This window comes from Euleptes europaea, chromosome 6, assembly GCF_029931775.1.
Source record: "Euleptes europaea isolate rEulEur1 chromosome 6, rEulEur1.hap1, whole genome shotgun sequence".
Lineage (NCBI taxonomy): Eukaryota > Metazoa > Chordata > Lepidosauria > Squamata > Sphaerodactylidae > Euleptes > Euleptes europaea.
Window position 1 is genome coordinate 92658432 of NC_079317.1, and position 1153433 is coordinate 93811864.

General features: G+C 43.7%; 5 protein-coding genes, 1 long non-coding RNA gene and 1 pseudogene across 20 annotated transcripts; 2 read left to right on the top strand and 5 right to left on the bottom strand.

Moving 5' to 3' along the window:
* The first annotated feature begins 20307 nt into the window (after positions 1 to 20307).
* On the top strand, positions 20308 to 175128 carry MOB2 (MOB kinase activator 2). 3 transcript variants are annotated; one of them, XM_056850724.1, is made up of 5 exons: positions 20308 to 20334; positions 156393 to 156553; positions 159254 to 159347; positions 172684 to 172808; positions 174440 to 175128. In XM_056850724.1, the coding sequence occupies exons 1-5, from the start codon at positions 20318 to 20320 to the stop codon at positions 174769 to 174771; spliced, it is 729 nt and encodes a 242-aa protein (XP_056706702.1). In that variant the 5' UTR covers positions 20308 to 20317; the 3' UTR covers positions 174772 to 175128. The 3 variants fall into 3 exon arrangements, with proteins under 3 accessions (XP_056706702.1, XP_056706701.1, XP_056706700.1); XM_056850723.1 differs by lacking the exon at positions 20308 to 20334 and adding an exon at positions 94860 to 94990; XM_056850722.1 differs by lacking the exon at positions 20308 to 20334 and adding an exon at positions 124750 to 124890.
* Positions 175129 to 197535: 22407 nt separating this feature from the next.
* Positions 197536 to 726295, bottom strand: BRSK2 (BR serine/threonine kinase 2). Of its 13 annotated transcripts, none has more exons than XM_056850713.1 (23): positions 726109 to 726295; positions 454218 to 454312; positions 364418 to 364503; positions 335585 to 335725; positions 322747 to 322863; positions 298714 to 298747; positions 296425 to 296493; positions 295051 to 295197; positions 292518 to 292549; positions 290466 to 290630; positions 288212 to 288309; positions 285656 to 285806; positions 282084 to 282149; positions 274554 to 274577; positions 261394 to 261454; positions 255868 to 256480; positions 251642 to 251690; positions 249358 to 249393; positions 238302 to 238425; positions 235245 to 235425; positions 230316 to 230405; positions 219229 to 219276; positions 197536 to 197672 (listed from the first exon to the last, which is right to left on the bottom strand). In XM_056850713.1, exons 1-23 carry the CDS (start codon positions 726200 to 726202, stop codon positions 197653 to 197655), a joined length of 2541 nt encoding a protein of 846 aa, XP_056706691.1. In that variant the 5' UTR covers positions 726203 to 726295; the 3' UTR covers positions 197536 to 197652. The 13 variants fall into 13 exon arrangements, with proteins under 13 accessions (XP_056706691.1, XP_056706692.1, XP_056706693.1 ...); XM_056850715.1 differs by lacking the exon at positions 197536 to 197672 and adding an exon at positions 198137 to 198375 and having other exon boundaries at positions 255868 to 256075; XM_056850711.1 differs by lacking the exon at positions 197536 to 197672 and adding an exon at positions 198137 to 198327.
* Positions 337657 to 337814, bottom strand: LOC130479830 (U2 spliceosomal RNA; annotated as a pseudogene).
* Positions 726296 to 814056: 87761 nt separating the features above from the next.
* TOLLIP (toll interacting protein) lies at positions 814057 to 843204 on the top strand. Its single transcript, XM_056851741.1, has 6 exons — positions 814057 to 814102; positions 823691 to 823840; positions 826176 to 826358; positions 829143 to 829295; positions 831053 to 831143; positions 842845 to 843204. The coding sequence occupies exons 1-6, from the start codon at positions 814070 to 814072 to the stop codon at positions 843057 to 843059; spliced, it is 825 nt and encodes a 274-aa protein (XP_056707719.1). The 5' UTR covers positions 814057 to 814069; the 3' UTR covers positions 843060 to 843204.
* An 8011-nt stretch (positions 843205 to 851215) lies between these two features.
* Positions 851216 to 925473, bottom strand: LOC130479563 (mucin-5B-like). Its single transcript, XM_056851961.1, has 49 exons — positions 925407 to 925473; positions 923010 to 923078; positions 920724 to 920988; positions 918793 to 918907; positions 917846 to 917936; positions 915418 to 915527; positions 914633 to 914846; positions 913127 to 913252; positions 912677 to 912794; positions 912258 to 912396; positions 910695 to 910805; positions 908601 to 908670; positions 908049 to 908186; positions 907777 to 907941; positions 906784 to 906878; positions 904983 to 905109; positions 904343 to 904598; positions 903574 to 903608; positions 902746 to 902867; positions 901809 to 901960; positions 900171 to 900309; positions 899961 to 900074; positions 899483 to 899665; positions 898278 to 898517; positions 895519 to 895675; positions 894662 to 894790; positions 893947 to 894091; positions 892032 to 892075; positions 891743 to 891940; positions 876750 to 887975; positions 875151 to 875267; positions 873182 to 873471; positions 871643 to 871811; positions 870596 to 870846; positions 869303 to 869486; positions 868324 to 868528; positions 865778 to 865956; positions 864173 to 864242; positions 862774 to 862874; positions 861424 to 861455; positions 860292 to 860469; positions 859121 to 859225; positions 858288 to 858331; positions 856104 to 856226; positions 855902 to 855997; positions 855571 to 855699; positions 854711 to 854762; positions 853931 to 854039; positions 851216 to 851396 (listed from the first exon to the last, which is right to left on the bottom strand). The coding sequence occupies exons 1-49, from the start codon at positions 925471 to 925473 to the stop codon at positions 851216 to 851218; spliced, it is 17775 nt and encodes a 5924-aa protein (XP_056707939.1).
* Positions 855580 to 856217, bottom strand: LOC130479356 (uncharacterized). The gene is made up of 3 exons (XR_008933368.1): positions 856104 to 856217; positions 855902 to 855997; positions 855580 to 855699 (listed from the first exon to the last, which is right to left on the bottom strand). It is a non-coding gene; the product is annotated as an uncharacterized LOC130479356 (long non-coding RNA).
* A 41440-nt stretch (positions 925474 to 966913) lies between the features above and the next one.
* On the bottom strand, positions 966914 to 1034412 carry LOC130479355 (mucin-5AC-like). Its single transcript, XM_056851744.1, has 50 exons — positions 1034315 to 1034412; positions 1029588 to 1029701; positions 1026036 to 1026110; positions 1024607 to 1024868; positions 1022554 to 1022668; positions 1021634 to 1021724; positions 1020199 to 1020308; positions 1019081 to 1019297; positions 1018789 to 1018914; positions 1016356 to 1016473; positions 1014791 to 1014929; positions 1013008 to 1013118; positions 1012704 to 1012773; positions 1011889 to 1012026; positions 1011639 to 1011803; positions 1009901 to 1009995; positions 1008318 to 1008444; positions 1006935 to 1007187; positions 1006279 to 1006331; positions 1005903 to 1006003; positions 1005206 to 1005357; positions 1004924 to 1005062; positions 1004713 to 1004826; positions 1003869 to 1004048; positions 1002686 to 1002925; positions 1001682 to 1001838; positions 1000266 to 1000394; positions 998794 to 998938; positions 998190 to 998236; positions 997889 to 998089; positions 990744 to 995573; positions 990531 to 990656; positions 989387 to 989616; positions 988218 to 988389; positions 987808 to 988058; positions 985499 to 985682; positions 984172 to 984370; positions 983805 to 983983; positions 981517 to 981586; positions 980605 to 980705; positions 978844 to 978875; positions 977513 to 977690; positions 976730 to 976834; positions 974560 to 974600; positions 973424 to 973546; positions 973196 to 973291; positions 971648 to 971773; positions 970673 to 970724; positions 969707 to 969821; positions 966914 to 967160 (listed from the first exon to the last, which is right to left on the bottom strand). The coding sequence occupies exons 1-50, from the start codon at positions 1034385 to 1034387 to the stop codon at positions 966914 to 966916; spliced, it is 11514 nt and encodes a 3837-aa protein (XP_056707722.1). The 5' UTR covers positions 1034388 to 1034412.
* Between the last annotated feature and the right edge of the window lie 119021 nt (positions 1034413 to 1153433).

Consider the following 1153433-nt stretch of genomic DNA (forward strand, 5'->3'; position numbering starts at 1 on the left):
TGTATTCGGAGGGCAGCTGGGTTTACCTTAAAAGTGCAGAGAGGAGAGGCTAGGAATTATGAACGTGGAAGGGAGAGAGCTGCTGCAGTTGTTCCTGTCAGGACCTGCTCCTCCCCCTGCCTCCATGAAAATTATATTTCCCTGAGGTAGCATTCAGGGATGAGATCTGCTTTATTGTCTGATCTAATTGCTCATCTGAGATGTATTTACAGGGGAACCATTTGTGTGAGAGTGCTGCAGACAAACAGGCTCCAGTTCCACTGGGCAGGCTCCCTCCATTAACAAATGGAGGGTGGGACTTTTCAGAAGCCGGCTGACTCACTGCTATGTAAGCCCAACCGACTCTCCATTTCCGGAGCACCCAGAGCTTCAGGGCTGTGTCCTCAATGATGAGCAATTTTCTAGGGAAAATACTCCGGAGCCCATCCGCTTCCCATCAGTATGCATGACCAGACACATTAGCCATTTCCCCCAACTACACACATCTAGCAACAGAAATGGCATGCCTTAGGTGGCAGTCCTCAGAACAATTTCCTGAGAGTAAGCCCCATAGAATAAAAGCAGGACTTTTATTCAATGGGGAGGGGCTGTGGCTTAGGGGTAGAGCATCTGCTTGGAATGCAGAAGGTCCCAGGTTCAATCCCCAGCATCTCCAGTTAAAGGGACTAGGCAGGTAGGTGATGTGAAAGACCCTTGCCTGAGACCCTGGAGAGCTGCTGCCGGCCTGAGTAGACAATACTGACTTTGATGGACCAAGGGTCTGATTCCGTAGAAGGCCACTTCATGCGTGTTCAAAAGAAATGTCCTTTTGGGGAGGGGCCATGGCTCAGTGGCAGAGCATCTGCTTGGCATGCAGAAGGTCCCAGGTTCAATCCCTGTCATCTCCAGTTAAAGGGACTAGGCAGGTAGGTGATGTGAAAGACCTCTGCCAGAGACCCTGGAGAGCCGCTGCTGGTCTGAGTAGACAATACTGACTTTGATGGACCAAGGGTCTGATTCAGTATAAGGCAGTTTCATGTGTACATGTGTTCATGTGACTTACTTCTGGGTAGACCTGTTTAGGATTGCTCCTTTAAGGGCTTTAGTTGAGTCCCTGAACAAAATGATATAAATACCACAAAACTATGCTGGAGTTTCTGTCAATATTTCACATATAAAACAATGGGACTCTTGTATGCTGACATCACTCCCTGGATGAATGCTCTGATGCCTATGTGGAAAAGGTTTACCAATACCAGGTAAGGTTGTTTCCAGAAAAAAAATAGTCAGATCCTGGGATTTTCAAGAGTGGAGGGACCCTCTGGAATTTAAGATAGCATTAACATTTATGAGGCTTTAGGACATCTTACTTTTGGTTCTTTCATAAATTCCAGTGATCCTCCAGTCATATGGTTAGATGTTTTTGTTTAAACATGATGAGAGCCAATGTGGTATAGTGGTTAAGAGCGGTGGTTTGGGGCGGTGGACTCCGATCTGGAGAACCAGGTTTGATTCTTCACTCCTCCACATGAGCGGTGGTGTTATGAATCAGAGCAGATGAATCATGATTGTGGTTACAGAAGAGTCAGATCACAGCACAGAACAAATCAGAGACAAAGACTTTTATCTTAATCAAACAAAATCCTTTACTTATCTAACAGGATGGGGTGAGTGTGTGTTAAGTGCCGTCAAGTCGCTTCCGACTCATGGCGACCCTATGAATGAACGTCCTCCAAAATGTCCTATCTTTGACAGCCTTGCTCAGGTCTTGCAAACTGAAGGCTGTGGCTTCCTTTATTGAGTCAATCCATCTGTCCTCTTTTCCTGCTGCCCTCAACTTTTCCTAGCATGACTGTCTTTTCCAAACAGGATGGGGTACACATGGAGTAAAACAAATAATTCTTTCTTTCTACATGACTAGTTCCCTATAAAACTTGTTAGTTTGCACTAACAGGTAACTACAGGCTTAGAATCCATCTTTGCTCTTAAGAGCAGAGAGGCCTTCCATCTGGTCGGTGTAAGATCCAGAAACGTGAGTAACTGCTGCCTCTTCTAAACAAAGACAGCAATCAAACTCAATTGCAGTAGGTACCTATGTAACCCATGGCGAATTAATACTGACATCTGTCATTGCATCATCTCCTTGAGACTAACTAAGCTGTTGATGGGAACAAATTAACCCTTTAACTATCTTGACAGAAATGGAACTCGCATTGAATCCCCGACAGGTGGAAGCTAATCTGGTGAACTGGATTTGTTTCCCCACTCCTACACACGAAGCCAGCTGGGTGACCTTGGGCTAGTTGCTCTCTCTCAGCCCCACCTACCTCACAGGGTGTCTGTTGTGGGGAAGGGAAGGGGATTGTAAGCCGGTTTGATTCTTCCTTAAATGGCAGAGAAAGACGGCATGTAAAAACCAACTACTACTACTCTTCTTTTATTACATAGGCTACTATTGTTAGGGTTGCCAGCAGGCCTGGAGAAAGAATGGCCTGCCCCTTTCATAGAGGCTTAAATGGATGTTATTTACCTGGTGATAGGGCTGCCAGGTCCCTTTTCACCACCGGCGGGAGGTTTTTGGGGCGGAGCCTGAGGAGGGTGGGGTTTGGGGAGGGACTACATTGCCATAGAGTCCAATTGCCAAAGTGGCCATTTTCTCCAGGGGAACTGATCTCTGTCGGCTGGAGATCAGTTGTAATAGCAGGAGATCTCCAGCTACTACCTGGAGGTTGGCAACCCTACCTGGTGATGTTATTTACCCATTTCCACACGTTAAGCCTCTGTTAAAGCGGTAAGCTGCAGTACTGCAGTCCAAGGTTGACTCAGCCTTCCTTCCTTCTGAGGTCGGTAAAATGAGGACCCAGCTTGCTAGGGGTAAAGGGGAGAAGACTGGGGAAGGCACTGGCAAACCACCCCATAAACAAAGTCTGCCTAGGAAACGTCGGGATGTGACGTCACCCCATGGGTCAGGAATGACCCGGTACTTGCACATGGGACCTTTATCTTTTTAAAGTGACCGGATATTTTCTTTCTCCAGGCCTGTTAGCAACCCACGATACAGCCAAATTCTCAGTGCACTATCTGGCAGCCCTGCTGAAAAAAAGCCTGCTCATGTGCTGCTCCAAGCCTGAAGCTTAACAGACTGCTGCCGTTCAGCGGCATTTCTTGCTGGCCACATCCCAGAGCCGTTTTGATTGCCAATCGGATGACCTTAATTTTTGCATGAAACGCGCAAAGGGACCGAAGTTATTTATGGAGGCTTGAAGTGGCCGGCTAGCAGTAGGTGGGAGGGAGAAAATGCAAGGAAGTCGTTAAAGCTTTGCAAAAGTTCCCAGTTTCCTAGCTGGTCTGAAGCAATCAAAGAATTTGGGATGTGGGAATAAAACTGCCTTTCTTTAGCTAATCCGTTTTTGTTTTTTTTACAGTAACAAAAGAAGCGATGGCTGTTGTTGCAAGGGTCGTGCAAACAATTGTCATCTTCTAGCAAAAGCAAAGTGTGAAAAGGGGGAGTTGTGACATCTTCTGTAAACAGATTTCACTATTCAAGTTGAATAAAGCTCCCATATGGGGTTGCCAACCTCCTGGTGGCCTGGAGAGAATGAAGGCTCAGTGCTGTATAGATGATGGAAAAGATCCAAACAGCACTACAAGGTAATATCAACACAAGATAAATTTATAAAGGTGCAGGTAAGTGCAAGGAGTGAACATATGTACAAAAATTAAGGGAAACACAATCAGGTTTTTTTTAAAACAATTAGCATAAATAGTCCAGCAAGATATGCAATATGACAAAAGAAATTGTCCAATGGATCACATAAAAACAATATAGCTGTCCATGAAAGACTTTCCTGTACTTCTCGGTAGCTGGACACAAAATGTCAAAAATGAGGACCACAGCGAGGAGGTGCCAGAAGAGGTGCCCGGACGTGTCGTCTAGATCATGCACACGTTTCGCACATGGCTTCATCAGCTACACATATCAGAAAAGTTTATAACAATCATATCAATTTCAAAGAGGGACCGAGAGGATTTCTATATAGGTCTCCAAACCTCCCGCCGGTGGCAAACAAGGACCTGGCAACCCTGGAGTAACTCTGCATAGGGTTGCACTGTTAGTCATGTTATCATATCTTACGCCATTCTCATTTGTGAACCAAAACCAATATATTTATTACATTTTAATCCCACGCTTCCTCCAAAGTGTCCAGAAGGCCATGTATGGTTCCCCCTCTTCCATTTTAATGTCACAACAACCCTGTGAGGTAGGTTAGACTGAGAAGAGTGACTGGCCCAAGGTCAGCCAGGAAGCTTCATGGAAGAATGAGAATTTTAACCTGGGTGTGTCCCCCTTTCTTGTTCAGTGACAACCTCTGTCACACAAGTTCAGGGTTACAGGTGGGTCAGTTTGAGTGGTAAGAGGCCACAGATCAGGCTCCTCGCAAGGTGGCACGTGCGTGCACGATTGCCCGCCGGCCCTCAGCTGGTCAGCGGACAGAGGAGCACATTACCGGGGGTTTGCCCGCCACCATTGGGCACCTGGCAACCCTAACAAGGATACTACCTTATGTCATGCCCTGACAAATTTTCTTTGGGTCAGGGAGCCAGCCTGAAATTTTAGCAGCCAGTGTCATTTTTCAGCCTTCATCAGTATTTAGCAGTGCTATCCCGAGCAAAATCACACCCTTCTAATTCCATTGAGTTTCATATAAATAAACACGGGGGTGACTTAGGTTGTCATCACAACAGAAACCTAACCTTTAGCCCTAACCTAACTTCTTTCCAATCTCTCATGATTTCATTATTGCTTTAAAAAGCTTCATTTAACTAAGGATTTGAACCAGTACAGAAAGCAACTGATTAAGAATTTAACTCTACTAGCACCAATGAATGGTGTAAGGTCGACGTTTAAATAAGTAATGTCAAATAACAAAACATTCGGATGTGAAATGATAAATAAGCTTCCTCTCTTATTCGATAATTGGCAAGAGACGCTTCAGTAAAAGCTGCTGAAAGTACTACATGCTACAATTAAATGTCATTAAATGTAAGAGCCCCATGGCGCAAAGTGGTAAGATGCAGTACTGTAGTCCAAGCTCTGCTCATGACCTGAGTTCGATCCCGACAGAAGTTGATTTCAGGTAGCCGGCTCCAGGTTGATTCAGCCTTCCATCCTTCCGAGGTTGGTAAAACGAGTGCCCAGCTTTCTGGGGGTAAAGGGAAGATGACTGGGAAAAGGCACTAGCAAACAACCCTGCAAAAAAAAGTCTACCTAGTAAATGTCAGGATGTGACTTCACCCCATGGGTCAGGAATGACCCGGTGTTTGCACAGGGCTGGTGATCATCACTTCTGGCAGGTGATGTCCTGCGCCTGCCTCTGCTGCCCATTGCTGCTCAGCTGGGTGGCAGGAGGAAAATGGCTAGAGAAGTGGAGACACGATCATTGTTCCTGCATGACAATGCAATCAGGAAATGATGTCATTGCACCGGAGCTTGTAGACCTGATTCATATTGGAACCACGCTATGTAAGGAGGCACATAAACCCTTCCTCCCCTGCTTTTTCCCCAATCTGAAATGGTCCTGGGGGGCACTGTTTGCCTAACTGGAGAAATGTACTTGTAGACATCAGTACATGTAAGTTTCCATGATGATAAATAGTGATTCCCTGGGTCCACTTCAGGTTAGGCAAACTGCACCGGGAGGGGATTAAGCCATTTTCCCTCGTGCCCTGCAGTCCCGATCTGAATGTTCCTGCATAACCCTGGGAATTGTTCCTGGTGTTCTTGTTTGTGGGCTTCCTAGAGGCACCTGGTTGGCCACCGTGTGAACAGACTGCTGGACTTGATTGACCTTGGTCTGATCCAGCAGGGCCTTTCTTATGTTCTTACGTTCTTGTGAGAACTCCCAGAACATTTTTGTTGAAAGTCCATGTGGGTATATGTGGACTTTCTTTAACCTGACAGTCAAGATATTCAAACATAGCAGTTAATATGTCATTAAAGTGTCCAGTGCTCTCCTTAATAGAAGCAGAAGTTATGGATGTTCTACTGTGTTACTAATAGCTGCAACGATAGCTACTTGTAACTGTAATTCATATATAAAACATGTCAGAGACAAGAGTGAAGTTTTGCGTTCCCACATGAGCAACAGGCATGTTGGAAATTCCAGGCAACCCCATTCTCCAAACGAGACATGTTTTCTTTCTGCTCTAGTTATGCAGGAATTTGAATTGTAATATGTGCATTGCTCATAGACAAAGACATTTTGTCCTAGGGAAAGCATATTTAATTTTTATTTAAAGGCCTATTGTCACATTTAAGGAAACTTAGAAAATCGATGTATGCATTATTAAATCCTAAATGGATATTTGTATTTTTCCCCCCTGTGGGGAGAAAAAAAGCAGCCCAGGAATTATTTTAAATGGAAACATTGATAGAGCAAAATAAGGTCAATCATCTCTTCCTCATACCCACATCATTCCTCTGCTTAAACTGTCAAGCTCCTGAAGTTGTTTTTGAATAGACGATACATGAAAACTAGCTGATATCCAGTTTTGCTGACTGTAAGGGGCTGTTTAACTACATCCAGAATAACAAGAGGCACCTATATACCCATTTCTTGGGAAGTCAGCTGCCTTCAATTGTGCATAAGAGTTAGTTGCTGAAGTATGGAAGTGGAGAACTTAAGGCTAGGGGTGACATAGATTACATGTCTCCATCACTCTGTCAAAGAAAAGTTAGTGTCTGGTAAGAAGGGGAAGGGGGATGTCAGCCTCAACCCCATTTAGTTTTGCTGGGTTCCCTGTGTATCATTGGTCATTTATGCATAGGAGTTTTACCTGAGGTTTGTGCTCGATGGATCCACACTTTCCTGTTGGGAGTCTATGCACCAGCAGTCTCCAAGCTCAAACCAGGAAGTGTTTGAATCCTCACCCCTTGAAATGCTGCTTTATAACCGGCTGTAGTGAGAGAAAAGTTCCTCTCCCCCGAAACTCAATTGCCGCAAAAAAAAAAGCATTTTAAGAACAGAAACAAAAAACTGAGCTATTTGAAAGGAATGGGGGGAGAAACCCAAGCCTTGTTTTTAAAACTCTTCTGCTCAGAAAGAACTCTGAGGAAATAGAAAGTATTTGAATCCCCGCCCCTTGACATGCTACTTTGTAATTGGCTGTCTGCTACTTTGTAATTGGCTGTCTACTTGTTGTGAGAGAAACCAAGCTTCTGTGTCCCGTGCTTTGCCTCATGCATGAGGATTTCAAGCGGGCTGAGCTCAGGGGAGAAGGAAGAATTGGGATAACAAAGGGTCGGAAAGCCCCGGGATTTGTGAGGGCTGGCAGTGAAGTAATCTCTAATGGAGGGGAAACTCATGCATAACTCCAAGGAACAACCAAGACAGACAGGGGCGAACTAGAGTGAAAGTACCCATGCAAAAAAAAAAATTATCCGTTTGAAGAGAGTAAAAAGACAAATAACCCTGCCTTTCCTCCTTTAAAACTGCTAATAGTAACATGGGAATCCCTGTTTTAAAGTGAATCCAAGCAACCTCAGGGTGAAGGATATGCTCTTCCCTTCCCACAGCCCAAACCTTAACTGTGGATGAGCAAGTGATTTAAGTGTAACAGAATGATGAAAATCTGTTATGTCCGATAACTTATGTTTTGGAGTCACAGAATTCATTTGTAAGGGAATGGGTTTAAAGATCCCCTTGCTTGTGTCTCAGCTTGGGAAAAAGTAGTTGAGCTGCATAGTCATGTACACACGTATCCCTGAAATCAAGAGTTATCCTGGCAGTACGATGGGATGCCTTTGGTGGCCAGATTTGTGTGTGTTTTAGTTGCCTCTCTCTAATCTATTCCTAAAGTGTACCAAGAACAATTGCTCACAGATCCCAAATTTGATTACCATAATCCATATAATACATGATGAGTTTTGGACTAGGGAGCTCTTCTGAAAATAATTTTTGTTTGTGTCTATTAAAGGAAAGGTACCAGTGTCACGACCTGACCTTGATATCCCAGGCTAGCCTGATCTCGTCAGACATCGGAAGCTAAGCAGAGGTGGCTCTGGTCAGTATTTCAATGAGAGACTGCCAAGGAATACCAGGGTTGCTACGCAGAGGCAAGCAATGGCAAACCACAATGGCAAATATCTCTTGCCTTGAAAACCCTACAGGGTCGCCATAAGTCACCTGTATCATGAATGGCACAAGATTTTTCTAAGCATAGAAGTGACCTTAAAAAAACAACTGCATTTGTCACTTTCCCCATTCTTCATATTTATTTTATTTATTTATTGAAACATTTACAAGGTTTATAAAACATTGTAAGGTGGCTTACAATATGCCAGATTTGAGATGGTTTCAGGTAAATTCAGATGCAATATGTTTTCAGAAACATATATAAGATGTCTTCAATTATACATGACTAATGGTGAGAATCTCCTTTTTGATATTCGCCATATTTTGCATTACCACCAAAGAAAATAGTTAATCTGGCATGACATTCTCATTGTTTTACTAGTGAACCATAGATTAAAATGTGTGTCATATAACTAAATACCTTGCTCTTTGTACAATGCTACCCTCTGTAGGAGTGGATAGAGGTCTTCCTTCACCCCGTGCCAAAAGTACTGGGTAACAAGAAAACAATTCAAATCAGGGACATCTGTTCCCTGGTGTTTGCAGATAATGACTGGATCAAGTGTCTGCATAAAGGATAATTATTCTCAGCAGATGGTTTGATCAGTATTTTTAAAAATTCTGTTAAGAGAGAAGGAAGAAACTTATCCTTGCAATAAATTGCGCGGTTTCAGCAGAATGGATTCCCCCCTATAGATCAGTGAGCTGTTTGCAAATGAAAGACCGCTAACTTTAAAATAGAGAAATCATGATCTCTTGGCTAGCCACATAGGGCAAAATCTGATAGTAATTCTTATTCAGTGGTATTTCACTCTCTCGTAAAAGATGCATGTATTTTATTATGCAGAGCTAAAATGTAATTGCTTAAAGAATTCAGTACACCTGTTGGTTGCAGTGTATGTTGCATAACCTACCATTCAAGCAGCCTCTTAGAGGCAAAGTTATTGCATTTGCAACTGGGGCAGAGGAAGAAGATTACCCAAGATTTCAAAGCATAAGGCTCAAATGCACATTTGTGACAGCTGTTCTATACCACTACAAGGCGGGACAGACATTACTGTACATGGAGAGATGCTGCCCTTGGATAAAAGGAGGGAATCCTTTTCTTTAAAAGAAAGGATTTATGACAATCCTTGGAACTATGTAAAGGAGCCATATTAGAAATAGCATTTCCCATTCATTTGGAATGTTTTCAGTAGCAATTATAGGAGACGGGCAGCTCATTCCTGAGCTTTGTGGCGGCTGGGGACGGAGTAGCCGAGGCGCCACTGTGGCACCTCCAAAGAGGTTCCCCAGCCACTAAAAAGGGGGAAAAAAAGTGTTTTTAAATTTAAAAAATTAAAAATGGGGAATTTCCCCCCATAGGGAACAGTGAGGCTGCACCAGGAAAAACCTGGAGGGGGGGTGTTCCCAGACTGGAAGGGGTTAGGAGGCAGCCTAGCCACAGCACTGCCCACCAGAACTCCCCAGGAACACCTCCTTGGATGCCGGCAGTAGGCTGAGCCGGCGTCCATGGGCCGCACTGCCACGCCAGTCCTGGGGCTTGGCTGCAAGTGGCACTATGCTGCCGTCTGTGGCACTTTGCGCGGTGCCAGTGGCATGGATGCTGGCTTAGGGGGCTGGTCCCCTCCTAAGCCCATTCGGCCCCCAACCTCAAGAATGAGCTGTCAGGTTCAAATCCCTTGTCTTCCATGGAAGCTGGCTGGGTCACCTTGACAAGCCATTCTTTCTCAGCCTCACCTACCTCACAGGGTTAGTGTGAAAATAACATGTACGGGAGGAGAATGATGTAGCCTGTTGCTTTGGCTCCCCCTTAGAGAGAAAAGTCTTATATAAATATATAAAATACATTTTCAGCAAGGTGGTCTAAAAAGCTCAAATAGGGAGCAGGGATATTTCCAGCGTACTTGATTCATACATCTATTTTTACATGGTGATTCCATTGAAAGGTCACAAAAAGGAGGAGGGTTAAGTGCCACAGAAAAGGAGGGAATGACCTAGGTGCATGCAATAAAAAATACTGTACATATTTAAATGTATTGTCTCAGAAAGGAACAAAACCGAACCAGAAAACCGATTAGGTAACCCAAAAGTTGAAAAAATAACAAAAATTATAAAAAAAATCTCGAAAACATATTACCATCCTCAGTGCAGACTTCAATCAAGTATTTATACAAAATAATTCCCAGAAACACGGCCTCTCCTCTCAAGCCATATTGCCATTGGGACACCAAAAAGCCAAGGAAACAATCAAACAGAGACTCTTGGACCATGCCCTTCAATCAGATAGGGTTCAGATTCATAAATATTCAACCATCTTGCAATACATCAAACCTTTCCACCCTGCAGACTACCTTGGATTCCTGGAAGCATCCAAATATCGAAGGGCCTTTACTCTTGCGCTTTTTGATGCCTTACCTTCAGCTCTCCTGGAAGGCAGGTATCTCTGTACTCCCTTTCATCAACGACTATGCCCATGCAAAACAGAGAAAGTGGAAACAATAGAACATGTTCTGCTGCAATGTCCCTTCTACAATGACATAAGATCGCAGCACATTCTCCCCGTATTGTCATCCTTTCCTGGGAGAATGGAAAAAGCTAAAGTTTGCCTTCTCTTAGCAGACTCCTCTCGGGAGAGAACCATTCAAGTTGCCAAATTTTGCCTCCGGTCTAGTGGGATTCGTAAACGGCTAACTGAAAACGTTTCCCAGTAGAAGATCTTTCCTCCTCTTCTTCAAATCATCCTTCCAGAACCATTAACTTTTACTATTTTATTTTATTATTTTAACCTAACTTTTGGTTTTTTTTACCTAGAGCTAATATTGTATTGAAATAAAACTTGACTTGACAAAAGACTTCACCTATGTATTGTGGTGGGTTTGTGTCACTAAGACAACTTGCTGAAATGTGTTTCTCTCTCTCTCTCTCTCTCTCTCTCTCTCTCTCTCTCTCTCTCTCTCTCTCTCTCTCTATATATATATATATATATATACAGGGAGAGAGAGAGGGAGAGAGTACAATTTTATTACATAATACAATTTTGGCTCTTTTATGAAATACATTTTTCATTATTTTTTTTACAATTTGTAGATGTTGCATATATGCTATATGGAATGAGACCACTGTAGTAGTTAATATGGGTTTTTTTGGTGCTTGACACCTATATACTGTGCTCGTAGGGCACACATCACATTTTTTTGGGCTGGGGTGGTGGTTTTTTGATTTATTAAAGACACCAGTCTGTTTTTATACAGATATTTTACAGCCCCCCCCCTTTTCTTAACCTTTTGGGTTTCATCAGAGAGTGTGAAATTGATATTAATATGCAAATACACAAATAAGCCATGAAAACACTGCAGGAAAGAGCAAGTCAAGTCAGGTTAGGTCAGACCCGTCCCTTGCCTTACCATGTGAATGAGGCCAGGTCGGGCAGTCCCTCGCTACCTGCACAAGACTGCGCCAGGTCAGTCCCTCACTATGCAAGTGAGTCTGGGCCAGACTCCTCCTTTCCTGTGCCTTGCAGTGGCCCCTTGCTTGGGGTTGAGGTGGCTCTGGGGTGGGGGGGGCATGCTCCCAGGTCATCAGCACACTGGGCTTTTTCTAGGTGGCCATAATGGCCAACCTGCCCATGAAGCAAAGCTTTTCATGGCATGGAGGTAAATAACATGCCATTAAGCCTAAGGGGGTAGGGCATTTTCTCTCTCTAGGTTGTTGGCAACCCTAGAGAAAACTCAGTTGAGTTGAATACTTTTGGCTTTTCAGACGTTAACGCAGTAAGGAGTCAATGACATGTCTCTCCCTCCCTGCAGCGTTTCTTTTGGTTCCACAGTGAAGCTATTACAAGCTGTATTTAGGGAAGTATTTTAGCACAGAGAGCATTTTAGAGAATGATTTGACAGACGCTGAAATTGCAGTTCATCCGAGCCAGTCAATAGTGATTCAAAATCTGGAACATTAGAAAGACTAGTCACAACACTTGACAGTCTGCTCTTGGATTTTTCACTGTGCTGTTTCCATGTGGAAAAGATTTGCGTGAATCGTCTGTACTTTTCCTTGGCTTAGGAATGAAGGCTCAGCTACAAAGTGTGTTTATTTATATATATATAATTTTCATTCACCCGAATACAATCACAGTTTTCGTATATTTTCATAATACTGTCGTGCCCTCATTGTGAGTGCTATAAAAATCTCAAGATGTATTTATATTGCAAGCATCAGTATGGTAGTCAATCAATCAAGTTTTATTTCAATACAATATCAGCTCAGAATAAAAATCAAAGTTAGGTTTAAAATAATATAATAAAATAATAAAAGTTGATGATTCTGGGAAGGATGATTTGAAGAGGAGGAGGAAAGATCTTCTATGGGGAAGTGTTTTCAATTTGCCGTTTACGAATCCCACTAGACCGGAGGCAAAATTTGGCTACTTGAATGGTTCTCTCCCGAGAGGAGTCTGCTAAGAGAAGGTAGTCTATGAATATATTCTGTATTACCACACCAAATTATTTGCAATACAAAATGTTTGGCATTATGCTCTTCCTGAAACAGACATGATCTTTACTACAGAAGGGGTGGGGGAGAGTTGCTTCTTATTAGCAGGGGAAAAGACATGTGTAAAAGATATGGAGAAAACTATTAATTCAAAACCGATTGAGGCTAACTTATTTCTGGGTATTTAATGCACTACACATGCAATGTATTATCTCCTCTTCAGTCATTCTCCTCCGCAGGATGCCATTCTTTGAACAAAATTCTGATTCTCGTGAACTGTACATCTGAGGCTTGGAAGCTCTTGGTCTTTTCCCCACAAGACTTGGGATCCTGTGAGGATGACTGGCAACCTAGAACCACTTAAGAGTTGCCCGCACTAGACTCTGAGAGTTAAAATGTGCCTTAGCCTCTTGACAATAAGCGTAGTATGCTGTCAGGTTTTCGGATCCAATTAATGGAAAGGACAGGTCAAGTATACATGTCGGGGACAGTATGGGCAAGGTGTTCTGCCTCCATTTTTTTGAGAAGGACACAAGCCTCTACATTGCCCACTCCTGCATTTATCTCACTGGCAACTTGACCCTATGGTAATTAGCAAAGAGCTACTGCTGAAACCATACAGTACAAACTACTCTGAATCCTTCTGCCAGCCTCACGGTGCCCTGGGGACCGACTAATCTTCAGTATTGGCACTCGCGTTTCTGAGGTGATGCTTGCATTTTCTCTGCTTGAAGGTACAAGTTGAGAGGGGAAAATATAAATGAGTAACCTAATTATTAGGAAACCAAAGCCAGCCAAGAAAGATAGCTGAATGATCAGGAAGCACAGATCTTCTTCCTTTTCAAATGATCAGGGCGTTTGTGTAAAATCTTTCCCACGTAATTTTTAAAAACGGATTGAAAGATTCACAAACCATTGCTTTTCCTTAAGGACCCTTGCCAGATATGTGGGAAATATTGGATCAGTGTGTGTTCTTTAAATGTTGTACTCTTACCTATTGAGGTTTCTGTTAAACCATGGGAAAACTGCTTCCACTACCTGTCTGCCATTAAAGTAGGGTTCCAGCTCCGGGTTGGGAAATACCTGGAGATTTTGGGGGCAGAGCCCGAGGAGGGTGGGGTTTGGAGAAGAGAGGGGCTACAATGCCATAGAGTCCAGTTGTCAAAGCAGCCATTTTCTCCAGGTGAACTGTTTCCAACGGCTGGAGATCAGTTGTAATGGCAAATCTCCAGCTAGTACCTGGAGGTTGGCAACACTATTTTTCATTTTTCACCACCTGGAGGTTGGCAACCTACACTAAAGTGGAACAGACATAAAAATGGAAAGCATGTTACTCCAGGATAGGGTTTGTTGAAAGTTTGTTGGAAAGAAAATGAGAAGAGACCATAACTGGCAGGAAAAATGTGAAAGGAGAACAAAGATGGCTAAAATTAACAACCATTTCATAGAGCAATAGGGAATCTATACTTGTGATACACTAACCATGACACCAGTTGATTGTGTAAAGAGAATCATAGATACAAACAAATGCATAGAACTATAAGCTCTATTAGCTGCATTTCAAAAATACTTCAAGATACTTCAAAGGAGGACTGGAATAAATGTAAAGGAAAAGTGAGGATCATGGAGTTTAGGAAGCAAAGGGGGAATGAGGGAAACCTTCCCTGCAATCCAAATATTGATAATTAAGAGATTAGAAATAAGAAATTTGTGTAACATGGATTGACACAGAAAAATGCTCTCAACAACATTAACGGCAATGTTATGTTCACTGAATGCAGGTAATAGGAATAGACTATGAGGGCAGAAAAATATAAGTTATACTAAAAATAAAGTTAATCATAGGTAATTAGAGGGGCAGAACAACCCTGAGGTGCTTCTGTGCCATGCTGGCTAGCCACAGTGCAACTATGGAACTGCTGTTCCAGTCCCTACAGGGTTTAGTTACCCAGTGACTAGCAGGAAAATAGTGGGTTTTCAAGGCTTTCGTTGGGTGCAACTGCATTAGCATCCCCGGCAACCACACCGATGCAGTCCGTGGAAGAATTGTAGCAAAGCAGCAGGGCTCTGATGGACAGGGCAGCCAGGGGTCACTAGGCACAGGGGCTGAGTGAGCGCCTGTCACATTCCATGCTCGCCGTCAGCAGCACCCCCCCCCCACTCCCCCTTAAAGGGACCAAGCTCAGTCTCAAGGCCCTGGGCCCCTGACAGTTGTGCAGGGTCCTGAGAATTCCCCCCCCCCCAGCACCCCAAGCTGAGCCCCTGCCTACACCGAACAAAGGGCCCCCAAACCCCAGAAGGGGAAGGGGGGATGTCGCGGGCAGAGGCACACATCAGCACTCTCCATCTGTCAGACAGCACCTGCTTGGATTGCTTCCGCCCCGACTGGGTGGCCATCCGAGTCCTGTTCCTGTTCCGAGTCCTGTTCCAGTTCAGGCCAGCTCTCCAAGGCCAAGCTCCCATTGCCTGGGCTATCCCTGTCCTACAAAAGATCCTATTCTTCATCAGGTTCCTGGCCACCAGTTCCTTCCAAGGGGTTGTGGCTGAGGCCCTGGAGGTGTCCCAGTCCTTGGTGAACTCCTGCCTGCCCAGCTTCTTGGCTACCATGATGTCCAACCTACAGGAGCCATCCCTTCTACAGCCTGAATGTTCAGGCATCCAGCAATCACCAGGGCATCTTCATGGACCTTGTGGCCAAGTTCCTGGTCAGCGTCCATGATATTCAGATATTTGCAAACAAAGTACAAGTACAAAGTACGTGGCTGTGGGGCAAAAACTAAATACATTGTCTTAATAATTTCTATGAAAAAGTTAATACCAATCCTTCCCAATAAAATAATACCAATACCAACCTCCTTCCCTGGAGGTTTTTAAGAAGAGGTTAAATGGTCATCTGTCAGCAATGTTGATTCTGTGACCTTAGGCAGATGATGAGAGGGAGGGCATCTTGGCTATCTTCTGGTCACTAGGGGTGTGTGGGGGAGGTAGTTTTGAATTTCCTGCATAGTGCAGGGGGTTGGACTTGATGACCCTGGTGGTCCCTTCCAACTCTATGGTTCTATTCTATGAATCTGCAAGTTGGTAAATAACCAAAGATGTATATATTACTGATCTCAAAAGTCCTCCTCCATTCTGTAAACCTTCTTTGAGATGAACAGGAAGCTGTGCAGGCAGAGAATTGCTGAGGATTGGGATACCTCCAGGACCACTACCATGACCCCTTGGAAGGATCTGGTGGCCAGGAATCTGAAGGAAACCATGACCTTCTGTAGGACAGGGATGGCGCATGGGGTGGGAACTTCGTCCTGGAGAGCTAGGCAGAGCTCCTCACACAGGACTTGGATGGCCACCGAGTCCAGGCAGAAGCAATCCAAGCAGGTGCAGTTTGACAGGTGCAGCATCCTGATTAGGGTTGCCAGGTCCCTCTTTGCCACTGGCAGGAGGTTTTTGGGGAGCCTGAGGAGGGTGGGGTTTGGGGAGGGGAGGGACTTCAACGTCATAGAGACCAATTGCCAAAGCAGCCATTTTCTCCAGGTGAATTGATCTCTATCGGCTGGAGATCAGTTGTAATAGCAGATCTCCAGCTAGTACCTGGAGGTTCAGCAAAGTCACAGCACTTATGGCTATAACACAATAACCAAGCAGTATCAGTGTTTATATACATATATTTAACAGAATGTGTGCAATCCTATATCTAACTGAGCTAGCACACATTCTGTTAAAGATATGTATATAAACACTGATACTGCTTGGTTATTGTGTTATAGCCATAAGTGCTGTGACTTTGGTAAACTTTGATATACAGCACTGATTATTTTGGTTTTGAGTACCTGGAGGTTGGCAGCCCTACTCCTGATGCATGCCTGGTATTTCCGAATCCCTCCCCTACAATTTCCAGACATGTTCAGCCTTTATTTTGTGTGCCAGGTCATATTCATATCCACGCAAACAACTAGGGTTGCCAGGTCCCTCTTCACCACCGGCGGGAGGTTTTGGGGGCGGAGCCTGAGGAGGGCAGGGTTTGGGGAGGGACTTCCATGTCATACAGTCCAATTGCCAAAGCAGCCATTTTCTCCAGGTGAACTGATCTCTGTTGGCTGGAGATCAGTTGTAATAGCAGGATACCTCCAGCTAGTACCTGGAGGTTGGCAACCCCAATCATTATGCATGCCTGGTATTGCTGAATCCCACCCCCTTACGAATTCCAGACATTTTCAGCCTTTATTTTGTGCATGGGGGGCATTTGTATTCACGCAAACAACTCATTTTAAACTTCCCCTTCTTTTAGGTCCCTCTTCACCACCGGCGGGAGATTTGGGGGGGGGCGGAGCCTGAGGAGGGCGGGGCTTGGGGAGGGACTTCAATGCCATAGAGTCCAATTCCAAAAGCAGTCATTTTCTCCAGGTGGACTGATCTTTGAGATCCTTGTGAGGAACCAGTCTGGTCCGTTATGAAATGATACCTATTAGGTGCATTCTATTTCCTTTTTTTGATTGCATAGCTGATGAAGCCCATAGCGAAACGTGGTCACATGATCTAGACAACACGTCCTATCAATGAAGCTATGGATTAATTCTTGATGTTTGTTCCCAAGCCTTCTGTCTACTTCTTCCTGCAAAAGAAAAATACAAGATTATATAGAACAAGCATTTTCAAGATCTGTGCTCTGAATACTTCCCTTTGAACTTGTTAAATTATATCAGTTTCTGACGATTGTTTGAATTGTCTAGGCTGGGAATTTTTTGTTGTATATATTTGTGCATTTTGTTCTGTTTGTATTTTTGCTTATTTCACCTTTTCACTTGTCACTTTAATATATTTGTATTTATACCACATTGTCCTTGCGTGCTGCTTCTGGTTTGCTTTACCTACTATGCAGCACGGAGCCTTCCCTTTTTTTCCAAGTACCTGGAGGTTGGCAACTCTAAGTCAATGGCCAAAGTGGCCATTTCTTCCAGGGGAACTGATCTCTATTGTGGTTTCTGATGTCAGACTTATGTCCATTTAATCTTTGTCCAAGAGACTGACCTGTTTGTCCAATGTAGATTGTGGAAGGGCATTGCTGGCATGTGATGGCGTAAATCCCATTAGAAGATGAGCAGGAGTCTGAACCTGAGAGAGTATGGCTGACATTGGTGGGTCCAGAGATGATGCCCCACTGGTTCCCAACCAGGGGTCCGTGGACCCCCAGGGGTCCGCGAGAACTAAATTAAGGTCCGCGAAACAAAGTCATAAACCCATAATAAATTAATATTTCCAATTAAAAGTTCTCTATTATAAAATATATATTCAAATATTATTCTAAGTTTAATGTTGAACTAACAGTTATGATTAAAGTTTATTTTCAAATGCTTGGAATTTTTATTTTGAACCTTGGGGTCCCTGCACCGAACAAAAAAGTCCTAGTCAAAAAAAAAGGTTGGGAACCCCTGCCCCAGAATCTACATGAGGCCACTGTGAATCACCTTCCTTCCTTGGTAGACTTCCCCACCCCACCCCATCCCTCATAGGAAGACTACATCCCCCATCATGCTTCAGTAGGCCGGTCACTGTGAATCACCTTCCTTCCTTGACAGACTTCCCCACCCCATCCCTCATAGGAAGACTACATCCCCCATCATGCTTCAGTAGGCCGGTCACTCTGAATGACCTTCCTTCCTTGATAGACCTCCCCCACCCATCCCTCATAGGAAGACTACATCCCCCATCATGCTTCAGTAGGCCGGTCACTCTGAATGACCTTCCTTCCTTGACAGACTTACCCACCCCATCCCTCATAGGAAGACTACATCCCCCATCATGCTTCAGTAGGCCGGTCACTGTGAATGACCTTCCTTCCTTGACAGACTTCCCCACCCCATCCCTCATAGGAAGACTACATCCCCCATCATGCTTCAATAGGCCGGTCACTGTGAACGACCTTCCTTCCTTGATAGACCTCCCCCCCCATCCCTCATAGGAAGACTACATCCCCCATCATGCTTCAGTAGGCCGGTCACTGTGAATAACTTTCCTTCCTTGATAGGCTTCCCCCCCCCCATCCCTCATAGGAAGACTACATCCCCCATCATGCTTCAATAGGCCGGTCACTGTGAACGACCTTCCTTCCTTGATAGACCTCCCCCCCCATCCCTCATAGGAAGACTACATCCCCCATCATGCTTCAGTAGGCCGGTCACTGTGAATCACTTTCCTTCCTTGATAGGCTTCCCCCCCCATCCCTCATGGAAGACTACATCCCCCATCATGCTTCAGTAGGCCGGTCACTGTGAATGACCTTCTTTCCTGGATAGACTTCCCCACCCCATCCCTCATAGGAAGACTACATCCCCCATCATGCTTCAATAGGCCGGTCACTGTGAACGACCTTCCTTCCTTGATAGACCTCCCCCCCCACCCCTCATAGGAAGACTACATCCCCCATCATGCTTCAGTAGGCCGGTCACTGTGAATAACTTTCCTTCCTTGATAGGCTTCCCCCCCCCCATCCCTCATAGGAAGACTACATCCCCCATCATGCTTCAATAGGCCGGTCACTGTGAACGACCTTCCTTCCTTGATAGACCTCCCCCCCCATCCCTCATAGGAAGACTACATCCCCCATCATGCTTCAGTAGGCCGGTCACTGTGAATCACTTTCCTTCCTTGATAGGCTTCCCCCCCCATCCCTCATGGAAGACTACATCCCCCATCATGCTTCAGTAGGCCGGTCACTGTGAATGACCTTCTTTCCTGGATAGACTTCCCCACCCCATCCCTCATAGGAAGACTACATCCCCCATCATACTTCAGTAGGCCGGTCACTGTGAATCACTTTCCTTCCTTGATAGGCTCCCCCCCCATCCCTCATGGAAGACTACATCCCCCATCATGCTTCAGTAGGCCAGTCACTGTGAATGACCTTCCTTCCTTGATAGACTCCCCCCCAACCCTCATAGGAAGACTACATCCCCCATCATGCTTCAGTAGGCCAGTCACTGTGAATGACCTTCCTTCCTTGATAGACTCCCCCCCAACCCTCATAGGAAGACTACATCCCCCATCATGCTTCAGTAGGCCAGTCACTGTGAATGACCTTCCTTCCTTGATAGACTTCCCCCCCATCCCTCATAGGAAGACTACATCCCCCATCATGCTTCAGTAGGCCGGTCACTGTGAATGACCTTGCTTCCTTGACAGACTTCCCCACCCCATCCCTCATAGGAAGACTACATCCCCCATCATGCTTCAGTAGGCCGGTCACTGTGAACGACCTTCCTTCCTTGATAGGCTTCCCCCCCCCCATCCCTCACAGGAAGACTACATCCCCCATCATGCTTCAGTAGGCCGGTCCCTTCCGGGTTGCGGCGGCCGGGCGCGTGAGAGGCAGGGGGCGGAAACGCCGGAGGGGAGGCAGTGTGTTTACTTCCGGCCGCCCCGCGAGCGAGCCGCGAGCGCGCGAGGGGAGCGTGCGTCAGTCAGTCAGTCAGTCAGTCAGCCCGGAGGAGAAGCCCGAGGCGGGGAGAGCGAGCGTGGGGGAGGCGCTCCGGCCTGGGACGGGGCCCCCATGAGCCGCCTCCGAGGCCGGTGAGGAGACGAGCCCGGGCGGGCAGGCAGGGGACGCAGCCCGAGCCGCCCGCCCGCCCGCCTGCCTGCCTGCCTGCCTGCTCGCTCGTCCGGCCGGCCCAGCACCGCGGCGGCGCGTCGCAGCAGCAGCAGCAGCAGGCGGCGTCATGGACTGGCTCATGGGGTGAGTCGTGCCGGCTGGGCTGGGCAGCGAGGAGCGCGTCCGGCTTCCCCGTGGGGGGGTGGGGGGGAGGAAGGAGTTCGCCTCCCCTGGCTTAACTTGTCCAGGCTGAGCATTGGAGATGCGCGTGCAGCAATACTGGGCAGGCACATGTTGTTGGTAGGGATTTGCAAGCCTTGGGTTGTTAAACGTTCTGTAAGGATGCCTCCCTGGCCACCAAGATCAAGTTAATTCGTGCCGTCGTATTCCCTGTTACTATGAAACTGAAATTGTGGAAGACAAATTGCCAATTGTGGAAGACAAATTGCAAGACTTGCAAATCCCTACAAATAACATGGCCCTGCCCAGTTGGCATTAGAGGTGCACGTGCAGTAATACTGGGCAGGCACATGTTGTTTGTAGGGATTTGCAAGCCATGGGTTGTTAAACGTTCAATAAGGATGCGTCCCTGGCCACCAAGATCAAGTTAATTCGTGCCGTCGTATACTATGAAATTGAAATTGTGGAAGACAAATTGCCAGGGACGCATCCTTATTTAATGTTTAACAACCCAAGACTGGCAAATACCTACAAATAACATGGCCCTGCCCAGTTGGCATTACAGATGCACGTGCAGTAATACTGGGCAGGGCCATGTTATTTGTAGGTATTTGCAAGCCTTGTGTTGTTAAACATTAAATAAGGATTCGTCCCTGGCCACCAAGATCAAGTTAATTCGTGCCGTCGTATTCCCTGTTACTATGAAATTGAAATTGTGGAAGACTTTCTAAACCTTGGCATTGGAGATGCATGTGCAGTAATACTGGGCAGGGCAATGTTATTTGTAGGTATTTGTAAGTCTTGTGTTGTTAAACATTAAATAAGGATGCGTCCCTGGCCCCCAAGATCAAGTTAATTCATGCCATCGTATTCCCTGTGTGTGTGTAAAGTGCCGTCAAGTCGCAGCCGACTTATGGCGACCCCTTTTGGGGGTTTTCATGGCAAGAGACTAACAAAGGTGGTTTGCCTATGCTTTCCTCTGCACAGCAACCCTGCTGTTCCTTGGTGGTCTCCCATCCAAATACTAACCAGGGCCGACCCTGCTTACCTTCTGAGATCTGACGAGATCAGGCTAGCCTGGGCCATCCAGGTCAGGGCATCGTATTCCCTATAACTATGAAATTGAAATTGTTGAAGACTTTCTATACCTTGGCATTGGAGATGCACGTGCAGTAATACTGGGAAGGGACATATTATTTATAGGTATTTGTAAGTCTTATATTGTTAAATGCAAGGAAGCTTATATGAACAAAGTAGATTCCGTTGCATTTTGGTGTTATGGGAGAGTGTTACGGATACCGTGGGTTCTAGATCAAATCGAGGCTGAACTGACCCTAGAAGCTAAAATGACTAAACTGAGGCTGTCGTATTTTGGTCACATTATGAGAAGACAAGAATTACTCAACGTTAAGGTTGACAATGAGGAAATTGAAATCGTTCAAGACTTTCTATTCCTTGGCTCGATCATCAACCAAGGGAGACTGCAGCCAAGAAATCAGAAGGCGATTGAGGCTGGGAAGGGCAGCCATGAAGGAGCTAGAAAAGATCCTGAAGTGTAAGGATGTGTCACTGGCCACCAAGATCAGGTTAAGTCATGCCATCATATTCCCTATTACTATGTATGGGTGTGACAGCTGGACAATGAAGAAAGCTGACAGGAAGAAAGTAGATTCCTTTAAAATGTGGTGTTGGAGGAGAGTGTTGCAGATACCGTTACAGATAAAACAAATCTAATCAAGCCTGAACTGACCCTAGAAGCGAAAATGACTAAACTGAGGCGTATTTTGGTCACATTATGATAAGACAAGAGTCACTAGAAAAGACTGTGATGCTAGGAAAGGTTGAGGGCAGCAGGAAAAGAGGAAGACCCAACAAGGGATGGATTGACTCTATAAAGGAAGCCACAGCCCTCGGTTTGCAAGATCTGAGCAAGGCTGGTAAGGATAGCACATTTTGGAGGACATTGATTCATAGGGTCGCCATTAGTTGGAAGCGACTTGACGGCACTTAGCACATACACATTGTTAAATATATTATTAGCTGCCTTTCATATTGCAATGTCAATTGTTAAGCAGCGAGGGACTCCTGGCCAATGTGTAGAGCCGCTTCTCTTTCTCCCCCCACTGAAAAGCCCGGTGGGTTTGCTGTGGCATGGCCCCAGGCGCAGTTATTCATGCAGGGAGTTGGGCAATGCTCCTGAGACCTGAGTAGTTTTTAGGATTAGCTTACACTTGTGCAGTACGCGCCTAAGTATGGAGCGTTGATTATAATCTGCAAGGGGGAGTGTGGAATCAAGGACAATATTTGTCCCAGAGAAGCAAATACTGGGTTAAAAAGATATGTGAGGATGCCTACTAGTAACTTCCAAGGTTTTTTTTTTTTTGAAATGCATACACTCTCTGAACTATCACAAACTCTGGGATTATAAAACAATGCAGACGTGAGATGTTCTCAGCTGCTAGAGGGTGTTGGTGGACAGCAAATTAAGTTTGTTCATGAAGGTGTAGATTGGCATTGTTGCCAGGGGAACTTTGAATGCTTACATAGCACCAGTTTGCAATTGCTGGTGGTGGGAATCTCAGTACGGGGTACAAAAAGAATGTCAGTGGTGTCCTAGCCTCTAGTGGGAAAATTAAGGTTCTCTTGATTGGCACTGATAATAGCTCATGTGTCAGTAGATGGCACTTTCTAGGCAGATAGTATGGAGCACATCACTGCAGCTGGTCTGGGATCTTTCTGGAGACCAAGGCATGCAAAATGGTTGGTAATGCTACTTGACACAGGCTGAAGTGTGGTTTAATAGCAGGAGACTTCAGGGACAAGGGAGTCTCCCGAATAGCTTGAGGGGTTTCAAACGTAAGGCCCGTGGGCCGGATCTGGCCCCTTGAGAGCTCTTATCCGGCCCGCGAGCCAGTTGAGATAGCCACCACCCCCCACTCTCGATCCGGGCTGGCGAGGCATGGGCCGGCGCAACCAAGTGGCATTTGTGTCATATCCGGCCCTCGTAACAATTGAGTTCACCACCCCTGGCTTAACTTGTTTAGGCAGAGCATTGGAGATACTGGGAAGGGAGATGTTATTTATAGGTATTTGTAGTCTTGTATTGTTAAATATATTATTAGCTGCCTTTTGTGTTGTAATGTCAGTTGTTAAACAATATTCCTATTCTAGAATAGATTGCAGGAGAGCAGAAATGCAGTGTATAAATTCTGCTGTATTTATTAACACATTGATCATTTAAATCCTGAAAAGGCAAGTCTCAGCACATTTCCATCAACTTAGGCTTCTGTTTTTTGCAGTACTTTTTCAGGTCACACCTTGAAACTTTTCAGCGCTTGGCTTGGGAGTATGAGGAAGCTGAGACCTTTGCAGAGGTTAAAACTAAATCATTGTCATGCCAGGAGGCTTTGGAAAGTCTGGGATTAATAGTGCTAATTAAACAGACAGAAAGTTAGAAAAGAATTTGCTGCTGTTTTAGGGTTAAAAATCTCAGTTGAAGGACACTAGCAATGCTCAAGTTCAGACTGCATGAATATACTTGATGTGAGTGAATTTTGGTGAGCTGCACAATTCATTATTTAATACTTTATGTTTCAACAAAGGCTTCTATTAACAATGGTTTATTAGGATAGTCTAGGGTACTAGAAGACGGCCCTGTGTAATGTTAGGTGCACTCCTAGAATTATGCCTGGCACTCATTTACTCCAGTGAGGAAAAACAAAAAACCTCTAATTAGTTAACTATCTTACTTTTCTGTTCTTTTGGTAAAATAAGTCCTAAATCCCATGGGAGGAAACCTATGCTGTGGTTTCTCCTGCCAGAATCAGCCTGGTGTTTTGTTTTGGTGAATGCTTAAACTAGCCTTAGACTCCTCTGGCATAACCCGGGACTTCTCAGGAAGAAACAGGGCTGCTGCACTGTTTATGCTGCTGAAGTAACACCAATACTGGACTCTTTATTAGCATCCATAATTACAATGCAGGTACGGTTCTAACTTTTTATTTTTGCGGACTGCCAAGCACCTAGATTCCAGTACAGAAACTTGTTTGTCTCTCCAAACTGGGTTAAATAAGTGCGTATAATTCTTATCGCATATCACTTATATGCTTATGTTATTGAATCATAAGGTAGACGAGAGTAGAATGATGTGCTTTAGTGAAAACTTCCTGTCAGACTTAGAGTCAATGTCAGTGTTTATTTTTAATCTAAATGTAATTTCTGGAATATTTTTTGTGGCACCATTGTTTTGTAAAAGGTAACTCTTTCATATACATCTTTTTTGAAGCCCTGTTTCAGGTTAAAAATATATTGTCTCCAGTTATAACTTGAACGTCAGCAGTTACATGAATTGGGTCTTCACTGCAGTTACCTGGACTTTTAGCACATCATCAGTATTAGTGGTGCCTGTTTTGTTAAGTCTGATCTCAAATGTTATAGACAAATTGTATAGTTGAAGGAAGAAGACGGGGGAGGTGGAATAAATAATGCTTAAAACTCTACTGCTATCTGCACAGTTTCCTACATTTCCAGAATGAAACATATAGTACCAGTTTACTGTAGGAAGACTTTAGTAGCGTCACCTACCCCCAAAATTCAATGAAAGCTAACCCCTTTGAGGAAGAAACGAGATGGAAATAAATGCTTCATGAAATAGACTGTACATTTCCTTGTGAGGGCAGAAAGGTGGGATAGAAACTTGTAAAATAAAAACAACATGCTGAATTGTGTTGGCGATTTTCATAACTTACATGTAGAAGAGTTATGTATATCTGATTTTGAGTACTTTTTCTCATCACGATTCTAATATTATTGTCTACCTGTAATACAATGTAGTTCATGTTCTGTATTCTGACTTCATAACTATAGTAACCAACGTTCAACAGGAGGAATAAATTGTGTTGATACTCTATAACAAGAGTTATCTTTATTTTAGGTTGCTACTGTTCCAAGATTAGCCCTCACTTATCTTTTGTAGCACTTAAAGGAAATTTATGGACCTGGATAACTGATTGTCCAATTCTTTGCACATTTATTTGGAAGTACCACTTATTTCAATGGACTCCAGATAACTGTGCACAAGTCTGCAGCCTAAACAACTTATATAGGCTCAATGCAGACACAATGTTTCCCAGTTTCATAACGGGTAATAAGAGGCTGGAATTGCCCATGGGGTTGCATGTTCCCTCCTGTACTTGAATCCCCAAACTTCTTTTGAGCTTTCAGCGTTAATCATTGTATAGCATCTGTACTGAGGCTAATGCTGTCATAGTTAGCTGTAGCTGGGATTTGAGGCCAATTCAGGTCTTCTGCGGAGGGCTACAGCCAAGGTGCTTCATGCTGCCCAGGAATATTGAACTTCTATTCATATCTTAGTATGAATAGTTTTGAGTTTATGAAAGATTAAAGGAGTCCTGCATTGGGCAGACAACAGAGCTGCAGTATACAACTTGTTATTTCCTGAATTATTGAAGTTGCTAAACTGCCACCAAATCTTCATGACCTTACACTTAAAGAGGTGGGATATGCAATACATTGCACATTTTAAAAGTTCAGGAAAGCTAAATGCTCCCACTGTATGTTGAAAGTGGGTTATAATAGGCAAATTTGGTTGCTGTGTAGATTAGTTTATGTCGTTGGACTATTTGCTGTGACAGTAGCAACATACCAGCAATCTTTACATATTATAAAGACAGCCGCTGTCCTTTTATATGTATCATTTTCTTAATATAGATCTTATATCCTTCATTATGAAGGAGAGATATCTTTACTGAATGTGACCAAGGCTGTAACTTTCATCTTGTGAACCACTGTGATGCAAAAGTTGATGTGTCTAAGTCTGGGTAAACTCAGGTTTTATTCCCCCAGTTAACTGTTAGGGATTTTGGAGCTCCCTCTCCCCCTCCCTCTCTCCCTCCCCCCCAGCCTGTTTTGCAATTTTACCACCTGCGGTGCTCCCCTCCCCACCTGTGGGTTAATTTGTTTTATGGCAAGTCATTTTTTTTTTTTTTTTGCAAAGTAACCTGGGTTTAAATATTTGTTGTATTTGTTGGTTTTCTCTTGTTATTGACTGTAAGCCACTTAGTCTGCACTAAGTGAAGAAAGGTGGTTAGAAGTATCCCGGTAATAGTAATGTGCCAATTGAAAATGATATTCCTCTTCCCATGCTTCCTGTTGTGAAGACTTGGGTGTATCTAAAGATTTATCGTTCATTTTGCGCATGTTGGACATGTTCTTTGGCTTATTCCTATAGTGTTGTACTTTTATTTGTGTAGTGGTGAACATGTAAAATGGTTTGGCGTAATTAGTAATAGTGCACCATTCATGGAATCTGGACTGAGACGACAGGAATGGCTTGTTGCGATGGGAATGTCCTTTTTGATAACAGCATCTTATTTTCTCAGTCTTCATTCTCACAGAAAATAGTTGGGGTTAATACTATAGAAACATGCTTGTATTATATTGGTGAAATTGTAGCTATTCTGAATGCAACTTTCTTGGTAACTCAGATGCCGGGATGCAAGTGCTTATTGTGCTTAGGTCATATGCAGTTCGCTCATTAAAAGCATAATTGCCTTGCTAGATTGGACCAAGGGTTTTATCAGGCCTATTAGTTGCTAAGAATGCATAGCCATATGCTTCCAAGAAGCTAGCAAGCAGAGCATAAAAGCAATAATCCTCATCTATAACAGCCTCCCCAGCTGATATTCAGAGAAATCCTGCCACTCTAATACAGAGCTACAATTTAGCACTCATGTCTGTGAAAGGCACATCTCCCCCGAGGATGTCCGCTTTAAAAGCGATCTAAGCCAATGGCCATCACCACACCTTGTGGCAGCCAATTCCATAAGTTATGTGAAAAAGAACTTTTCATTGGCCTTGATCTAACATTAATGTTCATTAATAGCTAGAACTACATTTTCTTTAGTTAACACTGATAAAAGATTTTTATTCAGCTTCTCTGCAGTCTCATTCTCCGTCAGTACTCCTTTTACACCTTTGGTATAATGATCCAACTCTCTCTCTCTGGCTGGTTCTTTCTTTGGATGTTTGTATAGAAGCTTTTAGCAATGTGTAACTCAGATACATTTTTCACTTGTCTTACCAGTTTGTGTGCATGTTATGTCAAAGGTTATGCATGTTTTTATTCTTATTTTGTCAAGGTTTCCAGTTTTTAAATGAAATCATGTTGTCTTTGACAGTTTGCTTGAATGTATTTAACTGTGCTGGTATCCTTTTGGACTTGATTCTGTATTTTCTAACAAACAGCATACAATTTTATCTGATTTTCTGTTACCATAACTTTTTAGTATCCTGAAGAGATTTGACCCTCTCGATTCCTTCTTTCAATTAATTTCCTATTTTTTAATTTCCTTTTTTAAAAAAAATATGTGACCATGTTTACCTTTTTGAAATTTAACAATTGATTGCATGTAGAAGTTGGTAGCATTTTGGCCACTGCTCCGGAGTGGTTAAATAGTACTTAAATTGGGTACTGGATCAAAATTAAGCCAAGATTCTCCTTCTAGACTGTGACTAAGTTTGAAGTAAATGGCTATTCATCATGTTGTGAAATTACTCCCCATTGCGTACTTTACTTACATGTAGAAAAGATTTTCAGTGGCAGACACAGGAGGTAATTTACAAATCTGTTCTCAGCTTGTCATATTAATGTCCTTGATACTGACAGGCCACTAGTATTATTACAAAAAAAATATATCTGTTGATTCAATTTCACAGAGAAGTTTTGTTTTATTTCATGACACTTATTAAGAGAGGTCAGAAATGTTTCTACAAGCATTATACATTGCTGCTTTATGGACTATGAAGTTAGGGGTTCCTAATTCAGTATAATTGCATCTTGTTTACTGGCTTGTGTTCTGCAAAGAGGCATGTCAGAACTTGGGACTTTTTCAATGGAAATGTGGTCCAGTTAGGGAGCCAACTAATTTTGGAGGTAAAAGGTTGATATTGTAAAATCAGTGGGTTGGATCTCTTGGGAAATTTCTTTGAATGGAAGGGATTTTTGTCAGTGGATCAGCCATTCCTGACCACATATCTCCTGCTGCAGCTCAAATTGCCCTCAAAATGCTGCTCCTGGATAACTTCAACAAAAGCTTGTTGTTAAAGGTCTGTAGTAGGGGTGAGAATTTGCAAAAATCACCCACCCTCTTCCTTAAGCAAAAATTAGCACTGGATTGTAAATCAGTTTCACCATATCACCTTATCCATAGAATCATAGAGTTGGAAGGAAGCACCAGGGTCATCTAGTCCAACCCCCTGCACAGTACAGGAAACTCACTACCTCCCCCACACACACCCAGTGACCTGAGGATGGCCAAGATGCCTTCCCTCTCATCATCTCCCTAAGATCACAGAATCAGCATTGCTGACAGATGGCCATCTAACCTTCTCTTAAAAACCTCCACGGAAGGAGAGCTCACCACCTCCTGAGGAAGCCTGTTCCACTGAGGAACTGCTCTAAGTGTTAGAAAATTCTTCCTAATGTCTAGATGGAAACTCTTTTGATTTAATTTCAACCCGTTGGTTCTGGTCCAACCCTCTGGGGCAACAAAAAACAACTCGGCACCATCCTCTATATGACAGCCCCTCAAGTACTTGAAGATGGTTATCTTCAGGCTAAACATACCCAGCTCCTTCAACCTTTCCTCATAGGACTTGGTCTCCAAACCCCTCACCATCTTTGTTGCCCTCCTCTGGACATGTTCCAGCTTGTCTACATCTTTCCTAAATTGTGGTGCCCAAAACTGAACACAGTACTCTAGGTGAGGTCTAACCAGAGCTGAGTAAAGCGATACCATCACTTCACGTGATCTGGACACTATACCTCTGTTGATGCGGCCCAAGACCGCATTTGCCTTTTTAGCTGCCGCATCACACTGCTGACTCATGTTCAGTGTTTGGTCTACTAAGACCCCAATATTTTTTTCACACACGCTACTGCTCAGACAAGTCTCCCCCATCCTATAATGATGCATTTGATTTTTCCTACCTAAATGCAGAACTTTACATTTGTCTTCGTTAAAGTGCATTTTATTAGTTTTAGCCCAATTCTCCAGCCTGTCAAGATCATCCTGTATCTTGGCTCTGTCTTCTACCGTATTTGCTACCCCTCCCAATTTAGTATCATCATTTGTCTTATCCCTTCAGCACTACATACAGTCCACTTTTCACACTCTTGTAGTTCATTTATTCATGGGCTTTCTTAGAAGCTTTGTCACATCTGCTCGCTCCTTAATTTCTGCATTTTCCAATGTCAACTCATCCATGTCCTTTGCTCTTAATTTATTTCCCTATATCTCCCAATGAATGATTCATCCTTGGCTTGCTCAATCCACTTTTCATTTCTGTTAATGCTCTTTTGCAGAACGTCTCTAGGGGACATCAAAAGAACAAGCTAATTGTAGTAACTACAAATCCGCCCTCTTCTCTTGTTCATCTGCCATCTACCTGGCTAATTATATTACTAAACTACCATGATTCACACTAAGTCTAGGGATCTCCTGTGCCTCTTTGATGCCCTTTGATGCCATCTTTCCTCCTTGCACTCTGTTCAAGACTCCTGCACTTGTCAAATTGCTCTGTTCCTTCTCCCAGCATTTCCTGCTCTTCCCACTTTCCATTAACCCCCTTCAGTCCTTTTTTTCTGTCTTACTCGATGACCTAATGCAACCCCACTACATTCTTCTTTGATCTTATCCCGTTAACTTCGGGTCTCAATTTTCTTTGCCATTCTGTTAACCATGTAATCTAATCCCTTTTCTCTGGCTCCTTCCCTTTTGCACTTGAATGTGCTACTGTTCCCCTTCTCACCAACCCCTTGACCCATCTTCCTTTTCGAGTATCACCCAATTTCCCTTCTGTTTGCTTCCGATCTCCTACAGCATACTGTTTATTCCCACCATTTCAATATTCTCTCTGTCTCCTTTCTGAGCTCCCATACTGTCTGACTTCTGAAAGTGCTGTCATCACAAGAGCTTATTTAATGTTTCCTCCTGTACATTTCCTCTGTCCTTTGGGGTCCTACAGGGACTTGCCCTTGGCTCGTTCTCGCTATATGATGACCCTGAATAACCTCATCAGGTACCATGTGTTTCAATACAACCTATACACTAGTAATATTTGTCTCTGGGAATTTCCTCCATCCAATCTCCATTTGCATGTCAGATACTTTATTTATTGCATTTTTATCCCACTCATGTGCTTCACCCCTTTTCCATTTTACCCACACAATAACCTCTATGAGGTACGCTAGTCCAGGGCTTAACAAATCGCAGGTAGCCATGTCTCAGCAATTCTCAGTGGAAGTACACAGCTTATTTATCTGTTATGAGCTTACTCTGTGTTATCTGCTTTGAGTCTCACTGAGAAAAGCAGACTATATATACAGTAAATAAGTAATAACCATTTTACATCAGAATGTTTTGTTGTAAGAAATTCAAATTTGTGTGAACTTCATTGCTTGCTCGAAGGTAAACATAGCTTTACCCTATTCTGTAGGTGGTTGAATTCATTTCTTAACCAGTCGCTTCCTATATTGTCTCCAATATTTAATTAGATGGAGCTTTTAAAAGCTATAATGGAGTTATGACATATTGGACATAAATTATGCTAGGGCTAGAGTTTAGCATTTTGTTGTGGTGGATTATCCCTATATCATATAACTAATTCTGAACTTGGATCAAAATCACAATTGGCATTAGAAAGGAATTTAAAAACACACAACAACTCGAGGTGATAAAGTGGCAGGAGGATGAGGACAGGACAACATCTCAAAGGTTAGAATAATAGAATCATAGAGTTGGAAGGGGCCATGTAGGCAATCTAGTCCAACCCACTGCTCAATGCACGATCAGCCTAAAGTTTTCATCCAGCTGCTGCTTGAAGACTGACAGTGAGGGGGAGCTCGCCAGCTCCTTAGGCAGCCAGTACCCTTCTGCCTGTAATTTAAACCCATTATTGTGAGTCCTATGCTCTGCTGCCGACAGGAGCAGCTCCCTGCCCTCCTCTTAAGTGACAGCCTTTCAAATACTTAGAGAGCAATCATGTCCCCCTTGATTGCCTATTTTCCAGACTGAACATTCCCAAGTCCCTCAACCTTTCACCATACGGCTTGGTCTCCAGGCCCCTGATTATCCTTGTCACTCTCTTCTGTACCTGCTCCATTCTATCCATGTCATATTTGAGAGTTATAGAGGGTGAGGGTGGGGTGAAGCCATCATCCCCCACATCAGCTGGGTGTCAGAGTGGAGGGAAGGTTGAAGCAGAAAGTCTGTTCTCTGTGCCTCCTGCTTAAAGCTTCTTGCCACCCCCATCCGCCTGGTGATTCGGAGGAGGGATGGAGAGGCACGCCTGTCCCGAGCACACACACCCCATCAGTGGGTGGGTGGCTACAGCAATAAACTTTAAGCAGCAAGTGTGAAGGAACCATGTTTTGCTTCAAACTTCCCTATCCTCTGATGCTCAGCTGATTGGGGCCTGGGAGGAGAGTTGGATAAGAAGGAGCCAATTCAGGAGTGGATGATAGGGAATATTGAGAAATTCAAGGATGGGGCCAGATGGGATTTCTTTCCATCACAAATTGTGCCTCATGCTTGTTACTTATATGCTACTACACTTTTGTCATAGCCTTAATAAAATTACCATACGCAGTGAAAATTGGGTTTTGTGGAAGGAATAATTGGAAAGCATGGTAATTAAAATACAAAACCATGAAGGCTGAAAAATGAATCTGGCTCCAGAAGTTTTGGGCTGGCTCCTAAGAATAAAAGATAATGTGTTAAGGCCTAGATTAGGCTGAAAGAATCACTGGTCCAAAGTTTCTCATTGAACTTCATGGTAGAGGGTGGCTGCCTCAATGCCATCTCTAACTCAATATGTCCAAGGTTCAGAGATGCTCATCTTTCCTCTCAAGTTGTCCTTTCCTTTTTCCCTTTACCTGTCCACTGATAGTGGTGCCATCAACTCCGTAGAATAGTCAGGAAGCTTTGGCTTTCTCTGTTTTGCTTGTTGACAAGGTGTGTGACTTGTCCCTGTACTGCAACATTACAGAAACATGCCCCTTCTTTCTCCTTCCCTTTTGAAACTAAGCCTAAACACATGTAAATTGAATTAACACCTTTGTCTATCCATGGGTGTACCGCCTTCTTCTGTATCTCGAATCAAAATGTACCTCACTGTACCTTTATGTACATAATATCTGGGCAGGTACTCTGGAAAGCACCATGCACATTGAAGGCACTGTCTTAATAATAGGAAATAAAATAAATGTGTACGTTGTCTAAACATAATACCAGTCTGGTAAAGGAAATGATAAATTACATCAAGTTTAATTAAAACCCTGTGGATGCTGAGAAAATGTAGCATATTAAGTGCTTATGGAGAATATGCTGTAAGTGATCATAACAATGCTTTAATACAACTGGATCACTCTTGCTTGCCTGTACCTTTCCTGTTGCATATACATAAATTGAATAGTAGTTAATCTGGACAAAGTTTGAATGAAAGGATATGGTTATAGCTGAGGTATTGTTTTTGTCCTTTAGGGAGAAGAAACAATCCAGTCTTCATAATCAACATCCCCTTTCTCCATGCAAAATCTTGGAGGATCACTTCTGTTTCCCAGCTGCCTTGTGTATGCTTGGTTTTCATTCAAATGTTTCCCTCTTCTATTTTGACTGCCTCATTTGGCTTTGTGGTTTTCTTTCCATCACAACCACCAAAATTAGCAAACCTGTTTTATCCCATCTATGAAACAGTTCATGTGTAAAAGTGCATACCACTTCACATACCAGTAATTATGTTGTAAATAATGCTTTCTTTAAATAAAATAATACAACACGAGCACTTGATTCTACTTCATGCCTACCTGTAGCTTATTGTAGTGGTTAAACTTATACCTTCCATCTTATTCTTATACAAATGTATGTATTAGAGTTCATGCAATGGATCAAACAAATATATTTTACTGAACAGATATTTTGCTTACTCAATAGTTTGCTGCTATTAAAAATGGTTATGTCTACTCTTCATTATTTTTAGTAAGTGCCAAATCTGCTGGGCTTTCTATAGAGTATAAGTTAAAACAGTTCCTGCCCGAGCTAGAGCCTTATGGTTTTAATGAGATGAATAGGGCAAAAGTGAAGTGGGAGGACAGATAGTATTATATTAACATAAACGGTTGAGCTAGGGTGGCACTGACATTGGGCACTAAAATACTTATGGGGTAGGTCAATAGAGAACCTCTCCTAAAACATGCTCTTAGCCATTCTTTAAGAGATTCTTGATACGAAATCCTCTTTCAGTGGTATCTGACATCAGCAAGATTTAATAAAAACTCTCAGAGAAAACACTTTCAGATGTTGGAAATGTTCTACAGTGCTGGATATCAGTAATCATAGTAATTGATGCTATTATTGTTAAGCTGCCATCAAATCTCTTAATGTTAATTGAATTTCAAATTGATTTTTGTAATACTATAAAGTACTTGATGATAAACTTCTTAGTGGCTACTAGAATAGTTTGGGCCACACGCTGGAAGGATTCTTGTTCTTGATTGGGTCAGGAATGGCTGCACAGACCCCCTGAATATGCCAGATGAGAAGAAATGCTATGATCTTGTTTGCAGACAAATGGACTCCAATTGTTAATTATTGGAAAACACATCCTGACTTTATTAAATTAGCCAAGACTGGTGTTTATTGTAATGTGAAATTGAAACTGTATTTCTTCAATAATCTACTGTTGAGGTCTCAGTTTATATGCATAAAACTTTTAAAAATACTACCACCTCCAGTGTGTTACCGTGTAATAATGATAATAGTGCATTAAAATATACTGTCATCTGGAAAATGAAATTAGTAATAAAAACATTGGGTGTTAATTTACTCTTTTCATTGCTTGAATTCTTTTCTTGAATGGAGTGAATTCTTGCCTTGGATTTTCATTTAATTTTTGATCAGTATATTCTGATCCTTACCAGCCTTAGCTTTGGAGATCATTTAAAAGTAATTTTGCTTAGGAGCAAACATTATAAATTTGTACTAAACCATAGATATGGCTGCTTACTATCACTAACTTCCTTAACAAGCATTCATTGTATGGACCACTAGCAGTTGTGTTCAGCTTTGAGCTGTGATGATTGATAATTGATAATCACTCATTGTTTCTGGGACCTTTCCATGGGCCCCAGTTCCATGTACCTTACAGTTGTTGAGGATGGTGGCTGATGGCCAACCCGGCAACAGGGGAGAGGGCAGAGTAGAACTCCCTGTTGCCTCCTTCTTTATGCTGACATTATTTATTATAAAACTTATATCTTGTCTTTCTGTCCTCACAAAGGGCCACCAAGGCTGCTAACAATTTAAAACGTTGATAAAATCACATTTTAAAATAATTAAACTCTACCGGACGTGACTTGTACTGTGGGTGTCAAATTATGGACTTTTCGGCATTGCAGTAACATCAGAATTTTCAGATTTCAAACTCACCATTTAGAGGTGAATAAAGGCAGTAATCAATATAATCGAAAAATCAAAATATTAGCTTTATGTTAGCTATAGAGGGCAGAGAACATCTAGAAGCTTGGGCATGGATGGAAATTAAATTTTATCTCAATGTTCTGCACATTTTGTGTTAATTTGTACTTACAAGTTTGTTATCTTTTAGTAGGATTGCACACAGGAGAGTTGCCTGAAAAGTGTAAGAACAAACTGCTGAGACTGTCAGAATAATTGAACATCATGCATGAGCTGTGGGCAATAATACTCTAGGTTGGAGGATATTTTCAAGGGTTTCCACAGTATGAAGCACTTGCCTTTCCTTCCAAGGCTGAGTAGGGTTCATAGGAGGGCACTCTTTCAGGTTTGGCTACAGGCCAGGAGGCTTTCAGATCTGTGGGGATGTAAGAAACAAAGAAAACAACTGAACAGAAGTTGACTTAATTTTTTAAAAAATCTGTGTAACTCTACCAGTGCTGAAGTGAGTTCAGCTGATAGTGGTTGTAAAGTGTTGTGGCGGTGTTTGGTATGTTTGTTGTGGTGTTTCATGACCTCTGGCAAATATATGCAACATGCCCTGGCACTGAGGACAGTTGAAATAGATGGAATTTTTTTTCTTGTTAAAAAATTAATAAAATATCTTAGGGGAAAAAAGAAATAGATGGAATTTGGTATGGTGACTAAATCGGGGTCTGTGATGTGTGCACACAACCCACTGTAACAACATAGTGCTCTTAAAAAGTGTATGTATAATCTTCACACTGTTCAGGATTGTAAGATGACATTTGATGTCTCTGCTTGATTAACTGATATATGGACTCTATACCATCCCTCCCTTCTACTGCTGATAATGATAATCTGTCACAGTAGAAATTGCCTATTCTTCATGGCAAAAAACTTTGTGTTTAAATGACATAATGTTTTTTGCATTAACTCCCAGGTCCAGTTGTAATGAGGAGAGTTTCCTTCTGTATTGCCTTTCCTTGGTAACAAAGTTATGGGTTGGTAAACATCTGTAATAAAGTCAGACCTGTTGGATTTGTATTCTGAAACTGGGCTGTCTTTGTCTTGTAAATACTTTGGTATGCTGGTTCCCTGGTATGATTGCTTGATCCTGCTGTTTCTGTACAGCAAACCTCTTAGTTGAGGTGCATAGAATTGTATAAATGATGATGGTTTGACGGTGTAGTAAATTAATATGGATTTTGGCTAGTAAAAGAATGGCCCGACTATTTTTGTTATTCCAAAACTAAAACATACCTATTCATAGATTACGTGGTCCAATTTGGAAAATATTTTGAAGCTCTATTTCTACACTGTATTTTTAAAGATCACTTTGAATTATTTATAACAGTTCTTCCAAAGCACTTTATGACCATGTGTTTGATCTGTGACCTTCAGCTCTGCAGTGTCATTTGATCTAAAAGTGATAATTTTGTCTTATGCGCATTTGTCATGGAGAAGGACCTCTAATACTTTTAGGGGGGTGGTTTGTGTAATCTCAACTTGCTAGAAAGGAGATTGTGCTGATAACTAGTTTTGTTGCTGCCTGAGGATTCAGAATGAGAATATATTGTAGGACTCATATTAAAGACAAATGGGGGACCTGTGAGACTTGTGGTGGTGGTGGGGAGTCCTATTCTTCCCCCTTCAGCCACCAGCACTCATGGCTCCCCCTCCCCTGCATTAGCTGCCTATGGACCTGGCTCACCCACCCACCCACTGATTCCCAGTGGTGGTGAGGCATTAGCAGCTCCTTCCTTATCCACTTGCATTGCCACCCCTCTGCAGCTTACATGGAAGTGGGGCGATGGCAGCTCCCCTCCTTGTCTGCCTATCCACCCACCTGTATGTCCCCCTCCTCGATGCTTGGTGGAGGCCACTCCGGATCTCCTTCCCCCACCCACTCCCCTGCCTGGCTGATGGTTGGGAGGGGGTGCACAGCAGCTCCTGCTCTTCATCTTCCATCTGCAATGCTGCCACCTTGTCAGTGGTGGCTCCCGCTCTGTCTGTCTGAGTTGTGTTGGGCCCACAGTCCGTTGCATTGTGGGGGACCTGCAAGGGCTTGTGAGGGGCTATCCCCTCCCCACACCATTTCTTCTTTCTCCCTCCCTTCTGGCAACCTACATATCCTCTCACCTTTCCCACTTCTTTCTCACCCACCAATAGGGTTGCCCACCTCCAGGTAATAGCAGAAGATCTCCTGCTATTACAACTGATCTCCAGCCGATAGAAATCAGTTCACCTGGAGAAAATGGCCGCTTTGGCAATTGAACTCTATGGCTTTGAAGTCCCTCCCAAACCCCACCCTCCTCAGGCTCTGCCCCCAGAATCTCCCGCCGATAGCAAAGAGGGACCTGGCAACCCTACCCACCAACCTATCTTTTATTTGCTCCCACCTTCAGATATATTTGTTGACTTCATTGATACCCCACCTTTCTCCACAATGGTGACATCATTCTCTTCTGCTCCAGTTTATGCTCGCCCCAACCCCGTTAGGTAGGTTAGGCTGAGTATGCCTGGCCCAGGGTCACCCAGTGCACACGATGGCAGAGTGGATATTCAAATCTAGATCCCCCCCGTCTGAAACTCTAACCGCTGCAACCCACTGGTATTTGTGGGGCGGCTGCTGTTGAACAGTAGCAAGCAGCTAGGACTGGGTGATTGATGCAAGTCAGGTGGTAGCAAGAAGTCACTTAGTGGTTGCCGGTGGCCTGGCTCCAATGAATCTTGCCTTAAAAGCCAAAACAGTCCTGGAAAGGGCCTTACCCTCCTCCCCCTGCATTTTAGAGACAGAAAGCAAGACTTCAGTTGGCAGTACTGTTGTAGTTGCTTACCCAGGGCCACTGAGGGCATCCGTTTTTTAAAGCTACAGGCACTGCTTCTGTTATTTTGGGGGAGAGGAATTTAACAGATAAAAGGAAGTATTTTTTCACACAACGCATAGTTAAATTGTGGAACTCCCTGCCCCAGGATGTGGTGATGGCTTCCAACTTGGAAGGCTTTAAGAGGGGAGTGGACATATTCATGGAGGAAAGGGGTATTCATGGCTATTAGTTAAAATGGATACTAGTCATGCTGCATACCTATTCTCTCTAGTATCAGAGGAGCATGCCTATTATATTAAGTGCTGTAGAACACAGGCAGGATGGTGATGCTGCAGTCGTCTTGTTTGTGGCTTCCTGGTTGGCCACTGTGTGAACAGCCTGCTGGACTTGATGGGCCTTGGTATGATCTAGCAGGGCCTTTCTTATGCTCTTATGTTAACCCTCTTCTAGTTTTTTTTTAAAAATTGTTAAGTTTTCAGATTTTTTCCCTGCAAACCTGGGCCCTTTTCAAGTTTTATAGAAAGATCTGTCTTGTCTGTTCTTGGCTCTAGTCCCCAGATTTAAATATCCACAGATCTGGCCCTGTTGAGAATTAGGTACATGTATGAGAAGGTATTGTGTCTGTTGATTTCCTTCTCCCTCCCTTGATATGCAGCAAGAAAGCCATGAATACTAGAATAATGCCTTCAAGCTTATTATGAAGCTTGAGTAGTGTTACTTTTTCTGTTTGGGCTCTTTAGGTATGCATACAGGAAATATTTATCTTAAAATGGAAGCAGTAGGAAATAATTTGTTCTAAGTTGGTCCTACGCTTCCTGCATTGTTTGCAGAAAAATTTAGACAATCGCCTCACTCTGAGGTTACACTTGCTCTTCCTAGTCGCTGCATTTTTTTTTTTGCAAGGAAGACATGTGCGTGCAAGGCGCCTTTCGTTCACATCCTGTTTTCAGACTATGCGCTTCTGCTAAGAATGTGGCTTGCGGAGAGCTGTCATACTATGCTTAAAAGGAATTAAGAAAATATTTTATCTCCTACCCCTCTTCAGACTTTGCTTTCAGAATATTTTCAAGCATGACACTTGTTCCATCAGTTATATATTATATGCCCTACATATATTATGTCTGTAGTGAAGTTTGGTAGTAAAATAAATATTAAGACTTTCATTGTGAAACTATATAGTCACAAGAAAATGTACCCTATCTCACAGTGAAGGAAGTGGTCGGGGACAGGAAACTCAGCTTGTGTCTGTTTACTGTTTTGCTTATCAGTCTGACATATCTGGAGATATATTGGAGGTATACTGGCTTACAGCATTTCTGAGCTGCCTCCTTTTGATATCCATCAACTTTATATTTCAAAGAAAGTTGTAGATACACCAGCACATACTAGACTAAAGGGTTTCGAACTGAAGGTCGGGTGCTCAGACTTCAACAGCTAAGCTGAGAAACGAATCTGATTTTTATTTATTCTTATCAAGTCTGTCACCCAGCATCAGTATTCTCAAACTTGCCCTAGTATTAGGTATGCTCAGGATGTCATGCTTCATTTACTAATATGTTTTCAGCTGAGTGTGTTCCTTCTTGGATCTCCTCTTGTTTAAAGCCCCCCCCCCCAAATGGGCATTGTCCTGGGATATCCAATGAAGCCTCATGTTCTACGAAGTGCTATGGATTATTCAGTTAACTCACTATTCATTTCTCCAGATGCTCAAATTGTTGTTCCAGTCTTTGAAATATGCAAGTCATGTTTATTCAAAGTCTTCCTGAACCTAAGCAATTTGAAGTAATTCCTGTAACTTGAATAATTAATGTTCCTTAAATAACATATTTGTAAACTACACTGATCTTCAGGGTAAATGAATTTCCTCAGTTCCTTCCTGCACATGATTCTGTTACATGGTTCTCAGAGTACCCAAAAGTTACCTCATTGGTGCTTTTCTTATTATTTGGCTAGGAAATTAAATTTTATTCAAATCACTGAGGTAATTGTTGACAAAAGCTTTGAAAGACTTGGTGTTTATGTAGTTTAAAGAATGTCTTGCTGTGCAATCCTGAAGGAGGGGGGTGAAGCTGCATAGGAGCCGCTGTGACCCCTACGCCAGTGCCCGCGTGATGTGTGCTGTGCAAATTGGCAGAGATGCCAGAGTAGGGCAACTTACGCTGGCCCCGGGGGAGTGGAGCAGCCGTGCGGGGCTTGGCTGCCGGCACAGCCTCCCGGCAGAGTTCCAATGGTGCAACTTCTCCTGCCAGCATTCCATATGAAGGCTAATTATTTTTGTGCCATACAATAAAAACACCTAATTTCAAACCTGAGAAAATATAAGGGGGTGCAGGATACATCTAACACTGCTGAGAGCCACTGTGGAAGGTGATCTGAAATGGGCAGAAATTCCACTTGCACATTTGGAATGCATCTTCTGTCATACATCTCATTCCTGATTTACCTTCTGGCAGACATAGGTGGTTTTAATGCACTTTTTTGAATTAATAAACCATCTTTGTCTACTAGTGATAGGCCTTTAGCGAGTAGATACAAGGCAGATGTGCTTAAACATTCAAGACAGGGGAGCACTTTTTAACTTTTTCTCACCAGCTTTGCAAATGTAGTTTATTACAGAGATAATTATAGGGATTATAGGGAGATTTTTCGGATATTCTGTGCTATATGTTCTGTTCCAATAACTGGTCTTCTCATGTCCCAAGTGGGCCCAGATTTCACATTTCAGAACAGAGTGAAATAAATCACTTCAACAGCTTATTAAAAATGATAAGCTGGAGCCCCCATCTATGTTCTTCATGCTGCCCCATAAACTCTTTAAATAGTTACCTTTCAGTCATGCTGGGAGGTCCCAAGGGTAGGCGCATGCCTCACATTTCCAGGAGGCTTCTGCTCTAGATATGTTTTTTTTTTCATATTTCTTCTCTTGTTGAAATGAGCAAAGACCTACATATTGATTATACTGAATTTAAAGTCTAATGCTGTAGTCTTAAACACTAGAGAGTAATACCCATTGAGCTAAATGACGCCTATTTCTCAGTAAGCATGCTTAAATTTGTACTGTAAAATGTGGGAGAAATGGGATTTCTGTGTGTGTGTGAAGGGGGGGTAATAGTTCACTAGGAGGGGGGCCACACTCACCCAGGGATTGCCAGGGCAAAAGATTGGTAGGACTGCTGGTATGCATGGTATGGAGAGAATGGACAGGGAGAAGCTTTTCTCCCTCTCTCATAATACTAGAACGCGGGGTCGTCTGCTGAGGGCGAGAGATTCAAAACAGATAAAAGGAAGTATTTCTTCACACAACGCATAGTTAAATTGTGGAACTCCCTGCCCCAGGATGTGGTGATGTCTGCCAACTTGGAAGGCTTTAAGAGGGGAGTGGACATGTTCATGGAGGAGAGGGGTATTCATGGCTACTAGTTAAAATGGATACTGGTCATGATGCATACCTATTCTCTCTAGTATCAGAGGAGTATGCCTATTATATTAGGTGCTTTGGAACACAGGCATGACAATGGTGCTGCAGTTGTCTTGTTTGTGGCTTCCTTGAAGCACCTGGTTGGCCACTGTGTGAACAGCCTGCTGGACTTGATGGGCCTTGGTCTGATCCAGCATGGCTTTTCTTATGTTCTTATGTCTGGATTCATCCATGTCAGCAAGCCCAACAATCATCTGGCTGGCAGGAGTGAGTTTCAGGTTGCCAGAAAACAGTGTCATACCCATGATTGGGGGTGGGGGGATTGTTGCCAGCGTGAAGCATTGGAGAGACCCAGCTTAGCAGCGTCTGGCTGTAGGAGGGAGAAGGAAGAGAGAAGGCATTGTCGGAGGAGGGGTGGGAGGGGCTGAAGAGACGGATTTGGAAAGGAGGAAAGGAAGGAGGAAAAGTTACAAAAAAAAGGAATTGGAACTGAGAAACTGGAAGAAGCGGAGAGAAGCATGGGGGAGAACACCAGAACTCCGGGCACCACAAGCAGATTTCAAGACACGATGGCGACCTGTCACCCAGGCATGTGAGAGCCTGGCCAAGCAGTTAGAATAAGGCTGAATAGCTCTTTGAATATTAGCTCTGATCTATGTATAAAGTGCCGTCTAGTCGCAGCCGACTTATGGTGACCCCTTTTGGGGTTTTCATGGCAAGAGACTAACAGAGGTGGTTTGCCAGTGCCTTCCTCTGCACAGCAACCCTGGTATTCCTCGGTGGTCTCCCATCCAAACACTAACCAGGGCTGACCCTGCTTAGCTTCCGAGATCTGACGAGATCAGGCTAGCCTGGGCCATCCAGGTCAGGGCAGCTCTGATCTAAAAAGACAAAATTTATTTATATACCTACCTTTCCCCTGAGCAACTAAGGAATCCAAACCATTTTGCATTCCTTTTTTAGAACGCCATCACATGATGATCAGAGCCTAGTATGATGCTGGGTTGTTTTTAAAAAAAGAAGAAACAGTGGTATATTTATGCATCATCACATCAGAGTTATTTAGTTAACACAATCGGCAGATGCCCTCGCATGGTCTCACACAGAAGCTGTTGAAAGGGAGAGGGACTCTACAATCCTATACTGGATCGCTCCATTTTTTTTTTTTTAGGTTTCTTGTGATCTTGTTTAGTGAATGAGTTTTAAACCCTAAAACTACCATACTGTGCTTATTATAGTGCTTTTGAAATCTAGCAACACCTTGTCCTCCCTCCCGAGTCTTCCTTTTGGAGGCTTTTAACCCAGCACCATCTAGTAGGAGGGTGTGCACACACAAAGATTGCGTTGAGGAATGCAGGAATTTGTGGACTGATGGTACAAAGAGGCGCTCGAGATCTGAAGGGGACTTTGCAGAGCCCTGCAATAAGAGAGTGAGCAGTTCACAGGGCTTGTACAGATGCTGCTGGCCTTGGCCGGAAGGTAGGAAATGCTTTCACCTGCTGCTTGCCGTTCCCTTGGAATTTCCTGCTTCAGTCTGTCCTTACAGCAGTGCCGTCGTCCTGATAGATCTGAGCAGAGGGGGTGATTCCCAGGCACCAATAGTTTTCTAGTAGGAGCAGCTGCAAATAACAGTGCTTCCATCTTATGAGGGTTTTGTATAGACAGGGAATGTTTTTGACACTTCAGAATGAAGGGAACAGGAAAGTTGGGATCACCGACCAAATCTGTTAAGCAAAAACAGATACATACATAGGACTACCTTTGTTTGTTCACCTTGAATTTGTTCTCTAGTCTTCTTTTGGAGCGTTCCCCCCCTCCCCTTCCTCTTCAACCATTTTCTGCTGCTTTTCCTTTGTGCCCAGGATGGCAGGCAATGCATCAGAACCCTTGTTACATCTTTTAAGTGTACTGTGACAACTTCACAGCTGTCTAGTGTAATGTCAAATGCAGTAGCAGAGGTTTATCAGGAGCATTTGTTTTTTTTCTGTAGGGGGTGGAGGGAGGGGCTAGTAACTTTTTCATCCCATCTAACTGTAATTTGACAACATGTCTACCTTGCACGTTGGATTTGATTTAAATCATTAGACTAGATTTAAATCATGATTTTCTACACTCTTTTTATGGCCTGCTTCCATTATAGGTTTTCTCCAAAGAGAATGATATGATAAGCCTCAGGCTGTACATCCAAAGATCCCAGGGCTTGTGGAGTATTCCGTTCAAAATGTTTCACTTCCATTTTTACTGCTTGCCCTCCTCCTCACACTTAGTTCCTGGTGCAGATCTGTTCCACTCCAAACAATCTTCTATTCGTTGAACTTCTGGAAACTTAGCACTTAAGGGGTAAGAGGTTGATTCTGTGTACGTAGATTTGCAAAGAAGAGGAGGCATGTTATCTCTGCAGTCACAAATTCACAGTTTTGAGAACTGCAAAACCAAGCAACAGCTTCTAGATAGAAAAGTTGACCAAAATAAACTTATAGAAATATTGTAAACGGATTAATGGAATTCATTTTCCCTAAAATTTTAAGCATTGTATGAATATATAGCCTCATGCTACATAATTAAAATTAATTCTTATTTCATCCTTATTTGGACTATAATGTGTCTTAAATAGCAAACTATCTTTAGATAGCTTTTTCCTCCAAAAGTGTTTTATTTTTAAAAATCCAATTTAAATTTAAAAAATCAGATTTTTAAATTAATTTTTAATTTTAAAAAATCATTGATTTGTATCTCTCCTGCTACCTTGATTAAAGAAGTAAGCCTTTAGGTCAAAGAAAGTAGATCATCATGCAACTTGTGAAAGCTTTTGATGATGGAAACTATGTTGCCCATTAAGCTGTCAATGTAAGTTTCTTACATTCCCACTTCTGCCTTAATTAATCCTTTGGCTCTGATTGGATATTGAGTATGGATGTGTCTAGGCTGTTTCTGAAATGAGTTGGATGTGAGAGTTCAGAGCAGCTGTGTCCTTGTCCGGGCGTAAGGGATGTAGGCTTGATTGGATTGCTTCTGCTCAGATCATAGCAAAGCACGCTTCCTAAATCCCTATGAGTGCGCAGGGTATGGTGTTTAATATGTGATGGCTTATTTTAGGAAGATGATTTGGGACCATGGCTGAGTGAGGAGAGGGGCCTATACTTAGTGACAGAGCATCTGCTTGGCATGCAGAAGGTCCCAGGTCCAATCCCCAGCATCTCCAGTTAAAGGGACCAGGCAAGGAGGTGATGTGAAAGACCTCTGCCTGAGACCCTGGAGAGCCGCTGCCGGTCTGAGTAGACAATACTGACTTTGATGGACCGAGGGTCTGATTCAGTATAAGGCAGCTTCATGTGTTCATGTGGGACAAGCTCCTTCACGTTTTCCCCCCCAGCACAGCTTCCGTTGTTTTTTAAAAAGTTGCTTATATTAGATTGTTCATGCCTTTAGAGAAGGCTCTTGGGTAGGGTTGCCAACCTCCGGGTACTAGCTGGAGATCTCCTGCTATTTCAACTGATCTCCAGCCGATAGAAATCAGTTCACCTGGAGAAAATGGCTGCTTTGGCAATTGGACTCTATATGACATTGAAGTCCCTCCTCTCCCCAAACCCTGCCCTCTTATGGCTCCGCCCCAAAAACCTCCCGCCGGTGGCGAAGAGGGACCTGGCAACCCTACTGTTGGGATATTTGTGTTGTCTAAAGGTAAAGGCCCCCTGTGCAAGCACCGGGTCATTCTTGACCCATGGGGTGACGTCACATCCTGATATTTCCAAGGCAGACTTTGTTTGTGGGGTGGTTTGCCAGTGCCTTCCCCAGTCATCTTCCCTTTACCCCCAGCAAGGTGGGTACTCATTTCACCAACCTTGGAAGGATGGAAGGCTGAGTCAACCTTGAGCCAGCTACCTGAAATCAACTTCCGTCGGGATCGAACTCAGGTCGTGAGCAGAGCTTTTGACTGCAGTTGTCTAGGCTTACAATATTAATAAAAGTCATTAAAAGGTTGTGTGTAAAAAATTTCTTACATTTAGCCTCCCCTACTAAAGGAGTACCCAGCTTGCTGGGGGCAAAGGGAAGATGACTGAGGAAGGCACTGGCAAACCACCCTGTAAACAAAGTCTGCCTAATAAACGTCAGGATGTGACGTCACCCCATGGGTCAGGGGTGACCCGGTGCGTGCACAGGGGACCTTTACCTTTACTAAACGTTTGCCCAAGTAACCATTTTTGTACTTTCTGCAAAGGTTGCTCGAATTTTCAGGCAAAATGTTCTGGAGCCAGGAAGCTGTCACTGTGTGCCCCCACCAATACTGATATATTATGAATGGAGAGTGCTATCCAAAGCTGCTTGCAGTTCATTAGTGATGTGAAGTTGTTTTTATGATACACAGTGCAGAAAGATTTTAGACCTTTCTAGAAAGACTAAGAATGATAATGCAGCCTTTGATGGCCAGATATGTCAAGGGAATGGTAAATGCTTCCTTGAAGGAGGGAGTAGTGCCTGATTGCCTTAAAGGAAGCGATTGTAATTCCTATTGGGAAGACGTTCTTCCTGGGCCTGAATAATTTGAATAACCATCACCTGGTTCCAGTTAATGCCTTTTCCAAGTAAGGTGCTTGAGTGTTGTGTCTGCAACTTGTGCTTTCTTATTTGGTGGAGACTCATACGAATCAGATTTGCATTCTGCTTTTGGAAATGAAACTGTGTGATTTCCTTGGCTGTCACCAGGACATGGAGAAGGTGGGCATGTGAACCTTTTGATCCTCACGGACTCCTCAGCAGTGTTTTATACCATCAGCCATGGTATACTTCTGGGTTGGCTGGCAGAGATGGGCAGTGGGGACACTGAAATCCAGTGGTTTTATTCTGTCGTGCTTGCTGACCTCTACCAGAAGGTGGTACTGGGAGATAGCTGATCATCTCCTCATCGCTTGCGCTGTACAGTCAGGCAAGATTCCATCTTGCTTCTTGTGCTGTTTAACATCCGAGTTTGGAAAGCAGCATCACTGATCATGGGAGGGGGTATATTTGCAGGCACTTCCTCTGCCTGTTTGCACTGTACAGAAAATTTGGCAATTGGGGTCGGGCCAGTGTGCTTCTGCCTGTTCTCCCCCCCTCCCCATAGTGGATCTATGCACGGATGGTCAACTGTACAGGAGCTGCTGCGAGACATCATCAGGAGACTTGGAGTGCTGTCAGAACACTATGACACTCCACTCTTATTTTCAGCTGAGAGAGACAAAGGGTATTCTGAACAAGTATCTGGAGGCAATGGACAAATAGAGTGGAGCTCATTCCATTCAAGACTGAGGTGATGCTGGTCAATAATTCAGCTACCAGGGATTGAGGGTGTGTCTGTTTTGGGTGGGGCTGCACTATCTAGCACAGACGCCAGGAGACGCGCAATCCGTCCGCTTGGCACTGACATCGCCGACGCCCGGATCCGGCTCGGATCCGAGACACTCGGATCCGTCCCCTCAATCGGATCCGATGCACGTCCCTAAAAAGCATAAGCACAAGACAAAGCATAGGGATAAGCATAGCGGATCCGGTCGACCGAAGCCTAAGCCGGCCACCCCTGCACCAACGACCTCGGATCCGACGATCTTCCAACTGGCAACGATCTTGGTACCGAGAATCCGTCTTTCCATTCAGGCTCCCCACTCCAGTGTTTTTCTGATATGGAGCTGGATCCGTTAGAAGACCCTCTTCTGCTCTTGGATCCGACCCCCTCAGATCCGATGAGAACACCACAGCCTCCTGCACCTCTCGCAGGTCAACCTACCATCTCACCTGAGCTGGTCCATGATTGGATTGAATTTTGCAAGTACCGCCAAATCACTCTGCAGGGCAAGCCTCTAGTTCTGGACACCCCACAACTACCTTCACCCTTTACTCCACTGACTCAATGGAGCCCCAGGGTTGAATCAGAGCCAGATAATTCAGAAACCAGAGCCTCTGTCGACAGCTCTGAGGACATCTCCGAACCCTCCCCTGACGAGTTAGTGGGTGATACGGATTCAGTCTCCCCATCAGAGGATTTAAGGCTTAGGACGGAACAGATGATAAGGATGGCGGAAGCCTTAGATATAAATATCTCTACATCTGACAACAAACCTAAAGACAAAATCCTCAGTCGCCTCTACCCAGACTCTCCAGGGATAGCTGCCTTCCCCATTTTAGAAGGTCTGTCTGATATTACAAAATCCGTCTGGAAAAAGCCAGCATCCACTCCTCCTTCCACCAAGAAGATAGAGAACCTCTATCGAGTCAAGCCAGACTCTGCAGAATTTTTGATGGTGCATCCTCCCCCCTCTTCTATAGTAACAGGGGAGATGCAAACCAAACAGAGACAAGGACAGCACTCCACTCCATCAGACAGGGAGAGCAGACGCCTAGACTACCTAGGCAGAAAAGCGTACACCTCCTCGGCTTTAAACTTCCGCATTGCCAACTATCAGACCATTATGGACGGGTACCAACTTTTCCTATGGGAAAAAGCCACCCCGCACCTGGAGTTGTTGCCTGAAGAATCCAGAAATGCCATGAGAATCATCCAAGCAGAGGCTACTCGCTTATCCAAACAGGAGATCAGCGCTGGCAAGCATGCAGCTGAGGTTGCGGCCAGATCCATGGCATCAGCCATTACACTACGATGGCACTCCTGGCTGCGCACTACAGCTCTCCCAGTGGAAACGAGATCCCAAGTTGAAGACCTCCCTTTCGAGGGAGACACCTTGTTTACCGCTAACACCACAGAATTTCTTACAAATATCAAGAAGGACCGACAAACAGCAAGGTCCTTAGGCATAACTCCCTCATTTCAACCTCAACGGGATAGATTCCAACCCCGCCACCAGGGTTTCGGGTCATCTTTCCAGAGGAGCCAGCGATACCACAGATTTCAGCCGTATCCTCCTCAAAACAGATTTCAACACCAGTCCAGCCAGCAGGGGCAGCGTAAGCACAATTTTAAGCAGAGGTCCACGACCGGCCACCAGCAGAAGGACCAGAGACAACCCAACCAAAGTTTCTGACTACCTGCCCCAGCCAACCATGAGGACTTCCAGTTCCTGAATAGGTTGGCCAAATTTGCTGGAGCTTGGCACAATATTTGTTTGGACTCTTGGGTCCTTAGAGTTGTGTTAGAGGGCTGTCGCCTAGAGTTGAAGGCCCAGCCCACCTTTTCACCTGCTAGTTCAGCGCGGGATAACCCCTTTCCAGATTTTTCCCCTCAGTTGCAGGAGCTCCTGACAAAAGGAGCTGTACAGAAAGTTTCTCCGACCTGTTCTGGTTCTTCTCCAGGATATTTATGGTGGAGAAAAAAGATGGAGGTTCCAGACCCATTATTGATCTTAGAGCCCTCAATAAATGTTTACGCATTTCGAAGTTCAGGATGGTCTCACTGACTTCTGTTATGGAACTTATCACCCATGATACGTGGTTTGCAGTGTTAGACCTCAAAGACGTGTACTTTCACGTCTCTATACACCCTGACCACAGAAAATTCTTTATGTTTCGTTATGGTTCAGAGTTCTTTCATTATACAGTGCTCCCTTTCAGACTCGCTACAGCCCCTAGAGTCTTCACAAAATGTATGACAGTTGTTATGTCATACCTCAGGAGAAAAGGGTGCAGTGTTTTCCCATACCTGGACAACTGGCTGCTCACTGCAGACAGCCCTAGTACCTTGTCGTCTCACCTTGAGCTGGTCCTGTCCACATGCGACAGTTTGGGTCTCATGGTCAATCTAAAGAAATCAAAACTTGACACCCTCTTTGCGAGCCCAGTTTATAGGGGCAGTTTGGGACTCTAGCAGGGGCAAGGCTTTCCTTCCCCAGGAAAGAGTGGTGACAATTAGACACATGGTCCAACACTTTTCAAGGTGCAGACACCAACCAGTTGTTTCAATACAAAAACTGCTAGGGCTCATGGCCTCCACCACGGCAGTCACCCCATTTGCCAGGCTGCAGATGAGGGGGCTCCAAAACTGGTTCATTAGAGCTTTTGATGTATCTCGACACTCCTGTTTTCACAGACTCTCTATCCCTAGAAGGGTTCTGAGGTCTTTACAGTGGTGGCTCTTGGAGCCCAACCTTCTCAGGGGTGTTCCTTTTGGTTACTGGAGCCAGGAGTTCACTCTCACCACAGACGCCTCTTTGGAGGGTTGGGGTGGTCATTGTAACGGCATTTCCATACAGGGTAGATGGGAGACAAGGGAGTCATCCCTACACATTAATATGCTAGAGTTATGTGCTGTACGTTATGCACTTACCTCATTCACAGATATGATGCGGGGCTCCAGAACTCTCCTCCAGTCCGACAACTCGTGCACAGTTTATTACATCAACAAACAGGGAGGCACAGGATCTCTTCCCCTATGCCCGGAAGCTCAGAAAGTAGGTCAGGTGGCTTTCACAAGCCACATCCAGTTGAAGACAATACTTATATCAGGGATACACAACACCTGGGTAGACTCCCTCAGCAGGATGTTCCTTACCAATCATGAATGGGAGATACAGCAGCAATTCTTACAGCCCATTTTTCAGGACAGGGGGACCCCCCAGGTCGATCTGTTCACCACCAGGGAGAACAGAAAAGCAGAGGAGTTTTGCTCACTAGCAGGGAACGACCCGACATCCTTGGGGGATGCTTTTCAAATATCCTGGTCGGGCACCCTGTTTTACACTTTTCCTCCCTTCCCACTTTCCAAGGGTCCTGGGGAAAATCAAGGCAGACGACACCTCATGCATACTAATAGCACCCCAGTGGCCCCGCTAGATTTGGTTTACGGAGCTGGTGAGCTTAGCGAGGGGAGTTTGCAGAAGCCTCCCCAATCATCCAGAACTACTCAGGTGGGGCAGCTTTTTCCACCACGATGTGAACAGGTTACACCTCGCAGCGTGGAGAATTGCCCCGGTCAGGATGACACACACTCTTCCCCAGTGAAGGAGGTCATACTGCAGGCCAGGAAACCTTCTACCAGATATTCGTATGATAGAAAGTGGGAGAGGTTTGACAGGTGGTCCAAGACGAAAAGTGTTTCCCCCTTCATCTGTCCACTACCCAGGGTACTGGATTACTTACTGGAATTGACCAAGACTGGACTCACTGTATCTTCAGTGAGGGTGCATTTAGCTGCCATCTCGGCGTTTCATGATAAGATTGAAGGGCATACTGTCTTTTCACACCCCCTTTCCAAACGCTTCCTAAAGGGACTTAATAATTTGTTCCCTCCTACTCCTAGATTGGTCCCTCAGTGGTCCCTCTCCCTGGTGCTGGCCAAACTTATGCTACCTCCATTCTAACCATTAGCCCACACACATCTATCGTTATTGTCGGCTAAGGTGGCATTCTTAGTCGCAGTTACCTTGACAAGGAGGGTTGGGGAACTTGCTGCCCTCAGAGTCGATAGTCCTTTTCTGAAGGTGTACAATGAAAGGGTAGTGTTACATCCCAGCCTCCAGTTTAGACCCAAGGTGGTCTCTAGTTTTCATTTAACACAGGAGCTGGTTCTTCCAGTATTTTTTCCTAGACCAGCCTCCGCAGCTGAGAAGACCCTCCACACATTGGACCTCAGGAGGGCGGTCCTCTACTATATTGATAGAATGAAACACTTTAGAACGTCGAAATCTCTTTTTATTTGTTATCAAGGACCAAAGAAAGGGAAAACAGCATCTTCCCAGTCCATAGCTAGGTGGGTGGTTTCTGCAGTGAAGCTCGCTTACAAGAGTGTGGGCAAAACATGTCCACTAGAGGTTCGGGCCCATTCCACCAGGGCCCAAGGTTCTTCCGCTGCTCTGCACAGAAAGGTTCCCATCAGTGACATCTGTAAGGCAGCGACATGGTCGAGCGAGAACACATTCGTCAGACACTGCGCGTTGGACCTGCAGGCTAGAAAAGACGTGGCAGTGGGAAAGGCGGTCCTCCAGACATTGTTTTTCTAGATTGACACCCACCTCCTAAGGGTAAGCTTGCTAAAATCCCACACGTGGGGCTGCACCAAAGACTGAAAATGAAAACAGAGTTGCACTTACCTGTAACTGCTGTTCATTGAAGTCTTCGGTGCAGACACACATCCCTCCCTCCGACCCTGCTGTTGACCAAAAAAAAAAAAAAAAAAGAAGAAGAGAGAAAGAAGGGGAGAAAGAGTGAACAGTAGAGTTAGTATCAGGCAGTTGCCTGATAACCTGGGCGTCAAGCACTGGGTAGCAGCTGATCTGGCAATTTACTTGCCGTGGTGATGCAGGGGTCTGCATAGCTATTGATTCTCTTGGTTGGCGGCGGGCGAGGAACTGAGGAGGGAGGGGATGCCCCACCCAGGAGCACGCGGTGGTTTCGGCGCGAAGCCGGTCCGCCTGCCAAGGGAAGGGGCATCCCCAATTAGAGGTCTGAGGCTAATAAAAAGTTCCGGCGGCAGGCCTGCGCATAGGCGCAGTCCCACATGTGTGTCTGCACCAAAGACTTCAATGAACAGCAGTTACAGCTAAGTGCAACACTGTTTTCTCAACTAAGTTCTAGTCTGAAAACAAACATTGTTCTTTAAGCATATTTCCTAATTCTAGGCATGATATTCTAATAAAACTGCACATTGTGGGAACAAGGCCTTCAAATTTCTTCACTAACTGTAGAGCTTCACAGTGGGTAGCCGTGTTAGTCTGTCTGCAGTAGTAGAAAAGAGCAAGAGTCCAGTAGCACCTTAAAGACTAACAAAAATATTTTCTGGCAGGGTATGAGCTTTCGTGAGCCACAGCTCACTTCTTCAGATCTGAAGAAGTGAGCTGTAGCTCACGAAAGCTCATACCCTGCCAGAAAATATTTTTGTTAGTCTATAAGGTGCTACTGGACTCTAGCTCTTTTCTACAACTGTAGAGCTGTTTTTGAAGTTTATCCCTGTCTGTTTTTCTGCTTGGAGAACACACTGAACAGACTTGACCCTGACACGGAAACTGAAAGGAGTTTAGAAAATGTCTTCAATATTACAGTTCTGCTTGCTGTGATGTCCTTGTGAAATGCCTAACTTATAAAGTATCACCACTTTCTGTGGTGATAAGATCCCATGTATGTTTTCCTTGTAGCAAAACGATTACCTTATCCATCTTTTTAGCCTTCATTTCTGGAAGGTGAGAGCAGCAGCTGGATTGTACATTAGTTCTAAAACTTGGTCTAGTAGGCAGTCAAATGGTAAGACATCCTGAGCAGCGCTAGTGATTTAAAGTGGAGGTAAAGAAGAAGAAGAGTTATATGCTTACTTTCTCTACCACTTAAGGTAGACTCAAACCGGCTTACAATCACCTTCCCTTCCCCTCCCCACAACAGACACGCTGTGGGGTAGGTGGAGCTGAGAGAGTGTGACTAGCCCAAGGCCACCCAGCTGGCTTCATGTGTAGGTGCGGGGAAACCAACCCAGTTCACCAGATCAGCCTCCACCGCTCATGTGGAGGAGTGAGGGAGCAAACCCGGTTCTCCAGATCAGAGTCCACCGCTCTTAACCACTACACTACGCTGGCTCCCAGGGTATATAACTCTACAGCAGGGTGGCTTCATAGTTGAGACCTATTAGTTTGTACAAAGGTTACTTGAGAGTGCCCTTTTCTTCAGCAGAGAAACTGCTATGTTGTGAGTGGCTATAACTGATGATTAGCTGTTGAGACAGTATAGTTGCCTTACAGAATCATATAGCAAGATTGGTGGTTTCATTTGTGGGCTGAAACGGAGGCTCTTCACAACGCTTTTTGGAAACTTTATTTCTTTTGCCATGCTGTTCCTCCCCCCCAAACCCCCCCCCCCAACAACAACACTTTTTCTATCCCACCATAACTGGGAACATTTCACAATAGTAATGAGCTTGGCAAAAACAAGGCGTCTGCCTGCTGCCAGCGTACAGCTCATAAATAAGGAAAACAACAGCAGCTCCCTCCCATCTCTTCCCACCCTTTGCAGTGAGGTGGCTGGCACCGCTGTGCCCATGCCGTAGGAAGCATGGAGTGTCCCGCCTGCCGTTTTGTACAGATGGCTTGGAGTCAGTCCACTGTGAGCAAAGGAGGGGGCATATCACTCACTGACCCCCCCCCCCCCCCGCCCGGCTGCTTGTGATTAAGTAATAGGACAGCGTGTCTTATTTTCCTCTCGTTCATTTGCAAACATGTGCATGCTTTGCATCTTAGGTGGGGGGAAGAGAAAGAAACCAGTACATTTGAGACTCATTCATGTAGTACAGAATTATGGTTTGGCATTATGTCTGAACCACACCAGAGTAAACAATTGTAAAGTGATTTCACATTGTGGCAGAAATGGTAACTTCACATAAACGTTGATACAGTGATATAAAACTTTTTCAAATGTTGAAGTTGTGGGGGGCGTGGCGTGCTATTCATACTCCCAAAGAGAATGGAAATTTGGGGGGAAATCAAAACATATGCAATGCTTTCTTATCAATCCTAAACTTATAACATATAATTTAGCATATAAAATTGTACTATTTGGGATATTTATAGAATGCCAAAGTATAAATGCATTCGTTTTATACAAGCAAAATTGCAAATACTCTCAATAATAGAAGTTGCAAGCTGCTGTATCCTTTGCTACCTTTGCATATATGTCTTTGTTTTTGCTATCTACAGAGGAAGCAAAAATAAAATGTTATGGTAAATAAAGTATGAATGAACAGAAACAGTCACAGTAGGACTACCAGCTTGCAGCATTTGGATACGGAGTTACCTTTTGAAAACACTGAACTATTTAATAGTGCATTATACATGTTACAGCATAATAAGCAAAATTAGTTGCAGTTAAACAATAAATATATCCAGTCTGATTAAGAGTTATGTAGAACTTGAAAGCTTGCACAGTATTTTTTGTTATTTGGTTGGTTAATAATAAAATATGTTATGTGGCTTTTTGTTCTTGACTTTTTGTATGACTGTAGTATATGTATGTCTGTGGCTTTTTTGTATGTCTGTAGTATACACTGGAATCCGCCAGCCTAATAAAGGATTGTCTGGGGGGTGAGCTGACCCTGGACTCTCCCCAGTACCTTTCCTTCAGGGGCAGTCCTGTGGTGAGTGAAGGCAATCTGGACCCAATGGCCTACCTGGCTGAGCCCTCCTTCTCCCTGCCTACACAGGGCCCAGCTGCTGCTGGCCTCTTCCTCAGGACTGTTTCCTGCCTGAGCCCCATCTCCCTCCTGAGGCATGCTCCAGGCCAGGCAGGCTCTGAGGCTGCAGCTAGTGCATTCCTGGGGGTGGTTGTGCCGTTGCTGCCTTCCCCACAGCCTCTCATTGGGCTTCCTGCCTCAGCAGTGCCAGGGGAAGCTTATCCCCCACTGGACTATCCTCTAGAGCAGGTGAGTGCAATGCTGGAACTGCCACCCAGGACAGATCTCATAATTCAGCATCCTGAGACTGTGCTTTTCAATAATTCAAGTGATTTTTAAAGTCCCCTCACAATTTGATTTTACTTCTTGCAGTTTTCTGTAAACCTGGGGTTCTCCCTCGTTTGTAGAAAAACTCCCCTTCTTTGTAAGTATTTCCACTGTAGATTTTTTGATCAGTACTCTAGGGATCAGAATTGTATCTAAACATACTGCCTTGGTTTTTAGGGATAGTAACCCATAGGAAGCTGTGCAGGTTATCAGTCCTTCATTCCTCTTGATCCCTGGTATTCCTGTCTAGCCTCATGGATTCCTGAGATTTCCCCAGACACTAGCTGGTGTGGTTAGAAGCTTAATATAAAAAACCCAGTGGTGTCAAACTTTATACTTGTGTCATGTATGCATTCCTTTTGGTGCTGAGATAATGCTCTATTTTGAAAGTTTGGACCCTGATTAATATTGACAAATTGGCCTGTATTGATAGATCTAGCTTTCCAAGTCAATAAACCTTTATTGGCATATACTCAGAAATATGATGTAAGCAGTACACAAAATTCACTGTCCATACATTTTCGATTTAAATATGCTTTAGACTTTAGTCCTTATATTGACAACATCCATCAAAAATTCCGCCACCTTTAAAGTGACTTCAGGAATAGTATCATTCAACAAAAACCGGCATACAGAGAATTCTTGGCTAGATTTCATTTTATCACTCAAGGGTAGAATTGTTTTTTTACGAGGACTGTTGTGCAGGTGACAATTTATGATTATATGCTGTAGCGTATCGTGTTGACTGAAGCCACATACGCATAATCTTTTCTCAAAAGGAATATTTTTAAACCTGCCATTTAGTACTGCCGCAGGGAGGGTATTCAGCCTGGCGAGCATAAATGCCCTCCGTTGAAGGGGTTCCTCAAGTATATTAAAGTACTGCTGTAATTTGCCATATTTAACGTAAACCTAAATTAAGAGGGGAGCAGGTTGGTGGAGTAAATGGACTTTTTTTTTTTGGGGTTATAGATAGATTTAGCTTTTTCATGTTGGTAAGCAGGAAGGCTGCAGGGACCATGTGGGGACTTGTATTTTTTTTTAAAGCTGAAGACTATAAATATTATAACGCTGGTCTTGCCCAGACAATCAAAAAGCAAACAAGGAAGCTGAGTCACTGGTGTCTGACCATCTCTTTATAAATAAACTTGAGTGACAGTTACATATTGATGTAAGCTGAAGAGCTAGGTTCTTGGGCATTTGGTGTACTGTGTGCACAGTGTAACAATATTCTGGGCATTCATCATGAGAGAGTATTGGAGAGTGCTGTTTGGAGATGTGCACAACTGCTACTCAGAAGTTATTGAGAGTTTCCTTGGAACTGTGAGAATTGCTAGGGAAAAAACTACAAACTTTCCTTTCAGTAGGGCTCAGCCCAAGCTTCTATATTGTTGCTTTTAAACAGAAGGAATTTTAAAGTTTCTATGAAGTACAGCTGATAGTATGCAGCTTCTCAGAGTAACTCTGGCTAGTTGTGCTCTCCACTGTGTAAAACTGCACTTTAAAAACATACTTTTGTTAGCAGTTTATGAAAATAAATGTGATGTTGGAGGGACTTTGAATATTATTTCTACTGTTAGAAGAGATCTGTGAACCATGATAGTCACTACTTTGTTGTTTGTTGATTAGAATGTAGACAAGTAGGAACCCACAAGGACTTAAGGGGGACATCTCATTTCCCCTTCCCCCCATTTCCTCTTTCCTTTCCCCGAAAGCCCCCATAGCCTCTCCTCTTGCCTTGTTTCCTTCTCCTTCCCACCCAACAGCAAACCTACCTTTATCTGCCTTTCTATCTTCAGCTTTCCCTCTCCTCCTTTTTATCCTTGCAAGCCAGTGAGGTAGGTTAGGCTGAAAGTATGTGATTGACCCAAAATCACCCAGTGAGCTTTCATAGCAAGATGGGGTTCGAACCTGGATCTCCCAGACCCTTCTCTGAAGCTCTAACCACTACAACACAGTGGCCTTCATAGGGTGGCTGCTGTTGAACAGCAGGAAGTGCCAGGCCTAGTTGAGTCATGCATGTTGGGTGGTATCAAGGCACCTAGTGGTTGCTGCCAGTCCAGTCCTCGATGAATCCTCCCTGAAAGGCTGAAACAGCCCTGGAAAGGATCCCCCTATCTTTTACTCACAGAAACCAAATCTGGAATGTTCCTCTTGAAGGTAAAGAATCACTGGTTCCTCTTAAGAAAACAAGTGGAGGGTGCCGAGTTGTTTTCTGTTGCTCAAGAAGGTCAGACCAGAACCAACGGGTTGAAATTAAATCAAAAGAGTTTCCGTCTAGACATTAGGAAGAATTTTCTAACAGAGCATTCCTCAGTGGAACAGGCTTCCTCGGGAGGTGGTAGGCGCTCCTTCCCTGGAGGTTTTTAAGAAGAGGTTAGATGGCCATCTGTCAGCAATGCTAATTCTGTGACCTTAGGCAGATGATGAGAGGGAGGGCATCTTGGGCATCTTCTGGTCACTAGGGGTGTGGAGGGGGGAGGTAGTTGTGAATTTCCTGCATTGTGCAGGAGGTTGGACTTGATGGCCCTGGTGGTCCCTTCCAACTCTATGTTTCTATGATTATAAGTGCCATTAGGACTTCAGAACGTGGCTGGATCAGGCGAATGCCATATTTCACAGGCATGTTGTGAAAATGGTTTGTAAATTACTGAGTACCTAAAGATGCTCTTTCTTTGGGAACTATAAGGTTGCAGAGGATCAGTAGTGAATGATAATCCAAGGAGCATTTGCTGTGAGGTTTTTGAAGTACAACAAAAAATAAGCCTTATAGAATTCAAATGTTATTTGTAGATACCCAGTGCATTGTTTTCATAGACTGATGTAACACATCAGGTGAAGAGATGATTTCAGCTTTTCCCCTGCATATGTCAGTTTTGAGATGCAGTACAATGGCCTATTTAAACGTTAATCGAACTAGTTGTTTTTGTTAAGCAAGACAAATATTCTCTTGTTTATAGAGATGTGCAGGGTTTAATGGCGCGGCTGCTTTTAAAGCCATTTGTGTATGTGTGCGCATTAAATCTTTTAAACTCTAACCACTGTCGCTCACAGGCCTATTTGAGATAATACCAAACTGGGATTTGGATTGGCAGCGTTCTTTTAGGCTTGTTTCTCATGTATGGATTCACTTCTCCACTACTTTTCCACCACCGTTGTGTCTGCACAGTGTAGGCTAGTGGAATTGTTCCAGGTGGTTAGAGGCTTGTTGGGGTCTCACCTGAAGGAGGTGGCCTGCTGTGGTGGTGCATCCACTTGACTCAGGAGATCCCAATAATTATTGACCAGTCTCAAATATTCCATTCTCCACTGAGGCAGGGGCATCCTGAGCTGTGGGTTGTTTTCCTCTCCATCCGGGTAGGCAGGACTAAAATTTCTGACTTCCTGTATCCCATGGCGGGAAGCCTGTATCCCATGAAGGAAGCCAGTTTCCGTCTTGCCTATCCGGGTAGAGCAGGCAACTTCGCACAGCTCTGTGCCAAAGGCTCTATTAGGATTAGATAGACTTCTTCAACTACCTTTGTCTTCCCGTGTATGCTGAGTTTTTTCTTCCCCTTCGTATACCCCTTCATTTCCAAGCTTCAGCCTCCCTCCTCCCTTTCCTTACCCACCTTGTCTTCCCGTGTTTGTGAGAGGAAAGTAGGGTAGGTTCTCTTCAAAACGGCCGACGCCATTTTAGTCAGAGAGGATGACCTTTTCTCCGAGAAGGACTACCAAAGGGGGCTGGTACAAACCACCCCCAAGGGCTCCGGCTCTCCCAACGGCCGTTCATGCAGACCATTAGGGAGTTTAGTAGAGCCGAGAGAGACCCTAATTGATGAACCGCCCCCGGTACAAGCTAAGACCAAGAAGGCGCGAAAAGCCGCGCTGCTGCTACCGGGCGGTAGGAAAAGGAGGTGCGCCAACAAGGTCGGCGCAGGGCTGAAAGCCGGGCGTAAAACTCCCGACTCTTCCCCGAGAACCTTAACTCTAGCCCCCAGCACCCAGGCGGCTTCGGAGATGGTGGCGGCAGCAGCATTCTTCCTGACGGGAACCAGTAACTTGGCTGCAACGAGAGTAGTCCCGACTGGAGGTGGCAAACCCCCCCCCCCCATTCAGGCGGCAGCGGGCGGCCATTTTCTATCCTGGGAAAACACTGACGAGCTGGTTAACTACGCACTGCAGCGTCAATGGCAGGCTTTCCAATCCTTTCAGGCACGCCTCCCCCCCCCTTGGGATCGAGCCCCTAAGGGACACCCCCCACTCCTTCTAATCAAGCCAGTACTTCAGCTGTGGAGGACTATGGACCTAGTACCTTGGCTAATGTGAGAAATAGTGCATAGCCCACAAAAGCCGTCATGAAGTCTAAATTACCTGATCCAAGGGAAACCCAAATAGAAAATTCAAAATCTCCAAACTCCTCTGTTGAATACGAGGAGGAGGAAAAAGAGGAGGGCGAATTTAATTCGGATGACGAGCCTACACAGGATACAGACCAACATAATAGGTTGTTCTCTGGGGAGGATTATCAGGCCCTCCTGGCCAAGGCTATACTTGCCCTTGACCTTAATGAGGAAACAGATCAGTCTGATGAGCCTAAGTCTAAATGGAAAAAGGGAGTCAAGGAATGTTTCCCTAGGCCAATTTCCCACACCAATTCAGTTCCCTTCCCAGAGTTCTTCATCAGTGCGGTTAGAGAGGAATGGGAGCACCCAGTTCCCAATAGACAACTTCCCCGTAACATCAGGAAACTACAATCTGGCACTGCATGCCATGACAATGCTCCTGGTTCCCCTGGTAGACACCCCAGTTTTGGACCTGCAGTCACTGGGCTTGGTCCCAGAGGATGGAGTGGGATCCTTGAGGGACCACCTCGACAGAAAATCGCTACCTAGCAAGAAAAGCGCACGAGGCCTCGGCCATAGCTATCCAGTCCAGTGCCACCACTTCTATTTTTGTGAGGGCCTCTTACCTCTGGATTAAAAAGATTATTCAGTTGGTACCTGAGGACAACCTCAGGGTCATAGGTGGTCTTGAAAGAGTTCAAAATGAGTTCAACCTCAGGGTCATAGGTGGTCTTGAAAGAGTCGGCCTAATGGTCAACGCATCTCTGGATACCATGTCATCAGTGACAAGGTCAATGGCCTCGGTCACTTCAATAAGAAGGGGCCTCTGGCTCAGGGTTTGGCCAGCTGATTTCAAGGCCCAAACCACCCTCATGGCCTACCCAGTTAAGGAGGGACGCCTTTTCGGCGAGAAACTTGACAGCATACTGATAGAAACAAAAGACAAAAAACATGTCCTCCCGATTCAAATTAAAAAGGACCATAGGACCTCCTCACATCCTTCCTTTCGTCCCCCCAAGTTCTCACCCAGATTTAGATCTGAATACAGGAGAGGATCTTGGGGATCAAATAGAGGATCCTGGGGAAATACCAGGTCCTTTCGCAGAGAGGGGAGGTTCTCCAGACCACAAGGGCCCCAGGCCAGATCGTAAAAAGGAGACAGATTCACAAAGAATAACCCGCAGTGACGCCAGTCACATTCAGGTGGGGGGAAGACTGCAAGAGTTCACGGCAAGGTGGGCGCTGTCAAACCCGGACAAATGGGTCTCCCAAATTCTAAGAAACGGTTACCTTCTAGAGTTTACGTCCCAACCTCGGGACCGTTTCCTATGCTCCCCAATATCTTACAAGAAGGGCAAACATTCAAGAACCCTAACAGCCATACATCATCTGACACACAGCAAGGCCATCGAACCAGTCCCCAACCATCAGAAGGGCCAGGGAGTGTACTTCATTTTCTTCACCGTTCCAAAGAAAAATGGGGACTGGAGGGCCATCCTCGATTTAAAGTACATCAACAAGAGGATGGCTCACAGACATTTCCGCATGGAAACAGTCAAGTCAATCGTGGAGTCGCTACTCCCTGGCACCTTCATGACGGCGGTGGACCTCACGGAGGCATACCTCCATATTCCCATCCACCCCTTACACAGACCTTTCCTACGCTTCGCTTATGGACACAGTCACCATCAATTCAAGGCCCTACCCTTCGGGTTGACCTCTGCCCCGAGGGTCTTTACAAAAATATTGGTAACCATCATAGCGGCCCTCAGACAGGAGGGAGTTCAGGTACATCCATATCTGGACGACATCCTGATCTGTGCACCAACACCAGACCTATCACACAAGCACACGAAAGAGTTATCCAGATTCTGCAGTAACATGGGTATCTCATAAACTTCCGCAAAAGCTCCTTGCTACCATCACAGGTCATGACCCACTTAGGAGCCAAAATCAATTCAAAAACCAATTCGTTGTCCCTACCCCAGGAACCGATAGACAGATTGGTGTCATTCACCTCCACCACAGCCAAATTAAGGGCGGCCATGCTCATGTCTCTAGCAAGACTATTGGGGTTGATGGTGGCTTGTATAGCAATAGTACCATGGGCACGCTTCCACTCGTGCCCACTACAGTGGCTTCTACGCCCACATCAGCTAGACATCACCAAGAAAAAGATCAAAAGAATCTCTATCCCCCTCAAGGTCAGAAAGAGCCTTCGTTGGTGGTCCACCCCTTCGAACCTTCGCAAGGCAACACAATACATACATGAAGACCCCTACAAGTTTTTACAGATGCCAGCCTCTCAGGCTAGGGAGCCACCCTGGGCGAGCATATAGCCCAAGGGCGCTGGTCACATCAGGAATCACTACTCCACATCAATTTACTGGAGTTGAGAGCGGTAAAATTGGCTCTTTGGGAGTTTGCAGACAAAACCAGGAATCACCATGTCCTCATAAGGACGGACAATATTGCGACAAAAGCCTATATCAACAAACAGGGTGGCTCCAAGTCTTCTTCCCTACACAGGGAAGCAGTAGCTATATTCAAATGGGCTCAGGTCAATATCCTGTCAATCCGAGTGGAACGTGTAAAGGGAGCCCTCAATCTTCAGGCCGACTGGCTAAGCTGCCAGTTCGTCGACGAGGGAGAATGGGAATTAGATCAGGAAACATTTCATCAAATTACAGAAATATTTGGTATCCCTTCCGTCGACTTATTCGCCTCCGAGTCAAACCGCAAGGTTCCCAGATATTACTCCAGGTACTTCCATCCAAAGATGGAAGGCACAGACACACTTCTCACTCCATGGCCCAGGGGACTGCTTTATGCGTTTCCCCCAATCCCCATCCTCCCCAAAGTTCTCCGAAAAATTCACCAACACAGAGCTGATGTAATTCTAATAGCCCAATTTCGGCCTCGGAGACCATGGTTCGTGACCCTAAAACGCATGTCTTGCCAGGATCCATGGCAGATTCCAGCGAGGTTGGCCACTCTCCGCCAGGGACCCCTGCTACACCCGGACCCAAAATGGTTCTATATGACTGCCTTGCGCTTGAGAGGAGGGCCCTCTTAAACCTTGGGTACTCCAACAAAGTGGTCAGTACCATCATAGAAGCCTGTAGACCATCCAGGCTTCTATATATATACAATGCGTCCTGGAAGGCCTTCTTCCGATGGGCTAGAAGAAAAAAGTTTGACCCAGTACAGCCAGGCATCCCTAGAATCCTAGAATTCCTACAAGAGGGAGTCCGACTCAAACTCAAAGCTTCTACCTTGAGAAGACAGGTGGCTGCCCTGTCTACAGTGATTCCTTTCTCAGAAGGTTGCCCCACAGTGCAACACAGACATATCTCTGCATTCTTAAGGGTGTCTCTCAAACTCAGCCCCCTGTGTCGCACAGGTTCCCTACCTGGAACCTCAATCTGGTCCTAAAGGCTCTCATGGCTCCACCATTTGAGCCCCTTAGAACAGTATCCATGAAGTACCTTCGCATGAAGGTGCTTTTCCTTACGGCAATCACCTCGGCTAGAAGAGTGTCCGAGATTAGAGCCCTCTCCATTAGAAAAGGCCTATGCGTCTTCCATAAAGACAAGATCGTGCTAACACTTGAACCCACCTTCCAACCTAAAGTAAACTCACGTTTCCACAGAAATCAGGAAATCAACCTCTCATCATTCTGTCCCAAACCCTCAGGTCCTAAGGAGACCTCATGGCATTCATTAGACCTAAGGAGAGCTATCCGTATCTTCATTAACCGCACAGCAGACATTCGAAAGTCCAACTTCATTTCATCGGGATTTCCAACCCCAATAAGGGACAAAGAATGTCAGCTGCAGCCATTAGCTACACAATAAAAGCATGTATAGCAAAGGCGTACAGGGCAACCGGTAAGCCAGTGCCGAAAGGCATAACGGCACACTCCCTCAGAAGCACCGCCACTACGGCTGCTTTCGACAAACAAGCTCCGGTGGAGGAGATTTGCCGGGCAGCCACCTGGTCCTCGGTCTCAACATTTGTAAGACACTACAGGATCCACACCTGGTCGTCAGCACAGGCGGCATTTGGATGCAGGGTCCTACAAAATGTGGTTGAGTGATCTATTTACCCACCCTATTGGGAGCTCTTCTAAGTCCTACAGCTCAGGATGCCCTTGCCTCAGTGGAGAATAAAGCCTTGGCTACCACCGTGAGGGCTTATTCTCTCCTGAGGCGAAGGGCATCCTGCCCTGCCCGTTTCTCTTTATTAACGAATCTCATACGCACCTCAAATCAGGTGACAGTTTCTAACATAAGTAACATGAATCAGGTAGATTGGGCTACAGGCAGTTCTCTACGCCCACTCCACGTTAAGGGATCATAGTTTGCATAGTCATGTACTGTTAGACACTTGGTTCTCTCTCTGTTGTGTTCTATTAAAGTTATAATCAAGTTTTCTTGCAAGTTTGTTCTTATTACTGTCAACGTACTAATATAGACGGTAACTGGCTTCCTTCAGGCTGTTTTCCCGCCATGGGATACAGGAAGTCAGAAATTTTAGTCCTGCTGCTGTTCCAAAGTCTGTTTCCAGTAATGATAAATGTGCTAACCATCATTTCCTTATCACTACACTTAATAGTATAATGGGCGCCTTGTTCTAAGCTGAAAAGTCAGGATTCTTACAGGTAAAGGTAGGGGGTTTTACACAGTGGCTCCCCAGCGTGCAGAGAAATATAGCTTTGTAAATTAACAGGTAGAAGGACCCCCATCCTCGCAACAGCCTAGTAGGGACTTTGAATTCTGTAGGAGGAATAGGGTTGCCAACTCCAGGTTGGTGATTTGAAGTAGGAGCCTGAGGTGGGTGGGGTTGGGGAGGGGAGGGTCCTCAGTGGAGCTTAATGCAATAGAGCAGCCATTTTTCCCCAGCACAACGAATTTCTGTAGTTTGGAGATTAATTGTTATTCTGGAAGATCTCCAGGGTTGGGTAGTTTTGTATGAGAGCAGGAGGTCCTTAAGGTATGGCTTCTCCCCCCCCCCCCCGAACAACTCTCAAAATGGTAAGAATGTACTTGCTTTTCAGCCTAGAAGCTGATTGTGTGAGGGTGGTAGTGGGGAGAACATTCCCCTTCATCATGGAGGGTGAGAGTGAGAGGTTCAGGAGCAAGCTCCTTAACTTTGGGGAAATTTACTCCAGGACTCTTGGTGGGATGAGGAGCAAGCTGCCCCACTCCTCCATCTCCCATCAAGAGCATTGGAGCAAATTTGTCATAGCCTTGCATAGCCCAGGATTGGGCTTCTGGAGTCTTCAAGCCCTGGTCCTGACCTTTGCAGAGTGATAGGGAAATTTGACCCTAACATTTGAGGGGGGGGGGAATGAAGATCCTCTGCTTCCTTCCTCTGCTTCCCTCAAGAATACTGGGTGCAAGACTCCCTGTAGTCTTGTAGAGGCAGGTTGATATTGGTCATCTTTGTGGCATTTTTTGTGTGTGTGTTTAATCTTCCGGGGGAGGGCAGGGTATAAAACGAAACAAATAAATAAATTTAGAAAAGGCATATGCATCCTTTCTGGAGATCTACTTGAGTTGGCTCATGAAAAAAAACATATATCTTGAAACAGCTTAAAAACCAGAGCGAGAAAACAAGTCATAAAAACATAATGATGCCAAAAGGTGTCATCAATATAATGACACTCCGCTCTGTTCATGCTTTGCAGAAGAGTCAGGTGGGTCTGCGAAGGTCCTGAACAAATGCCTGGAGAAGGCAATGAGATGGGCGAGGGCCGGTATACCAGCTCTGAATCCAGACGAGACTGAGGTGCTGTTATGCAGTGGCAAAGCTGCTCAAGGATTGAGCTGTCGGCTTGTGCTCTCAGGTTGCATTAACAAGCAGCTTTGTGATGTGGGGCTGTTGCTGTGCGCTGACTTATGGTTGGAGGCAGTGAAATCCTCAGGAGTACAGAAAACATATTTGGCTTAAAAGAGAGAGATCCTCTCCTGATGTAGGCTGCACATGCAGAACAGAAAATGCAAATCTGTTAAAAGCCCTCAAAAGTGATGGCATCATAGCTACCATCCTTATCCCTCCTTCCGCTGCCTCCCTTTACTCAGCAGTTGCTTCTGGGGAGAAGGGAGGCTGAATACCCTCCCAAATCCTACTGATGAGTCCTTGGGGTTCTGTGGCTTGGTTAGTAAAATGCCAGGAAAACTTGCACACAATGAGAGGAAGACGGGGTGCTCAAACCTGCAGAGGTGTTCTCAATTGCCAGTTGGCCTGGTGACTTAAACCCTTGGTCTGAATTAAGGTACTGTGTCCAAAACAAAGCCAGGTAAGTAACTTTTACTAGGTATTTCATGAATGACTGCAGCAGTAAAAAAAAGCTGTTTAAAAGCTTTTAAAATGTCACTTGTATAAAAATGTAAAGGTATAAGGTAATAAATGTATAAGGTAACTGCTTATACTTGTTAACCTCTGGCTATGTTAACAGTGCTTTTCAGAAGCCATTTTAAACGGCATTTGGGGTTGTCTGGGAGATTTCTACATTTTGAGGGATTATTTATTTTGATGGAAATATGGAAATGCTGGTCAAATATCGAAGCATTATTTTATTACAAAATGACTTTCATAGGCAAGTTGGTTAATGTTTAAATTGGTGCTTGCATTAAGCATAGTTTTCCCTTGAGGGTAGAAATATCATTTGTTGTCCTTTTCAGTTGTCCATGCACTGTTCTGAAAACTCACATTTGGAATAATTGTTGCTAGCCTGGGCATTTCTCTCTTCTCTGTCCCTCTCCAGTCAATTAGTCACTAGAACAGGTCTGTGTGGCTTTTTATACCCACACTTCCCATTATTTTTTGATTGCCTAGACACGCTGGAAAGGTAAATGAGCCATAGCAGTATTTGTTTTCATTGGTGAATTATTGTCCTTGCTAAATGGCCTTGCCACCATTTTGAAACCCACTGTTTTTTTGTCAGCACTTACCTCTGGCCACTTATTAAACTTTTGGGAGCTATTTGATAATGGTTTGTAAGTGTATGTACACTGCATTCCTCAAACTCAGTTGTAACTAGTTGTTCCTGTCAACTGGGCCTGCACAACATAAAGGCCAGCAGATGGTTGCAACTTTTTTGAGTATTTGTAGTCTCCCAGCATGACCTCGCAAGGTCGCCTGGTTTTATAGCCTCACAGAAGTTCAAACACCTGATGACGGCAGCCCCATATCTGATGACACTGGAGGTGAACAAATTTAGAAGGGCTTTTACGTTAGCCAGATGTGGAGCTTTGTCATCGGCCTTCCTAGAAGGCAGATATTAAAAAAAACTCCTCTTTCCGAGAAAGTCTGCCCGTGCAGTGGTGAAGAAATTGAGACCCACGAACACGTCTTTTTATACTGCCCTCTCTATCATGAGTTAAGATCTAAGACTATCCAAGAAATTTTAAGAAATAATATAGGGCTACCTGATAAAATTTGTATCCAACCACTACTGGAAGATAGTAACCCACAAACTTCGAGATGTGTGGCCAAATTTTGTGTTGCTATAATATAAGGCCCGAAAGGATGCAATTTACAAATAGGTAAAATTTGATAAATATTTTAGAAGCTAGCTTATTTGCCTCTTTAGATATGGGATTTTATTGATATATTTTCTTTTGTGGACTCTTTGTCTGACTGATAATGGTTTTATTACAAATTGACGTTACTTTTGATTAGATGTGTTCTATTTTGTTTTTGTTTTTTGTCAAATGACTGTAAAATAAAAACTAACTAACTATTTGTAGTCTCCAGGATAATTCAAAAATACTCTTTGCTTCTGGTCTGTTCCTGCCTTTTTGTGGAAACCCCTGCAGTCCACAAAGGTCCAATGGCAACGGACAGAGCTAGGGGGTCTATGGTGTTCCTCTTCTGTCTTGAGTTCAGAGGCTTGTGGTGGAGTCAGTTCCAGTGGCTTCAGCTTGTTGTAACCACCCGTGCCACTTGTGTCTGAGATAACTTAAGTGAATGAATTGCTGGGAGAATGAAAGTTGAATAAAGAAATGGGAGAGAACAGCAAAGCGAACAGCATTAAAGGGGGAGTTGTAAATTGGGCATACAGGGAGTAAACATCATGGAGTTGCATAGAGGGGATAAGGAGGGGGGTAATGTTCCTGAAGTATCTGGAGTTGGGGATAAGCAGCAAAGTTAGCTGGGTTTGTGGAAGATATCAAATTATGCCCTGTTGGGTTACATGGACAGTTTGGGAGCCACTGTAGCATAGTTGTTTTCTTTGCTCTCTGGGTGATATGAGAAGTTTGCAGCTATGTGGGGTGTGGATCTCATGCTCCAGCTCTTCTCCCCCATGTCTGCTTCTGCCGTACTGTGTCAGCGTCTTCCCTCTTGGTAGATGGCAGAACACTAGCATGGGGAGCAGTTGCTGAATGGGTTTTTGCATGCCCCATGGCTGCTTGTTTTATCCCAGCAACTCAGGAAGGAACATTTAATGTCCAATATGCCAGCATAATGAAAGAAGAGAACCCTTATTTAGGATGCCTAACTCCAGCGCAGATCCTGAATAGCTCCAGACTCTGTGTTTGGATAAGTGAAATTCAGCTCAAGTAAGTATAAGATGATGCACATTGGGGCAAACAATGCTAACCTGACATGCAACACTAATGGGGTCTTAAAGAACTGTGACTAACTAGGAAAAAGATCTCAGGGTTGTGGTGAGTAACTCAAATAAAAATATCAACTCAAGAGTGCAGTTACAGTAAGAGGGTAAATTCTATGTCAGGGTTTATAAGGAAAGGGATTGAAAATAGTGTCCAATAATGCCGTTCAATATATGTTGCATCCACATTTATATAGTCTGGTATTCCCATTTTGGGAAAGATGTTGTGTAATTGGAAGGTATGCAAAAAGGGCAACCAAAAATATCAACAGGTTGAAGTAGGTTCTCTAGGACAGAAGCTGAAGCAGTTGACGCTTTTTGGGTAGAAAAAAAGATGACTAATAGTGTATGGGGAATGATGGGAATTTATAAAAAGGTGAATAGTATGAATGCAATGGAATTTTACTATAATTTGGGGGTCACTCAATGAAAATCTTTACCAGAAGGTTCAGAGGAGACAGAAGGCAGTACTCTTTGGCACTGTGTAATCAACTTGCATAATTTAGTTCACAACCATAAGAAGGTATGACAACCGCTTGCGTAAATGACTTTTAAACAGAATTAGACAAATTCATGTAGGGCAGATCAGTCTGTTGCTATCACCTGTGATAATTAAATAGAACCTCTATGTTCAGAGGCAGTATACACCAGAGTACCAGATGCTGGGAACAAACCAGGAAAAGGGTTTATGCCTGATTTATAAGCTTCTTGGGAACTTCAGCGAACCACTGCTGGTAACAGAATGCTGAACTAAATTAACTGTTGATCTTATTCTGCAAAGCTGTTCTTAAGTCCACAAATTCAGATGGAGGACAGAAAGACCTTTTGGCGTGACAAGTAAAAGAAAATAAGGAGCAACAGCTGAGGGTGGGGTGGGTGCGGAGAGCTCCACCGAAGAGAGAAAAGAGGGAAAGTTAACAGACATTGGGGTGCAGAAAGCAAATGCAGCTCGCTATGGTGTTCCACAAACAATAGGGATTAATGGAAAATGTTTTTATTTTATTTACTTTAAAAAATTATAATAGTTTTATTGAAGTATACAAAATATTACAGAATATGCCAAAATATACAAAAGAACGTACAAAAAAGAAAGGAAGTGAAGAAGAAAAGAAAAGAAAAAGTGAAATATAAAACAGTACAGAAACCGACTTCCAACTCTCCTCATGCAGAACAGAATATTATATATATATATAATTTCTTTTGTGAATAACTTTGATCTTAATCTGTTTTTTACTTTAATTATTATTTAGTTATTTTTGTCTTAGTCAACAGTTTAGTAAGTTTAGGTTTTAAAACCTACGGTCATTTTTCTATCCCTAAAATGCTGGCTTATATATATTGACCATACCTTCCAATCTATATCAAAGTCAGAAATCCAGCTATCTTCTATATATTTATTTAACTTGGCTGTCATAGCCAAGAATTTTTTTTAACCTACTGTTGAAGATGTAATAAAAAAAACCCCAGCAGTGTATATGTCCAGGTTTAATAAAAATGTTAATGTGCCTTTCAGAATAACTTTAGTTGTGCATTCCTAATGTAGACAGCCCAGCATTTATTCAGAATTGATATAGGTGGGATTCCTACCAAATTGCAGTGCATTTTTCTCCCAAAAGACAGTTTGATGGGATTAAAAGAATTATTTTTTCCCTGTTGCAGGTAGGCTTCTACGCTTGTCTCTGAAAAGAGGAGCCAGCGTGGTATAGTGATTAGTGTCAGACTAGGATCTGGGAAGACCCAGGTTTGAAACCACACTCTACCATGGAAGCTCACTGGGTGACCTTGGGCCAGTCACTCAATCTCAGCATAACCTAACTTGCAGGGCTGCTGTGAGGATAAAATGGAGGAAAGGAGAATGATATCAGCTGCTTTGGGTCCCCATTGGGGAGAAAGGTGGGATATAAATACAGAAAATAAATAAAAAGTATGGTTTCTTTACTGTGAAAAGAAAAATACCCCAAGTTGTTGGTAATTAAGAGGTAATCCTTCTGGTTTGCCTTCTACATTCCTCATTGGTACAACATACCTTGCATAACTGAGCATGAAACTTTAGATGCGAAGAGACATTGATTTGACTTTGCAAGTGGTGACTTGTGGAAAACCAAATTGTGTAATAATATGAAGGCTTAAATATCAGGTGGCTGGAAGCTGTAGACATGCTCTTTCAACTTAATGCTGTCTGTATTAAAAAGGTAAAGGTCCCCTGTGCAAGCACGGGGTCGTTCCTGACCCATGGGGTGGCGTCACATCCCGACGTTTCCAAGGCAGACTTTGTTTGTGGGGTGGTTTGCCAATGCCTTCCCCAGTCATCTTCCCGTTACCCCCAAGCAAACTGGGTGCTCATTTTACCGACCTCAGAAGGATGGAAGGCTGAGTCAACCTTGAGCCAGCTACCTGAAACCAACTTCCGTCAGAATCAAACTCAGGTCGTGAGCAGAGCTTTGGACTGCAGTACTGCAGTTTAACACTCTGCGCCACGGGGCTCCTATTATTGTCTGTATTAGAAGGATGTAAATATCAAAGATTAACTCAGTAGCCTCCTGTAATTTGCTAAGAGGACAGACTATTTGTTTCAACTCTCCATTTGCAATATGAAGGTGAGAATTCACAAGGTGGTTGTAAGGATTGTTCTGAATATATGAACGTATTGGCGAAAAGCGTAATAAATTGTTTACTGTCCACATCAACTCCTGACTAGAAGGGTATGGAGACTGGTGTCCTTGGTGTTGTGGGATTTCTATGTTTGGAGTTTCCTACAGCCTTATGATTTGGGCGCATATTGTGCAGCTACTCTGTTTTGTTCCACTGGTGTTATAACATGGGTACCTTGAGCCAAGAGTGTGTGTATTATGAAGTGATCTTGGAGACTGTGATTGAAAATAATGAAGTTGCTCACATTTTGCAAAAACCAAATTGTAATTTTAAAAATTTCTTTCTACCTCCATTCGGCTGGAGAACAATTTTCTTCAGAGCTGACTATGAATCAAGAAATCGAGAGTGATTCTGAACACAAGATTAAACAAAGTCTTGGCATGTTCAAGAAAATGCTCCCCTTCCATGTTCCTGCCTGATGTTGTCAAAGGTGTCCTTGACTTTATTTTGACCTGGGCCAACTCAAGTTGCAGGCTGCAGATCTCCTTGCAGCTCGGCTCGCAAAGTACTAGACTTTCTTGCGTTTGTAACTAGAGAAGCAAAGTCCTCATTTATATTCCAAGTGTTCTACTGTAGAATTTATGGAACGTCGGCTTCTGAGCAGCTCCAGTTGCTCCGATGCAGAAATGAGAGCTGATAAGAGATGTGGTCAGACATAACAAGAATGTATTTAATGGGACCTTTCCCAGTCAACATCTAGAGCTTTCAGGTTTCTGTTGATTTTACCGAGTTTGGAATAAGGCTCAGACGTGAAAGCTCAGTTGTGCAACATGAAGCCCCATTCTTGTATTTATTTTATAGCATTTTCACTCCGCCCTCCCCAGCCCAAAGGTATTCTCACTGTTCGCATTCTTGGTGTTGCTAGTAATGCAAGCTTTGGGAATTAACAAACACACACTTCAGTTTATTATGCTGCTGAAGAGGTAGATTCCTTACTGTCACAGTACCTCCGTGTTTTGGTCTTTAAACAGTGAACAGGCCTTAATTACAGTTGTTCCGTCTTTTTATTTCTCTTCCTTATTCCTTTCATGTTTGTATGGTGTCTGGCAGATGGTCTTTACTTGAGGTTAGGGGGATGAGCTGTGGTTTGTTTCCTGGAAAAATAACCAGGGCAATATATTTGGCATGTACCCTCAGGATCAGGAGTTGAGGATTATAGCCTCATCTGTAGGGGTTTTGATGCTGAGGTGTGTTTTGGCACTTTCTTGGTTTGATTCAGTAATGCACAAGACAAAGGATCTTGGTCAGTGCAGGCCACTCACCTTCTCTTCAGGTCCATCCTTTTAAGGTTTGATCTAAATAGGAGGTGGTAACTGTTCTCTACAAAGATTCAGGGTTTGAATATTGTGAGTGCATCTCTTCCAAGAGCAAAATTCCCCTACCATCAATGACAGATAACTTTTCAATTGTCTCTCTTTCAGGTAATGTTACCAAAGAGTCCCTGTAATGATTATGCTACCATGTCTAAAAAAAACCAGTGCACTCACTGCCCCGTGGCGCAGAGTGGTAAGCTGCGGTACTTCAGTCCAAGCTCTGCTCACGACCTGAGTTCAATCCCGACAGAAGTTGATTTCAGGTAGCCGGCTCAAGGTTGACTCAGCCTTCCATCCTTCCGAGGTCGGTCAAATGAGTACCCGGCTTGCTGGGGGTAAAGGGAAGATGATTGGGGAAGGCACTGGCACACCATTCCGTAAACCAAGTCTGCCTAGTAAACGTCGGGATGTGATGTCCCCCCATGGGTCAGGAATGACCCCGTGCTTGCACAGGGGACCTTTACCTTTAGAACTTGAAAGCTTGCACAGTATTTTGTGTACAACCCGAGAAAGTTGTACGCTTTCTCAGTCATTCTGGAATGAGCCGAGATGAACGGTTTAATTTGGGCAAGAAGAGGAATGGGAAAAGCCAACCCGTTTTGAGTTGAAGCAGTGTTGAGCTTCCAAGGAATGAGGTATCATGCATACCCAAAAATTTGATCCTGGCTGAAATGGAATAAAGGAGGGTTAAGCGACCATGCAGTTCTTTGAGAGCAGTTCTCTAACCAGTTCCCTATCTACCCAACTATCCTAGAATCCAGTCCGCAGTCCTCCAATTTACCTATCAGAACATCATGGGGAATCCTGTCAAAAACTCCTTCCAAATAAAAAATAATTTCATTGGAGAGAGAGGTTCTAGCATAGTCCTTCACATTCTGTATCAGTTTTCTGCTTACGGGGAATGAAGGCAGATCATTTTGAAAACTGGCCGTCCTTCACCTGCAGTCTGCAGTGCTAAAGTCCATTCTGTCACCCCAGCACTCTTCCATCTCTTTATCAGCTCATTCTGCTGCATGTGTAGACCAAGCCAGAGTTAGCTTTCTTCAGGCTTGGAACAGCTGTTTACTTTGTTGAATCATCTGGAAAGGTTTGTTTGCTTTGTATTATCTAGATCAGTTATATGCTGCTTTCCATTAAAACGCTCAAGACATTTTTGCATCTGTTACAGGAGAATCTCTCTCATTTTGTTCTGTATAATTATAAGGGATAGCATCTTATTTTCCCCTACTTTTTTCTGGGTATATTCACACCACAGACTTCAGTTTGGTTTAATAGTGATTCTCTTTCTCCCAGGGAGCCATGAGAATTATAGTCTAACTAGGGTAACTGGTCACATCATGAGAAGGTAAGAGTCACTGGAAAAGACAATAATGCTAGTAAAAGTGGAAGGCAGCAGGAAAAGAGGAGGACCCAACGTGAGATGGATTGACCCAATCAAGGAAGCCACAGCCCTCAGTCTGCAAGACCTGATGAGCAAGGCTGTTGACAAAAGGACATTTTGAAGGCCATTAATTGATAGGGTTGCCATGAATCAGAAGCAACTTGACGGCATGTAACGCACACACAAGGGCAACTGGAGATCTAAAGAGAATTCTCAGCACCTTCAGCCAAATATAGATTCTTCAAGGAAAGTCATGACAGTTAAATCAACATTTTTGACATTGTAGACAGGGCCTCCCCCCCTTGCCACAGAGGTCAATTCAACTTTGGTGATGTTAGAACCCAGTAGTGGGCTACAGCCCAACAGTTGAAGGACAGGAGCATGGGATTTGAAGGCTAAGCCGTAGCCTTCAAAGAAAGATACTGAGATTGTACACGTTTCTCACCCACAGGGAACTCTTCTTAATGACTAGGATGGATACCTAGTCTAGTTGATAACTGTTTTTCAACCACTAGTTACTATTCTGGCTCATTTTTCAGGCATTTTGTTCTATATGATTCTCTTTTCTCCTTTGAGACATTCAGTTGCTAAGTGCTGTGGATCTAAAACCACCCCATCTCTTCCTTTATTAGGCAGAGTGGCTGAGAATTGCAATTATATTTTAAACCTCAGTTCATTGTCAGAGTACAAGAATTGTAGTCGGAAAAGATGATGCATCTCTTCAAGGGCACAACAAATCAGTAAGAGAACTGTGGCTTATACCAAACAGGAAACTATTAAGTGTCTCAGCTACTTTTTAATTGCCCGTTACTTTAATCACTTGTTATAGATAACTGCTGATCCAAAGCCTTGTGGCTTGGTAGTAAAAATGCAAGCTCTGCCTTCATCATGTGGACTAAAGCTAAAAGCCCGTATGCAAAATTGGGCTACAAAAAACCTCAAAGAGGGGTGTTTTAGAGATTTTCTCTCTCTAAATCATTACATCTGACTCTTCACCATTTATAAATATTTCACATTTGTATTCACATTCATTTCTTTCCTAATAAGATTGTTCCATATTTTGTTGTGGCTTCACCATACTTGTATGTTATACATAGAAAACAATGTTTAAAAGCTGTAGCAAAGGCATTCCCAATTTGGCACCCATGACCGCTGTGGCACCTGTTGACACCTTTCCTAGCACCTTCTAAGTGTTTTTTTTTTTTTAGAAAATTGGGGTGCGGGGAGTGTAGTTCCTTCTTAGCAGAGCTTCTCATTGGCCACTGGAGATGTGATTGGCTGCACATTTTAAAATAAACCCCCTCACTCCTGTTTCCCAGGGTATTAAAAAAAAAATCACTCCTTTTCTCCTGCACTTGGGTCTCTTCTGTATGTGTATGGTTGGCTTCACCAACCATGGCTGCCATTTTGTGCTTGTGCCCACCATCATGTTGTAAGCATTGCAGAGATGCCCACAGGCTCAAAAAGGTTGTTCTCTGTTGTTAAACTTTAATGCTTTGCTTCTCCACAACCCATCTGAACATCAGTACCAGACAAAATTTCTTTTGTTTCTTTTCTCAGTCCAAATGTCATATGTCATAAAATGCATTGTAGCTTCTTGTACACAGGCGTGCTCTGTGGATGCTGGAAACTGGTTTTCCTCATTTTGTTCCATTTAGAACTGTCAGGGGGGTTGTGTGAAACAAGGCGTGGTGTAGTGGTTAAGAGCGGTGGTTTGGAGCGGTGGACTCTGATCTGGAGAACTGGGTTTGATTCCCCATTCCTCCACATGAGTGGCGGAGGCTAATCTGGTGAACTGGATTTGTTTCCCCACTCCTACACATGAAGCCAGCTGGGTGACCTTGGGCAACTTACAGCTCTCTTAGAGCTCTCTCAGCCCCGGCCTACCTCACAGGGTGTCTGTTGTGGGGAGGGGAAGGGAAGGTGATTGTAAGCCGGTTTGAGTCTCCCTTAAGTAGTAGAGAAAGTCGGCATATAAAAGCCACAGGGGACCTTTACTTTTTACTACCTTTTACCAGTACAATCAAGCTACTGGCTAATACAATCTCCTCTTTTGCCGTTTGAATGCCGTTTCTTGTCAGTTTTCCAGTTTTACTCATCTGTGTTATATGTTGACTTGATTATTGTTTCTGGTGTGAAGTAGCTTCACCCATACGATTTTACCCTAGGAATGTCCCCATTGGTAGCCAATCTCTTTGGGTATAACCCGGAAATAAAGAGCCCTTTTTATAAAAATAAATAAATCTGCAAAGCGAGTGAGGACTAGCACAGTTAGAGAGACAGTAGGCAATTTTGTATCATTTGCAAATGTATAATGTTGTAGCGTATTACATTGTATTTGCTTAAATTATATACCTATTCTCTGTTCTATTTGGCAGCAGGTTTTGGGAACTGACCAGGTTTTGTGAATTGACCTCTGTCTTGTATTTGGGCAGCAATAGCTATTGGTGTAATATAGTAAGCTTGGTTTTCTCACTTGGATGTAGCGCTAAAGTTACAATGAGTATCCATACACACCGTGGGAAATAGACCATGAAGTAATTTGGGGAACAGTCTACCAAATCCTGCTTCCGTGCAACCATCGTTTTAGTGGGTCTTGCACTGACTTCCAGACAGACCCCACAGAAGTGAGTGTGAATTGTACAGCTGGAGTGTCTAATCTAGTTTGCCTTTGATAAGCATAAAACTTCGAGGAAAGTAGGTAGGTAAGTAGTGACCGGCCATTTGACCTTCTGGAGATTTGAACCAGTGGCCCGGGTTCAGATCAGGTCTTCCTGATCTGCAGTTCAGTAACCTATCTTCATGACCAGCTTCTTTGCCTCTTGCCCTGACTTAGTTGTAAAGGAGCAGTGGAATCCTGTCGGCCTGCTTTTCTTTGAACACCTGACTGCTAGCTAGTAAAGACAAGAAAGCAAACAGTGACCTCTGCAGCTAACCAGTTGCCCAGAACATAATGCCTCACATTCCTTAACTTTCAAGACAGGTTTTATAACAGCACTGCAGGTTAATTTCACAAAAATGAAATAAAAATCACTAGCCTACAACCATTTGTAAGAAGGCCATCTAATCATATATCTGGCTATCATGTATCACCTAAAGGGGAAATACCTACAGGATCCTTTTCACTTTATTGCCTGGGAGTGATTGTTGCCACAGAAATCTCGGTGAGTGCATTTGTACAATCCTGTCTGTGCCGTTTTGTGCTAAAAAAGAATTCTTAAGAGTTTTAGTGGCTTATTAATCTATACTGTACTAAAACCCTGAGAACACAAAGCATCTAATTAGAAATTTGGACCTGTTACAGTTACTTGTGTTAGAGTGTCATGTGAACATCTTCAGCTCATCTTTTTAACTCTAAGGCGTAATGAGGTTTCCCTTTAGCTTGTGAACTATGAATGAAAGTCATTATTTATGCCAATAAAGGTGTGCCCAAACTGAATAAAAGTCATTAAATAGTTGGGAAGTCACACTTCAGTAATCACTTTCTCCAAAGCACTACGCTGAGTGCACATGCGCTAGTCGTTACGCTAGTTTTGCGAAAATGCCTTTTGTTAAGCATCAAACTGAAAAGCATGCACAAAGGTCGAACAGTGGCCACAAAAGCAGTTCAACTTCAAAAATATCAGCTATTACACAGGTGTAAATGACATTGCTTGTCTGATATACTAAAATATGAAAATATTTTAATTTCATATGTAGTGTTTTAACATTGGTATACAGAATCTTTCTGATGGGAAAGAGTACAGCAGTCCTGTTTTTAGGCAGGAAACCACATTTTATGGTCCAAACGGGATGCATTGTTTTGTTGTGGATCAGGAAGTCTTACAGTGCAGTCCTGTGCAGAGTAACTCCAATCTAACACATTGATTTAAGTGGCCTCAGGCTTTGGACTACCACCGCATAGGACCGCACTGCTGATTTCTCACGTTGCAGGGGTGGGAGCCCAGTGAGTTCCAAGTAGAATTGTTAAAAGAGTAAAGGTCCCCTGTGCAGGTATCATTCCTGACCCATGGGGTGACATCCTGATGTTTACTAGGCAGACTTTGTTTACGGGGTGGTTTGCCAGTGCCTTCCCCAGTCATCTTCCCTTTACCCCCAGCAAGCTGGGTACTCATTTGACCAACCTCAGAAGGATGGGAGGCTGAGTCATCCTTAAGCCGGCTACCTGAAACCAAGCTCCATAAGATTCACAGACATTTCCCCTCACTTTTGAGGAGGAAAAAAGTGCATCTTATAGAGCGAAAAATACGGTAATTTGTATTCATTTGTAGCATTTAGGAACTAATTCCTGTTAAAGGATCTGGGAGGCTCGGGTATGAATTCCCATTCTGCCACAGAATTTCACTGGTGACCAGTGGCGCCCGCCACTCTCCCACCCTAATCTCCTTCACAGGGTGGTGGTTGTGAGAATAAAATGCAATAGTGGAGAATAATGGTTGTGTGCTACTTTTGGTCTCCATGGGGGGATGGGGTATAAGTATCTAAATTAAGCAATTTTCCTGACATTTTAATGATTCCGGATTCTTTTAATGCTTATTGTAAAGATTTATTATAGGCTGTTATACCTTATTGATAAGACTGATAGTTTAAGGTAGTGTTTTATTGATGATTTTAAATTAATATTGTAACTTCTCTCAAACCTTTCAGGATGAGCGGTAAGAAATAAATTCCAAGGGCTTTAATAGCTGCATAAATTGGGTATCATGAATGTCCTTAGAAGTCCAACAAGTTTTCTGAATAAAATGTTCATGGCACATTTCCCCCCCCAAAATGTAAGGTTGTCTGCTGCATTGGTATCTGGCTCGACTCATTGTTTTGCACTAGAGGGCAGCACTAATCCATTCAATAAACAGAATTATGGTGCCACTAAAGTCAAATCCGGGTTTGTAGAATTTGATGAGTTCTGTAAACTTGATAAGTGAGACTTACTTATTTGTTTATTTACCGTGTGGCTCACTTTTCTCACTGAGGTTTAAGGTGGATTACACAATACAGATAGAGGGGGGAAATATAATCATAAAATATAGGACATCAAATGAACAATGCGGTTGGACTAGGAGTACATAATTGAATGACAATGCAAGCAATCAAGTGGACATGCAGTAGAACTAGGAGTGCAAAATTGAATGCCGGTACCAGTGCAATAGTTCTGCTGAGAACTTCAGGAGCCTATATTAAAATTCTTAAAAAGTTTACCTTCAAAAGTGTAGAGAGTGTTGCAGATCTGGCAAATCTCTTGAGATGCCAGTTCTGTTACAAAACACAACTTTTTAAAAAAGCCTGCAAAACCTAACCTTCCTAGTCTTCAAGATGTGACAATATTCTTTTAGAAAACTTTTTGTGATATGAGATTTTGTTCTGTAAACTAAAGCATGGAATGGCCTGGAAAGCAAGTAGGTTTGAATATAGTGCATGAGTGCAAGAGGTATAAGACTTGATTGTAATGTTAGAATTAGGGGTATCTTCATACTCAGACTGGGAAATAAATGATGAATTCTAGCACAGGGGGATTATTTTCTTCAGCTGGAAATCTGTATTATTGTACTTGCTTTTTCTCTACCTGGGCTAATAGGGTCAGGGGCAGAAAGATTTTTATTTGAGGGAAAGAATTACTCTTTTCCCCTTGCATTGTGGCCCCAGTCCAACATCCCCCCCCCCCGGCAGCTGGTTTTTAAAGTTACGCAATGTGTTGTCAGACCTGATCATGAGTCTCTGATATGATGTATAGTTTGGCTTGCTGATAAATGCTGATGGGCATTGGGCACACTCAGCTGGTAGTGTTACAGCCCATTGCTGAGCCTTGCCGGCGGCCCGACCAAAAGGCCTTTGGAGGCCAACAAAGGCCTCTGCCGGCGCAAGGGCCCACAAAACTGGCGCCCGGAAGGTTAGTGGCTCCAGAGCTGGCGTGCAGACCTGGATGCCACCGGAGCCTCCCGCCGGCACCCAGTCACCGGCACAGGCTGCAGTGGCGCCCCGGGAGGCGTTCCGGTGCCCCAGGAGGTGTTCCTGTGGTGTTTTAGCGCCGGCTGGGGGCGGTGCCAACGTTAGTTGGCCTCCTGAGCCATTTTGGCTTGGGAACGCCCCCCTTTTTTGCAACTTATGAGGGTTGCACAGGGTTTTTTGTGCCTGGTGGAGGTTTCCGCGGTGCAAAATGATATTGCATCCTGTTACCTCAGTGATGTTGGAAATTCCCTGTTGATGCTTTAACTGGAATGGAATCTTTAGACCTGTTCATCCAAAACCATTGACAGGTACGAGAATCCTTTGTGTACACTCATAAGGCAGGTATGATCATGTGCTGGTAATTTCACCTTGGGCATTGAGAAGACGGTGTTAAAAACGACATTTGTGGGATTGCTGGGTCAAAATTTTGTGGTCGTGGGTACTCTGGAGCCCTAAAAGCGCTTCTACACATGTGACTGAAATTGAAACTCTGATGTTTTACAACACTTCTTTAAAGTAATACTTGAACAGAAAGGAGTATATTGGTGTCCTGAAAGTCATTTTGTCATTGTGTCTGTGTAAAGTGTCTTCAAGTCACAGCCGGCCCTTTTGGGGTTTTCATGGCAAGAGACGAACAGAGGTGGATTGCCAGTGCCTTCCTCTGCACAGCAACCTTGGTATTCTTTGGTGGTCTCCCATCCAAATACTAACCAGGGCTGACCCTGCTTAGCTTCTGAGATCTGACAAGATCAGGCTAGCCTGGGCCATCCAGGTCAGGGCCATTTTGTCATTAGGGCTATCAAAACTAACTTCATGTGGATTACTGACCTTTGGTGCTGAATGGTACTGTTTCTAAAGTCCTCCACAGCTATTTTGTTTCTGATGCCTTTGTGAAACCCAACAATGAAATCCCATGCTGGGAACCTTTTGATGGTGGATCACTGCTTTCTTTGAGGCCTGCCTTGACAGTTCTACATCCTAATTAGCAGGAGGCCTCTCCCGTGAATTAGGAGGAGCACTTGCTCCTCCACACGCATTATAAATGTGAGTGGGGAGATGAGTGTGCCCCACATGGCCACTGTAATAATGAAAAGAAAGCAAGGTTAATATTGCTTCCTAAAGCAAGCTGTAAACAAGCTCTGCCTTCACACAGAGGAAATGCTCGATCATTGGAAACTGTCTCCATAAAACAAACAACGCAAGTAATTAAATTGTTTTAGGTATAATGGCCTTGGACACTTTTAAATGGGGACAGGTGCTCTCACATCTTGTGGAATGTATTTGTAAGCAGTGCGTTTAAACTGTATGTGCCTTTTTGATGGCCTTTCTTGGCCTCAGCTCCTATTTTTAAAATGTTAAAACAACCAGAAAGTCCATGAACATGGGTGACTATGTCAGACATGAAAGAAGTGCATAAGAGAGAGCTGTAAACCTGAACTTCCTACTTTATAGGAGAGTGACTTGCATTGTGTTGCAAAAGATATCAATAACATGCACCATATAATGGTATTAAAGCCCTTGAATTAAACTTCAAGTGAATACAATGAAAGGCATTGTTTTAAAAGCTGAATACACTGCTTCCAGTTACTTGTTCAGATGCTGTCTCAAGGAGAACATTATTGTCTGAAGATACATAAAAAGTAATGTGAAAATTTGATGATACCTTCAAGCATCTGTTTTGATTCAGGACAGAAGCTTAGAGGTGCTTCTTATTTTAAACTCCATCGTTTGACAGTATAATTATTATTACTTGAGAAGGGTATGTCATAGGTTTCATGACCGACTAATCTCAATGCTTTCTTCATATAAGCTTCCCTTATGTCAGTTGCTTGATGACACCATTGTTTAGATCATTTAGATTTTTCCCCAGTCTGGTTTTAGGCCTAGTTATGGGACTCAGATGGGCACTCTAAAGAATGACTTGCAGTGGGAGATGGACTGAGGGAGCGTGACTTGGTTGATTCTTCTGGACTGCTCAGAAGCTTTCAACACCATCAATCATGGTGTCCTTCCGGGGATGGATTGGGAGGCACTATTTTGTGGTGGTTTTAGTCCTACCTGTACTGTAGGGTTCAGATGGTAGTGCTGGGGAACTGCTTCTCAGCCCCTTGGCCTATGGGGTCCTGCAAGGTTCCATCTTGTCCTCTATGCCATTTAACATCTGCATGAAACTACTGGGAAATCAGCTTATGTTTCATAGATTACATCAAAGCTTTTGACTGCATGGATCTTGAAAATTGATGGCTGCTTTTGAAAGAAATGGGTGTGCCACAACATCTGTTTTTTTAAAATATGCAACCTGTGCTCCGGACAAGAGGCTACTGTTAGGACAGACTGTGGAGAAACAGAATGGTTTCCATTTGGCAAAGGTGTCAGTTAAGGTTGTATTCCCTGCAGTCTATATGGAGAATATATCATAAGGAAACTAGATTAGATTTAGATGAAGGTAAAGCGAAAATTTGTGGAAGGGACATTAAAATTTGATACATAGAGATGATACCACATTACTGGTGGAAATTAGTGAATACTGGCGGAAAATAGTGAAAAATTGAAACGACTACTGCTGAAGGTTAAAGCAGAAAAGGCCAAAGCAGAATTAAAGCTGAACTTCAAGAAGACAAAAGTAATGACTGCTGAAGAACTCATCTGCCCCCTTCTGTTGATCTGACCCCTTCTGTTGCCATTTTTTTGCTGGGGGTAAAGATTTTTGTTTCATTTGGTGTTCCCTCAGTGATTCCTCCTTCCTGCCCAATGTTTTAATTGATGTTTTTGTGTTGTTGTTTGTGTATTTGTGTTCTGGTTTTTAATTAAGTGTTTATGATGGTTTTAATGGTTTTCAAGATGTGATCTTATTATGTCTGTTTTTAATTTGTTAGTCACCTTGGTGGTCATAATGAGCCCAGAAAGGCAGGATATACATTTTGTAAAATAAAGCAAACAAATCAATCTGTTAATGAAGATCCCTGGTTATAGATGTGTTTAAATGGTGTGGTTTCATATTTCTTGATGAGATTATATCCCAAAGTGTTTTTTTTAGTCCAACCTATTAGGGCAGGACTTGAAAGACAAAAATATTTCATAAGGGGGCAAGGCAGTGTTTTGCTTCTGGCAGCTAAGCCTGGCCTTTTAAACACAAAGGAATTCCAACACTGAATTTGTGATTGTCAAAGTCAAATGTGCTGTCTTTTCAATTATTCAGGGTATCAACTCAATGGTTGCATATTTCTGTGCAATTTTTGACATATGTCTTTGTCAGATCCTAAAGGCCTAATTAAGTGGCTCAAAGCCTCTAAATTTAGTGGGAGTTCAGCCACATGTATTTCATACATCGATATATTTAATCGAAGAAGCAAGAGGGAATCATAGAGGAGGATAGGTTTGTGGACAGCTCTTTGTTGGTTACATTGTTCAGTTCTGTGTCTGGTAGACAGAGCAAGAATGTCGGGACAATCTAAATCATAGAGGGCATGGTGATAGTTACTGAGCGCAGTTGCCTGGGAGAGTCTGTTTTCTTAGTTGGCAAAGAATAGTTACTGTATTTGACCAGCCTTTGGTATGAAGTATTAAAATAGCTGCACTGAAACAGAAGTCCACTTGGTTCCTAAGGGTAACCAGCCGTAAACCGCTAACTGCAGCCTAGCCCTCTGATGGGAAGATATTTTACTTCAAGATGGAAAAATAATAACGAAGGGTTAGCTTTAGTCTCTCATTTGCTCCTTTAAGCCCCATTTCCTAAAAAACTCAAGAAACAGAGACAACCTTTTGTAGAAAACTTGCCATTGTTCAGTCTTTCTAAAAGCTGAATACACTGGTTCTCTGATCATATATTTCAAATTGAAATTCATATTTCAATTTCCAGACTTAATCTTCTGTTGCTGGTATAGGGTGTGAGAAACTATTTTAGTGCCTTAAACAAAAATCTCATGATCCTTTGAGTCCTTGTGAACTATGACCAGGAGCCTGCCGCTTGGCCTACAAGCTAGAAGCTGATGCTGTTGCTGACAGTGCAATCCTAAGCAGAGTTCTCAAGGGGATGAATGTGTGTTGTACATGCATCCTTCTGACATTTGCATGCATGGTAACACATTCCTGTTCATGTCACCCTCTGAGAACTGGGGTGAGGGGCTGTACTTTTTTGGTCTTCAGTTGTAAACTGAAATTCCTGGGTGAGAGATCTTTGATTCTAGTTTTACATGAGGACACTCTCCTCACTATATCAGATAAAATCCGGGGGGGGGGGGAGTGGGTCTAACAAGTTTTCAGAACCCTTTAATAATAAGTCTTCAGTGAAAAATGAGGGAAATGGTGATAAATTGAAAAATAAAATAGAAATACCAACCTTGGGGAATTCCTTTATCCCTTAGAAGCTCCTTTTGATCTTGAGCAGTGTAAATCTAATGTTTGAGGGATATAAGGACTGAGATAAATCTTGCCACTGACAATGTAGCCTTGGTATTCCTGTCACTTAATAAAAAAGGCATTATGTCAGAGACAGAGGCATTAGATTTATATGTTAAAAGGGGAGAGATATAACATGATCGAAGTTCCTCATAAAAGCGGCATTCCAAGAGGGCATGAGCTAATGAACCAATAGAGCCAGAAGAGCAAGGACAGGTCCTGTCTGAGTATGGTATATTCAAAATTCTGCCCTGCATAACCATAGAGGGGTTAGCATTCAGTCTAGCTAAACAGAAGGCTCTAGAAAGACGAGGAGTTGTCAAATAATAAGTATAAGCGGGCAAACCGTGTGGTGGTATTCAAAAAAACTGAGATGATCAAACGCGGCGAGCACGAAAAGTAGTGCTGTTATAATCAAGCTCTTTAATGCAAGCCTGGGGAATTAGTAAACTACTAGTGACTTGGTGACATGTATAGGAATAATTAGGCAAAGGCCTGTTTCTTGAAGAAAGGCTCCTGTGTAATTTCAGCAGTGGAAGAAGGCCCGGGAGCTGAATGAGTTACAGAATAGTGAGGCTTTGGGAGCCCTCTTATACCCTTTTCTGTCCACTTTCTAGAAGGTGGATGAGTCAAGGTGGTCTCCGTTTCCTAGTGGGGTACTTGTGGGACAATGCTGCTGGCTAAGAACCTCAGTGCTTTGTAGTCCTGAGAAGTGTGAATAAGTCCGGAGATAAGCCTTTCTGCCTGGCTAAATGGTTAGTTTATGGTTTAAATGGTTTGGGTTATTAACCTGCCCAGTGTCAGGTCATATATCACTCTAAATGTCAGGAGCTGTGGAGAATCACAGGGATGATTACAGGGGTCTCGAGTTCATGAAAGCAGGCCTCTTCCTCTTGAACTTGCCTTTTTGCTGCACTCAGCCTGATTATGATTGTCTGGTTTGATATTATGGATCTCTGAACCACTGCTGTCATAAGGCCATAAGCTTCCAGAAGAGGGTTCCAAAAATGGGAGTGCCAGCTTGTAGCCCATTTAACTGTTTGCTTACTTTGCCATTCTCCTGCAGTTTGTCCACAAATGCTTGGCTGAAATGTGAGCAATTACTAATCTGGACAGTAATCTCGGAGGGGAAAAAGTGTAAGATACTCAATCCTCTCTTAAAAAGCACTCTACCTGTTGTATTTAGCGCAGTGTGGTTATGAGAAGTTCCTGCCTTTGGCGTGCTGCACCTTTTTCTATAATGTGCCTTTGCACTGTTGTGGTTGATAGCATGCTTTAAGAATTCAGTGTTCTCCAACTTGATCAGTACTACTGAGAGAGAACAGAACTCAGAACCATCAGACAATGATGGGGTATGCTAAAAAATACTGTCCCAGCCTTCAGAGACAACTTGAAGTAACATGTTTGGTAACTAAGTTGAGTGAGGAAGTGTTTGAGCAGTGTTTTTCCAAGGCTCTTAACTTCCTTTTATATTGGTTGCCTTTCAGCTGTGTACTTAGGTCTGCGGCCCCAGAGATGGGGAAAATCTTGCCTTGAAGACAAGTTGTTGGTAAAGTATGAGATGCAGGTTTGACATGCAGCGAACAGATGGGCTACAGTTTGGAAAAACTGCACTAAAAGTACGCAACACATACAGGAATAGAAATTTGTACTGTTCTGTGTGATGTTGTCCACTGGCAACTGAGTAGCATGGTTTTGATCATATTAGACCTGTTATATTTTAGGGTTTGATTTTAAACTGCAAATAAAACAAGGTGCAGAGTGGTAAACTGCAGTCCAAGCTCTGCTCACGACCTGAGTTCGATCCCAACGGAAGTCGGTTTCAGGTAGCCGGCTCAAGGTTGACTCAGCCTTCCATCCTTCCGAGGTCGGTCAAATGAGTACCCAGCTTGCTGGGGGTAAAGGGAAGATGACTGGGGAAGGCACTGGCAAACCACCCCGTAAACAAAGTCTGCCTAGTAAACGTTGGGATGTGACGTCACCCGATGGGTCAGGAATGACCCGGTGCGTGCACAGGGGACCTTTACCTTTTTTTTTTTTTAAATGGTTGATTGCAAGGTCTGCCCATGAAAGTTCAGAAACTTGATTGATCTCTAATACAGGTTTGTATACAGTTCTTTCTTCCATCTTGGCAAGTACAAGAGAATGAACTTGCATTCTTACTTGCCCAGAAGTGTAATGTAATTTAATGTACTTTTAATACTGTGTATGCTTTAAAGTATTATTGGATTGTTTTGTGTGTGTGTGTGTGTATGTGGGTGTGTATCTGGATGTTCTAATAATGGTCTTTGGAGAAAGATGGCCTATAAATTCCATAAATAAAAGTCTTGGTTACATCAAAATAGGGACCTTAAGGTAATATTACCTACCACTCTGTTCAACAGGGAGACAGATTTCAACTCTTACATCAGCCTAAACATGCCTTAGGGCTGAATGCAATTGCTCAGACTGGTGGGACCGTGAAGCAGAAATTATGTCTTTTAAACAAAAGTGTTACTCATGAGAAAAATTGGGCAAGAACACACAACAGAGGCCTTATTAGAGGCAAAGAAAATAATAATCTAAAAGCAAATTTAAAGTGTAGCCAAGAACTGTAAGAATTCCATAACAAAAGTGCTTTAAAAATATATATCATCTATCCATGAAGCAGAACTTTATGAGGTGCCTGTGTCAGAGGTTAGTAGAAGCAGATATTTTCCATCTGAGCTTTGAAAAGGCAATGGCAGAAGTTGGAGGGGCTTGTGTTGGTGAAAAGCCATGGCGGCTGCATCAGGGAGGGCAAAGTGAGAAAAAGTAATTGTCTGTGTGCCTCTTCCAGCAGTGGAGCCCACTGACAGAATAAGCAGCAGGGGCAGTTTTATCTCCTTTCCCAGATACATTTTTCCCCTAACACCTGTTTGAGCTGTTTTGTGACCTTCAGATTGGAAGTATAATATTGTAGTAAATAAATGTACCGGCATGCTCACAAGGGGTCTAGAGCTGCTTATGCTCCTCCTTACCTAGAACAAAAACATTTTTTCACATTGGAACAAATGTTTTTAGCATCTTAAAGGTGCCACTGGATCTCGGTTTTGTTTTTATGACCCCCTACAGCCATTGTTAGCTTTGCTCTTCGCTGGGTAAATTAGCAGTTAGCTTTTGTTCAAAGTCGATTGGCCACCTAAGTAACCTGATTTTCTTGTACACTGTTTCTTCTCTTTGATGTTGATACACCAGAGTACCAGCAGGCAGCACCTGACTTTATGAATATTCTGGATGGAGATTGCCATGGTTGATGTGATTAAGCTTACTTGACTTCACCATCGCCTCATCGTTCATTGGTAGAGGTGTAAACTAATCGTTTCCCCCCAGTTCAGACAAAATGCACCGCTTTGAGCTTTGGTTTGTGCTGCAGGGAAAAGATTTCAAGCTGAGAGTTGAAGAAACTCTGTGTCCCTAACTTTAGCTATAAGGGAAAACTCAGAAGTCCACAACATTTCATAGACTTCAACATCCAGGTCTTTGAATTAAAAAATGTTGGGGTTCAGCTTAACCTGAGTCTACTAGATGAGTAAATAATAGAAAGGACTCTTGTTGATGCATGTCTGATGAGAGTTTGTAATAGTGTAAAAAATATCTCCTATTTAATAATGCTGGATACAAGTTGTATAAACTAATTTTATGGTGGTTTGGATAATGATTAAGGCACATTGGGCATGGTCCTTGCTATTAGCAGTGCAAGGAGCGTGGATCTTTGCCAGGTTCCCTTCTAATTCACAGAAAATGGATTCCTGCAAACCTGAGAATCTACTGTACAGGGATCAGGAGGGACTGATGGGATGGAAGGGAATGTGACAAATACCCAAGCTTCTGCTCAGTGTTTGCTCAGTGGCAATCTTTTCCACACCTTTTGTGGAAAATGCAAATGAATCTTTTTTTGTCCATGGCGGAATATAAGCATATTTTCTGTGTTTGCCCAGGGTTCTTCAGGGGGCCTACAATAACAGTGGCCCTAGGAAAAGGAAGGAAATAAAAAAATTAATGTAGGTAAGCTGAAAGTTTCTGGAGAAATGAGAAACACATCAACAATGCAGGGAAGCTTTCTCTGTACAGTGTTTGGCCTTTCTCTGGTTGCCTTTTGAGCAGCTGTGGAAGAAAAAGCGAATTCAAAGTAGCTCTCCATTCAGGGCCTCAGCTCCTTTCTCTGAAGTCTGCCGTTTAGATGGAGGATGGATAGATTGTTCTTTGAACATATAGAAAGGGCTGGAAATAAAATACACTGTATTCAGTGGAAACAGGAAGCATATGAGCCCTAGAAAGGATAAGTAGAGCTGCATAGCATCACATCTGTTGTTGCAGCAAGAAAGAGAGCAGCTGCAATCTTGCTATAAAAGGTACTTTTTCTTTCCTGTTCTGTATCTGTTTCCTAACTTCTTCAAATCTTAACATATTCTTTCTAAGGAGTGCGTTATATTGCTGTTGTAAATGTTAAGGCCATCAAAAAACATTTCCACATGTTGCCACCTGCCCAGGGGGGAATGTATGTAGGTTTGCAACATAGATGGACAGTGTCTCACGGAAGGTCACCATGCTAGTGGACAATTGCTTTTGAGTATTGGGCTTCTTCATGGAGCCGCCACAATGCAAAGCCTCCCCCCTCCCGATATCCCTGCAGCTGTATGAAACTCCCAAAGTCTTGATCGTGTCATCGTCTAACCTGCTAATGTAATAGTCAGATTTCTGTACAAAACATCATCCTTTATTTCTCTATCTTTGTAAATACCTTGTAAAGTAGAGCCCTTGCATTATTATTTTTTCATTTAGGAAAAAGTTTATGAACCTCCATTAAACAACTTGTAACACAAGTCAAGGGAGGGCAGATAGGTCAATAGGAGTATTGTGTCTAGATCAAGGGAAGTAATACTACCACTGTATTCTGCATTAGTCAGACCTCACTTGGAATACTGTGTCCAGTTTTGGGCTCCACAATTTAAGAAGGATGTTGACAAGTTGGAGCGTGTCCAGAGGAGAGCGACCAGAATGGTCAAAGGTCTGGAATCCATGCCCTATAAGGAGAGACTTAAGGAGCTGGGTTTGTTTAGTCTGGAGAAGAGAAAGTTAAGGGGTGACATGATAGCCATCTTTAAATATTTGAAGGGATGCCATGTTAATGAGGGAACTAACTTGTTCTCTGTTGCTTCAGAGACTAGGACACGGAGTAATGGATTTAAACTAAGAGAAAAACGATTCCACCTAAACATTAGGAAGAACTTTCTGACGGTGAGGGCAGTTCGACGGTGGAATGCGCTGCCTCGGGTGGGTGGTGGGTGGGTGGGGGGTGGAGTCCCCGTCTTCGGAGGTTTTTAAGCAGAGTTTGGATGGCCATCTGTCGGGAGTGCTTTGATTGTGGGATCCTGCATGGCAGGGGGTTGGACTGGATGGCCTTTGTGGTCTCTTCCAACCTTGTGTGATTTTGTGATTTTAGGTAAAGTAACTGAACAGTTTAAAAAAGTTCATTTCATGTTTGGATTCGAAATTCCAGGAATGCAAGTAAATCTGGTTTGGGTTTTGTTTTTTTGTAAACTACATTTAGAAAGTACATATTCACCCCTAGTTCACTGGACAGAACCTAGAGTGGTGAATGGATGAAAGGTGAAAGGAGAGAAAATCAGACTGGCAGAAGAGTGGAGGGAGAAAGAAAAATGGTGGGCAGGCAGAAAGAGTGTGAGGGGAAGGAAAGACGAGAAACACAGGTGAAATGAGCAGGTGGGCTGGTCTGCAGGGAAGGAAGGAAGATTGAGCAGGATTGGGTGGGCATGCAGGGAAATACAAAAACCTGATTGAGGAAACTAAGATGTAACAGACTAAGGAAGTGAAATAATGGATACGTTGAGACCACTGGAGTGTTAACTACGATTAAATAATTTGATGTAGTAAAGTTCTTGGTAATTAACTGTTTGTTTAATTCTGGGGAGATCTTGCATTCAGTGGTGTTGATCCACCAGTGGCATTTATCAAGTTTGATCATGGTCGGAATTTACTGGCTTGATCTATAGTTCATAGGAGGTTGAGTGAGGATGCACAATTGAACCTGGAACACCCAGATTGATGCAAACACGCTTGGCTTTGGGAAGCAGGCAGGCAGAATGAACCAGCTTGGAATACTAGTTAGAAACCAGGCTAGAGAGCTCCCACCATCCTAGCATGCTTGAGGCATGCAAAAAAGCATATCTTTTATAGTTTTTTTCTTTGTCAAGTGGTTTGAGCAGGCAGCATAATGGGGGAGGAGGGAGATGGGGGTAGCCACAGAAAAGCAGTGTCAGATAGCACACGTACCGCACACATTTCTCTCTGTGTTAAGTGCCGTCAAGTGGCTTTCGATTTATGCTGATCATATGAATTAATGACCTCTAAAATGTCCTATTATCCACAGCCTTGCTCAGGTCTTGCAAATTGATGGCTCTGGCTTCCTTGGTTGAGTCAAGTAAGGATGAGGGGGACTTCAATAGTTGTACAGACCAGGGAGACACAGGTATGACAGTATAACCAAATCAGTGCTATTTTTATATAACTGTAAAGCTAATCTGAAAAGTTATTATCCTAAAAACGAAACCTTCCTCTGGTTGTAAATATTAAGATTATACCAGCAAGAATGAATGTATATGTAGAAAACCATGATTTAAATCTAACTGACTAGAGTCTGAAATCATGACTTAAATTGATTTGATTGGAATAAATCCACCCTGCCAAGTGCAGACCCATGGTGTGGCCTTATTTGGAATACTGTGTGCAGTTCTGGTCACCATATCGTAAAAATGATATTTCAGAGCTGGAAAAAATACAGAAGAGGGCAACCAAGATGATCAAAGACTGGGAGCACCTTTTCTCTGTGGGAGAGTCTAGCACAGGGGTGTCGAACTCATTTGTTAGTAGGGCCGGATATGACATAAATGTCACTTGGTTGGGCCGGGCCATGTGCACACACACACACACACACACATATAAATAAATAAATACAAAAGAAAGAAAGGTCATTTATGCACTGGAGGTTTTGCCTTGGATTTGCCGCTCTATAGTCTAGATGCACATTTTCCCCATCTGAATGCTCAAAACTCCATGGGGTGGGGGTGGGGGGTGGGCTTATTTTTGAGTTTTGAGAATTCGGGTGGGGAAAATGTGCATCTGGAGAGCGGCAAATCCAAGGCAAATCCTCCCGTGCGGAAGGAAGGAAAGAAGGAAGGAAAGAGGCAGAGGGGGACAGAAAAAGAGGAAGAAAGAGAGGGAAAGAAAGAAAAGGAGAAAGCGTGACAGAAAGAGAAAAGAGAAAAAAGAGAAAAGCCTCCCACGCACACACTTGGTCTTGCCAGCTGACACCCGGCCCATTGGGGCCGCAGCAAAACACCCCCCGCCCCCCAGCTGACCTGCGACCCATCAGGGCTGTGGCAAAACGCGCCCTGGCCAACCTGGGCCTCCCAGCTGATCCGTGGGCTGGATAAAATCCCTCTGGGGCCCAGATCCGGCCCGCGGGCCGCATGTTTGACACCCCTGGTCTAGTACTTTCTGGTCTTCAAAAAAGAAGGCTGGGGGGTGGGTGGATGATGGAGTTTTATAAAATAATGCATGGGGTGGAGGAAGTGGCTAGAGGGAGCAATAGTTACAGGACAGACAAAAGGAAAATACTTAATATGGCATGAAATTGTGGAATTCACTGCCAGTAGAGGTGGGAAGGGCCACGGTCATATATGGCTTTACAAGGATGTTAGACAGATTCATGGAGGATAGGTCCATCAGTGGCTATTAGCGGTGGTTAATAAAGTGAGCCTCCACATTCACAGGCCGTAAACTTTTGAAACCCAGTGCTAGGAGGCAATATCAGGGCAGACTTTGACCTTTGGTGACCTGTTGGTTGATCCTGCAGGGCAACTGGTTGGCCACTGTGTGAAGCAGAATACTGGACCCGACGGACCACTGATCTGATCCAGCAGGACTTTTTAATGTTCTTATTCTATGTCCTGGTATGAACAATAGTTGGAAAACTGGAACAGCCTGAGTATTATTCCTTCATCAGATTATTACAGACAAAAGAAAGAGTGCCTTGCATCTCAAGATATAGGTACTCTCCTTCGTGCAGGAAGAAGCGACTTTGTCTGTCCCTACCTTCAAACTATTGGCCTACTGCCTAACAACAGCGAGAAAATTCAGCTGTAATTTTTGTGTGTGGTCCCTTCAGCCTAGCAAAGAGCCGTCCCTAATATTTTTCTGGAGAGTTTGCTACTCTTTAGGGCAATGTGAATATTTGCTTAAGTTAATCAAATGCTGGTTTATCTCCTTCAGCAGACTTTTACTGTGTCTCTCCACAGTCTTTCCATACTTTCTTCCTTCCCCTTCTAGGCTCTGTCACCGGCTATATTTTGCAGCAAATCCTTTTATACCAACTGGGAGAAGCTGGGTGGAGTAAATTGGCTGGCTGCACGGCTGTTTCCTGTATCTGGGCGAATGCCATGCCTGTGCATAATTACCTGATTGTTACTTTTCTGTGACGGGAGGGGAAATACCTCCAATAAACTTTCAAGCTTTGCTTTCACTCCTCCTCCTTACACAATTAGAAAAACTTTATAAACTTTTTAAAAAGGTAGAGTGGCTTCATGGATGTGATATTTGAGAGCTTTGGACACAATCCAGCAAGCAGTTAACTCTGTTTATCCGTACTCCAGATTGTGGCTTTTGCTGGTTAGCTGCAGTTCGCAAATCTCTTAACAGAATTCTGTAGTATTTTATACCGTTGCTACATGAGTTTGGTTGTATACTGATCTTATTCCTTTTGTTTATTCCCTGTACTTGTTTTTGGGCTGGCCGTGGACCGTAATAAAGTTTTAATGTAATGTACTAACTAGTGTGCATTGTATTTTTTAAAAGCTCTGTGGTTTTTAGGGGATTTTCCTGTAGCTCTCTTTATATTTTAGTTCTATATTACATTAAACTTCAGACTTAGTATCTTTTAACTCCGCATGCATTTGAAAAACGAACTTGCAACCAAACCTGGGATGTATTGGATTTAATATTTAGACATACTGCAAAGGCAAATTCTGAAATTGTTTTCTTAGATCAAGTGCTGTGAATTTTATGTCCATAGGGAATTATGACATTTAGCATGGTAGAGTTGGAATCCTTTTAACGTTAACCAAACCCCAAAGAGGGTACAACTTTCAATCAACAGGCTCCTAATGCACAAATCACGTACAGTGTGTAAGGCTGTTTCTTTCATGTGAACACTGCCATTGGCATTATATCAGGTGTGTGCAGAGCTCCTGCTTATGCTGAACCCGATATTGCTTTGCCGCTGAGATGAGAGAGAGAGTAAAAACCAAACAGAACAATTGCCTTATTATTTACACAGCCTGGGGCGGCCTGCCCACTAGATGGACCCAGGCTATTTTATAGGGTGCCAGAAAGTAGGGGCACATGCAGGCCCATAGAGATTTCAGGGGTTGTTTCTATAGAGGTTTGGGGGATCCCTAGCTCACCACACGGAAGTGACATCACTTCTGGGTTTGGACACAATTCCCTCCCTCCTACCATATCAGAGGCTGGGCTGATCGGTGACTAGAGGCATGCGGGAGCCAGCTGTTGTGTGTGTGTCTGTGTGTGTGTGTGTGGGGGGGAGAGCTCTCAAGCCAGCCGGTCCAGGTCACGGAATTACGGTGTCAGCTACTCAAGTAATTTTTTCTTAAGTGCTGCTGCCCACTGACAATTAAAATAACTTAATGAATAAAGTGAGCTGTTAATTTTATTCAACTTTGGAAACTTCAAATGATCAGATTACTGCAACAGTTATAAAGATTAAAGTCTTAGATGCACTAAACATAGCTGCTTTTAAAAAAAAAGTTTCAGCACTAAAATTTAGATCTATTAAAGAGTATAAAAGAAGCTACTGGAAAAATGCATATGTTGCTTTCCCTGGTTGTTTCATACCTACCGTAATTAATTTTCCCACCTACTCTGTGCTTAAATTGCTTTATTTGTTGAGCTATATTTCCCCCATCTTAAATTTCATAGTGACTCGAACATTTTATGTGTACTCACAATTAAATTGTTCTACATATCCTTTCGCCAAAGCATAATGGACACTCTTATATCACATACTACTTTCCAACATGCCCTGCAAACATCAGACAATATTTTCCTCAGTGGATGTTGGAAAAACATCAAATGTGAGTAGTCCTGTGCCCATTTGTTAAACAATTAAAAGGATACCCATCCTCTTCCCCTTTTCCCTGTTCAGAGGAGCGTCTCTGGCTTATGCCCTCCAGCCAACCTCCCTGACTTCCAGGCTTACCAAGTTGTAGCGGCTGGCTTCCTGTGAGGGCGTGCTTCTTAAGGGACATGGGGTAGGGGATGTCATCCCTCCCCCAACACGCTTCTGAGAGAATGAAATTTGTCCAGTTCAAGTAAGTTCACAAAAGGTTTTTTAGTATATTTTGAAGTCACACATTCTTCAGGGTTAGGTTTCCAAAGCAAAAACTAAAACAAGCCCAGATGATCTGGCATTTGATTTATCCAAGGGGTTTAACCATCTGAGCATGTAAAATTTCACTCCTCAATTTTTGTTTTGACTCTTACTGGAAGTGTGTGTGTGTGTGTGTGTGTGTGTGTGTGTGTGTGTGTGTGTGTGTGAAAGCTTACTGTATTTTAAAGAGAAGCTTGTCCAATTAAAGTGATTAATCTGACTTGCAGCCCTATGGCCGCTTCTAATGGAAAAGAATTCCTGGACCAAAAGAAGTTTTTATGACGTCATTTCTGTGAAATCTACATGTGGAGTGCGTGATTATCTTGCATCTGGGTCTTTTGCGTACATACACTGTACATTCACTGGGGACCTAGTGTGAGTGGCCAGTGGGCATGCGCAGACCCACAAATCCACATGGTTGATCATCACACATTGCCACCTGCATTCATCCCTTTGTGAAAATGCCTGCTTTGTAGAGTGAAGCCGTGCTTAGATGTATTGTGAAAATACTTGCATAATAGTTACAGTTATACGTCCCCAAAACGGAATGGATGAGCGACATGAATGCTCAGGGATCGGGAGCAGGGGGCAGTCTAGGAAGAGAAGCAAAGTAGCCTTATCAGAGACATTGCTATCCAGTGATTTATTGGGCTGTTGGAAGCCTTCCCCCTCCCCTCCCTCCCCCCCTCTCTCGAGCCAGACATCCTTGATGCTTTGTGATTACTCTCCCATCCCACCCTATTTCTTGCTTGACCATCTTCAGCTTCGACATGAAAGAATCTGGATGCCAGCTACTCCGCTTTGTGTTGCCTGGCTTTCCTGAGGCGGTCATGAATACTTGAGTAATAAGTCACAGCAGGCTACAGAGGAAGAGGGAGCTCTGAAGCAGCTTGCAAACTAATTAGAAGAGGAGGGCGAAACACACAAGCTTGGTTCTTCGACACTGTTAGCCTTTGAAACTTTTGGACAGGACGTTAAGGTTTTTATCTCTTCCTTGCCCCCCCCCCCCCACTTCAGCTGCCGATCTCTGCTGCATTTTGGGAAAAGGTTTATAGGTTTTGCTGGACAAGAGGTGGAGTATTTCACATCCTCAGGCTCTTGTTTTTGCCTGTGGCGATTTCCTTTTGTACTTCCTGCTAACTGGTGATTTCAGATTGTTCCCACTGATGACTGTGTGAAACAGGAAAGAGATTCCTTGACTGACTTAACGCCTTTCTGACAAACAGGTGCTTCTGTTTTCATTGAAGCAGGACAATTTTATTTCACTCTGGATTTTTTCTTAAAATTTTTATCTCCAAGCATGAGACTCAAGAGGAATGGGTCTTATACACTGAACAGGTAAGGAAGGACCACTGTGTTGTTTTCTCTTTTTTTAACCAATGAAAAGTGTGGAAAGTATTTCTACAATTAGAGGGAAAAGCTGTCTGTCTGTCTCTGCTGCTATAATACTTACAGTATGTATGTATTTTTCTGTAAAAAATACTCCTCTGGTAGCTTCATATTGCATGCTTTGTTTTTTGTAAAGTGCTTTATAGTCTTTGTGTACCCCAAGAATACTATCTGAGATAGATGATTAATGTTTCTATTTTACAGAGGGAAACTGAGATTGATAGCAAGTGACTTGTCCAAGGTCACACTATCAGTTCATGCCTCCTTTGCCAATCTTCTGGACCACGTTAGCTCTTGCGTGTAGAAGAATGTCAACATCTTGGTAGATAGACTGTAATAAAAGGCTTAAAGTTTCTGCTCAGTACAAAAGATATCTAATTTTTTCTTACCTCCAGGAACATGTTGTAGTGGAAAGTGTTTTCTGCTGCATTAAGGTAGACGAACTTAACCCTTGAGACATGGAATTTCAATTTTGCTATAACTGGAGGCTAACTTGAAAATTCCTGGCTCCAGTTTATACACTGTGAGCCATTGTATGGCTGATTATAGTATATTCAGTAATGTCAAGACTATCAGGGATGTTAGAATATGGCCAGCTTTAATTGCTTTAGATAGAATTATGGCAGGAAGGAGGAGGTGAGAAAGCTGCATTTTGCTGATAGAAAATGCAGAAACTTTATTTCTACATCACTGGCTTGGATCCACAAAAAATTTCCACCTGACAGAAGGGTTTTCTAAGTGGGCAGTGGTTTGATTCTGGACCACCATCCCTGATGTCATGCCTGTAATTCAGGTGACGTAGCCTCTGGCTGAGATATTTATGCCTCAATAAACATGTTAACCTTTAAGGTGCTACAGGAATCTTTCTTTTCTCATGAAAAAGTATTACCAACTGTTGAACTCTATTAGTGCCAAGGTATGTGGTGAGTACTATGAGATTTCCCAGTGCTTGGGCATTTTTTAGTCCTATCCAAAAAGTTTGTTTTTTAAAGTAAACAGCTCACATGGGAGAGAATCTCTGTCTACATTCCTAATTTGTTTATCCCATCACAGGTTCATAATATACTGTAATGAAAAATATATCAAAATACTGTGTTTTGACCTTAAACTTTTAACTTGTCAACCAAACCAGTTATTGTAGCAAACTTTGGTTGTTTATGCACATGTACTTTAACAAAAGCTCGCCCATGGCCTGACTTGGTTGTTCCTTGGAGTTATGCATGAGTTTTCCATCCATTAGAGATGACCTCATGCCCAGCCCTTGCAAATCCCGGGTCTTCCCGTTGCTGGGATAATCCAATTTCAATCTCTCCTGAGATCAGCTGGGGTGAAATCTCTGTGCATAAGCCAAAGTGCGGGACACGGAAGCTGGGGGGGGGGGGAAGGTTTCCCCCCAGTAAGCAGCACAGTCAATTACAAAGCACAATTTCAAGGAGCAGGGACTCAAATGCTTCCTGCTTTCGCAGAGTTCTTGCTGAGCAGACTGACACAAGAAAGGATTGTAAAACAATACCCGGGTTTCTCTATCCACCTGTTCCTTTTTAGAGAGCTCCATTCCTCCCAAAAGCTTTTAAACACTGCACTTGGGTGTTTAGTAAACGCTACAGCCAATTACAAAGCAGCATTTTCAAGGGGAGGGGAGATGCTTCTGGATTAGAGCTTGGTGACTTTACTGGTGCATAGCATTTTCAGCGTTCGCAACATAAAAGTGTGGGATGAGCCAGCATTGAGCCCCAGGGAAAACTCCCATGCATAATCGACCCTTGTCTTTATTCTAGATTTCTAATGGTCTGTATACCTGCTCCTCACTATTTTCTGGGGACATGGAGTAGAAATGTGATGTTAGAAAGTTGCAAAGTGAAGATAACCCTGTGATTTGTATAATTTGCAATTTTACATCTGGGTGTCTGCTGTCCTCCTGGTTTGTTTCATGGACTGAGAAAAACTGCACCCGGAGGCGGGGAGGGGGGGGACAGGAATACTTAAGAGTGTGCAGATTTGGGTATCTTTGCAGTATCAGCAGCAAATCCTTCTCCTTGTGCACCTCTTTGCAGATACATGTTTAAAGGAAATTGTGCTCAGCATAGGTTACATGTGACACTGTTCATCAAACAAGAATGGGTCCTGCACATTAACCCTTTGGTGTTAGCAGGCCCAGTTGATGGCACCCATGATAGTACCCCTGTAACTCCTAGCTGCATCTTGTCTTTTCCCTTCCCTAGCTGGCTGTCATTCTTCCTCCAATTACAAAGGGACTGGAATCTCTTTGGAAAAACCTGCCCAGTCCCTAGCAATTTCAGTGCTTGCCGAAGAGATTCAAGCAGACTGGATGCAAGCTTTTGTATTTGAAAAACCGACATACATTACCTGCTTGAGCCGTTCTGGTCTCTTCTTATTTCTGTGTAATGCCACCCCTGTGGGATTCAAGGTAGACTGTGGATAAAGTGCCTCTGATTGGGCCGATGGCTTGCATCACTGCTGCCTGGAGTTCCTAATTCTTTGGCAGCTTGCTTTGGACTCTGGTCCTTGCTTGGCCAGGAGGTGTGGTCCTTCTTCAGTGCAGCCCCAGCAGGATGCGGCGGGGGGCAAATGCCTTGACGCAGCCCCTGGAACTGCTTCTTGGATTCCAAGGTGACTCCTCTGAATTGCGCCTTGGACTCTGATGGGGCAGCAACGGAGTAGGGCAGTCAAGGGGGCTCAGTGGCCTTAGGCCAACGCTATGGGTTAGGGACAAATTAGGTGACACGGCAGGAGATCCGCATTCTGATCTTATGAGTCTCCTGTAAAAGTTGAAATCAGTTGTTGAATGGTAGTTGTGAGTCATATTACAGTTTCTGCACTGGGAAGGGGGGGGTTTAACCTTTTTCATCTCCGGCTGTTCTCCCTTGGAAGTAGTATTAGGCCCACCAAACAATTTCCCCCCTGCCCATAGAGACTCATTGGCTTTTGCTAATTCTTTCATTAGGAAGGAAAGCATGCACCTGGGTTTTGTGTTATCACTCACTTTGAGAAGATGACTGGGGGAAAAAACCCCACACATACTGCTGTCTGTCCTTGTGGAATTATAGGTCAGAATTACTTTTAACAGTAAGAAATTTAGAGTTACACATTCTGATAGACGTGAAACAGGTTTAATACTGTGCAGAGACTTTAAATCCTGTTCTTGTTCTATAGAAAACTCTTTTTGATGCAGTGCCTTGTTAATGTCATATTAGGCTTTCAGGGTGAGTAAGATTTGGCAGGCAAAAATGTGGTTTACTCTGCCCCTCCTCACCAAAAAAAAAAAATCCATTCCCTAATGTTCTTATTTACTGATTATTGCCCTTGAATAAACAGGGCAGGTTAAAAAAGGGAAGGTTTTATCTTTGGTATTATTGAATTTGACATTTCGTATGCATTTCTTACATCATCGTTTGGGAGACAATTGCAAACACAAATCCCCTGAAAATAAAGTGTCTGCCTAGAATCGCTAATTCACTTCAAGCGGAAAAGCAAAAATATGTTCATTTTGTTCTCCGAATTTATTCAAGAATAAATTCTTAAGAAAAGATCTAAGGCAGATCTTTTGAAATTGTTTTAAAGCAAACATTGAGATGTATCACAGTTATATTTTTGGAATAGGCAGGCACTTAATTTAAAGTATTCAGTGCAAGCAAATGTATTCACTTTGGCATCGTGCTCTTGCTGGGTATGTTCCACTGCTACTGGATAACTAGTTGAATTTAGAACCATAGGTATAATTGTTCAAATTCCCAAGTGAGTGGACATTTCTTGCAGTTAGAAAGGTCTCTGGTTTTAATTTCGCTGGTATATGGGGGAGCAAGAATATGGGATCCAGGAGAATAGACTAAGGTTCAGTAAGTGATAGTTCAGAGATTGAAAGAAAGAGCCATTTGTAGCCGCAAGTGTTATTAGCCTTCCTGCTCAGATGTAACCCCTGTGAAATATTTGTTGCCTGAAAGACCCTTAAAAAAACTTTCCCTACCGCTTTCTTGGAAGAGATTCTTACTTTCCACCACAAATAGATAAGTGCCTCTATATGAGCTTTCCTTTTTCATGTTGTTGTCTTTCCAGAATAAGGCAAGAATTGTAGCTCCTGCTTGACTCTTTGACTTTGGCATTGCTTTGGATTTCGAACTTCGTGTGTTAAATCTGCAGCTGCATTCCTGTATTCCTTTGTGCTGCAGTTTTCTTCTACAGACTGAAGGTCATTAATAATTGCAATTTGCTTAGTCTTTTGTTTATTGTCAGTGAATAATGTCTGTGCATAAACCTGGGTGTAATTTTCTTAGCTTTTAGTTCTCCTTCATCATGAGTGGCTGCTGGTCAGCATCATTCTGTATATACTACATGCCTGGCAAATAGCCTGGCTGTGGTTTTTCCATGTATCTCTTTCCTGAGTATATATATTATCCTGCTTGTTGAGAAGTAATAACTGGTGAGAATGCGTTCTGGGAAGAATAATTAACTATTGTATCAGAGCCAGTGTGGTGTTTGGCACTGTATGATGGTGATGGTATGAGTTGAGTTGTTTGATTGGTTTAGTGCATTCCTCATAGTAACAAACTTCTGAAGAATAGCATACTATGTAGATTGGGAACTACTGGTCATTGGGACTCTGGTCGATTGGAAAATAGATGTTGGTTATTTCATACGCTTGATACGCCACTAGGGTTTAAATAATATCACTGTGAGCAGGTAGGCTGGTAGGTTTCCTGGTCTTATTGATGAGACTGGGGTACTTTGTGTTAAAGGGCAGGGGAGAGAGCTTTACACAAATGCCACAAATTCAAATGTGAAGCAAACACAGAGTGGCAAGAAAGAGGCAAAGGACTGTAGCCTATGAAAGTGTATGCCAAAATATATACATTGACTTTTAAGGTGCCACAAGGCTCACACGTTTTGGGTTATCCCTGGATCATATTGGTTACAAAGACTTTTTCCTTGTAGGAACCAAGTTAGTAATTAGTGCATTTATTCAGATAAATAAGAACTGACATATAATGATGAACTACTGAGCTGTATTTAACACCCTACTATCATGAGGAACTGATTGCTTTCAAGTTGGTTCTTGACTTTGTGCAACAAAGCTCTATCCAAATGTTTAGGAAGCAGTCAGTTTGGGCGCAGGGCCTTGTACCTGATGCCTGATGGAGCTTTAATGCTGGATTTTAATGCCAGATTTTAAGAAAGAACTTTTAATGCTTTGTTTTTACTGGGTTTTTTTTGTAAGCCACCTCGAGCAGGTTCTCTGCAGAGGCAACATAAAAATTTGCTAAATAAACACATAATGCAAATGGTGTGAACTTCTGAACTTCTTGTGTTCTGTTCCCTTTGCCTGTGCAGACTTGGCTTTGACATGGATTATAAGTGACTCCTGATTGTGGATGCTAGGATAAATCAAGCCTACAAGGAAACATTTGCATTCTCAATTCACTGTCCCCAACCTTTAAAAATTCTCTTCATACGGCATCTGCATTTGAAAGCTTTTATTGGATTTTTTAAAAATGTGGGCAAAGGCTAAGTGGGTGAATGGCACTCTTTCACCATGACTTCAATAATTGCCAAGTTAAAAGGAAAATCTGTTTATTGCCCTCCTGAGATTTAAAACTAGCCAGACTGGCTTTTAAAATGCAAATTTTAAATTTTTCTAGTGAGAGAGAATGCACCAAATTTGAAATCCATAGCAGCAAACTGATTTCAGCATTGCATCACACAGTGCCAGTGTGCATCAAAACAATGCTGTTCTTGTCTCTATGGCAGTGCCAGAGGATATGTGTTGGTGACCAAATAACCACTGATAATGAATCTTTTGAAGTCTATTTTTCACTTCTTCAAATGGAATTATTGCCATAGACAAAACTAGATTTATTGAAATTTTTACATACACCCCTCCACACACAGACCCACTGGATTTCCAGTTCACTTGCCTCTGTATCTACTGTAAGAGCCATCATGGCAAATAAGTACTATGCTGTGCCAGTAGTTCGCACTGGATTTGTAGGCTTCAAAAGCCCGAAAGATCACTTTGGTTATGCGTTGCATTGGTAATAACCTGTTATCCAATCAGTTTCATATGTGCTTTGGGTTTCTTTGGACTTTCAACTGCTTGTGTTACACTGGAGGGAATGTTACCCTATGTAGGCAGTCTCCCCTTTAGTTGGGATTAGCTGAGGAGACAGCTAGCGAGGGGGGGGGTAACTGGGATCTATAATCTACTTTTACCAAGATAAATCCTTGGAAAACCTCTCAAATGAACAGGCAGTTGTACAAATCAAAAGGGTAATTCATTAAAGTATAAAATAATAAAGAATATACTTTCAAGCAATTGACATTCACACACAAATCATATAACAGTTAAGAGAAAAAGGGTGGAAGTTGGATAGGGTTTCAAGGATGGGCGATATTTACTGGTCTTGAAGAGATCTCCAAGGAAAGCAGAGCTGAAGAGCGAAAACGGCCAGCGTTTCTGGGAGCAAAGTAAAAAAGGCCCCCACGCAAGTGGGGGTGTATGCACAGATCCAGAATATACATACATTGTGAATGGCCAAAGGTCCAATATTTATACCGCAAAATGGGTCCTGAGACAGTATGAGGTAAGCTGGCAGGAAAGCCAGATACAAAGAATTGATTGCTTTTCTGGGGTCCAAACAAAAAGATAGGAGAGATTTGATGAGTCATCAGAATGCAAGAGAATGCCTCCTGAATACTAATTGATTGCCAGGATGAGTGCAGATAGGGTAATTAATGGTCTGCTTGGAGTGCTGATTAAATCACTTTAGGGTGACACAATGGAGATTAGCTAGCCCCATTATCCTGCCAGGCACACCTTTGGGCTGTGGGAAAAGTACAGCTGCCAGCCACCTTCCTGCTCAAGTTAGATATACAAGATGGATCCCAGCACTCTCTGAGATGCATCCATTTTGTGGGGAGCAGTGCCATCGTGGCATCCCTTTGTGGGAGGAGGGGTTCGACTGCTGGCAGGAACTGCCATGGGAAAGACTCAGAAAACTGTAGTGTAGGCAAATTCTCCATTCTTTTGGGGGTGGAAAAGGAGATCCCACTTGACAAATGTTACTGAGATTCTGGTATTCAGTTCAACCATTTTGAGCCAAGCTACAAGTCATGGGGTCCATGGGTCCATCCTGTGGCCACCAATGCCATTTCAGAAGCATTTGTCATTCTTTAAAAATTGCCGCGAGACCCTGATCCAGAGTGGGCACATAGCATGGTGGCCCCAGCACTTCTTGCCCTCTCCCCACCTTTTCTGGCACTAAAACAGCCTGTGGGGGACAAGAGCTCCTGGGGCCACCATGCTGCATGTGCAGTCTGGACTGGGGTCTCACAGCAGTTTTTAAAGAACGATGAATGCTTCTAAAATGGCACTGGTGGTCACGGGATGAACTTGTGACTGCTGTCACTAGTAGTGTGGTCCTCTGAATGAGCTTGATGCAATTATCAAACATCAGGAAATGCCTTCTTCCTTGCCAAGCTTTGTTTCATTTGTTGTTTAGATACTTGACGCTTGTTATGATTGCACAAATGTATGGGTTGTGCTTGAGAGAATGTATAATTTATGGAGTGTATTGTAGGGATTATGTTTGAGAAAATCCTGAGTCCTGGCTTCTAAATTCTTCATCTGGTTCTTAGAACTGCAGAAAATTTGTCGAGGCCTGTCATAGGCAATAACCAGTGATTTGAACAGAACCTGGAAACTAATTGGTAGCTAATGGGGTGACTTGTAGAATAGGTATGGTATGCTTACTCATCCTAGCTCCTGGTAGTAATTGAGCTGCAGCATTCAGTACCAACTGAAGTTTTCATAGGGTTCCACAGGAGTTTTCATAGGGTTGCATGGGAGTTACGCCACCCAAAAAGGTGGCGTATCTTGCAAAAATAAAAAAGGGGCGTTCCCTGCCTGAAAGAACATTGGAGGCTGCCTAAAGGTGGCTTCTCCCCCAGTCCGGCGCCGGAACGCCTTCTGGGATGCCAGCGCAGGCTTTTACCCCAGTGAGATGCCGGCAGAAGGCCCTGTCGGCGTCCCGGGGCAGCACTGTCACAGTGGCTCCAATCATCTGGGCTTTCCCCCCGGTGTTTGGGCCACTAACACCGGCATAAGTTGCCCGGATGCCGGCGTGGGGGGCCTGAACATTGGCGCAGCGCCATCCTAGCCTCCTAAGGGCTTTTGCCCTTCAGGCTCAGGAATGCGCTGTTAATTCTTCAGCATAATGGGTAAAAATAATATTTGGAATTGCTGGGAGGCTTAAAATGTTAACTTTTTAATATTGCATTTCTGATTATTTGGATTGGATGGATAGGCTTCCCTGTAAGAATAAGATGAACAGAGGGAGTGACCATCAGTAACTCAGCTATCCTTTTGCTTATCACAGGAGTGATTAATCATGGGAGTGATTTTTAGTCCTATCTATTGGTTGTTTCCTTTTTTCCCAGATAAGGGAGGAGTTTGTATAATTCCTTGTTCTGAAAGCAGGAAAATGCTGAAGGCAACAGCCACAAATCTTAAATGAAAATGCTATTTAATGCCATTTCAGCATATTGCTGGGGATTAGTTTGGACTTATGGTCATAGTTAACATTATTCTGATTTTACTTCAAGAATTTAAATGGAAAAGGTGTAGTCTAGCCCCTGCAGATAACAGCCGTATAAGATGCATGGTTGATTATCGCACACGCAAATATAAAAGGTGAAGGGATTGATATTGTTTGAGAAGTTGCGTTAACTCATGTTTTGTCACCGTTTGATCACACTCATCTGTATCATTGTGGGGGGAGACATTTTGCTGTTAGGGATGTTCAGGGCCTGAGTCATCCAGGGGTGTAAGGATTTATTCTTGGTGGCAGGGAATGGAACATCTGGTTTGCCGGTATTCCAGGCATGAATGCTCCACTCATTCTCCAAGTGTAAGCAGGGATAGAGTTAAGATCCTGAGCTTTGCTTGAATTCTCTTTGTGCTGAGAACCTGCCGGTTAGGTACTGCTGGCTCCTTGTATGAGGGTTAGGGAATGCTTGGGCTCTCTCTCTTTTTGACTGGGCTTCTGGCTGTGGTGCATCCAACCCTAATGATAACTTTTGTGCATGGTGATGATGCAAATAGACATGTTGCCAGGTTTCCAGCACCCCAAAGTGTCCAAGATTTGTACATAATGATGCCATGTCATATGATGGTGATGGGAAAGTATAGAGCAGGCCTGATGATGCCATATACTTTCATAATGCAGTTCACGTAGCTTCAGTCGAGTCCAATTTTGGCTCATGCAGTTGTTTAAATTGTGCACCGATTTATACTGTCAGTGGTTTGGGCTAGGCTGGCATTTTCGTCTTATGTTGATGCCACTGCTATTATGCATTTTGATTTAGCCAAGCCCCGCATAGTTGTCTTTCTAAAAAAAATTGAAGTTGCTTCTTAGCAATAGCCAACTAAAGCGTGTGCTGGTGAATTTTGCTACTTAGCTTTATCATTTTTGAACAGCTGCATTCTACACAGCACTTTAACAAGTAAGGTCCCCTGACTTGCTTTCCCTGCATGCACGCCGATCAAGACCATGGCACCAGGGGAGGAAGGGCCTCTGCTTTCCCCCGTGCATGCGGCCCCACAATGGAAAAATGTTTCTGCCCAGGAAAACAGTGTGTGGGGAAGGCAGAGATCCCTCTTGCCATAGTGCCTTGGTCCCAGCCCAGGTTGGGTCCTGTTTCCTGTAGCTGCATATGGTGTCATATGGTTTTGGCCCTAGTATTGTGGCACATGAAGCCAGGACTGGGTTCATACAGTGCCTGTTTCTTGTTTTTGCTTGTTAGCTAGCCACCCTGCATCCAAGGTGGGGAAGAAAAGAGAGGAAACTGTTACCAAAAGCAACTTGTGGTTTGCAGACTAATCTGTACTTGATTTTTAGTTTAGATGATGGTTGGAAACTTACCAGTGTCAGAAAACCATAAAATTGAGCTGGAGAGATGTAGGCACGAAAATGCTGTCTATACAGGTTGAGTATCCCTTATTCAGAATGCTCAGAACCAGAAGTGTTCCATATTTCAGATCTTTCCATATTTTGGAATATTTTGGAATATTTGTATATACATAATAAGATATCTTGGATGGGACCCAAGTCTAAACATGAAATTCATTTATGTTGGACTAGATGACCCTGGTGGGCCCTTCCAACTCTATAATTCTATGATTCTATGATTCTATGTTTTATAAATGTTATAAATGCTATACACATAGTCTGAATGTAATATAAAAATATTTTTCATAATTTTGTATTCATTGAACCATCAGAAAGCAAAGGTGAGAGAGGCTTGGTGTGTTGCTATGGGCTTGTGAGTAATGCCTGCACGTCAGCTAAAAACTTCCTCAATATGCGACTACCGCTGCTAGAATTCTATATGCCTCACACTGGAAAACTCCAAAAATCCCGGAATTATCTGAATGGATTTACAAGTTATTAGACTTTGCTTTGCTGTCAAAACTAACGCACCTGATGAAAAGAATTTGCTGGATGATTTTAAGACGAAATGGCAACCAATATATGATAAATATCTATCTGTGCCAAATATTATTGCTAGATGTAGGATATAGATACCAGTTATTAGCTGGTATTCAATATAAGGAAATGATAATTTCAGCCAAAGGTTAGATTCAAGGCTACAAATTCATATTGTGGTATCAGAGTGTGGTTGATTAATTATTATCTACCGTATATACTCGTGTATAAGCCGAGTTTTTCAGCCCCAAAAAAGGGCTGAAAAAGCCGAACTCGGCTTATACACGGGTCAATACGGTAGGGTAGGGGAGGAGGGAGGAGGGAGGAGGGAACTTACTGCCGCCGCCGCCGGTCCCACGCCGCTTCCTGCTGCCAAGAGCGGCCTGGGGCGGCCTCCTGCAGCTGCAGGGCGGCTGCCCCGGCCCTCGCCCGGCCTCGCCGCCGCTGCTGCCGGCCGAGGGCGGCCTGGGGCGGCTGCCCCGGCCCTCGCCCGGCCTCGCCGCCGCTGCTGCCGGCCGAGGGCGGCCTGGGGCGGCTGCCCCGGCCCTCGCCCGGCCTCGCCGCCGCTGCTGCCGGCCGAGGGCGGCCTGGGGCGGCTGCCCCGGCCCTCGCCCGGCCTCGCCGCCGCTGCTGCCGGCCGAGGGCGGCCTGGGGCGGCTGCCCCGGCCCTCGCCCGGCCTCGCCGCCGCTGCTGCCGGCCGAGGGCGGCCTGGGGCGGCTGCCCCGGCCCTCGCCCGGCCTCGCCGCCGCTGCTGCAAGGCCGAGGGCGGCCTGGGGCGGCTGCCCCGGCCCTCGCCCGGCCTCGCCGCCGCTGCTGCCGGCCTGGGGCGGCTGCAGGGAGGCTGCCCCGGCCCTTGCCTGGTTGTGTCGCCGCCGCCGCCAGGCCCGCGCCGCTTGCTGCCGGGAGCCCAGGTAAGCCTGCCGGGGGGGGGGAGGGGTTATAAGCCGACCCTCGGCTTATACACGGGTGCCTAATTTTTCCCCATTTTTGGGGAGAAATTAGGCACCTCGGCTTATACGCGGGTCGGCTTATACACGGGTATATACGGTACTAAGTAGTTTTAAATATCATGTTATGCATAGCACTCCATAAGGGAATGGCAATATATTATAGGGCACTATTAAGACATAGTTCTAGAATTTTAAGGATGGGATTGAAGCGGATGTATGAACATATTACTTTGTTAACTCTTGGACACAGATATGTGTTTGTCTTCTTCCTTTTTAACCCTTTTTTGTTTCTGTATCCCATTATATAAAATTTATAATAAATTTTAAAAAAACTTCCAGTTTTGGGGTCAATCTGGTTTTGGGGTGTCCGGCAAAGGGATTCTCAACCTTTACCTCCAACCAAAATCTCACTTTGTAGATGTTTATTTCATAGGAGTTCCCCCTATAACTAAGATCTACTTCCATGCAGTACTCTCCTTCCTCCTCATTTTCTCAGAATGCTTTGTCCCCCCTTCCCCATTTGAGTGGTTGCAGATTTGCTGTTCCTCAGAGAGCTTCAGGATGTGTGATGTTTATTTTTTTACAGTGTTTATTTTTGAGCATAATTGGAAAATTAATTCACTGTAGTTTGTTGTGACTTTGCCTGGTTTGACAAATTTAAGTGCAGGTAAATTCAGTTCAAATATATACTTCCCTTGATTCATCCAGGATAAATTCTGTAGCTGATGTTTACAGGAGGTCAGACAGTTATTCTCTCTGTCCTACAAGATGGCAGGTAACTGGTTGATAGCATTGCAGTGGTGTTTCCATGCAATCATGACTGGTCAATCATGAATGGTCTTATATAGAAAAGCCTTAATTACATGTGTGTTAAAAATTAGCACTCTTGGTCTTCATGTATTTTTTTAAAAGACATTGTTAAGCTGCTAAATGGGATTTTACATCCCCAGAAAGGGGTCCAACAGCCCATCAGGCATATGGATTGAGGCTTGACATTGCAAGCCTGATCATTTTCATACCAACTGGATTTTACAACAAACCTTTCTGTCATGTATTAGTAGAAAGTGGGTCATTGGACGAGGTTTCCAAACCCTTTCTGTAGTCTTCTGCTTTCCTTGCAGACATGTTGGCACATGAAGGCTGTCCAAACAGGTTTTAACTTGGGAATATGAAGCCATCCTCTTTCCCAGATGTGTTAAGATGGAATGAAAACAAGGAAAAGAGCTTTATTTTAGATATCCACACCCTGCTTTTCTCCCCAGTGGGGACCCAAACTGCCTTATAGCTTTGCTCTTTCCTTCATTTTATCCTTACAGCAACAATCCTATGTGGTAGGTTAGGATGAGAGAGAGTATGATTGAACCAAGGTCAGCCAATGAACTTCAAGGCTGAGTAGGAATTTAAACTTGGGTCTCCCAAACCCTAGTCTGAGTTTTCTACGAACATGTAATTATTATATATGTACTGTGCCTGACCACCAAGGAATACTAGGGTTGCTGTGCAGAGGAAGGCACTGACAAACCACCTCTGTTAGTCTCTTGCCATGAAAACCCCAAAAGGGGTCGCCATAAGTCAGCTGCGACTTGACTGCACTTTACACACACACACTGTGCCTGAAGAGCCCCGTGCCGCAGAGTGATAAGCTTCAGTACTGCAGTCCAAGCTCTGCTCACGACCTGAATTCGATCCTGACTGAAGTTGGTTTCAGGTAGCCAGCTCAAGGTTGACTCAGCCTTCCATCCTTCCGAGGTCGGTAAAATGAGTACCCATCTTGTTGGGGGTAAAGGGAAGATGACTGGGGAAGGCACTGGCAAACCACCCCATAAACAAAGTCTGCCTAGGAAACGTTGGGATGTGACGTCACCCCATGGGTCAGGAATGACCTGGTGTTGCACAGGGGACCTTTACCTTTTTTCTGTGCCTGAGGTATCTACTGCAAGAAAGATGTTCCCTGTGGTTCAAAAGAATACTAATAAGTAGAGTCTAGACAGATAGAAAGTAAAACATTTGAGCATTTAGTTACCTTTGATTTACAGTTAAGGATGGATTTCTTAGTTCTTCTGTTCGAGTAGCTATGTATATGGCTATGCGATGTTTGCATATGAAGTCTTCAGAGGCAGAGTTAATCATTGTGTCAGTGGTGTTCAAGGCTGCTTTTCTTAGTGTTCCCTATATTTGGGTAAGAACTGGTCAAGGTTTCCATGTCGCACCCCTGTTCCATTGCCTCCCTAACCAGATTAAACTAAGTTTCAAAGTTTTATCCAATGTAAAATGTTGGGCATGACCTTTTCTCTTTATCTTTAAGAGACTGTTGGTGTCCAGACATATGACAAACATGGAAAGAGGCACAATAAATAATACTGGCCACATTTTTTTAAATTTATTTTATTTGTACCCTGCCTTTCTCCCCAAAGGGAACCAAAGTAGTTTAAATTATTCTCATCTTCTCCATTTTATCCAGTCCAGAGAGGTATGTTTACAATTTGAGAGTTTTTAATATTTTTTCTCAGAACTCCAAACTGCTGTGTGTATTTTCTTGTGTAAAAAAAAAGGTTCACAGATTGGATGTAAGAGTTTGTTGAAAGAGAACCTCTCATGACAAGATTCCAAACTTGCTTGCTTGCTAAAATTCAGGGAGTTCTTGAGTTGGTTGGAAGTAGGGTGTGGGTTTATTATCTTATGTGAAGGAAATAGTTATGTTGTGTGATCATGCTTTCCTAGTTTGTGGCACTGGTGTGTATTGTGTTATACTTGTTTCCTTCTTCCTGTGATGATGCTGCATGAAGGGGGTACATTTGCACACTGTAGATCTTTGCCACAAGCAGCATGATTAGGGTTGCCAACCTCCAGGTGGTAGCTGGAGATCTCCTGCTATTACAACTGATCTCCAACCGATAGAGATCACTTCACCTGGAGAAAATGGCTGCTTTGGCAGTTGGACTCTATGGCATTGAAGTCCCTCTTCTCTCCAAGCCGTGCCCTCCTCAGGCTCCACCCCCAAAACCTACAGGTATTTCCCAACTCAGAGTTGGCAGCCCTAAGCATGATGCATGTCTGTCTAGAATATTAGAAGTCAGACTTAGATGTTCAGGAATTTTTTCTTTAGTAGTACAACTTTGAGTACTCAAATGTTGTCATACTTTTCAGAACACAATATACAGTTGTGCAAGCCACCACTACCATTCCAAAAAGAGAGTGCAATAAATGTCCCCCTTGGTGCTAATTAGAGGTATAACCCATAGACATTTTAATGGCATTTTCTATATTGGTTTTGCTTGTAATATTGACATATGACTGTAAAAACAGTAGTTGCGTTGTAAAAGATACAGTGAAAGAGCTTTGTGAAAACGAGTAGTTGAAACTGCATTAATTGACCCCTGGGGAGCCATCTGAGCCAAGTTTTCAGTAACTCAAGACTCTGTATGTGAAACTTGGGGTCTAAGATTTGTTTTGTGTGTGTGTGTTTGGGGGGTGTTATTCAGTGCCTTCCTATTAGGTGCATTGCATTACTTGGCACAGCAGAGCATTTTGAAGCAAAAGCAGACCAGGAAAAAAACTGTCTAGCATTAAAACTGCTTATGTCATCACCAATAATAATGTGCTAAGCTGTACAGTAGCTTGGAAATGAGCATCCCATGACTTAAACAAGTAACAGGCTACTCTAGTGGGTGGATTGCATCCTATTACAGTTACTTTAGAGGAGCCCCGTGGCACAGAATGGCAAGCTGCAGTACTGCAGTCAAAGCTCTGCTCACAACCTGAGTTCGATCCTGATGAAAGTCAGTCTCGGGTAGCCAGCTCAAGGTTGACTCAGAATAACCATCCTTCCAAGGTCGGTAAAGTGAGTACCCAGCTTGCTGGGGGTAAAATGTAGACGACTGGGGAAGGCAGTGGCAAACCACCCAGTAAACATAGTCTGCCTAATAAACGTTATGATGTGACATCACCCCATGGGTTAGTAATGACCCAATGCTTGCACAAGGGACTAACGTTACCTTTTTACAGTTACTTTATACAATAACAGAGCAAGAGCTGTGTTCTAATAATGATCAAAATTAATTAGTTATCCCCCCCCCCCCCAATGAGAAAAGGAAGATTCACAAAGAAATGGTATCTGAGTAGGAAGGGCCTTGAGGGATATCTGTATAAAGCCACCCAGGTACTGTTTTACTTTTTGCATTAGCTCAAACTTTTGGAAAGCCTATACTTGAATTGTGGCAGGAATCTGTTATAGTGGAATGCACTGCCTCGGAGGGTGGTGGAGTCCCTGTCTTTGGAGGTCTTTAAGCAGAGGCTGAATGGCCATCTGTCGGGAGTGCTTTGATTGTGGGATCCTTCATTGTGGGGGGAGGGTTGGGGTCACTGGGGATGTGGGGGGGGGGAGGTAGTTGTTAATTTCCTGCATTGTGCAGGGGGTTGGACTAGATGACCCTGGTGGTCCCTTCCAACTCTATGATTCTATGAAATGAAGTAGATTAACTTGTCAGCTGTTCTATCTTATTCTATCAGTTCTTGACTCTGAGATGTTCTTAGTTTGGAATTGTGATACTTTGTACTGCGGCTATACCCTGTATACTTTCACTACTCAGCACATAACAGCCTTTCTTTAGGACAGAAGCAGGTGATATAAGCTCTTGGATCCTCCCTGCCATTGTTGTGGTCAAAGGAAAGAGTATTGTGTTTACAAACAAAATTGTGTTAGAGCAAAAAAACCTTCAAAGTGATGTCATTAAGCTGGGAACTGATTTAAATAAAATTGGGTGATTAAAATCAGTGATTAGAGAAATGCCTCTTTGTGTGGCGTAGATCAGAGAAAGAACTGCTTGTACTTGTAGTAAGTCCAGAGACAACCCCCCCCCCCACACACACACACAACACTTGGGCTAACCAGTTTCAGTACGATTGAAAGGAGCTATGCTCATGGTTTCTTTCTTAGATGACTCTGCACATAGGGAGAATATATTGATATCACCCTGTGTGTCTCTTAAGTGTATTTTCTGCCATGAGTAATCTAATCTGGCAACTGATTTATACAGTAGTCTGATTTTTCCTGTACCTACACAAAAAAAATTGTGCGTGTACCCCCCTTCGTATACAAAACAGCTCAAGAGAGCAGGGCCACTGGATCCAGAACCAGCCTAGCAGTTGGAGTTGTGCTTTCTCCCCCTTTGTATAAATTATATTTTTTGGTTTCTGTAATTCTCAAAATTACCCAAATGATATATAAATATATATATTTTACATTTATGGATCTTTTAAATCTAGGTTAAGCATATTGAAGGTAACTTTTAACCAGCATTTGTGTTTTATACAACAGTTGTGTGTTGAGTGTCACCTGTGCCAATTACTGGGGCTGGATTTGATTAAAGTGTATTCAGTAGTTCCTATTCCCACCTTCTCCTCCCTAGTGATCCTACTGGTCCCCTATCCAAAATTTTCGTTCCCTTCCTCTCCCTTTGTTCCCTGAGTCCCCAGTCCTTGCCAAAAATATCCAGATGCTTTGCAAACTCAAGTCTACTGAGTATAAAGTTATGGAGAAACAGATGTAAGGCTTCGTCACATAATTCTGAATCCATACTGTAATGTTTTTCAGCTCTGTGCCAGATTTCTAGATGCCACAGACATATGTCCTGCAAAGTGTGCCTTGAGGTATTAGAAGATCTTTTAACTGTCCTTCACATAAAACAGATTTGTATTGGAATGCTACATCACAGGCTGCCTAGAGTTGACAGGCTAGGAAACATGGCAGGAGTCTCCAGGATCTTGAATTTATTGCAATCCAGGCAAGGAAGCAATCACTCGAGAAAGGTCAGGTATAGCAGCTTACCAGGACAAGTCTGCCCTGTGATGGCTTGGTTCCTTTTTAACCACCCTTTTCCAATGTCATTCTCAACAGCTGTAACCAGTTTTTCTTTCCTAATCATCAGAGCTGGTTAGGAGCTGTTGACCTGGAGACAAGACAGATTAAGGGGCTAGTCTACAGAAGATCCCACATACCCCTTCGTAAACTTTCCCCTTCGTCCAGCAACAGAATCCTAAATCCCCACTGTTTGGCTAGCAAAGGATATGGTTAACGGAGAGTTCTCAGCAAGCCTAAATGTAATTGAAATACCTGGGTAGATTCCTTGAATTGACTAGTGGGTCTGGAGAGGGCAGCACCGATTTCTGAGGTGATTTGTACTTCCTCCCCTTTTGGACTTTCACAGTAATAAAATCCAGCCCCATAAATATCATCCATCAATAAAATCAGCAATAAATATAAATGCGTAAGTGCATAAGATGGTGCTCCTCAGTGGTATATCTGTCTTGCAGGCCTTCGAGCAGTTAAGTCCCCCACCTAGTAATCAGACTAAGTAAAGATGGTAAAAAAAGGGGGGGGAGAATAGGGAGGCCAGCATGTGATGGAAAACCGTAACTGTCCTCAACCATAAGCCTGGCAGAACAGCTCCATCTTGCAGGCCTTGAGGAACTCCTTAAAGCCCTGCAGGGCCCTGGTCTCATTATAGACTACAATGCATTCATTTTTTAGATGCAGTGAAGGAGATTAGACCAATTATTGTAGGAGAGACCAGTGTGTTACTCATGATTACTAAAAGGAAACACTGCACTGAGAAACGTTAAACTTCTGAATGCCAGCCCATAAGGGCAACAACAAAAACCTTGGCTTTAGGCCTTCTGGGGGCTTTTGGTTGGTGATATCTGAAACAGTGGCCCAATCTAACCCAGTTGCTTTTAAATTCAGGCACGCTTAAAACTTTATTGAATAGATAGGACCAGAATATGTACTTAATCCTGTTGAAAACAATAGGATTTAGGCATACTATATGTTCTTAGGATTGTTTCTGCTTTTTAGAATGCATCTCAGCCAATAATTGAGAGCCAGCGTGGTGTAGTGGTTAAGAACGGTGGTTTGGAGCGGTGGAGTCTGATCTGGAGAACCGGGTTTGATTCCCCACTCCTCCACATGAGCGGAGGAGGCTAAAGTGGTGAACTGGATTTGTTTGCCCACTCCTACACACGAAGCCAGCTGGGTGACCTTGGGTTAGTCACACTCTCTCAGCCCCACCTACCTCACAGGATGTCTGTTGTGAGGAGGGGAAGGGAAGGTGATTGTAAGCCGGTTTGATTCTGCCTTAAGTGGCAGAGAAAGTCGGCATATAAAAACCAACTCTTCTTCTTCTTCTTAAGTTGGGTAGTGATTTAAAACAGGCTACCTGAAATAAATATTTGCGGTGGTGCCTACTGAACACTATATTGTTATGGCCGCAGAAATAATTAAATAAGTAATTGAGCTGCAGTTGCTAATAAAGTGGCATGTAAATTCTCAGTGTTGTTCCTTAACATTTCCCAGCATGTACATATGTTGTTGAATGGGCCCTTGTCGACGAGAAGGGATTGAAACAAGTTCTGACTGTATGGGTCAACATGCCTGTGACATTGACAGATAGCCTTCCATCATGTTAAATGAATATTTTTCTTTTTATAAATTACCGAATAGAGGGATTTCCATGTGTGAATGCTACTGGAGGCCAGCCTTGGAGATGGCTTTTCATGCTGCTGAAGCAAATTAGCCATGTTCATGCTTACAGCTCCACCACTCTTGTTAATGTTTAATACTCTCAGAAACCCTCTCATAGTGAATTCACAGTCTATATACTATAAACCTGTATAAAGTGTTTTCAAGCATATATTGTTTAAAAGAGACTGACTTGTCTACAGTTCACTTCGCCAAGCCACCCTTTCTCTCCCAAAGGACACAGCCGCTGCGTAACGGTAGAAGGATCAAAAAGTCAAACTCAAGGGGGACATTGTATAACAGAATGCGAGCAGGAGGGTTGGGAAACCAATACTGCCATATTAATATTTCAGAAATAACCTTGTGTAATTCAGACAGATTTCAGCATCAGTTTACATAGAAACTTGGTTATGTTATCAAGTACGTCCTTTTAATGTGAATGGAATTAGACATTCCTCCCATCCCCCCGGTTTCATTTTTGAGATCTCCATTTTTATAATCCTTTAGGGTACCACAACATGTATATCCCACCTATGTAGTTGCTGTTTTTCCAGGGCGCTATTTTTCCATGCTCAGATTCTGCATTAGTATTTGAAAGCTTCCATCATACGAAGTTCTTTCATAGGCTAGCTGAATTTCTTTTTCTAGAGGAGAGAATGAATTGCACGTCCTGTTCCTTCCTTCCTTCCGTCTTTGGTGGAGCCTGGGTGTGGTGGAATTTTGTTGTTCCTATTGATTGGTGGTTACCATAAAGATCTTTCTAAAATAGTAAATAGCATACTTTCCAAAATGTAAAACAACACCATATTTCTCCCAGAATGGCAGCGTAAGAGGGCAGAGGTGGTCAGTGGTAGACTTGAAAACAAATTGAGGAAGATGGGATACAGAGAGATAGTATATGGTAAGCTGTTGATGGTTTTGTAGTCATCCAGTCTTAGACTTTAAGAACTATTGTGGTTGCTGGTAGCATGGCAATGGCATCAACTTGTAGATGAACTGAAGTTGTGCAACTGAAGATTGCAACTGAACCATGCAATCTGTTTATGAAAGAGTATACCTTGTTTATCTCAGGAGTAGATTAATGCAAGATTTTATTTAATTACTAGTGAAATGTTGTTGTTTTTAATTTAAAAGAAAATTTCTGAATTTTTCAAAGGGTTCTGGAACTCTCTATTGCACACTGCTGTTTACCATTATTAGGTATACCGTATATTCAGTTTATTTCCTTTGCTTCATCTGAAAGAGTGAGAAAGCATTCCTATAACATAACAGTGGCAAAGAGCAAAATATTACGGGAATGTGTTCTGTCTTGGTGAGTTCTTTCAGTACCCTTGGATGCAGTTCATCTGGCCCTGAGGACTTAGCTTTATTTAAAGAAGCTAGGTGTTTCTTTAAATACTACCCCTATGCCGATCCCAGGCTGCAATTCCCTTCACTCGTCATCTGTTCTGTTTTTGCCACGTTAAGCACCATTTCCCTCGCAAGAAAAGTCTGAGCAAAAGTAGGCAATGAGCAGTTCTGCCCTCTCTTCATCACCTGTTACAATCCCGTCCCTGCAATGGGCCTACCATGTCCTTGTTCTTTTTCTTACTCTGAACATAACACAAGAACCCTTTTTTGTTGAGTTTAGCATCTCTCGCTAGCCTAAGCTCATACTGAGCTTTAGCTTTTCTAACACACTCCCTACAAGTACTAATTATTTGTTTATATTCGTCCTTGGTGTAAGGCTCTCCTTCCATTTCCTGAATTAGTCTTTTTTATTAAATCTTTAGAAAGCTGTTTATGGAGCCACCCTGTCTTCTTAAGGCTCCTCTCATTTTTCCTTCTCATAGGAATCGTTTGTGATTGTGCCTCCAATATTTCGCTTTTAAGAAACTCCCACCCTTCTTGAACTTCCGTCTCCTTAAGTATTTCTTAAGTATTTCCATGGGATACTACCCAGCATAAGTTTAAGTTTGTTAAAATTTGCTTTCCTAAAGTCCAACCTGTATGCCTGACTATGTACAGCTTTTTCCTTTCCTAAGATTGTAAATTCCAAAATTACATGGTCACTACTATCCAGGGTGCCCACTATTTCCACCTCATCAATTAGTTCTTCCCTGTTGGTGAGAATCAAGTCCAAGATTGCAGACCCCCTTGTTTCCCTCTCCACTTTCTGGACAATTAAGTTGTCATCAAGACATATCAGAAATTTCTTTGACCTTTCACTTTTAGCAGAGTTGAACTTCCAACAGATATGCAAGTAACTGAAATCTTTCATGTTCACTGTGTCCCATCTCTTTGAGGACCTTGTAATCTGTTCTAGGAATGGCTCATCCAAGTCTTCTGCCTGGTTGGGTGGACTATAGCAGACCCCCACCATAATATCACTATTATTTCTTACTCTCTTTATTTTTACCAAGAGATATAAAGTATTTCCAAGCATATGTTATTTAAATGTGACTGATTCGTCTGCAGTTAATATGGCATAATGTGTATAATAAGACATTATTGAATAGTTCAGTATCTTCAGTTTGGGGGGGGTTGTCGTCAAGTCACAGCTGACTTATGGTGACCCTGTGCTGTTTTCAAGGCAAGAGACATTCAGAGGTGTTTCCCATTGCCTGCCTCTGCATAGCAACTCTGGAATTCCTTGGTGGTCTCCCATCCAAATACCAACCAGGGCCAACCCTGCTTAGTTTCTGAGATCTGATGTGATTGGGTCACCCTTGGTTATCTAGGTCAGGGATTTTCAGTGTTATATAGTTTAATTATGTATTCAGATACACCAGTAGCCCTAATGTGTGTGTATGACATTTTCTTAATCATGAAATTTGTGTGGCCTACTTTCGACTTTTATTTTTTCCTACTTTTGGGATGGCAGCAATTAATATACATGCATTATGAAGTATCATAAAGGACAGCAGTTTTCAGCTGTCTTTCTCTCTAGTATTGGTTATACACATAATTTAAAACCTTTACACTTGTCATAAATGTGGCACAATACAGTTTTATGTGCTAACTTGGTTCTAGAGGAAGCATTTTATATCAGTAAAATAAGCTTAAATTTTGATAACACTGTGTATTACATATTTCAGTTTTCCTCCAATATTTCTGTTTCCCCCAAGGGAAAATCTTCTAGAAAACTGTCAACCCTCACCCCCTTTAAATTTCTGGAAACTTTATATCTCTACTACCGAATGTGCTTTATTTGGTAAAGCTATTATACCTAACTACTTAAACTTTGTAAGAATAGGTGTGATTTCTGTCATTTCTAGGACCGTCCACACCCTCTGGTTTCTCTGGCGTTCTTGAAACTGGGCGATCATGGTAACTGTATTCTACCTTCTCCTGAACCTGTTGGTGGTGTAATGCAAACTGCTGTATGAAGGGACCCTACTAGCATTAGTTCCAGCAGTAAACTAATGAGTAAATGATAGTACAAATATGGTCATTTTGTTTGAGGACATATGTTGTTTAGTTTGTGCTGATACATGCAAACTACTGTTTTGCTTCCTTGCTTTCCTGATCTCTTAAATAAAGCGTTTACGTGGTGTCACTGGTGCTGGGTATTACTGGTTTCAGGAAGGGTGAGTGTTGTGCTTACTTGAACATATCTAATGGCAGCCTTGTAGTGCTGGAGAACTTGGTATGTAATATCTGGAATGTTACTACAGCTTTTGGGATGAATACAGTCTGTGTTTCGGATAGACTTTATTTTGAAGGTCGAGTATGCTCCAAGATAAACCTTGAATATATTTCATCATGGCTACTGACTGAAACATCAGATTGGGCTTCTTGCTCATGGAAAGTAATTCCATAAAGGCTTTGTGAGTGTGTGCAAAAGAATGCATCCACACATTTTGTTTAGTTGCCTATGGATGTTTAATCATACATAATCTTGGAGGGAATATTCAAAATTGATACCTATTGAAGTTCTCATTACAAATATCATGACACAGCCATTGCCTGCTTTCTTTGAACATTATGGTTATCCCCCATATCATTTGACTTACTGGACCAAAAAAGTTCTGTAATTTAAGCGTATAGACTGACAACAGCTCTGACTGTCGAAGCTGCGAAGAATATCTGCAGGAGAGAGGTTGAGTGAATCCACCTGCCCCTTCACTTTAGAAAAATCTGTCCACTTTGGCTGTTTGGCTGATGATAAGGTGACATGAGGTGGGAGTGTGTCTATGATGGTAGTGGAGAAGTGGCCTTGTTAGACTGTGTTGAGAACTTTGTGGCTGCCCGTGGATCTGTCTCAGGTTGTGATGGTCCTTCTACATGAGACAGGTTATGCACAAGATTTACTGTACCAGCAGGAAATTAGTGGTCTGGAAAGTTTTACTTTTGTTATTATCAGACCCATTCTCTGCTAAACACTCAGTTGGCTATTTTGCCTCCCTCCTAGGAGGACAGATTAGGATTGTCTATCCCCCCCCGCCCCCCCCCCCCACCACCAAAAGAAAAACTTAATGGGTTTCCTGGAGTCATCTTTTCTTTAACCATTTCAGTCTGGCTTCAGACCTGGCTTTAAGATGGAGATCACTTTTGTTACTTTGGTGGATGATCCTCAGATGCCAGCGGGCAAGGTAGAGATCTCTCTCTCTCTCTCTTTTTTTTTTTACATCTGCCACTTTCAACACTGGACCACTCTTACTCGAGCATCCTGAGAAGAGGCTGGAATTGAGAGGCATTGTGGTGACATGGTTTCAGTTTTTCCTCCAAGTTGTAGTCAGAAAGTCATGGTGAAAGATGAATCAGAAGGGTGAGATCTATCCTATGGGATTCCACAGGGTTCACTTCTTGCAACCATGCTGTTTAACTTGTGCATGAAACCTTTGAATGAGAGTGTCTAAAGCTTTCAAGTCAGGTATCATCAGTATGCTATGACAGTACATTATGTATTTGTTTGAACAAGTCACCAGACAAAAGGGGAACAATCTGAATCTGGTCAAGGCCCAAGGTGATATTGATCAGTAAGGTAGAGAATTTGGTAAAGTTTTCTATCTACTTTTTAGCATTCGTAGTTTTGGAATCGGATGCCATCCATATGCTGATAACATCCAACTCATTATACAAATCTCCTGTCAACACACTGGAGGTTTTGAGCCACTGCCAGGCTGCTGTGGTTTAATGGCTAACAATGAACAAATCGAAACTGAATCCTGACAAGATGGAGGTAATGCTGATTGGGAAACTTTGTGTCTTTATGGACATTGTGCTTCCCAATTTTGATGACCTTTGCTGACTCGGTTAAGAGCCTAGAGGTTATACAGGATCCAATGTTAACTGGCCTGCCCAAAGGGGACAGGAAGGTTCCCATGCTTTTGTAATTCCACAACCTATGTGGAATAGAATTGTTCAGGAGGACATTTTTATAAAGTTAATAGGGCTATTTTGTAACAGGTTGGCTCAAGAAGGTACTTTAATAAAGGGAACAGGACAGTGGAATATACTACCGCATATAGTATTATCGTCTGTTTGTATGTATTATCTTACACACTGCATTGTTTTCTACTTATGATACCATTTTCTATAGTCGTTAACATATCATGTCTAACATTTATGCTTTGTTTCATATTTCTGTAATCCCAGTCCTATTATATTGCTTATCCTATTGATTGCATTGGCTTACTCTGTGTATTCTGCCTTGAGTCTCAGTGAGAATTCATTTTTTCCACTGCATTGACTTGATCTTCTATCAGCTGCATTTGGTGTGGAAATTTATCTCCTTTCCTGAGCTCAGCTGGCATGGCCATACTGAGCCAGACTTCAAGGCTAGATTCAAAGGAAATATTTCTTCACACAACACATAGTTAAATTGTGGAACTCCCTGCCCCAGGATGTGGTGATGGCTGCCAACTTGGAAGGCTTTAAGAGGGGATTGAGCAAGTTCATGGAGGAGTTCATGGCTACTAGTAAAAAAAAAAGGATACTAGTCATGATGCATACCTGTTCTCTCCAGGATCAGAGGAGCATGCCTATTATATTAGGTGCTGTGGAACACAGGCAGGATAATGCTGCAGCAGTCGTCTTGTTTGTGGGCTTCCTAGAGACACCTGGTTGGCCACTGTGTGAACAGACTGCTGGACTTGATGGACCTTGGTCTGGTCCAGAATGGCCTTTCTAGACTGTTGCAACACACAACGTTTGTGACTGCCCTTGAAGACTAACTAGAAGCCATAACTGGCATAGAATAGAGTAACATAACTATTGGTTAGAGCTCACAGATTGAAGCATATTACTCCCATTTTGGAATGGCTATACCGGCTACCAGTATGTTTCTGCATCCAAATCAAAGTGCTGACTTTTACCTTTAAACCATCACACAATCTGGAGACATCTTACTTGAAAGATGTTTTCAAGTCTTTAATGAGGCTGCTCATTGCCTCAGATCTTTTCAGTGCTGGCTCCTGATTGTCAAGTCAGTCACAGCACAGGCCCACATTTTTCAGCACCATCTCCAGAACTGGGGAAAGTCTTCCTGGGACGTTACAGAGGATCATCTCACTGTCTCCCTTGCAAGAGAAATCCAAGGATTTCCCAAGCAGAGTTCAAAAAATGTGTAACTTGGACAAGAATTCTAGTAAATGTTGGTATTGTGATACAGCTGGTGCAGATTTTCTACACATAGAATCATAGAGTTGGAAGGGACCACCAGGGCCATCAAGTCCAACCCCCTGCACAATGCAGGAAATTCACAACTACCTCCCCCCTCCACACCCCTAGTGCCCAGAAGATGGCCAAGATACCCTCCCTCTCATCATCTGCCTAAGGTCACAGAATCAGCATTGCTGACAGACGGCCATCTAACCTCTTCTTAAAAACCTCCAGGGAAGGAGAGCTCACCACCTCCCGAGGAAGCCTGTTCCACTGAGGAACCGCTTTAACTGTTAGAAAATTCTTCCTAATGTCTAGACAGAAACTCTTTTGATTTAATTTCAACCCGTTGGTTCTGGTCCGACCTCCTTGATCAACAGAAAACAACTCGGCACCCTCCTCTACATGACAGCCCTTCAAGTACTTGAACATGGTTATCATATCCCCTCTCAGTCTTCTCCTCTTCAGGCTAAACATATCCAGCTCCTTCAACCTTTCCTCATAGGACTTGGTCTCCAGACCCCTCACCATCTTTGTTGCCCTTCTCTGGACACGTTCCAACTTGTCTACCTCTTTCTTAAATTGTGGTGCCCAAAACTGAACACAGTACTCTAGTTGAGGTCTAACCAGAGCAGAGTAAAGCGATACCATCACTTCGCGTGATCTGGCCACTATACTTCTGTTGATGCAGCCCAAGACTGCGTTTGCCTTTTTAGTTACCGCATCACACTGCTGACTCATGTTCACTGTTTGATCTACTAAGACCCCAAGATCCTTTTCACACACACTACTGCTCAAACAAGTCTACCCCATCTATAATTATGCATTTGATTTTTCCTACCTAAATGCAGAACTTTGTTGAAGTGCATTTTATTAGTTCTAGCCCATTTCTCCAGCCTGTCAAGATCATCCTGCATCTTGGCTCTGTCTTCTACCGTATTTGCTACCTCTCCCAATTTAGTATCATCTGCAAATTTAATAAGCATCCCCTCTATTCCTTCATCCAAATCATTTATAAAGATGTTGAACAACACAGGGCCCAGCACAGGTCCTGAGAAACTCCACTAGTCACTTCTCTCCAAGTGGATGAGGAACCATTAACTAGCACTCTTTGGGTACGATCTGTCAACCAGTTGCAGATCCATCTAACAATAATAGGATCTAACCCACATTTTCCCAATTTGTCAACTAGAATACTGTGTGGAACCTTATCAGAAGCCTTACTGAAATCTAGATAAACTATGTCTACAGCATTCCCCTGATCCAGCAAGGTAGTAACTTTCTCAAAAAAGGAGATAAGATGAGTCTGACATGACTTATTCTTGAGAAACCCATGCTGGCTCTTAGTGATCAGATCCATCCTTTCTAAATGCTCAAGGACAGACTGTTTGATGATTTGTTCGAACACTTTTCCTTGTATAGAAGTTACCCGGATCCTCCTTTTTCCCCTTCTTGAAGATGGGGACAACATTTGCCCGCCTCCAGTCTTCTGGCACCTCACCTGTTTGCCAAGACTTTTCAAAAGTAATGGACAGAGGTTCCGAAATTACATCTGCAAGTTCTTTGAGTACCCTTGGGTGCAGTTCATCTGGCCCAGAGGATTTTGTTTCATTTAAAGAAAACAGGTGTTTGTGCACTACCCCAATGCCAATTCTAGGCTGCAAATCCCTTTCCTCATCACGTGTTCTGTTTATGCCATGTTGAGCATCACTTCCCTCACGAGAAAAAACTGAGGAAAAGTAGGAATTGAGGAGTTCTGCCCTCTCTTCATCTCCTGTTACAATTTCACTTTCCGGTCCACGCAGTGGGCTTATCTTGTCCTTTTTCTTACTCTTACTCTGTACATAGGAAAAGAACCCTTTTTTGTTGCGTTTAGCATCTCTCGCTAGCCTAAGTTCATACTGAGCTTTAGCTTTCCTAACACTCTCCCTACAAGCACTAGTTATTTGCTTATACTCCTCTTTGGTTATAAGGCCCTCCTTCCACTTCCTAAATGAGTCTTTTTTATTTCTCAACTCTTTAAAAAGCTGTTTATGGAGCCACCCTGGCCTCTTTAGGCTCCTCCCATTTTTCCTTCTCATAGGAATGGTTTGGGATTGCTCCTTCAGTATTTTATTTTTAAGAAACTTCCACCCTTCTTGAACTCCCTTCTCCTTAAGTATTTCTGACCATGGGATTCTACCTAGCATAAGTTTAAGTTTGTTAAAATTTGCTCTTTTGAAGTCCAACCTACATGTACAGGTTTTCCTCTCCCCAAGATTGTAAATTCCAAGAGTATGTGGTCACTACTACCCAGGGTGCCTACTACTTTAATCTCATCGACCAGTTCTTCCCTGTTGGTGAGAATCAAGTCTAAGATAGCAGACCCCCTTGTTTCCCTGTCCACCTTCTGGAATAGGAAATTGTCAGCAAGACAAGTCAGGAATTTATTGGATCTTGCATTTTTAGCAGCGTTGGACTTCCAACAGATATCCAGGTAATTAAAATCTCCCATGAGCACCATGTCCCGTCTCTTTGAGAACTTTGTGATATAAAACTAGCTGCAGTAGAGCCCAAACATCTTGGATGAAAGTGATTGAAATCATATCCAGCAGCCTTGAAATTGTTATTCCAATGAGACCGGAAACAATTGTATTAAATTATTTTCCAGATAAACCAAAGGATATTCAAATTCTTTTTTCCCATATAATAACAGTTGCTAGAACAAATCTTGCGAGATATTGGAAAAATATGAAATTCCCTGTTTTAAATAATTGGCTTGATAAGGTTAAAAAAACCCTATGCTTTAATTAAGTTGACATATAATAATGACAAAAATACGGAAGAACTGGACACTTGCTGGAATGTAACAATCTCAAGGATGGAAAAAAACTCCAATGTTTAAATCGCAGAGAGGGAGTGATGTAATAACCATCGGATTTTAGATAGATAGCGTATTGCTTAGTTCACTGGTATGGATATTTAGTTATATTAGCAGCACGGTTTTAGTTTATTTTCAAGAATTTGTAGTATGTGTATTTTAGTAATGTTATATTTCCGTTTTCTTTTATTGTTATATTCTTATTTTCTCTTAATATATATTTTTTTAATTAAAAAATATAAGGCTGTGGTTTTTAGGCAGACATTTGGTAGTTAATTCTATAAGGAGGGTAATAATAAATTGTTTATTACGGTCCTTTGACCAAACATAAAATATTTACAGAAACATTTCCCTACCCAGAGCGGCAGTATAAAACAATACATTTTAATTAAAACACTATACAGAATGTTACCCTCATTAAAACAACTGGTCAACAATACAACTTAAGCAATCACTCCACTCAACAACTTTTCATTCCTGTTTACATTTGGGTTTCCTATGATTGACTACTATTCTACAAAACTTGGCCACTAACTTTGCTACCTGAGAAAATATCATCCTTAAGAAGGATGTCGACTCTAACAGCTTCAGGATAACCAGTACTTTTTCTTAAAAGAAGACCAAGAATCTTCTCCCTGTCCTCCTTATAGTAGCTACATCTAAGGAGGATATAAGGAGGGTATAATATTGAGGGAAGACAAGGCTCTGTAACTGTTTCTGTGATTTTAGCTGTTTGTTGCCGGCGGGCCAGGCGTTTTGTAAGCCGCCTGGACCCGCCGCCGCGGTTTGCAGGAAAGGTGCGTAATATTTCAACGAAGAAGCGTGAAGACACGGTCTGTGCTGTGTTCTTCAGTGCTCTACAGCTGATGCGATTCAAGTGTAAAAAGAGCTCCCTTCTTTCATACGGTATCTCAGTAACACTGCCCTGCAAAGAGTGTGCTTGAAAGAAGTTGGCTTGTTCCCCCACACTACTTCTCTTGTCCGCGTTGCACAGCCGGCGCCAGTCTGAAAAGGCCAATTCAAACGCTTCCTTATTGGCACTGGCTCCTCGGGCTTGGCTTTTGCTTGGGGTTTGTAAAAAAGGAGCAGCTGTTTGTCTTTGCCAGCCCTGTTTTTTTTTCCTTCCCCCTGTTGCCTCTGCCGCTCTCTCATTGGCCCAGGGCTGGAGGGAGGGTAGAGTGAAGTAAGCTGTGTAAACTCCGTGAATGTGGTTGGACTAGTTTTCTGAGGAGGGAGCAGGAGAGAGAGCTGGCAAAGCAACGCGAGCCTGTGCTGGCAGTTCCCAAAAAAATTTCCTTTCTCTTTCCCTCCTGCTTTTCCTCTCGGCCATGGTTGGGGACCACTGCAACCTCAGTGGCGAAAGGCCAGTCCTTTCCCAACCCCCCAAAACTGGATTAAGCTGCAAAATGGTCCTACAGGCGGTGGGCAAAGTATTAAGGTAACTATTTTTTTTTTAATCTCTCAGTAGGAGAAAGAGGAGAAGGCGAGCATATGCTGTGTTTTGGGGTGCAGTCTGGTTGCAGTAGTGATTGGTTTTAGGGAGAACGGGGTTGCGGCATTGGATCCGTGCGAAAGTAGGATCAAGAGAGAAACCTTTTAAAAAACTCTAGTTTGTAAACTTGAGAGCAGGCAAAGTCAAGTCGTTTAATCATCGAGCTCTTTATTGAAGAGCTCGATGATTAAATGACTTGATTTTGCCCGCTATCTTCCAGTGGGACGGACACAGGCTTCTCTGTTCATTATCTGAAATTCAGAGGCAAAAGAGCAACTGGTGCGCAGAGTGTTTTGGACTTCATGCACACCTGCCTCTTTGTTCTAAACGTTACAGAACTCAGATCTGAGACTAATTACCTGTCACCAAGAGGAAAGGCGGGGTATGAATGTTTTAATAAATAATGTGCTTTGTAGCCATTGTAATTAATGGCTACTTGTGAAGGTGGGCTTATTTTAACTAACCCTGCAGCCCTGGGAACGTTTACTTTGCGGTACGGCTCACCAAAATCCGTGGGACCTACTTCTGAATAAAGGTACATAGGATCAGGCTGCCAGATTGAGGATCTAACTCGCCGATGTCTTATCAGACAGATGCGTCTTATTCAGCAATGGTCTTTTGGTCACAGAGTTGAGCTGTGTGAATCTGTGGGAACATTGTGAAGCCAGGAAGATGAGATTTTGTAAAGCATGCTAAAAGCATTGTAATTAGTGCTGAGCTGTCAAGCAGGAACAGCTTTGTGATTGGAAAGTGTGCTCGTTCATTGTGACTTGAGGGGAAATTTACCACACACATTAAATGAACAATAGTTTTCAGTAGGAATTGTTTGTACTTAATTAATATGCAAGCACTTATTTAAGACTGAAATGGATCATTCAGTAGTGCAGTTGTAGCTGTGCATTGAAGGAGATTATTATTCTAGCACTGCCTGATTTAGTACTTCCTAATATTTAAGACTAATTATTAGAGCAGTTCATCAACTGGAATACTGTCTTCTTTTATTTTGGCCAACAAGAATTGGATGCCCAAAATGAATGAATAAATAACATAAACTCTGATATCAGTCCAGTCTGTGAATGTCTTCTTAAACTGAAGTTTTGTGATTGACTAAAGAAAGGAAAAGCAAGTACACATCTAGACTTCACATACGATATAAAGCTAGTAAAGAATTTTAATATTACCTTTGGTCCAGTGCATAAAATTAAATTTTTGCTGCTTTAAAAAAGTACTGCCCCTTATTTATTTAGATGTGGATGGATTCAAAATGGGCTTTGAAGGGCTACCAATTCTCCTTCCCTCCCTCCATTTCAACCAAGTCCCTTTTTTGTTGGTTGTCTTTAAGGGTCAGGTTATAAGATGTAAAGAAACTGCTGCCAGCTGCGAAAGTGTTGTTAGAATTTGTGTGTAAACAGTTACAAATGAATACTGGGGATTTTCAGTGGCTTGTAACGCAAAATTCCAGGTGGCAAATCATTGCCTTCCACCCCTCCCCATCAAAATGTGATGTTGATGTGAAGTACATGGAAATTGACTCCGCAGATGGTGATGAGGTCTATGTACTTTTCAGACAGTTTCTTACACGTAACTTAAAAATTTTTTTTTGTCATGGCAGGGTTGCTTTCGCTGAGAAAGACCTTCACATTATAGAAGGAGAAGAAGAAGAGTTGGTTTTTATATGCTGACTTTCTCTACTACCTAAGGGAGACTCAAACCAGCTTACAATCACCTTCCCTTCCCCTCCCCACAACAGACAGACCCCCTGTGAGGTGGGTGAGGCTGAGAGAGCATGACTTGCCCAAGGTCACCCAGCTGGCTTCGTGTGTGTGTGTGTGTGTGTTAAGTGCCGTCAAGTTGTTTTCTACTCATGGCCACCCTATGAATCAATGTCCTCCAAAGCGTCCCATCCTTAACAGCCTTGCTCAAATCTTGCAGATTGAGGGCCGTGGCTTCCTTTATAGAATCAATCCATCTCTAGTTGGGTCTTCCTCTTTTCCTGCTGTCTTCAACTTTTCCTACCATGATTGTCTTTTCCAGTGACTCTTCTCTTCTTATAATATGTCCAAAGTATGACAACCTCCGTTTAGTCATTTTAGCTTCTAGGGTCAGTTCAGGCTTGATTTGATCTAAAACCCACTGATTTGTTTTTTTGGCGGTCCAGGGTATCCGTAACACTCTCCTCCAACACCACATTTCAAAGTAATCTACTTTCTTCCTATGTGTAGGAGTGGGGAAACAAATCCAGTTCACCAGATCAGACTCCACTGCTCCAAACCACTGTTCCTAACCACTCCACCACGCTGGCTCTCTTATACTTGGTGGCTTTCCCCTGGCTGATGAAGAAAACTGTAAACTAGCTGATTAGCAATGGCAACATAGGTTGTGTGTAAAATACTAATGATATGTTATGTGAGTCTGATCACCTCACTGAGAGGTAAATATAATGAGTGCTGCTTTAGGGTGGAGCTGTGGTTTGTCTGACAGCGTGGGCTGCCGTCTTTTGCTGAATCAAACTGCAATTAACATGGAAGGAAAACATGATGTCACCATGGTGGTATTTTATCATTTTTCTGGACTCTGTTCTAAATTGTGCATCTGGGCATCACTTGTATAACTGAGTAACCCACTTCATCACTTTCAGTATATTTTAGAATGAGGGGATGTGCCTACCGCCCCCCCCGCCCCCATGCACCCACCCATGAAAATGCCAAGCTTGGATTTGAGCATTCTGTTCTCTCTGGTATCAGAACGATAGGATAATGAAGGAACTGGCCTCAGAGATATATACTATGGAGGATGGCAAGAAAAAGGCTGTACTGTGAATCTGAGAATCCTGCTTTAATTTTCATCATGAATATTTCCTTTAACTTAAACAAAAACATTTTCTGTATCTTAGAATTGGAGAGAGATGGATGAAAACGTGGATTTTGCCCGATGAATGCTCAAAGGGGATTGCTGAATAAGAGGTCCAGAAGTCATAGCCTGGCCTTCAGTGTCCCATGTACTTCCCAGACCCCTCCCCATGCCAATAAAGGCCAAGATTAAATTAGGCAATATAAGAGCATACTGATGTGCTTGATTTGTATAATGTATATGAACATGCAATTCAGTATATTGTCGAAGGCTTTCACGGTCAGAGTTCATTGGTTCTTGTAGGTTATCTGGGCTGTGTGACCGTGGTCTTGGTTTTTTCTTTCCTGACGTTTCGCCAGCAGCTGTGGCAGGCATCTTCAGAGGAGTAACACTGAAGGAACCAATGCAATTCAGTGTTATCACTGTTTTGGGTTACCTTAATGAGTACTTTTGATTTCTAAATGTATCCCCAGTAGCAACAGATTATTTGCCTTGGGCAAGAAGAGTGATGAATTTGAAGAGAAAATCTGCAGTTAATTTCTTCGATTTTTCAAACATATATTGGAGCTGATTAAAAACTAAAATCTGAAATGGGTTTTTATGAATTCAGATGCGCAGAAAAGGTTCCAGTAAGAAAGGAAATGGCCAATTAAATCTTTCCACATCTCTTTGCAAGTAATTCTTCTCAATCAATAGGACTGGAAATACAAAAAATACAGGAATTTAATATCTCTTACCTTGAGCAAGTGAAGTATGTCTGAAAAGGCTGAAGGGAAATGAGACAAGAAACAACAAGCAGCATAGATTTTCAGAAAGAATAAATACATTATATTTGGGGGGGATTGAAGACTGCAGAGAGAATATAGAACCAGGTTGGTAATAAAATAACAAGCGTTGAGTCACTTAAAGTTGGGTGGATTGTGTTTGGTGTCGGGCGGCCCACTCCTGAAGGAGGGGCAGTTAAGTGGCAGCCGGGAGCAGCACAGCCACGCCGCCTCCACAGAGCTTTCCAGCTGCCACAAAGAAAATAAGAGGCAATTTGAAAATAAAAGCATGAAAATGCTTCCATTGAGTAAAGCAAGGCTACGCCACCAAAATACCCGGCGTAGCAACGCTGGAGCTCAAGGGGGTGTCCCGGGGCGAAAGGGGTTTGGAGGCTGCCTAAAGGTAGCCCCGCCCCCAGGAATGCCCCGGGAACACTTCCCAGGATACCGGCGCAGGGTTTTGCGCCACTGGAACACTGCCAGGAGGAAGTGCCTGCGCTCGAGCCCCACGGCATGATACCTGGGAGTTGGCGTGGATGCCATCCCTGATGGCGTAAGTGCCATTTAACCCGGGTTAAATAGACACGCCGGCGCGGGGTCACACTGGTTCCTAAGGAGCATTGCCCCCCCCCTTCAGGATTGCGTGCAAAGAGTTTACTGTATGTGTGTGTGTGTGTGTGTGTGTGTGTGTGTATATACACACACACACACATTAAAAATAATATTTTACTTAATTGATGGCTAAATCGTGCTTCTGAATATGAGAGATTAGTAACATTTGTCTTTGATAAAGCTCTTCCTTACCAGGCAGCTTAAGGCAAGACGTCCACACACTTATGTGTGCAGTAAGTAAAAAGGTAAAGGTCCCCTGTGCAAGCACTGGGTCATTCCTGACCCATGGGGTGACGTCACATCCCAACATTTTCTAGGCAGACTATGTTTACGGGGTGGTTTGCCAGTGCCTTCCCCAGTCATCTTCCCTTTACCCCCAACAAGCTGGGTACTCATTTGACCGACCTCGGAAGGATGGAGGGCTGAGTCAACCTTGAACTGGCTACCTGAAACCAACTTCTGTTGGGATCGAATTCAGGTCTTGAGCAGAGCTTTTGACTGCAATACTGCAGCTTACCACTCTGCGCCACATACCTAATAAGAAATGCAGTGTGGAAGGTGAATGTGTGGAGGTTTCCACATAAACTTACCCTTTCCAATACCCAGACTCTCTGCATTGTACTGGTGAAGTATGGTAATGATATAAGATTTGTTCAGGATAGGGACTTTGACACCATGGTACTTGTAGCAAAACCTTTTTTTGGGTCAGTATTTATAAGGGTTAAGTCCTATTGATCTATCCTATTAATGGCAGCACTTTCTCCCTGTACTAGAGAGCTCCTTGTGCTGTAGGAAGCACCGAGGAAATGGATGCAGCCGTAAATCTCATATTTTAAGATATCTGTTGTTAAAAACGACACAGTGCTAGATTTATTTTGTCCATGAACTCCCCCTGACATTTTGGTCCAACTGCCTGGCAATGTGGAGCAAAAGAAGAAAAATGTAGCTGCATAGGCTGGTTTGTGTTCATAAAATAATAGTTTGGCTGTTTCTTCATTAAGTTGTTTATATTCCATGCCTGAATTGTCCCAATTCTGTATTTGGATTATATTATTCCAGGTAAATTAGCTTTTCATATATTAATTTTGCATCCTGTTCTAGAACTAGGATGTGTGCAAAGTCTTAAAAGTCCACTGACAAAAGTCCCTGTGAGTGACTGCCTGTATGTATCATTGCACACTCTCACTGTTTAGTAGTTGCAGATGCTACTTGTATCTTCGGAGAGTATTTCCATGACCATGAAAACAAGAAATGGACAAGCAGAGACCTGCAAGGAACTTGCGGGAGCAACCATCCTGTTCCCTCCACCTTTGCTTCCTTCCTTCTCCTCCTACTCCTTTTCTCTCTCTCTCCCTCCCTCTCCAATGCCTACTGTCACACGCAGTCTCCCACTTTCTCTTTCTGTGCCCCCCAACCCATCACTCTTTTTCTCATTCACCCTCCTCAGCACCTGCTGTTACTCTTCCTTCCTCTCCTTGCTTGTCAGTCTTTCTCTTGTTCTCCCTCTGCAGCATCTGGTGCCACTGATTTTCTCTTTTGCTGTCTTTCTTCCTCCCCCAGTTCCTACGGGGTCTCTCTCTATCTCCCTTACTTTGTCTCTTTCGCCATCCTCCCTCCCCAGCATCATTCATTCGCTCTCTGCCCCCCCCCCATCTGCTGCTGGCTCCACCCCTCATCTGCAGCATCACCACTGGAGAGGCAATGATGGGGGGTGGGGTGCAGCAACAATAATTCTTCCTCTCCCCCCCCCCCACCACTCAGAGGACTGCTGGAGATGCAGAGATGGCCGGTCTGGCAGCAGTGACAAAATCAACGCTTCCTTCTCCTTCTGACCATAGGTTCCTCTGCTGGAGAGGCAGCCGTGATGGACCTGGCAGCAGCAACGGGCGTTCTTCCCCCACCTCTTCCTCTCACCTGTAGCACTGCTGCTAGAGAGGCAATGATGATCAAGGATGCTGTTGTTAGTTCCTCCTTCTTCCCCACTTGCAGCCCTACTGACCGTTCCCCCGCACACAACATCAGTGTTCAGGAGAAGAGGTGATGGCGGGGCAGGTGTATTTTGGTGTGTTTAAACCTCCCCTCCCCCCCATGTTGGGCACGTTTTTAGATTCCTCTGCATACCTGGAGGGTTCCCCAAGTTTGTGGGGAAACCTCTCTTCTCTCCACCTGATCCAGATCTGTGGATGTAACAGATGGGACTGGGTTGACTATTAGAATATATGAAGTTTAAAAAAGTAGAAATACAGCTTTTCAGCATGCAATTGCAAGCATTTGCAAAACGTTTGCTAACATGTAGGGTATACTCAGTACTACCTGTAAGACTTGAATACTATACTTACAATACTTTTATCCCATCCTTAAGTTGCTCAAAGTGGCATACACTCTAGTTTCTTCCTTCCCATTTTAATCTTCACTTCTGTACTATGTTGTAGAGGTGATGTAGTGAAGTACTATAATGTAGTGGTGACTAAGCATATGAGAGTCTAACAATATGTAGAGGCTTCTTCCTTGGAGTGTTCCATTCGTAATGGAAAAATATGAAAAACTGGCAATCCTAATTAATATTTATGTAATAAGTGCAATAAATGTAGTAATTTGATGCCGTTAACTTTAATTGAATGCCGGGGATAAATTAACTATTTTTATAACATGTTCTGCTCTTTTCCTTATAAACATGCCAGTTATACAATAGGATACATACTTTAAAACTAGTTCTCAACTGGTTTTGTTTGACAAGGACTGGACAAGATCTTATCTCTAATGACCTAAATTACATTTTTGTAAGCCTATGCAAAAACATTCCTTAATCTTTTGACCTGCTCTATAAACAGTGCTTGAAAACAGATGATCTATAAACTTAAAAAAAAAACTATTTAAAATGGTCTGGAGACTTGTGGGCAAAAGGCAATTGGGAGCTGTCTGAACTATATTTGTCTTGTTCTTTTCTTTTTTCCAACTTTCCATTGGACAAAAATAGTTTAGCCGGGAAAGCATTTGACAGAGCAAATTATTGTCTGCAGACGGAGTTTAGGGTCTGAAATCTCTCTAAGTTGAAACCTGGTTACCTTTTATTAAAAATGCATCAAATAGAGCTTGCTTGATTGGATATTGGGAAGAGGTGGCAGAAAGGCAAATTGAATGAACCCTTTCTGACATAGGAACCGAGGCAAGGTTTATGTAATATATACTGGCAGTTGGTTAAGGGCACACATGCATTCTGTGTTTACAATCGAAATTCTGCTTCAGATTAATTCTTTATTCTGGACTAAGGAAAGCCAAATCATGGAATCTGTTATAATATTGAATAATAACACCTTACAACATTCTTGTTAACTGTGGTGGCCATGTTGTACGTGATAGACTGCCAGTATCACTATATCAAATAATAAACTGGTCCTGTGTGAATAATAGCAATCACAAAAGTAGCTCATCCCACCGATGAGGTATAGACAACTGCCTGCTTGGAGGACTTCTCACATGAAGCTGCCTCACAGTGAATTGGATGATTGGTTCATCAAGAGCTGGATTGTCTACTCAGACTGGCAGCAGCTCTCCAAGATTTCAGGCAGAGATTTTTTTATATAAACTATTACCTGAATCCCTTTAACTGGAGATGGTGGGGATTGAACCTGGGACCTTGTGTATGCTGAGCAGATGCTCTACCACTGAGCCACAGCCACTCCCCAATGTCCGTAGTATGCCAAAACACACAACTTTGTAAATTAACGAAAAGTGTGGGGAACACTTTAAGATCCTCCAGGAAGAGCTGAATGTTGAGAGCAGCTGAGTGTCAGTTAAAGGAAAAGGCAGGAAGAAGAGAGGAAATCAACCTGAGAGAATACTGGAGAGGGAGATTTAGCAAGAGAGGGTTGGGTTTCTACATTGCTTTTACTTCCTGCAATTTTTAATTTTTTTAAATTTTATCCCATTTATATCCCACCTTCCCCCAGTCGAAGACGGGCTCTTGTGGGCCCCCTGAATCTTATTAAGGATTGGGGACCATACTGTCCCGATAACTGATTGTGAAATGAATGAGCCGAATTAAAAGAAGTATGCATGGATATGGATCTTTTGAGGCCAGCAAAATGGTTGTTTGCAGGGATGTACCGCAGGAGAAAAGTCTAAAAGTTCTTGTTACTTGAAAATGGACATTGTAAAAAATGTCTTTAATGTAATGATTTTTAAACAGCGTCAGGAGCAAAGAGTGGGTTTCAAAGGTATCCCAGGTGGGTGGTAAAGGCAGGCACAAATATGTTTAACGACAGATTGAGATTAGCCTCTGCACAAGGTGCGAAATGTTCATGAAATAAAGCTGCTGCTCTGTAATGCTATGTTGATAACTGCTAAGCATGAAAAAATAGAATATAAAATGGATTAGTTTCAGCAGATGTGAGATGCCTGAATTTTATATTGGGAATGGGAAAATAGCATGGAGTTGGATTCTGAAAGGTTGAGTATGTTTGGAATTGGGTTTTGGAAAATACAGTATATTTAGAAGTTGGTCCCATTTCAACAAGTTGGAGAAGTTCCTCTCATACAGTTTAGGGTTGAAAAGTTAACTACTTGAACTGATCCCTTTTGTATAAAGGCAATTGTTCTCAATTTGGGAAATGCAGCTTTGAGCCTGATAGCTGTGCCAATTTCTCCTAAGCTTGGCAGCTCTGACCGTTTCAGCTTGCCCCAGACGTCTGCTTAAAACATTCAGGTCTCGTATGAGAACTGACATTCGTTAAGGTTTTAATTTTAATGGTGATAAAATCTTTTCCTATACATTATTTTAGTGGTAATTCTCAGACGTTTATTATGAAAACAGCCAGTTAAGGATGAATATGGGGTTGGATCCAGCCTAATTTTTCCATCAGTGCAATGGGACTCCCCCCCCCTGCAGTTTTATGGATTTCCATAAAATGCCTCTCCTGGGGAATGGGGGACCCTGAGGGACAACATGAGGGGGGTCTGCAGCAGGAAAGGGGTATCATTGAAAATGTCTGTTCATCGAAAATTTGGTCTGACCCATTTGGTCTTAACTTATCACTTCAGAATTTAAATTTGATGCACAGACATCAGCCACATGTTGGCAAGCAATACTGAAAGGGAGCCATATGATGTGGATTCTCCCCAAGGGAAAAAAAAATTCCAGATGCTTTTTGATGCATTATTTAAATGGAAGGTCTAATATCACAAGGTCACATTTTAAGAGGGGGAAATTAAGTATAGTGAATGTCAGGCTTTTAATCGTGTTAACTAACGATGCAATCTAATTTCTAGCTTTAAATATATGTAATGAAGTTCTCCTTGTGACATGTTTCTTATAAGCATTTTGCACCAATTTTTTATGTATGTGATTATGAAGGGGAACACTCTTTGAAATTGACAGAGCAATTTTTCTCTTACAATTCTTCAAACAACACAAGCATAACTGATTTATGAGAACTGTCCAGCCTTGGCATGTTTAGCTTTCAGCATCATAAATATTTGAACACAAGCAGGATCATAAGTGGTCAAAATGTTTTGTTTTTATACCACCCTTCCAAATGATGTCAATCAGGTTGTATTTAGTGATGCATGGTATCCACTTTGTATGTGTTCTGAATGCCAGTGGCAGGAAGAGATGGCATGTCCATATACATGTTTCTAGTTTGGCTGACACCTGAAAGTACAGAGGAATGCATGCTTTCTTGTACATATTTGGAAACAAGTCTGTGCTTGCTGTTATAATTGACATCACATTACCGTGAACCAGAGTTGGAATGGGAAGGTTGCAGTTGCCCTAAAAAAAAATTACAGTATAAACAAAAAAACAAAACAGAGTAAAAGGTTGAATGATATAGTTGTGCTAGTGATTGTTTTTGATTATGTGGCCCATCTTCGGTCTACATGCATGCCCTTGTGCATATTCCAACACTGTTTTTTAAAATCTTGAGTGGATTTCCTACAAATTACATTTTTTCTGTTTACCGAGCAGAGAATCAGTTTTCACCAACAGGGGGTTGTATTTTAATGGGACATTGCCCTGCAAGCAGGCAACCAGTTCAGAGAACTAGGTAGAAAGCTAGTCCAGGCAAGCTGATCTGTGGGTTAAAGTATGGGCCCCGTGGCAGTAGTGCTCTGGTTTTATCCAGTAGTGGACCTAACTTTAACAGGCTGTGAAAAAGGTATCACATGCTGAATGCAATGCAGTGTACGCAGTATAAATTACCCACCTGCCAATTATTGTACGATCCCTTCTAAGATACTGCAAAAGTTGGAATCGTATCTCTTGAATGAGTAGTTGTGGGGTAAAAGACAAGATGTGGTGAGCAGCTGTGAAAAATGTCTGGTTTCTCCTCCACTCCCACCCACAAAACGAAACCAGATCTCTTCAGCTCAGAGCACTTTTCATGCCTGTATGACGCTTCTGGCAGGACCAGGCAAGTATGAACTTAGACAGTGCTGTTACTGTTCCTTCCCTCTGGGGAGCTGGAGACAGAAACAAGGAGACTGATTGAGCTTAGTTGAGAGCTGACATGTTGCACCATGTTGAAAAATATTTATTCTTCAGAGAAGGCTGATCTAGCAATGTTGCTGATGGAAGCAGGCAATCACCATTGACTTTCCTAATGTACATCAATATGGCTGCTTTTTTAGCAGATTTCTGTATTGCAATCGTGTTACCACAGTATGAACATAACTGCACCTCTGAAACATAATTTCACTACCCTGCACCTTTTCCTTGCTAAGAAATATGGATTGTAGGTTGCTTGTCCTAGCCGGTGTTACATCCATTACAGTACATCTTCCCTAGGTTAGAGAAACAGACCCAAAACTTGCATTTTAAACAATATCTTTTGTCCATGGTGCCAAAGCTTCTTTTCTAGGCCAAAAAAATCACATACATGGGAAAAAGCAGCTTTAATAATTCTCCCTTGGCTCGATTCTTCCTTGGCTAAAACAATGTGTAGATTTTCTTATTATGTTGTATTAACAGCATGGGCCAATCCACCTTGCTGAAGATCAGCCACGCAAACTTGGCTTTATTCATCTCTTCTCTCTCTTGTTCTCATGTTCAGAATGTTGCCTGGTCATGTCACTTCTCCCTTCATTAATTGCAGAGATACGGTTGTTCCTCTCTATCTGCTAGGCCAAAAGCTCTAGTTTACACTCGGGTCATCGTTCACCTTGACTTGTGCAACTTTCTCTCTTGCTTTCTATTACTGCAACTAAAACGTTCCCAATTCCTTTAAGCATTCTACTGCCAATTCTGACAATGTGACACCCTCACTTAAATTGGCGTATTGTCATTTCTGCATTCATATCCTAATATACCCATGCCATCTGAAGGTCTCCTGTTTCCTCAACACTCGTTTTCTCTCTTTTCACCTTTTCCCGCAACATTTGTGTCATGCCACTTCTCGTTTCCTTTAAATCCTCCACGAAATGCAGCTTTTTTGTGAAGCATTTGGCACAACCCCTTCCTTTGGTGCAACTAAGCCTAAGCACATATATCTGGAATGATGGCATATCCTTCTTCCCTGTTGATTCCTTTCTCTACCTCCCTCCCTCCCTCCGCTTTTCAGTACCTCCCTTACGTCAAATTTTAGATTGCAAGCTCCTTAGGGCAAGGACCTGTCCTCTTGCGCTTTGCATCCATGCACATTGGTGGCACTATATAAATAATAAAAAATGCAAACACCTGCATAATAGCTATGACTTGACTTCGGCATCCAGTGTTGTTTTATTATGTCTGTGCAAGGAAAAACCCAAGCTTCCATAGTGTCCTGCTGGTTGTGGCATCTGGAGATGAGTGAGGGCGGAGGGGTCCCTCTATCTCAGCTTTGCCCCTGGGTTTTCATGGGCAGCATCAGCCTAGGCTTGGTGAATGGGAGGGGGAGTGGCCACGGTCTGTCAGGCCTCTGTGGTGCCATCATGTACTTTGTTACCCAGAGTCCCTGTTTTGAGTGTACATTATAAGAACATAAGAAAAGCCCTGCTGGATCAGACCCAGACCCATCAAGTCCAGCAGTCTGTTCACACAGTGTCCAACCAGGTGCCTCTAGGAAGCCCCCATACCTGATGTTGGGGATGTGGGGCAGAGATTCTGTTGGCGTACCGCTCACCCCACTGCCCACATTCTCCCTGCCTGAGCTGACAGAAGTGGTCCTGGATTTGGCAATGAGGGCCTTGAAGCTTATTGTCCTTTGGGAACTGCAGTGTTCATGCCGAGGCCCCCTGATTGATGCAGATCAGGACTTCATGGCTGCTGTGAGGAACATGGTGCTGCCACAGAACAGCTTGGTGCCTAAATATATAGCAGGACATATACTACTTCATTTAGTTTTTGCTGGGGACAGTGTACATGTTCTGTGATGGGGGAATTTTCACTCTGCCCTTGTCAGGGACCAAATATTACCCAGCGAGGGTTAGACTTGTTGATCCTTGGAAACCACACAAGGGTGTTTCCCCAATTAGGACGGTCCCACCCCGGTGACTGATGGATGCAGAGGATTTCCTGTCATCTCTTGGGAACTTTCCTGTCTGCAAGGTTAGTGCTTCTGTCACAGTCATGGCTGATCTGTCGAATACAGAGACAACAAGAGCAGTAGACCTGATTGCTCCCAATTGCACTCTTCCCACCTGCAGAGCCCAGAATGCCTTTTGGTTTATTGAGAAGCTTGGAGCAATTAAGGGGTTGGGCAGGTAGTGTAGGAAAGCTCAATGTGAATGTGCATGATCATGATTACTCTATGGCGGTGAAGTAGGGTTGCCAGCTCGGGGTTGGGATTTTGGGGGCGGAACCTGAGGAGGGTGGGGTTTGGGGAGGGGAGGGACTTCATTGCCATAGAGTCCAATTGCCAAAGCAGCCATTTTTTTCCAGGTGAACTGATCTCTGTTGGCTTGAGATCAGTTGTAATAGCAGAAGATCTCCAGCTAGTACCTGGAGGATAGCAACCCTACGGTGGAGCCACCTTACTTCACCACCATCTTTGCGTTTACGTAGTGTCATTTACTGCAGCTTTTCCAGCCTTTAAATGAGCTCTTATTGTAGACCCCTGAAGAGGTTGGCCCAGAAAACATGCAGGCCCTCTGTGATTCTTCTGCAATGCATTTTACAGATAAAGTTGTATCACATCCACTGTGATTTGAATGCCACAATTTATTCAGTTAAGTCTAGAGATGTGAACACCCGGGGAAAAAACCTAGAAAAAAATTGGGAAAAAATGTCCCCGCTGAGGTCCCCCTCCAAATTGTTCTGATGGAAAAATTGGAATTTTGGGGGGATATAAAAAAAACCCACCCCAGGTAATATTTTCTCCTCTAGAATGGATGAACAAACTTTTAATGACAAGATGGGCATGCTGTAGGCCAGGGGTGGGGAACGTCAGGCCCAGGGGCCATATAAGGCCCGTGAAATCATTTGGTCTGACCCTTTGTGGGTCCTGGCAGATCTCTAGCTCAGAAGGATCTAAGATTGGCGATCTACCCCCTCTGGCGGCCAGGAATAGCCTCTATTCAAGGCAGATGTGAGTTTGTTTTCCCGAGAAAAGGAATCTTCTTTCCCCCTTGCAGAAGAGTCATTAGCTATGGAGCTGCTAGGACCACCCAGGAAACTATGTTAACCCTTTCCCACCTGGGCTGTGGAGAAACGTATTTCCTCCGTACTACAAGAGGGCTGGGGGCAGAAGGGGCGACAATGGAGGGGTTAAGGGGGGCAGGGCCAGAATGCGTGGCCCGCGAATTATGTTATAAATATCCAAATGGCCCTTGGCAGAAAAAAGGTTCCCCACCCCTGCTGTAGGCATATACAGCTCTTAAATCCAAGATGCTATTCTTTACCTAGAAGGGCAACTAACCTTCATGAAGAGAACAGGCAAGGCTTTCACTACTTCTCAGCATGGCTTCTGTTGCCCTTTTGACTTGACTCTTTCTTGCGGTTGACCTTTTCATCTCCCACAAACCTCTGTGACACATATACCAACAGATTGGACAACAAGTAGCTTATTGCCTTAAGGTAGGATTTGGGTGCATCAGCTTGTGGTTTTCTCTCAGGTATTGGGTATATTTTCAGTTTTGCTTGAAAAAAACTAAGGCATTTATAACTGTTAAAATTCTATAAATATGTCAGAGATTGCAGTTGTATATTATAAATGATGCATTTGAGGGGTGTATTAAGTGCTGTCAAGTCACTTCCAACTCATGAAAAACCTATGAATCAGTGTCTTCCAAAATGTCCTATTGTTAACAGCCTTGCTCAGATCTTGCAAACTGAGGCCCGTGGCTTCCTTTATAGTCAATCCATCTCATATTGGGTCGACCTCTTTTCCTGCTGCTTTCATCGTTTCCGAGCATTGTTGTCTTTTCCAGTGATTCTTGTCTTCTCATAATGTGACCAAAATACGATAGCCACAGTTTAGTCCTTTTAGCTTCTAGATGGGGTTCAGGCTTGATTTGATCTAGAACCCACTGATTTGTCTTTTTGGCGGTCCACAGTGTCCGTAAAACTCTCCTCCAACATCACATTTCAAAAGAATTTACTTTCTTCCTGTCAGCTTTCTTCATTGTCCAACTTTCACACCCGTACATAATAATAGGGAATACTATGGCATGAATTAACTTGATCTTAGTTGCCAGTGACACATCCTTACAAGTAAGAATCTTTTCTAGTTTCTAGCTCTTTCACCGTTGTTCTTCCCAGTCTCAATCTCCTTCTGATTTCTTGGTTGCAGTCTCCCCTTTAGTTGATGATGGAGCAAGGAATAGGAAATCTTGAACAAGTGGTTAAGAGAGGTGGTGTGGAGTGATGGAGTCTGATCTGGAGAACCGGGTTTGATTCCCTACATCTCCAAATGAGCGGCGGAGGCTAATCTGGTGAACTGGATTTGTTTCCCCACATCTACACACGAAGCCAGCTGGGTGACCTTGGGCTAGTCACATTCTCTCAGCTTTACCTACCTCACAGGGTGTCTGTTGTGGGGAGGGGAAGGGAAGGTGATTGTAAGCCAGTTTGAGTCTCCCTTAAATGGTAAAGAAAGTTGGCATATGAAAACCAACTCTTGTTGTTGTTAAATTCTTCAGCAGTCACTACTTTCTGCTGCAGTCTTCATCAATAGTCATTTCAAGTCTTCAATATTTTCTGCCAGTAATGTAGTGCCATCTGCATATTTCAAATTGTTAATGTTCCTTCCACCAGTTTTCACTCCACCTTCATCTAAATCTAATCCAGTTTCCCTTATAATATATTCTGCATATAGATTGAAAAGACAGGGAGATAAAACTCATCCTTGTCTGACACCTTTGCTAATTGGAAACCATTCTGTTTCTCCATATTCTGTCAGACAAGCCTCTTGTCCAGAGTACAGGTTGCACATCAAAACAATCAGATGATGTGGCACAAAACCAGACATAGCTTTTCATGATCCACAGTCAAAAGCTTTGCTGTAATCTATTCAACACAAGCTCATTTTCTTCTGAAATACTCTCGTATGCTCCAGTAACCAATAGAAATGTGCAATATGATCTCTAGTTCCTCTTCCTTTTCTGAATCCAGCTTGAACACCTGGCATTTCTCATTCCATATATGGTAGTGGTCTGTGTTTTAAGATTAAATGTGTGAGAAATTAATGTGATAGTCTGATAGTTGCTGCAGTCTTTGACATCTCCTCTTTTTTGGGAATTTGAGTGTACACTGACCGTTTCCAATCTGTGGGCGATAGTTTGTTGACATATTTTTGTTAAGATTTCAATGGACTCGTTTCTGTGGCTTGGAATAGCTTTACTGATACTGATATCCCATCTGCACTTTCTAAAACTGTAGGCTTGTCTTCAAAAGATTCTTCTTGGAAGGAATCTGTCACCCTTTCTTCTCTTCTGTGTAGTTCTTCAGTGTATTATTCCCATTTATGTTAAAGCAGTAAAACTCATAGAGGTTTGATTGGACAGTAAGTATTGCATATATTTCAATTTCACCAAAAATTTCAATTTTTCCCTGGAAAACAGTTGGGCAGGGGGAGGGAAATGTGTCTTTTCCATGGCTTCAAAATTTCCAAAAAAAATTACATCTCTAGTTAGGTCTCAGGATACTGTCAGAACACAGTATGGTCCCAGTTGCATAGATGAATTTCACTTGGTAAGACTGGATGAAGTGGAGAAACTGCTTCGAACTCTGCAGCGTTGGTGTCAGATCAAGCTGATCTGGTCAAGTAGGATGAGGGATAGATATCTCTCTGCATGAAAATGTAGTTCTGGGAGCCTTGAAAGAAGTGGTTGTGAGGTTCCTTTTAATAAAGGAGTCAACCTGAACCCCAGTGATATAAACTTCTTCTGCCCAGTGACCAACATTCCTGTTTTGGACAAGGTGCTTGAGTGGATGCTGGCTTTGCAGCTTTTGTCAGTCTTGGAGGAAACAGATTTAGACCAGTTTCAGTCCAGACTCAGTTTTTGGTTTGGAACAAGCAGCCTTGGTTGCCCTATCCTTTCCTTTCCTTTTATCCCTTAGAAGCTCTTTGATCAATTGATCTTGAGCAGCATATATCTAGTGTTGGAGGGATATAAGGACTGAAACAAATCTTGCCACTGACAATGTAGCCTTGGGGTCCCTATCACTTAGTAGAAAAGGCATTATGTCAGTCACAGAGGCATTGGATTTGTATATTAAAAGGGGGGAAATATAGTGTGATCCAAGTTCCTCTTAAAAGCAGCATTCCAAAAGGGCATGGGCTAATGAGTCAATAGAGCCAGAAGAGCAAGGGCAGATCCTGTCTGAGTATGGTATATTCAGAATTCTGCCCTGCATTACCATAGAAGGGTTAGCATTCAATCTAGCCAAGCAAAAAGCTCTACAGAGACGAGGAGTTGTTAGATAATATGTATAGGCAGGCAGACCACGTGGAGGGGGTATTCCAAAGAACTGGGATGAACAGACACGACGAGCATGAAAAGTAGTGCTGTTATAATCGAGCTCTTTAATGCGCTTTTTAATTTTGGCAAAAGCTTCAGTTTTCCCAAGACCTGATAACATATCCTGCGAGAAGCCCAACAACGCCAATTTCTCATCTAAGATTTTTTGCCATGAGGATTTAAAAGGGTCATGCTTCAGAGAAGCTAGGAACCCCTCAGTGCTAAAGCACAGTTTAAGGTGTAGTTTAAAGGCAGCCAACCACGCCCTAGCTTCAAGTGACATTTGGCCAAACTCGGAACAAAGAGTAACGCCAGCAACACATCGAGGGGCATTTAGAAGTTTTCGTAAGAACTGAAGCAGTGGACGATCTATAGATTCATTGATGACTGTAATCCAGATGGCAACACCAAAGAGGATAATTGGGGTAATTTTCAGGTTAAAAACCTGAATAGCCCCTGGAATATATTTGCCACCTTTGGTGTGAAAAAAATTGACAATAGCACCAACCCCAGGGTTGCCCTATCAGATGAGCATTGCTTTTGCGGGGGGTGGGGGTGGGGGAGTGCATCACTTCTGTTTTTCCTGAATCTGTCAATGGCTTTCAATACCATTAATCGTGATATTCTTCTGGAAATGTTGGCTGGGCTGGGAGTGGGGGGCACTGTGCTTTGGTGGTTCCACTCTTACTTGGCCAACTGATTCCAGGTGCTGGTGCTGGGAGACCACTGCATGACCCCGTTTATGTTATGGGGTTCCACAATGCTGGTTCTTATAAGGCCTGAAATGGTGTCTGGCCAGGGTACTTGAAGGACCACCCCTGTTCTTCATCCTGCCAGTTGAGATCATCTTCACAAGTCCTGCTCTCTGTGCCCTCACCTGCCGAGACAGGGCTTTTTTGTTGATGACACCTTGCCTTTGGTATGTCCTCCCGCCTTGAGGCTTGCCAGGCACCTACTTTACACTTATGTACACATCAGGACAAAAGATTACTCTTCCCAAGCTTTTAAGTAAGGGGCTCTGTCTTTAGATGATCTCTTCCTGTCCAGAGGACCATTTTATCAATATTTTATACTCCTCCATTTTGTGTGCTGTTATGCTCCAGATTACTTCTGTTGGCTGTTTTTTATTATCATGGTTTTTACTGGAATGGCTTGGCTTACTTTTACAGGGAGGATAGGGAGACAGTGGAAAAGTTGTAAAGTTGGTGGTGATGGTTTGAGGGATGAAATTCTCGGGCTCATTTAAAAAAATACAGATTATCAAGTCACCATGTCTGGACTGCATATATCAGAGTTCTGAAAAATCAAATGTGAAATTGAAATTTGAAATCTCTCCTGAGTGAATAGGCAACAAAATAGAAAATGAGTTTTCATAAATGAAGTACAGAATTGGGGTAAACAATTCTGCATTGATTCTGAAATGACTAAATCATGGTCACAATGTAATCTTGGCTGAATAGTTCAATGAAAACATTTACTCAGTGTGTAGCAGCCAGAGACACACACTCAGAGATTCTTGATGAATGCTATTTCTCATTGGATTCCCCCTTTGAAGTTCTTTTGTTGAAGAGTCATGACTTTTAGATCAGGAACAGATTGGCCTGGAAGAATAAAACCTGATTTCTAAATACTGTAATTTTAATGTCTGTTTATTCTTGTGTGTAAGGACTGGCTTGTTTGTACAGTGCAGAGGGTAAAGCAACAACCCCTCAACCAGATCTTTCAACAAACCTAAATGCCAACTTTGCCCTCATACATTCAAGCAATATAATAACATCAGCTGTACAATCCTAAACTCATTCACTTGCTTTTCCTCCAGTGTAATTTTTTTGGGGGGGCAGTCAAATCAACATCGGATTTATGGCGACTCCGGTGGGGTTTTCAAGGCAAGAGATGTTCAGAGTATAGATGCCATCATATTCAAAACAATGCCCATCTACCCTAGTTAACCTCCTTTTCTAATTGGGTCTGCATATTATGTTTGACACTGCATGAGACCTATTTGTTTTTGTGAATTCTACTTTGATAAGCAACAGTTGGGAGTGGCTTTCATTGGATATTGGTTTATACTGGCCTCTCTTTGTAACGTCTCCCTGCCACCACTTTCCCATTGTCTGCAGCTTTTATTCTAAATACATCTGGCTAATGGGTGAACACTTCATGCATCTGGATGACATTTGCTCGGACTCACAAAAGCTTATGCTGAAATAAATATTGTTAAGTCTTTAAGGTTTCTTCTGCTCGTCACTTTCTTTTCTTGCACACCCTCTTGCGTTGTGTTATTTTCTCACCATGTCCCTGACCAATGGAATTAAGTAGATTTCTAAGCCTTCTTGAAGTTATTATGATAAGTGAACCTGGGGTTGAGGCGAAAGGAGTACAGAGAGAGTATCTAATCCAGCACACTTTGCCACAGGGAATATACTTGGTATGTTAACTAGAGTTCTACACGCCTAATATTACCATCGTATCTGAAGTCTAAAAGCTTGTTTCGCACAATAGATTCCCAATTGTGAAGGGCAGTGTTATGAAATAACATTATGGCACTTGTCCTTAAGATGCTCGCCATGCTTGGGCTTATAACCTAGCAGCATCTTGAGACGAGGCAAAGATTGCCTTTTAAGGCAAAGAACTGCTGTGAGAATATGAAAGAAAGTTTTTTCCCCTGGCATCCAAGGAACTTCCTTCCTTCCTCCTCTTCTTAAATAAACTATTAGTAACTTTTAAAAACAGACCAAAAAAATAAGAGAACCCGGCTGCTGCTGTGGCCAAATAGGTTTTATTTTGCACAGTCTTCTTTTGAGCTGCCAGTTCGCTCTACAGCTAGCTCATGACAGGAAAAGATAAGCTGGAAAATGAGCTTCTGAGGTCAGGGGGCCTGGCAAAGGAAGGGTTCTTCATAACTGTTTTGCGAAACAGTTGCTGCTTTCCTTTCACTGAGCAGGGGAGCAAGTTGGCTGCAACAGCTGAGGAATAACTTTTCAGGCTCTTGCTTTGCAAGATCTTATACAATAAAAAGCTTGCAGTACTTTTCAGGTAAAAGCTGGTCCAGTAAACGAGCCATTTATCTTATCTCTTGATCCGCTTGTGAGATAATATCCATTCTTTCCACACTCCAAAAACGTGTTCCTATTGAGCTGTGTTCTGGAGCAGAGAATAAAGGGCTCTGTATCGTTCTAACTCCTGAGTGGCCCAGATGTTCAGTTAAAAAACAAGTTTGGCTTGTTCCTGTTCATTTTTTTTATCACCAAAGAGGAAAATCCAATTCCTATTTAAGCCAGATTTCTTCATGTACTATAGTTCTACACAGCACAAAATTTGCATAGAATAGAATGCCTAGTATGGAATTTGTATTTTTGAAGAAACCAGCGTGGTGTAGTGGTTAAGAGCAGTGATTTGGAGTGGTGGAGTCTGATCTGGAGAACCAGGTTTGATTCCCCACTCCACATGAGCAGCGGAGGCTAATCTGGTGAACTGGATTTGTTTCCCCGCTCCTACACACAAAGCCAGCTGGGTGACCTTGGGCAAGTCACACTCTCTCAGCTCCGCCTACCTTACAGGGTGTCTATTGTGGGGGAAGGTGATTGTAAGCCAATTTGAATCTTCCTTAAGTGGTAGAGAAAGTTGGCATATAAAAACCAACTCTTTTTCTGCTTCTTCTTTTTGAAAGGCTCAGGAACAGGTTTCTAGTCAGTCATTTGCGGACTCAGGAACAGGTTTTTAACCAGTCGTTTGTGGAAATGGATCAAGGAGCTTCTAAGGGTTAAAGGAAAGGAAAGAACCCAGGTGGAGGCTTGGCTGCCCTGTTTGCAAACATCCGAGAAAATGTTATATCTTGAGTGACATATTCTTTTCGCTGTCCCGTTTACCCAGGGACCCTAATAGGTAAAAATAACATTAAATTGCTGTTGGTTTTCAGGCTTCTTGTAGAAGTGTGCCTTTCCTGAAGTTAGACATAGATTGATGATTAAAGGCTGTCTGAAGGCCACAACTGATGGGTGCTGAAAATAAAGCTGCCATCTTCTGGCTTCATATTAGGCAAAATAAGCTGCCATAATAAGGGTTGTCTTGATTTTGAGTGCTATTTATTTCAGTAGTAATAGTGGGATTTTAGAGCAGGGTCTACAAATCAGAAGCAGGAATGTGATATGATAGAGTGATGCTATCGTCACAAAAGAGAGAGGTTGCAGAGCTAGAAATATTTGTCATGTTTCTTTGAGCTCCTATTTACCACTGATTTGATTTATTATACTGAGCGGAAATGGTACGAAATTGAATTTAAAATGTTCAACTTAAGTTTCCCTTTAGAACAAGATCTCTTTTCTTTAAGTTCCCTTCCCAGCAATGCATTCCAGGAATTCAAATGACATTTGGGCTTATAAGATGTGTTTAATTGTTGGCTCAGTGCCTGCTTAATTCTCTATTGGCAGACACCAAGGTCAATCTGTTTCATCAGAGGCCATTGGAGCATAATGTCTGGGGAGAATACTTCATACCAAGAGCTCAGTCACCTGATACGTTAATCTTTTTCTGCTGTGTCAGTATTCTTGATGCTGACTATATACAATATTATGGCAGGGATTGCACGGCAAAATATTTTTAAAATTATGCCCAGGTTTGCAGACTTCCATAACTACTATATTTGATCCATGCAAAAGTCAACTGATAGCTGTAAGTGAACTCCTTGTGAACTGTAAATGAAATTCAATGCATTTTCCTTATTAATTACAAGCAAGGGTAGGGTATGGTGTTTGAGTATATGGAACTGAAGAAGCATTGAACTTGGTGAGCTACATGCTGCCTGTCTTGAAGTGGGTGTCTTTATTCCATGTGTATACATGTTTGCAATCAGCTGTGTCCTGTTGGGCTCTTACCCCTGGTTCACAGTATAGGATGGGTTTTTTGTGTCTTAATTGTAAGGCCATTTTTAGCACCAGAGCATCCCTCCATCACCAGCAACATGATGATGTCACTTCTGGTGTGCACTGGAAGTGATGTTGCTGCAATGCCGGCCTAGGCCTCCCCCTGCTGCCGGCAAATGTTCTGCCGTCCAGCTGATCGGCGGCGGGGCTAGCATTCCTGTTCGTCCCACATGCATAGCTCCAACAATGTGATGTGCTGGTGGAGGGCGGGGGGGGGGATAGTGTGCCATAGCTGAAGTTTTAAAAATTCTTCTGCAGTTAGTTATTCCCATTGAGAATAGCAGAGAAAAGAGAAAAGCAGCTTTTTACCTGACCAACGTCTTGAGATGTCCCTGTGCACTTAATTCTCCCATGACCACAACTCACATCTTTTGATCATGGACTAGGTATTTTAACCTAGTTCTTCAAGATAAAAGAGAATGGTTTTTATAAGCCTCTTTAATAGAGGTTATTGGGGAAACATGCAGACAGCAGAACCCACTCGACTACTGTGATCATTCTTTGAGGCCCTGCAACAGGCAATAGATGCTCCTCCCCCAAATCTTCAGAGGTTAGGCAGGTGGTAACGCAGGAGGCCTTCATAGTCATGGCATCAAAAGTCTGGAATTCTTTCCCCGGAAAGACTCACCTGTGCCCTTCTGCTGCTGTCTTCTGTCATTGACTGAAGACTTTTTTGTTTTCTCCGTTGTTCCTTCAGTGATCCCTCCTTCCTGCCCTGTTTTTATGTATGTGCATTTTATTGCATTTTATGTGTATTTAAACTTGGTTTTAATTGTTTGAATGTGGTTTTGTTTTGGTTTAATGGTTTTTGAGATGAGCTTTTATGATATATGTTTTTAACTGGTTAGCTGCCTTTGTGGGCCTGATGAGAGCAGATAGGTGGGTTATACATTTTGTAAGTAAGTAAAATTGTTGAAATTAGTTGGAAACAGTGATCACAGTACTACTAAGTTCACATATATGTAGGTGAAAGATTGCCTCAGAAGTCCAGCATTCTTAAAAATGAAGGGATTAGTTAAAAAGTTAAATGGAAAAGTAAAGATCAGTCTCTTTGTAATGCTTGGAAGTTATTTAAATCCATAATAACTGAAGTTCAAAATGTATCTCTCAGGTAAAGAAAGGTACTGCTAAATCTAAGAGGATGACTGCATGGATAATAAGCAGTTCTTTGGGAGGGTTAATAAGCACATAAATTAGGGTGAGCAGTGGACATTATATACTTGGGCTTCAAAATATTTTTATGAAGTCCCTCACAAAAGCCTACGAAGTACATTTTTGCAGTCATGAAATAAGAAGATGGATCATCTTATAGATCAGAAATTCTTTCAACAGGCAGCTGATGGTGGAACTTACAGCGGTTTGCCTACTTATATTTTGAATAGATGTGCAATTAATTGTTACTGTTTTGAAATTTTATTGTTATTATCTTTGGTGAATCATGCAAACCCCTACTTTGAATAATGCTTTTTATAGGATAGGGTAGGGGGCGCTGGGGTTGAGTTTGTGGAACCAAGGGGGCGGTGGCCCCAAAAGTTTGGGAACCACTGTTCTAAGGGATAAAGGAAGGAAAAGAAAGGAACTTAACAGTGGAGGGAGGTGAGCAGCTGAGTCCCCCAGCTATCTGTATTGGGACTTGTGCTATTTAATTTGTTCAAAAATTGTTGGGGAAGCAGTGAAGTGGCAACATCAAATTATTCAGGATGATGAAAACCGAAGTGAATAGTGTAGAGTTTTAAGTGCATCTTGTTTGACTTGGAGAGTGGTAAATCACTTTCTATGTGAGTAAATATAAAGTGATAAACCTTGAGACAAAATCTTCTAACTTTATGTATATGATAGTTGGGACCAAACTTGCAGTGACGGGCCAGAAAAGAGATGTTGGGGTTTTGTTGAAAATCTCAGAGTTGAAGAGTCCAGTGACAATGTTAAGTCATATGTGACAAAAGTGAAAAAGGCAAATTTTGTGCTAGTGATTATTCTAAAAGAGTTTGAAACTGCCAGAATTACAATGCCATTCTAGAGATCTATAGTGCAGATGTGTTTGGAATCCAGGTTCAGATCTGATAAGCTGTCTCAAAAAGGTTATTATAGAGCCAGCAAAGATGTGGGAAAGGGTAGTCATAGTAAAGAGTTCGTAGCACTTTGTGTGTATGTTAAGTGCCATTAGCATTCTTTCAGGTATCCCTCTGGGAACCTGTCTGACTTTCCTAATAATGGAACTAATGAAAATTGGATTATACTAGAGGTGGTTCCAGTTATAAATTGAGAGGAGACTTTGTACAGTCATGTATTGAATTGAAGAGGGACTGAGGAAGAATCGGAAACGTCCGTCTCCCCTTCTTTTCTTGACATTTGGAACCTGCTTTTTCTCTTGTACCTGGCTGAAGGATATCTGAAAATAAGAAGATTCACTACTACAAATACTCTTACAGGCTTTTGTACCAACACTGGACTTTTATAACTCATGCAAGCCCATTTGGGGATAGTAATCCTGTGTTATTTACTTGGCTATTTATAGCTATTAGGACAGATATATAGTTGCACTGTCATTGGTCCTGTTTTTCATGTTATGTAGCTTGTATCATATTATATTTTGAACTTTGTGATACACTTTTGCTCCTGTGTTTGCTTCCTTAACTTTCTGTACTTCCACAGTGGTGTCCCTTTCGAGTAGTTGCTTCTGGTAATGGCATTTCAGATCTGGCACATCGACAGAACGCTTTGTAGAAGTGGATTAGATCTACAACATGATTTTAAAAGTCTTATTCTGGGATACTGGATTTCTGTTGGCCATTCATCGCGAGACACAAGTTTTTCTGTGATCTTCAGATCAGTTCATTAGCAAAGGATTTCAAGTGGAACTGATTTTACCCACTAAATTCAAAATCTTACCTACTGTCCCATTTCAGCCAAGACAGCCTCGTTTTTCATAGTCCTGGCCAGAGAGAAAAGCTTATCCTCCAGATATCCTTGTTATGCAACAATAGTATCGTTCAGTTTTGTTGTTGTTTTGTACTGTATATTTCTGTGATAGTTTCTATGGGCTTCGGCCATCTTCAAATGATGTTTACCTATGTAACTTCAAATGGCATAGGTTATGGCGGTGTCATGAACAGAAAAGCACATGGCCGCGACTTACCAGGGCCGGCCCGTTGCAGCCAGCTGGGAGGTGGCTCCGCTCCAAAATGGAGCTCTTCTGGGGGAGTGGTTTTGCCGCTCCCACCCTCACCGCGTGGGCAGGCGATCCCTGCCTGCTCCCTCATGTCTTGCAGCCTCTGGCTTCTCTGGTGGTCGGCTGGTCAACATGCGGGCATCGGAGGGTGATGACACAGACATTCCCTGCATCGCCCCACCTCCTCCGCCTATATAAGGAGGCTTCACCCAGCCGCTTGGCCAGTTCTTGTCCTGGCGGCAGTCCTGCCGTAGAATCCACTCTACCATGGAAGCTTATTGGGGGGCCTTAGGCCAGTCGCCCTCTGTCAGCCTAACCCACCTCACAGAGTTGTGAGCATACAACGGAGAAGACACACAGGCAGGGTACGAATGAAGAAAAATAAAATCCTAATTAATTTGATTATTTCTACCCCCACTAAGCGAAATGCAAATTAGAGCCTACTTTTCTTCTCCAAGTTTGCTAGGAGAAACCAGAAGCGTTGCCGACCTCCAGGTGGGGCATGGAGATCTCTGAAAACTACCGTGAATCTCCAGAGTTCAGTTCCCCTGGAGGAAATGGCTGCTTTGAAGGGTGGGCTTTATGGCATTATGCCCCGCCAGGGCCCTCCCCAGGCTCCATCCCCCAAATCTTCAGGAATTTCCCATCCTGGAGTTGGCAACCCTAGAAGCCAGCCAGAGTTGCAGGATTGGAGAATGTTGGGTAAGAAAGGGGCTTTCTTCAAATTCTCACTCATCGATACATTGATAATACATCAAGACCATTTTTTTTTTAAAGCAAGTGCCTTCCGCTGTGCATTTAGTGTCTTCGTTTTTGTGAGTATGTTGCTGCAAAGAGAGAAAGGGGAAGCAAACCAGAAATGGGATTTGGGCTGGGGAGAGATGGGGTTTTTTTACTTTCTAACTCTGCCTAAGCCTGTGAGGGAAGCTGCTCCTGAATAATCTGTGTGGCGTCTAGACATGGGAGTTATTTGGCGGTACAAGACATTATGTCCCTGCACAGAGGTCCTTTTCTCCCCCTGTTCCAGGATTTGGTCTGTGCACTGAGAACAGACCCTTTAAGTCGTGTCGGACGTCTTGGCAATAGATAAAGTTTGGGACAGGAGGAGAACAGACAAGGAGAGCTGTCCTGTATCAAAGTGGTGATGGTGAACTGTGGGGAAAAACATGTTTTGAGGACTGTTGCCGGGAGATGAAAGGGACTGGATTGTTGTATGGAGCAGATCGAGAGCGTGTGCTCCTTTTTTGTAGTTTGCTGGCCGTGGATGTTTGGTGCTGGGACCGGAATCTGTGAGGGAGATACGTTATCAGTCTAAATCTTTTTTTGTTCTATGTGTGTGGGGAGAGGGGAGATTGCAGTTGCTTAATATTGAGGAAAAAAGCATTCTCTGTGTGTGGTCAGAGGTGCTTTTTATTAATTCTTCTGTTAAAGATTGCACTGACAGATATTGGGTCAACCAGTGCCTTCCAAATGATTCATCTAGGCATTAGGAAGAATTTTCTAACAGTGAGAGCGGTTCCTCAGTGGAACAGGCTTCCTCGGGAGGTGGTAAGTGCTCCTTCCCTGGAGGTTTTTAAGCAGAGGCTAGATGGCCATCTGTCAGCCATGCTGATTCTATGAACTTAGGCAGTTCATGAGAGGGAGGGCGTCTTGGCCATCTTCTGGGCACGGAGTAGGGGTCACTGGGGTGTGTGGGGGAGGTAGTTGTGAAATTCCTGCATTGTGCAGGGGGTTGGACTAGATGACCCAGGTGGTCCCTTCCAACTCTATGATTCTATTCTATGATTCTATGATATAAATGATATACTTTGTGTGTAGAGGTGGGGGACAGACAGATTGCACTGCATTAGTCATCCAGAGGCATCTGCATACATGCAGTGTTCATTTCTGCTTGTAGCTCATATGAGTCTGGACTGGGTTGGCTTTGGCATTGTCTGTCTGACCACTCTGTTTGGCTGCTAGATTCTGCCACACTCATCCCCAGGCATTCACAGGAGTGCCCATATTTTTGTCTGTGAAATGTTGGAGAAGGGTCTGGAAAATGTGGCCACAATGCTGATCCATAAACACACTTTCTGCTTTTCATGAAGCATTTCCACTGAAGTCCGGATTTCGGTTTCCTGAAGAGTTTTGATTTTAACACCTTCTATATTTAGAGGAAGGAGCCCCGTGGCGCAGAGTGGTAAGTTGTTTTCAGGTAGCCGGCTCAAGGTTGACTCAGCCTTCCATCCTTCCGAGTTTGGTAAAATGAGTACCCAGCTTACTGGGGGTAAAGGGAAGATGACTGGGGAAGGCACTGGCAAACCATCCCGTAAACAAAGTCTGTCTAGTAAACGTCAGGATGTGACGTCACCCCATGGGTCAGGAATGACCCGGTGCTTGCACAGGGGACTACCCTTGTGATGCCAAGTGGTAAGTTGCAATACAGCAGTCCAAGCTCTGCTTACAACCAGAGTTCGATCCTGATGGAAGTCAGTTTCCCATAGCTGGCTCAAGGTTGACTTAGCCTTCTATCCTTCCGAGGTCAGTAAAACGAGTCCCAGCTTGCTGAGGGGAAAGTGTAGATGACTGGGGAAGGCAATGGCAAACCACCCCATAAACACAGTCTGCCTAGTAAATGTTGTGATGTGACGTCACCCCATGGGTCAGTAATGACCCAGTGCTTCCACAGGGGACTTGACTACCTTTACCTTTTTAACCTATATTTACTTTTAGGGTTCTTATTTGGTAGTCCAGTAGGAAAGTCAGCATTGAGAAAGGTGGATGAAAAATAAAACGATGGCCTGCATCCAGTCACATTCACAGTGGAGAACCCACTGAGGCTCCCCGCTGGTCCACTGACCCACAGGAATAATATTTCAGGGGGTTCAAGGGGCTGCGCCAGGAGGAGAAGTGTGAAACCACCTTTGCTGCCTTCCATGTCTGCCTGGTTCCCTTGCTTGTATCCCTCTTGACTGCCTTTTGTCTTGCCGGAAGCTATATTTGACCCATTAATCTCTTTCTCACCATGGTTGGTTGATCTTGCCTGATGGGGCATGTAGTAATTTCTGGGTACCCAAGGTTGGGTGAAAGGAAAATGTATAAAGTCTATGTATAAATACAAAGTATAATTTATTAGAAGCGCTATATAAAAGTTAAAATGATTTAAAAGCATTAAAATAGCACAATAGCATTTCCTGAGGTTGATAACTATAACCACATACCAAACGCGTTTCGGCCTATGGGGCCTTCATCAGTGGTTAATTAAAACCCATTGTAAACCTGCACACATTTACAGAAATACATTAATGAATACAAATACAAATATAAACAGTTCAAACCCAACCAGGCATGTGTATATGTTGTAAATTCTATTCTCAATTACTCAAACATCTGGTATAATAGGTTCTTGTTGTAATACTGGTTAGTATAAGTCTCTCAAATACTGTGTGTGCAGGTATCAACCTAGTAAAGCTTTATTTTATATAGCACTTCTAATAAATTATACTTTCAGTATTTATACATAGACTTATATATATTTTCCTTTCACCCAACCTTGGGTACCCAGCTTTTGTTTTTGGGTTGGGTTTTATTCCCCTCCTTTTTTCTTCCATGCATGTAGTAATTTCTTCATCACATCTTTGATGTGGCAGCAGCTTCCTAGCCTAATTTCTTTTTAAAAAATGCATGAATAATACAAGGAAGCATTAGGCTTTCTCCCCCATTCTTTGCATTGTGTCTCCCCCCCCCCACGTGCCCATCAGCAGGTACCGCTTTAATATGACCTCTTTTCACACAGTCACCCTCAGGCTGAGGACACTAGGTTCTCGTGCTTCTCCTTGTTCTCTTTTTCAGATAATTTCAGTTTTGATAATCAATGTTTATAGACCAATCTACTCCCCAAATGCTGTGTGTGCCTGTTCCTCACCCCCCTGCTCTTACCCCTGGGTTATCTTCCACAAATAAAGCTTTGCCAAGAGAAGGGCAGAAAAATTTAAGGTACCATCTATATAGAACTTAGCCAAAGTAGCTTCATCATTTGGGAGACGAATATATGTAAAACTGCTGTTTGGGAGGACCTTGTCCTTTCTTGTCTAACTTGAGGCAAAGTGCATAGTTTCGACTAGATTTGTGCTGTTTACTGTTAGGATAAACTGGTTTCAGTATTGGAGCCTGGCATTCCTGGGATGGGACGAGGTCAAGCAGGCGGCTTTAAATGTTTTCAGCCAGGCCACTTGGACAAATAAAGATTTAAACAGTATACTCTGACTACACGACTTCTGTATTCATGCTATCTTTGACTGAGCAATATCTGGTGTGTGAGTCAAGACAGTTTGAGTGGGGGTCAAAGGGAATGCCCACGGCGTGGTCTTGAGGTCAGTAGTGTTTGTACAGGAGATCGCCCGGGATCCCTGTGGATGCTGCCTTGAGTTCCCTAGAAGAATTGCTTGAATCTGCTTTATACTCTGAGATATGAAACTTTGTTATGTATCAACAAATATTATAATTCCTTACTCTAACGGTATCCTTATTAATTGTGTTTCTATAGACAGGCTTTCCAAATGTACAGTATAGAACAAGCAGGGGACTTTCAAGGACTTGCAGGAGGGGATCTCCCCACAGTTTCCTATTTTCCCTCCCTGGAAACCCCCATAGCCCTTTTCCTGCTTCCTTCTGTCTTTCCCACCCTTCAGGCAACCTACCTTATCTGGTCCCTCCATCTTCAAGTGTCCCTACTTCCCTCCCCCTGGCAGCTTCTGCTTGGGTAAAGTAGTTTTGCAGTTCTGACCACTAGGCCCAAATGCACAGTGGGGCACCTGTAAGAAATTGTGGGGGTACCTCACTTTCCCCTGTGTCTCCTTCCTCACACCATTTCCGCTTTCCCATTTCCGCTTTCCCATCTCCTGGCAACTCCCATATGCTCGCCTTTACCTTCTTCCTTCTCTCCTTCCCACCCACCAATCAACCTGCTTTTTAATCTGTCTCTATTTTCACCTATATTTCATTTATGCCTACCTTTCTCCATAGTGGGAACTCAATGCATCTTACATCCTTCTTCTCTCCTGCATTGTATGCATCAAAGGCTAAAACAAAGGCTGTATGTCATTGACAGAAACCAAGGCTTGTAGGTTGGCAACAGTGTTGAGGTGGCCTATCAGTGGCCACTGAGGGAATCCGTTTCTCGAAGCTATAGGCACTGCTTCTATTATTTCAAGGGTGTAACTCTGCCCATGTATTTTTCTTTCATGATTTCAAATACTTCTGTAAACCCAGACCTTTTCTCAGGTTTGTCAAAAGATCTGTCTTGCCTGTTCATGGCTCCAGTTTCTAGATTGAAATATCCACAGGTTTAGCCATGTTGAAAATTAGATGAGCATGTAGATCAGTGGTTCTCAGAATATGGGCCGGGACCCAGATTGGGTCACACCTCCGCCACAGGTGGACAATAAGGCCGGGAGGGAGAAAGAAGCATATGGTTAACTGAGAGGGGACAATCTGGGAAAATCAGTGGCAAAGTTGGATTCACTGCTGCATAATGTGCAAAATAGCAGTGAATTACAACCCGCTGTGCAATAATGCTATATATTTCTTGTGCATTTTGTGTTGGGGTGGGAGGAAGAAGCATGGAGTTACTTTGCAGGTGGGTGCCAAAAACTACATTAACTTTAGAAATGAGTTCAACTACAAATATTGTTTTTGGAATCACTGTCAAAGACAAAAGATCATTGTGATGGGTCTTTTTATTGTTCTGAGGGCCACCTTTAGTTTATTTTTGTTATGTTATAACAATTTGTTGTTCTTAGCATTGATGTGTCCTTGGTGTTTCCCATTCTACTTTCCCATTGAACGTTCCGGAATACTGCTTTTGTGATTTACCGGCCTGTATCATGTATGGTTATAAATATTTTAAGCAGCAATCTTCTAAAATGGACACTTCTGATATAGGCGGCTGCATTAACCTATCATCTGACAAAAAGGAGGCTTTAAAAAAACATGATGGGCTTAGTTTCTATGGTAAGGTTTGCCAGGAAAAGAGTGGACACACGTACAAAACCACTTTAAAGACCACAGGATACTAGTCAGGATGCCATATTCCTTTTCTTTGATTGCTGTTAGAAGGCCAGCAAGGCCCGAGCTAACTGCAGGGCCCCTTTATTGATAAAGGAAGTTTGATCATGTAGTTAAAACAAATTCAGTGTGTGCGCGCGGGACGAATCTTGATAATGTGCATGTCTAATTGGGATCCATGCCAATGTTTCCTCTCTTTTTTTGCAGGAAATCTAAGGGAAAACCAAATGGTAAAAAGCCGGCACCAGAAGAAAAGAAACTCTACCTAGAGCCAGAATACACGAAGTCCAGGATTACTGACTTCGAATTCAAAGAGTTAGTTATGTTACCACGTGAAATAGACCTTAATGAGTGGCTAGCCAGCAACAGTAAGTATTGTGGCATTTTAACAACTAAATGCAACTGCTACATAGTTTTTCATGCTAGTAGTTTTTTCTTAATTAAAAGGAATTTTAAAAGGAGACTGTTAAATTTGGATATCTGCTGTTCGATGTTACATATTAGCTATGTGCAGCAAAGGAAAAATACTTTGGTTATTTACAAAATATGATATGTGGGGAGACCTTCAGTTTCCTTCAGAAAAGATTGCTAAAATCTGCTGATTTGCCTTGCCCCAACTGTAATTTGGAAACACAATCTCTTGCCAATCTCCTTGGTGAGGACATTATTTATAGGAGCTAGGTACCAAGTTTGGGTGCCATCTATATGTTTAAATTGGGTTTAATGTTCAACGTTTTACTTGTTCGTTTTAATGTCAATGTATTTATATGGCCTGTTGTATTTACTCTGTTGCAAACCGCCCTGAGCCCGGCAGTACCAGGAAGGGAGGGGGGTAATAAATAAATAAATTAATAAATACATGCTGAAATAATTGTCCTTCTTAGAATCATAGAGTTGGAAGGGACCACCAGGGTCATCTAGTCCAACCCCCTGCACAATGCAGGAAATTCACAACTTCCTCCCCCCCACACACCCCCAGTGACCCCCTACTCCATGCCCAGAAGATGGCCAAGATGCCCTCCCTCTCATGATCTGCCTAAGGTCATAGAATCAGCATTGCTGACAGATGGCCATCTACTTTCTGCTTTAAAACCTCCAGGGAAGGAGAGCTCACCACCTCCCGAGGAAGCCTGTTCCACCAAAGAACCACTCTAACTGTTAGAAAATTCTTCCTAATGTTTAGACGGAAACTCTTTTGATCTAATTTCAACCCGTTGGTTCTAGTCCGACCTTCTGGGGCAACAGAAAACAACTCCGCACTTAAAGATGTCTCTGTAGATGTGAGAAGGGGCAAAGTGCTGGCTTATTTTGTATGCTAAATTTAGGAAGTAGCATCCTTTAGTAGCATTTGTAGCATTTAGTAGCATCCTTAGCAGTATCTGTAGCAGTCTGCTAATTATTCAGGTAGGTCTCAGGCCAGAACGTAACACTACATTTTCCAAAGCTTCTTATCTTGAAAACATTTTAAAACAAATACCTGTGAACTTTTCTCCAGTGTGTGGGGTAAAAGCCACTTGGGAATGACAATTTTAAGAAAGAAAATGGTGCAAGGAGAGAGAAATAAACAGCCTCCGTTCTTTTATAGTGAAGTCATTACAGTGCTTTAAGGCAGTGGTTCCCAACCTTTTTTCACTTGCGTACCTCTTGGCAGCCCATTTCCATAAATTGTACCCTTCATATTACCAAAATGTTTTTAATTAATACAGTTGCTGTTATTTCAAATGTATTTTAAATAAACAGCCCAATAATGGGATTAAAAAGCATTGGAGTATTAAGGTGAACAGGACAGCTCATATATATTTCCATTGAAAACTCAAAAGATACAATGAATTCAAGTAAATGCATCACAGATTACATTAAAAACCCTACATTACATGAATTAATACATTGCATTTGTTATTTTTATTTGCCAAAATAACAGAGTAAGGGAGCGGAGCTTTTCTTGAGGTTAAATAAAGAAGAAAACCCGTTCCGCCACTCAGTTAATTTCACAACTTTTTACTTGTGTCTTGTCTTACACTGTTGATGTATGTACCTTTCCCCGCCATTACTCAGTTTTTTTCATGCACCCCTAAATGTCCTGGTTTGTACCCCTGGGGGTGCTCATATCCCGGGCTGGGAATCACTGCCTTAAGGCATGAGAAATTTCTCTATTAATATTTTGGAAATGGTCATAAAACAGCTTTGAAAATGTCTTCATTAGGTAGGAACAGAGACATGTATCAGTCAATTCCCTGGGCTGTCTCTGCAATTCATGTATCTCAAGGTTGTTTCTGACCATTCCTGCATTACAAGGTTGAAAATCTGAAGATGCTTCTGGATACTTTTCTACACATGTTTAAAATAGGAAGTAAAGGGATATTGCGCCAGACTTTGTTACCTGAATGGAAATTGGAATTGGATTTGTGTCCACCATAGTTTGAACTCTTTCCTGAAATAACATGGTAAAGTATGTTCACAGTTGCATACCTGTGCTGCCCCCAGACAGAGTTGTTAGTAGATTTTCTAGTATATGTAAGTCACAGCTCAGGTTTGTATTAGTAATATGCTAGGAAATAGTACTTGCCCTTTAAGAAAGGTGCATACTAGTTATTGTAGATAGGGAAACTCAGTAGTCACATGTTTCTGTATTAGTTCACTGATTGGTTAGAGGTTTGGCTCTAATTTGCCCGGGAAAAATAGGCGCTACAACTGGGCTCTCATCAGAAAAGGACTGCAGATCTCTTCTGTTCAGGCGCGAGTAACGCTGAACTGTTTAGATGCATGTAAACTGCACATTAAAGAATGATTTGAGACCAAGTAGCTTCCTGTTGAACACTTATCTCACAAAGGGTCTTAACCAACAGCTCCCTGGCTGGGAATAATAACAATGTTGCTAGCTGTTGTAAATCTCTTATGCACATACCATCCTTTGCAACGATTCATGAGATAGAAAAGTTCTGTTAAGGAACTAAGAAATATTGAAGTTGGTATGGTTCTGAAACGCTCACATATATTTGTAACTTAACATCATAATTTTCTGTGAAGTAGAGGTAACACCTTGGACTTTTTTTTGTATTCTCTTTCAGCGACAACCTTTTTCCACCACATCAATTTACAGTATAGTACAATCTCTGAATTTTGTACAGGAGAGTCATGTCAGACCATGGCGGTGTGCAATACGTAAGTAATGGCTCTGCGTTTAATTATTGTGATTACTCTGGACTGTTTACCCAGCAATAGAAGAATGAGCAGTGAAGGAGAAGGCTTTAAAGGTTGGGCAGGGAAAGTATGATGCCCCCCCCCCCATTTTTGAAGACTAGGCATAAGGAGGCGAGTAAAAAGCGTGCCAGGCTAATTTGAATCTCAGCTCCCTTTATTTCTGTATTGTCAAGATTCACAGTAACAAAATCCAGAGAACATGACCTTTTGTGGAGTTTGTGGAGGCAGGAACATACACACAGGTTCCAATTTTCCTTCTTTACCACTAGATAGGCGTCAACCCCTTTTCTTTGGAGCTATTTCCCTTAGGGAAGGACTACCAGGTTTCACTTCCCTATCTCAGGATCCTCCTGGATCCTACACTCCTCTCCTTCTCTCTAGCTGCCAACTTCCCTAACTGCTGCTCTCCCAGGTCAACAGTAGAATTATTTTTTTGAACCCCTTGTCCATCAGGGGTCTCACACCAGTATAAGGCATCTGCAGTTAGCTCTCTTTCACAGGAACCATGTGAACAAGAAAGATCTTCCTACAACCCTGAAAAAGCCCCAGGTTTGTAGAAAAACCTTGGGGCAAGGTGCAGCAGCAACCATTGGGTGACTTAGTACCACCCAACTTGCGTGACTCACCCAGGCCCGGCTGCTTGCTGCTGTTCAACAGCAGCCACTCACAAAAGCCAATGTTCTGTAGTGGTTAGAGTTTCAGGCTAGGATCTGAGAGGACCCCTCTTTGAATCCCCACTCTGCCATGGAAGCTCACTGAGTGACCTTGGGCCAGTTGCGTATTCTCAGCCTACCCTACCTCACAGGGTTGTTGTGAGGATAAAATGGAGGAGAGGAGAATGATGCATGAATGCAGGAAATAAATAATAAACATCCTTTACCCTGGCCAGGTGTGCAGCCTTACCCTCTGCTATGCTAGAGGGGAAATGTAAGAGGATACCAAGGGAGGAAAGATTCTGCCCCTGTAAGGGGACTTAGGGGACTTAGAAACTATTGAGCATGCCCTCCTGAACTGTAATTTTTACACATTACCCCTTTCTAAGTTTATTGAGCCCCTCTTATTGAGAATGGGACCTGACAGGGCAAGAGAAAACATTGAGTTGCTCCTACAAGGGGATAATCCTTCAATCACTTTACAGGTTGTGAAATTTTGCTCGGCAGCAAGGAAAATTCGACACCATAGAACAGTCTCTTAGCCCAATTGGCAGAAGTGTCTCGGTTCTTATTTCTTTTTTTTTAAGTCTCGACTGTCATTCTTTGTTTGTAAGAATATTTTAGTCCATGTTTCTGGTTTTATCTGGCTAAGGGCCGTAAATAAACAATCTAATAGTAAACATAGCTGAAGATGGGGCAGATAAAAAGTGGGTGGGTGGGCAGGAGAGAAGGAAACAGGAAAGGGGGAAGAACTATTGGGGTTTTCTGGGAATGGGAAGAGAAAATAGTTGGGAGAAATGTTATCCCCCCTCTCCCCGCAAATCCTTGCAGGTCCCTGCTTGTACCTTTCTATGGCATAAATAAATATTTTCTAAAGGTAAATGTTCACAGAAAGGTTGACTAGTAAAAAGAGGCTGAGACAGAGTAGGGTCTGTTAAGCCCTAGAAATAACATTTTTGTTCATGCTTCCTAAGTAAAACACATATGAGAATAACAATTTCTGATCAGTTAGGGAATGTAGTGCCCTGACCTGGATGGCCCAGGCTAGCCTGATCTCGTCAGATCTCAGAAGCTAAGCAGGGTCAGCCCTGTTTAGTATTTGGATGGGAAACCACCAAGGAATACCAGGGTTGCTGTGCAGAGGAAGGCACTGGCAAACCACCTCTGTTAGTCTCTTGCCATGAAAACCCCCAAAAGGGGTCGCCATAAGTCAGCTGCGATTTGACGGCACTTTATATACACACAGGGAATGTAGTATGATTAGACACTACAGGAAAGTTCATTCAATGTCTGTTGTTAGTATCTGGCATCAGAGACTGAATAATGCACTTCTTCCTCCCTTGTGCCAGTCCAAGGGGCTGTGGGGTACATAAATGTTCCTCTTCACCCTGCTTTGGATAGATCCTGGGAGGACAGCAGTGACACGAGAGAAAGTATGCCCCCCCCCACTTCTGCCATCTGTATAGAGCTCAAGGAGGCATGTAGAGCAAGCTGCTGTGCGGCCCATTTCAAAGCCAGCGGCAGAGGTACTGGTACAAGAAGTGACAGTAGGCTTGCCACATCTCCCACCTCCCACCTGTTGGTGCCCCAGAGTGATCAGACACCCCAAGTGGTAGTGAACCAGCACTGGGCTGAGTTGGCCTTGAGACACAGAAAGACGTTGTGTGTACCAAAGTTCATTTGAGATCAGTGCTCAGTCAAGTCACTGCATTACAAATGCTGAATTCACAAACCATAGGCCTCGCTTTGCTTAACCAGATGTGCATCATGCCAAGTAGCGCTCTGTCATGTGTCTTGAGTTGATGCCTATCAGGCCTAGTTTTCAAACAGATGAAGTAGTAAACCTGTGGCTGCATTATATCACTTTCACCTCCAGGCAGGGGCTCAAACAATGGAATTAACGCTCTTCCATTTAAGAAAAAAATCTTGCCTCTACTCCAAAGGGGGTAGGCCGGAGTCTTCATTGTGAAGTCATGTTGAGATCACAAAAGCCCCGCATGATTGGGGGGCGGGGACGGGTGGACAAGTACCTGCCTACTCACTTCCAAGCTGGAGAGATGAGAGTAGAGGGTTCTTGCCAGTGATGCTGATCTTGAAAACCTCAGGAAGCAGCAAGACATCTGTTTTTTCAGCTTCTCTGAGGTTCAGTGCCAGTTCAGGGAGAGCTCTGGGTTTTCCCCCCGTCTCCAGACATGGGTGTTTCTTTTCTGAACCCCATTTAAAAATGGGATCATCAGTGGAGAGCTGTCAAAGGCATTTGTGGACATTTAATGATGTTATAGTACTAAAGAGCCCTCGTTCTTCCATTCTGCCTGCCTCATTAAATCTTGCGATTCTTTCTATGAATCATATAAACGTCATGTATTAACCACAGAATTTGCTTGCCCCGTGCTGGCCCTTTGTGAGCGATTAGGTACTAAACCAGGAGGAAAAATAATTTGAATGGGAAAAGCTTTTTTACATTGGGAATAAAAATGCTGAAAAGCATTACAATTGACCTCAGCCAAGCTGCTTTGGCTGGTGTCTGATCAAGAGCCACTGGAGACCGTGTTTCAGAAACTCCATAGTGGGTGAATGCTGCACTGGTGAGGGGTTTCTCTCTCTTTCTGCCTCTCATTGTTGCCTTTAAACTATCCTCACCATTTGCTTTTGTGCAGCAGACGACTGGCATGTGGGACCCCTGGAGAATGTATTTATTCTGTGGCAATAACAATGGGCCATTGTTCTTTGGGAGGCCAATTTGCCTGCCTCCAAGGTTAAAGGAAAGGCTGTCAGATAGCAGCTGTAGTCAGGAGGCTGAATAACTGTTGCTAAGGGGCACGTCAAATATTGCCTGTTCCATGTTTGAATCACACTTTTACGTATGCAGTTCTGCACTGAAACAGAGCCGTTCTTATTTTAGTCCACGTAAATGCATCAGTTTCATTGCACGCATGTCCTATGTTACATATAGCAAAATATAAAAGTGTGCAATTACACACTTCTTGTTTGTCCCCATGCTATGCAGAGGAAAGCAATGGCAAATCAACTCTGTTAGTCTCTTGCTGTGAAAACCCCATAAGGGGTCACCGTAAGTTGGGGGTGACACACACAAACATGCTGCCTTGATATTGTCGAAGGCTTTCACGGTCAGAGTTCATTGGTTCTTGTAGGTTATCCGGGCTGTGTAACCGTGGTCTTGGAATTTTCTTTCCTGACGTTTCGCCAGCAACTGTGGCAGGCATCTTCAGAGTAGTAACACTGAAGGACAGTGTCTCTCAGTGTCAAGGGTGTAGGAAGAGTAATATATAGTCAGAAAGGGGTTGGGTTTGAGCTGAGTATTGTCCTGCAAAAGTATTGTCCTGTAAGTATCAAGATAATGTGCTAATGAGGGTATGGTATGTTAATATGGAACCATTGTATCCTGAAGTGATCTGTTAATGTGTGTAATCCAAAACTAATCTGTATGGCTATTGTTGAATGTTGTCTTTGTCTGGAGGTTTTTCAGGGCAGGAAGCCAAGCCTTATTCATTCTTAAACTCTCCTCTTTTCTGTTAAAGTTGTGCTGATGTTTATGAATTTCAATGGCTTCTCTGTGCAATCTGACAAAATAGTTGGTAGAATTGTCCAGTCTTTCAGTGTCTTGGAATAAGACCCTGTGTCCTGTTTGTGTCAGTCCATGTTCAGCCACTGCTGATTTCTCAGGTTGGCCAAGTCTGCAGTATCTTTCATGTTCTTTTATCCTTGTTTGTATGCTGCGTTTTGTGGTCCCGATGTAAACTTCTCCACAGCTGCAAGGTATACGATATACTCCTGCAGAGGTGAGGGGGTCTCTTTTGTCTTTTGCTGATCGTAGCATTTGTTGTATTTTCTTGGTGGGTTTAAACACTGTTTGTAGGTTATGTTTTTTCAAAAGTTTCTCCATCCTATCAGTGACTCCTTTGATAAATGGCAAGAATACCTTTCCTATGGGAGACTGTTTTTCTTGAGTTTTCTGATTTTTGTTTGGTTCAATGGCCCTTCTGATTTCATTCTTGGAGTAGCCGTTTGCTAGCAGTGCGTGATTTAGATGGTTAGTTTCTTCCTTGAGAAACTGTGGTTCACAGATCCGTCTTGCACGGTCCATTAATGTTTTGATTATTCCTCTTTTCTGTCGGGGGTGATGGTTGGAGTTTTTGTGTAAGTAGCGATCTGTGTGAGTTGGTTTCCGGTAGACCTTGTGACCTAACTGAAGGTTTGATTTACGGATGACAAGGGTATCAAGAAATGGGAGTTTACCCTCAATTTCCTTTTCCATGGTAAACTGAATGTTTGGATGGATATTATTAAGATGGTTTAGAAAGTCCATTAATTTTTCTTCACCATGGCTCCAAATGGTAAATGTATCATCTACCTGGTTCAGGTTCGTAGATGATACATTTACCATTTGGAGCCATGGTGAAGAAAAATTAATGGACTTTCTAAACCATCTTAATAATATCCATCCAAACATTCAGTTTACCATGGAAAAGGAAATTGAGGGTAAACTCCCATTTCTTGATACCCTTGTCATCCGTAAATCAAACCTTCAGTTAGGTCACAAGGTCTACCGGAAACCAACTCACACAGATCGCTACTTACACAAAAACTCCAACCACCACCCCCGACAGAAAAGAGGAATAATCAAAACATTAATGGACCGTGCAAGACGGATCTGTGAACCACAGTTTCTCAAGGAAGAAACTAACCATCTAAATCACGCACTGCTAGCAAACGGCTACTCCAAGAATGAAATCAGAAGGGCCATTGAACCAAACAAAAATCAGAAAACTCAAGAAAAACAGTCTCCCATAGGAAAGGTATTCTTGCCATTTATCAAAGGAGTCACTGATAGGATGGAGAAACTTTTGAAAAAACATAACCTACAAACAGTGTTTAAACCCACCAAGAAAATACAACAAATGCTACGATCAGCAAAAGACAAAAGAGACCCCCTCACCTCTGCAGGAGTATATCGTATACCTTGCAGCTGTGGAGAAGTTTACATCGGGACCACAAAACGCAGCATACAAACAAGGATAAAAGAACATGAAAGATACTGCAGACTTGGCCAACCTGAGAAATCAGCAGTGGCTGAACATGGACTGACACAAACAGGACACAGGGTCTTATTCCAAGACACTGAAAGACTGGACAATTCTACCAACTATTTTGTCAGATTGCACAGAGAAGCCATTGAAATTCATAAACATCAGCACAACTTTAACAGAAAAGAGGAGAGTTTAAGAATGAATAAGGCTTGGCTTCCTGCCCTGAAAAACCTCCAGACAAAGACAACATTCAACAATAGCCATACAGATTAGTTTTGGATTACACACATTAACAGATCACTTCAGGATACAGTGGTTCCATATTAACATACCATACCCTCATTAGCACATTATCTTGATACTTACAGGACAATACTTTTGCAGGACAATACTCAGCTCAAACCCAACCCCTTTCTGACTATATATTACTCTTCCTACACCCTTGACACTGAGAGACACTGTCCTTCAGTGTTACTACTCTGAAGATGCCTGCCAGAGTTGCTGGCGAAACGTCAGGAAAGAAAATTCCAAGACCACGGTTACACAGCCCGGATAACCTACAAGAACCAATGCTGCCTTGAGCTCGTTGGAGGAGGGCGAGACACAAATAACCCTGTTAGGTAGCAAGATGGCGATAGGGGGGAAGGGCTGTCGCTCAGTGAGCTTCATGGCTGTGAAAGGATCTGAACCGATTTCCCTGATCCAAGTCCAGTGTCCTTTGTACTGTTGCACACTGGTTTACATGACTATGTGTACGCAGTTTGGATGCAATTTTTACTCTGTTTACAGCCGTTTAGGGATAACAGGAAATAGCATCTGGGTGCAATACGGTTAAAACGTTACAGTCAAACTAAGCAGAGTATCTGTGTTTCCTGTTCCCCGAAGCAGGCTTGAACAGTCATGTATTCCACAGCTGTACCTTTTGCAACAAATCACTGCTGTTGTGGTAGTAAGTTGTGCTTTTTCTCCTGTTTCTGGTTCTACCAGCATGGTGGAGTGGTTAAGAGCGGTGGTTTGGAGCGGTGGAGTCTGACCTGGAGAACCGGGTTTGATTCCCCACTCCTCCACATGAGCGGCGGGGGCTAATCTGGTGACCAGGATTTGTTTCCCCCACTCCTACACACAAAGCCAGCTGGGTGACCTTGGGCAAGTTGCAGCTCTGTTAGAGCTCTCTCAGCCCCACCTACCTCACAGGGTGTCTGTTGTGGGGAAGGGAAGGGAAGGTGATTGTAAGCTGGTTTAAGTCTCCCTTAAGTGGTAGAGAAAGTCGGCATATAAAAACAAACTCTTCTTCTTCTTCGTCCTCTTCTTCCTCTTCTTCTTTTTCCTCTTCCACCTCCACCTGCCACCCACCTGGTTATCTTTTTTCCAAGCCTCCATGATGAGTGACAGGAGAACTGATGTAGATGCTGCCCTGATGAGAGGACTTGGTGGCTATTAGCCATTTGAAATCTGCACAGAGGATGCTGATGCTGTCTCTGGGTGCCTCGCATAAGGTTTACCTGGCTTTGTGACTTTCTTGTCTCACTGCCTGGCCGGAAGGCATCTCTGGCCCTCTTTGCCTTCTTAAACTCTTACAGTGTGATCTTCTGGAACTTGGCCTCTTTTCTGTGTGGCTGTTACAAGGTGGGCTGTGTATAAGCACGAATGGTTTAAAGCTTCAAATAACTGGATGAGCAATGCAATATCATAGAATCATAGCGTTGGAAGAAGCCATACAGGTCATCTAGTCCAACCCTCTGCTCAATGCAGGATCAACCTAAAGCATCCCTGACGAGTGTTCATCTAGCCGCTGCTTGAAGACTGCCAGAGAGGGAGAGCTTACCACCTCCCTAGGCAGTTGATTCCTGTGCTAAACTACACTTACTGTAAAAAATAAATAAATCCTTGTGTCCAGCTGGTACCTTTTTACCTGTCTTTTATGTCCATTATTGCGAGTCCTATCCTCTGCTGCCAACAGGAACAGCACCCTGCCCTCCTCTAAGTGACAGATACTTAAAGAGAGTAATCATGTCCTTTCTCAATCTCCTCTTTTCCAGACTGAACATTCCCAAGTCCCTCAGCCTTCTCCCCTAGTGCTTGGTCTCCAGGCCCATGATCATCCTGGTAGCTCTCGTCTGCACCTGCTCCATTCTGTCCACATCCTTTTTGAAGTGAGGCCTCCAGAACTGCATACAGTGCTCCAGGTGTGGCCTGACCAATGTGGTGTACAGCGGGACTATGACATCTTCTGATTTGGGTATTATGCCCCTGTTGATACACCCCAAAACCACATTAACCTTTTTTGCTGCCGCATCACTCTGATTGCTCATATTCAGTTTACAGTCCACCTGTACCCCAAGATCTTGTTCACATGCACTTCTATCCAGTATGCGTGCGTCTCATTTTTGTTACTCACATGTAGAACTCTGCACTTATCCTGGTTGAATCGCATCCTATTCACATCCACCCACTTTTCCAGTGTGTTCAGATCTCGTTGAATTCTATCTGTATCTTCCGGGATGTTTGCTACTCCTCCCAATTTGGTGTCATCTGTAAATTTAATGAGTAGTCCCTCCACCCCAGGTAATTTATAAAAATATTGAAAAGTACCGGGCCCAGAACCAAGCCCTGTGGCACCTCACTGGACACTTCCCTCCAATCAGATGAAAAGCCATTGACAATTATTCTATGGGTATGGTTCTCCAATCAGTTCCCTATCCACATAACTATCCTAGAGTCTAGTCTTCAGTGCACCAGCTTACCCATCACAACATCATGTGAGACCCTGTCAAAAGCTTTGCTGAAATCCAGGTAAGCAATGTCGATGGCATTCCTACAGTCAAGTAAATTCATCACTCGATCAAAGAAGGAAACGAGGTAGATCTGGCTAGACCTGTTGGGGACAAATCCATACTTGCTTGTCTGGATCACCAAGTTGTCCTTCAGATGCTCACAGATTGACCCCTTTAAAATCTGTTCCAGTATCTTCCCTGGGACAAAGGTCAGACTGCTTAGCCTGCAGTTTCCTAGATCATCCCTCCTCCCTTTTTTTGAAGATTGGGACAACATTCACCCTCCTCTGGTCTTGTGGTGCATCTCCCATCCTCTGGGAGGTCTGGAAGATGATGGGCAAGGGCTCTGCAATCTCTCTAGAAAGTTCTTTGAGCACTCTCGGATGCGCACCGTCTGGCCCGGGAGATTTGTACTAATCGAATGCAGCCAGGTGCCTCCCAACAACCTCTCTGTCCATGTCAGCCACCAGCCCGGATGTCGTGTCTTGTCTACTGCCATCTCTAGATGAGTCTGTTCTCTTTTTCAGGGGGGAAAACGGAGGCAAAATGGACATCGAGCCTTTCTGCTTTCGCTCTGTCCGACTTTCTCCATTTTTACCCAACAGTGGGCCTACGGCCTCTTTTACCTTGTGTTTGCTCCTCACATATACATATCTGAAAAAGTTTTTTCTTGTTGTATCAAGCCTCCCTGGCCAGCCTCAGCTCACTCTAAGCTTTGGCCTCTCTGATGGCTGACCTACAGTGCCTACCAGCCCTCAGATACTCTTCTTTAGAGGTATGTCCTTCCCTCCACTTCTTGAACGTTTCCTTTTTCTTCTTTAACTCATCATGGAGTTCTCTGTTAATCCACATTGGCCTTTTGGATCTCCTACCATGTGTCAACTTGTTGAAATGGTGATGGCTTGAGCTTATAAGAGCTCTTCTTTTAGGAGAGCCCACACTTCAGTTGCTCCTTTCCCTTCCAGCATTCTTGGAATGACTCTTATCATGCCTCTTAGATTTTAGAAGGGCAGATTTTAATGAACTAACATACATGTCTGGCTACAAAATTCCTTGGTCCCCCACTGCAAAAGAAATTCTAGTAGGGTATGGTCACTTCCCCTATGTCCCCACCACCTTCACTCCATCTAGAAATTATTTCCTATTGGTTAATATTAAGTTGAGTATGTTGTATCAGGTAGAAAAGGAGGTGAACATAGTAAATTGAACTCAGATAGCAAGGCAGAAGTAATGAGGAAGAAGAAGTCCAAAGCCCAGAATCCTTCCACAGAGCAGATTATCCAGAAGAATGTAGCCCCTGTGTTCTGATGGGGTTGGGATCTGCAAGCCCAAGAAGAAGAAGAGTTAGTTTTTTATAACCTGCTTTTTCTCTACCTTTAAGGAGTCTCAAAGCGGCTTACAATCGCCTTGCCTTCCCCTCCCCACAACAGACACCGTGTGAGGTAGGTGGGGCTGAGAGAGTTCGGAGAGAACTGTGACTGGCCCAAGGTCACCCAGCTGGCTTCATGTGGAGCAGTAGGGAAATCAACCCGGTTCACCAGATTAGAGTCCGCTTCTCATGTGGAGGAATGGGGAATCAAACCCCGTTCTCTAGATTAGAGTCTGCCACTCTTAACCACTATACCGCGCTGGCTCAAGAATAAGTTTTCTAACACATAAGTCATGGACACCTCCCAAGGTCCAAGTAAGCAGAACAGTCCAGCCTTAAATCCACAGACTGAGATAGTAGCCCACCAAGACCCGACAGCTGGAATGTTTGAATAAACAAAGAGAGACAGATGAAACACAGAGATGCCATCTGGAGACCTCTATTTTGTTCTTAATATTCTTCTTAATACTCCTCTGTTGCTCCTTAATCTTTTTATTTGTTAATTCATTTTTAGGCATGCTCTGATGATGAAAGAACAGCATGTGAATGACCTTCATCTTATTTCAAAACCTCAGCCCCCTTTAATGTTCTTAGGCTGGGTAGCTCCTTACTCAAAACATGAATGGGGGTGGTCATGCTAGAGTGGTTATGCTTACTAGGATTACTCAGAAAATAAGCTTTGCGATGTCATCTCAGATTATCTGTAGATAGAATGACCCCCCTTTAAACCTCTTCAAAAATTTCTTGTCGGAGGAATGTCAAATAGCAAACAGGTCCGTTTCCCTGCTTGGCTCCAAACAGTTGCGCAAGAAAAGCAATAGGCTTGAAGTTAGGAAGGAAACCTTGCCCTTTTGAAAAGCATGGCCCAGTCTTGTTTTATGGCTTCCTTGGTGACTCACAAATGCTGGCGGCTCCTGCCCTCCCAGCAACCTAAATTTGGAGGCGTGCCACCATAGTTCAATTGGGTGGATGGTGGTAGTTTTTAAATAGCGGTGCCTGGCGAAGACCAAAGCCTTCACTAATTCATTCTCATTTTATATTGGCTGGCATCATAATCAGATCATATGTGTACTTCAGTTTGGTCACCTGTAGTACCGGGATATTGGTACTACCTTTTTATTTAGGCAGTAGCGCCTTGGAGCATGGACACTCTACCAGCTGTATACATCCTCACATGGAGAGGTAATGCTGCTTCAGCACAAAAACTTTTAGAATTGTTCTAAATGGCAAATGTAGTATTTCATTTGGAGATTAGAGTCAGCATTTGGGTGCTGTGTACCTAGTGTTGAGATTGGGTCTCAAAATCGGAGCAGCTTTATAATCTGTAACTTCTTGCATTAAGCTTCTCTGGAAACGTATGCCCTGTTTTCTAGTATGGAAAGAACGCTAAAAATATCCTTTTGTAGGACAGACTTACTGTTCCAGCGGTGAGGTGCCAAGGGACCTAAAGGGTGGTTTCTAGTGTAGTCAAAGAGTGTATGTCCATTGCTCTGTCAGCAATGCTGGTTCTGTGACCTTAAGGCAGTTCATGAGAGGGAGGGTATCTTGGCCATCTTCTGGGCATGGAGTAGGGGTCACTGGGTGTGTGGGGGAGGCAGTTGTGAATTTCCTGCATAGTGCAGGGGGTTGGACTAGATGACCTTGGTGGTCCCTTCCAACTCTATGATTCTGTGTGAACAAATGATGAGCACTATTACACAATAGTGAGATTGCTGTGATATAAATGGGGGACATAGTTGCTTAGAATAGCATGATGTCTTTGGCGGTTGTTCTTGTATAGAGTATTATTCCTTCGGCCACTGATAACAGCACTTTTCCACTGTGCAAGTAGCATTCCTTCCAATCATTGTTGACTGTGTGTATGCTCCATTGCTTCTGTCTGATAGTAATTATTTGAGGCCATGAGCTGAGGGGTTGCCATAAATTGGCTGGGACTTGACAGCAAAAAGAAAAAAGGGAGCAGGAAGGCCGTGGGGGAGATTCCACAAGTTCTTGAGTGAGCTGCTAAAATGTCTGGTATTAGGGTGCCATCTCTCGATCGCTGATGTTATTACACTAAACTTTTGCATCTTGTCTACCTTGATTGGCCCCATTAACATCTTGTTGCCAATCAAAGTTTGACAGCTTGAACATCTGTCTTATAATTGTGTGGTCGTACTTTATCAGACATTTTACACTTCCACCGTATGTTAGAAGCAAGGGAGAGAGCTCCCCCCGCTGCGTATGATTGAAGGTAGCATGAGGTGAATTGCAGTGATTAAACCTACATTGAGTTGCTGTTGAAATAAAAGATGGTTAATCTAAAGATGTTGCGTCTTATATAGATTATTCAGGAATAATAGTACTGTTCAGGGTGGGATTCATATAGATTCATTTGCAGTGGTACCTGGAATGAAAGATTAGGAATATATCAATTTGTTAATATTCAAGAAAGCAAAACAGTTACACATGAACACATGAAGCTGCCTTATACTGAATCAGACCCTTGACCCATCATAGTCAGTATTGTCTACTCAGACCGGCAGCGGCTCTCCAGGATCTCAGGCAGAGAGGTCTTTCCCATCACCTCCTTGCCTAGTCCCTTTAACTGGAGATGCCGAGGATTGAACCTGGGACCTTCTGCATGCCAAGCAGATGCTGTACCCCTGCAGAAGCCACTAGTTTGTATTTCAATCATGCAGTGGTTCCCATAGGTTTACGTAGCCTCAGAATTGGTGTCTGTTTTGCCATACATGAACTATTCAAACCTACAATAAAATCTTTTACGACCAGTGATCTGCAAAAAGCTGGGCTTTCAGTCGTGATAATACCAACTGTGGCTACCAGCAGCGTTTCGTGATGCGGAAGGTGGGCTGCCCTCTTCAGAGGAGATGCCTCGTGAAAGAGGCAGACAACAGCCAAGGTTGACAATGGGGTATCTCGGCTGCTGCCAGGCCACTCAGATAGCTGCTGCCTGGAGCTGCTGTTGGCAGGATTCCTTGGACAGCGCCATTCAAATACCTTTTGCGGTTTTCACGATATGTGGCCTCTGCCGCTGCAGCATCCCTAACAGAGGCTGTGTGTGTGTAAAGTGCCGTCAAGTCGCAGCCGACTTATGGCGACCCCTTTTGGGGTTTTCATGGCAAGAGACTAACAGAGGTGGCTTGCCAGTGCCTTCCTCTTCACAGCAACCCTGGACTTCCTTGGTGGTCTCCCATCCAAATACTAACCAGGGCTGACCCTGCTTAGCTTCTGAGATCTGACGAGATCAGGCTAGCCTGGGCCATCCAGGTCAGGGCCTGATAGAGGCTGCCGCTCACCAATTGCAATTTGACAATGAAACAATTGCAGCATCCTACCTTAGAATCTGGGGGATCGGAGCGGTGAGCTGAAGACCGCCTGTGATTCCTTGAACAGGCCTGAGCTGTGCGGAAACAAAGATCAAAATTTCACGGCGGTCCATTTTCTCCACAGACAATACTACTGGTATGATGAGCGGGGAAAGAAGATAAAGTGCACCGCCCCTCAGTATGTGGATTTTGTCATGAGTTCGGTGCAGAAGCTAGTGACAGATGAAGATGTCTTTCCTACAAAATATGGTACGTTTTTTTTTCCTTCGGGGGGTGGGGGGGAATTGTCTCATCTAACAAGTAAGGCTTTTTTTTTTTTTTTTTGGCCTTTGATAAAGCCAGCACGGACTGCTGGACTTGATGGCCTTAGTCTGGCCCAGCATAGCTTTTCTTATGTTCTTATGTTCGTGCCTATTCACTCCTAGATCAGAGGAGCATGCCTGTTCTATTAGGTGCTGTGGAACACAGGCAGGATGGTGCTGCTGCAGTCATCTTGTTTGGGGGCTTCCTAGAGGCAGCTAGTCGGCCACTGTGTGAACAGGCTGCTGGACTTGATGGACTTTGGTCTGATCCAGCAGGGCCTTTCTTATGTTCTTATGGTGTAGTAGTTAAGAGCGGTTGACTCTAATCTGGATTACCGGGTTGGTTTCCCCACTCCTACACATAAAGCCAGCTGGGTGACCTTGGGCCAGTAACAGTTCTCTTTGAGCTCTCTTAGCCCCACCTACCTCACAAGTTGTCTGTTGTGGGGAGAGGAAGGGAAGGATATTGTAAGCTGGTTTGATTCTCCTTCAAAGGTAGAGAAAGTCAGCATATAAAAGCCAACTCTTCTTCTCTTTCTCCTCCTCTTCCTCCTCCTCTTTCTACATTTTATATGTATATATTCTGCACTATTCAGAGGGGATATAATACAGAGTAGAACAAGTAAACTTCCATTTGTTTTGGATCTAAAGCCAGCCAATCATTATTTATTGCAAGCCTGTCATTCTGTGATGCGCCAGGATGATTATCTTTGGTCTAATCAGGCATTACTTTGTGGCTTGAAAGGGGAACTAGACAAATGTGTGGGGAAAAGTTCTGTCAACAGCTGTTAGAATGTCTGTGTTTAGAGACAGAGAGTACCTCTGAAAGCCAATTTGGAGGTGGGGTACAGTAAGGGGGGTGTTGCCTTCATGCCCAGCTTTACTGGCTTCCTAGAAGCATTTGCTTGGTCATGTGGGAAACCGATTAAGAGGGCTACATGGACCATTTTGCTCTTATCCACCAAGGCTCTTAAATGAAAGAGGAACAAGAGCTTCAATGAACTTGAAATTGTTATTCCATTAAGACCAGAAACAATTTTATTAAATTATCTTCCAGATAAACCAAAGATTATTCAAGTTATGTTTTTCCATATACGAACAGTTGCAAGAAAAAATCTTGTGAGATATTGGAAAAGCAAAATATTCCCTGATTTAAAGAATTGGCTTGATAAGGTTAAAGAAACCTATGCTTTAATTAAGCTGACATATTATAATAATGACAAAAATACAGAAGAATTGGACACTCGCTGGAATGTAACAATTTCAAAGATGGAAAAAACACTTCAATGTGTAAATCGCAGAGAGGGAGAGAAGTGACAATCATACAGATTTTAGATAAACAGATAGAGTAGTGCTTGGTTCACTATTGTGGATATTTTAGTTGTATTAGCAGCATGGTCTTAATTTCTTCTCAAGAATGTGTATTATGAGTATTTAGTAATGATATATTACCATTTTCTTTTGTTGTATTTCCGTTTTCTTCGTTGTTGTATTCTCATTTTCTCTTAATAGAATTAATTTTTTTAAAAAAAGGTTCCAATGAACATGACCACTCCCCCCCCCTCTCTCTCCTGGCAGGCAAAGAATTTCCCAACTCCTTTGAGTCCCTAGTGAAGAAGATCTGCAAATACCTGTTCCATGTGCTGGCCCACATCTATTCCTCACACTTCAAGGAAACGTTGGCACTGGAGCTACATGGACACTTGAACACACTCTACACACACTTCATCCTATTCATCAGGGAGTTCAACCTGGTGGACCCTAAAGAAACCACCATCATGGATGATCTCACAGAGGTCCTCTGCACCAGCAGTGGAAGCAGCAGCAACGGGAGCGGCAACGGCAGCAGCGGCAACGGCAGCAGTAGTGGCAGCAGCGCAGGAGCACAGAACCACGTGAAGGAGAGATGAGTCTTCCCATCAGGAGCAAAACTAATGCTAACATTTTTTAAAAAAAACAAAGAATACTCTATATTCTCTGTGTGTATGTGTATGTATATGTGCATATGTATATATATACAGACATACACAGCCATGACAGTTTAAGCAATTATGCTGCCACCACAGGACATGTAGACTTATGGGACTGTATGGAGCTTTTGTTAAATGCATCATCCTTGGCGAGAAGTTGCACCAGTTCTATTTTATTGTCTCCTGCTCCCCATTTTCTTTCTCTTCCCTGAGAGATGGATGATGAGTGCTGTTTTTAGAGAAGAACCACATTTTTGAGTTGGGCCACTGCTTTGGGTTTTTTTGTCTGCCCACTCTCTCCCCTCTCCCTTTTTTTTTGTTTGGTCTTGCGTGAAAGCCCCGTTTCTGTCTGTCTGTCTCTCTAGGATGGTGATACTGCCATTTTTAAGATGTTATAAGAGGTAACTTTTACTTATAAAGTGGCTCAAGATGCAGATGTTTTGATGGGTTGGGGAAGGCTTGGGATTTGTCTTTTGTTTTTACTCAAACTACCCTCTTTCCCTCCTCTCCCCCCCCTCTTCAGACCTTTTGCATCTAGCCCTTTAGTGGCTTATAATGGGAAGAAGTGTGTGTTTGGCTTAACTAGAGTAGCAATAAGGCTTCCAGCGTACTTAAAGGATGTGGTTCTCAGTCTACCTGGTCCCAACACGCGAACCTTGAAAAAGCATCCATAAACCTATTTTGCTTATTGCTCCTAGTTCCTCTGTCTGACCTCCTGGCTCCTCCTTTCCCAGACACAAGTTCAGGACAAAAACAGTGGGAAGCTTGGAGTCCAAAATCAGTGATAGAAGCGGCAGCCGTTTATTGTGTGTTGAGTAGGAGGAGCTGGAGATGGATGGAAGGGGCATGGCAGTCCATCACCAACCATGCTAGAGAGATGGCTGTTGGCATATAATCATACTGTTGGCTTCTTTTAGTTCATCTGTCCAATAATAATAAAAAAAATTCTATCAGGCATAAGCTTTGTTGTTCTGTCTGCAGTACTGCCATCATTAACTTAATGTTCTTACTCTGTGAGTGCATGAATGTCGAAATAATGCGATTTGGGAAACCCTTGACCCTGGTATGTAATTGGTTTTTTTTACAGATGATATTGTTAGCTAACTTTGAAAGCATGGCTAGAGTTCTCGGTACTATGCAGTCTAGCTAAAATAGTTTTGCATAGCTTCTTGGCATTTGGGGGGTAACTTTTAATATGGCACAAATGCCATATTAAAAGTTACCTCCACACTATTCGACCCACACTAATGGGTTAAGTAGTTTAAGAAATGCTTCTGGAGATCAGTTGCAGTTTTCATGCCCCAGTTATTTTAGGCAAATGCTGCAAGAATCAGTATCTCTGGTGTGTACTTAACTGCATTCAAAAGATGTCGAAATGGTTCCTTTTTATCCAAAAACATACTATAAAAATAGTGAGGACAAAACTGACCATTTAGATGAGGAACATTGGTAAAGGGACAAGATGTTTATGTTCTGGCCTGAGAATGTACAGGAACTTAGGTATTTTTCTGTGGAAGTATTTGTTCTTTTTAATTGTACTTTGTTTTGTTATGAACTGGAGAAGGGTACAGAACTCCCAAGGAAATGCCACCTTAAGGAAATGGGGACTCCTACATTAAAATAGAAAACACCACTGCTTGAGGAGTAGGTATACAGCTGTGTTTTCCTCATGTTACATTGCAAACAGTTTATATTTCAATGTCACACACACATTTTAAAGTAATGGAACATAGTTTATACATTAAACTAGGGGAAAGTATTACACTTTCATAGTTTTTTTTTTTAAATCCCATTATAATGTGTGTTCCTCACTTATTGAAATTTGAAAGCTCTTTCCTAAGTTTTATCCTAAAATGCTGCTTGCTTATAAAAGCCCTTCTTCGGAAGCACTGCCCACTTAATATGCATAAGGCATGTGTTTAGCTATACAAAGACGGCCACAGAAGCCACCTTAGGTTATCTTTAAATCAAATTATCCAGGAATGGCCCTGATCAGTCAAACCAGCATGGGTTGTCTTTCCTAATCAGTGTCTTTCTCAGAAGGGCTCGTGTTTTGGTAGCCAAAACCCCAGCATGTTAGCCTGCGTAATGGAATGAGAGCTTACTTCGGTGTGTTCCTCGGTCGAGCCCAGATTCAGAAGTAGCTGAAGGAGCAGTCGCACCTGTTCTGGCGAGTTCATAAGCTCTACACTACGAGTGTGCGCATTTTAAAGCATGTTCCAAGCAGGTGGTAGTCCGGGTGCTTGTACAGCAATCATTTTGATTACATTTTTTTCAGTGTTCTGTTCTATTCATGGTATTTTCCACAACACACACACACCTGGACATTCAATAAATCCTTGGAAACGGAGGAATTCTTATTGGAGGGAGGGGAGAGATGGTTTTGTATATCTCTCACACTTCACTTGACTTTGGGCGAAAACACATGGTCACTTTATCCTCCTTTAATCCCTGTTTTAGCCAGGATCGAACGCACATTAGGCAAAACGCATGTGTTAGATCCTGGCTGAAACAGGGATTAAAGGAGGATAAAGCGACCATGCATTTTCGCCCTTTGACTACAGCTTTGAAAGTGAATAACTCTGGGAATTGTGGGTATGCTGGAAGCTGAACTTTTGGGGCCCATTGTGTTGATGTGCAAAGATTTCAGCAGTTGGGCTTGCTTGCTCTCCATTGATATCTCTTTCCTTCCTTAGTTCATAAGATCGAAAATGATACAGCTTATTGCCTGATTAATTTCATGAAAACTGTGGTATTGAAACAATTTAATTCTTTGGTAAAGGATTGTGGGAATGCACTGCCCTCTATGGGTGAACAATTCTGCACATCTTTACACAAAAAATGGCAACCTTATGAAATTTGTGGAAGTCACTGAAGACAGTTGGATGGGCAGAGAGGTCAAAGCAGAATAATGTGAAGAACAGTGCCAAGGAAGCTGGTGGTTAATTATTTTTCAAAAAGGGGGGGGACTGCAGGTTCCAAAAAGAGGGATCTACTGGAACATGGAGCACAGATTTCTGCCGTTTCCTCCACGCTGCATAACCGTGTGCCATACTACACTTCACCATTTTCCATACGATGTGTGGAAAGAAGAATTCTGCTGTGGGTAACTTTGTTGGGCAGTTAATCGTTTTCAAATCATAATAATTTTATCAACATTCACAACTGTATAAAGTGTTTCTTAGACATATGACAGCAGTTCTAACTTACGAGAGAGCAGTTTTATGTGACTGATGATCGGGGTGGTAGAAGAAAGCACAGTGGGTCAGTGCTTGCTGTTCCCCGTGATCTTCAGCTGTGGCCGGAGAGGGGGGGGGTGACTCTTGCTTTCCCTTAAATAGGAATAGCTTCCACAGAGAGAGGGATAACTGAATGTTTTTCCCCTTCAGGGAACAGAAAAGTCAATTGCAAGCATTCTCCCTGTCTTTCTGAACACACTTGAGACCCCTCTGATCTAGATTCTATTTCTCCAAGACCACTCGGTGTGTATTCCTTCAGGTTGGCAAAAACAGGTGCAGTCCTTTCTGTGGGGCTGGTGGACATTGAAATTCAGATTTGCAAGACTTGAGACAAGGAAATGACACCTCTTGGCGGTATTCATGCAGATGGAGCCCGCATCACAAAGTCTCATTGCAAAAATAACGGTAGTAAACGGGGGCAGGGTACAAGTGGATGAACTGTTAGCCAGAAATAGAGGAAAAAATAGTAAAATAAAAAGGTATCATGATTGGTGTTTTTTTTTTTTAACCTTTAGAAGTATATAGTTGACTTACAGAGCAGCCCTACATTTCTGCTTGCACCACTCTGTTACTTTCCCTGGCAAATGTCTCAACTCCAGTTTCTAACAAATACTGTGGCCTTACAACAAATTCTAAGCTGTTTTGCCCTCAACAAAGTTCTTTTTCGTGTGAACTACCCATTCAATGAATTAAGCAACGCGGCACATACATTTTCATTCCATTTGTTCAACTAGAATCCTAATCCACACAACTTGCTTTCATGTACAATTTGCTTTCATGTTTTATCATACAACAGATGGATTCAGACGAGCAGCATGCTGAGACATCTGTCTAGCTAGGTATGCAAAATTTTGCAATGCTTAAAGTTGATAATCCACCTGCATAAGTAGTGGTTGTTTGAGTTACTAAAAGTGTACTAAAGGCACAGCCACTCCAAACTAGATGTTTCTATTTGCTGCTGTATGCAACACTAAGTTATACCTTGGGCTACTGCAGAGTGTGGTGTGAACCTTGGCATAAACACAAAGAACTTCTTACATATATCTTTACTTCCTCCAAGGAGCTCGGGGTAGATCTTGTTGTTCTCACCCCCCCTCCACCCAGTTCTGAAAGGCGATTTAAGGCTGTTTGGGTGTGATTGGTCCACATGAGAAATTGATGATTGAGAGCCAGCGTAGTGTAGTAGTTAAGAGCAATGGTTTGGAGCGGTGGACTCTGATCTGGAGAACTGGGTTTGATTCCCCACTCCTCCACATGAGCGGCCAAGGCTAATCTGGTGAACTGGATTTGTTTCCCCACTCCTATACACGAAGCCAGCTGGGTGACCTTGGGCAAGTTACAGCTCTGTTAGAGCTCTCTCAGCCCCACCTACCTCACAGAGTGTCCGTTGTGGGAAGGGAAAGGGAAGGTAATTGTAAGCCGGTTTAATTCTCCCTTAAGTGGTAGAGAAAATTGGCATATAAAAACCAACTCTTCTTCTAATAATAATTAGGGAGGGGCGGTGGCTCAGTGATAAAGCATCTAAGCATTCTGCATCATACAGAATGTCCTAAATTCAATCCCTGGCATCTCCAGTTAAAAGGATCAGAAATCAGGTGATGTGAAAGACCTCTACCTTGGAGAGCCATTACCAGTCTGAGTAGACAACACTGATCACAATGAACCAGTAGTCTTTCTGTAGAAGGCAGCTGCCTATGTCCAGAGTTGCTCAAGATGCTTCATGGCTTGAATGAGAATTAGAACTGTTCTTCCCAGCAAAAGTCCAGCTCCTGTAACCATTATGGAATAAATGGTTCTTATTGCACAACTCTCTACAGGGACTTCTCATTCCACCACTAGTTCACTTCCAGGGCAAGCAGAACTCCTTACTACATATAGCCAATGGAATATTTTCCTGTATGTGATGGTGTTTTTGAAGGCTTTATCTGTATTTATCAATCATTGTTTTCACTCTTTCATATGACATCTTCCTGCGCACTTTTTCCACTCTTCCATGTCTGAAATACGCACTGGAATACAAGCCATGTTTTCTCCAGGGCTGCTTTAGATACTGCTCACTGAAGATTGTTCAGTTACGCCATCCTCTACTCAGAATGAGAGAGGAAAGCATATTCTAAACTGCCATGGGACTTTTGATTGGACTAGCCATTCTTGATGCTATATTTTAATCCCCTTTGAATTATATTTACAGAAGGGATATTAGAAAGTCCAACATAATAGTTCAATTAACAATTCTTGGATCTACTGTCATACGGGTTCCAGGAGTTCTATCAATGTCTCATATGGTTAAAAAAAGTAGCATGTTTAGACGTGCCTGTGGAAAAAATATTCTATCTTGGTGGTGATTGTTTTGCTGTGATTCTAATCACACTTACTTGGAAGTAAATTCTACTGAAATGAGTGGGTTTCATTTCCTGGCTAAAATGTACTTACTATTAAGGGTTTAATGGTTTATGTCAAGGAAAATGTTGGATAAGTGTTCAATATGCACCTAGCCTTCCTCTGTGCACGTTCCCCATAACGTATGGGGTGCCCTTCTCTGGAGTGAGCTTTCTATAATACCAAAAGATTTTTGTTGCTTAGCAGGTATATTGTCTCCTATAAGGACTACTGTGTGACTGATCCAAGAACCCAAGGCTCAACTAAGTTCAGCCTCTACAGCATTGGGAGTGCCGCTGGAGCCAGTGGTGTGACATGTCCATCTGGCCCCATGCAGTTGCCAGCCAACAGAGCCGTAATCTCTCTTGCTCACCTATTTGTTTGCTAGTGTACCAACATTATCACAGGTTTGGTACACTACACTACAGCATTGGTACACGGGTTTGCTAGTGTACCAACACTGTCATTGGCATTTGGAACAAAAAAGTTGCCAACACCAGGTAAATATACTGTACCTCATTTACAGTCTTTACATACATGATCTCAGTAGTCAGTAAGGTTAGGCTATAACTATTCTTGTTGCAGGCTAGAATGGGGCAAAATAGTGGCTGGTCTGTCAAGTATTTTTCTTGCACAGTTGGTATATATTATCTAATTCAGCAATCCAATAAAATGGATTTTATTGAAAAAGCCTAATATTGAGATAGGCCGTTGGAAGAAACGCACCTGCTATTATTCTACCTGAACCCACCACCTCTAGAGAAGGGAACTTTGAATGTAGTTATTTTAGATTCCCATTTGGCTAAATGTACTAACTCGGTTTTAGGATAGAGCAGACAAAACCTGCCAGATCCTTACAGTATCTAAGTCTCCTAGGTCAGATTTTCGAAGGCTGCTTAGAACGTACCGCAGCCACATTTTCACCGCTTGTGTGCGGGTGTGGAAGATGGTGATTTTATCAGGATTCTGTACTAATTTTGAGCCATGCAGGAAGGCTGACATAACAATTGCATCCCACCTTTCTTGCAAACAATTGCATCCCACCTTTCTTGCAAAGTGATTTTGACCCCAAGTGTTCTTGTATTTCACACCATCATGCCTTCAGACATGGGCTTCTCTGCCTTTTTTCTATAGGCCTCCTTTTAGCTGTAAGGCAAATACACTTTTGAGCAGTTCTCCTTTCAGTGGAGTAACTTTTACCTTGTCAAAATCCATTTGCAGAGGGTTCTCCCCCCCCCCACAAACACCATGCTAAAGGCAATTCCTTGGCAACCCCTGCCATAAAACATCTCTGGGCTACTATTGTGGAGGGCTATTCCTTTTCCCAATCCTCCTGTTTGGGCCAATGAGCCTGCCACAAAGCAAATGTTCTTGGTGAACAAATGTCAACAGAGACCGCAAAGGAATGCTAGAGGCACAGATGCAAAAGCAGCCCCTGGAACCATGGACACTAGACTCTGGACTGAGCTGCTGCCCGTAGCCAGGCTACTTGGGTGATAGCAGCAGCTGTTTAGGGCAGAGGGTAGGGCAGAGGCCGCTGCCAAAGGCTGTTGTTAATTGCTGGTGCTGGAGTGGCGCTGGGAATGGCTCCAATTACCCTCCTCCTCATGGCTACATTTGCAGAAGAGACCAAACAAAGCCACTTTGGTCAAGCTGGTCAAAATGAGTTTCATTTGTCGGATGGGGGGGAAAGTAAATTGCTTCAAATAATTCATCTCGAGCCTTCCCTGTCCATGCTGGAACTGGGTGCTTGAACAGAGACAGCTGAGTATTTTAAGCTCTGTCTTAAACACATTCTGTGCTGCTGTGAGAACGTATTTTGGAAACAGCCCCTTGGGAAAAACAGACCTGAGCCCATCCTTGAGCTTCATAATTAAGCTATAAGGGCAGCTTCTTGTCCTCATTCGCTTTCTCCTTCTAGATACAGTGACCAACACTTTCTCCTTCTAGGTACAGTGACCAACATTGTCCTGGATTTACAACTGATGTCGGTCTACGGAGATTAGTTCCTTCTGGAGGAAAGAGCAGCTTTGGCTGGTGTGATCTTGGGAACCCATCTCTGCTGAGCTCCCTTCCCAGGAAATTGCCACCAGCAATTTCCCAAGCTGGAGCCTGCAGCCCTACTTCTAGAGGGAAAGCGTTAATTTCACATAGATTCTGAATTGTAGTGCACGGGGTTTCAATAACTGCTACATTTCAAAGTATTTGTTTGGCATTTCAGCAACTGCCCACCACATGTATCGATGTGTTATTGGCTGTCATAATCAATCACCTCCTTGATTTTTCTGCTGTAAAATCCAATAAGGGATTTATTACAATAGCGTAATAACAAACAAGATCTGTCCCCCCCCATTAATGATGCTGTTGATATTCTCCCTTTATTTGAAACATGGTTATTTGTTTTTACCCTGTCGACCACCGAACGTGCCGGCAGGCTTTGCAACCTGAGTGCTTGGTGAAGGACTTGTTGAGTACAGTCACCAGTGAGCAAGATACTGGCTTGTTAGGGAGGCAGCATCGCCAAAATTGCTTTCCAGAACATGCATGCTTGCAATACTGTGCAACTTAGGTATGACTTCCAGGCAATGGCTTTTGATTATAGTAACACTTTTTTTGGAGGGAAGGCAGCATGGAATACCCCGATCCCATCAGATCTCAGAAGCTAAGCAGGGTCAGCCCTGTTTAGTATTTGGATGGGAGACCACCAAGGAATACCAGGGTTGCTATGCAGAGGAAGGCACTGGCAAACCACTTCTGTTAGTCTCTTGCCTTGAAAACCTAAGCTGGTGAACTGAATTGGTTTCCCCACTCCTACACATGAAGCCAGCTGGGTGACCTTGGGCAAGTCACATTCTCTCAGCCTCACCTACCTCACAGGGTGTCTGTTGTGGGGAAGGGAAGGTGATTGTAAGCCGGTTTGACTCTGCCTTAAGTAGTAGAGAAAGTCGGCATATAAAAACCAACTCTTCTTCTTTGTCCACAATGGAGACCCACAGCAGATTGCATCATGCTTCTCTGTTTTATTTTCACAACAACCCTATGAGGTTGGTCAGGCTGAAAGTGCGTGACTGGCCCAAGGTCACTCTGTGAGCTTCCACGGATTAGAACCTGGGTCCTCCGGATCCTAGTCTGAAACTCTAAACTCTACACCACACTAGCTTTCATGGGGGGCAGCTGCCGTTGAACAGTAGCAAGCTGGCAGGCTTGAGTACATCATGCAAAGAGTGTGGTAGCAAGCTCAGATTTCAGATTTTGTGCAACCCAGGGCTTTTCTGAGATTTGTAGAAAGATCCCCATGCTCTGTTCATGGCTCCATTCTCTGGATTTAAGTATCCACAGATGGGACCATGTCGAGAATTCATGAAAATGCACATCTTTGCATCCAGATGGCTTGGATCATGTGGATGCTCTTAAAAAATATATGCAAAAGCAAAAACTTTGATGTGGCTGCAGCTAGAATATGTTCTAGCATAAGCTTTCCTGAGTCAGCGTTCATGCTAGCAGGTGCATGAAATGTTTGACTTCATGTATCTGATAAAGTGAGCTCTGACTCAGGAAAGCTTGTGCTGGAATAAATTCTGCTACTGTCTAAGAAACCACTGGACTTCTGTTTTATTAGAAGGAGAAGAAGAGTTGGTTTTTATATGCCAACTTTCTCTATCACTTAAGGGAGACTCAACCTGGCTTACAATCACTTTCCCCTCCCCACAACAGGCACCCTGTGAGGTGGGTGGGGCTGAGAGAGAGTGACCAGCCCAACCCTCCGCCGCTCAGGTGGAGGAGTGGGGAATCAAACCCGGTTCTCCAGATCAGAATCCACCACTCCAAACAACCGCTCTTAACCACTACGCCACGCTGGCTCTGTTGATTCATTCCGGCAACCCCCTCCCACACACACACACACAAACACACATTTTGGAAGGATTGATTCATTCTGGCTGCTTCTCCTAAGGCCCACTGCAGTGAATTTGTAGAATAAAGGGGCTCGGAAGGCAGGAATGTTGAAAAGTTTGAGGAAGTTTGAGAGACTAGGCCTGTGTAATTACTCCCTTGAGAAAAGCGTGCTACCATCTGCTTGGACAAATTGTTTCTTCTTATTGCCAATGAGAATTTGTACACCCTCCTTGCCCTTGAAACAGCTATCTGGCTTGGCCAGGTAAGCACGAAGTGGTAGCATGTAACAATGGCCTGAGTTGCTCTGAGCCACTGGATCAGGATGTCTCATTTCTCAAGTCCTTCCAAGCCTGCCAGCCTTTCCTGGCAGCGGCCCACACAGTTGAAAGTGACTGAGATTATGGCTCTAAAAATAAACTCCCACAATAAGCTGTGTGTTGAAAGAGTAACAGATGGAATTTAGTGGTGGGGGCATAGATCTGTGGTAGAGCGCTCACTTTCCATGCTTGAAGTTTCCAGGTCAATCCCCAACAGTTACAAGGATCTCCAGTACTGGGGCAGACCTGCCTGCTCACGACATGGAGAACCACTACTGACCAGAGAGGACAACACCAGCCGAACAGTATTACGCCTAACAGTATTAGCCAAAGACTGATTAGGCTTTTCTTTAGGGTTGCCAGGTCCCTCTTTGCCACCAGTGGGAGGTTTTTAGGGCCAAGCCTGAGTAGGGTGGGGTTTGGGGGAGGGGAGGGACTTCAATGCCGTCGAGTCCAATTGCCAAAGTGGCCGTTTTTCTCCAGATGAATTGATCTCTATCGGTTGGAGATCAGTTGTAATAGCAGGAGATCTCCAGCTAGTACTTGGAGGTTGGCAACCCTACTTTCCTTGGAGTTTTCACATTCACTGGGCCTGTCCTGGTTTAAGTTCAGCTGCTAGAATTTTATTTTCATCATTATAACTATCAATACCACAAGGACATAACTTTAAAAAAAAAGAAGGGGTGTAACCAGAAGCAGAAATACTGTTCAACATTTTCGATTTTGTTTCCTCCCCCCCTCCCCCCAAATGTTGTTTGGACATGCCTACAAGGGAAGGTATTGTTGTGGATGTTGACTTTGGGACCAATACTTGCCAGGAATTCCAGCAATAAATGCACAAACAAACAGTGGAGTTCATCGTAACGTGGTCTTATGACGGCAGCTAGCACTCATGGCCTTCAATAGCTGAGCTGTAATCAGTAGGGTTGCCAGGTCCCTCTTCATCATCGGCTGGAGGTTTTTAGGGTGGAGCCTGAGGAGGGCAGGGTTTGGGGAGGGGAGGGACTTCAATGCCATTGAGTCCAATTGCCAAAGCGGCCATTTTCTCCAGGTGAACTGATCTCTAGCGGCTGGAGATCGGTTGTAATAGCAGGAGATTACCAGCTAGTACCTGGAAGTTGGCAACCCTAGTAATCAGCAGAAGTGCAACTTCAGAGAAATTGTTCTTCAGATTGCTAGAGGTCATCAGAGTGCCGTGTTTGTGTACCTTGCTAATACACCTGCCTTTGCCCCTGCCAACTGAAAGAATGGCAAGCAGCTTGGTATGCTATGGCAAACCTTGGGACGAGATGGCAATTTCACTCAGAGTGCTTTTCTTAGAGTGCTAAATAGGATTATTTCCAGTACCCAAGAGGAGTGCAGGGCTAAAGGTAAAGGTCCCCTGTGCAAGCACCGGGTCATTCCTGACCCATGGGGTGACGTCGCATCCCAACGTTTATGAGGCAGACTTTGTTTACGGGGTGGTTTGCCAGTGCCTTCCCCAGTCGTCTTCCCTTTACCCCCAGCAAGCTGGGTGCTCATATTACCCACCTCGGAAGGATGGAAGGCTGAGTTAACCTTGAGCCGGCTACCTGAAACCAACTTCCGTTGGGATCGAACTCAGGTCGTGAGCAGAGCTTGGACTGCAGTACTGCAGCTTACCACTCTGCGCCACGGGCTATTACATTGAAATAGTAACCAATCAAAACCTTACCTGACAATGCCACAGTTTCAGAACTGAAAAATAACCATCACTATGATTCAGATATTTTCCAGATGTGGTCATTATTTTGAAGCTTGGCTATCCAGATTAGAACTCAAAATCAAAGGGGAGGGGGAAGAGAATAACTCAGCAGATACATAACAGACAAGAATGATTTCCATTGAAAACAGAAAGCTGCCTTAATCTGAATCAGACCCTTTGTCCGTCAAAGTCAGTATTGTCTATTCAGACTGGCAGTGACTCCAAGGTCCTTTTTTTAAACTGGAGATGCCAGGGATTGAACCAAGGACCTTCTGCATGCCAAGCAGATGCTCTACCACTGAGCCACAGCCCCTCCCCAGGCACTGAGCAGAATTGCACTTGGCACCAAGGAAGATTGTACTGATAGGTCTGGGGCAGTTTGTGCAATAAACCAGCTCTACTCAGTAGAAGGGAGCAGGAGTACACCTGTAGCTGGGGTCAGTACTAGAAGTCTTCGTGCATTTGAGCAGGTTCCTGGAGAGGTGGCATAAAAATGTTCTAAATAAATAAAAATACGGTCCTGCCCACCTGGTATGCCAGTCATGTCTCCATTGCCAGGGGTCATGTATCTAACCCTGCCTCCCTTGTGCTCTATTTCTTTCAGTATTTAGGCAGACTCATTTCAGTCTATTGATTGAAATAGACCTGACCTGGAAACCCCAGGCTAGCCCAATCTCATCAGACCTTGAAAGCTAAGCAGGGTTGACCCCGGTTAGTACTTGGGTCATTTATGCATGGTTGCTGTAACCTCCTTTATTCACTGTTTCTAATTTTTCAGTAGGCACAATATCCCATTCCTTGGTAGCTCGACGCTGTTTTGATACAAAGCCAGCCCGGGTCTTCCCGTTCCTCTGTTAATCCGACTTTTCCCTCTCCCCTGAGCTCAGCCCAGCTCAAAGCATGCAGATGACTAACACAGAAGATTGGCTTCTCTCACAGCCAATCACGAAGCAGTGTGTAAAGAGCCGGGGATTCAAGTGCTTCCTGCTACCTGGGAGCACTTTCTGAGCAAAAGAAAGGCTTTTTTAAAAACGAGGCTTGGATTTGTTCCCCCCCCCCTTCTCAGATTGCTCTGTTTTTTTGTCCTTAAAATGCTTTTTTATGTGGCAGTTGGGTTTGGGGGAAAGGAAATCTTCTCTCACGATGAGCACTGCTAAGTAAGCCAATTACAGTGCAGCATTTAAAGGGGTGGGACTTGATTTAAGCTTGGGAAACTGCTTTTCTGTATTCATGGCTCGATTAGCACACAGTTTCATCCCTGATCATTCAAGCCAATGCATACAGTTTTCCCCAACCCGGGTTACTTTAATGTGCGATGAACCAAGATCAAAGCAGGGAGATCCAACCCATGCAAAAAGGGCCAGTTTCCCCCAAGGTCACTACACAGACAGACAATGGCCATGCCTTGAAAACCCATAAGTTGGTTGCAACTTGACAGCACTTTCCACCACCGCCACTGCCGGAGGTCAGCCTGAAAAACTGCAAGAAGGGGTTTACCTTCCCTTACCTGTACATCCATTTTTTGTTTTAAGAGCAGTCACTTTTAACTGGGCAATGAGTCTACAAGGATCCTACTATTCATACATGCTTTCTTGGGACTGCCAAATCCAGGAAATCAATTTTGCTATAAAATTTCTTCTATATGTCTGAAATTTGACAGGGTAGATCCTTTATATTTGAGGTTCAGCACTAAGAATTTCATCCCAATTGGTAGGGTGGGAGGCAGAGTTACAGCCGAAAATGCATTTTTATTGGTTTGAACAGGAACAAGTAACAAATCTAAAAAAGCATTTGAAAGAGCATGATAGAGAAAAACGAACAGTGAAGTTCCAAAAGTTAATGAAAACTATTAGGAAAAAAAGTTTTGTGGACATCTTATTTTGTCACTGTTCCTGCTTTTCTACGTTATCAGTTGATGGCAAAGAGTAGAACTAGACCTTTTGCAATCTGCCATATTTAGGGAACTACTACAAATTGTGATTGCTTTGGGAAATGCTGGTTGTATACCAGTTGGGGAAGCAACACATGTGTGCATGCATCTCTAAATGTGTGTGTGTAAAGTGCCTGCAAGTTGCAGCCGACTTATGGCGACCCCTTTTGGGGTTTTCATGGCAAGAGACTAACAGTGGTGGTTTGCCAGTGCCTTCCTCTGCACAGCAATCCTGGAGTTCCTTGGTGGTCTTCCATCCAAAGACTAACCAGGGCTGACCCTGCTTAGCTTCTGAGATCTGACAAGATCAGGCTAGCCTGGGCCATCCAGGTCAGGGCTGCATCTCTAAATACTAGTGTTTAAATATCAAGTTCTGTCCTTTTATCGAGCCTTATCAACAAATACAGTTATGCTGTGCCCCGCCTAAGCCTCAGAAAGAAGGATTTTGACAATTTGGCCTGCTGAAGACAACCTGCACTTTTCACCAGATCAATTTTCATTTGCAAGAAAATAATAATAATAAGAGTTGGTTTTTATATGCCGACTTTCTCTATCTACCACTTAAGGAAGAATCAAACCAGCTTACAATCACCTTCCCTTCCCCTCCCCACAACAGACATCTTGTGAGGTAGGTGGGGCTGAGAGAGTTCAGAGAGAACTGTGACTAGCCCAAGGTCGCCCAGCTGGCTTCATGTGTTGCAGTGGGGAAACAAACCTGGTTCCCCAGATTAGAGTCCACTGCTCCAAACCACCGCTCTTAACCACTACACCACCCTGGTCGTGGAAGCCATTATCATGCATCACTGGAAAGGCCCATTTTAAACTTCAAAGGAAGCAAGCAACAGCCAACAGCTGTCTCCAAACCAGAGCTCATATACACATACACCAGGAGGCTCACTAATAGTTAGGTCTGTCAACACTTCCCGCCTCAACATACGTCCCCTTTACAAAGACTCCTGTTTGCACATATGAAGAGTCTCAGTGAATGAACATGTTAGTGCAGATGCAACTTTTGTGTGTGCCAATATCTGAAAGGTTTGCAAGCATACAGGAAAGAAGCAGAAGACTTAAAACTAAATGGAGTCAGGGGAGATGGGGGCCATTTATGCATGGCTGCGTGCATTACTATTACCTTAGTGTTGCACAATTTCCCACAAAAACCAAACGCATGGAGGGAAAGGAGTGCCTCGCCGGAGCTGCCACCGGCTGCTCTCCGCTCCTCCACCCCACCACCCCCGGGCAGAGGCGAGGGGAAGCTGGCAGGGAGGGGAGGCTGCTGCTTCGGGTGGAGTGGGGGAGAGGGAGAGAGAGAGGCGGCCTAGGGGTTGGGGGGTGTTGCTGCCGCCGCCGTCAGACCATCCAGGCTTCTTCCGGCGAGGGAGTTGATCCGGATGCTCAAACGCTCCGGGAAACTGTCAGGATTGCAGTGGACTTTGCATTTAAGTCGGGCCAAACCAGCATTTTGAAGACCTGGGGAAGTGTCGGTATTGGGTGGGTCGATCACGCTGGCCATGCATGTAGGCTGATTATATTCGCCACAAGCCAGGGAGTTTAGCAGGATAAATGGCCATGCATTAACGGCCAGAGTATGTGTGAGAGACCAAAAACTGAGATGGAGAAAAATTGCACAAACTGGTTTCTAAACATAAGCACAACAGCATTTCTTCTCCATTCTCATTACCAGAGCAGTCTGACAAGGGTACCAGAGGGAGCGCCAAGACTTTACTGAGATCAGACTCTTGTTCTAAAGCAATCCTGCAAGATGCCCGCCTTCCCCTTCTTCCCACTCTCTCAAAGAAAGCCCACAGCAAGAACAGATTGGAAGATTGAGGAAATGTCAACACATTTTTACATGCTTTCACTCTGTTGCACCTGCTTATCTTTCCTCTAAATTTCTCTGTTTGCTACTTCCATAGCCCTCCAATACCGGTTCTGTAGTTAGATCAAATATTACTGCTGACCAATGCCTCCCTCCATTCTTTTTGGTGGCACCTTATTCATGGAACTCCTTGCTCCCAGATATTCCTTTTACAATCCATTTCCTCATTTTTTAAAAGAAAAGCCACAAGAAGTATCTATGTGCACATGCATTCTCCAATTAATAGATAGTTCAGGGTGTCTCTGGGGGAGGTAGTTGTGAATTTCCTGCATTTTGCAGGGGGTTGGACTAGATGACCCTGGTGGTCCCTTACAACTCCATGATTCTATGATTCTTTTCCTCAGTGTCCTTTACACACACACACACACACACACACACACACCACAGGCCCTTATTTAAAATGCCAATGTGGGGGTATATTTTTTTTAATTCTGTGGGTTGGAGCCAGTCCTTCTGAAACAGAGTAAATTCGCAGGAAGGCTCTTTGTAACTTTCCCAATCTTAGTCCACCCCAAAGCCACTCCTAAGGGTTGAGGAAGCCAATCGGTGTGAGTTGAAACTGAAGCCAGAAGAAGGGAAATTGCCCTCTTCGTTCAAGGAGATTTTGCTCCCTTTGCAGAGCTTTCTCCATTTCTAAAAATTCTGATAGGAAGCTTTCTGCCAGTTCCCCTTTCTAGCCAGAGTAACTCCCCCCACACATTGCTGTACCCCACAGGGTTCCTTAGTGTCTCAGGATCCTCAGATTGGAGGCACAAGGAACTGGATTGAGAAGAGGAAAGCAGCAACAACCCCTTTCACTAATCTGCTACTTTAACAGGAGGACTGGGGCCAGCCTATTGTGTTTATGTTATGTAGAATCTCTACATAACATACAATCTCTATCTGTCTCAGTGCTCAGGTGAGCAAAATTGTCTGCCCTCTCTCTGAATTAAGGCTACAAGGATGCACCCTGTAGATTCTCCCTTCTCTCTTTATCCCACTGCCAAGTCAGAAGGAGGCAGCAGTCATGGTTTCCATCCATCCATCCATCCATCCATCCATCCATCCATCCATCCATCCATCTTCCCACTTGCCATAAAAAGCAGGACCACGTTTGCCACCCAGCAGGTCTGACGGGAGAGAATAGGTAGGAGACACCACTCCTAATTCTAGTACCCATTTGGAAGCGTAGGGAGAGCGATTTCCATGATTCCTCACAATCCTTCTGCATTTACCTCAGAACACCAGAGTTGCATGTCGGCAAGGTGATGAAAAAAAATCAGCAGGATTCTTGGATAGGTGCCCACTTTAAAGACAGACAACCAATTCTTCCTGCAGACCATTTAATAGGTCTTAGCAAGACAGGTGAACGGCCAGATTTGAATAAGGTGATTTTTTATCGCCCTTGTTATGCATGCTAACTATCTTTACGATCTCCAAGAGCAGGATTATCTTTTGGATGCAAGTTGTACACCAGAAGGTATGGCTAGGAATTTCTCAACCCAGAGGTGGCAATACTAAAGGTAAAGGTCCCCTGTGCAAGCACCGGGTCATTCCTGACCCATGGGGTGATGTCACATCCCAACGTTTCCTAGGCAGACTTTGTTTACGGGGTGGTTTGCCAGTGTCTTCCCCAGTCATCTTCCCTTTACCCCCAGCAAGCTGGGTGCTCATTTTACCGACCTCGGAAGGATGGAAGGCTGAGTCGACCTTGAGCCAGCTACCTGAAACCGACTACCGTCGGGATCGATCTCAGGTCGTGAGCAGAGCTTGGACTGCAGTACTGCGGCTTACCACTCTGCGCCACGGGGCTCTTGGTGGCAATACTAGGGGGTAGGCAAAGGAACATTCAAAATTAGAATCCACGCCTGCACTCTGAAATGGTGCAACCCATCGTACCACTTCAGGTGTCTGCCACCTCATTCTCTTGCAAGTTTGAAATTCCCAGTGATTTAGGGGCCTGGGGAGGGCAGAGTTTGGAGAGTGGACTCTCTGGCAGTGCATGCCTACCGAGCTCTCTCTCTCTCTCTCCCCACCCCATTCCCAAAGTTGCTGTTTCCTCCTGAGGCAGTGATCACTGCCGCTGTAATTCCAGGGGAACTCCAGGCTTTACCTTGAAGGTGGTAACCCAACAAGCCATTCCACCTGCATGTTCTGTGAAGTGGATCTGCATCTGTTCTGGTTATAGTAGAAGGGTAAACCAGTTCTCTGGGGAATAATTACAGCTTCATCCAAAGCAGTGTTACACCTGTCTCCGTCCATTGGTCAATGGGCTTAGAAGGGTGTAACACTGCTTAGGATGGCACTGCGTGTTCCTACTAGGGTGGCTGGAGATCTCCTGCTATTACAACTGATCTCCAGGCAACAGAGAGCAGTTCCTTTGGAGAAAATGGCCACTTTGGAAGGTGGTCTCTATGGCTTTGGATGGTGGACCCCATAGAATCATAGAGTTGGAAGGGACCACCAGGGCCATCAAGTCCAACCCCCTGCACAATGCAGGAAATTCACAACTACCTTCCCCCTCCACACCCCTAGTGACCAGAAGATGGCCAAGATGCCCTCCCTCTCATCATCTGCCTAAGGTCACAGAATCAGCATTGCTGACAGATGGCCATCTAACCTCTTTTTAAAAACCTCCAGGGAAGGAGAGCCCATTGAAGTCCCTCTTCCCCCAAACCCTGCCCTCCTCAGGCTCCACCCCACAAAATCTCCAGGTGTTTCCCAACCCAGAGCTGGCAACCCTAGTTCAAACTTTTGTCTTTGTTGCTTAGGTACCATTTCTTCAGAGAAGGCCGAGCACTTATAACACAATTTAAATTAAGCTGATAAACTCTACAGTGGCCTCTAATGGCCACAGCATAGACTTGGCAAGAGAACCAAAAGAAAACCAACTTTGCAAGAGATACTTTTTTGTTCTGATAAATCAGTTCTTCTACTTAACTCCAATAACCGTACCTTTGGACAGTTGGATACAAAAACAAATCTCCCCATGTAAGTGACCTCCCCATTTCCGCTGTCCCTACTTTTGGGTAAAGGGTTGCTAAACTGGCCAGGAAAAGGGCATGTCCCACTCCTGTGCTTTTAAAACAGGCTTGATACAGTAAAGTCCGCAAGTGAAGCTTTTCCTAGCATTGAGATAAACATCTGATAAACACCTGCAGAAGAGACACTCCAAAGACCAGTTCAAAAGTTGGCAACACGTGTGTGTGTGTGCCGTCAAGTCACAGCTGACTTATGGCAAAGGCAAGACATAATAGTCTATAATATTGTACATTGTCCTCACTGTCTCCATGCCTGGCATGCACACAACAATACAAAAAAAAAAGTTTGAGATGGGGGAAGGCAAACCTTCTGATGTTTGTCTCCTTTTTTTCCTTCTTCAAATCTATGTACAAGAAAAAATGGGTCCAAGAAGGAAATTTAAAAAACAAACACCCAAGCAGCAAAGAAAGACCAAAAAACAAACAAACAGAAGAGGGAGCGATCGAACAGAATAATTGTTCTTGAACAACAGGAAGAATGGACTAGGAAAATAGCCTACCCCGGCAAACCGTGCCCGCCTCAGGCTCCGCCCCAAAAACCTCCCACCGGTGGTGAAGAGGGACATGGCAACCCTATTTTTATAGAAGACAAAGCTGCTCAGTGAGTCAGGGCTTTCTGCTGAATCTTCTTCCTCTCATCGGTGCCATTGCTTTTCCTCTGCCTAAGGCAGAGACCTCCCTGATAAAACTTGACCACCCAAGATCCAGCTAGAGTCACTTACCTTCCATCCCTGGCACCTGCCAAGCTCCCTGTATTCTACATCACATGTGCACATCTGACTCATAGCATACACCAGCCCTAGAAAACCTTGAAGCAGCTCTTCCCATCGTCCTTTCTAGGCTCTGCGCACTCCCTTCCCCTTGATGCAGCTTATGTATAAACTCTCAGTGCGTTCTTCAACTGAAGTGGAAGCCCAATTCACAATTTGCGTTACATATGTACATGCCAGAAAACTCACTGAATGCTAATTCAGCCATCCATCTTCCAAACTCTCCGTTTTAAGCAGTAAAACACCATATGAATACTTCATGTTTATATATCTCAGTCACCTTATTTATTTTTTTAAACCCGGAAACATTCTTTAACACATTGAAATCTGCATTCATGAATAGGGTTGCCAGTTCTGGGTTGAGAATTACCTGGAGATTTTTGGGGCAGAGCCTGAGGAGGGTGGGGTTTGGGGAGGGGAAGGACTTCAATGCCATAGAGTCCAATGGCCAAAGCGGCCATTTTCCCCAGGTGAACTGATTTCTATCGGCTGGAGATCAGTTGTAATAGTGGGAGATCTCCAGCTAGTACCTGGAGGTTGGCAACCCTATTCATGAACTTGATGGCACATAATTAAGTAGATTAAGCACCGTCAAGAAAGTACTCGCTCACACATTGCACAATTAACCTGTGGAATTCACCGCCACTTGATGTAGTGAAGCCTTCATGGTTTAAAAAGGGGATGTAAAATAGCTCTATCAATGACTATTAGTCATGATGGCTAAATAGAACCTTCCTGTTCAGAGGCTTTTGAACTGTGCCCTGCTTGTGGGCCTCCTGGGGGCATTTGGTGGCCACCGTGGGGTTGCCAGGTCCCCCCTGGCTACCGGCGGGAGATGGGGGTTGCCAGATCCAGGTTGGGAAACTCCTGGAGATTTGGGGATGGAGCCTGGGGAGGACAGGAACCTTAGTGGGGTACAATTCCATCGAGCCCGCCCTCCAAAGCATCCATGTTCTCCACGGGAACTGATAGCTGTAGTCTGCAAATGAGCTGTGATCCCATAGGATCCCCAGGTCCCACCCGGAGGCTGACATCCCTAGCCTAGATGGACCTTTGAGCTGGTTCAGCACAGCTGCTCTTATGCTAGCAGCAGGAACTTCACTAGAAGAGGTGGCTACAGTGAAATGCTTCTCGTACTCCCTGGAGGGATCTCGAATGCAGGCACAGGGAGCTCGACTGCGTCTTATGTTTCCTTTTCTGCTTTATGGTAGGCCATAACATATATTCTCGTAATGGCACTTACCTGATCGATACCTGGATGGAAGAGACTTCGCCAGCCGCTGACATAAACAAGACACAGTTGCAGCCAGTATCTTTACTGAATGAATTTATTGTTTTTGAACTAAAGTTGCTCACAGTTATTTAACAAGGGATACATCAGAAGGTTCTCTTTTTTTTGTCCATTTTAACTGTTTAATAGTGTCTGTATGTGTGAGTGCGTGTGCGTGTGTATCTGTGTCTTCAAAGTACAAAATAGGAAGGATAACAAGAGGTATTGCTTTCGTTTATTCTTATGTCTTGTGTGAGTAGTCCCCTTCCTGATTGTACCGTATGGGTTTTGCTGTATTATTATTTTACTAGTATTATTATTATTATTTTTTTTTTTTGTATTGAAATCCCAGCCTTTTGTAGAGGTACAATGTAACAGAAGCATCAAAATCTATACACAAGGGAAGAGAAAAAGAGGGGGAAGGTGGAAGGGAGGGAGAGGGAAGGAGAAGGCGGAGGCAGAAACGACAACGAAAGCAAAAGAGACTCATTTACAGCAACGTCATGCAATTAAAACTGCCCCCAAACCTCTTGCTTCCTGCCCTCCCCCCCTCTCCAGCCATCACCCTCCCAGTGTCTGACATGCACACAGCAATACAAGAGAAAAGTTTCAGATCAGGAGAAAACAAACAAACAAAAGCACCCTCCCATTTTTGTCTCTTTTTTTAAAAAAGATTTTTTTCCTTCAAACCTATGTACAAGAAAAACAGGTCCAAGAAGGGCAAAAAAATAAAATAAAAAATAAAAGGGGGGGGGGAAGAATCCATAAAGAACAAAGACAAAAAGAAAACAACAACAACAGAAATATAGAAAGGAAAGAGTGAGGAAGAAATTTAATGTTATCATTAAAAAATCTTGCAGTACAACATACATTCATAGGAACCCAACAAACAGCAATTGAAGGTAATAAGAGAATAACACTAATACTAAATCTACATCTTAAAATATTGGTAAAGGAGAATTTCTCCTGTGGTTTCTTCTTCATTTTTTTGCCTTTAACGTAGATGATCATAGTACGTGAAAACATCTGATTGTGGGCCAGATTAAGTTACACTTGGTGTAACGGTTGGAGAGAGAGATAAAATGAAAGAAAAAAAAAGACAAGACACCAAAAGAAACCCAATAAATCGGAATGTCGGCGAGAGGAACAGGTTACGCATTCTTGTAGTCATTCCTTTCCCCCTCCCCAAACTAAACAGGAATCAATGTCACCTCTACACAGTAATGAAAGCAGAAGAGATATCTAACAGCTCGTTTTTTAAATATATATATGCATTATAAATAATAACTTACCTAATAATAACTTAAACACACACAAGAAAATTCCCGCCCACCCTCCCCTTTTTGAAAAAAAAGTTTATAAAAATATCTTGCAATACTTTTTTTAAAGTTTACAGTAGCTTTGTGTTTCAGTCACCTATAGTGCTATCTCCTCCACATCTTGCTCAGATGATCTAAGTGCCAGTGGTTGTACACGCGCGTGCAAACACACAGGAGAAAAAAAAATTACTCTCGTTTCATGTTCTTCTTTTGCATTAAAAAAAACCCAACCACAACCCAAATAAATAAATAAATACATAAATAAATACATAAAGTATAACCAGCAAATAAATAATACTGATATATTAATGCAGCACTAACAGCACAATAGTTGCATCCCAATGGATGATGTAGTGGAGCATTCAGCTGGCAGAAGGAGCGCCCAGCGCAGAAGGGAGGAAAGAAGAAATGGGTTGAGGGGCGAGAGGAAGAACGGCAGCGGCGGCAATGGTAGCAGCAACATTGCTTTCGGTTGCAACAAAGACGGTTCTCAAACAACGGGATTCTCGTCTCCCTCTTCTTCACTGCCGACCGTTGCTTTTACCCTATGTTTCAGCAGTCATACGTGTTTGCCTTGTATGTTGCAGTTTCCCCTAAGGGTGCATTCTGCCCCTCCAGCAGGTTGAAAAGAAGTGTCGAGATTATAAAAATAAATAAATAAAAACGATTTGAAAAAGGGGAGAAAGGAGAAAAAAGATAAGAGGGGAAAAAAGCAAAATGGAGGAAAATCCTCTTGTGAAACTCCTTAATGAGAATGCAGCTTGGATATGTTATAACGTCCCCCCCCACCACAGTCCAGATGTGCCAGTGGGGAAGAGGGTTTTCAAGGGCAATGAGGCCACTCCAGTAATTCCAGCTGTGCAATTTTGTAACCGAGCAGTTCTTCAGCGTGGAGCACCAAAAATAAAAGTGTGTGTTGAGGGCAAGTGGAAGGGAGGAGACCCATTTCCTGCAGTTGGGAGAGGGGAGACTGGGGTGTGTGTGTCCCCAAACAGAACCAGTCCATGGTCAGTCTTACGTCAGTGGCCTTCCGTGAACAAGTGTTCGCAGAGCACAGAAGGTGAAGGTGTTGGCTGACATGTTAACTTTTCGGGATAATTCCTGGTAGCAGAGTGGAAACAAGTGGTGGTGTCAGAAACACACAGAGAGAACAGAACAAGAAAATAACGGTGTTGGGGGGGAATCAAACGAGGGAGAAATAAAAGAAAAAGAAATCTGGCTGAAAAAAGCAACCCAAGATCTGCAGAACTGGGTTGGTCATCTGTGCTACCTTTTCTTTTCTCATTGCTTTTGCGATTCTTTCAGAGAGATATAACATATAAATATATATGTGTGTGTGTGCATGTGTGTGTATACACACATATATACACATACACACAGTCATTCCTTCATACAAAAGTTGTCTATAGACAGTCTTGAACTGTTGTAGCAATATATATATATATATATGTATATATATACATCCTTTTATTTTAAAGACTAGCTTTCTAAGGAATACTCATTCATTTTGGAATTTTGGTGTGTGTTTTCCTTTTAGTTATTTATTCTGTCCTTTCTTTTTTAAAAAACAACAACATTTATTTAAGTTGGTCTTGTAGGCCGAGTGATGAGACCATCTTTGCCTTCTCTTTGCCAGCGGGGTACTTAGTGTCTCCTCTAGACCCATAGTCATTAGCATCGGAATCGCTCCGCTTGCTGTTTGCGCTATGCTTGGTTGGCGTGCCGGGGGGATGGCTCACCTGCCCGTTCTTCTCGTCTGAAAAAAGTTGTTTAATTACGTCAAAGAAGTTACTCAATGGGCTGCCTGGGTATACAAAACAGAGGAGACAAAAAAAGAAAAACAAAACAAAGAAAGCGAAAGAGAGAGAGAGAGAGAGAGAAGAGAGAACAAACAAACAAATGAACAATGGGGCTTTAAACGAGAAGAACGTGATGAGCGGTCCAGAGCCACGTGCATGGGGGTATGTGGAGGATGAAGACAATGAGCAGAAGAGGAAGAGCATCAGATGGGAGCACTGCACTGCCTATGGATATGAAAAGCCTGGGGTCAAGAACGCCACATTTTGTGGTCTGAATTTTTCGCTGGACAGACAAGAGCAGAACTTTTGCCTAGAAAGGCCCCTGCATGGCTTTAAATAGCCTGACACGCTGAAGGATGTTGTAATACACTTAGACAAAGTTACTGGACTAGAGCTATATTTCAGTCTTCTGAAACTGCCCTGGTTGAAGGAAGCCAAAAGTAATGCAAAGTCAACATCACTCTGCTCCTAAGCACATTTACTTAGAAGTCAGTCTCATGGAGCAAAACAGGCCTTATTTCTAAGCATGTGTGCTCAAGATCGTAGCCTCAATTATGCTCTGCATTAATACCCAACTAATATCTTTTCAGCCTATCCCAGGGCCAAACATACTCCCATGCAAACACAGAACTCCTGCATACTCAAGCTGATCTTTAAATACAATGAGAGGGGGAAAATTGTGTGTACAAAGGAATGAACATGCAAATTGGCATCCTCTTTTCAAAAGAATGGGGAAAGTCTTGTAAGCAGTAAAAGCTTTGGGTGTGCACATGAGATCTTACCCTAATTCAAACAAAACGCTGGGTCTACGGCTGTGATTATACTCCTACCCATACTTTATTCAAATCTAAGGTTTAATAACTGGACTTTTCCTGAAGAACTCTATAACCTGCTGTAACTCATGAGGTCATCTAGATATAGACCTCATGAGGTCATCTAGATATAGACCTCAAGCCTGTACAGGGGCAACTGAAATAATGAACAGGCATACACAAAATGCAAACCAGCATCAACTTGGGTTAAATCCATACAGGGACTCCCTTGGTCATCACATTTGGTCTACAAATGCCTATTAATGTATGTAATCCCTACAACATGACAGGAGGACATGTTTCAGTGGTAATGTCTAAATCCAATGCTCATGGAATAGCTGGAGCCCACAGACTCTTCCCACAGAAACGTTACACCTCTCTGGGGGCTCAATATCCTGGTTTCATGATAAGTGGTCCCTCATAATTACTAGATTTAGGTTTTACTACTGAGTTGAGGGACCCAGCCAGTGGCGGACCTACATTTTTGGGGCCCTGAAGCTTGAACTGTTATAGGGGCCCCTTCGCAACCAGCAACAATAGGGCAACATCCAACAAGGCCCTGGCCCCAGCCTGATGGAATGTTCTTCCAAGTAACATCAGGGCCCTATGGGACCTTCAGAAGTTCTGCAGGGCCTGTAAAACAGAGCTTTCCCACCAGGCCTACAATTGAGGGCAACTACAGGTTGTCATCATTACTGGCCTCCCTCTCTTCTCCCTCCGGGCTTCTGATATGAGGATTCGGCTGCTTGGCCGGGCTTCCAATGGCCCTGTAATTATATGAGTACCATCTTGTTAACTGTATTGAATGGTTTTATGAATTTTATTAATTACTTATGAATTTAGATATATATGATTTTATTATGATTGTTGTTACCTGCTGTCAGATAAGAGAGAAGAATGGGGATCTTCAGTAGCTGCCACCACTCTGGTGTGAGCCTAACTCAAGAAGGCCCAGAGCACCCTGCCTGCCCCTGGCTGCTGCTTCTTCCAACAGGGTATACTTTCTAGGTGACCAAATGAGGCATGAGGACCCAGGACAGAGTAACAAACAGTTTATTAAAAAGGTCTAATAATAATGATAAGCCACAGTAGGATGACAAAACCAGTAAAGGCAGGCAATCAAACAAATAAAAACCCTAACACATCTATCTTTAAGGTCCCTAGCCATCTCCTGGCACTAGGCCTCAGGCTAACTCACCCTTTCCTGGATGAGGGATCCTTGCAGCCGCCTCTCCCCAGCCCTGCTCCCTAGGAGTGAACCCCCTCCCTTTTCAGGCAAGGCATTTTAATCCTTCTCCTCAGGCACCACTCCCTTACCCCTGATTGGCCCTAGCCTTCCTCCAAATCCTCTTCCACCAATCACAAGGCCCAGAGGGTACCAGGGAGATGTAGGCCTCGTAACTATTTTAATATAGGCCTCCCTAGGGCCTGTAGGCTGCACTTGAGGTCTAGTATCATGACACCCACCCTGAGCCCGGCTTTGACCGGGAATGAGGGTGGGCTACAAATTTAACTAATAAATAATAATAGGGAGGAGGTCATCAGAGGGGGCACGTTAGGATAAAAAGGTGAAAATCTGATCTTTTGGTGTCAAAGTGCACAAGCGAGACGAGTGCAGCCTGAATTGAGAATTCAGATGTCTTTTTATGGTTCTGACTGGCTCTAGCCTAAGGGCTAACCTATACAACTATTAAGCCGTGCACTAACGAAGGATTTGAGGATCCAGCTGCCAAAATGTAGGTTATGAATAGATTCTGATGAGCTCAGTGAGCCCTTACAGCTGGGGGTTCGAGCACTGCAAGCCCCCAAGAAAATTTTGAAATGGGTATTAGATAGGCTGACCATATTTCCTTGAGACAAAAACGGGACATTGGGATGGCAAAAACGGGAGAGGGGTTATGTAATATTCTGTAATCATGAAAAAGCAAGATGATAAAAAAAGTTTTATTACCCAAACATATTTAGCTTCTTCAGTGACAGAACCCATACAAAAATTTAGGTACACGTAGAGGAGGACTGGCTAAAATCAAATTGAGAAATTTAAAATACTGTTATTTTATACTACATACAACACTTCACTATATTTTAGTTGTTTTAGCTAATCACTATATTTCTCAAACCAAGAGCTTAAATGAAAATACTTTTTATGCTCCTGGGGCCATGTTTTCTCAATATGTCCCAACTATACATCAATAGGAACAAGAGTACATGGATGCCATATTCAGAAAAATAATGTGCAATAGGAAAATATAGGAAATATCCACTCTAGTAAATAAAAGTATTTAATTATAATAATTTTATATAATTTTAAAGCAACATGATAAATATTAATGCACTGCTGATATCATACTGCCCTTGTACAAATCTATGGTGAGACCACACTTGGAATCCTGTGTATAGTTCTGGTCACCACACCTAAGAAAGGATATTGCAGAGCTTGAGAAAGTGCAGAAAAGAGCAACCAAAATGATCAGGGGACTAGAGCAACTGCCCTATGAGAAGCAGTTAAAACGCTTAGGGCTGTTTGGCATGGAAAGAGGGCAGTTAAGGGGGAGACAGGATAGAGGTCTATAAAATTGTGCATGGTACAGGGAGAGTGGACAGGGAGAAGCTTTTCTCCCTCTCTCATAACACTAGGACGTGGGGTCATCTGCTGAAGCTGGAGGGTGAGAGATTCAAAACTGATAAAAGGAAGTATTTCTTCACACAATGCACAGTTAAATTGTAGAACTCCCTGCCCCAGGATGTGGTGATGGCTGCCAACTTGGAAGACTTTAATAGGGGAGTGGACATGTTCATGGAGGAGAGGGGTATTCATGGCTACTAGTTAAAATGGATACTGGTCATGATGCATACCTATTCTCTCCAGGATCAGATGAGCATGCCTATTAGGTACATTGGAGCACAGGCAGGAGAATGCTGCTGCATCATCTTGTTTGTGGGTTTCCTGGAGACACCAAGTTGGCCACTGTGTGAACAGACTGCTGGACTTGATGGGCCTTGGTCTGATCCAGCATGGCTTTTCTAATGCTCTTCTTATGTCCAATAAGGAATTTGAAGCAGAACATGGAACATGATTAACTGTATTCTGAATGTTCAAGTAACAACAGAATTAGGCACCTTAACGTGGAAAACCACAACTAAAACTGCTGGTGTAGCCGAGGCATTTTGTGTCCCACATATTCCACCCCTGGGGCTGTCAATCCAGTCCCAGAATACTTCTGCTAGTCCCAGGGGCTGTCATTCCAGTCCCAGAACACTTGTGCTAGTCCAAGGGGCTATCATTCCATCTTGGGGAATGTCATTCCAGTCCCAGAACACTTGTGCTAGTCCCAGGGGCTGTCATTCCAGTCCCAGAGTAGTGTATTTTGGTTTAAAGCCCTTAGTGGAAAATCCATTCCACATTCTTTGCAACTCTTTTTGTGCTGTAATGTATTTCAGTGGAGCTCATGCAAGCCAAATGGCAATCCAGGCTCCCATTATCTTCAATGGGCTGTGCAGCCTCTCCCATTGTTCCTAATCGGCTAGCCTGTCATTTGATTTAGTGCTTCCTGGCTTCACCTCCTTGCTTTCACCCACTCTCAGAAACTAGCCGCGATGATCCTGAGGTGGCCAGAGGGGAGGCGAAGGCAAGCCTTGTGCATTTTTTGGCATGCGACTTCAGAGGCTCGCAGCAGCACAGAGGGTAGGAACGTGTTGATTGACAGGCCACGTTTTGCTTCCACCCATAACTGGAAACTTGTGCTTTTTCCTTCTGAGTGTAAAATAAAACTGCATGGTGAGGGCGAGGCAACAAAACTGGCTTGGTTTATTCAAAATGGGACAAAATAGACATTTTAATTTAAAAGACGGCACTGCCAGGAAATATGTTCAAAACGGTACATATGGTCAGCCTAGTATTAGAGCATATTCTAAAGTCAATATTAAGTACTTCAACCCATTGGCTTATGATTCTATCAATAAAAAACTCCATCGATTTTGTAGAGAAATCACTCATTAAAAAAAGTTGCTTCGGGGGCCCCTCCAGGATTGGGGGCCCTGAAGCTTAAGCTTCATTAGTTTCACAGTAGATCCGCCTCTGGACCCAGCCAAAGGAAATGGCTACCATCTAGGGTTGCCAGGTCCCTTTTCACCACCAGCGGGAGTTTTTTGGGGCGGAGCCTGAGGAGGGTGGGGTTTGGGCAGGGGAAGGACTTCAACGTCATAGAGTCCAATTGCCAAAGTGGCCATTTTTTCCAGGTGAACTGGTTTCTATAGGCTGGAGATCAATTGTAATAGCAGATCTCAGAAGCTTCAGAAGGGCTAATTAAAATTGTGGACGATGCATGGGAATAAATTGCAAAATATTCCATCTCTCTCCCTACCAGTGAACAGTTCCTAACCTTCAAAACCACTGCTGCATAGGGTTGCTAATAATATTTTAATTTTTTAAAAAATAAAACCTGTGAGAGATCTTAATCATGGATTGCTCATTTGGCCCTAAAATCTATCTTAGCCATAACATTTTTGAAGCTGATTGAAGAGCAGGCCTTCAGAAAATTCAGTGCTTTAAAAAAACAACGGCCCATAACTCTGTGTGTTAGATCACGACCTCAGTACATAAGCTCATTTGCTCATTTTTAGAATTCACAGTTAAGTCCGTGTGGATTTCAAATAGAGCAAGCCTGGCTATTCTATTGTCTGTTTGGAATGGAGTGAAGCATTCAGCTAAGGGACAAACTAGAGGCACTTTCACACAGCCCAAATAATGCACTTTCAATCCACTTTCAGTGCACCTTAATGATCGTTTGCAAGTGGATTTTGCCAGTTCACTTATACCATTTATGCATGGGAGGTTTAGCCTTGGATTTGGCACTCTTTAGAGGCACTTCCCCCCCATCCATATTCTCAAAACTCAACAATAAGCCCCCAGGCAGAGTTTTGAGAATTCAGATGGGGGAAACGTGCATCTATAGAGTGGCAAATCCAATGCAAAGCTTTCCATGAATAAATGGCCACAGTAAAATCCACCTTCAAAGTGCATTGAAAGTGGGTTGAAAGTGCATTATTTGGGCTGTGCGAAAGTGCCATGAGTTCGACCTGGGGGTGCCATTTCAGAGAAGCATCTGGCCATTTAAATCTGGCTGTTTTGGAACCTGAAAAGGCATGGGGCAAGATCACCTGGTCCCAAGGATTAGGGTTGCTTTGAACAAGGGACCGCATGAGCTCAGGCACAGTTAACTCTCTCCCCATTCTCCAAAACCTTTACAACCCTAGCACCTCTTGGGAACTGTACCACTTGAAGATCCAGTGTGGGGTAGTGGAATGAATATAGTGCGGAATGAGGGCAAGGAGGCCTGTGTTTGAAAATCCTCATCCTGCCAAGCAGCTCTCTGAGCCAGTCACTCTTTCACAGTTTAACCTCACGCCACATCAACTTAAGCTCCTAGGAGGAACACTGGATAAAAAAATCAAAATAAATAACATTCACTGTTCATCAAATAGTTTCTCACATTACTTTTTGGTAACTTTTCTGTCCTTCTATCAGATGGAAATGCATTCCCACATGCGTATGTGCCTGCTAAGCATTAAAATCAGTGTCTCCTAGCATGCACTTAGAAACACCTGTGCTTATGAGGTTTACATTCTCTGGCTTGTGAAACATCTGTACGTGCATAATTCCAGCTGCATAATTTTAGATTAACGTGCATAATTTTAGATTAACAGGTTTACAGTGATGATGACACCAAGATTAGCCCCACAAAGTTAAGGAAGGTAAAGGTCCCCTGTGCAAGCACAGGGTCATTCCTGACCCATGGGGTGATGTCACATCCCGACGTTTACTAGGCAGACTTTGTTTTACGGGGTGGTTTGCCTGTGCCTTCCCCAGTCATCTTCCCTTTACCCCCAGAGCAAGCTGGGTACTCATTTTACTGACCTTGGAAGGATGGAAGGCTGAGTCAACCTCGAGCTGGCTACCTGAAACCAACGCACATAAACCCAAGATTTCAATGCACTTAAGTCCACTTAACTCTGAGTTGGGGACACGGTAATTAAGAGACAGTTTGTAATTATGTAGAAACAAAAAGGGAAATAAAGAAATCACTGGAAAAAAATTGGAAACGGTTTTAGACTTGAATAAATTGTTTGGCTGTTATGCATGCACAGAAACAGGCTTCAGGGGTAATTGTACCCCTGCAAGTGTGGCAGAAAACCCCCTGGGTCTGGTATACATATGAAGGGGGTCCCAGCCTGAGAACCTGTGCATGCTATAGCTGAGGACTGTGTGTTCACTGCTGCTCTCACAGACCTCCACCCTACCACCTGCCACCCCCTTTAAAAAAAAGGACACAGTGCAGACAGGGGCTATGTGCCACCCGCTGCTTCTCCCAGAAGGTTACCCTGTGCCGTTGCTGCTACTGTGCACTGCCCCCCGCCTTTCCCCGCCCCCCGCCCCTGAATCAACTACTGCTCCATACCTCCTTGTCCTAGGGTTGCCAGGTTCCTCTTCACCACTGGCGGGAGGTTACTGGGGTGGAGCCTGAGGAGGGTGGGTTTTGGGCAGGGGAGGGACTTCATTGCCATAGAGTCCAATTGCCAGAGCGGCCATTTCCTCCAGGTGATCTCTATCGGCTGGAGATCAGTTGTAATAGCGGGAGATCTCCAGGTAGTACCTGGAGGTTGGCAACCCTACCAGTAAGGCAGTTGTGGCAGTGGAGCAGGCTGCCATCCCCCCCCCAAGCCTGCCGCCTGACAGCACAATCCTAAGCAGTTTTACATCCATCTAAGCCCATGGATTTCAAAGGATTCAGAAGTGTGTGACTGTTTAGGAGTGTACCTTGCTTGGCTGAAGAGTTAGCTATGACTGCAGACAAGCCATTTCTTCCCCAACTCTGAGCTAAGGGGAAAGAAATCGGTGTGTGTGTGTGTAGAAAGAGACCCTTGCAGATCTTTTACTTGGGACGATTAGGTTTAAGATCTATAAACAGAACCTCCTTGACGTTAGAGCACCATCTAAAAACAAAAACCAGTGCTTATGGCTGCTAAAAGATAATGTGTCCCATAAAAATGAATTCCAGACACAGTCCTATTAATCTGTTGTAGTGAGTATAACCTAATCTCATAACAATTTAAACACTAGCAAACTTACTGTGGCATTTTATGGAAGTTACCTCTGCATATTTCCCAACATTTTCAGGGCTTATTTCCCCCCTGAATATCTAGTGGGAGGGGAGTTAATTACTAATGTAACAGGAATCTTGAGAAGCAGCATCCCCCCCCCCCCACAAAAAACCCTTCCAAATACATTGATTGAATGATCAAGTTAGAAAACTCTCCTCCTTCTGCTAACTATTTATCTATAATGTACCTGTAAAGGAACTGCTACTGTGCAGAATCCTGTTCTGCAGGCAGACACATAGAGGCTGTCTCATGTTTTGTTTCTGGATCATCTTTGCTCTCTGGAGTTGGCAGAATATTCTATTTAGATGGTTTCTCTTCTTCTTCTGTTTTTTATTTTATTTTATTTGCTTTTGTAGATATATATAACTACTGGCCTAATGGCATATCTAAAATTGATACGGAAATGCAAGTAACAGCCCTGGTGAAGTGGTTATACTTCTTTTATGAGCAAAATGGCCGTTCTGAAGTATTTTGTGGAAAAGATGACACCTCAAAAGGTTCATATAAAATAAGCGCAGATGCTTCTCTTTACAGGAATGGGTTTTAATTACTCCTATCTGGCATATTGAACAATTATTGCCGTTACGCAGGATGTGAGATGCCCCGAGCCCGACCTCGGTTGGGGAGCAGTAGTATACAAATCTAATAAATAAATAAAATAAGTAAGCATCACTCAGGTTCTTCTAGAGATATTCTAAAAATAATTATGAATTGCTCAATTCCTATACCTCCCTTAAGTTGTCCTTTGTGGAGGTCATGCCCTATTGGTTGACTGCCTTTCCCCAGTGCTATACACTTTCTGCTCATGTGAGACCTGTGAGCAGAAAGCATCTAGCAACGGAGGCACTTCCTTCACCATGGAGCACTGCCTCAGCAAAGCAGGACAGCACTGAACAAGTAGAAGAAAAGTATAGGCTCCAAGCCAATGCTCTTGCTGTTGTACAAGTCCAGAAAAATCTATCCAAGGCAATTGCGGCATCCTTTATCAGCTTTACTAGCCAACATACAAATTCTGATTTCACTGCCACTGGGCCACTGGTGTGATGAAGGTTCTGCCTCTCAGACACTGTAGAACAACAGCAAAGCAGAAAAACTTTCCTGTTTCTTAAGGCACCATTTTCATACAATGGAACTTCCTCCTGCCCTAATTGGCTTTCAGACAGGATATTCTGGTGGTAATATGGTTGCGGTTGGCACAAGAGTTTAGCCTATTCCAGCTGAGAAGCTCTCCCTCACACTGCTTTCTTTTCTCTTGGCCCTGCCCTGTCCATATTCACTCATTTTCCTATCTTGTTCAACAGACTTCACTGACTAACATCTGCTCTGCCTCCTTATCAAGGCATATGGTTTAAATCCTCAGAACTAAACTAATAAGTGAATTGGCCATGATGACTCTGCTGTCTACCTAGGGCCTACATCCTTCCAGCAGTTAACAAGTCCACTAATACCTATAGGTATCTAGAAAGAAGACCAAGCAAATAAAGCCCTAGTGGTTCTACCTCTGGAGCACTTACCATCTACAGTAGTAAAGAACTGTGTAGTGAAGCCCAGACCAAATTATCTTGCTTTCCAAATTATCTGAATAAAAAGATACTAAATACCAGCTTTACGATGGAGAAGGGACAAGCTGATGCATGTCTAAACCTTGGATTATATGACAGAAGCTCAGGAAGCCGAAAACAAATGTAGATCCTCGGTCTGGCCTCCTTTATGCTACCTGGATTAGGATTTGCCCCAACCCAACATCTAAGGTATCTTTACACATGTGACTTAAAGTATTCCTTATGAAGGATTAGACATTAATACAGGCACCATGAGAATGCTTCATGTATGAAAATCCTACAGAAGGAAGAGAAATGTGAGATTTATTCTGAAATGTCCCACTTAGCACAGTTTGGGTTCTCATGTGGCTTTGGACCCCATGCCTTCCTACACCACATGGAATCAGTAAAAAAGGAGGTGTGAAAAATAAATGAAGAAAAAGCTGCAGATGCTGCTGGGAAGGGCAAAGGAATATTTGTGTATTTCATAATGATGCAGCTGAGCAATTTATTCAGCAAGATCAGAGGACAAGGGAAGAGCAGAAGAAGCAGAGAGAGGAAGCAAGAAGCAGGGCCGTGGAGCACTTCTAATATAGAAATGTGAGAGAGAATAAACCAAAATTAAAATGGTATCTTTCTAAAGGAAATGCACAGCATTTGGGAAGTTCTGGTAGTAAATTATATATGCTTTTACTGTAAAATCCGAAAGCACCTTAAAGACCAAGAAAACATTCCAGGGCATGAGCTTTCATCAGTCAAAGCTCCCTTCACCAGGTACAAATAAAAATGAGGATCCATCAGCCCTTGTACTCTTCACTAGGGCTGTTGATTCGGTAAAAACTGGAAAAATACCAAATAAATGCAAATTCAGTAAATTTCTGGCTCGGTTTTACCGAATCAACAAAATCTGGGAGGTTGGCAAAGCTGAATTTTGCCATTCCCGAACATCCAGCTTTTTTAGCAATGGCACCATGGCTCCTGCAGGGGCATTTTTGCAGGTAGAGGTCCCAAATATTCAGGGTAGCTAGACGGTATTCTCCTTGCAAGAACCCCCAAGTTTGGTAAAGATTGGGTCAGGGGGTCCAGGGTTATGGGGTCTGGAAGGGGTTGCCCCCATCCTCCTCCATAGAAATGCAAAGTGGCTGTGTTCAGACTCTTTAATCTGATCTCTTCAGTGTATTCAATGGAGAAGCTGGGCTTTAAAAGGTAGGAAAGTTCCCCCCACACCTCCATCGAGACAAAGTGTATCAAATTGTATCTCCATGAAGGCACCCGGTGAACTTTCCCACCCACGATTTAAAGCCCGGCTTTTCCACTGAGAAAGAGTCTGGCCACAGCAATAATGCATTTATATAAAGGAGGATGGGGCGACCCCTTCCAGACCCCATAACTCCGGACCCCCTGACCCAATCTTTACTTGGGGGTTCTTGCAAGGAGAATCTCTTCTAGCTACCCTGAAAATCTGGGACCTCTACCTGCAAAAATGCCCCCAGGAGCTGCGAAAAGCCGTGAACGGGTTTAAATGCCCAAATTATTAGGGAAACCCGAATTTAAAGCCGAATTCCTACTTTACCGGTATAGGAGAATTCGGCATTCGGGTTTTCCCAAATTAAAAAATGGCCAATAAACCCGAACCCGAATTTTAACAATTTTTTTTTATTTCAACAGCCCTACTCCTCACCTCTGTGCATATCTACTTGTTCTAATCAAGCTGATTATCTTTGGCATTGTACCCTGGCATCCTGGCACCAACTGCCTTTCTTGGTAACACCCCTTGCATTTGACCTGGATATAAAGCTAATGTATCTTTGGTCTCTTCAGATCTCAGAAGCTAAGCAGGGTTGGCCCTGCCAAGTATTTTTGATTGGAGACCTCCAAGGAATACCAGGGTCATGATGCGGAGGCAGGCAATGGCAAATCACCCCTGACCTACTCCTGCCTTGAAAACCCTACCAGAGGTCGCTGTAAGTCAGATGTGACTTGTTCTTACTTGTATCTGATGAAGTGAGTGTGGACTCACTAAACCTTATACCCTGGAAAATTGTGTCTCTAAAAGGCTACTGGATTTGAATTTTGTTCTGCTGCTACAGACTAACACAGCTACCCACCTGAATATTATTAATATAAGATCTATTTCCTCTTTGGATTCTTGACTGCTATCCATGGTCTGGGATGACCTTCTTCTTTTTGTTTGTTAATGGAAATTGCCTTATCTATTGCCACTGTATTCCTTTTAATCAGAAATTATTGTTGAAATGTTGATGGCACTGGGAAATCTTAATAGGAAAATTCCACAGATGTTGGTAAATTAGGAAGTCAAAGATAGTATATATAGCTCTTCCCCCCTCCCATCCATCTGTACAGTATCTGAGCTGGGAATAGGATAATTTGTCTTACTGGAATCAAGCAACAAGTATAGTTGTCCAAGGGATGGCAAGTTTGAGAAACCAAAACGTTTGAGGCTGCTGCACATTCTTTCTCATTAAGCCACTGATAGGTAGGCTTAAATAAATGATAAAGTCTGCAAATGTTTGAATAAATGATAAAGTCTGCAAATGTTATCACAGAGATCCTTTAAATTATGTGAAGACAACTCATGCAAGTGAAACTTTTATACACTGAATTATTAGTTTTCTAAACACATTTTTTGGAGAAACCTGATGCTGAAAGATGTCCTTTTTTTCACTGGAAGAATTGTGTCAATTCTTTTCTTTTCTTTTCTTTTTTTGTTAAACCAACAAACAGCAACACATCCCTTCTAAATTCATGGATAGCTTTATTTTTTCATCAAGCACTCTCAGATATCTGTAGGCCTATGCTGCCACTTTGTTGTGCCTCTATTCTGTCTGTTTCTCAGGTCTTCTTGTCTCAGTCTTTATGCATGAGTTATTACACGTATTCATCAACCAGAACCAAACATGATGGCCAGTTCTGATCTATAATGCAGCTCTGACTAGGCTTATTCATGGGAACTTTTGTGGGGGACCACCGCTTCTAGTTTTGATTACCCCATCTCAAAAAGGATATCACAGAGTTAGAAAGGAGACACTAAAATGACTGAAAGAGAGAAAAAATCTTATCTGAGAAGAAAAACATTTGGACCTTTTTTAAGATTGAACAAAGGACAAGATGACTGAGAAAGCAGGGATATGACACATCCATATAAAATTATGAACAGTCTTAATATTAGAACTCTGGGCTGACTGGCAGAAGGTTCAGAGCCAAGATAAAGAAAGACTTCTTCGCCCAAAGGCATTCCTCTACCATAACATGCAGGGATGGGCATGATCTCTCACAGCTTTAAAATGGATTAGGTAAAAGAATGGAGAATATGCCTGTCAATGGTTGTTAGCAAAGATAGGTAAATGGACTCCATATAGACAGCTGGTATGTCTTTGGATACTACCAGTAGATGCTTGGGATAAACAACAGGAAAAGGCAGTCAACTGCACACCCAAAACCTTTTCTATGATCCAGGATTCAATCCATGTTTCCTGCCTTTGGAACTTGAAGATAGTTCTAGATGATGGAAATATAGGATGGCTGGCTTCGAACTAAGTAACGAACAACTATGAGTGGAGCTGATTTATCAGCTTGGGAGCCAAATAGTCCTTTACATTGGAAAGAGGGTGAGACGAGGGAAGCTCTTTTCTATCTTTCCCGCAACAAAGTCATTCCCTAAATTGAAGTCTGCAATCAACAAGTCCAAATGGAAGTGAATCCCAAAAATGCTTCTTTGAAAAATGCATAAGAGGGAGCCCCGCGAAAGGTGTGTGTTTGCGGCTGCTTCCACATGGCAACGACCATTTATGCATGGCTCTTTCCTCGCAGTCACCCCGCTGACTACTTTGGGGCTTTGCTTTGATTATGCTTGCATTTCCCCACCATCTGCGGTAAGTTGCCCTGGACTTGAAGCAGCCCTCTACTCAGTCCTGGAAGCACCAATCTTGCTCAGATGAGAAAGGGCAGGTTTCCCTGCGTTCAGCTCGATGGGGGGTGGTGGTGGTGGTACCCAGCTCAAGCCAAGGGGCTACAGTACTCCCTAGACATCTCTATCAAACTTCAGGAGCAGCAGCCACAATAGCAACTGGAAGGCACTTGAATGGATGGGCTGCCTCCAAGGCCAATACACTCCTCCTGAGGTTCTTCTTCCACCACTAAGGAGGAACACTAAGGATAATTACTGTCCTGCAGTCTTTTCAGCTGTGAGGTAACTGTTCTCATAGGTCATTTATGCATGGTGGCTTTAACCGCCTTTATTCCCCATTTCAGCCAGGATCAAAGTAACCCGGGTTGGGGGAAACTGTATGCATTGGCTGGAATGATCAGGGATGAAACTGTGTGCTAACGGAGGCATGAATACAGAAAAGGAGTCTCCCAAGGTCAAATCAAGTCCCACCCCTTTAAATTCTGCTCTGTAATTGGCTTACCTCGCGAGAGAAGATTTCCTTCCCCCCAAACCCAACTGCCGCATAAAAATAGCATTTTAAGAACAAAAAACGAAAAGCGGAGCAATCTGAAAGAAGCGGGGGGTGGGGTGGGGAAGAAATCCAAGCCTCGTTTTAAAAAGGCTTTGTTTTGCTCAGAAAGAGCTCCGAGGTAGCAGGAAGCCCTTGAATCCCTGCCTCTTTACACACTACTTTGTGACTGGCTGTGAGAGAAGCCAGTCTTCTGTGCTTCCCCTGTTTGGCTATCGGAATGCTGCCTTGAAGAGGGTTTTGGAAAAGGGGGGGGCGAAGCTCAACCCAAGAAAGTTGTACGCTCGCTCAGTGACTCCAGAATGAGCCAGGATCCATGGTTTTATTCGGGCCAGAAGAGGAATGGGAAAAGCCGGGTTCGTTTTGTGTTGAAGCAGCGTTGAGCTTCCAAGGAATGAGGTGACGTGCACACCCAAAAATTTGATCTTGGCTGAAACAGGGAATAAAGGAGGGTTAAGTGACCATGCATAAAACACCACAGGCTTAAAGTATCCTTGGAGGGAGGAGGAAAATTGGGCTTCAAGAGCATAATACTTTAAGACTGAAGGGAATCAAGGGAGGGCTTTTGGCTTTCCTTTAACATAACTTCCAGGTCTGGTCTGGCAGCTAATGTTCACTGGCAGCATAAACATTAGCTGCCAGTGTTACACTGGCAGCCCTTGAGCCCCGGGGATTTGGGGAAATAGCCAGAGTCCTCTCCCCCAACACCTCCAGTATTACCTACATATCTTGTAGATCATCACTGTAGGCATCCACGGTTCTTCCTTCTACCCATTTTGGTATCCAACATGTCCACATACTATCTACCTACTTTATACTTTATGAATGGATGATGTGACCATATACAAAATTAACAAACAACAACTGATAGACGATAATGGCTCTCTCCTCTCCCCCCTCCCGCCCCGATTTTCCATGATGTGACACTGAAGGTCTTTCTCATTGAATTTTTTTATAGCCCTAGAAATCACCTGGTAAGGAAAATTTACTGGTTCATTTTTAAGTGCTGATAAAAAGACTCATCCGGCTTTCTTCTCTAGGAACAGTGGCAGTACCGAGTTTTCTAGAGATAAGGCTACATTTAATTTCCACCTGATATTTCATTACTGGCTATTTTGGGATCAAATCTAAAGGAAGCGAGTTTTATGGAGTGGTCAGTTCTCTGCCGGAGGATATGGGATGACAGTGTGTGGGTTACCTAAACAGCATTAAGCAATAGCAAAGGTCATTACTGCCAAGTTCTACAATGGAATCAAGTTAATGCCACCATGTTTCAGACATTCCCCCATCAATATAGTACAGCCCCACTGTATAGGAGTTGTTCAACTACACAATGAACACATTCCAGGGAGCCTTGACTAAATGTCGCTTCCTAGCATACCCTTCCATGCTAGGGTTGCCAGGTCCCTCTTCGCCACTGGCGGGAGGTTTTGGGGGCAGAGCCTGGGGAGGGTGGGGTTTGGAGAGGGGACGGACTTCAATTCCATAGAGTCCAATTGCCAATGCGGCCATTTTTCTCCAGGTGAACTGATCTCTATCAGCTGGAGATCAGTTGTAATGGCACGAGATCTCCAGCTACTACCTGGAGGTTGGCGACCCTATTCCATGCCCAGAAACACAAGCTCCTCTTCACACTAGTGAAACTCCAGGGTACCCAGGCTGTTGCTTAGTCCACTTATGAATCATCACTGAGGAAACTGTTTGAGGGGATCTATGGATCTCCTCATATATACATTCCTTTGATGGATCTGAGGGGATACATTACTTGCTTCAGTTGTAACAGCTAAGGATCTGCCACTTGGATCCTTAGCAAAATGTCATCCTATAAACTCAAGCACAGATTTGCCCACTCCATAAAATCAACTTCCTTTAACTTGGGCTGAAACTTTAACAATAAGTAGTGAGATAAGAAAAATGCAAGGTATAATGCCAGTAATAATAATAACGCCCTCTCAGTAGTATGCTACACCTCACTACCAAGCTGATAAGAACACTAATTCCTTCCCAATACAAGGATGCTTAAAAACATTTTAAGAACCTTGTTAGTAGCAGACTTCTGGCACATCTAGGCCAGCATCATGTCATGTCTCTAGTAGTGACCAGTATGTAATGTACTGCAGGAAACTCTGTAAGAGCATTCATAAATCACTCTGTCCCCTGTTGCTCTCTCCAGCAGTTTAAGGTCAAGTGATGTACTGAGAATGAGGCTGCCCCGTCTTAGCTAATAATGACCAAGGGTCCTCTCAGCTATTTCTTTATTTAGCTTTTTTTAAACCTCTGCAGTAACTGAAACTTTCACCAAAATTAAAAAGCGCATTAAAGAGCTTGATTATAACAGCACTACTTTTCATGCTCGCCGCGTTTGTTCATCTCAGTTTTTCGTAATACCACCACCATGCAGTTTGCCCGCTTATACTTATTATTTGACAACTCCTCGTCTTTCTAGAGCCTTCTGTTTAGCTAGACTGAATGCTAACCCCTCTATGGTTATGCAGGGCAGGATTTTGAATATACCACACCCAGACAGGACCTGTCCTTGCTCTTCTATTGATCTATTAGCTATGAATCTATTGATTCATTAGCTCCTGCCCTCTTGGAATGCCGCTTTTATGAGGAACTTTGATCACGTTATATCTCTCCCCTTTTAACATATAAATCTAATGCCTCTGTTTCTGACATAATGCCTTCTTTATTAAGTGACAGTGATCCCAAGGCTACATTGTCAGCGGCAAGATTTATTTCAGTCCTTATATCCCTCAAACATTAGATTTACGCTGCTCAAGATCAATGGATCAAGGAGCTTCTAAGGGATAAAGGGAAGGAAAGGAAAACTTCTGAAGTCTTATTTACATGGTTATATCGAGCAGACTTCAGCATCAGGTTAGCTTATAAAACTAAGGTGTTATTCAAAACCTAAGCAAATTAAAAATGATGTAGCCCCTCCTTATACCTTGCTGTTGTAGGATTCATGACAATGTAAAGAACGTCGCATGTACTACTTTAAGCAACAGAGCTGGAGAATCGCAGGAAGCATTGGATCCGACTGGGGGGATCCGGGTTTGCGGTCCCGCTGGGGGTGGGAGGGGGGGCAGGGGGATGGGGGCCCAGCTTACTGGCTGCCTCGATTCTTCTGGGTGGCTGGGCAATGGCCCAGGGGGGGCCGGGAGGCCGGACCGCCCCCCCCTCATTGGGGGGGTGGGCATGAGTCCTACGTGGGGCTGCCGGGGGAGTGATGGCGGCTGCCTGCTCCCATCCGCCCCCGTGGCTGTCCCCTCGCCCCCCAGGTGACCAGGCAGGCTCTGCCGGGCTGTCACGAGGCTGGCCCGGTGCCAATGGGATTGGCGCCGGCCGGGAGGCCAGGGGGGGAATAAAACGCGGCCCCGCCACGGGCTGCGGCCATTCTTCCTCCCACACCATTTGTCCCGCCCACCCTCCCCTTAGTTTTTGGGGTATGGTTGGGTTATCTGTCACAACTGACGGTTGGCGGTTTGGGCATGGGGCCGGATCCAGTTCGGGGAAAAGACAGCCTGCGTGCCCTGCTTCCCACTCTGGGGACCCTAATAAGGGGTTTTGGGGGTAGGCCAGGAATGGTTAAGCCTGGCTCGGGGGCTGTGGTTGGCTTCCTCCCAAGTGGCAGTGGACCACACAGTTGACTGCTGTCCATGTGGGGCCCGGCATACTGCCATCTCAGGCTGCGCCCAGCAGGCGGGTTGGGCGCAGGGTGTTATCAGCTGACGGACGGGTCAGCTGATCCCTGGCTTCTGCCCTTCATGCTTGCCAATGCTTAACGCTGTAATCAATAAAGTTGTGGCCTTTTTACTCCAGCTACTAGTCATTCTTGGGTCAGGTCTATGCAAATCAGTCACCAGGGTTTGGGGTCTCCCCTCGGGTGGCAGGTGCCCCCCTATTCTCCTCCCCCCCACACCGTAGGGCTGGGGCCGCAAACACAAGCTGAGCTAAGAGAACTTAGAGGTAGTAAGCAGCACACTGCAGTTCCAACATTTTGGTCTGCGTCAACCAATTGGGGGGGGGGGGCTGATATTGATCTGGGGTGACACATACACATTAATAATCTCTGAAACTGCTTTGGAAACTTGGTTACATGGGCTTTCCTTCCATTGCATTTATTAGAAGTACACCGCATAGCCCATAGGTGGCAATAAAAAGCAATAGGCCAGCAGCACTCACAAACCCTTTGGGCATGCAGGGCGCCCTGCTTCCTTCCAACTTTGCAACTGAGGCCTGTTATGCACACGCAGAAGAGTGAGGTGGGGATATGGTAACAGGATGCTGAGGTGGTAGAATGGACCGTACCAATTCAGGCGGCAGGTGGTGGATGATGGAGGCTTACAGTTCGGAATGGGTTTGCCATGCTAAAAACTCCCTGAAGATGAAAAACCAACACATCAGGCCAAGAGAGGCGCTTTCTCCCTGCTGGGCCAGTTTTCGATTGTCATGGAGTTTTGTGTGTGAAAGGGACGCTTACTCTGCAATTTATCACCTGCTTCTGCAGTAGTGCATTCCATTCTGCCATCTCATTCTTTGGCATGTGTTATCAGGCCTGAAAGATGCGCATACCAACAGACTGGACCCTGGCTCAGTTGTCACTTGCCCCATCAAGCAAGCTGTCTGTTTGCTGTTTTATGCACCACATGTTCATTATGTTATCCATTTACGTGGAGCTTTATTATTTAGAAAAGAAGGCTGTTTTTTTTTTTAAAGGGAAAAACACTGATCTGTTCTTGGTGACATCATGGGAGGCGGGAATCAATCCACACTATCCACAGCTGGCTTCTGCTGCAAATTTACAGAAGAGTCCCCCCCACATTCACCTAGAGAGAAATAGATGCATTTGAGCTGAATGTAGTGAGGCTGCTTTCAATCCACCCACAACTCCATGGCGTTTTATGCAGGGTCCCCACCATCTGCTTCAGGCTTCCTTTTGATTATGCATGGCTTTTCCACACGTCAAAAGTCGCCTCTCTCCCCGTGCATTTTGCCCGCGTTTTCCAGATTTTGGCTAAAACAGCATCTGGAAAACATGGGCAAAACGCGCGGGGAGAGCGAGGCGACCTCTGACGGGCGGAAAAGGCATGCATAAATAAAAGGAAGCCCTGAAGTGGCCGGCGAGGGTGACCACGGGGAAATGTCCCTGCATAAAAGGCCTACAGGTGTTATTCTCTCAAAGTTTCCTAACCTCCCTTTCCCTCTCTTGTTCTTCCATTTAAAAGTATTCACGGTTGTACTTTCCCATGATACCTGGGGATTTATTTTGGTGTCCTGCACATTTTATTATCTGCTATTATCTGTCTGTGTCTGTGTTAATTTAAATAAAAACATTTTTAAGAATGTGAAGCAGACCCCCATTAGCATGTCTGCTACTGTGCAAATGTAGTACATTCCTTGGGGAAACTGATATGCCGTCATCCACACCACACAAGGGCTAGCAAAACCACATCAGCACAAAATCCACATGGTTGGGCCATTTTGCAATTTGTCATAAGCACTCCTCTCTCTTCAGGGAAAATAAAAAAAAAACATGTCTTATGTTAGTAAACAACCTGAGAAATCCCATAAGATAATAGAAAATATTCTTTAAAGTGGATCTTATTATATTAGGTATAGCTACATCAAGAGATCTCTGTTGCTTAAACCAATAAATAACCATTCTGGGTGAATCTTGCTTCCAGTAGCAGGGCTGAATGGAAAGGAGAGATTTGCTATTTGATATTTAATGATGAGGATAGAGATTTAACTAGGAGTTAGGTGACTCTCCAGGAGGAGACTGGGGCCAACACATCCCGGTAGGCAAGATAACAAAGCAAAGCTATCTCCCTCAGAGAAGTGAAAGATCTCCTAGTTCAGCTATGTTGCTGTAATGAAAAGACTTGTGAAAGTCAAGTTCTACTCTTGTTTATACCTGTGTAAAACTGACAAAAGTGCCAAAGTAGCTTTAGTGACATCACAGATATGACTCCACTGTTCAGCCCCAATAGTCAGCCATGGAAGAGCATCAGCCTGCTTGGAGCTCCTGCCAAGCGCAAACATTTCAGCCATTCAAAAGACAACTGGTTGTCTGAAGTGATGCTGGGTGTGTCTTGTCATGGAGTAAAAATGAATAATTTGTTTCCTGAGTTGTTATATTTTGTTTTTAGAAAGAGACGAGAAAGACCGAAGAAGTCCTCAGCAGTGGATGAGCAGGGTGTCTAGGTATTATCGATGCAGTGTCAAACCAAGTAGGTTGTTAATTTCAATTCAAACTAGTTTGCCCCTGTTCATTTCTGGTTTCTCAATATGTTCCCGTCTGAGTTGAGCTGGAACTAATCTTATTGGCTACAGCTAAGGTTGCAACCTACTGTGCAGGTTAATCATACCCAATGAGAGAAAAGAGAGGCGTTTCCCTAGAGATACCAGGGCAAGAGTGGGGGAATTAAGGCAGAACCTTGTTGTCCTCTTCTCGGCATGAGGTATGGGGAGCCAGGCAGTAGCGCAGCAGCAAGGAAAGTGGCACAGGGCTGCAGAGCAGAGAAAGGGTGGTTTGATCAAGAAATAAAGAGTAAAGGTTTAAAAGCACAGAAACATTACCAGACATTGGTAGGCGGGGGGAGGAAGGTTGTGTGAGAACAGGAACTTGCAAGTGAAACCGCGCCAGCATGTGCTGTTCAGCTTGAACCATGGTGGGGGTTGTGCTTGTGGTGGAGGAGAAGCTGGGTGAGGTGGGCGCTCAAGAGGCAAGCGAGAGAGAAGGCGGGTAATCATAGAGAATGTCAAGAGGGGGAGAGGTGTCCAGAGGGGGAGGCGTGGCTGGGTCATCATGTTGCTTGGTGAGGGCAGAGCAGAAGAGAAGGTGGAAGGGAAGTTCTTACCACATTTGGAAAGTCTCCCAGTCATCAACTCCAAACAGTTAGTGGTGTCTAGATCACAGAGTGGAAAGAGGAGGGAAGGAGGGAAAAAATATAACGTAAAATGTTTTTCCAGACCTCTGTGTATAAGGCAGAAATGCAGCAAATTATCTGCTGGAGCAGAAAAGCATACAAGGGCTTGGCTTTTCCATGCCTAGACAAGATTGTGTTGTTGTTTTTCCTCCCCCAATTTGTGCTGGAAAAGGTTTTTTTTTTAATGATCGATGTCACACAGAGCAAACTCTCTGCCTTCTCCCCTTTATTGTTCTTATATAGGAAGTATATATGTTATACTGAACGCCCAGAACAGGGGTGACGAACTCAATTGTTATGAGGGCAGGATCTGACATAAATGTCGCTTGGTCGGGCCGGGCCATGCCTTGCCAGCCCAGATCGAGAGTGGGGGAGGGGTGGCTGCCTCCGCTGGCTTGCGGGCCGGATAAGAGCTCTCAAGGGGCCGGATCCGGCCCGCGGGCCTTATGTTTGACACCTCTGATCCACAACATTCATAGACTTGAGACCTTCTCATGTTACTGCTGACAATCTCAGGTAATATTTGTAAATTCCCAAATATTCAGAGGTACACAGGTGAATGCTGACCATCACCCCATTGTAATTGTATTCACATGTGTATATCTGAACCATGGAGCAATTGTATCTATTTTGAAACATTCTCAAAGTTCATACTGTCACAATTTTATGTGAATGCTGGCCTTCAGACCTTCACTATAAAATCTACATATATAAATTATTATATTCTGTCAACATAAAGACGCCTTTAAAAAGCAGTATTAGCTAGGATAGCTAGGTAAAATGCATGACTACAATATAAAGATTAAACACTATTCCACTGAAAAGTAAGCAAGGTATTATTCTGCATGCACTATCTTCTACTGATATCCAGCCCAAATTCTTATACGCTTCCAAGTGCTGTGTTGGCCTTTTCCAACAACCATTCCCAGAAAGTGATATTAGTACCAACATGGTATAAGTAGTGCTATTTCCCAACTTAGTGTTGTGAAGGTGGTTGGGGCTAGTCTTGGTTTGGAGCCAAGATACTCCCTGCCTATGTTGAAGGAGATGTGAACTAAACATGATCTATGAAACAAAATAATTGGGGGACCCGGGCACTCAAAATGGTGGTGGTAAGGAAGGGTGTTATAGCACACTTGCAGCCATGTCATAGGCAATGTCCAGAAGGTTCTAACACAAGAACAATCCTTATAATAAAATGGCTCCTATGGTTATGGTTGCTAGACAAGATCCACAGTTTACCACCATTTTGTGACTTGAATACTACTGAAGTGATTCCACCCACAATGGAAGCAAATGCTGGCAGAGCCAGACCAAGATTTTTTTGTTAAGCAGAACAGCAAAACAATAATAAAACAGCACATTAAAATTAAGATTAAATTAGGGATACTTCCCCCCATGTGTACTTTTAATCCCTGTGACTACTTTCTCCCCTTTGCAACAGCATCTGTGTCCTGGACAGCCAATGAAGATATGACCGCTTGATAGTGTCCTGTGGAATGCAGGAGACATCATTAATTTCACTGACTGCTAAGGGCAGGCTTGCCAGGTCCCTCTTTGCCACCGTTGGGAGGTTTTTAGGGTGGATCCTGGGGAGGGCGGGGTTTGGGGAGGGGAGGGACTTCAATGCCATAGAGTCCAATTGCCAAAGCGGCCATTTTCTCCAGGCGAACTGATCTCTGTCAGCTGGAGATCAGTTGTAATAGCAAGAGATCTCCAGCTACTACTGGAGGTTGACAACCCTAGCTAAGGGGCCTCCATACACCTCTTTCAAAAGTGCAGGCAGTGGCTCTCCAAGATATTTACATAGCTACACCTTGAGAATTTTGACATTCTAGGCAGTTTCCTAGTGTGCCTCTCTGGATGGACTGGCCCTGCTTGGCAGAGGGATGTCATCTAGGTAGTTTAGTGATGGCATGCCCTCACAGTGTAAATGACAAGTTCTGGAAAGATCCTTAAATAGGTTTTGTTTAATCCTCAATTAGCTACAGCATTTCCCCCTTCTTACAGCTACAGATTAACACAACCATTCTTCTCGTTTAATCCAAATAACCCTCTGCCACAAAACAAGACCAAAGAGCTAAATTCTCCTTCCTTTAGCCACAAAGAAAGACAATGCGTTTGTAAAGGAAAGCAATGCAGTTCATTCTAAGGACCAATTTCAGCTAGGGTTGCCAACCTCCAGGTACTAGCTGGAGATCTCCTGCTATTACAACTGATCTCCAGCCGATAGACATCAGTTCACCTGGAGAAAATGGCCGCTTTGGCATTTGGACTCTGTGGCATTGAAGTCCGTCCCCTCTCCAAACCCCGCCCTCCTTAGGCTCCACCTCCCCAAATCTCCCGCTGGTGGCAAAGAGGGACGTGGCAACCCTAAATTCAGCCCTTTTAGCAGTCTTGAGACTTTTTGAGCAGGTGCTGAGCCCATTGCAGGGTTCCCCAACAATGAGGGGCCCACCAGAACCTCCCCTGGCACCCAATGAGCTTTCCAGGAAGTGGGTGGGGCCATTATAATACAGGTCTTGTTATTAGCCTCTCTCACTCCACCGCTGGGACCTCCACCGCTGCAATAGCAGTCACAGGGAGCCACTGGAGGATCACGAGATCTGAGAAGAACCTGGGCTTTCTTTTGTCGGGGTGTAGTTCTATCCCCCTCTCAGGCTTTTCTTTTTTAATTCCTCTCTGTCTTTCTCCCTCCCTCCACCCAGGCTTTCCTTCTTCTTTTTTATTCCCCAATCTGTTTCTCCTTCCCTCCCCTCATTTCTTTTTACAACTCTTCTGTGATTCTTTTGCAAAGCAAGAAGGGAGGTATTGCATTTGGCTAAGCCTCCTGTGGCGACCGTTTTGGGGGTGGCGAGAACGTCTCAAATTTCCACATGTGCCCACAGGCTCAAAAATGTTGGGGACCCCTCATCTATAGATTCTTGGGGTCAAAGCACACATCACTGACAAATACGCCCAATAAAATCCCAATAGCCTTAAAAAGAAAAGCTATTTCAAGATTTAGAGAAATGGTGTGTGTTGCTTTTTTTTGTTATAACTCTCCCTCCTTAAGCAGCTTCATTCCTCCCACAGGCTCCCAAATGCATGTTTTCAAGGGTATAAGAGAAATAGTAGTTGTGATCTTCCATGATCCCCATGTCACACATTACGCTGTTCACTCACTTATTTATACATTTAAACAGTTTTCTCTAATGCCTGTATCGGCTCTGAGCGCTTATCCACTAAATAGTCATTAAGTTGCAGGTCAAAGCTGCATCCCAGACTTTAATACACAGATCACCCTCCCTTTGAAAATGCTCTCACTGAAAATTTCATCAGGTAAAACCCCATAAAGTCAGTCCTCATTCTAACATCAGCAGCACTGGGATTTCAGCGCTATAAAAGCTGCCAGATTATTTCTAATGTTTTCAAATTATTTCTAATGTTCATGATTCACTGCTGGATTTAGCCATCCACCAATACTGCTCCTTCCCTAGAATTACATAAAGACCAGATCAGCAAGCATCCTAAGAGGATTCTCAGTCCAGTTTCTCTAAAGCCAACAAGACCCTTTTTGCGCAATTAGCTACGAATCCCCTCCTTGGAGGGAAAAAAGCATTCCTTGGAAATGCAGAAATGTTTGAACTCCAGGCAGGGGCAAGTATGCATCCAACAATAAGGCTCAGGAGAGCCAACCGTAACTCCTCTGCCCTTTGATATCAAAGCAGAAATGCAAAAATTAAACAAAAAGCCATAAGCCTCTTTAAGCCTCTCACAGCCATTGACCTTGATAGCAAGCTCTCAAGCACAGCAACTGTTCTGAGTTGGTGATCTGCTTAAGCACCAGAGACGTGAGATGCCGGCACACCCCAATTTGTGAATTAAATGCATGTTAGAAAAGAGGACTCGATACAAGTTTTCTGAAAAGACTTCTCTTTTAAAATATCAGGGTAAAAGAGCAAAGCGAATGGAAAGGTGTGCGTTGAACCACATAGGAGGAAGGAATCTGGCAAATCTGAAAAAAGAATACTGCAGAGCCGGAAGAAGTACAGAAGAGGGCAAGCAAGATGATTAAGAGGATGGAACGCCTTTCCCATGAGGGCATGCTGAATAGTCTGGGCCTTTTAAGTTTCAAAAAAAGATGACTAAGGGAGGACATGAAAAGAGACATATAAAATTATACATCAGGTAGAGAAAGTGGACAGAGTCCCCCCCACCCCGAATAATACTGAGACTCAAGAGCACCCAATAAAGTTGATGGGTAATAAATTCACGACAGAGAAAAAGAAATACTTCTTTACTTAATAAGTAGACCAGGCTGGCCCAATGCATTAAAATTGATTAGGTTTGAACTGCAAATCCCACTTACATGTGGTTGGCATGGTAAAAAGTGAGTTTCCCTGTTCATAAAAGTGAGCTCTAACCAGGCAAGTGTTAAAAGCTATGACTCTTACGTTATGAGCGGCTGCGGTTTTGGGTGGTTAAATGTTAGATAATTTTGATTGTAAACAATGTTTTATGCTCAATACTTCAATACATTTCAGCGGTTTAGATCATTTTTCTTTCTTTCTTTGTGTTTTAATTTGGTACCAAAATGTAAATTTCATCAAAGATTGTTACATGATTTTATAGTGATTTTAGTCCAATTTTTGTAATGGCCTTTGGCTACGCGCAATGAACCTGAACCTTGAACCTACTCGATGAGTAATTAAGTTGTGGAATTCACTGCTGGAGGATGTAGTGATGGCCACAAGCATAGAGGGCTTTAAAAAGGGATTAGAAAGATTCATGGAGAATAGGTCCATCAATGACTACAAGCCATGGTGACAAAAAAGAACCTCCACATTCAGAGGAAATAAGCCTCTGAATGCTAGTGTTAGGTGGCAATATCAGGGGAGGGCTTCTATGCCCTGTTTGCTGGCATTACAGGGCAACTGATTGGCCACTCTGTGAAATAGGGTGAAGGACTAGTCTGATCCAAACGGACTCTTCTTATTTTTTCATGTAAAAGGAGGACAGATGTGATTGTAGGTAGGGCAGCAAGCACAGAGACAAAGAAGAAGAAAGAAGGAAGAAGAAGAAGAAAAAGAAGAAGAAAAAGAAGAAGAATTGGATTTTATATGCCGACTTTCTCTACCACTTAAGGAAGAATCAAACCAGCCTACAATCACCTCCCCCTCCCCACAACAGACACCCTGTGAGGTAGGTGGGGCTTAGAGAGCTCTCAGAGAGCTGTGACTAGCCCAAGGTCACCCAGCTGGCTTCATGTGGAGGAGCGGGGAAACCAACCCAGTTCACCAGATTAGTGTCCGCTGCTCATGTGGAGGAGGGGGGAATCAAACCCGGTTCTCCAGATTAGAGCCCACCGCTCCAAACCACCGCTCCTAACCACCGCACCATGCTGGTTCTCGTGAATGATAAACCGATAGGATGTTTACTGTCTAGAATTTGACTGGGAAAAACAGACTTTCTTACCTATATAAATCCTATATAAGACTGCTGTGCAAATGAACAAGCAATTGCTGCTTGCTGCTTGCAATTTTGTCTCGATTGGAATAATAAATTTAGTAATCCAAAAGACAGATCCTAGAACTGTTGGCCAGTGGTTAGTTATTGGGCTTTGCATATGGATTACACACCCTGACCACTAGGTAATTGCCTTCAATTTACTACCTACTGTGTCATCTAAAGTTAATCTCTAGTTTTGCTACTGTAAGGACCACAACATTCTCTTAACCACTCTCTGCCTTCCAAAAGACTCATGTGCTAGAGACAAATCTGAATTTCTGCTGCTATTTTCAAAGGGAGAACAGCCATTGCTTGCTTTTCTATCCCAGTGGTCCTTGGGGACAAACTGAAAACTGTTCTATACTTACCACATTCTAACCTAATGAAGTCTGCATAACACTTCCTGTACTCCATCTTAAAACTGTTATCAAATACAGACTATGGGGCTTTTCCATCGTGACCTGCAGCATTTCTCTCTCTCTCCTTCCCTTTTTGATTTTTTAAATCAGCAGCTAGTCAGGTGAAAAGTTCTGAGAAATGCAAAAGCTTGTTCACTGATTTGTGACATTTTAGCTGGCCCTAATAAAAGACTATTTTTAGTTATGGTTAATGAAAATCCAATAATTTAAGGGTTAAAGGAGAATCCGCAAAGAGTTCTTATGTGATATTTTGCATCCATAGATCGGCCTTTGAAATAATTCCCAGGTGTGGATGCATATATGTAAAAACAGTTCGTCTATGTAATTTACTGGTGGAGAACTGGAGCCATCCAGTAATCTAGCCTAGCTCACAGAATCACCTGTGAGCATGGTGTGTGGAAAATGCACTCTCCTAAGACATGTTAACATGTATACAGCCATGGAATGTGCTTCAAGTACTAGTCTATGGCCGTAAAACCTGGACAGAAACAAGCTCTTGATTTAAAAGTCTCTTTTAGCCATGTTATTAGGTGAAACATGCTCTGCTTTAACCAACAAAGCTCATTGGCATTTGGATGCCCTGACTGTTTTCAAGGCTAAACACCCATTTCTCCTAACTGGAAGATATCACTCAAGCATATACCTCACTATTTACAGCTGAAGCGACTGCAGACAAGACCACTTGTGGACTGAAGTGAGGAATTTTTTTGGCTTTTGTCCCCCTTAGTGTTCCAGTAGTACCTCATGTGGAAAAGAGGCAGTTGGACCGCTTTGAGAAAGTGATCCTGGAAGATATGCCCACCCACAGGTCACTGTTGAGCTGCCATTCAAGAATTATTGAAGTGTTGGAGAGTTAATCAAGACTTCTCTTTCTAAAATTCAATGGCAGTTGCTAACATCTGAGCACTTTCCGATTTTACATCAAAAAGAAAAAAGCGTATGTAATGTTTTTTCAATTGCTTGTTTTCTGAATTGAAAATCTAATTTTCTTTTGTGAGATTTTGTATACAAATTAACATGAAATGCCTTTGGGGGATTCCCAGTAAGTCTTCACTACATCACCACTATCAGCTTTAAGGGGAGATTATACTCAGCACTCCCCCAAAACCTTTAGGCCACAAGGCCTTCCAAAATAATTTCCTAGTTTCTAATCTGGACATCTCAAGGGACATCTTCCATTGTTTCAGAAGCGAAGATTTAATTCTTTTGTTTTGGTCTTCAACAGAAAACTGAACAGGAAAATTACATCCTCAGCCTTTTCTCAGACATTATTTGATGTATTCTTTCTTGACTAGTGTTAGTTTTAGTTCACAAATACAGATTCTGAAAATGACACTCCTCTTGAGCAACAATTAAGTTCTGTTATTAACCAGTCATAGTGCAAAGGTTTTGTATAAAGGTTAGTAGATTTTGAAAACCCATGGAACCTGTTACGCAAGCTTCGCTCTCACCTTACAGAACTTAAACAATACAAAGTAGTAAGCATCTAAGTATGCACAAACAGGGATCAGCAAGGAAATTGTGGGAAAGGGGAAATTCCACCCCACTTGACCCTGTTTCCTTCTGTGGCTTTTTTTCTGTCCCCCCTTATTGCCTTTTTTCTTCTTCTTCCCTATGCCTTCCCCCTCCTTTCTTCTCTCTTTTCTTCCAGGCTGCTTCTCCATTTGTTGCCTTAGCTACTCACTCGCTCACATCACTACTGATGCTAGCAATGGCACTTGTCACCATCTCTACCACCTCCTTGCTTTCCCACAGTCACTGCCTCACTCAGAGGCAGAAGCAACACCTCCACTACCTGCCTCCTTACCTTGGCAGTGCTGCATCCCTGCCATTCCCGCTGCCTTTGCCTATTTATTGGTTTACTAAGCAACCCTCAAAATGGTGGTCAAGATTTCGTGACACAGTGTCACAAGATCTCTCCCTCCCTATGCAGTAGGGTTTAAAACTTTTAAAACTTCCCTCCCCCACACTTTGGATCCTTGTGGAAAACTGGGGGCTGCCCCATATTTGTAGAAACCCCCCAGCTGTCTGAACATGTCCTTATTTCGTGGATTTTTTGATCCACGTTCTAGTGCCATTGTTCAGAATTCAATATAATGATAAAGATACAAAGATGGCATGAAAGTGCTATCATACATACGTAATTTCTGACATGAGTGCCTAACTGATCTTGAAAGTAGTATTATTTGAGCAACCCAAATAATCTGCCTTTACCTTAACAATGCAGCAGGAGATCCTGTTGTTATATCTCCTACCTAATTCTTTCCTAGTCCTTTCACTTGCCTTCCCCACCATTTGCAATAGCAAGTAGGCTTTTAATATTGTGCCCATACCGGATAGAAAAGGAAAGCAATTAGAAAATCCAGGAAGATGAGGTGAAAGGCATAGCAGCTGCATTTTTAATATTAATGGTAAACTCAGATCATCTTGAGTGCAGTATACCAGCTCAATTGTTAGAAAGTAAAAAAAATAATTGCGACTTAATTTAGGAAACCACCAGAGTTTCTAAACTTTTCCATTCATAAAACCAGGGGAGGGAGCAAAAAATCCAGTGCCAAGATGGAATGACAGATTATTTTCATATCTTCATTTAGTTAAAAAAAAACATGCAGACAGCTAGCTCCTTCTCAGAAGAGTCAAACAAGAGGAAAGGAATTATTCCTAAGAGAAGTGACATCTGTGGCAATATCCACTGTTTGTCCTTGCAAACATCATTTTTTTCTAATTGGTACGGGTTCCATACAGGGAAGAATGCCTCAGAAGAGTGTACTAGATTGAAACATGGGCAAAATGTGTTCATTTGTTTGACTTAGTGAGGCGGGCTTGCCTTTCATCCATTCATGTGTTGTCCCATGGATTCAGGGACTTTCCACTCCAGAGACAAGGGTGCTTCCAGAATTTGGCTGAGTTAAAAGGAATGTATACGTCTCTATCACCAGTCATCATCTAATGGAATTAAGCAGCACAGAGAGTCCAGAGTTGAAGCGTCTTTAATATTGGGTGGCTTTTTAATGTTGCAGTACATTTCTAGGACCTTGTTTATTCATGTGTATGGGTTTTAGTTTGCCTTAGATCACTAGTAATAAGCAGAGTGTGTCCCGAGAAGCAGAAATGAAGATGAAAATGGAAGATACTAACTGGGATGTACCGGTAGATATAGGAATGCACCACTGAAATGAGATACACGCACACACAAGGGAACGGTGCAATGTCCACCAACAGTGGTGTGAGCTTGCAAAGAATGAGAGACAACAGAAAACAGTCTTGTTCTGAAACCCAGGCAAGCCGGTTTAATGGGCTGGTCCATAGTCAGCAGGGTCAGGGAGGTAACAATCATCACCTCCATGAAGCCATAAGTCCTTGCTGGCAGTGATGGAACTGGAGCCAAGTTCTCAGATGGGTCACCCAGCTGCAGGGCACATGCATTGCAACATATTTGCATCATATGCACACCCCTTCTCACAGGTTTGTTCCCAGAGGCCTCCAATCACTCACCTGTAGGGGCACCTGAACTGAAAGATAGGGACACTCTTTGGTTAGCAGTTAGGCTATCTGAACCTCTCCAGGGACTAGAATCAGAACAAACGCTCTGCACTTTAATCTGTACGTTACAGATTAAATGAACATTGATTTTGATTGAGGCTGCTTGTGAAGTTAAGCAACTGTTTGTCATAGACTTCAGCTTGGTTCTGAGTTTTCCAGGCTGAAAAAAGACGTTATGCTAAGCATCACCTCTGTGCCAGGAGACGAAAAGGTGGCCACTGTGACAGAATAATAACAGCATATATTTCCATGCCCAGTCAAAGCTCATCTGGCACTGTTCCTGGTCTTCCCTCCCCATTACTCCTGCCCCTCCTCAAAATATTCAGTGAGCTGTGCCCTTTGGAACCACCCTATTTGGGCACGATCGTTCCTTCTGTGTTTTTACCTATTCCACACTTCCATACAATTTTTAAGTCACAGCCACATGCAAAATAAATGTTTCATGTTAAGACTTCCGTCCAATCACAGGTCTGTTCAAATTTGAAATCGCACTGGATGGTGGTTACTTATAAATATCACCATGCACAAACTGCTTACCCGTGGAAACCTTGTTTTCTATAGTGGCTGGACCAGATGGAGATCTGGAGCCAGCAAAAGAATAGCTGGGACTACTTCTACGGATGGACAATCACTACAGAAGACTGGCTTTCCATCTGCATGCAGCCACTGCACAGTAACTGTAAAATCAATCTTCATGCTGTGTGGGTCATCAGAATCCCCTCTGATTCTCTCTTTTCTGTTTCATTCTTTAGACACTCCTTCCTTTATAGACTAGCCAGATGCCTGCAGTTACAACATCTGAGAGCACTAGGGCTGATCAGACACCCTCATTCTAAGGGTATTTTGGATCTACTGCTTTCTATGGGCTGCTTAGAAGCACCAAATCTAACTCCTTCTAGCGACTCAGAGAAGTTGGACCACTGAAGCACAGGTCACGTGGGGGAATTTGCTATTAACATGGTTTGATCAGTAGAGTCTAGAGAAAGGTCCCACTTATTACGAGAAAAGGTCCGAAGGGTTATACCAAAGTACTTTGCTCACAGAATCTGGCATAAGTCTGGTTCATTCTTTCATTCAGTAACCATTTTCATTTTATCCCAGAGAACTGATAAAAAAGGCTTCTTCAGAACTAGTTATCAGCCTTGTTCTAGACTTCCAGCTGTTCCCAGCTGCCAAAAGAAATCCCCTTCCCCCCCCCCCCAGGAGCCAAATTAGACTTTGGGGGGGCTTTTAAAACCATAGAGGACTCTTTCAGCGGTTACATTTCAAAGCATCTCCCAAGTATCGGTGTTTTGGAGTGACTGCTGATGACACTTCCTGTGAACGGGGACAAATGGCTCTTGGGGCAGGGCAGGGCTATTCAGATTGGGCGATGCGTTTGGGAAATGGGAATTGGTGCAAGGCAGGCGGGAGTGGAGCAAATGGCAGGGGAGGGATGTGAGGAAGAGTCTTCCCGTTTGGTCCGATGAAACCAGTTTTGGGGGGCGAGGTGAGGGCTATGCTGTGTGGTGCTTCCAATTCACGCCCTTGCCTGAAGCAAAGCGCTGAGCTGTGGAAGCGACTTACCTGATAACTGCTGCACGGAAGGCTGGTCGTGTGTGCTTAACAACTGTGCCTGAATGGTTTCTACTACCCTCTTAAAGCGACGGCTTGGACCTGTGAAAAGACACATTGGACCGTGAGATGAAGCAGAATTGCAGACTGCCATAATGTAGAGTGTGCGGAGGAAGAAGGGTAGGAAGGAAGGAACCTCTTCCCTCCAGTTTTTTTCCATTGACCTGGATGGCCCAGGCTAGCGTGATCTCGTCAGATCTCAGAAGCTAAGCAGGGTCAGCCCTGGTTAGTATTTGGATGGGAGACCACCAAGGAAGACCAGGGTTGCTGTGCAGAGTAAGGCACTGGCAAGCCACCTCTGTTAGTCGCTTGCCATGAAAACCCCAAAAAGGGGTCGCCATAAGTCAGCTGTGACTTGACGGCACTTTACACACACACACATCCAAATCATGGGAAGTAATAGTTACGCTGTATTCCATAATCATTGGACTTTATCTGGTTCCAGTTCTGGACACCACATTTTTAAAAAGGATGTAGACAAAACTGATTCAGAGGAGGGCAGTGAAGATGGTCGGGGGGGGGGGCTGGAATAGAAGAAGGGCCTGGAAAGAAGGCGGCTAAGGGGAGACATGATAGAGGTCTATAAAATTATGCATGGTTTGGAGGGAGTGAACAGGGAGAAAAACCATTCGCCTACTGTTGCTTCCAAATGCAGCCCAGATGGTGTGCATTTGTCCTCGTGGTGGAGTGACATTTGGCTGCTGCTTTGGGTCCGGATCCAGCACGTTACCGCCCCACCCCCTTCCTTAGTTCTGGGTGAGTAGAAGATGTTGCAGCCCCATAGAGGAGAGGGCCGTCTCTGCCGGGGGCTGGGGAGAAAAGCGGCTGGCAAGAAAAACAGGGAAGAAGGGCCACTTTCTCCCTCTTCTAGCCACACGTGCGGGGTGGGGAGGGGGAGTCCGCTATGTTTTGCATAGGGGATGCGTCTGAAGCTGCAGCACGGTCCTTGGTGGGGCTTGGGGGGGGGGGGATTTGCGCAAGGGAGCTCCCTGTCTTTGGAGGTCTTTAAGCAGAGGTTGTCGGGAGTGCTTTGATTGTGGGATCCTGAATGGTGGGGGAAGGGTTGGGGTCATTGGGGATGTGGGGGGGAGGTAGTTGTTAATTTCCTGCATTGGGCAGGGGGTTGGACTAGATGACCCTGGTGGTCTCTTCCAACTCTATGATTCTATGATTCAGGGATGTGCGGCATGGTCTGTGGGAATGGTTGCAGCATTAGGAGTTGGCGGGAGTCGGGCGGGCCCCGGGGCAGGGCTTGTCCGTCTCTTGTGGCGGTTTGGCATGGGGGGGGGGGCCGAATCCAGTTTGGGGGAAAGCGGCCGGTGTGCCCCATTTCCCCCCTCACCGAAGACCCCAATAAGGGATTTTGTGGGAGGCCTGAATGTGTACTGCAGCAAGCCCAAAGATGGGGGCTGCTAAGGACAAGCCCAGCTCGGCGGCTGGCAAGGGACTTGCCCAGTGGGGGCAAGTGGGTTGGCCTCCTTCCAAGTGGCAGAGAACCACACAGCTGGCTTTCGTCCACATGGGTTCGGATACTGCCATCTCATAGGCTCCCAGCAAGTGGGCTGGGAGGGTTCCCATTGTCTTGCAATGGGCTGGCCGATGTCAAGGATCACGCCCCAATGCCATGCCAATGCCTACTGCTGTAACAATAAAGGTGTGGCCATTTCATCCAGCTACTGTCTCTGTGCCTTATGCCAAATCAGGGTCCAGGGGAACATTGGGGGAGGCCCAGCCACTGGGGGGGGGGTCTGGTCTGGGAGTCAGAGGGGGCTCGGCCCTGCTCCCCATAAGCACTGGGCCAGCAAGCAGGTACACACAGCTGTAGCATATATACCATGCAAGTCCATGTGCCATTTGAACTTATTTGTGGCATAGAAGAGCTATCCGTTTAGTGAATTATTATATTTACAGTATATTAAAGGCAAGCCCTGACCTGGATGGCCCAGGCTAGCCTGATCTCATCCGATCTCAGAAGCTAAGCAGGGTCAGCCCTGATTAGGATTTGGATGGGAGACCACCAAGGAATACCAGGGTTGCTGTGCAGAGGAAGGCACTGGCAAGCCACCTCTGTTAGTCTCTTGCCATGAAAACCCCAAAAAGGGTTGCCATAAGTCGGCTGCAACTTGACGGCACTTCACACACACATATTAAAGGCATTAATTTAAAAATATAGCTCCTGTTGTGTGTTTTTAAACTTTTGTTTTTAACCGCCCTGAACATGTTAGAGTGCCCTGCTCAGTGCAGGAAATTTAAAACTATAAAATCCCTGATGAATGGCTGTCCAGCCTCTGCTTTAAGACCTCTAGCAAGAGACTGGCTCCCCACACAGGTGATTGCTTCCACTGTCAATCTGCTTTGTTAGGACATTTCTTTTAATGTTCAGCTTAATCCCATTAGAGCCTGTCTTGCCTTCTACAACAGTTCTTTGTGACAGCCCTTCAGGTGTTTGAAGAACACAATCATGCCCCTCTCCCACTGTCTAGAATCATAGAGTTGGAAGGGACCACCAGGGTCATCTAGTCCAACCCCCTGCACAATGTAGGAAATTCACCTGTACCTCTAACAGAAGGCTGATGTTTTAGAAGGACTGGATCCCCTTGTCTTGGATGAAATGGAGTTCGCATTTGCAGAGCAAGCTAAGAGCTGGGATGGGGGTGGGTCATCCTGGCCCCACCTTTGGGGTTGAAAAGCAGTTTTGCATAGTGGCTAGAGGTGTCTTCTAGCAGCTAGTTTGCCAGATCTCTCCTTTCTTAGACTCAGCCTATCTGGCCACAATAATCTATGCTTTTGTAACCCCATGGTTGAATTACCGTACTGCACTCTATGGTGGTTTCTCCAAGAATACAACCCGGAAACTGCATCTGGTTGGGAATGCAGCAGCCCAACAATTGTCAGGCACTAGCTGATGGGAACAGAGAATATCTACATTGGCTGCTAGTTAGTTTCCAAGTCCAATTCAAGGTGCACCTTTATGACCTTTAAAGGCCTTTATGACTTAGGATCCACATATTTGAAGGACTATCTCCTCTCATATGTCCCCACATACTAACTATGGTCCTCAGACTGCCACCTACCAGGTGTTTTCCCCCACTTAAGATTGCCTGCCTGGCATCAAACAGAGCCTGTCTTTTTTCCATCTTAGCCCCCACTTTGTGGAATGAACTCCCTGGGGAGGTGAGGGGAACACCATCTTTAGAAGGCTCAGGGGGTGCTGCAAAGCCATGTCATTTGCCAGGGCTTTTAACTGCAAGTGCCTTTTGGAGAGGGAGGGCATCAGGGCCTTTTGGAAGGGGGAGGGTATCAGGGGTTTTTATGCTATTGGTTTTAAATTGCAATGTTTTAATTGTGACTTGAACACATGAACACAGGAAGCTGCCTTATACTGAATCAGACCCTTGGTCCATCAAAGTCAGTATTGTCTACTCAGACTGGCAGTGGCTCTCCAGGGTCTCAGGCAGAGGTTTTTCACATCACCTACTTGCCTAGTCCCTTTACCTGGAGATGCCGGGGATTGAACCTGGGACCTTATGCATGCTAAGCAGATGCTCTACCACTGAGCCACAGCCCCTCCTTGGCACTTGTAGGCCACTCTGAGCCAGAAGGGAAGGTGGGAGATAAATATTATAATAAAGAAATTTAAAAAAAACCTCTCTTCTTCAAGCTAAACAGGCCATGTTCTTTCAATTTTTCCTCCTAGAACTTAAGAACATAAGAAAAGCCCTGCTGGATCAGACCAAGGCCCATCAAGTCCAGCAGTCTGCTCACACAGTGGCCAACCAGGTGCCTCTAGGAAGCCCCCAAACAAGACGACTGCAGCAGCACCATCCTGCCCTTGTTCCACTGCACCCAAAATAATAGGCATTCTCCTCTGATACTAGAGAGAACAGGTATGCAGCATGACCAGCATCCATTCCACTTAATAGCTATGATTACCCCTTTCCTCCATGAACATGTCCACTCCCCTCTTAAAGCCCTCCAAGCTGGCAGCCATCACCACATCCTGGGGCAGGGAGTTCCACAATTTAACTATGCGTTGTGTGAAAAAATACTTCCTTTTATCTGTTTTGAATCTCTCACCCTCCAGCTTTAGCAGATGACCCCATGTTCTAGCATTATGGGAGAGGAAGTTTTTCTCCCTGTTCACTCTCTCCAAACCATGCATAATTTTATAGACCTCTATCATGTCTCCCCTTAGCCGCCTTCTTTCCAGGCCCTTCTTCTATTCCAGCCCCCCCGACCATCTTCACTGCCCTCCTCTGAATCAGTTTTGCCTACATCCTTTTTAAAAATGTGGTGTCCAGAACTGGAACCAGATAAAGTCGAATGATTATGGAATACAGCGTAACTATTACTTCCCATGATTTGGATGTGTGTGTGTGTAAAGTGCCGTCAAGTCGCAGCCGACTTATGGCGACCCCTTTTTGGGGTTTTCATGGCAAGAGACCAACAGAGGTGGTTTGCCAGTGCCTTCCTCTGCACAGCAACCCTGGTCTTCCTTGGTGGTTTCCCATCCAAATACTAACCAGGGCTGACCCTGCTTAGCTTCTGAGATCTGACGAGATCAGGCTAGCCTGGACCATCCAGGTCAGGGCATGATTTGGATACCATGCTTCTATTACTGCAGCCTAATTCTGTTGTGATCCTGAGAACCTTTTCACATGTACTATTGCCAAGCCAGGTTATTTCCCACCCTATACCTGTGCATGTGATGCTTTTTGCCCAAATGCAGAAAACTGCATTAGTCTCTGTGCCTAAATGCAAAACAAATGTTTCAAGGAAACACACAAATGAACGAACAACTCTTCAGAGTTCGGAGGCAACTCTTGCTACTGAGTACGTGTTTGTCATCCTGAATGCAGACAGCAAGTTCGCAGCAGTTACCTGATAATAGTGTGAAAGTGACTGAGTAGATCCCATTCTCTTTCTGGGCCTCCCCACCTTCTGTGTACGTTATATCCACTTGGAACTTCACTGGCTTCTGAAAGACAGCAGGACCCCCTGTAGACTTGTACTCCGCACGGAAGCTTGTCTGTGAGATGACGCTGTGACTGAGGCTGGGAATCTGGATCATAGAGAAATAAACAAAAGGCTTGCAGGTCTAGCGGCAACACACCTTTTAAAAGGCCATTCTATTGTCTTTAGCAGCTGGAAAGGGAAAGATACGTTGCACCCGAACAGGATATTCTTTAAAACAAAATGCTTTTCCAGCCAAACCGGCAATAATTTAGAATGAGGAGTTATTGCAGGAAGCATCCTTAATAAGGGAGAAGGGGGGACATGGAACTTCAGAATGTAAGTAGAGGCAGAATTTTAAACTCTAAGCTCATTGGAGCTAGGTGAAATAAGTGTTCTACATCTATAGATCATAGGGCCTTTCTGAACAATAAACTGCTTTACATGATATAAATGTATATTTCTTTCTCATTTGTTGTACCATCTTCCTTTAAGAACATTAGAACGTAATAAAAGCCATGCTGGATCAGACCAAGGCCCATCACGTCCAGCAGTCTGTTCACACAGCGGCCAACCAGGTGCCTCTAGGAAGCCCACAAACAAGACGACTGCAGCAGCACCATCCTGCCTGTGTTTCACAGCACCTAATATATTCAGCATGCTCCTCTGATCCTGGAGAGAATAGGTATGCATCATAACTAGTATCCCTTTTTACTAGTAGCCATGAATATTCCTCTCTTCCATGAACATGTCCCCTCTTAAAGCCTTCCAAGTTGGCAGCCATCACCACATCCTGGGGCAGGGAGTTCCACAATTTAACTATGTGTTGTGTAAAGAAATATTTCCTTTTATGTTGGCCTTCTGTTGTGGGGATAACTCAATTATTTTCCCAAATGCTTTAACTTCAGCATTTTGTAGTTAGCAAAATGCTATACTTCCCCTAGAGATTGCAGCCCCTGCTATTACAGCTATGATGTGGAATATGGTCGACCATTTCTTGAGCATGTGTTGGACTCTATGTGTAAAGTCGTTATGAGTGTTGTGATTACCCTTTACAATAACAGAGCAATTTCTATCTATCTAGCAGTTCCTTCTTCCAAGGAGCTCAGGCTGGTGTACATGGTTTTCTATTCCACATTTTGCCCTCACAGCAACACTGTTAGGTTAGGCTGAGAGAGAGACTGGTCACCCAGCAAGCTTCCATGGCAGAGTGCAAGTCCCATATCCTAGCCCAGCTCTCTAACTACTACATCATGCTACATTTCATTTATGAATCTTTTTACAAAATAAAGTGGTTGGAGGTTAAATGTAAAAACAAATATCATCATCATCATCATTATTAATAATATTAATGAGAATAATTTATTTGGTTTCTATCCCACCCTTTCCAGACCAGAGTCAGGCTCAGGGTGGCTCACAACCAGAAATAACAATTTCAGTAAACAATATATCATAATATACAAAATACTGTTATAGTTTAGATTATTCTTAAAACCTATTATAAGGTAAAGGTCCCCTGTGAAAGCACCGGGTCATTCCTGACCCATGGGGTGACGTCACATCCCAACGTTTACTAGGCAGACTTTGTTTACAGGGTGGTTTGCCAGTGTCTTCACCAGTATGAAGAGAAACCAGAGTATTGCCTTCCCCAGTCATCTTCCCTTTACCCCCAGCAAGCTGGATACTCATTTTACCGACCTCGGAAGGATGGGAGGCTGAGTCAACCTTGAGCCGGCTACCTGAAACCAGCTTCCGTCGGGATCGAACTCAGGTCATGAGCAGAGCTTTTGACTGCAGTACTGCAGCTTACCACTCTGCACCTCGGGGCTCTTAATTATTATAGGTAGACTTCGTGATATTTTGTCTACAGGGATCTCAAATTTGTTCCAGGCAGGGTGAAAAAAGTGAAGGGTGCAGTGCCCTCAGGACTTGGACTGCAAGCGGGGAAATGGCATGTTTGAATACTACTTCCCCATGGCTGCAAACCTGCCCATAGTTATGGAAGTAACTCCCACTGAAATGGATGGGACTTACTTCTGAGCAGACCTGTATAGTATGTAAGAATGCAAAGGTCAAATGAATCTGATTTTTAAAAGAAATTCTATATTAGGGCTGTGCATCTTTCCCCCCCGGTATTTTTCAGGTTTGAATTTAATAAACGTGGACATTTTTGAAAAACCTGAAAAGCTGATTATAATGGATTTGGCTTTTTGAATAATTTGAAAATTTTCAGGTTTATTAAACCCAAACCCGAAAAATACATGGCTCAGGGAGGGGTGGGAATGGTGGTGGGATCAAAGCAGCTCCAAATATTGCCCCAAAAATTTCAGCATTATTCGGGGTCTGATTTTTTACCTTCCCTTTATTACAATGACTTTTTTACTGGTAAAACCCACCCCCAATACCAAAAAAATATTTTTTGGGTTTTTTTTTTAACGGTTTGGGTTTACTGAATGCACACCCTTATTCTATCATTTTTCTCTTTCTGATAAAAATTGGTCACCAATTTTAACTGTTGTATAGTGCTTTGAGAGCAGCACAGTGTGCTTTGAGATGGGGTCCTCCCAAAGGATGAGATTCTTGTTCCCAGAAAAAAGAGAAGAAAGATGCTATTAGCTGGGAAGGGAAAAAAAATTACCATTACTGTGTACAGCAAGAGGGTTTCTGTATGCACTTTGTCTTGGATATGAATGGATTTATACGCTACACTCTAGAGAATCTGGAAAATATGCCTTAAGAAGGCATTCTCTTTTTAATCTTTTCATTAAGTTCCACTAAGAAAGCCATCTCTGAATCTGACAAATTCAGGTAACGAGTGAATACATAAGAATTGAATAAAAATATTTCAAAATAAACAAAGATAAGACAGAGATGGCACAGCCTGAGAACAAGAAAGCAAGATGTCTCCAGAAATGGAAGGCAAGAGAATACAACAGTCTTGAGTTTTGCTTATTCAAGTATATATGAATTTGCTTATGTACTTACTGAAAGGAATGCATGAACTATGTCAGCCTTGATGGAACTCAGTGGTTTGTCCTTAATAACCACGAAGATCTGTTCTTCTTTCTCCAGGTTGATAAAGTTACCAAACCAGGACTTTTTGGCAAGCCTGACCATAGAAGGGTGAAGGGGAAGAGAGAGAAGGAAAAAACAAGAAGAAGAAGCAAAGAGAAGATTTAGCGAAGGAAAGCATTGTGCAACCACAAGAAATAATCTAAATAGGCATAGAAATCTTCTAAATACACAGAAATCTTCTAAACACATAGAAATCTTCTAAATAAATAAATAATGTCACCAAATTGACTAGGAGCTATGCCGTGTTATTATATAATTCATTGTGCCAAAAGTGTCATATTCACCAAAAGAGAGAAAGCAACCTAAGAGTCCATGTGCCTTTGTTATACAGAGTATGCATTAGAAACAGAAGGCCATGTACTGATCAAGTTAATCTAGAGCAGTGGTTCCCAAACTTTTCGGGCCACCCCACCTTGGTTTCACAAACTCAACCCCAGCGCCCCCTACCCTACCCTATAAAAAGCATTATTCAAAATAGGGGTTTGCATGATGCACTAAAGAAGATAAGAACAATAAAATTTCAAAACAGTAACAATTAATTGCAGATCTATTCAAAAACAAATTAAAACTTTTAAGTTGAAATTTATTCAACAAAACTGATGAACTTGATCCAGTGGTACCAGCTCTCCAAAGTCTGGAAGAAAATTCTGATAGTTTCCACCAAATTTGCCAGCATGGTGCCATAGCTTGATCTATTGCAAATTAGTGAACAACACAGTTGAAGGGGCCCACCTCTTGCACCCCGTTGCTGCCCCCTTGCCTCTTAGTGCCCCCCTAGGTAATCCCCCCCCTCGGGGGTGGTACTGCCCACTTTGGGAACCACTGATCTAGAGGAAGGACATACCCGTGAAACCGTTTTACAAGGTAAAAGCAGGGAGCTGAATGAGAAGGCTATTGACAAGTCACTGTGCATGTGTGGCACTTACATGCACACACAGTTCATGTGGTTTTTGCTTGACTTCAGGTTCCCTGCCCAGGAATGGAATACCCTTTCTGGCATCCTCAGAACCCTTACGTGCACATTGCTCACAGGCAGTCCCGCAGACAGCTCATTACAATTTTATGTCCAGTTGATGGAAGAGAGGGGTCACATCCAATTCCTCTCCTCATTGCAGCCCCCTGTCCCCCCCGCCCGCCTTTTTGTCTGTAAGGGACCCATGGCGACGACCTTCCAGGGAAACCTTGCTGGGGTGGGGGAGAAGGAAAGGCTAGGAAGATCAGCTTTCATGGGCAGAATGTCAGTACTAGGCGCCAACGTCTGGTTTTAAGGTTATTAAATAACAGTCTCATTATCCATTTATCAGACAAAGGGATAATTCCGACTTAAAAAGGCAAGTCGGCGTTACAAAAAATAAAGCTTCTACCTCTTTCCAGCCTGCCGAATTAGTGAAAGAAAAGCGAAGCAGCCATGGTTTGCGAAACACCTCCCTGTTCCTCCGTTAAATTGGTTTGGGAAAGCACAACTCTCTAAAACATTCATGAGCAGCTGTAACTGTCCACAAGCCAAAGATTAGCGTGGGGAACAGTAAAGAGAAAGGACCAGTCGTTTCAGTGGGCTGTTAAGAAACCTGGGGTACAGCAGGAAAAAAGGATATTACATACTAATCTGTTCATGTGTTTCTCAAGCACACCACAGCGACTCCATTGGCCTCAGAACAATGAAAGCATCCACTCCATGCACGTTAAAGGCCTGGATTAGATATTCATATCTGATTATCTGTCTAGCCCACCCAGTCCCTTTAGGCTTAGATACATTTTAGGACTACAATATATTATATTTTCCACATGCAAATGGACGGAAGAGAGTTAGTGGTTTTTACACTGAAGACAAATGGATTATAAGGCTAGTGTAAGTACAGTTACCAGCTCTGGGGTGGGGAATTCTTGGAGATTTGGGCATGGAGCCTGTGGAGGGCAGGATGTGGGGAGTGGAGGGACCTCAGCAGGGCATAATGCCATAGCGTTTCTCCCTCCAAAGCAGCCCTTTTCTCCAGGGGAACGGACCTCTGTTATTTCTGAGTTCTCTTCTCTATTTTGTCCTCACCGCAACTCTGTGAGGTACGTTAGGCTGAGAGCAGGTGACTGGCCTAAGGGCACCCGGCAAATTGGATGGCAGAATGGGCATTCGACCACTGTCCCCCAGATCATAGTACAACACGCTAACCACACCGCACTGGCTCTTCAACTAAATTCCTGAAGAGGCAAGGAACAATTCTTCTTGTGAGTTTCTGCAGTGGTTGTACAACCTTTCTAATTTTTATTTATAAATATGGATATATGTGTAAAAAAAAAAACGATGTATTTTTTATATATAATCTGGATGGCGTGGTGGTTTCTGGGGGTATTTTAAGTTGAGTTGTCTCTTTCATTGTAGGGTTTGTGATAAAGTTACGAATACTGTTTTTCAATCATTTGAATTCCTTTTGTATTGTCAATTATCCTTTTTTATTAGATTTTATAGTTATTGGTTTTTTCCAGTTAGCTGCCTTGAGCAGAGAGAAGACAGGGTACAAATCCCACAAACAAATAAATAAAATATACATTTTTGAACACGGAAATTTTCTCTCCTATAGTTTTTATATAAAGTGGGGACAGGGTTTCCCACCCAGTTGGGTGGGCTTCCCGCCTTCACTATTTTATTTTATTTGTGTTTATTTAAAATATTTTTATCCCACCCATCCACCCAACTAAGGCCCCTAAGTCAGCTAACTGTTAAAAAGATATTAAAATCAACTTAAAATTCATATATATAAAACAGCAATTAAAACATAAATAGGAAGAAGAGTTGGCAAGGGAATGCCACATGAAACAAAAAAAAGTCTTCCCCTACTGGTGGAAGACAGTGACAGAAGGTGATAGATGAATCTCCCTGGGGAGGGAATTCAACAATTTTAATGCAAGAGCCAATCTTTGAATACTTTAAAGGGGGGTCACAGGGCTCTGCAAATGCTACCTCTGCTCCAAGGTGTGTGCCTGTTTACTGTCTCAGTTATTCCAGATAAGAGTTGTTTTAAATGAAATGGTACATGGTGGTTTTTTTTGTAAAGTGCTGCCAACCAAGCAAAACGTAACCAGATTTGAAAGCTGACCTACCATCCTTGCTTCTCCAACCAGATTTTTAAAACCACGAGATTGGTTTAAAAAGCTTAAAGTCCAGTTTGTTAAATTAAAGGTTGGATCCCCCCATCCCCATTATGTCTTAACTTCTGATCTAGCTCTCAGTCAAACGTTTCTTATAATTACCAGGGCTAGAGTTCTGCTGTTCTTAAATGGAAGATTTTGCTGAGCACACTAACAGCAGGAGACTTTTTTTAAATCTAGTTTTTGTCAAAAGGATGAAAAGGTGGAGATGCAGCTGGTAAAATTGCTTCTGGTGAACGATCACCCGGACTAAAGGATGTAAAGCCTGCTCAGGTATCGAGTGATACCCCGAAGCTTCTAACCGTTTGCAATAAAGAGTTATTCTGATGATACACAAGACATAACAGGCTCTCTAGTTCGGATGTAACCATATTGTACCTGCAGGGCACGCAGGTATAGAAAGTAGTACTGACATTCAATAATGAAAAAAGTCAGCAGATCTGATTGAATAGACTTACAGAACAGACATATTAGTTTAACCATAGGGGCTAGGGAGAGGGAGGAGATGGATATTTCCCACTGAGTGCACAGCTGCTGTGTCAAGGATCTTGTCAATCTGCTCCATAGAGCACATTGTCAGAGATCACCTGACCCCATATCTTTCAGTTTCAGCGCATATTTGTAGTGTCTGGCTCTGGTGAAAATGAATACAGGGGAGTTTACTGAAAGCTGAATTTATGTTATCTGGCCCCTTTGCCTCCTGAAGCATATTAGGGAGGACAGAGATGTTTCTATCTGCCCTGAGGTTTGAGGGCTCTTGCCTGGATTTATAATTGCATTTCAGATTTTACAGAGCCAGCGTGGTGTAGTGGATAAGAGCGGTGGTTTGGTGCGGTGGATTCTGACCGGGAGAACCGGGTTTGATTCCCCACTCCTCCACATGAGCAGCGCGAACGCTAATCTGGTGAACTAGTTTCCCCACTCCTACACACGAAGCCGTCTAGGTGACCTTGGGTAAGTCACAGCTCTGTTAGAGCTCTCTCAGCCTCATCTACCTCACAGGGTGTCTGTTGTGGGGAGGGGAAGGTGATTGTAAGCCAGTCTCCCTTAAGTGGTAGAGAAAGTCGGCATATAAAAACCAACTCTTCTTCTTCTACACCAGAAGTATAGCTCCATCCTTCTTCTTCTTCTTCTTCTTCTTCTTCTTTTTCTTCTTCTTCTTCTTCTTCTTCTTCTACTTCTTCTTCTTCTTCTTCTTCTTCTTCTTCTTCTTCTGTCACCTGTCACCTGTCACCACTCCCACAAGAAGTCACTGGCTTTTCCAGTTAACATGTCTTTTAGGCAGAAGGTATTGGGAAACACCTTTCTCTTCTTAAGAACCTGAAGAGCCGAGGTCAGGCAAAGTAGGCAATACGGAGCTGCTAGATGGGCCTGTGAACTACTGTTAGGCTTTGAAGCCAAGTTACAAACTCTAGTTGTAACCCTTTAAGCACTGTATCTCAAGCCCAGTATTTCTTATAAACAATTGCCTCACTGGGGTTAAATTTCCAGTGCTGATTGAGGGCATCCACCTAACAATGCTGCAGTGGTTGGCCCCTTGATGGGTGAACCACAGTTTTGGAACTCTTTCTCCTTGGAAATGCTCCAAAGTGTCCTGGACATAGAATAAAACAGAACAGAATAGAATAGAATCATAGAGTTGGAAGGGACCACCAGGGTCAGAAGGGACCACCAGGGTCATGAAGTCCAACCCCCTGCACAATGCAGGAAATTCACAACTACATCATTGGGAAGCTCTGTTAATTGTTACATAGGGTTGCCATATGCTCGGTTATGGCGGGCAATTGCTTGACAATTAACCAGGCTGCCTGCCATCCCTCAGATGGCCGGTGGGCGAAAGCAGGCCAGCTGAGGTAGGGGTGGCGATTTGCGTGCAGCACAATAATGTCAGTTCCGGGTTTACCCCAGAAGCGCCGGTATCACTCTAGCACTCTCCCCCAAAAACTCTATGGTTTTATGATACCTGCATGATACTGGAGATTCTGGGGTAAACCTGGAAGTGATGTCATTGCTCTGCACCTGTGTGGATCTTCACCAGTGTGGTATAGTGGTTAAGAGCGGTGGTTTGGAGCAGTGGAGTCTAATCTGGAGAACCGGGTTTGATTCCCCACTCCTCCACATGAGCGGAGGAGGCTGATCTGGTGAACTGGATTGGTTTCCCTGCTCCTACAAATGAAGCCAGCTGGGTGACCTTGGGCTAGTCACAGTCTCTCAGCCCCACCTACCTCACAGGGTGTCTGTTGTGGGGAGGGGAAGGGAAGGTGATTGTAAGCCAGTTTGAGTCTCCCTTAAGTGGTAGAGAAAGTCAGCATATAAAAACAACAACTCTTCTTCTTCACGCCCCCATGAAGCTCCTGCCGGTGGTGTGGGTAGACTTGGCAACCCTATCATTGTATCTGTTTAGGCTTTCGGAGGCGCAGGGTGTGTGGGCGGGGAGGGGAAGATGGCTTCATTCACTGCCTTCCACATGGAGCTTTCGCTCCACCTTGCCTTTCCAACTCGTGTGGTGAGTTTTTTCCCCTTCTACACAATGCTCATTGTGCAAGCACCACGTGTGCGCCACCCTTTGAAGTGGAGCAAAGAAAATCATGCCTTTGCTTCAGTTCAAGTGGGGCATTGCAGGGTGGCTGTGGGCGAGCATCCACGTGAACACTTGGCCCACAGCCAATCTGTGGTGAGGGATGAGCTAAGCTTCCTTTCCCTCACCCCCTTCCAGCCCTTTAATGGGCTCTCCCTGCCCACTGCTGAGCAGTGCTGTTGCTGCTCAGCTGTGGGGAGGCAAAGAGGAGCTGCTCTTAAGGACTTAAAGTAGCAATTGCCCCTTTCCTTCATTAGCACCACCATCCAGGAAAGCCCTTTAATAGGCTTCCCCCCACCCCACAACCCAGCAGTGGCACAGTTTTTTAGCTGTGAAGGGGAAAAGGGGGTTTTGCCCTTGAGGGTTGTGATTCTGGTTGCCTTGAAGCTTTTGCACTGATGTGCCGGATTACAAGATAGAAGGGCAAAGGGAGAGCTGGGGAGAGCTGGGAGAGGCGCAGGGATGGGGCTGTGTAGAGGACATTGCCGCCCGCCTCCACCCATTCACTGCTGCTTCCATTGTGGGCATGTTTATTCCTGGGCTTTTAATGTGTGTGTGTGTGTGTGTGTTAAGTGCCGTCAAGTCGCTTCCGACTCATGGCGACCCTATGAATGAAAGTCCTCCAAAATATCCTATCTTTGACAGCCTTGCTCAGATCTTGCAAATTGAAGGCTGTGAGTTAATCCTTTATTGAGTTAATCCATCTCTTGTTGGGTCTTCCTCTTTTCCTGCTGCCCTCAACTTTTCCTAGCATGACTGTCTTTTCCAGTGACTCTTGTTGTCTCATGACATGACCAAAATACTATAGCCTCAGTTTAGTCATTTTAACTTCTAGGGTCAGTTCAGGCTTGATTTGATGTATAACCCACTGATTTGTTTTTTTGTCAGTCCACGGAATCCATAACCCTCTCCTCCAACACCACATTTCAAAGGAATCTATTTTCTTCCTATCAGCTTTCTTCACTGTCCAGCTTTCACACCCATACATAGTAATAGGGAATACGATGGCATGAATTACGTTTTAATACGTTCTTTTTATTCATGCCAGCTAGGGTTGCCAGCCTCCAGGTAGTAGTTGGAGATCTCCCAGGATTACAGCTGATCTCCAAAAGATAGAGATCAGTTCACCTAGAGAAAATGGCCAATTTGGGAGGTGGATTCTATGGCATTATACCCCACTGAATTATACCCTCCCCCAAACCCTGCTCTGCCCTGAAAATCTCTCGGTATTTCCCCACTCAGAGCTGGCAACCCTAATGGAAGCCTAAACATACATGTGAAAAAATGATAATGGCAATTGCCCTACATGGAGGGAAAATAAAACAAGAAATGAAAGGAGAATTGGAACTAGACACAGCACAGAACAGCCTTACAAGATGTCTCTGAAGGGTAAGAGGCGACTGTACATGGCTTTGAAAAACACAGCAAAAATAGCTGGCCTCCTCTTGTGAAAGGTGCTTCAAGAGATAGGCATGAAACAACAGAAATACTGGGCAGAGTCCGTAACCCTATGTAATTCTGTATGCAAAGATAAACATTCCCTTTAATTTCAAGCCATATCATGGATGTACAGAATGGTGTCACTGTTGGTTAAGCACACCTTCCAAAAAGATTACATAAATTCAATTTCTATTAGCGATTCTAGCTTCTACATGGGGTTTCTATAGGCTCCTATGGGCTAGGTTCTAAATTAAGAAGCCTAGTGCACAGTTACACACAGCCCAATTTTATCAATTCAATATGAATCACATGACTTAGGACTTGGTTGAATTGAGGCCTCGTCTCGCTGCAAATCAGCATAGCTCCATCTTCTGAAACACAACGTGCAATTTTTTTTTAATGTCAGATTTTTGGAAGAGGATAGCAAATACAAAGCTCCGGATAATAAAAATTAGATAACCCCCTGAATCTGTGATGCTTTTACTAGTTTATGGACAGTTATCTCAGTGATTTTCCCCCCCTTGCGGCTGCACACTTGCATACATTTAGGCTGTTTAAGCAACACTCAAGGCATTGGGAACTAAGCTGCCTAAACTGTGCACAGGATTGCAGCTGAGGTTTTTCCTTGCAGTAGTGTTTTAAAGAAAATATCCATCCCAATATTATTGGAACGGAGAATACAAAGTGTCAGAGTCACTGTAAAACAGGACATACTGGTATCACTAAAATGCATCAGCAGTTTTTGAGATGTGAGGGAAATTGTGTTCAGTCTTCTGGTCCTTGGGTCTGACAGTATGGCAACATGAGAAGGTGGTACCATCCCTGACAAACTAAACGCTCTCTCTCTCTCTCGATATAGATATAGATAGAGACAGAGACAGACAGAGATAGATAGAGAGACAGAGACAGAGAGATAGAGAGATATCTGATATGCTGAAGTTGACTAAAGGATTTTTGCAGGCTTTTAAGTTAAAGATTTCTGTTATAGCATTACCTGTAGTCTTTCTTACTAGCACGCAAGTACTTTGAATAAAGTTTGTACTAGCAAAGTGATGCCCTAATCCAGGGGTCGGCAAACTGCGGCTCCCGAGCCGCATGCAGCTCTTTGGCCCCTTGAGTGCGGCTCCCCGTCCCCCCGTCCCCCCATCCATCGGCTGAGCTCTGCCCCACCCCTCCACCTCGGATGGGGGAGGCTGTGGCGGTTTTTCTCTCTGGCTTCTTATCCTCTCAGCCCGAGAGGTCCCTCCCCCACCCCCGCCCTCAATCTCCCTCCCAGAAATTCCCCAAATGGCTGGGAGGCGGAAGCCTCCGTCTCCTCCTCACCCCGTGTCGGCGTGCGTGCTGTGCTATAATTCCAGCCCCAGGCCCGCCCGCCCGTCAGCTGTTGGGCGGGGCGGATGTCTTCCGCCCGCGCCTTCACAGCGGTGGCTGGGGCCTGCGTTGCCCTGGTTGCCGCTTCTTCAGCCTGGTTTCCCTGGCTGGGGGCATGGGGGGGGGTTAGAGGGGTGGCCGCTGAGGCAGCCCTCCAGCCAGCCACCGCGGGGTGGGACTGGATGGGGCTTACGGGCGCTTCTCCCCAGCTGGCGGCCTCGAAGGGCTCCCCTGGGGCGGGTCCCCCTCAGCCAGGGGCATTCCAGCCCCCCCGGCCCCATCAAGCGCCCTTTCCGAGCGGTGGCAGTGACCGTCTCCCGCGGCCTCCATCCCGGGACGACCTGCTGCCCTCCCGCCCGGGCTGAGCGCGCCCTTCCTCACCCCGGCAGGCTGACCTGTCGGGCACGTGGCAGAACAACCTGGGCTCCCGGAGGGTCATCCAGCCGTCCGACGCCACCTGCGCCTTCCGCGGCACCCACACCACCGCCATGGCCGCCTCCCAGGTGCCCATCCGCCAGTCGCCCCTCTATGGCGCCCAGCACCTGGACAGTGCCCACCAGCAGCCCACTTTCGGCTTCACCGTCAACGGGAGCTTCTCAGGTGGGCACCAGGCCACCGCCACCGCTGCTCCCCCCAAAAAAGGCAAAGACGCCGCCTCCCCCCCCCACCCCGAGGTTGTGATCTAAGTTGCTAACCAGGGATGAGAAGCAGCCGTGGCCAAGACTGACAAATAAGTGGGGGGTTAGAAGCAGGGAGAGATAAATGAAGGCATCTCACAGAAGCAGGAGAACAGAATGAAGGAAGAAGAGTGTAGTAGACAATGATACTCTTGCATTAATCAACTTCATTCATACCCCCCTTTCTCCCCAGTGGGGACCCCCGGCAGAACTGGCCATGTTTGATTCATGCACATTTTCCCCATCCAGATTCTCAAAACTCTGCATGGGGGTTATTGGCCATTTATGAATGGGAGGTTTTGCCTTGGATTTGCCACTCAGATGCACATTTTCCCCATCCAGATTCTCAAAACTCTGCATGGGGGGTTATTGGCCATTTATGAATTGGAGGTTTTGCCTTGGATTTGCCACTCAGATGCACAACCCCTGCAGAGTTTTGAGAATGCAGATGGGGAAAATGTACAGTGTTTGTCAGTCATTGTCATGATTTAATTTTATGGATACCTTACTTACTTTTTTCCCTCCTCAGATGCCATGTCTACCCACTGGCTTTCTTGGCGGTAGAGCTGGACTCAGAGAGGGGAAAAAGTCCCCCTTCAGAGTTCAGGTCTACCAATTGGCTTCTATGGGCCTCTGGAGGCCAGGTCTACTGCCAAGAAAGCCAATGAGTAGACCTGGCCTCCCAATGGGACTCAGCCGGAGGCCAGGTCTACCAATTGGCTTCTATGGCAGTAGACCAGGCCTCCACACGAGGACTCCGGACGGGGAGGGGGAAATGGCAGGGACTTACAATTTAATTTTTATCAATAAATAAGATCACTATTAAGTATGATATCAAGTTTTATTCAGTGTACCTATAGTTTAATTAAGACTTAAAACATTAATTAAAGTTTATTAAGTTAATAAACAGTGTACCTACCTATATAGTTTAAGTTTAAGAAATTTGGCTCTCAAAAGAAATCTCAATCGTTGTACTGTTGATATTTGGCTCTTTTGACTAATGAGTTTGCCGACCCCTGCCCTAATCCAATTCAAGCCATGTTTTGAGAAGATGTATACATGCCACTAGTTGTGCCAGAGTCAAATGCTCATCCCACCAAAAGCAGAAGGTGCGCTGACACTCGCAGTATTATCCTAAGCAAAGGCCTCCTTCCAAGCCTGATGACTTCAATGGACTTAGGAGGGTTTACTCTGCTTAGGATGGCACTGCCATTTGGGCACAACATCCACACCTGGTGGTGTGTGCAGAATCCTGTTTAACTGGACTGAAGCATAAATGCTTAGGATATAACAGCAGTGTGATTTCCCAGAACATGTTGAGATGATGATATGATACAGGGGAAGGGATGGTAAAGCGAGACAGCAGGAAGATTCATTATGAGAAAGTTTAGCATGGAAGAGCCTTGATGTCTGTTCAGGATACATATCTCTGTAGGTTGAATGTGTGTGTGTGTGTGTGTGTGTGTGTGTATACACACACACACACATTCAACCTACAGAGATATGTATATGTATATATATATATATATATATAGAGAGAGAGAGAGAGAGAGAGAGAGAGAGAGAGAGAGAGAGAGAGAGAGAGAGAGAGAGAGAGAGAGAGAGAGAGATGTATGTATGTATGTAGTAAATATATATGTAGTAAATTTAAAAAGCAGATGGAGTCATGCTGTTTACACCAGAAGGGGATGAGGGCCTATCAATTCAATTTCTATTAAATTATCTAGGCTTTTCCCACAAGTAAAATGATACACATTACCTAGCCATGTCAAGGTATATTATCCAGTCATCAGAACTGTCAAACGAATTAGAGTCATTAAAAGATGCAGCAGAAGAGAAAGGCGACATATTCATGCAACATTGGAATCACAGTACCAGCAAATGTTCTTCTGCAATAGAGACATCTTATTTCTAAAGCAAAAAAAAAATTTTTTTTTTTACGAAACTCCAAAGCGGTCACAGAGCATAAAGGCCTTGATGGTTGAAATAAAAATGCAGTTCATTATTTTTTACAACTTTTATTATGTGTACTGCAGGGTGCCATCCAATTGAGCTCATTAATTCAGCAATTATATTGGAAAGGGGAAAAGGGCCTTAGGCCTTGACTTGCATCCAAATGGCCTACTAAGGCTGCCTTTACCTCCACAAAGTGCTTCTTAAAGGGAGAGTAAGGAGCAGGAAAAGGCAGCAAATTCACAGAGGAACTCACATATAAACTGAAAAGTAAGAAACGAAAGAAAGGGAGAGATGGGGTATTTTTTTAAAAAGAAGCTTAAAAAGCTGCTTGACAATCTTTGAAGGAACTGGTCTCCTTTGTTTCCCATGCTACCCTACACCATGAAAGTAAAGGGTGGCATACTTTAATTATTTTTATGCTTTCTTATGATGCTCTCTAAGTAGGGTTGCCAACTGCCAGGTAGCAGCAGGAGATCTCCTGCTAATTCAACTGATCTCCAGCTGATGGAGATCAGATCACCTGGAGAAAAATGGCCGCTTTGGCAATTGAACTCTATGGCATTGAAGTCCCTCCCCTGCCCAAACCCCGCCCTCCTCAGACTCTGCCCCAAAAATCTCCCGCCAGTGGCAAAGAGGGATCTGGCAACCCTATCTCTAAGCAGCACAACCCTAAACAGAATTGCATCCTTCTAAGCCTGTTGCCTTTAAGGGATTTAGAACGGTATACGGTAAGTCTGCTTAAGATGGTATTGTAAACCTCCATCCGCTTTCATTCTTCAGTAATTTCCATTCTCCTATGTTGCTGTTGCATCAGTGACAGAACACCCAGGATTTTTAAAAAACAAAACAATGCAAAGCACTAGGATTTGGAAAGTTTTCTAGGGTGGTATCAACTCCCCTTAGATCCCCTTCTCGCTCCAAAATCATAATCCAAGCTCCTAATTATTTCACTTTCTGCCTTTATCAAGTGCCAAATGATCTTAGTGGCCAAGGAAGATTATTGGGGTGGGTGGGGCGGCACTGGATCTATCAAAACAAACTGTATCCCAATAGGCATATGCACTTTTTCAGGTACATTTTCATTTAATGGATCACGGGGTGTTATGTTATGACGAAAATAACTTCATTAAATAGCTTCTGTACTTTCTTATGCTATTGGCTTTGCTATAGGAAGCAGAGACTCTTTCTGAATTTCTGTAGTAACTTTTGACTCAACATCAACTTAGTTTTAACAGCATGGACTATGCCATGGCAAGAGTTACATCCCAATAGGCAATTTCTTGGCAAAGATTCCCAAGAAGCTAGGCTTGCTGTCCACTTACTCAGCTCCCAGGAAAGGAGCTCCGCTAATTATAAACTGGGCTTCAGTACCATATCTTGAGCATTTTCCCTTCATCACACATAGAGGTACCTTCAAGATTCAGAATGCAACATGTTATTTTCAATAAAGTATAAGGGATGAAATGCACTGAATTTACTGATATATTTTTTGCATTGGGTTGGGTCAATAGATAAGTTTTATTTTGTGGCTAAGGTCTAACTCATAGCTCATTTGTCATCAGAAAGATGACCTTTTCCAGATGGTGGTGTACGTTGGCTGTTTCTGCTACCTGTTTGTGGCATACAATAATACAGGGGTATCTGAAGAAGTGAGCTGGGGCTCATGAAAGCTCATACCCTGCCAGAAACGTTGTTAGTCTTTAAGGTGCTACTGGACTCCTACTCTTTTCTACTAATAATACAGGGAATATGGCCTAATAGGAATATTGGGCATGCAACATTTTGGCCCCTACTAATTGTATTGCCATGGAAGGGAAGGTGGCATGGTTTGGTGTAGCTCAGCCTTGTCAGATCTCTGAAGCTAAGTAGGGTCAGTACATGGAAGGCAGAACCACCAAGGAAGACTCTGCAGAGGAAGGCAATGACAAATCACCTCTACTTCTTACTTGCCTTGAAAGCCCCTTGCTGGGGTTGCCATAAGTCAGCCGTGACTTGACGGTACTTTACACACACAATTGCATTGCCAGAGACACAAGAATCCAATCAGTGATGATATAATATGACTAACATTAGAATAAATTACTTACTCTGGGGAAGATTCTGGAGTTAAGTTCGACATCTCTTCTGGTGTAGGTACTGTATATATGCAGATACAAAGGGAAAGAAGAAAGTAAAGGAAATGTGGATTAAATAAAGCTTCCTTTTGCTGCTCCCAAGTCAGTAAAGTTATGATGAGCTCTAGGCACACTAAAATACTTCTCAAACTCCGCAGCCTTCTCTTAATTATTTCAGAACTGATCCCAAGGTGTTCAAATGCATCTAACCGGTCAGTATCAATATAGATGATTGGGCTAATTGGCTGTCTTAGATAGTAGATTTATCATTCTTCTGTTTACTTACTTTCAACAATCTTCAGCTCTGTCTATATAATAACATAAAAATAGAATATCTCCTATCAGATAAAAACCATCAAACGACATGAAGGGTTGCCAGGTTTTGTGCCCAGGTCCAGAACCTCAAAAAAGAGTGATGCATATTTTAAATCCTTGGGGTGATTTTATTTTTAGTATTCGTTAAGGAGTGTTAATATGTTAAATACACTATGTTCATCTGTATTTGTGGTTGATGAATACCATGATTATTTTTAATTGTTCCCACCTTTTTGTATTTTTGCTGTATTTGCTGGTCACGGACTGTAATAAATACCTTTGAGTACCTTTGAGACTCTGTCTATACCTGGACCTTACTTATTCACTGTTGGTATCAAAATAGTTAAGGACATTCTTCACAGAAAGAAAGCTAAAGTTTGATACTACCTAGTCCAGGAGTCCCCAGCCTTTTTGAGCCTGTCGGTACCTTTGGAAGTCTGACACAGTGTGGTGCGCGCAACCACAAAAAGAAGCTAACACAGGAGGCAGAGCCAACCGCAAAATGTCAGGGAGTGACGTCCGGTATAACTCTAATCTGTATAACAAAGCTCTGTATAACAGGATGCCTTTTAAAAGTAACCTATTGTTTAAAAATATTTTCTTGTATGCACAAAGCTTACCTTCAGCCACACAGTGAAGATTCTTGTGCTGTGGTGGTAGTTGCTACCGAAGCAACTGTTTAAAAATCTGCACCGTCAATCAGATCTCCAGTGGCCAATCAGAAGTCCTGCTAGGCAAAAGCCCTACCTGGCCCTGCCCACTTTCTTAAAACGCTTGGCAGGCACCAAGAAAGGTAACAACAGGTGCCATGGTGCCCATGGGCATCATGTTAGAGTCCCCTGACCTACTATATGATACCTTGGTTACTTGAAATATGTGAAAAGGAGATTTTTTTTTACCTCTCTTCCTTAAAATTACGGGCATGAAGCCTACCTTATAATAGTAACCAAGGTACAAATGTGGTGTAATGCTGAGCTGGGAGTATTCTTCCTTGGCACGCTTAACTTAAATCTGCCTTGAATCAGAGATAGTGGAAATTTCCAGTGACAGGCAGGAATGTATCTATCCTTACACAATGCAAGTTGCATTGACACATAGACACATAAAACCATAATTGGTTCTCCAACCTTGAATGGCCATTTTCAAGCACACTCACCATACTCATCTTCTCCCCCAGCAAAAGCACATTGATGGCCTACATCTTGTTTACATCTGGAAATACCATGCATGTAATTTTTTAAGTCCTATGCCTATTAAGAAAAAAACTTATCCCAAGAAATGACTAGATTCAGCCCAATTTTCTTAAGCTCTCTCCTATCTTTCTAAACCCCATGTCTCAAGTAAATGTGAAACCATCAATTATTTATTTAATAGACATGTGTTCAGGGCTGATTCCATACAGAGATTTCCCCCCCATTTCAGCAACTCCAGTTATGCGCCTTTTGTTTTGTTTCCACATAGGGTTACCAACCTCCAGGTAGTAGCTGGAGATCTCCTGCTATTACAAGTGGTCTCCAGCCAATACAGATCAGTTCACCTGGATACAATGGCCCCTTTGGCAATTGGACTCTATGGCATTGAAGTTCCTCTACTCCCCAGCCCCACCATCCTCCGGCTCCGCCCCAAAAACCTCCAGCATAGGGTTGGCAGGTCCCTCTTCACCACCGGCAGGAGGTTTTTAGAGCGGAGCCTGAGGAGGGCAGGGTTTGGGGAGGGGAGGGACTTCAACGCCATGGAATCCAATGGCCAAAACATCCATTTCCTCCAGGGGATCAGATCTCTATCAGCTGGAGATCAGTTGTAATAGCAGGAGATCTCCAGCTGGTCCTTGAAGGTTGGCAACCCTACTCCCGCCGGTTGCAAAGAGGGGGCTGGCTACCCTATTTCCAATGACATCATCTTGCATTCCTGCACAAATTGTGAACAGTCCATGTTTTCTGCTAAAAATGCTACTTTTTAAAACCCCGGGGTGGGGGGGGAGATCTTTCCCAGCATGATGTAGTTTCACAGTGAACTGCCTTGGTGTTGTTGCTGACACCAACAAAACTGAGATCTAAAAAATGATGATTTTTTAGCGGTCAGGGCAAGTCATAGTGCTGCTACTGCATTAGGCCAATACAAGTGGCAAGTGTTTTTCTCTGTTCTTTCAATTAGCACTGGAAAAGCTCCCAAAAGTGCTCTCTCTCCCCTTTCCCCAAGCAATAGGGGGCCAATTAGTCTATTCAATGTAGATGACTGCAGTGGGACACCCAGTATCTTCCAGCAATTAGCATTACAAAATGATTCAAGTATTGCGTCGATCTGAAACAGTGATATGGAAATGTGTTGTTGTTGTTTTTTTAAGTGCGGTATTGCACCATTCTTGAGCAGTGCTATGCATGCACCCAAAAATAAAAGCAGGTGGACAAAGAATCGTGACGGTGGTATGACAACGTCTGGGGAGCGGGGGGGGGGAGGCATTGCATTCTGAATCTGGAGTGAAAGGGAGATCATGGCTAACAAGAGTTAAAAAATGAATTCCCCTGTGCCATATGGAATCTCTACTGCAAGTGCAAATCGATCAATAATCACAGCAGCAACATGACCACCATGGAGAAAAAAACCTTTGTGTGGAATCAGCCCAGGACAGCAAATATACTGAAAACTGATGTTCTCACCCTAAAGATACATAGCACACATCTAGGGTTGCCAGGTCCCTCTTCGACACCAGAGGGAGATTTTTGAGGAGGGCGGGGTTTGGGGAGGGAAGGGACTTCAATGCCAGAGAGTCCAATTGCAAAAGCGGCCCTTTTCTCCAGGTGAACCGATCTCTATCGGCTGGAGATCAGTTGTAATAGCAAGAGATCTCCAGCTAGTACCTGGAGGTTGGCAACCCCAGCACCGTCTCATATTCACAGAAGACTGGGTGTGAGTGAGAGAATAGCTTATGCAAGTATTATACGCAGAGAGTGGTTCAGGACAAAAAACAAGCAGGGTAATCTGCGGCAACTACTCTACACAACATTTTCAAAATGAAAACAGATACCTCCGACTTGTCACATTATTCTTCAAATAGCATACTGAGAGCTAAAAATGTACAATTGAAGACATATTTCTTTATGAAGGCCTAACCAGGCTTCGGAGGCAATGCAGCGGCACTGCCTCCAAAGTAGGTTTACTACCCCGCCAAAACCTCCTCCCAGCGCAAAAAATCCGTGCAACTTTCATAGGGTTGCACGGGAGATACACCACCTAAAAGGTGGCGTATCTTTGCAAAAAGAAAAAGGGGCGTTCACAAGCCGAAATGGCTTAGGAGGCCGCCTAACGGCAGCCCCGACCCCAGCCCGTCCCCGTAATGCCCCGGGAACGCCACTTGGGATGCCGTCACGCCCTGGGAACGCCTCCCAGGATGCCGCTGTGGCCTTTGCCGACGTTCGGAAGCGGGTGGAAGGCCCCGTCGGTGGCCCAGCCCAGCGCAGCTGTGGCAGCGGCTGGCGACCGGCGTCGGGTCTTCCCGCCGGCGTACAGGCTTCTAACGCCGGTGTAACTTGCCTGGGTTTCCTAAAGGGCTTTCGCCCTGGGAGCCGGCGCATCTCAGGAATGCGCTGTAACTACACCATTTGGGATTACGAAAGCCTAATACGTTTTATTTGCTGTGCAAAATTAAGTTTGATATAGACTGGGAAAATATTTGGACACTGGATCTGTATGGAGATTGTTAAGTAAGCAGTAAGACTGCTTGAGCAACAAGGTCTAAAAAACTAAGTACAGCAACACAATCTAGTTGTGGCCTGTGGATTTTCACACACCCCTCCCATATTATCGATGTATGCCATTTATTCTATACGCTAGCGTATATAGCTACTTGGCCAAACGAAATCTCCTCGTTCTGAGAACAGACATACCTTGCAATTTCCTGCGATGAAAGCGAGGAGATCCCAAGAAGCTGTTTTTGATCGAGTTGAGCCGTGTTCTCCAGGGCATTCCTCCAATGCTGGGGCTGGATGGTGGCGTAGGGTTGGGTGTGCCTGCTGGGCTCTCCTTTGGCGTATGGACAGGTGTCCCCTTGGGGGTAGGGAGGGGACTGCCCCTTGGAGAGGGGTGAGGGGTGACCTGTATGATGGGGATAGATTTGGTGCTCGGGTCAGTACTAGAAGGGAGCAATCTAACAGGAGACATAGGGTTAGTCTGCGCCGGAGGAACGGCCGGCTGGGGGCTCAACCCAGGAGCAGGTGGGTGGCTCTGAGTGTTCTGTGCTGGGGCATTCTGGGAAGGAGGGACAATAGCATTGCTAGAGGGGAGGGGATTGGATTTCGTAGATTGCAGTGGTTTTTCACCCAATTTGCTCTTGGATGGTAAAGTTTGTGTTTTTGGATTGGGCTGAAGTGCTGGCTTTGGTTGGAGAACATGTCCAGGCCTGGAAGCATTCCTACAAGCGTCAGAGTCAAAGGACACTTGGGGTCGAGGGGAGAAAGGGAGGTCAGGGGTCTGAGGGGGGATGAAAAACTTTCGGATAGGCTACAAGGTACACGTACAGAGAGTATTCATGCACATCAAGAGCAGCAAAACGCACGCACGCACACGCACACAAAGTGGATACATGGAGAAATAAAGCCCATTTGAGGTGCAATTGTGCGCCACGTCACATAGGAGGTACGGGTTATGGAGGTGAAGTGAAGGAGGTGGGGTTAGGGGGTTGCAAAGAAACAAAAAAAAAGAACAAACACGAACAAGGACAAGAACAAAAAAAACATGCAGTTAGCTGGGAACGCAGCATAATCGACAACAGCAGCAGTGGTGGCAGCGAAAACAACAGTTTTGTCACAAGCTTCATTGTATTAACCAACCATGTGTCAGCAAAAAAACCAACAAAAAAAAACCACACAGCAAAAAGTCACACGAAGGAAAACACAAATTAAAATAACAGGGTAGGCGAGGGCAGGAGGGAAGCTGTGCGTGAGAGCGAAAAAAACGCCATACCCCTGAGCTGTTCTGATTGTCTCACAGAGAGAGAAGAACAAGGCCAACGGGAAGTGAGGAAGTGGAAGGAAGCACCGTTCAAGCCACAGTGAAAAGCAGCATGGAAGCATGTCGGCTGCGCTTGCCCTCTCCCCACCACAATCGAGCACAGCGGGGAAAGGCTGCTCAAAATAATAGGGGTGCAGCAAGAGATGGTAGAGGCGCACAACTCAGACCTTGCTCTGCTCTGTCAAAGCGCCACAGGCTTCAGCAGTGTGTTGTGCAAATGTATGCGTGAGACAGAAGATGGGGGGGGGGCTCTAACACTTCACCCCCTTCCTTTCTTGGCCTTCCATCCACAGAGATGCTAGGCGAAAACGCACGGTCACTTTGGGCGAAAATGCATGGTCGCTTTAGCCTCCTTTCTTCCCTGTTCCAGCCAGGATTCAGCCAGGATCGAACGCACGTTTGGCGGAAACGCATGCGTTCGATGCTGGTTGAACCAGGGAATAAAGGAGGCTAAAGCGATCCGTGCGTTTTCGCCCTCTGTTTTCTGTGGCTGGCACAGAATGTCACATCTTAGGAGATGATGGAACAATGGGGCTTGGGGTTTCGTAGTGAATCCCAAAGGATCACCAAAACAAATCTGGTATCTACTGAGACAGAAAGTAATTTCCCCCACCTTCTTCTGATAACCAGACTTTTGTCCCCCAAAATCTCAGCTGGTGGTCTCCAAAAGATAAAGCAATAAATCCCAACCCCATTTTATGACTGAATCCTATAATTATGCTGTGAAGTGTCAATTTTGAAAAGGTAAGAAATCAAACCATTCATAATTCGCCATACTGGAAGGGGAAAAAAGGATTATACTTTTAAAAACAACAACAACAACATAAACTCTGAAGTATCACACATTAGTTACAAGGGCATTCAAAGAAATAGACTGTAGCAGGAATCAGACCCACTCAGGGAAGAAAATACTTGTGCGTATGTTTGTGTGTGTGTGTGTAACACAACATCATAGATTAGAAAAACATTTGAATAAAATTGCAGCACAAGTCCATTGGAAGAATCACAAATGTGTTTGCAGTATATATATATATATATATATATATATATATATATATATATATATATATATATATATATATATATATATATATATATATATACTGCCCTGCAATTTATTTTTGCACTCAATTTATACAAAAGTGGGAATTACATAAAACGACACAAAATTTTGATTTTATTATTTTATATAATTTATTATTGATATTATATATACTGGTAAAATAAATATTAAGGGAAAAGCCAAATTCACATCCTGATATAGGAACTTTGAAGCACTGCTGAAGAGAATCACAAACAGAAAGAAAAAGACTACTTTTGGCATCCTGAATAAGTTACTTTACCTAATTAAATATTGACAGAGTGCCATCTGTTTCTATTTAAATCAACGGACTTTTTGCTAGGTCCTTCAAGGGAATGAGGATGCAACCCTAGGGTTTGTTTGTTTTTAGAATAATCACAGTTCTCTTTCTATCACACATTTGTAGCCACAATCATTGGTAGGGTTGCCAGGTCCCTTTTCACCACTGGCAGGAGGTTTTGGGGGCGGAGCCTGAGGAGAGCAGGGTTCGGGGAGGGACTTCAATGCCATAGAATCCAATTGCCAAACCGGCCATTTTCTCCAGGTGAACTGATCTCTATCGGATGGAGATCAGTTGTAATAGCGGGAGATCTCCAGCTAGTACCTGGTGGAGGGCAACCCTAATCATTGGAGAGGTTTTTTGCTCAACAGTGTTTCTAGTTACCTTACTTGATCAAATACGAAAGAATGACTGCAAATGAGTATTTCTATGCAGCTGAAGACCCTGCAAATGCTGCCCGTGGGGCTTAGGGTTGCCAGATCCCTCTTCACCACCAGCGGGAAGTTTTTGGGGCGGAGCCTGAGGAGAGCGGAATTTGGGGAGGGGAGGGACTTCAATACCATAGAGTCCAATTTTCTCCAGGTGAACTGATCTCTATTGGCTGGAGATCAGTTGTAATAACAGGAAAGTTCCAGCTGGTACCTGGACGTTGAGCCCCTAGCGGGGCTCGATCTTGCACACCTCAACTAAGACCAAAGACATTGCTCTAGGAACCAAATGCACAAAGCTGAGGGAGGTTTTCACAATCACAACAGCATGGAAAATTAATTATGCAACTGCCTAGAATTCGGAGGCTTATACTGTTACTTGGCTCATTGCTATGTTTGTTATTATTTTATTGAGCAATATTTTGGTTTGGTTTGTGATCTGTTTTACAGCTGCTGTTTGATTAATTATCAATTGCTGATTTTTATCTAGGGTTGCCAACCTCCAGATTCGCCATCCGTTAGTACTGTCAGGCTATATGCCTTCTTGTCCGGAACATATGTTCAGTGGAACCTTGATGGAACGTCACAGGATTGCCTGAATTGATAAAGCACCAGAGAAATAGGACTCATTACCAGAAGCCTATTTTCTCTCTACTCATGGCATTCCAGGACTTTGATATTTAGTCACTTCACTTACCTGTCTACACTGCAGGAATGTGGTGACTTTTCTACACATGTAACAGGAATTTCCTTCTGTTCTTGGTTGTATTGTTTGTTTAATTTGTCATTACAAACATGTTGTTCAGCATTCTTTTGTAGTGCTTTTTGTGCCATAAGTGCCTACTCTTGCTTTGCTTAACCTCCAGGGACTAGCTGGAGATCTCCTGCTATTACAACTGATTTCCAGCTGATAGAGATCAGTTCACTTGGAGAAAATGGCCGCTTTGGCAATTGGACTCTATGTAGGGTTGCCAACATCTAGGTACTAGCTGGAGATCTCTTGATATTACAACTGATCTCCAGCCAATAGAGGCCAGTTCACCTGGAGAAAATGCCCGCTTTGGCAATTGGACTCTATGTAGGGTTGCCAACCTCTAGGTACTAGCTGGAGATCTCTTGATATTACAACTGATCTCCAGCCAATAGAGGTCAGTTCACCTGGAGAAAATGGCCGCCTTGGCCATTGGACTCTATGGCATCTAAGTCCCTCCCTTCCCCAAACCCCATCCTCCTCAGGCTCCACGCCAAAAACCTCCCGTTGGTGGCGAAGAGGGACCTTGCAACCCAGACTCTATGGCATTGAAGTCCCTCCCCTCCCCAAACCCTGCCCTCCTCAGGCCCCAGCCCAAAAACCTCCCACCAGTGGCAAAGAGGGACCTGGCAATAAGCTATTTATAGCCACCTGTCCTTAAAACTGCTCAAGGCAGTCAATATAAAAGTAATATATTTAAGGACAGGTGGCTAAGATATAACTTATACTATAAGGTAAAAGGAACAATTGTACAAAACCCCTTTAGACAGGAGCTGTTCCATAGCACTGTTCAACACTAACTGGTGTACAAGTATAATGTCGGGCAGGGGGTTAGTTGCAATATCATGTTGATGCTCCACAGCTCTTGCATTTCTGCAGAATGGTGGTATCAGAAAGGTGATTAACCCACAACTTCTAATTATACAGGAAAGGACTAAATGCAAGGGTCCAGGGAAGCTTGAAAAGCAGGGTCATGGCTCTGCTGCCTCTGGTGTGTTTTTAGGACTTCAATTAGTAGGGTTGTGAGCTCTGGGTTGGGAAATACCTAGAGATTTTTGGGGTGGAACCTGAGGAGGGCAGGGTTTGGGGAGAGGTGGGACTTCAATGCCATAGAGACCAATGGCCAAAACAGCCATTTTCTCCAGGTGAACTGATATCTATCGGCTGGAGATCAGTTGTAATAGCGGGAGATCTCCAGTTAGTACTTGGAAGTTGGCAACCCTATCATTTAGACAAATGACTACATTTTAAAGGGGGGGGGGGAACAAGCTTTGTCTTGTTCAATGACTGAAGTAAAGCCCTATTAATTTGCTTGTCAATAAAAGACTGAGTGGAAATCCTGTCCTCCCTATCTCAAGATACCATTCTCACACAGACTATTAAATAGCTTCCTCTTCCTGCACAATTCTTTTTGTAACCCTCAAATCCAAATGATGACTGTTTCCACGATGGAGCATCATAGTCCAACTCTGTACAATTTCTGTGCTGACTAGAAGTCATTGTTTTCCCAGCATGGTTAAGCTGTGCTTTTCAGCCCAAAACTAGCTCGAGCTTGTATTGCTCAATGCCCCACCATGGAGTTTTCAGTAGGCAGCAGATGTTCTTCTCACCACATGATACTCTCCAACAGGATTTTATGTGTTATTGCCACGTTAAGCCACAATGAATCTTTAGGTGGTAACAATCCTACCAACACACACAGGCCTAGAGGAAGACCCTATACCAACCGTCACAAGATTTAATCTCTGCACTACATCTCTGGTTGACAAAACAAACAGCTCTCTGTTCATGGAAAGAAATACTGGGACGTCACTGAGCTGACCAGAAGGTTACAATGAAGACCCCCCAAATGATCCCACTTACCCTTGGACTGCTGAGGGGGCTGGTAGACAGGCCAGATGAAGCTCCGCTGATCGAACGAGACCTGAGAGAACACAACAGGAAGACAATGGCCTGAGAAACTCTTGTCAATTAAATATCATACAGCACCAGCCAGCACAACATTAACTCTCTATGTGAATTTGCGGCTCACATTTTAACGGGGAAACCTCCTATGGGGCTAGCATATGTTTTGCAGAAAGCATATATGGGAAAAGACACTATGGAACACCCCATCTTTCTGTTTATTAGTCTCTCTCTCTCAAAGGTTTTTCTGTACATATCTGAAAATGTCTTGTTTATATCATTTGCCCCACCAAGCAAACTCATTGTATGGAATTTTTGATCTCTTACTAGTTAAGGTAGCAAAATGTACATTTTGCAAGACTGATGACTGCAGCTGTTTGTAGTTTGGCCAGCTGGATTCCTCTATGAATGACCTATCTTGTTGCTTATTGAAAATATCCTGAGTTGGACATCAAGTATGTCCTTTACGGCTTTCCTTTGGGGAATATCACATCTTTTCTCGGCACGTCACCACCCCAATCCATCAAAATCACTGAGGAAAGATCAGTGCCTCAGAAACAGCATGAAGGTTCCATGATGTTTATATGCCATAATGGCGTACATATGTAGGAAAAGAAACTTCTTATCAGTCTTGGGCCCAAACGATACAGAGTATTTTCACATGCTGTTTTTGTAATGAACAAGCAAAATGTATGCTGATTATATAAAGTGTACATTTAATTTTTTCTTTTGCCTAATTTCATCGAAAAATATAGAGTAAGAGAAGCTCAGAAGAGCATTATTTTTTTTTTTTGCAATGTGCCTTGAATCTCACTGAGAAAGATGGGCTATAAATAAAGTAAATACATAAATAAACATGTAGAAAATTCCAAAGACATTCCAGAGCACGGCTAGCAATCCTTTGAGTCTTGGCTTGAGCATCTATATCTCTACACTGAGAGGTAGAACTGGGTTATTCTTTTGGAACATGAGGAATGCTGTCTGGGAAAAGCTGCCGTCTTTAAAAGACAGAGACAACAATGGAGGCAGAGCCATTGGATAAATGTTAGACAATATATCCCCTTGACTTCATCTGAAAAGTCTTGCAGCACTTTAGAGATGTACCAGGTTTATTGTGACATAAGCTTTTATAAACTAGACCTCGTTCGAATCCGTAGAAGTTACTGCCACAATCAACTTGATGACGTGCACTCTTACATATGTACACTCAGAAGTAAATCCCACTTAGTTCAATGGGACTTACTCCCTAGGAAATGTGCTTAGCATTGCAGCCTCAGTCTTTAAGGTTCCACAAGACTCCTTTGTGCTGTTGCTAGGGTTGCCAAGTGCCCACTGGTGGTGGGCAAACCCCCGGCAATTGCCCCCTCTGCCCGCCGACCACCTGAGGGTTGGTGGGCAAACGTGCACGAACGCGTGCATACCGCATGCGGGTCTTCCGGTTTAGAACCGGACGTTCTGCCTCGTGAGGGGCCTTTACCTCTTAGTTTGAGTGGTAAAGGGCTGCTTTACCACTCAAACTAACAGGTAAAGGCCCTTTGCGAGGCGGGCACTTCCGGTTCTAAACCAGAAGTGCCGTGCGTGCGTTGGTGTGAGCGCGCACATGCTTAAACACAAAATCCTTCCGCCGGAGGAGAAGAGGGACCTGGCAACCATAGCTGTTGCTGAATACATAATATCAAAGAAAACTTTCTGGAATTTGTCCTAATCTGTATAGTACACAGCTTCTGAAAAGGAGATAAAGCAGTGAAAAATAATGATTAAATGTATAAATGTCTGCCAAAAAAATATCAAATTTTATTTGTGTGCATGTGACTGTATTGATGTACATGTTAATTCATGCATATCTATTGTAAAGTATAACAATAATGGAGCTGCTGTGTCAAAGGTAGGTTACCCACTAGGTCCTCCTGCCTAGTGGCACCATGGAGAAATCTCTGCCAGACTGCCACCACATTTAAGTTTCCAGTAAAAACAACAACAACAACCTGATGCTGCCTATATGCTCCAGTCTACCAATTCTATGGAGCTGTCAGTCAACAGAAGGGTCCACCTGGTGACAGCCAATCTGCTGAGAAACTCCCATGCAGTTTGAATGGGGCGGGGAATTGGCCTTGGAGGGTGAGCACCCTTAGACATGTGTTCTCTAGCTTCCATCTTCCATAATACTGCATAAATAGGATGTAGTCTAGCAACATCGTGTTGCTTTCAGTGGAATGTATACTTAAATTTCATTAAAAAAACAATGCAATGAATATAGACTACACTGCAGGGTGTAGATGCCATCTATATGCAGTGGCTACTTCCAGTGGGACGAGCATTTCTAACACATTTCAATACTATCCTTCCTCCAACGAGCTTTAAGCAGTATCTAGTTCTCCCCTCACTTTGATCCTCACAACATTCTTGTGAGAAAGGTTGGTCTAAGAGACTGGCCCAAGGTCACTCAGTATGAACCTAGATCGTCCAGATGCCACCAACACTCTACTATACTGCACTGGCTCAATTGGATGCTCAGTGTGTTCGCCACTGAAAGCAAAGCAGTGAGGATAGACCATACACAAATACGGCACAGTGATTAAACTGTCAGACTAGGATCTAAGAGACCCAGGTTCAAATCCCTGCGTTGGCATGGAAGCTTGCTGGGTGACCTTGGGCCAGTCACACACACTCAGTCTAACCTACCTTTGTCCATCTGGGGAGAAACATGGGGTAAAAAATGAAGTAAGTAAATAAATAATCTCATAGAGATTATACCATACAGGAGAGAAAGAGAGAGAGGCTTCCACTGAGAATTTAAATCAGTATAAAACGTCACAGAGATTCTCTCCGGTCAGAGTTCATAATGTGAGATCTTCCAAGGATGTCTTTCCCTCTATCAGAGGAAAACGTATCCGACTTCTTTTTTGCTGTATAGACTTAGTATTCTATTCCAGTTGCATTCTAACACAATCAGCTTTGCCATAATGGGCACAGAGAAATGCATTCCCAATGAAAGCGAACACAATACATTTAGGTAACATAATCCTCAGGTGTGTGCATTCCGATGCACATTTGGAAGCGTATCAGATTAATGCCGGCCATATTCTGGTTCACCAGTGATATCTGTGCATAAGTCTTCTCAAGCACGCAACTCTCCTTAGCTGGATCAGGGTGTTTGCTCCCACCACTCTAGATTTGTTTACAGGCAGCAGTCACTTTGCGTTTACACTAGACTTCATGTAAAATATGGTAGAAGATGGTCCATGAATATAATCACTACTTACAAAAGGATCTTACTGAAATTCTCCCATAAACTATTAAGAAGTAGAAGGAGAAGACGAGTTGTTTTTTTATATGCCAACTTTCTCTAACACTTAAGGGAGACTCAAACCGGCTTACAATCACCTTCCCTTCCCCTCCCCACAACAGACACCCTGTGAGGTAGGTGGGGCTGAGAGATCTCTAACAGAGCTGTAACTTGCCCAAGGTCACCCAGCTGGAGTGAGTAGGAGTGGGGAAACAAATCCGGTTCACCAGATTAGCCTCCGCCGCTCATGTGGAGGAGCTGGGAATCAAACCCGGTTCTCCAGATCTGAGTCCACCGCTCCAAACCACCACTCTTAACCACTATACCATGAAGGAGCACCACTGACGTCAGTGGACTGACACGAGGAAAAGTGATTTTGCAGACTTAAAACAAATCCTTGTCCAATCTTTGACAGTGAAGATTCATATCATCTGGTTCTCCAGCCACATGTGTCATTTATGGAAAAGGGGGGGAAAGACCTATAGTGACCCAGGCCACTAATTTCTAACCAAACTGGATATCTGAAGCAGAAGATTTTCTCAGCCATGCTACTGAATACTGAACATTAAACTTCACACGTGAAAAGGATATGCTTTCCTATTGACCTATGGCACCTCTCCAGGAATCTGTAGAAGGGAAGCATTCACTTACAGCGTATTATTTGTAAGGCTTAAATCAATTAGTGTTTATATTGGCCTAAAAATGTACAGTAACTAAAATTTATGTTTTCTATTCCATATTATTTCCCTCTCATCCTTTCCCAGCTTCTAGTACATGAAGAGATTTTTAATTTAAAAAACCCCTACAAATTCTTTGCAGAGTTCCCTTGAATATCTCTTCATTTTAAGAAGCAGATATGAAATGTTATTTTATAAAGAAGATGGCCATATTTGATATTTTATTTCCTTTTACAATAGTGCATCCAAAACAAAACAGCCGAAACGAAAATTAAACAAGTGTATCCTTGACTCACAGTAGTACAGATTAAAATGTGCCTCTGTGATTAAAATTCACCCCCAATCTTACACCTATGATACATATATAAATTAATGCTGCATGTTGGTGTTGGTGTGTACCAACTGCTGACTGCTCATATTTTTTTTGGAAATGGTTGGTAATAATACCCTTTTGGGCAAAGAGTGTGGATTTAATTAGAGACTAGAAACAGACTCCTTTTGATTCTCAGATCCTATTATTGGTTCATTGAAGAAATACTGTTCCCCCAGATTATGCTGAACAGGGTACTTGACTAATAATAATTGCAAAAATGCATGTCACGCAGCCCTGTAAATCTCTACTTGCACCTCTGATGGACTGGTTCAAGAAGGTTTGGACTGCGGCATTTTGATAAAAACGTCCTATTATCCTATTGTATAAAAGCAATAGATGGATGAAGTCGTGATAATTTTTGTGTGTGGAAAAAATGGACACTATCTATTATTGGAATGATGAATTCCATCACTCTGTCTACCCATATAACCTGTTTTCACTGATCTGACATGTTCTGTATATGTTGTGCTTATAAAGAAGTTATATTTTTTTAAAAATAGCCCCAAATCTTATATTGTATGTTGCTTTTGGAATTGATGCCTCTCCAGTAATAGAGCCAGTGCCAGACTTGGAAGGGCACAGCCAGCCAGAAAAGGGGGGGGGGCATGAGAAAGACTACAGGTTCAGCAGTAGAACAGGAAGGAGCTGCTAGTCTGGCCTGGCTGCCCAAAGCACAGGAAGGAGAGGAGTAAGCCGCACCAACATAGTGGATAGGGTTGCCAGGTCCCTCTTTGCCACTGGCGGGAGGTTTTTTGGGGTGGGGCCTGAGGAGGGTGGGGTTTGGGGAGGGGAGGGACTTCAATGCCATAGAGTCCAATTGTCAAAGCAGCCATTTTCTCCAGGTGAACTGATCTCTATCAGTTGGACATCAGTTGAAATGGCAGGACATCTCCAGCTAGTACCTGGAGATTGGCAACCCTAATAGTGGAATGGGAGGTGGTTGGGGAGCAATTGGCGTGTGCTCTCTTGCACTCATTGGAATGCAGAAGGCAGGTATGCACTCCATCACCACCATGGCTTCCACGGCAATAAAAATGTTTCATTAGGGTGGCCAACCTTCAGGTGGTTGTCCAAAAATGCAAGTACGCGCTCACATGCAAACAAATTTTATCAAATGTGGAAGACAGACAATGCGTGGTGAATCAGAAAACACAAAATCTAAGCTTACTAACTACTGTGACCTACAACAAATAACATGCGTGAAAAATATATACAGTATATACAACAGCAAACGATTATCTTCTACAGGAAAGATCAACTTGACTCGTCACATCATGAACAATGCATGAATTTTTTTTAGGTTTTAACAGCGCGTAAAGAGCAAATAGCAAAAAGTTCTGTATCGCGTAGTGAAATGCTTCAGCCCAACGAGCACCAAAACGAGAGAGGTGCGGTGGGCACAGAGCTCGAGGAGGCGCTAACTTTTGGACAACTAACTTTTAAGTATGTTTGATACAATTGTTTGCCTAACCTCCAGGTGGTGGCAGGAGATCTCCTGCTATTACAACTGATCTCCAGCTGACAGAGATCAGCTCCCCTGGAAAAAATGGCCACTTCGGCAATTGGACTTTTTGGCATTGAAGTCCCCTGATGATTTTCCTGAGACTGTAGTGGGAGTGAAGGAGAAGACAAGAGTGGCTTTCCAGCTGAGATCAACCCATTGTTGGGAGTACAGTGTGGCCTGCCTGACAGATGGGGCATGAGCATGTGGGGGAAGGGAGACATGACAAAGACTGAGATGAAAATACGCTTCATGTACATGGGACAGAGGTAGGATCATGTGACAGAGATAGGGTTGCCAGGTCCCCACTCACCTTCGGAGGGAGGTTTCCTTGCTGATCTTGTGTCTGTGTGTGTGCACGCATGTGTGCTGACGCAGCACTTCCGGTTATAAACCAGAAGTGTCGCCTCACAAGGAGCCTTAGTCCACTCAAACTCTTAGTTTGAGTGGTAAAGGGCCACAGCGACCCTTTACCGCTCCTCGCGGGGCGGCACTTCTGGTTATAAACCGGACGTGCTGCGTCGGCGTGCGCATGCACGATTGCCCACCGGCCCTCAGCTGGTTGGTGGGCAGAGGGGCACATTACCGGGGGTTTGCCCACCACCAGCTGGCACCTGGCAACCCTAGACAGAGAGGTGATTTGCAAGAGACAGGGAAGGGAGGAAAGGTCATGGGGCGGACAGACGCATGACAGAGAAAGCATGCGCTGGTGTGGGGAGGGGGGACAGATGGAGCAGAGGGATTATTCTCCAGCTGGCTGATAGGAACTGGGGGAAAGCATTGTGCTGGATATACTAGCCAAAATGCTGGCTAGAGGCCTTGAACAAATGTTGTAAAGCTTTCATTGATTACTATCTTTTAAAAACTTGCAACAGTTGTGAAAATGGCAGCATGCTTAAATCTTTTCAAAGTGTTTCAGAAACCTTAACAGAGAAACAGAAGTATCCAGAGATCCTGGGAACCTGCTTGCAGTTCAATGTCTTAAAACCTATCACAGTAATATAACAGATCTTTCAAGATCAACTTGGCAGGTAAAAGCCTCACATTGTTATTTAAAGGTTCCGACTCGAAGGCACTTTACACACACAAAAAAAGCATCTTCTCCACTGAGGTACATCTATCACACAGACCCTAAGACTATATTAGGGAAATCAAGGCCCATATCCTCCTTATCAAAAATGACCCAAAGCAGGGCTGGCATGCAACTCAAAGAGAAAGCAAGAGAGAGATTGTGTATGGGATAAAGGGATCCTGCTTGTTGGGTACTCCACAATACAGAGGTTGTGCATCAGCATGCGGAACCAGCACAGTCACAAAAATCAGAAAGGTGTGAAAAATTAGAGTGGAAAAGAGGTCTTTTATCTCTAGATGCAAGCTTCACTTATTGAACTGGAAATAGCTGTTTGCGTGTAACCTGCTTGGAGTCTGTGGAGGTATTTATCACCTTTACAAGGTTAGCATTTCTCTTATTATTCAGGTGATGTAAATTTCTCGCAGATAATCGTACTTGATATCCCTGCAGAGCTCTTCATCAGGATTTCAACGAAAGCATATGTCAGACCGATCACAGTGTGGTAGAGTGTGATGCAAACACTTCATTGCCATGAGTATGAGACAACTTCAATGCTGAGACATGTCAGAATTAAGAGGACTCTAAAAGAGGTTTTGTGAGAAAGCACACCAGAACACATGCAAAGCATCCGATTCATATTCCTCATCCATTTTGCAAAGCTCACCTGCTTCACAATAAAGCTACTTCCAAAGCCATCAGAAACAGAGTTGGAAAGGACCACCAGGGTCATCTAGTCCAACCCCCTGCACAATGCAGGAAATTCACAACTACCTCCCCCCACACACCCCCAGTGACCCCTAATCCATGCCCAGAAGATGGCAAAAAAAAAAAAAAATTCCTCCAGGATCCCTGGCCAATCTCATCTGGAGGAAAATTTCTTCCTGGCCCCACAAGTTGGACCTTTGCTTTTCTTACACCTTTCCCTATAAGCTTTCTTAGTGTGGTGGGCAAACTTTATGCTAGACACCTGTCCTGGAAGTTCTGGGACTGGCTTGATAAAGAGGAGATTCTAGCAAAATAAGCTGGATTTAGAAGAGGCCGCTCCATAATGGACCAATGTCTGATTCTACACCTAAAGACAAAAGCAACATGGCAGGAAGCCATCAAATTCAGCTGTCTATCATGGACTTCTGCCTCACAGGGCATCTTTGCTAACTGTTGGGAGGCACCGTGGCTTAGTTACAGAGCATCGGCTTTGCATGAAGAAAGTTCCAAGTTCAATGCCTGGCATCTCCAGGCAAAAGGCTCAGGTAATGGGTGATGTGAAAGACCTCTGCCTGAGACCCTTCAGAGCTGCTGCTGCTCTGCATAGACAATACTGACCATGATAGGCTAATGGTCGGATTCAGTAGAAGGCAGTGCTGTGTGTGTACCAACTGAGCAAACAAATGTACTCTGATATAATCCAAAAATACTCTTCCAAAGCTTTAACAAGTAACAAAAGAACATCAGAGTGTCTGTGAAATAAATTGAAACCAAAGAACAATTAAAGAATTGTCACGTTTTATTATAAGCCAAAACCATACTGGGCAGAGTAACTCGTGGGTTTCTATGCTAGAGATGATGAGCTTCCGGTTATCACTTTTGCCCCTCCCGGTTTCTGCCTTGCAAAAGAAAGCGGCAACTTTTTGAAACACGACCCATCACTAAAGATTAATTGCAAAATCACAGAAAATAGAGTAAAATGTTCTAAGTACATGAGATGGGTGTTACCTGTCACCTTTTTTCCCTGGCACAACTCCTATGCCTTGAATAATTTCATGAGCCATAACGCGGGTAAGGCTGGAGAAATAGGAAATTGTGCTGTATTAATCAGCAAGTCAAATCCAAAAAGGACAGCACAAGGCTCGCAACTTACAAAGATGCAATGCTATATTACCAATTATATTACCCGGGTGTTCAGCTTCAGCTTTCCACTGCACATGATCCAACCACGGAGAAGCTGACTAGGCTGTTTCGTCTCTGCTTTCTATGCCGTCTCACTGAGATGAACTTTATGAAGGAGATTACCTTTTTACTACTGACAGATAGTACTGACGGATTTTTGTTGAATTGTTGTTCTCCATATGTGTATAGCTGTTAGGTAAAGGTAAAGGTCCCCTGTGCAAGCACCGGGTCATTCCTGACCCATGGGGTGACGTCACATCCCGACGTTTCCTAGGCAGACTATGTTTACGGGGTGGTTTGCCAGTGCCTTCCCCAGTCATCTTCCCTTTACCCCCAGCCATCTTCCCTTTACCCCCAGCAAGCTGGGTACTCATTTGACCGACCTCGGAAGGATGGAAGGCTGAGTCAACCTTGAGCCGGCTACCTGAAACCAACTTCCGTTGGGATCGAACTCAGGTCGTGATCAGAGCTTGGACTGCAGTACTGCAGCTTACCACTCTGAGCCAGTATAGCTGTTAGGTGTATGTAATCTTTGGATTTTTCTTTGGAGTAATGAGTTGCCATTTAATAGGTGGCACAGTTTGTTATTGCCCTGACCTGGGCAATAGCCTGACCTCGTGAGATCTCAGAAGCTAAGCAGGGTCAGCCCTGGTTAGTATCTGGATGGAAGACCACCAAGGAATACCAGGGTTGCTGTGTAGAGGAAGGCACTGGCAAACCACCTATGTTAGTCTCTTGCAATGAAAACCCCAAAAGGGGTCACCATAAGTCGGCTGCAACTTGGGGGCACTTTACACACACACAGTTTGTTATTAGTGCTGGACCAGTGCTTATTCACTGTGTGGACTGTTGGCGGATGACCAGTAGAAGGTAAGGAACTCTGCCAGCCAAGAATACGGGAAGCACAAACCTCAGCACTCCCATGGTCTAAAAATGGTATCGTTATAAATAATTCACAGCATTTTGAAACAATTGGTAATATTGCATCTTTGTAAGTTGTGAGCCTTGTGCTGTCCTTTTTGGATTTGATTTAATAATTTCATGACAAACACAGTTCAGCAGGAAACTCATTGCCCACTTTGTAACTCCATTCCTAATAAAGCACTCTCCGTTGAATTTCTGATTCTCATGCAATTGTCAGAAGGAGAGAAATCATGTCAGAAGAAGAAGAATTTAAATTCTAAAATCAATGAAGTCGGAATAGGTTTATACGTATTGGTGTGAATAACTTGGTAATTGTCAGGATTGGGTTTGAGAATTTTACAGAGTCAGGTCCCTGTTATATTGGGGGCCTTGACATACCCATTATAGCAGCAGAAAAGAACAAGAGTCCAGTAGCACCTTTAAGACTAAAAAAATTCTGGCAGGGTATGAGCTTTCATGAATCACAGCTCACTTCTTCAGGTATCTGAAGAAGTGAGCTGTAACTCACGGAAGCTCATACCCTGCCAGATTTTTTTTAGTCTTTAAGGTGCTACTTAAATCAAGCCTGAACTGACCCTAGAAGCTAAAATGACTAAACTGAGACTATCGTATTTTGGTCACGTCAGGAAACAACAAGAGTCACTGGAAAAGACAATCATGCTAGGAAAAGTTGAGGGCAGCAGGAAAAGAGGAAGACCCAACAAGAGATGGATTGACTCAAGAAAGGAAGCCACAGCCTTCAATTTGCAAGATCTGAGCAAGGCTGTCAAAGACAGGACATTTTGGAGGACTTTCATTCATAGGGTTGCCATTAGTCGGAAGCGACTTGACGGCACTTATCACACACACACAAGGTGCTACTGGACTCTTGCTCTTTTCTACTGCGACAGACTAATACAGCTACCCAGCGTGATCTATCTCCATTATAACAGCATCTCTGGACTCCTTTGAAATTCCCCAGAGCCTCAATCACAACCATGTCCCCAGTTGTGGGAAAATATACACTGGCTGCAGATATCTCCCACTTTCTCCTCCCCAGGCCGCCACTGACTCTGGGAAAGGGGATTCCCAGAACTGTGGGACCTGCATGGACTAACAGCCACATTGGTTGGTGGGCTGCATTGAGGAGGGGGAAAGGGGGGAAAGTGCCCTGTCTGTGAAGCTGGCTCTTCTGACAGTGGAGAAGAGGAAGGATGGAGCAATTTTTGTAGCACGCTACTTAAGCTATACTTCTGGTGTAGTACTCCCTCTTGTACTTCAAGGAGACCATAAACAATGTGATCGGAGTACAGTGGAGTCAACTCATTCACGGAAATGCATGGTTCCATTGCCCTTTGACTACAGTGCAAGCAGAAGACCTTTTCTTCCTGGCTTCAGAAACATTAGTACGAACCAGGGACCTACTCTGAGACCACAGCAGCAAGGGATAGAGGTAATTGACTCCACTCCCTAGTTGGTCCCTGTCAGGCTTCATTTAAGCTCAACTGGAACCAAGTGAATGGTCAGCGGTCAGGATGACTCAGCACCGACGGCATTCCAGATTGTGGGGTGGGTTCTGTGGCTTGGCAGAAGCCCAGCAATCACTCAAATCATGCGCTCATTTCATAAATCATTAGAATACCAGCTTAATGGAAAATAAGCCTGTACATTTGCACCTGTGTGGCCACATGCACACACCATTCAGAAAGCAAACATATGTTGGAATATGTAAGGGACTTTTCAATCCCTTGGTGTCATACAGCCCCTTCCTGAGGCTGGGGGCCAAATCGCCTTAAGAGGCGGCGTGACCCTTATGAGGGTGTTCGACAACTTGCACCATGCAAACTGGCACGGATGCCAGCATGGGACCTCTTACACTGGCCCTCTTGGACCGCGGTGGCAGCGCAGCCCTTGGACGCTGGCATGCCCCCCCCCTAGGGTTGCCAGGTCCCTCTTCGCCACCGGTGGGAGGTTTTTGGGGTGGGGATGAGGAGGGCAGGGTTTGGGGAGGGAAGGGACTTCAGTGCCATAGAGTCCAATTCCTGGAGTGTTCAGAGGGGCAGAGCCACCTTTAGGCAGCTTCCAAACCCCTCCCACCCCGGCAGTGCTGGATTTACGTATAAGCTAAACAAGCTATAGCTTAGGGCCCCACTCTCTTGGGCCCCCCAAAAAAAATTAAAGGAAAAAAAAACTGGATGTACATTTCCAAAATATAAGATAAAAAACAAATAAAATAAAACCTACATACAGCAACAGTGTTTTGTGTTGTGTAGGCTCCTATGATGTAAGTAATGGGCCCCGCCTGCTAGCCTGCTCCCTAAAATATCACTGGTTTGCTCATTTCTATATATAGGGTGCCTACATTCTGCATAACATATTTTGTTATGTGCAAATGGCTTCAGATACCTATTAGGTCCATAAATTACCATATAGCATATATTCAACACAAAAAACAGCGACAATTTGTTGTTGATGAAGGACAGCTGGACATATAAAGGGCCCCATTACCTTCAATAGCTTAGGGCCTCATCAAACCTAAATCCGGCCCTGCACCCCAGGAATGCCTCCTGGGACTCCGGCAGTTCTGCACCACCTTTTTTGGTACTTGATATCCCTGCAGAGCTCTATTTGGGTGTGTGTGTGTCTTTTTTCCCGATTTTTATATCCCTCCCTCCGCAGCAGCCAGGAAGTCTCTCAGGAGACTTCTCCGCTGTGCCGTCCCGGCTGCCGCGGTTCGATCCCCACCCCAACCAGGAATGGGCTGATGGACAGGGTCCAGTGTTTGCAAATTCAGAACTCTACCTCACTGTGAAGCACTAGAGGAGCCCACAGAAAAGGCACCTGCACTGCTAGAATAACCCACATCCACTAGAGGAAGCCAGATTTGTCAGACGCTTTAGGCCTCAGTGGTCCTGGACTGGTGCTTATTCACTGGGGGGACTGATGGCGAATGATCAGTAGAGGGGGTAAAGAACTCTTGGCCAACCAAGATTATGGGAATCACAAACCTCAGCACTCCCATGGTCTAAAAATGGTTTTAGGACTGCTTCAGACATTAGGGAGACATCTTTGCCAGAGCATGGACAGACGGCAGGGAGTTACAGCCCGTATTATGTACCTGCATAATGTACATGTTTGGCCTGTGCATACATTTCATTTTACTCACAAAAATGTGGCACGTGAAGCAGACCGCAGAGCAATGGGGTAGGTTTATATTATTCTGCAAGATTCAGGGGAAAGCAAGCGATCACACGCAGAGACGCATGTGGAGAGTTGTACTTCCCCAAATGCTCTTTTCCACAACCAAGTGTCATGTCATACTAAGGAATCTTTAATGGGTGGTCATTTTAAAAAAAATGTCTCTTCCCCCCAAATGAGAAAAGGTCCCACAACAGGTATAATCCAAAACTGGAGCTTACCCCAATGCGTCAGCACTCGTCATCCTTGGCAGAGGGAAAGAAAGAGAAACAGAGAGGAAGAAAGGGACATGGAGGCAGGTGGAGAGAAGAGTACGAAAAGCAGAGTGAAAAACTGTTTAGAGCTCTACATGGACATTATTATTGCCTCAGGCATCAGCTGCTGATGGAAGCACCAGAGGGGAATACTCGTGGGAGGGGAGGGTTTCATTCGCTAGACAAATATTTCCATACAGCTCATGAACATGGAAGGTGTTGGCATCTGGGAATGGGTGGGGGGCAGACACAGCAGGTGTAAAGGAGAAGAGCAAAATGCCCACCCTGCCTAGCTGGCAGCTCGTATCGGAATTGCTGCTTTTTCATGGCAAATCATTAGCCTACGCACAGTTAGATGCAATGACTGAAAAGGTTGTGGGCCCTCTCACACTTTGCTCATGTACCATTCTCTTGCCCTTCCACAATAGTCATCTGGAAATTCCCATTCCTTATATGCGTCTCTGTCGTTTCTAAGACAATGATCATTAAGATCAATGTTTCCAAGCGGGCGGGTATGTCCAGCGAACAAAGTTGCAGGCAAAAGATGTAACTCACTGAGAATTTCTCCTATGAGAAACTCTGATGAAATGCATGAAAAGAGATGTATGATCTTCTAAGGTAGTTTATGCATGGGAGTTTTACCTGAGGTTCATTGCTTGCTGGACCCACATTTTCTTGTTGGGAATCTATGCACCAGCAGTCTCCAAACTCAAATCAAGAAGCATTTGAGATCCCACCCCTTGAAATGCTGCTTTGTAATTGTCTGTAGTGCTTACTGTGAGAGAAAAGCCCCTCCCCTCGGAAATCCAATTGCCACATAAAAAAGCATTTTAAAAAAACGGAGGTCTCCAAAAGGAATGGGAGGGGGGAACCCAAGCCTCATTTCTAAAATACTTTCTTCTGCTCAGAAAGAACTCCCAGGAAGCAGGAAGCATTTTAATGCCCGCCCCTTGATACTCTGCTTTGTAATTGGCTGAAGTGCTGTCTGTGAAAGAAACATCACTCCCCCAAGCTTCCATGTCCCGCACTTTGCCTTATGCTTTGGAATTTCACCCAGGCTGACCTCAGGGGCGATGGAAAAATCGGGTTAATAGAGGAATGGGAAAAATCGGGTTAATAAAGGAATGGGATTTGTGAGGACTGGCCGCGAGGTAATCTCTAATGGACGGAAAACTCATGCACAACTCCAAGGAACAACCGAGACAGACTGGGGGCAAATGTGAGTGAAAGTACCCATGCATAAATGATTAAAGAAAGTAGAACCCCCCCTCATGTAGAAACCCCCCCCAAAGGAATGTGCCACAGCCTGCAAGCTACCCTCCACTAATCCAAGCTTATTTAAATGGCTACACCCACTGAGAGATCGTCAAACTTTCCCAATACGAGATCCAGAATCTAGTATCAAATTAAATTAAATTAAATTAAATTCAGTGATCATATTATATAAAATAAAGAGGCTGCAATACGATGCAAGGAGATGTAAACTGCCTGTCTTCAATAAACACACAACTCTACCTACCTCACTCCTCCTGGGGATCATTTTGAAAAGCTTTCAGTTAAATACTAATCACTTTTCAATGACGTCACATGCGTCATTTGTTCCTTTCCTATACCACTCATCCACCAGTCTGTCTGTTTCCATAGGAGGCCCTCAACATACCAGTCACTCAAAAGGCAGGCTTTCTTCTCGGATACAAAAGTATTAAGTTTAACATTTCTGAACTACCTTTGGCTTCATTATGAAAGTTTGGTCAGCACATGGGAGATGTAAAAAAACAACAACCCTAAGACTATATTTATATTTATTCATTAAAATATTTATATCCTGCTTTCCCCTCCTAAGCACAACTGTATAATATGAATTAGAACTTCCACAGACAATTCATGACGGCAATCCTAAGAGCATTTTCCTGGGAGTAAGCCCCATTGAATAAAATGTGACTTACTTACAAGCAGATCTGCTTAGGATGGCTCTGTACACCTTCACGTTCTAAGCGACTCTGTGCTCTTCTATCTGGTGGGTACTTACATCCCTTGCCCCAGCATGCACTAACCGTCAGCATGCTTTGATCTATTCATCTCTTCCATAAACGATATCATTGCCAGTTCTATATGCACTATTTCAAACAGATCTGAGGTATTTCCAGAAGGTCATGGTAGATGCATTTTTTTTGAACATGTACATGGGTACCCTTTGCATTCTTCTCTGTCCACTAGATTCCTTGCAATCCCTACCCTCTTTGTAAAATTCTGTTCTATACAACTGGTGTATAGAAAGAATTAACTCACACACATACCCTCTCTCTCTATATATATACATATGTGCGTGTGTATGTATATGTATATACAAACACATACACACTGCAAATCTATTTATCCAAGTAGATTATCTACGGTGCTGGGTGTGAATGTGCCTGCATATAACACAAGGAACAAGTGCAGAAAAAGAAAACAGAAATAACTGTAGTTTGGATCAAGTGGAAGAGTTCATGGGAGGAGTTGGTGCTTTTCCCGTTTTCCCCAAGCAGCTTGAAACTCCTGAGGATCAGGAGATGAGCAAAATGAGCCACACGATGGGGTAATACAGCAACAGTGGAGAATCTGGTAAAATTGCCTCTTTCTCTTCTGTTTGAGGTTTGCATCAGTGGAGAAGTGAGAAAGAATGCTTTTACCTTATTGGCTGTGAGGTTCTCCCAATTTGCTCTGCCAATACCTTCTGCAAACTCCTCCTCTGGATCCAACCCTGTATCTACCCATGTCAACATTAAAACAATGTCTTTTTCTGATATTGGATTTTTTCTCTCTGAAAGGGACTGAGATTTTAACAATGAGAGTGGACATAAAACTTATGAAGGGGAAAAGAAAGACGGGAAACGGGGTTATTTAAATAAAAATAATCCCAGGACACAATACACCCAGCAGCGCAGACATGTGCATTTCCTAAAGTACTAAGGCAGGTGAACTACAGAGCTGCACCAACCCAGCAGAAAAGCACTGAAAAGACCAAGCAACAGATGACAAAAGAAAGAAGAAAAAGAGAGAAAAGGAGAAATGGCAGAAGAGAAAGGGACAGTGGCCTCGGCTACCAAGACAACCGTGTGCATCTAGAGGGGCAGGGTCCTTAAAGATGCAGTATTCCTCTTAAAATAAACCAAAATATGGATAACATTAAGATATTGGTAAGGCCCTGTCTCAAGAGTGTGATTTGTTAACCCAACAAGGGAATGTTGTATGTGTGCGTGTTCGTGGGGGTGTCTTTGTTAGGGTTGCCAGGTCCCTCTTTGCCATTGGCGGGAGGTTTTTGGGGTTGAGTCTGAGGAGGGCGGGGTTTGAGGAGGGAAGGGATTTCAGTGCCATAGAGTAATTGCCAAAGCAGCCATTTTCTCCAGGTGAACTGATCTCTATTGGCTGGCGATCAGTTGTAATAGAAGATCTTCTACCATTACCTGGAGGTTGGCAACCCTAGTCTTTGTGGCACTTTGTTTCTGGCTCTAGTACTTCTTTGACCTGTATTTTCTATTCCTCCGATAACAAGAGAGGAAAAATAAAATCTAAGAAACCTCTTTGCCTCTTCCGGGTTCTCCCCAACATCAGCAGATCACTCTCCGTGTTTTCTTGTAGCTCAGAAAACTGTCTCTGTGGTACACAGCTAAGAATGTGGTGGTGAATTTAAGGGATTTCTGCCGTGGCTTCAGCAGCCACAGATGGAGTGGAACACCCATCTTCTTCCTCCAGACAAGGTCATGGAGCATGGCTGATGGATTCATTGGATTTATATGTGCTGAACAAGGTTTGCAAATGGCCTAACATATCAGTGGCCTAGTATATCTACAAATTGTGATGCAGCTCGCCTTAGTTTAATTAACTCGCCAAATGAATTTTCAAGATGGGGACCCTTCTGGACTGTGTTTTGGTTGATCCACTGAAAAAAACTGTTCAAATCAAGCACGTCTACCTGGGGGAAAAACTCACATTGATTTCAAAGAGTAAAAAGACCTCTCCTCAGGTCAGTTTTCGGTGCTGAATAACAACTCAACCAGGCAGGAGTAGTAGTAGAAATAATATTATAACTATAACCTGGTTGGCCAATGTGCAAACAAACTGCTGGGCTTGATGGACCTTGGTCTGATCCAGCTTGGCCTTTCTTATCTTCTTACGTTAACTATGACGATGACAGCATATTTATATAGTTCTTGCATATTTAATTTGCTTTATAGACATAAAGCCACACAGTCCTTCAAACTGTTACCTTGTAAAGTAGGTCAGCATTGTGTCTTGATTCAAACTAAAAAGGACTAGCAAGTCAAAGGTACGTCTTTTTCTGTGTGTGTGTGTGCCATTATTATGTCTTGTTTCAAACTAAAAAGGACTAGCAGGACAAAGGTACGTCTTTTTCTCTCTCTCTCTCTCTGTGTGTGTGTGTGTGTGTGTGCCATTTGGTAGAAACCACTGGCCATTTGGTAGAAACCACTGGCCATTTGGTAGAAACGCTAAATTGGCTAATATTAGAAGAAATGTGCAAAAAACAATGTACAGGCAAACTACGTGATGCCAGAGAGACCTAGACAAAATGTATTTTCTGGGAAGGATGTCTTAAAAATCTCGATCCTGAAGATGAAGGGAGAAAAGGATAAGGAGAGGTTACAATCTTGATTTGTCTCGCTTGAATTTGGACAAGCCTAACAAGATGCAGTCAGGTTTTCAGAACCCCATCCCACTGCAGTCACTCCAGGCTGAGATTTGTATCAGCTGTTTGGCCTGCACAACTGTGCTTGGGGACTCCCTGTTGTGCACCAAAGAAGACAGCAGCAGCTCATTATTTCTTCCCAGCTTGTGAACTTTTTATGAGGTCCTGGCAGTTTGTCTGCATTGCTCTTTTCCTGCAGGCACTCATAAAACGGAGTGCTTCATAGGCAGTGCCAGAATCTGACCATCCATCTGCTGATACGCAGAGTACCTTCCACGTACTGCCCAAAATGTTTTTTTAAAAGTTTATTTGGTGACTATTTTTCAGGCTACAACCAGCCAGTGTGGATGCCTTAATTTAAGCCAGGATTTGTCAAGCTCCATTCTGAAAACAATAGTAGAGCCAAATATAGCATTATGGTTAAGAAATGCATCAGGAAGTCCCCACTTCAAATTTTACCCTTTCTATGAACTCAGTAAGAGATCTTCAGCAAGCCACGGTCTCTCAACCTCAGCCCCGATGGGGATTATAAGGCTAACCTACTTTACAGGGTTGTCGTAAGGAATACGACATGATTCATGAAAATTGTGAGAAGCACTATCAATACTAGTGTAAAGAGTGCAAAGTGTAATGGTTCACCATATCACATCACATGCATTAGCTGGGATTCTTGCTACTTGCAGAACTAGTGTCTTTGGCCTTTTATACATGGCTGTTTCCCTCACAGTTACCCCTCCAACGACTCCGGGTCTTTGTTTTCATTATGCTTGCTTTCCCCAACCATCAGAGGTCACCTTGCTCTCCCCCTGCGTTTCCTCGAGTTTTCAAATTTGAGATAAAATAGGTCCCTGAAAACACGGGCAAAATGCGGGGAAACACAGGGGGAGAGCGAGGCAACCTCTGATGGTCCGAAACAGCGTGCAAAATCAAAACAAAGATCTGAAGTTGTCGGAGGGGTAATGGCGAGTGAAATAGCCATGCATAAAAGACCTTTAAGTGTGCATGGAGTATTTTCCCTTCACTATAGTGAAATCGCCCTGACCTGGATGGCCCAGGCTAGCCTGACCTCGTCAGATCTCAGAAGCTAAGCAGGGTCGGCCCTGGTTAGTATTTGGATGGGAGACCTCCAAGGAATACCAGGGTTACTGTGCACAGGAAGGCACTGGAAAACCACCTCTGTTAGTCTCTTGCATTGAAACCCCCCCCAAAAAGGGTCGCCATAAGTCAGCTGTGGCCGTTTATTCATGGAAGGTTTTGCATTGGATTTGCCACTCTTTAGATGCACTTTTCCCCCATCCATATTCTCAAAACTCAACAATAAGCCACCATGCAGAGTTTTGAGAATTCAGATGGGGAAAATGTGTATCTAGAGAGTGACAAATCCAATGCAAAACCTTCCATGAATAAATGGCCACAGTGTGACTTGACAGCACTTTACACTCACATAGTGAAACCACAGTGAGTACAGGGGCTTTCAGATTTCAGGATATAGTTGATGAAGAGGGCTGAGCGTCACTGCTTCCCCTGAAGAGTGATGTTCCAAAGGGCTCTTAGTTAATGAGCACTGGGTACAACCCACAGTGGTTCAGATCAATGAGATGTTGGCCATGGACTGTAGAAAGTGTTGGATGCCATCCCATTCTCTATACTTAAAAGAAACCGACTTTAAGGGCCTAAATACCTTTCTGTTATGGGGCCGTGGAAAATTCTCCAGCTGAATGGATCAAAGTAACCTCCACCTTCCAGGCAGATGATCTTTGGGACCAGTTATCCTGATTCCCTGAAGTAGGTGGATTTGCTGTTATTTCTTATGATTATAACAACTGGGCAAGAAGGAAATTTTGGCAGGTGTAGTTTATGACATGCGGAGGTAGAAAAGCCACTCCTGCTGATACTTCTTGTGCTACACCACTATTAATTCTGCTTGCCAATCAGCAGCGCCCCCCAGCCCAATCAGATATGACAGAACAAGGAATATCTCAAAAGCATAGGTGCTATGGCTCAGCTGACAAGGAGAATCCCCAGCATCTCCAGTGAAAAAGACTAGGCAAGTAGGTGTTGTGAAAGACCTCTGCCTGAGACCCTGGAGAGCCGCTGCTGGTCTGAGCAGACAATGCTGACTTTGATGGACCAAGGGTCTGATTCAGTAGAAGGCCTCATGTGTTCATGAGAGAATTAACCATTCTTATCTGACAGGCACCTGATTGCCAGAGTTAAGGGGAATTAGCAAGCAGATGTGTTAACATGAAGTGTAGCACATGTTAGGATCAGGACATTTTTGTCAGAAGGGCCTAAGAGCCTATCCTCGGGAGTATCAGTTGGCTCCATAGTTGCCAACACTATAGGAAGAGGGTGGGGTGCACAAAGGGAACTTGCTGGGATTCCACTTTGGAGGATGGCATAGAGCCCGCCTCACTATTGCCTATCTGTAAACTAGTTGCAAACCAGGAAAAAGGTGATGGATCAAGGGAAAGGTCACAGCACAGATGAACGGGACCAGACGCAAAGGAGGACAGGACTCCTGAATCTTAGCAGTTGTGTAGAAAAAACAAATTTCGGTAGGTGCACAGCAATTAAAAGATACAAGAGCCCTATCCTTCACTGCTGTCGGTCACAAGCTGTGCATAAAGTACCGTACAGTGCACCAAAATGAATAGTGTAACACGGCGAAAGAGAATGAGTTCTTGTTCACACTTGGTTGGGCCAGTCTCTCATGCAAGCAAATTTGCCCCCAGTGGAGAAGGTAAGTACTGCATCTTTAAGGAATAGCAGTGAAGTAAAGGAGAGGAACAGATTGTTGGTGTTTATACCTTTCTTCTTTGTTGAATTTGGGATTGGCTTCACAGATATCCAGGCTTTTACTGAACATTGTTTTACTATGGCAGGAACAAAGTAAGAAAACAGAGTTACTAATGTGGACATTCATAAGAGATTTGCCTGTTGCAGTCCCTGAGACCCAACCGCCCCAAATTGCCCAACCCTTCTCCAAGAAATGCTCCTAAACAATGACCTTGTTCCTTTAATGACTGATGTCCTGAGATTCTGAAAAGTACCAAGACCTCCTTAAATGGATGCTATTTTCCATTCATATTTGACCTTATTTTGCACCAAGGAAGCCAGCAGGAGATTTGATAGTAAACTTAATTGTGAAGGATTAAGCTAGTAATAGTTGGTGGCATGAAGTAAGATAAATTTCATACAAACCATGGAGTCTACAGTACTTCTTGCACATAGCCTCCCCAAACACCAGTTGCTCCACAGTGCAATGCAAACACCAGTTGCTCCACAGTGCAACGCTAGCATCATTTTTGCCAGCAGAGACACATGTTGAAATTCAGACAGGAACATAGAAAGCCGCCATTATTACACATGGTCAAAAGAATTCAGATTCCATCTGGCAATGCAAAATGGAACACACCTTGTTCCTACAAGTCCTCTCTCATAATCAGAACAATTGAGGAGCAACATTTCTAGATCTAATTAAAATACAAGACTGTAGCCTACACAAATTGGTTTGGAGGATACCAGTTCCTAATATCTTTTGCTATTCTAAATAAAAATGCAAAACAAAATGTTTCCAGTTTATATTCTACTGACTGCAACCCACCCTGTTTAACATAGGTTTTAGGCCCTAACATATACATCTTTTTTGGGGGGGGGGGGATATGTTGCAAGAAAATGCATAGTGAATATGTCAGCTGCTATCTATGACATCGATGTATCTTGGGGGAGATGGATGGCTACGTTTAAATATGATGAACAAGAACAGTTTGATGTACTAAAGTCATCACAAGGAGCCCTCACAAGAACACAAGGAAATGAAGTTTACAGCAATCAAAACAGCAAATGGAGAAGCAAGAGTCTTAACAGAGAAATGTTGACAAACCAAGTTGATTTCAAGGTTTTCATTGCACTCATCTGTTTCCACAGATACCTCATACTTTTTCCTCACAGTACATCTAGCCTGGCAACTAGCAGGCTTAAGTAAGGACAACCAAAGCAGAATTATGCACAACAAATATTTGTGCACTTTTCACTGAAATTGCTCATACTGCCAGGAAGACAATGATGGGTAACAACACATTTCAGACTTCAGTTAGAGATCCTTGCAAAGTTAGCCATCCTGTATCATTACAATTTCTCAATTCATACTACCCAAACCTACAGACTGCAAAACTGGTAATGTTAGAATTCTAGTATATCCTTTCCTCGAGTGGGTGCCAGATATGCGGGATATCAGGCATTTAGAATGAGGTCATCATTACATATACACATTCTGAAAAGAAGCAAGCATTCAAAGAAGCAGGACAACGGCACTGAGGTTAAAGGCATAAGTCACAAGGAAGTGCCTTCCTTATTGAAGCACCCTTACTAATCTTGTGCTATTAAGTGTGGTTCTTCTTCCTTTACATCTAACTAAGAGGTTGGGTAGGCGTTCTCCTGAAGACCCCATTCAGTGCCCAACAAACATCTTGGAAAACCAAGAAAAGAGCACGGTCATTATGTCAAGTGTATGTCTGCACAGCAAGCCTATATTTCCTGCAAATAATAATGTTTCCTGCAAATAGTTCGAAGAATTGTAGTTTGGTGATGGTGCTGAATATTAGAGAGCCCTAGAGTCCCACACAGAATGACAATTTCCAGATCCCTGGGGAGAGGGCATTGTTGTGAAACCCATTCAAATATGTAGCATAGATACACCCCTTGACCATCTTTATTTGGTATTTTGTTACTGATGCTTCTGACAGTGTCCCTGTCTACACTATCTTCAGACACCTGTGTGTTAATTAACAGTTCATGTTTCAAATAATCACACCACAGGCAGTCCACACTGTATATTTCTCATCTGAGGATGGCACACGGTTTACAAAAGCTGAAACCAATAATGATATATCCCCTTCAATGTGTACACTCATGGATCTGTGAGTAATTCTATGGCTGTTCCCTTTCCCTTTCCACAATCACATGTTCTACCTCCCTTCAGCAGCTATTGTCTAATGCATACATACCATTGATACTCCAGGTGTTATTTCTGGCATTTGTTCTGACTCTATAACTTGGACATCATTCATTGGGCATGGATCTTTGAATAGTGCTTCTGAGAACCTCATTTTGGAAAAGTCCTTATCAGGCAACCAGATCCCACTACAACAATGTTTTTTAACACCCAAAGGGGGGAAAATATCAAATACAACAAGGCTGGTGAGAGACACCAATCGGAAATATTTGCCCTTTCCTGATAACTGGCTAGGTGCTCATAGTCCCAAGGTGAGAAATGGCAGGAACTGCATAAGTGGCCTCAACATACTAGGATCTAGTCAAGAACTGCTTTAGAAATCAGGGAATGATTTTCACCTTAATTCAGGGTTTCTTTCACAATCGGTTACTCCTACTTTGCCTTACCTAGGCAAGTGCTTGAATCAAACAACTGGAACATCACACAACATGCTAATTTAGGAAACCAACTTCAGATCAGTCGCAGAAACTCCCTAAAGCTCTGCTCACAGCATTCCAAACCTGGAACATTTCCTTGATAAGCAAAAGCTATAGCATGCTAGATACACTTTTGGAACTGATCAAGGAGCTGAAGAAGCGCCTGGCTATAATGCAGTAGTAATTCAGCCCCAGCATGCTCACCCTTAAAAAGAAATTTTGGGTATCCAATTGCTAGACGTTTCAGAACCTAAAATGATACAAATATTTCCCTGTATACCCCAGCAATAACAGACTATTAATAAGAGAACTTCAAGCAGTTCTGAGACCTTCTTGTGTTTTTCATATGAGCTGGTCACCAACCAAAATGTTAGGAGAGGGATCTCTTCCTGGTGAATAAATTGGCACGTACAGAGTTAATTAGTACATTTCTAAATTATTTAACATAAGTGGGCTTTCTGTCTTTTAGTATTAAGACTTTAATCCCCATTCAAAACAACCAGAAGGCTACATAGAGATTTACTAATCTTATCTCTTTTAGGAACATCATTGTTACCGCATGTTATTAACCATAACACCATGGCCACCATGTTTCCTCAGTCAATGAGAAAGCTGAAATTACACATTTCATATTATTGCAAATTCACTTATAATGTTGAGTGCGACCAAGAGCAATGATATTTTCAACTTAATAACGGAGTCAACCTGGCCAGTAGTGGCCTCCTTTAGCTTATGAAGGTCTTGATTCGTGATTTTTCCGCAGCGCTTCTTTGAACTTCTGCCTGAGAAGCAAGGGCTTCACCAAAGAGGTAATATCAAAGAGCAGAGATGACTTCCTGTAATGAGCATCTTATTCTTTAAAACGTTCCATGAAATCATGCCCGGGGAACTTAGACCAATGCTGTAAATGGCACTGGTTTCCTGGCTTTGGGCTTTGGGGACCACCTACCTCTGTCCATGCTGTGCCATTTCAATTGCCCTGCGAGCTGGAACTGGGGAACCTCCGTCTGTCACACTCAGGACTTCCATTGATTTCCTCTCCGGCCTCCGCTTCCCATGCCTGTTCAGCATCGGAGAGTCCACGCGCTTTCTGGGAGGGTCTTTATGCAGAGATAACACAGTCAACTGAGCATGGCTACAAATACTTCGGAGGCTGCTGGCTGACAATATCTTACTTCCCAGAAGCCCTCTCACCAAATTTACTAAACCGGCAGTGACCGGAGAATCCTGACGGAGATAAGAAATGTCTCCATCCTCCCCTCAGCCACATCTCACGCTTAATACTACCTCATTTTGGCCATACCCTGGGTATCTCTTAGCATAGAAACAGAGCTGTGGTTGATGGTTGGGATGTAAAAGGAACTTTTCCTGCTTGGGGGGATATAAGTGCCAAGAAATTTGTGTCGAAAGTAATTTCTCTTTGTCATACTCATTTCTTTTTTTGACTGTTTACTAATTATTAAAATGAAACTACCACAATTCTCCAGACAAATTTGGCAAGCAGAAGGGCTAATGGGCTTATTTAGAGAAGGAGATTTTAAATTATTTCCTTATAACCAATTTCATAGTTATACTCAATAGGTAAGAATAAGTTCTGATGTGTTTTCAGGTCTCATCGCAGTCAAAGTTACCAGAGCAAAGTTTTTTTTTTTAAATAAGAGATATTTTTGTATTACACTTTTGCAGCGGTATGAAAAGGGGCTATGTATATGTTTTGAGGAACTGCTTAATAGAGAATGAGGAAACTGAGGATCTTAGCCAGCCCTCCACCTCCACCCCATATAGAGGAGGCCAGAAACTTTGGTCCACAGAGAGAAGAAAATATCTTTCCGAGAGAAGGGAATTACAAACATAGAAACAAAAAGCAAAGGAGATAAAAAGAGATGAGAACAAAAGAATAAAGAATAACACCTCTCCTTTAGCACATGCTGGAATTCAAAAGCCAGCACCTATTGCTTGGGTCTAATTTTTCCCAGGAGCTCTGACATAGAAAGAAAGGGGAACACTTTTTCCGCATGACATGCATCTTTGAAGGAAATGATTTCTCTAGCAACTATTATTAAACTATTGCCGCTTCCCTGATCCGTTCCTCTCATCTCATTGTTCAGGGCCACGGTTAATGGCTAATGATGAGATATTCATCAGAAGCATGATTGCTCTCAATTAAACCTTGCTCTGCGTTCCCAGAGATACCGCCAGGAGCAAAGTAGTTGAACTTACCCACCCTACTCCCCCTGGGAAAGGAAACCCAACTAATATTTGAATAATAATTCACATGACTTCTAAAATATGATGACACATCATACAAATATATTCAGCTCAGCGATAAAGCTATCAGGGAGGAGGTTTTCTTAGAATATGAAATAATGGCATGCCTGTGATGCCTGTGAGAAGCAGGAAGAATGGCTACCTCATATACTTGAGGCATGACATTGCACCTTCATGCATGGAACGTGAAAGTTGAACTGCTCCCGAAGTTGAAGTTTTGGTAGAAAAATGACCCCCTGTTCCTTTTCTGCCAAAACACATAGCCTTTAGGATGTCAGGAGCAGCAGCTCAGGAAAAAGACCCTTCCATAACTTCCTTTTAATTTAAGCTTTTAATTTAGATTTAATGAGAAAGAGAGAAATGTTGTATGCAGTTCATTTGAAAGCACGGGGTTTGCTGGAAACACGCCATTTCTTCGGTTTGTGTCTATCTTTCTTCTTCCTCAGCTTCGAACATGTTGGGACTTGCTGGGAGATATAGGGGTCCCTGACTACAGCTCCGGTCCAAAGTTCCAAGCACCCTGCGACAGAGCTTCGACTGTCACGTGCTTTCATTTCAGTGACCGGGGCAGCTCCACGCACACAGAGAGATGTGCAAGCAGAGGTGGAGCCTGCTCCACTGAAGGGAATTTGAAAGCCTTTGGAGCTGCAGGCGTTCTCGATGTATGCTGGAATTTTTACAAACACAAGGAGCTTTCGTGTCAGGCTGAATATTATCATGTGCTATTTCAATTCGTCACGATAGGAAAGAATGATACCAAAGTAAATGGATCACGAAGTTCGTACTATCTGTTGCTTTAAGTAGGTTCCTGGGATGTGGACTGGTATAGTATAGCCCAATCACGTCAGATCTTGGAAGCTAAACAGGGGTCAGTACTTGGATGGGAGACCACCAAAGAAGACTCGGTAGGGGAAGGCAATGGGAAACCACCTCTGCTTAATCACTTGCCTTGAAAGCCCCTTGCTGGGGTTGCCATGAGTCGGCTGTGACTTGACAGCACTTTACACACACACACAAGTGTGTGTAATTCCTACTATGTAATTTTTGTATCATTTAATGTATCGTGTTAATGGATCTCTGGTTGACTCCAGATTTGTACAAGTCAAATCCGATCGCATTGTCTATTGAATGTCACATCTTGTTGACAGTATTGACTTATTCATTGTAATCCACCTTGGTCCCAGTGTGAAATGTGGACTATAAATAATGTACATAAATAAATCTTTTCTGGATATACCTATTTCATTTCTAGGAGGCAGGTCCTCATCCTCGTGACTGGGATACCTCTCTTTCCGATCAAGGAGGAGAAAATAAATCATTTTCTCTTGGTTTTCTCTGGGAAAACAACAACAACAATAGTTCATGAAAACTTTCTAGCATTCTGAAGAAAAATAAAACTCAGCCCCAAATTCATTTGAGAACTTAGAGCTGGATCAAATGTTATTTGCACAGTTTTACTTGCATGAATAACTACTCCTTGAAGAATGGATACTCCTTGAAGAATGCATTGCTCACAAAAGTAAATAACTGGCTTGGCCAGTTATTACCATGGGTATGCTGGCAGTAGTAATGGCTGCACAGGTTCTAATCTATGTATTCCACACAACTCAAGTGTACTTGAGTGTGTGTGTGTTCAATTCGTGCTTACCCTTTGAATGCCAATTTTTTTAAAAAAGAAGTAACTTAACGTATGGAAACACTGCATAGGATGTAAATATGTTTTCCCAAGGACCCAGCCACAAACACCATGGCTGTACAATCTGCATTCATTTCAATGGGCCCTGTACCATAAGCAACATTACTACTGTATTTACTTGAAAGGAAAACAACCTTAAAGGTAAAACAGTCCCCTTAAAAAAACATATTATTGGGCATAACTTTAACTTGTATGCAAAGGTAAGACAACCTGCCCCCCTTTTTGACAGCACACCTGTGAAAAAAGCTACACTTGCATTTCAGTAAATTCTAAACTCCATTGAATAGATGGATCAGGGCAGCAGGCAGTACCTGGTCATTCTTGTCTCACTGCTGGCTCTGATGAAGGACTTCTTTCTTAGGAGGGACTACAGCTCATTGAGAAAGTGAATGCTTCCCATGTACAGGACCTATGTTCCATCATCAATTCATTTCAATTAGGGTTCTCAGGGAAAACCATGGAAAATCCCTGCTTAAGGGCTTATTCAACTGTGCAGCTATAGCATGTAGTACCTGCCAGGACCATACTACTTCAGATTGCAGTTGGGTGAGATCATATATTTGAATATCTCCTCCATACCCCAAAATTCCCTGCACACAGGAAACGAGCAAGAAAAATGACTTCTTTTTCACATTGATGAATATTTGAATACACAACCCATTCACCTGTAGTCTGAAGTGGTACAGCTCAAAAAGGATTACATAATATAACTTATCATGATGTAACAGTATTTCTGTCAAGATGGCATCAGCAGTCAGTAACCTTTAGGAGCCAAGTACAAAATCTACTGCCACTGCGGACTGACAGTACTAAGCTATATGGATCACTGATTTGACTAAGATACCCTGCTGTAATGCACAATGCTATGAATTTTTTGCCAGCCGACTATCTCACTGACTTAGAGATTCCTAAGTACCAGAAAATCTGCACATTGGTATGTTTAAATGCCTTGCCCTCAGCTTTCCTGGAAGGCAGATATCTTCACATTCTTTATTCCCAACAGGGTTGCCCTTGTCAAGTGGGAAAGGTTGAGACAGTTGACCACATATTATTACACTGTCCCTACTCTAATGATATACATTCCCAATATATTACACCAATTTTAATAAATTCCCCAAGAATTTCAGAGCAATTCTACACTTCCCTCCTCCTTTCAGACTTATCTAAAGAAATTACTCGTAATGTAACAACATTTTGTATAATGGCACGCACAACACAAAAGCAGATGGTTGAGTCTTCAAATAATGGAATCCCTCTATTGTGAAGTTAGTGCAAGAATTTTGAAATGTTGGATTATAATGGCATAAATAAGTCTTTTGGGGGGTCATGGTATTGTACGTGGCAGTTTTTATTGTTTTTATTAATACTTTTCGAGCTGATCTTGTATTGAAATAAACTGAACAGGAACAGGTAAACTCTAGGAGAGTTTTTCATGTCCAGAAGAGTTGGGAATATAGGCGATCCAGAAAGAAAGAAATCCATACTGTAAAGTGAGTTTATGCAATACAGGATAGGGTTCCTGAATGTGTAATAGTTGTTTAAAAGAGGGAATTTCAACTGCTGCAGTTTGCCATATAATGGTGCTGCAAGGATGCAGAAAGTCTTTCCTCTGGATTGTAACAGTGCAATCCTAAGAATATTTTCCTGGCAGTAAACCCCACTGAACAGGATTCTGAGAAAAGCTGCTTTGGATTGTTCCCAACATTATAGAGGCCCTGTGTCTTCTATTTCCTCTGGTAATAGTGAACATACACCCATGGAACCTATATTACAAAAAGACTTCAGAAGTGCTTACTCTTCCGATAACAAGTCCTGTAAGAGTTTATTTCTGTCACGGAAGCAACCTAACGAATGCATGCTGTCTAAAACATCAGGATCAATGTCCTCCAGGGAAGGGAGAGAGCGAATTTGCACCTTTCGAGGAATTGGTTGTTCTGGTTCTGGCTCATTCTTACCCCCTCTGCAAAATAGAAAAAAAGTAAAACATGGCAACATTAACGGCGGTAACAAGACTGTAAAAAAAAAAAAAAAAAAAGCCAACTGTCTTCCCAAGGAGGATGCCTTCGCCAACATTCCTGTCTTTAGAATTCAACAGGAGACAAACGACTGCAATACCTTGCAGATCCGGCCCTGTATAAAGTGTTTTCTGTGTGTACCCTATCCAAGAGGCAGCGCAAACCTCACAGCAACGTAACTAACAACCTAACAGCTGGGCAACGTTTCAGTGCCATATGCTCGTTGATCACTGGGCACAGACTCCCTGCTGCAATTACAGGTGTTGCCCCGTGAACGGATCAAACCTTGGGCTACAGGCTGACAAAGTACCACTTTGTTCACGGATTCATTATCTCTTGAAGTGTGAACAGGTAGCAGTTCCTGCTTCTAAAGCTTCCACTCCAACAGGTGCGGCATATGTAGGCAACCTGCATTTTTATGACTGATTCTGTATTTTAAGCACTGCATGCTCATCTTAAGTGAAGGCACCTTGAACGAGGTCATAGATGAGCTATTTCAAAATGGCTGTCACATCAACAGTCATTTTTAAAATATGGGCTGACATCCTTTTCTCAAACATTTTGACAGATACTTATTTTTGGATTTCATAGTCCATCTTCTTGAATTAAGCACTTTCCTAGATGAAGGGCCTTTCCCATGGCTGCAATGCTACCTTCTCTTAGTGGCTTATTCCTGGTTGTCATAACCAGTGATTTCTCCAGCCCCACATAATTGGAGAGTTGTGTTACCCTCTTGGTAGAAAATAACTTTTGTTACGGGATGGAACCGCTGTTACGGGATGGAACCGCAAAGGATGGGATAGGTGCATAGCTTCCAACAACAACAAAAAAGAAGCAAAGAGAAAAGTTCAGCATTGGTAAGACATTCAAAATGGCATGAGGAGGTGGGACAGACTCTTCTGATGGGCCTGACAGCCCCAACACAGGAACCACCCATGACACTGGAACAACTGTATTCCTTTCCCCCCTTTTTATAAGTGTTATTCTTGTTTTATACATGTCTTGTTTGTGAACCTCCTTGAGTAAAACTTTTGGAAAGGTGGCAATAAATTTCAGTATAAATAAACAACCTCAGAATGCACCAAGAAGGTTAGCTGAAAGACATGGCTTTTCAATAACGCAGACTGAAAATTTTTACCGGAGCAACAAAGATCTCTCTGACATGTGCACCCAAGCGTCACTTTGTTATCATCCCATTTTATTTTTAGTAGGGTGGCACTTTAATGCGATTCAGAAACCAAAATCTTATTCTTAAGTACTCGATGAAGGGCAATTCAAGATGTATATTATATTAAAAAAATCTAAAACACAGTGCCCCTTTAAAGTAATTAGCTGTCTTTTCAGCATTTGACCTGTCAGAACAATGCATGTTTGGAGACCTCTTCCATCTCCCTTATGATGTTATCTCCCACATGGCATAACAGCAGATCAACAATCACACTGGCGAATCTTTGTAAGTCCTGTTCGTGCTTAAAAAGGCAGACAGGCTACTGAAGGGACACCCCGCCTGCAGATGCTTTTTCGCTTCAGCTGCATGAAGGTAGAAGCCCTGGAATGCTGGGAAGATACCCAGATACTTTGCCTGTGATGTTTCGTGTTGGATTCTGTTCAGCAATATCCAAAAGGGAAAGTGAGCATCAGACTCTGACAGAAGTGTTCAAATCAGGGACAGAAGAACGTGGGGGAAGGGGGGGCTCTGCAAATTATCCTGCGCTTATTGTTCCCGGGATTTTAGGCTTCATGCAGAAGCTCTACGAAAACCTCTAGCTTCCTGAAAAGCATTACACTTAACAGAGTTTACCATACTTTGGTAACAAAAAAAAGTTACTTACATATACCATATGTGCTTCTGAATGTGTTCTAGCTAAAAGAAAAGAGAAAACAAAAGGAATCAATACTGCAGAAAACAAGTTGCTATATTACACTACTGTGCATTGCCTTCTATAGTTTGGCAAGTGTCAGAGTAGAGTGATATGCTGCATGAGGACTCCAGTCTTTCAGTATTCCCATGAAGGGAGCTGAGGCAGCATTCCTTTGGTACATTTTCCCATCCCATTCGTATATGTGCCTATTGTAGGGTTGCCAGGTCTGGGTTGGGAAATATTTGGAGATTTGGGGGATGGAGTCTGAGGAGGGTGGGGTTTGGGGAGGGGAGGGACCTCAGCAGGGTATAATGCCATAGAGTCCACCTTACAAAGTAGCCATTGGGGAACTGATCTTGTTTGCCTGGAGATCAACTGTAATAGCGGGAGATCTCCAGGTGCCACCTGGAAGTTGGCAACTCTACCCTGTTGCTCCTCATGTTTTGCTAGAACTTCACTACATGTCACACATTTGAGATGAAGGAAGATGGTGGACAAATACAAATGGATACCACAACCTGTCCTTGAACTCATGACATCAGATTCCACAATTCATCCATGCAGAGGAAAATGTAGGTACCATGAGATTTCCCAGTCAAATAACCTCATATATCAGTTATATGGGCCAATTATAATTTCTCTATCTGCTGATGAACAACTGCTGCTTCATTTGTAGAAATCACACTACAATGTCACACAGAGAGGACTGGTCATTTTACTGGTTCTCTTGCTTGCATGAGATTCCCGTTTCCTTAAAAGCTCTGTGGCAAGGAGAGAGTCTACCCTCCATTCTTCATATACACTCCCACACAGAAAGAATTTTTGAGCTTGACAACTGTATGCAGGATCATTTCCGGTGCCTACAACACAGGTTTTCTGACAGTAAAAATGGCCACAAATTTTTCAAAGTGTCACCAATTTAACAGGCATTCCACTCTTCAAAATGATCTATACTGCTGAATTCACACCCAACAACAATAACATGGAATACAAAAAAGGTGCCTCAAAATGGCAAGTAACCTTTGGCTTACATTTTCAGTAAAAAAATCACAAAATGTAGTAAAAAGTAGTAAAAATATATCCCTCCTATAGAGCATAGAAAAGTAATTCTAGGTCTGCACCTAATACAAAATAACTTGCTGCAACAACAGACAAAGTTTGTTTCCAAATATCTGATACACCGAGCATGCAAAGATGACCCAGGAATCCTAGAGTCAGAATATGACCTATCCAGAGAACCAAGAGTTTGTATAATATAATCTAACAGAGGCAGAAGTGTGGAATGGAGGGGCACTGGGAGGTGTAGGGACCGACCAGAAGCGGACCAGGCATTTATATATAATTTCTATTAATGGTAACAGTCTCATGGTAGCATGGCTGTGTGAAGTATTCATTGCCATTTGGTAGCTTGAACAGAAGAAGAGGAGTTGGTTTTCATATGCCGACTTTCTCTACCACTTAAGGGAGACTCAAACCAGCTTACAATCACCTTCCCTTCCCTTCCCTTCCCCACAACAGACACCCTGTGAGGTAGGTGGGGCTGAGAGAGCTCTTAATAGAGCTGTAACTTGGCCAAGGTCATCCAGCTGGCTTTGTGAGTAGGAGCAGGGAAACAAAACCAGTTCCCCAGATTAGCCTCCGCCGCTCATGTGGAGGAGTGGGGAATCCAACCCGGTTCTCCAGATCAGACTCCACCGCTCCAAACCACCGCTCTTAACCACTACACCATGCTGGCTACTATCTTATAATGGTCTGGATACAGACTACATTTCCCAATGGCAGAATATAACTTTCCTGCCTCCCCGTTCTCACTGCAGTTCACTCATCTCCAAAAAACACTTTTCCTCTGGGATAGACCCTGAGGAGTGACATGAATGGGTCTACAGCAGGAAGGGGGGGGAATCGGTCGAAGTGGCTAATTTAGTCTGGACCCAGCCCAACATCAGTGAATGTATTATCAGCTAAAGCAAGAAAGCCTATTATGTGACAGGTTTAAGCCTGAGTGATTAGCTAATCATACAAATGGACAGTCGGTCAAGCTGGTGAGAATATTAAAGTGATTTTAATACAGCTCTTGGGACACTTTGTTGGAATGGGCATGAAAGGACAACAACAGAAAACAATAAAGTGTATTATAAGTTGCAATTAAAAATAGGCAAGCTTCTGTACCAAAGTAACCCAAATGCTACAAACAAAGGTATCTTGCACGTTTTGCCCATTTATTATCATTCCGTTCTTGCTAAAATGAAACCCTTCCAGTACTGGAAATTCTTCTCAAACCAACTCTGGCTTCCTACATTTCATTTGGAATTTCCCACATGGTTTGAAGCCTCTCTTCCCAGCCATAAGAACTTGAAGCTTGCATTCGTTGACCAAAAAAAAAAAACATTACATTTTTAAAAGCAGATTGAGGATGGTGAATTCTGGTGTAGTTTAGGTGCCAAAAACACTGGGCGTCTTTAGAATTGTGAAGTCATGAAATCTACAGTGAATGCCTTCATACCGTCAGTCGTTTCGAGGAGTCCACTTCAATCATCCCCCGCAAGAGATTTTGACAATCTGGGGGGATGAAGTGTGGCATATGGAATACACCACGTTTCACTTTCTCCAGCAGCTGCCGCAAGTTATCATCGTCGAATGGTAGAGCACCCTGCAGGAGCACGACGGAGGACGAGGGGACAGAGGGAAAAGAACAGGGGAAGAAGGTGAATGAATGGTGAGCAGTTATAAGCTAAGAGGAAAAGAAGATGAAACATTAAGAAGATTGGTCCATATTGTGCCATCATGCCCTCGTGGGCAAATTCCTAGTAGAAGACAAATTCCTAGTAGAAGACATGATTATCTGCTCCTCGGTTCAAAAAACCAAAAAGTTGCTGTTTTGGAGTTTTTAATCCTAGAAGTTTTCAGGTGGCCAGAAGGAACTGCAACTGACCAAAATATAAATCATCATCATCTTCATCATCATGAAGCATTTTGGTGTCTTTATTCAGCACACCCAGCTCAGAAAGCAAGATTGCCACTAGCTTCTCGTTCCAACCAAATTGCTGGGATCAGTGTCTTGTGAGTTAAAGGTTGGAGGTTCTTCCACTAAAAAAAAAAAAATCTAGAGGCTGCAGCTGAACTTGGCATTTTTAAAATCACAATTCAGTTTCTTTTTTTTGAATTTTTTTATTGCTTTTTATAACACATATAGAAAAGAAAAAATATAATAATAAAAATAAAATCATAATTCGTACAGCAACAAAAAAAAAACATAAAATACATATAAAACATATACAGTTTCAACCATATCTTCTAAGACCGACTCGAGTGTCATCTGGGACCCCAAGATGGGAAGCCACCCTCCCCAGTCCCATTTTTTAATGTGACTCGACTGAAATTAAGATTTGGTAGAATGTATGAGTGGATGCAACTCAGCACAAGAATGACAGAGTAACTGTATTCATTCTATCTCTCCAAAAGAATATTTTGGACACAATCAAACCTCTTGTTACTTTAAAAAAAATTGGCTGACTGACACTGGTGAAAAGACTGAACAGCGGGACTTCATTGATAAATTGCAAATTACCCACAAAATCAATTACTTCTGTGATTTTTTAAAACCTCATCTCCTTTGGTGGTCTCTCAATTAGAGTAAAAAGCTTTCAAACAATTGGATCCCCTCCCCTGTATACTAGAAGCAGCATTTCAGAGTTGTGGGGACATATTTGCCATGCTCTTTCCCTATGGGAAGGATGTAGAGAAGTTGCATCTGCGAGTTATTGAAAGTCAGAGAGAGAGAAAAGGCAAGGAAGATGTAAAAGATGTCAAAATCTAGGGGGGGAAACACAGGAGCATTTTTAAAAAAATAAATAAGTTAGTGAAGAAGATGACTCACCACTAATAATGCAAATAAAATAACTCCACAGCTCCAGACATCCGCTTTCCTCCCATCATATTTTTCTCCCTGTGTAGTATGGAAATAAGATATTTCAATTAAGGTTAGTCAGAGAAACAATGTAGGTGCCCTTGCATTTAGAGAGAGGGTACAATGCATAACTATTTCCCCCAAATAATAAAAAAACCGGTTCGCTCTCACCGATAATTTCTGAGCAAGCAGGGGAAAGGGATTGTTAGTGGTTCCCCCCTTCTACTACAGATTTCCAACTTCTCTGCCCCCCACAGAAGCAACATCTGGTGGATACTCTGGGCTGTAGCAGGAGGGGGGAGGCACAGATGTGCTCTGCTGGTGGAAATACTTCTGTCAGTGGAGATTTGGGCAGTGTCCAAGATGATAGATCAAACAAATCTCAAGTCCTGCACAAAAAAATTGCATCTACCCTCACACAGAGGGATTGGCGTAGGCCTTTTACTTGCCTTCATTCTCTAAGCAGAATAGGGTTGCCTTCTCCACTATCAGCGGGATATTTTTGGGGTGGGGCTTGAGGAAGGCGGGGTTTGGGAGGGGAGGGATTTCAATGCCATAGAGTCCAATTATATGAAGAAGTGAGCTGTGGCTCACGAAAGCTCATACCCTGCCAGAAAATATTTTTGTTAGTCTTTAAGGTGCTACTGGACTCCTGCTCTTTTCTAATACTGCCGACAGACTAACACGGCTACCCACTGTGAATAGAGTCCAATTGCCAAAGCAGCCATTTTCTCCAGATGAACTGATCTCTATCGGCTGGAGATCAGTTGTAATAGCAGGAGATCTTCTGCTACTACCTGGAGGTTAGCAACCCTAAAGCAGAATCATAGTCACTGCTGCTTGGGGTTGTGGTGGCGGATGAGAACAGGCAGGCATGCACTATGGTTGCCAGGTCCCTCTTCGCAACTGGTGGGAGACTTTGGGGGCAAAGCCTGAAGAGGGCAGGGTTTGGGGAGGGGAGGGACTTCAATGCCATAGAGTTCAATTGCCATAGCGGCCATTTTTCTCCAGGTGATCTGATCTCTATCGGCTGGAGATCAGTTGAATTAGCAGATCTCCTGCTACTACCTGGCAGTTGGCAACACTAGCATGCACTGACCTTCTACTCCTATGGCCTTGGTGCTACAGTGTACAAACACCACACAGGCAAAAGAGGTCCAATGAGCCATATGCCGATCCCTTGGAGTGGGCTTTGGTCCTGTGCCAGGATAGACCATGCCCATTCATTTCAATTAAAGCCATTGTAGGATTTTTAAAAAAAATGGGGTAAAAGAGGGAAACATCCATATCAGTCACCTGCATGGGTGTTTATAAAGTGCCCACATGATAGACAGTAGAAGAGGAATAATGTCTAAAAAAACCTTTCATCATGAATCTGTGTATGTCCTTACCTGTGATCTGGAAGCTGCAAGGGAAAATGGACTGGAATGCCATGGGAAAGGGAAAAAACCAGCACATTGTCTGCTATGACAGAGATGTCTTGAGGATATTAAGGAGCTGTTTCTCTCCCAGTTGCTTCTCTATGGGGCTTGGAATTATGTTTGCCAGATCATAACGTAAGCTGTCTTTTCCTTGGTACTGGTTTTATGAAGCAGAGTGTCACAATTATTTGCCTCCACATCTGTAGATTGGAAACTGTGCATGTTGGTGTACTATGCCATCAGGGACTGCAAGGTATGCTCCTGAGAAAGGAGGATGCTTCCACCTTTATTAATAGGGTTGCCAACTGCCAGGTAGTAGCAGGAGATCTCCTGCTAATTCAACTGATCTCCAGCCGATAGAGATCACCTGGAGAAAAATGGCCGCTTTGGCAATTGAACTCTATGGCACCGAAGCCCCTCCCCTCCCAAACCCCTCCCTCCTCAGGCTCCGCCCAAAAAATATCCCACCGGTGGCAAAGAGGGACCTGGCAACCCTATTTATTAATGAGCAGCATTGAAAATCCTATTCCATCTTCTCTGCATGAAAAGGATCTTGGTGATAGGATGAACTCAGATGACAAAGTCAAGGAAAAGCAGAGGGCTATTCCTTTAGCTGATAGTTTCCCAAGTGAGGGTCCTGTTGATTGTCCTTGAACTCTGCACATTTTACTTATTTGCACTCTGAAGACATTTTGTAAACCCTTTACATTAAGCAAGGAATGCGAAAAGAATGAACCCTCTTGCAGTGGTATCCAAGAAGTATTCCAAGGCAACTTAACATATACATAAGGGTTTGTTTGTTTTGTGATAAGGATATTGGAATTTCAAGCTCACTTACCCTGATTACTTCTGGGCAGGCATAATGCGGTGACCTGGGGAGGAAAAGCATGGGACGGTGAGTACAGAATCCTGTCCTATTTTTATTTATTATATATATGGCCTTTCAGAGCCAACTCCATCACTACAGTCTCTCAGTACCCCTTGCCATCTTAGACATTAGATATATAAAAAATAAAATATTGTTTACCAACTATGAATAAGAAACTTCTTGATGTATTCCTCCATATGGTAACATTGGCAAGGAGAAATTTTGCCAGATACTGGAAAGGAGCGAACTCTCCAAGCTTAAATAGTTGGTTCGACAAAGCAAGAGAGATCTATGTGATGATTAAATTAACTTACTATCAAAATAACAAAAACATAGAGGAATTGGATAGAATATGGAATCCCACTATATCCAGGATGGAGAAAACGCTTAAAAGTTTAGATTCTGTTGGTGGTGGTTCATAAAGAGAGTGATTATTTAGAAAGTTATATGTTTTATAGGTTTTATAAGTACTGGTCGATGTTTGTTTGTTAAAAAGGTTGTTTTTTTAATGTTGTATTATTGTAATTTTTAATAAATATATATATATTAAAAAAGATATATAAAATATAAAGATATATATAAAATTTAAGGAAACTGCCTCACCATTCTGACAGCAAAATGTACCCCTGCTAATAAATGCAACAACTAAAACCACTCCTACTCAGCAAGTCTAAAAACTGTAGCTGACAATTCCTTCAGTTTCTTCCATTCAAAATATTGTGACTTGAAGAAAGAGTCTGAGAGACTCTTACAGCTCATTCTTGAGCCTGGGGGCCGAACAGGCTTAGGAGGCAACCAGCCCCCTATGCCAGCATCCGTGCCGCTTGTGTTAGCATGGCAGTGTGGCCCATGGAAGCCGGTTCGGCCTCCCGCCAGCATCTTGCCAACGCAAGTGCTCGCGCTGGCATCCATGGAGGCATTCCCAGAGTGTTTTTTTGGGGGGGGCTGCTGCTAAGCTGCCTCATAACCCCTTCCAGCCCAGGAATGCCCCCCTTCAAAACAGCATTGGTGCGCTAGGTTTTTCCTGGCGCAGCCTCGCTGTTTTCTATGGGGGGAAATTCCCCATTATTTATTTTTAAAAAATTTATCAAAGCTTCTTTTAGCCTTTTAGTGGCCGGGGAACCTCTTTGGAGATGCTGCAGTGGCGCCTCGGCTACACCATCCCCAGCCACCGCAAAGCTCAGGAATGTGAGCCTTGAACTGTGAGCCTGCAGCCTCCACACTGTTTCCACGATCTAGTGGAGTTGTTGGATGTGTGCTTGTATCTAGCTAGTGTGCTTGTATCTTCCTGTCTCATGGGTGGGATCACATGACCTCAGAAGACCAATTCAGTGCCAAACTCCCACATTTGTTGCCTTCCCTCACTCTGGACAACTTGTCACTATAGGAAGTCACCTGTTTTCCTTCTCTGCCACCAGGCTAGAGGTCTTAGACCTGAATGTAGTAGGGTTGCCAGCTGTGCCCCCTTCTTCAGAGGGCTGCGCTGTTGCACCAGGTCTCTGGGCCCCCTAGCTCGCATCTTCCCAAGCCTGTGTGAGAGGCTGTGGTGATGGGATCGGCAGGTTGGGTTGGCCTCACAGTTGGGCAAAACGGTTTATACATGTGGCTTATTACAGCAGTGATGAAAAAAAAAACTGGACAACAGTAACCCCCACCAATGTAACATGTGCTCAGACCACGGTTTGATGCTGAGCTCCCAGCTTGGTGACTAATTGTCCCTGAAACCAATGATTCGTCCCAACCTGCCACATCACAATTTCACATTCTAGAAATCAGAGAGCAGCAGCAATTTGCTTTATAGCCTCCATTAGTCGCAGCCTGACAGAGGAAGAGGGACCCAAATGGCTCTAATAATATCTCCATACCTCAAACAACATTCCTTTCAAACATCCCAGGGCAGATTATTGGGCTGCGTTTGTTGTATGTAAATTCTCATGGGACAAAATAATCACACAATTGGTGGTCCCAGCTTTAGATCATTTTTTGTGTCTCTATGCCATATTTTTGCATTAACCCACTAGGATAGTGCCGCTATATGGTGTATATGCTTCTTGGGATGCACAAAAACCCACTAGTTGGGCTCATACCCTGTTTGCCAGTTGTGAACAGAAACATGAATTTTTTATAGTCCGATAGTTCATTGATCTGTTTGTGAGTGTCTGACTGGTTGTTTCAATGCATACCTTACTAACCATGCAGTATAGTGCAATAGGCTTTTTGTGCATCAGGGTCTCACTCAGCCCGATTAAGGTTTGCTGCTTCCCAATCCTTGCTGCATAACTCCTCTTGTTTAAATAGACAATTAGAGCATTCAAAATCATATAAATCAGTTATCAATAAATGCAGCATTTCAGTGAAGTTCTACCCTTCAGTATTTTGCTAAGTCGTCTTTAGTTATGCTAATAGCTGATGATCAGTTTGAATCAGCAGTGGTCTTGCACATGCACAGTTTTGGGAAAACCCGATGCAAACTGCTTCAGCAGTATTTGTGGCTACTCGGTATGAACCAAACAGACTGAGTGGTCGGCGCACATCTGATTGCTGTCTCCGAACAAGGTAAGTTCAACCACTAAATGCGTTCAACCACTGAAGCATCCTACATGCTTCCTAACACTTAGTATGGATGAAATGTTCTAAAAGAAGACGGGCAGCCCCTTCTTTTTTTATTTTTTTTATTTTTTATTGATTTTTTTATAATTGAACACAACAAAAAATAAACAATAAAAAATAAAACAACAACAACAAAAATAATAAAAACTAAAATCATAATACAAAAACAACATAAAAATACACAATCTCAAAAAGAGCACTTCTACATCCAATAGCATTACATTTATACAATAAAATTTATAAAATATATAGTGCCCCGATAACCACCACCCACCTTAACTGTGCACCCATCACCCTTAGACTTCCGGAGAGATGTTTTGACAGTATTTCAAAATCTATTAATATCTTCTATTATTAAAAAAGAAACAATCTACAATTCATTAACAATACCTGTAAAGTTCATTTTCGCCAATTTATCCCAATATGCGGCGGCCTTTGACCATGTTTTTTTAAATTCATTCATATCTTTAGGGCTGTCAATTCGGTTCGGCCCGAACTGAAAATCAGCCGAATTTCCCCTGATTCGGTGGTTTTTAGTTCGGGAGGAACCGAACTCAAAACTGGCGGGCAACCGGGGGCCCCGAATTCAGCGAGTTCGGGAGTTCGCGAATAAATTCGGCAAATTCGGCCGTCAGTAAGCAGCATAACCGTCAGCATTCTCCTCCCCCGGCCAATCGGTGGGCAAGCTGGGTCTTCTTCTGGCCAATCAGTCAGGATTGAGTACTGGAGGAATCAGCTGATGTGCGGCCCGGCCAGGGAGAGAGAGAGAGAGAGCGAAATCCTCGTGTGTGTGTGGGGGGGTGCTTGTGCACATTCGCTCCTTTCTGTGGCTGCAGGGGGCATATTTTTTGGGGTACAGACACAAAACTTTCACTGGAGCTTCAGATGAAGCTTCTTAAGGTACCCCCAAGTTTTGTAAACATTGGGTCAGGGGGTCCCGAGATATGGGCTCCCCCCTTTTTCTTTCCATGGCTGCAGGGGGCGCATTTTTGGGGGTACAGATCCCAAACTTTGAGCGGAGTTTCAGACCAGTGTTCTTAAGATACCCCCCAAGCTTTGTAAACATTGGGTCAGGGGGTCTCGAGATATGGGCTCTCCCCCTTTTCCTTCCCCCCTTTTTCCATTTATGTGGCTGCAGGGGGCGCTTTTTTGGGGATATAGCCCCCAAACTTTTAGCATAGCTTCAGTCAATTATTCTTAAGATACTACCCAAGTTTTGTAAAGATGGGTTCAGTGGGGGCAGAAATATCGCCTCCCCCCTTTTCTCTTTCCATGGCTGCAGGGGGCGCATTTTTTGGGGTGCAGATCCCAAACTTTGAGCAGAGTTTCAGACCAGTGTTCTTAAGATACCCCCCAGGTTTTGTGAACATTGGGTCAGGGGGTCCCGAGATATGGGCTCCCCCCTTTTTCTTTCCATGGCTGCAGGGGCGCATTTTTGGGGGTACAGATCCCAAACTTTGAGCGGAGTTTCAGACCAGTGTTCTTAAGATACCCCCCAAGTTTTGTAAACATTGGGTCAGGGGATCTCGAGATATGGGCTCTCCCCCTTTTCCCTCCCCCTTTTTCCATTTATGTGGCTGCTGGGGGCGCTTTTTTGGGGATATAGCCCCCAAACGTTTAGCATAGCTTCAGTGAATTATTCTTAAGATACTACCCAAGTTTTGTAAAGATGGGTTCAGTGGGGGCAGAAATATCGCCTCCCCCTTTTCTCTTTCCATGGCTGCAGGGGGCGCATTTTTGGGGGTGCAGATCCCAAACTTTGAGCGGAGTTTCAGACCAGTGTTCTTAAGATACCCCCCAAGTTTTGTGAACATTGGGTCAGGGGGTCCCGAGATATGGGCTTTTCCCTTTCCCCTTTCCCCTTTTCCCTATTGGGATGAATGGATCAGATCCTGTGCATCTTCTCCAGAGCAAAACGTTCCGTGCCTAATTGGAATCATCTTGGATTACAAGTCCTCTCTTCAGCCCCTCTTGATGGAACAGAAGACAGCCACAGTAAGACCCCTTTGGGGGCTTTAATCTATAATTTTTCTCCTGTGTATGTGTGTGTGTGTGTGTGGGAAAGCAGAGTCTGTGTGTGTGGGGAGGGAGCAGTTTCTGTGGGTGGGGGGGGGAAGCCAAAGGGGGCTTTCGTCGGTTCTGCCTGGGGTGTGTGTTCCCCCTCGAGTCTCTCGCTCCCTGGTTTGAGGGGGGAGGTTTCAGTTGTGTGTTGCAAAGGTGTTGTTTAACAAGGTTGTGTTTGCAGTTGTTTTGCTAATTTCTCAGCTGTTGTTGGGGCTGGGAGCTTTGTGCGTGGGCGGCAAGCTCTGCTGAGAGATGCACATTAAGGATGGGGGGACCCCTTTCAGGGCCCATATCTCAGCCCCCCCTGACTCAATCTTTACAAAACTTGGGGAGTCTTTCAATAAACGTCCTTTGAAGCTCTGCCAAAAGTTTGGGACCTCTAACCCCAAAAATGCCCCCCCAGAGCCGCGGAAAGGCGCGATTGTGTTTTTAATGGCTTTATTCGGCCGAATTTTTTTTCCGAACTTTGAATTCCCGCCAAATTGAACGGATCCGAAGTGGGGGAGTTCGGACTTCGGCACGTACCGAACCCACAAGGGCCAAATTCGGCCGAATCCGAACTGTACCGAATTTTTTTTTTTTGACAGCCCTACATATCTTTATCATGTAAGGAATCTGTACGTTTGGCCATCTGCATATACATCCATAGTTTTTCTCTCCATTCTTTGATTGAAGGTTTATTTATTTGCTTCCAGTTTTTAGCAATTATAATTCTAGCTGCCACGAAACTGTACTGGCATATGACACTATCACCTTTATCTAAATTCATTTTTGGGATACCCAGTAAACAAAAAGCAGGATCTTTTTTTATTTTTGTATTAATCAACTGATTAGTTTCCTTTAAAATTAATCTCCAAAATCTCTTGATTTTCTTACAAAACCACCAAGCATGCATAAATGTACCTTTTTCATTTCCGTACTTCCAACATAAATCCTTACCATCTTTCTTCATTTTACTTACCGGTAACAATACTGGGGTTATGTACCATCTGTAGAACATTTTATATTGATTTTCTCTTATTTCATTAGTGATGGTAAATTTATATTCCTTCTTCCATAAATTTTCCTATGCTTCCAAATCTATATTATGCCCTAACTCTCTCATCCATTTCACCATCACTGGTTTAATCCTTTCATGTTCTAAATTCATTTCTATCAATACTTTATAAACCCTTCCTATCATCCCTTTATTCCCCTTATTTAATATAATTTCAAATTTAGATTTAGTTTGATTAAACCCCAACATTTTATCCTTATTAAATATATCCCTTAATTTATATTCCATAAACCAATATTTAATTCTGAGCTCTTCTCTACTTTTCAACATCCAAATCCCGTCTTTACGTTCTATAATTTCTCTATATATATTAGGGCAGCCCCTCAGAGGCTTCCTGGCTGCCGAAAATACATTTACAACATTCAACAATCAAATAAAATGCCCCCATTGAAATCAACGGGGCCGCATCACCAAAGAAGGTGGTGCAGCAACGCTGCAGCACGTGAGGGCATTCCCGGGGTGAAAGGGGTTAAAAAGCAGCCTCAAGGCAATTCTGCCCCCAGGAATGCCCCCTGCCACCAGTTTTCCCTTCTGGGAATTCCCTGGCAGAAGGGGCCGACTCAACTGCTGGCTCTTAAGGGTCATGCTGCCAACCCCTTTCAGGATTGTAGCCTTCCTGTTTTAGTAATCACACACACACACACAAATATCCAGATTTTCTTTTTTCCAGCTGGCTAAAACAATGAAACGGACATAATAATGTGTGGATAGAAATCCTGTGCGACAGGTACTAATAGATCAGGTATTGGTTTATCGTTACATATTGAGGGCCAATGCTGACCAAACACAGCATTGGGGGTTTTGAGCACCACAAGGCCAGAATTCAATTAATTGGGCTTGCTACTTTGTGTTAACACTAATCTATCCAAATGAAGTGAGCCTCATGCTGAAAAGAATCTAGGTTAGCACTTATTAGCCTATCCACGTATTGTTCTCATTTGTGCTGAGCTCTACCACATGTGAGTGTTGTGAGAATTCTCCCCCAAAGGCAAGAGGAAATACTGTGCCCTTACAAGCAATGCTTTCCAACCAGAGGTTGAAGAGACAGTGTGGTACAATGGATAGAGTGTCCAGGCTTAACTTCTCACTCAGCCATGAAAATCATGGGGTAAACTTGGGCCGCCCTGACCTGGATGGCCCAGGCTAGCCTGATCTCGTCAGATCTCAGAAGCTAAGGAGGGTCAGCCCTGGTTAGTATTTGGATGGGAGACCACCAAGAAATACCAGGGCTGCTGTGCAGAGGAAGGCTGCTGTGCAGAGGAAGGCACTGGCAAACCACCTCTGTTAAGTCTCTTGCCATGAAAACCCCCAAAAGGGGTCGCATAAGTTGGCTGTGACTTAACGGCACTTTACACACACACAGACTTGGGCCAGTTAACTCTTCCCACCAAACTTACCCTTCAGGGTTATTGTGAGGATAAAACAGAGGAGAGAAGAGCCATGTATGGTGCACTGAAGTCCTTGAAAGAAGGGTAGGATAAAATGTGCAGGTTGGTTGGTTGCGATGGCAGCTTTGATCACAGGTAGTATTTAAAAATTCACCTAAACCACCCAAAATGAAGAACTTTGTGAACTAGGTACAACACACAAAAATAGTGCAAAACATGGCTTGTATGTGATATGGATAAAACTGGGAGTCAGACAGCAAGGCAGGTTAACCTGGCCACTCAACAGCTGCTTCTCAACTGCTGTGACAGCAGCATGAGCTCTTGGCATATCCACTCTAAATTTCCTGCCAATTCAGAGCAACTGTATATCTGCAGCTTTATCTTGGCTAACAGCTCCAAAAAGGATCTTCAGGCCAGCCAGGATGCACGGAAAACTAATTTCCATGCTGCCAATCACCAAATAACTTTGACTGCTTTAAAAAAACAACCCTAAATTTAATCAAAAATCTATTTATCTTTCCACAAAGTCATGAATATTTTGTTGGCTCTTATCACTAATTATTCAATATGTGTGTGCCTAAGCAACTTGCTCCCTGCCTCTCCCCCCTAGGCCATCTCCTCATCTTTTCTGCTACATCTCCAGGCAAGCAAAGCTGTAATCTGTATGGGGTCTTCAATAGCAATATCACTCAGCGAGATCAAGAAGCGGTTTTTGCCCGCGGCCTCTGCTATAGCACACCGCAAGAGGCGTGAGCATGAAGGGCGACTTCTTTGAGGGCAGAGGTTGACTTTCCAGAGCTGCAAAATCTGTAGGTAGCACTGGGGTTCTGAAATCCTCTTCTGTAGGCGGAGACTTAGCATGCAGCTGAATTACTGGACAACATGGTCTCATTCTGGCACTCTTGGAGTAGAGATATATGCAAAACACAGGTCTGGAACTTGGGTAGGGGGAACTGCAGGGGAAGGAGTAAGTATTTTTCAGTGACCCAGTCTTTCTGCTGCAAACCACATACTTCTAACCCTTATTTATGCAGATAAAGTTGAGGTTGGGATTTAAAGAGACTGAATGATGTATGTTCCACTTCAATTTCATGTTCAGACTATGTGCACATTTTAGAGCTGCTCTCTGCAAGGTGTCCTGGATACAATGACCATAGGAGTGCAGGGGGGCTGCTAAGCTTGCATGGTGAAGCCATATGTTTGAGCCAGCATTCCTACCTAGGTAGTTAAAATATGGCTATCCTGGTTATCGTAGTGGCTATGGTTTGCAAAACTGAGTTCTCTATCACGATAATTCAGAACACTGTTTGTTCTAATAAACAGCATCTCCGTGTTAATCATGCCTCATTGCAAGCCTAATGGGCTCATAAGGCTCCAGGTGATGGATGAATCAGTTCTTATTGCTCAGGAAAACAGGGGTAGGATATACTCCCATGTAGGTTAACTGTTATCCCAAAATTTCTTGTGCATACCTCAAAGCAGAGGTAAAACTAATTTCCAAAAATTCAGATCTTCCCCAATAATGCAACTCCCCAATTACTCAGCATGGTGTAGTGATCAAGAGACGTGGACTCTAATCTGGTGAACCAGGTTTGATTCCCCACTCCTCCATGTGAAGCCTGCTGGGTGACCTTGGGCTTGTCACAGTTCTCTCCAAACTCTCAGCCCCACTTACTTCACAAGGTGCCTGTTGCGGGGAGAGGAAGGGAAGATGGTTGTAAGCCACTCTGAGACTCCTTAAAGGTAGAAAAAAGCGGGGTATAAAACCCAACTCTTCTTAGAATCATAGAATCATAGAGTTGGAAGGGACCACCAGGGCCATCAAGTCCAACCCCGTGCATAATGCAGGAAATTCACAACTACCTCCCCCCTCCACACCCCTAGTGACCAGAAGATGGCCAAGATGCCCTCCCTCTCATCATCTGCCTAAGGTCACAGAATCAGCATTGCTGGCAGATGGCCATCTAACCTCTTCTTAAAAACCTCCAGGGAAGGAGAGCTCACCACCTCCCGAGAAAGCCTGTTCCACTGAGAAACCGCTCTGTTAGAAAATTCTTCCTAATCTCTAAACAGAAACTCTTTTGATTTAATTTCAACCCGTTGGTTCTGGTTCGACCTTCTTGAGCAACAGAAAACAACTCGGCACCCTCCTCTATATGACAGCCCTTCAAGTACTTGAAGATGGTTATCATATCCCCTCTCAGTCTTCTCCTCTTCAGGCTAAACATACCCAGCTCCCTCAACCTTTCCTCATAGGACTTGGTCTCCAGACCCCTCACCATCTTTGTTGCCCTTTTCTGGACACGTTCCAGCTTGTCTACATCTTTCTTAAATTGTGGTGCCCAAAACTGAACACAGTACTCTAGTTGAGGTCTAACCAGAGCTTCTTCTACTACTACTTCTTCTACTACTACTACTCAGAAATAGTGGAAGCCCAGTCCCATACTGCATAGATGGTCTTCCCTCCAGAAGGGAGTCCCTTGCTTTTGACCTCTGCATTGTCAGCTACAGTTTCCACCATAGACTTCCAGAGAAACTCAAAGTGTTGATTAAAAACTGAAACTATATGACCTCTGATCCTATCCCCTGCCATGCCTTCCCACAACACCCTGCATTGTAATGTCATGGCTCTCAACCTCTGAGCAATGACTGACGAATAGCTTTAAAATATGCATGGCCTCCTCCTGGTTGATCCATTCCTTTAAGTTGTTCAGTTGGCCATAGCAAAGGCCATTTCTTTCTTGATGAGGGGGAATGTAATGCACCCACTCTAGCCGTCTTCTGTAAAAAAAAAAATAAGGCCATTCTTTTCAAGCGAGCATATGTCAGCTAATTGTCCTGACAGGCTTGTTTTGATGGAAATTTGTACCTTTTCTGTCTAAATGCTGGTTTAATTTTGATTATCTGTTACTAGGCCAGCCAGCGTGGTGTAGTGGTTAAGAGCGGTGGTTTGGAGCGGTGGAGTTTGATCTGGAGAACCGGGTTTGATTCCCAACTCCCCCACATGAGTGGCGGAGGCTAATCTGGTGAACTGGATTTGTTTCCCCACTCCTACACACGAAGCCAGCTGGGTGACCTTGGGCTAGTCACACTCTCTCAGCCCCACCTACCTCACAGGGTGTCTGTTGTGGGGAGAGGAAGGTGATTGTAAGCCAGTTTGAGTCTCCCTGAAATGTTAGAGAAAGTCGGCATGTAAAAACCAACTCTTCTTCTTCTTCTTGTAAACCACCTTGGCCCTCCATATTTGGTGGAAAATACAGCATGTAGATGTTTTAATAGCATAAAATAAATAAAATAATTAGAAGACAATTATCCGCTTAACTGACACACTGGAGAACTGGCTCTTTTTATTTGGAGCAAGTGATATTCAATGGGACTACACTTGCAAGGACAAGTTGTTCAGTGCTTTGGCTTAGCATTTGACAACTCTCCTTAGAAGGTTAAAGGAATAAGGTACCACTTACATCTCTCCAGATTTCCAGAAATTAGCCATTCTTACTGTGTGTGTAAAGTGCCTTCAAGTCGCAGCCGACTTATGGCGACCCCTTATGGCGACTTATGGCAAGAGACTAACAGAGGTGGCTTGCCAGTGCCTTCCTCTGCACAGCAACCCTGGTCTTCCTTGGTGGTCTCCCATCCAAATACTAACCAGGGCCGACCCTGCTTAGCTTCTGAGATCTGACGAGATCAGGCTAGCTTGGGCCATCCAGGTCAGTAGCTACACTTATTTTACAGCTGCAGCTCTTGTTTGTCACCAGGTGGTGACTTGTATAGAAACTGTATCTTGTCCTGATGCTCAACCTTTTAGTGGTAGCCATAACCCCAACCTGTACCTGGTTATTAGTATTTAAACCTAAATTGTATAGAATAAGAGGGCTTGTGGGCATGCAAAGGGTTTTTAGGAAACATCTAAAGCAGGGGTGTCAAACTCATTCGTTACGAGGGCTGATTATGACATAAATGTCACCTGGTTGGGCCAGGCCATGCCTCGCCAGCCCAGATCCGGAGCAGGGTGGGTGGCTGCCTTGGCTGGCGACCTCGCAGCTATCTTGAATCACCACATCAGGACTGGAGGGGGTTGCCTCAGCTGGCTCGGGGGCCGGATAAGAGCTCCCAAGGGGCTGGATGTTTGACACCCCTGATCTAAAGGGACAGTTGCAATCTTGAGATCTGGGGAACCGTGTGCTACAGTATGAAAGCACTGATTTCCTTATTATGTAACTCAGACAACAAAGAAATGTACTCTTCAGTAACCTCCCCTCCCCTGGCAATCTGCTGTTTTAAGTGGCACGCTTGCAAGAGACAATGCTTTCTGGAAAGTTTGCCTAAACACTGCAAGGAACATTAGGCACGTTCACACATGCCAAATAATGCAATCTCAAGCCTCTTTCAGTACACTTTAATGATCATTTGCAAGTGGATTTTGCCAGTTCACACTGTAAAATCCAGCTTCAAAGTGCATTGAAAGTGGATTGAAAGTGCATTATTCGGCATGTGGGAAAGTGAGGAGGTCAGTACCTCTTCAATGAGGCGCAGGCTTCTTTCAGCAAAACCCAGAAGTGGATCCCTAATTGGGGGAACTGAACACATTGTTTGCAGTGGGACTTTGTGGAAACAAAGCTGATGAAGGCATAACATTTATTTTAGAATACCACATTTCTATCCCAGCCTTCCACCCTATATGGGATCTCCAGGGCAGCTACTTATGGTGCAATTCCCTCCCCCCACCCCCACAAAACACTAGCATCAGAATAAAGTTAGAAACGAGTCATTGACATTTCTCCTGCATGCATACAGCTCTCTGGATCCCAGCAAAGATTCCCTACAGAGGCACTGATGTAAAATGATGCTGAGTAGAAATGGTTAGTTAAGGTCCTCTCATCAGCCCCGTCAGTCTCTGTTCAGAATGCCTCTTTAGGGATTTGGGTCGGAGGCAGAGGCAACCCTTGTAGATGTGTCAACTTTACCATAGTCACTGCTCACTCGGAGCATGGGGATTTTGAGCAAAGCAGCACGGAGGCTCTGTGCTGCAGCTTGTTTCTCGATCAGCCAGGCTGCCTGCAGCAATTCCTTTATATCAGGGACTCAATTATTCTAAGCCATGATAAGAGAAAGAGAGAGCTGATAACAGGGCAAAATAAAAAAAGGAGAGGAAGCAAATTTCCAAAAGAGTACAAACAACAAGGAAGAACAAAACTGTCAACCCTCCAGCAAGGGTTATATATAAAGGCTCAGTTTTTTGCCTTTTGCAGGTTGCCTAGTTTGGCCCAAGTCATTGCTGGGCCTCAAGTGAAAATGGCACCTGCCCCACCAAACATAGAACATGATCTCCACTAGCCCCATTGGGTTGTACACAACAGCACCTTATCTTTGGTCATGTTATGACCCACATGATAAATTCCCTGCCTCAGACTTTGATGCTCGCTGGTGTTTCAAGAAAATTTTGCAACAACCTGCTATATTTTATAGACAAATGATTATCCTTAACATCACAAGAGTGGTCAAAGATATTTAGGGTATGATTGCACAAGGCGTTGGTGGAAATACAACCCTTCCGGTGCCATTTCTGGATCACACAATCCCAGGAAGATCACATGAAGCTGCCTTCTACTGAATCAGACCCTTGGTCCATCTAAGTCAGTATTGTCTACTCAGATCAGCAGCAGCTCTCCGGGGTCTCAGGCTGAAGTTTTGCACATCACCTACTTGCCTAGTCCCTTTAACTGGATTGAACCTGGGACCTTCTGCATACCAAGCAGATGCTCTATCACTAAGCCACAGGCCCTCCCCTCTGAGCCACTTACCCTCCCCTCAAAGATCCTTTTTCTTTCTACAAAGGCAACTACAATGAATCCATGGTATAGTTGAACACATTGAACACATGTAGCTGCCTTATACTGAATCAGACCCTCGGTCCATCAAAGTCAGCATTGTCTACTCAGACCGGGAGTGGCTCTCCAGGGTCTCAGGTAGAGGTCTTCCACATCACCTACTTGCTTGGTCCCAGGGATTTAACTTGGGACCTTCTGCATGCCAAGCAGATGCTCTACCACTAAGCCACAGCCTCTCCCCTTGGAAGAGTTCTTGGAAGAGTTCTGAAAGGGAACACTCACTCTCCATGTGTGGATGTCTGAGATTGAGAGAGTGATTCCTTACATAAGCACAGCCACAAAGTCAACTATACAATAAGCAAATGCCAAACGATGCAACTGAGCAGCCTGAATCAAGAAACCAGGATTTTCGAAAACGGGTGTCTACAGTACAAATTTAAGCCAGTTTCAAGTCAGTTTAAGTGGCATGGCTCCCACACAAAGAACCTTGGGAAATGTAGTTATGTGAAAGTGCTGAGGGATCTCCAAAACAGCATTCTTCGTAAAACAATAATCCCAGTGATTCTGTGTCCACACTTGGACCATTTAATCAGCTCCAACTCTGTTCCAGTTAAGGGGGGGAAATCGATGATGACCTATGGTATCCTACAGCCTGATACATAAAAACCCCTGCCCCAAAGAGGCTCAGGATTTATGCAGATGAGGAAATCAAAGAGCGAGAGGAAAGAAATCCCATTGTAATAAGAAGGGTACAAGTGTAGCTAATCAGAGATCACAAATGGAGGCTGTGATGGAACTCAAACTTCCCATGCCCCATCCTGATACCTTTGTAACAAAGCTATCTCAACTTTCTCCCCGGTGACACAAAGCATTTTGGGGCTGTAACTAGCAATCTCTGACCTGGATGGCCCAGGCTAGCCTGATCTCGTCAGATCTCAGAAGCTAAGCAGGATCAGCCCTGGTTAGTATTTGGATGGAGACCACCAAGGAAGACCAGGGCTGCTGTGCAGAGGAAGGCACTGGCAAACCACCTCTGTTAGTCTCTTGCCATGAAAACCCCAAAAGGGGTCGCCATAAGTCGGCTGCGACTTGATGGCACGTTACACACACAACTAGCAATCTGCAATATAGCAAAAGTATCAAAGGGCGGAGAAGTGGTTCTGGAACAGATGGGAGAGCCTTCTCGTCAGTTAATTGCCTCGAATTTTCTTTGCCTGGAAGGTAAAGGCAAGCAGGAGAATGAAGAAATCTGAACTAATAAACGCTGCAATGTGCCAACTCCCCAGCTCCATCCGCTCTCTGCTGTTTGCTCATGGGCCTCCCTGGCTCTTGAAGAAATGCAAAGACTTGCTGAATTACCCCTGTGCTTCAGGGACCAGCTCTCTAGCACACAACATGCCTGGCAGTGATCTTTTTTTGCAGAACGCAGTGCTTTTGGGGGTTCATCCTCCCAGCAATGCACAAATGCGACCCATTCTCCCACTCAAGGGTCTGGTAGCATACTTGCATGCCCACACATGTTTAAAGAGGCGCATCTTTTCCAATGAAGATGTGAGTAACGGCGGATTCTAGTAATGGGGAATTTATTACAATCAAGTCCTGATGTGCAGCCAGCCAGTGACAAATTATGACAATGAAACAGCCAGCCTGCTTCCTTTCCACACCCCCACCCCGTCACTGTTCGCCAAGATATATAAAAACAAATCAAGGCTGCACTTTTTTATCATTTCCTCCAGGGATGTTTTCATCCATAGCCATCAGCATTAGAGCAAACAATCTGTGTCGATGTCATGAGTAATTCCCAGCAAATGCTAAATCTGAGAGATGGAATGGGAAAAAACAAAACAAAACAAAACCCAGCAGCTGTATAAAGGCCACACAGGGTAGCTTTCTGAAGTCGACCAAAGGGGCATGACCCACAGGACCTTTCTCCAAGTGGATGCAAGGGAGCCCTGGCATGTTGTATAGACAGAAGACTTTAACGGAACACTTGAACTTTCACACGACACCAATACAGAATATTGGCTTTCCTGCCACATCAAACAGTTCACCCAAGAAAAGTTAACCCGAGTCTCCTTTTATGGCCATCAACGGCTCATCTAAGGGCCCATTCAAACTGCCTTTATAATCCGTTTGAGCAGCGGGTTGCTAATGGATTTTTTGTGTCAGTTCAGACACATCCGGTTTGGCTCCTGGCTGCTAACGGATTTTTTTTTAACCTGTTCAGACAAAGCCGCTTGTGTCCCATTCGCGAAGCGAGGCTCAGCCGGTTTTTATGAAAACCGCTTTCAACTGTTTTCAGTTCTTCCTGGTGCCTTTGAATCGCTCCAGTATGCTGTTTGAACTGCCTGGAGCACTTTGGGAAGGACCGCGATTGTTTTCCCATCTTTTTTGCCAGTTAGAGTGCTACAGTGCTATAAAGATTTGCGTTAGAGTGCTATAGTGCTATAACGCAAATCTCAGAATGTTAAAAAAAAGCAAGAAAAGAACGCACCGGCAAAAAAGACGGGAAAACAATTGCGGGGCTGTTTAGCCAGAACACTTTAGAGATGGCTCATAGACAGATTGAAACCAGCTGTAGGCCCCGTAGCTCCACCGGCGGGAGCTTTGCTGGGCCGCGGTGCGCTGTGCGCACCTACATCACTTCCAGGTTTACCCGGAAGTGACACGGACACTCTAGCAATCTTGGCTGAAACTCTATGGTTTCCGTCGAGTTTTAGCTGAGGTTGCCAGAGCGCCCGCGTCACTTCCGGGTAAACCCAAAAGTGATGCGCGCGCAGCATGTGCGCGTGCGTGCATGCACTGCCCGCTGGCCCTCAGCTGGTTGGCGGGCAGCCCGGTGGATTGGGATTTTACCCGCCACCACCGGGCACTTCAGAATCAAAAAATCACCTGGTGCTGTAATGAGAGAATCCAAACAAAAAACAGCACACTCGAATTATTTATCACAAATGCAAAATTTATAGAGACAAAAACTATATAGAAACACCTAACTAACTAACTTATCTAAGAACATGCAATCACAATAAACAAAGTGGTACTGAACAACAAATATATACAAAATATACACACGACAGGCTAATAAAGCCGAAAGTAGTCCCACGTAATATACAAAATCATCAAGGTCTTAAGTCAGCTTGGAAATGGGTTTAAACAACCTTCTGAGTACGTTGTAAATCTTCTGTTTCCTTAGTGGTATATGTATCAGTCAGAGTCCCTTAAAGGGTAACTTTCCTTATTCAGTGGGAGCCACAGCAGGGTTTGTTCAGGACCACAAAAACGGAATGCAATTCCCAGGTATTATTTTGCGTTTCACCAATTACGGCTTCATCAGCCTTGCACGTCTCAAAATGATTCACGAAAGCCTCACATAGAGGTTCTGCGCATTCAAAAGTAATAGGCCTTCTGTAAGAATAGTACATTCTACTTCTCTCTCTATAAACCTGTAGTTGGAAACACAGCTGCTGATGAAGCCGTAATTGGTGAAACGCAAAATAATACCTGGGAATTGCGTTCCGTTTTTGCGGTTCTGAACAAATCCTGCTGTCACCACGGGGCACTTGGCAACCCTAAGCTGTATGAACACCCATCTTTGTATTGCTTTATTCCAAAACGGGCCAACAACAGATTACATCCAGTTTAGAACAGTAATCTGAATAGGGCCTAAATTTCATTCTGACTCAGATTTTTAGAATGCTACATATCTAGCAATTTTAGAATGCTAAAAATCTATAGCAATTCTAGCAATTTTAGAAAGCTAAAAATCAACCCTGGAGCACCCAGGAGGAAGCACTTTAAGCCTTAATGGCTCATTCATGATTTGCTTTTTTTAAAAAGAATGTTTGAATGCGCTGGGTCCACATTTAGGACCAAGCACAGGTGAAGCTATTGCCTTGATGTGGTTTTACTAAGTGCTGCAGGAGATCAGCCAAAATTCTGATGATAACAGTCATTTCCCCCCCCCTTTCCCCTTCTAGCAATTGTGAGGTATGACATTGTGTTTTCCTTCCTCTCTCTTTCCTATTTTCTCCCTCCAAACCAGATTTATCACAAGGCACCAGTATTAACCATGCTGGGCCCCATGCCAGGAGAATTAATGAAGTGGTGTAATAGCTCACATGGAGGCCCAGTGATTGGCGCTGAGCTTAAAATGTATCTGCAAGGCAGGGGATCCCAGAGTAGTTGTGTTCTGTTTATTACATGCACATCTCTTCCGTTTCAATGATTTCTTTATTAGTGCACTTTAAGGCAGCAACATGGGGTTTATTCTGCTCCAGGCACCAAGGTTTGAATTCCAGCACTGCCCACAGACAGCGTATTTCCCCTCTAAGGTTCTAGGCAGGGTTGACCACACCATCTGCTACATTGCCTGCTGAGTGTTTCCCTAGGAACTTGAATGAAACTGTAGGGCAATCTAAAACTGGAAGGTGTTTTTTCAAAAGATGGAAAAAGAGGAGGTTTTGACAGAACTGCACAGAGCATTTGGATTAACTACAACATGAATTTGGTTTTTGATTGGCAAGAAAGCATATGGGAAGGAAAGAAGGAAAGGAAGAAAGGAAGGTCATCGGTGCTAGCTTTCAGATGATCTGAAGAAGAGGAGTAGGTTTTTATATGCCAGCTTTCGCTACCTTGTAAGGAGAATCAAACTGGCTTACAATTGCCTTCCCTTCCTCTCCCCACAACAGACACCTTGTGTGGTAGGTGGGGCTGAAAGAGTTTGGAGAGAACTGTGACTAGCCCAAGGTCACCCAGCCGGCTTCATGTGTAGGAGTGGGGAAACAAACCTGGTTCTCCAGATTAGAGTCTGCCACTCTTAACCACTACACCATGCTGGCTATAAATGGGGATTAAATGACAGTGATTATCAATCACATAATCTAAACTTCTTCTAGTAGCTTTTTGCTCTGATTAAAGATTCTTAAGTAGTGGGCCAGAACCTCCTACCTGTGCGATTGCCATGACATTAACTTTTATGTAGGCCAAGTAAACTTTTATACAGGTCAAGTACACTTACAGGCCCTGTACTAAATAGGGTGGGACCAGTAACCCAAATGAACCTTCAGATAAAAAAAGTCTATATATTAAAATATTAGGACTTTGACATGATGGTAGTGCATTGAGGTGGGTTTTTAGACTGCAAATTGCTGAAAACCACTGGTTAACCTCCCTGCACTTTTTCTGACTCGCATGCCTCTTAAGGGTCACTCTGAGCCTGAGGAAACATTCCCTTCACACAGTTCCTTCCTAACTACTCTTCCTCACTCCTGGCCAAAACTGGATTGTTGATCCATAGTATGTGAAGGCGTAGCTCACCCCAAACACCACTGTCATATCTTAGGATGAGCTAGGGAAAGCTCTGCTTAGAGTGCTCTTGTTATCTGAAGTGAAGCAAATGGTTATTAGCACGAGGTCCTTTTCAGTGATGGTGACTTACTAAAAAGAAAACACTCCCTGCCTGTGGGGCTTACACTGTAAAGAACCAACTAAAATGTGGTGTTGTTCCAAGTGCCACTTTCAAAGGATACAGAGATGGCTACCAAGCACAGCAGCTTCTCTGTGGCTGAACATAAGAACATAAGAAAAGCCCTGCTGGATCAGACCAAGGCCCATCAAGTCCAGCAGTCTGTTCACACAGTGGCCAACCAGGTGCCTCTAGGAAGCCCCCAAACAAGACGACTGCAGCACCACCATCCTGCCTGTGTTCCACAGCACCTAAGATAATAGGCATGCTCCTCTGATCCTGGAGAGCATAGGCATGCATCATGACTAGTATCCAATTTAACTAGTAGCCATGAATACCCCTTTCCTCCATGAACATGTCCACTCCCCTCTTAAAGCCTTCCAAGTTGGCAGCCATCACCACATTTTGAGGCAGGGAGTTCCACAATTGAACTATGCATTGTGTGAAAAAGTACTTCCTTTTATCTGTTTTTAATCTCTCACCCTCCAGCTTCAGCAGATGACCCCACGTTCAAGTATTATGGGAGTGGGAGAAATACTTCTACCAATCTCTCCAAACCATGCATAATTTTATAGACCTCTATCTGGAAATACATCCCCATGCGTATTGGCCAGACACCTATATTACTATTTTTTAGGCAGTACACTGGGTTTTGTGAACCCAAGGTTTTGGTGGCAGCTGATTTTAAGGAGGTTTATTTATGACTAAACTTCTGCTTGATCTTATTGTAGTAGTTTTTAACTTTTTAAAAATACTGGTATGCTTCTAAAATTAGTAGTTGGCCTTGGGAACCAATCTGGTGGAAAGATGGGACACATATTGTATGAAAGAAATATATTATTTTCTGTATTAGGTCACTCTGAGAATCCATAGGGCTATTTTGCAGTTTCTTGAATTTTGTGAATAAGCAGAGAGAGGAGATGTGGGGAAAGGCTATCGAGAGTCATTTGTTGCATTCATAATAACACTTTTCTTTGGTACATGCCATTTATACCAAGTAGGTGACAGTCATGGTCAATAAAGCTTTTCCTTTCTGCTACCAGCAGGTGGTAGCAGCGTACAGGAGGTTCCATAAATAGCAAGCCTAATCTCCTTGGGGAAACCTGCAATTGAATCTCAATAGTAGTCTAAACACAAGAGAAAATCTCTCTGTTATGGTCTTTGGGGGTGTTGAGTGCATATTTGAGAGCTTTGCTTCCCATTTTTAGGCCTTTTTCATGGGACTTTTCCCTGAATAAATTTGTAGAAGGATATGTCTGCAGATCTTTGTTTTAAAGGTTATATTTGAATTGTGATTTGCTGTACAAATCCAGCATGAAACCAGAGGTTTTACAGAAAATGGTACAAATCTTTGTCTGCTGTGATGGTTACTTTTTGTAAAAACAAAACAAAACAAAACACCCCAAACCCTTATGTAAGCTTGCATAGGCAGTTTCATTTAATTGCTGCATGCCATTCTCTCCCACGGTGAGTGGAACTGAGCAGAGTACGGAAGCTATCTTATCAAAAGCTACACAATTTCCCATGAGAACCTCTCCTTCCCTGGAGGTTTTTAAGCAGAGGCTAGATGGCCATCTGTCAGTAATGCTGATTCTATGACCTTAGGCAGTTCATAAGAGGGGGGCCATCTTGGCCATCTTCTGGGCACTGGGGGTGCATGGGGGAGGTAGTTGTGAATTTCCTGCATTGTGCAGGGGGTTGGACTAGATGACCCTGGTGGTTCCTTCCAGCTCTATGATTCTACGATTCTTCATTTAAAACATTCAGATATCCAAGCTTGAAAGCATTATGTTTACTGTTTAAATTATGAAAGAAGACACAGGTTTCTTTGTAGAAAATGCAAGATTTTTAACTCTTAGTTAAATGCAAAGCAAGCAACTAAGCCCTTCCTTCCTTCCTTCCTTCCTTCCTTCCTTCCTTCCTTCCTTCCTTCCTTCCTTCCTTCCTTCCTTCCTTCCTTCCTTGTAATTTTGATATCTTATAAATGTCTTTTCCTGTCTTCCTGAAATGTGGCAGAGTACAGTCCTATCTTCCAATTACCTGGGGCAGAGGTTACAGCTCGAAATGAGTCTCCTACTGAAACCAAAACCCAAATGCAGTACTGAATGAATACCTGTCATACTGACCATAAAGAATCCAAATCAATGGTTTTTTTTAAAAAATCAATGGTTTTAGAGTAAACAAACGAAAAATAAAGGGGAGGGGAATCTGTGAGCATCCCTACTCTTTTAGCCATTTGGAATTGCAAATGTTATATGGGAAATCTCTGATAGAACTGCCAAACACTACCAAACATTTTGTGTGTGTGTGTGTGTGTGTGTGTGTGTGAGAAAGAGAGAGAGAGAGAGAGAGAGCGATCTGGATCAGCCATGGAGACAGGGCTTTGAGGGACTCCCCATTTCTTTCACCATTTTCCCAACAGAAATCAGTTTCCAGAACTACAATTAGCCAAGGCAGGGGAAAAAAAATACAGGAGCAATATATACAGTAGACTTCTGCAAATAATTTATTCTGGCTCTACATCACCACCAAAGAAGTCTCCAGCCTTGCCCTCTCATGTACAGAAGCACATACAGCTTGCCAAACTAAACTATGAAGTAAGGAGAAAAGCTCTCTTGCTGAATGATCCCTGTGCGCAAAAGCACAGGGACATGATGGCATCCAGACATGATGGCATCCAGACACCCAACCCACTGATGCTGCCACCCTTTTGAAGGGATTTAAAAACACCACAAAGGGCCCAAATTATGTGCTCACAGCGTGGCAGTCTGAGGCACTCTTGTTTCTCCCCACCTGCATTTTCGAGTGCCAAATGGCCGAGAGAGTGGCCATTTAGGTACCTGAACTGCTGAGCCCCCACACATTTAGGCACCTGCTAAGCCGCGGTCCTTTTAACACAGGCATGGTGTCCACACGTCAGACCCATGGACGCTGTCATGTCCAGTTGGGCACTAAAACAGCATAATTTCTACATCACAAAGCTAGCTGCGGGCAATATAAACGCTTCCTTAAGAGAAAAAGAACTGACGGATTGTCACTGCTTCATGACCTTCTAAGAACATAAAAAAGCCCTGCTGGATCAGACCAAGGCCCATCAAGTCCAGCAGTCTGTTCACACAGTGGCCAACCAGGTGCCTCTAGGAAGCCCCCAAACAAGATGACTGCAGCAGCATTGTCCTGCCTGTGTTCCACAGCACCTAAGATAATAAGCATGCTCCTCTGAAACTGGAGAGAATAGGTATGCAGCATGACTAGTATTCATTTTGACTAGTAGCCATGGATAGCCCTATCTTCCATGAACATGTCCACTCCCCTCTTAAAGCCTTCCAAGTTGGCAGCCACCACCACATCCTGGGACGGGAAGTTCCACAATGTAACAATGTGTTGTGTGAAGAAATATTTCCTTTTATCTGTTTTAAATCTCTCACATCATTGGTTCCCAACCATACTGGTATGGTGACCCTCAAGTTCAAATTTACTTGGTATGGCTACCCGTTGATTTATTGTCACGTGAATTTTGGATGGTAGGTTTTTGACAGCCATTGTTTTCATGTATTTTAAACAGCAAATTCACCTATTTTATAACCATTACTTAACCATTACATAACTTAAATTTAAGTTATCCAAGCAAAATTTTACTTAATGCACCTATTAACTGAATTTGTTGAAATATGTATTGCACTTTCATAAGTTATTCAGTTTTTAAAAAAATGGTAAATGTAAGAATGCAACTATCTGATTGCAGGTTATAGCTTCATGAGCTATAAAAATGATAGACACAGCAAATGGATCTTGTTGAACTTTGAAGCCTACCTGAACTTTTTTTTGTTATTTAAATTTTTAAAAATAGCACCAAGAATTAATGCATCTCTTCCACATCCCTGTCAGAATGCACAATTCTTTGCATGTCTACTCAGAAGTATCTACATGGAACAGGGCTTACTCCCAGGTAAGTAGTCATAGGATTGCTTTGTAAGAAAGCCCCTCTGAATTAAATGGGATTAACCTCAGAGAAAACATCTCGAAGTAGGGGAGGGTTTTTGGCCTCACCTGGATATACAGAACCAGGGTCCCACCCCATTTACTTCTTCTCGAAGGTAGAGCTTGCGAAAGCAAAACATGAAAATGAGGTTGCGGTTTACTTGGGTTGCTCCCTATTTAGCTGAAAACCAGATTTCAAACCTGAACCTCTTCTCTGTTATGCTAATGTTTTAGAACCGAAGGATCCCCCACCCCTCATTTGGCACGTTTCTCCTTTTGGGCAACATACCCCTTCCTAAACATTAAACACCTCCAGTTTTCATCTGATCATCAGCTCAGACCAGAACATCCTAAACATTAAACCCTTCCTAAACATTAAACACCTCCAGTTTTCATCTGATCATCAGCTCAGACCAGAACATCCTATCCCCACATGTTAAAATTCTCTGCCAATGGCTGGTGTGAGGAAGGGAATGAAGCTGGCATTTTAAGCTTGCGTGATACAGACTTGGGAAGCACATCTTGGATTGAAAAATGGTATAAACTTATATGAGAGGAAGGTACAAGACCATTCTATTCTTCCACGGCAGAAAAGAAATGGCCCATCTGAAGCAGGGAGGAGCGGCGCGTCAGCAACTTTCCCTTTTTAAAAATAAATATTTTTTTATATAGGATACCGAAAGAGAAAAGTAGGGAAAGGGGGAGGCAAGGCATTGACACATAGTTGGGCCCGTGTCTGGACCGTGTCCCATCAACATCATCAAAGAGTAATATTCCGTTGACAACTTGCAATTAAGTAATCTTTGCTATTCAGAATATATGCCCTGACCTGGATGGGCCAGGCTAGCCTGATCTGGTCAGATCTCAGAAGCTAAGCAGGGTCAGCCCTGGTTAGTATTTGGATGGGAGACCACCAAGGAAGTCCAGGGTTGCTGTGCAGAGGAAGGCACTGGCAAACCACCTCTGTTAGTCTCTTGCCATGAAAACCCCAAAAAGGGGTCGCCATAAGTCGGCTGCAACTTGAAGGCACTTTACACACACACACACACATACACACACACATTCAGAATATATAGTCTTTCTCTCTCAATCATACTTGTTATACAATAAAGCTAACCATTACCTAAAATATTACAATCTTGATCTACAGTTATTTCTTTACATACGGACACTGATACTAAGGTAAAACATGTCTATCATAGAAGGATTCTAGCTGCGGTCATCGAATATTGGTATAATATGCGCCAGCAACTTTCCTGTTCAGTCCTTCAGCCATTTGTGGCAACTGCCAGAACAGGCGGGCAATTCACGAACGGCTTTCAAAACCCAACTCAGTGGCTGACCGCTGAGAAACAGCTAGGTGGTATTAACGTCAAAGGAAACGGGGAGGGGGCGGCTAAAGAAAAGGAAAAAATGCAGCGCAGCAAGGAGCTCCTGTTAAAAAAACAACACCTCAGCGATTCAGCATGAGTTCAGATGGTCACCAGCCAAGGAGGGGAAGGGAACAGCCGCCATAAGCCAATGGGTGGCAACCCGCTTCAGAAGGCTTTGTGATCCACTTGTGGGACGCGACTCACAGGTTGGGAAACGCTCTTCTACATAACTTACCCACAGCTTGTTTCAAGCAAACTATCCCCGACTTGTAGCGATGCCATCCCAAAGTCTGCTATCCGGATATTATTCTTTTCATCCAGCAATAGGTTTTCAGGTTTTAAATCCCTGTGGCTGTAAAGAAATGAGCAGATCATGGGTTAAGACAGCGAGAGACGTTTCTCCTTTTTATGTCCCCTGCAACACATGACAAACATGGGGCTAAGTCCTCTGCATTTGGGGGTCTAAGACTGCATTTGGGGGTCCCATTTTCAAAGGAGAAAATAACCTTCTATTTGAAAAACTGAGGTGAAGGTCCCTTATTTTGAACAGAAAATAGGGAGTTCAGGATGATTATGCTATCTGACTTATTCCTATGAAGCAATCTACATTTGTTTCTCTCAATGTCTGAGAAATAGTATTTGATAGAAATGAGAGAGTGCCCAGATAATGAGTCAGATCTGTACCCATCGTGGCTTATGAAAGCCAGCTAATGGCCTCTTTATATGTTACAAACGTTTGTATATGTTTGTTGAATGATGAGAGGACCTTGAAGCATATGTTCAATGGAAGCTTTACATGAGTCTTTGGTCATTTATGCATGGGAGTTTTACCTGAGGTTCGTTGCTGGCTGGACTCACACTTTTCTGTTGGGAATCTATGCACCGGCCGTCTCCCAAGCTCAAATCAAGTCTTTAAATGCTGCTCTGTAATTGGCTTACTTCGCAGTGCTCACTGTGAGAGAAGATTCCCCCCCCAAACCCAACTGCAGCATAAGAAAGCATTTTAAGAACAAGAAAACCAAAAATGGAGCAATCTGAACGAAGGGGGGGGGGAGAAAATCCAAGCCTTGTATTTAAAAAGCCTTTCTTTTGCTCAGAAAGAGCTCCAAGGTAGCAGGAAGCACTTTACACACTGCTTTGTGATTGGCTGTGAGAGAAGCCAATCGTTTGTGTTTCCCCTGCTTCCCATCTGCATGGGATATCATGCATACTGAAAAGATAGATCCTGGCTGAAACAGGGAATAAAGGAGGATAGAGCGACCATGCATAAATGACCTTTTTCTCCTTGTCACCAGGGTGTGCAGACAGGGTGTGCTACCTTCCCTTCCTCACTGTTTTCTCCTCCTTAAAGGGCCCCACGGAGTAGCTATTGACTCCATTGCAAAACGTATGGACATCCATGTAAGTTACACGATTTCTCAAATGGAACCAATAGTTGCTCCACAGGGTGCTTGAAAAAGGAGCAAAAACAGCATTGAAGAGAAGGCAGCCACTATTTCTTCCTGAGCAACCCAGTTGTGAGGAGAAAAGTGTTTGTGTGAGTCTGGGAAACACAAAACTCCCACTGAACTTCTGATCCAAAGTCCATGTGTCATGACTTAACAAATACAAACACCTTCTAATGCACAAAGAGGCTACAAAACAAGATTTATGCAATTGTCCCTTTATCCCCTCTTCTCTAGGATTCCAAGAGCCAGGAAGCCTAAAATCTGCAGATCTGCAGCCCCTCTCCAAACCAAAACAACCTTGACATTGACTATCTACCATGACAATCCTTTCTCAACTTTATTTTTGTGGGTGAAAGATTTTCAAGGAACTAGTCATACTTCAGACTTACCTATTCAGTTTTAGGTTCATTATTACACACCTCCTTCACCTTAGTTATCCAATGTGTTTTCTACAGCTTTGTCAACATTTTCTCTTATTTTCCATCTAAGCCTTATCAATCAAAAACTGTGCTAACACTACAGTGTTTTTTAAAAGCCCCCGGGGAGGTGTACAAGCTCTGAGCTAGCCCACAGCTGCTTAACAAAACTGCAAAGTTTGAAATGAAAATAGAAACATGAAATTTTGGCTCAACTAGTTATTCCTTGAGAACATCAAGTCCTGTAGGACAATGCTCGTCTGAAAAACAATCCTGCCTACTTATAAATATTGTTAATGTTTTCAACTTTATTTCCCCTTTTGAAGATGATTGCTATGACAGGAAATCTAGTGAATTTGTGCAAGCGCGAAAATACTAATCAAGGAAAGCCGATACGCTTTTAAACCTTACTTGTGGAAATAGAGGAATTAACTGGGGTAAGCATAAGAGAACAATGTTCCACAAAGTGACAATACACTTTTAAACCTTACTTTTGGGAATAGATGAGTTAACTGGGGTAAGCATAAGAGGGCAATATTCCACAAAGTGACAGTCATTATTTCAAATTTATGGTATTTCTGCCACCTATGTTATTCCTCTAGTGCGGTAAGGTAAGGCAGAGAACTTTGGTACAATTTTCAGGACTGGAATACTGCAATATATTGATTCCCAGTTATTGTGATTGCAAGATGATTGTATGAGTACTGCTGATGCTTTGAAATCCTTATTTCCCTGTGACAAACAAGTGATGGGGGCATGCCCTATGAGAGATTCACCTTGATGCAGGTCATCAATTCTGCATCTCTGTGGCTCCCCAAACCCCGTTTGCTGGAAGACTAAGCAGAAGGCAGACAGACATGGGAAGAAGTAGATGCTGGTTGCAATTTCTTTAAGAGCCCAACTGCCTGGATGATCTCATTAATATTCAGAAAGAACCCCCTTGTGCAAAAGTGAAAACAAAACAAAAGAAAAACCCATAACATGTGCTAATTACTCAGCATTTAATGGAACATCCCAGAGCAAATAAACTTCATTTGGTTCCTTTCCAGCTGATCTCTCTGGTTCCATGTCTAACACGATCGGCATCACCTCCTCACTCTGTAGGTGAACAGAGGACACAATACCCTCTCATTGTTCCAGAAGCTGAAATGCCCCAGGGGCTTCCTCCACATCACAGGAAAAGGAGGATTAAATAAGCCGGCATCTTTGCGAACAAGCAAGGGAGAATGCCTCCTACAGAGCCGATACACAGACGGGGAAGATGAAAGAGGAAGACGCAGCTCATCAGAAAGACTATTCTAGTCCCTTGTAGGATGGCAGTTAACAAAGGCCACAGAACTTCTACTGATGAAGAAGCAGGAAGATAACTTATAATGCTGCATGAAGCATTACTCTTTTGAAAAGCTATTTGTACAAGTGTGTTGTCAGTATTCTTGCAGATTTAAGTGTCTGTGTATATGTAGGTGAACAAGGGACATCCTGTTCAAGAGATCATAAGGAAGGTGCACCAATTAGGAAGTGCAGGCTTTCCCTGCAGAGCACAAACACCACAATGTATACAGAAACTGCATACGTGATATAAGCAGTTGGTTTGATTTTGAATAGTCTTCTTCTTCTTTGTTGCCATGAGGTCACAGCTGACTTAAGGTTACCCTGTAGGGTTTTCAAGGCAAGATACATTCAGAGGTGATTTGCCATTGCCTGGATCTGTGTAGTGACCCTGGTATTTCTTGGTGGTCTCCCATCCAAATATGAACCCAGGGCCGACCCTGCTTAGAGATCTGACAAGATCAGGCTAGCTGGAGCTGTCCAGGTCAGAGCACAGGCTATCTACCCTAGCCCTTTCAACCTAGCTCACTCTGCAGGAAGTTAGAATGAAGTCCTAAAAGGAATAGAGGTTCTGATGCCCATACTGTACACTTACCTTGTCAAATGTTACTCAGGCAATCAGCTCTTAAGCAAAGCCAGTTTCCAAGGCCTTCTTTCCCTCAGTCATTCAGAGAAACTTAATTCAGACCGTTGCTCCTCCCTATTCCCTCTACCCACTCTGGCTTCTTCATCGTACATCCTCTGGCTCTTCAATCACCTCTTCCATCTAACTTTCCAGTCTTGCCACAAGCACAGAAGTGAAGTCTAGAAACTTTTGTGATATGTTTGTGATGTGTTACTGCCCATCAAAGACACCTATCTGGAATGTGGTATTCTGGGCAGAAAGAATGCAGGAGACTATGGAGAGAAACCAGCTTAATGGACAAACATCTGTAGAACATTGCAGGGAGAAGAAGAAGAACAATTGGTTTTTATACCCCAATTTTCTCTACCTTTAAGGAGTCTCAAACTGGTTTACAAGCACCTTCCCTTCCTCTCCCACAACAGACACCTTGTGAAGTAGGTGGGACCGCGAGAGTTCGGAGAGAACTGTGACTGGTCCATGGTCACCCAGCAGGCTTTATGTGTAGGAGAGGGGAAACAAACCTGGTCACCACCAGATTAGAGTCTGCCGCTCATGTGGAGGAGTCCTCTGCTCTCAGCCACGACACCACACTTGTTCTGGAGTACACAGAGGTTCATTTTCTATCTGGTAAAACTACTCTGAGCCTTTGGTTCTTGTAGGTTATCTGGGCTGTGTAACCGTGGTCTTGGAATTTTCTTTCCTGACGTTTCGCCAGCAACTGTGGCAGGCATCTTCAGAGTAGTAACACTGAAGGACAGTGTCTCTACTACTCTGAAGATGCCTGCCACAGTTGCTGGCGAAACGTCAGGAAAGAAAATTCCAAGACCACGGTTACATAGCCGGATAACCTACAAGAACCAATGAACTCTGACCGTGAAAGCCTTCGACAATACTCTGAGCCTGTTTCTAAATGATGCCTGGCATTCTGAGAATTTAGACTCTCAAAGCCTGAATTCTCTTTACATAAAAAATATGTGTACAGTGGCATTTTACAAGTTTCAGCTCGCAGTCTCCTGAGTAGCCCTATTTGTTCCTTTACTCTGGTATCCTGATATACGGTTTTGAAATCAGTTCTCTCTCTTTACTAAAAAGGATGCAAACAAAGCTCTTACTCTTTCCGTTTGCCCGCACATAAACGCATACACAGAGCCTTGTCTGCATACTCCAGCAGACATGGCCTCAGGCAACTGGAAGGGAAGAGGCGCTAGTAATTGTCATTTATCAATATTCATGCATAATCCTGTCTCACCTCCTCCAAGTGCCCTCTGACAACCTCACGTAACCCAGATGAAAACCAGATGAAAACAAAAAAATCTTGCTACTCATTACTACAGGGAATTGCATCTCGGTGTTTTCCCTCCCCTGGGAAATAACTGGCATTATTTATTACCAGTGAAGCCTAATCAGGTTTGCCATTGGGCCTTTCCTGCAATCATACTCTTATTTGTCAGCACGGGGAAAAATACAGGCCCCATGTGAGAGTATGACCAGGAGGGAAAAGCCAACGCACACAACACCGAAATCAGACCAATCGTTGTGTCGCTTGGTGATGTCACGAGCAGCCAATCGGGATTCTTTTAGCTGCTCTCCCTGCTGCTTCTCGCAGATTCCTCCTGCTATGTGGATCAGGGCTTATAAGTTTGAATGCCCTTTCAGCTCCCCCAGCCGAGTGCTTCCCCACTGCATCTGGGGCTAGATTAACTTTGCTGGACGGTATTTTCAAAAATATGTTCTAATTTTGGGTGCATGGTTTGATGTGCTTTAAAGAAGATATATATATATATATATATATATATATATATATATATATATATATATATATATATATATATATATATGCAAAGAACGAACAACCAGTTTTTAACATGGGCGTTGCTCGTTTAAATGTTCTCATTTAAAAAAAATAAGTTTAGGCTACTTGTACGTGGCCAAAGCTGGCCCTTATTGATTTCATTTGTTTATTACATTATTTATAGTCTACATTATTTATAGTCTACCTGTCTCAGAAAGTTTCAAGACGGATGGTCCTCCATAGGCAGCCAAGCATAAAGTCACTTAGGCTATTTATGCTTGGTAGTTAGCAGCGCATTCCAGGCTGATTTGCCACTAGGGTTGCCAGATACCTTACCTCCTCCGGCAGGAGGTTCTTCTTGTTAAGTGCGTGTGCACACGTGCGCCGACACACGCGCATCACTTTCGGTTTAGAACCAGAAGTGCCGCATCACAAAGGGCCTTTACCTCTTAGTTTGAGTGGTAAAGCGGCCCTTTACCACTCAAACTAAGAGGTGAAAGGCCTCTCGCGAGAAAGTGGTATGCACGTGGTATGCACACGAGCGTGCACGTCTGCCCACCGACCCTCAGGTGGTCGGCGGGCAGAGGGGGAAATTACCGGGAGTTTGCCCGCCACCAGTGGGCACCTGGCAACTCTAATTGCCGCGCATATTTTTTTTGGAGTTTTTTACAGTGAACCATGGTTCAGGAAGTGACTGTGAAGCCGGCACATACCTGGTTTGCATTACTTAAAGAGCACCTTTTGTGTTTGCTCTGCCCCCACACCAAAGAATCCTCTCAAGGAACCATGCAAAATGACAGCCGCACATTAGCCTTGCAAACGGCGGTTGGCTAATGGAAGGAACAAAGGAGCAGGCGAGTGGGGTGTGTGTGGAATTTCTCCTTTTGCGTCTGGACCATGAATAGTCATTTTAAAGGTCGCATTTAAAAAAAAGAGCTTTGAGCGAGCTTCAAAATTGACCCTGATAAATGGCCTAATAGTACCTGACCCTACCTGCCTCTGTTCTCTACCCAAGTCACCACTGAAACAGCCAGGTTTGCAAGTTAGCTAATGAAACAAAATTGGGCCTGTGATGGCAGAATGCAAGACCAATTTTAATCTTTGGCTGCTCTGAAGTCCTGGGCAAGTGTTTTGTAGCATTGCCATAAATCATAAGTCTAAATACACCATGGCTTTCACTTGTTACTGGTGCTAGTGCGTATTCTGTAGTGAGTGATGCCCTGTCTGAGATATATAGGTAGATAAGTTTCTTAGTTCTCTCATGGCTACTTTAACCGTATACAGAAAATTCACCAGAGCATTAGGACCAAACCTAGCTTCCATGATTTATGACTGCCATTAGTACAATGAATTTGGAAAGGTCTAAGCTAGGGAATGGACAAAAATTGCTTGGGGATTTTACTAGTGATGTTTAATAGTGGATTCACAGTAGGGTTGCCACTATTACAATTGATCTCCAGGCGACCAAGATCAGTTCCCCTTGATAAAAGGATTGCTTTGGAGGGTGGGCTCTAGGGCATTATACCCTTCTGAAGTCCCTCCCCTCCCTTCCCCAAACCCAACCCTCTCCAGGCTCCACCCCCAGAATCTCCAGGTATTTCCCAACCCAAATCTGGCAACCCTAATTCACAGATACAGACAATTTCCATCTTTGGCTCCTGAACATCTTGATTAGGACATTTCCTCAAGGTATCTCCAACTTTAACTACACTGCACATGCATGAATTAGTAGATGGTAGGTACTCTGCTCAAAGAATATGTTGTGAGGCTAACCCCATACTTTAAAATACCAGCCTACTTGGAGAACAGTTCAGTTGGGAGTTGAAGGCCATAAGCTAAATCAAGAATGGTAATATCAGAACCAAGGTGGACAGCAGGGTATCGGTTCAATGAGATTGAATATAATCCTGCCATTTGTCTTGACTTATATATTTCCCCGCATTCATATTTCTTTTTGTAAAAACTATAAAGTAAAAATCTTATTTCTTTGAGATCTAAATGAGGCTTTGCTCTCTGTTATATTGAACTGAAAAGACCTTTCTGAGGGCAGGTGATATGAAAGGTGTCTTCCCTGATGGTTTTCAAGTTTTAGAACTCCCTTGTGAGAGAGATCTGCCTAAACTTTGCCAACTATGATTTGAAGAGAAAGGCAAAGATCTTCTTGTTTCAGCAAACCTTTGGATGGAACCATTATGTTGTGCTGGTCCTATTGATTTTTTAAATTAAAATTTGAATATTTTTGACCCTTAAAAATTCAGTTGTCCTGCTTTCCCAAATGACAACCCCAGGGAAAAAAGGTGCATGCTGGAAATGTCAAGAATCAGACGGTTCTTACTTTCATGTCTGGTGGACGTGTCCAAAACTACAACTATACTGGAAAAGAGTTCATTCAGAACTACAACTGATGCTAGATATGAAGTTTACATTCGATCCAAAATTTTATTTACTCAGTATAGTACCGTCAAACCTACCTCTAAAAAGGTATGACGTTTTTAAGTATGCCACAACAGCTGCAAGAACAATTCTAGCAAGAACATGGAAACAAACCCACACGCCTGAAATTGATGATTGGAAAGAAAAACTTTTGGAATATGCAGCAATGGCTAAAATGACTGATGAACTAAATCCCAAATTCAGTGACTCCACTGAGCAATTTCAGGAAAAATGGGCATTCTTTTATACATATATGAAACGTAAATAACATAAATAATCCATGCTAAGATATTATAATTTTTGTTTACTTTTTATGTCAAATAATTGTCAGACAAGAATAAGAATTTTTAGAATATAAAAGATATAACGATGTAAAAACAACAAACCAAAGACATTTTGTAATTTTATTTTACCCGGAAATCATATTACAATACTGTATTGTTTTTATAATGTTAACATTTACCCCTCTCCTTTTTTCCTTTCCTGTACCCCTTAAAGATAAAAAGAAAATTAAAAAAAAAAAATTCAGTTGTCTTTATGGAGAATTTCTTTCGATACTGTGATTTTGATCTTGATCATCGCATCCATAGTATTAACATTAATTTTAAAAACACTTGGATTCAGGTAAAGGCAGGGCCAACAATTATGAGGAAACCGGTACAGCAGGGCAGCTTTTAAAATTCAGAGATCATATTGCCAGTTTTAAATTGGACAGTATGTGACAAAGGAACACAATTTCATTCAGGTGTGTGTGTGCTAAGTGCCGTCAGGTCACTTTCGACCTGTGGCGACCATATGAATTAATGTCCTCCAAAACATTCGATTGTTAACAGCCTTGCTCAGGTTCTGCAAACCGAGGGCCATGGCTTCCTTGACTGAGTCAATCCATCTACATTGGGTCCTCCTCTTTTCCTGTTGCCTTCAACTTTTCCTAGCATTATTGTCTTGTCCATTGACTCTTGTCTTCTCATAATATAACCAAAGTACGATAGCCTCAGTTTAGTCATTTTAGCTTCTAGGGAGAGTTCAGGCTTGATTTGATCTAAAACCCACTGATTTGTCTACGGAGACAAAAATAATTTTAAAGAGAAACAACAGTGGTTGAGAAAAGTATCTGTTTTGTTCCATGGTTACCCCTGGTCAAACATGATTTTTGAAACAATATACAAATCAGCAAACTCTGTTTACTAAAGAGGAAAATGGGATGATTATATACACCACAGACAATGCTGCTTTTACTTTAAGTAGAAAATTCAGTTGTGTATATGGTTGCCAACCTCCAGGTAATTCAACTGATCTCCAGCCAATAGAGATCAGTTCCCCTGGAGGAAATGGCCACTTTGGCAATAGGACTCTATGGCATTGAAGTCCCTCCCCTCCCATACCCCGCCCTCCTTAGGCTCCGCCCCCAAAACGGTTGTAAAGAGGGACCTGGCAACCCTAGTTGTATATGATGATTGTGCCTATCTGCCATGTCCTATTCGAACAAGGTTGAAACCAGATCAAAAATGGTGCAGGGCCAAAGAACTAAGGAATTATGCTACATGGAGGAGTGCTATGGGCCTGATATTTATTCGCCTAATTTTAAACCAAATCAAAGATCAGTTTGTTCCTAAACTGTACTGCTCCGTTGCAAATATCTTGGTAATCTGAAGTAACTTTTGAGTATAGGCAATAACTTTCTGATCCATAGACACTGAGGAGAAAGGTTTTCAGCTTCTTACAACCAGGCTTTTTCACCTCAGAACTGAGCAGTGGTGAATCTAAGCCTTTCTATAATAATGCACTCAATTTAAAAAGCGATTTGCTTATGGTTTCCATTTTACAGAAAGGAATTTGCCTTTTAGAAGTGAAACATAGTGGGACAGAGTGATCTTCCAAGGACATTTGGTGAATATGGGTTGCAGAAGGACTTGATTCAGGTCTCCAAGGTCAGACGCTGCCAACAGACTATACCATCTCCCATAAACATGCTGAGCATCATCCAAAAGGTGCAACTCTAAATAAACATATTCTACAAAGAAAAAACCCTGCAGCTGATTAAAATGGGAACTCTGATCACGTAAGCAATAACCTGCAGGCCTTTCCTTAACTGTGAAACTGTAAATGTCTGCTGGACTGATGAACCACCAGTCCAAAGGACTTACGAGTTTGGTCATATAGTTTAATAAGGGAGGGAAATATCTTGGCCAGATCCAGTGGCTACCAAAGTAAGTGGGACTCTCTCCATTAATTTTAATGAGTTTCAGATTGGGCCCTAAAGCTGTTATTGATTTCTGTCAGTTCTCCCTTGTGCTCTGCTGACTGTTATAAACCCATCTGTGCTACTTGCCTATTTTCTCTGGACTTGGCATGCAAACGAATCTATATCCTGTTCCCATTCTTTTCTGTGAGTTTGTCTGCAGTTCTAGTTTAGTGGAACTGAAAGCATATATGGTGTTGGTTTATAATTAATGCAATACTTTTAGATTGTCATTCCAGCACATGTTTAATTGCTATCATATCAGAAACAAAAAAAAAAGTTAAAACATCAAGGTAACAGCCCATGTCAGAAAATATCGGGCTTCCCATGCTTTCTCTGTTCATGATTTGCCTAAGATTTTAATTCCCTCCCCACTAAATCTCACATCTCAGCTGCAGATTCATGTTGCAGATGTATGCAAGTGTAGTACATAATGCTACACTGCACCAAAATGCAAACCTGGTAGAAACCAGCCTAACGTGGCTAGATCGAACTGCAGGAAAGAGTGGAGGGATCTGTTCATCCCAGAAAGGGAAACCATGATGGCCACATATGAAGTTGGTATTTTATCATCACTAGGGCTGCCAGGTCCTTCTTCACCACTGGCGGGAGGTTTTTGGGGCAGAGCCTGAGGAGGACGGGGTTTGGGGAGGGGAGGAACTTTAATGCCATAGAGTCCAATTGCCAAAGTGGCCTTTTTCTCCAGGTGAACTGATCTCTATCAGCTGGAGATCAGTTGTAACAGCAGGAGATCTCCAGCTAGTACCTGGAGGTTGGCAACCTTATGCTCCAGCTCACCCAGTACCACTATGTGGCATGCAGAATAAGGCCTTTGCCAGAATGCTGACCCAAAAATAACATGAATGAAACCCCCATGATCCCTGTTTTCCTCTCTAGAGGGGGAGTTGATAATAACTTGTATCACTAACAAATACTATGAGTGAGGTGTACTGTCCTGGAACGATGGAGATCAGTTGTAATAGCAGGAGATCTCCAGCCGATACCTGGAGGTTGGCAACCCTAATCATCACTCATTTTGTACCACCAAGTTTGGGTGCAAATGTCCAGCTTTGCCTTCTCCAACGTTATATAATGTGATCTGGGCACACATGATTCCCGTAATCGTTTCCAGAAATGTTCAGATTTTCCCCCTCCAGTGTCTACAGCTCAGCTGTATGCTAATGCTGCAATCTTATGCACTTTTCTTGGGGGCAATCCTCACTGAATGTGCATAGGTTTGCATAGCACATCAAACTCAAATCTAACAGTGATCTGTAGAAAAAAGCTTTACATCTGTCCTGCATTTTCTCTTCCTTTCCAAACAGAAAGGATCATACATCCATATAGGAATCTGTATGAAATAATTAGGCTCCCCCCCCCTTTTAGGGGTACAGCAGGGCTTTAGTCAGTCAGGCAAAAAGGGTCTCTAATCACTGCATATTTATTAAGAAGTAGCAACACACAGGTGATGCATCGCACACTCTAATGGAGCCTTTAGCCTATCAGATTGAAAGTAACTTAATGTGGTGGTCTGTATTGAGAAACATCAGTATAGCCATTATGCAAATCACAGCTCTCAGCCAATCAAAGTTTAGGAAATAGCATTACTGAGAAATAAGTGTGTGGTTACGGGTCAGTAGCTGTACACAAACCTTGCATTCCAATTGGTGGCAAAAACTCAATTTCGGTGTAATTTGAGAATTACTCAAACTTGTTAAAGCAGTAAGTGGAAACTGGCTCGATTTAAAACCTGGCCTGCAAGTTACAGGTTAAACCACACTCAACAGTTAAATCATCCAAGTGAGTTAATAAGTATCAATAACAGACTGATATAAAAAAAATTACTCCCTACTGGAAAGGAAATTAAAGGCAACGGCGATTCAAGAGCCCAGAAGGGGTCTAGGCAAGACTGCCAACACCAGAAGGTTTTCTATAACCCAAGGATGCCATAAAATGAGTTTGTTGAATTGGTAATTGTCCCAGGTTTCTTCAGGGACTATGCGCAATATGACACATATTATTCTTATTTATTGGCAAGTGCCCTCAAGAACCTTATAAATTAAGCTGCTAGCCCCACTGGGCTTTGATTTTCCTAGTTTAACGTGTTTGTTGCAAATGAATGTGACAGTAGGCGCCTCCCTGTCTTGAGCTAACAAAGGGAGAAAAAGCTCACTTCTTCAGGTAACTGAAGTGGCTCACGAAAGCTCATATCCTGCCAGAAAATTTGTTAGTGCTACTGGATACTTGCTCTTTTGTACTGCTACAGACAGACTAAGGGCAAAAACTCATGGTCGCTTTAGCCTCCTTTATTCCCTGTTTCAGCCAGGATTTAGCCAGGATCGAACGCACGTTTGGCGAAACGCGTGCGTTCGATCCTGGTTGAATCCTGGCTGAAACAGGGAATAAAGGAGGCTAAAGCGACCATGCGTCTTCGCATGAGCTTGGTCTGCAGTGGAGGACCCCTTCCACAATAAACAAAGAGGGGTGCAAGTGGAAAGAGGCTCATGATCCAAGCCTGTATCTCTCTTATATTTTTATCTTGCTGTTCCTCCAGGAAGTTCAAGGAAGTCAGCATGTTTCTCTCCTCTTCTACTTTATCTTCACAACAACTGTGTGCTTGGTTAGGTTATACTGAGAGGATGACTGGTCCATGACCCCCCAGTGAGCTTCATGACTGATCAGAGGTCTCGAACTAGGTCTCCCTATTCCCAGCCTACTCCTCACTGGCTCTCAGATATCCCCCACTTTGTTACCAATATCACAGATGCTATTAAATTTCTATACTCACCATATTGAATGACTATGACAGAAATCTAAAGCGGAGATGATTTGTCGGAAAAACTTCCTGGCTTCTTTTGGTGTTAATCTTCCCTTCTTTACAAGATAGTCAAAAAGTTCTCCACCGGACACATGTTCTAGCACCAAATACCTACAAAAGAGTAGAAACAGGTCTTGGTTTCTATACGATCAGATATCTGACATACCTATATGGACAATCTTCCTGTATCATCAATTAACTCTGTGTAGAAACTGCAAAGGATGGCAGTTTGAAAATTATTACCCTTGCACATTTTTAACTGTTCTGTAAACAAGATAAATTCTTGGAGTTCTTAAATCTTCTTGAAATGTGGATACATTTGCAATTGGATGACTTCATTGCTTTCAATGTCTTTATTGATTGATCTCCAGTGCTTTGCAAGAAATTCATCCTAGGCATCGTCTAAAATACCACTGGTAGAACAAATATTGATGCACATTTAAACTTCATATGCATGGATATCACATTACTACCTGAAATTTCCTGTTGAAACCACATTTGGTGAGAAAAAACAATGCTCTGGCTTAAAAATGTTTATCTCATAGGGAAAATGATTTTCAATTTTTTCAAATTTAACAATAAAGGTGTAAAGCCAGCTTGGTTTGATTTTGGCTTCTCCAAGAAAAGTGCTAAATATTCTGTGAATTTTAGACTTGTCAGTCTATTGACATACTTTAGAGACATGGGGTTGAATCCAGAATAGTCTCCTGTACAAAAAGAGCACTTCCTCAGATCAGGGAGTTGGGGCATATTCACTGGTTATCTTGTTCAACTACAGAGCTCCCCAAAACACATCCCATGCTATTTTTTGGGGGGCGGGTGTTCCCCAACCTCCAGGAGCAGCATTTTGGGAAGGCAGTAGGCTACAGCTGGAAAAGGAAAGATCTGTCCCACAAGTGAAACTCTGCTCACAGACCTTTGGATTCAGTCTACTGTATAAAAAATAAATGCATAAATAAAAGATCATAGGTTGCTCTTAATATGATACTGACTGCAAGATTATTACGTGCAAGGTACTGGACACAAAAGATGCAAACTGAAGAACTGCTCTAAATAAATTTCAGAAGATGACTCTGATGTAAAAATTAACACAATTATATATGAAAATAAAAGGTAAAAATGAATTAATGGAAATCATTATGCACCTAAATCCTATGCGTATTTACCTAGGAGTAGCACTGGACCTTTGAATAAATTTACGTTGGACTGTATTGTTGGTTTGTTATAAGAAAGTTTGTAATAATTTAATATGTGTGTTGGATCTTTGGACATTTTACAATTATATCAGTGCATTAAAATATAATAATAATATTGTAAATACAAGGAACGGTAATACTGACTGCACAGAGCTGATTTATTTATTTATTGACTTCATTTATGCCCTGCCATTTTCCCCAGTGAGAACCAAAGGGGTTTACATCATTCTCCTTTCCTCCATTTTATCCTTATGAAGTAGGTTAGGCTGAGAGTCTATGATTAGCCCAAGGTCACCCAGAAAGCTTCCATGATGGAGTGGGGATCCAAACCTCCCAGATCCCAGCTTTACACTCTAATTATTACACTAACTTTCAAATGAGATGTTTCTGATTTCATAAATAGGCTCCAAAGCATTTTCCCCCTCTTAAATAACTAGTATGCAGATTCAGACTGCGACCATGGCTTGGAAAGAAGGGTATGTAAGCCTTCACTTCCAAAATGTTTTTACAACCTGAAAAGGACTATGGAGAAACTACTTGCCCTGTCGGGTGAAGGATCTGTATGTTTACCAGAATAGTCAAATATCAGCCCCTCCAGCCTATTTCAGGTTGGGAAACATGATCCCATGATCGGGAAACATGATCCCATGATCTCCATACCATGATCCCTGTTTAAATCAGACTCTAGTCCAGTGGCTATCTAGTACTAAAATAAAATAAAATAAACATTCATCCAGAGAACTCTTAGTGTCATGCCTGTTTCACACTGAACCCAGGATTATCACCTATAGGCCTGCTTTTCTTGAAAGGAGATGACAGGGATAAAACCTGGGGCCTTAGGCATGTAAAAGATGTGCTCTTACCTCTACATTATTTGCTTGGCTTTGGAACAATTTTTTAAGGAAAACATCAAACAAAAAACATTTTAACAGTGTTGTTGTATTTGCTTAAACTGATGAGAACAGATGCTACACTTGATCTTAGCCAAAAGGCCGAGAAGCGATAAGAAGCATATGAAACTCTGAAACCAGCTTTTTCTGTTGCATGCTTTTTAAAATGTCAAAATTTTTCAAAAACGGATTAACACAATTTACCATTAAAAAAAAACTTCAGCCATATCTAGCTATGAGAAAATTAAATTGATGAGCAAAAAGGAAGTTCATCTGGAAAAAAATGGCTGCTTTGGCCATTGGACTCTATGGCATTGAAGTCCCTCCCCAAACCCTGCCCTCCTCAGGCTCCGCCCCAAAAACCTCCCGCCGATGGTAAAAAGGGACCTGGCAACCCTATTGCCAACTCCAGGTTGAAAAAATCCTAACAATTTCAGGGGTGTAGCCTGGGAAAGAGAGGGGCCTCAGCAGGATATTTCACAACGTTCACCTTCCAAAGCAGCCTTTTTCGCCAGGGGAGCTTAATCTCTGTAGTCTGGAGATCAGTTGTAATTCTGGGAGATCTTTTGAAGGTTGGAAACCCTACTTTGAACTAGATGAAAATTCATTCAGGTTTGATGGTGTGCAGCTTTCTAGGTGTTTGTGTCCAGTGGATTCTGCCACTGGATTACTGAAGAGTAAATTGAGCTAACCTAGTCAAAAGGCATTCTGCTAAAGAACCTTCATTATAGGCTCTGCAAATGGTGCTGAACAGTTTGCGGATGCCTCTGCTGACATTCTGATGAGTAAGGGATTCCTGCCCAGGGTGGCCCAATAGTTTTCAGATATACCTTCCCCCTGATAATCTTGATAGTATAAGGTAGAGTTTATCATAGTCTAGTTTTGACAGTATTCCTTGCATTTCCTGCCAGGATATGTCTGTAAAAAGAGATTATTGTCAGACGGCTTTTCCACACCAGGTTTTTGTTTCAGCTTGGCTTCTTCTTTTTTTAAAAATATATATTTTATTAAGTTTTATAGGGGTACAGAAAGAAAAAGAAGGGGAAGAGGAAAAAATAAAACCATTGAACAATATTGGGTCCGTGTCCAGACCAAGCCCTCATCAACGTCCATTTGTCGTATAGTTCATTAGCAACTGACATTGCTTTTACTGACATCTCTATATCAGACTAAGATTTTAAACCTATCGAGATTAACAATCATTCTTCAAAATATGAAAACTTTCTTTTACTATCTATAATAGTTTTACTATAAAGCTTATAGTAAATTGAGCTAATACACTTTCTTCAGTCTAAGTCTAAAATCACTTCTTTGGTCACATGCATATATATACGTTTCTACTGATTTAAAACATATCTGTCATAAAAGGGTTGCCATCTTTGCCCATGTTCCTCTATCATCTTTCTTTGAAGCATATTGGTTAGTTTTGCCATAGATGCGTGGTTTCTTGACTGCATTGCCCCCCCTTACACACAGGACCATTAGTCATTGTTCTACTTAAAACAACAAAAAAGCTTTTCCTGTGTTTTTGAGTTTTTCTCATGAAGAAAAACTGGGAGAGCAGCCAACCAGCAAATGATACTGTATATAAGGGAGGGGAAAACCCAATGAAAAACCAATATTAGTACAAAGCCAAGCAGGAGCAAAAACCCAGTGTGGAAAAGTCCAAAGTTTGGTTCTAATGACATCGGTCAAATTTAACTTTATGTTCAAAATTAGCTTTCTAACCAGGGAAGTTGGAGAACTAATTTCTTCTGATGCAGACAACTGCCAGTTTGGACAGGATAGAGCCAAAGGTCAAAGCTGTGCATTGCTTTAAGATATAATAGCAATTTAGGTACACCACTGCTCATTTTACAAAGATGTAAAAACATACACACAACACCCTCCTTTATACAGATTTCAAATGTACCCGTTCAGAAAATTATTGTCACCCACACCAGGAGTAGCACAGCAATTTATTTATGTTTTGTTAACTTTCTTTTATTAAAACCCTCTCAACATGTAGCACCTACCTCTCAGATGAAAAATAAAACAAACTGAGAGGCAGAGACAATCGGCAGGGTTATTTATTTTTGTTTACCACCCTGAAATATCCGAGACGATAATGGAAACAAGCAGAGAAAGACATTTGAGAAGATGGGCACTCCCATCTTGTCTAGGCTGCACAGACAATATATTTTGCAGTAACAGCTCTGCTGGCAGGTGAAGAGTGGCAGACTTGTTTGTTAAGCAACACTCAAGGTGTAAGAGCCTGTACACAAAGGAGGTCATCTGCATAGCACAACCTCTCAGACAACTTGGCCCCAAGTGACACTAACTGAAGCTCTTCCTTCACATTCAATCAATTATTTTTAAGAGCGACTCCAGCAGATGGCTTTGACTGAACGGCCCAGTTTTAGTACTCTCCCTGCTCTGTTCCAGAAAGAGCACATGTGTCAAACTCAATCCAGTTTTGGGAATGGAAGCATAATGATTTCCTAGGTAAAGGTAAAGGTCCCCTGACCCATGAGGTGACGTCACATCCCGACATTCACTAGGCAGACTTTGTTTTACGGGGTGGTTTGCCAGTGCCTTCCCCAATCATCTTCTCTTTACCCCCAGCAGGTTGGGTACTTGTTAGGGCTGTTGATTCGGTTCGGCCCGAACTTAAAATCAGCCGAATTTCCCTTGATTCGGTGGTTTTTAGTTCGGGACGAACCGAACTCAAAACTGGCGGGCAACCGGGGAGCAGAATTCAGCGAGTTCGGGAGTTCACGAATAAATCCGGCCAATTTGTGGGCGTCAGTAAGCAGCATAACCTTCAGTAAGCAGCATTCTCCTCCCCCGGCCAATCAGTGGCCAAACTGGGTCTTCTTCTAGCCAATCAGTCATGATTGAGTACTGGAGGAATCAGCTGATGTGCGGCCCCGCCAGGGAAAGAGAGAGAGAGGGAAATCCTCGTGTGTGTGTGCGGGGGTGCTTGTGCACATTCGCTCCTTTCTGTGGCTGCAGGGGGCGCATTTTTTGGGGTACAGACACAAAACTTTCAGGGGATATTCAGACAAGCCTTCTTAAGAGATCACCCAAGTTTTGTAAACATTGGGTCAGGGGGTCCCGAGATATGGGCTCCCCCCTTTTTTCTTTCCATGGCTGCAGGGGGCACATTTTTGGGTGTGCCGACCCCAAACTTTCAGCGGAGCATCAGACAAGGCTTCTTAAGAGACCCCCCAAGTTTTGTAAACATTGGGTCAGGGGGGCCAGAGATATGGGCTACACCCCTTTTTCCTCTCCCCCTTTTCCATTTCCGTGGCTGCAGGGGGCGCTTTTTTGGGGGTGCAGCCCCCAAACTTTTATCATAGCTTTAGACAATCCTTCTTAAGACATCCAACCAAATTTTGTAAAGATGGGTTCAGTGGGGGCAGAAATATTGGCTCCCCCCTTTTCTCTTTCCGTGGCTGCAGGGGGCGTATTTTTGGGTGTGCCGACCCCAAACTTTCAGCAGAGCTTCAGACAAGGCTTCTTAAGAGACCACCCAAGTTTTGTAAACATTGGGTCAGGGGCCCCCGAGATATGGGCTTTCCCCTTTTCCCTATTGGGATGAATGGATCACTCTCGAGAGATGCATACATATGGATCTCATATTGGATACAAATGGAATCATATTGGATTACCCAGCCTCCCAGCCTTTCGTGATGGAACAGAAGACAGCCACAGTAAGACCCCTTTGGGGGCTTTAATCTGTAATTTTTCTTTTCCGTGTGTGTGTGTGTGTGGGAAAGCAGAGTCTGTGTGTGTGTGGGGAGGGAGCAGTTTCTGTGGGTGGGGGGGGGGGAAGCCAAAGGGGGCTTTTGCCGGTTCTGCCTGGGGTGTGTGTTCCCCCTCCAGTCTCTCTCTCCCTGGTTTGAGGGGGGGCTTCATTTTTATGTCTTCAGGTTTTCCCTCATTCATAAGATCAGTTAGGTTATTTTGATGCTTGCTCAAAACTGGTTTTCAAATGGTGACTTAAAGAATGCATCTGCCTGGTCCCAAGTCCAATGCAAAAGGAGAAATTCCACCCCCTCCTGCTCATTATGCATAGCTAGCTGCCTGAGTCCCTTTCCATGGTTTGCAAACTCCCAGGTGTCAGGTGTTGCTTTGCACTGTTGCAAAGGTATTGCATTGCGTGCTTGTGTTGCTTTGCAGTTGTATTGTTTTGCAAAATTCTTCACACCTGCCCCGCCCTTTGCATGTTTGCAAAGGTGTTGCTTTACAGCTGTGTTGCTTTGCAAAGTTCTTAGCACCTGCCCCGCCCTTGCTCTCATCAGCTGTTTGTCGGGGCTGGGAGCTTTGTGCTGGGCTGGCAAGCTCTGCTCAGAGATGCACATTAAGGGTGGGGGGACCCCTTTCGGGGCCCATATCTCAGCCCCCCCTGACCCAATCTTTACAAAACTTGGGGGGTCTGGCAAGAAGGGTCCTTTGAAGCTCCTCTGAAAGTTTGGGACCTGTAACCCCAAAAATGCCCCCCCAGAGCCGCAGAAAGGCGCGGTTGTGTTTTTAATGGCTTTATTCGACCGATTTTTTTTCCCGAACTTTGAATTCCCGCCCAGTTACACAGACCCGAAGTGGGGGAGTTCGGACTTCGGCATATCCTGAATCTAAACGGGCCGAATTCAGCCGAATCCGAACTATACCGAATTTTTTTAAATTCAACAGCCCTAGTACTTGTTTTACCGACCTCAGAAGGATGAAAGGGCTGAGTCAACCTTGAGCCTGCTACCTGAAACCAACTTCCGTTGGGATCGAACTCAGGTTGTGAGCAGAGCTTGGACTGCAGTACTGCAGCTGATTTCCTACATATCTTTATAATCTTTTTACTCTAAAATGAGATGCACTTGTTGAGATAACATACAAATATGTATTGTAACTGACATTTTGGAATTCCACCAAACTTCAGCCTAAATTATTTGGAATATCTTGACAATCCCAAACTCAGGAAAGCTTTTATGCAAGCCAGGACTAACACACTACCCTCACCGACCCTACGGGGCAGATTCCTGAAAATACCTTACGCTGAAAGGGTCTGCAGATGTGGCGCAGGATGCCCTGACGCCTTGTCCCACATTCTCCTGGACTGTCACCTACATGACACCGCAAGAGAAAAACCCATAAAACCCTCAGTCTCGAACCTTGCCCCAAACTTTGCCTCAAACAAAAAGAAAATGCCTCATAATCTACTAGCACATCGGGATCCTGAGATCATAGGAAATGTGGCTAGATTCCTGCTGATGGCTGCTACCCAAAGGGAACTCAGTCAGAAGACAAACTATAACACCAAGGAATGAACTACATCCCAATTTTAAAGCTGATTTCACTCCTTGTATTTTAAAATTGTATGATGCCATTAAAGGTATTTTTATTGCATTGCATTGCATTGCATTGCATTGCATTTGAATTGGCTGCATATCAGCTCCTAATGATGACAGGCTTACCCCTTTCCCTCTGTTTCCTTGGAACGCAGCTTCAGCTGACTGTGCTACTGAGGAGGCATGCTGCAAATTTCAACACACAAACGTAGCCTGTCTGAACTCCCTTGATTAGATGTGAGGTGAATTCTTCATTGGATTGCCTCAATGGTCCCTGGTGAAGTCCCATGAACACATGAACCTGCCTTATACTGAATCCGACCCTTGGTCCATCAAAGTCACTATTGTCTACTCAGACCGGTACCGGCTCTTCAGGGTCTCAGGCAGAGGTCTTTCCCATCACATACTTGCCTTGTCCCTTTCACTGGAGATGCCAGGGATTGAGCCTGGGACCTTCTGCTTGCTAAGAAGATGCTCTACCACTGAGCCATGGCCCCTCCAAATAAACATTAATTATGGGTGTAAGAGTGTGTCATACTAACTCCTGTAAACAGAACCAGCCTTTCTTTCGACAGCTATCATACTATATGATATTACAAATCAGATCAGCACAGTTCAAAGATCCATGTTGTATTCTCAGGTTATAAAGGATGGATACACAATTTCTAATGATACCCTCCACAGAACAATAGTCACAGAAGTTTTCAAAGCAGTCAGAATTTATATGGAAATTAACTTCAACTCCCACCCCCACCCCCAGTTTTCCATCTCCAAGGCAAGTATGAAGAAGTGCTATAATTACTATAGATAATATGGATATTTTACAAAGAAATTCTCACAAATTTGAGAGTCAAGTGTGATACAATATGGAATCTACTGGTGCTGGAGACCCTTAACTTTTGCCCCAAAATTCAGGGATGTCAAAAGGACTCTCCAGTTCTTGGCAAAACTTTGGCAAACCAGAGATTAAAATGTACCCTACCCTCACATCCACAGCGAAACTATGCACAGATGCTAACTTTGACTGCTAGGGAAGGGAGTGGCAGATGCAGGAAACCCATCAGCATTCATCAGCATACTTTCTTCTCTGAGCCCAATGAAATCACAAATGAGAGGAAACAGGAGGAAGAAAGAAGGGTTAGGAGAGAAGGGGGAAGAGTGGAGGAAACTTGCTGGTGGTTTGTTGGGAAATGAGAATGAATGGGGCTGGTGGGAGAAAGGGTGGCAGGGAAGGGCAATTCCTAGTGGGCTTCACCCTTATTGTTTCTATAATCTTCTTTTAGGTGGTTTGTTAAATATAGGCAAGGCACACCAGCAGGGTTGCCAACCTCCAGGTAGTAGCTGGAGATCTCCTGCTGTTACATCTGATCTCCAGCCGATAGAGTTCAGTTCAGAAAACGGCCGCTTTGGCCATTGAACTCTGTGGCATTGAAGTCCCTCCCCTCCCCAAACCCTGCCCTCCTCATAAGAGACCTGGCAACCCTACACACCAGTGATCAGATTCCAATATATTGCAAGAAACCCTAGGCTTGTTTTTGGTTTTTTTGGCCCTCGTGTGAACCAAGCCATGGAGGTGAAGCATCATCAGAATATGCCTCAGAACTTTCTGACAATGGGCGAAAACGCATGGTCGCTTTAGCCTCCTTTATTTCCTGTTTCAGCCAGGATTCAGCCAGGATCGACTGCATGCGTTTCCCCGGACGTGCGCTCGATCCTGGCTAAATCCTGGCTGAAACAGGGAATAAAGGAGGCTAAAACGACCATGCGTTTTCACCCAATGACAGCCTGCTGCTTATTGAGCACGAAGCAGAGTGCTCAATAAGAGGAACAATTTCAACCTCTGGAGAGAAGTAGAGAGAGAATATGAAGCAAGCAAGTGATTTCCCCCTCCCCCAAAAAATGTTTTATTTATTTCGGTCTATTTGTGTTGTCACATCTGCATCCCAGGCTTACCTCCTCTTCTAACCAGAGCTAACAAGCTCCTAACCTCAAACGGCTTTTAGGTGTCACATCAGAATGACTAGCAGCTGAAACAAACAGCAAAGCTGTTTCTCCTCTGAACTCTGTGCTAATCTTAAAGGCAGAAAGGCATACAAATGTACTAGCGCTGTTATGGCTGAAGCCTACTCTGCTGAAGTCTCCAGCCAATGCGTCCAAACAATATGATCTCATGGCTATGGGTGATTTTAATTTCCCTGATGGAAGACTTATTCTGCCAAGAGCCCAGGGTCACATAATTTCTTGATTTGATTGCAGGTTAACTTTCTCTTGCAAAAGGTAGAAGAGGCAACTAGGTGGTCAGCTATTTTAGATTTGATTATAACTAATATGGCTCGACGGCACTTAATACACACACAATAGGGATGAGCCGGTCGATGAGGTGAAAGTGGTAGGAACATTAGGGGAAAGCAATCATACGTTGTTAGAATTCTCTCTTTTATTTGATATTAAGAAGAGTGTTTTTAGTCAAACACATATGTTGGATTTTAGTATGGCTGATTTAAGTAAATTTCAGCCTTTTATGCATGGGTTGTTTCCGTGGCGATCACACCCCCCCCCCCAAACTACCTTAGGATTTCGTTTTCATTTTGCATGCCAGAAACAGCATCCAGAAAACACGGGGGGAATGCGGGGAGAGAGCGAAGTGACTTCTAAAGGTCAGAAAAGATGTGCATAATGAAAACGAAGCCCTGAAATAGTTTTTTTTTGGGGGGGGGGTGATCACGATGGAAACAACCCATGCATAAAAGTCCTTAGAGAGATGATGGGGGGGATTCTATGGGGGAAAATGTTGGAAGGGAAAAGGGCAAGTGAAAGGTAGGTTCTTTTTAACCGTGAGTTGTTTTGGACTCAACTATCGCTGTTCCAATAAGAAGGAAATATGATAGGAGATCCAAAAACCCAATGGGGATGAATAGAGAGCTCTATGGTGAGATGGGGGAAAATGTTATGTTTAGGAAATGGAAGGAAGGGCAAAATACCAAGGAACAGTACTTTCAGGTTACTAAACATTGTAGGGTGGTTGTTAGGGAGGCCAATAGTGCATTCCTGAGTCTGGGGGCCGAATGGGCTTAGGAGGCACCCAGACCCCAACACCGGCGTCCATACCACTTGCGCTGTGCAAACTGGCATGGACGCTGGCATTGTGCCACTTGCACCAGGCCACTTGCATTGTGCCACTTGCACCGTTCCCCCACTACTACACATGAAGCCAGCTGGGTGACCTTGGGCTAGTCACAGCTCTCTGAACTCAGCCCCACCTACCTCACAAGGTGTCTGTTGTGGGGAGGGAAAGGTGATTGTAAATTGGTTTGATTCTTCCTTAAGTGGTAGAGAAAGTCGGCATATAAAAACCAGCTCTTCTACTTCTTCTTTAGAAGAGAAACTGCACAATGATGTGGGTTTTCTAGAAAAATCTGATTTGGAAAAAATCTGAACGTTTCCAATGCCCTAGATAGAGCATGAACAAAGTTGACATGTTTATTTTGACATATATTTAGTAAACACGATTTTAAAAGTACCCCATGTAAATTTTATGTTCCATCAGCAGAAAATACTTGAACTGGAATATTTGATTAGGGAAAAATAAATCAAGTTCAGCTTAAATGCTATATTCAAACAAATTATCATGTTCTGCCAGCAGGTAAAGGCTTGTCTAGCGATCCCTTATTGATTCTCACTGACCCATGTTCCTGTTCATGTGTGTATGTTTGGTTCTTATTATTTTATATATATCTATATGTATTTTTAAGCTTGTTTAAATTTTGTTGTTGTTGGCTACCTTGGGGACCTTACATTGGGTGGAAAGGCAGCTTAAAAATGAACAAAGCTGACATGTTTATTTTGACATATATTTAGTAAACAAGGTTTTTAAAATATTTACTTATTTTAAAAACCTTGTTTACTAAATATATGTCAAAATAAACGTGTCAGCTTTGTTCATTTTTATGGGAAATATGTTTATTGAAATAATACTTATAAAAAATTAAAAAGAGTAAAGCATATCCTTCCCATAGTTTACATTTAAGAAAAATACTGAAGAAACTGAAAACTAGGTTTTTAATGTGATATCTTCCAGAAGCCAGCAACGAATGTATCAGTCCCCCAAAGCCCAGTCTATGGAATTCTTGAAAAGTTGGTTCTGTTTTGCTTTACTTTGTAACTTGTAATGCAATAAAGCGACTTTAACTGACTTAATCCCATTATTTCCATGTTTTATGTCGAAGCAGGCTATTCAGTACCTTATCAAACCATTAGTTTTTCAGATGTATTTCCTATTACAGTTCAAAGCTATCAGAACATGCGAATCATGTACAGTAAGTAGTAAAGTGCCGTCAAGTCGCAGCTGACTTATGCGACCCCTTATGGGATTTTCAAGGCAAGACACTAACAGAGGTGGTTTGCCAGTGCCTTCCTCTGCACAGCAACCCTGGTCTTCCTCGGTGGTCTCCCATCCAAATACTAACCAGGGCTGACCCTTCTTAGCTTCTGCGATCTGACGAGATCAGGCTAGCCTGGGCCATCCAGGTCAGGGCATGTACAAATCATGTACAAACACCTGGTAAAATAAGCAATATGCATACCCTGCCTCTGAAGCTGTTTTTAGATACTGCGTAATCATTATAGTATGACTTTTAGACAATGAAAGCCTCCAAGTTTTTATGTGGCTGTTTTCACTTGCCTTTTCAAGGCATTTCTTTTATTTATTGGACCCAGTACCATGATAAATCATGGATTCTCAGAAAAACAACAACACTGAAAACCGTTGACACACTGATGTTATCACCCAAAATATTCTGCATGCTTTGCCGTGGATGCGGTTGTCTACCCAACTACTGCAACATACTTTAATTCTTCCGCAGAGGTCACTGGGGCACCACAGTTTCACTGTCACCCTCCATAGTATTACTTGTATCATTTGTCGGTCCCATATCTGATTGGTGACTACAATATCCTTTCTGCCATGTGAGAGGAGACACGTAAGTAATAATTTTGCTTTGGTTTGATTTTACCTGCACAGCCAACCAGCTAAATTCATAAAAAAATATTTTAGATTGCTATATTATATCCCCTGCCCCCCCTTTACAAATCAACAAGCCACAAATGTATTATCTCACACATTTTCAAGGGATAATCACCTGAAAAACATTAATTACAATTTTAGATCTGCCAAGCTGGCTTCATACAAGGTTGGCAGTGGCAACCATTCATTGCTATTAATTTTATGAATTTAAAATTAGAACATTTTCCACAGACAAATAAAGTACTGGAAAATTTCCCATCCAACATCTTTGATCCTATGCAGCAAGTACTCAATCAAATAGGATTGAACTGGTTTACTACTATCCAGAAGAATACCCATCATGCACTTTGTATAGAGATAATTCACAGTGGGTAGCCGTGTTAGTCTGTCTGCAGTAGTAGAAAAGGGCAAGAGTCCAGTAGCACCTTAAAGACTAACAAAAATATTTTCTGGTAGGGTATGAGCTTTCGTGAGCCACAGCTCACTTCTTCAGATACCCCTTATGGGATTTTCAAGGCAAGAGACTAACAGAGGTGGTTTGCCAGTGCCTCCCTCTGTATAGCAACCCTGGAGTTCCTTGGTGGTCTCCCATCCAAATACTAGTATCTGAAGAAGTGAGCTGTGGCTCACGAAAGCTCATACCCTACCAGAAAATATTTTTGTTAGTCTTTAAGGTGCTACTGGACTCTTGCCCTTTTCTACTTTTGTATAAAGACTGCATCATACATGCTTTATGTATATATGTATATATTTAGTAGGATAGTTCATTTAATGTATTGTTGTTTGCACAACTGTAATTTGTTATTGTCTATCTTGTTCTAGTCACCAATAAAAAAATTGCTATTTTGTACCCTGTTTCCTGTGCTAACCTCCAGGTGGTGGCTGGAGATCTCCCACTATTACAACTGTTCTCCAGGTAACAGAGATCAGTTCCCCTGGAGAAAATGGCCACTTTGGCAACTGGACTCTATAGCAATGAGGTCTGAGGTCTTTACCTTTATTGGCATAATAACGTCATAAATTACATACAAGTCGGTGGGCAAAAACATATCTCCTCCTAGTATATAGCAATGAAGTCCTGTACTCCACCCCCAAAATCTCCAGGTTTTTCCAAACCCGGAGCTGGCAACCCTTACCTGGACAGTAGCGGGAAGGCCAATCTAACATCTTCTGGATCAATCAAGCTGGCCTTTCTTAGCAACAGTCCTATGACTGCTTTAAGAAGGTCTACTGAATGCTTGAAGAGCTGCAGCTACACAAACAGAGCCCATGAATATATATCACAAAAAGTCAGCAAGGAATTTCATAACTAAAAAGGAAACACATCAATAGCCACACATTGCATCCATATTCTCTCATAATATCCATCGCCATCAAACAAAAATAGCAAATACACAGCGCATTCCTGAGATGCGCTGGCGGCCTGCACCAAAAGCTTTTGGAGGCCAGCAAAAGCCTACAGTGGCGCAAGGGCCCACAGCGCTGGTGTTTGGGCGGCGCACGCCAGCGTTGTGGCCCCAGCGCCGGCGTGCAGGGCTGGACGTCGGTCGCCGGTCACTGCCGCAGCAGCACCAAGCCCGAATGTCGACAGAGCCTGCCGCCGGCATCTGGCCGCCGGCAAAGGCCGCATCAGTGACCCGGGAGGCATTCCCGGGGCATCCTGGGAGCCGTTGCGGCTCGGGAACACCCTTTTTTTGCCCGAGATACGCCACCTCCTAATCCCAGCACAGACATTCCAGTCAAGAATACACCGATAGAAATAAAGTCAGCAATAAAGAGCATCCTAAGTGTCATTTCCTGAGTACAACCAGTGATTCAAGTCACAGATTAATGTTTGCGTAAGAGCAGCTTTTCTTTCTTTAAAATCCTTGGTCTATTAAGAAATGAAGTTGTCCCTTTCCCCACCCCCAGCCAATAATTAGGAAACATAATATAATTTTGGCCAGCCAGTAATCTCGAGTGAAAAACGTCAGAGAACACAGTTCTAGAAACCTGCCTACACCTTAACTTGCTTTACAAAACATCTCAGTGCTTTCCTACTCAGGAGAGAAACTGTTAAAAAGTCCCTAATCTAGACTGAAGTGCTATAATTCTTTGACTTTTTTTTTGTCCCACCATTTTCTATTGATTAAATAATCTCTATCAGATATTAAGCGTCTTGTTATTGGGCTCGGCATATAAATTATTCAAGAGCGATATAAATTCTTATGGCGGGCATGAATTTTTAAACCCTAATTTGGAACGGAGCCCAAACCTCTTCATTTTAAAATTGGTCCACCCCCCTCTTTCCTTGGTCAGAAAATGAATACACATGTGCTTGTGATTTAAACAACAAGCAGATCTCTAACCACCTACTCCTTATTTGAAAGGAAATGTAAAAAAACTTAAAAGGTTGCTAGGCATATTTAGGACTGAGCTACAGAGGTGTGTTTTCCTGCTGTCGAACCATTTCAGTCTTTGATTTATTGGGGATGAAAGGCTTTTCAAATGCCTGTTATTTATGGTGTGTAGTCGTGCATGCCTAAACACTACCAAAGACACATACAAGGACACGTGATGTTTAGCGGACTCCATGCAGAGGGATGATTCCTGTAGGCTGGGGAAAATGAACGAGACAGTTTTCAGCAGCCAGTGCCTTTTCCAGAGGAGTGAATTGCCTTTGCTCCAATGGCAATTATTTCTGCATTTAGTGCTTTTCATAGAATCATAGAGTAGGAAGGGACCACCAGGGTCATCTAGTCCAACGCCCTGCACAATGCAGGAAATTCACAACTGCCTCCCCCATACACCCCCAGTGCCCAGAAGATGGCCAAGGTGCCTATACCCTGCTTTGGCATGGATTTGCATTCCTGCTTGCTTGCGATACCCATTTTTTCCCCTCTGATGATGGTGGCTTCCCGCTCATGGAAAATACGGACGCGTAAACCATAAACAGAAGCTGCCGTTTCTCAGTGCCTTGCCAACTGCCTCTGCATGAACACAGATGCTTTGAACTTCACAAAACCTTAAATTAACATTTGTGCTCAGATTGTTCTTAATGCCTGTTTTGCATTGAGTCAAACACCTGACATGATGGTAGGGTTGTCAACCTCCATGAGAGATAAGTTCACCTGAAGAAAATAGCGGCTTTGGAAGGTGGACTCTATAGTGTAATATCCCATCGAAGTCCTTCCCCTCCCCAAACCCCCCTCCTCAGGCTCCATCCCCCAAATCTCCAGGCATTTACCAAACCCAGAGGTGGCATCCCTGTATGATGGCCTCAATTCATTTGTTGCCATTCAAAATGAACAGTCTTGTAAGAAGTTTTGCATTGGTGAAGTGGCTAAGCAACGCTCCATTTAAAATCAGCTATGTTAATGTGCATGTGCTGCGTCAATAGTATTAATTGTTATGGCAAATGCACAGAACCAAAAGGACTGAATTAGAGTTCCCAGGCAGCAGTGCAAGAGTACATAAATCCCATTAATGCAAATCAGTATGCTTGGCTTTGGGAGCGAGGCAGGGAAGCAAACAGGCAAGACTAGAGAGACAAAGCCTGCAGCTTCTGTCCCCTTCAGCTATATCCAGCAGGATCAAGACCACCAAGGAAATAAAATATATTTTTGAAATAAACAGAGATATATTCCTATCAGGTGTATTCAGTGAACAGATTGATAAGGGGGAAGATGATAGGCTTGGCAAAGTATTTGCAATCCAGATCCAATGAACACTTAGTCAAACAAGCAGAATGGACAACTCTAGGCCAGAGAGACAAGCCCTGCAGTTTTCCCCTTACCCTGTCAAGTAAAACACTTACTTTAATTGATTTTTAACATATCAAAAAGATGAGGGGTAGGGGTGGGGTGGGGAAAGCAGAGTGGAAATGCTTACGCACAAAACTGTTTTGAGTTGCAAGGGTTCTACTTAGGGTTGCCAATCTCCAGGTTCTAGCTGGCGATCTCCTGCTATTACAACTGATCGCCAGCTGATAGAGATCAGTTCACCTGGAGAAAAATGGCCGCTTTGGCAATTGGACTTTATGGCATTGACATCACTCCCCTCCTCAAACCCTGCCCTCCTCAAGCTCCGCCCCCAAAACCTCCTGCCGGTGGTGAAGAGGGACCTGGCAACCCTACTTCTACTTGCCACATGAACAAACGGCAATCCAGACAGATGAGCAATGAAGTAGTGGCCGGCCTGCAAACACAGGACCTCTGTTTGTCACAAGGCACAAGCAGCAGCCCTTTCTGGAGAGAAGAGAGCTTGTATGGTAAGGTTGTTGGCACCCCTCCATTCTAAATACATCTTAGCACCAGCAGCCTATCTCCACTATTTAGAGATAAATAATTATAGAAGGGGCTTTACCCTGGCCAGATGTGCAGCCTTACCTTCTGCTATGCTAGAGGGGAAAATTTAAGAAGACACCCTGGGAGGAGAGATTCTGCCCTTGCAAATCAGGGGACTTAGAAACTGTTGAGCATGTCCTCCTGAACTGCAATTTTTACACTTTACCCCGTTCGAAGTTTATTGAGCCCCTCTTATCGAGTTTGGGACCTGACAGGGCAGGAGAAAGGATTGAGGCGCTCCTACAAGGGGATAATCCTTCAATCACTCTTCAGGTTGCGAAATTTTGCACAGCTGCAATGAAAATTCGACGCCATAGAACAGCTTCTTAGCACAATTGACAGATGTATCCCAGCTGTAATTTTCTTTTTAAGTGTTATAAGACTCGGACTGTAATTCTTAGTTCGTAAGAATTTATTAGAACATGTTTTCTGTTTTATCTTGTTTTATCTGGTTAAGGGCCGTAAATAAATTATCTATCTATCTATCTATCTATGGTAAGGTTGCCAACTCCAAGTTCGGAAATTTGGGGGGAAGCCTGGGGAGGTGGGATTTGGGGAGGGATCTCAGCAGCGTATAATGCCATACAGTGCCCCTTCCAAAGCAGCCATTTTGTCCAGGGCAACTGATCTCTGAGGTCTGGAGATTAGTTGCAATCCCAGGAGAGCACCAGGACCCACCTGAAGTTGGCAACCCTATTGTATGGTGAAGTGGTTCACAAGTAGGGTTGCCAACTGCCAGGTAGTAGCATCGCCATCCGCTTGCAATATGGGGCTACACGCCAGCGTTCTTTGGTATGTATGTGCTTTCTTTGCTGATAATTTTTGTGATTTATTGCTTGTTTATTCTCTGGGTGATCTGGGTGAACCTGGAACTGTATAGTATAGAACAGATGTTCTGAACGGCTCAAATTGAAATTCGCGGGACTGCCGAAATTGAAAAAGCCTATGCAAAATAGGACTATCTTTTGGAAACCTATTTTTTTGGCATCCGTGGAAAAATATTTCTCCTGCCATTGCAGAGCTTTGAGGAAAATTGTTGCACAGCAGTGAGGAAAATTGTTCTACTTTTGGAACTTTGTACTGCTTCATAATGACTCAGAAGTTGTGTTGCTGTTAATGTAAGATTTGCAAATTGTGTTGTTGTGAATATAAGAATTGGAAATTGTTAATTGTTTGAGATATTTCTTCATTTCATGCCATAAGTGCTAGTTATTCCCATAACCATTACCATTGTGGCACTAGTCTTTCACTTTGAGTTCTAACTGCCAGGTAGTAGCAGGAGATCTGCTAATTCAACTGATCTCCAGCCGATAGAGATCAGATCACCTGGAGAAAAATGGCAATTGAACTCTATGGCATTGAAGTCCCTCCCCTCCCCAAACCCTGCCCTCCTCAGGCTCCGCCCAAAAAATCTCCCACCAGTTGCGAAGAGGGACCTGGCAACCCTAGTCACGTCAGATGAAGGCTGCATTCAGACATCGGCTTGGATCCTGCGCAGAGTTGCTTTAGAGGAAGACAGCTTCCCTGCCTCCTCTCTCTCATTCTGTGCCGTCTGAAACCAATGGAACCGGGTGAGAGGAAAGTTTGGGAGTCTACAGTGGGGGAGGGGGGGATTGGCAAAAACTGTCATCCCCTTCTCAGCAAATGGAAAACCAGCAAATGGAAAGGAGAGGCTACTGCTGGCCCAACACAACTGTGCCATAGATCTAAGCCATCCACCGAAACAGATGTTGTTCCATGACAGGTGGAAACACACCTGCTTGTCATGCTTGTGCACCCCCCCCCCCAAAGTGCAGAGCATAACTGACAGCTTTCTGTGTTTGGGAACTCTTGAAATAAATTCTGCTTTGGTAGGGCATCTAATTGCAGGTGATTTGTCCCCCTCCCCTTGTGATTCACAGCAATCTAAAAATAATAAATTATGGAACATTTGGAGAGACAGGAGCAATCAAAACCACAGAGCCAACCGAAAGCTTGCTAAAATCAGTATGTTTTAACAGCCTTTCAGAAATTCACAAAGGAGGAAGCAAACTGTGCCTCACAAGGGGAAGGCATTTCATAATCCCGGAACCACCACCAAGCAGGCCTTGTATTATGGTTAGGGTTGCCAACCTCCAGGTAGTTCAATAAAGCACAAATACAACAATATGCATTCAATTGTATTCAGAGGAATAGTCTCACAAGAACATTATCCCGAGGATATAGTAACAGAGCAAGAAAATTAGTACAAAGAGAATACAAGGTGAGTATATACAAGGATACTTCAAGTGCACAACAATTAATAGTCCAGAATGGTAATTCAAATCAAGCGCAGATAATATTCAGTCGCAATGAAGCACGGAACAATATTCAATCGCAATGGGCTTCCGGTAAAATCCCCATTTCAGAGCTTTCTTCAAGCTTCAAAAGGTTTCTACGTGCCAATAATACCTGCAACAAAATGCAAGCCTTCATAACATCTAGACTCTTCAAAATTACAATAAATTAATTAAATATTCTAAAAATTGTCTTATACATACAAAAATATATATTCCATCTATATTATAATTGTTACATACCACAATTGGGAAGAGACGTCTATTATGCCATTCTGTCTGAGCTTAATTAGCGTCTGAAGTGTGTTTTTCTAAATCTCTTCTTAAGGTATTTCGTGATTCCACAGGTGTATCTATAATGTTCATGTGAGACTATTCCTCTGAATACAATTGAATGCATATTGTTGTATTTGTGCTTTATTGAGCTTTGTATTAGTGCATACCTTTGAATTCCACTCTCCTATTTTTGCACTTATAGCCCGTTTTTGAATACTAACCTCCAGGTAGTAGCTGGAGATCTCCTGCTATTACAACTGATCTCCAGCCAATAGAGAACAGTTCACCTGGAGAAAATGGCCACTTTGGCAATTGGACTCTATGGCATTGAAGTCCCTCCCCTCCCCAAACCCTGCCCTTTTCAGGCTCCGCCCCAAAAACCTCTCGCCGGTGGCAAAGAGAGAGCTGGGAACCCTAATTATGGTATTGCCTCCAAAAATGGTGGCACACAAGCAAGGCCTCACCACGTCTTATTGTCTGAAGCCCAGTTAGGGTTGCCAGGTCCCTCTTCGCCACCAGCGGGAGGTTTTTGGGGCGGAGCCTGAGGAGGGCGGGGTTTTGGGAGGGGAGGGACTTCAATGCCCTAGAGTCCAATTGCCAAAGCAGGCCCGTGAACGCACCAGCAACTTACCTTGCAAATCACACACATCCAATACACAAGAATCCAGGCCGCCTTTAAATTCCTGTTCCCACCACGCCTCCTTTCCCCGCTGCACTTGAAAATCCCCAGACCGGCAAGCTTGCAGGCATGCCCAGTCGGCGCTCCAAGCAAGGACGGCGATTGGTTCAGCTTTAGTAAGGGAGGAGGGGGGAGTGCAGAGGTTGGCTGGCAGCAGGATTGAGGACACATTGCATGTTCCCACTTTAAGGCATCGAGTGTGGAGGACGTTTTATTTTTTTAACTCGCCTTATCAGCGGATCCTCTTACTGCGGAGAAACTGCGCTCTGGAGACGTCCTGGGAATCCTTCGGGTGAGATGAAGTGGGAACATGCAAGGAAACCCCGCAGAAATCGGAGCTGCAAATGGTAAGTGTGGACACGGCCCAGCTTATGCTGATTTGTTAGTCTTTAAAGTACCATTCACAGATTCTATGGCTCTGTGACTCCTGCTTTATTTTGCTGCTGCTCACTAACATGACAACTCATCTGGAATAATCTTCAGCAGGAAAACGTGTAGTGTTCATTACACATAAGTTTTCCACCAGAGCAAATAGCTGCTCACTAGGATGCGCAAATGGCAGGGGCACAAAAGGCCGAAATCAAAAGAAAGAAAGAAAGAAAGAAAGAAAGAAAGAAAGAAAGAAAGAAAGAAAGAAAGAAAGAAAGAAAGAAAGAAAGAAAGAAAGAAAGAAACTTTTGAATATCTTATGAACAGATATAATGCCAGATTTTACTCTTTTAATCAATGTTAATTTCTTTAATGTTTGCTTTGCTGGTCAATGACCATAATAAATTGAAATTGAAATTGAAATTGAAATTGAAATTGAAATTGAAATTGAAATTGAAATTGGAAGGAAGGAAGGAAGGAAGGAAGGAAGGAAGGAAGGAAGGAAGAAAGAAAGAAAGAAAGAAAGAAAGAAAGAAAGAAAGAAAGAAAGAAAGAAAGAAAGAAAGAAAGAAAGAAAGAAAGAAAGAAAGAAAGAAAGAAAGAAAAAGAAAGAAGAGCTGCAGTAAAATTACTGACACACTAGCTTAACTAGGCTGCTCAATGTTTAATTTTTTTTTCCAAGGGCGTATTCAGCCTTAAACAAACTGTGGAAAAAGAATTTGATTCATGACCGCATTAGGAATCTACTCAACCAAAGTCCCTTGTCACAAATTAAATCATAAACCAAAAGTCAAACATGATTTGTGAAATTAACATTTATCGAGGAAATATTCCCCGGTGCTGCGCTGCGATTAGTCTTTGGCATCCGAAATATCAACCATAATTCACAAGATGCCTTAGAAACCGTGCCACCAGCATTGCCATCAAGACAGGAGGTTTGATAGAAAGGTGATGCAGTAACCAGAGACCCATTTGTTCCTAGAGGGAGGACAATGATGGGGGAGGGAAACCACTGCTTTGTTGGTAACACTGACATTCTGAACCCCCCAATCCTGAATCGTACATGCTATAAACAACACTTACATAAAACCTTTTCATCCTTCTACAGGCATGGTCCTTCACCGTTAGTATTATGCAAACCCCATTCATCTATTGATTGATTAGTTTTCTATATGCCAATCTTACAAGCTTATTGTAATAATGAACAATGACATTTAGCACAAAATCTGTATAATTTTCTTTAAATTATCATCATTAATCATAACAACTAACTGTTTACACTTTGACAATGGCCATTCTTCATTGGAGGTTCCTAGCATCGCTCTTAAGTATATTTTATTAACCCCATCTCGCAGATGAATTAACTGAGGTTCGAAGAGTCGTGAGTGAATTGCTCAAATACAGTGGTGGTGAATCAAAATCCACAGTTCAGGACTAACGTTTTTTTTTTTTAAAGTAATTTGCAGCCTGATCAAAGCCCATTTTTTAAAAAATTAAGTTTTAATAAATGGATTCCCCTTCCCTCCGATCTCTGGTTATAATACTTCTTCCAGGACTACGAGAAAACCTACTTGCTAATAATAAGCAGAAAGGACATAAGCAGAAAACTAATACAACTGGTGAGAAAAGAACTGCATATCTAGCAGTATATCCCTAAAGACTACTCATGCTACAGCAGTTCCTGTGCAGGGTTAGAGATGCGAAACCAAGGTTTACAGCGTATTCCTGAGCCGCGCTGGCAGCCAGGACAAAAGGCCTCTAGAGGCTATCGAAGACCTACGCCGGTGCAAGGGCATCCGGGTGGCGTGTGCTGGCGTTTGGGGCCCCAGCGCCGGTGTGCAGGCCCGTAAGCCGGTCGCTGGTCACTGCCACAGCAGTTCCAGGCCCAGATGCCGATGGAGCCTTCCTGGGGCTCCTGAGCTGTTATGGCTTAGGAACGCCCCCCTTTTTCAGGCCGAGATATGACACCTTGTAGGTGGCGTGGTGTATCTCCTTTGCAACCCTATGAGGGTTGCACAGATTTTTTTGCGTCAGGCGGAGGTTTCGGCAGGGCCAATACCTCCTTAGGAGGCAGTGCTGCTGCTTTGCCTCCTAAGCCCAGCGCAGACATTCCTCTCATGAATGCACGGCTTGTGTTTCAGCTCTGCAGCCCTTGGCTATTAGTCTGCTGTAGCAACAAAGCAACAGAGGCATAGAATCATAGAGTTGGAAGGGACCACCAGGGTCATCTACTCCAACCGCCTGCACAATGCAGGAAATTCACAACCACCTCTCCCCCCACACACATACACCCCAGTGACCCCTACTCTATGCCCAGAAGACGGCCAAGATGCCCTCCCTCTCATGAGCTGCCTGTTGCTTAAAAGATTGATTGTTGTATGAACTTACATGGGTAAGAATGTACTTTGTCAGATGTATTGAACATCAGATCTAGCATGAGAGAGTGCTTCCCACGGGTGATTACAGAGGACCCATTTACCACTCAGAGTATGTGAGGAAGTTTGTTCATTTCTTAAATGTGTGAGCTAAGGTGCTACAATACAGGCGAGTATGCCTGTTTTTGTAATATTACATGAATGTTATTATTCCACACATAGGCACTATTGCTACAGTATAAAGAAGACAGTAGTTTAGATCCTGTGATCCATCAGCATAAAGTACCATAGGTCTCCCTGCTCTTCCCTTCCCAGCAACCATTTCTGAATAATACACAGGGGTAGATGGGGAGGCCAAAACATCTGTAAACATTTGACAAGTGAGAAACCTTGAAGCAAGACATGGAGAGTTAGGTGGACTTAATGCGTTGGATCCAGCACAAAGGTGATCTTCCTGCTCTCCGCAGGAATGTTTTCATCCCCGGTAAAGGGTATTCCTGGGGCCACAGGACCTGCATGGAGGATTAGCAGGAGAGGATGGGCCATTATGGTTATTGGGACTTGCTCAGACTGAGCTGGGAGGTGGCAGGACCCGCCCAGGTCAGGCAGCAACGAGACTCGCCTGAGCAGGGTGGTGGCAGCCTGGCGACCCCCTCCATCTGGCAGCAGCTCATGGTCAGCTGGATCAGTCTCTTCACACCCCCCCGTGGGCTGGGCTTGGAGGGGGGCTCTAGAAAGGCAGACCCCTCTGGCCATTGGCCCACCTGGACTGTTAGTACTGTGAAATTTAAAAACAGTGGAAACTGTCAAGAAAAAGCAGGGAAGGAATAATGTTCCTTTAAAAACAACAACACCCGTAGGCATGAAAGTGTACAGCTGTGGAGAAATGACTTCCTCCAACACCACCACCTTGTATTACTAATAGGATAACCATCCAACGACATGAGAAATCTGGAAAATACCACTTGATGGAGACTTAGGACACTTTCACATATGCCGAATAATGCACTTTCAATTCATTTCCAATGCACTTTACCAATTGTTTGCAAGTGGATGTTGCCATTTCACACTGTAAAACCGAGCAGCGAAAAGGATTGAAAGTGCATTATTCAGCATGTGTTAAAGCACCCCTAGCCTTTACCACATGTAAGTATGTGTGGCCGAAAAATAAATGCCAAATTTGTAGTAATACACATGGCCAAGAAACTACATGGTAGAAAATTAATCTCGTCTTCTGTGGCTGCTTCCACATAGAGATTTTGCCCCGCATGGACAGCTCAAAGTCCCCGCTTTTTGGGGGAGCTTCCATAAAATCATCCTCCAAGCATGGCTTGTGGGGCTCCCAGGGCCTTTAAACGAGAGCTCTGGTTAGACCTCAACTAGAGTACTGTGTTCAGTTTTGGGCACCACAATTTAAGAAAGATGTAGACAAGCTGGAACGTGTCCAGAGGAGGGCAACAAAGATGATGAGGGGTCTGGAGACCAAGTCCTATGAGGAAAGGTTGAGGGAGCTGGGTATGTTTAGCCTGAAGAGGAGAAGACTGAGAGGGGATATGATAACCATCTTCAAGTACTTGAAGGGCTGTCATATAGAGGAGGGTGCCGAGTTGTTTTCTGTTGCCCCAGAAGGTCGGACCAGAACCAACGGGTTTAAATTAAATCAAAAGAGTTTCCGTTTAGAGATTAGGAAGAATTTTCTAACAGTTAGAGCAGTTCCTCAGTGGAACAGGCTTTCTCGGGAGGTGGTAAGTGCTCCTTCCCTGGAGGTTTTTAAGAAGAGGTTGGATGGCCATCTGTCAGCAATGCTGATTCTGTGACCTTAGGCAGATGATGAGAGGGAGGGCATCTTGGCCATCTTCTGGTCACTAGGGGTGTGGAGGGGGGAGGTAGTTGTGAATTTCCTGCATTATGCAGGGGGTTGGACTTGATGGCCCTGGTGGTCCCTTCCAACTCTATGATTCTATGATTCTAAGAAGAGTTGGGTTTTATACCCCGCTTTTCTCTATGATTCTATGATTCTGTGAAAGAATAAAAACTCATTTGTTTCAGCTCAAAGGGGAAATGCAGAACCAATCTGGGGAGAGGGCAGAATTGAACTCTCCTGAGGGATCGCAGCTGTGCATCCCCCAAACACTTTTAGCCCTTCTACAGGTGTTTATCATTTCACGGCTGAGCCACAGCACTTTGAGCATCATGATTCAGCTGTGAAGGAATGATGTGGTGAATGATGTGCACTGATGTGAATGATGTGCACTGATGTGGTGAAGAGGTGGGCGGGCGCTGGGAGAAGGGGCAGCAGAAAGCCGTGCATGTGTATGCCATCCCTACCTGCCTCTCCCTGATTACTGTTGCTTCCACAGCAAGGGCGCCATTTCACACCCTCATGTGGAAGCAGACTGTATTAAATACATTTTGAGAATGGGAGTGGTAAACCTTGATTCTAATATGTCTTCGTTGATATGGTTCCCTGAGTGACTTTCAGCAACCTGCAATTTCTAAGCTATTTTCTTGCAAGGTTGCTGTGAGAAAAAACACTGCTGTGACTTAACAGAAAAGGTATGTTCACATATGTTCACATGCAAGTGCCTATGTTTTCAGCTCATGTAAACAATAGGATTTGCCACATTTTCTGTAGTTGATAAACCCCACCAGTGATCATTTTCATATTTTAATATATGAAGATGTATGTAATGGAGCATTATTTAGCATAACAAAACGGTCACATCATTTAAGACTAACCAAGCAGTAATCAGGAGCCAGCATGGTGTAATGTTAAGGTGTCGGACTAGGATCTGGGAAACCCAGGCTCTAATTCCCACTCTGCCATGGAAACTTTCTGGGTGACCTTGGGCCAGTCACACACTCTCAGCCCTGACCCAGGCTAGTTTTGGATGGGAGACCTCCAAGGAATACCAGGGTCATGACACGGAGGCAGGCAATGGCAAACCACCTTTGAATGTCTCTTGCCTTGAAAACCCGACAGTGGGGATGGGGAACCTTTTTTCCGCCAAGGGCCATTTGGATATTTTTAACATCATTCGCGGGCCATACAAAATTATCAACTTAAAAATTAGCCGACCAAGCCCCAAGCAGGCAGCGGCCCCAGATGACCTCCCCCGGCACGGGCAAGCAGGCAAGCAGGCATCTAGCCGGTGGTGCACTTATCCACCTGGTGGCACAGGATGGTCTGTTGCACCAGCCGGGCGTAGCTGTACAGCCACACGCTGGAGCTGCTCCTGCTCTGCATGGTCAGGGCCAGATTCTACAGTCAGCTCCTGCTACCTCCACCTCCAGGGATGAAATGAGGACACACTGGCTAAGAACCGCCCCCCCCTGGCGCATTCTGACCCTGCCTCCTTTAACCCCTCCATTGTTGCCACTTCCGCCCCCAGCCCTCTTGTAGTACAGAGGGAATACGTTTCTCCATGGCCCTGGTGGGAAAGAGTTAACACAGTTTCTTGGGTGGTCCTAGCAGCTCCATAGCTAACGACTTTTCTGCAAGGGGGAAAAGGGTTCCTTTTCCCGGCAAAACAAACTCACATCCGCCTTGAATAGAGGCTATTCCTGTCCATGGGAGGGGGTGGATCACCAGTCTTAGATCCTTCTGAGCTAGAGATCTGCCAGGACCCACAAAGGGCCAGACCAAATGATTTCGTGGGCCTTAAACGGCCCCCGGGTCTGACGTTCCCCACCCCTGCCTTCAGGGTTGCCATAAGTCAATGTGACTTGACAGCCACAAAAAAATGGGGAGTAACCAAATACAAACGTTGCAACATCATTGTCCTTCAAGTCAGTGGGTTGGGGCGTTTAATTCCTGGCTCTGACAGGACCTTTTTGAAAAGTTAGTTATTACTCATTTAATGAATTGCTTCCCACCTGAGAAGATATGCGACAGTAATTTTAGAATAGTCTGTTGTCATACATAACTACCAGCCCTTCTTCCTGAATGTGTACCAGTAGACATTTATATAGCTGGACTAAAGGTTGCTCTTAGCCATAGTCCCCCCCCCAAAAAAAAAGAGGAGGGAGAAACCTCTGATAGAAGAAAACACAATCCACCACAGTTGCTGAAGAATATTATTTACACACATACACACAAAGAAATTACAACCACTGTTCCTCAACTGTCCTTCCTTGAATTCTTGTAACTGTGTGCTTGAATAAAAATTCATTGTTACAGCTGTTATTGCCAATGTGGGATTATTACACCCATTCAACACTCTGTCCTTTGTTCGGCAATTAAATATACCCTTACAGAGGTGGGATGTTAAAAGGGTAACTCCAGCAAGTTGTATTTCACATGCTCATGTGTGCGCATACACACACACACACACACTTTGCTTGCAGTACTATTAGAAACTTGAAAATAACGTTTTGTTTCCTTCTGTTTGCCCTTTCCACTTCTGAAATAATCTCCCTTCCCCACAATACCCAGTTGAGTTAAGATTAATATGATTGTCTGCCTGGCTACAAATTCGACCTTTCTGGCTTCCAACTAAAACTTGAGAGCTGTGGAAATGCTGTCCATGGTCCGGACTCAGTGACTGATGGTGACAAAGCTGTGGGAATAAGTTATATTAATTAATTATTCCTGCAAAACCAGCCAAGGGAGAACAAAACATTGATTTTTGTTTTGTAAGCCTAATGAAAAATTTGACTATTTTGACAGAGTTTGGTTTTTCAATTACTTCTTTAATAAAAGAAACAGGCTCGAATTGCAGATTGTGGAGGAGGTTCATGACTTAACAGTGCAACCTTATACACATCTACTTGGAAGTAAGTCCAACTATGTTCAATGATTAGGGTTGCCAACCTCCAGGTTGCTTGAAGTTGCATTCAACCTCCAGGTTGTGCCTGATCTCCAGAATGCAGAAATCAGTTCCTCTGAGGAAAATGGCTGCTTTGGAGGGTGGAGTCTATGGCATTATACCCTGCTGAGGTCCTTCCCCTCCCCAAACCTTGCCCTCCCCAGTTTTTACTCCCAAATCCAGGATTTTTTCAGCCCAGAGTTGGCAACCTTACTAATAAGGTGTATTCCCAAGTGAGTCTGATAGGATTGCAGCATAACAGTTTTATAAGTTGTGGGGTCTGCTTAACTTCAATTTGGATGGTCCTGAATAAACTCTTTAGTCATACTTTCCAGCATAAGACAAGGACAGTTTAGAGTTGTGCTGAATGTTTTGATTTATGAGCTAAAATTTGATGGGGAGAGTTTCCCTGTAAAATCTTCTCATAAGAAAACATAAGAATATAAGAAAAGCCCTGCTGGATCAGACCCAGGCCCATCAAGTCCAGCAGTCTGTTCACACAGTGGCCAACCAGGTGCCTCTAGGAAGCCCCCAAACAAGACGACTGCAGCACCACCATCCTGCCTGTGTTCCACAGCACCCAAGATAATAGGCATGCTCCTCTGATCCTGTTTATTTCAACTGTATCTGAAGGGTTGTTTCCTTAATTAGTCACACAGTTGATCCCAACCGATCAGATTCACATTTTGAATAAGATGGCATGCAATAATGCCACCTCTTCACAAAACAGCCAGCCACATATGTTTATGTAATAATGTCACTGATAGCAAACACAGCACGAGAAGGTTATGTAAACGAACAAAAAAATATTTTGCAAGCATTGCCAAAAATGTTCCCAGTACGCAGCGAGTCATTTTAGTTCTGCTTTCGCGAAGATAATAATTTCATGACTAGTTGAATGCTTTAAGGTGAAAGTGATGTTGACTTTTTATGATAAAATGCCACAAAAATGATCAATTAGTCAACACCACCAGAAAGCAAATTCCAGCTGTGTGTATTTCTACTTAATTCAACACTTTAAAAGAAAGCCATACTTAATAACCTTAACAAAAAACAAAAAAGAATGAAGAAATGGAAAACTAAACCATTACCTATTTGAATACCTGATGTGTAGAGCCACTCATTAGTCTACACTTACACTTTAAGGGACATTCAGTGCATTTTCCCAACAACATTCCATGTTCCTTTCCCCCCATCTCCCTGTGCAAATGAATAATACCTACAAATATTTTTTATTTTCATAAACATCGTGCAGCTTTAAAACGTGGGGATGTTCTATCAACTTCAGGATGGCTATTTCCCGTTCCACCTGGAAGAGAAAAGAAAAATGGAAGGAATGATTAGAACAATGTTTCCTCTTTCATTAGGATACTTCATATATAATTCTTTAACAGTTCACCATTCTCACCTCCTATCCACCAAGTTTCCATTGACCTTCTCCCAGCCTTACTGATCACGGAGAAAACAAAGTAGGCCCCAAAATTTGCAAAATAGCTACACTTCGCAATAACAGTAACAAAATATTTATTGAACCATTTATATAACTTGCACTATCTGCTAGAAAGCTCTCAAGGTGGCTAATAAATCAATACATAAAAACATAGATTTGAGACCAGTAGCACTTTGAGACCAACATAAGGCTACTGAGAAATTTTTTTGGGGGAAAATTTAGGTTCAGGTTTATTGGCCTTCCCCCCTCCCCCGGGGAAACCAGAATGCCAAATTTCCTATAACGGTAAAGGTAGGAATTCGGCTTTAAATTCGGGATTCCCAAAAAATCCCGCCATTTAAACCCATTAAACCCATTTTGCGGATGTTCGTGGCTCCTGGGGTGGGGGCATTTTTGCAGGTAGAGGTCCCAAATTTTCAGGGTAGCTAGAAGGGAATCTCCTTGCAAGAACCCCCAAGTTTGGCAAAGACTGGGTCAGGGGGTCCGGAGTTATGCGGTTTGGAAGGGGTCACCCCCATCCTCCTCCATGTACATTGTATCTCTATGGAGGCATGGGGCGAACTTTCCCACTGTTTAAAGCCCAGCTTCTCCATCGCAAAAATCACACTAAAGCATCTGAACACAGCCACTTTGCCAATGCATTTCAATGGAGGAGGATGGGGCAACCCATTTCAGACCCCATAATTCTGGACCCCTGACCCAATCTTTACCGGACTTGAGGGTTCTTGCAAGGAGAGTCCCTTCTAGCTACCCTGAAAAGTTGGGACCTGTCCCTGCAAAAATGCCCCCCCCCCCCAGGAGCCGTGGAAAGATGTTCCCGAAAAAGCCAGATTTTTATCCGGCTTTTTGAGGAATGGCAAATTCGGCTTTGCCAACCTCCTGGATTTTGTGAATTCAGTAAACCTGAACCCGAATTTTACTGAATTTGCATTTATTTGGTATTTTTTTGGTTCAGTTTCTACCGAATCAACAGCCCTAGACCAACAAGATTTTCAGGGTTTAAGCTTCTGAGAGTCAACCCCCCTTTCATCTGATACAGTATCTACTGGACTTGAATCTAACTCTTCTTCTGCAGACCAACGTGGCTACTCTACTGAAACATAAAAGCATAAGATGCAATGCACATGAACTTCTCCAACTATTTTCTCCTAACTATCAAAGACTCAAACGTTGTTTTTGTAATTGATATGTTTAGAAATCGGTGACTGTTTGTATTTTTTGTTTGTTTGATACTTTATGTCCCCTTTGGAAGGGGACAGGGGGCTCTTGGCAGCCCTGAAATTATATTGATATACTGAGATGGGGTTGTACCTTTTTAAGAAAAATTTAAAAACAGAACCACTTGTCTTCAGGGCAGGTGGGAGGAGAGGAAGTGGTTTGACAATGACAACAATCCTATAATTGAAAAGTAGGCTGGAGGTGGGTGGAAGCGAGAGGGGACAAGCCGACAGAAACATTACGTACAAGCAAAATGATGACTCAAAATTGTCTTCCTGAAAAAGATTGAGGTAAAAGTGGTCTCACCAGGGGGGAAAAACTAGTGGAAAACAAACAAACAAACAAACAAACCAAAAATGAAAAGCACAAAAATGCATGCAGAAATCAGGAGATAAACCAAAGCAGTACGGGGCCGAACCATAGGGAAAAAAACCCATGTGGAAAAGCCCAAGATTGGATTTGCTTTAAGAATAATTTCTAAAAACCTACTTCATATTCAGGATTTCCCCCCTAGAACCAATTTCCCCATCTGCCTCTAAGTCAGCTCCTCACAAAAAGGAGCTGCTCAACTGCAGTATAGTTTGCCAAAATAAAAGTGACGGGTTGCTGTCAAGATGCAGTGCCTTTCTAATGTCCCATGACAGCTCAGGCTTTTTTGCATTCATTCTACCTATTCTCCAAGGTCAGATCAGTACAGGGAAGATGTGGCTGTGTGCTGTTTGTCCTACTGCTTAACTGCCTCCCCAGATCCAGCTAGCCCAAATGCATGGAACTGAGTGCAGACTTTAACAAATTTGATATACACCACACTGAATTTATGTGGATGCCTGGCCCCAGACAGTATGGAAGAGATTTGAACCTATGAGTTTCTTGCAGTCACAGTGTTATTTCACCAGACCAATGGATTGGATCAAAAGGGTTTTAGGAGAAGTAATAATCTGTAAAAGCACTCTTTATGTGTCATATTTCCATCCTGTCCAGGGCAGCATACATCGGATTATCTCCTTTTATCCTTTCGAATGAGGTTCTGCTGAGAAATGGTGACTTGCTCAAAGTCACCTAAGGCTGAGAAGGGATTTGAACTAGAATTGCAAGTTGCAACATCATAGCTAACACACATGCTAGGCCTAATGGAAGAGTCAGGAATAGGGTTGCCAGGTCCCTCTTCACCATTGGCAGAACGTTTTTGGGGAGGAGCCTGAGGAAGGCAGGGTTTGGGGAGGGGAGGGACTTCAATGTCATAGAGTCCAATTGCCAAAGCGGCCATTTTCTCCAGGTGAACTGATCTCTATTGGCTGGAGATCAGTTGTAATAGCAGGAGATCTCCAGCTGATACGTGGAGGTTGGCAACCCTAGTCAGGAAGATCAAATATCACCGCTAGTTAACACATGGCCCCAGTCTATACTCAAAGCAGGAGAGGGCAAATGAGCTGTGGTCATGGGCACTTTCCCATGCTATGAGCAGAACTTTTAATACGAACCAAAATGTATGCGTACAAATGCTTATGCAAAATGGTTCTGCTCATAGAATCTAGCTACTCCTTTTTATAGCAGATGGTTTACAAGAACAGAGACTACCCACGTGTACATTTATGCTCATAAACTCTGGTTCAGGTTTTATACACAGTGGGGACAGCACACATATCAGAAGCTCACTCTTACAAACCATTTTATGTGTAGCCAAAACATTTGCATGGGAACATTAAACCATAATTATAGAACCATAGGGTTGCCTGCCCCTCGCAAGAGGGTAAGGGTTGACAGATCCAGGCTGGGACACTCTTGCAAATTTGGGGATGGAGCCCGAGGAGGACAGGGACCTCCATGGATTACAATGCCACAGAGTCCACCCTCCAAAGCATCCATTTTTTTCCAGGGAAATGGATGTCTGTAGTCTGGAGGTGAAATTCAGGGGGATCTCTAGGTCCCACCTGAAGGCTGGCATTCCTACAGAACTAACTGGAACAGGCTACCTAGGGAGGTGGTTGGATCTCCTTCTTTGGAGGATTTCAAACAGAGGCTAGATGGCCATCTGTCAGCAATGCTGATTCTGTGAACTGAGACAGATCATGAGAGGGAAGGCAGGAAGGCATGAGTCAGTGCTCACCTCTTGTGACCCTTTCTTACATGTCCAAGCTAATGCCGATTGCTACTTTGGGGTCAGGAAGGAATTTTCTTCCAGGCCAGACTGGTCAGAGAGGTATTTGTGAATTTCCTGTGTTGTGCAGGGGGTTGGACTAGATGACCCTTTAGGTACCTTCCAGCTCTATGTTTCTATGTTTCTAACTGTTTGATCAGATTCCCTCTTGCTTAGCATCCATACACTGAAAGCAATAACTGAGACAAAGTGAGTTTTTCCTTCAGCAAAATCATAAATAATGATTAGCAGGTGCTTTAGGCAAGGGGATTATATGAATGATTGAAGTCCCCCTATCACCACACACTACTGGATGGTCTTTTGTTCTTTTAAAAATAAACTGTTCAGAAGTTGAGTGCTACTTTGCTGAGTAAGCAACACTCATCCAATTCTTTCAAATGAAAAAATGCTGATCATCAGCAAGGCTACCTAATTTCTTCTTTCTAATTCCCCATCATGTTTAGGGTTGCTAGGTCACTCTTCGCCACAGGCGGGAGGTTTTTGGGGTGGAGCCTGAGGAGGGTGGGGTTTTGGGGAGGGGAGGGACTTCATCGCCATAGAGTTCAATTGCCAAAGCAGCCATTTTCTCCAGGTGAACTGACCTCTATTGGCTGGAGATCAGTTGTAATAGCAGGAGATCTCCAGCCACCAGCTGGAGGTTGGCACCCCTAATCATGTTCTGAACCTTTTTCCTTTTCTGACTTGCAGGTGAACATGTGAGTATGTGCATAGTTCTTTAGAGGTTGAGCATTTTGCTCCTCCAGCAGCAGAACAGAACAGCATTCTTGATTTTATAAAAGCAAGCAGGTCATCTCTCGGGCAGCAGGGCTAGTCCCCACCCCATAGATTAAGTGTAGAAGGATAACCACATCACTCACAGTGGATCCTGACTACATTCGCTCTAAGAATAAAACTAGGGCTTTTCCTTTCTAGTCTAGCAAGGCCCTCTGCAAACCGAAGATTCATTGCTTTCGAAAAAAAACCTGTTGCTGATGGTTGTGGCAACATGTCCAGTCTAGTGAGTGATGTGTTGCTCGCACTCTGTCAGGGTACTTCTTAGTTTATGTCCAAAAGCCTAAGATGAACAGGCGTGGAAAAGCAGAGATTTATGGCTGAAGGTAGACAAAGGATTCACTTACAGTATTTTCAGATTTACTTTCAATTGCAGGAAGAAACAGATAACAAAACAAACATAGACTTGCTTCTAAGAGGTTTTTTAAAATAATATGGATTTTGCACATTAAAACCGAAGGGATATTAATACAAATTTAACTTTGGAAGAAACAAAAAGGTGGGAAGAGGAGACTGGAAACATTTTATCTTTGAAAAAAAAATCTACCATTAACACATGTATAAAACCAGAAGTAACTGGTACAGGTAGCAATGGGGGAGAAGAAGAAAAAAGGAGGGGAATAAAACCCAACCGAAAAAAGCAGTCTTTACTAGGCATCCCTGCTTTACTAGGTTGATACCTGCACACATAGTATTTGAGAGACTTATACTAACCAGTATTACAACAAGAACCTATCATACCAGATGTTTGAGTAACTGAGAATAGAATTTACAACATATGCACATGCCTGGTTGGGTTTGAACTGTTTGTATTTGTATTTATTAACGTATTTCTGTAAATGTGTGCAGGTTTACAAAGGGTTTTAATTAACCACTGAAGAAGGCCCCATAGGCCGAAACACGTTTGGTATGTGGCTATAGTTATCGACCTCAGGAAAAGCCATTGTGCTACTTTAATGCTTTTAAATCATTTTAACTTTTATCTAGCGCTTCTAATAAATTATACTTTCAGTATTTATGCATAGACTTATATATATTTCCCTTCCACCCAACCTTGGGCACCCAACAGGTAGCAATGGGCTCATGAAAAGAAGGTAGCATGCAAATGACCAGCAGGACCCAGGGCTGTCTAGAGGGACCGGCTGGGGGGTGGAATTTGGGGGGCACCAGTCAGCTGCACATACGCACATCATGTGGTGTTAAAAGAATGCATTGAAAAATATATACTCCTTAGTACAGTTCTGACTGAGGCCACTAGAGGTGCAGGGAAGACAGATCACAGCAAAGGGCAGTATGTGACTCGGCCGTCACAGCCACTGGGGGCAGGGGATCCTCCCCTTTGGGTCCCCTCCCCCTGGCCCCTTCCAGCTGGCGAAGAGGGACCCACCAACCCTAGTGAGATAGTATCCAGGGATTCTACCTGGAGGCAGGAAAGGAGAGAGGGAACAGACTAAATGAGATTTACAAACAAACTGCGATCTGTTATGTCAGTCTAGTAGCCTAACCATGGTTTCTGCAATATCTGAATGAAGGCTCCATAGAGGAGGGGCCAGGACATACCCTGACCCTTCTTCCCCTTCTCCCTTGAGATTAATTAAACATTAATTAAAACAACTTAACAGCAATTAAAACAATAACACGAAACCAACCCCCTGTCTCACTGAAAACTCCTTCACTGTTAGCAACTTGTTATCAGCTGGTACTTGTCTATCATGTACATTTTTATCGTGTGCATCCTCCAAGGAGCTCAGGGAGGTGCAGATGATTCTCCCTAGCCCATTTTATCTTCGCAACAACCATGTTAGGTAACTCAGGCTGAAAAAGAATCTCTGGAATGTGGTCAAACAGATGCCAAAGGTACATTCTTTGAGCATGCATCCATGCTGGCACTTAAATCAGAGTGGATCAGGGCAATTTTGTCTGCAAAGTAAATGGCAAATAGATCACAGTGGCTGCCATGCGGTCAGAGTCCAAGCCTCTGAGGATGTGATGTAAAAAGCCCCTGAACCACATGAAACCAATTCCCTAGGGATGTGACATAAAAGCCCCTGAACCAAATGAAACAACTCAGCAGGATGATTACGTGCCGGCATAATGGTTGATGGTGAGCTACTGCCTTTTCACTTCCACTACTGCCCCGGAATAGGCTCTGATGTAGGCTCTATGATGTATTCAGTCAGCCTCACTTTGAGTTTTCTATCAGAGAGGTGTTGTAGCTGTCATCTCTCCCCGTGCGTTTTCCAGATCCTAGACTCACATGCTACACACTGTCTCACATTTGTCTCTCTCCCTGCTTCTTCCTCTACCCTGTCACATTTTGAAAATGCCATCCTTCTTCACCACCCTAAGGTGGTGTACACGGTTCTCTGTTCCTCCTGCGGGTCCTCACAACTGGGGGTATGTGTGGGAGGTAGTTGTGAGTTTCCTGCATTGTGCAGGGGGCTGGACTAGATGACCCCGGTGGTCCCTTCCAACTGTCAGCAAAGGCTTCCTGTTGTCCCCGGATAAAACAAAATGGTTCCTCGCAGAAACTAAATGGAGTTTTAGTTCGCTCCGTTCCCCCCCCCCATTTGCACTCTGTCTCCCGCCCGGCATCTGCACCACAATGGAGACCTGCCCAAGTAATCGCTAGTATGATACCAGGTCCCGCGGAACAATACCGGGGAGCTCTGGAAGATCATCTAGCTATTGCACGCGTTAATTTCTTGTATGCGTTTTCCTAAGTCATTACCGGCAGTTAACTTCTGCATTGTTCCTTTGTATCTAAACTTAATCAACCTCATTGTATGTACCCTATATATGTACCAGTATTTCCCCATGCCTGTATTCTAGCCTTAAGTTTCTATGACTTGCTGAACTCGCTGGCTTTCTTAATAAAACTTTAAAGCTAGGGCGTGGTTGGCCGCCTTTAAACTTCACCTTAAACTGTGCTTCAGCACTGAGGGGTTCCTAGCTTCTCTGAAGCATGACCCTTTCAAATCCTCATGGCAAAAAATCTTAGATGAGAAACTGGCGTTGCTGGGCTTCTCGCAGGATATGTTATCAGATCTTGGGAAAACTGAAGCTTTTGCCAAAATTAAAAAGCGCATTAAAGAGCTCGATTATAACAGCACTACTTTTCGTGCTCGTCGCGTCTGTTCATCCCAGTAGGAATACCCCCTCCACGTGGTCTGCCTGCCTATACATATTATCTAACAACTCCTCGTCTCTGTAGAGCTTTTTGCTTGGCTAGATTGAATGCTAACCCTTCTATGGTAATGCAGGGCAGAATTCTGAATATACCATACTCAGACAGGATCTGCCCTTGCTCTTCTGGCTCTATTGACTCATTAGCCCATGCCCTTTGGGAATGCCGCTTTTACGAGGAACTTCGATCGCACTATATTTTCCCCCTTTTAATATACAAATCCAATGCCTCTATGACTGACATAATGCCTTTTTTACTAAGCGACAGGGACCCCAAGGCTACATTGTCAGTGGCAAGATTTGTCTCAGTCCTTATATCCCTCCAACACTAGATATATGCTGCTCGAGATCAATTGATCAAGGAGCTTCTAAGGGATAAAAGGAAAGGAATAAAACTTTAAACTCGCGACTACGTCTGGAGTGAAGTCCCTTATGCAAGGAACGCAACGAGGTACTGAGGTCTGACACCAACTCTGTGATTCTATGATACTATGATTCTATGAACAACCTTGTAAGGAAGGTTAGGCAGAGATAGCGTGTACCAGGTCCAAGGTCACTCAATTAGTTCCATGGCTGAGTAAATATTTGAACCCAAGTCTGCCAGGGCCTAGTCCAACAGCCATACTCGCTTCCAATACTTTCCCCCAAGAAATGGCTACCTGAAAAACCTGACAGCAGATGACAGTTACTGGTTGCTAGATTTGTGGGCCACAGATAAAAGCAAAGTCTCTTCCTCTTACAGTAGTTTCAGACAACAGAAATGGCCGGGCTGGGTGGGGGGATAGGGTTACCTGGTCCCTCTTCACCACTGGCGGGAGTTTTTTGGGGCGGAGTCTGAGGAGGGCAGGGTTTGGGGAGTGGAGGGACTTCAATGCCATAGAGTCCAATTGCCAAAGGGGCCGTTTTCTCCAGGTGAACTGATCTCTATCGGCTGGAGCTCAGTTGTAATAGCAGGAGATCTCTAGCCACTACCTGGCAGTGCCGGATTTACGTATAAGCTAAACAAGCTATAGCTTAGAGCCCCATTCTCTTGGGGCCCCCCAAAAATTTTTAAGGAAATAATAATTAATTCACTATTAATATACTTCTTCTTAATTGTATTTCAGTTCAACAACTACTTTGATAAAATACATATTTTGTTATGTGCAAATGGCTTTAGATACCTATTAAGTCCATAAATTACCATACAGCATATATTCAACACAAAAAAACAGCGACAATTTGTTGTTGACAAAGGACAGCTGGACATATAAAGGGCCCCATGACCTTCAATAGCTTAGGGCCTCATCAAACCTAAATCCGGCCCTGCTATCTGGAGGTTGGCAACCCTAGGAGAGGGGAGATAGCAACAGTTCGTAGGTTGCCCAAGGATTCTGGATGCTGTTTGTTCTTAATGACAGCCCAATTTAACTCCCCATATGACAGCCCAATTCAACTCCCCGTATGGCTGTTAGGTGGACTGCAGCGCTTGTCAGATACAGGGAGAGGCTTCTTCTGCTCCAGGCTGCAGTTCTAAACATGGCCCTCAGCTATGACCTCAGTTTTTGCAGCAGCTCCAAGCAGTCTGTACTTTGATCACCCAACGTTAAGTATAGGGTGGCCAACCTCCAGGTGGTGACTGGCGATCCCCTGGAATTATAACTGATCTCCAGGTGACAGAGATCAGTTCCCCTGGAGAAAATGGCCGCTTTGGCAATTGGACTCTATGGCATGGAAGTCCCTCCCCTCCCCAAACCCCTCCCTCCTCAGGCTCTGCCCCCAAAATCTCCAGGTATTTCCCAACCCGGAGCTGGCAACCTTACTTAAGTAGGAACCATTTAAAACAAAACATGATCAAAGTGAGTTTAAATACCGGGAACTGGCTTTTATACACATAGTCATGTATATTTTTAGCTACATACATTGATAATGTATAGATTGATTTAAGCAAAAAGTATATTTAAGTTTCAAGTGTGGAACATAAGAACATAAGAAAAGCCCTGCTGGATCAGACCAAGGTCCATCAAGTCCAGCAGTCTGTTCACACAGTGGCCAACTAGGTGCCTCTAGGAAGCCCACAAGCAAGACGACTGCAGCACCACCATCCTGCCTGTGTTCCACAGCACCTAAGATAATAGGCATGCTCCTCTGATCCTGGAGAAAATAGGTATGCATCATGACTAGTACCCATTTTAACTAGTAGCCATGAATACCCCTTCAGAATACCATCTTCAGTGTTGTATAACTTGGGTCTAAAAATTCATTTTCCTAACCAGCATGTCTGGAAATTATAGCAGAGCCAGCAGAGACAGCATTTCCATCCAGGAATTGGCCTCTGCTTTCTTTGTGACCTTCGACAAGGCAGTGATTGCTCTATGACTTACATTCCCCAATGATGACATGAGATATTTGATAAAATTGCAGCATTTATCAGCTCTGGATTGCACCTACCTGGGAACAGGGGGAAATCAGACTCAGCTAAAATTGCAAGAACAACACAAGGATAATAAATTTCACCTGCCTTTGTCTTCACTACTCTCAAATGAAATGCCTGTCTGTATTTATTATTGCCACTCTGTGTAACTGAATTAAACACTGAAAGCCCGGGATAATGACAAGATCTCTATCCAGATTGCTGCGGAAATTGATACAATGCTGCTATAGCTCTTTCCCCGTTCTATGGAAACATTACAGAGGTACCGTGTAGTAGTTCTATCTAAAGCTTAAAGTACGGACATGATTCCTAAATTATCTCTGCAGCAGCAAGTGTCTGACTAAGAACATGATTTCTCATTTCCAGGGAAACACCAGGTGCTGATATAGGTGGGATACAGCCTCTAGTAATTCACAGTGGCAATCCATATCATCAGCAAATCAGGAGTACTAGGCTGTTGAAATAAAACCCAATAGACCTTAAATATAGGGTGCAACATTGTATTCTCCCCTGACCTTTGCCAGCAGTTTGGTATCACTTTTACGCCTCCTTACTGTAGAAAACCGACACATTGCTGTCTGGCTCCAAACCAAGAAGGGCAAGAGCCCTGTAGGGCTGGCTACTTTAATGCAAATACAATTATTAAAGAGTCGGCCAAGCCTCAAACTGCTAGGCTAGAGAGATTGACTCTTAGGGCTGCCAACCTCCAGGTAATAGCAGACGATCTCCTGCTATTACAACTGATCTCCAGCAGATAGAGATCAGTTCACCTGGAGAAATTGGCCGCTTTGGCAATTGGACTCTATGGCCGCTTTGGCAATTGGGCTCTAAGTCCCTCCCCTCCCAAACCCCACCCTCCTTAGGCTCCGCCCCCAAAGTCTCCCGCCAATAGTCATGGAATGGCATTTGCATCATGTTAAAGAGATACAGTCATCTGCCACACAAACCCTGGACACCGGATTCATCTCAAGTCCCCTTTTCCTGCAGGAGACTTTTGCCCAGGTGGTGGCAGAAACAACGGACAGAGTGGTGAGAAACAACTGCAACATATCCGCAAAGACATATCACTTAGTTTGTGACCTTGCAGGGGCCGATTAGGGGTTTTTGGGATCTAAGCAGGGAGCTGATTAGCTAGCATGATGCTTCACTGACTCTGTTAATGACAGAGACCAATGCAAGGACAATATTGTCCTTGTCAGGAGTAATGTAAAATCTTCACTTAGGTCCCAACCTCTATCCCTGTCCTTACTCTGCCAGAGGGGGAACCGTTCTCTTTGGCTTTAAGCTCTTTTCACAGAGATCAGCACACAGCTCCAAATAAATACAAAGTCAATGACTCTAGAAGATCTATATATCTTTTTTTTAAATTTTTAAGATCTATATATCATGACAACAATCACTGTATTAGTTTATACACTCTTTGTACAAAAACTTTTTGTGCAGTGTAACAAGACCAATGGTAAGATGCATAAATACATTAATATAGAATGGGACAGTGAGACTCTTTGTGTCCCAACTCAAAGTGAATTCACAGAAGCACGAATGGAACCTGCAATATATTGCAGCGATAATACGGTAATCCTATAAAGTGAGCGGCTGTGAGGACAAGACAATGTTCCAGGAATTCACAAAAAGCCGCACGTCAGCTGCTGCAGAAACCAAGCAGAGAGAACCGGTGAGAGCCGACAGAGTGGTAAACTTGCAGAGAAGGGTGCGTGCGGCTGCTGGCAACCTGATAATAAATTCCAAGGGATTCATGTAAGCCGCTCTTGCATAGCTGCTCGGTGATGCAGTGGGGCGTAAATGGGAGAATTCCCGATAGCCCCGCCGGGAGTCCAGGAGGACCCGGAGCCCGGGTGGAGGAGGATGAAAACACCCTTTCCGGAATAAACTTTGCGTTTTCACTAAAATTAGCTTCTTCAGCCAACAATCAATGGCTAGTATTTGAATTCAAACGTCCTTTACCAAGGTTCATACCAATTCTGGAAAAACCCTCTCCCCTTAAATGATGCCTGCTATTCAGCCCTCCTGAAATGCCCTGGAAAAACAGGCAGGCCTTGTAGCACCTCCTGAAAATCTCAGAGGAGGCAACCCCTCTCACCTGTTCAGGGAGCCATAATGAAAAAGGCTCTGTTTGATGCCAGATGGACCACCATAAGTGGTGGGATGGCCAACAGATGGCTGCCTGATGACCACAGGGACATATGGAAGGAGATGGTCCTAGGTTGGGGCTTGGTTGTGAAGGGAATTGAAGATCATAACTCAGAAACAGACTAGCAACCAATGAAGCTCTTTCAAAATGGGCAACGTATGTTCCTGGTGGCTAGCCCTGACAGCAGTTGGGCTGCCACATTCTGGACCAGTGGTAGTTTCTGGGTCATCTTCAAGGGCAGCCCCACATAGAGTGCATCACAATAATCCAACTGTGAAGTTACAGATGCATGGATCAGCATGGCCAGGTCAGCTGAGTCTAGGTAATGAGAAAGTGGGTGTATCGGAGGCAACTGACAGAAGGCACTCCTGGCCACTATGCCAACCTGCTTTTTGAATACCTAGGCAGGATCCACAGGCACCCTAAGCTCTTAACCTGCTCTGAAAAAGCCAACATTCCTCCATGTAGGACAAGTGGATTCAGTCCCTCTAGAATATCAGCCTTCCCGACCAGCATTGTCTTGATTCAGCTTCAGTTTGTTCTGCCTTAGTCATCTGACCCCAGCCTCAAAGCACTGGTTCAGAACCACGACGGATGCATCTGGTGGCTTGGATAATGAAATATAGAGCTGGGTGACATTTGCATACTGGTGACACCCAGCCCAAAAGCTAGAGTTGCCAACCTCCAGATAGTAGCAGGAGATCTCCTGCTATTACAACTGATCTCCAGCCAATAGAGATCAGTTCACCTGGAGAAAATAGCCACTTTGGCAATTGAACTCTATGGCATTGAAGTCCCTCCCCTCCCCAAACCCCACCCTCCTCAGGCTCCACCCCAAAACCTCCCGCCGGTGGCAAAGAGGGACCTGGCAACCATACCAAAAGCTCCGGACAATCTCATTCAGTTGCTTCAAGTGGCCTCTCATGCATGGGCTCAGATTCTCATGTAAACGGTGCTGCAACTTTCCCAAACTACTTACACATGCCTTGTTTGCATGCCAGAAATCCCTAGCCCGTGAAGATATTTGGGCTGGAGTACTACCTATGATTTGTAGCATAGGTTAAATGAGGTGTGGAGCCCATGAAGAGCTGCACAGGCAAACTCTTTGCCTACCCAGTGTCACATTTAAATTTGGCCTCAGAGAGTACCTGCATTCTGCAAATTTAGTTTGGCATTCAAGAAACTGGTTTTCTTCTAACCTTCATGAATCAAGGAGCTGAGGTTGTGTGTGGGCCTCTTGCCCCTTTATAAAATGAACCATGTGAAACTTTGGTGATCAGAAGGCAGAATTATTTTCTTAGCTTTGCAGCTCTCCAGGAAAGCATGGTCATTTATGCATTGTCGCTTTAATCTCCTTTATTCCGTTTCAGCCAGGATCAAATTTTTCAGTACCTCATTCCTTGTTGGCTCAACCCTGTTTCAACACAAAATGAACCTGGCTTCCTGCTACCTTGGAGCTTTTTCTGAGCAAAAGAAAGGCTTTTTTAAAACGAGGCTTGGATTTCTCTCCCCCCTCGCTTCTTTCAGATTGCTCCGTTTTTTGTTTTTTGTTCTTAAAATGCTTTTTTATGCGGCAGTTGGGTTTGGGAGGAAGGAAATCTTTTCTCACGAGGCCAGCCAATTACAGAGCAGCATTTAAAGTGGTGGGACTTGATTTGAATTTGGGAGACTGCTTTCCTGCATTCATGCCTCCATTAGCACACAGTTTCGTCCCTGATCATTCCAGCCAATGCAAACAGATTCCCTAGGGTTGCCAATTGCCAGGTAGTAGCAGGAGATCTCCTGCTAATTCAACTGATCTCCAGCCAATAGAGATCAGATCAGCTGGAGAAAAATGGCCGCTTTGGCAATTGAACTCTACGGCATTGAAGTCCCTCTCCTCCCCAAACCCCACCCTCCTTAGGCTCCGCCCCCAAAATCTCTGGCCAGTGGCAAAGAGAGACCTGGCAACCCTATGTTTTCCCCAACCTGGGTTACTTTGATCCTGGCTGAAACGCGGAATAAAGGAGGTTAAAGCGACCATGCATAAATGACCTATGTTTAAAACATCTCAGTATAATACTGACAGAAAGAAGCACCCACACCCATAGTCGGGCCCCTTTTAATTCATCATCCATTAAAGGAAGTGTGTGCTAGCTATTGGGAAAAAACCCTGCAATACTCAGGAGGATCAGTGACATTGTTCAAGGCAAACAGCACCATCACAGACCATTATCCAGGGCCTCTGAGAAGTGCCAAGGAACAGCACGTACATAGTCAAAAAGTCAACTCGGCACTTTTCTTCTACCAAGGTGGTAGTGGGGGAAAGTCTTAGCTGAAGTTTTGCCAAGAGCACTTCTGTGATTGATGAAGCCAGCCTGACCTAGCCTTACTCCTCTTCCCTAGTGGGGCTTCAACAGACTTGCCTGTAACTGGCAGAGTGACCCACACCTGCAACGCTGCCTGTATCCTTGTGTGTCTTTTCCAGCAGCTGCACAGCCTGGGTTCAAGCTCAATGAGCTATTTATGCAGATGTAGAAGAAACCAGCTGGCAAAGTAGTAAGTTAAGCATTCCAGGAGGGGGGGGGGACTTTCCAGTCAAATGTACAAGAATACATTGTGCATCTACACTCCTGCAGATTCCTTAGCAATTACTTTCTAATTTCTGTCATAAGAACATAAGAAAAGCCCTGCTGGATCAGACCAAGGCCCATCAAGTCCAGCAGTCTGTTCCTACAGTGGCCAACCAGGAGCCTCTTCGAAGCCCACAAACAAGACGACGGCAGCAGCATCCTGCCTTTGTTCCACAGCGCCCAATATAATAGGCATGCTCCTTTGATACTGGAGAGAATAGGTATGCATCTTGACTAGTATCCATTTTGACTAGAAGCCTTGGATAGCCCTATTCTTCATGAACATGTCCACTCCCCTCTTAAAGCCTTCCAAATCAGCAGCCGTCACCACATCCTGGGACGGGGAGATCCGCAATTTAACTACGTGTTGTGTGAAGAAATACTTCCTTTTGTCTGTTCTGAATCTCTCATCCTTCAGCTTCAGCAGATGATGCCACGTTCTAGTGTTATGAGAGGAGAAAAGCTTCTCCCTGCCCACTTTCTCCACACCATGTATAATTTCATAGACCTCTATCATGTCTCCCCTTATCTGCCACAATTTAACTATGTGTTGTGTGAAGAAATACTTCCTTTGATCTGTTTTGAATCTCTGGTGTTAAACTCAATATTGAGATACATGAATGAGATACTTAAGAACATAAGAACATAAGAAAGGCCCTGCTGGATAAGACCAAGGCCCATCAAGTCCAGCAGGCTGTTCACACAGTGGCCAACCAGGGGCCTCTAGGAAGCCACAAACAAGATGACTGCACCAGCACCATCCTGCCTGTGTTCCGCCACACCCAAAATAATAGGCATGCTCCTCTGATCCTGGAGAGAATAGGTATGCAGCATGACTAGTATCCATTCTAACTAATAGCCATGAATACCCCTCTCCTCCATGAATATGTCCACTCCCCTCTTAAAGCCCTCCAAGCTGGCAGCCATCACCGCATCCTGGGGCAGGGAGTTCCACAATTTAACTATGCGTTGTGTGAAAAAAATACTTCCTTTTATCTGTTTTGAATCTCTCGTTGATTCTGTGACCTTAGGGAGATGCTGAGAGGGAGGGCATCTTGGCCATCTTCTGGTCACTAGGTGTGGGGGGGAGGTAGTTGTGAATTTCCTGCATTGTGCAGGGGGTTGGACTTGATGACCCTGGTGGTCCCTTCCAACTCGGTGATTCTATGATTCTATGCCCCAAAAATCTCCCGCCGATGGCAAAGAGGGACCTGGCAACCCTGCAGGTGCTGCCTGGAGACTCAGGGCCATGATTCACAGCCAGTCAGGCTGGAGACCAACAGTAGGTAGCTGGCAGGATGTAAATGATATAAACAAAGAAACACTAAACTGGAAATGTAGGAAATGGGAGAACTGAGTAGAAGGACTCCAGCCTGGAGAACTGTTCTGTTCATGCTGATCTCACGATCACTGTTGCCTGCAATGCGGACAAACTCATTCAGGCAGCGGACCAAAAGAAATTTTGCAAGTTAGTTTTATGTCTTGGATACATTTCCCTCAAGATCAGGTTATTCCTTAGAGTTGTAAGGTGCCTTGTATAAGGAAATTTCGAGGTGCAAAGATGACGGCCTCATTGGTATTTTGATGCCAGCAAATACATATGCAGTGGTGTTTATTTCTAGGGCATATCACTTGCCAGTTTTCACCGACACTGTAAGTGGTTTCAACAGTGCGGTGTTTTGGGTCCACCGCTGCCTCACCTTGCTGTACTTCAGTGCACCCAGAACCTCTGAGCAGTCTGTACAACATGATGCGCCCTTATCTGCACACAGCTTCCCTCCAAGCATTCAGACCATCAACCACAGATGCTGTTAGGGTTGCCAACCTCACAATGTGAGTCTTGAATATAATTGTACACCAGACGTTGGGTACCAGTTGATATGTTGTTTAACCTCCAGGTAGTATAGGGTTTCCAACCTCCAGGTAGTGGCTGGAGATCTCCTGCTATTACAACTGATCTCCAGCCAATAGAGATCAGTTCACCTGGAGAAAATGGCCGCTTTGGCCATTGGACTCTACGGTATTGAAGTCTAGGGTTGCCAGGTCCCTCTTCGCCACCGGTGGGAGGTTTTTGGGGTAGAGCCTGAGGAGGGCAGGGTTTTGAGAGGGGATGGACTTCAATGCCATAGAGTCCAATTGCCAAAGCAGCCATTTTCTCCAGGGGAACTGATCTCTAATGGCTGGAGATTAGTTGTAATAGCAGGCGATTGCCAGCCACTGCCTGGAGGTTGGCAACCCTACTGAAGTCCCGCCCCTCCCCAAACCCTGCCCTCCTCAGGCTCCACCCCCCAAACCTCCTGCTGATGGCAAAGAGGGACCTGGCAACCCTAAGGTAGTAGGTATCTCCTGCTATTAGAACTGATCTCCAGCCGATAGAGATTAGTTCACCCAAAGAAAATTGCCACTTTGGCAATTGGACTCTATGGCATTGAAGTCCCTCCCGCCCCCAAACCTTGCCCTCCCTCAGTCTCCATCCCAAAAATCTCCAGGTATTTCCCAACTTGATGCTGGCAACCCTAGCTGGTTCAAGTTCACTGAATAAGCTCACACGTGTACAGACAAACACAGACACATTCTGTGTATATGAGAAACATTTGTATAATTATAATTACACAGACCCATGAAGCAATGGTGTGTGTGTGTGTGTGTGTGTGTGTGTGTGTGTGTGTGTGTGTGTGTGGGATAGCTATATTTCAATCCAAACCTCTCATTGGCTCTTGTTATCTGTGATTCAGGGTGCACAGTAGGAAAGGAAGCACACATACCTGGCTGGAAAGGAAAGCAAAATACTGTATCAAAAAAGCCAGCCCCTGGGTTGACAGAAAAGCTATCTGCGCTCAGGCAGACCAGCATCCCCTCAGGCTCACTGTATGACAAAGAAGTTCGACGACAAACTTCTCAAACCCCCTCAGCGAAGACAACCACGTCCTCCGCCTTGCCCGGGCAGCCCGAGCAGCAGCAGTAGCATCGGGTCTTCCTCGCAGTGCCGCTGCCATCCAGGGTCTCCCTTGGCAGGGAGCGGAATGACCAAAGCCGCAAGAAAAAGATCACTTTGGGCGAAAACGCATGGTCGCTTTATCCTGCTTTAATCCCTATTTTAGCCAGGATCGAATGCGCATTAGGCGAAACGCATGCGTTTGATCCAGGCTGAATCCTGGCTGAAACAGGGATTAAGGAAGGATAAAGCGACCATGCGTTTTCGCCCTTTGTTGTCAGGTTGTTCGGGCTTCCTGCTGGCCTCGCATAGAGCCACCCACATTTCCCTCTCCTTAGCGAGGACACTGGTGACTTTCTGCCAGCCGATCGATACTAAGCAGAGATAAAGTCTAGGAGGGATGTGAAGGGGAGGCCAAAGAGACCACCATTATCTGGTCACCGGTGTTTCGGCACTGCCCCCCAAACCTTTCACTTTCCTGCACCGAATGCCTTTTTGTACTTCCGTATTTCCGTCAAAGGTTGCAAAGCCATCCTGGAATAACGCCCCCCCCCCCCAGCTGCCTGCAAATTTGGTCAGCTTTGATAGAGGTCGGCTGCCCTAGCAGCCCTCTTCCCGTTTTGTTGGGCCTGGAAGGACTTAATGAGATGTACCCATTTCCTCGTTCCCCGCAGTTCTGTAAAATCTAGCAGCTTGCTGTCCAGAAAGGTGCAGCAGGTGCAGCAGATTGACAGGTGACCATGAACCTTGGCATTCCAAGTGCTGAGACCTCATAGGTCACACCTTCTCTCTGGCTATACAGTTCAGCACAACAGCTTTTCATTCCTAATTCAACGCTAATTCCGTTTTTCAAAGCTCCCCATAACAATTTTGATCATGAGTAACATACTAGCAGTCATAATTCATTCCTGGCTCCATTTGTTTACCTGTTTACCTACCCCCACTTCACCCCAGTGCTATATAATAGCTAATTGTAAAGGCTTTTATTGGGTTTAAAGTGCAGGTATTTTACTGAGGAGTGGTATTTTATTGTATTTTTGTATTTTTTTTTAAAAAAAACTGGAATTATAAACTGCCCTGAACCATAATGAAAAGAAGAAGAAGAGTTGGTTGTTATATGCCAACTTTCTCTAGCACTTAAGAGAGACTCAAACCAGCTTACAATCACCTTCCCTTCCCCTCCCCACAACAGAAACAGAGGTAAGTGGGGCTGAGAGAGCTCTAAGAGAGCTGTGACTTGTCCAAGGTCACCCAGCTGGCTTCGTGTGTAGGAGTGGGGAAACCAACCCAGTTCACCAGCTTAGCCTCTGCCGCTCCTGTGGAGGAGTGGGGAATCAAACCCGGTTCTCCAGATCAGAGTCCACCGCTCCAAACCGCCGCTCTTAACCACTACACCACACTGGATCTCAGGTGGGGTATGAAATATTTTTATAAAAGAAATAAAAGCCAAAGCATACTTGCCTCCTTTTGTTGGTTGTCTTAAATTTGTAACAACAGGAAAATTACCAAGGTAATTCCAGAAGTCGGTTTACTTATAGGAAATGCTAAAGTTATGTGCATATATATTTGGACATGACTTATACAGGAGTCATCCTGACTTTTCTTCCATTCATGAGCAATCAGTGTTTACCTTGGATAAGCCAGTCCAGTACATCTAGAAATCACATCTGCAGTAAACAAAAAGGTACAGAAGAAGTTTCTGCTAAAGCTAGGGAGTATAGGTCTCCTGCTTCCTCCCATCCTTGGCTTCCCGCTGCCACCTAGTGCAGCAGCAGGAGAAAAATGGTAGGGAACTGCACAAGTCGGGGAGAAAAATCCCCTAGTTTTATCTTTCATTCAGTCATTGTCAGTTTCAGCTAGTATGCCTGATGCTTTTATTTATATTTTAAGATTATATCAGAATTAAGGCTGCCAGCCTCCAGGTGGTGGCTGGAGATCTCCTTGGATTACAACTGATCTCCAGGTGACAGAGATCAGTTCACCTGGAGAAAATGACCGCTTTGGAAGGTGGACTCTATGGTATTATACCCCACTGAAGTCCCTTTCCTTCCCAAACCCTGCCTTCCTCAGGCTCCACCTCCAAAATCTCCAAGTATTGCCTAGCCCAGAGCCGGCAACCCTAATCATAATGTATATTTTTTAATTCTCCAAGCTGCTTTGAATGTGATTCTACGCTACAGTTCCCAACTGCCCGGTGATGGTGGGCAATTTCCTGCCAACTCTCCGGGTTGCCTGTCGCCCCTCAGCTGGTCGGTGGGCAGAAGTAGGCCAGCTGGGGGGGGGGGCAGAAATCCACTTCCAGGTTTACCCTGGAAGTGCCAGTGATGCTCTAGCATGCCCCCTCAACTTTATGGTTTCCCAGGAATGCCTCCTTGAGTGACAGTGTGGCTGCACCGCCTTTTTTGGTGGCATGGCCTTGCTGTTTTCAATGGGGCATTTCCCCCGTTTTTCATTATTTTTTAATTCCTTTTTAAAGCTCTGTGGCAGCTTGGAAACTTCTGAGGAGGAGATGCGGCTCCACTGCTCCCAGCTGCTGCGGATCTACCCCCCCTTCAGGATTGCACTCATAAAATCCTAAGTAAAAGGTAAACGTCCCCTGTACAAGCACGGGGTCATTCCTGACCCATGGGGTGACATCACATCAGGTGGTATACTAAGCAGACTTTGTTTATGGGGTGCTTTGCCAGTGCCTTCCCCAGTCATCTTCCCTTTACCCCCAGCAAGCCAGGTACTCATTTCACCGACCTCGGAATGATGGAAGGCTGAGTCAAGCTACCTGAAACAGGCTTTAGTCGGGATCGAACTCAGATCGTGAGCAGAGCTTGGACTGCAGTACTGCAGCTTACCACTCTGCGCCACGGGGTTCTGTAGAATCCTAAGCACCTTCCTTTTAAACGGAATACAAGTCCTTATTATAATGAGGTTTGCTGTTGCAAAGCTGTGACAGCACAGTTTGGCTGTCAGTGGGTTAAAAGGAAACTTTCGTTTTCTGTTCCCAAGACGAAAGAATGTTCCCATTTTCCTCATTTTGGTGCACTGCATTTTATTTTAACACAGTTGTCTTTTTTTTGGGGGGTGGAGGAGCCGTTCCCACCCAGCAAGTGCCCAAGGGTCAAGATGAGCATCTTAGCTCCTTTGTTCAACGCACCAACATGGGGCCTGGCCACAGGAACCCCCAGAGCACCTGTGATGATTAAGACATCAGCATCATTAAAAGCTGCCACCTTCTGTGCGGTTAGTTTTCCCTAAGCCACCCACTGCCCCTGCCATACTGCAGCAGCCCACCTCTCCCGGAAGGGTCCCCAGTGCCGGCTGCGTATCATGCTTGCCCATCTTCACTCACACACAGAGCATACGCTCATTAATCATCTGGGGTCCAGCTGCTGCTGTTACCCCCTTGAAACTCAGGCTGTCTCTTTGAGGCTGTACAAAGATACCGCCTCCCTTTACAGGTGAAAGTCTGGATTTTGTGTCACTGTATTAAGGGAGGAAATGGCAGGAATGACAGGGCCACTGGAAAGAAAAAAGGCTGCATGGAAGAGTATCAGTGGGAATGCCGATCAGGATCCCTGCAGAGTCCTTTATGCTTGACAGCAACACGCATGGACCTTAGGAGAAGGAAAGGTCATTCTGTTCCGAGAGTGTTCTGTGCTAGTAAAGAGCTAGGATTTTACAACCAAATTCCAAGAGATAAATCACAGCACGTGGCTCAGGAAAACCTAGCTCCGCACGAAATAGGCTGCCATAGGCACCAACCATGACATGCTAGCCCACAATAAAGGAACAGAAATAAGAAGGTATGTTGAAGACAAGGGTTAAGGAATGAGCTGCATGGGAAGCTGTGGAATACATTATGGGAATACAGGCAACCCCCCGCCGCACTATGTCTGAATGTAGCTTCCCAGGCCTCTCGGGGTTATGTTAGAACTCCCTTGCAACTGCATAACTTACTTCTTCCGAAACATGTTCCCTTTCATCAATGCACCTGTAAACATGCACTGAAGTTCACAAGCAGGGAGCACTGTTCTCCCCAAAGCATTAAAAAATCATGAGAAGAATGCCCCCTGACTGCTGTTCCAGGCCAAACGCCCTGAGATTTGAAACACACACACACACACACACACACACAGAATTCATTTGGCTTTTCCCCGCCCCAGCCTGGATTTTTTAAAAGTACCAGACAAACCTTCAAGACAGTCTCCATCTAGAAGAAATACAATTACAAGCTGTATTTTTTTAAAAAAGTGGGAATGAAAAGTTTTCATTCTTTATGATTCCAGGAGAAGGGCTTCAGGCCAACTATCAAGTATTATGAAACCGTGATAAAATGGCTCCCATTGGCAATATTGGACCAGTTTTATGGTATACTGGAGATGTAGTTACTCCAGCTATCGATCAGAGGGCTTTGTGGCTCACATTATCAACTGAGAAAGATTGCACTAGTCTGTAGGTGGCATGTAAAATATTGGAATGATGGGTTACATCCAGGAATCAGACAGCAAAGCAGTCACAGATGTTCACTCTCCTAAGTAGTGGCAACTCATGAGTACAACAAGGGTATCTTATGACAAAGAGTCAGGTTTACACTCCAGCCTGTCTCTCTAATATTCAGCAATGCTGATCTATGACCTTCGGCAGTTCACGAGAGGGAAGGCATCTTGGCCATCTTCTGGGCATGGAGTAGGGGTCGCTGGGGGAGGTAGTTGTGAAATTCCTGCATTGTGCAGGGGGTCGGACTAGATGACCCTGGTGGTCCCTTCCAACTCTTTGATTCTATGGTTCTAGAGGCAAAGCCACAACTACACCACAGCAGGGATTGCATAGGGTTGCCATATGTCAGTTGGGGATCTGGTGGTGTTCTCCTGGAATTATAACTGATCTCCAGACTCCGTGAACAGTTCCCCTAGAGAAAATGGCAGCTTCAGAGGCAGACTCTATAAAATCACAACTCTGCTGAGCTCTCTCCCCTTCCCAAACTCCTCCCTCCTCAGGCTGCGCCCCCAAATCATGAGAAATTTCCTAAACCAGAGCTGGCATCCCTTTCTGTAATGTACACTACAGTAGCACTCTACTATCTTGACCTCCTCAAAGTACACTTACATGAAATGGTCAACCAGTGATTGTGTAGGTCCTGGTTAGTCAATTTCCATCTCGTAGCACCAAGACACACCATACTAATCACCTAATCACACCAGACTCCATGGCCGTTAACACATGGCCATTTATCCTGCTAAACTTCCTGGCTTGTGGCGAATCTGATCAGCCTACACGCATGGCCTGCGTGATCGACCCACCCAATACCAGCACTTCCCCGGGTCTTCAAAATGCTGGTTTGGCCCGACTTAAATGCAAAGTCCGCTGCAATCCTGACAGTTTCTCAGAGTGTTTGAGCATCCGGATCCACTCCCTTGCCGGAAGAAGCCTGGCTGGTCTGACCACGGCAGCAGCAACACTCCCCAACCCCTTGGCCCCCTTTCTCTCTCCCTCTCCCCCCTCCACCCGACACAGCAGCCTCCCCTCCCCGCCAGCTTCCCCTCGCCTCTGCCCGGGGGCCGCAGGGTGGAGGAGCACAGAGCGGCCGGCAGCTGCTCCAGTGAGGCGCTCCTTTCCCTCCATGCATTTGGTTTTTGTGGGAAATTGTGCAACATTAAGGTAATAAATAAATCCGCACGCAGCCATGCATAAATGGCCCATGATGCAAATAAGAAAAACACCATTACTTGGAAATCTTATCCTAGAGGAGAGCAATTCTATAAAGTGACTGCAAAGTAACCCTGACTGACTGGAATAGGTTTGCCCTGCTCTGTTTTGACACGTTGCACTATCATTTCTACCCCGATCTTATCTGAACAGGAATATTGGTTACTTTCTCCTGTTAAAATCCTGAACTTTGAAAGAAAGTAAGAGAACCCAGTAAAGCAATAGAACTTGTACCAGTGATACCACTTGGACTGAATGCCAGATCCTTTTCTGTGGGGAGGGGCAATGTGGTAAAATGCCCCCCAACAGGCATCTCTGTTTTACAAGAGAATGGGAATTTAGCCAAGTGACCACCATCTGAAGTTACTAGACTTTGATGAGGAGAATCCCTCCAGCCCTATTACATCACCCCAAGCAGCAATAAGAAATGTTATCACTTGCAATTATCATATGCTTATATAATTATACCAGCTCAGTCCTTCTCAAAGTTACATCATCTTTTGTTGACTCTTTTAAGCACCTGTTTTCAAATAATGGACAATACGTAGTCATTTCCTGGCCACCCACCTCCATTTATGCAGACAGTGGAGCCAAATCTTAAAAGCCAAGCCTATCTTAGAAATTAAAATACCAGTATGTGTTTTGCCACTTTCTTTGGCCCTTGGTTGACGTTAGGGTAGCCAACCTCCAGGTACTAGCTGGAGATCTCTTGCTATTACAACTGATCTCCAGTTCCCCTGGGGAAAATGGCCGCTTTGGCAATTGGACTCTATGGCATTGAAGTCCCTCCCTTCCCCAAACCCCACCCTCCTCAGGTTCCACCCCAAAAACCTCCCGCCAGTGGCAAAGAGGGGCCTGGCAACCCAAGTTGATGTGCACTGTTTAGCTTTTTATATATAGCAAAATGACCATTCTATGGCACAAATTTCACAGAAAAGAACAGTTAATTTTTTCCTGTCTTTACAAGTGACTCTGAAGGTAATTACAAGAAACAGCAAAGGTGAGACTGCAGTGCAAACGGTGGGGTGGTAAATGGTATGTTTTGAAAGACAGATCTCTTTCCTGTCACTAGAAAGTAACCTTACCTATAATATGGGGCATGTAAGAAGGGTCACACTGGAAATCTCACAAGCCTAAGAAGCAGAGGTGATGTGCACATTTAATTAAAACCTAGTAATTTTATTTCTCCCCCATTGGCCCCACATGGGCATGATTAGTTCCACAAGCCCAGCAGAGCTGTGGGAATAGATTGCTTGAGCAGCAGGGGAACTTCAAAAGCGGTTTGTGATACGGCACATGGGTCTGATGTCCAAAAGGAAAACAAGCACTTGAGCATACCAAAAAATAGCACACAAGCACTTGAGCATACCAACAAATAGCTCTATGGTTTCTGCCCTCTGTCATAATGGATACTGAGTCATGGTTGATGGACAGATGTTTATTCCATAATGTTCAATTCAATTCACAGCATAATAATATATCAATGTGCAATATTTTTGCTTTACTTTTTTACTTTATTTTTGAAGTCTTAAGAACCCGGTGGCGCAGAGTGGTAAGCTGCAGTACTGCAGTTAAAAGTTCTGCTCACAACCTGAGTTCGATCCCGACAGAAGTTGGTTTCAAGTAGCCGGCTTGTGGTTAACTCAGCCTTCCATCCTTACGAGGTTGGTAAAACAAGTACCCAGTTTGTTGGGGGTAAAGTGTAGATGACTGGGGAAGGCAATAGCCAACTACCCCATCAACATAGTCTGTGTGACGTCACCCCATGGGTCAGTAATAACCTGGTGCCTGCACAGGGGCTGCACAGAACGTACTGGGAGAAGAAGAAGAAGAGTTGGTTTTTATATGCCGACTTGCTCTACCAATTAAGGGAGAATCAAACCGGCTTACAATCACCTTCCCTCCCCCTCCCCCCAACTGACACCCTGTGAGGTAGGTGGGGCTGAGAGAGTTTGACTAGCCCAAGTTCACCCAGCTGGCTTCATGTGTAGGAGTGGGGAAACAAATCCAGTTCACCAGATTAGCCTCTACCGCTCATGTGGAGGAGTGGGGAATCAAACCCGGTTCTCCAGATCAGACTCCACCGCTCCAAACCACTGCTCTTAACCACTACACCACTCTGGAGTTAAAATGGCATGGTTTAGTCTCATCTGCCCTGACCTGAATGGCCCAGGCTAGCCTGATCTCGTCAGATCTCAGAAGCTAAGCAGGGTCAGCCCTGGTTAGTATTTGGATGGGAGACCACCAAGGAAGTCCAGGGTTGCTGTGCACAGGAAGGCACTGGCAAACCACCTCTGTTAGTCTCTTGCCATGGAAACCCCAAAAAGGGGTTGCCATAAGTTGGCTGCGACTTGGTGGCACTTTACACACAAGGAGCGGGAGATGCTCCGGACAGTGAATATTCAAACACTTCTAAATCAGTGACTGCATTCTAATTCTATTGACTAAATAATATAAATACAAAATAAAATCTGTTAATTTATATCCCACCTTCCCCTGGCAATCGTGGCACAGGGCAGCTAACATCGTAATATATATCAGTTTTAAAAACATGTTTTTAAACATAATCATAAAACTGTCCTAATACATGTATCATGATCCCCCTTTCTCCGTCCCTTGCTGAGGGAGAGAGAGTTTCTATTCAGACTCTGCCGCCTAGATATCAGGGAAGTTGGATACCATGCAGATGGTACCTTCCCCAGAGAAACACAGAAGTATGGAGATTTCTCTCTTCCAGTTCTCACTATAGATCTACCCCACTTCTGTGGCAGTGATCCCTCAACAAAACCATGAATCTGGAATATCTCCTTCCCAAAGCCTATTCCCCCTTTTTTTTTGACCTGAGAAGGGGTGGTCCCTTTCCTCCCAATCTCTGCCTGTCACACCACAGGATTTGTTTCACACCAGCTTAGGCAAAACTGAACCCTCAGGTTCCCAGAGTAAAGCACAGCTACTAAACTCGCAGATTGCCAAAATCAGAAAGCAATTCCTTCCTTCCTTCGGAGCAGAGAGTGAGCTCCTTAGCTCTGCCTACTCCCTTTCTCTGAGCTTCTCTCAAAGATTAACTCTTTGTTCATCACAACATGGTAACTGCAGATGGTACCTTACTCAACAATTTCATCTTTGGGAGAACTGTTCCCCCAAATGTCAGCAAATGTCCAAGTTTTTCATTATCTATAAATTCTGCATCCTGTCCCTCCTCACCAAAATTCAGGGCTGTATACATGGTTTGCTTTTCCTCCATTTTATCTACACATCAACCTTGTTGGGTAGGTTGGGCTGAGGGAGACATACTATCACCAGGGGCTCTCCGTGATCTTTTTGGCTAATCCTGGGTCGCTCCCGAGGGTTGCCAGCTCTGGCTTGTGAAATACCTGGAGATTTTTGGGGCGGAGCCTGAAGAGGGCAGGTTTGTTGCGATGCGGCACTTCCGGGTGTAAAACGCATCACAAGGGGCTGTTTACCACTCAAGCTCCCAATTTGAGTGGTAAAAGGCCCCTTGCAATGCGTTTACACCCAGAAGTGCTGCATCGCAACGGACCTTTTACCACTCAAACTGGGAGTTTGAGTGGTAAATGGCCCCTTGCGATGCGGCGCTTCTGGGTGTAAACCAGAAGGGACGTGTCATCGTGGGCAGGTGCGCGTGCACGCATTGCCTGCCGATCCTCAGCTGGTCGACGGGCAGCCAGGTGGATTGGTGGGGGTTTGCCCACCACCACCTGGCACTTGGCAACCTTAATTTACCCCATGCCATGAAAACCACCAACTGCCCATTTCCACAGAAGCCTCTGTTAAAAGGAACATGACTTTTTTTCTCCAGGTTGTTCGCAACCTTAAGCACATGAGCAAGATCAGACTGTTTCCAGAATGTACTAATATTGTAAATGCAGTGAAATGCTTATACAAGGACCAGTTACTCTGGACTCGTGGTGCATCCTTTTTGACCACTTCAAGAACTCTTTCCCACCTAACGCTGCTGCAGGTGTAGATAAAGTCTCCGACCACTGGACTGAGTTTTCAGAAACAAAGACACCCCAAAGAACTTGTCAGAACGCAGATGCGAACTCGGAATCACAAACTGCTTGCCTGCACTCCGCTTCTGCAGATAGTGCTTCACAATTTCGAGCTGTGCAATAGTACAAGCCAATGTTGCCCAGTAGGAAGAACCCCACAAGAAATACGAAGCTTAAGGCTGAAATCCTGCACTCGGCGAAGCCGTTTAAAACCATTCGGCACGAGATTACAGCCGCCAACAAAAACAGGCCATTTTGACTGCTTTGCTTTGTTGTTCCCCCTAAAGGGCTTGGAATTGTGCTGGCCTCCTTTTGATTGATACAGGCATTGCTTGCTTCTTTAAAGCGGAGAACTGGGAGCCTCTTGATAAGTGGATTGAATGGGTTTGCCTTGCTTCAGCCGCAGTTTCCTTAAGTGCCGCTGTGTCCTCCATTGAACTGCTGTTTTGTAACATCTCGGAGGTGGAGCCCCTTCCTGAAGGAACTACAACAGCTATCTTTTCAACTGCGAGAGCAGTTTACAGAGGCTCCCCCCCACACACACTCAAGCAGCAGAAAGATTGGAAACCATGATTAATCATATTCTTGGTCCCAGTCTTGCATTATGACAAAAAAAGGGCTTAAGAAAAGAGAAACTGTTACCTGCGATGTAAGCTACGTGCCCTTCATTGTGCAGGATTGCAGATCAGTGAGCGCCGTGCTGCACTTTCTCCCCAAAGGGCAGTAATGTAAATGCTGCAGAAGCTTTCGAGCTGTGGCTCATAACCCATAATAAGGCCAAGCGGCAACCCCACTTTCTATGCTGCTGTTTTGCAGTTACTGTAAAAGGCCAGCTACAACTAATGGCAAAGGGGATGTTTTCTAACCGCTAATATAGATGAGCACAATGAAGTCTCTCCAGCAGCAAGCAGAAGAGAGGGTGTATTTTGCGTATTCAAGGTTATCTCAAAGGGCCAGATGTACCTGTGCAGCTAGGGTGTACATGTGCAGCTAGGGTTGCCAACCTCCAGGTACTTAAGTTAGGGCTGCCAGGTCCCCCCTCTCCTCCAGCGGGAGGCTATCGGGCTGAGGTTGGGATCGTGAGCGCCCCACTTCCGGTTAACAACCGAAAGTGCTGTGCGCGCAGTGTGTATGCGCACATGCACGTTTGCCCGCTGACCCTCAGGTGGTCGGCGGGCAGAGGGGTAAATTACCAGGGGTTTGCCTGCCACCACCGGGCACCTGGCAACCCTAACTTAAGGTTATCTCAAAGGGCCAGGTGTACATGTGCAACTACGGTGTACATGTGCAGCTAGGGTTGCCAACCTCCAAGTACTAGCTGTATAAAGAAGGTGTACTGATTTATAATTGTGTAACCCTAAGGAAATAATCTCAGTACACTGCCACAAATTGTTCTCTTTTAAATATATTTTTTCAAGTGTTTCCTTCTCCAAGTATCCTCTTTAAATTTTTAACTTGTCATAACAACATGTACAACAACAAAATTATAAGTTCTGAATACAGTTAATTTTACCATGAAACTTCACTATACATATCACTTATCAGAATCTTTTAACATTGATGAGAACCCCTCGGGAAAATCCAAACGCCGGCAGCAATGTCCTTTACTCAAAAGTAGGCAGTATTGTGGGGATTGCTGTAACCCGCTCTGTTCTGGTAACAGCACTACTTCCGCGGTCAGGTGATGCAGAGTGATCCAATCACAATGGTAGAATCTTGTTCCTGCCGATATCACTTATTTGGCTGTAAGCGGCTTGTATATTGAATGTAATCCATCCAGAATTCATATAAAGCACACACAGAGATGTTACAAGATCGCAGTTGTCTCTTGTTTCGCGTTGTGTACAACTTGCTTCTTCAGACTGTGCAACAATATTCTGGCTGCAACCTTGCAGCTCAAAAGAATGACTCCTAGTCCTGTGTTCTATCTAAAGGGCCGCTTTACCACTCAAACTAAGGGGTATAAGGCCCCTCGCGAGGCGGCACTTCCGGTTCTAAACCGGAAGTGATGAGCCCGCGTGTCAGCACGTGCGCGCACATTCCCGACCTCAGCCCCATAGCCTCCCGCCGGAGGCGAGAGGGGACCTGACAGCCCTAGGCCCAATGCTTTTAGGTGCTTGAGGCAGAAAACCAAGTGGCAACCTACTCCCCATGGGCTCAAATGTGATAAAAGACAAACTAAATCAGTGAAAACTGAATGGCATTCCAAAATCTGCTGTCTGAAAGAAGCTGCCTAATCCCACAAAATGGTAACTCCAGCATCAATAATTCCTCAGGGCAGGACTGTAAACTTGCATTAAACTATATGTAACACAGAGGTGAGGCGAGAGGATGCGGGCGGGAATGACTCATCTATGCAGAATGTTAAAGGTATTTGGCTGCTTGGAACCAACAACATCGGCACGATTCTTTTTACCCAGAAGACGATTGTCATGAAGATTGTGCAGTTGCGGCAACAAAGAGTTAATCTTTGAGAGAAGCTCAGAGAAAGGGAGCTAAGGAGCTCACTCTCTCTGTTCGGAAGAAAGGAATTCATTCTGATCTTGGTAACCTGTGTGTTCAGTTGCTGTGTTTGGGAACCTGAGGGTTCAGATTTGCCTAAACTGGTGTGAAACAAATCCGGTGGAGCTACAAACAGAGATTGGGAGGAAAGGGACCCATTCTCAGTTGACTGGAAGGCAATAGGCTCTGGGAAGGAGATATTGTTCAGGGATTACTGCCACAAAGGTTGGGTATATCTATAGTGAGAACTGGAAGAGTGATTTGAGCTGAAATCTCCATACTTCTGTGTTTCTCTGGGGAAGAGAGATTGTATGGTCTCCAACTTCCCTGATAGCGAGGCAGCAGAGCCTGAATGGAAACATCTATAAGAAGTTCTGCTGCAATTTAGCTGGGCAAGCTGCTGCAATTTAGGCTTGGACTGACCTAGGCAGGCAAGACACTGCCACTGCCCTGTGAGCCCAGCAGTGGTAGAGTTGGCATCTGCCTGCTGTTCCTCTCCCCCCTTCAGAGGAGAGGGGGAAGGAAGGCTGGGTGAGCAGACCCCGGCAGCCAGCAACATAACTGGTCAGGCCATTCACCAGGGTGGCGGCAGTGGGGGCTGAGGTGCCCCTTGAGGTTTCCACTCGCTACCAGGAAGTCTTTTTTGGTGCTTCAGGCCCCCTAGTCCTCTGGCACTCTTGAGAAATCACCCAGGTCTGCCTAATGGGCTCTGCAGCTATGCATTCATACTGCAGGTGCCAGTCATTTATGAAACACGGTTCCTTAATCCCAAATCCATGCGATCTTCAATCTGCATGCATACTGGGCCATGGCTCAGTGGTAGGGCATCTGCTTGGCATGCAGAAGGTCCCAGGTTCAATCCCCGGCATTTCCAGTTAAAAAGACTAGGCAAGTAGGTGATGTGAAAGACCTCTGCCTGAGACCCTGGGGAGCCGCTGCCGGTCTGAGTAGACAATACTGACTTTGATGGACCAAGGGTCTGATTCAGTATAAGGGTTGTGTATAGGGTTGCCTACTCACAACTGAGACATTCCTGGAGATTTGGGGGTACAGCCTGGGGAAGGTGGGATTTGTGGAGGGGAGCGACCTCGCAGCAAGGTATAATGCAAAAGAGTCTGCCTTGCAAAGCAGCCCTTTTCTCCAGGGGGACTAATCTCTGTCATGTGGAGATCAGCTCTAATCCAAGAGATCTCCAGGCCCCACCTGGAGGTTGGCAACTTGATACTTTAGCTAGCAAAGCTGGTTGTAACAGCCAGAAGAAGCTACGAATCCTATTCAATTCATTTGTACATTTGAATTCCCAGATGTCTTTTCAAACTTTTGTTCAGTATTTCTTCATTAGGGCAAGGATTAAGTGGTTAAAGTTTGGGTGGTTATTTTGGAATACACTCATAGGCTTCTTGGTTCTAAAAAGACGGAGGAGGGGAGAACTGTTTGCAAGTGAGTGATTTAATTGATTTAAAGGTTTTGGGGTTTTTAAATTTACATTTCCCAAGTTGTTCCCAAAAAAGGGCCAGCAGCAGCTTTGCCCCTTTTATGTCACTCATTGTCAACATGATATCTACTCTCTTTACCAAAGTAATCTCAGGTAGGGAGGAGGTAACATTGCCTATTCCATGAAAACAGAGAGGGTGTTTTTGTGGGCTACGGCGCTGTTAAAATGCTGCTGCTTCTCTATCTTCCCTCGCTCAAAAAAGAAATAATGTAAAACATTGCTTTGGGGCTGGAGGTAGCGAAACTAGGACACTACAGTTTGGAAAATGCTCAGTGCTGCATAAAATATTCACTATCAAGTTAAACAGGTTTACCCCAAGGAAGGGAAGCCAGAAGGGGGGGGGGAATCGATTTCCCTCTCCTGCCCTATGGACACTTATCTTTTCCTCAATAAAAAAACCAAGCCTCCGATGGATGCTTCTGTCTGATCCAGTTCTCTCGCAAACCTGGTATTTCCCCAATCCCCAGCCTAATGTTATCTATATACCATGTATTAAAAAAGCCTAGGAAATGGCAGCCATGCCGTAGAGTTAGAGGAGGGGCAGGGGGTTGTCAGCTTGGGCAATCCATCATGCATGTTAAAAAAAAAAAAGGAGGGGGGGACATGGCAAATTATTCCACAGCCCCTTAAAAGGCTCCTTGTCAGAAAGCAGAAAAGCAAAACAGACATCAAATGATGGAGGAATCCCAGCCCTTCTGCTACACTCCCCAATGCTACTCTGTCCTCGTTTCACTTCCACTGCATCTCAGAATTTCAAGGGAAGCTTCAAAGACATGGCACAGGATCAGATTAAACAAGTCTAGTAAAAAGTGTGAAAATGAGGTATTATACGGGGGGCGGGGGAGAGTACAGATTTTACCTCCCTCCCATTTCTTCCTGCTTCACTTACAGGACAGCCCTGTAAGCGAGCATGGAGACTGAGAAGTGAGAAAAAGGGTGAAAAAGCACGGTTGCTTTAGCCTCCTTTATTCCCTGTTTCAGCCAGGATTCGGCCAGGATTGAACCCATGCGTTTCGCCGGACGCGCGTTCGATCCTGGCTGAATCCTGGCAGAAACAGGGAATAAAGGAGGCTAAAGCGACTGTGCGTTTTCGCCCAAAGACCTCTACGGGAGAATGTTTCACTATAACCACAAGTGGAACATAACAGGATCCCATTCAGATTCTTATAAACTGGATCATACACTTTAGAATTAGCAAAAGCTCCATGAACACCAGGTAGGGTTGCAAGGTCCCTCTTTGCTACCAGCGGGAGGTTTTTGGGGCGGAGCCTGAGGAGGGCAGGGTTTGGGGAGAGGAGGGACTTCAATGCCATAGAGTCCAATTGCAAAAGCAGCCATTTTCTCCAGGGGAGCTGATCTCTACCGGCTAAAGATCACTTGTAATAGCAGATCTCCAGCTAGCACCTGGAGGTTGGCAATCCTAACACCAGGGCACCCACAAACCACTGCGCAGAACTGTACATGTGATGCGATACAGCCATCAAATTTATGCACATGGATGAGAGAGGACTGCAAATACAAGAAGGCTACCTCAGCTTCTCAAAAGTGTGAGCTAGCCCTTAGCTGATCAGGGACAGGAGAAACTGGCATGGAGCATCTAAACCTGCTGCAGTGAACTTTGAGCCAAAAGCATCTGCTTAATAGATAGGCTTACCAACCTCCACATGGTGGCAGGAAATCTCCTGCTACTACAACTGATCTCCAGTTGTAGAGATCAGTTCACCTGGAGAAAATGGCCGCTTTGGCAGTTGGACTCTATGGCACTGAAGTCCCTCTTCTCTGCAAACCCTGCCCTCCTCAGGATCCACCCCCAAAACCTCCCACCGATGGCTAAGAGGGACCTGGCAACCTTATTAATAAAGCACTTTATAAGCTTGCATTGCATGACATCAAAGACCTTAGAGAAAAGTTTCTATTAGAGCTGCAATGTTTGGTTAATTAATCAGTTAGATTAATCCATTAACAATTAATCATCAGCAGGGTTTTTTGAAAGGTTTTATAATGATTTAAATTGTTGTTTTAGAAAAACAAGGTAAGGAACTGTGGTCAGAAATTCTCCCAAAGGGATACCTCTGCTGAGCCGGTGGCTGCTTTGACAAGTATATGTCATGCAAAGCAAACAAATGCTTTTCCCCTCCCAACCCACAGAATGATGGTTTCAGCCATACGCAAGAATTAAATGATCAACTGACTGACGTTCACACAATAATAAAGGATGGTTTCTTTAAAACAGGTGGAAGCCTTGCTTTCACTGGACACGGTGCACTGAAAGCAAACACTGCAACTAAAAAGGCAACTGAACTTCTACCTGCGAAGTACCACGCTCTCACTCAGCCACACCACAAGCATACCAGATCATAGAGAACTCTCCAAAATATCCCCTGCCCTATCAACTCTTGTGAACTGTTGACATGTGTATATGCTGAAGGCAGCTTTGACTCTCTGAAGATTTTGCCCCCCAAATCTTGCTGGTCTGTAAAATGTTACTAGACTTAGAGTGGTTCCTCGGTGGAACAGGCTTCCTTGGGAGATGGTGGGTTCTCCTTCCATGGAGGTTTTTAAGCAGAGGCTAGATAGCCATCTGTCAGCAATGCTGATTCTATGACCTGAAGCAGATCATGAGAGGGAGGGCAGGAAGGTTTGCATCAGTGTTTGGCTCTCGTGGCCCTTTCTTGCATGCCCAGGGTAATGCCGATCACCACTTTGGGGTCAGGAAGCCATTTTCCTCCAGGCCAGATTGGCCAGGGATCCTGGAGGGGTGTTTTTGTTGGGTTTTTTTTTTTTTTTGCCATTTTCTGGGCATGGAGTAGGGGTCACTGGGGTGTGTGTGGGGGAGGTAGTTCTGAATCTGCTGTATTGTGCATGTGGTTGGACTCGATGACCCTGGTGGTCCCTTCCAACTCTATGATTCTATTACTTGAATCCAGCAGTATGCTGAATGTGGATCTCATTGTATTGCAAGGAAAGTAGCCATTCCCTCCTCCTTCTCACAAAACCCAACAATTATGCTGTGGCCACCAGTCCTAGTCTACCACCAAGTTTCTGCAACCCAGAGAGCACTTTAACCAAATGTTAATGGAATGCTTTAAAGTCCAGAATGTGCACACCAAAATATGGGTATCAAAGTTTCTCATAACTAGGTCTAGTACAGGCTCAGAGGTTACAAAGTACCTTCTGCAGGCAACAGGAAGGAGGAGTAAGAGGGATGGGTATTGTTTCAGAGGAGAGCCGTGTTGGTCTGCAGTAGAACAGCTAGATTCATATGATACCAAGAGATAACCTGCTACAAGATAGGCCCAAATGAAACAACAACAGAACACTGCTGGTGCTCACATACAGCTCTCAGCTCAAACTGGTTCAATGCATCATTGTGTGTATGTGTTAAGTGCAGTCAAGTCACTTCCGACTCATGGCGACCCTATGAATCAATGACCTCCAAAATGTCCTATCTTTGACAGCGTTGCTCAGATCTTGCAAATTGAGGGCTGTGGCTTCCTTTATTGAGTCAATCCATCTCTTGTTGGGTCTGCCTCTTTTCCTACTGCCCTCAATTTTTCCTAGCATGACTGTCTTTTCTAGTGACTCTTGCCTTCTCATAATGTGACCAAAATATGATAGCCTCAGTTTCGTCATTTTAGCTTCTAGGGTCAGTTCAGGCTTGATTTGATCTAGAACCCACTGATTTTTTTTTTGGGCAGTCCCTGGTATCCATAACACTCTCCTCCAACACCACATTTCAAAGGAGTCTACTTTCTTTCTGCCAGCTTTCTTCATTGTCCAGCTTTCACACCCACACATAGTAATAGGGAACATGATGGCATGAATTAACTTGATCTTGGTGGCCAGGGACACTTTCATCTTTCTTCAATGTATCATTAACAACCTACAACCTTTGCTGGACAACAATACTCCTCTCTCACAGTCATTGTGAGGCAAACCTTTTCTTGCCCACAGGTAGACTTCTAACTTCAAACAACTTCTCACTCACAACAGTGCACTTCCTAAAATGGACACAGACTGGGAGCAGAGCCTGCAACAAATCAAAATGCCATCTTTGTCCCCATATTCACTCTAACAACACAAACACAATCAATGAAGCTAACGACACCAGCCATAACAGCTCAGGTTCAACTTGTTCATCTTCCAATATTATATATGCCATCAAATGTCAGTAATGCCCTTCTACTCCGTACATCGGACAAACAGGTCAGTCCCTAAACAAAATAAATCTGACAATAAAAATCACAACACTCAAAAACCAGTGGGATAACATTTTAATCTTCCAGGACATTCCATTGTTGACCTAACAGTGGCATTCCTCAAAAAGAGATGCTACAAGGAGAGATTACAACACAAATTTGCTAAACTTGAGTTCAGCCACAAATTCAAACAATGGATCCTCAGGGGTGAATAGGGACATAGGATTGTTATCTCACTACAGATGCTATTTTTCTGCCCCTAAGCATTTCTCCTCTCACTGATAAAGCTGATTTTGATTCTGGAAAGCTTATACCCCCAACATTTGTTGGTCTGTAAGGTGCTACTAGACTGAAATCTAGTGGTGGGTGTGACCCACACCCCATGCATGGAGCTACCCAAGGCCATCAAAATGCAAATGGTTGTAGCTAGAAGAAGAACAATAGGCAATAGTTTCCTGGGAAAGATGTCAAATCAGAACCACAGGGGGTTAGCCTACTCCAGTCATTGTGTGGTAAAAGTTTGCCTCTGGTGAGTGAAGTGAAGGACCTAACTAGTCCTTGAGTCTGTGGCACAGTCATTATGTTGTGTGAAAATTTATACCTGTACATCTGAATCATCTCTTGCCAGGCTCCAGGTTGATATTTATTTGGTCCAAATTCCTAGCAGGGATAGATTCATCAGTACTGGTCAATAAAAACCCTTGAAGCGTTCACAGAATTCTGGATTGGCAATGTGTGGGGTCAGGCTTAGGGCAGACTCCTCAAAGGTGTCATTGCAAAGCTTATGGAAACATCATATGCCACCCAGAATAAAGAGGTACTTGAAGGCATCGCAGAGCTACACTGTTACTGGTCTTGGGATCCAGTCGTAGGCCACTGTCAGCTTTAATGCCAATACCTGCCATAATGTTTGTATTGATTTGTTTGTTTTGGTAACCTGATCAAGATGTTGTTTTGCATGACTTTTGGTCTGACTCCCGGGCGGGAGTTGGGGAGTCTGTCAGTGTGTGTGTAGAGGAGGTTTCTTTAATTTCTCACAGCACTGCAGAAAGGTACCTTGAGAGGCGCAGATAGCAATGGAGGCCTCTGGGAAAGTGAACCCCCCTGGAGCTGGATGGGAAAGTAGGGGGAGGGGAGTCTGTGCCGTCTATAACAGGAGCTTGTGAGAATGTATACATCATTAGAGTTTTAGTGCTTGTACCAGAGCTACGAGGAGCCCCGTGGCGCAGAGTGGTAAGCTGCAGTACTGCAGTCCAAGCTCTGCTCATGACCTGAGTTCAATCCTGACAGGAGACAGATTCAGGTAGCTGGCTCAAGGTTGACTCAGCCTTCCATCCTTCTGAGGTCGGTAAAATGAGGGCCAAGCTTCCTGGGGGTAAAGGGAAGATGACTGGGGAAGACACTAGCAAACCACCCCGTAAACAAAGTCTACCTAGTAAACGTCGGGGTGTGATGTCACTCCATGGGTCAGGAATGACCCGGTGCATGCACAGGGGACAGTTATCTTTTTACCAGAGATATGAGATTTTATGAATGCTCCATGGAATTACAATAAACCACTGGTTATTGCTGATCAACTACTGAGTGCCTTTGGTTATTGAATAATTGCCTGGACAACGAAAAGACTCACAGTCACAACCCGGCAGCAGAGATGGATTCTGGGCATCCCTATCCTCTTCTTAATTTGTAACTTGTTGTCATCAAACTGGCACCAGCAAGGTCCCCAGTGAACAAGTAAGCTCAGAACATCAGTTGACAGCTATCTGGAATGCAGCTCTCTGCAAACATCAGGTACTTGCATAATTCTCATCCTGTACACTTTCCCTGAAAAGGCAGTTTATTTTTAATGTCTCAGCAATAGTTCATATCTTACAACAGCAGCTTTGAGGGGAAGGCATGGAGCTCTGTGTTCACATTGATTCTTCAGCTGCAATTTTCCATGTTCAAACTGATTATTTCAGAAGGGGATGCAAAAACGGTTGAACAGGTATTGTGGGTATTGAGGACCGAAGATCTCACAGCAGGCTGGCAAAACTGACATGCACAGTAATGTGTGAAGACCTGGAGTCATGGCTGTGCGAATGGATGGAGGAAGTGCTGTCATGTTGGGAAGTGATGATGGAGAACGTGGAATTGGTGGAGAGAAAATACACTGGATGCTGCAGAACAATCATAGAGACACTAAAGATGCTTATGGAATAAGATAGCACCGTATGAAGATAATCAGCAAGTGGATGCTGGAAAGAGGAAACATATGAACTAGGGCTGTGCATGTCGATAAACCTGAACCGAAAATAAACCAAAAATTAGCCGTTTCGGCAATATTTGGGTCTTGTTTTGACGAAATACCAAAACCTGGGAATCTACCTGAAGCCGAATAAGCAATTCCTGAAAAGCCGAATACATATTCGGCTTTTTCGGGTTCTGGCTATTTGCTTTTGCTCAGATGCACGGCTCTGTGCTTTCTCCCATTTTTCTCTTTGACTGGTTTTGAGGTAGGGGTCATGTAATTGGAACCAACTTGGTCAGACCAAACTATCCATCACCCTTCAGTGGATTAGTCTGGAAGGGGCTCGATCAGTCCCGTCCAGAGGGATATACCCTCCAACTAAAAAGTGGCAGCTTCAACGGCTGCTGAACAGGCTTCATTTGGAAGAAGACTCCTCACCCGTGCGCATGAGCAATCTCCTTCACAAGAGCTACCTTGGTCATGACTTCGGCTGGCTCTGATATCACCCCCCCCCCCGCATTAAAACCTGCTCTCAAACTGAAGGTTGCCCTGAATAGCGGCTTCATGTCCCCCCACCATGACCATCTCTTGAAATCAGATTTTTTATTACTGTAATAAAGGAAAGTTCACAGGAAGTCATTTGCCACCAAAAGAAATGTTTTTCGTGCCTTATTTCTCTTGCATTTAAGCTGTTTTCCTCAGTTTTGGAGCCAATTTGCATGGACATCATGCAATGCACCCCAGATATGAACAGGGCCCCCATACTTTGAGGCACCAGCCTGCCAATCAGCTCTTTCTGCCAGTCCTTGGCAACGCTGACCTTCTGAACCTGAAAACCAATTGACAGCTCAGCTCAGGAAACATGTACTTGCTAGCAGAACACGGTGACTGGCCTTTAGCTGTGTGAAGCTAGAACTGTTTTATTGTACAAGCTTAGCAGGCCCGTTCATTTCAACAGTGCTTCACAGATTTTTGTTGCTACATCTGTCGGTGCACCTATTTGATGCATCTAACAAAGGACCCCTTGAGCAGATACATTTGGCTGCTGCAGCCGTACAAACAGACCAACAAAGTGGTTCTTGAACGAATAGTTTACTGATGAAAATCTATGTATTTCTCTGTACCAAACATGCTGTGTAAATAAAAGCCTGTAAGCAAGCTGGAAGAGGCTACACCTCCTCCTCCCCCACTCCCTCAACAGGAGCCCCTGAGATAAATAACCCTCCTATATCTAATTGGCAGCAGCTGTCCTATTGGATTAATAACGCCTGCTGCAACCCCGCCTGGCTTCTGGAGGGTGACTTCTCTAGGGTCACCGCCAGTGCGCAGAAGCTTTTCCTCCGCAGGAGGTGTTAACCATGGCAGTTACAAGCAACACCTCTCATGCCTGTATTCTCCTCTGGGGATTTCTGCCATAGGCTTGTCAGCTTGCAATTCGCTGCTGCTTATTCCCTTCTCCCATCCCTAAATGCCCTTCTCCAGGTTAGGCCCTCACCAAGAAGCAAGCAAGCAAACAGAAAAATGCCAATCCCAATCAAATGGACCCAGTACCTTGGAGATGAGCTGCTTGCTGGCCAATGACGGCACACAGGCTAGTAATTAATTAGATAATTTGCACTTAATCATCATACAGAGAACATTAACCGAGGCAATAACGCACCTGCCTCCACAATCTCAGAAATTCAGTAGGTTCCAAAGCAAGGAAGCAAGTTGGTGGAATCTGGAAACATGCAAAGAAGCGGAGCTTGACAGACCATTAAAAGGGAAGGGCAGATATAGTACTTGATCAGTATGTGCATACTTTATCACTCTGCATTCCTGTCTTGCTGACCTTGGCAGATGATTAATGTTTTTTTCTGTAGTGTGCATAGGACTATCCTTTATACAAACCCCTCTGGCATGACACTGGAAAGAATACCATCAAGATGTAGGGAGTATTTGGAGGGGTCTAGAACAAACCAGGATCATCTCATTAATTACTTTGTTGCTTTGCTAAAGTTCTTAAAGGCCAGCCACCAGAATATGTGTCTGAAAGTTTTTTAAGCCTTCAGGATTAGTTCAAAAACATAAACCTGTAGAAGGGGGACAACTCTAGAATCATTAGATGTTGTACCAAGTAATGAACAAACTACACCCATTAGATTTGTAGCAGCTACTGGCCAACAGGAAAAATCTCTGCTTTCTCTAGTTCTTCCCACCTCTCAATTAAACATTCTGAACATTTGGGAAATTCCCTATCTGGCCCTTAAAAAACCGCGCTGAGAAAACCTTATTTCAAAATTCTACAAAATGTTTTTCTTCTGAGAAGTGGTTCTATTCATCTTCATTTTGTATGATCGCAAATAGGGCTTACTTATTATTCACTATATTTCCAGTGTCATGGTTTATCCTCATATTATTTACATGATTCACATGATTCATGTTAAGGAAAATGCCATTCTTAATTTTAATCCAAGGACACAGATTAGGTCTGTGATACATGAGCCTGTCTCACAACTGAGGCTAGGAAACAGCCTACTTTAGAGACAGCAAGATGACAGCTGACAGATTTTGCTTGCTTTCATGCTTCAGCATCCATTTAAAGACTGCCAACATTGGGAAGATTCATCTACCATCTTACATCCAACCACAGAATGCCATTGCAGAGTCCAGAAAGAATCCAACATTCATATCCTATGTTAAAAGGTGAAGGTCCCCTGTGCAAGAATCGGGTCATTCCTGACCCATGGGGTGACATCACATTCCAACGTTTACTAGGCAGACTTTGTTTATGGGGTGGTTTGCCAGTGCCTTCCCCAGTCGTCTTCCCTTTACCCCCAGCAAGCTGGGCACTCATTTTACCGACCTTGGAAGGATGGAAGGCTGAGTCAACCTTGAGCCGGCTACCTGAAACCAACTTCCGTCTGGATCAAACTCAGGTCATGAGCAGAGCTTGGACTGCAGTACTGCAGCTTACTGCTCTGCGCCATGGGGCTCCTTATCCTATGTTAGTCACAAAAAACCTTGCTTTTTATGAATTGTGTGAGATGCTGTTGCTAGGGCACAAGTCATTATTGTACTACTACAGTGGAAGCATATCCATAACATTGGGGTACAGTTTCCCAAGGTTCTGTCATCTAAGAGACAAGTATGGTGACAGAGCTGAATCTGCATGGTTAAACATCATAAGTACATAATGGATGTCAATGCTGAGGCACCTTGGCCATTTGTGTGGGGAGTTCAGAACTAAGAGCCCATTCCTGAAGGGGGGTATATGGAGCGCTTTAGGAGCCTGCAGGATCCCGTACTGGCATAGGTGCCACCTTATCACAGAATAAAGTGGCACATACGCCGGCATGGAGCTGTGCCAGTCCCCGCCTTCAGCGCAGCCATGCCAACAGGGAATTCCCAGAACGGAAAGCCTGCACCGGTGTGCCGGGGGGGGGGGGGGACATTCCCGGGGCCTTCCTGGAGGCAGAGGTGCCTTTAGGCAGCTTCCTAACCCCCTTTGCCCCAGGAACGCCCCCTCATGCTGAGGCGTTCCTGCACCACCTTTTTTGGTGGTGCAGCCCAGTTGATGGCAATGATTATGGGGGCATTTTCTATAATTTCCTTTTAAACTGTCTGGTTTTTCTTTTTGGTGGACGGGAAGCCTCCGAGGAGGCGGTGTGGCTGTGCCACTCCTGGCCCCTGTGGATCTACCCCCCCTTCAGGAATGGGTTGCCCGTGTCACTGGCAAATCATTCCCCCAGGACATGTAGCTGTTACACAAAAGCTACATATATATAAAAAAGCACCAGGTAGAATACAGTCACTGGGACAGACTGGTTAAGCTATACATAGAAAGACGGCACATCCTCTTAACGCTCTACGTCCTTCTCATAATCTCATGTATTTCACAGATTAATTCAGACACACCATTTTGGCATCCAGTTTGTTACATGAGTTTCCGTGTTCCGCGGTGTCTTTTGGCAGACGCGGGACCAAGTGCATTTGGCATAAAGGTCTGACTGAGTGAATCTCAGCATGACGCTCCGAATCACCACAAAGACCTTAAAGAACATGACAAGAACAACGCCTCTCACGGCTTTGACACACCAGAATTTCCTAGCGGTTGTGACAAGAATGAAAACTCCCCGCCTCCGGGAGATGTAGCTGTTGCACGATGGTATAAAAGCTCCTGGCAATGGATCGCTGAAATAGCTCATGTTCCCGGGCACTGGGCTCAAGGAGGACCTAATCCAAATCTCTTGAATGATGTATAAGCCCTAAATGTCACAGACCCATCTTTTTGCAGCGTGCGTATTTCCTGAGGAGAATTCAGCTGACATATGGCCTCAGTTTTCAGCAAGGTTTCTGCTTTTTACCCAATTTTCCAGCTCGATTGACTGAGGCACACAGGGGGTCAAGTGAATTGCCTAAGGCACAAAGTCAGCCAGCTGGTAGCTTGGACAGCGTTGGATCCCAGACACACTCAATTATTCAGTCCTTACTCCCCCAAATGACTGGACTGAGGACCCTCTGACACATGCAAACATGCTATACAGCTCCCAAGGGATGAGAACATCTTTCGCACCATCACGTATCATACACAAAGCAAGAAGGTTTTCAAGAAGTATGCTGTGAGTGTGTGCGCATAATAAAAAGGGGGAGAGAGGCGCTGGAGAGAGAGGTAGCCGTAATGAAGACTGAACAAGTGTGGGAATTATGATGTAGGAGACAAACAGCCGTGCTAAGTGACACACAATGCCTGTAAGTGATCACTTTAATGAGAATGATTTATAAGCATTCGCCAGAGGTTTGGACAGGCAGCACTTTGCACCTTGCTAAAAGATTTACTTTACTCAATCCAAATGAGAGAGACGAAATTGATCCAAACTTTTTTTTAAAAAAAAATTTAGAATCATCCTGTGCCAAACCTACCTTAGCTCACACGAGACTCCACTACATTGAACAAGTATGCACTGTGTTCATGATAGTAGATCTAGGTAGATAGGGAAATCATTATAAAAAGAACCCTATATTTAATGAGCAGTCCACCTAAATGTCGTCTTTGTGGATTATTCAATCCGAGCAATAAAAATTACCAAAGGAAAACTAAAAAGGCCTTTGGGTGAGGTTTGTCGTCTGAACAGCAGTTGAAACCTAAATGATAGTAACATCATTCTATTTTCCTTGCTCCAAAAACTGTAGAAAGCAACACTGGGGAGGAGCCGTAGCCTCAGTGGTAGAGCATCTGTTTGGCATGCAGAAGGTCCCAGGTTCAATCCCCGGCATCTCCAGTTAAAGGGGCTAGGCGAGTAGGTGATGTTGAAAGAGCTCTACCTGAGACCCTGGAGAACTGCTGCCGGTCTGAGTAGACAATACTGACTTTGATGGACCAAGGGTCTGATTCAGTATAAGGCAGCTTCACATGTTCATGTGTTCGTCTCCTGTATAGAACTGCCTCAGCACAATGGCCGGAAGAAGAAACACAGAAACAGAACAGACTTTTACAAATTAGGATGTCTGTATAATAGAATCTTGTTTCCTCCCCCCCACCCCCGACTTTTTCTGAAGTGAAGGAATATAGTTGCCCAGCAAAGAAAAGGGGTTTTCCATTGATTTTTGCTGAAAGAAGAATGTTCATTCCCTTTGCTATCCTCAGCCAGGCCTCTTGCAACAGTTCAAGAAATTATGGAGCAATTATTTCTCCCCACAGAAACACATGAAGAAAGTGAACACCCTGTCAGGAATGCTGAGATTTTATATTCTTTTAATTCGTCAACAGCCTCACCTTTGGGTTCAGCTATTCAGCTTTGCTAGATACAACTTGCTTCTTGAATTGGGAATTACTAGTACTTGTGACCTCCACTCAGTTCCACATACTGGAATGCTCCTCCTCCAACATTTCCTTTAGTGCTAAGTTCCAACTTAACCTGCATAGACGACTGTGACCTTATTATCCAAGGTGAACAAGAGGCAAAGGAAAGCTTCCAGATGATGCAGGGGCTCTTTTCTTGCGTCACCCATGGGATTTAACTCTTAATTGGGCAAACAAATCCAAGTGTCAAGGTATCTCAGGATAGCAATTGCTTTTTAAAAAAAAAAGTCTCAGTAGAATTGATATGTGTGTTAAGTGCCGGCAAGTCGTTTCCGACTCATGGCAACCCAATGAATCAATGTCCTCCCAAATGTCCTTTCCCTTAACAGCCTTGCTAGATCTTGCAAACTGAGGGCCGTGGCTTCTGTTATAAAGTTAATCCATCTCTTGTTGGGTCTTCCTCTTTTCCTGCTGCCTTCAACTTTTCCTGGCATGATTGTCTTTTCCGGTGATGTTTTTTCTTCTCATAATGTGGCCTAAGTGCACTAGCCTCAGCTTAGGGTCCTAGGGTCAGTTCAGGATTGATTTGATCTATAACCCACTGATTTGTTTTTTTTGGCAGTCCACGGTATCCATAACACTCTCCTCCAACACCACATTTCAAAGGAATCTACTTTCTTCCTATCAGCTTTCTTTATTGTCCAGCTTTCACACCCATACATAGTAATAGGGAATACGATGGCATGAATTAACTTGAATATTGTATATTGAATTGATATATTTAGGGTTAAAGGTTAATGCACAGACTTTGTCTTACTCTTCTTTAGTGTGGACAGAAAAAAACAAGAAACTCTGTTCACTTTGCAATCGGACAAGTTTTAAGGAGGGCAGAAATGGAAAACCAGTATTCTCTTCTCCCACTCTTTTTCCTCTAGGAATATACCGCTTAAAAAAAGAAAAGAACTAGTCAGCTAAGCAGATTATGAGCCCTACAGTGAAACAGAGTATCTGAGAGATGCCGAAGCCTAGAGGATCATTATGCTGAACCCAAGTGCCATCAGGAGAGATTGTGCAAACTAGTTTGGAGAATTGTTTGCTGCTGCTTCCAGCTGCAATGGTGAGACTTGTGACCTAGATGGGAAACGAGATCTACCACCACTTTTCTCTTCCTGACATATTGGTACTCGACATAATTTTTTTAAAACACCAATCGTTAACTATTAAAATCACAGCTGGGATTCTTAGGAGACAGGGCTAAGTCTCACACTTGATTTTGGAAGTTATTAACTTTTTGTTACGGATATCTAGCTAATGTTTATAAGCCCTGTCCATTCTGACTGATCGGTATAAAGTAGGGGTGGGGAACCTTTTTTTCGCCAAGGGCCATTTGGATATTTATAACATCATTCGCAGGCCATACAAAATTATCAACTTAAAAATTTGCCCATCAAGCCCCAAGCAGGCAGCTGCCCTAGATGACCCCCCCCATGTGGGCAAGCAGGCAGGCATCCAACCAGTGGCACACTACGCCCACCTGGTGGCACAGGATGGTCTGTTGCACCAGCCGGGCATAGCCGTCCAGCCACATGCCAGAGTTGCTCCTGCTCCGCATGGTTGGGGCCAGATTCTACAGCCAGCTCCTGCTACCTCGCCTGCAGGGATGAAATGAGGACACACTGGCTAAGAACTTGCCCCCCCCCCACACACATTCTGGCCCTGTCCCCTTTAACCCTTCCATTGTCACCACTTCCGCCCCCAGCCCTCTTGTGGTACAGAGGGAATACGTTTCTCACGGCCTGGGTGGGAAAGGGTTAACACAGTTTCTTGGGTGGTCCTAGCAGCTCCATAGCTAACGACTCTTCTGCAAGGGGGAAAAGGTTCCTTTTCTCGGCAAAACAACTCACATCTGCCTTGAATAGAGGCTATCCTGTCTGTGGGAGGGGGCAGATCGACCAGTCTTAGATCCTTCTGAGCTAGAGGATCTGCCAGGACCCACGAAGGGCCAGACAAATGATTATGCAGGCCTTAAACTGCCCCCGGGCCTGACGTTCCCCACCCCGGTATAAAGTAAGGCTTTTATGGTGGCTAGATCAAGGAAGGGGGACATTAATGCACCAGAAATATCCTAAGAATGAAAATGTTTCCAGGAGGAAGACTTCCTTAAACCTCACAGCAAATGAAATGCAGGTGTGCCGTTTCTAAAATGGAATCAAGTCTTTACAATCACATCACACTATTATTTTATCTATCACAACATTTCTCAGCAACCAAGCCAGCTAGCTTGTTGAAAGAGTCACGTTGTGCCAATGCAGAAGTGCAGAAAAATTATGCTTAAGGCTCTGTCTCTATTTCAGGAGTGCCAGAGCTCCCGGGTCAGTTGTGCTCTGACAGCAGCAAGAAGCAGACGGGACTGGTTCAGTTCCCTGTCAACGGCCTATTTCCCTCATAGTTTTAAATGACTCCATATAAATCCTTTTCCTTAACCTGAGCACCTCTCTCCCCTGACTGGATAGCCCAGGCTAGTCGATCTCATCAGATCTCAGAAACTAAGCAGGGTTGGCCCTGGTCAGTATTTGGAAGGGATACCACCAGGGTCATGACACGGAGGCAGGCAATGGCAAACCACCTCTGAATGTCTCTTGCCTTGAAAACCCCATGGGGTCACCATAAGTCAGCTGTGATTTGAGGGCAAAAATTTTTTTTACACTAATCTTTGTGTTTCCAAATGTCCATCTTGTGTCTCTCAGCATGTCTGTCCTACTCAGTCCCAACATTTTATTTTGTTCTGTACTCCTTACAAAGCCAACTCAGAGTTTCCCTCCTCTAGGCAGATGGGGTGGGGCATCCCTGTATGAACAATATGCCTCAGGGACAATGGCGAAGGGATTCTCTCTTCATACTTCCTGCATCCCTAGGAAATCCGAAGGCCCATCTAGTCAGGCTAAGGGACGGACATGGACAGTAGAGTTGCCAGGTCCCTCTTGGCAACTGGCGGGAGGTTTTAGGGGTGGAGCCTGAGGAGGGTGGGGTTTGGGGAGGGGAGGGACTTCAAGGCCATAGAGTCCAATTGCCAAAGCAGCCATTTTCTCCAGGGGAACTGATCTCTATCGGCTGGAGATCAGTTGTAATAGCGGGAGATCTCCAGCTAGTACCTGGAGGTTGGCAACCCTAATGGACAGCCACCCATGCCAGAAGCAGCACAGGTTTGCACTCTGCTTCCAACATGGTAAACAGACTTTTAAAAGGGTTTCCTAGGCTGGTCTGCATGTTTCTGACTCGGCATGTTGCTTTTTTCATTCCTCTATTTTGGTGCCTGGTCCCTTTCATCTTCCTTTCCTTCCCCTTTTTGCTTTATTTTTGTCTCTCAATCTGCTGCTCATTCACCACCTGTCACACTTCTCACCCTCTCTGTTCTGCTCCCTTTTCAAATGACAACAAACATCAGTGGCAATTCTTCCACTGCGACTAGCTCATATCAATTTTTAATGGTCCATTGCATTTTAAGAAGTAGCAGAGCTGAATAGGATTCTATGCTGGGCGATATATATGCCAAAAGCCACATCCGAGGAGACCAGTTTCTGTTTGTAGAATTAACCGTACGAACGTAATTTTGTTTCTACTCTTTCTACTCTTTCCAGTCTTTGTATCTTCTTCATATTTCAGTAGCAAGCTGTTATTAAATTAACATGTAAGTTGGAAGGTCAGCATTCTCACTGTGTGTTTGCCTCATAATAATGATAATTTCCTGGAGCCTCCTTGTTAAGTGACAGTGTACCTCTAGAATCATAGAATCATAGAGTTGGAAGAGACCACCTGGGTCATCTAGTCCAAGCCCCTGCACAATGCAGGAAATTCCAAACTACCTCCCCCCCTACATCCCCAGTGACCCATACTTCACTGGAGCCAGCGTGGTATAGTGGTTAAGAGTGGTGGTTTGGAGCAGTGGAGTCTGACCTGAAGAACTGGGTTTGATTCCCCACTCCTCCACATGAGTGGCGGAGGCTGATCAGGTGAACTGGATTTGTTTCCCCATTCCTACACACGAAGCCAGCTGGGTGACCTTGGGCTAGTCACAGCTCTTTCAGCCTCACTCACCTCACAGGGTGTCTGTTGTGGGGAGGGGAAGGTGATTGTAAGCCGGTTTGAGTCTCCCTTAAGTGGTAGAGAAAGTTGGCATAAAAAAACCAACTCCTCCTCCTCCTCCTCCTCCTCCTCCTCCTCCTCCTCCTCCTCCTCCTCCTCCTCTTCTTCTTCTTCTTCTTCTTCTTCTTCTTCTTCTTCTTCTTCTTCTTCTTCTTCTTCTTCTTCTTCTTCTTCCCCAGAAGATGGTCAAGGTGCCCTCCCTCTCATGATCTGCCTAAGGTCATAGACTCAGCATTGCTGACAGATGGCCATCTAGCTTCTGCTTAAAAACCTCCAGGGAAGGAGAACTCACCACCTCCCCAGGAAGCCTGTTCCACTGAGGAACCGCTCTAATGGTCAGAAAATTCTTCCTAATGTCTAGACTCTAAGTATCAGATGTTGGGACAAGCAACAGAGGAGAGCTCTTCCCTGCCCATGAGCTTCCCAAGGGCACCTGTCTGGCCACTGCTGAATGCTGGACTAGACAGACTTCTGGTCTGCTCCGCTAAGGCAATTTTTATGTTCGCAGGCACAATGGGAAGTAATGCTGCCTGAAACCAGCGGAATGAGCGGAAGGACCTACTCCAGCTGTCGTTTCTGCATCAGTGAACAGAGAGCACATTAGGATGTGCCATAAAGCCCAAGACGAAAACCTCGCCACATCATTATTGAGCAAGACAAATTATTCTAATAGACAAAACATCATATTAGGGGACTGTGCATGACATCACTGCCAGCCAATCAGGCGGAAGAGTCCCCTGCACAGAGTGCGTTTAAGCCTGTTAGCAAATCACTGAGACGGGGATGCAAATCAGCCAGGAAAACCTTGTGGATGGGCAGGGAGAGGTACATTCATTATGCTGCCTGACGGGCAAGCTGGGTGACTACAGGAAGAGCCCGGGGTAGCGCACTGAGAATGCAGCACAGTAACTTTGAGCAAGTAACCATCGGCAGTGATTTATGGCCGAGCACAGCAGCGGGTGCAAATTAACAGCTGTGCTGATACAAGCAAAAAGAAGCCCTGGAAATGAGATACCAGCCAGGGTACAGCAAAAAGCAGATGAAGGCCCCTAGAGCGTCTCAAATTGGGAATTAAAGCCTCTGCCGCCATGGAAATGATTGTCTCGCTCCCATTAGGAACTTTATCAGCTTCCTTGATACGCAAACGGCACTTCATTCATAGCAATCTCCCTCCCCGATCCAGCCAGTCATTAAAAGAATTAAAACGTTTCCTTTCTCCCTCTCGTCAGAAAGCTGAAGCATTTGGCTGTATGGGGACAGAGACAAGGGAAAGAAGCTCAAGCGCATTAGAAAGGAAAGTTTTCTAATTCAGTTACTCAGCCTGTCCGAAGTAATAACATGCTGCCTGTACACAAACACAATATTGAAATACCGCTCTGTGTTTCTATGGATTTATCTCTGTGAATAGGATTCCATGGGTGCCAGATTGAAGCAGGAGGTGGAAGAGGTTTATCCCACCAGCAGCCATTGTCAAAGCAGAAAGCTCTATGGCATTATACCCCACTGAAGTCCCTCCCCTCCCCAAACCCCACCCTCCTCAGACTCCACCCCCACATATCCAGGTATTTCCCAATCCAGAGCTGGCAACCCTATTGCGGGTGGTACCTGTAAGTGTTGTGTCTGTCTGTGCAGGCAAGATGTTGTCCCTCCTCTTTGCCTCTCTGTTCTCCCATTTCTCCTGATAGTATGATTGAGTATCCAAGAGTTTGCCACTTCTATACCTCCACACATGAACATATGAAGCTGCCTTATACTGAATCACCCCTTGGTCCATCAAAGCCAGTATTGTCTACTGAGACCAGCAGCAGCTCTCCAGGGTCTCAGGCAGGGGTCTTTCACATCACCTACTTGCCTGGTGCCTTTAACTGGAGATCCTAGGGATTGAACCTGGGACCTTCTGCATATCAAGCAGATGCTTTACCACTGAGCCACAGTCCCTCCAGCTCACCAAGATAGCACTGATCATAGGTTAGGCTTACAATTATTGAGCTGTTTGTTTCTTTGTCCCCCATCCTTGCATCCTACCCCAGTCTGGGCTGCTGATTTGCTCATGCTTTGCATACATTTCTGCTTTGCTTTCACTTTTCCTCTGGCATCGAGGACTCCCCTGAAGGATGTCACGAACTGACTTTGCTGACACCTCTTAAGGATTCCCACTGTGTCAATTTAATTTGTAATGGACTGCCATGACAGCCCAGGCTGGTGTTTCTCTGCCAAGGCAATGACGTTGCCTTGTGCTCTGATTCCTAAGGAAAACACATCGAATAGACAAGGGCGTAGACTAAACTCTCTAATTGCATTTTCCATCTCAAACTGTTATGCCTCTGCAACTTTTGCTACTGTTTTATGAACCATGGCTGATAGCCATATGCCCACAGACATTTACAGAGTCACACACTCTTAGCCTTGACCCTGGCAAGTATTTGGATGGGAGACCTCCAAGGAATACCAGGGTCGTGATGCGAAGGCAAACAATGGCGAACCACCTCCCAACATCTCTTGAAAACCCTACAAGGTCGCCCTAAATCAGCTGTGACTTGACTGGCAAAAAGAAAAGAGGTATCACAGAGGGTCATTTGCTGGAGCCAACATTTGTTCTTTATTGTTTATTGAAATACTTCTAGACCACCCTTCCCCAGGAAAATTAGGCTCGAGGTAGGTTCAAAGCATTTTAAAGGCACAGTCAGCACAAAAGCACAAACTATAATGTAGCTCAATGGAACCATATATCCAACAATAATTAATACAATTTTATAATATACTCAACCAAGGGATTCACTTTTCCTGTATCTGCAGCAACGAAAGCACCCTCAGGTGCTCTGTATGCTGACTCTAAATGCACGGGAACTTTAAGACTTCAGCAGTCTGTCACTTGTACTTGAATTGGGTGGTCATGCTTGCAGTAATTATAACTCTCAACTCTTCAAAGAGCAGAACCTCCCAAAAACAGCTTCTCGACTGCCAAGCGACACGCGATGCAAAAACCAAAAAAGGAAAGAACTTGCTTAGCTCTTGAGCTCCAAAAAGAGAATTTCTGAGGCTACAAACTCTAATTACTTGAAAGGCCTGTTACTAATCTCACAAATGTTGAGACTTAAGGAAAGTTCACATTCTTTTTATGTTCTTCCATATATCTTACAGTGGAATTCTAGCATTAATAACCGGTTAAACTTTGTTTCAAATTAAGCAAGTTAGTAAAATCGCCTGTTACCCTCTTAAAAGTATAGCAATTCAGTAAAAATCCCTTGGGTTACAATTCTGTCCATTCTCTATATAGAGAACAATATGCAGAGTTCCAGAATATAGTACAGACTCTTGCATCGTGTATTGTTGAGCACTCTACATTCACTTCTAGGATTAACAACCCCCAGGTAGTAGCTGGAGATCTCCTGCTATTACAACTGATCTCCAGCTGATCAGTTCACCTGGAGAAAATGGCCGCTTTGGCAATTGGACTCTACGGCAATGAAGTCCCTCCCCTCCCCAAATCCCACCCTCCTCAGGCTCTGCCCCATAAACCTCCCGCCAGTACTGAAGAGGGACCTGGCAACCCTATTCACTTCCCATATCCCTCCTATATTCAGGGATTCTCTCCATCCCATCAGGCAAATCTGGAAAACAGCAGAGCAGTTGCTAGAATGGGTGGAAAGGGAGTTATCTTGCTTCCAATAAGTTCTGTTTATTTAGTTGTAAATGAATGCATACTACAAACACACAGTTTACAAATAAATAAATATTACAGTCCTCTCTCATCAAAGGAAATCAGGCCTTGTAGCATTGCCTATGGATTTCTCGCTGCTCTGAGAAGGAAAAGTTTGAAGGAGCTGGGTATGTTTAGCCTTGTGAGGAGACGACTGAGAGGTGATATGAGAGCCATCTTCAAGTATTTGAAGGGCTGGCATATAGATAGGGTTGCCAAGTACCCGGTGGGGGTGGGTAAAATCCCACCAATCCACCAGGCTGCCTGCCGACCAGCTGAGGGTTGGCGGGCAACTCGTGCACGCGTGACGCACCCACGTCACTGTCGGGTTTACCCGGAAGCGATGCGGACACTCTAGAAACCTCTGCAGAAGCTCTATGGAAACCATAGAGTTTCGGCAGAGGTTGATAAAGCGTCCGCATCGCTTCTGAGTAAACCCGGAAGTGACGTAGGCGCGTTGCACGGGACGCGCGGGCACATCTTGCCTGGCGCGGGTACACACCATACGCTGCAGAAAAGCTCCCGCCGATGGAGCCACAAGACCTGGTAAGCCTACAAATAGAGGATGGTGTGGAGTTGTTCTCAGTCACCTCAGAAGGTTGGACCAGAACCAACAGGTTGAAATTAAATCAAAAGAGTTTCCGGCTAAACATCAGGAAGAACTTTGTAGCAGTTAGAGCAGTACCTCAGTGGAACAGGCTTCCATGGGAGGTGGTGGGCTCTCCTTCCCTGGAGTTTTTTAAGCAGAGGCTAGATGGCCATCTGTCAGCCATGCTGATTCCGTGATCTTAGGCATATAATGAGAGGGAGGGCAGGAAGGTTAGCATCAGTGTTTGGCTCTCATGGCCCTTTCTTGCATGCCCAGGATATTGCCGATCGCCACTTTGGGGTCCAGAAGCCATTTTCCTCCAGGCCAGATTGGCCAGGGATTATGGAGGTTTTTTTTTTTTTTTTTGCCATCTTCTGGGTGTGGAGTTGGGGTCACTGAGGGTGTGGGGGAGAGATATCTGTGAATTTCCTGCATTGTGCAGGGGTTTGGACTAGATGATCCTGGTGGTCCCTCCCAACTCTATGATTCTAAATATATAAAGACATGTAAAACATACGTAAAATTGTGTTATATATGCAAAATTATATAAAAACAACCTAAATTTAAAAACAAATTCCATACAACAGCGCAGCCAACAAGAATGTACCTGCTCCCAAAAATATGATTAAGGTGTGTGTTTGTGTAGGGGAGTGATTTTAAGTAGCAGATACAAATGGATAACATAAATGATGTGTAAGTAGTAAGCTAGAAGGTTTTAGTTTTTGTTTATTAAAGAAAAAAATTAAGTTTGATTGGGAAGAGTCATTATGGAAGGAATGTAAAACATAAAAAAAAAAAAACAGCTACTGCCATCATTAAGAATTCATTTTTAACAGGAAGTCTTGGGGCAGGGATTAAAATTAATGAGGAGGATAAGGGAAAAGAAGGGGGGACTTTGAAGATGACTGCTTTTTGCTATTGAAGGCTATTTTTGCTATTCATTTTACTTAGAGGCAAGGCACATACAAGTGCTAGCCCTTGTCCTGCTGTTACCGTCTGCAGGCTCAAAACTTGTCTTTTCATCCCTTTGTGCCGTGTGTGGTGACCCATACAAAAGGCAGGCAGGGGGCAAGGACAAGTTCAAAGAGAGAGTAGTTGAACACAAAAAGATTAACAGCCTGATTAAGATCATTTAAAACGGAAACCGCTGCTCCAGTTCAACATCGTATACCCTGATATAGCGACAAGGTGGTAAACATACGTGTGCATACACACGTAATGAAGAGTTCATTTCTAAAAAAAGTCACAGAAAAGGTCTACCTAAGCTAGGGTGGTCAGCTCCAAGTTGGGAAATTCTTGAGATTTGGGGACGGGGGCAGAGCCTGAGGAGGGGGCACTTTGGGGAGTGGAGGGAGCTAAGCAGGTTATAATGCCATGAAACCCACTCTACAAAGCAGCCATTTTCTCCAGGGGACAGGATCTTTGTTGTCAGAAGATCGGCTGTAATTCCAGGAGATCTCCAGGCCCCACCTGGAGGATTCAAACCAGTAATTTCAACTGCAGGTATAGTTGTAATCAAAAACACAGTTGTAGGCTATATAAATAAACCAAATGTGTTATATTTAAAGCATATAATATGTGGCATGAAAAAAGCAAATAGTTTTTGGTATATGTACATTATTATTTCCATAATGTAACATAAGTACACATCATCAGCAACAAAAATGCTGCAGAGCAGGCGTTAACAGAAATACATATAGATATAGCAAAGTCTTCTTCTTGAATTAAGTATTATAGGCTGTTGTCCGTTTGGTAGTGGTACAGGATGCCGGTAAATGCCTGTTTCAAATCTTCTTCAGCCACCCCAATAATTCACGGAAGCCTTATTCCATTCAATTCAGCGTCTGGGTTTGTGTATATACCTCAGAAACGCTTTAGATGTCCTTACATATGATTCATTCTTTATCACAGTAACTTGTGAGGTCAGACCCGACAAAGATTCTATCTTGTTCACAGTCATCCCATAGTTTTAAAAAGACTGCTAACTCCCCCCCCCCCCCCGACTCTCTACTTAGGCGACCGGCTAGTAAGCAGGGCCTCCTTGGTTACGGTAATACAGTTATGAATACCCTGCAATGGACTCTGATCTGGAGAATCCGATTTGATTCCCCACTCCTCCACATGAGCGGTGGAGGCTAATCTGGTGAACTGGGTTGGTTCCCCTACTCAGACACATGAAGCCAGCTGGGTGACCTTGGGCTAGTCACACTCCGCTCCACTAGAGTTGCCAAGTGCCAGGTGGTGGCGGGCAAACCCCCGCCAATCCACCTGGCTGCCCGCCGACCAGCTGAGGGTCGGCGGGCAAGGCATGCACGCACGCCTGCCCGCAGCTGTACGTCACTTCTGGTTTACAACTGGAAGTGCTGCATCGCAAGAGGCCTTTTCCACTCAAACTCCTAGTTTGTGTGGTAAACGTGCTCTTGATGCAGCTCTTCCAGTTGTAAACTGGAAGTGACGTAATCGTGTTGGCGCAGCCGCACGTGCGTGATCCCACCTCCTCAGTGCCATGTTGAAATCTGTTGTCGTTTTTTCAATTCACAACAGCCATTTTGCTGCTCACTCTTGTCAATAGTACTGCAGTTGATTTCTGCTGTTTATCATCACTGTTCTTTTTATTGCTTTTGTTGCTGTGATTTATTGCTGTTATTTTATTTTAAATAAAGGTTGATTATTTTATTATTCTGTTGTTTCTGGACTTGGTTTGCTGATGTTTATTGGATTTTTAATTGCATTTTAGCTGCATTGTATTATTGCTGGAAACCATCTTTGCTTGGTATTTTCATTGTGGAGTGTGGTATACACATGATAAAAAGCATAATTAAAATATAAATTAAATCGGTTGTGCAATCGGAGAGACACTGTCCTTCAGTGTTACTCCTCTGAAGATGCCTGCCACAGCTGCTGGCGAAACGTCAGGAAAGAAAATACCAAGACCACGGTCACACATCCCGGATAGCCTAAAAGAACTGATAAATTAAATCATTTATCTCCCCTTCCTCAGCGCCATGGTCCCAGTTGAATCAGGGCCCCAAATAGGGTTGCCAGCTCTGGGTTGGGAAATTCCTGGAGATATGAGGGGTAAAGGCTGGGGAGGGCAAGGTTTGGGGAGGGCAGGGACCTCAGCAGGATATACCATAGAGTCCACCTTCCAAAGCAGCCATTTTCTCCGGGTAAACTAATCTCTGTAACCTTGCAATACCAGGCGATCTTCAGCCATCACCTGGAGACTGGCAACCCTAGCCCTAAACCACTATTAGCCTTTAAAAATCCTGGAAAGATCCAGTCCCACACCTCTCATGCCACTTCTGTTTTGACCCTCATAATCTCCACCAAATCCAAGTTCATGTGACACATTCCATCCATCCCTCATTTATTTCCGTCTCCAGCCTCTGACTTCAGAGGTTATGCAATGGTGCTCTTTGTGCTGAGAACAGACCCTCACTCCATATATGTCATCCCAATTTCCTATGTCATCCCAATTTCCACTTCTCTTCTAATTTCTCTTCTCCACGCACATATCTTACACAGTTCTTATGGGGATGCTATACTCTTACCCCTGCGAGTCTATTATCGTGTCTCCACCTTCAAGCCTGTCTTGTCTGCAAGGCCCTGGACAGGAGACATGTCGCTTCTGCTGTATTACATCACCTAGCACTCTGATGATGCTTATTGAATGTGAAATGGTAATATTCAGTGAGTGAACCTTGAACCAACAAGCACATCAGTGTCTCAGAAGGCCATGACACACATCATAGCAGAAGACAGGTCCTTATTATTCCATCCACAAAGTCTTATTTTGTTTTTCTCTGAATTGTGAGAAACACACACCCACGGCCATCATTTGCAAGAGCTTTGAGGCTTATGTTTATCATACCTTATTTTCAGAAATGTTCATTTAAAAAGATAAATGTTTCAAATATTACAAGAGGGTCATGGTCTTTGTTCCGCCTTTGGAATCAGAGGGCTGGCAAACTTCTTCCACTGATATGTCAAGACAGCTGCTACAGGTACTTCTAGAAAAAAAAACTCTGTGTCTTCATTATAACCACTCATTAGCTGTGTATATAGGGTTTGTGTGTGTAAAGCACTGTCAAGTCGCAGCCGACTTATGGCGACCCCTTTTGGGGTTTTCATGGCAAGAGACTATCAGAGATGGTTTGCCAGTAACCCTGCACAGCAACCCTGGTATTCCTTGGTGGTTGCCCATCCAAATACTAACCAGGGCTGACCCTGCTTAGCTTTACCAAACTGAAAATAAACCCATTTAATTTCGGCAGTAACAAAACTGGGGATCTCACAAAGCCGGATAGCCAATTCCTGAAAAGCTGAATAGGTATTCGGCTTTTTTTTTTTTTTTTTTTTGGGCTTTCAGCTATTCTGCTTTGCTCAGATTTCCGGCTCTGTGCCTTCTCCCATTTTTCTATCTTTTACTGGTTTTGTTTGGAAGGGGAAATTGTCCCCTCCCAGGATCCCATATTTGGGGCCATTTTGAGGTAGTGGTTGTGCAATCGGAGCCAACTTGGTCAGACCAACCTATTCATCACCCTTCAGTGGAGTAATCTGGATAGCAGAAGGGGCATTTAAAAGATGGGGCTCACCCAGTCCCATCTCCAAATAAACACCAGCTTCAACAGCTGCTGATCGGGCTTCTGAAGAAGACTCCCTCACCCGTGTGGATCAGCAATCTCCTTCAGAAGAGCTGCCTTGGTTGAGACTTTGGCTGGCTCCAAAATCACCAACACCCCCCCCCCCCTTATGAAAACCTGCTCTCAAAATTGAAGGTCGCCCTGAGTAGTGGATTTGTTTCCCCTTACCATAACCATCTCTTGAAATCAGATTTTTGATGACTATATTAAAGAACTGTTTACAGGATGTCATTTGCCACCAAAAGAAATGCTTTCTGTGCACATGAAGCCGCCTCATACTGAATCAGACCCTTGGTTCATCAAAGTCAGTATTGTCTACTCAGACCAGCAGCAGCTCTCCATGGTCTCAGGTAAAGGTCTTTCACATCACCTACTTGCCTAGTGCCTTTAACGGGAGATGCCGGGGATTGAACCTGGGACCTTCTGCACACCAAGCAGATGCTCTATCACTGAGCCACGGCCCCTCTCAAGTAGGTGATGTGAAATGTTTTCTGTGCCTTATTTTTCTTGCATTTAAACCCTTTCCCTCAGTTTGGAAGCTAATTTGCATGGCCATCATACAAATGGAGCCCCCAGACTCAGAGGCGCCAGCCTGCCTCCGCTCTTTCCACCAGTCCTTAGCAACGCTGACCTTCTGAACCACAAAACCGATTGACAGCTCAGCTCTCACAAATGCCTCTGGGGGATGGGGCTATCCCTCTGTGGGCCCATAAAGTTGGCACCCCCAAACCAAACTTAACCAAACTTCAATGCCCATCTAAAGAGTGTCCCTTGTAGCTATGCTGCAAATTTGGTTACTTTATCTCAAAAAACACCCCCCTGGAGCCTAAAAAAAAATCCAATAACTATAATGGACCTGAATCTTTTCAGGAAACATGGGGGAAAGCCGGAATGCCCATTTACCAATACGGGTATTCAGCTTATTTTGGGATTCTCCAAAAACCCGGGACCAATAAACCCAAACCTGACATTTACCGGCAAAAATCTTTTTTTCACATCCCTACAACTCATATTATATAATGTAAATATAATTTTATATGAAGACCATTATAAAGTTCTTGTGTTGCCCTCTTAGCAAAGATTCTTTCAAGGGCACTGATCATATCAGAGATTTGGTACACTAAAACCATCTTCTCTGACCTGAATCTCTGCAGAGAAGCTGATGCACATGCTTAGAATCAGAGTGTTCTGTGCTTTAAATGTGAAAGCGTATCCTGACAAAGAAACTTTTGGGCCTCTTTAACATATCCTGATGCTATTTTCCACTATTAGGTCTAGTTGACACAAACGAAGTGCTATAATTGCTTGAGTCTAAAATAACTCAAATTGAACATAATTCCGCCATACTTGAAAGTTTCAAAAACAAAAATTGATAGAAATGAGTAGCTGTGATAGAAATGGCTATTCTACTACCATTATAGCTGTTGTACTGGACTATTTGACATACAGTTGCTGAAATATCTGGTTCCATAGTATCTAAAAACTACTGTAAATGAGGGAACCTTATTAAGTTGATACAGAATGCTGCAGCCAGAGTGGACTGTAGGGATCATATAACTCCAGTCTTTTTCCTTCTATACTGGCTCCCAGTTTGCTTCTGGGCTCAATTCAAGGTGCTGGTATTGACCTTTAAAGCGCTATAAACTTGGGGCCAGCATACTTTAAGAAACGCCTTTTCCCATATGAACCTACCCATTCATTCTGGTAACCTCTGAAGGCCCTGTTTCAGGTGCCCCAGCTGTTTGAGGCTAGATGGGTAGCAACCTAAGAAAGGGCCTCAGTCATGGCACCAAAACTTTGGAACTCCCTCCCCAAGGAGATTTGTCTGTCTCTCCTCTTCCAGAAGCAGGTGAAGCCTTTTTTGTTTTGTCTTACATATCCCCAGTAACTGATATTGGCCCTTCTCCCTGGTTTGGGGCTTTTGTGTTAATGTGTTTATAGGTTTTGTATGTTTTATTAAATTATTTTATATATTATTTCAGATGCTGTTTTAATATTAAAATGTTGTAACGTTTTTAAGTTAGCTGCTTTGGGGACTTTATTTGGGTGTAAAGATGGCATTAAAATGTACATAATTTTAAATAAATAAATAACTAATTGAAATTATGGACTTCTCTGCGAGTGGACATAGTGAGGGCCACTTGACATAGAAGGCTTTAAAGGGGATTAGATTCATGGGGGATAAGTCTATCAGTGGCTACTAGCCATGGCAATTAAAGGAAACTTCTACATTCACAGGCAGTAAACCTCTGAACATCAGTGCTGAGGGACGCCCTTGAAACATACCACCCTCCAGGGCAAGTAGTCAGCCACTCTGTGGAACAGAATGCTGGACTAGATGGACTTATATTACAAAGTGGCGTGTCCAAGGATGTGAACATGTTTAATATTTAAATGTTAATAATTTTGTCAACAATTAATATGCTATAATATACTTAATGATAATAAATTATCAAATAGACCAGTGTTTTCAATCTTGTAAAGTTTAGCTTGATATCCAGATATGCTGGTAGTCATACATATTGTGAATGTATGAGAGTATTTCCCTATAATACACTTCCTTTTGTTTACTATGCTATTTTAATTTTTTTCTATCTCTCAGATGGCAAAAAATAAGATATACATGCTAAGGTAGCATATAGTGCTCCAAGTCACACTGTATATTTGAGATTTTTTTCTGTTGGGTATATTTGCAATGTTTATTATAGAAATCTAAGACATTTATGCCCTGACCTGGATGGTCCAGGCTAGCTTGATCTCATCAGATCTCAGAAGCTAAGCAGGGTCAGCCCTGGTGAGTATTTGGATGGGAGACCACCAAGGAATACCAGGGTTGCTGTGCAGAGGAAGGCACTGGCAAACCACCTCTGTTAGTCTCTTGCCATGAAAATCCCATAAGGGGTCGCCATAAGTCGGCTGCGACTTGAAGGCACTTTACACACACACAATCAAAAATTACATAGGTACATCTTGTAGTGAAAGTCCCGAAACAATAATGAAACTGCATTCAATCCTTGCTGTAGCATAGGAATTCAAGACGGAGAGCCGAAGACAGGGCCGGATTTAGGTTTGATGGGGCCCTAAGCTATTGAAGGTAATGAGGCCCTTTATATGTCCAGCTGTCCTTTGTCACCAACAAATTGTCGCTGTTTTTTTTGTGTTGCATATATGCTATATGGTAATTTATGAACCTAATCAAATCAAGCGTGAACTTTCCCTAGAAGCTAAAATGACTCAACTGAGGCTACTGTACTTTGGTCACATCAAAAGACAAGAGTCACTGATGATGGCATCAACAGTGGCATTACAACACCAACCCCCCTATTAAAGTTTTTGCACACGCAGTCTAGTGCTACTGTGCAGAAACCCTAGAGAAATTTCCTCCTACCAGAACTGTTGTCACTGGTGGTTCTCTGTTTGCTGATTGGACAATCGGTGCACATGTGGAAGGGCCAGAGAAGAAAACAGTACACAAAATGGCTCCCGACCCTGCATTAACCGGAACCATTTTAAATAAGTGAAGAAAAACTCTTTCAGAAAGTCGCAGCAATTAACAGAAGCAGTCTCCCTACGGAGCAACTTGTGCAAGTGGCTCCCCCCACACTTTTGTTGTTGTGGTTGTTTTTAAAGGACAAGTTTAGCAACAGAGCACTGAGAGGAAGGCAAATGCACATCTGGAAGAGTCAGTGAACGGAACACTAAAGAAAATGGTCCCTGAGCCAGCGTTAACTGGTGCCATTTTAAAGAGTATGTGAAGGATTGGCATCTTCTCCCCGCACCCTGAAGACGAGGGATTCCTTTTCCATCTAAAAAGGGCAATAAAATATTGCTAGATCGCTGGAGCATTGAAGTGACAGTCTTAGTGGATACTAAGAATTGCCAGCTTTCATTAAAAAAAGAAGAAGAAGTCTCTAGCCACTTCCCTCATGGAGATATGCCTTTTCCCTCATATTTCCGTGAGGGGAAAGGATAAAGACTTACTTTAAATAAAATGAAAGCTGGGAATTCAGAGACCTTGCCAAGACTATAGCTTCAATGCTCCAGTGATCTAGCGATATTTCATTGCTTTTTTTAAGTGACCAGAAAGGGATGGGACCCTGAAACTGACCAGATTGCAGGAAAATAGTCAAAAAATGCCTGTGCAATCTACTTCTGGTCAGTTTCATGGTTGCATGGCTTTCTGGTCAGTTTCATAGCAGCCAGGCTGACCAGAAGAGCCTTGCTGCATGTGGGCAGATTCTTCAGTGTTCGATTGCTAATCTTGCACATTGAATTTTTTTTAAAGGAGCGAGGAAGCCCAGGTGGAGGGGATAAGGAAGGTGTGAGGGGGTTGCAGAATCAATTGGGGAGATTGGATGTGGGTGTGGGTGGACGTCAATGGGCAGTGAGAAAATCTCAAAGAGAGCATTTCTGCACATTAAGTGAAGCCGACTCAGTATTGGCATGAGAAAAAACCTTGTGTTAAACAGCTCATAAACAAGCTGGAGAAAAGCTGAGGAAAAATCAAAGCTACTTCTTCAGGGGGCAAAACACGTGCAGAAAAAAAACTTGAAGTAGTTCAGGGCCAAAACCGACAAAAACCACACGTGCCGAATAGCCCAATGTATTCTTGGCTTCTGTATTCACAAATATCTTTGAGAAGAGCACTGTCCTCTGTTGTACACAACCTGTCTGGTGCTTTCTGTTAAGGTTTTCCCTTTCATAATCATGATAAAAGGTAAAGGTCCCCTGTGCAAGCACCGGGTCATTCCTGACCCATGGGGAGACGTCACATCCCGACGTTTTCTAGGCAGACTTTGTTTGCGGGGTGGTTTGCCAGTGCCTTCCCCAGTCATCTTCCCTTTATACTGCAAATAATTACAACCACATCAAGCTGGGAATTACACTGAAGAAACAGTTGCAAGACATAACTTCTAATAGCCTTATTTAGACTGCAACAAATGCAACAGCAATATCCACCTAAGCAACTTTTGAAACAACGGCAACAAATATTGTGACACAGGCACATTATCATTTAAAGAACTTCTTGCTTATTAATATTTGCCTTGGTTCCTTTAAGGCTTGGCATCTTTCTCAATAATATATGAAAGTGGGTTGAAGAGACTGCACAGAAATTCTGCTTTAGGACTCAGTTGACCCAAATACACAGTTCCCCTACACGGTGCAGGGAAAAGGGTTGTCTTTCTTTCCTCCCCCCACCCTCCGCCCACCTCCTGTTTCCCATACGACTGCATTGCAGGACTGTAATTTCAGATTATTATGCAGTATCATCCTCAGATGGCTCCTAAACCCAAATTAAAACGGCTTCAGTACTCCCAGGACCATTCTTACGCTTGCTGTTTGGGTGTGGCTGTCTATCCCTCTTCGGACATAGGCCTGCATAAAAAAGACTCATGTCTAGTAGGTATAATTTTGACACTGTGCATTTATTTACCAAATTGACCTTCCTGTCTTATAAAAGTTCTATTTTATTTGATTAAAAAATCACATCATTCTTCATCTTTCACTGCCGTGCCAGTGTTATAAAAATGAGTAAACTGATTTTTTTTTTTTAAAAAAAAAACCCTAATATTTTCTCTTTAGGGCTATTTCCAATGGATGATTTGCCCGAGGTTTGCTGCTGCTGGGAAGTTGTGTTTTCCCCACTTTCCCACAGCAATGTGATGCTTCTGTGCACCACCCAGGTTATCCTTGACTTTGGTTCAATCTTTTCCAAACCTACTTCGCTGCAAAATTTTGGAGAAGATATTAGCAAAGCCAGGCTGGCTGCTGTGTTGGTGGAAATTTTTTTGGATTTTCCTGGTTGTGCCCATACATCAACCATCTTTCCTGCCCCAGCGCCTGCAGCAGCCCCGGTTTAAGAGTTTTTAAAAACATCCACAATTGGCATATTGATATAATTAGCATATTGATACAATTGGCACATTATATTGATATAATGTTGCCAATTTTTAAAAAATAAAATAAAAATATAATCATAGAACTGGAAGGGACCACAAGGGTCATCTAGTCCAACCCCCTGCACAATGCAGGTAATCCACATACCCCCAGTGACCTCTACTCCATGCCCAGAAGATGCCCAAGATGCCCACCCTCTCATGATCTGCCTAAGGACATAGAATCAGCATTGCTGACAGATGTTCATCTAGCCTCTGCTTAAAAACCTCCAGGGAAGGAGAGCTTACCACCTCCCGAGGAAGCCTGTTCCACTGAGGAACCGCTCTAACTGTTAGAAAATTCTTCCTAATGTCTTCCTAATGTAATGGGGGAAAAACCCTCCCCAAAGCACAGCGGAGTAGTCACCATGGGGACTGGGGCAGGGAAATGTGGGGAAAATGGCCATCTGAAAGCCCTGAGGCCACTGCGCTACATCGGCAGTTGCAGTGATGCTAGAGAAGCCCTTCCATGTGGGAAAAGGTCACATATCCTCAGCAATATGGTTCTAGAGAGTCAGCTGTAGAATCTTGCATCAGCCGAGATGTAATTCATACCAGCGGCTTCAAGATGAATGATGACAATGAACAAAATAATGCCCCGAACCTCTATTCAACTTCACGCTCAGGTTCCAACATACCTGTGGAATTTCAGGTCAGTTCCACAGCCAGAGCGACGTCGTCAGAGATCAATGAATGAGTGGATCCATGCAGATCACAGTGAACTGGCTATATGACTATTCGGATCTGGGCCTTGATCTAAGTTCAACCCACGCTGACCACACCACAGCCATATCCAGTGTCAGTTCTGGATATAGCTGTTGTGCCTCGAAATAAACATTAGTCTAAATACTTAGGAGTTGAAAGAATGGTAAACTGCTCTGACAGCCTTCTGCCTTAAAAAGTACTTTCTACTTGCAGTGCAACGGAGGATCCTGATATTGTTGGCCTTGGTTGTAATCATCTATTCTGTATGGTCAGTTACCTGTTTTAGCTGGCATACTAGACGCAAATCAAATTTATTTATTTATTATTTATTTACGCCACTGAGGAATCTGCCTGCATGCAGCAAGGCTCTTCTGGCCAGCCTTGTTGCCATGAAACTGACCAGAAAGATCTGCCAAGATCTATTAGAATCACAGAATCATAGAGTTGGAAGGGACCACCGGGGTCATCTTGTCCAACCCCCTGCCCAATGCTGCTGCTGTTATTTCTACGGTAATTTGGAAAATCTCCTTATGCCAAACAGGAGCTACCTTTCTCTCTCCTAGTGACAGGGTTGCCAGCTCAGCAACGTTTTTTGTTGCCCGTGGTGTCTGAGGTGCTGGCCGGAGGAAATTGGGAGGCGGGGAATTTAGGATTTGCAAAAACTCAGTGGTTGCCGTAAGTCAGTTGTGACTCGATAGCACTTACGTATGTCCTCAGGGCTTCCCATGACGGCACTTCTGGGGACTTCTGCCATCATGTTGGCACACCATTCCTTGTGCCCTAAATGTTCCTGGGGGTTGCGAGCTGCAGCCTGGCAACCCAACCAAGCAACCAAAATTTGGCCTATACCAAGTGAATGAGTAGAGAAAAAGCTGAAAAATCTAGCTTCTTTCTGGCACACCTCGTTCACTCCCCCTGTTCTGGCCCCAGCACACATAGGACCAGTGTAACAGAAAGGAAGTCTATGCTGCAAATAGTACCCTCTTTACCTGTTTTTCATGAAGTACTTAAAAGGAGCATCCCCTAGATACTGCGCTGAGCGCCTTGCATTTAATGAACTGGAGCAAAAGAGTCTCCTTCAGAAGAAAGCAATCCTGTGCAGCAAAATCAAAGAGCAACGTGGAGGAACCCTAGATTTCTAATGATAACGATGCAAGAAAGCTATTGATGGAGCATGTTTATGAAGAACAGAGGAGTGCCCATTTCCTCAGCTGCTGCCATTCATACAAACAGCTTTGCTGGTTTTAATAAACACAATTTCTAGATGTGTTTATCATTTTATGATGCTCTTACCCAAAGCAACCACCTCCTTCTTAGCATGGCACATGAAAGTGCAAAACTTTCAGAGCTCAGAAGAACAGCCCGTGATAGAACGAAAAAGAGGGCTTAAACCTTTGTAAGAAGAAAATTCAGAGCTGGATGTTTGGTACCCTCAAGGAAAACATGGGCGAGCAGTTCTGATAACGCGTGATGTTGAAAGTCCTGCCTATTGAATCTGGAGTGAGAGCAGGGAAGAGAAAATGCATTTCTGACATTACCGTTTTCTTTGATGAGAAGGTTCACGAAATCAATGTTTTCAAAGGAGAATGGGTTTGAAATGTTACATGTTCCAAAAGAAAAAAAAAGATTGGCACCTCAATTACTGGAGCACTGACATCTCACAACAATGAACAAGTGGGGGAGAGCCAGTAAGTGCCAGACAGCGTAGCAATGGATTTGTCACAAACGGGTGGGGAGGAAGGGAAAAGGTATAGAACCGGCCAGTTTTCTTCCAACTACTTCCAACTTGACTTTGTCATGTTTCCTTCTTTTGGAAGCAAAAGCTATTCAACAGCACTTGTAAAGTCAGCTCTAGGAGTCTGTGTATGTCTGAAAACATTCTTGTTGACCACAACACTGAATCAAGTTGCAAGTAGGGAAAATTCATGTTGAGGGTGGTTTCTTAGAATAGAACAGGGGTGGGGAACCTTTTTTACGCCAAGGGCCATTGGAATATTTATGACATCATTCGCGGGCCGTACAAATTTATTAACTTAAAAATTAGCCCATCAAGCCCCAAGCAGGCAGCTGCCCCAGATGACCCCCACCACCGTGCGAGCAAGCAGGCAGGCAGGCATCCAACCAGTGGCACACTCGCCCACCTGGTGGCACAGGATGGTCTGTTGCACCAGCCGGGCGTAGCAGTCCAGCCACACTCCAGAGTTGCTGCTGCTGCTCCGCATGGTCAGGGCCAGATTATACAGCCGGCTCCTGCTACCTCCGCCTGCAGGGATGAAATGAGGACACAATGGCTAAGAACTTGCCTCCACCCACGCATTCTGGCCCTGCCCCCTTTAACCTCTCCATTGTCGCCACTTCCACCCCCAGCCCTCTTGTAGTACAGAGGGAATATGTTTCTCCATGGGTGGGAAAAGATTAATACAGTTTCTTGGGCGGTCCTAGCAGCTCCATAGCTAACGACTCTTCTGCAAGGGGGATAAAAAGTTCCATTTCTCAGCAAAACAAAGTCACATCCGCCTTGAATACAGGCTATTCCTGTCCGCGGGAGGGGGCAGATCACCAGTCTTAGATCCTTCTGAGCTAGAGATCTGCCAGGACCCACGAAGGGCCAGACCAAATGATTTTGCAGGCCTTAAATGGCCCCCGGGCCTGACGTTTCCCACCCCTGGTATAGAAGATTATGAAGCACGTCTCTGGCTCCGAGCAGCTATTGAGGACTTGAGTATTATTTTTAAAAAAGGTTTGCTGCTTAAATCAGTGTGTCAAGCCTCAACAGCTGTTGGTGAACATAACTTTTGGTACAGAAAATTTCTATGCCAAATTTCTATGCCACCTTTCCACCCAGCTTAGGATCTCCAAGGCTGTGAACAATCAAAAACATTAAAACGAACTTTTGAAATACAGAGTATTAAAACAATTAAAAACAACAATTAAACAAAGACAAATACACAGTTAAAACAAATACACAGAAAGGAGGGGCAGTGATGGAATATCAGATAGACCAGCCTTCATCAGCCGGTGGAAGAAAATGATGTTATTTTATTTATTTATTTGTATTTAATTCATGTTTACCCCTCCTGTCTCCCCAATGGGGATGCAGAGCAGCTCCCATCATTCTCCTCTCCTCCATTTTGTCCTCACAACAACACTGTGATGGAAGGGGAAGGGTCTCATTGGGGAGGGAATTCCATAAATTTTGAGAAGGCCCATTCTCAGGTTTCCACCCATCTAGCCTCAGATGACAAGGGCACCCAAAGAAGGGCCCTGAAAAGGACCCCAGTAGTTGGGTAGATTAATATGGATTTCCTTATGGTATCTTATACAGTATGTAAGATATGTTAGGTGGCCCTTAAGATATATTACATCCAAAGTTAATCAGCCCCTACCCACTAGTCTGACAAAAATGAACATTAATATAAACTCCAGTAGTTCTGCCATTGGGAGGGAAGGCAGCTCTGGTCAGGGGGTCTGGAGTTATGGGGTCTGGAAGGCCCCCCCTTCTCCATTCAAACCAATACAAACGGTTTTGAATGCATTCCAATGGGGGAATGGGGGAACCCCCTTCCAGACCCCATAACTCCGGACTCCCTGACCCAATCTTCACCTAACTTAGGGGTCTTGCAAGGAGAGTCCCTTCCTGCTACCCTGAAGAATTGGGAGCTCTATCTGCAAAAATGCACCCCCCAGAGCCGCGGAAAGCTGCTAATGGGGTTAAATGGGTTTAAATGGCTGAATTATTCAGGAATCCTGAATTTAAAGCCGAATTCCCACCTATACTGGTATAGGGGAATTCGACATTCAGGTTTTCCTGAATAAAAAAAGGCCATTTAAACCCGAACCCGAATTTTCTCAAAATTTTTTTTCCCCAACAGCTCTATGGTATAGCCCAATCTCATCGGCTCTCGCAAGCTAAGCAGGGTCAGTACTTGGAAGGGAGACCTCCAAGGAAGTCTCTGCAGAGAAAGGCAATGGCAAACCACTTCTGCTCAACCATTTGCCTTGAAAGCCCCTTTCTGGGGTCACCATAAGTTGGCTGTGACTTAACAGCACTTTACACACACGGTTCTGCCATTAATTATCTGATCGTCTTGCCATCGCTTTTAAGTTCTGCTGCAGCCTCTTGTATTACTTTGGTTTCAACTGAAGTCAGAAGCAGGTAGAACACTTGTTCATTGCTGGCTTCCAGATCCCTTCAGCTCAGTGCTAGGATTGCAACATGTCCCTATATCAGGTTGTGTTCCAAGTTGTTGGCAACTTGTCTGAACTTACAGACAGATCCCAACAACCAAATGTACTCTGGGAATTAAACTGCTCTACATGGATTCAATACAACCTCCATGTTGCAATCAGTTTCTCTCTTCATTGGAGGGGGAAGGCTATTTAGGGAATATGTGTGGGTGCCCATTTTTTATCTACAAATCTGTAAACATCAAGCTTCCAAACACCACAAAACTCAAACATATCAGCATCTGGTAAGAGACTCAAAATTATTTCTATATACAAAGAGGGAAGTGCATATTAAATTAAGGATATAGCTAAATAAAACTGTACTTTGGAAACAGTGAAGGACTGGGTGAGAGTTAATCCAGAAAAACTGGAAGTACTATGGTTGGGGACTATGCCTGATCCAGGAATGGGAGTTCTGCTGGCACTGGAGATGACAGTGGTCTCCAGCAGGTACCTTGTGAGCTATCAGTAGCATTGCTAAGTGCTGCACAATAGCTTGTCCATCCCCTAGAAGACCAAGAAACAGATTGCAAAAACATCAGCTCTAGCTTTGAGAAAAATTATCTGTGCTGCTTAGCTGACAGCTTATTTCCCAGTGCTCTTCCTAGTCCACGTTCTGTTTCTAGGACAGAAGAAGAAGAGCTGGTTTTTATATGCGGACTTTCTCTACCTTTTAAGGGGAATCAAACCGGTTTACAATCACCTTCCTTTCCTCTCCCCACAACAGACACTTTGTGAGGTAGGTGGGACAAGAGAGTTCAGAAAGAACTGTGACTAGCCCACGGTCACCCAACAGGTTTCATGTGTAGGAGTGGGGAAACAAATCTAGTTCACCAGATTAGAGTCATTCATGTGGAGGAGTGGAGAATCAAACCTGGTTCTCCAGATTAGAGTCCACTGCCCTTAACCACTACACCATGCTGGCTTTGTAATATGTTTGAGGGGAAAGAGGGGTAGCGTTGAATGTTTTTCATTACTCAAAAGTGAGCTCTCATTAAACAAAAGGTTGGGAGCCCATAGGATAGGGTTATACTCACCCTGGAAGACCAAGTATGCAGCTTGGAGGAACTTCTAAACGCAATATTGTTTTTAGACAGTCAAGTGTCAGAAGTTGCCTGGAATGCCTTTTACCAGCTGAGGGTGGTTCACCAGTCACCGGCCATTCCAGGAGAAAGCTGACCTGGACACAATCATGTCATAGGTGCCTTGATAATATAGATCTGGCCACTATAGCAAGGCTACTATTCAAGGCTGCCCTTGAAGATGGTTTGGAAACTCAATTGGTTAAGAATTAGCCAAGGTCTTAAGCAGCTGACAGAGTTATCATATTAAGCCAGTAACATACCATTTATGCAGGCTTTCAATCTATTTCTGAGATGAGTACAGTATGCTGGCTTTGACCTTTAAAGCTTTAAATGGCCAGAGCACCTGAAGGACCACCTCCACCTGTATCAACAACCTTGAGATACGAGGGCAGACCAGGGGCTTATTCTGAGATATGAGGGCAGAACAGGTGCTTGTTCCTCTGCCTTAGCAGAGGAACAGCTGGTCAGACCTGTGGGGGGGGGGCTTTTCAGTTTTTGCCCTCTGACTTTGGAATTCCTTCTCTCTGGCTGCTTCTCTGAAGGCCTTCAGGATTAGCACCACCAATTCTGGGTTGGGAAATTCTTGGATATTTGAGGTCAGAGTCTGGAAAGCATGGAGTTTGGGGAAAGGGAGTAAACTTAATGGGGACATGATACCATAGAATCCACTCTCCAAAACTTCCATTTTCTCCAGGGGAAGCCATCTCTGTCAACTCTGTAATTCTGGGAGATCACCAGGCCCCATCTGGAGTTTGAAAACCCAATTCAGGATGGCTGTGAAAATGCACCTTTTCGGAAACTTTCCAAGCTAGTTCAATGAAAAATTATATTGTAGGGAAAGTGGCACTATTTGGAATACTGTATTTTATTGATTTTATGTGATGTTAATTATTATATTTTCTGCCTTTTTATTGGTATAGTTGCCACCTGGAGATCTCTCTCTGGAGATTGTACCTGGAGATCTCTCACTATTACAACAGATCTCCAGGTAACCAAGATTAGTTCCCCTGGAAAAAATGGCTGCTTTGGGGATGGATTCTATGGATGGATTCTATCCTGCTGAGGTCCCTCCCCTCCCCAAACCCTATCCTCCCCAGGCTCCAGCCTCAAAATCTCCAGATATTTCCCAACCCAGAGCTCTAAACCCTATTGTTTGGTTTTATTGTATTTTCTTGTGCTGTAAACCACCTTGGGGATTTTTAGTTGCAAGGTGCTCTATAAATAAACTGAACTAAACTCTTTGGGTATCAACTTGTTATGCACAGCCCAAGTAGATGTTTCATAGGCTAAATTGTTTTGTAAAGAAGAGTTTAGCCTTTTGACTATAATTATGCATGGATGATTCCACAAAGCTATCCATATGTCAAGATCTGGTTAATTGGGGGCAAAGGAAAGCAGAGTGCAAACTTGAAAACATACACTATGTGATAACAGAAAAAGCAGCTGCTGAAAATCTGCTTTCCCTAGGGTCTCTATTTAGCATGAGGGGTATGAATATTTATCCTCAATACTGTATGTTGGAACTAATGCTGTGGACCACCACTAGTGATATTTCTGCTTCTTTGAACGAGGAACACCAGGATGAATCTACCCTTGTAAACATCTACCGTCCGTTGCATATGGATTGCAGGTTGACATTTTAAAAGCTGACGTAATTCAACCAGGACCTAGGAGGTAAGAATAATTTGCTACCATTTCCAAAGTCTTCTTCCCCCCCGGCTGATATGTTGCTGACATTTTGGGCCACAACATTCCCCTTTCTGATTAGAACCATTGCTGTCTCCATATTGTATTCTTATCATATCACTTTTCTCAATCTGGTCAAGCAGGTGGGGCCTGGAACTTTCCCAGGATTACAACTGATCTCCAGACTACAGAGATCAGTTCCCCTGAAGAAAATGGCAGCTTCGGAGGGTGGACTGTATGACATTATACCCCACTGAGGTTCCTTCCCTCCCCAAAACCCACCCTCCCCAAGTAGGGTTGCCAACCTCCAGGTGGTGGCTGGAGATCTCCTGCTATTACAACTGATCTCCAGCCGATAGAGATCAGTTCACCTGGAGAAAATGGCCACTTGGGCAATTGGACTCTATGGCACTGAAGTCCTTCCCCTCCCCAAACCCCACCCTCCTCAGGCTCTGCCCTCAAAACCTCTTGGTATTTCCCAACCCGGAGCGGCAACCCTATCCCTAAGCTCCACCCCCAAATCACCATCCTGGAGCTGTCAACCCTAGGCAATTTGAATTCATCTTTCACATAAGTAAGCACAACAAGGAAGGCCCTCAGTCCAGCTGCTGAACATTTTCCAACTGTTATGTAATTTTTAGCAGTCTTGCCAATGCAAGGAACTCCAATTCTTCATGATTTCTCCAAGGGCATTTACAGCTCATTTTCCCGAAGCTTGGTTTATCAATTCATAGAACATGTGATGTTAGAAAGCCCTCTCCACACAAATTGCAAACATTTCCACATGGGAGGTTAGACTTCATGGGGGAAACAAAGGGAAGCTTTAAGAATAATTAAATGCTCCCCCATTACTATCCGTGCCCTACGGTGCTGTGGCTGATATGTCAAAAAGCCACAGAACACTCTGCTTCCTTCTTGCATCACGGTGGCACAGCCTGAGAGGGAGGTGCCCAGAAGCAAAGCAGTGTTTACCATAATGAATCAAACTGGCTCTGAGCAGTTGAAATCAGCCACTTGACGTTACAGTAACGAAGTTTCATTTTCTAAGGTTAACAGTCTCCAGATGCAAAAATATCCCCTCTGGAAATTGCTTAAAAACTGAATGGAACAAAGCCAGGAAGAAATCCAAGATCAAATCATCTGCTTAAGGAGTGGGATATTGTGCGGGAAAATGCAGACAGCGGGTGGAGCAAAACCACCAGCCAGCGAAGAAAAATTCTCTTGAAGCTTCTGCGCCAGTCCCTCTGAAGGCTTTACATCTCACACTGGGGACAAATGGGAACTGGTTCAGGGTTAGGGTTGCCAGGTCCGGGTTGGGAAATACCTTGAGATTTTGGGGGCGTAGCCTGAGGAGGGCGGGGTTTGGAGAGGGGAGGGACTTCAATGCCATAGAGTCCAATTGCCAAAGTGGCCATTTTCTCCAGGTGAACTGATCTCTATCGGCTGGAGATCAGTTGTAATAGCGGGAGATCTCCAGCCACCACTCGGAGGTTAAGCAACCAAAAAATAACACCTCTGTACTGATACCTAAGGTTAGAAAGCTAGTACAGAAAACAGGCAATGTATAGAATATACAATATATGTCCTATATATTGTATATTCTATACATTGTATAACTATTAGATTTATTATATAATATGTAAAATGGGATTTTTTATACAGAAACGGGACTGAGGAAGACTTGAAACGATCGTATCCCTTTCCACACACTCTTCTTTGAAGACATCAACCTTGGATTGAATGTTACTGTATATTTATTCATACACTTATGTGTCATATTTATGTTTATCATACTCAATACACTTTTGTTACATTGTTATAGCATTGCCTGTTTTCTGTACCACTTGGAGGTTGGCAGCCCTATTCAGGGTGTGGTATAAGCTTCTGAAGAAACATACTGTCAATACCAGTGCTCCTTGTTTCCCCTTGAAATAATGAGTGGCTTTGGCCCAGTTTCTTAAGCAGGCACTTTTTTATCCATGACAGCATACAATAAAAAATAAAGAGAAGCAAGCAGAGTAATGAGCTGCAGCAACACCTTACAAGTCATACATTCATCACCAGTCAAGAGTAGGTTATCTGCTTCAGCTTCATTCAAACAGCCAAAGATATGCAACTCTAAAAGTGCATTCTGGATGTGCCAAGCTCCTCGAATTCAGATTTCCAAATTTGGGGATCTAATTGGTTGTTCCAAACATAGCCCCTTGCATATATACCCCTATTTCAACAAAAGTTTCAGTTTTCCAAAATTCAAATGCTCTGCATATTCTGGCTTGCTTTTGGTCCTGCAGGATGAAAAACGGAGCTAACTGACCCTTCTAGAATCAGTTATAGATCACTGAAGACAAAGCTACTTAACAAAGAGCTAAACCAATGACTGGTCTCATGTTGCTTTATTTTCTGTCCCATACATACGATGGTTAGGGAATCTCTCAAAGAAACTCTTTCTGTACAGAAGTCACTATTTCTGGAGGATGTCTTTTTGTTTGTATTTCTATATAGTCAGAAATATTTGGCACGCAAGAGGCTGTTTGAAGTAAAACTTGAAAAGGTTTGCTTTTTCTACGCTTAGGAGGACGGTATAGGTCAGGTTAACACAGTATCATTAAATGAACTTGTAACAGAAAACCAAGGATGAGGATCTTCTTATAGAGCTATACACGAGATATTTTGTATTTTGAAGATGTAATGAAGGTGGTTCTCATACAAGTGTTGAAACATTTATTATTTATGGAGGTTGATTTTTCTTGGCAGTCACTGCTTTGTGTCCTACACATAAGCTTCTTCAAATAATAGTTCTCCATTAGGAGGAGTTAGGAACGTATACACACTTGAACACATGAACACATGAAGCTGCCTTATACTGAATCAGACCCTTGGTCCATCAAAGTCAGTATTGTCTACTCAGACCGGCAGCGGCTCTCCAGGTCTCAGTCAGAGGTCTTTCACATCACCTACTTGCCTAGTCCCTTTAACTGGAGATGACGGGGGATTGAACCTGGGACCTTCTGAATGCCAAGCAGATGCTCTACCACTGAACCACAGCCCACGTCTCCAGTTTACTTCTTTAAACTGGTCTGGGATCACACTTTTCCTTAGAGCTATTTCCCATAAAATACTTTGGGATCATCCTCTCTATAGTGGAGCTAGTTCCCTTTATAACTGGTTAAGGATCCTGCTTGATCCTAAAACCAGTGTGTGTTACTCTCACTCCTAAGGAGAATCCTCTACAGACAGCTTACAGCTCACTCAGCTGACTCCCTCTGTTAATTGTCTCCTTCAACAGTCATCATGCCTCAACTGTCAGTTTTCAACTTTCATCCTTGGGATTGCATTCGAACTCTCTGTCAATCATGAGGTTCTATGACCGGGACAACTCCTTAGAATGCAGCTGTCCGTCACACAAACAAGAAACTAAAAGATCTGTGAATGGCTCTTCCAATCTTTTTTTTTTAAATTGGTAAATATCAGTCTCTAAGGTGCCCCAAGATGCTGTTTTTCACATAACAGTAGATTCAGAGATTAAACTTTTTAAAGTGGTAAATATGAAAACCTGGGCACAGATACTAATGAAAGTAATTGAAATTAAGCACTGCCTATGTATTTGGTGTGATTTATGTTTGAGAAGCTATAAAATATTAAAAGTAGAACATTTAGAACATTTAATTAAAAATCAAAGAATGGAAAATGGAGGCAAGGAGAATGATGCAAGCTGGTTTGGGTTCCCATTGGATCAAATAAATCCATATAAATGGATCAAATAAATAAATACATGTTTGCATTCTTAAGAACCTGGTACTCATATATGTTTAGCCAGAATACTCCTATGATTTTAAAATATTTTTTTCATTATTGATTCAACTTTAATGTACTAAGTGGCAACACAAAGCAGAATTTATTTATTTTTTTGCTTTATTTATTGTCTGCTTTCTTGCTGAGTCTCAAGATGGATCATAGGCTAAACAGTGCAGTTAGACAGCATAAGACACCCAATGAGCAATATAATAGGACCAGGATTACAGAAATAGAGAACAATGAAAACACAAGCTATCTAACTCAAGGTCTACTATAAACAATATGGATAGTGGAATACAAGGTATAAGGCAGCATCAGACATACTAGTCTGTAACATCAGAATATAGTTCACAACCATAAGCACCTTAAAGATCAATGAAGTATAAGCTTTTGTGAGTCAAAGCTGACTTCATCATATAACACAATGCCATAAAAGCATCCCTACAATATTAATTGCCCTGACCTGGATGGCCCAGGCTAGCCTGATCTCGTCAGATTTCAGAAGCTAATCAGGGTCAGCCCTGGTGAGTATTTGGATGGGAGACCACCAAGGAAGACCAGGGTTGCTGTGCAGAGGAAGGCACTGGCAAACCACCTCTGTTAGTCTCTTGCCATGAAAACCCAAAAAGAGGTCACCATAAGTTGGCTGTGACTTGACGGCACTTCACACACACACACACACAATAATAATTGCTTTAGACTATAATTCTATTCCATTATAAAGGACCCTTACTGGACTGTTCCATTCCACTACAGTTCTAATTTCTTTTCTAAAAAAACATCTTGAACATAACCGTTTTGCATATTCTGCAGAATGATAGAAGTGCAGGAGTTTTTTTTGACCATTTCAGGCAGGCCATTTTACAAGGTAGGAGCCACTACAGAATCCATGTGAATGGGCAGCTACCAATCTTACCCATTTGCTACCATTAGGAGGCTTTGTGCAGATGAAAAAACTGTTGCAGCGGAGCGTAGCAGAAGAGGCAGTTCTGTAGGTATGTGGATCCAAGGTCATTAGGGGCTTTGTAGGTGATAACGGCCCTGACCTAGATTGCCCAGGCTAGCCTGATCTTGTCAGATCTCAGAAGCTAAGCAGGGCTGGCCCTGGTTAGTACTTGGATGGGAGAACACCAAGGAGGTCCAGGGTTGGTACACAGACGCAGGCAGCGTGGAGCCCTTCAAAGCCAGGAAAGGTAGACGTGAAACTTACCCGCGCATGCCCACAGAGAGGGCTCGGCGTGCCAAGTCCAGCACACGTGTCATAGGTTCGCCAACACGGCTATAGAATGTCAGAAGAATGGGTGTGACTTGTATGTTCTTGCTGATGTTTGATAGTATCTAGAATGCAGTATTCTGCACCAACTGAAATTTCCAAGGTGTCTTTAAGAGAAGACACATAGAATATCTAGCCTCAAGATAGCCATATCATGGATCCACATGGCCAAGTCAAGCCAAGTCAAGGTAGGGAGCCATCTTCTGGGCTAAATAAAGCTAGCATAATAACTTTTCCCCCCAAGTGCTTTAACTTGCTTCTCCAGTAATACTGCTAGATCCAGTATAACTTCTAGGCTCTTAACTGAATCAGTGAGCATCAGCTAGATCCCATCAAAAGTGGGTGGCAAAATGTGCCTCAAGACCTTATCTTTCCCAACCAGCATTACCTCCATCTTGCCAGGATTCAGTTTCAATTTATTCATTCTTAGCCATTTAACCATAGCAGTAAGGCACTGGTTCAAGCATCCTCAGACAATTTGGTTAACAAAACACGGAGCTGGGTTTCAACAGCATATTGATGACTGCTACAGCCTTTCCCATCACTGCCCCTCCACAGGAAGTTTCACCCATTGATTTCTGTCTGTGATGCAAGAGGAGAACCTTTGTCCTTAAAAAGGTAGGAACCTTAAAAGGTTTACAGGAAAGGCTGCTTTAAATGTGACTAAGGAAGGACCTGCACTGACCTGGATGGCCCAATGTAGCCTGATCTCATCAGATCTCAGAAGCTAAGCAGGGTCAGCCCTGGTGAGTATTTGGACGGGAGACCACCAAGGAATACCAGGGTTGATGTGCAGAGGAAGGCACCGGCAAACCACCTCTGTTAGTCTCTTGCCATGAAAATCCGAAAAAGGGTCGCCATAAGTTGGTTGCGACTTGACGGCACTTTACATACACACACACAAGGAAGGACCTTAAATAAGGGATCTGATTTTAAACAGAATAAAATGGACAAAACTGATATATAATTGTCAGCTGAGCCAGCTTCGGCTGGGGAGGGCGGGTTATAAATCACAAAATAAAAATAAATAAATAAATAAATAAATACTTCTCTCCATTTTACATACTGTTATGGGTAGGCAGTGAAGGATCTGGGAGGTTAATGAAGTACATAAGAGATTCAGGAAGAAAATGCAAGAACAGCTGACTGAGTAGGAGGGCGGGGAAAAATTCATTAAAAAGAAAAAAAAGAATAAGAACATTACAAAACAGGGTTTATTTTCAGAGTGTTCAGGAAGGAAATTGCAGACTGAATAAAAGGGCATTTAGAAATAGCTTTTGCTCTTAATATTAGAAAGTTTATCAAATTGACCCTGCCTCCCTTGGCACCAGTTTGTCTAGCAAAACTCTACCACCTGCCCCATGTGATGTACACTCTTGTTTTTCCCGACAGAGCAAAAATTATAACCCAGTCATTTCTTGGGGCTTCAATATTCTCTGTACAATCCTGGCTCATTTCTCCCTCTGTGAAACCCTTTCTCTGAGAACAGTACACTACAGCTTTCATTAATCAGTTCCTCAGTATTAGAAGAGAAAAGATATACATGAACCTCTTAGTAATTTTCTGCTTAGTTTTCTTTTGAAATCTGCTCTGAGGTCATATGTCGCACTGCAAAGATGAGTCCTAGACAGTTTCCCAAATTTGTTTACAAGCTTGCAGTACTTAACAGATGTCCACTCTCAACAAATGTCAGCACTCAGATTCCAGGCATGGCAGCCACTTGAAAGCAGAACAATATTGCCTTTGATAACTAAATCTCATCCACTCCAACGCACATTTTCAAGTTCTGATCTCCAATTCACAGATGAATAATGAAGGCCAGGATAAAACAACTTGGACTACTCTGATCATTAAATGGATGCAGTGGAGCAGTATGTCAGGTCTGCTAAGCTGAACCTGAGAGTATATGTACCATAGTTAGGGCATGATCTAAGGGCTAATCTTTGGAAGCTAAAAAGAAAACACCTGAATTACAAACCCTTCCCCATCTCAGACTGAGAATGTCTAGCTAATGACTTGTGAAGCCACATAATATAGACACTTATGAATCCTGACAGTGGCTCTCTCCTGAACTGTGTTACCTGGCCACCACAACAACACGTGTCGCCACTGTTCCAGACATGCAGCAAGCCCTAAACGCAAAGGGAAAGACTCATGCATCACCCCGCGAGACAGGCACCGAGGATCCACGGGCAGGACAACCCCTCCGAGTGAGCCAGAGGGAATCCATTATCCCGCCCCAGTATCCAGCAGATGCCATTTCGTAAGGAACAACTAGACACGTAGCCAGCCCCCGCCTCCATCTGCATGACTAACGATCCATCAGAAGCCCCCGAGGTATCAGCACCTCAGGCAACCAGGAAGTGATTCATCCCGGATGCAGCTGTTCATGTCTTTGTGTCAACTCAATAAACCCATCAGCTATTGTCCGCCGTGTCTCCCGGAACTGTGCAAAGCCCACAGGTTCTAGTTGGCCCGTCTAAATCACCCATCACCCCACCCCAGTAGCCGATTGTTAACGCCATTGTCTGCCTTTGTTTTGCCATGGGAACCACAAGGGGGTAAGCCCATCATCCCCCAGCCCCAAAAGAGTATAACTGGGGTAGGTTTTGAGTCATAAGCTATCCTTCTTTTACCCCTCCTATACTTGCTGTCACTCTGTTGGCGTGGGTTTTGCGCAATATACTTTCCCGACTTGCTGGTCAAGCCCCGGGAATCCCTTCCCCCGCTGCCCTTTTTCTTGCTAGCCGCACGGAACTCAGGACATCTCCGCTACTAGACCAGGTGTAGTATTGCCCCTCTTCTGAGGAAAACTGCCACATTGGCGAACGTCTCTGTACTCCTACCTTTATTTCCCAGACTCTGAGTGTGTGTTGTATACGTGTTATTGGATTGCTTGTGCACATATTTTAAAGTAAACTTCTTAAAAGAAACCGTTGCTCCCGCCTTTTGTTTGAATCTTGGAATGGACTCCCGTAAACATAGGTTAGATCCCGAGGTTATGCCCCTTGCCAGTTATTGATTTGCTAATTTCCCCATATAAATATTCATAACCGAGCATTTTGGCTAACACTTAATCTCAAACAAGATATCAGCTGGAAGAGGTCCCGAAAGGGGCAACCAAACTGATTAAAGGTTCCCCACAAAGAAAGGATAAGGACTTAAGCCTTTTCAGTTCAGAGAAGTGAAATGATAGAAGTTTGTAGAATTATACATGTAGTAGATAGAGCAAACCTTTTCTCCTTCTCTCACAATATGAGAATTTGCAGGCACCCAGTGAAGTCGATGGGCGCTAGATTCAGACATAAGGAAACACTTCTTCATTCAATTACTTGTGAAATTCAATCCCACAGAATGTATTGATGGTTACTAGTTCAGTTGGCTTTAAAACGGGATTAGGCACATTCACTGAGGAACGATGTCTAAACAGAATCTCCATGTTCAGAGGCAACTTCTGAATATTTATTTTATTTACTTCAGTTCTACCCCACCTTTCTCCTCAACGAGGGCCCAAAGTGGCTTACGTCTCCTCTTCTCCATTTTATCTTCACAAGAACCTTCTGAGGTAGGTTAGGCTGAGAGTGTGTGACTGGCCCAAGGTCACCCAGCAAGCTTTCATGGTGGAACAGGTCTCTGAACCTGGGTCTCCTTGTCTGATGCTCTAACCACACTGGCTCTCTATACCAGTTCTGGGGGAAACAACAAGGGGAGGCCTTGGCTTTCAAGCCCTACTTGTAAGCCTTCCGGGACCAACTGGTTTGCCCCTGTGTAAAACAAGATGCTGGACTAGATGGACCATCGCTCTGAGCCATCATTGCTGCTTTATGTTCACTGATAAACATCTGTCAAACTAAGGTCTCTACTCTTCTACCGGACGTTAATTGGACCTAACACAATAGAATCCTGCCCAAGTGGGAATGCATTTATGGGGCTTCGAGTCTAAGTTGTTGATGAGTGACAGGCAGACTATGCCAATGACCCCTACGCTGATCACTGCTGGGACAACAAAACAACTAAATGCACTTGCAAACCATCACTAAACTGCACTGAAAGTGGATTGGAAGTGCATTTTTAGTGTGTGTGAAAGTGCCCTTAATGACAAAATCAAATACCCTCGCGCTGACCTCCCACATTGTGATGGATCTCTTTGTTGAGGTACTTTCTGTTCTACTTTCTTCATTGGAATGATGGTAGACAAAGATCCTATTGCCTGGAAAAGTCTTTCAAATTAGGGCTTGAGAGCAGGAGGTGCTTTCACACATGCCAAATAATGCACTTTCAATCCACTTTCAATGCACTTTGAAGCTGGATTTTACTGTGTGAAACGGCACGATCCACTTGCAAACAATCGTTAAAGTACATTGGAAGTGGATTGAAAGTGCATTATTCATCATGTGTGAAAGGGTCAAAAGTATACCAGACTGAGTGGAAGCAGGAATGCAAACCCCTAAATCAGAGACAACGCTTGCTGCTTTATCACCTTTAAGGCAGCGAGAAAGTATGGGTTAGTAGTATCTCCCACAGTAGGCAAGAGACAAGAAAAAGTGAACTGTTAGAGCATTTTGTGCTGCCTCAGCTTAGGAACTGGCACCGTTAAATGGAAAGACCCACGTTGACTTAAATGCCATTTTTAGACCCACTAATCACTGACATTTCCCAATAGGGTATGAACACTACCTGTAATGTGTATTCCAAAAATCCATTGTCTTTCTGCATGCGAATATACAAAGAGCAATGCTTGATTGTCACCATTTAGATCTGCACAAGTAAAAACGAGAGGTCTGGGGTTTAGGTCAACACTGAAAAATTTCGTCAACCGAATCCCTTGATCCATTCCGTTAAATTTAGAGTGAGATGTGCCAGGCCTGTTGACAGGTTTGCTGTTTCAACAGGTACAGCATGTGTTCACGATTCTTGTTTAATGTTCCCCCTAAAGAATAATTCAAAGTGCAAGAAGTTGTGGGTGGGAAGGAAGAAAAGGAGCGTGTCGGTCTTCTCGGCAGGAAAACATAATTATCCAACTTTTTAAAAGGCTCAAACAGATGACAAGGAAGCAAGCTTTCGGCGCCACTTGTGAGCTCAAGATGAAAAACAAAACACTCTCTCTTTTCAAGGCAGTAATAGAGCCCCAGTCCCCTAGCTACATCTAGCAGGAGGGAGCTAGAAAAAACAACCCCCTTTTATTTTCCCAGGTTATTCACACACATGCACTGGGCTTTTTTTGTCTCTTTGAACTCAGATTCTCACTCAGGAAGTTCTGCTGAGCTAAATGGGTTGTCACTGGAATACAAACTAGGGCTGCAGCTGGGGACGGGGGGGGGGAGCATGCGTGTTCTTTGCCCTCGAGTTCTTTGATGAGTGCCAATCATTTCTACAGTTTGTTCGCCACCTACATGCTTTCAAAACACACCGCAGACATGCGGGTGCTTCTAAGCGGCTCTCCTCTAGAGAGGCAAAGGAAAACCAAAAAGAGCGCGTTCCACGTGGGTATGCAGTGCCTACACAAAAGACTGGGGTGTGATCGTTTGGGTGTGGTTGATTTGTTCTATGGTGGTTTTCCAAGTGCCATTTAAGACTCCCAGGGGAGCAGCAAGATGACAGATTTATTAACCATCAGTCAAGAGAATCATCATGCAACAGATTGCTGTCTTTTACTCCTAGACTGACAGCTGTCTGGTTTTGTTTTGCTGCTTTCGAGATTTTGTTTAAAGAGTATTTTTACATTCCAATGGCTCTTCTTGTGTAGTTTTCAATGGATGAATGATTCACCACCACAAGATTTGTGATGGCCACTAGCTTAGATGGCTTTTTAAATGGATTAGAGATCTGGGGATAGGTATATTAATTCCTATTATTAGCCTGAACAAAGAGATGAAACAACCATGTTCAAATGCAGTACACCTCTACATCTTAAGCACTGAGGGAAGAGCTTTTGCCTTTATGCTCTCTTACTGAGATTCTTCAAAGAATCTAGTTTACCACAGTTGCAAATAATAGTGAACTAGATCCATGATACTCAGTCACTCAGGAGCCACATGTGGCTCTCTCCCATGCTACCTGTGACTCTCCCCCTATGTGCCCCCTGCCTCTTGTACCAAGAAAGTGAACAAGGTCATTGCCTGGTAAGGGGTTGCGGTCTTTAGATGGTTCCCACCTTAAATCAGTCATTGCTGAAAGAACTAGAAGAAAGGTAACCTGTGGGCTTCCCTGACCTGTGGGGTCATTCCTTTCTCTGCAGCCTCTAAGTTCTGATCTCAGCCCCAGGGTAACCACCTGGAGAACAAGCTGACTGCAGAGGAGAGAGAAAAACCACCTCAGCAGCCAGCCAGCCACCCAAGAAAAGAACAAGCCAGCTCAGTCAGGTGGTGGTTTTACTCTCTTTTCTTCAACACCAGATGGACCTCCTCCAGACACCTTGGCAAGCTCGCTCTCACCCTACCTGCTGTGCCTTATTCTGAGGGGAGAGCAGGAAGGCTCCACCCCCAAATCTCCACCCCCAAACCCTAACCCAGACCTTGCAACCCTAAGGGGGAACTGATATTTGTCATTGAGAGATCTGTCGTGATTCAAGGAGATCTCCAGGCCCCACCTGGAGGTTGAAAAATCTAGAAGAAGAGAAGAAAAAAGGGGAAAGGGAGAGGCTATGGGGGCTTTCAGGAAAGAGAAAGAGGAAATAGTGGGGGAGGGGGAAATGAGATGCCTTCTGCAAGTCGTTGCGGGTTCCCACTTGTATTTTTATAATTCAGGTGGAAGCTGATAACAACATCATTATATCAGAGTTTGGTAAGTTTTCAAGAATCGTTTCTGTTCCCATCAAAACCTGGCCAGAAATTATCTCTTACTATACACACCACGTGTGCCATGAGCTCTCACCAGCCCTGATGTAAAGGAATTATCTACTAAATATTGTTAAAAAATATACCCAGTCAACAAAACTGGTCCACAAACTGGGGAGGGCCTGTGGCTCAGTGGTAGAGGATCTGCTTGGCATGCAGAAGGTCCCAGGTTCAATCCCCCGACATCTCCAGTTAAAGGGACTAGGCAAGTAGGTGATGTGAAAGACCCCTGCCTGAGACCCTGGAGAGCCACTGCCGGTCTGAGTAGACAATACTGGCTTTGATGGACCGAGGGTCTGATTCAGTAGAAGGCAAGTTCATGTGTTTGTATGTTCACTTTGAGCCTCAACCTGAGATGGCTCCAGCATTCGTGGTCATTGAGTATTTTTTCATCTATTGAATAGGTTCATTTGGAATGTATGCCATTCTTTCCTTTCCGCTTGGCAATTCTGTGTAATACTGGAGTGACGTAGGCTGGGCTGGGCTCACACAGCATTTTACAGATCCCAAGCGCCAATTCTAACCAAGCGGAGAGTCTAGCAGAACAAGAGTTTTCTAAGAAGCATCTCTGTAGGTAGAACGGTGCAGAGAGTGCCTCGGTTTAGGAGTGTAGGAAGCCCAAGTGGACACTCTGAGAGGAGGATAATCCGTATGCCTCCACTTAGCAGTCCACCCACAATCCAGTCCCTTAGACAGGGGGCAACACAGACGCAAATGGCACATTTTATTGCCGTTTCATTCTCTGCCACGCCTGCCCGCGTATCATCTCCACAGCAGCAGTTCTGTTAATTGAGACCAGCTGCTTCAATTCTGAATTATTCTCTCCAGAAATATTGATAGTATTACGGTATGATTAGAAAGTACTTTACCAAATGCCTCTCAATTCTGCGAGGCTCAGACGAAGAGCAGCTGCAGAGAAAAAGGCCATCTCCCTCAATATACAAAATAAAAAAGCGTTCGCTAGGGTGGGGGGGGGCCTCCCCCAAAAGCAACACTCATGAAGGCTGGGAAAATGAGACCAAAAAAAACTGGGGGTAGGAGCTGTCAAAGGCAGCCAACAGCAGTAGACAGCAACTCGCTCGAGGACTTGCCTCTGCCGTTTTGCATGCTGATAACACTGCTCTCTTGTACTCTAGGTAAATGAGTCCAGAGACTGCCAGTGAACATATGATTCTGCCTTGTGTGTGTGTGTGTCAAGTGACGTCACATCGCTTCCGACTCATGGCGACCCTATGAATGAAAGTCCTCCAAAATGTCCTGTCTTTGACAGCCTTGCTCAGATCTTGCAAATTGAAGCCTGTGGCTTCCTTTACTGAGTCAATCCATCTCTTGCTGGGTCTTCCTCTTTTCCTGCTGCCCTCAACTTTTCCTAGCATGACTGTCTTTTCCAGTGACTCTTGTCGTCTCATGACGTGACCAAAATACGACAGCCTCAGTTTAGTCATTTTAGCTTCTAGGGTCAGTTCAGGCTTGATTTGATCTATAACCCACTGGTTTGTTTTCTTTGGCCGTCCACGGGATCCGTAACCCTCTCCTCCAACACCACATTTCAAAGGAATCTATTTTCTTCCTATCAGCTTTCTTCACTGTCCAGCTTTCACACCCATACATAGTAATAGGGAATACGATGCCATGAATTAATCTAGTCTTGGTGGCCAGTGACACATCCTTACACTTCAAAATATTTTCTAGCTCCTTCATGGCTGCCCTTCATGGCTGCCCTTTTACACTGCCTTACACTGAATCAAACCATTGGTCCATTGAGCTCAGTGTTCTGTCCTGACTGCTGGTGGCTCTCCAGGGTCTCAGCCAGAAAAAGGTGTTCATTTCTTGAGGAAATGTATGTGCCACCTCTCCACAGACTTGCTCAAGACTGCTTTCCTGACACCTGACTAGGATTGCCAACTTCCAGGTACCAGCTGGAGATCTCCTGCTATTACAACTGACCTCCAGCCCATAGAGATCTGTTCACCTGGAGAAAATGGCTGCTTTGGCAATTGGACTCTATGGCATTGAAGTCCCTCCCCAAACCCCACCCTCCTCAGGCTCCTCCCCGAAACCGCCCAATGGTGGCAAAGAGGGACTTGGCAACCCTACGCCTGACACATAATAACTGGAGTTGCTCTACCTCTGATCCATGGCCCCTTTCCAGAGGTTAAGTATTTCTAGATAAATATCTTTAAAAATTAATGCCAAATCGAACCAAACCATTTTTTAAAACATGCATGTCATACAAGCAAACTCAGGGCCAAACTACATTGATGCTCAGAGTTCTGTCAACCAGTTCCCAAATACTGTTTCTGTTTGGGAAAGCGTGCGCTTGGCTCCACAATTCAGATTGGGACCACAGCATGGAAAAGGGATCTATGCCCAGATTTCCCAATCAAAAATGGTCCCAGGGAGCTGCTCTTTGTTGGACCTGTAGGCTTACCCTAAGCGTCCCAAAACAGGCTTTAACATGTCAGGGGGAAGCTTAACCCCACCCTTCCATCCCATGATGCAGTACCAGTTTGCACTGGGACACTAAATATCTGCTGCTGCTTCTTTTTAAAAAAATGAGAGCTCATTCTTTGAACTTCCAACATTTCATCTGATTTGATCCCTGAGTCAGAAAGCCAAAAATGGCTTCATCAGAAGTATTCACCGAGGCCTGGCCTATATGTGCAATGGAAGTGGGACTGAGATGACAGAGTCCTCAAAATAAAAAGAACCTACCCTATAAACAGGAAACTAGAGAGCAGGGAGTTGGGTGGCCTAGATCTTTGCTCCCTCATAGTCTAGTTTTGTTTTATTTGGTTTTTTTTAAAACAAGGAAGCATTAAAAAGAAACCTCACCCCCAACCTGAAGTGACAGTCTAATACCTCAAGATTTTACCAGAACATTCTCAGGCCAGGCCTCAGTTCCAAGCACAGCTTTGCTGCCATATAAGCAATACCCTCACTCTCACCTATGGACTCTATGGTATTATATATAGGGTTGCCAGTTCCAGGGTGGGAAATACTTGGAAACTTGGGGGTGGAGTCTGAGGAGGGCGGGGTTTAGGGAGGGGAGGGACTTCAATGGTATATAATTAGAGTTGCTAACCTCCAGGTACTAAGTAATTGATACGTGTGCTGAATAACGTTAGTTAGAGATAATAGGCAGCACCACGGCTCACTTAATAATATGAACAAGAATAATATTAGTACAATTTTGAAGATTGATTTAAAATAAATTATATTCAAATGCAGAAAAACAATATCATACACTTATGTAATACACAGAAAAAAACAACTCAATCAAGAACCATTGAGCAGAGTCCAAACAAGGACCATTGAGCAGAGTCCAAACATAAACAGGTTATGTTCACCAAAAAGATGAGCGCAAAAGTTTTTCCAACATAAAATAAGTCCCAAAACTTAGAAGTCAGTCATGGAAAATCCAGGAAATATTGAAGAACAAAACGCCACATCCGGAGTTTGTGTACGTTTCGCAGGTATGCTTCATCAGTTGTATATTTTGAAAGCACTTTTCCTTAAATATAGGAATCTCAACGTTGTAACCGGGTACAAAGACCTCTGCAAAAAATATTATCATCAGAGGTCTTTGTACCCGGTTACAACGTTGAGATTCCTATATTTAAGGAAAAGTGCTTTCAAAATATACAACTGATGAAGCATACCTGCGAAACGTACACAAACTCCGGATGTGGCGTTTTGTTCTTCAATATTTCCTGGATTTTCCATGACTGACTTCTAAGTTTTGGGACTTATTTTATGTTGGAAAAACTTTTGCGCTCATCTTTTTGGTGAACATAACCTGTTTATGTTTGGACTCTGCTCAATGGTCCTTGTTTGGACTCTGCTCAATGGTTCTTGATTGAGTTGTTTTTTTCTGTGATTACATAAGTGTATGATATTGTTTTTCTGCATTTGAATATAATTTATTTTAAATCAATCTTCAAAATTGTACTAATATTATTCTTGTTCATATTATTAAGTGAGCCGTGGTGCTGCCTATTATCTCTAACCTCCAGGTACTAGCTGGAGATCTCCTACTATTACAACTGATCTCCAGCAGATAGAGATCAGTTCCCCAGGAGAAAATGGCCACTTTGGTAACTGTACTCTATGGAATTGAAGTCCCTCCCCTCCCCAAACCCCCGCCCTCCTCAGGCTCCACCCCAAAAATCTCCCGCCGGTGATGGAGAGGAACCTGGTAACTCTATATATAATACCATAGAGTCCACCTTCCAAAGCGGCCATTTTCTCCAGGTGAACTGCTCTCTGTCACCAGGAGATCAATTGTAATAATAGATCTTCACCCACCACCTGGAGGTTGGCAATCCTACTCTCCCCCAAGTATTGCAAAGTCCTCCATCTTGGACTCTCCTGCCACCCCGCCACCCCCTTCTCCTCAAGACACAAGTTAAAATCATCACCCTAACTCATAATAACTACATCCCAGTTTTGCTTAACAACTCTGCTCTGATTCCATGTCATTTTCCATGTGTCCATTAAGCTTTTATTTACCATTAACTGTGCCAACCAAAATGATTAGGGGACTAGAGCAACTGTCCCATGGGGAGCGGTTAAGACGCTTAGGGCTCTTTAGCGTGGAAAGAAGACGGCTGAGGGGAGACATGATAGAGGTCTATAAAATTATGCATGGTTTGGAGAGAGTGGAAAGGGAGACGTTTTTCTCCCTCTCTCATAATACTAGTACGCAAGGTCATCTGTTGAAGCTGGAGGGTGACAGATTCAAAACAGATAAAAGGAAGAGTATTTTTTCACACAACGCATAGTTAAATTGTGGAACTCCTTGCCCAGGATGTGGTGATGGCTGCCAACTTGGAAGGCTTTAAGAGGGGAGTGGATGAATTCATGGAGGAAAGGGGTATTCATGGCTATTAGTTAAAATGGATACTAGTCATGCTGCATACCTATTCTCTTTAGTATCAGAGGAGCATGCCTATTATCTTAGGTGCTGTGGAACACAGGCAGGATAGTGGTGCTGCACGCGTCTTGTTTGTGGCTTCCTAGAGGCCCCTGGTTGGCCACTGTGTGAACAGACTGCTTGACTTGATGGTCCTTGGTCTGATCCAGCAGGGCCTTTTTTATGTTCTTATGTAACCCTACCCTTCAGGAATGGGTTACCCGGCTCTCTACCTTGACAGCATCAACCTCTCTGATCCCTCTTGTCCCCCTTTATGATCCTGTGAGTGCCCATCGGCTAATAGCCCCCCACATTTTTGCCTTCGCCAATACTGGCTTTCTTGCTTCAGTTAGCCTCTCGCTCTACCCACTCTCCCTTCTTAAAATTAAATCATCTTCCAACACACGGCTTAGAATCATTCCTGTCTAGAGCAGCCGAAAGATCGAAAAGGTTCATGCCCTCTTACAGATCAAATGGTTGGTTATTGTGCTGTGATCCTTCTAGTTTATGAAATGCAATGGGGTTTTCTGAAAAGCTAAAAGGCACATATGAGCTGAGATGTAGTGGAAGAGAAATCAATCTAATGAGGTGAGATTTGGGGCAGAACTACATTTGGCACAGAATTACTATTACAAAAAATTATGTGTCTGCCATGAAAGTGATGCTCAAGAGTATAGATCCTTATAATCCAATGGGGGAGAATTTGCATATTTCCAAATGGTTTCCACTGCCAGGATTCTGTGCAGATCTCTAGTTAGTATAATGTATAATCAAAGTTAAATATCACATGTAAACCCATCACCCCTGCAGTGCGTACTTCTGTTTACCTGAAAGCTAGTACTGCCAGCTTTTCATTTCTATTTAAAAATGTTACATAAGTTTCATATCAAATCAATTTCTGAATAGATGAGATGGAATCACAAATCTCCAAATAAATTAAGCAGAACAATAAATTCCTTTCGGTCCCTCCTAGGGTTGCCAACTGCCAGGTAGTAGCAGATCATCTCCTGCTAATTCAACTAATCTCCAGCTGATAAAGATCAGATCACCTGGAGAAAAATGGCCGCTTTGGCAATTGAACTCTATGGCATTGAAGTCCCTCCCCTCCCCAAACCCTGCCCTCCTCAGGCTCCGCCCCAAAAATCTCCCGCTGGTGATGAAGACGGACCTAGCAACCCTACTGATCTATAAATGAAAGGATTTGTTTCTACTGTGGCAAGTAAATCTCTATAGGAACATCAGCCCAGCCCCTCGACTATATATAAGGGGAATAAATAAGGTTGCCAACCTCCAGGTGGTAGCTGGAGATCTCCCGCTATTACAACTGATCTCCAGGCAACAGAGAACAGTTGCTCTGGAGAAAATAGCTGCTCTGGCCATTGGACTATATGGCATTGAAGTCCCTCCTTTCTCTGAACCCCACTCTCCTCAGGCTTCAGCCCCAAAGTCTCCAGGTAATTACCAACCTGGAGCTGGCAACCCTAGGAAGACACTTTCCACTGTTTCTATGACCTGGACTGAACACCAGCGACTAAAAAAGGGTTCTTACATTAAGTGAGGGAAGAAAACATGTTGCTTTATTTTTTGAAGGCAGCAAAGTCTGGTATGACCAAAGTTCATTGGGAACACACCATCCCCACCCCCCAAATGCATACAGACAATAAGAACAGACTATGGTAAATTTTAATTAACATTCATTTAATTAAATTCTGTTCCACCCACTGATACTGCACACTATCAGAATACCTAAAAGAGAAGTAAAGCACCCCCAGTTTCTGAATCTAGATCTTGCCTAATACAAAAGTCCTGAGGCCATTTTTGCATGGTAATTAGTAGCGCGTTCCAGGCCGAATTGCCCCACATATTTTTTGAATTTTGCACGCAGAACCATCATTCCGGAAGTGACTGTGAATCCGGCGCTTACCTGCTTCGCATGACTAAAGAGCCCATTTAAAGCGATCTTTGGTGTTTGCCGCGAAGAATCCCTCTCAAGGAATAATGCAAAACAACAGAGGTGTGTTAGCTACGCAAATGCTAATGGCTATGCAAACAGGAACAAAGGAGAAGGCGAGTGGGGAGAGAGGAACTTCTCCTTTTGCGTTGGAACCATGAAAAGGCATTTTTAAAGTCTCATTTTAAAAAAGAGCTTTGAGCGAGCATCAAAATTGACCATGCAAAAATGGCCTCAGAGACCAAAAAGCCTGTTTCAGAGCATTCCTAATGCAAGGATGAAGCCAGACGATTCCGCTACTGAGGTCAACTGCAACTTTAAAAAAACATTTGCTCCACATAAAAATAAAATAAAAATCCCAGCTCATTAATCAAATCCTCAGTCTGCAGAGTAACGTAACCAGAAAATAACTCAATTCCAGTCGTGTACTTCAGATTAGGCCAACCTCGGCATTAACTGTTTTACATTCAATTACTGCACCACAACTGGACGCTAATTTTTGTTCTTAATTAAAGCACTTGCATACACCCAACTCTTTAATTTCAGTCTCCCTCCCCCACCTCTGAATTATTAGTATTATTATTATGCAAAGCACAATCTTAGCACTGACAGGGATGTTTGTTAAACATAATTAAAGATATTAATTTTGCATGGAACAGCAGCTACTGAGCCAAGAACTTTCCCTTTTTTCTTCTTCCAGATCTCCCATTAGAAAATTACCTTCATTAGCACCGACTCACTGAGCTTCTCTCTGTTGACAATTTTTATAGCGACCTTTTGACATGTTACACAGTGAACACCCAACTTCACAAGCCCTGCAGGAGAAACAGAGAGAAAGAGAGAGAGAGAGAGACTTGGTTAGAGGCATTGTTTAGCTTCTTGCTGTTGGCTTCATATGAAGATTTTTCTTCTTCTTGGCTCCTCTTTTTCACAGATAGGAATAAGGAAATGCTTAAAACAGGTGCTGCAGCAACAGAAGTACTACGTACCATCCTTAGCATTTCTCATGGCTTAAGCTGCAGGCTAAAGGAGATATTCTCTAAAGAGGTTACTTCTCCCTGACCTAGAAGCCTAGATTGATCCAAGACTTGGCTTCATATCTTCTCCCATTCTAAAGGACCGGGGCAGGGAACAGTGTTAAAATATCATTAAAAAGTCTGTGTATCCTTACACAGAAAAAAGCTGCACTAAGCACAATGGATTTATTCTCTAGTAAGTGTGCATAGAATAAGTCACACCACACCTGACCAAGAGACTGGGGTAGGGGTATTGTCTACTCCCCTCCACCCCTTATTTACCTTTCAGGCTTATACCTTTTCTCCTTGCTGTTACCAGTTTTTCAGTTCTGATTCTGCTGCCGTACACTCAAGGAGAACGGGAGGAAGGTGATCAACATATCCGCTCCTGAGAAAGGAGGCGGCTGGGAGTTCTTGTCCCAAGCCCAGAACACAAAGGTCTACACACCCTGTCCCTTCACTTCTGAAAGCTGCACGAGCTGGTTCATACAACTCACAGAAGAGAGGCAGCAGCAACCTGTCCCATGTTTAATGTGTACATGATGGAAAAGTGCTTCCACACCTCTCCCCCCCACCCATTCACAGAAGTATGTTTGAAGTCCTATCTCACTGCCCTCTCCTCTATTCTACTTTCTTTTCCTGCAGAGGTGGTGCTAATATTTAGTTAATAAGGAGATTGCAGGGGCTGAAGACAATCCTGATACTTTTTATTCTATCCACATTACAATAAGGGCAAGGGTCTACCAGGGCTTTTATAGACAAGTCTAGCACAGACTGCCACTTAGGGTCGTGATGGAACAAGTCTTTTGTTGCAAAGCCTCCTGACAAACAGCAAAAGCCCACCCAATGTCTATGGTATCCCATTGAGTATTGTGAGGATGACATGATTAGGTTTGCCAGGTACTAGCAGATCTCCTGCTATTACAACTGATCTCCAGTTCCCCTTGAGAAAATGCTGCTTTGGAAATTGGACTCTATGGCATTGAAGTACCTCCCCAAACCCCACCCTCCTCAGGCTCTGCCCCAAAAACCTCCCGTTTGTGGTGAAGAGCAACCCTGTGACATGATGGATTTCACTTTCCTATCTATATTCTTGGATCCACCAAAAGCCCCATATTCATATCTCAAGACAGTTGGCATGATGCTCCCTTTCCCTTGACTGGACACTGCGTGATTGCCTGGCTGATGTTCAAAAGTATAGAGATTATTCTTTAATATATGCAAGTTTTCTTTATTACAGGAAGGAAGGACTTCTACTATTCTATCCTCTAAATAGCACAAACATAGCCAGAATTCATAGCGTTCCCTGCTTGTGATGCAGAGTGCTGCCTTCGGTCACTATTTCTATCCCTTGTAACCTCCAAGCATCTCAAGTGTTATCTTGGACCGGCATAGTTCCAAATTAACAATATAGGGCGAAAACGCATGGTCGCTTTATCCTCCTTTAATCCCTGTTTCAGCCAGGATTCAGCCAGGATCGAACACGTGCGTTTCCCCTAATGTGCGTTCAATCCTGGCTAAAACAGGGATTAAAGGAGGATAAAGCAACCATGTGTTTTCGCCCATAGCCTGAATTTCCTGAGCACAGTGTACACAGAGGGCATTGAAGGTTACAAAATGCTAAGGGAAAGTACAATTTTTCTACCCTAGAGTGTTCAGTTGGATTGTTGTTCTCTTAAGCCACAGAATCTGAATTTAAAGTTAGATACAAATCAAGATGAATACTCCTTTCTTAGGCCACTTAAAAAAAAAAACCTTACAAAATGACATCTCCCCTGTCTCTACAGATGTATATCTTTGGATCATGACATTATAAGAAAGTGTTATCTTGGACAGGCAGGTGTCTAAGGTAATCAGAGAAGAGCCCTGGATTTACAGAGCATCACTGTCCTGTTCTTTTCACATTTTTTTTTTAAAAAGTACTCTCAAAAACTATTTGTCAGATAGACAAAAAGAGGAGTCGATCTTTACCGTGGTAACTAATGAACATTTTTATCCTCTCCGCTTTAATCGCAGCAGTGCAAACAATGGTTTGCTTTACAGCAGGGGTGTCCAGTCTTTTGGCTTCCCTAGCCCACACTGGAAGAAGAAGAATTGTCTTGGGCCGCACATAAAATACACCAACACTAATGATAGCTGATTCATAATGTTTTAAGTAAGTTTACGATTTTGTGTTGGGCTGCATTCATAGCCACCCTGGGCCGCATGCGGCCCGGGGGCGGGGGGCGCAGTTTGGACAAGCCTGCTTTACAGCAACCTCTGGCAAGCAAAACAGAGCAGCAAACCTGGCCATCCTCAACAGTTGAGCTATGAATGCAGTGGCTATGAATGCAGCCCAACACAAAATTGTAAACTTACTGCTGGTACAAAAATGACACTGCAGCTTCTCCTATAGTGACCTGAAATTGGCTTCCTGAGAGTGATGGTCTTGTCCCAGATTTAGACTTTGCTTAAAGTATGATGATCGGCTTGGAGCAGCACATCTAGATATGTTAATGTCCTGCAGTAGAAACATGATTTTGTCCCCTTCCTCCCCAGCAACATTTTTTTTTTTGCTTCAGAAAACATTTGGCTTAAGACACACACTTGCAAATTTACTCATAAACCTGACATGGATCCACTATTTGTGAAGAAAGGCAATACATAATGGTTTTAATACATACATAAAATACTGAACCAAAAACATAATTAAGGCCTTAACCTCCGTGTTGTGTAAGCAGAAAAGACATCTTACAGTCCTACATGTTGCGCTCACTGACAACTTAGTTTCCATGCGCCCATATCTTTCCGATCCCAGTCGTCTGCTAAAAACTAAAGGGAATCATTACATTTGCATATAGGAAGTCATTGGGAAAGCTCTACCTAATGAATTTCTGTTTGGCTATTGGCTACTGTACTCTAGACCATTGATTTCTGCAATGAACTTGTGCACTGACTCAGTAAAGCAATCCTCTGTCAAACAGAAAGCAATTAGCTAAGTATTGAAGTGACTGAGAAAGCTGCATCACTGAACATATGCCTAGACATTCACTACATGTGTTGCATGGAAACTGCTTGCCAACATTATGCGGGAAAATGCATTATGTGCATGGGTCCTAAATCTATTTGTCTGCCTTCATCCTGACCTTCTTCTCAGGATAGGGCTGCCAACCTCCAGGAAGTAGCTGAAGATCTGCTATTACAACTGATCTCCAGCCAATAGAGATCAGTTCACCTGGAGAAAAGATCTGCTATTACAACTGATCTCCAGCCAATAGAGATCAGTTCACCTGGAGAAAATGGCTGCTTTGGCCATTGGCTTCTATGGCATTGAAGTCCTTCCCCAAACCCCACCCTCCTCAGGCTCCGCTCCAAAACCTTCTGACAGTGGCGAAGAAGGACTTGGTAACCCCATCTGAGAAGCTTAGCCTGGGTGCATACTTATCCACTCCTTCATAGAAGCCTCCTGTGAGGTAGGTTAGGCTGAGAATGACTGGGCCAAAGTCACCCGGTACGCTTCATGGCTGAGTGAAGATTTAGTCTGGTCCTCTAACCATTTCAACACTCTGCCCTACAATTTAAATTTGTGCTGTAGGACAAATAGACACTATCGGGTTCTTTAAAAAGTGGCAGCATTCGTTTTAAACGTTGCACATGTGTAGCCATGAAAAATGTGGCTGGGCAGGAACCTGCAGGCCCAACTAATGCCAATGGGAAAGTAAAGGAAAAGGAAGAGGACAACATAGTGGTGTGGTGGGAGAAACTCCTCTGTAGGCCATTTGTGGAGTGACAGGGTTAGAAAATCACCTACCTATAAGAGTGAGTTCAGACATTCAGTTTAAATAGCAGGAAACACGACAGGCAATTCATTAGATCCTTACCAAACTTCCCTTTGGTTTTCATGCTTGGGTAATTCTGAAGTAACAGAGGACAATGATTTGAAATGGGTTTCTTATTTTCAGTTGTGGAGGCTATCAGGAATGTATTCCCTTTCTCAAGTCCTTTCCATGTCCTCCAATAGTCTGATCTCTCATAGAAGAAAACATGCCATTCTCTCTTTAAGGTAAAGGTCCCCTGTGCAAGCACTGGGTCATTCCTGACCCATGGGGTGACGTCACATCCCAAAGTTTCCTAGGCAGACTTTGTTTATGGGGTGGTTTGCCAGTGCCTTCCCCAGACATCTTTCCTTTACCCCCAGCAAGCTGGGTACTCATTTGACCGACCTCAGAAGGATGGAAGGCTGAGTCAACCTTGAGCCGACTACCTGAAACCAACTTCCATTGGGATCGAACTCAGGTCGTGAGCAGAGCTTGGACTGCAGTACTGCAGCTTTCCACTCTGTTCCACGGGGCTCCTTTCTCTCTTTACCCAACTTGTATCGGTAGCTTACAACATCTTCCCACTGAGTGACTAAAGCTATTCTCTAAAGCAGCCCTTCCCCATAATTCTGGTGATAAGACCAGTGTTACACCTTTCTGAAAACCTACAGGAAATATGGGAGGATGGTCCCTTTGTAGTCCCTACTGTAGCATTGCCATCGTGATGTAGTGGTTAAGAGTGGTGGACTCTAATCTGGAGAACTGGGTTTGATTCCTCGCTCCTCCACATGAGCGGCGGACGCTAATCTGGTGAGCTGGGTTTCCCCACTCCTCCACATGAAGCCTGCTGGGTGACCTTGGGCTAGTCACAGTTCTCTCCAAACTCTCTCAGCCCAACCTACATCACAAGGTGTCTGTTGTGGGGAAAGGAAGGAAAGGAGATTGTAAGACAGTTTGATTCTCCTTTAAAAAGGTAGAGAAAGTTGGCATATAAAAACCAACTCTTCTTCTTCTTAAGAAAGACATACACTAAAAAGCAATGCTTCAATTATGTTAATTAATTAAGTGAGACTGTTCCAATTCTCAACATATAGCAGTACCACAATCCCAGTGCTCAAGGAGCTCTAAGACCCACTGCTGTAATTCTTGGCAAAAGCACTACAGAAGCTACCCACTAACTGGAGCCTTCATTGCAGGCCAAGGCATAAGAACCCAGAGGATGGCCTAAGGGTAAATGATGCTGTTACACTGTTAATGCTAACCTAAGCAGTCCTAACCCAGTTTCGACCTCTTGATGAAGGTTTGTTTGGGAGCCCTATATCATCTGCTCTGACCTCCCAGTTTGTTTCAACTAATGACAGTATTAAAATTTTGACTGTAGCAGAAAGATGCTTTTAAAAAGTACGAACTGTTATTCAGACCATTTGCTTGATGCTATTTTTTCTTTGGTTTTCGAGTGTTTTTTCACACTTAATGTTCCCTACATAGCCAGCAGTTCTGTTGCGTCGCTAGCTAGAGGCTGGGAGACAGACTGCCACAGATTCTGCTATGCCGGTGTTAGACTATTGCTCAGTTTCCTTTGATATCAACCACTGAGCTGCTCTAGGAGCTGAGTGCCCTATAATTTCAGGTCAGCACAGAAAAGGGAGCATAGGGAGGGAAGCTAACATTGTCTTTTCATTTATAATTAAAAGCCATGAACTGAAAGTTGATGAAAGCTTACTGCTCTTTTCTACAGAAAAGAAAGCAAGAAACCCCCGAGATGATACAAGGGAAACTCTGAAACAAGAATAGCTGAAAAACATTTCTGTGTGCCTCCTATTCTAATGCTTCATTGGCAACCCCTTACTCAAGCCCCACTCTGCCGATTCTTGACATCAGCTGGGAAAAAAGTTGCATTAACAACCTCTTCTAATGGCTAGTAAGGTTCAGATCTGGACTTTAGGCGAAGATTATCCCATAGCCTTAGAACAGGGGTGTCAAACATAAGGCCCAGGGACTGGATCTGGCCCCTTGAGAGGTCTTATCTGGCCTGCAAGCCAGCCACCACCACCCCACTCTCAATATGGGCTGGTGACGCATGGCCTGACCCAACCAAGTGACATTTATGTAATATCCAGCCCTTGTAACTGTAGTGGGGGGGAAATGGAAGTTAATCCACTCCCTTATGTGGGGCAACATCCCGGCACTCACTTTTTGCAGGATATACCACCTTTCTAAATCAGCAGAGTTAAAAACAGCCAAAAGCTATGTGGAGGAATAGAAACAGCACACATATGTAAGATAAAGAAAACTGCATTTAATAAAAGATTATAAGATTCTGTAAATAAACAACATTTTCTCCTTAAGAGGTTTGTACTACTTTATATTAACTGAAACATCGTCACTTCTTCATGAGTGTGAGGCAGAGAGCTAACACAGAGTTATACAGAGTGACTTCTGACTGGATCCTTCTTAGACTGAGTGCTGAGTGAATACTGAAACTGAAGCTTTTACCAAAATTAAAAAGCGCATTAAAGAGCTCGATTATAACAGCACTACTTTTCGTGCTCGTCGCGTCTGTTCATCCCAGTTCTTCGGAATACCCCCTCCACGTGGTCTGCCTGCCTATACATATTATCTGACAACTCGTCTCTGTAGAGCTTTTTGCATGGCTAGATTGAATGCTAACCCTTCTATGGTAATGCAGGGCAGAATTCTGAATATACCATACTCAGACAGGATCTGCCCTTGCTCTTCTGGCTCTATTGACTCATTAGCTCACGCCCTTTGGGAATGCTGCTTTTACGAGGAACTTCGATCGCACTACCGTATATTTCCCCCCTTTTAACATACAAATCCAATGCCTCTGTGACTGACATATTGCCTTTTTTACTAAGTGATAGGGACCCCAAGGCTACATTGTCAGTGGCAAGATTTGTTTCAATCCTTATATCCCTCCAACACTAGATATATGCTGCTCAAGATCAATTGATCAAGGAGCTTCTAAGGGATAAAAGGAAAAGGAGTGAATACTGAGTGAATGACAGCTGGAAACATCCATTAGAACTAACTGCCACCTGAACGGAGGGGCCGACTCCACAGGAGCACAGAGCCCCCTGCCAATCAAACTAGGCCCAGCATTAAATCCAACAGTAACAATTGAGTTCGACACCCCTGCCTTAGAGCCATCAATGTAATGGAGCCATTTCAGAGACCTGCAGTTTCAACTTCCCGTCCCGGTGTAAGTTTCAACACCACCCTGGTGGGATTATTTTATTATACCGAAAACATTTCTATGCTGCCTTTCTGCCCAGGTCAAGGTCCCCAGCATTTCAAACAGAATTTAAGATACACAAATACATTTAAAATATTTAAAACAATTCTGCTGGCAGAGGAAAACGATTGGAGGAGACAGACAAATTTCTCCGGGAAGGAAATTTCAAAGTTTCAGAATCATGACTGAAAAGGCCCTTTCTTTAGGGTTACCAGGTCCCTCTTCGCAACCGGCAGGAGATTTTTGGGGCGGGGCCTGAAGAGGGTGGGGTTTGTGGAGGGGAGGGACTTCAATGCCATAGAGTTCAATGGCCAAAGTGGCCATTGATCTGATCTCTATTGGCTGGAGATCAGTTGAATTAGCAGGAGATCTCCTGCTACTACCTGGCAGTTGGCAACCCTACCTTTCTCAGGTTGCTGCCCATATAGCTACAGACAGCAGGAGCACCTGAAGCAGGACCTCTAAATATGACTGGAGTAGTTGGGTGGGTTCATATAGGAGTAGGCAGTTTGTAAAATACTTTGGCCCAAGCTGTGTAGGGCTTTGAAGGTCAATACCAGCACCTTGAATTTGGCCTGGAAGCAAACTGGAACAAGGCTGGAGAAATATGGTCCCTACAACCCATTCCAGGCAAAATTAAGGCTGCAAAAGTCTTCAAGGGCAGCTCCATGTAGAGCATATTGCAATTGTCTAATCTGGAAGTTACTAGAGCATGCACCACAGTGGCAAGCTCTTTTTTGCCCAGGAAGAGCTGCAGCATGCACTCCAGCCCAAACTGGTAAAAGGTGTTCCTGGCCATCCCTCCCACTTGTTTATCCAACGGGAGACCCAAGTCCAGCAGCACTCCCAAGTTACAAACCTGCTCCTATTAGGGGGAGTGCCCTCCCCACCAGTAGCACCTCCATCTGGGTGTGTGTGTTAAGGTTCAGCTTGTTACCTCTCACCCATCCCAAAACTGTCTCCAGGTACCTTTTCATAGTTTCCACAGCTTCCCAGGGATCTATTGGAAGAGCAAGATAGAGATGCATGTCAACTGCACGTCAGCCCAAATCGCTGGATGACCTGTCCCAGTTGTTTCGTGTAAATGGTAAAAAGCAATTCAGGAGAAGCAGCCTCTAATACTTCTTAGTTTTAGGCCATGAAGAGTTTTTAATGTCAAAACCAGCAGCCTGAGCTTGGTCCAGAAGCGCTCTGGCAATGGCAACCTCTGCAGACATCATATCATCCGAGTATATTAATAAGGATGCAGGCAGATGCATTTTTCACTACTCCTTAAAGCTTCTGCTTCATCTTGTAAGGAACTACTTTTTTTAAAAAAACCATTGGAGGCCTGTATGTGAGAATTTCTGAAATAATCAATGAGTTCAGTGGGAATTATTCCCAAGTAAATGTGCTCACGGTCGCAGCCTTTATCCTATTTTCTCTCTAAAGAATACATTTAAGCCATCCGCTTTGTCAGTGAACCTGAACTCGCCACCCTGGATGCTAACGCAATTGTGAACTGAAATCAAGACCCCTTTTTGAATTCCTATCCGTTCCACATAAAGAGGCACTGGGACTGAACTCTTCTGCCCTCTCCCATTGTTAAAATCCTCTTCCCTCCCTAATCTAGGTCAAGAACCAATGTGGTGAGTATCAGACTAGGACTGGGAACACCTATGTTTAAATCCCCCCACCATGAAGCTCATTGTGTGACCTTCAGCCAGTACCTCTCTGAGTCCATCCTATTTCACAGGGTTGTTATGAGGGTAAAATGGGAAAAGACAGAACCACGTGTCCCCTCAGCTCCTTGATGGAAGGCGTAGGACTGGTTTAGAATAGCCTGAAGAGGAGAAGACTGAGAGGGGATATGATAACCATCTTCAAGTACTTGAAGGGCTGTCATATAGAGGATGGTGCCGAGCTGTTTTCTGTTGCCCCAGAAGGTCGGACCAGAGCCAACAGATTGAAATTAAATCAAAAGAGTTTCCGTCTTGACATTAGGAAGAATTTTCTAACAGTTAGAGCAGTTCCTCAGTGGAGCAGGCTTCCTCGGGAGGTGGTAAGCTCTCCTTCCCTGGAGGTTTTTAAGAAGAGGCTAGATGACCATCTGTCAGCAATGCTGATTCTATAACCTTAGGCAGATGATGAGAGGGAGGGCATCTTGGCCATCTTCTGGGCATGAAGTATGGGTCACTGGGGTGTGTGAGGGGGGAGGTAGTTGTGAATTTCCTGCATTGTGCAGGGGGTTGGACTAGATGACCCTTGCGGTCCCTTCCAACTCTATGATTCTAGTAGAACAAACTGTGCCCCAAAGGTAATCTCACAAAAGCACACCTGAGTTTGGTAATCCAGGCATCTTGTTTTGCAGCCCCTAAATGGCTACTTGTTAGCCACCACATGCTAGTTGCCTGATAAAGCTCTGGAAAACTACTCCATATTTTGGGAGCTCAGGAGATCTAGTGTAATATTATCAAGTGCCAAGTGTAAGGCTGCTGAAAAGTAGTAAGGGCCACAGATGGCTAAAATAAACCTTCTGGAACTATGAGGAACACTTTTTGGAAAACAGCTTCTCGCCAGATTTGTACTGACAAGGAGCAGAAGTTCAGCATTTAATGACTTAAGTCTCACATGCTGTAAAATAAGGATAATAATATTTACTTACCTGCCTCACAAGGATTCCAGGAGGATTAATTTATTAACCCTTTTAAAGAACTTTGTGAAAAGAATATTAAAATCTACTGTAAGAGCTAAGCATTATTACTGGCAACGCTGAACGTGGAAGATAATTTTGGGAAGAATATTCTGGATCAACTTCCTTTTACCCTGTATACTTTTCTTTATCCATTTTGCTGCATATTTATTCTTCACTGGGATAAAGTTTCGCCTGTTTTCTTAACTGAAGCCACCACAGCCATGACATGAAACATCTTGCTCCGGGAAACCAGTAATTATTAACTACTTTAGTCCTTTCATTGAGGCAATGTTTATTTATTTATTGCAATTGTTACTTCTAATTATTGCCCTTAAGATAACCAGCCCGATATCAAGTGATATCCGAAATATATGGTGTCAGTTTCTAATTGCACATAGGGAGGGGTTGAGTTTCTTTCAATGTAATTGAAAGTGGATGAAACTACTCCCCTCTTTAATGAGGTAATTTTAACCATTGCTGACATCTTGGTTCTCAGGAGTTTGCAAAATAACTGCTTTTAAACAATCCAGTGTAATTAGGGAAGCATCCAAGCCAGAGTTTGGGAGCTCTGCTGGAATTTTGCTTGAATGTCCAAAATCACGCTATGCTTATATAACAGATTCATAAAGCTAGAAGAACCGAGGACCCCTAGTCAACCCCCCATCCACTTCGTGCAAACCCTCTAAGTCCTCACACCATCCTTGAAAAAAGAGCCACAAGTCAACTTTCTAGATCTCCAACTGCCAAATATGTGGCTGACATACGTTATCTAATGCGGGACCAAGGCTAAGCTCGACCGTACAACTGCCGATAGTATCTATTTTAAGCTTTAAAAATTCCAGCACTTTGGACAGAGGCAGGAAGGAGGAAGGAAGAGAGCAGCACAGCCGAAAAGTCGGTTTGAGCATCTGCAGCAGTAGACCTCTCCTGGTAAGAAGAGAGGTGCCTCCTGCTTCAACAACCCTCTCCCTAAATATTGTCGAAGGCTTTCACGGTCAGAGTTCATTGGTTCTTGTAGGTTATCCGGGCTGTGTAACCGTGGTCTTGGAATTTTCTTTCCTGACGTTTCGCCAGCAACTGTGGCAGGCATCTTCAGAGTAGTAACACTGAAGGACAGTGTCTCTCAGTGTCAAGGGTGTAGGAAGAGTAATATATAGTCAGAAAGGGGGTTGGGTTTGAGCTGAGTATTGTCCTGCAAAAGTATTGTCCTGTAAGTATCAAGATAATGTGCTAATGAGGGTATGGTATGTTAATATGGAACCATTGTATCCTGAAGTGATCTGTTAATGTGTGTAATCCAAAGCTAATCTGTATGGCTATTGTTGAATGTTGTCTTTGTCTGGAGGTTTTTCAGGGCTTCCTGCCCTGAAAAACCTCCAGACAAAGACAACATTCAACAATAGCCATACAGATTAGCTTTGGATTACACACATTAACAGATCACTTCAGGATTCAATGGTTCCATATTAACATACCATACCCTCATTAGCACATTATCTTGATACTTACAGGACAATACTTTTGCAGGACAATACTCAGCTCAAACCCAACCCCCTTTCTGACTATATATTACTCTTCCTACACCCTTGACACTGAGAGACACTGTCCTTCAGTGTTACTACTCTGAAGATGCCTGCCACAGTTGCTGGCGAAACGTCAGGAAAGAAAATTCCAAGACCACGGTTACACAGCCCGGATAACCTACAAGAACCAACCCTCTCCCTCTCTGCAACTTCAGTCCTCTTCATAGAAGAACCATCCTCTTCTGCCAGCCCACCACTGTTAAGAGCTAAGAAAGAATGGAAACATAGATGCCACGTATTTTATAACAGTGGCAAAATGTGATCCAGACAGGTTTCCTTTAGATCCTCTCTGGTAATGAGCCCCACTAGGCTCTCCTGCTGTTCCTCTTGCCGTTGTGTAGCACATCAGTTTCGACACAGTGGTGTAGAAGATCATGTTGCCCCTAAGAGGGCCATTGCTACAGCAGTCATGCACTATGATTGACTGGTTGAGTGGAAGTGGGTAAGTAGGTGAGCTTCACTGGAACATGCTGCCTCATATTATTTGACAGAGAAGCCACTGTAGATCACGGGAATTTGTTCTGCAGAAGACACCGGGAACAGAAAGAGTTAGATTTGACTCAGGGACCGTGGACATTTTCAGAAAAGAGAGAGAGAGAGAGAGAGAGAGGGAGGGAGGGAGGGAGGGAGGGAGGGAGAGAGAGATCCTGCGTCTAAACCATTTAAGAAAAGCTTAAACTTTAAATTTCCAGGCTACCAACAGAGTGAGAACATACACTTCAACAGCCTGGAATCACCCTATGAAGCTCTGAGTTAAGCCCACCAGGACTAGGGTTTGCTCTGCATGTCACGGAGATGATAGCAGGATTGTCTTCTGCGCACAGGAAAATCGAAATAAACTGAGCTAACATTTATTGATTTACCCCTTAGTACCTTTCTTATAATATTTCATGTATCAGTATTTGTTGGAAAGCTTTTCTACCAACTGAACAGAACAAAGCCATGAGCCTTGGTACTGGTCTTTTAAAAATATTCCAATATAAATGTTCCAATTGTTTTCTTAAGGGAATGAGACAAAAAACTTACTGGAAGACTGATACTGCTTTTACCAAAATGATTTTATTATTTCCAGGTGGAAAAGGAGAGAGATTTTGGGGGGCTTTGTCAGCAACTTGCAACTTCCTAGAAGTTAGATTTTGATTTCTAGATTTGCACCCAAAAGGAAAGCCATACCACACACACAACAGACAGGGGCAGAAGCTTCAAAGACCTGCGGGAGCAGATTGTAGTTTCAATCTCTCATCAATCAAGACTACTAAACTTTGTGGATTTCTTCTGTTGCAGCCACGATACAAGTTTCCTTTTCAAAGGAGTCCAGGGGAAATGCAATTGTTAATTCAGACTGAGCCAGCTGTACCCAGAATGTGCTAGCAAGCAAGAAACTGTGGATCCTATATCTCACCCCCCTAACCCCCCTCCTACTGCCCCAAATCACTAAGAATGGCAGCATCAAAGTCCATCTGTAGGGGAGTTTTTCAGGCCTCATTAATCCATTCTCTAAGGTATCGGAGGGGTGATAGGAGACAGAACAGAGCACTGACTATGTCTAGTAAGTTATCTTTCAGAAAGATGCAAGTGTAATTAGGTAGCATCTGGGTAACGAGCCATGCTGGCCTGCCTTGGTCCAGTGATCTACTGACGAGGATTGATGCAGTACAAAGAAGAAACATCATGGGAGGGAGAGGCAGCAGGGAGGAGGCTGTGCCTCGTATTTTGTTTTAATTGATGCTTCAATCTTGGGTACTTTACTTGCTACTTACTAACTTACTCCCTCTCCATCACTTTCCAGCTTTCTTCTTTGAGCTCCTTCATGCAGACCACTTCCAACCCGGCTTTCCTTTCCGTTTTATGAACTTGTCTAAGCGCATACTTTTTGCCGTGGGCTTCTGCCGATGATGCTAATACAACGCCAATATTACATTAGCCTCCGTTTGATCATGGTGTCCACAGAGGCCTGCATCCTGTAAGGCCTGAGAGTCTATGGCACTCCAGTTTAGATTCAAGCAGAAGAGCTACTGTAGGAAAAAGCCTACCAGTTAAAGTGAACTACCAACATCTATTTCATACTCCACACGTTCAGACGTCATACATTTCATACTTCATAATCATTCTGTTATATCTTAGTGAAATGATACCATTTTGGTATCCATCCTGTATGTTCTAAAGAGAGATAAAACAGAACAAATGCCATCACCACATAGATGTGATGCAACATTAGTAGGCATGCTGCAAAACTTTGACACAAACATGAGCATCAGGCAAACTTACCTCCTTTGAACTTCCTCAGTTAACGTGCAGGTGAACTCTGGATCAAATCACCTTAATGTTACCTGGAAAAGTTGATCTCAAGAAAAACACTGTGCCAGGAAGCTTTTAAACCTGCCCAGTAGCCACTTAAGCATAGCAGCTTGTTGCGGTTCCTCTTATTTACTGGAGAAGTCAGTGTCCCTTGGGACCATGGTTGATCAGGACATTAAACTGACCCACACTGAATTGCTTGCAGTTAGTCCCCTCTTTGCTCCTGCACGTCCTTTAAATGACCAACATTAGATAGAATGCATTGCCCACTTTTTGCACCTGCACAAACAGCAGCATCTATTGTAGAAGATCTTATCACAAGATTAACTGGGTTGACCTGCAGACAACAAAGGCCCATGGAGACAGCTAAGTAGTAGGTTTCAACTAAAAAAAATTATTCATTTTCTTTTTACTATGTGCCTTTTAAAATTGGAGGTGGAGCTGCAAGAAAACCATGTACTTATGTGAGAAAATAAATTCATGTGCAAATCAGAAACATTTGAATTTGCTTGGATGTACCCAGACAACTGTCTCCTTTGCTCACGGCCACTGAGTAGGACATCAGTTGAAACAGCAGATGTTCAAGCATAACTAAGCATTAGCCTGTTGTGTTGCTGCTCTCCTGTAGAGAATGTGGAGGTACCTGGTAAACAGAGAGGAACAGTCGTGGAAATGGCTGCATCAAAAACTGGTAAAAACCAGGCTTTGGGTCTGAATGCAGGCATTTGGGAGAGTATTCCTTTGCAAATGTATATCTTGAATATTATTCACAGAGACTCTGTGAAAGACTGAGATTTCAGAAGTCATCTATTAAAACTGAATGGCAGGTTACATTAATCGTAGCCCATCCTCATTAATTTTAATTATGATATAAATTCACCTTAAGTGGTTTTGAAAACAGGCTAAATAAATAAAAATGAATGCACAGAAATGTGAGATGACAGAAATGTGATTTCTGGCTTCCATAACAGGTTTTAGAACTACATGAAAATATATTTCTGAATCTGGGTTTAGCTCAATAATCAGTAATATTCTTAGCAGCATAACTTTGCAAGGTAGTTACACTGCTCCGTAATTATAAATTTTATAACATTTAGGTCAGGGATTACAGTTTTAAATGATATTTATTATTGGAAGCCACCCCGAGCCTGGCCTTGCCGGAAAAGGTGTGAGATAGAAATCAATCAATCAGTCAATCAATCAAACAAACAAACAAACAAACAAACAGTTATACTAGTTATACATGCTTTGTTGCAGCGTGAAAAGCATTTTAGAGGCTCTGACTTGTTTATTCTGTTATCAAAACTGTAACCTCAGTCACTGGGGGTTACTGCACTTTGTATTCCCAGCAACGTATTAAGAGTTTGAACATGTTATAAAAAACATCGCTTTAAAAGGTTTTTTGGATACCACGGCTTATAAATGGTTGGAAGACGTCTTCACAGCTAAAGGGGCCAAACAAAGTGTGAACAGTATTTTTTATAACATTTTCAAACTCTTAATACATCGCTGGGAATACAAGTGCGGTAACCCCCATTGTGTTCTCATTTAAATAGATGAGAAACTAAGGCCAAGACATGATGAACTGCAAAAGCACATCTCTACTTGTGGAAGGATATGAGTTCAGATTTTCCAAGTTGAAATCCAGTACACAGCTCAAAGATTCCTGCCTTGATTCTATCTTAGAAGTGATGAGAGCCAGTCAGGATCCTAGGGAACTTTCAGGATCCCAGGGAACACTGAACAGCCCCTAGAGTTGGGATTTCATAGGGTTAAGAAATGGACATGGTACAGAACTTGAGAGAAGGAATAGAAGATAGGAATATGAAAGGAACAGATAGGAGTAGTAGTCAAGAATATGAAACCCCCAGTTTACATCTCACTTCCAATACCAATACCAAAACCTTTAATGGCATAAAAACTTAAATTAAACAATAAAAATATATTACATGTAGATGAAATTGTGTTACAGTTGTAAACAGTATTCATCTATCTGTCATGTTGTACTTTTATGACACTCTGAAAGAATTTGGCCACTTTCTCAATTATGATGGGAGAGCGATTATTCAAGAGAAAAGACACCTTTACAGAATCAGATAATCCAGTCTTGTTTACCAAGTACATCTCACTTCATCCGTGAACTCACTGGGTGGCTTGAGGGCCAAACTACCAATTACAGTAGGGATCTGTTAGTTGATCTCCAAGCAAACCTTAACTTTAAAAAGCAGCCATGGGGATGTTGGGCATAGGAGATTTGGATCAGGGCTTTAGAATGGGGAAGGGGTTTTTAACCCTTTCCTCGTGCTGTTTTCCTGATAGAAGCCTCCCTTTCTTCTCAAGCCACTATTAGCCAATCAGGGAAAAAATGGGGAAGATTTCCACCACAGAAATGGAATGCAGAGAAACAGCCAACCCCACCCCGCCTGATCTCCACAATCCTAATCTGAATCACACTCGCGCACATTTGCACACATGGCTGCTTTTCAAGGTTAAAATAAATGCTGGAAGATCTGGCCATAGACCCTAAACATAATGTGTGGTTTGAAGAAGAAGAAGATTTGGTTTTTATATGCCAACCTTCTCTACCACTTAAGGAAGAATCAAACCAGTTTACAATCACTTTCCCTTCCCCTCCCCACAACAGACACCTGGTGAGGTAGGTGGGGCAGAGAGAGTGTGACTAGCCCAAGGTCACCCAGCTGGCTTCATGTGTAGGAGTGGTGAATCAAACCTGGTTCTCCAGATCCCAGTCCACTGCTCCAAACCACTGCTCTTAACTACTACACCATGCTGGCTCTCTTTTGGCACACAGAAAAGCCACTGCTACCTCATCAGACCTCTGTCTGCCCTATAGGGATAAACAGTAGTGACCCAACGTTGGATGCATCATGTTTGCAAAACATACCTTCAGGAGGGGTGTGTTTGTAATATTTTCAGTTAAAGCCGGGTGTATGTACTTTGCTGAACCTAGGAACCAAATGTAAGGAACAAATATGATGCTGCTACATTAAGCATTCTCAGTATAATTTAAACTAGAATGTGAAAATAAAAATTGCAGCCTAGTGGAGGAAGTTTTATTTTTTTTACATTGGATTGTCAAATCTCTTATCAGCTGTAACTAATATTATACTATTATTTATGTAAGCACTTGTTTAGATTTTAGACATCCCAGATGTGAGGACTCAGAGCCTATTACAAAAATGAATTGTTTAATTATTATTGTGCAAATAAATAACAATTCATTTAAAATGCTAAATGTAATCAAGTGTATCCATAAAATCTAGCAAATATCATGTAACAGTAGAGAATGAAATGGTGCATAAGTTCTCAAGCCGATCCTTTAACTATCCTGTGCTTGCAAAAAATACATTACTAATCAGATGTATGGTCAAATATTCCCAATTAGTCATACCTTTAAAAAACATCACTTGTATTTGACAGTCATTCCCATTTGATATAAAATATGACATTGCATTAAATATTAATTTATAGTAGAGGGATACAACTATAGAGCAGATATTGTGTTGGCAAATGAAAGTTTTCATCGTGGGCTAATTTGATCCTTTAATGTCTTAGAGATGTACTATTTAATTTCTCCTGAGCCATTTTAATTGGGGTATAATTATTTTAACACTTCTCCCATATAAACACCCCTATTATTTGCAAAGGGAGGGCGACATTGAAATATCACAAAACAAATGGATTTACTATTTCAGCAGGAACAGTGGCACTGGTTAGGGGAAAAGGTTTACCCCCCCCCCCCCAAAAAAACCCCAACTATACCCCTTTGGGGTCAGTTATGACTCTGTAAGTATAGGAAGGTTTTAAAATGTTCCAGTAAATGTACATCTTGCAGCATACGTGAAAGGCTATCTCTGTATAACTGTAAATTACTTGGTGCCTGTAGTCACAACACGCATTAATAAAGACACCAACGGCTGAATCCTTTAAAGGAACGGGACCACCACTTAATACTTAACACCATTTCACTCTGCGCTGATATAGCCTGCGGAGCCCTTCTGACCCCTCTTAATCCTCATGGTTAGAGCACTAACAGGATTTTCACCAGCTGCAGAGATTCGGCTTGTCAGTAATCACCTGGGGGGGATATCCGCAGTCACTGAACCTGCCTTTGCCATTAAATACAAAAACGCCCAGCAAAAAAATCTTGGGATAACGTAGCATCCAAAGTTTCCAAGTCGGCTCCTAGGTGTTAAGAGGAGCAGCACTTGACTGGTGTCTCTCTAAATCCAACTCCCAGAATTTAGCCCTGCGGATCTCTTTCATTTCAGTGGGGGGACAGATTAACTTTTGAGCCGTGTAAGAGCCCTTGAGCAAGAGGGAGGAAGGATTACAGTGTAATCAACACCTTGGGGTTCGAAAGGCTTCCCAAAAAATTGTGGATATTGAACCACTAAAATTCAAACCCTTATCTAATGCCAACTGAGATTTTTGCTTATGTATCAAGAAAACAGACAGTGGTTCATTCATAGGGTTGCCAGGTCCCTGTCCGCCACTGGCGGGAGGTTTTTGGGGTGCAGCCTGAGGAGGGTGGGGTTTGGGGAGAGGAGGGATTTCAATGCCATAGAGTCCAATTGCCAAAGCGGCCATTTTCTCCAAGTGAACTGATCTCTATCAGCTGGAGATCAGTTGTAATAGCAGGAGATCTCCAGCTACTACCTGGAGGTTGGCAACACTTGCGTCCCATTCAGCATGAGAACTAGCTAAGGTGCAGTCTATATTGAATCCTGATGAAGAAATCCATCGAAACAGGAGAGTACTGGATCCCTGTTTAGGAGGGGTTCACCGGAACCACGTTGCTTACTGAGGAAAGTCCATTGATGGATCATTGAACCGTGCACTAAAATCCAGCAGCTTTATATTGCACTCTGGGGAGATCTTACTTCATGGAACTTGGAGATCTCAAGGAGCTATACTGAATTCATATTGGACTTTAGCCTAGCAATTTTTGCTGTGGACATTTTCCTGTTATATTTATTACATTCATTGCACATGAACTTTGATGTTTTGTGTGATATATTGGTTTTATGGTTTCTATAATAGAATTTTTGTGTGCTGCATAGCAACTTTGACATATTTCTTTGCATATTTCTTTGTACATTTTCGAATACTGCTGTATTTTGTTTGACTACCTGGAGGTTGGCAACCCTAGCACCCAGTGAAGTTCATGGGCACTAATTGTTAAAGTGGCTATTTTCTCCAGGTGAACTGATCTCTATCGGCTGGAGATCAGTTGTAATAGCGGGAGATCTCCAGCTACCACCTGGAAACTGGCAACCGTATTCATTCATTAAAATCTGATTGAAGGTCCTTTTACAATCCAAGCTTTTGTTCCATTAAATACACCACTAGCATCTGGGCACTTGTGCTACTGCTGAAGGTGTTATTACTTCTATGTAACATCACAAAATATTGTTTGTGTTTTCTCTTGTAAAAGATGGGACTCCTTAGAGCTGCCAGGCATGCAAGAATTCTTCATACATCTATGAGAACCCAGATTCTTGGAAGTATGTGTTAGATAGAAGATGGAGTGCAGACTGCCTCAACTATGAGTGATCTGCTATGCAAAAGAGTCACCCAGTTGCATATCCTTCTGCCAGCGTGGCAAAGGATGTTTCCTTCACTCTCAGTTTGTCTTGGTAGACTGCAACCTACTTCCTTCCCACAGTGCTTCTGCAGAAATGAAGTGGGAAAAGCTGACAGTTTTTGCAAGAGAGCTGAGATGTGCAGGACCACAGGCATGCTCAACAGTTGGCCTTTTGGGAACATGGTTGTCATGCATGGTTGTCCCTGAGCCACAGCATCTCTACTGGAAACCATAACTCTCCTGGGCCCCAAAGAACCTTATCTTTACCTTTCTCTGTCTATCCCCACTGTGATTTTCAGTGTTTATTCCTTCTCCTATTGACTTCCTCTTAGCAAATTTATAGTGTAATCCTAAACCGAGCTATGGCCATCTAAGTCCATGTACAAAGGTGTACTGCTTGGGATGTAACTGTTGATCTATATACTGTGTTCACTTCACAGGCTCCGCTCTAAACCTCCCTCCATCTGCAGCTGCTTCACTCCTTGACCCTACAAGCTCCTCTCTAACTCAGTCCCGCCATTTGTTTCTCTCTTTACACTTGCCTTATCTGTCTGAGAGGAGCCCTGTGGCGCAGAATGGTAAACTGCAGTACTGCAGTCCAAGCTGTGCTCACAACCTGAGTTCGATCCCGATGGAAGTCAGTTTCAGGTAGCCGGCTCAAGGTTGACTCAGCTTTCCATCCTTCTGAGGTCGGTAAAATGTGTACCCAGCTTGCTGGGGGTAAAGGGAAGTTGACTGGGGAAGGCACTGGCAAACCACACATAAACAAAGTCTGCCTAGGAAACATTGGGATGTGACATCACCCCATGGGTCAGGAATGACCCAGTGATTGCACAGGGGATCTTTACCTTTTATCTGTCTGAACGGTTGTTTTTAAGTAACCTCAGCTTTTCATTCCAGCTACAGACTTTGGCTGACCTAGTAAAGATTCAAACCTTTCTTCTCTTCCCCAAAAGATAAAGATTTGAATCTTTGCTGGGGGAAAGGTGACGGGCACTTCTCCAGGGAAAGGAGACCAATGGGACTTTATATACTGAACATTCAACTATGAAGTCAACACCCACACCAACAGATTCCTCCCATCGCCCAGTACAGTATTGTGCAGTACAGTGAGAAGTGCCAAAATATATGACATTCTTAGCGCTTCAGGTCTGAAGGGAACTAATGAAACGTTAACTCTAGCTTAACAAAAGAAAGGCGAAGGGAAATGCAAGAGAAAAGACTAAAGGTTAGAATAATTAGGTGATCATCACTGTAATGAGCTCACAGGGAAAAAAGATACACTGAAAACATCTTTTCAATGTAAAGGTTTCACTGTAGAAAATGCGGGAGTCGTGATTTGGGTCACACCACCGATTAGAGGCATATATAACTGTCAACATGGAAGAGAACTACTAGATCATGTTGTACAGTCAGCACTGATCCTGTCTCACCATGTTCCTTCCATAGGGAATATAGCCAGGGGTCAATTCAGTACAACTGTATGGCAAGGAAACGCCATGCTCCTTCCTCATTATTTTAATGCTGCCCTTTACAGACATTTACCGAAGGACTTGGTCTATCCTACAAAACTGAAACAAAACTGAAACATCACTCCCCCAAGCTTCCGCGTTCTGTGCTTTGCCCTATGCATGGGGATTTCACCCAGGCTGAGCTCAGGAGAGATGGAAGAATTGGGTTAATAGTCCTGGGATTTGTGAGGGCTGGCAGCAAGGTCATCTCTAATGGACAGAAAACTCATGCATAACTCTAAGGAACAATTGAGACAGACTATGGGTGAACTTGAATGAAAATACCCATGCATAAATGACCCATGTCATCTTTGTGGCACACAAGAAACTAGCACATGGCTATTCCCCCTGTATATATTAAACAATAACCCATATATCTAATTTCAAAATATGGCAAAAGAGAAAGGAAATAGGAAAAGGAACAACAACAATAACTAGAGGATGGGAAATTGGAACAGTCAGTAAAGGGAAAACAGGAAGAGAGGAAATGGGTACATGTAAACTTAAGGGGATATTGAATGTTATAATATAGCCCAATCTCATCAGATCTCGGAAGCTAAGCTGGGTCGGTTCTTGGATGGGAGACACCCCCGCCCCCCCAGGAAGACTCTGCAGATGAAGGCAATGGCAAACCACCTCTGCTTAATCACTTGCCTTGAAAACCCTGTGGGATCCCCATAAGTTGGCTGGGACCTGACAGTACTTTACATACACACATAGAAGGTAAGGAAGGTGGGGAAAGGGCTAAGCAGCAGCTGGAAGCAAGGTGTGGAGGGCTGGAATGGATAAAGCAACAACGGACAGGGAGGTAGGAGAAGAAAAAGGGAACACTGGGGTGCAGGAGGCCATCAGGAAGGGGATTCCCCTCCTCCATGTGTCCTTGCATTATTGGCCATACATGTGATTGGTCAACTAGAATCATGCCAATGTGAGTCACTGGGCATAAAGGAAAGATCTTCTTTGTCTGGATTGCATCTATCTTTTGGATACTTCTTGATTCTGGGTAGGCCATGATGGCCAGAACACTTGTTTTGGACTTTGGAACTGACGGACTCAGTCTTGTCAGGTAACATCTGCATCTAGAACCAATGCTTGTCAGGTAACATCTGCATCTAGAACCAATGCTTGTCACTGTGCTTAGCTTATATATTTAGCTTTGTTATTTTATCATCACTGTTCATTTATTGTATATTCCTGCACATTCTTTATAAAAATCACTTTAATTATATCTCATGGTGTTCTTGGGTTTTGGAGCTTCAATCTGAATCCAGTACTTTAACCCATATTTATGGAGCTCACCTTGTAAGTGTCCTACCTTGGTAGTTAGTTAAGGAGACTAGTGGTAGCATTACCCTGGGGTTGTGAGGAATTGCACCTCAGGACTTTGTGGCTTGCTTTGAACCAACCCGTTACCCTCAAGGAGGGTTTTATATGTCTTTGAGAGCATCCTAGGCAGGTATGTTTAGAACTCTACTCAAGCCTATACAACAGGGCTTACTCCCAGAGTTCTTTGGTTGTCACTGTAATAGTCTAAGGTTGACGGAAAAGCCACTGCACAAGTCTTGAGTATTTTGTCCTGCACCTAAAACACCTTCCCCTCTTTACAGAAATATATAGATACATTCTTGTTTTGAGTGTGTGCCATGCCTGTAAAGGTAAAGGTAAAGGTCCCCTGTGCAAGCACTGGGTCATTCCTGACCCATGGGGTGACGTCACATCCCGACGTTTCCAAGGCAGACTTTGTTTGCGGGGTGGTTTGCCAGTGCCTTCCCCAGTCATCTTCCCTTTATCCCCAGCAAGCTGGGTGCTCATTTCACCGACCTCGGAAGGATGGAAGGCTGAGTCAACCTTGAGCCGGCTACCTGAAACCGGCTTCAGTTGGGATCGAACTCAGGTCGTGACCAGAGCTTTTGACTGCAGTACTGCAGCTTAACACTCTACGCCAGGGGCCATGCCTGTAGAAGAGCTAAAATCAATTTAAGGTTGTTAGGTCCTTCATGAGCATATGAACCCTTTTCAGCAGAGGATGGTTTTCTTGGCCCTGCTGCTAGTTTTTGACCGACACAAAGTCCATGATTGCTCATAATGAACACTGTACCATGCAGGGCTTGCAGAATGCTCTTAAATAACCAGAACTATAAAAAGATACCCCTGTTCTCAGCCCCTGATAGAGAGCTCCTTTTGCAGGAATTTTATATGTTCATCTAAATTTAATAAATCAGGATGATTAAGAAATTTAAAATCTCATTATATGGAAGAATTTTAGTCAGGAGGGAGATGGAAACAAGAATAATTTTGCCTGGAATATGTCTCAGGCAGCCATGCAGTATGTGCAGTAGAGATAATATGTAAAGTCCAGTGTATTTGCATACATACTGTTTGAAAGACTATACAGGTCACTTGAATAACCCATGTCCCAACATAAGACAGTAAGCAAGAGTTCTGTTGTTTCTATATATAGTTGAAGCAGCAACCCCCAATATCCTTCAGTATTTCCCCCAGAAGATTTCCTGCTGGAACTGGGGAAGCAGTGAAGAAAGGACGTTTTCCATTGGCATGGTGGCACAAGAAATCATCCTTGTCTTTCCCTGCCAAAAAATAAAATAGGGAAAAATCCCTCTTCGGTCTCTTCTGCGGTCTTTGAAGCAGATTTTTCTGTGGCCTTTGGAGCGGCAGGAGTAGCCAACCAGGCTAGCATCCTGTGTTCCAGCTACTGAGCCAGATCCTTGCCTGAGCGCATATAATGCTTTCAAGGATGGGAACTCAATCCAGCCCTGGCCAGATGAAGTCAGGAACAGGTGGGGCTTCTCTTTCTTTAGACTATTTGAGCCCTGGGCAATGCAGAGAGGCATGGTGGTTCAACCAGTTCACATGGCCTGAACAATTCTGTGCAAAACTCTGATCCTGGACCTAGTTGCACCGTGATCTCAAAACTCTTTGGATGACCAGCCCCTGCTTTCGATTACTTTTGCTCTAGAGGATTCTGAAGATTGCTTTAAATCTCTACAGTCAAAGACAGAACAGTTTCTGGGTTAGATGGCTGATTGTGTTAGACCCATCTAAGCCACTATCAGCTGCAGCAACTGGGGACGGCGTGACCATGGCAGCGCTGCGGCTCCTCCAAAGGGGTTTGCCACTGCAGCAAGGGGGGAAAGGGCTTTTTAAAAAGTAAAATTTAGAAAAGGGGGGGAAACCCCATTGAAAACAGCAATGCTGCGCTACCAAAAGCTGGCTCAGCACCGCTATTGTTTAAGGGGGCGTTCCTGGGCTGAAAGAGGTTAGGAAGCTGCCTCCCGGCAAGTCCGCCCCCAGAACGCCCCAGGAACACCTCCCGGGAGGCCGAGCAGGCATCCGAGGGAGGCCAAGCCGGCGTCTGAGGGCTGAGCTGCCATGGCCATCCAGGGGGGGTGGCGCAAGTGGCACTATGCTGGCATCTGTGCCAGTTTGCACAGTGCCAGTGGCATGGATGCCAACGTCGGGGTCACATTGCCTCCTAAGGTGATTCGGCCCCCTGCCTCAGGAATGCACTGTAAATGAGCTTATGGCTAACCAGACCTTCCAGCTTACAGCTCAGTACTTATACCAACTATATACAAATCATATCAGCTGTATAAATTGAAGGCTTGAAGAAAGATAATTGTAAGAACAAGAAAAAGAAGATAAGAACAAGAAAAAGAAAAACACCTATAACACTTCTACCCTACCCTTCCTCCTAGGAGTTCAGGGTGGTATAGACTTCCCAAGTAACCTGCTACAGCAGGAAACTTCCAGTTCTTGCACTTGCTCAATGGGTTAACGCGACACCATTTCCCCCAGTCTCTACCCCCAAAGGCTCCCATCTACCCCCCAACTACTCTCAGCTGGCAACCCTAGGGTGGTGGCGTACATGGTTATCTTCTTCTTGGCTCCAACTACTCTAAGTTCTATCACATTTATACCTTATGGTTTATAACATCTGCTTTCTGTGCTGGAATTACAACCGCAATATTTCCTGTATGAACTCACCATAAGGTTCCACACACTGATTGACTCTCATTATAAACAATTAAATGGCCCTGGTATGTGTGTGATTCTATCTATCTATCTATCTATCTATCTATCTATCTATCTATCTATCTATCTATCTATCTATCTATCTATCTATCTATCTATCTACCTACCTACCTACCTACCTACCTACCTACCTACCTAAAGAAATGAAATCGCACACATACATATAGCCTTCAATCTGAGAAGAGAATATTTCCATGATATCACATGGCTAGTCCATTCTAGACAGATTAAATTTAATGGCCAGCTTATCCCATGTGACATGTTAAATGAAAAGGGCCACACAGCGTGTGCGCTGGAGAACCACAAAATCTAAATTTCCTTGATGAATCATATTAAGAGTTGTAAAGTGGATTATTCACCTGAGCAGCTAATAACAGCCAGCTGTCCCAATCACATCCCCTCCTTTTTGTGTGAATAAAATCCATAGCTACCAAGAAGTATATTCATATCATGACATTCTATAATATTCTGATGACTGAGATGGTTGTGATTGGCCTTGGGCTTATCTGTCTGTGTACATCAGATTAAACCTTGGGAAGAATGCCTTAACTGCTAGTGTTGTTCAGATGATGCCTAGGGAGGGGGACTCCTCTATTTAGAGAATCCATGAGAAAAAGATTAGACGAAACCCCACAAAGACTTGTGGGGGGGGCATTTCATTTACACCTCCCTCACCATTTTCTCTGTCATGATATGAATACACTTCTTCTTTTTTCTTCTTTTTTACCCACACTGCATGAATGGCATCAGAAAGTTATGGAGTTGGCCAAGATAGCCAAGTTAAGTAAATATATTGAAGACAGTTGGGTTTCCAACTTTGATATAGATCGGAAGGTATGGTCAGTATATATAAATCAATATTTTAGGGATAAAAAAAAGGACCGTAGGTTTTAGAACCTAAATTATTAAATGGTAGACTAAGGTGAAAATAGCTAAATAATAATTAAAGTAAAAATAGATTAAATCAAAATTATTCACAAGAGAAATAAGGTATATGGTGGTCCGTTCTATGTGAGGAGAGTTGGAGGTCAGTTTCTGTAATGTTTTGTGTCTCGCTTTTTCTTTTTTCCTTCACTTTTTTTCTTTTTGTATATTGTGTTTATGTATGCTAGTGTTCTGCATATTTTAATAAAAAATTTAAAAAATGAATACACTTCTAGATGGCTATGGATTTTATTCACACAAAAAGGAGGGGATGTGATTGGGACAGCTGGCTATTATTGACTGCTCAGGTGAAGAGAACGGGAGCGCTCTGGGGCTCAGTCATAGGGACGGAAAAACAGGTTGGGTAGCTGTTGCTATGAGTGTTTCGTTTCCCAACTGGAACCTGGGTCTCCTTATCCTAATTCACTATCAACTGCTGGGCCTCAGATAAAGCACAGGACACCAAATCCTGGATATTACCTTGTATACACATGTAATACAACAAAGTTTTAAACCTCCACAAATGCAACCATAAAGGAAAATGAACCTAGTGATAGCTCATTTTCGATTACAAACTTAACTGCTGTAGAAAACATCCCTGGCTAATGGTCCATTATTTCTATTATATACTAGGAACAATTCTGCATTCAGCTTGTTCTGATGTAAATACACAATCCTAGTGTGTATTCTCAAGGGTTCTTCCAGACTTACACCAGTGATAAACTGATAGCAAACTTCTCCTGCGCCCACATCTGTATGTGTGTGAGAGAGTAAGAGAGAGGTATGCATGTGTGTGTGCGCGCGTGCACTCCTACACACTGTATCCACTTGGTGAGTAGTTGGGGAAATTTATGTTCCATACAAAAATCAGATGTGACAATAGCCTTCAGGCAGGGGGAAATAACGCTGGTTGGTGGAAGCAACATTAAGGGGGTGGGGGGAGAATATTAGAAGCCATGAAGGGGAACCTCTCTCCCCCCCTTCTTCCCTACTTCAACCCCCAACAGTCACCCACTCCCCCATCATAGCAACAAAATTCTCTGCGACAATTTGATGGAAACACGGAGTCATTTAAATGCAGATTCAGATTGATTCAACTGTTGGAGCAGTGAAGGCAGAAATAATCATCTTGCAGGTATGGTTTGGAATATATCTCTGCTTTCTGGTAACTGAGCAGGTGCAGGCTAGTTCGGTGCAATGGGTTAAGGGGATGGGTTATTTATTTATTTTAAATATTTGTAACCCCCCTCATCTTATTCCCCTCCACCCACGCCGATCCAACTTGTTACAGCTCAAAAGGTGCACCTCCTGGACATTTGTTAATCCTTAGCAAAGTCTAAAACTGCAGATTGCCGCCTGATTATTTGTTTTTCCTCTCTCCACCCATCATGCACCTCATTCAAATAAAGATGAATGAAATCTTTGGTCAGCAGCTAGTTTTACTCGAAGGTCACTCCGACGAGGGGGCTGAAAATAATGGGTCAGATCCCTTTACCTTATTCACCCATTGGACTGCTAGCATACCCATGGTCACAGCAATTACTTAACAAATATACACCCTCTTGTCTCTGATCTTTTAATATGGGAGGCAAGATAGTGTCTGGGTTTTATCACAGGGCCCCTGTAGCTGATCTCCAGGTCAGTTGGGAAAATCTCCACCTTTTGAGAGTTTGAGACTTTCAAACTTTTATTTTATTACAGCTAAAAGCAAACAGGAAAGTGTTTAACGCTTTGAATAAGCCTGTTTGACCTGTATAATGTCTTTTGAAGGCATCACCTTTGGAAGGCTATGAACCATAAGGAGCAAAAAGGTGTCAAGAATCTAATACATCTAATGAGAGATATACAGCCATGCAACTTGGTGTTAACAGACAAATGTCCTTAACCAAGGTAGACAATATGGAGAAAAGAAGCACATGGGAACTTCAAGGCTCGTAACTACAGCCATATAATAGGGCTCTCTGTAGTCAGTTCAGGTATAAATGAAGCCAATCCATTTGTTTGTGATAGACATAGATAAATTCAGATGACTGAAAACTAGAATCTGATCTTTAACCTGGACAGGGTGGTGGGCAGAACTATAAAATGGCTGCCACAGGAGGCAGAGCCACCCACACAGAGGAAACCCAAGTGCAGGGGAGAAGAGGGGTAATTTAAAAATTACCCTAGAAAGAGGAGTGAGAGAGAAATTAAAACCAATGCTGGGTTAGCAGCTGCAACTGAAACAAAGTTATTTTATTCTGCACGGAAAATCAGAAGCCCTGCTGGGCAAGAAACCATCCACTTTCTAAAAACGCTTGGCAGGCACCAGGAAGGGTATTGGTGGGTGCCACTGGGGGGTACCCATAAGTACCATGTTGGGAACCCCTGCATTAAGTGTTCAGAGCACTTTACAAATATTACCTCAATAATCATTACAATGGCCCAGTAATAGAGTTGCCAGCTCTGGATTCAGAAATTCCTGGAGATTTTTTGGGGCGGAGCCTGAGGAGGGCAGGGTTTGGGAAGGGAAGGGACTTCAATGCCATAGAGTCCAATTGCCAAAGCGGCCATTTTCTCCAGGTGAACTGATCTCTATTGGCTGGAGATCAGTTGTAACAGCGGGAGATCTCCAGCTAGTAACTGGAGGTTGGCAATAAGGCAGGCCGCTAGTATTATCTGCATATTGCAGTTGGGAGGCTGAGGCTACAGTGGCTTGTGTAAGATAATTCCATGTCAGAGACAAGATGTGAACTTGGGGCTTCCCAAGATTTCCTTCTTAGCCATTATGCCATGCCAGCTGTCTCTGCCAGCTGCTATGCTAGTATTGTCTACAGCTTCCCAAAATCTCAGGCACAGTCAGGTGATAATTAAAGCAGAGTCAATGGAGGCTGAGCCTGGAATCACCTTAGGCAGGCAAAGCAAGTGCTCTACCATAGACTGGTGGTCCCCCTTTAGCCACTAATTATTCTCCATAGGAGGCAAAATAAGCCAGTAGGCTCTAGCCTACTTTAACATATCTAAGCAAAACCCACTGGAAGAAGCATCCCATCCCGCAGTGCCCCTCCTTTATCTGAACCCACCGGAGACCATGTCAGTAACTGCATGTACTCTGGATTTGCAGATCAAGGAAAGCCCAGCACGTGGTTGTCTCCTGCCAGTTACCATCACGGCAATTAAAAGGGAGAGAAAGGATAGGACAAGACATTTCATCAGGATACAGAAGCATATATTATTTGACTCATTATGTAGCTATAACGGGGCCTTCAATTAGTTGTCTAACAGTGTGATCGAACACAAGACACTTTAATTATGTATTTCACAGACATGCTTCAAAGGTGCTGTTTCTATTTCAGAATAATTAGCCAAGTACATAGAAAACTTGAAGAACTCCAGAGGGACGTCAGCGAACTTCTCTTTTAGACAATACGTTGAATGTGTGCATGAAATTATGTAAGAGGCTGGCGTATTTACCACTTCTGCATGTATGTCTAGGTACAAACATGAGTGGGAAGCTTGTTTCTACATTTACAGTTGGAATTTGAAGGGAAATATCCCTAGGTTTTAGCCAATACATAGGGCATCTCTCCTCTTGGGGTTTTGATTTCATTTATTTGTATGTATTTTCTGTTCTACCCAAGATGATGGTACTACTGCGGTTACTACTAATTACTGCATCAATGCTTAGTGCAATAAGTGACACAAAAAGAATTAGGTTCCCAACTGGAAATCTTATAAGCTCAAGGTATGAATGGCTGTAAACTTCAGAGGCTTGGAATCAGTCCTCTCTGTCCTAGAATCTGAACATCAAACCAAAGATGACTTAAGCTACAATTAATGTCAGGCCCAACATTTGTATACCTGACACTAAAAAGTCAACCACCACCTAGAACTGAATAGCTTCTCTATAAACTGTGTGTCTTATATAAAGTGCCATCAAGTCACAGCTGACTTCTGGCGACTCCAGAAAGGGGTGTTCAAGGCAAGTGGGAAGCAGAAGTGGTTTGTCATTGCCTTCCTTTCTTCCCATTCAAGAACCACCCCTGCTTAGTTTCCGAGATCCAGCAACATCGGGCTATACCATGCGGCTTTCCCTCCCTGAGCAGATCTTACTTTGCTAAATATTCAACCTAAAATGTTTAAGGTTATTGCCTTTGACTGCCCAGTGTAAGACACCTTGAAGAGACCCAATTGTAACCAAATGAGAAGCACATTAACCTTTGAATCTAGAGAAGTAAAATTTACAAAGTTTTTTCCCCCCAAACAAAATGGAAATTTTGGAAAAGAATTGAAATATATGCAATACTTACTTTCCTATAAAACTTAAATTTCTTTTACTGATTGAACGACATAAAATCTATAATGTATAACTTACTTAGGATATAAAATAGTACTACTTGACGTATTTATGGAATTTAAAAGCATAACTAGCTTCATTTATATATAAAACATTGCAAGTATATCCAGTACTTGAGAAAGAGTTGCAAACTGCTGTGCTCTATGCTACCACAGTACAAATATATTTAATTTTTGTCATCTGAGAGGTAAGCAAAAAAGAAGAAGCTTATGAAAGGAAATAAATTCTGTAGTGAACCTAAGAATAGCATATGTCTACCTTATAAGGTTTTTTTTTTTAAGCACTCCCTAAAATTTCCCAATTTTTCTATTGGGAAAATTGAGAAAGTTCAGTGATGTTTTATGCTCTACAGCTGGAATAAATGAAATGTTTTGTAAGGCAAGAGTTTTCCCCATTCAAAAAGACAAGGGGGAAAAACCAGTTTATTGGAGTTTATTTCAGTATTCCCCAAAATTTCCTGCAAAATTTCCTGCTGTACATTTTGAGCATGAAAAACCTTGTCTTAAGAAGCATTTTCTAAAAGAGAAAACATTTCATAGGAATTGTTTTCCAATGCTCTCCCCAAATTTTCCAATGTCCTTTGGGAAGAAAACATTTTCTCTAACTCCCCTCTCCTCCACCTTCACATCTCTACTTGAAGCTTAGGACCTTTCAGACAAGGTTATCAAACACTGAGATACACACTTACCAGATAGTTAAGAGTACATGCATGTACTTGCCTATTCTAAGACAGCTATTGCAATGTTTCTCAAATTGCTATAAGAATGCAAATACCTTGGCACAACCAGCTCCAACCAACTTTTAAAAAGGTTGAGACATATTTCACTCTTGTCAAACTGAGATGCCATCCCCTCTGAGTGAGTGTTGCTAATGAGGAGAAGGAAAGGAGAAGCCAAAGGCAGAACAGGAGTCAGAATTCACTGCAGACAGCTAGAGGAAGACCCTTGGGGTCTTGACTGACAAGCGCTTGAAAAGATGCAGTGTATCACATGCCTACCACAAAGAGAGATGTTCTCTGAACATCACTAACCAATGGGATTTATGACTGGAAATACCAAATGGGCCCAAGAGAGTTAGATGCCAACCTTCCTTAAGACCCTCTGAAAATCCTGTTCTTGGATAGTGCTACAGAAATAATCACAATTAAGTAGCAATCCCGTTATTATTAACAACAGCAGGCCAGTGAATCCCATCCTTCTCCACCTTATCAGTTTTCATACATGTCTGCATAGCTGGGAAGTACAGAAATTCCGAGGAAGCAGAATCTGGTGCCAAATGACATTAGACACATTAACTAAGGATAGGGGCAAACTGGCAAGAATAAATGCTACTGGAGGGATAATTAATTTTGCTATAGCCTCAGTGCTTTGTGACATCTCTCTGAAGAAGCCGTTCACTTTTATACTAACAACTCAATAACTCAATTATCTCTGTCAGTGTCGTGACAGAGCTGTGGCCCCCTTGCACTTTTCTTCCCCAGTATACACACCCGTCTTCATATATCACAAGAGCTCTGCTGGCTCCAGTGAATGAGCCCCCTTCGAGAAAACAAAGTCTGATATTAAAGCAAGTCTCAACTTTGAAGACATACTGGCATCGTCTGCCATTAAGAACTTAAAAAGGGGTTTTTAATAGTCTCTTTCTAATCTTCATGCAGTGGGAAACCTCCACATTTTAAGAAATCGATGCATAGTTTGTTGTTTATGCTTCAGTCCAGGTAAGAGCAAGGAATGCTTTCAAACCATTAGGTTGGGGAAAAGTGAACGCACACAACCTTACACATACAAACACACACATATATACACACATATAGAATAAAGTGACAGGGCCAGTGAAAGTCATCAATATTTCTAGTTCCGAACATGGTCCTAGAATACGAATAAAAAAATCTGTACAATGGGACCATGTACAGAGAAAGGGGATTTTTCTATAGACCTGGGACAGCTCCTAGATTTGCAGAAAAATCCAAGAAGTATTTTAAAAGGGCGAAGAAAGGCTAAAATCCCCTCAAATGTTTAACAAAAACTCATGAGACCACAGCATTCTGAGGCTGCCTAGCAACCCCAGAAGAAAGGGAAAGCACTGATGGAGGGGCCTAGAGAAAGAAAATAAAGCAATGACAGTGGGAAAGAGGAAAGAAAGAGGTGGGGGCAAACAGAAGACAAAATAGCATCCTATGTTTGGGATTCTATATCTCTCACTTCTTCAGCTGCCATGTCATAGCTGAGAGGGCAGGAGAAAGGCAGACACTGCTCTCCCAATCTTGCCAGTCTCCTTCCCATGGTTGAGGAGGAAGGGAAACTGCCAATTAGGGTTGTGTAAAAAAAGAAATCGTTAAATTTCGGGTTCTGGATTATTGGGCCCAATTTTTTTCGGTAAACCTGGGGAAAACCATTCAGTAAAGGGGCGTTCAGCTTTATTACCGAGTTTACTAAAAAAAAAAAAAAAAAAAGAGGCCCATTTTAATCTATGGGGATTTTTTTCCAAAGCTCCTGTGGGGACATTTTTGGAAGTAGTCACCAAATTTGCAGTGTGGCAAATTTGCAGTGTAGACAGACACCAAAGTTCAGTAAAATTTGGGATGGGGGTCCAATTGTGTGGGCCTGCAAAGGGGTCACCCCCATCCTCCAGGCATTTACAAGCTGAGCTGTCCATCGGTTTTCATGTTCAGAAGGTCAGCATTGCCGAAGACTGCTGGAAAGAGCTTATTGGCAGGCTGGCACCTCAAAGTCTGGGGGTTCCCTTCGCATCCCTTCGTATAGCATGATGTCCATGCAACTTAGCTTCCAGATTGAGGAAAATAGCTTAAATGCAAGAAAAATAAGGCACGGAAAACATTTCTTTTGGTGGCAAATGACATCCTGTGAACTGTCCTTTATTATAGTCTTCGAACATCTGATTTCAAGAGATGGTCACAGTGTGGGGAAATGAAGCCTCTACTTGGGGCAACCTTCAGTTTGAGAGCAGGTTTTTATGGGCGGGGTAATATCAGAACCAGCTGAAGTCATGAGCAAGGCAGCTCTTGTGAAGGCGATTGCTTATCCACGTGGGTTAGCAGTCTTCCTCAGAAGCCTGGTCAGCAGCTGTTGAAGGTGGCATTTTTTAGTTGGAGGATATATCCCTCCAGACAGGACTGGGTGAGCCCCATCGTTCTGCCTTCGTACTATCCAAATTAATCCACTGAATGGTGATGGATAATTTGGTCAGACCAAGTTGGCTCTGATTACACAACCCCTACCTCAAAAGGGCCCCAACTATGGGGCCCTAACAAAAAAAGTCAGCAATAGAAAAATGGGAGAAAGCACAGAGACATGCATCTGAGCAAAGGTGAATAGCCGAAATCTGAAAAGCTAAATATCGATTCGGCTTTTCGGGAATCGCCTATTCGGATTCGGGTAGATTTCCAGGTTTTGGTATTCTGCCGAAACTAAACCCGAATATTGCAGAAATGGCTAATTTTTGGTTTATTTTCAGTTCAGGTTTACCGATAGGCACAGCCCTACTGCCAACACATTGATGATGCTAAGTGACAGCCTCACAAGGTTTATCTTTGCTTTAGATTAATGGCAATGGTCTTGCATTTAGAGAATTCTATTTCCTTCCCCTAGAGGGGAAGTGAGAAGAGATTCAACAGCTCAACAGTAGCCCTTTCAGGAAGTGGGGGCTTTGTTGAGTCATCCAGCCATACTCTTTGTTATGTATAGCTGGCTGCAAAGGTAGTAAGGTGCAATGAGAAAGATTAAAATACCATGCACACATATTCCCAAATAAGTCAAATTGAACACTGTGGGATTTAATTCTGTGTCAATATGCACATTATTAAGTTGAAAGTCAATTTTAAAAGAACAGAGCAGTGGCTGTGCTGCCATATTTCTTCATGAGTCAGTAACTCAGTGGCTTATAAGTGGATAAAATTAAACCAAGATGTTGATTCCAATGAGAGAACCAGGAACTAAACCTGAAGCCATTAAATGCTTATCTAACAATAAAATCTGAGCTCTGAGATAAATTAAGCTCCCCCTCCACTCAGTGACTAACTTGAAGTCTACTTTGAAAAACATTAAACATGTCTTTCTCTGATGCAAAATAAGTGTCTCCATTTAAGAACTGGATTCCTCTACTGCATGCATTTGAACTTGCAGTGCATTTGTGATGGATACAGTGCACATGCATAGAGGATACAAATAAAAGGTTGCAGACCCCGAGGCAAGGGAGGAAGCATGGCAGGAGAGAAAATAAAACACCACACACAACCAGTTGGGGAAAAGCAGGCCACAGCTTTAATTAATACAACAGCATTAATAATACAGGAGCATTGGCACAGCATTGGGTTGGATCCAGCATCGGATGACCCTCCTACCACCTGATAAACCCATCCCCTCAAGCAAATAAACCAACAACACAATCTTAGTGACCAAGTCTCAAGGGTGGGTGGGTTGGTGGGAGAGCCACAGCCAAGTGAGGGGAAGGGCCCGGCTGCAGCCTAGCTAAGTAAAGGAGGGGAGGGGTGACCTGTGTAGAAAGAAGACACACAGGCTTGCCTGGGCTTAAGCTGCCTGCTGCCATCTGGACTGAGGGACCTCCGGCCCTACAGGGTAAATGTCACTGGTGCGGAGCCAGCGGAACCTGCTTCCTCTCCTCAGCACTCCTGGTCTTGGGTCACAAACATGGTCCTCAGGTGAGTCTGGGATCATTGCTTGTGCCAATAGCGCACACTAAAAGATTAGACAAATGGGGATAGTTGCACACAGTATGCTGTTAGTAGGAAGGGTTCTTTTCTCTGTGACAGAAAGAGACAGTTGCGAAGTTCAAGATACTGGTTACAGGTCATTAAGGAAATTACTGAAAGCACGCGCAGTGCCTCTTAACCAGTCTGCCAAGAGCACTGCCTGAAATTTAAACATGTATTTTAAGTAATATTTTCCTACTATTTACATAGTGTGTACGGTGCTCACAATTTCCATCTGATTCATTTTCATGACATTCATGTGGGATCGTTCCTGTATTATTCCTACTGACTTCTAGGTGCTTATTTACTGGGTTAAAAAACAGCTTTCCTCAAAGTTCAAAATACTTAACAATTCTGCATAAACCCAGAGAACAAATGAGACTGAGATGCAATGACTTGACTGAAGTAGCACAGTGAGCCCGTTATAAAGTTCAGATTTGAACCTACACCAAAACCCCAAGTTGAACAGCAAAAGCAAAGGAATAGGTCACAATTATTTCATCTGATTGGTTGCTCATGCAGAACTTTTCAATTATTGTACCTGACCCTTTTTGTCAAGTACTTAAACATATCGAGACCCTTCTCGTGTGCTTTTTTTTAAGGCTAAAACAACATCAGCTTGGAACGGTTCACTTTTCTTTACGCTTACTGCTCCTCAGGAGGCTCTAAAGCCAGCCAATTTTAACAATTCAACAGAAAGATCAGCTGTTTCAAGGTCAAAACAATGTCCCCAGGAGCACAACTGGACACAGAGCATTTTTGTTATTTTTGCAAGCAAGTCCGCTTCTCACGAGTCATGCCTTCCGACTACATTTGCTCGACTACACTGATGTCAAAACCTGTGTGTTCTGCTCACAATTTTTAAGAACATAAGAACATAAGAAAGGTCCTGCTGAATCAGACCAAGGCCCATCAAGTCCAGCAGTCTGTTCACACAGTGGCCAAGCAGGTGCCTCTAGGAAGCCACAAACAAGACGAGTGCAGCAGCACCATCCTGCCTGTGTTCCACCGCACCCAAAATAATAGGCATGTTCCTCTGATACTAGAGAGAATAGGTATGCAGCATGACTAGTATCCATTCTAACTAATAGCCATGAATACCCCTCTCCTCCATGAATATGTCCACTCCCCTCTTAAAGTCCTCCAAGTTGGCAGCCATCACCACATCCTGGGGCAGGGAGTTCCACAATTCAACTATGCGTTGTGTGAAAAAATACTTCCTTTCATCTGTTTTGAATCTCTCACCCTCCAGCTTTAGCAGATGATCCCATGTTCTAGTATTATGGGAGAGGGAGAAAAACTTCTCCCTGTCCACTCTCTCCAAACCATGCATAATTTTATAGACCTCTATCATGTCTCCCCTCAGCCGCCTTCTTTCCAAGCTAAACAGCCCTAAGCATCTTAACCACTCCCCATAGGACAGTTGCTCTAATCATTTTGGTTGCTCTTTTCTGCACCTTCTCAAGCTCTGTAATATCCTTTTTAGGTGTGGTGACCAGAACTGTACACATTATTCCAAGTGTGGTCTCACCATAGATTTGTACAAGGGCAGTATGATATTAGCAGTTTTATTCTCTATTCCTCGTCTAATTATGGCCAGCATGGAATTTGCCTTTTTTACAGCAGCCACACACTGGGTTGACATCTTCATTGAGGTATCCACTACCACCCCAAGATCCCTTTCTTGGTCTGTTGCTGCCAGCACAGATCCGTCAGTGTATATATGAAGTTGGGATTTTTTGCCCCAATATGCATCACTTTACACTTACATTGAATCTCATTTGCCATTTTAATGCCCATTCTTCCAGTATGCAGAGATCTTTCTGGAGCTCTTCACAGTCCAATTTTGTTTTAACCACCCTAAATGATTTGGTGTCATCTGTAAACTTGGCTACTTCACTGTTTAACCCCAACTCCAGGTCATTGATGAACAGGTTGAAAAGCACCGGTCCCAACACAGATCCCTGAGGCACCCCACTGCTCACATTTCACCATTGGGAGAACTGACCATTGATTCCTACTCTCTGCTTCCTATTTTTCAGCCAGCTCTCAATCCATAAGAGGACTTGTCCTCTTATCCCATGACTATGAAGTTTGCTTAGCAGTCTTTGGTGGGGGACTTTGTCAAAAGCTTTTTGGAAATCCAAATACACAATATCCACAGGCTCATTCCTGTCCACATGCTTACTGACACTTTCAAAAAACTCTAATAGGTTAGTGAGACAGGACCTACCCTTACAGAAGCCATGTTGGGTTTTGCGCAGCAGACATTGCCCTTCTATATGCTTGACAATTCTATCTTTAATAATGCTTTCCAGTAATTTACCCGGAACAGATGTTGAGCTAACTGGCCTGTAATTTCCTGGGTCCCCCCTGGAACCTTTTTTATAAATGGGTGTTACATTGGCCATTCTCCAGTCCTCTGGTACTGAGGCTGATCGAAGGGACATATTACATATCTTTGTTATGAGTTCAGCAATTTCCCATTTGAGTTCTTGAAGAACTCTAGGATGAATACCATCTGGTCCCTGTGACTTGTTAGTTTGCAGTTTGTCTAGACGTTCTAGGACTTCCTGCCTTGTTACCACTATTTGCCTCAGTTCCTCATTATCCCCTCTCCAAAATCTCTGTTCAGGAGAAGGAATCTGCCCTGTATCTTCAGTAGTGAAGACAGATGAGAAGAATTCTCCCTTTCTCCAAGATAATGTTCCTCCATTACCAACCAGGACACCCTTAACAAGGGCCAAGTGGGCAAAGGCGCAAATCCAGATCTTCACTGTAATACTATTATGTGCTCTGCTTAGGGTTGCCAACCTCCAGGTGGTGGCTGAAGATCTCCCGCTGTTACAACTGACCTCCAGGTGACAGAGATCAGTTCCCCTGGAGAAAATGGCCACATAGGCAATTGGATTCTATGGCATTGAAGTCCCTCTCCTCTCCAAACCCCACCCTCCTCAGGCTCCACCCCCAAAATCTCCAGGTATTTCCCAACCTGGAGCTGGCAACCCTAGCTCTGCTACCCAGGAAGCATGCACTGCTACACCTGTACTGGCAGTACATTTTGTTTGCAATATAAAAAATGTAATCTTGACAGGTTAATTTTCATATTCTACACGGTTACATTTGGATACTTAAAAAGAAATTTGAAAAATCAGCAAACAGGTGTGTGTATGTAGGAGGGGTGCCTTTGGGCCCAGGAACCCCCAAGAATTGCTAATCCACACCTTACAGGAATTTCTATATTTGCACAGTAGCCTTTGGCATGCCTCACAGGAGTCCACCTGAGGAACAAGCTAATTTAGGTGCCTCCAAGTTTGCAATAGCCAGTTCTACGCATCCACTGCATTCAATAACAGGGGGGGAAATTCAGGGACTCTTGAAAGTGACATTTATAACATTTTGGAACACAGAAAGGAAGTTTTACAGAAAAAGTGTTGCTGATAAGATCACAGTGAAACCAGCTCAAGAAATGTGAATGATAAACAATGCAGTTCTGTGCAATCACACTGAATTATAGCAATTTTGCTTATTCTTGTTGAGATAAAGACTCTTTTTTTGCTGAATGTTAAGGTCACGACCATCCTGCCGGCTTCATGGGGAGGAGTAGGGAATTAAACACAGGTCTCCTGATTAGAGTCCTGCTACTCTTAACCGCTACACCATGCTGGCCCCAGGAAAGTGCTCTGCACTGTTAGAAACGCAATGCCAACAAATAGGAAGAGTCATATTGCTGCAGACAAATGCCTTCCTACTTTGTTTCATAGAAAGTATTCAATATGAATAATTTGTATAGCACCATACGGCAACCCAGCTGGGGGTGTGGCTTATGAGGATCAGTGGGAGGGGCTATCGCTGAAAGAAACCAGGGGGTCCAGCTTGTGGATTTCATGGAGCGGTCCCTTATGTTATCCCACATAATACAAACCCTGACGCATTTTAAAAAGTAAATGAGAAATGGCTGCAGACAGACATGTTTTTAAAGTGGAGTGGAAGGGGGGGGGGAAGCAGCCCTGGAAAAGGCCCCAGCCCTGTCTCCTTGACGAAGAGGGGGAGAAAGAGAAGAAGAAGAGTTGGTTTTTAGATGCTGACTTTCTCTGCCACTTAAGGGAGAATCAAACTGGCTTACGATCACCTTCCCTTCCCCTCCCCACAACAGACACCCTGGGAGGTAGGTGAGGCTGAGAGAGATTGACTTGCCCAAGGTCACCCAGCTGGCTTCGTGTGTAGGAGTGGGGAAACAAATCCAGTTCACCAGATCAGCCTCCGCCGCTCAGCTCATGTGGAGGAGTGGGGAATCAAACCCTGTTCTCCAGATCAGACTCCACCGCTCCAAACCACAGTTCTTAACCACTACACCCCTCTGGCTCTCACCATCCCAGAGCCTTCCCAGTCAGTCCTGCCTCACACAGGGCTCCCCTGTGTGCCTCCTTCCCTGCCTGGGGCTTGGCAGGGCTGCATGTCGTAAGCAAAATAAGCAAAACAGGAAAGGTTCAATACTCCAAAATATATCTGTGTTTATTAATAGGGCTATGCCACATGAAGACCCAGCATATTATTGTTCAGCGTTACTCTGTACAAGGCCACACAGGACACAGCTGGGGTGCGCATGTTTTCACCAAAACGGAAGAGACCCGATCAGTATTGACCAGCCTGACCTTCATTCAAAACAAATGTGTTGGCTTACGGCATTACCTGGAGTCCTCCAGTTAACTAGGCATTGACTTATCCAACCATCCATTCTTGCTGGGGGTGACTCATGCTTCAGCCTCACTTGCCAAAAAATGTTCCGGTCAGAAAAAAAGTGCAAAAGACATGAACTCACTTGTCACACCGCATAGACTGTCAGAAGCGGGGGCGGGTGTGTGTGGAAATAGGCAATGAGGCATAAACCATGCTAGAAGCAGATGCTGCCAATTCCCCTAAAATCTCCTGCCATTCATCACTGAGAGAGTTTATAGGTAATATAATATCCAACAACCAGCATCTGAGGGGGACCTACCAGGCCCATCCAGAGCTGATGAACGGTTTGAACACTGCCAATTGACAATATCAGCAGGAATCACAGCTCTTGGATGAATATTCTAAGAGATCACAGCTTTGGGGCCCAACCCCAGCAAAATGAAAGCCAGTATACATGCAGAAACAGACATCAGCTTGCTGTCATGGTATGAAGGACCACAGATGGTGCAAAAATATCCATAGGTGTGAGAAGTCTGCACTGAAAGCTTTGTTCTCCTAGATTCTTTCTAGGGCTTCCAGGCCCAATTGCTTCAAAGCACAAAGTTCTCCAACAACAGTGGCAACTATTTCGATAACAGCAGTGTAACAAGTGGGGACAACAGCAGCCTTTTAAAGTTTCACATCACTACCTGATATCCCTAGGAGTATGCTGTGCTCACAGGAGCTAAAAGGGCAAACCTTTTCCCAGGCATTCATAGCACTTAAAGAGCAACCTTATTAAAGTATCAAACCGAATCCTCATAAATGCAGCTACCAGTACTCTCCAGTGTTGCCAGCTCCAGGTTGGGAATTACCTGGAAATTTCTGGGGGTGGAGCCTGAGGGGGGGTTGGAGAGGGGAGGGACTTCAATGTCATAGAGTCCAATTGCCAAAACAGACATTTTCTCCAGGTGAACTGACCTCTATTGGATTGAGATCAGTTGTAATAGCAGGGGATCTCCAGCTAGTACCTGGAGGTTGGCAACCCTACCAGTGAATAGGGTTGCCAGGTCCCTCTTCACTACCGGTGGGAGGTTTTTGGGATGGAGCCTGAGAAGGGCTGGGTTTGGGGAGGGACTTCAATGCCGTGGAGTCCAATTGCAAAAGTGGCCATTTTCTCCAGGTGAACTGATCTCTATCAGCTGGCGATCAGCTATAATAGCAGGAGATCTCCAGCTAGTACCTGGAGGTTGTAGGAAAAAACAGCACGAAGGCTCTCAATAATAATACTATTAAATAAATGCAATTGTATGTATTTCAAAAGTTACAAAATTGTAAAGTATCAATGCATTACTTCATGCGTTCATGAATGGCAAATATTCAAACAAATTAAAAATTCAAACAAAAATGTCCAAGCTGAACAAGGTAAGTACTTGTATCTAATTTTCACTGTTAACAGATATTCAAACAAAAAATTGAACAAGGTAAGTTCTTACATGTAGTTTGCACTTATAAGAAAATACAAACCCAGAGCATTATATACTTATATATCCAACTGTCTGTGGAAAATTACACACCAATGCTTCCATTCGTTACTAATGGTCATATAAGGTCCAAATTAAAGTCCAAATGTCCTAAAAACATAATCCCAATATCCAAGACGATACCTCCGGCTTGGTATTCGTTTCGCTTATGCTTCTTCAGTTATGTGTCGTCTTCATTTCACACAAGATTCATATTTGTTCAGTTGACCCATAGGGTGCCTGGAGGTTGGCAATCCTACCAGTAAAAGGTATGTCATATCAACATGAAGATGCTTTGTCACTATGCACTAGGTGTCAGCTGTAGGCCCCTATTGGACAACGCATATGTTCAGCCAAAACACATTATCAGCTACATCATGTAACACACCTCTCTTGCTGGACTGTATCACATCAACCTACAAGTGGGGGATTAAATTTTTAAATATTATCAAACAATATCCCTGCATACAGAAAAATAGTGTTCCAGGGAAAGGCCTAACTAGAAATTTCTCTCTGACATACAAGTTTTATATTTTTCCATCTAGCGGAAGACACTGAACGCCATACAGACCTTGGAAAATCACCATTTTTCCTAGTACCTGATAAATCTAGATACCTGGTCTCACCTGCAGCTTATTTTTTATCATCTTGAGTCTATTAATTAAAGGAAGGCCTTTACCCTTGCCAGATGCCAGGCCCTACCATCGGCTGTCTTAGAAGGGAAATATAAAAAGATCCCTAGATCAGAGAGGTTATGTCCGTGTGGAACAGGGGACACTGAAACCATCAAACATGCACCACTGATATGTTGCCCATTCTACCACGAAGTTAGATCAAAGCTTATTTCCCCCCTACTTGGTAAATTCCCTGATGAGTCAGTTGAGCTTTTGGCAAAGAAGCTCCTATTAGGAGAAGACCCTCAGCTTACGCTCCAAACTGCCAAGTTCTGCGCTGTTGCTATTAAAATACGCAGAGCTTTATTAGAGAACAATTGTTAGAATATTTTACAATTTTATCAATTTTAATATGATAATTTTAACCAGGGGTTGCTTTTATTGACCTTACACCTTCATATGTCTGTGATTCTGCGGTGCAAAACTATTGTGTCTGGAAATTTTGATGTGTTGGCACGTGATTGGTCAGTCGATTGTATTAATAAACTTGACCATATTTACAGGTACCACACTTCTATGAATAGTGGGACTTCTCAGAGGTCAGCACTTACCAGACATAGTTTGCTTTGGAGGAAAGAGAGCACTGCAAGTTTATGACATCTTTGTAACATTTGCTTAATTACAAATATACAACTAGAGTATGCGTGGAGGCAAAGAGAAACTCCTACAGGGTGATGTATCTGCTACCCGGCATCAGATGTCCAGAGATCCTGCACCCTCTAGGTACTTTAGCCAGCTCTCAGGAATAACTCCTCATCTCTCTACCTTTTTGTATCTAAACATTGCACATTCTTTTTTTCACAGACACCCATCGGCCTTCCCCCTCCAGTTATGTAGGAAGCTGACTTCTTCCAATCCAGGTGTACACATATTACGATTGATAGCCTGGTCCCACAGGGATAGACTAGTCCCATAGTGATCAAAGGCCAAATATACAGGACACATAAAAATCTCAGTCTCGTTACAATATGCTGGTTGGATTAAATTAAACTATTCAGTTACCCATCTGCTGACTGAAGTGGTACAGCCTAGCATAGGGTTACCAGATATCCCCTAGCAGGTACCTCCAGCAACCAGTGGGGAATTAATGGCAGGAAAACAAGGTCTTGGTCCACATCACCAGCGATGCACACTGGAAATGACATCATCATGTCGCCAGCAACGTGGGGATGCTCTCGTATTTAGGCAAAAACTCTATGGTAGAAGTCATATTTACCATAGCATTTTTGCCCAAATACCAAAGTGTCCCTGTATCACCAGTGATGTGGTAACATTGCCTTATTGCTAGCAACACAGGTCAAGGCCTAATTTTCCTGCCCTGCTAGTCCCCTGCTAGGCAGGGTTGTCATCCCCCCGACGGAGGCAGGGGATCCCAGGCCCCGCCCCCTTGCTGCCTATCAGTGTGGAAGCCTACATAAGCATCTCAGTGTCATCACTGTAAATGTGGCGACATCACTTCTGGCATGTACTGGAAGGGATGTCATAACCTCACCGGTGACACAGGGTCACTCTGGTATTTATGCAAAAGCTCTCTAGTAAAAATGACTTCTACAATAGAGTTTTTGCCAAAATACCAAAGAGTCCCCGCATCACTGGCAATGTGATGGTGTCAATTCTCGTGTACACTGGAAATGGTGTCGCCATGTTGCCAGTGACAATGCTGAGACGCTGGTGTAGGCTTACCAATATTAGCGCCTTGAGTTGCACCCCAAAACCAATTATGTAAAGCTATCTCCACACTGGAGTAATGTGCTCAAAGCAAGAAGTCTAGGTTAATAACCCCAGCCACTATGTTTTGGACCTGCAGCAGATTTTAACTCTTTTCAACACAGCCCAACGTAAAATACATTATAGTAGTCAAATGTGGAAGGTACCAAATTGTAAAGTTCTTCCTTCCCATGGAAAGGGTACAGGTGGTATGCTATCCAAAGCTGATAAAATGCACCTGATTACATAAGTAAGTAAAGCCAGATAACTAGTATTCCTAAGCCAAGAATGTAGTCCCATCCAGAGCAGGAAAAACTAAACTCTGAGGACAACTGAACCAAGCACTATCAGCACCTTTACCCAGACGATTACTCAGGTGCCTGTTTGAATTACTACCTCACATGGATTATATAACACAGATTCTTTCCTCACAGCAAGGTGAATCTCTTGCTCACTCCATTTTGAATATAATCATATTACAATTGCAGGCATAGGGCTAGGGCTACTCTAGCAGTAAGAAAGAAGCTACCCCTTCTGCCCAGAAAACAGCCGCGGTGACTCTGACTTCTAGTAGTTATGCCTTCTTATAAAGGTAAAGGTCCCCTGTGCAAGCACCGAGTCATTCTTGACCCATGGGGTGATGTCACATCCCGACATTTTCTAGGCAGACTTTGTTTTACGGGGTGGTTTGCCAGTGCCTTTCCTTTACCCCCAGCAAGCTGGGTCCCCATTTGACAGATCTCGGAAGGATGGAAGGCTGAGTCAACCTTGAGCCGGCTACCTGAAACCAACTTCCGTCGGGATCAAACTCAGGTCGTGAGCAGAGCTTTGGACTGCAGTAATGCAGCTTACCGCTCTACGCCACGGGGCTCCTATGCCTTCTTATACCCCCAAAATAATTATATCTGTGCCTTATGGGTATACTGATACTTCTCCTTTCTCGCCTGTTGTGATTTTCTGTCTCCGATATGCTAATGTACAACCATTTCAGTTTCCACAAATGGCTCTTATCTATTCATACAAGGCCTCTTTCCCCCTCCCATTACACAGATGTCTGTACAGCCTCTTCAAGCATCTTGTAAGAAGCAAAACAAAACAAAAGGATAATATAACCTCGTCAATCCTGTTCAGAAATTTAAGCAGTATCCTTTATCCTGATAAAACAGGAACCAGCATTGATTACTTCAATACAAATCCTTATAGGCCAAGGCAGAATAAGGATTTCCTCTGAAAAATCGCTAGGACTTCATTCCCAAAGCCTTCCCTGGGAATGGGCTAATCCAGCTATCCCCAAATCTCCATACATATATATTGCTTTAAACCAGTCCAAATAACAACTCAGCTGATAAGCAGACGATGAGACAGAAAGAGACAATGCCGTTTTAATTTATCCGGCAGTCAAATGGCAATAAAATTGGTGTGTGAAAAGAAATGCATTTCCTTTAACAAATCTTCTTTAACCCATCTTTCATTTCAGCACAAAGGGATTTTTATAAATTAAAAAAAACCAAAACATTCCCTATGTGAGAATTTGAAGCTTGCAAACAAAGTCAGCAGAAATGGTTCAAAGAGGTTACTTTAAACAAAATTATTTATGCTCAAAGACCAATATGTATCATTTCCAAATAAGCTAACAAAGGAATTTAACTGAAAAAGTCAATATCAATGGATAGTTACAGGGATTTTGATTGTGCAAAGAAAGGAAAGGAGTTCCTAGTTTTCATTTGATCAAAAACACCATGTTTTAGAACATAAAGGAATCTGGCTTTGAACTGTGCCTTTGGAGCATAATTGTGAATACCAGGAATCCCTGAACAGTAAATTCCCTGCAGTCATGTTCTCAGATTTGGGTGTTTTCTGCACATGTCTGTCAGACAGTTATAGCTGGGGGTTTTCTGCACAGGTGTGTCAAGACAATATTTTTCCTCATATGCCACCCTTAAGCCCATCATAACAAACTGTGTGCTTCTCATCCCTAAATAAGAGCCACTGCCAGGCTGAGAGGAGCCAGCGTGGTATAGTGGTTAAGAGCAGTGGTTTGGAGCGGTGGACTCTGATCTGGAGAACCAGGTTTGATTCCCCACTCCTCCACTTGAGTGGTGGAGGCTAATCTGGTGAACTGGGTTTGTTTCCCCACTCCTACACATGAAGCCAGCTGGGTGACCTTGGGCAAGTTACAGCTCTGTTAGAGCTCTCTCAGCCCCACCTACCTCACAGGGTGTCTGTTGTGGGGAGGGGAAGGGAAGGTGATAGTAAGTCGGTTAGAGTCTCCCTTAAGTGGTAGAGGAAGTTGGCATATAAAATCCAACTCTTCTTCTTCTTCCTGAGACCCTGAAACCTGCTGCCAATCAGTGTACATTGAACTGGGCTCAATGAAACAACAGTCCAGCTGAGCACAAGGCAGTTCTCTACACTGCAGAACTCAGTGTACCAAACAGCTGCTTGCATCTGGTGGTGGAAAGTGACATCAAGACACAGGCAACTTATGGCAACCTTACAGGGTTTTCAAGGCTAAAGACATACAGATAGGGTTGCCAACCTCCAGGTACTAGCTGGACATCTCCCGCTATTACAACTGACCTTCAGCCGATAGAGATCAGTTCACCTGGAGAAAATGGCCGCTTTGGCAATTGGACTCTATGGCACTGAAGTCCCTCCCCAAACCCCTCAGGCTCTCCCCCCAAACCCTCCCACTGATGGCGAAGAGGGACCTGGCAACCCTATGTTCGGAGGAGGTTTGTCATTGCCTACCTCCATGTGGGCTAGGGTTGCCAACCTCCAGGTACTAGCTGGAGATCTGCTACTACAACTGATCTCCAGCCAATAGAGATCAGTTCACCTGGATAAAATGGCCGCATTGGCAATTGGACTCTATGGCATTGAAGTCCCTCCCCTCCCCAAACCCCGCCCTCCTCAGGCTACACCCCAAAAACCTCCCACCGGTGGCGAATAGGGATCTGGCAACCCTAATGCTGTAGACTACTGGTCTGACAAAATGCAAACATATCAGATGGAGGACCTTTGGGCCCTAAATCAAGCTGCAGTCTCAGCATCCCCATTTGAACAACCTCTTCTGTTCTAGGTTATAAGGTCAACAGACTGACACCAACTTTATAAACAAACCTCCAGTAGCGCCGTAAAATATTTAGGGCACCAAAACCTCGCCTTAGTCCATTGGAATGTGCTTGTTATGCTGCAGATACAAAAGCGTGGAGACATGTGATAGACAAACACACATGAGAAGGAAAACAGCAATCCCAAATTGTAGCACCGGCTTCGCCTTCCTACACGATATGCAGATGCTTATTTGACCCAGAAATCTGATGTTATCATATAATCAGTGGGTCGGAAGTTGAGCTGGGAAGAATGATTCACATTGAATAAATGACCCAGAGATGTGAGCATCTTGCCCTGCTTGCAGAACATCTGGGCAAATCCTGTTTGTTCCAATTTATTTACTACAGAGAGCTACTTGCAATTCTCAGACTGCTCAGATAACATTACCAGCAATGTTCATTGTTCCAGTGATACCCCCACCAAAGCCAATTATGGCATTTTCGAATGTCTTAGCTGTGGACCACAGAGGTTAGAGTCAAAAGCTATAGATGAGCCACATATACACCTGCACATTTCCCCCTGCATCTACAAGGGTTCAGGAATTGCCTTAATTGGGATATTGAGAAGAATGGCAATATGCCCAATTGCTATTTAATATTTATTTTTTAGACTGTTCTTCTGCCAAATGGCATATTCAGAATAAAACAATAAAGCACTCCATAGAAAAACATCCCACTATAAACATAACGAAACATTAGCATACATAGCGATCATTCCAACCCAAACTAGAAAACTATACTCGAATTTATTTTACCTCTGTCTACGAGATATGGTCAAACATTTTGCTTATACTCCACGTCTGAATTATCACAATATTGGAGGCCAGTGAAAAAAATCAAAGTGGCAATCTCACACACAGCCCATCAGATGGGCAATGACCTTGGGTTGAGGCTTTTGCCTTGTCCCTGCTGTCATCTTTGTAAGGACCTTTATGGGATGCAGCTATTCTCCATTTGCGTCATGCTGTGATCTGGTGAAGCTAGTAAAACCATGTTCCTGATTCAAAGATTGGAATAGTTTTAGGTGGTCTTAGTGTTTCCATCTAACTTTCTGTCTCTGAATCAATACATTACAGCAATATTAACAATGTTGTATAATAGCCACTCAATATGCCTAGGTAGGGTTGCCAGGTCCCTCTTTGGCACTGGTGGGAGGTTTTTTGGGCAGAGGCCGAGGAAGGCGGGGTTGGGGAGGGGAGGGACTTCAATGCCATACAGTCTCCAGGAGATCAGTTGTAATAGCAGGAGATCTCCAGCTAGTACCTGGAAGTTGGCAATCCTATGCCTAGGGCTTCCACTCCCTCATCTTGTCACTCCACTCACACCCATAGCCTCTTACCATCCCTGTCCAGGAGCCAGAACAGCTAACGTTTCTGCCCTCCTTGTTCTCCAGGCATGGCAAGCAACACATTCCCAGTGGGGCTTCCTAACATCTTGCATCTCAGTGGTGGCATGGTAGAACCAGCAGCAGGGCAGTACAAAGGCTAGGGGAGGGGCCGTGGCTCAGTGGTAGAGCATCTGCTTGGCATGCAGAAGGTCCCAGGTTCAATCCCTGGCATCTCCAGTTAAAGGGACTAGGCAAGTAGGTGATGTGGAAGACCTCTGCCTGAGACCCTGGAGAGCCATTGCCAGCCTGAGTAGACAATACTGACTTTGATGGACCAAAGGTCTGATTCAGTATAAGGCAGCTTCATGTGTTCATGTGCTTCCCCCTATAAATCTACCACCTGAGGCTTCTGTCTCACCTTCCATCGTTGCACAGCGGGCCATGAATCACATTTACAACAGGGACCCAAACTTATTGCTCATTAAGAAGGATTTCCCTCAAGAGTACCTGGTTATTTTTATCACATTAATGATTATTTGATGTAAGCTGCTTCAAAAGCCCAACTAGGCAAATTAATTTGATATCCTATTTTACATAAATACCAAATACAGAAAGCCACTTTCCCTGTGGTAGACACCTGTATTCTCACCAAGGTGATAGCAGCCATGCAAGGTGTCGGTTGCCTGTATCATCTATTGAAATGGTATAGCATGCCAGATTCTGTATCATGCCCTGTTGGACCTGTTAAGGGGTGCCATGAAGGCATGGGGGCCAAAGACTGGATTCAGTGCAAGGCACTGCGCTCCCCAAAATAGATGCCCCTCAGAAAGTTTTGGGATCTATCTTGTGTGTCTAGCCTAGGCAAGAAGGCGGTTGGTTGGCTGCTGAACTTTCCCCCTGGCCCTAAGGTGTGCCTGGCTGGACAATGGGGCTAGCCAATCCCCATTGTGTCACCCTAAGGTGATTTAATCAGTGTTCTGAGCAGACCATTACTTACCCTGTCTGCACCCATCCTTGCAATCAATCAGTGGTCAAGAGAATAGTCCAGGCATTCTCTTGAGTCCTGACGACTCATCAAGCCTCTCCTATCTTCTTTTTTGAACCCCGGAAAAGCAATTAATTCTGTTGCTGGCTTTTCTGCCAGCTTACCTCATACCTATTTGGGGTATAAATATTGGTTCATTGGTCATTTATAATGTGTGTGTGTTCTGGATCCATGCACACACCCTCACTTGCTTATGGGTTCTTCCTTTTGCTGCTGGAAACGCTGGTCATTTCCCTCTTCTGTGCTGCTTTCCCTGGACGTCCCTTCAAGACTGGTAACTATCATCCACCCCTGGAACCCTATCCAACTTTCTCCCTTTTTTCTTAGTCAGCTGTTGTATGCTTTGTGTGCATATGTTCATTGGTTAAAATATATTTCTTGTTTTAATATTTTTATTTTTTAATAGAACCCATCAGTTATACAACCACCTGCTCATATAAGAGTTTTCACCCAGACGATTCTGGTATACATAAGTTATCGATCCCAGTTACCCCCTCTTGCTCTGTCTCCAGCTAATTCCACCAATTTAAGTGTAGACTGCCTGCTTAGGGAAACAGTTTCACTTTAAGGATTGACTCCAATAGCAAGAAAATGGCCCACAAAAGATACTAATTTATTAAAATAGCTATATCCTGCATTTCCCCTATAGCTCAAGCCAATTTACAATCCCCAATTAAAATGATACACAATACAGTAAAAACCTATTAACCCCTTCCTCAAGTTAATGTCTTCAGCATAGACCCCATTAAAAGTCCTAGTGAATAAAATAGCATTATAACATCTGAAAACGTCTAAGGACAATACTTCATAATCTCCTCAGGGAGCCCATTTCATAGGAGAAACTGCTGAAAAGTGCCAGGCTCTAGTAGATACCAAGCAGGCAAGTTCACCATGGAAACAACAAGAAGGTAGCAAATGCAGGACTGTAATGGGCACACAGAAAAGATAGTCCTCTAGATCAGGGGTCCCCAATGTTTTTGAGCTGGTGGGGGCCTTTGGCATTCTGACACAGTGTGGTGGGCGCTGCCACAAAATTGCTGCTGCAGGAGGCATAACTAGGGTTGCCAACCTCCAGGTAGTTAAGGTAAAGATAGTACTGGCTCTCAAAATGATTGCAAAACGTATATATTGACAATAACAAAAGTGCAAGTGCAATAGTGTGACAACGGAAACTTATCAAATCTAAAGACGGACTCAATACAGATAGTTAACAATAATATATACAAACAAATATTTGTTTGTATATATTATTGTTGACTATCTTGCTGTATTGAGTCCGTCTTTAGATTTGATAAGTTTCCGTTGTCACACTATTGCACTTGCACTTTTGTTATTGTCAATATATACGTTTTGCAATCATTTTGAGAGCCAGTACTATCTTTACCTTAGCTAGACTTAGTACTTGTGCATTTTTATCTCAGCTCAACCTCCAGGTAGTGGCTGCTCACCTGGAGAAAATGGCCACTTTGGAAGATGCTCTATGGCGTTATACCCTGCTGAGGTCCCTCCCCTCCCAAACCCTGCCCTCCTCAGGCTCCACCCCCCAAATCCCCAGGTTTTTCCCAACCCAGGGCTGGCAACCCATAGTGAGCCACAAAATGGGTGCCACATCTTTCCTTTAGTCACACAGTGACGATCTTTGGGCTGTGGTGGCAGCTGTTGCCAAAACAACATTTTAAAAAAATTTACAGCAGGCAATTAGAAGCTTTGCTGGGCAAAAGTCCCACTTGGTGGGTGCCAGGAAATGTGTTAGTGGGCACCATAGTTAGGGCTGCCAACCTCCAAGTACTAGCTGGAGATCTCCTGCGATTACAACTGATCTCCAGCTGAAAGAGATCAGTTCACCTGGAGAAAATCGCCGCTTTGGCAATTGGACTCGATGGCATTGAAGTCCCTCCCCTCCCCAAACCCTGCCCTCCTCAGGTTCTGCCCCAAAAACCTTCCGCTGGTTACTAAAAGGGACCTGGCAACCCTAACCATAGTGCTCACCTGCTGCATACGTATGGGTCCTACGCCATGAAGGGCTTTTAAGGTTATAACCAGCACATTGAATTGAACATGGAAAACAAATGGATCCCCAAGGCAAGATGTGTTCCTATGTGTTAGTGCCTGACATTAACCAGGCTGAACTCGTTCTGAATTGGTTGTAGTTTCCAGGGTATCTTCAAGGGCAATCCCATTCAGAGCATGTTACAGTGGCCGGCCACTGCTAGGCTATATGGACTTTGTCTTAACACAGGATTCTTCTCACATTCTTAGAAGAGAGTCAGCCATAACAACTAGGGTTGCCAGCTCCAGGTTGGGAAATACCTGGAGATTTTGGGGGTAGAGCCTGAGGAGGGTGGGGTTTGGGGAGGGGAGGGACTTCAAAGCCATACAGCCCAATTGCCAAAGCTGCCATTTTCTCCAAAGGAACTAATTTCTATTACCTGGAGATCAGCTGTAATTGTGGGAGAGCTCCAGCCACCACCTGGAGGTTGACAAGAATTAGCAGCAGAAAAACACCCCACTAAATATAATACAAAAGTGTGCTGTATTCAAACAATAAGTGCGTAAACATATAAATAATGAACAGATGTTTAACATCACTCCTATGACTTTTCCTTATAACAACAGTGTCCTTGTTCAAAACATAGGTTAGTCAGGAGTAGTAGATTTCTTGTGTAGTGCATATGTGGAATAATATCCTGGTTGATGCACAATCCTCCTTGGATGGAGTATGGGTCTCGCCGAACTACAGGGGTCCCGGTGTCGCCCTGTTTCGATCCTTTGTCTTCATCAGGAACTACAGCCAGGCAGTTAGTATATCTGCTCTTGTAAAGAGAGGAACACCACCACCTGGAGGTTGGCAACCTTAGTAACAATTCCTTAACCTCATGCAGGTTCCAGAATGATTTCTTCCAACTGCAGAGAGTGTGTGGGAACCAGGCTAGGTTAACTCCCCAGTGCATATAGACTTTAGGCTTCAGATGCACTACATTTAGTGCCCCCCCCCTCCAGAAATAAGAAACATGCAAATATACTCCTAATATTTTATTGCAGAAGCCCTTATCGCTACCGTTTCTCCTTCCTTTCCCCAGGTTGTTTGGTGAGGATGTCCAAAACTGAAAGACAGTGAACACTCAGTTCTCGTGAGCTAGGTTAGCGCTGCAGGGCAGAGGGTAGCGAAAAGTAGTTTTGACAAGTTAGCCAGGCAAGTCACTGAGTAAGTATCCCTATGCAATTCTGTAGTGTCTCTTTCTACAGAAGCTGATGCAGTGTGACACATTTCATACTCACACTTAAGTCATTCCTATTTGAGTCGTGCTTGTTTAAAGTGAGGGAGACACAAATATAGTTTTACACCTACTAAATGAGAAAAGAATTCTGGATGTCCAGCAAAATGTCAGAGAAATGCAAGTCCTTTTAACCACTTCGGTTATGACTCCAATACATCTTTGAGACACAGTAACACTGCCTATTCTGATTTCTTCTTGAAGAAATTGGGCTCTCTTTTATGTTATGGCTGAATAAGCAGGGCATGTTGCCTGGCCCACAGAAATTCAAATGCGCATGTTGTGCTGGTTTCAGAAACCCAACATTAAATACAATTCTCCATGTACAAGTAAAGCTATCATGCCAAAAAAGAATACGATGGAAGTGTCTTTTCTCTGATATGTTTAAGCTTTGCATGCTGTATATTAGAGGTAATGCGGTTGCGCATGGTGGTGAGAGATAATAATTGAATCAATTTGGCACATAAGAAGAAGAGGGAAGAGAGAGACAGCCATGAAGGACAGGCCAGCTACTGCCTCTTACATTATATCTTATGGACCACTCACTGGTCCAATCCCTGGGAACACCACCACAACCATGTGGTGCTGTTTTGTAGGAGTAAAAGAACTTAGATGGCTGGTGGGGCCATATAATAAGACACTAGGGTTGCCAACCTCCAGGTGGTGAGCCAAAAAAAGCTCCAACGATGGCTAAACAGTATATAACAATTCTACAGTAGCAAATTGCATGCAGGAAACAATTCACTGATTGATAAACAGTGACTTTTTATCTATATATATCTCTCAACTCAAAACACTGCATGGAACATACAATATGCAACTCCGTGTGAATTGTACAATGGAAAATAGTCCATGCAAGTCCAATCACGGTCAAAAAATAAATGCCTGAATGTCCAAAATCCAATGTGGTGGTCTGAAGACATTACAGTGGGATTCTAACCATTAAGCAAAGCGAAATAGGATCCTGGTAAGTTCCTATTTCAGAAAGCTTCATCAGTTGTGGCTAAATCTCAGCGTATATGTTGCACTGAGCATCTGCTGTGCTGTCTGCAATCTACAACGCTTCAATAGGTGTCCTCTTCCGACTCGCCCATCTTTCAGAGTGGACTCGTCTGGACCAACCAGGTTCCAATGATTCGATATGCCCTTTCTTTGGAGATGCTGCTAGCAAACTTCCGTCTCCAATCAAAACAGTGAGTATCGATGCAATTTGCTACTGTAGAATTGTTATATACTGTTTAGCCATAGTTGCTGCTTTTTTTGCTCAACCTCCAGGTAGTGGCTGGAGATCTCCTGCTATTACAACTGATCTCCAGTCAATAGAGATCACCTGGAGAAAATGGCCGCTTTGGCAATTGGACTTTATGGCATTGAAGCCCCTCCCCAAATGCCTCCTCAGGCTCCACCCCAAAAACCTCCCACCAGTGGCAAAGAGGGATCTGGCAACCCCATAAGACACCCTTTTATCAATTAAAGTAGTGATTCCCAGTGTACCACTTGGGGTGCCATGGTGCCTGCGATTGTGTTTCCTGGCACCATTGGCTTATTGAGTCTGGAGGGTAAAATCCAAAGGGTTTTGACTGGAACAAGTAAAAAAATGGATCTTTGGATTGCTCCCTGCTAGCCGATTGATTAGGAGTGTGCTGAGTTCATGCTGGACGAGTGCATCACAAGCATGTGCCCTTGGCTGGGTCATAGACTCAGACTTTCTTATGTTTAGAAACGTCTCCTTGCACCCATGCAAGAAAAAAAAACCCTTCCCCTTTCTTTGGAAATTAAAACCAAACTGTATCTCTTCCCCCAAGCAAAGGATTTCAACTTTCCTCCACCTTTTCAGTGCAGGAGGATCAACCCTACCTCCACATGAGTAGCGGATTCTAATCTGGAGAACCAGGTTTGATTCCCCACTCCTACACATGAAGTCAGCTGGGTGACCTTGGGCTAGTCACACTCTCTCAGCCCCACCTACCTCACAGGGTGTCTGTTGTGGGGAGGGGAAGGTGATTTTAAGCCGGTTTGATTCTCCTTAGAGAGTAGAGAAAACCAGCATATAAAAACCAACTCTTCTTCTTTTTCTTTATAAGTTCTGTGTTAGTCACAAAAATGGAAGCAGTTCCCCATACAGCTTAGCTGTACAGTGGAAGTTTAATGCGAGCAGTTGCTATACATTTTGGGTGTAAAAGTCCAGCAAGTCAACCCCGCTGGATGCCTTCAATCCTCCGCCTTCCCTTCACAGATGATGTTGAATGCTGCTGTCACCATCTCACTCTTCAATAAAGGGCACATAATCTGCCACAGCAGGTGGCCCTGTTGTCTCCCTTGCTCTGTCTAGCTTGTGATAGACACTTAATTGCATTTCCCTGGAAATAGGAAAGAACTTGAACCTCTGACCTCCTGTTTTAGATGGCGTCATGCAGCTTACAGAAATAAATTAATATTTCCATTTCAGAAGTCCTCCAGCAGTTGCCCAAGGAAAAGAAGAGAATTTCCAAGGGATACATTATTTGCTGCACTTATTATTATGCTTCATTTCTTTCCATTCTCAGCAATGGGGAAAAGAGACAAGCATTCAACTTTCGCGGCTTGAAATTATTATAGGAAAGGGTAAGAAGGCCCTTGCCACTGTAAGCCCACTATTATAGACCAAATGTGCATCAGCAAGACATTTTAAAAAATACAGTCCTTAGATTTATGAAAGGTGTCTGTACCTGACAGAAATATCCAGCTTCAGCTATGCTGAAGGGGCAGTGAGCGATAGAATCATAGAGTTGGAAGGGGCCATACAGGCCATCTAGTCCAACCCCCTGCTCAATGCAGGATCAGCCAAGTAGAACATCCCTGAAAAGCATTTGTCCAGTCGCTGCTTGAAGTCTGCCAGTGAGGGGGAGCTCACTACCTCCCTAGGCAGCTGATTCCATTGTTGAACTAATCTCACTGTAAAAAACCTTTTCCTAATATCCAGACGCTGCCGTTCTGCTTGTAATTTAAACCCATTATTGCAAGTCCTATCTTCTACTGCCAACAGGAACAGCTCCCTGCCCTCCTCTAAGTGACAGCTTTTCAAATACTTAGAGAGCAGTCATGTCCCCCCTCAACCTCCTCTTCTCCAGAGTGAACATTCCTAAGTCCCTCAGCCTTTCCTCGTAGGGCTTGGTCTCCAGGCCGCTGATAATCCCTGCCACTCTCCTCTGCACCCCCCTCCATTCTGTCTACATCTTTTTTGAAGTGAGGTCTCCAGAACTGCACAAAGTACTCCAGGTGCGGCCTGACCAATGCAGTGTACAGCAGGACTATGACATCTTGCAATTTGGAGGTTATGCCTCTGTTGCTACACCCCAAGTCCCGCCTCATGAGGGGCCTTATTCCTCTTAGTTTGAGTGGTAAAGGGCCACTTTACCACTCAAACTAAGAGGTAAAGGCCCCTTACAAGGCGGAACGTCCGGTTCTCAACCGGAAGTGACGTGTGCGCAATGGCGCGTGCGCACACACGCACACTTTTGGACCCTCTACCCACTCATCCGGATCATTTATAAAAATATTGAAAAGTACCGAGCCCAGAACTGAGCCCTGTGGCACCGCACTGACCCCTCCCTCCATTCAGATGAAATGCCTTTGATAATTACTCTGAGTGAAGTTCCCCATCCGCCTAACTATCCTTGAGTCAAGTCCACAGTCCTCCAGTTTACCAATTAAAACATCGTGGAGAACCCTGTCAAAAGCTTTACTGAAATCCAGGTAAACAACATCGACAGCTTTCCATCGATCCACTAAGTTCATCACTCGATCAAAGAAGGAAACAAGGTTGGTCTGGCAGGACCCGTGGGAGACAAATCCATGCTGACTTCCCCGGATCACCAAGTTGTCCTTCAGATGCTCGCAGATGGATCCCTTTAAAATCTGCTCCAGTACCTTCCCTGGAACAGAGGCCATTGGGCCATTTTTGCTTTCTCTCTGTTCTCTGCCAGAGTTTCCTCATTTTCACCTAACAGTGGGCCTATTGCCTCTTTTACCTTGCGTTTCTCCTCACATATCTGAAGAAGCTTTTCTTGTTGCAGTGACCCTCCCTGGCCAGCCTCAGCTTATGTGAGCTTTGGCCTCTCTGACACCTACAGTGTCTAGCAACCTGCAGATACTATTCTTGAGAGGTATGTCCTTCCCTCCATTTCTTGAGCATTTCCCTATTCTTTCTTAGCTCATCATGGAGTTATGAGCAGTACTGATATTTCAACTATGTAATCACATTGGTACAAAGTTGGTGTTTTTTTTTGAAAACAAGCACTACATTTTTTTCTAAAGGTTGAGGCTATCCAAGCAGTAGCTGAACTACTACTTTCAGATGTTTATGCTTGCCAGGAAGATACAGAACCTGCTCTGCTGTTATCCAGAGGATCGCATTGACTGGTTCGTGATTATGTTAAGTTGAAAGGCGCAATGCATAGTGGCATAACAATGTGAGAACCACTAAGACAACTGCTACAGCATCATGCCTGCAAGTTCTAAGTATTTTCTACAGAGTCACCCTATGAGGTACTTCTGGAACGCTTTGCAATAAGACATTTGTAGCGAGTTGCAGCACTCCCCGGTTGTAAAGAGAGAGAAAGGACCAGCTACACTGAACTTCCAATAATATCTGCCCATTTCTGCTTTCAGAATAGTTTGTTGAAGCTACTGACAGCTATTAGAAAGCTCCTGCTAGGTTTCCGATTATATTCTCCCTATGTCATTGCAAACACTAAAACAACAGAATACAGAATATTCAGAGATGTGAATTTTCATTACACTTTCCTATTAGATATCTGGCTGTTAAATGCATTCTCAGACTTCTTCATCACAGTTATTTGTATCCAAATCAATTATAAATACACAAAGAGTGTAAACAAATGGAGGGTTGCAGGATGGCAGAAGAGATATTGAATTACTGAGACTGTTGATGTCTCCTCGTTTTCTGACATCTCCGCCCAAAATTTTTGTACATGTAACTTTGTGTGTGTATAAAGTGCTGTCAAGTCGCAGCCGACTTATGGCGACCCCTTATGGGGTTTTCATGGCAAGAGACAAACAGAGGTGGTTTGCCAGTGCCTTCCTCTGTTTAACAACCCTGGACTTCCTTGGTGGTCTCCCATCCACTAACCAGGGCTGACCCTGCTTAGCTTCTGAGATCTGACGAGATCAGGATAGCCTGGGCCATCCAGGTCAGGGCACATAAAACTTTACACCACTGTTAAAAAAGTTACTGCTCTTCTAGTTAGTTGGAAGATGCAAACCCTTCCACTAATATGCTCTCCAGGTTACCAAAGGTGACCAAAAAAATTGGTAACCAGCAGCAGAAGTCAGATTTTTTGAAAAATAGCAACATCAGAAATAATATGTTATCAGTTATCATGAATAGAGAGATGTGGTTGCCTTAAGTTGCCTGCATCTTGACAACACTTTCTACCACCACTCCACTGAGATAAAGTATGGAGGAAGGAGTGCTGGATAAGATGCATGTCCAATTGTAAAAAAAAAAACCAACTTAAGGCAACCACATAGGGTTTTAAAGACAAAAGATGTTTGGTTTGCCATTGCCTGCCTCTCCATAGTGATCCTGGGTTTCCTAGGTGGTCTCCCATCCAAGTACTAACCAGGGTTGACCCTGAGTAACATCTGAGATATGATGAGATTGGGCTAGCTTCGGCTACCCAGGTCATGGCATCGGTGGAGTAGCAAACAAGAAATGTGACACTCGCTGGTGACTAAACTATCACTAGCTACCAAGTATAAACAAATCAATGGATCTGTCTGCATCCTCATTATAAGCTGTTCTTTTTAAAAGATCAAGCTGATTTAGTACATATTCAATTATTCTTCACAGACGTCTTGCTAATTTTTCATGATGCGTGTTGATAGGAAGGTTTTGTTATCATGAGTAGTTCTGGCAACTTCCCCCCACAGAGATGCCTCAAGGTTGACGCCTCTTTGCATACCACACAGAAGTATTAATTGCTATAATATTTACAAGGCCAGCAGAGGTGCTCAGATCAATATATACAAAAACTAAATAGTCAGAAAAACTCTAAAGCAGCACAGGAGCCCCAATCACAATACAAAGCAGAGTCAAGAAAAACTTGGCTAGAACAAAAGAAGTATTCAGCTGGTGCTCAAATGTATGCAAAGAGGGATTAAGCAAAACTCCCCCAGCAGGGAATTCCAAAGATCACGAGTGCCTGATCTAATAGGGAAAATCACGTGTGTGCATCACAACTGAGAAGACCCAGCAATCTCACCTGGGCAAAAGAGGAATACTACACCTAAATGCTTCACAATGACACAAGGAGCTATACGTTCCCTTTGTTTTGGTGGTATGTGAATTCGGGGACATAATTGAGCTTATTTAGCTTTATTTGAGCTTATTTAGCCACCAATCATTAACACAGGAAACATGAATGAACAGAGAATGGATGAGACAAGGAACAAAAAGAAAGGAAGAGAAATGTGAGAGGGATGCCAGGTAAGGGAAACCCACAGATTGTGGTTGTAAATGTACAAGATTAGTAATATTCAGCAGTATATATTTCAGAAGTCAGTATTTTCTGTTTTTTCTGACTAAGGAACAATGTTCCAGGTGTTGGTTTTTTTAAACTGCCAAGGTTTGAGCCACACTAAACCCTATTACTGTACAATCTGAGGGGCTTTTCATGCTCATGATAAATTCTTGTGAAGACTGCTTCTTTTCAGCCTGGGCTGTAAATGTGCATGTGTTTATGAGTTGTGACACTTTCTAGGAAGACTTCCATTGTGTACAAAATTGCAGTTCTCACACTATAAGCACTTAATCATGAGAGCATTATAAGCCCAGATTGAAAACAAAATGCTCTGTAAAGAACACAAAATCATACAACATAGATGATTCACATGTTGTTTTTTGTCTGGGTCAGTTTTGCATAATGAACATAATATTTAAATACGCCCTTACATCACGTGGGAGCTGTTATTTTCCATGCCAGAGCCAGCCATTCAGTGGGATGCTATAGCGCAGCAACCACCAGATTTCATGGGACACAGGGAAGCAAAATATTCAGCATGTAAAACTGACTTACTAAATTCACATAGCATTACCAAACTGAAAGATATACATTATTCATTTGTTATCTGAGATTGTGCACTTCTGTATGTGCACTTGTGTTTCAGAAACAAATGGGATATGTTGTATTTACAGTGATCTGGAGGGCCCAGGCTAGCCCGATCTCATCAGATCTTGGAAGCTAAGCAGGGTCACTATGCAGAGGCAGACAATGACAAACCCCCTCTTAACATCTCTTGCCTAGAAAATCCTACGGGGTCTGCATAAGTTGGTTGCAACTTGACAGCACTTCCCACCACCACGTTGTACTTATTATGACTGGCCACCTCCAAAGTGGCCACCTCCGAAGTAGCCATTAATTAATGACAAGTGGTAATAATTATTTCCCCATCCATTCAATATACGTACCCATAACATGTATATATGCCCTGACCTGGATGGCCCAGGCTAGCCCGATCTCATCAGATCTTGGAAGCTAAGCAGGGTCACTATGCAGAGGCAGACAATGACAAACCCCCTCTTAACATCTCTTGCCTAGAAAATCCTACGGGGTCTGCATAAGTTGGTTGCAACTTGACAGCACTTCCCACCACCACGTTGTACTTATTATGACTGGCCACCTCCAAAGTGGCCACCTCCGAAGTAGCCATTAATTAATGACAAGTGGTAATAATTATTTCCCCATCCATTCAATATACGTACCCATAACATGTATATATGCCCTGACCTGGATGGCCCAGGCTAGCCTGATTTCGTCAGATCTCAGAAGCTACGCAGGGTCAGCCCTGGTTAGTATTTGGATGGGAGACCACCAAGGAATACCAGGGTTGCTGTGCACAGGAAGGCACTGGCAAACCACCTCTGTTAGTCTCTTGCCTTGAAAACCCCATAAGGGGTTGCCATAAGTTGGCTGCGACTCGACGGCACTTACACACACACACACACACACACACACACACACACACACACAACATGTATATATAGACATGACAAGTCACTCAGAGGTTTCTCTCTAATCAAAATTCTGCAGGAACTTGAGGAACCTCAGGAAATACAAAGATAGTTTCTTTTGTCTATCATCCTGTTCAGCATATAACTGCCAAAAGAGCTTGTGATCAGTTACTTTAAAATAATGTAAAACATCAAATTGAAGCACAGGTCCCTGGCCAAGTTTTTCAATAACAGTTAGCCAAAGAACCTAAATACATACATACATACATATTAAAGATGAGGGATCCTGCCTCTCATGTTTAATTATTTCATCATTTGTTGACTCATTACTCAGAGACTTACAGCTGACCATGTGAACTTAGGGTTGCCAGGTCACTCTTCACCATCAGTGGGAGATTTTGGGGGCAGAGCCTGAGGAGGGCAGGGTTCGGGGAGGGGAGGGACTTCAATGCCATAGACTCCAATTGCCAAAGCGGCCATTTTCTCCAGGGGAACTGATCTTTATCGGCTGGCGATCAGTTGTAATAGAAGATCTCCAGCTAGTACCTGGAGGTTGGCAACCCTATATGAACGGCTTCAAATGAGAGGTATTCTGGCTGATATAATAGGGAAAATCTGTCTGGGCATTTGATCTGTAATGGAAATTTCACACATGGAAGTTGTCATTTGAGGCTGCAGTTACTGAGCGCTGAGCATGCATGTGTGTGAATTCACCTATTAAAAAGGCAATGTAATATATTCTTAGAAGGTACCACAGCTAAACTGCTAAGGACATCAGTGCGGACCGAAAGAAAGTCCAACCAATTTTTCTGGTAGTCAGGGCTTTAGAGAACTCAGAAACAATATCACAACATTGAATACATTTATAATTTGCTTAGGGTCCAGTTTAGAAAAAATAATCTTTGTCCATCTTGTGATTAAGAAAATTATGGCGCACGGAAGTACAATTCCATTTGGACAATCTGCGGCTTTGCCTTGAGCATGGATAGAAAAAAGTAATTTCTTAAGTGACCTCCCAAAGAGGAGCCATAAAACGGCAGTACACCAATTAGTTACTGACAGTGCAATCCTGTGCGGCATTACTCCAGTCTAAACCCATTGATTTCATCAACCCTACACAAGATTGCACCGTGAAGCTCACAGATTATGTCTTCTTTAAGTAAAAATTATGTCCATTGGTAATGGTGTTACCCAGTTTGAGAGCTGATAAAATCTGTTCTAGCAACGGCCCCTATCAACCCCCTCTTGTTTTTTAGCTTTCTAGCAGATGGTGCTCATGTTTCTAAGCTTGACACCACAAGCATGAAAGCAACAGAACTGATTTTTAAAAATGAAAGATTAGATGGATGTCAATTATGTCTCTGAGGATTTAGGAAATCCTTTTCACTCCTTCAAACCATGGGGCAAAATAACTGAACTTCTGGAAACACCTAGAGAAAGCCACACATACAAGGCCTGAATCCACTAGTGCCTAGGCAGCCCTGAACTGGAACTTAGGGTTGCCAACCTCCAGGTAGTAGCTGGAGATCTCCCGCTATTATAACTGATCTGCAGCCGATAGAGATCAATTCACCTGGAGAAAATGGCCGCTTGGGCAATTGGAGTCTATGGCATTGAAGTCCCTCTCCTCCCCAAACCCTGCCCTCCTTAGGCTCCGCCCTAAAAACCTCCTGCCAGTGGCAAAGAGGGACCTGGCAACCCTACTGGAACTATTTATAATCAGGCCAGGAAGAACCACAGGGCTTCCTGGTAGGGGCTGGGTTGCTAGAGCCTGGGAAGAAAATATTGATCTTTCCCTCCCTCTTATACCCTAATGCCCTGACCTGGATGGCCCAGGCTAGCCCAATCTTGTCAGACTTCAGAAGATAAGCAGGGTCAGCTCTGGTTATTATTTGGATGGGAGACCCCCAAGGAATACCAGGGTTGCTGTGCAGAGGAAGGCACTGGCAAACCACCTCTGAACCTCTCTTGCCTTGAAAACCCAACAGGGGTCGCCATAAGTCGCCTGCGACTTGAATGGCACTTCCCAACACCACATACCCTAATACATTGCAAACCCATCTTCCCAGAAAAATAGACTGGAAAAATTCCGGCCGCTTGATGCTTAATGTTACAAAATGTAACATTGCTATATTAAATCAATGTGGAACTATTTCAATTTAGGGACTGGCTTGAACAAGATAATGTTTTGGCTGAGGAATAAGCTGGATTTAGAGAGGGCTGTTCAACTTGGTGGGAGTCAGTCAGGGCCTGGGGGGTCCCGTCCTGCTCTCGTGGCGGTTGGCATCAGGGCCGGATCACGTATTGGGGGGAAAGCTGGCCTGCAGGCCCCCTTTTCCCCACATGGAGGATCCCATTAAGGGAGTTTGGGGGAGGCCTGAAGGGGACATGCCAAGCTAAGGGGCGGCCAGGGACAAGGCCAGCTCAGGGCTGTCGGGGGGCATGCCTTGCTGTGGGCTGTCGGGATGGCCTCCCACCAAGTGGCAGGGGACCACTCAGCTGGCATCCATCCTCGTGTGTCCCAGGTACTGCCATCTCTAGGTGGCCCAGCACTGGGGCTGGGAGCTGCGCATTGGCCTGCAGAGGGGCAGGTCGATGGAAGGATAAGGCCCCATGCCATGCCAATGCCTTGCTGCTTCAATCAATGAAGTTGTGGCCATTCCATCCAACATTGAGTCATTGTGTTGTTCTTCGGCGTACACATTCCGTGGGATACACCAGGCAGGGGTGGAAGTCACGGGGCTCAGGAGCCCCCACACACTCAATTAGGCACTAGGCAGGCAAGTTGCTCTATTAAATCAATGTGGAACTATTTCAATTTAGGGAACGGCTTGAACAAGATAATGTTTTGGCTGAGGAACAAGCTGGATTTAGAGAGGGCTGTTCAACTCTGGATCAATGTATAATATTCGATCATTTGATCGCAAACTGTTCCTCTAAATCTACTGTGTCTCTATTGATCTTAAATCGGCCTTTGATTCAATTTCTAGAACAATCCTTTGGGAAAACTTATGGCTTCAGCTAAAGATAGATGCTTGCTATTTTTAATATGAGCCTTGCATGAAAATACTTACATTCGGATAAAATGCAATCCGCAAGGGCATCTTACAGATCCCATTAGATTATATAAGGGGGTTAAACAGGGCTGTATATTGGTACCCCTGCTAATTCATTTTTTATATTAATGATTTGGTTTCACATTAAAAAAAAATGGAATCTCATCCTCCAAAGCTGGTGGATAAACATATGAATATGGAACTATTTCACTAAGCACTGCACAGCATTCTGGAAACTTAGTGGATGTTATCTGCTAGAAGCAGTGGTGCTTCCAAGCAGATGGCTTGCCTCTGAGTGACAAAGCAGGCAATCTCCTTCCTATATGCTCAGAAAGCAGCTGGAAAGGCAGACCTAGGAGGCCTCTTAAATACCCATGGAGAACTTGCTTGGGTGCTGATGCCAGGCTTGTAGATCTCATCGCAGAAGCCCCACTTAACATGTAGAAGTAGAAGAAAGAAGAAACACTAGACAGTTGTATTGTTCTGTTCCCTGCTTGCGTGTGGCATTATGCAAAATAAAAAAATGAATTATGCAAAGAAAATGCAGAACTGGAAATTTTAACTGTGAACATTCTTTAGGCTTTTTGCATCTCTTGTTTACAGCATGACAATCAGTGAGTATATGCAGCACCACAACAATGAGTTGGATATCATCCATACTTTAATGATAGTAAATGCTTTTCAGTCTCAAAGGATCCCATCATTTCAAGAAGTAATAATTTGTGACGGTCAAATCCCTGTTTGAATATAAATAATTCTCTTCCTCTGTGGCAGAAACAAATTGTTTCACCGAAAAATAATAAATTTGTTTGAATTCCTAGTATAAACGTTTCATAAAGTACTTCGCTCCTTTTTTCCCCCTTGTGGAGAAATGCCCTCCTCTTTGGGGCAGCAAAACCCCCACATTCATTTCAAAAAGGATAAAAGGATAGGAAACAGGAGAGAGGTTAATTACTCTCGAGCATCCCCCATCCCAGTGACAGGTCTCCCAAGCACCCAGTACTCAGGAGATAGATCACAATGGGTAGCCATGTCAGTCTGTCTGTAGCAGTAGAAAAGAGCAAGGGTCCAGTAGCACCTTAAACACTAACAAAACACTTCCAGGTTTGATGAGGACACTTTAGCACATTACTCCAAAAACTCCATGGTTTCCATAGAGTTTTAAAGGAACGTGCTAGAGCATCCCTGTCACTTCCGGGTTTACCTCAGAAGGGACATTATTGCGTGTGCATGCTGCGTACTCGCAAATTGCCCCCCCTCACCAAATCTTCCACTGATGGCAAGGGGGGACCTGGCAACCCTAGGTAAATGTCATGAGTCAGCTTGAACGCTCCTCGGAAGAGGAGGAGGAAGGTGTGGCAGAGCAGGGTTCTGCACCTGTGGAAGACTTACCAGGGCGACTGGACCTTAGTGATGAGCCAGCGAAGACGGTGGATGCAGAAGAAGGTGGTGCACATTGGCAGGGAGCAAAGGAACAGAGAAGGTTATCGCCTCCAGACCCGCCCAGTCCAGTTAGCCGGCAAAGATCAAAGGTTCAGCTCAGTTTACAGGAGAGGCGTCGAAGCGCGAGATTAGAGGCACTTGGTCATAAGTGTTTACAAGAACTGACACCAGCGAGTGATGCAGAACAGCTGGCCCTGGAAGGGAGCTCTGAGGAAGAGCCATAAAACTTGGGCTGTCAAGTAATTCAGTGCAAGAACAACTTTGCTGATCACTACAGGCTCTGCTGCTCGTGCTGAGATCTCTGTGCCCAGTATTGTCCTGCTTAGGTGCCAGCTACCAGCTCCTGCCCCCCCAGCATCCCGGCAGAACCTGGGAGGCCCTAGCCTAGACCCTGAAGAAGAGGAACTTGTGCTGGTGAATGCCCTCGTTTTTTGTTTAGAGTGCTGCCTTGGTTCCGCACTCAGTCCGCCCACACTACCGGGAAGAGTAAACTGCGACAGGCTCTGCTCCCCCCAGTACCTTCCATTGTTGGGAGTGGGGTCAGAGGCCAAGCACCTCAGCCTGGTCCCTGCCTGTACGCAACAGTAGAGACCTAGGACAGCTGCAGTGTCTCGACCTCATAGAGGACCCAAAGCAGAACAGCACTTGAGGGTCAGTGGGGCTGTGCCATGACACACCTAGGCCTTAGCTTTTCCTTTGGTATGCTGATTTCATTGGCAGCCAACTTGCTGTCAAACACTCAAGTTATTTTGCATAGTTTAATAAGAGTCCTGCAGATCAGGTAGGAATAATAAAGCCCTTTAGTAAGCCTAGCTCATGACAGCCTAGAGCTTGCTTATGGCATTATTTTCTCTTAATGCAATATTTTATTACCCATTTTCAATCCATAAAACCCATGAAGCTATAAGGCATGTCCAAGATAAACTTCATATTTTGAAAATTATCTTCTGCTACCACCATAACATCACATTATTAAAATGGAAAGAGTATTAAAACTCCAAATTACTTTTCACCGGTCACTGTCTGCTATTTGATTATTTATCTCATTTCACTAGGTTCACACAATGAAAATTCAGTGTCATGTTTATTTGACCCTAAAATTCGGTTTCTGGCTTTTATTGACTAGTTGGGAGTTCATAGGAATATTTCAAGGCTTGACTGTCCTCTATTTCCTGAACCGGCTTTCACTGAGATTACATTTAGAAAAAAAAATCAATACATACTCCATTATCCGCAGCTACGCTGTGAATATGGGAGCTTTTATGTGTACGCAGAGCTTCATGCTAACAGGGGGTTGCCTTGCTCATTTCCATATCATGGTATGGGTATGTCAAACATTTCTTGGGATTGGAGTAAGTGGGAGTAGTCCTCTCTCCTGCTGAACTCCTTCTGAACACTGCAGATTATTTCACAAAGCCACATGTGCAGAAAGTTTGGTGCACACATTATAGCCACAGTATGGAGGTGTTAAATTACTTCTTGTAGTAGCTGTTGCAACATGGTCCTCCAGAGTTTCATGGATGGTGTACTAAATACATGGAGCTCTCTGTTTCAGTGGACAGAAAAGTTCTGCTGATACAAAGGGAGGGAAATATGCATACTTCTACAGGGACAGCTGTATGTATGCTGCTGTGCCCAAAGCAAATCTGTGGCATAAGTGCAATGCAATCCTAATTATTCAAGCATAACTACTTGGGCTTGAGTAATAAGCATCAAAAACTAGTCACTGCATTTGAGATAAGCAGGAGGAGCTCCAGGTCAAAATTTATTTATATGGGAAAGCAGGTCTAAAATGCATGCTTAAAAATCAAATTACGGACTGCTATAGGTCATTGGAAACAAGAAACTTCAAATGGCAATGCCATCTCTTTCCTAACTATCACAACAGCTAATGAGTACATTCAGGAACAAATAAAAATGGCAAAGGCTGATGGAGACAAAGAATTCTGAAAGGTAACCAAGAGGATAAAATGTAAGAACAACCCTTCATTTGGGCTTTGGAAAATCTATTTTAACGCGTGCACACGCGCACACACACACACACACACACACACAACCTCGAAGAGGAGACCTATAAATCAAAAAGCAGTATAACAGTCTATTTAACTGAAGGCAAATCTCACTTACAAACAAGAGAGCACTCAAAAAGATACAAAGGTAACATAGATGCAGTCTTTAAAATTTAACCTACAGCTCTTCTACCATTTAAGTATTGCCTAAGCCTCCTGAAGCCAAGGGAAATCAACCACATTCAAAGCACCAGCAGCAATGCTCAAACAAGATTCACTGGAAAATAGCAGGACCTCTTTCAAATTCCAAGAAGTAGCCATTAAGGTCTGTTGGGGAAAAAAACAACCCAGAAACAAACTGCCCTGTCTATGTCATTTGATAGATTAACAAACAGGGTGTGCAGATCAGCAGTGAGGCCATGGGGCTAGGGAGTAGGGCTGTTGAAAAAAAAAATTCAGAAAAGTTCGGCTTCGCCCAAAATTCGGCCCATTTAAATTCAGGACGTGCCGAAGTCTGAACTCCCCCACTTTGGATCTGTGAACTTTGGCGCGAGATTCGGAGTTTGGGGGGAAATCCCCCCCCCACGGGCCTTCACAGGGCTTCCATGAAGGCGTGCAGGGGGGAACAGATCTGCGCTTTAGCTGGAAGGCACAGATCTGTTTAAAGGATCCCCCGCGCGCCTTCATGGAAGCCCCCTGAAGGCATGCGGGGGGGGGAACAGATCTGTGCCTCCCGGCTGGGAGGTGCAGATCTCTTTAAAGAGACCCCCACGCGCCTTCAGGGAAGCCCCCTGAAGGCGCACGCGCGGGGGGGGGGAGAACAGATCTGTGCCTCCCAGCCGGGAGGCACAGATCTGTTTAAAGGGCCCGAATTTGCCGAATTTATTCGCGAATACCCCGAACTCGCCAAATTCGGCTCCCTGTTTTCCCGCCTTTTTTGAGTTCGGTTCAATCCGAACCGAAAAACCGCTGAATCGGGGGAAATTCGGATGTTTTTCAGTTCGGGACGAACCGAATTGACAGCCCTACTAGGGAGCACCAGAGTACCCTGTCTCCCCCCTTCTGTCTGTGTTTTATCCTTCCTTTTCCTCGTTGGTTGTCATCTTCTGTGTGTGTGTGTGTGTATGTGTGTTATCCCCCCTTGAGCCTCTTTTCTGCGTGTGTATATTCCCAACCCCCTTCTGTTTTGTGTGGTTGGTGTGTTTGGCTCTTCTTCCTGGGGCAACCATTTTGCACTGGCCCCTGGCACCCTGCCGCCAAATTTCAAAGGTTCCCTCAAGCTCGAAAAGGTTGGCAACCCCTGGTTTAGAGTATGAATAAGTTGGAAAGTTGATACACGGGACATTTTACAATGTATCAAAAGTGACTTTATCACTCTTACAAAGCATACATTTTTCAATTATAAGAGTTATATTTGTGTAGCAAAAATAATTTTTTCTGAGGCAAGCACAGAAGTAATCTTTGCAATGTGTATTCTATTTTGGGCAGAGTAATTCTTCAAATTATTTCATACAGCTTGACAAAGGTTGCATTTAGAGTAGACATCACAGTCAAAATAAGCCAAGAAGTTGCTTTATAAACTGTGGTTTAGCATCCTGGTTTGTAGGTAAGAGAATAAACCACAGTTTGTAATTTTGCCTGAATCAGTCATCAAAAAAACAAAACAAAAAAAACCCACCAATACTTCTGACCCAGGAAGTCTTCAATTTCCTGACCATGTGCAAAGGGAAGGAGGTGGGAATGCATGCCTGAGGACTAGGGATGCCAACCTCCACATACTCAGCAAACTAGAAACAGCACTTCACAAGCTAGACACAATGATTATAAAGTAGTGGTATTTAATAACATATCCACCACTGATAGTCTGTGGGATGCAGAATGATATGGGGGAAACGTTCTGCTGCTAGAGTTAATCTAAACAGTCTTTTCTGGGATTATTTCCTTTTTGATAAGGAAAAAAATTAAAAATGACAAGATTTGTTCCTTGGCACATCATTGTCGCTGCCATGATTATTCTCAATAGCTCTAACATTCAGTTGTCTAAAACCGGCTTGAACAGGCCACAAACGAAAGCCTATTTCTGAACATAATCCGCCACAAACAAACTATGTGACTGATTAAGCACTGAATTTCTAAGATACGTTTCTCTTATCTACTTTAAGATACGCTATTCAAAAATTACTGGGCTTTGTCTCCAAAGACAAGATCATTCTTTCAAAAATTAGCTCCACATGAATGGTAATACAACTGAGATTTTGAAATTTGCTATCCATGATTGATCATAAATGCTACAACATATTATCCTTTAAAAGCCTTTGGACAAAAGGCTGAGCTAGAAGCCCCTCTAAGCGCCTGTTCTTCCAATTTATTTTCTGATTCTAATGCAATACGATCTCTAAACAATTCAGTAAATGTTCACTGTTTACTGACTCATTAAATAAGGCTTTGGTTTCAAGACTTTTGCTTACTGGTTTCATTGTGAGAACTCCTGCCGTCTACTATCCGCTGTATCTTTAGGGTTGCTGGAGATAGTAGCTGGAGATCTCCCGCTATTACAACTGACCTCCAGCCGATAGAGATCAGTTCTCCTGGAGAAAATGGCCGCTTTGGCAATTGGACTCTATGGCATTGAAGTCCCTCCCTTCCCCAAACCCCGCCCTCCTCAGGCTCCACCCCAAAAACCTTGTTCACCAGAGCCTTAATTGAACAGAGAAGTAGGTTTAATTGGAGACTGTTGTTGGTCAATGCCCAGGTACTCCCGTGAAAAATGAACAAATTCTTGTCTGTGGCGTCACTGCTTGCAGACACAAGAACTCTGACGCAAAAGAGAAACACTGGAATAGAGTTGTCACCTTTTTTCTGGTAGGGCTTCTGAGCATTCAACACACACACGACAAGCAGAAATCAAACATGTTTGGCTCTTCCTAACATAGTACAGGTTAAGATTGCCAGGTCCTCTCTCTCCTCCAGTGGAAGGTTCTTGGGGCAGAAGTGAGCTAAAATAGTTCACGCACGCAGCCGCACCAACACAATCGCGGCACTTCAGGTTTACACCTAGAAGTGCTGCATCGCAACGGGGCCTTTACCATTCAAACTGGGAGTGGGAAAAGGCCCCTTGTGAGGTGTCTTGTTTACACCCGGAAGCGACATGGCGTGGCGTGCAGGCGCGCGTGCATGCGTTGCCTGCCGACTCTCAGCTAGCGGGCAGCCAGGTGGATTGGCGGGGGTTTGCCCACCACCACCTGGCACTTGGCAACCCTAGTACAGGTTGAGTATCCTCAAAGTAGGTTTCATCCTAGGGATAGTTGAAGCACTGAAGAATGTGATCAGTTTTGGAATAAAAGGATTTGGATGCCCCTAAATATTTAGTTCCTCTCAGTTTTCAATTTCTCAGTAAGAACTATCGAAAGCTCTGATTGGAACATGTACTTTAAACTACTTAACATTTCCTGCAGTTATTTCAATGATAGATTTCAGTCAGTTTTCTTTTTAATTGCAGAGCAGCTGTTGACTAATTGCTTTCATTGGTTAACATGAGGAAAGCATTGACTGACATAGTACACTGTTGTTTGCTACTTAGCAGGATGCAATAGAAATTCAGACCATGGAACTACAGGAGAGCCTTCAAAAGAAGGGAACTATATAAGAGCTGAACATCCCGTTCTCCTGTTTGCAGATGCAAAACGCACCTGTGTGAACATGAGGTGACAGCTACTATTAGGGGACGTGACCTGCAAAGGGATCAGAACTGAGCCCTACAAAAGTAAGAGATGTCTTTCTGCCTTGTGGTAGGCATATTTATAGCAGAGAGAAGATTGAGCAAACCTGCAATGAACAACAGATCACCAGTCTTAGTTAGCGAAGGTTTGATCACACACACATATTCTCTGACCCATCTTACATGACTACTTTGTCTATGGACAAAATAAAGGCAGCAAGGAACTTTCCACCTCAAAATACTTCAATAATATCGTTACAGCTTGAGTATCCCTTATCTAGACATCTGATAACCAGACTGATCCAAAAATCAGACCTTTTTTTTATAATATTTTTTTTATTTTCCAAAACATATAAACACACATATCAACAATAATAAAAGACATCAAGTTAAAAAGTAAAAAAGAAAAAAATAATTAATTATTGTTGAAATTACAAGTATATTAAAGATAAAAAATATGACTTCCCCTTCATCTCTATCTCTTTATAAATTTGCGTACTCTTTTGACAACAGTTCTAATCCTTATATTACTAAATAACTATGAATATGTAAGTATATTTAAAGCAATCATAGAAGTTTCATAAAAAATATATAATTCATAAGTATTTATAATCTATCATATAATCCATTATTCCAGGGACTATATATTCAAGTATAGAATCATCCTTAAAAATAGTATAAAATGGATTAGATCAGAGAATAGCCCTCAAATTTCCCCATTTGCAATTCATTTTCACAATACATTCTCCAAGCCTCCCACTCTCCCATAAATTGTATATTGTCTTTTTGGTTAATCGATGCTGTAAGTTTAGCCATTTCCACCAATTCTAACATTTTTTGTATCAATCCGTTTTGTCTGGAATATCCGATGATTTCCATTTAGCTGCATAAATAAAGGACAAAATAAAGGCAGCAAGGAACTTTCCACCTCAAAATACTTCAATAATATCGTTACAGGTTGAGTATCCCTTATCTAGACATCTGATATCCAGACTGATCCAAAAATCAGACCTTTTGAACAGGCGTGCAGGCACTACTCACAGGCCCTCAGCAGTGCCATTAGTGGTTCAATGTACACAAAATTATTGAAAATATTGTTTAAAATTACATTCAGTCGATGTGTATAAAGTATATATAAACATAAATGAATTTCATATTTAGACTTGGGTCCCATACCCAAGATATCTCATTATGTATACGCAAAAATTCTAAAATATTCCAAAATATGGAAAGATCCGAAATACGGACCACTTTTACAGACCCAAGCAGTACAGATAAGGGATACTCAACCTGTACTACTTCTAATAGTAATGAATGTCTCCTGAAAGTATTTGAATCTTTTCTATCTTGATGTTACAAGGAAACAAAAGAATGCAAAGTCCAGAAGGGCTTTGTCCATGATATTAAGTAATAAGAATAATTATTATCATTTAGATTCTCTTTAAATGTTATTGTAGCCCTACGGATGCTACTTTTTATGGATTTATCTCTTAGCACTGCTGTGAATTATAAAGGCATGTACGCAAGTGAGGGGAGCCATCAGGCACAGAACTAAAAAATATATTTGAATGGGTACAATAGCTATTTGAATTTGTATCCTTTCACCCCTGAGGCAACAAAACTTTAAGTTGTACATTGCCACATTTTAATGTAAAAAAGATTCATTCTTGCATTGTGAAGAACAAAAGAGGTGCCCAGCTGGGTCAAAGAAGAGCACATGAGTAAATCTGGCTGAACAAGACAAGACAAAACAAATATCAGTACAAGTGGTTCATCTAGTCCACAATCCTGTTTCACACCTTGGCCAACCAGCTGCCCTGGACAGTTAAAAATCAAACCATAGAGGCTAAGGCCTTCCCTCGCTGTTGATTCCTAGCTCTGTTATTCTGAGGTTTACTGCCTCTTGATGTGAAAGTTCCTTATAACCATCACTGAAGGGCCAATACTCCGTGAACTGGTCCAATCCCTTTTAAAATCATTTATGCTAGTGGCCATCACTACAACCACTGGCAGTGAACACTACAATTTAATTACTCCTTGAGTGAAAAAATATTTTCTTTTTCCATGCAGAATGTATTCTCATCAACTCAACTGAGTGCCTACAAGTTCTAGGTTTGAATCCTAATAGTACAATCCTAAGCAGCATTACATCCTTCTAAGACCATTGCCTTAAATGAATATAGAGGGGTGTAATTCTACTCTGGACCGTATTGTAAACCTTATTTCTCCTTTTGCAGTGTCCTTTTCCGTTGTGGAGGTAGTCTTCAGTGGTGGCGTGTGTTTTTCTGGCATGGGGTCCTTCCTCTCATACAAGACTAATGTCTTCCAAAGTGCTGAAAATTCCTAGTTCACATGGTCCGAAGTGGAAGACCACCACCGCAATGGATAAAGAGGCGCATAAGTGGGGAGAACATTTGGGGATTCCAATTGGCTTTTGGGGACTCCCAGCACCTTTTGCCCCTACCAAGGGAACTCCCCTCAGGTAGCCAGAGGTGCCCAGTAACCAGAGAGCTATGGTGCTAATTGTTCGAGGATGTAGTTCTAATTCGTTATTTTACAGTTCAAGAAAACACCACCGCATTTCAATGTCACAAAGAAGGGAGATCATAGGCTCTAAACACCTGCTCTAGATGTGAATGAAATAGTTTGAGCCAGAACTCGGCATTGCCACCTGGCAGGTATTTCTTGCAGAGTTATTAGTACACAGTAGGACATCTGGTAACTGACAAAGAGCCACTGATCCCCAGCCTCTCTAGTTAAACCGTTTGTTGACTTCTCCTCTCATTTGCTAAATGAGAAAAAGCTTCCAAATGGAGCACAAGTTCAGATTTGCCTTTGTCAGCAACCTAAGAAAAGTACTCAGTAGCACATACAGGCCATATTCATACATCCTTCATTACTGGAATGCAAATCAGGTGCAGTCTGTACAGTTGGGACATTTCTCTTCTGTATTCATGAAACAGGCTTTGCTGCCTTTTCCCTGTTTTCCTTTCAACAACCCCTCTTTGACACCCTGAGATTCCTTTTTCTGCATCTTCACGTGAATGATCTCTACCTCTCTGGCCGGTTCTGTTCTTTCGGCCATGGCTTAGCATATTAACCAATGATATGGGGTGGGGGTGGGGAGTGAGTGGATATGGGTAAAATCAAATTTATCAAGCTTCGAGGGGTGGGGGAAACATTGGACAAGGATCAGGATGGCGGACATGTAAGACTTTGTCCAATCTAATAAATGGGTTATACTACTTATATAGGATTGAGATAAATGAGCTTAGACTGGAACAACTGTGCACAGAATGTCACCATTAGTACGGTTAATGAAGTACTGGGCCTTTTTGCTGGAAATGCTGAAAAGGATGAGTAACTGGGACAGTTAACGTGGCAAGGTGTGCAGCGTGTAAGCTGTTTGTGGCTTTTCTAAGCCCCACTCAAGCAAGGCAATCCCCCTCTCTATGTGTGTACGTAATTACTATAAATGGACTATTTCACATTGCCAACTGCATCTCTAATTAAACGAGGCACACATTACTTGCTTCTCTTCCCCCTTTTATGGGTTTCTCCAATAGAATCCATATTTTGCACAGACTTCCTCTTAAAAATACTGTGCAGTTTGAGCAACCAAGAGCTTTTTTTCTTTCTACTATATCGTTCTTCTATTTGGGTCTTTGCCTGAAAGACATAGGGACCTCTGCAGTCCAAGTAGATTTGCCACACAGGTAACAATAAGCAAATTTCAAAGATTTTTTAAAAAAACAGGGATCAAGCAAAAGCACACTACACTGACCTGTTCTGATTGTCATAATCTTCTGTCAATTGACGAGCAATGGAGTCTACTCAAGGTAGATTAAAAGGGGAACGGCACATATTTTGCTAGGAGGAGCTTTAGTTCTGCCAACGATCACTTCTCTCAGGAGAGTGCCTGGCTTCATTGGTATTCTATAGTAATCTCTAAAATGGGCAACCCATCACCCCCTCGACCGCAGCATTCAACCAAAGCACAGGGCACTTTCCACACCAGCTTCGCAGTGAAGGTGTTTTACTTTGATAGGCTTACAACCCAGCAAGAAGCCATCTGCAGAACGGGAGGACACAACACAGAACTCCATTAGCAATTCCGTGCATGTTTTTTTTCTGTCTCCCCTCCCCATTCTTCCCCTTCCCCTTCCTTCTCAGTCCCTAAGGAGATGAGCTCCGTATTCAAAGCAGCCTGGGGTCTTCAGACAGAGAAATAACACATGATTTGTATTTGGTATTAAAGGCAGAAGAGAGCTGCAACATCACAACAGCTGCGTTTCGGCCCCTGAGACAGGCCAAGCCTGATAAGAAATGCAGAAGGTCCCATAATTCACGTCACCTGCAGAAACGTCAACAGGGGAGGCTAAATGTGTCACTCCATCACACAGGCAGTGGGAAGGGGGGAAAGACATCATTCATCCTGTCAGCTCCCCACCTCCCTCCGTCACACACCAGCTGAGGGGAGTGGGGAAGATTCCACATAAGCATATGAACAACTCAGTGGGGTGTTCAGTGGCCTTATTCCTCTAATGCATGTATTAATAGTGAGCACCTGCCCTTCTTCCTTCACTTAGCCCCCTTCACTCTTCTTCAACCTTTTCCATGTGGAAAAATTGATTTAGAAGCACTCACTCAAGCAAGTTTTGAGGCATTCAGATTAGTTCAGTGGTGTGTTCTTGAGAGCGAAAAAAGCTACATAACCACTGCCAAAGACCATACCAAGAACAGAATGTAGGAAACTACTAGAATTGCCACAGGTTTTTGTTTCCTTCCCCCTTCATTTTTTTAAAAATCTGGTTTCACAACTGAATCTTGCTTCTTTACTGTCTTAACTGAAGACAGCGTTGACCCCAACACTGAAATCTCATTCTTCAAACCTGGTTCTTATTGTTGACTACAGTCAACAATAGCCATGCAGATTAGCTTTGGATTTCACACATTAACAGATCACTTCAGGATACAATGGTTTCATATTAACAGACCACACCCTCATTAGCACATTATCTTGATACTTACAGGACAATGGTTAGCACATTACCTTTGTTACATTTTGCAGGACAATGATTCAGCTCAAACCCAACCCCTTTCTGACTATATATTACTCTTCCTACACACTTGACACTGAGAGACACTGTCCTTCAGTGTTACTCCTCTGAAGATGCCCGCCACAGCTGCTGGCGAAACGTCAGGAAAGAAAATACCAAGACCACGGTTACACAGCCCGGACAACCTACGAGAACCACTGGTTCTTAGGATGTATAGAAAATCACACTGACAACACTCTGATTGATAGCAGTGCAAGGTGGGAAGTGCGCCGTGGCTCGGTGGTAGAGCCTCTGCCTTGCATGCAGAAGGGCCCAGGTTCAATCCCTGGCATCTCAAGTTAAAGGGACTAGGCAAGTAGGTGATGTAAAAGACCTCAGCCTGAGACCCTGGAGAGCCGCTGTCGGTCTGAGTCGACAATACGGACTTTGATGGACTCTCATGGGTCTGAATCAAGAGTTCGTGCATTCATGTGTTCATGCATTCAAGTGTCACAGCTAGCACTCCTACCAAAACTGAATTCTTCGATACAAGACCCAGACTTTGGCAACTGGAGCACATTCATAGATCTGGAAGTGAATATTGCCCAAGTTTTTTTTAAAAAACTGCTTAGCTCATGAAGCTTAAAAAAGGATACAGTGACTGAAGGTCTCCAAAGCTCAACAGAACACTTTATGCATGCCTTCAACAAACATAGCTGCAAAAGCAAAACTTTCAAGCCAAAAGCAAGAGCAGGATGTGAACATCTGCAATTTCTCTGTTCCTCTCAACTCATATATTGAAACTGATGGTTTTTAATTGACATATTAACCAATTTTTTTTCTTATTCTGATTTTTCAACGCCATCAAAATTAAAACCAAGTTTGCACAGCAAACTAACAATATATTATTGTATAAGGGAACAATAAATTATCTGCAAAAGCACATCTTCCAATGTAGAAATCCAAGCCCTTGGCACAAGGCTCTCTCAAAGAAAACACCTTACAAGCCTCCCAAAAGTCTAAGAGGGATGGGCCTTCAAGTTTCTGCCCCACCTGTATAAACTCAAGTACTCAATCAATCATCTATCAAAACTCAAGTAGTCAAGAGCAGCTACAAGCCAATTCTCCTTCATTCCAGAGTACAAGGGAAACAATAATCCATTAGACATCTATTGAAATGCCTTCAGAAGGATGCATGGTTTATTTCAGGTTGAGCTATCATTAGGGTTGCCAGCTCCGAGTTGGGAAATACCTGGAGATTTTTGGGGTGGATCCTGAGGAAGGTGGGGTTTGGAGAGGGGAGGGACTTCAATGCCATTGCCAAAGCAGCCCTTTTCTCCAGGTGAACTGATCTCTGTCGCCTGGAGGTCAGTTGTAATAGCAGGAGATCTTAAGGCACCACCTGGAGGTTGGCAACCCTAAGCAGAGCTCATAATCACAGTATTACAGTGAAGATCTGGATTTGGGCCTTTGCCCACTTGGCCCTTGTTAAGGGTGTCCTGGTTGGTAATGGAAGAACATTTTCTTGGAGAAAGGGAGAAATGGAGTAAAAAAACTGCCAGCAGATCACATAGGTTTTGACATCATATAGGGGGTTTGGGGAGGGGAGGGACTTCAATGCCATAGAGTCCAATTGCCAAAGCGGCAATTTTCTCCAGGTGAACTGATTGCTATCAGCTGGAGATCAGTTGTAATAGCGGGAGATCTCCAACTAGTACCTGGAGGTTGGCAACCCTAGCTGTCATGGACAGCCATAGCATGATGCCTTAGAACAGCCATGGTGTTTTGACCATTCTGGTTTTGGGGGCCGTAAAAGTTTCCCTTGAATGTGACAGCCTTGCTCAGCATTTCTGAAAGTACAGATTGTGGAATTCTGGAGGTCATGCCAGCGCTGTCCGGACAAGCTAATCTTGCCTGCTCAAATTGTGACTCCATTCACACCAATGGAGTCACAACATTCCAACAAGTTGCTGTGCAATGCTCTGCGGAAAGTTTCATGAACGTTTCGCTTAAAAGAGAAGGTGGAGAGAATGAGTTTGTTTTCTGGAATGAGACTGCTTTATTTTAGATGATGAAGAAGAGTTGGTTTTTATATGCTGACTTTATCTACCACTTAAGGAAGAATCAAACTGGCTTACAATCACCTTCCTTTCCCCTCCCCACAACAGACACCCTGTGAGGTAGGTGGGGCTGAAAGAGTTCAGAGAGAACTGTGACTAGCCCAAGGTCACCCAGCTGGCTTCATGTGTAGGAGTAGGGATACCAACCCTGTTCACCAGATTAGAGTTGCAGCTCATGTGGAGGAGTGAGGAATCAACACCCCCCCGGTTATCCAGATTAGAATCCGCCACTCCTAACCTCTACACCATGCTAGGTCTCCTCCATGCCTGTTCCTTAACCTGTTTATCTCTTCTTTTATATATGCTTTTATAATTAAAACTTCAAAAAGGATGCAATATTTTGGATCCTCATTATTATTGTGTAGGAGAATAATCCTATTGATGGACTCCCCCACTTTGCTGGTGGACCGGCAAGTCGTTAACTGGATAGATTTGATGGCTTCCTAGACCCTAGCCTGACTAGCCTCCCCAAAAGGGACATTTGTGACAAGTGTTTCTCTGGTATCCTGCCAAAGATAAAACAGAACCTCATTGAGGAGAATTAAATAAATAAAAATGTTGTGAGAATAAATATTTCATGGCTGCATCTTTGACACATTTGCACTGTAATTTTTCCTCTGGCTGGAGCTGCTAGTAGCCTTGGGCCTCTGACAGTCTGTTCTCCTAGACGGCTGGGGCTGTTCCAAACCTGACAACTAAAGGGATGAGCGAGTGTACGCTGGCCAAAGGATTTCTGCCAGCCAATCAGATCGAGCACCATCTTGTAACATTTGCAGCCCAGCCGTCAATCAAAGTTCCGAGCATTTCTGTGCCTTTTTGTGGCCCTTGGGCAAGATCCTAAGCACACATCCCTGGAAACAGGTTTTGCTGAAATAAAAAGGGATGAGCTTCTAAAAATGTATATGACTGTGGCCACTTTCTGTTGTTTTTTTTTTTAAAAAACCCATGACGTGACACAAAAGAAATCACTCATGCTCTCCTTTCATGACCTGGTCATCTATGCTCAGTTGGGAATCAGCTGTTTTCTGCTATGGAGAAAAAGCGGAAGAGCTGTGGCTGCTGTCAGGCAGATCTCTACCAATTTAAAACAGCAAGTACCTCTGTTTGGATTTCCCCTTTGCCCCCCAGAACTTGGCTGTGCCCCCCGCCCCCGACACAATATCTGGACTTTCAACTTTCAATACATAGTTTTAAACACAGAGCAAAATGTATTCATATTTATTCAGGTTTTTTTTTTTGCTATCCAGTTTATTAGCTGTCATTGATTTTTTTTTTAGTTTTTATACAAGAACAGTAAACTTGATGACTGTCATAAAATACCAACAAAAGCAGCAACATCATCACACAAAAGTGAGTTTGGGTGTGTGATATAGCCACTGTGTGTGTGTAAAGTGCCGTCAAGTCACAGCTGACTTATGGCGACCCCTTATGGGGCTTTCAAGGCAAGAGACTAGCAGAGGTAGTTTGCCAGTGCCTTCCTCTGCACAGCAACCGTGGTCTTCCTTGGTGGTCTCCCATCCAAATACTAACCAGGGCTGACCCTGCTTAGCTTCTGAGATCTGACAAGATCAGGCTAGCCTGGGCCATCCAGGTCAGGGCAATATAGCCACTAGTAGTTCATAAACAAACCTTTTAGTTGTTTAGCATCAACTGGGTGGTTTATAGTGAAAACCTATAAACAGAGGAATAGATTACTATGAGACTTAAGCTGTCACTGATTGGTTGCTTCCTGATGGAGACAATAATATATGCAAGAAGGTCTAGTCTTGTTTATTAGCAGAAGAGAGCCGGTTTTTGTAAGGGGCCTTGAACTCACTGTGGCTATAAAATCATTTGCCAGCGAAGAAAAATACTGGCTTCTTCATAGGGTTGCCAACATCCAGGTGGTTGTGCTGCCGATGCCGTTACAACAGAAAAAAAGGCAGCCATTATGGCTAAAATGTTTTGTACAAAAACAATAATGACAAATCAATAGAATAATAACCAAACACAGCTTCAACTTGTTTCAAAGCTCACCGAGTTATAATTCTCCTATGTAACTCAGTTTACAAGTGGTACATATCACAACACAGTCAATGTGTCAACTACAATTCACTTGTTGTTACACCGAAACATACAGAGAGTATGCAGACACACACACAATGTAACAAGCCCCATACATATACACATGAGTCAGCAGAATAATTAAGGTGGCCACCCCAACTTCTGCTACCTTAATTATTCTGCTGACTCATGTGTATATGTGTGGGGCTTGTTATAACTCAGTGAGCTTTGAAACAAGCTGAAGCTGTGTTTGGTTATTATTCGATTAATTTGTCATTATTGTTTTTGTACAAAGATTTATAGGCATAGTGGCTGCAATTTTTTCTGTTGTAACCTCCAGGTGGTGGCTGGAGATCTCCCACTATTACAACTGACCTCCAGGCGACAGAGATCAGTTCCCCTGGAGAAAATGGCCGCTCTGGCAATTGGATTCTATGGCACTGAAGTCCCTCCTCTCTCCAGACCCTGCCCTCCTCAGGCTCCACCCCAAAACCCCCAGGTATTTCCCAACCCGGAGCTGGCAACCCTACCTCTTCTCCAACATATTTCAGCTAAAAGGTAAAAGTCCCCTGTGCAAGCACCTGGTCATTCCTGACCCATGGGGTGACGTCACATCCCGACGTTTCCTAGGCAGACTTTGTTTTACGGGGTGGTTTGCCAGTGCCTTCCCCAGTCATCCCTTTACCCCCAGCAAGCTGGGTCCTCATTTTACCGACCTCGGAAGGATGGAAGGCTGAGTCAACCTTGAGCCGGCTACCTGAAACAGACTTCCGTTGGGATCGAACTCAGGTCGTGAGCAGAGCTTGGACTGCAGTACTGCAGCTTAACACTCTGCGCCACGGGGCTCTTCAGCTGCACCAGTGCAAATGACCAAAGGTCTGTAATGCAACTGCAATTTTAAAAAAATGTATAACACATTTGAAAAACCTGAGTTTAAAAGACAGTATGAACAGTGGGCTAGAAGTGCTGCACCCATTGAGGTCTGAGAGAGGTGAGATTTTTGCAAAACCAGAGAACAGGCGGCTGTATAGGGTTGCCAACTGCCAGGTAGTAGCAGGAGATCTGCTAATACGACTGATCTTCAGCCGATAGAGATCAGATCACCTGGAGAAAAATGGCCGCTTTGGCAATTGGACTCTATGGCACTGAAGTCCCTCCCCTCCCCAAGCCCCGCCCCCCTCAGGCTCTGCCCCCCAAATCTCCCGCCAGTGGGGAAGAGGGACCTGGCAACCCTACCGCTGTAGTAATCTACAAGAAATGATAGAAACCCCTGTGAGAGTTTTATTCCTTTAGACATAAAGAAGGTCATGACGAGAAAAAAGTAAACTTACTTTAATGTTACTGTTCATACAGCCAATTTGGCCCTGAACAATGAAGAGAATAAAGCGCGGAAGTCTGAACTACTAAAAATAAAAGTTAATAAAACCTGCACCCAAAAGAAGGGGAGGGGAACCGACTTGACAGAATTTAGGCTCCCCCGCCCCTTTGGCTCACTGTAATCTAGTAATTTATGAAGTGTTGCTATAGGAAATGTTTTCTATCTTCAAGGAGAATCAGACTCCACTCATCTCACTGCAATGCCCAAGAAAGCAACATTTCCAAATATAATCAGCTTTGACATCCCAGCATGAGATGTATACGAATTTTTACTTCGATATTTTCTCCGCTTGGTCTCCATATGATCAAACAACAAAGTGTATCACAAAGTCTTGCTTCGTATGAAAATATACTGTGGGGATGTGGTTAGTCTACACATCTTTGACTTTGCTTTCTGAGCTACTCTGATTGATATTGCCTTGCTTCTCACACGGAATGAAGGAAAAGAATAATGTCTGGTATCGGAAAAAGTTAACGCTCTCCAACGTTCTGTAGTATTTTTCCCAGTGAGGAAAGCATATGCCAGAACCATTTTAACCTCGAGGATGTCAGTTGTCTGAGTGAACAGCAGGCACAAAAATAATCGTATGATGTAACAAGTTAAATGAAGGGGAATCACTGAAGAACTGTAAATAAATTCATTTATAATGCAACATTTCTATGGTACTAGTCAGTTATCAGAAGCTCTAATTTGTCACATACGTTCTCATGGAGAGCCAGCACGGTGTAGTGGTTAAAAGTGGTGGACTCTAATGTGGAGAACTGGGTTTGATTTCCCACTCCTCCACATGAGCGGCAGACCCTAATCTGATGAACCATGTTGGTTTCCCCACTCCTAAACGTGAAACCAGATGGGTGACCTTGGGCTAGTCACAGTTCTCTTTGAACTCTCTCAGCCCCACCTACCTCACAAGATGTCTGTTGTGGAGAGAGGAAGGGAAGGAGATTGTAAGCCAGTTTGATTCCATTTTTTTTTAAATAGAGAAAGTCGGCATATAAAAACCAACTCTTCTTCATATATTCTCATAAAAATCCTACATGACAGGGGAACTAACATGCCCTTTTTAGAGATGGGGAAAACTGAGTTGCAGAGTTCAGTACCGAGCAAGAATTTGAAATCAGATCACTTTAGTCCTAGCCCAAAACCCTGTCACTAAAATGGCTCAATTATGTAGCATACTTATATATTCTTGCACATTAAGAAAACATAAAAGTGGATTCAACTGATATTCTACTCAGAATTCTACAGTGGTGGTAGTACCCAGCAAAAACTGTAACCAAATAATTAGCATAGATACCACATTCACAGTGCATTTCTCAAATGTGCTGGCGGCCGCGGCTAAAGGCCTTAGGAGGCTGATGAAGGCCTCCGCCGGTGTAGGGACCCACACCGCTGGTACCTGGATGGGGCACACCGGCGTGAGTGGCCCCAGTGCGGGTGTGCAGGCTCGGCTGCGGGTCTCCGGCCGCGGCCGTGGCAGCGCTGAGCCCGGACGCGGCCGGAGCCTCCTGCTGGCCTCCGGATGCCAGCACAGGCAGTGGTGGCAAGCTGGGAGGCATTCTGGCACCCCGGGAGGCGTTCCCGGGGCGTAACAATGCTGGGTGGTGGGTGGGGGCGACGTTAGTCGGCCTCCCGAGCTGTTTTGAATCGGGAACGCCCCTTTTTGTTTTTGCACAGGTTTTTTGGCACAGGGTAGAGGTTTCGTCGCCGAAACCTCTTTAGGAGGCAACGCTGCTGGGTTGCCTCCTAAAACCAGCGCAGGCATTCCTTTCAAAAATGCACTGTCAATATACAAAGTGCTTTACCATCCTTTATCTGCTTTAATTCTTGATTTGTGGACTTGGAATAAGGTGCCCTTTCTTACATAGAGTGCTGTGTGTGTGTGTGAGTGTGTGTGTGTGTGTGTGTGTTAAGTGTCATCAAGTCGCTTCAGACTCATGGCGACTCTATGAATGAAAGTCCTCCAAAATGTCCTATCTTTGACAGCCTTGTTCAGATCTTGCAAATTGAAGGCTGTGGCTTCCTTTGAGTGCTATGAGGTTTAAAAGTATAAGTGCTTTACCATCCTTATATTTTTAAACCTCATAGTACTCTATGTAAGAAAAGTCACTGTATTCCAAGCTCACAAATCAAAGCAGATAATGCACAATTATTGAGGGCCGCTATTTAAGTCCACAGCACATCTCAGACTTCAGCCAAGACATCAGTCCTAATACAAAGCATCATCCAGTTGATGGCGAGTACAGTTTAGCATGCTTATATAAGATCTGCAAGAGACAGAACCACCTTGGAGGCAGACAAAAAGGGAAGTGTCCCATTTCTCTCAGTGGCAGGTGCATACAGTCCCACTGCAGGGACAAAACAACACACCACACCACCGCAAGACAGCAAGCAAAGCATCTACTTCTGTAATTTCCCAATTACTAGAGAGCCAGTGTAATGTCATGGGCCTGAAGCAGGAATACATGAGGTCAGATCTCTGCTTAGCCTTGACGATCACTTGGTGGCTTTGGGCAAATCAACCCCTCTGTACACTGCTTGATCTCACTGGAGGAATTCAGTAGATGGAGTTAGGTCAGAATTGTGTTCACGTTACTCAGAGGTTCAGCAGAGGCTGCCTTTGATAAAAAGAGATGAGAAAACTAATAATTCAAGTTCGTTGACTGGATCACTGCCTGACTCTGCTACACGGCACTTCTTATTTTGTTTTCACTCCTCTGTTTCTCTTCAACAAAACTCATCTATGAATGTCATGCCTCACAATTCTTTAGGTTTCCAACCATGACTCCAGTTCTTCTGCTCTGAGAGTTTGCTCAGCCTCCCTTAGCACAATTGATAGGCTGACATTTAAACAAAAAGAAGTCAAAAGATACCAAACCATATGAAAGAGAGAAACCAACTACAAACTCCACAGTCCACTGATCCAAACAGCCTTGTAATACAAAACAACTCTGTGAAATCAAATTCTCACTCCTCTTAAATATAGTATATTGGCCAGTCATTAATCTCCATCGCAGAAGCTTCTTCCTGAAGCTGAATTTCACATAGAAAGAAAAAAATTAGTCATGTACCTGGTGATTTATAAATATGTATATTGACACATTTTCAAGTGTCTGTCCTGGAAAGCTTACAGCCACACTAACCATATGAAGAATTAAATGTTTTACACAATAGTGTGATTAGACAAGTAAAGCCTTGAAGGGATACTGAGCACATACACGCTATTTTTAGTACACTATCACAAACAGATGAAGCTCCCTTATGCTGAGTGAGAGTATTCATCTTTTATAAGAACATAAGAAAGGCCATGCTGGATCAGACCAAGGTCCATCAAGTCCAGCAGTCTGTTCACACAGTGGCCAACCAGGTGCCTCTAGGAATCCCACAAACAAGACACCTGCAGCAGCATTATCTTGCCTGTGTTCCACAGTACCTAATATAATAGGCATGCTCCTCTGATCCTGGAGAGAATAGAAACGCATCATGACTAGTATCCATTTTTACTAGTAGCCATGAATAGCCCTATCCTCCATGAACAGGTCCACTCCCCTCTTAAAGCCTTCCAAGTTGGCAGCCATCACTATCATCACCAAGGACTGTCTGTCTAGTCTAATTTGCAAGCAGACCTGCTGGGTCTCACGGTCTCATCACCTACCTCATCCTTTGAACCTGGGCCTTTCTGCAAGCAAAGCTGCAGAGCCATGGTTCCTCCCCAGCCTTAATGACTGTGAGGTTAAAATGCTCTAATATACTAGGTGAGACTGTACTTGACTGCTTGGAAACCATAGGGGAAAGTGCCATCAAGTCACAGCCAACCTATGGTGACCCCATGGGGTTTTCAAGGCAAGAGACAGAGGTGGTTTGCCATTGCCTGCCTGTTGCGTAGCAACCCTGGACTTCCTTGGTGGTTTCTCATTCAAGTACTAACCAGGGCTGATCCTGCTTAGCTTCTGAGATCTGGCTAGTCTGGGCCATCCAGGTCAGGGCTTAGAAACCTTTTCTTTGGCCATCACATCACATCTGACTTAAGGTGACCCTGTAGGGTTTTCAAGGCAAGAGACATGTAGAGGAGGTTTGGCATTTCTTGGCTCTGTGGGAGGTCTCCCATACAAATATTAGCCAGGGTCAGAGTTGAGAGTGTGTGACTGGCCCAAGGTCACCCAGCAAGCTTCCATGGCACAAGTGAGGATTTGAACCTTGGTTTCCCAGGTCCTAGTCCAACACCTTAACCACTACACCATAGTTGAGACATAATATAAACCCCACCTCTTGATCAAATGACGTAAACCTTGAGCACATTACGACACTTGATGGCGGAGTACGTTGCCTTCACAGTCATTTCAAGTGCCATACGTGGAGCTGTGCTCAACTCATAAAATCCTAAATAGTTCTAGGAAACTTCCTTTTGCCATCATGACAGACCAAGGGAACATCATACCAAATAAGCCCCATTACTGTATGATAAAGGGACATAAAGAGGTGGTCTTGGACACTGCTCCTATTAATGGTACTTCCCCCCCCCCCGCCTTGGAAAATTACCAAAGGTCATCTGCTCATTTTCTTACAGTGCTGTTAGATCTTTCTATTTAAACTAGCTTTGAATTCTTGAAGTTATATGGTACTTTTTAATTTAAAAAATTGAATTTGAAATATTGCTTTAAATGTTGACATATTACGTTTTCAGAGATTTTTATATATATTTATATTTATATTTGCTGGTTTATGTTTTATCTGCCTTGAACTTTCAGCAGGACGGAGTGGGAAAGCTATCCAGTCAACCAAATGCAAGCTACATCTGTCCAAGAGATTGTTTCTTCCCCTTCTAAAGCAAGTAAAATTTTCTTTTTCTAATCTGATTGTTCTGAAAACTTTGGGATCGTGCTGGCCATGCCCAGCATCCTTGGATGCTGAAAGCTGACATCAAGTCCAACGTGAACAGGTACAATGTCAGACAGGATGTTAACATTTCATCCACAGAGAGAGTACTGCTTCGGCATGCCAGAAATTATACCATAGCAAATCATCTCAAACTGGTAGGAGATTGACTAGATGTATTTTCCAGCTCTAACTTCTAAAAGTTGAAGAAGGACAGTTGTACTTGGTGGAGAATAATGGAATACATTTCGTTATGCTTTTGTACTGCAATCCTTAAGGCTTAGCTGTAGCAACAAGAGAATGCAAGCAAGCACTTTATGCTACTTCCCCATATCATCTGCTCATGCATGTATTCACAAAAAATATTACCTTCATATATGATGGAATTATTTTTGTTACATTTTTTACTGTGAACTTATTTTGTTCTCATGATCACCAAGCAAAGCTTGCCTATTTTGCTCAGTTCAGTGCATTATAGTCAGGCAGGAGCTCTGAAATGTTTTCCTTAGATTCCTCCCTCATCCCCTGAACATAGTTAAACATCAGAAAATGGAAAGAAATCACACATACTTATTCCAATTTATAGATGAGATTCAGCAAAATCTGTTTCATGTATGTATGTAGTGATGGAAAGTGCCATCAAGTCACAATGGGCTTAGGTTTTCAAGGCAAGAGACGTTTGGAGGTGGTTTGCCATTGTCTACCTCCCCGTGGGCTGAGTTCTAAGACAACTGTGACTGGCCCAAGGTCACCAAGCAGGCTTCTTGGGGAGAACAGGGAAATCGAACCCAGTTCTCCAGAATGGAGTCCAACTCTTTCCAGTTCATCACTATCGTTTACCTCCACATTTGGTTTGTTAGTTCAGAGAGCAAAGGAAGGGAGCACACGAAACCATCACAGAACCAAAGCAAAAGGCCTTGGTGGTGTGCATATATATCTTATGTGCATGGGACCAGCAGTTAATGGACACAAGATGGAGGAAATAATTGTCAGTTACACATAATTATGGTAGGAGCCCTGTGGCGCAGAGTGGTAAGCTGCAGTACTGCAGTCAAAGCTCTGCTCACGACCTGAGTTTGATCCCAATGGAAGTTGGTTTCAGGTAGCCGGTAAACGTCGGGATGTGATGTCACCCCATGGGTCAGGAATGACTCAGTGCTTGCACAGGGGACCTTTACCTTTACACACATACCACAACATTAAAGACAGGAACACAACTCTCTAGATGTTGGCATTCAACATTATCCTAACACAGAACATTAAGACTGATTCTCACTGTCCTTTCTACGTGTAGCTTCAATTTATAATCAATGCACGCTGCCTTTTAGCTGTGTTGGCACACACTGCACCAGTCATGTCAGTGCAAATAAATCTATGAAATACCAATCCACACTGAATTAGGTGCATTGTGCCAGTGCTCATACAGACAGCCAACACATGGCAGTGCAGCTAAGCAGCAGCTAGAGTTAAATGTGTGTTAGAGTAAATATTCTCAGTAAATATTCTCTTCATATCAGAAAAAAATGATTATGATGGCACTTTTTTTCATTGTTGGTGCAAAAAAATTAAGAAATTTTGGGATGGGATACACCAAGAAATGCAACCCCCCCCCCCAAAAAAAACTAACTTTCCTCTAGATCCTAAAATAATGTTGCTAGGAATTTTATCACTGGCCATCGATAGAAGCATGGCAGAATTGTTCAGTTATATGATTACAGCAGCAAGGGTGACCGTTGCCTTTAATTGGAAATGAGAAACTATTCCATCATTAGAGAATTATCTAGAAAAACTAGCAGAATACGCAGTAATGGCCAAGCTAACAAGCACTGTGAACAAAAGACCCAGGGAAGAATTCTTAAAGAATTGGAAATTGTATTATGATTATATCTCAGAGTAATATAAGGTGTATATGATAATATGAAATGCTACTTTAGATATGGTCATAGTCTGGTAGTTTAGCTACAACTGTTTAGAATTTTATCATATGGATATTATATGGTATTCTGACATAACTATATTATTTGAATAGGTTAAGTACATATTAGGTTACAGCTTATATTATTGAATCCATATAGTATAATTATGTATTGCTAAGTATTTTATCATATGGGCTAATTGAAAGGCTTATTACATATATGTGAAATTATAGAACAACAAGAACTGCAATTTATGTACCCTGCAAGAAGGTATGAGTACATATTTAGATTCCCCCCTCTTTCCTTTTTAAGGTTTGTTTATGTATTAGTCAAGTCAAGTTTATTTATGATCAAAGACCAGAAACAGTTGACATAGTTCCAGCCATATTAAAATTATTGCATATCACCATTACAATAATACAGCACACATCTGCACACAATTTGTTAATATATTGCATTAGCAAAAAGTGCATTTAAAACACCTAAATATCTATACATTAATTATAATTAATAAGAGTGTTTAAAATTTAAGCTACCCTCTTCTGTCTTATTGAGCATGCCAGTGCACAAAATTTTGCCACCTTAAGGGTGGTGTTTATGTATTATATTTTCGATGTGCAAATACATTCTTAGAATAGCAGAAGATATAGATCGTCATAGAATCACTCCAAATAACTGATAAATGTCTTGTCATAGCTATGGAAAAAGTGTGTATGTTGTATGTTTTGTGTAGAAAGTAAAATAATTTTTTTATAAAAAAGGAAAGAAAAAAAAGATGAGGCAGAACTACCATTCATATCCAGATATCCTTTAGGATATGTGCCGACCGCATTTCTGTGCCATGTACGTCTTCCCCCCACCCCACAGGGAGAGCCAAAGGAAGAATTTGGGGACAGACTACTCCATCTTAGCTCTCTACTAGCAAATTCTATTTGCTAGTTTATTATGTATTATATTATTTACTACATTGCTTTGTAGAACATCCTCAGGATATATTTTATAACCACAAAGGACAGCAAGATAATTTCTAAACTGGTTACAAACATACCAGACTTTTAGCAGCTTCACTGGTCCCACAGGCCAGAGCAGAGCACTTTTTATTGGCCGAATTACAGGCCAGTTTTATATAATGGGAGCAGAGTGCCTGCTGCTGTCCCCTGACTAGGGTTGCCAGGTCCCTCTTTGCCATCAGCGGGAGGTGTTTTGGGTGGAACCTGAGGAGGGTGGGGTTTGGGGAGGGAGGGGCTTCAATGCCATAGAGTCCAATTGCCATGGTGGCCATTTTCTCCATGTGAACTGATCTCTATTGGCTGAAGATCAGTTGTAATAGCAGGAGATCTTCTGCTATTACCTGGAGGATGGAAACCCAACCCCTGACCCTATCCTATGCCTCTCCAATAATGTAAAGATGTAAAAACCACAGAGGGCAGGTAAGTCTTGTGGGAAACATGCTACCTCCCACTCCTTCCTCCTGCCTCTCATACTAACGTGGTTTGCTCCAAAAAATCCTGCCCCTCCCATGACAGTTTTGTTAGGAAACCTATGTGAAATGAAGGCCCTGGACCACACCACTGCCATAATACAAGTATCACCCCAAAGCCTTTACAGAACGAGTCAAGTCAAGTCCAATCAATGTCTGCCTTCCAGACAGCCCCTCTGCACACACACCCTTCTTATGCCTCTTTTCGAATGAGCCAAGAATGAGAGAGGAGCACGTAGATGGAGAGAGAGGTCTGATTCCATGCCTCAGTCACACACCCTCCTGATCCAGGGCAGGAATGCCATACAATTCTCATTCCTGTGCTACTTGAGACATCCATGCTACAAGGCTGACTATCCATGGTGTAGTCTGTAAGGTTTCTTCTAGTATTTTTCAGACTAGCTGATCTAATAAACAGCTACAGATTTTCACCTTTTTCATGTTTCTTGAACATATGTACCAAGTTCAAAAGCTAGACAATCTGACTCCTGCAAGGCAAGTCAGTTTATAAGATTCCCCCCCCCCCCAATTGCTGGAAAGGCATTCATACAATCCTAAAAGAACACAGTCTGGTGTGCTGTTAAGAATTACGTAAGACTAGGGCCAAGGGTATGGAAATGAAACAGGGTCATTCTCAGCATGATCAGGAATATGGATTTTGTGGCTCGTGTTTCCAGACCGCCACACTAGATTTGAACAGGGAATCTTACCCATTTTCAGAGATAGACCTTCCAACATGCCAGTTAATTTGAAGATCATATTTGTTACCTGGGGGTGCATTCCCATAGCTAAAGAGAGATGTCTGTTTACCCATGGGAATGTATCTCCAGGTTACATGTTTGGTTTGATTGACTGATTTATATCCTGCCTCTCCCCAGGAACGCTAGCTGACTCTTGGTGCTGGGTACGAGGCTTCAGAAAGTCTGCAAAATGAAGTATTTCACAATTCTAGTAGATTGTTTAATGTGATGCTGGTCACAGTCCAGATCCTACCCGAACATAGGTAGGGAGACTGGTGGAAGCACCTGACTGGAAAGGAGGGGGACAAATCTCAGTTTCTTTGGTGGGGATAGATACTCTCCAACTAACCTCTGGGGCACAAAGGAAAGTTAAGCATGACTGCAGACTCTCAGAAATAAATGGGAAAACAACCTGAAGCATTTCAACAGCTTTCTACCTTATGCTTGGACAACGACCCACTCAAAACTCCATCAGTACTTCTGGCACCCTTTGTTCTCTTCTTCTCAAGCCCCCCGTTGCCCTCTCTAAAACATACAGTGCAGTTTAATGAAATATCAATATCTATTAAAATCAAACCGGATAAGTTCTCTCCTTTTGTGTTAGGGGGTTGGAGTCTCGGAATAAGGGCCTTACTGGACCGTCTCTTTGATGTTTTCAAAGACATCAAAAGAACACACTTGCAATCAACATCCTTAATGAGGCTGGAAGATGTTTTGAATACTCCGATATGCATGGAAAATGCATCACAGAATCTCCCAATAGACTGCTCCTTATTTTTATTCCTTAAAATAAATTAATTAAAAACAATTGGCTCAGAGTGGTGACTCATTAAATTGGGAATATGTAGATCTTTGGGGTATGGGTTTCAGCAACATAACCCCAACACATGTGGGAGAGCAGCCCACTACTGTATAGACCGGGGTACAATTTCTATAATTTACACCCACCGGCTTACCACCTATTTACCAGGCTCCAGGCTGTTGTAGCCAATGGTATTACAGTTCCGATGAAAGTATGAGCATTACTTATGTTATAATGACATCTTTCCACAGGTTCTTGGCTCTTAGTGGAAGAAGATGAGCTGTTGAATATGAGTTAACAAAAGAAATAAATGGTTTCTAAAGTTTAAAATAAAGCTTCAGATTTCCAGTGCTGAAATACGGTGGAGTATGCTGCTAATAAAAGAAATTTCATTTAAAGGTTTGTGCACCTGTTTTCTTCTGTAAATAAATTTAATAAAGCTGATTTTGGACCAGGTGTTTTTAATATTTTTAATACTAGTTTTTAATATTTGTAAAATCTCCTCATTTATCAGTTGTCAACAGCTTCTTCTTTTTTTTTTGCGTTTCCACCACATGTGCAACCACATGAAAAACAGGCTCTGCAAGTACCTGATGGGGCACCTTACATAGTTGGTGAGCTTGCAGGCCACAAAATTTCATAAAGTCAAGTTGTGGCAATTAGGGTTAAACTGTGCAGGAAAAGAGATGAGGGAAGCAACATTTCACCTAGAGTTTCCTCATGATTAAGAGGCAATCCCTGCAGAAATTCTCTTGGTAGGCTGACATATGTTCCTGGTATGTTCCTGGTACCAGATTTCCTGGTATGTTCCCCAGAGAAATCTTCATTCATATAATAATAATCTACTGGTGGTCCCCAGCCCAAGGAACTTCCAGTTGGCCTCAATTAGGGCCAGGGCTTTCTCTACCTTGGCCCCGGCCTGGTGGAATAGTCTCCCCAATGAGATCAGGGCCCTGTGGGATCTTCAAGAGTTCTGCAGGGCCTGCAAGATGGAACTATACCTCCAGGCTTATGGTTGGCCTCCCTAACCCCCCTCCTCCTTGTTTTAGACCATCCTGGGATTTGTCTATCTGCTTGCCCAGCTACAGGTGGATATTTGATTTTTTTGGGCCACTGGGCATCTTTGCCCTTACTTATCAGAACTGTATTGGCCTGTTTTAACTATAGTTTTAATGTTTCTGTTTTTATCATATGTGGTATTCTTGTGAGCCGCCCTGAGCCCGGCCTTTGGCAGGGGAGGGCAGGGTAGAAATATACATAAATAAATAAGTTAGTAAGTTAGTAAGTGAGATGTTTTCAAGTTCATGTAATGGAAGAGAAAAGCTTCAATGTAAATTTTGCTGTACATGGCACAGCCTAGTCTTGGGAGAAACTATCCCTTTGGAGCTGTTCTTCCAACATGCATCTATGCAGCTGCTTCTTCCCACTTCCCACTCCTTCTCTCTACTCGTGAGCTTCTTCTGTAGCTGTCCCTGTATTTTCGAAAAACCTTGCAGAGGATCAAGAAATTCTCCCATTTTACCAGTCTTCAGGAAGGGCTATAACAAAAGTATTTTAAGATAGCACTTGGGACTTTGTGAAAAGGACAACTGATGAAATTATGAATTGATGGCGTAAATTGGTAAATGTCATTTGGAGGGAATTGTTATTTTTTGGGCTGAATTCTTTTAGGGTTTTTAGTGCTTTTATTTTGCTGTTTTATCCTGTGTTCTCATTCACCTTGGACCCCAATGTTTTGGAAGAAAGGTAAACTGATAACTATTTCAAGTACATAAATATCTTTGGATGGTTCTTCAAAGAGACATAGAACAACTAATCATAGTTGTTCAGTACAGATAAAGCACATAAGCAAGAATAGCCTATATACAGGAATTCCAAATGTCCTTGAAATCTTTTATATAAGGTTTCCAAGAGACTTAAAAGGCAAATTCCAGAAGCAATTAAAGTAATCTAGTCTGAGCTTGGAGAAAAGATGGCAGGGAGCGCTGCAATCCAGTGAGATGTAGCATATCATTAGACCAGGCTAAGGTCTTGTCTACTGTGGGAATTACCTTTGATTTCAGCCATCTGTTTAGATGTGCCATTGAACCCTGTTGTGTCCCCAACCAAAGTCATAATTTGGACAGGCATTACTGAGCTCTTGCTTGAAACCTTGATAAGCCCCTTCATGTGGACATCTTTAGTCTTTTGGTATCTCTGTGGTGAAGGTAGGGGACAGCAACAGCGCTGGCAAAAGTCAGAAGTAGTTTCAAGCCTCCTTAATGTCGTTCCTTTTATCTCCAGCACTGCAAAGAGTCACGAGTGTCTTTGCAATTCTTTGTTTTTGCAGATGTCCCCCATCCTATCTTCGTCTTGTAGCCACAATTGAGGAAAAGATACAGCTGAACTAAATATTTTTTCTCTCCACAAAGTTGCTACTGAGAAGAGAGGAAACTTTGCTGAAACAGGGCAGTCATAAACCACCTCCCAGATAATAATTATTACAATAGGCCTTATTGGTTTCAAAAAATAAAAGACTAGCTAGTTCACATCTGCAAAAGAATTCACCCCACTCAAGGAACTGGAAGGAGGCTTAGAAGAACTCCCTTAGCATTTATTCAGTACAAGCAGGAATTTGCAAGGACTTGCAGGAGGCATCTCCTTTTCCCCAACCCCTTCATTATTTCCTCTTTCCCTTTCCTGAAAGCCCCATAGACTCTCCCCTTTTCCTGCTTCCTTCTTTAGAGTGGCCAGCTCCAGGTTGGGAAATTCCTAGAGCTTGGAGCCTTGGGAGGCGAGGTTTGGGGAGGGAAACAACCTTAGCAGGTTATAATGCCATAGAGTCCGCCTTCTAAATCAGCCATTTTCTCCACAGGAACTGATCTCTGTCATCTGGAGAATTTTTGTAATTCCGGATTATCTCCAGTCCTTACCTGGAGGTTGGCAACCCTAGTACCCATGGAGGAAATTGCTGTTTTGGAGGGTGGAGTCTACAGCATTATACCCTTCTGAGGTCCTTCCCCTACTCAAACCCCAACCTCCCCAGGGTACAGCCCGCAAATCTCCAGGTATTCCCTAATCTGGAGTTGGCAACCTTATCTCCTTCCCATTCAACAGCCAACCTACCTTTATGTGATGTGCCCCCAGTCTTAAGCTTTCCATCTCCCCTCCGCCCAGCAGTCCTTACATAGAAAAACTGCGGCCCAGTTTTCTGGTGCCAGCCAGTGGGCCAGGCCAACTTGCATGGTAGGGAACCTTCAAGGACTTATGGGGTGGCAGCTCACTTTCCCCTGTATCCACCTCCCCACCCTATCTCCTCTTTCCCTCCCTTTGGCAACCCCCATAACTTCTCCCCTTCCGCTGCCTTGTTCACTCCTTCTCACCCATTCACTTAACCTACCTTTATCTACTTCCCATCTGTATCTATATTTACTATTTATTTACTTCATTTTATACCCCCTTTCTCCACAGTGGGGACCAAAGCAGTTTACATTATTCTGCTCTCCTCCTTTTTATGCACACAACAACCCTGTGAGATAGGTTAGGCTGAAAGCATGCGACTGATTCCAACTGAGCTTCCACAGCAAGATGGGGATTCGAACCTGGGTCTCCCAGGCCCTACTCTGAAGCTCTAACTGATACATCACACTGGCTTTCATATGGTGGCTGCTATTGAAGAGTAACAAGACACCAGGCCTACTTGAGTCATGCAAGTTGGGTGGTATCAAGTCACCCTGAGATTATTGCCAGTCCTAGGTTTGCCATCGTCTAGGTGGGACCTGGAGGTCTCCCAAAATTACAACTGAACTCCATACGACAGAGAGCTGACCCCCTGTAGAATATGGCTGCTCTGGAGGGTGGGCTATATGGCATTATATCCAGCTGAGGCTTCTCCCCTCCCCAAACCCTGCCCTCCTCAGACTCCACCACTAAATCTCTAGGCATGCAAAAATACCTTGTGCCAGTTTGCTGTGAGGGCATCAAATTTAACTTGCCTCCAGACAATGGAACCAGAATATGAGCTGTTCTGTCTGATGGCTTTCCTTAACAGTGAACTGGTCTATTACTTGCCTGAGGAGGGTGGGGTTTGGGGAGGGGAGGCCAATTGCCAAAGCAGCCATTTTCTCCAGGGGAACTGATATCTACTGGGTGGAGATCAGTTGTAATAGCAGGAGATCTCCAGCTAGTACCTGGAGGTTGGCAACCCCACTAAAGAGATCAGTTCCCATGGAGAAAATGGCTGCTTTGTTAATTGGACTCTATGGCATTATAGCCCACTGAGGTCCCTGTCCTCCCCTTTGGAAGTTCTCTCATGGAACCCTGCCCTGAAAACTAGAAACCTCCTGAAAACTAGATAGTTTTATTGCGGGTGATGCCAAGTACTAATAATCAAATAGAAAGCTAACACCCCAGGGTACCAAGTCTGAGGTGGAAAAAAAGCTACTGTGTCTTCCAAAACAAGTCCCTTGCCTCAACTGCTAAGTGCTTTGAGGGCCCCAGAGCAGAAATGGATAATCATTAAGCCAGAACGGAATGAACAAAGGCGGGAATCCTAAACTCCTCTTGGTTCTTCGTGCACACAAACAGTTCACATGCTTGTCCTTTAGGATCCAGAAGTACATCTAACCATCTTTCTACCCCTCGCTTAAAGGCAGGTCTCAGCTGGGTCACCTTCAAGAATCGGCACGTTCAGTTCAGATGCCTGTGCAGTGTGAGGTCAGGGGGAAGCACTCTTCCTAAGCTAAGCATCTCACATTGCCTCTCGTAAGCTCCTAATCATTAACTATCTAATTGGTTTCCTCTCTGAACTCTTCCCTGAGATCTCATGCCACCAGTCTGCACTCGCTAATGCTGCATTAAGGAGTACATTCTGAGAAGAGTGCGTCTTAAGCACATACTGCATCTTAGGGGGTGGGGGGAATGGCAAGAGATAGGGCAATTAGCCCAATTAAATCATGACTGCATTCTAATTCATTATTCTGGCCTTGGGATGTAAAGCCAGACTGCTGTCCCTCTCTCCTACCTTATACCGTGGAGCGCAACTATCCGTAAATGCATACTTTGTCCCTGCATTGTACACAAGGTTAAAAAAAAAAAGGTATGTATTATGTTTCATTTTAAAAGGTACACAATATAGGCCTGCTGAAACACGTACTTGTAATATGTGAAAGGGTACTAAAAGATCTCATAATGCCTTTTTAAAATCTATGAGATCAGCATAAGAAATAGTGAACCGCTGTGATCAAATTGCTTCCGTCGCTCTAATGCACGATTCTTGTCTCCAGAGTCTTGTGTTCGTATTTGCTTTATTATGTAAGCAACTTACCTGAAGTTCCATGGGAAACTTCTGGCCGCTTCCTATCATGACAGCAAATGTAGTGCATATTTTCAGGAATGAAGGAAGAACAAAAAGCATTTTGGCACCTTAATTGCTTACTGATTTAGTGCAACATAAACCTTTGTAGACTGAAGCAAAACCCCAGTTGCATCTGACCAAGTGGGCTGATGTTCACACACATGTGTGTGTGTTAAGTGCCGTCAAGTCGCTTCCGACTCATGGCGACCCTATGAATGAAAGTCCTCCAAAATGTCCTATCTTTGACAGCCTTGCTCAGATCTTGCAAATTGAAGGCTGTGGCTTCCTTTATTGAGTCAGTCCATCTCTTGTTGGGTCTTCCTCTTTTCCTGCTGCCCTCAACTTTTCCTAGCATGACTGTCTTTTCCAGTGACTCTTGTCGTCTCATGGCGTGACCAAAATACGTTTAGTCATTTTAGCTTCTAGGGTCAGTTCAGGCTTGATTTGATCTATAACCTATTGATTTGTTTTTTTGGCCGTCCACGGAATCCGTAACACTCTCGTCCAACACCACATTTCAAAGGAATCTATTGCATTACAGTACAGCCAAGGAGCTGACATAATGGGAGGTGGTGGATAGTGCCGTCAAGTCATAGCTGACTTATAATGACCCCGTAGGGTTTTCAAGGCAAGAGACATTCAGAGGTGGTTTGCTATTGCCTTCCTCCACTTGGGGTGAGAGAGTTCTGAGAGAACTGTGACTGGCCCAAGGTCACCCAGCAGATTTAATGTGGAATGGGGGAATTGAACCCAGTTCTACATATTAGAGTCCACCGCTCTTAATCACAACATCATGCTGGCTCTTGACATAATTGATATGCTGCAGTACTGCAGTCCAAGCTCTGCTCACGACCTGAGTTCGATCCCAACGGAAGTTGGTTTCAGATAGCCGGCTCAGGTTGACTCAGCCTTCCATCCTTCTGAGGTCGGAAAATGAGGACCCAGCTTGCTGGGGGTAAAAGGAAGATGACTGGGGAAGGCACTGGCAAACCACCCCGCAAACAAAGTCTGCCTAGTAAACGTCGGGATGTGACATCACCCCATGGCTCAGGAATGACCCGGTGCTTGCATGGGGGACCTTTACCTTTTAGGTAATGATTAATTAAACAATTATAAATTCATCAGTGAAAAAATAATTCTGCATCCTAAGTGCATTTTCTTAAATGTTAAGCCCCATACATTTTTAGATCCAGGTTACAGTTTACCATCACAGCTATAGAACAGAGATATTTTCTACTGAAAATTAACACACACCCAAAACACTTGCTTTTTAGAATGTAAGATTTGGAGGTGGATATCAGTATGGGAACAGAGAAGCTCAGTAGTTTCAAACCAGAGCAAAGTGAATTCATAAAGGATGTTTTATGGTTTTATCTAGTGCCCATCTGAAATGGAGCTAGGAAGGATTTCTCCCTTCCCCATTTGAAGGCCCCTTCTGAAAGCCCCCACAGACTCCCCTTCTCCTGCTTCCTTCATTAAGGTGGACAGGGCCCTCAGTGGGGTATAGTGCCATAGAGTCCACCTTCCAAAGCAGCCATTTTCTCCAGGGGAACTGATCTCTTTAGTCTGGAGATCAGGTGTAATTCTGGGAGATCTCCAGCCACTAGGGCTGTTGATTCGGTTCGGCCCGAACTGAAAATCAGCCGAATTTCCGATTCGGTGGTTTTTAGTTCGGGAGGAACCGAACTCAAAACTGGCGGGCAACCGGGGGGGCCGAATTCAGCGAGTTCGGGAGTTCGTGAATAAATTCGGCAAATTCGGCCGTCAGTAAGCAGCATAACCGTCAGTAAGCAGCATTCTCCTCCCCGGCCAATCGGTGGCCAAGCTGGGTCTTCTTCTGGCCAATCAGTCAGGATTGAGTACTGGAGGAATCAGCTGATGTGCGGCCCGGCCAGGGAGAGAGAGAGAGAGAGCGAAATCCTCGTGTGTGTGTGTGTGGGGTGCTTGTGCACATTCGCTCCTTTCTGTGGCTGCAGGGGGCGTATTTTTTTGGGTACAGACACAAAACTTTCACTGGAGCTTCAGATGAAGCTTCTTAAGATACCCCCCAAGTTTTGTAAACATTGGGTCAGGGGGTCCCGAGATATGGGCTCCCCCCTTTTTCTTTCCATGGCTGCAGGGGGCACATTTTTGGGGGTACAGACCCCAAACTTTGAGCGGAGTTTCAGACCAGTGTTCTTAAGATACCCCCCAAGGTTTGTAAACATTGGGTCAGGGGGTCTCGAGATATGGGCTCTCCCCCTTTTCCCTCCCCCCTTTTTCCATTTATGTGGCTGCAGGGGGCGCTTTTTTGGGCATATAGCCCCCAAACTTTTAGCATAGCTTCAGACAATTATTCTTGAGATACTACCCAAGTTTTGTAAAGATGGGTTCAGTGGGGGCAGAAATATCGCCTCCCCCCTTTTCTCTTTCCATGGCTGCAGGGGGCGCATTTTTGGGGGAGCAGATCCCAAACTTTGAGCGGAGTTTCAGACCAGTGTTCTTAAGATACCCCCCAAGTTTTGTGAACATTGGGTCAGGGGGTCCCGAGATATGGGCTTTCCCCTTTCCCCTTTCCCCTTTTCCCTATTGGGATGAATGGATCAGATCCTGTGCATCTTCTCCAGAGCAAAACGTCCCGTGCCTAATTGGAATCATCTTGGATTACAAGTCCTCTTCAGCCCCTCTTGATGGAACAGAAGACAGCCACAGTAAGACCCCTTTGGGGGCTTTAATCTATAATTTTTCTCCTGTGTATGTGTGTGTGTGTGTGGGGAAAGCAGAGTCTGTGTGTGTGTGGGGAGGGAGCAGTTTCTGTGGGTGGGGGGGAAGCCAAAGGGGGCTTTCGTTGGTTCTGCCTGGGGTGTGTGTTCCCCCTCGAGTCTCTCGCTCCCTGGTTTGAGGGGGGAGGTTTCAGTTGTGTGTTGCAAAGGTGTTGTTTAACAAGGTTGTGTTGTTTGGCAGTTGTTTTGCAGTTGCTTTGCAAATTTCTCAGCTGTTGTCGGGGCTGGGAGCTTTGTGCGTGGGCGGCAAGCTCTGCTGAGAGATGCACATTAAGGGTGGGGGGACCCCTTTTAGGGCCCATATCTCAGCCCCCCCTGACCCAATCTTTACAAAACTTGGGGAGTCTTTCAATAAATGTCCTTTGAAGCTCTGCCGAAAGTTTGGCACCTCTAACCCCAAAAATGCCCCCCCAGAGCCGCAGAAAGGCACGATTGTGTTTTTAATGGCTTTATTCGGCCGAATTTTTTTCCGAACTTTGAATTCCCGCCGAATTGAATGGATCCGAAGTGGGGGAGTTCGGACTTCGGCATATCCCGAATCTAAACGGGCTGAATTCGGCCGAATCCGAACTATACCGATTTTTTTAAATTCAACAGCCCTACCAGCCACCACCTGGGAGGTTGGCAACTCTATCACATAGGGATTCCAACAGGTAGTGTAGTCAGGAAACTAGTCCGAGATCAGTTACCATGCTGTTCAAGTCCAGTTCCTAGCAGAGGGGTAATCCAGGTCAGGTTCTGTTCTAAGGTCAGGGTAACAGGAGTCCAGAGAATAACAGAGACATGAGGTAGCTACAAATGGATGAGTTGCTCCCACACGGTGCTGAACCTGTTGCCTGCCTAAATAGGCCCTATCTTAATGCACACCAGCTGTTGCTCATCCATGCAGAGCCTGTAGCCTTGCACTTTTCCAACGGCTTTCTATTGTTGCCCTGATCTTCTGGCGTCTCTGTTCAAGTGGTCTCGGTGACCCTCCAGGGTCAGTGACCCTCCAGCCACCTGTGGCTGAACCTCAGGCACAGCTGGTTCTCCTGAATTGCCAGGCTGCAGACCCGCTGAGACTTCCTGCTCTCTACTCCTTTCACTGTCCCCTGTCTTCTGTGGATGCTCCTCTGTTCTCACCCTGCCATCTCCCTCTAGTTCCTCTTCTTCTGAAAAAGTGTTGGCAGGCTGACCCATGCCATTACTATTCCTTTGCATTGTTCAAACCTGCTCTCTGTTTGTGGAACTTTTAAATCTGGATCTAGAGAGTTAACACACCTGGACCCAGCTAAAGAGGTGAATGTGGGTTAGTATGCACAGTGTCCTGCCTTGAGGTGGACAAGATGATCTTTATGCCCATTCCCACTTCTGATTCATATAATGCCTACTGAGAGATAGACACAGGCATGGTACTATCAAGGCAGGCACTGAAGGTCAAGAGGAAATGGATGTAATTTGACAAAGCAGACTGAGAAAAGCTTTAATTATCTGTAGAGATCCAGCCATTTGTTTATTTTTTATACAAAGGGCATGCGGAGAGGAACTGCCATTTCAAGATGAGAGAGAGCAATTTCTATAGCACTCTTTGCTGTCACACATTTGATACAAGAATAGCAGTGATTGTTGGGCTTCAGAAGCATTGTATGGTCACAGGTACAGCTCTATTACATAAATAGCTCACTATATAACATTTCTGCATCCTTCTCCTAAGGGGGCATATTCTTTCAATGACTGGATGCACTCAGTTTAATAGCACTGTGTTTGGAAGCAGTGGAGTTGCTGGAAATCTGCCATTCTTCACACTTCCTGAAGACATTCTCTTGGCTGGGAAGGGTGGGGGGGGGAGATAGCATTACTACAGCCAGCCATGAACTGTGGGTGTTTAATTCTGGCCACAACTCAAGTGCACTTAGATATAGCAGCTCAGAAATTGGCTTAATGTCATCGGCAATCTGGAAACATTGTGACAGTAAAATCAACTCTCAGGGTAAAACTGGAGATACTTGGAAAGGATGCGCTCAAAAAATGACTAGACACCACATCTGGGAAACAGTGTTAAAAGGTATGCAGAATGCTACATCTAGTCCTTTTTTGAGCGCATCCTTTCCAAGTATCTCCAGTTTTACCCTGAGAGTTGATTTTACTGTCACAATGTTTCCAGATTGCTGATGATATTAAGCCAATTTCTGGGCTGCTATATCTCACAACCCAGGGTGTCTGTTGTGGGGAGGGGAAGGGAAGGTGATTGTAAGCCGGTTTGATTCTCCCTTAAGTGGCAGAGAAAGTTGGCATATAAAAACCAACTCTTCTTCTTCTTCATCTAAGTGCCCTTGAGCTGTGGCCATGGCAGATTGTCTAGCTCTAACTACATATCATAAGGTCTACATATCAATCAATCAAGTTTTATTTCAAAACAATATCAGCTCTGAATAAAAATCAAGGCTAGGTTAAAATAATAAAATAATGAAAGTTGGTGAATTTGGGAAGGATGATTTGAAGAGGAGGAGGAAAGATCTTCTATGGGGAAAGGTTTTCAATTCGCCCTTTACGAATCCCACTAGACCGGAGGCAAAAGTTGGCTACTTGAATGTTTCTCTCCCGAGAGGAGTCTGCTAAGAGAAGGGAAACTTTAGCTTCTTCCCGTCTCCCAGGAAAGAATGACAATGTGGGGAGAATGTACTGCGATCTTATGTCGTAGAAGGGACAGAACACGTTCTACTGTTTCCTTTTGGTCTGTTTTGCATGGGCATAATAGTTGGTGAAAGGGAGTACGGAGATACCTGCCTTCCAGGAGGGCTGAAGGTAAAGCACTGAAACGCGCAAGCAGGTCTACATATCATAAGGCCCTTGGGCTGCATGTGGTGTGGTCCCTTCCCTGTCCCTACAGAAAATGCCAAGCACATTGTTTGTATCGTTTCAGCTTAATCTGAGGTTCTCTCAGGCCTTTCAAAAGGGGTGGGAGAATGCCTGCCTTCTGTTCTTCATTGCTCCTTCTCATCCTGGCCTAGTTCCAGTTTTTCCAAGCTATTGTAGCCAGCCAGCCTGCATCTGAGAGAATAAACACGTTATGTTTTTTCCCCCCTCTCATTCTTATATGGGTCTCCCCTTCTCCATTTTATCCCCACAACAAATCTGTGAGATAGATTAGGTGGGGGGAGAGAGAAAGACAGAGAAACTAGCCAAAGATCATCTAGTGAACCTTATGGCAGACTGGGGATCAGGCCGGATTAAGACCTTTAGAGGCCCTAAGCGCTTAAAAGATTTGGGGGGGGCCCACATATATGTAATTCTACATATAAACAATAATAAACCATCGAAAAAAGTAAGATGGAAAATAATGTTTATTTGTGTACTCTTCCACTTTATTTATATTTGTCTTATTATTCAGGAGCCCCGTGGCACAGAGTGGTAAGCGGTAGTACTGCAGTCTAAGCTCTACTCACGACCTGAGTTCGATCCCGACGGGAGTCAGTTTCAGGTAGCCGGCTCAAGGTTGACTCAGCCTTCCATCCTTCCGAGGTCGGTGAAATGAGTACCCAGCTTGCTGGGGGTAAAGGGAAGATGACTGGGGGAGGCACTGGCAAACCAGCCCGCAAACAAAGTCTGCCTAGGAAACGTCGAGATGTGACGTCACCCCATGGCTCAGGAATGACCCGGTGCTTGCACAGGGGACCTTTACCTTTTTATTATTCTCATTTCCCACTTTTACTTCATTCTTATGTGTGTTTTTTTAAGGATGAGAATAAAAAATGTGATGTTCATTTGTTGTTGTTGTTTTTTGAGTCACCATATGTATGTAATTTTTTCATTTATTGTGGGGGGCCCTTTTTGTGGACTTTGGTTCAGCTGCACCATTTGCAGTTTTCCACCGTTTGGTCCATGGTAAATCCGGCAATGGAAAATTTCTGTGGTGCCCCCCTTCCCTTGATGCCCTAAGCACATGTTTATTTTGCTTAATGGTTAATCCAGCCCTGGTGGGGATTTCAACCTGGGCTTCCCTAATCCTAGTCCAATACTCTGACCACTATAAGCATCATACTGACTCAAGGGATCGTTAATATATGCCCAGGTGAAATAATGGGTATAGCAGCAGCCAGCTTCTTGAGTGGGGCGTATCTGTATGTAATAATATCTGGAAAATTAGTTACCTCTGATCTTGGGAATGAGACAATGGAAGGAGGAGTCTGATTTTCTTCAAACAGACCTTTCAGACCATCTTCGAGACATTTATTTTGTATATAATGCTAAGCTTCACAAAAGTCGCTAATCGCTTTAAAATAAGGTTTAATTTTAATCTTAAAATGAAAAAGGTAATTTGTTTAAAGCTATGATTCTTTTGAGAATCAGCCCAAACATGTCTTTATCACAATATCATCACTAGAATTTGGGAGCAGCAAAAGAAGCTTCTTCCCTCAATTAGAAGGTTAAGCCTTTCGTCTGGGAGGAGCACCGAAATTCAGGGATCCTTACAGAGGAACCTCTGACATCTTGCTGAGTTTCTCTCCTTCAGTCTCCACCAACCAGCTATTCTTGCACTTGGATATTCGTACAAGTCAGTATAAGCTGTTGCTATGTCAACACTAACTGCTTGGGAGAAGGGGGGGTATCAGAGATGGCCAAAATTAGCAACATCCCTTTTTAAGCTACTGTGGAGACATTTACTTCTGAGATGGCTGGAATAAAGCAACATACCTTTAATTAGCCTGGTGAAAATCTACAGCAATAATTCACAGCATCTGTGCTGAAAACCGTACACACACACAGGAGAGAGAGAGAGAGAGTGACGGGAAGCTTTGGCTTTGGGAACATGGAGGAGTGATAAGAAAGCATACATAAACAATAGATCTTCATTGAGCTGAGTAAAAAGACTAATATGAAGGCATCTTATATGGACATTCCACCTTCACCCTGAGTAGAAATCTGAAGCAGCTTCACATTTATACAGCAATCATTCTTGTTGTCGGCATACTTGTGTTCCACTAGAAAACTCAGTGGAGAGAGCAGGTGCATGTCCTTAAATATATATGTATATGTGCCCAAAAGCTGGGGTTAGGCTATGGCTTGCCAGTGCTCCTTCACCACCATTTAAGGACCTGAGTCAGTTGTCCACACTTTACACGTTTGATGTTGGAAACACCAGTGTACCCTCAGCAAACATGATCACTATGTAAAGTGTGGAGTTGCTCTCAGAGGGGATTATTGCATCTAAACAAAATCTAGTCTCTCAAGCTGTGCAAACATTGCTAATGGGCAGGGAACAGCAAAACTAGTGCCAAAGCAAACAAGTGAACAGAACAGAAATTAACTTGGGGAAAACACCACAAACTGATGTATACGGCAGAAGCATGCTGGGACATACTTCAGTGCACTCACGTCTGATTCCAGGAGCTATCAGTTTTGACCAGTATAAAGTCTAACAAACAAGGAGCCATGCAAAGATACTGGCTCACATCCAACGATGCATCTTCAGAAGCTGCACATATTTCCTGTGGTCCCCTCCCCTGCCATCCTTCCCTGCCATCCTCCAGTCACAGGACCCACATGGAGGAAAGGCGGGAGGGTCTATAATAAAGAGTGAAAAAAGCCAAGAACTGAAATTGTTTATGGTCATAGGTTCCCAAATGAAGGTGGGAAAGGGGTACAGCATGTTTTGGGGACCTGCTGTCAATAGTTGATAGAGTTATGAAAATATCAGTTTTCACTTAACCTTTACAGAATTGTCCTTGTGACAGTTGAGAAAATTTTTAAAATGTGCAATCAGTATTTCTCTGCGGAATTTCTCCATTTCTTTATTCTTTCTTATGACCTTAGCAAAACTTTCTTCTTGAAAACATCGGAGCCTTTCACGCAAGACAAATTTCATGGAGTCCATATTACTTCTGCAGAACTGTCTGGACTGGCTGAAGCAATACAGGGATGTAAATTAGACCCTCACATAAAGACTAGCAGAAAAATAAGGGCAGGATTACTGAAAAGACCAGTGAGATAGCCATGCGCAGCGCAATGAAGGAGGATGGGAGACAAGGGAAAATGGAAGGAATTAGGAACATGGGTTATGAAGGTTTAAGGAGACTATGGGCGAAAACACATAGTCACTTTAGCCTCCTTTATTCCCTGTGTCAACCAGTTTTCAGCCAGGATCGAACGCACATTTGGCGAAACGCATGCATTCGATCCTGGCTGAATCCTGGCTGAAACAGGGAATAAGGAGGCTAAAGCAACCATGCGTTTTCGCCCAGAGAGATTGTAATAAGCATTCTGTTCCAGTCCGAGTCTGGAGTGGATTTTAGATTCTAGAATGGATTCTACAGTCTAGTTTAAGCACACACCATGAATCCCAGTTGATTCTCTCTGAATATGTTCCAAGGCCTCCATGGCCTACAGAACTGAAATAATTGTCTCCTGACCTCCAGCCCAGAATGTGGACCCTCCGGAGTCCATTCTGAAAAGTATTCAGGTCACAACACAGACTCCCAGTTTGAGTTTCAGTTGGATCAGAATCCACATCCATCCCTAAGTAAGGGATCAGCTGAAGACATGAAAGACATGAGGAGGTATGGAAAGGCTCTGTTGGAAGCAGGAGAAGAGCATGAAGACAAGTCCAAAATTGTTGAGAGATACAGCTGTCTTAACCATGTTTCAGAGGCAAAATATAAAGAGTCTAGTCTCCCTGCCCCTAAGAAAAATTCTCCACAGCTGCAGTACGGAAGCAAGTCTTGTCATCTTCCTGCATAAGCTTCATTCTGCACTGTTCAATAGCTTTCAAGAATGTTATTCTGGTTCTTTCAGTACATACACCTTCCCTAGTAGGCCAACAACCACTAATGTTCTGCCTCCAATTAGCTGTTCTTCCAGCTTTTACCCATCTATCCTGCAAAAAAAAAACCTTACAGAAGCAAACAGGACTCTTCTTTGCTGAACTGGCTGACCAAACAGAACCACCACTTCTTTAACTTCTGCTGAACAGAATGGACTTCTGCTGAAAGCACATAGGGAGATGGCTGGCATAGTGTACAATACCTAAAGATATTTTATGGGCTTGTTCTAGAGTGACAGAAAAGATTTATAAAAGTTTTGGATATTTTTTTTTTTGCCATCAACTTGCAGCTGACTTATGGAGACCCTGTAGCATTTTCAAGGCAAGAGACATTCATAGGTGGTTTGCCATTGTCTGCCTCCAGTGGCGGATCTACTATGAAACTAATGAAGCTTAAGCTTCAGGGCCCCTAATACCAGAGGGCCCCTTAAGCAAATTTTTTTTTAATGAGTGGATTTTTCAACAAAATCGATGGAGTTTTTAAAAATGTTTGTTATTAAAATAAGGCTATTTTAGTGACAGAATCATAAGCCAATGGGTTGAAGTACCTAATATAGGCCTTAGAATATGCTCTAATACCCATTTCATATGGCCTCAAAATGTCCCTGTAATTGGTCAAATTTCAAAATTTTATCGGGGGCTTGCAGCGCCTGAACCCCCAGCTGTATGGGCTCGCTGAGCTCGCCAGAATCTATTCATAACTAACACTTTGGCAGCTGGATCCTCAGAACCTTCGTTGGTGCACGGCTTAATAGTTCTATAGATATCAAAACTGTATAATCTCAATGTACTTATTCACAGGTATATTTCAACACCCTCTTTTTCCCTCTGTAATCAATATATAAATTAAAACCAATAAAAAATATTTATAAAAAAAATAGTTCTATAGCTTTGCCCTTAGGCTAGAGCCAATCAGAACCATAAAAAGACACCTGAATTCTCAATTCAGGCTGCACTTGTCTCGCTTGTGCATTTTAACACCCAAAATCAGATTTTCACCTCTTTATCCTAACGAACCCCCTCTGGTGACCTTCTACCTCTTTATTAGAGAATGAACAGATACATCTGCCACAGAACAACCCCATTGAAGACGATAATAGTGGTTACCCAGACCTCATTTCTGGTGGGAAGGGGCTCACTATATGGCCCATTTTCAAGGACTCCACCCCACCATCCTCTTCTCTGCCGTTTGGGCCTCGAAGTCCTTGCAAGGGCTGCAAGGCCATTTGGACCTTGTTGGATGTTGCCCTATTGGTGCTGGTTGCGAAGGGGCCCCCATAACAGTTCAAGCTTCAGGGTCCCAAAAATGTAGGTCCACCACTGTCTGCCTCTGTGTAGCAACCCTGGACTTCCTTGGAGGTCTCCCATCCAATTACTATCCAGGGCTGACCTTGTTGAGCAAAGATCTAATGAGATCAGGCTAGCCTGGACTAGCCAGGTTAGGGTAATTTTTTTTTTTTTTGCAAGAGTTCAGATCAACAAAGACTATAGGAAGGTGCTGGGACATAATTTGCACTTCATCAATGAGGTGCTAATTGCTAGAGACAGAAACACAACACCAATGCCACACTTTGGGCAACTTCCAGCCCTACTTTTTACTAACGCTTCTTTATTTTGCTTTTACTAGTATTACATTGTATGAATTCCTTCATCTGTTATGATATAAAAGAGAGGCTCTGTTATGCTTTTAAGAAGGTGTTCATGTGTAATTTTCCTGTCTGTTAAAAATATACAGCTTTCCCGATAATGTTTTCATATTAGTGTTACCTGATTCTTATTGTGCTTCCTTGTGTGCATACATGCTTTTGTGTATATTCATCTGTGCGCACACTCAGACATTAAACATTGTTATTGTATGCATCATTAGCCAGCTTCCCTGGTTTTAATTTTTTTTTAATTGAGCTAAGACTCATTAGCTAGTGCATGCCAAGATAACTTCAAAATGGTTAAATGTGTACCGGTTTCTACCCTAGGATACGCATCTGGTAGAAGCAGCCTAGGTGAACTCCAAAATAAACAAGTCCCATTACTGAAAATGATACACACTGAAATGTTCAAAGCATGAGAAAGAAGCAAGAAAAAAAGAAAAGACTGTAAAGGATTCTTTACCTAATGTTCAAGAGAGGGAAAAGAACTGTGGGACACAATCCAGCATACAGAAGTGCACTTTAATCATTCCGATTTCAATTGGTTTGAGTAAATTGTGATTTGGGGATGAGAGGGAAATACGGGAAAAGGAAAGGTAATGAACCTGAGACAGATTGACACAGGCATAGTGAAAGTTAGCTACCAACAAATGCAATAATATTACTCTGCATTCGCTAACATTTAATACATGGCCAACAAAGGCAGGCCAAAGTCACTTCCCAGGGGTGTGCATGCCTTCCTTCCTACACAGTAGAATACATGTAGTAATGAGGTTTTTTTATAGCTTAAATTATTTCTTCTGCAACAGAATAACGAATGGTATTTACTGAGTCCTTGTGACCTCTGCTTATTGATCCTGCAGGTTGAACAAACATTCTAGCTTGAAAGACCCACAAATCAATGGTTTGGTTTCACAACTACTGCAATAAATGGTGCCCTAAGTTGAGATACAAATCACAGCCTAGTAAAGTATAGAAGCCTAAATAAGAATAGACAGAAATGACAGTTATTTTAACCAATACCTGTTTGGGTCAAGGAGGCAACTAAGTTCAAACACCAAGCACAAATTCTCCACTGGCTATTTTATTTATTTACTGTATTTATAGTCTGCCTTTCTCACTGAGACACAAAGTGAATTACACAGTGTAAACTGATAACCATCCATACGTAGAGACATCTAATAAGCACAGATACAATCTATACGAGGAGACATCTAATGAGCAACACAATAGGACTGTGATTACTAAAATCTGAATGAGCATAGCATATTAGTGTGCATATAATGAAGGAAAATGGTATTACATCAGTAAAAAAATGACAAAAGGGTAAATACATGCAGCAATTTATGTGGCATAATCTACAGTCCTTTCCCTTTATAAAGCACCTTCTTAAACTATTCCGTTATAATACAGCCCAATTACCTTCATAGAAAAGCTCTCTTGAACAACTCTTTTTTACATAGTTTGTGGAATGACAGGAGCACAGGAGCCATTCCACAAGGTGGGGGCGACAATCGAAAAAGCTTGTATATGGAGGGGGTAGTTGATCTTGCCTGTTTGTAGTGTGATATCACAGAAGGGCCAGCCCCAAAGAGATGAATGAAGGTGTCATGGCAGAACATAGGAGGAGAGGCAGTCCTGAAGATGTGAGGGTCCATCACATGCAGGACTTTGCATGTGATAGTCAATACCTTGAACTGAACCCATAGCTGATGGGCAGCCAATGGAGTGTCTACAGAATGGGTATAATGTGCATGTGATATCTAGCTATCTAGCTCCTGATAATAGCTGCGTTGTAGCATTCTATATCAAATGGAGCCTATGAGTTAACTTTAAGGGCAGACTCATGTAGAGCAGGTTACAATAGTTTAGTCTTGATATTACCATGGCATGGATTGAGGTGGCTAGATTAGCTGAGTCAAAGTCCCACTGAAAAATCTATAAAATTATATGATACAAAATGGTAGCCCTTCATGCTTAGAACGTGCCATTTTCTAGTCCTTAGAAAACATGAAAAAAATCTATGACGTGTAAATTGAATTTCAGCAGAAATCGTGATGAATGTATAAGGATTGCATAGCCTCTAGCCACAATTATAGAACTGTTCCCAGGGCAGTTATAGGAATCCTCTAGGGATCTGAGAGCTATTGTGAGACTACAAGGCACCCTTGGCCACTTTTGTAATGCCAACTGTTTACACAACACAACTAGCCTTGATTTTAAAGTGTCACTACATCCATTAGGTACACCAAACTCTTGAGCAGATTCAAAATGGGAGTTGGGAAGGCATTTCGAACAGCCAGAAGCAACCCCAATAGATTCATATATGACTTATTTTTCTACTCTTTATGTTTACAGTTATAGATGCCAATTTTCTAGTACTAAGATACTATCTTTGGAGCAAGTGCTCACAGCCTCACTGTTTGCTTCCACGGCCTATATGCTATTGCATGGGCACACAAATAACTGAATTGTTTGCACCTATAAGTATAAATCTATCTGCATAATGGGTGTAATGAAATGATCTCTGATTCATTAAAGATTTGTGGGCTTCCTAGAGGCACCTGGTTGGCCACTGTGTGAACAGACTGCTGGACTTGATGGGCCTTGGGGCCCATTCCTGACAATTGGGCTCAAAGCCCTTAGGAGGCCGACTACGGCTCTGCCGGTGCAGGGGCCCACTCTGATGGTGCCCGGAAGGCGCACGCCGGCGTTAGTGGATCCAGCGCTGGCGTGCAGGGACAGGCGCCGCTCCCTGACTGCCGCCGCTGACCGCCAGCCTCTGTCACAGGCTGCTGCGGCGAACCGGGGGGTGTTGCGGCGCCCCGGGAGGCGTTCCCAGGGCGTAATGGCGCCTGCCACAGGGCGGGGCTGACGTTAATCAGCCTCCTGAGCCCTTTGGGCTCAGGAATGCCCTTTTTATTTTTGCAAAGATACCCCAGCTTTTAGCTGGCATTTCTCCCGTGCAACCCTATGAGGGTTGCACAGGTTTTCGGCGCCGGGCAGAGGTTTCGGCTGAGCCCAAACCTCTTTAGGAGGCAACGCCACTAGCTTGCCTCCAGCGCCTGGCACGGGCATTCCTTTCAGGAATGCGCTGTTGGTCTGATCCAGCAGGGCCTTTCTTATGTTCTTATGCTGAAGTACGTTTTGTTAGTCTTTAAGTTGCCACTAGACTCTTGTTTTATTTTGCAACTGCAGACTAATGCTGAATCTTCATAAATGTTTGTTCTTATTTTTCCCCTCCATCATCAGGCTGCCACGCAGGTATGCAAAGTTACCAAGCTACCTCATTTTTGCTTGAGGTTCAGTGCAAGAGAAATCAGTTTATATCCTCTTTGGCCAACTGGAACACATAACAATTGCCAGCTTCTACTATATTATCTGACAAAATTTTATATGCCGAGCTCCCCAGGAAATTTAAATGCCTTCCCTTCTTCCACACTGATGCTGTTTTATGGGATAACCTACAGCTGAAAATTGAAAACAGAGCATTGAGGTGGAAAGGCTGGATGGAAATAGGAATTGTTCTGCTCTCACACTTAATTAGCCAAAATCACTTTAGACTTTTCTCATACAAGCAGCAGCCATTTGCCATGCATGGTAGGCCCGGGTGTTATTTTATCTCCCTAAGCTTTCGGGGGAGTTTTCCGCTGGAATCTTTAGTGCTCTTGATACCCCAAACCATTAGATTTAAGGGAAGCATTAACATATAGCCCCAAACAGAAAAATATTTATGTATCCTCTTGAACCGCTAAACTCCCAGAGTAGAACAGTCATCTCGAGCTTCAGATGGGGGACTAGGCACCTCTCAAATCTCAGGTCGCTCACAGAACACAAACAAAAGCTTCCAGCTGGGTTAAATTGACAGGCCTGTCACTACATAAAACACAAGGATTGAAGAAACTGCCACCACGAGTCAGACCACACGATTCCCTGGGCTACGTATTCTACATATGCGGCCATCCAGATGATGATACGTGGAACTAAATTCATGAGGAAAATGTCTTCAGTGGCTGATATATTGTATCCAAACACAGATTGTGCTTCTTACCTGTCCTCCATGTCCAGAATTCTCAAAAGACACCGGTTGCGAAAGAGAGACTTGCTTATGCAAGTGGGGTATTTTAAAATGTCTGTTATTGAACTTGATCACTTGGGTATAGGGTTGCCAACCTCCAGGTAGCAGCAGGAGATCTCCTGCTATTACAACTGGTCTTCAGCCGATAGAGATCAGTTCACCTGGAGAAAAGGGCTGCTTTGCCAACTGGACCCTATGGCATTGAAGTCCCTCCCTTCTAGGGTTGCCAGGTCCCTCTTCGCCATCGGCGGGATATTTTGGGGGCGGAGCCGAAGGAGGGCAGGATTTGGGGATGGGAGGGACTTCAATCCCATAGAGTTAAATTGCCCAAGCGGCCATTTTCTCCAGGTGAACTGATCTCTATTGGCTGGAGATCAGGTGCAATAGCAGGAGATCTTCTGCTATTACCTGGAGGTTGGCAACCCTACTCCCCTCCCCAAACCACGGCCTCCTGAGGCTCCACCCCAAAAACCTCCTGCCGGTGGCAAAGAGGGGCCTGGCAACCCTACTTGGGTATAAAGCAAAGTTAGTTTTAAATAATAAAAGGCATGCTTTTGAAAGCTTTCAAATCATCATTGGCAGTGGTTCTCTCCCCACTCTCCATTTATGGCCTGGCATTTATCTAATTCTTATAAAAGCCATTTATGCCTTTGGCCTTCACAAGAGCCCAGTTATCACTTACCTACTGCCTATTGGTTTTCTGAGATGCTCCAAAAATGAAGCATGTGTGAAAACAGAGGGGGGGGCACTTTGAGCTGAGAGGGCATAAGAACACGTGGAATGAATGTAGATGGAATAAAAATAGGAAGGGTTTACAGAAGCATGATGTGTGAATGTGCAAATGCAGAGGAAAGCCTAGGGTTGCCTGGTCCCTCTTCACCACCGGCAGAAGGTTTTTGGGGTGGAGCCTGAGGAGGGCAGGGTTTGAGGAGGGGAGGGACTTCAGTGCCATAGAGTCCAATTGCAAAAGAGGCCGTTTTCTCCAGGTGAACTGATCTCTATCGGCTGGAGATCAGTTGTAATAGCAGGAGATCTCCAGCTAGGACCTGGAGGTTGGAAACCCTAGGAAAGCCACACAAGGGGGATGCAGAAAACAAGAGATGACAGACACAAAACTGTATTATGAGAATGATTCCAGAGGGGTAACCGTATCCGTCTGTTGCAGAAAAAATAAATAAATTGGGATTCTCATGGCAACTTAAAGTATAACAAAAAAATTAATCTAGCATAAATATGGACTACTTCTTCAGATGCAGTGAGAAGATCCAGTGAATGCAGTGAAGGAGATATGAAAAAATTAAACGGCATGGTCAAGGGTCCATGAAATACAAAGAAATACAGGGTGAAATGTAATTGTGTAAATTAAATTAAGAAACACAGAGACACTGTTAACTAGTTATGCTAAACTAGTTAACGTCTGTAATGGGAGTTCTGGATTTTTGTAAGATAATTAGCATTTATACTGAGATAAAAATCCCAAATTCTAGTTCAACTGTGGAGGGAAGGGAGATAGTGTGAAATCTCTTAATGAATTAATTTGTTTCATGTAGGAGTTTCCCTTTGAAGTTCTTCTGCTGAAGGATGGTAACTTTTGGGTGAGTAACAGAACATTCTTGGAGTAGGGTTGCCAGGTACCCCCTGGCAACCGGTGGGGGATGGGGTGGTGGATGCAAACTACTCAGGCAGAGAACCACTCTCCAGGGTCTCAGGCAGAGGCCTTTATCATCACCTACTGTCTGTTCCTTTTAACTGGAGATGCTGGTGATTGAACCTGGGACCTTCTGCATGCCAAGAAGATGCTCTACCATGGAGCCATTGCCCCTTCCAGGGTGGATGCAAGCTTACCAGCTGCAAAGAGAGGCCGGCATCAACACGTCATCACTTCTGGAAGTGACATCATCATCTTGCTGATGATAGTTGGGATGCTCTGGTATTTGGGCAAAAACTCTATGGAAGAAGCTGCTTTCACCATAGAGTTTTGCCCAAATACCGGAGGATCCCCACAGTTGTTGGCAACGTGGTGATGTCACTTCCAGAAGTGATGCTGACACATCGACACTGGCCTCATTTTGCAACTAGTAAGTCCTCCCCGCCCCATCTGGCCGGCTGAACAGACCAGGTGGGGGGGAGGAGCTCAGTGTAGGGTATCCCCCCCTGGTGTGTGTGGGGGGTATGGCAAGCCTACCTTGGAAACTGAAATGTTCTCCCACTAGTGTATGAATATTGTGTTTTCACAGAATCATAGAGTTAGAAGGGACCACCAGGGTCATCTAGTCCAACCCCCTACACAATGCAGGAAACTCACAACTACCTTCCCCACACACACCCAGTGACCCCTAGAAGATGACCAAGATGCCCTCCCTCCCATGAACTGCCCAAGGTCATAGAATCAGCATTGCTGACAGATGGCCATCCAGCCTCTGCTTTTTTAATGTTAGACTTGCGCTTGTTTATTCTGTTGCATAGGGACTGCCCTGTTTGACCTATAAAGAGAGAAGGGCACTGAAGACACTTGATGGCATATGCCACACTGAAAGATGAACAAATGGTATATCTGATGTTACTGGATTCTGTAATAGCACTGCTTGCGTGTATATGATGACTTGAATATTTCTTAGCAAAATCTGGCATCCCCCTCCCCATTGCAGGTGTTAACTAGCTTAGTATAACTATGGAACAGACTGTATTTTTCTTCATTGAATTTTATATAATTCCATTTCACCCTTTATGTCCTACATTTCAATGCCCCTTGACCCTGTCAATTTTTTTAAAAAAATATTTCCTGCATAAATAAATCACATAGTAAGAAACCACTCAAGTAAACGGGCTCCAGTCTGCTAATATTTACCCTAGAATACAATTTTAAGGTGTGGCAAGGCTCCCCGTACATTTTTATAAAATCAGAAGATGCCCTTCTCTTAAAACTTGAGCTCTCAAGTTGGAACGGGGTGAATGGATGCAGCTGAATCACAGCTCCATAGAGCCAGTACACAGCATTTTATTTTAAATAACACCGTGAGAAGCAGCGGGCAGCAAGAATCACTTTCGCTCACATGTTTTCCAAAGTATTCTCAAATTAAGTACTGTACTTCTGTTCTGAAGTTGACACAAGCAGCAATTTAAACGCTGGATACATCCCTTTTAAAAACACACTGAATTATATCCCTGGGGATCGTAATATTTGCTTCTTGGAAATACTCAGGATCTGAGTTTTATAGGGTTGTTAAGAGGCTTACATAGTAGTACTGGAAAACCAACTTTCCCCCCTAGAGTCAAATACTGGCTTAACAGCTCAGCTGATCTAGCAGCCAATAAGATTGTTACAGTCTATAGAAAAGACTCAAAAAATGTAGGCTAATTTTCAGGTTGCTTTTAGTTAGCTTCAATCGTCAAGCTAATCCTGCCTCGGAGAATCCTCATTCCCCATTCCTTTCTTACCCTCTGACATCCTTCTTCACCACCTCCTTTGTTCTCACCTGTAAGGAGGTTTACTCAAAACAAATCCCACTTGGTTCAATAGGACGTACTTCCTGGTAAATATACTTAGGACTGCTGCTTTCATTTGTCTGCTGCTTTTTTTCATAGTCTGATCTATCGTTTCCTTGCCCCAGCCTCTTTTATTTGCTAGGATAATCCAATAAAGCTTAGACAAATGCACATCCAGGATAATGACTGTTACAGATAAATAAAATCTGAATTCCTGGATATTCTTTATATTTGCTTCAGAATGCTGAAAGGTATAATCTTTTTATAGAGGGCTGGCATTAATGTTTGTTAAAAACCACTCAATCTATGCTGTTATATGATCTGACAGACTTTATGAAGATCTTATTCCTAGTTGACCTTATAAATGTCCCTTCAATACTGGCCCATTTCTTCTGTTTCAGTGCCTTGGTTTGCTTCTCTCTCAACCTGTTCCTGAGTGGAAGGGCTGCGCTGGCCCCACAAAGCTGAAACCTTCTCCCAAAAACCTGCGCTCCATAGGGTTGCACCACCTAAAAAGATGGTGTATCTTGGGAAAAAGGAAAGGGGGTGTTCCCGAGTTGAAAACGCTTTGGAAACCACCAAAAGGCAGCCTCTTCCTTGGCTCTGTGCTGGAAAGCCCCAGGAACACCCCCAGGAGGACGGTGCACAGAAGAACACTGTCCGGATGCCAGCATGAGGCTGTGTCAGGAGGATGGCATCTGGGTTCCCCCACCAGCAGCCATGCCACCACGGACACCATAAGTGGCATGGGCTCCGGCGCAGAACACCCAAACGCCAGTGCAGCAGCCCCTTCCAGGCCTCCAAATGGCTTTTGTCCTTTCGGGTCAGGAATGGACTGTCTGTGTTTCTCTGTCTCTCTCTCCAGTTAGTAAAAATTGTGGGGGGGGGGGGGGAGACACAAAAAACAAACAAACAAATGGAGTTCCAAGAAGAACAAGTATCTTTAATGTAAGTAGATTATGTTTGGAATATCTTACCATTGAAATGAGTGGCATCTTATCTTTTACCAAAAGTATACTGACTTTCTTGGGCGCCAGTGTGGCATTCAAACATCATCCAATAATATCTGTTCATAGTCTACTTTGATCTCCTCCCCATTCCTATCTGCACAGCTGATGGGGGGATTCCTTAGCAGAGAACCACACGAGGAGAAGTACTGCATAGAACTGTTTTTGCAAAACAACTCGCCTGCAATCTGTTTAAATGGATAAATGTCGGTACATATTTCTTTCACGGGATTGCAGCAGCCTCATACTCTAGGCAGGACCGAAGCCAGCCAGAAAACTGTTGAAGGGCCAATTGTTGCCAGACAGCTGAGTGGCAGGTGTCCCACCCAGAAAGCGATGCCTAGGAACTTTCATCTGAGAGATCTGCTGAAGAGGAGCTGCCAGACTCAAAGATGGCGGGAGACTGGAACCCCTTCTGCCTTCTGACAAGTTCCTTTCAACTTAATCCCTTAGGTCTGATTTAAATATTATGCAGATGAGGCAAAAAGCACTCACAGGTAGACTTTGCATTCATCTAGCATCTCATTTAAAATGCTACCCATGCAAAGCAGCGACATGTGCTTAGTAAGCATGCCAGTATAACATCCTTCCAGGATATAGTTCTCTGGCATGCTAAGACAGCATGAGCAGTTGCTTTGCTTGGGTTTCAGCCCAGTTGAAACAAGGTAGTGAGCAAATACAAAGTCCCAAGCATGAGTTCTTTTGCCTTGCCAGTGTTACATTTATATCAGGCTTTAGACTGATTTTCCGGCACTACTGACATACCTCCTAAACATCAACCAGAGACTCAAGTGACACCCTGGCTCTAACACTTGGTTATGAGCTTTTTCTGTGATTTTTCAATATTTTCCCTAGCTATGGTTGCCAGCCTCCAGGTACTGATAAATGTAAGTTAGTCTGCTGTATAGTGAGTTAGTAACAAGCTCCTTACTATACAGCCCAAGTTGGCTGCTGCTGAAGATCTTTTACGGTTGAAACAGGGACATATCCGGCCCCCTGTATTTCTCTTATCGGCACGATCCGCCATTGCCACTCGTGTGAATTTTGAGTTATTATACTCTATGAAGTGGCTACAGAAGAAAATCACTACCTACACTTCAAACTACTTGACGCTTTGTGACTGCAACTGAACGTCTCCTTGTTGCAAGTTAGCGATATATTTGCAAAGACTTTTTTGTTACTTTCAATGTTTAGCGCATGTGACTGAGCAACACGTTTAACCATATGATTTTGACTTTCATGCATACTATTGTACACATAATGAATCCATAATTGTGTTTTTGTACATGCCTAAATTGAATAAGATTACTGTAGCATTTAAAGAATTGCTGTTTTTTTTTTTTTTACTGCTGTTCCTTGTTTGCTAGCCTCCAGGTACTAGCTGGAAATCTAATGCTATTACAACTAGGAGATCTCCAGCTATTACCTGGAGGTTAGCAACCCTAATTACAACTGATCTCCTGATCAGTTCACCTTAGGGTTGCCAGGTCCCTCTTCACCACTGGCGGGAGGTTTTGGGGGTGGAGCATGAGGAGGGCGGGGTTTGGGGAGGGGAGGGACTTCAATGCCATAGAGTCCAATTGCCAAAGCAGCCATTTTCTCCAGGTGAATGGGTGTTTATCAGCTGGAGATCAGTTGTAATAGCCGGAGATCTCCAGCCACCACCTGGAGGTTGGCAACCCTACACATGACACCATACTCTTTCTAAGCACACTTTGTGGCTCCCAGTGTTTTCCCTTTTAAGGTGGAGCAAAGAAAAAAAATCTGCTTTGCCCTGACTTAAAGGGGAAACACTGTGCCAGTTGCCAGCAAAGCCTCCATGCGAAAGCTCTGCCTGCAGCAAGTTAGGGGGAGGGGGGAAGCTTAGCACCACCTTCAAAATGGCAGCGCAAAGCCTCCCCCTTTTCCCAAAAGCCCTTTTTACAGGGCTTTCCCTCCTTTAAATAACAGCTCAGCTGTGACTCAGTTGTCGGAGGAGGAGGGATTGCCATGTCTCAGGGGGACCTGGCAATTTTCTTGCTGGGTCAGTTGTTCTATGCCAATGGGACGAGGAGGAAGGGGTGGAAAATATTGTCGAAGGCTTTCACGGTCAGAGTTCATTGGTTCTCGTAGGTTATCCGGGCTGTGTAACCGTGGTCTTGGTATTTTCTTTCCTGACGTTTCGCCAGCAGCTGTGGCCGGCATCTTCAGAGGAGTAACACTGTCCTTCAGCGTTACTCCTCTGAAGATGCCGGCCACAGCTGCTGGCGAAACGTCAGGAAAGAAAATACCAAGACCATGGTTACACAGCCCGGATAACCTACGAGAACCAAGGAAGGGGTGGGGTGGTGCGGCACCAACACTGAGCAATGTGGGGAAAGGGCATGCAAATGTCGTCCCCACACACCTCTGTCCTTTTTGCCACTGTTTGCACCGGAAGCAGGGGGGAGGGACTGTTGGAAAATATGCCCCTCTTTATGGTGTCACTTGCCTCCTCATTTAGAGAGGGGGAACTGACCAGAGAGTCAGATAGGTAGACAGGACAGAGAGGGTCCTCTCTACTTACACCTCACCTTCATTTCCTGTCCCCTTTGATGTTTAAAGTTATATTGTCAGGGAAACTTCCCTTCTCTCCCCTTTGCCCCTCATCCAAGCAAGATGGTAGGCGCCGTGCGCTCCACGCACTGACTCCCCCCCGCCGCAATGGGTGGAAGGAAGATGGAACCTTTCTATCTAGAGAATTAGCAAGAATTAGCAAGAAGACAGCGGGCTTGCATCGTCTCTTTCCTATCCAAAGTGTATTTCAACAATAAATGAGTTCAGTTTGATTAGAAACAAAAGCTGCTTCCCTTTTGGTTTCTCGCTCGCACGCACACGTGGGCTTTCGCTGTTTGCTAAGCTTAAAAAGCACTCTGCTAATGGATCGGATGTCAGAACCAAGTGATATTTTTCAACAGGGACTGCTTGTCCTGCCCTCATGCGGCTCCAAGCCCAAGTCTGCACCGATCATACATAAATGGAGGGTCAATTTTAAGAGCAAAGCGGTGTGAGCGTAAGGTGAGCTGCCTTTCCCTCCCCCTCCCCCCCTGTGCAGTTCTTCTTCCCTGGCCCCTAAAGGATCTTTCCCCGCTGGTATTAGAATCTATTTCAGGGGAAAGGAATGCTGGCAGGAGGCTGCAGGGATGTAAGCTATAGGAAGCAGACGTTTTCCACTCCTTTCACACCCACCCTCTGTTTCCTTTTAACAATTGGCCCCAAGAGCACCATCTATTTCAGCAAGTAAAACGGACATAAACGAACATCCTGGAAGCCTCACCCTCCCAAAAAGGAAGACCATGAACACTCAGGGCTGGCCCATCCACTAGACGCACCTTGGTGATTTCCGAGGGTGTCAGAAGTGGAGGGGAACAAACCAGCCCTGTTGTTCTTTTCTTCCTTCAGTGCCCTGCAGTGAAGGTGAGGAGAGGGGGCAGAAGGCTCACCTTCCAGTGGCCCAAGGTACAGCAGCAAGGAGCAGCAGGCGTAGGGTTGCCAGCTCCGAGTTGGGAAATTTCTGGATGTTTGGGGGGCGGAGCCTGAGGGGGGCAGGGTTTGGAGAGGGGAGGGACTTCAATGCCATAGAGTCCAATTGCCAAAGCAGCCATTTTCTCCAGGCAAATGGATCTCCGTTGGCTGGAGATCAGTTGTAATAGCAGGAGATCTCCAGCCACCACCTGGAGGTTGGCAACCCGAAGCAGGCAGCAGATTCACCTCAGGCTACACTGAGGCACAGGAGGGCAAGAAGAATGGGTGGCAGGCTCATCTCCTGCCTCCCTGACTTGCAGTTGGCAAAAAGACCAGGTGGCAGGCTCATCTCTTGCCATCCCAAAGCACAGAGGGGTGAGGAAGGTAGGAAGCAGGCTTGCCTGCTACATCAGACAATTCATGGGGGGGGGGGAGCAGCTTTGGCACCTAATGCGCCAAAATCCTTGGACCAGCCCTTGAACACTGGTGCAAAATTTTGCATGTAAAACAACAGAAAATTGTTATTTGGCAATGTACTAAAATCATATTTCAATAACTCCAGTGTGCAAATGCATGATAAGTAGGGTTGCCTTGCCAGGTCCCTCTTCGCCATTGGCGGGAGGTTTTGGGGGCATAGCCTGAGGAGGACGGGGTTTGGGGAGGGGAGGGACTTCAATGCCATAGAATCCAACTGACATAGTGGCCATTTTCTCTATTGGCTGGATATCAGTTGTAATAGCAGGAGATCTCCAGCTAGTACCTGGAGATTGGAAACCCTAATGATAAACCTTTTGCATTTCAAAATCTACCCACAATGTGAATATCATAGTTAGTAATTATGGAAAAAAATACTTCTACTATCTCTTCTTCAAATTGGCATTAATGAAGTAGAAGCCACAACTGAATGAAAACGTTTACTGATTCATATTTGCATGGAACACTTTTTTTAAAACTTCTGTTATTATTATTCACCATACTCAGACGCTTTCTACCCTTGTACAGAATGAACTGCAAAAAAAATTCTGTCCAATGGGGATGGCCATTCAAGGGCATTCCATAGCAACAGCCATTCAATCAGCCATTTGAGCTGTAGAGAACTTTGCCATTATCAAATCTTTTTTTCAGCACGGTTCAGTGTGCTGCTCCTTGGGAGAAATGATTCCTGACTGGAAAGTTCAGACATGGACATAAGTAGACACAGGCCTCAGCATGTCATTGATCCAAATCCACAGCAGTCATGCCGTTTCATGCTCCAGTCCAATCTTGACAGGGCTGGCCTCTCCATTAAAGTGAAAAACACTCCCTGCAACTGTCTCTTTCTCTTTTCTCTTAACACAGCATTGTGTAAAGCTGGCAGGAAAGGAAAATGGCTTCCCTAAACCCAGATCAAACACAGAAAGAGTGGGTTTTTTTTAAATCCAGTTCATCCCCATCCTTAAAATATTTCTATCAGAAGCAATGTTCTCTCAAAATGTAATGTAATCGATTCTCAGGATGCTTTTAGATGCTGAAGTTACAATAAAAAGGTAAAGGTCCCCTGTGCAAGCACCGGGTCATTCCTGACCCATGGGGTGACGCCACATCCCGATGTTTACTAGGCAGACTTTGTTTACGGGGTGGTTTGCCAGTTCCTTCCCCAGTCATCTTCCCTTGACCCCCAGCAAGCTGGGTCCTCGTTTGACTGACCTCGGAAGAATGCAAGTAGGGCTGTCGATTTGGTTCGTCCCAAACCGAAAAACAGCCGAATTTTCCCCGATTCGGCAGTTTCTAGTTCGGATGGAACCAAATTAAAAAAAGGCGGGAATACAATGAGCCGAATTTGGTGAGTTCGGGGCGATTGCTGAATAAATTCGGCAAATTCGGGGGCTCCGAATCAGCAGCATAACCATAAAGGCATTAAAAACACATTCGCGTCTTTCCACCGCTCCAGGGGGGGCATTTTTGGAGGTAGAGGCCCCAAACCTTTAGCGTAGCTTGAGGTGACCCTTCTTGCAAGAACCCCCAGGTTTGGTGACGATTGGGGCAGGGGGTACCACGTTATGGGGCCTGGAAGGGGTCCCCCACCCATCTGCCCATTACAGCCTTTAAAAACACATTCGAGTTGAGCCGTACCATTACCCCGGCCCAGGGGTTGCCTCAGCAGTTGGACCGTACCATTACCCCGGCCTGGGGGTCTGGTTGCCTCGGCAGTTGGGCCGTACCATTACCCCAGCCCGGAGGTCTGACTAAAAGGCAATTAATCCCGAGTTATGGGGTCCCCCCCCATCCACCCATTGGAATGAATGGGAGCAGGGAATCCTTAATGTGCATCTAGAGAGCGGCAAATCCAAGGCAAAACTTCCCGTGCCAGAGAGTATGTGTGTGTGAGTCTGCTAGAATCATATTGGATTGCTCCTGAGTCCTCCCAGTCCCTGCTCCTGATAGAAGAGAAGAAGACATCCATAGTAAGATCCATTTGGGGGCTTTTCTCTATAATTCTCTATAAAAAATTTTCTGTGTGTTTATGTGGGGGGGAGATTCTGTGTGTGTGTGTGTGCGTGTGTGTGTGTGTGTGTGTGTGTGTGTGTGTGAGAGAGAGAGAGAGAGAGAGAGAGAGGAAGCCAAAGGGGGTGGGTTTACCTGTTCTGCTGGGGGGTGGGCTTGAATGCCTCTGTGTGGGACTGTGCTTTCTACTGTTTTCACCGGAGCAGCAGAAAGGCCGAATGTGTTTTTAATGCCTTTATTCCTGTGGGCAATTTTGGAGGGGGACCCCTTCCGGGGACTGTGTGGGACTGTGCTTTCTACTGTTTTCACTGGAGCAGCGGAAAGGCGTGAATGTGTTTTTAATGTCTTTATTCCTGTGGGCAATTTTGGAGGGGGACCCCTTCCGGGCCCCATATCTCGGGACCCCCTGACCCAATCTTTACAAAACTTGGGGGTTCTTGCAAAAAGGGTCACCTCAAGCTACGCTGAAAGTTTGGGACCTCTACCTCCAAACATGCCCCCCCAGAGCCGCAGAAAAATGCGAATGTGTTTTTAATGGCTTTATTCGGCCGAATTTTTCCCCGAACTCGGAACTTGGCACCGAATTCCATGGATCCGAATCGGGGGAGTTCGGACTTCGGCATTTCCCGAATCAAAATGGGCCGAATTTTGCCGAATCCAAATTTTACCGTTTTTTTTCTCAACAGCCCTAGATGGAAGGCTGAGTCAACCTTGAGCCAGCTACCCAAAGGGCATCTCCTATAATGCCCGGCCGAAAGGCAGCACCATCTATTCAACAGTCCCAACTACAGAGGTGACCATGCAATCAAGGAATGAGTGCAATAGTAGCAGAAAGTGGATGTAATCCAGCAAGGGACCTGCTGAGAAGTAGTTGCAGATGACTTCAGTGATCTATGCCACACACTTGCAAGGGATGACCAGCCTCTGTAATCTGAAAGAGCCAGCGTGGTGTAGTGGTTAAGAGTGATGGACACTAATCTGGAGAACCAGGTTTGATTCCCTACTCCTCCAAATGAATGGCTAGGGTTGCCAGGTCCCTCTTCGCCACTTGCAGGAGGTTTGGGAACGGAGCCTGAGGAGGGCAGGGTTTGGGGAGGGGAGGGACTTCAATGCCATAGAGTCCAACTGCCAAAGTAGCCATTTTCTCCAGGTGAACTGATCTCTATCGGCAGGAGATGAGTTGTAATAGCAGGAGATCTCCAGCTTGTACCTGGAGGTTTGCAAGCCTATGAACGGCGGACTCCAATCTGGTGAACCGGGTTGGTTTCCCCACTCCTACTCCTGAAGCCAGCTGGGTGACCTTGGGCTAGTCACAGTCCTCTTAGAGCTTTCTCAGCCTCACCTACCCCACAAGGTGGCTGTTGTGGGGAGGGGAAGGGAAGGAGACTGTAAGCTGGTTTGAATCTCCTTAAAAACCAGCATATAAAAACCAACTCTTCTTCTTCTAGTGCCCCCAGTTCAGATGTGTGACACCACAATTAAAAACAACAGCTATGTTGAATGGATGTACATATGCAGGAGAAAGCAATTTCAACCAAAGCAGAGTGCCGTATTAATAAGACTAATACTGGGACTGGCTAATTTTTATCTGGTAAATTATTGGTTTTAACTGTTTTTAAATTGTGATATTTTTAAACAAGAGAGCTCCTAATCTCTCACAGGTTGTATCTAGTCATTTTATTCTGGCTTTTGCCATAAATAAATTTATTCAAATCAATTCAAGCCAAAGCAGACTTCCCTCTCCTTCCTTTGTGCTTAGCCCATATAGTAATTCATCCAGATCTTCTTTCCCCTCTGCTCCTCAGCTATCACCATCTGCCCACCCACTCCATGCCTTTTAGGGAGCAATTTTCCTAAATAAGAATCTGTCCAATTAAATCCACCCATAAAAAGGCACATTTTACCAACCCAGCCATGAAATTCATTTTGCTTTTCAGCCACTGCTATGTCAGAAACTCCACATCACATTTAATAAACTTCTCCAAGTGAGCTTGCTGATAACTAAACAATGTGACATTTCTAACAGTGAGAAGACAGAAAACCAGAAACAATTACATTAAGAAATGAAGGTTAAAAAAATACACATGCATACATACACTGACACAGAGAGAGAGCTGGCAAAGAGCTCCCAGTCCAAGGAAAATCTCTTTTAAGTTCCCATCAAACACTTCTAGGGGAAGACCTCCAAGGGCCTCAAGTGTCCTTATACCATGTTTCCAGTTCCCTTCCCAGTAACCTTGCTCTGACATTATTACAAGAGCAAAACAGAGCAAATGGGGTTGTCTTGGAAGGTGTCAGAACAAAAGGATTTTCTTAAGACTATTTAACCGTTCCTTGATACTGTTAGAAAGAAATCAACAATCTTTATATCGACAGGCATCCTTGCGGTCTGTCTGTGGGCACTACTGCTGGGTGGATGAGTAAACAAAAAAGGATGTCCAGAGACTACAAAGGAATTAAAACTTCATCTCAGATTTTTCTTCGAAATGAGAGCCAGTTGCGCACATTTTTAACATTGTGTTTGTCTGATATCACACAAGTATACACAGGGTTGCCAACTGGCCGGTTGTGGCGTGCAATTACCTGACAATCAACAGGACTGCCCGCTGGCCAGCTGATGGCTGGCGGGAGGAGCACAAAGGGGAGGACGATCCCCTGGGCGCTCCCGAGAAGGCTCCAGCCTCCTGTTCCACGCTGCAAGCCCAATCGGGCTTGTAACATGGAGAGGGAGGCTGGAGCCTTCCACCCTGTCCCAGCCCCACTGTGCATGTGCTTGGAGCGTGCACACAGTGGGGCTGGGAAGGTTCCAGCCTTCCCCCCCACGCTACAAGCCCGATTGGGCTCGTAACCTGGAGAGGAAGGCTGGAGCCTTCCTTCCCGTCCCAGCCCTGCTGTGCGCGTACTCCAGCATCCCCCCCAGACCCCGCCCTCCTCAGGCCCCGCCCCAAAAACCTCCCACCAGTGGCGAAGAGGGACCTGGCAACTTTATGTGTACACATCCCAAGATACACAGAGACCAGTTTATCACACGGGGGAACAGTTCTGAAAATACTTCCTCTAACTGAAAATATCAAAAATAAGCATGACAATTAGCCTCAAAATGTTTTGGTGGTGTTTTGTTTTTTGGGGCCATCAAGTCATCTGGGGGACTACATCTCCTGGTACAACCCCTCCCCAAGAGCACTACGCTCAGCAAATAGGGTTGCTAGGTCCGCCACCGGCGGGAAGTTTTTGGCTGGAGCCTGAAGAGGGTGGGGTTTGGGGAGGGGAGGAACTTCAATGCCATAGAGTCCAATTGCCAAAGAGGCCATTTTCTCCAGGTGAAGTGATTTCTATTGGCTGGAGATCTCTAGCTAGCAGGAGATCTCTAGCTAGTACCCAATGTTTGGCAACCCATCAGTGAATAGCAACCTGCTGGTAGTCCCTGGCCTGTGAAGTATCCCACTGTCCTGAACCAGGGCCAGGGCTTTTTCGGCTCTGGCCCCATCCTGGTAGAACTCTCTCTGTAGTGAGACCTGGGCCCTGCGGGATCTGGCACAGTTCCACAGGGCCTGTAAGACTGAGATGTTCCGCCAGGCCTATGGTTGAGGGCAACGGTTTCCATCAGAGCTGGCCTCCCCTCCCCTCTTCTATCTGGTTAATTTAAATCTCTGAATAAATTGGGGAACCTGACTGCCTTTTTCTTTGGGCTGACTGCTGACCACTGTGCCCACGAAATGGGCGCCGTTGGTTTTGAGAGCTGATTTTAGTATTAGTGATTAAGTGGCAAATCATTTTTATGTATTTTATACTGTATAATGTGTATTATGATGATTGTAACTGCTCTGAGCCTAGCTTTGGCTGGGATAGGGCGGGATATAAATCCAAAAATAAATACATAAATACATAAAGTCACAACTGAATTATGGTGACCCCATAGGGGTTTCAAGGCAAGAGACGTTAGGAGGTGGTTTGCCATTTCCTTCCTCCTAGGGTTACCAACTTGCCTTCTATGGACCTTGTTTCACTGAGACTGAATCAGTTAATTTTATTTGTGTTGTTTAAGGTTATTTTCCATGCCTGAGCATTGCTTATTTTTTCACTGAGACTGAATCAGTAAAAAAAAATTGTGTTGTTTTAGGTTATAACTGCCTAACCTTGAAAAAACTTTGGTTCCATTCGGGTCCTTGTAGAAACTTGACAATTTGTATTTTTGCTGAACGAGACACGGTCTCCATTGACCATATTGAGTCAAGTATCATACTCCCTCTTCCTTCCTTGCCTTCTATGGACCTTATTTCACTGAGACTGAATCAGTTAATTTCATTTGTGTTGTTTAAGGTTATTTTCCATGCCTGAGCATTGCTTATTTTTTCACTGAGACTGAATCAGTAAAAACTTTTTGTGTTGTTTTAGGTTATTCCTGTTATTTCCCATGACTGAGCTTTATCAGTAATATATGTATGTATTTTTCCTCGTGGACTGAGCTGTATCAGCCAGGCATGCAATTGCTTATCTATGTTGCAGGAATCACAGCGTTGCTTTGTTGATTACTGTTGGAATATTGGTTTAATTAAATACCTATTCTACCCTTTATTTTGTATACTTATAAATTTTCTATAGTGTTTTTCAACACTTTTTTTTTAATTTAGAGCCCAGGTGCTACCAATTCCCTTAGTCTCCACTAATTACAGCACTGATACATTTCTTATCTTTAACTGCCAGGTAGTAGCAGGAGATCTCCTGCTAATTCAACTGATCTCCAGCCGATAGAGATCAGATCACCTGGAGAAAAATGGCTGCTTTGGCACTGAAGTCCCTCCCCTCCGCAAACCCCGCCTTCCTCAGGCTCCGCCCCAAATATCTCCCGCCGGTGACGAAGAGGGACCTGGCAACCCTACTTCCTCCACATTATAATCTGGTATTCCTTGGAGGTCTCCCATCCAAATACCAGCCAGGGTCATGGCTGAGAGTGTGTGAATGGTCCAAGGTCACCCAGCAAGCTTCCACCACGGTGCAAATGGGGAGTCGAACCTGGGGTTCCCAGGTCCTAGTCTGACACCTTTAACCACAACACCACACTGGCTCTATATAGGCAAGTGGTGGTGGGGAAGCCTGAATCTACAACAAACTTCGTGGTGCAACCTCAATATACTTTTCAGCTGAAGTTGCTTGCTTTTTCTCCTTGTTATTTCGCGGTATGGCTGGAGGAGATTAAACAGTTTGCATAGCACTCTAACACAGAGACAGCGCAACATAAAAGGCTCCTCCTAGGGCCAAGAGGTCTAAACAAGAAGAAGCAATATTATTTCAGATTTAGCAACAAAACTAAAAAGGTGATCAGAGGAAAAAGGAAACATAAATATTTCTTCTTTGTTAAAGGGGGAAAAATCCATACCGGTAGGCAAGTTAACAAATATTTCTACTTCAGTTCATGCTGGTGGCAATTTATTTTCCCAGCATGATCCCTTAGTTTTAATAACCTGATGTCTCAGAAGCATTTATTTCTCCAACCCCATGTGTCACTTTGAACTATGGCAAACTGTTTGACCACAGGAAACCTGTAAAACAATATTCGGACACTCAAAAGCTACAAACAAGCAGTATCTTTTTTCCAGAGCCCCCCACCCTGCACACACACACTACAGGAAATAATTAAGAATAATTATCAGAACTGGAGATCACGAGTTTAAAATCCAACCCTTCTAAATTAACAAGAACTATAGGTGACTCACTATGTTAACCTTTTTACTACCAAAAAAAAAAACCCCAACTCTGGAAATGACTCAATATGTTAAACCTACTGATTCTTTCTGCATGTTAACAGTTTGGATAACATGGCAAAATTCAAAAAGTTGTTCAAGTTTGATCTGTTCCCAACTGGAAAATGTTGCGATAATGTGAAGAACAACAGGCCTGGAGCCCTGCCTCGGAAGGGAAAGGGTGTGATATAAATCTAATTAAATTAAATTAAATTAAATTAAAACTAAACAGTGCAGGTTCATAGAAAGACAACACAAAATGAGTCTTATTTAACTTTCCCTGAAGTTTGCCAGTCGTGAGGATATAAAATCTAACATTTTTATTTATCCTGCATCTATTGATGTTGAGATAGTACAATGTTTTATGGCAAAGAATTACTTTATGACAAATAATGGAAAGTACTTACTTCTCAGCTACACTGAATGCAAGTTTATACTTGAAAATGTATTTACTCATTTTAGGCAGACAGCATCCAACACAACAACAAATAAGCACTTGAAACATATATAATATATTGACCAGAAGAACTGGAAACTATTTGGTGACTATTTAAAATGTACGTTTGTTCCAAAAGAAGTTGGCTCACCCTAAGTAGAAAGCTTACTTTCACAAAAGTTGCTAATGTTGCTTTTTACCAGCTTTAGCTGGTGGGACAACTGCAGCCCTTCCTTGCCAATGTGGTGCATACCCTGATAACATCTAAATTAGATTACTGCAATGTGATCTACGTGGGGCTGCCCTTGAAGACTGTCCGGAAAATCTTTTTTTATTTGTTTGTTTATAACCTTTATTAGCCATGTTTCTACTTTATAGGAACTCAAGGCAGCTTACAATGTAAATAATATTACAATACATAAAACCCAGCTAGCATTGTGCAACTGGGCCATAGATTTCCTAGGGAGAGGCTGCCAGGGGGAGGAAAGAAAAGGAAGCTGAAGACAGGGAAGCAGATAAAGGCTGATGCATAGGTAGGACAGAAAGAAGCAAGAAAAGGGAAGAGGCTATGGGGGCTTTCAGGGAAGGGAGCAAGGATGGAGTGAGGGAGGGGAAAATGAGACACCCCCCCCCCCTGCAAGTCCTTGCAGGTCCTCCACTTGTGAACATACTAATTACAGTAAAGGAGATTTGGTATGTTTTCTGTCCTATTGTCTAGTTCTAACATGCCAACAATAATCTGTTTCTACCAGTTATGGAGGATAAAGACCCTGGCTTCAAAAAATACAGTTTTGTATGTATAAATTCCTGGCATGGATATGTACTAGAAACTAGAATAATCTGTCTGTATAGAAACCAACTCCAGGAACATATACAGTCTAATAAAAGTGATGTATCTGCTATAAAATCTTGTGTATTGGATTTTGTTTTGAAAAAGTCCCTCACAAACACTGCATTCACTGCTTGGTTCTGTATTAATCTGTATATGCAAAGAACATTCGGTGCTTGAAAAGAGAGGTCATTCTTTACCCTCTTTGAAAATCTGGCCCATGGCATGCAATTACAGAGCGGAAGCATGCTGTTAATCTCACGAGGGACATCAGGGAAGGGCAGTCAGAGCAAAGGCCCCCAAGCAGTACAGAAAAACACAGGCTGCCCTAATGTAGGTAGTTCCAATGTTCTTGAAAGCTCCCATTTTGTAACAAACCCATCTAGAGATTACAGCTCGACCAACATTGTTTTTTTTTAAAAAAAGCATCTGCAACACAGCACATGGCCACTTCTGTGATAAAAGGACAGCATCCAAGATTTCAAATATATATATATATATATATATGAAATGGAATGGAAAATGAACAGAAGGGACACACAATTGTCATTGGGCAGAAATAATACCAAAGCAGCCACATGCGATGCAGCAAAAATTGGCGTCTGGGGGGAGGTTTTGCTTTGACCATCATAAAGGGATTAAGACCCAGGTGCCTGGCTTTCACTTCTCTTCCCCCATTACTAAAACACTTTGTGGTTTAGCAAAAGCCATTTGGGCATGACGGGCAATTTCTCAGAGGCACCATTTCACGTTTCAGGGAGGGAAAGAGAGATTTCAGTAGGGCAAGGCAAGTTGCACGGCGAGGGTCAAAGAACTGAAATGAATATATTCAAGGCTGTTTCTACAGAGAGGTTTCTCCCAGGAAGAACACAACATGTCCCTGCTTCATTTGTAAGGTTGCCAACCTCCAGGTACTGAGCAATAATAACCAGCACGTAGGCTCCGTCTAGACCAACAGCTGCTTCCCACCGGTTCATCTCAGGACCTGTTCATCTCAGAACTGGTGGGAAGCAGCTGTTGGTCTAGATCAGGGGTCCTCAAACTACGGCCCCCAGGCTGGATCCAGCCCCTCAGGGTCCTGAACCCGGCCCCCAGCCTAAAGTATTCGCCGGGGAAGCCATAGTTCTTCTTAAGCCCGCCCCACCGTTCTTTCTCTTCTCTCATTGACTGGGAAAGACGCCCATCACCGTCCCTCTTGGCAGCCAGCAACTACCAACCACCTTTCATCCTGTTTACCTCCCTTTGCTTCATTCGTCCAAGTTAGCATTCTACCCCGCCTTCTCGTAGCGTTGCTGGCCAATCAAAAGACCTGTCGACGTTAAAGGGCCTCAACACCCCCTCTTCTCTACCCAAGCAGTTACCTCGAATTGAATTTTTTTCTTGGTCGCCGCGCGCCACAGCCCCCTCCTCTCCCTTTGCAACAATTGCTTTTAGAGAGAAGAGGCGGGGCCATGATCGCCGCACCCCCTTTCTCGGCGGCGTGCTGTTGCTGCTGCCTCAGATGCGTGCTGTTTTGTGCCCAGCAGTGAGCTGTTGCTTTTCGCGCCGTTTTGTGCACAGTCACGTTCTTCGCGCAGCTTCACGCCGCATCACGCGCGCGAGGAGGTGGCGGTTCTGGATAACCAGTAAGATTCGGAAATCCCCCCTCCTCCTAACTGTCCCTTTCCCTGCAACGGTCGTTTGAGGCTGGGCAATTGAAGGAAGGGGGGCGCGACGAGAGCGGGAAGGGTCTCCCAAGGCAGGAGGAAGGAAATGAGAGAAATGAGGACTTAAAAAACAAAACTAGTCATTTTAGTCATTTTAGCTTGGAGATTTTTGTCAGTTCAGACTTGATTTGATCTATAACCCACTGATTTGTTTTGATTTGTTTGTTTTTTGGCAGTCCATGGTATCCGTAACACTCTCCTCCAACACCACATTTCAAAGGAATCTATTTTCTTCCTATCAGCTTTCTTCATTGTCCAGCTTTCACACCCATACATAGTAATAGGGAATACGATGGCATGAATTAATCTAGTCTTGGTGGCCAGTGACACATCCTTACACTTCAAAATCTTTTCAAGCTCCTTCATGGCTGCCCTTCCTAGTCTCAATCTTCTTCTGATTTCTGGGCTGCAGTCTCACTTTTGGTTGATGGTGGAGCCAAGGAATAGAAAGTCTTGAACAATTTCAATTTCCTCATTGTCACCCTTAAAGCTGTGTAATTCTCCTTTAGTCATTACTTTTGTTTTCTTGATGTTCAGCTGTAGTCCTGCTTTGGCATTTTTAACTTTCAGCAGTAGTCGTTTCTACTAGATGGAGATCGCCCGCTATTACAACTGATGTCCAGCTGATAGAGATCAGTTCCTCTAAAGAAAATGGCCACTTTGGCAATTGGGCTCTATGGCATTGAAGTCCCTCCTCTCCCCAAACCCCACCCTCCTTAGGCTCCACCCCAAAAACCTCCCACAAGTGGTGCAGAGGGACCTGGCAACCCTAACTCTATGGCATTGAAGTCCCTCCCCTCCCCAAACCCCACCCTCCTCAGGCTCTGCCCCAAAAATCTCCAGGTATTTCCCAACCTGGAGCTGGCAACCCTAGATCTGATCGGGGGGGATGAGTGCTCCTCCTACCCTCCCACTTTTTCTGCAAAAGTGGTTAGGGTCTCTATACGTCTAGCCACAAACAATTTAAAAGAAGACTCTAAGTGTTCTGCATGTTTGGAAAACAGTGTTTGAAAAATTGGTTCCTGAAAAGGACCACCCCAGAAAAGTTATCAAGATAAATGATTCTATGAGATCATCAGAATCTTGTATCCTGGAAGCTAAATTCTCTGATTTACAAACCGTAACCCCGATGCTCAGATGAGTGGGGAAAGGTTCTAGTCACTCAGCGAGGAGGGTAATCCTCTGTGTGCATGTTCATTGAGGCACGGATGCTTAGATAGTTCCCAGGTTTTGGGTTGAGAACAGGTGTTGAAAGGAGGATGTGGGACAGAATTCTGGAGGGAGTAGAGGAATGAGCCCTGCGGTGACGTGTTTGCTTTTGCCTGTGCATCCCAGCAGCAACCTAGCATGCTAACACCGAGAAGCTGCATTGAGCCGGACACGGCGTGGCTTAGTTGCAACAAGATGTCAGACCATCAATTACACTCTTCCCAGAGGAAGCCCTACATCCTAACAAGCAGATAAACAAATATCAATGCCTAGCTGAGGACTGTCTGTGTAATCTCTACTCCTCAATCTTTACAAACCTCACATTTAGATGAGGGTTTGAGGGAATCATCTAACTTCCGTGATCTTTCCCAGTTTTTCTCGCTGGCAAATAAGAGATCAGAGCCAAACAGAGCAGAGATTTTGGACTACCTTGCTAAGCAAATTCTATTAATTGGCCAGGCGCTTGATAAGATTGATGAAAAACTAGATTTGATAACTCCATGATGCCAGAGGGAGCTGAGGTTAGTTCAAACGTTCAAACAAACAGAAAATCACCTTTTGGAAATTGCTTGTCAAATGTAATGAGAGGACGAGTTATTAAGAATCCCCCCTCTGATTCAGCTTACCTCTCAGGCCCACACAAAGGCCATTTTTGCATGGTCAGTTTTGATGCTCACTGAAAGCTCTTTTTTTTAATGCAACTTTAAAAAATGCCTTTTCACGGTCCCGACACAAAAGGAGAAATTCCGCTCCCCCCACTTGCCTGCTTCTTTGTTCCTGTTTGCATAGCTATTACCATATGCATAGCTAACCCACCACTGTTATTTTGCATGGTTCCCTCAGGGAGGTGAGTTGACAATTTCTTATTGCTTTGACTCTTTGCTGTTCCCTCACATAGGGAGGTGAGTTGGATAGCAGGCCATTTCTGGGCTTTCTCTGTAGTTGTTTTTGACACCGTGCCATGGGCTGTCCCCTGAGATCCAGAGTGCTCCCTCTTTGACCACGTTCAGGAAAGGTTACAAGACAAGTCTGTCTCCAAGAGCTTTTTGTTAATGGTCAGTAGGATATTTTTGATCCAAAACAGATTGCTTTTGGCTGCTGATACTGCTTTGGCCAATGATCTGGATTTCAAAATTGTTTTTTATATATATTATTGATGCTTCTGTGCTCGTCTCCTTGGACTAACCATGGGAAAGGCAATTTGCAACTATTTTTATTAATGAAGATGATATGATGTGCACTAATCTTCTGGGTATATGCCAGCGTGGTATATACCAGCATGGTATATACCCAGTATATACTGGATATATAGCAGTATATACTGGGAATATATATAGTATATGTATATACTGGGTATATAGCAGCATGGTGTAATGGTTAAGAATGGTGGGTTGGAGCAGTGGAGTCTTATCTGGAGAACCAGGTTCGATTCCCCACTCCTCCACATGAGTGGCGGGGGCTAATCTGGTGAACTGGATTTGTTTCCCCAGTCCTACACACGAAGCCAGATGGGTGACCTTGGGCGAGTCACACTCTCTCAGCCCCACCTACCTCACAGGGTGTCTGTTGTGGGGAGAGGAAGGGAAGGTGATTGTAAGCAGGGTTGATTCTCCCTTAAGTGGCAGAGAAAGTCAGTATATAAAAACCAACTCTTCTTCTTCATACGCACACATCAACAGTATGTACAGAGCAGAGAAACTTAGATGTGTCTCAGCAAGCCCACGGATGTCAATAACACTTAGGAGGGGAAACTATCTTACTCTGGATTGGACTCTCTGTTTAAAAAGCAGACTTCTCCTTCACTGAGCAGAATTTCAAGGCTGTTGAAAGGATTAATTACTTAACTAATACCATCAAATGTTGAGGCTCAGATAAAATGCGGTTTAGATGTGCAGAGTAACACGACAGAGCGACGACTGTGTTTGATTGGACAGACTAAAAAGCAGAGCTGCAAAGCAAAGTGGAACTGTCTAAATGCAAAAGGGAAAAAGCACAAACGGTGCGTTTGTTTCACAGAACGCAGCATTTCCTTATATGGTTTACAAACAGATTAATAAACAACATGTGCAAAAGGGTTCATACGTCTCCTCTTTGCAGGCATTTGAGAGTCAATGGAAATTAGAGGACCGTACAAAGCAATGACGATAAAATCAGGACCTGAAGAGATGTTGGGAGAACCAGCTGCCCACCATCTCCACCCCACCCCACCCCCATCCACCATACCGCACACACATCCATCTTTCACCTGATTAATTCTCTCCCAGGGCAGATTAACGCTTATCTGCTCAATATCCATCTGCTTTGTGATTTCTCTCGATTGTAACCAATCCCACGGCCCTATCTGCACCACTTCCCCCATATGTGGATGGGAGAGATAGAAATCTTTGTGCTCTATTAGAAAATTCAATAGCAACATGTTCTCACAGCTGCTTCTTCCCCATGCTCCCTGAATTTAGGTTACACTTCACAGAAACACAGACACCATTAGTGTGTGTGGCGGTACTAACAAAGCAACATAAATCTACTGCTTCACCCAATGGCATGGATGGATTGTGCCCAACGATTTAGAGTCTGTATGAGCATAGCATGCATATTTTGCATCCTCTATCCGCCAGTTTCTACATGATGCCTCTAGTAGTTATTTTTAAATACTTTCTATATCTGCTGTAATCATTGAGCCTTCTTGACCCCAAATTAACCATCCACAGTGGAAGCGAACTGAGGAAGCAGTTGGTTGGAGTGCTGTCTTTGAAAGCTTCCTGATTAAAAAAAAAAAAAAAAAACCTTGCACGAAATCTTGTGGAGAACCTTCAGCTCAAGGTCAGTGGGCTTATTGGCTCTGTGAATCCCTAGAAATAAAGTAGTATTCAGACGATGAAACAAAATGATTAATGGTGATGGCTCATTAGTACAGTATTCTGAAAGGGGGGGGGGACCCTCAAAAGATTTCAGGAAAAAAAGGAACACGCAGTCGATGGTATTGCTGAAGAAGCAGTAAAAAAAGGTAAAGGTAAAGGTTTACCTGGATTTTTGTTGAAGCACTAACAAAGTTCAAGAACCGCTTCCGTGGTTTCCCTATTCGTGTTGTTACTTCCTATGCCAGCTGCTGCTGCTCAATTAATTACATGTCATAAGGCTGCAATTTGGACTCAGATAATACCAAAGAAGCTTTTTGGTAGCACCCATACTGCCAAGGGTAATATGTTATACAAGTCATAAGCAAGCTGTTCCTATGGGGACAGAGGTGATAATCCTGTGGCTAATATGTCTTACTAATGAATTCTGGAAATTATATCTCAAATCAGACTCAGTACTAAACCAGGAAAGCTGATATTCTCCAATTCCTCCCTCCCTCCCTCCCGCCCTCCAAGTGGGCATTCAAAGAGGCTTACATTGTTCTCTCCTCCATTGTATCCTCACAACAACCCTATGAGGTGTGATTGGCCCCAAGGTCACTAAGCAAGCTTCCATGGCACAGTGGGTATTCAAACCTGGCCCTTAGTCCAGTACTCTAACTACTACACCATTGGGCTCTCATATGGGTAGATCTGGAGGATATGCAACCGGTTTGGTACTAGTACCTTCACCTGAGCATTTTCCAGGAACAGTGCAGCTGTGCTTGCATTAATATGGCCAGGAACATTTTAGCATACTTTACATATAATATTTTCCTGTCTTTAAAGATTGTTCCCCTGACCCAGACCTTTCAGTTTAGGACAGAATTAGAAACAACAAACTAATTAATGAAATAACCTATGATGTGATTGCAAAAGAATTAAGGGAGTGAGCGTGTGCAATGCAGGAGTTAGCAAGAAGAAGCCAAAGAAAAGTAGAATTGCTATTTAGCCTGTCTTTGACAACAGTTGGGGATTTATGTCCTGTAATGATAGCTGAAATCTCAAGAACACTTTCCTGGGAGTAAGCCCTGTTGAAGAAAATGGGACTTATTTCTGAGTAGACATGCTCCATGTATCTTTTAGGAGCTGAAATTCAAGTCTAAGCACAGTTACCATATTCATAGTCCAAACACTGTGGAAGTTTACTTGGAAATAAAAGACTTCTTCCACGCTGATTTGCACACGACAGCGATCTTATCGTTTTATGAATTAGTAAGATTTGTTTTCTCCAGGTATGATTTTGATCCTAGTAATGTACTCTAAATGTACTTACCACTCTGCCCCGTGGCGCAGAGGGGTAAGCTGCAGTACTTCAGACCAAGCTCTGCTCACGACCTGAGTTCGATCTCGACGGAAGTCAGTTTCAGGTAGCCGGCTCAAGGATGACTCAGCCTTCCATCCTTCCGAGGTCAGTAAAATGAGGACCCAGCTTGCTGGGGGTAAAGGGAAGACGACTGGGGAAGGCACTGGCAAACCACCCCGCAAACAAAGTCTGTCTAGGAAATGTCGGGATGTGATGTCACCCCATGGGTCAGGAATGACCTGGTGCTTGCACAGGGGACCTTTACCTTTTAATGTACAAGGAGGATTCATACCAGGAGCAGCTCTTCTTGTGAGCAGACACTGGTCTAATTCCTTTCCACATTATTTATTTATTCTCCAGTTTCAACATGGAACAGCCACTATACATCTATGCATATCAGAACAGACTTGCTTTCTTGGTCTGAGAAAAAAAAGGTTATAAATCATCATACATAGAACTGAACTGTTCTGTATTAATTATCCAGTGTATTTTTGGTCCATAGATAATCTAGGAATCTGTCACATTGGATTCCCCTTTATGGCTTATTTCACGCCATTTCTCTGGCACTTGAATCAAATTGTAGGCATAAGTCCACATTTCCTGCTCTCCGAGAACTGTTTGTACTCTTCCATCTGTTTGACTGACTGACTGTACATCTAGGAATAGTAGCAGCTCTTTCTACACACATCAGATATTTCCGCAGATCTCATTTAATAATAATCATAGTATTTATATACCTCTTACATAATTAGCTCAGTGACAAACATGTAAGGGCAGTCTGCATAATTTACTCCTATGTTGCACATTAGAGAGAAGAAAAGCAGTTTGTTCTAATACTACCAGGTGAATTCAGGACTGTATTAAGATTTGAACTGAAGCCAACCAGCCCATGTCACATGCTTTTAACCACTGAACAGGGCAATCCTAAACAAAGTTATACCCTCTAAGTCCATGGAAGTCAATGGGCTTGGAAAGGTTTGAGTATTTAAGATTGCGCAGTAAGCCAATCAAGTTCTCGTACAATGATACATGGGGGTATCTTGCAGAATTTAGTTTAATGGGTAGCGGAATGAGAGGCAGGTGAAAGTAGGGTTGCCAGGTCCCTCTTCGCCACCAGCAGGAGGTTTTTGGGGCGGAGCCTGAGGAAGGTGTGGTTTGGGGAGGGGAGGGACTTCAATGAAACAGTGTCCAATTGCCAAAGCTGCCATTTTCTCCAGGTGAACTGATCTCTATCGGCTGGAGATCAGTTGTATCCTAGGGGTGTCAGGTCCCTCTTTGCCATATATAGGCGGGAGATTTTTGGGGCAGAGCCTGAGAAGGGCTGGGTTTGGGGAGGGAGAGACTTCAATGCCATAGAGTTAGTGTTGCCACCGGCAGGAGGTTTGGGGGAGGAGCCTGAGGAGGGTGGGGTTTGGGGAGGGGAGGGACTTCAACGCCATTTCCCTCAGGTGAACTGATCTATATCGGCTGGAGATCAGTTGTAATAGCAGATCTCCAGCTAGTACCTGGAGGTTGGCAGCCCTAGATAAAAGGCAGGAGTAGAGGAATTTCTGGGTAACCTTTTGAGAAACTTGCTGGGATATTTTCTTTCCATGTATTTTAAAAAAAATACTGTCACATAAACAATGTAGTGTAAAATAATGTAAATTAGTTGTCTTTATTGAGAAAAAATGTCTATTCATTAAGTAAATTCCTCTGGTGGGGTCAGGGAAACCAGGGGCTGATAAATTTTATGGGAAAGGTAATGCTTAATCAGCCAGAATTATAAATAACCCCTTGCCCAGTCAGCTATAATAAGTACCGAGCACCTCCAGATGACCTGGCATGGAAATTGTACAGAAGTCTCTCTTTCCCTCAGGCCACAAATGAGTAAAATGGATGCTTAAGGGAAGGCAGACTAGTAGAAGTAGGACAGTAACTTTTGTGGACTAATTTGCAAGGCTGCAATAGAAGTTTCAGGCTGTACTGTCAACGCTTTGTATTAACGCAAAAAAACACAACAACCACCCCATACCAAAAAAGGTTCTTTTGTGGCTATGTTAGCAAGTAGAGTTGCCAACTGCCAGGTAGTTTAGAAAAAAAACAGTACTCAGCTCTATATGCAAAAATATCAAACAGTGTATTACAAAATAGTGGAGACAACAGTGAGGTGCAAACAGAAACTTACTTACAATCCTAAACACAGATTATATACACATGTATAGGGATATCTTCTATAGAGTCTAACAAGACTTCAGCAAGGTCTTGAGTAACAATCGTTTTTAAAGACTAAACAATATCAAAATGCCGAAGTATCGAAAGCAAGGGAAACAGTCCCGTTTATCTGGGAAGAATGGTGTGATGAGTAAAGTTGGGAAACGTCTTCCTGAATTTTCAGAACGTTTTTCGCAGAATTATGCTTCTTCAGCCTGTAATAATGAAATTCATGGCGCCTTGTATTGGGCTGCTTCTGTTTTTCGATAAAGATCAGATCACCTGGAGAAAAACGGCTGCTTTGGCAATTGAACTCTATGGCACTGATGTCCCTCCCCTCCCCAAACCCCGCCCTCCTCAGGCTCCGCCCCAAAAATCTCCTGCCGGGGGCGAAGAGGGACCTGGCAACCCTATTAGTAAGGTATGCATCAAAACACTGATCCCGTTTCCACGAACGAGAAATTGCGCTGAAGCAACTGACCAAGGCCTTGCCTTCACCTACTCTAATTAAATTTGTATAAGTTTTATGCGTTTGGCTTTAATTAAACAGTGTTAGTTGCCTCAAGCATGAAAACAGCAGGTTGAAAATGTTTTGCAATTGTGAGTTTTTAGTGCTGGCTTTTAAAAATAGTTTATTGTTAATGACTTTTTTGGCGCTTTATGTTTTACTTAGAAGGCACCTCAAACCAGATCTCTGGAGAGGCAGCATAGCCATCTTCTAAAGAAATGTATAAGTACTTTAATGAATTCATTATATACACCACCAGACATAACACAGAAAGAACGTTTTTATAAGGAGGGCTGCCCCATTAATTTCCCAATAAAGTCCTTAATGCCCATAGAAGGGCTAAAAATAAATAAATAAATAAATTTTGTGGGAGCGAAAGCTGGCATAGGATTCCTAGACAGAGATGGAAGACTTCTCAAGCATGAAGAGCTATGATTTCTTTACTTACTGTGAGCAGCCAGGTTTGACAGGATGAGCTACATTAAAGTGAGAGGCACTACTACAGAGGTAAGCCTCACATTTTGCAATCAGAAGGTCTCATATTCACTCCTTGATATTGCTGGTAAAAAGATCTGCTGTAAAAGAGATCTGAAGGACTGCCAGTCCCGCAGACTTTAAAGAGCTGCTATGACTCAGTAATCTCTTTGCAGGAAAATATTAGTTTGCTGCAAATGTGCAGTATGCATGTTTTCTGGACCACAGATTCATATCAGGCAGCCAATCTGTGTAACCCAATCATCGATATATCAAATTTTCAATGCGGCCGTATCTGTAGATACTCAAATCTGGAGACTGGAGCCATGAACAGACAGGATAGCTCTTTCTACAAAACTGAGAAAAGCCCCAGGTTTGCAAAAAAATAAATAAATCTAAAATGTAAAAAACAAAAATGGGGTAGTTACCCACCAAAAAGAAGCAGCACCTGTAGCTTTAAGAAATTCTTGCACTTAGTGGCTGTTGCTAGAGAACCACAACAGTGTTGCTAGCCTTCCAGCCTTGGTTTCTGTAAGTAAAAGGTGGGGAAGGGGGCAGAGCCCTTTCCAGGGCTTTTTTAGCCTTTGAGGGAGGACTCATTGGGGCAAGGGCCAGCAGCAACCACCGGGCGACTTGCTACCATGCGACTTGCATGACTCACCAAGGCCAGTGGGGTGTAGTGTTAGGAGTGTCGGACTTCCCAGTTGTGCCATGGAACCTTACTGGGTGACCTTGGGCCAGTCACACTCTCTCAGCCTAACCTACCTCACATGGATTTTTGAGGATAAAATGAAGGAGAAGAGAATGATGTAAGCCACTTTTGGTCTTTATTAGGGGGAAAAGGCAGGGTATAAGTGAATAATACTGTTCGACAGCAGTGGCCACATGAAAGCCACTTTGATGTACTGTTAGAGTTTCAGAGCCGGATCTAGGAAACCCAACTTTGAATTCCCTGTCTGCCATGGAAGCTGGGTGACAGTCAGCCAATTACACACTCTCAACTGAACCTACCTCAAATGGTTGTTGTGAGGATAAAATGGTAGAGAGGAGAATACTGTAAGCTGCTTTGGGTCTCCACTGTGGAGACAGGTGGAATAAATAATAAATATAGCTGAAGATGGGGAGGGGGAAGATGAAATGTGATTGGTTGGTGGATGGGAAGGAGCAAAGAAATCAGGAGAAACTTGGAGTATGTGGGCTGCCAGAAGGAAGGGAAAAGGACATTGTGTGGAAAGGGGGATACAGAAGGAAGTGAAGGGCCCCCCACAAGTCCAAAAGGGTTCCTCACAGTGTGACTGAACCAGGCTCAGAGGCCAACACCACACAACTGGGCCTAGCCTAGGGTTGCCAACCCCCAGGTACTAGCAGGAGATCTCCTGCAATTGCAATTGATCTCCAGTCGATAGAGATCAGTTCCCATGGAGAAAATGGCCACTTTGGCAATTGGACTCTATGAGTCCATTCCTGAAAAAATGGGCCGAAAGTCCTTAGGAGGTGGCGTGACTTCGCCACCAGCGTAAGTGCGTGTAATCGCATGATTACACGTACTTAGCCTGGCGGCGAGGCCAGTCCCACCGGTGGGAGAGCGCCACAGGACCACGCCTCGCCCCTCCGCCGGCACGGCCTCTCTGTGGCGCTGGCAACGGCATAGAGAGGCCGCGTAGGGTGGCATTCCAGGGGCGGGCTTGGGGGAGGAGCCCCTGGTTTGGCAGCCTCCTATCACGGTCCGGCTGCTGCACCTCTTCCCTGCTGACTCCGCACGCCGACTTTTCAGGAATGGGCTGTATGTAGGTTTGCCATGTCCCTCTTCTCCTCCAGCGGGAGGATTTTGTGTTTAAGCGCGCATGCCAACGCACGCGCGGCACTTCCGGTTTAGAACCTCTTAGTTCGAGCGGTAAAGCAGCCCTTTACCACTCAAACTAAGAGGTAAAGGCCCCTTGCGAGGCGGAACGTCCGGTTCTAAACCGGGTTCTAAACCCTCAGGTGGTTGGCGAGCAGAGGGGGCAATTGCCGGGGGTTTGCCCGCCACCAGTGGGCACCTGGCAACCCTGGCTGTATGGCATTTAAGTCCCTCCCCAAACCCCGCCCTACTCAGGCTCCACCCCAAAAACCACCCATTGGTGGCGAAGAGGGACCTGGCAACTCTAGCCTAGCCCAACACGGTAGCTGGAACCACACAGAGTTTTCCAAAAAGAGGTTGCTGGGGGAGGGGATAGAAAGCTGAAGACAGCAGGCAGATAAAGGTAGGATGGCCGGTGAGTGTTAAGGAAAAAGGAAGCAAGAAAAGGGAAAAAGCCATAGGGGATTTAAGGGAAGAGAATGAGGAAATACTGAATACTGAAGTCCCCAACCAAAATATAAGATCGACAGTCAGGACCCACTCATAGAATTCACGTGTGCCTCTATTGAGAGGTGGTATGTACCTTCTACTCATGTTTTGACATATGATAGCTGGAGAAAAGCAGCTCCTGCCCAGGAACACAATCTGGGACTTCTAAATCTCTATGTAATTAATTTTGCTTGATACCTCTGGCTAGAGTGCATTGTTTCATTTGTTAGGCCTTACTGTGTGTGATAAGCAGAAATGGGTAGGATTAAGTGCTAATGATATAAATCACGTATGCTCTTCTAGTTTTACGGCTGTCTTTGCATGGTAACATAACTCTTCATCACCTGGGGTGCACATTATTATCGTTAGGCATTCTTTACTTCCCCCAGCAACAAGAAGTTCAAGGGCAACAGGGTTTGTTTTTTGTCAGATGAGACAGCACTGTAAACCTATGGCATCTTTAGAATATTTGTTTCATTTACAGACATACAAGCAGAGCCTATTTGAACCAAGAGTACTCCCTCAAAAGGCAGCAAGATATCAGATTCTGCATCAGATTCCCAGAGAACAAATTAAAACATACCTATAACAAAGATCATACATAGGAAAGTAATACGGAAGCCATTTTTCTTCAATCATTAATCTGTTTTCCAGGAGTTATATGGTGTTTTAACAAAAGAGCTTTTCGGTTCTTGTAGGTTATCCGGGCTGTGTGACCGTGGTCTTGGTATTTTCTTTCCTGACATTTTGCCAGCAGCTGTGGCAGGCATCTTTACAGGAGTAACACTGAAGGACTCTCCTACAGTGTTACTCCTCTGAAGATGCCTGCCACAGCTGCTGGTGAAACATCAGGAAAGAAAATACCAAGACCACGGTCAAACAGCCCGGATAACCTACAAGAACCGATGAACTCTGACCGTGAAAGCCTTCGACAAAAGAGCTTTTGTTTGCTCGCTCACACTCTCCCCACAAGTGGCTTGACAACTTTTGAGATGTCTCAGAACTTCTGTAGATGCGCAGAAAACTAAGCAACAGGCCAAAACATGCCCCCAACAATTCAAAAAAAGCAAAAAGTTATTTGGCTTAACAGCAAATAACTACCACATAAAAGAACATGAAAGATACTGCAGACTTGGCCAACCTGAGAAATCAGCAGTGGCTGAACATGGACTGACCCAAACAGGACACAGGGTCTTATTCCAAGACACTGAAAGACTGGACAATTCTACCAACTATTTTGTCAGATTGCACAGAGAAGCCATTGAAATTCATAAACATCAGCACAACTTTAACAGAGAAGAAGAGAGTTTAAGAATGAATAAGGCTTGGCTTCCTGTCCTGAAAACCTCCAGACTAATAAAGACTACAGTCCACAATAGCCATGCGGATTAGCTTTGGATTCCACATGTTAACAGATCACTTCAGGATACAATGGTTCCACATTAACATACCACACCCTCATTAGCACATTATTTTGATACTTACAGGACAATGATTAGCACATTACCTTTAATACTTTGCAGGACAATGACTCAGCTCAAACCCAACCCCCTTCTGACTATATATTACTCTTCCTACACCCTTGACACTGAGAGACACTGTCCTTCAGTGTTACTCCTCTGAAGATGCCTGCCACAGCTGCTGGCGAAACGTCAGGAAAGAAAATACCAAGACCATGGTCACACAGCCCAGATAACCTACAAGAACCAATGAACTACCACATGTTTGGGTTCAATTTATTCAAATCGGTAGGAACATAAGAAAGGCCATGCTGGATCAAACTCATAACCTAAATTGGAATGCCCATCAAAAAGCAGCGTCCAACAAAATTAAACCTGGGGTTGGTGCTATTGTCAACTTTTTCCACACCTAAGGTGGCAAATATATTCCAGGGGCTATTCAGGTTTTTAATCTAAAAATTACCCCAATTATTCTCTTTGGTATTGCCATCTGGATAACAGTTGTCAATGAATCTATAGATCGTCCATTGTTTCAGTTCTTACAAAAACTCCTAAATGCCCCTCGATGTGTTGCTGGCGTTACTCTTCGTTCTGAGTTTGGCCAAATGTCACTCGAAGCTAGGGCATGGTTGGCCGCCTTTAAACTATACCTTAAACTGTGCTTTAGCACTGAGGGGTTCCTAGCTTCTCTGAAGCACGACCCTTTTAAATCCTCATGGCAAAAAATCTTGGATGAGAAACTGTCATTGTTGGGCTTCTCGCAGGATATGTTATTAGATCTTGGGAAAACTGAAGCTTTCACCAAAATTAAAAAGCGCATTAAAGAGCTCGATTATAACAGCACTACTTTTCGTGTTTGCGGCGTTTGTTCATCCCAGTTCTTTGGAATACCACCACCATGTGGTTTGCCTGTTTATACATATTATTTGACAACTCCTCATCTTTCTAGAGCTTTTTGTTTAGCTAGATTGAATGCTAACCCCTCTATGGTTATGCAGGGCAGAATTCTGAATATACCATATTCAGACAGGACCTGTCCTTGCTCTTCTGGCTCTATCGTTCATTAGCTCATGCCCTTTTGGAACGCCGCTTTTACGAGGAACTTTGATCACATTATATTTCCCCCCTTTTAACATACAAATCTAATGCCTCTGTGTCTGACATAATGCCTTTTCTACTAAGCAATACAGATCCCAAGGCTACATTGTCAGTGGCAAGATTTGTTTCAGTCCTTATATCCCTCCAACACTAGATATATGCTGCTCAAGATCAATGGATCAAGGAGCTTCTAAGGGATAAAAGGAAAGGAAAGGATCAAACCAAGGACCATCAAGTCAAGCAGTCTGTTCACACAGTGGCCAACCAGGTGCCTCTAGGAAGCCACAAACAAGACGACTGCAGCAGCACCATCCTGCCTGTGTTCCAAAGCACCTAATATAACAGGCATGCTCTTCTGACTCTGGAGAGAATAGATATGCATCATGACTAGTATCCATTTTTACTAGTAGCCATGAATACCCCTCTCCTCCATAAACATCTCCATTCCCCTATTAAAGCATTCCAAGTTTGCAGCCATCCTGGGGCAGGGAGTTAGACACTTTAACTGCGTTGTGTGGAGAAATACTTCCTTTTTCTGTTTTGAATCTCTCATCCTCCAGCTTCAGCAGATGACCCTGTGTTCTAGTATTATGAGAGAGGGAGAAAAGCTTCTCCCTGTCCACTCTCTCCATACCATGCATAATTTTATAGAAAGGCAGGAGATAAATGAAGTAAATTTAAAAAAAAATAATATTGTAGAAAGGGGGAGGAAAAAACAAAGGTGTTGGTTGCAACGGCACAGGGTTTGGAACAAGGGATGGCCAGTGAAATCTTGTTATCTTGGATTTCACAGTCAGATCTTGGTCCTTCCTCACTGGGCTGCCTTTCTGATCAAAACCTGATCTATGGGTAGTACATGATGAGTCTGTGTTTCTGCGGGCTGAGAAACATTGTAAAGGTTTTTTTAAAAAACAAAAATTCAGCCCACTAATGGGCTAGATCATAGAATCATAGAGTTGGAAGGGACCACCAGGGTCATCTAGTCAAACCCCCTGCACAATGAAGAAAATTAACAACTAACTCCCCCCACATCCCCAGTGACCCCAACCCTCCCCCCGCCATGCAGGATCCCACAATCAAAACACTCCCGACAGATGGCCATCTAGCCTCTGCTTAAAGACCTCCAAAGATGGGGACACCACCACCCTCCGTGGCAGCACATTCCACCATCGAACAGCCCTCACCATCAGAATGTTCTTCCTAATGTTTAGGTGGAACCGCTTTTCTATTTGTTTAAATCCATTACTCCGTGTCCTAGTCTCTGGAGCAACAGAGAATAAGCTAGTTCCCTCATCAACACGACATCCCTTCAGATATTTAAACATGGCTATCATGTCTCCCCTCAACCTTCTGTTCTCCAAACTAAACAAACCCAACTCCCTAAGTCTCTCTTCATAAGGCATGAATTCCAGACCTCTGATCACTCTGGTCGCCCTCGTCTGGACACGCTCCAACTTGTCAACATCCTTCTTAAATTGTGGAGCCCAAAACTGGACACAGTATTCCAAGTGAGGTCTCACCAATGCAGAATGCAGTGGTAGTATTACTTCCCTTGATCTAGACACAATATTCCTATTGATGCAGCCCAGAATTGCATTGGCCTTCTTAGCCGCCATATCACACTGTTGACTCATGTTCAGTTTGTGGTCCACTAAGACTCCCATATCTCTTTCACCTGTACTGTTGTCAAGCCAGCTATCTCCCATCCTGTACCTGTGCCTTATGTTGTTTCTTCTCCCTACTGAAATCCATTTTATTGCTTATGGCCCAGCTCTCCAGTCTATCGAGGTCATTCTGAACTCTGACCCTACCCTCCAGGGTATTAACTACCCTTCCTAACTTAGTGTCATCTGCAAATTTGATTAGCATGCTCTCTGTTCCATCATCCAAGTCATTTATAAAAATATTAAATAGTACCGGTCCCAGGTCCTCTCCAGGATGAAGCTGTGCCATTAATGAGCACCCTTTAGGTTCGGTTGGTCAACCAATTACCAATACGCCTAACAGTAGCAGTGTCCAGCCCACATTTTACTAGCTTTGTTTCAAGAAGATCATGGGGGACTTTATCAAAGCCTTTACTGAAATCAAGGTACACTACATCTACAGCATTCCCTTCATCTACCATACTTGTCACTCTTTCCAAAAAAAAAAAAAGAGATTAGTTTGGCATGACCTGTTTTTGAGAAACCCATGTTGACTGTCAGTGAGCACGGCATTTCTTTCTAAGTGCTTACAGACTGTCTGTTTAATTATCTGCTCTAGTATTTTACCTGGTATTGATGTCAGGCTGACTGGGCAATAATTGTTTGGGATTTCTTTTTCCCCTTTTTTAAAGATGGGGACCACATTTGCCCTCCTCCAGTCTGCTGGAACTTCTCCTGTTCTCCATGAATTCTCAAAGGTTACTGCCAGTGGTTCTGAAATCACTTACTGCCAGTGGTTCTGAAATCACTTCAGCCAGTTCTTTTAACACCCTTGGATGCAGTTTGTCCGGCCCCGGAGACTTGAATTCATTAAGAGTAGCCAGGTATCCCTGTACTATCTCAGTGTCTATACTATGCTGTAATTCCCCTATTGCATCCTCTGCTCCATTATTCCCAGGTTGAGCACTATTCCCCTTTTGGGAGAAGACTGATACAAAAAAGGAGTTAAGTAATTCTGCCTTTTCTGCCTCCCCTGTTAATAACTCACCATCCTCTCCACCCAATGACCCGATTGTTACTTTGATCTTCCTTTTGTTATGGACATAACCAAAAAACCCTTTTTTGTTGTTTTTAACTTCCCTGGCTAGCTGGAGCTCATTCTGCGCTTTAGCCTTCCTGACTTTCTCTCTACATCTGCGGGCTACTTGTTTGAATTCCTCTTTGTTGATTTCTCCCTTTTTCCATTTCTTGTACATGCCCTTCTTAAACCCAACTCAACCAAAAGTTCTTTAGTCATCCACCCTGGTTTCTTCAAACCTCTACCTTTTTTTCTCCCCCTAGATTGGAAGGAGTTTCTCTTATTTGTTACTGATCCCAAGTCACTGATGTGCATGATTGCGCTCTCACATAGCACAAAAGCAATGCAAGCAAGAAAGAAAGAAGCCAAAAAAAATCACAATATTTTTTCAGCACACAAAGGTCTAGTTTTGAAAGATTTTCTATTTTATTTAGTTTTTGGCATGCTTTATGTTGCTACAAATGACTGTATTTTTCTTAGGATCCCTGGTTCTCTCTCTCTCTCTCTCTCTCTCTCTCTCTCTCTCTCTCTCTCTCTCTCTCTCTCTCTCTCTCTCTCTTAAAAAACAAAACAGTGATTTTTCTAACAAATATCTCATTCCAAAATCTAAAAAGAGAGGCAAGGGGAGAGGATTCCTGATACTTCAGATTCCAGGAGTGATTGCCACAAATACCAGGAAAACAGGGAGCATTCTCTCTTTAATCCTTGGGTTTAGCTCCTCAAAGTTCCAAAATACTCAGCAGATTGACATCCTTGTATTACTAGGGTTTCCAACCTCCAGGTATTAGCTAGAGATCTCCTGCTATTACAACTGATCTCCAGCCGATAGAGATCAGTTCCCCTGGAGAAAATGGCTGCTTTGGCAATTGGACTCTATGGCATTGGAGTCCCTCCCCTCCCCAAACCCTGCCCTCCTCAGACTCCACCCCAAAAACCTCCCGCCGTTGGCAAAGAGGGACCTGGCAACCCTATGGATTATGGTACCAAATCTTTCCTGGAACAGAGCTGAAGGAACCCACTCCTTTCTTCTAGAATGCCTACTATTTTAGAAAAACCCTCATTTCTTTGTTAAATCACAAAATCTGAGGGTGCTCCTCAACCCAACACCAGAGAGATTCCTTTCTAGAGTAGACAGATACAAAAGGACGCTATCTCAACTGACAGTAATTAAAAGGAAAGACATACTGATCCTAATTCTCAGATTGCTTTGGGAGGAGCACTTTAGAATGAAGCAGATGCAACTGCTGCTATGGAGATGGTGAAGCGCATGCATGCTCGCACCTGCAGACCAATACCTAACAGATAAGGCCGTATCAACCTTGAATATTCCCTTATGAACGAAACACCAGAGTTTCTATCTGCTGTTAACACCACGGGGCAGTTCACTCCTCTCAACACCAGCGTCCATGCCAGCGACTGGAAAAAAACAATTACAGAGAGAGAAATAGCGTTGTTTCCCCTCCAGCACCACATTGACTTCAAAACATTTCTGCAGCAATGAACATTGCTGATGATACCAGCTATAGCTCAGAGTGAGGAAAGCCCCAAACCCTCTACTACTGTGATCCAGGCTGTGCCGTCTGCCTGTATAAAAGTACAGCTGGGGCCGAACATCATGGCTCCACGGCGAGATGCTAAGTGCCACTGTGCAAAATTGCCCGGCAATGCACGTGTTCTGCTCCAAGCTTCCTCTCCTGCCTGCACCTTTGGCATCGGAAAGGATTTAATTTCTCTGCAAGGGCCCGTGAGAAATGAACAATACAATGTGCACAGTGGGCATAATCCTTGGCTCTTGTTGACGCCACACAGAAATCCATTCTGTCTTCTTCTAATCCTAGCACACAGCCGAGCCTTGCACGATGAAGCTGAAGGGACAGGCGCTATTTATAGCCTTTAATTTCACCCTGCATCAGTGGATTTTTCAGGCAAAGGGGAAAAAAACCCGAGCTTTTAGCTTGTTTCCATTTTTAACCTGTTCAGCGCTGACAGACTGAGGAAGTCAAAACAGGTTTATTTTGAGTAGCGCGGAGCACAGGGAAATAATTTAAATGAAAACGCTTTTCAGAGTGTTAGAGGCTCAGACCCGCTCTGGTTAATCCATCGGAAAGTAGCAATGCAGGTTGATCCAATACTGCCCCTAGAGCTCTGCTGCTCAGAAGGAGTCGCCAAATGGCTCAAAGGTGACGGCAGTCATTAGTGATTTGGGGGATGGCAGATGACACCATTCCCTCCCCCTCCACAACTTTCATACTAGTGTGTTCCTGTTGTCGCGTGTCACTAACGGCTTCGCACATTCTCTCTCCTCTTTTACACCACTTTTAAAAAAAAATGTGGTTGCACTGCTGCAGAGGATGGATTTCATGCAGTCACACAAAGCAGACAGCAAGCTGCTTGTGTAAGATAACAGGCCTCTAGAGAGAATGGTGTTTGTTTAAACCACTAATCCTAAGCACACAGAACTTCAGCCTCATAGGCACAGGGAAAAAAAATGGGAGATACATTATGCAAAGAATTTCAATTGTCTGCAAAACAAGTACACAACGCATTGAATTGAACTCCCCTCCTCTTTGATTAGTAGGGTTGCCAAACTCCAGGTACTAAGCCTCTGTGTATAAATGTAGTTACTCCAAATCTAACACAGATCAACCATACAAAGTTTAGCTAAACAACAGACTGTATTATACAATAACATTGACACATACAAAAAGTCCTATTTCTTAAGCATAAAGACACAAAGGGCGAAAACACATGGTCACTTTGTGTGTATGTGTGTAAAGTGCTGTCAAGTCGCAGCCGACTTATGGCGACCCCTTATGGGGTTTTCAAGGCAAGAGACTAACAGAGGTGGTTTGCCAGTGCCTTCCTCTGTTTAACAACCCTGGACGTCCTTGGTGGTCTCCCATCCAAATACTAACCAGGGCTGACCCTGCTTAGCTTCTGAGATCTGATGAGATCAGGCTAGCCTGGTCACTTTAGCCTCCTTTATTCCCTGTTTCAGCCAGGATTCAGCCAGGATCGAACACATGCGTTTCGCCGAACGTGCGTGCGATCCTGGCTGAAACAGGGAATAAAGGAGGCTAAAGAGACCATGCGTTTTCACCCAAAGTCACAATATTCCAAGGTTTCCAAAATTCACTATCCTAAAAACAGACAAAAAGTCCAACAGATACCAATTCTAGGTTTTTTTCTTCTTTCAGGTGTGGATTCCAGGTAAGTATTATTCAGTCCCAAAGCAGGGGATCAAAAGTGAAGAGGACGACGGCCGTTTCAGTTCTTCGTCAGTTCCACTTCACCAACCTTATATATCCCATCTCTTATTTCATATTAAAGAATCCATATCCAAGATTCCTTCATAAGGTTCCTTCCCAGGATACCAACAATTTTATTTCTTAACAATCTTCCAATAGGTTCCTTCTCAGGATAGCATTTTGGAAACCTTGGGATATTGTGACTTTGTGTCTTTATGCTTAAGAAATAGGACTTTTTGTATGTGTTTGTCAATGTTATTCTATAATGCAGTCTGTTGTTTAGCTATACTTTGTATGGTTGATCTGTGTTAGATTTGGAGTAACCTCCAGGTACTAGCTGGAGATCTCCCACTATTACAACTGATCTCCAGCCGATGGAGATCTCCTGCTATTACAACTGATCTCCAGCTGATAGAAATCCATTCACCTGGAGAAAATGGCCACTTTGGCAATTTGACTCTATGGCATTGAAGCCCTTCCCCTCCCCAATTGCTTTGGCAGTTGGACTCTATGGCATTAAAGCTCTCCTCAGGCTCTGCCCCAAAAACCTCCTGCCGGTGGCTAAGAGGGACCTGGCAACCCTATTCTCTAAACATGAATAGAGTGCATTCTTCACCACTAAATAGTAAGCATCTCCCTACTAGTGTGGCATTAGTAGGGTTGCCAGGTCACCACTGGCAGGAAGTTTTTGGGGCGAGGTTTGAGGAGGGGAAGGGCTTCAATGCCATAGAGTCCAATTGCCAAAGCAGCCATTTTCTCCAGGGGACTGATCTATATCACCTAGAGATCAGTTGTAACAGCAGGAGATCTCCTGCCACACCTGGAGGCTGGCAACCCTAGGTATTAGGTATCAAGGATTCCAGCACACTTCAGTCTTGGCACCATATATATATATACTAGTGCATGCTAGTCTCTAAAAATAATAGCAACAAGAGACATGTTTAAAATATTTTAATGGTATCAGTTGTTGTTTTTTTAAGTAATTTTTCTCAATGGAGGGAAATGAGCAGCAGGGGATTTCCCTGCCTCAGGCAGGGGAGGGGAGCTGATAAGCCAGCTAAGGCCTGATTTATATATATCTACAATTTGCAGTTCTACTTATGTTTTAAAATTCATTATTATCAGCAAATTCAATACTCTTTTACATACGAGTAATTATCCTTGCAAGCAAAATGACCCTATAGCCCAAGACATTAATTTTTTTAAAAAAACTTAAAAGGTATTCTGAACATTCCACCTATAGGGGATAAATATTTATTCTAGACAACATCTCTGGCTAGATATGCATCGCCTTCCACGAATTTATACTCCCGGCTCAGGAGAGAGGCAATAATATATCTCATTGAATTGTTCCAGTGGCATAACACAGAACAAGAAATGCACGAGAATTTGGGCCTGCTAATCAATCTGGTATAATTAAACCCAGTAAGCAAAACCAGTCGAAGACTTCCAGTTGGTAGCCTTGTTCATTTTTACTAGTAGCTGAATAGGCATTAGCTTAGAGATTTGATTAAGATAAGCATTAAGTTAAACTGGAGCAGTTTAAATTAAAATGGTGCAGAAATCAAAACATCCACATTGGGCCTTGAATCAGGTTAACTTACTTTTATTATTAGGGTTGCCAGGTCCCTCTTCACCACCGGCGGGAGGTTTTTGGGGTGTAGCCTGAGGAAGGTGGGGTTTGGGGAGGGGAGGGACTTCAATGCCATAGAGTCCAATTGGCATAGAAGCCATTTTCTCCAGGTGAACTGATCTCTATCGGATGGAGACCAGTTGTAACAGCAGGGGATCTCCAGCTAGTACCTGGAGGTTGGCAACCCTATTTATTACAAATGTCTTCCCTACATTCCCACTACAGGCAGCCTATACCAATATATGAACACAACATCATAAAACAGAATGACCAGATTTCAGTTATAATAAAGCAGATTACACACAGAACAAAATATTCAAATGCTGAATATAATTAACAGAAATAATAAGAAAAACTGATGCACTGTATGCAGAAGGATGACAGGTTAGCTGTGCTTACTAAGTAGGCACAAAGTGAAATCTCCTTTGACAAAAAAAATACATGAAAGAATTGTTCTCTCTCTCTGTATATGTGTAGATAGACAGCAAAATATTAAATAACATCAGTTTACACTGTCCACGTATACAATAGCTCATTCTTCTCTGGGGCCAGATCAAACATAGATAAGGAGGGATTTCAATGAAAGAGAAGTGGCTTTGTTGAATCATTCAAGGATGGCCCTATCTATGCATTAAAGGAGAAGAATATTTGTAAAATAACTAAACAGCAGATATTTTCTGCAGTTCTTTGAAATCTACAACATGGGGCAAGCCATGTCATTTAATTAATTTCATTTTTAACCTGCCTAATGCTTCTTGGGGCCATTTCAGGTTGGGAAAACAGCATGAGAGGAAAGTAGGAGAATTCCTCCCCCTGTACTATGGTCCCAGTGTGAATTGGGCCCCCATTGCACTTCTCAATTGAATCCCCATTTTAACTGGCATGCATTAGTAGATAACTAACAGATAACACCCTGACCTGGATCACTAAAGCATTTATATGTTCAGTTAAATGTACCACTGATTTTACAGGGCCATAGGTGTGCCTATCTTTCTCTGAACTGTGCTTAAAAAATCGACTCACACTTTTTGAACTTTTGGCATCAACCCAATGTATATTTGGTTAGCCTGTTGTTACATAAAGCTGTGCAGCCTTCAAGGGGGGAAAAATCACAATTTTTGTCAAGTTGAGGTGATGGAGGTTGCTTTGGCTACAAACCAGACACATATAGTGTAAAGTGGTAATTGTCATGCAACCCAAAAGAGAAAGAATTAATTGACAGATGGAATGCTCCATCATCACCATTTTCTACAAATGCTGTCAAAAATAAATGGAACTATTTCAGACCAACACATCACTTATCTACACATTGCTGAGAATCAGAGCTAAAAATAACATAATTGCTATGGCTAGCAGGAAACCTAAGAAAAAGATCCCCATGATACCTAATCAGGAAAGTGTCATCAGTTACTGGGAAGACACATACATTCTGTGTGTGCGTGCGCGCACGTGTGCACCGTCAAGTCACAGCTGACTTATGGAGACCCCATAATTCAAGTCAGGGGACATTCAGAGATGGTTTGCCATTGCCTGCCTCTGCGTGGGCTGAGAGAGTTTGGAGAGAACTGTGACTGGCTGAAGGTCACCCACAGGTTTCATGTGGAAGAATGGGGAATTGAACCCGGTTCTCCAGATTAGAGTCCACCCCTCTTAACCATTACACCATGCTGGCTCTACATATATTCTACATTCCACAATTCCAATCGATTAGTTTGGATTTACTAGAGAGTCTTGAACATTCAGTAAAGGAGACATCAGCCACATATACACAAATTCTCTCAATGATGTCTGAACCACCAAGTCCTATACATCATACAGCTGGAGGATACGACATCGTAAATAAATTAATAATATAGGAAATATAACTTGTAAAGAAAAATGTACACACAAACAACACTAAACTTTGTCTACATTCATGAAATAAGTTAACTTGGCAATATCTCTGCAAGAGCTGAGAGAAGTTTCTGCCTAGAGGGTTCGGTCAGCAACACCTTAGCATAATTCATGAAACCAACAAAGCTTTTCATGAACCAGAAACAGGCATTAAACATTGTGGGCTGGATACAGTGGTAAATATCTGCAAATCGACAGAAATTACGTCTGGATCCGACTCTGTAGCTGCTTTTCGCAAATTAGGAAATATATGGCTGATTCATTGAATGAAGCAGAAAGTCTGTGCAATTCACACCAGTGCGTACAAATTTAATGAAACATGTAGCCATTTTCATAAATGAGGCAGACATGCTATCTATGGAATGAGCAGGTTCCCAAACAGCTCCTTGATCAAGTTTGGCTCACCAGGATACTCCACATCCCATAGCATACCATGAACTTTCTAAAGGGATTAAGAGATCTATGTGACTATAAACTTGTTATCAAAAGTCATAAATTATCTGTTGACTGTCTGTTAGTGTTGAATACTGAAAGCTGTAAACAGCCATACAAACAAAGCCCATTAAAGTTCACAAATCCTTTACGTTCATAGCTTTTAAGCTGCCTGTTCCTGTCCTACTGTATAAAGTGATTTGTCGGCAGGGAGTTTTCAGTTTGAATTAAAGGGGGTGTTCTTTTTACATTTTGAGCTGTACATGTGAGGGAATAAAGGGAATGAAATTGGCTGGGATCATAACGTGGGGAAGGGTTCATTCAAGGCAAATATTCCATTTCATTTGTAGCTTGCATTTTATGTTGTGTTTAGAATTAAGAAGGTAAAGTAAGGCAACTTGCAAGAGTCTTGATTTTTCCATAAATTAGTGATTTTCAAAACAGTGTCTGGAGTTTCTCAGAATCCTATTGGGGTCCCTTGGTGAGAAATCCATAGATTGGCCACTACTAAAGGTAAAGGTAAAGGTCCCCTGTGCAAGCACCAGGTCATTCCTAATGTTTACTAGGCAGACTTTGTTTTACGGGGTGGTTTGCCAGTGCCTTCCCCAGTCATCTTCCCTTTACCCCCAGTAAGCAGGGTACTCATTTGACCGACCTCGGAAGGATGGAAGGCTGAGTCAGCCTTGAGCCGGCTACCTGAAACCGACTTCTGTTGGGATCAAACTCAGGTCGTGAGCAGAGCTTGGACTGCAGTACTGCAGCTTACCACTGTGCGCCACAGGGCTCCTTTGCCCACTACTACCCTCTGCAAAATGCAGCCATGGGAAAGTAATGGGTAAATTCTAGGTTGTACGTTCTCTCGGTTGGAGCAACAGTGAGACAAGAGCCCTGGCCAATGCTCTTCAGGAACTGAAGTATGTCCCTAGGTCAGGAGTCTCCAGCCTTTTTGAGCCTGCGAACACATCTGGAATTCGGACATGGCATGGTGGGTGCAGCAACAAAATGGCTGCTACAAAAAGGCTGCCAAAGGAGGTGAACCCAGCAACAAAACTATTGCCACAGCTTAAGTACAGTAACACAGTGTAGCTCCTTGTGATATGGTGGCTGCTGCACTACCGATCAAATTTCCAGTAGTCAGTCAGAAGCCTTGTGGGACAAAAGCCCTATCTGACCCCACCCACTTCCTAAAAACACATAGCAGGCATCAGAAAAGGTGCCATGTTGGGGACCCCTGGCCTAGATCGTGCCACAGAATATGCTGCAATGGGATTCCCTTTATAGCTGTGCAAGATTTTCCTAGCAGTCTGATGCAGATATTGTTCTGTGAGGACTGGTATCCTGAAGCAGGCAGATACCCAGGGACTGAGGCACAAAGCATAGTCTGGAAGGCAGTCCAAGGTCGAGCACAGTTCAGTCAGAGTCCAAGGTGTCAACACAGGAGAGGGCAGTCCAAGGACTGTCTCTGAATCCGAAGTATACCAGAGATACAAGGCCGATACAAGGAGGGGTGGCGACGAGGTGCTTCCACAACAGCCAAGTCTAATTGACAGCTTAAATAAGCCCTTATCTCAATGCTGTAGCAGAGCCAGCTGTTGCTTATTAGGTTTCTGACATTCCAAGACAGGTGGCGTGCAGCAAGCCTTGCTCTGCCTCATCACTGCTGTCAGGAAAGGCTCTATGCTGGGCTTGCAACCTGGCACTCCAGCATCTCTTTTGCATTTGGTGTCAAACCCGCCTCCTCCTCCGTTCCAGTGGCTTTGGCGAGCCCTCTGGGGATGCTGCTTGTTGCGAGGTGTCAGGCTCAGCTGGAGTCCTTGAGCTGGAAGGCTGCAGACACAGTGAGCCATCTTTGGGCCGTGGCTGTTCCTGTGTTCTGGCTTCTGCCTGTGGCTGTTCCCCCGTTCTCAGACTGACTCCTTCTATTTCCTCTTCGTCTGAGGAGGTCTCAGCAGGCTGACTCATGGTCACCAGAAATTTGAAAAATCACTACCATAAGTGATAGGTATGCAAATATGAATAAAGTTATTGCTATCAGAAGATCTCAGACAATATGAAGGTCTTCTCTGGGAGTTCCAGAGAAAAGGAAAGCATCTGGAGTGAACTTCCCAGTGCAAAGTCACTTGGACTGTATAGAATACAAGGGCTGCAAATTTGCTGTTGGGTCCTCATAATTTTTTTTTAAGTCTATCGAACACAGCCGTCAATCTTCTATTGTAATGCTTTTATGACAGTAAAGCCTCACCAAGAACAGTGCATATGTCAAGAAAGGGGGACAGCAACAGACACCTAGTAGGAAAAAAAAAGATGAAGAAACCCTGGAGTGGATTTTTTTAAATGGAAAACAGAGCCTTATGTGCATTCAAAAAGCTTGCTAATAAAAATAGAAAGCGTCCAAATAGAAAGGGGATGGCAACATGAGAAATCAGGAGTGGATTTTTGTAGAGAAGAGTTGGGTTCTTTGACAGCATATCATTGTTAGGAGGATTGAAAGGAGGAGAGGTTGATGATGTTGAAAGCTAAGTTGAATACCCCTTAAGAAGAAAAGTGGGTTATAAACATTTAAGGTAAATGTGTGTGTGTGTTAAGTGCCGTCAAGTCGCTTCCAACTCATGGATGACCCAATGAATGAAAGTCCTCCAAAATGTCCTATCTTTGACAGCCTTCCTCAGATCTTGCAAATTGAGGGCTGTGGCTTCCTTTATTGAGTCAGTCCATCTCTTGTTGGGTCTTCCTCTTTCCTGCTGCCCTCAACTTTTCCTAGCATGACTGTCTTTTCCGGTGACTCTTGTCGTCTCATGATGTGACCAAAATACGATAGCCTCAGTTTAGTCATTTCAGCTTCTAGGGTCAGTTCAGGCTTGATTTGAGCTATAACCTACTGATTTGTTTTTTTGGCAGTCCACAGTATCTGTAACACTCTCCTCCAACACCACATTTCAAAGGAATCTATTTTCTTCCTATCAGCTTTCTTCACTGTCCAGCTTTCAGGGAAATAAAGGTAAATAAATAATTACAAATAATTTTAAGGTAAATAAATAATTAAAATCTATCTAATTTTGCAATTGGTTCTCATGATCACTTCTCAGATGGATACAACTAACTGCACATGCAATCTCGCTGATAACTGAACTGATGCATCCAACTGCACAGGTGCCCAAAAGGGACAAAAGCAAGCGATTCCATGCTTTATGCAAGTCAGTTAATTTAATGACAAGGCTGGCCAGGACACCAGGGAATACTTCCTCTTTCCTGTACATAGGATGATTTTAGTTCTTGAACTGGGCAAAAGCAGTTGCAAGCTGCAGCAACCCAGAGGAGGCTGCAAAGGTGCCAAGCTGCTCAGCACAGTACTACTCATCAGAGAAGACCGAGGCAAACCAATCAGCTTACAAGGATCTTTGAACAAAGTATGTTCACCTGTCAATCATGCTCTTGTTTAAATTCACAGCATGCTTATTTACAACCCAGGACTTCCATGGATTCTGAAGAGGCAATCAGGATACCCAGGGGCCATCCAAAAGTAATAGGCATGATGAGAAACTGCATTTTAAACCGTTAAGTTGCATTTGAAACAGTTCTGCCTCTGACTAGCATTTATCTTCTGCCATAGCTGACCAAGCCGTTCAAAAACATATGTGGCAATAAAGAATCCTTGCCCTCTCGTCCTTGCTCTCTTCCAGATTTCTCTTTAGAGGTAATAATCCCTGGATTGTGACATCAATGTCTGTTGCTGAAGGGAATGATTGGCAATGTGACAAACTGTGGATTAAGGGAATGAATGATGCCAAAAACATCACTGAATTACAAGAGGAATTTGCTACATATTCCTGGACCTTCACAGACAAGAAGGAGCAAGAATATATTGAGCTGTTGGATTCTCAAGGCCATTTCTCTACTCAGCTGCCTACAATCAAATTAAGATGTCGGTCAAAGTACCATATCAAGCCCCTTTTGGGCTCTGTCCCTCCGTCAACTCTAGCGACATATTAATGGTAGTTTGAATATTAGCTAAAATATCAAAAGCTGTTTCACCAACATATGTTCTAGTATAATTCAATGACACCACACTGACGGCATCACCTTTCAGCAGTTTATATAGGCCACACTAGACGGCCCTTGCGTTAAGAGAAAGAATAGAGAGAAATCTGACATTTTTCATTTGATTTGATTTGTACCCCACCCTTTTTCCCAGCATGGGAATAGAAATTAATGGGGAAATATTTCTATTCCTTGGATTCTGCCTATAGTTTTCTAGTTTGCTAGCATAGTTTAGAAGCAGAACAGATTACTATAGATGTCATCTCTGAATAAGACTTGTTTTGTACTTTCTGTGAAGTGGCAAACAGTAAAATTGTCTATTGTGATCTGCCTTGAATCTTAAGGATTAGGTGAAGCTAAAAATCTAGATAGACGGGCTAGGGTTGCCAACTTCCACTTTGGAATTACCTGGAGATTTGAGGGTGGAGCCTGAGAGAGTGGGGTTTAGGGAAAGGAGGGACCTTGGTAGGGTAAAATGCCATGCAGTCTGCCTTCCAAAGTAGCCATTTTCTCCAGGAGAAATTGAATAAATGTTTTAAAAATATAAATAATAAATACATATGTGATTTATGTAGTCTGGTGATCGGTTGTAATTCCAAGAGCTCTCCAGCCCCCCTACCTGGAGGCTGGCTACCCTGTGATAGGCAGAGTGGAAACACTATTACAGGCTGATATGATGATATGCTGTGCTGAGAATTCTAGTACTGATGATGCTAGGGGACAGTGTATTTCCCACCCATCCAGCCTGCCTTTGCAACACAGCTGTGTTGTCTAAGGGTCTCTGCACCACTCTTGCATGGCAGAATGGGTCCCCTTCTGCCCTCTTCTCTGACAACTTACTGTAGGGTTGCCAGCTTCGGGTTGGGAAATACATGGAGATTTGGGGGCAGAGCCTGAGGAGGGTGTGGTTTGGAGAGGGGAGGGACTTCAATGCCATAGAGTCCAATTGCCAAAGCGGCCATTTTCGCCAGGTGAACTGATCTCTATCGACTGGAGATCAGTTGTAATAGCAGGAAATTTCCAGCTTGTACCTGGAGGGTGGCAAACCTATCTTACTGTGTAATTCCTCCTAAGCTTTTACCTTGGCTAGGTGCGCAGCCTTACCCTCTATGTTAGAGGGGAAATTCAAGAAGATGCCCAGGGCAGAAAGAATATGTCCCTGCAAATCCGGGGATTTAGAAACCACTGGACATGTTCTCCTGAACTGTAACTTTTACACTATACCCCGTTCTAAGTTTATTGAGCCCCTCATACTGAGACTGGGACCTGACAGGGAAAGAGAAAAGATAGAAAAGCTCCTACAAGGAGATAATCCCTCAATCACCTCTCAGGTAGCAAAATTTTGTACGGCTGCAATGAAAATTTGTTGCCACAGAGTAGTCTCTTAGTCCAAATGGCAGATGTAACTTGGATGTTATTATTTTTAAGTGACTTAAGACTCAGACTGTAAACCTTTGTCGGTAACACCATTTTAGTCCATGTATCTTAGTTTATTTGTGGCCTTTGGCCAGGTAAAACATCTATCTATCTATCTATCTATCTATCTATCTATCTATCTATCTATCTATCTATCTATCTATCTATCTATCTATCTATCTATCTATCTATCTATCTACTGTGTTATTCTTTTCATGTAGCTCATGAGAGCTGTGAATGCCTATGCAGAGATGCATGGGGCATCATTTGAAGTAAAGGAAATGTAAGGATTTTCCTGGGCACTGGATAGCACTTCAGCTATAGCAGCACAGGTAGTGCAAAGCCAATCAGTAGGACTGGAGTCATAATCTTCCTGTCAAACAAAGTGCATCAATGCAACACATCTTCATTCTTGGATGCATCACTATATTTTCAATACAACCTCTCTTCTTTTCCCTTGCATCTTTTAAAGTTCTGTGTCTACAAGGCCTATAGAACAATCCTAAACAGAGTCACGGGCTCAGGAGGCTGTAACTGCTTAGTATCAAAGGGCAACATGTGCAAAGATTTCACAGAAGTGTCCAGTTCTACCTCTTGAATTATTTCTTCTCTTATTGCTCATATTAAAGGTCTCCGTATATAAAGAGTAGATAAATCGGATTTGAACAAAAGCATATATGGGTTACACACAGATTATAGCCACAGCACTTTTGATAAGATCTCCATTAAGCAGGAAATCATAATTGTCCCCATAAGGAGTTCAATTCCTGTACACTGCAGCTCACAATTGTTCCACGTACTCCATCTTGGCTCCTGTCTTTCTTCAGTTACTGTAAATCTTTTTAACATAATGAATAATTGAAGCCCGTAGATTACATGAATGTTTCTTTGACTGTAGCTATAAAGCCGTAATTCCAAGTCTATTTGGCCCCCTTTCCCTTTCCCCATGATGATCATTCTTCCTCATTTTCTTTTTCATTCTGGTGCAGTTTTGTCCCAGCTGAGTTTCCACAGAAAAGACTGTGTTGTTCCTATGAGCTAAAATTTGCCTGTGTAAGAATGCCAGCTTTCAAAGAATATTACTAGTTATTTAGTATCATTTATGTACAAGGTATTAAATAGGATAGGAGCCCCGTGGCGCAGAGTGGTAAGCTGCAGTACTGCAGTCAAAAGCTCTGCTCACGACCTGAGTTAGATCCCAACGGAAGTTGGTTTCAGGTAGCCGGCTCAAGGTTGACTCCGCCCTCCATCCTTCCGAGGTTGGTAAAATGAGTACCCAGCTTGCCGAGGGTAAAGGGATGATGACTGGGGAAGGCACTTGCAAACCACCCCGCAAACAAAGTCTGCCTAGTAAACGTCGGGATGTGACGTCCCCCCATGGGTCAGGAATGACTCGGTGCTTGCACAGGGGACCTTTACCTTTTACCTTTTATTAAACAGGATAAACTTGGGGCACATACCATGCCCAGAAGCTTACAATCAACAATAGGTTGCTAAGACAGAAAAAGGGGAGATAAACAACTGACAATGAACAGTAGTGATAGGGAAGGAATAGGACAGTCACAGAATGGACAACCTGTGGAAATTTAGAAGGAAGATAACAAAATGCCTTAAAAGCCTGATGGAATTTCTCAGCTGGCTCCACGTGTCTTTGCATGGGCTTTTTGGGACCAGTCGAATAGCAAGGGTGAGGGCATGGATTAAAAAATGATCCCGAGCAGGTTCAGAAATGGGAAAATGACACCTTTCACAGTGATGGAGAAGAAGGAAGTCAGTTGGATGGAGTGAACAGAAGCCGTGACTGCCCCAATCACTCAACATAATAAATATACTTCTAGATCATATGGTGGTATAGCAGAAAAGGAAACATAACTTCAACTAAAGGCAAGACCAAAAGTAATCTTGAATAAAGTTGTCAGTTGGGCATTTCCCCCCACCCCCGGCACAGCCTCTAGGTCTGCCTTTATAGCATGACTGCTCCCTGCCTTCCCCCTAGCTCACTCCTTACCCCAAAAAAGAATTATGTCAAGACCACAGAACAGGAGGAAAGACAAAATTTATTCTGAGTTTAGGGGATGGCTGTGGCTCAGTGGTAGAGCATCTACTTGGCATGCAGAAGGTCCTGGTTCAATCCCTGGCATCTCCAGTTTTATGTTGCTTATACATTTGGCAGTGAAAATAGCTGTGGGGAAAAAACCATGAAAGTAAACATTTAAGGGACTAGGCAAGTAGGTGATGTGAAAGACCTCTGCCTGAGATCTTGGAGAGCCACTGCTGGTCTGAGTAGACAATTCTGACTTTGATGGACCAAGGGTCTGATTCAGTATAAGGCAGCTTCATGTATTCATGAGTTTCCATGACAGCCTGCCCTGACTATAGATAGAATGAACCCATAAAGGAGGCGACAACCTGACTCCAAACAAAGGGGAACATGTAGACTCAACAATTGCACTTCCTTGACCTTCAAGAGAACGCAGCAGACAGAAACGATAATGGCCAGCCGGCCGCCAAAGAACACAGACACACCTGTAAGACAGCCAGTCAACCTCCAAAATGTTTACTTTTTTGGGGGGGGGGAGGTTTCCAACAGCTATTTTCTCTGCCGAAAGTATAAGCAGCTTTACCAGTTAAAAAGCAGCAGCGTCTGCTCAGCTGTGGGAATTGCTGCAGCGCTGTCAAGAAGTACATCACTGTCTGCGTGACCGGCTCTCTCTGATGCGCGTATCCATTCCTTGAATTCTGATCTAAATATACCTTTTATGATCATTCTCGGTCTCCGGAGAATGCAATCTACACTCCGTCTTATGTACATTTAATTGTCGGCTGTCATGTCACTTAAAAGTGCATGGTGACAAGGCTTTTGAAAGCCAGTCCCAGCGTAATGTCACTTAGTTATGTGCCACGCCATAATCAAGCCTAGCCCCTCTGGAGTGTCAACTGACAAGCGAGTTCGTTTACAGCGCATTATGACACTGTAAGGAAAATAGCACAACACACATTGAAGAGTTCATTGCCATCTGGTTGGGTGAAGATGGAGCATCCATGACAGCCTCACAGGGGCAAATGCAGATGTCCAACTATTATTCCCTTGATTCAGAGCTGCTAAACGTTAATAGGGTTGTAAATCACTGCCAAAACCAGGTGCAGACGGTGTAAATGTGAACTTACATTTGCATACTGAAGGAAATATGGAAAGATGTTTGCTGGGGGTTGCACTAACAAGATCACAATTAAACGTTTGTCCATTTCAGGGGGTTTTCGTCCACAAAAAAGCACCTCGTGTATTTGAAAACGGGCAATAAGAATATGATTGATTGCAAACCTATGACAAGCTGCCACCAAAACACCAAACATGTGAGATTGCACTTCAGAAAAAGAATTCCTCGGTAAATTGATGGCCCCAGAGCGCCATAGCTCAGTACATTTTCCCAGTCTTCTTTAGCATCAAATTATCAATACTATGTAAAGTTAAGCAAAGAAATAAAAGTAGTAAAGAACAAAATAAAGGAAGACAACCAGCACACCACAGAAGCTCTAATATCAGTCAAGCAATATTCTCTGTTATAGTCCCCAAAGTCAGTTTCAAACATATCACTTCTGTTTGCTTTTCACACTCTGCATTGGAGAACTAGACTGGTGTAGTGGCTAGAACAGTTAAAGGACCGGGTAGGCAGGCTCAAATTCCCCATGCTGACATGAAGCTCACGGGATAACCTTGGGAACAGTGACTGTCTGTTTGCCTAATCTACCTCACAGGGTTATTATGAGGATAAAATGGAGGAGGGAGCACAAGGTACATTACCTTAACCCCTTTGTAAGAGATGTGAGATCAAAATGTAAGAGTAGAAAAGAGCAAGAGTCCAGTAGCACCTTAAAGACTAACAAAAATATTTTCTGGCAGGGTATGAGCTTTTGTGAGCCACAGCTCACTTCTTCAGATACAGCTAGAATGTGAATCCATCTGTCTTTAAGTAGAGGAGGGTGAATTCAGACAAGCATTAATATGTAAATGTTAACAGTATGTAAATGTGAATAGCAGGCGTGATGGGAGTAGGTGTGGTATGCAGAAGAGTCTGTGATGTCCAGGGGAGAGATGGGTGTGGAGAAATCAGCATTGGTAATGAGCCATGAATGCAAGGTCTTTATTCAGCCCAGGTAAATGCATTGTCTTTAGTTTGAATATCAACTGTAATTCAGCAGTTTCTCTTTCCAATCTCCCTTTGAAATTCCTTTGTAAGAGAACTGCTACTCTTAAATCTGCAACAGAATGTCCTGAAAGGTTGAAATGTTCTCCCACTGGTTTTTGAATATTGTGGTTTCTGATGTCAGACTTATGTCCATTTAATCTTTGTCTAAGAGACTGACCTGTTTGTCCAATGTAGATTGTGGAAGGGCATTGCTGGCATGTGATGGCATAAATCACATTAGAAGATGAGCAGGAGTATGAACCTGAGATAGTATGGCTGACATTGGTGCTACTGGACTCTTGCTCTTCTCTACTACTGCAGACAGACTAACACGGCTGCCCACTGTGAATTATCAAAATGTAAGAGACAGATACAATCCTTGGCTTCTGTTATCAATTTATTTTTTCCTGCGGAGATTATTTGGAGTTATGATCCAAATTTAAAAGGGTTTAGAGAAAAGGGGGAAAGGCACCATTGTGAACAGCAAGGCTGCATCACCAGAAATGGTGGTGCAGCAATGCTGTTCTGTTAAGGGGTGTTCCCAGCGAGAACAAGGTTAGGAAGCTGCCTACCAGCAGCTCCGCCCCCCGGAACACCCCGGGAATGCCTCTCGGGATGCCAGCAAGGCTAGCGCTGCCACTATGGTCCAGGGGGGCTGGCGTAAGTGGCCCTACGCCAGCATCCATGTCAGTTTGCATGGCGCAAGTGGCACAGATGCCAGCGTAGGAGTCACACCAGCTCTTATAAGCATTCACCCCCCCGTCAGGATTGCACAATATGATTAGTAGTTTATTTGATCCTTTCCATCCATATGATTCAAAATTCCTTTACAACTTTTTTTTTAGGATAGCCAATCTGTTCCATTCTGCTGCATAAATCCAGCAGTACTACAGGGAAAATCAATGTAGACTTTCAAACATAAAAGAAATGAAGAGGGTATAGTGATAGGCACTTCTTAACATTTTGAGGACATGGATGTTTGCAGAGTATTTCCTAACCTTACAAAGGTGAGAAATTATGGTAAAAATGCAAATCCATCCATGAGATTTCTTAGCTTTTGTTTTCTAAGAATGTGCACCAGTTTTCAAATATTTAGGGATTCTCTACTAACACAAAAAATTACATCAAGAATGTCCTAATGCTCGTGCACTAGACGATCCAAGCAAAACATAAGTATGCCAAAACACTGCTAGCTAGAAGATGCTAGTGGCTATAGTCTTAATGAGTTGTTTGTTACAAAAGTTCATGCAATGTTTTGAATTGTTGGAGGGCAGCTCCCACAGTCAATGAGCTAGGGCGTTTTTCTCCCCAGACTGAATTGCATCTTGCATCATCCACTGAGCATGCTGCAGCAGTGAAAACCTGAGACAACTCTCGTTTCTTTGCCTGAGTATAAATGGTTCCTTTGGATGACAGCCAAACTACTAATAACACCCCCCACCATAAGTACCAAGAAGATGCCCTTATCAGAGATCATTGTTGGATGGGATTGCAAGACCCTGACTACTTAAATAGCTGGGGGGAAATATGCATTTTAAAAAGCTCCTCCAGGGTGGTGGCAGTGTGTGTGTGTGTGTGTATGTGTGTACGTATGTACGTGTGTGTGTGCCGTCAAGTCACAGCTGACTTATGGTGACTCTGTAGGGTTTCAAGCCAAGAGATGTTCAGAGGTGGTTTGCCATTGCCTGCCACCATGCCATGCCCCTGGTATTCCTTGGAGGTTGACCACCCAAAAACTAGCCCAAGTCAAGGCTGATAGTGTATGACTGGCCCAACGTCACCCAGCAAGCTTCTATGGCAGAGTGGGGATTTGAACCTGGGTTTCTCAGATCCTAACCCAACACCTTAACCCTACACCACAGTGGCTCTCATGTGTATTTAGAACTACTACTACTACTACTACTACTAGTAGTAATCTTTTATTTGTACCCCGCCCTCCCCTGGCCAGGCTGGGCTCAGGGCAGCTACCAACATGATTAACATACATAAACATTTAATTACAAAAATTAAAACATTCTAACATGCTGTAATTTCTCTAGTTCTAACTTTGGTGCCCAATATATCCCTGGAGGGAGAGATGTTCAAACGGCAAATATGGATTGCTGAAATGCCCTATCAATGTTCCATATCTCGGGGGGGGGGGGAGTGGTCAATGGACCAAATTCAGATTTAGGAAGAATTGTCAGACAAGACTGGAAAAAAGGAGCAGGCGGGCAAGGGAAAGGAAGGAAAGTGAGGGGGGGGGAAAGAAAAGGGAGGGGAGGCCATTATTCCGATGAAACAGTTGCTGCCCTCCGCCTTAGGCCTGGCGGAACATCTCTGTCTTACAGGCCCTGTGTAACTCAGCTAAGTACAGCAGGGCCCAGCTCTCACCAGACAGAGAGTTCCACCAGGCTGGGGCCATGACCGAGAAGGCCCTGGCCCTGGTTGAGGACAGCCGGACACTGTTGGGGCCAGGGATCTCCAGTAGATTATTATTTACTAATTGTAGGGCCCTCCAGGGGTTGTATAGGGAGAGGCTGTCCCAATGATACAGTGGTTCGAGACCATTTAGGGCTTTCAAGGTTAAAAGCAGAACCATGAACGTGATCCAAAATTCAATCTGGAGCCAGTGCCGCTGGCAAAGCACTGGTTGGATATGGACAGCCCAAGATGTTCCAGTTAGGACTCACACAGCTGCATTCTGGACTAGTTGCAGTTTCCAGATCGACTTCAAGAGCAGCCCCATGTAGGGAAACAGTAAATGTGGAGAGATATAAGCATACATGAACACAAACAGAGAGTCAACTGACTCATAGAGATGTATTTATTGGCGAATGCTGGACATAGATTAAAAATAGGGTTGCCAACCTCCAGGTAGTAGCAGGAGCTCTCCTGCTATTACAACTGATCTCCAGCCGATAGAGTTCAGTTCAGCTGGAGAAAATGGCCATCATGGCAATTGGTCTCTATGGCATTGAAGTCCCTCCCCTCCCTAAACCCCACCCTCCTCAGGCTCTGCCCCCAAAACCCCAAAAAGAGGGACCTGGCAACCCTAATTAAAAATCAATTAAATCAAACACACAAAATACATATTCACCCCAATACTTCTCTGAGCTTGATAATCCCTACTAGAAAAAGATTTTGCTTTTCTGAAAGGGATGCTAGAACTTGGCACTCAGTATAATGGCAGATACGTTCATTCTTTTGTTTATGAGTTCTTCTTATATTAAATAACCTGTTTAACCACTGAAATTAGAAACCATGTATGTTGTTCTAAACTGCACTGGATTAGAAGACAATTAGGAGAGGACCAGAAAAGGTTTGTTAGGTTTGAGATCCATCGCCATGTGTTAACTGTTTAATTGAAATGAAATCAGTGTTAGCATGCATTTTAGAACATTATTCCATTAGTCAATAAACTAACAGATGAAGCAATCTTAACAATAAAGGAATTTAAGCAACCAGTTTACCATCAGAGCTATGAGATTAGCCTGAGCCAAAACTTGGGCAGCCAACAAAAGCATCAATAGCTGAAAAGCGGCTGCTCAGAGAAGTAACCTAGAAATGTACATTTGCTGCTTTGGATATCGAACAGAAGATCTTCTAAATTTTATCTGTTATCATCCAGATTGTATTTTGCTACAGGCTATGACAGATACTAGTAAAACTCTACCAGTACATTCCTGACTTGCACCGGCAGCCCCTCACCAAAGGCCTTTGGAGGCCGGTGAAGGCCCAAGCTGGCGCAAGGGCCCACAGCGCTGGCGTCCAGGGCCGGATGCCAGTCTCTGGCCGCTGGCACGGCAGCACCGTCGGCATCCGGATGCCGGCAAAGGCCGTGTCGGCATTCCCGGGAGGCGTTCCTGTTAGGCGGCCTCCTGAGCCGTTACAGCAAGGGAACGCCCCCTTTTTTCCTGGGCAAGATATGCCACCTTTTAGGTGACGTATCTCCCATGCAACCCTCCTGCATGGATTTTTTGCACCGGGAAGAGGTTTCTGCAGGGCCAAAACCTCCTTAGGAGGTAGCGCCACTGCGCTAAGCCAGGGACAGGCATTCCGCTCAGGAATGCACTGTATGAATACATTCTGTATTTTGCTAAGCAACATTTAGCTCCCCAATTCTCTAGATAGGATGCACACAGTAACTTGCACTAATGTAACTATAGTACTGTCCATTGTAAGTATGGAGCAAATCTGCTAGACAATCGTTATGTCAGTGTAAGTCGTTCCTGCTGGGTATTAGGCGGACAGTTTCTGCCAAAAGCGCTGACATTCTGGACCCCAAAATGCCTTTACGACATTTCATAGAATAACAAAAGGCAAAGCGAAAAATGTGTAACCACAAACTAATTCCCAGGTAAACCAAATAGTCCAGGGCAAGATAACCTGGTCCGTTAAAGTGCAATTAAAAGGCTAAAACAGCTGAGCATCTGGATGAACCTGTTCATCCGACACCATCTTGGCCGACCATTTCCTTTGTAAGCTCCTTCACAAATGAATGTAAGCCTTTCCTTAATAGTAAAAAAATATATATTATAAAAAAAACCAACACATTTCAACAATCTTCAGCATAAGAACGAAGAATGCATTCTTCATGCATTCTAAAAACCCCAAAGGACAAAAGTGTTACTCCCCATACACTCAATACTTAACACTAATTCAAAACAAAAAATAACTTTCAGAAGGTCCCAAGTGTCCCCTCCCAAAAAAACTTTACCAGATATTTTTATATTAATTATACTATTATATTAACGTAACAATGGCACCAAGTAAACAACATCAAATAATGTAGGGGATTTTTACCATCCAATTAATTTTGTACCACACAACAACTTAGTCAGCCGACAACACCACAGACCATGATATTATACTAGTGAAGCCTTATCTGAATCATTATTCGGCGGCACAGTAGAACAATCAGGCATTATAGAGTATTGTGTGTTGTCAGAGTTCAGAGGATATCCAATGCGTGGAGACTCTGATGATTAAATGCTAAAAGTCCAGTTGCGCTTTGCATGCGTACTTGGAAGAAGCTGACTGGACTCTGTAAGATTTACTCCTGAGAAAACCTGCCGAATGCTATTAGTTGTCATCCAGAGAAAGCCTGCAGGTGGGAAGGAAAAACTGAACAAAATTTTACATTACTAGGGATGAAAGACATCAGATGTATTGGCTCTGGAATCCATGCCCTATGAGGAGAGACTTAAGGAGCTGGGTTTCTTTAGTCTGGAGAAGAGAAGGTTGAGGGGTGACATGATAGCCATGTTTAAATGTTTGAAGGGATGCCATGTTAATGAAGGAACTAACTTGTTCTCTGTTGGTCCAGGGACTAGGACACGGAGTAATGGGTTTAAACGAAGAGAAAAGCGATTCCACCTAAACATTAGGAAGAACTTTCTGACAGTGAGGGCGGTTCGACGGTGGAATGCCCTGCCTCAGGGGGTGGTGGAGTCCTGGTCTTTGGAGGTCTTTAAGCAGAGGTTGGATGGCTATCTGTCGGGAGCACTTTGATTGTGGGATCCTGCATGGCAGGGGGTTGGACTGGATGACCCTTGTGGTCTCTTCCAACCTTGTGTGATTTTGTGATTTGTGATTTTGGCTCTAATAATCTTTCATATAATTTGGAACCCTCAACTACAGAAGTAAAAAAGAGAGATAGTGTGCCGGATTGCAGTAATTTCGAAGAGGAAAATGAACACTGTCATTTACCTTGAATTTCCTTCATGATATTATTCTACTGGGTTATTTCCCACTTCTTAGAATTTTGGGCAGGTGTTCCACCTTCCCTTTAGCTTTGCCCCCAAAGTTAGGTTGCCAACCTCCAGGTAATAGCTGGAGATCTCCTGCTATTACAATGGCTCTCCAGCCGATAGAGATCAGTTCACCTGAAGAAAATAGCTGCTTTGGCAATTGGACTCTATGACATTGAAGTCCCTCCCCTCCCCAAACCCCACCTTCCTCAGGCTCCGCCCCAGAAACCTCCCGCCAATGGCGAAGTGGGACCTGGCAACCCTACCCCAAAGTGTAAAGGGTTCCTTTCCCCTTCAGGTTCTTTCTCCTTTTGTTGCAACCCTGAAGGTTGTGTTTCATCTCTGTACACTGCCTAGTGTACTGTGTGCACTTTGTGATGGTAGTGATGAAGGAATAAGCTATCGAGCAGACTGGAGAAGCGTCTGAGACATAAACTGGCAAAGATGTATTGGATATTCTGGATAGCCTGCCAGAGAAGGGGGTTGAACTAGATCCTCCTCAGCTCATGGTTTTATCCTCACATTGGCCCTGTACTCTATATTAACTGCCGCACATAAACGACATTAGGTGTGTACCATGCGCGCTCACACACAAAAGCTATCAACTTCTGCATAAACGGGTACAATTCGAAACTAGCCGCAGCAAATGATGCTCATTTGCGCCAGTTCTTAATCTGGTCCCCACATCTAGGGAGATCCTCGACTGATATAAATAGGTGTATTATCACTGCTGGAATCATGGAGCAACTGCGCTTTACATCAGCAAAGCATCTTGCGGGTGTCTCTCCTTTTCTGCCGGCTTCATTTAGAGTTGTGGGGGAAGAATTTATTCTCCTTCAGCAAATTTAAATGGCTCTCAGTTCCCATGGTTACTCAGAAGACATTCAAAACCTGCCTGCATGATGCAACCGGCTGAAATGACTAGGCACAAAAAATTGATGTCCCTGCGAAAGAAGCTGCTTGTCCAGCACTTCAAAGCAAACCGCCTGGATGGGGTGACACCGTGGTTAGAATATTTAGCTCAGTGGCTTCAGCCCAAAGGCTTACGAAGCTGTCAAATTAATATTTCCCAACACAGTCTACTCGGTGACACGGAGCACAAATGCTTTTGTTTTCAGCAAAGCCCGGCATGTTTTCTTCACTCCAATGAGGCTTTAAGACAGGGGTGGGGAACCTTTTTCCGCCAAGGGCCATTTGGATATTTATAACATCGCTCGCAGGCCATACAAAATTATCAACTTAAAAATTAGCCGACCAAGCCCCAAACACGCAGCTGCCCCTGATGACCCCACCTGATGCAGGCAAGCAGGCAGACATCCAACTGGTGCACTCGCCCACCTGGTGGCACAGGATGGTCTGTTGCACCGGCCGGGCGTAGCCGTCCAGCCACACGCCAGAGTTGCTGCTGCTGCTCTGCATGGTCGGGGCAGGATTCTACAGCCGGCTCCTGCTACCTCCACCTGCAGGGATGAATTGAGGACACACTGGCTAAGAACCCCCCCACCCGCGCATTCTGGCCCTGCCCCCTTTAACCCCTCCATTGTCGCCACTTCCGACCCCAGCCCTCTTGTAGTATAGAGGGAATATGTTTCTCCATGTCCCAGGTGAGAAAGTTGCTGTCATAGTTAATACAGTTTCTTGGGCGGTCCTAGCAGCTCCATAGCTAACGACTCTTCTGCAAGGGGGGAAAAAGTTCCTTTTCTCAGCAAAACAAACTCACATCTGCCTTGAATAGAGGCTATTCCTGTCCGCGGGAGGGGGCAAATCGCCAGTCTTAGATCCCTCTGAGCTAGAGATCTGCCAGGACCCACGAAGATCCAGACCAAATGATTTTGCGGGCCTTAAACAGCCCCCGGGCCTGACGTTCCCCACCCCTGCTTTAAGACAATGGTAAAGTACCATTCAAAAGAGCAGCAAACAATGAGCCATGATCTATGCCATTCATCTGGTAAAGCAGACACAAGAGGAAAGCATGATTTGCACAGCAAATTATGTCACAGGTTGAATGATAGACTGGTTATGGAAACTCTTTCCAACTCTGCTGCCACACTATGCTCAGCAGATTTTTACAAAACAAAGGCATGGTGTTCCTTCTCTGCCTGCCCTCTCCTCCCATGTTTGCATCAGTTTAGATAAAAGCAATATGAGACACAAGAAAAGGAATACATTACTACAAATAACTTATACTTCTCTACTGCAGGGCTATTCATGCATACACTATAGGGTTGCCCACCTCCAGGTACTAGCTGGAGACGTGCTATTACAACTGATCTCCAGCCAATAGAGATCAGTTCACTTGGAGAAAATGGCCGCTTTGGCAATTGGAGTCTACGGCATTGAAGTCCCTCCCCTCCCCAAACCCACCCTCCTCAGGCTCCGCCACAAAAACCTCCTGCTGGTGGTGAAGAGGGACCACGCAACTCTAATGCTTCCCCCTGCCACTTGGGGTGAGTAAACCCCAACAGCCCCTAAGCTGGGTATGTCCCCTGCGAGTTGTCACCCCAAAATCCCTTAAGGGGATTCCCCAGAGGTGGGGGAAAGGGGCAAATAGGCCACTTTCCCCCCAAAACGGATCCAGCCCCATGCTGACACCACCAACAAGTTGTGACAAGAAATAGGGTGAATGAAAAACAAACCCATAACAACACAATGCGGGCTGGGATCGGTGGGGGAAAACACATGAGGTCTATGGCATTGAAGTCCCTCCCCTCCTCAAACCCTGCCCTCCTCAGGCTCCGCCCCAAAAACCTCCCGCCGGTGGCGAAGAGAGACTTGGCAACTCTAACAAACTAGGCTCCATAGGTTTAGCTTGACAAAAACCCTACTTTTTCAATAAGGATCTAAAGGAGTAGTAGAAAAAAATTCTAAACAATTTGCATTCAGCACTTTTCTTGCAGTTTGATACTGAATGATTTGTTATCCTTGCTCTGTTTCCCCTGAGTCTAGAGCAAGGAAAGGCATGCTAAACCAGATGGATTCGGATATCCAATTTTCATTACACTAAGGGATTGGCAACATCATTTAAGACTTAAAGTACAGAATACATTCCATTGAAAGTAAAAGAGCATGAACAGCCTTGCTTCCTTCATTTACTGTCAGCAGAGACTTCAGGATTTTGCATTTTGCCTACAAGCAAAAACAACATACTGAAAATCCCCACAAGGTATTGTCATTTTAGGTCATGGTCCCGACTCTTGCAAAAGCTTCAAGGCAACACCATCTGCCCACTTGCTTGTGCATACCACAGTCAGAGCAGTCCTTCACATTTTGAACCATGCCATGCCACAAGCAGAGAGCAGGTAAAGTGTACAGAGCTGCTTGTAGAGCATATAGCTCCTGATGCTGGAAAAGAAAGAAAGAAAGACAGACAGACAGACAGACAGACAGACAGACAGACAGACAGACAGACAGACAGACAGACAGACAGACAGATAGATAGATAGATAGATAGATAGATAGATAGATAGATAGATAGATAGATAGATAGATTCTGGCTTTTAAAATCTTGCTGGGAAAAGGTATTGGGGCCATTAGTGAAAATTGTCAATTCCTCAGACTGAGGGGGCTCTCCCTAGGTCTTTGAAGGAAGCATCGATTAGACCTCTGCTTTAAAAAGCTTGGCCACTTACAGGCCTGTCCCTGCTCCAGGGTTTCCTGGTTGACATATCTGCCCTTGACCCATTTCAGTGGTTGCATTCACTGCCCTGTTCTTACAGGTGTCAGTGTTAGAAATTGGTTGGGATAACCAACGCGCACAATGTTGCCTTCCAAAATCCCATCCACAAAAGCCTTAAGACATGATTTAGACCCATACAACTATATTTCTTTTTTGTTTGTTTTGTTTTGATACTTGTATCCCTGTGCTGTAGGGAAGCACAAGTATCTTTTCACGCAGCCCAAATAATGCACTTTCAATCCACTTTCAGTGCATCTTAACTATCTCTGTTACCGCACTTGTATTCCCAGAGATGTATTAAGAGTTTTAAAATGTTATAAAAAATACTGTTTGCACTTTCTATGTATTCCCACCAATGTATTAAGAGTTTGAAAACGTTATAAAAAATACTGTTCGCACTTTGTTTGGCCCCTTTAGCTGTGAAGACGTTTTCCAACTATTTATAAGCCGTGGTATCCAAAAACCCTTTTAAAGCGATGTTTTTTACAACATTTTCAAACTCTTAATACATCGCTGGGAATACAAAGTGCGGAAACCCCCTATCATTTGCAAGTGGATTTTGCCAGTTCAGTAAAATCCACCTTCAAAGTGCATTGAAAATGGATTGGAAGTGCATTATTTGGGCTGTGTGAAAGTGCCTAATATCTATCTTGCTTTTTTAAAATCTATACTTGAGGAGGCTTAGACATTTACTTCCACGTAAACCTGAATGGGGAAGTCAATCATACACACATACCACCCAAGGAAAACGAGGGGTAAACTGAAATTTCACAACCATATAATTCAGGAATCACAATACCCCTGGCAACTTGCGGTGTTGTGCTTGACATATACATGTAAATTTATATACATGCAAATATTTTTGCATATTTCTCTGAGGCTCTAGAGTGAATTCCTTGCTTGTGTACAAATCTGTAGTTCACTAGTGGTTCACTAGTGGTTTTGGGGTGGGGGTGGGAGGGGAAAACAAAGTCTGTCTGATTTAGGGTTGCCAGGTCCCTCTTCACTAATGGCGGGAGGTTTTTGGGGTGGACCCTGAGGAAGGGAAGGGAGGGACTTCAATGCCATATAGTCCAATTGCCAAAGTGGCCATTTTCTCCAGGTGAACTGATGTCTATTGGCTGGAGATCAGTTGTAAGAGAAGGAGATTTCCAGCTACTAACTGGAGGTTGGCAACCCTAGTCTGATTTGATTCAAAAAGCATTTTTATATGTATAGTGCCAGAATTCTGTTAGTTAAATTCCGGTTTCTTGCTGTTACAAAGGCTGGTTTTTAGCAGTGATTGGTACAAGTAAGGGTGCGGTTTACTTTAGTAAGCCTTGTGCCCCAATTCTACTCCCGCATCTTCCACAATGCCACAAATTTTGTCAATGGGCCATATAATCAGGTCCGGGAAAGATCTTTTTTTCCAGTTGCTTAGATTAGGGATGGAGTTACACAGGCCAGGATATTCTTCATAAAGCACCATGACCGAGAGGAGCAAACCCCAAGCATTAACAAAGTCCAAATCAATCCCACATGATTAATTCAAGGATCTTTTGTATGCACATACCCAGTGCCTAAGGGGAAAGCAGGTGAGGATCTGTGAACACCTCTCCAAATGATTCACACCACGCCGCATTAATGTGTGGCAGCAGGAATGTGACTGCCCTGGGTATCCAGCATCTGTTTTTGTTTCAGCAAACGGAATACGGCTGGTTAAACTATAGAACAAGCAGCAGGAAACCCGTCCTTGCCAGCATATTCCTCCTAGCTCACAGAAAAGGAGAGGAACAATAACCATATCCATTATCTGAGCCCCCGTGAACGAAGATGATGTTCAGCACTTTGTGCCACAAGTGACTGCTCAGGAGGGCAGCTGGCCAAATGAGGCTGTCCAAAAATGCTGAAAAGAAGCACAGAAACATTGGAGATAAACCGTCTTCCCAACAAGACCCTGCTTGCAACATAGAACTAAATCTATTAAAACAGGTTCTCGTCCATTTCTCCTGTCCTAATAGCTATACACGAGCCTCTTGATTTGTGCTGGAAATGTAACATTACAAATGCATCAGGCAGGTCACTGAGAATTAACTCGTTGAACAACATATGCTGGTGTCTAGATGTTTTAGCATATGGATAAAAGGAAGTAAGGGAGCAGTTGTATTTCTACCATTTCAGAGATTAGAAAGTCAATAATGTTCTTCAGATTACCAAGAAATGCAGGTGCAATAAATTTATTCTCCAAAATATGCTAGTTTAAAAATCAGAATTGTACCAAACACGGAAGCTATTTTCTTATCAGCATTGCTTCTGGGGTGTTTTCAATTCTTTCCAAATGAGGAGCGTTTTTCTAGGCAAATACAATCCCAATAAATAAATAAAACCACAGCTATGTACAGTGAAGAGAGCACAATATGATTGATTCACAGATGCATACTACATTTTAAAAAGGAATAGGGATACTTCAACTGGAGGAAAAGACGAGGGAAGATAACTTAAGGAGTTTATTTTTCCACAGCACAGCATGACATAATATTACCAAATTTGGCTTCCATTGACTCTTCATTCAGTCTTAATAAAACTAGAGATTAATTTTACAATTACCTGATTTCCCCATTCCTCTTAGCTTTTTAAGGGATCTGTGTGCTTCACATACAAGAATGTATATCACTTCCAGCTTCTTCCTTTTCCCCACTTAAATTCAAAAAATAATTGTCATACCTTTCCTTTCTATATTAATCCACAGTCTAAGATTAGAATACCCAGTGCATTTATATGCAAGCACTGCAAGGCAGGAAAGGCATGCCTTTAGCGCCTCTTTAATGACTCCAGTTGTGAGTACAAGTGGACAGTTAAAGGGTATTGCTAATATGGATTAGTTTTCTTTTGAGTACACACCTTAAAAACTGTGCCAAATGTTCCCCAGAGAAAGGGGGAAACACAGACACAAGGAGAGACAGATTATCCTTAACAAACAAAAAAAGGAACAAACAACATTTACCTGGTCTCGAGAGAAGGTGCCAACTCTGGATTGATTTTAAAAGGACATATCTGAAGGATTAGCACTGAAAGCATCCAGGTTTGCCAGCCATTTGTGAGCTAAAGAGCTTGTTTTTCAAGCTCAAGCCAGCCGAATCTCTACAATACTTCAGCCTCCATGATTCCTTCACAAGAGGTTTATGATTATGGCTTCAGGGCATGAAAGGAAAGGCCACATCAGTGACAGAAGAAATGAAACCCATACAAGATGCTGGAGATTTAATGACCAAATCAGCCTTCTAGCACAACACTTCAGCTGAGCTTATCCCAATGAGTCTAAACAGTTATGCTGACACAGACATTCATAGGTCATTCCTGCTTGTATAGGTCCTCTAGCAGTAAAAGTAGCTGAGAGCTGTGTAGGATTTACTTCCAGTGAGGGGCTTAAGTACATAACATGCACCACAGGGGTCCCTCGAATCACACTGTAGAATACCGCTGCATTTTATTTCTTTCATCTATCAATGCTGTTTCCGTGATTAAAAACAATATTTTCCTCCCTCTGCATTACATTAGCCTGTTTGGGTCAGGCCAAAAGTCCACCTTGTCTAGCATCTTGTTTCCAACAGTGGCAATTCACAGGAGTGCTGGATTCTAACAGACATAGGCTGCGTACCAAATCCTATTCTCAATCCCCCTCCTGTGTTTTAAACAATCCACCCATACTGAAAGTTAACTAATCGCTAAAGAGAAAAATTATGAATCTTAATGCTATTATCAAATTACACTAACTCGCAAGATATTGTGAAAAGGCTACACTCATAGTCCTACCTTTTCTGCACGTACAGCTGTCTAGGATGACAAGACTAGGAGAGTACTATTGATGATCAATAAATCAATTCCAACAATTAATAAATAATGCCCACTTTGTTGTTGGCAGCCTCCGTCGCTGTTCCCATGCTTCCAGGGGCCAATTACAGTCGCTGCTGAAATTTTGTCTACAACAAAATTCAAAGCACATTTGCCAATTCTAGGGGTACCAATGTGTGTGTGTGTGTGTGGGGGGGGAGATCTCTCCCCCAGATGTCAGAAGAGGGACATATCTCAACACCTTTGAAGTGGCAGGGGTTGAACCTAAGACTTTCCTGCATGCAAAACATGTTTTCCATCACTAAGCTCCTCTCTTCTGTTGTCTAAAATAGCTTAGAAAATTCCAAATCAGTTTCTCAGGTATGAATAGAATCTTCCATCTGGGAAACTGGGACCCAAGATGAGTAACAACAGTAGGGTGCGGGGCTCTTTCCAGGCCTGTTTCGGCCTTTGATGGGGGGCTCATTGGGGCCAAGCTCAGCGGCAACCACTGACAAGCCTGGCTGCTTGCTACTATTCAAAAGGAGCCACTAAAAAAAAAAGTGGTATAGTGGTTACAGTTTCAGACTAGGATCTAAAGATGGAGGGCAGATGAAAGGCTGGTTCGCTGTTGAGTGGGAAGGAAGGAGAGAAGGAAGCAGGGAAAGGCGTGGATACCAAGGTTGCCAGGAGGAAGGAAGGACAAATTAGTGTGGGGAAGGGATACAAGGAAAAGTAAGGTGCCCCCTGCAAGTCTCTGCAGGTTCCCCACCATGCCGCTGGGCCCAGTCCATCGAACAGCTTCCCACAACTGGCTCAGGGCCATAGTTTTCCCAGAAAGAGGCTGCTAGGGGAGGGAAAGAGGGAAAGCTGAAGACCAGCTTGCAGGTAAAGGTAGGTCGGCTGGTGTGTGGGAAGGAGAGAAGGAAGCAGGGAGAGGGGAGAGGCTATGGGGCTTCCATAGGGTTGCCAGGTCCCTCTTCGCCCCTGGTGGGAAGTTTTTGGGGCACAGCCTGAGGAGGGTGGGGGTTGGGAAGGGAGGGAGTCCAATTGCCAAAGTGGCCATGTTCTCCAGGTGAACTGATCTCTATCAGCTGGAGATCAGTTGTAATAGTAGGAGATCTCCAGCCAGTACATGGAGATTGTCAAAAACAATGACAGTATGATGTCACTCAATCCTAGCTCTTTTTTTACTCAGATTCCACAATTTACCACTATCCTGAGAGTGACTTACATCAGAAATCTGCAATGATGGCATGGACTTCAGTATTTTTTTCCCCCATTCAGCATTAGAGAAGCTAAACATAGGAATTTCCTGAGCCATAGTAATGGGGAGAACAACCAAAGGAAATAAAGACCTATGCTGTAATGAATGTAGTCAAAAACAATGACAGCACGATGTAACTCAATCCTAGCCCTTTTTTTACTCAGATTACTCAGACTGGCCATTGTTCCAGTCTCCAAGTAGGGAAAAGATAGGGTTGCCAGGTTGCAGGAGCAGACTTAATTACTGCCATGCTTGTTCCCTGAAGAAAACCCAGGTCGAAACAGGGCGATATCCGGACCCCTGTGGGGTATTAATTATGCATTCGGTACCACACAACTGACTCAGTTTGCGAGACTTGACGTCTCTCCACAAAGGATGGTGTTCACATAGGATACCAACTGACAAAAGCACCACAGGAGGAGACACTTTTGTCGGCTTACCAGAGCTTTGTAAACAACGGAATCGTAAGACGGAAAGTCGCAGTTGCTATAGGAATATACCATTGTGGACTTTATCAATATGAATGGACTATAATTTAGCACGCGCAATGTTATAAGTTATTTGGTGGCATTTTGGTGATGCATATGGAGTTGTAGTTTGTAAATATATCAAGCATTTTGTAAAAGACTGGCAAACTTCTGCTGTTACTTCTTTCTACCATACATTACAGCAGGCTGACCGTTTTGTGTTGTCAGTACCTGGAGGTTGGCAACCCTGGGAAAAGACCAAATATTGGTGCTAAAAAGGACTCTTGGCTACCACAGCCTCCTGTGCCTCCAGTAATAGAACTGGGTCCTAAGCTCTTCACATAATTCATAAGAAAAAGTTGAACTCTGTCCAGTGTGGGGAGTAAAACCCCCTCCAACGCAGATGCCTTCCCAATCAATGTAACTTCTATCTTATCTGAATTCAATTTCAATTTATTCTCTCTTAGTCAATTGACCATGGCAGTCAGGCACTGTCTAAGGACAGAGACAGCCACATTCAATAGTTTATTTAATGATATGTAAAGCTGGGAGCTGACAAATAATGCCACCATGGAGGAGACCCTGGAATTTCTTCCGAATACATTATTTTGTTAAAAATAGTTCAGCCTACTTTTAGACAACATTTAAACCCCTCTGCGTTAAGGAATATAAACAGACAAGATTATGCAGCAATGTCGAAACTAACTCAACTTCTGAGAAGGAAATCTGCTGAAGACTACGAACAAAAGTGGCAACCATTTATTGATAGATATTAACAACAGAATTTACCTAATGACTGATTAAGCTAGTTAGAAAGAAAAGGCTAGCCATTGTTTAGAACTAGATAAGTAACTGTCTAGGCAAATAAGTGTTAAATAGGTTAACTGAGTGAAGATACAAACTTAGATAAACTGTTTATTACCGATATGATAATTATAACTGAGGTAACCTATTAAAAATTAATAACTCCTAAGATTTAGAGAAAGTATGAAGTTTTGATGATTTTTCAGCTGGTTATAGATTATGCGACTATGAAGTAGCTACTTCTAGCGAACATTAGAGATGACCAGGTCTGGGCACGAACTATTTTTATGAAACCCTCCCTACTGTCTCCCTCTTTTTTCTGTATCCTTTAAATAAAATCATATGCGGGGGAAGGAAGGCATATATAAACAGACATATACTCACATACCTATGAATATACACACTATCCTTAGAGGCAGTGCGAAGAGATGGCAATGGCTACCTATAAAAACTTGCCCCCACAGTTTTCTTAAAGAGACATTCATTAGAAGGGGTGGAGAGGGTGGGTGAAGCAGGACCTTTTCTGAATTTCTTATTTCCCTTCTTCCTTTCCAAAATGACTGTCCCACCCCCCTTCATCTTGGCTGTCGGTAATAGCAGGAAGGGTTCTTTGGCACCCTGACAGTTTTGACAGTCCTCGCAGTCACAGCTCATTAAAAAGAGTAGCAAGCGTTGACACTTGCAGTTTAGAACCTCCTCTCCCTTCCTACGTTTCCCCATACATCACATATCCTAACCTTGCCTGGGAGATGATCACCTTGTTCTCCTGGGATTAGGTGCTTGTCAGTCATTGAGACTCCGTGACACCATCGACTGCCGGCAAGTTTAACAATGCCAAGTTAAAATCCCTCCTACCTTTCCCACATATTAAATCACTGGATGAGAAAAAGCACGGGTTGAAAATGCTATCCAAAGTGCACCAACGTCATCGGCAGTTATTTCCATTGCGTGCCTGAGAGGACACCTATAAAAAAACGATTTGAAATGCAAAACTACTTGCCTTATTTAGAGTTAAACTATTCCAAAAATGGCAATATTTTCACAGACTCTACATGTACCCAGTGCAGCATGGTTACTGCCATCAGACTTATTGCTCCCATACTGGTTAAGACCATGTGGTAAGCTCTTCTTCCCTGAAGGCTTTTAAGCAGAGGCTAGATGACCATCTGTCAGCAATGCTGATTCTATGACCTTAGGCAGATCATGATAGGGAGGGCATCTTGGCCATCTTCTGGGCATGGAGTAGGGGACACTGGGGGTGTGTGGGGAGGTAGTTGTGAATTTCCTGCATTGTGCAGGGGGTTGGGCTAGATGACCCTGGTGGTCCCTTCCAACTCTTTGATTCTATTCTATGTAAAGAGGGACCTACACTGCAATCCATTGCACAGTTGCTCTGTGGTCTTAGAGTGGAGTAATTCACAAAGGGTTATGCTGTAACTACCTATTTATTATTCACTGTACACTTTTTCATAGATGACCACTGATTCCAATATATCAGTGACATTCAGAGAAGCAATTTTCACTATGATCCTAAGGATGTTGACTGGACAATATTTTCCATTGATTTTATTGGAATATGCTTTCAAGTACATGCATAAGAATCTATAGATTAGATGTGATTCAAAGTTGAATGGGAAACTGCATGCAGCAGAAAGTAGCCACTGCTGCATACAACTGGGTTCGGTGAAAGCTTTAACAAGAAGTTTGCATTGGAAAAAAACATTCACTTACAAAAAGGGAGTCAGAAAAAAAAATCATCTTATGGACTTCACTACACAATTTCCATTGCTAGTTTAACAAAACCAAAGGGATTTGGACACTCAGACATTGTTAGTATCAACAGTAGGGATCCAAATGTAGCCAACTGACGGGTATACTTTAAATGTCAAATTTGAAGCTTTTTTTAAAAAAAATGTGTTACAGCTCAATTTTTAAAATTTTTTGCAGTGGAGTTGATTCCACCTTCCAGTCGGCGGCTTCCTATCCCCATTCGCCCCATTATGCCGGTGCCGGGAACAGGCGCAGCCTCACTGTTTTCAATGGGGCGAAAGGCCTCGTTGAAGGGAATGGCGTTAGGAGATGGCTCGCTTGCACCTTCTCCCTGCTGTTCCCGTACGCCAATTCTCGGGAATGTGCAGTTAGGCTCCTATAGAAGTATACCTTTCACAGTCTCTCAGTCATCAAGATGTATAAAGTTAAAGTGGGTCCAGGAAAACTGGTAATTGTTTCTTTTATCTTCAGATGCCACCATAAGGTATCACAGATTTTCAAGTTGCTACTTTCACAACTGGTATGTCATGTGGAAACTGCCAGCACTGTGGCATGTAGAACTTGTGCAGTTCTTCGGATTCAACTAACAGCAAATATGTCCAATGAAATACACATGTACATTCACAAACACAAAAGGTCAGGAGGAGAGTCTTAAGAAACCCTGCCTCACTAGTCCTGATGTCTGATTCATTTGAGCAGACATGTGATCCTTTCTATAATGATCTCTCTTTGATCTTCAAGCTAAATGGTAGAGCTGACATAGCTTGTTCTGAAGACATATAGACATAGCCTGCTAATTCTGAAGATCATTCTAAAGACCTTTGCTGGTTGCTGCTTGTTGGAGAGACTCATTACTTGGCTATTGACTTGAGGGTCATTTACAACAGGAGGGTGAAAATTAGCCTCAGAACAGTCCATTATCCAGTTACTTCAACTAAGCCAGAATTTTGTCCAATAAGCATTCACCTACGTAATTCACCTTACATAGAGCTTGCAGGACTAGAATATAAAAAGTACAGCTAATTTCACTGTCCCCTTACTTTTCAGCTGGCAAAAAATTCCATGAACTTCCTGGGAAATTGGGCTCTCATTTCAAATTTTGGCTGCATCTGTTGATTTTGATTTTGATTAGCTTTCTTTTATATCCAAGCTCAATATTTTTTAAATTAGCACAATTCAATATTGTGATTCAATTCAATAACAATTTGGTATTTCAATGAGACAAATGGTTTTTACTCCATGTTCTAATTTACTATGCCAGACCTCCTCCTTTATGCAATTAATATTATGTTTATTGTAATCTAATCAATAAAGAATAAATGGATGGTTTCCAATGGAAACTCAATGATACACGGCGTTTCAACCTGTCTCATACAACACAGTTAAACTGAACTGCCAAGTGAAGTGGAGAAGGCTAAATATGCCAGTATACAGAAGTTTGAATGAACTAAAGGTCTCCTAATAAGTAAAGAGTGTTTCTACATGTCTTGTTGATATTACTTTATCTCAACAAGCAGCATGAAATGTTTAATTTCTTGTTTAAAAGGAATGTTGTGGTGTGGATATACCGCATATCAGCATTGCTATATTTCTCCCTAGGGTTGCCAGGTCCCTCTTCACCACCGGCGGGAGGTTTTTTTGGGTGGAGCCTGAGAAGGGCGGTGATTGTGGAGGGGAGGGACTTCAATGACAGAGTCCAATTGCCAAAGTGGCCATTTTCTCCAGGGGAAATGATCTCTATCAGATGGAGATCAGTCATAATAGCAGGGGATCTCCAGCTATTACCTGGAGGTTGGTAACCCTATTTCTTCCTCATGTGTAGCAGACATAAGATGTGACCAGGGATCATATTGGGCTGTCCTGGGGTGGACTGGGGAGGGTAAAACAGCCCTGAAAAAGGGCCCCACTCCCATCTTCATCCCCTCCCCACAAAGGAGAGAAGGAGACCATGGCCAGCCAGCCACAAGGAGAACATGCCTGTCCAACTGCTGGTCTGGGTACAAGTCCCTTGCGACAGTAGGCTGGGCTGGGCTGACTGCAGGCTCCTCACCAAGGCAAGGGTGGGCCAGGCATGGGTCCCTAGCCGCAGCAAGGCTGGGGCAGGCACATGATCTTTTCAGCGGGAAGGCCAGGCAGGGCCTGGCACAAATCCCTTGCCCTGGTGAAACCAGACTGAGTGCATGGTGAATACGGATTGGCCAAGTGAGTCCCTCCCTGTAGTGAGGTCAGAGCCAGTTAGGCACATCTCCTGCTAGGGTTGGCCGAGTGTGTCCCTTGTGGTTAGGGTTGCCAGGTCCCACTTCGCCACTAGCGGGAGGTTTTGGGGGCAGAGTCTGAAGAAGGAGGGGTATGGGGAGGGGAGGGATTTCAATGCCATAAAGTCCAATTGTCAAAGCGGCCATTTCCTCCAGGTGAACTGATCTCTATCGGCTGGAGATCAGTTGTTATAGCAGGAGATCTCCAGCTAGTACCTGGAGGTTGGCAATCCTACTTGTGGTGGTGATGTCATGGCCAATCCCCTACTGGACAGGGTGAGTCTAAGCTGGGCAAGTACTTCTCTGCAGTCCCATCTCCCCACCTCTCTTTTTGGGCTGGGGTATTCCCAGTGGCTTTAATGGCTCATTTGCCCTGGGCTGTCACCTGGCTCCTCTTACATCATGGTTTCAATCTAGTTTGAGAGGCTCATACAATGATGTAATCACAAAGTTTCCTGTGTGCTACAGAAAACTTTCCATGTTATATGCAGGTTCACTAAGAACTTTATAGGGAACCCATTGTCAGGCTCACGTACCATGGTTGACCATGATGCTTCACATGTGAGACAAGCCTTGGGTCACTCCGTTCCACCTTTCTGTTTGCCCCCAGACCCAAACACCAAACCAGGCAGTGATAGGTAAGTTTCATTTTGGCACTTTTGCACTTTTAGAGTAAGGAAATCAGTCTCCTCCCAGAGTCATAGTTGGGTCAGGTCCCTAATGTGTAGGAGGAGAAGAGAAGAAGAAGTTTTTATATGCTGACTTTCTCTACCACTTAAGGGAGACTCAAACCGGCTTACAATCACCTTCCCTCCCCCTCCCCACAACAGGCACCCTGTGAGGTAGGTGAGGCTGAGAGAGCTCTAACAGAGCTGTGACTTGCCCCAGGTCACCCAGCTGGCTTCGTGTGTAAGAGTGGGGAAACAAATCCAGTTCACCAGATTAGCCTCTGCCGCTCATGGTTCTCCAGATTAGAGTCCACCGCTCCAAACCACTGCTCTAAACGACTATACCACAGTTTTTAACTAACGTGGAGGAGGAAATAAACAAGAGTTCCCATGAGGCTGTGTAAAAATATGCAAGTATAAACTATTCTTGAACCAGACAGTTCATGCACAAACTTTAAGGACATGCAGAGGCAGACGCTGAACCAATAAGCATGTGGGTTTTTAATGCTATTCTTCTAATCTCATAGTGTGAAGTGCAGTTATTTTAATGCAATGTTTATGTTGGCAGTGGGACCAACAACAACTACAAAGAATGAATTTCAGAGTAGATGCAAAAGTAGCATTTTTAAGACAGACATGTTTGAACTGTTTGGACATGGGCCAAAGAGCATGAACATATACAGACATAAGCCAAATTGGTGGGTTCTCAAGCAAATCTTGTTGCGAAAATCACATAGGATGAAACCTTTACAGCTCTGGATCTTCCCATTTATTTATTCACTTGAATTAGCCAAGATTTTTAGAGAAAGACTATTTCAGATTCCACTGTCATTTCTGCTTTCAGATGACAGGAGAAGCAGTTGGTAATGGGCCAATCTATGTCTAGACCAGAGGCATACACTTTTTTTGCGCAACCATAACAAACCACATTAGGTTTTTTTTTTTATTATAAGTACGCTGATGACATTTTTTTAATATTTAATAATTGGGGGGATTTGGATCTTTCCCCCTATTTAGTGCATTTTAATCCTGCCACCCTTCCTTCCAAAAGTTCAGGATGGCATACATGTGTCTCCCCTATTTTATCATCACAACAACCCTTTGAGGTAGTATAGCTAAGTGTGTGTGTCTTGCCCAGGGTCACCCAGGCGAGCTTCCTGACAGGGTGGGAATTTGAATAAGCGAATCCCAGATATAGTCCAACTCTCCAACCGCTGCATCAGACTAGAACTCCACCAATATTAAGTTTTCTTGTCATTTTGATGTGATTTTGTTTTCGCTTTTTTGCAGTGCAATTGTGCATATTAACTTGGATATACCCACTGATCAAGGATATTACTGATCAGAATTTGGTATCAGACCAGTCATCCAATGCATACCAAAAAATAACATACCCATTAAGGATTTTTGCGGCTGAAATGAAACTGTAATGAGGGACTGTGGAAATGTATACAGATATCAAGTTTTTCTGAACCACTCCACAATACAGGATAGCCATCTGATACTTTAAGTTCCATTATGAGAATCACCATCATGAGAACTAGACAGAATTTATTAGAGGATACAGGTGGAAATATATCCAACAGGATAATGTGCAGTTTAGAAATTGGATTATTGTGAGTTGCAGGCATGTTTGGGGTTATTTTGTGCCCCATTTTTCATTGTAGGGCCACTGAAAATATTCCTGGTATGTTGCTACATTTTGATTTTGGTTACAACTGGGTCAACTGAAATTACATGCTCATGGGTCACTTGTGTGGGAAATGCAATATGGTAAACAGAAACTGCAAATGTAAAATGTTGTTAATCTCCAAGACTTAGATCTTAATGAAATTTTGCCATTATTCTAATTGCAATACTAACAGTGCATTCCTGAGTGGAATGCCTGCGCCGGGCTTAGGAGGCAACTTCCCGGCGCAAAAAATCTGGGTTGCATGGGAGATATGCCACCTAAAAGGTGGCGTATCTCGGCTGGGAAAAAAGGGGGCATTCCCGAGCCATGACGGCTCAGGAGGTCGCCTAAGGGCGGCCCTGCCCCCTGGCTGGCGCCATGACACCCCGGGAACACCTGCCAGGACACCGCCACAGCCTTTGCCGGCATCCGGACACCGTTGGCAGGCTCCATCGGCGTTCGGGCCTGGCACTGCCGTGGCAGTGGCCAGCAACCAGTGTGCACCGCCCGGATGCCGGCACTGTGGGCCCTTGCACCGGCGTGGGCCTTCGCCGGCCTCCAAAGGCTTTAATGCAGGCCGCCGGCGCCTGTCAGGAATGTGCTGTTAGAAAGTGATTTATGTTGTGTTATGATCTGTTGTGTGTAGGCAAAACTGGACAAGTCCTTAAGGAGACAAAATAAGATCAGAGAATCATGATACTTCTTCCCATTTTGCTGGAAACACAGGTTTAAAGTTGACATTTTTGTTCTTACATGGTTTTTTTATATTCAAGTATTCATTCCTATGAGAAAAAAAATACTTCGTTTACTAATATCGCACCCAAGTATATTTCTCAATATAAAGCAGAAGGTTGATTCTAGCAATACAGAATTAAACCAAAACAGATGGGAGCTCCTACAAAGAATTTCTTTTAATATCCACACAGATTTCCATGCAGAGTTTGCATTTGGGAGCTAGCAATGTGGGGAGCTGTCTGCTTTCAATACCCTTTAGGAATGCGACAACCATTTGTAAAGGAACAGATAACTAGGCAAACGCAGCAAAAACAATGTCTGAGCCCAGAAACCTTAACTTTCTTACCAAGAACTTTGATGAATCAAATACTGTCCGTTCTTCGTTACATGAAGTAAAAATGCAAACAAATGGAGAATTTGAGAAAGAGGCACAAGGATGGAAGATGGGGGGGGGGGAAGAAATCCAATTCAGAAACTGACCGTTTCCCCTTCCTCCCCCCCACTCCTCCTCAGTCATCCACCATGAAATAAGCTTGTTAATTGCTCCGTAACCAAAACAGCCTTTCCCTTAGATTGACCGAGAAGGCAATGTTACTGTCTAGGGATTACAGTTCCAACAGTGACAGTTTTAATTCTGGCCCGAGCGGAGAAGTCAATAAATCGTTCTTGCAGAAGTCGTTACTGACCCTGAGCAAGCCCTGGGAGAAGAGAAGCAATCTCTGTCTACTGGAAAATTATATATCACCACAACCCCAAAGCCGCCCCCCCCAAAAAAAAAGCAGAAGAAAAGAGTACTGTTTCAGAGGCAAGAGGAGAACAGGCTTACTCTGCCTGTGGACAGCGGCTGCCGAGGAAGCAACCGAGAATAGAGTAAAGCAACGTAGCAGGGCTCTGGGGTAGTCCCAGCAACAAAAATTCTAGGGTTGGTGGAGACATTATTGTCCCACCCTAGCTGCTTTGAGTTGTTGTAGCAGAAATGAATTCCTTCCTATTCTAGTATTTACAGGGAAACAGACCATCACACACAGATGCCGTGACTGCATTTCATCTTGAGTGGTCAAGTTACATTTCCTCAACCCTACAAACGAAATGGAAGGGGAAAAAACCTACTTCGAAAAGTGTGTTTTATTTGCATTCTCCAGAAAGTTTGCAGGTTGTGTTTTGAGTAAAATGTAGCTTCGCCAGAGTTAATTCCAAACTCTCCTCCTCCCTCCTGAAATTGATGTGATTTGCTCAAGAATTGAGGCACTAAAGATTCATTTCAAAGCCACCTAAAGAGGAACCCTCCTATCAGTAGGGTTGCCAACCTCCAGTTACTAGCTGGAGATATCCTGCTATTACAACTGATCTCCAGCTGATAGAGATCGGTTCACCTGGAGAAAATGGCCGCTTTGGCAATTGGACTCTATGGCATTGAAGTCCCTCCCCTCCCCAAACCCCACCTTCCTCAGGCTCCACCCCAAAAACCTCCTGCTAGTGGCAAAGAGAGACCTGGCAACTCTACCTAGCAGTGTCTCAGAAAAGGAATGCTTTGGCTAGAGAAAGACAATTGTTAGGTAGTTATTGGTAGTATGGAAATAAGTTTTTTAAAAAAAGAAAGTTAAATACTTCCACATGAAAGTTATACACTTTCACTTGTGACGTTTTCCCACAACATATGAAAAAGTAGTTAATACAACTGCAGAAGCATCAGGGGATTTATTTCTAAAAGAATGTTTATTTGATAACGTGTTATATCCATCTTTCTGTTACAGAGTCCATATCTCTAAACACGTAGAGAAACATCTTTGTAAAAATGTCCATATCTCTGAATTAAAGCAGAAATCTCAAACTGATAATGCCCAAGGCTGCAGTGATTTCATTGGCTTGATGTTGTTCCAATATTTTATAATAGGAACCATCTTTGTGTGAATACTTTCTGTATAGTTAATCTCTTTTCTTCTCTTTGCCTAAACGTTGTAATCTTATCCATCAACATAATATGCCAACATCTCCTGAGCCAAGACTCAACAGAAGGGCTAGTCTTTTGATTCCAGGGCCTGGCCACCAACATCTTGGTTGCTGAGATCAAAATCAAATTCCTTAAAAAGTACCCTTTTTTTCCCCTCCAGCTGCAGGTCCATCTGACCAAACGAAATTAGCATTGGGGTACATTCCACCTCCTCTCCTATTATGTCACTCAAAATCCTACAAATCTTTTTACCAAAAATTAGAAAGTGCTAGGCAGCTCCATCATAAATGGATAAGGGACTCTTCGTCTGTGGCACATCGCCAGCATCGGTTTATTGTATTATTGACCAACTTGTTTATTCTAACAGGGGTGTAGTACCATCTTAATGTAAGTTTTAACTCATTTTCAATAATATTGATGTTTATCGAGGATCGCAAAATATCCTCATAGATTTTTCCCATTGTTCAATTGGTATCTCCAGCCTTAAATCTGCTTCCCATTTAGATCTATAAACTGGATCTCTATACGCCAATTAAAGTAGAATATTATAAAACTTTGCAAGGAGTCCTTTAGAAGCATCTGAGTTTGTCGCAACATTCTCAAAGCTATTCAGAGATCTGAACATATCCTCCCTTTGGGCTAAACTACTGATAAAATTCTGAATTAGCAAAAATTGCAATCTCACCAACAGGTTATCACCTAATGTGCTGCTGATTTGTTCCCAAGTACACCATTTCCCTTCTTTGCATACATCTGTAAATTTATTATACCCTGCTTGTTCCTATTTTCCCACCCCTCTGTCCTGGGAAAAATATTTATTATAAAAGATTGGAATTAACAATGACTTATCAAACTGTAATGGCCTCCTAAACTTATCCCAGGATGTGCATAGAGAGAGACATGTCAGGTTGGGCTTAGCATTGAGAAACATCAGGTTTTAAGTCAATCCCATATATAGCAAAGTACCAGTGTCCATATGTATAACAGAGCCAACATCAACACAGAATATATTCACTGCTAGATTATAACCACCTTAAAATACTACCACATAAAAGTGTGGCAAGGAATGGTGATACAGAGTCTTTTAAGTATCTCTCAAAAATACATCTTCCTATGTAGACTAGTCTTGCCAGGGTGACTGACATGGGTGGCAACCTCCCGCCCACACTGTCGCAGCCCCTGCCTCTGGAGTAGAAGATGCAAAATGGGGTGAGGAGTAGGGTTGCCATCCTCCAGGTGGTGGCTGGAGATCTCCCGCTATTACAACTGATCTCCAGGTGACAGAAATCATTTCCCCTGGAGAAAATGGCCACTTGGGCAATTGGACTCTATGGCATTGAAGCCCCTCCCCTCTCCAAACCCAGCCTCTTCAGGCTCCACCCCCAAAATCTCCAGGTATTTCCCAACCCATACCTGGCAACCCGTGGGGGAAGGAGACACTGTGTCATATGATGCTGTGATTTCACTTCCAGGAAGCAGTAAGTGATGCTACAGAACTGCGCTATGTTGTTTCCCCATATTCCCCCTAAATGGTCCCCCGCATACCTTTCCAGGTGGCAACCCTAATGCAGACAACAGAAGTGAGTCCTTTTTGTGCTATAACGCTGCATAGCATTTATTGTTACCTTAAACAAAATTCTAGAAATCTAAGCATTTTAAATTGTTTATTTATGTTATTTATTGTCTGCCTTTGTCATTGAGACTTAAGGTGGATTATACAGTATAAACCAATACAAATTTTGTATATCAATATAATCGACAGGATGGGACATCCAATAAGCAATGTAACAGGATTAGGAATGCAGAAATCTGAAACAAATTAAGTATTAACATGACATGTTCAGTGATGCAGAAATTGCATAGTAGGACACAAGAAGAAGAAGAAGAAGAAGAGTTGGTTTTTATATGCCAACTTTCTCTACCACTTAAGGCAGAATCAAACTGGCTTACAATCGCCTTCCCTTCCCCTCCCCACAACAGACACCCTGTGAGGTGGGTGAGGCTGAGAGAGCATGACTTGCCCAAGGTCACCCAGCTGGCTTCGTGTGTAGGAGTGGGGAAACGAATCCAGTTCACCAGATTAGCCTCTGCTGCTCATGTGGAGGAGTAGGGAATCAAACCCAGTTCTCCAGATCAAACTCCACCGCTCCAAACCACCGCTCTTAACCACTACACCACGCTGGTGTATATACAATACAGAATAGTCTACACTCTTTTCCTTCATTAAAGCATCTTTCTGAACCATTCTGTAATAGGATAGCTTCATTACATGTGTAAAAATGCCCTCCTGAATAATTCAGTTTTGCATAGTTTGATGCCAGTATAGAACCTGTATAGAACTGTAGTTGCTGGTATGTACACTTCACATTTGTCATCATTATAGAATGTAGGCATAAAAATATTCTTTCACAATAGAAAGTAAACTCAAGCAAACGTAAGCTCAATGTTGCACTTCTGCTACAAGTGACAATCTTTTCCTGTAATTTGCAAACACATTCTTCTAGACCACAACACGCATCTTGTACCTTTTTTGTACCAGTAACCTAATTTTGTGATCATTGAAGACTGCATTGTGAAAATATACTCTGTGGAAAATCAGACCAGAAATGAGAGCTGAACCAATCAAGATAAGGAAACAAGAAAATATCCCAAAGTGCTGTAAGAATTTGTGGGGTTCTTTAAGTTTACATTTTGAACAGTTGCTCTTTATTAAGGGTATTTTTTCACTCTCTTCACAAGATACCGGGTATTTATTCCTATGCTTGTTTTATAGGGTTGCCAATCTCCAGGTGGTGGCTGGCGATCTTTCACTATTACAACTGATCTCTGGGCGACAGAGATCAGTTCCTCTGGAGAAAATGGCAGTGTTGGATGGTGGACTCTATGGCTTTATGTTTTAATAAAATAATTAAATAATACATATATTATTGAAGTTCCTCTCCTCTCCAAAGTCCCTCTCCTCTCGAAACTCTGCCCTCTTCAGGCTTCACTCCAAAAATTTGCAGGTATTTCCTAACCTGGAGCTGGCAACCCTATTGTTTTCTGTACTTACAAAACAGAAACAAACAAATCCAGTGTGTACATTCAGCTCTGGCCCCGGCCGTGTGGAATGATCTGTCAAGTGTAGGGTTGCCAACCTCCAGGCAATAGCTGGAGATCTCCTACTATTACAACTGATCTCCAGCCGATAAAGATCAGTTCACCTGGAGAAAATGGCCGCTTTGGCAATTGGACTCTATGGCATTTCAGTCCCTCCCCTCTTCAAACCCTGTCCTTCTCAGGCTCCACCCCCCCAAAACCCCCGCCGGTTGCGAAGAGGGACCTGGCAACCCTGGTCAAGTGAGACCCCGGCCCTGCAGGACCTGAAGCAAGTCCATAGGGCCTGTAAGACTGAGATGTTGTACCAGGCCTACAGTTGAGGACAGTGACCGTTTCAATCTGGCTAGCCTCCCTCCTTCCCTCTCTTTTATTATTTACCTATCTTATTTATATAGTTCCCATCCCTTCCCTTATTGAGGGCATTTATTGTTTCCCCTTATTCCTTCCCTCTGAATAGGTCCCCACTATTATTTATTGTGATTGGTTTTAAGGCGCCCTGGTAAATTCTAAGGTTTTAAATTGTACATTGTCAGGTTTTTAACTGGGCTGGAATGATGTAAGCTGCTCTGAGTCTGAGTGAAGTCAGGAAAGGGCAGAATATCAGTCAAATAAATAAATAAATAAATAAAATTTATTAGCTGAGAACTCATCCTGCCCAATTAAGCCACGGAAAGATGAAAAAACAAAACTTGAAGCATCACAGAAGGTAGCAACTGAGGTTGAACCTGCTTGCAAATATAATTCTATACCTTTTCTCATGGAGAATTATTTTCCCTCTACTGTACTTTGTATACCTAAAAAACAAATTACAACTGTGTCCAAGTCACAGCAGAAGTAAAGAAAACAAGCCCAGCACATACCCAGTTTGTTATTGCTTCACTTCATCATTGACTGGAATGTGGAAAAATCAATAAGAACCCCATATGAACACATCCACCCTAATAAAATAGGTGGCTTACATATATCAACTACTAACAAGTGTGGCTTGCATGCTTAGAGAATAAAATTGCCGCATAAAACAACCCCCCTGAGAAACCTCTGAAAAAAGGTGCAACAGAGGAAGTCAGATGGAACAATGATACCCTTTATTAAAGTATTCAAAGATAACAAATAATATCACAGCGGACTAAATGGACTGATTAGTTATGGGAAATCCTATTTCATGCAATGCCTTGAAGAGTCAGATGTGAACACAGCATTCTGGCTTGCAGGAGAATCAGCAGTCTAGGGCTGCAACATCAGGAAAAACTCTGACAGGAAAAACGACGAGTTTATTATTTAATTATTTTATTTAAAAAATTATACCCCTTATTTCCTCATAGCCCAAGGCAGCTTACAATACATTATTAATACCATAAATTCCCTCCAACCGAATAAAATGCCTGCAACCTGCGTGTGTGTTAAGTGCCGTCCAGTCGCTTCGGACTCATAGTGACCCTATAAATCAATGTCCTCCAAAATGTCCTATCTTTGACAGCCCTGGTGATCAGATCTTGCAAATTGAGGGCTGTGGCCTCCTTTATTGAGTTAATCCATCTCTTGTTGGGTCTTCCTCTTTTCCTTCTGCCCTCAACTTTTCCTATCATGATTGTCTTCTCCAGTGACTCTTGCCATCTCATAATGTGCCTGCAACCTACATTCCATTAAAAGCTCTGGTCTGGTGGCAATTTATTAAGGAACAGAATTTCCCCATTATCTCACAGGGTCTTCGTAAGGAAGAATACTAGGCACCTCTCCACCTCTTGACCCATCACCTTTAAAAGCAACAAATTAGGGGTAAACAGATCAATTGGATGAGATAATCTTGGACCCACCTGATTCTAAGGATTGATAGTATAAAGGTCTTGGCATGTACGAGCAGACTGTATATTGTAAATATAACCTTAGGGTTGCAGCAACTGTTCATAATGTTCTGCTTCTGATGCAAAAACAAATATTTATTCTTGTGCACAATTATTCATATCCACATCATATTGCTTAAAGAGATATCTACACTTATGTATTAAGAGCATGATGCACCAGTAAGATTCCCAAATGCCTGCTGGGGCAGGACCTCTCCCATTCCCAGTAGCTGTTGCCTGCTGGCACTCCAGTGGCCAGTGGCAGATAGAAAAATATGCCATCCGCATGACATCACTTCAGGAAAAACCCAGAAGTGACGTCAGCCTGCCCTAGGAATTGCCGAAATCTCTATGGTAAACCCATAGCATTTCCAACTATTCTTAGAGAGGACTGACATTGCTTTTGGCAATTCCTATGGAGGATTCCTAGATATCCCTCCTAGGTGAATCCTAGAGAAGCCCGAGGTCACTTCTTGGTATTTTCCAGAAGTGATGTCATGCCGTCGCTGCCAGTGCCCCCATGTCCCTGCCCCACTGGACTTCCACTTCCTGCACCACTTTTCATCCATAAAATTCATGGAAGCATAAACAAGATTCCCATGTGCTCTCCATCCACACACAGGCCAAAATTTGCTCAAACCATGCTGCTGCATCTTATGCCTCACAATAACTTTATGAAGTTGGTCATCCTGAGGTATATAGTCTTGTCCAAGATCACCCCATGAACTTCATGGCTGAGGGGTTTCTGAACCCAGATGCCTCCCGTCCTAGTCCAACATTAACAGCTATACCACATTGGCTCTTTTATCACAGCCCTTACATTAGGAATTGACCAGCGGTGGCTGGAAGATCAATTTGGCCCCAGGAGCACCATGGCTGACTGCTACGATAGCCCTTTCTTTGAGATATCCCTCATATTATGCATGTCAGAGCAGCGTTCTTCTGTTTAACCAATGACAAAGGGATCTTCTATTCCCAAAATGTGGGAAATGGTGCTTTACATTAATATAGATGCATAAAGGAAGAGATTTGTTTCTCTTTCTACCACTGTCACGAGGGTTTTAGGAGGGATGTGCCTGTGTTTTATCTCAGCATGGTGTAGTGGTTCAGAGCAGTGATTTGGAGCGGCGGAGTCTGAACTGGAGAACAGGGTTTGATTCCCCACTCCTCCACATGAGCAGCGGAGGCTAATCTGATGAACTGGATTTGTTTCCCCACTCCTACACACGAAGCCAGCTGGGTGACCTTGGGCTAGTCACAGTTCTCTCAGCCTCACCTACCTCACAGGGTGTCTGTTGTGGGGAGGGGGAGGGAAGGTGATTGTAAGCCAGTTTGATTCTTCCTTAAGTGGTAGAGAAAGTCAGCATATGAAAACCAACTCCTCCTCCTCCTTCTCCTCCTCCTCCTTCTTCTTCGAATGAGTCAGTCAATGGTTGCTTGATTTAAAATGTGGCTCCTGTTCAAGATTAGTTGCCTTACATACAGGAAACAATTTGAAGGTACAAGCTACTCATTTCCTGTCATTATTTACTGCCCCACAGAAACTGATGCTCTTCCTATGTAAGAAATGTTTGTGCCACAAAATCATTCACTGGAGATTTCCCCCTTGACAATAGACTGAGGAAAGTGAAGAGAAAATTATTCACGCCATTAGAAAAAAGGAAGAAATTATAAAGGCCTTCTTTAAGTCTAAAGTTGAAAAAAAAACTAGACACTGTCCCCTAACTACTAATGCAGCCTATTCAATCTTTCTATAAATTTTACAATGCAATTTTCAGTTCCTCTCTATGTTTTACAGCTCCCAAGATAAAAAGTGTCCCTTCTCCATTTTCCAGCAACCTCAACTATAGAAGTGCAGTTGCACAGTTATAATTCGACCCTTCTTACTCTTAAAGGGAGATTCCAGTGCAATATAATGGATATTGTAATCACTGTCTTTAATTATCAAAAGAAGAGAGAAGGTACTGGGGGGAAATGTAGCAGAGATATATAAATATATTTAGCAATCAGCTAGCAATCTTCATCTCAACATACTGATGATGCAGAGTCGGAGGGAGAATTACATTCCCATTTCATTCAGACTTTCAAGGAGGATTTAAATGTGTTATATTTTTAACTATTGATTAATTTAACAAGACTTTTTAAAGAATGAATGTAATCACCATCCCTTGATAGACATACACACCACTTAATCTGGGGTCACTTTGACTGCAGCACTGTGACTCTTGAGTAAATTGTTCAAGGCTTGCATTCCAATTACCATAGAATTGCATAATTCAAAAGAAGAAAGCTCTCATCCTATGCATACTTGTTTGTGGGTACATCCTGTAAAACAGTGGTTCTCAACCTGGGGCCATATGCCCCCCGGGGGCCACAGGATATTCCAAGGGGGCCACAGGTGAAAATTGCGTAAATGGGGGGCCACGGCACAAGACTAGGGGGCCACAGAGGAAAGTGAGAAGTGAAGAAAACAGAGAGGTGGCCGACAAAAGAAAAAGAGAAGTGAAGAAAATAGAAAACAGAGAATTAGAGGGAACGGAGAAGTGACCGTGCTTCCCAGTGGATAGATCGCCATGCGCACTCTGCAGCAACATCGCTTCCGCTTCCTTCTCCCTCCCACTTCCGCATTCCACCGCTGCGCGCACCAAGCTGTCCGTGTCTCATTTGTCACGGGCAAGGTGCAGGGTTGCAGCAGTGGCAGTGTGTGGGGTGCTGTTTCTTCATGACTTTCTTCATTGCTCTTCCACGCATCGTTTGCAACTGTGGATTTTTGTATTGCTGTAATCTTGTGCAACGGTGGTAGAGGCTTTGTGCCCCCTTGTACGTGAACATTGTTGTTTAATAGCATGTTGCATTCCCTTTTTGTGCTGTATTTTTGGTAAATTTCAGTTTCCCAATAAGAACGGCATGTGTGCATTTTGTGTGGCTGTTTACGCTTCTTTGTTCCTCGGCTATTTACAGACAAAACATTTAAATAGCTACCATTCTACCGGTAGGACAGGGGGGCCACAGGAAGGAAACCAGTTCGGAAGGGGGCCATGGTCAGAAAAAGGTTGAGAACCACTGCTGTAAAACCAGTAGGACTTCCTTCCGAGGACACCCGAATCTCTGTTAGAATACTGGTTACCTAGCCAGCAGCAGTCTCTCAGTTCTGTAATGTCCTCATAGCATTTCTGCAATAAGATATCGGGCCTGTGTATATAAATACATCCCCTAACATGAAACCAAGAACAATTTAATCCAGAAGTTCACAAATATTTGGCACAGTATATTAAGCGAGCATAGCGATAAATGTTTGTGACAGAAGATGACATAGTCAGGCCTATTCATATTCCCAGGGGAAGCCAAATTCTGAGGAACCAATAAATTATAGTAATCATACCTCGAGAATAGCTCCTCTCTTTCAGTTTGGCAGAAGTGACTGTGAGAGTAGCAGCGGCAACAATATCCGGTGGGTGGAATTCACACAGTTCCACAATGATGTGGAAATGAGTCGCCACAAGTCAAAGGGATTCTTTATTCACATTAACTGGGACTCTTACCAGTTAATGAACCACAATGGCAAACGGACCGTTTCTGAATCCCACTCGTCTCCAAGTGCCCCGAAATGAGATCAAGAAAAAATAAGGGCATTTCAGCATGTTGAGGAGAGCAGGGCATTGTATGAGTCTGAATCATATTTCTGCGATGCTTCCACACATGAAGGGAGACACAAGAAAAAAAGGTATAATCGGGCGAAAACGCACGGTCGCTTTAGCCTCCTTTATTCCCTGTTTCAGCCAGGATTCAGCCAGCCTCGAACGCACGTTCGGCGAAACGCATGCGTTTGATCCTAGCTGAATCCTGGCTGAAACGGGGAACAATGTTCGGCGAAACGCATGCGTTCGATCCTGGCTGAATCCTGGCTGAAACAGGAAACAATGTTCGGTGAAACGCATGCATTTGATCCTGGCTGAATCCTGGCTGAAACGGGGAACAATGCTCGGCGAAACGCATGCGTTCGATCCTGGCTGAATCCTGGCTGAAACAGGAAACAATGTTCGGTGAAACGCATGCGTTTGATCCTGGCTGAATCCTGGCTGAAACGGGGAACAATGTTCGGCGAAACGCATGCGTTCGATCCTGGCTGAATCCTAGCTGAAACAGGGAATAAAGGAGGCTAAAGTGACCATGCGTTTTCGCCCATCTTATAAAATCGTGATTGCTTATTGTATATATTTCTGTGTAAGGGATATGCTTTCAAAAAATGTACTTTAATTAGACAGGGGAAATAGATATTGAGGCAATATATTACATCTGTTATTCTGCAGAGATTCAAATTTCTGGTTCTTTTTTTCACTCATTCCTTCAAGTTTCCATGTCAGTGTCCTTTTAATAAGTTGAGCTTTCTTTACACTATACTCTTTCGTAAGGCGAGAGGTGCTTTTAATTCAATCTTTAGGACATCTGAATCAATCTCTGGATGATGCCATGTCAAGGGAGCAACCCGTTTCAGAATGCTGCTGGTCATATATATCTCTGGTGTGTGGTAAGTGAAATATCTTCTTTAATTCCGTAGGTGTCAGTGTTTAATCCAAGCACTGGCAGCAAACATAACTCACTTTCTTGTGAAAACAGGGGAGAGGACGAATCATTTTTCTTTTATAGACTCCATGGCAGACATCCTAATACACAGTGGGCCATCAAGGCAGTGATCTAGGGAGAATGGATTTGGCCCACATTCTGTAGGTTTCAGGCACTTCCGTTTCATACCACAGGCCGATTCTGAAGCTACAGTCTTCATTTTTTAATGCAGCTATTTGAAATCATCTTTCCGTCAGAAATTATTTGCCTCTTCAAGAGTTTTAATTCTGATTATAAATGCCTGTTTATCCTCTACACTCTCCTGCCACATGGTCTGTTGTCCCCCTTTGGATTTGTACACATAGTGCAAGGCATGTTAATGGAAATGCTCTAGAAAAAAATGTGCATTGCTATTAATAACCACACTACTTGGTTATTTGCTCTGGCGAATGCAGGAAACACTTGTGCACATCTGCGAGACAGCGTGATGTAGTGGTTAAGAGCGGTGGATGCTAATCTGGAGATCTGGGTTTGATTCCTCACTCCTTCACATGAGCAAAGATTCTCTGAATCTTGTTAATGTGATTATTTTAAAACTTAAAACTGACAGTGCTTCCAAATGATTGCTTTCTCCAGCACAGGTGATGGAAATGGAGAAGTACTATCCAGCATGAAAATGTGGCAATATCAATGCTGGGTTTTGATTATGATTGCTCTGACAGTTGTTGTGATCATAGTAAACCACTTGGACTAGCACTGAACAGGATCAGCACAGTCCGTGTGTGAATTACAAGAATCAATTATGCTCTTTTGAGTGTGCCAGTCATAAATCCTTTTGGAAATGTTCTCAACGAGTATTCTGGTCAACAATGTTTCTTTTTATGTCACTTTGAAATTCAGACAATCCTTCCCTATTTTAAAGCAGCTTGTGAAAATGCCCTTAGCTCCTTGACAGGTGTTCTTGTTCAATAGAGTTTTCACAGGAGAATTCCTATTGCTATAGACATTTTCAGTGTTACCTGCAACTGTCACACTTCCCCATGATTTACTCTGAAGATGCCAACATCTCCAAGCAGTGAAAACATGCCATTGATTACATTCAGTTGCAAAAGCCTTTGGTGCTGTTTCTTTTTCTCATCATGAAAAGTGCTACATAAATATAAGGCCATTAACTTTAAGGTCATTAGCACGGTTCTCTCCAAGTAGCAGGGTTCAATAGGACCTTCACATATTTATTCACTTAGAACAGGTTTATCCATTAAGAAGAGTGTAAAGACCATGATTATCTCTACTCAGGAGACCAGTTTTATTTCATTATCAGACACCGCCTAAATGCATTCGCCTAAGCTACAGAGTAGGGATCAATCACTACACAGTAAACATGGTCCTTTAGAAACAAGATTTATTCTTCAGTTGGTTCGTGTTGCAAGTTGCTGTCTTCTTCCGAATAGCAAACGGGGGTTGCTGGTATTTTTTTACCCAGAATGAATCGTGATGCTTTCTAGGGCCAGAGCCAAGTTTGGGGGACCCATAGGAAGGCACTGCTCAGGGGTCTCCCTCCCAGTTGCTAATGTGACACACAGAGAAAAAGCAGGAAAGCCAACAGAGGCTGCTGTTCTTAGTTGTCATTGCTTATAACTCACCCGTAGGGGTGAACAAGCAGTTGGTACCAGTAGGAATAACAGCACCCACTAGTTCACCTATCTCCCCCCCTTTGGTTGGTAGTAGCTTTCTCCTAGCAGCCTCAACTGCTTGCTCAGACAGGGGAGTGAACCCTTCCATTCTTCCTTCCTTCCTACCCGCCTACCTTTTATCTGCTCCTCCCATTTCAGCAATATTTATTATTTATTTTGTTTCTTTCCATCCCTCTGTTTCCACAGTGAGGAACCAAAGAAACTTACATCATTCTCCTGCCCTCCATTTTATCCTTATAACAACCCTATGAGGTAGGTTAGGTTGAGAATGTGTAACTGGCTTAAGGTCACCCTGTGAGCTTCCATGGCAGAATGGGGATTTGAATCTGGGTCTCCCAGAGCCTAGTCTGAAACTTTAACCACACTGCCTTTCACGATCCCCCTTTCCCCAATCCGAGCTGAGGGAGAGAGAGCTTGTTTGTTTGCAAGAATGTTTATTTGAAGTTTTAATTTTCCCCTTCACTTATTTTACCTTTGAAGAAATGAGACACCACAGGCTTTTTCAAATTAACGCACAAACAACAGAGATTTATTAAACACTGTACAAGGGATGGATTTTGGGGGAAAACTGGTTCGGAAAAGCATAGAACCAGAGCTCTTTTATAAGTTTCACTTCAGAGAAGGCTAGATCTTAGATGGCTTAGCTGGTTCAGAATCACAATTCTTAAATTCAATTCACAAATTTAATTCAGTTCCCAGAAATCCTTTGATATGTTTCTATTCAGACTCTGAACATAAGAACATAAGAAAAACCTTGCTGGATCAGACCAAGGCCCATCAAGTCCAGCAGTCTGTGCACACAGTAGCCAGCCAGGTGCCTCTAGGAAGCCCACAAACAAGACAACTGCAGCAGCATTATCCTGCCTGTGTTCCAAAGCACCTAATATAACAGGCATGCTCCTCTGATCCCAGAGAGAATAGGTATGCATCATGACTAGTATCCATTTTTACTAGTAGACATGAATACCGCCTTCTTTCCAAGCTAAACAGCCCTAAGTGGCAGTTGCTCTAGTCCCCTGATCATTTTGGTTGCTCTTTTCTGCAGCTGGAGATTTTGCCTAACTATCAGGAAAGTTGGAGACCATACAATCTCTCTTCCACAGAGAAACACAGAAGTATGGAGATTTCTCCTCAAATCTCTCTTCCAGTTCTCACTACAGATATACCCCACTTTTGTGGCAGTAATCCCTAAACAACACCCTGTATTTGGATTAGCTCCTTCTCAGAGCCATGCTTCTCCCAATCTCTGTCACGCCATAGGATTTGTTTTACACCAGCTTAGGCAACCCTCAGGTTCCCAGAGTCAAACACAGCTACTGAACATGCAGGTTACCAGAATCAGAATCCAATTCCCTTTTTCGGAACAGAGAGAGTTCCTTAGTTCCACCCACTCCCTTTCTCTGAGCTTCTCTCAAAGATTCACTCTTTGTTCCTCACAGGGTGGCTTCTTGAATAATAGTAAGCAGCTGTGCCTGAGTGAGTCATGCAAGTCATGTGGTAGCAAGTTGCCTGGTGGTTGCTGCTGGGCCCCGCCCTTTAAGTCCAAAACAGCTGTGACACGGTCCTGCTCCTTTCCCCCACCTTCCACTGAAGGAAAGCAAGGCTGGAAGGCTAGTAATACTGTTGTGGCTGCCTAGTAATGGCTATTGAGGACATTTGTTTCTTAAAGTTACAGGAGCTCTTCCTATCATTTGGGGGGCTAACCCCCCCAGTGTTTTTGTTTTTAGGTTTTTCTGCACAACAAATGACATATGTTTTACAACACGACAAATAGCACAGTTGTATTTCTGCAACAACAAGATCCTAGTGCCTGATTCTATTAGTTACAATGAACATACTTGCAGAGGGTAGTTGCAGTGGTCAGCAGTAAATCAGCTAAATCCGAATCCAGTAACACCTTATGAGCATACTGTGGTTCATGTAATCAGAAAATAATATTCAAATCCTATCAAGACTTTTTTTATCCCCACTAGTAGGTGCTCTGATTACCTACTGCTCAAGTGGAACTGAAGAGCTTTAAACCCTCTCATTGAGTTCAGCAGCAAAAAGGGGGACGTCTCAGCTTTAAAGTACAAAGGAAGAAACCTCATTACAGAGATCTCTTTTCTTTCCCGCCCTTTATTGTTTATTGGTTATTGTCATCATCATTATGTAATTTGGAGTCTACTGCTGCCATAGCCTAAGGGCGCCTGGTTTTTATTAAGTGTATGGAAATTGTGAATTATTAATGTTATGGATTGTTGAAATAATTTTAAAGGTCTGTAAGCCACCAAAAGGGAGACTGCAGCCAACAAATCAGAAGGAGATTGAGACTGGGAAGGGCAGCCATGAAGGAGCTAGAAAAGATTCTGAAGTGTAAGGATGTGTCAGTGGCCACCAAGATCAGGTTAAGTCATGCCATCGTATTCCCTATTACTATGTATGGGTGTGAAAACTGGACAATGAAGAAAGCTGACAGGAAGAAAGTAGACTCCTTTGAAATGTGGTGTTGGAGGAGAGTTTTATGGATACCATGGACTGCCAAAAAAATAAATCAATGGGTTATAGATCAAATCAAGCCTGAACTGACCGTAGAAGACAATCATGCTAGGAAAAGTTGAGGGCAGCAGGAAAAGAGGAAGACCCAACAAGAGATGGATTGACTCAATAAGGGAAGCCACAGCCCTCAGTTTGCAAGACCTGAGCAAGGCTGTCCAAGATAGGACATTTTGGAGGACATTGATTCATAGGGTCGCCATGAGTCGGGAGCAACTTGACAGCACTTAACACACACAAGCCACCCTGAGCCTGACCTGATTGGGGAGGGCGGTCTAGAAATCAAATCAATCAATCAATAAATCAATCACCAGTTGGCCTTTCGACATAAGGCAATTGGTTGGAAACAGTATCAGGAACTGAAACTCAGTCAGCAGCAAGGGCACACCCACTCACCCAAGTTAAACTATCTTGTTCTCAAGAATTTTCACGAATCGTGCCAACTTGGTCCTTTCATGGATCTAAACTGGCCAGGAAAGATAACTGGCCAATGCATCTCTACTATTGGGGGATTCTAAGAGTTATTTGAAGTTTATTGGATCTTTTACTGATTAATCCTGATCGAGCCACATTATCATCACTAAAATCTGTTGCAAGCAATGGAATTAGAATTAGCTGCAAGTTGCAACTGGTCCCATTTGTTCAGTAGGATACAATAGTTAACTTCAGCTTGATTAGGACCATTGTGTCGTAAGGGATCAACAAATTTCTGGTTTGCTAAAGCAGGAGAAACATTTATAATAGAAAATCTCGGTAATAAGATTTATGAATTTGGTTTATATGACTACCTCACAATTTAAAACGCATAAGAATTATGGAATTTGGGGGTTGATTTCCCACTCCTCTACATGAGTGGCAGAGGCTAATCTGGTGAATTATATTTATTTCTCCACTCCTCCACTTGAAGCCAGCTGGGTGACCTTGAGCTAGTCACAGCTCTCTTAGAGCTCTCTCAGCCCCACCTACCTCACAGGGGAGGGGAAGGGGATTGTAAGCCGGTTTGATTCTCCCTTGAGTGCTAGAGAAAGTCAGCATATAAAAACCAACTCTTCTTCTATTTTAAATTATTAGACACAAACATGGAAATATGCTTTACAACCTTCTGCTATTCTAAGCAGTGAAATTCAAAATATGATAAGAAATCCTCCCAATTGTTTGAATGTTAGTTCACTGCAAATGGTACAGTTCACAAGTAACAGTCAGAAAGCAAGAGGACAACAAAAAAATGTTTTGCAGGGGACGGACCTCAGATGTGATAAACAAATCCAGCATTGTGCTCCAAAATGGTAATGTTATAGATTTATCTTTGTATTTCTCCTCCATTCTATTCCCAGCACAATTATTCATGAGGAGATGAATTCTTCATTTCAAAATGCAGGAACAAATCTCCATAGGTATAATATAAATACAGGAAAACTAACAATAGGTGCAACATTGATTATATGTAATTGTGGCTTGGTTCTTACAAAATGCCATGCTGTAAATGTGTTATGAATCATGATGTTTATTATTGAAGTTTATTATTAAAAGAGCTCTTTGTCAAGCATAGAATAAGTAATGTATTTCCTTTGGACAGGCTCAATAAATCCTTTTCATGTTTCTCCCCCCGATATGGAAAGCATTATACTGGAATGCTCCTCCCTCATGAGCTAATCTTCATTTATTGGTCTGTATCTGGAAATGTATATGTAGTATACGCTCTTGAAAGGTGCTTGAATACACACATGAAGCTGCATTATACTGAATAAGCTAGGGTTGCCAGCTCCAGGTTGGGAAATACCTGGAGATTTATGGAGCAGAGCCTGAGGATGGCAGGGCTTGGAGAGGGGAGGGACTTCAATGCCATAGAGTCCAATTGCAAAACCAGCCATTTTCTCCAGGGGAACTGATTTCTATCGCCTGGAGATCAGTTGTAATAGCGGGAGATCTCCAGCCACCACCTGGAGGTTGGCAACCCTAGAATCAGCCCATCAAGGTCAATATTGTCTACTCAGACTGGCAGTGGGTCTTCAGGGTCACAGGTAGATGTTTTTCACACCACCATGGGATATCAATAGAGCTATTCCAAGCCACAGAAGCAGAATCCATCAAAATCATAAGAAGAATATGCCAACAATTATGGAAAACAATGGCCCACAGACTGGAAACACTCAATCTACATTGTAATTCTGAAAAACAGAGACATCAAAGACTGCAGCAACTATTAAACCATCACATTAATTTCTTAGGCAATTAAACTGATGCTCAAAATCTTACAACAAAGACTGTTACCATATATGGAACGAGAAATGTTGGATGTTCAAGCTGCATTCAGAAAATGAGGTGGCACTAGAGATCATACTGCAAATTTACAATGGTTACTGGAGCATACAAGAGAATTTCACAAGAAAATCCGTTTCTGTTGCATTTTTTGTGTGTGCTGTCAAGTCACAGCTGACTTATGGTGACCCCATAAGGTTTTCAAGGCAAGAGACATTCAGAGGTGGTTTGCCATTTTCTGTCTCTGCATCACAATGTTGTTATTCCTTGGATATACTATCCAAATACTAACCAGGGCCCACCCTATTTAGCTTCTGAGATGTGACGAGATCAGGGAAGCCTGGAGCTATCTAGGTCAGGTCAAGATTTGTGTTTCGTAGATTACAGCAAAGCTTTTGCCAGCATGGATCATGAAAAGCTATGACTGGTTCTAAAAGAAACGGGTGTGACACAACATCTGGTTGTTTTGATGCATAACCTGTACTCTGGAAAAGAGGCTACTGTTGGAATATGCAGAAACAGAATGGTTTTCAGTTGGCAAAGGTGTCAGACAAGGATTATTTTATTTCCCTATCTCTTCAACCTATATGTGAAACATATAAGGATAGCTGGATTAGATTTAGATGAAGATGGAGTGAAAATTGGTGGAAAGAACATTAACTATTTTATATATGCAGATGATGCCACATTACTGGTAGAAAAGAACTTCGCTTAGCTTCCATTGCAAATAGGAATTGGGGGCAGGGGAGAATATTCTGATATCTTTCATTTTTTGGCCCTGGAATGCCCCCTGTAATCCTGAAGCTCATGGCCAATTTTGAGATTCCTAGTTTTATTTTCCGATGAGGTATGCCTGCCACAAAATGACATATGGATAGATGCGTGGATTCTTTTATTATTTAGATGCATGGTAACAGCCAGCTAAGTGATTTGTTTTGTTATGATATTTGATTTGGATCAGGGTCCCATGGGGTAAGGGTAACATGGGGCCCGTGGGGTTCTCAGCGGTCCAATTCAAATCCATGAACCCCACAGCAAAGAACTGAATGCTTTCTATGTGGACAGGAGGCCCTGTTGGGGGAGGGAAGAACTTCTGCCCAGAAGAACTATATGGGTCTAGTTGGTCTCTTTGCTTGTTAAGATCCAAAAGGGGGGAGGAAAAAAATGGACGCTTTAAGAAAATTCCTTTTTGGCATTAAGGGGGTAGCTTAAAGATAGGTGCCAGCCCAGAAAAAGATGAGTCCCCCATGTCTATTATGTTGTCACAGTACAGAGAGGAGAGACTGATGCAGAGATTTCATTGGCTAAGAAGAATTTGATTTGTGAAAAAAATAATCCACTGAGCATTACTGCCATCCTGTGCCATCCATCCCATATCTCTATTGATACCCCTTTGCTGGGGGAGTTTTTACTCAGTAAACCCAGAACTGGGGTGTGTGTGTTTCCCTTTCTGTACCCCATGTCTAAAAAATATAGTGAGAACAAAGGAAAATAGGGGTACTGCTGCACGTAACAGCCACCTTGCTTTTTCCGTAATAGAATATAATATAAATGAATAATTTGCGCAGTACTTTGGAGGAACAAAGCCAGGGTATAGCTTATGAAGACTGGTGGGAATGGTTAAAACTGAGGGGAGAGAGCTGTGACTTGTGAACTTTATTAAAATCGCTGTACGTTCTTCCCAATAATTTGAGCAGTGATTGAAACCAAAAAGCAATGCTAGAACTTATTGTGTGCGTCCAAGCTAAACAACCCTTGAACATGCCAGAGGAGGTAAGAGCGAGCTTCTTATTTCAAGATGCATTGTAAATAGGGGGTGTGCATTCAGGAAAACAGAGCTGAAAAATAACTGAAAAATACCTTACTGCTTTTTTCAGATATTTTTTGGCAGGCAAAAAAAAAAAAAAAAAACCCAAAAAACAAACAAACAAACAAAAAAACAGGCATTTTAAGCTGTACCAGGAATCCCGATCTAGAAAAGGCTGGAAAAAATGGCTTCTTTGGGGATCATTTTGGGACCGCTCGCTACAGCTGTAGAAAGGGAAGAAAACCCTGTCAAACGGAAAAAAAACTACTTCAACACATTCCTGCCAAGCTCCGTAGGACTTTAAAGTTTAACCCCCCTGGCTCCATTATAGCATATGGGAAATCTTTCCAGGGATCTGAGGGGGGCTATTTTTAAGGTAGAGGCACCAAATCTGCAGCATAGCTTCTGGTGGCTCTCCTGAGAAGAACCCCCCAAGTTTGGTAAAGATTGGGTCAGGGGGTCCAATTTTATGGGGCCCCAAAGGGGGTGCCCCATTCATTTCCCATTGTTTCCAACATTTTCTAAGGGTCCTCCAATGGAGGATGGATGTGGGCACCCTCTTTAGGTGTCTTTAGATGTCAGTGGCTGCCATAGTGCCCATGAGCATCACGTCGGATTGTTCCATGTTTACCCATTTAGCTTCCCTGCCTGATGCCCAAATGCAAAACTGTTCATGCTAGTTAGTTTTTACTGGATTTGTGCTTTGTTGCAGTGCTACCTGGGATTCGATGAATGCCACCAACTGTGAAGGCACAAAAATAGCACATACACACTAAAGGTAAAGGTCCCCTGTGCAAGCACAGGGACATTCCTGACCCATGGGGTGACGTCACATCCTGACGTTTACTAGGCAGACTTTGTTTACGGGGTGGTTTGCCAGTGCCTTCCCCAGTCATCTTCACTTTACCCTCAGCAAGCTGGGTACTCATTTGACCGACCTTGGAAGGATGGAAGGCTGAGTCAACCTTGAGCCGGCTACCTGAAACCAACTTCCGTTGGGATCGAACTCAGGTCGTGAGCAGAGCTTGGACTGTAGTACTGCAGCTTACCACTCTGCAAATATTGTAGCACCCATGGTTGTCATGTGGCAGAGTTTCCTTGGTCAGCAGCTCCCTGGAACAGGAGGGCGCAAGGACCCAGTGGGTCATGTTGGCTAAGACAAGCAAACTCACTTAGCCTTGATGAATCCTATTCCATTTATCCTGTCTTTTAAAGATTATATGCGAGAAGGGAAGGTTGAGCTCATAGGATATGAAGAAGAAGAGGAAGAAGAGGAGGAGGAGGAGGAAGAAGAAGAGTTGGTTTTTATATGCCGAATTTCTCTACCACGTAAGGGAGACTCAAACCGACTTACAATCACCTTCCCTTCCCCTCCCCACAACAGACACCCTGTGAGGTAGGTGGGGCTGAGAGAGCTCTTAATAGAACTGTAACTTGCCCAAGGTCACCCAGCTGGCTTTGAGTGTAAGAGTGGGGAAACAAATCCAGTTCGTAGGGTTGCCAACCTCCAGGTACTGTGAAATCAAAAAATACAAGGGTCAAGGACCTAGATAAAGGTTCCACTACTCTGAAATAGGCTTAACAGCTTTTTTTATGCCATCAGTGCTCAATTTTTTTTTTGATTTCACAGTCTCCTTTGGGGCACTAGTTATTTCTATTTGACTACCAAACCTCCAGGTACTAGCTGGAGATCTCCTGCTATTACAACTGATCTCCAGACGATAGAGATCAGCTCACTTGAAGAAAAATGGCCAGTTTGGCAATTGGCATTGAAGTCCCTCCCCTCCCCAAACCCCGCCCTCTTCAGACTCCACCCCAAAAACCTCCTGCTGGTGGCGAAGAGGGACCTGGCAACCCTTCGAGTTCACCAGATTAGCCTCCACCGCTCACGTGGAGGAGTGGGGAATCAAACCCGGTTCTCCAGATCAGAGTCCACCGCTCTTAACCAGTACACCACGCTGGCTCCCCATCCTCACAGAACAATCCCCTGCCCTCCTTTAGCTCTCACTGATTTCCTTTCAGCCTGTCAGCCCCACCAACGATGGTCTTACCATGGTCTTTGGGGCCAGTATTTGTGGATAGCAGGCCGGTACAGACACGTGCAGGCCTCAGTCCCTATGCATTTATTTCCATTTCTATCCAAGATAGGCTTGCCAGGCTCTGTAGCACCACTGGCGGGAGCTTTCTGGGGCTGTGGCTGTAGTGTGCGCACCCCGCGCACCGCACCCACATCACTTCCGGGTTTACCTGGAAGCGACGTGGATGCTCTGGCCATCTTGGGCAAAACTGTATGGTTTTCATAGAGTTTTCTCCAAGATACCCAGAGAAATGCCCGCCAGCCATCAGCTGGCCGGTGGGCAGCCCTGTGGATTGGCGGGATTTTACCCACCGGGCACTTGGCAACCCTAATCCAAGACCACTATCTGGAAAATAAAGTGATTTTCTTGCACCCCCCCCCTTCAATTTCCAACCTATTGTAGATTGGTCTAGCCTCCCCTCCTCCTTTATCAAACCTGCAGACCAGGGATGAACTTTGAAAAGAGGAATCACAACTTTACAAAACATTTCTAATGAACATAAAAAGGGAGGGAGGGAATAATTTAAACTCCATACTAGACAAATATTCTCTTAACATAATGAGCTCACAACATTAAAGACCTTGATACTTGTAACTTACAAGGCTTTCTGGCTTTGCGGGATATTTTCCTTCATTCAGACATGCAATCCATTATGCATTGCAGATAATGTATATGGGAGACGTTAATGGCAAAAATTCCAACAAGCGTTTCATACAACATAATGGAAATGATGCATGATACCGCAGAAGCTCAGCATGGATGAAGAAATCCCCTTATCAGACACTCCACAGTATTTATAGCTACTTATGTAAAGTCCACATTTTATTTTTCAGAGGTAAAAGGGAAACGATATGGGAAAGAAGGCTAGCGAGTTGTGCCAATCACCTCCCCAAAGGCAGCAACAAGGAAGCGGAAGGATTATATGTTTTCTCCACTGTTCGTGACAAAATTGAAAGTATTCCAAAGGGGATTTTTCCTCGCTGCACCCTTCCTCAGATAACATTTAATACCAGGCTAGAAATATGCCAGTATTCCAGAATCTATAATCTCAGAAGAATGCTTGCAGTTGGATACATATGAATGGCAAACTCAAGGTGCAGTCCACATATCTGACAAGCAAACAACAAACTGAATGGATCAATAGCTGTCCAAATGTTAAATGAGAAATGGATGACAGCCTGGAACTCTTGATTTAACCCAAAGACAGATGACTCCTGTATTCTTGGGGATCACTTTATTTTCCAGATAGTGGACTTGGGATGAAAACGTATTTATCCACATAAATGGACCCTTTGATGAATGGTCAGGAAGAACAATCAACTCGGCGTCTTAGTGCTTTAATCGCTCCAGAGTTACACAGCACATACGCCCATGCAGACCACTACAGACAAATAGGTACTTTTACACATGACATATAAAATTTTAAAAAAGCATTAAAGGTCTTTCTAAAGAGTCTTCAAGCCGCTGTATGCTGCATTGGTCAGGACGCACCTGGAGCATTCTGAGCAGTTCTGGAGGCCTCACTTCAAAAAGGATGTGGACAGAATTGAGCGGGTGCAGAGGAGAGCGACAAGGATGATCAGGGGCCTGGAGACCAAGCCCTACGAGGAAAGGCTAAGGGAGTTGGGAATGTTTAGTCTGGCGAGGAGGAGGTTGAGGGGGGGCATGTTTGCTCTCTTGGAGTATTTGAAGGGCTTGGAGGAGGGCAGGGAGCTGTTGGCAGCAGAGGATAGGACTTGCAATAATGGGTTTAAATTGCGGGTGGAAAGATACCAGCTGGATATTGGGGGGGGGACTACAGTAGGAGTTGTTTGACAGTGGAATCAACAACTACCTAGGGAAGGGGTGAGATTCCTCTCACTGGCAGTCTTTAAGGAAAGGCTGTACAAGCACTTGTCAGGGATGCTCTAGGCTGATCCTGCATTAAGCAAACGGGTTGGACTAGTTGGGCTGTATGGGGAAGTGGGCTGTGGCTCAGGGTTAGAGCATCTGCTTGGCATGCAGAAGGTCCCAGGTTCCATCCCCGACATCTCCAGTTAAAAGGACCAGGCAAGTAGGTGATGTGAAAGACCTCTGCCTGAGACCCTGGAGAGCCGCTGCCGGTCTGAGTAGACAATACTGACTTTGATGGACCAAGGGTCTGATTCAGTGTAAGGCAGTTTCATGTGTTCATGTGTGGGTGGCCCCTTCCTACTCTATGATTCTATAAGCTATAAAAGGTCTGGCAGCAGGACATATCAAGGACACTTTCTCTCATACATACCAAACTGATTTCTCAGGCTGACAACTAAGGCCTTGATATGAGATGTCTTGGAGTCATGTTGCCAAGGCTATAGAATACCTTTGTAGAAGGAAGTCCACCCGTCCTTGTCCTCATCACTGCCTTTCAAGCACATTGTGAACTATTTGGGGACCAGTTCTTTGACTCTGCTCTTTTCTAAGCTTCAGTCTGACAGGTTGCTTTGATTTTAATTATATACGTAGAACTTAAATCTGGGTGTTAATAACCTTGGAGATCAAGAGGAAAAAAACGTAAGTATTTTTGAGTAAAGAAACAAATCTGTTTCTCATAACATGAAACCTTTTTCCTTTTCCTTACCAACACAATCACAGGCAATATTTTTATCATACATTGATGGACATTTAGTAGTACTACTGAGGACCAGTAAAATTGCTTGGGGGATGAATTTAATACACAAGATGCTAGCTAGCCATGATCAAGATATCAGAAAAATGTTAGAGAACAGCTGTCACATGCCTATCTGTAGCCAGTGATTGAGCAAATCAGGGTAGAAAATGTGATTAAAAAAAAAACTAGGCTAACTGGTATCCAGCTTTTAAACATGTGCAAGCATTTCCCATTAATGTACATGTTGTTATTTATTTTTATTTTATTTTGTTAGATTTTTAGGCTGCCCTTTCCTGACCAGGTCAGGCTCAGAGTGGAATACTCCATTTGAAACATTTTAAAACTAGTCTATAAATTACAATTCAACTATATGCGGAATAAAATCCAGGCGCCCTTGGGCCAGAGCAGCAATAATTTCAGTAGTAAAATACACAATGGGAGTGGGGGGAGAGAAAGGAAGAGGGGGAGGGTAGGAGGGGGGAGGCAAGGCCAACCAGAATGGAAACCGTCGCTGACCTCAACCATATGCCTGGAGGAATAGGTCAGTTTTACAGGCCCTGTGGAACTCCTTCAAGTCCTGCAGGGCCTGAACCTCACCAGGCATAGCATTCCACCAGGCTGGGGCCAGAGCCGAAAAGGCCCTGGCCGAGGACAGCTGGATTTTTTGGGGCCAGGGATCATCAGCAGATATTCTCCAGCCGAGGAAAGTGCTCCTTGTAGGGTGTATCAGGAGAAGCGGTCCCGCAGGTACAACGGTCCCAGACTTCTTATGCCATGAATTTTGTGATTTCCAATAAATACTTGGATAAATGGCTGTTTTTACAACTGAAATTCACAGCTCGTTGTTAGACTTTCCCAAAGAGGTGAGATCATTAACATATCTCAGATTATATGGCAAACATCTCTCTCCACTAGGGTTGCCATCTCCAGGTACTTATACACAAAGTAGCGTGCTGTTACAAAAACCCTATACATTCACCAGAATAAGGTGGCAGAATACTAAAGCAGGAGAGTGAACTTAGGTTTTGATAGTTTTAAAATTCCCTAGAAGAAAAACCCTACGGAGAAAGGTGGTAGCTCAGCTCCTTCTCTGTGCTACTCTCCTACATACAGGGAAGTTTCCATTCATTCAAAAAATGGGAAATCTCCCACATGCAGTTTACAGAAGCACAAACCATTCTGTCACCCACTGCATGCTGCGATCTTCTTTCCGTGTCATTTTGCTGCTTGTACAGACCAGGCCCAAGCGCACCCTGGAATATATCCAACACTCCCTGTGACTGTGAATGGTCAACATTTAGAGGTTTATCTACTATTGCCAGATTTCTGAATAGGGAACCTCTGAAAGCCTCTGTCCTATACCAAACCAACCAATAGAAAGAAAAAGGACCCAACAGTGGTAGTAGTAGTATAATTTACTGCGGTCCTTGACCAGTATTACAAAGCTAAAACATCATTAAAACAACAATAGTTCAATATAACAGAAAAATAGCTACATGAGCATAAGTCAAATGGGTTTAGAGCTCTGCATCAGCTTTAAGATCGTTTCCCAGTGTCTTACATATCCCAAGACAGAATCTACCTACTTGTTTGGATACCCAGTGGTTTCTATCAGATACCAGATATTCCAGTTTAGCAGCATCAGATTCATCAAGAAATCCAACTAACACTGGCTGGAGATATTTTGATCTGGCCTTCTTGTAATATGGACATCTCAGAAGCAGGGGCTCCGTAGTTTCCACCTCCCCCATTGAGCAATGGTTTAAATGTGTTCCTTGACATAGATATTGAGATAACTGAAAAACTCTTGTCCATTTTTGCTTTTTTGACCTTGAAAAACTCTAGGGTTTAACATGTTTTTGTTTCGCCAAAGCCCTGATGCTGCAAGTTAAATTTAAACATGCATTATTCCAAGTGTCACACTTCCCTCTTAACTCAATGATTGGCCCTGCACCTGTAGTGAAAATTAAAAGGCCTAATGGGAGAATTCAGGTGGCTTTGCTTTCCAAACCGCCTCAGTAATGTTATATATAGAACAACACGCACTGGTCTGAAATGAAGCTGTTACATGTAAAATCATTTCACTTTTTTCACCCACTACTCAGGTTAAAAATAGCTTCACCTCCGATGAAAACTGCATAAGCGGTAAAGATAGCAACAATATTTTTCCCCCTTCTATAAACACCTCTCCCTTTGTTCTCTTGCCGCACACAATTTCCTGTGTCATTCACGTAAATGTGAGTCAGCCTTATCCCTGTGGCACAGATCATATTCTGCCACAGTCGTAGGATGTTTTCACAAGAGATGGTTTAATTGGCTTTTGCATTTCCCGCATCTCTGAAAAGATAAAACCAACCTTGGATGCAATGTGCATTTAATTTAGAAATGGTTCTCGCTTGTTTCCTTTCCCACATTGCCAACATGCACCAAGAGATACATCCCAGGTAGAAGGTGGTCATATGGAAATATCCACACTTTTCCGTTTCAGAGGGCCAACTAGAGGGGTACAGAGGAGATGGATGAAGAGCTTCCCAATTAAAAAAGAAAAAAGCAACAGCAATGACGGGGAAACTTCCTCTATCTCTAATAATTATATTGATTTAAAGCATTTATGCAGTGTCCTGGCTGCTACCTGACTAGGGTAGCCAACCTCCAGGTACTAGCTAGAGATCTGCTATTACAACTGATCGTCAGCTGATAGAGATCAGCTCTCCTGGATAAAATGGCCACTTTGGCAATTGGACTTTATGGCACTGAAGTCCCTCCCCTCCCCAAACTCCACCCTCCTCAGGCTCCACCCCAAAAATATCCAGGTATTTCTCAACACGGAGCTGGCAACCCTTTCATCAACAGTCATACCAAAGGTAACTTAAGGTAAAGGTCCCCTGTGCAAGCACCGGGCCATTCCTGACCCATGGGGTGACGTCACATCCCGACGTTTTCTAGGCAGACTTCATTTATGGGGTGGTTTCCCAGTGCCTTCCCCAGTCATCTTCCCTTTACCCTCAGCAAGCTGGGGACTCATTTCACCGACCTTGGAAGGATGGAAAGCTGAGTCAACCTTGAGCCGGCTACCTGAAACCAACTTCCGTCAGGATCGAACTCAGGTCGTGGGCAGAGCTTGGGACTGCAGGTTACCACTCTGTGCCACGGGGCTCAGAGGTAACTTACAATGCTATAAAAACAGTTTCAACACAAAAAAATGCTATTGTTATTATAAAGGGCAAAATGAGGGGGCTGTGAAGAGTCCAAACCACACATTTCATCTTTTGCACTGCTGCTGTAAAGGGGGGGGGCACACAAAGGTAGGAAAAACCTCACATCTGATAGCAAATGATTTTGCAGCTTCTGCATCAGTGTAACCAGCCTGCCAATTACAGGTAAACACAATGTGTTTATTTTAAAGAGCTCACTTTTTAATTAGATTTCTAAACTGACTTACAAAATAAAATGAGATTGTGTGCATGTGTAAAATGTGGTGGCATGTGCAGAAACTCACTTTGCATTGCAAGCTAATTTAAAACGACTCAGGGAAATTATGTTAATCTTGTAATCTATAGTTGGCATTATATATGGTGTGCCAGAAATTTTTTAAAAAAATCGAACCAGGTAATTACACATTTCATCTACATTATCATGCAGGAAACTGTTAAAGGGTTTAATTTGGGCTTGATTTGTGCCACTTGGCATGAATAGGGAGATTAGTTAATTTACTTTTTAAAAAATCCCCTTCCATTCAATAACAGCCTATCCTAAAGACATGGGATGGGGCCAGACTAGGGTTGCCAGGTCCCTCTTTGCCACTGGTGGGAGATCTTTGGGGTGGTGCCTGAAAAGGGCGGGGTTCGGGGAGTGGAGGGACTTCAGTGCCGTAGAGTCCAATGGCCAAAGCGGCCATTTTCTCCAGGTGAACTGATCTCTGCCAGCTGGAGATCCTTTGTAATATCAAGAGATCTCCAGCTAGTACCTGGAAGTTGTAAGATCAGGAGATCTCCAGCTAGTACCTGGCAACCTTAGGCCAGACACAAATTCAAGTACATAAATAAGGTCTGAACCTTAGGACCATGACTGTTCCCTAACTGGACAGTAAACAGAAGAAGCAGTAGTGAGTGCTGTACGCTATTGATCCATTCATTGGCTTTTTGCACCTCCAGAGTAATGTCAGATAAGAGGAACAAATACATCTCTCTCATAGCAAGACACATGAGTTTTACCTGAGGGAGATATACACAAATCAGCCCATTATCTTTTACAAGCGTTAAAAGTTAATGCACAAAAGTTGATGCTGCTTCTGTGAAATGTCAAAAGCGTCTCAAGTCAGACATCTGAAGTAAACTATAAAATCACTCACTTGCTCCCACTCCTTCTTTCTAGTATTAAGACAGGTGCCTTGTGAAAGAAGAAACAGTACATTTGTCTTGTGATCAGGGCACAAGTATGCACAGCTTCAAAAGGGTCAGCAGGGTGCTGCAGACTCAGATTACTGATTTGTAGGGGAAACGGCAAAAGGCCAGTGGGTTTCCTACTTCAGACAAAAACGTTAATATTAGCTATAAAAGTAGCTTGAGCACCCTGCAAAGCATACACATAGAGACCTGAGCAAATCGCTTCCAAACTAAATTTCCATGCCAGCCGGGGCTCTCATTTCCTTAGAGTGAGCTTATAATTGGGACCTTCAGTAAACTAAAGGAAATGATCAGCAATGTCATGGAGTGGTCATGGCAAAACAGGAGAAATTTTACACTTTTCATGCTGAAAATGAAGAGCAAAAGAATGAATTTCCCCCCTACCAAATCTACACATGTATATCATGTGCACTTTTACTGTTGGTCTCGAAAGCCAGCATGGTGCGGCGGTCAGTGTTTGACTTGGATCTGGGAGAATGAGATTTGAATCTCCACTCTGCCATGGAACACTTGCTGAGTGATATTCTCAGCTTAATGTAGAGCTTGGGATCCCCACAGTGGAGAACGGCGGAGTATAAATGAAGGCTTTATGAGGGGAGTGGACATGTACAGGAAGGAGAGGGCTATTAGTAAAAATGGATACTAGTCATGATACATACCTATTCTCTCCAGGATCAGAGGAGCATGCCTATTATATTAAGTGCCATGGAACACAAGCAGGATAAAGCTGCTGCAGTTGTCTTATTTGTGGGCTTCCTAGAGGCACCTGGTTGGCCACTGTGTGAACAGACTTCTTGATGGACCTTGGTCTGATCCAGCATGGCCTTTCTTATGTTCTTAAGTAAGTAAGTAAACAAGCAAATAAATAAATAAGATGAATATTTGGCAGCATTTCCCAAAGTTCGATAAATCCTGCACATATTCAAAATCTTCCCATAGGCAGGCACCTTAACTTAATAATCCCCTTCTCCAGTTCTTATAAGATAGCTTTGAAGTACTGTATTGTAAACGAGTAAGTCAGTCTACACTAAAAGCTGAAAGATGTTGGGAGCAAAAGAGAAGCCAGTATACAGTGTAAGATACTCGTGGTATCACAACCACAACCAGTATATTTCTGACCATTTACCTAGGGGAATCATCACTGCCATATTGTCCCCTGCCCTTAAATTCCTACCTTGAAAAATCAGTCAGAGAGTATCAACAGACAGATGACACCAAAAGCCAAAATATAGGGCTGGTACACACAACCACTGTGAAACTGGGATTGGGTGACGCTGCGATCTGATTGCAAAGAAGTCATATAAGAGCCACACATAATCATCAAGTACAGGCAAGCTCTTCTACTATTTGCTGTAGTAAGGAAAAAGCCATGAACCTGTCTGTTATAGCCAGTAGACAAGAGCCCTACTGCATGTAACTGAAATGCTAGATTACAGTTAGGTTAAGTATCAGAAGGCCAGGTTCTCTACAGGACAATTAGCCATGAACAGCAGTGTTCATTTATTTTTGTGGTGGTGGTGGTGGGGGGGGGTTCACTTTGCCATAAGATGCTAGGCTCTCTTTTTACTACCATTCTTCTTCCTGACATCCAAGTTTACCACATGCAAGGTGGTATGAGTATTTTGTTTTTACCATGGGAAAGTAGTATTCAAACGTGTCATTCCCCCCACTTGCAGTCCAAGTCCTGAGGGCCCTGCACCCTTTACTTTTTTCACCCTGCTCAGAACAAATTTGAGATCCCTCTATACCACTGGTTCCCAACCAGGGGTCCGTGGACCCCCAGGGGTCCGCGAGAACTAAATTAAGGTCCGCAAAACAAAGTTATAAACCCATAATAAATTAATATTTTCAATTAAAAGTTCTCTATTATAAAAATATATATTCAAATATTATTCTAAGTTTAATGTTTAACTAACAGTTATGATTAAAGTTCATTTTCAAATTCTCGGAATTTTTATTTTGAACCTTGGGGTCCCTGCACCGAACAAAAAAGTCCTAGTGGTCCCTGGTCAAAAAAAGGTTGGGAACCACTGCTCTATACAAAATATCACGAGGTCTACCTGTAATAATGCTTACAGTTTCTACTAAGCTGGGATGCTTGAGGCAGGGGCATAGACTTCCCGGTGGGGGGGGGGGGCTGGGACTGGTCAAGAGACATTGCTATGACATCATGGGGAGGAGCCAGTGACATCACAGGGAGGGGCTATGGGGGAGTTGGGGAGGGGCTCCCTAGAAATTTAGGGGGGCTTCAATAAATGTTCTTCAGACTGCTGAAATACAACTTTAACTTCTAATTAACAATGCAAACTTTTTATTTATTCACATTTTTAAAATTAAAGTACAATCAAATATCCTCCAAAAACCATGACTGGGGCTTCCTGCAGAAATCTTTCCATGCTAAAGTTCCTGTTAGCTCACAAACCCATCGGATGTTTTGTCCCTGTTGCTGGAGAAGACTACAGAGTCACATCTTCTGCCGTGTCATTCTGAAGATTACACTTACTTTATCCAGCTCTTGCTGAGAAAATTTGCCATTGCAAGAAGACCGCTTAGGCTCTTATTGCATATGACTGACATTAAACAGCAATAATCCATCAGTTTCAACCAACAGTGATTCGGGTAAGATCAAAACATGTAGCACAATACCGTTTGTAAGCAATTCTAGTTTACTATGACAGCAACTTGTCTCTGGTGGTGGAAATTAAGCTACTTCTGTATGTTCTACATATTTGACCGAGTATCTAGAAATATCCAACTAATCAGGAGATAAAACTATATGTATCCCTACTCTAAACCAACATCTCCTGGAGAGAAAAGCCATTCATATTGCTCGTTCACAATGCCAAACAATGCTTCATAGCCATCTTTCAGACTGCTGAACATAACAGCAAAAGAACAGGTCCTGTGCATGCAAATATGTAACTGGAAAACCAGAGTGATTTTTCTCTTACATATGTATAATGGCCCAGAGTTAATGAAGACCTGGGCGGTGTGATCACTGGCCACCAGCAAAATCCATCCTCTTGCTACCTCTTCTCTATTTCAAAACAAGATCGAGGACAGGGGTGGGAAACGTCAGGCCTGGGGGCCGTTTAAGGCCTGCGAAATCATTTGGTCTGGCCCTTTGTGGGTCCTGACAGATCTCTAGCTAAGAAGGATCTAAGACTGGTGATCCGCCCCCTCCCGCGGACAGGAATAGCCTCTATTCAAGGCAGATGTGAGTTTGTTTTGCTGAGAAAAGGAACTTTTTTACCCCCTCGCAGAAGAGTCGTTAGCTATGGAGCTGCTAGGACCGCCCAAGAAACTGTATTAACTATGACAGCAACTTTCTCACCTGGGTCATGGAGAAACATATTCCCTCTATACTACAAGAGGGCTGGGGGCGGAAGTGGCGACAATGGAGGGGTTAAAGGAGGCAGGGTCAGAATGCATGGGGGGGGGGAGTTCTTAGCCAGTGTGTCCTCATTTCATCCCTGAAGGTGGAGGTAGCAGGAGCCGGCTGTAGAATCCGGCCGCAACCATGCAGAGCAGGATCAACTCCAGCGTGCGGCTGGATGGCTACGCCTGGCTAGTGCAACAGACCATCCTGTGCCACCAGGTGGGCGAGTGCGCCATCGGTTGGATGCCTGCCTGCTTGCCCGTACCGGGGGGGGGGTCATCTGGAGCAGTTGCATGCTTGGGGCTTGGTCGGCTAATTTTTAAGTTGATAATTTTGTATATGGCCCGCGAATTATGTTATAAATATCCAAATGGCCCTTGGCGGAAAAAAGGTTCCTCACCCCTGATCTAGGATGATGGTTTCCCTCTCCCATTTATTTCCTTCCCTTTCTTTTCAATGCTCCAGAACAGCCCAAATATTGCACACTGTGTCCCCAAGCTACCTTCCAAACTTTAGGCAATCAAACACAAAGACTGCCATGAAAATGAAGATGAATTGCAGAAACTTGCCCTCCATTCCCCAGGCTGCCAGTCACTTTTCTTCTTCAATAAAAATTCAAGGGAATGGACAGCAAAAGAGAAAGGAAACCTCGCTTTATGCAGCCGCATATGGTGCTGATGTAAAGGTTCTCTGATTAATAAAATACATGCTTTCCACAGACTCGCTATTAGTCTGACTACGTTCTGGAGGAATTATGCTGCTTTCACAGTCTATCCTCTCATAAAGCTTATTAAAGTGATTGCTGAATTCTGGCTCTTAACAGCCTTCTCAGAGTAGCATCTTCAGTAGTACTGCTTTGCATTAGCAGTAGCAATTTAGCACTTTGCAACCAGCAGTTTCAAATAACTGCCTCCTGGAACTGCATGCCTTTAATGTTTATCAAGTTGCACAGCCTAGACGAAGGCTGGGATGTAATGAGAACGTGCAGTTTGGCCTTAGCAAATTAAGAAACGAATAAAAACTATCCCTTTTTAATACAGTTATTGTACTGTACTACCACTCAATTGAGCAAAGTTTGAATCCTTCCTCCAGGGGGTTGGACTAGATGACCCTTGTAGTACCTTCCAACTCTATGATTCTAACTTAATGACCAGCGTGGTGTAGTGGTTAAGAGTGGCGGACTCTAATCTGGAGAACTGGGTTTGATTCTCCACTCCTCCACATGAGCGGCAGACCCTAATCTGGTGAACTGGCTTGGTTTCAACACTCCTCCACATGAAGCCAGCTAGGTAGGGATGCCAACCTCCAGGTACTAGCTGGAGATCACCTTCTATTACAGCTGATCTCCATCCGATAGAGATCAGTTCACCTGGAGAAAATGGCCCCTTTGGCAACTGGACTCTCTGGCATTGAAGTCCCTCCCCAAACCCCGCCCTCCTCAGGCTCTGCCCCAAAAACCTCCTGTCGGAAGTGAAGAGGGACCTGGCAACCCTACAGCTAGGTGACCTTGGGCTGGTCACAGTTCTCTCAGAACTTTCTCAGGCCTACATACCTCACAAGGTGTCTGTTGTGGGGAGAGAAAGGGAATGAGATTGTAAGCCGGTTTGATTCTTCTTAAAAGGTAGAGAAAGTCAGCATATAAAAACCAACTCTTCTTCTTAAGCAATTCTTCCAGTGGAGTGACAAAAAGTGGAGTGACAAAAAGTGACTCAAGAGATATAAGTGGCAGGGATACTTCCCAATCTGCAGAGTTACACAGAGAACTTGCCAAAGAGGATTTCACAGATAGGCCTGTCTTTCCAAAGTAATATTTATTCCAGTCATAATACTGGCTCACTGACAGGGCTTTGATTTGATTCTTAAATATGTAGCATTCCAATGGTTGCCAAGGGATGTGGACAATCCAGTCTCATATAGCCCGATCTCATCAGATCTCGGAAGCTAAACAGGGCTGCTCAATCACTTGTCTTGGAAGCCCTACAGGGTTGCCATGAGTCAGCTGTGACTTAACACAGCACAGGGAAGTGGCACAGGGCCAAACATTTCGCTTGCATGCGCTGCCATATAGGCAGACAGCACTCTATAGTTGAGGAAGGGAGGCAAATGCCATACTTGTGTGCCCCTAACCCACCTTAGGTAGCATAGGGACTGAGTAGGGTTGCCAACCTCCAGGTAGAAGCTGGAGATCTCCCGCTATTACAACTGATCTCCAGCCGATAGAGAGAAGTTCACCTGGAGAAAATGGCCGCTTTGGCAATTGGACTCTATGGCATTGAAGTCCCTCCCCTCCCCAAACCCTGCCCACCTCAGGCTCTGCCCCCAAAACCTCCCGCTGGTGATGAAGAGGGGCGTGGCAACCCTAGGACTGCAGTTGGAAGTCATGAAAGTTTGGCTTCACACATGGTGATCGCTGGATTCCAGCCAAAGCCTTCTGCAGGGATGAATTAATCCTTCTTGAAGAATTCTCACAAACCAAAGTACTTTGATTACTATTTTATGCTAGAGGCTGTTTTTCAAATTAGGAAGCCAGTGACGAACTTTGAAATACTATAATACTACAAAAATGGGGCCCTTCATAATTATACTTTTTTGACCATAACAGTTTCCACAACTAATCTTCTCAGCATCTAAATTCCAAAGCTTACTCTAATTCCTTGGTTTTATTGTTAGTGATTTTTAAAATTATGTATTGTAAGCTGTCTTGAGCCATGGCAAAAGGCAGGGTATACATATTTTAATAATAAAACAAACAACCACAAGGGGAATGAATCACTTTTCCAGCTGCTACATATCCATCTCTTAGGACGGATGTTTTGGCGGTCCTGCACTAAACGAATCATGGGAGAAAATACTAGTTATTAATTTTCCAAAGAGAATTTGCTTTTAGGCAATTACTGTAGGGCAGCTAAAGCTTCCCAGTACATAGAAAAAATGCTCTTATGTTAAATTTTAATTCATAAGCTCCTTGGCAGGGATCTATTTACCATTCTATCCGGCTTTATTACCTACCAGTCAATTACTGTGAATGCATTAGGTTAGGAAAAAACAGAGGTGAATGATTGTTCATTAAACTCATAACTTAATTACCCACTGTAATGCCCTCAATGACATCTCTCTCCATTTTGTTCTTTTAGGTCAGTGGGGACAGTGATCGGTTTGTTTTTATAACCAGGTATGCGTGTATCTGCTTATTTCTGTATCCCGTGGCGGCCAGCGGAAAATTGGCGATGGGAGGAGGCTCTGCAAGTTCAACTAAGCTCAGTAGCCATGTCCAGTATTTGCTGTCCGTCTGCCATGTGGGAAAGCTTATTTTCACCACATTTTCTCAAGCCACTCCAACTTCTCTGTGTGGAAGGTCGCTTTGGATGAATGCCTTACAAAACCAGCCCCCAAAAGTATGATTTAAAGTGACCATTGAATGGGACTGTTCACATATAGCCCTTCTATAGTTCACATATACCCACCAGGGGAAATAGCTATTACACACAGCTACCTTCAAGGAAAATACAGATATGTGGATTCAGAAGCAGAGGGCTTTGGAAACACGTATTTCTGAGAAGACATGGGAATTACTTACAGAAGAAGTCCTATATACAATGTCGGACCATGGGATGCCCCCAGTATTGGCTTCCTGGTGTGAGGGCACAAGTGATTGTACTAGGGTTGCCAACTGCTAGGTAGCAGCAGGAGATCTCCTGCTAATTCAACTGATCTCCAGCCGAAAGAGATCAGATCACATGGAGAAAAATGGGCGCTTTGGCAATTTAACTCTATGGCATTGAAATCCCTCCCCTCCCCAAACCCTGCCCTCCTCAGGCTCCACCCCAAAAATCTCCCGTCGGTGGCAAAGAGGGAACTGGCAACCCTAGATTGTACCATTCTGCACAGGAGACCACACCCTTCTAGTCATTCTAGATATGGGTCTTTTCCGACAACTGAGCATTCCCCAGTGGATGGTAGGTGTTCCCTTGCTGCTGGGAGAGGGAGCAGTTAGGTAGATGGTCAGGTCAGGAGAAGCTGGTGAGCATTTCTGGCTCCTTTAAAGGAACAGATACGTAGCCAGTGGGGGGGTGGATACAGGGCCGGATTTAGGTTTGATGAGGCCCTAAGCTATTGAAGGTAATGGGGCCCTTTATATGTCCAGCTGTCCTTTGTCAACAACAAATTGTCGCTGTTTTTTGTATATATACTATATGGTAATTTATGGACCTAATAGGTATCTAAAGCCATTTGCACATAACAAAATTTGTATTTTATCAAAGTAATTGTTGAACTGAAATACAATTAAGAAGTATATTAATAGTGAAATAATTATTAAGCTCTAACTTAAATGTTTTTTTATTCATAACAAAGTTAATAATGCAAACACATTGGCATTTGGCACAAAAAAACACACAGTGATATTTTAGGGAGCAGGCTAGCAGGCGGGGCCCATTACTTACATCATAGGAGCCTACACAACACAAAACACTGTTGCTGTATGTAGGTTTTATTTTATTTGTTTTTTATCTTATATTTTGGAAATGTACATCCAGTTATTTTTTCCTTTAAATTTTTTTGGGGGGGCCAAGAGAGTGGGGCCCTAAGCTATAGCTTGTTTAGCTTATACGTAAATCTGGCACTGGGTGGATAAGAACAGCACTGAGTGTGACCAGGTGCAGTAAGCAAAAGCCATGGCATTATAAAATGAGTTGGAGGAGGAAAGTAAGAGTGAGGAGTCACAGGCAGGGCCAGATAACCACCATCATGAGAGCACAAAGAAGAAGCAAAGACAGGCAAAGCAAATGGAGAAGGTTATGGCCATGGGTGAAGTTAAGCCACAACCCATGCTCTAGAGCAGGGGTGGGGAACCTTTTTTCCGCCAAGGGCCATTTAGATATTTATAACATCATTCATGGGCCATACAAAATTATCAAGTTAAAAATTGGCCGACCAAACCCCAAGCAGGCAGCTGCCGCAGAGGACACCCCCCTGGGTGTGGGCAAGTAGGCAGGCATCCAACCAGTGGCATCTCGGGAGGTCTTAGCAGCTCCATAGCTAACGACTCTTCTGCAAGGGAGGGGGGAAAGGTTCTTTTTCTTGGCAAAACAAACTCACATCCGCCTTGAATGCAGGCTATTCCTGTCAGCGGGAGAGGGCGGATCACCAGTCTTAGATCCTTCTGAGTTAGAGATCTGCCAAGACACACGAAGGGCCAGACCAAATGGTTTCGCGGGCCTTAAATGGCCCCCGGGCCTGACGTTCCCCACCCCTGCTCTAGAGGTCAGGCAGAAGAGAATCCAGCAAGGGGGAGGGGATGAAAGCGAGAGTGTGAAGAGACAGCAGGGGCAATAAATTGTCACAGCTGTTTTGATAGAATTTATAATTTCAAGATATTCCCTTATATTAGTCCAGTGTATTAATTTGAAGGCCCTGACCTGGATGGCCCAGGCTAGTCTGATCTCGTCAGATCTCAGAAGCTAAGCAGGGTCAGCCCTGGTTAGTACTTGGATGGGAGACCACCAAGGAATACCAGGGTTGCTCTGCAGAGGAAGACACTGGCAAACCACCTCTGTGAGTCTCTTGCTATGAAAACCCCAAAAGGGGTAGCCATAAGTTGGCTGCGACTTGAAGGCACTTTACACCCACACATTAATTTGAAGACCTTCCCTAAGGGCACATGTTCAAGTAGGCCAGCTAGTTTAGAGTGCTTTCATAAACCTTTTGGGAGTTGCTCCTTAGATTAAAACTACTCCTTGTTCTTCTGGTCTCTATTTTGGAACCCAGAAACATTACAATAGCCAACAACCAGAATAAATCGCAACAACTCCTGTGTTTGGCCTCATTTATGGATCACACTGGGTTTAAAGTGCCACTCCCACCAAATCAAATTATACTGGGTTATAAATTCTGTATTATTTCCATTTTGCGTCACTACTGAACTGTGATAATGAAAATGACTGGAATGAAACACAATCATGTAAACCTTAGCATCTCCAAACTACACACTGCATCATTTTAATACCATAAAAAGTCATATATGTTTGTAGATCTAAGCCCTACTGTATTCATGTTGCAACTCCATGTCCTTTGTGGTTAAACAAATTCTAATCGATTAAAGAACTTAAGGGCCTATTTCTTGAACATACTGATTAGAACAAAAAAGCAACCTTGAATGAAAATTGGCATGTAAATAGTAAGTCATGCTTCCTGGCATCCATAATCTAGTTTGTTAGATTTTTGCTTTAAAATCTAACCAGTACTGGCTTCTTATCTAATCACTTCTTTCATGCCATCAACAAAGGAGATCAGGCTGCAATTTAACTCAAGTTGCTCTTCCCTTCACCTTTTAGATGTAGTTTTTCTTAAAGGGAAAACACAGGGCTGAATCCAAAGAACCGAGAACAAAAGGAAAATAATACCTGGTGCAGTTCCACAAATACTTGAACAAAAGTTCACAGGCAATTGAGCATAGGTTCTCTAGCAGGTCTCACTTTTCTTGAAAAAGCAAGTTAACATCTTGGGATTTACATTCACTTTCTCATGAAATGCTCTAGCACAAGTTTAAACAAGTTTGCCTTGAATGTAAGATACCTCCTGCATGCGTAAGAGTTTTTGGATTCAACTCATAATACCTTGGCCTCATGAAAAAACAGATTAGTTTTCTAATAGAACCATACATGCAACATTTTAACAGAATTAATAGGTAATTCCTGGATTTCACAACCATCTCTAACAAAATAAAAACTTGTCCTCTCCTGCTTCCTGTTTGTGCACACTAATCGCTGGGAGATCTGAGTTTAATATATCATGTGGATGGATGTCATGGAAGATTGAAAGAGATGTTCTTCAATTCCATTCCACCCTTATCATTCTGTGTATAGCTGTATTATGTTGGCACCAAATTAGACCTAACGTGAATTTTCAGAGGTTTGGGAAGTTCTTGCCTGGGAAAAACATCCAAGAAATCTCGAGGGAAGCAAAAGACATTGTGGTAAAACAAGTGAGATTTCATGCCTTAACTATGGGCCTGATTGAAATATTTTTAATTTTCTTGGCAGCACGTTTGCTGCCAGAATTTATTCCTGAGTAGCTGGGGCTCAAAAAGATGAGAGAACATTTGAGTCTCCTTCAACGCAAGGAGCTGCTGGCCTCCAGGAGATGTCGCAGTGACAGGTGTGTGCGCCACTTGAGAAAATAATTCTACAGTTCTCACAGACAGATGGAGCTTCAGCCACCTGGCCAACCTGCTGAGAGAACACGGAAACATGGCTTGTCACATATTTGGAGGAAAGCAGCGATGTTTTGCTACTGCTTCCATTCCTTTATGATCTACTAAATGTAAGAATCAGTGCTTCAGCCAGGATTGGGCAATTCTTTGTGTTTGTGATGTTCAAGATACTTTTCTTTCATTATAAAACAGAGTTCAAACAAAGTGATAGAGACAACAAATGCGTAAGGGAAAGAAAAAAAAACAGACAGGTGAATGTGCCTACATTTTTAACCACTTCTTCTATAGCCTCCCAGACAAAGATCAATAGATAGCATTGCACAAAGACACCAGCAATAAACAATCCATCTGCTTTCTATAGTGAATTCTAATGATAGTCTTAATTCCATCTGCAGAGTTGGAACACCTCTGCCCCTGTGTATCCGGACAGCCAAGTCCTAGAAAAATCACAGGATTTTCAGTTTTCTTACCTGTGATATAAGAATCACATGCCTATTTCACAAGGCATGACTACAATGTAAACTGCTTATTTAATTATTTGCTATAGATCTGGCCCATCCAAAGCTCTGCACATTTAAGTTCAGTTGTTTAATGAGCAAAATTTAAACACATGCTTAGCTTTAGATAGATAATGTCAATTCATTTCTAAAACATACCTGGAATAACTTGGTAGAACAGAAATGTCTTGGCAACTAATTTATCATGGTATTAATGACCTCCAGTGTTATGTCTGGGATCCATACCAACTAACAGTCAAACTTGATGGGACACTGGGAAATTTATGAACAGATCTGCCCGCCATTTCCCCCTGTTTATTTAAAATATGTATATACCTGCTTTTCTCCCAAGTACCCCCAGGGCCCAAGGCAGCCCCTTTAGCTGTGAAGACGTCTTCCAAACATTTTTTAGCAGTGGTATCCAAAAACCCTTTTAAAGCGATGTTTTTTATAACATTTTCAAACTCTTAATACATTGCTGGGAATACATAATGCGGTAACCCCCAGAGACTGGGAGGATTGTTTAAAAGCATTTTTAAAGTGTTTGTCCGATTCCTCTTGTAGAAATGGAAACTTTTTTACTTCAGGATCTTTAAGGCTGTTCATATATTAACAAACTAAACTCCATGATGTCCATAGGCGCCAAGGAACTGCAAAGGGACAGTGAATGAAATACAAGCTCAGAACATCCGTCATCTTTCCAAATAAGGTGCTTGAAGTCAATTTCAAACCAAAATAATATTCTGGCGACAATTTTAAATCTATTTTCCACACGCTTTTTGTCAAACAGCGAAGCCTGACAAAATCTCTGTAAGCCCTGCTCAAAGTAAAAAAAACAAACTCAAAACACTGTTTCAGGCAACTTCTTCCAAAGATCCACACTTATGCATTAGCATGCATACATGCACACAAAAAAACTATCCCGTCCTTCTGTCTTCAGATCAATGTCACCAGCAGGTATCCTGGGAACCGAAGAGCAACCAAGCCAGTGACAGTATTCAAACTATGCCACTGACTTTAGTGAATTTAGGTGCTGCGCTTCACTGAATATATGTGGTCCCCAAAGGACATCTAGGTGTTTCATATATAGTCGATCATCATGAAAACATTGGTCTGGGGCTGTTTTCATCTCACCCTGTCCACTTCCTTGAAAAGCGCCTACTTGGGAAGGTCAGCAGGTCAGCTAAATCAGAATCTAGCCCCTTTGCAGTCTCTCTCTCTCTCTCTCTCTCTCTAGTTCCTCAGGCACTGGGATTGTGCTAATCTACAGCATTACCTTAATTGCTGCAATTTCCATCCTATGGAAGTAGTGCAGCTAACCCCTTTCAATTGCTTATGAAGCCGAGTTATTTATTAAGTGCCTGTTACTAAACAAAGCCTCTCTTGCAATTATTCCAATCAAGGCACAAGAAAAAGAAAGAAATAGGAAAATTCATTTTCAAACACTGCAGACCGAACCAGAAGGAGACATGATACTTGCAAATATGTTGCTGTTGTTTGTTTGTTTGTTTGTTTGTGAAAAGCAGCTTTGGCATGAGGATAAAGCAAGGCAGAGACGACGCAACCTTTTCTTCGCTGTGGTTCCTTGTACAAATCATCCCAAATGGGATTGTTGCTGAGAAGATTGTAGCAGGCTGTTGGCTAGGACAAACATGGTTTGGGAACCTTCTGGAGGACTGCCGACTCCCATATGAACCTACCTGACCACAGTGGACATATTTGGAGATCCTGTTTTAGGTACCGCCAGCATCTGAGGGTAGACGGGTTGCAGCCTGGGGAAAGGGAATTCCCTCCCCGGAGAAATGCGTTTGTCCACTTCTATAATTGTCTTCTAACCAGAGGCTGAAGATTTTTGTTTTCTTTTGTCTGGCATTCCCTCACTGATTTTCACTGACCCTTCCTGTTCATGTGCATGTTTATGTGTTCTGTTTTGTTTTAAATTGTTTTTATATATCTAGATGTGTTTTAAATCTTGTTTTAATTGGGGGTTTTTAACTGGGGACCCTGAGTTGGGTGGAAAGATGTTTTTTAAAACGTTTTCAGTTAAACAAACAAACCAACAAATGCATAAAGTCCTTGGAGTGGGTGGCTTACAGTTAGGGTTGCCAGGTCCCTCTTCTCCATCAGCAGGAGGTTTTTGGGGTGGGGCCTGAGGAGGGCGGAGTTTGGGGAGGGGAGGAACTTCAGTACCATAGAGTCCAATTGCCAAAGTGGCCATTTTCACCAGGTGAACTGATGTCTATCGGCTGGCGATCAGCTATAATAGCAGGAGATCTCCAGCTAGTACCCGGAGCTTGGCAACCATACTTAGAGTGGCAGACGCTGGCCAAAGCAAGTGCTGCATAGCTCCCATACCCTTCACTACCACTTTTGTTCTCCCCTCTCTCCAAGTAGTTTTTTTTTTTTTAAGGGATCAGTTCTATGTGTTTGCAATGTGTAGCTAGCCTAAAAGGTTACAAAATTAGAGAGATTCTGAATAGCCATATTTAATATTGGAATTGGGCTATGTCACAAGGGAAACCAAATGAAAAACTAAATAAAAGGAGAGGAGAACTAATCAGAAACTGGAAACAACTTGCCAGTGGAGGCCTAAAAACAGTCAAGGGAAGTGGTAAGAGAACCTGACATTCAGGCCTATTCAGATCGGGAGCAGCCAGCCACAGGGAGAAACCAGTCAGATCCCTACTTCTAGGAATATAGGTCACTGTTTGACACACCACTGCAAGAGAGAGAGGGAGACAGACAGAGCTTCCTGAGCTTTCTTAATGGCATGCCAAAAGCCAGTCTTTACTGATGGCGACATGAAAGTTGGTTGAAACAACTGTGCAAGAAAGCCCCCAGTGTTTTTCAGGACCACACAAGAAACTCATACATCTAGGAAATAAGTTTATGAATCACTGCTGACTCATATGTCACAAAAGATACAGGAAGGAGGAAATCATTGAGGTATCTGTAGATAAGCCCCCACTTTCCCTCTCTGTTAAAAAAAAACCCACTTTGATCTGAAAAATGTATTTGGAAGCCAGTGGAATAAAATGACTCATCCAAATTCATGTACAGTGGGGAGTTTGCAGATTTGTCTTCTGAACTTTTCTGTACTTCCGGCAACTTTCTGGTGAATTGCAGTGGCCTTGCAACAGTTTTACAGATTCAGAGGATCAAGTCCTGTCAAGTAGACAGCTGCAAGAGTCTTTTGGCTCTCAACAAATCTCATCTTCCATATGTCATAGGTAAGAGGTGGGGAAAGTCCGGCCCAGGGGCCATTTAAGGCCCACAATCATTTGGTCTGGCCCTTTGTGGGTCCTAGCAGTTCTCTAGCTCAGAAGGATCTAAGACTGGCGATCCGCACCCTCTCACGGACAGGAATAGCCTCTATTCAAGGTGGATGTGAGTTTGTTTTGCTGAGAAAAGGAACCTTTCCCCTCCCCTTGCAGAAGAGTCATTAATTTTGTATGGCCCACGAATGATGTTATAAATATCCAAATGGCCCTTGGTGTAAAAAAGGTTCTCCACCCCTGTCATAGGTGTTCTGGCTACAGACGTTTTAGCAAGAGTCTAAACCTCTCCCATTCTCTCTCTCCATGCTTCATCTTCCTGAGAATAACAATACTGTGCTCCTCAAAACACACACCTCTCCTTTGTCATCTGGCTCAATTATCATCCTCTGCCAACAAAGGAAACCCTTTTGTTTTGGCTGTTCCTTGTGCCCAGAGGAACAAAGTGCAGACACGGGAAGAACAATGCCCCAACCATACTTCCTTGAAATATGCAGGAAGGGGTCTACATTAATGTGGTGATTCTGCCATAGGCTTACCGACACTTCTGGGTTGCATGGAGAGAGAACAACAGAAAGCAAGAGCTTTCTTCAAGGCCAGATTAAATGCACTGCCATTGGGGGAGTTAGCAGGCAGATTTTCAGGGGTCCCCTTTTCCGAGTGACTTTGTGATTGTGGATCAAGGAGTTTGGACACTGTTAGGCATTTTTGTGTAGATTGTAAAAAAGCATGATCTCGCCAGGGACAAATGGATCACAATATACATTCAGTGGTGGGGACCTGCCCGAAAGCAAGCTATAGTTGCAAAGTTATTGGCTGATACTGACCCAAATGTAACCCTTGCTGTGGTAAAAAATTTATCTATGGTTTTTAATGATACCTAGAATCATAGAATCATACAGTTGGAAGAGACCACCAGGGTCATCTAATCCAACCCCCTGCACAATGCAGGAAACCCACAACCACCTCCCCCCTACACCCCCAGTGACCCCCACTCCATGTCCCGAAGATGGCCAAGATGCCCTCCCTCTCATCATCTGCCTAAGATCATAGAATCAGCATTGCTGACAGATGGCCATCCAACCTCTTCTTAAAAACCTCCAGAGAAGGAGCACTCACCCCCTCCCGAGGAAGCCTGTTCCACTGAGGAACCGCTCTAACGGTTAGAAAATTCTTTTTAACTGTACTGCTTAGATATTATATTTTGTATGTTTGGTTATTTATGTATTATGGAATGTATTGAATTTGTTTTGCTTATGACCTGTTGGTCCACAAGCATAAAGAATGGAATAAAGGAAAGAAATAAAGGAAAGCAAGAGCAGTGACACAACGGTGCATTCCCTCAGAGCACAGATGCCGAGTGCCAGGATCAATGCCAAAGCAAAGGGATGGATGCGTGGGGGCCAGAGCCCTTACACTGAAGCCTATGCCCTGCAGCCACAGGTCAACAATCCAGCTGCAGATCAATCCAGCTGCAGATCAACAATCCAGCTGCAGTCCAGCTGCATTCCCTCAGAGCACAGATGCCGAGTGCCAAGATCAATGCCAAAGCAAAGGGATGGATCCGTTGGTGCCGGAGCCCTTACACTGAATCCTATGCCCTGCTGCCGCAGATCAACGATCCAGCTGAAGAGGACTAAAAGCAGAATCAGTCATTGCTGTCATGGTTCCTATGTTGCCAGCAACATTCTTGTGGGGTGTACGGAATGCCAATTGATAGCTGACAAGGCCTTGTATCACAGACTGTTGTGTGGCCAGATTTAACGTTTTGCCATCTGCGCTACTCGAAGGCAGATTTCGGAAAATTCCTCTGCCTGATAGGCTCTGTCTGCCTTTGCGACAATAATTGTATAGAAACAGTTGCTCACATTTTATCTTATTGCAGTTTCTACACAGAATCTCGTAATGAGCTACTAAGCCCCCTCTTAGTAAATAGACTGTCTCAGATTCTTTTAACGTTCTCTGTTTATTGAACCATCGTTCGCCCCAGATATTGGAGATGGTGGCAGTTTTTAAAGTTGGTTTTAAAAGCCCGCCAAACGGCTAATGAGATGGCAGTATCAACAAACTGTATTTCTCAATGTAACTGCCTTTTATCCATATTATAAAGGGCACCTTGTAACATTTCCATTCCTTTTGTAAGCTTTTGTATTGTGTTTGTATGCCAATGAAGGAATGATGATGATTGTTGTGTGCTAGATCAGAGAGTGCTGGTGCTGTGTCCAGCTTGGAGGGCTTTAAGAGGGGAGTGGACATATTCATTGAGGAGAGGGGTATTCATGGCTATTAGTGAGAATGGATATTAGTCATGCTGCATACCTATTCTCTCTAGTATCAGAGGAGCATGCCTATTATTTTGGGTGCGGTGGAACACAGGCAGGATGGTTCTGCTGCACTCATCTTGTTTGTGGCTTCCTAGAGGCACCTGGTTGGCCACTGTGTGAACAGACTGCTGGACTTGATGGGCCTTGGTCTGATCCAGCAGGGCCTTTCTTATGTTCTTATGTTCTTATCATAGTATGTAACTTTAACTTCAGCAGTAGTACAAGCTTCCACTCCGCTTGGGTCATAGCAACCAAAGTAAACTGATTAGGCTACGTTTTTCTCCATGAGTAAATGCTCAGTCAGTTGAGAGAAGCGAAGTTCCTTCAGTGCTTAACTGAAGAAAGGTGAAAAGATCATGAACTATACAGCTTCACCCAACACTGTACTTATTGCTTAAATTACTAATGCAGAATATGTCCTTCCACCCTCTACATTGGACAAACAGGCCAGTCCCTTCCACAGAGGTTAAATGGACATACATCTAACATCAGAAACCACAACATTCAGACACCAGTGGGGGACATTTTAACCTTCTAGGACATTCAGTTGCTGATTTAAGATTAGCAGTTCTCTTACAGAGGGATTTCAAAGGGAGATTAGAAAGAGAGATTGCAAAATTACAACTAATAATGAAGCTCAGGACAATGCATTCTCCTAGATTGAATAGAGAACTGGGATTCCTATGCTAATTTCGCCTTGCCTACTACCCCTGTGCATATCACATCTAATCCAATCACACCCACTAATGTAATTTACTTGCTTTTGACAATTACATTGCCGTTGTGTGTCTAGTTCACTCTTCTCTTCTTAAGGACAGACGGACTCGCATTCTAGCTGTATCTGAAGAAGTGGCTCATGAAAACTCATGTTTGTCTTTAAGGTGCTACTGGGCTCTTGCTCTTTTCTAATGCAGAATATGTTAGAAGTTTCTGTACTTGAAACTGGGAAGAACAAGACTTGGAGAATATACCAGGGACTTGAAAAAGCCACGAAGACCTCCAGCAGGTATACAATACTGAAGACCTTCGCAGCTTTTCATAACGTCTGCTTTCTATGCACCTCCATTTATGCTCCATAAAAGCCATCTGACATGTCCTTCACTAGTGCAGTAAAAGGACTTTTAATTCACAGTGGCATGTACATGCAGAAATATGTTTTATGCTTGTTTATATAAAACATATATCTCTATATAAACTTTTGTCAGAAGATATTTTATCTATGGCACTTTATGATTAGCCATAAATTCCCTCGGAATTTTTTTTGTTTAATCTCAGTGCACTATAAATCCAAAAGGAGCCCTCCATCTCTTTATAGATAAACCACCATCTAACCTCTTTCTTATCTGCCCAGCGCAGCAGCTTCACCCACCTCTCTCTCCCCTGCAATCAGAAAAAATATATTTTCTCTCCTCACAAAGTCAAGCCTTGAACAAGCCTGTTCCTTTTTAAATGTCACCATCTTTCCTCTGGATTTATTTTTTAAAGTGTCATTTGCTGGGAAATTATTTTCCCTGAAGGCTACCTCTAGGAATGCTGAAGTCCATCTACAATCACCCCCACCAGTAGGAGCCCCTTGGAGCACAGTGGTAAGCTGCAGTACTGCAGTCCAAGCTCTGCTCACAACCTGAGTTCGATCCTGACGGAAGTCAGTTTCAGGTAGCCAGCTCAAGGTTGGCTCAGCCTCCCATCCTTCTGAGGCTGGTGAAATGAGTACCCAGCTTGGTGGGGGTAAAGTGTAGAGGACTGGAGAAAGCAATGGCAAACCAACCCGTAAACAAAGTCTGCCTAGTAAACGTCAAGATGTGATGTCACTCCACGGGTTAGTAATGATACTAATGATGCTTTGATACTAAGAACCCTTGATATAAGTGAATGCATTGCTGAAGAGGGTAGCAGAGTATGTCCTTTTCACGCCAGGGTGATACATGTTATTAAAAATGGCTAGAAGCTTATGTTGTGACTGTGCCAAGAGATAAAGAATTGTGTAAAAGTCCTCCACTTGTCCAGTCTAAAGAGAAATAGGAGGTATGGTAGGTTCACTTGCTCAAGAGAACAAGGGCGGTGGCTGAGTACAGTCAGCAATTTTTCCTCATCCAACTGTCTGAACTGCACTAAGCTTGCAGGTATTCTAGTTCTACCTTTACTCATTCGGCATGACAACTAGGTAGGCAGATACGTCGAGGCGCTGTGAGGATTGCCCTTTCTCCACTGTAATCTATTTGCAAGCCAGTGTAACCCAAGTCAAAATACAGAGAATTCCCGTAGACGCCAATGCTTTGCTGCTGACATCTTAGAGCAGCAGGTAAGAACTGCAGTGCCACAAACGTATCTACTATCATGTTGAGGATGCGCCTAAGTGGTGGCAGATCTTTTCAGGAAAGCCTTCTTGGACATGGCAGAGCTAAAGGAACTGCAGTCGCCCCTCCGCTTCTGCCTTTTGGCACTCATGCTGCGGTCACTGCTCTTGATCCTGTCTCGAACTCCGTAACTGTGACGCCGCTGTCCGCATGCACTCATTCACCGCTTCTGCTGCCTTGTCACCTACCCTGTCCACCCTTTTAACTGTCGCCATACTCCATTTTTTAAAATAGCCATGCCTTATGAGGAGAGACTTAAGGAGTTGGGTTTGTTTAGTTTGGAGAAGAGAAGGTTGAGGGGAGACATGATAGCCATGTTTAAATATTTGAGGGGATGTCATGTTGATTAGGGAACTAGCTTGTTCTCAGTTGTTCCAGAGACTAGGACACGGAGTAATGGATTTAAACTAATAGAAAAGCGATTCTACCTAAACATTAGAAAGAACTTTCTGATGGTGAGGGCTGTTTGATGGTGGAATGTGCTGCCTCGGAGGGTGGTGGAGTCCCCGTCTTTGGAGGTCTTTAAGCAGAGGCTAGATGGCCATCTGTCGGGAATGCTTTGATTGTGGGATCCTGCATGACGGGGGGAGGGTTGAGGCCACTGGGGATGTGGGGGGAGGTAGTTGTTATTTTCCTGCATTGTGCAGGGGGTTGGTCTAGATGACCCTGGTGGTCCCTTCCAACTCTATGATTCTATGATTTTATAATCAAATGGTAACAGCCATTTATGGGAGCACAATGAGCATTACAAGCAGTAAAAAAAAAGTTTCTCTCATTTGCCAAGCAAATCTAGTTTATATTTGCCGTTGGAATGACTGGTGTTTATAGTTGCTGAACCATCATCAGCCTTTGAGTTCTTCAGAAAAATATTAGTTTTAATGATCTTATGACCACCCCCCACTCTCGCACTACTTTATCTCTCTGCCCGCTCAGATATTATTGCAGTACTGTGACTTCTTCAAAAACTACTTCAGGAATGTCTACAAGAAGGAACAATAGGACTGGAAGGGGGTGGATATAGAATGTCCTTCTTCCATCTCTGCCAATCCGGGCTGTTGGTGCCTTACCTCTCTTGGCCCGATCTAGCCACAGTGATCCATGCGACAGTCACCTCTAGGCTGGATTACTGTAACTCGCTCTATGTAAGGCTGCCCTCAAGACTGATCTGGAAGCTCCAGCTGGTACAGAATGCTGCGGCTAGACTCCTTACGGGGACCTTGCTGCGGGAGCATATACTTCATCAGCTGCACTTGTTCCAGCTGGAGTATCGGATCAGGTTCAAGGGGCTGGTTTTGACCTTTAAAGCCTCACATGGTCTGGGAACCTTGTATCTTCGAGACCGCCTCTTCTGGTACAACCCCCAAAGAACATTATGTTCTGTAGATAATAACCTACTGGTGGTCCCCAGCCCTAAGAATGCGTGGCTGTCCTCGACAAGAGCCGGGGCCTTTTCGGCCTTGGCTCCGGCCTGTTCGACTGCCCTCCCTAGTAACATCAGAGCTCTGCAGGACCTTAAAGAGTTCTGCAGGGCTTGTAAAACAGAACTATTTCACCAGCCCTACAACTGAGGGCAGCCGTGGAGATCATCTATGCTGGCCTCCCTACCTCCCCCCCCCCCATTTTTAGTCGAGTTAAGTTATAATCTATGGGGGAATGTCTGGCTGCAAGATTCCTCAGCGGAAACTACTTTTATTGCACCATCTGTTGTTTTTAGCGGGATATATTATTGTTTTTATTGTTTTAATGGAATGCTTCATTATTATGCCTATGGGCTGGTTTTAACTGTTGTTACCCACCCTGAGCCTGGCATGGGCTGGGGAGGGTGGGATATATCCCCCGAAGAGCATTACGCTCTGCTGACAATAATCTGTTGGTGGTCCCTGGCCCAAGGAGTGTAGGCTGTCCTCGACTAGGGCCAGGGCCTTCTCAGCCCTGGCCCCGGCCTAATATCAAGGCCCTGTGGGACCTGAAGGAGTTCTGCAGGGCCTGTAAGACAGAGCTATTCCACCAGGCCTATGGTTGAGGACGGCCGCAGGTGAGATTAAGTAAGATCAGTGCTGGCCTCCCCACCCCCACCCCCCAGCTTATGATCTATGCAGTGACCATCTTTTATATTAATTGGGGCTGCTTTATGGTTTTATATATATTATTGTTTTATCGTTATATTGTAAAAAAAATTAATGTTGTAACCCGCCCTGAGCCCAGCCTGGCCAGGGGAGGGTGGGCTAGAAGTATGAAAAATACATAAATACATAAATACATAAATAATAAATAATATCTATGAGGTATAAAATGCTTATCCATATGAGGATTGCCCATTTGCCTACATGGTTCTTAGACGTAGGCTTTATGAAAGCTCAAGTGAAGGAAACTATGAGGAATCAGTTCCTGTGCCGCTGTAGTAATATATCCACTGAACATCTTGGACCTCATATTTGTAAACCAGCATGGTGTGTATGGAGCTAGTTTCTAAACACCAATAATGGAAGACACTCCAGTGTTTCACAGTAGTTAGCAACACTGCTAAGAATGATTGAAGTCCTGGGTCATGCAAGCAACAAAGGAAGCCCTATGGATGAAATTATTGCTGATATTACAACTCCTCTGAGAACCTGGTAATCTAGAGTCCAGAATTACACCCTTTAGAGGCTGTGACTTTGAAGCAGATGGTAAAATAAACAAGAAAAAGAAAGTTGTATCTGCATATGGCAACACTCACGCTGAGGACTGAGGACAGTCTGATTTAGTTCATATTCTACAAATAAGTCATAGACATTTATGAGATTATTGGGGTTCCATCTGCGGACATCTTTTAAGAACAGTTTCATGGCATTCAGAATTAACCTCTTCACTCTTCGATGGCTCTTCTTTATAGCCGACTCATAAAATATCAACATCAAAAAGCTGGAAATTTTTATGTGTAATTAATTTAGAAATTCTTTCTCTTTTTTAAAGCAAGTCTTTTCTTTAAACATTTTTCATGCATCAGAAGATATGGGATCCCAAATGAAATTCAGATAAAACAGAAAAGGTAAAATGATGAAACACATAGGAATAAGATGTTTGATACTTTAAATAGGAACACCAAGCTCTTTCTCCCCACCAACCCCACTATTCCCAATTACACCATTGGTTTGACAGAAGTTTATATTTTGCAGCTATATCTAGATGCCTCAAAGCATGTCATATAATGGCATGACAACCCCTCTGAGGATGATGGACTTTTCGCACATCTCCCCCATTCATACAATCAATTGCTTGTGGTGTATTCAAGAGGAAAGTATCAAGTTAACTTGTGTCATGCTGACTTCCAAGGATCAAACTGCAAACAATATTGTGCTTTGTATGTAGCCAATGACCACTTCAAATACAGGTGTACCAGATAAATCCGATAGAGAAGTACGGTTGAAAGACAACTCTTTTTTGTTAAGGGTTTATTGGCGCTTTAATATCTTCAGCATGGGAGATGCTGGACAGTTCCTTTTACCAGCTACAGAAAGAATAATTTTCGACTCTAGCAGAAGGCTTCCTGTGGTAGAAAATTGAACAGAAAGGTTGCTTCTATGGGGTCAGGAACAGCATGGGATAAAACGCAGTATGACAAATCATGGTGGTGTAAATCCCCATAAAACCATACACACAATGCCGAGATCCTATTTTTAGGCCAGCACTTCAAGTGCAGAATCAGTCAAAAAAAAGGGCTAGGCCCCATTCCTGCAGTTTCGGTACTCCACGTACAAATGTGCTCTCAACAGAGTAAAAGTGGCAATAAAAGGTTGGACTTTAATGGACACACCTGCTGGAAAGAGGGGAAAGAGCAATCTGCCGTAATTCACCCAGTACCGTGATAGTCCAGGAAGTTACAAAACAGCATTTCATCAGAGCCCACAGAAGGAGATCTAAATACTGCAGTGGTATGGGACAATCTTTTAATCCATTTATAAAAGTACTCACTGTTTCCAGCGCAAAACATATGAAATTGCAAATATTTAAAAGAATAAACTAGATGAACATAGAGAAGCCACCAGTATTAATTATCTTGCTGCATAACAGTTACAATAATAGATACACACATGAACACACATGAAGCTGCCTTATACTGAATCAGACCCTCGGTCCATCAAAGTCAGTATTGTCTACTCAGACCGGCCGCTGCTCTCCAGGGTCTCAGGCAGGGGTCTTTCACATCACCTACTTGCCTACTCCCTTTAACTGGAGATGCCGGGGATTGAACCTGGGACCTTCTGAATGCCAAGCAATGGCTCTACCACTGAGCCACGGCCCCTCCTCTACATACAGTGCTACATACACAGTCATACAGTGCTGTCCCTGTGCAAAGTTACTCCAGTCTAAGCCCATTGATTTCAATTAGTTTAGACTGGCATACTCCTGCATAGGATGGAACAGTGAATATGTTAGATAAGATCTAAATAACTTAAATCTTGAGGAATTACATCTGGCTCGCAAAGTCTTTTCCCTGGAGTGACTACCTAGTTCCCCACATATGGCTACACAGTCCAGGAGTAGGGGAAAGCCTTGGCAGGCCTCACCAACCAACACCTTAATAATTTAATGTCCTAAAATATATTTGAATTTATCTGAACAATTAACCCCCCACCCCCATCCAAAACCTACCTCAAAGAGATCTTGGAAAGATGAAATAGGACAGCTTCCTATATGGTGCCCTCCTTGGAGGAAGGGTGCAACAGAAATGTAATCGACAGCACTACCACTAAAGATCATTTCCCAACCTCAAGGGCTAATAGGTAAAAAAAAAGTAAAGGTAGTCTCCTGTGCAAGCACCAGGTCATTGCTGACCCATGGGGTGACGAAACATCCCGACATTTATTAGGCAGACTATGTTTATGGGGTGGTTTGCCATTGCATTCCCCAGTCATCTCCCCTTTACCCACAGCAAGCTGGGTCCTCATTTTACCGACCTCGGAAGGATGGAAGGATGAGTTGACCTTGAGCCAGCTCCCTGAAACCAACTTCCATCAGGATCAAACTCAGGTCGTGAGCAGAGCTTTTGACTGCAGTACTGCAGCTTACCACTCTGCACCACGGGGCTCTTCAAGTACTGTTAGTAACCTTAATAATATCAAATCCTTGACAATAGTTTAGCTGTGTTGATCTGCAGTAGAAGAGCAAGAATCGAGTCCAGTAGCACTTCAGAGAGCAACAAGATTTTGGAGGTATAAGCTTCTGAGAGTGAAATCTCCCTTGTAGCTGACAGAAAGGGAGCTTTTACTCTCAAAAGTGTATACCCCGAAAATCTCGTTGGTCTCCAAGACGCTACTGGACTTGAATCAAAATCCTTGACAGTCACTTTTAGTGGAGAAAAAGAGGAGAAAAATATATGAAAGAGGAAACACACAGACTTTTATCCTAGCAGAGAGGAGATTATAGTAGATAGCAGCACAGTTGCTGCTTTGCAATGTAAATTTGAATCCATCCGTTTACCAGCATGTATCTTTCTACTCCATCCTGCTGTATTATACGAGCACAATTTCCATGATCAGACAACCGTCCCCTTAACAGCTGGACAAGGTTTGCTGATTTCACAGCAATCAGTGATCACTGACCCCATCATCATGTCTTTCAAACCAGAGCTACCGGGGAAAAAATAATCAGCTTGTGGGGGATGAAAAACAAAATCTTCCATCTGCTCACATTTTCCTCTTTCTAAACTGTTTTCAACGAGCTGGTTCTTTTTTTGGAAACAGGATGAAGAATCACCATATTCCCTGATTTCACGGCTACATTGCATTTGTTTTAACTCAGAGGGTGCCATGGAGGGAAACATGTATGAAAAAATGAAGCTGCTTTATGCGGAGTCAGACCACTCGGGCACCTAGCCTAGTATTTTCTTCCCTGATGGTGCTCTCCAAGGTCTCAAGAAGAAGAGAAGAAAAAGAAGAATTGGTTTTTATAGGCCAACTTTCCCTACCACTTAAGGAAGAATCAAACCAGCTTACAATCACCTCCCCCTCCCCTCAATAGACACCCTGTGAGGTAGGTGGGTCTGAGAGAGCTCTAAGAGAGCTGTGAGTAACCCAAGGTCACCCAGATGGCTTCATGTGTAGGAGAGGGGAAACCAACCTGGCTCACCAGATTAACATCTGCCACTCATGTGGAAGAGTGGGGAATCAAACTCGGTTCTCCAGATTAGAGTCCACTGCTCCAAACCACCGCTCTTAACCACTACACCACGCTGGCTCTCTCAAGCAGAGCCTAGTCCAGCTCACCAAGATGCCAGGGGAGATAACCCAGGATTAGGGGTGTGCAGCAATTTTAGTTTTATTTTTTTGGATTCAAGTTTAATAGACCTGAAAATTTTCAGAAAATCTGAAAAAAGCCAAATTCACATACCAGTATGGGGTTTTGTTCTGCTTTTTCAAATATCAGAACATTTTTGAGCCTATTAAACCCTATAGAAAATCTTTGCGGGGCTCTGTGAGGGCTGTTTTTTAAGGTAGAGTCACCAAATTTCAGCCTAGCCCCCATCCCTTCTCCATTGTTTCCAATTGAGGGAAAAAATTGGACCCCATAAAATTGGACCCCCTCACTCAATCTTTACAAAACTTGGGGGTTCTTATAAAGAGAGTCACTAGCAGCTGCACTGCAAATTTGGTACCTCTACCTAAAAAAACAGCCCCCTCCAGAGCCCTGCAAAGACTCCCCATATGGTATAATGGAACTGAGCTCTTTAAAAATTAAAGAGCATGGCTCCATATTAATCTATGGAGAGTCTTTGCGGGGCTCGGGGGTGCGGTTTTTTTGAGATAGAGGCACCACATTTGCAGCAAAGTCAAGTTGCATGACCTGTTAAAAAGATATATTTGTGCCTGTTCATACCATATGACACTACATTATTGGCAGAAAATAGTGAAGATTTGAAATGACTACTGCTGAAAGTTAAAAGAGAAAGTGCCAAAGCAGGACTACAGCTGAACATCAAGAAAACAAAAGTAATGACTACAGGAGAATTACACAACTTTAAGGTTGACAATGAGGAAATTGAAATTGATCAAGACTTTCTATTCCTTGGTTCCACCATCAACCAAAAGGGAGACTGCAGCCCAGAAATCAGAAGGGCAGCCATGAAGGAGCTAGAAAAGATTTTGAAGTGTAAGGATGTGTCACTGGCCACCAAGACTAGATTAATTCATGCCATCGTATTCCCTATTACTATGTATGGGTGTGAAAGCTGGACAGTGAAGAAAGCTGATAGGAAGAAAATAGATTCCTTTGAAATGTAGTTTTGGAGGAGAGTGTTACGGATACTGTGGACTGCCAAAAAAAAAAAAATCAGTGGGTTATAGATCAAATCAAGCTGAACTGACCCTAGAAGCTAAAATGACTAAACTGAAGCTATCATATTTTGGTCACGTCATGTGACGACAAGAGTCACTGGAAAAGACAGTCATGCTAGGAAAAGTTGAGGGCAGCAGGAAAAGAGGAAGACCCAACAAGAGTTGGATTGACTCAGTAAAGGAAGCCACAGCCTTCACTTTGCAAGATCTGAGCAAGACTGTCAAAGACAGGACATTTTGGAGGACTTTCATTCATAGGGTTGCCATGAGTCAGAAGCGACTTGACGGCACTTAACACACACACACACACACCATATGAATTAGTTACTTTTCTTTGCTCTTCAGGCACCTCTGTCATGGTAAAAATGGATTCTTGTTGCTCTCCTGCTCGTGAGCACCACAGTCTAGGAAAGATTAGGAATGTTTTTCTCAACAAACCTGGTCTCTTGGATCAATTCTACCAACCTGCTTCAGTTCCTCACCTTAAGAAGGCATTACATCACTTTTCTAGCTCACAACACAGTAAAAGCTGAGAAATGTTTACAAATGACAAAGGTTGATACAAAACAGGAGTACAAGTGGTTGCAAACAATAGCATATTTAGTAACTACAGTACTATGTTGACTGCTGTGGTCAATACATTTTTTCCTTTTAATTAATGTATTTATTTTTCAGCTTATAACCCACCCTCCCCAGCAAGCTGGCTCAGGGCGGGTAACATCATTTTAAAAATACAACAACCAATATAAATATCCAACTAATATAAATATCCACAATAAAACCAGCAATAAAATTCTAAAACCTAACATGATGGCACACCAAAACTAAAAACAGTAGGGACCATGCAGGTGGCAACCCTTCAATTGTATTGTTCCCACTCAAGGGGGAGAAGGGGGGGAGGCCAGAAAGATGGTATAGATGGCATAAGCTGATATAAGCGGCTGTCCTCAGTTGTAGGCCTGGTGGAAAAGCTCCGTCTTGCAGGCCCTGCGGAAGACTTTTGTCTTGTTTCCTTCAAAAGGAAACAACACAATCCACAACGAGGGGTCATACAGAACATGCTATTTCACAGCTTCATGACTTCCAAATGCTGTGGTTGCCTTTCACATTGAAAATCATGGTGTACACATCCATCTAGGAACATAGTTAACGGGAAAGAGAATAATCAAACAATAAAAATAATAATGAAATAAAGACCTCTTAGCTAGTGTATGTAAGACTGGAGAGAAAAGGTTTCTCGGAGTGCCATGATAGTTTCCAACTGCATCTGCTGCTACAGGTGCCAGAGGGACACACATGTGTCACTGGCCACCAAGATTAAGTTAATTCATGCCACTGTATTCCCTGTTACTATGTATGGGTGTGAAAGCTGGACAGTGAAGAAAGCTGATAGGAAGAAAGTAGACTCCTTTGAAATGTGGTGTTGGAGGATAGTTACGGATACAGTGGACTGCCAAAAAAACAAATCAGTGGGTTATAGATCAAATCAAGCCTGAACTGACCCTAGAAGCTAAAATGACTAAACTGATGCTGTCATATTTTGGTCACATTATGAGAAGACAAGAGTCACTAGAAAAGACAGTCATGCTAGGAAAAGTTGAGGGCAGCAGGAAAAGAGGGAGACCCAACAAGAGATGGATGGACTCAATAAAGGAAGCCACAGCCTTCAATTTGCAAGATCTGAGCAAGGCTGTCAAAGATAGGACATTTTGGAGGACATTGATTCATAGGGTCGCCATGAGTCGGAAGCGACTTGATGGCACTTAACACACACACACTATTTTAAAATATATATTTTATGGATGACAATAAGATCATTACTTTCTTTTTCTGTCACTATTAAAATTAAGTTAATTTAGTTTCAACTAGTATTTCTCTCATGCCTGCATACATAATCACTATTAGCTATTAAAGCATTTGGCCTAGATCTTCAGAGGGAAGCAAAGAGAACTTGGCAGGCTTCTGGGGGAAGAGTAAAATGCCAGAGTAGCACAGGCTCACATTTCTGCATGTTTTATCTATCAGAAAATGTTCAAGATTAAGCTAAATCAGTCAAACTGCAAATGTCCTCCCAAGACAGGCTGGTCCACATGCCTTGTCAAGACAAAGGAAAGCACTGAAATTCAATTCTTGTTTTATTTAGCACAGTTTACTTTTTCACACAGCGATATTACCAAGTTGGTGGACATATATTTCATTTGAATGGAGCCCCCCCCCCCCCATCTACTATTCACCACCTGGGAGAATTCCTTTTTTTAAAAAAGCCTTCATATAGAACTCTTTCAGTGATTTGGGAGATATGTCAACGTAGCATGGTGTAAAGGGAAATTTTTTTCTCCATCTGTAAGAATCCTGCTCTTATATGCATACTATTAAGTATCTGGAAAATAAGATTGCACTGAATATAGCTGTACTTTGCAGTTAATGAGAATATATTTCATGGAAAGGGAGATAAATTAGAGACTTATAAAGACATCTGTGACTCCTTTGTGAACTGTTACACTCAGTAGGACTCCCACACACACAAACCTTTTTGCCAGTATGTTTTTTTTTTAACTAGACTGCTCTACTGTCTTCAGGAATATTTAAAAATAGAACACAAGAAAACTTATGGGCAGGATTTATTCCAAATGCAACAGAAATGAGAATCTGATACATTCTTTACCTTTATTTTAAATTTCTAATAAACTAATAGCCAGCAACTTCAACCTTTGATCTATATCATAAATTTCACTCAACTGTTTTTCACAGAATTCATTTACTTGAATTCAAGTATTTTTCGCAACTCCCTGTTGTACTTTGGTTGTAATAGAAGGCACAGCACATATATTGTTCATCAACACTGAAATTAGGGTTGCCAGGTCCCTCTTAGCCATCGGCGGGAGGTTTTGGGGACAAAGCCTGAGGAGGGTGGAGTTTGGAGAGGGGAGGGACTTCAATGCCATTGAGTCCAATGGCCAAAGTGGCCATTTTCCCCAGGTGAACTGATCTCTATCGGCTGGAGATCAGTTATAGCAGTTAATAGCAGGAGATCTTCTGCTATTACCTGGAGGTTGGCATCCCTAACTGAAATGGATAAGGGAAGATGTCTTCAGTACTTTGTATTTAGTACACTGACAGTGCATTCCTAAGAAGAGTTACTCCAGTCTAAGCTCATTCATTTCAATAGACTGGAGTAACTCTCCTTAGGAAAGCACTGTGAGTGCACTATACGTGGTGAAAATGCAGACACATTCCAGAAGGTGCGTTTCTTCCCTCCCCCTGCTCGGGAGTTGGACTGCTATTTTTTCGGCAAAAGAATTGCAAACCTTTGCAAACCTGATAAAATGCTAGTTGTTCAAGTTTATTGAAACAGAGGATCTGTATGGACTTATTTCTTTTGTTTTGTATTGTTGTAAGAGTAGGTTTTCTTATGTGTATAGTATGTTTATAGGTTGTATGTTGCAAGTGTTTGCACATTTTTAATTGAAGATATACGATACATGTTGAGAGGTTTAGTCTAGTGCTGGTTTATTTTTGTTGCATTACCTGGGGGTTGGCAACCCTAACTGAAATGGATACAGAAAGATGTCTTCAGTAGAATCATAGAATCAGAGTTGGAAGTGACCACCAAGGTCATCTAGTCCAACCCCCTGCACAATGCAGGAAACTAACAACTACCTCCCCCCACATCCCCAGTGACCCCTCCGCCCGCCATGCAGGATCCCACAATCAAAGCACTCCCGACAGATGGCCATCTAGCCTCTGCTTAAAGACCTCCAAAGACGGGAACTCCACCACCCTCCAAGGCAGCACATTCCACTTTCGAACAGCCCTCACCGTCAGAAAGTTCTTCCTAATGTTTAGGTGGAATTGCTTTTCTATTAGTTTAAATCCATTACTCCGTGTCCTAGTCTCTGGAGCAACAGAGAATAAGCTAGTTCCCTCATCAACATGACATCCCTTCAAATATTTAAACATGGCTATCATGTCTTCCCTCAACCTTCTCTTCTCCAAACTAAACAAACCCAACTCCTTAAGTCTCTCCTAATAAGGCATGGATTCCAGACCTCTGACCATTCTGGTCGCCCTCCTCTGGACACGCTCCAACTTGTCAACATCCTTCTTAAATTGTGGAGCCCAAAACTGGACACAGTATTCCATGTGAGGTCTGACCAATGCAGAATACAGTGGTAGTATTACTTCCCTTGATCTAGACACAATACTCCTATTGATGCAGCCCAGAATTTCATTGGCCTTCTTAGCCGCCATATCACCCTGTTCAGTTTGTGGTCCACTAAGACTCCCAGATCTCTTTCACATGTACTGTTGTCTTAGTATAGTGCACTCAGTGTACTAAGTACAAGAGAAAAGAGAAGTCACTTTCCAGTAGGCTTGTGCTGAAACTTACACAACTACACAGCAGGAATGGAGTTCCATGGATATGGGGCGGGGGGGGGGGGAGACTTATTTGCAGAACAATTTTTAAGTAAGTGCAATTATTGGAGCAAGACTCACATCCAATAGCCTTCACCATCAAAGGGAGCAAAAGGTCTAGGACACGCTCGTCACTGTGTGAGGGCAATGATCAAAGGCTTCCCGTTTGCAAATGCGCCCCTTCCTATTACTAAACTTCAAAAGACTGAAAAAAAGAGGGCAGGTGTGTGGTGCTTACCGCTTCCTGGGTACCCAAGGTTGGGTGAAAGGAAAATATATATAAGTCTATGTATAAATACTGAAAGTATAATTTATTAGAAGCGCTATATAAAAGTTAAAATGATTTAAAAGCATTAAAATAGCACAATGGCATTTCCTGAGGTTGATAACTATAACCACATACCAAACGCGTTTCGGCCTATGGGGCCTTCATCAGTGGTTAATTAAAACCCTTTGTAAACCTGCACACATTTACATAAGTACATTAATGAATACAAATACAAATACAAACAGTTCAAACCCAACCAGGCAGTCACTGCTTTACTAGGTTGATACCTGCACACATAGTATTTGAGAGACTTATACTAACCAGTATTACAACAAGAACCTATTATATTAGATGTTTGAGTAATTGAGAATATAATTTACAACATATACACATGCCTGGTTGGGTTTGAACTGTTTGTATTTATATTCATTAATGTATTTCTGTAAATGTGTGCAGGTTTAACAAAGGGTTTTAATTAACCACTGATGAAGGCCCCATAGGCCAAAACGTGGTATGTGGTTATAGTTATCAACCTCAGGAAATGCCATTGTACTATTCTAATGCTTTTAAATCATTTTAACTTTTACATAGCGCTTCTAATAAATTATACTTACAGTATTTATACATAGACTTATATATATTTCCCTTTCACCCAACCTTGGGTACCCAGCTTTTGTTTTTAGGTTGGGTTTTATTCCCCTCCTTTTTTCTTCCGCTTACCGCTTCCTACTAGGGCAAGTGTCAGGAAGGCCTGGTTATCACAGTTGTTCAGGTATAAAAGGGGGAAGGGGAACCTGAAAGGCCATCTGCACAAAATGTTAGAGAGGCATTTTCCGTGTTTTTTTTTAAAAAGAAAGCACTTCAGGGGTTATGAGATTATGCAAAATGGAGGCAAATCTACATTTCAAAGACACAACTATCACACATAATGGCAGAGAGTTGAGGGAACATCAAGCTAGTGCTGTTGTAGTCATGGCTGAGAGACGTTTCCATTATAACTCTCCTTTTAGCTCATTCTAGCTTCCCAGGGAACGTGGGCAAAGAAAACCCAATAATCTTTTGGAATGTAAACCCTCTTATCTGTTCCCAATCTAAAAATAGATTTTGCTGTGGAATATTAAGGGAAATGGGGATGGCGGTAAAATTCACTATCAACTTCTTCTCCAAACCTCAAAAAAGCAATATATCCTGGAGCAGATTATTCCAGTCCAGGAATGCTGGATGATAACATAAAAGATACTACCTTCCAGATCAGGTTCCTTTTAGCCCTCGTTTAGTACGTTCTTGAAGAAATATTTTTGTTTCTGCTTTTCGCCTCTAATTTGACAGCTCCATGCTAATAAAACAGATGTATCCAAGAGCTTGTTTTTTTACTACTATGTTCTCACATCACTGATTTGGCAATAACCTAATCTTCTTCCATTTACCAGCTAACAGCCAGCAAACCCGTTGCTGCTGTTTGCCGCAGTGTATATGCATTACCCTACCAGAAAACAAACTGAAATTGATGCTCAGTTACTTATAATATTGGGCACAACTGAGAGAAAAAAGTCAAATCCCATTAGCCTGCAAATTATAAGGCTACTGCTGTGCTTTACAATGGCTCTGTCCTTTCAATCACATGTAGCCCAAGTCTTTACTATCATTAGACTGTGCATCTGTGTCACTTCAGCAGAGCTGACCCAATGTTTTTTATTGCCCGAGGCCAGAGGTTTCCAAACTGTGCTCCGTGGAGCACTTGGTGCTGCGCAAAACATTGCAAAACATGGGGAGGGGCTGTGGCTCAGTGGCAGAGCCTCTGCTTGGCATGCAGAAGGTGCCAGGTTCAATCCCCAGCATCTCCAGTTAAAGGGACTAGGCAAAGTAGGTGATGCAAAAGACCTCCGCCTGAGTCCCTGGAGAGCTGCTGCCGGTCTTAGTAGACAATACTGACTTCGATGGGCTAAAGGGTCTGATTCAGTATAAGACAACTTCATGTGTTCATGTGTTCATCTCCTAGTACTCCATGAAGAGATTGGAAAGGAAAACACTACTGTCGTTCAGTTTAGTATATAGTGCTAGGTGAAAATTAGTGCTCTGTGATGAATTTCTCTCCTGAAAAGTGCTCCGTGACTCAAAACGTTTGGGAACCTCTGCCCTAGGCAAACTATGATCTTGGTTCCCCCCACGCCCCACACACAACATTCAATAGAGAGAAAAGTGAGCTGGAACAGCCAGACCACATAAACAACCTGAGGCGCCAGAGTTTCAGATGGACCAAAAAGGCAAAAGGAGCCTTGTCCGAAAGCGAGAGCACCTCCTGGAGATACCAGCCAGCTAAAAGACGGGAGGGCGGGATCGGCAGCAGGGCCCTCTGGCACAACTGCCCTCTGTTCCCTGCACAGTGAGGGTAGCAGTCGGCCCAGACACCCAGCCAACACAGTACATGGCTTTGGAGGTGGAGCTTGCTAGGATACTGCAGCAGACAGGAACCCCGGGGGGGAGGGTGGTGAACCAGCACAGATAGCAGTCACACCCCTCCCTGATTCCCTAGCTAACTTTCTCCAGCTGAGAGGGGGCGGAGACGAGGGTTGTCAGGTCCCTCTTCACGACCGGTGGGAGGTTTTTGGGGTGGAGCCTGAGAAGGGCAGGGTTTGGCTAGGGGAGGGACCTCAATGCCATAGAGCCCAATGGCCAAAGCGGCCATTTTCTCCAGGGGAAATGATCTCTATCGGCCGGAGATCAGTTGTAATAGCAGGAGATCTCCAGCTACTTCCCGGAAGTTGGCAACCCTAGCAGAGCCCCCTTTGACGCAGGCACATCCTTCTGCCTAAGCAGCCAAGGAGCAGTTGGTTGGCGTCTCTCTAGACTGCCACCCCATCACTCGGATGGGAGAATGCCAAGGGGTGTAGCTTTCCAGGCTGCTGCATGCAAAAAGCACTGCCAAGACACTGTCTCAGCTAGTGGATAGGCATTGCAGCTGCAGTCCTTCTCCGACTCCTTCCCCATGCTTCTACCAGCTAGAGATGACAACCTCCAGGTACTAGCTGGAGATTTCCCAGGATTATAACTGATCTCCAGCCGATAGAGATCAATTCACCTGGAGAAAATGCTTGCTTTAGAAGATGGATTCCATGGTATTATACCCCACTGTAGTCCCACCTCTTCCCAAAACCCGCCTTCCACAGGTTCCTTTCCAAAAATCTCCAGGTATTTCCCAACCCAGAGCTGGCAGCCCTACCACCAGCCCCACTAGGGACCCAGAGGTCTCCCAGCTACAGAAGCACGACTGTGACTAAGGAGCAGCTCATCACAGGGCTTTTTGGCACTCGTTGACCTGGTGCCTACTCTGGCACCCTAGACAATCATCTAGGTTTGCCCAAAGGTGAGGCTGGCCCTGCACTTCAGTGTGCATGCTCTTAATTTACTCCAACAAAGCACTAAAGAAACAGAAGCAGAAAATAAAGTCCTTCCTCTGACCTGGCCCAGTGCCCAAGCGTTTCATGTGACCGATCCCTCGAAAATGGTGAAAATGGCCTGGGCCCTACATACTTGAAGGACTGCCTTCTGCCTCACATCTAACTGAGCCTTATCAAGCTCTCTGTAAGGTCAACCAAGGTTGTCCTCTTGAAAATATCATCTACAAGCCTGCTAATACTGATACCAGGGAGGGAGGGCAGCATGGTATAGCCCAATCTCATTGGAAGCTAAACAAGGTCAGTACTTGGGCAGGAGACCACTAAGGCCAAAAACGCATGGTCCCTTAACCCACTTTATTCTCCGTTTCAGCCAGGATCAAATTGACCTGGGCTGGGGGAAAACTGTATGCATTACCTTGAAAAGCAGGGATGAAACTGTGTGCAAATCCATTCATGTAAACAGAAAGTGCGGGAGACGTGCACAGTTCCTGTTTAGCTTGCAACAACCCTGCCCCCAGTGATTGGTCATTTCCCGGGGCAGGGAAGGCCCTCATTGGTCAATTTGTAACGACCAATCACCGGGGGAGTGGGGTGTGTGCCAAACTAAACAGGAACTTCATATCTCCCGCACTTTCTGTTTACGTGAATCGATTGGCACAGTTTCATCCCTGCTTTTCAAGGTAATACGTACAGTTTCCCCGCCCCCCAGCCCGGGTCAATTTGATCCTGGCTGAAACAGGGAATAAAGTGGGTTAAGGGACCGTGCATTTTTGGCCTAAGGAAGACTCTGCAGGGGGAGGCAATGGCAAGCCACCTCTGCTTAATCACTTGCCTTGAAAGCTCCTTTCCAGGATTGCCATAAATTGGTTGTGATTTGACGGCACTGTACATACACACAAGAGACACCTGCTTCCTTCTTACTACGCTATCAAACCCGCGATTCTAGAAATCAAACGTGACTGAGTTATTTGGTGGCAACATTTTGTCTACCAGGATCCATCTGTTTCCTTGATCACGAGTCTAAAAATGAGAGAGAGTTTTAAAATTTCTCTCCTGGGCCCTGACAAAATCTTCCCACGCGCACACACACATACACACAAGGACTCAACTTGTAAGAAAGCGCTCATTTTGAACCTAAAACACTGTGATAGAATTCAATGCGCTTTATCACAATGTAAAAAGCAATGACTGACTCACACTCAGCACATCATATAAACATAGCTTAGTCAGTGACATTTCGTTTGAGCGATCAGGGGAAATTTCCCTAAAGAAAGAGGAGATGGAAATCAGCAGGGCCCAGAATTGTCAAATGATGAACTTCAAAGTGGTTTCTTCTGGTTTATTTAACAGCTAAAATAACGTTTGTTCTAAAAACAAGAGCCACCCTTGAGATTTCTGCAAGTGTACCGGCAACATTTTCCATTCCCTACTGAAAGGGCCCCGTCCCATACGCAAGTTGTAGAAAGGAGGTAGCAAGAGGGCCAGAATGAGAGGAAAAACAACGTCATTACAAGCATGGCTCACATGACCTGAACTATAGGTTGGTAAGAACTATCATTTTTGACTGAACCACTTGCCCAGAGGTTGGCACTGCACCCCTGACAAACATCCATCTGGACTACCATTAGGTTTGCCAACCTCCAGGTACTAGCTGGAGAGCTCCTGCTATTCCAACTGATCTCCAGCTGATAGAGATCACCTGGAGAAAATGGCCACTTTGGCAACTGGATTCTATGGCATTGAAGTCCCTCCACAAACCCCGCCCTCCTCAGCCTCCACCCCAAAAACCTCCCGCTGGTGGTGAAGAGGGACCTGGCAACCCTAACTACCATCAGGGCCAGGCATGGTTGCCACAGCATCACTGACAGAGCTGCAGTGCTGGGCTTCGCATCCTTATTTCTACATCAACAGTAACTACCCACCCCACCATGTCTCTTCTTACTTCAGGTGGAGAAGTTGGATAGAAGAGCTGCAGTGAAGGAGAGTATGACGAGTTAGATTAGATGCACTACTCATCTGATTCACTGTGTAGTGGCACTTCATATCCCAATGGTTCTCCAATCCTTCAAAATTGAGTAAAGACACAGGAAAAGACTACAATTCACTTATTCTGGGACATTTAAAGACTGGGACAGCTTCCGAGTAAACAGGATTTAGGTTGCAATCTACCATGCTTTCTAAGTTATACTATTGTATAACCAAAAACAATTATTTGGGGAAAGTCTACTTTTTTATTGAAACAGCCGCTATGCGAAGAGCAATTTGATAATATTGTCTAGTCTGGCAAGAACACAGGATCAGCCTTACTAAATTGTGAAACTTGGTGAATGCAGTCCACCTCCTGTTGAACTCAATGGCTAAGCTCCTAGCGATGTATCAGCACTTGATTGCACCTTGCATTTCCCTTTCAAGCCTGCAGTGAAGTCCTATACAGCCATTGGTGATATATGTCTTTAATTCTGTCTAACCTTCACTGTGCCCTGACCTGGATAGTCTAGGCTAGCCCAATTTTGTCAGTTCTTGGAAGCTAAGTAGGGTCGGCCCTGGTTAGTATTTGGATGGGAGGCCACCATGGAACACCAGGGTTGCTATGCAGAACCTCTCTTGCCTTAAAAACCCTACATGGTTACAATAAATTGTTGTGATTTGACACAAAACAAACAAACAAACAAACAAAAAACTTCACTGCAAGGAAATCTGATCCAACTCCAGAGAGTTCATTGTGAAAATTCTGCCATAAGCTTCTATCTAACTGCAGCGGCAAACGAAACTGGAAATCATAAGGATAAATTATCCTGTCACATTAAAACCAGTACAACATCTTTGGAACCAGCAGTGATGGAGCAGAACAGAAGATGGACATATGCATTTAGTAGCACTGCCAGACAAGAGAGCAACAAAGCTGACAGGAGTCCCTTCTTTTAAGAGGCTTTCCTCATTTCAGAACACCTTTGCTCAATTGAATATAAAAAGATGCAAGAACTGAAAAATTCCTTCTCTCCCATGAGGTCCTTGCACAATAAGTAAAGATTTCAGCAGCCACATGTCTAAAATCACAGCCTTCCAGGCAATCGCATAAACCATGCGACTCGGGAAGACCTCCACAAATCCACACGGCGTTGCCAGGGTCCACTTAATCACTTGATGCAGCAAGTGGTACACAATACCCTGCCTATTTCTGCCTGACACTACAGTCATACACTTCTTGTATTGTATGGTGCTTAGTCTGTGGCTAAGAGAATGGGCTAATTTGGAAAGCCATCAGTTCAAGGCTCATTGAATCATAGAGTTGGAAGGGGACACCAGGGTCATCTAGTCCAACCCCTTACACAATGCAGGAAATTCACATCTACCTCCCCGCCCAACATTCCCTAGTGACCCCTACTCCTTGCCCAGAAGATGGCAACAAAAATCTTCCAGTATCCCTGGCCTGACCCCAAAGTGGTGATTGGCATTACCCTGGCCATGTAAGAAAGGGCCACGAGAGCCAAACACTAACTCAACCCTTTCTGCCCTCTCTCTCATGATCAGCCTGAGCTCACGGAATCAGCATTGCTGACAGATGGCCATCTAGCCTCTGCTTAAAAAGGAGAGCCCACCACCTCCTGAGGAAGCCCATTCCACCGAGGAACCGCTCTAACTGTCAGAAAGTTCTTCCTAATGTTTAGCCAGAAACTCTTTTCATTTAATTTCAGCTTGTTGGTTCTGGTCTGACCTTCTGGGGCAACAGAAAACAACTTCGTACCATCCTCTATATGACAGCTCTTCAAGTACTTGAAGATGGTTATCATTATCACCTACAAACTCACAGCCATAAGCAAGCAGCACTCTCAGCCCTGGCCCCCATCTGCAACAATATGGGAATAATAATAATACCGACCCACCTTACATGGTTATTGTAAGAATTATAGTAATAATGTAACTTAGAACATTGAAGGCACTATATAAAGGTCAAATATTATTGGTGGTATTATATTGGCAGGAATGGGACAACACATGTTACTATTTTGGAGTCCCAGGAGCATATTTCCACTGTTTCCCCCCATTGCCTCCTAAAATTGCTACTTCCATCCACCCCTAAACAGCTGGTGATGCTTTAGGTTTGCCAGGTCCCTCTTTACCACTGGCAGGAGGTTTTTTGGGCAGAGCCTGAGGAGGGCGGGTTATGGGGAGGGGAGGGACTTCAATGCCATAGAATCCAGTTGCCAAATTGGCCATTTGCTCCAGGTGAGCTGATCTCTATCAGCTGGAGATCAGTTGTAATAGCAGGAGATCTCCAGCTAGTACCTGGAGGTTGGCACCCTTATGATACCTGCCATTTGCCCAGAAACAAAAGCAAGGCAAAGATGTAACTTTTCAACCCCTGGCAGCATAAGAGATTAAGAGATTATTTCACTTTTTAATACAGCCATTACTCTTCCACAGTCTCTCTTTATGAATTTGGAATGTTTGCTAAAACATCTAAAAATATCAGATGGAGAAACTATGAGTTATAGCTGCTGTGGATCATTACTGGCTTAAACAAAGTCAGGATGATTGTTTCAGATTGTATGGCTCAGTTTCTTACAATGGTTTCAAAATCAGGCTTCCCAAATCAAAGAAGAGAAATCCCGTTTTCAGCAGCTGGGGATCTGCAAAGCATAAAGCTTTTCAAAAGCCGAATAGCTCATGGCCATGCCCTTTCTCGCTAAACAAATGTCTGTGTTTAGCCAGGCTATAGCATGTGTCACTGCCAAGTGTGACTATAATACTAAGCTTTGTCTTTGTGTGACCATAATTACGTAGACATGCCCGGGGACCACACACAGATCCCGTTGTTCCTCGGTGTCTTTCTTTAGAAAAGGCATGCTTGTGTAGCTGTATACTTAAATGACAGCACACGGGAAACACAAGATGCTCTCCTTCCTTCCTTCCTACACTCTGTATGGTAGGATATCACTCTGAAAACACAGCTTCTTGCTTTCCCTGCTCTGCTCCAGCAAACTGTGACAGATGAAAATCCAGTCTGAGAGATCAGTTAGGGAATCCCACAGTGTCAACGGAAACCCCACTGGGCTTCCCATCACATGTCTCTCCAGGCATTTGTGTAACAGCATGGGCAAATTAAGGTGTAGTGCAGGTGGAAAGATGCCGGAGTGTTTCTTCTCATCTCGATAGGAGCTGTGTGGCAACGTCACATAGAATCAACTCCCTCACTGGGGCAACAAACAGCAAAGGCATATAATACATCATTCCCAAGGAGAGTCAAATCCCACACGTTTATTCATGTTCGGTTCCAAAGCTTCCTTGTAATATGATAACAAATGTGGTTTCAACTTGCAGACATTTGTATCAAGCACCACCCTTCAACTTTTTCCAGAAGCATGGGCAGCATAGACACCAGTAAGTTGGCAATGCTCCCAAGCCCATTAGCAATGCTTCATAAAGTGAGAGGAAAAGGAAGAAAGTGCTGCTGCAACCTCTCATTGGTGGCCATAGGAATATGCAATGAGCAAGCTTTTTTTAAAAAAACATCCCAGTTTCTCCTACTGCATTAATAGAAAAGCTTAGATGTGTTATTTGTTTAAAGCAAATTGACCCTGCTTCCTCTTAAAAGCTATACATTCACAATACTGGAGGACCCGTACATGTGGACAGGGAGTGGACAGGGAGAAGTTTTTCTCCCCCTCTCATAATACTAGAATGCGGGGTCATCTGCTGAAGCTGGAGGGTGAGAGATTCAAAACTGATAAAAGCAAGTATTTTTTTTCACGACGCATAGTTAAATTGTGGAACTCCCTGCCCCAGGATGTGGTGATGGCTCCCAACTTGGAAGGCTTTAAGAGGAGAGTGGACATGTTCACGAAGGAGAAGGGTATTCATGGCTACTAGTGAAAATGGATACTAGTCATGATGCATACCTATTCTCTCCAGGATCAGAGAAGCATGCCAAATATATTAGGTGCTGTGGAACACAGGGAGGATGGTGGTGCTGCAGTTTTCTTGTTTGGGGGCTTCCTAGAGGCACCTGGTTGGCCACTGTGTAAACAGACTGCTGGACATGATGGGCCTTGGTCTGATCCACCAGGGCTTTTCTTATGTTCTTATGTGAACAAGTGTCTGCACATGTGAAAGTAAATGCATATTTACATCTGCTCTGTGATCGTGTCATTGACTTAAACAGACATAAATGACCAAGGACAGTGCTACAGAACTATGATGGCATCGACAGATCCAAGCTTTTCTTCCTTAAGCCTTTAATATTACCTCTGCTCCAAGAGGCAGTAAGCATATAAGGAGCTAAATGTGATTCTCCCCACCCCCCTCTCCCTTCAGGAAGAAAGCAGACTTTAGAGTAATACATCTGGCACAGTGTACCACTTTCTGGTTCAATGAGGTGACAGTGTCCTAAGGTGAAAAACAGAACAGTGCAACAAATGGGAGGGTGGGAGAGCGAGAGAGAGATTGACCAAGGGCCAGTTTGTGCATACTAATTGTGGGCAAATTATTCACAAATTATTCGCAAATTATTCACTATATATATATATATATATATATATATATATATATATATATATATATATATATATATATATATATTGTTGGACATAGAATGGCAGGAAGTATACAGCGGCAGGAAGTGTAGGGTACAGCGGGCCATGATGGGCTAACCACAGCCCATCCTGGGGGAAAGAGACATCTGTTATTAAACAGAGATGAAACAACGGGGCCATAAAGGGTCTCGAAGCAACAGGCTGATCGTGGATAGTGGGCAGGGCAGGCCACAGCAGCTGCAGCCATCAGTAAGGGCAGCCTAGCAGCCTTATATCAACTAGATACAAGAATGCAATGCTCTGACAGAAAATACTTGAGGATCATGTACACATTCCCTTTAAGTCAAAACTTCCGGTAGCAGGAGTTAGTTCAAAATACTGGAGTCTCAATATCTGCCCTACTAAGAAACATGGTTCTGTACGGTTTTCAAGGATAAATATTGACTATCACAGCCTAGATCAGGGGTGTCACCAGGGCCAGATATGACATAAATGTCACTTGACTGGGCCGGGCCATGCTTCGCCAGCCAAGATTGAGAGTGGGGGGGGGGGCTGCCTCAGCTGGCTTGCGGGCCGGATAAGAGCTCTCAAGGGGCCGGATCTGGCCCGTGGGCCTTATGTTTGACACCCCTGGCCTAGATCACACCTAAACATGATCTACTTAATCGATAAGGAGCTTAACGACAATTTTCATCAACCAGATAAATAACTGGCTTCATGAGGCCTTTGCATAGGCACATCCAAATGCCCTCATATCATAACAGTGAAACACACACACAAAAACACACATTCAATTTTTTTTTTTTACTCCTATGAAAGCTTGTATTGCAAAACTGTAGCATTACAAATGACCAGAGCCTCGGGAGATAGTGAGGCTGTTGTTGATAAATTGTGCAGGCAGCCAGAAGCACATTTACTGAATGGATGTCTGCAAAACAGGTCTTCCAGTAATTTCTAAAAACTTAAATAAAAACTGAGATACTTAATTGAAAGTACAGTCATACCTACAGCCCTAGAATACTGTTTAAACTATATATACGGCAAGAGAAGGGTGAAATTATCAGCTTGTTTGGAAGCCTTTTTTTGAGCCACCGGCCCAATTTCTCTCTGAATGTATCAAAATCCTTGATTACAGTAATTAATAGCCATAACTCCTTCCCATATCAGGAACCATTTCTGTTTGCCTCCATGACCAGTCCAAATGACTAGCTCCTACTGCTATATTTACCTCTGTTTTGTATGAACAATGTGGTAGACACTGCACTGAATTCATGGCCATTGCTGGTTCATAATGGAAAATAATCCCTTAAAGGATCTCGAGTATAAGATCTCTACTGTTGTCTTTTAGAGGACAACACAGAGGGTGTTTTCAGGCGTTCACAGCCCAGTATTTTGTGAATCCAGTTCCCCAAAAGTATACCTCATGCTGGGCTTCCTGTCTGAATTAATTCCACTGTGAACCTATCCCTTATACTTTTAAAAATACTTATCAATGAAGTATGTAGATTAGCTGGAAACCCCTGACTCATTCATGGCACCCACAACAACAACAATGTTTACTATGGTCCTTTGACCAAACATAAAATATTTACAGGAACATTGCCCTGCCCAGAGTGGCGGTATAAAACAATACATTTTAATTAAAACACTATACAAAATGTTACCCTCGTTAATACAACTGGTCAACAAAACAACTTAAGCAATCACTCCACTCTACAACGTTTCATTCCATTCATGGCACCCTTAGTGCAGAAGAGATTTCCACGCCTAGAGTGTCCAGACGCCTCTTTCTAGGCACATTTTTAGTTTTATTCCCTTCTCCATTTGCAGTCCCAGGAGGCTTCCAAGCAGGGGCTTTGCCCCATGTGGCCAGATGGATGCACTCACTTTTTAAGGGAGCTTCTACATGACCTCATGTTCATAGAGGGTACAGTAACTTGTGGGGGTCCCATACTTTCCCCCTTTCAGACAGAGCAGAAGTAAACCCCTTTATGCCAGTTCAAAGAAGGACTGCAGAGTGGCTGCAGGCATGGCATCCATGTGGACGCTATCTCCACTGTCAATCTGAGGAGAGAGTATGGTTTCCAGGTCCCTCTTCACCACCTGCGGGAGGTTTTTGGGGTGGAGCCTGAGGAGGGTGGGGTTTGGGGAGGGACTTCAATGCCATAGAGTCCAATTGTCAAAGCAGCCATTTTTTGCAGCTGAACTGATCTCCATTGGCTGGAGATGAGTTGTAATAGCAGAAAATCTCCAGCCAGTACCTGGAGGTTGGCAACCCTAGAAGAGGGGCAGAACTAAGCTTCCCATCCTCCCTCCTTTTAAGCCTTTTAATAAGCTCCACCCCCAGCTAGGCCATGGTGCTTTGCACACCATGGCTCAGCTGTGAAGCAGGGAAAAGGGTGATCGCCGGGCTTTGAGAAGGCCCAGCAAGGTTGTTATCTAGGGTTGCCAGCTCTGGCTGGGAAATGCCTGGAGATTTGGGGGTGGAGTCTGAGGCGGGTGGGGTTTGGAGAGGGAAGGTTCTTCAATGCCATAGAGTCCAATTGCCAATCCGGCCATTTTCTCCAAGGGAACTGACCTCTGTCATCTGGAGATCAGTTGAAATAGCTTGAGATCTCCAGATACCACCTGGAGGTTGGCAACCCCAATTTTATCTATTGACACTTCTGTACTTGTGTGACAGAAGAGTGGGGGTGGCAGCAGGGACAGTAGTTAATAGACAGGGATGGGGCATTCAAACTTTATCCTATGTACTTCCAACTTGCTTACTGCTGCCGCCACAGCAACAGCAGCTTTTCCCACCCTGTGTGGAAACCATCTTGATTTCTTTTCTTCCCTAAACTGACAAGAGAAGAATACATATCAACTAGCAACAGAATATACATGCAACATGTAGTACTGCTGACTGAGGACAACAATGAACCCTAAAACCGATGATCACCTCAAGAATAAGCTTTTGATCCAAATATTTGATCCAATCTTTTAAGAAATCACAACCGTGTCTTTAAGATAGGGAATCCCACAGGTTAAACAAAATATAGAAACATCTTTGTGGTTAGATCTAGTTGTATTTTTTATTAACACATCCCAACCTTTAAGACTAGGACAAATTCTGTGAGTAGATAAGTCTCGCTTGAGACTGGTTCTAAGCTACACATATATGATTCATAGCTCTTAGGCCAGGCACAGCCATTAATTTCTCCCATAGTAATTTGGATATTTAAATAACTTGGAAAGAAAAATAAATAAAACTGTCAAATCACACCACTAGAGTTAAATCATATACCAATTATTCATGATGTTGAAGTCACAGGCCAATGATTTATAATCAAATCAATAGAGGGAGACCTACCATAAAAAAATCTCTCCCAAACATTTGGTGAATATAGATATGAATAAATGTTTATTTTAAATACTAATTATTTGCTTTGGAACTCTTCTGCCTTTTGCTGAACATTTAGAGAAACAAAATGAAAAGATCTCAGTTTAGTTGTTGTGATCCAATAAATGTAGGCTTTATATAGAAAATGGCCTCCATAAATAGACCACCTCGATGGAATAAATCCCATGCAAGGATGAATGTATATGAAGCTGTCTATATATGCATCAGTTCTCTGTGGTCTAAGGTGATTTCTCTCCCACTTCATCTACTTGAGATCCTTTAACTGGGTTTGTGAAGAACATGGGACGTTCTGCACTTTTCCATGAAGTTATGGGCCCTCCCATTAAAAAAACCTCGCAGGGCTTCACCTCATGAACCACGCTGGATCAGTTGTTTTGGTGCAGTCAGCTTTGACAGAATCATTCACTTATTGGTAGGGTTGCCAGGTGCCCATTGGTGGTGGGCAAACCCCCGGTAATGTGCCCCTCTACCTGTCGACCAGCTGAGGGCCTGTGGGCAATTGTGCGCGCGCGCCGACGCAGCACTTCCGGTTTACAACTGGTCACTGCGGCCATTTACCACTCAAACTAAGAGTTTGAGTGGTCTAAGGCACCTCACGAGGTGGCACTTCCGGTTATAAACCAGAAGTGCCACGTCAGCGCGCATGATCGCACGATCGCACGCGTACATGCGTGGACACAACATCAGGATAGAAACCTCCCGCCGAATGTGAGCAGGGACCTGGCAACCCTACTTATTGGAGGGATATAGGGTTGCCAACCTCCAGGTACTAGCTGGAGATCTCCTGCTATTACAACTCATCTCCAGCCGATAGAGATCAATTCACCTGAAGAAAATGGCCGCTTTGGCAATTAGACTCTATGGCATTGAAGTCCCTCCCCTCCCCAAACCCCACCCTCCTCAGGTAGTCAAGAGGGACCTGGCAACCCTAGGGGGATAAATGGGAGGACCGAATCCAGATTCTCAGTTTTCCTTCGAGCTTGTCGTTACAGCTGCTCATCTGTTTGGTGGTTACACGGGCACACAGCCTACTGCTATGATAAGGACCTTTGGAGCTGGGCCACTTCATGCAAAACCAAATTTATAGCAAAGAAATTATCAAGTGAATGCTATATCAAGCAACAAACTGACAATGAAGAAGCATATGATTCAACAGCAAACAGAATTGCTCCAGAATCAGGCTGCAGAGAAGCAGGAAAATACTACATAAATTCAGATTACAAATAACTTGGAGGAAATCACCATCTGGTTCCCAATGTTCCGTGTAAGGAAGAGAGTATAAATTCATTCAGCAAATTATTTGGAATCATGAGTCACTTTGCTGGAAAAAATACACTGTGAATCTGTTAGGACAGAAATACGTTGTCTTGTTTGACCGAAGTAATAAGCAAAAGGCATCAACTATGCACATTCTCATTTAGTACAGATAAATTCTATGTGTATCAGGAACATCTGCACTCTTGGCTGAAAAGAGCAAGAAAGTCACACATACGCAAATGGAAACATAGCCATCTTCCTTTTAAGCAAAATGTTTTTAAAACCTTATGTGGCCCTTAAAAGTACTGCACTGCTTATAATCTACTGGTCACTCAACAAAGAATTACAGTATAACATCATACAGCAGGCAATTGGTCTAGAATCAGAAAGTTCCTTTTCCTGTAGGGGACATATTTACGGCCAAGCTGACATAATTTGTTTGCGAAACCAGAATAGACCGGAATGTGCAAAACCCTGATATGCAAGTGGGATCATCTGAAAACATCAAGAGAGGTTCTATATAGCCCAGGCGGAGGCATTTCCCACGCAGCACATCCTGCTGATAAACATTTTCATTTGTTTATACTCCCTTCTCATCCTAATGCACAATATTCTCCACAGTAATGACATCCGTTTGCATTCCCACTTCAGGTTACCCATGCAAAATTATAATTTGTGACTTAAATTGTGTGAAACTACAATTGTCTCACGATCATTTTTTTCAGAGGGTATCCTTGTTGGTCTGCAGTAGAACTAGGCTTGCCAGTCCCCGTAGCTCCACCGGCGGGAGCTTTCTCGGGGCCTGGGTTTACCTGGAAGTGACACGGAAGCTCCAGTGATCTCGGCCAAAACTCTATGGTGCAGTGTGTGCACACGCATTGCCCGCCGGCCCTCAGCTGGTCGGTGGGCAGCCCGGTGGTTTGGCGGGATTTTACCTGCCACCACCGGGCACTTGGCAACCCTAAGTAGAACCCTTTGGGGGGTATGAGCTTTCAAGAGTCAAAGCTCTCTTCATCTGACGAAGGGAGCTTTGACTCTTGAAAACTTATACCACCAAAATTGTATTGGTCTCTAAGGCATTACTTAGGGTTGCCAGGCCCCTCTTCACCACCAGCGGGAGGTTTTTGGGGCTGAGCCTCAGGAGGGCAGGGTTTGGGGAGGGGAGGGACTTCAATGCCATAGAGTCCAATTGCCAAACTGGCCATTTTCTCCAGGTGAACTGATCTCTATCGGCTGGAGAAGAGTTGTAATAGCAGGAGATCTCAAGCTACTACCGGGAAGTTGGCAACCCTAGCATTACTGGACTTGAATCTAGCTGTTCTACAATCAGCCATTGTGGATCACCTTGTCACCTGATGAGATCATGAAAGCTGTGTTGTGTGTGTTAAGTGCCATCAAGTCGCTTCCGACTCATGGCGACCCTATGAATGAAAGTCCTCCAAAATGTCCTATCTTTGACAGCCTTGCTCAGATCTTGCAAATTGAAGGCTGTGGCTTCCTTTATTGAGTCAATCCATCTCTTGTTGGGTCTTCCTCTTTTCCTGCTGCCCTCAACTTTTCCTAGCGTGACTGTCTTTTCCAGTGACTCTTGTCGTCTCATGACGTGACCAAAATATGAAAGCTAGGGATCACTTAAAACTGGACTCGAGTGCATTGGTCCTAACTAGAGTGGGGAGATATAAAAAAGTAAAAGCTGTCTTAACAGTACATGTAGAATTCCTGTTCTGTAACCCTGGTGATGCCTGAGATTTAGGTATATAAATAGCAATATAATCCCATTCATCTGACAATGTAGCAACATAGAAAAATAAGCAAACTGTGTTTTCAAAGTAACCAGTGTGCTCCCAAGGAAGCTGGGAATTTTGCTATTTTTGAACTGCAGACATTCCCCCCTTACATCTCTTAGGGGTTGGTGCTTTGAGTCCTGAGTATTTTGTAATAGTTTTACCTGAACATACCTCAACATTCCTAAACTTCAAAATATAATTTTATAGTTGGAAAACATCCAGTGTCTGAAACTATCTCCATCTTGTAGGACCTGGGGACCTGGGCCAGATACCACAGGGCCCCGGTCTCCTCAGATGTTTTCTTCCTTCTGTGGTCTTTGTGAGAACATCACACCACAAGCCTACAAACTCAGTAAATCAGTTTCATAAAGCTCTGTCCAATATCGGATCAGAAAGGAAGGACCAGTATATCAATTTCTGTATTAGAAACACTTCAGGTATCTTACAGCCTGGGAAATATGGTCCTCATTTCACCGGAATCTAAACTCATAGAATTAGGTGCATCATATGAACTAATTTATACTCGTTCAAAACTGGGATTATACTCATTCAAAGTGATAAAAGCTATTATGCAACAGAGTGTTTCCAGAAAGCTTCTTACCCCAGTGATAGTGGTGGCAAAAGGGAGAGGGAGAAATAAAATAATACACGCAGGAACCCACAAGGGCTTGCAGGGGACATCTCGTTTCCTCTTTCCCTTTCCTGAAAGCCCCCATAGTTTCTCCCCTTTTCCTGCTTCCGTCTTTCCTTAGAGTTGCCAGCTCCAAATTGGGAATTTCCTAGAGATTTGGGGATCGGGCCTTGGGAGGTGAGGATTGGTGAGGGAAACAACCACAGCAGGGTATAATGCCATAGATTCCACCCTCCAAAGCAGTCATTGTCTCCAGGGGAACTGATCTCTGTCACCTGGAGAGCAGATGCAATTTCGGGTGATCTCATGTCCCCACTTGGAGGTAGGTGACTCTAGTTCCCCTGGGGAAAATGGTTGCTTTGGATGGTGGCGCCGTCTATGGCATTATACCCTTCTGAGACCCCTCCCCACCTCAAACCCCAACCTCCCTAGGCTCCACTACCAAATTCCAGGTATTTCCTAACCTAGTTTTAGTAACCCTACCTCCTTCCTGCCCAATATCCAACCTAGCTTTAGCTGCCCCTCTGTCTTAAGCTTCCCCCACATCACACCAGCAGCCTCTGCATAGAAAATCTATGTCCCAGTTGTGTGGTGCCGGTCATTGGGCCAGGTCCACTTGCATGATAGGGAATCCTCAAGGACTTCTAGGATGGCACCTCACTTTCCCTGTGTCCCCCTTCCCACACTATTTTATCTTTCCCTCCCCCTGGTAACCCACATAGCCTCTCCCCTTCCCCGACTCATTCTCTCCTTCCCAACAATTCACCAGCCTACCTCTTATCTGCCTCTCGTCTTCAGCTATATTTATTATATACTTCATTTTTGCCCTACTTTTCTTCAGAGAGGGGACCCAAGCAGCTAACATCATTATCCTCACATCCACTTAACAACCCTGCGAGGAAGGTTAAGCTGAACATATGTGACTGGTCCAAAATCACCCAGTGAGGTTTCACAGCTGGTGGGGATTCAAACCTGGGTCTCTGAAACTCTAACAGCTACACTGCACTGGCTTTCATAGAGTAGCTGCTGTTGAACAGTAGCAAGCAGCCAGGCCTTGTTGGGTCAGGCAAGTTAGGTGGTATCAAGTCTCCAAGAGGCTGCCAGGCCTAGGTCTGCCAATCTCCAGGTGGGACCTGGAGATGTTCCAGAATTACAACTTATCTCCAGACAGCAGAGATCTGTCCCTCTGGAGAACATGGCTGCTCTGGAGGGTGGACGCTATGGCATTATATCCAGCTACGTCTTCTCCCCTCCCCAAACCCTGCCCTCCTCAGACTCCACCACAAAATCTCCAGGAATTTCCCCACCTGGAGCTGCCAACCCTAGCCAGGACTGGCCCCAATGAGTCCTCCCTCAAAGGCTAACATAGGCCTGAAAGGGCCCTGCCCCATCCCCCTTGTTTTTACTGACAGAACCAAGCCTGGAATCCATGGTTGCCTAGCAACAGCCACTGAGAGAACCCACTGCTTAAAGCTACAGGCAATTTATCTTTTTTTTAATCCCCTTATATATTTTTATTTTAAATTTCAGATTTCTATGCAAACCTGGGTTTGGAGAAAGTTCTGCCCTGCCCGTTTACAGCTCCAGACTCTGGATTTAAGTATGCTCAGATCTGGCCAATGTCACTGTTAGTATACAGATTTTACTCAAGGGATTCCAGCCTAGCAGGAGAGCAGATACTATCTTTGCTGTTTTCACCTCTCCGCTGCTGCACTGCTTGCATGGATCCTGATAATCCAAGGAGTCTACAACAGAGGGATAAGCAAAGTCCCCAAGTACTCTGCAAGAACCAGATACACTGATTAAGTCCACCTGCCACCTGCAAAAGCAATATTTCTACACTGCCCATTTTAAAACAAAAAATATGGTTAGGAGCATTAAAATGGTACCTCTGCGATTTATTTGTTTATTCATTTATTTCATTTCATTTTTATATTAAAGTTTCTGCTCTGCTTTATTCAGTCAAAAGGTTTCTGCAGTGGCTTACCTATTTCATGTAAAACAATCCAAACAGTAACATGAATAAAGTGTGCTTAAAACACTCCAGCCAAACTAAAGCACTTTTATCTCCCATTGACTCATGTACTAGGATTTCTTACATTGAAATCAGCATGACTAACAGTACTTCATTTGGAATTGTGCACATGCTAAATCCAAATATTTAACAGAGGAAGTACATTTTTTTCAACAACAGAGACCACAAACTGCTCAAAATCCAAAAGACTGGTTTTTGGAAACTTGCACTGGAGTCATCCATGTGCGGTTCTCTGGGGAGAGACCTCTGGGGAGAGAATTCCAAACAATAGATGCAGCCACAAAGATGGCCTAACATCTAACTGCCATTAAGGAAACACCAGCAAGACCTCCTCTGCAGACTGAAGCAGGACTATATGGGACCAAACGATCCTTTCTGGGCCTAGTCTGTTTAGAAACTTTAGAGCAGGGGTGTCAAACATGCGGTCCGCAGGCCGGATCCGGTCCCCGGAGGGATTTTATCCGGCCCATGGAGGTTAGGCACCTAGTCCCCCTTTCCCCCCTCCCCTGACCTTTTCTGGGCTTCCCAGGGCCCATGCGTGGCTGGGGAAGGAGTGGGGAAGGCTTCTGCCCGGCCAGTCCTCAGGGAGGGAGGCTTTGCTGGCGGCTGGGCTGGGCTGCAGGGCAACTGGCATGGCCGGGAGTAAGGGGGGGATTTCCTCTTTTTCTGTCCCTCTGTCCCTCCCTCCCTCCCTCCCTCCCTTTCTCTTTCTTTCTTTCTTTCTTTCTTTTTCTTTCTCTCTCTCTCTCTCTCTCTCTCTCTCTCTCTCTCTCTCTCTCTCTCTCCCCCCCCCCCCTCATATTTATTTATTTATGTACACATGGCCCGGCCCGACCAAGTGACATTTATGTCATATCTGGCCCTCCTTACAAATGAGTTTGGCACCCCTGCTTTAGAGCTTGAAATGTCAGCCATACAAAGATTTACTTGGAACCTGAAAACAGTTCCAGAGGACTGCTCTGGTGAGGTTTCCAGACAGCTTCTAGTTGTCAAACGCATTCCCGATCAGAACATGTGAGAGTAATTTAACCCGGATGTGGTCAGAGCATAGATAACCGTGGCTAGCTCATGCTTTCTGAGGAACAACCTATAGCTGGCATATCAGCCAAAGCTGATAAAATGCGATACATGCCATGGAAAAGACCTGAGCCTCCAACTAAGACCCCCATGATATGAATCTGGCCTTTCAGAAGGAGTGCAGCCTCCTCTATGACAGGTAGATTCCTCAGTCCTCAAGCAGCTTTTCATTAACTAACAGTACCTCAACCTTGTCTGGATGGAGCTTCAGTTTGTTGCATATCATTAGCACAGTGGTGATATTTTACTCTAAAACCTCTCACATCTACTCCAAGTGGTTTAATGGAGATTCTAAATAGCATAAGATGGATCCCTGAAGAACCCCAAAGGAAAAGTCTAAGGAGCAGAACAGTTACCTCTGCGCCCAATCTTTATCATTCCTGACAGCTAGAAATGGAACTACCACAAAGCAAGATTGTGCTATTCCCATTCCAGCCCAACCAAGCAGTACAGAAGGATCCAATGATCTCAAAAGCCACTGTAAGATGAAAGAAATCAACAGAGTCACATTCCTCCTGTCAATTCATCAGCAATATTCAGCCATCATTTTGACCAAGGCAATTTCCATTCCATAACCAAGCCTGAAACCAGTCTGATACGGGTCTAGAATGATACAGAATCTGATGCTTCACTTTGCTTTGCGGTAAAGCTGGCGGAGTGATGTACCCTTTACTTGGGATGAAGTTTCATAGAATTTGCTTGTAAGTAAGTTATTTTAGAGTCTGGATTATATTCACTAATACCACTAAAATCTATATAGTTTTTTTTAGCAATAAAGGAAATAGAGCCAATTAGCAAGGAAAGTCCTAAATTAATCCTCTGTGCCCCAGCTAACAAACAGTTAGTTGCAAAAGCTATTGCGGAGCACTCTAAAACTTTAGCCCAATGACATGCTAGTACTGCTCAAATTCTTAGGATGGAGTAAGCCACAAACAGATAAGAGTAAAACATCACAAGACGTGGCTTTACAAGGACTTGACATGGTGTTTTTAACTTTCAAAACAAGATATTAGTAAAATTAGTGAAAAGCAATCCAAAACAAGGCATTCTTAGATTTCACTGACTTTTTATAATGAAAGAGGTTGTGCAGATTTCATGCAACACACTGCACACAGCAAATTAAGGAGGGCTCCATGTAATTTGAATAATAAATTTGAATTGTTGTGCTTTTGTCTTCACATCTGATCTGTTATCTAAGCGCAAACGTTTCCTGTTGCGTTATTGCAAACACAAAAAGCACATTCTTTTTGTTCATTACTGTTAATTACAGTGCAAACCTGCTATAATTAACTATGCTACAGTGTAACTCAATGAAAAGTATATAAGCTTTTCGTTTATATGTAATTTGTTGTCAGCATTTCCAAAGATGTTTCCTCATAATACAATTTTGCAAGTCCGATCATTAGAGTATTGCAGCGCTTCGTGTATTTTCTGCCCCTTACCACTCCCCACTGGATGCAAATTCCATCGATTCGGTTTTAGGAAACAATAGTAAAGCCCCTGTGAACTCAGCCTTATACAGTAACAAAGGGGCAATTGTCCTACTGCTGCAGTCCAGTTTAATTATACATGCATAGAATTCTTACACTGCATTATGAAAAATTTCTTCCCTGGCTCTTGGTCACTCATCAAATTATGGAAAGGTTCCGTGCAAATATTTTGCAGCTTTCTGCTCTGTGCCACCTCCTCTTGCTTTTAAAACCACGAGGCCATAATCCTCCCTTTGTGACATCAATCACTTTCAGCAATCCTGGTGCGCCAACTCTGAAGGCTCCTCAGGACAAGCTTTGCTTCTCTTGCTTTGAATGAGAATCAGCCCAGCCATCGCCAGGCGCTTTGAAATGCATCCGGAGTACGTTCTGCATACCCAGGACCAGATGTCACCCGTTTCCACTGACAGTACAGACTCAGCATCTGGACTTCTCGGCAGAAACCAGCAGAGTCTTGTCTGCAAACAATCCTCCTTTTGCACTCAAGGAGAGAATTCCCTTTGCTGTATGGAGGCTGAAGCAAATCATTCGAAGTTCAGACTGCAGGCACACTAACACTTTTGTTTCATGGCAGCCTTTCCTAGGCTGCCCAGGAACCATGCAGAATCCCTGCTCTGGCCTTCCTGATTTTTCATTCCATCTTCAAAACAATCTCATATTTTATGGGAGAGCAGGTGATCCCCCTAAGAGGTTTGCATGACGATTCATTCAACTAACAGTAAGGAAGAACCTCAAAACAACAACATTTGGGGAGTTAAGGTTCCTTCTCTTTAAGGGGAGGGGAAGGGGAGGAAACGTGTGATGGTGAAGATCCACTCAGAAGAGCGAGGGATAATAGAATTAAGATTTTTGCTTCTCGTTACATTTGGCCAAATTATCATTTGCAGTGGCAGCGAGTAGCTGCCATTCCTCCTCTTGCTTTCATGTAATGCGATGGTGTCTAATATCATCAGGGCACTGCTTCATTTGCAGCAGGCCTACACAACTTTACTGCACAAAGCACAGCCAGGTCGGGCAGCTTCCGACCAATGAATTTTCAATCTCCCCCTTCCCATCAAAACCTTACCACCTCCCTTCTGAGAAACATGGAAGTGACGCTCAAATACACAGTATGGCTCTGAATCTTCTTTTCCCAAATCTGAGTTGGATTGAAAACAGCAGTGAATTATCACTCCCAAATATACTGTGAGGACGGGGCTAAAAAAAGAAATTTCCAGTCCTATGCATGTGGATTCAGAAAGTAGTTCCGCTGAGTTTCAGTGGGACTTATTTCCAAGTAAGCGTGTATAGGACTGCTGCCTAAACATAGTTGCGACTACTTTTTAGGGTTTTAGACTTTATCTGTTATGCATTGTGTGTACATCCACATGTACATGAATGGAAAGAACAGAGACCCTTCTATCATTACTAATCATCAACAACAGCCTTCACTTTCGTTCATGCCCTCCAAGAGCTGCAAAACCAGACAGAAGAAACTCTGAACACCCCCCTCCCCATACACACAATCTTTCTGTCTCTGTCTCTCTCTCTAATCACTTAGGAATAAAATAGGAAGATTAGCAAAGGGAGGAGGAGGGGAATTGCAGCCTTAAGGAGCATAATGCCAGGCTGTGTACTTTGGAGCTAAACGTTGCAATCCTGTACACTCTTGCTTGGTTGTTAGTCATGGGACCTACTTCTAAACAACTATGCATAGGATCAGAGTGAAATGCAGCTAAGGTTGCTGTGTCTGTAAGAATGGGAAATACTTTTTCTTTGGTAAAGGGACTGTGTGCAGAGTAAGAAACCTCCGATGGCCCAAGGAGGGGGGGACCATGATGACTGGGATAAGACTGTATTTGTAGCTCTAGGGCCTTTTGCACAGTCACCAATGAACAGTATTCAGCAAGCAATCACCTCTGAATACAGCATAAGATTTTTTTTTTACTGGCGCACCAAGATACTGCAATCATTGTGGTGAGACTTGTCTTTTCCTTGGCTGCTTATTCATGCTGGATATATTTTCCCCACCTACATAAATTTTGTAGTCCACCAAGTTAGTAAGAGGAAGGGTTGCCGTTTTTAAAATTCAGCATCGTGAAGAATAAAGGCGGAAAGATGCAGTAAGCTGGTGCAGTATGGGGAGAAAAGGATTTAAAAAACAGAACACCCAAAGCCGCTTTCTGTTTTAAAGCAATGTCCTTCTCATAACTGCGGTTGCTATGGGGTTTGAGGAGGAGACTGAGAAAAAATTGGGTGGGTGGGTGGGTGGGGGCTCCGTAATCAATTATCACGGGAAAAGCTTCTCCTCTTTCAGAGAAAGATCTGGATTTCAACTCCGTCCCTAAGAAAATTGCGGGGACAGCAGTTCTGCTGCCATGCAGGGCAGCAAGAAAACAGGCAGAACCGAGGCAGCAGCTGGGGATGGAAACGCCTATTAAATCCCTTAGAGAACAGATGGGCAAAGCTCGGCTGTCTTAAAAAAAAAAAGGGCAAAACACAATGCACCATGTTTTATTGTCCCACCATAATGAACAATACTTAACCCCCACAGGCCCCAGAGAAGATCTATTGGGTTGATGAAATATATGTGCACCAAAAAAACCCACCGTTAACCTGGAGAGACTGAAGTCCACTTCTGGGGTCTCCCAGTGAAATGGATTGCTAGACAAGAACGAAGGTTATCAAGGGGGGGGTGAAGAAAACCCAGGAAAGAACGGAAATCGGGCATTTTTTTTTGCAAAGGGCTTGCTCCTTTACAATGTCTGCTGCTCTGCCCTTGAAGTCAAGCTCCCAAGCCAGGCAACCTGCTAGTCCAAAACCTTGAATGCATCGAGGGGATCTAATTATGTCACGTAGGGCCCAAAGCACCTGCTCCCTGCTAATGCCTTGCACTGCATCCCCCTTCTTTTCACATCTCTTGCCATTGTCCCTTTCGGGCGACCACCACAACAAACAAACAAAAAACCCTCCTGGCACCTGACTGCAGGACAGGGAATCTTAAACCACCCATCAAAATGATCCTGGGATGAAAACGAACGAATAGCGCCGGAATCAAGGTTTGGGGTTTGTAAAGGTTCTTTTGATGACTTTTGCAGCTTTCACCGTGCCGAGGAGGCTTTTCAGAGAACCACAGAAGGCAGGCAGTCGATTGCACTGAATATCATCTTTCCCCCCCCCCCTCCAACAACTGCACCTTAAGGACTACACCCTTTTCAATCATGATGTCATAAAACATTGCTGGTAACTCCCAGCCGCCGCCGCCTCTTCCCTCTCCGCTATGTGCCTCTCGATTCAATTGCTTTCTAGTGTTTCTTTCTTTCTTATTTGAAGGAAAGAAATGAGAGTGGTGCACTGAATCCCAGCAAAATTCACCAGCAGCAGAGCATCCCTCCTCCCCCCCCTCCACTTGACCAGCCCCTCCCCGTATGCACTTTGACTGCCACCAGAACGCCACCCCCTTTTCCAGGAGTGATGCACACAAAGCAACCTGGGCTCCTTAAAACAAGGTGGCATTGGGGCGAAAAAGAGACAGGAGCCACCTTAAAGCGTCTCTCCTCGCACGCCTTGGCAAAAAAAGAAGAAGGGAAGACCAGAAGGCCCCGATTCTCCCATCCCCAGAACGCCAGGGACTGCTGCTGCCCTCTCCCTGCGATGGTTACTGCCGCAACTGCAAAAGAACCAACCTGTCTGTCCTTTGCCCAAGGTTTTCTCCAGGCGGTAGGGTCCAACATATTGTGCGTGCTGAGCTCCGCTGCCTTCCTTGACCGTTGATGTCATTTCTACCTGGCTCTGCAATTCTGCCAGGCGATGCTTGTGTCGTGGCTGGGGAATCGGTGGGCTCCTTCCCACTGCAGCTCTTTCAATTCCCACTTTGCCCAGCGCCCACTCTGTCGCTTTCTCCCTCTTCCCACTCTTTTGCTGATCTTAGTCCACTTGGCCAAAGATTCACTCTTCCTCTCTCTTTTTTTTCCCCCCTCCGCCTGCCTGGGAAAGCTGATGCCCAGGAGCGGTGCTTAGCCTGTGCTTAGGGAGAGGGGGAAATCTAAGATCCAAGCATAAGAAGCATGATGCGTGCTGGTCATCAGCACTGCACGCCTTAGTTCTCTTTAGGAGCTGTTCGAGGAGAGCTGGAGCGGCGGAAGAGCTGGGGCCCACGGCTCAGACTGACATCCAAGGCAGCCAATCCCCGACAACACCTCAGGCTGCCTCTCCCCCGCCTCCATCCACTACCTTTTCTTTTCCATCAGCATCAGCAGCAATTGCTGCCTCTGACTGCTACAGAGCATCATAACCAATAGCAACAGCAATAAAACTATAAGGGGGGGTTAATCTCCTGATAAGGTCAATCGTGAATCAGAATTCAAAAGTCTGTCCTGCTTTAAACTTTACGCGCCGAGGTGCACGGAGCCAGAACTGCAGATTCTGTATCAGCAGTGCCGGGGCAACAAGGACTCTGCAGTTCAGCTGCTCAGATCTGGGCTGCAAATAATGTTGAGGTTGTGGCATAAAAATTATAAAAGGCAGGACTGGTAATTTGAGAGACGCATAGTCAGATTAATGGGAAGGCAGTCCTGAAAGGAGCATAATACATAAACCAGTAGCTGTTATTTAAATGATTTATAATGAATTTCACTGGGGATAGAATCATAGAGTTGGAAGGGACCACCAGGGTCATCTAGTCCAACCCCCTGCACCATGCAGGACATTCCAAACTACCTCCCCCACACACACCCAGTGACCCATACGTCATGCCCAGAAGATGGCCAAGGTGCCCTCCCTCTCATGAACTGCCTAAGGTCATAGAATCAGCATTGCTGACAGATGGCCATCTAACCTCTTCTTAAAAACCTCCAGGGAAGGAGAGCGTACCACTTCCTGAGGAAGCCTGTTCCACTGAGGAACCGCTCTGTTAGAAAATTCTTCCTAATGTCTAGATGTAAACTCTTTTGATTTAATTTGATTTGATAGGGAGTTTTGCTTCTCACATCAGTGTCAAAAAAAGAAAGTAGTAGGTGATCTTAAAATTAAGAAATCATACACATGCACACATGCATTCACATCATCATACCACCACTATAAAAGATGCCTTGGTCAATAGTCACTAGATGAATGATTAAAGGAATATATGATCCATTCTCTTGCTCTCTCAGGGTCTAACAAGATGTGATGGGTACACAAGCCATGTGTTTGAATGCAGTTGGAGTTTCATGAGGGGGGTGTTTCCAGGGGGACTTGAAGTGGAGAACTGGGTACAGGAAGGGGGTACCAAAACTTTCCTTCATCTTTTCTCCCTGAACTGCCTTCGCGTGGTTTCTTTTCCACTACTGTACCTTGTTAGGTATCTCCGCTTATTTCATGATTTATAGCAGGGATGGATTGGTGAAATTGTAAATTTGGGTACTATCTGTTCTCATTGTGGTTGGCCATCTGTGATTTAACAGGGGTCTTTTGTAGCTAGCGAAGTACGACTTGAAATTGCTTGTGTGCTGGAAATCTAAATGTTAATCTTTAAGGTGCTAGTGGATTCCTGTTTATCACGGGCTTTAACACAACCCTCTCAAAGTCACGGAAATGAAGAAAAGGGAATATTATTTTACCCATTCACCCCAGTCTTCCATACCCACTCGAGATTGACTTTTATAGTTGAAAAGAAGCTGGGCCAGTTCCTCACTCTCTGAGTCTGCCGTACCTCACCGGATGCTGTAAACCAATTTAATTCCACATTGGGGCGAAGTTTCAAAATAAACAAAATAAATAGGAGCCCCCAAAGAATGCAACCCCACTCTCAAAACATCCCGCTCCAAGATTCTGTTCTCTCGTGGTCTTGAGGAAGCTAATTTCCCTTCTCCTCCCTTTTCTGTAACTGACAATGAGCTGCTCCCATTCGTTCCATCCCTTCTGGAACATTTTAAAGAAGAATTGGTTTTTTATACCCTGCTTTTCTCTACTGAGGGAGCCCCATGGCGCAGAGTGGTAAGCTGCTGTACTGCAGTCCAAGCTCTGCTCACAACCTGAGTTCGACCCCAACAGAAGTCGGTTTCAGGCAGCCGGCTCAAGGTTGACTCAGCCTTCCATCCTTCCGAGGTCGGTCAAATGAGGACCCAACTTGCTGGGGGTAAAAGATGACTTGTGAAGGCACTGGCAAACCACCCCGTAAACAAAGTCTGCCTAGGAAACGTCGGGATGTGACGTCACCCCATGGGTCAGGAATGACTTGGTGCTTGCACAGGGGACCTTTACCTTTTTCCCTCCTCTCTACTGAAAGGAGTCTCAAAGTGGCTTACAATCACCTTCCCTCCCCCCCCCAAAAAAAAACAGGCACCTTGTGAGGTAGGTGAGGCTGAGATAGTTCTGAGAGAACTGTGACTAGCCCAAGATCAGCCAGCAGGCTGCATGTGGAAGAGGGGGGAATCTAATCTGGTTCTCTAGATTAGAGTCTGCTGCTTATTACAGGTAAAAGGTAAAGGTAGTCCCCTGTGCAAGCACCGGATCATTCCTAACCCATGGGGTGACGTCACATCCCGACGTTTACTAGACAGACTATGTTTACGGGATGGTTTGCTAGAACCTTCCCAAGTCATCTTCCCTTTACCCCCTGCAAGCTGGGTACTCATTTTACCGACCTCGGAAGGATGGAAGGCTGAGTCAACCTTGAGCCGGCTACCTGAAACCAACTTCCATTGGGATCGAACTCAGGTTGTGAGCAGAGCTTGGACTGCAGTACTGCAGCTTACCACTCTGCGCCACGGGGCTCTACTCATTGGAGAAGCAGGAATCAAATCTGGTTCTCCAGATTAGAGTCTGCTGGTCCTAACCACTACACCATGCTGGCTCTCAGTACTCTTCAGGTTTTTAGGTTTTTTCTTCTTGTTGTGGTGGTTAATGTACAGTCATATTTGTCTGAATACCTATACTGTCCCACAAATATTTAGAGACCCCTACCTGGACTCTAAATACCCCAGCTTGCTGGGGGTAAAGGGAAGGCGACTGGGGAAGGCACTGGCAAACCACCCCATAAACAAAGTCTGCCTAGTAAACATCAGGATGTGATGTCACCCCATGGGTCAGGAATGACCCGGTGCTTGCACAGGGGACCTTTACCTTTTACCTTACCTGGTCTGAAGGTCACCTTGTTGCCTTTCATGATCTACAGAGGTCACCAGTTTCCTCTTAGATATGGCAATTCTCAAAACTACCGTTTAGAAGAGACTTCATCTGCACTATGCAGCCAGTCACTCAGGACTGCATGTGTAAATTCATGTCAGAAGAATTAATTTAAAATAAATTATTCAGTATAAAATATTTGAGTTAGATGTATTAACATTATGATTGACCTAGTGTATCCAATGTGCAAAGAAAGCACGCAAAGAGGTACCTTCAGTGTCTAACGTACAGGGTAGGTAAAGATGACCAGTTACCAAATAGTAATTTACCATGGAGTGCAGGTGATCACTTGGAAAACTGGCTGCATCGTCTTGCCAAGTGTTGAGGACAATTTCTCTTGAGGGTAAAATGTATTTTTTTTAATTTATCTGTGGAATTTTAGAACTTCTTTGCTTCAGAGCCTCTCAAAAGCCTAAGTCTGACCAGAAATGTTATGAATTTTGGGGTAGTTTCAGATAGACAGGTGAAGCTTGTAAGACAGTGTGGTGCAGTGGTTAAGAGTGGCAGACTCTAATCTGGGGAGCCAGGGTTGATTCCCCACTCCTCCACATGAAGCCTGCTAGGTGACCTTGGTCTAGTCACAGTTCTCTCATAACTCTCTTAGCCTCACCTACCTCACAAGGTGCCTGTTGTGTGAGGTGGGGGAGGGAAGGTGATTGTAAGCCCTTTCAGACTCCTTAAAGTAAAGAAAAGTGGGGTATAAAAACCAACCCCTTTTCTTCTAGAGAGGAGGAGAGTGACTGACATTTAATATCAGGCAGGGATTTACATGGATGGTCTGAATTCAGTGTTTGGTTGTAACTGTTTGGCTTTGGACAGAGTAGATATACATTAGGGTTGCCAGGTCCCTCTTGTGGTGGGAGGTTTTGGGGGCGGAGCCTGAGGAGGGTGGGGTTTGGGGAGGGGAGGGACTTCAATGCCATAGAGCCCAATTGCCAAAGTGGCCATTTTCTTTAGAGGAACTGATCTCTATCAGCTGGAGAGCAGTTGTAATAGTGGGCGATCTCCAGCTAGTACCTGGAGGTTGGCAACCCTATATCCCCCCAATAAGTAGGGTTGCCAGGTCCCCGCTCACCTTCGGCGGGAGGCTTCTATCCTGATGTTGTGTTCGCGCATGTGGTCTTCCTTGGTGGTCTCCCATCCAAATACTAACCAGGGCTGACCCTGCTTAGCTTCTGAGATCTGACGAGATCAGTAATAGGGAAGCCTAAATATCTCAGCTTCCCAATTACAGAAAGGACTATGTACACTCAATGAGGGCATTAAAAATACCAGAGTTTGCCAATTTACAACAGAATAGAAGAAATTAAGAGGTATTGTGTGTGTGTGTGTGTCTGAAGATCAGCCAAGAGAAAAATCCCCAGCTTTATGTTGTCCTTTAAAAAGCAGGTATGGTTGGAAGCCAAATAGATCAGATTAAGCACATTTAATAGACAGTCTCCCTGGAATCTCTGCACTGTTTTTTCATAATTATGTTTAAGTGAAGCACACACAGACAATTGCCACAGTAACGTTTTCTCCTTTGACTTGTAAAAATTATATTCTGCCATCTCTTTACCACAGCAGAACCGCAGTATTCTCCTGTTACCTGGTTTGCTATTAACAATTTAAGTGATCATACCAGGAAGCTGTAGCAGCTCTCCAAGGCATCTGCATCCAGAACATTCAGGCTACGTTTGCCATACATAATCAAACTGAATATTGCAGTCCATTCACTTCTGAATCTTCATCCAAAACTTAAGAAATCTACTATGCTTTCAACAAATCCGCCGATGAGAATTGAGCTACATGTTATAAGACACAAGGCTGCCAGTGAAAACAGTTGTGTAAATCTCAAGTTCTTTCTCCCTCTGGAACATGTAGCAACATCCCTCAAATCTAAACACAGGTACACAGAAATATTCGACCCCCTTTAAAAAAAAAGAGAAAGACACAGCTGAATTCACCAACATTTGCATTGATAGGTAGATTCGCCATAGAAATTGGTGGCAATCATGATTGATAAACAGAATACTAAAGTGGGGTTCCTTGAGCGGATGCTGACTTTCGACTCAGTCAGAATTGGAAACACGTATCAGTCATCGTCAAGTCACCATAGATACACACCAACCCCATGAAGTTTCTCCTTATGGGGTTTTCAGGTCAAGTGATCAGCAGAGGTATTTGCCATTGCCTTCTTCTGCACAGCAGACCAGATCTTCCCTGGTGGTCTCCCGTCCAGGTCCTGACCATTCTTAATTTCCAAGCTCTGACAAGATCAGGCTAGTTTGGGCTATTAGGGCTGCTACCATCATTCTCTACACATCCACATATTACATTCAAATATTTCTGCCTGTATACCGTGGTGCAGAGTGGTAAGCTGCAGTACTGCAGTCCAAGCTCTGCTAACGACCAGAGTTCGATCCCAACAGAAATTGGTTTCAGGTAGCCGGCTCAAGATTGACTCAGCCTTCCATCCTTCCGAGGTCGGTGAAATGAGTACCCAGCTTGGTGGGGTAAAGGGAAAATGACTGGGGAAGGCACTGGCAAACCACCCCATAAACAAAGTCTGCCTTGAAAACTTTGGGATGTGACTTCACCCCATGGGTCAGGAATGACCCAGTGCTTGCACAGGGGACCTTTACCTTTACCTTTTTATACCTAAACTGCTCCTTCACGCATTCACAGGGTATGATAGAATATCTGCCTGAGCAAGCGTAGGAAAGAAAACTGTATGGATGTCATTTGGAGATGCTGGATCAGCTTTCCAAGAGTGGACCAGCTTTCTAGCAACTCTTTCAGCCAAATGCCCTGCGTCAGCTTCATTTCAATGACTTGTAGTGATATTTCATCCTGATAGTGGCATGGGAAATGCCAATTAACAACTGAATCATTAAATACTGAAACATAAAAATACTGAATCATACTTAACCAACATCTGACACATTGTTTCAGCACTCAAAAAATGCTTAAATCTAACACAGAGAGGAATTGCCTGGCTAACAGAGCTCAGGACCAGAAGCCATGTGACTAAGGATGGGAAGCAAGTTACATCACCCTCTCTGATAAACCTATATCTGCATAGGTGGCTAATGAATAGTGTCTTGTGAGTATAAGAAAAGATGCCATGGATCATAATTTTGTGAATAGGTCTCTTTGCTGTACACTAATGCACAGGGGGTTTCATTGATTACCTTCTTTTTTGAAAGAAAGAAAAAATCTTGCAGGACCTTGATTCGGTTTTGCCCAGGAGGACAAATAGAAGTGACACAGGGCCATTTCAAACTGGGAAAATAAGACAGAGGGCAAGTTTAAATACACACACACACTGTGCAATTGTTCCAGTCCAAATCAGGACCTCATATAACAGCTTGTCTGGAAGCTCCATTCGTAAAAATCCCAATATGTCATGTAGTTTGGCCCTGAGTATTCTTGAAATGATGAATGACTTTTGGGGGCACATCCAAAGTACTCTGAGATAATGCCTTGTTTCCCTGTTCTATTTCCACTGTTACATAGTTTTCTCTTGATTTTATCTTTCCCTCCTCCTGGCCTCTTTCCTTTTCCTGATTCCTTCTCTCCTACCCACCCACCTACCCATCCACCCACCTACCTACCTACTAGGCTGGGCCTAGTTGCATGGTGGGAACCTTCAAGGACTAGCAGGGGGCACCTCACATTTCCCCTATATCCTTCTCCCCACAACGTTTCTTCTTTCCTTTCTTCTGGCAGCCCTCATATCATCTCCCCTTTCCTTGTTTCCTTTTTTCATTCCAACCTATCCACTAACGTACCTTTTTTCTGACCCCCACCCACATCTTCAGCTATATTGTTTATTTACTTCAAATATACCCCTCCTTTCTCCCAAGGAGAACCCAAAGCAGCTTACATCATTCACCGCTCCTGCATTTTATTCTCACAACAACCCTGTGAGGCTGAGAGTGTTTGATGGGCCTGAAATCACCCAGTGAGCTTCCATGACAGATTGGGGATTCGAATCTGGGTCTTCCAGGTCCTAGTCTGAAACTCTAACCACTACACCACTTTTGTAAAGTAGCTGCTGTTCAACAGTAGCAGCAGACAGTCCTGGATGAGTTCATGCAACCCCAACCCAAATGGCAGCCAGTTGTCTGGTGTTTGCTGGCAGGCCTGTCCCCGATGAGTCCTCCCTCAAAGACCCAAACAGCCCTGAAAAGGACCCTCCCCCCACCACATTTTACTAACATAACCTAAGGCTTGAATGCTGGCAATACTATTGTGGTTGCCTAGCAATGGCAACTGAAGCCATCCCTTTCTTAAAGCTACAGGTGCTGCTTCTATCATTTTGGGGGTTTTAACACTTTTTTTCATTTTTCTTTTTAGGTTTCAGATTTTTGTACAACCTTAAGGCTTTTCTCAGGTTTGTAGAAAGATTTGTCTTGTCAGTCCATAGCCCCAGTCTCCAGATTTACATATCCACAAATGGGGCCATATTGAGAATTAGATATATTGATGATGCATAAATGTGCAAAAAAAATTGCAGTTTGCATATTCTATTTTTTATATTCTGCCCTTTTAAATCTGTAAATCAAATGCCACATTCTTGTGAATTTATTTATTTACTTCATTTATATTCCTCCTTTCTCCCCAATGGGCAACGAAAGGGGCATACACTGTCCATCTCTCCTCAATTTTATCATCACAACAGCCCTGAGAGGTAGGTTAGTCTGTGAGGATGTGACTGGCCCAAGGTGGGGAAAGTTTGAACTGGGGTCTCCCAGGCCCTAGTCTAGCACTCTAACCTCTATGCCACACAGACTGTGATATGAAAAATGTGTTTAACAGCTTTTTTTTTTAAGTTAGTTGTACTTTCTAAATACAAACATCGTTTTTGAGAGTTTTATTATTTTTGCTTCACTTTCCCCCCATTAAGATGTAATATTTAAAAGGTTTCTCTTAAGCTGGGTTAGTACTGAACTCTTTTCTAAACTTTATGCATAAAAATAAGCATTAATTCAGCAGATGAATACATTATTTTTTCCTGTAAAGCAATCCTTATAAAGTTATTACAGGCCAAAAATGCACGGTCCCTTAACCCACTTCATTCCCCGTTTCAGCCAGGATCAAATTGACCTGGGCTGGGGGAAAACTGTACGCATTACCTTGAAAAGCAGGGACGAAACTGTGTGCAAATCCATCCACGTAAACAGAAAATGCAGGAGACATTCCTGTTTCTGTTTAGCTTGCAACACCCCCACCCCTGGTGATTAGTTGTTTCCCGGGGCAGGGAAGGCCCTCATGGGTCAATTTGAAATGACCAATCACCGGGGGCATGGGGTGTGTGCCAAACTAAGCAGGAACTTCATGTCTCCCACATTTTCTGTTTACATGGATCGATTGGCACAGTTTTGTACCTGCTTTTCAAGGTAATGCATACAGTTTCCATCCCCCCACCAGCCTGGGTAAATTTGATCCTGGCTGAAACGGGGAATAAAGTGGGTTAAGGGACCATGCGTTTTTGGCCACATTCTTCCAGTGCCTATGTTTCCTTTCCAGACTTTGAATATTGTCAGATTGTTACTTCATGATGCTTTCTGAGCATCAGCAGTTTTGTATATTTCCAATATCCTGATAAGAATAACTTTTTCTTATTCCTCTTTGCCCTGTCTTCCCTGCCATAATTTTTCCCTTTGTGTATGTCTTCATATTGATTGGACAGTTCCTAGAGGCTTAGCCCTTGTTTTTAACAACAATTCTGCAAATTGGCTTTTTACTCACGATTGTAAATTAAAAAAAAATTCATGTTGTGTCATGTTCGATTATTTTTTATTGAAATGTAGCCTGTACTCATACATCTCAGCATATAGTTTTCCCGAAAAGGATACTGATAAACATATTTGGAATAATCCATTAAATTTTATTTGCATTTTTGGGGTTTTTTTTCCTGTTCATTTCTCTGGGTTTATGAGAGAGTATATATTGCCACCCGTACTTTATGATTATGGGAAATGCTGTGGTTAGGATATGTCTAACATCTGGTTTTAACTTAGGCTTTTTGTTCAGACTAATTAAAGGAAAGGCTTCACAATAAGTTCAATAATAATTAAAAACTTCTGAGACTTTACTTTTTAATAATTTTTATTAGCATTCAACTGGCAGGATTATGGATGCAAAAGTTTGTAGCCTATTCTTCAGAGCACGACAAGAAATGCCTTGATACTTCTTGATCCCTTAATAATCACACAACTGTTTATTCTATTTTTCCCCCACACAGAGCAAAACCCCATTATCAGCTCCCCTTTGATCTCATGCTCACTACTCACTCTTATCTGAAACTAGGTTATGTCCCCTGATGTGAAACACTTACACAATAATTCCCTCAATTATTTGAAGCCCTATTTATCCAAATGTTTTGATGTCCTAGAAATTGTTTGAGTAAACAGGAATTTACCATCCCTGCCTGCGTTTGATCTTATCACTAGGGAGGTGATGTTAGGGCAATCCCCTCTTCTTTTCATGTTATCTTTTATCATTCTCAAATGGCCAAGTAATGCATACTTCTGTGGTCAGTTAGCATGTTAGACTGGTGCCTGGCCCATCTGATTGAATTCAGAGATTGCATCAGTATCATAGTTATGTGAGCTCTTCTAACAAGGTATACATACTGAAGTATATCCCAGGTGCACAGCCAATGCAAACGGACACATGAAGCTTCCTTATACCCTTGGTCCATCAAAGTCAGTATTGTCTGCTCAGACCAGCAGCAGCTCTCCAGGGTCTCAGGCAGAGGTCTTTCACATCGCCTACTTGCCTAGCCCCTTTGACTGGAGATGCCAGGGCTTGAACCTGGGACCTTCTGCATGCCAAGCAGATGCTCTACCACTGAGCCAGAGCCCCTCACATGTATTTGGATGAATGCATGTGCTTTCATTGCAATGTTCAGCTGGGTCCCATTGAACTTTTGATACATCCAGGTCCAGTTGCAGAATGACTAGGAGGTTGAGATGTGATCACCTTATCAAATACAATTGCTTATTATTGTTGCAGATTCCCCAACAACAGATCCTACCTAAGAGAAGCCAATTTCAGGTTAAAATATATTTCATGCAAAGCTGTTGCTAGGAAAGATGCCCAGTTCCTTCTGATTTCTCCCCTATTATACCTTGATTGGGTCTTAACTTCTGAATAAAATAAGGAAGATTCCTATTTTTTCTCTCTCTAGTAATATTATGTTACAGCTGAATGTAAAAATGAAGCAGCCACAAATGTCAGGCTGCTTCCACATGGACCTTTAGGTCCATGTTCTCCTACAACTGCAGCAAGGGGCAGGATGGGAGTTAGCTTGTACATCATATAATTGGACAATCATCCACCTTCCAGATTTCCCATCACCCCACAGATTTTCCACCAAGCTTACTTTCATATGCTCTTTTCCAAAAGATTAGACTCACAGCAGTTTTGGTCCACACGTGGACAGGAAGGTGCAGATTCTTTGGACCTCTCTCCCCATATCTGGTGCTATTTTCTCCTCAAATCCCTTTGTATCTGCTATTCCAAGAAGGGCTAAGGAGAGTCAGGCAAAGCTAAATGAAAGAGGAGCTTTTCCTTTGAAAAATTATTTTAAATGAAACCAAAATAGCATGCTAAAAAAAATGGAATTTTATTCCTATATGGCCTTAAATTTTATATTTATTTTTCCAGATCTGTACCCCATCTTTTTACCATTTAAGCCTTCAAGGCATCTTACAATTACATGATAACTGATTAAAAAAATAGTTGCCTTCCTCCCCCACCAATATCAGGGATGGAATTGGCTGCCTTCACCAGTGTGGTGTAATGGATAAAACGGTGGACTAGGACCCTAGGCAACTTGGGTTCAAATCTCCACTTTTGCCATGGAAGCTGATTGGGTGACCTTGGACCCCTCGCAAAATCTCAGCCTGGCCTACTTCACAGGGCTGTTGTTGTAGGGAAATGGAAGAGGGTGTACAATGTTCTTGAGTCAGCAAGCCTCTGGAAAAACAATAGGCTTTTTGGAAAATTATTGGATTCCAAAGGAGGGGGCCAAGAAGATACATTTAGTTCAGAGATAGACAGGGAGAGGCAAGGAGACAATAACATAACCAAAAAGTTATTATTCAGCCAAGCTCAAGGTTGAGAAATAGACAAGATGTCTGGGAACCGTTAAGGAGGGAAAGATTAATTGTAACTAGATAGAAATGCCAGGTGTTAAAACAATGGACTCTATACACAAGTTGATCTGACCAAATAATTTCTGTCTTATGATTTACCAATGAAACGTCTGTGTTAGTAAGCCAATGAACACATGAATTACATATTAATCAACCAATAAGTTAGCAGAAAAGTTGTAAACCAATCATTAGTATAATGTAGAGGTGACGTGTTTTAGATAATGTATAATGAGCTAACCAAAGGTTATATAAGTCTAAACACATTTATGTTCAGGGCTCCAACTCCATCTTAAAAGCCTCTGAAGGGCAGAGTCTGGAGACTCAAACAGCTATTTGAAATAAATCTGATTCTTTCAAAGCTGGCTTTGAGTCTTTGTGTTTGAAAATCTATGTATACATAACTAAATGCATGAAATACAGCAGCACAGCAGATGACAATGTGTGAGGTGGTAGATTCAGAGCTACTCCAGTCACATCTCTTTCCATAGATAGCTGGCCTGATGGAAATTTTAATCCCAGTTGAAGTCCTAAGGTCTTTGCAAGCCAACAGAGAAGGATCCACAATGGTCATGAACCTGCTAATGATCACAGTCCATTTTTGCTTGTTTTATTTAATAAAAGTCACTTCTACCCCACCTTTCAAAAAAATTATTTTACCAGTTTAAGTTGCTCATTTGTTTTATTTTACCCATTATTGGCTCCAACTATTTCCACATGTATTTACTGATTTAAGAGTCATCAATATGCATAGCACAGTATAGAGCACAACAGGCCACTGCCCCAAGGAGCTTACAAAGATGTGTTGTAAAAGACAATAACAGAAGAGGAGGGAGGTGTGGGCATGACTAAACAAGGGGTGAATAAATAAATTTTATTTGCAGCTAATATGCCGGATAAAACAGAAAATGACCATGCAGAGTAGATATTTACAACCAAGGCCAACAAAATTAGGAATCACCCAATTTTACAATTCCACAGATTAAGGATGTATATTAAGGCGGCATAGTTTCATTGCTACTGCACAATATTTTGCAACCTGGGTGGTAATTGGGGAGCTGTCTCCCAGCAGAAACCTTTTGGCCCGTTCACCCTAATCAGCAGAGCCCATTTCCATAATCAAAGGGCCAATAGTATTGAAGCAGGCTGACTTGTAGAGGGGACATCTAAAAAATACATGCTCAGTGGTTTCCAGCTCCCCTGTGTTATACAGGCAAAGTCTCTCCACCCTGGGGATCTTCTTGAATCTCCTAAGGGATGAATATGTTTTCATTCCAGTTCGTGTACATGCTTAGTCTGCCTTTCACTGGGGGGCGGGGAGAGAAGAGATAAGGGGTTCTATCTAGCTGTTCTACTGCAGACCAGCACAACTATTAGTAGTAAAGTGTTGGGGGAAAAGATTAAACATTTTAAGTAGTATGGGACACTGTTCTACTGTGTCCCTGGATTCGTAGTTGAAGCAAAGCTCTGAAGCAGTTTTAAGCCATCTTTTACAGTTTCTTTATTTCCCAACAAAGATAGCATCTCAACGGAGGAAGTGAGCACAAATTTAAAAAGTGGGACAATTTTTTAAATTAGTCACTCAAAATATATTTAATTTATTTCATAATGGTAAGATAAAAAATACTACACATGAAAGCAAGTGGAAAAGTTCCCAGGCTTTAAAATCACACAAGCATCTTAGAGAAACCATCCAGTAATTATGGTATTCCATATTATAAGTAATGCATGAATAAAACATTCCAGCTTTGTAGTAATGATATCCTTCCCTGCTCTAATGAAAATGAGAGGCTGATTATCAACCTGATTTAAAACAGATTCTTTTTCACAAAGGTTATAATTTGTATAGAGATAACTGAAGACCCAAACGGTAAGTTTTGTACATTCATGAGAGAAATCATATATTGAATAAAGATGGGTATCCCACCTGGTTCAAAAAATCCACAGAAGGGAACAGATGAAATCTTCTCTCCTCTATGAGCCCTCATGGGTCCCCCTGGCTTGTCCCTCTACAGTCAGGATTCCTTGACTGGTACCATACCCTTGGCCCTGAGGCTGGCCAACTGTGGGGAGCAGAAGCTGCTAATACGAGGCTTATGCCTGCCGAATCAGTTAATTCTGCAAGATTCTCCTCCTTGCCCAAGTCTTAAATAGGCTAAGAGGGAAACAGCTCTACCTGCTCTAGAAGCATCACCTGGGACTCATCTTGTTAAGGCTTAGCTGGGGCTAGAATTCTGCAAAGAATGACATCCACTGGAACCACGGCCTGGCCCAGGAGGTGGAATGTGGGCTGCAAGCTTGGCACTGTGTTTCTATTGGGTGATCTCGGCACGAGTCCCCTGCCTGCACTACTCCTGCTGGGTGGATCCTGGTGGACTCGTGGGCCGAGCTGTGGGCTGGCAATTAGTTGCCTCATGGCCTGAGGGATACAGCTGGTAGAGAAGCCCCAACTGCAGGCTCCTCAGGGACAGCCTCTTAAACAGATTGGCCGGGGGCATCTACAGTGCAGGGGTCCCCCGGAGTTCCCTTCTTTCCCCCTGGCCATGTTCCTAGCTTTTCCAGTTCCTCCTCTGAGGCTTTTGAGCTGAAGTCCAGAGCCAGCTTAGTGAGGGGTCATGCCAGTCCTTTTATATTCAGGAAACACTGTTAAATATACTAACTCTTCTCTTTCCTCATTCCATATATATAAATATAGTATATACTATATATACACACATATACGCACAAGCAGGAGACCTGAAATATTGCAGGGAGAATCTCATCCTTTTTGTCTCCATTCCCTCACTGGGCTGCCTGCTCATGAGCCAGTCTGCCCACCAGCCCACCCATCTGCAATCCTGCCTGTCTAGCTCAAGTGGTGACACCTCCAGCTCTCTTTCCCTTTCCCCCCACCTGACTCCTTGGCACATCCAATGGTGGCCCTGGCTCTCTCTCTGTGGCCTGCCCTCCTTAGGCAGCTGCCCCTGTTCCTCCACCTGCCCCATGGCCACCCTGAAAGAGATGCTCCATTGTGCTATCTGTGCAAGCACAGAAACATTCCTCTGGAGGGGCAGGGGTTAACCCTCTCTCTTTTTCCTGTTTTTACATTTTATTTATTTATTTATTTATTTATTTTTGCAAACCTGGGTGGTCCCCCAAGTCTGCAGAAGAATACCCCCTATCTGAACATGGCCCCATTACCTGGGTTTATCGATCCGCATGGGAGTCAGCTTCAGTATTAGATAGAGGAAAGTATATATAATTGGAAACAGAACCTATTCCTAAATTGCTTTTAGCATTATAACATGCCAAGGCAGCACTTTTGTCAGAACAATGGATTTAAATTGGTTTTGCTTTCCATCACTGCCTTCAGTCTCAAAAACTGAGCCATACTAAAAAGCATAGGTGGGAAATATATGTGTGTATGTGTGTGAGAGTGTGTACTTACATGTGTGGAAGTATCAGTGGAGTGCCTACATGTCTTAATTTGTGTTAGGTCTCAACAGGGATCTGTCCTGCAAGCCTGTTTGTCAAAGCCAAGAGGAAGTCCTGGAATTTATAAATAAAGAGAATGCCACTGAGAGTGCTTTCTCTTACCACTGAGTAACTGCAATCAGTCACAATATATCTAAGAATAAGAGTTTTGTTTTTGGGTAAAGGATGTAACTCCCAGGTTGCTTTGAGCTCCGTCATCTCTATTTGTTTTACAAATTAAACACTGGGTGGCAATCTGGATGTATGTGCAGATATCATTCCATCTAGGTAGTGACAAAACCGAGACAAAACCTCCCATGCATAAATGGCCAATGAAAGGGAACACGGGGCAGGTTGATTCCAAGGAAGCGTGCATTCTAGAGGCTCGTGTTGCAGGAGGCTGCGATCCTGGAAACGCTTACTCACCAGGCAAACCGGGATCTTCTGAGGAAGGATTGCATGGAAAGGATTGTGCTGCAGGGCTGTGACAAAAGCCATGGAGGCAGGCACACGGGGCTTCCGGGGAAGCAGACCTAGAGGGGATCGGGTTGTAAGGCTGCGATCCCGGATGTGCTTAATTGTGAAGGAGTCCCAGAAGTAGGCAAGCGGGGCTAAGGAGGAGGCGGACACTAAGGGGATTGGGCTGCAATCTTGTATACCTAAGAGAGAGCCCTCTTGTTAGGTGTCTTGGACTTACTTCTCTGGGCAACCTGCATAACAGGATCTGCAGGATCTGCGGGTTGCCGCCTGCCCACGCACCTTCCCTGGTGGCGGCGGCGGTCCCCTCCCTTCGTGCAGGAGGCCCCGCAGGCCGCTCCTGGCCCGCAGGGAAGGCACACGAGCAGGCGGCGGCCCCCTCCCTGCGCACAGGAGGCCCCGCGGGCCGCTCCTGGCCTGCAGGGAAGTGGCTGCCGCCTGCCCGGCCGCCTTAAGGTAAGCCTGCGGGGGGGAGGGGCTGCATTTTCCCCTCGGCCTATACGCGGGTGCCTAATTTTTCCCCATTTTTGGGATGAAATTAGGCACCTCGGCTTATACTCGGGTCGGCTTATACCTGAGTATATATGGTAATCATGATGGCCTGCTTTCATTGTTTCTTCAGTTTACAAAACATGTTGTAACACAGTTCAGAATTTCAATCTATTCTGAACATCTCTGATTTTTCAAACGGTTCTGTGAATTTTTCAAGAAAGAGGAAGCCTACTGCAAAAGTCCCGAAGGAAACAGAAGTAATAAAAAGCTGTGGTATTCTAACTAGAGAGCAAATTACTCTGGTTGTAAAAAAATCTTGTTCTGATCATCCTGGATGTAAACCTTCAGACAAAGAGCAATTTAATGAGTACAGGTTCCATAGTACATGTCACAGTCTGCTATCTCCATAACATTATTTAACTAATTATCACAGGCTACCTATGCCATTGGATAACTAGGTTATTTCAGGCATTATTAGTTTACTAGGTTTTTCATTCGTACACTTTTTACAGTTCTTAGAATTCCAGATTACTTCCATCCATTAATTTATATTCTCCAACACCTCACTACATTTCACATCAACTCTTTCCTCCCCTGACACAGTGGCAAAGTTATTAATGTCAAGATCTTGATGCATATCTATGCAACCATTGTGTAGTTAAGAACATAAGAAAAGCTATTCTGGATCAGACCAAGGCCATTCAAGTCCTGCAGTCTGTTCACACAGTGGCCAATCAGGTGCATCTAGGAAGCCCACAAACAAGACAACTGCAGCAGCATTATCCTGCCTATGTTCCACAGCCCCTTATACGGGGTGGGGGACCTTTTATCCCCCAAAGGCCATTCGGATATTTATAACATCGTTCGCGGGCCATACAAAATTATCAACTTAAAAATTAGCCGACCAAGCCCCAAGCAGGTAGCTGCCCCAGATGACTCCCCCTGCACAGGCAAGCAGGCAGGCATCCAACTGGTGGCGCACTCGCCCACCTGGTAGCACAGGATGGTCTGTTGCACCAGCCGGGCGTAGCTGTCCAGCTGCCCGCTGGAGTTGCTCTTGTTCTGCATGGTCAGGGCCAGATTCTACAGCCGGCTCCTGTCACCTCCGCCTGCAGGGATGAAATGAGGACACACTGGCTAAGAACCCCCCCCCCCCTCGGTGCATTCTGGCCCTGCCCCCTTTAACCCCTCCATTGTCACCACTTCTGCCCCCAGCCCTCTTGTAGTACAGAGGGAATATGTTTCTCCACGGCCCAGGTGGGAAAGGGTTAACACAGTTTCTTGGGCGGTCCTAGCAGCTCCATAGCTAATGACTCTTCGGCAAGTGGGAAAAAGGTTCCTTTTCTCAGCAACACAAACTCACATCAGCCTTGAATAGAGGCTATTCCTTTCCATGGGAGGGGGCGGATCACCAGTCTTAGATCCTTCTGAGCTAGAGATCTGCCAGGACCCACAAAGAGCCAGACCAAATGATTTTGCGGGCCTTAAACAGCCCCCTGGCCTGACGTTCCCCACCCCTGCCCTAATATAATAGGCATGTTCTTCTGATACTGGAGAGAATAGGTACGCATCATGACTAGTATCCGTTTCGACTAGTAGCCATAGCTAGCCCTATCCTCCATGAACATGTCCACTCCCCTCTTAAAGCCTTCCAATTTGGCAGCCATCACCACATCCTGGGGCAGGGAGTTCCACAATTTAACTGTGTGTTGTGTGAAGAAATACTTCCTTTTATCTAATTTGAATCTCTCACTTTTCAGCTTCAGCAGATGACCCCATGTTCTAGTATTATGAGAGAGGGAATAAATCTTCTCCCTGTCCATTCTCTCCAAATCATGCATAATTTTATAGGCCTCTATCATGTGTCCCCTTACTTTCTAAGCTAAACAGCCCTAATAGTTTTAACCTCTCTTCATAGGGCAGTTGTTCTAGCCCCCTGATCATTTTGGTTGCACTTTTCTGCACCTTCTCAAGCTCTGCAATATCCTTTTTTAAGGATATTAAAGGATATTCTGTGGTGACCAGAACTATACACAGCATTTCAAGTGTGGTCTCATCATAGATTTATACAAGGGTAGTATGATAGCGCCCTGACCTGGATGGCCCAGGCTAGCCTGATCTCGTCGTTAGATCTCAGAAGCTAAGCAGGGTCAGCTCTGGTTAGTATTTGGATGGGAGACCACCAAGGAAGACCAGGGTTGCTGTGCAGAGGAAGGCACTGGCAAGCCACCTCTATTAGTCTCTTGCCATGAAAACCCCAAAAGGGGTTGCCATAAGTTGGCTGCGACTTGAAGGCACTTTACACACACACAGTATGATAGCAGCAGTTTTATTCTCTATTCCTTGTCTAATTGTGGCCAGCATGGAATTTGCCATTTTCACAGCAGCTGCACACTGGGTTGACATTTTCATCGAGCTATCCACTACCACCCCAAGATCTCTTTCTTGATCTGTCGCTGCCAGCACTAATCCTATTAGTGTATATGTGAAGCTGGGATTTTTTGCCCCAATATGCACCACTTTACACTTGCTAACATTCAATCTCATTTGCCATTTTAATGCCCATTCCTCCAGTTTGGGGAGATTCTTTTGGCGCGCTTCACAGTCTGTTTTTGTTTTAACCGTCCTAAATAATTTGCTGTCATCTGCAAACTTGGCCACCTCACCCAGTTGCGGGAGAAATGCAGGGGAAACTTGCATGTTAGTTCCAAGACCACAATAAGAAAATGGGGTCCATCAGCCTCCTGTAGGATTCCGTTTTTAGCATGCTGCTACAAGTACAGCAAAACACATTTGTGGTGATATATCAGACACCATAATCTGTACATGCAGGTAGAAACATGAGTGAAGGAATTACAGGAAGGAAACAACATGTATGGGCTGCCACATGCTTGGATAGTTATGTGAAAGTGCTCCCTGGCATTTTGACAGGCTAGCAAAATATTCTCACACACACTGCAAAACGTATATAGACACACAAGTATACCAGACACTGGAGCTGTTCGCAATCATAACCCCTGCTGATTCCTGGATGCCTCTGAATAGCAATGAGCTCAATATCTTTTCCATAATTTCTGATATTCCAAGCAGCAGAACAGGATGCTGTTTGGCTAATGGGACTACTCATGTCCCTGAAGTTCTCCTTTACTTAATTTCTAAGTTAGGACTTTTTGGAAGAACTTTAAATTAAACTACATCCAAATCAATAGGGTTGCCAGCTCCAGGTTGGGAAAATACCTGGAGATTCTGGGGGTGGAGCCTGAGGAGGGAGGGGTGAAGAAGAAGAAGAATTTGTTTTTATATGCCAACTTTCTCTACCACTTAAGGGAGACTCAAACTCGCTTACAATCACCTTCCCTTCCCCTCTCTACAACATACACCATGTGAGGTAGGTGACACTGAGAGTGTGACTTGTTTTTTTTTTAAAAAAAAAAAACCCAAAGGGTTTATTCTTTGGAGCAGTTCTATGACACTATTTAATCAAGCAATAAAAAATTAAATTCAGTTTGTGGCCTCAGTAGTACTCATGGCCCCAATAATGTTCATAAGTATTATATACAAGTACTGTTGGGAATCTAGACTTCAAGTTGAAACTGCCTGTAGGAAAACAGTAGCAAAATAATTGTGTTGTGATCATACTGCATCTTTTCATTTGCTCCAGAAAGTATTTTAAACTTGACATTTGTTTTGAACACCATGCGCTTTTCCACCAATGGGAATTCCCAAAGCCTGGGTTATGTCATTAGATAACCCTACCAGTATTTAAAGTGTCAGACTCAAGCTGATTTTTCTGGTGCAGAGGCTGAATACCAGGGCCCCAAGGAAAGTTTTATAGGATCGATTAACTGCAACCATTTATAGAACTGACAAAGAGCTGTGTAAAATGTTTATTCTGAGTTCTAGATGGGAATATTGTGCATCATTTTGATAACATGCAAGCCAATAATATTGTACGTTGTTATTACAGGTCACAGTGACAACCTCACCAGGTAAATCATACAGGCTGACATTACGTAGCTGCAGATACAGTCATAAGTTGTGAAACATAAGCTAACAGGGGTCATATAAGAGGTGCTTCACTGGGTTTTTCTATTTACTCTCATTCCACAGAGAAAAGGGAAAATTGACTCTTTCCCATCTACCAGGAAACAATCAAATGTAAAGACTTGGCACCAAATGCAGGCATGAATATACTTATTAATAGAGAGTTAGAAAATGAAACGAAACATTCTCACATTTGGCCATATGACAGCTGCCTGTAAATTCATCACAGGGGGATGACAATTGGTAGAATCTGGACCCTGTAAGTATCTAGAAATGGTAACGTTCCTTTTACCTCCACATCTCTGCTACCTGACATGTCCATTTGGTTGCTTCAAAGGGTTCAGGTAAGCCATTGTTTAGCTCACCATGAAAAATCCTGCCCTGATGCACTTTCTTTAGCTTGCCATGTGCTGGCAGTGTTTCCAGGTAGTATCCCAAAATGCTCTGCCTTGCCTTGCTCAATTGCAGGCAAAATGGCACAAGGTATATTTCTGAGTATATGTCAGCCTTGGACAATTGACTTAAGTTACTTTTCCAACATATTTTACATGCTGCTGATCTAAAACAGTGCCCACTTCCGTAATGATTTTGTGTGGTGAGCCTTCTCTACCTTGAAGTAGCCCTCCCTTTCAGGTATGGTGTTCACCTTCTTGATTTTCCACTCTCAGCCAATGTGGTGTAGTGGTTAAGAGCGGTGGTTTGGAGCGGTAGACCCTGATCTGGAGAACCGAGTGTGATTCCCCACTCCTCCATATGAGCGGCAGATGCTAATCTGGTGAACTGGATTTGTTTCCCCACTCCTACACATGAAGCCAGCTGAGTTACCTTGGGCTAGTCACACTCTCTCAGTCCCACCTACCTCACAGGGTGTCTGTTGTGGGGAGGGGAAGGGAAGGTGATTGTAAGCTGGTTTGATTCTTCCTTAAGTGGTAGAAAGTCGGCATATAAAAAACCAACTCTTCTTCTTCATGTCTGAAGAACAGATAGTAATTCAGCTCATTATGTTTCTATATATCTTGAGGGGAAAGGAAGTCAGAAGTACATACACACACACTTTTGAGTATCGTTTATACTGATAAATATAAGGTTTGCAAGTAGCATAAATACAGCGCTAGAAAATTACCAAAATCCTTACAATACAATTCAACATGTAAAGAACTAAAGCATATTCTTCCTAACAATGGTTCACAAAAATGTAATATAACCAACTGGACTTTGATGTTAATGTAGAAAGCTCATTAAATATATAGTGATTCAAAGATGGCCAAATTTTATTCAATTCAGTCTTTTAATACCGCTTAGAGATTTTTGGTAAGTACTTAACTTTACCAAAATCATATTTCCCGCACCTTGAATATCCATTCTCATTCAGCTGGAAGGTTAAATAATATCCAGCTTTTGGCATAACCCATTATCTTAGGAAGCTTAAAATTAATTATTGATATTTAAACAGTATTCTGGGTATATTCTTTACATAACTGAGAAGAGGAAAACTCTGTTTCTAGTCCAAAGACCACATTCAGTATTTCTCAAATGGTTACTGTAATTAGTTTGCAAAATGATTTGGGGGAGGGGTGGTACATTTCTACCACTGATGGAAAAAAGTATTCTCTTCCTCCACAACAGCACCAACAATATCCAGAAGATCTGCAATCCTCCCTGGAGATAAATACTGCCAAATGGCCATTTAAAAACTATTTTCTATAAACCAAACATACTGAGAATGAAGAACTTGTGGAATATAAAAATGCCTCTTTTGGACATAAGATGTGTAGCTTTTCCTACACATTTTCATTAATGCTGTACATCTACAACACAGGTAATAGTACATATAGAAAAAAGCAGTGCTCAGATACAGCTCTTAACCTATTATAGGCCCAAAGTAGCCCTTCTATATCCATTAGCCTCAGCCAGATACGTTCCAGGGTTCAGAGTCTAGGTATCTGTTTTCAGTTTTAGGCATCAACTCTAGAACATACGATAAAAGAATATATTAAATTAAATTTCCACTGAGAAGATACCGAGTGCATTCTTCTCAAGAGCAAGCTACTTTATAGAATCCCGCAAATCAAAGATTGGGGCAAACCACTCAGAATCATAGCGCCGTCTCCAGACAGGCTTGTGTCCCGGCATGCAATTTGTAGGAAAAAAAGTTGTGCAAGAGGAATATTTTCCATTAAGTCTCACTGCTGAGTTTTCTCAGGCATTGTGCTTAAGGCTATGATCCTATGCATACACCTAAGAACAAGTACTATGAGTTTGCTGGGGCTTATGTCCTACTTTTAAAAAAAAAGGAGATCTCCTGCCACCACCTGGAAGTTGGTGACTCAATGTATCATAAAGAGAAGGCTGCACAGAAAATACATAACCAACAAATAAATTTTATTATAACCACATATCTGAAGAAGTGAGCTGTGGCTCACGAAAGCTCATACCCTGCCAGAAAATATTTTTGTTAGTCTTTAAGGTGCTACTAGACTCTTGCTCTTTTCTACTACTGCAGACAGACTAACACGGCTACCCACTGTGAATTATTCACATACCAGAAGTAAACCATGAACCAAAGTGGCTGCTAGTGCAAGCTGGTACTGGAGAATGAAACATTTCAGTCCAATACTGAAATGAAGAGTGAAACATTTCTTGCTAGGAGGCTGAATTCCAACACTTCCTTGTAAGGAAAGCCAACCCACTACACTATAGAAAATGCAGGCAGAAAGAAGAGGTTACAAAAAGACCACAATGTCCACAATGACCTCCTCCTCCTCCTGGCTAGTGCCTGTCACCGTCAGGTAACTTGATGGCTGGTGGACCCAGTTCATCTGCTTCCTCTGCCTATTGTGTCAACAGGTCATCCACCTCCTTCAGCTACACATCACCTCATGTGTGGCTGAAGTTCTGCAAAATGCAACAAGCTACGATAACATCTGTGACTAGGTCCAGAAAGTGGGAAAGGGCCTCCAGCTTACCTTTACAATGTAATAATTAAAATTATTTTCCATGATGGCGCAGGGCCTCCATAGGCTGACATGGGCTACGGCTGCAGGACACATACTTGCTTGCCAATGATCAGCAGCTTAACTGGCATAACCCTACACCAATTCTGCCCTGGCAGAGAAGATCTTGCCTGCTTGTGCGTTTTCAGCCTGTGAAGAGTGCCCGAAGATTGCCATATTGTGGCTGCACCCAAAGACACCAAAGTACATGCCTTTGGTTTGACAGAAGAGTTGGATGACCATGCTGCAGTCGTTCTTGCAGCTGTACATCCCCCCCCCCCCGCTTCTTCTGGAACATGTATCTTAACATGTGTCCTGAGGCCCCTAGTAAACCCCAGTTCCCACTCATCTTGGCTTCATGTTGAAAAGCTTGACGTCACAACAACAAACAGATGGTAGAAGTTGCCTAGTTCCATCACGCCCTACCAGTGCCCTTCAATACAATGGATTATTCCTTCTGCTCTATATGCCAGCCAGATAAAACTGAATAGTGCCCACAGCTGCAGCTCAAGTGGTCCTTGACTTGTTTCCATTCAGCACTGCAATTGCCTGGGGGGAAAAGTGTTCCTCCCACAGCCACTGCAGATAGTGAAGACCTGTTTTAATTAACTATTCAAACTAGTGTTGCTTGAAAGCATCGTCCCATGAACATTTGATTTATGCTCCACATTCCTGGGTGTGTGTGTTAAAGCTGCAACATGGAAGTCACCCCAGCAGTAACGTGTGTGTTTTAATGTATTGTTGGTATTGTGTAGTGTGGGTGATACATGACGAGAGTGTCATGAGTCAGCCTGCAGAGACCTCCTCTGACGAAGACGAAATAGAAGCCAGGACAGAGGGACATCCTCAGGCAGAAGTCCCACAGGAACAACCACAGGGCCTACAGTCTGCCAGAATAGAGGATCAGCCAAAGTCAGGAGATGACTCACCATGCCTGCAGCTTGCCAGCTCAAGGACTCCAGTTGGACCTGACACCTTGCAACATGCAGTGTCTCCAGAGGCCTCGCCAAGGCCACTGGAGCAGAGAAGAAAACAGGTCCATCTGGCAATGCAGCAGAGACGGCAGAGTGCTAGACTGAAGGCTTTACAGAGGAACCTCCCCAGTAGCAGTGATGAGGAAGCACCACCTCATCAGTGATGAGGAAGCACCACCTCCCCAGTAGCAGTGATGGGCTGAAGCACCACCTGTGAACTCAGCCTTATCAGCATCAGCTGGTTCTGCTACAGCAGCAGGGGAAGGGATTTAAGCCATCAGTTAGGCTTGGCTGTTGTGCAAGCAACTTGTCACCAACCTCCTTGTGTACCGGCCTTGTTTCCCTGCTATCCTTTGGATTCCTGGTATCCTGACTTCTTGGACTGGCTCTGACTAACGCCTTGGACTTCCCTTGCCTGTATTGATATCTCGGACTCTGCCTTCACTGTGAATGACCTTGGACTGTTCCCCAGACAACGCTTACAGCCCTCGCTCCTTGCCTGCACCACGACAGAGAGAGATGCAGTTCAGGATACATCTTTATTGCAATAAACCATAATGGTGAACTGAGAACAAAGCTCAATCGCTCTACTTTTATGCCCTCAGATAGCCTGCACTTTCCCCCTCCCTTGCTCTAATTGGTGGGTTCAAACTGCGATCCAATAGGCGCTATCTGCTCAGGGTTTCAAATGTTCCTGCTTAACTATCAAGGTTTATTGCATACATAACAGTTGGAGTGTCCTAACTCTTGGATGCTCACAACCAAGCTACCCATCACAAACATGATGTTGTCCAAATCCTCCCTCCCTTTGAAACCTTAATCTTACAGAAATGCAACTGTTGAGTTGTTGTGTGGAGAAATGCCCCGAGAAAAAATGAAGCGTGTGTGTGTTTTTCTTTTTTTCTTTTTCATTTCCAAGGAAATACAGTGACTCAGAGCACATCATGAAAGCATTATTCTGGCTGATCCATCTTCACACTGATTTCCAAAACCTGGAATTTGGCAAGTAGCGGAAGTGAACAGAAAAATATATCTGTTTTCCCCAGACTTGCTGAATTATTTTCCCTTTAAGTGGTACCTTTCCTCTCTCCCTCCACCTGGGACCTTCCCTCCCAGGGTAGGCTTTTGACAGCTTTCCTCCCTGCTTGGCAGCCAGTGCTTTTGCAGGGCTGCTGGCCTTGGGGAAGAGGGTTCTGCTGCTGTATCTTCTTGCAACCCTATTCTGCAGAGACTCCTGGATATCTCACAAACCACAGAAAATTATAGTTCACAGAGTCAGAGTGCACAGTGTGGCTGTGAATCATGGGTGAAGGGCTGATAAAATGATGCCTGCATGTTTTATATAGATGCATCGTACAAAAAGATGAGAGAAAAATACCAAAGTAACGGCTCTGTGATCATATAGCCACTATGAGCTCCAGCGATGTGACAGATTGCCGGTGTAATTGCCACAGAATGGATATCCAGACAAACCAGCCCTAACATCTTGCTAAGGATTGACCCAAGTAGAATCTCTTTTTGAAAGGAGTCTCTCCCTTCGGGGCTGCCACAACCATATGAATGAAGCGCACTGCATTATTTAATGTATTTCAGCATCAATCTTAATGGTGAATAAAAGCTATGTATAAAAAAAGATTAAGGAAAATGGCTTGGAAGCCTTGTTTGATTTGTGAACTTAAGGGGGTGACATGCTGAATAATTTCTAAATTCTAGTGTGAGCGCTTGAAATAATAATTTGATCTTCAGTGATAGATTCCAGTTGAGAATCTTACCTAGGACATACTGAGAACTCATGCATGGCTGAATATTTCACAAATACTGCAGGATGTTTGTGCTGACAGTGGGAAACTGTTGCTGCTATTACTGGAATGTGATTGATAGCGGGTTGTGGTAGGATGCAACTCCATGGAAATACTTTTCTTCATCAAAGGGCCTGAACACCGTTGCAGAGAATCCGCTACAAATGTGCAGATATGAAGGAACTCACGTTTTGAAATGTCCCGTCCCGTCCCGTCCCACCCCCACCCACCCCCTGCCATCTTCACACTCCCTTATTTATTTAGATACCATTCTGACTCTTGGACCGTGCCCTTCAATCAGATAGGGCTCAGATTCATAAATATTCAACCATCTTGCAATACATCAAACCTTTCCACCCTGCAGACTACGGGGGCTACTGCGCTGAGTTTTGCAACGTGTTTTTAAAGCATCTCGCTACGTTTTATTGCCTCTTGATCGCACTTTCCCCTCCCCGTTTCGTGTTGAAACAATTTCTGAACCTGTTTTTCTCCGTCTTTTGCCAAAACTTTGGGGGTCACCGCATTTTGTATTCCCAGCGATGTATTAAGAGTTTGACAATGTTGTAAAAAACATCGCTTTAAAAGGGTTTTTGGATACCACGGTTTATAAATGGTTGGAAGATGTCTTCACAGCTAAAGGGGCCAAACAAAGTGCGAACAGTATTTTTTATAACGTTTTCAAACTCTTAATACATTGCTGGGAATACAAGTGCGGTAACCCAGCCTTATAACCCGAGGTTTACCTTTTCTCCGCTTTCATAGCGCTTTGCTGTGGGTGCGATCATGCCCGTTTTGGAAACTCTCTCAGCCATCTTTTCCTTCTTCCCTTGTGGCTCTTGAATCACAACTCCTCCCCCTACTCTTCCCCCTACTTCCTTGTAGACGAGCTAGAGCCTTCCTCCCCCCCGCCAACTATACCCCCTGCCCAATCCTTTCGCATGCTTCCACATAAGTAAGCATTCAGCAGGGTACACTCCAAAGGAGAAAGCGCCTTCCTCCTCCCCCCCCAACCATTCCCCGCGAAAGACCTTCTTCATGATCCTGGCTTCCAGAGAAGCCGGTGCTTTCCTTCCCCCCAACCATACCCCCCCCCCGCCCAATCCTTATGCATGCTTCCACAAGAATAAGCGTTCAGAAGGCTTACTCAAAAGTAGAAAGCTCCAAGGGAAAAGCACCTTCCTTCACCCCCTCCCCAACTTCCCCAGGGAGTGGGCTCGAGTGCTATGTTTTCCTATGCATCCTTCCATTCATGAACGGGAGGTTTCGCCTTGGATTTGCTGCTCTCTAGATGCACATTTCCCCCATCCGAATTCCCAAAACTCAACAGTAAGCTACTATTATGTAGAGTTTTGAGAATTTGGCTGGGGAAAATATGCATATACAGAGTGGCAAATCCAAGGGAAAACCTCCTGTGCATAAATGGCCTTAATGAGGGCTGGACCTATGCTGGATGGGTTGGGGGTGGGCAGGTGGAGGGGGGGCTGTGGGCGTTTACTACGTATATACCCCCTGCTCCAAGGTTCCTGTTAACAGTTTTAAGTGCGAAGTGACAAGCAACGTCTTGGAAATGGACCCAGAAACTGGCCAGGGGAGACGAGTGCGGGGAGGAAATCATGAAATACGATTTGAGACTTGGGACTGAAGACGGCATTTTGCAGGGGACTACACTAAGTGCAGTAATGGCCTACCTTGGATTCCTGGAAGTATCCAAATATCGAAGGGCCTTTACTCTTGAGCATTTCAATGCCTTACCTTCAGCTCTCCTGGAAGGCAGGTATCTCCGTACTTCCTTTCATCGACGACTATGCCCATGCAAAACAGAGAAAGCGGAAACAATAGAACATGTTCTGCTGCAATGTCCCTTCTACCACGACATAAGATCGCAGTACATTCTCCCCACATTGTCATCCTTTCCTGGGAGATCAGAAGAAGCTAAAGTTTCCCTTCTCTTAGCAGACTCCTCTCGGGAGATAACCATTCAAGTAGCCAGATTCTGCCTCCGGTCGAGTGGGATCCGTAAACAGCTAACTGAAAACGTTTCCCAGTAGAAGATCTTTCCTCCTCTATTTCAAATCATCCTTCCAGAATCATCAACTTTTTTTATTTTATTATTTTAATCTAACTTTGATTTTTACCTAGAGCTGATATTGTATCGAAATAAAACTTGACTTGACTTGCGATACCATTCTGTCGGCAGCCCTTTCTATGCCACTCTGTTAACTGCACTGTTCGGTTTTTTGGTTAATTGTTGCTCACCAGACCAATTATCTTCCTCTGCATTTTCCTGTATTTGCAATTCAGGCCATTGTGATATTAGCTGCCCCTGGAGCTAACCTCTTGCTCTGCCTTCTCCCTTATTTGCATACTTGTATCATTGTGGCATCATGATTCACTAGACCAATACCTCTCCCTCTGCACTCTCCCATATTTTCTCATTTAGATAATTGTGTCTTCAGCAACGTTACCTAGACTTAGCCAATTTGGCTACACTGATTCATTGCTTCTGTAATCTCACAATTGGATTGCTGCAATGCACTACATGGGGCTGCCCTTGAAGGCAGCCTGGAAACTACAACTGGTCCAGAATGTTAAAGGCTAGCCACTGGGAACCTGTGGATAGGTGGGGCTGAGAGAGCTCTAAAAGAGCTGTGACTAGCCCAAGATCACCCAGCTGGCTTCATGTGTAGGAGTGGGGAAACAAATCCAATTCACCAGATTAACCTCTGCTGCTCATGTGGAGAAGTGGGGAATCACACCTGGTTCTCCAGATCAAGTCCACCACTTCAAACCACCGCTCTTAACTACTACACCACACTGGTTGGAGGTAACTGCTTCACCCAAGACTCCCTCTTCTCTGTCAGCTCCCTCTCTGCATTCTTTCTCAGAGGGCAAGATCAAGCTGGAATCAGAGCTGCTTTGATTCCAGGATCCATTGGATCCGAGGTACCACTGTCAGTTCCATGGCATCCAGCCCCCCAGCCCCAGTGATGCTGTGGCCTCCTTACCCATACTTTATGTCACCCACCTGTCTCACTGAATGGAGCAATTACTATGGCCCTATGTCCAGGTTGGATACAAGTCAAAGTCGCCCTCCTCACCCTCAGATCTCTGCAGCTACAGCAACCATGCCTAGGTTGGCATGACTTCCTACATCTATTGTGGAGTCTGAACTGGAAAAAAGGGGTCAAGGCACTTTTTGGATTCAATGTTAGTTCAGGAGCCCCTTTGGATCTGAACCCTGATTAAAGAGTTGGAGACCCTTCTCCTTTTTCCCCTACAGAGGACCTTAAGATGTATAGTGAGCAAATGTTCCATATGGCACACTTTTTAGATATTGAGGTCACCACCATAGACCACTGACTCAGGGAGAAGATACTGGGTCACTTCTCCTCTGACTCCCCCAGACTTATTGCAATCCCTGTGTTAGAAGGCCTCATACATGTGACCCAGCAGTTATGGAACAAGCCACCATCTATTCCTGCCACCTTGTGTCACATAGAAAAAAATTACAAGATTAAGCAGGACATGTAGGGTTGCCAACCTCCAGGTAATGTCTTCACGAACAGGCTGCTGAAGCTACACAGACAGCAAACAGCATAACAGCACCTAAAAAAAGAAAAGCCAAAGAAGATGATTTATTATTTACATTTAAATATTGACACTTACCAATTGACTGGAACAATTATACTTACCAACTGAAGAAATTTTCTTTGAAACAGGACCTATACCGGATGCCTGTCTTGTTGTTGCTTATTTATATATTTTGCTTTGTTCCTATATCATTGTGGTGTCTTATAAAGAAAAAATTATGTTCCTTTAAACCTTTGTGAAGCAACAGGGTTGAATATATGTTATATTCACATATTCTTGTGAGGTAACTAGGAGTCTTGTGAAACAATATATTAGATTTAAGATATTACAGAACGGTTTATGCTTTATTTTTTTTGCCATAGTGGCCGTCTACATTCGAGTAATTTTTAAATACAGCCCAAGTACTTATTGTTATTTAATCTCCAGGTAATAGCAGGAAATCTCCCACTATTACAATTGATCTCCAGCCGACAGAGATCAGTTCACCGGGAGAAAATAGCCACTTTGGCAATTGGACTCTATGGCATTGTTGTGCAGATAAAAAAAGGGGAGAATAATGTAAGCTCCTTTGGACCCCACCATGGAGAAAGGCAGGGTATAAATAAAGTAAATAAATAATAAATACAGCTGAAAAAGATAGGCAGGTAGAAGGTAGTTTGGTGATTGGCTGAGGAGGAGAGAATGGGGCGGGAAAAGGAGAGAGGATATGGGGGTTTCTAGGAGGAGGGAAAGAGGAAATAGTGGGGGGGCGATACTGAGGATAGTGAGGTGCCCCCCAAAAGTCCTTGAGGGTTCCTTAGCTACCCTCTCCCAAGTCTACACATCTTGGCGGCGCTGCAATAAATCTTAAAAAAAAAAAAAAGTCTTCCACAAAAAGTCTAATCCTTTACTGGTCGAATGGTTCCATCATTTACTTCAGACGTATCACAGAAGAATACCAATTAATGGCACAATATGTAGTAGTGTGCCTTGTGGTGTCTTCCTTTGTCAGTCTTCCAGGTGTGTGTGTGTGTGTGTGTGTGTGTGTGTGTGTGTGTGTGTGTGTGTAAAGTGCCGTCAGGTCGCAGCCGACTTATGGCGAACCCCTTTTGGGGTTTTCATGGCAAGAGACTAACAGAGGTGGTTTGCCAGTGCCTTCCTCTGCACAGCAACCCTGGTATTCCTTGGTGGTCTCCCATCCAAATACTAACCAGCGCTGACACTGCTTAGCTTCTGAGATCTGACGAGGTCAAGCTAGCCTGGGCCATCCAGGTCAGGGCAAGTCTTCCAGATAGTGTGCAAAAAATATATATCTGATATCTGACTAGAGAGTTAAACCTTCATAATGAAGCCTCTTTGCCCTTGCTTCTTCTCACATTTAAGTACTTCTGTCTTTATTTATCCTGTTAGGACTATATATCTTCCTGCTGCTGATCCACCATTGGCATTTGTAAGGCTGCAGTCCAGCACTAAGCTGACAGCATTCAGCACTGATGGCTTAAAATAATGCCATTCCTCACTGGATGACAAAGGGAATGAGAAGTTGATTCCCAATGGATCAGTGGCTTTGAGCACTTCAGCTTGAAAAGCTGTCTTCTAGTTTGTACTAACAATATGTATTGATTGACTGGCTCACTATGGTCCAGTAGCTGGTTTGTCTGGAAGCTGCATTTGCATTTTTGTCAGTAGAAACCAGTAAGAATCATGAAGGGCAGTAATGTCACCCATCAGCGAGAAAACACACACTGCTATTATAAAGACATGGTCAACACTAGCTTTAGAAAGGCTGAAATAAATAATCAAATGGGATTTTCCCCAAATTAATAATTTCCCTTCCAAAATATTGTCGAAGGCTTTCACGGTCAGAGTTCATTGGTTCTTGTAGGTTATATGGGTTGTGTGACCATGATCTTGGTATTTTCTTTCCTGACGTTTCGCCAGCAGTTGAGGCAGGCATCTTCAGAAGAGTAACACTGAAGGACAGTGTCTCTCAGTGTCAAGTGTGTTGGAAGAGTAATATATAGTCAGAAGGGGGTTGGGTTTGAGCTGAGTCATTGTCCTGCAAAGTATCAAAGGTAATGTGCTAATCATTGTCCTGTAAGTATCAAGATAATGTGCTAATGAGGGTGTGGTGTGTTAATGTGGAACCATTGTATCCTGAAGTGATCTGTTAACATGTGGAATCCAAAGCTAATCTGCATGGCTGTTGTGGACTGTAGTCTTTGTTAGTCTGGAGGTTTTCAGGACAGGAAGCCAAGCCTTATTCATTCTTAGTCTGTTTAGCCAGACTCAGAATGATGATGTAATGTAATGTGTTGTTAGCTAATTGGTCAAGCTAAACGCCATTGAGGACACTCCTGACCCATGGGGTGATGTCACATCCTGACGTTTACTAGGCAGACTTTGTTTGCGGGGTGGTTTGCCAGTGCCTTCCCCAGTCATCTTCTCTTTACCCCCAGCAAGCTGGGTACTCATTTGACCGACCTCAGAAGGATGGAAGGCTGAGTCAACCTTGAGCCGGCTACCTGAAACCGACTTCTGTCGGGATCGAACTCAGGTCGTGATCAGAGCTTTTGACTGCAGTACTGCAGCTTACCACTCTGCGCCACGGGGTTCTCCTGTACTTTTTACTATAGCAGAATCTTCCAGATTGATGCTGAATTTTGTTTCCAGTGAAATTCAATGGCAAGTCCAAACGGAGGCTGGACAAGCAAAATTGTTTCTGCTCGTGGTGAAGACTTCAAACCGAGAGATTCATCAGCTGCTATGAGCAGAGGCCAGACATCAACAGAGATATTGTATGCTGTGGCGAGAGGTTTCATAAAAAGGAAAGTGAATTGTATGCATGTGTTTTGAAAAATCAGTTCACTTTCCCCGACGCCTTTGCACTGATGTGTGAAAACAAATCATTTTCCCCACAGACCCTAACATCTACTTGCCACACTTCAGAAGAAAAATCACTCAGAATGAAAAACAAATGGAAACGCTGACAAGTTGCCATTTCAGATTTGCAAGGAGCTTGAAGCAGAGAGGAGCAAACGTCCTTATTTTTGCCTGTACATGCTAAAGTAAGTGCCACTAGTGATATTTCAAACATTGGTTTTGCTAACATGTCCAGCGTTTACAACGAGGAAAGCCAGCCTCCAGGTTGGAGTCCTGGGAATCTTATGGGATTACAGCTCATCTCCAGACCAAAGGGATTCGTTCCCCTGGAGAAAAGGAATGGTTTGGAGGGTGGACTCTATGGCAATGTATCCCACTGAGGTCCCTGCCCTCCCCAGGCTCCATCCCCAAATCTCCAGGAGTTTCCCAACCTGGATCTGGAAACCCTACCCCCCACCCCACTCTGGTGGCCAAGGGGGACCTGGCAACCCTATTTACAACATGTAAGAAAGGAAAGGAAGCATAATATTGTGAAGAAATATGCTAACATTTCACATGATGTCTAGACCATATAAAAATGTGATGCTCCAGAAATAGTTGCAGGACTGGATGATGAATTGGTTGTTGGTGGATTGTGTGAGGAAACACTGCTTTAGTGCAAATAAGACCTTTGTCAAAATTCTAGTTTCGGTCTAGTTTCCTGTTCTCATCATTGGAGCCCCACCTAGTGTGATTAGGGTTGATATCCCACTATAACAACTGATCTCCAGCCGATAGAGATCAGTTCACCTGGAGAAAATGGCCACTTTGGTAATTGGATTCTATGGCATGGAAGTCACTCCCCTCCCCAAACCCTGCTCTCCTCAGGCTCCGCCCCCAAAAATCTCCAACCATGGTGAAGAGGACCTGGCAACCCTAAGTGTGATTCCAAAATTTACAACTGGGGAGGGGATAACACTTCCCAAGAGCCACATGGACTCTTCTCTCTGCTCTTCATTTTTCCTTCCTATACTGTGGTCCTGTCTTTACTGCTCCATCCCTTTCTGTGTGTAACCTGAAGTCTGTATTTGAGTGATGGGAGTGGACCAGCTGCCCTGACCTGGATGGCCCAGGCTAGCCTGATCTTGTCAGATCTCAGAAGCTAAGCAGGGTCAGCCCTGGTTAGTATTTGGATGGGAGACTACCAAGGAATACCAGGGTTGCTGTGCAGAGGAAGGCACTGGCAAACCACCTCTGCTAGTCTCTTGCCATGAAGACCCCAAAAAGGGGTCACCATAAGTCGGCTGCAACTTGAAGGCACTTTACACACACACAGTGGACCAGCTGGCCTTGCCTTTTGTACTGAGTTTGGATGTTATGAGGGAGTGGATGGGGCAGAACAGTGGCAGAGCCTTGTTAGACTAGGGCTGTCGATTCGGTTCATCCCGAACCAAAAAACAGCCGACTTTCCCCTGATTCAGGGTTTTTTAGTTCTGATGGAACTGAACTCAAAAAAGGCGGGAAAACGGGGAGCTGAATTCAGCGAGTTCGGGGTGTTCGGCAAATAAATTCGGCAAATTCGGGGTTCGGCGCAGCAGCATAACCATCAGTTAGTAAGCAGCATTCTCCCATGGCCAATCGGTGGCCAAGCTGGGTCTTCTTCTGGCCAATCAGTTGTGATTGAGTGCATGAGCCCAGCTGCTGCACGGCCCGAGGAGAGAAAGAGAGAGTATCTGTTTGTGTGTGAGAGAGATCCCCCTTGGGGGGGGGGGGTGTGTGCACATTCGAGCCATTCCGTGGCTGCAGGGCACATTTTTGGGGGTAGAGCCAAAAATGGTGCGAAGAAGATGGAACAGAAGACATCCACAGTAAGACCCATTTTGCGGGCTTTTCTCTATAAATTTTTTTCCTGTGTGTGTGTGTGTGGGGGGGGGAAGCAGAGTCTGTGGGGGGGGTGTGGGGAGGGAGCAGTTTCTGTGGGTGAGGGGGGAAGCCAAAGGGGGCTGTCGCCTGTTCTGCCTGGGGGGGTGTGCCCCCTCGAGTCTCTCTCCCTGGTTTGAGGGGGGGGGCTTCAGTTGTGTGTCCTCAGGTTTTCCCTCATTCATAAGATCAGTTAGGTCTATTTTGATGCTTGCTCAAAACTGGTTTTCAAATTGTGACTTAAAGAATGCATTTTCCTGGTCCCGAGTCCGATGCAAAAGGGGGAATTCCACCCCCTCCTGCTCCTTAGTGCCTCTGTCCCTTTCCATGGTTTGCAAACTCCCAGGTGTCACGTGTTGCTTTGCATGGTTGCAAAAATGTTGCTTTGCATGGTTTGCATGGTTTGCATGGTTGCAAACGTGTTGCTTTGCATGGTTTGCATGGTTTGCATGGTTGCAAACGTGTTGCTTTGCATGGTTTGCAAACTTCTTCACACCTGCCCCGCCCTTGCTCCCCCCAGCTCAGCTGTTTGTCGGGGCTGGGAGCTTCCGGAGTGGGCAGCAAGCTCTGCTAATTGCAAACCCCCATTGTCAGAGATTCACATTAAGGAGGGGAAAAACATTTTGGGGTCCATATCTCAGCCCCCCCTGACCCAATCTTAACAAAACTTGGGGGTTCTTGCAAGAAGGGTCCCCTCAAGCTATGCTGAAAGTTTGGGACCTCTTCCCCCCAAAATCCTCCCCCAGAGCCACGAAAAGGCACGATTGTGTTTTTAATGGCTTTATTCGGCCGAATTTTCCCCCGAATTCCGGATCTCATGCTGAATTGCATGGACCCAAAGTGGGGGAGTTCGGACTTTGGCATTTCCCGTATAAAAACGGGCCGAATTTTGCCGAATCTGAATTTTACCGATTTTTTTTTTCAACAGCCCTATGTTAGACTTGAGAAGCTACTGGGAATTCACAGGGGTCATTGGAGGTTCTTTTGGGCCATGTGGTTTTATTGTTCATGTAATTTATTTGCCAAAATATCTATATACCACTTTCCCCTCATCCAAGAGGCTCAAGATAGCTTACAAAGTATGTCTCCAGCCATATTAAAAATAACCATATACTTTAAAACAGATTTAAAACAAGCAAGACATTTATAAAAACATCCAAAATAGGTCATTCCACCCAAACCCATTTTTTTACTTATTAATCCTCTCTCAAAAGCCCTTTTAAATAACATTGTCTTGCAGAACTTCCTAAAAGACACAGGGAAGAATGATCTTCTGACTTCTCCAGGGAGACTGTTCCAAAGAGCAGGGGATACTATAGAATAAGCCCATGAAGAAACCAAGACGGCCTGACTTATTTAGAAAATGTATATGCCATGTATTCAGAATCCTGTTTGAGGAGGTTTACAAGTAAAAACAATACCAATAATATCCTAAAAACATCAGCCTTGAAAGATGGAACAGGCAGCAAAAGCTACTGGGAGGAACACAATTGGTATATAGGTTCATACAGGGAGAAGTAGTCCTTTAAGTATGTGCTAAATCTCACCCCCCCACACACACACACACACCTTTATCAGTGATGTGAATTCATGACTATCGCTGGCACCTGTCTCCCAAGTCAATTGTTTTTAATGACTTTTAGAACTTGGCTAATTGTGAGTGAAACAAAACAGAATGGAGCTTCCTGGTATTTTAATCTTGTCTCCTTGTGAAACACTCAAAAGAGAAAACCTTTTAAAGGGGCTCACATCTGGGAAGAAAATACATCTTAAAAAAAACCCTTCCCTACAGCTGTAATAGAGGCTACTGAATCTTTGGTGGACAGTCTGGTCTTTGAGCTGTAGGTGGTAGTGTTGCTTTATTGGAACTCAAGTTTGATGCAGATACACCAGAGTTCATCCTCCAATGAACAAGCGAAATTAGAAATAAATAATAAACAACTTTCCATGGGCAGAAGACTTCTCAAGTAAGGGGGTTACCGCATTATGTATTCCCAGCGGTGTATTAAGAGTCTGAAAACGTTATAAAAAATACTGTTCGCACTTTGTTTGGCCCCTTTAGCTGTGAAGACGTCTTCCAACCATTTTTTAGCCGTAGTATCCAAAAACCCTTTTAAAGCGATGGCTGTTACCGCACTAGGTATTCCCAGCGATGTATCAAGAGTTTGGAAATGTTATAAAAAACATCGCTTTAAAAGGGTTTTTGGATGCCATGGCTAAAAAATGGTTGGAAGACATCTTCACAGCTAAAGGGGCCAAACAAAGTGCGAACAGTATTTTTTATAACTGTTTCAAACTCTTAATACATCGGTGGAAATACCTAGTGCGGTAACAGCCATAGTTTTTTATACATTTTCAAACTATTAATACATCGGTGGGAATACATAATGCGGTAACCCCCTAAATCACCTTATTCCTCTTGGTCTTTTCCAGTCTGGTTATGGCTTGATAACAGAAGATGAGCATATGGCTGGTATTAGAGCCTTATAGTGTTTAATGTGGAATAGCATGTCTCAAAACTGACTGAGAAAAGCAGTGAATCTGTTTTTTCAGCTTTTCTAGATTCACCCCCCCCCCCGACATGCAGAATCGGGCCACATTTGCCACCCTTCTTTACTTTGACTCTGGTAATTCAATTAAACCACATGTGCTTCGATAAACACGAAGGGGGGGACCCTTGGTTTGCCCTAAGTGGTCCTTCTGTAAACATGGGGAAAAAAATAATAATCAAAACTGCCAGGACCGAATAAGTAGGGTTGCCAGCCTCCAGGTAGTAGCTGGAGACCTCCTGCTATTACAACTGATCTCCATCCAATAAAGATCAGTTCACCTGGAGAAAATTGCCACTTTGACAATTGAACTCTATGGCAATTGAAGTCCTTCTCCTCCCCAAACCCCACCCTCCTCAGGCTCCACCCCAAAAATCTCCTGCCGGTGGCGAAGAGGGACCTGGCAACCTACTAATAAGTGGCCCTCTTAACATTTTCAAACGCCATTAACAAAGTATCAGCAGGTAGCGAAGTATATATTGTGTATAAGAAGTAACGTTTTCCTTCATCTTCCTGAGCTGTAATTTTATGTTTCTACAAAACACCTCTCTGCACTACAGATTTAAACTGGTTTAATAATTCATACTCTCTTCTGAAGGAACTCTGAGTTTCAAGTCTATCAGCAGAGGAGAGCTGACCTCTTAAGCAGATAATGCTCCTCAAGAAACCTAATTACAATGCCCATGATTTTAGAAGGGGAAGCAATAGGGTTGCCAGGTCCCTCTCTGCCACTGGCGGGAGGTTTTTGGGGTGGAGCCAGAGGAGGGCAGGGTTTGGGGAAGGGAGGGACTTCAATGCCATAGAGTCCAATGGCCAAAGCGGCCATTTTCTCCAGGGGAACTGATCTCTATCGGCTGGAGATCAGTTGTAATAGCAGGAGATCTCCAGCTACTACCTGGAGGGTAGCCATATATCACCAACCAGTGATAATATTTACACAAGTATAAATTCAAGTAAGTATGACAATATAAATATTACAAGTTTTCAAAAGCTAGAAATACATAGTATGTTGATATTTCTTTTTTCTATTTTCTATTCCACAGGTGCCAGGCAGAAGAGGAAGACGGCCGTTTCAGATTTTCTTCAGTTCCTCTTCTGACACCTTATTTCTCCAGTTGGTTTATATCCTAAGTATTTATCTCCTTGCAAAAACTCCCCATGGATAGTATAAATTTCCCTCTGCTCATCCAGAGCTAGTCTAGCCTCATATCCTTCAAATTCTGGGTTCCCCTAAGGGATGGAGATCAGTTGTAATAGCAGGAGATCTCCAGCTACTACTTGGAGGGTGGCAAACCTGGGAAGCCATGACAATTAAAGTACTATAAAACTAGGGTTGCCAGGTCCCTCTTCACTACCGGCGGGAGGTTTGGGGGGCGTATGCTGAGGAGGGCGGGGTTTAGGGAGGGGAGGGACTTCAATGCCATAGAGTCCAATGGCCAAAGGCGGCCATTTCCTCCAGGTGAACTGATCTCTATCGGCTGGAGATTAGTTGTAATAGCAGGAGATCTCCAGCTAGTACCTGGAGGTTGGCAACCCTGTATAAAACTGATGCAAGTGTAGATAAACCCATTTATTTTCTCTAGAAAGTTGTTACCAGGTGTTTCCTTCGGTTCTCTTTATACTCTTCAGGCTTCACAGGGCCTATATGGTACATTTAAATAACTGCCGGTTTTCCTAAATTGAGGATTAAACCCCAAGAGTTTACAACTTTTAGAATAAGCTAGGACTCTTCGCAACGTGGAAGTTGCTGCCACAATGTTCTGTTAGTTTCTGATTCACTTGTCACGTGACTGAAGTTAGGAGGCTTCTTGTGAGAGCTGAGAGAATAATGGTCAGCTGTAATTTGCTTTCCTTCCTGAGCTGTAATTTTATGTTACGAGACCAACAGTGCAATCCTCAATAGAGTCACAACCTTCTCCTGCCCTGCCTGTAAAGTGCTCCGCAGCACAGAGAATATTTGAATCTACTGCGAAGTAGACCTACAAAGCTTAGAAGGGCATACCTCTGCTTAGGGTTACTCTGCATATCGTTCCAGGCAGGTAGAACAGCAAGTTAGTCTTCAGTAGAACCAGCAGGAAGAACATAAGAACGTAAGAAAAGCCCTGCTGGATCAGACCAAGGCCCATCAAGTCCAGCAGTCTGTTCACACAGTGCCCAACCAAGTGCCTCTAGAAAGCCCACAAACAAGACAACTGCAGCAGCACCATGCTGCCTGTGTTTTAAAGCACCTAAGATAATAGGTATGCATCATGACTAGTATCCATTTTAACTAATACCCATGAATACCCCTCTCCTCCATGAACATGTCCACTCCCCTCTTAAAGCCTTCCAAGCTGGCAGCCATCACCACATTTTGAGGCAGGGAGTTCCACAATTGAACTATGCATTGTGTGAAAAAGTACTTCCTTTTATCTGTTTTTAATCTCTCACCCTCCAGCTTCAGAAGATGATCCCGAGTTCTAGTATTATGGGAGAGGGAGAACAACTTCTCCCTGTCCACTCTCTCCAAACCATGCATAATTTTATAGACCTCTATCATGTCTCCCCTCAGCCGCCTTCTTTCCAAGCTACACAGCCCTAAGTGTTTTAACGGCTCCTCATAGAGCAGTTGCTCTAGTCCCCTAATCATTTTGGTTGCTCTTTTCTGCACCTTCTCAAGCTCTGTAATATGTTGGTTTTTATACCCCACTTGTCTCTCCCTTTAAGGAGTCTCAAAGCGGTTTACAATCATCTTCCCTTCCCCTCCCCATAACAGACACCTTGTGAGGTAGGTGGGGCTGAGAGAGTTCTGAAAGAACTGTGACTGGCCCAAGGTCACCCAGCAGGCTTCATGTGGAGGAGTGGGGAAACAAATCTGATTCTCCAGATTAAAGTCCGCTGCTCATGTGGAGGAGTGGGGAATCAAACTTGGTTCTCCAGATTAGAGTCCACTGCGCTTAACTACTACACCACACTATCTCTCAAGATTTCCAGGAGAGTTTATCAGTTTTTGAGAGTCAATGTTCCTTTCCCATTGGTCTTTAAGCTGCTAAAATCATGACTCCCTAACATCATATGTAGTTTTAGTGCGTGAAACAGAGCTAGTGCTAGCTAAAGAAGGAAAACAAATATTATAATGTGATTGTTCAGTAGCCAAGAAAATGCAAACAGCAAATGCATGCAAGCTACAAAAGACCCATTTAAATTGCATATATTAAAAGCATTCAACACACACAAAGAATCATGATGGAAAAGGGGGTCTAGTACTACAGCTGATTTTCTCCTTCAATACACTGAAAAGAATTGATACATGAAGAAACCATGGCAAAACCAATTGGGCATAAAATAAGCAAAATTCTGTATACTCAGCTGATTGATAATGGGTTATATCAAAACCTAATAATGTTTATACTTATGTGAAATGCTGCTTAATATTCCATGCATTTTTAGTATAACCATCTCTGTATTTACTTGTTAAATGAAATATGGATCTTAAGACCTTTTTCAACACTCCTTCAGAGGAAACTCTGTGGAGTGGAAGATGAATGTACTTCTACCATGTAACAGGAGTCACTTATTTATGATTTCAATTAAATTTTATTATGTTTTTTCAAATTAGAAGTATATCCAACACCAGCTCTTATGTGAAAAAGTCCATAAAAGAAAAATGTGAAAACTAAAGTTCGTTTTAGATAGTAGTGGAGCTAAGATATAAATACATTTTTCTTTCATTATTTTTGAATAGGACCTATTTTCCACTATGCTTTTGTGTGCATGTAGAAGTCTTGGACTCTATAAGAAATGTTCCTCCATCCTCAGCTGGTTTTTAAGGCTCTAAAACAGAGAAACTGATCAATCCATGAGTTTGTCACAAGGTATAGTTTGCTAAAGCTCATAAGCCTTGGGAGCAAGAGATATGTGCAACCCTTGACCTGGCCTCCCGAAACATGGGCTGCCTCCTAGGTCTGATTAACCTAAAGCATAGACCAAATCCGTTTTTGTACTGTCTATAAGCCCTCCTCTCAGCCCATGTGATTGGTAACAGCTCAACCTTGTCCGGATTCATGAATCAGCAGCGTTCATTGTTCTGGTGCCTGCTCATAACTGATTGGATCAAATTACAGTTCCCAGGTGGCCCGTGCAAAATTGTGCAAATCCAGTTAATACCAGCAAACACATTCAGCTTTGGGAATAAGGCAGAGAAGCAACATGTGCGTGGCTGGTATATGAGGCACATCATTCCTGTAGATCCCCACCCACCAGCTGGTCAACAAAGGAAACCATCTTTTGTAAGTTGAGGTTTTTCCTCTTTTGTAAGTTGAGGGGGAAAGGGGGGAACTATGGCTCCCATGAATTAGCCAAGATGCACGCAACAAACAATGTGCAATTTGGACCCAATGAATATTTTATTCATTCATATTAATGATTTGTTCTATCCCACTATATCACAGACACTTGAGGCAACTTACATACAATTAAAAACAACATGAACAGTAAAAAGGGGCAAGGATAGAAGAAATAGATTAAAATTGCTTACTTCCTTGAGTGCAGCCAGGTTTCCCCTAGCAATGCCGGGGGGGGGGGGGAGAAGGAGAAGAAGAAGAAGAAGGAGAAGGAGGAGAAGAAGAAGAACTTATATGCCGACTTTCTCTACCACTTAAGGAAGAATCAAACCAGCCTACAATCACTTTCCCTTCCCCTCCCCACAATAGACATCCTGTGAGTAGGGTTGTGTCACGGCTCGTGTCGTTAAGGGGTCTACACTCTTAGAATATATCACTTACTGAGAAGTGAAGTTATCTTATTCAGCGAGACCTCACAGACAGGAGTCAATGATAATTCCTACTACTGTAGGCTGTCTATTGAACTGTGCCAGAAAATTTATAAACAATGAACTTCCTTTAAATAACATTTATTTCACTATATATATATATATATATATATATATATATATATATATATATATATATATATATATATATATGCATGTGAATATTTACACACTCTCAAAATATGTCATAAAATACATTATGATATATGCAAGCAGTTTCAAACAATCTTTATAAGCAATTTCTATGTTTCATAATATTTCTCTCCATGAGAGTTTAAACCTTTCAACTTGTATCTCTATTTCATTTAGTATACTACAGTTACAGAATCTTGTAAAAACATGGTTAGTGTATAATCATTACAGAATCCCTATCAAAACATGATTAATATAATGGGAAGGAAGATATGATTAGTAAAAACATCTTAAAATCATTTCAGGTATCATAGCAATATTTCAGGACAAAAGACATGCTTTTATTTTGCCATGTCATTTGTAAATCATCTTAACTTCATGGGAACTGAATTTATGTTCAGGATATTTATATGTTTCAGTATGTGTTAGCTTTATCCAATACTTTGTGTAGAGGATAGAATACCATAAGCTTTGTATTTAATCTATTCTATGTTTATGGACTTCTGATCATTGTTAAGATCAGGAATGCTACATACATGCTGAAAGTATGTGTGTATCTTAACAGTCAGCAATGCAGAACTTATGTGTTATGTATAATTCATTATGTGCAAGCTTAAGGCGGTATTAATGTTCTATGGAAGACTCAGTTATTCTCTGGCTTTGCCAATCTCAGAGAATATGTTTACTTGGTTAAGAGTCTCCATAAATAAGTCTAATAGGTTCTGTATATGTTTTATGTAAGCACTGCTTTATATGTGCCTTGTGCATTACCACAGAAAACAGAGATCTTCCTTTCTTTTCAGGAATATCTCTGGCCTCTTACCCTGAAAAATTTCTGAAGCCCTTCTGTTATTTAGAAAAGACTTCTGAACAGGTCCAGGGAATTATCTATATAGGATCTATATAGGATATACAATCCTCATGCTTGCCAGCATTTGGAAAGCCAGAACAGGATCAGACAGATCTTCTTTGAGGTTCCATTAATCCTTGCTAGGATCAATTGAAGCTCAATACACCAAATATGGTGAAGATCCAATACACTTAGACTCCCATCTCCAAGGTAGAGTGCTAGGAGTTCTAAGGTCTCCATCTTTGTCATGGAGCAGCCTGCCAGCATTTCACTTCAGATTCTAGCCTTTATGAGAACTAGAATTGCTGAACTGAATTCCCTTTCAAAAGGGATTTCTAGCTTTAGGCAAGAAGACTGTAAATCTGTATGCAAGAGATGGTAAGAGAATGAAGCCTGACAACCAGAGTTGTCTCCCTTCAATCTTCTTAGGTTTTACATCTTTCAAGATGGAGAGAGCAAGGCCAGACAGCTGAAGCTGTCCTCCAGTTACTCTCTCTTAGTCTCACACAAGAGACAGAGAAAGCTGATAGCCAGACAACCAGCATTGTCCTCTACCAACATTTCTTTCCAAGTTTTACATCTTTGGAGATGTGGAGAGAGGTCAGACAGCCTAAGCCATCTTCCGTCAACTCTCTGCCTTCTGGCAGTTTGGTTCTGGCTTTTATTCTCTCAGACCAGCGGTCATCTGAGCTGAGAGACTAGAAGCTTCTGCCCGGGGTGGCTACACTAATACCTGTATCCTTGCACTTGGCATGGTCACACATGGTGGTGGTGTGCCATTGTCACTTGGTCTGTGAAGAAAGCATTACCATGTTCTTGGCATTGAGTCACAAAGTTCACAAGTGCAAGGTCACCATCTGTTATACTGTTTGAAGACTAGGTCTGAATCATTAGATTAGCATTATTCCCTCCTCACACGGCAGCTATCAGAGGGGCTAAACTCCCAGGCAGAAATGATCTTCTTGTTAATGTCAAGAAGAGGCCAAGCACCTTGGATAAGTGATGCTGATATTTTTCCAGACACAGCCATCAAGCGGGCAACATTGCATATCATAACCTTGTAGTCTTGTAGTTTATTTATCTCAGAATACTGAGAATAGTCTTAGCCAGCAACTCATGACCTTTACTCTATTTTATTTACTACATCAACAATTCTGTTCAGAGAAATAAGCCTCTATAAACCTTTTTGTAAACTTTTACTTCTATGCTTTACTCATGAGATTCATAGGGAAACCACAGGTACAGGCACCCTACCTCTGAGGCCTGCAACACCAGGTCCCTCTTCGCCACTGGCAGGAGGTTTTTGGGGCAGAGCCTGAGGAGGGCAGGGTTTGGGGAGGGACTTCAATGCCACAGAGCCCAATTGACAAAGCGGCCATTTTCTCCAGGTGAACTGATCTCTATCGGCTGGAGATCAGTTGTAATAGCAGGACATCTCCAGCTAGTATCTGGAGGTTGGCAACCCTACCTGTGAGATAGGTGGGGCGGAGAGAGCTCTGAGAGCTGTGCCTAGCCCAAGGTCATCCAGCTGGCTTCATGCATAGGAGTGGGGAAACAAATCCAGTTCTCCAGATCAGAGTCCACCACTCCAAACCACCGCTCTTAACCACTACACCACGCTGAATGAGACTGTCATACAGAAGCCCAGTCTCACTTGCAGACACAGTGGGGATATTAATACTTCTGGAATTGCCTGCAATAACAAAAATTAAATAAATGAGGATTTAGAGGCACCAGAATTACTCGTAAAATGTTTCAGAAGATTGGATATGAAATGTTTTAGTGGGTTGAAAGAGCTAATGAGAACAAAGACTTTCCTGGTAAAACCATTAGTCATCGGTGGCCCTGTGATTTCTAAAGATGACAAGAGATCAGTCTCTCTAACCTGCATTTAAGACTATGGAGGGAAAAGACTGACTTTCAGAGCCTACCTTATTTTGGGGTCCCCCCCCAATCAAATCCACGGCGAAAGTCCAATGAATTGTATTTTCAGATTAATTAAAATGCTGACGTTTCAATGTGAATAATTGGGTAGTATAAATCATTAGTCTTCGCGCTTGCAGCAGCAGTGATGCTGAAGGACAATTGTGTTGCTGCTGGCTAGTGCAGTGCCTTCATAATTACACAGTCATTAATGCAGAATGCTAGCAAAAAAAAGAGAGGAAAATCTGCCTAGCAATTATGCTGCCTAAGTCAGCTTTTCAGGGCTGGAAAAGAGATCCAGTCCCAGGATCCCAGAAGAGGACAGGATCGCTGTTAACCCTTTTGTGCCAGTAAAAGAAAAAGATCTGCTGGCATGGCAGAGTTAGGCCAGCTGAGCTACCCAGCTGGGGATAGATGAGTCTCTCTGGGGACAGAGTTCCAAAGTTTCATTGCCATGACCAAGAATGGCCTCTCTTGGGTTGCCACCTAGCTCAACTCAGAAGTCGGGATACTCAAAGCAGGTCCTCAGAAGAAGACCATAGCACTTGGGTAGATTTGTAAGGGAGTAGGCGGACCAATCAAATCACTGTAAGGATCCTATTACTATAATTACTAAAGTTAATTAATTTTGATTCAATAAATAATTACAACGTCAGTCTCTACCAGTAGGGCGATGCAGACCAGGACGTAGCGCCCTCCAGAGTCCCCCTTTTTCCAGGCCACACCCAAGAAGAGCCTCAGGTTTAGGGCAAGGAGGGTGATTTACCTTCACACTACTCTTGCTCCTGCTAGGTACCTCTCCTTTGGTATCTTGGGAATGGTCCTAATAAAGGATTGTCTGAGGGTGGGGCTGACCCTGGAATCCACCAATGCCCCACTGTGAATGAAGGGAATCTGGGCTATTAGCTTCCCTGACTGACCCCTCCCTCCTCCTGCCCCATCATCTCCTTTGGTTTTAAGAGGCTGACCTGCCTGCACAGACCCCAAGAGGCCCCAGCTGCTGCCTGTCTCCTTCTCTGGCCTGTTTTCAAGTGCAGCCTCCCTTCTGAGGAAAGTGCCAGGAGAGCAGAAGTCCTTGGGCTGTGTTCTGGAGAAACCTGGGGTTCCCTGAAAGCTTTCCAATAGTTCCTCAGTAGGAAGGTCAACAGTAGCAGAAAAGATTCTCTTTAAGAGAGCTGATACATCCCATTCTCTCTTCCCCTGCCATCAGGCCTGTGAGGCAGAGTGAGGTTCCCAACTCAGGACAAGGGGGGGGGGGGCTAGTGGATTGAGGGGAACTCAAGTTTCCTCTCATAGAGCCCAAAAAGGAGAAACAGGAAAAGGGATGGGATCCCTCTTGAGAAGACTGGTCCAGCTCTCTGTTCCAGAATCCTCACTGGAGTGGGATTCTAATTCTCCTGCTAGAAGCTGTGCTGTTTCCTATTTCCTGGGCACTAGCAGCGTTGCACCATGAAAAAGAGTTCTCTGCAATTTAACCAGCCTGCTGGATACCCAACCAACCCTTGCCACCTCAGTCCAGCCTCAGAGGACCAACAAAATTACCAAACATACATCCTCTTATTTGCAGATCCAGGGCCCAGGTGGGTGTGGAAGTAGTGAGGCACGCACCACGACACAGGCATTCAAATACAACTTACATGTTTGCTGCAGGAAAATGGTCACAATTTTATTGCAGGAAAATGGCCACAATTTAACCAGCCTGCTGGATACCCAACCAACCCTTGCCACCTCAGTCCAGCCTCAGAGGACCAACAAAATTACCAAACATACATCCTCTTATTTGCAGATCCAGGGCCCAGGTGGGTGTGGAAGTAGTGAGGCACGCACCACGACACAGGCATTCAAATACAACTTACATGTTTGCTGCAGGAAAATGGTCACAATTTTATTGCAGGAAAATGGCCACAATTTAACCAGCCTGCTGGATACCCAACCAACCCTTGCCACCTCAGTCCAGCCTCAGAGGACCAACAAAATTACCAAACATACATCCTCTTATTTGCAGATCCAGGGCCCAGGTGGGTGTGGAAGTAGTGAGGCACGCACCACGACACAGGCATTCAAATACAACTTACATGTTTGCTGCAGGAAAATGGCCACAATTTACTGCTGGGGGAGAACCTGGGATGGCAGCATGTGGGACTCCACATGAGCATAGGTCACTGCATGGTTCCCCCTGCCACTTGGGATGAATAAACCCCAACAGCCCTTAAGCTGGGCACGTCCCCTGCGAGTCCTCACCCCAAAATCCCTTAAGGGGATTCCTCAGAGGTGAGGGAAAGGGGCACACAGGCCAATTCCCCCCCCAAAAAAAAATGGATCCAGCCCCACGCTGACACCACCAACAAGTTGTGACAAGAATAAGGGTGAACAAAACACAAACCCGTAGGTGGGCGAAAACACATGGCCAATTATCCGCGGCTGCAAGGAGAGGCCCCTTTACATCCTGGGCCAGTGGACCTGAGGGAGGAACCCCTTGGCCCAGTCCACTGGCCTGCATCCCTCCCCCCAGCCATGTCAGCTCAAGACTGACTGGCCAGGGTGGAAGGGGATGGAGCACACTGGGGGCCCGTGCAGCCACAGAGTCCTCCCCAGCCATTTTCCCCTTTCCATGCCGCACCTGAATATGGAAAAAACTTGTGTGTGTAAAGCTGCAGGGCATATGTTAAACTCCTTCAACCACAGCAGCAGACAGACATGAATGTTGGGGAGGGGCCGTGGCTCAGTGGTAGAACATCTGCTTGGCATGCAGAAGGTCCCAGGTTCAATCCCCGGCATCTCCAGTTAAAGGGACCAGGCAAGTAAGTGTTGTGAAAGACCTCTGCCTGAGACCCTGGGGAGCCGCTGCCGGTCTGAGTAGACAATACTGACTTTGATGGACCAAGGGTCTGATTCAGTATAAGGCAACTTCATATGTTCAGTGGTGTGAGAAGAAGCTGGCCTTTTTCCACTTCAAAGTTCACATGATGTGGTTTATGCAAAGTTGTGTTCTGGTTTATCTTTTTTTTCCCCCAGTCAGACATGAGGTACAAGTTTCCCTCAATTCCTGTATTTACTTTACTTCATTTTGGACTTATACCCACCCTGCCTCTGGGTCACAGGGCTTGAGGTGGCACACAACCATCCAATAAATAATTATTCAACAACAACAAATCATTCAAGAAAAAAACACAAGATAGCAAAGACAGGGGAGGGGCCGTGGCTCAGTGGTACAGCATCTGCTTGGCATGCAGAAGGTCCCAGTTTCAATCCCTGGTATCTCCAGTTAAAGGGAATTGGCAAGTAGGTGATGCGAAAGACCTCTGCCTGAGACCCTGGAGAGCTGCTTCCAATCTGAGTAGACAATACTGACTTTGATGGACCAAGGGTCTGGTTCAGTATCAGGCAGCTTCATGTGTTTTTCATGTGTTCATGTGTGTACCCTAACTAATATCAAAATACAACATCGGCACCTGGCAACCTACATCCCAAACTGTAGTCAAAACCAGGCGGCGCTGCTGATAAGGTGGAAAATTGACCTCAACTGTCCTCAGAGGAATGCCTGGTAGAACAACTTTGTCCTACAGGCCCTGCAGAATCTTAAAAAAATCCCACAAGACCCAGAGGCTGTGAAACTAATGAAGCTTAAGCTTCAGGGCCCCTAATCCTGGAGGGGGCCCCAGAAACAACTTTTTTCAATGAGTGAATTTCTCAACACAATCGATGGAGTTTTTTAGTGATAGAATCATAAGCCAATGGGTTGAAGTACTTAATGTTGACTTTAGAAATTGCTCTAATACCCATTTCATAGGGTCTCAAAATGTCCCTATAATTGGTCAAATTTCAAAATTTTCTTGGGGGCTTGCAGCACACGAACCCCCAGCTGTAAGGGCTCACTGAGTTTGCCAGAATCTATTCACAGCCTACATTTGGGCAGCTGGATCCTCAAATCCTTCGTTGGTGCACGGCTTAATAGTTCTGTACTTTTATTTCGTCACTGTATGGCCCATTTTCAAGGACTCCACCCTACCACCCTGTTTTCTACCATTTCGGCCTCAAGGTCCTTGCAAGGGCAGCAAGGCCCTTTGGACTTTGTTGGATGTTGCCCTATTGTTGCTGGTTGCAAAGGGGCCCCCATAACAATTCAAGCTTCAGGGTCCCAAAAATGTAGGTCCGCCACTGACAGGACCCAGATATCATCTGGCAGAGAGTTAGACCAGGCGCGAGCCACTGATGAAAAAACTGTTGCCCTTGTTGAGGACAGCTGAGCCACCTGTGTGCTGGGCACCACCAGGAGTAGACCATAGGAAGAAGAACAAAGTGTTCTTGGGGGTGGGGGTTTATAGAAGGAGAGGCAGTCCTGAAGGTATGAATGTCCCAGACCGTTCAGGGTTTTAAAGGTAGGAACCCACACCTTGTATGTACTGTGCCCAATTTGGATCAGGACCACAATGCATGGGGAGAAAGGGCTTCAGCCTTCCCCCACCCTGTGCCTTCTTTCAACCTGAAACATCCCTGGGGGGACAATTTGGCACAGTGGAGGGCTGCACAGGACTGCCTGTGCACTGAGAGGGAATACCAGGCTAGCCTGATCTCGTCAGATCTCAGAAGCTAAGCAGGGTCAGCCCTGGTTAGTATTTGGATGGGAGACCACCAGGAAGGCCAGAGTTGCTGTGCAGAGGAAGGCACTGGCAAACCACCTCTGATAGTCTCTAGTCATGAAAACCCCAAAAAGGGGTCGCCATAAGTCGGCTGCGACTTGACGGCACTTTACACACACACATTTCAGGTTGCCTTCTGCCCCAGTGAGCTACAGAAAAGCCAGCATTGCTTTTGGAAAAAAGGAAAAGGGTGTCAGGAAACACAGTACTATGGGCACCATGTTGGGGTCCACTGCACTAAACTATACATATCCCTGTATTGGTAGAGTTATGGTTACCGAACGTTTTCTCCAGCTTGGAGTTTGGAATAGCAATCTCTAGGTGCTAAATGGCACAGAGAAAGGGCCTCTCTCCTCCTCCTCCTCTGCTGCCCCCCTCCTGCAAATTGAAGTTTTAGTGGCTGCAATCTGTTTAAAGAAAAACATTTTAATAAGCGGGGAACTACACTTCCTTTCTTAGGCAGAGATTACTGCAGCCTACTTTTGTTACCTTGACATGATGGTCACAGGCTAGCCCCTAGCCCCATCACATCAGATCTTGGAAGCTAAGGAGGTTTGGCCCTAGGGTTGCCATCCTCCAGGTACTAGCTGGAGATCTCCTGCTATTACAACTGATCTCCAGCCAATAGAGATCACCTGGAGAAAATGGCCACTTTGGAGGGTGGATTCTATGGCATTATACCCTATTGAAGTCCCTCCCCTAACCCAACCTTCCTCAGGCTCTGCCCCAAAAATCTCCGGGTATTTCTCAACCCTGGCTGGCCCTGGTTAGTACTTAGGTGAGAGACCACCAAGGAAGTCCAGGGTCACTATGCAGAGGCAGCAAAAATCCTACATCAGCTGTGACAACGGCACTTTCCACCACTTTCTTAGCAGAAGTGCTTCCTTCATGCAAAGGAAGCTATAGAGAAGCAAAGCCAATGACTAGAAGCTCAGCAAAGGTAAAAGTGCACCTGCCCTTAATGCTCTGCCTCACAAATAAGACTTCTGATGACAGATGAACCAGATCAGGATCTGTCCCTCAGTTAATTTCATGCTCCCGTTGCCTTGGAATGATAAGCAAAAAAATAAAATAAAATAAAATAAACTCTGTGTTAATCAGCCGGAGAAGTTTAATGCAATTTGTCACTGTGGGACGGCTGCTGATTGTGCAGTTTAAAGGAATGCTTACTCTGTTTTCACAACACAGAAGCACCCTTCAGATGTACTCATCAGTAACCAAAAAGCATTTTTGAATCTTCAGTAAAAAAAAAAAAAAAAAGTGGGGGGGGGAGCAGGTAACCTTAACAAATCTCATCTTAACAAAATACTAGATTCTAATCTTCCCTAAATCCATTCAAAGAGCAGCAGGAGGGAGGATCAAACAGAAGGAGAAAAAAACCCTTGTCCTTCTCTGTTGGCTTTTGAAAACCACTCTCAACATTTGACCAGGCTATCAGAAAGCAATTAAAAGGCTCTGTTTCAGCTTCCCCGCATCCTGCTTTGATTCATTCTTTGGAGTCATTTGTCTTGTCTTTACCAGACTTTGCTCTTCCCATGCTCACTACAACTCGGTCACACATACAGTCCTCCCCCTCCCCCCGGCTCCCCAAGATGAACACAAAGCACATACTTTTTGTGCATCTGCATTTGGTCATCTGTGTAACAAACATATCTGTTAAAAATTCGCAGTCACTAGTGTCTTTATATGTGCTAATAGCTTCCCTGAGACCGTCGTCAACTGGCTATCCAAAGTGCTTGGCTGGTAACGGCGTTTGTATGTCGCCGCTTGACTCCCTGGCTGCCAGCACAGCTAACACAGTGGCTCCCTTCACACATGCGAGTTACTTGCTTGTGGTGCAACATGTGTGTGAATACTGCAGCATCACGGTGGGGAAGATCACCTGAGTCCCTCACCAAGCACCTGGCTGTAATCTGATCCAAGATGGAGAAGGATAATAGCCTCTCTGGTGAAAACTGTCCAGATCAACTGCTTTGATGTCCTATTGGTGTCCTCAATGTCCTATTCTCACCTATCCAAATGAACTGTTTTATGGATGCAGCCCAGAGATTTGACCAGCAAAGCTAGAGACAGAAGGATAAATTTCTCAGGCAGGAGTGCTAAACTGGTGGTGGGGGCTGGGCAAGAAAGATGTTTTACCTGCAGTGTCCTGCCTGCTACCTGACTAGGGCAGCCAACCTCCAGGTACTAGCTGGAGATCTCCTGCTATTGCAACTGATCTCCAGCCGATAGAGATCAGTTCACCTGGAGAAAATGGCCACTTTGGCAATTGGACTCTATGGCATTGGTGACCCACCCCTCCCCAGGCTCTGCCCCAAAAATCTCCAGGTATTTCCCAACTCGTAGTTGGCAACCCTATGCTTGACAGTTGTGGCTTCACAGATCCACTCTGTCACTTGATCCCATTGACTGCTGCCTCAGCATAACAGTTCATTTATTTAAATCCAAGTACTTAATTTGATTGTGAAAGCAAGTGTGTTAGGAGCCAGTCATTTTAAATGTCTTGGCTTTCTTGATTTTGACAGCCAATGTTTCAAAAGAGCCTCATTGCATAATTATCTACTGATCAGTTTGACCTAATTTATTCTGGCTTTACTTGAACTGCTAAGATTATAATTAATTCCTGATTTCTAATAAATTAATTCATGGTTCTATCTGCAATAATCTCCATAAATTTATCCCATTTATCCAGGGCATGGTGGAATTTGCCAGTTAACTTGGCCCTGTATATCTGTGACCTCATAGCTGTAATGGAGCCCCTGTATTGGAACAGGGACAGATCTACATCTTTTGAAGCGGGGGGAGTACAAAATGACCCCCCCATATATTATATACATATTTTTCTTTATATGTACGTATATAATCAACTCTTTTAAATGACAGAATTATTTAGACCTCCATGAACTGTTAATGAATAATTACACTTTTACATTATTTTATCTATCTATAATGTTTGAATATTCATCAATCCCTCTTCACACATAAAAACCCAACCCAAGGAGAAATTTTCCCCCGGACATTTTTAAAAAATATAGCACACATAATTTTTACATGGGAAACACCAAACACGCCCACACTTCTTTGCAGCCTGATAAAGTACAGCCCAAGAAAAGCTTTATCTGATAATTATGCTGTGAGCGTGAGAAGCTAAAATGACTAAACTGAAGCTACTGTACTTTAGTCGCTGGAAAAGACTCGCTGGAAAAGACAATAATGCTAGGAATGTTGAAGACATTAGGAAAAAGAGGAAGACCCACCATGAGATGGATTAACTCAACAAAGGAAGCCATGGCCCTTGTACGGTTGCCAGGTCCCTCTTCGCCACTGGCGGGAGGTTTTTGAGGTGAAGCCTGAGGAGGGCGGAGTTTGGAGAGGGGAGGGACATCAATGCCATAGTGTCCTATTGCCAAAGCAGCCATTTTCTCCAGGTGAACTGATCTCTGTCAGCTGGAGATCAGTTGTAATAGCAGGAGATCTCCAGCTAGTACCTGGTGGTTGGCAACCCTATGTTAATGAGAGGACATCTTGAAGGTCATTGATTCATAAGTCAGAAGTGACTTGATGGCACATAACGCATGTGTACAGACCCTCTGTTCTTGTCCCTCCCTCACTTTCCCAAGGTCCACTTGTGGCCTTTGGCAAAGCCAAGCATCACACAGCTCCCAGTTTTAAAGCGGCGGGGAAGGAGGGCAAGAGAAGAGCCCGTTCTCTTCCCATCCACCCCATTCAACTCCAGGCTGTTCCAGGGCATGCAGTTCCTCAGCAGAGCAAAAGGCACGGGAGAGGCGAGAAAGAGTGGAGCATCAATTAGACACTTGACCCAATCCTTTGCTAAAGAGTCACTGTGGTGTCCAGTATAAACATAATTTTTTAGACTGTATTAGACTGTTTGAATCGTTCTATTTAGGCGTATCTATTACGAGGGACCCTGTCAGAAGCTAATTCTTCCTCTCATTAACACAATGGAATCCAGTCCGGAGGAAGAGAAAATGAAATTCCTCTAATGGGAGGGAGACTCTCAGTGTTATTTACAGGTAGCCAAATATTGTTCTGCAGCAATTAAAATCCGCTCGGAAAAGGTTACTAGTGTTAATAAGGTTAATTTTAATTGATATAATTTTATCTGTATTTTTTACAAAGTGATTATTTTATCATGTAATGGGTTTTATTGACAAGCTTTGCATCTTTTCTGGCGAATGCCGCAATAATAAGACTCAGGACTGTTTCAATGACCACCAACTCCCATATAAACCTCTCTCCGCTGCGATCAGGGACACATTTTGCAAGCCAGCCAAAAATACATAAAACAACAACCAAGTTCTTGTTGCGACATTGTCTCGAAGGCAGAAATGTATAAACTCTAAACAGTGTGAGGACCCCCTGCTCCCATCCCGAAGGCAGCTGAGATGAGCAATAAGCAACAGAATCTTCTAACTATGATGGAAACAAATAGACTGTTGAGAAAATCATAGCTTTTACTGAATAACATCAGCAATGGAGTGAACTGTGACCGCACCACAAAGAAATAGAGTTTCCAACCATGCATGACTCCTGCGCCTTTGAAAATTGCCTGCCATCCAGGGGGACAACTGGTACAGCTGCCTCCATCATTATATTTCCTTGCTGGGTTGAACTGCACCTGTTGATTTCTGTCTATCATGTCCTCTTGAGAGACAGAAAGCCTGAAAGGACAAAATGGTGGCAATCTCTTCTAGGGGAGCAGCCGGCGGCCCACTAGTCACTTCTGGTGCTAGTTTTGCTGAAGGCTTTGCTGGTGAAATGCACTGAGCAGGAGGGGAAAGATGTTCACCTCTATAGCACCCACCTTTTGGAGAGGTGCTGGTTGCCTGTGTAGACACAGGGATAGAAATAAGTAATGTCTCTTATGCTTAGGTGGTCACTAGGGGTTGATGAGTGAGTGGCTGGAATGCCACCATCTAGGCGCTCTTTCAGTCCTTATGTCTCAAGCCATATTTCCCCACTCCATGGCCATTTATGCAGGGTCAATTTTGAAGCTCGCTCAAAGCACTTTTTTTAAATGCAACCTTTAAAATGACTATTCACGGTCCCGACGCAAAAGGAGAAATTCCACCCCCCCCACTTGCCTGCTTCTTTGTTCCTTCCATTAGCCAACCGTCATTTGCATAGCTAACGTGCGGCTGTCGTTTTGCATGGTTCCTTCAGGGGGTTCTTCGGTGTGGGGGCTGAGCAAACACAAAAGGTCGCATTAAAAGGGCTCTTAAGTAATGCAAAGCAGGTATGTACCAGATTCACAATCACTTCCTGAATGACAATTCACCATGAAAAACTAAAAAAAAATATGCGGGGCAATTCATCCTGAAACGCACTGCTAAGTACCAAGCATAAATGGCCCTTGTCTTCCTGGTGCTCACATCTGGAGATTCACCTGTTGAGGGTAGGTCATATAGCTATTATAATCATGCATAACCGTACCAGGTAGGGCAGTGATGGCGAACCTTTTAGAGACCAAGTGCCCAAACTGCAACCCAAAACCCACTTATTTATTGCAAAGTGCCAACACGGCAATTTAACCTGAATACTGAGGTTTTAGTTTAGAAAAAACAACACATACATTAACATCTTTTGCCTTAAAAGAAAAACACAATAACAGCGCTTTCAATGATAGAAACAACTTTTTATTGAAAGGTAAAAGTTTGCATTTGGCATGCTTTTGAACAATTAATGCTTGTTCAAAGCCCCTAAGCTGGGTGGCGGGAGTCTAGGGAAGGGGGGGCTTTGAACTGGCAGTGCAGAGCAGTTCAAAGCCGGGCGGCGGGGAGTCCAGGGAAGGGGGGGGCTTTGAACTGCTCCGCACAGAGAGGGCTCGGCGTGCCAAGTCCGGCACGCGTGCCGTAGGTTCGCCAACACGGAGGTAGGGAGTTTCACTGAACCTCTGTTTCCAGTTACTGTGTGGCCTACTTATTGGTTTACCTTTAATCCTACAAGGAGATGGGGATAGTGAGAGTTTGGTCAGCAGTACCAATAAGTAGAATGAGACACAATAATGAGAGCTGTGCCATCACCAGTGCACGGGGGGAGGTTATGTCCAACAGTAACCCTTTTTTGCGTAGTGCATACTTTCCTTCTGTATGGGAGATATTGCTGATAGTTGTAAAGTAAGGCAAAGTTGCTTCGTGAGCACAGGCTTCCCCATATTGCAGGATGAGGTGGGGATGGGAAGCAAGTGTAGGATGTACAGGAGTTATACTCTGATCTTCCCACTGTAGCATTCCCTTTTACTTGTAGGTCTGGATTAGGTAACTCACTCTGGCTACTGCTCTTAGGTTTATACAGCAGAGAGAGGTGTGTTCAAGACAACATCCATTTTTTTAACAAAGAGATACAGGGATGGGTTTAAGAACAAGGAAGCCCATGCAGTCTGTACTTTTAGCTAACAAACAGAACTAACTAAGCAGGGACTCCTATGAGACTAAACCCACCCAAATGTGGGGGAAGCAGACTCTTCCATTGTAATGTATACAATAAATATATGAACCTCCCTTGCTTACCTATGTGGGGTACGTCTGTTTGCAAGGGACCGTTTGTGTAATCCTAAAGCAGAATACTTGCAAGATGTTCAGAGAAGATAAGCATTAGCTATACCTTCTGTACATAGGGTTGCAACTCTAGAGAAATTCCTAGTGATCTGGGGGTGGGGTTTGAGGAGGAGAGGGACATCAGTGGGATATGATGGCATAGAGTCCACTCTCCAAAGCTGCCATTTTCTCCAGGAGATCTGATCTCTTTAGTCTGGAGATCAGTTTTAATTCTGGGAGATGTCCAGACCCCACTTGATAGTTGTGTCTGTTCATGCTAGTGCAAAACATTTGTTTAACCTGCAGTGCCAACTGGCATGTTCTCAGTTCCATAGACATGAAAACTAAGCAATGTCGTTACACATCACATACTTTATTATTCATCGTACAATTGACATATCATGTGTGTTCCCTGGTGTGCCATGGCTAACTGTAGTCAGAATCCTTTGTCACTGGGGTAGGGAAGGAGGAGGTAAAGGATCCTCATCTTGGGCTATCCATTGTCTTCAACAGGAGTGTTTTAACTTTTTTTTTTTTTTTGCAAGCATAGCATTACATGGGCATAGGAGTGGCACTAAATGAAGTTTGCCTTCTTGTTTTGGGGATGCACTGCACATGTAAAAGTAACAACGGCAAAATATTGGTAAAACTGGCTATATTTTGATGCAGTCAGTGTTCCCACAAGGAGCTAGTTTGGAGCTTCGTAATTTCATACTAGAACAGCATAAAATGGAGGAAGAACAGCTCATCCAGAAGAAGGAAGTTATATAACAGGAACAAAGAAGAATCAGTATTGCAGCAAAGATCCTTCGGAACAATCTTCTTGTTAGTTCTGTAATACTCCCCTAATGCATTTTAAACAAGAAGGAGATAAAAAGAAAACAACCCAAAATTAATTGGCATATTATGCATATCGCTGCTGAATAAAATTATGTCTTGTCCAAAATTATTCTTATTAGACACTCACTTCTTTAATCCTTCCCAATTTTGTCTCGGGTAATTTCAGGCTTTGATTGCTGTATGTTTATATGATTGTACATTATATGGCCTTTGTTGGAGTAATTTTACACAATACACGAGACAAACTGGGTTTGCTACTGGGAACTGATTCACACATTTCAAAGTCTATGTGATAGACAACCGTCTGCCTACAGACGTGCACACAGAGTTCCTTGTTGGGAACATCATTCCTAGGAGTGTGTAGGCCCAATGTGGATCAAACCAAAGGTATGTGGGGAAAGGGGGCTTAAATGCTAGCGTTAGGGTGTAACAATGGGCTGTCGTCATGCCCTGTTTGCTGGCCCCACAAAGCAACTGGTTGGCCACTGTGTAAAACAGGATGTTGGACCAGGTGGATCACAGGTCTGATCCTGTAGGGTTCTTCTCATTTCCAGATGTTCTTATGTTCTAAAGCTTTCCCCGGGGGGAATTTTCACTCAAAAATTTGCTGCTGCCTTGTGTCGGAGCAAAAAAAACCCACGAACTAAAACGGTTATTCATGAATGCGATTCAAATCAATTAACCCCGACGCAGTCCGGGTAATTCACAAAGCAAAGCCCGCAGCACTTAACGGTGGTTCGCTGTTTCAGCCCTCCTCCCTGCCGACAAGCTAACTGTTGATGCACGCCCCCTTTCCCCTTAAACGAGGCCGCGGATGCATTAAGTTGGACACTAGATGTCGCTCCCTCTCTCCTTCGCTGTGTCTCTGGGGGTGGGTGTTGATGTGCAGGAAATTCGCCCCCACTCCCCTGGTGATTCCTACTCCATGACCAGAACGACCTTGCCTGGTGGAGCATTGCTTCCTAGTGACAAAGTGGAATCAAACATTGGTGTCCCCCTTTTCAAAAATTTTTTATAGATCCATTCTTTTTCAAGGTGGGGGGAGTGAGCAGGGAAGGAGGCGACCGGCATGATCCTGTGTGCGTGTGTTGTTGGGGGAGGGGCTTCTGTGCATGCTGCTCTTGCCAGGGTGCCCCTGCTTCTTGCGCCCAGGCTGCCCTTTTCAAAGCACAGACACACCATTCCCCACCCCCCATTTCAGTGAGGAGCGTCCTGCTACGGGGCAACTCCAGGGCATTTTTGGTCGGTCGCTCTGTGGAACATGGACCCCCTCCCTCTCTTTGCTTTCCTGCGTCATCCCCCTCCATAACCTGATATTTCCCAGTCTCATATGAAGAACCAGTCCCTTTTTTGGAGTTTTCAGTGTGCCATGAGCATTGCATGCTTGCTAGTGCTGGATTACAGTAATCTTGAATTGCTGTTCCACATTTCAGCCACACACCACCTTATGTAGGTTTACATGATCATGCCCCCCCCCCCATGTGGGTCTCCTGGTTGTGTTGGTGATTGTGAAGTTCTTGACATTTTGAAGCTACTTTTCCATTTCTGCTGTGAGATTTTATTAATCAGTTGAACATAACATCATTGATTCCTCCCTCTCCCCCTCCCCAAGGTTAAAGCTGGCTAAAACTTCAACAAGCGAGATGAGTCACACAGCTACAGCTTAAATTTTCACAACCTCCCTCCTATCTGCATTACAATAGCAATGTAACAAGTTCTTTGTTTGAATTGAAATTTGATCTTTGCAGCACAATTCCTGTGTCTGGGGCTCCACAAAAGGTTGGCAATCACCTCGCGAACTGCTCTCCCTTCGGGGAGATTCTGGTCTTCATGTGGGGGGGCTCTGTGTACACTGCTCTTGCGGGGGGGGGGGTGTCCGTCTTGCGGCCAGGCTGCTCTTTTCAAAACACGACTATGGATTCCTGACTACTTTGTGCAGATTTTGGAAAGACATCCCCCACTGACCTCGGGAGGATGAAACTCTTTTGATTTAATTTCAACTCATTGGTTCTGGTCCGACCTTCTGGGGCAACAGAAGACACCATCCTTCCTCTATTTTTACAGAAAAGATATTCTCTGGGAACTGGATTCTGCATCAACTCTCAAATTATATGTCTGCATACAGTTCTCCTAGAAGCATGAAATGCTCTATGTTCAAAGGCTGACCCAAACCAAAGAGCTAACCCACCACCCAACCCTCTTCTTTCCTCTGAGCAGCACTGGGTACATTCATAGCCTGGCCCACATGAGAAAGAATAAACTTTCAGCATTTCCAGTAATAGATTCTTTGGGGTTTTCTGAGCAATGCTGCTGCCATGCATGTTTGGAGTTCCCTTGGTGAGAGCTAACCCACCCCACACCCCTAACCATCACTCTTGGGCCAACACACACCAGGTTTTCATAATCAAGCCAGATACAGTACTCTGAATTAAAATGGGAGGGGAGAAACATGCAAGAATGAGCCACCCTGGGTGGAAATGTTCCCCCCTTCTGTTTCTGTACAACTCTGTTTTGGCCGCACCTCTCTATTGACCCATAATGCCACCCTGAACTGCTGGGGAGGGGGAAAGAAAAACATGAGTCTGTGCTCTACCTGCTCCAACACACAAACCCAGCAGGGTGACCCAGGGCAAATAGCAGTTCTCTTATGAGTGCTCTCAGCCCCACCTAGCTCATAAGAACATAAGAAAGGCCCTGCTGGATCAGACCAAGGCCCATCAAGTCCAGCAGTCTGTTCACACAGTGGCCAACCAGGTGCCTCTAGGAAGCCCCCAAACAAGACAATTGCAGCAGCAACATCCTGCCCGTGTGTGTTCCACCACACCCAAAATAATAGGCATGCTCCTCTGATCCTAGAGAGAATAGGTATGCAGCATGACTAGTATCCATTCTAACTAACAGCCATGAATACCCCTCCCAGAGGAGGGAAGGAAGGGAAGGAAAAGAAGGCTAGGAAGGAAGGCTAGGGCTGCCAGGACTCCAGACACCAACAAGATAGTGGTAACCCTAAGAGTGGCTTTGCAGAGGAGGGAGGGAGGGAGGGAGGGAAGGAAGGAAGGAAGGAAGGAAGGAAGGAAGGAAGGAAGGAAGGAAGGAAGGAAGGAAGGAAGGAAGGAAGGAAGGAAGGCTAGGGTTGCCAGGTCTACAGCCACCACCTGGTGGCAACCCTAGGAGAGGCTATGCAGAGGAGGGAGGGAAGGAAGGAAGGCTATGAAGGAAAGCTAGGGTTGCCAGGTGTGCAACCACCACCTGGAGGTTTTTGTACTAAGCTCAAACAAAAAGTTACAATAATACTCAAGCAAACTATGCAAACATATATTGTGAAAGACGTGTAACACCTACAAACAAGTGAAAACAACTATAAATATATATACAAGTGAGATCAAAATAGAAAGTCTTTTTTTCTTTTTTCAAGGTAAGTGAATGTCTTATCTTAAGGTTGTTTTCAACACGAGGAAAGCTAGATGAGAATGGAACAGTAACGTGGTCCGGATGCTCTTCAAGCGTTTTCACTGCAAAACTGCAGCTTCATCAGCTGAAGTCTTCATAAATATTGTATAATTATTCTTTGTAGATGCAATAGTAGCAATCTGATACAGAAATAGGTATTCAGTCTTGCTGCGCCAAGTTTGTAAAAAAAAAAAAAAGTATAATGCTTGCCATCACCACAGTGTTTATCAGAGTGCAGTTACAGGCTAATGGAAAACATAAGCATTTCTTCCTGAGGGACTAAAAACCATTCTCCTTCCACAATTCTATCAAAATATTTGAATCTTTCCCAAATTGTTTTTTTTCTGAACTTGCCTTAACCTTCTGCTTCTCAGACCTGAACTTCATCTCTAGGGTTGTGCATATCGATAAACCCAAAATTAGCCATTTCAGTAATTTTTGGGCTTCAGGTTTACCGAAGCCAAAACCTGGGGGTCTGCCTGATGCCAAATAGGTGATTCCCGAAAAAGCCGAATAATTATTCAGCCTTTTTGGGTTCAACCATTCGCTTTTGCTCAGAGGTACGGCTCTCTGCTTTCTCCCCTTTTTCTTTCTTTTTTTGACTGGTTTTGTTAGGGCCCCATAGTTGGGGCCCTTTTGAGGTCGGGATCGTGTAATTGGAGCCAACTTGGTCTGACCAACCTTTCAGTGGGTTGATCTGGATCAAGCATAAGGATGTTTTAAATGATGAGGGTTCACCAAGTCTCGTCCAGAGGGATATACCCTCCAACTAAAAAGAACTGGTTCTTGTAGGTTATCTGGGCTGTGTAACCGTGGTCTTGGTATTTTCTTTCCTGACGTTTCACCAGCAGTTGTGGCAGGCATCTTCAGAGTGTCCTTCAGTGTTACTCCTCTGAAGATGCCTGCCACAGCTGCTGGCAAAACGTCAGGAAAGAAAATACCAAGACCACGGTTACACAGCCCGGATAACCTACAAGAACCAATGAACTCTGACCATGAAAGCTTTCGACAATATTTTAAAAAGAACTGGTTTCAATAGCTACTGCCTACCAGGCTTTTGAAGGAGACTCCCTCACCCATGCAGATTAGAAATCTCCTTTAGACAGCCCCCGTGGTCAATACTTCAGCTGGCTCTGATATCACAACCCCTCCCCCTCCCCCCCACCCATGAAAACCTGCTGTCTGGATCCCAATAATCTCCAGGATGGAAAAAAAACTTTCAAAAATCTGGAATGTGGAGAGGAAGATGAGTAATGTTTTTGCTGGCTTTAATATGTGTAGCTGAGTTTGTTATCTTTTTTATTATTATTATTACTTTTATCTGTAACAATATGTAATTTTGATTGATATGCTTGTTTCTTTTTCTCTCCCCCAAGTTTATGTATGTATGCATGTAATAAAGTTTTTAAATTTAAAAAAGAAAAGAAAACCTGCTGTCAAATGGAAGGTTGCCCCGAGTAGAGGCTTCGTTTCCCCACACTGTGACCATTTCTTGAAATCAGATTTTTGACTATAGTAAAGGACTGTCCACAGGATGTCATTTGCCACTAAAAGAAATGTTTTCCATGCCTTATTTTTCTTGCATTTAAGCCTTTTCCCTCAGTTTGGAAGCTAATCTGCATGGACACCATGCTATGCACCCCAGATACGAATGAAGCCCCCAGACTTAGAGGCACCAACTCAGCTTACAGATGCCTGGAGGATGGGGCGACGCCTTTGTGGGCCCATAAAATTAGACCCCCTGTCCCAAAGTTCACCAAACTTTGGTGACCATCCAAGGAGAGTCCCTTGGGTAAATTATTCAGGATTTACAAAAAAAAAAAAAAAAAATCGGGCCTCCCCTGCTAAGTTAGCTTTGTTGCACTGAACCTGAATTTGTCATCTTTCTAAATGTGAACTATTTAGTGTTAATTGTGGCATCATTTCACTATCCTGAATCATTGTCAGATCTGTGCCAAAAATTAACTATGTGGGAACACTGATTCTATCCCAAACCAGAAGTTTTCACAATCTTACCAACAGCAGATTTATGGAAAATCATCTCATATTATTGCTATTGCCATGCTTTCTATATAGTCCCTCTGCAAGATATTTGGAAACTTGCAAGTCTACACTGTTGGCTCCTCAAAGCATTATGACATCAAGGTGACATCAAGGTGATGTCATACTGTAAGAAATGTAAAATTCTAAAAGAATGCCTTCTTGTTCACCTCCAATATATCCTCAGTAAGAACACATGATGAAACAGATGGGGAAATCTCTTACTCAAAGATAAGATCCCAGTCAAACAACTATAGAACAAAGTGCCTAAAACAAGATGCCGGTGGAAAAGAAGACCACTGCAACAAGTCTCAAAAGAAACCTAAAAAACAAAACACAGACATGCATGGAAGAAGTGAACAGAGAAATGGACATTATATCGGATCCGGAGAAGAAGCAGGAAAACATCCAACGGTTAGTAAACCATAACAGGAAACTGGCAAGTGTCAATGAACAATTAAACTCAGAACTCAAGATGTCCTCCAAGATTCCTCCGAATCAAGACTACAAAGCAAACAAACCCTCTTTTGTTACGCTTCAAAATGGAGACAGATTTGACGAACCAGAAAAGGTCATTGCTTGCCATTTAAGAGATTCTGAGGAAAAACTAAACAAGGGGCCTGGGAGAAGTAGCAAGTTGCCCCGAAACAAGCATGTTGTAATGTCAGTGACTGAAACAGAAAAAATGCCAGTCGATGAGCAGGAGGAGAACCAGAGTTTTCCAGCATTGTTAGAGGCTGATAATCTAGAGGAAGACTCAGTCATATGCTTTATGCCATCCAAATACTTGTATGACTGTTGGGACCTTGTAAAATGTACACTTGCTGTTGTGCTTGGCTTAGGATTTTGCACATATTTAATATTATCCTGTGCATACTACTTCAACCATTACTTTATAGCTAACTGCATTGTCTGGTTGTTGGATGACCACAATATTACTGGACTGATCCAACTGTTGTCTCCATATCTTACCTGGATAAATAATGGCCTATCGCCATTTTAAGAATTACTTCTCAATCTCTTAAGAACAATTGGGCATGCATTCAGTCGCTTTCAGAAGACTTATTTTACAATTATAATTTTCCTTTTAAAAATCGTCCAAAAAACCCTCCATAAGTTAGTATACTTTGTTTCTAAGTTTCAAAATAAGGATCCCGGTATATATTTCAAAACTCTCTATGCTAATAATTAATTGTGATGCCCTCAGGAGGCAGGGGAACCTGGGGTCCATGAAAGCACCAGACCAGCCATTGCTTTCTTGCACAGGTAGTTTTATTTCAAGGTGATCATTCCAAGCACCTGAAGGTGTGGTTAACTTCACCCACCTCAGGTTTACAATGCCTTACAAGAGAGAGGAGCTACAGCACCACAACCTTCTCCTTTGCCAAAGAATGAAGAGGCCATTTTCTGTACCAGAAAAAGTCTTTGCCTCCATGCTAAACTCTGTCTGTCTCCATGGTGGGCCTGGCAAGGAAGCCGCTCTGAGCTGTGGAGAAAGTGGGATATAAAATGAATGAAATTTTCCCTCTCTCACTCGCTTTTTCTTCATCTTCTCCCTTTTCCTCCTAGCTAGCTTGGTTTCCCTTTCAGTTTCTGCTACTGTTAGGGTTGCTAACTGCCAGGTAGCAGCAGGAGATCTCCTGCTGATTCAACTGATCTCCAGCCAATAGAGATCAGATCGCCTGGCGATCTACTCCTTAGCCAGCTCCCATTCTCCACAACCATGCCCTGACTTAAACCACCTGAGCCCAGATAGGGGCCATACTAAAAACCCCATCTTCAGCTGTGTTTATTATTGATTTACTTAATTTATACCCTTCCTTTCTCCATAATGGGGACCCAAAGCAGCTCACATAGTTCCCCTGTCCTCCATTTTATTCTCCCAGCAATAACTCTGAGGTATGTTAGATTGAGAGGGTGTGCCTGGACCAAGGTCGCCCAGCATGCTGCCATGGGCGAGCGGGGATTTGAGCCTGGATCTCCAAGATCCTAGTCCTAAATTATAACCATTACACCTGGGGTTGCCAGGTCTGGGTTGGGAAATACCTGGAGATTTTGGGGGTGGAGCCTCGGGAGGGCAGGGTTTGGGGAGGGGAGGGACCTCAGCAGGGTATAATGCCATAGGACTGACTCTCCAAAGCAGCCATTTTCTACAGGGGAACTGATCATGGTCATCTGAAGATTAATTGTAATAGCAGGAGATCTTCAGGCACCACCTGATGTTGGCAACCCTAATTGCACCACACTGGCTTTTGTGAGGTTGCGGCTGTTGAACAGTAGCAAGCGGCCAGTCCTCGGTGAGTTATGGAAGTTGCGTAGTACCAAGTCACCCACTGGTCCCAATAAGATCTCCCTTCAAGGCCAAAAACAGCTCTGGCAAGGGTCCTGCCCCCTCCCCCTGCCATTTACCGATAGAAAACGAGCTTGAAGGCTGACAATACTGTTGCGGTTACCTAGCAACCACTACAATGCCACTAAGATGGCATTTGTTTCTTAAAGCAACAGCGATACTGCCATTATTTGTGCTTTTTTAATTTCCAGGTTTTTGTTTTTTTTTAAGATTTCAGATTTTTCTGTAAACCTGGGGCTTTTTTTCAAGTTTGTAGAAAGTTCTATGTTGTCTGCTCATGGCTACAATCACTGGATTGAAATATCCACATATCCAGAAATATTGAGAATTAGATGGATTGATGACTGATAGTTTACAACATAACAACCCAAAGTATCCCATGCAAGAACTAAACTGAAAATGATGGTGATTGAGTTACCAGGCTGGAGAACTGGCTGAGGCTGGTCTGACAAAGCAGATTGATTGTATATGCCAGTGAAAAGTACCCAGTCTAACAGTGGCTGCAGCAGGGCTGGAAGATCAGTCTAGGAACTTGAATGAGTGATGGTGGGGAGTAGAAAGACTACACTGGAATCATGATCCTCTGGTTATCACTGGGGCAGCATCAGTCATTAAGTACAGCCAGAAGGGAACTACTATCCCGGTCACCAGATTGGAGGCAAATCCCAGGCCATAACGGGTCTCTCAGCAAAGGTTCTAGGGTACCAATTCAAAACCAATGTCTGGGAGTCAGTAGCACAATCCAGGACCATACTCCAAAAATAGCATGATTCTAAGAGCTTAAACAAGGCAGATGACTGGTAGATCATCAGCAGAGTTGTAGACAAGTTGATCCCACACTGGCTGCAGTAGGGAGTTTGCCTACAGATGTTACTGGCTCCCATGTTAGGTTTCTCCTCACAAGCTGAGTCACCTCCCTTATTCATGAGGGGTATTGGTGCCTAGTTGCTGTGGTGACTTATCTGTTCTCCTAGCATTTCCTTAGCAGAAGGGAGGCCTCAGGCCACCAGGTGTGCACTTCTGTGCCTGGTCCATGCCTCAACCCTAGCCCTTTGCCTTCTCTGATTCTGGGGTGCTTCAGGAGGCAGTGGGTGGGTCCATGCTGGGACTTCTAGGCCTGAGGGCCTGCTGGCTCAGTGTCCCTTTGGGGAGGTATCACAATCCCCTCCCATCCCATGCATACTGAGGGAGAGAGGGAAAGACAGCTTGTTTGCCAGAATGTTGTATTGGGAGTTTTGATTTTTCTCCTTAGTGGTGGAGTCTGATCTGGAGAACCGGGTTTGATTCCCCACTCCTCCACATGAGCGGCGGAGGCTAATCTGGTGAACTGGATTTGTTTCCCTGCTCCTACACACGAAGCCAGCTGGGTGACCATGGGCTAGTCACACTCTCTCAGCCCCACCCACATCACGGGGTGTCTGTTGTGGGGAGGGGAAGGCAAGGCGATTGTAAGCCGGTTTGATTCTGCCTTAAGTGGTAGAGAAAGTCGGCATATAAAAACCAACTCTTCTTCTTCTTAGTCCCCTTTACTTATTTTACTTCAGAAGAAGTGAGACACCAGAGGCTTTTTTCAAGTTAACAACAGAGATTTATTAAATGACAGGGATTTATTAAATGCTGTACAAGGGGTGGATTTGGAGGGGAAACAGTGGTTAGGAAAAGCACAGAACCAGAGCTATTTTATAAGTTTAACTACAGAAAAGGCATAGATCTTAGATGGCTTGGTTGGTACAGAATTACAATTCTTAACTTCACAAATGCAGTTCAGTTCCCAGAACTTCTTATACTGTAGATGTTTCTATTCTGACTCTGCTACCTAGCTATCAGGGAAGTTGGAGATTATATAATCTCTCTTCCCCAGAGAAACACAGAAGTATGGAGATTTCTCCTCAAATCTCTCTTCCAGTTCTCACTATAGATCTACCCTACCCTGTATTGGAATATCTCCTTCCTAGAGCCTATTCCCTTCCCGTTAGGGTTGCCAACTGCCAGGTAGCAGCAGGAGATCTCCTGCTAATTCAACTGATCGCCAGCCGATAGAGATCAGACCACCTGGAGAAAAATGGCTGCTTTGGCAATTGAACTCTATGGCATTGAAGTCCCTCCCCTCCCCAAACCTCCCCCTCCTCAGGCTCCGCCCCAAAATTCTCCCGCCGGTGGTGAAGAGGGACCTGGCAACCCTACTTCCAGTGTCCTGAGAAAGGGTCCCTTTCCTCCCAATCTCTGCCTGTCACTCCACAGGATTTGTTTCACAACAGCATAGGCAAAACTGAACCCTCAGGTTCCCAGAGTCAAACACAGCTACTGAACACACAGGTTACCAAAATCAGAATACAATTCCTTTCTCCAGAACAGTGAGAGAGAGTTCCTTAACTCCACCCTTTCTCTGAGCTTTTCTCAAAGATTGTCACAGGAAGTATTAGAAAGTCTGTCTCGTTGGCAGGACTTGGGGGCAGGCTGTCCTCCTTCTCCAAGGACTCCTCTTCCCATGCTAACTCAGAGCGGTCCATGACAACTCTGGAGTAGGACGAAGCTCTTTGAGTAATTAACTCTGTGGAGCATATAGGCTGGTGGACTGCCCCTTGCTTGGGAGGGCCCTGGAATATCCCACCATTCTCAGGGACCTGCCTTTGATATCAAACTGGATGCTTTATCCAGGCTGTACTAGCATCCAGGAGGCCAGGATTCAATGTACATTAATGTGGGGAGTCTCTGTGTGAGTGGGATGGCCTTGCACATATCAGCAGCAACCATCCAGCCATTTACTCTTGAATAGAACACCAATGAAAAATATGGGAGAAATCAGACATCTGCGTGTCTAGGTAGGTACCTAGCAATTCTGGACTTTGTTTTCCATCCTGAAAAGAGCAAGCATTTTCTCTGCTGGTGCCTAAAATTGCATTTGAAATATTTCATTATGCTAATGGTTCATGATTATGATATGGCAAAATTTGGCCAATAAGTATGCAAAGAACAGCCTGTTAGAGCTCCCTTCTGCTAACATAGGATGACAGTGCTCCATTAAAATCAGTGCTTTTGCTTTTTCTCTGGCTGAACAAATGCAGCCCAGAAAAACATCCTTTACCTGCCTATTTAATAAAATATCACTTTAGACATCACCTCAATCTTCCTTCAAAAGTCTCTTCCCTACCCCTTGACAACCTATCAGACAGCAAGATTAGCCTAGTGGCATGCTGGAAAGGAGTGTATGTGTGTATGAATGTGTGTTTGTATGCTTCAGATCATTTACCTGCTTGTATCTTTCAAACTAAATATTTCCCAGAGACTGGGGAGTTTAAGAAGGTTTTAGGGATGACAAATGTGCTAGCACGTCAACATGGTAATGAAGTTAGTTCTGCACCAAGTATAGCATGAAAAAACAGACAATTTCCTTGCAAGATTTGTGATTAAACATCTAGCAAAAAATAATGATTTGCTTGAAGGCACTCAAGCACTGAAAAAAAGAGTGTCATGGAACCAGTGGGCAGGAGAGGGAGAAAAAATATTGGGGGGAGGGAAAAACCTGTCAAATATCACTATTGGGATATTATTATCTTAAAATCTCTTTAATATTCACTGTTAATTATAAAAACTAATAGCTATAAAATTGAAGTACCCAATGGGGGGATGTAAGACATTCAAGTGGCAGAATCGCCTCATCCCCTCCCCATTCCTGCTGGCTGCCTGTCCTCTTCACACATGAAATTGATGGGGGCTGATTTGCATGTCTATTCTGTTACAGCAGGGAGAGGAAAGGATTAGCTAAATTATAGAGGATAAACACAGTTTCGCTGCATAAAAGCAAAGACTTCTTGTAATGAACTGGAGTCAAAAGAATAATGATGTTGACTTTTCTTGGGAGAGAGAAATGTGCTTCCCCCCCCCCCCAGTTTTAATGAGAACGAGGCGTCGGAATTACCCTCCATTTAAATGCCATAAAGTCACCAGGAGGATGGTTTCTAAAGGATTTATTTATTTATGTGGTTGTTACATGGCTCTCTCCAAAGGCCCACAGCAAAAAAAGAGCTTTGATAGATTTAAGAAGACAAGGAACAGTAAGTCAGATATCCAGATGTTGGCATGAATGAACATTTTTCACTTTTTCAGGCTCAAGATCTGCATAAGCAAGTGCCAGGTTTTTTGTTTTTTTTTAGGAAGCAGGGTTATCAGATTCCCTTCCTCCCCACCGTTCTAGTTACAAAACTTTTAAAACTGAGACCAAGATCAAACTCAGTAGTCACGATCCCAAACGGCAGAGGCTTCTTTTTATGTTGTTATGAATTGAAAAGCTTGATGCGTATCCATGTTGATTCTCCATAGGGTAGGTATTTGGATATTCCCAACCTGAAATTAGGTTCAACATTTCCTGTTTCGCCTTCCGTCAGAAATGCCCAAAACGAAAGGAGCAACCCTCCAGAATTGGAGGAAATCAAAATTGGTCTCCCAAAATTTGGGGGTTGTTTGACCTCTTCCCAATTACCAACTGGTGGAGAATAGAGGAGAGCCTGGTGGGGCCTTCTGGTGGAAGCCAACCTGGCTGATTCCCCCCCACTCCCCCTTGCATGCAGCAGGACTGGCAATAGAGGAGGGAGAGCGAGGGTGAACACCTAAGTAAAGACTAGGCTGACGATGCTGATGTAGCCCTTTAAACAGCTGTCCTTCCAGGGAGGGCAATCACTCTAGGCCAGTGGTGGCGAACCTATGGCACGCGTGCCAGAGGGGGCACTCAGAGCCCTCTCTGTTGGCACTCGTGCCGTCGCCCCAGCACAGAGTTCGCCTTAGTTCGCTACTAGAAAGCCAGAGAGACGCGGGGCCGGGCTGCTCTTTTCCCCCTCTCCACTTGCACCTGAGGGCATTCCTCACATCACCCGCCCCTCTGCCCAGCAGCCCAATGGGAGCACTTCCTCCCTCACCTGTCACATGTGGCAGGGCGGCTCACATGCCGAGCGGCTCACATGCGGTGTGAGGGTGCGGCGCGGACGGCAGCCTGTTGAGTCTGTGGCGAAGGTGATTTCTGTGGTGGGGTTCGAGAGGAGCTAGGTTGGAGGGGAGCATAGCTCACAGCGTGGCATAGCTGGAGGGGAGCAGAGCGCTCGGGCCACAGCGCGGGCTTTGCGGGGCCTCCCACCTTTCAGAGAAATCCCCTACTAAAAGAGGAACACCCACTTACCCAGCATGTAATTAACCTGTGGAACTCCTTGCCACAGGATGTGGGGATGGCATCTAGCCTAGATGCCTTTAAGAGGGGATTGGACTAATTTCTGGAGGAAAAGTCCATCATGGGTTACTAGCACTGATGGGTATGTGCTACCTCCTTATTACCTCCTGAGGTAGCTCTCAGCCTGGGGTGCACAGCTGTTCCCCCTCCTTATTACAGATGTGGCCCACTGTGAGATACAATATCAAATCTGACACCAGAAACAGACTAACAGATGACCTGAGTGCTGCATGTGTTGCTCTCAAACTTACAAAGAATGAGCCAAGGTTAGACAAATTATCAGCATGCATACAACAGCAAAAATCACATTAATTGTTCAAAAGCATGCCGAATGCAAACTTTTACCTTTCAATAAAAAGTTGTTTGTATCATTGAAAGCTCTGTTATTGTGTTTTTCTTTTAAGACAAAATATGTTAATGTATGAGTTGTTTTTTTCTAAACTAAAACCTCAGTATTCAGGTTAAATTGCCATGTTGGCACTTTGCGATAAATAAGTGGGTTTTGGGTTGCAGTTTGGGCACTCGGTCTCTAAAAGGTTCGCCATCAATGCTCCAGGCCTTCCTCTTGCTGGCAATGGGTGGGCCAGTGCTTTTCACCATTATATACAATGAGGGTAGACCTAATCTCCAGTCTGGACATCAAGCCTACTGCTTGTTGGACTCAACAGAGGTAGATGTTCATTGCAATGGGTAGCAGACCTGGACTCCAGAATTGGAGGCAAGGTCCTATGCTTTTTTTTCCAGTGGGGAATAGACCTGGTCTCCATCATGTCTATCACTATTGAGGCCAATGAATGATAGACCCGGAGGCCAGGTTACCAACATTTTTGGGATGGCTGCTTCTGTTTTGAAATGGGGATAGATTGTAGATGAACGGATGGATCCTCCCCCCATCCCCGGCTTCTCTCTTCTTGAGCTTTTCAGGTAGGCATGTAAGCATCAGGCCTGCGTCACAGGCATGGGCCGAAGAGCAAAAGCACAAGGGCTCTCAGCCTGGGGTGCACAGCTGTTCCCCCTCCCCACTACAGCCAAGTGACCAGAGAAGGTTCCAGTATATGGAGAGGGAAAGCCACATCAGTCAGCCATGTACCTTGGAACCCAGAACAGCTCTCAAAGAGAAGAACACCTGTTGGAGAACGCTAATTAGAAACACCTTCATAGCTGAGCCTTTTATTTTATTTTTTATTTTATTTTTGAGGGGGGCTACTTTTGTAAACCTCCTTGAATCTTGGAAGGGAACTGGGATCTGTGGTGCATTCGAAAAGCAAGCTCTGGCCCGAGGCTCTGGGCCTGTGGCTCAGTTACTGGCATAGAACTACACCTGTATACAAAATGATGTATAAATGGTATTTAACACTGAAGAAATCAGCAAAATCGTATGCTTCAATGTCACCAAACTGCTGGAAATGCAGTAAAGAAGTAGGATCTTTTCATCATATGTGGTGGACTTGTGAAAAAGCTAAAAAAAATTGGGAATTGATATATAATGAAATAAGGTTGATTTTACAACAAAATATTCCTAAAACACCTGAAATGATATTATTGAGTATGATACCGGACACTATTTTCACTCATATATACTTTTTTGATTTACGCCACCACGGCTGCTCGATTGATATATGCAGCTAAATGGAAGACAGTTGAGATACCAGATAAAAAAGACTGGATAAAAAAGATGCTGGAATTGACCGAGATGGCGAAGCTTACAGCTTTGATAAATCAGAATGATAATGAACAATTTTGGGGGGAATGGGAGGCTTGGAGAATGCACTGTGAAAATGATTTTTTTATCGGGACCATTTAAAGGATATTCATTGATTTAATCCCTTATTCATACTTTGTATTAATTTTTATATTAGGTATTGATTTCATAATGTTGGATATGACAAGAACAGATTAATTAAAATAATATTGGGATTAGTTTTGTTAGCAAAAGATTATACAATTTAATTTTAGACGGAAGAGGAAGAGGGGGAAGTCATCTGATTGTTAAATTAGAAATATTTGTTTTTCTCTTTATTATTATTATTAAATTGTTTTTATGGATATATTAAATGAAGAAAAAATAAAAAGTATTTTAAAAAAAGAACTACACCTGTTGAACAACACTGACATCAGCACACCATGACCAGACCCCCTGGTCTGTTGAAACAGTTCCTGTGCAGTCACTACCATGTTGGGCTGGGAAAGGGGAGGGACCCAGAAGGGGTGGGGCTTGAAGAGATATCAGGCGCTTGCAGAGGCTGAGGAGGAGTGAGCTGGAGAGGTTACCTGTCGTGGTGCTGGCAAGGAGCGAGGGCTGGAAGCGTAGTCTGGGGAACAGTCCAAGGTCATTCACAGTTCAGGCAAAGTCCAAGATCTCAATACCGGCAAGGGAAGTCCGAGGAGTTAGTCAAAGTCAGTCCAAGAAGTCAGGAATCCAAAGTTTAGCAGGGAAACAAGGCCGGTACTCAAGGAGGTTGGTGACAAGTTGCTTGCACAACAGCCAAGCCGAACTGATGGCTTAAATCCCTTCTCCTGCTGCTGTAGCAGAGCCAGCTGGTGCTGATGAGGCTGAGTTCACAGGTGGTGCTTCAGCCCTGCTCTTCCTCATCACTGCTACTGGGGAGGTTCCTCTGTAAAGCCTTCAGCCTAGCACTCTGCCGTCTCTGCTGCATTGCCAGACGGACCTGTTTTCTTCTCTGCTCCAGTGGCCTTGGCGAGGCCTCTGGAGACACTGCATGTTGCAAGGTGTCAGGTCCAACTGGAGTCCTTGAACTGGCAGGCTGCAGGCCTGGTGAGTCATCTCCTGACTTTGGCTGATCCTCTATTCTGGCAGGCTGTAGGCCCTGTGGTTGTTCCTGTGGGACTTCTGCCTGAGGATGTCCCTCTGTTCTGGCTTCTATGTCCCCTTCGTCAGAGAGGGTCTCAGCAGGCTGACTCATGACATTACCTGGAGTAAGGCTAACTCTTCCAGCCATTACTCTCGCTGTGTTGTCATAGCAATTCCTCTGGCCCAGCCCCAGCCCTCCCGGGAAACTGGAAAGTCTACACCCTTGCGCAGTGCCACCTCAGGACACTGATGGGACCTTCCGCCGGTGTCCCACCGGCATAAAGGCCTGTGCCAGTGTCCCTGGGGGCGTGCCGGTGTCCCCAGGGGCGTGCCGGTGTCCCCGGGGGCATCCCCGGGGCGTGCCAGGGGTGAAGCAGCCTGTAGGCAGCTCCCTGTGCCCTTTCAGCCCGGCACGCCGGCGGCAAGAATGGTGTTGCATCACTCCTCTCAATGGGGCGAAAAGCCCCAATTAAAAAGAAAAAAGCCGCAAAAAGGATTTTTTCAAGGTTTCGGTGGGCGGGGAGCTGCTTAGGAGGTGCCGCGTCGTCGTCTCTGCCATGCCATCCCTGCATGCAGAATGCTCTGGAATGAACTGTTAATCTTTAATCCACTACTGTCCCCCAGTATCGTTATCATTAAATGCCACCCTCCAAGCTATAAGCAAGAGCATAAGAGTAGTCAAATTGTTCAGACCAGTGGGTCCATCTAATCCAGGATTCTATTTCCAACTGTGGTCTTTCAGATACCAGAAGAAAGCCCACAACCAGAACCAATAGACAATAATCCTCTCCAGCTGACTTCTACACAGCATCTGACAATCAGAGGCACCGTTAGGCTACAATGGTTAATAGCCAACAATAGACCTATCTTCCACAAATCTGTCCAAGTCCCTTTTAAATCTATGTAAGCCAGTGGCAATAACCATGTCTCATGCAGTAAATTCTACTACCCACAATGTGAAGTATTACTTCTTTCATGTGTATTGAAGCTACCGCCAATCAATCAGTTTCAATGGTTATGGAAGAGGAAGAAAATGGACCCTTGGCTTACCTGTGAGGGGTCCTTCTACTCTGAGGAAGGAGGACATCTTCAGCAATGGGTGGTTTCCTTCTCATGCTCAGGGAGGCAGGATCCAAAACTTCCTCTTCCTGTCCCATGAGCTGGGACCGCCCTCTCTGTTCCAGTTTGAGGACTTCCCTAGCTAACTTGGACAGAAAGAATACAAATAGAGATAACACAGGTAATGTGCACGTATAAAAGGGTAGCAATTGTTAGTGTTAACTGAACATAGTCTAACACGACAACCACTTTACAATGGGAAGAATTGGATTCTTCCATAATCTCTTGCTGTACTCTTACTTTCACATTGAGTATTTCACCCTGGGTGGGCAAGATGTCCTCCTTCATAGACTCCTACCATGCCACCTCTCAGTTTGAACTAAAAAGTTTGAACTAAAATGTTTTGAACTAAAAAGCCCTCAACTAGAGTACTGTGTTCAGTTTTGGGCACAGCAATTTAAGAAAGATGTAGACAAGCTGGAACGTGTCCAGAGAAGGGTAACAAAGATGGTGAGGGGTCTGGAGACCAAGTCCTATGAGGAAAGGTTGAAGGAGCTGGGTATGTTTAGCCTGAAGAGGAGAAGACTGAGAGGGGATATGATAACCATCTTCAAGTACTTGAAGGGCTGTCATATAGAGGAGGGTGCCGAGTTGTTTTCTGTTGCTCAAGAAGGTAGGACCAGAACTAACGGGTTGAAATTAAATCAAAAGAGTTTCCGTCTAGACATTAGGAAGAAATTTCTAACAGAGCGGTTCCTCAGTGGAACAGGCTTCCTCGGGAGGTGGTACGCTCTCCTTCCCTGGAGGTTTTTAAGAAGAGGTTAGATGGCCATCTGTCAGCAATGCCGATTCTGTGACCTTAGGCAGATGATGAGAGGTAGGGCATCTTGGCCATCTTCTTGTCACTAGGGGTGTGGAGGGGGGAGGTAGTTGTGAATTTCCTGCATTGTGCAGGGGGTTGGACTTGATGGCCCAGGTGGTCCCTTCCAACTCTATGATTCTATGTTGCGTACAGACAGGTCTGAGTCTCTGCTTTCCACACAGCAATGTATCGGCGCTGGAGGAAGGAGACCCCGATGCGTATTTTGCTCTTGCCAGGAGGGGCCGGCAACTCCCCAATAAGCACAGAACCAGTACACTCGCCGAAAAGGAACAAGGTCACGTACAGACAGAGCTTCTCGCCCTCAAGGTCTTGGCTGCGGGCCATGGCTTTCCCCGAAGTTCAGCAACATAGAAAACAGGACTCCAAATGAAACTTCTCAAGATAAAGGCTAAATCTCAGACGCGGTTGTCAGAGACGGCCGGAAGGCAGCTAACATTGCTCCCATGAGGCGCTTAATGGTCAGTCTTGCTTATATTGTCTTCTTGACTCTCCAGGTGTTTCAGCTCAACTGTCCGCTTCAGACTCTGACTCTTCCTGTGTCAACTTACGTCTTTTGTCCAACGGCCGGGCCGACCTTCTCCTTTGCTGCAGTGCCAATCTACCTTTTAATTTTCTTTTGTCCACTGGTGGAGGAGACCCTGAAGGTGCAAGGTTTTCTCTTCCCTGTTCCTTTTCTCTTGATTCAGATGGCCAGTCGTCTGGCTCAGAAACCCCGTCTTGATTTCCGGTGTTATCTCTTCAGAGGGAGTGAGGCCTTGTTCGGCCACTTCCTCTTCTTCTGAAGAGTGACTCTCAGGCTGACTCATGACACTTTACAATGACCCCTCTCTCCTTGTGCTTGTTTCTGTTTGCGTGCATGCACACACATTTCCGCAGAATGAGGGTAATAGTTCATGCATCGGTTAAAGTGAGCTCTGCTTTATGCTGCGGTCAGTCTCTTAAATACCACGACTCTATATTTCTATTCTACACCCTGGCATTTGAATCTAGTTGGTAGAGATCAGGTATCTGCATTGATTCCTTTTCCATCGATAAACTCAGGAGTCTCAGCAGGCTTTGGCTTCACTTTGACTTTTGTCAAATGATATTCCACAAACCCCTGGGCTAGCAATAGCCACCGTGACTACCTGAAAATGGTTCCCCAGGATAACTTAGCTCCTATAGGTTCATTTCAGTACTGAAAGAATCATATGGATTGTTTGTGATAAAAAAAATCACAGAGGCAGACATGGAAAAGTAGAAATGTATTCCTGTTAAAAACAGTCAAAAACAGCCATGGTGGTGTGTCTGGAAACATAAATTATGCTCACAAAGGTAAAATTATGTATGTAGTTACAAGGCAGGAGGAAAGTCGAGGTTGCAGGAGGAAAAATGGAGGAATCAGATGTATGGGGTGGGGAAACTTGGCACCTACATTTTTCTCATAAAATAAATTTAATTTACAGTCATTTTTAGACACCTTCATTGCTTTTGCAACCTGCTTTTAAAATTACATCTATATGTTGCCAACAGCAGTGCTTTAGGACCCCTGTTCTCTCACCTCTCCCATGGCTTCAGTTTTCACTTTAATTACCAGCAGAACCCCATGAATTCATCAGATGCCTTTGTACACCAGTAGTTTTTACTCCTGGTGATGCTCCACTTGGGAACATAGTAACACCTGGCTGTCCTATTTACAGACTGCTTGCAGTTCCTTGAACTGCTCACCAGGTGGCGATCATAATCACTCCTCTCCCTTTCCTCCCTTTCTATTAGCTTCAGGGAGGATATAATTTGCAGGTCCTTTTTGTTTTCCAAGGTAATAGTATGCCTCCAAATTGTGACTATTTGATAGGGGTAGGACCTATTTCTTCAATGTCGATAATTATTACAGTGTGGCAGACCAGGTCTTCACAATGAATCAGCAGTTCACAGTAAAGATAAAATCTCTGCAGCAATTGGCTTGCATTACACTTTGTTTCAGCTTGAGTTACATGCATTACATGCAGGAGGGGTAGGGAGAGCAAGGGAAAAAAAACCTGTAAAAGCTTTCTTAAAAATGCAAACACCCTGTCATTAGGAAAACAGTGTTACATGTTCCTCACCTCTCCAAACAGCAAAAAGTTCCTGGGGAAATGTTACCCTGGGTAGGTTTCCTGCAGATGAGACAGCACTGGAAAATTTATAATGCTTTGGCGAAAATTTTATGCTTAATTCACAAAGATAAATGTAGAATACACCTGGAGACAAAGAAGCTTTCATACAGGGCAGCTAGGGTTGCCAACCTCCAGGTACTAGCTGGAGATCTCCTGCTATTACAACTGATCTTCAGCTGACAGAGATCTGTTCACCTGGAGAAAAATGGCCACTTTGGCAATTGGACTCTATGGTATGGAAGTCCCTCCTCTCCCTAAACCTCACCCTCCTCAGGCTCCACCCCTAAAATCTCCAGGTATTTTCCAACCTGGAGCTCGCAACCTTATATCCAGCTGATAGAGAGCAGTTCACCTGGAGAAAATGGCAGCTTTGGCCATTGGACTCCTAAGGCATTGAAGGTCCTTCCCTCCCCAAACCCCACCTTCCTCAGGCTCCACCCCAAAAACCTCCCGCCGGTGGTGAAGAGGGACCTGGCAACCCTAAGGGCAACAGATCTCCAGGGATGCCCTACACTCAAACTTCTGTTTCTTGTCTCACACACCTGTCTTCATCCCCCCTCAACAAGCAGGAGTGAGCTTTTCCAAGTTCTTGTGGGTAAGATTACCCCCTAACAATTTGTACCCATTGAGAAAACATCAGCTGATCATTCCGAGACACACAAGAATACGTGTCCCAGCAATAGCAAAGGTGGCATCCCTACCCTCTTCCCACTCCCCATTTAATCTCTAGCACCCTCAGATGAGATTCAGACAAAGGGCAGTATGTGTACTAGCTGTGAGGAATGGGAATCCTATCATACCTCCAAAGCAGACATTTGCTACTCTGCTTTTAGCGGCAGCTAACCAGGAGAAAGCATGCCAAAAGCTTCCTTGTTTAATGTCTTGCTTGGCTGTTGTTAAAGGTTACCGGGGCAGGACGAGCAAGACAAAGCGGCAACCCTAGGCATGTTAAAATCCAAGGAATGTATATTACTGCACCGTCTTCCACAGACAAAATGCTATCTCATCAGCATCTGAAAGCCCGTGCCCTAATAGATGCACTAGGCTTTAAGGTACATCCTGCACTTCGTAGCCCACCGGTACTGCTATTCATCATTCCCCCTTCATAGCCACCCATGTACATGCCTGCCAAGTAAGGAGCCACTTTATGCATCTGATAATGTGAATTCTGATCTACAAAAGCTTATGCTAGAATGAAAACGTTTCATCTTTAAAGTATAGGGTCGCCAACCTCCAGGTAGTAGCAGGACTGAAGATTTCCTGCTATTTCAGGAAATCTCCACTGGAGATCAGTTCACCTGGAGAAAATGGCTGCTTTGGCCATTGGACTCTATGGCATTGAAATCCCGCCCCTCTCCAAACCCCTCCCTCCTCAGGCTCCGGCCCAAAAACCTCCCGTCGGTGGTGAAGAGGGACCTGGCAGCCCTATTAAAGTACTGTTGAATCCCTATTTATTTTTGTGACAATCTACTAATATGGCTGCCGTCCTGGGATAGATATCCCAGTTTTTTTTATTATCAATGTGATTATTTTGGATTTAACTAGGGGTTATAGGATTGCCACATTTTTATAAAGAAGCTTTGGGCTCTACGAAGCTGCATGAAAAGCAAAAAAAGGCGACACCTTCTCCACTACTGAATCATTTCCGTTATGCAGGCTTTGCCCTTTAAAAACTTGCAGTCCAAATGACCTCACAGGTTAAGCATGAAATTCTATATAAATGTACTGGAGAGTTTCTATATAAATGTACTGGAGAGTAAATCCTATGGAAATAAGTAGGACACTTTTAAGTAAATTGGGATATGACTGGCCACACAATTAGTAGCTCCACAGACACCATTACCATTAGGGGTGCCATCAACCTAAAGTATAATAAATAAACTCTAGGTTCCCCATCCAGTGGGATGTCAGTATGACAGTGACTCATACTCTGCATCTTGTTTTAAATAATGAGTGCACAACCCAGAGGTGATGTTCTTGTAGTTATCGTTTTTACCGATTTAATGAGCTGAATATTTGCATTGTTTAGGCTGAAATGTGTCAGATAGGCACACAGTTTTTTTTCTTTTTCTCCACAGGACAGAACATGCTCTATAATAAATAAAATAACTTATATTTGCAGAATCAGAAACTTTGCTGAACTTTAAAAATGGATAACTTTGCTCCAGAGAGTAAATAACTAACCCTGGCCCATTAAAATCAGGTTTTAAATTGGTGTTCATTTCTTGTCTCGCTTTGTCAAAATAGATTCCCATACAAATTACGCAGAGGCAAGTTCAACTAGAGAAATAACAGGTTCTTTGAATTGTACTTCAGACTACTCATGTTAGGTTGCTACTACTTTTCTGAACCAGTATACAAAAAGAAAAGGGATTATGAATGCTGATTGTTCTTCTGAAGAAATCTAAAATTAAGTGCAACACTGAAAGTTTCCAGTTTTTACTGGGTTGATTATTCAGAAGTAATTTGGGCCACACAGTTAGGACTACATTCATAAAGTAGTTCATAGAAACATAAATAAACAAAGGGGAGGGGAGGGACTGTGGCTCAGTGGTAGAGCATCTGCTTGGCATCCAGAAGGTCCCAGGTTCACTCCCCTGCATCTCCAGTTAAGGGACTAGGCGAGTAGGTGATGTGAAAGGCCTCTGCCTGAGACCCTGAAGAGCCGCTGCCGGTCCGAGTAGACAATACAAACTTTGATGGATTGAGGGTCTGATTCAGTAGAAGGCAGCTTTATGGGGAGGGGCCGTGGCTCAGTGGTAGAGCGTCTGCTTGGCATGTGGAAGGTCCCAGGTTCACTCCCCTGCATCTCCAGTTAAAGGGGCTAGGCAAGTAGGTGATGGGAAAGACCCCTGCCTGAGACCCTGGAGAGCCGCTGCCGGTCTGAGTAGACAATACTAACTTTGTTGGACCAAGGGTCTGATTCAGTAGAAGACAGCTTCATGTGATCTTCCTGGGATTGTGTGATCCAGAAAGATGATTGATTGATTGAAATCTGTGTAAACTGTATTGACTTTGATGGACCAAGGGTTTGGGGGGAGGGCATGGCTCAGTGATAGAACATCTGCTTGGCATGCAGAAGGTCCCAGGTTCAATCCCCGGCATCTCCACTTAAGGGACTAGGCAAGTAGGTGATGTGAAAGACCTCTGCCTGAGACCCTGGAGAGCCCCTGCCGGTCTGAGTAGACAATACTGACTTTGATGGACCAAGGGTCTGATTCAGTATAAGGCAGTTTCATGTGATCTTTGGGGAGGGGCTGTGGCTCAGTGGTAGATCATCTGCGTGGCATTGAGGGGCATTATTGGGCTATTTTAAATTATTTTAAACTATTTTAATGGGTTATTGATTTATTGTGGTTTTCGACGGTGTAAGCCGCTCTGAGCCCGACCTTGGGTTGCGGAGAGCGGGGTAGAAATGTAATAAATAAATAAATAAAATGCAGAAGGTCCCAGGTTCAATCCCCAGCATCTCCAGTTAAGGGGACTAGGCAAGTAGGTGATGTGAAAGACCTCTGCCTGAGACCCTGGACACTCCATACCTGAGTGGGGATTTGAACTTGGGGATCTCAGATCCTGGTCTGACACTCCACCCACTACACCACATCAGATTAATGTTTCATAAAGTCTAGCATTCCGTTTCATACAGTATCCAACCTGTTGCCCTGAAGGGCCAACAACCCGATGCTGCCTCCTAGCACTGAAAGCACTGGTTTAATGCCTCTGGACATGAAGGTTCCTTATAGTCGTGAAGCTAATCTTCTTTTAAAGCTCAACTTTATCCCCTTTATAGAACATAAAAGCAGATGGTGGGGTTGATTTCAATGGGGCAATGGTAAAAGGTAAGGGTAAAGGTCCCCTGTGCAAGCACCGGGTCACTCCTGACCCATGGGGTGACGTCACATCCTGACGTTTACTAGGCAGACTTTGTTTACGGGGTGGTTTGCCAGTGCCTTCCCCAGTCATCTTCCCTTTTCCCCCAGCAAGCTGGGTACTCATTTTACCGACCTCGGAAGGATGGAAGGCTGAGTCAACCTCGAGCCGGCTACCTGAAACTGACTTCCGTTGGGATCGAACTCAGGTCGTGAGCAGAGCTTGGACTGCAGTACTGCAGTTTACCCCTCTGTGCCATGGGGCTCATGTGGAATATTTAACCCTTTCCTCGTGCCATTTTCCAAATATAAACTACCTGCCTCCACAAGCTGCTATTACTCCTGAAGAAGAAAATGCAAGTACCTGTATTCCCTCCCCTATGATGCTAACACCAGCTGGAGGGGTTAGATCATGAGTCACAAGAAAATGGTGCCAGTGCTCTTGTCCTATTCAGTCCTAAGACAGAATCCTTTGCCTCTAGAAAACCCATAAGTGGGGGATTGGGGGTAGGGTTGCTAGATCCAGGTTAGGGTACTCCGGAGATTTGGAGAATGGAGCCTAGGGAGGACAAGGACCTCAATGGGGTGCAATGCCATACAGCCTCCCCTCCAAAGCATCCATTTTCTCCAGGGGAACTGGTCTCTGTAGTCTGGAAATGAGCTGTAATTCCTGGGGATCCCCCAAATCCCACCTGGAGGCTTGCATCCCTAAAACCCATCCATCATACTGAAGTGCCTGGTTGTCTTATAGAGTCCAATGATAGACAACAAGGAGGAGGTTAAGTTAAAAGCAACAGTTCTTTATTTAGCTAAACACAGAGCTGGGGTGAGTTAACCACAGATAAGGCACAGGGTTACCCACCCGAGAACAAAGGAAGGTGAGCATCATTTATGCATTAGAATGGGGCAGGCCCATAGCTGCTTGCAAGCAGATTGATACGCAAAAGCACCAATACACATTAGGTATCTACTCCATGTTAATTAGTATAGCCTATAGATATTGCCCAAAGGCATAACTAAGCAAGTGCTTGATCTTGTGAGCTAGGAAACAGAAACTGCATTCCTACGGATAGAGGTAAGAGGAACTGTGAGCTAATTCAAAGACAGTTTCTCTGTCTTTGAATTAGCTCACAAAGAGGCAGTACCAGGCAGAGAGTATGATTTGTTGGTTCATGGCCCCCGGATGCCAACCTCCCCAAAGCTTCCATGTGTGTGCATATGAGCACATAGTGTTCTATACCAGCCCTTCTATCTGGGCACTACATTTTCCCACTGAACAGCCTTCTTCCTGTCCCACTGGCATCGCTTTGATACTAACTTCCACATCCAATCAACTGTGTGTGCAAAGTCTTAAGAGTCTTCCTTGGTGGTTTCCCTTTCAAGTACTGACCCTGTGTATGAACCCACTACCTCATGCCCTGGCCTTCAATGCTTCAACCACAGCCCCATCAGATTCCAGGCAAGCAAGGTGCAGCTGATTTAATAATAAGGCCGAGAGCTTCCCTTTCCTCAAGGGTTGTCTTTCCAGCCTCTGGTTCATTTCTGGGGTCAACTGTACTCACCAATAAGCACAGCTTTACAAAATGTCAAGGTTTATTTTATAGAAAGTTAAAGAAAACCCAAATGCTCTTAATTTACAACGAGCAAAGGAAAACTCTCAAAACTTCCTAGTAAAAACAGCTGTCGGGGGGGGGAGGTTTAAAAAAAACCAGGGTGAAGCTAATGCCTTATAACCTTCCCCACCAATCAATAGGATTGCCAGGTCCCTCTTCACCACCGGCGGGAGGTTTTTGATGCGGAGTCTGAGAAGAGCAGGGTTTGGGGAGGGGAGGGACTTCAACGCCATAGAGTTGAATTGCCAAAGCAGCCATTTTTCTCCAGGTGATCTGATCTCTATCGGCTGGAGATCAGTTGAATTCGCAGGAGATCTCCTGCTACTACCTGGCAGTTGGCAACCCTATTAATTAGCCTTTCAGTTGCAAGATTAGCACCGCTTGCATACATTCTTTTAGGAGGGCCTCACTGTGAAACCACTTACAATCTAAAAGCCAAAAAAAGCCTGAGTAAATGCATGGTGCTTCCGTACACCCTGCTTAGCTTCCAAGATCAGTCTATACCATGCCACCTTCCCTCCCACCCAATCAACTACTTCACATCATCATCAATATCTTTATTGGAGCCAGCAAGAGGATAGCATTGAGACTCCTTTTGCTCCTATATGTAGTACAGTGAGGCATAAAAGACATCCATTTTAAAATTAGAATGCTCTTAATTGCACTATTCTATTTCCAGCTGTTGGGATCTGCAGCATGAATTTTAATTAATGACTAAATTAAGGCTGCCGATCTTAGCAGCCGGAAACAGCTACATTATTTAAATAGGCTTTGAAATCATCCGATTTTTATCTCCCAGAGCAGCACTTGGATTAATATAAAAGTTGTCTTTATTCTGTTGAAGAGACGGGAATTACACAAGAGGCTGGAGGAGGTCAGATGCCGAGCATTGAAAAGATTGCTTTACTCGAGGTAACTGCTATTTGTGGCAGGCAACAAACAGAGCGATGGCAGAAGTGGGTGATACTACGCAACGAGCAGATGGCTTCTTCCCGCAGAAAACCAAGGGATGGGACGTTCTACAAAACATCAAGGGACCGTTGTCACATGCATGTATATCATGCCAAGTCATAGCAAGGGGCCTGACAAGCCTATCCCCAGTGGTGACCCAGAGCCGCACCGCCTCCTCTGAGGCTTCCCGGCCGCCGAGGAGAAAAGAAAAAGGGTATTTAAAAATTAAAAAGAGAAAACCCGGGGGAAATTCCCCATTGAAAACAGCGAGGCTGCGCCACCAGGAAAGGGGGCTTTCCTGGGGCAAACGGGGTTAGAAAGCCGCCCAAAAGCAGATGGGCTCCAGGAACGTCCTGGGAACGGCTCCCCCACGCCGGTGCGGCCGTTCTCTTCTGGGGTTTAGTTCCTGGACTGGCTGTGCTGGCAGCGGGGGCCGGCAGAGCTCCGTCGCTCCCAGACACCGGCATGTTTGCCCCCAAGCCGCTGTATTTATCGTGTGATAAAGTGGCACCTACGCCAGTGCTGGGTCACACCAGCTCCTAATGAGATTCGTCCCCCCCCCTGAGGATTGCAGCCTCAGTCTGGACATACAGGCTAAATACCTGTGGGGTATGAAAATAAGCCTCAGGATCATATGCACCTTTACCAACACTGTGGAACTGATTTGGCCTGCACATGCAGCCAAATGAGCTGTGTGGATTAGAAAATTGTAGGGTCTATGGTACCAATTCAGATTGTCAATATGAGATCCCATTTTTGAATACTTCCAACCACTAAAAAAAAAAAGTCACATAAGAGAGAAAGGTTCTAGGCCAACCCAGATGCAAAATTTCCAGAAAGAACTGTTCTTTTCTGGGGATTTTTTTGGGGGAAAGATGGAAATTTGGGAAAAGTTGAACGATAGATTATGCTTACTTTCCTATCAAACTTAAACTACTTTTATGGCATCATTTATAACTTACTTAGCATATAAAATTGTACTATTTGGCATACATGGAATATATATATATATTCATATATATATATGAATATATATATATTCATTTTCTATACAAAAAAGAATGCAAATAAACCCAATACTTGAGAAAGAGTTGCAAACTGCTACACCTATTCTACCATTGTACATGTATCTTTAACACTTATGCTACTCCCCGGGGACCGTCATTCCAGTCCCAGACTACCAATTCCAGTCCCAAGGTCCATCACTCCACTGTGGGGACCGTCATTCCTGTCCCAGACCACTTCTGTTGCGACCCAAATTGTCTATAGAGTCCAATGAAGACAATAAGGAGGAGGTTGGGTGAACTACAGCTCTTTTATTTGGCAAAAGCACAGAACTGGGTGAACAGATCCCAAAGCAGAGTCGGGAGACTGTCACTCACACCCAAGCAGAGGAGAAACAGTTCTCTTTATACCTTAAAGGCGGTTACATTTCAGTAAAAGATACATTCAACCATACAAGTCTTCAGTAGCATCATTGAGATCAAAGATACAAAGTCAGCACTTTCTCTTGCGCATGTGTACCTAACTCGTCTTTCGCGCTCGCATAGAACAAAGCAATCTATAGAGATTAGAGAGTTCCCTGTGTGCTGGAACCGGAAGGGGAGGGGGAAGACAGCCTCTGTCCTTGGGCAGAGGCAGCCTAATCGGGCTGTGTGTGTGTCTGTGCCGTTTCTACTGTCTGTGTGCATGCGTGTGTGTGTGAATGTATGATTTTCGCAGCACAACACTTCTGCTACTCCCAGGGACAGCAATTTGATTATGGAAGTGGTCATTCCAGACCTAGGGCAGGTTTCTCATTGCAACTTTTGTGGGCTGTAATGTATTTCAAAGGAGCCCGTGTATATTACCCATGGTTAGGTAAGGAAATGATTCCAACAGGCAAGTGTTGGGGGAAAACAAAGTATGCAGTTTTATTAAACAAAAAATACACCCTTTTACCCAAGCTAAGTAAACTTTTAACAAAAATACCCTTTTATCCAGGCTGAATTAAGGATGGGAAGTTGTCTCCTGGGAGGCAAGCAAGCCGCTTCTTCTCTGGCAGCCGTCCAGACGCCCTCCTCCTGGTTGGCTGGCTGCTTATCTGAAGCCCTCCCCTTCTTTTAACAGAGTGAAAACTAACCTTTTTCCCCATCACCAGGTGCTCATCATTTACAGTGCTGTGTGAAACTCCCTAATGACCTGAGATTGCTCTCACATGGGGAAGGGCTGCATTGACCACCATCTACCTCCTCGTAGTACAATGGTCTTCCGCAGTTTCCACTACACCGTGCAAGTCAGTTGGCATTCCTGGTTATCATTATATCCACTTGATATTCTAGTCATTTATTTTAGTACATCCTGAAGCCAGGGCCTCTGTGCTCCTTCACTTTGTGCCCAAGCTGCCACAGAGAGAAGTTGGGTGTTGCCATTTCCTTGATCCTCTTTGCCAGCCACTCTCACTAGCATTTTGCCCACTAACACATATGGCCAATCTAGCCCCTGCATGGATGATTCTTTTGCTTTGCCAGTACACCTTCTAGTAGTAGCTGGAGATCTCCTGCTATTACAACTGATCTCCAGCCGATAGAGATCAGTTCACCTGGAGAAAATGGCTGCTTTGGCAATTGGACTCTATGGCACTGAAGTCCCTCCCCTCCCCAAACCCCGCCCTCCTCAGGCTCCGCCCCAAAACCTCCCGCCAGTAGCGAAGAGGAACCTGGCAACCCTACTTCTAAATCAGAAACGCACTGCATGACAAGTAGGGGAGACTATCCACTTTGTGCCTGTGAAAATGATCAGTTAAAACAAGATGCTGGGGCTGGCCGCATGCAAGATCACAAGGCTTCTGTACTTGTGACCCACCCAGCCTCATGCATAAATCAAGCTTGGCGCCGGAGGTGTGATCGCATTCATGATTCAGCAGGAGCTGCCCGCCAGCCTGCAGTGTGTAAATCTGTCGACCTGGGCAGGGAACTAACGAAGACTCTCGTCATCATAACAACGTCAGCAAACAAGGCGAGGCATTTTGAACACTGGGAAAACCTCGCACCGCTTTTTGCCTTATTGATTTTAGAAGGGGAAGCAATAGGGTTGCCAGGTCCCTCTCTGCCACTGGCGGGAGGTTTTTGGGGTGGAGCCAGAGGAGGGCGGGGTTTGGGGAAGGGAGGGACTTCAATGCCATAGAGTCCACTTGCCAAAGCAGCCATTTTCTCCAGGGGAACTGATCTCTATCGGCTGGAGATCAGTTGAAATAGCAGGAGATCTCCTGCTACTACCTGGAGGTTGCACTAAGCAATGTGTGTGTGTGAAGTGCTGTCAAGTTGCAGCCGACTTATGGCAACCCCTTTTTGGGGTTTTCATGGCAAGAGACTAACAGAGGTGGTTTGCCAGTGCCTTCTTTGCATAGCAACCCTGGTATTCCTTGGTGGTCTCCCATCCAAATACTAACCAGGGCTGACCCTTTTCAGCTTCTGAGATCTGACGAGATCAGGCTAGCCTGGGCCATCCAGGTCAGGGCTCGCACTAAGCAATAACCAACAACAAAACCCTATGCTGAGAAAAACTAAGCTGTGCAATCAAACAAATCAGCACGCCGGCTCATAACTTTGGCCAAAAACGCATGGTCCCTTAACCCACTTTATTCCCTGTTTCAGCTTGGATCAAATTGACCCGGGCTCGGGGGAAACTGTATGCATTACCTTGAAAAGCAGGGACGAAACTGTGTTCAAATCCATCCATGTAAACAGAAAATGCGGGAGACGCTCCTGTTTCTGTTTAGCTTGCAACACCCCACCCCCGGTGATTGGTTGTTTCCCGGGGCAGGGAAGGCCCTCATTGGTCAAGTTGAAACGACCAATCACAGGGGGCGTGGGGTGTGTGCCAAACTAAACAGGAACTTCATGTCTCCCGCATTTTCTGTTTACATGGATCGATTGGCACAGTTTCGTCCCTGCTTTTCAAGGTAACGCATACAGTTTCCCGCCCAGCCCGGGTAAATTTGATCTTGGCTGAAACAGGGAACAAAGTGGGTTAAGGGACCATGCATTTTTGGCATTTAGCTATACACAATGAGTCCACTATAAAAGTAATACTCTTGAAGTGTTTACGAGCCCACACGTTGATTTGTTTCATTCACTACCTGGAGGTTGGCAACCCTACGGTGAACCGTCATTCACGAAGTGACTACGGGGGTTACCGCACTTGTATTCCCACCGATGTATTAAGAGTTTGAAAACGTTATAAAAAATACTGTTCGCACTTTGTTTGGCCCCTTTAGCTGTGAAGGCGTCTTCCAACCATTTATAAGCCGTGGCATCCAAAAACCCTTTTAAAGCGATGTTTTTTATAACATTTTCAAACCCTTAATACATCGCTGAGAATACAAAGTGGGGTCACCCCCTACGAAGCCGGCTTAGCATTGCTTAAAGAGCCGCTGTAACCTTTGGTGTTTGCTCCGCCCCCACACCGAATAATCCCCTTAAGGAACCATGCAAAACGACAGCCGCGCGTTAGCTATGCAAAGGGCGGTTGGCTAACGGACGGAAAAAAGGAGCAGGAGAGTGGAGAGGGTTGGAATTTCTCCTTTTGCGTCGGGACCGTGAATAGTCATTTTAGAGGTCGCATAAAAAAAAGAAGAGCTTTGACAGCGTTTCAAAAACTGTTCTTTCTTTTTTTAAATATTTTTTTATAAATTTTTATAATATAAAACAAAAGAAACAACAATAAAAAATACAAAAATAAAAATAACAAAAATGCAAGAGTACATACAATTATTTTAAATATTTAAATCGACCCCGCATAATATGCGGCTCGGGCGCGACGCGAACTGCCATTCCCGCGGCATCCTCGCGCCCGCTCCAGAGAAGGGCGGGGGCGACGGCTTCCCGGCGTCGGAGCCGCCTCCGAACGGCGCATGCGCCCAGCCGCATAGCGGTTTGGCCAAGGGGAGGTGGGGGGGTGAACGGAAGGCTCCCGCGCACGCGCCGTGCGGGACAGCGGCGGCCTGGAGGGCGGGGCCTAGAGGTGAATCAGCTGACTCGCTAACGGCGGCTCCAGGGGCGGCCGTTAGGTCCGGGAGGAAGGTGCCATGGCGACCACTGTGAGCACCCAGAGGGGGCCGGTAAGTGGAGGCGGCTGTGACGGAGGGGGTCCTTGAAGCGGTGGGGGTGGGGGGCGTTGGCTGAGGTGACAGTGTCGCCGGCGCCCTGTCGCGGGCGTGGCAAGGAGCGGGAGGGGGCCTCGGCTCCCCCTCCCCCCTCCCGGCCCCTCCCGGCCTAGGCCGATGGCTTCTGCGCGTGCGTGACGGCCGAGCGTGTCCCCCGCTCCCCTGGGGAGGGGGGGGGAAGGAAGGCGGAAGGGACCATGTGCGTGCCTCTGCCCTTCCTGCCCACCTACCCTTTCTTCGCCCGCCCCCGGTCCCGCCTGGCCCATCGGGGAGCGTCCAGTGCTCGTTGCGCCGATGCTCAGGCACATCCGGTAAGGCTGCGGGGGCCCTGGGGCTGGCGTGCATTGGCTCGGCGATCGAGCGTTTGCTTGGCATGCAGAAGGTCCCAGGTTCAGTCCCTAGCATCTCCAGTTAAAGGGACTAGGCAAGTAGGTGATAGGAAAGACCCCTGCATGAGACCCTGGAGAGCGGCCGTGGCTCAGTGGTAGAGCCTCTGCTTGGCATGCAGAAGGTCCCAGGTTCAAGCCCTGGCATCTCCAGTTAAAGGGACTAGGCAAGGTGGTGATGTGAAAGACCTCTGCCTGAGACCTCAGAGTAGACAATACTGACTTTGATAGACCAAGGGTCTGATTTAGTATAAGGCAGCTTCATGTGTTCATGAGCTTTCTCCAACAGAAACCACCCCTCCCTAGTGCCAAGGGGAGGGGCTGTGGCTCAGTGATAGAGCATCTGCTTGGCATGCAGAAGGTCCCAGGTTCAATCCCCGGCATCTCCTTTAAAGGGACTAGGCAAGTAGGTGATGGGAAAGACCTCTGCCTGAGACCCCAGAGAGCCGCTGCCGGTCTGAGTAGACAATACTGACTTTGATGGACCGAGGGTCTGCTTCTGTATAAGGCAGCTTCATGTGTTCATTTAGTCCACAATAACCTCACTGCAACGCTGTCCATTTTACCCAACTTACCAAACCTTACCAATATTTAACCAGGTGCTTCCTTATTAAACAAGCTGAAGAACAAAATGTTTCCACCTTAAAGGTAGTTTCATTAGAATGATCTGATACAAAAGTTGCTGGATAGAATTGGGGTGATGTGTAAGGAACAAATGTCCTTATAAAATGAACGGCATTCTGCTTGGCATGCAGAAGGTCCCAGGTTCAAGCCCTGGCATCTCCAGTTAAAGGGACTAGGTATGTAGATGGTGTGAAATACCCCTGCCTGAGATCCTGGAGAGCCACTGCCGGTCAGAGTAGATAATACTGACTTTGATAGACCAAGGGTCTGATTCAGTAGAAGGCAGCTTCATGTGTGTTCAATAGAAATGTCAATTTGGGGAGGGGCCTTGGCTTGGTGGTAGAGCATCTGCTTGGCATGTAGAAGGTTCCAGGTTCAATCCCCGGCATCTCCAGTTAAAGGGACTAGGCAGGTAGATGATGTGAAATATCCCTGCGTGAGACCCTGGAGAGCCGCTGCCGGTCTGAGTAGACAATACTGACTTTGATGGACCAGGGGTCTGATTCAGTATAAGGCAGCTTCATGTGTTCATGTGTGTAAGTAATTTTCAGCCCGCGTCTCATCATTTCTGACTTGAGCTGGGGGGGGGGGGTTCGGAGGGGGAATTGCAGTGTTATAGCTAAGCAGACGGTGGCTGCCCAAACCCAGTGGCATGCATTTCCTAGTGTCACTCGAGCCTCGGTATGTCAAGATCTTCATTATTTCTTGGGTTGTCAACCCAAAATAAATCCTTACTGCAGTTGCCAATCTGTCTTCAGTAAAGAGGGAGGTCTCCTTAAAAGCTTCAGTGGCCTCATTGTGGTCTCCTGCTTGAAGGCCTAATGTGTGCCTATGGGCATACGTGGACTTTGTTCCAAAGTGAAAAGATGTATTGATATAACCCCCCCCCTTTTCCTTGACACAAACTGATAAAGGGATCTACCCGCATTTTCAAAAGATAGTCACCCTTGCAGCCATTATGAATGGCTGGAAACTTCCCATCTGCTTTGTCATTCTGATGACTAGAACGTTGGCACAGGAACTTGAAATAAGACGTGTTAGTTTCTTTCCCTGCTCCTACATTAGGAACCTGTATAGATGTATTGCAGGAATCAGTCCTTGGCCGTGGGGTTCAAGAGTTTGTATGTAGGTTATATGAGCATTTGTGAGCTTGTGATAAGAAAATCTCTTAAACTGATACAGGAGGCTAGTAGACAGTCTTCTATTTTGAAGTAATATATGATGCATTAGCTTTCCTGTCCCATGATCAGCACTAAACAGAAGGTTGTGCTGTTTTACTGTTAGCTCACTTGGCTTTTCTGATATTTCAGGGCATGCACATACCCATTAATCTGTATGCTTATATTCAGAGAAAAAATTCATGAATGGGAGTGGTAACTTCAAGGAGGGAGCACAGTGTGGCAATGTTATGTAGGCTGAAGAAACCTTCAACATCTTTTAAAAAAATATGCCACATCTGTTATTCTCTACAGTATTTTTCCCAGCATGTTCTGATTGTTCCTGGAACCAAGATAACCTGGTCTTTATCTGTTAGGTAAAGGCCATGACTGTTCTACATCTTCTCTCCCCTCCCCAAACTGCAGATTTGGTCTCTTTTGATTAGACGGTCTTTGCTGTTAGCGAAGACTGTTAGTCAGGTTCTTGTATGGATCATATGTTTATGTGTTTCTGTCGTGATTGATATTGGTGCAGAAGGAGGACTGGGATGCTGATGCATAAGCATTCTTCTCTGTCACTTACTCATTTCTGTGGCTAAAAAAGCACTCAGTTTGCTGAATGAAGAATACTTTCCATAGGAAATGCCGTTGATTTGGTCATCTCCTTTTCAATGGTAAAAGAAACAGCATTCTGAAATATATACATTTAGTGAAACTTTATTGAATAACGAGACTGTGCATGCCTTTTTTTACAACTGTTGTACAGGATATGTTAACCACCAGTTATATTTATTGTACAGAAATAATTTGTCTGGCAGATGTACCTTAAATAACAATTTTGCTATAAGAATTGTAGCAAAAGTTTAGCAATATTGAAGACCTAAACATTTTCTACATATTTATGATAGGTGGATCAAAACTTTTAATAGGCTAACTTTTATCAGTGTAAGTTTCTCAAGAGCTTCATTCTTGCCCCCAGAAAAAAATTCAAAAGCCTTTAAAAATAGAATATGCACTTGAATGGCCTGTACTTCTTTAATTTTTCCGTCTTCATTTGGAAGACAATGGTCACCAGTTCTGCCTTATATTTTGGAGAATGGTTTTCTAGAACTGTAATACAATCAAATAACCACTAAAGGATGCTGATGAGTTAAATGTAATGTTTCTTACTTTTACAAAGCTGCAGTGATGCCTAATTACCTGAGGGAATCCACATTTAAAGAATAAAGATTGAGTATCCCTTATCCAGACTGTTTGGGACCAGAAGTGGTCCATATTTTTGATCTTTCTGTAGCTTGGAATATTTTGGAATTTTTGCATAGATATAATGAGATATCTTGGGGATGGAACCCAAGTCTAAACACAAAATTCATTTATGTTTTAATGTATGTTTTATATATACTTTATACACATAGCCTGAATGTAATTTTAAACAATATGTTTAATAATTTTGTGTACATTGATCCATCAGTGGCACTGCTGAGGGCCTGTAATGCCTGCATGCCAGCTCAAAAGGTCCAGTTTTTGGATCGATCTGAATATCGGATGTCCAGGTAAAGCCGGGGGGGGGGTAACGTCAGGCCCGGGGGCCATTTAAGGCCTGCAAAATCATTTGGTCTGGCCCTTTGTGTGTCCTGGCAGATCTCTAGCTCAGAAGGATCTAAGATTGGTTAGTGTTCCTCCAACTTTCCCATTTTTTCCATTGGGAAAAAATTATCTGATTTTTCCTCGATCCCCCCGCCCCGGGCCTTCACATCTCTAGGTATATGCAAGATCTGTTAAAATAAAACCATACTACTGCATGTATGCATCCTTACTTGTAGGTAAATCTCATTGAGTTTAACAAGATTTGCTTCCAAGAAAACCTGTGCCTCTTCATATTAACTGTTCCTTCCCTGTTAACATGCAAAGCTACATCCCCACTGACAACTGCTTCACACTTGATGGTTGGCTGATACACCAACTTTTGCTGTTGGTAGAGCAAGCTCCAACTTATTTTGATACAGAGTCAAGCGACTAATTTGCCCTTTCAGATACGTTTCCACTTATGCAGTAGGGGGATGTGCAAGCAGATTGATAGGATTCAAGACTACTTCTGATCATAATGGTTCAGAGTAATAAATTTGCTGTATAACCAATTTAAAAAATGTAAGTATTTAAAGGTCAAGCTTTAAAGAAGTTAATTTTGAGATGGGTTTTGAAATTGACAAGATAAAATAAGCAATCAAAACTGCAAAAGAAAAACCTGACAATCCTTTTTGGTTTTTTTGCTGCATAATGAATTAATTGATTTTGAAGCTGGAGAGCTGCTCGTAATTTGAGCGGTTAGTTAATAGCTGCAAAGAAGAATGTGGGGATTGAATGCAGCCTAGCATTGGAGGGTGTTATTCTTTTGGTCCAGTAGAGGTAGTTACCTATTAAATATGTAATGAACTCTCGATACAGGTAAAAGGGATGCTGGGCAGCATATTTACAGCACAGGAACTTGAAATAAGACGTGTTAGTTTCTTTCCCTGCTCCCCCCCCTTCACCCAACCAGGAAGTATCCTGGAGCCCTATGTCAACTGCAGCCTCCTCCTGGGTTGTTCCCTCTTCTATGTGGGGCTTAATGATGCGAAGGGCTCCACCTGGCTGCCACAAACTCACAACTCAGAGACTGCAGCCCCACCCTGCCTGTTTTAGGCATATCCTGGCCAGGCTGAATCAGCTGCCAGTCACAAGTGCCTGCTTTAGCTGTGGTGTGTTGTACCTGCAAGTCCAGAGTGGGTCCCGTTGCTGGACACTTCAACTCATCTTATACCCAGTTTTGTTTGTTCCTCCTTAAAAGTGTGATATCTGCACATATACCCAGCTTGCTAGGGGTAAAGGGAAGATGACTGGGGAAGGCACTGGCAAACCACCCCGTAAACAAAGTGCCTAGTAAATGTCAGGATGTGACGTCACCCCATGGGTCAGGAATGACCCAGTGCTTGCACAGGGGACCTTTACCTTTATAGATTATTGAGGTTATATTATTTGTAAATTGTATATTGTTCTATAGAGTTTGTAAATTTTCATAATACCTTGGGTTCATAGAACCATAGCCTGGGTAGTGATCGCCCCCTGCCCCCCACACCGGTGGATCTAAGCATACATTCAGTTTTTTATCCAGGAAAAGTGGCCTGTATTCTGGTTTGTTTAATAGCATTGAAAGCAGGGGTGTCGAACTCAACTGTTATGTAGCACTACAGGATATGACATAAATGTCACTTGGTTGGGCCGGGCCATGCCTCACCAGCCCAGATTGGGGGGTGGGGGGGCTGGGTCGCTGGCCAGATAAAAGCTCTCAAGGGGCCGGATCTGGCCCGCAGGCCTTATGTTTGACAACCCTGATCTAAAGGTTTCCAGTACTGCTTCCAATATTGTTTTGGTCTTCTATCTGTGAGGACTTTTCCACTATCCAGTTTGGATTTTCATTTAGGTACAAAAAGTATACAGTTAAATTTGAGTCCAGTAGTACCTTAGAGACCAAGAAGATTTTTAGGGTATAAGCTTTCGAGAGTCAAAGCTCCCTTTGTCAGATGAGGGTCTGACGAAGGGAGTTTTGACTCTCGAAAGCTTATACCTGAAAACCTTGTTGCTCTCTAAGGTGCTGCTGGACTCAACATCTAGCAGTTCTACCGCATACCAACGCTACTACCCTCTGAAGCTATATTAATGGAAGACAGAAATTATACAGTTATAGATGGGGGAGAATGATATTATTTGATCCACAGTGAAGCTTGTGTTAGGGGAAGATACTCCCCCTCCCCCCGAACAAACATTACAGTGAGCTAATTGAATTGATCCCCCAAATTGTGGTTTAGCGTGGCAGGCAGCCATTATTTATGCTTACTCCCTATCTTCTCCAAGTAATCCGTGTGTATGGGTGGGGGGTCCAAACCTGAACCTCTATAATTCACGAGGAACTCAGGCGTGTGGCTGATTTTTGTGCCTTGCTAGAGGGTCAGAGGCAGCTGCCCACTATGAGCAGATTGCAGGCTTGTTCGGATTAAGCCTTGATAAAAGCCACGTTGTAGTTTTGTCCCTCTGCATCGCCTTGCGTGTTTCTCCAGCGCGTGGAGTCTTCCTGTGAACTGACAACTGGCCATCTGCTATTACCAGTGCAGCTGGCGTGCAGACAGGTTTGTGTCGTAGCGTCTAAAGCTACGTGGCATTCAAGGTGAGTGCTGCTGCATGGGCAGGCTATGGTGCCAGAGCCAGGGAACTTATTGCTCATTATACGGACGCTAGGGATGTAGCACTAGGTCCTTTGTTGTGTTGTCTCTGCGCTGCAGAACTTCGTCTTGGGCTCTAAGGGGTTTTACACTCAATTTACCCTTGAGGCTTTAATGCAGTACCCTTGCAAAACCTCTTTAAAGAAGCTGTTGTACAGTCTGTAATCCCTTCTTTTTTGGAAGAAAGATAGGTTCACTGCTTTGGTCTTTTTTTTTAATGGGTTGGAGAGGAGCATGTGCCTCAGCTGAGAAGGGAAGCACATGGCCTCAGAATCTTTTTTAAAATGCAATTACCACATGGTGGGGAAATACACATGCAGTATCACCACAGAGCTCATTTACATGAGCGTCCTTAACTCAGCTAGTACAGCAGGAAAGCATTCCATCTTTAAAATAGAAACAATATAAGGAAATGATAAAGGCATGGCGAAGGGAACGATTTCTAATATTAGAGGCATAATTAATATGAATATGCATTATTAATTGTTGCGTGAAATATGATTGAAATTACAGCTCTTAATGTGGACACCCCCACCAAGCCAGCAAGGACTCCTTTGCCTCCCCCACTTGACTCCTTCCTTGTTGGCTCATGGGACGGCGGTGAGGGCTTCTTCCCCCCCCCCCCGTTGCCACCAGCCAGCTCTGCTGAACAATAGTCTCCGTTTCTTGGCCTCCTTACACATTTATGCAGAGACAAACTCAAATTTGCCATGGAGCCTCAGTTCCTTTCTTCTTTTCCTCCTCTTCCCTCCTGGTCTTGTGACCTACCTGCAAGAGAGTCACAATCCAGTTCTGTGAACTGCTGCCATAATCTGTATTATCCTGAACCATCAAACCACATGGACTTTTTCTTTTTTGTCCATCTGTGATTATTTGCATAGGAGTGTCATTTGCAGTATGCTCTAGCTTCAGGCAGAAATCAATTTGGAGTTTGTATTTTACATTTAGCCGGAGGAAATCGAGAATATGGTCAAGAGCATGTTGATCAATTTAACTGAAACTGGTGGCATGAATACACCTGATCCTAGAACTCTCTGTTTGTGTATTTGTAAGAGACAAGGCTTCTGTTTCTCCTCCAAACCAGTGGAAGACCTAAAACAAGGTGTTCTCGATCAGAGGAAGGCACAGATGATTTAAAATACATTGAGGTGAAATCTTACTTTTTTTCCTGATGCTGTTGTAGATGAGAAAAGGAACGTTGTCAGTAGTTTTATCAGCAAGGGAAAACTCTTGCAGTGCCAACAGTTCTCTGAAATATGACAGAGCTAAGTGTCATGGGGCACCTGAGTAGTGGGAGGGAAATTATCTTGTGTTTTTTCTTAGTTGGGAAAGCTTTGTGGCACAGAACCCACTGTGCAGAGTTGCATTTGTACACTTGAGGGTTTCAGTGATCAGCGGAGACTTTTAAAGGATCTCTCTGCTAGTGTTTGATCTGACAGCATATGGACCATCAGTATTCCACTTCAAGAAACATCCTCCCTGCTTTTCAGACCCTGCTTGCTACCTTTAATCTTGCTGAAGTCCTGAGGCTCTTACTCAGGAGCCTCAGCTAATTAAATTTTATGTTAACTCCTACACCTGGAAGATCTGTTCTTGGAGAACATGACTAGCGCTTTGCCGTCTTAAAAAGCTGTAGCCTAGGGCCTTTATATTTCCTGAAATAAGATTCTATTTTTGAAGACATGTATTTGCAAGACTAGCAAGGTTGAACACTCTGGGGTGTAACTCCTGCTGTTGCCTTTTGTTAGAATCTCTAACCATGTTGCCTCATTTTATATGGAGCAAAGTTGGTTGAACGTTAACGCGGGCTTTTCATGTAAGACACAGTTTAAGTAGTCGTTGTATTGTGGCCTGTTGAAGTGTAGTTTTCACCTTTTTCATTATTTCAGACTTTCTATCGTGGGATTTCTTTAGCCCATTTCTATCAGAACTATTCCACAACTAGAATGTAGGGTGCTGTTAATGCAGTTGCCACTTTTCAACATTCTACTATGTGAGCCAGAGCTTCACCAACTAAAAAGTTCGTATTTTCCCCTGTCAGAATTTGAAGAAGTGATGTTCATAAAGGAAGACTTCCATAGATCTGGGATTGACAGTTTCAGGCACCAGATCGCTATTGTGCTGAGTCCAGAGCACTGGAGACCCTTAGTGTGTACATTCTGTTACAGGGTGGAGGAGGGAAGGGGGGGGTCCGCCCTTAAAAGGAATGTTGTGCAAAACCTTTAGCATGGAGCTGATCTTTTGCTAGGTTATGAGCTCTGCTGCAAACAGAGCTCCTGCTCCTAGTATGCTTAGCAGCAGCATCACCATTGCATAAAAAAGGACAACTTTCACTTTGTTGTATCCTGCCATAGCTGGGAAAACTGAAGGCTCTGCGCTTGGCGGAGTGGGCAAAGGTAATAGACTTTCCCACCGAGGGTGGGAAGGGGAGCAGAGGAGCCTGGCCTGGAGAGGAGGAAGCAACAAGTCTTTCAGTCTTCAAGCCAACTTTCAATGGTATTAGAATCATTCAGAGCACAAATAACTTGTAAGTGGCGTACTGATTATACGTGCAGGATTATGGTCCAGATTTACTGAATCACCAAAGTGGGGGCACCAGTGTGAAATCTATTCACCTCCCCCCCACCCCACCCTGGACTCCATGCTTGCATTGAAAAGAGAATAATTCTTGGGTTTCTTCCTTTCTCGTTACATAAAGTCTAGTGGTAACAGCTGGCCTACCTTATGACATTAGCTTAAAGGAAAAAGGCTTGCTTCACCAAAAGTTTATGCTGTATTACATGTTTTTGGGTGTCGAGGGGTTCTTGTTTTTGTTAAGTCAACATGGTTGTCCTGCTGAAATACATTAGTTTAGGCCCAATTTATTTGCATTCAGCTGAATCAAATTGTGATGTTTTTTGTAGCTACACAAAACAGTCAATGTACACGATACTTTACACAGGACAAGGAAGTTCAAGTAATGTGGTGTTATGAGAGGTGGCTTACTGTGAGAAGCCGATTGTTAAGTAAGAGGTGAAGAATGGAATCCTAAGTATGCAATGTTTAAAGGAAGCAGGTGGGAGAAGACGAGGCCAAGCAAGGGGAATTTTAATCTAATATATCTGTATGCTTTTTCTGCAGGTTTATATTGGTGAACTTCCTCAGGATTTCCTCCGCATCACCCCAACACAGCAACAACAGCAGATACAATTGGATGCTCAAGCAGCCCAGCAGTTGCAGTATGGAGGAGCAATGGGCACTGTTGGGAGACTGAGCATTACTGTAGTACAGGTATTTATAATAGGTATTTTAATGGGCTAAATTTTTGCTTCTTGCTAATGCCTTGAATGTTGTGCTTAAAAGCATTGTTGCCAAGATCGATATTCACGGAACTTGGCAGTAATTTCTTACCTAATTAATAGTGGGTCTTTTGGAGTGGACCAGACAGCACACAATGATCAGTGCTGCTTAAGTTCATGATTGCGTAACTTGAATGCATAATAATACCATCGTTCCCTGTATGAAGAAAGGAACACGATTAACATAGGGTCATTGTTCGTGAGTTGGGTACTTAGAATGTGTATAAGGGTTTAAAATAAAACTCTTATCAAAACACAGTATTTATCTTGAGTGTCAGCTTGATAAGGCTGTCATCAACTTGGTTAATTAGTCTGGTTTGTAATTCAAAAATTTTAAAATTAGTCTGGTTTGTAATTCAAAAATTGTTCAATTAAAGGACTACAGAAACTTTGGGGACGTACTATCTAAGGCTGTGCATTTTTGTGGTCTTCATCCAATCAGGAAATATAGAGTTGTTGCCAAATCTTTTGCCAAAACTTTGTCAGTAGTTGTTTCGACATATCCGTTACTAGTGGGGGAAAATTCTGGGCTCCTGTTGTAAATTATTCCCATATGAATGGTTTTTATTGGCAAACACTCCAGTCCAACAGTTTACACATAATAGTTAAAGGTGCTGTTTTAGAAATGTATTGCTAATAAAAGACCCTTTCTCTCTAATCAACCTAGACTATGTGAGCGATTTTCCTAGTAATGCAGCTGGATAGATAAACAACAGGATTAGTAAAAATCCCACAGTCCATGTTTATCTGCCTTGTTCCTTGTTAGATGCATTGCTCTGATCTAGCACAGCTTAACACCTAAGCTTTGTTTTCTTCTCTAAATACTCTAGTGTGGGCACTTCTACCAAAGGCCCTTTAGTCCCCTAAGTAACTATCTTTTCTGGACATCTCTGTGCTGTCAAAGTCTAGTGTGCCCCCATTTGTATTGCCTAGTCCAGTTAACCCACCATCTCTTAAGGTTGAGTAATTTCAAAGCTTATGGCAGCTTCCCTTGGGGTTAGTTTAAAGGATTCTCTGCGACCTTTTAATGTTAATTACCAGCAGTCTGTTTCCATGTGGATCACATCTCATTTGTGCACATTCACGCTGTCCCAAAATGTTTTCCAGTGCCTAATGCATCTTTCTCTTGGCACCACTACTATCTATCCATGCACAGATATCCTCTAATCTCCACCTGTCTAACTGACCCTGCATGTGGAACAATAAGCATTTCTGATCATGTTACTGCAGAAGTCCTGAACGTTAGCTTCCAACCTAGCAGCCTAAATTTTTCTGTTTAGGATAGTATGTCTATTCTTCCTAAGCCTGTAGGTTTCAATGTGACCATGACCACTGGCTGTTCCTGCACATTACCTGCCAGCCTTTCTGGTCAGGGCATAATGTCTCCAACATTTGTCCCAGGCTGGCAAGTCACTATGCAGTTAAAGTGTCGATCACAGATCTGCTTCTTAATTACTGTTTTTTTGCAACAAAAGTCATAAACAGCGAGCCATCACACACCAAAATGGAAGCCTAAGATTTGCTACTTGAGTTACAGCATGATTTTACTACAGCCAGAAATTTAGCCACACACAAAGTTACTTGTTCATCTTCATTTCTTAGTAGCCAAGAAGACTTTACAACTGATGAGAGAAAGTCCTGCTTAAGGAAAGGAAAAATGAATTCAGTTCTCAAATTTGAAAATTCAGGGCAATCCATATATAGAGTCAATTCACAGGCCTATCTCTTCATATTCCTAACATTGGAGCCCAAGTGGATATTGGGATAATTTTGGTCTTTCAGGGCTTTTCACCCTCAGAATGTTTTCTGGAAAGATGTCTTGTGAATTCTTTAAAGACTGGAAGCATGGCTTTCCACTGTCACTCCTGGAGTCTCTCTGAAAATGTCTTACCCCCTGCTCCATCCCACTCTTGAGCTCATTACTGCTACAACAGGTGTAAGTTTGATCTATGGCTGCCTCTAGACCTTCAAGTCATGCAAATGCAGATAAGTGAGTGTATGCATGTTCCTCGGTAAGTCTGAAGAAACTGAATGCAATTCAGAGGTCTGCTGAAAGATGGACTGCATTTAATTCAAGCTGATATAAATTATTGGGCAGAAGATCTTGATTTAATTATTGATTCTGATCAACTTTGCCTGTAAAACTGTATTTTCTCCCTTGTTGAGATAACCATTAAATGCTGTTTACAATTGAGAGACATAAAGGTTTCGGTCTAGAAAGTGGTTCCAAAATGACTTAATTCCTTTTTGTATGTTTGTTTCCCTAGGCAAAATTGGCAAAGAACTATGGCATGACACGCATGGACCCCTACTGTAGGATACGACTTGGCTATGCTGTTTATGAAACTCCTACAGCTCATAACGGAGCCAAAAATCCCCGATGGAACAAAGTTATTCAATGTACTATTCCCCCTGGGGTGGATTCTTTCTATCTTGAAATATTTGATGAGGTTAGATCAATATTCATTTTCAAGACGTTTTAAACTGCTTCAGTGTTCCCACGCCTAACTGTGGGTTGCCAAGAATGGTTTTAGTAATGGGGAATGCCTTGTGGATATAATTATGGGGTTCAGTTCATCCTAGGGGGTGGTAATCTTTTGGGCCTGTAGGATCACTTCTGCAATATTTTCTTGTTTGAGGGAGTCATAAGAAGAACCCTGCTGGATCAGAACAGTGGTCCAGCATCCTGATGTGTACATCAGTCAGCCAGTTGCTCTGGAAAGTAAACAGGGTACAGAGGCAGAGGTCTTCCTTTACTGCCACCTCCTAGCAGTGGTATTCTGAGGTTTGCTGCCTCTGAATATGGAGGCTCCCTTCAGTCACCATGGCTAGTAGCCACTGATGGACCTCTTCTCCATGAATCCATCCAGCCTCCTTTTAAAGCTGTCCATGCTCATGGCCACCGCTACTTCCCTGGCAGTAAATTGCACTGTGGAATTACTCATTGACTAAAGAAGTATTTCCGTTAGTCTGTTCTGAACCTATTTCCCAACAATTTCATTGGGAGCACCTCAGTTCTAGTATTATGTGAGAGGGAGAAGAAGCTCCCACTGCACTTTCTCTACCCCATGCATAATTTTATAAACTTCTGTTCTGCTTCCTTTAGCCATTGGATTTCTAAACTGAAAAGTCCCAGACTCTCCAACTTCTTATAGGAAAGGTGCTCTAACCATTTTGGTTTGCTGACCTAGTATTTTTTCTAGTTCTGCAATGTGCTTTTTGAGATATAGCAACCAGAACTGCACAAAGGATTCTAAATGAGACCACACTATAGCTTTATACAAGGGCATTACAATATTGGCTGTTCTGTTTTCAATCCCTTTCCTAATAGCTCCTGGCACGGAATTTGCCTTTTTTTTTTTACCACTGCTGCACACTAGGTCAACATTTTCATTAAGCTTTCCACAACCACCACAAGATGTCTTTAAGTCTCAGTCTCAGCCAATTCATACCCATCGGTATTGGGGCTGGTGCTATTCAATTTGCTAATAAGTGATCACAGACTGGTGGTGAGTAATGTAGTGGCCAAGTTTGCTGATGAAGCAAAATTATTCAGAATGGTGAAAACCAAAGCCGACTGTGAAGAGCTCCAGGAGGATCTCCACAAATTGGTTGTGTGGGCAAAGCTGTGGTAAATGAAGTTCGGTGTCGGTAAATGTAAGGTGATGCACATTGGAAAAAAACCCCTGACTTTAAGCATATGCTAATGGGGCGTGAACTTGCTGAGACTGAGAGGGAAAGAGACCTTAGGGTCATAGCGGATAGCTAAATGCAAATGTCAACCCAGTGTGCTGCAGCATTGAAAAGGGCAAACTCTATGTTGGGGGTTATTAGGAAAGGGATTGGGGGGAAAAAACAGCCACAGTTAGAATGCCTGTATAGCTCTATGGTGCAACCTCATTTGGAATACTGTGGGCAGTTTTGGTTGCTGCATCTCTAACAGGACATCGCAGAGCTGAAAAAAAGCATAGAAGAGGGTAACCAAGGTGATTAAGGGGTTAGAGCACCTTTCCTGACGAGTCCGTGATTTTTTCAGTTTAGAAAAGAGACGACTAAGGGGGAAACATGATAGAAGTTTATGTAATTATTCATTGGCTAGAGCAAAGCTTCTTAAACTGGGCCGCGAAAAATTTGCTTTCGTCTTTAATAAATGGCAAAATTATATGTATACCAAAGAATTGTTTTAAAATAAATTTATTTATCATTTATTATTACTAAATGTTTGATTTGTATACCTATTTTATATACCTATATACCCAGGGTTTTGCAAAAATTTCTCGCGCAAAAAGGGGTCGCGAGTGGAAAAAGTTTAAGAAACTCTGGGCTAGAGAATGGACAGAGAACCTTTTCTCCCTCTCCCAAAATACTAAAACAAAATACTAATACTAACACTAAGATTTCATCCAATGAAATTGATGGTCAGTAGATTTAGGACAGACAAAAAGAAATACTTTTTTACTCAATGAGTGATTAAAATATGGCATTTGCTACCCAGGGATGCAGTGATTGCCACAGGCATAGGCATCTTTAAAAGGTAATTAGGTTCATGGTTACCAAAGGAAACCTCTGCATCCAGAGGCAGTAAACTTCTGAAAACCAGTGCTAGGGGAGGCTACATCAGCCTCGGCTTCTATGCCCTACTGTTGGACCTCCAGAGTAAATGGTTGGCCACGGAGTGAGATAGGTTGCTGGGCTAAATGGACCACGGGTCTGATCCAGCAGGGTGGCTCTTCTGTTCTTAAATTGTTACTTTCCTGTTTGCAGTCTTGATGTCCTGTAACATTTCTCTTTATTGAAGCTGCTTCTTTGGAAAGAAAACAAGTATGCTTCAGAGGGAAAAAATGTGTAAGGGTGCCCTTGTGCAAGAGGTTAAGCCAGGTGATACTTTGTCATTCTGATGAGTCTTGCAGTGATGGAGCTTGCTGCTTTTTGTTAAATGGGTTGGTAGAAAACAGTGGTGTTCTGTATGAATAATACTTGATTAATGGTGCAATTCTGCATGATGTTATTGCGGCCTAACCACATTTATTTTGATGGGCTTACGACTGAAGTATCTCTTTGTAGAATTGCACTGCCAGTGTATTGACTTTGATCTGATATGGCTTCTGCAAATGATTTTTTTTAAGATATGACAGTGATGCTGAAATGTTAATCCCTTTTAAGTAATTTTCCTTTTTTTTTTTTTAAAGCTGTGAATTTTAAAATTTAATTGCTTAAATACTGTTAACTTTCAGCGAGCTTTTTCAATGGATGATCGCATTGCTTGGACACACATTACTATTCCTGAATCACTGAAGCAAGGAAAAGTAGAAGACGAATGGTATAGCCTAAGTGGAAGACAGGGAGATGACAAAGAAGGAATGATTAATCTGGTCATGTCTTATACAGTAAGTTAAATATAATGTATGTGAAATCTTTGTGATTTCTACCTCTCATTTAAAATTATTTGTTTGAAAAACCACACGATATTGGCTTGGATTAAAAGTAGCATGAGTGGAATTTAGCAAGAAGAGCAGAACACCGCCCCACTTTTGCTGGCACTACAAAGCTTTGGACCCAAGCCATTGATATGCTTGTTTGCTTGAATGTAATGAATTGTATGTTTATTTCTACATCATGTATTGACTTCCCAAAAAAAATTTTTTGCTGTAAAGTCACAACTGATTTATGGTGACCCTGAGGGGTTTTCAAGGCAAGAGACATTCAGAAGTGATTTACCATTGCTTGCCTCTGCTTAGCAACCTTGGACTTCCTTGGAGGTCTCCCATCCAAGTAGTAACCAGAGCCCACTCTCCTTAGCTTCTGAGATCTGATGAGATTAAACTAGCCTGGGCTATCCAGGTCAGGGCCAAAGCTACACTTCTTAATATGGATCCCATACATATGAGGGCAAGAGGGTTGCTGGTAATTTTTATCTGGAGATTGTATGATTACAGCAGCAATAATATTGAGCAAGATTAATTTGAGGAGCCAAAAAAACTTCTTGCATGTTCATCTGTAATGGTCTTGGACCGTATTAAACTAAATCTGAATCTGATGAACAGAGCGATCCTGAAGGGGGGAATGGCCTTAGGAGCTGGCATCACCCCTGTGCCAGCAGTAGTGCCACTTGCGCCAGCTAAATGGGCACTAACACTGGGCCACTGGGGAGCCATGCGGCAGCGCCACACATGGATGTGGTACAGCTGCTGCGGCATTTCTCCGGAGCAAGGACTCATGCTGGTGCCAAAAGGGGCATTCCCAGTTGCGGGGCTTGCTTAAGTCAGCTCCCTGATCCCTTTCGCCCCAGGAACACCCCCTTTTGCTGGCACGAACTTGTGCCTTCAAAAATGGTGCTGCTGCCCGTGCTCAAGTTTGAAGTATTGAAATGAAGGAGCACATCTACAGTTTTTGTAGATCCTTAAGAATATGAATTACATGGTAAGTTGATTAATAATGAAAATTGGGGATTTGTAATGGGAGGGGGGAGGGAAGTCAGCATGGTATAGCCCGATCTCATCAGATCTCGGAAGCTAAGGAGGGTCAGCCCTGATTCGTATTTGGATGGGAGACCACCAAGGAATACCAAGGTTGCTATGCAGAGGAAGGCATCGGCAAACCACCTCTGTTGGTCTCTTGCCTTGAAAACCCCATAAAGGGTCACCATAAGTTGGCTACGACTTGGCAGCACTTTATATACACACACACACACAATAGGATGGGGGAAAATATCCCACTTTTTCTATTGGTTGAAAACTATTGTAAATGATATACACTATACCTTTATTTCTGAGAGGTATAACTTTGTATGCAGCTGTTATGCTAGAAGCTCTCTGTTTTCCCCATTTTATTCTTTCTGATGTGAAGCCAAGCTCAGATTGCCTAGAATCGGTCACACAAGCCTAGCTTAATTTGGGGGAGGTGGGGCGGTCTATTTATAGGTTGTAATAGTGCCTTTGAAATGCCAAGTCAGGGACACTCCTGTTGATTTTCATGGGAAGTGGTACTTTATATTGACTGCTTCTAGAAATTGCCTGCTGTACTCAATAGTACACAGTAACTGGCAGAAGCTGAAAAGGATTTTTTTGCAGGCTCCTTGCTGCTTGGTTTATGTTCCTGGAATAGTTTCCTAAGCATGCATTGTCTGTTATCCTTTGATATCCAGTCCTTACCTGCTGCCATGATGATGCAACCACAGCCTGTGGTCCTGATGCCCACAGTGTATCAGCAAGGAGTTGGATACGTGCCTATAACAGGTATGTTCCCCATCTTTCTTTTTAATGTGAGTTTTGAGAAACAATATAAAGTTTTCAGACTAGATACTCTGTTTTAAAAGCTCAATATCTCAGACAACAGAGAATGACTCAGCTTATAATTAGCGGTTCTCCAGATCTAAGCAGTCATCCTCTGTTCTCTGGGGTTTCTAGCTTTGAAAACAGAGTATCTAGTCTGCAACTTTATATTTTAAAGATGAATTTGAATGCTCAGGCTGTGTACAAGTAATTCTAACACTGCCTCTAACTGTGTTTTGAAAACATATCATTCTGTGTGGTACCTACATTCATTTTTTTTAATAGCACTTGACTAAGCCAGGAGATGCTTGCAGTCCAGTCTGGTCATGTTTGCCAGTATATTGATGTCTGTTAGACTAGGGAGCTATAACTAAGAAAGGAGAGAATTGTGACTAGCCCCTGTGCAGCCAAGCATCTTCCATCCTCTTTGCAAGTTGTCAAGTTACCCCTGCCACTGGTGCCATAGTGGTATGCTCCTCCCATTGACGTTCCAAAATGATTGTGCGCAGCCGCCAGTGACTTTCTCCCATTGATCTCTTCCAGTCATTCAGTCCCTAAACTCTTCTAATGCTGCTATTGGAGAATAATCTGAACCTAGAATAGGCAATATTTTGAGTTCCTCAAAGTCTGAAACTTGTTGGTGTATCTATAATAAACCATGTGCTGTAATGCTATTGTTAGCACACACAAAAAATTAACTGAAATGCATATTGCATTTGTCATGCCTGCACTTTTTCACTTTTGAGGTGTGTGCAGTGAGCCTGTATATTCCTGCATTTTCCAGACTTCTGGTAGCTGTGGTTCACTGTAAAATATATTAAAAATTAGAGGGATACTTTTATGCTGACATCTGGTTGTTGACTTTTTAGATTTGTTTAAGAGACAATGATTTGTTTCAATTGTTTTATTTCTGCTCACCACTTCTAACCATGTAATTTTTACAGTATTTATATTACCGGTAGCTAACTGAGTTTGCAGTCTCTTTTGTGCAGGGGCAATTTTGCCTCAGTTGCAGTTGACTTGGCGGAGCCAAGACTAGTTCAGCTAATCACCTAGTGGTGGATAGGACAATCTTCTCTCTGGATTAAGAAGTCTGGATTCACTGGAACATTGAATTATAGTATCAAGTCAAGTTTATTAATATGGTCGACTGACCGATCACGTGCCAACACATCAGAATTTCCAGACACAATAGTATTGCAAAATTATAGTGATTTACTGCACAGTTTGGGAATTACTGGTTTATTACCAGGCAGCTCCTGCTCTTTTCCCACATGGCTGCTTCATTTGTAGCATATCAGTCCAAAAGAGGGATTTTGCTCAAGTGCTTCCTGAAGGAACTTTCGTACATGCTTCAAGCCTCAAACTCCAGAAGAGTAACTGTGTTAGGCTGATGCAGTTAACATGGACTCTTGCAGCACCTTTAAGGGCAAACGTTTCTTGTAGTATACGCTTTTATGGGCTACAGATGTTGGATGTGCTCAGATAGATAGATGGAGGCAGTTTACATTTAAAGCCTCATGTAAAAAATGACACCACCTTCATAGATGCCAGAAGTGCTATTGATACATAACAGTGTGCAGAGATAAAAATTGTACACAGTGGGGTTGAAAGGCTACATAATGTAATAGTTGCTCTTAAGAGCCCAAGTATATGCTAGTATGATGAACACAGCCTCATTATTAGTGATTAGCTTTCTGGCAATGCACTGGTGCTTTAGTACTTGTAGTAGGGGGAAAGCCCGGGGGCCTGATTTAAGCCTAGAGTGAACAGAATCAGGTTCTCTGATAAACTATAGCACACCAGTTTACTAGACTGTTACACTTGAAGTTTCATGTTGATTTTGCTTGTTGTTCTTTTATGTCTGTGTACTGAAATGCACCTTTGTGGGTTCTGACATCAGCTCACTTGCATATCCCATATATATTTCCCTTTATCACTGCTGTTTCTGTCATTTATATTCCACTTTGTGCTGCTTTGGTTAGGAAAAAGCCATATCAATTCTGTCCTTCACTTAAGCCAGGAATGCCCAGTGTGGCCCAGGAGCTGGCTCTAACCCCATCCCCAACACTGTTTTTTTCCTGCGGCTTCTTCCACCCATCCCCAAGCCTCAGTTGACCTATATGATGCCACTTCTCACCTGGCCAAGAGGGAGCCGTAACTATTAGATGAGAAGCCCCCACTTCCGGCTGCTTTGACCTGACCAGTGTTGCTTCCTGAATTACATTCCATGTGAAGCGGTGCTGGCTGCTCCAAGAAGGTGTGAGTTGCATTCATGTGTGGGAGTTCTTCCCACTGGGAATTACATAATCATTCTTGAGGCCGTGCATTGCCACAGAGACCTCCGGCCCATGCTGCTTTTAGACCAGCTACTCTGGTTCCCCAAGCCCAACAGAAAAGCGCCGGCTGTCTCAAAAGCATATGAAATGCTTCTACTCATTTATGTCCTTGTCTCACTAGGAAATAGGAGATTGTGATATTGTAATGGCAGCTGGGGTGATTTGCTATTTCCTGATGGGGAAGGGCACGCACCAATAGGGGAAGAAGGAGCAGGCCAGGTTCTTCAGACTGGGTTCTAGACCCTCTCTCGTTGAGGTTGGGTGACAACGTTGCCATGTTGCTTTCAGAGGGTTTTGGGAATTTGCTAACCCAAGCTGAAGAAGTTGGTCATCAGCAACCTGAAACAGTTACCTGTTGTGCATGTTACCATTTATAGATCTCACAGCTCATACTTAATGCCCAGAAAGACAGCCTTTAAAATGATTAAGTAAAGGTAGTCCCCTGTGCAAGCACCGGGTCATTACTGACCCATGGGGTGACGTCACATCCCAGTGTTTACTAGGCAGTCTGTGTTTACAGGGTGGTTTGCCATTGCCTTCCCCAGTCTTCTACCCCTAGTGTGAATTCAGAAAGGGTCAATGCTCAAGTTTGAACAAGATGCAGATGTCCTGTCTAGCTCTGCAGTCTTTCTTTAGATAACACGTTGCAAATGACCTTTGGCCATTTTGTTCCAGTGAATGGTAATCCAAGTGATAATTGAGGAGAGCAGTTAATAAATATCTAGTTCTCAGTAAATACTCCCTTGCATGGCTTTAATAATACATCTCTTGTTTGTGGCAGGTTCAAGACTTTGAGTCTCTTGTTTTGTGCAGCAGCTCCGACAGCGCACACCACAACAGTTTTTACTTAGCGATAGGCGTGTATAATGAAAGGGAGGGCGTTTCCATGGACTTTTAAGAACAAGCTACGCCTGTCTTCTAAATTCATCTTGCAAACTGGTGAGCAGAATTTAGGTGTGAGGTTTGATAGTGCTTTGTTGATAGATGGAAAGGCTTACAAGCAAAGAAGTTGCCCAGTAGTTGGGGTTTAACCTGGGCATGAGGAATGGATAAAGAATTATGTTGGGCTATGGTGGGTTATAGATTAAATCAAGCCTGAACTGACCCTAGAAGCTAAAATGACTAAACTGAGGCTATTGTAATTTGGTCACATTATGAGAAGACAAGAGTCACTAGAAAAGACAGTCATGCTAGGAAAAGTTGAAGGTAGCAGGAAAAGAGGAGGACCCAACAAGAGATGGATTGACTCAATAAAGGAAGCGCTCAATTTGCAAGATCTGAGCAAGGCTGTCAAAGATAGGATGTTTTGGAGGACATTGATTCATAGGGTCGCCATGAGTCGGAGGCGACTTGACGGCACTTATCACACACACACACACACACACACACACGGTGCAAAAAGGCAGGAGAAGGTCTACTAAGAAATGGGGAGGGATTGCATGAGATGCCATTTGGTGGGTCTTGAAATGATTTAGAATAATATTTGTGCAAGTTGGCCTGTATGGCTAGAAACTTGATTGTGAGGGTCAGATTCGGCAAACCACCCAAAGTGTTTGCTAGTGGGAAGCAACCTTGGGCAATCCTCCCCAAATGTTTGGGTCTCCCCTGTTTGATGGGTCATGCATTCAAATTGGTGAGGGATGCTAATGATCCAGGAAACAGAATCAGACCATGAAGTATGATGTCGAGACGACAGATACCAAGCTGAAGGTATAGACACTAAAGGGGCGGGATTAGTAGTGTGGCAGGAAAAGGTGAGCAGAGGCAGAGTCAAAAAGAAGCCATGCAGATCAAACTGTGCTGGAAAGGATAAACACCAAAGATGTTTGAATGAGGGCATTTTGGAATATTAGCATTTTTACAGTTATTATTCTGGGGCTAATTTCAAATAATACTAGTGCCCCAGAAAACCAGAGAATATTCTCCATGGCAGCCACCCTCATACCTGCACACAATTTATTGTTTGTTTGTTTGTTTGTTTGTTTCATTTATATCCCACCCAAAAGGGGTTGACATTGTTCTCCTCTCCGCCATGTGATCCTCACAACAACCCTGTGGGGTAGGTTAGGCTGAGAATGTGTGACTGGCCGAAGGTCAGCAAGCTCCCATGGCAAAGTGGGCATCAAACCTGGGTCTCAAAGATCCCAATCCAACGTTCTAACCACTACACCACACTGCCCCTCACACTTTCCTCCTCACACTTTCAAAGCAGGCAGTGGTGGGTGAGGTGCAGACATGGGGCAGAGCGTACTCGGTCCCGTAGGCCCATGATTCTCAAAAACTCCAGGCAATTTAGCCATGTAATTCTTATCACTGTAATTTAGCCCTGTAATTCCTATTGGTAGGAGCTTTAAAAAGTACAATCTTTGTAAGTCTCCTAGAATTCACTAGTGCATCTGAAAAATAAAGAAACTAGCCACTAGGTGTCATCATGCTCTTGTAGTTATGGCCCAAATAATCTGATGATTGAAATGAGTTCTGTGTTCCTTTTTTATAGGAATTAAGGATTTGATGTGAAAAACCTCTTCAGTAGAATTTAAGTAGTTTTTGGATAACTGCTTTGATGATGATTTTCCTTAAACAGTTCTGAAGTGTTTGTGGTCTCTTGTTCTTCAGCCCCCTTGGGTTTTAACAGATATGTTCCCTTAGGTTATGTATCATCAGAACCTTGCTTCTTTCTTTAATGTGAGGAAAGTATATGTGTGTGTGTGTGTGTGTAAAAGAGCCCCGTGGTGCAGAGTGGTAAAGCTGCAGTACTGCAGTCCAAGCTCTGCTCACGACCTGAGTTCGATCCCAACAGAAGTTGGTTTCAGGTAGCCGGCTCAAAGTTGACTCAGCCTTCCATCCTTCCGAGGTAGGTAAAATGAGAACCCAGCTTGCTGGGGGTAAAGGGAAGGTGACTGGGGAAGGCACTGGCAAACCACCCTGTAAAAAAAAAGTCTGCCTAGAAAACGTCGGGATGTGACGTCACCCCACGGGTCAGGAGTGACCCGGTGCTTGCACAGGGGACCTTTACCTTTTTATATGTGTGTGTGTGAGAGAGAGCAACTCTTTGTTATTTAGGATTTTTGCTAAGAAATATTCTCAGGAAGGCTGTAGAAGAGTCTGGGCTACTGACTGGTGAAAAGCAAGATTAAGGGACAAACAGAAGCAAAAGAACCAATTTTGGGGGGATAATGTGTAGAGTAGTGTATAGAATAAAGGTAAGCGGACAGCTGGATCTGAAAGAGTTTATACGTTCCCTGTGAACCAACTACAGTAATCATGCTGCCAGTTATTGGCTGTCCCTCCCCTCCTCCAGTTAGGGTGGCCAGCCTGGTATTGACCAGAGCCCAGGCCTTTTCCATCATGGCTCCCACTATATGCAGTGGGATTCCTGAAGAGGTGAAGGGGGCCCCCTTGTTGATGATCTTTAGGAGGCACTGCAAGTCTTGCTTGTTGCCCAGGGGTTTTGAGGGGGGGGCAGCTATTTGGTTTTGACCTGTAATGTTTTGCTCTGAAATGTTCTAATTATCACGTGTAAGCTGCCTTGAGTCAAGAGGAAAGGTGAAGTGAGAGAAAAGTACTAAGTTTGGGATGATGTGGTGGCCATTATCAGAGAGGAACCTTTGAACAGCATGTGATGGCATTAAGTAAATGTAGAACACTGAGGTGTGGGTCAAAATATTCTTAGTATTGCATGTGGCTATTTAAAATGTCACACGGAATCATGCAGTCTGAGGTCTAAAGTTTAACACCATCAGAATTCTACCCAACTTTCTTTCTCGGGGATACTTCCTGGCAAAAAGTAGAATAATGTGTTTTCCATCTCTTGTTCCTTTTCCCACACTCGCATTTGTCCTCAGGGCTTGAGTACTTTGCTCTGGGTAAGTTGTCTTAACTCTTTTTTGCATTCCATCCTACCGGAACAAGAATTCTGCATGCAAAATCATGCAAAATGCTTTTTATTTTATGCAGTGTGCTGCGGTACAAGACATTGCAGGTGGATGTCACAATACCCAAGACTTCAATATGATCTATTTTAACATATTGCATTTGAGAGGGGAATAGTTGTGTTGGTAAACATGTGGGACAATTCCTTATAATGTGTCTGACAACTACAAACAATAGGTAATTGGATGAATGTCTACATTCTTATTATTTTTATCCAGAAAAGGGGTGGGGGGAGGTAGTTGTAAATTTCCTGCATAGTGCAGGGGGTTGGACTAGATGACCCTTGTGGTCCCTTCCAACTCCATGATTCTATGAATTGAAAATATTTGCAGTCTTTTTTCTCTCCCCACCCCTAGTTGTGTCTTCACATCAGTATAGCTAGTTGTCATAAGGGACGGAGTTCACTTTCCTTAGTGTTCATGTACATTCCATTAGTGAGAGTTATTTTTGAATACTTATATGATTAAATTGTGTTGTTGCATTTTTGTAAGGCATTGTTGCTGGTATGAAGATATAATAATGCAAGAACCTAATTAAGATACTTAGTGTATGTCTTTCTTCAGCTTGAGCCTCATATGCTGCTTTTGTGTAACAGAGAGAGTCCAGTTCTTATACAAAATGTGACTACAATGGGGTGAAGGTGCTAAAGTCGTTTCCAGGGTGCGGAGGTAAAAAGGAGTCTTATGGCATCTTAAACTTGTGTGAACCAGAGCCCACTTTATCAGATTAAGGAAGTTTGTCCTCATTTGGCACTGATACACTGGCATGGAGAGAAAGCTATGAACAATGGGGTCACAAGACAATGAAACACAAGAGAGTACAATCTGTCCCATTGCCATGTATGCCTCAGTTGAATGCCACTGTGTTTGCATATACAACTGAGACTTGCATATATATGTATACTATAGAAATATAGTGTGTTTGAGCTCATGCACGCACATGCACACACACATAGTAGCATATACTTATGTGATCTAGAGCCTACTGTGGGCATCTGATGACTACTGCCATGATTCCGCTTCTTATGCTTGTTGTTCCTCTGGCATTTGTGCTGATGGATTCACAGTGCCAGTAATGGTTGCAGGAAGTTAATGGTCAATATTTCTTTCACATCCATCCACTGGAAGGGCAGGGGTTGCTCTCGAACGAACATTTATATATACTCCTTTTAACAGATGTTGCGTTCTCAAAAAATAAGCTACAAATGTTTCTCCAGTTCCTTTTTAATATAACTCCAGAGTATCAACATTGCCCGTTCCACAAGTCTGTGCTGTTTCTAATGGGTTTTAATCCCCAGTGGATTGCATGACTTCCCTCTGTTTCTTCCCTCAGTGATGCATGTTTGTGTTTCAGGATGTCTTTTCACGGGCAGTCATGGTGTTGGTGCAGGGCTGTAGAGCAGTGCACACAATCATGGCCTTCTGTACCATTCTTCTCATGATGACATGCTGGTATGGCCTTTGTCACATAAGTTTTCATTCTTTGTTCTGGTGACCATTTTACCTCTAGGGATTCTGTAGAGGGAAGTGTAGGGATTGTTCTGCAGAACAAAACATTCTAAAAAATAGAGACAGTTAGGGATGACCACCATTTATTATCAAGGTTCTCCAGGGATGGGTTGTTGTTTTTTTTTAAAAAAATCTATATCTTTATTTTGCTTGCCTGCTAAATTTCATTCCATGTGCTTAATCTTTTTTTTTGTCAGATCATTGTAGATCATGCTCCTTTGAGAGTATTGTAAATATGCGTCTAGAGTAGGCTTACCAGGTCTCTGTGCTCCACCAGCGGGAGCTCTTCAGCAGTGTGTGACCCGCGCAACGTGCTCGCATACCCTGCACATTGTGTGTGTGTAACCCGCGCAACGTGATGCGGACGCTCTAGCAATCTCTGCCGAAACTCTGTGGTTTCCATAGAGTTTCAGCGGAGGTTGCTAGAGGGTCCGCGTCACTTCCGGGTAAAACCTAAAGTGATGTGGGCATGTGCACACGTTGCCCGCCAGCCCTCAGGTGGTCAGTGGGCAGCCCGGTGGATTGCCGGGATTTTACCCGCCGCCACTGGGCACTTGGCAACCCTAGTCTAGAGAGATTATCTAGAGAGGTTTACAAATGTGGAAAAAGCTGTTGGGCACTTGACCATTTGGAAAAAAGATAGCTGAAGTGCATACAGCAGATAAGTATGTTAATAGAAATCTGCAATGGTGTAGATACCAGCGGCAAGTCTGTCTCTTTTCATCCCCCTCTTTTAAATTAACATAGTTTCCTCCGAGCCGCTTTGAGTGTTTGATTACTTCATTTCCAGCTTGCCTTTCTCATTGTAATATGGGACTGGTGGATTCTCCCTGCAGACGGTTCAGTAAGCTCCAGTAAACCATCTCTTGCTCTGAGTTCACTGTGGGAGCAGTCCGCAGTTCCCACTTTCATATGAAGTATTACCTCCAGTTGGTTGATAAAGAAAAAAAAATTAACAGTGGGGCCCAAACGGCCATGAAATGTGAGAGGGGGCACTGTATGCTTTATGAGTCCAAATATATACAAGGAAAAATGAACAGTTCCCAGTTCCAGAGCTGAAAACTGGCTGCAGTTTTCTGCCTTTCTCCCTGCTGCTTTAATGTTGTGACTCAGTTGCTCCTGTGCTGGATCTGCTCTTCTGCACTGTTAGAATCTGAGTATTGTGACATCCTCGCTGTTCACTGCAGAATGAAATGTTCAGTTAAGTGTCTTAACAGAAATACTTTCTTGATCTACTAAGATGTTCTCATTGGACATAGGACGTAGTGGATGAGATAGTAAATGAATGAAACTCAGGTCTTTGCCTTGAGAATTCAGCTTGGCAGAAGGGTAGAAGAAAAACTTTTAAGTAAGCAATGGATATGCTGGTGAAAGTTGGATTTTTCTCCTGTTTGCGGCATTTATCAATGTACAAATATTTTGCCTGCGGAACAAATGGCTACCTTATTGTAGCTTTGTTTTTTCCTGTGAGACTGTGAAGGCACTTGACTGTACTAGAACATTTTTTAAAAAAATAACTAATGCTTTCTGTAAAATTTTGAATGCATTTATTTTTCATACTGTGTTTGCATTGCTTGTTGACAAACAGCCAGTATGCGCTATCAAGACGCCTTGTCACTTTACATGCACATTTCATTTTAAACGTCATTCTTTTATGCCTGAATGCTTTTAACTGCAGCAACGCCGGTGCCTTTGAGACCAAATCCATTTCATGAAATTTGAAATCAGTTCCTTGTAAGCCGGAAAGAACAGGGCGGAAACAGCGCTGGCGTGATGCTTTTTAATTCAGTTGGGCCATCTGGTAAATAATTAAAGAGTCTCCCTCTCCCTCCGCAAAAAGCACACTTTAATGTTGTATCTCCTGAATGTTGATATTCAGATTATTAGTTGATCCGTTAATTGGACAGAATGAGAAATGGAACAAATGAGACCAGGCCTCTTTTTTGGCCTAACACATCCCTTAAATACCGGAAACGAGCTTGTGAGTTCTATAGCTGGCAGGTATTCAAGTAAGTGTGGTTGTCAGTGTGCTAAGCTTTGTACTCTTTAACATTAACAGTAAATCCTCACCACAAACCTTTTCTAAGGGGAATTTACTTGTCACATAAGTCTGTAAGTAGTGAGTAGTATAACCTTACCACAAACCTTTTCTAAGAGTAATTTACTTGGCACTTAAGTCTGTCAGTAGTGAGTAGTATAACCTTTTAATCTAAAAGCAGAACGTGCAGTTGTTAAACATTGTTACATGCTCAACTGCAGTACATTCCAGTACAGTCTGTCTTGATATATTTGGATAAACGAGTCCTTTCGAGGAGGGGCCGTGGCTCAGTGGTAGAGCATCTGCTTGGCATGCAGAAGGTCCCAGGCTCGCTTCCCCGGCATCTTCAGTTAAAGGGACTAGGCAAGTAGGTGATGTGAAAGACTTCAACCTGAGACCCTGAAGAGCCGCTGCCAGTCTGAGTAGACAATACTGACTTTGATGGACCCAGGGTCTGATTCAGTATAAGGCAGCTTCATGTGTTCATGTGAACAATAGCCTGAAAGTGGCTTTTGCCATTACACAGAAATAGAACTGAAGTGTATACAACTCTGGTGTTAATATCTGTAATGGGAACTTTTCTAAGGTGAAATGTGTGGTCTTCACGTGTGTGTAGACGGTTTTTCCTCCCTGATGTTTGAAGTTGTCCTCGTAAAGCTGGATTGTGATCCTGTTGTTCATTTGTGGAGCTTACCTGAGAGAGAGTGTGGCTGCAGTCTTGCACTTCACAAGTGTTAGCTAAGAGCAAGCAGCTCCATAGAGGCTTGTGCCACTCTGGCTGAGGCCACCAAGCTTGTTGACAGGCTTTGTTGCTGCCTCGATTGCCACGTACACAGTAAGTATAAAATATTGCCATTGGGTACTTGCTACATTCACAGCAGTTTATCTGGACTAACTTAATTTCTACAAGGGACTGCCCACAGTCAAGATTGTCTAATATCACATAAATTAACTGATAATGTGCACCAAATCAATAAAAAGTGGAAAGTACATGCTTCCAAAATCTTGCAGAAATATTTAGACTTCTGCTCTGCAGCCTCAGATTGAAAGATGACAGGAAAACCTTAATGTCTTTTACCAGAAGTCAGTAGTGGGCGAAAATGCACGGTCGCTTTAGCCTCCTTTATTCCCTGTTTCAGCCAAGATTCAGCCAGGATCGAACGCATGCGTTTTCGCCGAACTGCGTTCAATCCTAGCTGAATCCTGGCTGAAACAGGGAATAAAGGAGGCTAAAGTAACCATGCATTTTCGCCCATTTACGGAAATCATTCTTGTGGCCTTATCGATGGTATAATCATAACAACTCTCGTATAGTACCTATTATGGTTGTTAATCATGCATTTACCTGTTAGCTGTTGAATGGAGCTTTTCCTTTGCTAAGTCTCCCAGCATGTTAAAAGGATTCCTTCTACCCATGAATGGATACTCTTCTATCTGCTGCAAAGTTACTGAGAGGTGCACTCTTTCTCTACTCTTTTCTTACCACCTTGTCTTTCCCTCTTTTCTGCCACTATCGCTGTGACCTAAGAGAAATGGTGTTGGTGACACTTTGTCCTTCTGCCGCTACCACATGGGAATCTGATTTTAGGACCAAGCCCCCCCCCCCCGCTTTGACTTATGTATGTTTATGCTTTTGTGGAAACAACATCACAAGGATACATCATTGATGGAGAAGGGAGAGTTTTACTTACTGCACACTTGGAATCAATGTTTTCTGTTGGTATAAGGGATAAGAATCCGCTGAATTGCAGTTTAAGTAACTTCCCAGGCATGATAGCATTTTGAAGCTGTACATCTTTTTTTCGCACTTCTCAGTTTTCCTGATCTTCCTATGTCTCTCCTTCCAGGAATGCCAGCTGTTTGTAACCCGGGCATGGTACCTGTGGCGGTGCCCCCTCCTGCAGTCAATCCTCAACATGTATGCAACGAAGAGGATCTAAAATCGATCCAGGACATGTTCCCCAACATGGACAGAGAAGTCATCCGTTCCGTTCTAGAAGCCCAGCTGGGGAACAAGGATGCAGCTATCAATTCCTTGCTTCAAATTGCGGAGGAATCCTAAATGCTTCTGTGCATTCCCCTTCTTCATTGTTATCCCTACTTTGATTTGCCAAGCCAGGGATTTAGATAGAGGAAGAATTTCCTGAGAAAGCATCCTGTCTGAAAGATTGTGGTCCCTTTTACTTTTGTTGTTGGACATTTGGACATTTGTTTTTACATATGATCTTTAGAAACCTCACCCATTTCTGGTAACATCAGTTCAGCTATTTATGGCTGCATTTCTGTGTGAAAGGTAGAGTTGAGGTACTGTAAGAGGTATCCATGCTGCTTCTTTCTCTCGCTTTCCCTGTTTGGGAGAGAACACACACATGTATGTGAACAGCAAGCATATTCGCCTGTTCAACACTATGCATTGTATGGGAGGGGGTAATATTGATAGAGAAAAGACTGCTATTCCAGAAAGTGCTGTTATCAGACGTTTTCAATAAATGGCCCCTTTGTGTCAGGCACACAGAATGCACACATAGTTCCCCAGGGCGGGGGTTGTTGCATCTGAACATTGCAGCAATTTGTAACAATTCTTAGTGTAGGCAAGCTGGTTTTCTAGTAGTCCCCCTAGTCTTTCTGATGAGGTTCCCACGCTCAACATATTGATTGGGTACTAATGCAATATATTTCGGTTTTCTACATTTAGGGCCAACTGCTCTCGTCTGCTGCGTTGCTGCGCTTCTGAAATTTGCAGCTACTAGTTTGTCAGGACACATACGTTAGAGGAAAAGGGTTGCTTCTAATGTTCTTTGTGTGTTTAGTTGCACTGCTCTTCTGCATTGATGTACATTTGAAAGAAAAGAGAATTTTACACCTGGGAACCTTTGGTAGTAATTCTTAATAAACATTCTTGTGATTAATTGGCAGAATGCTCTGAAAAGAAGCATATTGCTGAAGCAGGTGTGAATGGAATAGGATAGTTTTTTTCAGAATAAAAATTATTTTCAGGAGAATGTAGATTGTGGAAACTCAGTGGACCTTAAGTTCATCAGAGGCCAGAAATGTGAGTCTCATTTGTGTCAGTGGGAGGAGCCAACGTTAAAATATTCATTACCAAACATAAGAAGAGGGGAATCGTACAAATTCATTGGGATGTGTTTTACAGCATAGACCTGGAAGATGACAGATTATCTCCATTTTATCAGTGAGTTTGTTTGTTTGTGAAAGTATGGTGATGCACTTTAATATGCACATTTTTGTTATAATATGCAGCTTGGCTTTTTGCTGGTTTTGTAAAAAAAAATTAAGTACTTTCTATAATTCAGCCATACTTCATACTTCCCAAGGATTTGAACACAGCGCACAGGCATTCAAATTGGCTGTGAATTGTTTTGCTTTGGAAGAAGAGCTCATGGTTCCTGTCTTACGTGTTTTGTTTTGTTTTTTTGCTCCTCTCCGTTAAGCTTTTTGTTCTTTAAAAAAACATACTTTATGTCCACTTAATTATTTTCGCATATCACCTTGAATGCTCCTGGCATGGCCAGCTATAGTTCAAATATTTATTTTTTTATGATTAAAGTATACGTGGGAAAATAACTTTTAAATAGAGTACCAAAAATATGTGGGGTTTTTTTCTACTGTTTGATTTTTATAACTTAACTGTCCTCCTATTTGATTAGACTGGCATTTGTAAGTGTTAAATTCTTTTTCCCTTCCTCCGACTTTATGTCTTTTTAAATATATATTTACGGACACAGTCACTTGTGAGGTGGGTTTTTCACGCTACCTTCTCTAGAAAAAGTGTGTATCCATCATAAAATTAGCTTTGTCCCTTTCTTCATACTCCACAGAACTTCCAGATTAATATTAATATTTAATGATGTGCATTTGTCTCATTAGCACCATGGCAGGGTAACTCTTGTGGCATTACTCAAAAGATGTCAGGAATAATGATTTGTACATAAAATCTTCTACTGTAGTGTGATAGGAGTGGAATAAGGACTACATGATGGAATAAGGACTGCATGATGCAAAGAAACTACATTTCTAGTTGTTTCTGATTACTCTGGAGTAATTGCTTATAGTTTACGGATGACCTCAGATTGCCTATCTGATCCTTTTAGAGCTGAATTATAAACATATTCAAAACAATTCTGAGAATGAACTTTCACAATCAGGACATAGACATGGGAATGTTAAACTCAATCTAGTTTCTGGAAGGTTCCAAGATAGAAGACCCATGTAAAGCCTGGGAACGTTCAGTGATCCTTAAGTTGCATTTTTATATAATAAAGCAGAGAACTTTCATGGCTTGTGAGAAGTAAATTCATAGTTCATTCTATCTGTGTTCTATTATAATGAAGAAAATGACAATACACAATCTTTTGTGAAATTAATAGCTGGCATCCCTGGTTACTATATTTTCTTTGTTCTTAAAAGTAAAAAAAGGGGGTAAACTCAAGTATAGCCACACTCATATGCATATCTCTGCTGGGTTGCTGCCTGGGATAATAGCCTATCTAAAGCATGCAAAGGGTAAGCAAATACTTGGGAAACTACCATGGATTTCTGCTAGAATGGCCTTTCAAATACTTGTGAATCAGATTGGAGTGCAAGCAAGTTGCTAATGTACAGAACTGAAATGCACTAGTCTGTTTTTTAAACTAAATGCTGTGTTGCACACAATTCTTCATGTCTGTTTTCTGTATGCTTCTCTTAACAGAATAGCAAATTTGGCTTTGTACATCTCTGTAGCCCAGAAGCTGTTGTAGAATTCTAGTATTTGCTGAAAGTTGTTGGCACTAGCTTCAGTCCTGCCAAGATCCTGTGGTTGGCTAAATCCGGGAATATTTTTGTCTAGCTAGATGCTTTTCAACTTTTTTCTCTACTGCTGTTTGATGCGTGCTGATGGTACCAAGTGTTTCCATTTGCAGACATAACTGCTTGTGTTGGCTGACCTATAATACTGTGTAGGGGATGTTTTGCTCTAATTCTGAAGACATTGTTTTTTTTTACTGTATTGAGGTTGATATGTTTTGTCTCTTGCATTGTAAACTCTTCTTTTCCCCTTTCTATTTAATTTAATAAATGTGTACTATATATACAAGGCCGTGAAAATATGTAGTCCTTTACAGGAAGCATTGGGCATCTCAGCATAAGGAAATTCCAGAGGCTGGAAATTCTGTTAAAGACTATGCAAGTTACTTCAGCATATCATTTGTACATAATTAAGAAATAGCCCCCGCTGTGGTACAAGGTGGCTTTGACTCTTCCATTTGGTAATATTTGAACGAAATACCCATAAATTTGCTCGAAGGATGGCTCAGCCCAATGAATGTGGTCCCGTGAGTGATATGTTCCATTTGAATATGAGAAATCTGGGTTTAAATCCCCCTCCGCCATAATCACATTGGTATTTTGGGGGAAGTCATATTTGTGCTAAGAGCCCCATGGTGCAGAGTGTTAATCTGCAGTACTGCAGTCAAAAGCTTTGCTCACAACCTGAGTTCGATCCCGACGGAAGTCGGTTTCAGGTAGCCGGCTCAAGGTTGACTCAGCCTTCCATCCTTCCAAGGTTGGTGAAATGAGTACCCAGCTTGCTGGGAGTAAAGGGAAGATGACTGGGGAAGGCACTGGCAAACCACCCCGCAAACAAAGTCTGCCTTGGAAACATCGGGATGTGACGTCACCCCATGGGTCAGGAATGACCCGGTGCTTGCACAGGGGACCTTTACCTTTACCCATATTTGTGCTCCTAGTTTCCCAGTCAGTGCAATAAGAATAAATAACATTGCAAGTTTATTTTAAGGAAAGCAGTATGAAGATTTTAGATCACTTGGGATTCTGAGCCAAGTCAAGGAAGCTGCAAAAAGTAAAGAGGTTTCTTTTAAGAAGTGGAACATATGCCCCAGTGAATTGAGCAGAAATTACCACAGACACCGGTGAAATAAATAATTAGGCACGCAAAAAGAGAATTTGAGAAGCAGGTTGCAAAAAGCATCAAGGCAAACTATAAACAGCTCATTAAATATATCTGAAGCAGGAAACCAGCCAGAGAAGCCGTTGGGCCTTTGGATGACAAGGAATAAAGGGGTTGCTAAAAGAAGATAGGGAGATGGCAGAGAAACTCAATGAATTTTTTTGCTTCTGTGTTCACTGCGGAAAGTGTGGGGCATGAACCCATGCCACAGCCACTATTTTCATGAAGGGAGTCTGAAGAACTGAGTCAAGTTGAGGTGATGAGAGAGAATGTTGAGACCTGTTAGGGAAATTAAAAAATCAATGTGTCCAGGTCCTGATTGCATACACCCAAGAGTTTGTGTGTGTGTGTGCACGTGTGTGTCATTTTGCCATCAAGTCCCAGCTGACTTGCACCGACCCCATAGAGTTTTCAAAACAAGAGACATTCAGAGGTGGTTTGCCATTGCCTGCTTCCATGAGGGCTGAGAGAGTTCTAAGAGAAGAAGAAGAAGAAGAGTTGGCTTTTCTATGCCGACCTTCTCTACCACTTAAGGAAGATTCAAACTGGCTTACAATCACCTCCCCCCACAATAGACACCCTGTGAGGTAGGCGAGGCTGAGAGAGTGTGACTAGCCCAAGGTCACCCAGCTGGCTTTGTGTGTAGGAGCGGGGAAACAAATCCAGTTCCCCAGATTAGCCTCCGCCGCTCATGTGGAGGAGTGGGGAATCAAACCTGGTTCTCCAGATCAGACTCCACCGCTCCAAACCACCGCTCTTAACCACTACACCACCCCGGCATCCCAAGGTCACCTAGCAGGCTTCATGTGGAAAACCTGGTTTTCCAGATTAGAGTCTGCCACTCTTCACCACCACGCTGGCTCTCTTTAAAACTAAATTCAACCACTGCATTGGGACACTGGAGAGGAGAAAATATTAAACTGATTTTTAGGAAGGGGTCCAGAGGAGAACCAGGAAATTACAGGCCAGTTTCCCTAATGTCTGTCCCAGGCAAATTAGCAGAAATGATAAAGATTAAATTACTAGGCACATAGAAGAACAAAGCCTGCGGAGGGAATATCAGCATGGCTTCTGCAAAGGGAAGTCCTGCCTCACCAGTCTTTTGACGTTCTTTGAAAAAATGAACAAACATGTAGATAACAGTGACCTGGGCAACAGTGTGGGAGATGACCTTTTAATCTTTGACAAGCAAACATCTGTGAATAAATGGTGCTAAGATTCCACTATTCTAAATCACTCATACAGAACCAGTGTGGTGTAGTGGTTAAGGTGTCGGACTAGGATCTGGGAAACCCAGGTTCGAATCCCCACTCTGCCACGGAAACTTGCTGGGCGACCTTGGGCCATCCCACACTCTCAGCCTGGACCCTGGCAAGTATTTGGATGGGAGACCTTCAAGGAATACCAGGTGTGGCGCAGAGGGCAGGCAAAGGCAGACCACCTCTGAATGTATCTTGCTTTGAAAACCCTACAGCAGGCTTGTCCAAACGGCGGCCCCGGACGGCTGTGAATGTGGCCCAACACAAAATCGTAAACTTACTTAAAACATTATGAATCAGCTATCTTTAGTGTATTTTAAGTGCGGCCCAATTTAGTGTTAGTGTATTATATGTGCAGCTAGGCTTACCAGGTCCCTCCTCTGCTCTGGCAAGAGGTTATGGGGCTGCAAGTGTGATTGTGCATGTGCGTGCGCTGGTGCGCATGCGTGTCACTTCCGGTTTTAAACCGGAAGTGCCGCCGTGCGAGGGGCCTTTTTCCCCCTTAGTTTGAGTGGTAAAGGCCTTTTACCACTCAAACCAAGAGGGAAAGCCCCTCGCAAGGTTTGTAAACCGGAAGTGCCGCGCGCGCTTGTTTGCAGAGGGGCAAATTGCCGGGGGTTTACCCGCCACCACCGGCCACCGGGCAACCCTATGTGCGGCCCAAGAGAATTCTTCTTCTTCCAATGTGGCCCAGGAAAGCCAAAAGATTGGACACCCCTGCCCTACAGGGTCGCTGTAAGTCAGATGTGACTTGATGGCAAAACCAAAACCAAATGGCTCATGTTGCCCCTATGCCCATTATTGCGAGCATGTTTTTGATGGTAATAAGTACACATGAGTACATGAGTATTTGCGTGACAGCTCCTCCTCCTGTGTTTGGTTGTGTAGATACAGTTTGAGAAAACCTGTGGTAGAATATCTCTGTGAAACTGCTTCTTTTACTTCATCAGAGAGCTGCTTTGGTTATCAGAAGCTCATTGAATAGGCAGAAGATGCTTATCCCCCAAAGCAGATAGTTGTGCTCTAATTGAGCTTGAAGTGGTTCCAGTAGGTCACACAATATTATGTCAGGATTGATTAATAGCAGCGCGATGCAGATGGCCTAGAGTTTCCAGCTGTTCTACATAATTACAGATTTTACAGTACAACATTTGAGAAACTACGAATGAATTCCAAGCTACAGCGGCCGTGACGAACAGAAGAGTGGTCAGTTTATAAACACAGATGAACATTGCATTTAAACTTCCCCAGAGCCCTCCCAGTGGGCAATTCTTACAAAGGCCAGGTAGCGCTGGCGGTTGAACGGAGAGCGAGAAAAGCCTCTCCAGATGTTGGGAAAACCTTGGAAGTCATGGTGGGAAACGGCCTGCAAGTCAGAGCGGGACTGTTCCATCACAGAGGACTTGGGGCAAAAATCAGAAGCTGGTTTTGGTGAATGAGTGGAACTGTAGTGAAACCTGAAATGGTAACACGAAAGGCCTTTGAGGTGTTCGTCTGCAGTGATCTATTATGTGCTGCCATTAAACCCAGTTGACCCAAAAGCTGCTTTGAGAAAAGGAATGGGCTGGGGGCTTATAAGTGCCAGCAGGCCATGGATTTATTTATGGATGTTATCTGTGGTCTGCTTTTCTCACTGAGACTTAAGGCGGATTACAAAATGTAAATCAATGAGATAAATAGGATGATGCATCTAATAAGATAAGTAATAGGACTAGGCATTGCTGATGTTTGACATGGCGCTGTCATCTGAACACAGCATAAGTATGACATAGGTGTGCCAGCTCCGGCTTGGGAAATACCTGGAGATTTGGAGGGGGGTGGAGCCTGAGAAGGGTGGGGTTTGGGGAGGGGAAGGCCTTCAATGGGGTATAATGCCACTCTCCAAAGCAGCCATTTTCTCCAGGGGAACCTGATCTCTGTAGTCTGGAGATCAGTTGTAATCCCAGGGGATCTCCAGCCACCTCCTGGAGGTTGGCAACCCTAGTTACACATGTTAAGCAACACATTGATTGCAGTCAGAACATGAACCCAAGAAAAAGACCTGGTGGGAGGAATTTCATTTGCTAAACGGTATCAATTCATTAAACCTTGTGACTAAGAAGAAGCAAAGTACCCCAAAGAAGCACAAAGCAGAGTGAGGGATTTCAAGTAGGTCCCTATCCCTTCCAGATCTCATAATCAAAATGTAGCCGTGTGAAATGACATAAGCAACGAGAATGATCAGAGAATAAAAACTGCAGTTGTCAAAGCTGAAACATGCGTGTAAGTTTATTACTCTTAAGAAACAGGTACACAGGGAAATAGTTTTACTTTGTCACATTTAGAAGTCTGTAGATAATATACAAAACATCAAGTCCATAGAAAAAGATGGTTGATAATATGAAGGTCTGTGGCATAACTGACCAGCAAAGTACTGAAAAGTGTAACCATCATTTTTATAAATAAAAATGGTTATATGTATGTATTATTATTGTCTTTTAAAGGGTCCTTGGAGCACGTTTATGAATATATCAATTTTGCAGACACCAAGCTGGGGTGACTACAAATTCTCATACAGTAAAAAGGATATTAATTTGGTTAGACAAAGCTGTTATTGATTGTTCCAAGGAGAAAGTGGGAGCTGTTAAATAACGTTACATGATGACAAGCAAATTCACGTTTTTAAAAAGTGGCCTCAAAATTCAGAAAGGGAGAAACAGGGTTTCATTTGATTTATGTCAAGAACTTTACACTAGCAAACGAGGGCTGTGAACTTAACAATTTCCTTAATTCTAAACTAGTATTGTATGGAAATATTTTAAAATGGAAATGTAATTGTTTTGTGGGACACCTGACTCTCTATGTGGCATGAAAAATACTCGAAAGCTAAAAGAACACAGACAAACTCAAACAGAGGTATAAATCATATCCTCTACGTGGTGGTTGATACTAGCTGCTGTAGTATGCATTTGGTTCTCTATCACAGGATAGAGTCTTCATCTCTTCCTCTGGTTAATCTGCGGTTGTGGCTTCTGGGATGCATGCCGTCATGCACTGGCACTCGTCCACGTAGATGTAGTCATAATTGATGGTTGTGCCATCCCGGCATGTCAATGACACCTCTTTCTTGTGGCTCTTGAGTTCCTGGCAGCAGGTACATTTGTGCTGCATTGCCCTGGCCTTAGCGGAATACCTGTCCGGTTGAAAAACACAGAGTTAGATGCCCACCGTGAAAAGCAATTGGGCTACAAAGGTTGACTGCTGAGTCTCACTAAGCCCAGCCTGGATTTGCTGCTTCTCAGGGCCAAATTAGATGTTACTGTTTACATGAGTTCACCACAAGGGCTTGCAGCCATGCTGCAAGTCCCAGTCGCAGCTCTTGTGTAATAAAGTGCAAATGGGTGTGAGTCTAATTGGGACCGTAGCATGGGGGGAGGGGCTCCCTCCCATGCTGCTTTTGGGAGCCAAAACAGCCCAGGGGCTGCAGATAGGGTTTCCAACCTCCAGGTACTAGCTGGAGATTTCCTGCTAATTCAACTCATCTCTAGCCAATAGAGATCAGTTCACCTGGAGAAAATGGCCGCTTTGGCAATTGGACTCTATGGCATTGAAGTTCCTCCCCTCCCCAAACCCTACCCTCCTCAGGCTCCACCCCAAAAACCTCCCGCCAGTGGAGAAGAGGGACCTGGCAACCCTAGCTGCAGGGGTGAATGTTATTCTCGCATCTTGAGAGAATACCCCCCAGTCCTGTGAATTGGCTGCTGACGTGGGGGGCGGGAGCCCCTCCTGTCCCCACTCTGAGGTCCTGATCACAATCTGGCCCCTCTGTGCTTTTTGCACAGGAGTTGCAAACACATGTAAAAAGTAACATCTGGTTTGGCCCTCAATGCAATTAAAAGCCAAAAGCCCTACTCTAAATGCTAGAAGTGACAGAGTAGGGTAATGGGGTGACTTCAAAGTGAGCACTGATGCTGTTGGTATATGCTTCACATCACCCGTTCTTATTAATTTTAATCCATTTTGTCCATAACACATTACCAAACCAATGGCGAATCCAAAACAACCAGGAGGGAAAGAGGAACACATTCACACAGTAACCTTAAAAGAAGGTTTATGTTTTAGTGCGAAGCCAAGTGTGGGGGATACTGGGGCAATAAAGGTATATCACAGATTGAGCTTCTCATTCTGCTATCACACCTGCCCCTGCATAAACTTCCCATGCATAATCACCTTCCATGCCGAGTCCAGGATCTCTCATGGTCGCTATGTGGATGAGAGGATCCGAGTGGTGTGTACATGAAAACCATGTAGCTTTATGTCTGGATGCATGAAATTAGGACTATCAAACACTGAGGTGTCTAGTAATATCAGCGTCCGGCTGTCCTTGACTAGGAATTGGTGGAATTCTACAGGTCCTGTAAAATGGAATTATTCCACCAAGCCTACAGTTGAGGGTAGCTATAGTTTTCCCTCAGAGCTGGCCTCCCTACCCACTAAAATGTGGGGGTCTTGACTGTTTTTTCTATAGTTTATTTTTTTTTTAAAAAAAGATAGGAAAAAAGGGGGAGGCGAAAAGGTAATAAGGCATTACATACAGTACACTCTTTTCTCCTTTTAAAAAAAAGATAGGGGAAAAAGGGGGAGGGGAAAAATCAGGAAAAGGTAATAAGGAATTACATACAATGCACTCTTCTCTGGGATCTTGACTGTTTTTTTCGGGCCCTACAGTGGTCCTTGTGCCTCAAAAATGAGCACCATCTCTTTATTATTTTAATATGATGATTTTCATGGTGCGGTTAAATGGTTTTATCTTTATATAATGATTTTAGTGTATTTTACTGCTTTTTATATATTAAGTATTATATGGTTTGCCGCCCTGAGCTGGCCTTGGCTGGGGATTAAAGACGGGATAAAAAATCAAAATAAATAAATAAATAAAATATGCATACATGCTTGCATTAGATTAATCAGCACAACTGAAGTATTGATGTATTCTCAGTATTTGCTGGTGTGAAAGAGTAGAATTGGAACCACAGAACCACCTGAATGTCACAATAGGTAATGCATAGATCAGTGGTTCCCAACCTTTTTTTGACCAGGGACCACTAGGACTTTTTTGTTCAGTGCAGGGACCCCAAGGTTAAAAATAAAAATTCTGAGAATTTGAAAATAAACGTTAATCATAACTGTTAGTTAAACTTTAAGCTTAGAATAATATTTAAATATATATTTTTATAATAGAGAACTTTTAATTGAAAATATTAATTTATTATGGGTTTATAACTTTGTTTCGCGGACCTTAATTTAGTTCTCGCGGACCTCTGGGGGTCCATGGACCCCTGGTTGGGAACCAGTGGCATAGATGAATAGCAGGAGAGCATTTATGGACAGCAAAGCTTTTGACTGTGTGGGTCTTGAAAAGTTATGGTTGGTTTTAAAAGAAACGGGTGTGCCACAACATCTGATTGTTTTGATGTGCAGCCTGTACTCTGGTCAAGAGACCCCTGTTAGGGCAGAATATGGAGAAACAGAATGGGTTCCAATTGGCTTAAGTGTCAGACAAGGAGGAAGACAAGAATTTTATCTCCCTCTCTCTCCACGGCCCTCAGTTTGCAAGTCCTGAGCAAGGCTGTTAATGACAGGACATTTTTGGAGGTCGTTAATTCATACTGTCACCATAAGTCAGAAGCCACTTGATGGCACTTAACACACATACACAATACTTACATGGAAGAACTTGGGCAGGCCCCTTCACAGTAGGTGAGTTCTACTAGTTCAGATGATACACAGTCATTTTGACGGACAAGAATCTGGTTTGTTTGAACTTTACAGTTTGCTAAGACAAAAAGAAGGCAGGGAAACAAATCAACATGCATCCTATCTTGCCTTCATAATTCACACCTAAGCCTCACGTGGGAAGGTATATGGAATTGCACTGCAGCCTTGATCATCATATCTTCAGTAATAGAAAGCACTATACCTCAGTTGACTGTGCTTTCACACATCCTGAATAATGCACTTCCAATCCACTTTCAATGCACTTTAACGATCATTTGCAAGTGGGTTTTGCCATTTCACACAGTAAAATCCAGCTGCCAAGTGAATTGAAAGCAGATTAAAAGTGCATTATTTGGCAGGTGTGAAAAGCGCTTGAGCGAAAAGGGCTTTTTGAGCAACCATGTTGTACTGCCCTTCTTGAAGAGTCAATGGAACATGAATGGTTCAGCCAAGGGTGGATTGGGGATCTCTCCAGGGGTACTTTTCTCCATCCCAAACAGTGGGTTGAACCCCAAAATGCCCTTCTATACAAGAACAGAAAACCCCTTTTATGAGAAAATGGGCGTCTTGGATTCTACTATTTGTGAGGGATAGATAAAAAGTTCTCAGCCTTAGCAGAATGGAGTTGGGTTGAAACTCGGGTTGAAAATTGTTCGGTCCCTTCTTGTAACAAAACAAAACAAAACACAGCCACTGCTTTTCATAGGAGCTGTGTAAAACTTCACTTACTTTTGGGTTTGCACATTTTACAGCAGCCGTCAGGAGTCATCTCAGTTTCATTCTTTGGAGCAGAAACAAACAACAAAACAAATCACTCTCTCTTCAAGATGAAAGAAAAAAACAGCTTTCTAACGTTGTGTTTGCATTGTATCCTTAGCCTCAAACCTGCTATACAATGGACACGACACGGAAGCATGGATTGCAGCCTTTGCTTAACATGGTCGGTTTTTAAAAAGGATTTCTTATCATTGGCAAACAGTGAAGCCTTTTAAATGGTAAGACGTGCACTAGAAGCGAACTGCCGTTCTCTGCTTCATCATATAAATGCACAAGAAACGTGCCCCTCTAAATACAACTCTGGAATGCACTAGGCTTTAAGAGGGGAGTGGGCATGTTCATGGAGGATGGGGCTATCCATGGCTACTAGTCAAAATGAATAGTACTCATGATGCACATCTATTCTCTCCAGTATCAGAGGAGCATGCCCATTATATTAGGTGCTGGGGAACACAGGCCGATGCAGTTGTCTTGTTTGTGGGCTTGCTAGAGGCACCTGGTTGGCCACTGTGTGAACAGACTGCTGGACTTGACGGGCCTTGGTCTGATCCAGCATGGCTGTTCTTATGCTCTTATGTTAGCTGTATTTCCACTGCAGTAGGATAGCCCACAAATGGCAGTTGAATTGTTTTGAAGGCAACACTTTGCAAGACTTCAAAAAGCATGCTCCTGATAGATAGGTGAAAGTCTCATCTTTGGATAATGGTGCGAGTGATCACATAATCTCTCTGTAAATTTCTTGAGATCACATTCATTTTTCAGCTTCAAGAGAGTAAGACCAAACAGGATTGTAAATAAAGAGTTAAACTTACGTCACCACACTCATTTGGGTCAATGATGGGACATGTCCTTCTAGAACTGACCAAAATTAATTGATCATCCTCTTTCTCACATTCGTAATGGCTGCAGTTATTGGATTCTGGTTGCCAAATATCACCAGGCTGTTGATATGAATAAAAGAGAGAGCATTATTGTGCATGTTTGCAAGCTCTAGCATAGCAAACTGTGACCTTTAAAAATCTATTGTACATTTTCTGGTGCACCAAATTTGGAGATTTTCCAACCCAGTTTTAGTTATGGTTCAGCCACGGAAGATTCTTGTAAGTCTTATACAATATGGTTAGTTACACAAAACATGATTACCTTGAGCACCTGAGTGGTGCCATTAATGTTGATGGTGCAAGTCACCTGGACACACTTTCCACAACACTCTCCAGCCGTTACCTGGTATTCATAACCCTGTTGGTAGAGAGCAATTGTTAACAAGGCACTGGCTCTGTAAGAGAGGGAGCCATATGTAATGATTTAATTAGAAAAGAGCCAGTTACGTTAAGCTTTGACTTACCACTGAGCATTCTGTATCACATTGAATTGGCTCACACTCCACAAGATTCCTCTTGGAGCCTGGGTCTGTTTCATGACTGCAGACGCACGTTTCACAAGAGTCACTTGGAATGGATCCTCCAGGCTGGGAGAAGCCAAAAAATGGTTTATTATAAACAAAACATGTCAGAAATTTTATGAAAAACTCCTCGTCTTTCTTTAGCTAGACTGAATGCTAACCCCTCTATGGTTATGCAGGGCAGGATTTTGAATATACCATACCCAGACAGGACCTGTCCTTGCTCTTCTGGCTCTATTGATTCATTAGCTCATGCCCTCTTTCCAGGGCTGTTTTGGCCTTTGAGGGAAGACTCATCTGGGCCACGCCCTGTAGTAATTACCAGGTGGCTTGCTACCATGCTACTTGCACGATTCACCCAGGTCCGATTGCTTTCTACTATTCAACAGCAGACATCTCACAAAGGCCAGCATGGGGTAGTGGTTACAGTTTTGGACTAGGATCTGGATGACCCAGGTTAAAATCATCAGTCTGCCATGGAAGCTCACTGGGTGACCTTGGGCCATTTACACATTCTGAGCCCAACCTACCTCACAGGATTGTTGTGACGCTAAAATGTTGGAGAGTTATGTAAACTGCTCTGGGTGGCCGTTGGAGAGAAAGGTGTGGTATAAATTAAGCAAATAAACAATATAGCTAAAAATGGGTTTGTTTGTTTTAAAAAAAAAGTAGGGTTGGAGGGTGAGAAGGAGGCAGGGAAAGGTGAGGATATGGGGATTGCCAGGAGAAGGGAAAAAAGAAATAGAACTGGGTGGGGGAACACAGGGGTAAGTGTGGTGCCCCCAAAAAGTTCTTGCAGGTTCCCTATGTTGCAACTTGGACCGGGCCTGGCAGCCACACAACAGAGCCATAGTTTTATTGGATGTGGCCTACTGGAATGGGGGGAGGAGGATAAGCTGAAAATGGGGATGGGCAGATAAAGGTAGGTTCATTAGTGGGAGTAGGGTTGCCAACCTCCAGGTGATAATCAAATATATGCAGCCACTATGGCTAAGAAAATAATAACAAAAACCAATGACACCGTTATGTTCTCATAGCATTTGTTGCATCACAAATGCCTAAATAACATATGAGGTTGCAATCCAGGTGGTGGCTGGAGATCTCCTGCTATTACAACTGATCTCCAGCCGATAGAGATCAGTTCACCTGGAGATAATGGACAATTTGGCAATTGAACTCTATGGCATGGAAGTCCCTCCCCTCCCCAAACCCCACCCTCCTCAGGCTCCGCCCCAAAAACCTCCCGCCGGTGGCAAAGAGGGACCTGGCAACCCTAAGTGGGAGTGAAGGGCAGAAGGAACTGGGGAAAAGGAAGAGACTGTAACAGCTGCCAGGGAAGGCACAAAGGAATTAGTGGAGGACGGGAAAATGAGGTACCCACGGTGAGTTCTTGCAGATCCCCCACTTGTTTTATATTAAAAAGTAAGTGTGGGATTTACATCTAAGTTAGCATGTTGAGGATTAGGCTGTATGGTATCTAGTCAATTAATCATATTCTATGACTCATGACAAATATGTATAAAAGATGCAGTACTTAGACAAAAGTCCCCTATCCATAAAATGCCCCTACCCCAAATGGCCATAGTGGAAATGTAGCAACAAAGAGTAAAATACCAATACTGAGAAAAAGGAAAACAAGGGTATAAACTGCCCTAATGTTTTATGAAAACACGACATGTGGCAATAGAGGTTGCCTATAATTAATCATTTTCCAGAGTTAATGAAGCAACCATCCCTTTAAAATGGTTGTTTAATCATCTGCCCATTTGGCCATTTATGTGGAGGTAGTTTAAATAATTATCATACGCATTTCTACTCGTTGTTGCCTACACAGAAATATTTTTCCACTGTAGTATTCAAAGGGTAAAATAACAGACTTGCGAGTTTAAATTTCACCTTGGAATTCAAGCAGGCCAAAGCCCCTCCGCGGCACACATATGAATTATAAAATTATTAGTTCCTTTGAATGCAACCAAACATTTAATATAATTTCTGTAACCAAGGGAACCTCATAAAAATGTAGGTTTTTAAACTTAAAATGTATCTCAAACCTCATACGTGTCTTTTTAAAAAAGCATTGAAAACAAGATTTTTTAAACATGTAAATAGTAATGCTTGCATTCTTACTGAATAAACTGTTTCGTTGACCACACAGATATCCGGTATTGGTTCTGAAAAGAGAAGTAGCTAGTTATTTAACAATATTGGCAGGAGAGTATTGCAAAAATAGTTTTAAATTTTCTAACACACAACTAAATAAATAAACCTTTTATATTTAAGTGAGAGGAGGTAGTGAATATTTTATGTCGCGGATACAGAATTAGGGATGCCAACTCTCAGCTGGGAAATTCCGGGAGATTTGAGGGCAGAGCCTGGGGAAGGGGAGGTTTGTGGAAGGGAAGGAACTCAGCAGGCATAGCGACATGGTGCCCACTCTCCAAAATAGCCATTTTCTCAGGGGAACTGATCGGTGTAGTCTGGAGATCAGCTGTAATTCCAGGAGATCTCCAGGTCTACTTGGAGACTGGCAACCCTAAGATAAACATTGCATGTTAAGTGTGGTAAAAGTGGTCTGAACAGACATGCTGGAAACTGGTTTCAGTTTCTAGAATGCATTTCACTCCTACCACACATTTACACAACCCCTTCTATATTTGCTCCAAAAGAAGTCCTTCTATAGCACTTACTCCAAAATCAGAGAAAATAATGGAGTACATTAAATAATAAAGGAGTAGACATAAGAAAAGCTACCTTACGCTCAATCGGTTGCCACTCCCTGCTAGCAAACAACGGGTTGATAAACTTAAAACGGATTATCAGATATTTGGGGAATTAGACTGTTACATCTGCCTTCACTATACATTTATTCCCACTACTCATATGTTTTCCTCTCTTTAATTCTGCATCGTTTTTGGAATGTGTACTCCATAAAAATGTAAATCAGAAGCGTTAGAGCTTACCACAGAGGAAGGAGACACAGCAGTCTCCTTCAAAAAGGACTGAGGTTAACTGGTATCCAGCTTCACATGACCTCTTGCGGTTGGAGCAGGCACTGGCATTGCATACTGTGGAATAATTATGAAGAAAGATGAATAAAAAGTCTAGCACCCCAATGAAACCTGACCCAGTAGGCAATGTACAGACAATACAAATATTTTACTTAAGTACTCTTTTAAAGCGCAGCTGATTTGCCTCTCTAGTTCTGAGGGTGTGAGAGGATGGTGGACTCCATATGTAACGCCATACAGACACTGAAAAGGGGACTGTCTGGCACCAGCAAGGGAGGGCCAAAGGTTATGGGAGGGGGCCTGCAAAATTTTTGTTAAAACGGGAGTCCTCAGGTTGCTAAAGAACTGATGTTGCAAGGAAACATCATTTTTTGATAGCAAAATACATGTTAATAATGTTAAGATTTAGTCATTCCCCCCCCCTTGATTCTGCTCTCAGCTGCAACCGTGAGATAGAATTTTTTTCCCCAAAGAAAGCCCAATATTAGAAATCTACTTGGGGTACAATGGTAGCTGATGTTACCTATTTGTATGTAGGGTGAAGATCTGTGGTTGCCCTCAACTGAAAGCTGTGGGGAAAGCTTTTGTTTATGGAGATTCTCTGCCTTCAGGAACATGGACATGAATCCTACCAATCTCCTCAGCAAAATCTGAAACCTTCCTCCAGCCTAAGGAAACTTTTCCCCACAGAAGTGATTCTTTCAGAGTAGGAACTGTCTGTTAAGTTGGAAGAGGGCTCTTCAGACTGGAGGAAGGCTTCAGACGCTGCTGAGCAGAGTGGTAGGGTACATGTCACCGGCTATCATCCAGGGAAAAAAGAGATTATAACAACACAAATAGTTTCATTCTAGATGAAGTGAGTTCTGACTCACAAAAACTTATGGTGGGATACCTTTTGTCAGTGTCTGAAGTGCCACCAGACTCCTGTTTTATTTTGCTGCAACAGACTAACACAGCTAGCCATCTTGAAGTATTTTAGTAGTATGCTGATGTATAGTTCTCTCTGAATTTTTCTACCACTGTCATGTTTTGTGTAAGTTGATTGCGGTACGGGCAGAAATAATGGAATGCAAAATTTGACCAACAGGATCTGTTGATGTTGCCTATAAATGTGAATACTTACTGCACTGAATTTCTGGACAGCATGGATCTTCTGGTGTCAACACAGAGACAGGCATGAATCCTTCTTTCTCACAAGGAGGTGTTGATGGTGTTGAGCAGGGCTGGGCCGTACACTGTACAGTCACAGACAACTGGTCGCAGATACATTCTTGACAGTTGCTCCTCCAAGTGGTACCAGGCTGTGAAAGAAAGAACCCTTTTTTATTATGGCAATGGCATCTATCACCCACTTCTTGGCTCTTCTGGTTTCTTAAGAAGGGCTGCTTATTTGGTCTTATACCTTCTGTAATATCAAACGTTATTGCCCAACGTAGCAAACATAACTGATCACAGAGAAGTTCTAACTTGAAGGGGGAGGTGTCTCAGGTTTTCTTTTGAAAGAAATAAAGCGAGCTTTTAAAAATGGCTGCACAGAATCTCCTTAGATTATATCATACAGAGCATTCTCAGTTTCAAGCTCCTTCCAGGCTTTTGTCTGGTACATGTATGCAGGAGCTTCACTGGGTCCCCTGCACAGCTCGATTGTTTTCCTCTAAGACCTTGAAGCACAATACATACAGTTTTCACGATGCTGACATTTCCATCACTTCTACGCACAGCCTGTCTCTGTGGACCATGGACCATTCTGGTAAACTTCAGTAGCTAAAACACTAGTACAGGCCCCAGTTCAGAAAGGGCTATAAGAGTGCTGGAACATCCATCTCCTCCATTTGACTGTCATTTAGGGAGTCTACAGGATGCAGTTTTTTCAGACTATGTTTGTTTATTCCTCAAAAGCACATCAATATCTTTAGTCTGTGCACGCTACTGACATAACTGGATCCATGTGCTGTGTTAATAATAGGTACTGTTAGACATTAAAAGTCTATAATGTGAAGGAATACTCTGAAAATGCACTGAGCCTTTGACTGATGCTTTGTCTCTTGACCCTCACTACAGTATCTTTGCCCAGATCCCTACTAAAACCCAGTGCTGATGACAACTGCTGTCGTTGGTGTAAATATACATGCAGTAGCAGAAGGGTAGATCCATATTGGGATGAATAAGTGGTCTCTTCTGGATCGCCATATAATTGTCTGTGTCGGCCATATACTTCGGCAGTCTAGGTCTAGGACCAATAGTAAAATACTCACCATTTTGGGGAATCCTTCTGGTCCAATGCAGACTGGAAGAAATAAAGAGATAAGAATTCACACTGGTTCCAATTGCACACACAGGTGTAAGTTGATTTAACTTTACAACATGGACTTCAAAATATTGCTACTTCTTTTAGTCCCTCGTGCTCACAATCTGCTTTTTTTTTTCATTGCTGGTACAAATATTTTCTGTACCTCAGGAAGTAAATGTAGCATGCATTGTCAGCAGCTTTTTGTAATTTTCTCCATGTTTTGCTCCACTTTAGTGCATGACCCGTTGGCCTGCGAGCATATGGGACAGAATAAAAAACTGTAGTGCAGTGATTTACTTGAGCTCAGACTTACTGTTTCAAAGTGAAGGAGCAATTTAAACTGGGAATGTTACCACAAAGCGGATTTAGGTGTAAGGGCCTGGATCCTATGAACTCACAGAAGTGGATTTTCCCCTGCCTTACTCTGCCCCAAGCAGCTTTCTTTGACTGTGTAAAGGCCTGGCAGGGTTTAGGAAAGCTCCTGGACAAAAAGCTAGAGATCATAGAGGACTGCTGGGAGAAGGAGGAATTGCCTCTCCTATCTTTTCCACGGGAGAAGACTCAGCAGGCACTAGAGGAAATGAAGTGTGGTTACGCCTGATGCTCTCTCCTCCCCCTCGAAGCCCACTGTGCCAGGTGCCTTTTTCTCCTCAACAGTCCCCCAACTCCAGAAATCCCTTTCTGCAGTCCCAGGGCTGCTGTAGGAAAGGGAAGGTGAGGAAGATCTACCAGCTCCAACTCAAAATACTTGTCATATTATTCTAGAATCATAGACTCATAGAGTTGGAAGGGACAGCCAGGGTCATCTAGTCCAACCCCCTGCACAATGCAGGAAATTCTGAACTACCTCCCCCCCACACCCCCAGAGACCCCTACTTCATGCCCAGAAGATGGCCAAGGTACCCTCCCTCTCGTGATCTGCCTAAGGTTATAGAATCAGCATTGCTGACAGATGGCCATCTAGCCTTTGCTTAAAAACCCCCAGGGAAGGAGAGCTTACCACCTCCCGAGGAAGCCTGTTCCACTGAGGAACTGCTCTAACTGTTAGAAAATTCTGCAGATATGTGCCTCCGTATAGTAAAATCAAGATACAAGCACACAAAGGCTTTGTTGCTATCATGATGCATACATTTCCCATAATGATAACGTTTGATTTGATCATATGGAAGTGTGCTGATGAGTAACACCTGAAAAAATACACGGAAATTGATTCTTGGGGAGGCAAGACTCCATCCTTGCATGTCATGTTGTAAACTGACTTATCTAAATTATAAAACTACCAGTCTGGAAAGTGCTAAATTAGAGCTATAATTACATTTGCAGTCTTGAACACAGGTGTCGGTGTATGAATTGACCAGGATTTGGTTCTCAGGACAGAAGCATCCTTCAGTAACATGCTCAGTGATATTAGCTTTTCTGTAAGAAAAGGAGGTATAGATGTTTCCATGTGTATATTCAAAGGTTTTTGTCGCAACATTGTAAGTGAAGTATAACAAAATAGAGAAAATAATTTTTTTCAAAGCATTCTGAATACACAAAAGAAAATAGGCTTTTTCAGACAAATGATCCCCCCCCCACATTTCTTAAATTAACAGGAGTCTTGTGGCACCTTAAAGTCTAACAGTGCATTCCTGACTTCTGAGGACGAAAGTCCTCAAGAGGTCAGGAAGGGGCTGTGCCGGCGTTGGGGCCCTCCCCGCTGGCATCTGGGCTACTTATGTCGCCGTAAGTGGCCCCAATGCTGGCGGGGAGGGCCAGACACCGGTCTCCGGGCACTGCCACAGCTGCGCCACCCTGGGACACCGACAGGGCCTTCCACTGATGTTGGGTGCCCAAGGTTGGGTGAAAAGAAAATATATATAAGTCTATGTATAAATACTGAAAGTATAATTTATATAGACAGCTATATAAAAGTTAAAATTATTTAAAATAAGCATTAAAACAGCACAATGGCATTTCCTGAGGTTGATAACTATAACCACATACCAAATATGATGTACTCTGGAACTGTGGAGGTTACCGCATTATGTATTCCCAGCGATGTATTAAGAGTTTGAAAACGTTATAAAAAATACTGTTCACACTTTCTATGTATTTCCACCGATGTATTAAGAGTTTGAAAATGTTATAAAAAATACTGTGTGCACTTTGTTTGGCCCCTTTAGCTGTGAAGACGTCTTCCAACAGTTTTTTTTAGCCGTAGTATCCAAAAACCCTTTTAAAGCAATGTTTTTAATAACATTTTCAAATTCTTAATACATCAGTGGGAATACATAATGCGGTAACCCCCTACGTCTCAGAAATAACAAACTGTTGTTATGTTCTACAGAACTGGAATAAGAGACACAATAGTATTTGCAACCAGTATTTTAGGTTAAAGACAACTGTCTTAGTTACAAGCTTTCTCATAATATAAGATAGGGCTGGAAGGTCTTCCAACAAATAATGTAATTCGCCTAAAATTTTAAGTGGCCAGAAACCTGGCTTTCTTGGTAACTTAAAAATTATACGTAATCAACTTTGTTATCCACACTAATAAACAAAAGCTTCCTTTTATAACAAATGCAAAATGATTCTTGTCCACTGCTGCCAAAGAATCAAAGAATAAACACTTCTGCAATATTCTGGTAATTGTATATTTCATATTCAGAGGCAGACAAAGTGAACCTATCCATATGCATCCTTATAGAATTAATTATTTGGTGTATTCATACCCTTTATCACAGGTAGCGGGATAAACAGGACCACATGCTTCATATACCTTGCCTTCTGGGCAGTGGTAGGCTGTAGAAAATAATATAAAACATATCATAAATAAACAAAAGAAAATAACTCCAGTATGAGCTCTTTTGACTGTTCACAATAGTTTTGATGACTGAGTCAGAAAAGAAGAAGAGTTGGTTTTTATATGCCGACTTTCTCTGCCACTTAAGGGAGACTCAAACCAGCTTGCAATCACCTTCCCTTCCCCTCCCACAACAGACACCCTGTGAGGTAGGTGGGGCTGAGAGAGCTCTAACAGAGCTGTAACTTGCCCAAGGTCACCCAGCTGGCTTCGGGTGTAGGAGTGGGGAAACAAATCCAGTTCACCAGATTAGCCTCCGCCACTCATGTGGAGGAGGGGGGAATCAAACCCGGTTCTCCAGATCAGACTCCACCGCTCCAAGCCCCCCAAAATGAATGTGTCTAAATTTGAGGTCCCCATTGAGCTTAGGGTTGCCAACTGCCAGGTAGTAGCAGGAGATCTCCTGCTAATTCAACTGATGTCCAGCCGACAGAGATCAGATCACCTGGAGAAAAATGGGCGCTTTGGCAATTGGACTCTATGGCGTTGAAGCCCCTCCCCAAACCCCACCCTCATCAGGCTCCGCCCCAAAAATCTCCCGCCGGTGGCAACCCTAATTGAGTTTGAGGCTCAGTCCAAATGGCCCTCCTCTGATTGGCCCTGGAATTAGAAGGCATAACTCTGTTTAGGATTACACAGTACATAAACTGCAGAAACAGAGATCAAAATAATATTTGCCATCATTTTTAATGTTAATTTCTCGCCTTCACAATTGCAGGGAGGAAAAGTTGAATGTGGCTGAGGAGAGGTCCCTAAAAGCCATTAACGCCTGTGGGGTCATGTCCCCCCCACTCCCCCATGAAATCTGGAGCTTGACCCAAAGAAGCTTTTACTCTTGTTACCAGCACTGTAAACTAAACAAACATCAGAATGAAACATGTAAAGAGTGGATCTGCTTGCACTGCTGCAACACCTTCTCACTGTTCTCTTGGCACCGTTTTGACTGACGCAGTTCTTGTACTGTGGTGCCTGAGTAATCACACCTGCATCACATTCACACATACAGGCAAGCATGCATGCAAAAGCTGTTGGCTGGCAGAAGCCGCTTCTCAGTAACCCAACAGCCTGCTCTCCCTCCCCTTTGCAATAAAGCTTTCGCTTTCAAGGGAACGCTCTGAACTCAGTAGAACAGGCTCGGTTCATAAATGTTGCAAAGAGCATACACGCATGCGCTCTGGCAAAGCTAAGATCGCCTGTTCAGAAAAAAAGTATCTTCTTCTGTTGGAATGTGAAAAGTCTATCTAATAATCTTTTGCTGTTGCCCCGCCTCGGTGTGAGACTGGATCGTAGTCCCCGTTGGCTTCAGATCCTGCTTTCACCCAACTATGGTGTATCGATCAATAAAACTGGCTGTAAGCTCAAACCATCCTCCTCCCCTCGTTCTTGAATCGGATTCTATGGGAATCGGGGGAACACATCAGTACCGTGACAAATGGTTGCTGATCTCAAGAATATGTTGCCTGTTTCTACTTACGGCATTTCCCTTGTGTCTTGCTCCTCCAGTCACTGCAGAAACCTTTGTCTTTGCAAAGGGAAGCATACATCTCTACGCTGTAGCAAGTGAGGGCGCCACTGGCGTTCTGACATGCTTCGGAGAGGCAGCGGTCGTAGAATACTTTGGGAGGCAGAACTTTATGGCAATCTGAGAAGATACTTTAAACACAGAGGAAGACATGGTTGAACTATACTTCTTTTTTTTATAAAAAAATTATTTTCTTATTAAGTCACATTCAATTTCAATATTGTCATCTTCAGAGTTACATAAAATAAAACCATTTCAAACTAATCAGCCTAATCAATATTGACTTTTCTGACTTCCCCTCTCCCCTCCTCTATCAAATTAATATCTATATAATCCCCTCTGTATTTGTTTTCTAATTCATTATAATTCATTATATCATTTCTGTAAACTACATATAATCATCCTATATACTTTAATTATTGAATACTTCATCCTTTCAACATTGATCAGTTGAATTAGATTAAATTATAGCCTTTAACATTTCCCATATTTAATTCGTTTTCACAATATGTTATCCATGCCTCCCATTCTCTCACATATTCTTCATTGTCTTTTTGATTTACTAAAGCAGTAAGTTTATGGTTGAACTATGCTTCATGCTGATTTTACAAGCCTAGACTTTCCCCCTCCAAAGAGTGCCTTCTGCTGCCGTGCTGCAGGCTTGATCAGGCCCCCATAGCATTTTTAAACTACCCACATCCGTCTCTAAAAGGGTGGTGGTGTCCCTGGGTTGGACCCGGGGACGTCATCTTCGTCCACTCTGGCTAGGGTTGCCCACCTCCAGGTAGTAGCAGGAGATCTCCTGCTATTACAACTGATCTCCAGGCGATAGAGATCAGTTCACCTGGAGAAAACAGCTGCTTGGGCCATTGGATTCTATGGCACGGAAGTCCCTCCCCTCCCCAAATCCCGCCCTCCTCAGGCTCCGTCCCAAAAACCTCCTGCCGGTAGCAAAGAGGGACCTGGTAACCCTAACTATGACCCTGAGAGACAACCCATCATGGTGTTCCTGTGGGCCTCCTTTCCCACAGAAGCAGCATTTCAGGGAGTATTATGGTTTTCTCTGGGAGGGAGGAAACAAGGAAAATACACTCCGCTGACAACATTGCTTTCATCAGTGGAAACGATCCATGGGATTCAAGCCTATGTCTACAGTGAATACATTAATTCTCATTATTTCATTTGTAGTTCGTTTTATGAGCCCCGTGGTGGAGAGCGGTAAGCTGCATTACTGCAGTCCAAAGCTCTGCTCACAACCTGAGTTCAATCCCGACGGAAGTCGGTTTCAGGTAGCCGGCTCAAGGTTGACTCAACCTTCCATCCTTCCGAGGTCAGTCAAATGAGTACCCAGCTTGCTGGGGGTAAAGGGAAGATGACTGGGGAAGGCACTGGCAAACCACCCCATAAACAAAGTCTGCCTTGAAAACTTTGGGATGTGACGTCGCCCCATGGGTCAGGAATGACCTGGCGTTTGCACAGGGGACCTTTACCTTTACCTTAAGTTCATCTTACTACACAATTTGTAGAAAGCATTTTGAGAGAGTAAAGACTACTTTTAAAAGCATTTCAATCATTCTAAAAGAGCAAACATTTTCACAGGAGGGTTTTTTAAATTTAAAAAAATATGTTCTGTACAATTTCCTAAAAGACTTAATGAGAAAAAAGTCTTTTCCTATTATTTTTTCTATTTCTTGGTGTGTGTGTGTGTGGGGGGGGAAGGGTGGCTTTCACATCTCTAGCCATGCTTAATATTCAATCTGTGATATTTCACAAGGGCAAGAAATGAAAGAGATGATGTAGCCTATATTTAAAACACAAAAATAACATACATTTAGCATGCCACTAAATAATAACGGGTATTATTTATTTATTTGTTTGTTTTTCAAATGTATAGTCTACACTCATTCCCAGCGAGCCAGGCTCAGGACAGGAAACAACCTTAAAATATATAAAATCATCAAACATCAACAAAACATCAGCAGTATCAATAAAACATCATAATAAAACCATAAACGGGTGGCCTTAAAAATTACCCAGATGCCACCATATAACTGGGTTACAGCAGATTAACCCCCCACGGATGTCAAGAGTGGGGGGAGAGGCTGGGGAAGCCAGTAATAGTGGAGCCACTCGCAGCTGCCCTCGGTTATAGGTCTGGTAGAATAGTTCCATTTTACAGGCCCTGGGGAACTCCGTAGGTCCCGCAGGGTCCTGATGTCGCCTGGAAGACTATTTCACCAGGCCGGGGCCAAGGCCAAAAAAGCCCTGGCCCTTGTTGAAGACAGCCGCACATTCTTCAGGCTGGGGAAGAGCATAAAGCTCTTTGAAGGGCATACCAGGGGTAAAGCTCTTTGGGGGGCATGCCAATAATGTGTTTTGTTGGTGGTGATGGGGTATTATTTTGCCTTTTGTACGAATCCAAGATTTTTATTAAATCTGCCAGGCTGCTCTACAAAAGTTAACAGAAGAAATGCTTGCAAAAGTCAAGTTTCACTTACTCGCTCACAATCAGCTCACACAGGGGAGACGGAGTAGCGCAGGTTACTTCTGATGGAGTAGTCGTTGCCCCAGTGGGTTCTGGTGTTGGAATCACTATTTTACAGCTATCATTAACCTTCCAGTGGGGAGCCATTTCTGAGCAAGAGGAGGCTTCGTGACCACTGGGCAGGCGGCAGTCGTCGGACCGGTCATTTGAACAAGTACCTTGTTTGGGGGAAAGAGTCACATCATAGCTCAACTGAATAGACAACGGGCTATAGAACACATGGCATTGAAATCACGGCATTTTCTTCAATGAAAAAACTGTATGATTATTCTTTGTCTAAAAGTGCCATACATTTGCAAGATATAGCCCCCTATCTTGAATATATGTAACCACCTTATACTGACATTAGCCATTAACCCATCTGGTTCAGTACACTCTACTATCCAAAGTCTTCCCCAGCCCTGAGATCCTTTTGATTGGAGAAAGTTGAATCCAAGATCACCTGCATGCAAAGCAATGTGCTCTTGTGCCAGACTACAGAGTTTCTCTGGCCCCTCCCTCATTATTAATCCTTATTATTTATTTATTATAACGGTGTCCATTTCGTTCTGTAAAGCTATCTCCAAGTAATGTTTGTGTTAAGTGCCGTAGAATCATAGAATCATAGAGTTGGAAGGAACCACCAATGTCATCAAGTCCAACCCCCTGCACAATGCAGGAAATTCACAACTACCTCCCCCCCCCACACCCCTAGTGACCAGAAGATGGCCAAGATGCCCTCCCTCTCATCATCTTCCCAAGTTTTCAACTCATGGCAATCCTATGAATCAATGTCCTCCAAAGCATCCAATCCTTAACAGCCTTGCTCAGATCTTGCAAATTGAGGGCCGTGGCTTCCTTTATAGAGTCAATCCTTTATAGAGTCAATCTCCAAGTAATACCCTTGAGGAGAACAGGCCTGAAGCACTGGGATGCATACTCCATTTACTCACCACATTGGCCTTCTGTATTGAATGCAAATAGGTCAAATGGGACTTGTATTGAGAAAGTGAATCCATTGAAGTTAATGAAAGCATGGATGTCGGGGATTTCAACACTCATACTAGTTCCAGAATCTGCAACTATAATGCCATCCTTGGAGAAACTTGTACGGATTGTCTCTTTGTTGAAAATGACCTTAAAAAAACAGCAATAAGCCGGAGGTTAATGCACATGCTTAATATGGGTTGACATGTAAATGTATGCAAAAATGTAGCACAATGGCTGCATTCCAGGTTCAAATGACATAACAGAACAGCACCTATACATGATCTGTACAATAGCGTGGAGAGTCAGCGTGGTGTAGTGGTTAAGAGCGGTGGTTTGGAGTGGTGGACTCTAATCAGGAGAACCGGGTTTGATTCCCCACTCCTCCACATGAGCAGCGAAGGCTAATCTGGTGAACCAGGTTGGTTACCCTACTCCTACTCATGAAGCCAGCTGGGTGACTGTAGGCTAGTCACAGATCTCTTAGAGCTGTCTCAGCCCCACCAAGCTCACAGGGTGTCTGGTGTGGGGAAGGAAAGGTTATTGTAAGCAGGTTTGATGCTTCCTTAAGTGGTAGAGAAAGTCAGCATATAAAAACCAACTCTTCCTCTTCTTCTTCGCAGCATGAGCAGAGCTATACTGAATAATTTGTTTTCCGCCTCCCCCCTCCCACTATGGTCTTCTCTAGCCACTTTTTCTCTAAGCTCTTTAACTGTGCCCCCCCCCCAGGTCACTGGATCCCCAGAAACATTGTGGGGGTCAGAGGGGCATAGTAAGAGGGGGGAACTGGTAAAAATTACTTTCCCCTCTTCCGTGAAAGGAAATAAATAATGCAATTGGAAAGTAAACCGTGTAAGCACACGTTGGGATCCAAGTCACAGGGATTAGAGCAAGAGATAAAAAGAAAGCATTCTTTCAACAGACATATCCCCAAATAGTTACATATGAATGGAATAACTTTCAATTGGTTTATTTGGTCTTAGTGTGATAGAGTAGGGTATCAGATTAGAACCAGTAAAATCCTGGTTCAAGTCCCCACTCTTGTCTGAAGCTCATTGGGTAATCTTGAACCAGTGGTTCTCTTTCAACATAATCTAACTCACAGGTTGTTGTGAAGCTACATTGCGAGAGAAACACCATATCGACTACCCTGACCTCCATGGAGGAAGGGTAGGACAATAATCTAATAGTGTCACTGTAATGTTTGCTGAATCTCTCGTACTGCAGAAGGGCCCACAGCTTGAATATCTATGTGTTACCTTATTAGTTCTAATTCCATCGTAGATTTGGCTGCTTAGTATTACTTCCATATGGTTATAGTTTACAATGATAGATCTGGAACACGACTGATTATTAGCTGGATCGCAGAAGTAATTATCCACCAACACACTGAAGTTTCCATATTTGTTCACAATCTCTTGCACCAGGATATAGGTGCAGTTATCATGGAATATATAACTAGTGCCATCAAAAGTCTCAAAGTGAGAATTGTCCCAACCACTGCATACACCTGTAACAGAGAAACCAAAAGGTCAAAAACCATTCACCTTGCAGAGCATGGTTTTTCCACCATCCCTATTCTGGTGCAATCCTTGGTACCTCCTGAAAAGCATTTCTGGGGGATAGAGGACCCTCTGCAGTAGTTTGGGAAGTGTATGAGCAGAGACCCAAAAAAGGAAGGGTGATTCAGTACAAATTGTTCCCCTCCTTGTGCAAGCAGCCCTTCCCACTTGTGAAAGAGCAGGTGTGAATCCAAGCCCTGGGGCGCAGTTCTGGCCATACTTAAGGCAATGGAAACTTTTCCCGTAAGATCGTTAAGTCATAAAGTTGCTCTGTCTGTTAATATCCGAGGATCACATACCAATGTGTTGCACCTGTAAGAAAGCCTGATTATTTACTGAAGGAAAATATAGGGCTGGATCCAATGCTTCCATGAATGAAAAGAATTCATGACGGTAGTATTTAGCACCTGCCCCCCTGCACTCTCAAATATGTCTGATGATATCGGATGACTGCTTGCACAAGAGTGAATGAGGTTGGGCCCTCTCAAATCCCTCTTCTTATTGCAGCCTTCCAGGGCAAATGGCATATTGCTCTGAAGGGTTCCCTGGCCCCAGCAATGTCCTTTGAAGAAGCACAGGGGCTGCTGTCAGAAGAGGGAGGTGTTGAGAAATGCTTGTGAACTTGCCCCATTCACAGAATCCTTGGCTCCAATCCATTAGTAAACCAGTGCAATCTTGTCAGCACACTGGAACCTAATATTTAAAAATATATTATTTCTCTTACTGTACTTTTATTTTACTTACACGTGCAGTCGTAGTGGTAGGTACAGCCATCATCATGATCTATTTTTACTGGTGGGAGTTTATTTTCACATGTTATCTTCTCTACAGGTGGGGGAAGCACGACAACGATTCTGTTGTTTCCTTCACAAGTTGCCACACTGCAGTTGTTATACATCCAAGTTTCATTGGTCTGGAACAGAATCACAGGAAATTTATTCTAAATTATTATGCTTGTAATAAAAAGTCCTTTTTTGGCTGTTTTAGAAAACTGGGAATATTGGATATTAGGATTTCTCCATATGTGCCTCTGTGGAGCCAGCAGCAAAAATTAAGATCCATAAGGGGATTTTTGAGATACAGTGTTCACATGGGAATTACTCGTGTCCCCCAGGAAAAGTGAGCACTATGCCTGGAAAAGCCAGATATCATATCTCCTGGGATATTCTTGAAACAAGACTGGAGCTGAAAGGGGTAAAGAAATTATATCATTGCCCTTGTTATACACAAATATTGTTTTTGTCCCACTATCATCTTTGGTCAAACAGATTTCACAGGTTTTGAAACACTATAAAACTTGCAAACCTGTTTACCTAAGGTGGTAGTGAGATGGTGCATACACCACAGACAATGATACATTGATTGGTCTTGAGTAACAATGGTTTGCTTTGCAGCCCCAACTTCAAAAGTATCCTATACAGACTGCTTAATATATACCAGAGGATATAGTGATGGCCCCAAACACAGATGTCTTTAAAGGGAGATTAGACAAATTCATGGAGGCTACATCAGTGGCTACTAGCATAGTGACTAATGGGAACCTCCACATTCAGAGGCAGTAAACCTTTGACTATAAGTGCTAAGAGACAACTTCAGGGGAAGACTCTATGCTCTGGTTTTGGCCCCCCAAAATAACTGGTTGGCCACTGTGTGAGACAGGATGCTGGACTAGATGGACCACTGGTCTGATCCAGCCAGGCTTTTCTTATGACTATTTCTGCATGCTTAACTTGTTCGGTCAAATGTGGTGTTCTAATGCTCTGATCCAGCTAAGGAGATCCTGCAAGTGTATCACTTGCAGAGCAGAAACCGTGTGTGTTCATTGGATACACATCCAATTGTGGATTCTGTCTGTTCCCATTACTGCTCTGCTTTCAGTGGGATGTACATTTGAATGCACATTCAAATGTACATCCTCCTCTACATTTTGCTGCAAACTGATCCCATATTATTACCATTAAATGGACGGGGTTACAGACATTTTATGACTTCAGGATACTGTTGTTCTAACACTGTTTACACGTTTCATAAATTACATTTTTGTACAGATCACATGAAATAAATTAACAACATTACAGAAGGCATGTAAAGGCTATAGCAGGTAAACACATACAATATGGTGTCAGGGAACCATCCTAAAGCAAGAAGAAGACTACTAAGACTATTATAGTGGTGTTCAAAATTTACTATATCCATCCAGAGAATACTTCAAGTTATTAACCCTTCTTTGGATAAATTGTGTCGGTGATAGACATACAAAAAACAACAGTAAAACTGGATTACCTTTCTAGGTGGATCAGCATTGGGGCAACCTTGTACAGGTGTTGTTGGGATTATCACTGGTGCAGTTGATGGAGCTGAGGAGGTGCGTATTACAGTTGATGGTATTAAAATGGTGGGTGTGGAGGCTGACGGGAGAGATGACATCCCTACAGTTGTAACTGATGGAGTTGTTGGATGGGAAGGAGTTGTTGAAGAACATGGTCCCTGGGATCTCTTGACTTCACAATTTTTGTCACAAATGGCATAAAAACTACACCCAGAACTATCCGTTCTGTTATATATTACTTCCCCTATTCAAAAAGGAAAAAAAATGAAATGACTAGTTAAACCACATGTATGAAAACTGTACAATGTCATAGCATACGGATACGCATGCCCTCTTTATAGCTGAATTATTTATGGTCACAACTATGCAGAGGGGATGGGATGGGCATAGGGGACCCCTTTTTGCTCCTTCCCCCCTCTTCCTCAGCCAGTTATTCATGCATGGCTTATGGTTTGGGATCCTGGGAAGGAAGTGGATAGCTGCATATGGGCTCTCTATTGAAAGTAATGGTTGACATACAGCATTTGCTGTACATAGCTAAGGGACAACCATGAAAGGGAAGTCCCACACTACACTCCTCCCACAAATGCAATTTTTTCTGTTGAGGCCATGGGTTGAATTATGTCTAATATTTTTATACTGATTTCTATAAAAGACTGTAAGCAACATAGAGGAAAATAATGAAACTACATAGTATCAATGAACATGTTTCTGCCCGAATAGTAGCAGGGGTGGTTTTACACACATTCCCCTCAGAGAACTGGAGGCACCACACTTTGGAGGTGGGGAAAGAGGAAATACTGCCTCATGCAATTCAGCCAAGGCTGAAAACAGAGGGATACTTTAAGCTGTCCCCTCACTGTTTCATGTGCTTTTTTTGCTGTGGAGATCCTCACCTTTCCCTCCCTGTGGTACCAGTGTAGGATTAGCAGGTCGCTTCAGGGTCAACCAGGAATTTGGGAGTCCCTATTTATTTATTTAACACATTTCTATGCTGCCTTCCTACCTAGCTCAGGGTCCCTAAGACAGCAAACGTTAAACCATTTGAAACATTAAAAAGTTTAAAATACAAACACGTCTAAAACATTTAGAACAATTATATAAAACAAATGCATGAACGGGGAGGAGACCTAATATGAGTTACTGAGGTCATGTCAAACAAAACGAAAAAGTCTTCACCCGGTGGTGGAAGACCATATCTGATTGGCCAAGATAAGGGACTGTTTTTGCCTGCTTCACATTGGTTGTTGTGAGGTTGGGTTATACATATTGGCCTGATCTTGAGGGTTCGTGAGGCCTTAACTGGGGTTGGCAGAATTTGTGCATGTATGGTGCTTTATTAGCTTTGCAAACACCACAGCCCTCAAGGATGAGGGAAGCCACCCAAATCGGTCACTGATTACTGCATGGTACCAGAGGGCTGATGGTGATAAATCCCTCAGTGCTACGCAACAGAGCTTGAACCTTTACCCTTTAACGGGCAACATCTCTGCACAAATTTGGTGCCGGTGAGGAAAAGCTGCCATGGCCTGTGGCCATGTTGAGCGTGGAGCCAGGGCAGATGGTCCAAATGCTAGCAAACCCAACCGATAGCCTTTTAGAGAGCCCACACAACGAGGGGCGTGAGTTTAATGTTTAATGAACTCATGCCTTTTTACTTGTGTCTTCATTTTGGGGAAAGGGAGAAAAAAACAAATATTAAAATGGGAGTCCCAAGCAGTTGGAAGTCAAATTAAAAGGATAAATAAAATAATCTCTACCAGCCAGTTCAAATTATACAGCCAGCCAACACAACAGGCTTCCTTAGGTCGAGCAGTCTATACATGGGACTCCCAGATGAACCTGCTCTGAACCGACGCACACAATCAAAGCCATATGTCAATCAAAATGTGGCATTTAACAAACACACAGAGAGAAACTCACCAGGAGAAAATAAGCCACCACTGACCCCAGACACGTGGCAGAAGCATGGCGTTACTCCGCTTGAAGTGACAGATATATGTCCTGTAGAACTAGTAGTCACAATTTTTGTTGTTGAAGCTGTAGGTCAGATAGCAGAGTACGTATAAAATAGAGACAAGAGGTATTACAGGAGCGGTGGCAACTGAGGTTCTAGTACTAGACATTGTGCTGAATATTTATTTATTTAAACAAAATTGATACCCCCACCTCCTGTCCTCACAAGTGTAACACTAAGCACTATCCCAGCCACACTGACTCAGAAGCCATACCGCATTTATGGTTCTCTAGCTAGATTTTATTTAGTTATTTATCTGTCTTTTTCACTGGGACTCAGGACAAATTACAAGGATGACAGAACTATTCAGTCAATTAAAGGTAAAAGGTAAAGGAAGTCCCCTGTGCAAGCACAAGGTCACTACTGACCCATCGGGTGACATCAAATCCCAACATTTAGTAGGCAAACCATGTTTACAGGATGGTTTGCCATTGCCCTCCCCAGTTGTCTACACTTTACCCCCAGCAAGCTGGGTATTAGTTAACTGATAACAAAACAGGAAAGCATTTGAATAATATTTGACTTTAACAGCACAGATTGCTAGAAAAACAACATGGTGCATGAGGCTGATATTGAAGAAGTGGGAGTGGGGGAAACCACATTATCCCTAAAACTTATCCTGAGCTGATTCAAATCAAAGCAAATTTATTAATACGGTCGACTGACCATATTTTGATGTGCCAATACATCAAAATTTCCAGACTCAATACTTTTGCGCCGCAAAAATCACAGACTGCTAGTACATATAAAGGTGTAAGATCAATAAAAGCAACCCCTGATTAAAATTATCACCTTAAAATTGATAAAATTGTTAAAATATTGTAACAATCATTTTCTATTAAAGTTCTGCATATTTTAATAGAAACGGCGCAGAACTTGGCAGTTTGGAGTCCCGAGCTGACATTACACAGCAGCTCCACTCCCACTACAAGAATGCCCTCCTGAACAATTCCGTTTGCACGTTTTGAAAAATGACACAAATGTGGGGGATTCCCTGATAGCCACAGGCAGACTGTGAATGGGCAGTTGCCGGTTTAGTCTGTTTTCAGGGTGGCACCTTCAGAAGGCTTCTTTCTGATGAGCAAAGCTGTAACAAAAACATGGGTGCTCTGTATGAAATTATACATACGTACCTAACAGACTGGGATGAGTAGTTTCTCACCCTTGTCAGATAACTGAAAAACCACTGACCACATACAAAAATCTTGGAGTGAAATGCTTTAGTGTATCACTACTATTGCAATACCAGAAAATGTACACATTGATAAAAAAATAAAAGGATGTATAACTCAAATTTGATATATATATAAAAAAGGAATAACAAAAATTCTCAATTTCCCTATGATTATTGTAACACTTCCTGAACACCAAATCAGGAGAAATTTTAGGAATTTTAAATACAATACATGGAAATATGGAACCTGTTAAAGAAGGAAAGGATGTCAGAAGGGTTATGGATACTACACAAATTGGACTGAATGGACAATTAGAAAAAGATAACATACCTATAGATGTATATGCAGAAGACAAAGAAGGTGACGTTTCAGTGACTCCCACACTAGTAGAAACCAACGGAAGAGGAGAAGTATGTTGCCCAAAAGGAGTGCTGGAGACCTCTAGTGTAGTCCTCTTAGTCGGTACCGAACCCGTCGGCTTGGATACAGATGTCGATTGCAGGGACGTGGCTGGCGAAGAGGAGACGGTTGCCGAGCTGACTGAAGGTGTGCTGATGGAGCCTGGTGTTGGAACATGGGTGGTGGAAAGAGGTGTTGAAAGGGTTGTGGTCGTTTCCTTTCCTGGACTTGTGGCCACAACTGTAGTGCCCTGAGTGGTTGTCCACAAGGTGGGAGGAGGTGTGGAGCCTGTGGAGGAGGACGGAGGACTGCTTGTTAGACCTGGGGTGGTGCCCGGCGTGCTGGTTGCGTGTTTTGTGGAGGTCGGTTCACTGACCAAAGGTGAGGTGGAACCTGAGGGCGGGAGGGTAGTGGTTGTGATGACAGAGGTGGTGGTTACTTGAGGCGAGGTCGACTCGGTCGGTACCGAACCTGTAGGCTTGGATACGGGTGTCGATTGCAGGGTCGTGGCTGTCGAGGTAGAGACGCCTGCCGAGCTGACTGAAGGTGTGCTGACGGAGCCTGGTGTTGTCACTTGGATGGTGGAAAGAGGCGTTGAAAGGGTTGTTGTAGTCTCCTTTCCTGGACTTGTGGCCACAACTGTAGTGCCCCGAGTGGTCGTCCACAAGATGGGAGGAGGTGTGGAGGCCGTGGAGGAGGATGGAGGACTGCTTGTTAGACCTGGGGTGGTGCCCGGCGTGCTGGTTGCGTGTTTTGTGGAGGTAGCAGTCGTTGTGGCTCCTGGCGTTGTTCCCGGTCGGCAGCGTGAGTAGTCGCAGCAGTGGAATCTGGCCTGGTAGTTCAAACACATCGGGAGCTTCCCTTTCTGGTCCGCATTTCTGCACAGCAAGCCAACTTTGGGGTCGCACTGCACTGTCTGTCCAAGAAGAGCGATGTCAACATCAGGGTAGTCCTCTGCTCGGCACTCGATGTATTGAGGGCTATCGCAGACGTGTTTCCCGGCCTCTCGGATCGCCTCTATGGTCTCCACATCGCCGCTGCTTGGGGCGGATTCTGGCTGGGATACGTCCATCCAAGCGGTCCACGAACATTCAGGCTGGCAAATGGTGGAGGTGGCTGAAGGTGAGGTGGAACCTGAGGCTGGGAGGGTAGTGGTTGTGATGACAGAGGTGGTGGTTACTTCAGGCGAGGTCGACTCCGTCGGTACCGAACCCGTTGGCTTGGATACGGGTGTCGATTGCAGGGACGTGGCTGTCGAGGTAGAGACGCCTGCCGAGCTGACTGAAGGTGTGCTGACGGAGCCTGGTGTCGTCACTTGGATGGTGGAAAGAGGTGTTGAAAGGGTTGTTGTCGACTCCTTTCCTGGACTTGTGGCCAAAACTGTAGTGCCCCGAGTGGTCGTCCACAAGATGGGAGGAGGCGTGGAGGCCGTGGAGGAGGATGGAGGACTGCTTGTTAGACCTGGGGTGGTGCCCGGTGTGCTGGTTGCGTGTTTTGTGGAGGTAGCAGTCGTTGTGGCTCCTGGCGTTGTTCCCGGTCGGCAGCGTGAGTAGTCGCAGCAGTGGAATCTGGCCTGGTAGTTCAAACACATCGGGAGCTTCCCTTTCTGGTCCGCATTTCTGCACAGCAGGCCAACTTTGGGGTCGCACTGCACTGTCTGTCCAAGAAGAGCGATGTCAACGTCAGGGTAGTCCTCTGCTCGGCACTCGATGTATTGAGGGCTATCACAGACGTGTTTCCCGGCCTCTCGGATCGCCTCTATGGTCTCCACATCGCCGCTGCTTGGGGCGGATTCTGGCTGGGACACGTCCATCCAAGCGGTCCAGGAACATTCAGGCTGGCAAATGGTGGAGGTGGCCGAAGGTGAGGTGGAACCTGAGGGTGGGAGGGTAGTGGTTGTGATGACAGAGGTGGTGGTTACTTGAGGCGAGGTCGACTCCGTCGGTACCGAACCCGTTGGCTTGGATACGGGTGTCGATTGCAGGGACGTGGCTGTCGAGGTGGAGATGCCTGCCGAGCTGACTGAAGGTGTGCTGACGGAGCCTGGTGTTGTCACTTGGATGGTGGAAAGAGGTGTTGAAAGGGTTGTTGTCGTCTCCTTTCCTGGACTTGTGGCCAAAACTGTAGTGCCCTGAGTGGTCGTCCACAAGATGGGAGGAGGTGTGGAGGCCGTGGAGGAGGATGGAGGACTGCTTGTTAGACCTGGGGTGGTGCCCGGCGTCCTGGTTGCATGTTTTGTGGAGGTAGCAGTCGTTGTGGCTCCTGGCGTTGTTCCCGGTCGGCAGCGTGAGTAGTCGCAGCAGTGGAATCTGGCCTGGTAGTTCAAACACATCGGGAGCTTCCCTTTCTGGTCCGCATTTCTGCACAGCAGGCCAACTTTGGGGTCGCACTGCACTGTCTGTCCAAGAAGAGCGATGTCAACGTCAGGGTAGTCCTCTGCTCGGCACTCGATGTATTGAGGGCTATCGCAGACGTGTTTCCCGGCCTCTCGGATCGCCTCTATGGTCTCCACATCGCCGCTGCTTGGGGCGGATTCTGGCTGGGACACGTCCATCCAAGCGGTCCAGGAACATTCAGGCTGGCAAATGGTGGAGGTGGCCGAAGGTGAGGTGGAACCTGAGGGTGGGAGGGTAGTGGTTGTGATGACAGAGGTGGTGGTTACTTGAGGCGAGGTCGACTCCGTCGGTACCGAACCCGTTGGCTTGGATACGGGTGTCGATTGCAGGGACGTGGCTGTCGAGGTGGAGACGCCTGCCGAGCTGACTGAAGGTGTGCTGACGGAGCCTGGTGTTGTCACTTGGATGGTGGAAAGAGGTGTTGAAAGGGTTGTTGTCGTCTCCTTTCCTGGACTTGTGGCCACAACTGTAGTGCCCTGAGTGGTCGTCCACAAGATGGGAGGAGGTGTGGAGGCCGTGGAGGAGGATGGAGGACTGCTTGTTAGACCTGGGGTGGTGCCCAGCGTGCTGGTTGCGTGTTTTGTGGAGGTAGCAGTCGTTGTGGCTCCTGGCGTTGTTCCCGGTCGGCAGCGTGAGTAGTCGCAGCAGTGGAATCTGGCCTGGTAGTTCAAACACATCGGGAGCTTCCCTTTCTGGTCCGCATTTCTGCACAGCAGGCCAACTTTGGGGTCACACTGCACTGTCTGTCCAAGAAGAGCGATGTCAACGTCAGGGTAGTCCTCTGCTCGGCACTCGATGTATTGAGGGCTATCGCAGACGTGTTTCCCGGCCTCTCGGATCGCCTCTATGGTCTCCACATCGCCGCTGCTTGGGGCGGATTCTGGCTGGGACACGTCCATCCAAGCGGTCCAGGAACATTCAGGCTGGCAAATGGTGGAGGTGGCTGAAGGTGAGGTGGAACCTGAGGCTGGGAGGGTAGTGGTTGTGATGACAGAGGTGGTGGTTACTTGAGGCGAGGTCGACTCCGTCGGTACCGAACCCGTTGGCTTGGATACGGGTGTCGATTGCAGGGACGTGGCTGTCGAGGTAGAGACGCCTGCCGAGCTGACTGAAGGTGTGCTGACGGAGCCTGGTATTGTCACTTGGATGGTGGAAAGAGGCGTTGAAAGGGTTGTTGTCGTCTCCTTTCCTGGACTTGTGGCCAAAACTGTAGTGCCCTGAGTGGTCGTCCACAAGATGGGAGGAGGTGTGGAGGCCGTGGAGGAGGATGGAGGACTGCTTGTTAGACCTGGGGTGGTGCCCGGTGTGCTGGTTGCGTGTTTTGTGGAGGTAGCAGTCGTTGTGGCTCCTGGCGTTGTTCCCGGTCGGCAGCGTGAGTAGTCGCAGCAGTGGAATCTGGCCTGGTAGTTCAAACACATCGGGAGCTTCCCTTTCTGGTCCGCATTTCTGCACAGCAGGCCAACTTTGGGGTCGCACTGCACTGTCTGTCCAAGAAGAGCGATGTCAACGTCAGGGTAGTCCTCTGCTCGGCACTCGATGTATTGAGGGCTATCGCAGACGTGTTTCCCGGCCTCTCGGATCGCCTCTATGGTCTCCACATCGCCGCTGCTTGGGGCGGATTCTGGCTGGGACACGTCCATCCAAGCGGTCCAGGAACATTCAGGCTGGCAAATGGTGGAGGTGGCCGAAGGTGAGGTGGAACCTGAGGGTGGGAGGGTAGTGGTTGTGATGACAGAGGTGGTGGTTACTTGAGGCGAGGTCGACTCCGTCGGTACCGAACCCGTTGGCTTGGATACGGGTGTCGATTGCAGGGACGTGGCTGTCGAGGTGGAGACGCCTGCCGAGCTGACTGAAGGTGTGCTGACGGAGCCTGGTGTTGTCACTTGGATGGTGGAAAGAGGTGTTGAAAGGGTTGTTGTCGTCTCCTTTCCTGGACTTGTGGCCACAACTGTAGTGCCCTGAGTGGTCGTCCACAAGATGGGAGGAGGTGTGGAGGCCGTGGAGGAGGATGGAGGACTGCTTGTTAGACCTGGGGTGGTGCCCAGCGTGCTGGTTGCGTGTTTTGTGGAGGTAGCAGTCGTTGTGGCTCCTGGCGTTGTTCCCGGTCGGCAGCGTGAGTAGTCGCAGCAGTGGAATCTGGCCTGGTAGTTCAAACACATCGGGAGCTTCCCTTTCTGGTCCGCATTTCTGCACAGCAGGCCAACTTTGGGGTCGCACTGCACTGTCTGTCCAAGAAGAGCGATGTCAACGTCAGGGTAGTCCTCTGCTCGGCACTCGATGTATTGAGGGCTATCGCAGACGTGTTTCCCGGCCTCTCGGATCGCCTCTATGGTCTCCACATCGCCGCTGCTTGGGGCGGATTCTGGCTGGGACACGTCCATCCAAGCGGTCCAGGAACATTCAGGCTGGCAAATGGTGGAGGTGGCCGAAGGTGAGGTGGAACCTGAGGGTGGGAGGGTAGTGGTTGTGATGACAGAGGTGGTGGTTACTTGAGGCGAGGTCGACTCCGTCGGTACCGAACCTGTTGGCTTGGATATGGGTGTCGATTGCAGGGACGTGGCTGTCGAGGTAGAGACGCCTGCCGAGCTGACTGAAGGTGTGCTGACGGAGCCTGGTGTTGTCACTTGGATGGTGGAAAGAGGTGTTGAAAGGGTTGTTGTCGTCTCCTTTCCTGGACTTGTGGCCAAAACTGTAGTGCCCTGAGTGGTCGTCCACAAGATGGGAGGAGGTGTGGAGGCCGTGGAGGAGGATGGAGGACTGCTTGTTAGACCTGGGGTGGTGCCCGGCGTGCTGGTTGCGTGTTTTGTGGAGGTAGCAGTCGTTGTGGCTCCTGGCGTTGTTCCCGGTCGGCAGCGTGAGTAGTCGCAGCAGTGGAATCTGGCCTGGTAGTTCAAACACATCGGGAGCTTCCCTTTCTGGTCCGCATTTCTGCACAGCAGGCCAACTTTGGGGTCGCACTGCACTGTCTGTCCAAGAAGAGCGATGTCAACGTCAGGGTAGTCCTCTGCTCGGCACTCGATGTATTGAGGGCTATCGCAGACGTGTTTCCCGGCCTCTCGGATCGTCTCTATGGTCTCCACATCGCCGCTGCTTGGGGTGGATTCTGGCTGGGACACGTCCATCCAAGCGGTCCAGGAACATTCAGGCTGGCAAATGGTGGAGGTGGCCGAAGGTGAGGTGGAACCTGAGGGTGGGAGGGTAGTGGTTGTGATGATAGAGGTGGTGGTTACTTGAGGCGAGGTCGACTCCGTTGGTACCGAACCCGTTGGCTTGGATACGGGTGTCGATTGCAGGGACGTGGCTGTCGAGGTAGAGACGCCTGCCGAGCTGACTGAAGGTGTGCTGACGGAGCCTAGTGTTGTCACTTGGATGGTGGAAAGAGGTGTTGAAAGGGTTGTTGTCGTCTCCTTTCCTGGACTTGTGGCCACAACTGTAGTGCCCCGAGTGGTCGTCCACAAGATGGGAGGAGGTGTGGAGGCCGTGGAGGAGGATGGAGGACTGCTTGTTAGACCTGGGGTGGTGCCCGGCGCCCTGGTTGCATGTTTTGTGGAGGTAGCAGTCGTTGTGGCTCCTGGCGTTGTTCCCGGTCGGCAGCGTGAGTAGTCGCAGCAGTGGAATCTGGCCTGGTAGTTCAAACACATCGGGAGCTTCCCTTTCTGGTCCGCATTTCTGCACAGCAGGCCAACTTTGGGGTCGCACTGCACTGTCTGTCCAAGAAGAGCGATGTCAACATCAGGGTAGTCCTCTGCTCGGCACTCGATGTATTGAGGGCTATCGCAGACGTGTTTCCCGGCCTCTCGGATCGCCTCTATGGTCTCCACATCGCCGCTGCTTGGGGCGGATTCTGGCTGGGACACGTCCATCCAAGCGGTCCAGGAACATTCAGGCTGGCAAATAGTGGAGGTGGCCGAAGGTGAGGTGGAACCTGAGGGTGGGAGGGTAGTGGTTGTGATGACAGAGGTGGTGGTTACTTGAGGCGAGGTCGACTCCGTCGGTACCGAACCCGTTGGCTTGGATACGGGTGTCGATTGCAGGGACGTGGCTGTCGAGGTGGAGACGCCTGCCGAGCTGACTGAAGGTGTGCTGACGGAGCCTGGTGTTGTCACTTGGATGGTGGAAAGAGGTGTTGAAAGGGTTGTTGTCGTCTCCTTTCCTGGACTTGTGGCCAAAACTGTAGTGCCCTGAGTGGTCGTCCACAAGATGGGAGGAGGTGTGGAGGCCGTGGAGGAGGATGGAGGACTGCTTGTTAGACCTGGGGTGGTGCCCGGCGTCCTGGTTGCATGTTTTGTGGAGGTAGCAGTCGTTGTGGCTCCTGGCGTTGTTCCCGGTCGGCAGCGTGAGTAGTCGCAGCAGTGGAATCTGGCCTGGTAGTTCAAACACATCGGGAGCTTCCCTTTCTGGTCCGCATTTCTGCACAGCAGGCCAACTTTGGGGTCGCACTGCACTGTCTGTCCAAGAAGAGCGATGTCAACGTCAGGGTAGTCCTCTGCTCGGCACTCGATGTATTGAGGGCTATCGCAGACGTGTTTCCCGGCCTCTCGGATCGCCTCTATGGTCTCCACATCGCCGCTGCTTGGGGCGGATTCTGGCTGGGACACGTCCATCCAAGCGGTCCAGGAACATTCAGGCTGGCAAATGGTGGAGGTGGCCGAAGGTGAGGTGGAACCTGAGGGTGGGAGGGTAGTGGTTGTGATGACAGAGGTGGTGGTTACTTGAGGCGAGGTCGACTCCGTCGGTACCGAACCCGTTGGCTTGGATACGGGTGTCGATTGCAGGGACGTGGCTGTCAAGGTAGAGACGCCTGCCGAGCTGACTGAAGGTGTGCTGACGGAGCCTGGTGTTGTCACTTGGATGGTGGAAAGAGGTGTTGAAAGGGTTGTTGTCGTCTCCTTTCCTGGACTTGTGGCCAAAATTGTAGTGCCCTGAGTGGTCGTCCACAAGATGGGAGGAGGTGTTGAGGCCGTGGAGGAGGATGGAGGACTTCTTGTTAGACCTGGGGTGGTGCCCGGCATGCTGGTTGCGTGTTTTGTGGAGGTAGCAGTCGTTGTGGCTCCTGGCGTTGTTCCCGGTTGGCAGTGTGAGTAGTCGCAGCAGTGGAATCTGGCCTGGTAGTTCAAACACATCGGGAGCTTCCCTTTCTGGTCCGCATTTCTGCACAGCAGGCCAACTTTGGGGTCGCACTGCACTGTCTGTCCAAGAAGAGCGATGTCAACATCAGGGTAGTCCTCTGCTCGGCACTCGATGTATTGAGGGCTATCGCAGACGTGTTTCCCGGCCTCTTGGATCGCCTCTATGGTCTCCACATCGCCGCTGCTTGGGGCGGATTCTGGCTGGGACACGTCCATCCAAGCGGTCCAGGAACATTCAGGCTGGCAAATGGTGGAGGTGGCCGAAGGTGAGGTGGAACCTGAGGCTGGGAGGGTAGTGGTTGTGATGACAGAGGTGGTGGTTACTTGAGGCGAGGTCGACTCCGTCGGTACCGAACCCGTTGGCTTGGATACGGGTGTCGATTGCAGGGACGTGGCTGTCGAGGTAGAGACGCCTGCCGAGCTGAGTGAAGGTGTGCTGACGGAGCCTGGTGTTGTCACTTGGATGGTGGAAAGAGGTGTTGAAAGGGTTGTTGTCGTCTCCTTTCCTGGGCTTGTGGCCACAACTGTAGTGCCCTGAGTGGTCGTCCACAAGATGGGAGGAGGTGTGGAGGCCGTGGAGGAGGATGGAGGACTGCTTGTTAGACCTGGGGTGGTGCCCAGCGTGCTGGTTGCGTGTTTTGTGGAGGTAGCAGTTGTGGTGGTTCCTGGCGTTGTTCCCGGTCGGCAGCGTGAGTAGTCACAGCAGTGGAATCTGGCCTGGTAGTTCAAACACATCGGGAGCTTCCCTTTCTGGTCCGCATTTCTGCACAGCAGGCCAACTTTGGGGTTGCACTGCACTGTCTGTCCAAGAAGAGCGATGTCAACGTCAGGGTAGTCCTCTGCTCGGCACTCGATGTATTGAGGGCTATCGCAGACGTGTTTCCCGGCCTCTCGGATCGCCTCTATGGTCTCCACATCGCCGCTGCTTGGGGCGGATTCTGGCTGGGACACGTCCATCCAAGCGGTCCAGGAACATTCAGGCTGGCAAATGGTGGAGGTGGCCGAAGGTGAGGTGGAACCTGAGGGTGGGAGGGTAGTGGTTGTGATGACAGAGGTGGTGGTTACTTGAGGCGAGGTCGACTCCGTCGGTACCGAACCCGTTGGCTTGGATACGGGTGTCGATTGCAGGGACGTGGCTGTCAAGGTAGAGACGCCTGCCGAGCTGACTGAAGGTGTGCTGACGGAGCCTGGTGTTGTCACTTGGATGGTGGAAAGAGGTGTTGAAAGGGTTGTTGTCGTCTCCTTTCCTGGACTTGTGGCCAAAATTGTAGTGCCCTGAGTGGTCGTCCACAAGATGGGAGGAGGTGTTGAGGCCGTGGAGGAGGATGGAGGACTGCTTGTTAGACCTGGGGTGGTGCCCGGCATGCTGGTTGCGTGTTTTGTGGAGGTAGCAGTCGTTGTGGCTCCTGGCGTTGTTCCCGGTTGGCAGTGTGAGTAGTCGCAGCAGTGGAATCTGGCCTGGTAGTTCAAACACATCGGGAGCTTCCCTTTCTGGTCCGCATTTCTGCACAGCAGGCCAACTTTGGGGTCGCACTGCACTGTCTGTCCAAGAAGAGCGATGTCAACATCAGGGTAGTCCTCTGCTCGGCACTCGATGTATTGAGGGCTATCGCAGACGTGTTTCCCGGCCTCTTGGATCGCCTCTATGGTCTCCACATCGCCGCTGCTTGGGGCGGATTCTGGCTGGGACACGTCCATCCAAGCGGTCCAGGAACATTCAGGCTGGCAAATGGTGGAGGTGGCCGAAGGTGAGGTGGAACCTGAGGCTGGGAGGGTAGTGGTTGTGATGACAGAGGTGGTGGTTACTTGAGGCGAGGTCGACTCCGTCGGTACCGAACCCGTTGGCATGGATACGGGTGTCGATTGCAGGGACGTGGCTGTCGAGGTAGAGACGCCTGCCGAGCTGAGTGAAGGTGTGCTGACGGAGCCTGGTGTTGTCACTTGGATGGTGGAAAGAGGTGTTGAAAGGGTTGTTGTCGTCTCCTTTCCTGGGCTTGTGGCCACAACTGTAGTGCCCTGAGTGGTCGTCCACAAGATGGGAGGAGGTGTGGAGGCCGTGGAGGAGGATGGAGGACTGCTTGTTAGACCTGGGGTGGTGCCCAGCGTGCTGGTTGCGTGTTTTGTGGAGGTAGCAGTTGTGGTGGTTCCTGGCGTTGTTCCCGGTCGGCAGCGTGAGTAGTCACAGCAGTGGAATCTGGCCTGGTAGTTCAAACACATCGGGAGCTTCCCTTTCTGGTCCGCATTTCTGCACAGCAGGCCAACTTTGGGGTTGCACTGCACTGTCTGTCCAAGAAGAGCGATGTCAACGTCAGGGTAGTCCTCTGCTCGGCACTCGATGTATTGAGGGCTATCGCAGACGTGTTTCCCGGCCTCTCGGATCGCCTCTATGGTCTCCACATCGCCGCTGCTTGGGGCGGATTCTGGCTGGGACACGTCCATCCAAGCGGTCCAGGAACATTCAGGCTGGCAAATGGTGGAGGTGGCCGAAGGTGAGGTGGAACCTGAGGGTGGGAGGGTAGTGGTTGTGATGACAGAGGTGGTGGTTACTTGAGGCGAGGTCGACTCCGTCGGTACCGAACCCGTTGGCTTGGATACGGGTGTCGATTGCAGGGACGTGGCTGTCGAGGTGGAAACGCCTGCCGAGCTTACTGAAGGTGTGCTGACAAAGCCTGGTGTTGTCACTTGGATGGTGGAAAGAGGTGTTGAAAGGGTTGTTGTCGTCTCCTTTCCTGGGCTTGTGGCCACAACTGTAGTGCCTAGAGTGGTTGTCCACAAGGTGGGAGGAGGTGTGGAACCCATGGAGGAGGACGGAGGACTACTTGTTAGACCTGGGGTGGTGCCTGGTGTGCTGGTTGCAAATTTTGTGGAGGTAGCAGTCGTTGTGGCTCCTGGCGTTGTTCCTGGTCGGCAGTGTGAGTAGTCGCAGCAGTGGAATCTGACCTGGTAGTTCAAACACTCAGTCAGCTTCCCTTTCTGGTCCGCATTTCTGCACAGCAGGCCAACTTTGGGGTCGCACTGCACTGTCTGTCCAAGAAGAGCGATGTCAACGTCAGGGTAGTCCTCTGCTCGGCACTCGATGTATTGAGGGCTATCGCAGACCTGGTTGCCGGCCTTTCGGATCTCCTCCATGGTCTCTATATCGCCAGTGTTTTTGGTGGATGTTGGGTCGGACACGTCAAACCAAGCGGTCCAGGAACATTCAGGCTGGCAAATGGTGCTTTCACTGACCAGGGATGTAGTGGAATGTGGTGCAGTAGGTGTTGTTCCTCCATGGGATGTGATTATGGGTGTTGGTGATGTCATCTCACATGGTGTGTAGATGCAGCATAAGAACTTTATTTGGTAATTGTAGCACATTGGTGGTGTCTGATCTTTGTTATTGCATATTAATCCACCTTTTTTGGTACACTGTATATTTTGATTAAGGTATTCTGGTTTTATATTGGGGAATCGTTCAGCTCGGCATTCTACTTCATCTGGAAATTTACATAAATTGTGTCCCTTAGCTCTAATATCGTCTGGTGTTTCATAATCTCCGTTATTTTCTCCAAATGTTGGATAGCTGACATCATACCATTCTGACCATTCACATACTTTGTGTACACATGCTGTTGTTGCTGGTGTTGTTGGTTCTGTAATAGAGAAGTTAATTTTTTCAATTGTTTAATTTTAATTTATAGTAAGGCTTCCCCCCCCCCTCCATTTTTAAAATCAGTTTTTCTGGTATGTTTTGTATAATTAGTGATGCAGATGAAAATGATTTTATATCTTTATGAGGATACATTCAAGATGCGTATTATGTACCTAATTACATGCTATTGTTGTATTTGAGGCTGAAACTGATAGCATCTCTCCTTTTTATAATTCCCATGATACTATGAGTAGGGTTTTATAGCTTTGCTTGCACTCCATTTTCCTGACCTCATCCCCTAGAAGTTGGTATTTGCTCAGTTTGTGAAAGCACAGAAGCATCATATTCATAATCTGAGTAACCCAATGGTCAAGCGGCATCTCCAGGCAGTATTTGAGGTAGAGAAAATGGTAAAGGGTGAAGGGTTAATTTCCCAGTTCTCCTCCTGTGTATTCTTAGTCTGAATTATGACCCCACCCATAGAATGGCTATCGTTCACCATGATCCCAATGCTGGATCTTTCAGCATCTTATCTAATGTAAGTCTTAGATAGTAATGGTTTCCTAGCTGTATAACATGTAGAGTTATTTTGTTGTGATATTTCTGAATTATGTGTCATTTACTGCATTAAATTTAAATAAATTACAAAACAAACCCATGCAATTAATTCAGACGTTTCATACTGATAAGTGAAGTTTCATATATTTTAAAATGCAGTTTATTTTTATGCTATTGTGTGGCATCAGCAATTTGACTCAGTGGGTCACAGGGCCATTATATGATGGTTGAGATGCACAACCAAACCATGGTTTGTGAAGTTCAACATGATTTGTCATGTCATCCAACCCAGCAGACTACGGTTTGTGTGTTGCCACTAAATCCAAATCACAAATAATGTTTTCAGGTTAGTTTGCGAACCAATTTGGTAAAACCAAAAAACCATCTGTTTGTACCATAGCAATCTATTGCAGGAAGATGTTGCTATCTAGCTGTAGTGCCACTGAATCACTGCTACTAACTCACAGGTATCAGGGAAAACAAAGGACCAGTAGCGTCCCACCTGGCAGAACAAAACTGATGACTCTGAGCAAGTTGCTTTGTAGGCACGGACTGAGCTTTACTTGGCATTGCTCATCCCTGCTTGACTACCTAGCCGACTCCAGACCACAAGCCTCATATATAGGTACTACGTTTCAAGAGAGTTTGTTGTTCTATCCGCTACAACATTTGTTCTGGATCTTTTATCATGGTAATTATATTGTTCTTTAAATGTTTCCTTTTAATGTCACTCGTTTTCTACAGATTAAATAACTTTCCCGCCCCAAAAGGCTCGTTGCTTGGTTTATTGTGTGTGGGTGTAAAGTCCCTTCAAGTCGCAGCTGACTTATGGCGACCCCTTTTGGGGTTTTCATGGCGACCCCTTTTGGGGTTTTCATGGCAAGAGATGAACAGAGGTGGTTTGCCGGTGCCTTCCTCTGCACAGCAACCCTGGTCTTCCTTGGTGGTCTCCCATCCAAATACTAACCAGGGCTGACCCTGCTTAGCTTCTGAGATCTGACGAGATCAGGCTAGCCTGGGCCAAATAGGTCAGTTTATTACAACCCACTTTTAATTTGGCCCTGACCTGGATGGCCCAGGCTAGCCTGATCTCGTCAGATCTCAGAAGCTAAGCAGGGTCAGCCCTGGTTAGTATTTGGATGGGAGACCACCAAGGAAGACCAGGGTTGCTGTGCAGAGGAAGGCACCGGCAAACCACCTCTGTTCGTCTCTTGCCATGAAAACCCCAAAAGGGGTCGCCATAAGTTGGCTGCGACTTGACGGCACTTCACACATGCACACTTTGAGGAAATTCTGCATAATAGGCACCCTGCCACTCATGGACAGCTTGGGAGAAAGAAAGAAAAGGCCCCAGACAAGGGCTCTGCCCCAGGGCCTGACCTAGTTTGGCCCCAACAAAGGAGGAAGCAAAGGAAGAAAGATCCAGCTGGTGCCTCTCGTGGCTCTGCTGGGCCTAGGAGCATCTGTCTGAATGCCATAGCCAGCTCTGAACGCTTCTCATCTGGCCCGGGAGTCATGCATGGCTCACCTGGGCTGGGTGCTGCCTCACTTCGGCCCGGACACCATCTTCCCCAAGCCATGTGTGGCTCTCTCAGGCTTCCCCAGGCTGCGCCCAGCTCATCTGCTCCAGGGCACTGTGTTCCCTAGGCGGTGCATAGCTCTCTCTTCCATGCAGCATGTGCTGCTTGTCCTGCCTGTGCAACGTTTGCCCGGGCTGGGCACCACCTTTCCCAGGCTTCACAGAGCCCTTGCCTGGGCTGGACCAGCCCAAGTATGTGTGTGGGAGGGAGGACAGGGGCAGACCATCAGCTCATGGGGAAATTCCCTGATGGCTATAATGGCCAATCCCCCCTTACTGCTAAATGTTAAAAACCGGGGCTTCATGCCACCTGTCAAAGATGATCTCTCAAATGCCATGTTCAATCAAATCATAATTCCCTTGTACTTACTGGGCAACTATAATAATATAATATGATATTCTGGTAGTCCCTTATTGACTCTCTCATTTTCTCAAAGCCTAAAGGACAGCATCTCATAGAGTTTAAGATTTTTATATTTTGTTGTCTCATAAATAGATGAAATGAAGTATGTAAAGTTTCCTTTCCACTAGCACTCTCTGGACCACTTCTGAGGAGTGAACATCATTCAGCTTTTTTTGGGTTCCCCCCCCCCCCAAGCCAGGGACCTTTATTTCAGAAACATCACCCTCAGTTACTACACATAGAGTTGCCCATAAGGCTCTGTAGCATTCAGTGTTACACACTTATCCTTTTAAGAGGAAACTGTTTCCTACCAATTTGTGTGTGTGTGTGAAGTGCCTTCAAGTCACAGCTATCTTATGGCGACCCCTTTTTGGGGTTTTCATGGCAAGAGACTAACAGAGTTGTTTTGCCAGCGCCTTCCTCTGCGCAGCAGCCCTGGACTTCCTTGGTGGTCTCCCATCCAAAGACTAACCAGGGCTGACCCTGCTTAGCTTCTGAGATCTGACGAGATCAGGCTAACCTGGGCCATCCAGGTCAGGGCTCCTACCAATTTAGTATGTGTTAATTTGTTTAGTAAGATGACGTGACAGCATGTGCCAACTGATACCTGAGGGAAAATTACATGCAACATTTGAATCACATTACTAGAATTCCTGGCATGTTATTTGGCCCTGAAGAACAGCCAATGAGAGACCCAGTCTAGGTCAGGGCTACAGAACAGGGGAAGAGGGTATTTACCTCTTTCTTCCCTGTATTGTTTTTCCACTGGAAAACTGAACTTACCCCACATGGCTACTTTTAGCCCCAGTAGAGAAAAAGGCAGCTATTTTGCCTGTCTTTTTCTTCTACCAAGGCTTATAGTAGCTGGGGAGGGGGGCATTTATCTCCAGGATCAGAGGAGCATGATCTTGTTTGGGGGCTTCCTAGAGGCACCTGGTTGGCCACTGTGTGAGCAGACTGCTGGACTTGATGGGCCTTGGTCTGATCTAGCAGGGCTTTTCTTATGTTCTTATGTTCTTGGGCTGGGAAATAGCAAGGGGGAGAAGAGTTAATCTCTGCCTACAACTGTTTTTAGGCCATATAATACACCGGGAGTCCCAGTCACAGAACTCCAATGACAAAGAGTGATTTCAGCATCAACCCCCCCCCCCCCATTTATCTCAACGCTGATATGAATGTGGCATGGTCACTATTTTATAACATGCACAATGTTTCTTGGCACAAGTACCTGCTCCACTTGTCGATGGGATGGTAGTAAATGTAAATGGTGGTTCTGTGGTGGTAAGTCCTACACATTTATAGGCATCTCTGTAGATTGTTCCATTGACGTCACAGGTTGCAGTCATGCACCAACCCAGACCATCTGTGGTGTTGTAAATGACTTGCTTGTAGATATATTCCTTCCCTTCATAATGGCAGTAGCAGGCTGAAATTTAGAGGAGGAAGAACGGCTTTAGTCAGGCATCTTCCTATGATAAAGTCCCTCAAGTTGCCATTCACAAATTTCTACTACTTACCTTGACCGTCGTAGTTGCACATTATGCCTTCACTGGTGCATGTACTGTAAGGGAAAAAACAGCAAGCCCCGTGAGAGTGAAGATCCATAAAAAACATATTACTGCTTATTTTCTGCTTAGTTTCTTCTGCAGCTTAATTTCACTGGGCTGGATTCCAGAGAAGCAAGCAGAAGGTGCTTTTTCCCCCCCCCTACCCGCCCCCCCAATATATCCGCAGAGCAAATGTTCAGGATCACTGGAGTCCCCTGGATAAAATGCTATGGGGCATAGAGGGGCTGCAGAGAAGAAGGAGAAGGAGAAGGAGAGTTGGTTTTTTATATGCCGACTTTCTCTACCACTTAAGGAAGACTCAAACCAGCTTACAATCACCGTCCCTTCCCCTCCCCACAACAGACATCCTGTGAGGTAGGTGGGGCTGAGAGAGCTCTAACAAAGCTGTAACTTGCCCAAGGTCACCCAGCTGGCTTCATGTGTAGGAGTAGGGAAACAAATCCAGTTCACCAGATTAGCCTCCGCCACTCATGTGGAGGAGTGGGGAATCAAACCCGGTTCTCCACATCAGACTCCACCGCTCCAAACCACCGGTCTTAACCACTACACCACGCTGGCTCTCTATGTGAATTGGGTGACACAACCCCACTTTACTCTTGAGCCTATGGAGCATCTTGCATCCTGGAAACTCTGCCAAGGGCAGAACAAGAAGGGACTGATTTTCACTCTTCACTGCATCTGCGGCATTTGTTCATGGGGATCCTGTGACTCTGAGCACCGACTTCCTGGGGATCTCAGGAGGTGCTGGGAAGGTGGGAAGCACCTTCTGCTCCTGATGGGCAGGATGCAACCCACTGAGTATAATTCTATTGAAGTCGATTTCAGCTGTAATGCGTTTTCTAAATGCTAAAATCTTTATAGATTAAAATGGGGACGCTTTTCTATATTTGGGACACCACCATTCATACATTACTTCAATAGCACCCTTACATATAGAATAACCTGTCTTGCACCAGTCTCTGGAGCACCAGGTTGCACCAGTTTCTGGAGAAAGTGAGTTTTTGTAATTGTTCCTCTTGTCGTTGCTTATGTTTTGGTTATTCTTAAATTTACCTTTATCTTGTTCCCTCTAAAAACATTCAACAACATTTTGTTATCTGGATAGGCAGCTATGGGTACGTAGAAATGAAACTTATGGATATGCGTACCCAGCTGGATCAACCAGGTTTTCTGCTGGTGGGAAAAAATGAGGACGCCCCTCTGGCCACAGAAACAAGCTACTCTGGGGGGGGGGGTCACAGGACCTGCATGTACAAAAGCCACGTGGAACCAGGACAGTAGTAAGGAGGGGAATTGGGTGAGACTGAGTGAAAAAGCTAGCTAGATCCAACTCTCAATAGTTGCACAATATTGCTGTACTTATATTCTATAGTCTCGAAAATGCAAGAGAATATGTGGTACCCTCCTAATCTGGAACCATTTGACCATTTGTTTATTGTGCTATAATCCCTTGCATATGGTAAATTAGAGGAGGCAATATATCTAATTGATTATTTTTTGAATCAACAGATTCGGCTATTGAACAGAGAAACTCATTTAAAGTGATGCAAATATTGTTTGTCAGCACTGAATACGCTTGAGCGACAAGCTGTAAAAGAAATTTATCTGCAACTCAGATACAGAAATGTAAGCGAGAATTATTTTATATTTTCTTAATGTTGGTCCTCAGCTTTTATTGCCTATGTAAAATCAACTTTAAAATATTGCTTTCACCAATTAACTTCTGGCCTACTGCCATTGTTTTTGTCAATATCGGATCACAGCAGGTCATTTTGGAATAAACAGAATGGAAACTGGGCACATAGAGCTAATCACAAACTCTGCTGAACTGGTTTATATTGATGTTATTAGACTATACACATACCATGACTGACATGTGTCTCTTAAGTCAATGTGTGTTCCTAGTGGATAATAGTTATCCTCAGCATCATAGCAGCCACACTGATCAACACATTTCATCTCCTCTTCATTGAAATATGGCTTATCTGCTGGACAGTATGGGTAGCAGCCTGCAAATTGAGAGAGAGATACATATACAAGAAGGTGTAAAATAGATCTGTGGCTAAAAAGCAGTTCCTTTCATTTCCTCCATACTTTTTAAAAAAGTTGTGCTCCTGAATTTTTTGTGTAAATGCTGGGATTTCCTCCTTTTTTGCATACTTCCAAGTGAGTTGCTTCAATGCAAAGAAAAAGCACGACGTTATCATGTTTACACTGATTCATATTTTAACAAACAGCAACAGCAACCAACACCTTCAAACAAAAATTGAAAACTTGCCTATAACATTTGGATGGGTGGCCAGATTATCAAGTTCATGACCAAGATTCTACATTTAACTAATAGTCTGATGTGTTACACTTTAGCTTAGAAAAAGGTATTAGAACATATAAAGCTTCCTTATGCCGTTCTCTAATACAGAAGGGTCTTTCCGAACACCTCCTACTGGCATGCCACGCATGTGTTTGCCACTGAGCCAAGGGCTCTCCCCTGTTGGAAGCCGAAGAAAATGAGCTTATGGGAGCCAGCTATTGCTAAGTAGGAGAGAATAAGAACAACAAGCCAGTAAAAGATGTTTTACCTTCCAAGCCAGGTAACTGATGAAGGCATCTGCCGCTGGGGTTCCTACATGTCTTCATGCACGGAGCTCCACAGGCCTTGTAGTGCCAATCGCATTCTCTTTCAGCATTGTAATAGTCACAGAACATAGCTAAGAGGAACCAGGAAAAAAATGTGTTTAGAACCAAATGCTCCAACATGTGTGTGTGTGTTAAGTGCTGTCAAGTCGCTTCTGACTCATGGCGACCCTATGAAAAGTCCTCCAAAATGTCCTGTCTTTGACAGCCTTGCTCAGCTCCTGCAAATTGAGGGCTGTGGCTTCCTTTATTGAGTCAATCCATCTCTTGTTGGGTCTTCCTCTTTTCCTGCGGCCCTCAACTTTTCCTAGCATGACTGTCTTTTCCAGTGACTCTTGTTGTCTCATGACGTGACCAAAATACGATAGCCTCAGTTTAGTCATTTTAACTTCTAGGGTCAGTCCAGGCTTGATTTGATCTATAACACACTGATTTTTTTTTGGGGGGGGGGCAGTCCACGGAATCTGTAACACTCTCCTCCAACACAACATTTCAAAGGAATCTATTTTCTTCCTATCAGCTTTCTTCACTGTCCAGCTTTCACACCCATATATAATAATAGGGAATACGATGGCATAAATTAATCTAGTCTTGGTGGACAGTGACACATCCTTACACTTCAAAATATTTTCTAGCTCCTTCATGGCTGCCCTTCCCAGTCTCAATCTCCTTCTGATTTCTTGGCTGCAGTCTCCCTTTTGGTTGATGGTGGAGCCAAGGAATAGAAAGTCTTGAACAATTTCAATTTCTATGAATTCATAGTACTGTTTTATTTTAAGTTGTAGTGTGGGCTATTACTCACGGCAAATGGATGGTGTTCTCCAGGAGATGCACACACCAAATTCACTACATGCTTGAGCATACGCAGCCACAGCTGTGCAGAAGCATTCACAATCTCCCCCAGAGTCACAGGCACAGGCATCAGTCACACAAGCTTCATAGTATTTAGTTGGTTCAACCTATTAAGAAATTTAGAACAGCAGTGATGAGTCTCAGCGTTTCCAAATCATGTTTCCACAACGACGACTGATGTTATGCAAAAATTTCATTTCCAATGTTATTGTTACATACAATTGAACTTTTAAAAAAGTTATGTAAAAATAAAACCAGGATTTTAAAAAAAATTGCACATGCAACTGCTTAAGAAGACATTAGACTACCTGAAGTCACATAAAAGACTCGCCTAACTCAATGAAGAAGAGCCCCGTGGTGCAGAGTGGTAAGCTGCAGTACTGCAGTCCAAGCTCTGCTCACGACCTGAATACAATCCCGACAGAAGTCGGTTTCAGGTAGCCGGCTCAAGGTTGACTCAGCCTTCCATCTTTCTGAGGTCGGTAAAATGAGGACCCAGCTTGCTGGGGGTAAAGGGAAGATGACTGGGGAAGGCACTGGGAAACCACCCCGTAAACAAAGTCTGCCTAGTAAACGTCGGGATGTGACGTCACCCCATGAGTCGGGAATGACCCAGTGCTTGCACAGGGGACCTTTACCTTTTTTTTTTTTTTAACTCAATGAAGATATAAATAGACCCAACTCAGATACATTTGAACATAGAAGAGGGCTGAGCATCTACTGGTATGCACAAGAATGTTTTTGCTGAATGATCAGGCCTGTCCAATCAGACATTGCTTTAACTGAATCCAGTGTCCAGTTGCTACTCTTTCTCCAAATGGGTGATCAGAACTGAAAGAGCTGATGATCTGTTCATGGATGTGCAGGAAAAACACAAGCATAAACCTGGGTCCAGGATCTTCACCCACAATTGGGGTGGGGCTGAGGCTCAGAGACAGAGCATCTTCTTTGCATGCAGAAAGTCCCAAGTTCAGTCCCCAGAATTGCTAGTTAAAAGGGCCTCTATTAGGTGATGTGTACACATGAAGCTGCTTATCGTGAATCAGGCCATTGGTCTGTCAAGGTCAGTACTGTCTACTCAGATTAGCAGTGGCTCTCCAGGGTCTCAGGTAGAGGTCTTTCACATTATCTACTCCCCGATCTTATTAACTGGAGATGCCAGGGATTGAACATGAGACTTTCTGCATGCCAAGCAGACGATCTACCACTAAGCCATGTCCCCTCCCTTAAACATCTTTACCCGAGACTCCAGATAGCTGCAGCCAGTCTGAGCAGGCAGTGGTCTAAAGGCAGCTGCATTAAATACCCTTTTGTACAGATTAAAACACAAACAGACCCCATAAGAAAATAAGAAAAGCCCTGCTAGATCAGACCAAGGCCCATCAAGTCCAGCAGCCTGTTCACACAGTGGCCAACCAGGTGCCTCAATGAAGCCCACAAACAAGACGACTGCAGCAGCATCCCGCCTGTGCTCCACAGCACCTAATATAACAGGCATGCTCCTATTAAGCAAAGCGCACAGTGAGATTTTTATGCCCACAGATGTGGCTTCATTGTATTAAGGTGGCGAATTGTTGAATATTTTCATCCAGAATCGATTAGCAATGGATTCTAGAGTAAGGCATATTTGTGATTTGTTTCAGAAGAGTCAACAAGGCATTTTTCCCCCAATGAGGAATATATTTAACATGAACAAAGGTCTTCCTGAATTTGACTCACATTCTATTTTTATTGCATTTCTGAATGGTTCCCAGCAACAGTTTGTGGGTTCAGCAATCAGTTTGTGCAAAGAGAATGGATTTTTGCTGCATTCCTCTTCTCCCAGGAGTCCCTTCTGACTGCCAGAAAATTGATCCCTGGGGTCGCAGGGCTGATATGGTTAATACCCACATAGGTTTTGGGGAGGCTGCACTGAAGAGGAAGAAGGAGGGCTGTGCTTGAAGAAAAGAGAGGAGAGGACCATTTTCCCACCTTCCCCTTCCTCAGTGCATCCCCCTGACATGCACTGTTTTTAGTCCAAGAAAGCCCCACAAATCTAGCAATCAGTTTCCTAGGTTTCAGAAAAGCTGTTGGGAGAAGAGGAAAGCAGCAAAAATCCACATCTGCCAGTGCCTTCCATTGAAGGATTGCTGGATCCAACCTTATATACCAGAAACAGCAGTTACAGGTGAAATCTATTTTTGAATATAAACACCAAAATCTAGAATGTAACCTTGGATGGATAGTGCAAAAGGCCCTTCATTAATTACGCTACAAACAACCCTCGTGTTGGGTGCCATCCCATGGGGTGATACTTGCACATACACTTTGCTGAAATGCGTATACATTTTGCAGAACCTCTTCATGTGTAACTGGACAGAACGGCCATTCATCCATGTGCCTTAGGCTTGTTGCCTCAGTTTCCAGGGGCGGCAGCAGGTCTCTGAAAGCATCCTGTGTATGTGTGTGTAAAGTGCCGTCAAGTCGCAGCCGACTTATGGCGACCCCCTTTGGGGTTTTCATGGCAAGAGACTTACAGAGGTGGTTTGCCAGTGCCTTCCTCTGCACAGCAACCCTAGTATTCCTTGGTGGTCTCCCATCCAAATACTAACCAGGGCTGACCCTGCTTTGCTTCTGAGATCTGACGAGATCAGGCTAGCCTGGGCCATCCAGGTCAGGGCGAAAGCATCCTAACCTTCAGAAATATTCGGCATTGAGAATTGGCTATACCTGAGAGTGGCAGGCAGCGAAGACTTGACTGGTGATGATACTGCACTGTTTCTGCGACCAGGACTTTCTGTAAGGGTTCTTAGAGCAAGGATCCTTTATGCATTTGGCATCGGGACATGTGGGAGACACCTTCCAGCTGTTTCCAAACTCCAGCACATCACCTACTACAGACTGACTCCGCGTTGTGAAGTCATTAATTCCATTGCCATCGTAGTTCCCACACAAGCCACAGACTTGACCCTGCAGAGAGGATCGAACAAAAGAATACTGATTAAAGAATAGTGTAAAGAATACAGAATACAGTAAAGAATACTGATAATTGGCATGAACTTTTTTAAAATGTTTGACTTCTCCAATATTTTTAATCAGCAGACTGCTAACTCTAAAGATCTTTTACCACAGGACACAGTGGCCATTTTTGCATGGTAATTTGCAGCGCGTTCCAGGCTGAATTGCCCTGCATATTTTTTTGATTTTTGCAAGCTGAACAGTCATTCCCGAAGTGACTGCGAAGCCGGCGCATACCTGCTTTGCATTACTAAATAGCTCATTTAACACGACCTTTGGTGTTTGCCGCAAAGAATCCCCCTCAAGGAACCAAGCAAAACAACAGAGGCACATTAGCTATGCACATGCTAATGGCTATGCAAACAGGAACAAAGGAGCAGGTCAGTGTGTGGGGGGGGTGGAATTTCCCCTTTTGCGTCGGCACCGTGAATAGGCATTTTTAAAGACGCATTTTTAAAAAGATCTTTGAGCCAGCATCAAAATTGACCATGCAAAAATGGCCTCAGTTCATTTTTTTTCTTTTCCGCTGAGAGAATACTATCCTTGAGTGCCTAGAGGTAGATTTTTGTTTTTCTCCAGTGAAGACTGCTTTAAATTCTGAATGAAAGCAAAAAAGTGGAATTTTTGTATTGCATTTCACTTCTGAAAAGTTTAGGATAATCGGTGACTTAGTAGCTCACTGCTACCTCATTACAGACCCTGTTCCTTCCATCTTGAATTGTTTTGATAAACAATGGACAGAGGTTGATTCAGCATACTAGTAAACTTGTACTGAAAATATATATTCAGGCTTATTTACATGCAAGTAATTGCCACTAAAATCAGTGAGTTTTACTTCCAAGTAATGTGCTTTTAAAAGAAGGATATGAAAGAGACATACTTGCAACATAATACCTAGCGTGTAAAGAGCTTCTCACCTTGAAATCAGGGCTAATTTTGATAAATATGCTTGTTTTCTTGTCCCATAAGAGGATCACCCCATTGACGGTCTCAATAACCAGATAGATGCCCATGGAGCGGATTCTGTATGGTAGCTCACCATTACCATCACCTCGGGTTACTACTTTGGAGTGCTCTTCACTGAGTATCAGTTCATAGTTCTAGGGCGGCAACAAAAGCAACGAGGAACCATTTCAGTTTTCCATAAAGAAATCTCGAGATTTTTAACCACACATATGTTGTTTTAATCACATCTTTTGTTCAGCTAGCATGACTCGACAAAGTTCTTGATGCATACTTAAGGAAAAAGAAAGCATTCCTGCTGTGCTTTATACGGCGATCACTTAGCCACTAATGGCCATAATGCCAAAATGCACCTGTGTACAACTGCAAGTTCACCCTTGCAAAACCCAAACCTTGTCACTGTTTCATAAAAGTACCGGCAACGAGACTCACTTCTAAGAAGACTTTAATAGATTTTGAGCAAGTGGTTCCGGTCGAGCCACAAGGAATGTTTTCAGTCATGATCCGGAACGTCCCCTGGTTGGAGCTGTTCTGTCCACAGTGATCCTAAGGAGAGGGGTGAAGTGAGGAAAGACATTATTTCTCTCTACGGAAGGCACAGGTTATTTCTGCGTTAATAATGCCAAGACATTTACTTGATACCTGAATCAGAGTGTATTCACACTTTCCATTGAAATTGTACCGCTTGTCGTCAAAGGTGATAAAATGCCCGTCTCCATAAACAGCGCAGGTACCCAGGCACTTGTTCTGGGTGCATTTCCACATTCTGTTCTGACAGACGCTAAAAATATGGGGGGAAAATAGAATTGTGAAGCTACATGCCTGTTTGTGGGAAAACAGGGGGAAGAGTGGTTTGTGCGGAGAAAACCAGCTTTAATGTGCATCGGTTCTTTCGCTTGGATGATGGTGACTAACAGCCCATTCCTGAGCTCTGAGGCTGAAAGGCACCATTCGTGCCGCCAAGACTGGCACAAACGCCGGCGTTGGGACACTTACGCTGGCCTCCCTGGACTGCCACAGCAGTGCGGCCCTGGGACGCTGGCTCGGCGCCCTGCTGGCATCTCACCAGTGCAAGTTCTCGCGCCATCATCCCAGGGAGCATTCCCGGGGCTTTCCGGGGGCGGAACTGCCAGTAGGCAGCGTCCTAACCCCTTCCAGCCTGAGAACGCCTCCCTACACCTCAGCGGTGCTGCGCCAAGGGGTTTGGAAACTGCCGAGAGCAAGCAAGGGGCTTTAAAAATGTTAAAAATAAAAAATGGGGGGCTTCCACCCCCATTTTTTATTTTTAACATTTTTAAAGCCCCTTGCCTGCTCTCGGCAGTTTCCAAACCCCTTTGGAAGCTCTGCAACCAAGCCGTGCCCGGGCACCGCTAGGCTCAGGAATGGGCAGTAACAGCTTGGGTCAAGGTTTCTGAAACCGAAAGCTTCCAATTGTGCTCTGTGTGAGGGGAGTGAGGACAGAGTGTGCAAATGTGGCAAAAAAGCCAGGCTTGTGCCCATCCCAAGCAAACCATTGTTTTGTTTGGGAGAGCTGAATGCACCCTAGGAAACAGCCGGGGAAACCACGTTATTCCAAAAAGAAAAGATTATGAAAAGTCCCAAAGTCAGAAATATATAATTAGCCATATAGTTTCTGAAGTACCATACATTCTTGGCCAGTATAATATATAACAGATTCAGGGCCCATATACAATGAACAGCCAAAAAACAGATCTCTCTGAAAACACTCTTATTTTCATGCTCTGAAATAATAACACCATTTTATATATTATATGGAAGATACTTGGGTTAACAACTATAGGTACTCTCAACGGAGATCTGCTGCCAATTTTGGCTGTCTGATGAGGATTCCTGTATGATATATACACGTTTGTCATATTCACATTGTATGTTTAGGCGTCTACTGAAAAAATATTTAACTGTACACTTACAATGTAATATGTAAAGAAGTCTCAACCTACATGCCAACCCACTGTTCAACTAGATCAAAGCTTCTTAAACTGTGGGTCACGATCCCATATGGGGTCACGTAACTGAATGTGGGGGTCACGAAAAAATTTTTTTAATGTTAAAATAAATTTCTTTACGATTTATTATCAGTAAATGTTTGATTTGTATACCTGTTTTATATACCTATATACCCAGGCAAAAAGGGGTCACGAGTGGAAAAAGTTTGAGAAGCCCTGAACTAGATTACTTTTTTTCATAATGCTGGCTCTCTTTGGAATGGGTAAGGTGATGGGAACAAGAGGCAGGCCGACTCTTTTATCAAATACTTACCATGTGTTACAATCGACTTTGATCTTTTCTCCTGGATTATAAGTGGCATCATTGTGAATACAAGGACATTCTTCCATAGCGATGCAGTTACCTTTGCCATCTGACACTAGTCCAGAAGGGCACACGCAGCCAGACATACACTGTGTGCTGTACTGCAAGAGCCAAGAATAAAACAGAAGCGAATGACACCAATAGTCCTAGAACCTGCTTCTTTCTCTAGTACAGTTAAAACAGGGGTGACTCAAAAGACTGCGTGTTGGGAGATGCAACTGAGTGAAAGCTTGGTTTTGGTAGGGAATTATCACCCATGCAGAAGCTTCAGTGCACATTCAGAAACTCCAAGTAATGTACAGGGCTCCAGTGCATGCACATTCCAAATAAGCAAAGACTGGTCCACTTACTGCAGTGCAGAGGTATGCAAGTGTTCCTTGATATTGAAGTGGATGGAATAACCCTGGCCTATGCAGAGCTCTATATGTGCATTAGACCCAAGAGCTTGACATTCAGACGACGGGTCAACAAATGGATCGCTTATTCAAGTAGTACATTTAGGGAGCAATCATAAGCAGATCAACTCAAAAATAAGTCCAATTTTATTCAACAAGGCTTATTTCCAGGAATGTGTTCATAGGATTGCAACCTTTCAGTACAATCCAGCGCAGATTTACACCAAAGTAAATTTTAAAGGTTGCACTTTTAAAAAGAGCTTTGAGCAAGCATCAAAATTGACCCTGCATAAATGGTGTTTATAGAGTGTTTATAGAGCTGACTTCACACAGAAATCTTAGAATCCTTACACCAATCCCATAAGATAGGGCAGTGTTACTATTATATTGCAGATGGGAAGTGGCTGAGATTCAGAAACAGGGGCTTTCTTAATGAGTTAAGGGCAGTGGCGATTCAGAACGTATCAGTTGGGTTGCTGCTGCGTACTTACACACTGCATATCGAGAGTCTGACAGCTCTTCTGGCATTCAGCTCCAGTGCTCCCTGTGGTGGCATTTTTGCAGTCAAAGTAGACCATGGGAGCAGTACACACTAGCATAGAGACAGAGAGAGGGTGGGAGAGAGAGTGGTATAGATGTAAGTACAGGCATGGATGCCAGAGAGCACGACGAGGAGGAGGAATCATTTGAGCTTCAATGTGCTTTCTTGAACCATTCTTAACAGGGTGCTTTGACCCTGTGCCAATGTGCAGCTTTTCTTACATATGGCCTTCGAGCGTCAATACAATAATTTTGCTAATTGTGTGGGGAGAGTTGTCTCCCGAGGGTTGCCAGGTCCCTTTTCACCACTGGCGGGAGGTTTTTGGGGCGGAGCCTGAGGAGGGCGGGGCTTGGGGAGGGGAGGGACTTCCATGCCATAGAGTCCAATTGCCAAAGCGGCCATTTTCTGCAGGGGAACTGATCTCTATCAGCTGGAGATCAGTTGTAATAGCGGGAGATCTCCAGCTAATACTTGGAGGTTGGCAACCCTATGTCTCCCCCACCCCACCCCCGGAATGGTTTTTTGAACAAACAACAATTTTCAGCCAAATCACATGCATCTTTACTCAAACTTAGTTCCACTTTGTTCAATGGCTTTCAAATAACTGAGCACAGGATTATAGCTATAGTTTTTTTTTAAAAAGCCCACAGGTTCTACTGACATTGTTGCATAATGCAAGGTGGTTTTGTTCAAGCCATGTCTGACCTTGCTAAATGCAAAACAACATCTGGACAGTAAACACAGGGGTTTTCCCCCTTACCTGGCGTCAAGTTCCCATCTCCAATGCAGTTCATCTTCCCTTGAGCACAAGTGCTATGTAAATAAAAAGACAATTATATGTAATTTAGATCACTTAGATTAACTTCCTGTGTTTCAGAATTCTGGGCCTTTAAATTGCAGCTGTATAATCTCATCTTGAAAATCAGCACAAAGAGCCCAGTAACCAGGGGTATTTTATATGACTCCGGTAAAAATGTGATTTAAGTTCGGAATAATTGGAGTTTGAAAATAAGACTATGCTTGCCATTGATGTTTAGGTCATTTCAAAATCCTGTTACTCTGCTTATTTAGGCATTTTATTTTCTACAGTTAAGGAAAATGGAAAATGCAGTCATGTGAATTAAAGAGAAATGTGACAGACAGTGCCATTCAAAAGTCAGACCAGAACCAACGGGTTGAAATTAAATCAAAAGAGTTTCCATCTTGACATTAGGAAGAATTTTCTAACAGTTAGAGCGGTTCCTCACTAGAACAGGCTTCCTCGGGAGGTGGTAAGTGCTCCTTCCCTGGAGGTTTCTAAGCAGAGGCTAGATGGCCATCTGTCAGCAATGCTGATTCTATGACCTTGGGCAGTTCATGGGAGGTAGGGCATCTTGGCCAACTTTTAGGCATGGAGTAGGTCACTGGGGTGTGTGTGGGGGAGGTAGTTGTGAGTTTCCTGCCTTGTGCAGGAGGTTGGACTAGATGACCCTGGTGGTCCCAACTTATGATTCTATATCTATTGTGATAATAATAAAATTTGGACTGAAAAATTTGAATCTTCATACCAGACAACACCCGTATCATGGAGAACTTCACCAGGTAGTATGGCAGTTCCTCTGTAATAACAAGGACAGCTACTGGCAGGCACACATTTTCCATAGTCATCCATGTAGGTTCCATTTATACATGTACATCCATCAACTGGGACAAATTTGATGTTGCAGGTAATATCAGGTTCACTCAGGGACCTACAGGTAGGTTGACAGGAACTGATGGTATAGCTGTAAGCCAGGGATTTGGGGCATGAAGTCATATATTTGGCTTGAAGGAGGAAAACAAAATAAAATGTCATTAGTGGTTTGTTAGTTGGGGGGGGGATAATGGGTTGGGTCCAAAGATTCTACTCTGATAACATCACAGCCTTCTCCAAGGCAATGTAGCCTTCCACTGGCAGAATGCCTCCCATGCTGGTGAAAGGTTCCTCATTCCAGCTCAAGATGCCACTAAACAAAACAAAACCTTTGGATCCAACCCACAGGTTGGATCCAACCCATAGGGAATATGAATGTGAAATTAATTAAGCAAAACGTAGTACAACATTTTAACATTCTCCTTTTTAGTAGAAGGGGGTTTAGAAACTGGCAGACTTCATTGGCAGGAAAGTCCTTTAATTTAATTCCTGGAAGGGTTGCTGAGGTCACTTACAACAGACATTGGTCCTCCATCCAGGAAGTTCAACTCCTTTGGCCGCACAGGCTCTCACGTAGGCGGAGAGGGAAGCACACATGCAGTCCTCGCTTCTCTCGCAGTTGCAGGTGTCAAACATGCAGTTCTAGGAAAGGGCAAAGTACTCTTCATTTTTTAAAAAAATCCATGTATATATATGTAAAACCATTTCCTTTTAAGCTTTCCCTGTCATGTCTCAGTTTCTTCACAAAGTGGGGTTTCCCTTTCAGTCTACGTTATTCACCATTCAGATCGCTTACACATGCATCCCATCCAAGTAGCTTAAAGGGCCAGGTCAGTGTGCTCGGCTTCCACCGCAGGACTGCCTCATGTGTCACCATTTTGGTGATACAACCATTGTTGGTCCGTATTTGATTTTATGCTTTGCCTATTGATAAGTCACCTTGCATCTTGCTTGATATTTAAAGGCAGGGCAAGCTTAGAAACTTAAGATTAAAAGCAAAATGAATTACTGTGTTTACCCAAATGGAATATTAGTTTTTTAAAAAGGAGGTCATCTTACATTTTCTATACAAGTTACAGTTAACTGCAGCGATATCTTTTTTTGTGAATGACATTTCTTAAGGGGATTGTCTTACAATCAGGGTTATCTTCCTTTAGAGTAACTACACATGCAGTTAGGGTTGCCAGCCTGCAGGTAGTAGCAGGAGATCTCCTGCTATTACAACTGATCTCCAGCCAACAGAGATCAGTTCACCTGGAGAAAATGGCTACTTTGGCAATTGGACACTATTGAAGTCCCTCCCCTCCCCAAACCCTGTCCTCCTCAGGCTCCACCCCAAAAATCTCTAGGTATTTCTCAGTCTGGAGCTGGCAACCCTAGGTTCAGTACATCCAGTAACAGAAAAAGTAGATTCATATAAAGGACTATAAGCAACGGGTTCAGAGGGCTGAGACACATATTATAAAAACATGTTCTGGAATTCTGTGCCTCCCATGTGCACAGGGACCTGATTAGGATCGGGACTGCAGTGTACAAGGAGAAGGTACTTAAGTGTTCACCCTCTGTACCATTTTTCCCACTTGAAAGGACTGCAGGAGCAAGTATTTGTCCTGTTGAGGAAACTTATATACATAACCAACAGAGCATATAGGTTTTCCCAACTGGGCCAACAATGTCTCCCTGAAGCTGTTTCTCATAGGCAAAATGGCTCAGAAGTAGAGCATAAGCATTCTGTCCCCATGTGCAGTGCACCCATTCAAATTGGCTGTATGCATGCCTGGGAGGCACAAAACTCCAGAACATGCCTTTGTAATGTGTGCCTTGTTCCTTCACCAAGCTCTTGGGAAGTCATAGGGCCAGTTCACTATGCAGGTGTTTGACTTGATTTCTCATGAACTGATGACTCACAGATGAATGTATGAACTGGCTCCACTGCAAACCATTGTGTCTTAGTGATATGAATGTTCTTTCTGTGATGGCTCATTCACTCATGCAAGCCACTACGTGATTCTGCAGTCATCCAATAACAAACATATATGAGGGAACTAGTCCTTAGAACTTTCCTTCATCTTCTGTGTAATTGACCAGGCTCTTATCCCAGCCTTCAGATCATCTATTTGAATGTTCGCCTTCATTCCTGTGCTCAGCTTTTCTCATCCCTGACACAAGACATGGTATGGACTCCATGGACTCAAAATGGGAGGCAGATTCTCAGCCACTTTGGCTAAGTAGTCCTAAGAATTTCTTTCCTCAGAGATACTTTTAAGGGCCAGCCTATTTTTATTTCTAAAGGGGAGGTAATAGTTACCAAATTACCTTGTGATAAATAGCTGGATTCAATGAAGGATGGCATTTGGCAAAGGGTCCTTCAGCGTCAGTCAGCAATCCACACCAATGATGGGCATACTTTTCTACAAAGAGAGGAAATGGATGTCTCACTTTGAGCATTGCTTTAGGTGAAAATAGCTGCTTTAAGAACAGCCTATATCTCCTATCACATATAAGATACTATGGGTTGGATTCAGATTTATGTGGGTAGAAGGACACATGTGGACTTTCCTTACTTTCCCCTAGTGACCCCTCCACCCATAATCATATGCTCATCAAATTCTCCTGTTGAGGCCCAGGGGCCATAATAAGCAAAATGCAGTTGAATAGGAGGCAGTAGAGAGGAAGCAGAATTCAGTGAAATCATTTCCCTTTTGCCTTCTGTCAATCTTACTGTGCTTGTACTAAAAGTAAAGTAGGGCAGGTTCACCCAATTACCCCTTCTCTCTGCTGCCCCCAGTGCCATGGTGCATTTTGCTTATGAGGGCTCCTTTGATTCTCAGCATGGGGGTTTAGGGGCACACATGGGGCTATTGTGGGAAGGGGAAAGAAGGAGAGATCTCCTTCCAGTCATATGAGTATAAAGCCACCTCATTGCTAAAACTGCCAAAACTGTCTTCTTTGTATACATGCTACAACAAATGTGTGTAAATACAGTCACACAGTTCTACACAGAGTTGACAATTTCTAAATTAACTGCAAAACGTACTACCCACAATTCAACATAGAATAAGCCATGCTTAAAATTCATTTATGCTGATGGATTTAAATATGGATTTTGGATTTGTAGCCACTGGATCTTTATTTGAAGAGTTGATTATTGTTGTTGTTTGTTTTTTCACTTTTATTAATATTGTTTTCAGTTAGTTCTTCTATTTTTTAAAATTTATCAAGTATTTCCATGAGCCAGAGGGGCAAAATCTAGGATTACAGCGTAGCAGTGTTACTGTGTCTTGCTTATAATTCTTAAAATATTCCTACCATTTTCAATGCTAAGTGAGCAAGGGTCTTCAAAATTCTGTTTGATGTTGGGACATATAGCCTGAGTTTTCCAGGTGTTAGCAAATGCAGGTGCTGTTCCTTCCACCACACCACTTATGGCTTTGAAGTCATCTGTCTGACGGCTGTCAAAGTTTCCACAGAGGCCTTTGGGGGAAAAAAAACACCAAAGAGTCTGAATTGCTCAAGAGATGGCTAGTGGCACGCTGGACTTAGACATCTCACCATTTCTATTACAAAAAAAAAGTTCTTACCACAGGTCTTCCCTTTAAAAGAGGGATCCAAACGAACAAAGAGTTGCATGATGGGAGTGAGCTGGATCTCCAGCTGAAGGCCATAGTTTGTTTGCACAATGATAAAGAAAGATGACGGTCTGAAGATGGTGACGTTAGCTGTGGATAAAGAATACAATGGAACCATTCTAATGAGATACATGGCTACAGCCATCATTAATTCTTCAGGGTAGGAGGATAGCCTTACTTCATATTTATAATATGCCATTTTGCTCATGTGAATTGGCCCTGAGCTGAACACCAAAACTGTAATGTATTGTGAATAATTCTGTACTAGCCTCATTTGTTCCTCACCAGAATAGACAGTGTAGTTGGGAAAAATAAACAGTAACTATTAAATATAATCTTGCTACTTGTAGGAGAGCAACCTTTATGCTAGATTCCTCTTTGAAATGTTTAAGTAACTATTAAATATAATCTTGCTACTTGTAGGAGAGCAACCTTTATGCTAGATTCCTCTTTGAAATGTTTAAGTCTACATTGCCAGCCAGATGTTTCTGATGTGCAATATACCTGCTGAGATAGGCAGTTGGGTGTAGATCCAGTTGACGAATACAGCACCACCAGGTTTCACCACAATGGTCTAGTGAAAGAGAGCAACAGTGTGATAATTAGCCCAACAATAAATCATTTAATCAAGTCAGACACTGGTCAATGAAGAAAGCTGATATCCTCACTTCAGTTCTGAAAAATCCCTTTGAAAATGTTTGCTTTTATGATTTAAAATCTTAGCTGTTTTGTCCTTGTTTCTTCTTACAAAGACTTGTTTTGTTGACTCAGCCTTCGGACCACTTAAGATAAATTTTGACCTCATTCTCTTATTCATTACCTTTTGCAGAAATTGTTCTCTTGTTTTTCTCAGATATACTGAATTTTCTTAACGGATTGATTAAACAAACAAACACTTTATTACGGCCTTGCCAGAAAAATACATATGGTTAGCTCAACGGGCAAATATACTCATATACATACTATATGCTGTTACAACATAATCCTTCTTTCTGGGAACTCAGTCCTAAATAGTCTGAATACATAATTACATAACCGATGGATGCCCTTTTGAGGTTAATCCTTGCACTCCTTAGGAATACTCTTAGATTGACTAATTTTAATCGCTACTGCACAGAACGTGGCCGTGGAGAATGTAACCTGCTTGTTTCCCCCCCAATAACAACATCTGCAATAAATCTGCTTGCGGTACCCCTGTGACACCTTTTATTAGGGGAAACATAAGCTGGACACGAGCCTCATTATACCAGGGACAACCAAATAAAACATGTGCCACTGATTCCACCTCCCCTGACCCTCAGGGGCAGAAATGGATTGATTATGCCATTTTTCTCCTTACATATTAAGTAAGATAAGAAATACTGCTAGGATATTTCTTTATGCGTTGAATCCTCTGAATTGTGAGTTCAAGGTAGTTTATAGAGGTAGATCTTCCTTGCCTTCCTCCAGCATTCCCCTGTGACAACTGAAAAATGATGCTGAGAGTTGGGGGACCTTGGTAGACAAATGTACATGGAGACTGTGGTGAGGAGGAGGAATGGGGCAAAATTAGTCCCTCTTTTGTGCTAGTGGTTTTAGGGTTGCCTGGGAAATTCCTGGAGATTTGGAGCAGTCTCTATGCAGGGGGGAATTTGGGGAGAGAATTCAGCTACAATGGTATACTATAGTTAGCCCTCTGAAACTGCCATTTTCTCCAGGGGAACTGGTCTCTGTAAATCTGGAGATCAGTTGTAATTATGGGAGAACTAAAGGGCTCACCTGAAGGTTGGCAGCTCTTCTGGGCCCAACCCATTATTCTGAAATAACGCTTGCAGTTAAAGTCTAATTAAACATTTTAAAAACCTATCCTTCCTTCCTTTATCCCTTAGACGCTCCTTGATCCATTGATCTTGAGCAGCATATATCTAATGTTTGAGGGATATAAGGACTGAAACAAATCTTGCCACTGACAATGTAGCCTTGGGATCCTTATCACTTAGTAAAAAAGGCATTATGTCGGACACAGAGGCATTAGATGTATATGTTTAAAGGGGAGAGATATAATGTGATCGAAGTTCCTCATAAAAGCAGCATTCCAAGTGGGCATGAGCTAATGTATCTATAGAGCCATAAGAGCAAGGTCAGGTCCTGACTGGATATGGTATATTCAAAATCCTGACCTGCATAACCATAGAGGGGTTAGCATTCAGTCTAGCTAAACAGAAGGCTCTAGAAAGACGAGGAGTTGTCAAATAAAAACCTATCTGTCAAACATATACTAATGTAGGGTTGCCAGGTCCCTCTTTGCAACTGGCGGGAGGTTTTTGGGGCGGAGCCTGAGGAGGGCAGGGTTTGAGGAGGGGAGGGACCTCAATGCCGTAGAGTCCAATTGCCAAAGCGGCCATTTTCTCCAGGGGAACTGATCTCTATCGGCTGGAGGTCAGTTGGAATAGCAGGAGATCTCCAGCTAGTACCTGGAGGTTTAATAGAAGGAAGCACCTACACTAACTAGTCACATTGTGCAAAGGAATAGTAACAAGCTCTTGCAATATATGCAAAATAGTGATGTTATTCAAAAAGTGCAAAAACATGCAAACCAAACACATTTTGGATACTTACAGTTAGGCCTCCATTGATGCTGAGGGCTACCATCTTTAAACATGTTTCAGTGTCTGTTAGGCCACACTTTCGGAGTTCGCCCAGAACAGTAAATGTTTCTTCATCACAGATCTGGTGGGGGAGAAAACTAATCAGCATACGTTTAGGCTTATAACAGGAGAGCCTACGGTGCTCAGAAATTATTGCCGAGGGACAATCTAACTCTCTTAACGTCTGGAGGCAGTTTAGACCTAGGATTGGGCTTATTATATAGAGATTGTAGTTCACCGATTGCAATGGATTTTTCAATGGAAATCCTCGAATCATCAACTCTATAGAAAGACCCATTTCAAACACGATTCATTTCTTCCTTTAATCCCCACCATTTGCTTTCTAAAACAATTTTGTGCACTTTAATACCTAAATACTGAATGAGACGTCGCTTCTTACAAAATAGACAGGGAGCAGGGAACACTTCTGGTTCCTTTAGCTCAGGGGTTCTCAACAAGGGGGGAATTCCCCCCCGGGGGGGATTTTAGGGTTCCAGTGGGGAAAATGGGACCACTATTCAGCAAAGTGTGATGTCCTGTAGATGATGTACAATCTGTAAAACTGTAGTTTTTTTTTTTTTTGAGTTAGACTATCTTGGGAAGGGGGGACTTATATTCAGAACAATGGTGAAAGGGGGGAATGGAGCAAAAAAAGCTGAGAACCACTGCTTTAGCTAGTTCTTACAAACTTTTATTTTGATTGTTTCTCCCTCCTACAACTTTGTTGTTAGAGCAGTGCCATTGAAAATGTTACATGTGTAGGGTTGCCAGGTCCCTCTTCTCAACCGGCGGGAGATTTTGGGGGCGGAGCCTGAAGAGGGCGGGGTTTGGGGAGGGGAGGGGACTTCAATGCCATAGAGTCCAATTGCCAAAGTGGCCATTTTTCTCCAGGTGATCTGATCTCTATTGGCTGGAGATCAGTTGCATTAGCAGGAGATCCCCTGCTACTACCTGGCAGTTGGCAACCCTATACATGTGGGATCCTGCGAACGTTTACAAAATACTCTGCTGTGCCTTACAGTACTTTTCAGCAGTGCACTTTAACGCGGCTTTACAGCAGCTTTGCAGCACTGTGGCCAAGCAAATTTATGCTGTTCCAAGAGTTGCTATTGGCTGGAGATCAGTGGTAATAGCAGGAGATTACCAGCTATTACCTGGAGGTTGGCAACCCTAGCTGGTGTTACAACATGTCTGGAGTATTTTATCAACTTAGAGTGAAATTTGTTACTATTCCTAGGGAGGAGAATTTGTGTGTTCTTTCCCCATAAAAAAGTGTTTCCTGTGAGCTTGCTTCTGTACAAATTTATAAGAGCACCGATGCATAATGCATAATGCATAATGATGGCACAAATGTGGTCAAAGCAATGAGGATGAGAGACGTTTAAAACTTAGAATCAGGAACAAAATTCTGCGATGTGATATCCAAAGCAAAAGATTTGCTTGGAGAACAATTGCTGTGGTTTTATAATCCCGGTAGTATGAAGAAAACAAATATTTTACTAATTTCTATTAGGATTAAGTCCTGGTTACTTGCCTTAGAGAGAACATAAGTACAGTCTCCGTGCACGTCATAACGTTTTTCATCATAAGTGGAGATGTGTGATCCACCTTCTACTGAGCAAATTCCTGGGCATGGCATCTCCGTGCAGCTCCACTGTCCTCCACTACAATAACTGTAAGGAGAAGGAAGAAAAGGAATCTAAGTGAAGACTTGTCTGTTTTTAGGAAAGGTGGCATTAGCTTGTATTGTTTTCTACCATTCTAGCCTTTGCATCTTATGCAAAAACAAACATTTTTAAAGCATAAGAATGGGTGCTTATTTTTGTTAAAAGGGTCGGCATTTTGCAATTTAGGAAGAATTTTAGCAATAACACTCCAACGTTTTGATGCTGCAATGAGGAATAAAGGCTAGATTTTAGGCTGTACTAAATACAAGTTCATTCAATCAATTACCAGGACCGGCAGTGGTCTGAGTATGTTGTCCCTGGAGCATAGGTTTGGCCATTATAAACGCAGGAGCACTCCTGCATGGAGATGCAGCCAGAGTTGTTGATGTCATCATATACTGTTCCTAAAGGAATAAATAATATATAAAGTATAATGAATATTTAACACAGCTGAAGCAATGACAAATGATAGTATGCTACACGAATCAGTCCTAGGGCAAAATTTGCCGCAGATGTAAAATATGCTCTGCTTCCCCAAGAGACAAGCAGTTTGCGCTAATATTTTAATTAATCTTTAAAGGGCAATGTTTGAACGTAAGGAGATCTTCTTGTCTGCATAGTGAAGGCCATAAAGATCAATGACACCCCACAAGAGCGTATTGAGAAATTTCAGCCACTGCAATCTTTTGAAGAGCCAGAATGGCCCTTTGGGGATAGAGTGAAGATGGATGGTTACCTGCAGGACAGAAGCAGCCATCCAAACAGTGGTCTTCACAGAGCTGAGATCTTTCAGAGTTGGTGCAAGCGTCAGCACAGGGGGATCCACATTCTTGATACTGCATGTTGAATGGACATGTTTTTGCTGGAAGAATGGATATGGATTAGTTCTTTGGTATACACTACATAGTCTTCTTAAGAAAATAAAGCCTGATTGTGCATCAGTATTAGCAGAATGGTACTGTTATCTGCCACCTGATGGACAGAATACTACAGTAAATGCAGTTCTCAAATGGTATCCTTGGGGAGGGGCTGTGGCTCAGTGGTAGAACATCTGCTTGGCATACAGAAGGCCCCAGGTTCCATCCCTGGCATCTCCAGTTAAAGGGACTAGGCGAGCAGGTGATGTGAAAGACCTCTGTCTGAGACCCTGGAGAGCCGCCGTCGGTCTGAGTAGACAATACTGACTTTGATGGACCAAGGGTCGGATTCAGTATAAGGCAGCTTCATGTGTTCATGTGTGTGACGGTTCTAATATGACTACTTATACGCATCCCTAATAATTGTACCATATGATGTCCGTTAATATGAACAGTCAGAATTGTGTGTGGCTTTGAAGAGAGGAACTACTCATCACACATAAAAATTGTAAAAGAAATGGGGAACCAACTATGTGCTAAACAAAATGTGGTTGGTTAATGCCAGATTATTGCTCCTCATCTCCAGTTTAAATATGCAGTAGTTACCACAAGCAGGCATGCAGAGAACTCTTAGAAGAAGCTATCAAGTGTACAGGTATGCCAGGCTAGCCCGTGGCCCTGACATTACAGCTTGCTGTGAGGCCCTGAGAACATGCTCTGAAAAATCTGAAGGCCAAATCCTGACATCTGGCAACTGTAGGAAGGAAGTGCCCTCAGCAGCCAAAACAAGATAAGCTCTCTGCATTGGCATCATTCTTCTGAACCATTCTAACCAGGCCGGCAGTTGCCCCTCACAACAGAGCAGATGGGAAGGGAGCCAGCGAGGATTGAGAACAGGGTCGAAATGGCTACAGAGATTGGCAGATATGGACCGTTTGGTCTCACCTGGTGTTTAATTCCACTTCATTGCTTTATTTGCAATGTTTGTGTGTTTAAAATATTTATACTCCCTGCCTTTCCTCCTGAAAAAGCAAGAGCCCAAAGGTGCCTCAAAATAGGCTTCTAATATAGGAGGATAATTCTGAAAAATTAATTAAGATGATAAATGGGACCGGACCCTGGACAGACATCTGTGGAACACAGTGTCTCCTCCTCCCAGCTTGACACTGATCCATTAGTTTACATCTTCACAATTGTGCAACTCTACACCGCACTGTGCGTATTCTCCTTTTCAGAGCACCTTCTGATTCATATTCTTCCAGGTTAATTACTGACTATCATGTGGAACTGGATCAAATGTCCCCTTGAAATAAACAAAGATTAAACACCACTAAGTACCCTTTTCTTCACCGACTAGGTATGGATTACATTACATAAATACTTACGGCATAAATCGGAGGTTCGCCAGCTCTGAGGGTGTCCACCAGCATGAGCGCATTGCCGGGAGTATTCAGCAAAAGTGGCACAGAGACAGGAGAATCGTGTGTTTTCGTCACAGAAGCACAAGTCCTGCTCACAAGATTCAATGTATTCATCCACCCCTACCAGATTATTACAGTCAGAGAATGCAGGGCCCGTCAGTATTTCCCGGCAAACAGTCTAGATGGAAAGCGGGAGGGAAAAGACTTTATTAAGCCAGCATATTCCGCAATTTCAAGAAAGCATATGTTAATGCCGCTTGGACGGCAATATCATCAGCAATCATTCCATTTGATAAAGTAACATTGTAAGTCGTGTTCCTGCCCAAAGGTCCTAACAATCTAACATCCCACTGTGAAGGACATATCGAAGGTTTTTCTTTGCTTTGACATCTTGTAACTTTTTCTTAAGATTCTAGTATACTCAGGGCTTCTTTGTGATGGTACTCACCAGTACTCAGTACCAGTACCTTTTCTCAGGGCTCTCCCAAGTCCAATTGTGGGAGAGGGGAACTGGTAGACATCAGCACATTATGTATGAGTACTGGGAATTGCTTTTCTTTCTTTCTTTCTTTCTTTCTTTCTTTCTTTCTTTCTTTCTTTCTTTCTTTCTTTCTTTCTTTCTTTCTTTCTTTCTTTCTTTCTTTCTTTCTCTCTCTCTCTCTCTCTCTCTCTCTCTCTCTCTCTCTTACAAAAAAAGCACTAATACTGTTAGAAAAAAAGACTAACGCAAAGAGTTTAAAAATACTTACAGAAACATTGGCACAGTTTATCAGAGATGAGGATGTAGGATCGGCACAGTCTTCTGTTGGCCCATTCATCTTTTGCATATTCCCAAACTGCAATGGAGTTATCTTGGCATCTGTAATAAATAAAACCATATGGCATAACTGATTCGTAGAAAGAGAAATACCTGTTATAGGCATTCCCTTTCAGGCATTCTCTTAGAAGGGAGCTGGTGCTCTTGGAATGTCTACACAGCTGCTTCCCTGCTCTCAGTAAGGTGTTGCAACTGAGTCAGAATGCAGTAAATGTCTTGCTGAAAAGCAGGTACTTGTTTATTTTATTTTATTTTATTTTATTTTATTTTATTTTATTTTTGAGGGATACAGAAAAGAAGGGGAAAGAGGGGGAATATAACATTTCATTTCATATCATATCCGTGCTCAAAATAACCCACTTTCTCGTTCTTACCCCCAACTAAGATCTCTTATTGAAATGCCGGAGGAAAACAATAGCACTAGACTCCTGTTATTTCGTCTCTGTTCTACACATCCTCGTTTATCGTCGTGCATTACTTAAGGATTGTTGTGTTCTTAAAAACAGTTATATGCTTAAACTTCAACTAATGCCCATTTTCTAAAGCCCAACCCAATAGTAAATATACAATAGTCATATCTATTTTATGTAACTTATTTAAGTCTAACATAATCTCTTATTTCGTGAACATATTTTATCATGCATATCTATCAAAAAACGGTTGCCATCTCTTGTTGGAAATCCCTCTCAACCATCTAGGCCACAGAAAATTAACACATGAAGTAATGGCAGGAATGGAGGGGGGTGTAACAGTTCTCTCTCTCTCTCATTGGGTGTATTTGTATAAAACTAAAGCAGTTTTACCTATAAATTGCACAAATGTACCAAACAGGGCAATTTCACATGCTAACCGAATTACAAAAGATATATTTTATATTGTTAAAGTAGTAAAACAAGTTTAGGGTTGGTAAGAAAGTATTTTATATATTGCAACCCCCCCCCCCCACACTCTGGTTTTTTTTAAAAACTCCCCCCCCCCATGGTTTCAAAGTTTCCAGAAATTTTACATCTTCGTATGAAATCGATGCAGTAGGAAGGCAGAGGATATAATGGTTCCCAGCTATTCCAGTAAAACTGAGGGCTAAGAAAGACTTTCCCTGAGGACTCATTGGCCCCTTTCAGATTACCTTTCTAAACCGGATGTTATCCGTTGTTGGCCCAATTCTGAGTAAAGCAGTATAGGGACAAGTGTTTCATACAGCTCATTTCAATCTGTCTATGAGCTGTCTCTAAAGCACTTTGAAGTGCTCTGGCCATTTCAAACAGTGCTGTGCTTTCCCCCTGTCTCTTTTAGCTGCACACTGTTTTTCAGCTTCCCCCCCCCCCAACTTTCTAAGATTAGTGCTATAGAGCTATAGCATCATAGCAATCCAATGCATCCAAATGCTTGTGATATAGCACTGAATTGCTATATCACCAGCATTCAGATGCGTTGAGTTGCCTATGGTGCTATAGTGGTAATCTTAGAGCATTACAAAAAAGCTGAAAAAGAACGCACCACTAAAAAAGTGGTCCTTTCGGAAGCACTCCAGACATTTTAAATAGCACACTGCAGCAATTCAGAAGCACAAGGAAGAACTGAAAATGGGAGAAAGCTGTTTTCATAAAAAATGGCTGGGCCCTAGGATGCCAACGGGACACAAGGGACTTTGTCTGAAAAGGTAAAAAATAAATTTTAAAAAATCCATTAGCAGCCAAGAGCCAAAACAGTTGTGTCTGAAATGACACAAAAAATCTGTTAGCAACCGACTGCCCAAATGGATTTGAAAGGAGCCATATAGTTGCTACCAGTCATATTAGACAGCTCCTGCAATTTATTTTATTTATTTACTTCATTGATAGGCCACCTTTCTCCCCAAAGTGGCTTACATTGTTCTTGTTTCCTCCATTTCATCCTCACAACAACCCTGTGAGGTAACTTAGGCTGAGACCAGCCCAAGGTCGCCTAGTAAACTTTCATGGCAGAGTTGGAATTTGAATCTGGGTCTCCCAGATCCTAGCTTGAAACTCTAACCTCTATATACCACACTGGTAAGACAGACCAGAGAATATAAGGCAACTCAAAATCTTACACTTTCATCTCTAAAACAGTACATTAAATATTGTTTGTTGTTTATTTGAACCATAGTATCATCTTGGAGACTAAAATTCATCTCACATTTGAATGTTTAATATGTGAAAGAAAAGTGAAGAATAACATGCTTGAGGCAAAACCAGTGTTTTTACAAATGCTTAATATGTGCTTTCTTTTATTTCAAAAAGGATAAAAAGCAAAAATGTTGGAAAAAACTGTAGCCCCACAGTACACTAAATGATGATGTGTAGACCCAAATCCAATAAACAGATATTTTTGATACTCACTGTTTGAAAGGAATTCATTGTATGTTTGAATGCCATTAAAATCACCACAAAGCCCACAGGTCTGATTGGCATATTTTTCGTCCAGTTCCAGCTGAAATTATATTGAAGAAAGTTGATAAAAGTTAATAGATAGACTCTGCACAAGATATAAATTGAAAATGAATGAAGGCAGCTGCATTGGATGCACCAAAACAAACTCCATCAATATTGTGTAAATGTTTCAACAAGCTAATTCAAATTTAGTGGACGGAAAATTGAGGTTTCATTTGTGACCGAGAAGCTCGGTACTATTCATTAAAACCTAGCTTTCATTGTAATATCTGTAACAGAAGCAGTTCTCTTTCTTCCCATTACACAGTCTTTTTATTTGGAGCCCCCCCCCCAATTCTGCAAGTCAACTTATTGTCTATCAAAGTAAAAAAAAAAATTGGAAAGGAAAATTGAGGTAACAGGTGTAATCAGCAAAGGGGCTAGTAAGTTAAACTTGGAAAGCAAATGTGTATTTTTTTCCCTTTAAAAATGGAGATTAAATGTCAAGTGGAAACCCACCTTGGTAGCTCTCTTTAAGTATTCAGTGACTAAAAAGATTTCTAGGGAAAGTGAGAACTGGTACATCCAGTAACAGGCACAAGGATACAAAGAACATGTTATTAGCCTGACCTTGAAAATTTGCAAATTGACCTGAGTTAAGGTCTGCACTGTTGACCCAGTTTCACTTGTTTCACTTACCTTCATGCCCAGTTTGAGGCCTTTAAATTAGGATACCTTATTTAGGTAGTTTCTGCACCATGCATGGCTTGGGTGAATGGGTATGCAACATGTGAGTCTATGAGGAATATGTTGCAAGAATTTTACTCCGGCAAGTGGTGGAGTGGTAGAATATTTCAAAGGTTTATATACCGTTGGGCCTGAATGAGACCAGTCCTACATCTAGCACTTGTACTTACCATGAGGCTGTCTTTTTCATTCCACATGAGGTCCAGACCCTCCTTTACATGCACTATCACATAGTTTCCAACTCTCTCAATGCTGCATCCAGATTCACTGTAAGGCACCTGGATCCTGATGGAAAAAAGCACCCGAAACAGTGAGGTACAGCCATATACAAAAGGGAGGGGCAAACAGGGCAAAATATCTGTGCTTCCGAGCCCAGAGTTTTCAGGTGCTTTGTTGATACCTCTCTTTGCATGGTTCTTTCAGACTATTCTAATCAGACTTTTTCAGACTATCATTCTTTCAGACTATTCGAAGAGATTGGGGAGGGGGTATTTCCAGATTGTTCCCTCTTCCTGAGAATTCTTGTGGGTACCCATTTAGTCACTATATCTAATATATCTAATATATCTAATAATATAGGAAGGTGACACTGGATCAATTAGTAAAATTACTGGCTCCTACGTGGAGGACGAAAGCAGCACAGCTGAGTATGGTGGATCAGAGTATCCCTTATCCAGACATCTCATACCCAGACTGATCTGGGCCCTTCGAGCTGATCTGTGCTGCCTGCTTTCAATGTTTCCTCTCACCTAAAAATAAATAAATGCAGTGTACACTGCATCACAGGTGGAGAATGAACGCCTGGCATGGTTAGTTTGTTTGTAGTTTGTTGTTGCTCTGGTTTAACAGCTGATAGAGGTATTCTGGTGAGATAGTTAAACCTTTGCTTTCTGATGGTTCAATGTGCACAAAATTATTAAAAATATTGTTTAAAATTGCATTCAGGCTATGTGTATAAAGTGTATATATAACATAAATGAATTTGGGTCCCATCCCCAAGGTACCTCATTGTGTATATGCAAAAATTCCAAAATATTCCAATATACGGAAAGATCTGAAATACGGACCACTTCTGGTCCCAAGCAGTCAGGGTAAGGGATATTCAACCTGTAGCATGTACTCTAGCCAACGAGGATTAACAAAAAGAATTAACTAAAATAACCAAAATGATAAAAAATTAAAACTCTTTAAAAACCTGCCTTTCGAGGGCTGAAAATGCTGCCAAAGGAGTGTGACAGTAGCTGAATGTTGGTTAAAAAAGGGAGAGGGGTTCATTAACAGACAAATACTGAATTTTAAGATCTTATGTTCTATCTTTACAATAACAATCCAAATTATCCATGTCTTTATATAGTACGTCCTGATCCTTTATTTCAAGACCCTCTGTTGTTGTAAATGTATTACAATTTCAAATACAAACAGTTAAAAAAAATCCCCTGAAAGCTTTTAGGAATCTCTAGGAAAACACTGGGGAGGGGGAATTTCCAGATTGTTCCCTCTTCCTGAGAATTCTTGTGGGTACCCATTTAGAAGAAGAAGAAGAAGAGTTGGTTTTTATACGCCAACTTTCTCTACCGTTTAAGGGAGACTCAAACCGGCTTACAATCACCTTCCCTTCCCTTCCCCACAACAGACACCCTGCGAGGTAGGTGGGGCTGAGAGAGTGTGACTAGCCCAAGGTCACCCAGCTGGTTTCGTGTGTAGGAGTGGGGAAACAAATCCAGTTCACCAGATTAACCTCCACTGCTCATGTAGAGGAGCAGGGAATCAAACTCGGTTCTCCAGATCAGAGTCCATCGCTCCAAACCACCGCTCTTAACCACTGTCCCACGCTGGCTCCCTGTATATCTAATATATCTAATAATATAGGAAGGTGACACATGCAGGGATATGGAAAAATATGAGACCAAACTTATACTTCAACCTTATACTAACTTCAAGCAGGAAGCTGACCCATGTAGGGTTTGCACATGGTTATGAGCCTAGGGAGAACAGTCAAATGGTTTAACTCAGGTTAGAGAAAGGATTTGAGGTCCAACTATCTATTAATTAATCCGTTTGAGGAAACAGCTTTGTTTGGTGCACAGGAGTATGTTTCTACCTTTCATTATTAACTGAAATGCCATCCGTTTCCATTTCAATGTTCATCCCAGCAATGTTCATGCTGACTGTTTTGATCTCGTGGGTAGCATTTTCCCCACTAGTGTGTCTGATCTGGATGTTGAAGTCCTCAAAGGGAGCATTGCAGTGGGAGGCAAAGACATAGTTGCAGACTCCGGGGAAATGGTAGATGTCGCCATCAAACGTCTTGTAGTAGAAGTTGCCCCATGTGCTACATACACGTCCGTTGTGAGCTGGATTGAAGGCTGTGAATTCACAATAGGTTGTAAAGTTATTGTGTATATTTCCTGGGTCAGTGAAGATCATTATCTACATTTTTTAATCCATGTTTTGATATCTTAAGGCCATTTCATGCATTTGGTTGTACGTAAGTAACATTTGACATACTAAAATGGGCTTTCTTTTTCTTGCCTAGTTTTGCCCTGGCCAGGCATAGGCTTCTGTGTTCAGCTAAGACAGGGGTGGGGAACCTTTTTCCTGCCAAGGGCCATTTGCACATTTATGACATCATTCAGGGGCCATACCAGGTGTAGATCTCCCGGTGGGGGGGGAAGAGGCTAGGGTTGCCAGGTCTCCAGCCACCACCTGGAGGTTGGCAACCCAGGCGAGGCCACACAGAGAAGGCCTGCAGGGTGCCCCCACTCCCACCTCCCAGGCAGAAGGGCAGCCAGCAGTGGGCCCGAGAAAACGAGGTGCCAGGGGGGCGAGGCCCACAGTCGATTGGCAAGGGAGGAAGGAAAACAGAGAAAGAAGAAAGGGGAAGGAAGGAGAAACGGAGAGAAAGGGAGAAAGAAAGAAAAGGACGGAGGGAGACAAAGAAAGAGGGAGAAAGAGAGGGGAGAAAGAGTGACAGAAAAAGAGGAAGAGAGAAAAGCCTTCCCACACACACACACCCGCGCACGCTGGCCCCATGCGACCAGGCCCCAGCCTCCCCTGCCCAAACACACCCGGCGGCGCACAGAGCCCCACGCAACCGGGCCCCAGTCTCCATGCCCTCTCCTCCCCAGAGTCCACAAAAGGGCCCCCTGAAGCCCGATCGGCTCCTGCATTCATGCTCTGCTCCCTCTCGCTGCTCAACAGCCGACAGTCGGCGAGAGGAGGTCCAAAGGGCACCGCAGCGCCGCTGTAAGCCGTGGTGCCAGGAACACCCTCTGGGAGGGCCGCCGTGTGCCCCGCCTCTGCAGCGGGCCCCCGGAGCTCCCGAGGGCCACAAAAAATGTCCTCGGGGGCCGCATACGGCCCCCGGGCCTGAGGTTCCCCACCCCTGAGCTAAGAGCATAATCATGCTGATATTGCCACTTATCCATCTCTAGTCCAAGCTGAGCATGTACAGGAAACAGCAGAAAGGCCTATGGTCCACTAAGTTATTGGGCAGAATGGTAAGGGTCACTTCTTCTCCCTTGCACAGCATGAATCAGAGTCGATCTGGCAGAAATGTCAGTCAGCCTTAGGGTTGCCAACCTCCAGGTACTAGCTGGAGATCTCCTGCTATTACAACTGATCTCCAGCCGACAGATCAGTTCACCTGGAGAAAACGGCCGCTCTGGCAATTGGCCTGTATGGCATTGAAGTCCCTCCCCTCTCCAAACCCCGCCCTCCTCAGGCTCTGCCCCAAAAACCTCCCGCTGGTGGCGAAGAGGGACTTGGCAACCCTAGTCAACCTCCTTTCCATACGGACAAAGGGCATAAAGTAAGAGGATGGGTAAGCGACTGCATGATGGTGTATAATGTTCAAATTAGGATTGCCAGGTCCCTCTTTGCCACTGGTGGGAGTTTTTGGGGGTGGCACCTGAGGAGGGCGGGGTATGGGGAGGGGCTTCAATGCCATAGAGTCCAATTGCCAAAGCGGCCATTGTCTCCAGGTGAACTGATCTCTAATGGCTTATCAACAAATTATTGCAATCCAATAATTTACCAAAGGGATTTGTCCTATTACTAATGTGTTGAATTGCCAGCCTATCTGTTAATCTGTTTCCTTATTCATTCTGCCTTTCTTATAAGTAGGGTTGCCAACTGCCAGGTAGTAGCAGGAGATCTCCTGCTAATTCAACTGATCTCCAGCCGATAGAGATCAGATCACTTGGAGAAAAATGGCCGCTTTGGCAATTGAACTCTATGGTATTGGTCCCTCCACTCTCCAAACCCTACCCTCCTCAGGCTCCGCCCCAAAAATCTCCCACCCATGGCAAAGAGGGACCTGGTAACCCTACTTATAAGCATACCTGCTATACAACAGTATACTGAGAGACATCATTTACTAACTTACAAGTTATAACAGGTGTAGTTGTCAGCGGTGGGATGATGGTGACCGTCTCAGAACTTTCTGCCCCAGAAACTATAAAAGATGAAAGATGAAAGTTTATATATTTAATTAGAAGATAAATCAACGGATGCTTTCATTGCAGGTTGTGAAGCCAGCCTCCCAGGGACTGGGAAGCAAGTATGTGCATGTCTCCATGCCTGGAACATCTTTTAAAGAAGTAGCAATCCAAGGCTGCTGGTGCTCCTCAAAGCCCCTAAAGGAATATGCTACCCACTTCTTGGCGTGTAGGAGGCCGGGAGGACCTGAGCCTCAGAGCCTGGTGGGCGTTCTAGCTTCCAGGTATCTGAGAAGTATGAGATGTTTTCCCCTTCCTGTCTGCATCTCAAATTAAAGTTGAAAAGACCTGTTCCGCTCTGCTGATGGTCTTTTGACTCTAATCTGGGCCTTCCATTTCATAATCAGGGGTAGCACTGCTTGTCAAATTGTAAGCAATCTCACTCTTAAAAGAGACAATGTCCTTCCTTCTATGTGTGTGTAAAGTGCCTTCAAGTTGCAGCCGACTTATGGAGACCCCTTTTTGGGGTTTTCATGGCAAGAGACTAATTAACAGAGGTGGCTTGCCAGTGCCTTCCTCTGCACAGCAACCCTGGTATTCCTTGGTGGTCTCCCATCCAAATACTAACTAGGGCTGACCGTGCTTGGCTTCTGAGATCTGACGAGATCAGGCTAGCCTGGGCCGTCCAGTCAGGGGCCTTCCTTCAATATGCTCAGTTAAAAGATGCAGACCCCAATCTAAAGATAGTTGTGCCTTGTGCCCGCTGACTTCAGTGGGGACTTAATTTATACGATGTAGTAACTAAACGTAGACACCCGACCCCCAAAGAAACAGTCTGTCAATCAGGGTCTGCACTTTTTGTGGGGCTGCCCTCAAAATTGGAAGTTACAATAGGTACAAAATGCTGCAGCTATTTTGCTATATGGAGCTGGCTACCAAGGTCATGCCATGCCCATCACGAAAGAACTTAATTGGCTGCCTGTTTGTTTCCAGGATTAATTCAAGGGATAGCCCCAGGCTAGCTTGATCTCATCAGATCTCAGAAGCAAAGATGGGTCGACCCTGGAAAGTATTTGGAAGGGGGACCTCCACGGAATAACATAAGAACATAAGAAAGGCCCTGCTGGATCAGACCAAGGCCCATCAAGTCCAGCAGTCTGTTCACACAGTGGCCAACCAGGTGCCTCCAGGAAGCCACAAACAAGACGAGTGCAGCAGCACCATCCTGCCTGTGTTCCACCGCACCCAAAATAATAGGCATGCTCCTCTGATACTAGAGAGAATAGGTATGCAGCATGACTAGTATCCATTCTAACTAATAGCCATGAATACCCCTCTCCTCCATGAATATGTCCATTCCCCTCTTAAAGCCCTCCAAGTTGGCAGCCATCAGGGTCTGATGACATGGAGGCAGGCAATGGCAAGCCACCTCTGAACGTCTCTTGCCTTGAAAACCCTAAGGGGTCGCCATAAGTCAGCTGTGACTTGACAGGGGGAAAAAAGCCCTAAATTGCCTTTGACCAGGCTATTTCAAAGATCACCTTAATTGTCTGGTAGGCACATGTGAGAGAGGATGTTCTACATAGACCTTTTTGTGTGATCCCCTACTTGATATTGAGTGGTCACAAAGAAGAGGGCTAATGGAACTTCCAGCAGCAGACTACGTGTTTCTTTTCACTGAAGCTTTAAACTGAGACTTTTGTGTGTGTTTTTCCTGTATGCTTACTTATGGTCACAGGATGGGATTTTATATCCAAATAAACAGAACAAACGTAGAATGAACCTAGTTGATTAGAATTCCTACAGACTTCTAAATAGAATCATAGAGTTGGGAGGGACCAACAGGGTCATCTAGTCCAACCCCCTGCACAATGCAGGAAACTCACAACTACCTCCCCCCCCCCACACAACCCCAGTGACCAGAAGATGGCCAAGATGCCTTCCCTCTCATCATCTGCCTAAGGTCACAGAATCAACATTGCTGACAGATGACCATCTAGGAGATATATACTTTCATAATGTGAAATGTAACAAAATTAAAATGTTTCAAGAAGCTTATATTTTTAGTAAAATAGCAGCTTTTCAAGGAAAGGGGCAATGATACTTTTAAAACGTAATCCCCAAAGCTGTTTTCATCAAGATATCGTGAAATGTTTTATGTTCAGGCAGTACAGAATCAAATAGCACCCAAGCATTAAATATTTACTTGGAATAGTATTAAAACGGGGGAAATCCCAATTTAAATTCAGACTTTTTGTATGGTTTACCAGACAGACTATTAATAATAGTGCAATCTAATTGCAGTTGTGTTTTAAATATGAAAAGAAAAGCAAAAAAGTTTTTACCTTTTTGTTGGATGCTGCAGATCATGAACGTTAGGGCCCATAAGGGGACCCCCCTTCCAAACCCCATCTGGACTGGAGTTTGGCGCAAAGGTGTGCAGCCAGCTTCTGGTCAGAAGGACTACCTCACCTGTATTCTCCAAGCCTTATATAGCAGCCAGTCTTGGCCTCCGTCCCAGTTTGTTTGACAGGGTCCAATAAGGTGGGGCTGTGAGGATCTTAGTAGATGTGGAGGTAAACAGAGGATGCTCTTCCAGTTCCTTGGTGACTGACCAAGCATGTTTGCCTTTTGGGAGGGGTATTATTTTTTTGTCAAGGTTCCATCTAATAAAGGAAGCAAGAGATGACTAGCAAAAAAGGTAGGATTTCTTCCCCGTCAAAAGCAACGGAAGATCCTGGAACAAAAAAAAAAAGTCAAGGATCTTTTGAGTCAGTATGTGGTTTATTGAGTGACAGACAGGCCACTGTTTCGGATTCTGGTTACTGTTAAGTGATGCCCATCTCATTGGGCTAAAACCTGTCTTTCCTTGTTAGCACAGAGAAGGAGTGAAAGCTTTTCATGCATGGGAAACCCACTATGATTTGAGAACTATTATGCTCCTGAGCAAATCTTTTGCGAGAGTAAGAAGTGTCAGAACGGTGCTATGCAACAACATATAGGGAGCACACACATGACTTATGCGTTTTTGATGTATTATAAAATATAGCCTGTCGTCTGTGACCTTTCATTAGCTATAAACTTGCCATGGCCATTAATTAAAGTTGCTAGCTCTTAAAATGAAAAATGCTGGTACCTGCTCTGGGACCTTGATGGTACTTTGCACCCACACATTGAGACCGAGGACCTGGGCCGTAGCCTGCTAAACCATCTCATCTGGGGTCGACTGGGTCCAGTGGTGGAACAAGGAGATTGAGGTTTGGGCAGTTCTGGGAGAGGAACTCATTCTCTTACTTTTTTGCCATCTGGCCTCGGCACTGGCTTCCCAGCTGCTGTATCGTCAAGAATTGTTCATGGATATTCAGCAACACTGTATTTTTAAAACAGTCCAGCTATTATAACGGAAGTAAAGAGTCAGTTTGGATAGGAAAAAAATGCTTCTCACAGAATATAACAAGAGTTGCTTAAAATAGGTGCCAGTAGAGCCTTTCCCGTGTTACATTCAGTGTGTTTACATAGGTACAGGTGTTTGTGTGAGTGGCAGAACATGCATTCATTCCAAGGTTGCACTTATGACTAGTACTTGAAAATCCAAACTGTGTATACATATAGTCTACATGTGAAGTGAAATTTAACAGATGTATACTGAATATCTACAAAGGCCAATAATATTGAGAATTTTGGGACAAAGAAGAAGAAGAAGAGTTGGTTTTTATATGCTGACTTTTTCTACCACTTAAGGCAGAATCAAACCGGCTTACAATCGCCTTCCCTTCCCCTCCCCACAACAGACACCCTGTGAGGTGGGTGAAGCTGAGAGAGCATGACTTGCCCAAGGTCACCCAGCTGGCTTCATGTGTAGGAGTGGGGAAACAAATCCAGTTCACCAGATTAGCCCCCGCCGCTCATGTGGAGGAGTGGGGAATCAAACCCGGCTCTCCTGATCAGACTCCACCGCTCCAAACCACCGCTCTTAACCACTACACCAAGCTGGCTGGTAGAGAGGTTTGGGACAGAGAGCCTAGGGATTGGATAAGAGAAAAATCACATGGTGCTTAGGTTGCCAACTTTGAGTTGGGACATTCCTAGAGGTTTGGGGGTGGAGCCTGGAAAGGGTAGGGTTTGGGGAGGGGAAGGACCTCAGTGGGGTATAATGCCATAGAATCCACCCTCCAAAGCAGCCGTTTTCTCCAGCACATCTGATCTTTGTTGTCTGGAGATCAGTTGTAATTCCAGGGGATCTCCAGGTTGACAGCCCTAAATGGTAGACTGTGAGCTAGCTTCGGCATCACTTAATCATGTGCTCTCTAAGGCTGTATGTATGGATTAAGGAGTCTAAAACAAACAAAACTTTTTGAATATCTATAGTTATTTTTTTATGATGAACTCTTTTGGGGCCTCATGCTTGGATGATCAGTGTCCTGGACAGGAAGCAGAAGAGCAATCTATAAAGAGCAACCTAGTTTGAAACAGATGTGCAGACCAGGCACTTAATGTATGTGGAAAAGGCATTCTGGGGAGGGAAAGACAGAGAGATGATAGAGGCATAAAAGAGAAGGGAGGAAATTCTTTTACATCTGTTCAATTGAGTGGCAAGTGTTGTATTTAAGTATTTACTGCTCAAAATACAGTGTGAAGGCCTTTGATAAGGCTAGGCTGTGTCTTTGTTACACAATATAAATAAAGACAATTGCATCTGAAGTTACTGGATTGCCTTTTTATAATATGCTGGGTCCATTGAAACAGGAACGCAAGGGTGCTGGCAGATGCAGAGCTGTCCTGCTCTCCTGATCTTCAGCCACTCCCTGAAACCTCCAAACGCTGATACTTCTGGTCATGGAACCCTGTGGCCAAAAGCAACATAGCCCAGAGCACTGCATTGAGGAGTGGGAGTGAGACAGCACTGTCCCCTCCGTGCTCTTGTAGTAGTAGTTCTGCTTGGTTCTATTGGTGCAAAAGTGTGGTGTGACCAACTGAGCCTCGTTTCTCCTCCTCAAAGCAGCTGTCCCAATGGCGTGGCCTGCATAGGTTCTGCATATCTCCAGCATCATATTTTCAGAGGTACCAAGGATTGATGTGATAAGGGGGCAGGATCCATTCTGGAAAGAACCTTCTGCTGGTGCCTCTTTAGATCCTACTCACACACACACATACACAAAACTTTATTGGCATAATAGCAGCATTATAGCATGCATTAAGACAAACACCATGTGGAAATCATATTCTTTCATGAATTGTCCATCTGCTAAAATCAGTACATAAATAAAATTGCTAAGTCTCTCCTCATATCATAGCAAATAATGCCATCCAGACCCTTTAATATCAAACACGCTGGTGCATATTTATAGTCGCAATTTTTTTCCTATACCATCCTTCTCTCTCTCTCTCTCTCTTTATTTTTATAACAATTGCAAGAAACTCAGCAACATGCTCAGTGACTTCTGGGATTCTATCCATTAATAAAAATTTAGTACCCATGTCTACTGTGGTTTTTGGGGGGGCTTGTAGATGATGATTTACCCTGACCTGGATGGCCCAGGCTGGCCTGATCTCATCAGATCTCAGAAGCTAAGCAGGGTCAGCCCTGGTTAGTATTTGGATGGGAGACCACCAAGGAATACCAGGGTTGCTGTGCAGAGGAAGGCACTGGCAAACCACCTCTGTTAGTCTCTTGCCTTGAAAACCCCACAAAGAGTCGCCATAAGTTGGCTGCGACTTGACGGCACTTTACACACAGAGATGAGGATTAATTAATTTTGAATGCTGTTGAGTATAGAATAGACAATGCAAGAGGATATGATGGATTGAGTCTGGTTCTTTAAGACTGCAGCTACAAAACCTTTTCTCACGTGGTATTTTCTTATATCTGCCACTAACCATAGCTGATGGGAATATATTCAGCCTAGCCAACACAAAGGCTTTATGATGCTGGGGGAGACCTAAATTTGAGAAGTATTGGGCCATGGTTTTCTGTAAGTAGGTAAGGCCAAAGAAACATAGTGAACAGATCTTGTTCGCTCCCGCAATTATTATTTGTTGTTCCACATCCCAGATCCTCCTTTGGATCACCCAAGAATGTAGGCTTCTCCAGAGTTGGCCATAGCCTCCAAATCGACACCTAAAGAGTGATTTTTTTGTGATATCAAATGCGACCATTTAGAGGTATAAGGGTCAGCAAGTAGACTGGCTATAAGGCTGTTAGATGGGGTTCAAAAATGGAGGTGCAACCAAAATCTAATGGCCAAAGCCCATGCTCTAGATCCTACTCAATGTTCCCGCAGTCCTGCAATTTAGCGGTTTTTAAAGATTTTGTCCCTGTGATTACATGTGGGGTTTTTATATAGTTTTACTATATCAGTATCAGTATTTATTGCCATGGTCAACAACCAGCATAATTTTAAAAACACACAAACAATTAATAATAATCCCAATATACAATCAAGTTTTGATTGTGTATGTTCATGCTGCTTCCCCATCTCTTCTTCCCCATCTTCTATTGCTGCTTTGTACCCCTGCTCATGTGCTGTTCACCACATTCTTTAAATACATAAAACATTTACATTTCACAGCCCGTAATTTACAGATGTGAGGTGTTTCCATCTGTCTCTCATGGCTGTCAGACTTGATTTTTATTACTGGCAGAGGCGGGCAAACTGTCCAGAACTGGAACAATTTGTGCATGCACATTATCGCACTGCTTCAGGAGAACTGTAGCTTTTTGACAACCCCCCTCCCACTGACAAAGCACAAAGAGGGGTGACCGGTAAATAATCTACCCTTGAAAAGTAAAGGTAAAGGTCCCCTGTGCAAGCACCGGGTCATTCCTGACCCATGGGGTGATGTCACATCCCGACGTTTACTAGGCAGACTTTTGTTTGTGGGGTGGTTTGCCAGTGCCTTCCCCAGTCATCTCCCCTTGACCCCCAGCAAGCTGGGTACTCATTTGACCGACCTCGGGATCGAACTCAGGTCGTGAGCAGAGCTTTTGACTGCAGTACTGCAGCTTAACACTCAGCGCCACGGGGCTCCAATCCTTGAAAAGTAGGTCATTTTAATTACTTGACCATGTTCTGGGGCAATACGCTTCCAGAGATAAGGAAACTTTTATCTAATGACTGTTCCATGGAAAAGCTACTGCTTGTTGCAGGACATAAACAGCAAAGTAGCTTATTCACCAAGGCACAGTCCCTCTTCACCACCGGCAGGAGGTTTTTGGGGCGGAGCCTGAGGGGGGCAGGGTTTGGGGAGGGAGTTCAATGCCATAGAATCCAATTGCCAAAGTGGCCATTTTCTCCAGGTGAACTGATCTCTTTTGGCTGGAGATCCATTGTAATAGCAGGAGATCTCCAGCTAGTACCTGTAGGTTGGCAACCCTACTCATGACCCCATAAAACATACATTTAATTCTGAGGTGGAACCTCAGTTCATTAAACAAGCACTCTGGGGTCAGGAAGTAAGTAGGTGTACATGAGTACAAACCCGAGTCCGCCGCCAGGGTTTGCACAAAATAAAACTTTAAAAATTAAAATGTTGTAAATATTGTCGAAGGCTTTCACGGTCAGAGTTCATTGGTTCTTGTAGGTTATCCGGGCTGTGTAACCGTGGTCTTGGAATTTTCTTTCCTGACGTTTCGCCAGCAACTGTGGCAGGCATCTTCAGAGTAGTAACACTGAAGGACAGTGTCTCTCAGTGTCAAGGGTGTAGGAAGAGTAATATATAGTCAGAAAGGGGTTGGGTTTGAGCTGAGTATTGTCCTGCAAAAGTATTGTCCTGTAAGTATCAAGATAATGTGCTAATGAGGGTATGGTATGTTAATATGGAACCATTGTATCCTGAAGTGATCTGTTAATGTGTGTAATCCAAAGCTAATCTGTATGGCTATTGTTGAATGTTGTCTTTGTCTGGAGGTTTTTCAGGGCAGGAAGCCAAGCCTTATTCATTCTTAAACTCTCCTCTTTTCTGTTAAAGTTAACAGAAAAGAGGAGAGTTTAAGAATGAATAAGGCTTGGCTTCCTGCCCTGAAAAACCTCCAGACTGACAAAGACAACATTCAACAATAGCCATACAGATTAGCTTTGGATTACACACATTAACAGATCACTTCAGGATACAATGGTTCCATATTAACATACCATACCCTCATTAGCACATTATCTTGATACTTACAGGACAATACTTTTGCAGGACAATACTCAGCTCAAACCCAACCCCTTTCTGACTATATATTACTCTTCCTACACCCTTGACACTGAGAGACACTGTCCTTCAGTGTTACTACTCTGAAGATGCCTGCCACAGTTGCTGGCGAAACGTCAGGAAAGAAAATTCCAAGACCACGGTTACACAGCCCGGATAACCTACAAGAACCAATTAAAATGTTGTGTTTCTCATGAGATCTTGGCTACCATCTTCAGGGAGCAAAAGAGAGGGGCTGCCTGTCACCTGCTCCCTGAGTTAGGGTAGGGGGATAGCACTGGCCCTGTGAGATACTGCAGAGTATTATCTGCATATTGATGATAACCCAGCCCAGTATCTAGTTGACCTCTCCCAGTGACTTCCTGTAGATGTTAAAAGCATGGGAGATAAAATGGGACCTTGAGGAATCCTGTAGGTTAGAGGCCAAGGGGCCGTGGCAGTCTCCCAGCTCCAAGCCACTGAAACGTACCCTCCAGTAGGAATGAATGACTGCAGAATGGCGACTTCCAGACCTAACCCCAAAAAACCGTCCAGAAGATCTATGGAATCAAAAGCTGCTGAGAGGTTCAGGAGACTCAACATGGCTGCAGTCTCCCTGTCCATCTCCTGGTGCAGGTCATTCACCAGGATGATCAAGGCTGTTTCAGTCCCACCAAGCCTGAAACCAGATGGTATCTTTCAGAAAAGCTTTAAGGAAAACACTGTAGCATAGATTATTAACAAAATCTCATTAACAAAAATGGTGTAACAACAGAGCAGGGGTCATCAATCTTTTCTTTAGTGAAAACCATTTCTGAATAATTAACTCCCCCCAACACATTACAAAGTTGTGTTTTGTCCTAGAAACAGAATATGGAGTAGAAAGAACACTGGAAATTATGGTAAATAGTGACAGAGAAAAACCCTATGAAGTAAAAGATTTTAAAAATATAAATGCCTAGAACAGATAAATAAATATGAATTGTATGTATTTTTTAAAGACCACCTTTATAGAGAAGAATACAGAAGTAATGCTTATGACCAGTTATATTTCTTTCCTCTGGTCTTGTTAAGCCAGCAGGAAAACGTTCTTGCAATATTCTTGCTCTGGCAACGCAGATACTCATATATTTTTTTTCTGTTGTGAGTTTCCTGAAATGAAAGCAGCTACCTGGAGGAGTCAGGAAACTGCATTACACGTAGGTAATCACTCTGGTGACGTGTGCGCATCTAAGCAATTTGCTTGCTACGCAGAATGCAATGCAAGTCCCCAGGAAGGGTCCGATGGAAATGTCGAGGTAGCTGGAAGGTTACTTGAATAGCAAAGTGTCCTTCTGGGTTGAGGGTATAATATTTTAGCCTTATGACTCACCCGTTTCCTTGCGAAGCTGATGAGGAGTGAAGAAAAATTGCTTGGGAGGGGTGTGTGTCTTTGCTCACGGTTCCTCCACATAGCTAGAGTCATACATTATGGATGCTTTATTACAAGTGTGCTTTATTCAGTTTAAGTGAACTACAATTACAATGCTGTGTACTATTCTAGAAGACTGTACAGTCATACTTCAACAGTTCTTTGAACATATTATAGCACTCGTCTAGGTTTATTTATTTATTTACTGAAGTTACATCCCGTCTTTCTCCCTGATGGGGACCCACATTGTTCTCCTAGGGTTGCCAGTTCTTCTGCTATGGTGTGAGACATCTGCCGCTGGCAACCCCCAATGGCCACTGCTGCTCTGTTGGGAGAAAAATAAAATTTAAACCCAGAAGTGACATCATTCCTCTCTAGGAATTGTCTGAATTCATCCCCAAATTTCCATGAAATTCCAAAACTGCAGTTGGCAACACTAGGTAGTGCCCTGCCTGCCCGCGCCCCATGCGAGACCAGGGAAGTGGCACCTGGCCAAGGTGGGGCTTTTTTCCAGTCGACCTCTGATAAGTCTCCACATCCAGAGGCAACATACCTCTGACTACCAGTGTTGGCAGACAGCAACAGGGTAGGGCCTGGGTCTCTATGCCTTGTTTGCCATCCAGGTCAACTGGTCGACTACTGTGTTAAACAGGATGCTGGACTAGATGGAGGACCACTGGTCTGATCCAGTAGTCTTATGTTCTTAACATACCCATGTGGCAAAAGGTGAATGCCTTTGCCAGAAAACTCCCTGCTTCTACACTTTTGCCATACAAATGAGGAAGCGGGTTGAAATTCTCTTCACCACATGGTAGTTTGACAACAGTGAATAGCTTTCCAAGTGGTACTATGCACATCATAATGAATTATTACTTGGCTATATTACCCATTATATGTGTCAATAAGAGTGGGGGGTGATAGGGACAAGACAGGTGCACAGCAGGAAGCCCTATCTTTCAGTAAGAACGAGGACAAATAGAACGGGATACGGAAATCAGAGAGTGATGGACAGCTCCTTGCCCAAAGTGCTGCATCAGTGCAAATATCTTGATTCAACGGGCGAAAACGCACGGTCGCTTTAGTCTCCTTTGTTCCCTGTTTCAGCCATGATTCAGCCAGGATCGAACACAGGCGTTTCGCCAAACAAGCAGGAACCTTTAAGGACTTGCAGGGTGCATCTCATTTCCCTCTCCCCCATTATTTCTTTTTTCCCTTCCTTGAAAGCTTCCATAGCTTCTTCCCCTATCCTGCCTCCTACTCTCCTTCCCCCCTGCCCCCTAGTCAATTTATCTCCTCCCCATTTTCAGTTTTCCACACTTCCTTAACCTTAGGGTTGCCAACCTCCAGGTATTAGCTGGAGATCTCCTGCTGTTACAACTGATCTCCAGCTAGGGTTGCCAACTGCCAGGTAGTAGCAGGATATCTCCTGCTAATTCAAATGATCTCCAGCCGATAGAGATCAGATCACCTGGAGAAAAATGGCTGCTTTGGCAATTGAACTCTATGGCACTGAAGTCCCTCCCCTCCCCAAACCCCGCCCTCCTCAGGCTCCACTCCAAAAACCTCCCACCGGAGGCGAAGAGGAACCTGGCAAACCTACTTAACCCTGGCACTCTCTATATGGGAAAACCATCTGCCTCTCCTGATATGGGGTTTGGCCGGGCTGAGTGCCACCATGTGCCTCACTTTGCACATGGCTCAGCCAGGCCAAGCCAAGCACTGCTGTCTCCCTCGCCTTGCTCAGGGCACAGCCGTCTGCTTCACCTGGTGCTCTTAAAGGCCAATCTGTTCCTGCCGGTGAGGTAAATTAGGCTGAGAATGTGTAACTGGTCCAAGGTCACCCAGGAAGTTTCCTCGGCAGAATAGGGATTCGAGCTTCTAGTCTGAAACGCTTACCACTGCACCACTCTGCCTTTTGTGGGGTGCCTGCTGTTGAACTGTAGCAAGCAGCCAGGCCTGGGTCAGTCATGTCAAGTCAGGTGGTAACAGGTTTCCTGGTGGTTGCTGCTAGGCCTGGCCCCGAGGGCGTGCCCCCTCCCTCTGCCCAACAGAAACCAAGGCTGGAGAGACTCCCCAGCCAAGGGATCTAGCCAGAATACTGAAATGCACTATACATTAAATAGAGAGGAGGCACAAATTACCTGGGAACAAGCCATGCTGAACGAAGTGAGACATCAGCCTCTCTCAAAAAGTACTGTTGCGGGAAAACGGAGGTTCGTGGAGGAGAGAGACCCGAGACCGTTAGTCAAGAAAACAGTTTTATTACAGCTGTGGCCCAGCCACCTTAACAAGCATAAAAGACTGAGCCCCAATTGTACCGGGGAAAGAACTTCATCCTAATTCCAGGCTAAGACATGACACGTCAACATTTGGTGCTTATCTGATAGTTTCACATAGTCGGGACCACAAGAGCACAGTGGTTCTATCCAGTCCCCGTTATCATTTACCATGACTTTTCCCCCACTGACTCAACACACAGAGCTGTCTTGTACTGCAGCAGACTTCTTCCCTTGCTGTCTCAATACATTCACAGAGGAGAAAAGGCTATCAAGAACTATTAAATCAAAGTACTTAAGTGGATCCTCCACACTCAGAGGAAGTCTACCTTGCTGTCTCAGTACTCAACTAAAAAAAAAAACTTTGAAATATTTCTATTCACCCAAAACAAAAAAGCAAGTTCACAATAATAATGTAAAGATGCTTAATTGAGAGTGAAAATTGAGGAGAGGTGAAAAGTCAGTCATATTCTCCATGGAGAGGAGGCACATTAACTAAGTGCCTCAGATTTTCTCTGAGATTGTTGCCACTATGGGCGTTTCCTCTTCCCACCATAGGGGTCTGTAAATTTTGTTTAAACTGGCACTTGAATATCATTATATCAATATAGTGTTATAATGAATATGTGTACCAGGTTCTCTAATTCCCAGCATTCGTTTTAAAAAAGGAAGTCTCTTTCCCCTTCCATTGTGGAGATATAAGGTGAAAGGTGTATCTCCACAATGGAAAAGACTAGAGACATCTGATAAGAGAAGGAATAGGACTAGGTTTACATAGATATGAACACAATGCAAATGTAGTAGACATGATACATTAACAATCCCAAAAGGTGGCATTACATAAATAGATAACGAGGTAGTGACAGCTAGATATAATATATGCTATACACAGTAGTGTAGCCCACAGTCCCATTCCCTTTATTAAATCACTTTTTTGAACCATTGCATCATAATATAGTCTTATTGCCTTTATAAAAATGCTCTCCTGAACAATTCTATCCTACATAGTTTGCGTAATGCCAGAAGTGGGGGAGCCTTCCTGACCTTCTCAGGCAGATTATTCCACAAGATGAGGGGGCCACAAGAGAGAATGCATATGTACCAACAGTTGTTGATCTTGCCCAGGGTGGTACCTGCAGAAGGCCCTGCTCTGATGCGCAATGATGTAGTGGCAGTGAATAGGAGGAGAGGTGGCCCTGCAGATATGAGAGTACAAGGCAATGAAGAGCTTTGTATGAGATAGTCTATAACTTGAATTGATCCATGTAACTGAAGGGCAGCCAATGGACTGAAGAAGAAGAAGAGTTGGTTTGTATACCCAGATTTTCTCTACCGAAAGGAGTCTCAAACCAGTTTACAATTGCCTTGCCTTCTTCTCCCCACAACAGACACCTTGTGAGGGAGGTGGGGCTGAGAGAGTTTGGAGAGAACTGTGACTAGCCCAAGATCATACAGCAGGCTTCATATGTAGGAGTGAGGAAACCAACCTGGTTCACCAGATTAGAGTCCGCTGCTCATGTCGACGAGCTGGGAATCATACCCAGTTCTCCAGATTAGAGTCCACCGCTCTTAACCACTACACCATGCTTTCTCTCAGAAGCAGAATGTTATTGTCTTTCTTTAAGGGAGTTCAATATTGTTTATTGCTTTGTAGACTTGTTAGTCTTAACTTGGATGCCCAGACAAGCACGATCTCATCAGATCTTGGAAGCTGAGCAGCATTGGCCCTGGTCAGTACTTGGATGGGAGACCGCCAAGAAAGCCCAGCGTTGCTACCCAGAGGCAGGCAATGGCAAACCACCTCTGTTTGTCTCCCTCTCTCTCGCTCTTGCTCTCTTTTGAATAATTTTATTGACTTTTCAGGGTACAGAAGAGGAAAACATGGGAGAGGGAGGCAAAAAAAGTATAAAATACAGAGGAAAAGGGTACACATCACTTCTTGCCCACCTCTAGTGCTACTGCAAGCCTCAACATGATCTTAGTTGAAGCCCAGATTCTTTTCTTGAATAAAACCATCACCCGTTGCTTCACTAATACCTCTACTTCTATTTAATTGTGCGCCGTTTCTCATTTATTACTATTAAGAATTATAATTAGGCCTTTTAGCTTCTGGTTCTTTTTCTACTTCTACAAAACATACTTTAATTTATCAAATATATTTCAAACTTATTGTAAATAATCATGGCTCTCTCCTTGTCTATCGATGTATACCTAACACTAATACCTATAACAAAGAAAGGAAACATTAGGTTGCAAATATCTATCATAAAAGGGTTTCCATCTTTGTTTGTGTTCATCAGTCATCTTGTATTGGAGCAAAGCTGAAAGACTTGACATAGATGCGTATTCACGCATTTTTGTAATCCACAGTGTTAGTTCAGGTGTCTCCCAGTCTTTCCATTTCATTGCAAACACAGTTCTCGCCGCCGTCATCGCATAATGAGACAGCTCCTTATGCTTCAACTGGATTTGAATGGGAACACCTCTGTTTGTCTCTTAACTTGAAACCCTAGGGGGTCTCCATGTTGGCCGCGACTTGATAGTACTTTCCACCAGCAGACTTGTTGACTTGTTAATATTAATTTTATTTTTGATTTCTTCAGTGAAAAACAAATAGGATTTTTATTGTAACTGTAGTGAGTTATGGAATATTTTACATTTGATAATCTGTATGCTGTATCTAAAGGTTTACGTTTGTTATAGGACCGTGTGTCCTGTATCCTCATAGATAATTGAGCACATTATGGGAGTTTCCCTTTTGTGCTAATACTGAATTGTTGAGTCCAACAGGGTTAATCAGAAGGTCAACACAGTCGCCTTCTTATTGTACAATGTTATATGATCCCTATTGAGCAGTCCAGGATGTTTGGTGAAGCTACATCTTCTGAATCAGTGGTTAGCTGTTTACACACCCCAAGTTTACATCTTCACGGTTCATAAGATCTGGAAAATGGAATGAAGAAAAGAAAAAGGCCTGGACTTCCTGCCAGTAGAACATTTTCTTTTGTACAAGTACTGGAAAAGGAATGTAAATACCTAAGAAACAGGCAACTGGCGCCTCAGTGGCATAACTTCTGAAGCCAGCAAAATGTTTTAAATAAATACATTATATATTAAGAATTAGATATTTATGCAGGTTTAGCTACAGGGTAGCAAAGCAGGTGAGGTCTAACCAGAGTAGAGGAAAGCAATGCCATCACTTCATGTGATCTGGACACTATACCTCTGTTGATGCAGCCCAAGATTGCATTTGCCTTTTTAGCTACCGCATCACACTGCTTACTCATGTTCAGTGTTCGGTCTACTAAGACCCCAATATCCTTTTTGCACACACTACTGCTAAGACAAGTCTCCCCCATCCTATAATTATGCATTTGATTTTTCCTACCTAGATGCAGAACTTTACATTGATCTCTGTTGAAATGCATTTTATTGGTTTTAGCCCAATTTTCCAGCCTGTCAAGATCATCCTGTATCCTCGCTCTGTCTTCTACCGTATTTGCTACCCCTCCCAATTTAGTATCATCTGCAAATTTAATAAGCATCCCCTCTATTCCTTCATCTTTTATAAAGATAATGAACAACACAGGGCCCAGGACACATACCTGAGACACTCCACTAGTCACTCCTCTCCAAGTGGATGAGGAACCATTAACAAGCACTCTTTGGGTACCATCTGTCAACCAATTACAGATCCATCTAATAGTAACAGGATCTAAATCACATTTTCCCAATTTGTCAACAAGGATATTATGAGGAACCTTATCAAAAGCTTTACTGAAATCTATATAAACTATGTCTACAGCATTCCCCCAATCCAGCATAGTAGTAACTTTCTCAAAAAAGGAGATAAGATTAATCTGACATTAGTCTGACATGACTTGTTCTTGAGAAACCTGTGCTGGCTCTTAGTAATCAGATCCATCCTTTCTAAATCTTATCCCTAAAATAAGCATTGTGAAGGCATGTCTCGCTATCTCATAAGGAATATAATACTTTTAGCCAAGGTAAATTGTCTACCCTCGCCTGCTTGGTTTGTGCCAAATACTGTATCTCAAATAAACACAAATGGATAATCTTGAATCCACCCTTAAAATACTTGGTCATGGTGAAAAACTAAAAGCAAGCAGACACCTTTCAATAAAACAAAATGACTGACAGAAAGAAAATGAAGAGACAACTATCTATGCTAATATATCCAATGTTAATCCTGTATAAAGCTCTTCAAATTATGCAACGCAAATAAATAATCTAGTGAAGAAGATTTCTGTTTTGGAATTCAGTTCATTTTACCTACATTTTTCTCTACAATGGGGAATGAGAGGTGGAAAGTCTGAATATAGTGTGAGTTATGCTCACGCAGAATTTGGGAGAGTGAGATGAAATGTGAACTGGTTTCTGTACAGATAGAGGGACTAGAAAGACTGCAGAAATTTCATTGTCCTTCTCTTTTTCCAAATCCATACGAACTCCAGAGAAAGGCAGGCTTACAAGATTAGGTTCTGGCTGATCTGGCCAGGTTGAGGGAAAGCCAGAGAATGCGTTGTAACTCTCAGTCCTGGCAGTGGAATACCTGTGACAAATGGAAACTTCAACTAATGCTCACTAATTCAGTATCCGGCACGCCCTTGTTTCCTGGCTCCCAGCAGTTGGCCTGGATTGCTGTTGCTTACATTCCCATACATTTCCAATCTTGCATTCTTCTGAACCATACACTGTAGCAGGATCACCTTCCTGCTATACGCTCTTGCTATATGCTTCCTGCTATATGCAAAGTGGGGCACCGAAGAAGTCACAAGGGGAGAGGAAATTCCATTTCCACACTGGTATTTGGTCCCCCCTGGCTCCAGCTCTGCTTTCCCTTTCTCCTTACCTCTTGTTCCACTTTTCTTCACCCATTCCCCCCCCATGACCCCCATTCACCCACCTGCTTCATCTACACCTTCCCACCTTCCTAGACTTTACTCTTCCTGCCCTCTAGTCAATAATATCATAGCATGGGTAGGGTTTCCAGGTCCCTCTTTGTCACCAGCAGGAGGTTTTTGGGGCGGAGCTTAAGGAGGGCAGGGTTTGGGAGGAGAGGGACTTCAATGCATCTCTCGAATTCAACCATCTCACGTATGAGATTCAAAAAATTGTCAGAAGACATTGGCACGTCCTGTACAACCTTCCAGGCTGTAGTGAATTTCCCCTATTTGGGTTGAGAAAAACTAAATCTTTGCGTAATTTCTTAGTAAAAACGGATCTTTTACCGGGCAGACCTGGGGTTAAGACACACGGCCACTTTAAATGTGGCGCATGCGCGATGTGCACGTTTAGCCTCCCGATCAAGGAAGTTGGTTCTACCAGCTCCAATTTTAAATTTAGGCTGAATCAGTTTACCAACTGCACCTCTTCCAACGTGGTCTACGCAATTTTATGCCCGTGTTTTTTTAATGTACATTGGTTCAACATCGAGACCATTAAAGATCCGCATTGGGGAACACAGAACGAGGATTCGCATGAAGACCCTGGAAGCACCACTCACAGGACATTATCTGGAGAAGGGACATTCTGACAAGGACTTGCTATTTTTTGCGCTATGGCAGTATAAACCATGATCTTATTGCCTTGAGGATGTAACAAAAATACTGCACAGGAATGAAATGAAGTTCATCCATCTCTTTAGAACGATGACCCCATGGGGTCTCAACAACGAATTCGACCTAACCTGTTTTCTTTAAAAAATTCCCACTAATTAGTCAGTGAACACAGCTGGTGAACACAGCTGGTAGCATTTTCAGGAATATATGGCGGCTAGGGTTAGTTTTCTATACCAGATAGAAGATGCTTAAGGAACCGTGAAGCTCTACTGGTCTATTGAGGTAAGACTTATTATAGCATTAAAATGTACTGTTGAAGCAATAGACATATAATAATGGCATGGAATTTTGTATATATGATTTTGGTTTATTGTTACAGAGGTCGTTGTACCCGAATGAATATATTTCAACCCCTGATGGGGTAAGGACATTTGGACACTTACAACTGATGAAGCAATCATTATTGCGAAACGTCTACCTATCCGGAAGTAACGTTTTGTTGTACCTTGGAAATTTGGACTTTTTTCTTGGAAGTCGGACTTTGGAACATTTATTTCTAACGGACTTGCCTAACCAGGAGAGAATTTTTGTTACATTCCTTGACCTAGATTGAGTAGTGGTGAAGTAACCGTGTATTTTCGTTATACTTAATTGTGGTTTTGTAATTAATTTTGGTGAAGCAACCGTGCAAATTTGTTATACCTAAATGTGGTTTTGTAATTAATCTTAATTTTTGTTGCTTGCTTGGTGGGCTGATTGGAATTTCTAAGAAAATAATTATATGATTAAGATTGAGATCATCAACATTGTATTTCTTTTTGTATGGAACTAATTGAGCTGGTGCTGTGGGTTGCATAACTGTGTTAAGTCAGCATACGTATTATTTCTTCAAGCTTACTACCTGGAGTTTGGCAACGCTAAGCATGGGAGATGTTATAAAACTACCTGGGAGAGAGACACAGGTACTGTGGCACTCCAGGAGCCATTTGTCAGGCCTTTGCCTTTTAGCTGGAGCAAAGGCTCTTGATATGAGTTAGGCCAGGTTCTGGCCACACATCAAGTCCTTGGTTCTCATGCCTCTGAACGTCTGTGTACAGTTTCGCTCATCCTGTTTTCTGCAGCTGTGATAATGTTTAGTCTGTCTTCCTGGGAACTGCTTATCTTGGGGTTGCCTAGCAATGTTTACTTTTCCAGTCCGTAGTGTCTTAAGCATGTAACCTGCCTGTATTCACCATTACTGGCCTCACCTGCGTGTAGGCAGTCAGTTCTTAAATCTGTCTTTTTGTTCCTAATGAAGTATTACTGCTTCAGAGCTACCTGCCTGGATGAGTTTGCTTATGGGATGCTAGGGACAGACGCCTGATCCTGACACCATTGTTGAGTGGTCTTGGTCACAGCAAGATGGCAGTGTCCATATTCATGTTTTGTCACTGCCATACACAGAGGTGAAGGAGGAGTCAGAGGGAGCTTCCAAGGATTAGACAGGGACCTTTTCCTCAGTTTGTCTCTGAACTCATTATAGGAAAACAAGGGTGGTCTTTCCAAGGAATGACATATACGGATTATTTGGGCATCACATTCTAGAGGAGGCACCCTTTTACTGATTATTTATTATTTCCATTTATAGCCCCCTCTCCTTGGCCAAGATGAGGTTCAGGGCGAGCAACCCCATAAAATCAACATATGTTTAATATAAATATATCATTAAAAAATTAAAACAGTAAAAGCATGTTGTAACACTTTCTGACTATTAAAATCATAGATGGTGTGAAGTATCGTATTGCACTCGCTGAGTAGTTATAAGCAGGCAGGGGCCCCCCTCCTATCAATACAGAAGCAGAGTCATGGATGAAAAGAGAGGAGGGGTAGAGAGGCCAGCACAAATATTACCTGTGGCTGTCCTCAGTTGTAGGACTGGTGGAATAGCTCTGCCTTATAGGCCCCGCAGAACTCTTTAAGGTTCTGCAGGGCCCTGATGTTACTCAGCAAAGCATTCCACCAGGCTGGAGTCATGGCCGAGAAAACCCTGGCTCTTGTCAAGGACAGCACACTCCGAGGGCCAGGGACCACCAACAGATTGTTATCAGCTGAACATAACATTCTTCGGGGGGTGTACCAGGAGACGTCTGTCTTGTGTGTCATCACAGCAGTGAGCCAGGAAGGGGTATAATTTGATGTTTCAGGCACAGTTTTCTAAGGCTTGCACTGGCTCAACCCCGTGTCAGCCATGTGGCCTTGCAGAAACCAACACAAGCTGAAGCATCCCCAGATTTGGTCTTCAGGGTCTGGAAATGCATTGTATGTGTGAGTCTGGCATCTGGAAATTCCTTTAGTTAAATCACTTTGACAGCCAGTGTAACCAATGGCTAGCTAGTGGGACTTAGATCTGGCGCATCTTGATGTAAGCCCTATATTTGCTATGAACTCATTGTATGGTCTTTGAGCAAATGGCTATTTCTCAACTTCAGTGTCTGATTATTAATGGAGTAATAGTGATCTAGCATCATAGTGGGGTCAAATAAAATAAACGTAGTAAAGCACAATGCAAATGAAAATACTATAAGAATTGTTAGTAGAAGTAATTATTAAATATTGTACTTTTAACATCTTATTTCAAGATACAAATGAGTGAAAGGGGATTAAAGGATGAAAATTATCTAGTCCAGTACACTGTTTCTAGAAATAGTCAGCCAGATTTCCATGGCAGGCTCACATTCAGGTTTTTGGTCTCTAGCATCTGGTAGCTGATGTCCTTCTGAACATGGAGGCCCCATTCTAAGAGATGGGTAACACTGAGGAAACAAATGAGTAGGGTTCTGAGTAGAATAGTTCTCTAAGACTGATATTTCAGAGAAATGGCTTCAAACAGAATCATTTTTAGGGATTTCAGACTGTTTGCATAGTTTTAGCCCATTAGGATCTTTATTACTAGGGTTGCCAACTTCCAGGTAATAGCTGGAGATCTTCTGCTATTACAACTGATCTCCACCTGATAGAGATCAGTTCACCTGGAGAAAATGGCTGATTTGGCAACTGGAGTCTATGGCATTGAAGTCCCTCCCCTCCCCAAACCCCACCCTCCTCAGGCTGTGCCCCAAAAACCTCCTGCTGGTTGTGAAGAGGGACCTGGCAACCCAATTTATTACCCTTAAGCAAAATTTTTTAAAAAAATTGCTAATTATGCAGCTGAGTTTGACTTGCCTTTATTACAGTGGGAAGAAGGTACAGAACAACTATTACAGTTTTCACTGAATTAACTTGCTACTCATTTTATTGCAAAGCTTGATCAAAGCCTAGTAGAATGTCAACAGGATCTCACACGAACAAGCTTTACTTTTGGGTGGAACTATAAGCTACCCTTTATTTTATCTAATATTTGCTCACCCTAACCTTTCTTTATGTGTGTGCGTATAAATGCTGTTCTATTAGTATAACTAGGAATGATTGTGTTACAAACCACAAGAACAAATAAACCTTTTTGTCGAGGAACAGATTTTGGTCTTCACTTTCTTTTACAAATCCCTTGCAACCAGCAAAACCAAAACTAATTAATATTTGTCTATTGAGGGGAGGAAAATCTCAGTATTATAATAGTAATTTTGTTTAAGCATATTTGGGTTATTGTTTTGGCTAAACTGAAAGAAATGTTCCATGGTTTCTGGATTACAGGAAATTTTGCGAAACTAATAGTATGAGTTTGGTTCTCTGATCAATGGGCTGAATCCTATGAAATGTGAGTGCAATAATGCTTCTAGATGTGGAACTTCCCCCCCCTTCCCCCCCCCCCAGCAACTCCCTGAGACCTCTGAAAAGCTGATGCTGGAGGTTTTGGGAAAGTAAAAAAACACACCAACCCCCCCCCCCAGGTAGCCCAGGGACGCAGTGAGCAGGAGAACATAAGAACATAAGAAAAGCCATGCTGGATCAGACTAAGGCCCACCAAGTCCAGCAGTCTGTTCAAACAGTGGCCAACCAGGTGCCTCTAGGAAGCCCACAAGCAAGACGACTGCAGCATTATCCTGCCTGTGTTCCACAGCACCGAATATAATAGGCATGCTCCTCTGATACTGGAGAGAATATCCTCCATGAACATGTCCATTCTTCTCTTAAAGCCTTCCAAGTTGGCTGCCATCACCACATCCTGGGGAAGAGAGTTCCACAATTTAACTATGCATTGAGCGAAAAAATACTTCCTTTTGTCCGTTTTGAATCTCTCACCCTTTGGCTTCAGCAGATGACCCTGCATTCTAGTAATGTGAGAGAGGGAGGAAAACTTCTCCCTGTCCACTCTCTCCACATCATGCATAATTTTATCAACCTCTATCATGGCTTCCCTTACTCGCCTTTTTCTAAGCTAAACAGCCCTAAGCGTTTTAACAGCTCCTCATAAGGCAGTTGCTCTAGCCCCCTGATCAAGCTCTGCAATATCCTTTTTTAGATGTGGTGACCAGAACTGTACACAGTATTCCAAGTGTGGTCTCACCATAGATTCGTACAAGGGCCATATGATAGGAGCAGTTTTATTCTCTATTCATTGTCTAATTATGACCAGCATGGAATTTGCCTCTTTCACAGCAGACACACACTGGGTTGACATTTTCATTGAGCTATCCACTACCACCCCAAGATCCCTCTATTAGTCTGTCTGACGCCAGGAGGAACCAGGTGAAATTATTCCCATTTTCCTCTTCTTCCAATGATGATTCCATTGGTGCAAGAGGCTTTAATGCTGGGGAAAGAGAGGTGGGAAAGCACCTTCATAGAATCCAACCCTATGGGAGAAGTTGCATCAATCAGTAGTCACGGATACTGGTGATGGGTACAGCGTAAAGGCATTCAATATAACTTCTGTCCCTTTCTTGGGATATACAGGTGTGATGGCTTTCAATGACCCTCCCCCAGTTCAACCTTGATATTGTGTAATGCTAGGTCCATAAGGAATAAGATCTCTTTCTTGTATGATGTTCCTGCAGAAAGTATAATTGATCTGGCAAATTTGACTGAGATCTGGCTAGATGATTAAGAAAATGTTACTCTTATCTCAACTACGGCTGGGTATACAGTCCTTCATCAACTCTGAATTGAGGGCGGGTGGGGTTGTCTTAATTCTCCATGAATTCTTCTGCTGAATCCCTGTGTGAACTGTTGCCAACCTTGAATGTGTTCCTGTGTATACCACTGGATATATATATATATATATATATATATATATATATATATATATATATATATATATATATATATATATATATATATATATATATATATATATTGGCTTGCAGTCCACCTAGCCCTGTCGGAGCTTGAATTTTTTTCTGACCTGGGGTTGGAAACGCCTGGATGATACTTCTGGAGGACCAGTAGCCATGTGGAGAGAGCCTAGAAGGACTACAGTCAGAATTTTTTTGCTCCTATGAACCTTGTTTGCATTTAATCCTATGCATGAGAAAGGACACAGGTTGGATTTGCTTGTACTGAGAAAGTGAACTAAGGAGAAGGCTAGATATACAACAGGTACATAAGAAGGAACATAAGAACATAAGAAAGGCCCTGCTGGATCAGACCAAGGCCCATCAAGTCCAGCAATCTGTTCACACAGTGGCCAACCAGGTGCCTCTGGGAATCCATCGCAAGACGACTGCAGCAGCACCATCCTGCCTGTGTTCCACACACGTAAGATAATAGGCATGCTCCTCTGATACTAGGAACCTCATGGCGCAGAGTGGTAAACTGCAGTATTGCAGTCCAAAGCTTTGCTCACGACCTGAGTTTGATCCCAACGGAAGTTGGTTTCAGGTAGCCGGCTCAAGGTTGACTCAGCCTTCTATCCTTCCGAGGTCGGTAAAATGAGTACCCAGCTCGCTGGGGGTAAAGGGAAGATGACTGGGGAAGGCACTGACAAACCACCCCGTAAACAAAGTCTGCCTAGGAAATGTCGGGATGTGACATCACCCCATGGGTCAAGAATGACCCGGTGCCTGCACAGGGGACCTTTACCTTATTACCTCTGATACTAGAGAGAATAGATATGCAGCATGACTAGTATCCATTCTAACTAATAGCCATGAATACCCCTTTCCTCCATGAATATGTCCACTCCCCTCTTAAAGCCCTCGAAGCTGGCAGCCATCACCGCATCCTGGGGCAGGGAGTTCTACAATTTAACTATGTGTTGTGTGAAAAAATACTTCCTTTTATCTGTTTTGAATCACTCACCCTCCAGCTTCAGCAGATGACCCAGTGTTCTAGTATTATGGGAGAGGGAGAAAAACTTCTCCCTGTCCACTCTCTCCAAACCATGCATAATTTTATAGTCCTCTATTATGTCTCCCCTTAGCCGCCTTCTTTCCAAGCTAAACAGCCCTAAGCATCTTAACTACTCCCCATAGGGCAGTTGCTCTAGTCCCCTAATCTGTTCTGGTAGGACTATCATGGCAGGACTATTTTCTGCTTTGGGTGTAGGTGATTGTGGCGCCTCCTTTCTGTAAGGGTGTTGAAGTGGTTACAAGGTTTTTTTTCTTGGGGAATGATGGATCTCTTAGGATTCCTGAACATTTGGGGGGATTTTGAAAGTCTTAATAGTGATTCTGCCAGGCCTCTGTGGAGGTGTAGAATAGAATTGCTCCCTTGTGTCCTCCTTCAGGTAGAAATTTGGGGGAATGATAATGACTTCTACTTCTCTTGTAGTCAGACTTTTTCCCACTTGGTGGGAATTGTGTTTGTGTTATCTTCAAACGTCACTCCATCCAGACTGGAATTTTAGCCAGTTAAAATATATCCTAATAACATGTAATTCATCTAACATTTAGAAATTGGAAATCACAGGGAATCTTGCCACTAAGCAACTATTCTTTTGGGTGTAACCATTAAGTTGGCATTATAATAGCTAATATTTGCACATTAAGTCTGAATTAAATGGGTGTGTGCATACATGCATATTGCTATGTTTGTTTTACTTTGCAGGATGATTACATGAGTATTCAATAAAGTATATATATGTAATGTTTTAACATCACAATGGTTGCAGAAACATTGAAGCCAATTATACAGCTATGAGACTGGATAAGTTTGGTACTGGGAAATCAACTACAAATGTCTTGCAAAACTATTTCAAAAAACCTTGAACAAAAACTATTTTCCAAAACTTTTACTGCTGAGGCATGTGGACCAGCATTTGACTAGTCGCATAATATCTAGAGATGGCCAAGTGTGTTCCCACCCCCCACACACAGTAGTGCCTGTGTCTGTGATTTGGATTGCCAGCTAGTTGGGAAAAGAGAACCTGGCCTGCTCCTGTGCCTTTTACAGGTTCGGTATGCAGAAATGAGCAAGTGGCGTGGAGCTGAATACTAGGGCTATGAAACAAACGGCTTGTCATTTACACTTTCAGTTCATTTTAGTTTTAATGTATTTATTCTTTGCATCATGAATTATATCACACCAGATCATTTTCTTTGTTGTATTCAATATCGTTTCCCCTGATTTTAATTTCAGACAATTGGGATGACATTCTTAGGGTTGTACCCCTCACCTGAGGGCTCCTCCCTGCCTAACGTATCTGAAGAAGTGAGCTTTGGCTCACGAAAGCTCATACCCTACCAGAAAATATTTTTGTTAGACTTTAAGGTGCTACTGGACTCTTGCCCTTTTTCTACTACTTGAAACACAAGGAAAGCTCTGGGGGGTGGGAACAGGGCAACAATGACTGGCAAACCATACTGTGTGTAAAGGAGGGGAAAAACTGATGCAGTTAAAAAGCCAAGCTAGAGCAAAAACCTGATATGGAAAACCCTTTGTCTGGTTGGGGGCGGAGCCTGAGGAAGGTGGGGGTTTGGGGAGGGGAGGGACTTCAATGCCATAGAGTCCAATTGCCATTTTCTCCAGGTGACCTGATTTCTGTCACCTGGAGATCAGTTTCAATAGCAGGAGATCTTCAGCTAGTACCTGGAGGTTGGCAACCCTAGGGGGTGATGTCTCCACCCCTGCCTTTACCTCAGGAGACTGCATACCCCATCAAAGGCACACTGTGCCAGCAAGCCCCACATCTTGGGAAGGTGCCTGTCAGGCTGCAGCAGAGCCTGGCCTTGGCAGAGTCTACTCAGGAGTCAGCCACCTGGTTGGTATTATGAGGGCTTCGTTATGCCCAAATCCTTGTTAAATTAGCAAAGTGCACAAAGGCTATTGAAGCTCATCCAGACCTCTGTGTGTGCCAGGAACAAAATTTCTCAGAGCCCTTTTTCATTCAACTAATGTGTGTGTGTTAAGTGCCGTCAAGTCGCTTCCAACTCATGGCGACGCTATGAATGAAAGTCCTCCAAAATGTCCTATATTTGACAGCCTTGCTCAGATCTTGCAAATTGAAGGCTGTGGCTTGCTTTATTGAGTCCATCCATCTCTTGTTGGGTCTTCCTCTTTTCCTGCTGCCCTCAACTTTTCCTAGCATGACTGCCTTTCCAGTGACTCTTTCAACTAATATACTTCATTTATTGAAGGAAATCCATTTCTGGATAGGATAGACAATAGTGTAGTTTCCTATCTATTCTAACTAATTAGAATGGAGGGAGATCCAGGACTTGTGTCCTTCCCTCATGGTGGTAATATGGAGGATCAGGCCTGTGTGTGAGAGGAGAGTGAAGAAGAAGCAGGAAGGACGTTTCCCTAAGGGGATTTTTGCATGGTAATTAGCAGTGCGTTTTAGGCTGAATTGCCCCGCATTTTTTAATTTAATTTTGCAGGCTGAACCGTCATTCCAGAAGTGACTGCGAAGCCTGCGCATACCTGCTTCGCATTACAAAAGAGCCCACTTAACGTGACCTTAGGTGTTAGCTGGGGAGAATCTTCCTCGAGGAACAATGCAAAACAACAGAGGCGCGTTAGCTATGCACATGCTAATAGATATGCAAACAGGAACAAAGGAGCAGGCAAGCGGGGGGAGTGAAACTTCTCCTTTTGGGTCGGGACCGTGAAAAGGCATTTTTAAAGTCGGATTTTTAAAAAGAGCTTTGAGCGAGCATCAAAATTGACCCTGCAAAAACGGCCTGAGAGTAGCAATCTGCATGTTAAAGGGATAGTTCAGAGCAGCAGAGAAAAGGATGTCCCTGTGTCTTGTCCCCTCTATCTCTCTGACTCACTGGTCAAGTCCCCCTCTGGAGTCTGAGGTTAAGAGGCAGTGCAAAGTCCTTCACTTCCAACACACCTCTCAGCAGCAATGTCCTTTTTAGAGGAGGTCGGGTGGGGCAGCCAGCAGGACAGCAAGAGGCAGATCAAGGCATGCTTCACAGGAGCTGGCAGAGCAAGGATTCAGCACAGCTGGGGAAAAGGGGGTGGGGGGAGAGATCTGCAAAGCTGGAGCTAACTGTTCAAGGCCAGCTGGAGGCAGCCCAGCCCAGGAGAGTGAGGGAGGGATGGGAAAGCCTATGGGGAGGCTGGCTGGAGCCCTCCCCAGGGAAAAGGGAGGTGGGACAAGGGGAGGAAGAAGGAAATAAAAGGGCTCCTAAAGGAGCTGATGAGGAGGACTGCTACCAGACAGGAGGCTGCGAAGTCTGGTGAAGCACAGGGGGCAAAAGAACAAGGGGGTGCACCCCCCCTTTGCCTCCTGTGACGAACAAAGAATTTGTCTTTGGAAGAAGCTCAGAGAGAGAAAGAGAGGGCAGAGCTAAGGAACTCTCTGTTCTGAGAAAAGGAATTGAATTCTGAGTTTGATAACCTGCGTGTTCAGAAGCTGTGTTTGGGGATTAATGCATGGGAAGGAGACAATTCCAAATACAGGGTGTAAATTAGGGATTTCTGCCACAGGAGTGGGGTATATTCATAGTGAGAACTGGAAGAGAGATTTGAGGAGAAATCTGCATACTTCTGTGTTTCTCAGGGGAAGAGAGATTGCATGTCTCCAACTTTCCTAACACCTAGCCAGCAGAGTCTGAATAGAAAACATCTATAAGAAGTTCTGGGAGCTGAACTGAAATTGTGAAAGTAATCTAAGAACTCTAATTCTGTACCATCTAAGCCATCTAAGATCTATGCCTTCTCTGAATTGAAACTTATAAAATAGCACTGGTTCTATGATTTTCCTAACTACAGTTTCCCCTCCAAATCCATCCCTTGTACGGTGTTTATTAAAACTCTTGTTACTGTTTGTTAACTTGAAAAAGCCTCTGGTGTCTCATTTCTTCTGAGGCAAAATAAGTAAAAGGGGACTAAGAAGGAGAAAAATTAAAACTCCAAATACACATTCTGGCAAACAAGTAAGCAAGCTCTCTCCCTCAGCGTACCCAAGAGGGATTGTGATACCTCCCAATCAGTGATAATATGGTGTTGGGCCCCCCAACAGGCACTCCCACAGCCAGTGGGGCTTCACACCCTTCCTATATTGAAGCTGAGCTGGGGGGAAAGCTGAAATCAGTCAACCAAGCATAGATAGATTGTTTATTTGCGGCCCTTGGCCAGATAAAACAAGATACATGGACTAAAATGGTCTTACCGACAAAGGTTTACAGTCGGAGTCTTAAATCACTTTAAAAAATAAAATTAATAAAATAAAGAACATCCAAGTTACAACTGCCATTTGGACTAAGATACTACTCTGTGGCAACGAATTTTCATTGCTGCCGTACAAAATTTTGCTACCTGAGAGGTGATTGAAGGATTATCTCCTTGTAGGAGCTTTTCTGTCTTTCCTCTTTTCCTGTCGGGTCCCAATCTCAGTTTGAGGGGCTCAATAAACTTAGAACGGGGTATTGTGTAAAAGTTACAATGCAGGAGAACATGTTCAGTGGTTTCTAAATCCACGGATTTACAGGGACATAATCTCTCTGCCCTGGGTATCTTCTTAAATTTCCCCTCTAACATAATCAACCAAGCATGGTCAGATGAGGCACGGGAGGGTGCAGTGACAGTTGTCATCTATAAAACTGATTTTTTACCCCCCCTTCCTTATACCTTTTTCATGTGTACAAAACAAATAATTATTTCACAGTTGTGTCCATATACAATGTTCTCAAGCTAGGATAGGACTATTGAGTGCAGGGGAACAAGGAAAAGATCTGTGACTATCAGTGCCTTGTGCTGATGGATCACTGGACCCAACCCACTGTGTACACTCCAAAAAATCCCATGGAAAAAAATTGTAAATCCTTCTTCACTACATAACATATTAGTGGAAATGTTGTGCACAGAAACACTTAATGGGACAATAATATTCAGGGGAAACATCTACTAACTCTAATTGAGGGGCCACCAAGCAAAACAGAAAGGTCTTCACCGGCTAGCAGAGGACTTGAGAGAAGGGGAAAGTTGAATCTCCCTGGGGAAGGAATTTCATAATTTTAGTTCCATAACTGAGAAGGCCTTTTCTAAGGATACCTTTAGCATCAGTTGGTGGGGGCTTCTGAAATGGAGCCTCCAAAGATGACCATACTGGTTGGATAGGCTCCTATGGGAGTATGAGGGCCAAGCTGTATAGGGCTCTAAAGGTCAATACCAGCTTCTTGAATTGGATCTGGAAGCAAACTGGGAGCCAGTTGTGAGACCCCTGACCTCCCTCCTGTTGAGACCCCCCTCATCTGATCCCCAATCACCTGTTAGTTGTTTTGAAGGGCACCTCCTTAAAAGCCTAAGTGTGGTGAGGATCCCTAGGATGAGTCTCAGAAAGCGTGTGTCTTTTATCAATATGCTAAAACCGTCCAACAATCACCCCACACTAAAATGTCACCCTTCCTAATCTTCCTGTCCGATTTTGGCAGCAGTTACCTTCAAACTGCCCAGTAAAATTCAAACTTCATATCTTGGACCAATCCCGACCCTGAGAAAGTGGGGTCTAATGTCTAGCTATGGGACTCTTCCCCATCAAAAGACCATCCTAAGTCATTGGAAAATGTGCCAGGTTCTCCAACTACCTGAATACCACTGCAACTGTTTTGCAGGCTCCCCTTCTCAATACTCTGACACCTTGGACTTCTGGTTTTTCTTGGGGTTGTATTCGGGGTTGTATTCTTGGTTTTAAAAGTTTGTAATTTTGTTCTACCTCTAGTTGTGTGTCTGAGTGCTAGTAAATAAATATTTCATTTAGTTTGAATCAGTGCGTCTCTGCTACGCTTTCTTTTTAAAAACTATATAATACAAACTAAACATACAATACAAAGCACAATCACATACACAACATAACTCATCACAACATCGTGCAATACAGTACAATATATCAACACATATTTTGCTGGGATGCACTTAATACATAGGATTTCATTATAAGTTCTATCATATAATATAAAAGTAGAATATACTGTTTTTGCTGACTACCTTTTTATGTTAACAATCCAATTATGATGTCTCATATATTATTTTTATCTAAATCTTTTCATCACCAATATATAGGGTTGCCAGGTTCCTCTTTGCCACCGGCAGGAGGTTTTGGGGGCAGAGCCTGAGGAGGGCGGGGTTTGGGGAGGAGAGGGACTTCAATGCCATGGAGTCCAATTGCCTAAGCAGCCATTTTCTCCAGGTGAACTGATCTCTATCGGCTGGAGATCAGTTGTAATAGCAGGGGATCTCCAGCTAGTAACTGGAGGGTGGCAACCTTACCAATATAATGCATATAAGAGAATAACCAACTTTTGTAAGACTAAATCTTAAAACTAACCAGTTCTCTTTCTATTTATGCAAACTTTACATTGCATTCAAATAATACAGTTCCCATTTTTTTTAACTCTTCACTGTATCTTATTTACTAGATTTGTCAACTTTGCCATCACTGAGTATTTTTCTAATTTATCTCTCCAATCTTCAGTGTCTGGGAATGCTTCTAACCTTGTGATAAATCAAAGAATATCTCTTCTTCAGAAAAGTGTACAGGTGTTACATGGGAGACAGTATAAAGGGAATCCAGAAAAATTCTTAATGCAGTAATTGCAAGAATTTGTGTATCACATTTTTGTTCCCCCTTCTCTTCAAGAGCTCAGACTGGTGATTAAGATTAACATCATAAATATTGCTTAGAAATTGTAAACAAGAAATGATAGACAAAATTGATGGGAAGGTAATGAAAAATGTAGAGGATTATAAAAATGTAGAGGACTGTAAACATAATGTAATACCTTCTTAGATATATAAAGTGTAAAGTAGTACGTTGGATCTATTAAATATTGTATAGATGGTAGTGGTTAGATAATGTGAGATTAGTAGCTTAGTTTCACTGAACGTATAATAGTAATATTAATATGTTAATGTGTATGTGTCATTGCAATCTCAGTTTGATTTTACTTATAGTTTTTAAATAACTTTTATATTCGTTCTTTTTTTTGTAAGTTTTGTATTTTATATATTTCTTTGTACTTCTCTACGTCTATTATCACATTTAAAAAAGTAAGAGCTCAGGCCGGTGTACATAGTTTTCACGTCCCCAGTTCTCCCATACAACAGCGTTATGAGGTAGCTTAGACCAAGAAAGAGGTTGACTGGTTTGCAGTCACTGAGTGAGCTGCATTGCAGAGAGGGGTTTTTAAAGCCAGGTCTCCCCAGTCCCAGGCCAACATTCTAGTCTCTATGCCCCACTGGCTCTCCATTATAAGATAAATATAAATATAATCCAAGAATGGATTAATGATCACTTTGTCTCCATTTAACAGTCAGTTTCTTGGTTCCATTCCGTTGCCATAACTGACTATGACTCTATGAACATCATTTGGAGCGCCCTTCAGTGGGACATTGCTTGCATCTTGTGGTTCTGATTGCCTTTCCTTTCCTTTAGCCCTTGGAAGCTCCTTGATCCATTGATATTGAGCAGCATATATCTAATGTTTGAGGGATATAAGGACTGAAACAAATCTTGCCACTGACAATGTAGCCTTGGGATCCCTGTCACTTAGTAAAAAAGGCAATGTGTCAGACACAGAGGCCTTAGATTTATATGTTAAAAGGGGAGAGATATAATGTGATCAAAGTTCCTCGTAAAAGCGGCATTCCAAGAGAACATGAGCTAATGAATCAATAGAGCCAGAAGAGCAAGGACAGGTCCTGTCTGGGTATGGTATATTCAAAATTCTGCCCTGCATAACCATAGAGGGGTTAGCATTTAGCTAAACAGAAGGCTCTAGAAAGACGAGGAGTTGTCAAATAATAAGTATAAGCGGGCAAACCACATGGTGGTTGGTATTCCGAAGAACTGGGATGAACAAACGCGGCAAGCACGAAAAGTAGTGCTGTTATAATCAAGCTCTTTAATGCACTTTTTAATTTTGGTGGAAGCTTCAGTTTATGGCTAGATTGCGAGGGAATGACATCCTGCTCAGCTCCCGTCACTGCTTACTGTAGAGCACATTTCTATGGCTCATTTCACAATCTTTCCATCTGACAGTTGTATTTTGAGAAGGATTTTCTGGGTTTCTTGGCTGACTCACGCAGCACTGGTAACATAGTGTGGCGAGTGTGCATGTCACGGTGCCACACCTCAAACACGAGACTGAAGGCCGCTCCTGCTCAGTCCACAATAGAAGGGTCTGTCTGCCTCTTTTGTGTGAATTCTGCTTGTGCAATGCCAGCCACATATGCAAGCTGAGATTGATTAGAGGATTTTAAAATAAGGAAAAAATTGGTGTTGCTCTTGGCTTCTGGGCCATGCAAGGATGCTTAAAGCTATTGACATTACACTAGGCTTTTCAAGACTTTTGGGGCATTGGATAACGAACTACCACACAATCGTCATATCTCCTGTGTACTTTGTGCCTACCATTGGTCAGTATTTATGTTGTTTCAAGGCTCAGGATGGATTGACACAGCTTTCTTTCAGTGCACTCACCTCTGGATGAGCAGACTTCCCTTTTTGAGCTGGTTTCAGAGGGTAGCTATGTTTGTCTGCGGTAGATTTGAGTCCAGTGGTACCTTAGAGACCAACAAGATTTTCAGGTTGTAAGCTTTCAAGAATCCAAAGCTCTTTTCGTCAGATGCAAGATGGAATGGAGATGTCTGAGTCCTTATATCCCCTTTTGAGCTGTTGCATTCAGTGTAGGTTGAATTCGTTCATATGACTTCAATAAGCATGGGTCTTCACCACATGACTGCAAAAAAAATGGATATGTAAATGTACTCACAACGGTAGACCATTGGGGAGTAAATCTGTATCATCTACAGTGGCTGCAAGATAGCTAAGCAGCTGAAGGAGAAGAGCACTGAGGCTGGGACTCCAGTACCCATGGAGGAGAAGCAGCCCCAGAATGTGGGCCTTTGTAGGTATATCATTAATAGGGTTGCCAACTTCCAGGTACTAGCTGGAGATCTCCTGCTATTACAACCTATCTCCAGCCGATAGAGATAAGTTCACCTGGAGAAAGTGGCTACTTTGGCAATTGGACTCTATGGCATTCAAGTCCCTTCCCTCCCCAAATCCCGCCCTCCTCAGGCTTCACCCCAAAAACCTCTCACCTGTGGCAAAGAGGGACCTGGCAACCCTAATCATTAAGCATTAACTGGAGTCAGTGGATTTGTAAGCCTTATTTAAACCTCAGGAAAGCCATAACAAGTTGTTGGTCTCAAATCCACAGAAACTATAACAAGATATTTTCGTGAACTTTCTGACATATATTTAGTTTTACAAAAAATACATGTGCATACAGATACTGAGGTCTCATCACAAGGTTTTGTCACAGTTAGTGTAAAGAATAAGCAATGATTGCAAGCATATTTTTAAAGCAAACAAAATTGCAACGCCATTAAAGAGAAAGAAGTGTTGTGCAACACTGGAATTTTAATATGCTACAGGACCACCACATGTCACATTCATTCCAAATCCCAGACATAGAAGAAGAGTTGGTTTTTATATGCCTACTTTCTCTACCACTTAAGGAAGATTCAAACCAGCTTACAATCACCTTCCCTTCCCCTCCCCACAACAGACACCCTGTGAGGTAGGTGGGGCTGAGAGAGCACTAACAGAGGTGTAACTTGCCCAAGGTCACCCAGCTGGCTTCGTGTGTAGGAGCAAGGAAACAAATCCAGTTCACCAGATTAGCGTCCCCCGCTCATGTGGAGGAGTGGGGAATCAAACCCGATTGTCCAGATCAGAGTCCACCACTCCAAACCACTGCTCTTAACCATTACACCATGCTGGCTCTGTTTTTGATGCTAAACTCTCAAGTGACTATTAATTTGATGTAAATGGATACATGCTTCTATTGATGTCAGCACTGGTCAGCACTATCAATGATGATAACCTGATCAGCACTTTCAGCAGTAGTATTATCACATATAACCCTTCTGAGAGGATGGCATCCATCCATCACGGTATATTCCTGAAGCTTGTGTTACAACTTTTTTCTTAAAAATTAAAATGTTGGTGCAGTTAATAGTGCTGTGACAGAACAAAGCGTGAAAAACACAGCACCTCATCCCAGATATATAAACTTTTTGCTCTTTCTCTTACTTTAACATAAACTTGTGAGTTTTGTTGATATTGCGAGATCTTACATTATGCAATAACAGCTTTAGAGTTTAGTCTGTATCTTTACTAATGACAAGCAATATGTTGTGTCTTTTCAGCTCGCATAGTACAGCCACTAAATTCATATAAAAACCTTTAATGCTAATTTAACATAATATCAAATACAAAATTATCTAACAAGCACACTCTGGTGTGATATATCCCAGTGTCTAACTTAACAATACCTATCTAAACAACATACAAACATGGATACATATATTTCAAGATAGTTTTTACAATCAATCTATTTTTATTAATGTTTTAGTCACAGACCTTAACAATGTTCACATTAAAACCATACAAAATGTATAACCCACAACACCCAGAGTTACATGAATAAAATTTTTAAAATGTTACAGTCAGCCACATATATACATATTGATTACTGAATTGAATGTTATAGTTCTCCTAAATTATTCTTTCTGTGTCAACTTCGGGGTCTAATTTTCAACAAATTTCTTCCTTAGCTTAGAAGCTAACATGATATAAAAGGCCACACTAAGCATGATCTTTGAATTAACGTCGGCCATCAAAAATCTAACTCGGCCCTCAACTGTGTCTAAGACATCTGCGATATGCTGGGTTAATTTAAAATGAATGGAGTTGTAAAATGGGCAACTAAACAAAATATGTGGGAAATCCTCTATTGAACCTGAGGAGCAGGGACATACCTGGGGAGCAGGGACATAAATAGTTTTTACAAATTTACAATTTTTAACAAGTTGCTATTGCATCTATAACATGTTTTTAGGTTTGCCCTTAGGCCTATTGTGTGTACTCTTCACACTGATGTAATTCAGTCTCATAGGAAAAGTCCAACACTGTTGCACTTGCAAAAAGGTCCATCAATGATGCACAAGATGGACAATCTCCTCTAGAGGCACATCAAATACAAATACAAATACAAACAGTTCAAACCCAACCAGGCAAGTGTATATGTTGTAAATTCTATTCCCAATTACTCAAACATCTGGTATAATAGGTTCTTGTTGTAACACTGGTTAGTATAAGTCTCTCAAATACTATGTGTGCAGGTATCAATCTAGTAAAGCAGTGTTTGTATTTGTATGCATTAATGTATTTCTGTAAATGTGTGCAGGTTTAACAAAGGGTTTTAATTAACCATTGATGAAGGCCCCATAGGCTGAAACGCGTTTGGTATGTGGTTACAGTTATCAACCTCAGGAAATGCCACTGTGCTATTTTAATGCTTTTAAATAATTTTACCTTTTATATAGTGCTTCTATTAAATTATACTTTCAGTATTTATACATAGATATTTTACATATATATTTTCTTTTCACCCAACCTTCAGTAATAGTTTCTTTGCCAAAAGTTCCTTTGGTAAGAATTTTGAATGAGCTCCCGTTTTCTGATCAGACTATTGCTCCTTGCAATATGGGGCAGAAAGCAGCCATTTTTGGTCATCTTTTGTCAAGCCTGCTGTGGGGAGGGAGATGCTGTGATGTCTTGTAATTTTTCATTATCAAACTGTTTGTTTTCCTTTTGCTTTTTTGTATTCTGTAGTTTCAGTTTTTTACAGTGGAATCTTAAGCAGAGTTTCATTGTCAACGGGCGTGGATGGGTGTAACTCTGTGTAGGACCTTGGTTGGATTATCATATTAGCTTGTGTGTGTTTATCTGTGGGCTGTGTGTAGGCCTTGCAGGTTGAAATTTAACTTTAGCCAAAAGTTAATGGATGCAAGGCACACCCTAACCTCCACTTTTACCATGTCCATCTCCAAACACAAACACAGCAGGGTAGTTGAAGGGCTGCTCTCATGGATTTCAATTGTACTCACTGCAGAGGAATAAAACAGGAGGGTGATGGCCCAATCATAGTTCCATATAGGAGTTGAGCCAATGATTTAGCATGAAATAATTTAAGAGCAGCTGGGATATATTGATAGGGTTGCCAGGATGCTTGGATTGGCCGGCTTGGAGTGGGGATCGCACATGCGGCCGTGCGCAATGTGATTACGTCACTTTCGGGCGTTTTGGGGTGTTCAAATTAGGGCTGTTGATTCGGTTCGGCCCGAACTGAAAAACAGCCGAATTTCCCCTGATTCGGTGGTTTTTAGTTCGGGAGGAACCGAACTCAAAAATGGCGGGCAACCGGGGAGCCGAATTCAGCGAGTTCGGGAGTTCACGAATAAATCCGGCCAATTCGGGACGGCAGTAAGCAGCATAACCGTCAGTAAGCAGAATTCTCCTTCCCCGGCCAATCGGTGGCCATGCTGGGTCTTCTTCTGGCCAATCAGTCAGGATTGAGTACTGGAGGAATCAGCTGATGTGCGGCCCGACCGGGGAGGGAGAGAGAGAGGGAAATTCTCGTGTGTGTGTGTGGGGGGGGGTGCTTGTGCACATTCGCTCCTTTCTGTGGCTGCAGGGGGCGCATTTTTGGGGGTACAGACCCCAAACTTTCAGTGGAGCTTCAGATGAGCCTTCTTAAGATACCCCCCAAGTTTTGTAAAGATGGGTTCATTGGGGGCAGAAATATCGGCTCCCCCCTTTTCTCTTTCCGTGGCTGCAGGGCGCACATTTTTTGGGGTGCAGATCCCAAACTTTGAGCGGAGCTTCAGACAAGCCTTCTTAAGAGACCACCCAAGTTTTGTAAACATTGGGTCAGGGGGTCCCGAGATATGGGCTTTCCCCTTTCCCCTTTTCCCTATTGGGATGAATGGGATCCTGTATGCATCTCCAGAGCAAAACGTCCCGTGCCTAAATGGAATCGTCTTGGATTACCAAGTCCTCCCCAGCCCCTCCTGATGGAACAGAAGACAGCCACAGTAAGACCCCTTTGGGGGCTTTAATCTATAATTTTTCTCCTGTGTGTGTGTGTGTGGGGGGGGGAAGCAGAGTCTGTGTGTGTGTGGGGAGGGAGCAGTTTCTGTGGGTGGGGGGGAAGCCAAAGGGGGCTTTTGCTGGTTCTGCCTGGGGTGTGTGTGCCCCCTCGACTCTCTCTCTCCCTGGCTTGAGGGGGGGTTTCAGTTGTGTGTCTTCAGGTTTTCCCTCATTCATAAGAGCGGTTAGGTCTATTTGGATGCTTGCTCAAAACTGGTTTTCAAATGGTGACTTAAAGAATGCATTTGGAGTCCGATGCAAAAGGGGAAATTCCACCCCTCCTGCTCATTATGCATAGCTAGCTGCCTCTGTCCCTTTCCATGGTTTGCAAAGTCCCAGGTGTCAGGTGTTGCTTTTCACAGTTGCAAAGGTGTTTCTTACAAGGTTGTGTTGCTCTGCAGTCGTGTTGCTTTGCAGTTGTGTTGCAATGCTTTTCAAACTTCTCAGCTGTTTGTCGGGGCTGGGAGCTTTGTGTGTGGGAGGCAAGCTCTGCTCAGACATACACATTAAGGGTGGGGGGACCCCTTTCGGGGCCCATATCTCAGCCCCCCCTGAATCTTTACAAAACTTGGGGGGTCTTTCAAGAAATGTCCTTTGAAGCTCCGCTGAAAGTTTGGGACCTCTACCCCCAAAAATGCCCCCCCAGAGCCACGGAAAGGCGCGGTTGTGTTTTTAATGGCTTTATTTGGCCGATTTTTCCCCCCAAACTTTGAATTCGCGCCGAATTGCACGGACCCAAAGTGGGGGAGTTTGGACTTCGGCATATCCCGAATCTAAACAGGTTGAATTCAGCCGAATCCGAACTATACCGAATTTTTTTTTAATTCAACAGCCCTAGTTCAAATGCTAAAGTGTCCTGTTGCGGTGCGGCGCTTCCGGGGGTAAACCCACAAGTGATGTAATCGTGTTTCGCACAGCCGCGGCGCTCCAGCCCTCTCCCAAAACCTCCCACTGGAGGAGAGGGGGGACATGGCAACCCTATATATTGATCACTCTTAGTATGTAAAAATTAATTATATTATAGGTACACTTTTGTCCAGCATCAGCAACATAGTCACAGTGGGCTTTCCTCGAGCCAGAGGCTTGCAAAATGCCCCCTAAATACTTAAAACAGGCCATCTATTCTATCTTATAGCTATTTATGCTCCATGCCCAGAGTTTAGGTCTCCTAACAAAAGCCATAATTTTAGGGTTTGGGTAATTTATTGCTAGATGATCCTAACTATAATATTGAGCTGGTGCTTTTAATGTTTTTTTAAGTCCTACTGGGGTCCTGGATAAAATTACAGCTACAAACATGTTTCTCTCTGTCCACCTGGACTAGTAGGTTAGACAAAAAAAATTCCCTTCCAATAGAGTGACTGAAAGCTGCAAGGACTAGTACTCGGAAAACAAGCTGTAAGCAATTACAAAATAAGATCTTAAATGAGAATTGGTTCTTAGTGTTTAAGGATGCAAATCATAAATGTTCACCTCGCTTCTTCCAGATACCCTTCAACAGAACTTTCTCCTTTCCAGACTATTTCTGCTGGTTAGAAATTCACAAGTTCAGATGCGCTCTCTTATTGGCCAGATGTAATGCCCTAGACTCAGCCGAGACACAATGGCGATACAATAAAATATCCGCAGAAGAACAAAAATTCCCATTTTGTGTGGATCAAATAGATACCCTTACCCACATTGTTATAGCACGTCCACAAAATAATATTGCATGAAACAAATATATCACTCCCTGGATAAAACAGCTAAAGACACCACTTTACAGCTAAATCTACCACTGAGTTTCTTCCAAATGGTTGTTCAATACCAAGGGTAATCCTGGGATTATATCCTGCCTGGAACATTCTATCAAAGTTTCACATATTAACTTGCATCATAAAATGTTCCCCGTTAAGGCAATTCTTTTTGTTATGTGATTGAGTTTCAAACAGAACTGTCACCTGTGCACACGTTGCCCTCTAGTGTGGGCTCAGGACATTGCAGAAGCCTATGAGAAAATCTGCCGTCTGAAGGATGAATTTGTGTGTGTGTGTGATGCACTATTGATACAGCTAACTCATTTCATCATTTCATGACAGGCTGGGTGTGAGGGCATTAAAACTTGAAGACGTGTTGGTCTCAAACGGGGCGCTTTACATAACAATAGGGAGGTCAAAAACAGAACAAACTGGAAAGGGCACACAGCTCTGCCTGTGTTTGGCACAAGGATGCGCTTTGTGTCCATTTCAAGCCATGTGGCAATATTTGAATGTGAGGCCAAATCATCCAGGGACACTGCTTATCCACAAAAATGGAAAATTTCTGACCCGCTTCCAGTTTGTGCAGGTTTTCTGTCTGGGGTTAATGGAACTTGGTCTCCCCGCTCATGAGTTTGGCGCCCACTCCTTCTGCATGGGGCGGCTACAGAGGCCTCAGGGTTGGGCTTTCCGGAAGGGCAAATTCACAATATTGGCCGATGGAGGTCAGCTGCCTTCAAGGGTTATATCAGACCCCATTTGGTAGTTTCTAATGCTATGTTTTAAGTTACAGTATCACAACAAATGCGTGTATGGATATGTGGACATAGCGTTGTCCATTGGGCCGGCTTATATGCTGCAGCTTCCGGACTGGGCAGGCAATTGGTCCTCGCAGATAGGTTGCAAATTTTCTGGATGGGCCAGAGGGACATGTGTTGGGACGCATTGGGACCCACCCTGATCAGGTTAGTTCAGAGGCATGGACCTCCGGACGCTCTAATAATCCAGTTGGGAGAGAACGACCTCACATCATGAAAAGGAAAAGATCTAATGGAAACAGCCTGCACAACGGTCTGGAATGTTGCAGCTTGTTGGCCTAGAATTCTTCTATGCTGGTCTGATAGGTTGGAGTGGCATTGTTGGAAGGGTGCCGCCAACCCAGGGAAAGTGGATATTGCCAGACGCAAGGTCACCAACGCCATTGGGCAGGTGGTTTTGACACTCGGTGGCATGGTGTTCCAGCACTGGGACATCTCCTTCCGGCAGCCTGCCATATTCCGGAAAATGAGGTTCATCTGTCGGAATGGGGGATGGATTCATGGTTGTCCAATATTTGGTATGGGCTGGGCGAATTGTTACAGCTGTAGGGAGTTGGCGAAAGCACAGCAGAACCATGGGACCCGCACTGCTATTTGGCAGGGTGCGCATTGGGCAGGATCTATTTTAGGAGGAAAGCTGTCTGCGAACCCCTTTTCTCTGCTGAGGGGAATCCCAATAAAGGATTTCCGGGAGAGACATGGTGGTAAGGCAAGCCAGTTCTGGGGCGGCCAGAGTAGTCTCTCCTTAAGTGGCGGAGGATTTTATCGAGTGGCTCACGCCCAGGTATGTCCCGTTACTGCCATCCCCAGCTATTCCAGCGGGATCGCTGGAGTAGGAACAACATCAGTCCACATTGGGGTCGGCAGATGTTTGGGATCTTGCCCCAGATGCTGCGCCAATCCTTACAGCTGTTTATAGAGTTAAAATAAGTTGTGGCCAGTTAACACCACAACTCTTCTTCTTTTTTTCAAACAAATTGTAGTGTTTTCTTTGACTTCTGGTTATGGTTATTTATTATTAGCCAACCCTCACAGATAGCCCTGCACCAGCAACTCTGCTTTGGACGGCACTGATAGATACCAGAAATAGATCCAGAAGTGTCATATATGTATGTAAGTGCCAAGGAGTTAATCCCCTCTATGTTTTTTTTTAGAACAAATGATTGTGCTACACCTCTGCCCTGCACGTTAATTCCATACATTGAGTGACTCCCCCTCCAGTGAAATCTGAAATGGCAACTGGCATAGAGCGTAATGGATGTGTCTCGTTAGAAAAATTATGTGTTCCCTACAACAGTGGATATAAAAATGGCAATAATACTTCCCCCCCATGTCAACAGCTTGCTAAAGTGACTGCCATCTCACTTCAGTTTAGCAGCCTGAAGGGAAAAGCAAAGAGCGTCCTTTTGTTTTAACGGTACCATTGTCGTTGTCTGTGTTATGTTACATACACCTAAGAGAAGTTTTTGTCACTGTATGTTCCTCAGCAACTTAGCATGCCTGAATATTGGAGGGGGGGCGCTACATCACTCTAAGTGTGTATAAGTGTTATCTCCTTTCTTGGGATGTCCTTCTCTCTGTCTTAATCTGCCCTCTGACCCCCTCCTCTCTATGTGTCTATTGTTCTTCCCACTCTCTTCATGGGGTCACACATATCTACAGCTCTCTCCTGTAGAAACAAATGGTTCATACCCTCGTACACATGATGCTGGATCATCTAGCCACTTGTGATAGGGCAAAGTACTCTTTAAATCAGGTTTCTCTTTCTTCCTTTTGACTTACATGGCTTTCCACCACTGCACCCCTACTTTCCCCTTCCTTTCATTACTTGTAGGCTTCCGAGGCAGCCTTGGCCTCCTTCCAGTGGAACAATGACTTCATTTTAATTAGCTTAAACAATTAACAATTAGAACAAGAAAACAGTTGATTAGAACAAGAGAAACAGTCGTGATTAAACTGCTTTCTTCTTCTGTGAAGAGAAGCGATATTTTTCCTGACTTCTTTACTGGGAACATGGCAACCCTACTCCCCTGGCAGGATACCTGGCTTAAAGAGATGAACGAATTAACAAAGCAACCGCACAATAGAGAAACTGGTCCCTGATACGCTGGATGACTCTCTGCAAAGTCCATGTCCCAATAATCAGAATTATGACTTCAAATGCAGTTTCCTATAATTATACCCTAATCAGGTATCAGAACTCCAGTTTGGGGAAAACAATTTTGGGGACAATGTGAGCTCTATCTAGTTCACAAAACTTTGTGCTAGAATAAAACCTTGGTCATCTTTAAAATGGCACAAGTTTCATGTTTGTTTTTGCTGCAATTGGCCAATATAACAACATCTCTGGAATTATTACCAATTTTAAAAAGGTAAAGGTCCCCTGTGCAAGAACCGGGTCATTCCTGACCCATGGGGTGATGTCATGGGGTGACGTCTCCCTCTCCCATAATACTAGAACACGGGGTTATCTGCTAAAGCTGGAGGGTGAGAGATTCAAAACAGATAAAAGGAAGTAGTTTTTCACACAACGCATAGTTAAATTGTGGAACTCCCTGCCCCAGGATGTGGTGATGGCTGCCAGCTTGGAGAGCTTTAAGAGGGGAGTGGACATATTCATGGAGGAGAGGGGTATTCATGGCTGTTAGTTAGAATGGATACTAGTCATGCTATTCTCTCTAGTATCAGAGGAGCATGCCTATTATTTTGGGTGTGGTGGAACACAGGCAGGATGGTGCTGCTGCACTCGTCTTGTTTGTGGCTTCCTAGAGGCACCTGGTTGGCCACTGTGTGAACAGACTGCTGGACTTGATGGGCCTTGGTCTGATCCAGCAGGGCCTTTCTTATGTTCTTATGTTCACATCATGATGTTTACTAGGCATACTTTGTTTACAGGGTGGTTTGCCAATGCCTTCCCCAGTCATCTTCCCTTTACCCCCAGTAAGCTGGGTAATCATTTTGTCAACTTCAGAAGGATGGAAGGCTGAGTCAACTTTGAGCCATCTACCTGAAACCAACTTCCTTCGGGATCAAACTCAGGTCGTGAGCAGAGCTTGGACTGCAGTACTGCAGCTTAACACTCTGCGCCTCGGGGCTCCTATCTTTACCAATTGTGGGATACCATATATCCAGAAAGTCAACCAAGAATGAGGACATAGCAGTTGGACATAGAAAAGTCTAACAGTTTTCTAACAGTTAGAGCAGTTCCTCAGTGGAACAGGCTTCCTCGGGAGGTGGTAAGCTCTCCTTCCCTGGAGGTTTTCAAGAAGAGGCTAGATGGCCATCTGTAAGCAATGCTGATTCTATGACCTTAGGCAGATCATGAGAGGGAGGGCAACTTGGCCATCTTCTGGGCATTAAGTATGGGTCATTGGGGGTGTGAAGGGGAGGTAGTTCGGAATTTCCAGCATTGTGCAGGGGGTTGGACTAGATGACCCTGGTGGTCCCTTCCAACTCTATGATTCTATAAGTCTGCTCAGGGTGCTTTAAGAAAGCAGGTTTTCTAGAGACGCAAAAAGTAATTCAAGGAAAAGAAGAAATCAAAAAGCACAATTATTGCAAAATGCTAAAATTTTATTAATTATTGTAACATTTCTTCTTAAGAATCAAATAAAAAAAAGAAAGATGAAGATAACCCTCAATCAGGCATCGGCTGATGCTAGAAATACAGACATTAATTCAAAAGAAAATAGCCCAAGAAGTCTATTTTTCCAGAACAAATAAATAGTAATGGTACAACTTTCAAAAATAATTCATCTTTCTAGAAAAGAATTATATTAGTGCTTCTTATTACTTTGGTTTACAAACGTTCGACCCTTTGGCAAATGCATATATCTATAATAATTTTGTAAACAATTACAAAAAACAAATCCAGAGGTCCAAATCTTCTTAACTACACCGATGATGTCATGTAAACATAGATCCTTCTTCAGCAGCAGCACACGTCAAGGGCTTTTTCTTTTGCGAGAGAAAATCTAGACAGAATCTCCTAGTATTATAGCCCCTCTTCCCGAGTTTTGAAAGACCGAAGTCTGCAGAAGGGACTTAAAAAGAACATGAAGTATTGGGAGAACAAATCAGAAAAGGGAGGATTACATTTTGTAATGGTGTCAGACTGGAGTAGACTTCGTTGCCAAATGAATTTGGAATGGGATTGATACCTTGCTACGAGATATTCCGCTCCAGAAAGGTGAGTGAGTCCATATCAACTAGCGATCAAAGCTCTTGTGCTTATGTTCATTCCGGTGAAAAATGAAGCCCGCATCCTGTCTCCCCATCCGCCACCCTAATTTCCGTTGAAGTTATCAACAGAAGCATAGGTCAGTCTCACTGAAGACTGGTAGCCCCAAGAATTTCTTAATGGTTTATCACAAAAGAAAAGACATTTTACACACATGGAGCCTGCTGAAAGTAGATTTGTAATAATTAGGGGAGGGGGGAATCAGCATGTTCAGGATGCTTCTTTGGATTCTCTTCTGTTTAAAGCAACATGGGAAATGAACATCAATCTGTCGTTAATTCTTTTGCTTGGTCGGCGGTATTCTTTTATTTCTGGATCTGTCCTTGCTGCTGCTCTTGCTGCTGCTGCTCTTCCTGTTGTTGCTGCTGTGATTCTGTGGGGACGGGCTGGGGCGCACACTGGCTGCTCAGACAATCGCACTCCTCCACTTGGATGTAGGAATAGTCCACAATGGAGCCATCGGGGCATGTCAGGGCTACCTGCTGCTTGCTGGTCTTGACTTCTTGACAGCATTTGCATGTATGCTCCATTACGTTAGTCTCTGGGGAATATCTGAATGGGTACAAATAGAAAACGAAGAAAGGTTTAGCATAACGGCTGCAGGATCAAGCCACGTCACCGTTAGGTGTCATCAAATGTCTGTTTGCCCCTGTACAGCAATCAGGGCTGGATGTATGCTACAGTTCCAGATGAGCACTAAACAGTGCAATCCTAACCAGGATGCCTGCTGGGCTGAAACCTCTGCCCAGTGCAAAAAATCCGTGCAACCCTATGAGTGTTGCATGGGAGATATGCCACCTAAAAGGTGGTGTACCTTGGGGGGGAAGGGGGGCGTTCCCGAGCCAAAATGGCTCAGGAGGCTGCCTAATGGTGGCCCCGCCCCTCAGCTGGCGCCATGACGCCCCAGGATGCCTCCCGGGACACCCCGGGAACACCTCCTGGGACGCTGTGGCGGCCTTTGCCGGTGTCCAGATGCCGGCGGCGCGCTCCGCTGGCGTTCAGACCCAGTGCTGCCACGCCAGCAGCCAGAGACCGGTGTCTGGCCCTGCACACTGGTGTTGGGGCCACAAATGCCACCGTATGCCTCCCGGACGCCAGCGCTGTGTGCCCTTGCGCCGGCGTGGGCCTTCGCTGGCCTCCAAAGTCCTTTGGTGAGGGCCGCCGGTGCAAGTCAGGAATGTGCTGTAAGTGAAGCAGAATGTAGTGGTACTGGGATCTCTGAGATTCTCAGTGTTAGGGTTGCCAGGCCCCCCAGGCCACCAGTGGGGGATGTGGGATAAGGTTGCCATATCCGGACTGGGAAACTCCTGGAGATTTGGGGATGGAGCCTGGGGAGGACAAGGACCTCAATGTCATACAGCCTACCCACCCCCAAAAAAGCATCAATTTTCTCCTGAGGAACTGATCACTGTAGTGTGGAGATGACCTGTAATTCCAGGGAATCCCCAGGTTCCACCTGGATCCTGGCGTCCCTACTCAGCATCATTTTATTTTGGAGGAACTTTCTAGCCTTTATAACTTTGAAGATGTGTTTGAGCGTGTATAGGCAATGCCTGCTGGCACCTCGAGGGACAGCCGAACTGTTTCCAGCGGTTGAGGGTCGGGCTCCTGTGGCCCACATAGCACCTTCTATTCTCCATGGCTAGCAAAATCTACCTTTTAAGGAGAATCAAACTGGCTCACAATCTCCTTCCCTTCCTCTCCCCACAACAGACACCTTGTGCGGTAGGTGGGGGTGAGACAGTTCAGAGAGAACTGTGACTAGCTCAAAATCACCCAGGTAGCTTCATGTGTAGGAGTGGGGAAACCAACCCGGTTCACCAGATTAGATTAGAGTCTGCCACTCATGTGGAGGAGTGGGGAATCAAGCCCGGTTCTCCAGATTGGAGTCCACTACTCTTAACCACTACACCACGCTGGTGTATTCCAGAGATGAAGGTTCTTAATGGGATTCAAAAATAGGTTGGACAGACAAAAGTATGATTTAGATATAGGCAATGTTGTTTTAGAACACAGAGTCAAACTAGAATGCTCTTTGGAGTAACTTGCAACTCCATATTCTGTGAGCACAAAAGTGCTAGAACCTCATGTTGAATGAAGAGCTATCACTTTAGAAGGATTTTAAATTCCCTTATAATTCTTTTGGAAATAGCAGACAACAGAGATGCAAAGAGATTTCCTGGTCATTTATTCCATCCCCTCTTAACAAGGATTGGCTTTTTTCAGTCACTACAGGTGTTAATTCTTGCAAAATCCTCCACTTACAGATGTTAATTAGTTTGCCTATACTTCTGTAGCTTTCTAATTGGATCTGCTTTTCATGTGTCATCCTGAATATTCCTAGATCAAAATTATATGTCAATGCTACTTTGCCTATCTATTGCTGGGAGTGGTCCTCACCCACTCTGAGTTGATTGGATTGGATCTTAATTTATTTGGATCATGTTTTATTTGTTTTGTAACATGCCCCCTTTCTGTTGATTGTAGCCTTGAGTCTCAGTGAGAAAGGCAGACAATAAAGATCATAAATAAATAAATTTATGCATCTGATTAAGCAAGTTCAAATTCATGAAACCTTATGACAGGATAATTTTTGTCAGCCATTGGACTGCTTGATTTGAATGCTACCGACAAAATTGCTATCAAATCAGTATATCATGTGTGTGTGTGTGTTAAGTGCCATCAAGTCGCTTCCGACTCATGGCGACCCTATGAATGAAAGTCCTCCAAAATGTCCTAACTTTGACAGCCTTGCTCAGATCTTGCAAATTGAAGGTCGTGGCTTCCTTTATTGAGTCAATCCATCTCTTGTTGGGTCTTCTTCTTTTCCTGCTGCCCTCAACTTTTCCTAGCATGACTGTCTTTTCCAGTGACTCTTGTCGTCTCATGACGTGACCAAATCAGTATATCATAGGAGTCTAAAATGAACCATTTCACTTTCCCGACTTCAGTTTTACATGGGTCATGGTAGCAAAAAGTAGTTTTGGAATTCAAAGTAGTTTCTAAACCACTGTTTGTATGTCAAGCATTTGAAACAAACAGGACTTAGGAGAGCATAAGAGATAGTTCACAAGGACAGTGACCAATCGTTTGCTTACTTTGAAGAAGTACCACAGTTGCCTTCGCAGTATGTTAACTGAATAGGTGAAGAAGCTTCACAGCCGTTGTGTCTAATTACTTTTGAAGTGTTGTGTGGTTTGCAGATTCGTTGTTCTGAGAGGGTAAAAAAAAAACACACAACAGCATGATTATGTAGTCGCAGTCATTCCCTGATGAGAAATTGAAACTGGTAAAATGGTATGTGTGCAAGCTAATGCGGCAAAGGAAGTGGGGATTGGTTGGTCCATCTTTTTAAAATCATAGCCAGGTCACCTTCACATAAAGAAGAGAAAGAGCAAGCTCGTTTCTGTTTTCTGTGTCCATCAATGTAAGGTTACAATACGAATGAGCCATACTTCCTGAGTATGAATGGATGAATTTATTTTTACGGCATTAGCTGGAACACATCAAGACTTCCTGAGTATAACAATGTGTCATCTACAATCATGACATTGGTGAAAGACAGCATGTTCAGGAACATGAGAGGAGAGGGGGCAGGCCTATTTGTATGAACACTGAGATCTCTTTTCACAATACTTGTGTTGGTGCATGCACTTACGCTGCACGATTGCACAGTGCTTCCTTCCTGCTCAGATGCTTTATTAGCTAACATTGTACCCCAGGGTGGTTAACACAGTCTAACCCAGCTCATTTATTTATTTTAATTTTTGTATCCTACTTTTTCACTGTGTACTTAATACTAAAACAATACATTCTAGTTATAATAAAAATCTAAGTAAAACATTAAATACTACAAAGGTGATAACAGCAAAGAAAAGAGAGCCAGAAAAACACCAGTAAACGCCAAACCGATTCACCCATCAAATGCCTGTATAAATAAATCAGTGTTCTGGTGACTGAAAGGTAACAATATTGGTGCCATGCAAACATGTCTAGGAAAGGTGTTACTTAGTTTAGTCCATTATAAGAGTTTGTTTTGTATTAATATAGTTGGCATAACTTACCCTGAGGAACACATTCTTTGCAGCAGCCATCGCCAGTCAATTTCAAATACTCCTTCAAGAATTAAAAATAATAATTGAGAATTGATTTACAGTTACCAAAGCAATCACTTTCCTCAGGGGGGAAAACATTTTCTTTATGCAAGTGAGAGATTCACACTTGGATAGATACCATTTCTAGTCAGGGATGAACAAGCTGGTGAGGGGTCTGGAGACCAACTCCTATGAGGAAAGGTTGAAGGAGCTAGGTATGTTTAGCCTGAAGAGGAGAAGACTGAGAAGGGATATGATAACCATCTTCAAGTACTTGAAGGGCTGTCATATAGAGGATGGTGCCGAGTTGTTTTCTGTTGCTCCAGAAGGTCGGACCAGAGCCAACGGGTTGAAATTAAATCAAAAGAGTTTCCATCTAGACATCAGAAAGAATTTTCTAACTGTTAGAGCGGTTCCTCAGTGGAACAGACTTCCTTGGGAAGCTCTCCTTCCCTGGAGGTTGTTAAGAAGAGGTTAGATGGCCATCTGTCAGCAATGCCGATTCTATGACCTTAAGCATATAATGAGAGGGAGGGCATCTTGGCCATCATCTGGGCATGAAGTATGGGTCACTGGGGGTGGGGGGGTATTTTGGAATTTCCTGCATTGTGCAGGAGGTTGGACTAGATGACCCTGGTGGTCCCTTCCAACTCTAAGATTCTGTGATTCTATGATTCTAAGATTACCATCATTTTGTTGATAGTGGTTAAAATGCCTATCATTATGCCACAGAGAGCCAGTGCCATATTGTATGTATTGGAGACTTCAAAATGGAAAGTTAGGACTTTGTAAAGGGATATAGGCAGAGGAAAATAAATAGTCATTGGGAACTTGGACTCAGAGATTGCTGTATCTAAAATACATAGCATGCCTTCTATGAACTTTGCGTCATAACAATAATTACATAACTATATCAAGCTAGACAAAACATTCAGTCAAACTTACAGGTGGGCAGCCAGGAATTAAGGCAGGACACGTTTTCTTGACAGTGACAAGAACAAACTTGCCATCAATGACTTCACACTCATAAAAGGTACAGTTGTTTCCAGGACGGTAATACTTCTCTCCATGCTGAAAACAGTTACAGATTTAATTATATTGTTAGAAACGGACACCTTAATTTCTTTTTACGGCTTTTGATTATATCACCAACACAGTACAGTTATGGCAAAAAAGTGGTTCATGTTTCTAACCGGAAATATAGAACGCTTTGTGGAAAACTTTTGCTGAAATAACAATAGAGTTATTCAATTTGTTGTGTAGCTTTCTTTATTAAAAGGTAAACGGTAAAGGTCCCCTGTGCAAGCACCGGGTCATTCCTGACCCATGGGGTAACAAGGCAGACTTTGTTTGTGGGGTGGTTTGCCAGTGCCTTCCCCAGTCATCTCCCCTTTACCCCCAGCAAGCTGGGTCCTCATTTTACCGACCTCGGAAGGATGGAAGGCTGAGTCATCCTTGAGCCGGCTACCTGAAACTGACTTCCATCGGAATCGAACTCAGGTCGTGAGCAGAGCTTGGACTGCAGTACTGCAGCTTACCACTCTGCGCCATGGGGCTCCTTTATTAAAAGGAGGGAAATGGTATTCTTCTGCCTGCATTCTTTTGACTGCTATAATGTATTTTTTTTTCCAACTCGGCATGTCCAAATTACAATTATCACACTGTAATAAAGTATGGGTGTACTTTGCTCTTGACATCAGTATTAATCAGTGTTCGTATTATACAGCTGAAGGACGGAGCTAACCTATGCTCTGTTAAAATCAAAGTCCTTCTTGAGATTGAACTTTATATATTTTATTTAAGACATTTCTGGCTTGTCTTTCTCCAATTAAGGAACCAACCTAACTCTCAACAATATCTTAAAGGAATTCTGCCCTAAATCACACCTCAGGGTAACAGAAGTAGGTTCCATATTAGCATGACAGAAGGCAGAACCTAAAAACATGTGGCATATGCATTATGTTTTTAACCTTCATATCTGGAATGGGATGGATATTAGGTTAGTGGAACAGGATATACTTGACACACAGAAAGTCTTGGGTTCAGTCCCTGGTAACTACAGTAAAAGAACCCAAAGTAGCAGATCTGAGAAAAGATCTTTGCCTGAGACTATGGACAGCTGCTGCCAGTCAGAGAGACAATACTGAGCTAGATGGACCAAAGATATAGCAGTTCTGTATGTTTATTAGTTCTTCAGCACCATGAGTGTGTTGGGCACTTGAGAGCTTCAAGTAAAAATAGTTCCTTGCCCACAGGAGCTTACAATCTTAAATCAACAATGAGGACAATGCCAAAAGAAGGAGAGTGAAAGGTAAGGATATCAAGGGGTGGATGTGAGCATTCATGCTCAACCGTTATTTATTTTTTTCAGTTAAAATCTTTTATGATCAACAGTGTCTGCTCCAGTAAACTTCCAATCCACCCATAAGACAAAACACAAATAAAGAAAACATGAAGGATGATAGTATTCACAGAACATCAGATATTGGCTACCTGGATAATGGCGTTGGTGGATCCGTCTTTCAGTATACAAGCTGTTGGGGTGCATTCACCACAGCATTCTCCAGCTTTTTCCTTGTAAGCATAGCCCTGGGTTGGGAAGAATATAGATGGAAATGCATAAAATCAAGGGTGTCCTTTACTTTTTAGAGACAATAAATAGGTAGGTGGATAGGTAGACAGATAAAAAGTAGGGGCCATTAAAAATCAACATGAACTCACTTCTGGACAATTTGTGTTGCATGCTTTTGAGACACATTCTACTGTGTATAAGTTGCCAAGCACATCTTGTTCAAGAGAGCATTTGCATAGTTCACAGGGACCCCTTGGGACAACTGCTCCAGGCTGAAGAGGAGAAACAGTAATACATTATTCTAATCACTTCTCACAACTCAGAAAAGACTCTCATATGATCTGTAGGTGTAACTATTTATTTAACCACACAGGGGCCTCAGGGACAGGATATTTGAAATTAAAATCAGAATTGCTACCAAAGTTTGGCCTGAAGTAAAATACAACATGGGGTTCAGGTATCCTTATCTGTTAAAACATCTAAAGAATGTTATGGAATTTTACAAAGTCAAATTTGGAGGTTCCTCCTCAAGCAGAACATCTGAAAAAATTCAAAGGCAACCAGAAGAGATGCAATGATAGTATAATGCTAAGTAGTGTTACATCCCTCTAAGCCAACGGATGTCAATAGATTCAGAAAGCTGTATCTCTGCTTAGGATGGCACTGAAAGACTGGCATAATTTGGGATAGGGATGGGGATGTGTTATACAACTTTACTCAAATATTTTCTCTCCAATTTCTTTATTTAGAAGCAAAATGACAATATAAAAACGTTTAGGAGCCGGCGTGACCCTGCGCCATGGTAGGCACCACCTTATCACAGACTAAAGCGGCACCTACGCCAGTGCAGGGGCAAACACACCAGTGCCAGGAAGCCGCGTTGCTGTGCAGGGCCCCGCCACCGGTGCTGCAGCAAACTCCTGGAAGCAGAAACCCATGGCGGTGTGGGGGTATTCCTGGGTGTGGAGCTGCCTTTAAGCAGCTTCCTAACCACTTTGGACCCAGGAACGCCCCCTCGAGCCGCGACATGGCTACGCCACCTTTTCTGGTGGCATAGCCCTGTTGCTTTCAATGGGGGATTTCCCGTTTTTCATTTTTTGCACTGGTTTTATTTTTTGTTCAGCGGCCAGGAAGCCTCTGAAGAGGCGGCACAGCTGCGCCACTCCCGGCCACTGCGGATCTATCCCCCTTCTGAATGGGCTGCCCATCGACCAATTTAATGGTTAGTCACATGGATCAGTGCTTCTGGTACTCATTATGCAATGACATTGTGAAGGGTACTCACTTGATAGAATACGTCACGGACAACACATCCGGGCAATAACTCTGTGAGGCAAAAGTTATATTGTTATACATTTTTTTAACGTTCTCTTATATTATCAGAATAGAATGATAAGGTACAAGAAGAAGAAGAAGAAGAGTTGGTTTTTATATGCCGACGTTCTCTACCACTTACGGCAGAATCGAACAGGCTTACAATCACCTTTCCTACCCCTCCCCACAACAGACACCCTGTGTGGTAGGTGGGGCTGAGAGAGTGCAACTAGCCCTAGGTGACCCAGCTGGCTTTGTGTGTAGGAGTGGGGAAACAAATCCAGTTCACCAGATTAGCCTCCGCTGCTCATGTGGAGGAGTGGGGGGAATCGAACCCGGTTCTCCATGTCAGATTCCACCGCTCCAAACCACTGCTCTTAGCCACTACACCATGCTGGCTCTCTTCACAGTGGTGAAGTATTAATATGAACTGCTAGTCATTTTTTTTTTTTTTAAAAAAGTGGTTTGCATACAGTAACAATTACTGTTTGTTTCAGAGGGTAGCCATGTTGGTTTGCAGCAGAACAGCTGAATCAGAATTCAGTAGCACCTTACAAGCCAACAAGATATTCGGGTTATAAGCTTTTGAGAATCAAAGCTTATACCCTGAAAATCGTGTTGGCCTCTAAGGTGCTACTGGTCTTGAATCTAGCTGAATTACTGTGAGTTTAGTTTAGTTATTTACGGCCATTTGACCAGCAGATAAACAATGTTAAAATTATTGTCGAAGGCTTTCACGGTCAGAGTTCATTGGTTCTTGTAGGTTATCCGGGCTGTGAAACCGTGGTCTTGGAATTTTCTTTCCTGACGTTTCGCCAGCAACTGGCAGGCATCTTCAGAGTAGTAACAGTTGCTGGCGAAACGTCAGGAAAGAAAATTCCAAGACCACGGTTACACAGCCCGGATAACCTACAAGAACCAATGTTAAAATTAATCAATACAGAGGCAGGGTTACAATTTTGTTACTCTAACCAGAGATCTCCATGCTCTAGCAGCAATGTGACAAAACTTTGCCCCTGTGTAGGAAATGTTGAGGAATCTATACTGCTAATGACCCTGTTAGGACCATATCTGCAAGCATTTAGGGCATTTCTTGAGTTTCAGAACACCTACTAGCAAATCTCACACTATGGAGATTTCCTGGGAAGGGGTTTAGTTAAAAAATATTGGTTTATATTTTACCACTCCATCCAAAATGGTGAATGATAAGCAGCCTAACATCAGAGCTGGCATATTTAACAAACGGAGCTTGTGCTGGTTGAGTGCAAATTGAGTGTCTTTACATGAGGAAGTAATCACTATCATACAGTTGAAGAGACTTTGGGTGAAAACGCATGGTCGCTTTATCCTCCTTTAATCCTTGTTTTAGCCAGGATCGAACGCACATTAAGCGAAACGCATGTGCTCGATCCTGGCTGAATCCTGGCTGAAACAGGGATTAAAGGAGGATAAAGCGATCATGCGTTTTTGCCCTAAGGCAACAATCCTGAAGATGCTTCCCTGGGAGTAAGCTTCATTGAATAACATGGAACTTACTCCCAAATAGAGCTGCTTAAGATTGCTCCCCAAATAGCTACTGAAAAGGAAAATGCACACACACTGACACCTCCAGGGGATTCTGGGGGACTTCCTCACAAGGAGAACTATTTGTTATACCCAGGAACCGCACATGGCAAGCTGGGCAGCTTCTTCAAGAGTAGACCTACTCGCAAAAAAGCCAAACATGCTGGTACTACGGTTTCCAGCCTCCAGGTGGTGGCTGCAGAGCTCCCGCTATTACAACTGGTCTCCAGATGATAAGAGATTAGTTCACCTAGAGAAAATGGCCGCTTTGGAAGGTGGACTCTATGGTGTTATGCCCCATTGAAGTCCCTCCCCTGTCCAAACCCTACCCTCCTCAGGCTCAACCTCCCAAATGTCCAGGTAATTCCTGACCCGGAGCTGGCAACCCTATCTGTAATGCTGAGCGAAAAGGCCAAAGAGCTTCTCCTCCAGCTAAGCCACTCAAGAGGACACGTAGTCCTCTTGAGTGGCTTAGCTGGAGGAGAAGCTCTTTTGGGATATAATTGCTATGCATCTGTGAAAAAATTAACACTATTCTGTGAAATTCCCCAGCTTTTTACCAATAGTTCCATACTTACCACAAGTGGCATTCATGCAGCAGTCTCCTGGCAGTTTTTCTTGTTTTAATTCATATCCTATTGGACATCTCTCGATGGATTTGGGGCAGTAAGTAGTGTTGCATACTATGTAACGTAAGGCAAAAAGGAGAGGGGAAATGAATGAATAAAGTTCAATTCAGAACATTCTCACATTAAAAGAATCTGAAGGGGTTTTCCCGGCATTAATGGATATCCAATGCAACACCAGTTTGAGATCGGTATCCTTTAGAGAACGGGAGGAACTACTGCTATAGACACAACAAATAGTACTATTGTCATATGGACAGATTAACCACTATGCTAAGTACTTTACAGGAGCCCCATGGTGCAGAGTGGTAAGCTACAGTACTGCAGTCCAAGCTCTGCTCACGACCTGAGTTCAATCCCGACGGAGGTTGGTTTCAGGTAGCCGGCTCAAGGTTGACTCAGCCTTCCATCCTCCTGAGGTCAGTCAAATGAGTACCCAGCTTGCTGGGGGTAAAGGGAAGATACCTGGGGAAAGCACTGGCAAACCACCCCGTAAACAAAGTCTGCTTAGGAAACGTCGAGATGTGACGTCACCCCGTGGGTCAGGAATGACCCAGTGCTTGCACAGGGGACCTTTACCTTTCTAAGTACCTTACAGCATAGGAGCATTTGCTGTGATGTAATTATCCGGCGTTATCCCCAAGCGAAAAATGTTCCTATTTTGGAAAGTTTTGTTGAAAACTGTTTACAGTGCATCTTTCGCTTCAAGCATGCGTAGGCTGAGATTGTACTTACTGCATTTCTCATGAGGGCAGCATGGATCTTCAAGTGTTGTTACTGCGACAGGGATGTATCCTTCATCAACACAGGGCACTGGGGCAGGCGTTACACATGTCTTTGGTTTGCACTGTACTGTAACAGAATATTTCTCACAAGTGCACTCCTGGCAGTTGCTGCTCCAAGTTGATCCTGGCTGTGGGGGGAAAAAAGAGGTGGGAAATGTGATTAGTTTGCACTTCCTTTTTGTGTGTGCTTCTTTGGTTATGTTCAGAACAGGGGGCTCGTGAATCCCCCCCCCCCCCAATGGTGAGAAGCATAATCTCCAGACATGGGAACAGCTTATACACTTATCTGCATGGCAGATATGACCTGGTTTGGAAGGTCAAGTTTCCCACGTTTCTTGATCTTTCCTCTCAAGATACAGCTAGTAAATAAAGCCCATCTGCACCACATTCTGAAGATACATCTTGACTATGTCCACTCTTTCCAAATAAAAGTTATCCAAAATATGATTTTTGAATATGATTTTTGAACCTATTTTAGATTTTAAAATACTATCTTACATAGGGTTGCCAACCTCCAGGTGGTGGCTGGAGATCTCCTGCTTACAACTGATCTCCAGCTGATAGAGATCAGGTCCCCTAGGGTTGCCAGGTCCCTCTTTGCCATCGGCGGGAGTTATTTTGGGGGCAGAGCCAGAGGAGGGTGGGGTTTGGAGAGGGGAGGGACTTCAATGCCATAGAGTCCAATTGCCAAAGTGGCCATTTTCTCCAGGTGAACTGAGCTCTATCGGCTGGAGATCAGTTGTAATAGCAGGAGATCTCCTGATAGTACCTGGAGGAGGCAACCCTACTCCCAGATTCCTCCAATACACGAGGTAAGTCTGCATGTACAGACAACATTGTTGTTCTAGCTGTTGTTTTTGGAGATTTAACCTCCCCCCCCCCAATGTATTATTTTCAGTTTTAAGATTTTTCTGCAAACCTGGGGTCTCTGAAGTGTGCAGAACTATCTGTTTACAATCAGTGTGGCCCTGATCTGCAAGTTTAGATATCCACAGATTGGATAGACTATAAGATAACAAAGACTGTTGAATATTTGTTTTTGACACACTTTAAAAATACATTTGCCATGCAATTATCTGTGAAGGAAGATTGTATCCTATGGCCTCTTGGCTTTCAAATCTAATCCTCCATAAATGGATTATTTCAGAATGGCAAATGACAATTAAAAACCCTCTCCATGTCGCAAAATACTTGGAAAAAAACTTAATTTTAATGAAGCTCCAAACATGGTTTTGAGCTTACTCATCTATATTTCTTAAGTATAATCATACTGTTACTTACTGCTTTGGGCATCCCATCTGGTCCCACACAAGCTGAAAGAAATAAAAGGATGCAATTTTTTTTTGTTAATGCCGTTAAAAAATGGTGGAGCTAATACAACTAACTTAAAGAGCAGGCCTACAGAAGCTGTGTGAATTCTGACATAGCTATTGTTTTCTGAGTATATAAACAGAAGCTGGAAGCATTAGAAACTGAGCGATAAAAGGAAGCTCTGTAACCATGGAAATGAAAGGCTTTCATAATAACAGAAGTTTATCTGTCTAGAAAGCCCCCAATCCATAGTCTTCTGGAACTTTGAGGGAAGGCTGCCATAACCATGCGGCAGACTAGATGAGAGAACGCTTTGTAGAATACTCCTATGAAAGAATGCCTGAGCTCTGAATGAAATCCTCTCTGCAAAAACAACCTACATATTTTGACACTTAGCATATCATTCATATGTGTGTGTGTGTGTGTTAAGTGCCATCAAGTAGTTTCCGACCCATGGCGACCCCATGAACCAATGTCCTCCAAAGTGTCCTATCCTTAACAGCCTTGCTCAGATCTTGCAAATTGAGGGTTGTGGCTTCCTTTATAGAGTCCATCCATCTCTTGTTGGGTCTTCCTCTTTTCCTGCTGCCTTGAACTTTTCCTAGCATGATTGTTTTTTCCAGTGACTCTTGTCTATGTCCAAAGCACAACAGCCTCAGTTTAGTCATTTTAGCTTCTAGGGTCAGTTCAGGCTTCATTTGATCTAAAATCCACGGATTTGTTTTTTTGGCAGTCCAGGGTATCCGTAACATTCTCCTCCAACACCACATTTCAAAGGAATCTACTTTCTTCCTGTCATCTTTCTTCATTGTCCAGCTTTCACACCCATACATAGTAATAGGGAATACGATGGCATGAATTAACCTGATCTTGGTTGCCAGTGACACATCCTTACGCTTAAATATTACAAAAACACCCTTCTTGAAAACTTCACGTGTCCCATTCTATTCTTTAGCACCCTTCTTTATGAGAGCAGACAGCTCAGCAGCAGCTTATTTTATTGTCCTGTTTTTTACCCTTACTTTGTGGAAGGATTGTAGTCTAAGACTAACTTCTGGTGTTGATTGCTGGAAGTCATTTCCCCTTTGGCTTCTAAGGGTGTATCTGCAAATTGCTGCAATCTAGATGACCTAGGCAGCCTTCTGCCAGTGCCATCCTAAACAGAGTTACCTTCTTCTAAGTCCACTGATGTTAATTGATTAGACAGAGATGATGTGAAAGACCCAAGCCTACAATTTTGGAGAGCCATTGCCAGTCAAAATAGACAATACTGATCTTGAAAGACCAATGGTCTGATTCAGTATAAAGCAGTTTCATGTATTCTTGTGAATTTAAGGGGATCAGAAAGGTGTAGAGAGCTAAAATGGTGTAGTGGTTAAAGTGTGGGACTAGGATCTGGGAAACCTAGGTTTGAATCCCCACTGTCAAGGAAACTTGCTGGGTGACCTTGGGCCAGTGACACTCATCCTTGATCCTGGCTAATATTTGGACAGGAGACCTCCAAGAGATACCAGTTCATGCGGAGACAGGCAATGGCAAACCACCTCTGAATGTTTCTTGCCTTGAAACCCCTACGGAGTCACTATAAGTCAGTAGTGACTTGACAACAGAAAAGGGGGGTGTAACTCTGCCTAGGATTTCACTATAATCTGCTGACGGTACAAGAATCTTTCATACTACACAATACTGTTGAGTTGTGGTAGACACCTGCCTTTATATAAGAATACTTACAGCATTCATGGACGCAGACATTGCTGTAGGTGTTAAAGAGCTTGGTTCCTGTAGGGCAGTAGCAACCTTCAGTTATACCTGGGCCGCTATGCTGAATAGCACTATAGGAAAGAAGCATACATTAGAATAGTTCCACACCCTTGCAACATGAAATCTTCTGGGCATGGTGTAGGGGGTCACTGGGTGTGTGTGTGGGGGGGATCGTTGTGAATTTCCTGCATTGTGCAGGGGGCTGGACTAGATGACCCTGATGGTCTTTTCCAACTCTATGACTCTATGGGCGAAAACACACGGTCGCTTTAGCCTCCTTTATTCCCTGTTTCAGCCAGGATTCAGCCAGGATCGAACAATGCGTTTCGTCGAATGTGTGTTCAATCCTGGCTGAATCCTGGCTGAAACAAGGAATAAAGGAGGCTAAAGCGACCATGCGTTTTTGCCCTATGATTCTGTGATCCTATGAATATGCAGTATGTGTTTCAGTTCTTTTCATTATAATAATGTGTAAAGTGAGAGGGAGCCAGACTGTTTAAAAAAAACGGTTACTAATTAACAAAGATGAGAACAATTCCAGCAATCCAATAACTTTCAGTTCAGCGGACATCTTAATAATATTTTTAGATAGTTATTCCTTACTTGTTCCTAGCTCAGCCTTCTTTCAAGCAGCGCTGGGCACAGTTCATACACACAGTGATCACATTTTATCCTCACAATATCAGTGTGATGTAATTAGACTGAAAGGGGATAACTTGGCACAAAGTTGCCAAGTAAGCTTGATGGCGGAGAATAAATTGGAACCCAAGCCTCCATCACATTATCAACCACATCATAATGGTTATACAAATAATAATAATAATAATAATAAGATGAAGTAGAATAAATACAGAATTAAACAGATTTTATATTCTTCCTTACTTTGTGTCACACGTTGGAGGGTTGAGAGGGCCGCATGGGTCATATTGTTTGCCTTGAGGACAGACGTATGCTATAAATGATAAAAGAAATAGAAGTAAACTTAAAGATGTATTTCCTTTGCATATGATATTTACAGAGAGATTCAGCATGACCATTCCTTTAATTTTTGTCCTCTGTTCCTGAAGTACTGATATGGAGAGAGAGGATTTGTTAATGCTCATTATCCTTGTTGAATTGCATTTTGTTCACATCCCCCCCACTTTTCCAGTGTGTTCAGATCTCACTGAATTGGATCTCTATCTTCCTGTACATTTGCTACTCCTCCCAATTTGGTATCATCTGCAAATATAATGAGTAGTCTCTCCACCCCCTCATCCAGATCATTTCTAAAACATTGAAATGTACTGGGCCCAGAAGTAAGCCTTGTGGCACCCCACAGGACGCTTCCCTCCAATCACACGAAATGCCATTGACAGTTATTCTTTGGGTGCTGTTCTCCAGCCAGTTCCGTATTCACCTAACTATCCTCAAGTTCAGTCCACAGTCCTTGAGTTTACCCACTAGAACATAATGGGGAACCCTGTCAAAAGCTTTACTGAAATCCAGGTAAACAACATCAGTGGCATTCCCACAAGCCAGTAAGCTCATCTCTCAATCAAAGAAAGAAACGAGGTTGGTCTGGCTGGACCTATAGGGGAGAAATCTGTGCTGACTTCCCCAGAATCACCAGGTTGTCCTTCAGATGCTTGCAGATCAGTCCCTTTAAAATCTGCTCCAGTATCTTCCCTGGGACAGAGGTCAAACTGACTGGCCTGTAGTTTGCTGGGTTGTCCCTCCTCCCTTTTTTGAAGATAGGAATAACGTTCGCCCTTTTCCAGGCTTGTTGCACATCTCCCATCCTCCAAGAGGTCTCGAAGATGGACAACAGTTCTGCAAGCTCTCTAGAAAGTTCTTTGAGCGCTCTCAGGGGCATATTATCTGTCCCAGGGGTTATGTACTCCTCCAGTGCAGCCAAGCGCTTCTCAACAACTTCTCTGTCCATGTCAACCAGCAGCCTGGATTCAGTGCTTGCCTGCTATCATCTCTAGTCGAGCCTGTTCATTTCTTCAGGGGGGAAAAAATGAGGGAAAATAGGCATTGAGCCTTTCTGCTTTCTCTCTATCTTTTGTCAGAGTTATTCCATTTTCACCCAACAGTAGGCCTATTGCTTCTGTTACCTTGCGTTTGCTCCTCACATATCTGAAGAAGCTTTTCTTGTTGTAGCGAGCCTCCCTGGCCAGCCTCATCTCACTGTTTGGCCTCTCTGATGGCTGACCTATAGTGCCTAGCAACTCTCAGATACTCTTCTTTAGAGGTATGTCCTTCCCTCTATTTCTTTAATATTTCCTTTTTTTCCCTTAGCTCATCATGGAGTTCTCTGTTCATCCACATTGGCTTTTTGGATCCCCTACCATGCTTCCTTCTTATTAGAACAGTGATGGTTTGAGCTTGCAAGCTCTTGGTACATAGGCACCTGAAGCTCTGCACCTTTGGTTCCATTTGGCCTGACCTTCCCAGGTAGGTCTCTGCTATTTGCACAGAAATCACTTGGTTGGTTGTCTCCTTCCCCTTGGGGTGTCAGTGTAAAGCTCTCTTGATGAATCCCCAGGTTTCTGCCATTGTGCTATTTGTCCTTGACCTTGATAGGTGAAGTCCATCGCGTGCTAGTAGGCGGTCTTCCAGAAAACTTAGCCCATGGTCCCAGAATCCAAGTCATTCCTGTCAGCACCACTGACACAGCCAGTGGTTCACCTCTATTATCTTCTGTTCTCACCACATTCCTCTTCCTCTGATTGGAAAGATCAAAGAGAACATCACCTGTCCCCCTCTTCCCTTCAGCTTCCTCCCAAGAACTTCATAGTCAACCTTAATGCTTGTAGAGGTGTTCCGGGCAGTGTCATTCATTCCCAAATGGACCATCACAAATGGGTAATGATCTGTTGGTTTGATCAGTTTTGGCATCCCGTCTGCAGTACTGTATCTTTAATCTGCAGTATCAAGCAACACACCTCTCGGGCTAGGGCATCAGGCTTGGACCCATGATGTTCCATACCCTTCAGCAGAGAGTCACCAATGACCAACACTTTCCTTTTCCTTCCGATGCCATTTCTTAGAATCCCCCTGCCTTCCTCCCTGTCTTTCTTGTCCTTGTGGTTCTTCCTCTGCCAGTGTTTCCATCTCTGCCACCACTTCATGAGCCTAGAATCAATATATGAGGAAACTACAGCACTGATAGAATGAGTACTTACGGCAGGCACCATTGGTCTTTGCTCTCCAGTCAATACAGATCCCCTTAGAGGCACAAAGAGAAGCATATATCTCCAGCCCAGAACACTGCATAGTGGTATTGCTGATATAGCAAGCATCAAAGTTACAGCCTTGGTAGAAGGGGTTTGGAGGTATCACATCATGGCACTTAGAGAAGACACTGTAAAGATACCAGAAATGTTGCATGAAAAAACGCGCTTTCAACCAGGTGTTCAACCTTCTTTTTCCCATACCACAATTAAAACGTTCAGCCCCAATACACAGAATATTTTCTTCTTCTACATGAGACACTTGTTATTAAATTCTCTAAGCAGGAAAAAAGTAAATTAAGTTAATTTGCCATCTTACTCGCTCAAAATCATCTGGCAAAGAAGGCTAGGTTTACAGGTTGGCAATGGAGGGGGTGTGGTTGAATAGGGTGATGGTGGTCCCGAGCAGTACTGTTTCTTGTCATCAGGAACTTTCCAAGCAGGGGCCATGTGGGGACAATCAGTAATCTCACCACTAGGTAAGCGACATTCATCTTTTCTGTCATTTGTGCATGTACCTGGAGGGGAAAAAATTGAATCAGAAATGGGAAGCATTACATCCATGATTTAATATACAGAGGTCTACAGTCAGGTCAAATGCAGAGATGAAGTCAATGACCTAGAGCATTTTGACAATTTTGTTGAGAGTGGATTGAAGAAATATCATCTTTTTAGTGGTGAATGGGATTTCTCTCATTTTATTTTATTTTTCAAATTTTTGCACCAACATCCTGCAATTCTAGTACCCAGGAATTGGATGTAAAGGTTTAGAGGGCCTTCAAAAACACATCAAAAGCAGAGTTGTTGTTTTCTGACAGTGACAAAAACGAAAACACAATCAACAGTTTGTTTTAGTTAAGTTCTCGGGTGGCCAGAGCCATATGGGGGCTCCGATACCAGTCCCGCAACAACTGCAAAGGCAGCTCAGGAGGATGGGGCCATAGCCCCTCGTCGGGAATGAAAGGGGCTTACCTATGGCTCTAGAGGCAAGACCAGTGTTTGGTGCAGCTGTGAGGCTGGGCTTCCTCAGGTGGCAGGGTGGTGAGGGGGCAATACCATGGCTTCAAGACATGGTAGGCCAGAAGCCTAAGCCATGCCTCCGCAGCTCAAAGGCAACCTGACAAAGTCAGGCCAGGGTAATGGCCAGAGCAAAGTTGGCCACAAGGGGCACACAGACCATTCCTAAGCCTTTCCCAGGGATGAGAGGCAACACCTAGGATTGGCTGGCTCCCTGTGAACGAGAGGAAGGGAAAGGGACTTGCAGGGACAGTGAGAAGCTACTTAAGGCCCTCCAGCCCAAAGATAAAGAGAACAAGCTCAGGGCTACTCTTCTCTCCATGGAGCTGACTCAGAGAGAAGGGCAGGAGGGTGAAGGGAGAGTCTCAGTGGGAGGTGATGGACTCCTCCCCTCCCAGCCTCAGGTTTCTACAGGGGTGGAGGATGAACTTGGTATCCCCTGTGGTGGCCTCATCTCTGAGGATGAAGACAAGCAACACCTTCACTCAAAGAACTGCCAGCCACACATTGATGGATAGCCTTTGTGCTGGTAGTACTGGCCAACCTCACATACGGGTAATAACAATTTAGTAAACAAAAGGGTCTAAGGAGCAGTATGAGTTTTGATAGGAAGGAAACATTATCCTTACCACACTGTCCTTCAGTATTGTTGCCGAATTTGCTATGTGGAAGTTTTATTGAGAAGATTAAACCACTGAAGGTGACTTGAGCCTCAATCTCTGGGATCTCAACCATCATATTGATACCCAGCATGGAGACAAAAATGCCATCTTTCTGGAAACCTGGATTCACAATCTGGTTGTCGAAGAAGATCTGCAAATGGATTTAATTTTACAGTCAGGAATTCTCTTTCATTTGATGAAGGATTAGAAGCATTACCTATTTCTTTACTCAAATTTGTACACTTAAATTCCGAGTGACCACAACGTGCTTCGGCATGAACACAATGTATTGTTGACTTCCCTTTGCAGCATGAATTGTTGACTCCCCTTTCCAGCAATAGCTTGTGGAATTCCACAGTGGAGGGTAACTTAATCTTCTGGGTGCTTGGTAGAAGGCTTTTCGCATATTTATATTTAGATATGTAATCTTCATGTCTGACACTTGGGTTCCTTGTAGTATCTGCCAATCCCCCTTTTATTTGCCTCTTTATGTCCCTCAAGGAAAGCAAGTTGAGTGACCAGTGCATAATAATTATCTTCATATAGCTGGTCATAATTATATTGGGCAGCCAGTGTATAAGAATGCCCTATTTTAAAGATTAACAACAAGAGTGATGATAATTTTTACTTCAGGTAGCTAAATTTTTAAAATAAAATGATATAGTAATGTGTTGACTTCAGAAATATGCATTTCCTGTTTTGCTGGCATCGTGGGTTGGATCCAATTGAACATTTCCCCTAGAACAAGAGCTCTTACATAAGCAGAAATGCAAGAAAGTCATAGCAAGGAGCCCTTGCACTAAATCAACTTGACTGTATAAGACATAGTGCAATGTATATTTCAGCAACACTCTTCTCCTGTTATGGTTGGCCTTAGAACATCCATGATGCCTGAATTTAAAGTTTCCATTGTTCATGACACCCTTGCTCAGCCTTTCTGAAAAAAACAGTCTGTGCCTTTTCAGGGGTCACACTGTCCCTGTCTGAAGGAGCCAATCTTGCCTGCTGAAATTGTTTATGCCAATGGAGTCACAACTTCCTATCATGACCCATAATGACATCCTTTCATCAAATCACCTCCAAATTAGACTGTAAAATGACTGCATCATTTGATTTTGTACACAGCAACTCTGGCTGGAAATGAAAAATCAGTGCTTGGTCTTACAGTAGCTTTTGAGCAAATGGAACTGTGTTTAGAAAAATTTTGCTTCTGCTATTGCATAGCGAGATTCAACCCTTTGTGTTTTCTCAGATCATAAATGAAGGATGAATTCACACATACATGTTCATCTCTTGACATCTCAGTCATCATGCAATGAATGAAAGCTCTTGGACGTGGTTAGTTTTATCTTTCAGTAGAGGAATCTGCCTTCTCTCTGTCTTTGCTTTGTAAAGTAAACTTCTTCCTTCAGTTTTTTTTCAGTTCTACCACTATAATATTTCCTAGAGGTCAGCGCACTAACTGTGCAGTCCTAAGGGGGGGGGGAAGCCATATAGGAGCCTGCATGACCCCATGCTGGCATAAGTGCCACTTTGTGCCTTGATAAGGGGCACTTCGCTGGTGCGGGGGTACTTACGTCGGCTCCGGAGAGCGACAAGGAGGCGCATCACTGGGATGACAGCGCAGACTTTAAGGGCTTTTGGAGGGCTTTAAGAGGGGAGTGGACATATTCATGGAGGAGAGGGGTATTCATGGCTATTAGTTAGAATGGATACTAGTCATGCTGCATACCTATTCTCTCTAGTATCAGAGGAGCATGCCTATTATTTTGGGTGCGGTGGAACGCAGGCAGGATGGTGCTTCTGCAGTCGTCTTGTTTGTGGCTTCCTGGAGGCACCTGGTTGGCCACTGTGTGAACAGGCTGCTGGACTTGATGGGCCTTGGTCTGATCCAGCAGGGCCTTTCTTATGTTCTTATGTTCTTACTCCCCGCTGACATTGTCCCGGCGTATCTCCCCGCGCCGGCATCCTGGGAGGCGTTCCTGGGGCCGGAGCTGCATTTAGGCAGCTTCCTAATCCCTTTTGGCCCAGGAACACCCCTTCACACTGCAGCGGAGCTACGCCAGCAAAACAACTGGCGTAGCCACTCTGAAGCCAGTGGGTGAGTTTCCCCATTTTCTTATTTTTAAATGGTTTAATTATTCATTTTTCCAGTAGGGAAGCCTCACAGGAGGTGGCACAGCTGCGCCACTCCCAGCCCCTGTGTTTCTACACTCCCCCTTAGGAATGGGCTGTAAGAGAGCCAAGTCAAACATTTTATATAATTTTTTTTTTACCTTGTTGGCCTCTACTCCATTAAAGAGTTCACGGGTTAGCACTATTTTTGAAGTCTTGTAGTAAATAATAATAGAGTGAGGGCAGGAAAGTCCATCTTCGGAATCACAGTAGTAATTATCAATGAGAATCCTGAAATTGTCATATTTCGGTGTAATCTGCTGTACCAGCACATAAGTGCAGTTGTCCAAGAAGGTGTAATACGTTCCGTCAAATGTGACATAGTGAGGGTCGCCCCAGCCGCTGCAAACACCTTATAATGAAGGGACAAAACCGATTAAGACTTTAACAAAAATTTGAGAAACATTCAACTGTGAATCCAATCATACCTTTGTAGTAATTTTAACATTATTGAAATTGATCTGCACGTGATATTTTTTCTCGAGTGGAATCAACTTCCATTTTCACTTACATTCACATTCATAGTGGTAGCAGCAGCCATCGTCGCTGAAGACTTTCACTGGTGGGTACCCATTTTCACAGACAATTTTCTGCACCGGGGGACACTTCACTTGATTTATGACAATTTTGTTATTTCCTTCACAAGTCGACTTGGTGCAGTTTGATATCCATGTCTCACCCTCCTGAAAATACAAGGACATTGATGCCATACGAGCGTCAAATAAACCTAACTAACCTATGGAGCTTTAAATAGAAGGTTTTTTTTTAATTAAATTAGTTTAAATGTAAAATTAAATCAAAATTTAAATTGGTGATAAAATGGAGGAGAGGAGCGTGATGTCAACTGTTTTGGGTCCCCAATAGGGAGAAAGACAGGTTCTAAATGAAGTAAATAAATAATCTTATGATTTGCCAGGTACCCATATTTTTTTCCAAACAGGAGAAAAAGCAATTTGTATGAACATTACTACCCTTATCATAACACTGACAATATCCAGGACTTGTCAGGAAAAGGAGCCCCATGTTTTAGATTGACTTCCATTGGTGAACACTCTGAACTGCAACAGTATTGTTTTGGAACGTGACATTTTCCCTCTGGAACTGCATGTTTTGTATCTGGTTGCACATTTTAAAAAACCCTGCCCAGCAGATGAAATCTGTAAAACAAATAAAGGCCTCTGACTGCACTCCCAAGCAGAGTTATACCCTTGACTTCAATGGAGTTAGAAGGGTATAACTGTGCTTTGGAGTGCATTGTAAAGTTCCTTTAAAAGTTCTGCACTGAGGCAGAGGCTAATCAGGAAACCAATCTTCACCAAACTTGGGGGTTCTTGCAAGGAGAGTCCCTTCCTGCTACCCTGAAAATTTGGGACCTCTACCTGCAAAAATGCCCCCCCCCCCCCGGAGCCGTGGAAAGCCGCAAATGGGTTTAAATGGGTTTAAATGGCCGAATTTTTCAGGAATCCTGAATTTAAAGCGAATTCCCACCTTTCGCGGTGTAGGGGAATTTGGCATTCGGGTTTTCCCAGGGGGGAAAAGGCCAATTAAAGCCGAACCCAAATTTTCCCAATTTTTTTTCAACAGCCCTAATCCTTAGCAATATCATTGAAAACCATTTAAAGTACTGGGTAAATATAGTTCCTGCATAAAGAACTGTTAAAAAGATTTTTAAAACGGTACCTTCCTTGGTGGTGTAGCATCAGGACAACCGGGTATACGAGTGGTGGTAGGTGCTGTGCTGGTGGTGGTAGCTGCTGTGGTGGTGGTTGCAGGTGTGGTTTCAACTTTTGTGGTTGGTTTTGGTGTTGTTGATCTGCATGGCCCTTTGAATCTTTCGACGGAACACATTTTACTACACATGGCGTAGAAAAGGCAACCATCATGGTCTGTTTTATTATAAATCATTTGACCTATAAGAAAAAAAATTAACTTGTTAGATCTTATAGTTGGACGCACAGGTTTCAACTGTAGTATGCAGATCCTGTAATCTGATCCAGCGAGTTCTCCTGCTGCGATTCTTGGCTTGAACAATGGGACCTAACCATGGTGACTCACACTCTGTTTACCTCCAAGTTAAATTACTACGCTGCTGTCTCTATGGGGATGCCCTTGGAAGATGATTCAGAAACTTCATTTTGTCCAGAATGTGGCGGCAAGATTACTAGCTGGAGTGGACTACAGCCAGCATCTAACACAGTTTCTTAAAGATCTGCACTACCTGTTCATTTTTAGTTCCACTTCAGGGTGTTAATTTTAACCAACAAATCCTTACCCAGCTTGGGGCCAGGGTACTTGAAGGACTGCTTATTCCCACACAGTTCCGCCAAGGCACTGCATTCAGCTTCACAGACTCATCTTTGTGTCTTCCTATCTTTGGAGCTGAGATGCGTGACCCAAGGGGTCTTGTTAAATAGCAGCCCCGATTCACATCATAACAGCAGTGGGAAGACATTATATTATTTCTCACCACAATACTTCCTGATCCCAAACTATCCTCCAGAGTTTCTCGGGTAAACATGTAAACAACATTAAGACATGTAGAGAATTCAGCAGCCTCAGTACAACTCTGGGAGACTCTTTGGGGATCAGGAAAATAGCACAGAAGGGAAGTTATTGGTCTAGCTCCTTCTATGTCACAGCCCTGATCCAAATCACAGCTTCGGGGACATGGATTTTTAACAAAGCAAAGCAACCATTGGTACTCCTATATTTCATGGAGCTTGACCCAATCATACCACAAAAAGAGACATTAGTTTTTCCTGTAAAATTATGTAAAATAATTTTGAGTATAAATAATAAATCATTGTAGCATGAAAATACATACCAGGTGGATAAACACTCTCTCCAATTTTGCAGAAACATGGGATCACTTTGGTTGTTGTAGGTAAAGACGTACTAATTTCTGTGGTGGGTTCAGTAACCGTGGTAGTTGGTTCAGTGGCGGTGGTGGCTGGAACAGTTGTCGTTACTGGTACAGTGGTAGTTGTGGTCGTGGTGGAGACTGTGGTAGTTGTGGTCGTGGTGGAGACTGTGGTAGTTGGTTCAGTAACTGAGGTAGTTGGTTCAGTTGTGGTGGTGGCTGGAACAGTTGTAGTTCTGCAGTTAATATTTTCCTCACAGCATAGTACCCGTAGCTGATAATTCAAACACTGCTTCACTTTCCCCACTTGTTTGTCGTTCTTGCACAACAGGCCTTGGTGGACATCACAAACTACATTCTGACCAACCTGGTCAATGCTTAAGTCAGGGTGATTTTCAGCTCTACACTGGATATTTGCTGGCTTTGCACAGATCTTGCCTCCTGCGGCCCGGATATTATTATATGTTTCTATGTCACCTCCCTTAGGGCCAGGAGTGGGGGAGTCAACATCAAACCATCTGGTCCACGTGCATACAGCCGGTCCACAAGTTGTTCCAGGAGCCGTAGTTGTTAGCTGTGTTGTGGTGGTTGTTGATGGCAAAGGAGTAGTAGTGGGTGAAGTAGTGGTGACTTCTCTGGGAACTGTGGTCGGAGCAACTTTGGTGGTTGTGACCGGTGTGGTTTCTGTGGTTGTGGCACTAGTGGTAGTTGTGGTAGTCTCTGTTGTAGTAGTTTGGGGTACGGTAGTTGTCGTTTCCGGTACAGTGGTAGTTGTTACTGGTACGGTGGTAGTCGTGGTCGTGGTGGTGACTGTGGTAGTTGGTTCAGTAACTGTGGTAGTTGGTTCAGTAGTGGTGGTGGCTGGAACGGTTGTAGTTCTGCAGTTAATATTTTCCTCACAGCACAGTACCCGTAGCTGATAATTCAAACACTGCTTCACTTTCCCCACTTGTTTGTCATTCTTGCACAACAGGCCTTGGTGGACATCACAAACTACATTCTGACCGACCTGGTCAATGCTTAAATCGGGGTGATTTTCAGCTCTACACTGGATATTTGCTGGCTTTGCACAGATCTTGCCTCCTGCGGCCTGGATATTATTATATGTTTCTATGTCTCCCCCCTTAGGGCCAGGAGTGGGGGAGTCAACATCAAACCATCTGGTCCACGTGCATACAGCCGGTCCACAAGTTGTTCCAGGAGCCGTAGTTGTTAGCTGTGTTGTGATGGTTGTTGATGGCAAAGGAGTAGTGGTGGGTGAAGTAGTGGTGACTTCTCTGGGAACTGTGGTCGGAGCAACTTTGGTGGTTGTGACCGGTGTGGTTTCTGTGGTTGTGGCACTAGTGGTAGTTGTGGTAGTCTCTGTTGTAGTAGTTTGGGGTACGGTAGTTGTTGTTTCCGGTACAGTGGTAGTTGTTACTGGTAAGGTGGTAGTCGTGGTGGTGGTGGTGACTGTGGTAGTTGGTTCAGTAACTGTGGTAGTTGGTTCAATAGTGGTGGTGGCTGGGATGGTTGTAGTTCTGCAATTAATATTTTCCTCACAGCATAGTACCCGTAGCTGATAATTCAAACACTGTTTGACTTTCCCCACTTGTTTGTCATTCTTGCACAACAGGCCTTGGTGGACATCGCAAACTACATTCTGACCAACCTGGTCAATGCTTAAATCGGGGTGATTTTCAGCTCTACACTGGATATTTGCTGGCTTTGCACAGATCTTGCCTCCTGCGGCCTGGATATTATTATATGTTTCTATGTCTCCTCCCTTAGGGCCAGGAGTGGGGGAGTCAACATCAAACCATCTGGTCCACGTGCATACAGCCGGTCCACAAGTTGTTCCAGGAGACGTAGTTGTTAGCTGTGTCGTGGTTGTTGTTGATGGCAAAGGGGTAGTAGTGGGTGAAGTAGTGGTGACTTCTCTGGGAACTGTGGTCGGAGCAACTTTGGTGGTTGTGACCGGTGTGGTTTCTGTGGTTGTGGCACTAGTGGTAGTTGTGGTAGTCTCTGTTGTAGTAGTTTGGGGTACGGTAGTTGTTGTTTCCGGTACAGTGGTAGTTGTTACTGGTACGGTGGTAGTTGTGGTCGTCGTGGTGACTGTGGTAGTTGGTTCAGTAACTGTGGTAGTTGGTTCAGTAGTGGTGGTGGCTGGAATGGTTGTAGTTCTGCAGTTAACATTTTCCTCACAGCACAGTACCCGTAGCTGATAATTCAAACACTGCTTGACTTTCCCCACTTGTTTGTCATTCTCGCACAACAGGCCTTGGTGGACATCACAAACTACATTCTGACCGACCTGGTCAATGCTTAAGTCAGGGTGATCTTCAGCTCTACATTGAATATTTTCTGGGTTTGCACAGATCTTGCCTCCTGCGGCCCGGATTTTGTTATATGTTTCTATGTCTCCCCCCTTAGGGCCAGAGGTGGGGGAGCCAACATCAAACCATTTGGACCATGTGCATACTGCAGGTCCACAAGTTGTTCCAAGAGACATAGTTGTTAGCTCTGTTGTTGTGGGTTGTACTTGTGGCCGTGTAGATGGTTTTTGAGTGGATGTAGTTGTTACAATTTCTGTAATAATAGTTTTTTTTGTAGTGGTTGTTACTGGAAGTTTTGTGGTTGTAACTGTTGTGGTGGTTTCTGGAACTGTAGTTGTTGGAGCTGTTGTGGTGGTTTCTGGAACAGTAGTTGTTGGTGTGGTTGTGGTTGTGACTGTTGTGGTGGTTTCTGGAACAGTAGTTGTTGGGGTTGTTGTGGTAGTTTCTGGAACTGTAGTTGTAGGTGTTGTGGTAGTAATTGTTGTAGTAGTTTCTGGAACAGTAGTAGTGGGTGCTGTTGTGGTTGTGACTGTTGTGGTGGTTTCTGGAACAGTGGTTGTTGGAGCTGTCGTGGTAGTTTCTGGAACAGTAGTAGTGGGTGTTGTGGTGGTTGTAACTGTTGTGGTGGTTTCTGGAACAGTAGTGGTTGGAACTGTGGTAGTTTCTGGAACAGTAGTAGTGGGTGTTGTCGTGGTTGTAACTGTTGTTGTGGTTTCTGGAACAGTGGTTGTTGGAGCTGTTGTGGTAGTTTCTGGAACAGTAGTAGTGAGTGTTGTGGTGGTTTCTGGAACAGTAGTGGTTGGAGCTGTTGTGGTTGTAACTGTTGTGGTGGTTTCTGGAACAGTAGTGGTTGGAGCTGTTGTGGTAGTTTCTGGAACAGTAGTAGTGGGTGTTGTTGTGGTTGTAACTGTTGTGGTTTCTGGAACAGTGGTTGTTGGAGCTGTTGTGGTAGTTTCTGGAACAGTAGTAGTGAGTGTTGTGGTGGTTTCTGGAACAGTAGTAGTCGGTGTTGTTGTGGTTGTGACTGTTGTGGTGGTTTCTGAAACAGTCGTTGGAGCTGTTGTGGTAGTTTCTGGAACAGTAGTAGTGGATGTTGTTGTGGTTGTGACTGTTGTGGTGGTTTCTGGAACAGTCGTTGGAGCTGTTGTGGTAGTTTCTGGAACAGTAGTACTGGGTGTTGTGGTTTCTGGAACTGTTGTTGTAACTGTAGTAGTTGGTGTTGTGATTGTAACTGTTGTAGCATTTGTTGTTGTTGTTGTGGCAGGTGTGGTCACAGGTATTGTAGTTGTAAGTTGTGTGGTTGTCGGACATGGTACAATAACTTTTTTGCAACATTCAATTCTTATCTCATAATTGTAGCAAATTGGCGCTGGGAACTGATCCTTGTTACGACATATGAGTCCTTCTGTTTTACTGCATATAACTTTTTGCTCTAATTCATTTAAAGGTGTGTTAGGATATCTTTCTGCTCTGCATTCAACAGCCTTTGGTGCCTTACAGACTTTATATCCTTTGGCTCTTATATTTTTAAACGTATCAAAATCTCCATCATTAGGTGCAGATCCTGGATAACTGATATCATACCATTGGGACCATTCACAGACTTCCTCACTACAGTGTTCAGTTGTTGAAGGAACTGTTGTTAAAAGACTTGTAGTTTCTATAGTTGTTGTTGCAGGAATAGTTGTCACTCTTGTTGATGCATGTGTTGTAGTCTGAGAAACTGTTGATGTTGATGTTGTTTCTGGAGTTGGAGTAGTGAGTGTACTAGCTGGAGTTGGCGTAGTGAGTGTGGTAGCTGCTGAAGCCGTTGTTGTGCCTGCAGTCGTTCCCGGTGTAGTGGTCACACACTCATTTTCGCAGCAATAGACCTTTATTTGATAGTTCAAACATACTTTCAACTCTCCCAACTGGTCTCCATTTCTGCAAACCAATCCAAGTGATACATTGCACTGGACAATTTGACCAATTTCATTGATTGATTTCTCGGGGTATTTCTCTGCTCTGCATGTTATGCGTTCGGGTTTTCTACAGATATCTTTCCCTGCAGCTCTAATGATGTCATACGTTTCAAAATCCCCTTTATTTTCCAAACTGGGAAAATGTATATCAAACCACTCCGTCCATCTGCATACGGGTTTACAAGTAGTTTGAGTTGTGACTTCTGTTGTAGGAGATACAATTTCTGTGGAAGATCTAATAGTGGTCCCAGTGGATGCGGAAGTAGTTTCTGGTGTCGTAATCAAGATGCTAGTTGTTTCCGGAACTGTAGTTGTGGAAATAAGTGTAGTAGATAACGTGGTAGTTGATTTAATTGTTGTAGGGGCGATGCTGCTTGTAGTAGTTTCAGGTGTCGACGCAGTAGTGTAACCACATGGTACAAAAGTACAACAAAGGATTTTGATTTGATAATTGTTGCAGCTCATTGTATGCTGGTCTGTATTGTAACAGATTAGACCCACTGTATTACTGCATTCTACTTTTTGGCCGAGTTCACTTAATGGAGTATTGGGGAATTTCTCTGCTCTGCACTGGACGGCCTTTGGAGCTTTGCAGACTTTATAACCTTCTGCTCTTAAATTATCAAAAGTGTCAAAATCTCCATCGCCACTTCCAGATTCTGGGTTAGTCACATCATACCATTGGGACCAATGACATATTTCCTGAACACAGACAGAAGTAGTTGTAGGCACTTCGGGGGGGGAAAGAAATAAAGAGAATAATTTAGTATTTTGTGTCCAACTAAGTCCAGCATGTAAAATAAATGCCTTCTGTAAGAAGAAAGGTTTTTTTTATGGTCATTGAAGTAGTTTAGATTAAATATTGTAAATTAGTTCATCAAAATATCACACAGACCCATTGCTATATTTAATAGTAAACTAGCTGGCCCCTGTGCGGATAATGAAAGCAGCACAATTAGGCCACGCAATCAATGTCAGGGATCTTTGCATGCTCAGGTAACTACCTAGATATGCAGAATAATATACATTTGTAAACTCACCCAAGTAAAACAATAGCCCTTTAAAGCAATCTGACGAGGACTGATATGCTTAGGGCTCCCAGGTCCCTCTGAGGAGTCTGAGGAGGGCGGGGTTTGGGGAGGGAAGGGACTTTAATGCCATAGTCCATTAGCCAGAGTGGCCATTTTCTCCAGGGGAACTGATCTCTATCGGCTGGTGATCAGTTGTAATAGCAGGAGATCTCCAGCTACTACCTGGAGGCTGGCAACCCTAACCAGGAGCCCAGCCATTGCCCTCCCCCCAACAGTTGTGCCGCAGCTCACAGCTGAGCTGTGGCCCAGCTGCTAAAGGGGTGGGGGAAGCCCTGTAAAACCACTAAAAGGAGGGGGCAACGCCAAAACTTAGTGCCACCATTTGGAAAGTGGTCCTAAGCCTCACCCCCGGATTGGCGGCAGGCAGAACTTTCACAGGGAGGCTCTGCCTGCAGCTGATGTGCTGTTTCCCCTTAAACACAGAGCAAAGGAGCTTTTTATTTGCTCCAGTTTAAAAGGGACCGCCTCGGGAGAGAGCTTGGAGAATGGAGAGAGCGTGGTTTCATGGGGAAGCTCCCAAATGAAGAGGGGGCATTTTCTATTCCATTCAGAGAGAGAAAAATCTCCATGTGGAAACAGCCCCGTTGTTTGGACCAGAGATCACACAGTAGGAATCTCAGCACATTGGTCTACCTTTGCATCATATAGCACCCAGTGGGACACTAACACTAGCTCACAGCAGATCAAAATGTTTGCAGTTTGCAAAGACCAGCCCACTGCTTCTAAGGGACAGTTTAAACTGCAGAAGATCAGGCCATGTTTTGTATTAGGGCAGCTGAAACATGGTCTTAGCTGTAGGTAGCAAGACAGATTCCACTGTCTCTGCCTAACTTCCCAGGAAAACCTTATCCTGTCCTTTATTGTATGAAGTTGGTGGTGTACATTTGCACTACCTTAAGAGATCCTACGGATCAAAAAGGCTCGTAAGATGCCATGCCACGAGGCAAGAGGGATTCTGTTCCCACTGGGAAGAGAAACTTCAACATAGAGGTGCTGAAGGAGTCTGCTATGCTAAGGCTATGTCCTCTCAAGACAAGGCTTTAACTCTTACGTTGGGTTGTATAGGATAGTGCCACTTATACCACACAAACAGGAGGGAATAACCCAAGTGATGCTGTAGGAGAAAAAGTCATTATTCAACAGTCTTTATCTTAGCAGAATCGGTACATTTTGAATATAGCTTTCTTCCATTTTTTTTTCTAGTGCTTTGGTAGAAGGTTCCATTGCAGGTTGGGAATGCTTTGGTTAATTTTGTTAGTGACTTCAGAAACTACTATATAGTGAGGATTTTTCCCCCTTACAGCACTGCTTGTTTCTGCGAGTTAGCAGTGTAGCCCACTATGGGAACATCTTCATTACAGACTTCAACTAGTTTAATAGCTATTCTCTCCACATCAGGGAACTCTGAGAATTGCAATTCTGCGAGGGATGTTTGAAATCTCTAACACGGAATTCTCTGTATTCACAATACTACAATTCTTAGGATTTTTTGGGAACGTGGTGAAACCAAATGAGTTAAAGAGATATCAAATCAATACCAGATTGTAGCAAGGATATACCTTTTGATATCCCTATAACAGTCAGCCTGAGTTTACACTATAAAGATCACATACACTACACACATATTGTGTGTGTGTGTAAAGTGCCGTCAGGTTGCAGCCGACTTATGCCGACCCCTTTTGGGGTTTTCATGGCAAGAGACTATCAGAGGTGGTTTGCCAGTGCCTTCCTCTGCACAGCAAACCTGGACTTCCTTGGTGGTCTCCCATCCAAATACTAACCAGGACTGACCCTGCTTAGCTTCTGAGATCTGACGAGATCAGGCTAGCCTGGGCCATCCAGGACATATTAGAAATCTACAAATAAGCAATGACTGTTTTAGAATTTCCATTGAGTCTATTACAGTTCACATCATGTTCTTGATTTAGAGATAATCATTTGTTACCATTTTGTACCTGGGGTAGTAGTTGCTGGTGAAGTGGTACTAAATACAAATGTAGTGGAAGGCGTTGTGGAAGTTGGGCATGGGTAGATTTTCCTCTCTATTGTGCCATTGCGACTGCAGGTTGCCGTGATGCACCCTCCGATGCCATCTGTCGTATTGTAGATGATCTCCCCGGGCTTGCTTATCTGCCCTTCATAGATGCAGTGGCATTCTGTCGTTCGAAAGATAATAAAACCAGTAAGCATCTGAAAACGTCAATGGCTGTTCCAAATTATCACCATTCATACCGAAAGCCAGCTTTGCCGACATACCTTCTTCACTGTAGACACACTTTAGTTGACCGTCCAATGTGCATTCACTGGAAGGGAACAAAAGAACATCAGATTTTGAAGCGGGTTAAAATGAATAGAATGCAAAAGAACAGCAAAAGCTAGTGGCCATTTGTGCAGGGTCAATTTTGATGCTCGCTCAAAGCTCTTTTTTAAAATGCGACTTAAAAAAATGACTATTCATGGTCCCGACGCCAAAAGGAGAAATTCCACCCCCACTCGCCTGCTCCTTTGTTCCTGTTTGCATAGCCATTAGCATGTGCATAGCTAACGCGCCTCTGTTGTTTTGCATGGTTCCTTGAGGGGGATTCTTCACGGCCTAACCGAAGGTCGTGTTAAATGGGTTCTTTAGTTATGCAAAGCAGGTATGCGCCGGCTTCGCAGTCACTTCCAGAATGACAGTTCAGCGTGCAAAATTTAAAACAAATACGCGGGGCAATTCAGCCTGGAACTTGTTGCTAATTACCATGCAAAAATGGCCAAAGTATAAAACGTGGAGAAAAGAACAGATAGGACAGGTCCAGCTGTTTGTATGAAATACAGGAAGACCCATCCCTACCGTTTTTCATATTAAAGTGAACATTACCATGATTGACAGTTCTGTTCTGAAGGTATTTTTGCTCCTGGCTTATAATATTTTCCTCTGCCATCAAAACAGCCACAACCCACGACACACTCCATGTCATCTTCATCAAAATAAGGCTTGTTGCTTGGACACTGTGGGTAGCAACCTGCAGTAAGAAAGAGGTTTTGTTCTAAGTAACAGCACTTGATTTTTTTTTTTTTACCCGTCAGAGTTAAAAACTGATTCCTTGTGGAGTTTGATTTGGCAGTTACCCCGTAACAGATGATGAGTTTAATCTTTCTCTTCCTAATAAGACATATTATAGTATTTTCCGTTTTTATCTATAACTGATTTTGAAATTCAGTCCTGTCCTTCAACCACTGGTCACGTGAATGGACTCCCCCCCCCATTCCAAAACAAGGAATCAATTCAAAGCCTACAGCTTTCTGTCTCAAAAAGCACAAAGGAGTTGCTTGTTATAGGTTATTGTAGCCCCGTCCTGGTTGCTGAATGACCAATGTGGCAAGAAAATGCTGAAGTGAAGAGTACAAGAAGAACAGAATTCTCAGTATCGATGTATTTTTTGTGATATGTCAGACAAGCTGCATTATTGATTACCAAGGACCTAACCTGGAGATGGAAAAATCAGTAAAAAGATGGAGGGAATTAGCAAAGAGATTCTAAGATTGGCTGTTGTGTTGTAAAATGGGTTATTTATCAAGCCCAGATAAAACGAAGGGCTTTGTAGTCAGTGTAGAGTAGTTGTGGTTCGAGTGCTGGACTAAGATCTGAGAGTCTCAGGTTTGAATCCCCACTTTGCCATGGAATGCTTGCTGGGTGACCTTGGGCCGGTCACACATTCTCAGCCTAACCTACTTCACGGCTGGTTGTTGTAAGAATAAAATAGAGGTGGGGAGAACAATACTGTAAACTGCTTTGAGTCCCCATTGCAAACAGGGTATCAGCGTCTAAATACATAGTATTGGATGGCCTTATTGATTCAGTCTTGCTGGCCTCCACAATTTATTTTAGCATAAACGTGCACTGTATGTATACTCTAGTCCCAAATGCTAGTATTGGGTATTTCAATTAATCAGCATTTTAGGAACATTGTAAAAGTATGCTTATCATTCAAATGATTTTCTTTAAAATAATCTTATATCCTAAAGTCTTGAATATATTCGATCCCATGACCTAGCCTCTGCTCCCCTTTCTATAATTCCGCTATTATCCCCTGACTGCCATATATACATAATTGTAGCCTGGTTTATGGAACTGAATCAATAAATCAAGTTTTATTTCGATACAAAATCAGCTCTGGATAAAAATCAAAGTTAGGTGAAAGGTTTATGGTACTGAAAAGGGAACAGGCACCTTTACTTTCCCTAATCCACTGATATCCCCCTTCCATCACAGTGCTTACATTGCCTAGTAATATCAAGAAATTATAAGTATCCGTTGTATGTCAAGGGCAAAGTCAATAATCTTTGTACCTTCTAAGCCCTGTAACTCGTGTAGGCATTTCCCACTTGGATTTCGGCAGGTCTTCATGCAAGGAGAGCCGCAAGGTTTGTAGTGCCACTCACACTCCCCTTGTGGATTGTAGTAATCACAGAACAGAGCTGGAAGAATGGGGAAAGAGGAAAAGGTCAATTTCAAGCAAAAGGCATTCTTAAACGCCAATTAATACCTTTCTGTTATCATTACTCTACGGCGAAGTGGCAACTACTAGCAGGACCCTGGTACCCCCTTGACAGCCTTATCCAAGCAGATGATTTCACACACAGTTGGACCTTGAACAAGGTTGTGAGATCACGTATCAATTGGCTCAGGTTACTCTAACCCTTTCAAAATGAGCTTGCAACTTTTGTTGTTTTGTTAGCTGCCTTGAGTCTAAGGAGATGCGGGCTGTAAGTATTCTAAACCCAATAAAATAATACGTGAAATAACTGAAAATAGACCACAAAATAAAGAACAAGAATAAAAGGTATACAAGAATTTTTTTAAAAAAGGCTAACGTCTATTTTATTTTTAAAGCCCGTTCTCATATTTAATCCAGCAACAGCAATATCGTCATAATATTGCCTTTACCTGTGTTTATGATTAGAGAACATTTCTTCTGTATATGCCCATATGGTGTGGGTGAAGAGAGGGTTCTGAGCAAACCATGCTTGCTATTCTCTCATGACATTTTCCTGCCCATTAACACCATGTAGGGTTACCAGGTCCCTCTTCACCACCGGCAGGAGGTTTTTGGGGCAGAGCTTGAGGAGTGTGGGGCTTGGGGAGGGGAGGGACTTCAATGCCATAGAGTCCAATTACCGAAGCGGCCATTTTCTCCAGGTGAACAGATCTCTATCGGCTGGAGATCAGCTGTAATAGCAGGAAATCTCCAGCTAATGTCTGAGGGTTGGCAACCCTAACACCATGGCATTTGACCTTCCAAATGAACCCAGAGATTACTTCCTATGTGAAAATATCTCAGTCCATAGGGAAAAATGGTGTCAGAAATAAACGTGTTATCAGTTGCTCTGGCATGATCTCTAGGGTTCAGAATTCACCAGAGCAGTGAGGAATGGCAACCATGTGGTTCTCAGGACATAAGGCCTGGCCGTTGAGATTTAAGTTCTTGAAATATTAGGCAGCATTCAGAAGAAAAGTTTGTCCTAATAAACTGATATGTGAAAGTCACATTGTGGTGACTTCAGTGTATCAACAATTGATGTGAAAAGTGGAATACAAAATCTATAAATTACTTCCATCCCTTCCTCCTCCACATATGGTCCCCAGAAGGAATCCAGAAGGAACCAGCCGCATAGGTGGAAATATTCTCATTCCCATTAAACTAATCCACTATTTCTTTTTTAAAAAACAACAACCATTCCTTGAAAATTGTGGCCAGTACTCACGGCATATGGATGGTGTTCTCCAAGCAACGCAAACACCAGCCTCATTGCATGCCTGAGCATAGGAGGCTACAGCTGTACAGAAACATTCACAATCTCCCCCGGTGTCACAAGCACAGGCATCAGACACACATGCGTCATAGTATTTTGTTGGTTCAACCTGTTAGAAAAATAAATAGATCTCATTTAATATTTGGGTATGCACTTTCAACTTTAGCAATGCATGCCTCAGTCAGAGAAGGAAAAAAGGACATTTAAAAACGTTTTAGTTCCAATGCAACCTGGATAGTTTTGGTTCTATTTATGGTTTTTGTTTTTTATTGTTTATTTTATTGTTTTTCAGTTTTGCAACCTGCCTTGAATCTCTGGAAGAAAGGCAGTAAAACATTAAGTAACTAAACAAATAACATTGCTTTAGCCTTGCGCAGTCTTAGTACATTCTGTCTGAATATACTGAAAAAAACACTGGGTGTTTACCATTCACGTAGATGGCTTTTTAATACATAGATCTGAGCCTTAATCAAAGTTTTGCAGTATAAGAGTGGTCAGGCATATGAGAATCAATCATCAATACTCTTCTATTTTTTATGCTAATATTTCTTTGGGCTCAGTCAACCTAGAAGATGAGGACCATCCATTTCACATATCCTCAGGGCTCATGCTAACTGTTCTGCAATGTAAAGAGTTCTAGGATACAAGGAAATGTTTGATTGTAACCTACTACTGTGTCAGATGTACCAAAGGATGGCCTCTTCTCCCCAAACATAGAAAGCAGCTCTAACTGTTTAAGGTCTTTTGTCTCAGAGTTACAAAATCCTGGAACTGAAACAGAGCTATATGCCTGCAATATCATTGCGATGACCCTGCAAAACCAGGGTGACATTTTATGTTGGTCTTGTATATTGGTCTATGCTTCCATTCCTGCCCTATACACTTATGTGCAGTCTTAGGATCAGGCCTGTTAGTGACCTGTATATTTACCTGGGGGGGGGGGAAGTTGCCCATACCTGAGAGTGGCAGGAAGCAAAGATTTGGCTGGTAATGATGCTGCATTGTTTCTGGGCCCAAGAATTCCTGTACGGGTTTGCTGTACAAGGATCCCTGATCTTTTTGGCATCTGGGCAAGTGGGAGAGGCTTTCCAGCTGTTACCAAACTCAAGCACATCTCCTACAACCGATTGGCTTCTGGTGGTGAAATCATTTATGTCATTTCCGTCATAGTTTCCACAAAGCCCACATACTTGACCCTGTTATGGAGACAAAAACAAAATAATGAGCTATGATTAATCAAAAAACACTCGTTTCAGATTTGAAGAACGTATAGGCATCCTTACCAATCTTTGTGAGTTCTGCCCCTCATAATGGTTTTTTAATTAATTAACAATGGAGCACATAACACATATATTCCTATTTATGTATAAATCTGCTTTTTCCTTTGAAATGAATGAAAGTCACAGAAAGCACATGAAGGGCTTCGCACCAGTAATTTACTTAAATGTGGATTCATAAAATAAGTAATTAATTTATCATTTGGACTTGTAAAAAATGAATCCGTATCTGTAGCAATGAAACAGGTGTCACCTTTTTCAAGGATTATCGTATATTTTCTTGAAACCTTATCTGTTCCCTAGGGGTCTTAGGGAACAGATTGCTGTACATTTTGTTATGTAATTGCTGTACATTTTGTTCTGTGAACAATTTCTAAGAAATATGCAGTTCTTTCCCATTAAGTCAGGCACTGCTTACTATAAATGCTGAAGAAATGCAAAAGGAAGAAAAATTAAATGGTCTAGCACAGAAAATTCCCTTACCAAGGAATTTGTGTGTCCAAACTGAGCTATTGTTCTAGTTATTTGAATCTTTTGATAGGACTCTCTTAAGAGTTCTGAAGCAGAGTGAATTGTGCCTCAGATAGAAATCCTTGTCCACTCCCTTAGCTATCACAGTGAAGAACAGTTCATAAACCAAGGGGCCAGAAGAGGGAGAGAGACAAATTAACTGTCACATCTTTGTTTCATCTGGGTATAATTCATCGGTTTGTTTATTTGGAGGATACAAGTGTACCACGAAACTTATAAGGGTGCAGGTCAACAACATTTACATGTGAACGTCTTTCCAAAACAGTTTTGGCATTCTTTTTCACAGCTGGTTCCAGGAATGTGTGCCAACATCTTAGCATTCACACCTCACCTTAAAGTCTGGACTAAGCTTGATGAAGATGCTGGTTTTTTTGTCCCACATCAGGACCAATCCAGCTGTCGTGTCAACCACCATGTAAATGCCCATGTATCGGACTGTGTATGGCACCTCTCCACCTGGGACTCTCTGGATCACTTCAAATTTGCCACTTGTGAGTATCAGCTCATAATTCTGCAAAATGAAAACAATCAGCACAGATGTCTCATTGACATTATCTATACTGGGATTCTTCAACTGTTTTTTTTTTTAACTACGGTAAACCCGCCCTCCCAGGCTGGATGAAACTTTTGAAATGATAATGTTGTGTATTTACAGTACAGTCTAACTTGTAGTTTTTACTATAGTATTAATGAAGTTCTAGGTACTTGTTTCCTAGATGTTTGTGGTAAGAATCCAAAATACTGCTTAGGTGCTGCAAAGTCAAATTCTGTCAAAGTTGGTCAAATTTCTGACAAAAAGACCTCCATGCCAAATCTCCCATTAGTTTTAAAAGCAGTTGTCATGAAGCACAGTTGGGAGGAAGAGGCTGCCGTTTAAGAAAAATACACATGAAGCCCTCTTGGGCTCATAAAACTAACGTCACAGTTTTCTGGATGCTACCCAATGAAGTGCAGTATCTGTGTAGTCTATACCCAGGTATAGTCTATACCTAGGTGTAGCCAGGCTTTTATTGCACATGTCAATACTGATGTTCCTTTTAAATCTAGCCATTTCATGCTCTACTTCGGGATTTACTTCTGCAATAGGCTGATGTCACACATCCCAACATTGTTCAATTGCACAAGACCTATGGTACATGTCGCCTTTCTGGATGATCCTCAGTAAAGCTACTTACTCCCAAAAACACTTTAATGGCTTTTGAGCAGGTAGTCCCAGTAGTCCCACAGGGGATGTTCTCAGTGATGACTCTGAAAGTTCCTGCCTTTGTGCTGTTTTTACCACAGTGATCCTGCGAAGAAGAACATAATGTAGTGTTGGCAAAGACAAAACACAGAAGATTTTTAGTTAGCAAGACAGCAGTTCTTGAGGGGGGAAAAACTGAATACCTGGACCAAAGTGTATTCGCAATCTCCACTGAAGCTGTAGCTTCTGCCATCAAAGGAGATGTAGTGGCCATCTCCGTAAACCGAGCACGTTGCCAGGCAGGGTTCATTGGTGCATTCCCACATTCTGTTCTTACACGTACTACAGAAGCAGAAATAAAGATATGACTACTCTGTTTCCTGCTGCATTTGCTCAACATTTCTATTTCATTTTGATTCTTTCAATTCAGTTTCTAAAAAGACACGAAATCATAATCAAAATGGTACTCATCTGCTGGTACATACCAAGTGTTACATTTCACCTTGATACTATCCCCTGGTTTGTACATGGCTTCATTGTGAACGCAAGGACACTCTTCAGCAGCTACACATCCACCTTTGCCATCGGAGACCAGTTCATTGGGGCACATGCAGCCAGAAATGCATTGTGTGCTATACTGTAATAACAGAAGATGGACGATTTAGTAAAATGCTGGATAGACACAGGATCAATTCACACATAGCTATTAGCATCAGCCATTCCCAGTGACTCACCCGTGAAGGCCAGTTCGTTCTTCCTATTTAATGCAGGTGAAATGGCTTCAAATCTACTTTTTCAGGGAAGTTTTGCTATACTGAACTCTTCTTGAGAACACTCCAATAAATGCCTAGTGTGTGATTTGCACATTCTAGAAGACTGTCCGTGTTATGTCAGGACGTACCAAACTGCTTTCTTTGACGAGTGTTTATTAAATCAACTGGTGGCGTCATGTCCACATGAACGTTTGCTCTGTGGGTTAGCCCTCATTATCCCATCATCACTAGCTTGGCTCCAATTTTGCATTATCTGCCTGAGGTGACAGAAGGCTGCGCTGTTCGGAGACTGGTACTGTCACTTCTGTGCATTCAGAGGGTCGAGGGATAACTGCAGTTACTGAGGGGTCTACTTGACATATGGACAGGCTGTTAAAGCCAGACAGGGTTACAAAACATTGACACTTACGCATCCCATGTCAAGTGTCTGACAGCTCTTTTGACACTCAGCTCCAGTGGCGCCTGCTGTGACGTTGCCGCAGTCGAAATAAATCATGGGAGCATCACACACTGATAGAAAGAAAATCGAGATAAAATCTCAGTTTGAAACAGATGCTGGGTAGTACAACCACACACATCATTATCAACATCTCACATAGCAAAACAATGGAAGTTATGCCAAATAGATTTTTAAGGGTTCCAATAACATGTACCCCTGTATTTGTCTCAGCTGTGCATGTGGAAGTACCTGCAGATCTTGCATACTTGATTGGTACAGCTGTCTCCACTAAAAAAAAAATCACTTAAAGGCAGCAATGCAAACAAGTAACAAAATAGTGCTTTACCTGGTTGTGGCTTCACATCTCCAATGCACTGAAGTTTTCCTTGCGTGCAAGTGCTGTAACAGAGAAGGGGGATCCTTTTTTAGTTAAAGCAAGAGCTAGGCTAGTCCGATCTCATCAGATCTTGGAAGCTAAGCAAGGTCAGCTTTCGTTAGTATTTGGATGGGAGACCACCAAGGAAGTCCAGGGTTGTGACACAGAGGCAAACAATGGCAAACCACCTCTGAATGTCTCTTGCTTTGAAAACCCCACGGGTTCACAATAAGTCAGTTGTGGTTTGGCAAAAAAAAGTTACATTGGGCGGGGCAGTGGGGTCGGCATCCAAGAGAGAAGAAATACTCTCCTACCAAAATACTGAAGTGTCACTTTGTGATCAAAGACAAAGACTTTTCTTTTAAAATAATGTTTGAGTTGCTTTATTTAAGATTCACAGACTCTTGTCTGTAATGGGTTTGAGGAACCTGTAACCAGAGTGGCCATACTGCAAAAATAGAATGAGTTCTGGCAGAGGCCAGACAGATGTTCTAGAGAAGTCCGAGTGCATAGCAAAATGGTGGTAGCCATCTTCTTCCTTTGACATTGATTAATTTCCATAAAATAAATAGATTTTCATTATTCTTGTCACCTCACCCCAATGTTTCATTCAAATAATCTCTTACCAAATGACTCCGTTTTCATGAATCACATCTCCAGATGGTAGGGGAGACCCTTTGTAGTAACAAGGGCAGCTAGTAGCAGGTATACATTTGCCGCTTTCATCCATGTATGTCCCTTCTTCACAGGTGCAACCATCCACTGAGGTAAACTTAATATTGCAGGTGACATCAGGCTCACTCAGAGATCGGCAGGTGGGTTGACATGAATCAATGTTGTAGCGGTAAACCAGGGTTTTGGGACATACTTGGTATTTGGCTTGAGAGAAGAAAAATAAAACCATTCATAGGATTTATCTCTGATGTGGATATAAGGTACCAGATGTGGTCAATATACTCTATTTGAAAAAAAATTTTGATGGGTGTTTATAGATGCATATTCTCTGTTATGACAGTGGTAGTTTGAACTGCACATAGCTCAGACAAGATATGTTACAATTCCAAGTGTGGATTTATGCTAAGGGTGCATCATCTAGTGTGGCCATTCCATGTATTTTATTTTATTTTTCAAATCAAGTTACATGATTCCAGATCTATCTTTAAGCCTCATCTTTGAAAACTGTTCATTTTGCAATGCCTGTTTCTTAGTATCTTCTCTAAAAACGTACCTCTTTTCCCTTCATTTCTAATCCAGAGCCAACAACGCTATTTTGTGGTAACTGAAGGGAAAAATAAGCATGCTCTCATTTGTTCATGTAACAGTACTGGGTTTCTGTTTTGCCACATAGTGGTTAACCAAGAACTATAGCAGAGGTGTCAAACATAAGTCCCATGGGCCGAATCTGGCCCCTTGAGAGCTCTTACCTGGCCTGCAAGCCAGACGAGGCAGCCACCCCCATACTCTCAATCTAGGCTGGCGAGGCATGGTCCTGCCCGAGCAAGTGACATTTATGTCATATCTGGCCCTCGTAACAATAGAGTTCGACACCCCTGATCTATAGTTTCCCACTGCCTCCTCTGCAGCATCTTCATAGTTCCAACCCCTCTCCTTGGCAAGACTTGAGGGAAACTGCTGGAACCACTATGGGCAAAAACTCATGGTTGTTTTAGCCCCCTTTATTCCCTGTTTCAGCCAGGATCGAACGCATGCGTTTTCGCTGAACGTGAGTTCGATCCTGGCTAAATCCTGGCTGAACCAGGGAATAAAGGAGGCTAAAGCGACCATGCGTTTTTGCCCTATGGGATTTTCAAGAAAACAAAGGCGCTCCAATGAGATGCTACCAAATTCCGCTAACCTTGGTGATAAAGTTGTTAAGGAGTTTAGTAGTAAATATAAGGTTGCTTGTATTTGCATATTGAATAGTTGATAACATTGAAAAAGGGCCCCAATTTCCTCTAACAAATTTCTTTTCTGAGTTAGGGATTTCTGTGCGTAGCTCTAATACTTACTGCAGACATTGGTCCTCCATCCATTCAGAAGGACTCCTTTGGCAGCGCAGGCTCTGACATAGGAGGAGAGGGCAGCACACATGCAGTCCTCGCTTCTCTCACAGTTGCAGGTGTCAAACATGCAGTTCTAAGAGCACAGAGGACACCAATTCACATTAATCTCCCACCAGTCTCAGCGAGAAAGGTGGAATAGAAACAGAGTAAATAAGCTGAGAAATAAACCACTCCCTTCAGTCATGTTTCATTTGAAGCCTTCCTATGCACAGTTCGTAGAATTTTTAGCTTTTTCTTTATGAAATGGGCAAATTCCATTTTCGTCTTTGCTTTTTAATGCTTCTGTGTGAGGAGCGGGAGGGGAGAATTGGCTTTCATTGTTTACATATATAAAGTTCAGTACATATTTTGGGGGACAAGTAGCTACTGGTAATTCACATCTCCTTCGCATTTTCCCTTGCCATGTTTTGTAAAAGAGATCCATGAACTGTCATTGCCAGAGTCCCCATTTCACGTCACCTACTTGCCTAATCTCTTTAACTGCAGATGTTGGGGATTGAACCTGGGACCTTCTGCATGCCAAGCAGATGCTCTAGAGACTGAGCCACAGCCCCTCCCTCATCCCTAACCCACTTGCTCCTTTTAATAGACCACTGCTTGCAATGGATAGAGAAATTCTGAGTGTTATGGCTGAGCATCATGCATTCTTTTTATGCCCAGGGAGCCCTATAGGTGTGTCCTCCAGCAATGCAGCACCTCTAAAGTCCACTTAGCTGCTAACTTTTTTCATGAATCAATGTTGTTACTTGGAGTTTACACCTTTACTGTAGAATGTGTGCCTATATTGATAAATAATCTAAAAACAGGCAGAATTTGTTCATGTATAGGATGTGTGTGTGTGTGTAAAGTGCCTTCAAGTCGCAGCTGACTTATGGCGACCCCTTTTTGGGGTTTTCGTGGCAAGAGACTCACAGAGGTGGTTTGCCGGCGCCTTCCTCTGTATAGCAACCCTGGACTTCCTTGGTGGTCTCCCATCCAAATACTAACCAGGACTGACCCTGCTTAGCTTCTGAGATCTGACAAGATCAGGCTAGCCTGGACCATCCAGGTCAGGGCATGTATAGGATAGATGGTTTTATATTGAATGCGGAATTTGTTCATGTACAGGATAGATGGTGTCATATGATGATATATGTTGATGTTTTTTGCATGGTGATAAAGTTGTTAAGGAGTTTAGTAGTAAATATAAGGTTGCTTGTATTTGCATATTGAATAGCTGATTTTCTTGAGCTTTCATGCTGGTTCTTTAATTAACTTAGTTTAGGTTCAGCATAGGTTTATTTATTTGTGAGTTCAACTTTGTCAGAAGTTGGCAAACAATGTTATCTAGCACACAGGGTGAAATGAGATGTTTGCATTTAGTAGTGGAGCGAGAAATGTATATGTTGGATTACATGATACGGAGATTAATAATGACACTTGGGAAGCTTGGCAGAAGGTAAATTGAGCACCTTATCCAGACCGGCAAGTTATTATTTTTTTTTAAGAAAAACTATTAGTGCTTCAAATGAAAAGAAGTTGCAAAGTACCGTGTGGTAAAGAGCTGGATTCACAATGGCGTGGCACTTCTGAAAAGGTCCATTGCTGTCGGTCAGCAGTCCACACCAGTGCTGAGCATATTTCTCTGTGAGCACAAAACATAAAACAGGCTGTGCTGTAGAGCTCATTAGAAGAACGATGAAGCAGCGATGACGGTGGCAAAGAAATCCTACTGTGCTGCTACTATTTTGGCATCTAGTTAGGGTTGCCAACTGCCAGGTAGTAGCAGGAGATGTCCTGCTAATTCAACTGATCTCCAGCCGATCGAGATCGGACCACCTGGAGAAAAATGGCCGCTTTGGCAATTGGACTCTATGGCATTGAAGTCCCTCCCCTCCCCAAACCCCGCCTTCTTCAGGCTCCGCCCCCAAAATCCTCCCGCCGGTTGCGAAGAGGGACCTGGAAACCCTACATCTAGTTAATGTCCAGCTCAGCTGTTTAAAACAGCTGGCCAGTTGTAGAGTCCAAAGTCTGATCTTTTGAATGGCCAGGAACTGACAATTAGCCTAGGACACTTTTGCAAAGTTCTTTGCTGAGAAAATCTCTCAAATATGTTTGATTTGGATACTGGCTATAATACAGCTGAGAAGAAGAGGAAGAGCTCTACAGCACTTTCTCTACCACTTAAGGGAGACTCAAACCAGCTTACAATACCTTCCCTTCCCCTCCCCACAACTGACACCCTGTGAGGTAGGTTGGGCTGAGAGAGCTCTAACAGAGCTGTAACTTGCCCAAGGTCACCCAGCCGGCTTCGTGTGTAGGAGTGGGGAAACAAATCCAGTTCACCAGATTAGTCTTTCCCCACTTCTTCAATCCCAGCCCCACAGCATTATTTTGTTTTACTAGGAATCTTTTCTGTTAGATTCCAGTGTTATTACATTTTGCAATCTGCTGGCTGGCTGAATAATTTTTTTTATCGTTCTTGTAACCTACCAGTGATAAAGGCAGACTATAAATGAAAATAACAATAACAACAATACTGTAATCCCCTGGGATAAAAGTGGTTCCAAATCACCAGCTCCAAACCTGCCAGATTGTATGTTGACTAGTTGACATAACAGTGATTGAACTACAAAATAGGTCACAGCATTTATTTCCAAAGGTGTGATTCAACCCTGCTGAAAAAGCCAGTTTTACCAAGCTGTTCCCAATGCAGAGCCCAGCCATTTTCCCCCTCATCCTTAATTCTGGTGTTATATTTTTCACATGTATGCACATCCACAACAATACTTTAAAAGCATGGCTGTAGCAGAAAATGTCGCAGTACAACCTGGCCTGCCCACACTGTTCTCGATATCTTTTTGACTTCCGTTTGTATCATATTAACACTGTAGTTTGCTCAAATTATCTCAGTTTGCCTTTTCTTATATGTCTTGCCATCATGCTGTTATAGAATGCATTGCTTTCTTCCTGTTTGTCTAATGGCATGGTATGGTATGGTATGGTATGGTATGGTATGGTATGGTATGGTATGGTATGGAATGACCTTTGAAGATTGTCTTAGATATACAAAATCTTGCCACCTCGCAGATAGTTAATCTATATCACCTTTACGTCCTTACCAGTTTGCAGACAATTCACATAATACAAGAATTAATATTTCAAAGTTCTTCTGGGTTTCTACTGTTTTTACCACTGAAAACTTTTTAAAGTATTTATTTTCAAGGACATGACTATTATTCTGATTCTTGAAGAAAAGCTGTCGTATATGTTCTGTAGCGCACATACCGTTTTCTATGCTGAGGGTACATGGGTTCTCAAATATGTTTTTGACATTAGGGCAATCAGCCTGTGTTTTCCAGGTATTGGCAAAAGCTGCAGAAGTTCCTTCTACCACCCCACTGATGGTTTTGAAGTCATCAGTCTGGATACTGTTGAAGTTTCCACAAAGACCTGAGAGAAAAGCAGGTGGGTTTTTAATCCTTCATTCACTGTATAAATAGACGATTCCCTTATGTGTTGCAATTAATTAACTCACCACATGTCTTTCCTTTGTGAGTTGGGTCTAATTGTACAAAGATTTGCATGAGAGGAACAAGCTGGATCTCTAACCGGATGCCTATCTTTGTGTCCACCATGATGAAGAATGATGTTGGCCTGAACATGGTGACATTGGCTGTGGAAGTAGAACACAATTAACCATGCTTCCAATAGAATGAAACATTTTATCAAGTATGAACTGATTATTGATTTTGATGTGACAGTTACTACATAGGGATGAGGGGGAGACACAGTCAGTGTATTTAACTTATACCTGGCTTTCTTATAGCGGATAGCAGCTACTACACCAGATACATATTATTAGCCATGTTCTGTGGGGGAGATGCTACCAAAATGAGCTTCTAACATAAGAAGAATGCACTGAAATGGTATGTAAAATCCTACACAATGTTAGAATGCAACATTGTTAGTCACAAAGGGTTGTATCCAAAGGATCATAAGGGGAGCTTTTCTCATGGAACATATATTTCTCGTTTTCCTTTCCCTACGGCAGCCCACTGTGCTTCCCAAAATGTTGTTCTCAGGAACAAGATGTGGTACAAAGTAGGGATCTGAATACTGAATACAATAGCAGACTAACAGCCCATTCCTGAGCTGAGGTGTACGGGGACGGGCGGGAAGAGGTGCAGCGGCGCCCCTTCCTAAGCCATTTCCCCGATGCCGTTAAACGCATTTACGCCGGCGGCGAGGTCACGCCACCTCCTATAGACTTTCAGCCCGATTCTCAGGAATGGGCTATAAGAATTAAAAGACTGAAAAATGCCAAAGGTTATCTCAAAAAATGGAACTTACACACTGAGACAGGCAGCTGGGTGAGGATCATATTCACATACACAACCCCAGAAGGTTTGATCACAATTACCTAGCAGTGAAGAGAAAATATAGTCTGATTGAAAACAGCCGTGTTTTTTTTGTTTTGTTTTTGCTGCAGGATTTGAGTATAGCTGTTCAGAACATAAACTGGAATCAGAACATTAAGAGAGAATAGTGAGTACATTTGTACAGGATGTTTTACTGGAAGAAACAACCGTTGACTTATCCATGTGCAATCTACATTTAAAACGTACATTTAGACTTTTTTTGTTTTTGTACTTACTGTCTGCCCTCCATCTATGCTGATGGCTACACCTTTCAAGCATGTCTCCGTGTCTGTGAGGCCACATTTTCGGATTTCTCCCAGGACAGTGAAGGCATTGCTCTCACACAGCTGAAAATGCAGTTATAGGGCATTAGCGACTTGCATTGCCTGAACTTTATACCCATTTATATCACATGGTTTCTGAGCTAATCAGGTAATTTATTTAAAATAATTATATCCCCCCTTTTCTTTGTGCAATCAGGATATATTCCAACAGTTAATAAAATATAAATTATGACAACAAAGGGCTGGATCCAACGATTCCTTTGCACTAACAGCCGAGTCTTCCTCAGACTCTAGGAGTCTTCTGGGGATGCAAAGAGCCTTGATCAGACGGAAGAGACACATTTCACTTTGTAGAAGGCTCTGTGCTCCAGCAGAAGGGTCCTTGCGTCAGATAAATGCTGCACCATTAGCAGAACAGAACCTTTGGATCCAACTCAATATGAGGTACAGATATTAATAAGAATAAAACTTTGTAACTTAACAAATCAAGGCCACACCACATTCCATGAACGATAAAAGCTTGTTTGTGCAAATGTGATTTAGTTTTACCTCTGAAGCCATGTTGAGTTTATCTTGGAAGAGAGATCCACAGAGCAGGAGCCATCACCACAAAGGCCCAGTTCCTTTTTTGCAATGTTAATTAATGGGAGGCTGGTGCCCAGAAGGCGGCCTGCTTGAGTAATCTCAGTGGGTGGGAAGCTCGCTAGGGAAGAAGTGCTCTAAAAAGCATGCTAGGTCTAGTCAGTAGGGGTTTTAAAGGTTAAAAATGGCACCCTGAATCATGCCTGAATTATGCCTATTAGTAGTCAGTACAATTCACACAAAATAGGTGATGTGTGTATGGTGTTCTGTCTCAATTACAAGACAAGCTGCTGCATTTTTGGCCAGCTGAAGTTTTTAAGTTCCAGCAAAAGCAATGGGATTTTTTTTTAGAGATCTTGTATACTTTGGGTTGCCAACACCAGCTTAGAAAATTCCTGAAGATTTTAGGGCAGTGCTTGGAGTGACTGCATTTAGGGAGGGGAGGGATGTAGTTTCATAGAGTTACTATCTGAAGTTGCCATTTCTTCCATGGGAGCTGATCTTTGTAATCTGGAGATTAGTTGTAATTCTGGGAGAACTCCAGGCACCCCCTTCAAGTTAGCTACCTTAGGATGAGACATTTTTGTAATATTCTCTCTTCATTTAAAATTCTACCAACACTGGTGATTCTAGCACATGCATATCCAAAGTTGAAGTGCGATCCTGTTTGCACTGGTCCTAATTCTTTACTAATACGGTTTATAAATATGTACATACTAAATCAGGGGAAGGATTATCTTTGTATTAAATCTAGAGAGACATAGAAAGCAGTGTGATATAGCAGAAAAGGAAATCCAAAGAGACTTCAGCTCGCTACTCAGTCTCTCTCTCAGCATACTATATTACTTTTTATGGAGATAAAAATGGGCAGCGAGTCATTCTTACACAACAATTAAACAGCAGAAATCCCTGAAGATTGTCAATTGTGTTTGTGTGTGTGTGTGTTTAAAAAGTCAATTGATTTTATTGCATTCCCTGCTGTAATTTCCAGTGTGCAGAGAAATAATTTTACTGTCAATGGCCTTAATTAAACCACATTCTGCTTTGCCATTCTAATTAACAATTTTGACGCCACTGGCATCACTTTGAGCATACTGCGTGGGGAGCTTTCCAATTCAAAACCTCCCCAGATTAGAGATTTCACTTTGATTACCTTAGTAATGACATAGCTACAGTCGCCAAAGAAGGAATATTGTTTCTCATCAAATGTTGAAATGTGGGACCCTCCTTGAATAGAGCAAATTCCAGGGCATGAAAGGCTGACACAGGCCCACTGGCCTCCAGTACATGTGCTGAAGAAAAAAGACAAAGAAGAGAGAGAGAGTTGAGTTTGTGTGTTCACATGACAGTCCATTGATGAGTGCATAGGGAAATGTGCAATGATCTTTCTTTTAGAGCTGAAATTAACTTGCTCCCCCAATTTTTCCCCTAATGAGTTTTCATGTCATATAAATCGCTGAATACTCTCTGAATACAGGAATGTTCTCTGAATGTTGGGTGGATACATTTACCAACCGACTGTAATTGATTTCAGCATTTGCTACCTGTTTTTGCAGCATTTGGTTGTTGACCTGCACAGTTGTTGTAGTTTTTTCGTATTTGTTACTATATGCAATAGTTTGCCACAGTGGTTTTCAAACTTACTGCCTTGAGGAAACGCTTCCCACATAAACAGCTGGCAGGGATCTTCCGTGGGTTTACCAGAGAAGCAGAGCATGTGGCAGAGTATTCTTTGGCATGTTCTAGGGTGCATACAAAGCTCACATGGGAAAGTATTTGTCCTCACCATTGCAGTATGCCAAAGAAATTTTCGGACTGCCTTTTAACTGCCAGTCTGTGCATTTTGGGAACTTATGATCATGATATCAATGTGCCTAAATTTCACAAAGAACACATCAGCTTGAATTAATCTATTCAGGAAATATACACAGGAAGCACACAATGAGAGGAGCTTGCCTGCTATGTTACTCTTCGTTTGTGTCACTGGTTCATTTACATTTCTCAAAACAGACCCATTCCATCATTATCAGGCTAAAACAGTGAAGCTCTACTGCTGTGTTTTCATGGACTTGGCGTCTTCATAGAATCATAGAGTTGGAAGGGATCACCAGGGTCATCTAGTCCAACCCCCTACACAATTCCGGAAATTTACAATCACCCTCCCCCCACACCCTGTGACCCCCACTACATGCCCAGAAGATGACCAAGATGCGTTCCCTCTCATCATCTGCTTAAGGTTATAGAATCAGCATTGCTGACAGATGGCCATCTAACCTCTTCTTAAAAACCTCCAGGGAAGGAGCGCTTACCACCTCCCGAGGAAGCCTGTTCCACTGAGGAACCGCTCTGTTAGAAAATTCTTCCTAATGTCTAGACGGAAACTCTTTTTATTTAATTTCAACCCGTTGTTTCTGGTCCAACCTTCTGGGGCAACAGTCGGCACCCTCCTCTATATGACAGCCCTTCAAGTTCTCAAAGATGGTTATCATATCCCCTCTCAGTCTTCTCCTCTTCAGGCTAAACATACCCAGCTCCTTCAACCTTTCCTCGTGTGATTTGGACTCCAGACCCCTCACCATCTTTGTTGCCCTCCTCTGGACACGTTCAGCTTTAGCAGTTCCATTCAGCACATTCTTAGCAATTCATCACATTAAATGAGGCCCACAAAATAAAACATTTCTTTTTCAATGACCTAGTATAAACTATCAGTCTGCTTACCATGAAGTACACTGGGATGCAAAAGAAGCCCCAGGAGCATAAGCAGCCCCGTTGTAAGTGCAGTGACAGTCCTTAACAGCGACGCAGCCAGAGTTGTTAATGTCATCATATACAGTGCCTAAAAGAATCACAGTTCACATATTAAGCTACTTGAGTAGATACTTTCTGACACTGAGTGGAGTGCATAATGTCATTCAGATTACTTTAGAGATATAGTATCACTGGCGGTTGGTAATATTAGCATCTCTTGTCAGCAACATATCTTTTCCCTTTTCCAGTAATATAGGAAGGCACAGCTATGACAGACATACTCAAACATCTGGAACAGAGCTTTCTTTTTTCTTATATGAGCATATGAAACTGCCTTATACAAAGTCATCTAGCTCTACTCTGGCAAGTTGTGCAGGGCCTTAGGCACAGAACTGTCTTACTAAGACTTGCGACTTGAGATCCCTTCACTGGAGATGGCAAGAACTTTGGGCCTTTGGTATGCAAACCATTCATCCATGCATTCATTGCATTTCTAATCTATGGTATGTGTTCCATCACTGAGCCACAGAACCTTCCTTTGTCTTTACTTAGTTTGCCTTTGTTTTTAGAGCATAAGAGCTACCATGCTGCATCTGTCCATTGATCCATTCAGCTAAGCGTTCTGCCCTTTAGAGGCCGAGGAAATAGCAGTAGATTCAGAACATACAAAAACACTTGTTCACACACACAGTGCATAAGAAACATATACAACTTGTTATTCCAAGGACCAGATGTGGTGATGATCACTGGTTTAGAAAGATGATCACTGTCTTAGATTATCCATGATAAGAAGCGCTTCCATTTTAGAATTGTCTGTGTGTAGGGGGCAAACAAAGTTGAAGGGCCTTCATGCCCTCCTTTTTGTCATCCCAGAAGAACGTTGATGGTCACTCTTGGAAATAAGATGCTAGAAACAGGATGCTTATTTAAATCTTTAATCTGTGCTGGCATATCCTTTAAGTAAGGTAAGATAGTGATATCCCTTCTCTGATGTCTGCTTCAGAAAGGAACCCTAAGCACGTTTATGTGAGAGTAACACTACCTGAACTCGGCAATTTACTTATGAGTGAACATGGGCCGTCATGCATCTAGCAGACAGAAATATACAGTCTCCGAACAGGTGAGCTATGTCAGGCTTCATGCACCAACACCTGCATCCTTTATGAATTCTTTCAAAAGCTACTTATATTAAAGCAGTCATAGCGCCAAGGCTAATTGAATATTGTGAAGTACTTCCTTTGTTTGTCTTAAACCCGCTGCCTATTATTTCATTTGACGACCTTGCATTGTTGTATGCTGAGGACACACATAACTTTATAAACCTCTGCTCAGTTCCTCTTTAGTCTCCTCGAACCTTAAAAGAAGGATAATTAGCCTGGCTCCTTTAGTGGTTCTTTCCCGTAACTTCTCTGGTGCCATTATTTCCTTGTTAAGATAGGGTAAAAACCTGACAGTGGATACAGTCAATGAGGAGGGGAGCATTTCTATCAGCGGAAGATGACCGGACAGTCATGACTCACTTCCTCCATCTAAAACTGTAACAGAGAAAGCAAGCTGCTCGCCGTTGGTCATTTACGCGTGGTCGCTGTAGCCTCCTTTATTCCCTGTTTCAGACAGGATCAAAGTAACCCGGGTTGGGGGAAACGGTTTGCGTTGGCTGGAATGAACAGGGACGAAACTGTGAGCTAATTTTTAAAAAGCCTTCCTTTTGCTCAGAAAGAGCTCCGAGGTAGCAGGAAGCACTGGAATCACTGAAATCCCTGCCTCTTTACACACTACTTTGAGATTGGCTGTGAGAGAAGCCAGTCTTCTGTTCTTCCCCTGTTTGGCTTTCTTCATGCTGCCTTGAAGAGGGGTTTGGAAAAGGGTGGGGCGAAGCTCCACCCGAGAAAGTTGTACGCTAGCTCAGTGATTCTGGGATGAGCCAGGAGGAACGATTTAATTCGGGCCAGAAGAGGAATGGGAAAAGCCGTGTTCATTTTGCGTTGAAACAGGATTGAGCCGACAAGGAATGAGCAGGGCCATCTTAACGCATGGGCCCGATGGGCACTTGCCCGGGGGCCCCCACGAGCATAGGGGCCCTTTGCTAATCTGTATATGTTAAGTGACTTGCCATAAATAAATACTACTACACCGTAGTCTAGACTATACTAAACTTTTTATTCCTGTGAGTGGTTGTCGTAGGAGCCCCAGCACACTGGTTTGCCCAGGGGCCCATAATGCTGTTAAGACGGCCCTGGGAATGAGGTAATGTGTGTTCAGAAAAATTTGATCCTGGCTGAAACAGGGAATAAAGGAGGCTACAGCAACCATGCGTAAATGACCCTTGTCTTAATACCACAGAGATGCTGTTCTTAATCTAATGGATGCAATTATAACAAATGAATACGGCTGTTGAGTTACCTGGGGGACAGAAGCAGCCATCTGTACAGTGTTCTTCACAGAGCTGGGACCTTTCTGGATTGGTACAAGTATCAGAGCAAGGTGATCCACATTCCCGGTGTTGCATGTTGAAAGGACATGGCTTGGCTGAAAGCAGAAATAAAGGTGAGATGTGAGATGGTTTCCCAGAGAACATTTATCATTTCTTGAGGTGCAGTTGGCTAACAGAATTTTGACAGCAGTTGAGTTTATGTTTTGGCCCTCTGCAGTTTTCCATGCAACAAAGAGTTGAACGTCCACCTCAGTTACTTACCACACAGATCTTGAGTTCTCCATTCGAGGGGCTGCCCGCCAGAATGGGCACATTGCCGGGAATATTCAGCAAAGTTGTTACAAACACAGAAGTCAGTCATAGGTGAGTCGCAGCTGCACAGATCTTGCACACAAGCATCAATATAACTCTGCACCTCAACCAGTGGATTGCAGCCCGTGAAGGCTTCACCAGTCAATACAGTCTGGCAGATAGTACTCTGAAAGGGGGGGAAAGCCCACTGTTAAAACAATGAATTTTATAAAGCACTGGTTAACTACTGGGCTGATTTTTATTGATGGCATCTAATTTTGCCCTTATTTCTGAGATTTCATTCTCTTTATTTTCTTTGGCAATCTATGAATAAAGAGGGAAGGAAAGAAGAAGAATTGGTTTTCATATGCTGACTTTCTCTACCACTTAAGGAAGAATCAAACCGGCTTACAATCAGCTTGCGGCCCCAGCCCTATGGGGGGCAAGTGGTGGGGGCACTTGTTACCCCCAGGGGATCCCCCCTGGCGCGCCGGCTTGCCCCGATCTCATTGGAGCCGGCCCGGCCCCGTGACAGCCCTGAAAGGGCCCGCCAAGTCCACCTGGGGGGCGGGGCAACAGCCGCGGGGGCGGCCGGGAGCAGGCGGCCGCCATTGCCCCCGGCCGCCCCATGTATAACATGGGCTCACCCCCCCACCCCCCAAATGGGGGCCGCCATTGCCCCGCCAACCCAGCACAGCCGTGGCAGCCGGTAAGCTAGGACCCAGCCTCCTGCCCCCCCTGTTCCCATGCCCACGGGTCCACAAACCCGGATCCCCCCAGAGGGATCCGATGCTTCCCTTCCCCTCCCCACAACAGACACCCTGTGACGTAGGTGGGGCTGAGAGAGCTGTAAGAGAGCTGTGACTAGCTTAAGGTCACCCAGCGGGCTTCATGTGTAGGAGTGGGGAAACCAACCCGGCTCACCAGATTAGTATCTGCTGCTCATGCTGAGGAGTGGGGAATCAAACCCAGTTGTTCAGATTAGAGTCCACCACTCCAAACCACTGATCTTAACCACTACACCATGCTGGCTCTCAAGAAGGAGCAGATTTCACTTTAAAAGAAGACCCAAAATGAAAAATCCTTACAAACTCGTGAGTGCAATTGCGTTTGGCTGAAGGGACGGGATCTTGGCATTGTTCTGTAGGTCCATCCATCTTTTGCAAGTTTCCAAACTGCACAGGATTCAGCTTGATGCCTGCAATAAATATTGCATAGTATATTTTCAAAATGGTCTCCCAAATATTGATACATGGAGCAGGATCAGTTGGACGAACAAAGGTGAGAAGAAAGTGATGTTAGACTGAAGCTGATTCAGATAAAACGCTGCTTTCTTTTGCCATTCTTGGGCAGAGAGGGAGGGATTGCTTTTATTCTCTAATCTTAAAAGCAGTTTGGGTGCCATCTGCTACTAAGACCTCTTAAAGACCACATCTACCTCTGTGCTAATGCCCCTGTCTCTTTACTTCTACAAAGCCCAAGTTCTTGCCTCAAGTCTATACAGCAACATCTTCCACGTATTGACAACTGTTACCGATATAGCTGTTTCAGAGTTACTGGAAATGCCCTATCAGGATCATGGAGAGGAAGGTGAAACGCCCAGGCCTCTTCCTGGAAATTAGCATTAGCAATCCCAACAAAAATGTCTTCCTGGCTCAGGCAGTCAATGACCCATTGAGAGCCAGAGTGAATTCCCTGTTGAACAAGCTCACAGAAGTTTTCCTTTAGGTGAGCAAGAAGAGGTGACCAATGATGGAATGCTGAGGCACAGACATATTCTCATTAAATACCCATGAAGTGCACCTGGAAGCACTGTTCACCATGGTCTGTTCTGCCATTACAGAAGAGGGCCACAGGATAATTGTATCTAGGGAGAGAGAGAGTCTAGCTTAACTTGGCCTGTGAGGCTATGTAGTAGGGTTGGTGGTGGCTGAAGATCTCCTGCTATTAGAACTGATCTCCAGGTGACAGAAATGAGTTCACTTGGAGAAAATGGCCACTTTGGAAGGTGGATTCAATGGCATTATAATCCACTGAAGTCCCTCCTCTCCCCAAATCCCACCCTCCTGAGGCTCCATCCCCAAAATCTCCAGGTATTTTTGAACCTATAGCTGAAAACCCTACTATGCAACCCCATGGAAGCCCTCCCTGTCTGGTTCTCATGGGACATAAGCTTCTGCTCCCCTTGCCTGGCACAGCCATTGCGCAAAGGTATCAGGCTCCTACCCACCATATCAAGAGAAAATGCAAATTGTAAAAGTGTGTAGACATTATATGATTGGTTTTTAAAAAAAAGGAAGACAGAAAAGCAAAGCAAGAGGTTAACAGCATTTATAGGAGATCATTTCAGCAATCTATCCCTCATCCTTTTCAAATCCTACACAGTGACTGTATAGCTGTCAATCAAAATATTTCATAAAAGTGTTTGCCAAAATAAGCATTGTCATTCCACAAAGGAACTGATTATTATCCCACTTTAAAAAATAAATAAAAGCAGAAGAGTCTGTTACTTAAGTTACTTACTGTTTGTGATGAATTCACTGTATATTGGGATACCATTGAAGTCTCCACAAAGGCCACAGGTCTGATTAGCATATTTCTCATTGAGTTCCACCTAAAATAAGATAGAAACAGTAAGATGTAATTATAGTGAACGTTCACAGTGCATTCCTGAAGGGGGGATGGTCTTCGGAGGCGGTGTGACCCCTACACTGGCGTCCATGCGCTGTGCAAACTGGTACGGACGCCGGTGTAGGGGCACTTACGCCGTCCACTTTGGACTGCAGCACGGCCCCCAGACACTGATGTGTTCTCCAACCACAAGTCCCCACACCGGCGTCCTGGGAGGTGTTCTCAGGATGTTCCAGGTGGTGGAGCTGCGGTTAGGCGCCTTCCTAACCCCTTTTGGCCTAGGAATGCCCCCTAATGCAACACAACCCTTCCCCCCCCGCAGCGGCCGCAAAACATCGTAAGAGGCATGGCGGCACAGCTATGCCGTCCTGGCCGCTGCAGCTTTCAGGAATGGGCTGTCAGTGTATTATTATAAATGAAAGTCCAATTTACTGCAAGTTTTGAGTTTGCATAATGTATCTCTTAGGTGGACAGGAAACAAATGTTTACGATCAATTCCATAGCTACTAAATTGAGCTGATTTCTAAATGCTGATATTAGGATATAGTTTCCTTCTGATCTTTAAATTCTCACAGGATGACTGAATGACCAAACATGGTGATCAAACCAAGCTTGTGAGGCAAACATCCAAAGAACCAACAGAAGAAATTTAATATCCAAATGCTGATTGGTTCATCCTATCAGGTAATTATGACATATGACTTCCTACTGTAGTTTTCACTAAACAAGTAAACGTAAGTAAAATAAAACAGATCATTTTTTCTCTGTCATACTGTGAGTTTCTTACAAGATTTACAATTTTTTTTCCTTACCAGAAGGTTATCCTCTTGGTTCCAAAATAACTGCAGGCCTATCTTGGCAGTGATTTTCAGATAACTAGAGCTTCTTTCAATCAGGATTCCGGAGTAGCTGTAAGGCAGCTGAACTCTAGAGGTAAAACAAATTGCAGTTGAAGACAGAGGTGACAAATGGAAAAAATTTTTCTCATTCACAGGAATTCAGCTTTCTAAGGACAGAATGTTTCATGACATAGTTTCCTTATAAGCAAATCTATGCCTTATGGTTCAAGCAGGCAACAACCACTACTTGCATAAAACGAACGAACTAGATTTTGTGGCCCTTGACATTTTTGCAACACTCTTAATTTTAGTTATTGCTTTTAAAACACATTCATAATACATAATTCATACTCCGTTGCTCTTTGATGTACAGATTAAACATTAAAAGATCTAAAAATATGTTTATATTATTTGATACTTCCATCTGCTGCTAAACTAGTCTTGCACAGTTGCTTTTTTGTATTGTTCAGTTTTAATATGGGGCTAGACTGGAGTTGCCAACTCCGGGTTGGGAAATACCCTGAGATTCTGGGGTGGAGCCTGAGGAGGGTGGGGTTTGGTGAGGGGAGGGACTTCAGTGCCATAGAGTCCAATTGCCAAAGCTGCCATTTTGTCCAGGTGAACTGGTCTCTGTTGGCTGGAGATTAGCTGCAACAGCAGGAGATCTCCAGCTACCGCTTGGAGTTTGGCAACCCTATCCATAAGGGAACAATACCTATTAAATTTCATCCAGATAGATACTGGGATTTTTATTGTATTTAAAATGATTAGGGTCATTTTAAAAGGCTTTTGCTGTTCCTGCTGTGGGTTTTATGGCAAAATTGCTTGAAACTTGACGCAGATTGTATATTCCTTGAAAATATTCAGAAAGATGGATGCAGGGGTTCCAAGGCTATCCATAAACAGAGTATTCTCATAGCTGAGTTTTTAATTATTTCATTTTCCATGCAATTGACCCCCAAAATAGAGAGCCGACCCTAGGTAAATTAACTGCAAATTTTCAGAAAGACAGGTGCAGAAGCTCCCAGTGAAATCCCTCTTGGATAGGAATGTAATAATATTTCCATGTATTTGGATTTAAATGAGTCAAATTAAAGTAATCCAGGCATAGACATAATAATTAAAAATAGAATGGGAAAGACTATTGAACGTACCAAAAACTCTTGCAAACATTCACTTCAAGAGAGAATTAACACAGAGCAGAGCAAACAGACATAAACCTATATACATTTCCTCACTTTCACACTCAGTTTAGTTACACAGTTCAGAAGAAGTAGCAACCACTTATAGTTGCTGTGTCTTCACTGAGCTGTCAATCGTGTTGTCCCTTGCCTGACCACCCCCTGTTTGATAACCAACTTCCTCATGGGACAGAAAAGGGTCCAGATAGTTAATTCCAGAGGGGAATTCCAGGCACATCCAAAAAAGGGCTGGTAGCCAAGCGAAGCTGCCAGCAACCTGAAGCAGTGCAAAGAGATTCAGGTTGGTCTTCTTTGGTTTGGAGTATTTCAGAAAGCCCTCACTTCTTTTAAGGAGTCCTTGCATTGTGGCTAGGAGCCCCGTGGTGCAGAGTATTAAGCTGCAGTACTGCAGTCAAAAGCTCTGCTCACGACCTGAGTTCGATCCCGACAGAAGTCGGTTTCAGGGAGCCGGCTCAAGATTGACTCAGCCTTCCATCCTTCCGAGGTCAGTCAAATGAGTACCCAGCTTGCTGGGGGTAAAGGGAAGATGACTGGGGAAGGCACCCGCAAACAAAGTCTGCCTTGGAAACGTCGGGATGTGACATCACCCCATGGGTCAGGAATGATCCGGTGCTTGCACAGGGGACCTTTACCTTATACCCTGCATTGTGGCTACAAAGCAGGAAGATTTGTTTTGGAGCGCGGTTCATTTCAAAACAGACACACAGTTCTAACGGGTATTGGTTTAGTGCGATTTTCACCCTCTGCCCGCAAACTTGCAATTGGGACGTGGAGTGGTGAAATAACAGAAATGAGGCGGCTGTTGATGAAGTCATTCAACTTACTGTTTTCCGTTGACAAGAATGGAGTCCGGTGTCAGTTCAATGACTACGCCTTCAACCTTTATGGCAACACGACTAATGATGGTGGCGTTCTGAGTCACGGTGCGCCTTATTTGGATGTTGAAGTCTTCATAGGCAGATTTGCAGTGGGAGGCGAAGACGTAGTTGCAAACTCCAGGGAACTGGTAGATGTCCCCATCAAAGGTCTTGAAGTGAAAGTTGCCCCAAGTGCTACACACTCGCCCATTGTGAGCAGGGTTTCCAGCTGCGGATCAGAAGTAACGGTTAGATTCTACGAAAAGTCCTGTCGCTATTCATATATTCATTGCACCTAGGGCTGCCAGCCTCCAGGTGGCCCGCTATTGCAACCAATCTCTAGGCTACAGAGATCCATTACAGAAGAGGGCCACAGGATAATGGTAGCCGGAGAGGGAGAGTCTAGCGTAACTTGGCCTGCGAGGCTACGCAGTAGGGTTGGTGGTGGCTGGAGATCTCCTGCTATTAGAACTGATCTCCAGGTGACAGAAATGAGTTCACTTGGAGAAAATGGCCACTTTGGAAGGTGGATTCTATGGCATTATACCCCATTGAAGTTCCTCCCCAATCTCTGCCCTCCTCAGGCTTGACCCCACCCCCAAATCTGGGTATTTCCCAGTTCAGAGCTGGCATCCCTAATTGTACACTTAACTATGCACTCTACAATTGCAGGATTTTTTAAACGAAATATGGCTACAGTGTTTTTATTCACTTTTGCTTGATCTTCAGTCTGTCATTTTTCCTCGCTGCTCATTAATGCCCTCCTTGCCTCCTGATCCAAAGCTGCCTTTTTCTCCAGGTGAACTGATGTCTACTGGCTAGAGATCAGTTGAAATAGTTGGAGATCTCCAACTAGAACCTGGAAGTTGGCAACCCTAGCCCTCCCGGCCCTGTTTCTGACTGTCCGTGCCTCTGACTGGCTGTGCCTCTGTTCAAAGAAGGACTTCATGGAAAAGGATCTTAACTGCATTTTCCTTATCCCAGCAACCCACTGTATTACCTGACAGACTTCTGCTGAAGAGTGGGCTATCTATCCTAGCAATAAGTTATATGGCACAGGGACTCTAGAAACAGGGTCATTGGGCAAAACAACTACCCCTCCTGCTTTGCAAGAGTTGAACTTCAAAGATGAACTTGCTACACTCGTAGAAGAACAGGGATTCTGCCTAATCCCCCCCTTCTTTCTATGGAAAAGAGGGGGAAATCTGCTTCCATGAAGTTGTTCTAGTCACTGATCGAAGGATTCATTCTAATGTTTTAGCTTACAGCCTTCAATTCTTTTTATGTATAAAAAAAAATTATTTCTGGTCCAGTTGATTTAATGGAATTACAGTTGGATAAGTGCTTTGAAAACTACAGTTTAAAGCATAAGAATCTTGAGATCTGGACAGCTTACCCTTGACAGCTAGAGTTGTCCTCAATGGTGGGATGATAGACACATCTGGGATGTTGGGCTCTGGTGTGGTCAAAACTGAAGGAAAGAAATACCATTATAGCTGCTAGTGTAAATGCATATATTTATTCCTTTATTTAAACCATTTCTATCCTGACTTTCATCATGGTTCAAGGTGACTTATAATAATAAGCACATTTTCATTTAAAACCAAACAGAACAGACTTTATTTGCAATCATAGACCATCAAATATCCTTTAAAAAATCAAATTAAATACATACATAAATAGTTATGAACCGATAATACAAAAGGTGAAAATGTAGTGGAGATTAAAAACTGGAATAAAGGGATAAAATCCTCCAAGATATGCGTAAAACAGTAGAGATTCTAATTACAGATTGGTTGTTCCAGAGCCTTAAGTGCATTTTGTCATATTTTAGTTGCCAGCCAGGCAAATCTAGCCATACTAACAGATAAATTTGGTGTTGTATCTGAGAGACGGAGCTCTAGATAATGTTTTCTGAAAGGTCTTGGACAATCCACTAACAAGGGAATCGGAGGGCCTGTGTATGTGATCGAATAATGTGCACTCAAAAAGGACATGTTCAGTGGTTTCTAATGTGTCCTGGTTGCATATAAGTTTTTGTGCATGCTTCAGTTAAACCCAAAAATAAAATAATAAACCCCAAATCTCTCCCCCTCCCCCTTTAAAAGATGCCTCCCCTTCAACCCCCCAGAAAGCTCTGGCAAACAGGCAGGCCTCGCAGCACTTCCAGAAGATCTCCAAGGACGGGGCGGGGGGGGGACCCTCACCTCTTCAGGGAACCCATTCCACAGAGCTGGAGCCACAATGGAAAAGGCCCAGGCTCTGATCGATGCCAGATGGGACTCCCTAACTAGTGAGCTAGCCAACAAATGGCTGCCTGATGACCATAGTTGGTGCAAAGGGACATAGGGAAGGAGGCAGTTCTTCAAATGCAAGTTACTTGAAAGTGAATTAAAATAGAATCTGTAGGACTTATTCCCAAGCAAATACAATTGCAGCTAAAATAGCTTAGCTAAAACTCTTCCAACAGTGTTCTGGATATTCAAACATAGTGTTAAGTACTGATGTTATATGACTTTTCCCCACTTTCCATAGGAATGAAATGTTGAGCAAGTTACCTAAGAATGGGCTTTCAATGAAGCTTTGCAGCGTGAAATCACCAAAATTACTAAAATGGTGTTAACTTTCCTTATGTAATGAAGCCTTTCACCCATACAGTGTAATTTGAGTCTGATACTAGCCTCTCCCAGCTAAAAACAGCATCTTTGGCAATCAATTTCATTCTTAACCTAAGGCATGTACCTCCTGCAAATCACTGGAAATGCGAGAAGCAGAACATTATATGTTAGGGTTTCAGTTGTTGACAAAATATGATGAAGTTATACAAGATATCTGAAAGCGCACAAAAAGAATTTGGGATTGAACGTATCTAAGATCTACACTACATGATCCGTTTGCTTACGAGTTGTCTCTGGTTTCACTGTTTTGATCATTTGCATAACTTTGGAGCTGCGAGTGCTCAGCTACTCCATGTGCAGCTACAAAGTTATGAGAGTAGCTTCCCACCGGGGGTTCTTTAGGGTCAGGAAAAGTCTGGTAGGGCAGCAGGAGCCCCCTCCTCCACCCATGCCAGCCATTGTCAGCAAAGCCAACTTCTGGCATTTTTTCAAGGAACGTTCTTGGAGCTGATGTGAGACTCTGATCAAAGTGGTGAACCAGAAGACAACCCATCGACACATTGGGCAGTTTGGCCCTTAAACAAGACACGATCATGCAATAAATCCTGTGGTGTGATTGTGTGTGTTTTTGCATTGAACCAGCAGCACGGAGAATCTGGTATAAGGGAACAGAGGCAAGTTATCCTCATTACAGATCTGAACCTGATCCTGGGCTGCCCTTGGAGTAGGACTTACTTTCAGCTCTCCTTGCAACAATGTTTGCCCTTCCCACTCCACCCCTTAAACCCCATGCAACACAAAGGCTTGGAACCGATGGAGTGTTTCCACTAACAGAAGGATTTCCACCTACGGAGCATAACTTCACCCACTCACTGAAGACTAAAATGCCCCCCCTATGCCAGTTACAGCATTTTGAGGGACGTTTTGGGCTGCAGCAGGAGGGGGAGGTAGGGTTGCCAACCTCCAGGTGGTGGCTGGAGATCTCCCGCTGTTACAACTAATCTCCAGGTGACAGAGATCAGTTCCCCTGGAGAAAATGGCCGCTTTGGCACTTGGACTCTATGGCATTGAAGTCCCTCCCATCTTCAAACCTCGTCCTCCTCAGGCTCCACTCCCAAAATCTCCTGGTATTTCCCAACTTGGAGCTGGCAACCCTAGAGGAAAGTGAGAATGTTGTGTTCCACAGACAGTAATCCTTCTGTTCATAGAAAAAATACTCTGGATCCAAGCCAATGGCCACTCGAAATGGAGTGGGTAAAGGACATAATGCCTCCCTTCCGTTTGCATAGCATTTTACAATTAGTTACTATGCATCTCCAAGACTTCCAAATTATCATAGGAGCAAAGTGGCTATCGTATGTGAAGGTGTTTTATTGTATGCATTTTTGTTTTTAAAATGCCATACAGATATGCGTAATTTTCCATAGCTTTTTTGGCTGTGTGGTTAGCTCAAGAGCATAAAGTAATGTATTACAGTATTTGCTATCATGGGTGTACCAGTTGTACACCCATGCCCTCACAGAATATATTTGTACATCTGTGTAGTGCAAATACATTTCTAGATTAGATACTTGCATAGCGTATGTGTGTTTGCTTTCTCCTTATCTGATGCAAATAAATATAATCTCAACATATCCAGCGCACACAATCCGGAAATATAGCTTTTTAGCCCTAGAGTTTTCATAGGTTAGAAACCTGAGTACATGCATTTTCAAACGGAAGAAAATACAGGTATAGCTCATTGGTTAAAAAGGTAGCATTTGGAAATATAACCATAGGGTTGGATCTAGTGCAAGGACTTTGCAAAACCTATACATGGATCCCCGCTCTTATCAGTTTTCCCCTCCTCCAAAAAGCCATTTCCAATACTGGGAAAGTTTATTCCTGAGATTGTAGGATCTGTGTGGAATTATATCCACATGGGTTGGGAGGATACAGTAGGGAGAGAGGGAGAAGGGGATGAAATAGCTCCTTTCATCCACAAACAGTGTTATCATGAACAGAATTACACCCTATGAAGTCCATTGAAGTCTTGGAAGGGTATAACTGTTTAGGATTGCAATTATGTTATTAATTATAACTCTTAATTATAAATAATTAAATTATTACATTGAGGAAGGGGGAGAAATGCTCAGCTTCACATTTTTAATGAATTGAAATGTATGTATGCTTGAAATTACTATAGTCGATCAGCGAAACCAGGGTTTACAAACATGACATTAACCAGATAGTAATTCTGTTCTCCTGCCAGGAAAGTGGGTTAAGCCTGCCAGGATGCAATCCAACCCTTCCCTACCTAACCTCGCCCAAAAGAAAGTTAAAACACCTACTGTCATGACCCTGCTGGACATGATGATAGTCATTGTAATTTGATTGGTGTTGATCATACTGCTGATCATAGTCCTGGTACTGTTGATCTTCATACTGGGACTGCTGGGCATGGACTGTGACAACAATACAAAGAACAAGAAAGAGAACATTGCTGCAAGCTCTGTAAGGTCACAGAGTTGTAACAGTTTTGTTAAGGGGCAACATCGATCAAAGTGTTTATTCGAAACAGAAATAGTCTCCAGCAGCTAACAAAAATCAGTTCCAAACAACTGAAAACACTCAGGGTGTCACAAAATAACCCACAATAAAGTATCAGTGAAAATACAGAATATAGAAGAAGATTTATATGCCAACTTTCTCTGCCACTTAAGGGAGACTCAAACCGTCTTACAGTACAATCGCCTTCCCTTCCCCTCCCCACAACAGACACCCTGTGAAGTAGGTGGGGCTGAGAGAGGGTGACTTGCCCAAGGTCACCCAGCTGGCTTCGTGTGTAGGAGCAGGGAAACAAATCCAGTTCACTGGATTAGCCTCCACCGCTCATGTGGAGGAGTGGGGAATCAAACCTGGTTCTCCAGATCAGACTCCACCACTCCAGACCACTGCTCTTAACCCCTACACCAAGCTGGCTCTCTATATAAAGCAGCAAACAAGTCCCTAGAGACATTAATCCCTCGCTTCCTTCCAGTCTTAATGGAACGGTTTTCACTGGCCAGCTTAGAAGAAAGGGCAAACTTGTCTGGGAGACAGGACTCCCAAACCTCGGTGCCGCCACAGAACAAAAGGCCTTTGGACACCAGCATTATCTGTCTTACTTCAGATGTTGAGAGCACCTGAAGCAGGGCCCCCAACGATGACCTCAGCCCACAAGTGGGCTCACATAGAAGTAGGCAATCCTGTAATCTGGCTAGGGATGCCAGCCTCCAGGTGGGACCTGGGGATCCCCCGGAATTACAGCTCATCTCCAGCCTACAGAGATCAGTTCCCCTGGAGAAAATGGATGCTTTGGAGGGTGGGCTCTATGGGATTGTACCCCACTGAGGTCCCTGCCCTCCCCAGGCTCCATCCCCAAATCTCCAGGGGTTTCTGCAACCTGGATATGGCAGTCTTAACTACACACACACACACACACACACCCCACTGGTGGCCTGTGAGTATTTGGCAATCCTAAATCTGGTAGGCATTAAAGTTGTGGGTTTACCTTCTATTTGAAATCATGCTAGCAGGGCTGTCTGTGTTTTTTTCCCCCAGTTTTAAATACGCTGGCAGTACAATCCAGTCTAAACCCACTGAAATCAGTGGGTTTAGACTGGCATAACCATGCATGGGATTGCATTGAGAGTTAGATACATGAACACATGAAGCTGCCTTATACTGAAACAGACCCTTAGTCCATCAAAGTCAGTATTGTCTACTCAGACCGGCAGCGGCTCTCCAGGTTCTCAGGCAGAGGTCTTTCACATCACCTACGTGCCTAGTCCCTTTAACTGGAGATGCTGGAGATTGAACCTGGGACCTTCTGCATGCCAAGCAGATGCTCTTTCACTGAGCCACAGCCCCTCCCCAATGTGCTGAGTTCATCACACATTCAGATCTCCTGGAAAATCACTAGTTTTAACAGGGAATGCCCTTGGGATCTCTTACTTGTAATCCACATGATATACTAATGACCATGGCTTCTTCCCAATGATTACTGTGATCACATTGCTTTTCAGACTCTCAGAACAAATTCACATAAGATCCAGTCTAAAAATACGTGGCAGAATACACATAGACACATGTTCCTTATTTCTGTGGCCCCTTCAATTGTTTTGGAGGTGGAAGGATCTTGGAAATCATCACACATACACCAGCATCATTCTAGGCCATGCACATGCCTCACAAATGTGGGGACCTAGACATCATATGTTTGAGTAAGTGTGAACTCCCTCACAGAGTATAATTCTGTCAGGCATAGTGGTAGTAGAGCCTTGCTAAAACTCAAATGCTTTTGGAAGGTGAAGGTATCATCCTATAGAAGAGTACAGCTAAAATGATGAATTGCCCTGCTAGATTAAACAATCTAGTTCAATGTCCTGCCAGTTTCCAGCAATAGCCAGGCAGATGCTTCCTGGAAGCTCACAAGTAAGGCATGAAAGCAACTGTCCTCCCTCCTTTTTGTTCCACAGTGAGTCAGATCTCACCATCTGCAGATGCAATTATCACAGATTTCCCCTTGTCCCTGTACTCCACAGCTGTCCTTTTCCACCCTGCAAAACTTTATTCCCAAAGTCATGGGACTCATGTGGTGTAATAGCAAAGATGCAGCAAAGAGAAGGAAGGGGATGAAATCAGTGCAGCTTTGCCGATGGACAGAGGAGGGAGTGATTTTCCCCTTTCCCCTCTCCTCTGTAGCCTCCCAACCCATATGGCTACTAGACCCCACTGGTCCCACAATCCTGGGAACAATCTTTCCTGAGGTTGAAAAAGACTGTTACGTGAGGGGAATGTGGGAATGATTTGTGACCATCAGCACCTTTTGCTGATGATGGATTATGGCTCCCAATCCAGTAACTGGTATTCAGATTTATACTACCACTGATCCTGAGAATCCTATTTATCTATCATAGCTAATAACTGTTGATCAACCTATTCTCTGTGAATTTGCCTTATTCCCCTTTAAAGAACTTGGTGTAGGGGGCTAACGCTACATCTTGTCACAACAAATTCCACAAGTTAATTCTGGTTTGTGGAAAACAGTAATTTCTTTTGCCTGCTCTGAATCTACTGCCAATCAATTTTCATCGGGCAACTCCACATTCTAGCATTAAGAGGGAAAGGAAATTCCTCTCCGTTCACTTCCTCAATGACAATAATTACTTTATAAGCCTCTGTCATGTTACATCATAGACAGTAAAAAAAAATGTAAAAGCTTTCAGTGATTTAGCCTATCCTCACAGACAATTTTCTCTCACCTCTTGATTGTTTTGGTTGCCCTACTTTGCACCTTTTCTAGACCTATGATATCTTTTCAGAGTTGGGGTAGCCAGCATGGTGCACAGCCTTCCATATACAATCAGTCAATCGTTTATTTGCAGCCATAGACCATCAAATAAAGGAAATTTGCATGGTTAAAAAGTACAGGCTAAAAACAGATACAAATAGATTTGCTATTAAAATGATCTTCCATATACTGCAAGCCCCTGATTTATATAAAGGCATTATTATGCAGGCTGTGTTATTTCAGTTCTATTCCTAGTAATTCCTACCATGGAACTTGCCTTTGTGATCTGAATTGAATTTGCATGACCCTAAACCAGTGGAAGAAGGCTTTGATGGAGTTGGATTCTGTCCTAGATCTTACAAAGTCGTGATGAAAATAAGCTGCCAATCAACCAAAAGCTTAAAATCTAAAACCAGCTTTCATGCACACTCACCATAGTGAAGCTATTCTTTTTAAAGAACAGATGCATATCCTTGTACTGAATCCATCTGTGCTAGCTTTCTCTTTTAAGACTTGGCAGAGGTTGTTATTGCTTATCAAAAGTAAACTTCACATAAACTGCACACTACTCTCACTGAAATAGCTGCATGGAATTCTATGGTATTTCTCAAGCATAAATTGTTTAGAGATGGTATCTTAGCTGAAACAGTTCTCAGTGACAGCAGTGAAATACATTCCACATATCCTGCATCAGCGACACCAGTTCAGTGCCCGTCGTATGTATTGGGGTCCTTATACGAACAGCATAAATGTATGTAAAAATCATCCAGTTTAATATGCATTTTCAATTGTTCAGTGTATGAAAGAAAAAAAGAGTATGGCACAAATAAGTCATCTACACAATGACAGTATATGTTGCTGTGGAAATAACTGGCATGGGAGTTTTTGTCCTTCACCAATAACTGTGTTTTGTCCAATTTCAACAGCTGCAACATCCATTCAGATTTTTTTCTAGGCTCAATCCGGTAAATATGAATGGCTCTACCGGCTTGTAATAGATCTCCCTTGTAATAGACCTCTCATAAATACAGAAATCAAAGCATTTATTTCAGTGGTTGCCAACAGAAGTCTAAGGGACATCTTATCTCTATAGAGTGTAAAGGCTGCCCTTTATTTCAGAACATTCCCATTCTGTGAAAGGTTACAAGAACAGATGACCAGGTGTCATGAGTCATCGTACTCCTGTTCAGCCACCTGCCTTTGTATGACTGAAGATCACAACATGCTGTTGAGCTTAAGTTGGGAATTCTAGTTCATTGAAGTCAACACTAATTTTTCATTCATTTCAAAGCAATTAACAAACACTGCAATCTGGTATAACAAGGGAACCATAACAAGGGTATCTACAACACTGCTCTTAATCATCTATTTCATTCACCTGTCAGCTCTGTAGCTTTCAATATTCACAATTTCTAAGTTGTATTTATACTAAGAAAAGGCCCTGAATAAATCAACAGAACTGTTTCTTGATGCCTTTTATATTGAGGTAGCTCCACAGCCATGAGTTTTTCTTCTTCCTTTCGATCCCTTCAACAGTTGCTGGTAGGAAACGGGGCAATAAAACTTGAACATGCTGAGTGGGGCAATAGTGATGGGGGGGGGGAAGGCAAATATTTGTAAAGCTTTGGTTAGTTTTAAAAAGGCATAGCAAAGAAAAACACAGTAAAAGATTTATTGGACCCTGGAGGAGCCAGGCATAAGCTGTAGGTATAAAAAAATTGAAGATCTGTTAAAGTCTCCTACCTTGGTGGTGTATTAGGATGACCACTAGCATTGGTATCCATAGTGGTATCCATGCCCCCTGGCCTGTACCCATCTTGGCTGGAGTTTGGCAGCATGTACCAAACGACAGGCTTCTAAGGAGGCACCTGTCTTTGGATGACTCTTATATAGCAGAAGTGTAGACTTTGGCTCAGTTCCCAGATTGTTTCACAAGTTTCTCAAGAGGTGGGGTTTAAAAGAGATTTTAGCAGGTGCTCAGGTAAAGAGATGATGCTCTTTTACTCTACTAGGGCTTGGCCAAATGTATTTGCATTTGGGGAGGAGTATTTTTTTCTCCCTCCACTTTTTTCTTCTAATGAAGGAACTCAGAGGAAACAGCAATGAAGGATATTGCTCCCTGTGGCTAATGTCTTTCAATTGTTTACATAGCCATGGAGCAGAAGTAATTCAGCACCTTTTAAACTGATTTTGAATTAATATGGTTTAATTCCTTTTGATCCAGGATGGGGAATGGTATCTTTCCTATCTGTGAGTCACATCTTTGCAAAAGGGATTTTATATTAATTGCTCTGCTTTTGAGAGTACCGTAGTAACAGAAGGTGATGGTGTTTCCAGATAGAAAAGTGGGGTAGGATTACTTTCAAGATGTTTATTCTTTTTTAAAACATTTATCAGGAGGGCTCAAACTGCATTGAACACATGAAGCTGCCTTATACTGAATCAGACCCTCAGTCCATCAGAGTCAGTATTGTCTACTCAGACTGGAAGCTGCTCTCCAGGGTCTCAGGCAGGGGTCTTTCCCATCACCTCCTTGCCTGGTCCCTTTAACTGGAGATGCCGGGGATTGTATACAATAACATTTAAACACACACTAAGGATTACACCAGTTCAACTGACTGTAAGTGGAGATCAGAAAACAAAAGAAAAAAGGTTTAGTTGCTGGAAGATTTCTCACCTAGGAGAGAAATCCAGTCAGTGCTTCCCTGGCAGGGAGTTCTAGAGGGTGGGCAGTAAAAGTAGACACGCTTTGCTTTATGCCAGAATGGTTCTTATTGTAATAAAAGTAAAAGTAAAATAAAAAGCAGGGCTTCATTTGTCTATCTCATGTTATGGCATGTGGTAGCATATGTTTGAAAAGTAGGGTTGCCAGCTCTGGGTTGGGAAATACCTGGAGATTTGGGAGTGGAGCCTGAGGAGGGTGAGATACCTCTTTGGGATATCATGCCCTAGAGTCCACCATCCAAAGCAGCCATTTTCTCCGGGGGAACTGCTCTCTGTTCTCTGGGGATCGGTTGTAATACTGGGAGATCTCCAGGCTACACCTGGAGGCTGGCAACCAAGAAGGCACTTCCTGATGGGAGCCATAGGAACTGGTGACAACTTCTCCATTCCGAATGCTTAAATATTCATACATTTTCAAGGATTTCATTCAGCTCAATCACCTCTGTGTTATGCCCAACAGGTAGAAGTATCTTCCCCAAGTAACTTACATTTAGGTATAGTATATGTGTACATGGTACAGGTAGAAATAAAAAGGGTCTCACCCCAACTCTTCTTTCTTCATACAATTTTACGAGTCCTTTCCCACATCACACAACAGACATATTTAAGCAGTTCTTAACTTTTACAGAAAGTTATTTACAAATGTTTCATTGTACTAAGAACAATGCCACTTCTGAACAGTGCTTTTTTATTATTTTTTTAAAGCAGGCTCATGTATTTTTTTTAAAAAAACTGTTACTTTTACCAAGGTGACTCTTTGAGATGTTGCATCCCTCAACACCTTAAAATGTACACATTCAATAAGGTACGCGATTGCTTAAGGGATTCTGTTTATGCTTAATGAATTTGTTTGGATTGGGAGAGGGTGGTGAGAAATAAACTTCACACATCCCTCCCTTGTCAAGGTGACAGAAAGTAATGTTTCCTTTGTACACCAGTCAGCAGTATAATAAATACGAACTGTACATATGAATAGCTCAGTGGAGACCATCAATCACATTCTGCCTTCATGAATCACAACGCTGGGAAAACCTATTGGCTGGATTAGGGATTTATACAGGTATCCATCAGAAGGAATTTGTCCCAGACAAATTTGGCCCCTGTCACAAATGACTGTCCAAGAAGTGGGGTATCACACCCGTAAGACTGAACAAGTTCCGTGGTGAACAAGGCTCCAAATTACACAAGAATTTGAGATGCAATGATAGAAGTACCTGTACAAAATACAGCTAGCATGTGGCTCTCTGCTTGGTACAGGTCTATCTTTTCCCTTAATAACCAAAACAGCCATAAGTTTTGCACCTATTTCTTCTATGGCCTTTTACAAGCCGTAGGACGCCACACAGGGCTGGATCCAGTGGAAATTTCTTCTGGTGGAGAGGGGGAGCAACTTTTTCTTATTCTCTGACAATTCCTGGAGGCCCCCTCTTTCCAGGAGCATCACCTTGATGAGGTTTTTAGGCTGCAGCTAGTGAAGGAGGTGGGGAAGTGCTTGTCTCATTTTGCATATGATCTAACCCCAGCGAGACAGGAGCAGGCACTTGCCCACCACATCAGCACAAAGACCCATGGACTAGCAGGAATTCACTTCAGTAGGCAGTGCTACCCCATCTCTTGAGGATGCAGCCCTTAAGACTGACCCTATTGGGATGATGTGATGAGCCTTACAAATTGGGTTGCCGGCGGTTCCAAGGAGGAAAATCCCACCAAACATGTCACAGATAGGTAGGTAGCTGTGTGCGTTTGTTGCAGCTACTAAGCAAAAAAATTTATACAATAACAATAATCTCCTTTATTGGAATAAAATCGAAACATGGGGTGTCTGCATAGTAACATAAAATTATTGCAGTTGAACATTTCTGACAAGGATAAAACATAATAGATAAAAGAATGGGGGAATTAATAAAAGCCCTCTACTTAACTTGCTGACGAACATTCATAGCAAGTCTCAGAAATGGTGCTACAATCTCCAGTATAGCAGGAGAGTGGTTATTCAGCAAGAAAAGAGCTTTAAAATAATCAGGAGAGTTTGACTTTTTTTGTCAAAATAGAGCCTAAAAATTTGCTGCAAATTTTGGTGTAAATTCTGCAATGGAATAAGACATGTACAATTGATTCAGTGCAATTATTACCACAGGGGCAAAGTCTCTCTGAGAGGGAGATTTTACGAAATCTTCCTTCCAAAATCGCAGGTGGCACAACATTGAATCTGGCCAGGGAGAAAATAATTTATATATATTTGAAAATGTTTTCCATGTTGGACTTATATACATGTTGGACTTTTAGCTACTGGAAGACTTGCACTTTATAAGATTAGTTTAACATAAATTTTAAACCCCGCAATTTTAGATTAGCCGCATGTAATCCACTGGTCAGAACAATACACAAAGCTACTCAAGCATAAAAGGTTTCCACAGTGCTTGGGAGTGATTCAGGCAACGCTTCGCTCCCACTTCCTGCTTCCCCATATTTTACAATACAACTCAACACCTCTGTGAGGTCAAACATTGCAAAGCTCATCATCTACTGAAATTATTGACGGCATCCCTGGGGAAGGAAGAAGGTACCCATCAAGGCTGGCGTAGGAGAGGATATTGTAAGAAATGGAGCAATGCTTTCCAGTGTGATGTTTTTGGCCACCAGTTATGTCTTATTGTGAGCAAAGACCAAACATTTGACATACCCAGCTGATCTGAAGTTTTTAAACACATTTTACACTCATATATTAGTTTGCAAATCTAAATACAAAGTATGTGATTCAATTAGAATGTTCTTCATATTTACCCTGATATGTGCTGGACACATCAGTGGGTTGCCTAATGCGGCTTCTTTCAGAGCTTTCTGATGAGTTTCCTTGTTTCCTTATATCTGATAATTGTCATGTTCTTACATGGTATGCGCTTAAAAGTGCAGACTGGACCTGTATAGAAAACAGAATATTCTGCAAAATGTTTGATGTTTCCTAGTTATTTTAAGTGATAATTTAAATACACCCGATTGAATTCCAAGTTAATCCTATGAGGCAAAATCATGCTAATTCATGAGGAGGAGGAGGAGGAGGAGGAGGAGGAGGAGGAGGAGGAAGAGGAAGAGGAAGAGGAAGAGGAAGAGGAAGAGGAAGAGGAAGAGGAAGAGGAAGAGGAAGAGGAAGAGGAAGAAGAAGAAGAAGAAGAAGAAGAAGAAGAAGAAGAAGAAGAAGAAGAAGAAGAAGAAGAAGAGTTGGTTTTGGTTTTTATATGCCGACTTTCACTACCACTTAAGGGAGACTCAAACCGGCTTACAATAACCTTCCTTTCACCTCCCCACAACAGACACCCTGTGAGGTGAGTGAGGCTGAGAGAGTGTCACTAGCCCAAGGTCACCCAGCTGGCTTCATGTTTAGAAGTGGGGAAACAAATCCAGTTCACCAGATTAGCCTCCACTGCTCATGTGGAGGAGTGGGGAATCAAACCCGGTTCTCCAGATAAGACTCCACCGCTCCAAACCACCTCTCTTAACCACTACACCATGCTGGAAGATGAAGATTCTTTATAAGGAAGATGAAGATTTGACAAAGTGCGAGTGACATTGAACCAAGCTCTTTGTTAAACCAAGTTTATGAAATATTAGCAGGAATATTAGCACAGACATTAAACTTCATTCTTCCAAACCAGCAGCTATTGATGCGTGGAAGCAGGCTTCTACCTGTATGTCTCTTTATGGACGTATAGGTGCAGTATATAGGTGCGGTGTATAGGTGCAGTGTATACCTATGGATGTATAGGTGTGGTGTGACAGCGGTGACTAGTCTGGGGCCTCTGCATCTGTCTCTCAGAACTGAAACTGCAATGATATGGTGCAGTTAAAGCTGACTGTGCCTACCATTCATATACTTGCTTAGACTCAGTTCACAGATACAAGGAGAAGAGTTGGTTTTTATACCCCAATTTTCTCTACCTTTAAGGAGCCTCAAAGCGGCTTACAATCACATTCCCTTCCTCTCCCCACAACAGACACCTTGTGAGATAGGTGGGGCTGAGAGAGTTCAGAGAGAACTGTTACCCAGCATACTTCATGCGTTAAGTAGGGAAACCAACCTGGTTTACCAGATCAGAGTCTGCCGCTCAGGTGGAGGAGTGGGGAATCAAACCTAGTTCTCCAGATCAGAGTCCCCTGCTCTTAACCACGATACCATGCTGGCATTGCATGTATAACAGTGCAGGGGCAGCCCATGACAATATCCATGTGCCTTGGGACTAGGGCCAATACTTACAGATCAGACTAGATTTATAATGTAAAGCTAATATTAGAAGAAACCCCATTAATGTAACTAATCTTTTCTAGATTATCGCCCCAATGCTTTTATTATGTACATTTGTGTACCTATTATGTACTGTTATTTACACTGCCTTGAATCAACACGAACAATCAGAAAACACTAATTGATATGTCATGCCCACTGCAGTTCTCATGCCTTGGAACAGATAATCTGCTGAAATTTAGACGTGTAGTATCGCAGGGTCAGATAAGCCTTGTAATCTAAATAGTTTTATAGGAGAACAGCGGTTTAGTTCAAATAAATAGACTGTCTTTTGAAGAGACTATCTGAAACAAGCAAAGTCAAAGACATTGTTTCACTTGTGGTCCCAATCCAGAGATTTATGGACACCAACTTTTGCCTGCCCATCTAAGAGATGTTCTCCCCTCAATAGGAAGGAGAGCCTGAATTCTGCCAAAGTTAACAGTACCAACTCCTGTTGAACATTTTGCATAGGGCTCTCAATACAACACATAGCATGAAAATGCTAGTTATGTAATGGCTTAGTTCACATGTAAAGTGATATGAAACCATGATTTACTCCACTAACCGTGCTTAGTCAAGCCTGGCTCTGAAACGGAGACATTGTTAATTAAGCACCATGATTATTAGCTATGGGGCGAAAACGCATGGTCGCTTTATCCTCCTTTAATCCCTGTTTTAGCCAGGAGCGAACGCACATTAAGTGAAACGCATGTGTTAGATCCTGGCTGAATCGTGGCTGAAACAGGGATTAAAGGAGGATAAAGCGACCATGCGTTTTCGCCCATGGTTTCTCATGTTTATATGGAATCCTGGGTTAGTTTTGCTTTGTTTCCTGCCTTTGCTGTCTACCTCCTTGGCTACAGAGTTGCCTGGCAAGACCAGTCTGAAAATGAAACCTCTGTCACCTTTCACTGTCTCTTGCCAGCAGTGTCTCTGCCAGGAAAAAGCCCTGCCAAGAGTGAGTGCAGATTCCTACTATCCGTAGAGCTCAAAGTAAGTGGTGTGGTGATATTGCAAAGCTTTTTCCTTTGTTTGGGGCTGCAAGGCCAATATAGTAGTTGGATCTCAGCGGGGAAAGTTTGTGAGTGTGTGTGTAAAGTGCCATCACGTCACAGCTGACTTATGGCAATCCCATAGGGTTTTCAAGGCAAGAGACGTCCAGAGGTGGCTTGCTATTGCCTGTCTCTGCACAACAACCCTGGCATTTCTTGGTGGCCTCCCATCCAATTACTAACTAGAGCTGACCCTGAGTAGCTTGTATGATCTGATGAGATCAGGCTAGCCTGGGCCATCCAGGTCAGGGCGGGGAAAGTGTAAAGCTGCCAAAACCAGCATTTTCCAAGAGAAACCAAGAGTGAGTCTTGAAGCTCAATCCTGGCTTCATAAACTAACCATAGTTAAAATAAGCCTTGACTTCACGTTACATCTGACCTGATGCAATGCTTATCCGACATCATATACTTTGCTTTTTAATTAGGGCTGTTGATTCGGTTCGGCCCGAACTGAAAATCAGCCGAATTTCCCTTGATTCGGCGGTTTTTAGTTTGGGAGGAACCGAACTCAAAACTGACGGGCAATCGGGGGGGGGGGCGAATTCAGGGAGTTCGCGAATAAATTTGGCCAATTCGGGGCCGTCAGTAAGCAGCATAATCTTCAGTAAGCAGCATTCTTCTCCCCCGGCCAATCGGTGGCCAAGCTGGGTCTTCTTCTGGCCAATCAGTCAGGATTGAGTACTGGAAGAATCAGCTGATGTGCGGCCAGCCGGGGAAAGAGAGAGACAGAGGGAAATCCTCATGTGTGTGTGAGGGGGTGCTTGTGCACATTCGCTCCTTTCCGTGGCTGCAGGGGGCGCATTTTTGGGGTACAGACCTCAAACTTTCAGGGGATATTCAGACAAGTTTTCTTAAGAGACCACCCAAGTTTTGTAAACATTGGGTCAGGGGGTCCCGAGATATGGGCTCCCCCTTTTTCTTTCCATGGCTGCAGGGGGCACATTTTTGGGTGTGCCGACCCCAAACTTTCAGCGGAGCATCAGACAAGGCTTCTTAAGATACCCCCCAAGTTTTGTAAACATTGGGTCAGGGGGTCCCGAGATATGGGCTCCACCACTTTTTCCTCTCCCCCCTTTTCCATTTTCATGGCTGCAGGGGGCGCTTTTTTGGGGGTGCAGCCCCCAAACTTTTATCATAGCTTCAGACAATCCCTCTTAAGAGACCACCCAAGTTTTGTAAAGATGGGTTCAGTGGGGGCTGAAATATCGGCTCCCCCCCTTTCTCTGCAGGGGGCACATTTTTGGGTGTGCCGACCCCAAACTTTCAGCGGAGCTTCAGACAAGGCTTTTTAAGAGACCACCCAAGTTTTGTAAACATTGGGTCAGGGGCCCCCAAGATATGGGCTTTCCCGTTTTCCCTATTGGGATGAATGGATCACCCTCGAGAGATGCATACATATGGATCTTATATTGGATACAAATGGAATCATATTGGATTACCCAGCCTCCCAGCCCCTCCTGCTGGAACAGAAGACAGCCACAGTAAGACCCCTTTGGGGGCTTTAATCTATAATTTTTCTTTTCTGTGTGTGTGTGGGGGGGGGAAAGCAGAGTCTGTGTGTGTGTGTGTGGGGAGGGAGCAGTTTCTGTGGGTGGGTGGGAAGCCAAAGGGGGCTTTTGCCGATTCTGCCTGGGGTGTGTGTTCCCCCTCCAGTCTCTCTCTCCCTGGTTTGAGGGGGGGCTTCATTTTTATTCTTCAGGTTTTTCCTCATTCATAAGATCAGTTAGGTTATTTTGATGCTTGCTCAAAACTGGTTTTCAAATGGTGACTTAAAGAATGCATCTGCCTGGTCCCAAGTCCAATGCAAAAGGAGAAATTCCACCCCCTCCTGCTCATTATGCATAGCTAGCTGCCTCTGTCCCTTTCCATGGTATGCAAACTCCCAGGTGTCAGGTGTTGCTTTGCACTGTTGCAAAGGTGTTGCATTGTGTGCTTGTGTTGCTTTGCAGTTGTATTGTTTTGCAAAATTCTTCACACCTGCCCCGCCCTTTGCATGTTTGCAAAGGTGTTGCTTTGCAGTTGTGTTGCTTTGCAAAGTTCTTAGCACCTGCCCCGTCCTTGCTCTCATCAGCTGTTTGTCGGGGCTGGGAGTTTTGTGCGTCAGCCCCCCCCCGACCCAATCTTTACAAAACTTGGGGGGTCTGGCAAGAAGGGTCCTTTGAAGCTTCTCTGAAAGTTTGGGACTTCTACCCCCAAAAATGCCCCCCCAGAGCCGCGGAAAGGCGCGGTTGTGTTTTTAATGGCTTTATTCGGCCGAATTTTCCCCCCGGACTTTGAATTCCCGCCGAATTACACAGATCCGAAGTGGGGGAGTTCGGACTTCGGCATATCCCGAATCTAAACGGGCCGAATTCAGCCGAATCCGAACTATACCGAATTTTTTTAAATTCAACAGCCCTATTTTTAATCTAATCACTTTGTACCCAACTGTTCTTTCTTTCTTTCTTTCTTTCTTTCTTTCTTTCTTTCTTTCTTTCTTTCTTTCTTTCTTTCTTTCTTTCTTTCTTTCTTTCTTTCTACTCTCGAGAAGGATATGAAGTTTCATAGTCTGAAAACTCTTGTTAGCGAAGTAGTATGAGATTACCACAGGTTCTTATTGTTGCCTCGTACTTGTGTGCCTGTAAGTGCACTCCATGCTGGAATGAAATCTCCTCACCTTACTAAAACATTCCTACTCTTGACCTCCACCAGTTTTGCCCCCACTTAGAATATTCATTCTGCAAAATGTTTCACCTTTTATCTCCAGTGAGGCCAGTGCCAGAAAAACATTGCAAAATGCTGCCTCCTTCCTTCCATCCCACCTACTTAGCTGCCTTCTATACTGACCTGGCCTTTTCCTACCATCAGTTTTTTCCTTCTTTATCATCTTGAATTCTCAAATATTCTTACCCTTCTCTTGATTTGGGGCAGCTTCTCTGGTAATCAAAGCCACTGGGGCCTTGGATGGTTCTTGGAAGAAAAGTCCGACTGGGTCAAACTCAGATCCATGATCCACCCTGAACTATTTGTTCCTAATTGGTAGGTGAATTTGGTTGGATTTGTGACACTTTCTATTAAGGATAGGCCTGTGATAGCTGTGTTAAATGGGAGAGGGGGAGATTGTGGTAAATCAGAGGTTTACGCTACTAGAAATAAATATGTAACTAATCACCAAAGAAATCTTCACTTTCTTAACAGTGGTGTCAGAGACAAATGAAAGGAAGATGGACTTTTATATGTGTAACAATAGGCAGGGTTCAAAATTAAAGGTAAAATAGTCCTGGCAGGTGCATTCATGTACATTAACTTATTGATCCTTGCAACAAGCCTGTATGGTAAATCAGCATAATTATCCTCATATTACAAATGGGGATGGTGGTAATGACGAAATGTTGTGGCTTGCCTAAAGCCAGCTAATGGGCTCATAAAAAGGTAAAGGTAAAAGTCCCCTGTGCAAGCACCGGGTCATTCCTGACCCATGGGGTGACGTCACATCCCAATGTTTACTAGGCAGACTTTGTTTAGGGGTGGTTTGCCAGTGCCTTCCCCAGTCATCTTCCCTTTAGTAAGCTGGGTCCTCATTTTACCGACTTCGGAAGGATGGAAGGCTGAGTCAACCTTGAGTTGGCTCCCTGAAACCAACTTCCGTCGGGATCGAACTCAGGTCGCGAGCAGAGTTTTGGACTGTAATACCGCAGTTTACCACTCTGCGCCACGGGGCTCCTAATAGGCTCATAGTTGAGGTAAAATTTGAATTAGGGCCTTTTTGTCTCACAGTGCACACCTTAGGTTCTATGCTAGAAGAAGAAGAGTTGGTTTTTATACCCAATTATACCTCAGTTGAGTTTGGGGAGGGACTTCAATAGGGTATAATGCCATAGAGTGCACCTTCCTAAGTGGCCATTTCCTCCAGGTGAACTGATCTTGTCACCTGGAGATCAGTGGTAATCCCAAGAGATCTCCAGTCCCCACCTGGAGGTTGGCAACCCTACCTCCAAAGCAATGATTTTCTCCAGGGGAACTGATCTCTGTAGTCTGGAAATGATTTCTAATTCTGGGAGCACTACATGCTCTATCTGAAGGTTGGCAAACCTAGCCCAACATCCACTACATACAGCAAAAATCCTAATGCCTGCCCCATAGAAAATGGCACTGCAGCAACATAAAAGGCCCAGTTTTTTTTTTCCTCAGAGGCCAATCAAATCGACTGTGAGGAAGGGACAATACAAGAGAATGTTATTTATGAGCTGTCTTTTGTACCATGCCTATTAAAGGTTATTGAATTGAATTGAATTAGACTGTTATTAAAATAATTGTATCTGACCTTTTAATGGTTTTAACATTTTAAAATAAAAACCAGTAAAAGAAATTGCATACTTTGTAGGCAAATATAATGTATTCAGGCAGAGATTGCTGTGGATAATAATGGCTTACTTGTTGATCTCAAAGATAGGAACTGTGGCTTCAAATAATAGCTCTGTTCATTAATGAAGTTCTCCTCTTGAAGCACCTCTTGAAGCAATATGGGCCTCATGATAGAATGAACAGCTAAACAATATATGCTTGGTGGTTTCGATGTCTCCTGAACTGCAGGGGAGGAGGGAGGGGTTTGGGGAAGGGAGGGACTTCAATGCCATAGAGTCTAATTGCCAAAGTGGCCATTTTCTCCCAGGGAACTGATATCTATCGGCTGGAGATCAGTCATAATAGCAGGATATCTCCAGCTAGTACCTGGAGGTTGACAACCCTAGTTCTTCTGTAATCAGACGAATCAAGTGCTTGCTACAAAATGTTGAGTTTGAACTGGTCTTCCTCTCTAAAACTGTAGCCTACCTGACAGGGTTGTTATGAAGACAAATGTGATATTGACTGTAAAGTCCTTTGTATATTAATAGTGCTCCTCAAGAGTGCTGGAGTTTTCAACAAAGCAAGTAGAACAAAAATAAGAAAGCAAAGGGATGCTTCAAATAAACACTATTGTATCAATTCTATTAATTCCAGCTCTTGACATTGTTATAGGATAGATATATGACTTCCAAAAGTAATTTTGACAAATAAAGAACAAGACAAAGTTAATTGAATTTTAAGCATAGGAATTTCTCGCTTGAGTTCAATGAGAAACCCTAGTCCTGTGACTCTTTCATGTTTCACTTGTACCTATATAAGAAGTATATTATCTGAGATCTACAGACAGATTCTTTATGCATGAAGATTGACATCTTCAAGGTAGAGAGAATTTGAGGAATGAAAGAAAGGGAACATTGCTCAACCATGGTAATTTTTTTAAAATGATGCAGCGAAAACATATAGCCAATAGTACTTTTAAAAAATTGGCACAGGATGGATATTTTCATTTGGTGTAATAGAAATACCTAGACGTTAACTGATCACAAATATTCAGTACTCAGCTACTACTGTTTTGCATGCCTACAGCACCAACAATTTTCTAGGTACCATGCAGAACATAGAATGACATAGCCCTTGCCTATTGAACTTGCTGGTCCTAACATACTTGGTAAAAAGTAAAGGTCCCCTGTGCAAGCACTAGGTCATTCCTGACCCATGAGGTGATGTCACATCCTGACGTTTCCTAGGCAGACTTTGTTTATGGGGTGGTTTGCCAGTGCCTTCCCCAGTCATCTTCCCTTTACCCCCAGCAAGCTGGGTCCTCATTTTACCCTTCTTGGAAGGATGGAAGGCTGAGTCAACCTTGAGCCGGCTACCTGAAACCAACTTCCGTTGGGATCAAACTCAGGTCGTGAGCAGAGCTTGGACTGCAGTACTGCAGCTTACCACTCTGCGCCACGGGGCTCTTTTAACATACTTGGTAAAGACCACAAAAGCTGTCTCTCCATGCAAAGCTCCACCCCCCTCCACGTACTTTATACAAGCTGCCAGGAGAGTCATCCCACTGGGAATTTCCCTTCCTCTGCTAGCAACTCCACTGATGTGGATAGTGGGTTAAAAAAGCTCTCGTAGTTGGATCAAGAAATGTGCAATTGAAAAGGAGAATCCACCCTTCAAAGCAGCCATTTTCTTCAGGGGGACAGATCTCTGTTGGCTGGAGTTCTGTTGTATTTCCAGGGGATCTCCGGAGTTTGGCAACCCTAGGCTTGGCAGCAACGTCTGGGTGACTTGATACCACCTGACTTGGATGAATCAACTATTGTTCAACAGCAGCCACCCTATTAAAGACAGTGTGATTTAGCAGTTAGAGCTTCAGAGTAGGGTCTGGGAGATCCAAGTTTGAATCCCCATCTTGCTGTGGAAGCTCCCTGAGTGATTTTGGCCCATCACAGAGTGGAGACTGGGGAGGATGGGGTTTGAGGAGCAGAGGGACCTCAGAAGGATATAATGACATAGGCTCTACCCTCCAAAGCAGCCATTTCCTCTAGCGTAACTAGGGTAGCCAACCTCCAGGTGAGGGCTGGAGATAACCTGGAATTTCAACTGATCTTCAGATCACAGAGATCAGTTCCCCTGGAGAAAATGCCTTCTTTGGAGGGAGGACTATGGTATTATACCTTGTTGAGGTTGCTTCCCTTCCCAAACCTCCCCCTGCCAAGGCTCCACCCCGCAAATCTCCAGGAATTTCCCAACCTGGAGCTGGCAACCCTAAGGGGGGACTGGTCTCTGTAGTTGGGAAATCAATTGTGCTTCCTGGAGATCTCCAGACCCCATCTGGAGGCTGGCAACCCTAGAAGGAGAGAAGGAAGCAGGAAAAGGGGAGAGGCTATGGGGGCTTTCAGGAAAGGGAAAAACAAAATAGTGGGGGATGGGGAAATGAGACGCCTCCCGCTGCACCCTATGGAATCCTCAAAGTTGCTCTTTTTGGGGAGAAGACCCGTAGGAACCTTATGAGGGTGAAGTGGGGTCTGCAGTGAGAGGGGGGAATAATTGAAAATCCTCACCTTTCAAAGGATGATCAGAGGATCCAATCCTGTGTTCTATTTCTGATGCATTTTAACTCTTTTTAAAGGGGTGTAGGCTTTACAAGCAATGATGAACATGTTTTTTTCATGCGATTAGTCCAACACTCAACTGCGCTGATCACAACTTGCAGACAGCTTGTGGATGATCAAGTATCCCCAGGTCCAACCTAATGTTTTGATTTTTAAATAGTTTACTCCCCTTTTGCTAATTAATAGCAATGTAGAACATATATACCCTGACCTGGATAACCCCAGGCTAGCCTGATCTCATCAGTACCTTTTTCAAGGTAAAGGTTGGTCAGAAGTGGTTTACCAGTGCCTTCTTCTGCGCACTACTAACCAGGGTTAGCTGGTGTCTCTGAAAGATCCTCCACCAGTGTCCCCTTCCACTACTGCTGCTGCCCCGTAGCTAACCTTCAAGGGTCCCTCTGCCCCCATCACCATTGGAACTGCCTGTTCTCTTCTGTGAATGTGGCCATTGATCCCTTAAGGGGGTGGATGCATCTTCGTCTGGTGTCTCAGCTGTGACCATTCCATCTTGAGTGACTCTACTAGGAGTTTAGTCTCTTGATAGAGTCTAGACCCCTTGTGGTATTGACCTTCGCTTCCCTGACACACACAAACTCCCTCACCATGGTAAAGTGTGCATCCAAAAGACTCAATAAAGGAAGCCACAGCCCTCAATTTGCAAGATGGGAGCTAGGCTGTCAAAGATAGGACATTTTGGAGGACATTGATTCATAGGGCCGCCATGAGTTGGAAGTGACTTGATGGCACTTAACACACACAGCCTGACCTCATCAGATCATGGAAGCTAGGCAGGGTCAGCCTTGGTTAGTATTTGGATGGAAGACCACCAAGGAAGTCCAGAGTTGCTATGCAGAGGCAGGCAATGGCAAACCACCTCTGAACATCTCTTGTCTTGACAACCCTATGGGGACCGCCATATGTTGGCTGCTCCTTGATGGCACTTCCCACCAGAGTGTATAAATCAATGTAAAAGAAATTTAAAAATTATATGATCCATTCAAAAGTCCCACTGATTTCAACTGGAGAATATTCAACGTGTGCTTAACTCTCCCTTGAGATCAACATGCTTCACTCTCACTGAACGGAACCTATTTATTTTTTAAATGAGTATGTTTATTTCCCTTCCCACAGTACTTTGGAAGTATAGTGCTTTTGTCTTACACAATTCCTATCTTTTATCCCCAAAGAGTTCCCAAGCTGCTGTACAGACCAAGTGGTCATGGCAATCCTAATCAGACATTTCTAGATAAAGAATTGAAGAGTGCCATGGGACAAAACACAGAATGTAATTTTAACACTATTTGACATTTAGAGTTTAGGTGTGGTTGTACATGTTAATGGAGACCCCCTTGGACCTCCTTATCAATTTCCTTCCACTGTTAGCATTTATTACGATAGCCAAGGTACTGGGCTGCTCTGGCGTTTTTCTTGAAAGGGAGCTAATATTCCAGATAGGCGCAGTGAGTCATTCGACTGATACTGACCAATAGAGATAGAGAGGTGGACTTTAGCACTGAGGGTAGGCCTGTAGGATGTTGTGGGGGGAATCTGTATAATTTGTCTATTATGTTTTTTTAATCAAGCTTTTCAAGCAAAAATGGCTTAAAATATAATATAAAATGCAGCAGGGTCTGTGTCCAGGCATAATGGAAAGGCTGGTGTTTCCTTTTCCTCTAATGGCCTGACCAATGGTAATTGACAGAAGGAGGATTCTTAGCTGAATCTAGGAACAATGGGAGTTGGCACGGATGCTGCAGCCCTGCTCTCTGATCTACCTCTGCTTCAATGGCTACCTGGTAGGTGCAAAGGATCTTGAGCCAGGGACTCACTGCTTGGACCAAGACATCTTACTCACCATGTCACTGTGATGTAGGGTTGCCAACCTCCTAGTACTAGCTAGAGATCTCCTGCTATTACAACTGATCTGCCATGGTATCCATCTCATGTTGGCTCTTTCTCTTTCCCTGTTGGCTTCAACTTTTCCTGGCATTATTGTTGTCCTGGGTCGCTGCCTAGGGTTGCCAACCTCCAGGTAATAGCTGGAGATCTCCTGCTATTACAACTGATCTCCAACCAACAGATATCAGTTCACCTGGAGAAAATGGCTGCTTTGGCCATTGGACTCTATGGCATTGAAGTCTCTCCCCTCCCCAAATCCCGCCCTCCCCAGGCTCCACCCCCAAAACCTTCTGCCAGTGGCGAAGAGGGACCTGGCAACCCTACTGTGTTGGCATTCCAAGATGACAGCTGCTGGCCTGCTCTCTGCTGCAGTTCAACACCACCAGAGTTATGGCCAGAGATGAGTATTTGCTCAACAAATATCATTTTGATGCAATGGGCCATTAGGATTCACCTAGTTGTTAGCAGTGTCTTCCTAAGTAGAGGTACACATTTCAAATCTCATTGATTTCGATGGATTTAGAAAGGTGCAACTCTCTTCAGGATGGCACTGGAAATCCTCTAGTACATCTAGGGTTGCCAGCTCCAGGTTGGGAAATATCTGGAGATTTTTGGGGCAGGGCCTGAGAGGGGCGGGGTTTGGGGAGGGGAGGGACTTCAGTGCCATAGAGCCAAAGCAGCCATTTTCTCCAGGTGAACAGATCTCTATCGGCTGGAGATCAGTTGTAATAGCAGGAGATCTCTAAACAGTACCTGGAGGTTGGCAACCCTAAGTACATCAGTCCAAATGTCTTGTTGTTTGGGTGAAGATCAAGCTATTTCCCAACTGTATATCCTCACAAGAGCTTGTTTATCAGTTTATCAGGGCTGCTTGCCTGGTCAGTTCCTGCTTCACCTCCATACTCTGAGCCTTGACTGTTGTTGTTTTTTAAAAAATCTGTTACTTTCGTTTGGCAGAGAATATTAAATGGCCGTTGAATACTATTGACCCCCCTCCCCCCAAAAAGTGGGATGTGACCTTATTCAGGTTTCTCACAGTTATTGCAAGATCTAATAAATAATTTTTGATTTGTTTCAAAAATTTATATGCCACCTCTACAGAGGCCTGCTTCAGAGAGCTCACATTTTTGCTGAAGATTTCTTGGGCTTATTCATAGTCTATTCTCAGTTCCTTCCTTTGTTTCCAGAATGAATAAAAACACCTCTTCGCACCCAGTCATTAGACTTACACCCAGCTCTATGAGTAGTATCACTCCGTTTACAGTATTTCCTGCATCTTTTGTTTGTCTCTTTTTTCCTGATGAAAGATTCACTAAAGAGGGTAAATCACACTGAATTACTTGTTTACTCAATGAGTAATTCAATTGTGGAATTACCTGCTAGTGGAGGTAGTGATGGCCATGAACACATATGCCTTAAAACGGTTACACAGATTGATGGAGGAGAGGTCCATCAATGGCTGCTAGCCATTGTGACTAAAAGGAACCTCCACAGACTGAGGCAGTGATCCTCTGAAACCCAGTGCTAGAACAGAGGCAACAGAAGGGAAGGCCTTGACCCCAGAGCTACTGGCTGGCTGCTGTGTGAAACAAGGTATTGGACTAGATGGTTTAGTGGTCTGATCCTTATGTTCTTATAGTCTTTTGAGGAAATCTGCCAGCACTAGGCATTGCCACCAAGAACTGGTCATAGGGTTTTGTCACATAGACCTAGTCTGCTGTGTTTTCCTTCTCAATCCTCTCATTGCCCACTAATATATGAATTTTTGCTTCAGCCATCTCTACTCCTGTCAGTTCCTTCTAAACTTTAGAGGCTAAACCAGCGTGGTGTAGTGGCTAAGATGGACCCTAATCTGGAGAACCAGGTTTGATTCCCCACTCCTACACATGGCCTGCTGGGTGACCTTGGGCTAGTCACAGTTCTCTCTGAACTCTCTCAGCCCCCTCCTACCTCACAAGGTGTCTGTTGTGGGGAGAGGAAAGGAAGGTGGTTTGAGACTTCTTAAAGGCAGAGAAGATCAGGGTACAAAAACCAACTCTTCTTCTTCTACTACTTTAGAATTTACCAATTTACAAAGGTATCCAGTTTGATTCAAACATTAAAAAAAAATCCCCTACAAGAAATTAACAAGTGGAATTTGTTTTTGCACCAACTTCTCTTTCTTCAGAATGCATTTTTCAACATTAACTTTGTATCAGTTGCTCATAAATGTCACTTTCAGAACATGGTCTCATCCCTATTTAAAGATTGTGAGGTGGTCCAGGGTTATGTAATGGGAGGTGAACATAATTACTGTTGTTCTGTGGACAGAAGCCTGGTCTCAGAAAGGATCCCTTGTCCAGCCCGAATACAGTTTGACTCTCCTCTCTGCTTCAGATTTCCCACTTTTAAAATGCATCTCCCCAATCCTAATCTGCAATTCTAACCCCTACACCAAACAGCCTCAATCCTAATCCTTTTCCTGGCACAGCAATTTTAGAATCTGGTTGTAAAACATACTAAAAAGATGACAGTTTAATCAGCTAGCTTAAGCAAGTTTGCAGTCTAGACCTGTGCTAGTTTGGAAAGCTGTAGTATGAAACGAGACCAAAAATGTTGCATGAACTGAACAATTTGAAAGTTAAATGTATTGTGTTGGCTATAGACTAAATTTTCCATCAGTGGAATTGAATTTTCCTGGCTCCTCCAACCCAGTGCATACTACTGATCTTCATGACATGCTGCTCCTAGGTCCACCCCTAGAGGATAGGGGACCCCAGGGAATAACATGGGGGTGGGGTTGCAGTGGCAACAGGGAATCAGTAAAAATTGCTAGTTTAGTTTGAATTCAATCCATTCAATGTGTCTTAATAAACCAATAAATCATATTGCATCTTTTGTTGTCTGTTGCATGAACACAAGAGGCTTGCCAGCAAGTTTATTTACCTTGAGCTGTAATTACAGTGGCATTTAAACCTGGCTTTTGTCATTGGCTGTGTAAATGGGATTTTTAAATTCCTTTCATTAACTAAAACAACAGAAATGAACTGTTGTTGTAATAATGAGTGAATCTACACAATCCATGTAACAGAGTAGACCTCATTCCTTTATGCGAGTTACCAACACTTGTGTTCGAGTGACTAAACAGTTGCCTTTAGTTATTTGGCACTGCAGTCCTATGAACAATTTGCTGGGAGTAATCACCACAGAATGCAATGGGACTTACTTCTGAGTAAACATGCCTAGGGTTAACTGTAATTCCCTTTACTATTAATGAAACCCTCATGTGTGCCCAAGTGACTTTTGAAGTCCTTCCGGTAGCTTACCTTCAGGTACAGATTTCGAGGACTAACAGCTCATTCCCGAGCGCTGAGGGGGGGATGAGTGCTGAGGTCCACAGGAGGCATGCAAAGGCCCGTGCCATCATGTGGGCTGCTTGCGCCATCGCCCAGGCCACTTACGCCACCAAGAGTGGCACGGATGCTGGCGGTGAGGCGCTCATGCCGGCTTCCCTGCACTGCCGTGGCAGCGCAGCCCTGGGATGCCAGGTTGGCCTCCCGCTGGCGTTCCAATGGTGCAAGTGCTTGTGCCTTTGTCCTGGGGAGCTGGGGGGTGGAACTGCAGACAGGAAGCTTCCTAACCCTTTTAAGCCTGGGAACGCCCCCCTCCACCTCAGCAGTGCTGTGCCAGGTTTTTGCTGGCCCAGCATCGTTTTAGTCTATGGGGCTCCCCCCCATTTTTATTTTTGTGGGTAAAAGGGCCCTTTATCCTGCTCACAGCAGCCTCCAAACCTTTCTATCACCTGGAGATCAGTTGTAATAGTGGGCGATCTCCAGCCACCACCTGGCATAGGTTACTTTTATTTACCACCTGGAGGTTGGCAACCCTAGGCTTCAGGCCTGGCTGTGGGATCAAAATGGGATTGGCATCTGTCATGGATGATCTCCATATTAATAAAGGCTCAATCAATCAATCAAATCTTTATTCGGTACATAACCAGCAAAGTTGCAAAAAGTCTAAAGGCTCTGTATCTGTTCTGTTGTCACTAGACTTACCTGTAGCCAATACAGTAGACCATGCCATCCTATTGACAGGCTTACGGGTAGAAGATGGAATTATAGAGTGTGCATTGAATTGATTGGCTTGATTTGTTTCTTAGGGATCAGTAGCAAAGGATTTCTTCTGGAGACCAGATGTCACCAATGTGAGACTTGTCCCTGTTTCCTAGGGTTCAATTTTATCACCCATATGTTTTAATTTGCATATACAGCCCTTGGGAGAGATCATCCATGGCTTTAGCGTTGGGTAGTGTCAGTATGCTGACAATACCCAGGTTTATATTTCTTTATCTAAGCTACCAGATGACCATCTTGAGCCAGTGATTGGATTCCATGACCAATTCATAAATTTTAGCTAGTACAAAAAAAAGCATAGCTCGATTATTGTTGGTAGCAAGGTGAGACTGGTCATTTGAAATCAACTTGGCAATCACTTCTTTGGTTGCCAGTTATTTTCTGCATTCAGTTCAAGGGGCTGTTTATTACTTATAAAGCCCTGCATAGCTTGAGACCTACATACCTACAGGGCTGCCTCCTCCACTCTGCTGCACTCCATCAGTTCCATTCATTTGAACATTAAAAAAAATTATTTCCCCCAGACAAATAAGATCAGTCACAATCTTGTTGAACTAGATAAAGCAGAGGAAGTTAGGAAAGCCTTTTCTGCTTTTGATCTACCACAGACTTTTAAAAATGGGATTTTAAAAAACAGGGGTGCTGGGTTTTTTTGTGGGTGTATTGTTTTATAGATGTTTTACCTTTATTTGCATGTGTGTGTGTGTTTGCCGTCAAGTCACAGCTGATTTATGATGACTCCGTAGGGTTTTCAAGGCAAGAGCCCTTTGTTTGTTTGTTTGTTTGTTAATTTTTGTTTATTTTTAATAAAGGATACAAAAGGAAAGAAAGGGGGAAAGACAGGTAGGGCATAACATTTAAATTTTATGTCTGTGCCCAAGATAACACGCCTGTTCTTTCTCTCCCCACATGACGTCTCTTAGAAAAAAATACAAAATTCAACTAATATTTCAAATCCACTAATACTTCATATCAACTCTATACTTCATCAGTCTTCTAAGTAGTCAAGTCAAGTTTTATTTCGATACAATATCAGCTCTAGATAAAAATCAAAGTTAGGTTAAAACAATAAAATAAAATAATAAAAGTTGATGGTTCTGGAAGAATGATTTGAAGAAGAGGAGAAAAGATCTACTGGGAAACGTTTTCAGTTAGCTGTTTACGAATCCCGCTAGACCAGAGGCAGAATTTGGCTACTTGAGTGGTTATCTCCCGAGAGGAGTCTGCTAAGAGAAGGGAAACTTTAGCTTCTTCTGTTCTCCCAGGAAAGGATGACAATATGGGGACAATGTACTGTGATCTCATGTCATTGTAGAAAGGACATTGCAGCAGAACATGTTCTATTGTTTCCTCTTTCTCTGTTTTGCATGGGCATAGTCATTGATGAAAGGGAGTATGGAGATACCTGCCTTCCAGGAGAGCTGAAGGTAGTTATTTCAAATATACATGTCAAATAGAACCTATATCATGTTACCTGCTAAAAAGTTAAGTCTACAGTTCTAGGTCAATTCTATTAAAACAACTTATTGAATCATGTTTATGTCTATCCCTGATATATGATTAATTCATGCATATCTATCAAAGAATAATTGCCATTTCTGCTTGTAATCATCTATTGAATTTCTCCAGAGTAAGTTCGATAGTCTTGACATAGTCGCGAACTCATGCAATTTTGTAATCCATTCTGTTAAGTCCAGAACTATCTTGGCTTTCCAGTATGTCGCAAACAAAAATTTTGCCGCTGTTGTCACATATTGAAAAAGTTGATATTGGTACTGAAAAGGTTCAGTAGGGCAAGAGCCCTTTGGAAGTGGTTTTAATTGGGATCCACTTTGTGTTTTCTTGAGAAAGGCAGACTATCAATGCTGTGACATAAATAAGCAATCCCTCCTCTGATTTTGGGCTACCCATTGGCTTCCCCATTCTCAACATGTATACCGCTTTATCTTGAGAAGCCTGGGCTAATACACAATGCCCCCAACAAGGTAGGCCAGTTTCCTCTGTCTGTGCTGCCACTGCAGCGGAATAGCAAGATGAGCTTCAGTGACTCTAACAGCCCTGCAAGTGCTTCCTTGGCTCATATCTAGACACTGGTGGTGCAGGTCTGGGAGATGTCATTAATTGCTTTCTACATCACTGCTGGTTCCCTGTGGTGCACAGCTTGTTGTGCTGCCCAAATCAGCTGCTAGGGTGAAGAACTAGCCCCCCCCCCATATAAACAAATGCAGCATGGCTTGTGTTGTGTGTGTGTTAAGTGCCGTCAAGTCGCTTCCGACTCATGGCGATCCTATGAATGAAAGTCCTCCAAAATGTCCTATCTTTGACAGCCTTGCTCAGATCTTGCAAATTGAAGGCTGTGGCTTCCTTTATTGAGTCAATCTATCTCTTGTTGGGTCTTCCTCTTTTCCTGCTGCCTTCAACTTTTCCTAGCATGACTGTCTTTTCCAGTGACTCTTGTTGTCTCATGACGTGACCAAAATACGATAACCTCAGTTTAGTCATTTTAGCTTCTAGAATCAGTTCAGGCTTGATTTGATCTATAACCCACTGATTTGTTTTTTGGGCAGTCCATGGAATCCGTAACACTCTCCTCCAACACCACATTTCAAAGGAATCTATTTTCTTCCTATCAGCTTTCTTTACTGTCCAGTTTTCACACCCATACATAGTAATAGGGAATATGATGGCATGAATTAATCTAGTCTTGGTGGCCAGTGACACATCCTTACACTTCAAAATATTTTCTAGCTCCTTCATGGCTGCCCTTCCCAGTCTCAATCTCCTTCTGATTTCTTGGCTGCAGTCTCCTTGTTTTACTTGGCTTGTGTTACTATACTCATGTAGCTGTTGGTAATCCTGCTAAGCAATATGTGTTGGGGTATTTCTTCATGTGTCGGTTTTTCTCTTGAACAATAGAGATAAGACCCCTTCTTCATGTTGTCTGGCTGATGTGGCAGTAAGCACATCCATGAATGTTTGGTGTTAAGCTAATATGTACTCTATATAGGGTTGCCAGGTGGCTTGGAATGGCGGACAATTGCCTGCCAATCCATCTGCTGGCTGACAGCAAGGATTGTGTGCCCATGCGGCCATGAGCAATGCGATCCCGTCGCTTCTGGTTTACTTTTGGAAAGCTGCAGCATGACAGGACATTTACCACTCAAATGGGGGGATTGAGTGGCAAATCGTCCTGTTGTGTTGCTGTGCTTCCAGAAGTAAACCAGAAGTGACGGGATCATGTTGCTCACAGCCATGTGTGTGTGTGATCCTTGCTGTGTGATCCCTGCCCCAAAAATCTCCCGCTGGAGGAGGGGGGGACCTGGCAATCCTAACCCCATATTATCCCTTAACTTCAGGCTGCCTTTACACATACCCTCAGCTACATGGATGCTGCTTTTCTTTGATGGGCTCACATGTGATTGGAGTCTGCATGGGAAAAACCCATGTTCTGCCCCACTGGATCACCCAGATATAGCTCCCTGCCATGTAGGATAATGGAAAATGGCTCCCTTACAGATGTTGGTGCATCATAAAGGGCACCTCATAGCTCCTAGAGAGCCAGCATGGTGTAGTGGTTAAGAGTAGTGGTTAGGAGTGATGGACCCTAATCTGGAGAACCGGGTTTGATTCCCCACTCCTCCACATGAGAGGCGGAGGCTAATCTGGTGAACTGGATTTGCTTCCCCACTCCTACACACGAAGCCGGCTGGGTGATCTTGGGCAAGTCACAGCTCTGTTAGAGCTCTCTCAGCCCCATCTACCTCACACGGTGTCTGTTGTGGGGAGGGGGAGGGGGAGGGGATTGTGAGTCGATTTGATTCTTCCTTAAGTGGTAGAGAAAGTCGGCATATAAAAACCAACTCCTTCTTTTTCTTCTTCTTCTTCTTCTTCTTCTTCTTCTTCTTCTTCTTCTTCTTCTTCTTCTTCTTCTTCTTCTTCTTCTTCTTCTTCCTTGCTTTAGAGTTTGTTTGGAGGAGGCATTTGACTTCCAAGCTTAATTTTTTCTCAGCTTCTTCAAGAAGGCAACTTTTTGGGCAACTGCCAGCACAGTACAGAGAAGTGTTGTGTACAAATAGCCATTCATTAGAAGTGTTATCTGTTATTAATATTGACAGAAAAGGCTGGGTTGGGTTGTTGGCCTTATCAACACAATACTGTTTTTAATAAAGCCCAGAGATGGCTGTAAGCACTCTATTGTTTCTGCCACCTCTGTAGAAAAGTGCACAGACATTATAATGTATTGTGGGCCAAACTATTACTCCAGAAACAAAATACAGAAATCTGAAGTAAGCATCATAGGAGTTTGGCTAATGGGCCTTTTTTATGAGACCACTGTAGCCCACGTTCTGTCCTTCTTCCGATCTTAACACCCAAGAGAGATCGTGATGAAAGTAAATTTGCTTTTATGGTGTGGGTCTAGATGGTTTGGAACACCTTTGTATACTCATTCATTCGCTCTGAATCATTAAAGCAAATGGGTGGGAAAGCCTTTCTGTTCTGACAATGTTTGGATTTAACTCAGCACCTCTGAGAAGCTGATTCTCCTGGAATAAATGGTTCTGCCAGGCACACAGCTGAGGAATTCCAGCTGCTCTATTACATTCACCGTTCACTGAGCAGAGCTTCTTCTATGTGCTCCCCTTGGTCCCCATCCCCGCTTATTCTCAGCTCTTTTCCTGTTTGTAATGTTGTTACCCACCCCGAGCCCCACTGTAGTAGGGAGGGGCAAGATATAAATCTAAAATATAAATAAAGAAGTAAATAGAGATATTTCCATTAATACCAGCTGATTTTCAGGAGAACAAATGTCACGTTTGGACTCTCAACTGGAAGTTACAGTATTTCTAGATTTGGGGGGTAGGGTCCTAATTTCTGAAGTCCTGGATGCCTTGAAATGTATTTCAGGGAAGCTTGCTAGCATGGCTTATAGAGACCATGGTGATGATCTCTTCTGGGGAGCAGGTCATGTGCTTCCCCCGTTAGTTTCAGTATCAGCTCCAACCGTTGAAGCTAGAGCATACTTCTTAGAGTTACAGCACAATCTAACTTCCATGATTGCTCATGACCCATGTCAAACTTTCAAATAATCAGAAATTCAAATAAATGTAAACTATAAGACAGCACTGGGCCAGATGTTCTGGCCATTTTGTATGGTGCAAATGGTCAAGCTGGGGCAGAGAGATGATACCGGTAGAAATTGACTGCACCAATTGATGATACCGGTACAGAAAATGCCTGTCTCCCTTCTCCAGATTCCTCGTATTGCTCTTTCCATGAAGATCTGCTACAGTCATTCCCTCCCATCAAGGAGTTGATTTCATTGTCTTTCCCATCCTCAGGTCATGATGGTTAGAATCAGAAGGCCTTACCACATTCAGCCTTCTAGGGGATTTTTTAAAGTTGGACAACGTTATATAATAAATTGTTTCTGATGTGTTCCCTACCGCACTCTTCTACTCCAGCACGGCTGGCTGGGATGGGGGGGTGGCGGGAGGGCTTCTCGCCGGACTCCCGGGGCCCGCCGCCGCCGTGCCAAGATGCCCAGGGAGGGGGGGACGGGCGAAGGGGAGATACTCTCTGGGGTAGACTGCCCCGCCTCACCCCCAGACGCCCCGGAGAAGGGGGGGGTGGGAGGGCTTCTCACCAGACTCCCGGGGGCCCCCGCCGCCGTGCAGAGAAGCGCCCCAAAGAAGGGCAGCTGGCTGGGCTGGGCTGGGCTGGGGGGGAGGTGAGGGCTTCTCACCAGACTCGCAGGTTCTGCCGCCGCGCCGAGAAGCGCCCCGGGTCATTACACGGGGCACATGGGAAAAGTGGGAGTAGACCCAAACTGAGTTTTTGGATACCACGGCCAATAAACGGTCGGAAGACGTCTTCATAGCTGAAGGGGCCAAAATAAGTGCAAACACCATTTTTTAAAACACTTTCAAACTCTTAATAAATCGGTGGGAAAACATTGAAAGTGCGAACAGATTTGTTTACATTTTCAAACTCTTAATACATCGCTGGAAATACAAAGTGCGGTAAGCCCCAGGGATGAACCAACCTTTGCTCCCATCCCAGTTTCATGCTGACCATCGGCCATGCTGCAACTGCCAGTTACCTTTTATTTTAAGACATTTTAAAGACATTTTAAGACATTTTAAGACATTTATTTTAAAATGTTTGAAAAGGACCCACACAACACTCCCGCTTCAAAGACTTCCATAAAACAACAGATCCATGTTATTCTTTGGAAATTTTAATCTAAAGAAGCACGTGAAGAGGAGATGCCCAGTAGAGAGAAAGAGAGAGATTTTGATGGGAAAAGATGAGTTGTTCCTTGAATTATTTGTTTGTAGAGGGAGTGCATTGAGAGCTCCATGGAACATGAAGGAAAGGATTTTTGCATTCAGGTTGTTGGCAGAGGCGTGATTTAGAATACATTTGTACATTAAAATGTGAACAATAGTTTTAAAATCTTGCCTATCTTGAAGGATCAATGGAAGGAACATAGGCAAAATCTGAGGCCAAAGGATGCTGATCCTTTATAATAAAACCTCTGGTATTTGGCTAGGGCTGTAGTCCTTGAAATGAGCAGGACTTGCTGACAAACTCATAAATATGTTTAGGAGTGAGGTCGAGATGTAGGGAAGTCAGCAATAGGTCAGTATCTTTGCAACAGTTTACCTATACCCTGTCATCGCCTCCACCCTCTTTTCGTCAGTGTGGGATGTATGTTTGAGCTCAGAATGTCAAAAATGCCGTACTTAAGGAGGTGGCCCTTTATGCCGGTCCCCCTCTAGGTCAACATAGCTCAAAATGCTTGAGAAACTTGGAGAACATGTCAAATGCAGAGGGATCAATGCAAAAAAAAAAAATGGAGCGAAGGGCACGTGCTGCTCCTGTGTAACCAACAACCACTGATTCACGCTGAAGTATGAGCAGAAGAGATAACCCAGGGCAAACCCTAGTAAAATCTTAAACACACAATCAGTTCTGGGCAATGCTAGGAACAGCACGCAAGAGAGCTGCTCGTTCGGTCTTTTTGGGGAATAATGGCCGCGAGCTGCACTTCAATAGAGGGTGGGAGCCTGATCACGATTGTCACGGCCCACTTTGGCCACTGTGGAGGGCAAGTTACTTGACGTTCCCGCTGTATCATCAGAACAAGGCTGCCCTGCTGCATTTCACGGTGTGAAAGCTGCCCTCAATGAAATATTGGGCATGTGAAACAATGCTTGTGCTGGCTGGCATCGGTCTGTACTTTGTCCCTGTTCCTCCTGTGAAAGAAACTTCTGCTAAGTGTGCTGGAATAGATCAAGATAAGAATCTCCTTAGGCCGCATTCCCCTCACCCCACCCTACATTTTTGTTCCAATAACCATAAAGTATAAAAGTCTGCACTTCGTGCAAGTGCTAATTGAAAGTGAACCCGCACAGGAATGCAGAAGTAACATTTCTTAATGGGAATAAGTTGGGTAAATAAGGAGAGGGTAATGGGTTACTGTTTGAATGTACGCAGCCAAATTCACTCGTACACTTTGGGTGCATAATGTAATCCACAGAACTGGAAAGACTTCCAGCCGTGACCAAAGATGTATGCCATTTTTCTAAAGCCGGGTTGGCCAACCTGTGACATGGGGTGCCACAAACAGTGGCAGACTGGCCATTGTGTCAGCTTGCCCGATGGCAAGTGGGCCCTATGGCCCCTTGATGAAGTGGGGGGCCCTTAAACATTAGACAATATGTTAAAAATAAAGGTTGATACAAATTAAATGATAGCCTTATAGTTGTGCATGGGCCCTCTTTGTCTCCTGGCAACCAATATTTTTAGACCCAGTCTGCCACTGGCCACAAGTAGCACATGGAGCAGGCATTTGTGTTCTACCTGCATGGGGTTGGGAGGACCTTCTGCACTTCTTTTTGTGGTATGATTAGCCCTGTACTCCGATGTGCTTCTCCCATGCCACAGTGCTGTCTGATCTGTGGCAAAGTAGACAAGTGCAAAAAACAAAACAAAGGTACTATAATCCATGGACATCAGAGTGGAACTCTGATAATATTTTCTTGTGGCAAGATTCTAATAATTATATGGGCTGGGAAGGTTAATGCCCGATCCTCTACAACCTAATCGCTCAACTATTTTTAGGTTTTACTTAAATCTATCTAAATCTGTGTGCGTTTTTCCTGGCACATGTAGCACATTGGTTGCATGATTAGCCCTTCTTGAGTAGAATTGCTAGTGTGCCTAAGATGAGCTGAATGACAAAATCTGTACAACTCATTGCAGATATACAGGCAATGTATGAATTTAAGAAATTTAAGAAAGATGTAGACAAGCTGGAACGTGTCCAGAGGAGGGCAACAAAGATGGTGAGGAGTCTGGAGACCAAATCATATGAGGAAAGGTTGAAGGAGCTTGGTATGTTTAGCCTGAAGAGGAGAAGACTGAGTGGGGATATGATAACCGTCTTCAAGTACTTGAAGGGCAGTCACATAGAGGAGGGTGCCGAGTTGTTTTTTGTTGCCTCAGAAGGTTGGACCAGAAACAAAGGGTTGAAATTAAATCAAAAGAGTTTCCATCTAGACATTACGAAGAATTTTCTAACAGAGAAGTTCCTCAGTGGAACTCGGGAGGTGGTAAGCTCGGGAGGTGGTAAGCTCTCCTTCCCTAGAGGTTTTTAAGAAGAGGTTAGATGGCCATCTGTCAGCAATGCTGGTTCTATAACCTTAGGCAGATGATGAGAGGGAATGCATCTTGGTCATCTTCTGGGCATGTAGTGGGGGTCACTGGGGGTGTGGGGGGAGGGTAGTTGTAAATTTCCTGCATTGTGCAGGTGGTTGGACTAGATGACCCTGATGGTCCCTTCCAACTCTATGGTTCTATGAATATGTCAGTTTAATGTACGTGACTAGTTTGCTAGGGCATTCATTGAGTCTTTTCTTGGGAAAATGTCTGCATGGCTTTAATGTCCAAGATATCCATTGGCCCATGCTGTTCTTAAAATTGAGACACATTTGGTTAATATCTGTTTGAGAATATTGATCAGTATCTGCATGGTTATCTATTCATTAATCACACTCTTTAGTGAACTATAGTGAAGGGTCTGCTGCTTTGAGTTGATCTCATTCAGATTCAAAGCAGGATAATAAGCAAATCTTATTTTACCTGTATACTTGTATTTAAAATACTGGTAAATTCAATCACATGGCTACTTTTGCTAACTTGTGTGTACTGGTAAAAAAGATATTGTTCTATACTTTGTGCATAGATTTCTCTGGGTGGTGCTCCTACAAAGCAGAGATAAAGAAGTCCAAATGACACATACAAATTTGCCCTTAGTAATCAAGAGGCATTTGACACAGTGAGAACTGAGCTAGTGGAACTCATGTTATAGTGGGCTGGTAGAATTATAGTGCAACCCAAAGCAGAGCTACATACTTCTAAATCCCCATAAGCCACTGGGCCTAGAATAAGATATAACTCTGTTTAGGATTGTACTATTAGTACTAAGAGCCCTGTGGCACAGAGTGGTAAACTGCAGTACTGCAGTCCAAGCTCTGCTCACGACTTGAGTTCGATCCCAACAAAAGTTGATTTCAGGTAGCCGGCTCAAGGTTGACTCAGCTTCCATCCTTCCGAGGTCGCTAAAATGAGTACCCAGTTTGCTAGGGGTCAAGGGAAGATGACTGGGGAAGGCACTGGCAAACCACCCCGTAAACAAAGTCTGCCTAGTAAACGTCGGGATGTGACATCACCTTATGGGTCAGGATGACCCGGTGCTTGCACAGGGGACCTTTACCTTTACTTTTATTAGTAACAGGATGCCAGGGGGCAGGGAGTTGCACATGACACGGAAAGGATTCAGTGGTAGGAATTTGTTTGTAGTTAGGTTACGACTCATTGCCAGGGGTCAGGAAAGAATTGTCTCCAAGATCAGATTGACTACAGTCCCTGTACTTCCCCCACACCCACTCTGTGACGTCTCACTTGCATACATCTCTTACAGCTATTTGCTTGGGAAGTGTTTTCCCACTACATTTGCTCTCTACTTGCGACAACACTGATGTTTACACATAATGCCGCATTGTGGTTTGGGGCAATGTGAACAAGCCCATGTGCTTCCTCCTCTCCTTCGCTCCTTCACCAGTCCACTTAGAATCTGTTAGCAACTACCCCTTTAGCACAAACCACAGTCGTGGTTTGCAGTCCTGGCTTGGATGGGAATCAAATATATATAGTTTCCCCATTCAGATGTAACTGCGAATTAAGGGTTGTGTTAATAGGCTTTGAGAAAACAAGTGAGGAGTAGGGCTGCCAGTGTCAGGATGGGAAATTCCTGGAGATTTGGGGAGGGAGCTGGGCTGGGGAGCTCAGTGGGGATTTGATGTTATAGGAATCCACTCTCCAAAGCAGCCTTTTTCTCAAGGGGAACTGATACTTTGTAGTCTGGAGATCAGTTGTAATTCTGGGAGATCTCCAGGCTACTCCTAGAGACTGGCTGCCCTAGTACTGAGGGGAGGTGGAGCGGGGAACAAAATAGCATAGGGCTTGGTCATATTAGTGCCACACCACAGTTTGGTGTTACATCTAGGGTTGCCAGCTCCGGGTTGGGAAATACCTGGAGATTTTGGGGGTGGAGCTTGAGGAGGGCGGGGTTTGGAAAGGGGAGAGACCTCAATGGGGTATAATGCCATAGAGTCTACCAAAGTGGCCATTTTCACCAGGTGAACTGATCTCCATCGCCTGGAGATCAGTTGTAATAGCGGGAGATGTCCAGCCACCACATGGAGGTTGGCAACCCTAGTTACATCTGAACCATCCCACAATGATCTGGATTGCTTGGGTTGGCCTATGTGTTAGGTGGGAGATAGGAGAAGATGGGTGGACAGTGATATAAACGCCAAATTACTTGAATGGTGATGGTGTTTGGAGCACAATTTGATAGGAGGCAGGTATCTATTGTCAGAATTGCGATGAGGCATATGAGTGAAGGCCAACGAATAACCACTTAGTTGATCAAAGGTGTGATGCTGCAGACAGTTTTAAAGAGGGGGCTATTTTTGTACCACATAACTGGCACATAAACACACAAGATAATTCCATCTGATACAGAGGGAGATGCGCTTAGAGATGTTAAGACGACAACGTTAAGCCAAATGTCAATGAAAGGCAATCTGGCCTCTTCATACCTCTACACAGCAGCAGCAGAAGCATAGCTGAAGCTAAAAGTTTAACCAGTTCATTTAAATACTTGGATCTCAGTGGTAACCTAATATTGAAATGCCCGCCCCCTCGAGCTTGTCTGGCGCCTACCTTAGTTTCCTTTAAGCGCCAGGCCAAAACATTTCTAGTTACCCAGGCTTTTAATTGAGGGGATTCATCTTTTTAAGCTGTTTTATGGTCTCTTTCTAGCCTTCGGATTGTTTTATTAACGTCACTGTAAGCAGTTCTGTGTTTGCTTAATGCTTTTTTATTTTAATTGGCTTGTTTTTAATTTTCTGTTTGGTTCAGGCATATCATTTTTGTTACCAACTACCCCTGGAGAGGTGCCGTATACATTTTCTAAGTCAATAAATAAATGCACCTTGGCCACAACTTTGTACATCTGCACAATGCTAACTTTTAATATTACCATGCAAGGAACTGGATATATAGAGAAACACTCATGTTTGCAAGTTACAAGAGGAAGCCAAGGAACCATCTACCTGTTTGACATTTAGGGCTTTCAGATAATAACATCTCTCTTAAGAGCAACTTTAGATGTTGATGATAGCAACGGACACGTGGCACATGAGGCAGTTGCATGCTTCTTGTTTTTGTGCTTATATCTGTAGCAGGGTCTTGCATAACTCCCCTGTATGTGCTCTACACCAGCGTGGTGTAGTGGTTAAGAGTGGTGGTTTGGAGCGATGGAGTCTGATCTGGAGAACCGGGTTTAATTCCCCACTCCGCCACATGAGCGGCGGAGGCTAATCGGGTGAACCGGGTTGGTTTCCCCACTCCTACACACGAAGCCAGCTGGGGGACCCTTGGGCAAGTCACACTCTCTCAGCCTCACTTACCTCACAGGGTGTCTGTTGTGGGGAGGGGAAGGGAAGGTGATTGTAAGCCGGTTTGATTCTACCTTAAGTGGTAGAGAAAGTCGGCATATAAAAACCAACTCTTCTTCTTCTTCTTCTTCTTCTTCTTCTTCTTCTTCTTCTTCTTCCCACATTTCAGAGTACATGCATAGCGAAGAGTGTGGGGAAGAGAAATGTGATTTCTCTTTGGATGTTAATGATGTGGAAATACAGGTAGTGTGACCTTGTGCTTCCTGTGTTTATTAACAGTCCAAGCCACATCTCTATAATAGTACTTTTTTACTGAAAGCTCTGGGTTCTTCTTCATCTCCATCTCTCAACGAGCATGAAGCGGTTACTGTAAGCTGTATTAGGAGTTAGTCATTTTTCAGCTGTTTCCATTTCCAGACATTACGTTTTGTCATCCCCCACCATACTGGCTAACCTGAATTATACCTGTGCCTGTAACTGCAGCCCAAAATTCATCAGATAACTGCATCAGCTCAAGACCTATTGTTAAATGAATATCTCGTGACGCAGAGAAGAAATCCCATGAAAATTTCAGTATTTTGCAAGATGTCATTCTGAGTTCAAGCCTTTCATTTTAATTCATTATGTTCACCTTTTCCAGGAAACGCTGCTGAGAAATTTTTATTTAGCTTGTTTAATCACTCCTCAAACATAAACCTAAGCATCTGTGACTACAGCCCTAAGTATACTTGACAGGGAGTTTAGTGAGGTGTGTTTCTATTCTTAGGAACAGGCAAGATATGTTGCAGAGTTTGATCAAATAGTCAAATACCATTCTGAGTAGGGGATCTATTAAATAAATCTATATAGACTTAAAGGGCTGTAAAGTTGTTGGAGAACCTGAAAGCTAAGTTGACATGTGTAAAGATTGGTGCTTTTACAGGCTTGCACTTTCTAACCATAAGGTAAAAGAGAGCAACACCATATTTGTCTTAGATCATTTGTGTATACTGCAGATATATCAATGGTCATTTATGTACGGGAGTCTGACCTGAGGTTTGTTGCTCACTGGACCCACACTTTCCTGTTGGGAGTCTATGCACCAGCAGTCTCCAAGCTCAAATCAGGAAGCATTTGCATCCCTGCCCCTTGAAATGCTGCTTTGTAATTGGCTGTAGTGAGAGAAAAGTCCTCCCCCCCCAAACCCAATTACCACATAAAAAAGCATTTTAAGAGCAAAAACAAAAAACGGAGCTATTTGAAAGGAATGCAGGGGGGACGGGGACCCAAGACTCGTTTTTAAAAGCCTTCTGCTCAGAAAGAACTCCAAGGAAGTATTTGAATCCCCGCCCCTTGACATGCTGCTTTGTAATTGGCTGTCTGCTTGCTGTGAGAGAAACCAAGCTTCTGTATCCCACGCTTTGCCTTATGCATGGGGATTTCAAGCCAGCTGAGCTCAGGGGAGAGGGAAGAATCGGGTTAATAGAGGGATGGGAAGCCCTGGGATTTGTGAAGGCTGGCAGCAAGGTCATCTCTAATGGAGGGAAAACTCATGCATAACTCCAAGGAACAACAGAGACAGACAGGGGGTGAATGTGAGTGAAAGTACCCATGCATAAATGACCAATGTCTACTTGGTATGGTTTTGCTTCTTATTGCTTATATGTGGTTTCTCAGCTGTTTTCTGGGGGAAAGACAGAAAAAAATGCTCACAGAGGTTGCTGGCAGGAAAGAGCAAAGTGGGATGGGGAGGCAAGATCACAGAAAATCATTGAGAAGAGGAGCGAGAGTAAAGAAAATGGGACAGGTTGGGCAGAGAAACTGATCCTGCCCCCCCCCCCCCCCAAGCAGTATGTTTGATATCAGCAAGGAATATGAAAACAGAAAAAGAAATCTGCTGGTTCTGACCATTTAGTCCAACATTAGCTAGCCACCTACCCATGAGTGTGAAGACATAGCTCTCCTCTGCTGTTGCCATTCAGCGACTGATATTCATAGGTGTACTGGCTCTGGAATTCCTGCTTCACAGATTACATATTTTAAAAAGTTTAAAGTATACACCTAAAAAATGTAAAGAGCAATGTGTCAAACAGGTATGACAGAGATACTTGGTGAGGAGCCAAGAATAGCCACAACTCCTTGTTGGGTGTATTTTCAGTGGCAAACCTGAGTTTGCCTTTATGCAGTGTGAGAGATGATCCAAAGACATGGGCAGCCCAATCCTGGAGGGAGGTCAGATCCACAGGGGAGGCAAAAAGAGATGTCCAAAAATGTCAAAAATGTCAAAAACCATTGAAAAAGGCGGCACAGCCCCGTTGCCACTCAAGGGAGCATTCCCGGGGCGAAAGGGCTGTGGAAGCTGCCTAAAGGCAGCTCCACCCCCAGGAACGCCTCCCCACACTGATGCGGGCTTTCCTTTGTTGGAAAGACCTGCTGGCATGGCTGCGCTGGTGGCAGGGCCCAGTGGCGCTTGGACATCGGTGTGTGTACCCCCACATCAGTGTAGGTGCCACCTTATTCCATGATAAGGTGGCACCTACGCTGGCATGAGGTCATGCCGGCTCCAAAGGAGCTTCTCCCCCCATTCAGGAATGGTCTCATAGCGTTAAAGAGGTACTTACAAGCATTCACAAATGGATGCCAACTACAGCATTCAGATGTAGAATGAAAAGAATCTAGACATGACATCTTCCCTATTCTATTTTTATAGAATAAAGGTTAAGATCCACTGATTCATGGCAGCTCTTTGAATGCATTATTGATTTTCCAAGTGTTAATGACATTAAAAACCAAAAGTCTCAGCATCCTTAGTTTAAAGACAGGAAATTGAATGTCCACCCTGTGCTACCATATGACAGCATTTACTTTTTTTAAAAAAAATATTTTTTTAATTTGTTTTTTTATTTTTTAAGATTTTTTATTTTTTAATATATATATTTATTAAAATTTACAATAATACAACATTAAAAAACAACCTTCTTAACAAACAAACATCGACCAGTACTTATAAAACATATAACTTTCTAAATAATCACTCTCTTTAAAACAAAATGCAAAATAATCAACCATATAATAGCAGCCTTGTCAAAAAAATTTACGTTGCTTGGTTTTAATGTTGACATACCACGCTGCATAGGAGGTTAATTTATTTATTTATTTATTTGCCGTCAAGTCATTGCTGACTTATGGCGATCCTCATGGGGTTTTCAAGGCAAGAGACATTCAGAGGTGGTTTGCCATTCCCTGGCTCTGCATTGTGAGCCTGGATTTCCCATCCAAGTACTGACTAAGGCCTACCATGCTTAGCTTCTGAGATCAGGCTATCCTGCGCTACCCAGGGCAGGAGATTTATAGTAGCTGTTCATGTTGGCCAGTGACTGGCTGAGAAACAGTTGACATCGATTAAATTTTGTTTGTCCGAATACATTTCTCACTTCTGTGGTAATGTGTGGAATCTCTGGTGTGCAAACTGGACTCCCCTGCCTCCAAGGGTTTCCTGTCATTACTGTCTTAGAAGATGAAAAGAATTCTAACATTTGCTCCTGCTTCTACTATAGGGTTGCCAACCACCATGTAATAGCTGGAGATCTCCTACTATTACAACTGGTCTCCGATAGATATCAGATCACCTGGAGCAAATGGCCGCTTTGGCAATTGGACTCTATGGCATTTATGTCCCTTCCCTCAAACCCCGCCCTCCTCAGGCTCCACCCCAAAAACCTCCCACAGGTGGCAAAGAGGGACCTGGCAACTCTATTCTACTATCTTGGATGTTTCTGTGGGTGGAAGGATTTCCATCTGCAGAGTGTGACTTTCCCTCTTCCCCTCCCCACCCCCTGTATCCTAGAATGCCTCCTGAAATGCCATACCTGAGGGCCCCCTGTTCTCCAGGAGCATCTTTTCAGGAGGCTTGCTGGGTCAGCAGAAGCAGGGAGGCCAGAAAATCATGCTGCATGGGTAGAAATCTTTCTGCTTATGGGAACATTTGGCTGGATCCAAGCTTTGAATCAATGGGCCCCGGGCACAGAGTGGTAAGCTGCAGTACTGCAGTCAAAAGCTCTGCCCACAACCTGAGTTCGATCCTTACGGAAGTCAGTTTCAGGTAGCCGGCTCAAGGTTGATGCCGCCTTCCATCCTTCCGAGGTTGGTAAAATGAGTACCCAAGTGTAGACGACTGGGGAAGGCAATGGCAAACCACCCCGTAAACAAAGTCTGTCTAGGAAGGCCAGTGTGGTGTAGTGGTTAAGAGCGGTGGTTTGGAGCGGTGGACTCTGATCTGGAAAACCGGGTTTGATTCCCCACTCCTCCACGTGAGCGGCAGAGGCTAATCTGGTGAACAGGGTTGGTTTCCCCACATCTACACATGAAGCCAGCTGGGTGAACTTGGACCAGTCACACACTCTCAGCCCCACCTACCTCACAGGGTGTCTGTTGTGGGGAGGGGGAAGGAAGGTGATTGTAAGCCGGTCTGATTCTCCCTTAAGTGGTAGAGAAAATCGGCATTCTTCTAGTAAACTCTTCTTCTTCTAGTAAATGTCGGGATGTGACATCACCCCATGGGTCAGGAATGACCCGGTGCTTGCACAGAGGACTATCTTTAAGCTTTGAATCACATCTATATGATAAACGTGCCATGACCAGCCACTTTTCTTTATTGGCTTAAACAAGCCCAGTCTGCTATGATTTCAGGAACTGAGGCCATGACCGTTATCTTTTCATTGATGGAGCAGTAATGAAGATAGAATAGTAAGGAAGATACAGGTGCCTTTGAAATAAGCTGACAGGGATACAAAAGCTGAGACAGAAATCCAGTTTCTAACCTGAAACTGGTTGACCCAGGAGGGCGTCACAAGATGAACTCCACATTGCCTGTTTCACTGCATTATTGTTGCTCTTATGACTAGCTTCAGTTACGAACACAGTAGCCCTACCCAGTAGTGACAGGGTAGGTTGCAGAAAAAACTAGTGGGTTGCAGAAAAAACTAGTCAGGCTGGTCGAAACTGGCTGGGTGGGAGACGGAGACAGGGAAAGGATCTACAAATGATGATCTTTATCTTATCCCTGTACTTGAAAACTTATTTGTACTATGTCTGTGTTGCCTAAGGTTGTCAGAGAGGCACTATGGTAAATGTCACTGGTGCCTCAAATGAATGGTGGGAAGGCGGCCTCAGTCACATTTCCATGCTTCTGGGTCTCAAGAAACATGAATTAGGCTCAGGGTGGCCCTTCATATGTGCAGGATTGTCGAGCCTCATTTTCAAACCTGACTATGGAAACTTAAAAATCATTCACCTGATATTAAAAATGCTTGTCATAGAATCACAGAGTTGGAAGGGACCACCAGGGTCATCTAGTCCAACCCCCTGCAGAATGCAGGAAATTCACAACTACCTCCCCCACACACACCCAGTGACCCCTACTCCATGCCCAGAAAATGGCTAAAATGCCTTCCCTCTCATCATCTGCCTAAGGTTATAGAATCAGCATTGCTGACAGTTGGCCATCTAACCTCTGCTTAAAAACCTCCAGGGAAGGAGAGCTTACCACCTCCCGAGGATGCCTGTTCCACTGAGGAACTACTCTAACTGTTAGGAAATTCTTCCTAATGTCTAGACGGAAACTCTGTTGATTTAATTTCAACCCGTTGGTTCTGGTACGATCTTCTGGGGCAGCAGAAAACAACTCGGCACCTTCCTCTATATGACAGCCCTTCAAGTACTTGAAGATGGTTATCATATCCCCTCTCAGTCTTCTCCACTTCAGGCTAAACATACACAGCTCCTTCAATCTTTCCTCATAGGACTTGGTCTCCAGACCCCTCACCATCTTTGTTGCTTCCTCTGGACACGTTGCAGCTTGTCTACATCTTTCTTAAATTGCTGTGCCCAAAACTGAACAGTGTTCTTTTTCCTATACAAAATTTCTATGAAAGTAATATCTCTGAGGAGATCAAAAGATCAGTATATCAGTAAAACAGCAAATGACAAAACTGGTAATCTTTTTTTTTTTTTTTACAACTACGGTAGCCTAGATTCAAAATTTTGTTTTCAAACTGTTATAAGGCATAGCTAATCGACTGGATTGGAGGGAAGCAGCAAGGTACAGCCCAATCTCATCAGATCTCGGAAGCTAAGCAAGATCGGTACTTGGACGGGAGACAACCAAGGAAGACTCTGCAGAGGAGGACAATGGCAAACCACCTCTGCTTTTCACATGCCTTGAAAGCCAGGTTTGCCATAAGTCAGCTGCGACTTGAAGGCACTTTACACACACAATTGACTTAATATTCTGTGTCTGTTAAGTACTGTCAAGTTGCTTCTGACTAATAGAGCTCCTATGAATAAATGGCCTCCAAAATGTCCTATCATTAACAGCCTTGCTCAGGTCTTGCAAACTGAGGGCCATGGCTTCCTTTACAAAGTCAACTCATCTCATGTTGAGTCTTCCTCTTTTCCTGCTGCCTTCAGCTTTTCCTAGCATTATTGCCTTTTCCAGTGAGTCTTGTTTTCTCATGATGTGACCAAAGTATGACGGCCTCCGTTTGGCGATTTTAGCTTCTAGCGAGAGTTCAGACTTCCTAATGTCTAGACGGAAACTCTTTTGATTTAATTTCAACCCGTTGGTTCTGGTCTGACCTTCTGGGGCAACAGAAAACAACTTGGCACCATCCTCCATATGACAGCCCTTCAAGTTCTTCGAGTACTTGAAGATGTTTGATCTACAATCCAGTTGTTTGTCTTTTTGCAAGTCCATGGTATCTGTAATACTCTCCTTCAACACCCCATTTTGAATGAATCCGCTTTCTTCCTGTCAGCTTTCTTCATTGTCCAACTTTGGCATGCACACATAGTATTGGGGAATACTATATTAAGAGGTATCTTGATCTTGGTTGCCAGCAATACATCCTTACACTTAAGGACCCTTTCTTCATGGCTGCCTTTCCCAGTCTCAATCTCCTTCTGATTTCTTGGTTGCAGTCTCCCTTTTGGTTGATGATGGAGCAAAGGAACAGAAAATCTTGACCAATTTCAGTTTCTTCATCGACAGCCTTAAACTTGTGAATTCCCCAGTAGTCATTACTTTTGTCTTCTTGATGTTCTGTTGTAATCTTGTTATAGCACTTTCTCCTTTAACTTTCGTCAGTAGTTCATTCCAGTCTTCACTATTTTCTGTAGTAATATGGTATCGTAGAATCACAGAGTTGGAAGGAACCACCAGGGTCATCTAGTCCAATCCCCTGCACAGTGCAGGGAATTCACAACTACCTCCCCCCACACCCCCGTGACCCCCCAAAATTCCTCCAAGATCCCTGGCTAACCTGTCCTGAAGGGGAAATTGCTTCCTGACCCCAAAGTGGAGATTGGCATTTCCCTGTGCGTGTTAAGAGAAGGCCAGGAGAGCCAATATCTGTATCATCTGCATATTTAAAATTGTTAAATGTTCCTTCCATCTATTTTCACTCTTCCTTCATCAAAATCTAATCCAGCTTTCCTTATGATATGCTCTGCATACAGATTCAACAGGCAGGGAAATAAAATACATCCTTGTCTGCCACCTTTGCCAACTGGAAACGGTGCGGCCAAAACACTGCTGTTTTAATCTATACAGCCAATCAGATCTCCAGTGGACAATCAGAAGCTCTGCTGGGAAGGAGCCACATCTGACCCCACCCACTTTCTAAAAACACTTGTTGGATGCCCGGCAAAGTGCTGACTGGCACCATGGCGCCGTGGGCACCATGTTGGGGATCCTGGTTAGACAGGCCTTTGAATAGCTGTCACTGCTGTTACAACTGCTGTTTGAATAATTTTAATATGGTTATATTTTTATTGAATTGTAATTATGTTGTAACCCACCCACCCCCGGTTTCCCCCAGAGGCCAATATTTTTAAAAGCAAAAGTTGGTAAGCAGGGGTATGATTTTAAAATAAGCAAAAATACAAATGACGGATAGCAAATTAATAATAATTTTAATAACAAAATACATATCCAACCACATGTAACCTGGCTGCCACCATCCAGCACCTCCCCATAACATCTAGGAAAAAAATTATATGGGTATGGAGTCTCAAATTTTTCCTAGATGGTTACTGCTTCTGAGAACTGGGTGAAATCCGAAGTGCAACCGCATTGCTCCCCACATAACTTTTTCCAAGATACTCCTGGGGAGTCATGTGTCAGAGATGTGGGTTGGTGGCAGCTGTATGCCATCCTCAAATCTTGGGCCTTAAAATATATGGCAACAATAGCATTACGCAGTTTTTGTTGTCTTTGAGCAGAATCCTGGTTTAGAAAACCGAAAGCAGAAAATTGTAAAATGATGCAACGTATAAACTTTATGACAAGGCACTTAAAATAGACACAGCCATGTGAAACAGATAATGGACAGGGTCATAAAAGGAAATGGAGAACAAGATAACATTTAATACCAATGGAGATACATAGAAATTCATTCATAAAAAATAAAGGAGGCTGCATATCCACCTACTACTAGATAAGCAGGTGGCAGCTGTGATCAGGAGTGCCTTTTACCATCTTCAACTGGTTAGCCAGCAGCAGCCTTTCATGGGCAGAAAAGATCTAGCCTCTGTAATGCACGCCATGATTACATCTAGATTATATTACTGCAAGGTGCTCAACATAGAGCTGCCCTTGATAAGTGTCTGGAAACTTCAGTTGGTGCAAGATGCTGCCACCAGGGTGAATCTCAGTCATGTGCTCACATGGGGACTAACATTTACAAACCATTCCATTGCTCCATGGGGCTCCAATCGCTGCAAGGGGGAGGGAGCGGCTTCAAGCTTTTCTCCCATGCTTTTCTTGCCAGCAGAAATGGCCAAAGGGAAGCCTGTTTGTCCCATTCTCAGGCATCAGGTATCCATGTAGGGTACATGGGTCTTGAGGAAGGGGAAAACAGGCCCCTCTGTGGTTATTTCCAGAGCCTTCAGAGCCTTGTGGAGCAACATAGTGGTTAGATTAGTGTCTGGATGAACGCATAAATAAGAGTCAAGTCAGGCACCCGTGACATGACGTCATATGTAATGTGTACGATGGTCCTCAGATTGGGCAGGGCAGCCACCCCAGCCTGCCCCCATTCCTTTCCAGCTGCAGCCAGCTGCAGCTGCCCATCAGCTGGTGCAAGCACTAGCGGTGGCTCCTTGAAATGGCCCTGTTTCTGCCTGCAGCTGTGCTATGGTTACCCCAGTTAGGTTACCCCACTTGCCTGCTGCCTCTTCTATGTTCTTATCAGTTGTGTTCTTATTAGTATCAGAGGAGCATGCCTATTATATTGGGTGCGGTAGAGCACAGGCAGGACGGTGCTGCTGCAGTCGTCTTGTTTGTGGCTTCCTAGAGGCACCTGGTTGCCCACTGAATGAATGAATGATTTTATTATTACGGCAATAGCCAGACAAACTACAAACCTTATCAGTTAAAATCGATTACATAAATAAATGATTAGATTAAAACCTCTCTATACATAATACAGATAAAGTTGTACCAATTAAAAATCACCATATTCACAAGGCATATAACGATTAAAATCAATTAAAATCGCTAATACCCTTCTCCGAACGAATTTTAATAGCTACAGAGCAATACTTGGCTACTTGCAAGGATCGCTGAGAGTCTCCCTCCCATAAGAGGAATTTAATTTTCTCTTCCTCTGAACTAGTCTCCATCATGTCAATAAGAGGCAGAATTAGTTTCTGACGAATTCCCTCATTAAAAATACATCTAAATAGAACATGACTAGTGCTTTCCATTTCACCTGATCCACAAGGACATGCCCACTCAGATCTTGCTAACTTCTTGTACTTTCCCTCCAGAATTGCTGAGGGCAAGGCTGACCCTCTAGCCAGGGTTAATGCTCTCCTTTGGTTATTTAGCTCGATAGCAGATAAATATTCGGCTGGCGCTAAACGAAAGCGTGTTCTAATAGGAGCCAGGTACGCTGGTGAACTCATAAGCTCTGTTTGTCTTTCTATATCAAAGATCCTTTGTCTAATCAGGAGCTTTGCATGATCTTTTTTTGCTCTAAGAGGAATTGAGGTGCAAACCCAAGACTCTCCATTTTTTTTTTCCAGACTGTATCCACCATCTGGATCTATAATTGTCCAAACTAAGCAGTGGTAAGAATCCCTCTGATGCCACGTGGGCTTTTAACCAAAGGGAGATTGAGGCTAGAGTAATTTTTGCCTCGATTTTTAGCATGCCTGTTTCCAAGCGGACCCAGGAATTCAAAACAAGGCGGAGAATTTGAAGAATCGCCCGAAGGAATTTGGATTGTACCTTCTCCAGAGGAGTATAACTGGATTTAGCTGAGCCTAAGATTGTGCCATATAGCATTTGGCTAATTGACTTAGCCTGAAAGAGTTTTAGAGCTGCTGGAATGAAAAAAGCTCCTTTCGTCCTAAAGAATTTTAATATATTATAGGCGGATCTCTCCGAGGTTAACGCCACCTGTCTATGATGTTCTGCTCGGAGGCCGTTTGCCTGAAATGTTACGCCTAGGTATTTAAACGACATGACCTGCTCTAAGCTATTTCCATCTATTGACCAATTGTTCTTTCTTCTGTGGCTCCCGAAGGTGAGCACTTTGGTTTTCTTATAGTTTATATGAAGAGCTTCAGATTTACAAAAATTGGCTAGTCTCCTCAATGCTCTTTTCATGCCAACCTCGGTTCGAGAAAGGATCACAATGTCATCTGCATAAAGAAGCAGAGGGATACTATGCTGTGCTATTTTAGGGGGATGCAAATCCTCAGAACTTAAAAAGTCTACTATGTTGTTTATGTAAAATGAAAACAGCGACGGGGCAAGCAAACAGCCTTGTCTAACACCTTTAACTAAAGGTATAGGATCTGTTAGACACCCGCTCCTATGACATCTTATTTTGATAGATGTCTGCCTATGCAATGCCTGAATAAGAAAAAGAAGTCTCCTGTCTATGGAGGATTCTCCTAATTTGGTCTAGAGGCGGGTCCTGGAGATTGAGTCAAAGGCTGCTTTGAAATCCACGGAAGTGGCATAACGGGATGTTACGCTTTTAGAGCTGTATTTCTCTATAAGATGTTGTAATATTATACAATGCTCCAACGTACCTCTCCCTTCTCTAAACCCTGCCTGAGCCTGTGTTATTATCATTTCCTGGGTAAGCCACGCTGTAAGCTTTTCCAGGAGGTGACTGGCATAGATCTTCCCAATGATGTTTAATAAACTTATCGGTCTATAATTACTGGGATCCTTCCTATTCCCTTTCTTATAAAATGGAATCACCACCGCATTGTCCCAGCCCTTTGGAATATGACCTGTAGAATCGATGTAAGTAAACATAGCCGACAAGAGTGGAGCCCACCAGTCTTCATGTTTTTTAAGAAGCTCAGGTGGGATTCCCTCTTCACCAGGGGCCTTCCCATTTTTGAGTCGTCTTATATGAGATCTAACTTCAGCCTGTGTGGCAGGGGGCCATTCTGGAGTCCCCGTTGGTAGTTCCATAGTGAAGGTCTCATGGTGAGGATCATTGAACAAACTATGAAAATATGATATCCAAGTTCTAGGAGAGATAACAGAATCTAATGGGGTATAATCTGACCTAGAACGGTTCGAGGTCATGTGCCAAAAAAGTGTGGAGTTCTTATCTTTAGCTGCCTTAATCAATATTGACCATTGCTCTCTGACGAAGCCCTTCTTTTTTTGAGTAACCAAGAGTTTATATTTCTTCTTATACAGCCTCACAGAATTTAAGGCATCTTCTTTTAAGGGCTCCGGAGCTTCTAGGAAGACCCTATATATCACCTCCAACGCTTTCTTAGCTGCTAAGCACTCCTTATCAAACCACGGTTTAGATATTATTGATTTTTTGTCACTATTTTTAGGTTGACAAAATAAAATAGACCTTAAATTATAAACCAAATTTTCATATAAAGGCATTGGGAAGTGCTCTAGTGAGGGGTTGACAAAAGCTTCACGGTTGGCCACTGTGTGAACAGACTGCAGGACTTGATGGGCCTTGGTCTGATCCAGCAGGGCCTTTCTTATGTTCTTATGAAGCATGGGCAAGCATCACTGTTGGTTTGCTAGCTGGGTACAGGTCCCTCATCTCCCCACCCCTCCCAGAGCTACTGATAAACGAACGTGCCCCGCACAGTATATTGGATGGAGCTGGAGAGAAGGTGGATTCAGGTTAATTATCCATACCCAAAGTACTAGCATATGGGCCTCTGAAATGGAACCTGCCAGTTTTCGATGGTTAACACCTCTGAAAACACTCTGTATGATTTGATAGTACCCAGTTAAATGACATTGAAGATCAAAATTGATGCATATGACATAATGATTCTGTTTTATTACTGGCAGGAGTTAATTGCATTACAAATATCAGTACTCATGCAGGTCTTGTCGCAGCTGGCTTAGAATCTACATCAGAAATATCAGTACTCCTGCAGGTCTTGTCATAGCTGGCATGGCCAGTGGTCCAGTGGTAATAAACATGCAAAATATTGTACATAAACCGTGTCCATTCCTGGAAAAGAGGAAAAGAATTTTCCCCTTATCCCAGAAAGCTGTAGAAGGGTTTATTTTTTTAAAAGGCATTTCCTTTTCCTAGATTTAACAGCCATTGGCTGTTCATCTACCATTTCACACTTAAAAAGCGGGGGAGATGAAAATTATTTTCTCTTGACACTACAGTGAGAACGGTTGCCACGCCTTCTCACACAATTCGCTGATTTACATGACAGTTATTTCACTTTCCCCCCTCACCTGCTTTCTACTCCAAAGGATCACATTTCACAATTGCTGTTCACAACTTTTATAGATGTGGTTTTAGAGGTCGTTATTTAGCACAACATGTACTGAATACTGAACTTTAAAAAGCTGAGGACAATTCATTGTAAAATAACACTGAATGATGTATTGGGCTCTGATAGCCTGACATTTAAATGTCAAGATATTAGCGTACTTCTGTCTTGTCATCTTGCGTCATCCCCTACCTCTGCTCTGTCCCTTTAGATATCTATTCTTCCTACCCCTTTTCTTACAGTGACCTTGGCTAAAAGCAATTGTGAAGAAATGATTATAATAATTGTTTCTGAGGCTGTTCTGAGGGCTGAAATATTCCCTAGTTCCCTTTCTCGTGCTTTATTTGCACCTAATTGAATCCCTTCATGCTGGGAACATTGATGGCACCTGCACACACCCTCATCATCGCCATCTTCTTATTGGCTGTGAGCCAACCAATTACAGATCACGTAGCCATTATGATGATGTCACAGTACTGTGCAGCCAATCAGATATGGCACCATACCAATGACACTACCATCTCTGTGAACTGCAGGGTGGGGGTTGGTATCCATTTCATTTAGAGTAAAAGGAATGAGGCTGTGTTTGGGGGGGTGGTCATCATTTTCTTTCCCAACTATTAAGAACATAAAGAGCCCTGCTGGATCAGACCAGTGGTCCATCTAGGCCAGCACCCTGACTCATTCAGTGGCCAACTGGTTCCTGTAGAGGAGCAACAACAGAGGCTGAGGCCTTCCCCCAATGTTGCCTCCTGCTACTAGTATTCAGAGGTTTACTTCCTCTGAATGTGGAGGTTTCCTTTAATCACCATGGCTAGTAGCCACTGATAGACCACGAATCTGTCTAATCCCCCTTTAAAGCAGTCTATGCCTGTGGCCATCACCACATCCTCTGGCAGTACATTCCACATTTTATTCACTTACTGCATAAAGAAGTATTTTCTTTTGTCTGTCCTGAATCTACTGCCCATCAGCTTCATTGGAAGCCCCCCAAGTTCCAGAATTTTGGGAGAGTGAGAAAAAGTTCCCATGCATAATTTAAAAACTTCTATCATGTCCCCATTGTCTCTTTTCTAAATTGAGAAGTCCCAGGCTTTTCAGCACTTCTTCAGAGGAAAGGTGCTCCAACCCCTAATCATCTTGGTTGCCCTTTCCTTTCCTTTTTCCAGCTCTGCAATGTCCTTTTTTGAGATATGGTGACCAGAATGCCACATAGTATTCCCAATTAGATCACACTACTTATCTACACAGGGGCATTATAATATTGGCTGTTTTATTTTCAATACTCAACACAGGGTTTGCCTCTTTCACTGCTGCGGCACACCGGGTTGACATTGCTTTCATGCACGTACAAACATGAAGTTCAAACAACTTCATGGGTGGATGGTTTCTCCAGCCCTCTGCCTTTCCACCTCATGCCTCATTAAGCTTTTCTGCAGCTAATTAATGGGTCAACATTTCTCCATTTTTAACCCCCCCTGAAAAAGAAGATTGTCTCAATGAGGGCATTATCACATGGGTCAAGTACTTTCGTAGGAAACCTCAATGATCAACCCTAATCTTGATTAATTTTTTCAGTTTAATTAGGTTCTTTTTCTTTTTGAGGGGTGATGGTGTTTCCACTATATAGTTGCTGATTCTCTTGTATTTTAACTGACAAGCAAATCAGTGATCATAAAGTATGTGTGTAAAGTGCCATCAAGTCACAGCTGACTTATGATGGTCACATTAATTAAGGGGCTTTCAAGGAAAGTGAGAAGCAGAGGTATTTTGCCATTGCCTTCTTCTGCAGAGTCTTCCTTGGTGTTCCCAGATCTAACAAGATTGGGCTATATGCCATGCTGTCTTCCCTCCCAGTGATCATAATACCAAGAGGGAAAAGTTCAGTACCAAATAAAACAATATGACACAAACTAAAATCTTGCAAGAAATCATGTTCCATATTAATCCTGTTTTGTATTCTTGGGTAAACCAAGGATCCAGAAGAATATCTGGGCAAATGAAATCTGCCTGCCTCCACTTTGCCTCTTATAGTTCAACACTCCTGAAGATGACGACCAGGGAAGAGAAGGAGGCTCAGCTCAAGATGGTGAGCTGCTGTAGGGCTGTTGGAAAAAAAAAATTCGGTAAAGTTCGGCTTCGGCAAAATTTGCCCCTTTTTAATTCGGCACATGCCGAAGTCCGAACTCCCCCGCTTTGGATCCGCGAAATTCGGCGTGAGATCCGGAGTTCGAGGGGAAATTCGGCTGGGTCTTTGAAGTGCTGGGCGCCGCTTGCCCAGGCAATGCCCACCACTTCAAAGAGTCGGGAAGGGGACGGGGGTCTTTAAAGACCCCCCACGGGCCTTCACGGGACTCCCCTCTTCCTGGGAGTCCCGGGAAGTCGGGCGGTGGGTTGTCAAGCCTCTCTGCACTGTCTGCGCAGACAGCGCAGAGGGGTTTAAAGACTTCCGTCCCTCTGCTGCTGCCCCAACCCCGAATTTGCCAAATTTATTTGCGAACACCCCGAACTCGCTGAATTCGGCTCCCTGTTTTCCCGCCTTTTTTGAGTTCAGTTCGTCCCGAACTAAAAACCGCCGAATCGGGAAATTCAGCTGTTTTTCGGTTCGGGACAAACCGAATCGACAGCCCTAAGCTGCTGCTTGTGGAAGAGAGGAACAGGGTGAAGCTGCTCTCTCTGCTTCCAATTCTGAGGCCAAGGAGAACACAGGGCTCATGGCAAGATGGAGAGGCGGCCAGGTGAGATTAGGCAGTAGGAGGGCCACACACATCTCTTGAGCTAGGACTGAGCTAGTTTAGATATATCACTGACTGTTTAAAAAAATCATACTGAAGGTATCAAAGTATATGCAGGATAAAGAACCAATTTTGGAGTGTTTTCAGCTGTCTGCTAAAACTAATTTCTGTGCTAACATCTGGGAACTGCGGCCATTCCAGACTGTTCAAGTTCATGGCTGGAACCTATCCAGTGAATTTTCCCATGCACAAGGACTTTTTTTTGCCACAAGGACTTTTTCGGGAAAGCCCCATTTCCCTCCTATGAAATGGTGAGCAAACATTTGATAAAAGGACAAAACAGAACCTTGAAGATCCTTTAAAATGTTTATCAGTTCTCTTTTGTCATATAAGTATTATTACGTTGCACTTTTTTTTACCCAAAGAGGTTTAAGTAGGTCTAATTACCAGCTGTAGGAGCATATGCAGGAACTAATATCCTGCTTCCTCCCCAATGCACATACTTCTGAATTTTCACAATACCTTGAAACCTTTGGGAAGTGATGTAAAATATGCCAAGGCTCTGGTTACACAGTAAGGTCAGATCCTTTAGTGCCACACTTGCCTAAACTATTTGTTGTATTTGTGTCTTATGCTTCCTGCAAGGAGCTTTGAGCAATGTTGTTGTGTTTCCAGGCCAAGTCCCAACAAGGTACTAATAAAGCTTAATTCTGTTTAGCATTAGTGGAGCAGCTTCCATTACTTTCAGACCATTCACGATTTCATGTACTGTCTTTGTCCTGTTTATTCATATTTTAAACCTGAAGAGTTCTTGTTAATTATTTTTTTAAAACAACAACACAGAACTTTGTATTGCAGAGGCATTCTTTATAGCCTATGTATATGTTCAGTTGTGCATACGCTGCAGGTAGAGGAGTGCAGGATCTCACCCACTATCCCCACCCACTGATCTCCATGGGTTCAGCAAAATGTCTGCATGAAATAGGGTCATATTTCAGGGGGAAGGGGCAGCGGGTGCTATTTAAGAATGTGGAGTCCGAAGTTTACTAATGCAGACCCAGCTTGAACTGCACCCATTATTTAATTTCTGTAATAATTGGCTTAATAATGAATGCAGGGATTTGAAAAAAGCTCATTCAGCATCAACATAGGAATTTCAGAGAGTGTTATGGCCTGCAGGCCCTTGTAACATTACTTCACTTAAAGCACGATTATAGGGTCATGGTTAAAACTAAAAAGGATAAGGCAGTGCTAGAAGGGTGGAATTCCTTGATTGCTACCTCAAGGAGTAATGACCCCAATAAATTTTGATCATTGGTAACTAGGGATGCCAGCCTCCAGGTGGGACCTGGGGATCTCCCAGAATTACAACTCATCTACTTTCAGAGATCGGTTCCCCTGGAGAAAAGGATGCTTTGGAGGGCACACGGTACCCCACTGAGGTCCCTGTCCTCCCCAGGCTCAATCCCCAAATCTCCAGTAGTTTCCCAACCAGGATTTGGCACCCCCCTCCATCCCCTGTCAGTGACCAAGGGGGACCTGGCTGGCAACCCTATTGGTAACACCAGTGTTTAGTACTTAAGTAATAATTCCCTTCTGTATTCCTGCCAGTGAATGAGAACTCCACTTATCCTTTCCCCTATGTTGGCTAACATCCTGATATCAGTATTAATATATGCTGATGATGCACTTCTGTTAGCTAGATCTCCAGTGGGCCCCCAGTGACTGTTGAGAGCCTTTTAAGAATATTGTAATGCAGAAGGGTTGACAATCAACCAAGGGAAATCTAAGGTGATGCTGTTTTCTAAAACTAATCACCCAAAGGAGTATAATTGGCAAATTAATGGAAAACCTGCAGAGCAAGTTACCCAGTTCTATTATTTAGGAATTAACTTCCAAGCTAATTTGGCCTGGAGGGCCCATTTTAAGAATGCTCATAACAGGGTCTTAGTTGCAACAAAGGCCATAATACATTTTTTTTACAACAAAGATGGCTAATTTGTTCTTGCTATTTCAGTTTTTAACACAAAAATAGGAGGTCGGCTTCTCTATGGAGCTCCAGTATGGATCGAGGCCTGTAGAGAGACACTTGATTCCTTTTTGTCATTATTCTCGCAGAAGATCACAGGGATGTCAAATTGTGTGGCTAATGGTTCTTTAAGGGCAGAACTAGGTTTACAATCTCTGGAAGCACGGGTATGGGCAAGGGCCTTTGGGCTTTGGCTGAAAATGTTATTTGCCACAGAAGCTAATGGGTGCCTCTGTCTATTAAAATCTGACTGCTATGCTACCCCATGGAGGAAATTAATGCAGACTAGACTCCAACTGCTGGGTTTTAGCAGTAGTGATTTGGAGATATTGGGAAGATCGGCAGCACGCTCTGCAGTGAATAAACGTCTGTATAACTTGGGCTTTATCAGCACCACACAGAAAGGCTGTAGGGTATGCTCCCATTCATACTTAGGATTGTCTTAGCCAAAGGCACCCTTACCATATTTAGATTTTTAAACTATTCTTCAAAACAGGAGAGCATTTATGCTCACAAGATGAAACTTTATCCCCTCCCAAGCAGTGCAAGGCTGAATGCAGAGGACTGCATACTCAGATAGACTTTGTGACTGTGCTTCTGGACAGATAGAAACTTTGGAGCATTGCTTACTGGAATGTGAAACCCTTTGCAGTATTAGGGATTTGTGGATTGTTCCTCTTTTCTGCAATAATGAGGGGCTAGCAATACCAGATAACGTTAAGAAATACTTGGCAGGTGTGGATTTAGGAGATAACCCAGGCAGAATGGTCACAGCTGAGATACCAGACTAAGGGGGTTACCGCATTATGTATTCCCAGCTATGTATTAAGAGTTTCAAACTGTTATAAAAAACATCGCTTTAAAAGGGTTTTTGGATGCCACGGCTAAAAAAAGTTTGGAAAACATCTTCACAGCTACAGGGGCCAAACAAAGTGCGAACAGTATTTTTTATAACATTTCCAAACTCTTAATACATCGCTGGGAATACATAGAAAGTGCGAACAGTATTTTTAATAACATTTTCAAACTCTTAATACATCGCTGGGAATACATAATGCGGTAACCCCCTAAGAGGCATCTGTCCCCTTCAGGGGTCAACGACCACATTAATAGAAAAGAACGGACAGTTCCAGTGGTGATCAGGGGCAGAGGAATCCTTGAAGGGTAGCTACTGGGCAGCAGCAGTAGTGGAAGGGGACACTGGTGGCGGATCTATCATAGACAATGACAGTGGCACTTCAGCTAACCCTAGTTAGTACTACGCAGAAGAAGGCAGTGGTAAACCTCTTCTGACTAAAAAGCAGGCACAGCCTCGCTCCTCTTGCCCTCCCCGCCTGTGTTGGGGCCACTTACAGTGGCTTAAGTAGCCCAGATGCCAGCATGGAGGGCCCCAACGCCAGCACAGCTCCTTCCTGGCCTCCTAAGGGCTTTCGCCCTTAAAGGTCAGGAATGCGCTGTAAGAGATAACATCCATCCTATATGTGAAGCCCTATAGCTGTGGTATCTGCTATATGCATTAATTTCAGTGCACATAGTTTATAGTGTAGAGGGCTTTAGGAAGCACATTCGTTCATCAAGCCCTGCACTCATTGAAGACTTCACGTGTGACTGCGCAAGCACATTTGTCATGATTTTACTGCTTGATGAAAGCAATTTTATTCTAGAAGCTCCTTATTCACAGTTCAACTGAAAGGCAAAATACACATCTGTCCCCAAGACAAGAACTGGAAAACCACCTAGACCCTAAGAGTAAAGAAGATCGTCGAACCTCAATACGTACAAGAATGACTTTTATTTTCTATATTGCATTGACAGAGTGACTCATTGTATATCCTTATTGAGAAAATAAAATCCCACATATCCAAGAGATTATAACAGTGAGGGAAAGGCCTCCTTTTTCTGATAAACGGATAAAGAAATGAGTACTCAGGGTGAGGTTTTGAACTTCTTAATCATTTCTGGCTCCCCGCTGTATGGCTTTGTGCAACTATTCAGCCTTCAGCAAACTTTCCTTGCAAAAGATGCTTAATGGCGTTGAAGATAAATTTGCTCTTTTATTTGTTCACCTTGCTGCAAGGTGAGGCACCTCTATTTGAAAGGTTCCATTTTCTAAAGACTCATATCAGGATATTTTGCTTTCCCATCAGATGCCCTTTACAGAGTTGGTGTATTCTTGTGGCTTGCTTAGATGACAGAGAATAAAGGATATTGGTGACCACAATTTAAAAACAAAACAAAACAACAAAATACAGTTCATGGATTAAACAGTGATAGATAGATAGTTTATTTGCGACCCTTGGCCAGATAAAACAAGATGTGTGTGTGTGTGTGTGTTAAGTGCCGTCAAGTCGCTTCCGACTCATGGTGACCCTATGAATGAAAGTCCTCCAAAATGTCCTATCTTTGACAGCCTTGTTCAGATCTTGCTAATTGAAGGCTGTGGCTTCCTTTATTGAGTCCATCCATCTCTTGTTGGGTCTTCCTCTTTTCCTGCTGCCCTCAACTTTTCCTACCATGACTGTCTTTTCCAGTGACTCTTGTCGTCTCATGACATGACCAAAATACGACAGCCTCAGTTTAGTCATTTTAGTTTCTAGGGTCAGTTCAGGCTTGATTTGATCTATAACCCACTGATTTGTTTTTTTGGCCGTCCACGGAATCTGTAACACTCTCCTCCAACACCACATTTCAAAGGAATCTATTTTCTTCCTATCAGCTTTCTTCACTGTCCAGCTTTCACACCCATACATAGTAATAGGGAATACGACGGCATGAATTAATCTACAAGATACATGGACTAAAATGGTCTTACCGACAAAGGTTTACAGTCTGAGTCTTAAGTCACTTAAAAAAATAAAATAAATAACATCCAAGTTACATCGGCCATTTGGACTAAGAGACTACTCTGTGGCAACGAATTTTCATTGCAACCGTACAAAATTGTGCTACCTGAGAGGTGATTGAGGGATTATCTCCTTGTAGGAGCTTTTCTATCTTTTCTCTTTCCCTGTCGGGTCCCATTCTCAGTATGAGGGGCTCAATAAACTTAGAACGGGGTATAGTGTAAAAGTTACAGTTCAGGAGAACATGTTCAGTGGTTTCTAAATCCCCGGCTTTGCAGGGGGGATTAAACAGTGATCGTTAGTGGTTTTAACAGAATTTTTCTCATCAAGAAAGCCAGACCCAATCCTTTGCTGAAATTAGGGCAGCCTCACTATGTCAATCTATTTCCATATCAAGACCATTGAATTTGAAAGTTCTGAGGCACACATTTGCAAGTCCGAAGGATCTTTCTCTGCCAACAAACAAAGAACTAACAGCCCATTCCTGAGCTTTGTTGTACCCAGGAATGGGCTGGTTTGGAGGCTGCTGAGGTCAGGAAAATGGGCTGTTTTACACTTAAAAATAAAAATAGAGGGGAAAGACCCATTGGCTAAAGCGATGCTGGCGCAGCACCACTTAGGTGGAGAGGGCATTCTCAGGCTTGGAAGGGGTTAGGAAGCTGCCTACCTGCAGCTCCGCTCCCTGGAATGACGGCAAGAGCACCTCCGCCGTCGTGATGTCAACGGAAGGCCAAGCTGATGTCCCAGGGCCACACTGCCGCGGCAGTCCAGGGATGCCGGCGTGCGCGGCCCAACACCAATGTCCATGCCAGTCTTGCTGGCGCAAGTGGCATGGGTGCCGGCACAAGTGGCACGGGAGCGGACACTTGTGCGCCTCCTGAGCTCTTTCAGCCTCAGAGCTCAGGAATGCACTTTCAGACTTAAGACCTGTTTCTCCAGTTGAAACTGAAATCCAAAGAACGTAAAGCATGTATTTAACAAAGCGTTATGCCACCTGAGGTAGCACTAATAGCCAACACTACCCTGAACCTCCATTTCACTGGTAGTGGCATGCCACCCTAGCTCAGGAGCTCGAGGAGATTACCTCTTCACCTCTACTTTGCTCCTTTTCTCTTTAAAAACAGAGGAACAAGCTACGTATGCCCTATAGGGCTTCCTGAACTCTCACAAGATTACTTTCGCTCATGAGAATTTTGTCGCCATTTTTGTTGCTCTGTCAACAAGCAATCAGAAATAGAGGTTGCACTCTTGCAGGAAGAAGAAATCTTGCAAGAGTCTGCAAACTGCCACGCACAGCTTGCCGCTCTATTTTTGAAACAGTGTGGATGAGTGAAGAGGTAAGGAGAATTACCTCCTCTGGCTCCCTGGGTGGGGCTGATGGCACTTGGGCAGACTGCTTCCACTGAACTCTTACAAGCATTTAATCAGGCTACAAAAATAGGCATTAAAAACAGATAACACATGCACTGTCCTATCAATTGTCCCCATAATTATTTTTTAATTAATAACCAATGCTGAAAACCCAAATCCTCATTCAATCTCAGATTTCTTTTCATGCTATGTAATTTCTCTATGTCCAAGGAAGTTATTTCTTTTTTATGCAGTTAATCCTATAGAAAAGTAAGCTCATGAGATTCTGCATATGGCTTTCAGCCACAGATGCTTTATTAGTAGCTATGTGCTAGGCCAAAAACCAACTGTTCCTCACTGAACACAACTTTCATACCTCAGCATAAACACTGTACACTCTCTGGAAAAGGAATCTTGGTGCAAAAATGTGACATCCCTTGCCTCCAGCCTGGATGGACTGTGGGACAGGATGTGACCCGTGACCAGATAACCAGAAAAACAGAGCTATAATCAAAGAGAAAAACCAAACAAGAATGGAGCAGAGAGCTCAGTGTCGCCCTTCCTTACCAAGCAGGCCAGCTAAGTTCCACTGAAAAGTAATAACAATTAAATAAAATGAATAGCTAAATAGATAATAAATAAAACACAATAGACAGCCTGCAACTATCTCTACCGATACCCCAGCTGTTCCATTCCCTTCCCGAAACCAAAACTAATTAAAGCACACTTGGCATCTTATGAAAGTAAGTGCATAAGAGGAGCCACAGACTCAGGGTCACATCCAATAGATCAGGAGTCTCCAGCCCATGGGTACCATGGTGTCTGCCGACACCTTTCTTGGTGCCCACCAAGTTTTTTTAGAAAGTGGATGGGACCAGGTGGGGCTCTGGTCAATCGGGATTTATGATTTGCTACTGAAGGTCTGATTGGTTATACAAATTAAGATAAAAGTGTTTCATTGACAGCAGCCACCACAATGTTTGTTTTATTCAGTCTCACCTGTCTTTCCCAGTGTACTTTTTTCTAATCACCCCTCTTCTCCACTGCAAATGGGCTTTCTCTGTGTGGTTGGCTGTACCACCTGTGGCAGCCATTTTGTGGTTGGCTTTGTATGAGTCATTTTGTGGTTGCACCCACCCCTCTGTGTCAAAATGCCAAAGGGGCCCACAGGCTCAAGAAGGTTGGGTATCCCTGCAATAAACGATGGAAACACCCTGTGCTTTACTGAGCCCTCATATGGTGCAACTTTTCATCATGATTTCTGTTCCTTTCAACAAAAAGTGTGAGTAAAAAAAAACAGAACTGAGAGCCAACTTAATTGATGTTCAATCTTCATGTAACTTCACATAAGAGGTAGCGGAAGGCAGACCTGGGACTTTCTTTTTTTGCTACAACTTTGCTAAGGATATTTAGCAGTACTCTCTTAAACAGGTTCTTTAGGTCACTATGCCCAATACACAAAGCTCAAAGCAATGACAATTCTGTTCTTAAACTGAACCATTGGAGTATTGTTAGTGGCTTTGTTTGCAGATAATTGTAGAGCAGTATCAGATTATATTATAAATAGATGTGACAGAAAGTAGCCATTCTTCTCGTCATTTATGACTCATGCAAAAGATGCATTACTTCCTGGTTTGTCAAACTGGTCACTCATCAAGACCACTTAAGCAGACTGATCTCCTTTATCCTTTCGCTGAATATAATAGAATGAGGCATCTTTTGGAGTCAAGAGTAGCAATGCAGGAATTTCAGTGACTACATGAATTATGTAGACTATGACTACATGAATTAAAACAACAATACCAAACAAATCTATAACTGCCTGTGATGATATAAACTGGCTGCTTTAAAATTCAAAGGTTCGTTCATGATTAGCTGAGGGGCTCTGTCATGTTGTTGTCAACCAATGGAAGCTGGAACCATGATGAGACTTCATCCTGGTACCTGAGTAATTGATAATAATGTACTGATAACAATAATAAAAGAGCCCCGTGGTGCAGAGTGGTAAGCTGCAGTACTGCAGTCCAAACTCTGCTCACGACCTGAGTTTGATCCCGACGGGAGTTGGTTTCAGGGAGCCGGCTCAAGGTTGACTCAGCCTTCCTTCCTTCCAAGGTCGGTAAAATGAGTACCCAGCTTGCTGGGGGTGAAGGGAAGATGACTGGGGAAGGCAGTCATCCTAACATGTTCTTAGGAGCCCCGTGGCGCAGAGTGGTAAGTTGCAGTACTGCAGTCCAAGCTCTGCTCATGACCTGAGTTCGATCCCAACAGAAGTTGGTTTCAGGGAGCCGGCTCAAGATTGACTCAGCCTTCCATCCTTCCGAGGTTGGTAAAATGAGTACCCAGCTTTCTGGGGGTAAAGGGAAGATGACTGGGGAAGGCACTGGCAAACCACCCTGTAAACAAAGTCTGCCTAGTAAACGTCGGGATGTGACGTCACCCCATGGGTCAGGAATGACCCTGTGTTTGCACAGGGGACCTTTACCTTTTTAACAATAATATGAGAGTGCATGTACAACCTTGATAATACATTTAGTAGTTCCACACTTGATCACCCTTTGGAGCATGGGAGCTTCTGGTACACCCTAAGATGTATGAATCATGGTGGCTATGTGAATGGCCCCAACCATTCTCAAGCTTGAACTAAAAGGCAGGCAATGGCAATTGCATTAATTGCAAGGGGCACATTGCTGTGCCAGTATTACCATTGCCAGATGGTGCCTGGCAACTGGTAGGAGGGTTGGGGGGGGGCACAGCATCACAAAAAACACAGCCTCATGTACTTACCATAGGTTTCCAGTGATTCCGAGAGCTACCCTTTGTTACTTCCAGTAATGACCTGGTAAGTAGACAAGGCTGCATTAAAAAAAAAAATTATCCTGCTGCCACTCCAAGTAGGGTTGCCAGCCTCCAGACACTATCTGGAGATCTCCTGCTTTTACAACTGATCTCCAGCCGATAGAGATCAGTTCAATGACCGCTTTGGCAATTGGACTCCGTGGCATTGAAGTCTCTCCCCTCCCCAAACCCCGCCCTCCTCAGGCTCTGCTCCCAAAAACCTCCCAACAGTGGTGAAGAGAGATCTGGCAATCCTAGGGCAATGGGTCCTGGGGTGGAGGAACCTCTGCCCCAATTGAGGGCTTGGCAGCCCTTGCCAGTATTCATAATTTGTTCCTCCATGAAGTTCTTGTGTGTGTAAAGTGCCTTCAAGTCGCAGCTGACTTATGGCGACCCCTTTTGGGGTTTTCATGGCAAGAGACTAACCGAGGTGGTTTGCCAGTGCCTTCCTCTGTACAGCAACCCTGGTATTCCTTGTTGGTCTCCCATCCAAATACTAACCAGGGCTGACCCTGCTTAGCTTCTGAGATCTGACGAGATCAGTTCTTGTTGGGATATAAATCCACTGGTTTCCTAACACACTCCCACAGCGTGAGAATCACTAAATGAATGAAAAAGACCTGCATCAACACCAACACCCTGGAGTCTCATTGTGCTATTTGTTGCTGTTTTTAGTTTCTGGTTTGGGTGGGAGATAGTTCCTTGTGTTGTAGTCTTTGTGTTGGAGTCTCATTGTGCTATTTGTTGCTGTTTTTAGTTTCTGGTTTGGGTGGGAGATAGTTCTTTGTGTTGTAGTTATCCACTCATGCTTAAAATCTTTTACTTGTAAATCTTTATACTTGTAAGACACTATGAGGTCTATTTTAACTGCAAGAAGTGCAGGGGAGAAATCCTCTCAATAGTAAGTATAAAGAAACAGAGGACATATAGAAGGCTTTACTGTGTCATAATTCAAAACTGTTGAATTACGTGTGTACTATGCATATTCACACAAAAAAAGAATTTTGTCGAGAATGGGTTTCAAACTTCAGAAAACAAACAACTCCCTGCAAGTAAACATACAGTATGCAAACAACTGCAATTTCAACTTCATGCATTCATGTGAAAATATTTAGTGCACTTCCATTGCTAGATGGTGTTCTGTGGCTGGGGAAATTGCATGCTAAGTGCTAAGCAACAGCAACTACCTCACTGAGTAGACTCCAGAACCCCTTCCAGGCTCTTTGAGTAGGGTTGCCAACCTCAAGGTACTAGCTGGAGATCTCCTGCTATTACAACTGATCTCCAGCTGACAGAGATCAGTTCACCTGGAGAAAATGGCCACTTTGGCAATTGGGCTCTATGGCATTGAAGTCCCTCCCCAAATCCCGCCCTTTTCAGGCTCTGCCCCAAAAACCTCCCACCGGTGGCAAAGAGGGACCTGGCAACCCTATTTTTGAGGGAACAGGACAATCTCCAGTGGCAGTTATGGCAAGCACTCATGCCAATCTGCTCAGCTGATCAGCAATGCTGCTAAAATCACAGAAGTATTCTGATATGCTTTTAATGGCAGCACAGTCCCTAAGCCCCAATTATTTATTCTTGATGGAATTCAATTATTACACGAGCTCTTTCCTTTCTATAGTTGACAATGGAAAAGCCTTATGGGGCTGCCTCACTGTATTATAATCAACAGCCACTTCCTAGAGAAAGTTATGCCAACGACTTTGTTGGCACCAAACCACCATTTGTATTGTGACTTGTGAGGCTCTGTTAAGCACACAGAGGCCTATGAATATAAAAAGTGATGTGCCCTCTATCTGGGGGCTGTTACATATATACAGTGGGGACGATTCCTTGTACATAGTGACTCTGTCTAGAATGGAACTTCCATATCAGAAGGGGAGCTATTGTATCCTGGAGCACATGTTTAGAAGCAAGTTGCAAGTTGCTCCATAAGAGTTCAGGAATCGTCTCTTTCCCAGAACTATAGCTTAGAGTTCATTTTGGAATGAAGGTACGAGAAAATATCTGATTACTGCAAATATTTTTTCCCTGAAGTTTAATAAGTAATGATTTTGCTTGGAATTTTTCGGCACATTCCTCCCACACACAAAAATTATGTTTCCCTCCTATAGATTTTGCTCCATGCTTTGTTAATCCAGTCCAGGTAGTAAAGCTGCCTATAAATGCAACAGAGTGGTTTTTTGTTTTGTTCGTTTTTTTGTTTTGCCCAAAGTAATTTTCATATGAACAATGAAGTCTCTTTATAAAAAAATGAAATCCATTGATCTGCCCTAAGGGTGTGAGAAAACATGTTCGATCAAAAGTGCATACATTTGAGTGTTGGCATCAATAGACACTTATCAATGTGCTGGCTCGGTGCTTGTGAACCTTTTCAATGGCTGTGTGTTCAGTCTGGCTTGAAGAAACTATATGTTAGTGCAAATATACACCTGTGATAAGCCTCAGAACCAGCAGCCCCAGCGGCCATAGGGTATTTTGATAAGTAAAATGGTCCCTGTTCCTTACAAGGAAGTTAGCCTCTAGTAACTTATGAAGATACAAGATAACACCACACAAATGGGTCTGTTTTCTGATACTTGTTTGCCATATTTTAAAGAAGCTGTGAGCCAATTCATATAGGCTTGTGGCCGCCGTTTCTTTTCCCTGTGCACAGCCATTTCTGCTTTTGACTACTGGTTCTAAAGCACCATATGTCGAAAACAAGTGAGGTCATAATGACCATTACATTCTGTGAATCAGCCTTAATACAATGCCTACCAAACTCAGATCTAATATTTATTCCCCTCTCCCATCAAGTCACATCTGACTTATGGCGATCCCGTAGGTTTTCAAGGCAAGAAACATTCAGAGGGGGTTTGCTATTGCTTGCCTCCATGCCACAACCTTGGTATTCCTTGGAGGTCTCCCATCCAAATATTTGCCAGAGTTGATCCTGCTTAGCGTCTGAGATTAGAGATCAGGCTAGCCTGGGCTATACATAGGTTTACCAACCTCCAGGTACTAGCTGGAGATCGCCTGCTATTACGAGTGGTCTCCAGCTGATAGAGATCAGTTCACATGGAGAAAATGGCTGCTTTGGCAATTGGACTATATAGCATTGAAGTCCCCCCCTTCCAAAACCCCACCCTCCTCAAGCTCCACCCCCCAAAAAAACCACTGATGGTGAAGAGGGACCTGGCAACCCTAGCTATCCAGGTCAGGGCATTTTTTCCTTTCCCCCCTTCCCTTCCTGTCCCTCTCTCCTTTTCCCCCTTTCCCCCCTGCTTCTCTGTCTCTGTCCTCTGGACTGATTAAATGTTGTGTTTGTCTGGAGGACTCCCCTGTCCACCATCACCATATTGGTGACATTTTCCTTGTGGAATAGGATATAGTTTCGGGCACCTTGGAAATTCATTATGTTTGTAAACTCTATATTATAATTCTATGTATTGACTGTCTTGCTTGACGGAAGGCCCCCTGAGCCTGGCCTTGCTGGAAAAGGGTGGGGTATAAATCAAATCAAATAAAAAAATAAATAGGGACATGCTAAAAGTAAATGAGTAGTGATCTAAATGCTTCCATGTGGATTATCAGAAAACTCATATACACTTCTTGTTTACTCTGCAATCACAGTGGGTTGGCTTTTCCCACATTTCTTCAGAGAAAGAAAAGGGCTGCATTGAATAGGGCTCACAGTTTAGCTTCATCTGAGATAGCCACCAAGTACTGTAAGGGTCCCCCCTCACCTGACATTTTCACCAATTACTTCTACAGGCGAAGTACAAGAGAAATACTTGTACAGTAGAAGTGGCAGCAAGTAACTGTGGTTACCAGGTATGCTCCAAACAGCCATATCACGTTGGAACATTTTTCGTCTTGCTTGATTGGCAATTCTTTTGTGCTCTTTTGTATTTCTCAAATGATACAAGCCTATTAAAGCATATACTTATAGGCAGATATTTTGCATGTACTACAGGCAGGATATATTTTATTGCATCCTTGTTCCTGATATCATATGTCATCTTGAAACTGGGAAATTATGGAATCAGTACCTTTTGATTGAATAGGTAGAAACCACATGGGTTGGCCCATAGTCTGAATAATTATTGTGCCATTCACATTACTGGTTCAATAGTGAGCAAATCAAGTTAAATAAACGGCTCATGCTAACTTCAAGCAGGAAGAAGTCCCTGGGGGAGTTTATCCTAAGAAGGCTGCAACTTTATCAGCAGAGCACCGGCAGATCCTGTCATCTTCAACTGAGAGATTTTTCGGCTCTATTTCTAATAGAAGATGAACACCAGTGTTGTATTATTCCTCACAAAAAGTATCTGTTCTCCAGTCTTTATTTAGTGTAATCCATTTTGGGGGCTAGGCTTATCTTCCTCTTATCATGGTGCTCTTCTTAGGAAGTAGGGGGCCCTTGTTTATCTGGCTGGTGGCAAAATCCTGAATATCATTCCCCTTACATCTGCAGTCACAGATGTTAATAAACAGTTAATAAACACTATTTTCTTTTCCCTCTCCTGTAATACTATAACCCAGGTCATCCACTGAAGCTGAAAGGCGGAAGACTCAAGACAGACAAAAGAAAGTATTTTATGTATTATAAGCAAAACAGGATTTAGAGTATTTCTTTGCTCATACATGCATCTGTCAGAATAAGTATTTCTTGGACCATAAAGAACCAAACATTAACGTGGGATGACCCAACTTTTATTTTAATTGCTTTGCATTTCCCCCCTTTATTTAAGTCTTTGAGAGCAATCCTAAGCAGGTCTGCTCATAAGTAAGTTTTATTTTATTCAGTGGGGCTTACTCCCAGGAAAGCATTTAGGATTGCAGCTCTAATTGCATTTGTTGTACATAAAGGGAATCAGATTTAATTTAAATGTATGTTTTGTCTTAAATTATAAGTACTCTGTTTTATTGTACTGTATTATTATCACTGCATTGTATAGTTCTTTCCTTTCCAATCTGAAAATATGTTGTTGTACATAAAGGGAATCAGATTTAATTTAAATGTATGTTTTGTCTTAAATTATAAGTACTCTGTTTAATTGTACTGTATTATTATCACTGCATTGTATAGTTCTTTCCTTTCCAATCTGAAAACATGTTGTAGTATATAAGAGCTAATGGGTGAAACTGTTATACATTTTAACTATTACCACATAAATACCTTTTAGTGAGGCTGCCCCAAATAACCCCCAAATTTCAAGTGAATTGGACCAAGAGGTCCAGTTCTATGAGCCCCTGAGTAAAGTACCCCCAGCCACCCTCCATTGCTTCCTATTGGTGGGGGGGATTCCATGCTTTCTCCAGGGCAGAGAATGGCCAAAGACACAAGAGCAAGCAAAGCAACCCCTGGCCAAAAGCCACTGAAAGCAGACAGAAGAACCAACAAGCCCAAACAACCAATGCATAATCAGGGAATTGCAGCAGAAGTGTGGGACACTGTCGCAAGCCTAATATAAGGAATGAAAAAAAGAAGGGGGAGAAACCTCTGAGAAAAGACCGAAAAAGATGTGCAAAGCAACAGAGGTTACAATGTGTCTAACAACTTGTAGCTACTATGAAATTATACAAAATTGTAGTAACAACAAACATTCAAATAAATTGCAAAACATATATTACAATATACAACAGTATGAGCAAAGGCAAAAACAAAAGTGTTGATAATATAACACAGAACCACAACAGAGACAAGTCTGCCGGCTAGTATCCCGTTTCGATATCCTTCTTCGGACTGTAACCTTGGAGTTCAACAACAAACAGAAGTATAACCAATACAGATATCACACAATGATTACATATAATTTGTTCACAACAGGTTACATGGGACTTACTGTAGCTATCATCAGAAATGAAGCGATTATCCTTTATGACACATAGGTCTGTAATGAGTAAAATAAAATACATAACAATTAGTAAACAAATGCACATAAAGATAAAATGGAAAGCCTCCCATACCCAATTTAGAAACTTACAATATGAGACAATGAAGCCATAAATTCAATTAACAGATGCAGAGTGGACAGCTATGGGCAGAAGTGGAGCATGTTGCATCACCCAGGTTTATATGCACATACAGAAATAATATGAGTCCCATGGCACAGAATGGTAAGCTGCAGTACTGCAGTCCAAGCTCTGCTCATGTCCTGAATTTGATCCCGACGAGAGTCAGTTTCAGGTAGCCGGCTCAAGGTTGACTCAGCCTTCCATCCTTCCGAGGTTAGTAAAATGAGTACCCAGCTTGCTGGGGGTAAAGGGAAGATGACTGGGGAAGGCACTTGCAAACTACCCCGTAAACAAAGTCTGCCTCGTAAACGTCGATGTGATGTCACCCCATGGGTCAGGAATGACCCGGGATGTGATGTCACCCCATGGGTCAGGAATGACCCGGTGCTTGCACAGGGGACCTTTACTTACTTCACTTACGGAAATACATCCTTAAAGGACCAAGAGCAAATTGAGAGAGATATTCAATGTGTAAACCTCAAACATAAGCAAAGTTTATAAAAAAGGAGATAGGTCCAAGCGATCATTAAGGCCATATGGAGTTAATGTATTTAAAGTGAAAATCCAATGGGCCTCCCTTTCTCCATGTTATAAGAGTGGTAGGGTCTGGGTAATATCCTGTCAGTAACTAAAAACTTGAAATCAGATGGTGAATGGTGTTTTTCCATGAAACGAGTTACCAAAGGAGTTTGTAGATTGCTATTTCTGATTTTGCTGATTTTGCTGTGATGTTCAGAGAGTATATATCTCAAGAAACGTGTGGTGGTGCCCACGTATGAAAGATCACAAGGGCAAATAAGAATGTAAACCATGAGCAATTGGAAAAAATGATTTAAAGGCCCTTTCAGTAAAGGGAGGAATGAAAGTTTTGGTCTGAATTGCCTGCAAACAACAGGTGCATCCATGACATTTGTAATGGCCTTTCAAAATATGTGTGACACTTGCAGTTTTCAAGTCAGCCCGTACCAAAAGATCTTTAATGGACTGAGATTTTGTAAATCCAATAACAGGCTCGGTGTCACAAGACGGAATGGAATTTAACAAAAACCAGTGTCTAAGGATGATATTTTTGATCTATACAGCCAGAGGAGAAAATTATAATGAAAACAGATAGAGCTATCCTGTGTAGAGGTGGAATGTTTGGTGTAGAAGAAGAGTGCCATGGTAAGAGGAAGATCAGCCTAGCCCCCAAAATGGATTACACTAAATAAAGACTGCAGTTCTGGAGAACAGTGTGTGGTGTAGTGGTTAAGAGCAATGGTTGGAGCAGTGGAGTCTGATCTGAAGAACCGGGTTTCCCCACTCCTACACACAAAGCCAGCTGGGTCACCTTGGGCAAGTCACAGCTCTGTTAGAGCTCTCTCAGCCCCACCTACCTCATAGAGTGTCTGTGGTGGGGAGGGGAAGGGAAGGTGATTGTAAGCCGGTTTGCGTCTCCCTTAAGTGGTAGAGAAAGTCGGCATATAAAAACCAACTCTTCTTCTTCTTCTTTCCTTGGTTTGCAACTAGCATGTTTTCTGGCTGCTGTAACTTCTCAACTTCCAACAGGAAAAAGGGACATGGGCATTTTGAAATCTGTCAAACCACACGATAGAATTCAAAACAGCAAAAACAGAACACAGAGACCCATCTTTCACCCAGACATGTGTCCTGAATGACAGGGCACTTGGGGCTATTATAAGAAATAACATAAATACATAATACTTCTCCTTACAATTTTTCTGTAGAAATGTTTGAAATATCTTCCTGGAAGGAACAGAATGCAACTGCCACATTGTCAACACTTAAGAGTAACAGAAGTCATATTCATTTAAGCCTTCTCTGTATCTTGCAGAAACCAGCTGAACTACTTCTAATACTTATATCTGTGTTTTGTTTTTACTTACCCATGATTGACTTCAGACCCTTGCCCTTTACCCATTAATCTTGTCATCTTGGTGAAACCAACAGGCCTCCAAGGCACAATTTAAATTCTATAACTGTCATGGTCTACAGTGGTAAACTTCAAAGGCAGAAGAATTTGGAGCAGTGTCTGATCTCTGCAGCTATCACAGTTATGCCCTGAACATGACAGGCCTACATGATATATACGTAGTTTCCATGGACCATATTAAATTATTTATTTCCTTTTTTGCCCCTGCTCTGTTGTTTGTGGCACATGATACTCCAGATCATGTACGATGAAGGGATGCAGTGAATAGACACTCCTGCCTCTTAATAGGACAATTGTGTGTGTGTGTCCTAATTCTTTAATTTATGAATCTTTAATTTTATGATTCCATATGTCCACCATGGGAACTTTTAGTCATACAACAGCTGTGGCTTACTTGCTAAGAATTCAGTCCTCAAGCACATGGAACCCCAATTCAGATCAGAACTGTGTAGGGTTGCCAGGTCCCTCTTTGCCCCTGGCGGGAGGTTTTTGGGGCGAAGCCTGAGGAGGGCGGGGTTTGGAAAGGAGAGGGACTTCAATGCCATAGAGCCCAATTGCCAAAGCAGCCATTTTCTCCAGGGCAACTGATCTCTATCGGCTGGAGATCAGTTGTAATAGCAGGGGATCTCCAGCTAGTACCTGGAGGTTGGCAACCCTAGAACTGTGATGTGCACGGAATGGTGGCTTCTGCTTCTCCTGGCCAACCTGAAAAGGCCCCAGGATCGTACATTGTAACCAAGTATTGGTAATATGTAAGACATGTAAGACATTGTTTTCTTATCATCTTACAAAGTATTTTGTATTATGCAGCTCTTTATGTGACAACCCAACTCTCAATATGTATATTGCTATATCATCATTTCATGAACACAGCAGTTGAAATTAGCCCAAAGACAACATGAGAGGTACAGGCAACCCAAGACAAATTTCCATTGATTGTGGAAGTATCAGTTTGCCCTGAATCCTTCTAGACAGTATTCTCACTAAATATAGTGTCATTGGTTAAGCAGAGAAGTGTCTCAGAGTAAACTGCTGTCGTCAGTTGTTTTGTATGACATCTTGAATGCATTCAGCATACAAATAGTTGGTTTTTCAATATAATGAAACAACAATAGGCCCATCAACAACAACAGCTCCATCAATATATACACAGAACTTTTAAAGTCTATATACACAACACACACAACACAAGCCTTTATTGGCATATAAAAAGGAAGAACATACATTTGGATAAAACCGAGTACAAATAAAATTGGATAAACCACCCCAAATTTAAAGTCTATATATGTTTTTAACAACATTTTTGGTGTCTTTTTACAAATGGAGAATGAGAGAATTCAGTGATTTAAGAAAAGTTAACTTAGCTGCTACTTGTAAAGTGTGGCTATATTTAGTCAGCTCTGAATTTCACAGACGTTCAGTGGATGCAATCTCAGTTCCCAAATACTTTGTCAGAAGAATATAGCTGTTTAAACCAAATATAATGGGCCTATGAAGAATTCATGTTTCTCTGGGCTAACCAGGGAGGTGAAAATTAAAAACATGGGGCAGATTGACATGGAATCTAAGGACTTCACAGAAATATTTGACTAATTCCTGACTCACTTCTGCATCAAGATTTGTCATCTACAATTACCTGGTATTACCAGTATATGTTAGTGCCTTACCCCTTTCAACCATGTTTGTTCATCTAACTTTGTTCTGTCTTTGATACACTTCAAAGGAAATTTAGCAAACAAAGTGATCTGAATTACACTGGTACAAGCAGGAAACTAGATTTTCATTTATGAATGTGATCAGTCCTGAGATTTCCTTTAAAAATAAAGTGAAAATAAAGCTTCATCTGCTTATTCATCTCTCATAGCTAAGACTTTGAAAAGATTTAATATTATTGAATACTGGGAAATACAGGAATTGGCAGAAAATGTCCATCAGTGGCTACTCCTTTGTAGTGTTTATCCAGAAACAGCTGTGCTAGGCATTATACTGAAGACTGTCAGTGGGACAGCTCAGTGGGACAAGCCTTGCTCACTAGAGCAGGTAACCAGCCGTGTTGCTCTTGGGACTGCACAGAAAGCTGACCTTGGTGGTCAACCTGCATCATATAGGCAGTTTGTTTCTGTTGTTTGCTTTGTAGGAAACAGGAAAGCAAATGAGGCACAGCAGAATGCCTAGGGTTGCCAACCTCCAGGTACTAGCTAAAGATCTCCTGCTATTACAACTGATCTCCAGCCGATAGAGATCAGTTCACCTGGAGAAAATGTCTGCTTTGGCAATTGGACTCAATGTCATGGAAGACCCTCCCCTCCCCAAACCCCGCCCTCCTCAGGCTCCGCCTCAAAACCTCCCACCAGTGGCGAAGAGAGACCTTGCAACCCTAAGAATGCCTCTATGCTTTCCAGATGCTGAGCTCATTGGCTCATAGGGTTGCCAACTGCCAGATGGTGGCTGGAAATCTCCTGGGATTACAACTGATCTCCAGGTGACAAAGATCAGTTCACCTAGAGAAAATGGCTGCTTTGAAGGTGGACTCTATGACATTATACCTCATTAAGGTCCCTCCAAACCCAGCCTCCTCAGGCTCCACCCCCAAAATCTCCAGGTTTCTCCAAACCTAGACCTGGCTACCCTATTGGCTTAGCATTGTCGTTTAAATGAACAGGGAGAAAGGAGAGGCGAGGCTTTCATAGAAGAGACATGGAAGGTGGTAGGGAATGGTTGATAAGGCTCTGGTGGTTTTGGGAAGGCTCGAGACAATAAGAGGGAGGAACTGAAGGGAAGTTGTTTGATAGGAAGGACCCTCAGACAGCTGGCAGTGGCAAGCTGTCTGAAACAAATGAAATAAAATAGGAAATTAAACAAAATAAAACAGGAATCCAGTGGCACCCTAAGGGCTTACTGAATTTATTTCTACAGGAGTTCTTAGAAATTAGAACTCATGTCATCAGATCTCATGAAATGAACTTGGGCACAGACATTGGGTCATGATATCTCTCTAAATAAATGGGAAAGACTGGTCAAAAGATATGAAACATATACTTTTGCAGTCACTGAGAGAGAATATTTATAAAATGATTTATAGATGGTATTTGATACCTAAGAAATTAGCTAAAATGTATGGATCAATGTCACCAAAATGTTGGAAATGTCAAGAAGAAGTTGGTTCCTTTCACCATATTTGGTGGCTTTGTGAAAAGGCAAAAAACTTCTGGGACATGATTTACAACGAACTAAGGTTGATAACACAACAGAATATACCTAAAACACCAGAAATGATGTTGTTAAGTATAATACCAGACTCTATAGTGACTCAGAGGTCATTTTTGATACATGCCACCACTGCTGCAAGATTGGTTTATGCAATGAAATGCAAAACGTCTGAGATACCAGATAAGACCGTTTGGATAGACAAAATGATGGAACTGGCCGAAATGGCAAAATTAACTGCATTAATAAATCAAAAAGAAAATACTGAATTCCTGCGAGAATGGGAGGCATGGACAACATATTGTGCAACTGAACTTAAATTGGGAAATATTAAGGGATATGAATTAATCTAATTCAAAATGTTAGGGGTAACTAAATAACCAAAGTTAAAAAATGTAATGTAGGATTGACTGTTTTGGTTCATTATAATGAATTAGAATTGAATCATGGATATTAAATGGATTGAGGAGGGGAGAGGGGAAGTTAAATATATATACTTGCTTAGAGATAAGATAGAAATCTTTTATATTATGTACTTTATGAACGGAAAAATAACTAAGATTGTAAATCAATTTGAAAATAATAAAAAAAAATTATTAAAAAAAAGATCTCATGAAATGAGCTCTAACAGACAAAAGCAGATGCTGAAGTAACGTTGTTAGTCTTTAAGGTGGCACTGGACATCGGTTGAATTTCGCTGCTACAGACTCGCACTGCTGTCCCTCTGGAAAGTAGAAATAGGAGGCAGCATAGAAGTAGGCAGGCAGACCTAGCTAAAAAGAATTTGGGGCAGCTGTAAACCATCCAGCTGGCGATCTTCAGGGTTCAAAAGCCTCAGGATTCAAAACCTGTTTTTTGATTACATGTATTTTCTTAAAAAGTGTATGGGGTTAGGTTTGGCAGAAATGCACAGCTAATTCAATGAGTATTGTGAAAAGGATTAAGACAGTAACAGAAGGGAAGCCCTAGACGTGCAAAAACGACTTAAGTACCCAGCCACATTACTGATTTGGGCTTATTATTAGTGGCACTTGACAGAACAACTGCTGTCAGGAAGTGCTGTCCCTTGTCTTCTACCTTCATCAGAATGTCAGCATTTTTAGTTGATCTTCATTGTATGTCATTGCACTCCATTTCAGTTGCTATGAAGAATTTATTCATTAGTAACATATGGTTCATTAGACAAGTATGTAATTCTTCCTTTTTGTCTTCTAAGCAGTTTTCTTTTTTAAGAATCAATACTGAAATACTGCATTAGAAATACTGTAGAGGTATTGCCTGGTAATTTCCACAAAAGTTCATATATATATTTTCTGTTATTTTAATGTTAATAATAGGCTGTCTGCAGGATTTTGAGGTGGCGGAGCCATATGCCGCCCTGTGCTGCAGCCCTGCAATGTGGTGGACCCCGTAACCTCCCGCTCTACTAATCATGACATACCAGGTTATCTAATAGGTTTCTTGTGACTGCTTGCCGCCATTCATGTTGCCAAACAAGCAGCAATTGCTGGTAGGTGCAGCTGTGCCCAAATGGGAACAGGACAATGAGCATATAGTGGCCAGTCCCTCTATCTTCCCTATCCTTGCTTGCCACTGCCAGTTGTCTGAGGAGGAGGAGGAAGAAGAGTTGGTTCTTATACCTGACTTTTCTCTACCTTTAAGGAGTCTCAAAGCAGCTTACAATCCCTTCCCCTCCCCACAACTGACACCTTGTGAGGTAGGTGGGGCTGAGAGAGTTCAGAGAGAACTGTGACTGGCCCAAGGTCACCCAGCATGCTTCATGTGGAGGACTGAGGAAACAAATCTGGTTCACCAGATTAGAGTCTGCCGCTCATGTGGAGGAGTGGGGAATCGAATCTGGTTCTCTATATTAGAGCCTACCGCTCTTGACCACTACACCATGCTGGAGGCCTGCTACTTTCTCATCTCCCCATAACTCTTGGATCACTGGCTGATCCTAGGGTCTACTGTCCTCATTAGATAACCTGGGGTATATGTATAATGACCCTGAAACCTGCTTTGTATTTACGGAAAGGTTATGTAGGCTTCATCGGCAGTATAAATACCTGCATGGAAAGAAATATGCTTTGACACATTCTAGTCCGCACATTTTCTATGCATAGTCAGAGGCAAATATTAGCAATAAATATCTCACAAGAAGTACAGACTGCATACATGATGGTTAAAATGCCGAGAATCTTAAAATTAAATTAAAATTAAGTATCCATCCTTTGTAGTTGCAGAAATATACTAGAATATATAGGTGCAATTATTTAGTCCAAAGGCCTGAAGGTCAGTCAGTACAATCTCAAAAGGCTTCCAAATGTTCCTCATGATTCTGAGGAGCCAGCACATTGATTTTCAGTATGCAAACTTAGGAAATTTACATTTGAGGATCCAGCTGTTTAGTAAGGGCTTCTTTCCTGAAAACGAAGCATTATGTTACTTCAAATAGGGATGTGGTGACTGAACAGTGCTTGATCATATTCCTCCAGGTAAGGAAGTAAGAAAGATTTCCAGATATAACTATCAGGAGCATTTTACAAATTAAAAGTAATAACATAAAATTTTATACAGCAGAGCTAGAATGTATTTCGAGTGCAAGAGACTGTATTTGGGGGCAAAATTCCTGGGACCCATTGCTGACAATGTTGCAAAGACGGCTTCACTTCATAATTTATTACCACCTGTTGTAAAAGAAAGCAAATTTTCCATTCTATGGATCCAAACGGAGAACTGGCAATAATTGGTTTCAGCTATTCAGATCCCGTAGAGTCATACGAACTTTCCACCAAAAAGAAATAAAAATGAACAACTTCTGTTGCTTTCAGGTCATGGGCGTACCATTATTTCTCCCATTCTTGGTCTGTGCTTTTGTTGCAAATGGAAAAGTTGGAGGTTTTCTCAAATCTACATATGATTCTATTGCTGCTCTTTGGTTGGTGTCCATTGTGGTAGCCATTTTTGACCGTGCAGTAGAGATTTCTTCTTCCCCGAGGCTTGTTGCTAGGGTTGCCAACCTCCAGGTACTCGCTGGGGATCTCCTGCTATTACAACTGACCTCCAGCCGATAGAGATCAGTTCACCTGGAGAAAATGGCTGCTTTGGCAATTGGACTCTATGGCATGGAAGTCCCTCCCCAAACCCCGCCCTCCTCAGGCTCCGCCCCCAAAACCTCCCACTAGTAGCGAAGACGGACCTGGCAACCCTGCTTGCTGTTCTTGTTTCATTCACCATTCAGACTAGAGTACAGGGATTAGTTGTATCCGAAGGAATGCTTTAAGCAATACCTCATGTTGGCACACCATTAGACATATACCAGAGACGGCGGAAGTGTCACAAAGCATGCAATGTGGCAATCCCTTTTGGCTCAGCATTCACCATGCGTCCAGGCAAAGCATGTTTATCATGTGTAATGAAAAATGTGTGAAATAGATATAATCTTCTAACTCATACACCATTTTTATTGTGGCTCTCTGTGCTGAACAATTTGTCCTGGCTTGAGTGATTAACATGGGCAGTAGGTTCCAGAGTGGCCTGTTTCTATGTACTATAACTGGGTCCTCCATTGATCCATGAGAGTCAGATTACAAGCTTTGTGTAATTCATTCATCCTCATTTTGCACAACTAACTCTTCATAACCTGTAACTGAAGAGCTCTTTGACCCATACTGGAGTGAGCCGCAATGTTCCCCTATGCATGAGAGGAAGAAAAAAAGGAGGGGAATCAACCTGCTTTACTAGGTTGATACCTGCACACATAGTATTTGAGAGACTTATTCTAACCAGTATTACAACAAGAACCTCGTATACCAGATGTTTGAGTAATTGGGAATAGAATTTACAACATATACACATGCCTGGTTGGGTTTGAACTGTTTGTATTTGTACTTGTATTCATTAATGTATTTCTGTAAATGTGTGCAGGTTTAACAAAGGGTTTTAATTAACCACTGATGAAGGCCCCATAGGCCGAAACGCATTTGGTACGTGGTTATAGTTATCAACCTCAGGAAATGCCATTGTGCTATTTTAATGCTTTTAAATCATTTTAACTTTTATATAGCGCTTCTAATAAATTATACTTTCAGTATTTATACATAGACTTATATATATTTTCTTTTCACCCAACCTTGGGTACCCAACCCCTATGCATGAGAACCAGCATGGTGTAGGGGTTAAGAGCAGTGACTCTGCCAGCATACTGTGCTGTTACAGGTATTCAGTTAGGGAGGGGTTAGGCAATGCGTTGTTTGACATCTGCCTGTTAAGCCCAGGATAAGAGCTGTGAGAACACCGAGTGCTCTTTTTGTGACACCTCTGATATGACTTTGAGTAGAAAGTACGAGAGGGTCTGTCTGAACCCATCCGGGTGTCCTGGATCCTGAACCTTTAATAGCTACCTGAAAAATGCTTAGCAGTACTCAGAACTTCACTTAAACTCTGAGCTATTAGGGCTGTAGAGTATTTGGGAGGCAAAAGTGATTTCCAGTTTAGAGTGGCTTTAGCTTTCGCGTGCTAAATTTTTGCTCTTATGTTCAAGATAGTTGAATAATTTTGTAATATTTCATGATTGTCTTTGTAGTGCTTAATGACATATATTAATCTTTTGGCTGTCCAACATGTCCTCTACTGAGTACTGGTCATGTGGTCTGAGTAGAAGTCTGTGTATTTTCTGTTCATGTAATTTTCTGTTCATGTGTGTTAAGTGCCATCAAGTGACTTCCGACTCATGATGACCCTATGAATCAGTGTCCTCCAAAATGTCTTATCTTTGACAGCCTTGCTCAGATCTTGCAAACTGAGAGCTGTGGCTTCCTTTATTGAGTCAATCCATCTCTTGTTGGGTCTTCCTTAACATTGCCCCCCCATTCCTTGGTCTTTTACCATTTATTTGTTTTTAATGTATGGATTTCATAATGTTTTTATAGTATGTTAACATGTATGTTAACATGTAATTCATTTAAAAAAGAGAGCAGTAGACTCTAATCTGGAGAACCGGGTTTCCCCACTCCTACGTATGAAGCCTGCTGTGTGACCCTGGCCTAGTCACAATTCTCTCCGAATTCTCTCAGCTCCTCCTACCTCACAAGGTGTCTGCTGTGGGAAGAGGTAGGGAAGGTGATTGTAAGCCACTTTGAGATTCCTTAAAGGTAGAGAAAAGTCGGGGTATAAGAACCAAATCTTCTTCTTCTTCCTTTCTTTTCCAGCGAGAGCCAGCATGGTTTAGTGGTTAAGAGCAGTGGTTTGGAGCAGTGGAGTCTGATCTAGAGACCCGGGTTCGATTCCCCACTCCTCCACATGAGTGGCGGGTGCTAATCTGGTGTACTGGATTTGCTTCCCCACTCCTCCACATGAAGCCAGCTGGGTGACCTTGGGCTAGTCACATTTCTCTCAGCCCCACCTACCTCACAGGGTGTCTGTTGTGGGGAGGGGAAGGGAAGGTGATTGTAACCTGGTTTGAGTCTCCCTTAAGTGGTAGAGGAAGTCTGCATATAAAAACCAGCTCTTCTTCTTCCTCCTTCTCCTCCTCCTCCTCTTCTTCACCTTCCAAGAGCAAGAAGACTCTTTAAATGGTTCATTCACTGTTCAGAGGAGTACTGAATATAAAAGGCCCAATCTATTTTTAATAGCAGCCACAAAATATATGTGCTATTTGAAACGTATTTAGTAGAACTATTCCTTGCAAGACAGCGTGGTTTAAGGTTATGGATTCAAAGAATCCCACTGAGCACATGGAATCTTTGGGAATTAATCTATTAGTAATGTAACTACAACTGTTTAGAAAAGCTAATCCATGCTAAGCAGTCTTCTCTATAAACAAGTGTGAGTTTGTGCTTGTCTTTTGTGTATACAAATGGGCAGGAATTTCCCATTTAGAACATCTAGTCTGGAAGAAATTAAATGAAATTACAAGAAATCCATTCAAAGAAGTTTGAACTATTTGCTTCATTCTCACATTCAATAATAAGGTCCTTTGTATTTCTTTTCTAAATGAAAATGTCTTGGACCCAAATAACCATGAACCACTCCGGGTGGTTGGGGAATCTTGCAGCAGATTAGAATCAGACGAATCTCCCACCCCACAAGACACACATGCAAACATTTTCTCTATTTGGTCAAGAGCTCATAAAAACCAGAAGGGATTTCCTGTATTCCTACATCCAGATTCCTCTCCCATGTGTCCCATCCCACACCATCCTCAAGGGTCCACCTAATCATCAAGACTGGTTTTTTGGCGGGTACAGAGAATACATTGGGAAGGGGTGGTGGTGGCAAAGGTTCCTTCTGTGAACTTTAGGATCCCAGATATTGGATCAAGATGATATTGTTTGCAGCAATGCTTCCTTCACGCCCATCAGCTGCTAGAGTAAGTCATCTCTTCTACACAGCAGGTTTTACTATTCTTAATATGGGAAATCTATGAGCAGAAACCTGTGAATAGGCAGAGAACTGTGAGTAAGAGCCAGCGTAGTGTAGTGGCTAACAGCGGTGGACTCTAATCTGGAGAACCAGGTTTGATTTTCCACTCCTCTACATGACCGGTGGACTCTAATCTGGTGAACCAGGTTGGCTTCCCCACACCTGCACATGAAGCCAGTTGAGTTCTCTCAGAACTTTCTCAGCCCCCCCTAACTCACAAGGTGTCTGTTGTGGGGAGAGGAAGGGAAGGAGATTGTAAGACACTTTAATTCTCCTTAAAAGGTAGAGAATGTCGGCATATAAAACCAACTCTTCTTCTTGTTGTCAGGTTGTAGGGCAAGGCTTATGTAGGATTGGATCCAAGCTTTTGTAAACAGAGTCATTAAATAGGATTATTAAAGCCTCACTCTTCACTCAACAATCCCCTGGGACACATGAAAATCCACTGCCAAGGGATAGCAACCCTCTAAAACGATAAGCCATGAAGTATAGTGAGCTGCGGAAAGAAGAGGAACTGGCCAAAATTGTTCTCCTTAGTCTTGCTTGGGTAGAACAGCTTATGAATGGAGCAGAAGTTCACATAAGAGTTATGGAGGCCAATTCTGGCCAATTCCTTTTTTTTTTTTTTTATTGTAGACCGCCTCCATGCCACATGACATTTTGTTCCGGAATGTCCCTTGACCCTCAGCAATGACTCTTAGGTGAGAAAAGATGGGTACTGGAGGAAGATGCTAATAAGCTCTCCCATGAACTGTCAACAAGGTGTCACATAAGCACAGGCTGGAGCAACAACAAATATCAGAGTTCTCTGCTGGTGAAATAAAAATTTGGACAGTGAACTCATTTTTTCATACTGGGTGAGAAGTTATTACCGCTGAGTCCTCAAGCATTGTATCTGAAAAATCTATGAAACGGCCATGCATGTAGCTTAGAACTCACAGTGTTTCTTTCTTTCAGTAGATCTATTGTTCCAGTAATTTACCAGAATGTGTTGTAAATTCTTTCAGAACTGACAGTTAAAGTATTTCCTTTCTTTTATTCCCATACGTGTACTTATCAGTGTTTCTCCCTTTAAAGAGATACTCAGTGCAGATATTTTATGAACAACTGTAAGTTAAATATTGGTAGAGTTGACCTGGTCTCACTGGGGTACCTGAGTGAATTAGAGACCATACAGGTTTGCACTATTAGAGTTAATCAACACAGTTAAAAGAGTCAGCTGGATCTCTGCCTAGAAGGACAGAAACAGTGTTGTCAATATTGTCCTCACCCAGAACACACTCTGGCAGATACTCAGCATCCTGGCTAACACTAGATACTGTGGAGCGTGACCTGGGATAATGACAACTCTGACACTTCAATTTTTATATTAATGACATAGTGCAAAAGATGAATGCGTTAACACACGTGGTTTGCCTGCTTATACTTATTATTTGACAACTCCTCGTCTTTCTAGAGCTTTTTGTTTAGCTAGATTGAATGCTAGCCCCTCTAGGGTTATGCAGAGCAGAATTTTGAATATACCATATCCAGACAGGACCTGTCCTTGCTCTTCTGGCTCTATCGATTCACTAGCTCATGCCCTTTTGGAATGCCACTTTTATGAGGAACTTCGATCACATTATATTTCCCCCCTTTTAACATACAAATCTAATGCCTCTGTGTCTGACATAATGTCTTTTCTTCTAAGCGACAGGGATCCCAAGGCTACATTGTCAATGGCAATATTTGTTTCAGTCCTTATATCCCTCAAACACTAGATATATGCTGCTCAAGATCAATGGATCAAGGAGCTTCTAAGGGATAATAGAAAGAAAGGAAGGAAGGGGCTTCCTGTAGCCACTTTGGGGATGTGAGATCAAGCTGCCCACTGTGCAGCAGCCTCTGGGGCCTGGGTCACCAGGACTGGGTGTCACATTCTTTTCACTTGTTTTTTGGAATGTTCCATTACTTTGTCTGACTCAGAGAAACTATTTTAGAACAATGTTATTCAATTTGCTTTCCCCTGCTAGTTTCAACCATTTCCTGGCTATCTCTTGGAGTACACAGACAGATTTTCATAGCATTTCTCTCTGTGCCCCCACACACAACAATGAAACTTTTGCCTAGAGTGCAGATTTTCAGAGTGCTTTACAAATACATGCCATTATAATTTCACATCTATTTAACACATAAAGGTATCATACAAATGATAAATCTTAATAATCACCCTTTTTTATTTTTTTCCCCTCCTCCTGAGAAGGATATTATACTTCTTTCTCCCTCTGGTGGCAAACAGTAGTTTACATTTCTTTTAAAGTAATGGTAGCCACAAACATTTCTAAACATAGCAGATTTTTTGTTCTGTGCTTCCTAAAGGACCAGCGCTGTCTCATTTGTAATTTGTTTTCAGTTCATCATGTATATGGATCAAACGATTAACAACTATTACCACTAAGACCAGAGTGACACATGTTTGGAAATTAGTAGAGCTGTATATTCCTCTGTATATCTCTCTGAAGTGTTGCTTTAATCTACAATTAGAAACAAATAAGGATTTTATTTCTTATTGTTATCGTTGGCTATGTCCCTGATCCTTGAATGTCAAGGATACCCTGTTTGTGATCTTCCCAGACGCAAATGGCAAATCACTGTTGGAATCAGAATGCTATGGCTTTGATCAGCCATAGAGGGACAATTCTTAGTAGCATCTCTGTGGGCATCCGAACTGCCCCAGATACCTGGTGTGCCATAGAGGCATATAGGACCAAGGTTAACAGTAAAGCAGCGCCCTGCTTCACAAAGGTGAACCATACTTTCATGGGGGCCTGGAATCCATCTTTGTGATGTGCGTGCAACCGTGGAGCAGCTGACAGGCAAGGTTGGGTCACTTTACATTTTCCCAGACCCTGGGGTGTGGACAGCTGAAAAACAATGGGGAGTAAGCAAAGCCTCCCTCGCATACTAAATGAAGCACTCTTAGCAGACACCTTGACTGATAGCGAGAATCTTTAATCCCATCAGCAGTCAGGGCTATTCAGAAAAAGGTCTGGTTAGTCCTTTACATATCTGATATGCCCTCAAGCCTCATCTAACATTCAGAGGAGATTAAGCCAACCGTCTCCTGTCTGACTCACCCCCATCCTGAGAAACTTCTCAGACATTCCCTCACATTTTAAACGTAGACTCAAGCAACCACTGATCTTGAATCAACCCATCACAGGCATTCTGTAGCATCCTGACCTCATACCTATCGTAACCTTTGTCTGGGCTACCGGAGGAGCAATTTCACTCTTTGTCTCTGGCAAATCTTTTGTTTGCCAGCTACCTCATGCCACCTCAGGGCTCATTTTAAGTATAAATATTGGCCTTTGTGCCATTCATACTGTGTGTGTGTGTGTGTCCTGGATCCCCGCATCTGGGGACTTACATGCAGGCCCCCCTCTTTCCCCTCTCTACAGCGCTGCTTTCAATGGACATCCCTCTTGGCTGGTAAATATTGCCTTAACCCTCACTTTAGAATCCCACCCCTCCTCCCTTTTATTTGCTGAGTTCTCCTGTGAATTGGGTGTGTGCTTGAAACTCTTGCCTAATCATGGGCATTCTTTCTCTGCAGGCTGCCTCAGTGCTTCTTATTAGGATTTGGGTCATGCATTAGATCCACCATGCACTGTAGTTAGAACAAATGTATCACTCCTGGGTTAGAGGTGCTATGGAGATACTAAGAAGACTTGAGCCAAGAAGTTCATAAACAGTCCTTTCACTGAAAGATTACTACAATCTGGGCATTGGTTCAGTGAGGCATAAATGTTTGAGGCCTGATTAATCTTGAAGCCAAAAACATGAGAGATCATCCATTTCACTGTGAGTTCAGTACCTGTGCACTGACAATTTCTATAGACTCAATCAAGCCCCTTTTCTCTTCCTCTCCTGCCTCCATGTACACATGAGCATGCACACAAACAGACTGATGGGCCCTTAGGAAAAATGTAAGGTCCACAGCACAAGCAAGGTGCATCAAGACAAGAGAGAGGGCTGGATGAGAAATGGGAGGTATGCACAAGCCTCTCATTCTTCTAAGTATCCCATTGCTGCCTGCATGCACATGGGCAGGATGTAGGAGGAAAGAGGATTCTATAGAGACAGTGGGGATTCTTCCTGCTTAGATATTGTGCCCGGGTTGCGCTGGATTGTGCCTGTAGAGTCCAAAGCCAAGGAACTAAAAATGATGTGATCTGCTAAACATTTAAAAAGAAGGCATTCTTTACTAGACTAATGTTACGCCTGAATGGAGTTCTCATGCATAGTGGCACACAATCTTATGAAATGCCCACCAATCACAATTCAGGGCTAAGGCGGTCCCACTAGTTTGAAGTGATGACTCAATCACCATCTTTAGTGATCAGAAGTAATGTTTAACTTGCTGCTCCGTCACCACAAGATATAGCAGATTTCTTTGCAAGATGATTTCTTTTCATTCCTTTAAGTTACAGTTCACCAAAAGCATTTCAAATCTCACAGAATATTATATTTATACAAAAAAAAAAAAAAAAACCCCAAAAACCTACGGCACATACATGACATAATTACATAAATGACAATACAGAGAGAATTCAGGGAGAATTAAAAGGAAAGAAACAAAGTGAAGGAGAGAGTAGAAGAACGTTTTGGGAAACGACTGGGGGATGGTTTAGGAATGGTTCAATACATATGTGGTATAAATATGAAATAATAATTTACTGCAATTGGGGGACCTTGAGGAACTCACATAGAAATCTCATTTCACTACTCCTTCTTTGCCTCTTGCTTTTCCTTGTTCTCTCCCCGGGTAGCACCTGAATCTACTCCCTTCCCCAATGATATATGTAATAACACCATCAGTCCATTGTAGGCACAACTATCCAGACAGCAACCATGAACTTATGTGGTACTAAGTTACAGTCCCAGCAAGGGGCTAGAGCCCCCTCCCTAGTAAGTGCTAGTCAGTAGTGGATGCTGGCTTACTTCTAGCAAAGCTGTGAGTGCACGATTTACAGTGCATTCCTCAGCTCTTTTGCCAAAAGAGCTCAGGAGGTGAAAAAGGGGCTGCGCCGGTGTAAGTAGGATGGCCGCTGATAGCTGTACCACTGATGCTGTGCACAGTGGCCCGGACCCCGGTGGGGAGTCCCAGACGCCATCCTCCCTGCACTGCTCCGGCAGCGCAGCCCAGGGATGCAGCCCAGGGATGCCGGCACGAGGCCCAGGGACGCTGGCCTGAGACTTCCATGTGCCATCCCCGGGAGGGCGTCCCTGGGGCATTCCGGCGCCAGGCTGTGGGAGGAATCACCTTTAGGCGGCCTCCAAAGCCCTTTCAGGCTGGGAACACCCCTTTTTTATTTTGGTGAGATACGCCACCTTTTAGGTGGTGTATCTCCTGTACAACCCTATGAAACGTTGCACAGATTTTTCCTGCCGCAAGGAGGTTTCGGGCCCCAGTGGGGGAGCCGAAACCTCCTTTGGAGGCAGCGCAGTTGCGCTGCCTCCTATAACCGGCGCAGCCATTCCGCTCAGGAATGCGCGGTTATTGCTGTGTATGGAATGTAGAACCAAGCTGGGTAAATGTTACTCCCAAGAGCTTGCACCCTTTGCAGAAGTGAGGTGAGCATAACCATAGCGACAAGGAAAGCAAGATTGTTTTCAACATGTGTCAAGAATTTTCCCCTTTCACATGACAAAAATAGCCAATGCAATAATAAACCAGCTATACAGAGCACTCGAGAATGAAACTGATAAGAATTTTATTCCTCTATTTTTTCTGTGCTTTTTGGCATATGGCAAAATAAGTTCAACGGCTGCGAATCCACTCCAAGTGTTTACTTATATCAAACCCTCAAACACATTGTGACTGTTAAGCATACACAAAAATTGAGAGAAGATTGGTCAATAAATTGAGTAATTTCTCAAGACATAACACTTCACATTAAGCTCTACAAATGCAACTCAAGGAAAAAGAAGAGACATTAAAATGTGACTCAATTAAATCAGTAGCTTTGGTAGATTCCATCTAAGATCCAAGTTTGCCCATGTCAAAAATAATGGCTGCAATCCAACAAAGTTAGATGTGCTGAAGCCTACTGAAGTCAGTGGGCTTAAATTGCATAAATCATGTGTAGGTCGTGGCTAATGTCGACCTTACATAATTAGATCATACTTACAACCATTGTGGTATCTGATTACCTCACAGTTGGGAGAGAGAAAAAATCACCTATTTGCAGGTGCTAGCTACCTGTTCTTACAACACCACCAGGTTTCTGAGCTGTTCTTGCAGACCTATAGAAAAACACACACACCAAAACCTTGGATTGCAATTGTGCAATTGAACTAATTTTCAAGGAATGGAAAATGTACAATAGCCTGTTGGTTAAGAAATAGGCACTATGCCCAAAAGTGACATGAATGGAAAATGGTAAGAAACAGCAAACCTTTAATTGGTGAGCCATGCAGAATTAAGTCACTTCTCCTCAACCTATCCCTAGAAGTGCATACTGAATTTCTATAAGAAGGGGAAGGAGGTATGTGCATAGGCCCCTCTATAAAAATAATCTATCGCAAGACTAGCTGCTGACTCTTAAAGTGGCAAGAATGTACAATCGACAGCACCATTTTATGGTCCATCTCTGGAGGACTCAGGATGGTGACTTGAACCACTATGCCACCTTGAGCCACAAGGAAAGGAGCAATTCACGACTGATCTTACTGAGAGGGAATTAAATGATAAGATGAATGATTTACATAGTGATATTCATAAACAATTTTTTGGAACTCAAAGAGACCAAATTTTAAAGTTCCAAAGAGATCTAAGAGATTATGAAGAGGGCAGAGTTTATGAGTGGCCATCACAAAGGCAAGGTATGCATGTAAAAAAAATCAGTCTCTTTTGATACCACCCTAAACATCAGTTCTGACTTGGATAAAAGCAACTTATCTGGGGAGGATGCCGGACCATATTCACTTTGTTCTCCCCCAGTCAACCTTAGTCACACTATACTCACAATAAATGAAAATTGTTTAGGCCAGAACGGAGAATTAATATCAGGCAAGAGGTACAGACCACAGGAGTTCAAATCCAACTACAGATAGAAAATCTTGAGAACCTACAGGTAGTTAACCGTTCTAAGGTGCAGCTTGCAGATATATTAATCCAAGTATTAAGGAAGGGTTTCTCTTTTATTCCCACACCTCCTTGCAGTTCTTTTCAGTTAATGGTTGAAATCCAAAATTTATTTAGGAAGATTAGGCAGGTGGATTTTTTTTTAAAGACAAGGAGATGGGTGATTTGAATAGCTCAACCTTTGAAGCTCTGCCTAAATATTTGGTTGAGTTTCTCCCCTTTTTCTGTTGTTCTATTGTGCTGTGAGTGGCACAGGGTTTGGTCAGATTCTAAGCCTCTCCAGTCCCAGCCATGCCCCAGATGCCAGTGGAACATTTCCCCACTGACAACCCCTGCATATCTTTACATCATCCCATAAAGGCCCGTGCCAGGAAGTAATGCAAGTCCTAGGGTTGCCAACTTCCAGGTACTACCTGGAGATCTCCTGCTATTACAACTGATCTCCAGCTGATAGAGATCAGTTCACCTGGAGAAAATGGCCTCTTTGGCAATTGGACTCTATGGCATTGAAGTCCCTCCCCACCCAAACTCCACCCTCCTCAGGCTCAGCCCCAAAAACCTCCCACTGGTGGTGAAGAGGGACCTGGAAACCCTAGCAAGTTCCCTCCATGCCCCAAAGACCTGGTGCAGTTTAGGATATTACGCATGCAGCCATTAATAATCCTTCTAGGCCCTAAACCCCAACCAGGACAACTATACCTTAGATTACAGGGCACTTGGTGTGGAGCTATATCTCCTGGCCTCATGTCAGGCAAATCACCGCCCTCTAAAACACATACGAGAAGACTTTGGTGATGAGTACCCCAGAGCAAGGGAATTTACACACAAAAGGAGCCTTTTCTCATATTGCTATCTCTGCTCTGCTCAGGTACTCATCCATTTCAGGTCACCGACACCCAACGGGTACCTTGTCTCCTTCAACAGTGCATGCAAGGGCACTGCCCCCATCCCAGTAAGCACTGGAGTGGAATCCACTGCCTCAGGCTGTGACAGATACAATTGTTTATCCTTTCCCCTCTACCCTGTCATTACCTGTTCTGCTCTTTGCCTCAGCAACCCTTCTCCCCAACAGTTGCTAGCAGTAAACATGTGCTTTTCAGAAAGGAAGAAGGCTTGCATATATGCTGACCTGCCCATGTGCTTGCAAGGGGAAGAGTCCCCCTTGCAGTTCGGGGGACACAAGGAGTTCAAGCAGAGTCCTGGGGCAAGCCATCCTTGATTTGGTTTCATACAGAGAGCAAATGTTGCTGGGATGAATGGGAGTGGGTGGCAGAAATGTACCTTCTGAGTGCAGCAGGAGAATCAAGGCTGGGGGATTGTGAGCTAAAATGACTGGTGAGTGGGGCCACCAGACAGCAAGGGAATCCCATCCTCTGTCTCTGTGTCTGATGGTACAAAACCTCAGTTGTTCCTGGAACTTCTTCCTGGGATGATTAGTAGTTAGCTCCCTATGGTGTTCAACCTGATGACCCTGGCCATACCATGCCTTTGCTTTCCTATGCTCTATGCATTTCTTTACAGTCTTCCCTGAACTAGAATGTATGGCTGGTGTTGATGTCCCAGCTGCTGGGGGATGCCTAGTGTTTAGGGTTCCCAACCTGGAGAAAATGGCCGCTTTGGCAATTGGACTCTATGGCATTGAAATCCCTCCCCTCCCCAAATCCCGCCCTTTTCAGGCTCTGCCCCCAAAACCTCCCACCAGTGGCAAAGAGGGACCTGGCAACCCTGCTAGTGTTATGCTGTGTCTTATTTTTGTATTCCCACTTGAGCATATAGAAGAAGAAGAAGAAGAAGAAGAAGAAGAAGAAGAGTTGGTTTTTACATGCCGACTTTCTCTACCACTTAAGGAAGAATCAAACCGGCTTACAATCACCCTCTCTTACCTCCCCACAACAGACACCCAGTGAGGTAGAAAAGGGCAAGAGTCCAGTAGCACCAGTAGTACTGGACTCTTGACCTTTTCTACTACTGCAGACAGACTACCATGGCTACCCACTGTGAATTAACAGTGAGGTAGGTGGGGCTGAGAGAGCTCTCAAGAGAGTGGGGAATCAAACCCAGTTCTCCAGATGAGAGTCCACTGCTCCGAACCACCACTCTTAACCACTACACCCCGCTGGCCTCTTCCCTCTGTTTTGCTGCCCACCAGGTTCCCATGCCTTTAATTAGAGAATTAGTGCAATGAAGTCAGTTCTGTGACTTTTAATAGAAATAAAGCACAATAATTATTGGATCTAATTTAGGGTTGTCATGTCCGCCACCAGCGGGAGGTTTTGGGGGCGGAGCCTGAGGAGGTCAGGGTTTGGGGAGGGGAGGGACTTCAGTGCCATAGAGTCCAATTGTCAAAGCGGCAGTTTTCTCCAGGTGAACTGATCTCTATCGGCTGGAGATCAGTTATAATAGCAGGAGATCTCCAGACGCCACTTGTTGGCTCTTTGTTCTTGTGCCATTTTGTTTGAATTCCAACCACTTGGAGGTTGGCAACCAATATGAAACATGAAATTACCATTTGGGAAATGCGACTCATGCAAAAACTGAACATCTGCTTTTCTGGATATTTGAGACACAGGACACCATGGGTACTTTGAACCTGCGCATCAGTATTGCAGCTGCTGTTGAAGGCTTAGACTTTGTTTCCTGCCATACTATTTCCTTGACCCTTGCTAATTCTGTAAGCGTTGCCACATGAGCTCTACGCAGGTAGAAGAACCAGTTTGGTGTGATTTTTCTCTGGTGCTGGGTTAGTTAAAGAGTAGAACATTTTGTTTACTGAATTCTCAAAAGAGATGATGGAATCTGCAGACCTTGTGAGTCTGCAAATCTTTACCTAATATATCATCTCATTCCCCAAAGTTGATCATATCAGAAATTATTCTTAGTCTGGCCTAATTTCTCCCAACCCCCTGGCAGTCTGAATTCATTGTGTGACTTGCCTATAGTCTCATAGCAAATCAATATTGTTCTTTTAAATAGCATTGTTATGAGACCAAAATGCTCAGCAAATTTCCTGAATCTTCGAAACAATTTCTGCCAAATGGTTACATACAACACATACAAGAAAATAGCCAGATGTGATTATAAAGTCATTACATTTTTATTTCAATAACAGAAATTTGCAAATAGGATATGAGATCATAGGCCCTGACCTGGATGGCCCAGGCTAGCCTGATCTTGTCAGATCTCAGAAGCTAAGCAGGTAGGATTGCCAACCTCCAGGTATTAGATGGAGCTCTCCTGCTGTTACAACTGATCTCCAGCCGATAGAGATCCGTTCACCTGGAGAAAATGGCTGCTTTGGCAATTGGATTCTATGGCATTGAAGTCCGTCCCCTCCCCAAACGCCGCCCTCCTCAGGCTCCGCTCCAAAAGACTCCCGCCGGTGGCAATGAGGGACCTGGCAACCCTAACAAAAACTGTTCTTCATCTTGTTGGAGGTGAGAGGGATACAGCAGGATTGTGTGTCTAAGGGAAACCAACAGAACCCATAGGAGCACCATAAACAAGGAAGCTAATTTTCATGTGTGTAACATTCTCCTTTGCAGGGGTGTGAGATGGGAAAAGGAGAACCAGTGATGAATTGCAGCTGCAGCACCTAAGCACCTTTTGCTATTTAATCTGCCCATTTGAAGTCACAGTTAGTTCTAGGGGAGAGGAAAGATGAGTGCTGTAGTGGAGGCAGCCCCCACTTGCTTAAAAAGGTAAAGGTAGTCCCCTGTGCAAGGACCAGGTCATTCCTGACCCTTGGGGTGATGTCACATCCCGACGTTTATTAGGAAGACTATGTTTACGGGGTGGTTTGCCAGTGCCTTCCCCAGTCGTCTACACTTTACCCCCAGCAAGCTGGGTACTCATTTGACCGACCTCGGAAGGATGGAAGGCTGAGTCAACCTTGAGCCAGCTCCCTGAAACCAACTTCCTTCGGGATCGAACTCAAGTCTTGAGCAGAGCTTTTCACTAGGGCTGTCAAAAAAAAAAATTCGGTACAGTTTGGATTCGGCCGAATGTGACCCTTGTGGGTTCGGTACGTGCCGAAGTCCGAACTCCCCCGCTTCGGATCCCCGGTAATTCGGGGGGATCCGGAGTTCGGGGGGAAATTCGGCCCCAGCGCGCCTTCAGAGGGATTCCCTGAAGGCGCGCGGGGGCCCTTTAAACTGATCTGAGCCTCCCACCTGGGAGGCGCAGATCAGTTTAAAGGGCAGCCCGCCCCCCTTCAGCGGGCTCCGCTGGAGAGGCTTGGGCTGCCCTTTAAACTGATCTGAGCCTCCCAGCTCAGAGGCGCAGATGAGTTTAAAGGGCAGCCCGCCCCCCTTCAGCGGAGCCCGCTGAAGGCGGGCGGGCTGTCATTTAAACTCATCTGCGCCTCCCGGCCGGGAGGCACATATGAGTTTAAATGACAGCCCGCCCGCCTTCAGCGGGCTCCGCTGAAGGGGGGCGGGCTGCCCTTTAAACTCATCTGCGCCTCCCGGCCGGGAGGCACAGATGAGTTTAAATGACAGCCCGCCCCCCTTCAGCAGGCTCCGCTGAAGGGGGGCGGGCTGCCCTTTAAACTCATCTGTGCCTCCCGGCCGGGAGGCGCAGATGAGTTTAAATGACAGCCCGCCCCCCTTCAGCGGGCTCCTCTGGAGAGGCGCGGGCTGTCATTTAAACTCATCTGCGCCTCCCAGCTGGGAGGCTCAGATGAGTTTAAATGACAGCCCGCCCGCCTTCAGCGGGCTCTGCTGAAGGGGGGCGGGCTGCCCTTTAAACTCATCTGCGCCTCCCAGCCGGGAGGCACAGATGAGTTTAAATGACAGCCCGCCCCCCTTCAGCGGGCTTCGCTGGAGAGGCGCGGGCTGTCATTTAAACTCATCTGCGCCTCCCAGCTGGGAGGCTCAGATGAGTTTAAAGGGCAGCCCGTGCCTTTCAGCGGGCTCCCCTGAAGGGAGGCCGAATTTGCCGAATTTATTCGCGAACTCCCGAACTCGCTGAATTCGGCCCCCCCGGTTGCCCGCCAGTTTTGAGTTCGGATCCGTCCGAACAGAAAATCACCGAATCAGGGGAAATTCGGTTGATTTTCAGTTCAGACCGAACCGAATTGACAGCCCTACTTTTGACTGCAATACTGCAGCTTACCACTCTGCACCACGGGGCTCTTCTCACTTGCTTATTAGAACCAAAACTGTTTGCTTGGGAAGATTGAGAACTTTGTTGGGAATACCAAATTGCCAGCAAAGCTTCCTTAGATTGCACTCCTTGTTTACGCACAAGTTGAATTCCCTCACTGGATTGAACGGCTGTTGCTGTTTGATGTTTGCTTCAATTGCCATGACGAAGAGTTTTGAATCTGCACAATAATTGCCTGTGTTTCAGGTTCAGGGCCAGGTTGTGTCTTGGTAAATCACACCTGTAATTTTTATGTGGTGGCTTGCAGCTACTTTCGATCAGTTCACCTGGAGAAAATGGCTGTTTTGGCAATTGGACTCTATGGCATTGAAGTCCCTCCCCTCTCCAAACCTGTATGGCATTGAAGTACCCTCCCCTCCTCAGGCTCCACTCTCAAAATCTCCAGGTATTTCCCAACCAGGAGCTGGCAACCCTATGGTGCATGGAGTGTAAAGATACTCATTGCAGTTCTCCTAAGTATGGTTGCCAACCTCCAAGTAAAAGTATACCTAAAAGTATCCTTTGGGGAACCAGTGAACTATCCTGATGATGAATTGGGCAGAATAATGCAGTAGAATTACATGATCATCTTAAGAATAAAACTCTGATTGGAAATGGCGCTGAAGAAAAGACTGTGAAACGGCCGTCCCCCGTTTCCCCCCCCCATTTACTTTACAGATGGGATTATTTTGGATGATACCAATCGTTGGATCGTTCTGAGAACCGTGTTACTCTATTTCCAAGAAGATTGCATTGTAACAAAGAGACTGCACTGTGAATATATTGTACACGCTGTATATATTAGTAGTAGGATAGTGATTTAGTTGTGTTGATTGTTATGTATTCAACGTTGTGTTGTTATATATGTATAGCATCAATAAGATTTTTGCAATTTTGAATTATTTTCTCCTGTGCTGATTTCCTAACCTATATGGTATAGGCACGGAGGTGCCTGTTCTTTGGCTTGTAACCTCTAGGTAATAGCAGAAGATCTCCTGCTATTACGACTGATCTCCAGCCGATAGAGATCAGTTCCCCTGGAGAAAATGGCCGCTTTGGCCATTGGACTCTATGGCATTGAAGTCCCTCCCCTCCCAAACCCCTCCCTCCTCAAAAATCTCCTGTCGATAGCAAAGAGGGACCTGGCAACCCTACTCCTAAGGGATCCCTATCAGGCAATATTCTTAAAAGAAATTGCTGATGATTCATGAGGAAAAAACATATCCATCCAGAAAGCGAATGTACAATGGTAGGATGTTTCAACACATCAACTTCTTTGAGGAAATCCGTCTAAACGGTCTGATATGTGAGAACTGAGAAAATACGCAATTGTGTTTTCCCCCGCCTTCTTTTCTTTCAATGATAAGGTTGTATTGGCAGCTATTTGTTTCAGCTACATACGGTTAAATTATGCCAGTTTCCTTGTAGTGTCTGGAGAAAAAAACCCCAGTCCTGGCAACCCTAACTACAACAAATATTGAAACTAACATCTTGGAAGTGGCACTTCAACTCCGCTTTCTTTTCTTCAACCCAGTAACATCCGCACATACCCTGTTATTAGTGAAGCGACTCAGGTGTGTTGCCATGAAGTATTAGAATAACCCAAATGATATTAATCTCATGGTAACATATTGACTAATGTTTTGCTTGCCTCTCCCCATCCCCTCGAGTTCTTCCTATTCAATTCTTTCTGGTCAGAGAGGCGTGGAGGAACACTTTGGTTCGAAAGGAAGTAAGGAAACCATGTAAAGGATTTATTTAACTCAACTGAGTATGGTTTTTGGAAAAGAAGCAATAACATAAAATCCCCACCAGTGATAGACGGTTAGCATGGTGTAATTAGGTAAGCCTTTGCATCAACGATACGTCTTAGAACACAAAACATGGCTCTAAGTTTACACTACACTTAAGTAGGATGTGCTCCACTGATGAAAAAAATAACATGATGGTTATTTTTTTAATAGAGATTAAAATCATGTTTGCCCTGCAAATCAAAGTGAAGGACATTCTGACTATTGTGACTATGGTCCAGGCCTTATTCCCTGGAGGTTCCAGGGAATTTCTAAAGAAAAATTCAAATGAGAAGAAAAATTCAAATGAGAAAATGGGCGACATTTTGAAATATGGTTGTCACAAATGCATTGTGAAAGAAAAGCTCTTCCACTCAATATATACATTTCCCCCCCAGTAAATAATGGTAAATTCCTATACTGAGTGTTGGGCATACAAGCATATCATAACAGAACTGCTGTTTTTCCTGAAGGTAAAGACCCTCAGGTGGTTGGCGGGCAGAGGGGGTAAATTTGAGTCTGGCCTGTAATTGACTACCTCATTCCTAGCCAATGAAGGTTTTTTGAGCAGAGGTCTAATAACTGCCTCCTTCAAAGGCCTAGGGAGACCCCCTCAGTCATGGAGGAATGGATGATTTTCACCAACAGCTCCAATACCTCTCCCAGGCAAGATAGCCCTCACACTGCCAAAGAACCCGTCAGCATCCATACATAGGATCAATCTGAAACTATTCATAATATTAAGGGCAAGCATGCGCATCCGAAAGCTCAGGTACTGGATCTGCCCTCAGCTTGGCCTCTCAGAATGGATAAGAGAGGTTTTGTCAGCAAAGAACCTTGCAAAAACATCACAGCTGGGGGCCAAACTGTCATCGCCCACAGGGTCAGAATGAGGTGTTATCGAGTCATGCTCCACTTTGAACAATTGAGCTGGATGAGAGTCTGCTGACTGAATGGGAAACCACCTCTGTTTCTCACTTGCCTTGAAAGCCCCTAGCTAGGGTAGTCATATGTCAGCTGTGACTTGCCAGCATACATGCATGGCAAACACTGAGTCATTTAGAGACCTGAGCATGACAGTAGCTCCCCAGTGTGCACATGCAGCGGCACACACATGCGTCTTTGGCAACTCTTGTCATTTCATCATCCAGTACCATTGGGTTTCAATCCTTTCCCCCATACATTGCAGTAGATTTTTTAAACTTTTAACCAGAGTGCCCTATTACTAAGCTCTTCAGCATATCTTGGGCAGAATATTTTCCTTTTGCTTGAATCCTTTCATCCCTTGACATGAGAATTCGGAAAACAGGCCTCCTTTCACCTTTCCTAACATTTTAGCATTTCATTTCTATACTTGGTTCAATCTTTCTCCTGAGACAAGTAGACCTCTTCCTGGCTATTGCCACAAGCCATTCTTCTGGTCACTGTTGCTGAATCACTGTTCTTAAAATAGGAAGGACTTGTCCTGGCTTGTCGAGTGGGAAGAGTCAATGTTAACAATCACAATGAAAGAAAGAAAAAAAGAATTCAGAACTATCAAATTTCCCATCTGTACTGTGTACAACAAAGCATGTTTTAGCTACCTCTCCTCTTGTGTCTCAACAACTCTCAGAAGCTAAACTGTATGATTAAACATTGCCTCGTGTATTTAGAGCCCCACTGTGTGTTCAGGAAGAGTTCTCTTGAGGCTGCAGATGCAAAGGAAATAAATGAATGAGGTAGCCTTGAACTTCAGGGAGCATTGTGTATGCATTAAAGCTCCCACACCAATGTTTCTGGATATGTAAAGTCCAAAACTGCTAATTTAAAATCGGATAGCCATTGCTCTGTCATTAGGGTTGCCAACCTCCAGGTACTAGCTGGAGATCTCCTGCTATTACAACTGATCTCCAGCCGACAGCGATCAGTTCAACTGGAGAAAATGGCCGCTTTGGCCATTGGATTCTATGGCATTGACGTCCCTCCCCTCCCCAAACCCTGCCCTCCCCAGGCTCCACCCCAAAAACCTCCTGCCGGTGGCAAAGAGGGACCTGGCAACCCTATCTGTCATCCATTAATCATGACAAGTGATAATGGTGGGGATTATGGGATTCCAGCAGTTCCAACCCATTCTCAGTTCAATCCTTTTCCTGCTCCTGGGAATCAACTCCAAAGATCTTCCATCAAAGTTTGTGAACTTAGCAGATCATAACTACAGGAGCAGGAAGAGAACAGTCTATCCTTTCCCTGTGTTCTTCCATTTTTATTCAGTGTCTGCAAAGCCCATCAGCTATGGAGAAAAAATTTTTTTCTGAATGCTACAAGAGTGCACTTGTACAATCTCACAATTTAGGGACCATTCCAAATGCACTCCAATTGCCTACTTAAGGTTCTCCACTGTTAGGGAAGTCAAGGAAGCACAGTTGTCAAGTTCCCTGAACTGTGCTCCTGCAATAATTTTCTAAGCTTCTCTAACAGCCCATTCCTGAGCTTTCGGCATGCGGGGACGGGGGGCAGGAGGCAAAAAGCCCCATAGAGAACAGCAAGGCTGTGCCTGCAAAAAAGCAGGTGCAGCAATGCCATTCTCGGCGCCAGCATCCGGGGCTGAAAGGGGACAGGAAGCTGCCTAATGGTAGCTCCTCCCCCGGGACGCCCCGGAAATGCCTCATGGAATGCTGGTATGCCCCCCAGAACGCTGGCACAGGTCTTTATGCCAGTGGGACACCGGTGGAAGGCCCCACCAGCATTTGGGCCTCCATGCCAGCGCTAGGGCCACTAACACGCACGTAGTAGCCCAGGCGACGGTGTGGGGGGGGGGGCAAATGCTGGCGCAGTGTCGCCCCTTCCTGACCTCCTAATGGATTTTGCCCTTGAAGGTCAGGAATGCGCTGCAAGGAAGTGGATTACTACCTGGAACCCAGAAATATGCTCCCTCTGGTGCTTACAGAGGGTTCAGAAAGGTGCCAGAATCTCTACTGGGAATGCATTTGTGGGCTAAAGGAAGCATTTCTGCTACTTACAGGAGGCTTTCTAGGGGAAGCAAACTTGTGTAATCTCTCGATTTAATGGAGACCTGGCAAATGCACCCCTACAGCTTTTCTAATGTTCCCCAGACCTTAGGGAAGCAATGAGAGCACATTTGTCATGGTCGATAAATTATGAGATTGCACAGGTGTGTTTCCACCGCACTGGGAAATTCTTTTCCCCAGCATCACAGGCCTTCATAAACATTTTTTTTTGTTTTTGTTCTAAAAAAACCCTCAACTCTTTGTCATGCTGCTCATCCAAAATCCCATAGAATGGGATTTAATCTGATGAAGCATGGAGGAGGGGGCTCCTTGGACTTTGAGTTGATTGTGAAACCATCATATTTCACAACCATCCCTACTAAAACCTATGAAAGAGTGTCAGGCACCAGGTGAGTAAAGGTAAAGGTCCCCTGTGCAAGCACCGGGTCATTCCTGACCCATGGGGTGACGTCACATCCCAACATTTACTAGGCAGACTTTGTGTACGGGGTGGTTTGCCAGTGCCTTCCCCAGTCATCTTCCCTTTACCCCCAGCAAGCTGGGTACTCATTTTACCAACCTCAGAAGGATGGAAGGCTGAGTCAACCTTGAGCTGGCTACCTGAAACCGACTTCTGTTGGGATTGAACTCAGGTCGTGAGCAGAGCTTGGACTGCAGTACTGCAGCTTACCACTGTGCGCCATGGGGCTCTTACCAGGGGAGTACAGTGAATTATTTCTTTCATTGTGATATTAAAAACAAAGAGTTGAGGATTGGATCCAAAGATGCTCCTAGATCATCAGGAGGACACTTTTCAGCAAAGAAAGGGCATCTTTGGATCCAAACTCAAATAAATATCTTAATTACATGCCTAGAAGTATGATATAGCAGGAATTCTTTTTTTAAAAAATCTTACTGTTTACTGCAATGAACTATCCAGAAAGTCTTTCTCATGCTTAGATGCTCTGCCTCTCATCCTGCCCTTCCTGCTTTTGACTGGATCGGCTCTCTTCCTGCTTTCTACTTACATTGGCAAAGACCACATGTTGACAGTAGACAATGATTGAAAAGCTCATGTTTGCTGTGTAATGCTACAAATAGCAAATGTGTTACTAAGGAATACAAGGTTAGAAGCCCAATATTCTGAATATCGAATCTGTTGGCTTTTCCACCCTTCTGTTGATTCTCAGGGTGTATGTGAAGGCACCCAAGAAACCAACAAAGTGATCATACATCCTTTATTTGCATCCAGTTAACAGAGCGCCAGATCTTTTTTTGTCTTTGCCAAGTGCTGGGACTTATTTTCAAAAGTATTCTAAGGGCGAACACACATGGTCACTTTAGCCTCCTTTATTCCCTGTTTCAGCCAGGATTCAGCCAGGACTGAACCTATGTGTTTTGCCGAACGTGCGTTCGATCCTGCCTGAATCCTGGCTGAAACAGGGAATAAAGGAGGTTAAAGCGACCATGCGTTCTCACCCCAAAAATAAATAGAATTAATTAGGATTGGATTGAAACAAGGGAGGGGGTACTACACGATCAATTTCATTTTCTGTGAAACGTTGCTCTTCCTATTTCAGAGATAACTGGGAGGCTGAGAAATGAGGTAAATGTGTTCTCTCTCTTTTTATGGGGGGTGGGAAATGAAGGATTGCTCTCAATAGGACATGGGTGTGATTCCTAACTGGCAGGAGCACATACCTAGCCACTCTGACAGCCCATTCCTGAGCTGACGGTGTGCGGAGTTGGCAGGGAAGAGGTGCAGCGGTGCCCCTTCCTAAGCTGAATCGCACACACCATTAAACAAAAAAGAAGAAGAAGAAGCCATTTTGCAGCTTTTTTTTTAGTTGTTTCACTGGGGCCTTTTGACCCATAGGGAACAGCGAGGCTGCGCCTGCTCAAAAGCAGGTGCAGCACTGCCATTCCTGGTGCTGGCGTACCGGGCCAAACAGGGATTGGGAGCTGCCTAACCTGCGGCTCCTACTCCTGGCCCGCCCCCGGCCCACCCCCCTGTGCTGGTACGGACACTGTACACTGTGGCCTGCGCCACCATAGGCAAGGAAGTTTTGGGGGAAAGGAAAGGGAATAGCGGGAATGCTTGTGAAAGGGCTGAGGATACCTCCCAGCCTCATCATGTTCCCCAGTAGAAGCAGAAATTGGGAGTTTCCCAGGCCTTTTTATATTCCTGATGAGTGTCAACATGATATAGAGGTTGGAATAGGATCTGGGAGACCTGAGTCCAAATCCCAAACCTGCCATGAAGTCACTGAGGGTCTTTGGACCAGTCATTCACTCTCAGTCAAAGAAGAAGAGTTGGTTTTTTATATGCCAACTTTCTCTACACTTAAGGAAGAATCAAACTGGCTTACAATCACTTTCCCTTCTCCTCCCCACAACAGCCACCCTGTGAGGTAGGTGAGGCTGACAGTTTGTGACTAGCCCAAGGTCACCCAGCTGGCTTTGTGTGTAGGAGTGGGGAAACAAATCCAGTTCACCAGATTAGCCTCCGCCGCTCATGTGGAGGAGTGGGAATCAAACCCGGTTCTCCAGATCAGACTCCACCGTCCAAACCACTGCTCTTAACCACTAGCAGCAGATCCCACTCAGGGGATCCGGATTTGCAGGCCCGCGGGGGGGGGAGCGGAGGGAACAGGGGGCTGGTTCCCCTCACCGGCGGCAGCGGCCGATTCGGGCGGCTGTGCTGTTTCAGGCGGCGGCCCGGGGGGGGTGCGACCAGCCCCACGGAGGTGGGGGCAGGCCCGGGTCCGACGTGCGGCGGCCGGGAGGGACAATGGCGGCTGCCAAGCTCCCATCCATCCTGCGGCCGCCCCCGCCCCCTCATGCGTTTTGGCGGGCCCCATTGGTGGTCACAGGACCCTCCCCGGCCAATGGGGTCCCTGCCGGCCGGCATGCCGGGGGGGAGGAAAAATGCAGCCCAGCCCGTGGCCACGGCCATTCTGTCCCCTCCACGCCGCTTGTCCCGCCCACCCTCCCCTTGGTTGTAGGGTTTGGTTGGGTTATTGTCACAACTAAAGGTTGGCGGTTTGGGCATGGGGCCGGATCCAGTTTGGGGGAAAGACGGCCTGCGTGCCCCGCTTCCCATTCTGGGGACCCTAATAAGGGGTTTTGGGGGGAGGCCAGGAATGGTTAAACCTGTCTCGGGGGCTGCGGTTTGGCCTCCTCCCAAGTGGCAGTGGACCACACAGTTGGCTGCCGCCCATGTGGGTCCCGGCATACTGCCATCTCAGGCTGCACCCAGCAGGCGGGTTGGGTGCAGGGTGTGATCAGCTGACAGTCGGGTCAGCTGATCCCTGGATCCCGCCCCTCATGCTTGCCAATGCCTAACGCTGTAATCAATAAAGTTGTGGCCTGTTTACTCCAGCTATCGTGTACTAGTCATTCTTGGTAAGATCACGCCTTTCTGTCACCAGGGTACGGGTAGCCCCTGGGGTGGCCGTGAACCCCCTTTCCCCCACATTCTACCCCCCGTAGGGCTGGGGCCGCAACACCACGCTGGCTCTCTAACTTATTTCACCGGGTTGTTGTGAGGGTAAAGTATCTGAGGGGAGAGCGATGTATGTTGCCCTAAGCTCCTTGGAGGAAGGATGGGAGGAAAATGTATTAAATAAATAAATAAATAAATAAATAAGCCCTACAAAACTTTGAATGCACTGAGTTTACACTAAACTAGTAGAAGCCCAATTTTCTCTGTCCCTCAAATCCATATAACTGCAGTTGTAATCATTTGTTTCAGAAAAGCGAGTTCTAAACCAAGCTTAAGCAAGCTCATCCATGGTTAGTTCCAAGGCTGGCAAAGTGGGGGTATTTTTTTAGATAATCAGTCTTCATGTACTGATATTTGCAGAAATGGCATAGCAAAGTGTTGGGAAAGTGCTCCAAGCAAATTTGAGAAAGCATCAACTTTGTATGCCTTTTGCACCAAAAGACAACAGAATTTATTGACCCATTTCAATAAACACACACCACATGATTAAATAAATAAGAGTTCGGCACTACCTCCCAAACAAGCTGCAATGAGGAGCCAACACCCTTTTGTTATGTTCAAAATCCTCCTCAACACACCAGCATTTTTTTTTTAATGATTTACTTTAGGAATCTTTACCATAGAAACAATTTCCTTTTCTCCATTGACAATTGGCAAATGGAGAATGTCGCATTTTTATAAGATTTGGAGGAGTTCCGAAGACTTGCCAGCTCTTGATCTGAAGGGCAGTCTTGTACCTTTAGGATAAGATGTCACTGAGATCTGCATTTTGATTGAATGCACCTCCATATATATTACTGAAAGAGAAATATATACTCCATATATATTTCCTGTATTGAAAACTAACTTGTCAGGGAGAAGGCTAGGGCCATTTATGCATGGGAGGTTTTTGCCTTGGATTTGCTGCTCTCTAGATGCACATTTCCCCCATCTGAATTCTCAAAACTCTGCATAGGGGCTTATTGTTGAGCTTTGAGAATTTGGATGGGAAAATGTGCATCTAGAGAGCAGCAAATCCAAGGCAAAACCTCCCGTGAATAAATGGCATAGGATGGGACACTTCTGCCTAAGGATGCCACTCACCTGCTTGGCACGAGAGATTTCCCACTCCCAGCTTCCAGTGTCTGCTGCTGCTCCAGTATCTGGAGCCCAGTGTTTTTATCCATCATACTTTGTACACCTAATAAATATAATTTTTAGTTCTCAGCTCAATCCTTGGGTTCCCTATACCGTTTTAGGTTGAGTTCATTCCCCCCCTTTTTTGGTGTCTATTGGGAGAAAAATTAATCACTGTTGTGACAACAGTGGTCTCCATATTCCTTCCCTCCGCCCTGCAGAGTCTAGTCAGTTTCCAATCAGTGGCTGGCAACCCTACTTCTGCCTGACATTTAATTTTCTATTTTAAGGTAGTTGCTGCATGGGATGGAGGAACATTCAGCCATGTGAACCCCCACTTATACTCTGCAATGGTACAGATCACAGAGGAGGGTGCCGTCTTAGTGTGATCTAGGAAGGGTTGCCAACCTCCAGGTACTAGCTGGAGATCTCCTGCTATTACAACTGATTTCCATCCAATAGATCAGTTATGGTGGACCTGTGTAAAGGTTATGAAATTTTGGAAAGCAATTATAATAGAAACCGCAAATTTATACAAGGTAAAATAAACAGGAAACCAGAATACTGTTTATTAGGACTGTCACCTAAAAACTTAAGTAAAAAAGACAATATAGTGTGCCAATATAGTTTTGCAGCAGCCAGAGTAACTATAGCTAAACACTGGAAGGAAAACAAAAAGTTACACAAGAAAGAATGGAGAGACAAATTATTAGATTATATACAAATGGCCAAAATTACTAATAGTCTAAAGGGCAAAGACGCAGAACTATTCAAAGAACAGTGGCAAAAGGCGTTTGTATATTGGGGGGAAAAACGGCAAAAATTGACTTTAACAATATGATGAAAGGATTGTAAATAAAATAAATAAACAAAAAGGGTAAAAAAACAGAATAATTATAATCTAAGAGAGCTTTCACCGGAGGCCAACCACTGGAGGAGGGGGTGACTCACAGGAGATGGGGGTGGTGGGTATATTCTATATTTTATTTTGCTTTTGCTTTGCTTTTGGATATAATATTATAATGTACACTAAGTTGTTATGTAAATGACTTTTATATAGCTAATTTATAGGTTATTATAAATGATTAAATAGTACAGATGATAGAGAGTTGAATTAGACTCAAATAGGAATAGAAATTGTTAAAAATATCAAATGATGTTATATTGTATTTTATACTTATCCTTTTTCTTTTATTTGTTATTAATTATCACTTTTTGAAATTATATATATATATATATATATATATATATATATATATATATATATATATATATATATATATATATAATGAATGTCCTCACACCTGCGCAGGAACTTGGCCAATCCCCTGCCAGCACAAAAGAAAGCCTCTGGCACTCTATGGCATAGACTTGCTTCACAAGAGCAGTTAAATGGCTCTTTAGGGTGGGGAAGTTTCCACTCCAGCCCTCAGAAACATTATACTTGTCTTTCTGGCCCCCAAAACCTGCAGAGGCCAATGACCTGGAGAGAGTGACATATGTAACAGAAATCATTATGGGCAAAGTTACTGACCAACTAACTTCAGTGCCTGTACCAGCAGTCTGATCTGTAGAAATCAGCAGATAATGCATTTGCATTCATTTGCATTTATTTATTTATTTATATCATGCTTCTCTCCCTAGTTGAGAATCAAAGTGGCTTTTAGAACATTGTTCTCCCCACCTCCATTTTGTCACAACAACACCCATGTGAGCTAGGCCAGGCTGACAGTTTGTGATAGGCCCAAGGTCACCCAGCAAGCTTCCACGGTATGCGTAGGGATTTGAACCTGGGTTGCCTAAGGTCCTAGTCTGCTACTCTGTCTACTACACTACACTGGCTTTCAAAGCATATCTCAATATGGAAGGGAAACACCTGCTGATACTTTAAGCTCTCTCTTTGTGTATTAACTGTCATCAAGTTGCTTCCAGTTTATGGCAACTCTATGAATAAATGTCCTCCAAAATGTTCTATTGTTAACAGCCTTGCTCAGGTCTTGCAAACTGAGTGCCATGGTGTCCTTCACAGAATCAATCCATCTCATGTTGGCTCTTTCTCTTTCCCTGCTGGCTTCAGCTTTTCCTGGCACTGTTGTTGCCCCGGGTTGCCATCTAGGGTTGCCAACCTCAAGGTACTAGCTGGAGATCTCCTACTATTACAACTGATCTCCAACTGATGTTCAGTTCACCTGGAGAAAATGGCCACTTTGGCAATCTGACTCTATGGCATTGAAGTCCCTCCCCTCCCCAAACCCCACCCTCCTTAAGCTCCACCCCAAAAACCTCCCGCCAGTGGCAAAGAGGTACCTGGCAACCGTATCGCTGCCCCAGCATGCCACCCAGGACCCCTGCCATGCCCCCCAACTCACCCTGGAGCTGCAGGCAGAGGCGGATCTACTATGAAACTAATGAAGCTTAAACTTCAGGGCCCCTAATCCCAGAGGGGCCTCCTGAAGCAACTTTTTTTAATGAGTGAATTTCTCAAAAAAACCCGGAGTTTTTAAAGTTTTTCATAAGCCTAAGTACTTAATATTGACCTTAGAGTATGCTCTAATACCCATTTCATATGGCCTCAAAATGTCCCTGTCATTGGTCAAATTTCACAATTTTCTCGGGAGCTTGCTGTGCTCGAACCCCGAGCTATAAGGGCTCACTGAGCTTGCCACAAACTATTCACAGCCTATATTTGGGCAGCTGGATTGTCAGATCCTTTGTTGGTGCATGGCTTAATAGTTCTGTAGTTTTATTTCATCACTGTATGGCCCATTTTCAAGGGCTCCACCCCACCACCCTGTTCACCACCATTTGGGTCTCTAGGTCCTTGCAAGGGCAGCAAGGCCCTTTGGACTTTGTTGGATGTTGCCCTATTGTTGCCGGTTGCAAAGGGCCCCCCATAACAGTCCAAGCTTTAGGGCCCCAAAAATGTAGGTCCGCCACTGGCTGCAGGATCAGGCAGCGAGACAATCCACCCCCTCAACGATGCTTTGGGATTTTCTCAACATAGGCTTTTCAAGGTAAGAAATGATCAGAAGTGGTTTACCATTGCCTTCTTCTGTGCTGTGCTTACCAGGGTTAGGTGAAGTAGCACTGCCGTTGCCTATGAAAGATCCTCTGCCAGCGTCCCCTTCCACTACTGCTGCTGCCCAGTAGCCACCCTTCAAGGATTCCTCTGCCCCTCATCACCATTGGAACTGTATGTCTTCTGCTGCTGATGTGGCCATTGTTCCCTGAAGGGGGTGGACGCATCTTAGTCTGGTGTCTCAGCTATGACCATACTCGCTTGAGTAACTCTGCTAGGAGTTTAGCCTCTTGACAGAGTCGAAACCCTTTATGATATTGCTCTAAGCTTCACTGACACACACACAAATGCCCTCACCTCAATAAGATGGGTGTCCAAGAGGGGACTTTAAGCCCTCACTGTCAGCAGGAGCTGGTCAAACAGCTGACGATCCTGGACTCTTAGCAATTACAGTCAAGCCCGATTAGAAGGTACACAGCATCAGAATCCAGCCTCAGTAGTGTATGTCACTGCTTAAGATCAATTCACTCAACTTCACTCTTAAAGTGTGCATGCTTTGGGGTTAACTTTTACTAAAACACTGACACCGACTTCAGCGACTGTGTTTAGAACTCAAGTGTCACTCTGCTAATCCAATGTAAGGCTCAGTTGCCAGGAAAGCACTCTCCAAATATATTTATCAAAAGCCTCTAATCTTTTGCGTCCTGTACACAAAGGAGGTGGAGGTGTTTTCCTGAAGGATTCACATGTTCATTTTATAAACTAGCAGATCAACTGCAGACAATTGAATCAAAGCCAAGGGAAACTGTTTTCTTTCAATACATACTGGCCTGGCATCCAGAATTCATAGAATCATAGAGCTGGAAGGGACCACTAGGGTCATCTAGTTCAACTCCATGCACAATGCAGGAAATTCACAACTACTTCCCCCCACATCCCCAGTGACCCCTACTCCATGCCCAGAAGATGGCAAAAAACCCACAAAAAACCTCCAGGATACCTGGCCAATCTGGCCCAGAGGAAAATTGCTTCCTGATCCCAAAGTGGCAATCGGCACTACCATGGGTATGCAAGAAAGGGCCATGAGAGCCAAACACTGATGCAAACCTTCCTGCCCTCCCTCTCATGATATGCCTAAAGTCATAGAATCAGCACTGTTAACTGCTCAAGACCTGTGGGTCATGGAAGCCTAGAAGGAAAAGGAGAATCAGCATTGCTGATAGATGGCCATCTAGCCTCTGCTTAAAAACCTCCAGGGAAGGAGAGCCCACCGACTCCCGAGGAAGCCTTTCCCACTGAGGAACCGCTCTAATTGTTAGAAAGTTCTTCCTAATGTATAGCTGGAAACTCTTTTGATTCAATTTCAACCAGTTGGTTCTGGTCCGACCTTCTGGGGCAACAGAAAACAACTCAGCACCATCCTCTATATGACAGCCCTTCAAATACTTGAAGATGGTTATCATATCACCTCTCAGTCGTCTCCTCTCCAGGTTAAACATACCCAGCTCCTTCAACCTTTCCTCATAGGACTTGGTCTCCAGACCCCTCATCATCTTTGCTGCCCTCCTCTGGACACGTTCCAGCTTGTCTTAATCCTTCTTAAATTGTAGTGCCCAAAACTGAACACAATACTCTAGGTGAGATCTAACCAGAGCAGAGTAAAGCTATACCATCACTTTGTGTGATCTGGACACTATACTTCTGTTGATACAACCCCAGATCACATTTGCCTTTTTAGCTATTGCATCACACTGCTGACTCATGTTCAGTGTTTGGTCTACTAAGAACCCTAGATCCCTTTTGCACACAGTACTGCTAAGACAAGTCTCCCCCATCCTATAATTATGCATTTAATTTTGCCTACCTAAATGCAGAACTTTACATTTATCTCTGTTGAAATGCAATTTATTAGTTTTAGCACAATTTATTAGTTTTAGCCTCTCAAGATCATCTTGTATCCTGGCTCTGACTTTTACCATAGATGCTACCCTTCCCAATTTAGTATTGTCTGCAGATTTAATAAGCATGACCTTTATTCCTTCTTCCAAATAATTTATAAAAATGTTGAACACAGGACCCAGGACAGATCCCTGAGGCACTCCACTACTCACTCCTCTCCAAGTGGATGAGAAACACTAACAAGCACTCTTTGGGTGCGATCTGTCAACCAATTACAGTTCCACCTAACCATAATAGGATCTAAACCACATTTTCCCAGTTTGTCAACAAGAATATTATGTGGAACCTTATCAAAAGCCTTACTGAAATCAAGATAAACTAGGTCTACTATGTCTAATTATGTCTACAGCATTCCCCTTATCCAGCAAGGTAGTAACTTTCTCAACAAAAAAAAGAGATAAGATTAGTCTGACATGACCTCTTGTTGAGAAACCCGTACTGAAGGTAAACATCACTGGGTAAATAGCATTTTATTAAGCCTCTAATTAGAGGGCTGCACATTTTTTCTCCAGGTTGGTGGCAACCCTGGACAGACTTCATGTGAGGAGAAGCTATTTGCTTCTTCTATGGCTCGCACAGATGCTGCTGCTTCATTTCATGCCTTTCCATCTTTTAAAAAAGAAAATGCAATGTTGAGCATAACATGTAATACATGCTGTGTGTGTGCTTACTTTAATTACACATCTGGCTATGTGATCATCTGTGACTTGTTTCCAAATGGTCCAGTATGCAGTGTGACATCTCAAGTAATATACATCCATAGTAAACTCATCAGTAAAGACCCATAAAACAATATAAGCACATTTTTAATTGTAACGTTCATCATAAAAACAACTATATTTGCATAATCATAAAACTATATAAATGGCATAACAATAAAAAATAATGAATTAGACATCCCCGAACGCCTGATGGAACTGGTAGATCTTCACCAATCTTCCCAAATAAAAGAAGTATTTAGCTTGGCAGACCTTACTGGGGAGGACATTCAAAATTTCTGGAAAGCATTGGGGTCAGTCCAATAGAATAGATCTTCCTCAGGGATGGAAGCTGGGAGTAGAGCATCCTTCAAACATCTGAAATACCAACAAAGTCACAGTAGGAGAAGATTCACCACAAGGTATGCTGGATCTTGATAATCTAGGATTTCAGTGGAGTAATGCCAACTCTTCCCAGGAGCAGTATGTCAACCAATGGAGCCAAGTATGCTACATGTTCTTTATGGCCGCCACTCCCTGCCAAGAGTTGACTAGTCACATTCTGAATCATCCACAATTTATGAACAGATTTTTGATCAGCCCTCCCACAGTACACTACAGTATGTACAGTAGTCCGTTCTGTAGGTTACTAGGGCACCGATGATGGTAGCAAGATTAATATCCTGTAGGAAAATACACAGTAATATAAAATACTTTTCTAGTATTACCAAACACAGCCTCATAATATTAGGCTATGCTTGATGTGTGTGTGTGTGTGTTAAGTGCCATCAAGTTGCTTCCGATTCATGTCGACTCTATGAATCAATGTCCTTCAAAATGTCCTATCCTTAACAGCCTTGCTCAGATCTTGCAAATTGAGGGCCATGGCTTCCTTTATAGAGTTAATCCATCTCTTGTTGGGTCTTCCTCTTTTCCTGCTGCCTTCAGCTTTTCCTAGCAATGCTTGATACTCTTTGAAACTATTTTCAATTACTGAATTTTAAGGATGGGGAAATTAGCTATAAACATTAGAAGCAAAACACTTTTAACGACTTATGTACATGCTATGACCTGAAGGCGCTTTAAATCCCACTGCAGCTGTTTACATGTGATAAGCCCTTCACGTGTGGCTGATCAGCATATATAGATTGGTATATGTTCTTCCTGTCACCATAGATAATGAAGAAGGGGGTGCCATGGTGTGGAGACAATGGTATATTTTGAATGGAAGAATGATACATACTGAGGACACATAGACAGCTGCTGATTTAGAAGCAGATGAAAAACTGAGTCACTTGGCTATTTCTTGGCTATCAGAGCTGTCAAATTGCAGCAGTTGTACAAAGATATTCAGCCATATACTCATGAAATTTATAGAAAGTCAAAAAAATAATTGTCCTATGCTGCTGAAATAGAAGCTGTGGTTGACCATCTTTGAGAATTGAGCTGATGACAGGCTCCGTGCGTATGGTTGCGATAAAGAAGGCTAAGACCATGAATTTAGATAGTAGTAATTTGGAAAGGCTATAGAATTAGGGCTGATTTAAATATGACACTGAGACATGAAAAGCACTTTCCTGTGCAGAGTTCAATACAATCTGACATGATGTTTAAATAGTCCTTAACCCATCATCTGGCTCGTACATGCACAGTGTATGTATCTCAGCATCCTGATGGAAACTGAGTTAGTGTGCAAACAATGCACACATAGTGGTTAGCATATGAGTAAAAACCTTTTTGAATGATTCTGGAATACTAGACAGGAAAGTGAGTTTACATGACTGGTGTCTTTTTTAAATTGCCCTTAAAAAGTCAGATTCTTTTGTTTTATGGTTTTATCAACAAAATAATCCTTGTTGTCAAGCTGCCTAATTTTGGTGATGGTAAATTTTATTTTAATATTGTAACTTTAATTTTATTATTTTAATTTTCAAACATGTAATTGTTGCATATTTCTTCCCAATCTGCTCACTTCCAGTAGCTGAACAAGATCACAGCATTCATTTCACCAACCCATTTGCATCTGCAGGATGTTTATAGTCTACAAGTTGTTTTTTCTTTCTTCAAGATGATAGATACTGAGCAGATTTCTATCAGCACAGCCGAGGTCTAGATTCCACAGGTGAGCAATCTTTCCAGGGAAATGAAACAGGAGATTGTAGTTCTTGCCTCAAATAGAAATAAATGGTAGAATGTTGTCTTTTCTTTGCATTTACATGGAAATTACACTCGATACAAAGTATTGGGTTAATGATACATTAGGCCTGAGGCTTTAAAGGTGGCCAAAGGTGGGCACTTTGCTGTTAAGATTGCTATGGGAACCTTAACTCTACCCCATGCATTATGAGTAAGCATCATGATAATGGCTTTCAGAACATGATTGCATGTGATTAGGGCCATGTGACGTACTATCGGGCAAATATTTGTTCTCTGAACATGGGTTAGCCAAAGGGCACCACTTCCTACAAGTTTGTCTTGGGGTAACCTTGTCAGATGGGATTGTCCCAAGAGATTTGCAACTAAAAGTAGCTTAGTTTACCTCCTACCCACTTGGCGGAAAGGAGTTTATCGTTGGTTACTCTGATTAATGAAACCCTGAATGATGTGGGTGCTGAGAGGATGAACTCTGGGCTTTACATCAACTTGTATATTTTTTCTCCTGCCATCAGAGTGGGTCAGTAGATATTGGCACTAGAGCAAAGCACAGTTCAGCCTGAAATATTCAGGGAGGCAGCAGGGTCAATTAGTCTGGTGTGCCAGACCACACATCTCAGCCAACTATTTGGTAGTGATGTAGCAGTGAATGGAGCACAGCGTCAGCCTTTAAGCTAATTTCATTAATTGTCTTGGAGCCATAACAAGAAGCAAGTTGATTGCCTGAAAAACAAAGAGTTGTAAACTCAGGGAAGCTATTTCCTAATCTGGCCGTAAAACCAGGCAATTTAATGTATATAGCTGGATTTAATGTAAATAGCTGGATTTGAGAAGAAAAGAGTCACTGGAAAAGACAATCATGCTAGGAAAAGTTAAAGGCAGCAGGATAAGAGAAAGACCCAACAAGAGATCGACTGACTCTATAAAGGAAGCCTCAGGCCTCAGTTTGCAAGATCTGAGCAAGGCTGTTAAATATAGGACATTTTGCAGGACTTTGATTCATAGGGTCACCATGAGTCGGAAGCAGCTTGACAGCACTTAACACACAAACACAGCTGGATTTGTGTAATGTCTTCTGAATATATGTTGCTCATCCTATGGCAAGCGGTTTAAGGTCTTGAAAAGATCTTTGTTGCCGAATGGCAGACCAGTTTGTGTCAGCATCCCTATCCTTTGAAGCAGGACATGCCCAGGGGCAATATGCCTGCTCACCACATACAGTTTTACTGTGCAGGAAGACTCAGTACCCAGAATACCTTAGGTCTTCTCCTCTCGACTGTGCCACCTGTGCTAGTCCTAGACATGCAAAATACCTGTGCTCCGTAACACAAATCCTTTAGACGGTACTCGCCTGTTTTATTAGGTGTTGTGGAACACAGGCAGGATGTTGCTGCAGTCATCTTGCTAGTGGGCATTCTAGAGTAGGGTTGCCAACTGCCAGGTGGTGGTGGGCAAATGCCCACCAATCCACCTGGCTGCCCACCGACCAGCTGAGGGTTGACTGCCAATGCTTGCACCTGCACCTGCACCTGCCCGCCACGCCATGTCACTTCCGGTTTACACACGGAAGAGCCACATCGCAATGGGCCTTTTACCACTCAAACTCCCAATTTGAGTGGTAAGAGGCCCCTTGCGATGCTGCACTTCCGGGTTCTAAACACATTGCAAGAGGCCTAAACACATTGCAAGAGGCCAGTTTGAGTGGTCAACGCCCCCTTAAGATGTGTTTACACCCAGAAGTGCCGCATCGCAACAGGCCTTTTACCACTCAAGGGCTGACTCTCAACATGACTGTACTGATGTCAGCCCTTGGCCCACAGAACCAGAAATCACCACAAAGTCATATAGAGTCCAAACAGATGGCTTTTACTGGTCAATTAGGCATACAGTGCAAACGAATAAAATGACAGCTATGAGAGGCTCACTAGCTGGGAGATATTATAAGGCAGGAAAGGCGGGTGATTACACGTACAGGCTGAATACAGTTTCCCAGGAGCTGGGTTCCCAGGCCTAGGTATGCGACCTTGGGGGGCAGACAATACAACGCAGAGACAGAGGCAATAACGAAACCGAGATAGCAGCCTGACATTCTGCTCCCCTCAAGGCCCCCTCCCAGTTCGCAAGGAGGCTGGCCGATCTGGGTAAGCAATGTGAAAGGCGTCGACGAGGTCGGGGGCGGAGACATCCCGTGCGCGTACCCATTCGTCATAGGCAGGGGGAAAATGTTTCCAACGGACCAAGTATTGCAGGTTGCCATGGTGAACACGGGAGTCAAGGATCTTGGAGACTTCGAAGTGTTCCTCCCCCCCCCACCATGATGGGTTGCGCAGGAGGTGGGTCCGGATGCCACCGTGGAGAAGCAACATGGGGTTTGAGGAGGCTAATGTGGAAAGCAGGATGCACACGCCTCAAGGATTTGGGGAGAGCCAGTTCCACCGTGACAGGGTTTATGACCCGGGTGATGGGGAAAGGGCCAATGTATTTAGCACTGAGCTTATGGCACGGTTGGGTGGAACGGAGATTTTTGGTGGAAAGGTAAACCAAAGTACCCACTTGCAAATCACCCCCGGGGGAGCGATGTTTGTCAGCTTGTGCTTTGTATTTACGTTTGGCTCGGTCGAGGTTGCTAACGAGCCAGGGCCAAGTGGTACGGAGGGCGTGTGCCCAGGAGGCAATGTCGGGGTTCCCCTCCCCCTCTATATCATCTGTAGGAGCGATGGGACTGAAATCTTGTCCATACACAGCAAAAAATGGGCTAAAACCTGTGGATTGATGCATGGCATTATTGTAGGCATATTCTGCTAAAGGTAACAGTTCTACCCAGTTATCCTGGTGGTAGTTAACATAACAGCGTAAATAACATTCAAGTACAGCATTGACACGTTCAGTTTGACCATCAGTTTGAGGATGGTATGCACTAGACAACCCTTGTTCCACTCCCACCAACTTGAGGAAAGCTTTCCAAAACTTAGAAACGAAACCACTGCCGCGGTCACAAATTATCTTACGCGGAAACGAATGTAAACGAAAGATATGCGTCACGAAGAGGCGGGCCAGTTTCTGAGCAGAGGGAATCCCTGCGCATGGAATCAAATGTATTTGCTTAGAAAACAAATCAGTAACAACCCACAACACAGTTTTACCCCCACTGAGAGGGAGATCAGTCATGAAGTCCATAGCAATCACTTCCCAAGGTTTGCTGGGCGTTTCAAGAGGTTGTAGCAGTCCCGGGGGTTTGCCCTGCGATCGTTTCGCAGCGGCACAAACGGGACAGCTGCGGATGAAGGAGTCAATGTCGGAACGCATTCCCCCCCACCAGAACTGTCTGCGCAATAAGTGAAGGGTTTTCAGAAACCCAAAGTGCCCAGCTGTTTTGGGCTAAATGTAAAACGTCCTTTCGGAGAGCCTTGGGGACATACAATTTCGAGTCCTTGTACCAGGATCCTCCTTGTTCCAAAACACCAGGGGGTAGGGTATGAGCGGAACGTTCTAAAAGGCACTGGTCCCGAAGGACAGTTAAAAAGGACTCGGAGATGGGGATTTTGGAGGGGGGCCCCCCGTCGGCCATGGAGATCTTAGAAACAGTTATGGGGCTAGTGCTTACGTGCGGCGGCGCGCAGACTGCAGGCGGCTGGGCGGTCGGAGGGGTAGGAAGGGCGGGAACTCCGGTTTGTTGCGGTGGCGGCTGGGCAGCCGGTTGAGCTGGCGGAAGTTGTACGTTGGGTAAGGTGTGCTGATGCTGGGATCGAGTTTGTACAGCCAGCATAGGTAGAGCCCCACGTTGCATAGGGGTGAACAGAGAGTTGGTGGGTCTTTCGAGTTTTACCGGATATTGTGGTAAACGGGAGAGGGCATCCGCAAGAACGTTCTGTTTCCCAGGGACGTGCTTCAGGGTGAAACGGAACTGCGCAAAGAACTCCGCCCACCGTTGTTGTTTCGCTGATAGCTTATGGGACCCCGTGAGGGCAGCTAGATTTTTGTGATCGGTCCAAACCTCAAAGGGGACTTTAGACCCTTCCAAGAATTGTCGCCATAGAGTCAGAGCATGATGAACTGCGGAGGCCTCTTTCTCCCAGATGGGCCAGTTTAATTGAGCGTGCGCAAATTTTTTTGAAAAGTAAGCGCAAGGGTGAAGAAGACCATCCGGTCCTTGCTGGAGGAGAGCCCCTCCCATGGCTACATCGGAAGCATCGACTTGCACAATGAACATTTGATTTGGGTCTGGGTGCTGTAGCACCGGCTCCGAAGTGAAGAGGCGTTTGAGGGCCAGAAAGGCGGCTTGGCATTGCTCAGTCCATAGGATTTTCGCGGAGGGCAAGGCAGCCGAGCTTACTTTTCCCTTAGTTTTCAGTAGGTCCGTAATGGGTAGAGCCACCTGGGCGAAGTTAGGGATGAATCCTCGATAGAAGTTTGCAAATCCCAGAAATTGCTGTACTTGCTTCCGGTTGGTGGGGGGAGTCCAATCGAGGACGGCTTGGACTTTGGCGGGGTCCATGCGAAGACCTTGGTGGGAGATGATGTATCCCAAAAACGTGAGTTTGCTTTGGTGAAATTCGCACTTAGCAAGTTTTGCGAAAAGTTGATGGTTGCGCAGGCGTTGCAGAACTTCCCTGACCAGAGCCACATGCTCGTCCATAGTTTTCGAATAAATGAGAATGTCATCTAAGTAGACCACCACCCCACGATATAGAAGGTCATGTAGGATTTCATTGATGAGTTGCATGAAGACCCCCGGGGCCCCTTTTAATCCGAACGGCATCACAAGGAATTCATACATTCCGAAACAGCTAGAGAAGGCAGTGAGGTGCTCATCCCCTTCGCGGATACGGACTCGGTAGTAAGCTTCCACCAAGTCTAATTTAGAGAACACGCGGCCTTCCTGTAATTGTCCCAAAATATCGGATATTAATGGGATAGGATAGGCATTGGTCTGGGTAACCGCATTGAGCTTTCTGAAGTCAATGCACAGGCGAAGGTCGCCCTCTTTTTTCCGGACGAAAAACGCGGGGGCCGAGTTTGGGGCATTCGAAGGGCGAATGAACCCTCTGGCGAGGTTTTTGTCCAAAAAGTCCCGGAGGACAGTGCGCTCGGAAGCGCTCATAGGGTAAATCTTACTCTTGGTTAATGTGCAGTCCTTTACCACTTCAATCGCACAGTCTGAGGCCCGGTGGGGGGGTAAGGCATCACATTCCTTAAGGTCGAAGACATCTTCAAAGTCCCGGTACACAGCGGGTAGAGCCGGTGGTGCTGGGGCAGTAGAGGTTAATGCTGGAACGGGCGGATATAGCAGAGCAAAGTTTTGCCGATGCTGGTCGCAGGTGGGACTAGCGAAGGAGATAGTGTTTGTTTCCCAATCAATACTGGGACTATGTCCTTTAATCCAGTTAATTCCCAAGACCACTTCAAATCAGATAGGGGCTATAGTGAAGTCTATTTGTTCCCAGTGGGAACCAATTCCCATTGCCACCCCTATGGTGCGGTGATCAACTGGACCTCCCTGGAAATGGCTTCCGTCCATTTGGGCAAATTGGACGGGGGCGGGTAAAGCCTCAGAGTCGGCTCTGAGTGCAGCAAAAGTGGTTTCGCTTATGAGAGTGCGACAGCAACCGGAGTCAATTAGTGCTTTGACGGGGATTTGTGGGCCACCGTTAAGTTGCTGTAAAACTGCATCCACGTAGACGGTGGAGTCCACGTCTTTAATTTTGGTAGGAGCATTCGGTTTGATAGGAAGATCCTGAGAGGTCTGTGGAGACGCTCCATTCACCACAGACCGGAGCCGTTTTTTGACAAGTCGAGGGGAGATTCCAGGTTTAAGGCTGGAGAAATCCAAGGATTTTCCTCATCCGAAGAGGGAAAATCGTCCCCCAATGGGGCACTTGTAATCCGAGACCCGGCGGGGTCGTTGGTAGTAGGCAGGGAGGCTGGGTCCCCGGCATGGAGTGCAGAGGGTGTGGGTCTTCCCGGAGCTGCGCTGCGGGTGGCCGCGGTGCCTCTGCGTGGTGGACGACCTCGGGCGCGGGTTGTCGTGCTGGGACGAAATATTTCCTGGCGGCGTGGGCAAACGGCTGCAAAGTGGCCCATTTCTCCGCAAGTAAGACAGGCACCCCTCTGAAATCGGGCTTCACGTTCCTGGGGCGGACGTGGGGGATTTCGTGGGACGAGCAGTGGTGCCTTGGGTTGAGGCTTTTGGGTGCCTTTTTCCTTGTGCTTTTGACGGACGAGAGAAATGAAGCGTCGGCGGCTTTCCACTTCCTCGGCTAATAGGATCCAGTCTTCGAGGGTATCGGGATCGCCTCGCATGTAAGACCAGTTCAGAATGTCAGGATGCAAGGCTTCCCTGAAATGATGGATCAGGGTGGTCTCGGGCCAACCTACAATTTTACTTGCCAGTCGTTGAAATTCATCGGCAAATTCTCGAACTGTAGCAGAGCCTTGTTTTAATTGTAAGAGTTCCGTTTTGGCTCTTTCCCCCAGGAAGGGGTCCTCAAACCTCCTTCTCAGGGCAGTCATGAAGTTGTTGAGGGAACGAATAGCACGAGAGCGGGTGTCAAACTGGAGGACCATCCAGTCAGCCGCTTTACCTGTCAGAAGGGAAGCTACGTAACGCACCCGGCTGTCTTCCGTGGGGAAAAGTTGTCCTTGTTCTCGCATATAACTGTCCACTTGATGCAAGAAACAAGGCAAAGTCTCGAGAGATCCGTCATACGTAGTCCTCAATTTGAGTTGCTTCCACGGGCCGGGCGCAGGTTGACCCGGTTGCACGGGTGGTCCGGGCGGAGGGACAACAGGAGCTCCAGGAGGCAAGGGTGGAGCAGGCACATTAGCGGGTGGTTGCACGGGTGGTCCGGGCGGAGGAGCAACAGGAGCTCCAGGAGGCAAGGGTGGAGCAGGCACATTAGCGGGTGGCTGTACGGGTACCCCCTGACCCGGTATCGGAACGGGCTGTCTCAGAGCTATCAGGGTTTGTTGTAATTGCCTGTTCTCCTGAAGCATACGTTCCATTACTTCTTGGAGTTGATCAACACGGTCGGAGAGCTCCCGATTCTGGGCTCTTAAGAAATGAGCCTCCTCACTTGGGCCACCAGTAAGATGAGGCTTACTGGTCCGGAAGCTTGTGGCCCATTGAGAGCTATCCCCATATAAATCCTCGTCTTCAGACTCTTCTGAGTCTCGACGTCGGTCAGCCAAACGGCGTGCGCGTTGAGTCGCGCGCGGCGGGACAAACGCCGGGGAAAAGGACAGACCTGATAGCCCTAGTACATTGCCCTTAGGGCGCGTGTCCACGTTCGCCTGATTCCTAATCCTTGCTGCAGCCGCCCTGGCTGCTTCCGCAGCCTCTCTCTCTCTTGCGACCTTAGCCGCTTCGGCGGCTTGCTGATCCGCAAGAACTTTGGCGTTCTCAAGTCTCAGGGCAGTCTCTGCCGTAATGCGCGGCAAAAGTTCTGTCTCCAGGAGTGAGAGTATGGGGTCGGGTTCCCCGCCCAGCAGAGGTTGTACTCGAACCGCCAGTGCGGGTGCCTCGGCTCCGAAGGTCGAGGTCAAAACTTGAGCCAAGGTGGCTACCGGGGTGTCCTTTGTACATTCCACAAGGAGAAGAGCGGTGCTAATAGCGACTCGCTTGGCCTCAGCCTGACAGCTGGCTGCATCCGGGATCAGGGAAAAACCCTCCGGTGGGGCTCCCGCCATGGTAGAAAGAGTTTCTCGAGAAATACGATTATCCAAAAGTCCAGTTAATATTTGTAAATCCTCAGTCGCCAATCGGGCATCGTCCAGTAATTGATCCAAGTCCTGAAGATCTAGACGAGCATCAGTATCCTCCGACGTTAACATCCAGAGACGTCCTTTAAGAGATTGCCACTGTTTCTGTACCAGTCCCCTCAAGCGGCAAACCTCTCGGGTCGTCCGGAAAAGTTCAGCGATTAAGTCTTGTAACAGAGTAGGATCCTCAGAGAAGGGCTCCAGGGTGTAGATCACCTGGAGAGCTGCATAGCTCCCATCCAAGTGGCAGGCGAACCCCCCTGGGCTCCAGCCTGGCTAGTAGAATGGTGAAGAGATAGCTGTCATAATGTCAGCCCTTGGCCCACAGAACCAGAAATCACCACAAAGTCATATAGAGTCCAAACAGATGGCTTTTACTGGTCAATTAGGCATACAGTGCAAACGAATAAAATGACAGCTATGAGAGGCTCACTAGCTGGGAGATATTATAAGGCAGGAAAGGCGGGTGATTACACGTACAGGCTGAATACAGTTTCCCAGGAGCTGGGTTCCCAGGCCTAGGTATGCGACCTTGGGGGGCAGACAATACAACGCAGAGACAGAGGCAATAACGAAACCGAGATAGCAGCCTGACAACTGATTAGTAGGGTTGTCCACCTCCAGGTGGCTGGAGATCTCCCACTATTACAACTGATCTCCAGGTGACAAGAGTTCACCTGGAGAAAATGGCTGCTTTGGAAGGTGGACTGTATGGCATTATACCCTATGGAAGCTCCTCTCTAAATCCCGCCCTGCCCAGGCTCCACTCCTAAAATCTCCAGGTATTTCCCTACCCAGAGCTGGCTACCCTAGTGATTTGAGGTGAAGAGATTAAGCAAAAAATAACACAAGAGAACAACCCCCCAAACCCTAAACCAAGCAGACTTGCTTAAGAGGTGAACGATAATATTCAAAGTTAGTCTAGTGTTTGCCTTCCAACCTTCTCTAAATATAAATAGTTTTATGACTCAGACTTGAAACCATTGTGTATGACAACCCTAATGGCATAAAATGCTTAAATAAAGGTCATTAGAAGCTCATAAAAATTCCCATAAATTGTGTGGGAAGAGGAAGGGAATAAGAGTTTGTAAGAGTTTGGAGATATATACACACGCAATACAGGTATGGTAAGTCTTCAAAAAAGCATTATTACTGAAGATGATTGATTTATTACTTTCCTGTGAATGTGCCTGTTCTAGTGCCAGCAATACATGTTTGTGCTGTGGATGATAAAGGACAGATTAAAGATTGTTTCCTTCTTCTCAGAAAACAATGGACAGATGCAATATCCTATAACATTTTTGGTGATGCAATAATGTGTTCACTTAGTCAACACCAGCAGATGTACATTCTTTGCCCAAGTGTGATATGCACAGACCAAGTGTGATTTGCAGGGGTTAGAACGTTTATTTTATTTTTTATTCAATTTATACCCCGCTCTATTTCCTGGCCAGAGCCGGGTTCCAAGAGGCTAACAACTTTAAACAGCCTCCTAAGCTGACTGGTCCATTCGAGCATTGCCTGCATGTAATGCACTATTGGAGCAACAGTCAAGTCCTCTTAGGACAAACAAAGGCCTAATTCTCATTGCTTAGTTAACTTCCCAATCCTTAAGCATTCATGTACTGGAGAAAAAAACGAATACCCACAAAGTGGGGCATTTATCTCATGATTTTGCCATGCCCTTGCTTAACCCACATGCAGAGAGCAGGCTCAGTAGAGCTCCCTCTGCCCCATTTATTGCCTGACCCTGTTGCTCTCCATGTGTTCCACATCACTGACAAACATGGATTTCATGCCATGCTCTCATGCTGAAACATTCAGCAACCCTCTCTTTCTCAGACCACTGCACATGTTGATATTCCTGCTCCCACCAAGCTGAACATGCCAGGAGCCTTCAGGAGGAATGTTGCCAACTGTTTTGACAAGAGGCATAATAGGGTTCTCCTTAAAGTGAATGTTCTGGGCTTGTTATATTCTGCGAAGAGTGTGGCCATAGTTTGGCACCACAATGGCATGCCTAGGATGGGAAAGGAGGAGAGGGTTATATTGGCCTTCAGCGGAGCCACTTGTATCCATGTGTGAAGCAAACGAGGTTGCAACCTTTGGATGTTTGCAGGACCTCCATGTCCAGTGACATTAACCCTCTGAAGAGTATCTGAAGAAGTGAGCTGTGACTCACAAAAGCTCATTCCCTGCCAGAAATTTTGTTAGTCTTTATGGTGCTACTGGACTCTTGCTCTTTTCTACTGCTACAGGCAGACTAACATGGCTACCCATCATAATCTATTAACCCTCTGAGTACTAGCATTGGGAGGCAACAATGGGGGAGGCTTTGGTCTCTGTGTTTTGCTTTCAGGGTCATCTGATAGGCTTCTGTGTAACACAAGATGCTGACCTAGATGGAATAGTCTGATTTCATTTACATCCCACATAAAATCACAGTCCAAAGGCTTCTGCGGTAGAATACATACAATTAACGGCAAACAAATAGTGATTAAAACAATTTGAAAATAACAATAAACAACTAATAGCAAAAAATCAGTTAATTCATCATATTTCTATACCAGAAAAGGCCAGCAGAGAAACAGTCCTGTAAGTCAAACTGGGCATGATAGAGATCAAAGACCTCTGTTTGTCTCTGAAAGGTAAGTTATCAACATGGACAGCTCCATTTGCATTGAGGATCACATAGGGAAGGGAGAAAAGACCTTAACATTTCAGTATCTGCACAATTTTGCTAATTGAAGCAAATTCCACCACAACCTTTGTCATGCTTTTATTAGCTCTTTAAAGAAAAAAGAAAGAAAACCCCTTTAAAATACTTCTTTTTTCTATTAATATGGTAATGAATTCAAGGCTGCAGGTAGTTTTGGATTAGCCAAACCATGTGGGGTGAAATGTTAAATCCCCTGTCTCCTCCCCACATGAGCACAATCTGACAGGGGGTTGGATAAAGGTGGGTTGGCTGGTGGGTGGGAAGAAGCAGGAATATTAGAGAGGCTTTAGGGGCTTTCAGGGAAGGGAAAGAGGAAATAGTGAGGGAGAGGGAAATGAGATGCCTCCTGCAAGTCCTTGCATCCTCTGATGTTGGCATGGGAAGGGTTGTCTGACAACAATATGGCTGCTTGCTGGAAAGCCCGGGGACAGGACAGTTTATATCATCCCCCACCCCTGCTGTGCCTTCATCATTCACCACTGGTGCTGGGACGAACCAGAAACTGCAGTCTCTCCATCTGTGTGGGAGGCTTTGCCCCTTCAGCACCAAGTAGGGTTGCCAACTTTGGATTGGGAAATACCTGGAGATTTTGGGGGTGGAGCCTGAGGAGGGAAGGATTTGGGGAGAGGAGGGACTTCAATGGGGTATAATGCCATAGATTCCACATTCCAAAGTGGCCATTTTCTCCAGGGGAACTGATCTCTGTTGGCTGGAGATCAGTTGTAATCCCGGGAGATCTCCTGCTAGTACCTTGAGGTTGGCAACCCTAACTCCAAGACTTCTGCTTCTATCCGGCCCTGTTTGCTTGATGGCATGCTTTATGGAGGGACTGCTTTTCTTATGGCCTTTGCAAGATCTTTAAAAAGCAGCAAGTACAAGTACATTTGATGTCATTGCTCTCCAGCCTGCCCCAATCCGTGACTTTAAAACAGTCAGTACTGCCTTAAAAAAACTTCATTGTCTTTATTATAAAACACATTTCTCTGATTGTAAGCATCCTTGGAAGCCTGTTGTCATGCAGAAAGGTATCACATAAATTCTATGAATAACTGAATTTAAAAAAAGGTAGAGTGAATGTTCCTTAAACATTATTTTCCATTACAGTCCATAGACTGTAATTTGAAAGAAGCAAAACTGTCATTTTGTTCTGATGCAATAAGACAGGAGACTGGACTCTCACATTCTCAAGTCCTATCTACACTTTACAGATACTGTGTGGAAACATTTCCATGTAACATTTTATCCCAGTTATCACCAAAACATGAAGCTCCACCATCTCTATTGGCTATAATTCAAGGGCAGATCCTGTCTGAGTATGGTATATTCAGAATTCTGCCCTGCATTACCATAGAAGGGTTAGCATTCAATCTAGCCAAGCAAAAAGCTCTACAGAGACGAGGAGTTGTTAGATAATATGTATAGGCAGGCAGACCACGTGGAGGGGGTATTCCGAAGAACTGGGATGAACAGATGCGATGAGCACGAAAAGTAATGCTGTTATAATTGAGCTCTTTAATGCGCTTTTTAATTTTGGTAAAAGCTTCGGTTTTCCCAAGATCTAATAACATATCCTGCGAGAAGCCCAACAACGACAGTTTCTCATCTAAGATTTTTTTGCCATGAGGATTTGAAAGGGTCATGCTTCAGAGAAGCTAGGAACCCCTCAATGCTAAAGCACAGTTTAAGGTGTAGTTTAAAGGCGGCCAACCACGCCCTAGCTTCAAGTGACATTTGGCCAAACTCGGAATGAAGAGTAACGCCAGCAACACATCGAGGGGCATTTAGGAGTTTTTGTAAGAACTGAAGCAGTGGACGATCTATAGATTCATTGATGACTGTTATCCAGATGGCAATACCAAAGAGGATAATTGGGGTAATTTTCAGGTTAAAAACCTGAATAGCCCCTGGAATATATTTGCCACCTATTGTGTGAACAAAGTTGACAATAGCACCAACCCCAGGTTTAATTTTGTTGGACACTGCTTTTTAATGGGCATTCCAATTTCGGTTATGGGGAAAAAGAATGCCAAGGTAAACAAACTCCTTGACTTGGTCAACCTCAAAGCCATCTAATACCCAGCGAAAAAGAGGCATTTTTCTTCTCTTAGTGAAGATCGTAATCCTAGATTTATGATGGTTTATTTTAAGACCTTCCCTAGAGCAGTACTCACAAAAAGTTTGCATAGATCTTTTCAAACCAATTCTTGTGCGGGACAGGAGAACTGCATTGTCAGAATAGAGTAGAATTGGGGTGGGATGACTTGCAAGCTTTGGGGGAGTGGCAAAACTCTGAGAAATTGGTTGCCATATCATTCAGGTATAGATTAAACAAGAGAGGAGCAAGGAGGCAACCTTGTCTAACTCACCTGACCAGTTCAAAGGGCTCGGTTAGTTCTCCTTGGTTGCCACAGTGAACCTGAGCTGTGAGGTCAGTATGAAATTGCTGAATAAGCCATAGTAACCTCCTATCCATAGTAGAATTTGATAGTTTCAACCATAATCTCTCCTTCGGGATGGTATCAAAAGCTCCCTTAAGATCCATAAAACCCGCATAAAGGGTGCCATTTCGGGGGGAGGAATATTTCTCGGCTAGATGGGAGAGCACTAAACAGTGGTCCATGACAGACCAACCCCTTCTGAAGCCAATCTGTTCCCAGCCAAGGATGTCATCACTCTCAACCCAGTCCAACAGCCTCTTTAATAAGTAGGAGGAATACAATTTGCCTAAGCAAGACAAAAGGCTGATTGGACGATAACAGCTTGGGACAGAGCGCTGACCCTTTTTAAAGATTGGGACGATAATAGTATGTCTCCAAGATTTTGGAATGGCTCCTGATGCATTAATTTGTGTAAATACAGGAGCAAGAATGTTGGCCCACCATTTACTGTTGACTTTAAAAAGTTCGTAGTGAATTAGATCAGGACCTGGGTCTTTGCCTGAGCATAAGCTATCAATGAGCGGTTTAATTTCATTAGGAGACGCATCTGGCCAGGAATTCAACAAAATAGAAGGTGCTACAGGTATAAGTCCCTGGTTTTCCACGGAGTAGGAGAAGAGGCTCTTGAAGTAAGCTACCCAGACCGAAGACGGGATACATGCAGGGACTCTGGCATAGCCATTACTTAAAGAATTCACAGTCTGCCAGAAGGTTGAATTATCATTGTTGTTTATAGCTGTAATCAAGCTCCTCCAATTTTTATATAGGGCCTCTTTTTTCCTCTAGTTTACCAAGTCCTTGTAGTTCTTTTTAATAGTTAACAATTCCTTCAATACTGAAATAGTATTGTTCCTTCTGAATTCTCTATGTTTCCTGGTTATTGCTCGTTTGAGTAGTCTACACTCACGGTTAAACCAAGAATTTTGTTTGTATAAAGCATGCGAGCTTGAGGTGATTTCTTTAGTAAATAAAGGTTTAAATAAATCAATTAATCTGAAAAAAAACATTTAAGACAGTAGCTGCAGACTCTTGCTCAAGGAGGGCAGCTTTCAACGAAGTCACCTCCAAAAGCTGCATTTTGCCACGCACCAAGGAATCAAGCTCAGGGCTCCAGTAAACACAAGCTAGGGCTTTTTGGGATTGGTGCAATATTTGATGGTAGGACGGTATTAAGTGTTGAACACATAGTTGGTTGATCGAAAGAGAGATGGGGAGATGGTCACTGCCCATGTAATCGCAGACTTCCATATTACTGATTAGAGGTAAGAGATCTAATGAAATCAGAAAATAATCGATAACACTGGCACCATTTTGGCTAAAAAAAGTAAAATCTCCATTAGGGTCGATACGCGATCGCCCATTTACTATTATTAGGTTCCTCTGAATAGCGAATTGGGCCAGACTTAAGCCGGAAGAATTAATTACCGAGTCCCTGAAAGTTCTAGTATACCACAGGGAACTCAGGAAAATAATTCTATTATCATAAAGCCTGCCTAAAAAGGTAAAGGTCCCCTGTGCAAGCACCGGGTCATTCCTGACCCATGGGGTGACGTCACATCCCGACGTTTACTAGGCAGACTTTGTTTACGGGGTGGTTTGCCAGGGCCCTCCCTCACAAGTTAATGAGAAAACAATTGAGACATGTTATTATAGCAGCAATGGGGACATCATGTGGAGGTGGTTTCCCAAAGAATGTATGGACCAGGTCTCAGCCAAACCCTTCACCTAAGCATTTGTATAGACAGCCAGAGTGGTGTGCTGGATTACAAATACCTTACCTTCCCCTCCCCACAACAGACAGCCCTGTGAGGTAGGTGGGGCTGAGAGAGTTCTGAGAGAACTGTGACTAGCCCAAGGTCACCCAGCTGGCTTCATGTAGAGGAGTCGGGAAACCAACTCGGTTCACCAGATTAGCTTCCGCCGCTATGTGGAGGAGTGAGGAATCAAAACCAGTTCTCCAGATCAGAGTCCACCACTTCAAACCACCGCTCTTAACCACTACACCACGCTGGAGCATTTTGGCACATGTAACATTTGCGCTGGAGAACCACAAGGGACTGCAGCTCTTAGGGGTATATGTTTATCATGTATTTTCAGACATTTTCCTCCTCTTGACATTATGGTGTTATCCATGCGGATGCAGAGTGGACGGGCAGGGGTCTATATTTTCATTGATTGAAAGTTGTTGGAAATAACTAACTATGGTGATCTTAAATGGAGTAGTAACTTAAAACAGGGTGAAATATTTTAGAAAAACTAGAATTTACATTGTTGTTGGGATGATCTGCTGTTGTGACTATTTTAAGGATTATTAAAGGATGTGAACTTTCCTTTAATAATCTTTAAAACAGTGCCATTTCCAGAAAGGGGAAGTATGTCTTGTGAGCCCTGAGGATTCCTTTTAGGAGATTTTATAGTTATTCAATAACTTTGTTCAGAGCAATTATTAGTGGGCCCTGGTAGTCTGTGTTCCCTCCCTCCCTGCCAGGTGCTGAAATAAGAAAGTCTGGATTTGACTGGGGTAACTAATTAGCTTTTTAAAACTGTGGGAGGATTCTAATCTCATATATTTTGTCTCGTGGCTATTTTTCCTCTGAGAAGGCTACAGTGCCCTGAAGGCTGCCTAGAAGGAAAAGTAGCACCAAGTGCTGTTTCTCCCAGTATTGAATTATTTTCCCCCCATGCCTTGTACACCACTCTTGAGGGTACAAGAATAGGTCCATTTAATCTCACATATCCTGATACATTCACATCACAACTTTTTAAACACTGGTTGGAATAGCGAATGTTCTTCCATACCAATGAGACTGGCATGACACCTGCTGGCAAAGGGGAAGCAGCAGGCTTTGCAAATATGCATCTCTCTCCTCTGGAAGGTTTTGGGTTGAAAGCCATGATCTGTAGTGATCCACACATTCTAGAGTCCACCCTCCATTATCACATGTTTTAGGTATCCAAATTTGCCATTGAGCTGAATAATACTAATATACATGCAAATTGTAAATAACAAAATATCATTGAAATGTCATTGTGAAAAGTATTTGCCGGGGCTTCTCCATCAAATTTTGGTCTATCATTTCAAATTACCAATCTAACCTATGATACTAGAAATGGCATGTGCAATGACTATGTCAACAACCACGTACCAGGGGTGGGTGTAGGGTAGAAACATGAGATCAAGAACTACAGGGGGTGCAGTGGGATTGAATAAACAGTTATGGGTCCCCATTCTGTGGAGGTTCTAGTGGAGTTTTCTGAGGTT

Coding starts and splice junctions, on each gene's coding strand:
- TOLLIP (XM_056851741.1), top strand. CDS start 814,070: ATGGCGACCACTGTGAGCACCCAGAGGGGGCCG. Junction 814,103..823,690: donor TGAGCACCCAGAGGGGGCCG/GTAAGTGGAGGC, acceptor CTTTTTCTGCAG/GTTTATATTGGTGAACTTCC. Junction 829,296..831,052: donor ATCTGGTCATGTCTTATACA/GTAAGTTAAATA, acceptor TTTGATATCCAG/TCCTTACCTGCTGCCATGAT.
- BRSK2 (XM_056850708.1), bottom strand. CDS start 726,202: ATGACATCAACGGTCAAGGAAGGCAGCGGAGCTCAGCACGCACAATAT. Junction 364,504..454,217: donor GTGAGTCGGTGCTAATGAAG/GTAATTTTCTAA, acceptor TTTCTCTTCCAG/GTGGAACGGGAAATAGCCAT. Junction 335,726..364,417: donor TATGAAAATAAAAAATATTT/GTAGGTATTATT, acceptor ACTCTTTTGTAG/GTATTTGGTGCTAGAACATG.
- LOC130479563 (XM_056851961.1), bottom strand. CDS start 925,473: ATGGGGTTTGGAAGGGGGGTCCCCTTATGGGCCCTAACGTTCATGATC. Junction 901,961..902,745: donor AGACTCTCGATATGCAGTGT/GTAAGTACGCAG, acceptor TGGCTCTTGCAG/TACAGCACACAGTGTATGTC. Junction 900,310..901,808: donor AAAGTCGATTGTAACACATG/GTAAGTATTTGA, acceptor CCATATTTTTAG/CGTCTGTCAGAACAGAATGT.
- MOB2 (XM_056850722.1), top strand. CDS start 124,781: ATGGTTGGGGACCACTGCAACCTCAGTGGCGAAAGGCCAGTCCTTTCC. Junction 124,891..156,392: donor GCGGTGGGCAAAGTATTAAG/GTAACTATTTTT, acceptor CTTTTTTTGCAG/GAAATCTAAGGGAAAACCAA. Junction 172,809..174,439: donor TGTCTTTCCTACAAAATATG/GTACGTTTTTTT, acceptor CTCTCCTGGCAG/GCAAAGAATTTCCCAACTCC.
- LOC130479355 (XM_056851744.1), bottom strand. CDS start 1,034,387: ATGGGTACAGGCCAGGGGGCATGGATACCACTATGGATACCAATGCTA. Junction 1,005,063..1,005,205: donor AAGGTGAAATGTAACACTTG/GTATGTACCAGC, acceptor CTGCTTCTGTAG/TACGTGTAAGAACAGAATGT. Junction 973,547..974,559: donor TCCGTGACGTATTCTATCAA/GTGAGTACCCTT, acceptor TCTCCTCTTCAG/CCTGGAGCAGTTGTCCCAAG.